Source organism: Ambystoma mexicanum, chromosome 10 (genome assembly GCF_040938575.1).
Source record: "Ambystoma mexicanum isolate Mex_15411 chromosome 10, UKY_AmexF1_1, whole genome shotgun sequence".
Lineage (NCBI taxonomy): Eukaryota > Metazoa > Chordata > Amphibia > Caudata > Ambystomatidae > Ambystoma > Ambystoma mexicanum.
The window spans coordinates 856,443,017-857,593,703 of NC_090932.1; the positions used below are offsets into that span (position 1 = coordinate 856,443,017).

General features: G+C 46.9%; 1 protein-coding gene across 2 annotated transcripts; it reads left to right on the top strand.

Moving 5' to 3' along the window:
• The first annotated feature begins 96,987 nt into the window (after window positions 1-96,987).
• Window positions 96,988-767,631, top strand: SEC62 (SEC62 homolog, preprotein translocation factor). 2 transcript variants are annotated; one of them, XM_069618541.1, is made up of 9 exons: window positions 96,998-97,132; window positions 105,058-105,152; window positions 280,853-280,961; window positions 344,606-344,711; window positions 406,588-406,792; window positions 478,937-479,029; window positions 594,526-594,586; window positions 738,451-738,570; window positions 765,990-766,573. In XM_069618541.1, the coding sequence occupies exons 2-9, from the start codon at window positions 105,141-105,143 to the stop codon at window positions 766,487-766,489; spliced, it is 1,206 nt and encodes a 401-aa protein (XP_069474642.1). In that variant the 5' UTR covers window positions 96,998-97,132; window positions 105,058-105,140; the 3' UTR covers window positions 766,490-766,573. The 2 variants fall into 2 exon arrangements, with proteins under 2 accessions (XP_069474641.1, XP_069474642.1); XM_069618540.1 differs by lacking the exon at window positions 105,058-105,152 and having other exon boundaries at window positions 96,988-97,132; window positions 765,990-767,631.
• The last annotated feature ends 383,056 nt before the right edge of the window (window positions 767,632-1,150,687 follow it).

Genomic DNA, 1,150,687 nt, shown 5'->3' on the forward strand with positions numbered 1-1,150,687 from the left:
ATCGCCCTGTTTCTAAGCATCAGAGGATAGTTTGTATTCCTTGGTCCGTGTTTGACTCACGAGTTATGTGATCCATGTCTAGTCCTTGCGGTGTGTTGCTGTGAATGACATATCTTATATACTGGTCAGCTATGAATGGTTCTGGTCCACACGCGTCCTTTGGATGTCTCGAGAGGAAATATGCAGGGTTCTGCTCCTTTCCGGGTCTGTGCGTGATGGAGAATTGATAGTCTTGTAGTCGGAGTGCCCATCGAGCTATTCGTGGCAGCATTTTTGCCTGAGGATTGCCATAGATGAAGATGAGAGCTTGATGGTCCGTTACGACTACAAAAGGTTTCCCATATAGGAACAAATGAAAGTGTTCGCAGGCCCACACTACAGCCAGGCCTTCCTTCTCCGCCTGGGAGTAGGCTTGTTCGGCGGTCTTGGAAAGGCTTCGACTGGCATAGGCTACAATGTGCTTTCTGCCTTCTTCTCTGTCATCTAGTTGTGTTAAGATGGCGTCTAGGCCGACTGGACTAGCGTTGACAATAAGTTCTGTCTTTCTTTTGGGGTCAAAATATGCCATGTTTCAGGCGTCGGAGATGCGGTCCTTGATTGCTTGAAACGCTTCTTGGCACTGTGATGTCCATGTGAAGTCTGTGTTGAGCTTGGTGAGCGCTCGGAGGGGTTCGCTAATGGAGGCGAAGTCTCTTATGTATCTGGTGCAGTAACTTGCACGGCCCAGGAATTACCTGAGGTCTGATGTGGTGGCGGGCGGCTTGTCTTCTCGGAGGGCGCAGACTTTCTGCGGGTCGGGTGTCATTCCCTTCTCGGAGAATATGTGACCAAAGAAACTGAGTGTTTTCTTGCGAAATTCACACTTGTCCTTGTTTAGTGTGAGCCGTGCCTCTTCCAAGGCCATGCACACTCTCATTAGCGTGTCGTCGTGTTGCTCTTGATTTTGTCCGAACACCAGTATGTCGTCACTGTAGTTCAGGCAGTTTGGTACATGTTTGATGACGTTATGAATTTCTGCTTGAAAAATTTTAGCCGCTGACGACACAGCAAAACTTAGCCGTTTGTAACGAAAGAGTCCTAGGTGGGTGGCGAACGTGGTTATGTATCGGGAGCTTTTGCTGAGTTCCAACTGGTGATACCCTTTGTTGAGGTCCAGCTTTGAGAACACGGTGGCCCCGTTCAACAGATGTACCAGGTCGGTTATTCTTGGGGTTTGGTGGCGTTCCCTTAATATGGCCTCGTTTGGCCTTCTCATGTCTACGCATATTCGGATGTCTTGGGAGTCTCTTTTGGGCACAGGTACAATTGGAGAGACCCATGGGGTGGGTCCTTCCGCGGGCTCAATGATGTCTGCCTCCAGCAGCTTTGTCAGTTCATTCTCAACTTGTTTTTGAATATTGATGGGTATTCCTCGGTAGTGTTGTGCTATGGGCGTGACCGTGGTGTCGATGTGGAGTTCTATCTGCCTGCCCTTCAACTTTCCGAGGCCTTTGAACAGTGATGGGAAGACTTGGTCTATGCTTGCGGTGGGGTCTAGATATCTGTGTACCATGAGACGGTACAATATGTGGATTAGTCCCATTTCTATAGCTGCTCGATAGCTCAGTATGCATCCACTTTCAGTAGCTGCCTCCAGGACGTGCATGGGGATCATCTTTTCATGTTTCTTATATTGACACGATGGCATGAAGAACCCTTTGCATGCCAGCGGGGTCTTTGATCCATATGGAAAAATGAGTGTTCGAGCTGGTTGCAAGCAGGGGGCATTTGGTATGCTTTTATAGACCTTTTTGCTGATTACATTCACGGTTGCCCCCGTGTCAATTAGGAACTCTGCTGCCGTCTGATTCACCTGTATTCAGAGTATTGGGCTATGTTCCTTTGCTGTGCTGTTTCCTAGGGCGTATAGGTATCCTTTCTTTCTTGGTGTTTCCTGGTGTCTTTCCGGTTGGTGTGCTTTTTCGTCAGATGATGCACTCGACAGGCTGTCTGACTGTGACTGTTCGATGAGGCACCGTATGTACCTTCGTGGTCTTCTTCTTGCCCTGGGAAGTGGGGTCTTGTTCTCCCTCCATTCTCTCCTGTCGTGCCTTCTTTCCGTTGGTTCATTGTAGTGTTTGTGGCGCCCTTGCTCATGGGGTTGGTGTGATCCCCGATGGTGGTGGGGTGTTGCTTGATTCTGTTCCGGTTCTGGCATGGACTTGTAGTTTCTTCCTGCTCCTCTCATTTTGCTGTGGAAAATTAGACATATGGCTTTGTAATGGTTTTCTCCACCACACGCGGAGCAGTTCTGACCCATTGCGGGGCACGTTCCTTCGTGGGGGTATTCATGTCCGCACCGGTAGCAGAAAGGGTCACTGTTTCTTGCTGTCCCCTCCAGTTTGTTGAGGCTTTAATGTTTTCCGTGGGTGATTTTTATGTCGTCCAGACCTTCAACTTGTGCGGCAAGGGCCGCGTCAGATCGAGCCAGGTGCAGGATTTCATCTAAGGTGCGTGGCTGCTGCAACAGTCGTTTGCGGAAATCAGCACTTTCACACCCCACTATGATTTGTGATCTGAGGGCCTCCTCATTGGAGTAATTATTGAAATCACAGTGCTTCATTTTTGCTCGGAGTCTCATGACGAATGCATCTATGGTTTCGCCTTTGTGCTGTTTGGTGGTGTGGAAGATGTGCCGTTCATAATCCACATTTGTGTGAGGTGTGAAATATTCCGTGAGCGTTGTTTTTAGCTTGATGTACGTGTCTATGTTGCTCTCAGGTATTTCCTCAAGAATGTCTCGCACATTTGGTCCTACAGCGTGATTTAGGAGATTGAGCTTTTGTTCGTCTTCTAAAGTACCTGCTGCTTTCAAGCATACTTGGAAGTCCCTCAGCCACCTCTTCCACCTGGATCCAAGAGTGCCGGTGTCGGTGAGGTCGAAATTTGCTGGCAGCTGGGTTAACAGGCTGTCCGTCATTTTTCTAAGGCCTGTGCCGATTGGAGTCACTGGAACGGTCAGTGAGTCCTCCTCTGAGTTGCTCATGGGAAGGTGTTCAGTATGTGTTGTTGTGGCTGAGCTGGCTGGTGGTTCCTTTGCCTAGACACGGTGGAGTCTTGGCGCCAGCAGCGGTGCTATAGCAGTTTGCTGGATGGTCGTTCTTTTTTCCTGGCGCGATGGCACCTTGGTGCCAGCAGGGGGCGCTGTAGTGGGTTGGGAGTCTCTGGTGGGCCTTTCCCGCTCAAATGTTCTGCAGCGATGAGTGCCGGTTGGTGGGGAAAGGGAAAAGGCACCGTGCCGCGTGTCAGCGGGTGCGTAGTGTGGCTCGTGAAACTTGTGTTGGAAGGGGAGAAGGGCTTGCTCTTACCCCTCTGATGTATGTCGTTGGAGCGGGAGGTTCGCGCCTCCACCGCTCGACTGCGCGTGATGCCGTTGGCGGGAGGCCAGTGCTCCTCTACCGCCCGGGATGTGCAAATGGGGAGTCTCCGCTCTACCCGCTGATGTTTCCAACGTGCGTGGGCTGGGCCTCCCAGGCGTTGCCGTCGGCGGGAGAAAACGTTCTCCACCGCCCGGATTACCTGCTCCTGCGGGGAGCTGTCGCAGCTGCTCCACCCGCGGATCAGCAGAGGCGCTCGCGCCGGGGGGGCGGATGGTGGGGAGATTTTGCGCTCCACCCACCGTGACAGGCCCCCAGGCAACCGAAGTCCTAGGCTCCAGTGGTGTCAGGTAGCACACCACGAGCAGCGGACCGGAGATTGCAGGCACGGTGGGACTTCGTGTCCGCCTCGTCGCCAGTGTAATGTGCTCACACATGGACCTCCTCACGCTCTGCCGTCGGACTCACACTCATTCATGCCAAGAGAGGGCCAACACAGAGCTGGGGTGCAACAAGTCTTTATTCGGTGAGCCCAGGCTCGAACTGCCTTGCGGGCGGTAACCCCGCCCCTTATCACACGCGGGTCGCAGCCCGCGAAACAAACATAAAGATAAACAGAGGACTTCCGTCCACGTAGAGAAAGAGTGAGGACATCACACACGGAGGAATAGAGTTTAGCATTTTAGGTAGGTTTTCATATCGTTAAATATGACAAGGACTTTTTAGGACAAACTAGGTATTTATTTATGTATTGAATTCTAGTTCAATAGCTGTATGCATGTGTATAAATCTTATTACAGTGTGCAGATTGTTATGTTTAAAACTAACATGATCGGAAATCTCATATTTAAAGTTATGTTCCTGCGTGAAGGTTTTGGTGATATTGAACATGATTGAGGTAGTCAGCAGGGAGGAAAACTGTTTTAGGAGTGTGGCAGCTAGCTATTGGTGGCTACCTGTCTGCGCATGTACAACAAGCAGCACATTGTAGGTGCTTGCTGTGGTGATACAGTGTTGTTAACACAGCATGATGCTGTTTTCAATGTGGTTATGATGGCTGGTGTGGGGTGGGACGCTGTCAGATGAACTCCCAGGATCCGTCAACTTAACCCCTGTATCCTGGTCACCCCACTCCCCTTCCTCCTCACCTGTGGTTTCTTGCTCTGGATCGATTCCAAATCTCTCCTTCCAAAGAGCCTTTTTTTTATGAAGATAAGGTCTTCCTAGGAAGGAAGCCACTATGACCCTCGACCCGAGGTCTAGGGGGGCCCCGTACCGAATGAACACTAGACTATGGGAAAAAGCCGTTAGGCATAAAAAAAAACCTTCCTTAGGCTGTGTCTGGCAGGTCTTGCAACAGCAACCACAAGTGGAGAGACAAATCAGATTCGTATGCCCCAGAGGCATGCAGAGTAGGAGTGAGAAGAAGACCCCAACCTTCAAAGGAGTTGCCGAGAACTACAAAGAAGGAAAAAAACTGAAAAGAAAGTCAAGGGAAGGTCAGGTAAGCAGATAAGAGAAAATAGGCGAGTTCACTGAGGAAAAGCTGCAGCAAAGAACAACAGATAAAGGCAGCTGTGTGACAAAGCACTGGGAAGCAACGGAGCACAAGCAAGGGAATAACGGGTGGGCTGGGCAGGACTGGAGAGGGAAAATACATACGGCAGCAAATGCTGAGGAGAAAGAAAAAACATAGCATACCAACCCAGAAGCCTAACGCGAATAGGTTGCAACGCGGGGGCTTCCGGGTTGGAGCCACGTAAAAGGACTTTCGACGAGCGGAGGGCTCGGAAGGCTAGACCGCAGGAGTGGAATGCGTGGAAGCATGACGGGCCGGCCTAATGGCCACCCAGACGCCAACTGTTCCACACACGCCAGCTGTCCCTGCATATGACAGTATGCCCCCCTCTAGGACTGACACCTCCGGGTTTACCCGGATGAGTCCGATGGAACCGCCGGACCACTAAAGGTGCGTGAACGTGACATTTGGGTTCCCAAGAGTCCTCAGAACGGGGATAGCCCTTTAAGCCACTAAGTACGCTAACCTGCCCCTCCTATATCTGGAATCCCGCATGGTGGATACCTCATACTCTTCAGGGACGGACTTGTGACTGCTTAGCAAGCCCTTGCCTATCCTAATTGGGGTGTCAGGATCCACTGGGCAGAGGAGAGAGGAGTGAAAAACTGGGTGTATCCGGTTCATGGACTGGGGGAGTTGTAACTTAAAGGCCACAGGGTTTATTTTCTTGATAATCTTGAAAGGCCCTACAGACCTGGGGGTCAGCTTGGTCGAGTGAACCCATCTAGGTAAGAACTTGGTGGATAACCAGACGCGATCACCCTCTTTCCAATCAGGACAGGGTAGACGGGACCGGTCAGATTGTTTCTTGTACCTTCCTCTAGCTGAAGCTAGACTCTGTTGGGCCGTGGTATGGGCGGTGGCTATTTCGTCCAAGGTGGATTCAATAGTGGGTATATTGGTTGAAGAGTTAAATACCAGAAGAATACCACGAGGGTGTATTCCGTAGGAACAGAAAAAAGGGCTAAAGCCTGTGGCTGAGTGTACTGCATTATTATATGCGAATTCCGCAGTGGGCTGTAGGCCCACCCAATTGTCTTGAAATTTGTTAACATAACATCTGAGGTATTGTTCAAGAGAGGCATTAAGTCGTTTGGTCTGGCCGTTGGTGTGGGGATGGAAACCTGAGGACAATGCCCGCTCTATGCCCAACCGTTGACATAGGGCACCCCAAAATCTAGAAGTATACTGACTTTCCCGATCGGATATTATCTTGTCCGGTAGCCCATGCAGTCTGAAGATGTCTCTGAGAAAAAGTTCGGCCATTTCTGAAGCTGATGGTACTCCTGGCAATGGGGAGAAATGGGCCAGTTTGGTAAATGAATCCACCATGACCATCAGACAGGTGGACCCCTGAGATCTGGGTAGGTCAACAATAAAATCTGTAGATATCTAGGTCCATGGTCGGGCCGGCAGGTCTGGTTGTGTCAGTAAACCGTATGTTTTATGGGTGGTATTCTTATTTCTGGCACAGATCGAGCACGTCTTGCAATATTTTGTTACATCTTGTGACAGGGAAGGCCAACAGAAGGAATGAGAGATCAGTTCCAGAGTGCCCGTACCCCTCTATGACCGGCAGTTACATGGTCATGTCACCATTCAAGGAGTTTAAGCTGTAAGGATTTAGAAGGAACATACAGCCTCTGACCTAATAACAATAAGCCTTCCGACCAACGGATCTGATGACGTTGGTCCCTGGGTACCGTTGCTGCAAGGTCAGGTGTGGTAACGGTCCTAACCTCTTGGAGGAACGAGGATACCATGCCCACAATTCTGTTCCGAGGAAACAAGTATACACTGGTAGGAACGGAATGTAACTCAGAGGTGTCACGCCTGGATAGAGCATCTGCCAGACTATTTTGGGTACCTGGTATGTAAGTTATCATAAAGTGGTACTGGCTGAAGAAATGAGCCCAACGGGCCTGCCTCAAATTAACGCATTCCATGTTTCTGAGGATCTTCAGGTTCTTGTGATCAGTACGTAATGTGAATGGATGGGAACTTCCTTGCAGCAAATGTCTCCACTCCTTGCATGCAACTTTATGTAACGCTCACCTGGTATCCACGGGGACGTCACTCAGCCTGTTCTGACCTCTTACGACCTCAAACCCTTCCCTGGAGTCTACTCGACTGAAGACTGGGCCTGAAACATAGGATTGGTAGAGTTTAACTCCCTATTGTCTCTGTGTGCTTGAACCCCTTCTTCCCCGGGGTCCAACCCTTCCCTTTGATCCACAGCTCACCTTGATTTCTTGGAAAGTGTGCTCTCCGTCCTGCTTTCAGCGCAGGGGCGCGTTGATTGATGCAGGCTCGTTGCTGCCTAGTTACTTCACTGGCAAGAGTCCGACAGGTAAGTATAATGAGTCTTTTGAACAGTTCTCTAACTTCGTTCCTTTCCTTCCTTAGATGATGGCCGGCGTTCGGGGGTGGCAACGTGCTGCTGAGATGAGTAGCGCTGAAGGTGAGTGAGAGCGCGATGCGTGATGCGACCCTTTCGTATTTGTATTGAACTGAGTTCTTTTTCTGTGTCTTTTAGGTGCCGCGACATTTTCAGCGTGGATGCCGGTTATGAAGAAGAAATGCGGTGAGTAAGCGCAGTATGCGGCGCCTCTAGATATTTCCCCGCTACCCCGCTAACCTGGAGTGTCTTTTCCCTCTTGCAGATGGATGAGAGGTTCCGGAGACAGAGTTCCCCCAGAGCGGTTGGGATTCAGGTAAGCGTTTGAAGCTCGTACAGTCTTTAAAAAATAGCAAAGATTTGCTGAATGCTTATTAATGCCTTTTTTCTGTTCTTTTCCCTTTTCCTTAGGAAGCGGCATGCCAGGATGGGAATGACACCGCCGAAGATGCCCGCAGAACAGAAGAAGCGATGAATGATGGGCAGAAGCACTGCAAGCTAAGGCTGTTCCTAACTGTGTTCTTGTTCTTGCAGGGGCTGAGCACAGAAGAAAGATGCAGGCCTACTGGAGACCGATCTGAACACAGTAAGTGTCACGCTGCAGGTGCAGAAAACACAAAGCATGTTTCTCAGCCTGGGCGTGGCTTAAATCGTCTGTGGGTATCCCAGGTGTCTCTGGGCTGAACCACACCCAAAAGACTAGACTGCACATGCAGTTCTGGGAACCGAAATATGTGGGGGCATCCATCTTGTCCCCATCAATGCACTACAAGTCCAATCCCCAATGTTATCCTATGGGAGTGAGTCTGGTGCCACAAGCGCCAAGTCTGACTCCAATTGGGTCTTTGGAGGGATGGAGAGGCCCTTGAGGGCCATGTAGGTGATCGTGGCCTGGCTCCAGCCTGACATCTTGGAGGGCTGGGGACATGAGGGGCAGGAATCATGACACTTTAAGAGCTAATAGTTCCTTTTCTATAACTGAGTAATTCCGTTGGCTTGTAGTCAGGGTTTTTGAGAGGTATGCTACCGGATGCTCCTTGCCGTTCTTGAGTGGGAGAAGTACAGCCCCTAATGCACTGGCGGAGGCATCGGCTTCAGCAATGACAGGTTGGGTTTGATCCGGCTGGGACAAAACAGGCGCTGTGCAGAATCTCTTCTTAAGCTCCACGAAGGCTTGATTGGCCGGTTCCGTCCACTGAAAAGGTCTGGCTTCTTTCTTCAGGAGAGCATTGATGGGCAATAGTATCTGGGAAAATTGTCCAATAAATTTCCTATAAAAGTTGGCGAGACCCAGGAACTATTGTACATCCTTCTAGGATGCAGGTGTCGGCCAGTCTAGGATGGCAGATACTTTTCTCGGGTCCATGGTGATACCCTCCTGTGAGAGGATGTATCCCAGATAAGGAACGGAGGAAGCATAGAAGAGGCACTTCTCAGGTTTTACCAATAGGTGTTGTGACTGGAGATGATGGAGAACTGTCCGAAGATTTTGAGTATGTTCCGAAGGAGACTTGGAGAAAACTAAGATGTCATCCAGGTATACTATAGTACAGATGAACAATAAATCTGAGAACAAGCGGTCCATAAAGCGCTGGAATATGGCCAGAGCGTTGACCAAGCCAAACTGCATAACCCGATACTCATACAGACCGAACGGGGTATGGAAGGCTGTCTTCCATTCATCTCCGTCTCGAATATGGAGGAGGTGGTAGGCACTCCGTAGATCTAACTTGTAGAAAATGGCTGCCCCCTGCAATAAGGGGCATCGGGTAGCGATCCCGAACCGTGACCTTATTTAAGCCCCTGTAATCTATACCGGGTCTTAACTCGGAGGAGTCAAGTTTGGGTATGAAGAATAGAGATGCCCCGACAGGTGATTTTGAAGGTCGGATGAGGCCGTTAGTCAAAAGCGAGTCCAAATAGGCCCGAAGGGCTTCCTTTTCCGTCAGAGACAAGGGAAACATGCGACTAAAAGGTACTAATGCTTCTGACACCAGCTCAATGGCACAGTTTTCCGGCCGATGAGGAGGTAGATCCAGGACGGGGTTGTCTCTGAGGACTTCCTGGTATTCCGCTAATTCTGGAGGAACACAACAAACCTCATGGACTCCCTCTTGTTCAGGAGTAAGGACTTGCACTATATCCCCTAAAGGTTGGCTCAGGCAGTTCTGCTTGCAAAAGGGTGAGGCGAAAGCCATGGTATTCTGGGCCCAATCGATGAGCGGATTGTGTCTCCTCAGCCAAGGAATACCTAGGATGATCGGAAAATGGGCCGCTCGGATTAGGTCAAATTGCAATCATTCTGAGTGCTGAAGAATTTGAACCTTTATGGGTTTCGTGGAATGGGTGATAGGACCAGAAGAAAGGAGGGAGCCGTCTACCCCTTCCACCTTCTGGACGTCTTCTCTTTTCAGCAGGGGGAGACCCTGTTTGTGAGCCCAAATTGTGTCCATGAACACCCCTGCTGCTCCACAATCCAAAAGGGCCATGGTAGTAAGTACTGTTGTCGGTGTTTCTGTCACGGATGGCACTCTGTTAAGAGTGGCACAGGACACCCAGGAAGGGTTAGGGTGGTTGTGCCGAAGTAAGGTGGACAGATAAGTACACACACAGCTGAAAGTAAAGAGAACAAAGAGTAGGCAAGTGTAGCAAGGAATTAAGGTACAACAGAATGGATTCCCTCTTGGGGTGTATGCAGATATAGGAAAAGAGTATTCCACGGACCTTAGGAAAAACTCCAGCCTTCTGCAAAGTTTGCTATAACAGAGGCCCACGCTGTTTGCTCATGGCTTGGAACAACAGCTATGGGTGTTTGTAACGCAGAAAACGAGACAAGGGAAGGGGCAGAGGTTGCCTGACGGAAACCAACAGACAAGCTCTGTACAAAGGGGTCTACAAACAGTACAAGAGAAGACACTAACAGACAAATCCAGGAAAAAGGAAGTCGATAAGCAAACTAGCAGAAGGAAATGAAGGGAAAGCCGTATAAAAGGATTGGATAGGGATAAAGAACAGAGGGTTGAAAATAAGGAAGAAAGCAAGGGAGCAGCAGTCGGAAAACAGGGGGACTGCAATAGCTGAAAACAAATAATGTAGGTAAACTGTTGTGGATAGCAGAGGACGGTAGGGTACAAGGTTGAGAGCTCAGAGGAGCAGGAAAGCAATGAGCAAACCCAAAGGAGCAGGGCTGTAAGGAAAGGAGCCCAGAGGGCCCGGGCAGCAAGGAGTGAGCCCAGGGGAGCAGGGCCGCTGACTGTAGAAGGCTGCAGAGGACTGTAGAGGGCTGCTAGGCTGAGAACCCAGCAGACAAAGGCTGTAGGTAGCAAGCAGCGGAGCGTGATCGGCTGCAAGGTAGGAAGCCCCGAGGACAAGGGCTGTTGGCAGCGGAGAGAAGCAGGCTGCACGGCAAGGAGCCAGAAGGACCGGGCAGCAAGGAGTAAGCCCAGAGGAGCAGGGCCAATGACTGTAGAAGGCTGCAGAGGACTGTAGAGGCTGCTAGACTGGAAGCCCAGCGGACGAAGGCTGTAGGTTGAAGGTAGCGGAGCGTGATCGGCTGCAAGGCAGGAGCCTGGAAGACAAAGGTGAAAGGTAGCAGCGGAGCGTGATCGGCTGCAAGGCAGGAGCCTGGAAGACAAGGGTGGAAGGTAGCAGCAGAGCGTGATCGGCTGCAATGCAGAGAGCCCGGCAGGGCACTGTATCCAAAGCAGGAGTAAGGAGGAACCGCATACAAAGATCCGTATCTCGAAGCAAAAAGGTGCTGGAAGGACTCTTAATGCAAGAGACTGAGCCCCTGCAGGCAGCAGCTTTTATACCGCCCTGCCCAGCACAGAGGCAGGCTAATTGGTCACACCTGGATCAGCACACCTGCATACAATCTGCCTCCTCCCTCTCTGTTCCTGAGCTGGTGGAAGCAGAGCTGATCCCTAGGGCTTCTGGGGATTGTTGTTCAGATGATGACAAATAGGAATAGCCAGGAATAGATAGTAATAGCCAAGTGCATTGTGGTAAGTGTAGTTTGTTGGGAAAAATAGAAAAGCACCAAAGTCTCGCAAATGAGAAATAAGGTCCAAGAAGTGAATAGCGGTTGATCCAAAGTTTTCCGCAGATAAATGAATAACAATTAGTCCATATTGATCACCAATGTATGCGCCCATGGCGCAGGCATGACAGTTTCCAATTGAATAGAGACCGCCATGAGGGGAGAGTCCATGGTTGTGGGGTGTGAGGCTGCAGTCACTGTGACATAGGGACTGGGGTTTAGACCTCAGATACTCATCCCCATTAGGTCCGAGCTCGTTCGTTTCCCGCCCGCCTAGGTGGAACCTCTGGACAATTAGAGAGGAGATGGGAGTTTGATCCACAATACATGCAGAGCCCTGCGTCCCTGCCTCGTCTTCTTTCTTCAGGCGTCATAGGTGCTCTCGCGGAACCGACTTGCATAGGTTCTTCCTTGTTGCTTAGAGGAGTCAGAGGAGGCACTCTAAGCAGTCAGAGGAGGCAGTGAGGGGGTTCCAGGTAGATGGACGACAGGGGTCTTGTGTTTCCTTCTTTCCGCTCTGCGTTCGCTGAGACGGTAGTCAATCTGCGTTACTATGGAGAATAAATCAGACAGGGTAGTAGGGCGGGCTATCCTTGCTAGTTCGTCTTTTATCTCCTCCTTAAGACCTCGGCGAAATATTGTATATTGTGCCCGTTATGGCCACCCTGCCTCCGTAGCCAACCGTTTGAAGGTGGAGATGTATGTCAGTAAGTCACTGGATCCCTGCTGTACATCCAATAGCTCTTCCGCGGCTACATGCGTTATTTCAGGTTGTTCAAAGGTCTGACGCAGCAAGGCCAGAAAGGCCCCATGATCTCGGATGACCGGATTGTTATTCGTTACCAGTGGGGTGGCTCAGGCCAGGGCGTTTCCAATCATGTTCGACACCCCCACCTTTGTGTGATCATTAGAAAACATTTGAGGTTGAATGGCAAAATATATAGAGCAGGCTTCTAGGAACTCTTTGAGACGCTTTAGGGTACCATCGAACTTACCCGAGGATAAAGCCATGGGAGGCAAGTCAGTATCCCTGGTTTCGCGAATAGTCACCATTTGTCTCAAGATGGCATTATCCGCTTTCACATTCTGTAATTCCACATTCATAGCCTGTATTGCTGTTACCAGTTCTTGTATTTGTTCGGGGGTGGCCATTATCACCTCTTGGCGTTGAAAACTGTCAGATGAACTCCTAGGATCTGTCAACTTACCCCCTGTATCCTAGTCACCCCACTCCCCTTCCTCCTCACCTGTGGTTTCCTGCTCTGTATCGATTCAGAATCTCTTCTTCCAAAGAGCCTTTTTTTTTTATGAAGAAAAGGTCTTCCTCGGAAGGAAGCCACCCTGACCCTAGACCCGAGGTCTAGGGGGGCTCCCGTACCAAAGCACACTAGACTAGGGGAAAAAGCCGTTAGGCATAAAAACAACCTTCATTAGGCTGTGTCTGGCCAGTCTTGCAACAGCAACCACAAGTGGAGAGACGAATCAGATTCAGTGGGATATGCCCCAGAGGCATGCAGAGTAGGAGTAAGAACTGGACCCCAACCTTCAAAGGAGTTGCCGAGAACTACAAAGGAGGAAAAAAAACCAAAAGAAAGTCAAGGGACGGTCAGGTAAGCAGGTAAGAGAAAATAGGCGAGTTCACTGAGGAAAAACTGCAGCAACAAACAACAGATAAAGGCAGCTGCGTGACAAAGCACTGGGAAGCAACGGAGCACAAGCAAGGGAATAACGGATGGGCTGGGCAGGACTGGAGAGGGAAAATATATACGGCAGCAAATGCCGAGGAGAAAGACAAAACGTAGTGTACCAACCCGGAAGCCTAACGCGAATAGGTTGCAATGCGCAGGCTTCCGGGTTGGGGCCACGTAAAAGGACTTTCGACGAGCGGAGGGCTCGGAAGGCTAGACCGTAGGCGTGGAATGAGTGGAAGCATGACGGGCCGGCCCAATGCCGTTATTCCCGTACCAGCACCCTTTTCCAGACCGGTGTAGTCCGAGTCGTGATGCCGGTTTTACCAGCATAGCCAGGGACCCGCCGTGCCCAGCAACATCGGCATGGCCTAAGTAAGGTCACATTAAGAGGTGCATGGACACGCAACCACCGGCATGTAAATGCCGGTAATAGCGGGTACAATGATGCCGGCCGGAAACACTGGCATCGCGGACCAGGCATTAAGTGGCTTCTGGTGTGCAGAAACCTGCCACTGGTGCTCACAATCAGCACAGGTGGAGCCAATGGTCTGTGGCACAGCACAAAAGGACCACTCCCACACCCCTTCCAGATCCACAATGCTACCATTAGCACTAGCAGTAGTGGAGCTAGAGGACATGCCTGCAGAGCTACTCATTGAGGACGCAGCGGAGGCACATGAGGTGAAGGAGGGCCATCATGGCCCAGCACATAACCAATGTGCATCCGGTTGAACCCCCAGGCAGCCACCAATCCCTCGCCTAAGAGCCACCCCATTCAATCTCACCCCTGCTCAGATCCACACCCTGTACTGGCTGTACAGGGACACTATCACCACTATAGTGGACCTGATACATGATGACCTGATGAGCCTAATAAATATCCGGACCGCCACCCCCACCCCTCTTGCTGAAGGTAGTACGCTTGTCATGTCTCCTTAAGGGACACCTTTAAGTAGAATGCATTTACTCCAAATTTGCAAAATGAAACAATCCTTGACTACCACCAATACATGATTCAAACCTGGTGGCCTTACCCAATTAAGCTTTAATCATCCATGCAAACACCCACCCAGCCTTAATGCTATTACGTAACTTTTTACCCCTCACACATACAACTGATCGATATGTGTCCTCGTCATATGTGTTACGATGTAGATGGATGTGTACATGAAGTCCTGTAGATGGAGACTGCATACCGTGAATACCACTAAAATCTAAAGTCCCACTGTATAGGTACAGTCCACTTTAATTGGTAGCACATTAATTTACATTTACATCCATTGGTGTCAGTTGTACGGGATTGATGCCGGGTATCCCCTGAGGACATGGCTCAAGGCCCTCATCAGGCAAACCACAACAGGCACGAAGAGGCGTACAACCGTGCACATGTACGCACTCGCTGCACCATCGAGCAGACTTTTGGCCTGTTGAAGGCCGCGTTCCGCGGTCTCAGCAGATCTGGGGGAGCCCTCATTTACGGCCCAGAGAAGGTGGGCAAAATTGTACTGGTATGTGCCATGTTGCATAACATGTGCATCCGGCGCAATGTCCCTCTCCCCCCTGACATGGACATGCTGCCACCAGAGGCTGAGGACGAGGATGATGAAGATGGGAATAATTAACTGCGCCACGATGGCAATGATGGACGTGCCACACGGCAAGAATTAATTCCACACTACTTTTGATGAACTATAACAGACACGGCACTGGACATGGATCACACTGGGCACTGGGCATTGATCACACCACTGGGCACTGGACATGAATCACACTGGGCACTGGACACTGTACATGAATAAATATACTCACACTGAATAAGCAATATCCAGTCATGTTTTTTTGAAACCCCAGGTGTATTGTGACATGAATAACTATGTACAAATGTGATTGTCATTGGCTACCACTACAATCCCGTACTACTGACCCCACGCCCCCTCCCCAAATATCCCCACACCCCCTCCCCAACTATTCTTCCCCACATGCACCAGAACCTTGACCTATTTACGCCCCCTTTTAGTAGGAGGGGGGGTGCCCTCTGCTGGGCGATTGAGCCGCTGGGAACGACGCATAGGGCTGCTTTGCATAGAACTTGTGGGTGCTGTGCTCAAGGATGGGGCCAGTGGCGTGGTAATGTGGCATTTTTCGGCAATTGCCTGAACCAACACGTTGATTGACCCCACTAGGGATGAGATGGTACCATTGCCCTCCCTCACACGCCTCGCCAGGTGGTACACCCCCTCTGTGGCTCTGCCCAGCATTCGTGTGGTGTTCCGTGCAGTGTCCTGCAACATCTGACGCATGAGTTGTGCCTCAGCAAGGTATTGATGCACTGCCTACTGCCATTCCTCCATCCTGTTGAGGCACCCCTCAATGTCACGTACATTATGTAGTCCAGGTTGTGGTATGGGTGGTGGGCTCAGAGGGCCCAAGGGACTGAATTCAGCACCATCCCCATAGCTAGGGTCGCTGTGCATGTCGTGCACACTGCCCTCCCCAATGCTGTCGGTTCCAAACCCTTGTGGAACTGGTGCAAGTTCATCCTGCTGGCGGGTGGCTTGGGCAACAGGTTGATCCTGCTGGTGGGGGGGCTAGGGCAACAGGTTCATCCTGCTGGCGTGGGTGCCGGGCCAACAGGTTCATCCTGCTGGCAAGGCGTTGGAGCAGCAGGTTCATCCTGCTGGCAGGGGGCTGGGGCAACAGGTTCATCCTGCTAGCGGGGGGCTGGTGCAACAGGTTCATCCTGCTAGCGGGGCTGCTTGGCTGCAGGTGCCTCCTGCTGGTGGGGCTGCTTGGCTGCAGGTTCATCCTGCTGGTGGGACTGCTTGGCTGCAGGTGCCTCCTGCTGGCAGGGTGGGGTGGGGGGCTGGCCCAAAGGTGTTGTTGCATACTCCGGTCTTGTGGCGGATGTGCTGGTATCCTGGCTCGAGGTGGTGGTTTCCCTGTGGCAGGGCCATGTCCTGGTGCCCCTGGATGTGGTCACCTGTTCCCCGTCATTGTCAGATGTTGTGCCTGTGGGGAACAGTGAGGCAGGGCATCAGTGATGGGTGTGGATCCATCAGACAGACATCAATGCTAGTACTTTCAGAATCATGTGCATTGTCATGGACATGGTGGAGGGCATGGCATGGTGCACACATGCATGTGTGGGGGATGCAGTGTGGGTGCATGTTTGGTGTGCTGCCATGGTGTGCGCAGTATCTGTTGACTTGGGTAGTGGTGTTTACTGGTTTGAGTGTTATGGGCATGCCACACGAGCTGTGTGACATGTGTTTGATTGTGAAACGGGTGTGTTTCACTTGTGACTGCTGCCTATGGCTGTTGCTGCAATGATGGTGATTCAGCATGATGGGACATGGTGGGTGTGACAAGTGTGCCACATGTGTCCTTGATGTGTGCATCTTGTCATGACGTGGCTTTGTGCATGTGGTAGCACGACGGTGACAACAGCAGTTGGGCATTGGGTGATGTGTGTCTGTGTGCATGCAGATGCTACTTGTGTGGCCAATACAGGGGACATGTGGATGTTGAAAAAAAGCAACGTGCGTGCATGTGACATCATCGCACGTACATCGCCTTGTAACGCTAGCATTTTAAATATACCGTTCTAAACCAGAACGGCAGCAGAAATCGAACGAGAAGGACCTCTGACTCTTTAGCGGTAAGCAGCTTTCTCGCAGGCATCCTGCTTGATCACTCTTACCTTAGCCCTTTTTAAACTTTTCTTCTTTATTAAACAGCCATGAGCACACTCCATCTGAATCTTCAATTGTTAGTTTGGCCTTTTGCCCTCATCATTTTATCTGCTTACCGCCTGCCTGTGCACAGATAAATGTATTTATATATTCCTCCATCCATGTATCCATTCTATCCCTTGTCTGCAGCCTGCTGAAACCCAGAACTGTTCTGTCAAGTCACTGGCTAATTATTCTGCTGTAGTTATTACACACGCGTAACTATTCACACCAGATTATAGTATATGCAATACTGCTATTACAGAACCTTTAAATTTAAGTACTCCCAAACATTCACCTTTTAACCATTACAGATCTGACCATGTGCAAAGACCAAGATACGCCTCATTTGATAGAGCGGAATTTACCATATTGACAACATTGACTTCATAAATTTGTAAGTACCAATTATATTATACCTTCAATACCATACAGAGTTGCACTGATAAGACCACCAAGCACAAGACTTAATGCTCCTCCATGCCTTACCTCCTTTCTTCTCTTTTCTTCCTCTCAGACCACTTTAGTGCCAACATACCCAACACTCCTCCTGAAGAACCGCTGTGACCCTAAGGCGGGGAAACACTTGTTGAGGAATTGTATTGTTTTGTTTTGCACTATACCGACAAGTCAAGTCCACCACAGGACTACTGATTTAATGGAATCATCCTAACCAAAGAGTCAACCGTACTCGAATCAAAAATCAGGATCGATCAATAAAAATCCAGGCCACAGCCAATTTGCAACTCTTTCTTTGTAACTGCGATCTAAATACCAAGACTTAGTGACAGCAACTAAGGACATTTCAAGTGTCAGCTCGTCTGTAACTTTTCTTTTTGAAACTTGGATCACAATTTCAACACTCAGTACAAACAACTAAGGACACTACACTTTTGCAATTGACTGGATTTCATCACAGCATTAGTGAAAATAACTAAAGGCTAAGTCAAAACCGCGAAGGACCATATCATTTTGTATCAATTGGATTCTACCACTGACTTAGTGAAATTAACTAAGGACATCATATTTTTGTATGGAAAAGATTCCACTTTGATAAGACTTCATCTTGAATAAGATCTTTTTCTTTTTGTGCTCCAATTTTTATGTTTCCAATTAGCCAATGTTTTTTTCTTTCTTTTTTCTTTTTGACCTATATGTGTCCATATCCATGACTTGAAATTATAAATCGTCTATTTCTTGAAACCTAATACTCGTGTCAGAATTTAATTTTGAGAAGCGCGACAGGAGGGTCTTTTTTCCATTTCACATGTGGATGGGTCAGTGGTGTTTGTTTTTGGGTTGCAGGCAAGTACATTGTGCATGTGTGCAACGAGGTAGGAAGTGGGTGGAATGGCAGCAGGGATCAGGTTCCACAAACTTGACATATTGACCTAGCCATTTACATTGGGGCTACAAGGTGTGTGATGTGACTTTGGGTTTACGGGGACAAACCGGCATCATCGGATGGCACATCTCCCGCCTCCGCATCTCCAACTCCCTCTATCGCCTCCATGTGCATGATGGTGCTGCACGTTTCCTCCCATGCCTGCAGTTTGATAGGGGATGGTGGTCCCCCTCCTGTGGCCATGCCCTGGCTGCACTGTGCGGCAAGGAGGTTGCACACATGGAAACGTAGGTCGTACCACCTCTTCTTGCTGTCTCGCACAGTCCAAGGTGTTGTCCCCACCGCCGAAACTTTGCGGGCAACCTCCTGCCATATAGCCTTCTTACGGATTTGTGTTTGCATCGCAGATCAGAGCAAAACACTTAATCTGACTGCTCAACGAGGGTGTTGGCAAGCATGTTAAGTTCAAGTTCACTGAACCTAGGCTTGCGGCGACGTACTACAGGTTGCCTTGCGGACATGTCTCTCAGTGTTGGTAGGAGCTCAGGTTTTCGCTCACACTCCTGTGCACTGAGGATTGCAATGGATTGTATTTTTGTAATGGGCGCTGGTACATTTCCTGTTTTTCCGGTGATGACGTTATTTCCGGTAACTGTAATACTGGTACAGGTAACAACGTGTTTACGGAGCTGGAGTCAGAGTCAGCGTCAGCGAGGATGCCGGTATAAGGGGTTTTGGGGCCGTTACAGGCATGCCTGTGCTACTGTTTCCGGCATGTCCGATGCGTGTGAACGCTGACTTGGAATCTACCGTTGATTTCGGCAGCAGTGCTATACGGACACGGTAGCACCGGCATGCAAGTAATTTTGTTTTTATACCGGCAAACTCGTAATGAGGGCCTTGGAGTTTCAACATTCCATGTTGAGTTATGTAGTGCAAGTTTTGCCTGCACTAATGCACTACTGGGAGTTTTTTTGTGTCAGGGTTTCCATGTGGTTTTATCCTGTGTTCATGTACTTAATCCAGTAAGTTGTTTGTGTGTAGCTATGGCTATTGTATATCTTGTGGTGTCTAGGTGTAGACAGGTCTCAGTTAGTTCCTGTGTTGAGACTGATTACTGGATACAAGCTGAAATGGGCATTTAGAATGAGCTCTGTCAGAAATTGGAAGCTTGTCTTTTTGATGTTGACCAACGCTTCTCAGCAACATCAGGGAATATACACATCGTTGTGTGTCTGCTAAAATAACAGCTTGTGTTTAGGTCAATGTGACAACTATTATAAAAGCTTTTGCCAGAACATTGATTTATTGGAGCGAAATGTGGTATTGTCCTTCTCATGGGGACTAGTTTGTCTGGCCAAGAGACTAGGAACAGGTGCTAGTGTTGTTTTGTTCCGTTTGGATCACCAAGTTGGAAATCAATTGTGGCATGTTGTCACCTGATGTGTGTGTGTGGTGAGAGTGTGTGAAGGAACTGTGTTGTTGTTGTTGTGTGCTAGTAGTTGGCATGTGGTTCTTGGGTTGTCACCCTGCATTTATGCTATTCTGAGCTTGAAACTGGTTCTCTCAGTGGTTAGTTTAGTCTACGTATTGTGCAGAAGGTCCACATGCCTTCCCAAGAGGGGCAGACAGTGCTCAGGTGTGGCAGGCCTTAGATCCATTAGTGGCAGTGGTGAATGGGAGGTGCTTTGTTCATGTGCAGTTGGTTACGAAGGTAGTTTGTAGGGCCAAGGAGGGTAAGGCAATGCTTAGGTGTGGCAGGCCTAAGACCCAAGAGTGGCAGTCTTGGGTATAAGGTGTTTCATACATTTTAGTTGGTTTTGAATGTAGCAATGTTTTGTGGGTTTGCTGATGGTTTGTTAGTTACGCAATTTCGGTTCACTTATCTCATGGTTCCACAAGCAAATGTATGCGTGTGTCAAGTGTGGCTGTTTGCTTTGAAAGGAGGTTGGTGTGTCTTTGTCTCTTCCGGGATCCTTGTGTTGCGTGTGTCAGTCTTTGTGTGTATATTTCAGGAAGGGAGATGTGTTTTATTGTGCATTCCTGCTTGCTTGTTTGAGGGATGTCACAGAGAGAATGTTCAGGGAAAGACTGGAATGTTGATGTATGAGTGTGTGTTTCAGCCCAAGAGTCCTGTAGCCTGGGTGGTGGGGACCAGTGGGCTCCGTCCTGATAATACCATACTTATGGACTGACTGTGGAAACTTAATAAAGGAACATATATATATATATAATATATATATATATATATATATATATATATATATATATATATATATATATATATATATATATATATTCTTACTTGCTGCTTCAGGGATCATGCTTATATCAGCCCACACCACCTGGGAGCCAGAGCTAATTTCCAATGTTGCCTTCTGGTTAACAAAAAATCTCCAGGTTGCAGAGAATAGCCAGCTTTGGTTGGTTCCTTTAAGCGAGACCACCTGCACCTATCCGTGAAGAGAACTGATATTGCATTTGAGTCTTCTGGAATATGGAAGAGGGTTATGATCTGCAAGGTGCAAACTCAGACTATTGCCTTGGTCATACATAAAGGACCTCATGGGAGCTCAGCTCCGCCGTCCAGTTTGGAGTACTCGGAATGCTAAACAACATCAAAGATAGAACCTTGGACCACATGAGGCCAGTCTCAGAACAAACATTTGTAAGTTAATTCTTGATAATCCTGTTTTGTCTCTGCATCTGCTCACTGGGGATGGTCAAGTCAGTGGAGTTTGTACTGAATACTGAGGGCTGCACACTGCTCCTTATGATTTGAAAGGTAAAGCAGGTGCCCCATCACTGTTTATGCTGAGGAATATGCCAATTCTTGGTACAAAGTCCCAGAACAACACTTTTACCACTGAAAAGGTATCTGCTCTCCAACATGGAAACACTTGTACCCAATCAGAAAATATATCTAGGACCACAAATACACATTGGAGGTTTTTGGACGACGTCCAATTGAATGTTGATGAATGTTGATGAAAAGACCATAAGGTGGTGGATGTGGGCCCTGTGCAGTTGCCACTGATTTCCCCACATTATTCTGGAGGAAAATTGTACTCTGCCTACAATAGTACTGGGCCATAGCTGTAAACTATGGGTCAAACCAATGTTTATTCAAGGTTGAACCCCACCATCCTTCGCCCACATTGGCATGTCCATGATGCATTCTAACTAGGTGAGTCAATAATATCAAGGGTGCCACTAAACGTCCCAGTTCATCTCTCCACAGAGAGTCCTCAGGCAAGCGGCATCCTTTACGTATCCAAATGTCTTTCTCTATTAAAGAAACAGCTTCCTGTATCTGTATCTGCTCCTCAAGAGTCTTAAAAGGAGGTGGTTCATGTGCCTTATTAATGCAAATAACAAATTCTGCTTGAGAGTCGGCAAAAGCTGCCAACTTTACAGGAGAATTGACTTCACTCTCTAAAGGTTGAGGTGCTGCACACTTGATACTAGCTGTCTGCTTAGTCAGCATTATTGCATCTAACAGTGCACCCACATTTACCTGTTTCTTTATAGGGGAACAAGATGATTTTAGAAAGCCAATGTGCTTCCACAACTGCTCAAAATCAGGGCACCCCCAATGACATACCTTTAGTCAGTATATATGTTCACTGATTGTTGTGGAACCAACTCGGCTACCTGTGCTGATGTAACATTCTGCAGTTTGCCACTTTTTACCACTTCTCTCAATGTACACACTACATACTATGCCACCAACCAGCCATTCTGATGTCTATAACAAGACAAATCCAAACATCAAAACAGCATTGTCTATATGGGGATGTGACTAGTTCGCTTCTGGGGTTTAAAAGGAAATCTGTGGTAGCCACACAGTCATGGGGCCCAGCATCATGTGGTTCACCATAATCAGAAGCCGAAAGTAATGACTCTGTATTTAACACTGGATACCAGGTTAGTGTACTATTGGAAGAATTCAACACCAGGATTTCATATTTATTAGCATGGGAAACGGACATGTGCTATTTTATTGTTGTAAGCAGGGCAAATACTAAATGAAGAACTGTAACCTCCAAGGGAGAACATAAAACAATATGCTAACATTGCTGCACTGCTATTGCTGCCGCTTCCACTGAACACAGGCAGAGTGGCATGCCTGCTGATGCTGAGCCTAAGTCTTTGATATAGTATGCAATTGGTCTCTGATAATGACTGTGTGCTTTTGTCAGTACTGCTAATGCAAATCAATGTATTTCATGACAAATAAGTCAATTTCTTCTTATAAAAACCCAAAGTAGGTGCTTCTACTGTCTACCTTTTGACTAACTCCGATGCTTCTTCTGCACCTGTTGACCATTGGAAGAGCTCGAGGGTGTTAGCTTTGGTATAATGTTGTAGTGGTTTTACTATCTCTCTGTATTCTAAAATCAATTGTCTGAAATAACCCACCAAAATCTATTTAGAATAATGCATATTCTAAAATCAATTGTCTGCAATAACCCACCAAAATGTATTTAGAATATTGCATATTCTACAATCATTTGTCTGCAATAACACATCATACTCTAAAAGGCTCTAATTTGTGTGACAGTTTGAGGTTTTGGAATATTGTATACAGCTTCTTTTATAGAAGGAGCAAATGCCCTGTTTCCGATTATGATATCATGCCCCAAATAGTGTACAGTTTCCCTGCACAATTGTAACTTCTATGAAGATGCTTTATTTCCCATATTAGCCAAAACAGTGAGTAGCACTGTGATTCTTTTCTGAATGCCTCATATGGAGGAGAGGCCAATAACACACCATACGTACTGAATCAGCACTGACTTTTAAGGAAAATGGATATCATCTTAATCCCTTTAAACTGTTATGAAAATAGGGTAAATGATCCTGTATACCCCTGGGGCAGCCTACTCCATGTGTACTGAATTCCTTGATCGGAAAATGCAAATAGGAATTGACTTCCGGCATTTATTGGTATGGAGAAGAATGGAGGGCAAAATCTACTAGAGTAAAATAAGTGACAGTAGGCGGTATGCTGGATAGGATGGTAGCAGGGTTTGGCACAACTGGGAAGACAGGGATAACTACTAAATTTAGTATTACAGGGACAGGAAGTGGGAAAAGGAATTCCCTGTTTAAAAAAAACATTCTATGACAGGTGCAAACCTATCTGCTTCAGGTAGTCCCTTTGATGGGTTAGTATTAAACTTAACTGGCTCAGCATTCCTAGTATAACTAATTAGTTACCATGGACTGTTAAGACTGGAGGGGGTATCTGTACTTCTGCTCTCTATATGGTAGGGTAAAGGCACAGAACACCCCAGCCAAGGCTCTCAATTTGGTAGCAATGGATGAGCAGCCAGGCTTTAACTTTCAGGAGGTGATGCAGGCAGGTTCCTAAGTACAGTGAGTCTGCAAGCCCCCACAAAAGAATGTACACACACTATGTTAGGTGATAACACAGCTTCTTTATATAAAATAAGGTTCAGGAATATATATGCATTTAAATAATAACACTTTGTACTTTGAAATACTTATTCAAAGAATGGCAAATATATACACTCTATGTGGTACCACACAATACTTAAATTCAGTAATAGATGCACTAACTGCAGACAGTTTTAAATAGGTATGTGCATTTTTAAGTGAGCTGTATCAGCATAAAATAGGGAAGAAAGGCAGGTTAGTTGTGAACAGTTGCAGAATGTTTTCTTCAGGCACGATATACAATTCTGTGTGAACCCCCCCTCCCCCACCTGGGCAACCTGTAACAAAATAATTAGGGAGTAACTTATCTTGTCTTTTACAGCACAGTCCAATAATGTTCAATTACTTTCTCCTGTCTTTAAAAAATGCTACCACCCCAAAGTACCTGAGAGGCCACAGGAGAACAGGATCCAAGATGAATCTGGGACCCCTGGACGACTCCTGAGGCTAGAAGATGCTCTTCCTTGTCACAGTACCTTTGGTGCCTTGACGATTCCCTCCGAGGATGACCCCCCTTTTGAAGAAGGAGCCACTGGGATGCTGAGTCCAAGAAGAAAAATGTAACCAATGCCTTTTTGAAGTGCAGCAGTTTTGAACTCCGTGGTCCTCTCCTTTGGTCGATAATTTCTCTGACTGTAGAAGTCCTGTGAAGATGAAACTTGCTGTGGGCTCCTTAAAGGCTTGGCAGATGAAAGTAAGACCCCTTGGGCCCTTCCATGACTTCTAGTGGCGACAGTGCATAGTTCAATTTTGGTATCTGGTTTTGGAATATCGCAGTTTTCCACCTTTCAGTTCTTTGGTGCTGCATCCGCAGCACAGACCTATGGGCGGCTTCTGGTGATCTAGACTCGACGGACCACAGACCGTCACCAATTCTGGACCCTCAGGACATCTTCCTTAGCTTCTGGAGGCAGGAAACCCACTGACAGACCTTCCTCTGCACTCAGCAACTCTGGACTCTCTCTGGTGGGAAGAAGTGATCAGTGATGATGGCAAGGATGTCCCTTGAAATGTTCTAAGGCAGTTTGGAACTTGTGCAGCTCTAGGTGTCCAGCAGCACTATGCCAGAGTACCCCCTCCTCCGGGCAGTAGACAGCAACGGCATCTAGCGATAATGAAATGCACCTCTGGACCCTGGGTGACACCAATGGAATTCTTCGACTTGAGATGTCTGGGCACCCCTCTTCAGGACTCATGAAGACCCTTTCTCCGGACGGCAGGCACATAGGGCTGGCTTGAAGGGTACTTCTGATGAAAAGTAGCTGGTTGCACGATGTTCCCTCGTGACTCGCGGAGAGGTCTCCTTTGCAGGTCTTTTCTGGATCAGTGCTTGGAGGAACACGACAGCTTTTGGATTACACAAAGAAAATGCAGCAGCAGACTTCTCCTCCAGCTAGGCTTCAAGAAACAACTTCTTGCTTCATCTTCAACTTTAGCTTCTGAACAAATTGATAAGTGAAGGGTCAACAGATATACACATCTGTTCCCCATTCATGCTGGCTGAGCCAGGCTCAGTCAGCCAATCACACAGAAGGGCATTCATGCAGTCAGGCAGCCAATCAGGCTCACAGGCATTCACTCCACCCAGACACCCATAACAAAGAATGAGGCTTGGGGTAAGTACCCAGACTTTCAGCACACTACACTGCATTCATGTCAGTTTCAGTCTGGGCTGTCTCATTCATTGTGTCACACACACAGAAACCAGACACCCACAATACAGAATGTGAGTTCACTTCAGACTCCATTCATACAGGTCCCACCTCTAAGGTGTTCCCACAACACACAGCCTCTGGGAAGGCTCCAGTCAGTCTTACAGGAGGCACCACCAGAGCCCTATATGGTATTTCTACCCAACAGCTAGTCAGGAGGAAGGAACAGTGTCAGGGCATCCAAGGACCTTGGGAAACAAGGTAAAAGGCAATAGAAATCAAGAGGCCACAGAGGCCATCCTGCCTTCCTTCAGGAATCCATTCATTCCTATGGCAGGGCCTGGCTGTTCCAAAATGGAGGAAACTAAGAGCCACTGCCAAGTCGGCATGTTGCTGCCACCAGCCCTAACCCTGCTCTGTGGGCCACACACAGGTGCCCAAAAACCCATATAAGGGGTACACGAGTGTACCCCCCACCCATGGGTGCCATAAGAGCGTCAACAGTATTTAGAAAACGTAAGCTTTTGTTTTACCAAACAGAAGTGACATTGGGATATTATGTAGCATCACATGAACCAACAACGGGGAGTCGGGGCAGCAGCAATTAAATCTTGTAAATCAGGTGACCAATTTCCCTTGATTGGTGACGCTGTGTTTCATTATAGAACATGAAGTGTGGCTAAAACAGCTTCAGTGCTTTTACTGGGAACATTGAAAAACACTACTGTGTACAGTAAATAGTGCAATTTAGCTGACACAACAAATCTATGACAAGTAGATAAACAGGAGCTGAGGGGAAAAGAAGGAATGCATGTGTCAGTGATCGGAACTAGGGAAACTGTTACAAGTTCAGTAACATGCATCCCCTCCTATAAACACTGTCAGCCGACCCTACCTGTCCAGCCAACTACCACCATTCCTGGGGAGAGGTTGGCCTTGTCCTCTTTCCTTATTGATCACTCCACTCATGTCATTCTGGGCACCTTCTCCTCTCCTACTTACTTATCCACCTGTGGTGTCCCCCAGGGCTTTATTCTCTCGCCTTGGCTCTTTAACATCTACCTTACTCCTCATCTCCTCCTTCTCCCCCAACTTCCAGTGTTATGCTGATGACACACAACTCTTCTTCAAACTTCTTGCTGACACTCTTGCACCTTCCATCATCCCTGACTGCCTTTCTGCCATCCAGGCCTGGTGCACTTCCAATGATCTCTGCCTAAATGCCAGAAAAACAAAGATCCTTCCCGTTGGCACCACTGTCCCGACTTCTTCCCTTCACTCTGACCTTCCTCCATGGGCTCTCCCCCTCTGCTCCCTCTTCTCAAGTCAGAAACCCTGGAGTCATCTTCGACTCCTCTCTTTCCTTCCTCCCTCACACTCAGGACATTGCCAAGAAGCCCCACTTTCAGTTCTTCCTCAATGTTACCTGAGCCCTGGTTCTCTCTAGGCTTCACTATTGCAACAGCCTCCCCCTGAATCTCCCTTCTTCCGCTCTGCAACCTCTCCAGCTAATCCAGAATAGGGCAGCAAGACTTATCCTCGGCCTGAAGCCCAGGGACCGCATCCCTCCTGCCCTAGAAGTCTTTACTGGTGTCATGTGGAAGCCCTGGAGACTTTGGAGTCATTAAGTTCCCCAACACGTTCTATTTGGGAATGTGATTAGTGGTCTAGTCTTTACTCAACATAACCTCCGCAAGCTTAAACCGGCTTGCTGTCAGTTGATTGGAGTGTTGCAACCCTTGCTGCACCCCCGGGTAAGACGCTCCGTAGTTCGCATTCTTGCTTTCTACATTTCTGTTCTATCCTGCCTTCCCCTTCCTCTAAGGCACCATTTGTTTTCCTAACTGTGCCTCCACTCCTCGCAGATACGAGCTGCAGCCTGCCTCGTTATTGTCTCCCTACTTTGTTTCTCTGACAACACTGCTCAGCTCTTTCCCTTTGGCAGTTAATTTCATATAATTTCTACCTCTCTTGGTTTCGTTGCCCGAAGAGACTACACTCTCTCCTTCTTTACGCAGCCACAGTGTTGTATGTAGCTTCTATCTCCCAGTGCATTCTGGTTGATGCAGTCCAGTTGTATTCTGATCGGTTTGCTGTTGCTTTACATAAAATGCTGCTTATGGAGGCTTCATGTGCCTGTTACATTACAACACAACTCATAAAATAACATAACTTTGCATACAGTTCTGTGACAGGGCCACAGCTCGTTGAGCCTCCATCCAGGGCCATAACGAAAAGAAGACCCGGGGCTACAGCCTCCCCAGATCCCCCACCCACCAGCAACGCCCCCGCTCATGGGAACTCCTCGAGCTCACCCCAATCAGGCCCATCAACAAACCTTGCACGCAAAGTGCCCCCGCCAGCACGTTCCTCAAAGCCGTCCTCTGAGAGCCAATAGCTCAATTGAAGTTGCAAACTGCTACTGGTGCAATAAAAATGTCTTAACCAGGTCATCCCAGAGCCACTCGACCCATAGGCATTCTGTGTGACCTGCTCTGAAGTCCTGTCGAAAACAAACACTGGCAAAGCCAACAGCCCTGACCTGTGCACAAGTGGCATTTCTCAGGCACTGCTATTATATGCCCAAGTACTCGCTCGCACCATTTTGCACCTACTACCATCAATGGGCAGGTAATACCACTACAACCGTGCCTGGCAAGTGCCTTGGCCATGCCTACACAGAAGCCCAAACTGTTGGTATTGCCAATGTCTTACACTTGCATACAGAATGCAGCCCAGGACTACTCCCATTCTTCAAAAGGCCTTTGAACATTTCACTCAAATCCAAGACTTGTTACTTTACTGGCTGAAACCCTTATGAATGCGATTGGCAACCGCATAAAACAACATTACAAATTCAAAGAAGCAACACCCTATGGGCGACAAGAAAGGGAGCGCCCTCCTGCCCCCTAGGTCACAACATCCGACCACATCTCCTTCAGAATATCACAAGGACAAAAGCTTTGCCTTTAAAATGACTGTATTTGTCAATGGGGGTCTGAGTAAGTATTTTTGTCCGATCCAACCACTTTATTCTCATGTTATCTTTTCACTGCTAGCACGTCCCAAGGCACCAATGGTAGCAACCACTGGCACCCAATGACCCACTTGGTGACCCGTCATTCCCCCGCCGTATCACCTCCACTGTACAAAGATACATGCCACCTGCCTTTTGCCACAACTGCTGCACCCACCCTACCTCTGCACGTTCTCCACACAAGCACGTCACTTCACGCTCGTATAAATACACAATAAACAAATACAGCGTGGGATTTTCAGCAAGCACAGCTGCACTTACTCCGGTGATACCAGGGTGACTACTAGCTGCATTCCCTCTATTGATAGTGAGTGGCTCACAACTGCACTCACTACAGTGGCACCCGAGTGACACACAGCTGTACTCACTCCAATGATACCAGAGTGACTCACAGCTGCATTCAGTCCATTAATAACCATGTAACAAACAGCTGCACTCACTCGATTGCTCACAGCTGTACTCACTTCAGTCAAACCTGAATTGCTCAGATCTGCACTCACCACAGTGGTACCCGAGTAACACACAGGTACACTCACTACAATGATACCAGAGTGACTCCGAGCTGCACCCACACCGTGACAGGGATGATTCACAGGAGCATTTACTCAGAGCCCTCAGGTTTTCTGTGGTCATGCGTGAGAAGGCAGTCCAGACCTGTTTTTACTTGGAATTCTGGGGGTTGTAGTTTTCCATCTTTCAAATCAGAAATAACAAAACGAAAAGTTCCAGAACTCAATGGGGAAAAAATGGGACTGGATTGGCAGGGGGATCTTGAGAGCTCTGGGTAAATTGCACTCATGTCCGAATAACTGCAAACTCACTGGCTGACTGAAGTCACAGCTGATCAAACCACTAAAACAGAAGTAACCCACAAATACTCTCACTAGTACCCCCTCCCTCACCTCCCACAGTAGTGCCAGAGCACCTCATAGCTGCGCTCACTCGTCCCAGTGATTCTGAGGGGACTCGAAGCGTCCCACACTCTGCAGTGATTTACAGCAGCTAGGAATATACCAGCGGACCCAACCCCCCACCTTGAAGGCTGGCATCAGCTGAAGGCTGACTGCTACCCCAATGCTGCTTCAAGTTGTTTTGTAGACAGTCATGGTTACATACTTACAATTAGTTACAGTATGCTTACTTTGCTTGCTGTAGGAATACAGGATGGTGATAGCTAAACAAGCAAGATTGGTACATACAGTGAGAGAAAATAATTGCACGTATAGCTGATCCTATAGAGATATACACACACAGAGCAAACCATCTGTGCAGATTGTGGCCTCAGCGCACATGGCCTTTTCTCTGAAGTCTCCTCTCTGATGCAGCCTGCGTGGAGCTGTCCAAAAGTCCTGCCAACATGCCCCATCCTACTCAGATGGCAGTCCAGTTCTGTTTTCCTCCTTCGATTTTCCTGATTTGTGGTCCTGAAGTTACCCAATTTCAAATCAGTGCTACAAACTATCCCCTGAATGGAATGGGTCGTGTTGACATGTATGATGCGATTAGCCCACACTGCTATTGAAAAGTCTCGAAAGTCTTGCAACCTTGATTCTAGGGACATGGTGAGCAGCTATTGGCCTATATTTACATATCAATAGCATATGTGCATCTTCAGAATCCCAGTTTCTGGTCACTTAGAAACAGCCAGCGAGTCAATCACAGCTAAAGTGAGAGTTTCGATTTGGGCAGAAAGTAAGAGGCCACTGCCCTTGCTTCGGCAGGTAATAAACATTTGCAATATCACCAGGTTAAGAGGTCGAAACACGCCTAGCCCTCAATAAGCGGGCCACTCTCCTCTGCATATAATTACTGCTTTCTCCCTTGGAACCAAAGCGATTTCTCATAACCAGTGATTTGCGCTAGAAGGGAGCCGCCCCCTCCCTCCTCATGGGAACAGCCTCCCCGGTCCAGTGCTTGCCGCATCCCCTGAGGACCACAGGCCAGGAACCGAAGGGGAATCCGAGAGAGCCTGGCCTATGGGACAGTGGCAAGATTGCACGCCAGGCCTGTGTTTCTGACACGCTGGCATGCCAGGCTAAAATAAAGCTATGGTTCTGGCAAAAGTATGCAAAGAAGCTGCCTGTAAATTCAGCTCAAGCCAAACTAGCACTCACCCAAGCGTCAGTTCCTTACAAAAATAAAAAGCACCTCTAAAAAATAATAAACAAACACACACAAATTTTCCTGCTCCGGTCTCCTCGATTCTTTGGAAGGGGGAGGGCAATGGTATTTGAGGGCCTTACCTTCTCCTGGCCGGTAGCCTACATTTCCAGGAAAGAAGCAGGCCCAGGAACAGCAGCTGAGGCATCAGATGAAGGCTGACTTTCTGCACATGGGAATGACCGAGGCCAGACCCTGGGCTCCTGGGTCCAGGATCCCTGGGCTGAAGGCTCGACCAGCGCTCGATCAGGTGAGATGTAGGGGGCCCAGCTGGGAAGCCTTGGATCCTGGTCCACCACGCAGCTCACTGCTTCAACTTGTGGCAGGCACTGGAGGCGGTCGCAGAGAGCAGAATCTGTGTAATACAAAACACTGGGAGGGAGCAGGCCGGGCTGAGGCAGCACCGCCCAGCCCTGCCGCTCACTCCCAGTATTTTGTAACACTGACTGCTGCTGGCGCCAGGGTGTCGCGGGCCACAGCAGTTGGCCGCCGACTCGCCGCATTTATCAAAGAAAGGTAACACTTCAGTGTTACCTTTCTCTGCATCTGCGGCGGGCCGGCGGCGGCGGGCGCGGGGCTGCAATTGCAAAGGATTTGTAAGTTCCTTACAGATCCTTTGCAACTTGCATCCGTCCGGCGAGGCAGAGGCCCTGGGGGCTGGTTCCTTAAGTGTGAAGCCCATGCCTGTGCCGGAACCGGCCAACCTGGGCTTCAGGAACCGGCCCCCAGGTCTCTCGCCATGATTTTGCATCGGCCACGGGCCGATTGGCCGACGACCCAATCCGACCCTGCAAAGACCTCCAGGGTTATTCTGCCTTACGGCTTTTCCCTGGGCTGCAGTTGGCTCTCCAGAGTCCCCACTGCCTGGCAGACTGCATTTAAGGCAAGCGGGCCTCCGGGGAAGCTCGCCCTTATCTCTTCCAGAAAAAGGGCAAGAAAACGGACTCCCGAAGACAGAAGAAGAAGGACGAATCACCAGAAGAATCTACAGAAGATCCAGGTGAGGAGACAGAGGAGGAAGAACCTATAGAATCTGAGAGTTTGCAATGCCCAAATACTGACATGGACAGTCTGGAACAATACCAGGAACTTGTTGCAGCACTTCAAGGACTGATGGTCGAAGTACAAAACTTGCGAGCTGAAAATGTAGCCTTGCGACAGCAGGCGACGTTTAGGGATGATCAAAGAGGAGACTTGCTCCCTCTGGCACTACCTTTTGGTAAATATGATGGAAACCCTAAAAGTTGAAGGAAATCCTTGATGCCTGCTTAATTTACTTTATGTTTCGACCATGAGCCTTCGAGTCAGGGAAAGCCAAGGTTGGGTTTCAGCATGGGCCACTCCCCTAGTGACCAACTCAGATCCCTCTTTCCACAACTACAACCAGTTTATGCAGTCATTTAAGACCCGCTTCAAGAGGACAGAAGTCCAGTATTCATCCTATGAAAGCTTGATGGACCTCCAACAAGGAATGTCAGACGTCCAGTCGTACGTTTCTATTTTCCAGAAGGTGGCAGTCGATGCCAGTTGGCCTGAGACTGCACAACAGACCATATTCCAATGTGGACTTCATGGGGAAATTAAGGATGAACTGGCCAGGATAGCTCGACCAGCTACATTCCAGGAGCTAGTAACTTTGTCTCTGCAGATCGAATTTCGTTTATCAGAACGGAGACTAGAACAACTAAGGACCCAGTCTACACTTCCCACCCTGCCACACTTCCGTGTTGCAACTGACAAACCAGCAACGGATGAACCTATTGAACCTATGCAGATCGGTATTGCTAGAGGTCCGCTCTCAGCGGCAGAACGCAAGAGACGAAAAGATTTAAGTCTGTGTATGTATTGTGGTTCTGACAAGCATCTCTTGAGGAATTGTCCGGAAGTACCCCTGAGGCGCCAGGGAAATGAAAAGCCCCAACCTTAAGCAGGGATAAGGTAGGGGAAGTCGACACCAGTCCCTGCAATACTACTCAGAAACGTCCTTTGAAAACTGGTTAATGGTCTTCAGTATACTATTACATCTGAATGGACGCAGGCCTATCGAAATTCTCGCCATGTTAGACTGCAGTGTTGCAGGGAACTTCATGAATGGCACATGGGCAAAGAAACATCTAATTCCATGCCAAGATAAGACCATACCCATTCCGGTGGAAGACGTAGATGGATCGCCTTTGACGTCTGGACCCATTATTCAAGAGACCAGGGTTTTGCAAGTCTCCATGTTCCATTACAAAGAAACCATTACCTTTGATCTCATCTGAGCAGCCCACTTCCCAGTCATAATGGGAATTCCATGGCTAAGAAGGCACAATCCTAGTATCACCTGGACCTTGAACACCATTCAGTTCCATTCTGAATTTTGTAATATACATTGCCTGGAAGAGAGAGCGGGGGACCCTCAAGAAGGCATAACCATGCCTCTCCTAGCCCCTGTGATCCACTCCATTCCCACGCCATACCTAGGATTATCAGGACGTTTTTTAAGACATCTTGCCAAGAAAATTCCCACCCCACAGAAGAGAAGACTGTGCGATAGAACTTCAACCATAGGCTACTGTTCCTTTTGGAAGTGTGTTCCCTTTATCTCTTCCAGAGATAACCTTCACAACGGACTCATTCAGGAATCCAAGTCCTCGACAGGGGCTTCGCTCTTTTTCATCCCGAAGAAGGGTATGTCAGAGCTTCGGCCCTGTATCGACTACGGCGGGTTAAATAGCATCACCTACTAAGAATCAGAGCTGGCGACGAGTGGAAGATGGCCTTCGGGACCCCTTTAGGTCATTATGAATACCAAGTCATGCCGTTTGGACTTGTAAACGCGCCGGCCATAATCCAGCTATTTATGGAAAGATATTTGCCGATCTTCTCTTTTCCATGGTAGTGGTATACCTAGATGATATCTTGGTTTACTCTTCCAATTTGCACAAACATCACAGACACGTCTCAGAAGTCTTACACCGACTTCAACAACATCAGCCATTGGCCAAGCCGGAAAAGTGCACGTTTGAGACATCCCCAGTTCCCTATTTGGGATTCATCCTTTCCAAAGAAGGAGTCCAGATGGATCCCAACAAGACTAAGGCCATATTCAAGTGGCCTGCACCGAAATCCATTAAAGACATTCAGAGATTCCTTGGGCTGGCAAATTTCTATAGGAAATATATTCCTAACTTCTTTGAGGTAGTCTTACCCATCACATCCCTCCTTAAGAAAGGGGTAAGATTTAATTGGGATCGTAGGGCAGAAGCTACTTTTTGGAAACTAAAAGAGGCCTTTATCACAGCTCCCGTTCTTTATCAACTCAACCAGACCATCCCATTCCTGGTTGAGAGGGATGCCTCAGGAGGAGCTTTAAGTGCGGTCCTATTGCAAAAGAGAGAAGATGGGTTTGAACACCCAGTTGCATACTACTCTCGGACCCTGACACAGAGTGAAAGGAACTATTCAGTTCTTGAAAAGGAACTGCTCTCCATCCGACAAGCTTGCAAAGAATGGCGCCATCTGCTTCAAGGAGCTGCTTTTCTTTTTCAAGTACGCACGGATCACAGTAATCTTCGCATTCTGCAGCAAATGGAATGCCGAAACTCAAGACATGCCAGATATGCTTATAATTTCTTCCAGTTTGACTTTACCATCACATACCTTCCAGGTAAAGAAAACATACTAGCAGATGCTCTGTCCCGCAGTGTCGGAGAGAATTCTGGTCAGTACATAGGGGACGAAAGAATACTTGCCGGAAAAATATTTCTTGGGGAAATGAACGCCTTTCTACAAGAAGTCAAGCAAGCTACTCTCAATCAGGCGCCTGATCCCAAACATTGCTTAACCCGTAGGAGGAGGCTTTGCTTCAGAAAAGAGGCCTTATATCTACCCTTAAAGGGACTACAACCCTTGGTGACATCTTGGTGTCACAATCTGCCAACGGCAGGCCACAAGGGTCAGGACGCCACTCTGGACCTCACCTCATGTTACATCTGGTGGCCATCCATCAACAAGGACGTGAAAGAATATGTTTCTTCTTGTCCCACTTGCGCGCAGAACAAGTACACCACCGCCAAACCACTGGGTCTTTTAGAGCAAGATATTCCCCCTTAAGGACCCTGGCAACATCTGTCAACCAACTTCATAGTCGATCTTCCTCTGTCACATAACCTTACCACCATCATGGTAACCATTGATTCTTTCAGCAAATTGGCTCATTTTTCTGCCCTAGTGGGACTACCTTCTGCTTCCAGGATGGCTTCAGTCTTTCTGAGGGATGTTGCAAGACTCCCTCTCACCATAGTTTTAGACAGAGGATCTCAATTTACATCAACATTCTGGTCTACCTTCTGTAAACAACTCAGCATCCACTGAGCATTGTCTTCGGGAAACCCTCAACAAAGTAACGGACAAACCAAAAGACTTAAGTACCTGAGATGTTTTTGTAATCAAGAACAAGACGACTGGTCAGAACTTCTTCCCCTAGCAGAGTTTGCGTATAATAATACTAAGCATACAGCTATCCAAATGAGCCCATTCTTCTGCATATACGGATATCATCCAAAAGAAATTCCTACTACAGGTTTTTACTCCTCGCCAGTGCCTATTGTGGATGAGCTTTTGGAGACCCTGAAGAACGCTCATAAGGAAGCGTTGGTGAATATGCAAACAAGTAACAGCTCCTATAAAGAACAGGCTGACAAGAGAAGAAGACAAAACCTGTCATGGGACATAGGTTCAAAGGTTTGGTTATCTACCCGATATCTACAGAGATGGGTACACCCAGGAAATGTTCACCTCGCTTTATTGTTCCATATCCCATTTCCACCAAGATTAATCTGGTTGCTTTTCATTTAAAATTACCTCACCGTTTGAGAAAGATACACCCAGTATTTCATGCATCTCTCCTAAAAACCTACGTGCCAGACCCTCATGCACACAAGATTCAGAGACATGACACACACCCGGCTGATGATCCAGAAGAATATGAGGTGTCTAGACTGATTGATTCTCGCAACCAAAAGGGAGTGTTACAGTACTTGGTTCATTCCAGCCATTTTGCTGTTGTTCTGCTTTCACACACTACTGTACGTTCCTCTGTGGAACGCCTTGTCTTCCTGCTGTGCTAGGCTTACCGATCATTTGGATCCTATGTCAGTTCTCTCTACTTCTGGGTATATTCTACTCACCTGATTTGGGAGAATCCTACTTCAATAACCTAAGAATACCTTTTGGACTCATCCTGCATGACTACAAAGATATTCAGGGTTTTTCTGCCTTACGGCTTTTCCCTGGGCTGAGGTTGGCTCCCCAGAGTCCCCACTGCCTGGCAGATTGCATTTAAGGCAAGGTGACCTCCGGGGGAGCTCGCCCTTATCTCTTCCAGAAAAAGGGCACCTAAACAGACTCCTGAAGACAGAAGAAGAAGGACGAATCAGCAGAAGAATCTACAGAAGATCCAAGTGAGGAGGCAGAGGAGGAAGAACCTATAGAATCTGAGAACGGGTTTCCTGTTGCTTCACGGATTACATAAAAATCCCTCTGTATCATCCACAAGGCTGTCTGGGGCCAGGGACCACACAATCTGCAACTCTCTCTTACTAAATATTCCGCCTCCAGAACCCTGCGCTCTTCTGGCATTAACTCTTTGGGCCTCATTACGAGGCAGGCACTCTCGTAATGAAGGGTTCCGGTACGGGACCGGCACCCTTCATTACGGCATGCCTGATTACGAGGTCCCCTAGCGCGACCAGGAACGACGTCTGGTAAAACCAGACGTCCTTTCCGGGTCCTGCGAGGGGACCAAGGAGCTAATAACGGGCCCGTTATTAATGGGCCCGTTGTTAGCTCCATCCCCATTGCCATTGAGCCCTATGGGGGCTCAAATGGGAATGGGGAATGGTTTTGTGCATGAGGAATTACCGGGTCCTCCAATGTCCGAATGACCTGGTAATTCCTCATTCACAGAACCCGGTATTGGAACCCAGTATGGAGGCCCTTTGTGTGAAAAGCATTTCTCTAAACAGAGGGCAGGTGGTCGATTGCTTTCCTCTGCTGGCTCCCTTCTTGAAAACAGCCTGCCACTTCCTCTTCGTCTTGAGCAGGAATTTGATAAATTCCGAAAGCTCCTCAAGACTTTCATCTTTACCTCCTCCCTCCCACCCCACTCTCCTCTGCTAATTTCACAGTAGCTTGTTTTGGTGTGCAGGGTCTTTATGCATCCTCTGGCCCAGACGTCCCACACCAAATTTCCCCCAGCTTCTGTCTTTCCTCAGCACTTGGCTCGGCTCACCCTCCTCCATGGAGGCTCAAACTTACCCTAAATTGCACTTCACCTCTTGCTCACCCATGAGCACCAAAGCACCTATCCCATTGCCCCTCCCTCTGCACTTGCACTTTCGGAACACTCACAAGGCATAGTAGGTTCTCCGCCCCCCACTGTATTTAATATTTCTTTATGTATTAATTGTTTAATTGTTTAATTGTTTCACACCCTTTGTCCCATCCCTGTTGCCCTGTGGGCCCTTTGAAACAGTATTTACCTCCTGTATAAGCACATAACAAGCAAACAATAAATAAAATAAACAAATAAATAAATGGTGCAGCCCTGAAACATTGGATATCCCTATTGCTTTCACAGTTTGAGAAATGTGATGATTCGCTAGGTATCATCACTTCTCCCCAAGGGGAAGCCCTTTCCTATGTGTCTAGGGAGGTGTGACCGCTACCCAACAGTCCCCTCAGGGGCAATATAATGCCAAAGGACCTCATGGGGAGGGACTCCTCCTCTGGAGATAAGGACGATCACCTTGGGTACAACACGTTACATAATATCACTACCTCACATGCCTTAGCCCCCCTTAATTGATTTGATTTGAGTCATTTATATTGCACAGGACAGGGAAGACTTAACTGCATCTGGGTGCAGATGGAGATCAGAAAGGTTCTATTGTTGAAAACAAGAAACAAGAACAAGAAATGAACGATGACCACCTAAGGGTTATGTAATTTAAAAAAACAGTTCTTAAGAGCTTTGCAAAATTGTACTAGTGTTTTCTTTGTCCTAAGTTCCAAAGGCAGGCTGGTCCACAGTCTGGGCCCATATACTACAAAGCGTCTGTCTCCTCTTGCTACAAAGCGAGATGGGGAACCACCACCAACAGTTTGTCGGTGGGACGCAATGCTCGGATTGGGTAGTATCTGATCATTGTTTTTGCTAAGTAGTCAGGGTCCAGGTCTTTTAAACATCTAAAAATCAGGCAAAGAATTTTAAAATCAATTCTATCACTGACTGAAATTGACGTTGACTTTGCCACCTTGAAAATAAGTCTGACTGCCACGTACTGTGCTTTCTGCAGCCTTTTCATATGTTTCTTAAGAATACCAGCAAGAGAAGACTATTTACTAGTCCAACTGTGAGTTAACTAGAGCCCCAACTACTATGGCGGGAGCTTCCTGTGGGACATAGGGAAAGGTCAATCACAACAGGCGCAAAGAATTAAACACTGATTGAAGTTTTGCTCCGACCTGGCTTTTGCACCCAAGATCCTCTTGCCACCTGCAACCCAGATTCTTGATTTTGGGAGCAGAAGTTCGGCTGTAGACCTTGAAACATTGGTTGGGAGGACGCTTAGAGTCTTGTAATAAGAGGTGTTTAGGCCCAAAAAGGGCTATTTCAGTCTTATTGGGATTCATTTGCAGCCAATTATTGGACATCCAGCTTTCATTCATGCATCGCCCGAATCTCAGAAAGGTATCCTCAACATTGACAACTTTAAAGAAAGTTGAGTATCGTCAGCATAGGAATGGAATCCAATGTCATGTCTCAAGATCACCATTAGTCACTGCATGTATAAATTTAATAACACAGGGAAAGAATATCCCTGCATGATTCCTACACTTTTGAGGAAGAGAATCCAACAGGAACTCCCCAATACTTGCCAGCAATCAGACAAAATAGAGCTGAACCAGTGAATATTCTGATCTGAGACCCCTGCCACCGATTTAAGTCAGTGCCATGATCGACTGTATCAAAAGCAGTGGACATATACAGCATGATCATCAAGGACATAACCCCAGCATCTAATGTCAGCAGCAGCTCACCCCAAGCAGCTAGGAGGGCTGTCTTAGTCCCAAATTCCATCCCGAACCCGGACTGGTGAGCATCTAAAAGCGATTATTTTCCTACATGCTCCTGAAGCTGGCAGACTGGTGACTACATTTTCCAGTATTTTGCCTGGCCACGGAAGGCATGCCACTGGACAATAGTTTTGTAATTCGTTTGGATCCAGGCTAGGTTTCTTTAGGAAGGGAGTTATAATGGAGTATTTAAGCTCTAATTCGATTTGGCCTTGTGCCAAAGAAAGATTAACAAAAGAAGTCAGGTTAGGAGCAAGTTCGATGGCAAGGGGATGCGCCACAAAGGCTGGGAGATCAAAAAGCAAATCATTGGTGGGTTTAAGTTTCCACAACAAATTCAGTATGGTGTCTTCTGACACCAGCTTAAAATCAAACTGCTGGGCCTCTGGTATAGTTGGGCTTTAATGTACAGATGTTGCATTAGCTGGATCGAGTATTGTCATATTTTTCTGTCCACTTTTCTCTTGGATAGTATTGATTTTATCCATGAAAAGCATATTAAGGAATGCATTTGCTTGCTTTAGTGATGGTTCTATAGCTCGGGAGATACAGCTTGGGTGAAAAAGATTTGAAATTACTGCAAAAGGTTCTCTGTGCCTATTATTGGCTAGTTGGATCATTTCTTGCAAACATTCTTATTTAGCTTTACAAATTGCTGTTTTATATTCTTTTAGAGTGACTTTGGTATTAAGAGCCATTAGTGGCTTCCTTATCTTTCTCCACTTTCTCAACATCATATGTTATTTTTTCCTTAAAAGGATTAATGAAGTCAAATATCGAGGATTAGATTTTCGTGGTTCCAGAGGAGCATGGTTCCTACAAAGAGAGTCCATCATGGTCGCTCCATGTAAAGAAAAGTCATTGCAGTTCAGTGAGTGGACCAGGATTTTCCAAAAGAATTTTAGTTGTGCAGCCTATTACAGTTAGGTGTTTCGGCTAAAGGTAAAAAGTCAACTAAATGATCGTACCATGTGACAGGAATGGTGTTAATCATAGGGCCTCATTACGAGTCCGGCGGTAACCGTGCCGGAAATTCCGGCAGGTTACTGCCAGACTCGTATTACCATTGCGCTTCCGTGATTGCCGGAATCACTGGGGCATTACAACCCCAGTGACCCGGTAATTCCGGAGGTGGAATTCTGTTAATCCCCATTCCCATGGAGTTCCATAGGACTCCATGGGAATGGGGAAGTGGAAACACTGGCACCATGCTGTAATGGTGCCGGTGTTTGCATGTCCGCCTGCAGGCGGGTGGTGTTAAACCTGCCAGGTCAGGCCTGGCGGGAGTGACACCTCCTGCCTGCAGGACTCTTAATCAACCGGTCCGGTAAGAACAGTGGTGGCGGATTTACCACCACCGTTCTTTCCGGACCGGCTGACTCGTAATGAGGCCGATAGTCATTCCAGAGCCACATATGATAATAGGGTCCAAACAGTAGCCCTGTTGATGAGAAGGGGACACTTCTAATGGCTTCATTTCATGGCTTTGTATTATTTCCCATTACTCCCTATAGTCTGGTGCGTCTAAATCATCTAGCCAGATATTAAAGTCGCCAATGAGTGCCAAATCATAGTGCATAAGCCCAGCACAGGAAAAGAATGAGCGAATACTTTCTAGGAAATCGTTCTATAGCCTATCACAACTTTGAATGAAACTGAGGATTAAAGCCAAACCGTGATGTGCCCTACTTGTGACACCTCATTCCAAATGAGATACCCTCATACTTGATCTATATATAGCTGCCACGCCTCCTTCCCAATTTGTGGAGCGGTTGGTAGCTTGTATAAAATATCCCTCTTGAACTAATGTGTGGTAAATTGCAAGGGACGCGTCGTTGGACCATGTTTCTGTGATAAAAAGTATATCCAACTAATATTTGATAATTAGGTTGTGTAATTCATATGCATGTCATACCGCTGACCTCTCATTAATCAAGACGGCCTTAATTGTACCAAAAGATAAGGCCAGAAAATCTCTATCAATTATCCTGGTCTTTTTTTCTAAATTTAAGTCCCGTATCCGGTTTAAGGTCCGTAATGAAAGCCAGCCCTGTTTAAATCTCAGATCCATAAGCCAAGCCCTATCGAAACTAACAATAGTAATTATTTAGCTTGATCTAGGCCAACCGCTATATTGATAGTAAACTGATGTATTTCTGTGGTGCCAGGAGTACAACTAAGAAAGAAAGCATTTTGAGCGAAGTAACATAATTGTAACTAAGACGACTTCCTGCAAGCTCACTGTAACCACGTGCAAAGTAACTTGAATGTAACTAAGACGATTTCATGCAACAGCGCCTCAATGCCCTTGGAATGCTAGTGCGCTTTACAAATATAAATAAATAAATAAAATAAATTAGGACGAAGAAGAAAGCATAAGGATTAATTACTTCGATGAGGTGGCTAACAGGAGGCATGAGGAATGCCAATGGACCTAATTACACGGTAGGCGGTAACCATGGCGCTATTAGCGCCATGGGTGCCGCCGGTATTTTACTGTGTCCGCCTTGGTGGATGGCGGAATTACCGCCCTACTCCAAGGTGAGCGGGGGCGGTAATTCCCCATTCACCAAGGCCCTTCCCCATTCCCATTTTTGCCCCCATAGGGCATAATGAGAATGGTGAAGGCGCTAATTACGGTACCTCAAATTGCGGTACCGTAATTAGCACCAAGGTCCCTTTGCGGGTTCGTTTTTTAACGCCTGCTAAAATCAGGCGTTAAAGTACCAACCCGCAAAGGGACCTCGTAATAAGGCGGTAAGGGTTAACTGTCACCGGTACCCTCACCGGTGACTGTTAACCCTTACTGCCTACCATGTAATGAGGCCCAATGAATCATTGCCAACAGGTGTTGCCGTTACGTAGGGGTGGAGGGGCAAGCCTCATAAGAAGGAAAGTGAAGAAGGACTTCAGGTCTTCGCCTTTCTCCCTGGTCAGAGAACCCAGGAGTTTTTAAATATTTGGTGGACCGGAGGGAATGGTTCTGCAGAGTACGCCGGCAGGAAGCTGAGAGAGTCTGTGACGTGTCCTGCGTCAGCAGGACTGATGTCAGCTGCAAATAGGCCTGGAGGAGGTGTACCGCGCGATCCCCGAATGGTGCCGAGACTGCAAGAAGCCTCAACACAAGGAGACACAGCAGAAGCAGGAAGCGGGAAGGAGGCCGACACCAGTCCCTGGAGAGACCAGCACTGTGCGAGCAAGTCTCAGAAGGTAACAGGAAGCATGGGCAGACTGGTAGGGACGTGGGGGGAGTTAATAGGGATCAGCTTCAGGCTAGGGCAGGTGCTCCAAGGGTCTGGGACCGAACAAAAGTAAATATTGCATCTGAGGAAATCTTCCTCGTACCAGTGGCGGAGATAAGACCACTGACCACCAGAGAAGTATCTGGGACCCCAACAAAAGTAAAGAGTGCATCTGAGGAAATCTTCTTCATACCAGTGGCAGAGATACATCCACTAACCAGCAAAGAAGGGTCTGGGACCCCAACAGACTCAAAAGAGTGCATCCGAGGACATGCTAGTAAACCACTGAATGTGGAAAAGGTGGGCACGCCCAGTTTAGTAAAATTAATATCTTTCTCTGAATTAATTAAGAAGTCAATCTTTAAAGTTTTATATGGGCTGGCTTTGTAGAGCCCAGAGACACCTGGGCCAAAAATACAATGCTAGGAAACAAGATGGGTGAGTCACACCCAACTAAACAGCCGCTCACTATTAAGGGTAAACCGCTGACCACCAGAGAAGGGTCTAGGAACCCGAGATAAGGAAGACTTGGATCTTTGTTGATTCTGTGGAAAAGTGCCAAGGCTAAAACCAAGTGAGAAAAGAACTCTCAAACACCAAGAAAAGGGAGTCATTCTCCTGGTAGGAAAATCAAAGCCAGTCAAGTACATTAAAGAGGCACCAAGGAAAGGGAGTCATCCCCCATGGCATTGGAGAGTGCTGGTGGATACCAGGAGAAGGGAGCCATTCTCTTCGTATAGAAAGAGTGATTGTACCTAGTGCTGGAGTTATCAGCCAGGGGAAGGGAGTCATTCCACCTGGCGTTTGTGTTCAGGAGGTCATTTTTGGGAACATCATACATGTACCAGGACAGGGGGGTCATTCTCCTGGAGAGAACTTTGTGAGAGGTAGTTGCAGGCCAGGGGAAGGGAGTCATTCCCCATGGCATCGTCTTTGCAATAGCTCATTGAGGGACTGCACTCATACACCAGGAAAAGGGAATCATTCTCCTGGAGAAAGAACTTTATGTTAGACAATATTCATTTAGTTGTAGTGTAAGGGTTAGAAGTAGGTTCTGACACAGGACGGTTGGTTTTCACTTGGATGGCCATTCTGACAGTTCCTTGAGATTTAGCTTTAAGCAGGGAAACCCCTGTTAGAGGTAGGGATAGCGAGGGTTTCTTTTACATTAATAAAAGTCTTTAATCACAAATATGCCACTGTTGTGTCAGTTTCCTTCTTCAACACCATTGCAGAAGACAAAGGAACATTAGGATTACATTATGATTGAATACAAGGCATCCATTAGTTTTCAAAAACTCGTTAACAGAGTCTGCTAATTAAAATGTTCTTGATTAGCAAATGAACTTATTTGATTAGCAATTTTGAACTAGTATGTTTAATGTCAACAACTCTTATTTGTACCCTAGACATAAAACAAGCAACAATACAGCATTTTTGTTTACCGCAGAAGCAAACAATTAGTGAGATGAGTGTTGGCAAAATGTAAAGGTTAGCTTCACGATTGGACACAAATAAATAGATATGATAAAAAAGGGTCTTAAATGTTTTCAGTGCAAGGGTCTGGGCATTCGATGTTACATGGGGCAGTGCCCCATATATAGTATAGTTAACACATCATTTCTGTGTAAGAAGTTGCCTAGAATGTTTATAAATCAAAAAGTCAGAATGTTAAAAGAAAGTAATAGTCTGAGACTAAGACCAAGACCATGATATGGTGTTAAAACAGGTAGGGTAATTGTCAGCTTCAGGTGGACAAGATGGTATTTGCCAATTACCCTAGCCCCATTAGTATCAACTGTTTTCAATATATCGTTAAATGCCACTTTCGGGAGAGGGCACAGCGACTAACAGTTCTCTAGCCTCAGCCAGCTAGGCCCAAGCGCTGCATCCCAGTCCTGTGCACCCATGAAAGCGGTATTTATCGCTACAAGCAATCAGAGCTGCTATCTGAGGCGCTGAAACCTTTTCTTTGTGTTTTTAAGCAAACCAGGCATTGCACAATCCATGCTTCCCTTTAAAAGAAATTACACATATGACCGCAATTGGAAATAACTATTTGCAGGACCTGGAGGTGAGCCAGGAGGTGCACAGATGAGTGAACAGGGGGGCCAAGTGTGCCACTCCAGTGGAGACTCCGGCCGGAGTACCACCTGCAAAAGCAAGGTGAATGCTGGGCAGAGGCACAGTGTCCCAGAATTGAATATGGGTAGCTGCTTGCATTTGCCAGCTCTCTCCTGCAAGTGCCAATAGATTATGCAATCATAAGTGTAGAGCAAAGTGAGCTCTGGAGGTAACTACAGTGTATGGTATTGCAGTGGTATGTAGATGTACAGACTGGACAGAACTATTGATCACTACATCTAGTTAGCTTTGTTTATTCCTTATGTAAGAGGAAAGAAAGTAAGATGCTAAGCAGAGTGGATGGCATAGCAGGAAGAAAACTGGGCAAATTAGGTGGATATTGTAGATTGCAACCATCTCACTTTCAGGATAGCTGGTTTAAAGCAACAGGGTAATAAGATAGAATGCCAAGGAGTTTGGGATCAGCTCCTGGAATGAGTACCAGTTGCACAGATGAATTCAACTAGCAGGTAACCAAACTATCTTTGTCTTTGAAAGCATTTGGCTGAGTGATCATGTACATTTTCAAAAGTGTTCACTCATCAATCTGATGCACCTTCCCCAACAAAATGAAATATAGATGAAACTATGAGATTTAGATATACTAACCTAAACTTTACTGAAAAACAGAGAGAATGCAGTGTTTTACAGTAGCAATATTGTAATTATGCATTATATAATTTAATGTTTTAGGAATGGATTAGCAGGACAGTCTCTTAAAAAAAAAGTTAACACATGGTAGTCTTTGCCAAACAGGATATAATTGGCTTCATATATGTATCATCGTAATTACTTTTGGGTTTCAATTATTTGACAAAACACATGTTCTTGCCTAGTACTCCCATACATGGCTTTGGCACTTTTAAGAGTGGAGGAGAGGATTACTGATGCACTCTCTCCATTATCCCCTTTCAACTTGCAGTAAACAGACAAGCAGGTCGACACAGCCCTGCGAGGGCAAGAGAGGTAGCAGGGTGAGCCATGCATTCATTAAACAGGGTAATTTAAATAGCTAGTGGTGCTACACAAGTGTCAATTTAATTAGCAAATCTACAGATTTGCATAGCAAATGTCTATGGGACACTGCTTATTTTATGCCTAGGAATAGCTGATCTACGACCTCCAATGTCTACTAAGCACTGCACAAACTGTCCATCTACTGTGCATTTAATGTAAAGACTTTCCTTTTCCACTAATATCATAAGGTGTCTCAAAACAGTTCTTCTTCATTTTCGGGCTGAGGTGGTTTGTTTAGAACAAAATTTGGGGAATTGGGATTTGGAAAGGCACCCTGCCCCCGTGGAGGGTGTGGATTATTCCTCTGTGGTTAGTATGGACATTAGTTCTTCCAGTGTCCCACTTGCTTACAGCAGTTAAATACCATTGGGTCCATGTATTGCCCAGGCTGTCTTTGCTGATTCCTAGTTGTAACTCCTCTTCCCCTACTCCTTCCACTTCCACCAAATCCTCTCCTTAACCCGCCCCTTCCTACGGGGGCACCTCTCTCTGTAGATTCTGCAGTTTCAGTGCATAAGCATATTCTCTATATTATCTTTCCTCTGACCCTTGCATGCAGCACAGTGGTTTACCACCACCACTACTAGTTCAGATAATGGTTTATTCTGCCATCCTACACAGATCTTCTTTAACTGTGTTTGTATTTTTAGCTGAAGAACGCAGATAAATGAGTTAGCAATTGCCTTCTGAGTGGTTTCATCAGGCTTAGTAATGCCTGAATGTTGAGTGAATACTATTTTTAATCAATCCAAATAATCTGAGAGGGATTTTCCTTTATTTTGCTTGCAGTTGCCTATCCTAACCCAATCAGTCTTTCTGGGCACACCTCTGTGATGGTGGCTATAATTCTATTCAGGTCTTGTTTTAGAACATCCCCATTACTCAGAGCAGCAGCCGGCCAATTGGCATGCTGCACCAATCTTTGCCTAACCTCTGAGGGAAAAATCTCTCAAATGAGCAGATTCATATCAGCTCAAGAAGGTTTTTAACACTGGATAACAGTCAAGAGTTTTCCATAAAACACTGAGAGGCCTCCCTTAGGTTGGGAAATGTGTTAGCTACAGTTCTTTAATCCCCAGGAGTCCACGGAACATGGACAGTAAGTAGCTGATGTTCCTCTCCCTCGCCACCGGCTGCCTTTGAGACTTGCCTAAGAGGTGGCTTAAAGAATGATCTATCTGATTCATATTGAGTGCCATCCCTCATCACAGAGTATAAGAGGAAGGCAGAATGGGTATCTTTGAGAACCTAGGACCTGAAGCTCATCCCACTCCTGGGGTAAATGGGCTTTGAGCACTTTTTTCAGGCTTAGACACTGCCATGGTACCAGCGACAGCAGAGGCAACTGTGTAGTCGTTGGAACCAGAGCGGTCCAAGCAGCCACCTGAGTTCCCTGTGCAAGTGTGTGCACGTTTGTCTATTACGTTTTCTGCCGTCTCGTCCATTTGTTTGAGGAAACATCAATGAGGACTTGGCTTTGTCAGCTATTATCTTACTCCTCAGTTAGTCTTTGCTTCTTCAACTGCTCATTAGAATCTTCCAGTCCTGCAAGCTTTGATACATTATGGATATTAGTAATCTCCTCGAACCATGTGGTATATGCCCCTCCCTCCCTGTGATATTTCGCAATGTATTGTCACGGAGGAGCCTTATGCGAAAGGTCGGCAAGGAGGAGCCTTTTCCCATGAGGCTAAGGAGGTGTGGCCACTGCCCAATAGTCCCTCTAGGGGTGGTATTAAGTGGGAGGGCCTCATGGGAGGGATTTCCCCTATGGAGATAAGGATGTTCACCTAGGGAATAGCCCGTTGGTCAATGTAACACCCCAACCTACCCTTACCGCCCCCATGCCAAACCATTTCCTTGAGAGTAGAACCATGTATTTTTGTAGTGTTGGAGAAACACCCACAACAGAAAGTACCAGGTCGAAGAAGAGCACAGGAGACATGAACATTACTAACTGTGCTGGTAATGGTTGACAATCTGCCTATGGTGACTGGAAACAATGTATAAGGAGAGATGAAGGACTGACGACTTTGTCAAGCCCAACCGGGAGAGGCAACAGGTGTGGAAACCGTCCAGAGGAGGAGGTTCATATCCTGTTGGCTGACCGAGGATGCCGAAGAGCGGAGGAGGCCAGCAAATCGCTGAGAGAGTTCTCTGTGGGTGCAGCTGGAGCGGACCTGAATAGGAAGCAGGACCAGAGAGCCGAGCAGACCACTATAGTGCAGAACCGCTGCAGATGCAGAGGAGAGGAGCCCAAAGTGATGCGGGCCAGCCCCTGGAAGCTCCATAGGTGTAGCGAAGTCCCAACGAAGGTAACGGGAGGTACGAGACACCCAGAGGGGACAAGGGGATGGAAGAGAGGCAGGCTTGAGAGGCTCTCTGCCAGCCCAGTAGTCAGAGTCAAACTATTGGAAAGGACACATGGAGCATTCAAGGAGAACTTCCTTGTCAGAGTGGAAGCAATATGACCACTGACCACCAGAGAAGGGTCTCGGACCCCAACACAAGCACAATGAGCATCGTAGAACTTCCTTGTTGCAGTGGCAGCAATAAAACAACTGACCACCATAGAAGGGTCAGGCACCCCAACACAAGCACATTGAGCATCAGTGAAGACCTTCCTTGTCACAGTGGCCTGCAATAAGACCACTGACCACCACAGAAGAGTCTGAGACCCTAACACAAGTGTACTGAGCATCAGAGAAGAACTTCCTCATCGCAGTGGCAGCAACAAGCCCACTGACCCCCAGAGAATGGGTTGGGACCCTAACCTGAGTGAATCAAGCATCAGAGGAGAACTTCCTCATCGCAGTGGCAGCAACAAGCCCACTGACCACGAGAGAAGGTTCTGTGACCCCAACCCAAGTGAACCAAGCATCAGAGGAGAACTTCCTCATCATAGTGGCAGCAACAAGCCCACTGGCCACCAAAGAAGAGTCTGGGACCCCTACACAAGTATAATAAATATCTGAGGAAAGCATCCTCATTTCAGTGGCATGGAGAAGTCCACTGAGGTCCAGAGAAGGATTTGGGACTTTCACTATACCAGGAGAAGGGAGTCATTCTCCTGGTTCTGAAATTTGAAGAAGCTGAAAGCTCTTTTGATCCAGAGATGCCAGGGAACTGGAGTCATTCCCCCTGGCTTTGGTGTGAACTATACTGGAGTGTGGGAACCATTACCAGAAGAAGGGAGTCATTCTACTGGTCCTGAAAGTTGAAGAAAATGAAAGATTGTTTGATCAAGAGATGCCAGGGGAAGGGAGTCATTCACCTGGGTTTGTTTTGAACTATATTGGAGTGGCTGAACCAATACCAGGATAGGGGAGTCATTCTCCTGGTTCCAAAAGTTGACTGCTGCAGCGGTATGTTGGAACCACAAGCTAGGGGATTTCCCATAGCATCCTTTTTGTCTAAGAACATTGCTGGGACTACCACCCAAATACCAGGAGAAGGGAGTTATTCTCCTGTAGAAGGAACTTTTCTGTTGACTTATTCTTTAGTTGTAATGTAAGGGATAGAAGTAGATTGTGACACATGATTGTGAAGCTTGATTTTGACAGGCATTCTGACAGATCCTTTAGTATTAGTTGGAGGCAGGGAAACCCCTCTTAGAAGATAGGGATGTTGAGGGTTTCTTTTCTTGATAAATACAAGTTTTTACCAATCAAAATTCCACCCTTGTGTCAGCATCCTTCTTTGATAACCTTATATGTGGTGTCAGAGAAGTGGGATCTGACTCAACTGATATACATTGGGGAACCCTGAAATACTCCAAACTGAGCAACCAAACCACTGGTCCCACTATAGCTACTAGTGAGTCTATTGGTGTCGGCATACAGAGTAGTCAGGATATCTCTATTGAGGCAGGAGAACGACAGTTTTCACCTCCAAAGGGCACCTACATCAGCCTAGTGTCCAAGTCTGGCCTAGCTTGGAGATATGGCTGGGGTAATCAACACAGACTACAGAGGCAACATGAAAATATGAGTCCAGTGCAATGGGAAACAAACCTACCATGTGAAAACTGGGGAGAAAATCGGCCAGGGGATCCCAGAAGAAACCCTCTTTCCCAAACCTGCAGAGGTTCAGGAACAAGAGCTCATGGAAAGAGATACTAACTATGGGTTTGGGAGGGACTGATGAGGAGCCTATTGTGACCCCGTAACCCTGAGAACCACTGGTGAAGAAACCAAAATAATTCCCGACCTAACTTTCGCTCAGTGAAATGACCCCATTCTGAAAGAAGCCTTCTTAAAGGTAATACCCAAAGAGGAAGGGAGCTCTAAAGATGGGCGATACTTTTTTGTAACAAGGCCTTCTCTATCGGGGAGATCTCATATCAGAAGGGGTAACTAGGACCCAGATTGTCATTCCTAGGAGCCATAGGAGGGTTGTCCTGATAATAGCTCATGCCCATTTGACTTCAAGACACTTAGGAACAGCAAAAACATGGGCACATTATCAATAGGTTTTATTAAACAGCTCCACACTCTCCTCCACCAGCCCCATTACAGCCTCCTATTCCTATAATAGAGGTACCCTTCTCTAGAATTGGTATGGACATAGTGGGGCCATTCTAACCTTCCAAACTAGGGAATACGTATATTCTAGTCATTCTAGATTATGCAACTTGGTATCCAGAGGCCTTCCCAATGAAAAATAATACCTCACAACAGATTATTAAACACCTAATGCCTTTTCTGTCACGGTGGGCTTTCCGACAGAAATATTGACCCATCAAGGAAGTACCTTTATGTCAAAATGAATGGCAGAAGTGAAACAGATCTTACAGAGCAGAACCCTATGCACGTCTATTTACCACCTTCGGACAGATGGCTTAGTAGAATGTTTTAATAAAACCTTAAAGAACATTCCAAAAAAACTTGTGGACGCAGATGGATGCAACTAGGACACAATGATCCCGTGGGCCCTTTTGCCATCTGAAAATCCCCCGAGGCTTCCCTAGGATTTTCCCCTTTTGAGCTCCTTTATGAGCGTGACACCAAAGACATATTGGACATGCTTCAGGGGACCTGGGAAGAAAGAGAAGAGGCAGTGTTACCCATGTCTCAAACAGCCCAACGGCTTAAAGAACACATGGCTACCATGCAGGACCGGGACCAAAAACATCTAGGACAGGCTCAAGAAAGCCAACAGTCCCACAATGACAAAAAGGCAGTAGCACAGTCTTTTTCCATCTGACAAAAAGTGTTAGTCCTTTTATCAACCTCAGAACACAAAATGCTTTCACGATTGTACAGGCCTTATGAAATCTTGGAGAGGACAGGTCCCTATAATTATAAGGTTTATCAAACTTACGGAAGACTCAAAACCAAAATATATCATATTAACCTTTTAAAGGAGTGGAAGGAAGACCTGGTGGAGTACTCTTCTGTCCTAATGGCCACCTTATTAGCCATGGAGAAATCCGAACATAGTTTGGTCTCCCCTGACCTACCCGAGCAACAACAGCAGGACATTAAAAAAAGAATAGATACATTCCCGGACGTTTTCAATTGTGAACCAGCAGTGACTGGGATCTTGAAAATCAGGCTCACCCAAACCGCAGAGCACAGTACCTTCACTTCACAGCTATTGGCCCTTTAAGTGAATCGAAGGGTGGTGGTTCAGCAGCCAATACCCATCCAAGCTGAAACATCTGAGTCCTTGAGTCCTTGTTTTCAACAAATCATACTTAGCAAAACAGCACAATGCTTCAAATGACCATAAATGTACTAAAAACGTTTACTCTCTGATTACCCATTCATTGTCACTGATTATGCATTCACATTCCAGTTCCAAGGATTAAAACAAAACTCCCCCACAAACCAGAACCAAGGTGTCAGCTATCTTGTCTACCCACACTTCGTCTACCCACACCGTCTTTGATCCTTAAGATTTTAGAGTCAGTTCATATGTCCCCTTGCATCTTTCAACCCCAATCCATTCAAACGTTTCCACAGTTTCCTATTGTTGGAGTCCACAGTGGCATCTCACTGCAGGACCGATCCTTTACTTTAAAGAGACGCGGGACTCAGGATGGTGGTGCGCACATAACTTTATTTCAACTTCCTTCCTTCAACCACCAATGCCCCAGAACCACTCCCTAATACCACGTCACTTCCTAGTCTTACTGCCTCTTCAATCCCATGTCCTTGGGCTAATGACGGTGAGGGGCTACAGTACAAACATGACATTACAACTATCCCTAATCATATACTTCGTTATGAATGAGAACCATTCCATCTCGAGGTTGTGCATGGGGTCATTGATCATCAATGTTAGCTTTTCCATTGTAAATATGTCTCGTGCCACGTTCAACCATTGTTTTTTAGTGGGCAATTTTTTACTCTTCCAATATTTAACAAGATTAACCCTCCCCGCCATGAATACATTGTTTTCCATGAGGCCAAAAGCTTCAAATGTACGTCTCTATTTTCCTATCCAAATAATATTTAAAACGGGTCTATATGCCTTGCAATGCCATCCATTTCCTTGATCCAGGACAACATTTCTTCCTAATGTATGTGGATCTGTCCTACAGGCCCATGACAGGTGCCAGTATGTGTCTGCCTCACTGCATCATTTCCAGCACAGCAGACTATTTCCTGGGAATAGCGCCAGGAGTCTTACAGGGGAGTATTGACATACGATGCAACAACTTAAAAGTGAGCAACTTATATTGCGTGTCTACAGATGTCTTGGCTTGGCCTCTACACATATGGGTCCATAGATTGTCATCAATCTCCCTTCCCAAGTCAACTTGCCACTGGTCTCTTATTCTTAATGGGTTTAGTGGCTTGGCTAGGATGATGCCCTTGTAAAGCCTGGATATTATTCCCTTATCTACCCTCAAAGATATCCAAGTCATTTCCCTCTTTATGTTCACACCTCATTTCTTATCCATTAATGCCCCCTTCTGAGTTCCTTTTCACCAGTGAGAGGCTGGTAGGGGGAACTACAGCCCTATAAAAATGAACAGGCTCAGTATGGGAGAGGAGGTGGTTGGAGTAGGAGCTAGAGACAGAAGACAGAAGATCTGGAGGGGGAGCGGAGCCCAAAGGAGTGAAAAGATCAATGAGGACTGGAGGGAGGTGGTGCCAAAAGGGGTGAAGAACGTGAGAGAAGGAGTTGTAAATTGTATAAGATCATTGAGAAGAAAGGTAGTATCCCTGAGGGGTGACAATGTGAGGGACAGCAGTGAGCTGGAGGAGATTAATGAGGGAGGTGAAGGAGGTAAAAGTGACAGCTGGAAGTTGGAGAGGAGCATTGAGAGGACTGGTAGTACCCAGAGGGGCAAACAAGGTGGAAGAAATAAGGAAAACCTGGAGAACATGGATTACAAAGAAGAAAGAAGAAGGTGCCCAAAAGGGTGTAGAAGGTGGGAGAGACAATGGGAATTTTTATTTTTTATTTTATTTGTATGAATCAAAAGAAATTGATTTTTACAAAAACTTTTCAAAACCTTTTTACAGTTGCGCGAATGGGAAATTAGAGATTTGGGACTGGGGAAAGAAATATGCAAAAAGCATGCAAAAAGGCAGGGAAGAAAATAAATACTCAAAAGAAGCATACAGCAAAAAGAGATGGTTACGAGGGGAGAAGAAAGTGATGCAGAGTTGATAGAGCTGCAATTGATGAAATAAGTGGTGGAGGGGAGAGCAGGACAATGACCAAGAGAACAAGAGGAGAATTCGGTTCATGACTCAAGACTAGAGATAGAGGAGTGGGAAGCTGGTATGCGGTAACAAGAGGAGTTAGGCCAGTTCTGGTTTAGAGAACTTCAGGATAAGAGCAGTGTGGCATCGAGGCAAGATGGAAATCAACCATGAGTAGGAGGGTGTGATTTAGTAAGCACCCCGACCTCGGCCTCCCCAGTACACACACTCTCCTCACCTGAGCTGCTGGAAGTGTCAAGTTCTTGCAGGTAACGTCTCGCGAGGTAGTCCTTCTGTTTTTTGGGAAGATGGTGCTTGTCACGGAGGGCAGCCACAGTGACTGCTGTAAAAACAGCTGTCTCGCGTCTCCCTTCCGGAACCAAGCCAGAAATCAGGGAAAAAACCCCAAGGGGAAAAAACCCTGCAGTGGAGCAGTGACGCTCTTCAAACCAGATATCAGTGCGGACCGTTGGCAATGTTCGAATCCGAGGCAGAGTTTAGTTTCTGTAGTGAAGGGATAATCCAGATGCCAGGAGTGTAGGAGTACGGGTAGCTGCGACCAGTGGGAGACAGGGAGGAAGGCTGGACCTGGAAAATGGGACCGCTGGATGAGGAAGAGCCTCAGGGAAGCAGAGCGGCCAGGTAAGGAGAGGGATAGAGAGAAAGGAAACAAGCGTCAGGAGCCGCAGAGGAGAGAGAGAGAGACCGGCAGAGCACGGCTCCGCGTAGCGGGGAGGGAGAAAGGTGCCGACTGCGAGGATCCGGAGGGTATAGAAGGGAAGCAGAGGCACCGAACAGCAAGGTAAGAAAGTTTCTGTAAGAAAGCTGAAGCCAGAGGACAGAAACAACACAGCGTGTTAACCCGGAAGCAGGAAAACATCCAGAGGAGGGTTGCAAAGCAGCGTTGTGCCGGAAGGCGGAGCCTTAAATACGACCGGCCGCGCTGCGCTGCATCGCTGGAGACGCAGAAACAAAGAGGGGACTAAACTCTACCTCGGCGTCTCCAGCTCCAACGCGGTAGCAACCGCCAATCTCGGCTACGGCCGGCCTGGCGGATGACAGTATGCCCCTCCCTAAATCGCACCCACCCCGGCTTCCCCGGGTGGAGGTGATGGTACTTGGCAAGCAGGCGAGGGGCATGCACCTGTGAAGCTGGCTCCCAGGAGTCCTCCGACTCAGGGTACCCCTTCCATGACAAGAGATATTACAAACATCCCCGGTTATACCGAGAATCCCGGATGGTAGAGACCTCGTACTCCTCCTGAGAGGAGGCAGGAGCCGGAGACTGCCGGAAAGGAGTCCGGGGATGTGGATCAGGGAGGTAGGGCTTGAGAAGAGAGGAATGAAAAACAGGGTGAATGCGTCTAAGAGATGGGGAGAGTCTCAAGCGATAGGCCACAGGATTAACCCTAGAGAGAATAGAAAAAGGACCCAGGAAGCGAGGTGAAAGTTTGGAGGGTCTCGTCCACCTGGGAAGAAACCTGGTCGACAACCACACTTTGTCCCCTGGTTTCCAGGAATGGGCACGCTCTGCGGTGTTTGTCAGCACTAGCCTTATTCTGTCGTCCGCTGTCTTCCAGGCTACGCAAAGCGGTGGTCTGAGCCTCTTTAATATTCCTCAAAACCTCTTCTGCCGTCGGAGAGTTCGAGAATTTAGGCACATCTGAAATTAGAAATCTGGGATGGACCCCGTAGGTACAAAAAAATGGAGAGAGACTTGTGGCAGAGTGCTTGGAGTTGTTGTAAGAAAACTCCGCCGTAGGGAGTAGGGAGACCCAGTTGCCCTGATGACTGGAAATGAAGCATCGCAGGTACTGCTCAAGTGTTGCATTGAGTCGCTCCGTCTGGCCGTTGGATTGCGGATGGAAACCTGAAGAAAGAGCCCTTTCTATCCCCAATCGGGTACAAAGGGCCGACCAAAACTTCGAGACATACTGGCTCCCTCGGTCCGAGATTATTTTGTCAGGTAACCCGTGTAATTTGAAAATGTCTCGGGCAAACACCTCTGCCATCTTGGTTGCTGTGGGGAGACCCGCTAAGGGAGAAAAATGAGCCAGTTTAGAAAAGGCGTCCACCGTTACCATGATACAGGTACAAGCTTCGGATTTGGGAAGATCCACGATAAAATCAATGGAAATTAGTCCCCACGGGCAAGTCGGCAATTCCACTTGGGTAAGGAGTCCGAGGGGTTTGCCCGAGGCGTACTTGGTCCTGGCACAAATGGGACATGTCTTAACATAATTCAGCACCTCCCTTCTGATATTGGGCCAGAGGAATGACCTTGATATTAGTTCAAAAGTACCGTCGCCACTTCTGTGCCCTCCCATGCGGGAGTCATGACACCAACTCAACACCTTGTTGCGTAGTGGACCTTCGGGGATGTACCACTTCCCTTTATAGAACACCCAACCGTCCTTCATTTGAAAAGGGGGATCGGAACGGAAGGAGAGATGGGGTATCTTCTGCATGACAGTGGCCTTAACTTCCTGGAGAAAAGAGCCCACCGTGGCCAGTATTTGATTCCTGTGGAACATGGGCTCGACCTTGATCGCCGCTCTTTCGGTGTGGGAGTCCTTGCGAGACAAGGCATCGGCCAGATGATTGAGTGACCCAGGAATATAGGTGATCCGAAAGTCGTATTGCGAGAACAGGTATGCCCATCTTGCCTGTCTAGAGTTCAAACATTCCATCTCCTGTAAGGCCTTCAGGTTTTTGTGATCCGTACGAATGAGGAACGGGTGTCTTGCCCCCATAAGAAGATGCCGCCATTCTTCACAAGCCGTCTTCATGGCAAGTAACTCCTTTTCGAGAATGGAGTAGTTGAGTTGGCTAGGTGAGAGCGTTTTAGACAGGTAGGCCACCGGGTGTTCAATTCCTTGAATAGTCTGAAGAAGCACGGCCCCAATGGCTATGGCGGATGCGTCCGTCTCTAGAATGAATGGTAGTGTTTGATCCGGATGTTGTAGAATTGGGTCCGAGCAAAAAAGGCTTTTGAGACTGCAGAAACTCTGCTCCGCAGAGGCGGACCAAGAAAAAGGGTAGGCTTCTTTTTTAAGCAATCTGGTGATGGGAAACACGACCTCTGAAAAGTTTGTGATGAACCTCCTATATTAATTAGCAAGACCTAAGAACCGCTGTACCTCCCGGATGGAAGTGGGGGCTGGCCAATCCAGTATGATATGATATGATATGATATGGTATTTGTAACGCGCCTATACACAAGTGTTTCAAGGCATTCACCTTGTCTTGGTCCATGGCTATCCCTCTCTCAGACAGGACATAACCCAGGTATTGCACAGAAGGTTCAGCGAATCTGCATTTCTCTGCTTTAACAAGAAGATGATTCTTCCGAAGGCGTTCTAGTACCAGTCTGACCTGCTCAATGTGTTCGGTCATGATAGGGGAGAACACCAGAATATCATCCAGATAGATGACCACCGATATCAAGAGCATGTCGGAAAACATTCTGTCCATAAACTTAATGCCGCTGGGGCATTCACCAATCCAAACGGCATGACTCGGTACTCAAACAATCCTAGAGGGGTCCGGAATGCGGTTTTCCACTCATCTCCTTCTGCGATTCGCAGCAGATGGTCAGCGTTCCGGAGATCCAGTTTGGTAAATACTTTGGCTCCCTGTACTGCCTCAATGATGTCCGTGATGAGGGGCCTGGGATACCTATCACAAACAGTAACCTTGTTTAGGCCCTGATAGTCTATGCAGGGCCTAAGATCGGTAGAGTCTCTCTTCTTGATAAAGAATAGTGGTGCTCCAGCCGGTGATTTTGAGGGTTGAATCAGACCGTTCTCGAAATTGGTGTCTAAGTATTTCCGAAGAACCTGTCTCTCCGTCTGTGTGAGAGAGAACATCCGTCCGAATGGCACAAAAGCGTTGGCTTCCAGGTCGATGGTACAGTCTTCTGGCCGGTGAGGCGGCAACTTGGCATGAATGTATTCCTGAAACACCTCTGAAAATCCTGAACAGAAGTTGGGTAAAGCATGAACTCCTATGTGATGGTTGGAAGAGATCTTAACCGGTTGTAGGTCTCCCCGACTTTCCAGTGAGAAACATTGGTTACGGCAATAGGAGGAATCAAAGCTTAGCTGGTTCTCAGTCCAATTTATTCAGGGATTAAGCCGGCGGAGCCAAGGGAAACCCAAAATGATAGGGAAGTGGGCAGCCCTAATGATGTCGAAGCGTAAGACTTCCTGGTGATGATCTATCGTTAAGGCTAGCTCCTCTGTGGTTTCGGTAATGTGGCCAGAGGATAAAGGGGACCCATCCACACCTTCAACCTTCTGACCCTCCTTCCGCTGTATCCGGCGTAGACCCACTCGATCTGCCCACAGGGTGTCGAAAAAGTTGCACGCCGCATCGCAATCCAGTAGAGCTAGGGTCTTAATTTGTCGGCCATCAAGGTCAAGAAGTACCGGAATCACCATAAGTCTGGAGTCGTCCTGCGACCCGGGTGAGGAAACCGAGAGGGAGACATAGGGACGAGGAGAAACGTTTGGAGACCCTCGATCTTCTGTCCCTATTGACGCCGAGGGGGACCGTTTCCCGACCTCTTGCTTGGCAGTTCTGTGCAGTCTTTAAGAAGGTGTTGGCCCGAGCCACAGTAGGCACACAGACCTTTCTCCCGTCTGCGACGTCTTTCAGCCGAGGTTAGTGGTGATCGGGTGGTACCGATCTGCATTGGTTAATCCGTCGGCGAGACTGTGGAACGCCCAGGGGAAGAGTGTGTAAGGGGTTCTGGAAGATAACCAAGGCCCTTTTGTTTGCGACGTTCAGCCCTCCTTTCTTGGAGGCGATATTCTATGTGAAGGGCCGCAGCAAGCAGATCCGCTTATGTAGGTGAACGTGGAGACCTCGCAAGCTCATCCTTAATTTCTTCCTTCAAACCCCTTCTGAAGATGGCGTATTGTGCGGATTCAGCCCATCCTGATCCAGCCGCCAACGTTTTGAAGGTTGAGATGTAAGACAAGACATCCAGGGAGCCTTGTTTGACGTCCAGCAATTCCTCACAAGCGGTAAATGATAATTCCGGGCATTCAAAAGTCTGCTTTAGCAGATCCTGAAAAGCCGAGAAATTCTGTAGAATGGCATTACCACTGGTCACTAGCGGAGTAGCCCAGAATAATGCGTTTCCGGTCATATTCGAAATCAGAAAACCCACTCGGGCTTGATCAGAGGAAAAAGTGAGAGGGCGGAAGGTGAAATACACCATACAAGCTTCTATAAACTCCTTCACCTTCTTGGGAGAGCCATCAAACTTTCCGGAGGATAGCGCCATGGGTGGCAATTCAGGGGGAGCGGGTTCTCTAGCGGAGACCATCTGTTTTAGCAGAGCGTTCTCGGTCTTTATCCCTTGTAGCTCCTGAGACATTGCTTGGAATGCTTTCCATAGCTCTTGGACTTGATCTTCCGCCAACATCGTGATTCCTTTTGGCGTTGCAATCTGTGATTTAGTAAGCACCCCGACCTCGGCCTCCCCAGTACACACACTCTCCTCACCTGAGCTGCTGGAAGTGTCAAGGTTTTGCAGGTGACGTCTCGCAAGGTAGTCCTTCTGTTTTTTGGGAAGATGGTGCTTGTCACGGAGGGAAGCCACAGTGACTGCTGTAAAAACAGCTGTCCCGCGACTCCCTTCCGGAACCAAGCCAGAAATCAGGGAAAAACCCCCAAGGGGAAAAAACCCTGCAGTGGAGCAGTGACACTCTTCAAACCAGATATCAGTGCGGACCGTTGGCAATGTTCGAATCCGAGGCAGAGTTTAGTTTCTGTACCGAAGGGATAATCCAGATGCCAGGAGTGTAGGAGTATGGGTAGCTGCGACCAGTGTGAGGCAGGGAGGAAGGCTGGACCTGGAAAATGGGACCGCTGGATGAGGAAGAGCCTCAGGGAAGCAGAGCGGCCAGGTAAGGAGAGGGATAGAGAGAAAGGAAACAAGCGGCAGGAGCCGCAGAGGAAAGAGAGAGAGACCGGCAGAGCACGGCTCCGCGTAGCGGGGGGGAGAAAGGTGCCGACTGCGAGGATCCGGAGGCTATAGAAGGGAATCAGAGGCACCGAACAGCAAGGTAAGAAAGTTTCTGTAAGAAAGCCGAAGCCAGAGGACAGAAACAACACAGCGTGTTAACCCGGAAGCAGGAAAACATCCAGAGGAGGGTTGCAACGCAGCGTCGTGCCGGAAGGCAGAGCCTTAAATACGACCAGCCGCGCTGCGCTGCATCGCTGGAGACGCAGAAACAAAGAGGGGACTAAACTCTACCTCGGCGTCTCCAGCTCCAACGCGGTAGCAGCGCCAATCTCGGCTACGGCCGGCCTGGCGGATGACAGAGGGTTAGACTAGTTGGCTACCCCCTGTCATACAACGAGTTGGTGGCAGATCTCTTTCTTCGGCTGGGGCCTTCCTCTGGAACAGCCTCCCTGCCTCCCTTAAATTTGAGGAGAACCATCTCTGGTTCCGGAAGCACCTCAAAACCTTTCTCTTTGCTTCTGTTTTTTCTCCTCCTCTCCCTGCTGACCCCCTGGCTGTAACCGGAACTGCACTGGTTACCTGGACAACCTCTGATCTCAGGCCCAGGTCCCTCCCCCACCAGTCTCACACCCCTGCACTGCCTGCCTGGTAACCTCCACACTTGGGGACTGTTTCTGGATCCCTACAGTCCCCCTACCAGCACTTGACACCTGATGTCTGCAATTACCCTTGCACTTGCCCCTTGCTGGCCATTACTTTTACTTATTGTTTTTATCTATTCCCATGTACTGCACTGTCCCTTCCCCCTTCCCACGCACTTGCGCGATCTGAATGGCACCTGGCCTAGTAGGATCGTTATCTGTCCTCCCTTTGTTCCCCCTCCCTCGCCTTGTCGCGCCTTGAAACACTTGTGTATAGGCGCGTTATAAATGCCATATCATATCATATCATAATGCTGGGGCTGCATCCAGATCTTTGTGACCTACCCCATCCACTCCCAGTGCCCTAATTTCTAGCACCCAGGAATCAGAGGCTCCCACAGAGGTAGAGTGCCTCAAGATGCAGAAACTGGAGATCCCTGGGGAGGAGGGCGAGAGACCAGCAACTAATAAAAACAAGACATAGAAGAAGAGGATAAAAGGGGATACATCCCGGTAAACACCAGGGTGGCTGAGGACTATCCACAAGTACCTGTAGAAGTTAAGCCCCAGATACAGGGAAAACGGTGGCATTGTTTAAAGACTTTTTTGTTTATAAACTATCTTACCAGGGAAGGGGAACCCCAGCGCAATCTAAATCTTTAGGAAAGCAATTTTAGTTAGGAATCCCCAGACCTATCCAGATATGTTTCTGTCACACTTTGTCATCCCTGTTTATTATTTTGCCCCCTCACTGTTGCAGTATCCTACCAGAGGCGTAGCCAGGATTGTCTGACAAGTAGGGCCTGCAGCATATGTAGTTGTGCCCACCACAGTGACATTAACTTCTGTAACTGCCCACACAGCGCTGCTGAGTGGGCATTTACAGATTTTGGGTGGGCCTTGCCCGTTCAGGCCCTATGCTGTCCACGCCTCTGTTCACTACTAAACCACTATGAAGTTAAGTTTACTGTGACAGTTTGCTCATTGATAACCGTCACTTATGCAATGGTTTACATTCTGGTGTAAACCATTAAGAAATGATAAAACATCACCAAAATGAATGTTTTTTCACTTACAAGTGAAAACATTCTGCATTTTTTGCCTGTCCCCAGTTCAATGCCCTGCTGGGGAAGCAAGGCATTGGCCCTCATTACATGTTTCCGGAAAAAACACTGGTAATTCCAGCATGCCTGTATTACCGTTACCGGAAGGCCGACCACCAGAATTACTGGCACATTATAGGTCCGCGGGCGCGCACAAACCCGCAAGCTGGAAACAGTAATACCGGTTTGCCCGAGTTACTGGCATAGATACAAAAGTGGCAGTGTTTCTTACAGAAATGTGCCAGAAATTCCGATATCAGCACCCAAACTGCCAGTATTTCCAGCACCGGAATTACCGGCACCAGAAAAAGAATCATCACAAGAATGGGAAACTCCCAGGGGCCATTTTAAGATCTCAATCCACTTGAAATCCCCAACTTCTTGCTGCCATCCAGCCCATCTGAAACTGCAGACATGACAGGAAGTGGGAAATCTAGAGTCCGGTAGGTCTGGCTACGCAAGCCTAAATTTGCAGAGCCTGAGCTTGCTGCCCTTGCCGACAATGTTGTCAGGCGCACCAAGGACCTCTTTGGGGCAGGAAATCGAAGGACCAGCCAGAGGAATAAGACAACCATCTGGCAGTAGGTGGCCAACAAGGTGATAGCTGTGGGGACCGTCCCATGCATGCCACGTGACTGCCACAAGCGCTGGGACATCTTGTGGCTGAGGGTCTGGAACATCCTGGCCACCTATAGGAGGGAATCTGCTGCCACAGGAGGAGGGACGGTGGTACCCCTGACCCTGATGCCCTGGGAGGAGATGTACAGCTCCATCTTGCACATGGAGGGTATTGTGGTAGTCGGGGCAGCAAAGGCAGAGCTGGGACTCAAGGTGATGCTGATAATTACATCCAGCCCCATGTAAACACAAATTTGGAGTCCAGATACATGCATCCCCAGACAGAGAAACACTAAATGGGCAAGGGAACAGGTCCAACACGTGTCAATCACAGCAAATGGGCCTATCAAACACACATGCCAGGGGTTGTGGGCAGATATAGCCATGCACAAGCACCATAGCCAAAATGCACTGCCTTACACATGGGCCGATGATGAGCACTCATGTGTGCCAAGGGAGAACAGGACAGGAATCATAATCCCACTGCACACATGACAACAAGTCACCATGGCAGACAAACAGTCAATGTGCACTCCCACCCCGCACATGTAGACGCATACCTTGGAGCAGACCAAAGAAACAGCATGACAAGAGCAGGACAAACACAATGTAGCATGAGTGTAATGCAAGCCACAGATGTGACTCCCAGAAGACTAACAGCATGCTCATCTCACCCCAACAGGCACATCCCACATCCGTTGATGATGATGACGCGGCTGGACTGCCATCGGGTTCAGCACGTCCAGGCAGACCTGGCAAGGCCACCCCACTGCCAGCTCCTGCCCCAGCACCGCCATCTCCTGCATCGCCACCTCCAGCACCACCTCCTCCAGCTGTGCCACAACCACTGCCAGCTGCCACAAATACCACACCTGTGATCAGTGGCCCCACCGTCCCTCCTGTGCCCTCCACACCACCATGGGCACACCAGCCACCAGGCCAAACTGGCCAGTACAGCACATTGGAGGAGGAGGAGGACCACACGCCTTACCCGGCAACATTTCACATCCCTCCTCGTCCACCCATGTCCAACATGCGGTACATGGATTTGCGGCTCCATGCAATGGAGGACTGGCACGAGGCAATGACGGAACTGGCCCAGCAGCACTATTAGGTTTCACTTTGTGACTTTAGGGGGTTTGGGGTATTAGGGGAGGTGGGTAGGGACCGGGTGTGTGGAGAGGGGGAAGGGGTTGTGTAGAGAGGGAGAGGGGGTGTTGGGGAGGGCTGTGTGGGGAGGACAGGGTAGCATGGAGAGAGGGTAGCATGGGAGGGGAAGGGGCACAGGGTCTTGTATTTAGAATATCATTTCAATACATATTAGTTTACACTTTGAGCAGTGAATGGACATTCCTTATTTTGGTGCAAGTATTTATTGTGTGCGCGCATCATATGCAGTAAGGTGCAAGGGAATTGCAGAGTAAAAGGGATACTCGGATGAAGTTATCTGTGAGTTCTTGATGGGCCATGCGCCCATCCGTCGCCTCTATTCGCACGTTCATGGACCCGGCTGGCACTGCATTATCAGCATCATCCTCTGAATGTCCAGATCTGGGGGAAAGGGTATGCTGCGTCTGACACAGATATTATGCAACATTGCACAGGCCAGGACTATCTGCCCCACCTTCTCTGGCCTGTACTTGAGCACACCCCCAGACCGGTGCAGGCATCTGAAACTCGGCTTCAAGAGCACTAAGTGTCACTCGATTTGAATTTTGAATTTTGAATTTTGAAACATTTGTAAACGCGCACATAGGGAACTAAATCGTATCCTAGCGCAGATGGTATGAATTCACTGAAGGGGAGTAGGGTAAAATTTGCACACCTATTGAGTAGAAATGTGCCATTATTAGTTAGGTGTTTGTTAGAGGTTGTGCAGAACACTTAGTAGCACTCAGCACAACCTGTTGTTTTAGGTTTGTATATTTGTCTTTTATGTGTTGTGGCCTTTCCCATGTATTGCTGGTTACCTATTTGGATGCCTCAATTGTCTGATGGAATATTGTAATTGTATTTTTTTCATGTCTTAAGGAGCACATGTCACTTCATGCTCTGCACTTTGTACTTACCCAGTAAGCTTTTAGGCGATATTTTGTATGTTAACGAATTGAGTTTATTATACACATTTTTAAGAGGTTAATTGTATTCTTTACCCTGGTTAAAGTATCGCTATTGTCCTACATCATAGAGACTTATCTACACACATACTCTCAAGGTCCGTTTACTCTAAATGGTTGTTGTTGAACACAAGGAAATGTTCTGCACTTTTGCTTATAAAATCTCCCACAGGTGCAGTAGGCTTAGAGGGATTTCAGGCTGGCTCTTGGGATCTACACCCACTCCCTATCCAGGAGTCTTATTTCTAAAGCCCCCCCTCACCCACCCGCTCTCACTTTCCTCTTCAAGGTAAAGATGCTCCTAAGGAGACTATTTTAGGTTGCCTTCTCTCATCTAGCTCCTTGTTAGCCTCCTTCATAGTCTGGCAAGTACGTGTTTCCCCTCCCTTCATTCTCACACATCCGGTAGATGTGCGATGTGTGCCTCCCTCTCTAGTCTCTCCTTCAGCTCTGTGGTCCTTCTCTCAGCAACTTCTCCTTTTGTACTTCTGTGTCTTTCATTTATGTTTTACAGCCACATCCTGCTGCTCTTAACCACTTCCCCACTCAGCTTTTCTGCTTGTCCGTGTGTCTCAGATCTTACTCCACCTCCTCTGCCATGTGCTCCTCGGCTCTGCTTTCATCCTCCAATCTTACCAGCATCTCATGCTTTGCCCTGCCTTTTATCTCCTCATTCTGCTCCTTTACCTGAGAACTTACACCCACCCCCTCCTTTCTTTTTCTTCTTTAACATCCTCCTTCCGCCTTACATCTTTTTCCATCTTCTCCTGTCGCAACCCTCAGCCTTCTCTGCTCCACTACCCTCTTCTTTCTCTAACCACCAGCAACACTTCTCTGTCTTCTTCTCCAAACTCCCACATCTCTGCTTTTCCTATGTCAGGTTTTATACTCTAACAACACACAGCCAGAGTAGGTCACCCTGCCCTTTTTTCTGTTAGATGTACACCACAGTCTGTTAATTTCTTCACAACTGAAAATAGATGTAGTCACACACTCTTTTACTTATAGTTTCTTCTTATTCACATAGAATTTTAGTTGGGCATTTATTGAGTAGAGAGCATGTTCAGACTCTGCCCCCCCTGCCTTCCTCAGAAGAAACAAAATTATAAGATAAGAAAGGACACATTTGAAACTGCACTTTAAATTCTCTGGGAAATGCAGCTGGCACAAACAAGTTATTTTGCACTACACAAGTAGGGAACAGACAAGGCATTAGCTTGCACAATAAGTGTGCTTTAAATTAGAACAGATTAGGTGACAGGACATTGTGTACACAAGATATGGGCTCACTAAACAAATAGGGCAGAACATTGTAGGCAGAGAAGGTTTCTACTACACATCGGAAGGGAAATCATGTGACAGCCATGCACCAGGAAAACGCTAGATAGCAAAGTAAATGTGTCTTGCAGAGGAAAAGGAAAAAAATGTGACAAGCAGTTGCTATTTTAAACTGCACTAGCACAGCAGAGAATTAATCTCTATAGTTTTAAGAGATACTCGCAGCTAAGCACACTATTTGAGACAAATACATTTAATTCAGGAAAATACTGTGGTGGCAGGATGGTAGCTGCCTCAAAGGAATGTCAAAGCCCAGGACTCCATAGGGGACAGTTACATAACGGAACAAGATAACATTGTGAGCATTCAACTGTTAAGGTAAATTAAGTTACGACAACACGGCAGACTATTTGAAGTCCATGGGACAAACTGAACAGCTAAGGAAATGTCCTAAGTGACATACAGATTAATATCTCAGTGATCGGCTAGGCATGACAGAGAAACGCGGATGCATCCAAAAGGACAAATAATTACTGCGCACATGGTGAGAGCAGCATGATTCATAATAACAGTATTCATAAATGTGTCAAGAACAGAATGGTGCGGTTACTGTTGCAAGAAGAGGGCCAGAATTACTGGAAGTCAGTCCTTGAAACTCAGAGACATCATTGTGGAGATAACATGGGCTGTTTTATTTAATTAAGAACAAAGGCAATACGCTTGTCCTCTCCTTCCATCTACATAAAACATGTTATCATGCCAACAGTTCACGGAGAGTGTGACCGCATGTTAACCGATAAGCACATGTCCTTTTCACTGCAGAAGTAATTTAGAGCCTACCAATAATATTCAAGCATGATGATGTAGCATATTTTATGAGATGTTTTATGGGTGGGATCTTAGATAAAGAGTTATCCAATCAATATTGTTGGACATATAGAAATATATATATATATATATATGTTTTCATAATTCAATGCTCATGATGACATCAGAATGACTATGTAAACTGCTGTTTCCTGTTGAAATGTTGGAGAAAATCTTGAGTGAGAGCCTGGCTATTAATCTTGTTCTTCCCCCAGCTTTACATTGCTAATAAAGCTGGATTACGTTGCATTTGGCATATCACAATCCATTCTGTGTTGTCTCTTTATTGGCAAATACCAGTTAGAGGGCTATATTGGATTTTGGGACCTCTGATTTTCATCTGGTAGCAGAGTACGGTTGGAGTTTTGTGGACTTTGGGATGATCCCGCCACCATCCTTTTTGGACAGCGGATCGGTCAGGAGAGCCGATTTATTTTGTTGTGCATAACTTAACAGGAGGACTGCAGGAGCCGGCTTTGAAGTGGAATCCTGCCTGGTCTTCCACCGCCTGCTGGAAGCAACAGGAGGAGCTGGCAAATTGAGGGGATCCCAGTGCCCGCAATCCTCAAAGGTCCATCGAAAAGTGAGAATGCCATGTGCATGGTGACGTTTGTGGATTGGTAAATTTATTGTATGGTATTTAAGAAACAGTGAAGTTGATAAAGGATATCCCTGGACAAGGTCTTGGAAGACTGCACAGTAGGGCCCCTTGAGGATCCAACCTTCTTTTGAGGGTAGAGTTGAAGAGATTGAGAGATAAGGATACCCGGGGCAAAAGAAAGAAACAGAAGACAGCTGTATTTTATTGTGTTGTATTGTGTTTTAATTGATTCAATTTTTGATTGCCAGCATTGTGTTGTGTTGTGAGGCAGGTCCTGTAGAGATGGGTTGCTTTGTGGGTTGCAAGCGCAGCCAATAGTATTGTCTGGAAGAGGTTGATGGGGTAAGTATGAACATTTAGATTGTGAGCGGATCTTTTTGTTGTGACACAGAGGTACGATTTGGATATTGGGCGTGGCACCAGACAATGAAAACCGATTTAATAGAATGGTGTATATTTGAAGTGGGGAGGAGGAGTAAATAAGGGAAAAGTGTGAGAGAATTGTGAAGAATATTTCTGTTCTGAATATTGGTAAGCTGACCTCTATTTGCATTGTTCATTCTGTGTAAATGCCAAGCTGCGCGCTGCTTAAAAGTTGTCACCATGTCAGATACCCCAATAATTCACCTAGGCAATGCGTTCCCTAGATATAGTACTAAACTCATTAAGTATCATACTGAGTGGGTGAAAGGGACTGCTGGAAAGATGTACATGTCATGGCCACAAGAGGGCACTCACTGTAAAATGTACTCCAACATATGTTCACAGACTTATACGTCATACACAAGGGCAGGAAACTTAGGAACAGGCTAGGTATATTAGAGCTCTGGAAGGCATTTGAGGAAGAGACAGAGGGGCCTAAGAAGGAATGGATGTGCTCAATATGTGTGAGGGGAGAGTGTGAGCAGCCCACAGCGCTGCCGCCTCCTCCCTCTGAGGAGAGCGCTTGCACACAGCCAGCAGCCCCGCCATCACCAGCGGATACAGATGCCCACACACAGTTCACACTACCACCACTGTATGAGGAGAGAACACCAGCCCTGGCCATCCCAGGAATATACCTGGTACAAGCAGCAGCTGTAGGGTATAGTAATCCCAGATATGAATCCCCTGATGAGGAAAGTGATGATAGTAGAAGGAGGGTGAAATTGGTAAAAAGAAAGGCACCATTAGTACCAACGGAGAATGAAGCATGGTGCAGTCAGAGACAAGAGACAAAGTTAAGGGATGAGGAAGAGTATAGATGACTAAATAACTTAGAAAAGCAGCTAAGAGCAGCTAAGGAAGAGCCCTGGAGAGTGAGAGGCATCCAGATAGATGGTCACAGGGTGAGAAGCTTACCCATATGTAATGGAGATAGTGGAGCGACTATGATGGAGTCAGAGAAATGGGTAGGAGGAAAAATATTGTTGAAACTCGATGGGAAAGGCACAGAAAATAATTATGGGCCTCATTCCGAGTACGGCGCTAACCAATGGCGCTATTAACGCCTTGGTTGACGCCGTACCCGGACCGGCAGCGCCTTGGTGGATGGCGGAATTACCGCCCCATTCCAAGGTTGGCGGGGCGGTAATTCCCCATTCACCAAGGCTCTTCCCCATTCCCAAATGAGCCCCCATAGGGCTCAATGGTAATGGGGAAGATGCAAATAACAGTGACCGTTCATTACGGTCACCGTTATTGGCTTGGAGGCCCCTTTGCGCCCTCGACTTTAACACCTGCTCAAAGCAGGCGTTAAGGGCGAGGGCGCAAAGGGAATTCGGAGTATGGCGGTAAGGGATCACCGCCACCGGTCTCGTTACCGGTGGCCGCTATCTCTTACCGCCATACTCGGAATGAGGCCCTATGTGAAGGTAGTGGAGTATGAAGAAATGAAGGAAGCAGCCAGGGAGGAAGTCAGGAGGGAGACACAGGAAGAGATAGAGCAAAATGCACAAAGGGAGAAAGAGAGGGAATGAAGGGAAGCAGCAGAGAAGATGCAGAAAGAGGAAAAGGAAGGAAAAAGGGAGGTAGGAGAAAGGGATGAGTTTATAAAGAGGCTAAATGGGAAGAACAGGAAAATGGCAAGAGAAAAGGAAGAAATGAGGGAGGCGATGAGCCAAAAGATGAGCAGAAATATGATGCCAGAGATGTGGGGAGAAGGGAGTGGGACAATAACCCCAGAGACCAGGGGCAGAGATGTAGTGCCAGAGATAATGAGTGAACATATGTAAGGGAGCCTGTTAAGGGAGTGAGTTTTGATCTCCTGCTTGAGGATGACGAGAGTGGAGAAAGGGACAGAGAGACAAATTGCGTAGACATTAATGATGAAGAGGGAGGAGAGGAGGTGGTGCAAGCCCCACAAATGGATACCACAGAACCAGGCATAGGAGAGATAGCAGATTTGCTGGGGCCAAACATAAGCCTATATCCACCCCTCACATCAGTACTCCCCATAAATTAAGACCATAAATCACCATATTTCTTAAAAAACTTGCCAAAACGCCAGTGACACCATGTAGCTGAGACATTGAAAAGGAGAACCTGCGCAGCATCACCTTTGCGCAAGAAAGGGATAACAATTCCGACTACTCCACAAGGAATTTGGGCACCCCCACTACACTCTATGGAATCAGACAGACAAAAATAACTTGATGGATAATCTGTCATCACTCACAGCAGAGGTGGCCAGGTGGATCTACAAGCTAGAGCGAGAGATAGCTGGGATAGCATTAGCTATAGGTCACATGAAAAGCCTATTTTCATCCATATTGGGTGACCAGGCAGAGTACTTGTGGAAGCGAGCAGGCTATTTTGCAGTGACAGAACATAACACCACTAAATATGACTGGTCACCATTCAGTAACTGTAGAGCTAATGTATGAAAGGCACTGAGCATGCTATTTCCAGATCAATCTGACATGAGCGCCATAATGAATAGGAAGATGGGGCCTACTGAGGACCCTGGTGCCTATATTCAAGACATTAAAGAAAGTTGGAGTTTGGAAACCAAAGACCATTGGGATAAAAATATACAAGTATTGTATCATATTATATGTCAGGGCCTACCTGAAGAAGTACAGGGACAGTTAAAAAAGATTATGGGGGTTGAAATGAGACCATGGCCAGAGATACAATTGACTATTGTCCATCACTGTAGGTTAAAGCAGGAGAAGGATCAAAAGAAAATTGAGGAAAGGCAAAAGGAAGAGGCAAAATTGGTGCAGAAGAAATTATACAAAATGGTGGTAGAAGGAGCGGTATTGATAAATATGGGAGACGGGAATAATGGACAGAGAGCTGTCATGCCAAAGCAGGGCATGGGTGGTTATTTTTCAGGAAGAGGGGAGAGTCGTTTTTACCCCAGAGGAGGAAGAGGATTTGTTCACAGAGGGAGAGGATTTGGGTTTGGTGGGGGACAGCCCCGCTTCGGAGGACCTGGGGGCACTGGAGCAGATTGTTAGACATGTGGGAAAGTAGGACACATTTCACGAGTCTGTAGAAGTAGAGGAGCAATGCAATATGGTGAAATGCAGTATGTGTCAAGGCGGGGGGGTGGCGTATCCAGCACTATATGGTGCACCACAGCAACATTATGTGTATTATGACCACACACAATATTCACTAGATCAGACAGAAGCACAGCAGGTGCAGCAACCCCAAGGGCCACAGATACAGCCACATATAGCGCCACAACAACCACAGCAGACGCTGACACAGCAACCACAGAATGCAGCGCAATCACAAGCAGTGACACAGTGGGATACAAACATTTTACCACAGACACTCCGGATAGCAGGAGTGATAGCGGTTGGGGGGGGCATTTTACAGGGACAGGACTGAACATGTATCCCCAATAGGGCAGCCCACAGAATAGCTTGATGTGCCCTCCTATAAGTAACCACAGAGCCTGCACAGTAACCGAGGGTGGAAGTATCTATAGGTGACTGGACTCTTTCCTTCTTAGTTGACACTAGGGCAACACAATCCTCTGTCAGAGAAGGCAGATTTCCAATGTCAGGAATATTAATGGACACTGAAGGCTTTTCTGGGGCTACAAGTACAGTTCCTTTCACTGACAGTTTGCCTGTGACAGTAGGAGAGCAGATGGTAGCTATCCCATGCCTGTATAACCGGAAGACACCTGTTAACATATTGGGAAGAGATTGTATAACCAAACTTAATGTGTCAATAACATTCACAGAGGATGGCATACTATGCTCTACACCAGGCATATATTTCCTGACAGCATAGGGATACATACAAGCCTTTCATGGGCTGAAAGTACAGAAGGGAGTACCTTTGGATCCTGAAGTATTTTTCTATGGAGTACAAGTGATGTTAGCATGGCTTCCCCACATTGAGGGACAGTTATCGAGACCACCCACAGACTTTTTATTCAGAACACAGATACCTACAGATGTAACTGAAGGGGAACTGACTACAATTGAGCTAGAGATGGCTGTAGTGAGGGAGGATAGAGTGATTTTACACCGCACTGATAAGGAGGAGGTGAGTTGGCGCAGAGTAATAGCACTTGACGCATCACACAGACTGACCCAGTTGATAGATTGTGAGTTGTTTGACTACAGTGACACTAATGATGAAGTATTGTTTGAGATAAATATACCATGTCATTTGAGAATAGAGTATACAGAGGTGCCACAACAAATAATGCTAGCTAAAAAAGTACCATCATTTATGGAAGAAGATTTGGCAAGGGTACCCGACACACTATGGACAACCAGTCCATATTATGTTGGGTTGTTAAAAGGGATTGGAGCAATACAAATATAATTAAAGAAAGGGGAAATTTTACCTAAAGTGTGACAGTATCCAATGTCCAAGGAAGCAAATGAGGGTATTTATGAAACAATATATGCACTCATGAAGCAGGGAGTGATAGTGCCATCAGAGTCTCCTTTAACACTGCTGTATACCCAGTGAAAAAATCTCAGGCAGGGTCCTGGAGATTCATGCAAGGTTTATGCCCCTTCAATTAGATTTTTGAGCCTGAATTTCCAGTGGTACCTAATCCGGACACAGAATTGTGTAATATACCTCCCACAACCACATATTTCACAATAACTGATCTGAAAAATGCATTTTTCAGTATACCCCTTCATGAGGATTTGTGCTATTTAATGCATTCACCTAAAGAGGAGTAAGACTGGAACATTGTCATCTCCCACAGGGGTACTGTGAATCCCCCAGTGTGTTTAACAGGGTGCTGCGGATGGAATTGGGAAACATACAAACTCCCAGTGCCAACAAACAATATGTAGATGACTTGCTTGTATGCATCGATTGTCAGAAACAGTGCAGAAATGACTCAGTGTAGCTACCGACATTGCTAGCTGAGAAAGGGCACAAGGTTGACAAATAGAAAATGCAATATTGTCAGGAAGAATTACTTTATTTGGGCCAAATAATCTCCAAAGAAGGGAGGAGGGTGTTACCTGAAAGAGCTGAGGCAATCAGTAATACACCTCGTCCAAACACAGTGGAGGAGTTGCAACAGTTCTTGGGATTATGCAATTATTGCAGAGCATGGGTATTTGACTATAGCTCATACATTCGACCACTGTGAGAAATGAGCAGCGCATTTGATGAACTAAAAAAGGCCATACTTACAGCACCTGTGCTAGGAATCCCAGATTACAAAGCAGAATTCTTTATTTTATCCCATTGCAATGGAGTAGTGATGACGGCGGTCCTCACACAAAATACTTCAATGGGACATAAACCTTTGGCATACTACAGCAGGTTGTTACCCAGTAATGAAAAGGCATTACCCATGTGAACAAGATATGGCTGCAGCAGCATTCACAGTTGGGAAAATCGTCCATTGTGACTGTTAGATGACATGTGGTAAATCCAGCAAAATACATAGCAGATCCAGTGCAGGAAGATGATTATGTCCATGACTGCACAACATACACAGATTATTATGATGAGATACCTCGCGCCAAGGAAGTGGCCTTAGAAACAGGAGTAAAGGTGTTTGTTGATGGCAGTTCAACAATAGACACACATTCAGGAACAAGAATGACGTGAACTGCAGTACTAAGAGCAAAAGAAAATGGAGAGTTTGAGACTGTTGAAAGCATAAGACTACCTGCACATTTTTCAGCACAAGCAGCAGAGATAGTAGGAATGATTATTGCACTAGAGCGACATGAAGATGAGGAAGTTACGGTGTACACTGATTCTGTCTATGTGATGTCCACAGTGCATTCTAGACTGTCACAGTGGACAAGGAGGGGTTTCCTGCATGCTGACAGTACACCCGTGCAGCATGCCGCACTGTTAGAACAACTGATTTCTGCACTATCCAAACCATCAGAGGACGCTGTGGTAAAATGCTTAGCACATGCCAGAGGCTCAGATTTAATTTCCCGCTAAAATGCAGCAGCAGACACCGGGGCCAAGCAAGCGGCATATTTGCCAGACATAGTTGAGGTACCAAAGTCCATGCAATCACATGTAAAGATAATGGCAGTGACTGAAAGTTACAATGTACTGCCAATAGCACAGTTAATATAGATACAGCGGCGCGCATTACTAGAAGAGCAGAAGTTGTGGGAAAAAAGAGAATGTTAATTGTGCCCCATGGATCTTCTGTGGCAACAGGGAAGCACATGGAAGCCTGTAATGCCACTAGAATTACTCACAGTAGCATTAGAACAGTTATATTACCCAGCACATATTTACAAGGAGTGCATTGCAGTACACATTTCCAGTGAGTGGTTCATGCCCAACCTGCATGAACACGTGACAAACTTCATCATCAATTGTGCAACTTGTCAGAAAGATACAGCAGGCCATACACTTAGGACCCTGAGAGGAAGAATACCCCACCCAACTGGGCCATTCAGACACTTGCATGTGGATTACATTGATATGGCCCAAACATGCAGGGGATACAAATATGTAATTGTGGTGGTGTGTCCCTTCTCCAGATGGATAGAATCAGGACCATGCACCCACCCATATGCCATGTCAGCAGCAAAATTCCTTGCACGCGAAGTGTTCTCCTGATGGGGAGTGTGTGAGGTCCTGAGATCCGATAATGGACCTCATTTCACAAATGAACTCTTTGAAAAAAAAACATGCCTATTAGGCATTAGGCATAAACTCTGTTCAGCCTACCCACAAGTGAATAGCATTGTGGAGCGCCTCAATGGCCTCCTAAAAGACTGCATAGCAAGATTGCATGACACACTGCATAAGGGCTGGATGCATTGCTTTCCGCTGGCTCTTTTTGCCCGACGCAATCAGCCAGGCTCAGACCATCACTTGACTCCTCATGAGTTGGTGACAGGTCGCAGGATGTATGTGCCCATTACCCCGCCAACGTGCACGCATACAGATGCTCAAAACACTGCCACTGTGTCAGGAAATGAGTTACATGACTATTTGATGTCCATGACTAAATCTGTTTCTTTCATTTCTTGACAGGTAAAGAAAAGGCAGGGAGGTATTCCAAAAGGAACAGAAGAAGTCGAGACAGAATTGGACACTGCCACAGTTATTTAACCTCTCCAACGGTTCCCTGGGGACCTCGTGCTGTGCCGCAACCATGTGCAAAAGAGGCACCACCCAAGGTTCACGGTTCCCCATGTTGTGACTTATTGTACCCCTACATCAGTAAAGTTGCAGGACAAGAAGGGGTGGCTCCACCTTACCGATGTAAGACGATACAAGAGTGCTGCCTCCCTGTCCAACTGCCAGGATCCCGGGGTATTTTGGCTTGTATGCCTTAAATGAGGTTGCCATGTTGATTAAAATTATGAGAAATAAATAGAACGCTGGAACACATCTAAAATAGTGGTTTATGCTTTTCTTAAAGCGTGTTTTTGAAGTTTGGAATGAGTTATTACATAAAACAACTATTCTTCCTCATTTTCGGCTTTGGAAGAATACTTGAAAAACTATTTGGTATTCTGCTGAATACTGAATATGCTATTCGGTACACCACTAATTATGGACAGCCAATTTCACATTTAAAAGAACTCTGAAAACCTGCTACAATTCAGGTGGGGAGATGGGGTGTAGCATCGCCAGATGCCACCGTCACTACGGCTGACCAATAGAAACCAAGGGTCATGGACCCGGAAAATGCTGCGTGTGCATCGTGCACAAATAAAGCAGTTCTTCACATGCATCCTGGTGTCTGTATTACGCGTTGCTGCCGCACTAAGCCCAGCGCGCCCCACCTTCATATGCAACCTCACACTGGCGACGAGTTGGGAACCCGACCCACTGGAAGTGAGGGTTCACGCTTGACACTTCTCAGCATTACAGAAAGGAAGCAGATGCTGCACAGGAAGGAAGGAGGAGACCGGCAAGGCTCTGTAGCCCACTGGTGAGTGCACAAAGCTCACCACAGCACCCCACAAGGCCTTAATCACCTGCATTTGCCCCAGAAGTGACCAAGGGAACACTAAAAGAAGGGTGCAACAGTGCTCAAGAGGCATGTCAGACAAAGGGGAGAGCATGGACAAATGTGTCACATGATTGAGAACCAGAGTAAGACACTGTGAATTCCACTTATATAATAACGAGGAGGCCATAAAATCCCAAGTGATCGCAGGTTGTGAGTCGCTGGTGTTAAAGAAGAAATTCCTGCAAATGCCACGCTCTTTAGCAGAAATACTTGTGTTGGCGAGAACGTCATCAGCACTGGCCCTACACATCTCCACATTGAGCAAGACACACATCACAGCGCCCGTCATCGAGGATGAAGGGATTAACAAGATAATGTCACAGCCGACAACGTCTCATGATACCAGACAGGAAAGACCCAAGTGTTTTCGATGTGGCCACGACCTTCCTCATGACGGATCATGCCCAGCCACAAGTCAGACGTGTGGTGCTTGCGGAGGAGAAGATCACTATTGTGCAATATGCCGAAATCCGAAAGCAATGAGGACCTCTTCCACAGATCAAGGCAAACACAGACATCGATTCCCCATCCCGATATCACAGGGAGGAAAGAACAAGAGACCCTGAAAGGAAATACCATAAGGAGAGGCGGCACACCAGAGGAAAACACTCCAAATCCCTGGAGGGTTGCCGAAAAGGGAGAAGGAGAATACACAAATTGTACACATCCACACCCTCCACCAGTGAATCAGAGTCACAATCCAGCACAGACAGATGCAAAAAGGGGTAACTGCATGCCCTAAGGAAATCCCACCGCATCAGAACATAGTCCCAACCTGACATTGACCTTGCAAAATCTTGAGTTCAAATTCTTAGTGGACTCTGGAGCAACCATCAACGCCTCGCCAGAGTCAGAGTATTTGAAACTCAAGAGCAGAGCAAGACTACACAAGGCTCAAGTGGACATCTATGCATATGGGGCCAAAAAACCATTAACCTGTCTGAGCACATTCAGAACATTGTGTCACCACAAAGACAAGAAAAACAACTTAACGATTCACGTCCTGGCCACGGAGGCCACAAGCGGCTGCATATTAAGTTTTAAATTTGCAGTTCACATGGGCCTCATTCATATTCTCTATCGACTCATGGCAGGAAAATACATGTCGTCAGCAGCAAAAGTGGCAGGAAGCTTTCCCAGCCATTTCAAGGGCATTGGAAAACTCAGAGGGCGAAAAATATCTTTAGATATTGGCCCCACAGTGAAACCCATAGCACAGCACTTTAGGGGGATTCCATTCACCATTCAACACCAGGTCGAGAAGGAACTATTGGCGGTCTTGGAAGGAGACATCATAGAGCACACGAGTGGGCCCACTCCATGGGTCTCACCGGTCATCCCGGTGCTGAAGAAAAGCGCAGATGGTCACATCTGATTATGCTTCGACATGAGGGCACCAAACTAAGCGATCCTTCAAGAACACCACCAAGCACCCTGCATCACTGATATGAAGCCTCTTCTCAAAGGCACCACTGTATTTTCCTGCCTTGATTTAAACAAGGGCTATCACCAGATCGAGCTCATTGAGGAGTCGCTTTACATAACAACATTCATGATGCACCTGGGACTCTTTAGGTATAAACGCTCGAGTTTCAGAATCTCATCAGCGGGAGACATTTTTCAACAAGAAATACACAGACTCATCAGACATATACCGCATTGCATCAACTATAGTGATGACATTCTGGTTGTATGACATTTGTAAGAAACACATGATGCCACACAAATGAAGGTGTGCGCCGCCCTGAATGATGCCAACCTCACGTTAAACGAAGAGAAATGTGATTTCAACAAAAGTACATTGAAATTCTTTGGACACATTTTCTCACAAAAGGGAATCCAACTGGACCCAGGTAAAATTAAAGCACTGACGGAGGAAAACAGGAAACAGGAGGGCAAGTTTGAATGTGGACCGGCACAGCAAGAAAGTTTCAATACCATACGGAGGGACATGGCTGCGGCCGTATGCATGTCCTATTTTGATCCGAATCTACAAACTGAGCTCACCGTAGATGCTAGCCCCGTGAGACTGGGGGAAATCCTAGACCAGAACTCAGGGAGTGAGCACGCCAAACGAAAGATAGTGTCCTATGCCAGCAGCAGCCTAACGGAGACAGAGCAGAGGTACTCGCAAGCTGAAAAGGAGGCCCTAGCCGTGGCGGGGGCCTGCAAACATTTCCATTTGTTTGTGTATAGAAAGCAGTTCACGATAATTATGGACCACCAGGCTCTTGGCACGATATACGGCAAACTAACCGCACAAATGCCGCCAAGAATTGCATGATGGGGCCTCCGTCTGCAGGAATACAAGTACTCAATAATACACAAACCTGGCAAAGAAGAAAATCCAGCTGACTTCTTCTCTCGACAACCGCTCACGGGAGGCACTTCCTCACGGGATAGGGCGGATGGAAACATGAATTACATAATTCACCATGCAATGCCTCCTGCGATCGCCACACAGAACTCGCAAAGCACACGGCCGAAGATGCCACACTGGCATTAGTGACGTCCTGCATCGGGAACAGAAGATGGAAATCAGGGGAAGAAGCGTTCCAGGCAAGTTCGGTGCTTGACGAGCACCTATTCAAAACACTGGCGAAGGCGAAAGAACTATCCATATCACCATCATCACTACTACTAAAGGGAGACAGAATAATAATACCAGAAGCCCTCCACCAGAAAGTCATTGAGATAGCACATGAGGGTCATCATGGAATAGTCTCCACCAAACGCATGTTGCGAAGGTATAGTTCCCAGGCATGGACAGACTAACAGAAAAAAAGCTAAAATCACATCTCATCTGCCACAGCTTACAAACCACAGCATTCCCGGAGCCATTACGGATGTCAGAACTCCCTAACAGATAAAAGGAAGAAGTGGCGATCGACTTCTTCGGACCCTTAAAATCAGGGGAATACCTGCTGGTAGCGATAGATGAACATTCCCGTTACCCAGAGAATTAAATGGTGGCATCTACAGCAGCCACTTCGCTGATACCGGCACTTGACCTCATCTTCTCAACGTCTGGAGTACCGAAGGTGGTCATATCAGACAATGGGCCGTCATTCACCAGCAAGGACTTCCAGAACTTTGCAAACTACTTGGGGTTCAGACACAAAGAAATCACACCCCTGTGGCCACAAGCGAATGGAGTGGCAGAGCGCTTTATGGCCAACATTAAAAGGGCAGTCCGCATTGCAACCCTCGCACACATGCCCATTGAACATGCACTCTGCCAACTTCTAACGGACTACCAAACCCCACTGCATGACTCCACAGGCAAATGTCCGGCAGAAATCATGTTTGGGCGCCCCATCAGGTCAAGAGTACCACAGGAAGACCAGGAAATGGAAGCGGACGAAGAGATGACAAGGACAAGTGAAAAAGACAACAGGGCGAAAGAAAGAACGAAGGACTCTGCAGACCGGAGGAGGAGACGAGTGGCAAACATACTGTCAGGAGAACAAGTACTAGTAAAGCAAACCCAGGTCCACAAGGACATGCCACCGTTCGCACCCAGGCCCATGACGCTATCTCACGGGTCATCACGAGAAACAGCTTGTTCTTCAGGAAAGCAGGAGGGGACACCTTCCAAACATACAGGCAAGGGAATGAAGAGGAAGAAGTAGTAAGACAAAAGAGAATCAGGGTACTCAGCAGATGAAGATGAGCCAGACAGCGAAGAGAATAACAACATGGAAGAACACATGGACGGGACAGCCGCGTCTCCTCAACACGGAAGACTGTGTCCCATCATCCGAAAACCTTGACGCTGGATCGAAGAAATGGGGTAGGTGTTATGTTTCAGACCCGCGCAAAGGCAGAACGTGGTAGGCCTCAGAGGTAGGCCTCACTGACGCAACTCCAGCCGGAGCGAAAGAAATACACGACACACGCTACTGGAGTCTGTGCCCGGAACTGCCTCCCTCGCGCAGGGGCAGGGCTTTTATTCAGACGCCCTACGTCACCGCGTAGCGGAGCGGAGGGCGGATATAACATTCCTCCTTTATTATAAACAAAACACAACAATGGAATACGCCCACACGAGTGGGCTTCTACTCATAAGTATAACAAAATACAAACGCAAACTCCCATTTACAACATTCAGAGTCCACACTACCACATATAGTCTTTGAGCCGAGATGGCGGCTGAGTGGCAGCCCTCAGGCCATATCTTCCACCCGGTGAGGTGGTTTCTACAGTCTCATTAGATCTCTCACCTTCCGCCTCCGGCTCACCCAGGTCCTGTTCGCTCCCCTGCTCCCACGTTCTGTCATCTGCATTTTCTTCGTCTTGGTGATCCTCGGGTCCGTCCTCGATCTGCGGCGACTCCTCATCTTCTTGGGGACAGTCCCCATCAGTCCAGAGGTTGCGCGGCACCGCCTTGAACCATGATGCGTTGCGCGTCACTTGACGATGCCCCCATTGTGCAGTTATCATGGTCCCTTGTGTCTCACGGACAGTCCATGGGAGAGTCTCGTAGCGGGAATCCATTTTGGACTTTGTCGGGTTCCGTAACATGACCACCTGGTCGGCCACCTGGTGGTCGGATGGTTGCGACCTCCTCTTGGCACTCATTTTGACGTTGGCGTCCCTGCGTCTTCTGTCAGTGCGCCTCTCATCCAGCTCGTCCGGTCCTCTGCTGGGGTGATGTGGGATGGACGACCTGATGACGGTGCCGAACATGAGATCCGCTGGGGGAACGCCTGTTCTGCAGTGCGGGGTGACCCTGTAGTTCCTCGGGAATCGATAGAGGTCAACCTTCCACGGGCTGGCATTTGCCTAAGACAGCCTCAACACTTTGTTAAGTGCTCTCATGAATCGTTCCACATTGCCGTTAGCCTGGGGCCACCTGGGCATGATGTGGTGATACCGGATGTTCAGATCTTGCAAGTACTGTTTGAACTCCACCCCTTGGAAGGGTGCTCCATTGTCACTTTTGATCGTGGTTGGGAGTCCACGCGTCACGAACATCTTCTCAATGGCCGGGATGACCACTTCCACTGCCGTGGACTCGACCACCTCGACCTCAGGGTATCGGGAGTGGTCATCGATTGCCACCAGGAGGTACAGGCCCTCTTGTAGTTTGCAGAAGTCAATGCTTATTGCATCCCACCTACCAGAGCCTCTTTCCGCCGATAAGATGGGTTCCGGATCTGGTGGGGCTCCGGTTATGAGGCACGGCAGGCAGGTGTTGACAAGTTTTTCCACTTTTTCGTCAATGCAGGGGAACCACACTTGGTGTCGAATGCGCGCCTTCGTTCGAGCCATGCCTTGGTGGCCCTCATGGGCGAGTGCCACTATCCGGTCGTGCAGGCCTGGCGGAATGATGATGCGATTTCCGTGGAGCAGCAGCCCCTGGTCTGTTATCGACAAGTCTTGGCAGACGGTGAATGTTCCTGTGAGGAACGCCTTTGCCTCTTCCGTCCTGTTGTGCGTGTTTTTCATAAATGACCTCCAGTCGCCCGAAATGATGGCATCTTTCACCAGATCGCAGCAGGGGTCACTGCATGTTTCCTCCGCGATGTCCTCAATGCTGACCGCCTTCGGCCTCATCGCCCGCACCACCTGGCAGATGTGTTCTTCGGTCTCTTCGGCCACCTGGACTTCCCGTGGCGTTGCATCTCTCGGGTGCCTGGAGAGGAAATCTGCCGGGTTGCCACATCCTGGTTGATAAAGGAGCTCAAAATTGTATTGCTGAAGGTGTAGCAGCCATTTGGCTATTCTGGCCGGTGGGTGCGAGGAAGTGCCCATGAAGATGGGGAGGAGGGGCTTGTGGTCCGTAATCGGCGTGAACTTGCGGCCATACAGATACAGGTGGAAGTGGCGGCACCCCCACATTACGGCGATCGCCTCTTTCTCGATGTGAGAGTACCTCTGCTCCGTTGCTTTGAGGGCACGCGACTGTTAGGAAAGATTTCTTAATTGTGGGTAATTTTCCTTCCATGTGGCAACCCCTAAACTTTTTGCTGTTGTTTTCACCATGATCTAGACTTTGCCAGAGAAGTGCAGCCTTCTGCCGTACTCCTCTGGGCTTTCGCTCCATTCTTACGGGAAACTGACATGCCCTTAAGACAGTCAGTACCGGGAAACGCTGTTTTCCATAGTTTCTTTATCATGTTGCAGCTTTCGTGCAACATGACACAAGAGGGCACTGTAAGCTAAGTTACTGCTCTCTTGGGTCTCTAGTCTTCTACAGGCCCTAGATACTCTGTTTGGATTGTAAATGATCGGTGCAAGTGAATCACGGACGGGAATGGTGGCAGCGATCGTTTCTTGTGTTTTCGAGCTCCTTTTGGCGTTTTAAGCGCGTTTCTCGCATTTAGCCCAAAATGGTGGTCTGGCTCCCAAAGAGGCCAGACCACAAGGCTCCTTTGTCCTGTCCGCTGACCGTCTTGCCCCCTTCACCTTCCCCAGGTTGAGCCGACCCGGGGCCTTCCTTATTTGGGCATGTACTTTCCCGCGAAACACAGATGCTTTCGCGGGCTTCTACAGGCCTTGTATGTGCCTCCAGGATGTGGGCTGGGATGTCTGGTCCCAATACACATCCTGGGTGCCAGAGAGTCTAGTGTGGTGTGAATGCCTGGGACCACCGTGGTCCGTGATAGGTCCACTTATGGTGTGAGTGTTTGATGAGCGGATCTCCCATTGGGTCCCCTCCGTTTTGGTGCGAAGGGAACCGTGGATAAGAGGGGGCTGGAAACGCCACTACCATGTCGATCTCCTGAGTTCTCACGAACAAAGGAATACAGGAGCCAAGTATCCTGCAACCACGAGGCTGAACCGAGGAATCGCTGGTGACCCGCTGAAGGACTGCTCCTCTGCACTGCTGTCGCCTTGTGAAACCCTTTCTACCTCTGATCGAACCAGAAGGCCTGTACTGGTAGTTCGACCCTTGGAATAGCGGGGACAGCTATTCTCAGCATCTTCACCATCTCCTGCACGTAAGCCTTCGGAAGTGTCTCTGGGCCATCCAGCAGACTGACCAGCCTACCCAGGAGTCTTGCTCTGTAACCGCCGCCAGGTTGTGTTGTATTTCGAGTCCATGTCACTCTCACACGATTCGTACACTTGGCATTCCCAGGTCTGAAGTGAGTAGTGTACATTTGGCTGAGATACACACGGCCGCTCCGTTGCCCTGCTGTGGTAACAAACTGTGCGGGTTCACTTAGTTTGGGACATCTTTAACTCAACTCTGCTGCTGCAGAATCTACACGACGACGAGACGTCCCCTGATCCCCTGAACCTGCCAGCACTGAAACTGACACGGAGAAGCCTGGGTCTGCTTGCATCGGGGACTGGTGAGTAGCATAGCTAGGAACTGGTCGCCCTCCTGCAGGAGCCCATAGCTTTGCCCCGCTGTGTCAAACAGCACGCCTTTCCGTACTCACGCTCTGCTTCTGCCCACAGTGGAGGCTGCGCTTGAGTCGCGGAACTCTGTTCATCTTCTTTGGTGCACCGAACTGAACTGCCTGATTCCCTCGAAGAGACTCCCCTTTTTGCCCGTTGGCACCAGCGTGTGCAGGTACTTTTGAGCACAAGGCTCCACTGTTCGTAGGGCTTGGACTTCCTTTTAGTTAGGTGCCTCTGAAGGCGGACTGGGTCTAACCATTATTTCGCACTGCCTGTTTTCCTCCCCTTCTAGGTGGACTACACATTTCGTGCATCTAACGCTTTAGACTCGTTTGTATTTGTATATATTTTGTATTGGTTTGGTATGTGTTGGTTTACTAGAGTTTTATCGTGATTTCTCGCTACGGTCATTGTTGCAAAGGCCTTGGAATAAATGTGTATATATTTTTAATATAACACCTGTTTGGAGTAATTTGTGAGTGTCCTTGCTTTGTGTGCTCATTACGGGCTTTCAGTCACCCTCACCCCTCTTGAGACCTAGTCTTGACCGCCGCAATCGCTACCCTGATTGGTCTGGCTTCTCCAGAGGTTACCCTGTTCCAAGTAATTAGGTTGGCCTTCTGAACCTCTGCGCCTCCAGGACAGAGTTCAGAAATCCGTCTTAACAAATTGATGTACAGCGGTGGGATACGACTGAAGGTATACAGTGTTGCGCACGAACTAAGACATTTCGTGTTATTCCTACCAGTTCACGTAGTGAATTATCGTAGTATAACTTTAAAAAGGCCATAGTCCTATCTAACAGTATGGAAACAAATACCTTGTTAACTTTAAATGCTTCCAAATCCGAAACATTGAAAAAGATGTGTGCGGAGAGAGGTGTTTCCTCTCAAGGCACCAAATTGGATATGATCCAAAGAATCGTGGCGTGGCAAGAAGCGCAGCTTGACGCTATAACTTCTGAGGACAGTGCGGAAGGAGGTGGGGCTGCTCTCACTGGTAGAACCGACGGTTCTGCCGCTGCACTGATCCACCGCGATCACGAGGACAGGGAGGATGTGATGTCTAATGTTTCCTCTACCAGTGTCGATGGGGAGGCCATGCTTGAATTCAAGAAGCAAGAGCTGCTGTTTAAGCAGAAGGAGCTTGAGTTCAATATGGCCAAACTACAGGAAGAGCTTGAGTTCAATAGGGTCAAGCTAAAAATCGAACAGGCAGAAAAACAGAAAGACAGGGATCATCAGTTGGAACTGGCCAAGCTTCAGGTTGCAAATGGGTCCAAGGGTCCTGGACATGGGTCTGGGGCCTCCTCTCATCCACGGTTTCCGAAAGATCTGCTCAGTGTGTACGAGGAAAGGAATGACATTATGGACTGGCTGAATACGTTTGAGTATGCATGTGAAGTTCAACAAGTTGACAATGCTGATAAGATTGCCTGGTTACTCAGCAGACTGCCCCATTCTGGCTGTAGTGCCATTAGGGAAATGTCAAAGGCTGAGCGAGCTGATTTCGCAATGTTAAAGCAAACTCTCATTTTAAAGTTTGGAAAGACTCCTGCCCAATATTTAAAACGATTCTGAGAGTACAAGAAAAAAGAAGGTGGTACTTGGGTATCTTATGTCACTGAATCCTTAAAAAACTTGACTGGCGGGTCGAAGGTTGTAAGGTTTCTACCTTTGAAGGCATGATAGATCTTGTCATGCTGGAACACATTTTTGCATCTTCTTCCCCGGAGCTTAAGCAGCATTTGGCTGATTCGAAGGAGATAGATCCTAAGAAGCTGGCCATTGCAGCAGATTTATGGGTGTCACATCGAGTGTCCCATAAGGACAAAACTCATCCTGGTAAGCAGGAGGAAGGGAAAAAGTCCAAAGATAAGGAGGGTGGAGAATCTGATAAATCTTCTTCTCAAAAGGGCCACAAAAAGAAAAATAAGGGTAAGACACAAGAGAACTCACAGGGTAGTGGAGGTCAGCCTCCGAAACAGAACTCTGGTTACAATAAGCCTCCCTATGTAAACAGACCCAATGGATCTTGTTTTGCTTGTGGAGCAACTGACCACGTGAAGGGGGATCCCCGGTGTAAGGTTAAACCTTTGGGGGTCCACTCCGCTAATCTGGCCTTCTCCTCCTACGAAGAAGAAGAGATTACAGGAGCATCCTTCTCCTCTGACTCCTTCCCCAGCGGGATAGAAGCTGAGGTAGTTTTAGTTTCCCTGGGTTCCTGGGAGCCTAAAGTCGCAGAAGCTTATGCTAGGATTCCAGATAATACCAAGCACTACTTTAAAGACAGTGTGCTGATCAATGGAGTAGATACTCCAGCTCTTAGGGATAGTGGGTGCAGTCGAACTGTAGTGGATTCTACCTTGGTAGACTCAGAAGAAGTTGCCAGAGCTACTCTGATACCCACTAAGTTGGCTGACGGCCCACCTCGCATGTTTCCAGTAATACCTGTAAATCTTACTTTGAATGGTACAGCAGTCAGGATTCCAGTGAGCATTCAGAGAAACGTCCCAGGAAAGGTCTTGTTAGGCAATGATCTCAGAGCTTTAGGGCTCGTAGGAGAAACTGCCGACAGACCCTGCACACGGTCTCAAACACGGGCAGCATTGGCCAAGACCAATACACCGCCCCAGCCGAAGGGGAAACCCAAGGCGAAAGGAGTAAACAAGTCAAGACGAGGGAAAGAGAACATTCCCCCGAGCTCGCCTACCACTGTGGTGGAGGAAGTTGGTCAATCGCCCGGGCCTGACGAGGAGGTGGCGATGCCTGAAGTATTTGACCCCAATGACCATCCGGAACTAAAAGACTTGTTAGTAGAAGGTGGTCCTGACAGGGAAGAATTCAGTAAAGGCCAACGTGAGTGCTCATCTCTGGAAGGCCTAAGGAGACAGACCTCCTCCCAGCTTGAGGGTGAACCTCCTGGGACGCATCAGATTTATTGGGAAGGTGGACTCCTGTATAGTGAGCCCACAGAGTCTACAGAAGGAGACCATAGGAGGTTGGTGGTTCCCCTTGCTGTAAGACCCTTCCTCCTGCAGTTGGCGCATGAAGTGCCCCTTGCTGGTCACCTTGGTATTAAGAGGACCAAGCAAAGGTTATCCATGCACTTCTACTGGCCCAAGATGGGGGTGCAAGTAGAAAGTCACTGCAGGAGTTGTGCCTCCTGCCAGTTATCTGGTAAGGTTGGCTTGACAATCCAAGCTCCATTGGTACCACTCCCAGTTGTGGGAATACCATTCGAAAGGGTAGGGATCGACATTGTTGGTCCCCTTGACCCGCCAACATCCTCAGGCAATAGGTTTATCCTGGTGCTGGTCGACCATGCAACCAGATATCCTGAGGCCATCCTATTGAAAACTGTAACTGCCAAGTCAGTTGCAAAAGCGTTACTTGACATATTTACTAGGGTTGGTTTCCCTAAAGAAGTTGTGTCGGATCGTGGCAGCAACTTTATGTCGAAGTATATGCAGGCTATGTAGAAAGAATGTGGGGTCACCTACAAGTTCTCTTCTGCATACCACCCCCAGACCAATGGTCTGGTGGAACGTTTCAACAGAACGTTAAAGAGCATGATTGGGGCTCTGGAAGAACCTCAGAGAAGAAAATGGGATCTTCTTTTACCATGCTTACTGTTTGCCTATCGAGAGGTACCACAGGAGGGTGTTGGCTTTAGCCCCTTCGAACTTCTGTTCGGTCATCCTGTATGGGGACCCTTAGCCATAGTCAAAGAGGGATGGGAGATGCCCACTCCCCCTGTTACTACCAACGTAGTAGATTATGTGCTGGGGCTCAGAAAACAGATGGTACTTCTGATGGGCTTGGCTAGTGATAAATTGAAGGCAGGACAAGCGCTGGTGAAACATTGGTACGACCAGAAAGCTTCCCTCATCCACTTTACACCTGGTCAGCAAGACCTGATCATGAATCCCATAAGGCCTCGAGCTTTACAGGACAAATGCTCAGGCCCTTACACAGTGGTGGAGCCCCTGGGTGAGGTTAACTATTTAGTGGACCTTGGAAGGCCTGGACAGGCTCCAAAAGTGTTTCACGTAAATAGGCTGAAGGCTTTCGTCCCAAGAGTCGAAATCGCAGCACTGCTACTGGCTTCAGATGTTGAGGAAGAGGAGTCTGAACCTCTCCCCGACCTGCTCCAAAGCGGTCCTTCAGATAGCTCCTTTGAGGGTGTCCGAGTGGCCCCTCACCTGACTTCTAATCAGCAGGCTGAGGTGAAAAGTTTGCTTAGGCAGTTTTCCCCCCTGTTTTCACAGTCGCCTGGTTTGACACCTTGGTGCAAACATAACATAGACACAGGAGACAGTGTACCTACCAAAAGTAGGGGATACAGAATGTCAGACAAAGTACGGTCTTATATTAAGACCGAGGTCAACAAGATGTTAGACCTTGGGGTGATTGAACCCACTAGTAGTCCTTGGTCCAGCCCTGTGGTTTTGGTTCCAAAGGCAGGCACTTCTAAATTGAGGTTCTGTGTGGATTACAGGGCTCTGAATGCTGTCACCAAGACAGATGCACACCCCTTGCCTCAAACAGATGAGCTGGTGGATACTTTGGGTGCTTCCAAGTATCTCAGCACGTTTGACCTCACTGCTGGCTATTGGCAAATAGCTTTAGCAGAACATGCCAAGGAGAAGACAGCGTTTTCTACTCCAGACGGCCTTTACCAATTCAGGGTAATGCCGTTCGGGTTGAAAAATGCACCTGCCACTTTCCAGAGGCTTGTGAATCATGTGTTGAATGGGTTGGACGAATTCTGTCTTGCATATCTGGACGATATAGCAGTTTTCAGTGCCACCTGGGAAGACCATGTGAAACACCTCGGGATTGTGCTCCAGGCTCTTCAGAAAGCACACTTGACCATAAAGGCTAGTAAATGCCAGATTGGACAAGGCTCAGTGGTTTACCTTGGACATGAAGTAGGTGGAGGGAGGATACAGCCTCTTTTCAGTAAAGTACAAGCAGTACAAGACTGGCCTACCCCCAATACCCAGACCCAAGTGAGAGCCTTCTTAGGACTCACGGGGTATTACCGCAACTTCGTGGCAGACTATGGCACCATAGCTGCCCCTCTGACTGCCCTCACCACTCCGAAGAAACCCAAGAAGGTAACTTGGACCGACGAGTGTGAGAAGGCCTTCAATGGCTTAAAAGACTCCTTGTGCCAGGCCCCTGTCCTCAGGGCCCCTGATTATCAAAGACCTTTTATTGTGCAGACGGGCGCCTCTGACACTGGGATAGGAGCTGTACTATCGCAAGTAGATGAGAAGGGTAAGGAACACCCTATTGGTTTTATTAGTTGCCAGCTTAAGGACAGAGAGCTCAGATGGTCCACAGTGGAGAAATAATGTTTCTCTGTTGTGTGGGCCCTACGGAAGCTGAGGCCCTACCTCTATGGGACCCACTTCACTGTGCAAACTGACCATAAGCCCTTAAAGTGGCTAATGAACATGAAGGGAGAGAATCCAAAGTTGCTTAGGGGGTCCATAAGTCTACAAGGCTTCGACTTCACTATTGAGCATAGGCCAGGTGTCCAACATAGCAATGCTGATGGGTTGTCCAGAATGTTTAACCGACCTGAACAAGAGACTCATCCAGTGGTGGATTAGTTCCCCCTGTCCATAGTCTGGGAGGGGCGATTGTTAGGAAAGATTTTTTAATTGTGGGTAATTTTCCTTCCATGTGGCAACCCCTAAACTTTTTGCTGTTGTTTTCACCATGATCTAGACTTTGCCAGAGAAGTGCAGCCTTCTGCCGTACTCCTCTGGGCTTTCACTCCATTCTTACGGGGAAACTGACATGCCCTTAAGACAGTCAGTACCGGGAAACGCTGTTTTCCGTAGTTTCTTTATCATGTTGCAGCTTTCGTGCAACATGACACAAGAGGGCACTTCAAGCTAAGTTACTGCTCTCTTGGGTCTCTAGTCTTCTACAGGCCCTAGATACTCTGTTTGGATTGTAAATGATCGGTGCAAGTGAATCACGGACGGGAATGGTGGCAGCGATCGTTTCTTGTGTTTTCGAGCTCCTTTTGGCGTTTTAAGCGCGTTTCTCGCGCTTAGCCCAAAATGGTGGTCTGGCTCCCAAAATGGCCAGACCACGAGGCTCCTTTGTCCTGTCCACTGACCGTCTTGCCCCCTTCACCTTCCCCAGGCCGAGCCGACCCGGGGCCTTCCTTATTTGGGCATGTACTTTCCCGCGAAACACAGATGCTTTTGCGGGCTTCTACAAGCCTTGTGTGTGCCTCCTGGATGTGGGCTGGGATGTCTGGTCCCAATACACATCCTGGGTGCCAGAGAGTCTAGTGTGGTGTGAATGCCTGGGACCATCGTGGTCCGTGATAGGTCCACGTATGGTGTGAGTGTTTGATGAGCGGATCTTCCATTGGGTCCCCTCTGTTTTGGCGCGAAGGGAACCGTGGATAAGAGGGGGCTGGAAATGCCACTACCATGCCGATCTCCTGAGTTCTCACGAACAAAGGAATACAGGAGCCAAGTATCCTGCAACCACAAGGCTGAACCGAGGAATCGCTGGTGACCCGCTGAAGGACTGCTCCTCTGCACTGCTGTCGCCTTGTGAAACCCTTTCTACCTCTGATCGAACCAGAAGGCCTGTACTGGTACTTCGACCCTTGGAATAGCGGGGACAGCTATTCTCGGCATCTTTACCATCTCCTGCACGTAAGCCTTCGGAAGTGTCTCTGGGCCATCCAGCAGACTGACCAGCTTACCCAGGAGTCTTGCTCTGTAACCGCCGCCAGGTTGTGTTGTATTTCGAGTCCTTGTCACTCTCACACAATTCGTACACTTGGCATTCCCAGGTCTGAAGTGAGTAGTGTACATTTGGCTGAGATACACACGGCCGCTCTGTTGCCCTCCTGTGGTAACAAACTGTGCGTGTTAACTTCGTTTGGGACATCTTTAACTAAACTCTGCTGCTGCAGAATCTACACGACGACGAGACGTCCCCTGCTCCCCTGAACCTGCCAGCACTGAAACTGACACGGAGAAGCCTGGGTCTGCTTGCATCGGGGACTGGTGAGTAGCATAGCTAGGAACTGGTTGCCCTCCTGCAGGAGCCCATAGCTTTTCCCCGTTGTGTCAAACAGCACGCCTTTCCGTACTCGCGCTCTGCTTCTGCCCACAGTGGAGGCTGCGCTTGAGTCGCGGAACTCTGTTCATCTTCTTTGGTGCACCGAACTGAACTGCCTGATTCCCTCGAAGAGACTCCCCTTTTTGCCCATTGGCACCAGCGTGTGCAGGTACTTTTGAGCACAAGGCTCCACTCTTCGTAGGGCTTGGACTTCCTTTTAGTTAGGTGCCTCTGAAGGCGGACTGGGTCTAATCATTATTTCGCACTGCCTGTTTTCCTCCCCTTCTAGGTGGACTACACATTTCGTGCATCTAACGCTTTAGACTCGGTTGTATTTGTATATATATTGTATTGGTTTGGTATGTGTTGGTTTACTAGAGTTTTATCGTGATTTCTCGCTACGGTCATTGTTGCAAAGGCCTTGGAATAAATGTGTATATATTTTTAATATAACACCTGTTTGGAGTAATTTGTAAGTGTCCTTGCTTTGTGCGCTCATTACGGGCTTTCAGTCACCCTCACCCCTCTTGAGACCTAGTCTTGACCGCCGCGATCGCTACCCTGATTGGTCTGGCTTGTCCAGAGGTTACCCTGTTCCAAGTAATTAGGTTGGCCTTCTGAACCTCTGCGCCTCCAGGACAGAGTTCAGAAATCCGTCTTAACAGCGACGCATATGCGATGGGTCTCTTCTCGCCTTCATTGGTAACCTGCATGAGGATGGCCCCCAGGCAGACAGGGATGGCGTCCACGTAGAGTTCCGTCGGAAGAGCAGTGTCATAGTGCGCCATTCTCGTCTCTGCGGACAGCAACTCTTTTATGCTATCGAAGACATCTTGGCAAGCTTTTCCCCACTCCCACTTCGCGTTGAGCTTTGTGAGTTCAGGAAGGGGTTCCGACAATGTGGCCAGGTTTCGGATGAATCTTCCACAGTACGTGGCCATCCCTAGAAAACTGCGGACGTCAGTGGGTGTCTTGGGCGGAACGAAGGCAGGAGGAACAAAGGCTATTTCCTGTCTTAGCCTGTCCTTGCCTGATCTTGCCTCTTGCCAGAACCCCTGAACAACCGTACCTGAACTCAAGTTAAAAATCTAAGGTACACTCTATCTACGCCCTATATTTCTACCTTATCACACATCCACTCTCAGTGACTATATTTCCCAGTTACTATTCAAGTGTATGGACTATCGTTAATATTTACCGCTACATGTCACTTTATCTCTAATTACCAGATCGTATACTGCGGATTATTAATGCAATGTCTGCCAATGTGAGCCTGCCAATTGAAATTGATGCCCATACTGTGACTTCTGAAATTACCTATAGCCAAACAGCACCAAGTTTTGTCACACTCTGTTAGATATTATGGCATCTTGCCCGCTAATAGCACAATTTTAGTCCATCTGCACCCTGACTTACGAATCGCACCTAGCCCATTAACTAGACCTAATCCATCTATGTCCTGCTATCTGATAGTTGCATCTAGCCTGCCTGTTTTTGGCCATTTCAAATTGCTACTGAAACTGTACCTAGCCTGATAGTTGCATCTAGCCTGCCTGTTTTTGGCCATTTCAAACTGCTACTGAAACTGCATCTAGCCTGATAGTTGCATCTAGCCTGCCTGTTTTTGGCCATTTCAAACTGCTATTGAAACTGCACCTAGCCTGATACTTGCATCTAGCCTGCCTATTTTTGCCCATTTCAAACTGCTACTGAAACTGCACCTAGCCTGATAGTTGCATCTAGCCTACCTGGTCTTAGCCACTTTCAAATCGCTACTGAAACTACACCTAACTGGCCTCTAGTGAGCCACTTAGCATGTACACCTTGGGTCTTGCCTACAGGTCACCCTGGCTACCATTGTATATCGCCTTCCTCATCACTCTAGGAGTACAATCACTTAAACTGAGCACCAAAACTAACATTCTGAGTCTTTGCGCCACGTCCCAATTCCACACATCTTACCTGCCCTATCATGCTCAACACACAACCTAATACTGGACTTAAAATGACCCATTATCCAGATAGCACCACTCTACAAAGGCCATGTATTACTGCAGACAGAAACCTAAGACTACGCGCTCGCCTGTCCAAACTGCATGAGCCACCAGCCAAGAAAGTCAAACTACTAAAACTCCAAAATAAAATACAGTTACCCTTGAAGGGTATTGCAGAACCCATCAGGAAACAGTCCAAGCCCAATACACCCAGAATAAACGACACTAAACAGACAACCAAAGGTAGTCATAACACCACTTGCCCTAACTTAGCAGGCCACAAACCTTATCTCAAAGGTGCGCTTATAAACGCCAGGTCGCTAGTCGCACACGCCACAGAGATATCAGACATCATTCTCACAGACAACCTAGACTTCCTGTCCATCTCAGAATCCTGGCTACATGATGCGGCAGGCTCAGCCCTATCACTAGCAGTCCCAGATAACTATACAATTCTACGAGCGGACAGACTCACCTCCCGAGGTGGAGGTTTAGCAATCATATCTAAAACTAGCCTGGACATGAGGATCATCACTACTACAACTATGCAATCCTGTGAATGCCTCACGGTCAAAATAGCCATCGCCAACTCCCAAACCCTAAACATCATCCTCATCTACAGACCACCAGGTCCTATCGGAACCTTTGCTGAGGACATCTCGACATCCCTGTCCAATAACCTAAAAAATACATCCCAAACAATAGTGCTAGGAGACTTTAATCTAGGTTATAATGACAATAAGGATACCCAATCTACAGCGATTGCTCTGACCTTGAAAGAGCTGGGATTCTACCAAAAAGTTGAATTACCTACCCACAACAAAGGTTGTATCCTTGATTGGATAGCTGAACATAATTGCGAAGTAAATATTACGGACTCTGTACCGCAGATCTGGACTGACCACCACCTGCTATTATTCACAGTGACAACCAACCAGGCTACTGCCCTGTCCTCACCTGCCCCACCTCTGCCCATGAGAAACAAAAAACTAATGACAGCAGAAAATCTGATGCCCGTTACAATACCTAAATTGAACTCACTACCAGACAGTATGGACCCTAATTTGTTAGTTGAACATTATAATGTAGCCATGACCTCAGCCCTTGATCACATAGCCCCGCTCAAACTAAGAAAAAGCAAACCAAAAAAACACCTCAATTCATGGTTCACGCCCCATCTAAAAAATCTCAGGCTGGCCAAAAGAAAACTTGAAACTATTTGGAGACTCTCCCCATCAGTCAAAAATAAACTCAACCTCTCTAAACCCTCCTCCCAATACAAGAAAGAAATATTATCAGCCAAAGAAGAAACCTACAACACTAGAATATCTAATTCAAAATCCAGTGTCAAAGAACTGTTCAGCATTCTGAAAGAACTGGAAACACCCGTTGTACCCCAAGAAAACTGCACCAAGGATAAAAAATGGTGCTCTAGCATACAACTTGCTTTAACAAATGAAGTAGCAAATCTACAAACCAAAATTGCCATCAAGAAGGCATCGCTAACGCCTCACATCCCTCAGAGCTCAGCGCCATCTCCACAGCCTAATATGGAAGCCCGATTCTGCTTTTCTAAGGTATCGACCATAGAGGTAGAAAAGGTCATCCTGGGACTTAAACCGTCTAACTGCAAAGGCGACCAATGCCCAGCACAACTCATCAAGGATGCTGCGAGAGAATTATCGCCATTTATAACCAAACTATCAACTCCTCCTTTACCACAGGCTCAGTACCAAACAACCTAAAAGAGTCCTGGGTACTGTTACTACTAAAGAAACAAACCCTTGACCTTGCCATTCCGACTAATTTCAGGCCCATCACGACTGTGCCCTTTCTTCTAAAAATTCTAGATAAAGTGGCTTACATGCAAATACAAAACTTCCTAGAGTCTAACCACCTACTTGGAACCTGTCAATCAGGATTCTGCCCGCAACATGGGACCGAGACAGCGTTAATAGACCTTAAGGCCCAAATAGACGAATGCAGAGATAATGGCCAAGCGGCCCTACTTCTCCTTCTGGACCTATCAGCGGCATTCGACTTAGTGGACCACACAGTCCTCTGTAGTCACCTTGACTCTGCAGCCCACTTCTCAAAAGAGGCCATAACTTGGATCAAGTCATTCCTGAGTAACCGGATAATGAGAGTCTTCGCTCCATCAGCCTCAGCAGATCCAATTCCCATAACATGCGGTGTACCACAAGGGTCTTGTGTGTCACCCACCCTCTACAATGTTTTCACGAAGCCCCTCTTTGATGAAATGGATCATCTGGGTATCGCCTACACCAACTATGCAGACGATACCCAGATCCTCCTCCCGCTCTCAGGAGATTACGCCAAGGACCTGGCCCTAGTAAACAGAATATATAGCATCGTTCAGGCATGGATGGCCACACACGGCTTATGCCTGAACGATGATAAAACCGAGCTTATCATCCTAGGCACCACTATCTATATATCCAAACTCAGCCCTGATTATGACAACTTCATTATCGATGGGAACAACAATAAAAGTAGCTAACGAAGTGAAAACCCTAGGATTCTACCTAGACGCCACCATGAACTTTATCAAACAAGTTAACTCTCTAGCTTCTGCCACAGCATACACATGCAAACTTATCAGAGAGAGCAAACAATTCCTCTCTACAGATAGTTGCATTACGCTTGCCAGAGCCCTGATACTATCCAAATTAGACTATTGTAATGGACTATACATTGGAGCAAATAACCAGACCATCCACAAAATTCAAGTCCTCCAGAACAATGCCTTGAGAGCAGCACTCAAGATTAATAGAAATGAGCATATATCCTCTATAAGAAGAGAATACAAATGGCTCTCCACCGCAGACAAAATTCATCTCAAGATCGCCTCCCTCACCCATAAATGTATCAATAACAAAGCTCCACCCTACCTCATGGACAGATTACGCAAAAGAACTTCTTCCAGACCTACTAGAACAGCCAACGCAAACTGCCTCCAAGTTCTGCGCTTCAAACTTTCCACTATAGGAGGAAATAGCTTCCCGGTTAAGGCTGCGCAGTTATGGAACTTCCTCCCCTATGACATCAGAGAACCTCAGCCCTTCGCATATTTTAGACATAACCTCACTAGGTGGCTGAGAGCCAATGACAGCTAACTACTCTAACTCGCTTGACCCTATATGTCACACTGCACATAACCATATATTACGCGACCATGACTATGCAGGAGCATGTTCCTTGCTCCCCTGTTCCTTGATCTCTACTTGTACATATATGCTTACTGTAACATTGTTGATGTCTACACTTTTTGCTTTTTTCATGTACTTGCAATTAGCTGAGCATATCTGTAACCAAGCTCAGCGTATCTCTGTACCCTCATCTTATTTTTATGTATTTGTAACTAAGTTGAGCACATCCATGTCTGTTTGCGCCCTGATGCCCCAGGGTATGGCGCGCCATATAAATGATAAACTAAACTAAACTAAACTAAACTTGCGGCCTGTATGTCAGCGAGCTTCTGGGGGACCGGCGAGATGCCAGAGCTGCTGAACTTGTAGCCAAAAAAAGATATGTCCGTCTTGAAAAACTCACATTTTTCTTTGTGGATGGTTAGGCCCGCAGCCTCCAAATGGTACAACAGCATCTCCAGCCTTCTCAAGTGTTCTCCTTTGTCCTGGGCGTGGATCAGGATGTCATCACTGGCATTGAGGACACCTGGGATGTCCCGGATGACTTCTTGGATGGTCTGTTGGAAGACTTCAGCTGCCGAAGATATGCTGAAGCTTAGGCACTTGTATCTTCGCAGACCCAAGTGTGTAGAAAAAGTCGTTATGTACCGATAGTCTTTGTGTAGCTTCCGCTTATGGTACCCTGCTTTCAGATCAACTTTTGAGAAGACTCTGGATCCCGTGAGATCAGCCACAATCTTGTCGAGGGTTGGTGTGATATGGCGCTCCCTCTTGATGACAGTGTTCGGGAGGCGCATATCTATGCAAATGCGGACCTTCCCCGGTTGTTTGGGTTTTCGGGTGACCACCATCAAGGACACCCATGGTGTCGGCCCCATTACCTCCTCGATGATGCCTGCTTCTTCAAACGCTTTTAGTTCGATCTCCACCTGCTCGCGCATGTGGAATGGGGTCCTCCGATGTCTGACGGCCTTTGGCTGAACAAACTTATTAATATGGAGTTTAATTGTCACCTCCGGAGCCCTTTCTTCTGCGTGCCGCGTCCTCGATCCAAGGCTGACATTAGGTAGACTTTTCTTCCTTTGGTCCGCTGCTCTCTGCCAGGATCTAGTGGAGTTCCTGTGATGTCATCTCCGTCTTCCTCAGTCGACGAATTGTTCACTTCGACGCGCCTCGTTACTCCTTGTTTCTTCTTCTTTGTACCACTCCTCTCCTGAGGGTTCGGCAGAGGCGGTAATGGAGCGCCTGAGGAACGGCACACCTTTGCATAGTGGTCCTTTCTGCCACATGCCCCGCACGTTGTGCCTTGTGCCCGGCAATTTCGCCGTCCGTGACGCAGTCCACCACACCATCCACACTCTGTGGGCCCTGGGATCCTTGGCTGACATCTGGGTGGTGTGTAGTTACCACTGCATTCATCCCTTGTAGATTGTCTGTTCGTGACTTGGGCCACCATGGATGACACGAGGGCCGGCTGTAATTTGTGCAGAGTTAAACCCATGTTAGCGGCCCTGGCATGCGCTAGCTCCCTCTGGCGGCCCAGCTCCAGAATGCGCGTCAAAGAGATGCCCCTCTCACCCAGCACCAACCTCTGTAGTTTCTCGGAATGGATGCCATTGATGATTTGTCTCCGGATCTCTTGCTCGACATCCGTGAACTCACATGACATTGCTAGCTTCCTGAGCCGGGTGTGAAAAGCATCCAAGGTCTCCCCTTCCACCTGAAACGTGGTGCAGAATATGAATGTCTCATAATTGGGATTTAGTTGCGGGAGAAAATGAGCCGTCAACGCATCCTTCGATCGCTGGTAGATGTCCAGGCCATCCGCGATGGTTAGCGCATTGAAAATGCGTAGCACCTCGTCCCCTACGTTCAAGAGTAGGTGCGACCTCATCTTCCTAGACGAGGTTACGTCCTTGCACTCCATAGCCATCTCAAATTTTTGGAGCCATAGCTGCCAGCGGGGGCCAACCAAGGATGGATCCGTGAAGGGATCGAAAGGTTGAATCATCGTGGTCAAGTTGCTCTGTGGGCGAGCTGGCGGTGGCGAGATCGGCAGGTTCGCTGCGATTCTGGACGGCGTGCTAGGCCCGGGGGTGGACGTGCCGGTCGCCATGTCGTGTGACGTCGTCCCCTGACGGTTCCTGTTGATGCCACCCTATGAACCCATTGGCGGATAGGGCCGCTGCCTCTCCTCCACTGTCTACAGCCGTGACCGCACGTGCGCTTTGCGTGTGCGGTAGGCCCACGTGTCAAAGAGCGGTCCCATCGGCACGCTGGAAAGGTTGTCGGTCGTGCGATGCAGGAGGAATGAGATGATCGGGCGCCGAGCGCTCGTGCTGGGTCCCATTTCCCTTCTCACCAGTGTTTTGTTCCGGCCCCGCGCAGAGGCAGATCGCGGTAGGCCTCAGAGGTAGGCCTCAGTGACGCAGCTCCAGCCGGAGCGAAAGAAAGACACGACACACGCTACTGGAGTCTGTGCCCGGAACTGCCCCCCTCGCGCGGGTGCGGGACTTTTATTCAGACGCCCTACGTCACCGCGGAGCGGAGGGCGGATATAACAGTAGGACTGTAATTATTTTGGGGGGAGCTCTAGCATTGCGAGATGCCCCCGTCACTACGGCGGACCAATAGAAACCAAGGGTCATGGACCCGGAAAATGCTGCGTGCGCATCTTGCGCGAATAAAGCAGTTCTTCACACGCATCTTGGTGTCTGGGTATCTGTAATACGCACTGCTGCCGCGTTAGGCCCTGTGCGCCCCACCTTCATATGCAACCTCACATGGGGGACGAGGTTCTACGCAGCATGTCTCAGGTTTTTTTTCTGCATGTTAGTTCTGACTTTGATTTCCACTTTATTACTCTGACAATATTCTGTATTTTGGTAATTATTATATTATTCTCCATTTCCATGTAGTTCAGTATATCCCCTTGAGATCAATGGGACGTTTGACTTGTGCAACACACTTAGATATGTCTGTTACTAAACGGAGTCCTTCAATTCAAATTAATGTATGTCTCATGACAAGTGCGATGCATAGACCTCTGTCACTGTCCCACCATTGTCCTTAATGACGTCGCGCAACCCATCACTCCAAGTAATGCAACTTTTCCCACTGCTCACAGCTTGCTGTACAAATCTCGCGAGACTTTGCTTCCCCTCCTCCACCCCTCCCCCTGTGTCGGCTCCACGTCACGAGCCAGACAAACGTTGAGAAAGATGGCGGAGCGCCGCAGACAGAAGAAACGGAGCCAGGTAAACACAGGCCACCTGTCTCATACTTGCTGTCTTATACATGTGCTGTAAGAGACATGGGGCTAGGCTTCCTTAGTGCAGGACACAAATACGGCAGACCAGGATGCTCCCAACACTTGAGCAAACAACGCCCGTCCCCAGCTCACATAGTGGTCCCTTCTCTGTCAACATCCCCTGGGCTGTACCGCAGAATATATGCGGGTGGGATCGGAGTCTATTCTAGAGTGGGTTGTTTTAGCTGTGCTTTCAATCACCCTCTGAGTTTTGTACGTCTTGTCGGTTGAGCACATCGTCTCCCCCATGTATAGCACCCACTGACGGGGATCATGAGGCTAAAGAGCGTGTCTCTCTCACATGGACCACTCTCGTACACGTTATGATGCTTGTCTCTGTGCGGGATGCTACGTTTCCTTCTCGGGTCCTACCGTGACATCTGTCAGAAGAAGAGACACCCCCGCCACACAAGCCGATTGTGAAGGGAGAAAGCGGCCAAGGAAAGGACACGTTGTTTATATAACACATACACGTCTGCACTCACCGTCGCCTTTCAAAACGTAGCTGTTAAAAGCAGAGACATGTTAGAACTGACTGAAATGGAAAAAGAGCCCGTGCCTCTGCCACCGTGCTTGAAAATGCACTTACAGTTTAATGTTAGCATCAAACGTCGCAGGAGGTCTTCTATGCCTATCTGTCATACCTAGTGTATATCGTGAATGTGCCAGAAATGCCCCATGATGTATCTATATCAAAGCTTCTTTTATGTGTCTGGACAGTAATAATCAAGCCCTCCCACCACAAAAGTTGGGGCTCATTAGCATACAATGGGATGTCGCGTTACCAGAAATTAGCATATGAAGTTGAAATATGCACGTCATTCAATTGGCTTTGCATAACCAATTGCAGAGGACTCATGGGCATTTGCCTTTCATAAAATCAACGCCAACAAGAGACAATAGTTTCTTCTGATGGTGTTTGACAATGTTAAACATTGTGCACTTTTTAAACCCCAAGAATCAATGCCAAGGTTCTCCCCGGAGAGTGCAGTCACAACATTTGACATTTCACCTTTAGTAGTTCGTTATTCAGACATACCAACATTCTGGAGCCCCCTAGAGGGAGAGTTCACCACGGAAATCAGGAGAATGCCTTTTTCCCATAGGATTGCATTAGGGATATAGTTATTTTAGGTTGGAGACAGTAACAGCACCATTTTAAATAAAAAAAATCATGAGTCTCCCATTGGGAGGGTTGGCATGTATTGTTATTTTTCATCAGGCTATATTGAGCATTGGTGAAGTGCCTGACCTGTGAACCTGGCGACCACAGTTCGCATCCAAATTTGAAATAAACAGTCAAAATGTATTGTTTTACACACGGCCTCTGAAATACCCACGGGGATGACGTCCGACCGCTGAAAAAAGTGGGTGGACACTGTCCACCCTCAACTTGGGCCCTTGGCCCATTACATTTTATGCATAATAAACATGCTGAAATAAGATGTTGTCACATTTTTATACGTACCGCTGCATGTGTATTCTAATATGTGAAGTTCTTTTAATAGCTTATGCATTTGCTAAACCAGTCGAGAAGTTCGTGTTCCAGCCAGTTGTATGCATTTTAGTCCTGAGGAGTGCCTGTTCCACCGATTTCTATTCATGGGTGTCTTTCAAAGTGCCTAGCAGAGTTTTTTGTTTTAATTTTGTACACTCCTATGCAGTGCTCCAGATAAGATTTTGAAGTGGGAGCATTTAACTCCCTCTTTTTAAAGTCGGTCGTAAAATATTTGTATGGAGTAAAAAATAAGCCCCATTCCCAGTTGGAGTATTTATTAAGAAAGCAAGTATGATTTAGGTTTACAGCAGAAATGCTTTGCAATAACTATTTCATTGCACCAAGTTATTTACGCGCATTAAAAGATACATTTTTACCTCTTCAAATCAGGCAGTAATAATAGTAGTGTTTCTTCCTGTGGCACTAAGTGTACTAGTGGACCAAACCTATCCTTGGAGTTGTATGGACGTTAATCCTGTGTGCCAGTTTCCTCCTTTTGATAGGAGTATTTGTACTCCCTACTTTTATTTTTGGGAGTTTTTGCCTATTTTTGGGGAATATAAGTGGCAGATACACGCCTTATCTGTAGAGCTGTCCTTATGTACTCATCACTGACCCATTTTAAAACACGTCTGTGGCCTTATTAAGTGCCAGTCCTGCTTAACAGTGCATTTGATTAGTAATTCAAATGGGAGGAAATAGTGGTGGGTGAGTACCTTAAGCAAATCACATCAAAAAGGGTGACCCTCAGAATAAATGGAATCTGTGTGTGCTTTCTTGAGCTGGTAATCCTTGTGAACGCGGTTTATGTCAGCAAAGCCTCTCACTTAGTAACACTTAGGTGTTACACCTATCTTCTCAAAAAGCCTCTACCCCAGGAAATCGTTTTTAGGTAGTGTCTAGACACCCATAACCTAGTGAATGGGGTGGAGGGGGGTGCTTCTATATTTTGTTTCCTGATTTTAAAGTTCTGTACTGCACATGACCAGTGATCGTTTTGTATTGATGCATGAGGCCCACAGTATGCTGATTTATGTAAAATCTGAGGTGGCGATTCAGGCGCAGCTTATTGGAACTATCGCAAGCCATCTGACAACGCCAAACACGGGACTACAAAGACCAAGGCTTAAAATTCTCTTTTAAAACTTACTTTGGGGTTATATGTGTTTAAGACTGTTCCGTGTTTTGATTTGGGAACTAGGCTGCAAAGCATCACATGCAAAACACTCAGACCCTTAGTGTCTTTCCAAAACATTACAAAAGAAATTGTTACAGACTTTTGTGCTTTACTGTTATACTTATCTCTTCAGTGGTTATGTTAAATGTATTTGTAACGAGCACCGTCACCAACGGAATTGGTCCCCATGTGCTCTGGCGGATCTGTAAACAAAAAAGAGGCGGTGGGGGGTTAGTAGGGTGAAGTGGGAATAGGAAAGTGAGAAAGGTGGTGTCCTGTTTGCAGCTTCAGTAAGGTTTTCACTGTGCACTGAGCTTGGGTGTGAATTATGAGATTGATGCCGGTCCTTATGCACTGTTGGTGCGAGTTATGTGTTGTTTGTTAGTTGTTACGGTGTTGTGAAGTATGTGCAGTTTGCTGTGTAGAGAACTGGTTGTGTGGTTTTTTTTGTGTGAGAGATGTATGCAGAAAGTTGAGTTTGTGGGTTAGTGGGTTTGTGCCTCTTAGTATTTGCATTTATTTGTTCCACATCTCTAATTGTCCTATGGTGTTGGTATTGTAATTTGTCTGTCTAGTTGTGTGGTGGGCTGGCAGATTTCCATCTGAGGTATTTCGGAGGTTTGTGGGCCAGGTTGAGAGGCACGCATTGTCCCCAGCTCTCGTATTGGTGCTGTATATTTTACATTCATTAGCTCCCTTCCTCCAAATTTCCCTGTCTGTGATCCAGGGCTGTCTGTGTTTGCCCTGTCGACTAAGCCTGTGTTGAAATATCATCCTTACCTTTCCCTCCTGATCTCTCCATATTCATTCTTAGTGTGATCTTAACTTATCTATGTTTCATTTTGGTGTAGTGATATGCTGTAAGTTTTTCTTCGCCCTCCCTCTGTTTATGGGAGCTATACTAGGGAGATGGGAGGACCAGTTCCCTCTCTGAGTATTGTTTCTGCTGCATATATGCCCCCATAAGCGTTCATTATAGTTATGGGGAGAAGAGCCAGCAACATGCCAAAATACATTTTAGGAGGTAACCTCCAAAGTCCCAGTGAAGTAATCTGTAAAGCCTACCATGTAATGACCAGTTTTATTTAATGTTTATTCAATCATATAACAGTTGGTAACGTTTAAAAACCTATCATATTTCATTAAATTCACTCATAGATCAGAACAAGCCCGCTATAAGAAGCAGCTTTAATATATTCATACAAGGTATATATAAAAACCGTATTACAATTAATTATATAAAACATAGCTTCCATGCATGTCCAAGCTTATGAAAAACAGAGAAACAATGTAAATTTAACAGAAAATGAGCCAAATGTTCATCGAAGTCCCTTTTGCAGGCACACTTTGTGATTCCTTCTGCACATCATCATTTATTGAGCGGCGGGTACATTTAAACGTATCATTAGCTTCAGCCTCCTACATTCTGGGGATCTTATTTCAAAGATTTCTCCATGCTGTTGTATATGATTATGTAAGTCTGCATATGATTATGTAAGTCTGCATATAAGGCGAAGTGGGCAGTTTATGTCAATTTTGGACATCTGCCTCTCTCCCCATCGGACAATCTCTTGCTTTAAGAGCTATTTTGAGTTGACTTAATGTGCCAAATTTAGTTATATCCTGCCCCACTATCCAAATGGACTGTGCCTTACAACTCCCCATACCACAACTATTTTTCTTTACATGCAGAGGCTGCAATTATACTTGCACTGACATTCAATTTATTATTAGTAGAAAATCCCAAATGTGCTTTCAGCTCCATCCTTGGCCGATTTCTGTAATCACTCCTTCGCCACTGGAATTTTCCCCTCTCTTCTCGAGCACTCCCTTGTGCACCCCTGCCAAAAAAAGCCTTCTGCCGATCCTACCTGTCTGGCTAACTATCGCCCGATCTCCATCACTTCTTTCCTGGGCAAACTTCTGGAAAAAACTGCCCATCTCCCAGCTTACTCTTCACACTCAAACTGTTGGTTGTCTTCATGATCAGTCTAGCCTCATAGCATCCAGAGGCACAGAAACTGCACTCCCGAGCACCCATGAAGATTTGCTCTCCAATCTCGACTCCAGCATCCCTTCTGTCCTCATCCTTCTTGACCCTTCCTCTGCTTTCGAAACAGTCAATCACACCATGCTGATCAATCAACTCTGTGAAAACCTGGGCATCATGGATCAAGCCCTGGAGTTGCTGACCTCTTTCCACCTGTACCGACCCTCCCAGGTCCAACTTGGGTCCTTTCTCTCCACCACCTCTCTCTACATGTGGTGTTCCTCAGGGCTACAACCTCTCACTCTGGATCTTCAATTTCTACGTGGCCCCTTTGGCCCACCTAATCTCTACCTTCTGCTCCAACTTTCAGTGTTATGCAGATGACACGCAGCTCTCTTTCAGGCTCCCTTCAACTTCCTCCCCTCACTCGTGCATTCCTGACAGTCTATCCACGATTCAGGAGTGGTGCGCCTCTAATGATCTCTCCCTTAATACAAGTAAGACGGAGAACCTTCTCATTGGTTCCCCTGCACACGCTTTCCCTTTCTCACTCTTGCTGCCTGCCATGGGTCCTCTTCCTTTGCTTTCCTGTGAGGCAAAAAAACTGGGGGTCATCTTCGACTCCACTCTCTCCTTCTCTCCTCACATCACAGACCTTTCCAAGAAGGCCCATTACCAGCTGTACCTCCTAAAAGGCACTCTCCTTTTCTCACTTCCCTCAGAAGCTCATTGTCTCCAGAGCCCTGGTTCTCTCTATGTTGGACTACTGTAATAGCCTCTTCCTCAATCTGCCTTCCTCTACTCTCTGCCCTCTGCAACTAGTCCAGAACAGGACTGCAAGACTTATCCTTGGCCTCAAAGCCAGGGACCGTATCTCTCCAGCCCTGAAACCTCTCCACTTGCTCCCGGTGGCTACAAGGATCAAGTTCAAGACCCTCTGCATCATCCACAAGGCTTTCTGGAACTGGCGCCCGCACTACATTCAGCACTCGCTTCCTAAATACCTTCCTTCTGGAGCCCTTCACTCTGCTGCCTCCAACTCTCTGAGGGTCAGATGCTTCTCCAGGCAGAGAGTAGGGAGCAGATCACTTTCCTCTGCAGGTGCCTCCCGTTGGAACGGCCTCCCTGCCATCTCAAACTTGAGCCGGACGATTTGAAGTTCCGGTAGCAGCCCAAGACTTTTTCTCCTCTACTTTCTCTTGCTCCCTCCCCTGCTGACCTATCTGCTTGCTGCACTGATTGGTTGCTTGGACACCCTCAGTCTAACTGGGTACCAGGCTCCTCTGTGACTAGTTCCCCCCCACACTGCCTCCGGGCATGTCACGTACCAGGGGCTGTAACTGTAACATCTACAGTCCCCCCCCTCTCCTTACACTTATCCAGAGCTGCGCTTCCCTGGCTGCACTTACTCAGTGCAAAGTGCCCTGATCGCACTTTACCTCTCGCTTGCACATCTCCCGTCCCCCTCCTTGCGCTACTGCACTTGCACGATCTGAATGACACAAGGTCTTGTCTTCCCTCCGTACCCTCCCTTGTTGCACCTAGAAACACATGTGTACAGGCGCGTTATAAATGACTTATCATATCATAAAATAAGGTAAAAATCTTAACTGGGCCGACACCTTCAAACTGAACACCACCAATTCCGCTCATAAGGTGCTACCATGTGCACCTGGAGGCAGACCTGCTATTTGGCACTGGAATTTATTTTGCAACCCTTCCATTACATGAGAGGTCAAATAACCCCAGATTATGCTGCCACAAACAATGATGGAACAGATCTTCGCCTTATATACCTTCAGGCACTTGTCCAAGTTGAATGCCCCAAACTTGAAATAAAATCTTTTAAAACACTTCACTCCATAATGACGCCCTTTCAGCTGTCTTCTTAAAATGAGTGACCCAGTCACCACTCTCTGATCAGAGTAGGCTCAAATAGAAATGATCTCCTGATTACTACATTCATTTAAAAACCAGCTACAATGTCGCCCTTTTCCTGAGCACCATCATTTTTGTTTTGATCATATTTAATTTTAAACTATAGTCCCCCAAAAAAGTCATTTGTGTATAGCAGGCCCTGTTATAGACCTGCCAGGGTTATGTCCAAAATAGTCATGTCATCGGCATAAAGAAGCATGCTATAAAATGTACTCTTCAGGGAGGGTGGATTAACTTTCCTCAGAGAAGTACTAGGATCAAAGTCTGGAAGGAATACATTAGGTCCAATGGACATCCATGCTTTTCACCTTTATTGGTGGGGAAAAGAAATGTACAATTCCCTGATCTTGTGTATTGGATGAACACGGAGTTAATCTGCCTATCACAGTTGGATAAGATGTATTATACCCTTAGGAATCCAAATAAAATGTAACCTATGCCACAAGATGTTTCTATCAATCGGATGAAATGCTTTCTCCAAATATGAAAAAAGCCACAAATAATCTCCCTCATTTAACCTTACCATATTTCTCCATGATCGAAGTAGTGTTCCATTGTACTAAGCCCTCCCCATAAACCCGCTTGGGAGGGTGTCAGTATATTGTTACTTTGAGTGTACTCCTCCAGTCGGAGCACCAAATATTTAGAGAATATCTTACTGGCCATGGAGAGGCTGATGGTCCTAGGACTACTCGTCCAACGAGGTGGCATAATGCCTGTCTCGACAGTTACATAAAACAATTCAGTGTGTTTTTAATAACATGTCCACTCTGAAATTATCCCATTTCAAGTTTCTCAATACATTATTTTTTAATTGTAGTTCAGCAATTTTGATATGCCCTTTTGAAAATATAAATCTGGCCAGCCATGCAATTTCTTTTTGAGATTTTACATTCTGCATCAAACCATGGGGCATCCCTTTCTATAACATCGACCGCATGGATGGACTGGGCGCCACGTTTTCTGTCCCGGATAGTTTCAACCAAAGACTCAAACAAACTGACATTTTCCTTTGTGACCTCTCAACTGTTTGAAGAGAATATCTTGTTAATTAGTAATTATTTTCAATGCATTCTAGTCAAGATTAGCATTGCCAACCAGCCCCTCTGGCTGTTGGACATCTTCTTCATATTGCCTACCCCAGGGTATTGGAAAATCCATTCAAGAGGATAGTGATCACTCTCTGCAATCAGAAATGCAAAATTTCATAACGTTCCTGAAGAAAACACAGTCCAAAATAGGAACAGTATTTCTGGTCTTGTATTCCAGGAATGCTCCATTTGCCAATAAAGATCCTGGAAAATCCTCAGGCAGAATCCCAAAGTACACCTGACTATTTGTGACCAATCTTGATGTCCAAAAATGTAAGTTTGTAACTAACTTTGTCTATGGTGATTGATTAAGACAAGGTGACTCATTAAAATCATCGAAATTACCACATTTTCATGTATTAATCATGTGCAAGACTCTGGTTAAGCTTCTTAGACAAATGAAACTTGTGCTGCCTTAACATATTTTCCTCTACAGTAATTTCTACAGCAGATTGATAAAAAAAAGAACGCAACACAAGTCTCAATTACGTTTCTACACGGCTTTTTTTTTTTTACCTGTTCATTTATCTCATTAGAGCTTAACGCGTTAACGGGAAGCAAATAAAATGTATATTGAAAATCTTGCTTACAAATCCGTCTGGTTAAATGTATGAAACTCCTTTTTTTGCACTCTTTTAAAATTGTTACTGTTGGGAAAGTCAGCCTATTGGTTGTGGGTCATGCAAAAAGAACTTCAATAACCTGCCTGCTGGGGCACTTTGTGGTCCCTAGGCCACCCAAGCAATATTAACCTCCTATTTGTTTCTTGCCATGACTTCATCTTCCATCTCCAATTCAGTACCGTGCAAGTGACGCGTTTTTCCTTTATATTGTACAACTTTGACAATTTATTTTAAATACTGCCACATTTAAAACAGTGCATTTTCGTTTTGTCATATGATTTTGACATTTAAAAATAACAAAGGAGTAAGAGACTGAATATGACCCATGTGAAGTGGCATTCATGGTTAAAGATGCAGTATATAAACAGAAAATTAATATTTGAGTCCCACAGTGGTCAGGAGAGCCTCATTGAAGGGATTTCTAAGTGGGTGGTTTTTTATAAGAGTTTATTCTCACATGTCCTTTAGTAGTTGGTCTGAAACGTGACATTATTTTGACGCCCACTTGAATGTTTGAATTTGAGATATTCCTGAATCTAGTGTGTCTGAGGTGCTCTTAGGTGTTCTGAGAGGCTTTGCTATAGGTAGGGATCTAGCACCATTCTCCAGTGTGATTTTATTTTATTTATTTTCTTCCTCTGGTGCATGCATGGGGTTTAAAAAGTTTGTTAAGGTATATTGGGGCAGAGCCATGCAATAACTAGTGGATGCAACAGAACATCTTGAAGGTGATTGTTTTCATTGGGAGACAATGCGGATTCCAAGGCTGGTGAGATATGGTTTCATCTTCTTACTCCCAAATATGACAGCACAAATCTAGTCAATTTCGAGTCTCTTGATGACGAGTACCTTTGGGGCACCTGCTAAAGGGGCTTGTATGGATTGTGTATCTGGCAGCTGATGATACTTAATCTATATGCTGGAACATTACTCCCAACATTGATACACCAGAGTGTTTTTTTTCTCTGTGATGAAGTACTACATTTTTAGATGGCATCTGATTTGAGCAGGACACCTCAACTTAGTCTTTGACCAAGATGTAGATAGAAGAAGCACTGAAACTCATCAGGCGCCTGTAGCCTCCATAGAGAGAGAGTGCATGCAATGTATATGTTGGACTATGGGGATGTGCAACGTTGGTGGATTAGCATTTTGTGGGGATACACATATTATTCTACAGTGCACAGTGTGTACTCTAGGATCGACCGCCTGTTTTTCTCGGAGACTCTGTCCTCAGATCAGATGTTATATACTACTGCAAACTTCCCCTGACCACTCTCTATGATGGTAGAGTTATTCTCCAGCCATGATTGAGGTTTAAATAGTCCGCTATCAGGAATGGAACATTTCAGAGTAAGATTAGGTCCTACATTTTGATTTACTTTGAGGTGGACACTGGTCTAGGTTTGACCTTATGGGACACATTTTACAGTCTATACAAGATGGAACCGCTTAGGTGCAGTTAATGGGGTTCTTAAGACTCTGTGAAGAGGTTTGGAGGGCTCGCTTAGAAAGCTAGAAAATGAATGCACCCAGTTCAAAAGTCAGTCTCTGTTTTAGTAGACCCACAATTGCTGTGACATTTGGCGAAGGGGAAAGGCTTGGCAGCTTACTTATTCTTAAGAAAAGGAAAGCTTTAAATCACATATAAGGAAAAAAACGGGTAATATAATTAATTCCACCTTTCAAATTCTGAAACAGTTAATCACATTTATTTTTTGAGTAAACATTTATGCACACATAAGGATACTATATAATAAATATACAGATAAAATCCATGTAATAAACATAATTCTTCTCTTGAAACATAAAACACATATTAAAACCAACAGTGCCATTATGCACTCCTTTGTTTTTAGAAAAAATGGGAACAATGTACAAATGGTATGTAGTTCTATACTCCTCCTCTAGCCCAACTTGTTTTAGTTTCTGTCCTCAAGGCTTGATTCCTCCGGGCATACATCAGGGGCTTTTTCAATATGTACGTGTAGTGTACTTGATTCAATCAGTGCATAATACTCCTTTCAAAGTTCTGTAAATACAAAAACCAAATATATTTCATTAGAATAGGTTGGTAATTGATCCAGATTCCCCTAGTATATACATAAGTGACATGTTTTCTACAAATCTTACCGGTGTGTCTCAAACTACTTCAGACCACCTTCAACTTCAAATGTTGAACCACTCAGTTCTATGTAGCTTACCTCTAGCTGAGGGAGCCCGAATAGCCATGTATTATTCAATGTGATCTGGATATGGTTCTGTCTATCCCTCTATGAGTAAGTACTCAATAGTTTGTGTCGAAAAAGGAAACCAAGCAAACAAATAGGGACATCTCTTGGTCAACCTATTCTCCCCTGTCCTCCAGTATGTAGATTTCAACAATGACCTAATATCCCCAAATGAAAGCCTTATATATTTACCCGTTTTTGTTCTTAAATGTGATTTTAAAGCTTTCCTTTTCTTACGAATATATTGTGTACCCTATAAGGTAGGAAGGCTTTTTCGTGGGTTTGCCGTTTTTTGTCATTAGTTGGCATCCTACTTAACAGGATTCTTAATAGTTGTATGCCAAGCACAACTATACTATTATGACAGTTTGTTCAGTTCTGATGGTTCTGGTTTGATACTAACAGGCATGGGAGACATCAGTGAAACAGTCTTGAAATTTTATAATAAATAATACGCTAAATGTGTAGGGATAACTGACGAAGCAATCAAGAAATGCCATGCACCGTTCTCTTTGAAATTTCTTTGAAACGTGAGATCATGCAAAACCTGGAAATGCCACAAGACATTTTGCAGAGCATACCTGACCTACTCGCGCCAAAGACTCCGGAATTGAATAGACTGACATCCACATTTTGTGTCATTTTTGGCCGCCAAGATGTTGGTGGCTAGGGAGGAGACTTGTGTGGTGTGCTCTCTTCCTACTACTACAAGGGAGGCAGTTAATACGTTGCTATAGAAGACAGAAAAAGCAGCAGAAGCATGTCGGTCTTACAGGCCCCTCTCACCGCTTAACTTAGATCCTTAAATAATAGCAAAAGCCTTAGCCAGTCGTTAATCTCTTATTTGTCATTACTCATACACCTTGTATCATCAGGGTTTATATTGGGCAGATCAACATCACTTAATATCACACTTACAATGGATTCTTTCCTCTCACAGATTCCTTATCTGTGATAATCCTATCCCTAGCGCCTTTTGGCCGCAAGGATGTGTAGCGCAGCTCTGTCTGACACCACTATGTGCCCGCGCCAGAAATGACGTCGGGGCCAGTATATGTTGAGGCACCGCGCCCCGTCACATCAGTTCCTTTTTTGCACACACTTTGTTTGCTGATGTAAATACATTTGCTACTAAAAAAATAATTTCTATACACCATGCTGACGCTCTCAAAGGCCTCGGGATTCAAGCCATGTGCGGACTGCGGCCAGCAGATGTCGGTTTCAGATCCAAACTGGTTCTGTTTTTGTGTGAGCAAGTGTCGCGACATCCAGGATTGTGTGTCGTGCTAGACCATGCACCCGAAAGTCCTTCAGGCAAAAGCCAAAATTCTTCAACTTTTCTCCACAAGGGGGAGAGTATGGAGCTGCGGTCTCGTTCGAGGTTGCACAACGCGGAGCACTTTCCTGAGAAACGGGCTTGTGCAAAGAGGAGGCAAAAAAGGACAAGAAGCACCGGACGAGGTCCCGCCCTCCGAGTGGTTCCTCCAACCGTCACTCTTCTTCTTCCTCTATGAAGAGAAGTCACCGCTCCAGGTAGTTCCCTGCGTGGCAGGTAGAAGTCCTTTTTCCTACCCAGTCCTCCACTAAAGAGGAATGGTAATCATTCCACCTGAAGATGATGGCCATCTTTGAGACTACTCCTGCGCACCTTTGAACTTGGTCCTGGATCCACTGATGACAGTGGGGCCTAGGTGCTGGAAGTTCCTGGCTACAAATGCTGCACCCAGTCTCGATGCCTATCGATGTTGAAGATGTCCAAGCTCCCCGGGAGCACGGTCCCCTCCCAAGAGACACCTTCATGTCTAAGAACGAAGATGATGATCAGGTGTGTTTTGGATTGGAACCCATGGTTTCCAGGGTGGAGAGGGCTTTCCCAGAGAGTTCTACAGGGAAGTTGAGGCTGTGATGGGACTGGCGGAGGACCTGTAGGTCGCCAGTGACCCTGACGCCTCCCCAGAGATGGACATCTTGCCAGTTCCCATTCCAGGCAAACCTCAGGCTGCTTTACAGCAAATGATGGCCAAGGTAGCTGATACCATGGGTCTTTCTGCTCCATCTAGATCCAAGTTGAGCTTTGTGATATCTTGGATTATGCCCCAAAGAAGAAGGCGATATTGCCCTTCAATGTGGCAGTAAAATGGAGTGGCCTGTGGTAAAACTGCCTCTGATCAGGCAGTTTACCGGGAACTTGCAAGGAAACGCCGCTCAGCACCGTCAAATCCTGTGTTTCTGTACTCCGATGTCTCCCAAGAAAGCTTAGTGGTTCAGATGGCAATGACGAACCTGAAGTCCTCTGCGTTCCCATCCCTCCCTCCTGACAGGGATAGCAAAAGACTTGAGGCTTGGCACTACATGTGGTGAACACTTCTTGCGCTCTTGCCACATTCTCTTTCAGGCTATGGTTTGCTGTGGCAGGGGCGGTCGAGCACATCTGTGAGGGGTAAATTGATGGGAGGGAGGCTCGGGGAGGCTTCCTGCCAAATTATGCAATCTGGCTTGGACACATCGGATTGTGTGGGTAGGTCCATGGCCACAGGGACAGTGTCACTCTTGGATTGTGACTGATGTTCAGACCAGGCTGTTTTTCGATGGCTGAAACCTGTTGAGAGCAAATGCGGAAGACGCACTTCAGAAAGTGCAGTCATCGAAGGACATGACTAAGTCCTTTGGGCTAGCTGTGCAGCAGCTCTCCACGCAGCCTGCCAGAGGTAGGGGTGTTCGTCCCTTCCCTGCCTAGGCTGCAAGAGGCTGTGATCTGACCACTCCAGGAAGGCTGCAAAGGCAGACGCTTCCCAAGGAGCAGAGGCAGAGGTGGCCAGAGAGGAGGTGCAGCTATGCCCACCTTCCCCGTGGCACCCCAGGGTGCAAAACCTCAGTAACTTGCTCCTTCGCTCTAGACCAGTGGAAAGGAGGCTTTCCATGTTCAGCTCGGAATGTTCTGGGACCACATCTGACACATGGGTCTTACAGGTCATTTTTCAGGGTTATTGTCTCCCACTCATTCAGCGATCCCTGGACCAAGGGCTTCAGGCTGCCACCTTGCCTCCAGATCTCATCCTCTTGGGGGATGTTCATCAACTTTCAGAGAGCGCGATATAACTGGTGCCGCACTCTGAACAAGGCAGGGGGTGGTACTACACCTATTTTCTGATGCAGGAGGAGGACAGAGCCTTGCGTCCTATTCTGGATCTGCGGCTGCTGAACTTGTTCCATCGCAGTGACAAGTTCAAGAAGGTTTTCCTAGCCCAGATACTGCAGGCCCTCGACCTGCAGGAATGGTTGGTGTTGCTGGACCTTCAGGAAGCCTACTTTCACATTCTGATTTCAGAGACACAGGAAGTACCCGAGGTACCCGAGTGTCTACGGGTTTTCACCAAGCTGCTAGCGACGGTGGTGGCTCGTCTGGGGAGAGCGGACATCCATGCCTTCCTACCCTAACGACTGGCTCATCCAAACTCGCTCACTGAGTCTTGTGCACATGCACCCTTTCGCACAGCCTGGTCTTTTCCTGAACTATAAAATGTCTCCAGTTTCGCTGTCCCAGTCTGTCAGATTCATTGGCGCATTCTTAGGCACTCGCCTGTGCAGGGTATTTACGACAGAGTTGTAGAAACTTTTCAGTTGGTCGATGTCTTTCAGTCCCACCCTTTTTGCACCTTCTGGGCCTCGTGATTTTCTGCATCCCATTTGGTGCTGGAGCTGAGGCTGCACATGAAATGCTTCATTGGCTTCTCTGTTGCCAGTGGTCGCAGTCTCAAGGCCACATGTCGGACCATTTACAGGTCTCAGATCAGGTGGCTCGTGAGACAATTTGGTGAAGGGCTCATTGTTTTGCAAACCTTGGTCCTAGGTGACACTGGTCATGTATGTGTCTCTGACTGGTTGGAGTGCTCACCTATTGGATCCAACAGTGAGCGGCGGACTGTGGTCTTGGGAACAGGTCAACTTGCTGATGGTGATCAGGCTGGCCCTGCTCATGTTCCTCCCGTCTGTTTAACGCAAGAGTGTGCTGATCCTTACAGACAACACAGTGATTATGCCCTACACCCACAAACAAAGTGGTGTGGGGTCCTTGCCTCTGTGCAGAGAAGCAATGCAACTGTCGATCTGGGCTCTGGGGAGCAGCATCTCTCTGACAGCGCCCATTTGGCTCTAAGAGAGTGCGTCACCTCGGATGCCTTGAGCAGACAGACTTTGGCCTCACATGAGTGGGAGTTTTCAGGAAGTTTTGGAGGAGATAGTCTCCTGTTGGGGTACTCCTCAAGTGGACCTCTTCGCTTCCAGTGTCAACACGAAGTGCAAGTTGTTCTGCTCAAGGGAATTTCTCATCTTGGAGCTCTGGGGCACATGCTGACAGTTGAGTGGACATTCAACCTTCTTTATGCATTCCTGCCGATCCGGGTCATTCTGCTAGTTCTAAGGAGATTTCGCCTGTTCAGAACAATGCTGATTCTGATCGCTCTGGACTGGGCCTGGAGAACCTGTCTGGAGTTGCTGGACATGGCCATCTTCCCTTCTTCTTGCCTTCCGAGGAGAGTGGACTTGTTGTCATAGTCGGAGGGGCTGGTAGTCCACCTCAACCTCTGCATTCTGATCCTTCATTCTTGGCTACTGAGGGCCGAGATATAGAGAGTGGGATTTGTTGGATGATGTCCTCGATGTACTCCTTTCAGCTCAAAGGCCCACCACAGTCAATGTATGCCTCCTTTGATGATCCTACAGATGGCGTCACTTATCCCCAGGAGGGACAGCTTTCCTGTCAGGCTAGAGGGGTGAGACCACTAACTGACAGTCCCCCTAGTGGAGGTTACATGTAGGAGGACCTCGTGGGAAGGGACATCCCTCCTGGGGACAAGGACGTGTATCTGGGACACACGTGGTGGTGAAGTTCGAGACAATGTCTTGCTGTAATGTGTCACAGTCTCACTATGATAAGCACTGGAACGAAGAAGAAACCAAGAATGCTAGCGTCGAGCATGAAGAGCTGTTGTCAATCAAACTGACGTTACTCTGGGGCAGTCCCTGCTACTTGAGTAAACAGCACAGAAGGACAAGGAGACCAACCTCTAGAAGGAGAAGTCAGCGAGCTAGGAGGCTGCAAAAGAGCCTGCAAGTTGGAAACAGGGTGTTTGCAGGCTGTAATGATGCTATTATATACGGGGGGGGGGTCCTGTCCTCATAATTTCAAATGCAATCAATTCTTGCAATCCTCATTCAAAACCTTTATTGGAAACCTAGCCTGACACTTAACACATTTGTCTTGCTAGGCAAAGAACCATCCAGCCACTGAGGGTTCACCACACCTGCCTTTTTTATTTGGCTCAGAAGTGTGGAATACATGTTTGTTTGTTTGTTTTATTATTTATAATGCGCGAGCGTACCCGGGGGTATCAGGGCGCAGACTTTACAAGAATTTTCGAAGCTTGGTTACACTACACGAGGAAAATACATAATACAAATATAGGTGCACAAATGTTATATACAATATATACAAATCAACAGTAGGCCAGCAGGCCGTAATGTAATATACAGATAAGCAAGAGGCACACGTGGTTACGATGTGTGCGTGTAGCGCTGGACACTACCTGGTTTTAGTGGGTCTCCAGTTTCAGCCAGGAGATTAACTTGGAACGGAAGTTCTGATAAGGCAAGTCTGCTCTGAGGTTTGTGTTTAAAAGTAAAACAAGAAGAGTCATTTTGGTGGTGTGCTCAAAGAGTCAGTGAAATCTCATTCTGAGAAGTGCATACAGTTAACAACAAAAGCATAATTATTTATAGGTACGATGTCTAATCTGGTACCTACACAGACAAAGCCTGGCAGATATTACTTCATACTAGTCAGAACGACATGATTGCACATTCATTGGGAGGAAAATCTCAAGGCCATAATCTGGTGAGACCACATGAACCCCTCTGTAACTTAGCCCATAGAATGGGAGTCCCCTTTCATCCATTAACTTCCCGGGCCATACTTCTCGCAAGGCAGAATGTGGAGTGGAACAACTGTTTTTTTCCCCCAGGAGTGTTAATTCAAGATGGTAATCTTGTTAGATCTCGGAGTAGACGTCCCTACTAGCTCAGTTCTGTCTCTAGTTGCCCCTGGAAAAACTGAGCAGAAGAATGAGAATACTGCCTCTTCTCTTCAGTAGAGGAGAAGTGAAGTTTTTATTTTTCATCTGGACTTGTTCAGATTAAAAGGGGCGACTTGCTGGGATACTTAATGTATGATACCCTATGGGAAGTCTCCCTAGACAAGAAAAATAGTGAGAGAAATGGGGGCGAACCAGAGAAACAACCTAGCGGGTAGGTGACCCAAGAAAATTTCCGATTGCCAGAATTTGGAGAGGGAGCTGAGCTGTGATGCTGATGACAATAAAGTAGAGAGGACTTGATAATATCAGTCCTCCCAGTTCCCCTATACCCCAAGATATTTCCTGCCCTATGGAAGTAGAAAACCATGAAGCTCCCGAGGACACCTTCTCAAGATCACCACATCGGGTTTGTAGCTCTATGGAATCTGCAGGAGAGAAAGTACGTCTTATACCCGGGAATATGATTCACTGCCCAGAGGGGTTGGAAACACCCGAGATACCGGAGGAAATAAAATCCCAACACATTTGTCTTACTATGTCCCTTCATCTTCATTGCTACCATTTATTAAGGGGCCCGTGTGCTATTTCGGCGGGGAAGTGGGTCAGCTTAAAGAAAACAAGCCCATAAAAACGGAATCCTCCTCTTAACTCTCCATCCAACCAAAAAATCTAAAAAGGTTTGGGCAGACCCAGTGGAAGCTCCCCAGCTGCCCTCTCATACCACCCGAGTTGCTCAAACCATATCTCCAGTCTTAAGGGAAACCGCTCCAGACCCATCTTTCCCAACAGACAAATTGGAAATTCTTGAGACCCCCTCCTCTCAGGGTTTCCGCAGGAATGGTTACTAAATTGAACCACCCAAAAGACCCAGGAACCGAGAACCCTTTTCTAATGTTCTTGCCGTAGGAAGTAAGGGTGGTCATATAAAATCCTCCCTACTACCATGTCATACCCAGGACCACGCCTGTTACTCATGTGGAGGGCATGGACACCCAACGAGGCATTGTGCCCCTTGAATGTACCTAATTATTCCACTGTGATATTGCCACACAGCCCTATAAAGATCAAGTGAGAAAGTCTTGGGATGGCTTATCCCAGTATTCTCCGTGCCCATACTTCGTCCATAATGCCAACGGTTTGTGAAGAGAACTTTTGGAGACCTCCCCTAGGGGAAAGAAGGCAAGGAAAAGGGGCAAAGGAACTACTATTATTCCGGAGATCCTAACCATTCTAAAATGCACGTCAACGTGCAAGGGAAGACACTTTGAGCCAACATAGATAATGGGACTAAGGGGTGTTCGGTACATACAAAGTTTCTACCTAGAGGATGCAAAGGAACTTCAAGAAAAGAGGTTAGATGTATACACGGGTATACAGATACCTATCCCCAAACGGAAGTACCAGTTACCATTTTGGGGAAGGATCTGCGACTCCCAGCGGCAGTGATTTCTAACATGCAAAACATCAAAAGCTACCTGCTTGTTAATGTTTGTTAATTTGTACCGTGCTCCCGGTACCCTTAGGCTTAAGGGCGCAAATTGCCAACCGGTACCCCCAAATGCACTTAACAGAGACGTGTCCCAAACTCATTCAATACATTTCATACAGCCTTGTTGCATTAAAAAAATCTACAATTTAATTGTCAAACAAAATTGGTATTGATCAAGCACTACTCGATACAGAAATCGATTGGGTTTACTTTGTTAAAAACAAAAAATGTTGAGATTATTCGGTATCTCACTTCCTGTACACAGTTCCAACACTTTAGGCAGTATGAAGAGTCTTTTTAACACGTGTGTACAAGTTAGCAGAAAAACCTCAAAACAAGTAAATTGTGCTAAAGTTTAGACTATTCATAAAGAGTTCTAACAAACACCAAGCAGTTACATTTAAAGTGCACAGTCCTGCAAATGTTGTTCCCTGGCACTTCAGTAAAGCAGACGCGTTTCGGAATCTGAATCAATTTTCAAGGTAGTAACTCATTGGTTTTCTAATTTCAAAATTATAATCAATACCTAAAGGGTATTAGTATATGGTTAGTGTGGCATTCATTTTAACCACAAAATCCAGCGCCATTAACATGCCAATTACTAACTTCTCACAGATGAATTACACCTAAGGAGCAGAAGCAAAGAACCCTGTGAGTCCCTCATGTTCAGAATAGCCTGGTCCTGTGATTCATGTATCATATATAGAAGATAACATAAGTGCACTCACCCACAGGTGAGTATCACGTTGCCCATGTTCCAAATCAAGGACAGACAGTATTCAGTTTAAAATATATAGGCCTGGATAAGGCAAGAAGATCTCTGAGAAGGGTGAGCGAAACTGTTAGGGAAAGGCAAGGAAAGGGTAGGCTAGGATTGCATATCGAGAAACGAACTCATGAGCAGTATGTGAAAGCGAAGCAACGCGCCATGTCTCCTGCTTCTGGTGTTCATGTCCCGGTTGCAGACTGCAGAATGATGACGTGGAGATGACAGGCTTCCCCTGGCACGCCCCCTCCAGAGGTACATGAACAGTACATGGCAGTCTGTCGGCCATGTTGTTGTTTTGCTCTCCAAGAGTGCACGGACAATTATTCATCACCATTACGTTTGTAGAGCAAGAAAATAATTTGAACGCAGGTAGGCAAAGCAATAACTCACAACCAGATACGCAGTTAGTGAAATAATGAGCACTTATACGGCTATTTATTCATAGCTTGGAAGCAACAAGTGATAACACAGAAATAAATCACAGAGAATTCAAAAGAAAATACATCACCGTGGGCGTAACTGAATCCCTCATCTCGCCAGAAGCGGCTGGAAGACCCCGGTAACAGCCAGGCAGAGAGTACAACAGCCCACAGGAAGGTCGGAACAAGGCGTCCCCCCTCCGACTGAAGTCTTTGTGTTTGCCCCTGTCCTTCTCGATAGCTCTGCATTTATGCCCTCCTCAAAAGGGGTGGCAATTTATCGAACCTTCTGACATTAGCGTTTGCGCATTGCTGAGTGACTGTTGATTGCCGGCCGGTCAACCGACAGTAACCCCAAGGAGCAAAGCCTCCCTCTTCTTCTAAAACTCCACGGAAAACAATTCCATGACTCATAGCAAGACATAACAAAACCAGCTTTCCCAGCAGAATGTCCTTGACTGGCTGCATACCAGGTTTAGAAAGTATGGCTTTCAGCAAAGCAAGTACAGATTTTCACTGAGGCATGGAATACATATCCATTATGGCTCTGAGTGCCCCCAGAATGCACTGCGCACCAGCGCCATGTTTTAGCTCAAGCATAACAGTTGTTAAAGGGACACGCATTCAGATCTAGTAAAGAAACACTCCTCCATCGAGCCCACAAAGTCAGAAAACTGTAACTGGATGTGACGTGTGCATATGCCACACCTTATATTCGATTGGAAGATCTATGTTGTCTACATGTTAAAAAGAGGCTAGTGGGCTTGACGTTTCCCAGAAGTGGATTTTGCAAGCTCAGATCCTACTGTCTACCCTAGTGGGGCTTATAGGTCGAATGAATAAGGTTACAGAATACTTGGGGTGGGGTCATCTTGCCTAGGACATAATGTAGGATGATCTTACTGACATCCTAGACAGGAGGAAACCCCAAGGAAACCTGTTTTACCTTTTCACTGAGCCTTGGAAAAACAAAATTCTTTAGAACTTGCAGAAACCAGATACCATGCTTGCTGCATGTAAGCATCTGGTTAAAAAGTATAAACCCTCTTCAATTGATCCGGAATTCCTCTCCATGCACCCTACCCCTGAGAGCTTGGTAGTGCAAGCTGCTACCTCTGCATCAAAAGCAGCAGCCTACCCTACAATTCCACCTGACTGGGATGACAAAAAGTTTGACTCTTTAGGGAAAAATGTTTTCCGCTGGGAGCATGACACTCAAAGCCATAAATGCTTCTTGTGCTTTAGCTAAATATTCCTATTCCTACACATTATGGGATGTTGTAGTATAGGCAGCGGAAAATATCCCTCAATGGGAAATGAGAGAAGGTTTTCTCAACATCATTCAGAATGGCAATGAGGCAGCATGCCAATCTTGACAATCTGGGTTGGACGCCTCTGACTGTGTTGGTCATTCTATGGCGGCCAGTACAGTAGCAAGAAGACTTGTGTAGCTGCGTTAGTCGGTTTTGCTCCGGGTGGTAACTAGACATGTCTTTCGATGGATAGCTCCTTTTTGGCACTAAAGTTAACAAAAGTCTAGAAAAGCTTTAAACTACCAAAGCAACTGCTACGTCGCTAGGTCCAGCTATTCACCAGCCCCAACAGACTCAGTCAATCCCTTAAAGTTGGCGAGGTCGCTCCTTTCATTTTTATTCCTCAGTCGGGAGAATTAGAGGTCAAATTGCCCAAAGAGGTCAGAGAAGACTTCCACGTGGAGGTCAAACTGCCGTTACAGTTACTGCCTCTCTCCCTTACGCCGCAGCCATAAGCTCAAAACCTTAAGTCCTTGTCATACAAGACTCCGGTGGGAGGCAGACTAACTCAGCACTACGAAGAATGGTTAAACATTACTTCGGATCCATGGGCACTGCAGACAGTGGGCCAGGGTTACTGCCTTTCATTTTTAAAAAGACTTCTAGATTGTCCCATGAGCAAACAATCTCTTTGGGAACCAGACCTACTCCTCCTGCAGGAGATTATTTCCCTGCTGGAGAAGGGTGCCTTGCAAAAGGTACCTCTATCGGAGCATTTCCCAGGTTGGTACTCCAGTCTTTCTTGGGAACCAGAAAATAGGTGAAGACTGCGACCCATCTTGGACCTGAAACACTTGAACAAGTTCCTCAGGAAGGGCAGACTCATGGTGATCACTCTTTCGCAGGTCCTCCAGGACCTTCAGTTCCAGGATTCGATAGTGTCACTCAATCTTCAGGATGCTTTACTTTCATTCACCTATACATCCCAAGCACAGGAAGTACCTGAGTTTAGCCATTGGCAGTTCTCGCTTTCAGTTTCGGGTTCTGCCTTTCGGGCTCATCTCTGCCCCAAGTGTCTTCACCAAGTTGATGGCAGTGGTGGCAGAAAATCTGATGAAGGGGGATTCACATCTTTCCCTACCTAGACGACTGGCTGATTAGTGCTTATTCTCACGAACAAGCTCTGGTACCTCTCAGCAGGACCTGCCACTCTCTCCACAAACTGAGCTACTCCCTCAACTTCAAGGAGTCTACGGTGCTACCTTCCCAAAAGCTGCAATTCATTGGAGTGGTCCTGGACTACTCCTCGTGGAAGGCTTCGCCACCCGAGCTGAGGGCTCAACATATTTTGCAGATGGTGGAAATGTTTCAGAATGTCCCACATCTGCCGGCTTCAAACTTACTTTTAAGGTTGCTGGGCCTAATGGCATCCTGCATTTCTGTGGTGCCAGAAGCCCGTTTAAGGCTGAGATCCAGTGGGTCCTCAGATCCCAGTGGATGTAATTCTCTAGCAGGATGACAGACATTCTTCAGGTTCCAAGCAATGTCACGCAGGATCTACAAGGTGAATGTGATCATAGGGAGGCTTTTTTGGCTAACAGTAGTTGCAGATTCTTCCCTCACAGGATGGGGAGCTCACATGAACGATTTTACAATCGGCAGTCATTGGTCTCCGTCGGAATCCAGACTGCATATTTAGAGCTGAGAGTATTCGGACTGGCGCTGATGACCTTTTTGTGTCCGTAAAGGGGAAGAACGTCCTGATAATGATGGACAATACAGTGGCCATGAATTAACTCAACAAAAGAGGTGGTGTAGGGGCACTACCACTGTGCAGGGAGGCAATGCTGCTCTGGATTTTGGCTCTTCAAAAGAGAATTTCTCTATGGGCTGTTCATCTAGCCGGAGAAGAGAATACAACGGGAGACGCTGTGAGCAGGCACAGCACGAGCACCACTAGTGGGAGTTAGCTCAGGAAGTCCTTCTAGAGATCTTCGGTCTTTGGGGAACCCCTCAAGTAGATCTATGTGTGTTCAGTATCAACAGGAAATGAGACCCGTTCTGCTCCATGGAATTTCCTCAGAGCGAAGCTCTGGGGGACACGTTTGTGGTGAACTGGGAATTTGTACTCCTATACGCGTTTCCACCAGTCCCCGTCATTCCTCATGTCATTAGGAGGCTGAGGAAGTTCAGGAAATTCATGGTCCCAATCGCTCCGGATTGGGCCAGGAGGACCTGGTACTCGGACCTTCTCGATATGTCCATCTGATCTCCAGTTTGTCTTGCTCAGACAGCAGACCTGCTTTCACAAGGGGGGGCTGTCTTCTCCACCTAGAAATCAAAACCCTGAATCTTCATGCCTGGATTCTAAAAAGAAAACGTGCAAGTGGGATACTACAGGAAATGCAGCTTTTAACAGATGAGGTGATTAAATTGCACTGTTGATGGAAGAGTAAACTGTACACCATCTCTTATTCGGCTTTCGCTAGAGATGTGTTGATAGGGTGCATGATGTTTTCCCATGGAAGTTTATAGTTATACTCCTACGTCCCGTCCCCTTTCCTCCATACTTATGGGACATCTCTCCGTCCTGTGGGACGGGACCGGAGCATTTTGTAAAAAGCATCAACATTTTTTTTCAAAAAATGTGTCCTTCCTCTTTCTTGCGCGGGGCCCGGCACATGGCCGTAACCCCGCCCACCTTGGCTCCGCCCCGCACATCGCCCATCAGTCCTTTTCTCCGCTCGTTCGGGACTGGACGCACTTGCATCTGTGGAAGATTTTCTTCCCTTTTTTCCCTCTCTGGCTCTCGCTAGTGATCGCGTACTAGTCTGTCTATCTCGTTCAAACTAGACTTTCCAGATTGTTCATCGTGTCACCTCGCTTTGCGATGGCGGATCCCCATCCTCTTTGTTTCGAGTGTTTGGGTCTGGATCACCGTTGGGACTCCTGTTTTTATTGCGACTCCCTTTCGGTCCGGGCACTTCAACGTCGGGTCGAGCGGCGGGAGGTGGTGTTCCAACAAACTCATCCTTTGCATTTTCAGGCGTTCATCGAGGAAAAGAAGAAACGCCCCCCGGCCGGAGGATACCTTTCCGGTCGGGTTCCTCCCGGGCCGGGAGGGGCGTTGATCGCTCTGTCACCGGGGATTGCCCTAAGGTGCCCATTGGGCCTAATAATTGTACCAGAGTTTTCTCCGAGGGTCTCTGTAAGTGGCCTGTGGATACCGGAGCATGCTCCGAGGCCCCTCCTGTGGGGGCTGCTTGTAGGCCCAGTTCTACTGAGTCGTGGTACTGGAGCTTGCTCTGAGGCCTCTCTATCGGCTTCCCTCAAAAATAAGACCTGGGTGCGCCCCGAGGCCTTGATGGGGCTTGGTGTTACCGAACGGATGTTCGAGGCCCGCGCGAATAAGGCTGTTACCGGACCTGGGTCCGAGGTCCCTCGTATAGAGGCTAAAGCTACCAACATTTCTGAGGGGCCTGGCAAGGCCTTATCGGTGAAGGTTGTTTCTCACCGTTCCCGCTCTTGCGGCGACACCAGATCTGTTGAGGGGGCAAAGAAGGAAAATTCTTCTTTTACCGGCAGCGTCGAAGGCTAATTTGGCGGTTGGTATGTCGCAGAAAACTTCCAGGCCTCATAGTACCGGCTCTGCCGAGGTTCCTTATGTTAAGGCTAAAGTTAAGACCCCTGATCCATCGACAGGGACCCCTGCCTCACTTCCTCACGTGCCGCAGTTCCCCTCAGGTGATGACAAAATGGCGCCCGTTTCCGCCACGACCGGGGCGGCCATTTTGGGTGCTACCCCTACAACTGCCCCATCGGCCTCAGGTGTAGGGCTTGGTTCCGTGGGTGGACATAGAGTTCCTTGTGCGCATCCTTATCGGCCAGTTTGACTGGAACGCTCGGATGCCCCTCCCGCACAATGTTTCGTTGCCTGAGGGGTCGGCACCTTTGATTTATGTGGATATGTCTGTGGATGGGCCGCTGTGGCACCCTTCCCCGTTACGTCCCTGGAATTGTCCCCCTCATGAAAGGCCTCCTTTGGTTCCAAAACAGTCCCCGGAGGACGCCTTTTTCGGCAAATTTTAGACGCTCATGCGTACCGACCCCATGAGGGAATATTTCAAAGGGCTTTTTAGGAAGATATGTCCGCCTGCGCCTCCGGCTCCACCCGTTCCTCTGGTGGTTCCGCCCGCGCCTCCCTTGCCTACGGTGCCTTCCCCGACTCTTCTGCCTTTGCCCCCATTGTCCCCCGTTGACAAAGCAGCGCCCGACACGGTTCAGTAGGATCCGGAACTGTCAGATGACGCGCAAGGTGATCAGGACAACGAGGACCTGCCCCACTCTATTAGAGCTTTTCATGACTGGGTACTGGACATGATGTGCTTCTTGGATGTTCCGGTGCCTGAGGCACCCGCTCCGCAGGAGGGCGTGCTTTTTGGGGCGTTCACCCTGTCTCCTTTGGAGCGTACCGGCCTATTCTTGCAGAAGGACGTTCTGGCCGAGGTCAGCAGGGTCTGGGAAAAGCCACACTCTGGACTTTTCGTCAATAAGAAAATTGACGCACGATACAGGCCGCATTCTTCGGAAGAGGTGGCCCTGTCGTCTTGCCTGCCCCCTCCTCCACAGTGGTGGCTGCGGCCACTTTGCAGTCCAGGCCTGCAGCATCCTCTTCCACAACGGCTACTCAGGTTCTGGGAAAGGAGGATAAGCTACTTGACTCCCTTGGGAGAAAGATTTTCGCCAACTCGGCCTTGCAGCTCAGGCAGGCCAATGCCAAATTGGTGTTAGCGGGGGCTAATATGCGGATGTGGAAAGGTCTGTTGGAGTTTGAGGAGTTCATCCCGGTCAAGAAGCTGGAAGACTTTAAAGCGAGATTATCCGACGCCAGGGTCTTGGCCCAGGATCTCCTGAAGGCTGCGGCTCATCACGTAGACACCTCAGCTCGGGGCCTTATGCTGGGGGTTGATACCTCATGACAGGCGTGGCTGCATGCCACCAAATTTTCAAAAGAAGTGCAGGACAAGGTGTTGGACCTTCCGTTTGATGGGAAGGAGCTCTTTCATTCTACAACAAATGTAGAGCTGACCAAGACGAAGGATAGCACTCAGACAGCTAAGTCCTTGTCGGTCCTTGTTAAAACCCCTTTCAAAACTCAGAGACCGTTGTCGCAAAGTCGACCCTTCTCTGGCTTTAGGGGCTTCCTAGACCGTAAATCTTGCAGAGTGGATATCCCTTCGGGGAATAACCGCCAGAGGCAACAACGGACTCAGTTTTTCTCTTGCTCCTCAGCCTCCTCCTCAGGTTCAGGTGGCAACACCACCGATAAACCTACAAAATGAGGGTTCTCCGTGCTCGCACGAGACCCCGGTGGGAGGACGCATTGTGTCTCATTGGGAGGCGTGACAGACCATCACTGAAGACAGATGGGTCTTGTCAGTCGCTCGGGCGGGCTTCCGCTTACCCCTACCCCCTACCCCACCCTTCAACCCTCCTTTTCAGCTGTCAGGCTCGCCCTCCCTCAAAGCCGAGGTTCAGAAACTTCTGGACCTCAGAGCTGTAGAACCCGTTCCCCTTGGGGAGCAAGGGGAGGGCTTCTACTCCCGGCTGTTTACGGTGCCCAAACCCAACCAGGCTGGTCTGCGCACCATCCTAGACCTTTCCCAGTTCAATCTTTTCCTACCTCAAGAGAAATTCAATATGATCACGCCCAGCCAGATACGGTCCTCCTTGCAGATGGCCTATTGGCTCAGCGTGGTGGATCTTCAGGATGCGTACATGCATATTCTGATTTGGAATCCACACAGGAGATATCTCCATTTCTCTTTGGGAGAGGAGCACTTCCAGTTTCAAGTGCTTCCTTTCGGCCTCAGCTCTGCGCCATGTGTCTTCACAAAGATGATGTTGGTGATTGCGGCCTATCTTCATCTGCAGGGTATCCATGTTTATCTGTATTTGGACGACTGGCTCTTACACAGTCCTTGCCCGTTGAAAGCAGCGGGCAATCTTCAGTCTCTCCTTCAGCTCCTGTTCCATCTTGGGCTGTCGGTGAACTGGCTGAAATCTTCCATGACAGTCTTGCAGGACCTGATTTTCCTGGGTTTTCGCTGTAACACGATCGACTGCAGAGTGTACCTGACAGGGGACAGAATGGCAGATCTGTTAGCCACGTATCAGATGTTTGCACAGTCGGAGAGCATGTTGGCCTGGTGGTTCCACAGGCTTCTGGGCCTCATGGCCTCGGGCGTGTTGGCTCTTCCTCTTGCTTGTCTCAAGATGAGGTGGACTCAGATGGCCCTTTGGAGTTCTTGGCGTCAGGCTGTGGACCCGGACTCCAAGCTGATAATGATTCCGGCTTCCATGAGAGTGGACCTGGAATGGTGGTCATCTCTCAGCAACCTGTTGGTGGGTGCGGGGTTCCAGGACCCAGCCCCTACGGTGATGACCACGACGGACTCCTCCCTCCTGGGGTGGGGTGCGACGTTAGATCCTCTTCAGGTCTCAGATCTGTGGTCGCCTCAGGACAAGCTCCTCCATGTAAATCATTTAGAGCTTCTGGCGATGTTTCTGGCGCTCCGGGCGTTCAGACCGATCATAGCCAACAAGGTGGTCCTCATACGCACGGACAGTGTGGTGTTGATGTATTACATCAACAAGCAAGGGGGAACCAAGTCTCCCCCTCTTGTGGATCTGTCCATCCAGATTTGGGAGTGGGCTGTGCTTCATGGTGTTTGGCTGCTTGCCGCGCACTTCCCGGGCCAGCTGAATGTCACAGCGGATGCCCTCAGCCGGCGGACAGTGGTCAGCTATGAGTGGGAGTTGAAGGCGGAGGTCCTCTCATGGATTTTCTTGTGTTGGGGCACACTGGAGGTGGACCTCTTCGCTACGGCGGTGAACAAGAAGCTTCCTCAGTATGCCTCCAGAGGGGGTTGGGAGCCTCCAGGATGCTGGTGGATGCTCTCGAGATCCCATGGCACAACATGAGAGCTTACGCCTTCCTGCCTTTGCCTCTAGTTCACCGAGTAATTTGCAAGCTGAAGAACTCCGGGAACTGTTCCCTTCTACTCATAGTCCCGTGGTGGCCGCCAGGTTTTGGTCAGAAAGTCAACACCTGTCGGTGTTTCCGCCGATCGGGTTACCAGGGCGAACAGCAGCTGGGGCACCCCTCCCCACAATCGCTCAGCTTGGCGGCATGGTGCCTGAGTTCAAGTCTTTAGAACATCTTAACTTGTCTGCGGATAAAATGCGTATTATCCAGGCAGCCAGGAAACCCTTGACTAAGTCCCAATACAGAAGCAAATGGCTCAGGTTCTGTCATTGGTGTCTGGAAAAACAGTTGGACCCAATGGGGGTTACGATTGACACGGTGCTGTCCTTCGTATCCTTAGCAGAGTCGGGTGTTCATGTTCTGTCATGCAGAACTTACCTTTCAGCGGTCTCTGCTTACCTTTCTACGGACCAATGCTCTTACTCTCTGTGTAACCCAGTAGGTAAGAGGCATTTTGCAGGTTTGACGCACCTCTTTCCTTCAATTCGTAGTCCGCACTCGTCGTGGGATCTAAATGTAGTCCTGACGGCGTTGTGCCATAAGCTTTTTGACCCAATGGCCACAGTGGACCTCAAGTACCTATCCTGGAAAGTGTCCTTTTTGGTCGCCGTTACGTCAGCGAGGCGGGTGAGTGAGCTCCAGGCCTTGTCGGTGGAGCACCTCCTTTTGATCTTTCACAAAGATAAAGTAGTCCTACGGACAAATCCTGCTTTCCTGCCGAAGGTGGTATCTGAGTTCCATCTGAATCAGTCGATCTCCCTTTTTTCCGAACCCTACGTTAGAGGCAGAAAGGGTTCTGCATTGTCTCGATGTCAGAAGGGCACTTAAGTTCTATCTGGACAGAACATCCGAGCTTAGGAGTTTTTCTCAACTATTTGTGACTTTTATGTAACCCTCAGGGTAAGCAGGCATCTAAGGCGACTTATTTCCTGGTGGATCGCCGCCTGCATTACGGAGTCTTTCACCGTCCAAGGGCTGAAGCCTCCTAAGGGTATTCATGCACACCTGGTGTGGGGTAAGGCAACCGCGGTTGCTTTTCAGAAATATGTCCCCTGGGAGTCCATCGCTAGGGCAGCTACTTGGGCCTCCCATCTGCTTTTTGTAAGCATTATTGTCTTGACATGAGCTCAAGAGCTGATGCTCAGTTTGGTCAGGCTGTGCTGAAGAACCTTTTTCGGTAAGGGGTATTTCCATCCACCCATAGTTCCTGTTAGGAGTGCTTGGGAATCTCCCATAAGTATGGAGGAAAGGGGACTGGACGTAGGAGTATAACCAGGTTACTCACCACCTTACTCCTAGTCCATAGTCCCCTTTCCTCCATACGCCCGCTGTCCCCTCTAATAAGGTTCCTCTGTTATTGCTATTATTATAGAAAAGGACTGATGGGCGATGCGCGGGACGGAGCCAAGGTGGGTGGGGTAACGGCTGCGTGCCGGACCCCGCGCAAGAAAGAGAGGAAGGACACATTTTTGAAAAAATGTTGGATGCTTTTTACAAAGTGCTCCGGTCCCACAGGACGGAGAGATGTCCCATAAGTATGGAGGAAAGGGGACTATGCACTAGGAGTAAAGTGGTCACTACGGTGAGTAACCTGGTTATTACCTCTGATCAGGAGGGTAGCTAAATTTTCCTTGTGGGATGTCTTTATGGAACTTGATTGTTCTTAGTATGCATATATGCGCTAAATATGACTGGCTTCCAGTTCTTTCTGGTCATTCAATGTATCATTTGAAGTATTGGGGCCACGTGTTGCTGTGGATGGGAGATTTCAACTGTGTATTGGATGGGGGCATTAGACCTTTGTGAGCTAATTCGAAAACACTGGCATAGATGATAAGAGTTGCGATTGGAAGAAATATGTTGAATGCTACCTGGCGCTAAAAAAGGTTACTTGTTCTACTCAGTGTGTGGGGGGGGGATTCATGGCTCTTATTAGCAAATAGATTTTTCAATAATGGGTGTAGACCATGGCTCAAATGTGCACTCGCCACTGGCTAGTGATCATGGACTCTTGGAGAATAAGAAACAGTGTGATGCGTTTGTGTAAAATTGAGCTGGCAAGTGACTTTTCGAGGCTGGCCAATAACTTGCAACTTGAAATTTGTACCCCTGTGTAGAGGATGTACTTGAGTGTACAGCTACAGTGTACGTAGACAGAGCCTTTTTGTATCATGTGCCATTGATTGTCATATGCGTGCTGTGTAAGCAGCCCTTGTAGGTACCCACGTGGCGTTTAAATGTGCATATGTTCGGGAGATTTTGCATTGCGAATGTCACTGGAATTGGAAAAAAGGACATTTTTCAGATTTAATGAGGGCTTTGTTAAGAGCTGAAACACTGTACAGAGGGCCATGAATGTTGTAGTTAAAGCGTTTTGTATCTCTGTGTTGGTGGGGAATAGGAGAAAATGTACACAGGAGATTGATCAGCCTCCCTGCAGGAACAGGTGGCTTGACGTCGGAGTATAAGGGGAAGGGTGAAGAGTTGGTGAGGCAGGTAACAGAAGCGTGGTAAAAGCTTGGGAGATTTGATTTTGGTACTTGCGTAGCCAGACAACACAATGGAGACGATAAGGCGGCCCCGCTGCTGGAATGCTGGAAAATAGAGAGCAGGAATCTCAAGCCATTCTTGAGTAGGAAGATAAAGCAGGCGATATGATCAAGTACCCAGTAGATGTGAATCTGGTCTGTAGATGATACTGCTGAGCTATATTGGAGCCAGATCAGGTGGAGAATTGGTTGGTGATAGAATCTGGGACTGGATAATTTCAAGGGGTGCAGGGACCCCTCCAGACAGGGGACACTAGGGCAAAGGCCAGAGCAATCCGTGGTCCAGAGACTGGCATGGGAGTTGAGGGGAGAGGGCTGTAGGGTGAGGCCATGAATGTTAATGTGGGTAGCACCTTCTGTGTCACAATGCCTCCCAGTACTGTTTCTAGGCTACAGAAGAAAGTCCAGCCCCAGCAATGCTTACACAGACACAATCTACCTCGGAATCAGAGGTTGTACCTCCCTTTAAAGAAGACTGGGTTACAACTAAGTGTGTCCAGAGGCCATTTGATGCTATCCCTGTGGGAAACCAAGGCATATTGCCAGGCGCTGCCCATGCCAGGGGAAAGCAGCATCCCTGAACCCCAGACTCCAGGAAGAAACTCGAAACCTGCAGACCTGGATCCAGAACAAGCAGACCAGGAGTGAATCTTAGATCTGTTCCAGGATGAAATGCGTGGAATCCCTGACTTGAGTCCTACCCCAAGTTCCATCTTGCCATGTGGGTGCAAGGACAATCTGCCATCACCCTAGTGGATCCAGTAGTAGAAGGATGGCTATTCAAGCTGACATAATGACACAGGAAGAACTAAAACTGGGGGCCCACCCAAATATTGTGCGTCCACTTATATGCACTTAAATCCTCAGATGTAGGTGGAAATTTGGGTGCTGGAACAATGCCTTTAAGCCTGCATTATTATTGTTATTGTTATTTTGCACTTATATAGCGCCTTATATACCATTGGTATGGTCTGAAGGCGCTGGTAGGTTGAACGCCCTTGGGAACCGAAGTTCAGATCAGTAGAGAGAGTAGGGAGAGTCAAAAGGTGCGTGTGTGCACCGGATATGTGTGCAGCTCGTGCGGTACACATGAAAAAACCCTGAATCTTCATGCCTGGATTCTAAAAAGAAAACGTGCAAGTGGGATACTACAGGAAATGCAGCTTTTAACAGATGAGGTGATTAAATTGCACTGTTGATGGAAGAGTAAACTGTACACCATCTCTTATTCGGCTTTCGCTAGAGATGTGTTGATAGGGTGCATGATGTTTTCCCATGGAAGTTTATAGTTATACTCCTACGTCCCGTCCCCTTTCCTCCATACTTATGGGACATCTCTCCGTCCTGTGGGACGGGACCGGAGCATTTTGTAAAAAGCATCAACATTTTTTTTCAAAAAATGTGTCCTTCCTCTTTCTTGCGCGGGGCCCGGCACATGGCCGTAACCCCGCCCACCTTGGCTCCGCCCCGCACATCGCCCATCAGTCCTTTTCTCCGCTCGTTCGGGACTGGACGCACTTGCATCTGTGGAAGATTTTCTTCCCTTTTTTCCCTCTCTGGCTCTCGCTAGTGATCGCGTACTAGTCTGTCTATCTCGTTCAAACTAGACTTTCCAGATTGTTCATCGTGTCACCTCGCTTTGCGATGGCGGATCCCCATCCTCTTTGTTTCGAGTGTTTGGGTCTGGATCACCGTTGGGACTCCTGTTTTTATTGCGACTCCCTTTCGGTCCGGGCACTTCAACGTCGGGTCGAGCGGCGGGAGGTGGTGTTCCAACAAACTCATCCTTTGCATTTTCAGGCGTTCATCGAGGAAAAGAAGAAACGCCCCCCGGCCGGAGGATACCTTTCCGGTCGGGTTCCTCCCGGGCCGGGAGGGGCGTTGATCGCTCTGTCACCGGGGATTGCCCTAAGGTGCCCATTGGGCCTAATAATTGTACCAGAGTTTTCTCCGAGGGTCTCTGTAAGTGGCCTGTGGATACCGGAGCATGCTCCGAGGCCCCTCCTGTGGGGGCTGCTTGTAGGCCCAGTTCTACTGAGTCGTGGTACTGGAGCTTGCTCTGAGGCCTCTCTATCGGCTTCCCTCAAAAATAAGACCTGGGTGCGCCCCGAGGCCTTGATGGGGCTTGGTGTTACCGAACGGATGTTCGAGGCCCGCGCGAATAAGGCTGTTACCGGACCTGGGTCCGAGGTCCCTCGTATAGAGGCTAAAGCTACCAACATTTCTGAGGGGCCTGGCAAGGCCTTATCGGTGAAGGTTGTTTCTCACCGTTCCCGCTCTTGCGGCGACACCAGATCTGTTGAGGGGGCAAAGAAGGAAAATTCTTCTTTTACCGGCAGCGTCGAAGGCTAATTTGGCGGTTGGTATGTCGCAGAAAACTTCCAGGCCTCATAGTACCGGCTCTGCCGAGGTTCCTTATGTTAAGGCTAAAGTTAAGACCCCTGATCCATCGACAGGGACCCCTGCCTCACTTCCTCACGTGCCGCAGTTCCCCTCAGGTGATGACAAAATGGCGCCCGTTTCCGCCACGACCGGGGCGGCCATTTTGGGTGCTACCCCTACAACTGCCCCATCGGCCTCAGGTGTAGGGCTTGGTTCCGTGGGTGGACATAGAGTTCCTTGTGCGCATCCTTATCGGCCAGTTTGACTGGAACGCTCGGATGCCCCTCCCGCACAATGTTTCGTTGCCTGAGGGGTCGGCACCTTTGATTTATGTGGATATGTCTGTGGATGGGCCGCTGTGGCACCCTTCCCCGTTACGTCCCTGGAATTGTCCCCCTCATGAAAGGCCTCCTTTGGTTCCAAAACAGTCCCCGGAGGACGCCTTTTTCGGCAAATTTTAGACGCTCATGCGTACCGACCCCATGAGGGAATATTTCAAAGGGCTTTTTAGGAAGATATGTCCGCCTGCGCCTCCGGCTCCACCCGTTCCTCTGGTGGTTCCGCCCGCGCCTCCCTTGCCTACGGTGCCTTCCCCGACTCTTCTGCCTTTGCCCCCATTGTCCCCCGTTGACAAAGCAGCGCCCGACACGGTTCAGTAGGATCCGGAACTGTCAGATGACGCGCAAGGTGATCAGGACAACGAGGACCTGCCCCACTCTATTAGAGCTTTTCATGACTGGGTACTGGACATGATGTGCTTCTTGGATGTTCCGGTGCCTGAGGCACCCGCTCCGCAGGAGGGCGTGCTTTTTGGGGCGTTCACCCTGTCTCCTTTGGAGCGTACCGGCCTATTCTTGCAGAAGGACGTTCTGGCCGAGGTCAGCAGGGTCTGGGAAAAGCCACACTCTGGACTTTTCGTCAATAAGAAAATTGACGCACGATACAGGCCGCATTCTTCGGAAGAGGTGGCCCTGTCGTCTTGCCTGCCCCCTCCTCCACAGTGGTGGCTGCGGCCACTTTGCAGTCCAGGCCTGCAGCATCCTCTTCCACAACGGCTACTCAGGTTCTGGGAAAGGAGGATAAGCTACTTGACTCCCTTGGGAGAAAGATTTTCGCCAACTCGGCCTTGCAGCTCAGGCAGGCCAATGCCAAATTGGTGTTAGCGGGGGCTAATATGCGGATGTGGAAAGGTCTGTTGGAGTTTGAGGAGTTCATCCCGGTCAAGAAGCTGGAAGACTTTAAAGCGAGATTATCCGACGCCAGGGTCTTGGCCCAGGATCTCCTGAAGGCTGCGGCTCATCACGTAGACACCTCAGCTCGGGGCCTTATGCTGGGGGTTGATACCTCATGACAGGCGTGGCTGCATGCCACCAAATTTTCAAAAGAAGTGCAGGACAAGGTGTTGGACCTTCCGTTTGATGGGAAGGAGCTCTTTCATTCTACAACAAATGTAGAGCTGACCAAGACGAAGGATAGCACTCAGACAGCTAAGTCCTTGTCGGTCCTTGTTAAAACCCCTTTCAAAACTCAGAGACCGTTGTCGCAAAGTCGACCCTTCTCTGGCTTTAGGGGCTTCCTAGACCGTAAATCTTGCAGAGTGGATATCCCTTCGGGGAATAACCGCCAGAGGCAACAACGGACTCAGTTTTTCTCTTGCTCCTCAGCCTCCTCCTCAGGTTCAGGTGGCAACACCACCGATAAACCTACAAAATGAGGGTTCTCCGTGCTCGCACGAGACCCCGGTGGGAGGACGCATTGTGTCTCATTGGGAGGCGTGACAGACCATCACTGAAGACAGATGGGTCTTGTCAGTCGCTCGGGCGGGCTTCCGCTTACCCCTACCCCCTACCCCACCCTTCAACCCTCCTTTTCAGCTGTCAGGCTCGCCCTCCCTCAAAGCCGAGGTTCAGAAACTTCTGGACCTCAGAGCTGTAGAACCCGTTCCCCTTGGGGAGCAAGGGGAGGGCTTCTACTCCCGGCTGTTTACGGTGCCCAAACCCAACCAGGCTGGTCTGCGCACCATCCTAGACCTTTCCCAGTTCAATCTTTTCCTACCTCAAGAGAAATTCAATATGATCACGCCCAGCCAGATACGGTCCTCCTTGCAGATGGCCTATTGGCTCAGCGTGGTGGATCTTCAGGATGCGTACATGCATATTCTGATTTGGAATCCACACAGGAGATATCTCCATTTCTCTTTGGGAGAGGAGCACTTCCAGTTTCAAGTGCTTCCTTTCGGCCTCAGCTCTGCGCCATGTGTCTTCACAAAGATGATGTTGGTGATTGCGGCCTATCTTCATCTGCAGGGTATCCATGTTTATCTGTATTTGGACGACTGGCTCTTACACAGTCCTTGCCCGTTGAAAGCAGCGGGCAATCTTCAGTCTCTCCTTCAGCTCCTGTTCCATCTTGGGCTGTCGGTGAACTGGCTGAAATCTTCCATGACAGTCTTGCAGGACCTGATTTTCCTGGGTTTTCGCTGTAACACGATCGACTGCAGAGTGTACCTGACAGGGGACAGAATGGCAGATCTGTTAGCCACGTATCAGATGTTTGCACAGTCGGAGAGCATGTTGGCCTGGTGGTTCCACAGGCTTCTGGGCCTCATGGCCTCGGGCGTGTTGGCTCTTCCTCTTGCTTGTCTCAAGATGAGGTGGACTCAGATGGCCCTTTGGAGTTCTTGGCGTCAGGCTGTGGACCCGGACTCCAAGCTGATAATGATTCCGGCTTCCATGAGAGTGGACCTGGAATGGTGGTCATCTCTCAGCAACCTGTTGGTGGGTGCGGGGTTCCAGGACCCAGCCCCTACGGTGATGACCACGACGGACTCCTCCCTCCTGGGGTGGGGTGCGACGTTAGATCCTCTTCAGGTCTCAGATCTGTGGTCGCCTCAGGACAAGCTCCTCCATGTAAATCATTTAGAGCTTCTGGCGATGTTTCTGGCGCTCCGGGCGTTCAGACCGATCATAGCCAACAAGGTGGTCCTCATACGCACGGACAGTGTGGTGTTGATGTATTACATCAACAAGCAAGGGGGAACCAAGTCTCCCCCTCTTGTGGATCTGTCCATCCAGATTTGGGAGTGGGCTGTGCTTCATGGTGTTTGGCTGCTTGCCGCGCACTTCCCGGGCCAGCTGAATGTCACAGCGGATGCCCTCAGCCGGCGGACAGTGGTCAGCTATGAGTGGGAGTTGAAGGCGGAGGTCCTCTCATGGATTTTCTTGTGTTGGGGCACACTGGAGGTGGACCTCTTCGCTACGGCGGTGAACAAGAAGCTTCCTCAGTATGCCTCCAGAGGGGGTTGGGAGCCTCCAGGATGCTGGTGGATGCTCTCGAGATCCCATGGCACAACATGAGAGCTTACGCCTTCCTGCCTTTGCCTCTAGTTCACCGAGTAATTTGCAAGCTGAAGAACTCCGGGAACTGTTCCCTTCTACTCATAGTCCCGTGGTGGCCGCCAGGTTTTGGTCAGAAAGTCAACACCTGTCGGTGTTTCCGCCGATCGGGTTACCAGGGCGAACAGCAGCTGGGGCACCCCTCCCCACAATCGCTCAGCTTGGCGGCATGGTGCCTGAGTTCAAGTCTTTAGAACATCTTAACTTGTCTGCGGATAAAATGCGTATTATCCAGGCAGCCAGGAAACCCTTGACTAAGTCCCAATACAGAAGCAAATGGCTCAGGTTCTGTCATTGGTGTCTGGAAAAACAGTTGGACCCAATGGGGGTTACGATTGACACGGTGCTGTCCTTCGTATCCTTAGCAGAGTCGGGTGTTCATGTTCTGTCATGCAGAACTTACCTTTCAGCGGTCTCTGCTTACCTTTCTACGGACCAATGCTCTTACTCTCTGTGTAACCCAGTAGGTAAGAGGCATTTTGCAGGTTTGACGCACCTCTTTCCTTCAATTCGTAGTCCGCACTCGTCGTGGGATCTAAATGTAGTCCTGACGGCGTTGTGCCATAAGCTTTTTGACCCAATGGCCACAGTGGACCTCAAGTACCTATCCTGGAAAGTGTCCTTTTTGGTCGCCGTTACGTCAGCGAGGCGGGTGAGTGAGCTCCAGGCCTTGTCGGTGGAGCACCTCCTTTTGATCTTTCACAAAGATAAAGTAGTCCTACGGACAAATCCTGCTTTCCTGCCGAAGGTGGTATCTGAGTTCCATCTGAATCAGTCGATCTCCCTTTTTTCCGAACCCTACGTTAGAGGCAGAAAGGGTTCTGCATTGTCTCGATGTCAGAAGGGCACTTAAGTTCTATCTGGACAGAACATCCGAGCTTAGGAGTTTTTCTCAACTATTTGTGACTTTTATGTAACCCTCAGGGTAAGCAGGCATCTAAGGCGACTTATTTCCTGGTGGATCGCCGCCTGCATTACGGAGTCTTTCACCGTCCAAGGGCTGAAGCCTCCTAAGGGTATTCATGCACACCTGGTGTGGGGTAAGGCAACCGCGGTTGCTTTTCAGAAATATGTCCCCTGGGAGTCCATCGCTAGGGCAGCTACTTGGGCCTCCCATCTGCTTTTTGTAAGCATTATTGTCTTGACATGAGCTCAAGAGCTGATGCTCAGTTTGGTCAGGCTGTGCTGAAGAACCTTTTTCAGTAAGGGGTATTTCCATCCACCCATAGTTCCTGTTAGGAGTGCTTGGGAATCTCCCATAAGTATGGAGGAAAGGGGACTGGACGTAGGAGTATAACCAGGTTACTCACCACCTTACTCCTAGTCCATAGTCCCCTTTCCTCCATACGCCCGCTGTCCCCTCTAATAAGGTTCCTCTGTTATTGCTATTATTATAGAAAAGGACTGATGGGCGATGCGCGGGACGGAGCCAAGGTGGGTGGGGTAACGGCTGCGTGCCGGACCCCGCGCAAGAAAGAGAGGAAGGACACATTTTTGAAAAAATGTTGGATGCTTTTTACAAAGTGCTCCGGTCCCACAGGACGGAGAGATGTCCCATAAGTATGGAGGAAAGGGGACTATGCACTAGGAGTAAAGTGGTCACTACGGTGAGTAACCTGGTTATTACCTCTGATCAGGAGGGTAGCTAAATTTTCCTTGTGGGATGTCTTTATGGAACTTGATTGTTCTTAGTATGCATATATGCGCTAAATATGACTGGCTTCCAGTTCTTTCTGGTCATTCAATGTATCATTTGAAGTATTGGGGCCACGTGTTGCTGTGGATGGGAGATTTCAACTGTGTATTGGATGGGGGCATTAGACCTTTGTGAGCTAATTCGAAAACACTGGCATAGATGATAAGAGTTGCGATTGGAAGAAATATGTTGAATGCTACCTGGCGCTAAAAAAGGTTACTTGTTCTACTCAGTGTGTGGGGGGGGGATTCATGGCTCTTATTAGCAAATAGATTTTTCAATAATGGGTGTAGACCATGGCTCAAATGTGCACTCGCCACTGGCTAGTGATCATGGACTCTTGGAGAATAAGAAACAGTGTGATGCGTTTGTGTAAAATTGAGCTGGCAAGTGACTTTTCGAGGCTGGCCAATAACTTGCAACTTGAAATTTGTACCCCTGTGTAGAGGATGTACTTGAGTGTACAGCTACAGTGTACGTAGACAGAGCCTTTTTGTATCATGTGCCATTGATTGTCATATGCGTGCTGTGTAAGCAGCCCTTGTAGGTACCCACGTGGCGTTTAAATGTGCATATGTTCGGGAGATTTTGCATTGCGAATGTCACTGGAATTGGAAAAAAGGACATTTTTCAGATTTAATGAGGGCTTTGTTAAGAGCTGAAACACTGTACAGAGGGCCATGAATGTTGTAGTTAAAGCGTTTTGTATCTCTGTGTTGGTGGGGAATAGGAGAAAATGTACACAGGAGATTGATCAGCCTCCCTGCAGGAACAGGTGGCTTGACGTCGGAGTATAAGGGGAAGGGTGAAGAGTTGGTGAGGCAGGTAACAGAAGCGTGGTAAAAGCTTGGGAGATTTGATTTTGGTACTTGCGTAGCCAGACAACACAATGGAGACGATAAGGCGGCCCCGCTGCTGGAATGCTGGAAAATAGAGAGCAGGAATCTCAAGCCATTCTTGAGTAGGAAGATAAAGCAGGCGATATGATCAAGTACCCAGTAGATGTGAATCTGGTCTGTAGATGATACTGCTGAGCTATATTGGAGCCAGATCAGGTGGAGAATTGGTTGGTGATAGAATCTGGGACTGGATAATTTCAAGGGGTGCAGGGACCCCTCCAGACAGGGGACACTAGGGCAAAGGCCAGAGCAATCCGTGGTCCAGAGACTGGCATGGGAGTTGAGGGGAGAGGGCTGTAGGGTGAGGCCATGAATGTTAATGTGGGTAGCACCTTCTGTGTCACAATGCCTCCCAGTACTGTTTCTAGGCTACAGAAGAAAGTCCAGCCCCAGCAATGCTTACACAGACACAATCTACCTCGGAATCAGAGGTTGTACCTCCCTTTAAAGAAGACTGGGTTACAACTAAGTGTGTCCAGAGGCCATTTGATGCTATCCCTGTGGGAAACCAAGGCATATTGCCAGGCGCTGCCCATGCCAGGGGAAAGCAGCATCCCTGAACCCCAGACTCCAGGAAGAAACTCGAAACCTGCAGACCTGGATCCAGAACAAGCAGACCAGGAGTGAATCTTAGATCTGTTCCAGGATGAAATGCGTGGAATCCCTGACTTGAGTCCTACCCCAAGTTCCATCTTGCCATGTGGGTGCAAGGACAATCTGCCATCACCCTAGTGGATCCAGTAGTAGAAGGATGGCTATTCAAGCTGACATAATGACACAGGAAGAACTAAAACTGGGGGCCCACCCAAATATTGTGCGTCCACTTATATGCACTTAAATCCTCAGATGTAGGTGGAAATTTGGGTGCTGGAACAATGCCTTTAAGCCTGCATTATTATTGTTATTGTTATTTTGCACTTATATAGCGCCTTATATACCATTGGTATGGTCTGAAGGCGCTGGTAGGTTGAACGCCCTTGGGAACCGAAGTTCAGATCAGTAGAGAGAGTAGGGAGAGTCAAAAGGTGCGTGTGTGCACCGGATATGTGTGCAGCCCGTGCGGTACACATGAAAAAACCCTGAATCTTCATGCCTGGATTCTAAAAAGAAAACGTGCAAGTGGGATACTACAGGAAATGCAGCTTTTAACAGATGAGGTGATTAAATTGCACTGTTGATGGAAGAGTAAACTGTACACCATCTCTTATTCGGCTTTCGCTAGAGATGTGTTGATAGGGTGCATGATGTTTTCCCATGGAAGTTTATAGTTATACTCCTACGTCCCGTCCCCTTTCCTCCATACTTATGGGACATCTCTCCGTCCTGTGGGACGGGACCGGAGCATTTTGTAAAAAGCATCAACATTTTTTTTCAAAAAATGTGTCCTTCCTCTTTCTTGCGCGGGGCCCGGCACATGGCCGTAACCCCGCCCACCTTGGCTCCGCCCCGCACATCGCCCATCAGTCCTTTTCTCCGCTCGTTCGGGACTGGACGCACTTGCATCTGTGGAAGATTTTCTTCCCTTTTTTCCCTCTCTGGCTCTCGCTAGTGATCGCGTACTAGTCTGTCTATCTCGTTCAAACTAGACTTTCCAGATTGTTCATCGTGTCACCTCGCTTTGCGATGGCGGATCCCCATCCTCTTTGTTTCGAGTGTTTGGGTCTGGATCACCGTTGGGACTCCTGTTTTTATTGCGACTCCCTTTCGGTCCGGGCACTTCAACGTCGGGTCGAGCGGCGGGAGGTGGTGTTCCAACAAACTCATCCTTTGCATTTTCAGGCGTTCATCGAGGAAAAGAAGAAACGCCCCCCGGCCGGAGGATACCTTTCCGGTCGGGTTCCTCCCGGGCCGGGAGGGGCGTTGATCGCTCTGTCACCGGGGATTGCCCTAAGGTGCCCATTGGGCCTAATAATTGTACCAGAGTTTTCTCCGAGGGTCTCTGTAAGTGGCCTGTGGATACCGGAGCATGCTCCGAGGCCCCTCCTGTGGGGGCTGCTTGTAGGCCCAGTTCTACTGAGTCGTGGTACTGGAGCTTGCTCTGAGGCCTCTCTATCGGCTTCCCTCAAAAATAAGACCTGGGTGCGCCCCGAGGCCTTGATGGGGCTTGGTGTTACCGAACGGATGTTCGAGGCCCGCGCGAATAAGGCTGTTACCGGACCTGGGTCCGAGGTCCCTCGTATAGAGGCTAAAGCTACCAACATTTCTGAGGGGCCTGGCAAGGCCTTATCGGTGAAGGTTGTTTCTCACCGTTCCCGCTCTTGCGGCGACACCAGATCTGTTGAGGGGGCAAAGAAGGAAAATTCTTCTTTTACCGGCAGCGTCGAAGGCTAATTTGGCGGTTGGTATGTCGCAGAAAACTTCCAGGCCTCATAGTACCGGCTCTGCCGAGGTTCCTTATGTTAAGGCTAAAGTTAAGACCCCTGATCCATCGACAGGGACCCCTGCCTCACTTCCTCACGTGCCGCAGTTCCCCTCAGGTGATGACAAAATGGCGCCCGTTTCCGCCACGACCGGGGCGGCCATTTTGGGTGCTACCCCTACAACTGCCCCATCGGCCTCAGGTGTAGGGCTTGGTTCCGTGGGTGGACATAGAGTTCCTTGTGCGCATCCTTATCGGCCAGTTTGACTGGAACGCTCGGATGCCCCTCCCGCACAATGTTTCGTTGCCTGAGGGGTCGGCACCTTTGATTTATGTGGATATGTCTGTGGATGGGCCGCTGTGGCACCCTTCCCCGTTACGTCCCTGGAATTGTCCCCCTCATGAAAGGCCTCCTTTGGTTCCAAAACAGTCCCCGGAGGACGCCTTTTTCGGCAAATTTTAGACGCTCATGCGTACCGACCCCATGAGGGAATATTTCAAAGGGCTTTTTAGGAAGATATGTCCGCCTGCGCCTCCGGCTCCACCCGTTCCTCTGGTGGTTCCGCCCGCGCCTCCCTTGCCTACGGTGCCTTCCCCGACTCTTCTGCCTTTGCCCCCATTGTCCCCCGTTGACAAAGCAGCGCCCGACACGGTTCAGTAGGATCCGGAACTGTCAGATGACGCGCAAGGTGATCAGGACAACGAGGACCTGCCCCACTCTATTAGAGCTTTTCATGACTGGGTACTGGACATGATGTGCTTCTTGGATGTTCCGGTGCCTGAGGCACCCGCTCCGCAGGAGGGCGTGCTTTTTGGGGCGTTCACCCTGTCTCCTTTGGAGCGTACCGGCCTATTCTTGCAGAAGGACGTTCTGGCCGAGGTCAGCAGGGTCTGGGAAAAGCCACACTCTGGACTTTTCGTCAATAAGAAAATTGACGCACGATACAGGCCGCATTCTTCGGAAGAGGTGGCCCTGTCGTCTTGCCTGCCCCCTCCTCCACAGTGGTGGCTGCGGCCACTTTGCAGTCCAGGCCTGCAGCATCCTCTTCCACAACGGCTACTCAGGTTCTGGGAAAGGAGGATAAGCTACTTGACTCCCTTGGGAGAAAGATTTTCGCCAACTCGGCCTTGCAGCTCAGGCAGGCCAATGCCAAATTGGTGTTAGCGGGGGCTAATATGCGGATGTGGAAAGGTCTGTTGGAGTTTGAGGAGTTCATCCCGGTCAAGAAGCTGGAAGACTTTAAAGCGAGATTATCCGACGCCAGGGTCTTGGCCCAGGATCTCCTGAAGGCTGCGGCTCATCACGTAGACACCTCAGCTCGGGGCCTTATGCTGGGGGTTGATACCTCATGACAGGCGTGGCTGCATGCCACCAAATTTTCAAAAGAAGTGCAGGACAAGGTGTTGGACCTTCCGTTTGATGGGAAGGAGCTCTTTCATTCTACAACAAATGTAGAGCTGACCAAGACGAAGGATAGCACTCAGACAGCTAAGTCCTTGTCGGTCCTTGTTAAAACCCCTTTCAAAACTCAGAGACCGTTGTCGCAAAGTCGACCCTTCTCTGGCTTTAGGGGCTTCCTAGACCGTAAATCTTGCAGAGTGGATATCCCTTCGGGGAATAACCGCCAGAGGCAACAACGGACTCAGTTTTTCTCTTGCTCCTCAGCCTCCTCCTCAGGTTCAGGTGGCAACACCACCGATAAACCTACAAAATGAGGGTTCTCCGTGCTCGCACGAGACCCCGGTGGGAGGACGCATTGTGTCTCATTGGGAGGCGTGACAGACCATCACTGAAGACAGATGGGTCTTGTCAGTCGCTCGGGCGGGCTTCCGCTTACCCCTACCCCCTACCCCACCCTTCAACCCTCCTTTTCAGCTGTCAGGCTCGCCCTCCCTCAAAGCCGAGGTTCAGAAACTTCTGGACCTCAGAGCTGTAGAACCCGTTCCCCTTGGGGAGCAAGGGGAGGGCTTCTACTCCCGGCTGTTTACGGTGCCCAAACCCAACCAGGCTGGTCTGCGCACCATCCTAGACCTTTCCCAGTTCAATCTTTTCCTACCTCAAGAGAAATTCAATATGATCACGCCCAGCCAGATACGGTCCTCCTTGCAGATGGCCTATTGGCTCAGCGTGGTGGATCTTCAGGATGCGTACATGCATATTCTGATTTGGAATCCACACAGGAGATATCTCCATTTCTCTTTGGGAGAGGAGCACTTCCAGTTTCAAGTGCTTCCTTTCGGCCTCAGCTCTGCGCCATGTGTCTTCACAAAGATGATGTTGGTGATTGCGGCCTATCTTCATCTGCAGGGTATCCATGTTTATCTGTATTTGGACGACTGGCTCTTACACAGTCCTTGCCCGTTGAAAGCAGCGGGCAATCTTCAGTCTCTCCTTCAGCTCCTGTTCCATCTTGGGCTGTCGGTGAACTGGCTGAAATCTTCCATGACAGTCTTGCAGGACCTGATTTTCCTGGGTTTTCGCTGTAACACGATCGACTGCAGAGTGTACCTGACAGGGGACAGAATGGCAGATCTGTTAGCCACGTATCAGATGTTTGCACAGTCGGAGAGCATGTTGGCCTGGTGGTTCCACAGGCTTCTGGGCCTCATGGCCTCGGGCGTGTTGGCTCTTCCTCTTGCTTGTCTCAAGATGAGGTGGACTCAGATGGCCCTTTGGAGTTCTTGGCGTCAGGCTGTGGACCCGGACTCCAAGCTGATAATGATTCCGGCTTCCATGAGAGTGGACCTGGAATGGTGGTCATCTCTCAGCAACCTGTTGGTGGGTGCGGGGTTCCAGGACCCAGCCCCTACGGTGATGACCACGACGGACTCCTCCCTCCTGGGGTGGGGTGCGACGTTAGATCCTCTTCAGGTCTCAGATCTGTGGTCGCCTCAGGACAAGCTCCTCCATGTAAATCATTTAGAGCTTCTGGCGATGTTTCTGGCGCTCCGGGCGTTCAGACCGATCATAGCCAACAAGGTGGTCCTCATACGCACGGACAGTGTGGTGTTGATGTATTACATCAACAAGCAAGGGGGAACCAAGTCTCCCCCTCTTGTGGATCTGTCCATCCAGATTTGGGAGTGGGCTGTGCTTCATGGTGTTTGGCTGCTTGCCGCGCACTTCCCGGGCCAGCTGAATGTCACAGCGGATGCCCTCAGCCGGCGGACAGTGGTCAGCTATGAGTGGGAGTTGAAGGCGGAGGTCCTCTCATGGATTTTCTTGTGTTGGGGCACACTGGAGGTGGACCTCTTCGCTACGGCGGTGAACAAGAAGCTTCCTCAGTATGCCTCCAGAGGGGGTTGGGAGCCTCCAGGATGCTGGTGGATGCTCTCGAGATCCCATGGCACAACATGAGAGCTTACGCCTTCCTGCCTTTGCCTCTAGTTCACCGAGTAATTTGCAAGCTGAAGAACTCCGGGAACTGTTCCCTTCTACTCATAGTCCCGTGGTGGCCGCCAGGTTTTGGTCAGAAAGTCAACACCTGTCGGTGTTTCCGCCGATCGGGTTACCAGGGCGAACAGCAGCTGGGGCACCCCTCCCCACAATCGCTCAGCTTGGCGGCATGGTGCCTGAGTTCAAGTCTTTAGAACATCTTAACTTGTCTGCGGATAAAATGCGTATTATCCAGGCAGCCAGGAAACCCTTGACTAAGTCCCAATACAGAAGCAAATGGCTCAGGTTCTGTCATTGGTGTCTGGAAAAACAGTTGGACCCAATGGGGGTTACGATTGACACGGTGCTGTCCTTCGTATCCTTAGCAGAGTCGGGTGTTCATGTTCTGTCATGCAGAACTTACCTTTCAGCGGTCTCTGCTTACCTTTCTACGGACCAATGCTCTTACTCTCTGTGTAACCCAGTAGGTAAGAGGCATTTTGCAGGTTTGACGCACCTCTTTCCTTCAATTCGTAGTCCGCACTCGTCGTGGGATCTAAATGTAGTCCTGACGGCGTTGTGCCATAAGCTTTTTGACCCAATGGCCACAGTGGACCTCAAGTACCTATCCTGGAAAGTGTCCTTTTTGGTCGCCGTTACGTCAGCGAGGCGGGTGAGTGAGCTCCAGGCCTTGTCGGTGGAGCACCTCCTTTTGATCTTTCACAAAGATAAAGTAGTCCTACGGACAAATCCTGCTTTCCTGCCGAAGGTGGTATCTGAGTTCCATCTGAATCAGTCGATCTCCCTTTTTTCCGAACCCTACGTTAGAGGCAGAAAGGGTTCTGCATTGTCTCGATGTCAGAAGGGCACTTAAGTTCTATCTGGACAGAACATCCGAGCTTAGGAGTTTTTCTCAACTATTTGTGACTTTTATGTAACCCTCAGGGTAAGCAGGCATCTAAGGCGACTTATTTCCTGGTGGATCGCCGCCTGCATTACGGAGTCTTTCACCGTCCAAGGGCTGAAGCCTCCTAAGGGTATTCATGCACACCTGGTGTGGGGTAAGGCAACCGCGGTTGCTTTTCAGAAATATGTCCCCTGGGAGTCCATCGCTAGGGCAGCTACTTGGGCCTCCCATCTGCTTTTTGTAAGCATTATTGTCTTGACATGAGCTCAAGAGCTGATGCTCAGTTTGGTCAGGCTGTGCTGAAGAACCTTTTTCAGTAAGGGGTATTTCCATCCACCCATAGTTCCTGTTAGGAGTGCTTGGGAATCTCCCATAAGTATGGAGGAAAGGGGACTGGACGTAGGAGTATAACCAGGTTACTCACCACCTTACTCCTAGTCCATAGTCCCCTTTCCTCCATACGCCCGCTGTCCCCTCTAATAAGGTTCCTCTGTTATTGCTATTATTATAGAAAAGGACTGATGGGCGATGCGCGGGACGGAGCCAAGGTGGGTGGGGTAACGGCTGCGTGCCGGACCCCGCGCAAGAAAGAGAGGAAGGACACATTTTTGAAAAAATGTTGGATGCTTTTTACAAAGTGCTCCGGTCCCACAGGACGGAGAGATGTCCCATAAGTATGGAGGAAAGGGGACTATGCACTAGGAGTAAAGTGGTCACTACGGTGAGTAACCTGGTTATTACCTCTGATCAGGAGGGTAGCTAAATTTTCCTTGTGGGATGTCTTTATGGAACTTGATTGTTCTTAGTATGCATATATGCGCTAAATATGACTGGCTTCCAGTTCTTTCTGGTCATTCAATGTATCATTTGAAGTATTGGGGCCACGTGTTGCTGTGGATGGGAGATTTCAACTGTGTATTGGATGGGGGCATTAGACCTTTGTGAGCTAATTCGAAAACACTGGCATAGATGATAAGAGTTGCGATTGGAAGAAATATGTTGAATGCTACCTGGCGCTAAAAAAGGTTACTTGTTCTACTCAGTGTGTGGGGGGGGGATTCATGGCTCTTATTAGCAAATAGATTTTTCAATAATGGGTGTAGACCATGGCTCAAATGTGCACTCGCCACTGGCTAGTGATCATGGACTCTTGGAGAATAAGAAACAGTGTGATGCGTTTGTGTAAAATTGAGCTGGCAAGTGACTTTTCGAGGCTGGCCAATAACTTGCAACTTGAAATTTGTACCCCTGTGTAGAGGATGTACTTGAGTGTACAGCTACAGTGTACGTAGACAGAGCCTTTTTGTATCATGTGCCATTGATTGTCATATGCGTGCTGTGTAAGCAGCCCTTGTAGGTACCCACGTGGCGTTTAAATGTGCATATGTTCGGGAGATTTTGCATTGCGAATGTCACTGGAATTGGAAAAAAGGACATTTTTCAGATTTAATGAGGGCTTTGTTAAGAGCTGAAACACTGTACAGAGGGCCATGAATGTTGTAGTTAAAGCGTTTTGTATCTCTGTGTTGGTGGGGAATAGGAGAAAATGTACACAGGAGATTGATCAGCCTCCCTGCAGGAACAGGTGGCTTGACGTCGGAGTATAAGGGGAAGGGTGAAGAGTTGGTGAGGCAGGTAACAGAAGCGTGGTAAAAGCTTGGGAGATTTGATTTTGGTACTTGCGTAGCCAGACAACACAATGGAGACGATAAGGCGGCCCCGCTGCTGGAATGCTGGAAAATAGAGAGCAGGAATCTCAAGCCATTCTTGAGTAGGAAGATAAAGCAGGCGATATGATCAAGTACCCAGTAGATGTGAATCTGGTCTGTAGATGATACTGCTGAGCTATATTGGAGCCAGATCAGGTGGAGAATTGGTTGGTGATAGAATCTGGGACTGGATAATTTCAAGGGGTGCAGGGACCCCTCCAGACAGGGGACACTAGGGCAAAGGCCAGAGCAATCCGTGGTCCAGAGACTGGCATGGGAGTTGAGGGGAGAGGGCTGTAGGGTGAGGCCATGAATGTTAATGTGGGTAGCACCTTCTGTGTCACAATGCCTCCCAGTACTGTTTCTAGGCTACAGAAGAAAGTCCAGCCCCAGCAATGCTTACACAGACACAATCTACCTCGGAATCAGAGGTTGTACCTCCCTTTAAAGAAGACTGGGTTACAACTAAGTGTGTCCAGAGGCCATTTGATGCTATCCCTGTGGGAAACCAAGGCATATTGCCAGGCGCTGCCCATGCCAGGGGAAAGCAGCATCCCTGAACCCCAGACTCCAGGAAGAAACTCGAAACCTGCAGACCTGGATCCAGAACAAGCAGACCAGGAGTGAATCTTAGATCTGTTCCAGGATGAAATGCGTGGAATCCCTGACTTGAGTCCTACCCCAAGTTCCATCTTGCCATGTGGGTGCAAGGACAATCTGCCATCACCCTAGTGGATCCAGTAGTAGAAGGATGGCTATTCAAGCTGACATAATGACACAGGAAGAACTAAAACTGGGGGCCCACCCAAATATTGTGCGTCCACTTATATGCACTTAAATCCTCAGATGTAGGTGGAAATTTGGGTGCTGGAACAATGCCTTTAAGCCTGCATTATTATTGTTATTGTTATTTTGCACTTATATAGCGCCTTATATACCATTGGTATGGTCTGAAGGCGCTGGTAGGTTGAACGCCCTTGGGAACCGAAGTTCAGATCAGTAGAGAGAGTAGGGAGAGTCAAAAGGTGCGTGTGTGCACCGGATATGTGTGCAGCTCGTGCGGTACACATGAAATAGCTGATTCTTATTGGTAGGTGTGGTGGTTGAGAGATCAGGAGAATGTGTTCGTTCTGGCAGGATTTATCCAGGAACGGATGTGGCTGCGTTAGGCCTGAGGAAAACGCCTGGCTGGGGGTGTGAGACCAGCAGTGTTTACATAGAATGATGTGGAGTAAGCGGTGGATGTTCGTATGGGAACAGTTATACCGAATGGTGTCATAGTATCTCTGTGTTCTAGTTGAGTGGTGATGTAAAGGAGAGAGTAAGCGTGGGATGTGGTAAGAATGGTTATATGCTCTTTCAATGTGCAAACTTCTAGAATCACTTTCCCAGAGAGGCTACCGGGCGAACTTCTAAGTACAATTTTCCATACAGAGGCTATTGGGAACATTTCTAAATTCAGTTTATCAGCGAGGCTATTAGGCACACTTCTAAGTGTAACATTCGCGGAGGCTATTGGGTACACTTCTAAATGCAAATTTTCACAGAGCGTCTACTGGGCTACATTTCTAAGTTCAATTTACAGAGAGGCTATTGGGCACATTTCTAATCTTGACGGAGAGGCTGTAGGGCACACTTTCTAAATGTAACTTTCACATGCTAACTTTCACAATTCCATCTAAGAGTGGACATGCTAACTTTCGCAGTTCCGTCTAGGAGTGGGCATGCTAACTTTCCCAATTCCGTCTAGGAGTGGGCATGCTAACTTTCACAGTTCTAGAGTGGACATGCTAACTTTCACAAATTCCGTCTAGGAGTGGACATGCTAACTTTCACAGTTCTAGAGTGGACATGCTAACTTTCACAGTTCCGTCTAGGAGTGGACATGCTAACTTTCACAGTTCTAGAGTGGACATGCTAACTTTCACAGTTCTAGGGTGGACATGCTAATTTTCACAGTTCTAGAGTGGACATGCTAATTTTCGCAAATTCCGTCTAGGAGTGGACATGCTAACTTTCACAGTTCTAGAGTGGACATGCTAACTTTCACAATTCCGTCTAGGAGTGGACATGCTTACTTTCGCAATTCCGTCTAGGAGTGGACATGCTAACTTTCACAGTTCTAGGGTGGACATGTTAACTTTCACAGTTCTAGAGTGGACATGCTAACTTTCGCAAATTCCGTTTAGGAGTGGACATGCTAACTTTCACAGTTCTAGAGTGGACATGCTAACTTACACAGTTCTTGGGTGGACATGCTAACTTACACAGTTCTTGGGTGGACATGCTAACTTTCACAATTCCGTCTAGGAGTGGACATGCTAACTTTCACAGTTCTAGGGTGGACATGCTAACTTTCACAGTTCTAGAGTGGACATGCTAACTTACACAGTTCTAGAGTGGACATGCTAACTTACACAGTTCTAGGGTGGACATGCTAACTTACACAGTTCTTGGGTGGACATGCTAACTTTCACAATTCCGTCTAGGAGTGGACATGCTAACTTTCACAGTTCTAGGGTGGACATGCTAACTTTCACAGTTCTAGAGTGGACATGCTAACTTTCGCAAATTCCGTCTAGGAGTGGACATGCTAACTTTCGCAGTTCTAGAGTGGACATGCTAACTTTCGCAGTTCTAGAGTGGACATGCTAACTTTCGCAGTTCTAGAGTGGACATGCTAACTTTCGCAGTTCTAGAGTGGACATGCTAACTTTCGCAGTTCTAGAGTGGACATGCTAACTTTCACAGTTCTAGAGTGGACATGCTAACTTTCACAGTTCTAGAGTGGACATGCTAACTTACACAGTTCTAGGGTGGACATGCTAACTTTCACAATTCCGTCTAGGAGTGGACATGCTAACTTTCACAGTTCTAGGGTGGACATGCTAAGTTTCACAGTTCTAGAGTGGACATGCTAACTTTCACAGTTCTAGAGTGGACATGCTAACTTTTGCAAATTCCGTCTAGGAGTGGACATGCTAACTTTCACAATTCCGTCTAGGAGTGGACATGCTAACTTTCACAGTTCTAGAGTGGACATGCTAACTTTCATAGTTCTAGAGTGGACATGCTAACTTTCGCAAATTCCGTCTAGGAGTGGAAATGCTAACTTTCACAGTTCTAGAGTGGACATGCTAACTTTCACAATTCCGTCTAGTAAGATAGAGTGGCATGGGTTTTCTGGAGTGGAGCGATTGCTCTACTCCCCTACCCATACCACACTCACGGCTTTGGTGGTGTCTGTTGGTTGTTGGCTTCCTTGGCATCCCCTGCGGACACCTGCTGACACTTCCTGGAGCCGCCTCTGTTGGAGCCGCCCTTGGCCATGGGGCCCTTAGCCGCTGGGGCTGCCGGGCAGAGGGCTGCCTTGGGAGGACCAGTGATGAAGGGCCCCATAAATCATTATGTGTAACAACTGGCCAAGACGAGCAGGAGTTGCAAAATTACATGTATAGATATCCATTGGCAGCTATAAGGGGGCTTAGAAGAAAGGGTGAAGGTATGTGACATAACTGCACCCTGTCAAAGGTGAGCTGAGACCCCCTCCTGACTCTGGGCAGGGGGCACACCATGGCAACCGTGTGAGCCGGCCCTGTCCCAGAGGCAGGGTGTGGGAGATGTGTGGGATGCAATTCTTGAAAACCCCAAGTGCCTTGAATGTTAATGTGGGTGCCACCCTCTCTCACCCATTGCTTCCCTGTACTGTTAGCCTCTTTTACCTTTTTCAGGATAGCAACTTCAAGAAAGCACCTGTGCACAACCAAGAAAACTCGGACGAGAACCAGGGGAATGGAATCGTAAACCGTAATGGATTAGCCTGGGATTGTTCTTACCATAGATGAGACACCCATCAACCCACCTACCAACCCCAGACTGACCCCATGCGAATTGTGGCACAAAATGAACAGAGTGAGAAGGGGCTGCTGGGGAACAGAAGAGACGGACATCCTCCCCAAATCGAATTGGAAACAAAATTATAGTGAAAACAGCAGCCTGCGCATATAAAGCTTCTACTCTGCAAATGGAGACTGACCAGGGGGCCGGCTATGAGTTTTTTTTTTTTTAAGATTTGCACCTGCAAAACCCAGCACCTGGGGAAAGAAGAACCACTGATTGGCCCACCGTGTCAGTTAAGCGCAGGAACCAATAGAAGGAGGGAGTGGAGGGGGGCAGACCAAACTAGGAAGAGAACATTATCAAAGGGGAAAGCATGAGAGATAGAGTGTTGGGTGTAGGTGAGAAATCGGGAAGCATGTAGGTGGACCGCGAGGCCATGCGGAGGGCGGATGGTGCAACAGCATGCTGAATAGTTTGTGTAGAGCGCAGGTTAAGTATTGATTTTGAGAGAGTGGTACCAGTTTAGTTTATATGGTGAGAGGGTGTGTAAAAGGTGAGTGAGAAAGAGAGAAATGTAGAATTATTGAGAGAAAGAGAGTGTGTGGTTTGGGTGCGAGTGTAATGTGGCAGTGTGAGTAGTGGTGAGGGTGCAGTGTGAAGCAGGAAGGGGGAGGTATAGGGATGAGATGGACAGAGAATGTGTGGTAAGATTAGGGGACAAAGGTGCAGAGATGGAATTGTGTAGGAGAGCGGTGAGGGAGACATCAGAGGTATCAAACGGGGGAAAGAGAGGACAGGGTAGGACCGCCAGAGGGTTTGCAAAGGTGTAGAAGGGAGGGGGGGCAAGTGAGAGTAGAGGGTGAGCCAGAAGAAGAGGGAGCGCATGCATGGGATATTCGTCCAGCGTGCTTGTTACTGGCACAAGAATATCAACATTCCTATTGAGCAAACCTGGGGAGTTGTTGGGTTACAGACCCTTTAAAAAAATAAAAAAACACAGGGCACCAGATAGAGCAGGCTTTTTCCATTAGGTCCTCACCTGTAGCTAGATTTTAGATAGTAGCGCCTATCTCTTGCTAGTTGCCAGCTTGGGTTAGGGAGGTGGCAGCCATGGGAGGTTGAGATAGAGAAGCCCTTGGAGCAATTTTTATCAATTTCGAAATAAAAACCCTTGAACCATCTTTTGGAGTTATGTCCTCCATGGCACTGGAGGAGGGTGGGGACCCTTCTATAGCCCCAGCGGACAGGCTCTGGTTAGAGATTTCTATAATGGTGGAGGCTGTTGATTGGGCAATAGACTATATTAGTTTAGTTTTATTTATTTGTAAAGCACACCTAACCCTGGGGTAACTGGGCGCACAGACTTGGTACATGGTTACAAAAGCGATCAGAAAAGACATACAGGTAGAATACAATGGCCGTGTGGAGTTACAAGGTAGGCGATGTACAGTTTAATACAGGTAAGTGCTGGAATTGCCAGTGGTTACAGTTAGTTTGACAATGCAGAGCAATGGGTCCCGTCTGTGATCCAGTTCTTTACTTTGGCTTTGAATGGCCAGAAAGATTGCTCAGTTCTGATCGTGAGCAGGAGGGAATTCCAGCATTTAGCGGCCAGAACAGGGAAGCTGGCTCCTCCAGTGGTTTTTAGGTTAAACCTTGGGATGCTGAGGCAGTGTGAGTAGAAGGATCTGGTGGGTTGATTTCTAGTGAATGTCTGAAAGGTATTTCGGTGCAGTGTTAGAAAGACATTTGTGCGTGATAGCAAGCGTGCACAGCAGGATTCTGTCACGAATCTGGAGCCAGTGGGTGTCCCATCTGAGGCTAGAAATATGGTGAAACCTAGGTATGTTCAGCGCTGCCCTCAAGGTATTATTCTGAAGGACCTGTAGTCTGTCGAGTTTTCATTCTGAGGAGCCTAAGAATAGAGAGTTACAGTAATCTAGCTCAGATAAGACTAGTGCCCTAGCTAGGGTGATGCAGCTGTTGGGGGACAGGTAAGATTTGCAAGCATTGATGAGCTTATTGGTGTGGGCAGTTGTGGATGCAGTGGCACTCACTTGTTTCTTGAGGGAGAGAGTGGAATCTAGATAGACTCTGAGGGTCTTGACCTCCTTGGCAACCTTAATAATAATCAATGTTGAAAGACGAGTAACGGGGGTCCAGTTTGTTTAGGCGAGCTTGTGTCCCAATGATCAAGAGCTCTGTCTTGTCATTGAGGCACAAGCTGTGGGCGGCCATCCAGGCTTGTATTTCTTGGTAAATTTCATTTATCAGGTTGGAATCATTCTCGTAGCAACCAGTGAGCGTAATGAGAACCTTGGTGTCGTCGGCATAATTTGTGTAGGTGACACCCATGTTGTCAAGACGGTCAAAGAGAAGCTTAGTGAATATATTATAAAGCTTCGGGGAGACTCTGGAGCTCTGGGGCAGTCCACAAGTGATCGGGACTGGCTCAGCAGAGGCTGAGGGGACGAAGACTCTAGTGGTTCGGTTTGAAAGGAAGGATTGAATCCATTTGGACTCTGTTGGGGAAAAGGCAGCAGCTGTAGTTAGATGTTCTGTAAGGATCTGGTGATCGACACGGTTGAATGCTGCAGAGAGGTCTAGCAGCAGGAGTATGGCCAGCTTGCCTTTATCTCTGGACTCATCCATTTGGATTTTTAAGTCCAAGAGGGCTGTTTCTGTGCCATGCCTCGCACTGAATCTAGATTGGCATAGACTGAGTACATTCTTGTCCTCCAGGTGTTTTTGGATTTGTATATAGGCCAGTAATTTTATTGAGGAACGGGGCAGTCGTAATGGGCCTATAATTGGTTGGAATCCAGATTGTTTTTTTTGAGGAGGGGCATAACCCAACCCTCTTTGAGGCTATTTGGGACTAAGCCGGAATTGAAGGAAGAGTTGATCACAGAGGCAATGAATGGGGCCAAATCTTTTGCGGCTTCCTCGATAACTGGGGCTGTGCAGATATCACCCTGACACCATGACGGTTTTAGGCTGCAGATAATGTTTTCCACTTCCTTTGGCGTGACTGGGAAGAATGAAAATGGAGGGGATGCGGATACTTAAATGTGGCAACGCCCATGCTGGGGGTGGTCCACCAGTGAAGTTCTAAAGAGATATTGGAATGGTTCTGAACTCCCAGCTACTTGAGATGTAAAGTGTATTAGTAGGGACTAGAAGCTGGTGGTTGTCACACACTATGAAGTATGGGGGTTGCAATCCCATTATTAGAACATGGTAAATCTGCAACTGGTTACAGCTCGTACTGCCCGCTTTGACTCTTAAATGTGGATTCCAGAATACTTCTTGGTATTCTAGCTAACCAGCTTGCGTCAGCCGTAACATCACTGATACAGGAGCATCCAGCAGGGTTTGTCCTGCAGAGAAATACCACATTCAATTTATGGAGGCTGTTTCTACTAATGAATGTAGACAAGAAGTAGGACAGTGCAGGAGTGTTGGTGAACCTGGATGCCTTAAAGCTATTGATATGGGCCGAGTGGCAGTATATGAGATCTGCTTTGGTCTGGTATTGAATGGCTTCTTGAGCTGAATGAGCCGCCTTTGAGGGACCTGTCACTAGAGTAAAAACTATCATATCAAAACAATTTCCTGTTGTCGCAGTTGGTATTTGCACTGGACATGTAATTGCCTTGTTAGTTAGGTTCCCAGACTGGGCTTCTCCTATCAAATTCACTGACAAAAAACATTGTTACAGGGACGTTATGGTTCAATTGGCCTAAGAAAAAACTTCAGTGCAACAAGTACATGAAAGGAACATTATACTTACTTTGCACTAATAACAACCTATCCATATTATGGTTACAAGTAAAACCGAAACAAAGCAATCATTTTTGTGCATTAAGATAATGAGTTAGGTTATGACTTTTTGTTCATATTGCTGTTTTATTCCCTAGTTTATTTTCCGTGTAAATGCTCATACTTGGATGCATTGTGCGCACTTTAGGTTTTGTGTGCAGTAGTACAATTATGTAGTATGTGAAGCATTATTACGTACTTGCCGTATATGTTGCACAGTACGGAAAACTCTGAAAGATGCACATTCATCATTTTCCTATCCAACATGGCAAGATTTTGAAAATGTCCCCTCTACAGTGCATGCTGCAGACAAAGCCTACGTTTCCACATGAGTAGGTTCATGTAATGGAAATAACTGTAATACAATGGTGTTTATAGCAATGCATTAAATCCATCAGACCCTTGCGGTCAGGCCAAGTACATACACTGTCTATACCCAATTACAAGCTTCAGACAGCCGGGGTATCTAGTTTCCCTGTCCTTGCGGCCGAACTCTGGAACACCATACCCAGTACACTCAGAACAGAACCGTCCTTCCACTCCTTTAAGAACAAAACCAAACTCTGGCTCCATGAGTGTGATGCATCTGCTTCCTCCACTTAACCAAACCTGTATTGTATTTATATCTGCTGTTTGTCAGTTTCTAGCAATCTCTATAGTAACCCTGATATGCTGTACTATGTGTGTCCTTTAAGAATTGCACTGTCATTGTTCTGATTTGCCCTTTCCCTTGAGGAAAGCTGTTTATATGTATGTAACCACTTTTAAGTAAATGATGCGCCCAGATGCCCCAGGACAAGGTGCGCAATACAAATAAAATAAATACAGATAAGAAATAAATACAAATGCTTTACTTAATGATCTATGTATGTCATGATAGTTCTTCAAATGACCTCTGATAGTTTTCTACATTTTCCTTCAGTTTTCTACATTGCCAATCCCTTGTGGAGGCTTTTTATGAAAAGTAAATGGACATGTGATGTCATCAGTGATGTCATCAATGACCTTTGTGATGTCATCTTTCATGTCATGGGTGTTAGTCTTAGCAGTGCGCAGTGGTGGTGTGAGTTATGGCTCCTTAGCTTACCATAACTGGCGAATTTCTGGGGGTTTTCGGTTTTACTTGTAACAATAATATGGATAGGTTGCAAAGTAAGTATAATGTTCCTTTTTGAATTTCATAGGTTTTTAGTAGGGTACTGTAACCAGAACGTTGCTTTAGCATACTGTTTTCTGTAAAGGTGATAGGTTTTTGGTAGCGCAATTGAACCATAACGTCCCGTTAATAAAAAATGTTCACGGAATCCTTGGCTGCCCTCATGATGAACTTGTTGAAAGCCCAAATTCCCCTGTGTATGTATCCATTTGTGATACCCCTTCCCTTTCCTAATAGTGTCTGTATATCTTAGTAATTAAAGGTGTACAAGTTAAGTGTTGGTGAGAGTGGTTTTTCTTTTTGTGTTAACATTGCATGCTGAGTCTCTGGTACATATTACCGTCCTAGATGTCTGCAGGTAAGCAATATGGAGATTTCCTAGGGAGACCTCACCTGGCCGGTGTACGTGCAATCACAATGCAGGTATCCGTAGGACTCCAGTACTGGCTGCATGGCCGCATCTTCAAATGCACTTTTAATTAGTTGTGGGAGCGCACGTCTGTCCATTCCACAGCTATGCGCATGCATAAGGCAACTTCTGTGTGCTGGTAACACCTCCCCTGTCGCCAGCCCTACGGATTCATACGGTAGGCTACCGCATTTCAAGCAGTCTTGGCGACTCGTGGTTTGCTGTGCAAACCTACGAATTGAAGGCTGCAGCACGCCTAGCTGTATGAGGCCCATTGGAAACAAGGAACAGCAACCTCCAGTGTACGCTGGACATGTTAAATGTCGCATTTATTTGATTGATGTGCTGCTTGCCTTTCCATGATCCGTGAACTAGACACACTGGCTCTGCAGCGAGCACTGTGACGTAAAGTGTCAAGGATTCGCCTGCAGGTCGTAGAGATGGAGAAAACGTTTAACTGCAGGTGTGACCGTCTGTAGTGAGTTTGCAAAATGGCAAAGCTGGTTCGGCTTTGTCACTCGCATACAAGTGCGTGTAAAGACAAGTAAGCAAACAGCACATTTTTCGGATCACAAAGAATATCGGTGGTGGTTTGAAAAGTACTGTAGCCGCATGGGGCGCGCTGAATAATGATCTTCCTGCTCCACGTAATGAAGCTGCGTTTCTCCTTGTTGTAAGCATTCTTGTATTTCGGAATGTATTCATCTCCGTTAGTGCTGGTCCTATGGCTAATGGCGTACCATGAAGTGTCCGTACGGCAAGTGAAGAGAACTGAAATCGAAACACAAGGCACCAGTGGGCCGGGTACTGCCCTTCCAACAATGCAGTAGGTTCATTTCATGTACACCATTATCCACATCTGCTCCTGCCAACAACGGGGACAATCCTGTAGGGTAGCGGATCCTTAAAACATCCTTGCAGACCATATGCTGCACTGCAGACCCCTACCTGGCGAAGGGGATTGTATTGAGCATGTACTGCTATGTGCTTCTCTACAGAGGGAAGCTACTTGGAAGTGCTTGGGGAACGGTCAGTCCGGGAATATGACAATGACAACCGTCTATTTAAGTGAGGGCCACGCAACATTTCCCCCTCTCTTCAGGTGCCCTATGTTATCCCTTTAGGTGGTGCCCCTGCCGTACCGGTCCTTGCCTTCCTTTCCTTCTGTGTCGTGTGTTACAAGACCAACATAAATAGAAACCAACTGGAAAAGGAAAAAAGTTCAATGAAAAATGCTCCTTTCAGAGGTGAAAAATGGAATTGCCAGAGAATGGCTGCAGGACACTGCGCACCGTGTACGCTCCACAGAATGTGCGCTGAATAAAGGGAGGTGTGTCTCGTGGAAAACACTGCAGTGGAATCGGGTAGAAAGGGCTGGCTGTAAAAAAAATCAAAAACAAATCTGTGTTGCTGTATGTTTTGAAGCGTTAAAGTGCGCAACACCTACTACAAACATTCTTCATGTACTTCCAAGAAGTGCAGCAATGCATTTTGGATTGGTCGTGCAAAAATTGGAATGGCAAGAATAGTAAGATGAACGCTATTTGTGGAAAAAACTCTTTGTGCTGTGAAATGTCATATTCCCATTTCGAAAGTACGACATTGTCACATGTCGTAAAAAGGCACAAATAGACTTCTTCACAATGTACCGCGTGTTCTCCATTTCCGGATCAAATGAAAAATAATGCAGCCACATCTGTGTCTGCGTAATGCAATTAAAAAATTATACAGGAGATCGGAAACATACGCATGACCTGGGCAAGCGCCTCCTTCATCGCAAACGGCACTGGAACTCCGGTAACATGTTGTGAACTTTTCCCTCCAAAATGAAGAACAATGTCGCCATGATCGCGCGTCACCAAAGTTTCACAAAGACCAACCAAAATCAGTCACTTCGTTGCAGGTACTGCATACCAGTACAAATCCACATGATAGAATCCAAAATGAGCAGCCAGTGCACAGTGTTTTCCATTTACTTTCAATCAATGTATTCAGAACTTCCCCAAAAACCGTACGCTGTGGCTTGTGAAACAGCCATAACCGCACCTTCTGCATTTTTGTCAACAAATACACTGTGTACCACAGTCTGTGCATACAAACCACATCCAGAAACCTTATTGAGCAATCCCGTAGCCTCCCCAGGGCCATTTCTATGGCCGCCATCTGCAAAGGGGCCGGATGTGACACGTGCAACCCTGCAACTATTGCATTGACCGTGGACTTGTTGTTCTGTGCGCGCGGGAGAGGGGGCATACATTTCAAATAGGGTAGGGGACTTCGTTTGGAGTGGTGGCTTTGAAAAGAGCCTTTTTTTTATTTTTTAAAGGGGCCACTGGTCGTCAAAGAAATGCCATTTGCATTGAAAAGGTGCACATATCGAGACCCAGTGTTGTCATTCTCACACGAGAACATTCCAGCAGCACTCAAGAAGTCACACATGCTTCTGTTGATAAGACCCTTTCCGACCTCTGGCTGGCGACAACTGTCATTGGAATAGTCCCATACTATTCTTGGTGGTATAAATGAGAAAAGCACCTTCGCAGTGGGAAAAATGCGATTTACTTCTTTCATCAACTTCTTCAGTTGACGGTACACACGTGAACAAGCCATGGAAGCTAAATGCAAGGCTCCATAGTGCACGACCACAACATGTACAGTAGCGAAGGTGGTCACTCGTCGACATTCTGCAAGCACAATGCCGAATCTGCAGACATCGACACCGCACCACAAAGCCTCCATTCCCTCCAAATCGAAATTGCCATAAAAACCTCTTTCAACGGCATACTGGAACAGATCTAGCACAAAGGCATCACCCACAATGAAAACTGTGCATCTCTCCATCTCTGACAGCCTCACTACACAGAGTAATGAAAACAAATATTGCTGTCTTTTCCTGTGACGCACACCCTGAGCACCTGATTGGACAATCCCCAAAGTCCCATTTCCATTGGCAAGCATGGTGAGAAGCGCAGAATGTGGCACGTGCACTTCCCGAAGTACCACGAGGGTCGTGCCCCAGTAAAGCAGGAAGAGTCCTCCTTCCCTTTGCACAATTTTTGTCCATACCTCATTGGGTACTGTTAAATAGTCACATACGCATCCACCAATGGCATCCAAGACGTTAGCATCTAACACTGTCGCTTCTGTACAACACTTCATATGTACAGTTACACATTCAGCCTCCAAGTGTCGTGTTATTGGAAAGCACGTCCAGTAGAACGTTCAGTAAAAGAATGCAAGATTTGTGCATCAACATTCATCCACATGAGCACCCATCACCACAAAGTGGAGGTATGAATACTTTATCTGCAGTATGTTTACAGCTCTGCTATAAGTGCCTGTGCGCACAGTATCTGCCACTGAGCGTCCATTATGTTCTTAAAAAGCATACTGTTTTTTTCTCCCATCAAGTGGCACTTCAATTGTATATGCTTGCAATGTTTCCATTTACCCATATCACCCATTGTAATATCGAAATAGGAACTCTCTTCTATCCTTTCGCCAATACTAGACATTTTTTCCCCACTAACCCATCGCCAACATAAATCGTAAAATTATGGCACCAGAACCAGCACTGAATGTATGTTACCAACCTAAAGCAAGGTCCGAAAAGATCACTGTCTCCACAGCTGTGGTTCTCTCTAGGCTCGACTATTGCAACAGCCTCATTCTAAACCTGCTTGCTTCTACTCACCGCCCTCTGCAACTCATCGAGAAGAGCATTGCACGCTTTGTCCTTGGCCTCAAGCCCAGGGATCGTATCTTTCTGGGACTGAAATGTCTGCACTGGCTCCCAGTAGCTGCGAGGAATAAGGTAAAAACCTGCTGCATTATGCACAGGGCCTTCTGGGCCCTGGGGCCGCAATACCTGCAACTCTCACTTCCTAAATATTTCCGTGCTCCAGCTCTTCCTCATCCGCGACCAACTGCCTCAGGGTCACTCGCTTCTGCAAGCAACCAGTTGGTGGTAGATCTTTCTTCGGCTGGGGCCTCCATCTGCAACAGCCTCTCTGAAACTTGAGAACCATTGCCGGTTCCGGAAGCACCTCAAAACATTTCTCTTTGCCTCTGCTTTTTTTCCTCCTCTCCCCTGCTGACTTCCTGGCTGAAACGGATTCTGCACTGGCTACCTGGCCACCCTCTGATCTCGGGCCCTATGCCACCTCCCCCACCAGTCGCACCCTTGCACTGGCTTTCTGGCAAAGCCTGCACTTGGGGACTGTTTTCTGTATCCCTAACAGTTCTACCACAACCTGATGTCTGCATTTATCCTTGCACTTGCCACCATCGGGCCGCATTTTTACTTATTGTCATTTTTTCTTCTTTCCATGTACTGCACCTTCTCCTCCCCCTCCCCATGGGCGATCTGAGTGACACTTGACCTAGTAGGTTTGTTGTCTCTGTCTCCCCTCTGTTCCCCCTCTCTTGCCTCGTTGCGCCTTCAAAAACTTGAGTATATGCGCACTTTAAATGGCATATCATACAATATAATATCATACACACATTGCATTCATAATAGGAATGCCTGCCACTTACCTAGTACACTTCACAGAAATGTTTGCCACATCACCCCACTTAATACAAACTTATGAAAAATGATCGCACAAAAGCAACACTAAGTGTGTGTTAGCATCTTCAAACAAGTACATACAGTGCATGCATACAAACAGGATGCCTGTCCCTTACCATGCACACTTCCACCATTGCCTTCTGCATTTCTCTGTACAAAGAGACCTTCTACAACAGTTTTTCCATACACACCACAACCAGAAACCTTATTGAGCAATCACTTAGCCTCCACAGTTCCATTTCCATGGCTACCATCCTGAAAAGGGCTGTTGTGTGGCACGTGTAATCCTGAAAGTACAGCGGAATCCGCAGAGTTATCGTGCTAGGAGGGGATGGGGGGCAGGGGAAGAAGTGTGAAACAGGTTAGGGGATTGGGTCTTTAGTGGTCACTCGGAAAAGATTTTTTTTTCTTTTTTTATGCTTACAAAGAACCTTTTTTGTTTTTGCTCTTTATCCAAGTTACTCTTTTGTTTGCCTCCTTACATTATTAGAGAATTGTCTTTCAACACTTTTTGCACAGTGTAAAACAAAACAGCATTGCCAATGTTGGTAAAAAAAATGCCATTCGGATGGAACCAGTGCAAATTTCGCTCATTAATGATGTAATAGTCGGTGTAGAACATCCTAGCAGTGGACATAAATTGACACATGCTTCTGTTAATGAAACACCTTCCGACCTCTGGCTGGGGACAAATTATACCGGCATAGTCCCATGCTCCTCTTGGTGGTATGCTTGAGAAAACCACCTTGGCAGTGGGAAAAATCTGCATCACTTCTTCCATCAACTTCTTTAGGCGACGGAGCAAACATCCACACGACATGTTCCCCAAATGTAGATCTCCATAATGCAGCACAACATCAACAGTACCAACAGAGGCGACAGAGGCCACACATCTGCAAAGGTCACCCATACTGCCAAAACTGCCCTCATAGACAGTGCCCCAGAAATCCTCCACTCCTTCCAATGCAAAATTAGCAGCCATGCCTCTTTGCGTGGCATTCCTGTACAGATCTTGCACAAAGGTATCGGCCACTATTAGCACTCTGCATCTCTCCATCTCTACCTGCCACCCTCACTACACAGACTAATGGGGAAAAATAGTAGCGGCCCTTCCTGTGAGGCACACCCTCGACACCTGATTGGCTTATTCCCACAGTTCCATTTCCATGGCCACCATGCTTGAAAGGGCAGGATGTGGCACGTGCGCTTTTCCAGCTGCAGCGAGGACCGCGCCCCAGTAAAGCAGGGACAGTCCTTCTTCCATTTCCACTCCAGCCATGCATTCAAGGCGCTAGACCCTCAGCACACACAACACACCATAATACAACCTATGTTTAAATGCTCATGTCATGTGCAATGCACTGCCCACCTGGAATTGAGCCTGCCAGCTTTCACCATGGCCCCATATTTGCATGCATGGCTGCATAATGGGTACAACGTTCTATCATCGCCAGGCATTTCAAAGCCTGCAGTTTAAACGTGTTTCACAGTTTATCTAATTTTTTTTAGGGGGGTGGGAAAGGTCAGATAAGTGGTTGGGGGGTTGGGTATAGGTAAAAATAGTTGCAGGACGGGGGATTGGGGGAGGGCAGGCCCCCCACCCCCAAAAGAATTTGCTGAACTGTCAAACACGTTTAAATTGCAGGCTTTGAAATGCCTGACGATCAAATGACATGGAACTGCATAACGTTGCGTTGGGTGTGCTGAACGGTATGTAGGTAGCTGTGTACATTGTCCATATTTTACATGTGTGATGCTGAGCACTTCCTTTCATGACGCGATATCTTAAATCACTTCCTAAAGCAAGGGTCTTATAAGGGCCTGACCATAGCAAACGCAAATGGTCACTTGTGGCTCCTTAATGTGCAACAGGTGCAATGATCCACACCATATGCTAATGTACGCATAGCAGCTCACTTCTGCTGTTCTAACAAGTGTACAATGTCCTCCACAACCTTTGTGTGACAGTCCCCACCTTCAAAGACATGCAGAGTTACAACTGGATGGCTGCATTATGTTGTGGTGGCTGTGGTGAAGGCCTAGGCTGTTGGGTGCATGGCCTATGCCCATGCACCCAACAGTTTAAAGCTTGCCCACACTCACCACAACATAACAGAGCCATGCAGGTGAACATGTAGCCATGTACCAGAATTCACAAAGGCAACATAGGCACTGGCACTTCAACCCAACCGGCGCACCATAAAACAGCGATTCATGCAAATCCAGTTACCATAATCCACAAACCTACCACAGTGTATGGCACCGCTACCCACTTCCAGTCACAAAGCATTGTATTACTGGCAACCAAAACACAAAATCTTCACAACATTGGTCCTGCTCCCAACACTCTAGTAAGTGCATAGAACCAATACAGCATAGTGCAGTACAACACTTACTAATCTGCCCAATGCAGACTACCCAATCACATATAAAAACCAGTTCAACCGTACCCTCTTCTATATGGACACTATTCCAACACTGCACCCATTTGACACCCTGCAGGACTGCTTACTGCAGCATCTCCACCCATACACCAAAAACTGTAGGATGTTCTAACAATCGCCACACCCATGGAACCAATAATGTATGTAATGCAGCCAAACCACACACACAAAGCAACAATGTCAAACCTACTTGCAACCAGTCGAGATACCTTTTCAACCAGTGGACATACTTTTCCATGCAAGGGCTCCTGCCATGCATTGAAGGGGCAACAGATTTACCACACACAACACACCATAGTACAGGCAATGTTTAAATGTTCTTGTCATGAGGAATGCACTCCCCTTCGGCAATTCAGTCTGCCACCACTCATCACAGAAAGAGATCACTGCTGGAGCTATCGTGCCATAACGAAGGCTGCCTTCAATCGCCACACAAGGTTGTTGCCTGTTGAGGTAACTGCGAATTGGCGTAGTATGCACAGATACCAGTGGCACACCACCGCCTTGTTCTAATGAGATATATCCGATGAACCGCTTCTCACTTCCCCACCCTTTCCATCCCTTCTTCCCACCACCAGATGCCGTAAATTATGATTTCCAGACCGTTTTGCCGCCACATTGTCCTCGTATACAAAATGCCAGCGTTATGAAAAAGTTATGACGCACATCATGTGCCCGCACACTGCAGGGCAATCAATTTTTGACTGCGCAGCGAACAGGGAAATGGGACACCAGAGCGGAGTCAGATATGACTAATTGTAGTGGGCACACTGTTACTTACAAGAGCCCCAGCCATGCACACAATGCCTTAGGGGCTTGGCACACACACCACAACACTATCCTCCGATACACCATGGCAGCGTTTCCCCAAAGTTTTGACGTACATCACGCTTCCCTCCAGCCAACCACCGGCTGCGTCCAATGTTCGCTGACATCACAGCGTACTGTAAGCCAATGATAATTTTGTCCGCGGAGCGAAAAGGGAAATGGGTCTGTGGAGCAGACTGACATTTCAGTTCTTTGCAACAAAAGTACTGGTTTGATTTCCATCAAACACACAAAAGCACACTTTCTGAACCAAGCCCCGGCTCCTGCCGCAAATTTGGTTAAAATGTGTCCAGCCGTTCGGCCTGTAGCCGTGTGCAAAGTTTTTCCCCATTCAGTCTATGGAAAAAAAAAATGTTGGGATCTCCCCTATAACTTTCCCCCCCGCCACAAAACCTCACCAAACTTTCCCAAAACAATTCAGCAGGCCCCATATACTTTTTTGGCAAAGTTTGGTGAAGATTCATCCACGATGAGCAAAGTTCTAAGTCACCGAAAAAGTGGTCTTCCTGTGGGTTTAGCAACTTAACCATAACTACACTGCCATTTAACCAGGGAAATTCAGAGGGGTCTGGGTCATTCATTCATTTCAAATATGTTGACCTCTGAGTCATTATATGGGGCAGTGGGGCGCACTGTTATCATAGTGCTGGCTATCCTATTTGCATGATGCATTTCATTCCTCTTCCTCCGTTGTTCCGAGATCAGTTTTCCCCCGTCCAAGATGAGATGTGTCCCTTTCTTTACCATGCTTGTTCCATTACTCCCCTCATTTAAAACTATAGATATAAATGCCACAGCCCAGTATACTACCAAACCAAACAACCTTGAAAAAAGACTATTACTGTGCAGAAGAACAAACCACACTCATAGCTATATCTTCTTAAGTTAAAATTAACATTTCCATTTCTATCTACTCTAACATCGGGGGGGCCTCCTCCATTGCCATGGTTGCTCCTGCATAATGAGACATAAAAGGGCATTAAGCACACACACATATATACATTTAATTTCTGTGCATTTTAAGTACATTTTACATTAATTTCAATTTCTTTCATTAACTTAATTTTAGAGAGAGAGTTTTGATCGACTTTGTTCATTGCAATTTTCTTACTGATGTTACCTGCACATGCATTTCTTACGCATTTGCTTATTCTTTCTCAAATTTTTCCTTTTCAGGTTGTTTCACCTCTTCTGTCCTGTCTGTTTCTCTTACACTGTCATATGCTTTCGTATGTCGTTCAAATGTATCCAATACCTCCGCCCTTTTACTTTCACAGAGGTTGGTGTACAGTACACAACTTCATATTGGCCATGAAATCTTGGTGCATTCCACCGATTTACGAAACGCCTCACATATACCATCCTGTAGAGCTATCGGTGGCTAGTGTCATTTGCCGCTTCCTGTGTGAATGGGGGCGCAAGCTGTTTTGCAATCCTACGCGGTGCTTTTCTTAGTTTTGTCAAATACTCATGAGATTCTTCCCCTAGTACTGCAGCACTCCTGTGTGCATCAGACTGTCTTCGTAGTGGGGAGTGTGCTGTGTGCATGCATCTGCCTGTCACTACCTCCTAAGGGGACAAATGGTGGTCCTTGCTGAGCTGGTTTCTTAACTCGAATAGGGCCAGAGGTAAACAGTATATACCCAGTTCTTTTTCATTGTGTAACATAGTTTTGCGAGCCTGCTTTTTAGGAGTCTGTTTATTTCCTCTACAACGCTATTTGATTGTGGGTGATAAACAGTGCATAATTAGTGGGTTATTCTTATCATTGACGTCACTTCTTTGAACAGATCGTTGACAAAATGTGTTCCGTTGTCGGATCGTATCACGTAGCATATTCCCCAGCGGGGAAATACTTCCTCCACCAGGAACTTTGCTGCACACTTTGCGTCTGGGTGGGCGCAAGGGCCCGCCTCTACCCACCTTGAAAAGGGACACACTACCACTATCATGTATCGGGATCCATTGCATCGTTCACCCATGTCAGCGTAATCTATGTGCAGTTCTCGAAATATTGATTTAGGTAGTGTCATCTCTGAATTGTATATTTGACATGTAGTACATTCCATCGCCATTTTTAATATACGTTCTTGCAATCCTGGAACAAACCAGTTTTCCTGAATCTCTGCTGCTATATGTTGTTTGGCATTGTGAGCTGGAAAATGAAGTTGTTGTAAAGTTATTCCTAGGAGTGTCTGAGGCGTCACTACTTTACCTGTGTTGTCACCTTCTTCTAGGCGTACCACGGCCACCCCCACGTGTTTTTCTCCTGTTTCAGAATTAATCGATGCTGACCCGTCTATAAAGTATACTTCTTCTGTTAATGCATCCTCACTGGCTGTGGGTGTACCGTCATCTTCCCCTCTGTATGTGGCACAATCGTGTGTTTGCATGTCTTCCAATGTGCATGCTTCTGTGAGGAAAGTAGCTGGGTTCACTGTTTTATATCTCACTATGTGTATATTTGCGCTTGAGAGTATTATCTTGTATGCTGTTGCTCTCTGTGGTCAGTGTGCGCTTAGACCTTTCTAATATTGCAAAACGGGAATGCTCCACGTACAATGTCACAGAGCATGCCATCACAATTGTTGCACTCTTTTCAATGGCGAACGCCGCGAATGCGAGAGCTTGTTCTCAAGCGAAGTGTCCTTGCATCACTGCGTCTAGTGTACCACTTTAGTTCGCCAGAGGCTTGTGACCCAACAATGTTTTTTGTGCCAGTACTGCTGTCATTAGTGTCCTGTTGCAATGTGAAAATAAATAAAATTTGCGCTCATAATCTGGATTTGCTAGTACTGGTGCTGTCGATATTAATTCTTTCAGTGTGTTGAAGGCTGTGTGCATTTCTTTTGTCCATTGTATTTGTATACTCTCTCTCTCTGTGCTTCCTTGAGTCCTTGTAGGAGTGGTTTTGTGCACCCTGCCTTTTCTGAGATCCATGCACAGCAGTAATTTCACGTGCTGAGAAATGTCTGCATCTCCTTCACTGTCCTAGGTTCATTCACAGCTCGCACTGCAGCTACCCTGTCGGGGATTATTCTTTTGCCGTCCTTAGATATTAGTTCACCCAAATACAACACCTCTGTTAAACAGTATTGTAATTTTTTCTTGTCTACCTTGTAGCCTTTGTGTGCCAGAAGTGTTAATAGTGTCACAGAATCTTGCCTGCATTCGTCCTCATTCTTCCCACAAATCAAGAGATCGTCTACATACTGAATGATTGTACTCTGTGTCAGTGTTTCCACGATCTTCATGTAAGATCCTGTTGAATATGCTTGGGCTCTCGCAGTACCCCTGTGACAACCTGCAATGCTCATCGCTCTTTCCTCCCAGGGTAAATTCTGTCAAATATTGCGATTCAGAATGCGTTCTTCAGGAAACATGAAGCATCTTTGGGTATGCTGCACAAAATTGCCGCTGGATTTGGGACAAGTGGGAATTCTTTTTGTATGACGTCATTGAGGGGGCATAGATCCTATATCATCCTCCACGCCCCTCCCTTTGCTTTCTTAATGGGGTATATACAAGTGTTACATGGTGAATTTGAGGGCACTATAATCCCTTGTTGTAATAAGGCAGACATAGTTTCTTTTATCCCTTCTTCTGCTTCACGTGACAGGGGGTACTGTTTCACCCGGGGCAGTAATGCCCCTGGTTCGAGTTTTATTTTCACTGGGGTTACCTCACGCAACAACCCTACATCATGTGGGCCTGTTGTCCACACTTACTTTGGCACAAAAAGTTGCATGTCATCATTAAAAAACGTAGGTGGAGCGCCCACCACCGCCATGAGTTGTACTGGCACTTGTCTCGTCTGAATCATTATGTCACAGGGAATTGCTATCTCCATTACTATTTCTCCGTCACTGTCTGAGTCGGTGAATAGTTCCTCGTTGGATAAATCTTGCAGAGGTGTATTGGCATTGATACACAACATTGTTTGCCATTCACATCCATGTATGTCTACTCCAATTACGGCTATTCTCATGCAGTCACCTGCACCCCGTACAAATCTAGGTACATCACTGTTCCAGGCATTATCCCTGGCATTATCTCAGGGCGGAACACAAATTCTGTTGGTAGTCTCCATTCCTGGCGTTTTAGTTCAGGTACCATTTGTGCTAGTGTCTTTAACCCTTGAATGAACATGTCTGGGTCAACCGGTATCCTGCGCACCTCCGGTGCGGTGGCTCGTGTATGTATTACTAGCATTGCTCGCAACTGGCAGATCCTAGGGGTAGAGCACACTATCCCTCTTTCTGTAAAAGAAATGGTCATATTGAGCTTACTAAGGAGGTCCCTTCCCCAGCAGATTTATTGGTGATTCTTCCTAATACAATAGGGGTGATCGTACTGTTTTGCCCCCCACTGTTACATTTAATTCTTCTGTGTTGGAACTTCGACCACTGCCCCAGTGAACCCCTGCATCTCCATTTTGAGATTAGATAACGTAAACCTGCCTTCTCGTAGGCATGATTTTTCTGCTCCTAAATCTACCATGAAAATGAACTGTTTGTTTCCTATCTCGGCCCTGTAGGGATTTTTTTCTTTTGGGGTAAATTCGGGATTTGGCAGTATTTTCTTACTGTGATATTTTGGCTGTAAACTGGCAGTAAACTGGCCTTACCATTAGAGATAGTTCACTATTACCTTATTTTGGTGATAATATGGTGTTAGTTTATACTGGCGGTAATTTTTTGTGGTATCTTATTTTTGTGGTATTTTTAGAATTACCTTATTTTGTGGTATAGTGGTGAGAATGTCTTTTTTATACTACCACACCATCATAGAACAAACCCTGGTTACAATTATGACTCCCTTTTTGGCTGTCTGCAGGTACTCTGTGGACTTGGTACCTTTAGGGAACCCAGTGAGTTTATTTAGAATGCCACTTACTGTATGTAACCCGTGTTACTGACTTATGAACATTTAGTAACCTATGTGCTCTGATGCACCGCTTTCTCTTCACAGCATGCAGAGAAAAGCGCATTCACACACACAACCTTCTGTCTTGCTTATTTGTATATATTTACTCTTGTCCTAAACTTTTCCCATGTGGTAAATGAGGTAGCTACATTCTTTACCACATTAGTATAACACTAGAATTACCCATTGACTTTTTCTTTTCCCCTAATACAGTAAACCTGGGAGACATAAAATAAAACCATTAAAGTTACACCAGCTTTGCTTTTTGTTATAATATTGGTCTTTGTTATACACAATCCAGAACATTACAATTACACGTAAGCTTACCCAGTACTCCCGATAAGATTTTGAGGTGGGAGTATTTTACGCATGATTTTTCAAATTAGAGCCTAAATGCAATTTCAAGAGAGTAAAAATGAGTTTTCTCCTCTGCAAGAGAGTAAAACATATCCAACATACACCCAATGCATACGTAAAATCAGACCCGTAGCCCAAAAGAGTTGTAGATCAAAGTTGTCTGGCTTGTCTTTAACCATTTTATTACACTTGTGGAAAATATTCTGCCATAAAATAACTTACAAGTACCTGGTACTTACACAGCTTCATTTTCAAAATTCTAGAGCCTAGAAACTCTGTTAAGAAATAGTTTGGATTTCAAGGCCTACAGTAATGATGTCTCAAAGAGTTTACTTCCAAAAACACAAATTGCATAATAACACCACATGGCAACATGGCAACATGTAAATCCTTACATCAACATGTTAAGCCTGAATGTAAACTAGAAGTCCCAATAATCTAGTTAACCCCACTGACCTTTCAGTGATTTAATAAAAGAAGTTGTGTAATACACTCGGATATGGAGATTATTGCCTTCTACTGCCATCTAGTGGAGGAAAGTATGCTTTTTAATGAAAATAAATACAGCGTAAATGGTACCCAGAAGAAAATGAAATGCTCCGTAATGGGTTTAATTAAATGCGTATAAAGCCAAGATACGCACCTTATCTGTAGGGCTGAGCTCACCAACAGCGAGCATAACCTTGCCTTTTAGAAAATAAACACAGTGAAGAGAACAAGCATATGGCAACATGGAAGAAATAAAAACATTGTATTCAATAATTTTTTTAATAAATGCATCAAAAAGATATTTAAAAAAAACACATTGGAAAATGAACTGTGTGCATCATTTTCTTGCTTGGAGAAACATATTTTTCTTTTTAAAGTTATCTCAATACACTGTCTTTCAATAAGTGTAATGCATCTCAAACAATCTCCCGCTCCTCATCTTTGACCTGACTCACCAAAATGTGCGAATTGTGAAGCACTTGCCACCAGAGCTTTATCTATGTGAACCTCCCTCACACAGCTCAGCCCACGGACACCGCCTTTGGAATTCTTTCTACTTCGAAGCCATCAGCCCGGCACAGCCTCTTCTGCCTGGCATATCGGCTGTCTTCAAAACTGCATCTCTGAACCCCAGGTCCCAGGGAGACACCGACAGCACTCGAATCTCTGGCAGAACCGTTCACATTCAGATCCCAAGCAGCTCTGCCATACTGCTGTTCATGTTGGTAATTGTTCATGGGGCGGATTTTAACACTCCCTTGAGAAATGTCCCCACCTCCCACAGTTCCAGCAATTCCCGGGTCCCCTCTGGGTCCCTGTCCCCCATACCCTCCGTACCCATATCCACCTCCTCTAGATCCCATGTACCCACCTCTTCCTCCGTGGGCGCTCCTTCCCTGCCATTGTGGCCCTCCATATTGTTCTTCACCATTCCACTGCTCCTGTCCATTTCCTGCCCAGTTTGCTGCCATTTTGGCTTGTATTGCTACTGACCTTTCCTCCTCCTCTCGTTCTCTGTCTGTGGGGAGGGTGGCTACTACTGCTGTGACCTTCACTAGTTTCGTATGAATTAATTTAGCTTTGTCTGCCAATCTCTTCTATACTATCTCTCTTTCTTTGATTTGTTTGCAATGATGTACTATTATGCTCTGTATTTCTGGCCACCCTTTGGCTTCTATCCCAGCTATTTTATCAAGTGCCTTCTGAACTTCTTTGGGGAGGCCTTGTTTTATTATGAAGTAGAACAGGGAGGTGGATTGGTCCCACGCTGTGCCCGTCTCTGCCCTCCACATCGCCTGTAAAATGAAGACCATCGCATCCTCCTCCTCGCCCATTGTACACTGCACAAGGCATAAAATAAGCGGTATCGCATCGTAATTTGCGATACAATACCAGTGATTTGCTTTTTATTTAATTAATCATGTCGCACTAACTGCAACATGATGTTCTTATGCGTTGATGGTGCCAGTTCAGTACCATTTGTGCCTGAGAGTGCCGTGCACAGCTTGCAGACAAGGCAGAGGCTCCTGGGCTGGGCTGAAACATAGTATCAACTTATGTGCCCAGTTTCAGTCCAGTCCCGACGCACAAGCACGTGCTGTTCTGTGGAGCGCATGTGCAGGAGAGCCAAATCTTTAGAACACGTCACATACTCTCTTTGCTGCCCTGGCTCGTGGATGTGGATCATTAAGAAGCCGGAGCATAGCAGCTTAATTGAAAAATGGGCCCCGTCGCTGCGGCTAGTTAGGTGAGGGGGTGGACAGTCATGCTGGGAGTGGGGACCTACTACATGCTGGTGAGGGAGAAGGAGGGAATACCTGCAGGATGTTAAGTAGCAGGTGGGCGTCGGTAATCCGCTTTTAAAGAAAAGACCTTTATTTTGGCAATCGACGCTTTTATGCAGCACTCGTAACCAAGAAAATGTCCATTCACATGAATTTCTGCTTTTCTGCGTCAGCTTTGCTTATCAGAAAAAAACAAACGTTCATTCGGCCTGTACACCGCCTCTTGGTGTCGGCTCCGTGATTAAGAAGAAACCAACGTTCTTTAACACAGGTTACCACTCTGGCTGCCGGCGCTGCGGTTCAGTAAAGCAAATGTTCATTCACGGCTTAGACCACTGCTTGGTGCTGGGTCTGTGTATGAGAGCCAGGATTCTTTAACATAAATTACTGCTCTGGATGTCGGTGCTGCTTTCAGTAGAACGAAGGTTCAGTCAAGTAATACACCCCTCTTGGTGTCAGTTCCGTGAATAAAAGAAAAGAACTTCTGTTCATTGCAGACTTCACCTTTTCCAGGTGTTCACTCTGCGCTCCTTGTCTTTTGGGCGAGTGTATGGACTTTCTCGGTACTGGTGACTTGCCATGCTAATATGTCCAATCCAGTAACATCCTCTGTCCACTCCAGTAACATCCTCTGTCCACTCCTCAGCGCTCAGTCACTAGACGAAAATATCTAGTGGGAGAATGAGTCCACGCCTGCCGTTTTTAACAGTCTCTCCCCTCCAGGTGTTTCCAATCCTTCCCACCTCCTCGCAGGCAACCCCTCCCTTCTCCCGTCCACATCCTGAGGCGTTCCCTTTGATACCATTTAGGTCTGTTTATCACTGTGTTTATTCCGCCACCCTTGTACTCCTCCAATTCTGTAGGTCTTTCTGCTACGAGGATAAGGTAAATGTATCATCCTGTTTATTTTAGCAGACCGTCTTAGTGGCTTTTGATTGATTGATATTTTATTTCTATCGCGCTCGTACACAAGTGTTTCAGAGAGCGACAAGGCAAGGGAGGGGAACAGGGGAGAACAAAACAGCGATCTTACTAGGCCCAGTGACATTGAGAACGCGCAAGTGCATGGGAGAGGGGGAGGGGAAAAGTGCATGGAAGGGGGGGAGAGGTGGAAAGTGCGAAGCAGAGGAGAAACAGATAAATAACAATAAATAAATAATAAAGGCAACAAACAGTGGTAATGCAGCCAGCAATTTGCAAGTGCTAGGTTTAAGGCAGGGTAGGTCTGATAAGTGCAGGAAGAAAAAGTGGGGGCTGTATGGGTACAGATACAGACCCCAGTGCAAGGGGTGGCCCGGGGGCAGTGCGGGAGGGTGGCAGGATGAGCAGGTACCTGGGCCCAAAAGACAGAGGGTGGCCAGGTGCATGGTGCCAAGAGAGAACAGATCAGCAGGGCAGAGGAGGAGCGAAGGCAGAAGAAAAAAGGAAGGTCTTGAGGTGCTTCCGGAACCGGAGATGGTTCTCAAGTTTTAGAGTGGCAGGGATGCTGTTCCAGAGGGAGGCCCCAGCTGAAGACAGAGATCTACCCCCAGCTCATTTCTTAGAAAATCGACTGACCCTGAGTGAGTTGGAGGTAGAGGAGCGAAGAGCTCGAGAGGGGAGGTATTTGCGCAGGGATAGCTGAAGGTATTTTGGAGCCAGGCCCCAGAAAGCCTTGTGGACAATGCAGAGGGTTTTTAATTTAATCCTTGCATCCACTGGGAGCCAGTGGAGAGATTTCAGAGCTGGAGAGATATGATCCCAGGGCTTGAGGCCAAGGACAAGTCTCGCAGTCCTTTTCTGGATTAGTTGCAGAGGGTGGAGAGTAGAGGCAGGTAGATTTAGATAGAGGCTGTTGCAATAGTCCAAGCTACAGAGAACCAGAGTTTGAGATACCATGAGCTTCTGGGAGAAGGAGAGGAAAGGCAGAGTACCTCTGAGGAGGTGCAGTCGGAAATTTGACTTTTTAGAGACCTCAGAGATGTGGGCGGAGAAGGAAAGGGTGGAGTCAAAGATGACCCCGAGGTTCTTAGCCTCGCAGGTGGGGGTAGGAGGGCGGCCAAGGGAGGCCGGCCAGAGAGTGAGGGGAAAGGATGGTGAAGGTGTGCTGATGAGGAGGATCTCCTTCTTGCTGGCATTCAGACAAAGATCATTGGCGGCACACCAATCTTGAATGGCAGTTAGGCAATCAGAGATGAGAGAGGGAGAGGAGGTGGCAGAGGGTAGCCTGAAAATGAGTTGTCGTCAGCGTAGCACTGGAAATTTGAGCAGAAAATGGCAAAGCAGTGGGCGAGAGTTGCCAGGCATGGGTTGAAAAGCCAGGGCGAGAGGTTAGACCCCTGGGGAACACCACAGGTAGAGAGGAAGATAGATGAAAGGAAGGACCCAAGTTGGACATGGGAGGGTCGATCTGAGAGGAAAGAGGTCAGCCAGGCCAGAGCCTGATCAGTGATACCCAGGTTTTCACAGAGACGGTTGAGCAGGATGGTATGGTTGACCGTGTCGAAGGCAGAATAGAGATCGAGGAGGATGAGGACAGGGAATGTTAGAGTCAAGGTTGGTGAGCAGATATTCACAGATGTTTAGGAGAGCTGTTTCCGTGCTTGTAGCATCTCTGAAGCCAGACTGGTGGTCATGGAGACAGCCAACAGAATTGGAATGACAGTTAAGCTGAGAGATGGCCAACTTTTCCAGGAGTTTGCCAAGAAAGGGAGTAATGGAAATTGGGCGATAGTTAGCTGGACAAGAAGGATCAGCTGTGGGTTTCTTGAGAAGAGGATGCACAAAGGAGTGCTTCAGAGGGGAGGGGAAGGATCCAGAGGCAAAGGAGTGGTTGCAAAAATCAGAAAGGGCCAGAGCGAGGGTGTCAATGTGGTCCTTGATGGTTTTAGAGGAGCAGGGATGAACCTGTTTTGAAGAGGCTTTCATAGATCGGACTTGTCTAGCAACCTCGTCAGGGGTGAAAAGAGGAAAGGACGAGAAGGATGGTGGGAGGGTGGCTAAAGGAGGGTCAGCAAGCACAGATGGAGAGGGAAGAGGAGTGGTGTGGGTGGAGAGGGTGGACAGGATGTCCTGGGTTTCTGAAATGAAGTGACAGGCAAGGGCATTGCAAAGAGCCTGGGAGGCAACAGGAGGGGTAGAGACTCAAGCAGGGTTGGCCAGTCGGCCGAGTTGTTAGATGCCGCAGAGACACGAGCTTGAATATGGACTCTCTTCTTGGTGAGGACAGAGAGTCGGTATTGCCTATGTAGCAGGCGCCAGGCCAGTTTGTCAGAGGATGAACAGGAAGTCCTCCATTTCCTCTCAGCTGCCATACACTTAAGTTTAAGTGTAGCTAGGTCAGAGTCATACCAGGAATTGCACTTGGCTTTGGACTTCAAACGGATCCTCATTACAGGGGCAAGAGCATGAAGAGTAGAGCAGAGACAGGGCTGTATCAGGATGAGAGACAGCCAAATGTGGAGGGGGGGGAAGTGGCGGCAAAAGCCTCAACTGACACACACTTCATGGGCCGGATGTCCGAGAAGGTAGGTGGCAGTGTTGGGGTAGGCTTGGCTTGGGGTGAAGAGAGGGAGAGATGAGAGGAGGGAGTGATCGCTCCAGGAGAGAGGAGTGGTCAGAGGGAAGGAGAGGGGGAGGTCAGAGGAGATCAAGACATTGAGTGTGCGCCCTGCAGAGTGAGTCGGCCCAGAGGGGAGGATGGACAGGGAGAGGGAGTCGCAGAGGTCACAGAAGAGTACAGAGGAGGAGCAAGGAGAGTCTAAATGTATATTTAGGTCACCAAGGAGGAGGAGTTGAGTGGTAGAGGCCAGGAGGGAGGAGGAGAGGTCTGCCCACTCAGAGAGAAATTAGGTGATTTGACCTGGAGGCCACAGTAAGAGAATAGGTAAGCGAGAGAGAAAGCCTACAGACAAGGCATTCAAAAGAGAAGTAGGTCTGAGTGGCAATGATAGATGCAGGAATCCACTCAGGAAAGATCAGGGCTACGCCCCCCCCAACGGACCGGGAGGGTCTGGGTGCTGAGAGGATCTTGTAGCCATCAGGGAGGAGAGTGTCAAAGCTTGTAATAGAGCTGGCCGTGAACCATGTTTCAGTAAGACCAAGGACATCAAGGTTTAGTTCTTCAAGGAGGTGGCCGATGTCAGAGGAGTGTTTGACGGCAGAGCGAGAGTTGAGAGTGGCAATATAAAGAAGGCTGCCAGCCTTAAAGACCTTCCGGGGAGGGGTACAGATCAGAGGTACGCCCTGCAGAGGAGAAAGAGCCCTAGGAGGGGCAGAGGAGGAGGAGGAGGAGGAGGAGAGAGGGCAAGGTAGCCAAGGGGGAGAGGAGGGGACAGCAGGAGATGAGAGGAAATTGATGAGGCGAGGGAAGCGCCTATCAAAGAGGAGGAGATTGGCCTGAGGGCCTTGGACCATGACAGTGCCATTTAGGTAGACATTAATGATGACTTTAGAGGAGTCGAAGGAAGCCATGAGAACTCAGGGAGTGCCACCATTAATGGGAGAGGAGGAGATGGGGCAGAGCACAGAGACCATATGAGGAGTCCATAGATCTGGCGAAGGAACGACAAAGAGGATGTCTGTAAGGGTCTGTCTGGCGGAAGCATTGGAGTAGGTGTCAGCGATAGGAAGACCAGGATTAGATGCCAAGATATCTTTTTTGAACTTCTTCCTACCAGACTTAGTGAGAAGGGAAGGATAGTCAATGGAGAAGCAGTTGGAGAAGATAGGAGAAACAGAAAGCGGCATTGGGGTGGAAGGAGAGGATGGAGATACTGGGGGGGCTAAGGCAGGTAGCCTATCAGTTTTAGTGCAGTTTTAAGGCTATCAGTTTTAGTGCAGTTTGCCCGTATTTAGACAGAGGCATTCTCGGAGTAGTTGTTCTTGGATCTACCCAGGCTGTTGGGCTAATTCCTGCAACTCCTGGCACAGTGACATTGTCTTCTTTTTTTTTTTTTAAATGTATTTTATTTTATAACGACCACACAGTGCAACAAAACATAAATAGAACACATCAAGCCACAACAAAGGCCAAACAACAGATATAAAAAAAAGAAAAGAAAAAAAAAAACAGAACAAAATTAACTTAACAATCCCCTTCCCTCCCCCCTATGAGCCTGTAGGGTGTCCACCATCATTGTCCGTTCCGTGTGGTGGGGTTCCGTCGCTCTCGGATCCAGCCGAGGTCGACCCCATACTAAACAGTTCAGTCAATAGCACCTTCCATGCCGTGAGGGAGCTCACCTCTTCCTCCCCTCCCGCCCTGCTGGCTTCCCACCATGCTGTCGTCTCGGCGGCAGCCCATTTCTGGAGGTCACGCCACCATACCTCCACCCGTGGCCTCTGACAATTCTTCCATCCCATGGCTATTCTGCGTTTGGCAAGTGTATAAGCCAAATCTTTAAGCTTCTCCACGTGCCGAAGCTTGCGCGCCCTGGGGTACCCTCCAAGCAAACAGGCCCAGGCCGAATCTATCTTAAGTACAATGCCCCTCCCTGCCAGCTTCTGCGCCACTTCACCCCAGTAGGTTGCAATCACAGGGCAGGCCCAGAACATGTGAATCATATCAGCGTTCTCTGTGTTACACTTGGGACACCCCTGGCGCCCAGCGTCTCGAAATCTGGAAATTCTCAGGGGGGTCATGTATGCCCTATGCGTGATATATAGTTGTATCTGTTTAAACCTGGCATTCCTCTATACTCTTTTGTGGTACCCCAGGGCGCGCTCCCACTGCCCATCCGCCATCGGGGCCCCCATCTCTGTTTCCCATTCCAACCTCAGTTACCTCAAATCCTTCCCAACCTTTGCCATCAGCATCTCGTACAGCCTGGAGACCTCATGCCCGCCCTCGGATGCGTCATACATGATCTCCAGTGTCGCATCCGGCTCGTCCGCCAATACGGTCTCGGGCCAAGAGCTCCGGACCTCCCTAACCACTCTGTGGAACGTCATGTATTGCCCCGCATGCAGCCCCGCCCCCGCCTCCAGATCTGCGAACTCCGCCAAGGCCCCATCCTGCCAAATGTCCCCCAAAGTGACCAGCCCCACTGACTCCCAGTATGTCCGCAGGATGGCCCTAAGCTGTCCGTCTTCCCCTGCCAAGGCCACCAGCGGCAGCTGCGGCATGCACGGCAGGGGATCCCCCATCATCCGGCAGGCTCTTCGCCACATGTTCCTGCCCAACGCTAGCATCTTAGGACGCCCCCTCATCCATGTGCTGGATACCCAAATAATCTCTCGCAGGTAGAAGGGGGAGCAGTCCTTTCCCAACAGTCTATGTTCCGGGGTTTCGTCGTCCGAAAGCCACTTGGCCACGTACTGCAGCTGCGCTGCCACGTAGTAGGCCTCAAAGTTCGGCAGCCTCAAGCCGCCTTTCTCATAAGCCTTCTGCAATTTCCACAATGCGACCCTGTTACGCGTGCCCTGCCATAAGAAATCTCTACATACCCCATGTAGTCTAGCAAAAAACCCCTTGGGTATCATGTATGGAATGTTATTGAAATAATGCAGCAGCCTAGGTAGCACGACCATCTTAAGCATAGCACCCCGGCCCATCATCGCCAAAGGTAGTTTCTCCCAAAACCTCATGCACTTCTCGATCCTCCCCACTGCCAATTCAGTATTGTGCCTGTGTTCCTCCCCGGTCGTGTGATATACGTCTATGCCAAGGTACCGAAAGGTGCTTGTCGCCCATGGGATTCGCAATACTGGCAACCTCTCAGCCGGTATCCCCACATAGCCGCCCAGCGGGAACAGAGTGGATTTCCGAGGGTTGACCGCTATACCAGAAAGCCAAGCAAACCTCTCCATCACCTCCAAGACATATTGCAAGTTCTCTTCAGGGTATTGGAGGTACAACAGCATATCGTCGGCATACAGGGATATCAGATGGCTCTCCCCCCCCACCTCTATGCCCACCGGGTCATACTGTTGCCGGAGGTAAATTGCCAAGGGCTCAAGGGCCAGGATGTACAACATTGGGGACCAAGGACATCCCTGCCTGGTGCCTCTACCTAACTGCCACCTGTCCGACACTACTGCCCCCGTACGAACTCTGGCTAGAGGCGCGCTATATAATAATTCGGCCCACCTCCTGTACCCTGGCCCCATTCCGAAGTGATCCAGTGCCGCCAACAGCCACGGCCAACGAACAGAGTCGAACGCCTTGACCGCATCTAGCGCCACTATCGCCATTTCGCCGTCTTTGCTGCATCCCCATTCGACCACTCTGTGTAGGCGTCTATGGTTGTGGGTAATGTTCCTGTCCGGGACATAGCCCGTCTGGTCAGGGTGAATCAGCTTGCCTATCACTCTCCTCATTCTAGCCGCCAAGACAGCTGTTAGGATCTTGCTGTCCTGGTTCAGCATTGACAAGGGTCGATAGGAGCCGCAACCGTGTCCCGGTGTATTGTGCTTGGGGAGTGGCACTATGACCGCTTCCCTGAGTGATTCTGGTAGCTGTCCCAGCTCAAACGCCTCATTAAACATGTCCAGCATGGGTGGGAGTACCTCCTCCCCATACGCCTTATAAAACTCGCTGGGGAACCCGTCCGCCCCCGGGGCCTTGCAAGTGGGCAGCTGTCGCACTATTTCTCTGAGCTCTTCCAGAGTGATCGGAGCATCCATCTCCTCTCGCTCTTCATCGCTGATTCTGGGCAGGCCTATATCCCCGAGTACTTCATCTATCTCCTCTCGGCTCCCCCCTTCCCGATCTTCATACAATGTTTGGTAGTATTCTGCGAATGCCCCATTTACCCCTTCTTGCGTATCGATCTCCGCACCCCCTTCAGTGATGACCGATCGGATCGGGACCCTAGGGGTTTCGCTCTTATATAGCCAAGCGAGGAGCCTGCCTGTCTTGTCCCCACCCGCATGCAACCTCTCAATGTACTTCGTATAATTCAGGTTACAAAGTCTGTCCCAATGCCCAGAGCACCGCTGCTGCAGCTCAGTAACTACTTCCACATCGGTCCCACCCTTCTCCAATTCTTTTTCCAGCTCGATCTCGGCCTCTCGCAGGTCGGTCAGGATTCCGCCCATTAATCCCTTGGACTTCGCAATAGCAACTCCCCTCATCACCACCTTAAAAGCCTCCCACAAAGTACCAGCCGATTTGACACTCCCTGTGTTCGACTCAAAGTACGCGACTATCTCCTCCCTCATGTCCTCCTTGAATACCGGATCCCGTAGCGCTTCCGCCCGAAGGCGCCATGTTGGAATCCGTGCACGTGGGGGGCGCAGCCGCCAATGCATGATTAGGGGCGAGTGGTCCGAGAGGACCCTCGCCCTGTAGTCAATCTGTTCACACTCCGTAAGAATGTCTGGAGTGGCAAAAAAGTAGTCGAGCCTCGTGTGCAGTTGGTGCGGAGCCGAATAGTGCGAATACTGCCTCCCACCCGGGTGTCTCGCTCTCCACACGTCTACCAGGCCTAGATCCGCTAGCAGCGACTGCAACACCTTGGCCGCTGGGCTGGGCCTAACCATTTTGTCATCCGACCTGTCCTCCCTGGGGTTAAGCACACAATTGAAGTCTCCACCCCAGATTACTGTGCTCCCCATCCCTTCACCGAGTCTCGCGCACAGTGTCTTGAAGTAAGTCGCTGTGTCCTGGTTGGGCGCATAAGTGTTTATGATACAGACAACTCTACCTTCCACAATCCCCCGAACCTTGGCCAGCCGCCCGTCCGACTCCACAACCTCCCCCAAGAGCTTGAACGGGACATGTGGTGCAACCCAAACCAGCACACCCCTGGCATACGCAGAGAATGTGGATCCAACCACTGTCCCCCTCCATTTTCTCCGCACCATTTCAAGTTTATCCCGTGTCAAATGCGTCTCCTGTAACAAGGCCACGTCTATCCTCTGCCTCTTCAAATACAACATGACCTTATTACGCTTCAGGTAGCTATTCAACCCTCTAACATTCCATGTCAATACCTTAAGGTCTCCCATGATTTATCCGTAGCTCCCATTTCCCCCTCTGGTCTGATCGCCTCCCCCCAGTCCCGACTACATCCCTTCTCGGTTTCTTCCCCAGGCTCACATAACAACTAACACCCCCCACCCCCCTAACCCAACCAACCGCCCAGCTCCATCCCTGGATCTCAGGCATCCCCGTGTTCGGTTCTCTACGGAGGCCCCCGCAGAGAACCCGACAGGGTGTCACACCCCACACAGTGACTAACCTAACCACACACTGGGGTACGAATAAAACGGCCCTCGGATGCCCCCTACACATTTACATCCGCGCTCGCGGACCATGTTCGAAACAGTTAAAAAGTGCATCCCCATCACAAAGTGGCAAAGACTATATTCCAGTCCAAATGTTCAAAGTCCGCCAGGCCCACTGTTTCACTTAGCTCTCCCTGCTCCGTCCGCCATCTGCTCATCAGGCTCCTGAGGGCAGTTCTGCGCATCGAGCCATTCCATGGCCTCCTCCGGGGTGTCGAAAAACAGCGTCTTAGCCTTGAAGAAGACCTTAAGTTTGGCTGGGTAGAGTAACATATACTTGAAACCGGCCGTCCGCAGGCGCCTTTTGACCGCCCCAAAGTTCATCCGACTGCGCTGCACTTGTAGAGTGTAGTCGGGGTAAGCAGAGATGGTTGCCTCCCCTCGCCGTATGGTGCCCCCTTTACGAAAATGTTCCAGAATCTTCTCCCGGTCTTTGTAGTTGAGGATCTTGGCGATCACGGGCCTGGGCGGATTACCCGGCGGTGGCCTTCTGATCAGGGCCCTATGTGCCCTCTCCACTGCAAATCCCTGCGTTAGGGCACCTCCGGTGATCTCCTGCAGCAGCAAAGTCTCAATAAAATCTGTGGGGTTCTGGCCCTCAGCTCCCTCCGGTAGGCCCACAATCCGGATGTTGTTTCTGCGGGCCCGACCTTCTGCCTCTTCAGCCCTGCTTTCCAGGTTGCCTACCCTCTGCACCAGGGCATGGATCTCTCGTTTGTGCGCGGTGCATTCCGCCACAGTCGGGCCCATCTCCTTCTCCAGGGTCTCTGTGCGCTCGGCCAGGGTTCGCACATCTTGCCTCAGGAGGTTCACGTCCTCCTGTACCGCCCCGACCTGAAGTTCCATCGCAGTTTTCAATTCGGCCACCGCAAGTTGGAGTTTGGTCTCCCATGTCGCCTTCAGATCTGCGATCGCTGCCAGGACCTCCTGGTTCGTTCCTCCTGCGGCCATCTCCTTGGGCTGGGCCTTTTCTTTGCTCCTGGTCCCCTCGGTGCCAGGCGATGTCTTGGCAAATTCGTCGAGCGTGGGCTGTTTATTCTTCGCCCTCAGGAGCTTGCTCGTCATATCTTCGATCAGGAGCGTCCCTTCGATCTCGCTTAGGCCCCAAGCCTGGGGGCACTATGTCCCCCCGTCGCCACACAGTTTCGGCTACCTCCAGTCAAGCTTGCTTTCGCTGGATCGCACTGAACGTGAACTGAGGGAGTCGCCTCCAGAATCCGGTCCCCGATCCTTTGTCCCAACATCAAGCGGCGGCAGCCATTTTGTCTGCCGGCGAAGCTCCGGCCCAAAAACTTCACGCGGCTCCTGGGGACACAAGCGCTGCACAATCCCGTATGAAAATGCATCCACATGTGCAGCCGAGCTTCGCATTTACAGTCATCACCGTCTATGCCACATCGTAGCGGCCGTTGCGCGGATTCAGCCGGATAATGTTCGGATCAGCGGGAGCTCCCGTACAGGCACGTCCTTTCACATGGCGTCCAAGCCACGCCCCCCTCGTGACATTGTCTTCTTGTTTGTTCATGGTTATCAAATGTCGTTCAGTTGCATCATTTCCATTATATGGCCTTACTGCTTTATCTCTTTATTTGCCTGAGATCATAACAGCCTGAAAACACTGGCTCTCCCATCCTGGCTGCTATTCACTCTCTGAGGTCTGTGTTTTCTTGTTGTTTTCCTGGTTTGGATTGCAATACCCGGTCACCCTCTCAGAACCCGTGAGTTCCAGCCTCACAGATGTCCATGCAGCAAAAGAAATGCTTCCAGGCAGGCACTCCCACACAAGCCCGTAATCATGAGTGCAGGGTTGTGTGCAGGGAATATTTCTCCTGCGGGATGTAGTTCTAGCATTATGTGCAGGCTGTCGGCTCGTTCTGTGAGGATGACAGTGTTAGGAGGCCTGGCATGACACCTCTGATCCGTGTGCTGCTCTGCGGAGGCTCAGAGTCCAGCCTGTTGGACTGAACCTCCTCCGTGCAGCACACTTCTTCCAGGGCCTTTTCACAGTAGACATGAACAAATTCCAAGTAGGGCTGTATGACAGATTGTGCAGTCATCTTGACAAATCTGGGGTTTCTTCACCATTTTTCCAAAACCTCTCCCTCCAAATACACACATCATTGCCGTTGCGTGATTTTCGCATGGTAACGGTGACAGAAAATTACCTTCGAGTCTGGAGTGACACCAGTAGCGCAACGATCAATGAGCAGACTGGGCTTTAGCCCCCCCCCCCCTCCCACCCCTGAAATGTAGGGTTATGTTGACCTGACCTGGCTAAACTACAGAGCCGGGACAGGACCGGACACCGACATTAAACGGTGCTTGAGGCCACACTGTTAACAAAGGGCCTCTGCATTTGTATGCATACATTTTAAGGCAATTGAAATCGTGATGGATTGTTATTACTTTTATGCCAGTGGAGTAATTAGCAGGGCCTAAGAGACAACTCATTCTTACAGAACTTCCTAAGTGTGTGTTTCAGACACAGAGCGAGTTAACTGCTTGTAACACTTAAGCTGCACTAGATTAGAATATGTAAATATGTTAAATGCACCCACACAAGTAAGTTCGCCCCGCCCATGAAGTCTCTAAAGTTAGCCCCTCTCACAACATTTGAAGGGTTAGCACCCCCAACCGTGAAATTTTTGTCTAGTTGCGCACCAGTCTAATACTCAAACAAGTACACAGGAATTTAAATTAACTTGCCGTGATCAAACCAAGCAGCAAATATCTTTGTGTCATGTGCATAAAGTTGGTCGATATGTTGACTGGATTTCAAAACTGTGAGGGATTTCTATGAATAGATTGCACAACGGGACATTTCCAATGATTGGCAGATTAAAACGTGCAGTGAGAGTAAATGGCTTGCCAAGGATGACACGTTATTTAAGCAGTGAAGCTGATATTTGAGCTGCATTTGTTGGTAGAAAATGTGAGCCTAGTTTGTCTTTCACAGTTTTATTGGACATGAAAGTGCACATAATTCCGACCCAGCAAGTTTTGCCGCAAGCCATTCTCTGCAACTTGTTTGCCGCAGATCCCCTGTCGCCAAGCCCTGTTGGCTGCATCCAGCAGGAGTGGACTCGGGGACCTATTGGTGCTGGAATGTTTCAGCTCACCCCATGAACATACAGACTAATATATATTTTTCGATTTGTAATGATTTTTGTGTGGAAAATATACTTGATGATGCTTCTATTTTACGGCCTTTAAGCTAGCACAGGGGCCTGCACATATCTATACCAATGTACCTCTTACTAACTTGCAGAATCACATGCTACTTCAGCATTGGGATCAGCATGTACATCTGCTAATGTACCTCTGATCTGCAACACTAGGCAGTTTATATCCCTATGTCGCTCAGTCCTAATCTTAAACACCCACTGCGATTCCTAAACTCGACCCAGCACACAGCTCTCTCAGTGCACCTCTATCCTGACCAGCAGCACCCACTCATAGTCGAGCAATGGGCTTAGCACATAGCTCTGCCAATGCACATCAATCCTGACTTTCAGAAAGCATTGCTATTCTTCCATTGGGATTCATATACACCTCTGTTAAAGCACCCCTATGTAGCTTTCCCTACTATGGCCAGCACATAGCGCCGCAATTGCATTTTAATCCCAGCATTCAGCAAATATTGCTTGTCCAGCACTGGGGCCAATAAGAAGAACTCCCTATGCCCCTCAATCCTGTTCAGCAGCACCAATTGCTATTCCAGCAATGAAACCAGCATTCAGCTCTGCCAATACACCTCAGTCTTCACCCTCAGCACACTCTGTTATTCCAAGTATGGGGACTGCTTATAACTTTGCAATGCATTACATGTGTGCTCTGTATTATCACAGTTTTTCCAAAGCTGCAATCAGGTCTGCAAATGCACCTCAATCCTGATGATACAGCACTGCAACCCACACAAAGCCCTAGAAGTCTTTCCTTGCACAGATTTCTAAGAAATAAAAGAATGCTTGTACTGGGTTAGGTCTCTTCAGCACCCACCTGGTTTCCCAGGCCAGTGCCAACTCAAAGTACACTTGGTGAATTGTTCCATTGTCTAGCACAGTAAACCAAGCACACCTCACGACACGTCTTATTCCTAGATTCCTTTATAAAATTGTTTAAACCAGCAATTTGCTTGTGGCTGTGCACTCATGCCCAACCCTAGCAAAACTTTTAACTAACTTGATAGAAAAGCAAAAATGGCGCATACACAAACTGTTGAGTCTTCATTGATGCCTTGTTGCAATTAACTAGTCGTCCCATTTGAAAATATTGACACACAAATAGCTAATCATCTAGGTTGGATTGCTAATCAAAACATTTTGTCTAGCAATTTTGACTAATCAATTTTGCAAAACTAATTTATGCCTTGCTGCATTACAGACTCTATATCTTGTGTGTCGGGGAAAGTGTCTCTTAGTGCATCCGATACCCTTGCCCTTACTGTGTTGAAGCATGCCCCATCATGGCGGTCGCAATCTAATGTTATTCCGGGAAAACCTGCACGCCCTGAGTCTCCGCTGTGGCCGGGGACGTCTCGTGCCAAAAGGAACGAAGGGACAAATCACGTCCTGTGGTCACCACTTGAAAGTAAGCGTCCCCAAAAATACAATACTAAACTCCCCAATGAGAGTCAATAACGGACACACTCCAGAAGGGAATAAGACCAGGACCAAGTGCGGGTGAAGATAAAAAGTAAAGTTTATCCAAAACCAAAATAGGGCAAGCAGAGAACTCTGCAAACTCCGAGAGCGCTCTGCCAAACATCAGAAAACATCTACGTTTTGTTACAAAACCACGTCACCTATGCCGTGGGAGCTAGGGGTTACATGAATCGATTATATTGGACAATGGGGAGTAGGCAGTATAGAATATGTAGGGTCAAAGCTTCGGATTGGTGAGGCTCCACGTGGTGTCCTGGTGATGCTTGTTGGTCAGCTGGACTCGTCGGGGTGGATCGCTGGGTCAGGCGATGTCTAATTGATACATCTTGACTGTCCTAACATTTGCCCTTGTGGCCACATATACATATACTCATTCAGTGTGGACTATAATTCATAATGCCCTGTAAATTCTACAAATCGTTATTCTAACATCACAAGAAAAATAGCACAGAACTCTAGGTGTTCCTGTTTCATCATCATAAAAATACTGTGCAATAAATGGACTGCTTCGCGAGGTCAGGTGGCTTATCAGGGGGCACATTTCAAGGATACCTCCATCACTCTTCTAAGGTAGGTCTAGTGGGGGACATCTTTATAGTATGTTAGTACAAAAGTAAATATATTGCCATCATGGTCAGTCGGGGCTGGGGTGAGCTGGGATACTACCTGGTCAGAGGGCACATAGCCGGTACATCAAAAGGTGGTGGGATGAGAGGCTGGTTGCCCATATTTCTTTAACCGGAGTCTGGGGGTGTGGAGCGAGTTTATGGTGCTATTGTGGGTCTGGGGGATCGGGGGAGGGTGGACACTTGGTGCAGGCTCAACAGAAGGGTGAGAGATTACAATTATAGCATCACATTGTCAGTGCAACAAGGGCCTTTAGATGTCATCCCGGCCTGAGGAGGGAGGAAGGTGGGGGCTGAGTATGCGGTGCTGCAGGAGAAGGGAGAGAGGGCCCTGTGGCCTCCAGCCAGACTACTTTATGGGGTTACCTATGAATCATTAGACTGCGAGGTAGAATTAGGCCAGTGTGGTTGCAGGTACATAGAATAATATGAGAACTATGATCATAATATAGGTTACACGTTTACGTTTATCATAAGCACGATGTTACAAAGTAAATTCCATCTACAACAGCCTTGGGGCTTTACCATCTTGCCTTATATACATTTTAGAACCGTGTGCAAGTTGAACATGTTTGTGAACACGCGTATATTTAAAAAGCCAGTGAGCATCTGGTTCGTGTACCTTGCATTATATTGACCAAGTAAATTGACATATTATACATTAATGTGAGTGTTTTTCAAAGAACAAGATTTGTTCAACAGTATGGGGCCTAGACATATGACCAAGATCTTCTTGTTTCGTTTCCTAGAATCAGCCCCTTCATACATCCCTTCGTTCCGCTGACAACTTCCTCCTCACTGTTATCCCCCCCGTGCCTCCTCCCGTTTCCGCTCCTTCCAACGCCTGGCCCCCCTCCACTGGAACTCCTTGCCTCTCTCTATCCGCTCTTCTCCTACTCTTTCCGCACCTCCCTCAAATCTCTCCTTCTCCATTCCCCGCCGTGACACCCCCCTCCTCTACAGGGCTTTGGTATAAAGCGCTATATAAGATGAATAAATACAAATAGAAAATACAAATAACCTTTACAACGGGATTAGCAGTGTGGGTGAAACAGAGTGGCGCAAAGGTGTAGGGTCAGTATTTATTCCTTCATACGGAGAGCAAGGTTGGGGGGTTATCCACAGTGTATGTCATAAATGTAGGGTCTGCAAGGGGACGGGCCTGTTGTGGAGATGCATTGTTTTTCTCAAACCCAAGCCTTTGCCCAGTCATTCACAGGTCAGCGATGAACTGCGGAAGGTGAAAGATGCAGTGTGTGTCATGTAGCTTATTCGCGCCTAGTCTCCCGTGGGAACAGGCCTTCTGCAGGGACGCAGAGGGGAGGAGGGTGAGGGAGATGACTGGCTCCCTGTTGGCGATCTCGAGGGGAGAGCTGCATCTCTGCAGACAACCTTTGTCTATGAGGCCTGTCGTACCAGGTGCAAAATGGAGTCTGGTTGTGGTACAAAATGGAGTCTGGGATCAGCTTTCTGGCCAATGTGTGCATACATATGGGTCGTCCCGTAGCCATCCCGCATCCCTGGCCACAGGCGCATGGGTGGCTGGTGGACGAATCGTAATCTGCACGTGGGTTGGAATGGAATGGAATGGAGGGGAGGGGGTCTTGAGGACTTTTCCTCCCATATAACAACCACAACATAACAGAATTTCTTATTGACACTGGAGCAACTGTAAATGTCCTGAGTGAGGAGGCCTACAACCTCCTCTCACACGCACCGAAACTGTGGCCCTCGCAGGTTGACATAGTCCCATATGGCTCGAACATGCCCCTATCGTGCAAAGGTACCTTTACCACGGTCTGCGCGCACAAGTCGCACACACAGCTGCATGCTCTCTCCACAGAAGCCAACAGTGGATGCATTGTAAGCTTCAAAACAGCCACGGACATGGGTCTTGTCCACATTCCATACCGCATGATGGCCCATAAATATCTGCCACAGAAGGAGACATCACAAGAGCCTTCCCGAACCTCTTCAAAGGACTGGCCAAACTGCGAAATTGCAAAGTGGAGCTCCATATTGAATTGATTCGCAAATCAAAACTGTTGGCTATCACTACAGGGGCATCCCCATAAACATTCAAAAACAGGTGGAGGAGGAGATCATTAATCTATTGGACCGCCACATCATCGAGCCCGTGGTGGGACCCACCCCATAGGTCTCCCCAATAGTACCGGTCCCCAAGAAATAGGCAGAGGGTTCCATCCGCCTCTGCGTAGACATGCGCCGCCCCAACATGGCCATCCAGCGTGAGCAACATCAAGTCCCGAGAATAACGGACATGATCCTCAATGGTGCAACCTTGTTTTCAAAGCTCGATCTCAAAAAGGGCTACCATCAGCTGGAACTAGCCCGGGTGTCCAGATACATTCCCACTTTAGTGACCCATCTGAGTCTATATCGCTACATGTGTTTGAACTTTGGTATATCTTCGGCTGTGGAGATCTTCCATTATGATATCCACCAGGTCATCAAACACATCCCAGCGTGTCTGAACGGTTAGCCCCTCATTAAATTACTACTGCAGACGCGACTGCCGCATCTCGTTTTCTTCACAGCGAAATAAGCTTTTCTCATTTAATGAGGCCTACCCTGTTCCAGGAGAAAATACCAGAGTGGTCCTATGGAACTAGTATCCATCCAGCAAAATCATTTCCCCAGGATCTGAGCAAGTGCCAGATTATACAAAAAGGGTTAGGATACCGATTAAGATCCCGCAATCAATGACTCTTCCGTTCGGATGAAGGCCCATTAGAACATCGTATGGGATGGTCGCTTGGATGTGCTAACCATTATCAAAAAGGCTGAAAGACTATGTGGCGACGCAACTGTAAAAGAAACATCCTTTGAACAAATGGAAAACTTATGTACTTGTGTGTAGCCTTTGGGTGTTTGAGAATTGCTGAACAACTATTGCAAAATAACAAAAAATGTGATCTAGTTATGGGTGAATGGTGTTAAATCGAGTTCAACTAGACTTAAATATTATGGTTGTCTGCATGCACCCAACAACAAAGTACTGTGTAAAATCTGATCAAGATATTTGCTCACACTCAAAGCACTTTGAATACTAACCCCACAATAGAGGTCTACATCAGAATCAGGCTGGTCTGTTGTACCTTAGAATGTACCTTAGAATGTATTGAAAAATGTTTTTGTTTCCATGTTTATGATGATATGTATGCACTAGTTGATTCTATGAATGATATGAACTGTACATAAGATGAAATAAACACATTTCGAGGGGATTGTGTCCTCCGACGTATTCCACATCTATGACAGTAATCACCACAGCTGTGCTGCTTCGGAAAAAGAAATTGGCGTCTGCGTCGATGTTGATACGCTGTCCCACGAGGGCCTCCGTCGAGCGCCGATGTCACTAGATGTTATATGTAGGACGCACGTCGCCCGTAGCCTCAGTTCCGTTTTTCCCGCGAACGTGTTCGCTTCGGAATATCGGCACGACTTGGTTCTTCTCCTGTTGAATCAGTTCTTCGCACTTGGTTAATTGTAAGAAATATGTCTTTGTCTTCTTCTACCCCGAGGTCGGGCTTCAAGAAGTGCCGGGACTGCGGTTCCAAGATGTCACTTACGGACCCGCACGACGTCTGCTTGTGGTGCCTCGGCGAGAGCCACGCCACCGATGACTGCGATGAATGCCAGTCTTTGACGTCGAAGGCCTTGCAGGAGAGGAAGAAGTTGTCTGTAGATAGGGTTTCCAAACCCCATAAGTCGAAATCCGTTGGGCTTTCGACCGACGATTCGAGGGGCGACTCTCTGCATTGGCGTAAGTCCAGGCGGTCTCGGTCCCGGAGTAGTTCCCGCCATTCCTCTGCCTCTTCTAGGCATTCGCGGAAGCGCCGTCACCGGTCACCTTCCTCGTCCGAGGACTCTGCCAGACGTTGGGTAGCTTGTCCCAACAAGCATTCATCTCCGGCGGAATGGGACGCATTTCGCAAGGAGATGATGGCGATTTTTAAATTGCAGGGCACCGCTCCATCCGCGCCTTCGAGAGAAGCCGGCAAGGAACACGCTAGGGCCACCGCTCGCACGCCTTCGGGCGGTCGGCGCGATCATCGGGAGCCGTCGAGGTCCCGATCGGAAAAGGTTGATCGCACTAGCCGTGCCAGGTCCAGGTCCCGGCCCTCGACGCCATTGAGACCGTTGGAGCCTGTGAGGCCTTCTAAAAAGGCAACAACGCCGTCGGCGCCATGTCAGTCGAGGGACTCTCTCGAGGCTCTGCCTCTGAGGAAGTCGTCGACGCCATCGGCATCGGGGCCGTCGAAGGACACGATTGGGGCTCCAGCCTCGAAGCCGTTGTTAAAGTTGTCAGCGCCTCGCTCGACGCGATTCTGTTGACGCCCTTGACGCCTTTTGAGGAGGCTTTGTCGGAGGTCCCCTGGAGGCCAGTGGAAACTCAGAGGAAGGCCCTGAGTAAATCAGTGAGGCCTCTGTTTGAACCTTTTTCTGTACCCTCATCCAGGGATTTATTCCAGCCTTTGGATTACATCTCAGAGGTGGATGAAGGGGCAGATGTGGAGGGGGTTTGTTCCTCCTGAGGTTCCTGATGACCTGTTATTGGGTCATAGCCAGATGGAAGACCTGCATCAATCCTTACATGACGCCAGTGGTCTGAGTTTGGTAGGCCTGAGCCTGGTACACACACTGAGTCGTCGTACAGGCGTCTCATGTCGGGGGTAACTGAGGTGGTTTGCGCCACTTGTGGATTTTCTGCAGGATGACCTGACAGATATTTTTGACCAAGGTCCACCCACTGACCCTTTTGCTGCCATTTCATATGGACTTACAAAGAAGGGTGGCAGCGGCTTGGACTGCTCCCGAGAGTCTCCCGGCAGTGAATAAGTTGCTACCGAACAAATACCGTCCAGCCATTGGCGACCCCTGCTACTTGTCTACGCGCCCCACTCCGGAGAGTTTGGTGGTGCAGGCGGCTACGGCCCCAGCAAAGCAGGCTGCGTACCCTACCATCCCTCCAGATAGGGACGACAAGGGCTTTGAGGGTTGGGCGAAGAAAGTGTTTTCATCTGGGGTTATGGCTTCCTCTAGCTGAGTTTTCATATAACAATTCTAGACATAGTGCCACCAGACTCAGCCCTTTCTACTGTACAAACGGATACCATCCTTGTTTTTTGTTGCCCAAGAACTGTCAGGCCTCCCTGGTACCTTCGGTCGATGCCATCCTCTCTAACATCACAGAAGCACACCAGACAGCCAAGGCAGGATTGGAGGACAGCCAACGTCGGTAATGCGCCCAATACAACCCTCATCGTCGGCCTTCTCCAATGTGGGATAAGGGCACCAAGGTTTGGCTTTCCACCAAATACCTACCCTGATGGTTGCGACCCTCAAAACTCTCACCTAGGTACCTGGGCCCCTTCTCTATTCTAGAACGTATCAATCCAGTGGCCTATTGTCTGCAGTTACCCAAATATATGAAAAGTATGCATCACGTTTTTCACTCCTCCCTGCTTAAAGGTCATCGGCTCGATCCCTGTGGTCGCTTAAATCCCAGGACCCAAGCAGTCGCCGACGACACTCCGGAAGAGTACGAGGTAGCAAGATTAATGGACTCCAGGTACAGAAGGGGACGTTTGGAGTATCTGGTCCACTGGAAAGGCTATTCCCATACCGAAGATTCATGGGAACCCGTCTCACATCTACATGCTTCTAGACTGATTGAACAGTTTCAACAGTTTCACCGGAGACATCCGAATAAGCCAGGTGGGCCGTCCCTAAAGAGGGGGTATACTGTCACGCACCTTCCCACTTGGCGCTTATGGAGGTCATGGCGATTGCACCGCCGGTAATCTCTACTTTTTGTCTATCTGTTTCTTGTCCTTTTTTTTGTGTTCAGTTTCTATCCTCCTTCGGTTTGGGTCTTGCTCTTTGTTTCTACTGTAGTCCATTTTCTATGTTCACTGATTTCGGTCTCCTTTCGGTAGCGGTCTAGCCTATTCTCTCTGGTCCTTCCTCTGTGTTCACTGTGCCTTTAAGGTCCCGTTACTTCCTGCCTTCGTTGCGTTGCAACCCTATCGCTTTGTGTCAGTTCGGGTTTACACGCTAGTGTTCCTTTTGGCTTTCATGCCTCTGCCTACCCTCCGGTCTTTCGTTACCGCTCAGCTTGTCTCCTACCTTTCCTCTTCCCTCTCCGTTCCTCGTTTTTTCCCTCTCCTGTTCCGATCTTGTGCCCCGCCTTTTCCTTCCCGCTTTCTCCTTCTTTTCCGGCTATTTCTTTGGTCTGGCTCTAATCCTCTGGTCCCTCCTTTTTTTTTTTCTTCCGTCCTGTTCTTGGCTCCCGCCTCCCTGGGATTCTGCTTACCTTTGGAGTCGGTCGCTTCCCTTCCTTTTATTTTTTCTCTGTATCTCCAGTATCCAAAGAGCTGTTTTGCCTTCGTTTATACTTACCTATTACTCCGAGCTGGATCTTCCTCCTGCTTTGGCTGTGCTCCGTACTCTCTGGACACTGTCTACTTTTGTTTTGGAGAATCTATCCCATTCCTGTTCAAGCGGATTCCAGCAACAACTGCTACTAAGCTCTTGGAGGAAGAAACATCCAGAAGCATCCTATAGAGGTTTTTTTAGCCTTGGCTTTTTCCTCTCATTGGCTCCCTCGGAAGGGGGTCCTTTGTCTGCCTGGTATATTAAAAAAAAAAAAGGCAAAAGACCGCAAGAAGAAGAGACACCTGCACTATTCTTCTTCTGACGACACAGGTGAGGAGGAGGGGGAATTCATGCTAAGTGACGATCAGGAAGAAATAGACAGGATTGAATTAAGTTCTGACACCGGCAGAGGGATGTCAATGGACAACTGTTTAAAAAGACGTTAAGATTCATGAATGGTAGGAAAGCCATAGTGAAGCCGGCGGAGGGAGGCTGAGATTGAGATGTCGGTGCCCGGAAGAAGGGAACCCAGGCGTGAGAAATTGACACCCTAAGTGCTACAAGGAAACAAACTTTTATTCTGTTAATTTGAAAGCATCAGGTCTTCAAAGGCAAGAGGCTTTTAATGTAAAGAGATTTAACCATTGAAGAACCTGATTAGCTTGTACGAAACTGTCGGCTCGTGCTGGGAGAGCTTGATTGTGCTGTGCTCTGGAGACCCGCCTTGTCTCGTGCTCAAAACCTGAGGGAGTTGTAAGGATTGGCAATAGGTTTTCTTAGTATAGGCCTTTTATTTTGATAAGACGCCACAAGGACTGCCTTAATTTCCATTTGATGGTCGAAGTTTGCTCCCATCTTAGATTTAGGTTTAGACTAGTCGTTTTCCAACCTGCTTACTGTTTAAATAAACACCTTTTGAATCGTGATCACTTGTGTATGTCTATTCTTGATACCATGCCTTCCTTACACTTGCCACTAACTTCTACCAAGAGCTACTTTTGACACCCCAGTCCGAATATATATTATGTGGCATTAGCTCTGTGGGTTTGTTAATGTGTATGAAGGAGAAGTGGGACACATCTAGGGGACTTTTAAATTGGAATGGGACTATTATAATAATCAAAAAGTTATAGTTTAAATCTTAGATGGAATTTATATTTTGAGCATGTTGTGTACTTGCTCTTCGTTCCCTAGAAGTTGCTGCTCCTGCTTAACAGGTGCTTCCTGATACCCAGGGCCTGCTTTATTCCCCCCTGCTAATCCAATCTTGATCCCTGTATATTAGTAGCCCTCTTGAAATTTATGCAGATGATTTTCTGGCTGGCTAAATAACTAAACATTTAAATTGAGCCTTCTGATGGCACACTTTTGAAACTTTGAATTCACAATTAGCATCTGTGTATTGTATGATAAAGAAAGGTAGATTATGTCATGTCAGAATAATGCATTGATATTTATCTGCCCTCTATTTGAAGGGATTGGATATGAGGTAAATGTGAGTCGTTGGTGAATGGGTAACAGATTTGAACTTATGCAAAGTATGTGGTTTGTAATATTATGATTGAGTTGTATATGTTTTTGAAATTGTCAGACATATGTTTGACTACCATAACGAATTGAGGGAATTCATCCATTCTCCCCTATGTGGAGTGTGCTCCATCTGGAGGCTAGGCAGGTGTGCTTGTTCCGCAAAACCCTCGCTAGTGTTTGAGGCAAATAGGATCTTACCGGAAGGGCCTCCCCCTTAGGGGACAGGGACATCTGTTCCTTTGAGTAACTCCCTTAGCCAATTCAATTAATGGCATACATGGGACTATCTAAAATGTCAAATACTTCAGAGTACTAAGACTTAACTGAAGAGAGTTAAACGTGTAGTATCATCAGGAAGGGAAACAAAGTGTCCCTTTTAAATGGAAGTCTCCAATCCACTGCGAAGAGTAAGATAAAAAAGGAGCACATGTCAAATGAAGAAGGAAGGAAAGCGGGAACGTATACTGGAGCAGAGGAGGTCGTGTTACACCAGCAGGAGGCGGAGCCGCAGAAGGACGCAGAGCCCACAAAATCCAAACTTGTTTGAACCATCCAGCAAAGCAAAAGCTGGAAATGCGGCGAGTGGAAGAAGCAGAAAGCAGAGGCGACTGGAGTCAGAGATCCGGTGGTGGCGTGACCACAAAATCACTGTGGTGGGCAGGCAGCTCCTAGAACTACACTGACACCACCTGGGGAAGCAACAAAAACGGCACAACTCCCCGTAATGGAACCGAGAAGCCAGGAGGTTTTCTTAGTATAGGCCTTTTATTTTGATAAGACGCCACAAGGACTGCCTTAATTTCCATTTGATGGTCGAAGTTTGCTCCCATCTTAGATTTAGGTTTAGACTAGTCGTTTTCCAACCTGCTTACTGTTTAAATAAACACCTTTTGAATCGTGATCACTTGTGTATGTCTATTCTTGATACCATGCCTTCCTTACACTTGCCACTAACTTCTACCAAGAGCTACTTTTGACACCCCAGTCCGAATATATATTATGTGGCATTAGCTCTGTGGGTTTGTTAATGTGTATGAAGGAGAAGTGGGACACATCTAGGGGACTTTTAAATTGGAATGGGACTATTATAATAATCAAAAAGTTATAGTTTAAATCTTAGATGGAATTTATATTTTGAGCATGTTGTGTACTTGCTCTTCGTTCCCTAGAAGTTGCTGCTCCTGCTTAACAGGTGCTTCCTGATACCCAGGGCCTGCTTTATTCCCCCCTGCTAATCCAATCTTGATCCCTGTATATTAGTAGCCCTCTTGAAATTTATGCAGATGATTTTCTGGCTGGCTAAATAACTAAACATTTAAATTGAGCCTTCTGATGGCACACTTTTGAAACTTTGAATTCACAATTAGCATCTGTGTATTGTATGATAAAGAAAGGTAGATTATGTCATGTCAGAATAATGCATTGATATTTATCTGCCCTCTATTTGAAGGGATTGGATATGAGGTAAATGTGAGTCGTTGGTGAATGGGTAACAGATTTGAACTTATGCAAAGTATGTGGTTTGTAATATTATGATTGAGTTGTATATGTTTTTGAAATTGTCAGACATATGTTTGACTACCATAACGAATTGAGGGAATTCATCCATTCTCCCCTATGTGGAGTGTGCTCCATCTGGAGGCTAGGCAGGTGTGCTTGTTCCGCAAAACCCTCGCTAGTGTTTGAGGCAAATAGGATCTTACCGGAAGGGCCTCCCCCTTAGGGGACAGGGACATCTGTTCCTTTGAGTAACTCCCTTAGCCAATTCAATTAATGGCATACATGGGACTATCTAAAATGTCAAATACTTCAGAGTACTAAGACTTAACTGAAGAGAGTTAAACGTGTAGTATCATCAGGAAGGGAAACAAAGTGTCCCTTTTAAATGGAAGTCTCCAATCCACTGCGAAGAGTAAGATAAAAAAGGAGCACATGTCAAATGAAGAAGGAAGGAAAGCGGGAACGTATACTGGAGCAGAGGAGGTCGTGTTACACCAGCAGGAGGCGGAGCCGCAGAAGGACGCAGAGCCCACAAAATCCAAACTTGTTTGAACCATCCAGCAAAGCAAAAGCTGGAAATGCGGCGAGTGGAAGAAGCAGAAAGCAGAGGCGACTGGAGTCAGAGATCCGGTGGTGGCGTGACCACAAAATCACTGTGGTGGGCAGGCAGCTCCTAGAACTACACTGACACCACCTGGGGAAGCAACAAAAACGGCACAACTCCCCGTAATGGAACCGAGAAGCCAGGAGGAGCGAGAGATGTCCAGCAAGGACGCCGGTAAAATCAAGTAGAATGTGATACGTAGAACCAAAGTAGGTCCCAGGTTCAGAAGAATCCCACCAACTTTTCCTGCCAATTCGGAAGGTAACGGGGAACTCAGGAGGAACAGGAAACCAAAAGGTACTCGTTACATGCTCCTAAAAACCAGTCCTAGTGAAAGGGAGAAAAGCTGGGAAACAAAGTCAAGACATTTGAACTGCTTTAATGACAGGGTAATAAAAGTACCAGTAGCGGCAGTGTGAGTGGCAGTTCCCTCAGTGATTGGAGACACTAGCATTGTTTGGTATTTAGGAGTGCAGAGTGGAGGCATTTAACAATCTTCAGCTGACGCCTGGCCGTATATAAAAAGGCTTTAGGCCCAAGCGTCGGTGTAGCGGCAGCGTGAGTGGCAGTTCCCACAGTTCCTCTGCAGGATTTCCGCTGGGACTGCTGGGGTCACTTGAAAAACAATTGCTTGCCTCGAGCCTCTCTCATTTACTGGGAGAAGTGAAGGCTTTGATCATAATTGCTGTGCTGCCGTGTGAATACGGCAAATGCATCTGAAGCGGCTGGTTACGTGCAGAGCAGTTCGAAGACCAGAACCTATTTCTGTGTGACTCCAATCTGGTGATTTCTTTTCACTCGTTAGACTGTGCGGATGGAAAATCGTGAGCAGAAATACCGTAGACAGCATGGTCAAGCGTTGAGCAGTCTGGGAGTCTAGGTGTCAAGGTATGCATGAGCGATTGCTACTATTGCCTCAGACTATCAATCAAGCTTTATGCATTCTGCGATTATTACAGGAAAAAGTATATAAAAAGAAAGGATTAGTCCAATTTAAGAAATAAATCCAAATCTTCAATGGATGGCCCTAAAACAGTGCCATCTTCGTGTAATAACAGTAATGCCAGAAATACGACGGGTGGACAAGAATCACTGGTGGTCATTAGTACAGATACAATTGTACTAAAAGCGAATAATAAAATGACGGCCTAGTTTCGGTCAGAGGCAGGACTGAAAGCAAATGACTTACCGGCGGATGGTGGCACTCACACGGCCGTAGGAAACAATTTGAACTACAACCACAGTGATAACATTTTGCTTTTATATTTGTGTTACTCGCTACCGGTGGAAATAGCTGCTCATTCTCCTATGTCCCGTCCCCTTTTCTCCATACTTTTGGTACATTTCGTCCATCGGGACGGGACGGAGCACTATTGAAGCATCAGAAATAATTGTTTTGTCCTTCTTTTATTAATATGTGGGACTTCTGCACGTGACAGTATCCCCACCTTCCTGAGCTCTGCCCCGTGTATCACCCTTCAGTCCTTTTCTCTGCGCGGTCAGGGTTGGATGCACTTACATTTTAGGGAATTTTTTCTTTTTTATTCCCTTGTCCTTCATCTTTCTGCTCCGGTTCCACTGTGTTCTTTCCTCCGGCTATGCTGGAGCGTCTGGGATTTGTGTCCTGTTCTTCATGCAACATCGTTTCGCGAGGGCAGATCCCCATTCTCTATGTCTGGAGTGCTTGAGCCCGGAGCATCGGTGAGACTCTTGCTTCTGTGACTCCCTTTCCGTCCGGGCACTCCAGTGTCTGCAGGTGATAGGAGGTGTTCCAACTGTAAAATGGAAGTGTCCAGTAAGTTCCTTCCTTTTTAGGGCACCCCGGCCAGAGGACTCCGTCTCTAGGTCTTCTGGCCAACATTTCTTGGGCTGTTTTGACTGGGGCTATTTCAGAGGTTTCCAGGTTTGGAACTAAACGCACCGAGCCTAGTCTTGAGGTTTCTTGTACAGTGACTAAAGGCACTGGGGTTATCCCTGAGGATCCCCGACTAGGGGCTATAATTAAAACCAGCAAGATCGAGGGGCCTCCTCCGACGGCTGAGGCTACGGGGGGGGGTGCCCCTAAGCCTTCCAGCAATCTTGTGGTTGAACTGATACTGCTGAGGGGGCAAAGAAGGAGAGCAAAGGCCCTAAGTCTTCAGGTACCGTCCCTGCTGAGGTTCCCTTATGATGGCTAATTCTTTGGCAGAATCCAAAGGGGATCAAAAGCGCTCTAGAGCTGCTAGTATGACTCTGCCGAGGTTCCGTGTCACAAGGCTAAAATGCATCAAAAATCCCCTGGAACACCTGTGGTGACAATGGCCTTATTGACGACACCTGTGAACCAGTTCACTTCAGGCAGTGACAAAGTGGCAGTTCAACCCACGCGGTCTGAGGCGGCCATTTTGATGAGGTCTTTTAACACCAACGTTCTCAAGGGCTGGTGCAGAGGGGCCTGTATTTGGGGCTGAGCAGCATTTTCCACAGAATGTGAACAATAGGAATCCTTTTCACCCTCCAATGGATTGGCGTGCTCATTTTCCGCTGCCACACAGTCTTGCTCCCTCCTGCGTCCGCTCCTTTAGTTTATATGGATCCAGTTGGTGAAGGGCCATTCTGGCAACCAGCCTCTTGACAATCCCGGGGTATACCCCTCAAGAGCGGCCTCTGCCCACTCCTGTGCCTAGACCTTCCTCTGAGGATGTGCTCTTTGTCACAATCCGGGCCCTTATGCACTCTGACCCGATGAAGGCATACTTTAAGGATCTATTCAAAGCAATGTATCCTAAACCTCTCGAGCGGCAGCCTGCTCCTACAATCCCTCAGCAGGTTTCAGTAGTGCTGCCCCCCTCTTCTTCCGATGAGCCCCCTATCTCCACTGCCACCACTGCGTTCACTTTGACATGTGCGTAAGACGCCCGTTGGACAGTCAGGTATACTCACGGGGTCTGAGGTGCCACGTTCTGCGGATCAGATCTCTGTTCCCACTGCATTGGACGAAGGCCAAGCAGACGAAGATAGCAAGGACCCGCCCCACTGTCGGAACCTTTCATGACCGGTTTGTGGATATGAGGGGATTGCTGGATATTGTGATACCCGAGCCTCCGGCTCCACGCAGTGGTGTACTTTCAGGAGCCTTAACTCTTTCAACACAGAAGCGCACAGGCCTTTTCCTTCAAAAGCATGTGCTAGCTGAAGCCCGCAAGGTCTGGGAAAAACCTCATTCCGGGCAACACGTAAATAGAAAAATTGACACTCGCTACAAGCTACACTCGTCAGAAGACATACCCTTGACTGCATGACCACTCCCCTCATCAATGGTTGTGGCAGCACCTATGCTCCAGTCTATGCCGTCCTCAACATCCTCTACAGCTGTCTTTTAGGTCCTGTCCAACAAGGACAATCTTCTTGATGCTGATGCCATTGGGGAAAAAAGTATTTTCCAATTCTGCTCTTCAACTGCGACAGGCGAATACCGAAGTAATCCTGGCAGTGGCAAATCTCAAGCTGTGGAAGGAGCTTTCTTAATTTCAGCAATGTATCACTCCAGATAGGCTGGAAGATTTTAAAGAAGGCCTGTCCGATGCCAGAGTTCTGTCTCAGGACCTGCTGGAGGCTGCGTCCCATCATGTAAATACTTCAGTTTGGGGACTCATGGTTGGAGTAGATGTCTACTGCCAAGCTTGGTTGCATGCTACAAAGTTCTTGAAGGAGGTTCAGGACAAAGTGCTTGACCTTCTTCCGAAGGTAAAGAGCTGTTTCACCCCTCCACCTATGAGGAACTCAATAAAACAAAGGCAAACATGCAAACGACAAAATCTTTGTCTGTCCTTGCCAAACCCCCAGCTAAAGCGGCCTATACAGAGAGGTCTGGGAACCAGACAAGGTCCTTCTCAGGTTTCAGAGGGTTCAGCTACAAAGTTCTTGAAGGAGGTTCAGGACAAAGTGCTTGACCTTCTTCCGAAGGTAAAGAGCTGTTTCACCCCTCCACCTATGAGGAACTCAATAAAACAAAGGCAAACATGCAAACGACAAAATCTTTGTCTGTCCTTGCCAAACCCCCAGCTAAAGCGGCCTATACAGAGAGGTCTGGGAACCAGACAAGGTCCTTCTCAGGTTTCAGAGGGTTCCAGGAGCACCATGCATGCCGGGCAGACGGTTCATATGATGGTCCTCGCCGCAAGCAGCAAAGGCAAAATGGCCAATTGTTCTCTTGGTCATCTGCCTCCTCTTTGGCAACAGGTGGTCTCGTCGCTGACAAACCATCCAACTGATTTTTTCATTGGTCTCACGAGACTCTGGTGGGAGGACGAATATTGTCTCATCTGTAGGTGTGGCTGACCATCACACTGATGAATTTTGTCTTTTGCCCGGGCAGGCTTTCACTTGCTCCACCCTCAAACCCCACCCTCTCACCCTCCTCTTCAGCAGACTGGGTCGCTCTCCCTCAGAGCCGAGGTACAGAAACTTGTGGACCTCAGAGCGGTGGAACCTGTTCCCTTACGGCAGCAAGGGTAGGGCTATTACTTCTGTCTGTTTACAGTGCCCAAAGCAAGCCAGGCTGGCCTGCGCACTATCCTCAAACTCTCCAACTTCAATCTCTTCCTACATCAAGAGAAATTCAAGATGATCACGCAGAGCCAGATAAGGTCCCCTCTCCGGAAGGGCAATTGGCTCAGTGTGGTAGATCTTCAGGACGCTTACATGCATCTCCTGATCTGGGGCCCACATCGGAAATGCCTTCACGAAGATGATGGTGCTCATTGCAGCCTTCCTCAGACTGCATGGAGTTCATGTCTATCCATTTTTGGACGATTGGCTTCTGCAGAGTCCTTACACACGGGCTGCAACTGCCAATTTTCAGTCACTCCTCCAGCTCCTGACCCAACTAGGGCTGTCTGTGAACTGGCGGAAATGGTCTACGACTGTTGCTCAAGAGCTGATTTTTCTAGTTTTTCGTTGGGATACTGTCAGTGCCAGAGTGTTCCTAACGGAGGACAGAATTGCGGATTTATCAGCCACATTCCAGCTTTTCCTGGAGTCCTACCACAGGTCGGCATGGTTGTTCCAGAGACTCCTGGGCCTGATGGCTTCTTGCGTGCTAGCCCTAGCTCTCGCAAGACTTAAAATGAGGTGAACACAGCTTGCTCTTCGGGACTGCTGGTCCCAGGCCATGGATCTGGTCTCCAAAATGATTCCGATACCATCCTCCATGACAGCGGATCTCCAATGGTGGTCATCCGCCAGCAAATTTTCAGTGGGAACCTCCTTCCAGGAACCCTGCCTGTAGGTTACTGTTACAATAGACTCCTTCCTTCTAGGGGGGCTGGGTGAGCGGCAGCACTCCGTCACCTCGAGTTGTATGATCTGTGGATGCGCCAGTACAGAATGTCTTGTATCAATTACCTAGAATGTCTGCCAGTTTTTCTCGCATTTAAAGATTTTCAGCCCTCTCTCATCAACAGAATGGTGTGAATGTGCACAGACAATTCCATAGCAATGCTCTACATCAACGAGCAGTGGTGCACCAGGTGGTGGTCTCTGGTGGATCTAGCTATTTAGATTTGGAATTGGGCGGGCCAGCGCAATGTCTGGCTACAGGCCTTGCACATTCCGGGTCAGATCAATGTTGCGGCAGACTCCCTGAGTCGCCAGTCTGTGGAGAGTTAAGAATGGTAGATGAACAGCAATGTTCTTACCAAGGTTTTCCAGGGATGGGGTTCTCCAGCTGTAGACCTCTTTGCAACGGCAACGAACAAGAAACTGCCTCTTTATGCTTCTAGGGACAGTCTCGGAGCATCTTCCTTAGGGGATGTCCTCGGGATTCCTTGGAATAACATGAAGGCTTACGCCTTCCCGCCTTTGCCGTCGATTCATCGGTCGCTCTGACTCATGAGCGCTTTCAACTGCACTCTCCTCTTCATAGCTCCTTGGTGGCCCGCCAGGTTCTGGTTTTCGGAGCTGTAGCACCTACTGATATGCAACCTGATCGGGTTGCCGTAGATTCCCGACCTCCTCCACCAGAGCAATCACCAGGTTTGCCACCCCTCCCCAGAATCCTTCAGCTTGGCGGCCTGGTACCTGAATTCAGTTCTTAGAGCAGTTTAACCTTTCAGAGGATAATATGCGTATAATTCAGGTGATAGGAACGCCTTGCTTTTGTCATTGGTGTCTAGCTTAACAGCTTGATCCTTGACAGGCTGTGTCTTGTCTTTTATATCAGACCTGGCAGCCTCTGGCATTGCGTCTTATCGTGCAGAACGTACCTATCAGCCATTGCAGCTTATCTGTCTACAGACAGTTGCTCTTTTTCATTGGCAAACCGAGTAATAAAGAGGCATTTCCCAGGACTTCTTCATCTCTTTCCTCCGGTCAGGCCTCCTAACCCAAAATGGGATCTGAACGTGGTCCTCACCGCGTTGTCATAAGCGATTTGAACCTATTGCCACTAGCGAGCTCAAGTTCCTTTCTTGGAAAGTGGCCATCTTGATTGCAGTTACATCTGCGAGAAGAATAAGTGAGCTTCAAGCTCTCTGTCGAACATCTGTTCCTAATTTTCCACAAAGATAAGGTTGTGTTTCGCATTCATCCTTCTTTCCTTCCAAAAATTGTCGCTGAGTTCCACATAAATCAATCATATCCTTACCGGTTTTCTTTCCAAATCGGGTCTCGGATGCAGAGAGGGGTTCTACACAACCTAGACGCCAGACGAGCTCTGAAGTTTTACCTTGACAGAACAAGCAAACTTAGAATTTCTTCACAACTCTTTAGTTTTGGTGACCCAAAAGGGAAACTGGCTTCAAAAGTGTCAATCTCACGCTGGATAGTTTCATGCATCTCAGAGGCTTATTCAATTCAAGGCCTTCATCCCTCAAACGGCGTTCATGCACATTTGGTCCATAGCAAAGCGGCTGCTGTTGCTTTCCAGAAATATGTCCCTTTTGAGTCCATAGCCAAGGCTGCTACGTGGACTTTGGCTTTTTGCAGACACTATTGTCTTGACCTGAGCTCCCGGGCTGATGCCCAGTTCGGCCAGGCAGTTCTTAAGAACCTGTTCCAGTAAGGTACATTTCCATCCTCCCGTTTCTTTGGTCAGTGCTTGGGAATCTCCCAAAAGTATGGAGGAAAGGGGACGGGACGTAGGAGTATGACAACATTACTCATAGTGACTTACTTACTCCTAGTTCATAGTCCCCTTTCCTTCAGATGCCCGCCGTCCCCTCTAATAAGTATCCTGTATTTTGCTAATGGTCCTTCGACTTTGGTGATAGAAAAGGACTGAAGGATGCGTGGAGGGCAACACATTTATTTTTGATGCTTCAAAATTGCTCCGGTCCCGTCCCGATGGACGGAATGTCCCAAAAGTATGGATGGAAAGGGGACTATGGTCTAGGAGTAAGGTAGTCACTACGTTGAGTAACTGTGTTATTCCCTGCCTGGAACGAAAAATGAAAAAGGAACAGGCACGAATACTGATGAGCATGGAATAACAGCATTAAAGGCAGTGAATAGCAGTTTAACCGGGACGCCAGAGCTCTTTGCAGAAAGTACGTTGTCCGAGGTGAATGAAGTGGAAAATGAAAGCACATCGATTTACAAAGTGCTATTGCCACTCTTCAGTTCGTTGTATAAATCCTCTTAAAACTATGTGTAAGAACTTACGATGAAGTTCGACAACAAAGTGAAACTTTGCAATACATTGAGTTTTGGACCAAAACGACAGACTCAGCGGCTGGTATTCATTCCAAGAACGTGGAAGCTCAGCCGGTTTTGGAGGAACCAGTAAGTGATGCAGAGTTATATTGATCCTATCTTTGTCGGTGCAACCTGAGGAAAGCATGAATCGTGAGCCAACAGAAACAGGAGAAGATCACTCTGAAAAGAGACACAAAATGAAATCTCATAATATTGCCAAGGCTAAACGGGGCCACGTTGGGACTGCTTCATTTTTAATGGACACGGATAAGCAAAATGGCCCCCAGACTAGCCAAAGCTCAAAAAGGCCATCAAGAAAAACAGGAGGAAGACAAGAGGGGCCAGTAATAGCGGAACTCTTAACTAGTTGGATACTCATAGTTCAAGAATAGCCTGGGCACGAGGAAACAATTTAAAAACTGAGATGGGATCAGTGATTGACACTAGTCAAATAACTCTTGTTGAAAGGTGCTCTACCCCTGATCGATCTCTAAAAACCCCAACTATTGGCAAGAAAGGTACTTTTTATGCCTTTAATGTAGCGCCAAAAACTGGGTGTGTTGGAGATGGAATGAAATCCAAAATAATCAGTTTCTAGCCTATTCTCAGATAAAAGTGAAGAACTTATTATTAAATCTGTTTTTTTTAAACCTGCTAAAATGTTTACCATTGTTAAGAGTCCTGAATCTAGTGAGTATGTTGAATTGCTTGAAGGTTTAAAAATAAATGCCTCGCGCTTCCATTGTCACACATTGGAAATCGCTAAGGTAAGAGCGTACATGGCTCATTTCTTGAGACTGGGATTCAAACTTCATAATTTGGGAGCTATCCTGCTACAGTTTCCTCCTCCACTTCCCCTTCAAAGACCCTCTGCAACGCACTGGCCTCACACTTTACCACCAAGACTCAGGACTTCCTGACCACCCTTTTCTTCAGTCCCTCACAACCCATCCCACACCCCTTCACGTCCATCCCCCTTCTCTGACCTCCTCTTTCTTCCTTCTCCCCTGTCACACCTGAGGAAGTTACCAGAGTTGTCTGCTCCATGAAGGTCTCTTGTAAACATGTCTCCCCTTGCTCATCTAGGACCATCAAGGATAACATTGGCTCCCTAGACCGGCTCTCTCTGATTTTTGCACACTCTTTTGTCACTGGATCTTTCCCCTCCCCCTTAAGCACTCCCTTGTGCGCCCTCTCCTGAAATCGACATCCTCAGACCCTACTTCACCTGCCAGCAACTGCCCTATTTCCATCACCCCCTTCCTGGGGAAGCTGGCCTTGCCCCAACTCAACTCACAAACTGCACTTGTTGATGGTTTCCACGCCCATCAATATGGATTTCAAGCATCCAGAGGCACGGAAACTGCGCTACTGAACACCCGTGAGAAACTGCTTGCATCGCTGGACTCCCAACTCCCCAGCTGTCCTTATCCTTCTCGATCTCTCCTCTGCCTTTGACACAGTCAACCATTCTATCCTCAAATGAAGGCTCCATGATACCCTTGGTATCTAGGAATGGGCACTGGACTGGCTGACCTCTTTCCTCACTAACCTGCTCCTCCCACGTCATCCTGGGCACCTTCTCCTCCTAATTCCCTCTCCCACCTGTGGTGTCCCCCAGGGCTCTATACTCCCCCATGGCTCTTTAACATCTACCTTGCTCTCCTTGCACGCCTCATCGCCTCCTTCTCCTCCAACTTCCAGTGTTACGCAGATGACACACAGCTCTTTTTCAAACTCTCTACTGACCCCCTGACTGCTTGTCTACCATCCAGTCCTGGTGCACCTCCCAACGATTTCTGCCTCAACGCCTGTAAAACTGAGATCTTTCCCATCGGGAACCCTGCTCCCTCCTTCTTTTCCTCTCTCTGGCTGTCCTTCTTTGGCTCTTCCCCATGTGCCTTCAACTCAAGCCAGAAACCTTGGTGGCCTTCTTTTCGAATCCTCTCTCTCCTTCCTTAGAACTCAGGACATTGCTAATAAGTCCCACTTTCAGCTCTTCCTTCTCAAAGGAATTTGACCTTTTCTCACTTTCCCTCATAGGCTCAATGTGACCCAAGCCTTGGTTCTCGCCAGGCTTGACTACTGCAATAGCCTACTCCTGAATCTACCATTTTTCACTCTGCCACCCCTCCAGCTAATCCAGACTAGGGCAGCAAGACTTATCCTTGGTCTTAAACTCAGGGACTGCATTTCCCCTGCGCTAAAAAGACTTCACTGGCTCCTGGGTGCTGGACAGATTAAATTCAAATCCCTCTGCATTATCCACAAGGCTGTCTGGGCTCAGGGACCACACTATCTTCAACTTTATCTCACTAAATACTCTCCCTCTACGCCATTACATTCCTCTGACACCAACTCTTTGTATGTAAATAATTTTGCTAAACAGACGGTAGGTAGTTCACTTTCCTCAGTGGGCTCCCTCCTATGGATTCCAAATAGAAGTTCCTTAAGACGTTCCTCTTTTCCTCCTCCTTCCCTTCTTCTCTCCTCTGCTAATCCCACAGTTGCTGTGATTGGTGTCCTAGGCCATTATGCATCCTCAGGGCCCTAACCTCCCACACCAATTCTGCCCAGCTCCTGTCCATCTACAGCACTTGCATCAGTACACCCTCCGCCCTGGAGGTTCGTACTTACAACTCCTGCGGCCCCAGTCCATGTAGCACTCAACACTCGTAGCACTGCATCTGTGGCTCACCCATGAGCTTGCACTCCTCAGCACTAACCCCCCTCTTCCCTCTTAGTAGTTGCACTTGCGCATTCTGAATACTCGCAAGGCATATTAGGTTTGTCCCCTCTAGCCCCCCACTGCTCTTAAATATTTTGTTAGAAATGTTCTAAAAATGTTAGAAATTGTCAGATAATTTGACTTGTCTCATAACAACTTCAGTGATCACGTAGACTACGTTTGCAGGTCTGTTTGAACTTAAAGCTTGAAAAAAGATTTGTCAACTACAAGGTTTAGTTAATAACAGAGTAAATAGGATTAGCTGGGCTGCTAGGAACTTAAATAAAAATGAGTCTGTTCCTCATTAGCAAAGGTAAAGAATGGCCAGTGCTGATAGAGAATATGTTCGCAAATGAAATTGAGAGTTGTATTATGCAGCCCACAAGTAAATTTGACACTAGTAGTGAGCGGTACGTTATGATGGAAGGACTGGACAATATGAAGCCCTTTGATGCAGTAATATTAAAGGCAAAAGGGCGTTCAGAAAGGAAATCGAGGAAATGAAAGGGGGACTGGCCAGAGCTTGCCATTGCCTCCAGTAAAATTAAGATCAGATATTCAAATAGGATAAAAAGGAGGAAGTACAAAACTAAAATTAGTGCAGTGCAAACTAAGATTAAAGCCTTGTAAGGGTAAGATGTCAAACGGATATGGGAGATACTGGGCACGTACAAAGGAAACCAGACCAAAAACGTGATTGATCCTATAAACTAAAGTATTTGGGAGGACTTTATTTCGGATACCTTCCATATCGACCAATCTGAAGGGCAAATGATGTTATCGGTGAGATTTCCTCAAATCAATTTGCAAATTGAGAAGGAGGGGATTGAGACTACGATCAGGTTACTTAAGAGAGGTCAAGTGCTCCTGGCCCCATTGGATTGGCGAACGTTGTGCTAAAACAGGATCCTGAAAGGTGGGCTTCAATCTTACTACTCCTGTTTCAGAAAATGTGTGCCAAAGGGGTCATCCCTAGCTCTTGGAGAAGGTCTATAGCTATCCTATTGTTTAAAAAGGGTGTAAGGACGATATCAGCGAATTATCAATTACTTTCATTGCTAGATGTTGCCAATAAACCTTTTGCAATCTTCATCTTGAAAGAACCACAAACTTGGGTAGACTTAGCTAAAATCTTAGATACTTTCCAGACCGGCTGTTGGGAGGGCTCTGCAGCAGCTCATAATATCTTGTTAATTGACACCTTAATAGAATCAGTTAGCTCGAAGAAGGGTCCTCCTTTGTATGTGCTATATGTAAATCTGAAAGCAGCATTTCATACAGTTGATCGTGAAAAGCTATTGGTAGCCTATGAAATCCCTAATGGGCTATTGCAGGTGTTGATACAACTACACAACCAAACAACGGTTCAAGTCAAACTGAGTAGTGGTGGGGCGGGTACTGATCCCCATAATGACAAAGGTGTAAAGGAGGGATGTGTGCTCGCCCGCCTTCTTTTTAATGTATACTTGGCTGACTTGTCGGCTAGACTACACCGGGCACAGAGCTGTATGCTTAAAATTGGTTGATCGAGAATTGTATGGCTATCGTATGCTGACGATATAGTTATAGTGGATCATACTTATGTCGAACTATGCAGAACGGTGAACGAGTTGTGCACATATGTCAAAGGGGAACTTGACCTTGAATGTCGTAAAAACAAGTACATGTGTTATGGCTGTAAGAAGTGCAGGTGGTCACCGATAAACCTCTCCGGGCGGTGGGGGTGGGGGGGCGGTTACTAATGCTAGTCCATGAATATAATTAACTTGGGATAACGATAGGCCAGAAGAAAACTTACGAAGAGCTAATTGGTGAAAAATGTTGCAAAACTTCACACCCGCAGCATTAATTAAAATGTTTGCAGACGGGTCTGTGGCGCATAATTCATTTGTATAAACAGTGCTGTTGTCCCACATTACTATATGGACCGTAAGTTCTGTCCTTGGATTACTTCTACTGGCTTAAGGTGATTGAAGGGAAATGTTGGCGAAGAATATTGAATCTGCTCCAGACCGTACCAATAGAGATTATTAGATTAGAGATGGGGTTGAGGTCTCTTGAGACATTGGTACTAAATAAGCTAGGAACCCTCTATAATAAAGCTATTAAGGAGTCAAAATGCCCACTGTTAAGATTAATGGGACATGAATTGATGCACAATGTCGATAACAAAATGAATGGGTTTCTAAATTGTGCAACAAAAGTATTTGAAAATATTGGGATTAAGATCACCTACTCTTAAAAAGGGAATTTGAATGAAAATTAGATCTGTGGGATTGGTGCTCCAATTTTGAACACTGGGCAGCGCTAAGTAGATATTCTAGCTATATGAAAGTCCATTATACATACCTGAAACCCCAAAGATATTTCATTATTTGCCCTTCTATTGCTGTCAGGAGGTTTACGATGCTAATGAGGATAAATCAATTACCCACTTTTGTGATCATAGGTCAACTGCAGATCCCCTGGGAGGCCCCTGTTTGTTGACTATGCAAATCATCTGCGAACTTGGAAACCAATCAACATGTGGTAACTACATGTTCAGAAATGAAATATACATTTCTGATGCCTGTTAATCTGCTTAGAATCACATGCTATGCATATAGTCTGACATCTAGTGGTAATCGCAGAGCATTGCATCTTTCTTTTGAGGATTGAAAGGGGACATCGACATGGGCGTGCCTCTAACAATATCCCTAACGTGACGTGTAGTGTACCCAAACTCCCTCACGTGTCAAGGCTCCTCATATTTTTTTCCGCCCAACTACTTGGTCGCCATATGCGGAGCTCGAAAAGAGTTCTATTGCTTTTCAAAATTCCTTTGTCCCACGACCGGTGGTCATTTGATCTTCAACTTATCATCTCGACGGCTGCTTCGTAGACCCTTTTGCCGAAGCGGTCTACGGCTTTTGGCGACTGGTGCATCGGTCATTGCTCTCGACCGCGTGGCCTTGGCCCTCAGGACAGGCCTATACAGTAGGGAGAGTGGGACCCTGGGTTTGATTCTCCGAGAATGCATTTACTTTTTGCCTCTTTCCCTTTCTGATCTGGCTGTCGCTCTTTACCTCTACTATCGAGAGGGCTCAATTTACACTTTGTCCGTCCTGTAACAGCAAATACCCGTGCAATGACACGCATCGCAAGTGGAACAAGTAGTTCCCTCGTGATCACGACGAGCAATCCTGCAAGTCTTGTCAACTTTTCCATCCTAAGACGCTAAAGGATAGATGGACGAAATGGTGGGCGGCCTACGGGTTGCAGGTCGAGTGTAGGTCCCCCCGTAGGTGCCGTCGCAGACAGCGAGGATTCTAGCGACAGCCATGGCTGTAATGTGGAGGCCATAGACCTTTGCGCGGAACCGTTCGCTTCCCAGTTGCCCAACCCCAAAGGGCATGCCGCCTGCATTGCTATGGGGAGATCACATCCCAGCGACAGGGGCACACCCACACCATTGAAGGCTAAGCAGTCAACCCCACGGGCTCCCTCGACTGATACGTCGAGGAAGCAGTAGACGCCAGCAGGCCCGTCAAAAGTTTCGACGGCGCCTACTGATCCTCCCGATCGGCTGCCCTCCCCTCAACCGCCGAAGCAGCATGTGTCCGGGCATTCTAGCCATAAGGGTGTCTCTTCAAAAACACACACAGGCGCCGACTTGCCGTCTAAGAGCGCATCAGCCCCGAAGGCTTCTGCAGAGCCGAAAACTATCATGACATCTGTAAGCGCGTGAAAATCTCCCTCTCAACCACCGGAGTTACGCGCAAGTCTTGCTAAGATTGTTTTGGTGGCAAATAGGCCAAAGAGCACATGCTCTCGTCGAGAGGAGTATTCAGATGGGTCCTAACCCCTCTCTAACAAATCCCTTCCTTCTAAGGACTCTTGTCCTCTTGGAGAGGCTTTCCCACCTCCTGACCCCACTGGTTCATCACTGTGGACCAGAGTAAGGTTTGAGAGTTATATACATAAACTTTCACAGTTTGTGTATTTCTCAAAGAGGTTTATAACCCCTAAGAGACCTATGGAGGAGGATGACTGCCCTACCTTACCGAAGGTGCAGAGACTTTCAAGTCATACCCAACAGGAAGAAGTACTTGAACTCTCAGAACCTGAAGAGATCTACAAGGATCCCTATGGCCAGGATGACCATCCCTTTGGCCAAGACATACCTGACCCCTACCCTGTTTGGGATACAGATCAGCCTGCAGGGGAAGCACCTTGGCTTTACCCCACTCATACTCCCGACCCAGACGCCCTTTGTCTGGCACCTCCCTCCTCACCTCCTCAGAGGCAAGCATCACCTATTGATGATCAGATGGCTTTTAATGCAATCCTGAAAAGAGCTGTAGAATATTTCCAAATGGCCACACAGGAAGCTGTTCAAGATACTGGCTTTGTGGAGGACATCCTGAAGGAGAAACCTCCCACGAGTCAGGCTATCCCCTTGTTGAATTCAATCAAGAAACGCCTCACTCCATCTTTGCTGTCCCCTTCCCTAGCACACCTCCAGATTCTACTGAAAGAGGTACAGATCCTTCAAGAAAAGGGCGCCATAGAAGTCGTCCCCATTCATCAGGTAAACAAGGGTATTTATTCAGTGTTCTTCCTTGTACCCAAAAAGTATCTCACCATGCGCCTTGCATTAGACTTGCCCCCAGCGATCACATTTGTCAAGCCACAAAAGTTCAGAATGACAACTTTGCAGGAAGTAATCCCTCTGTTGACGCAGGGGATTACATGGCAACACTGGATATGAAAGATGCATACTTTCATCTATCAGTGTAGCCAACGCACTGAAAGTATCTAACGTTCATGATCGAGAACAAGCACGATCAGTTCAAAGTTCTCCCCTTCGACATTGCCTCAATGGTGTTTTCGAAGGTACTGGTGGTAGTAGCGGCTCACCTCCGCAGGCAGTCCATTCCAGTCTACCCTTAACTCGACGACTGGCTAATTACAGGGGATTTGTACGGAACATGCCTTTTAAATACCCACAGGACAGTAGATCTCCTCTTCAGTCTGATTCTCGATCATCGAGAAAAAGTCCGGTCTAGACCCCTGCCAGGTCAAACAATTTCTGGGGTCTCTAATTCAGACCAAAGACTGGCTTGTCTTCCCCTCCAACGAGAGGGTTGAAAACGTGCTATTCCAGATCCCTCCCTATGTAGCCAATCACAAGGTGACCATACGCAAGGCCATGAGACTGTTGGGGATGATGGCATCCTGCATTTATCTAGTCGCACACGCGCGTCTGTACATGCGCTCCATGCAATAGTGGCTTTCGAGCCAATGGTGTGAGGCCAGCGGACAATGGGACGATCTAGTGGTTGTCTCGGTAGCCCTCGTTCAGTCTCTGAAGTGGTGGTCAAGGAAAAACCTCTTGCAGGGGAAAACCTTTGCCACCCCCGCAGTAGAAGCCACTCTCAACATGGACGCATCTCTGATGGGGTGGGGGGCTCAGCTCCTTCACTAGACAGCACACAGCGTCTGGTCCCCACCAGTAGCAAGCAACCACATAAACATGTTGGAACTGCTAGCATTATTCAAGGACCTGAAGGCATTCCAAACAGACCCCCAGGGGAAGATAGTCCTAGTCCTCACGGACAGTACCAGGGCCATGTATTGCCTGAAGAAACAGGGGGGCACTCACTCTCCAGGGCTATCCAAACTGTCTCGGAGCATGTGGATGTGGGCTCTCAAACACAGAATGTTCCTCCTGTCACAACACGTTCAAGGGGAACTCGATCTTCTGGCAGACATGCTCAGCAGAGACTTCCCACTACCCGTAGAGTACGAAAGGCAGTTACAGGCAGACATTGTCTTCAACGTCTTCGCAGACTGGGGCTTCCCAGAGATCGACTTGTTCGCAACTCTGGAGAACGCACAATGCCCAGATTACTCCTCCAGGTACCCACAGAACCGCTCCAAGGGGAACAGTCTCTGGATAACATGGCCAGGGAAATTTGACGACGCTTGCCCCCCACAACCCACGCCCGTCTCCCCTGGTCAACAAGATAGTGCACAAGATGCACCAGGAACTAGTCCCAATGATTTTGGTAGCCCCGATGTGGGCCCACCAACCATGGTTCTCTCACCTGATGGCATTGTCAGTCGCACCTGCGAAGAAGCTGCCATGCCTGTACAACATGCTGTCACAAGACAGGGGACAGATACTTCATCCATGCCCGCAAAATCTCAACTTGGCAGCCTGGCTCCTGAGGTCAAAGAGTTCAGACACCTCCAACTTCCTCAAATATGCATGGACATACTTAGAGAAGCACGAAAACCTAACACCAGACATTGCTACTCCCAACAAATGGAAGCACTTTGTCATCTGGTGTAATACCAAAAGCAGCAATCCTATTGACTGCACACCAACAGATATTGTCTTGTACCTGACTCACCTACTAGACTCAGGTCTGGTTTTCAACTCCTTAAAGGTCCACTTAGCTGCACTTTCATCTTACACCACCAAAGGAAGGTTTCGTGGTGGAAAATTCCAGCGATCAAGGATTTTATGGAGGGGGTTAAGAGACTTCATCCCCCTATCTCCAATCTGAATGTTGTACTGACTAGACTAATGGGACCTCCCTTTGAACTTATGCATAAGACTAGCCTTAAAGCACTCACAAGACCGCCTTCGTTTTTACAGTTGCATCAATATGGAGAGTTAGTGAACTGTAGGCCCTTTCAGTTCAAGACCCATTTGTCCCGACTCACAAGGATAAGGTGGTCCTGCGCACTCATCCCCGGTTTGTGCCTACGTTTATTTCCAAGTTCTATGTGAACTAATCACTAGAACTACCCACTTTTTTCCAGAACCCCGCTAACGTTGCAGAAAGAAGCCTCCACACACTTGATGTGAGGAGAGCTGTGATACACTATCTGGAGAAAACAAAACCACTAAGAAAGACAAACCAGTTTTTTCTTTCAGTGGCAGCTGGTAGAGAAGGGGGCCCCGTCTCCAAATCAGCCATCTCCAAGTGGATTGTAAATTGCATCACACTGAGCTATACTTTTGCCAGGAGAGATCTGCCCTGCAAGCCTAGAGCAAACTCTACTCGGGGAACTGGGGCTTCCATGGTTTTCATTGCAAATGTTCCTCTTGAGTCCATTTGCAAAGCAGCAACGTGGAGTTCTGTGCATACCTTTACACAACACTACTGCCTAGATACACACTCTAGGGCTGACTCTCGGGTGGGACAAGCAGTGCTAAGACATCTCTTTGCTACTGTTCCTTCACACATCCCACCATCATCTCTGGGTACTGCTCGCTAGTCTATGTACAGCATGTGATTCTAAACAGATTAACAAGCATCAGAAGATATGAATTACTATCGTAATAGCATTTCGATTGGATTGTTTTCTCCAACGTATTCCACATCTTTGACATATAATGTCCCCAGCTGTGCTGCTTCAGAAATATTTCGGCAGACGGTGTCCTGCATCGGTGGTGTCTGGTCGATGTCCCTCGAAGGCCTCCGTCGAGGGTGCCGTCGTCAGATGTTATAAGTGGGATGCACGGCGCCCGTAGCATCAGTTCTGTTTTTTCTGCAAACGTGTTTGCTTTGAGAACTCGGCGCGCCTCATGTTATCTACTTCAATAATGTCTTCTTCTTCTACCCCGGTCAGGCTTTAAAAAGTGCAGGGACTGTAAGTCCTAGATTTCCATCATGGACCCGCACCATATCTGCTTGTGGTGTCTGGACGAGAGCCACGACACAGACGAATCCTCGTCTTTTGGCGACATCTCATGTTGGACATCAGTCCTGGTGCCATAGGCGCCAGGCTCATAAAGGAAGGTGTTTTGTGCACTTACCTGATGCAGACCATGCTGCAAGATTCAGGCCTCCCTGAGACCTGAAACTGACTATTTTTTCATTGGGACTATTTTGCCACTCGGGTGTGGCCAGGGAAGGATATTTACCTGGAACTACTTTGGGGGCTATTTAAGCCACGCCCAGACAGTAGCTCACGCTTCGCGTTGTTCTGCATCCAAGCAGCTGAACGCTCACCGTGTCTGCTCCTGCATCTGGTCTCCAGCCACGCCCGCCTCGATCCTGGAACACCTGTAAGGAAAGAAGAGAAGAGAAAGGTGAAAACCAAGAATTTTATCAAACTTCTTACCTGCATCCGGAACCTTCACGCCAGTGTTCCTGAGAAAAGACTTTCATTTAAAAGCACTGCGTTGCTCGCTGCAGCGCCGCGCTTCACTCACCTGTCCTCGGGAGTTCTTCTGGCTCACCGCGAATGTCTGCACCGGTCGCCACATCTCTGCGCCTAGGGGAGAGAAGAAGAGACAAAAGGTGAGAAGAAGGAACATAAGAGGAAAGCCTAATTTTCCGCCATAACACTTACCGGTCTTCTGTTGGTGGACCATTCCTCATTTCGGGTCGGCGCCGCTTCGTTGGCAGGTACCGCACCCCGGCTCCTATGGGGAAAGGACAAAAGACATTACTGGAGGAATATAAAGACATTAAGAGGGATCGCTAACTCACCTGAGTTTACCATCAGCAATTCAATCCCTCAACGCATCGCCTTCATTCTGCACCTGAAATAAAGGACAGATCACAGGTTAGGAAGGCAACAGAAAAGGAGGCTCAACACTTGAACTTTTGTAATCTTCATACTTACGGCGTTCCGCTCGGAAAAGTCAAGTGGATTTTGCCAGCGCCATTCTGAAAACCAGTGAAGTAACTGGACAAACACACGCCCCTGCACCAGAAGCAGGATGGAGAGTTCATCCTTTCAAACCATAAGGTGAGCTTCAACCGGGGATTTCGGAGGAAGTTAGAGAAGAACGAAGGGGGGAAGGGGAGAGCAAGCACACTATTCTGCAGACTGTTAATCCCCTTTCTCATCTGCAGAAGGATATTCCTACGGGCCAGACAAGCAAGATTTGAGGGTCCTGTTCAGTCGGTGTTCCGAGTTCTGCGCATCATGCTCGAAGAGGCCACAGCAACCCAGACTAGACCAGCGCCTCCGTGGGAGTCAGGTGAGCGTTACAGGAAGTTGCAGGTAGGTTGGGGTCCAAGCCCCGTAAGTCCAAAAAAACGACTGGTCTTTCTACCGACAACTCGGGGGGTTGACTCTCCCCGTCAGAGGGACGCCACAGGATCTCGGTCCCGGAGTGGTTCTCGCCACTCGTCCTCCTCGTCGAGGCACTCCTGGAAGCGGCGTCACTGGTCGCCTTCCCCGTCCTCGTCGAATGATGGCTCTGCGAAGAAAGTGGCTTGCCCCACTAAAACCTCTACTTGAAAGGAGTGGGAGGCATTCAGGGAGGAAATGCTGGAGATTTTTCAATCCCAGTGCACTGTCCTGTTCGCGCCTTCGGTTGAAGCTGGCGGGGAACGGTCTAGGTCTGACGCTCTGCGCCTTCGGGCCTGGGCGAACGGCACGATAAACATATGGAACCATCGAGGTCCGGTTCAGACAAGGCTCCGGTAGATCGCCAGAGACATGCCAGGTCATGGTCCTCATCCCCTACGAGACCGTCGAAGTCTGGGAAGGTGGCTAGGAAGGCGTTGACGCCATCAGCGCCATGCCCATCGAGTGCGGCGGTCGGGGCCTTGCCCTCGGTCAGGCCTTCGGAGCCCTCTCTGCCCTTGTCAACGCCGAAGCCGTTGACGCCATCGGGGCCTACCGGTCTGAATTTGCCACTGGAGGCCCCTAGAGCTGTGGATCCTCTGAGAAAAGATCTGTCTAAGTCGGTGAGACCTCCTCTTGACTCCAGGTCTCCTCCTGTACCTAGGAGGAAGTTCTTTCATTCTTTACAGAATATCTGAGGATGAGGAGAGGTCTGATGTGGAGTTGGAGCCTCTTGATGCTACTGGTGACACTCCTGAAGCTCCTGACGTGGTCTTTTTTGAGGACAGTCAGATTGAGGATTTGCATCGGTCTTTACATGATGCCAGTGGCCTGGACACATCTCCTGAGATGGAGTTTGGCAGGCCAGAGCCTGGGGCTCATGCTGAATCCCCATATAGGAGGTTGATGTAGAGGGTTAGAGTACCTGGGATGGTCCGCCCTCCAGTTAAATTCGATCAGGATGACATGACTGACATTTTAGATCAGGGTCCATCCACTGACCCGGTGTTGCCTCACATGGCATTACAGAAAAGGGTGGCTGCTGCTTGGAACACCCCGGAGTCTCTTCTGGCGGTCAACAAGTAGTTGACTAAGAAATACTGCCCATCCTGTAGCGACACCAGCTACCTATCCACTCACCCCACTCCTTAGAGTTTGGTGGTTCAGGCGGCGAACCCTACCATCCCTCCACATAGGGACGACAAGCGATTCGATGGATGGGTACTCAAGGTATTTTCGACTGGGAGTAGGGCCCTTAAATCGGCCAACTCCTCATGTGCCTTGGCCAAATGTTCAGACACTCTGTGGAATTGTCTCTCTGGCGGCTGAGCATATTCCCAAAGGGGAAGAAAGGGATGGGTTCTTTGCTATTGTGCAGGATGGCAAGGATGCCATGTGTGAATCCTTTCAGTCTGTGTTGGACATGGCAGACAGTGTCAGCCGGTCCATGGCTTCGAGCACCGTGATACGCAGGTTTGCAGAAGTCTGGATTTGCACCTGATGTGCAGGCCCGTCTTCACAGCATGCCCTTTGATGGCTCTCATTTGTTTGGCAGCACGGCTGACGAGAGCCTTGAGAGGTTGCAGAGCTCCGAAGCAGCTGCTAAATCTTTGGGTGCAGCTGTGCGTCAACCTCTGCCTTTTGGTACTAGGGGACAGCAGTGGAGCGCTCCTTTCGTTACTACTCCTCTTTTGGTAGAGCGAGAGGAGCAGCCAGTCAAAGGGGCCACCGTAAGGGTCCTCGCGATGGACAGGGACGAGGTGCCAGAGCTGCTGAAGCAGCTGCCTCTTTGCCTTCAGGCGCTGCCGCGGCCGCTCTGAAATCGTTTTGAGGCAGGTCTCCTTGTTCAGATGTGTGGTTCTGGAAATAATAGCCCACGGCTACTGCCTACCCTTCCTAAATCGGCCTCATGACAATCCACCGGGGAAACTCTCTTTTGAAGGTTCCGGATCCGCTCTTTGTGCAGGAAATCTTAACCCTGCTTGAGAAAGGCGCTATAGAACTAGTGCCTGTGGCGGAGAGGAACAAGGACGGATATTCTCAATAGTTTTTGATTCCAAGAAGGACGGAGGACTGAGACCCATCTTGGACTTGCAATGCTTGAACAAGTTCCTCAGGAAGGACACGTTCAAGGTGGTCACTCTTTCTCAGGTCCTTCAGGCCCTTCGACATCAGGATTAGTTGGTGTCATTGGACCTACAGGATGCTTATTTTCATTTGCCGATCCATCCAAATCCAATACCTGACGTTCGCGTTGGCAGCTTGCACTTTCAGTTTTGGGTCCTGCTATTCGGGTTGACCTCCACCCGAGGGTCTTCACCAAGCTCATGATGGTGGTGGCAGCGTATCTCAGGAGAGGGGTGGTTCACGTCTACCCCTATCTGGACGACTGGCTGATCAAAGCGTGTTCTCCCGAACATGCCTTGTATCATCTCAGCCTCACCTGCCACTCACTTCACAAGCTGGGCTTCTCCCTCAATTTCAAGAAGTCACATATGACACTTTCCCAACAGCTCCAGTACATCAGGGCTGTGTTGGACACATCCTTGGGGAAGTGCTCGATACCCCGTGAGGGCTCATCACATTGTCCAGGTGGTTTCAAGTTTCAACATGCCCCGAGTCTCCCGGTTTTCGAATTCTTAAGGTAGCTCGGCCTCATGGCATCCTGCATTTTTCTGGTGCCAGAGGTCAGATTGCGGATGAGATCCCTCCAATGGGCTCTCAGGACACAGTGGTCCCAGTTCTCTAGCAAGATGTCGGATCTTCTGCAGATTCCGCTCACGGTCTCACAGGGTCTTCTTTGGTGAGCCAGCAAAGTGAATCTGATGAAGGGAGAGCCGTTTTGGCAACTGTAGCCAGAGGTGATTATAGTGATGGACGCTTCCCTCACAGGATGGGGAGCTCATGCCAACGAGCTGACCACCAGCGGTCGTTGGTCTCCGTCAGAGTCCAGACTTCACATAAATGTTTTGGAGCTGAGGGCCATCAGGCTAGCCCGGAATGCTTTTCTGCCGTTTGTACGCGGGAAGAGTGTCCAGATCATGACGGACAACACAGTGGCCATGCACTACCTCAACAAAAAGAGGGGTTTCGGGTCACTCGCTCTGCTGAGAGCCGATGCAGCTCTGGTTCTGGGCAATAAAGCAAGGGATCTCACTCTGCGCAAGACATATTGCTGAAGGGAATTTCCTCTGAGAGGAGCGTTAGGGGACGTGTTTGTAGTGGATTGGTAATTCCCACTACTGTATGCTTTTCCTCCGGTCCCTGTCATTCCTCAGGTTCTCGGGAGGTTGCGTCGGTTCGGGTCCCACATGATCCTAATTGCTCCAGATTGGGCCAGGAGAGCGTGGTACTCGGACCTTCTAGAAAAATCTGTTCTTCATGCCGTCTTCCCCGCAGAGAGGATCTTCTCTCGCGTGATGGAGGTCGGGTTCTCCATCCAGAGGTCAAGACTCTCAACCTTCACGCATGGTTTCTGAAATGTTGAGATATAAGAATTGGGACCTCGCGGATGACGTGATGGAGGTGTTGCGCTCGGCCAGGCGACCAGCAACCAAATCCCTGTACCGTTGCCGTACGTTTTGTGACTGGTGCAGAGGATACAATGTTAATCAATTTCAGTGTTCCATTCCGATGGTTCTTTCATTCTTGCTTTCTTTGGCACACAAGGGTCTTCAAGTGGGTACCATTAAATGTTACCTGGCAGCGCTGTCTATTTTCAAGCGCTCGTCTGAAGAATGTTCTTATTTTAAGATTCCTTTGATTACCCAGTTTCTATAAGGGCTCACAAATGTGTTCCCGCCGTCCCGTTTTCAGGTGCCGGTTTGGGATCTGAATCTAGTTTTGAAATTCTTGATGGGTGCTCCGTTTGAACCTTTGCACTCTTGTCCTTTGAGACTATTGACCTTCAAGACAGTTTTCTTGATTGCAGTTACATCTGCTCGCAGAGTGAGCGAGTTGCAGGGACTTTCGTCTAAGCCACCCTTTACCGTGTTCCATAGGGATAGGGTTGTACTGAGGGTACGTCCTTCCTTCCTACCTAAGATAGTGTGTGAGTTCCATTTGAGCCAGGGGGTTCTTCCTGCTTTTATCCTCCTCCTCATCCTGATAAGGAAGAGAAGAGACTCCATAGGTTGGACCCTAGGAGAGCTTTGAGCTTTTATATTTCTAGGATGTCCAGGGTCAGAAAAGTGGACGACCAACTTTTTGTGGGATACATAGGACACCGGTTGGGCCAGGTTACCAAACAGACCTTGTCCAGGTGGATTATCCCTCACCATTGCTGAATGTTACCAATTGGCTGGCAAGGACCCTCCTGAGGGTTTGCGGGCTCACTCCACCAGGGTTGTGGCTACATCCACATCCCTACACCGTGAGTTCCTGTTAAAAACATGTGTGATGCTGCAACGTGGTCTTCCATCCACACCTTTGTCAAGCATTACTCCCTGGATACTTTCCATGGTCAAGATATGGCCTTTGGTAAAGCAGTGCTCTATTCTGCCATCTGATTGGGTATATCCAAATTCTTCTCCCTCCTCCGTTTACTGATACTGCTTTGGGAGTCTGTCAAAGATTTGGAATACGTTGGAGGACACAATCCATTCGAAGAACAAGTTACTTACCAAATGGTAACGTTCTTTCGACTGGATGTTCCTCCAACGTATTCCACATCTTTGACATGTAATGTCCACAGCTGTGTTGCTTCGGAATTATTTTTTTTAAACTTTATTTTAAAGAGAGGTACATCGGAACAAAGCATCACAACATCTGCAGCATAATTCCTTCATTACAACAAGCTGATAATCAAAGCACAACAGTGTTTTACTTTTCATGGAGTAGTTGGGGGGGGGGGGGGGTAAAGTTGTTATCCGACAACATATTACAGAGGTAGTTTCTAAAGGGGGCCCAGATATCTTTAGGGCAGCATGTTGCAGACACAGTCAACACAAATTGCTCTTCGCACTCATTCACCATAGTGAGTTCTCTAAAGGAAATCTTCCTTCCGGGGTGCATTAATTGACTTCAAGCACTTTAATATGCAGTGTTTAGCAACTATACATGCTACATTAAATAGTTGTCTAATAGTTTCTGCCGCTTTACCTATATCACCAAACAGATATTTTAGTGGTGAAGGGGAAGCGGGGATAGAAGTGATCTCCTCCAGGATATCTGCTACCTCGTCCCAAAATGTTGCCACCAGGGGGCAAGACCAGTACATATGATATTCATTCGCGTTAGAGGCATCGCATTTCAGACATTTCCCTGTGCAGTTCCCCACAAATGTAGCCAGCTTAACAGGGGAATAGTGTAACTGATTAAGTATTTTAAATTGGATTAATCTCAACCCTGAATTCAGGGAAACAGACCTAGTGAGCCTAGAGCATCTGAGCCATTTTTTGTGACTGATTGTGTACCCCAAGTCATGTTCCCAGGTCTCCATGGTGTTGTCGGAAGGCGAGTGTCCTTGAACCAGAGCGTACAGAATAGATACCCCTTTCTTCCACCCATCTGTCACTGTTATAGCCCTTGTACATTCGTGTGTAGGAGGTTCTGCAGGGAATGTTGACCATGTAGCTGCAAACGCAGCCTTCATGCGATGAAAGTGGAATCGCCTAAACTGCCCGCTCCCCAATGCATCCCCTTTGGAAATTTTTCGGCAAAGGGCGTCCTGTGTCGATTGTGTAGGGTTGATGTCCCTCAAAGGCCTCCGTCGAGGGTGACATCATCGGATGTAAGAAGTAGGACGCACAGAGCCCGTAGCCTCAGTTCATGTTTTTTCCCTCCACAACGTGTGCCATAATCGCACACCAAGCCTCCATGACTGCACATAGCCTTGTGGGAACGCAAGCTGCAATACCATAGGAAATTCTGCAGAGGGGTAGTCTGGGAGGGCGATTTTGGAATACGTTGGAGGAACATTCAGTCGAAAGAACGTTACCAATTGGTAAGTAACTTGTTCTTCGAATGGATTGTGTCCTCCAACGTATTCCGTGTTCTTCTGATGATTGTATCTGCTTAGATTCACATGCTCCCACCTTCCTCCCCTCTTGGAGTAGAAGAAACATATACCTCTTATACATCTCTCTCTGTACTCACGGTAGTCATAAGGCTCCCTCACTGCAGAAAAAATACAATCAGAGGGAACTCGACACGTGAGGGATTTTGGGTACACTACATGTCACATTAGGTATAATGTTACAGGCACGCCCATGTCGATGTCCCCTTTGGATCCTCGAAAGAAAGATGCAATACTCTGCGATTACCACTAGATTTCAGACTATACATGTGAATCTAAGCAGATACAGTCATCAGAAATGCTATTACGGCAGTAATGCATGTCATACGCTTTACTTGGAAAGGTTTGTGCACAATAATGAGATGAGTCACAGCAAGAATTCTTGGCAGTATTGCCTGAATACTAGAAGTGTGTTGTTACAGATTGCCTTGCATAGAGTCTGGCAGAAGATCGTAGTAAGATTAAAATGAAACTGTTGAATTGATCCTGAATGAGCTGGGAACAGCATTTTTAGCAGTTATCTATTGTGAGTGAAGTGGGACTATTTGACCAGTGCTTATCAAGCTGTAACCAATCGATGGAAATAATAAGTCTAGTTTTGTAAATCACTATTAGTGCTTTTAATTATTGAGGATGCGTCTTTTGATAGAGACAAATGAAATAGTTGAAGAAAGGTTTTAAAAAGGTCTATCAGATGATTTAGTACTGATGTCTGTATCATATGAACTGACTTTGTTGAAGGTTTTAATAGTGTGTGTGTATTATATGTTTGTGAAAAGTTCCTGTGGAACTGAAACACATATTTAAATAAGAAAAATAATTAACGTACCTGAGCGGGAGATTGATATAACTGGAATATTGGCAGAAACTCGTCTCAATAGAAATTAGAAATGCTTGGAAGTAAAGTTAAGAAACTTGAACGACCTTGAGGAAAGGAAGAGAACAATAGACCCCTGAGAGGGAGATAAATAAGACGAGGACACAGCTACACTGGGAAGAGGGGAAATTTAACACCAGGAAAAGAGTTAGTGTGAAATACAAGCGAGAAGGAATATGATAAACTGAAAGCCTGAGAATCCTCTGATAGGTAAACAACAAGACAAACAGACCAGGAAGGGCTGAACTAGAAGTCTCCAGGAAAATAGAATTATCTAGGAAACTATACTTCACCAGGTTATGCGAAACCCCTTAAGATTGAACTAAAGATTTTACAAGAATCACGGAAAGCCATTTCCAAAGAGGAAAGAACTATTCAGAGTCAGAGTGAGCTTCACAACCTTGTAATAAAAGTCAAGAAGGACAATTTTAAAGTCACATATTGACCAGGAACCCGAAGATTAGGAAGACGAGTTCATCATTGAAATCTCAGGGCTGGGTGAGTCTACAGCTGCTGTGTCCCCCAGGTGAAAGTGCCTCCCTCTAGCCAGGTGTCTCTAATCTAGATGTTTCTGCACCTACCAGCTAGACCCACCACCCCTACTCCCACGCCTAAACCCATTCAAGCCGTCCATATGTGTGTGACCACCCAATCAAGGATGTATCATACCCACAGGATAGACACCATCCCATGCACTGACCAGATCAGAGCCAGTATGCCTAACGAGACCCGCCACACCCTAACCCAATCCTCTCCAAAGCACAGCCCAACCTCCCACCTTATCTCGCAGCCTCCTGCACCCTCTAAAACTCCACGGTATACATCCCTCCTCCACCCTTGATCAAGCCTCCTTTCCCCCTGCTACATCCTCCATGTAAATCTCGCTCTACACAAGCAAGAGCAGCACGATGGAGAGTGGGAGTTGAAAACATTGACACCCTGAGCATACCACACCCCACAGTGACCCAGGTAAGCCAACCTCCCTTCTCCATCCCACCCGCTACCTATTCACCTGCGCTCTCTTTTCGTACCTCTCCTGAAAAACATAGCACCCCTTCCCCAAACTCACGCTTCCCTTCTCTTACCGCAGCAAGAACAGCCCTGGCCAAAACCCCAACCTCCACTGCCCCGCCCACTGTCACCCACACCCCATGGGCCTCCCGAAAGTCGAGGAACGCCCTAGGCCGCCTTAGCCCATACTCCAACCCAGATCTCAATCCCTGCCACCTTGCTGTAGGGCCCAACCCGGTATTATCCCTATTCCCTTGCTCCCCTGTTCACCTCTACCCTCCCCACGCCCTTCCCCTCCTCTGACCACTCCTTTCCCCCAACCCACCTTGACCAACCGCCTTTGCCTGTGCTGTACCCTGGCCACACCCTCCCTCTCCTCCTACAAACCCCGACCCGTCTAGCACAGGTCAGTCTCTAAAAAACAATTTAACATCTTTCACTTTATCTCAGACGAAAACCCAGATGATCTTTTCATCCCAGAGACTTTGCTTGCCGACGACTATGAGCCCATTGCGCACAAGTCCTTCCCACCCCTTTTCAGCCTTGTTATTCGGAACAGATCAAGAAGGGGTGGGGGACTTGGAATAGTACACAAACACCATTTTCCAAAACTTGCTAAGGACACCTCAGCTACCACCACAGACCATGAATTCCTTCTTGTAAAACTCCATCTCTCAACCTCCACCTCGCACAGCTTCCTACTCATTTACAGACCCCCCCCTGGCTACAACAAAAACTTTGCACACACACTATTCAACGCTTTGACAACTAACTTTAACTTACAACCAACACTTACCATCCTAGGTGATTTCAACATCTGGTTTGACTCCTCTTCTAACCCTATGACCCGATCTCTCACAGACAACCTAGAAGCCTTCACCCTGACGCAACGCATCTTCACACCCACCCACACTGGAGGTCACACCATCGATGCAGTCTTTAACACCACAAAAATCATATCCACACTGCCCCCACATCCCGTAACATGGACAGATCACTCAGAAATCTTCTCCGTACCACTCTCAACCGCGGGCCATACCCAAGGCCACACCTGACCACCACAAACACTCCACACCTCTCGCTCCACACTGGAAAAAAGTCGTATCACCCAGATCTAGCCAAGCCCTCCTCGCCTTACTCCCAGCACTCTTCCTCTAGGAAGGCCCCCCTCCGATCACACTCTTCGATCGCTGGCTCTCGAGCACCCGCACACCCCTCACCCAAACAAAACGGCCCACTCAGAGATCCAGCCCCACACCCAGGTGGTACACCGACCAACCTCAAATCGCTTAAAAACTCTCAAGCACAGTCTAGAATGAACCTGGAAAACCAACCCAACCACCCAGAACAAAACCGCCCTAGCAAGACTAACGAGGGCATACAGATTGGAAATCCTAAAAACCAAGAAAGCATTCTATGGGAACTGGATCTTAGACTCTGGCAACCCGAGCAAATAACTTCATAGAATCATTTATGAATTCAATTCTCCGGGCTGTTCTGCTCCCCCCCTCCACCCCAACTCTCAATCCCTATGCAATGCCTTATCAGAACACTTCCACAACGATACTATCAACAGACACTCCGCCATAATCTCTAAACTAGAAATGATGCCCCCACAGTCCGCCCCAACCCCCTCCTGACACAACCCTTTGCCTCTTTCTCTCCAGTCTCACACCAGGAGTTCCTCTCGCTCCTAGCACAAAGTCGCCCATCAGTTTCCCTGCCCAACCACCCTCCTCAAAAACATCCTAGCCTCAACCTGTGCAGGGCAGTATCACATGCTCAACACCTCCCTAATATCGGGAACCTTCCCGGGATCCATAAAAACCTCCTACATCAAACCCCTCCTCAAAAAACCTACGCCCGACCCACTCTCCCCCTCCCCCCAACCCCCCCCCGAGACTTTCTCCAACACCTGCTTCATGGCCAAACTCATGGACTACACAGCATACAAGCAGCTCAGCTATTTCACTGAAGCCAACAACCTCTTGGACCCTGCCCAATCTGGCTTTAGACCCCTCCGAGGAATGGAATCCTCCCTAATATTCGTCTGGGTTAACCTAAATGAACAGCTGACGCAGAAGTTTGCGCTGTACGCATTCTCCTTGACCTCTCTGCCACCTTCGATACCATCGACCACACCATTCTGCTAGACAGGCTACACTATTTAGGAATCAAGGATACAGGCCTCACTCGGATGCTCCTCCACCCTTTCACCTTTACTTCACAAACCGTACCTAAAGGGGTCCCACAAGGAGCATCCCTATCTCCCCTCTTCTTCAACATCTATTAGAACCCATACCTGGCACTCATCCGCTCCCACATTCTCACCTGCTACAACTACGCAGACGACACCCAGATCATCCTTAAAATCGACAGGCTCCAACCGTCCAGATCTGTCATCATGCCTCTCGGATATTGACTCCTGGATGACGGACCAACCCACCTCTTGCTCAATCTTGAGAAAATGACAATCCTAGTCTTTGGGAAAACGGCACTCCTTCCCCAGGCTATTCCCTGGCCTCAATACCTAGGCCCTCGCACCCCTGCCCTGGCAACCACCTCCTCAGTGAAAAACCTTGAATGCACACTGGACACAGATTTATCCCTCTCCCAACACATCAACTCTGAATACAGAACCTGTTTATTCCACCTACGCATCCTCAGGCGTATCTTCCAATACCTCACCTATACTCAACCTTTCTCTGCCATCCTCTCCATCATCCTCTCTCGCTTAAACTATGCTAACTGCCGTTGCCTAGGCGCACCAGCATTTCAACTAAGGAAACTGCAAAGAATCCAAAATGCTGTGCCCCGCATACTCAGCCTTTCACCCGTAAAACATACCAGCCCAGCCCTACAGAGGAGGGGTGTATCAGTTACTTTTCCTCCCTAAAAATGGGCAAGTGCTAGGGAGTAAAAATAGTCTCAGCAAAATTGGCAAGCAGCATATAGGCGCCTATCATTATGCTTTCACCCTCGCAGCTCCATGGAGACGTTTAGATGAATAGTTTACATAATGCCAGAGCAAGAAACTCTACTATTATTACTGCCTGATCTGAAAAGGTAAACCTTTATCTTTTAAACAGCATGAATACCTTGCTGCAGAGAAATATGGATTGCAAAACGTTTCTGTTTTACAGTTAAAACATATTTCTACTCACTTATTAATTACTCTCATTGGAAATTGCAGTTTTCTACTCCCCAAAAAATGATTTTACTCCCAGCTTTAAAAAATAGGGAGTAACATACTCACTACAAAATCTTATCTGGACCACAGCATCAGCCCTGCACTGAGGCCTCCATTGGCTCCCTATTGGTCGACGCACTACCTTTAAGGCCATGTGCAACACACACTGTGCCATCCACATGGGACAAATTCACTCACTACCACACTTAAAGGACACTCGGATCTGGCACAGCTGCTCTCCTAGTTGTCACACATTACAACTCCACCAGACTGGGCAGCTCCTCCTCCTCCTCAATACTCGCGCTGATCTGGAACTCTTTGCCCCTGCACATCTGCAACATCGACACTCACTTGGCATTCAGAAAAGCCCTCAAAACCTGGCTCTTCCCTTCCTCCTCTTGAAACCCTGTCACACTCTACACTGTCGATACGCGCACAGATACACTGGCCCAAACCCAACTACACAACATCCACCCAAACCTCTGCAGATGGCAGCAGCGTTTTCAGCAGCACACTGTAACACATTTCTCCCCTGCCCTCCCCCACAGACGATCGTACATCACTCCTCCGTCCCTCTGGGGCCCCCTCTCTCACTGCTTAGACTTTCGATTTAGGGAGACCACAACTAGCGAGACCAGCCAATCGTGTTGGACCTCGAAAAACGACATGGAAGATTAACTCCATCTGAGTTTAAGGTATGTACAACCGCACCATGTCTGCGGACACAGGCCGCAGGCACGGCCACCAACCATGCACTCTAGAATGCAGTTCAGGCTATGCAATTCCGGTCTAGCAGCTTGTGTAGTTGTCCACACTGAACCCCTGATGTACCTCAACACCTCTGCCATTAGTAAACAGTGACAACCTACGAATTATTTTGGTCTAGCTGGGCACACATCGAATCTCTGGCACTAGCACTCTGTCCTAAACCACCACCAGCACCCACCCATGTGCCTGACATCCAGTCTGCTTACTGGAGCTTAGCCAACCCCCCTAAATCCTAACCTGGCAAAATGCACACACGCATCTTTAAATTAACTCTTAGAATCTCCCACACATGGACTACGGTCACAGAGGGCGTTCCAACCACAAAGCACATTGAGGCCATGCAAATGGGGAAAGGGCGCTATATAAATGACCAATACAATACAATACAATTTAGTTGTTACTGCTAGGGTCAGTATTCATTTTCTGGACAGCGGACATGTTCTTTTTGGACATTCACAGATGACTGACGAACACCTTAGTTATTCGTATAGGTGGGGAGCACCCCATAGTGATAGGGATAGTTAGGCATGCATAGTATTATTTAATAAATACACTTCAAATCACCTCAGAGAGTCTGTGTCTTCTGATCTATCACATCACACAAAAATCATAAATTGAACAGTTCAGAATTTGATGCTCGTCCAGGCAAAACTCCTTTTCCCCAATCCTCCAAATAAGATCCATTCAAACCAAATGCAATGTCTTTTCTATGTTCGAAAATGATTCTGTAAAACAATTTATATAAATAGAGTAGACTATTATATCTCATATTTGGTTATAAGGGTTCAAAAGCTGTCCATCGGGACTCTGGCCCATGGTAATCTAACGTTATCAGCTGTCAAAAGGTGTTGCCCATTAAATCTAGGATTTCTAGAGCATCGGAAAAGAACTGTTAATTTGGTTTCAAAACCTTTTGACTTCTCGAAGTGTCCCTTTGACATATGGATCAGCTGCATGCGAATCTTTGGTGTGAAGGAGCAGCTGGAAGACAAAGGAGTTGAGGTGTAGATGCAGTAGGTCAGTGCTCTGAAAAACCAGAAGGTGTCTCCCCGCTGGTCCCCGGGGATCTGTCATCTAGGTGGCCAGGACACAGCCATCGCTTTTGGGTCCCGTTCCTGGGGGAGGATCACCTAGATGAGGGGTTCTTGGGGAGGGGAAGTGGGACACCGGAGGGCGGTATCCCCTTTCCAATAACACCTTTTCTCCATCCTGCCAGGTAGGGATACCTAGGAATTCACCCCCGCCCTTTTCTGACACAAACTCTTTGTCATGGACAGTTCACTGTGAGCGACAACGGACTAACACCAGAGCTGTATAACTGACGTGTCCCAACACCATGAACAGGGAAGGTCAGGCAATTACGGATTATTACACACACCTGACTTCCATCCCACTTCCCCACAAGGATAAAAGGCGGAGCACGAAAGCACACTCTGAGCGAGGCAAACCCTACGAGGAAACAGCAGTTCCAAGATGGCAGTTTAATACAAGGGGATGGATGGCAAAACCAGAGATAGTCGTAAGGAAGGAAGTACCTGTAACCTCTAAAGACTGTTACTTTCGTGATCCTTGGAAAGTAAGAAATGGAAGACCAGGAACTAAGGCTGATCAAACCTGCACAGTGTGTCGGAGGTGCCCAGGGTTCTCCTGCGTCGATAACCGGGGTGGGGAGGAGCGATTGCCGCTGTGGTACTGTCCTTGGCTCCTTCAACAAAGCGGTGTCAGAAAAGGCAGCACAGCCGTTTAGTGGGAGAGCCTGATACCAAACTAGCTTGTGTTTTGAACCAAGCTTGCAAGCAGCAACATTGTACAAACAGAACAGTGCGTGAGGCGTTTGCAAAGAGCGACACAAACATGAGTGAAAGGAGTAATGCAACGTAATAATTGAACTTTAGAGGCCAGGAAAAGATACTATACACAGAGTGGTCCGGCGCCACATGGGTACTCATTCGAAAGTCTCTGTTAGGTACCTGGCTGATACTGAGTCTGAGAAAACGAATATTGACATGAAGTGGTCATGCAACGGTCAAGCTAAACCCTGTGCACATTCAAAAGTCTTTGATACTTTAAAGTACCTCACAATTGGTCCGAGCCCGGCTGAGGGAGACTAATCGAGTGCAAGAAAGGGACCTGAACCCGGCTGAGTGGGATCTGGGGTTAACCGTGAGTCACCTGAGAAGGAATTATCTGAACATTCTTGGAAAAGGATATGGACCTGACTGAGGGGGATCCAACTTTGAACCTTTGTTTTGGAACTCTTGTTTTGGAAGGGATCTGAGCCCGGCTGAGGGGGATTCGGGGTGAACACCCAAATTGAATAGTGGAAAAGGAAAATAACATTTTCATTTTTTTTTGTGTACTAGACCCTCTGAGTCAAGAGACTTGATCACAGGAGATCTTGAACTGAGAAAATGGAATTGTTTCCTCGTGCCGCATAAGCCAGAGTGTGTGCTTTGCTTGAGTTAACCGCCTTGTCTTGTGATGAAAACGTGGGGAAGGGAGGCAAATGGCTCGAACATCCTGACTTATCATTTTGTGAACACTTCTTTCTTTTTCATGAACATCACCCCCACAGTATTTGCAAATTAGTAGTAAGGATTGGCAACATTTAAATGTTTTTAGTATAGGCCCTTTTTATGTTGACAAGACTCCACTAGGACAGAATTTTGTTATTTGATGGTCGTAGCTTGCTCCCTTCTGTAGATTTAGGTTTAGATGGGCGTTATCTCACCCTTGTGAACGTTCAATAAACACCCTTGAATTGTGGTCACTTGTGTCTGTCTTACTGTTGATACCATGCCTTCCTTACAGTGCACACCATTTAGGGCTGATGGAGATGCAATTGCATTGGTCCATCGCCGGAACTTAAGATAAGGAAGCACTCTGAGTGCAGGAACATTGGGTGCAACGCTGCATTATAGTTCTGGTTCTTAGACAGCTACAAGCATCCTGACTCTAAGCTGCCAGTAACTCTCATTTCCCATGGTCTTGTCATGCCTGTTTACAGGATCAGCAAAGTGACCGGGTCTGTGCAAGTATTCATGAGCGCACTGGGGTGGATATGTCTGGCAACGCTGGCCTACCGAGTAAACGGAAGCGAGCAGCATGCTCGTTTCATCGTGACAAGTGCGCATCCAGTCCCCGGAGGAGTAGGAAAAAGCTTCACCACGTGGTGGAGCTTTGGAAGATTGCAGATTCCAGCAGTGCTTCCATGCATCCATTCTAAATGTTACAATCAGCTTACGATTCCAGATCCTCAGTCCCTAGAGCAGACCCTCCACTTTTATGGGGTATTGTGGTGTGGGCAATTCTCCCAAACCCCATTCAAAGAGTTGCATTAATTTAGGAATGTTTGCGGCCGTCCAAATAGTGTGTTATCACAGATTTCCTTTATGGGAAAACTTTCCTTGCATCTCCCTTGTGAACGTCGTAGCTGGCAGAGCCATCACCAAGCACCGCCCCATCCATATCCAAATCACTCTCAAGAAGGGGCAATGTCTGGTTCCAGGACCTTGCATTTGATGTAAAACAGTTATAGCTGGTATTCTCCTTTTACAAGCCCAGCAAAGCTCCCTATACATGGACACCACTAACTAGGGGAAACTTGACAGCCATTTCCTGAGGTTACTTGTTTATAACAAAAATAGGGTATATGATGTACTCTGATAATCTCCCCGAGTACAGCAAAAATATTCGATTGACTGCATGGGTCTTACAAAACCTCCAGAAAATAGTGATATTTGGTTAAAGTAATTGTTGACTTCTTTGGTTGCCAATATTCCTTCTACAAACTTTATTTGTGGAAGTTTGTATCATTTTATTCTCCTACCATGTCCACCCTGGTCCACAAAACAGTCTTTTATTGGAGCCTGCTCCCCTCTTTGATTAAAGGATCTTTTAAATCTGTCTACTTTTGCCTTGCTGTGAATAGACGAAAAAAGCATCATCCTTAAGCATGCAAATTATCTAGCCCGTTCCTCTCAATCTACTGAAACAGAGTTGCACCACAATATATCCACTTGTGTCCTTAATGGTTCACAGAGCCCCTCTTTGGGCTGTTGCTCAAGGAACACTTTTTCTAGACAAACATTTTTTTCCAATTTAAAAAAAGTCCTGAAACTTTGTTCTCGAGCTGAGGGGTAAAAAAAGGTACATTCCCACTGTAGTATTGGCACAAAAGAGATCAAAACTGTGCTCCTGCCTATAAACTTAAACATTCTGCTTTATTTATGAAAATGTAATTCTAAAACTATCTTCATAAGCAGGATACCTTGAGGAGACGGAGGTCTTTTGTCCAGCCTTTTCTAATATCCATCTTGTTTCTTTAACGATGGCCCCTGCTAAACCAAGCCAGGCATCTGGTGTTGACGATGTCATTGCTCTGGTCTTGCATAGCCCAGTACAGCATTGAACACCACCGCTATACCATTTTGACACAATCCTAATAGAGTGCCTATCAGGAGGCCAGTTTCGGCATTAAAGCCTTGAAGTGATTCCATTCTTTCCTCGTTAACTACACAGATGTTGTCTTTCTCACTTTCTTTACATCTCTTCAGTACCCCACACATCTACAACGTCCCCAAAGGGTCACCACTGTTGCCCCTCTTGTGCAATCTTTACGTGTTGCTCTCTTTTCAATCTTTACATTTGGCCATTTCCATCGTTTATCAATTGAATTTGTTTCCTTTTTTAATGCCGACCATTCTTTCCCTGCCTTTACACCGTATTCATAAGGTATGGTGACCTGATGTTTCTGAGGCTGTGCGGTGGTCATAGGCAGGTGAAAAGCAGGTGAAAAGCATGCAGGGACCTGAAGCTTAACTAGATTAATGTGATGATGGTCGCTGGTAGTGCAAATCACTGGAATTTAATTTTCCGGTCCCCGGTTGTCTGTTTTCGTGGTTTCAGAATCTACTCGGCACTCACTTTCCCCAGATTTTACCAGTGGACACTTCGGATTTCTGTTTTGTGAAATTGCTTTGAAGGGTTCTTATTTCACTTTTTCCCCAATCCTCAATCTCTGGTCCTTTTCTCTTCTAAATTTGATTGTCAACTCTCTTTGCTTGGGAATGCCTAACTACCTTTAAGTACGATGTTCACTTTGACTGAACATCTGGCAACTGGTTCAGTTTGTTGCATTATACACCGCCCATATAGTTTCATTTGTCCCGGAGGAAATTCTGGTATCATTTTTGTAGGCAAAAGGGCGCATGTTTGTATTTGCGCTCATTTGAATTCACAAAGCTCTGTATAACTTGAACATGTGGCAGCTGAGACTGCCCTGAAACAGTAAAAGACTGCATTTGGGAACATGTGCAGGGCGGACTGCCTAAACACTGAAGCCAAAACAGACTTCCTTTGTGGTGTGGATACTGTGCCGCTCGAGTACTCCTCAGTTACGTGACGGATAGGGGAGGGTAAAAAGCCCAAGAAAAATAACTTCTCCGTTGAAAGTGTGTGGGGGCGAGGGTTAAATATTACCACAATACATTTTTATAAATCACAACTCGATAACCATTGCTGGATATTCAGGCTATTGTCTGAAATTCGATTTAGAAAGGGAGACCTAAAATGCTTTAACTATCATGTTCTCCTGCCTCAGAATGATACATCCAACAGACCCAGGAAGGACCTTGTCGTGGTTCTGTTGCTCATAGCAGTACTTGCTATGCTAACGCTTCCTGTGACGATTGTGCACATCTTTCTAAGTAGCATGAGTTCTGACTTGGTGAAAAAACTACATGTGAAATCTTGATTGCACTCAAAACACAGATAGAGCAGATGGGACACTTGGAGAAACCCACTCTCTTCCACCGAACACATCCTGAAGTTCTATCTCTGGCTCCATGTACGCTACATCATCAAATTGATAACTGTTCTTGACCCAGAGAGACTTCTGGAGCCATGCTAATATACATTGAAAATCAAGCATTTGTTCATGGGTAATAAGTCATCCATGTAGCGTTATCTATGTGACCGGAGATTATCCTTCACCAATGGAATATTCTGGAATAGTTTAGAAATCTGATTTGTGACTAAGCATATTCTTTACTTGTGACCCATCTTGTCCTCGCTTCTATTTCCACTGGGTATTCCAACGCTGATGCGTGGTTTCTGACTCCTTTCCTTTCCCTTCCTGCCACCTCTATGATGCATGCTATTTTGTAGCCCAAAGGCAACCAAGCAGCTTACCATAATAGCAGTTTAATAATACTGGCTGTTCACAGGAATTTTAATGAAATATTACTTTTGATTTGGCCAGCCAATTATGGCACATAGGCAAGATTCCTTACACGCTTTTGTTTTGTTCAGTTACTGTTTAGACAAGTTAGTGAATAAACTGATTGCATTTGGAAAGTGGTGTCAAATGTCTGCCGCTGGTATGTTTAGCTTCCTAGTAATTGACTGTCTATTTTGGTATTGCCCGAAATTGAAGTGCCCTCGAGGCACTAATTCAGATCACCCGCCCCTAACGCTGACATCACTAGACCCTAACAATGAGCTCCACCTATTGTAATGACGTTAGTGGGCAGCATAGCCAAACGTACCCTGTCATCACCAACTTCATAACGTTCTCTAACGCAGAACCAGGGACAGAAACTCACACATGCACAACAAACACAAAACATTTGTTTCTTTTCACAAAAATGATCAAAAACAGCAATAGTCTGGAGCGTAGCAAGTACTTTTCATTTTGACATAGCGCTGAAAAGAGTATGTCCGCGAAAACATGGGTAACCTTTTCCAATAGAGGCTATAGCTATGATCATTGCATGGCTCTCATTATTTAATTGTGAACGATGATCTTATAATGCCGATTCCGTTCATCGATCGATTAAGTCTTTGCATTCTTCACAGAAAATTATTATCTTAGAATACCGATTTTATTTTATTTTTTTCGACGCACATGCCAGCGTTGCAATGCTTTTACATCTGCATGTTTTCAGAACCTATAGGCTGCCATGTTGCTCCTTATTGCTGCAACCACGAAAGGACAGATTGGTGTCTAGCGATTGTCCCAGATAATGTTATCACCAATGCGGCGTTGATGATTATTAGCCAATTACGGTTGAAGAAGCTGTCGACCGGTAGACAGTACCCATGACAGGCGCGCTTCGGTATAATATAACTATGTAAAATCGAGAATGCAAAAATATATTTCAGTACCCACTTTATAATTGATTATACACAGTATATATTTGTTAACTATCAATTTAAGTTACAAATAACACGTACAATGTCTATTCTTTGCGTTAAATTGGACATTCATCCATCACAACGTTAATCATGTAGGAGACAGCACACTTTCCATCATCATGTGCACAAATATTATTTAAACCTTTGCTTACATTGTGTCTTGGGTGTCTATTATCCCTATGTGACGGAATACCAACCGCTTTGAAAGACAGATCTCAGTAATAGAAACGTAACTTTCAAAAGTAAGCTTTCAATATAGTGAATCTTAACAATTCTTTGTGGATATTCGACACATTTTGTCCTTCAAATTGTTAGAGAGGTGGATTCAAGAACAAATTACAATTGTGCTCTTCATCCAGCGTTCACAGCGTGCCAGAGTGAGTTTCGTTTTTGGGAAGACCAGCCACAAAAATGAACAATATTAATGGCAAGCTGTGCAGTGCAAAACAACAAAATAGTTCAAGTATCCCATGAAAATATTTGCTTCCATTTTAACTGTATCAATGCGCCTAATCACACAACATTTACGTATTATTTCAAATGTGACCCTATGCGAAGTGCAGACAGGCTTGGATTTCCTTATACGTCAATGGGGCAATGCCTAGAAGAAAAATCTAAATTAAGTGTGGGGGAGTTTTTTTGGGCCGAAGTGGCCCAATTCTTTTCTGAAATAAACAGAATTTGAATACACATCAGGAAAACAGGCTTTTGCATCTTGAGCCCAATACCGCAACTTCAGCAATTCTGTCAATTGGTTAAATAATTTCACAATTGGGACTTTGCATCAGTACTCTATGCACCTAGCACCCATCACCCGATAAGCATGTATTACTGTTAGCTAAGTAGCTACTTGCTACCCACCATCAGTGTGGATAAAAAACGCACAAACTCATTTTGTTAATCATACTTCACATCTAAAGATGGTTATATTATGAAATACAGATTCATTGATATAGGTGAATGAAAAGCGGTGGCTTAATATATAGAGGTAGCACGGACGGACCATCCGGGGAGGAGGTGTGATTTCGCACCAGGTTTGGTGGACTGTTGCACCCAGGGCAACACGTGCAATGAGCAACAATAATACAAAATTACATCACTAAAATTCCAGCATGCCTGGAACAAGTGCAGTTGTGAAAGGTTTACTAGCTTCTGTGTAGATCTATTCCAGCAATCTTATTGACTGCTGCATTGGTGCTAGTGTGCCTGGTTGTCCTCCACATGTGGGCCTCCACAGTAAGATGTAAATGTACAAAGGCCACAGGCGCATGTTCATAGTGCACATTGGCAAGACATATTTCTTCTCGGGTTATTTCAATGTTGGCTAACACTGGGGCACATAAACCTTTTGGACTATTGCAATCTGCAGCCGCTTAACATGATTCCTACTTTTCAGTGAGTTTAGACTGCATTTATTTTATTTATTGGTTATTTGTAAAGCGGCTATACATCAAATGGTGTTTCAAGTTGCTACAAGACAAAAAAGGGGGAGGCAGGGAAGAAAACAACAATGACGGTCCTACTAGGCCATCTGCCATTCGGATATTGTAAGCGCAGTTACAAGAAGTGCAGGGGAGAAGGAGGGAAGAAGTGTTGGTCGGGCGAAAGAGAAAATGCTAGTGTGGGAGGGAGGTACAGGGCAAGAGGAGGTATACAAGTGTGGGGGGAGGAAGGGAAGAAGAGGACCAATGGGGCTAGGCATGTGCTAAAGAGAGGACAGGTGGGCAAGTGCCAGGGGAAGAAGGGAGTGAGGACCTTATGCTAAGCGCAAGGATGGGGGTGGACTAGGCTCGGTAGGGATGCACACCCCACCCCGCCAGGCTTGTCAGGAGAAAGGAGACCGGAAGTGCAAGTGCAAGTGCAGATTGTGGGTGTGGGACAGGAAGACATGGTGCTGTTATATTGGGCAAGGTGGGCCAGGTGCCCTGTGGAGCTCAGAAGGGACCAGGCAGCCAGTCAATGCAACAGAGGTGGGCATTAACAGGGTTGAGGCAGGGGGAATGACTAAGAGAAAGGTGGGTCTTGAGAAGCTTCCGGAACTTAAGGAGATCTGGGAGAAGCCTGAGAAGGGCAGGGAGGCCATTACAGAGGGAAGCTCCTGCTGAGCAAAGAGGTCTACCCGACACTCTCTGCCTGGAATAGCATCTGAACTGCATAGAATTGCAGCTAGATGACTGAAGGTCTCTAGTAAGCAGGAGGTATTTATTGGGTGTAGTGGGGTCCCTGAACCCAGAAAGCCTTGTGGATGATGCAGAGGGTCTTGAACTTGGTCCTCGCAGCCACCGGGAGCTATTGGTGATATTTTTGGGCTGGAGAGATGCGGTCCCTGGACTTGAGGCCAAGGATATGTTTTGTAGCCCTGTTCTGGATTAGTTGAAGGGGACTAAGAGGATAAAGGCAGATTGAGGAAGGAGGCTGTTGCAGTAGTCCAGCCTGGAGGGGACAGAGCTCTGGAGACATTGAGTTACTGTATGTCTGCTGCACACATTTTCTGCTTAGATTCTTCAAATATTGTGAGTTCATTACAAACGGCTTTAAATTGGGATTGGATAAGCAGGAGTTAAAAGTAGCGCCTGAGTATCCAGCAGTAACCGGTCACCAGGAGCTACAACTAGGGAATAGTGTTACATTAGTTGGCCGGGGGAGCCAAAAAGTAGCTACTGGTGACTGTTGGTTTTAAGCTCACCACGCTCTTTTACATTTGAATTTGATTTGAGTCACATACTTGAAATAATCAGACTGACATTTATTGTTGTAATATAAATCAATTATTTTAATGGTAATAAAAACAAAAAGCAACCATAAATAGCAATGTTAAGGCCCATCTAGTGACATTGCTTCACAAACAGTAATTAATTAAAAACAAATTATTTAACAATTAAATCACATACTATTATATTTTTTGTATAATGAAGATAGTTTCCAAACACTGTGCAAAAGCTAAAAACTCGATTTGTTAAACATTGCAAGAGAGCCACACGTTTTAATCTTGAAGTCAACCTGTCCACAAGTTCAAGTTTGTGAGGGGCAAACCTCTTTTGCAATCTTTCGTCGCATAAGACTAGGCCCTGGAAACAAAATCTGGATCAATTCCATGCGTTTGCATGGCCAGCACATTCAATGTTAGATCTTTCACAAATTCAAAATCCATCTGCTGGAAGATTGGCTTTAGCACCCCCTGTTTGCTTCTTTTGGTAAATCTTTTGTAACAAGGCATCCCGAAAATTCCTGCAGTTTTGGCTTGTTCTGTTAAAATGTCCTTGTTGTGTGCAAGTGCTGCCAGTCTTGTTGTGGCCTCCATACCGTCTGTGCCAAAATGCAACCTTTTAGGCATGTACTGTCGGCACATAAGATGCGCAACACCTCTAAATCTCCATTGTGGCAGAATTTAGTGAGTCCCCTCATATCTCTTCAAAGCGTTTTGTCATACACAATCCAAGTGCTGTGCGAGGAGAGGCGCCTGGAACCAGCCACCTTTTCTTACTCTCCTGCTCCTTGATCTCACAAAGTAGAGAAAGTTGATTTAATGATTGTCACCCTTACTATGTCAGTTAAAATATGTAAAAAGATGCAGTTAATCGTCTGATTAAAATGTTTTAATTAGTACTAACATAAAGTTAAACATTATGTACATGTAACATTTTAAAAAGACATATTTGAAAATGTACCTGATAATGCTCAGAGATTTTGCAGGGAGTTGGTGGAAGATCATCCTGAAAAACAGATGAACCCCCCTTTAATGCTTTGTAATGTTATTTTGTTTCAGCTATTACATTTTTCACGAAGCAGCTAGAATTTATGAACAAAAACATACACCAATCATGTAGTGAAAGGATCTGTTATTCAGTGACAAAGTACATTTTTCTGAAGGTTTACTTTCATTATTGCATGTGTTTCTGCGATAAATACAACAAGGTTGTTGATCTAATGCTTTTGTAGTTTGCTGACAGTATTGCAAATGATCAAAAAACTAACATAGCTTAAATGTAAACAAGATATTGTTAATCTATAACATAAATCAATAAATGTTCACTTCACATACCTCATCCTCCAGACCGGTTGCAGTAGAAGAATAGTATGTTGTTGAAGTTCTAGGCTCCGCCTATATAACAGTAATTGTAATAATAAAGATGTAAATACAAAATAAAAAAATAAAAAATATTATATGCAAAGGATGGTTGATATTGACAAAGAAGCCTACAACCCACGTTCTATCAAAAGCTAGTATTATACATAACAATAGTTTGTGTTTTAAGTTGAACTTCAACAAATACATATTTAATATAGTCGCATCTGAAAGATTATTCTAAAAAATGTACTTGAATGGTGAGTGAGGTTGCTGTTGACTCTGGAATAGTGGTCGATGTAGCTTCACAGTCCTTTAATCGATGGACATATTCATACCATTGTTCAATAGAAAATGTACTTTAGTATTATAATTTAGAGCACATCAAAAACGATTAAAAAAGTTTTGTGCGCAAGTCGCTTTGCATCACCATTAGGATTTTGGACGTGTCTGTGGTTTGCTCCATGGTAACGGTTTGTACTTCGATCAGTGCGGTCTACATAAAGACAAACGTGGCAATTTTAAAAAAATTACCTATTTTTAAAGGGCGCAATGTGACTGTGCTTGGAAAGGCATCCCATTGCACTTAACTATCCGTGTATCCCTAAAGTAGGGATACACAAAGTATTCTAAAGTTAAACATTTATAAACCACAGTACATAGTGTCACGAAGGAAACTTGTGTAATAAAATATCAATGAAAATATTCCCCAAAATTGAAAAAGGTTAATTGTTATCTGTTCAGACTATTTCAATATATCGAGTCATCATTTGTAAGACATATTATACAGGCAAATTTAGAAAATGGTCAAATAAATTAAAAAATTCAGCTTCCACTACTCACCTGGGTCAGCGTGTACTGAAATTCAGTTAGAACTGCATTGGGAAGTAATTTGCGAAAGAATCTGGGGCAACGCTTTTTAGTGTACTGTGATTGTTAGTAAATATCTTCTGAGGCGTACATGCGGCAGACGTGTGTAATTCATTTCCCCTCACTCACGCCACCCAAGACATCCTTGGCTCTGCTTTCAATTACAGACTCTGGAAATCCGCAGCTCAAGAACCATTTTCTTATTAAATTTAAATCCTTTGCAAAAACATGCAGGACTGTGCTATGAAGTTTAGCATGGCTGTTATTAGTGCAACCCAAAACGATACAAGAAGGCATTGTTGGATTATCCTTAGGATCTGTTAAATATATAAATAAATGACTATCAAAAAGTATCACAATGAGTAAACTAAACATCACATTCCTTTGATGATGATAAAAAAAAATGTACTTTATAAAAAATGGCACCTATTGAAAACATGCACTATGAAAAATTACATTTGTAAACAATATTCTGTAATGTTATGCGCCAATTACAGAGATAAAAATGCATAGGACGGTTCTGTTGATAATGGTGTACACTTTTTAGAATAAAATAAAATAAGAATAGGGTGTACATTGAGTATAAAGCAAAAGAAATTGGCCGAGAAGAGAATGTTGGCACTACAGAAAACAATTGTAAAAGTTGACTCACCGTTACTTAGAAGAGCAGATGAACCGATACAGCAAACTAGGTAAAAAGTGGAGAGATGGTGATATCTGTTGTCAATTTCACAAATGTTTTCTCAATAACTTCTAAAGTGTTTATAAAGTCTTACAGAAATGGGTGTGTATGTGAATGTGTGACATGTTCGTTCACACCCAACAGGCCTCCATGACAATGTTGGACCTCCTCATTTCCGCCAGTGCAGCCCACTTGTGAGCGCACGGCCACAGGTGTGAACTGCCATTGATACCGGAGGGCGATGGATGGGGATGAGGTGAGCGCAATAGAGCCGAAACACAGTCATATGTTGGTTGCAGAGACAGGGTCTTCAAAGGGGAGGCTGGAGACACCGGGCCTGGGGTGGCCATCTGGATAAGGGGCCCCATCTGAAAGAACCCTTTGAGGTGTACATGGTGTTCAGCACCTTGAGCGTTCCCATCCTCCCAGCCCCCTTTGCGCGAGCACACGCCCACAGCTGCAAACTGTTATTGAGACTGGAGGGGGGGGTGGAGGTGGTTGAGGTGAGCGTGATAGGCCAATAGACTTGTTAAAGCACACCAGTCTTTTATGATACTCTTAGATGTTTGGACGTGTTGTGTGATTTAGTTTGGTAAAGTGGATGGCATTGACACTACAAATTATACTGCTGCGGTTGAGGTACTGTCTGTATAAATCCACGGTATTGTCCATGGTCATTGGGGAATTCATCACAAATGGCTTGAAACCGCACATGCGGGTATTACTTGTCGACTGCGAAATCCCAGTCTTCCATGAATCTACTGTGTAAACACACAATATGCCACAAGACTGTACCACCTGCGAAAGAGATATCGACATATTTTACTTGAATGTACCCAATAATTGCATTTTTGTTTTGTTTCTGCTACCTTGTAAAATGTAAGGCATTGTTATGCTTGGGAGATACATTCCAGCAAAAACTGTTTGGGAGATACTAGAAACTTAATTGTTCTGACGATAAATCTAAAGATGAACACTTTGCTTTCTGATTAGAATGAGTAATTTATTCAATTTACAGAAAAATTCTTTTGTCAGTGATCCTTTGAAGTTATATTGATGTAGGGGAACAACATAATATGTTAGCTGTCTCGGTTGTCAAACACACAACATATATAGAGTGAGCGTACTCGTTACTTGGATTACGAGGGTAAATTGTAACTTGAAGTTTGTGCATAAGCACCATCATTCGCAACACAGATCTTGTAAGGCAGGTGGCCCTGAAGTCATGCAGTTCGGTAATGCATAGCAGTGGTGTTCCTTCTTCAGCAATGTAGGCCAAGCAGCTAGAGTTTTCTCTGCAACAGCAGTTCTCCACCAGAGTAGCCATAAGCTCACAGCAATGTCAGGTACAGCCAGTGAAAACGTGTTCCATGCGTCTGGGTTCATGCTCTGGCGATTGATCATAATAACTCATCCGATTCACCATCGTCTCAACTTTTTTCTCTTTCAAGGATTTCCTCTTCTGAATATTCGGGCTAGTACATGTGGTGCTGAATTGTTGCCATAGTTCCTGAATAGTGACAAAGCACATAATCAACAGTGGGGTAAATAAACACGTTTTTGTTTGTATACAGTAAAGAAAAGAGGTTTCCCATCAACAATGAATGTTAAAGAAAGACAAGCGAAGAAACAGCCAAGTTACCAAAGCACATTGTGAAAAGGCAAGATTCATAGGCACATTCTTTAAAGTTTTCAAATATTGTTTGGTAAAGACATTTGTAAATAATATAAGAAATGAAAAGCAACTTCTGAATTAATTAATTTCAGGCAGTGTAAGTACCTATTTTCAGTGTGTCATACTGGGAAAATAGCTGAACAGAGCAGAAACAAGTCAGGGAAGCTCAAAATGAAATACACTGACACGAAGGAAAAAGTAACTCCAACGTTGTGTGATCAGAAAGGGTTTTTTACACTTGTCGAGGAACAAGGTGTCTAGGCATTTCCATGGAGACACACCAATAGATTGCACACCAAGGATGTTGACATGAGATGTCCATTGGCATTGTGAAATGGGGCTTGAGCGTCTAGTGATGTCAGCGTTAGGGGCAGGTGATTTGAATTAGTGCCATGAGGGCACATGAACTTTGGACAATGGATCAATGGATAGGATTAGTACAAGATGGCCGTACCCGACACGTCGTTTTAGCATGTGTTAAAGTGCGAAAAACTCGGGTAAGTTGCATGGAATTCTTTTTTAAGAATGATAGATGTATGCTCGGACATACGTGCCCTATCGATTGGATGAATAACCTTTCTGACCGAACTACCCCTTTAATTTGTAAATACATTGCTTTCTGCAGAAAGATTTAAGCCAATCTCAGACTTGTATTGTAAAACCAGTTACTGAGCATTTCACTAGCAATGCTCAAGCACAGAACTGTACTGTTCTATTTATTTCTGCTCATTTTGAAGTCGCTGTTTTATGCTGAATGTAAAAACAAAAACGTGTCCGTGCAGCTGCTTAATGGTAGACAATTCATTGATTATGTTTGTACTAGAAGTTCTTTAGCAAATGGTGTATCTCGGAAGGATATTTGTTTTTGTGAGTCATTCCGTTTGTTCCATGTTATACAAGCCGACAACTTCATCCCCACAGCATTACAAATTGGTTGCAGCTTAATACAGCGAAAAATTCCTTTCTGCATGGAATATTTTGCAATGTCTTTCTTTTTTAACTTTCATCAAACTTTGTTGAAGGAAGAATTCCAGTTAGGCGCTATCTGATCATTGTCAAGCAGGGACAGTAATTATTGGTGCGTTTTTAGAAATAACTGATGTACATCTATGCAAATGCTCCCCATATGAACTGGAACATTTACAAACATCTTGAACAATGCATATAGTCATCAGTTCACTCTCACTACAATGAAATGTGTATTGCACAATCCAATCCAGACAAACATCTTTCACAAAATAATTTAAGCAAATAGTTGGATGCCATAACCCAAGCCAAAACAATATGCAGGTCAACCCTACTGGGTAACACAAGATTAGAGAACTACATTGTATCTGATTTTTCACCACCTACGATATAAGAAGCTAAAATAGTTGCAAAACCATACACCAGAATGGGAATATTTTCTCTCAGCAGTATCCAACATTATGGATGGCGTTATTGCTCCTGAGACCACCTTGACTGTGGTGCATGGGGAATTGGCATTAGGCTGTGCCTTGTGCATTTTACTTTTCATTCTTACTCCTGTGTCCCGAGGGACTAGCCATTTTCTTTGCTGAGTCCTAATGTGTTTGACTGCTGTCCCTCTTTCCTCCCACCTCGACATATTTTGTTGTCAATCTTTAATGGGTGGTTTGGAGCTGTAGGGATTCACTGTTACGAGTGAGGTGATCCTTGCCATAACTTTTTGGCTTACGACTTTGTTGTGGTCAATTGGATTTTCTTCTGATAGGTGGACCTTGATGTGTGTTCAGAGGTTGGCAGGCTGTCCTCTATAATAATATCGATTGGACTGCAGCGTCTTTTGCAATCTCCTAACGTGGCCTATTTATGATCTCTGCACTATACTTGCAGACTTTGTTTTTGAAAATCCCTACTTGTGAATAAGTACACAACAAAGGAAGATAAATCAAAAAAACAGGTTATTCTATAGGCATCAAAATAATAAATTTGAGGTCTTCATCAGGGCTTGGTATTTAGGTCAAAAGATCGCAATCCATGTATGCGCTCATTAATACGGCTGAATTTTGTTAAATGAAAATGTCTAAAAGATCAGTTTGTCTGCCTGTATTTGGCTATGTCCCCAAAAAGCCCAGTTATAGAACAGTGCATTCATCTGTGGCTCCAATGTGCATTAATCATCAAAGAACACCCCTGTGACTAAATGATATTGTGTGCGACAAAGACGTACTCCCATTCTAAGTTGAGCAGCAATCCACTGTGCACAGTTGTTCCTGGCTTAAATGTACATCGAAGTGTGGTTGATGCCCCACACTTCCTGCGATCGGATTAGGCATGCAAGTGCCCCGACAAGATTGCCAGGAACATTTGTTGAGAGGAATCCATGAGGTGAGATGCAGTATTTGCCTTCCTTTAGGGAATATATATTACACATGCCACAGTATATAATTGCTTGTTGTCACAACAACACAATTCCACATGTTGAACACCTTAATGTGGGGAAAATCAGTCAGAACGCTGTGGTATAAAAATGAACACAATGAATCCTCAAACCCATAGAGCTAAAAACTGCCCTAATTCAAAAGGCGGAAATGGAAGGAAGTTTGGGAATAATAATTACCAAAAGTCTAGAGAGCCTTATTCCTCTCTCCGAACAAAACTGGCTAACAATATGTGTGATACTTCTTCCATAAATATTGTTGAAAGTGGAGACCAAATCTTCAAAGTGGAAAAGGTTATACAAACTAACTTTGTTGTAAGGGACTTCAAGTCCCATAATTCCCTCAGTAATTGAATGAGGAAGAGGGATGCAGAGGAACACTGCTGTAGGAGGTCAGCTAATTAGCAAAGATGACCTACACCTGAGGGAGACTGGGAAGCTTAAAAAGGCCACCTCCGGTGCAGGAGTCAGAGCAGCAGGAGAGAACAAAGTAGTGTGGGCCGTGTATGCAGCTCTAGGGGAAGCTACAGGCGATAAAAAGCACCGGGACCACGGAGAATGGATCCTGAGCGGGTCTTTGCCTCAAGTTGTCCCTGTTGCAGAGGTCGCGCAGCAGGAATTAGGAGCAGTGAGGGAAGTATGCCCCTACCAGAGGTTCCAGGTGGCTGGGTTGTACCTGAATCGCTTCGGTGCAGCAGAAGCTCCAGGTTAGAGTGACTTGAGCCGAGGAGGGCCGGAAGAGGCAGTTCGCCTGACCGCAGGAAGCCACAACACCAGAAGACCTGCAAACACCAAGCAGAGAAGGAGCGAGCGACTTACACAGTGAGTTCACAGTGTGCAAGTAACTCCAGAGCACTGCAATACTGTCCGCGTGTTCTCAGCAGGCAGATTTGCTTGCGTGTGAAAGAAATTCCATTAACAATTTAGAATTCCGAACTTTTCAAAGGCAGTGAAATGTGCATTGGTTGAAGCAAAATTAATATACAAGCATGCATGCGTGTGAGTTGGTTGAAGGCCCAAAAACCCCTTAGGGAAGCTGTATGAAAATCAAAAGCATCCCAGCAATATTCAAGCAAACAATGTTTAAGACCTCAACAATATCAATACCATAGGCATTGTTTAAGGCAAGAGGGGAACATTGGGGAACCCAAGAACTGTAAGACTTGCTAGTGATATGTTGTGAAGTATAGATCACCAATTGACATGAACACACTTTGCCAAAGCCAAGATAAAAGCCAAGTGAGACCATATCCTGGTCACTAATTGGTTGTTCGTGTAGAGGAGAAAGAAAGGTGGCACACATGCTGCCCTTCTGGAGAAGATTATCCAGACTGAGAGGAGCATAGTTGCTAAGGAATCCTAACGAACACTAATGTGGTTCCTTCTTTCCTCGAAGTTTCTTTAAAAGATTAATATCACAGAAACATTGTGAAGTTGTTGTTTGAAGTTGAAAGTTACCACTGCTTCGCACTTTATTTTGTGACGCATTGACCGGGCATGCAAGTATACCCGTATAACAAGGTGTGGTAGTAGAAGGCCTGGTACAGGAGTCCACCACATAATAGTAAATCGAGTGCTGATCTGTGGGTCGGACAAAGCCAACTCATTTAACTTGCTGTGGAGAAGAGACACTTTCTTTTTAATTTAAATTTGTGGCATATCATCTTGATCAAGACATTTATTGTTGTTTAAACGTGTTGTTACTCCAGGAGGAGTTGGAATATACTTATTCGATCGAAATCAAAGTTGCGGCATATCATAAAGACAGTTGTTGGTTACTTGAAGAAGATGAACATAAAACCGGTTCTTACGACCGGATGAGTTGGAACTTATTATTTCTTTTGGTACATTGGAGATACAACAGAACTTTTGTTATCGAATTTGATTTGATGTGGTGGAACTTTGTAGCAAACCAGGATTTCCTGATTTCTTTTTAACTGTGGAGCAAAACCTTGCTCCGACGTGGTGAAGGGGGAATTCACCCAGGTTATGAGAAGAGACAGTGGCCATATTGTGAATGTGGTTGTATGTTATATATACTTGTTGAATTGAGCTGTCATGCATTTCCTTATTGCTTTATTGAATGTAAATGTGTGAGGGACAGATATCCTTTTGTTAGAGTGTTGCCTTTAGTTTTTTTTTAGGCAGGGAAGTTCTCGTCAGGGTAGGGATAGTGAAGCGTGTATCCAACCTTTTTATTTAATAAAATGGCTAAGTTAAAAACTCTAAACAAAGTTGTCCTCCTCACATTTCTGACCCCTCACAGAGTGGTCGTACAAACTAACTGTCCTCTGTCCCGAAACCTATTTAGCCTGATTCTAACCTACCACTATAAAGAAAGCAAACTACAAAGAAATGGATTAAGGTCTTCTCGCCCCGCTACTTGGCTTCTGACCTACACTATATTGTCCTAACCTTCACCTACAATATTCATTAAAACAAAACAAAGCAAAAGCCTGGCTTATTGTTCTTGCGCATATTTTCCCCATGGGCCTTCTCCCCCTGGTACATGGAAAACAAATTTCCCATGGCCTCTGGACCTCTGGTACCTTTCTACACCGACAAAGTCCTTTGAAATGCCTCTATGTCGTTATACTTTTTCCGGCTTTTCCATAACCCCTTAGGTTCCTACCCCTCCCGGAGGTCTCAAGTTTTCTACCCCATTGTCGGGCCTTTGCTCTCCCAACCCCACGTTGCCTATTCACTCGTTTAACCTCTGTCGGGGTCGTCGGGCTCTCTGCCCCTTGTACAATCTCTACTTTATCATCCCTGCATGTGGTGCTCAGGTTCCTGCCCCGTCTCGGGCTATGTAGAGGTTCAGCCCCCCCTTAGGTCTTTCATTCTTGCACCCCAGCTTGTGGTATGCGAACTCCTTCCTCCTCTTAGTATGGCGGCACGGCCCCTCCTGTCTCTCCCCTTCTCGCACCCCTGTTTGGGGTATGCAGTCGTCGCTCTGTCTTAGACCTTCTGGTTCCCCCGGCATCTCTTGGCTATTTCGCTGTTTCACCCCGGGCTTGGTGTATCTGGATTATCACTCCGTCTCTGGCTTTCTGGTGTCCTGGCCCCTCTTGAGTCTTTCACCATTTAATCCTGGTTTAGTGTATCCGGATTCTCACTCTCTCTCAGGCTTTCCAGTGTCCTGTACCCCCTTGGGTCTTTCTTTGTTTCATTCCGGCTTGTGCTATCCGGATTCTTGCCCTGACTTTGTGTCTTGATTCGCGAGCTGCACTCCAGCTCACACACTCGCTCTGCTACATGTCGGTAATACACTCTTTTTATATCTGCCTCTAAAACGCGATGAACCAAACCATTGATTCTGTGAGGAAAACCGCATTGGCTTAGAAACCAAGCGATACAACATTCTCATAGTGATTTGAGGCAGTCCCTAAATGACCAACAAAGACATTGGTTTCCTGGTATAAGGGAGGGTGTTACATATCCCTACTAAAGCACAGGTTGTCCGTTAAAAGGGGGGCCACCCCCAATGATATCCTGCTTGCTGTGCCCCCTGGGGTGGTGTAGCATAGCAGGCTCACCTTCCTAGTCACCAAGGGGCACAGGGGGCAAGTCCCGCTTGGGGAGAAGGACACATTCCCTAGATTCATCACAAAACCAACTAGACCTTCTAGCCTATGCCAGTTCATATTAATTTGAAATTTCTTGGGCCCATGATTGCTTGATGATGTGGAAAACCTCTGCCAAAACACCTGACAAGCCAACAAGTCTCCTGGGACCAGTCACATGGATAATATTAGTGATTGGTTGAGAACCAGCAAGCCTAACCGATTCATCAGAGGATGAGGAAACCGAGGAAGCTGAACAGGAGGATTGGTAGAAAGTTGAGGAGAGCTAGAAACTAGGGTTTCATCAGTCAGAGGAGAACCACAGCCCTACAGATAAGGGGTGTATCGTCCACTTTTACTCACTAAAAATGGGCAAATTCTTCCAAGAAATAAAAATAGGGAGTAAAAATACTCCCAACAAAAAATAGTAAAAAGGCGCGTAGCACCTTGTGCCCCTGCTTTCACCCAAGCACCTCCATGTATATATTTGGACCAATAATGTATGGTAGTACAAGAGGACAACATTAATATTATTACTGCCTGTTCGGAAGAAGTAAACATGTAAAGAAATAATGAATACAAAAACATTTCCGTTTTCCTTTTAAAACATATTTTTACTCACTTTTAAAATACTACCATTGGGAAATGGGCGGAAAGGCTGGTTGAAGGGCAGGCTTTAACAAGCTCTACCAGACTGGGAATTACCCATTAAGGTTTTATTATTGGTGCACAGTAATTGATTTGTAAGTGACCACCTTGGTTTTTGAATTTGCCGCATACCAGTCAATAGTGGAACCCTAGAGCACTGCTTAAATGGATAGCATGCCCAGCATGACTTACAACCTTAAACCTGTTATGCCGCGTCAACTTAATTAATTTAGTACATTATGGTCCCATGATTCAAGTTAAACTCAAGATAACCTATTTTTTAACATTGGACCCAAATCTTGCATTGCCACGATAGACTTCACAATTGTATATTCAGCCCTGAGGAGGGACTCCGGCATGGGCGACCACGTGTTGGCTGGCTGTAGGAATAAAGGTTCTGTGATAATGTATACCTTGAACCCTTTCTTTTCTATTGGAACCTCTCGAACGATTGCAAGGGGTATTTTGATTCTTGACTAATCCTTCGGCTAATGGGGCACCGTTTTATTCTTAACCCCAGCATACACAGCTGGGATTTGTTTCTTATAATTTCTGGCTTGCGCAGCTTGATTCAACGTTTTAGTGCCCCATGTGTACTTATTATTTTTTAAAGTGTGTTTATTGGTGTCATTATTATCGTTACATTACACACTTGCATGATCATTAGTCAATGTGCAGTACAGCTGTCAGAGTTTGATGTTACATTCAGTTCAGCCAATATACATAAACTTAATAATTTCAAACAGTTAACTAGCTCTTGCATGTCTAGTACAAATAGTTGCTGGTTATTAGTGAGTAGTTCAATTAATCCAATATAGGCCAGTCAGGTACTCCACGGTGGCCATGCCTGTGAAGAGGGTCCAAGAACCCAACATGCCAGTTTATACAGTAGTAAAGAAAGGAAGATCAACAAATACAAGTGGGTGGTGTTCAGGGTGGTTTGTCATCCAAGGGATAAAAAACAGGTTCAGTGATGGCTTTACATATCTCAAAACGAACTGCTATATCATCATCATATGTCCATATTGCCCTAAAGCATGTTTTTGTTTCAGCCTCGCACCAAATTCCGTGGTATCTATACCATACATCAAACTGTGGGTCCTTTTAAGATTTCCATGACATTGACATGCACCTTTTGGCTAGTATGCATGCTAGATCCATAAACTTAGTGACATGTTTGTGTTTGTGCAATCTAGTTTAAATGCCCAGTAGACATTCAAGTGGGTTTTAATGATATCTGTTCATTCCAGCATCCTCGCAAACCCGACCGGACCGACTAATTCTGGAAGCGCTGCACCACTATACATCATCCCATGACACCAAGCGCAGGCAGAAGTTGCACCAGCTCTCAATCTAGCAATTCTGCTAGGGGTCAAATATGTGCAGTGAAGTACATTAATTTGGATTAACCTGCATCTTGCATTACGGGACACATTCTTAATAAAGCTCAGCGTCTATTCCCATTGCTTATCTGTGACTTCTGAACCAAGGTCAGCCACCCAACGTGCTCTGTTTTGTGGGTTTAATGCTAGCTCCATCTAAGAACCTTTTATACAATCTGGATACCTGCCTCCAGCCATCTTCCAAATCATACATTAGGGCCAAAAAAGTATTTTCCGGTTGTTCCAGCAGGCCAGTCACTCCAGCTTTGTCTAGCAACCTTTTCCACTCTCCTGTACCTCACCAGTTGTCCCCTAGATAAACCCTCATGTTGCATGAGACTGGCCAGATCCTTGAAAGACCCATTTTCGTACATATCATCCCACATGATTATGCCCACCTTTTCCCAACATCGGATAGCCTTCAACTTGTCTCGGTTAAAACCTGTAACCGCTATAATCAGAGCATTAGAGGAGTAGGGATGTTGAAGCCTAAGTAACTTCAGTGTCCTGGACCAAAACTGTCTGCCTACTCGTAGTATCGGATCTCAGGGTCGGTCCAATTTGTCGGGACCCACAAGGCCTCCCTGAGCCAAGCAGGTCTCGCCACTGTATGGAGTAACTGATGCTCTGATGTAAATTTGTCTGACAACCCTTTTACAATAAAACTTAGTTGTGTGGTTAGCTAATAAAGTTCCAGTCGTGGAAATTGTGCCCCCTCCTTCCCCGTAGGGCAGGGATAGAATATTGAGGGACTCATCACGAGTTGGGCGCTAATCCCAGCGTATTACCGCCGGGGCTATTAGCCCTTCCGCCAAACCCTTGGCGCCATTGGCGCCAGATCACGGGTCCCCATTCAGGAATTTCCCATTCTCCATTGGGCCCAATGGGGAATGTTCGATGCTATTACCGCCAGTGGTAATAGCACCGAAAATCGGCAAAATCACGGCAGATTTTCCCCCAGCTCAGAGCTGGGGGTAGATCCGCCAAACCCGTGATAGGGTAGAGTTATGACCAGATATAAACCTGTTATGGTCAGTGTGTATCAGGGTTGAAAGGCATCTCCGGAGGTGTGCTGATAATATGGTAGTGAGTAGTTTCATATCATAAGTCAGCATGGCTAAGGGGCGGTATGAGTCACAGGTCTCTGCAGGTTTTCCGGGTGTGAGTATAGGTATTACCAATGTTTCCTGCTTGGTGGCTGGGAGCCTACCTTGGTTGAAAGCCTCATTAAACACCCTTAGTAGTATAAGGGCCAAAGTGGTGTGATAAGTTTTATAAAATTCTGCCAGGATGCCATCGCTTCCCGACGTTTTGTTTGTGGAAAGGGAAGCTATCGCCTCACCCAGCTCATCTAGTGTGAAGGGTTGATCCAGGAGATCCCTTTGATTAACATGGAGTTTCAGAAGTCGGATCAGTGCAAAGACCTCTGCAATATCCGCAGGGGTGTTTGTATGTCGTGTTTGTACAATGTAGCATAATAAGTAACAAATACATTAATTTCCCACTGAGCCCGCCACTGCGTCCCACACTCCTATAGTAACGTGGTCTGGGGCCTGAACTGCTCGTGTCTGCACAGCCAAGCTAATAGCCTCCCTGATTTGTCACCGTCATTGTGTGCCCGAGCTGTTCGTGTGGCGTAGTCAAACCTTGACAGTCTCTCCCATGTCAGTAAACAGTGGGACCTGGTCACCTTTAGCTCTCCCTCCGCTGTCTTTAGGCCATGGTGCAATCTCTCAAGCATGCATATTTTGGCCTCCAAAATCTCCAGCTCCTCCTTCAGCTTCCTGCAAATGCCCCCAGCACCAGCAATTTCTCCTGCCCTTGTCACCACTTTCAGTGTTTCCCAAACAGTCCCCAAACTATCTTCACTTCCAATATTGTCTTCCAGAAAGGAGGCCAATTTTGCCTGGAGCTGTTTCTCTAAAAAGGGGATCCAGCAGTGCTTCCGTGGGCATCCTCCATGCAGGGATAGGGGTTCTGGGTGTACCGTTATTCCATGTGACCACCAAGGGAGAATGATCGGATATTGAGCGGCCCAAGTATTCTGCGCTGACAGAATCGGCTAGTTCTCCAGCCCCTACGAAAATGTAGTCGATTCTGGTGTGCAGTTTATGTGGGGATGAGTAGAATGAGTACCCTCTAACTCCCAGATGCAGTTCCCTCCATACATCCACCAAGTCTAATTAGTTATTGCATTTTTCAACGCTTTAGTGGCTTAGGAGGGGCCACCTCGGGTGGTACAGATCTGTCCAGGATTGCATCACATACACAATTAAAATCACCACCCCATATGAAGTAATCATCATGCTTCGAGACAATGTGGGTGCACAGTATCCGAATGTGGTAGGGTAACCTATGATTCCGAAAATAAGAATTCACTATGGATATTTCTCTTGTTACCAAGATAGCCCCTCAGAATTATATATCAGCCCTCCCGATCTCCAGCCATGTCTAATACTTGGTATGGCAAATGGTCAGCAATCCATAAAAGCACTCCCCTAGCAAATGTGGCACCATAGCCTGTCCCACCCGAGCGATTCAGAGCAGCCTCTTGATCCTCTGCTGTTAAGTGGGTTTCCTGAAGAAGCGCAATAGCAATCTTTTTACGGTATAAGTAAGATTTCACACTGTTCCTACACATATAGGTTCCAAGACCCCTCATATTCTAAGTCAGTAATTTAATTTGTGTCATAGCGTGTTATGTTTTTCTATGTGGTCCTAGTGAAGGAGACAACGGATGCAATTTGCCATCCAGTGGAACACACGTGGCATCCACATTTCCATAACCAGAATACATGTTGCTACCATATTTGCCTGAGGCAGAGTGTTTTCACCACCCTGATTCCCCCTGTGGCCAATAAAATACATTGCAAGTATCCCACCACTTATTTGTTGCTTCAAACAATACAAAAACAACAAACCCCTAAACGCGTGGTACAAATGGTGCCCAACGGAGATCCTCCATTCAGACACCCCGGTACCTTCCAAGTATAGCATCGCCAGCAGGTACCAGTGTAATGAGTCGGCAACAATTTGGTGCCGACTGCCCCTGTAGACTGGGATTGTCTGAGCTTCAACCAGTGGACGATCTTACCCGCTCCCACCCCCACCCCCCCAACTGATGTACTGCTTATCCTGGCCGTAAATAACATAATCACTGCCGACCCAATTCCCGGTGCCCATCTTCCTGTGTGTCCCTGCTCAGGCCCATCTAATCATAAGTTGGTGGTACTTTGAAATGACACCCAGGGTTGTTTGTGTAGCTCGGCTGTCCAGTCTACAGCAGCACCTGATAGCATTTGAAGTGCCTCACTGGGAATCTGTCATCCGCTTGTGATCCATCCCCGAATGAGTAATAGAGCCTCTGCTCTAAACCTCTGCATTTCCCTTAATTTCTAAATAATTGTGTTCCATACACATACTCACTGTTCCAGGCTTTGAAAGAAGTGTGCCTTCCTGTTATGTAGCACCTTCAATCGTGCTGGATACATAATCATATAAGTACTGTTTGGCGGAGCCTTCCCTTGACTGGCATAAACCTGTTCCTTTGTTGTTGTACTAAGGGGGTGTAATCCGGGTACATGGTGATATTGAAGCTACCTCTCTGTATTTTCCCGCCCCCTCTTGAGAACTGGAGAATCACTTCCCGGTCTCGGAAGTTCAGTATCCTAGCTATAATTGGTTGAGGATGGGATCCAAGTGTGGGTCTCTTTTGGAGAGATCAGTGAGCTTGCTCAACAGCGAATACCTGTGACAATTTCCCATGTCCCACTTCATGAAGTAGTAGATATTCGATGTAGATTGTTGTGTCCCGTCCCCCAATTTCTTGTGGTAGTCCCAGCACCCGTACATTGCTTCCCCCGAGATCGGCCCTCCGTTCCAGGATAGCATTTCTCAACTCCAGTGATTTCATCCGGGTAGCCAGATCTTCAGTAGTTGTGGCAGTGTTTTTTAATAGTAATTCAGTTGTGGTCAAAGTAGTTGCACTTCCACTTTCATCTCCTCAATCTTGTTCTCCAAAGAGGATCTCAGAGCAGCTATAGCCATAAGCACTTTGCCTTCCCGAGGGTCTGGTTGGGAGGCCTGAACCGCAGCTTGTGGCGTCTGTGTTTGCAGCTGGCATTTGTGGCTTTCCCTGACTGGCAAAGAACTCCATAATTGTTCACTTGTGTTTATTCTTGGTGGGTGACATATCAAAATTCGTGTGCTAGTACTGACCTATGCCACTCCAATTAGTGCAATTTCTCTGTACTTGCAAAAGTGTGTGGAAATGACAATTTCAGCAATGTATGTGAAATGCACAGCCCCCACTTCTCAGGCGACCCAGGATCTGGGCAGTCACATTATACTGCTATCAACAGCTCTTGGACTAAGGCTCCAGGTTGTATGTCCCAGATGTGACTCTCACTAAACCTCCAAGTGGGATCAGAGCATGTGCCACCCAAGTAAACGTTATCTTCAGTGATCCAGCGCAAAAAAAAGGCGTCTGTTGGAAAGCCCCGCAATGCGACCACAGCCACGTACGTTCTTGCTAGGTATTTGCGTTCTGTTTGTGGAGTGCACCCGATGGGTGGCTTGATCCAGCCCTCGATTAGCACGTCCACCAGTCAAGCTCCTGCCTGCCAGAGCGGAATACAATTGAATTCACTGCGGCGCGCCCCCCCTCCCCCCTTGTAGAGAAGTTCTTATCAGATGCAGGTGTCAAGGGCAGCCCCCAAGTGGTCGATGTGTTTGGCGTATTGTATTCATCATTGCCCGGCAAGGGAGGCGCTGCTCCCGGTTTATGTGTCTCACGAGCAATAAATATCAAGCAGTGGGCACATTTCACCTCCAATTGGGTCCGCGCGAGGGCCAGCCACGGCAAGCCCATTGCAGTACCCTAAGGTGCTGGACCACAATAGCGTCTCCGCAGAAAATCTCCCACCTCCTGCTGCTCCAACAAAGCACCGTCACCCGGATTCCAGCAGCAACCGCCGCTGCGGGACTCCGCGCAGGCGGCACAAGGATGTCATCCCAAACGACACCAGCACCGGAACACTCATGTGCCGCCGTCTGCACCTCGGATCCCCTGCAAACCATGGTCCACCAGCTTCTCCATCCCGACAGGTGCAAGCAGGGACAGCAGTCCTCTCAGCATCTCGGGACTGCTCCATCTGCCATTTCTGTGTTCGGGGCTAGCCGCCGCTCCTCCCAGGGTCTGCAAGCCTCAGTTTCCTTCCAGCAAAAGACACCAATAACTCTTCAGGTATGCCCTGCAAGTAGTGATCTGCAGTGGTATTCTTTTTGCCGTTTAATGCCACATAAAGGATAATTTATTAGGATCCCAGTGGGAGCTCTAGCAGATTACTTCCTCACTGCATAAGCCCAAGCCACGCCCTCCCCAGTGCCCCATGTATACTTATATTAAATTTTTCCTCCCACTACACTATCTTATTTCGAGCTTGGGAACCACCAGAATTATTCTGCCCTTACGAGTCCTGACATGATGGAGTGTTCTGGCAATCATTGTAAACGGAGGGAACGAGTAGAGGAAACTGGAAGACCAGTCTTAGAGAAACACACCCAGCAAGACATCCAGGACGAGAAGCGGACCAGAGACTCGAGAAGGATAGACTGCGCCAAAATTAACTGGTGACACGAGAAACTAGCCACTACCAACTCAAAGCTAAAAAGGGACCCTAAGTGTGAAACCTCGGGAAAGAACAAACTAGTGTAGTCACAAAATATTATCGGTTCCTAGAACACCCGTGGCTTTGGACACTTGACAACTCCTAGTGACGTCAATTGGTTTCTTTTCACGCCCTGTGTTTGCAGGAAACCTGGCTCATAACAAAACCCCTTTTGGAGGGCTACGAGTTAGCATTTTCACCAGCATCCAAGTGCCCAAAGGGACGCCCCATGTCAGGCCTCCTCACAGCTATCAAAATCGGAAGTGGGCTCCCCCTCACGAAAGTCCTAACGGCCTCAGAATCCATCCTTGCCTCCCTAGTGACATGGAACAGTCCTCAGACCAATAAAGGAAAGCATCACAGTGAAGGAATCCTATTAATCAACACACACTGGAACTCGAGAGTTACATCAAACGAGATTTACCTCAAGAACATGAAAAAGACCATTGACGAAGCCCACGACAACCACAAACTAAAATGCACCCTTAGTAATGGAGACCTTAACGCCACGTGTCGCGACACAAGCGATGGAGAACGACCTGTCACAGGCTCCACGGACTCCAGAGAAAGAGGTTGCCTATGGTCCAGCCTTATGGGCTCGAGGGACCTACACGATATGCATTGGATGTTGGATAAAAATCATCCTAAAGTTCCGACTTCAGTGAACCAGGGACACGAAGCAACCATTGACTCTACATTTGTGTCAAGAAACCTTTTGGTCCTCATGAAGTCCTTCAGCATCCAAAGAACTAAGCAGAGCGACCACAATATACTAATATCAACCTGGAAGACCCTGCGCAGGCCGGAACGGATCGCAAGATCAGAGATCGAGATGTGTGACGGGGGCACCAGACTGAGATTATCAGAAAATGCAGTAGTACACCTCACGGAACAATATATCAATACATTGAGACTTGAGCCACCAGAAAACTCGAATCAACCAGATTATATACCTCTCCTCTCAGTTTTAAAAGTGAACAAAACAAAGTTTTCCCTCCACGTTAATACACACATCCACGAATATAACCAACAGGTGGTGGACAAAAGAAAAGTAATCAGGAAACTGAAACGAAGCGCTCGGAATCTCCGCTCACAGATAAAAACAGAAGTCGAGAAGGCAGTGAGAGCCTACAAAACTTGGTTCCAGCAAAACCGGCATGGTCTATATCAAGAAGACTCGTAGGCGATGCTGCATGCAATTTGCAGTAAAAAAAAAAACAGGCTTCTGGGCACTAATCAAGGGGACCATGTCAGGAGTCAACCTCAGCCTTCAAAACAGTGTGTATGAACAGAAGTGGGTCAACGACTTCACAACGTTATATACCAAACCACAAAGAGGAGATGAAACCAGAGCCCCGGCAACAAAAAAACAAAAAAAACTTGGGCCTTAATGCATAATAACCAATCCATCCTAAACAAAATAAAAAAACTCAATTGCTCACGAGCTCGCAGGCCCAGACGGCATCACGAACTACGACCTCAAGAAACAACCGGCACAATGGGCACAAGTCATCAAAGAAGTTTTCCAGAACTGCATACGATCCCACTCCATACCGCCCTTGTGGAAAAAAAGTGGTAGCCCCAATCTTCAGAAAAGGAGACCGAGAGAACCCAAACCACTATCGTCCGATAGCCTTGTTGGACACCATAGGGACGATCTTTGGCCCCTTGATTCTGGATAAGCTGCAAGAATGGACTACTCAGTCCGCCTGCTTCGATCCGTTGCAGGCCGGCTTCGTGAAAAATCTGGGCACCTCGGGGAACATTCTAATCTTAAACATCTTGAAGGCCAAGGTGATGGAAGGCAGACCGAGAACTTTTATGGCGTTCATTGACCTGGTCCAAGCTTTTCACCAGGTCGATCGCGAAACGCTATGGAATAAACTCGAAACAAGAAACCGCCCCGACGAGATACTGAGCCCAATAAAAGCCCTTCACTGCGGAACATCAATGTGCGTGCGCTTGAACGGAGCAGGACGCATATCTAAACCCATCAGCACGGAGCGGTGAGTGAAACGGGGATGCCCGCTGTCCCCGGCACTATACAACGTATACATAGCGGACTACATGAATTTGGAGTTGGAAATACGATCTTTTCCTCCAAGCATCAGAAACGTCAAAATATCTTTAATGCTGTACGCGGATGACATCATTGTGATGGAGCAGACGGCCATCCCCTTACAAAGACAATTAAACAACTTGTCGGCATACCTAAAAGAAAACCATCTTCAGATGAATAAAGAGAAAACAAAAATGTCATTTGAAAGAACCTCCCAAAAATCAGAATCCCTGAGCTGGAACATTGATGGCAAGAAACTCGATAAGGTGAAAAGCTTCAGATACTTGGGCATCATCCTAAACGACACCTTGCGGGAAACACCCAATGCAAGAAAGCCTATTTGAAAAAGTAAAGTCCCTCTCAGCACATTCAAAAGCAATTGACAGAAAATACGGATGCTTTTTGCTAACAACGGTCTTCACCTTTTATAAAACAAAGGTAGTACCAAGCATAACATACGGTACTAAAGCCATACCTAATCTCCCCTCCCGGAAACCATCAGGCAAAAACTAGAGGGAATGTATTGGCAGAAGGTTCTATCTCTCCCTCAGGTGCTACCGACGGACCTAATAAGACAAGAACTGAACCTACAGTCCTTGAAGGCTATAGTAGCCTGGAATGGGCCGATGCTCTACTGAAAGGTTATCCTTCCATCACCACCTCTGATCATGAAGATCATTACAAATGAACTAGATGCAGGAACCTGCAAGATGCTGGAGTCCTGGACCTCCAACAACATCCGCCAGCTAGACTGGTTAGGGAGTTCAAAAGAGGAACTGAAAAGCAACCCCACAAAAGTCAAGAACCGCCTACTATAGAGCGACTGGATTCGAACATTGGAAGAAGCATCGACTTCAAAAGTGATGACAAATTATCTTTTCGACTTGGTGAAAATTAATCAAACAAGAGCGTACCTGGCCAAATGGCTGCAAAAAAAATGCGACAAAACTTCCTCAGAATTCGCCTCAACCTAATAAATTTACATGAAACCATGGCGCGAAGTAAAGAATCTGAAACAAACAAGTGCTGCTTCTGTAATTGCCCACACAAGGAAGAATCAATAAGACACTTGCTGCTAGCATGCGCAGGAACCAACGAAGCGCGCAACAGACATTTCGTTTAAAAAAAATTTAAGACACTATGACGAAGAGGAATGTTGGAACAGACTTTGTGGAAAAAACTAGTTGGGTGATAGCAGTTGTTAACTTCTTCGAAGAATTGGGCCTAACTAGAACACCCAAGGGCCAAGAAACCCAAAGACCAGCATAACCTGCCTCAAGGAACACATCATAGAGTCTCCAAGATGGACTTGACTTGGAAGAAATCTGCAGAGTCAATACTGACGTTCCAAACTTGTAAAAATTGTACCTTGTTTTGCAATTAAATCAAGTATAATAAAAAATAAACACACCCAGAGCCTTTGTGTCTAGGATCCAGCTGTGGAATCGAGACCGTTGCATATTCAGTTGAAGGCCAAAGAGTTGTGTGGGTGGAGTTCCCCATCAATCCTGGAGTTTTTGTAATGTGTTGTGGACAAACATCACTAACCTGAAGTCTGTAAGGTGGTGGTATTGCTAGTCTTCCATCACGTTTTGGATCCCAGGAAGGTATTCTCTTTTTACCGCAATTCCCTGGCGCAGGCAATGGTGCCAAACTTGTTTGGACAGCTCTCATGGAATTTGGGGCAGATGACTCAAGCTTGTTGATATATTGCACTGCTGTGATGATGTGATCCGCAGAAGAACAGATGATTCACTTTGTACATAAGAAGACTTTTGACAGCAAAGGAACTTGCTAGGAGTTCAAGACTTTCAATGTGGAACGTTCTTTCTTGGAGGGACCATGTGCCTCCAGAGGATACAATGCCACACCGTACACCCTAGCCAGTAGAACTGGCCCCCAACTATATGCCAACTTGGGAGGGAGCTCGGGGGCAATTCCTGCCCCCTTTGTGTCTACTTCGTATATGACTTATGGCATGCTGCCTCTTCCCCAATGCCTGTCAGCCTCTGTTCTGGCAAGAGTTCCCTTTTCCTTAGTAGAACTGTACTTCCCAAAATGCATCTGGACACAACCAAGAAAGCCTGGGCTGCAACAAGGGGAATGGAATTGAGACGTGGACTGGAATGTACTGGTCTTTTTCCTGCCAAACAGAGGAGACACCTAACACTTGACCTATCAACCGCAGACTGACCCCATAGGAACGGTGGCGTAGCAGAAATAAAACTGAGAATGAGAAATGACTGCACAAGAGACACAGCAACCCACCCCAAACCCAGTTGGAAACAAAACTCATAAGCACATGGAGAATGACACAATGGAAACAAGCAGCCTGAGCATTTGGATGCCACCCTCCAAATGGAGATTGAAATGGGCCGATGCTAAAACCCTTCTTGAAGACTTCAAGGGGAAGTCCCAACCCCCCACCCTGTAGAGGGATATCTTAGCCCGAGCTTGGCCTTTGAGAGCACTCATGTAACCACGGAGACGCATGGAAGCTGGAAGGAGTGTTGAAAGGGGGTGGTAAGCTTAGCTAGAAAGTTCCAGCCCGCGCAGAGGAGTTTGAAAGTTGTTCGGGGGAGATCAGGTGGAGCAGTGATGGATCAAGAGACCAGGCAGAGCATAAACAATGGAGTGAAGTGCTGAGGAAACTTTAGCAGTGTTTTGTGAGTGTGCAGGAACGGTTTTGTGTGTTAGAGTGGTGCCAGATGATTGTAGCAGGGGCGGGGAGGAATCAAGTTTCAAGCTACTGGTCAGCCATAAAATAGTCCCTCGCCACCTCAATTCTATATATACATATGCAGCATACCTTTTCTTTTCTCGTCAAAAGTCAATTATCAGTAGCTTGTGGCGAGTGCAAATTTTGCGGTCTTTGTAGTGTGGCCAGGGTGTGAAAGGAGAGTGAAAGTGCAAATGGGGGTGAGGCAGTGATAGTGTATGGTCGGAAAGTGCACTACGGTACTCGGAATATTGATGAGTGTGGAGTGAAACATGAGGGGAGCTCAGTTGGAAGAGATGGCCAGAGAGCGTGTGACAAAATCGGGGTTCAGATGTCTAGATCGTTATTGAGAGTAGAGTGAGAGGAGGAGAGTTATTCAGGAGCATAGCGAGATATGGGATTGTGAGAGGAGTGAAGGCAGGTAGAGAAGAGGGGAGAAGTGGAACCAGAGAGAAAGGGGGACAGTAGGAAGATCTCAGAAGGAGTAACATGCGTGTGTGTGTATACTGGTGGAGAAACCCTGGTAAAATCAATCTATTGACAAAAAGAAGAGTATTATTTAGAAATTCGCTCAGGGTGCTAGGCAATGGCCTTTAGGTTACCCTCCCACATGAGAAAGATGTACACTGTATTGGTTACCATATTTTGCAATACGTTGTGGAACATTCTGGGGGCTATGGTGGAGGGAGCCCACGGGAAGCTTGAGAGCGCCGTACAAATCCCCTTAGTTTTAATCATCTGAGCAATCCCTGACCATGTGTTTAAAATGTTTAATAAAGCACCATATAACTACTTTGTCTGTGGAATTCTGAGGCCATCTGTGACAAGTTGACAAATCATAGAATTGGTCAGACTCTGATAAAGAAGACACTCATGGGAGAAAGACTGACAGAAGATGAGAAACTGGAGACTCCTGGGTAACCACCACCACTGAACCCCTCCATGGGGAAATCTGGGAGTGGAGTTTGAATTTCTCAGACTAAGTACCATCGGAAGGATCAGATAACTCCTGGGATTTGGCTGGTTCCAACAATAACCTAACAGACATGAATGCTCTAGAAGACTTTGCATCCCTGCCCCCAAAACTGATATTGGGAAATGGATCCGGGAGGCCGGGGAAAGATCAATGGAATTAAGCAAAACAGAAGCCAGAAGAAGTGGGCTGGGAAAATGTGCTATTAGCCCCGCATTTCAGTAGTGGAGAGATTCCACATACCGTGACTCGAGACTCAGAATCTGTGATTGAATCACAGGAAGGGAATTTTAGCCCCATAGGGACCGGACCAAAAGCCCTGCTATGGACTATCTGCTAAGGGCTTTGGTAGATGGTCCTCTGGCAATGAATCCTGGCCAAAACCAGGAGACCCTAAAGGCCTTGCGCATAGCCATAACTGAAAGACGGGGTCAACCGGTAGGGCGCCCACTGTTCTCCAGAAGATTAATAATGGAGAAGATCCAGCGGCGTTTTTTGTTAGCTTTGAATGAGTTAAGGAGACCACTGGATGGCATCGGGATTGCCTGGCCCGATACATAACGCCCCTTCTCACGGGTGAGGCCCAATAGGCATTCCAAGATCTGAAACAGTACGATACCATCCCGTATAAGGAGCTAGAAAGTGGTATATTGGGAAGCATTATAGTTTCCATCTTTGACTCTGACAGGGGTAAACTCCTAGGCAGATGTCATACTGGGTAAAAGACCTAATGAATAAATGTCTGTGGCAGAAAATGATGTATGAAGAGGCAAAGCAAATGTTAGAGCTACGCATTGACTCCTTAGCCCCATATCTACAAAAGATAGTGTCCTAGCTCCACAAGCCCTCACTCAGAGGCCATTCAGGCAGCCAATGTCTACCAGAAGATGATGTAGTCCCGGAAACCACCGACAGGGTCAAAGGAATCCGGCGACATGAGACTGGGGCCTCCAACGAGAAGGAAGATGGACCCAGAGAAGATTCAATTCTTTACAAACCACCTCTAGGACAAAGACCACCACTCCCCGCCAAGAGAACAGGTGGATTGTCAGACTCCACGGTTTCAGAATCTTGGTGAAGTACTACAGGGTGGAAGAAAGAGTAAAAGGCAGACAAGGACATCTGCTGGTGCAATGCCACAAAAACTGAATTAACTTCCAATGATCTGGGTGAATAGGCACAGTGAGTTTGGCATCATTGAGTTCTAATCGCAGAAACCAGTCTTGAGACTCCAGGGTGTTCTTCGAGCAGATGGAGTCCTCCATCTTGAATTGTCGGCAGCCCCTGCCTCGACTAGTATGTGTGAATACCTTTCTCTTGAATACCCTTTTTTATTGAATTCAGCACGATCCAATGATGTGAACATCGTAACAGTTTTCTTTATGAACACTGCACCAAACAGTAGGCCCAGTGTGTATTTATTTACTTAATGCAAATTTCCAGGAAACTAGTGCATTTGGGAGATAGAAACATGAACCTGGGAAAATGCAGTACAACATGATCAAGGAACGGGATAGTAGTGGAAATACTAAGTTTTAATATGATAGGGTAAGGGATACGTTCCATGGGTTTTATCATAGAGAGATAGGGGGGGAGAGGTGAACAGGGAGATGCGATGGCATAGAATTCTATGCAGTTGTTTCTTCAGAAAGGAGGAGAGCTGAGAGGAAGAGCATTCCAGAGTAAGGAAGAGAGCAGAAGTGAGAGGGAGTGCAAAGGGACGGAGAGGTGGCAAGGAGATGAGCGGAGGATGATATGAGGGAGTGAAGGGGGAGAGAGACAGGCAGATGGGTAGGGTTGGGGAAGTCTGTTTATGATTCTGAAGATGAGGAGCATGAGTTTATACTTTGCCCTCTGTCTTATAGATAGCCAGCCTAACTGACAATGTGCTGGGGAGGTGGCTGTGAAGCAGGGAAGTTTGAAGAGTTTACATACACACATACAGCAAAGTTGATGACTTTGTCAAGAGGTGAAAAGGCTAGTTAAGAAGGCCATAGAGTAGACTGGCACAGTTGTCGGATCGAGAGAGAATTAAAGAGGTGATGTCCACGAGGACAATAAGGAACTACCTTCTTCCATCAGGGTTTTTCATGATGGGGTGCTGGATTTGATGGCCTTCTTGGACATCCCGACTCCCTAACCTGCGGCTGTACAGGTGGGGGTTTTGTCGGCTGCCCTTACGTTAAAGTCGCAAGCAAGGTTGGGCCTTTTCCTTCAAAAGGACATTTTGGCAGAGGCCCGCAAGGTGTGGATAAACCACATATGGTACAACGCATAAACAAGAGGATTGATGCCCATTACAAGCTTCAGTCATCCGAAGAGATTCCTCTTGCTGCATGTCTGCTTCGGTCTTTCACTGTAGTTGCTGCAGTGACACTCCAGTGCACATCTTCCTCTTTTTCCCCCTCCGCCTTACATGTGTTGTCTGACGAGAACAAGATTCTACAAGGGGTGGGAAAAAAAGTCTCCGCTAATGCAGGGCTTCAGGTGAGTCAGGCAAGTACAGAGGCGGTGCTTGCTGCAGATAATCTAATATTATGGATGGAGTTGTCTGAGTTCGAGCAATTAATTCCTTAGGACAAACTTGATGATTTCAAGACAGGCTTGTCTGACGCAAGTGTGCTGGCGCAAGATCTTCTGGAGGCTGCAGCGCACTGTGTTGACACCTCTGCGCGCTGACTTATAATTGGCATTGATATCACTCGCCAAGCCTGGCTTCATGCAACCAAGTTTTTAAAGGAGGTTTAGGAGAATGTCCTCCCGCTTGAAGGTAAGGAACTCTTCCACAGTTCCATCGATGAAGAGTTGTCAAAGACTAAGGCTAGCCCCATAATGGACAAATCTCTGTCCGTCCCCGCTAAACCGCCAGCTGACAGTTCTTTTTTTCCCCAAAAGTCAGATATCCGCTCAAGATCATTTTCAGGGTTCTGTGGGTTTCAGGCCCACAAGGTTTTTCTCCCACTCCTGAGCCGCCTCCTTTTTCGGTTCCAGCGCACTGATAAAACTACCAAATGATGGTTTCCAATGGTCCCATGCAACTCAGGTGGGGGGTGCATCTCTTTACACCTGGAAGCTTGGTGGACCTTCAAGAAAGACCCCTGGGTGATGTCAGTGGCCCATTTGAGTTTCCGTCTCCCCCTTTCGGCACTTCCTCCATCCCGTCCCCCTTTACAGCAGACAGGTTCCACCTTTCTCTGCACTGAAGTTCAGAAGCGTCTGGACCTGAAGGCTGTAGAATGAGTACTTCTGGCAGAAGAGGGCATAGGTTTCTATTCCTGTGTTTTTACAGTGCCGAAATCCAACCAGGCTGGCCTGCACACGATCTTGGACCTGTCTGATTATATTTACATTCCCCAAGAAAGATTCAAGATGGTCGCTCCCATGCAAATCTGCTCTTCCCTTATGAAGCACCAGCACCACTAGCTCTGCGTGGTAGGTCTTCAAGACGCGTACCTTCGTTTACCAGTATGACCCCAAGACTGCAAATACCTTTGATTTTCGTTAGGAGGCAAGCATTTTCAATACTGTTGGTTTCAAGCTACCCAGCCGACACTTCTGGAAGCAGGAGCTAAATCGCTCCTAGCTCCCCTCAATTTCGAACCCTGAGAAGCATGAAAATCCTCCACCCAAGCTCAATACAGGAGCAAATGTCTCAGTTTCTGTCACTGGTGCTTATTAAAACCGCTTGATCCTCATCATGGCTCAGTAGATTGTGTCCTTTCTTTGATATCGGACCTTGCTTCTACCAGTATTCATGTGCATTCTTGTCGAATATACTTGTCCCCTATTGGTGCTTACCTTAACACAGACTCCTGTTCGTTCACCCTCACGAATCCAGTGATAAAGTGACATTTCGCTGGTCTTCTTCACATGTGTTCTCCTATGAAGCCGCTTCCTCCTAAATGGGACCTCAATGTTGTGCTCAACGTACTTTGTCATAAACCTTTTGACGAGAAGGATAGGGGAGCTGCAGGCTCTCTATTGAAGAACCTTTTCTGGCCTTCCATAACGACAAGGTAGTGCTCCACACACGCCCTTCCTTTCTACCGAAAATTGGTCCAGACTTTCATATTAATCAGTCTATTTCGTTGACGGTGTTTTTTCCAGACCCGGCATCAAACGCAGAATGGGTCCTTTACAACATTAGAAGGGCTCTCAAGTTCTTTCTCGAAAGAACTAAAAACTTCAGAACCTCCTCATCTGTTAGTCACGTTGGAGAATCCAAAAGGATCACAGTTCTCAAAGTCTGTATTTCCGTCTGGATAACCTCCTGTATTTCAGAAGCTTACACAGTTCAGGGGCTTCAAGCCCCCAAAGGCATTAATGCACACCTGGTGTGGGTCAAAGCTGTTGTAGTAACTTTTCAAAAATACATTGCTTGGTAAACCATCGCTAAGGCAGCCACTTGGGCCTCTCCTTCAGAATTTTGTAAACACTATTGCAGTTCACGAGCCGACGCTCATTTCAGTCAAGCTGTTCGTAATACCCTCTTCAAGTAGGGGAGTTTTTACATCAACCCGGTTTCTAGGTCACCGGTTGTGAATCTTCCACAAGTATGGAGGAAAGGGGACAGGAATTAGGAATAAAGCAAAGTTACTTGCTGTATTGACTAGCGCACTCATAGTCCATAGTCCCCTTTCCTCCATACACACGCTCCAGATTTGATGAGCAGGAGCTAAAACCAGATCCTGGGTTTCGGGCATCACACTGTATTTTATTTATTTATTTTATTTTGTATATTTGTTACACGCCCAGACCCTCAGGTGTCACGGCGAGGTTATAAGATAGCCTAGGAATTAGTCACAATCAAAACATTACAGAGGGTTCAATACAAGATATAGGTTACAACATATTCACAAAAATATACAGTGGCCTAAGTATTTACAACAGTGTCCGATGGAGGGGTCCTATCTTAGGGTGCTAATATTGGTTGAATAACCAGGTTTCTAGCTGTTTCTTAAAGAGCTTAAAGGAGGATGCTGTTTTGATGGTGATGGGTAGGGTGTTCCAGTGTTTGGGGGCTAAAGTGGTGAAGCTGCTGCCCCCTGCTCTAGTGGTTTTGAATCGAGGGGGGTCCAGGAGGAGTTTGTCGTTCGATCTCAGTAATCTTATGTTAGTTTTAGGATGCAGAGTGTTATTGAGGTAGGTAGGTCCTTTTTTAGTAATGCATTTGTGGGTGATGCATAGTGTTTTAAAAATGATGCGGGCTTTGATGGGGAGCCAGTGGGCATCTTTCCTGGTCTTGGATATATGGTCTGATTTTTTTATGCCTAGTGCTGCCCTCAGGACTTTGTTTTGCAAAAGTTGCATTTTGGCTAGGTTAGTGTTGGATGTGCCCAGTAGTAATACGTTGCAGTAGTCCAATTTCGATAGGACCAGTGCTCTGGCCAGGGTGAGGCAGTTTGCTGGGGTCAGAAATTGTCGGCTGAGTGTGATTAATTTGGAAGTGTAGGCCGTGGAGGAGGAAAGTGCATTGATCTGTTTGGTCATGGTCAGGCTAGCATCGAAGTACACGCCCAGTGTTTTTACTTGTTTTGACACTGGGATATTGGTGCCGTCGATGTTGATAGTTGAATATCCTGGCTGAAGGGTTGCTAACTTGGCTGGAGCTCCTACGATGAGGACTTCCGTCTTCTCATCGTTAAGACATAGGCTGTTCAAGGCCATCCAGTTTTGTATGATGACACAAATTTTATTGATAGCTAAAGTGTCCTGGTCATAGTTGCCTGTAAGAGGTATGAGGATCTGGGTGTCATCCGCAAAATTAGTGTAAATGACACCCATATCGTCAAGTGCAGAGAACAGGAGCTTGGTATATGCGTTATACAGCGTGGGGCAGGGCCTACCGCAGGGGGTACCAGGAGCTACCAGAGATGCTCCTTTAACTTGTCCATTTTGGATGAATCGTGTTTTGAAGGCACCAGTTTGCCCTAGGAGCCAAAAGTTGCTCCTGGTAGCTGTTGAGTTCAAGCTAACTAGGCTCTACTATACTAGAAGAAGGAGCTAAATAGCTCCCAGCTCGCCTCAATTTCGAACCCTGAATTAGAAGAAGCGAGTCAAATATGGGTGGTCGATGCATCCGCCAGAACCATGCTATCTTTGCATCCTGCTTAATCCATGGTTCTGACTATCATTTATGTTGTACTTGTAGTTAGGAAGGCTTACTGTGAAGCCTGTTGTTCTACACTCTTGTCCCCATGTCTACCCCAAGACTAGTCAGATTTTCGCCACAGGTTTCCTTTTGGTAAGAAGCTTTCCTGGTTGGTCTCTGACTCGTGGCGTCCGTCACAGCTAAGGCACCTGATCCAGAAATAGACATTCACCCCTGTTGGAGAATTTGAAAATGTGTGACCCTTGACTGGAGTCAAACCAACAATCATCCTGATACCAGCTGCAGGCAGGGCAGTGGGAGGCATAATAGAACAGTGTGTTTGGTATTTCCTTCAACAGATTTACTCTATGGTGCTCTCTGTCTCTCCTATCTTTTCTAACTGCTTCTCTATTGACTATCCTGCTCTCCTCACTAAATTTGATAGGGAGAAGTTTAAAAAGGACATCCTGGTCTCCAACCCAGGCCTTCTTATCGCTAACACCTATACCAGTGCCTCCTCCAGGCAAACCCTCACTGTCATCCTCTTTGTTGTTCCCTCGCCAGACCTATGGACTCTACATATGGTCTCTGTGCCCTCTCCTTTCTCTTCTTCACCCATTAATCATGGCACCCGATGGGAGGCCCTCCTGGCCTTGTTCCACTCCTCTAAGGCCATCATTGTTTACTTTAATGGTACTGCCCTGGTGCAAGGCCCTCAAGCCAACCGTCTCTATGATAGAAGCTTCCTGTGCCTCATCAATTTCCTTTCTTCTCCTGCTGTCCCCTCTCTCCCCTCCACATCTTCCTCGCCTCCCCCTGCTGTCCCATCCTTGGCTACCTTGCCCTCTCCTCCTTCCTCTTATGCCGCCCTCCTCTGGCTTCTTCTACACCTCCGCAGAGCATACCTCTGATTTGTACCCCTCCTCTGGGTTCTTTCAAGGATGCAACCTCCTCCATATTGCCACTCTAAACTATCGCTCAGCTGTCAAACACTCCTCTGACATCTGCTGACCCCTGGAGGAACTGGACCTTGATGTCCTTGGTCTCACAGAAACATGGTTCACAGCCAGCTCAGTCACAAGCTTTAATACTATCCTCCCTGATAGCTACAAGATCCTCTCCGTGCCCAGATCCAACCGTTTTGGAGAGGGTGTAGCCCTGATCTTCCCTGCCTCTGTCATTCCTATGCAGGCCTACTCATCCTTTGAATGCCTCGTCTGCAGGCTCTCTCTCTCCTGGCCAGTCCTGGACTAGACCACCTAACTCCTCCTTCTTGGAGACTTCAACATCCACCTGGATGCTTCCTGTCCTTCCTCTGGTCTCTTTTGCAACCTCTGCAACTCTCTCTCTCTCTCTCTCTATCCTCCCCTCTGGCCCGACTCACTCTGCAGGGTACACTCTGGATGTTCTGATCTCTTCAGACCTTCTCCTTTCGATCCCTCTCACCACTCCTCTGTCCTGGAGTGATCACTTTCTCCTTTCTTCCCAGCTTACCCTCTTTACCCCTCAGGCCAAGCCAACTCCAGCACTGCCACCTAATTTCTCGATTATCCGACCGATGAAGCGTGTGTCAGTTGAGACTTTCTCAACCCCTCTCCCCTTTTGGGTGAATCACACCCTGACACATCCCTTTCCATGCTCCACTCTGTGATACCAGATAATCTTTTATTTATTTTTTATTTTTATTTATTTGCATTTTTAAAGCGCTCACACAGCCTGGTGCCATTGAGGCGCTGTTACAGGAGTATGTCTTAGTTGCCTATGTATAATGCGGTTAATACCTTGATGTTCTTGCCCCTGTCATGAGGATCTGCTTGAAGCCCAAAGCAAAGTGCAACTCTTGGTATGACTCAGAGCTCGTCACCCTTAAACGCAAGTGCAGGGTGGCTGAGAGGAAATGGTGTGCTTCAGATACATCCTCTGACAAAATGGCCTGCCGCCTACTCCAAAGGCAATACCGGCTCTCTATCCGCACCAAGAAGAGAGCCCTCATCCGAGCCTGCGTCTCTGCGGCATCTAACAACCCAGCCAAACTCTTTAAAATCTACAGGGAACTGGCCAACCCTGCTGAAGTCTCTACTTCTCCTGTTCCCTCTCAAGCCCTCTGGACGGCCCTGGCTTCTCATTTCCTGTCCTCTCTCTATTCTCTCTTCTCCGCCTCCTCCCTCTACTCTCTGCCCTTCCCCTGGCCCTTCCTCGGCCACCTCTCCCCCCTCCTTCTCTGCTTTCCCCTGTTCTTCCCAGACGAGGTTTCTAGATAAGTCTGATCTATGAAAGTCTTGGCAAAACAGGTTCACCCCTGTTCCTCCAAAACCATCAAGGACCACATTGAGACCCTGGCTCTTGCTATGACTGACATCTGCAACCACTCCTTCGCCAGTGGAGTCTTCCCTTCCCCCCAAAGCACTCCCTTGTGCACCCTCTTCTTAAGAAACCCTCTGCTGACCCTTCCTGCCTTGCTAACTATCGCCCAGTATCCATCACTCCTTTCCTGAGCAAACTCCTGGAAAAGCTGGCCATCTCCCAGCTTTACTCCTACGTCCCGTCCCCTTTCCTGCATACTTATGGGACATCTCTCCGTCCTGTGGGACGGGACAGGAGCACTTTGTGAAAAGCATCCAAAAAATGTTTTTTCAAAAATGTGTCCTTCGTCTCTTTCTGCGGGGGGCCCGGCACGCGGCTGTAACCCCGCCCATCTTGGCTCTGCCCCGTGCATCGCCCATCAGTCCTTTTCTTTGCTTGTTCGGGACTGGACGCACTTGCATCCTTGGAAGATTTTCTTCCCTTTTTTCCTCTCTGGCTCTCACTAGCGATCGTGTACTAGTCCGTCTATGTCTTTCAAACTAGACTTTCCAGATTGTTCATCGTGTCACCGTCGTTTTGCGAGGGCGGATCCCCATCCTCTTTGTTTAGAGTGCTTGGGTCCGGATCACCATTGGGACTCCTGTTTTTACTGCGACTCCCTTTCGGTCCGTGCACTTCAACGTCGGTTGGAGCGGTGGGAGGAGGTGTTCCGACAAACTCCTCCTTCACATTTTTAGGCGTTCATCGACGAGAAGTAAAAACGCCCGGTAAGTTCTTTACTTTTCAGAGCACCCCGGCCGGGGGATACCTTTCCGGGTTCCTCCCGGGCCGGGAGGGGCGTTGATCGCTCTGCCACCGGGGTTCGCCCTGAGGTGCCCATTGGGCCTAATAATTGTAGCAGAGTTTTCTCTGAGGGTCTTCGTAAGGGGCCTGTGGATACCGGAGCACGCTCAGAGGCCCATCCTGTGGGGGCTGTTTGTGGACCCAGTTCTACTGAGTCGTGGGGTACCAGAGCTCGCTCTGAGGCCTCTGTCGGCTTCCCTCAAAAATAAGACCGGGGTGCGCCCCAGGGCCTTGGGTGGGCTTGCTGTAACCGAACGGATGTTCGAGGCCTGCGCAGATGAGGCTGTTACCGGGCCTGGGTCCGAGGTCCCTCGTCCAGAGGCTAAAGCTACCAACAGTTCTGAGAGGCCTGTCAAGGCTTTCTCGTCTCACCGTTCCCGCTCTTGCGGCGACACCAGACCTGTTGAGGGGGCAAAGAAGCAAAGTTCTTCTTTTACCAGCAGTGCCGAGGTCCTTCCTTCGAAGGCTAATTTGGCGGTTGGTATGTCACAAAAACATTCCAGGCCTCACAGTACAGGCTCTGCCGAGATCCCTTATGTTAAGGCTAAAGTTAAGACCTCTGATCCATCGACGGGAGCCCCTGCCTCACTTCCTCACGTGCCGCAGTTCCCCTCAGATGAGGACAAAATGGCGCCCGTTCCCGACCGCAGCGGCCATTTTGGGTGCTACCCCTACAACTACGCCATCGGCCTCAGGTGTAGGGCTTGGTCCCTTGGGTGAACATAGAGTCCCTTGTGCGCATCCTTATCGGCCAGTTTATAACTGGAACTCTCGGATGCCTCTTCCGCACAATGTTTCGTTGCCTGCGGGGTCGGCACCGTTGATTTATGTGGATACGTCGGTGGAGGGGCCAGTGTGGCACCCTTCCCCGTTACGTCCCTGGATTTGTCCACCTCCTCCTCAGGTTCCGAAACAGTCTCCGGAGGACGCTTTTTTCGGTAAATTTCAAGCGCTTATGCGTACCGACCCCATGAGGGAGTATTTCAAAGGGCTCTTTAGGGAGATATGTCCTCCCGCGCCTCTGGTTCCACCTGTCCCTCCGGTGGTTCCGCCGGCGCCTCCCTTGCCTACGGTGCCTTCCCCGACTCTTCCGCCTTTGCCCCCATTGTCCCCTGTGGACAAGGCAGCGCCTGACACGGTTCAGCAGGATCCTGATCTGTCGGATGACGCGCAAGGCAATCAGGACAGCAAGGACCTTCCCCGCTCTATCAGAGCTTTTCATGACCGGGTACTGGACATGATGAACTTCTTAGATGTTCCAGTGCCCGAGGCACCCGCTCCGCAGGAGGGCGTGCTTTCTGCGGCATTCACCCTGTCTCCCTTGGAGCGTACCAGCCTGTTCTTGCAGAAGGACGTTCAGGCCGAGGTCCGCAGAGTCTGGGAAAAGCCATACTCTGGACTTCTTGTCAATAAGAAAATTGACGCGAGATACAGGCTGCATTCTTCGGAAGAGGTGGCCCTGTCATCTTTTCCGCCCCCCTCCTCTACAACAGTAGTGGCTGCGGCCACTTTGCAGTCCAGGCCTGCAGCATCCTCTTCCACGACGGCTACTCAGGTCCTGGGAAAAGACAAGCTCCTCGACTCCCTCGGGAGGAAACTCTTCGCCAACTCGGCCTTGCAGATCAGGCAGGCCAATGCTGAATTGATATTAGCGGGAGCTAACATGCGGATGTGGAAAGGTCTGTCGGAGTTTAATGAGTTTATCCCGGTCGAGAAGCTGGAAGACTTTAAAGGAGGCCTATCCGACACCAGGGTCTTGGCCCAGGATCTCCTGGAGGCTGCGGCTCATCACGTAGACGCCTCGGCTCGGGGCCTTATGCTGGGGGTTGATACCTCACGGCAGGCGTGGCTGCATGCAACTAAATTCTCAAAAGAAGTGCAGGACAAGGTGTTGGACCTTCCGTTCGATGGGAAGGAGCTCTTTCATTCTACAACAGATGTAGAGCTCACCAAGACGAAGGATAGCACTCAGACAGCTAAGTCCTTGTCTGTCCTGGTTAAGGCTCCTTTCAAAACCCAGAGACCGTTGTCGCAAAGTCGACCTTCCTCTGTCTTTAGGGGCTTCCTCGACCACAAATCTCGCAGAGTGGATACCCCTGCGGGGAACAACCGCCGTAGGCAACAACGGACGCGTTTTTTCTCTCGCTCCTCAGTCTCCTCTTCAGGTTCAGGTGGCACCGCCACTGATAAACCTACTAAATGAGGGTTTTCCGCGCTCGCACGAGACCCCGGTGGGAGGACGCATTGCGTCTCATTGTGAGGCGTGGCAGACCATCACAGAAGACAGATGGGTCTTGTCAGTTGCTCGAGCGGGCTTCCGCTTACCCCTATCCCCTACCCCACCCCTCAACCCTCCTTTTCAGCTGTCAGGCTGGCCCTCCCTCAAAGCCGAAGTTCAGAAACTTCTGGACCTCAGAGCTGTGGACCCGTTCCCCTTGGGGAGTGAGGGGATGGCTTCTACTCCCGGCTGTTTACGGTGCCCAAACCCAACCAGGCTGGCCTGCGCACCATCCTAGAGCTTTCCCAGTTCATTCTTTTCCTACCCCAAGAGAAATTCAAGATGATCACGCCCAGCCAGATACGCTCCTCCTTGCAGATGGGCGATTGGCTCAGCGTCGTGGATCTTCAGGATGCGTACATGCATATCCTGATTTGGAACCCACACAGGAGATATCTCCGCTTCTCTTTGGGAGAGGAGCACTTCTAGTTTCGAGTGCTTCCTTTTGGCCTCAGCTCGGTGCCGCGTGTCTTCGCGAAGATGATGTTGGTGATTGTGGCCTATCTTCGTCTCCAGGGTATCCATGTGTATCCATATTTGGACGACTGGCTCTTACGCAGCCCTTGTCCGCTGGCAGCAGCGGGCGATCTCCAGTCTCTCCTTCAGCTCCTGTTCCATCTTTAGCTGTCGGTGAACTGGCGGAAATCTTCCATGACGTTCTCACAGGACCTGATTTTCCTGGGTTTTCACTGGAACACGATCGACTGCAGAGTATACCTGACCGGGGACAGAATGGCGGATCTGTTAGCCACGTGTCAGATGTTTGCGCAGTCGGAGAGCATGTCAGCCTGGTGGTTCCAGAGGCTTCTGGGCCTCATGGCCTCGTGTGTGCTGGCTCTTCCTTTTGCTCGTCTCAAGATGAGACGGATCCAGATGGCTCTTCAGAGTTCTTGGCGTCAGGCTGTGGACTCAGATTCCAGACTGATAATGATTCCAGCTTCCATGAGAGTGGACCTGGAATGGTGGTCATCTTTCAGCAACCTGTCGGTGGGTGCGGGGTTTCAGGACTGAGCTCCGACGGACTCCTCCCTCCTGGGGTTGGGTGCGACGTTAGCTCTTCTACACGTATCGGACCTCTGGTCGCCTCAGGACAAGCTCCTGCACATAAATCATTTGGAGCTTCTGGCGATCTTTCTAGCGCTCAAGGCGTCAGACCGGTCATTGCCAACAAGGTGGTCCGCATACGCACGGACAATGTGGTGTCAATGTATTACATCAACAATCAAGGGGGAACGAAGTCTCCCCCCCTCGTGGAACTGTCCATCCAGATTTTGGAGTGGGCCGTGCTTCATGGTGTCTGGCTGCTTGCAGTACACATTCCGGGTCAGCTGAATGTCACAGCGGATACCCTCAGCCGGCGGACAGTGGTCAGCTACGAGTGGGAGTTGAAGGCAGAGGTCCTCTTAGGGATCTTCTCGCGTTGGGGCACACCGGAGGTGGATCTCTTTGCTACGGCGGTGAACAGGAAGCTTCCTCGGTTTGCTTCCAGAGGGTGGCTGGGAGCCTCCTCTCGAGATTCCATGGCACAACATGAGAGCTTATGCCTTCCCACCTCTGCCTCTAGTCCATCTAGCAATTTTGGAGCTGAAGAACTCGGTGAACTGCTCCCTTCTACTCATAGCCCCCTGGTGGCCGGCCAGGTTTTGGTTCTCAGAACTTCAACACCTGTCGGTGTATCCGCCGATCAGCCTACCGGTGACCCCAGATCTTCTTCATCAGGGGGAGCAGCAGATATGGCACCCCTCCCCACAATCGCTCAGCTTGGCGGCATGGTGCCTGAGTTCAGGTCCTTAGAGCATCTTAACCGGATAACATGCGTATTATCCAGGCAGCCAGGAAACCCTCAACCAGATCCCAATACAGGAGTAAATGGCTCAGGTTCTGTCATTGGTGTTTGGGAAAGCAGTTGGACCCAAGGGTGGCTACGATTGACACTGTGCTGTCCTTCGTGTCCTCCGTAGCAGAGTCGGATGTTCACGTTCTGTCCTGCAGAACTTACCTTTCAGCGGTCTCCGCTTATCTTTCTACAGACCAATGTTCCTACTCTCTGAGTAACTCAGTCGACAAGAGGCATTTTGCAGGCTTGACACGCCTCTACCCTCCAGTTCGTTGTCCGCACCCGCCGTGGGACCTAAATATAGTCCTGACGGCGCTGTGCCATAAGCCTTTTGAACCCATGGCCACGGTGGACCTCAAGTACCTATCATGGAAAGTGTCCTTTTTGGTCGCCGTTACCTCAGCAAGGCGAGTGAGTGAGCTCCAGGCCTTGTCAGTGGAGCATCCCTTCTTGTTTTTCACAAGGACATGGTGGTCCTACAGGCAAACCCTGCCTTTCTACCAAAAGTGGTAACTGAGTTCCATCTGAATCAGTCGATCTCTCTGCCGGTCTTTTTTCCAAACCCTACCTCAGAGGCAGAAGGGGTTCTGAACTGTCTTGATGTCAGAAGGGCTCTTAAGTTCTACCTTGACAGGACTTCCGAGCTTAGGAGTTCTTCTCAGCTTTTTGTGACTTTCGGTAACCCTCAGGGTAAGCAGGCGTCTAAGGCAACTATTTCTCGGTGGATCGCCGCCTGCATTACATAGTCTTTCACCATACAAGGGCTGAAACCTCCTAAGGGTATTCATGCACACCTGGTGCGGGGCAAGGCAGCTACGGTTGCTTTTCAGAAGTATGTCCCCTGGGAGTCCATCGCTAGGGCAGCTACTTGGGACTCCCCATCTGCTTTTTGTAAGCATCATTGTTTTGATATAAGCTCGAGAGCTGATGCTCAGTTTGGTCAGGCTGTGCTGAAGAACCTTTTTCAATAAGGGGTATTTCCATCCACCCGTAGTTCCAGTTAGGAGTGCTTTGGAATCTCCCATAAGTATGGAGGAAAGGGGACAGGACGTAGGAGTATAACCAAGTTATAGGACACATTTTTGAATTTTTTTTTTTGGGATGCTTTTTACAAAGTGCTCGGGTCCCGTCCCACAGGACGGAGAGATGTCCCATAAGTATGGAGGAAAGGAGTATGGACTAGGAGTAAGGTGGTCTCTACGGTGAGTAACCTGGTTAAATCTTCACACTGAATCTGTTGGTTGTCTCCATGACCATCAGTTTGGCTTCAGAGCTGCCAGAAACACGCAAACTGCTCTCCTGAACATCCGTGAAGACCTGTTCTCCAACTTTGATTGCAGCACCCCGTGTCCTCATCTTACTTGATCTCTCTTCTGCCTTTGACACGGTCAACCACACCATCTTGCTCAACCATGTCCGTGATAATCTGGGTATCACTGATCAGGTCCTGGCTTGGCTGACTTCTTTCCTCTCAGATCGACCCTCCCAGGTCCAACTTGGGTCCTTCCTCTCCTCTCCTCTATCTCTATCTTTACCTGTGGTGTTCCCCAAGGGTCTAACCTCTCTCCCTGGCTTTTCAACCAATACCTGGCACTTCTTTCCCACTGCATTGCTGCTCTCTGTCCCAATTTTCAGTGATATGCGGATGACACGCAACTCATTTTCAGGCTCCCTTCCGCCACCTCTTCTTCTCTGGTCTCTGACTGTCTGGCGGCACACCACTCCTGGATAGCAGACAATGATTTCTGCCTTAATGCCAGTAAGACCAAGATTCTCGTCATTGGCACACCTGCTCCCTCCTTTCCTGTCACCATAAAATGGCTCACCGAGAATGCAACATAAATGGCACTCTAACTCTCGCACCTCCACTTGTACTCTACCTGACTTGCTATTTTGTTCGCCATTGATTTGACTGTTTGGTGGCGCTCTATCTGCACTTGTACTTGTCTCACCTATAGAGCCAAAAAACTGTCTACTCTGTAACTTGCTTGTTCTGTAACTTGTAACTTCTGTAACCAAGCTGTAAACTTCCTTGTCTCTTGCGCCCTGCTACCTCAGGGTCCGGTGCACATAACAAATAAACAAACAAACAAACTCTATGGCCGGCCTCTCTTGGCCCTCTTCCTGCTCCCACCTGTGAGGCAAAAAACCTCTGGATTATCTTCGACTCCACACTTTACTTCTCTCCTCACATCTCTAAGAAGTCACACTACCAGCTACACCTCCTCATAGGTACTTTTCCTTTCCACTCCTTCCCCCAAAAGCACACTGTCTCCAGAGCTCTTGTTCTCTCCAGGCTAACCTACTGCAACAGCCTCTTTCTAAATCTGCCTGCCTCTACTCTCCGCCCTCTGCAACGTATTCAAAACAGGACTTGTCCTTGGCCTCAAGCCCAGGTATCGTATCTCTCCAGGTCTGAACTCTCTGCACTGGCTCTCAGTGGCTGTGAGGATTACGTTAAAAACCCTCTGCATTGTCCACAAGCCCTTCTGGAGCCTGGGGCCTCAATACCTTCAACTCTCTCTTCCTAAATACCTTCCTTCTCGAGCTCTTTGCTCATCCGCCTCCAACTCCCTCACGATCAGTCGCTTCTCCAAGCAACGAGTTGGTGGTAGATCTTTCTTCTGCTGGGGCCTCCCTCTGGAACACCCTCCCTGCCTCCCTGAAACTCGAGGAGAACCATCTCTAGTTCTGGAAGCTCCTCGAGACCTTCCTCTTTGCTTCTGCTTCCTCTCCTCCTCTTCCCTGCTGATCTCCTGGTTGAAACTGCACTGGTTACCTGGCTACCCAATGATCTTGGGGTAGGGTCCCCTCCCCGCCAGCTGCAGACCTGCACTGCCACCCTTGCACTCGGGGACTGTATCGGGGACTGCATCTGTATCCCTAAAGCCCTGACAAGCCCTTGGCACCTGATGTCTGCACTTAACATTGCACCTGCCACCAGCTGGCTGCACTTTTATTGTCTTATTTATTTCAGTGTTATCCTGTGTACTGCACTGCCCACTTCCCTTCCCCCGCACTCCCCTCCTCCCCTGCACTTGCCCGATCTCACTGTCACCTGGCCTAGTAAGATCGTTGTCTTCTTTCTGTTCCCCCTCACTTGTGTATAGGCGTGTTATAAATGCTATATCATATCATATATATATTAAGGATGTAATGTCTTTAGACATATCTGCCACTGCCTCCTTTACCGATGCTTTCGGTGTCCACAACCTGCACCAAACCCTCCTTTCGAGAACAAATAACTGCAGTCTCGTGAGCAGGCAGCAACGAGTCCATGATTGGAAAAAAACTATCCATACTTCCCAGGAAGTCACTTATGTGGTCGTCAAAATGTATTTCTACGGTCTGCCCAGTGCTTTGCATACAGGGAAGAGAAACCGTGGCGTCCAACAACAAGTTCCTCCCGCGGGGCGAGCCCAATGTATCCACAACGCTACACCCCACTACTAGCCTGCTCTCATGGGGAACCAGAGTACACAAATAAGCCCGCCCCAGACTTGGGAGAAACCTTATCATCCGTAGTTGGTGCAGCAGAGAATGAAAAGTACAGAAAGTACTGTGAAGAATATCAAACTAATTTTTAACCCCCAGCAATATAACCAAATAAGAGAGAGGATAGAGACCATAGAGATGGTTAGCCAGTGCTTTATGTGGGATAGGCAATCGAGAGGGGCTGTAACAAGGGTGTGTGGCCTAAGTGATGGGCATGACATAAAGGGTGCTGGGGGGAAGACGTAAGGGGACAGGTGGCTTAGGCCCCAAAAATACCTTGTGAGAACCTGAAGACTTGTATTTTATGTCACTCTGTATGATTGCAGGCAGTCTTATTTGCATCCAATCTTCTTGTACATAAATCTCTTTGGCATGCGTTGTAAATTAATCGCTGTCTGTAAATAAATCCCTCTGTATAGAAACAATTTATTGAGTAAATCACTCTAATTCTGTAACTGCATCTCTTTTGAGAAAGAGGAGGGGGATACAAATTATCAATGCAGGCTCCTTTCTCCTTTACTTAAAATGAAAGGCCATTCTGAGAACATAAGAATGCTGCACATATTTTTAGATTTGTCAAATGTGTGCAAGATGCCATGATCATGGTGGCAGCAGTGCGCTATACTAAACCATAGATCAGCACAATGGAACACAGTACTGCTGAAATATGTAAGATCATGGGGTTTTAGCATTGCACCATCATCAAAGTTATCACAGGAAACTCTGCATTGGGATGCCAGCAAAGATTATTGGACCTCATCACTGCTGGGCACACACCTGCCCCCACACTGCTCTGAATACAGAACACATTGTACTGACTACACATGCACATGCTGTGGAACGTCTCAAAGTCCAAACCTGTAGAGGGTTGTCTAACCGTAGGCCTCAAGGGTCGAAAGCCGAAAACCTGAGGAGTTTTCAGGGTATCACTCAATATTCATGAGAAGAAATATGCATACATTTAGAATCATATGCAAATTTAACTCCTTAATATTAATGAGGAATATCCTTAGACTCTGACATGTTTCCAGCCCTCGAGGCCTGTCGTTGTACCCTGCATGGGGTCCCCCTTTAGTGAAACCCACAACCAGCAGATAGTCCCTCTGCCCATGGATTGAGCACACAAGGTACTACGTACACAGTTGTTGGTAAAACTCATATAACACAACATTCCGACAGGATCCTTCTGTGGAAAGCCCAAAGCCAGCAGAGTACACGCAGCTAACCGTTACCGAGCCGGTTTGAAGAAGGTGCCAAGATCCAAGCTTCCCTGTATGGGACTCTCACCATGTAAAAGTAGGTGAGGGTTGCACTTCCTCCAGTCAGTTACCCACCTAAAGTGTTTGTTATAGCAGCAAGTGAAAATGTGCAATCCACAACTACACAGCAGCAAAGAAAACTGTACTGGCTAGGCAACAGCTACAAGTAGTTAATTTAAGGGTCATGGCTGTGGGACCTGTGAGAAACCGGAGGGTGCTCTCACTTCTACTCCTCTTGGATCCTCTGCGCAGGTGGCCAGGGAAAGTACATTGCTTTTGGATCCTGACCCTGAGGGCGGAGAAGCGAGGGAGGATCACCTGGGTGGAGGGCCCTTGTGGATTGGGAGCGGGGTACTCTTGGGCGAGACATGGTATCCCCCCTTTCCCTGTTAACAACTAACTAACCCTCCCCCGGACTTTATGTGACACCTGACACTTCTGGGAAGAAGAGACTGAGTAATGCACATTATGCCATGTCACCACTTTAATACTGGGACGACGAAGAGTGTAGTAAAGTTCAGGCATATCCTCTTAATCATAGTCAGGAAAACCACATTGGAATCCCACACCTGCAACCTGTTAAAAGGTTGCAGGTGTTTAAAAGGAGTAAAAATGTGCAGCAACAAGAGAAACAGGGAGGCCTGTGGGAAGAAGACCAGCAGGGCACCCGTTTTCCGGAGGAGGCAGCCGTGGTGGGAATTTTGGAGGAGCCAGGATGCTGGCCAGAAGCCCAGCCAACCTATCGAGCCCAGAGCGAGTTTGGTCATTAGGCTTTTGCAGGAACAGGAGCCACTGTGGTGAGAAACCAGCAGGTAGAGCTGTGTCAGGAATCGGCCCGGGAGCCGCAGGGGGTCATAGGCGGGCTCTACCCCCGCAGTCTCGCAGTAAACGGGATCAAGATACAATGCTTCAGCGGTCGTTATCCATGAGGTTACCTCGCATTAAAGGTTTAATCCACGGCCACAAGAACCGATTACGATTTCGTCCTTCAGGGTTTTTGCGTTGGCGGTTACCATGTAGATTAGGGCAGCGACGTCGACTCGCACCACGGCGGCCGCACGTACAGGTCATGTGATCACGATCTTATAAAACTCTAGCCTGCAGTTAACTCGTTGCTTCTGATTTTGAATTTGGAGTCTGCTACGTGCTTGTGAAAATTCTTGTCTTCCTGCCTTTGTACCTTTGTCTTCCTGTCTAGCCCTGTTACCTCTTGTCGGAATCTTTCCCCATGCTTCCTGCGTACCCGCTCCTGTCTTCTGTCTAAGCCCACCACGGAAATCCCCGTTCTGCCTCACTGCTAATTGTTACCGGACCGGACCTCGCCCAGGATTGCCTCTGTTTCATGATTTTGTCTTCGGAACTTTTGTTTGTTGTTCGACTTGGATTGCCTAACGGATTGCCTCTGCCTTTCGACTTGATCAACCTGAACATTATCTCCCGCTGTGGATCCACCTGACCAGTGCTCCTTATTTTCCAGACTGCCGGTACACTACTCCTCTCCATTCCCCGGTACGGACTAGAGACTGCCGTGGTACCATTAGGGGTGGAGGTAGGAGCGTCCTCGTTTCGTCGGGGATTGTACTGCCGACCCTTAGGCGTACGCGTGCCGGCGGGAATAGTTCAAAATCCCTGTACCTTGGCGGTCTTATTGGAGCATTGGTTGCCCATGGAATTCCTATCAACAACCCCATGGTAAGAGTGTCTGTCCTACTTTCATGTTTCTGTTCTTGGTGTCCCGGGTATAAGTATTAAGGATTGTTTTCTCTTATATTTTGTAACAGCTATTTCTGTTCCTTGTGACATCTGCATAAAATGGCTGTTCTATAATCAACTGGTATACTGTCAGACATAAGGGAATCAACTGGTATACTGTCAGACGCGAGGGAATCAACTGGTATACTGTCAGACGCGAGGGAATCTGCTGCCACACGCCACCCGGGATCCATTCTTCCAAACAATAGATCCCTGGTGCTGGTATATTGTATATCCAGACACAGGGTTACATTGTAGGGTAGAATTCTTTGTCTACACTACGAGGGCAACGTAAGAAGGCGATCCTGACAAGCTGCGGGAGAGAGCGGGACGCTGTCCTCATCCAGACAGAGGCAGCAGAGCAACCAGCGAGGCCAGGAAAAGCCCCGAAGTGCGAACGGGGCTCGTAGCAGCTGGCCGGCCGACCTGCAAGGCTGAAAGATAGCAGCGCGAGCTACCGGGGAACAATGCTTAAGTCCATGAGTGTCGAGGGAGGCACTCAGCAGCCGGGGGCGTACCTAGTGGATGGCAAAAAGGGTTATGCTTTACCGAACTGAAAGAAAAACTTGAAATTAAACTTGCTAGATGCATATTGAATACCGAACCAAACGGGAACTTGAAATTAAGCATATTGAACCTTTTTTAAACACCGAACTGAATGAAACTTTGCAATTAAGCACATTGAATATCTGGTGAATACTTAGGCAATATATTCCGAGGAGGAGGGGGGCATCAATGGTCGGTAATTCCCCCGGTGCCATAGTTCAGAGCCCGGGCGAAGCAAGGGCTTTAACGAAGCCCCGAGGGCATTACCCGACCGGTAATGCCCCTTGTGAGGGTTATATTGCCATTAGTACCCTGGAATGTTCTACCAGGGTACTAATTGGTATTTTTCTTGAGTTGAGAAACAGCGCCTCGACCGTTTCTCGAATCGAGAAAAAAAAAGTTTAAAAATGTCCTGGCGGGGTTCACGAGAAGGAACTTCTTCCTTTCCATGACGGCCATTGAAATCAATGTAAACATTTTTTTTTAAAAAAGGCCCGCCATGGAAAGGGAGAAGGGACGTAGTCCCTTCTCCCTTTCCATGGCAGCCAGTCACGGAAGGAATGCCAGAGCCGCCGCGGTGAGGGAGCCTTGTCGGCCGGGTAATGCCCTGGCGATGGCCAATGCGCTTGCTTGTAACAAGCTCATTGATCCTGGCCGGGTACTAATGAGCGGAATGAAATCTCGCAACTAAGCTTGTTGAATATCAAATTAAGTTAAGCTTTATGGGTAAAGCAAATAATAAGACAGCCAAAGGGAAAGTGTCCCTATGATAACATATGAGAAAATGCACCAGCGTGAAAGAGTGCCAGCCAAAGAATTGTAAATATTATCCATAAAGCCAAGAGGCCAACAAAGAGAGGGATCCTGGTTGTGGAACCATGTGATGGGTGGGACTGTGTTGCCTAACAACTGCGCATAGACCGGTGAGCCATGAGTTGTGAGAACCAAAAGACATAGTGGAATGAATCAAGAAGAGGCATTGCCAATGAATAGATGAGGCAATCCAGGAATGTGGTCAAGCTGACCTTGAGTTGTGTTAAATCTTTTGTTTGAAAGACTGACATAAGTATAACTGGTAGAGCTGAAGTCTTGGGGAAGGGAACCCGGAGACGTGAGGCATTGCACCTTTTGGCTTGAGATCAAAGCCTCAATACCATTTTTCTTTGGACTGTGCTGCTTGGAACTTGGGGAAGGGAACGCAGAGGAATGTGTGGAACGGTATTACCTTGAGTGAGAGAGAGGTCATTCTGAGGCTTTTGTGAAACTTTCTTGAACTTGGGGAAGGGGAGCTGAAAAGGAAGCTGCGAGCTAGAAGAAGCTCAGAGCCTTATGTAGATCACTATTTCTTTGATTATTGACATCCCTACATGACATTTAACTTAAGTTGTGAGGGCAAGCATAGGTTTTAGACACAGACCGACTTTGACTTCAGACTCTTACTTCAGGTAGGGAAATTACACCTTAGCATAGGGCATGTTAGGCCTCCTAACATCCTGACATTTACTTGAATAAATCAGTTTGTTTTGAACTTAGATCTGTTGTTTGTGTCTTCCTTCATGATGCCTTCACAGACTACACAATTGCTTTTGATTGGTCATGTTATCTAAGTGTGTTGTGAGTTGTAATGTTGTAATGGCATCCCAATCAGTGAAAGAATAATGTAGCATTAATTTGGAAAGCATGTATCTGCTGGTGTGAGGAGACATTTACTTAATTTGAATATTTAGTTGTCATTCTCATCTTCCTGTAATGTGCTACTATGCTTCAACTATCTGCTTTATAATTGTGAAGCACCATGCAGGAAAGGTTATCACTTGGATGTTTTCCATTGCCACAGTGCAGATTGCAACCACTAAAACCTAGGAATCATTTGCACACTTAGAATACATTTTGATATTTTTAATTTATTTAAATTTAGCATGTGTATATATCTAATTGTTTATCAACCTGTTTCTGTTACAGGAAGTTGGCGAGCCAACAAAAGATGAGAAAGCTGTAGCCAAATACTTAAGGTTCAACTGTCCAACCAAGTCTACCAACATGATGGGCCACAGAGTTGATTATTTCATCGGTACGATTACATGAATGAGTCAATTTTGTAGATTACCCTTGTTTGATATTTTAGCTTGAAGCACATTTTGTGGCTGTTTATGAATCTGTCAGATGGGTGCATTCAAAGAGTTTTCATTATGATTTTTTTCAAGTAGTTAGTGGAATGATCTTTTTCTTATTTGCGTCATTTATGGTGATTGAAAATGACCTCTCAGTACCCACCTCTCAAATAGCAATTTGTATTTTTACTAATATTTCAACAACTCTGCACCACCCAGTTGAGAAATACAGATTTATCCACAGTAAGACAAGGCTGTGGCAGGGTAGAAGGTGATTCATTTTAAATGCTTGTTAAAAAGAAGGATAGGTAAACTGTTAGTAATTTGTTAATTAGTTCAAAAATGTTTTTGTACAGCAATCTTTAGAATTTTTTATTTTGTGGCAAATGAGTAAACCAATGTTTATAAAATGTTCAGTTGACTCATAGAGCGAATAACATCAGTGCTAGGTATGTGCCTTTTTTGAAACCTTACAACAGAATTACACATTACATAAACGCACATCAGCCAGTTTGCAGAAATATAGAAGCCAGTTTGCAGAAATATAGAAGTACTAGCAAAATGTGCCTGTACTTTGCACGGGTTCTTTTAGACAGATATGGCAACACTCATCAATTGTTGACAATCACGTAGCAGATGTGAAGGGGAGGTGAGAATTGGTGTGCTGCAGCATAATGGGACCTTAGTGCGCTCACCCCACCGGTTGCCTCACCCTGGTGCGGTGCAGTATTTTGTGTAACAATGCGGTACAGATATCTCGGAAACAGTGCAGGGTCTTGGAACGTGACTTTCCTTCAGGTTTTGTTCCTGGTGTCTAGATGGTTAAAATGAGCTTTGTGTGGTCCTTCTATGACCAAATTGTGTTGCGCGTTGCGGTGCAAAATCTCAGAAACTGTGCATCCTAGGGCCTTGAAACATGGTTTTGAGGGACCTTATGGGACCTTGAAGTTCTGTTCCTTGCGTCAAGATGCTTGAGATGAGCTCTTTCCACTCCTTCTACGACCAGCTTGATGTTTCGCCGCTTCCAGGCAACCGTCTCATCTGTGCATGGGTGAAATCCGGGAAACACAGTGGGGTGTCCACATGTAATGTAGCCTGTGGCGTATCGAGGGTGCGAACAGGTAACTATGCAAACTTTGGAGCAGATTGGTAGAAGGGTGTGGAATTGTATGAAGAACAAACACATTTTCTGTGTATATATATATATATATTTCTGAGGCTTGTGGAATCTGCTTAGATCACATGCTGTGCATAGGCCGACATCTAGTGGAAGCTGCGGAGTATTACAGTTTGTTTTTCGAAAGTCGAAAATGGGCGTCGACACAGGCGTGCCAGTAATACTATCCCTAGTGTGACGTCCACTGTACCCAAGATCCCTCACGCGTGTAGGATCCTCAGATTGTTTTTTTCCGCCATACTGGTCGGAAGCATCTTGCGGAGTTCCCTGGCCTTAGCCATACTTTTGCTGTTATTATAATTATAATTCTTATTCATTCCCTTCCCCACCCCAACGTCGACCCTCGACCTCGACGACGGCTGGAGAAGTCATCGACCGTCGACTGCTGCACGACGGATCTGGGCCTCGGAAGGCCGCTGGCCTCGGCCCGGGCCTAGTAGGCCGCTGGCCTCGGCCCTTACAAGTAGGGAGAGTGGGGGGTGGTACATACTCTTCACTCGTGATATATAGTTACATTTTATATATTCCTACACTTAGCAGCCCGCTGCCTTAAGGTGCGTATGGAGGGTACCCCTTTTCAATTCTGCCCCAAGTGCAATCGCAAATACCCTTGGGTCGACAGGCACGCCACGTGCAATCTCTGCTTACCGAGGGATCACCCCGAAGCGAACTGCAGAGCGTGTAGTAGGTTTAAACCTAAGACACTTAAGGACCGTTCGACAAAGCGTTGGGCCCACCACGCCAGGCAGGAGGCCATGGCAGCGGAGGGCGCCTTCAGCGATGGCAGCGACGCCGTACTTTCGGACGGCGAGGGCATTACGGCGTCGAAAGACAGCCGGCGAGCGCAGGTCCCCGACCTCGGAAGGTCGTCCGGCAGGGCGGCTATGGGGAAGACCCCCGGCGACGAAAGCGCTACACACCTAACACACACTAAACACACTAAGACCAACCGGACCTCGACGACGTCGACTTCCCGGAAAGAGGCACAAAAAGAACGGTCCGACTCGGTGTCCTCTGGGCGCTCTCGATCGAGATCACCTCACGACGCAAGGCAATCATCCACTCTTGCCAAGAGTGCCTCGCTACACACATTAACGGAAGTTCGATCGTCGGGAGACGAAGACGACTTCCACCCCCAGGCCGCGCTCCAAGTTACCGAGACCGCGGTTAACACCAGTGAGGCCCCACGCCCGAAGCACACAGATACCTCTCCAGACCCTCGGCGCCAGGCGTCGAAAGTCTCTGGGGCCTCCAAGGGACAGGGAAAACATTTTTCCACGCACGGGGAGGGGGGGAAACAGCGGAAAGCACAGCCTTCCACTCCTGTAAAGCCATCCTCTCACCCTAGGCAGACAAGCAAACACAAGTCTACCCTTGAAAAGTCCCATAAATCATCACCTACTAAAGTAATACCCTGTTCCAGGGAATGGTCCAGTGAAGACATAGACAGGGTTATGTCTAGGATGTCTTCCTTGGCTGATTTTTATAATAAGAACCCAGAACATTTTCTTTCATATAACCCTCAAGGGGCCACACCCTCAGGCTCCTCCGATCCTATCCCGCTAAGTAAAAAGCCCCGGTTCGAAAGACCTGAACCCTTCGAGGTTCAGCCTTACTCCACTCCATATTCTACTCCACTCCCCAGTTACCAGGGACAAGTTTTCCCTGAAGAGGACCAGGAGTTTGAAATTATGGAAGAACAAACCGGGACAGATTACTATGCAGAGGATGAGGACCTGGAGGAGGGAGAAGATGAGCAGGAAATTTACAGAGTAGATTCCCCAGTACAAAGCGAAGCCCCAGTTACCGACTCTCCAGTTGATAACCAGCCCCTCCTTAACGAGGTTCTCGCTCGAGCAGCGGAACATTTCCACATCGACACCCACGGTGTACAGGAGGAAAGGGACTTCGCGGAGGAGTTTGTAGGAGAGAGGAGACCGGTCGCTCAGACCATCCCTATCCTCAAATCCATCCAACGAAGAATAGATCCTTCCCTGGTGAATCCTAACCTCACCAGAGCTGTCAACCCCAGAATTGAAAAGATTTTCCGGGCAGCCCAGTCTGACCCTCTGTATATAAGGGGACATCTTAAACCAGATTCCCTAGTGGTTACCAACACTAGAAAAAGGGCTGGCACGCCCTTATCTTCATCAGAAGCTCCTCCCGACAAGGAGAGCAAAAAACTTTACGGGTTTGGCAGGAAGGTAGCCTCAACGTCCGCCTACCAAGCAAGGATTGCGAATTCCACCACCCTGTTGGCTAGTTACAATTGCCATCAATGGGAAGAAGTCGCGGCGCTCATTGCCTCTGCTCCAGAACCGTTAAAGGGCCAGCTGGCTCGGATCTCGGCAGAGGGGAGAGCCGTGTCTGGTTGCATTTTAAAAGCAACTTTCGACGCCGCTGACAACGCAGGGACATTGATAGCAGAAGGTACTGTTATCAAGAGACATGCGTGGTTACCGCAGTCGGGATTCAAGACAGAAACCCAGGCTTCTTTAATAGACAAGCCAGTGGAACCCGACCTATTGTTTGGGAAAGCGGTCGAAGACGCACTTAAAAATGCCAAAGATGAATATGAGACTCTCAAATCCCTTGGCCAGCTTACCAACAAACCCCCTAACCAGAGGGGGAACAGTAATTTTCGTCGCCCACGCGGCCAAAATTCACAAAGAGGCAACTATGCCCAGGGACAGGGTACACAATGGAATAACAACCAGCAGTCTACCCAGAGTTACGGCAGGGGTAACAAGAGAGGTCGTGGAAGAGGCAGAGGCAGCCCCAACAAGGGAGGTGGCACGCCTCCACCAAAACAGTGACGCTCAGTTCAGGGTCCCTTGTCACGCAACCCCAGTAGGGGGACGCATTTCCACCTTCACCCAGGCTTGGGAAGGGATCACCTCAGACAGATGGGTGCTGTCAACAGTATCCGCAGGATATTGTATAGAACTACTGCAGCGTCCCCGGAACCATCCTCCACGACAAAGAGTGCACTCCCTAGAGCATCAAATGATCCTTCTCGAGGAGATCGCCATTCTGCTAGGAAAGGACGCGATAGAACTCGTCCCAGGACACATTCAACTTACTTCCTTGTGCCAAAGAAAGATTTGACAATGCGCCCAGTATTGGACTTACGGCCTGCCAACAAGTATGTCAAGCCACAAAAATTCCGTATGACCACGCTACAAGAGGTAATCCCCCTCCTAAAAAAGGGGGATTACATGGCAACCTTGGATATGAAAGATGCTTATTTTCATATTTCCATGCTCCCAGCGCACAGAAAGTACTTGCGCTTCAAGGTGGACAGTCGCCACTACCAATTCAAGGTACTGCCCTTCGGGATAGCTTCAGCACCAAGGGTATTCACCAAGGTACTGGCGGTGGCGGCTGCACACCTACGCAGGGAGGCAATCCCGGTGTACCCTTATCTGGACGACTGGCTCATAACGGGGGAAACCCCAGGAATTTGCAGGTCAAACATTCAGAGGACTATCGACCTCCTCCACGAATTAGGCTTCTCTATCAACGAGAAAAAGTCAAGTCTGGTGCCAAGCACCTCAAAACAGTTTCTAGGAGCTATCCTAGATACTCAGAAAGGATTGACCTTCCCTTCGGAAGAGAGAATTCGGAATATACTTCTGCAAATTCCGCATTATCAGTCAGGTCAACAGATAACAGTACGCAAAGCTATGCGGTTACTGGGCATGATGGCGTCATGCATTTACCTGGTCCCCCACGCGCGTCTGCGCATGCGTCCCATGCAGGAATGGTTGGCGAAACAGTGGTCTCAGGCAAGTGGTCATTGGGACGATCTAGTGGTCGTTTCGCCAACACTCGTACAGAGCCTACACTGGTGGACAAGAGAGAATCTCGCAAAGGGGAAACCCTTTTACGATCCTGAAGTACAAGCCGTGGTGACTACAGATGCATGCCTGACTGGGTGGGGAGCTCACCATCTCCACCACACAGCTCAGGGTCTCTGGTCTCACTCAGTAGCCAAGAACCACATCAATCTGCTAGAGCTTCTGGCAGCATTCCGAGCGCTAAAGGCGTTCGAGCCCCATCTACTGAACTTGTCGGTGCAGATCAGGACGGACAGCACGACAGCCATGTTCTATCTGAACAAGCAAGGGGGGACTCGTTCGCCAAATCTGTCCAAGCTTGCCCAGAAAATATGGATATGGGCACTCAGACGGAACATCTTCCTGTCATCACAACATGTTCCAGGGGAGCTCAATTCCCTAGCGGATGCTCTAAGCAGAGACTCCCTCCCAGAAGAACACGAATGGGTCCTTCACAGAAACGTAGTAGAAGATCTCTTCTCTCAGTGGGGTTTCCCCACTATAGACCTATTCGCCACAAGCGAAAACAAACAATGCCCAGGATTTGCATCCAGGTTCCCCCAGCCGGACTCCCAAGGGAATGCCCTGTGGATGAACTGGTCAGGGATGTTTGCGTACGCTTTTCCACCAACTCCTCTCATCAGGAAGGTGGTGTACAAGATGAACAAGGAATCGATGACGCTCATCCTAGTTGCTCCCATGTGGGCGAGACAACCATGGTTTCCACACCTACGCAGGATGGCGGTGTGCGAGCCCATCAGACTCCCAGCCTGGTACAACCTACTGTCCCAGCAACAGGGTCGAACAGTGCATCAGGAACCCAACTCTATGAACCTAGCAGCATGGCTCCTGAAGTCATAGAGTTTGGACATCTCAAATTACCACAGAGGTGTATGGACATTCTAAAGGAGTCCAGGAAACCAAATACAAGGCACTGTTACTTTGATAAGTGGAAAAGATTCGTTATCTGGTGCCAGAATAAACAAATCAACCCGGTTGATTGCACTCCTTCCAACGTTGTGACATACATGCTCCACCTGCTGGATGCAGGGTTGGTTTTTAACTCGCTGAAAGTACACCTGGCAGCCCTCTCGGCTTACACCACATCCCATAACAAGGTCTCGTGGTGGAAAGTACCAGTGGTTAAAGCCTTCATGGAAGGAGTAAAGAGACTTCACCCTCCTATTTCGAACCCACCGCCAGGATGGGACCTCAACGTGGTGCTAGCTAAGCTCATGGGACCCCCATTCGAACCCATGCATAAAAGTAGTCTCAAACACCTGACTTATAAAACGGCCTTCTTAGTAGCCATTACCTCCATAAGAAGGGTCAGTGAAATTCAGGCTCTGTCAGTGCAGGATCCTTTCTTTACTATCCACAAGGACAAACTGGTTTTACGCACACACCCTAGGTTCTCACCTAAATTCATATCCAAGTTCCATGTAAACCAGTCCATCGAGCTTCCGGCTTTCTTCCAAAACCCGCAAAGCTCGGCTGAGGTGAAACTACACACCCTAGATGTGCGTAGGGCGGTCCTATACTATGTAAATAAAACCAGACCGCTAAGGAAAACAGATCAACTGTTTGTCTCCGTAGCTACAGGCAGAGAGGGGGATCGCGTCTCTAAGGGCGCTATCTCGAAGTGGATTATCAACTGTATACAGCTGTGTTACTCTCTTTCTGGAAAGACTCTGCCTTTTACGCCAAGGGCCCACTCTACTAGAGGCATTGGTGCCACTCTGGCTTTCATTGCAAATGTTCCCCTCGACACCATTTGCAAAGCAGCTACTTGGAGCTCTATTCACACTTTCTCAGCATTACTGCATTGACACTCATTCCAAGACAGATACACAAGTGGGACAAGCGGTTCTAAGACACCTGTTTGCTCATGACCCTTCTCACATCCCACCTCCTTCTTCTGGTACTGCTCGCTAATCTATGCACAGCATGTGATCTAAGCAGATTCCACAAGCCTCAGAAGGGATACATTACTCACCGTAATCGTATTTCTGATGCTTGTATCTGCTTAGATTCACATGCGACCCACCCTTCCTCCCCTCCGAGAGAAGGCGCATGATTGCTTGTAGTCTTACCTTTCTGTCTATCTGCTTGGATTATCTGTACTCACGCTACTCCTCATGCTTCCTCATGTCAGAAAAAAAAAAAAAAAAAATACAATCTGAGGATCCTACACGCGTGAGGGATCTTGGGTACAGTGGACGTCACACTAGGGATAGTATTACTGGCACGCCTGTGTCGACGCCCATTTTCGACTTTCGAAAAACAAACTGTAATACTCCGCAGCTTCCACTAGATGTCGGCCTATGCACAGCATGTGAATCTAAGCAGATACAAGCATCAGAAATACGATTACGGTGAGTAATGTATCCCATATATATATATATATATATATATGTATTTTTTACAGGGCCTGCGGTAGCAGCCCTGCAGTTAAATTGCTCAGCTCATAGGAAGAGTACTTTCTGGGTAAGTACTCCACCCCCCCCCCCCCCCGCACCTCTCCGAATGAATCCTCATGTCACTTTTCAAAAACAGTATATGGCCCGTCCGATAGATCCTGCAAAGTTTGGTGTGGTTTTGCCCGGGGGGAGGGGGGTCGAAATTATAGGGGGGGGAGGTGTCCCAAAATGTGTGGTTTTTTCCCCATAGACTCAATGGAAATAATGTTTTCATCATGACTACAGCCAAAACCGCTGGATGGATTTTCACAAAATGTGCAGTAGGAGCGACGGGTTGGTCCCGAAATTGTGTAAATCCGTGCAGTATTTTTTTTTTTTAAATGACCAAAAAGTAGGTACAAAAAATGTGTGATATCTGGGTTCCGGCCGCCGACTCACTTCCCTGTTGGGTCTGCGGACGGGCCACCGATTGGCCCAGAGGGCGACGTGAGGTGCGCGGAAATCGGGCGCACTCGCTGATTGGTTGGTAAAAAGCATGAAGTGCGTCAGATTTTTGGAAAAGACCGCCATGTTGGATTCGCGGACATCCGTCGCTGTTCACGAACATCGCAGTAAAAGCATATTGAAAAAAACATTATTGCACTTATCAAACAATCTTTGGGAAGTGAGGGGTGATGAGAATGGGATGGGATATGGCCTTAAAAAGCCAAAAAACAGGTGTTTTTCCTTCTCTGATGTCCGCTAACAGTCCAGAGCAGTAGTGTGATGTCTGCGAATATCTCGGATGTTTGGGGGCATCTATGCTTATTTGTGCATTACAGGGTTGGTGAAAAACAGTTTTTGGATGGCTTATAACTTTGACCCCACTCATTGAAACGGCATGACATTTTGGAATCTCATTCTAGGCCTGATTTTGAATGGTTTCGGAAAGTGTGGTGCTGTTTTGTCAAGAGGGAACATAATTAGAGGGGGGGTGGGTTGCACAATATTGTAAAGGCTTATAAATGTGGTGCCATTTGCCAAATCTGCACAAACGTTTGCGAAAAGATTGTATATCTAGTTATGAAAAAAATTGTAAAGTATGGTGGGATTTTGTCAAGAGGGGGCTACATTTAGCGGAGATCTCAATATTTTTAGATGGCTTATAACTTTGTTGCCATTTGACGAATGTGGACAATAGTTTTGAGAAAGATTTGAGGCCCAACCTTGAATGTTTGTACAAAGTCTGAATGTTTTTTTTTTCAAGTGGGGGCTTATTTATATGACTATTGTATGCACGTACATGTTCACACTTTTGAAAAAAATAAAACATGGGTGGATTTCCAGCAAACTTGTGTAAGGAGAATTGGCAAGTACCTGAAAGCATGGTTTTGCAAATGTGTCCGTATTTAAATTTTTTAACAAGTGTCATAATGTAGGTAGAAACAATTGTGATATACCTTTGGTGACTGAGGTATAGCCTGTGGCCAGATTGTCTGGGCCATGGCATAAGGTCATGACCTGGACAATCTGGCTACTGGCCATGACCACGAGGGACGACCAATGGGGATAAAGTGGCCATGTCCACCATGGACCAGCTATGTGGCAAAGTTTTTCGAAATTGCGATAGGTTTGAAAGGGAAAATAAAATGTGTTTGTGGTAATATGGTCATAGGGTTCTCTCCGAGTTCTGCAGGCCGCCATGGAAAGGGAAGAGGGGCTATGCACGTAACACTGCCTTCGCTTTCCATGTTGGCCATCTTGGAAAATTATTTTCCTTCCAAGAGCAGTGTTTTTTTTAAACACCCCACGTTACCGCTTTGGCAGTGGGGGGGGGTGCTAATGGCCTTCAATCTCCATTGCAGGGGCTGGAACGGGGGTTGCGGTCCGGAGCCCTTGTTATCCACCCTCGCTTGGGACCATAACTTGGGTTGGCGGACCGTTCATCACCCGTTCCAGCCCCAGGAACGGGGATGGAACACCACATTATTTCTATTAGCATAAAACAAAATGCTAATGGAAATGCTGGAAAATCTTATTGGGTCTATGTACTATATGTACTTAAAGTAGATAATCTATAAGATTTTCTTTTTTAGTTTTATTTTTTAACTGAAAGGTGTTTCCTAAAGGAACCTTTTTTTGTTTTTGCAGGCAAGCTTAGAACGTAAGGTGGGAGGGGAAATGAGGGAAGAGGCACCAAGCACTAATATGGAGGGGCAGGTGGACAGGGGAAGATGTTGCGCGTGTGTTACATCTAAGGTAGGTGGCAGTGTTTCTCATGCTCCTTGATTACAGCTTCAAAAGCACTTTGAAATTGCTCCCCCCGCAGAGTGGTGTGTTGCAGTATATACAGAGGACTGTTGTCTTCGAAAGATATGGATCAACGGCCTTTTTTTTTTTTTATTTGTTTTATTTTCATCATACCAACAAAACAACTTTACATTATTGATGTATCATTTAGAATACTCTCGAATTCCCCAACTCCCCACCCAGACCAGTGGTCTGCAGCTGAGCCTGTCGATATAAGGTTCCGATGGTATGCTACTTTCCTATTCTGTGGCAGTGTTCTCATACCTTGAGTTTAATATTGGCCCAGTCAGCGCCACCCATTGCTGTAGATCCTCGCTATAATCTAGCTTCTGATTCTGTAGTGCATTTTCCCAGGCCCCAAACTCTGCCGCCACCCATTTTTGAAGGTCCCCCCGCCATTGTGTTATGCTTGGGCCTCTCGCATTTTTCCACCACATGGCAATGCATCTTTTGGCTAGTATGTACATCAGGTCTTTTAGTTTATTCAACAGTTTGTTTTTGCGACTTTTCTTATAGCAGCCCAAAAGGCATGCCACCGGGAGATCAACAGCCTTGTTTATTGCTTGCAAGGTAGTTGGTGGGATTTTGTCCCACAGAGGTTGTCTGTGTGGTTACATTATTGGTGGAGGATGACAGCCTACTACTTGCTAAGAAAATAACAGCCTTTGTGAGAGCATTGCAGTGGTTGGATTAGGTGTGGCGGTGCATGAAGTCGGCCCATAGGAGTACTGTCCAGGTTGTCTGCGACTGAGTACTCGATGCATTTAACTTTGGCAGCTTTAGCCTTTGGTACATTCCCAACAGTGGTAAAGAACTGCCACACCCATGATTCTCTCTTGATGTTGTAGGTAGGCACTTCCTGTACCTCATCTTCTTGGTCCTCTTCATTGTCTTTGAAAGTACTGTGCTTTTTTTGTTGTGTAGGTCCCCGAGCTGGTGGTGGCTTTTGGGGAGGTTGGATGACAATAGCTGATGCCATTTTTAAGATAAATAGCAGTTTTGCTAATATTCTTCCAAGTATGTGCTCTGTACTAGATTGTTAATGGATAATGAGTAAGAATAAGTGTAGGAGCTGTGCAAGGGAAAAATGTTGAGCTAGATCAGTAGAAAGTGCAGTTCCAAACTGTTTGCGAAGCACGGACCCGATCGCGTAGTGCGGACGCGTTTGTGAACACGTCATCATGCCGCATGCACGGTCACGTGACACTGTTCCGAAAAGTCCACCATGACGTTCGACGTTGACGAGCGTCGACGGACACACAAAAAAGTGGAAAAAATGTATAGGGGTGTTAAAAATTATGCAAGAAGGTGGGAAATGCCAGAACTTTAAGGTGAAACTTTGTAAATTGGACACATATGTTGCTATATTGAGGTAAGTGAGATATAAGGACATTTTAGGAAATTAGCATGCACTCGTAAAAAACCCATGAAATTCACTGAAAAAACGTTATGTTAAAGGGATTTTATGGTTACAAGTAAAACTGAAAAAACCTCAGAAATTCGCCAGTTATGGTAAGCTAAGCAACCATAACTCGTGCCACCACCCTGCACTGCTAAGACTAACACCCAGGACATCAAAGATGACATCACAAATGTCATTGATGACATCCCATGAAACACATTTTGTTGAAAAGTCTCTACAAAGGGTTGTGTTTATAATGTTTGTAACAAGATGTCGGGGGTGATCGGGAGACCTAGCATGAACAACTTAATCTATTAAAGAATGTACTCATCTAAACAAAACATTATACTGGAGTGTTGTTGTTAATAGAAGAACCTAATCATACATAAACATAGGCAATGGCTGCAGCATACACCATAGAAGTACAATATTTCTAATCTTGTAATTTTGGATAGTAAAATAATGAATGCTACCTTATCAGAGTTTTGAGTAATGTTAAACATGTAATAACTAGCTAACAATTCGACTTACTACACACTTGTGCTAGTACAAACAATACGTTTGAAGACCCACAATGCATGCAAATCAGAGGCACATACAGGGAAGCTAAAGTACGGAAGAAAGAAACAGCATCACCAGAAAATGTTAATAACATTAAAGTTCATCTTCATGAACTCAAATGAGTTCTGTGTTTGAGGCTTGCTTGTTGCCCCATGTATGTGCACCGTGAGCTGAGAACAAACCCTACAGAAAGCACTTTAGGAACATACAACATGGTTAACGTCTAGATATATAGGCACCTTTTGAATTTTAATATTCTGACTGTCGGTGAACAAAAACACCTGGCCTAGATATTTCAGTGAGCAAAAACAAGTGGCCGAGATCTGTGATGTCATTTCTTTTTGTGACGTCATCTTTGTCTTGGCTATTAGTTTTAGCAGTGCACGGTGGTGGTGCAAGTTATGGTTGCTTAGCTTACCATAATTGGCCAATTGCTGAGGTTTTTCGGTTTAAGTGAAATAATAAATTGCAGTCTATTGAGCACATCAAGATACTTATTGGTTTGAACCTGTATTGAAGGATACAGAGTCTATCTATGTACTTTTGATAATAGAATACTACTTTTCAGGCTAGCGCAATTACCCAGAGCCATCCCTTGTTGATAATGTACTATGAAGTTTGTTGCAACTTCCTAAAAGTTGAGTATGTTGGCTTGGGTTGCGTCCCCATGTCAGCTTGTGAATCTCTATTCTCTGTCTAGATTGCCACGTTGAGCTAAGCTTCTGCCTACAATGCAAACTACTCGAGGTACTTTGCTTCAGTGGCTTCAAGAAAATGAGGTGGTTATTTGGTTGCATAGGGGTGCCTCCTCTGGGTATAATCTGGCCTTCCAGGAGAAAAATAAAATATTGTTTTGGAATAGTTGGGTGTTGAAGGGTGTTTTATCTGTGGGTGATTTACTGGAGGGGGATCAGATTTCTGATTTTGATGAACTGCGGGATAAGTATGGACCCTGAACCCTGGGCATCTTTTTCTGTCCACTTTATCTCTTCTTTCCCACTCCCAGTATCTATCTTTAGGTTATGATATGATATGATAAGGCATTTGTAACGCGCCTATACACAAGTGTTTCAAGGTGCGACAAGGCAGGGGGGGAACAAGGGTAGACGGACAACGATCTTACTAGGCCAGGTGTCATTCAGATCGCGCAAGTGCAAGGGTAGAGGGGAAGGGAAAAGTGCATGGGGGAAAGGGAGAGGGGAAAGTGCAGTACAGGGTTATTAGCATACAGCATACAGGATAAATAACAAGGGCCAGCTGGTGGCAAGTGCGAGGTAAGTGCAGACAAGTGCTGGGAAGGGGGGCTGTATGGATACAGACACAGTCCCGTAGTGCAGGGGTTGCCGTCGAGGCAGTGCAGGGGAGAGTGGCTGGGCCGAGAACGGTGAATGGCCCAGTTGCAGATTCAGTGCAGTTTCAGTAGTATTAGCAGGGGAGAGGGGGAGAGAAAGCAGAGGCAAAGAGGAAGGTTTTGAGCTGCTTCCGGAACCGGAGGTGGTTCTCCTCAAGTTTCAGGGAGGTAGGAAGGCTGTTCCAGAGGGAGGCCCCTGCAGTGGAAAGAGATCTGCCCCCAACTCGTTGTTTGGAGAAGCGGCTGACCCTGAGGGAGTTGGAGGCGGATGAGCGAAGAGCTTGAGAAGGAAGATATTTAGGAAGAGAGAGTTGAAGGTATTTTGGCCCAAGGCCCCAGACGGCCTTGTGGACAATGCAGAGGGTTTTGAACTTGATCCTCGCAGTCACTGGGAGCCAGTGTAGCGATTTCAGTCCTGGAGAGATACGGTCCCTGGGCTTGAGGCCAAGGACAAGTCTTGCAGTCCTGTTCTGGATGAGTTGCAAAGGGCGGAGAGTAGAGGCGGGCAGATTAAGATAGAGGCTGTTACAGTAGTCCAGCTTAGAGGAACCAGGGCTCTAGAGACAGTGAGCTGCTGGGGGAAGGAGAGGAAAGGACGGATTCCTCTGAGGAGGTGTAGCTGGTAGTGTGACTTCTTAGATACGTCGGATATGTGAGGAGAGAAGGTTCCTGTGGCTTCTTTGTTTCTGCAGTTGCACATGTGTGCATCACATGTGATGCACACAATCTCGCTCCCAGCCACTTCTATGTGTTCCATAGAGCTCCCGCAGGATCAAAGGACACACAAGCCACAATATTAGAACCCTGTGTGGGTGGTCAGGACATTGACGTCTGCATCTTGGTTTTTTCTTTTGCAGCTAACTGCATGAAAACTAATGTGTGCAGCTGCAGCATCCTCGTTTGAACAGCAGTATCAGGGCTCATGATTTGCCCATCTGTTTTGGGGATTCAATGGCAGCAAATCACACCCTTCAATGGTGCATCTGCAGGAGGGATGGAGTTTTCTTAGTGAAGGTCATCAGCATGCAGCCATCTTCAAGGCCATTTCTCTCACCTGTTTTTCCATATGAATTGTATACATTTTTAAAGTTGCCTCCCTCCAATTCAGTTGATCATGCAGCATAACATATGCAGCATAATTAATATGGTTGTGTTGGTGTGAGTGCTTCTGTGATGCAACTGAGAGGTAATGTGTGATATAGTTCCAGTACTATTTTTAACCAAAGTCTGTGGGTTTTCTTAATAGGGTCAAGAACTCAATTGAACTATCTCCACTATTGCCATAGTCAATGCTGTGCACAAATACAAGACAAAGTCCAAGAGAGCCCCTACACTTCAACTCTGCTAATTGGTAGAATCACTCTTGGACATAACATATCAACATCGAAGGCCTATTGTAAATGCAAGTGAAGTCTTGATCTTTTACAAAAGGAATTAAAAAAACATGTCTTGGAGAATTTGAGGTTAATTTCAAAGCACTGGTAAAACATTGTTCATCACCAAAGAAGCGCACATTCGAAACAGCCCACTGTAAAACATGCCGCTTTCAGAAAATGATCAGCTAAGCTATAGGTGGAAGTGAAACCAAAATTGGTTAAACCAATAAGAATTTTGTGAATCGACATACCCCAAAATTATGACCAAGGGATTAAATGTAAGGTCAACTTAATTTTTTTAATGATATATGATATGGCATTTATAACGCGCCTATACACAAGTGTTTCAAGGCGCGACGAGGCAAGGGAGGGGAAACGGAGGGAAGACGGAGACTACGATCCTACAAGGCCAGGTGACATTGAGTTTGCGCAAGTGCAGGGGTGGGGGGGAAGGGGAAAAGTGCAGGGGGAAAAAAGGGGAGGCAGTACATAGGATAACAGTAAAGTAAATAACACAATAAATAAAAGTGCAGCCAGCTGGTGGCAAGTGCAAGGGTAAGTGCAGGCATCAGGTGTCAAGTGCTAGCAGGGGCTGTAGAGATACAGAAACAGCCCCTGAGTGCAAGGGTTGCCAGCGGGGCAGTGCAGGTGTGCATCTGGTCGGAGGGGGCCAGGGCCCAATGTCAGAGGGAAGCCAGGTAACCATTGCAGTTCAGCCAGGAGATCAGCAGGGGAGAGGAGGAGAGAAAGCAGAAGCAAAGAGGAAGGTCTTCAGGTGCTTCCGGAAACAAAGATGGTTCTCCTCAAGTTTCAGAGAGGCAGGGAGGCTGTTCCAGAGAGAGGCCCCAGCAGAAGAGAGAGATCTACCACCAACTTGCTGCTTGGAGAAGCGACTAACCCTGAGGGAGTTGGAGGAGGATGAGCAAAGAGCCTGAGAAGGAAGATATTTAGGAAGAGAGAGTTGAAGGTATAGAGGTCCTAGGCCCCAGAAGGCCTTGTGGACAATGCAGAGGGTTTTGAACTTAATCGTCGCCGCCACTGGGAGCCAGTGCAGAGATTTCAGTCCTGGAGAGATACGATCCCTGGGCTTGAGGCCAAGGACAAGTCTCGCAGTGCTGTTTTGGATTAGTTGCAGAGGGCGGAGAGTGGTGGCAGGCAGATTTAGAAAGAGGCTGTTGCAGTAGTCCAGCCTTGCGAGAACCAGAGCTCTGGAGACCGTGAGCTTCTGGGGGAAGGAGAGGAAGGGAAGAATATCTCTTAGGAGGTAGAGACGTCATAGATGTAAGGAGAGAAGGAAAGTGTGGAGTCAAAGATGACCCTGAGGTTTTTAGCCTCACAGGTGGGGGCAGGAAGAGGGCCAAGAGAGTCCTGCTAGAGAGTGACAGGAAAGGAGGGAGCAGGTGTGCCGATGACGAGAATCTTGGTCTTACTAGCATTAAGGCAGAGATCATTGGCTGGCGCACCACTCCTGGATGGCAGACAGACATTCAGAGATGAGAGAAGGAAAAGAGGTTGCTGAAGGGAGCCTGAAAATTTGCGGTGTGTCACCCGCATAGCACTGAAAATTGGGACGAAGAGCGGCAATGTGGTGGGCAAGAAGTGCCCGGTATCGGTTGAACAGCCAGGGAGAGAGGTTAGACCCCTGGGGAACACGACAGGTAGAGATAGAGGAGAGGAAGGACCCAAGTTGGACCTGGGAGGGCCGATCGGAGAGGAAGGAAGTCGGGCAAGCCAGGGCCTGATCGGTGATACCCAGATTATCGCGGAGACGGTTGAGCAGGATGGCATTGTTGACAGTGTCAAAGGCAGAAGAGAGATCAGGTGAAATAAGGACACGGGGTGTTGGAATCGAAGTTGGAGAGCAGGTCTTCACCGATGTTCAGAAGAGCAGTTTCCGTGCTTCTGGCAGCTCTGAAGCCAGACTGATGGTCATGGAGACTGCCAACAGATTCAGAGTGAAGATTAAACTGGGAAATGGCCAGCTTTTTGTCATGACCCCTGTCCCTAGCCCGCTTAGGCAAAACACTGGAGCCAGGCCACAATCCCCCACATGGTCCTTAAAGGCCTCCCCATCTCATCTGAGACCCATTTAGAGTCAGACCTGGCGCCTGTGGCGCCAAGCTCATACATGACTCGGAGCATAGACATGGCACTGGACTTTGTAATGCATTTTGGGCAATATGGATGCCCCCACATAACTCAGTTCCATGAACTGAGCTATGCGGTCTAGCTTTTTGGGTGTGGTTCGACCTAGGGATACCTGGGATACCTTGAGGCTTTATAAACCACGCCCAGGCAGCGAAACACGCTTTGCGTTACTCTGCACCTGCAACGTGACACTCGCCGTGTTCGTATCAGTCTCCTGAAGGCCTTCGCCTTTCCTCCGCATCCCGCGTACCTGAAAGAACGAACAAGAGCAGCATTAACATCACACTTACCTTGAGGAGAATCCTGCTTCCATCCATCGCTCCTCCGGTCCTGTGGACAGCATTACAGAGGTGTCGTCTCCATCTCGGAACATCGTACCCTGGGAAGAACAAAACGAACAGAGAAGACATTAATAAGCATGCTCGTATCCCCGATTCTTCTAAAACGGCAAGAAGAGTGAAACGCTTACCTGAACTCGAGCCGCTCATGGTAACTTCAGCTCCGGAGCACGCCATCGACCTACAAAGGGAAAAGGCAACACAGGTTAGCACATAAAGGACAAGAAGGCACCGCACATTGCGCTTTACTCACCGCACCATATCTCTCAGCCGGCGGCCATACTGGGACATTGCCGTGCCTGCAAGGGACAAAGAGAGACATAGGTCAGCACAAGAAAAAGCGAACAGCGCCGCACATTGCGCTTTCACTCACCGCTAGTGCTCGGCGTCCCTAAGCCGCACGACACCATCACCGACCCCCTCCAACACCTAAGGGAGAAGAGAAGACATTATTAAGGGGCAAGAGACAAGAAAAGGACAGTCCACCAAGAATCAACAAACCTACCTTGTCGGGCTGGAGTTACAAGCCCAGACGCAATTGGGCCCGCACCAGTTAAGCAACTAGGTTGCGCAACGCCCACATCTACCGACGCACCCCTGCACCGAAGAGCAGGACGGAGAGCACACGACACAAGAAAACAAGGTGAGGAGAGGACATAGGGGAAGGTTGGTCCTCAAGGCAAGTGGGGGTCAAGCAACCAGAGACAATAAAGTTAAAATCTGGAAATCCTGTATTTCAGGCCCAGTCCCCAGTCGAACAGATTCCAGGGAAGGGTTCGAGATTGTGAGTGGTCCAGACAGGCTGCACTCCAGTGGCGAAGGAGTGGTTGCAGAAATCAGCCAGAGCAGGAGCCAGGGTGTAATGTGGAGGAATATATGGCATCAGAAAGGCTGTATCATACAGTGTTGGCACTGTATGTTTACCAGTCTGCCTCTGGCCACCAGTCATCAAAAGCAAAGTGGAAAAGCCAAAGGTGGTAGGTGGTGATGCAACGATCCCTGCTACAAATTTCAGTCGGAGTGAAATCACGTTTCCTGCGTAGTTGCTGAGGGATTGGATTTTTCAGGATTGGGCAGCAACCTTTTGTTTGAACGGTTCAGGACCTTTCATAGGCGGGTTACCCCCAGCCCAAAATGTGGGATGTTCAAAGAGGATCCATTCAAAAGTTGACCACTAAAGTGTGAAATCCTAAGAAGAGACCACAGAAGAATGTCATAGGACTGCTGCTGAAGCCACCATTGGCTAAGCCAATCCAGCACTGAGGCGAAGATCTACCCTTTCACTTGTTGACTACTGAACAACCATGGATTCTCCACTGATATAAAAATATGAATACCCAGCCCTTGTATGACATATAGTAATTATCTCGTACAAGGTTTGATGTGTTTATTGTAGCTACTTGAAGCCCCTTATCCAGCCCAATTCAGATCCATGCACACAAAGGCTGCTTCTTGGTCTGTGGCCAGAGCATAGAATGCCAATATACAGACATTTCCTACCCCCACTTAGAAGGAAAGCAGCCAAAAGGACAGTCGAGAACAAAGACCAGGCTTAAACAACATGACCAGTCATTCTTCAGCAATATATTGAACCGAAGTATGCCATAAGGGTAAACAAATAAAAATCGCAGAGGCGTGCACCCAAAAAGTATAAAATAATCTAACACGAGCCTGTGTGCGTTCATTAAGTATGCAAAAAATGCCCATACAGCCACATTAAATGGGAATCTGGGTTCCCCTTCACTACTCTCCTGAAGGGAGCAGGTAGTGCTACATTGCCAACTTAAGTGGTGGGACGGGGCTCCCCTGCTCTAGTAGACTTAAGGACCCACTCACCAGTTCCTCTAGAACAAAATGACTTAAACAAAGGGAGAGCTTACCAAAGATCTAATTCCCTCCAGAAAATATTGTCAGGGTCTTAAAACAGCAGTCTTTCTGGGGGCACCATTGAATTAGATCGGAATGCTACACAAATAAAATCGTTCCCAAAATGGATTGCTAAAAAAATACTGGGGTGAGTTGTCAGTTTGGAATATGCTGAGATCATGCAAATTGGGAGTACACTGGAATTATTTAACGGTATACTGGAATTACGGGAGCTGGACCGAATCTAAATATACTAGATTGATGCTAACTGGATATATGTGGTGATGTTGTGCAAATTGGGAGTATACAAGGCTTGTCAAATTTTGAATATACTGGAATTATGCTGGCATATGGCAAACTAGGAATTGTGATACTCACAAAACATGTGAGACAAAGCATAAGGTGTCAACTCTACTTTTATTCATAGGTAGGAGATAGTTAGGAAAATGCTTATAGGGACTAAGAGTTTATCAATAACTAAACAAATTGCTTTCCTTCGGTAATGTTCTTTCTGGTGGACATGTTGATTTCTCATCTTGTGAAATATCCTGACGCAGTGCGCTCTGTAAGCTTTTTCCGCGCCAGGGGATTACGTCACAGTTATACATGATCGAAGTTGCAGGTGCCATTTCCCTCCGCTCAACCCAATTTACCTCGGGAAAGCAGTGACCGGCAGATAAGAGGAAAAAACTCTGGTAACTTACAAAAACATTTCTTTAGGGTTAGAGCATTTCATTATAAGGCAGGAGGGTGATAAATCTGTTAGACGAATCAACCTGTCCACCAGAAAGAACATTATCGAAGTTGAGTAATTTGTTCTTCTAAAGGACTTAGACCGATTCCTCATCTTGTGAAAGACTCACAAAGCCTTATTGTAGAGGGAAAAAGTGTCATATAGGGAACAAATGTAGTTAAAGTAGGACATTTTGAAGCACTGACTTTATTTATAAGCAGTTGGAAGACATTTTTTAACTCCCTTGTTTAACATTGATTCTCAAACCATCCCATTCAGTCTGGAGTGGAAGACAGAAGTGGGAAGCGCAGGCTTCTTAACTTTTATCTTCGATTAGCTGCGCCTCTCATGTTTTCTGGAATAGGAGGAATGTGCTTCGGAGGACGACAAACCACTTCTGGAGGGGTGATGCCTCTTTTCTTTTTTTTCCCCGTTCTTCCCACCTTGAATGATGGTCCAAAGAAAGGGAGATAGCAGATTTTCTTTCAGCATATACCTGGAGGATTTCACTGGAGTAGTTATAGCAGAGGCCAAAAATAATCTGGCAACTCGCTATCGAGCGGTGACCGTCTTTACAGGCTTTGCAGCCCGACTTCGGTGGAGACATTTTGAATTATGTTCAAATTAGCAAGGGGCCTCCAATGTTCCTGAGTGTTGCCACAGAAAAAAGAATTTAGGAAAAATGGTGCCGGTAACTCTGATCATATGTACCTGTGACATTATCCTGGCACAAGATGGTGCTGACAAGAGTATGGGGCGATACTGATGCCACATGGCACCACCTGGTGGCTAAGAAAAAAATAGTAAGACTGACTGTGTCAGGAGGATATTTCACATGATGCTTAATCTGTAGGAGCCAAGTTTCCATTAGAATTAGAAGTTCCTCTTTTGGAACAATTTAAACAGTATCGGGGTGGGTCAAATTGTCAGGTATCGGCTATCTCTGTCTCTAATGGGGATACTGGTCTCCAACAGAGGTCTTCTAATATGAACAGTCTCTGGTATATACAACCCAGCTACTTCTTGCCAGAATTTACCTTTACAGGGATATATCACCTGCCTTGCATTATGTAATCCAGTCTGGGGGATAGTGCCTGGCCCACTTTTTCCTATCAAGGACTATTGTACCCCCAATTCACTCAAGAGGGATCTAGCATCCCATCTGCCCTTAAGGGATATTGTACCCTTCTCACTAGAAAGCGATTTTGTGTACTTCTCTCAAAATAAGGAGTATAGTGCCCTTCTCACTGATTAGATCTGAGTGGCCCAGGTCTTTCAGGGGCCTCAATTCTGAGGATATTTCACCTTCATTTAGCATCCCAGTTTGCTCAGGACTCTGACTTTCCACATTCTGCCATGCCTTGCCATGCTCTACTGCTGCACTTCTGGGATCTCTTGCTCACTATCTGTGCTGTTGTCCTGATTCCAGGAGGACAGGTTCTCCCCCTCTCTTGCCTTGCTCTGGACTTACCAAAGCCATGCATTCATTACATTTTCCTTACGTCTCCTCTGATGGGCAGTAGCTTAATTCACAATATTTGGGCCTTTTGAATTTGTTTATTTGCTTAATAATTGAATTTGCAGGAGTTGTTGCAGGTCTGTGGCTCTTCTAGCTTACAATCGTTCTGAAAGCTATCTTTGCATCAGGCAAACGTCCCTCCTTTGCTTCCTGCCCTCTAGCTGCTCTGGTGGGGCACTATGCCTCAGGTGATCTGTCGTCGCTGCTTTGCTTTCTCTCTGCAGCACTCAATGACAGTATAATCTTTTTAAAAAAAACAGAGATCCCAGTTCACCAACGAGACACCAGGGGCAATTTACAGTGTCTGGTAATTTACTTTGGTGCTTCCACCAGATGTACCTTTCCCACGAGAGTGCAGGGAACCTTCCAGCATATAGGGCCATGCAGGGAGTGTTCCTTGGGGATAGATAGCTTGTTCCATCACTGTTTGCTCCTCTGCACAAGGCTACTGGGTGAAAGTCTAGGGCTCTTCGCATAACGAGCCCCTATATGCCAGGTTGTCCCCAAAGTTCCTACTATACAAGTATTTCCCAAACTTAGTGTATCCATAGATGGGATCACCTTTGCTCAAATGCATTTATTAACTGGGAATAGGAGTTTGACATGATAGTCCTGTGGTAACCTCACCTTCTGAGTTCTTCTTCATGCCTCCGAAATAAATATATATATATATTTCTGAGGCTTGTGGAATCTGCTTAGATCACATGCTGTGCATAGGCCGACATCTAGTGGAAGCTGCGGAGTATTACAGTTTGTTTTTCGAAACTCGAAAATGGGCGGCGACACAGGCGTGCCAGTAATACTATCCCTAGTGTGACGTCCACTGTACCCAAGATCCCTCACGCGTCTAGGATCCTCAGATTGTTTTTTTCCGCCATACTGGTCGGAAGCATTTTGCGGAGTCCCCTGGCCTTAGCCATACTTTTGCTAATTTATAATTCTTTATTGACATCCTTCCCCACCCCAACGTCGACCCTCGACACTCGACGACGGCTGGAGAAGACATCGACCGTCGGCTGCTGCACGACGGATCTGGGCCTCGGAAGGCCGCTGGCCTCGGCCCGGGCCTAGTAGGCCGCTGGCCTCGGCCCGGGCCTAGTAGGCCGCTGGCCTCGGCCCTGCAAATAGGGAGAGTGGGGGGTGGTACATACTCTTCACTCTTGGTATATAGGTACACTTATATATTTCCTACACTTACCAGCCCGCTGCCTCAAGGTGTGTATGGAGGGTACCCCTTTCCAATTCTGCCCCAAGTGCAACCGCAAATACCCTTGGGTCGACAGGCACGCCACGTGCAATCTCTGCTTGCCGAGGGACCACCCCGAAGCGAACTGCAGAGCGTGTAGTAGGTTTAAACCTAAGACACTTAAGGACCGTTCGACAAAGCGTTGGGCCCACCACGCCAGGCAGGCGGCCATGGCAGCGGAGGGCGCCTTCAGCGATGGCAGCAACGCCGTACTTTCGGATGGCGAGGGCATTACGGCGTCGAAAGACAGCCGAGCGCAGGTCCCCGACCTCGGAAGGTCGTCCGGCAGGGCGGCTATGGGGAAGACCCCCGGCGACGCAAGCGCTACACACCCTACACACACTAAGCACACTAAGTCCAACCGAACTTCGACGACGTCGACTTCTTGGAAAGAGGCACAGATAGAACGGTCCGACTCGGTGTCCTCTGGGCGCTCTCGTGACGCAAGGCAATCATCCACTCTTGCCAAGAGTGCCTCGCTCCCCGGAAGTTCGATCGTCGGAGGACGAAGACGACTTCCACCCCCAGGCCGCGCTCCAAGAGACGGAGCCCACAGTTAACACCAGCGAGGCCCCACGCTCGAAAGACACAGATACCTCTTCCGATCCTCGACGCCAGGCGTCGAAAGTCTCCGGGACCTCCAAGGGACAGGGAAAACATTTTTCCACGCACGGGGAGGGGGGGAAACAGCGGAAAGCACATTCTTCCACTCCTGTAAGACCATCCTTCCCCCCGAAGCAGACAAACAAATACAAGTCTACTGAGAGATCAACATCCAGCAAGGGTACCCTTGATAAGTCCCCTAAGTTGACTACTAAGGTCATCTCCTGTTCCAAAGAATGGTCCAGTGAAGACATAGACAGGGTCATGTCAAGGATGTCATCCTTGGCAGATTTTTACGACAAGAATCCAGAGCATTTCCTCTCGTATGACCCTCAGGGGGCCACACCCTCAGGTTCCACTGATCCTATCCCCCTAAGTAAAAAGGCCCGGTTCAAAAGACCTGAACCCTTTGAGGTGCAGCCTTACTCTACTCCATACTCTACTCCACACCCCAGGTACCAAGGAGAGCCTTTCCCTGAGGGGGACCAGGAGTTTGAAATTATGGAGGAACAAACCGGGACGGAATACTATGCGGATGATGAGGACCAGGAGGAGCGAGAAGATGAGCAGGAAATTTACAGAGTAGATTCCCCGGTAGAGGACGAAGCCCCAATTACCGACTCGCCAGTCGATAACCAGCCCCTCCTTAATGAGGTTCTCGCTCGCGCGGCAGAACATTTTCACATCAACACCCACGGTGTACAGGAGGAAAGGGACTTCGCAGAAGAGTTGGTGGGAGAGAGGAGGCCGGTCGCTCAGACCATCCCTATCCTTAAATCCATCCAACGAAGAATAGATCCGTCCCTGGTGAACCCAAACCTCACCGGAGGAGTCAACCCCAGGGTCGAAAAACTTTTCCGGGCAGCCCAGTCTGACCCTCTCTATATAAGAGGACATCTTAAACCAGGCTCCCTAGTTGTTACCAACACTCGGAAGAGGGCTGGAACACCTTTATCTTCGTCAGAAGCTCCTCCCGACAAGGAGAGCAAGAAACTTTACGGGTTTGGCAGAAAGGTAGCCTCAACGTCCGCCTACCAAGCAAGGATTGCTAACTCCACCACCCTGTTGGCCAGCTACAACTGCCATCAATGGGAAGAGGTCGCGGCACTCATAGCCTCTGCTCCTGAACCGTTAAAGGGCCAATTGCCTCGGATCTCGGCAGAAGGGAGAGCCGTGTCTGGTTGCATATTGAAAGCAACTTTCGACGCCGCGGACAGCGCAGGGAGATTGATAGCAGAAGGTACTGTTATCAAAAGACATGCGTGGTTACGGCAGTCGGGGTTCAAAACAGAAACTCAGGCTTCATTAATAGACAAGCCGGTGGAACCCGATCTATTGTTTGGGAAAGCGGTCGAAGACGCACTGAAAAACGCCAAGGACGAATACGAAACACTGAAATCCCTTGGCCAACTAACCAACAAACCCCCTAACCAGAGGGGGAACAGTAATTTTCGTCGCCCACGCGGCCAAAATTCACAAAGAGGCAACTATGCCCAGGGACAGGGTACACAGTGGAACAACAGCCAGCAGTCTACCCAAAGTTACGGCAGGGGTAACAAAAGAGGTCGTGGGAGAGGCAGAGGCAGCCCCAACAAGGGAGGTGGCACGCCTCCACCAAAGCAGTGAAACTCAGTTCAGGGTCCCTTCTCACGCAACCCCAGTAGGGGGACGCATTTCCAACTTCACCCAGGCTTGGGAAGGGATCACCTCAGACAGATGGGTGCTGTCAACAGTGTCCACAGGATATTGTATAGAATTACTGCAGCGTCCCCGGAACCATCCTCCACGACAAAGAGTACACTCCTTAGAACATCAGAAGATCCTTCTCGAGGAGATTGCCATTCTGCTAGAAAAGGACGCGATAGAACTCGTCCCAGGACACCAGGTAAACAAGGGTATCTATTCAACTTACTTCCTTGTGCCAAAGAAAGATTTGACAATGCGCCCAGTATTGGACTTACGGCCTGCCAACAAGTATGTCAAGCCCCAAAAATTCCGTATGACCACGCTACAAGAGGTAATCCCCCTCCTAAAAAAGGGGGATTACATGGCAACCTTGGATATGAAAGATGCTTATTTTCATATTTCCATGCTCCCGGCGCACAGAAAGTACTTGCGCTTCAAGGTGGACAGTCGCCACTACCAATTCAAGGTACTGCCCTTCGGGATAGCTTCAGCACCAAGGGTATTCACCAAGGTACTGGCGGTGGCAGCTGCACACCTACGCAGGGAGGCAATCCCAGTGTACCCTTATCTGGACGACTGGCTCATAACGGGGGAAACCCCAGGAATTTGCAGGACAAACATTCAAAGGACTATCGACCTCCTCCACGAATTAGGCTTCTCAATCAACGAGAAGTCAAGCCTGGTGCCAAGCACCTCAAAACAGTTCCTAGGAGCAATCCTAGATACTCAGAAAGGGTTGACCTTCCCTTCGGAAGAGAGAATTCGGAATATACTACTGCAAATTCCACATTATCAGTCCGGTCAACAAATAACGGTACGCAAAGCAATGCGGTTACTGGGCATGATGGCGTCATGCATTTACCTGGTCCCCCACGCGCGACTGCGCATGCGTCCCATGCAGGAATGGTTGGCGAAACAGTGGTCTCAGGCAAGTGGTCAGTGGGACGATCTAGTGGTCGTTTCGCCAACATAGAGCCTACACTGGTGGACAAGAGAGAATCTCGCAAGGGGAGAAAACTTTTACGATCCCGAAGTACAGGCAGTGGTGACTACAGATGCATGCCTGACTGGGTGGGGAGCTCACCATCTCCACCACTCAGCTCAGGGTCTCTGGTCTCACTCAGTAGCCAAGAACCACATAAACCTGCTAGAGCTTCTGGCAGTATTCAGAGCGCTTCGGGCGTTCGAGCCCCATCTACTAAACTTGTCGATGCAGATCCGGACGGACAGCACGACAGCCATGTTCTATCTGAACAAGCAAGGAGGGACTCGTTCGCCAAATCTGTCCAAGCTTGCCCAGAAAATCTGGATATGGGCACTCAGACGGAACATCTTCCTGTCATCGCAACATGTTCCAGGGGAGCTCAATTCCCTAGCGGATGCTCTAAGCAGAAACTCCCTCCCAGAAGAACACGAATGGGTCCTTCACAGAAAGATCGTAAAAGATCTCTTCTTTCAGTGGGGTTTCCCCACTATAGACTTATTCGCCACAAGCGAAAACAAACAATGCCCAGGATTTGCATCCAGGTTCCCCCAGCCAGACTCCCAAGGGAACGCCCTGTGGATGAACTGGTCAGGGATGTTTGTGTACGCTTTTCCACCATCTCCTCTCATCAGGAAGGTGGTGTACAAGATGAACAAGGAATCGATGACGCTCATCCTAGTTGCTCCCATGTGGGCGAGACAACCATGGTTTCCACACCTACGCAGGATGGCGGTGTGCGAACCCATCAAACTTCCAGCCTGGTACAACCTACTGTCCCAGCAACAAGGTCAAACAGTGCACCAGCAACCCAACTCAATGAACCTGGCAGCATGGCTCCTGAGGTCATAGAGTTTGGACATCTCAATTTACCACAGAGGTGTATGGACATCCTAAAAGAATCCAGGAAACCAAACACAAGGCACTGTTACTTTGACAAGTGGAAGAGATTCGTTATTTGGTGCCAGAATAAACAAATCAACCCTGTTGATTGCACTCCTTCCAACATTTTGACATACATGCTCCACCTGCTGGATGCAGGATTGGTTTTTAACTCTCTGAAAGTACACCTGGCAGCCCTCTCGGCTTACACCACATCCCATAACAGGGTGTCGTGGTGGAAAGTACCAGTAGTTAAAGCCTTCATGGAAGGAGTAAAGAGACTTCACCCTCCTATTTCGAACCCACCGCCAGGATGGGACCTTAATGTGGTGCTAGCTAAGCTCATGGGCCCCCCTTTCGAACCCATGCATAAAAGTAGTCTCAAACACCTGACTTATAAAACGGCCTTCTTACTAGCCATTACCTCTATAAGAAGGGTCAGTGAAATTCAGGCTCTGTCAGTGCAGGATCCTTTCTTTACTATCCACAAAGACAAACTGGTTTTACGCACACACCCTAGGTTCTCACCTAAATTTATATCAAAGTTCCATGTAAACCAGTCCATCGAGCTTCCGGCTTTCCTCCAGAACCCGCAAAGCTCGGCTGAGGTGAAACTACACACCCTAGATGTGCGTAGGGCGGTCCTCTACTATGTAAATAAAACCAGACCGCTAAGGAAAACAGATCAACTGTTTGTCTCCGTAGCTACAGGCAGAGAGGGAGATCGCGTCTCTAAAGGCGCTATCTCGAAGTTGATTATCAACTCTATACAGCTGTGTTACTCTCTTTCTGAAAAGACTCTGCCTTTTACGCCAAGAGCCCACTCTACTAGAGGCATTGGGGCCACTCTGGCTTTCATTGCAAATGTTCCCCTCGACACCATTTGCAAAGCAGCTACTTGGAGCTCTATTCACACTTTTACTCAGCATTACTGCATTGACACTCATTCCAAGACAGATACACAAGAGGGACAAGCGGATCTAAGACACCTGTTTGCTCATGACCCTTCTCACATCCCACCTCCTTCTTCTGGTACTGCTCGCTAATCTATGCACAGCATGTGATCTAAGCAGATTCCACAAGCCTCAGAAGGGATGCATTACTCACCGTAATCGTATTTCTGATGCTTGTATCTGCTTAGATTCACATGCGACCCACCCTTCCTCCCCTCCGAGAGAAGGCGCATGATTGCTTGTAGTCTTACCTTTCTGTCTATCTGCTTGGATTATCTGTACTCACGCTACTCCTCATGCTTCCTCATGTCAGAAAAAATACAATCTGAGGATCCTAGACGCGTGAGGGATCTTGGGTACAGTGGACGTCACACTAGGGATAGTATTACTGGCACGCCTGTGTCGACGCCCATTTTCGAGTTTCGAAAAACAAACTGTAATACTCCGCAGCTTCCACTAGATGTCGGCCTATGCACAGCATGTGATCTAAGCAGATACAAGCATCAGAAATACGATTACGGTGAGTAATGTATCCCATATATGTCTGAGGCTTGTGGAATCTGCTTAGATCACATGCTGTGCATAGGCCGACATCTAGTGGAAGCTGCGGAGTATTAGTTTGTTTTTCGAAACTCGAAAATGGGCGTCGACACAGGGCGTGCCAGTAATACTATCCCTAGTGTGACGTCCACTGTACCCATGATCCCTCACGCGTCTAGGACCCTCAGATTGTTTTTTTCCGCCGTGCTGGTCGGAAGCACCGAGCGGAGTTCCCTGACTTAGTCAGATTTTGCAAATATTGTTATATATTTCCCCATTTATCCTACTTATACGTCGAGTCCGAACATTGACACTCGACGCCGGATCGGAGAAAATTCAACCGTCGGATTACAGCGACAGATTTGGGCCTCGGAAGGCCTCTAGCCTCGGCCCGGGCCTCGGAAGTCCCCTGGACTCGGCCCTGCAAGTAGGGAGAGTGGGGGGTGGCACATATCCTACACTCTGATTAATATAGGTACATTACTTATATTCGTACACTCTCAGCCTGCTGCCATAGGGTGCGTATGGAGGGTACCCCCTTTCAATTTTGCCCCAAGTGCAACCGCAAGTATCCTTGGGTTGACAGACACGCCACGTGTAACCTCTGCTTGCCGAGGGACCACCCCGAGGCGAATTGCAGAGCGTGCAGTCGGTTTAAACCAAAGACCCTTAAGGACCGTTCGACAAAGCGTTGGGCCCACCACGCCAGGCGACAAGAGGCCATGGCTGCGGAGGGTGCCTTCAGCGATGGCAGCGACGCCGTACTTTCGGACGGCGAGGGCAATGTGGCGTCGATGGACAGCCAAGCGCAAGTCCCCGACCTCGGAAGGTTGTCCGGCAGGGCAGCTATGGGGAAGACCCCCTGCGACACGAGCGCTACCCACACCACTTCCAGCAAACAAGAGTCCAACCGAGACTCGACGCGCACGTCGAGTTCTTGGAAAGAGGCACGTAGAGAACGGTCCACCAAATCGGTGTCCTCCGGGCGTTCGCGTTCGAGATCGCCTCATGTCACCAAGTGTTGCTAAAAGTGCCTCGCTCCCCTTAGTGACTGAAGTTCGGTCGTCAGAGGACGACGCCGACCTCTACCCCCAAGCCGCACTCCAGGAGTCGGCGTCTGCAGGCAGCGGTAAGGCTGCTACCGAATCCCTTACACTCTCCAGAGACAGGGACTCTACCCCCGAATTTTGAAGCCAGGCATCGAAAAAATCTGATGGGGCCCTAAAGTCGGGGAAACACTCTTCCACCCACGGGGAGGGGGGAAAACAACGAAGTAAGCAGTCCCAGCCTACGTCCACACCTAAACAGACGGACAAGTCTCAGTCCACTGTCCCTAAGGCCCCTGTTCAGGCCAGTAGGTCTAGCCAGGACAAATCTCAATCTGTTGTCCCTAACATTCCTATTCAAACCAGTAGGTCTAGTCAGGATAAAACAGGGAAAGCACTCCAGGAAAGAGTTATTCCCAGTTCAAGGGGGAATGGTCCAGTGATGACATAGACAGAGTAATGTCAAGGATGTCATCATTGGCAGATTTCTATGCCAAGAACCCCGAACACTTTCTCTCTTATACCCCAGAAGGGTCAACTCCCTCAGGCTCGAAGGATCCAATACCCCCAAGTAGGAAGTCTCGGGGTGAAGCACAATCTTCAGACCCCTTCTATAGACAGCCCTATTCTGAATACCAGGGAGATCCATCCTTTGTTGAGGATCCAGATGTGGGCATGTTCGAAGAACAAACTGGGACAGGCTATTATGGGGATGATGAGGACCAAGATGAGGAGGAGGAAGAGGACGAACCAGATACATACAGGGTAGATTCCCCGGTAGAGAAAGAGCCCGCGGTTACCGACTCCCCTGTCGACAACCAACCTCTCCTGAATGAGGTCCTGTCCAGAGCGGCACAGCACTTCCACATTGACACCCAGGGTGCTCAGGAAGAGAGGGACTTTGCAGAGCAACTGGTGGGAGAAAGGAGACCTGTTGCTCAGACCATCCCTATCCTTAAGTCAATACAAAGGAGGATAGACCCTTCCCTTGTTACCCAGAAACCCCAGAATTGAAAAGCTTTTCCGGGCAGCCCAATCTGACCCACTATACATAAGGGGACCTCTCAAACCGGACTCCCGGGTTGTTACAAACACCCGTAAGAGGGCGGGAACATCCTTGTCATCGTCCGAAGCTCCCCCCGACAAGGAGAGCAAGAAGATTTATGGTTTGGGCAGGAAAGTAGCCTCCACTTCCGCCTACCAGGCAAGGATTGCAAACTTCCACCACCCTGCTGGCTAGTTACAACTGCCACCAATGGGAAGAAGTCGCGTCTCTCATAGACTCCGCCCCAGAACCCTTAAAGAGCCAATTGGCACGAGTTTCGGCAGAGGGGAGAGCCGTGTCAGGTTGCATTTTAAAATCAACCTTTGATGCCGCGGATAAAGCCGGCAGATTAATTGCTGAAAGCACAGTCATCAAGAGGCATGCTTGACTACGGCAGTCTGGTTTCAAGGCCGAGACCCAAGCATCATTGATAAGCCGGTGGAGCCGGATCTATTGTTTGGAAAGGCGGTCGAGGACGTGCTAAACAATGCCAAGGACGAGTACGAAACACTCAAGTCCCTAGGGCAACTAACCAACAAACCCCCTAACCAGAGAGGGAATGGCAATTTTCGACGGCCTCGCGGACAAAACTCCCAAAGAGGCTCAACCTATTCCCAAGGTCAGGGTACTACATGGAACACTAACCAGCAGTCTACCCAGAGTTATGGCAGGGGTAACAAAAGAGGTCGTGGTAGGGGTAGAGGCAGTCCCAATAAAGGAGGGGGCACGCCTCCACCAAAACAGTGACGCTCCGTTCAGGGTCCCTTCTCACGCATCCCCAGTAGGGGTACGCATTTCCATCTTCACCCAAGCTTGGGAAGGGATCACATCAGACAGATGGGTGCTGAATTCGAGGTGAAGAACATTTTGGACTCTAAGATCTCAAAATCAAAACTTTTCTATCTAATTGATTGGAAGGGGTACGGGCCTCAGGAAAGATCTTGGGAACCCAGCGACCACGTACATGCACCTCCGCTAGTAAAAAGGTTCCATCGGAATTTCCCGAACAAACCGAAACCTCCTGAGGGAACGACCTTGGGAGGGGCCTTGGGGGGGGGGGGTTGGGGAGTGCTGTCATGATGCCTACCCCCGGAGCACCAGGCCAGGCCCAGCACCCCCGGGAGCAGGCATCACGCCCCCGGGTAAAAGCCCAGCGGCCCTTTATAGGGGCTCTTTGGACTCTGTCCTGGTGCCGTTGGCGCCAGGCTCATGTTGGACATCAGGCCTGGCGCCATAGGCGCCAGGCTCATAAGGGGAAGTGTTTGGTGCACTTACCTGAAGCAGACCATGCTGCACACTCACCTGATGCAGACCATGCTGCATGAAGAACCAAGCCAAATGAGGCTTAGGAGGGACTATTTTTCTGAAGGAACTATTTTGTTACTTGGGTGGGGCTGTGGAAGAATACTCACCTGGAACTTCTTCCAAGGCTATTTAAGCCACGCCCGGACAGCCACACGTGCTTCGCGTTGTTCTGCATCCCAGCAGCTGAACGCTTACCGTGTCTGCTCCTGCACCTGGACTCCAGCCACGCCCGCCTCGAACCTGGAACACCTGTAAGGAAAGAAGAGAAGAGAAAGGTGAAAACCAAGAACTTATTCAACCTTCTTACCTGCATCCGGAGTCTTCACGCCAGCATTCCTGAAGGAAGACTTCCATTTAAAAGCACCGCGTTGCTCGCTGCAGCGCCGCGCTGCACTCACCTGTTCCCGAGGCGCCGCCCGGCTCCATCGCGGCTCTCAGCACCGGTCGCCACATCTCCGCACCTAGGGGAGAGAAGAAGAGACAAAAGATGAGCAAGGGAACACAAGAGGAAAGCCGAATTTTCAGCCATATTACTTACCGGCTTTTCTTGGTGAACCATTCCACATCTCGGGTCGGCGCTGCATCTTTGGCAGGTACCGCACCCCGGCCCCTATGGGGAAAGGACAAAAGACATTACTGGGGAATTATAAAGACATTTAGAGGGGTCGCCCTCATCACTAACTCACCTGATTTTACCACCGGCAATTTAACCCCTCAACGCATCGCCTTTGTTCTGCACCTGAAATAAAGGACAGATCACAGGTTAGGAAAACAACATAAAAGGAGGCTCACACTTGAACTTTTGCATCTTCATACTTACGGCGTATCGCTCAGAAAAGTCAAGTGGATTTGCCAGCGCCATTCTGAAAACCAGTGAAGTAACTGGACGAACGCGCGCCCCTGCACCAGAAGCAGGATGGAGAGTTCATCCTTCCAAACCATAAGGTGAGCTTAAACCGGGGGTTTTGGAGGAAGTCAGAGAAGAACGAAGAGGGAAAGGGGGGAGCAAGCACACTATTCAGCAGACAGTTAATCCCCTTTCTCATCTGCAGAAGGATATTCCTACGGGCCAGACAAGCAAGATTTAGGGGTCCTGTTCAATCGGTGGTCCGAATTCTGCGCATCACGCTTGAAGAGGCCACAGCAACCCAGACCAGCGCCTCCTTGGGAGCCAGGTGAGCGTTACAATATGTTGGTTGTTCCTTTAAAATGTATTACTACTGTATGCAGCTCTAAACTGTTTAATTAAAATAGTTTTAAAGGGAATAAAACATAAATGTTTTTATCATGCCACTCCAAATATGAGAAATGGCAAGGTTACAGTTTACTTAAGTTAATTCACGAGAAGATAGCACAATCAATCAATCTTTCTTTGGCATTTTCTCAAATGTGCTGAAGCCATTAAGTGACTGAAACAAGTGCATCGCCGGTCGGGGGCCAGTTAACATCTTTTCTACCACCATGGGAGGGAATAACAGACCGCTGGGTATTGTCAACCATAGCCCACGGTTACTGCATAGAATTCAGTCGGTCCCCTATGTTCAGACCCCCAAGGGGAAGTCACCTATCACCAGAGCACCTCGCCATCCTTCTTCAAGAAGTCAAACTGCTACTAGAAAAAGGAGCAATAGAGGTTGTGACTCTATCACAGGTAACGGAGGGTATTTATTCAGTGTACTTCCTTGTACCCAAAAAGGATTTAAACATGCGCCCTGTACTAGATCTGCACCCAGCGAACAAATTTGTCAAACCTCAAAAATTTTGTATGGTGACTCTGCAGGAAGTAATTCCCTGCTATCTCAGGGGGATTACATGGCAACACTGGACATGAAAGATGCATACTTTCATATTTTAATGCTGCCAGCATACAGAAAATACCTCAGGTTCATGATAGAGGGCAAACACTACCAGTTCAAAGTGCTACCCTTCGGCATAGCGTCAGCGCCGAGGGCATTCACAAAGGTACTGGCAGTGGCAGCGGCCCACATGCGCAGGTTGTCCAGTATACCATTACCTCGACGATTGGCTCATAACAGGGGATTCCTACGAGACATGCTTCTCAAATACCCAAAAGACTCTAGACCTTTGGTTCCAACTGGGCTTCTCCATCAATGAGAAGAAGTCCAGCCTAGACCCCAGTCAGGTCAAGCAATTCCTAGGGGCTCTAATTCGAACAAAGGATGGCCTCGTCTTCCCCTCCAACGAGAGGGTCCAAAATATGCTGTTTCAGATCCCTCAATATGTAGCCGGTCGAGAGGTGACGGTACGCAAAGCAATGCGTTTGCTAGGAATGATGGCGTCATGTATATATTTTTATATATATGTATACATTTAGTACCGCACGCGCGACTGCGCATGCGCCCAATGCAAGAGTGGCTCAACAGCCAGTGGTGTCAGGCCAGCCGACAATGGGACGATCTAGTGGTGGTCTCGCAGGCCTTGGTTCTCTCGCTGCGGTGGTGGTCGAAGGAAAACCTCGTAATAGGGAAACCATTTGCCATCCCCGCAGTGGAAGTCACTCTAACCACAGACGCATCCCTTACAGGATGGGGGGCTCACCTATCCCATCAGACTGCACACAGAGTTTGGACTCTGAGTGTAGCGTCCAAACACATACATTTGCTGGAACTACTAGCGGTCTTCAAAGCACTGAAAGCTTTCCGGGCTCACCCGCAGGGGAAGACAGTACTGGTCCTCACAGACAGCACCACAGCCATGTACTACCTAAACAAGCAAGGGGGCACTCACTCTCCAGGACTGTCCAAGCTGTCCCAAAACATCTGGAAGTGGGCTCTCAAACACATGTTCCTGTTGTCACAACACGTACCAGGGGAACTCAATCTGCTAGCAGAAGAACTCAGCAGAGACTTCCCTCTGCCCACAGAGTATGAATGGCGATTACAAGAAGACATCGTCGCCGATGTTTTCACGCAATGGGGCTTCCCAGAAATAGATCTGTTCGCAACTCTGGAGAACACCCAATGCCAAGATTACGCCTCCAGGTACCCCAGAACCGCTCCAAGGGGAACGGTCTCTGGATAACATGGTCAGGGAAATTTGTTTACGCTTCCCCCCGCCACCCCGACTCCCCTTCTCAACAAGGTAGTGCACAAGATGCACTAGGAACCAGTTACCATGATACTAGTGGCCCCTATGTGGGCCTGACAACCCAGGTTCGCTCACCTAATGGAAATGTAATTGTCTCCACCGGTGAAACTGCCCTGCCCGTACAACATGCTGTCACAGGACAGGGGCAAAATGCTGCACCCATGCCCACAGACCCTGAACTTAGCAGCCTGGCTCCTGAGGTCATAGAATTTGGACATTTGCAGCTCCCTCAAAGATGCATGGACATCCTTAAGGAAGCAAGGACACAGAACACTCGTTATTGCTACTCCAGCAAGTGGAAACGGTTCGTCATCTGGTGTAGAGGAAAGAGCATCAACCCCGTTGACTGCTCTCTCACACAGATTGTTCTTTACCTGGTCACTTATTAGACTCAGGGTTAGTCTTTAATTCTATTAAAGTTCATCTAGCTGCACTTTCCGCATACACCACGTCTCAACATAAGGTCTCGTAGTGGAAAGTTCCAGTTATTAAAGCCTTTGTGGAGGGAGTAAAGAGGATCCACCCTCCTATATCTAACCCAGCTCCCGGATGGGACCTAAACGTGGTACTAACGAGGCTCATGGGCTCCCCCTTCGAACCCATCCACAAAGCAACACTTAAGAACCTTACTCTTAAAACCGCTTTCTTAATAGCAATCACCTCCATTAGGAGAATAAGTGAACTACAAGCGCTCTCTATACTGGACCCCTTTGTAACAGTTCACAAGGATAAGGTGGTTCTACGCACACAACCTAGGTTTGCACCAAAATCCATTTCTAAATTCCATGTCAACCAGTCTATAGAACTAGCAACGTTCTTTCAAAACCCATCAAACTTGGGAGAAAAAAGCCTGCACACACTTGATGTGCGCAGATCGGTCATGTCTTATATGGAAAGAACTAGACCATTGAGAAAGACTAATCAGTTCTTTGTCTCGGTGGCGGCAGGAAGAGAAGGAGATGCAGTTTCAAAGTCCACTATATCTAGATGGATTGTCCAATGCATCACTCTGTTACACTCTTGCTAAGAGAGAACTACCCTTCAAGCCAAGAGCACATTCTACTCGAGACACTGGAGCTTCCATAGCATTCATTGCAAATGTCCCTCTGGAGTCCATTTGCAAAGCGGCAACCTGGAGTTCTGTACACACCTTTACAAAACACTACTGTCTAGATACCCATTCTAGATCCGATTTCCAGGTGGGACAAGCAGTATTAAGACATCTTTTCTCTACTGTTCCTTCTCACAACCCACCTCCAACTATGGGTACTGCTCGCTAGTCTATGCAGAGCATGTGATTCTAAGCAGATTAACAAACATCATAAGACATGCATTACTTAACGTAAAAGCATTTCTGATGATTGTATCTGCCTAGATTCAAATGCGCCCATCCTTCCTCCCTGCTCGGATGGAAGGAACATAGACATCTTATTACTTTCTCTCTCTTTTATGTACTCACTCACGCCTAAGATGGCTCCCTCAGGGCGAGGAAAAAATACAAACGGAGGGACCTTGACGCGTGAGGGATGTTGGGTACACTGCACGTCACTATAGGGATAGTATTACAGACACGCCTATGTCGACGTCCCCTTTTCGACAACGAAAAACAAAATGCAATACTCCGCAGTGACCACTGGATGTCGGACTATGCACAGCATGTGAATCTAAGCAGATGCAATCATCAGAAATGCTTTTACGGTAAGTAATGCATGTCATATATATGTTCATAGGCCGACATCTAGTGGAAGATGCAGAGTATTACAGTTTGTTTTTTGAAACTCGAAAATGGGCGTCGACACAGGGCGTGCCAGTAATACTATCCCTACTGTGACGTCCACTGTACCCATGATCCCTCATGCATGTAGGACCCTCAGATTGTTTTTTTCCACCATACTTGACGGAAGCATTCCGCGGAGTTCCCTGGCTTTCAGCCATATTTTGCTAAATATCATATTTCCCCGTTTCTTCCACTCCCACGTCGAGTCATTGAAGTTCGAAGCTCGATGCCGGCCCGGAGAAGAAACAACTGTCGAGAGCTGCACAACGGACTTTGGGCCTCGGAAGGCCTCTGGCCTTGGCCCGGGCCTCGGAAGGCCTCTGCCCTGCAAGTAGGGAGAGTGGGGGGTGGAAACATACTCTAGTCATATATATTTCCTACACACACTAGCCCGCTGCCACAGGGTGCGTATGGAGCATACCCCTTTCAAATTGTGCCCCAAGTGCAACCGCAAGTATCCTTGGGTTGACAAACACACCACCTGTAACCTCTGCTTGCCGAGGGACCACCCTGAGGCGAACTGTAGAGCATGTAGCCGGTTCAAGGCTAAGACACTAAAGGACCACTCGACCAAACTTTGCGCCCACCACGCCAGGCAACGCGAGGCCATGGAAGCGGAGGACACCTTCAGTGATGGCGGCGATGCCATACTTTTGGACGGCGAGGGCAACGAGGCGTCGAAAGACGGCCAAGCACAATTCCTGACCTCGGAAGGCTGTCTGGCAGGGCAGTTATGGGGAACACACCCGGCAACACGAGCACTACCCACACCACTTCCACACCTAAACACTCGAAGTCCAACCGAGACTCGACAGGCGTGTCGAGTTCTCGGAAAGAGGCACACAAAGAGCGGTCCACCAAAAGTGCCTCACTCACCAAAGTCATGGAGGTATGCTCGTCAGAAGATGAAGCCGACCGCCAGCCCCAGGCCGCTCACCAGGAGTCGGCGCCAGCAGACCGTTCGGCGGCTTCTGCCGAATCCCGACGCCCTCACTCTAAGGAACGGGACACTACCCCCTAATCTCGACGCAAGGCGTCGAAAATCTCTGAGAGGGTGAAAACACCAGGGAAACACTCTTCCACTCATGGGGAAGGGGGGAAACAGCAGAAAAAAACCATCTCACCCTTCTTCTGCACCACAGTTAGATAAAGTCGGTTCTAAGTCTTCTGATAAACAGCTAGCCAAGACCCCTGCACAAGCCCATAGGTCCAGTCAAGTCATAGAAGGGGAACCCTCTCAAGAAAGGGTTATTCCCAGCTCCAAGAAATGGACCAGTGAGGATATAGACAGGGTTAGGTCTAGAATGTCCTCCCTAGCAGACTTCTACTCCAAGAACCCAGAACACTTCCTCACCTATACCCCTGACAGTGCTACTCCCTCAGGGTCTAGGGACCCGGAGCCCCCTGTAAGAAACCTCGGTTTGAGACCCCAACGCAAGGTCGGTCTTCAGACCCTTTTTACATCCACCCTTACACCCAGTATAGTGAGGATCCACTACAGGATGAGGATCCAGACTTGGTAGCGTTGGACGACCAAACTGGGGTGGATTATTATGGGGATAACGAGGACCAGGAGGAGGAGGAAGATGACCCAGAAGTCTACAGAATAGACTCCCTGGTAGGCAAAGAACCACAAGTTACCGAGACTACAGTCGACAACCAGCCCCTCCTAAATGAGGTCTTGACTAGAGCGGCAGAGCACTTCCGCATATACACTCAGGGGGCACAGGAGGAGAGGGACTTTGCTGAGGAACTAGTAGGAGAAAAGAAACCCATTGCTCAGGCCATTCCAATTCTCAAGTCCATCAAACGGAGAATTGATCCTTCCCTTCTCAATCCTAACCTCACCAGGGCAGTAAACCCCAGAATCGAGCAATTGTTCAGGGCAGCCCAATCGGACCCGCTTTACATAAGGGGGCAACTGAAGCCTGACTCCCTGGTAGTTACTAATACCCGGAAGAGGGCGGGAACGCCTCTATTATCATCTGAGGGTTGGGAAGGAAGGTAGCCTCCACGTCCGCCTACCAGGCAAGGATTGCCAACTCCACCACTCTGCTGGCTAGTTACAACTGCCACCAGTGGGAGCAAGTAGCTGCCCTCATCGACTCCGCACCAGAACCTTTAAAGGGCCAGTTGGCCCAGGTTGTGTCGGAGGGGAGAGCCGTGTCCGGTTGCATCCTTAAGGCAACCTTTGATGCCGCAGATAACGCCGGCAGGCTAATAGCAGAGAGCACTGTCATTAAGAGGCATGCTTGGTTAAGACAGTCAGGGTTTAAACCAGAGATACAAGCATCCTTAATGGACATGCCGGTGGAGCCTAATCTACTCTTTGGCAAAGCGGTAGAGGACGCATTAAAGAATGCCAAAGATGAGTATGAGACTCTGAAATCCCTGGGACAGTTGACCAACAAGCCCCCTAATCAAAGAGGCAATAGTAATTTTCGTCGCCCACGCGGCCAAAATTCACAAAGAGGCTCCAACTATTCACAGGGGCAGGGTACATCATAGGGTAACAACCAGCAGTCTACCCAGAGTTACAGCAGAGGAAACGAGGGGCCGTGGTAAGGGTAGAGGCGGCACGCCTCCTGCTAAACAGAGACACCGCGCTCAGGGTCCCTTCTCACGCATCCCCAGTAGGGGGACGCATTTCCATCTTCAGCCAAGCTTGGGAAGGGATCACATCAGACAGATGGGTGCTGTCCACAGTGTCCGCAGGATACTGCATAGAACTGCTCGAGCGTCCCCGAAACCACCCCCACGTCAAAAAGTACATTCCTTGGACAACCAGAAGATTCTCCTCGAGGAGATCGTCAATCTTCTAGCAAAGGACGTGATAGAACACGTCCCGGGCAACCAGGTAAACAACGGTATTTATTCAACTTACTTCCTGTGTCAAAAAAAAAAATCTGACAATGCGCCCAGTATTAGACTTATGCCCTGTAAACAAGTATGTCAAGCCCCAAATGTTTTGCATGACTACTCTCCAAGAGGTAATCCCCCTCCTAAAAAAGTGGGATTACATCGCAACATTGGATATGAAAGAAGCCTATTTTCATATTTCCATGTTCCCAGCACACAGAAGATTCTTGTGTTTCAAGGTGGACAGTCAGCACTACCAGTTCAAGGTGCTGCCCTTCGGTATAGCCTTGGCTCCAAGGGTATTCACCAAGGTACTGGCGGTGGTGGCGGAACACCTGCGCAGGGAGGCAATCCCGGTGTAACCTTACCTGGACGACTGGCTCATCACGGGGGAGACCTCAGTAATTTGCAGGTCAAACATTCAAAGAACGATAGACCTCCTCTTCGAATTGGGTTTCTCCATAAACGAGAAAAAATCAAGTCTGGTGACAAGCACCTCCAAACAGTTCTTAGGGGCTGTCTTAAACACTCAAGAGGGGTTGGCCTTTCCATCAGAGGAAAGAATTCGGAATCTACTACTACAAATTCCTTTTTACAAGCCCGGTCGCCAGATAAGGGTGCGCAAAGCGATGCGTTTGCTAGGCATGATGGCGTCATGTTTTTACCTGGTCCCCTACGCGAGCCTGTGCATGCGACCCATGCAAGAATGGTTGGCTAAACAGTGGTCTCAGGCAAATGGTCAGTGGGACGATCTAGTGGTCGTTTCGCCAACACTTGTTCAAAGTCTTCACTGGTTGACAAGAGAGAACCTGTCAAAGGGAAAACCCTTCTACGATCCAGAAGTACAGACGCATCCCTGTCAGGGTGGGGAGCACACCACCTCTACCACACAGCTCACGGTCTCTGGTCTCACACAGTAGCCAAGAATCATATCAATCTGCTAGAGCTTCTGGCAGTATTCAGAGCGCTTCAAGCGTTCAAACCCCACCTGTTGAACCTGTCAGTGCAGATCCTGATGGACAGCACAACAGCAATGCTTTACCTAAACAAGCAGGGGGAGGGACTTGTTCGCCAAATCTGTCCAAGCTTGCCCAGAAAATTTGGAGATGGGCACTCAGACGAAACATTTACCTGTAATCTCAACATGTTCCAGGGGATCTCAATTTGCTAGCGGGCGCTTTGAGCAGAGATCCCCTCCCAAGAGAACACGAATGGTGCCTAATCAGAGAAGTCGTGGATGACATCTTCTCTGAGTGGGGTTTCCCCGCTACAGACCTATTCGCCACAAGCGAAAACAGGCAATGCCCAGAATTTGCATCCAGGTTCCCCCCAGCCAGACTCCAAGGGGAACGCCCTGTGGATGAACTGGGCAGGAATGTTTGCCTACACTTTTCCACCAACCCCTCTCATGAGGAAGGTGGTCAACAAGATGCACAGGGAATCGATGACGCTCATCCTAGTTGCTCCCATGTGGGCGAGGCAACCGTGGTTCCCACACCTACGCAGACTAGCGGTGTGCGAACCCATCAGGCTTCCGTGCTGGTACAACCTACTGTCCCAGCACCAAGGTCAAACAGTGCATCCTAAACCCAACTCAATAAACTTGGCAGCATGGCTCCTGAAGTCATAGAGTTTGGACATCTCAACTTACCACACAGAGATGTATGGACATCCTAAAAGAATCTAGGAAACCTAACACGAGGCACTGTTACTTTGATAAATGGAAAACATTTGTTATCTGGTGCCAGAATAAGCAAATCAACCCGGCTGATTGCACTCCTTCCAATATTGTCACTTACATGCTCCACCTGCTGGATGCAGGGCTGGTATTTAACTCAATCAAGGTACACCTGGCAGTGCTGTCAGCCTACACCACTTCCCACAACAAGGTTTCATGGTGGAAAGTACCAGTGGTTAAAGCCTTCATGGAAGGGGTAAAGAGACTCCACCCTCCAATTTCTAACCCACCACCTGGTTGGGACCTTAATGTGGTGCTTGCTAAGCTCATGGGCCCACCCTTTGAGCCCATGCATAAAGCCAGTCTCAAACACCTGACCTATAAAACTTCCTTCTTAGTAGCCATTACATCCATAAGAAAGGTCATTGAAATTCAGGCTCTGTCAGTGCAGGATCCTTTCTTTACTGTTCATAAGTATAAACTGGTTCTACGAACACACCCTAGGTTCTCACCTAAGTTTATTTCTAAATTCCACGTTAACCAGTCCATCGAGCTTCCGGCCTTCTTTCAAGAATCCAAGAGCTCTGCTGAGGTGAAACTACACACTCTAGATGTGCGAAGAGCGGTCCTCTACTATGTAGACAAGACCAGACCGCTAAGGAAAACAGACCAACTGTTTGTCTCCGTAGCTACAGGCAGAGAAGGAGATTGCGTCTCTAAAGATGCCATCTCCAAATGGATAGTCAATTGTATCCAACTATGTTACTCCCTTTCTGAAAAGACTCTGCCTTTTACGCCAAGAGCCCACTCTACAAGAGGCATTGGGGCCACTCTGGCTTTCATTGCAAATGTACCCCTTTGCACCATTTGCAAAGCAGCTACTTGGAGCTCTATTCACACTTTTACTCAGCACTACTGCATTGACACTCATTCCAAGACAGATACTCAAGTGGGACAAGCGGTTCTAAGACATCTGTTTGCTCATGACCCTTCTCACATCCCACCTCCTCCTTCTAACACTGCTCGCTAATTATGCACAGCATGTGATCTAAGCAAATTCCACAAGCCTCAGAAGGGATACATTACTCACCGTAATCGTGTTTCTGATGCTTGTATCTGCTTAGATTCACATGCGACCCGTCCTTCCTCCCCTCTGAGAGCAGGCGCATGGATGCTTGCAGTCTTATCTTCCTATCTATCTGCTTGGATAATCTGTACTCGCGCTACTTCTCATGCTACCTCATGTCAGAAAAAATACAATCTGAGTGTCCTACATGCGTGAGGGATCATGGGTACAGTGGACGTCACACTAGGGATAGTATTACTGGCACGCCCTGTGTCGACGCCGATTTTCGAGTTTCGAAAAACAAACTGTAATACTCCGCAGCTTCCACTAGATGTCGGCCTATGCACAGCATGTGAATCGAAGCCTTGTGCATCTGCTTAGGTTAGATGCTCTGCATAGGCCGACATCTAGAGGTAGTCACTGAGTATTAAATGACTTGTTTTCAATACTTGAAAAGGGTTGTCGACTGGGTGTGTTTGTCATACTATCTCTATTGTGATCTCTACTATACCCATGGTCCTTTACGCCTCGAGGTCCCTCAGATTGTTTTTTTTTCTGCCAGCACAGTCAGTTTAATATTATATTTGCTGTTACATCTGATGTTTGCCTCATTATCAAGCAACCCTCAACGACGCTCCACGGGTGGCTCCATTACCTGCAATGAAGACAGAACATTTTCGACGGCATTGACTTCACCTATACAGGCCTACACCGGGCTTCGGCCCGTTACAGTATGAAGAGTGGGGGGGGGACATCTACTCTGTGTTTTATAGAATGCTCATTTCCCTTACACCACTTCCCGTTATTCGTCATGCTGCCTTTCCATCTAGATATGGAAAACACTTGCTTCAAATGTTGTCTTTTGTACCCCTGGATGGACACGCACTGTGTGTGCAATCACGGTCTTCCACCGGACCACGAGGAAAAGCATTGCAAATCTTGCTAACTTTTCAAACCCTGAACTTTAAAGGATCGCTGTACCAATCGTTGGGTCACGCATGCCGTGCATGCTGAGGTGTCCATCGACTTTACAAATGAATCCGTCGAAGGCAGCTACGGCGCACACAGTAACGCCAGAGACGATCGGGGCTCCTCGGATTAGGGGAGTTTTCCTAATCTCCTACTGCTAGTAAATCTTTAATAAGCAATCCCAGTGCTTTGTAGATCCCCAACTCGTAGTATCAGTCTGTACTAGCTCAGGACCTTGGTAGAGTGCCAGAGCAGTCAGGCTTATCTTAAGAGAAAGATGTGAGATGCAGGTAAGTACACTGAATCTTAGCTAGACAGGCACAACAAAGAAGCACTTATAGTTATATAAAAAGTATATATTTATTATATTTACACCAGAATCACTTTAAATACTTCACACGGGTATACTAGAACTCTTAGGAATACTTGATACTACACTTCAAAGGGCACTTTCACTTGTGTGTTTTTTCGCGGTTACATTTGTAGCAATGTTAGAAAAGGAAAAGACAATGTTATCGTATTATCAGTTACTGCGCACTCTATCTTTTCCCCCACAGTACCTTATGTTAGAAGAAAATATTTGTGCGGGATGCTCCGTGATGTTGCTGCTCTGGACCCGATCTCCGGATTCCTTGGTATGATGACTGAAGGCAGGACAATGGAAGGGGTCCCTCAGCAGCAGTCTGGAGGGAGGTCCTGTAGCTTGACTCTCAGCAGTTCCTTGGTGCACTCTGCGGTTTTGGTGCCTTTTCTGCAGCCCCAACAAAGGACACGGATTGCCCGGTCCATCTTTTTCAATTCCTGCAGTCCCACGCTCTGGTGTGGGGGTCTGGGCATGTCCTTACGGGTTCAGGAAAGATTTGGACGTATTTGGCCTTTCCATTATGATGCACCTGAAATGGGCTCCCATTATAGTGGTTCCGCAGCTCTGGAAGTTCCTAGTACTTCGGGAGATGGCTTGTTTCAAAGTTAGTCTTGGGACTGGTTGTTCCCACCAACCAAAGGCAAGAAGTCGTAGTCCTCGGAGCTCCCCTGTTGCAGAGAACAACGGGGTCAGCAGTGGTTGCTTCACAGTGTTGCAAAGGTTCTGCAGGCATCTTTGGTCGCCAGTTTCCAGTGGTTGACTTGCTTTTCACTCCAGAAACCTCACCTTTTATACAGTTCCAGCACACGCTCCTCTGTAATCTCTCAGCATTTTACAGAAGGGAGCGTTTGGCTGTCCGATCAGGACAGCCAGACCTACTGTGGGAGCTGGACCCATTGACAGACAAAGTACAGGGGGGTGGAAAACTCCTCGCCCACTTCCTGCCTACCTAGACACTGTGGAGCCTAGACGGGGATACCCAAGGGTTCCTGCCAAAGGCAAAGCACACACAGACCTCCCCCTCCCAGAATGGTAGAAGAAGGGCTAACAAAGAACAACCACGCTAGTAATGGTGAAAAAAGAAGGGAGGCCCCATGTTGGTATTGGGTGTCCCTATTGTGCACTACCGGGGCTATGGATGTAGGCTACGGTATAAAAAAGTACACAATAGTTCATACAACACATCCAATGCCACTAGCCATAACTAGGTGACTGTCTGTGTTACTTAAAAGTCAAAGGAGCAGAGAGAATCCTAGGTATCCCTTTGGCACTCCACCGAAGGTGGTGTGTGCCAATCTCTCAGGCTATAGAGTTTTAGGAGGGGTACTAAAAAAAACTGTAGTTACTTGAGGATATAGAAAAAGAATCTTAAAGGAGGACCTTAGGGGTCCCCAACAACACTGCCCTTAAGGAGCTATGTGCTGCAGTAGTAAAAACACAGATGCCTTTAAGAGCTATGGAGCAGAGTGACTCCATAGTACAGTTAGAATACTAAGCATAGAGTTCCAAACTACAAAGCCCACAAGAATGAAGGAGTGGAAAAAGGCTCCACTCATTGAAAGAAAAAGGTCCAGAAGTCCAGCAACAAGTTCTGGGTGTCTCACAGCAGCTCTGTTATGGAGACGACACCCGGCAACAAACGCCACACATCCACAAACACACTAAAGAGACAGCCCAAGCCGTAAACTGGCCACGTCGTCTGGGAAAACAGTCACGCAGTGTCGAAGGAGAAAGAAAAATCAAAATGCCCACTGTCTTGGCGATCACCACAAGACAGAACTCCTAAACAGGTGCTGAATAGGCCAGTTTCCGACACTGCTCAAAAAAGGCCCTTCTTTTGAACGCTGAAGAACAGACATTGAAATAAAAATCTTCGACGCACACCTCAGACCTGTTGAAAATGCAACATTTAATACATAAGCATGTTCCCAAGACTCTTGGTGATGAAGAGAATGTCTTGCTTTGTCAATTTTACGGACAGGCATCCAGAAGTTCCAATACCCACAGAGTACTGCAACTCCACAGGGTAGGGGGAGGGAAGTGGGGAACCACCTTCTAAGGTACAGAGACGCGACAGCTCACAACCTAGCACTTCGACACACCAAACCTTTGCTACTCACAATCCAGACACCTCAGATGCGTTCTATGTGATATTGCTGCATTTAAAATACTGAAAACAAAAAAGACAGATTTCTTTTTTTGCAGCCGTTTTTGTGTTGGCTTTCAATTGCAGCAATATCACATCCTACCCCACTTCCCCCCGCCCTGCTGTTTATGTTGAACAAGGGGGTTTCACACCCCTAAACTCCCGACCACCCCCTTCCCAGCACAACACACACCAAATCCGCACACATATGCTCCCAAAAACTCTCTCTCTCTCTCTCTCTCTCTCTCTCTCTCTCTCTCTCTCTCTCTCGCACCTGTCAGCCCCTGCGTGCACTCTTGTGTGGCTGGGGCTGACATATCGATTTTGAATTACCGCTCTGTGCGGTCACAGAGCGGGCTTTCTAAATCGATCCTTTTCTATTTCAGTCCAGTAAAAACTATGTTTTCACTTAGAACCCCTCAGATGACCTGTACATTGTGGACTCTTCCCATCAAGGTGATAAAATTTCACAAGACGATCAATATAAACAGGATCAGTTCTATGATAACGACGATCCAGACATCTATCTAATGCTGTCCCCAGAAGACCAGGATCAGCCTGTTGCTCACTCCCCTATTGATAACTAACTGCAATACAATTAACTGCTCATTAAAGCTGAACTGCACTTTAAAATCGATACACAGGAGACACAACAAGATACAGACTTTGTGAACGACATTCTAGGGGAAGAGAAATATGTGACCCAGTTTATTCCCCTTCTCCAGTTGGTACAGAGACCTATTCAACCATCTCTGGTAAGCCCCACCCTAACAAGAGTGGTTAACACATGCATCGAAAAGATTGTCGAGTCTGCTCCAGCTGGCCCCCTTTATATCATGGGTCAACTACAACCTGACTCCTTAGTGGTAACTACCACAAGAAAAAGAACAGGCACTCCACTAGCTTCTGCAGAAACACCCCCGGACAAGGAGAATAAAAAAATATATACATTTGGCAAGAATGTAGCATCCTCTGCGGCATACCAAACCTGTATTGCCAATAACACCACCCTATTTGACAGTTATAACTGCCATGTCTGCGATACAGTACTGCAACACATTGACAATGTTCCTGAGCCCTTAAAATCTCTGCTTCTAAAGACCATCTCAGAAGGAAAACAGGTTGCCAACTGCATCCTAAATAATAATTTAGATGCAGCAGATAATGCTGGACGCATTATAGCAGAAGGCACCCTGATAAAACGGCACGCATGGCTATGGCAGTCAGGTTTCAAATTAGAAACCCAACCCACCCTTTTAGATATGCCGATAGAACCTAGCTATTTGGCAAGGCAGTCGATTATGCACTAAAGAGTGCGAAGGTGTAGCATGAAACTTTTAAATCACTGGGCCAAATAGCAAACAACCCATTTACTATTTGTTCAACTGGGGTATTCAATACCAGATGCTCCTTTCGCAGGCAAGGTTACCCACGATCTATGGGATATAATCAAGGGAAATCATCTTCCTGGGGCAACACACAGGGTCAGTCCAGCAGTTACCAACCCACCTTTCAAAGAGGATATAAAAGCAGTAGTAGGGGTAAAGCCTCAGCCACCAGAGGCTTCCCTATCTCCAAACAATGACACCCTGATACAGGATCCTATGCAACTCCAGTCGGAGGTCGCATTTGGCAGTTCACCAGCACATGGGAGTGGATCTCATCTGATCAGTGGGTCTTATCCACAGCGGCAGGGGTACTGCATCAATTTTCTAAAAAAGACCCCAAACCCATCCTCCAAAACACCTGAAGATGTTGCCACAAGAGAAGCAAATCCCTCAATCCCTGCTGCTGAAAGGCACAATCAAACTACTCCCAGCAGATCAGGTAAACGAGGATATCTATTAAAATAACTTCCTTGTGCCAAAGAAAGACTTGACTATGCGCCCTGTAATTGTAGTCATTTATTTATACAGCGCTTATGCACAGGTGCAGTGCTTCAAAGCAGGAAGGGAACAAGGGAATACAGTAATCATTCTTAGGCCTTGATGTTTCCGAATGATCTAAACAGAAAACTAGCATACTAGGCCTGACTGCATTTCTCCTAGCACAAGTGCATGACTGTTAAAGTTTCGACCAAGCTAGGGAGGGCGGGGACAGACAAAGGTGCGGGGGTCAGGACAGGACAGATGTACTTAATAGTCCTAGCACATTTAGTTAATGCATGCGTACAGACGGAGGTGCAAGGAGGAGGTTTGGTTTTTTATTTATATAGTGCACAAATCCCAGGGGCATGTAGGCACTTTAATTTAAGAATATGGTTACAGTAAGTGCAGTAGACAGACCGGTTACGATAATTACAGATCAGTCATACATTGGGCCTGGATAGTGCAAAATAATACATAATTGGAAAAGCTTTGCCTCTTGTTACAGGGAACTACATCAAGGTACATATGAGGAACAAAGTAAGTACATAGAATATATACTAAGGAAAGCTCACCTCTAGTTACAGGGAACTACATCAAGATACATATGAGGGACATAATAGGTACATAGAATATATACTTAGGAAAGCTCGCCTCTTGTTGCGGTGAACTACATCAAGGTACATTTGAGGGACATAGTAGGTACGTAGAATATATACTAAGGAAAGCTTGCCTCTTGTTGCGGGGAGCTGCATCAGAGTCCATATGAGGGACATAGTAGGTGTGTTGAGTGCATACTTAGGGAGGCATACCACTTGTTTCAGAGAGTTGGGACAGGTATGCATGCAGGATCTAACGTTGATGGTGGTAAAGTGCATATATGGGAGGACGCAATCTGGTAATAGAAAGCTACATTAGGCAAGATTGCGAACAAGAAGATTAAAGGAGAAAAGCTGCGTGGCAGGGTCTTCACGTAAAAACAGGCTATGACTGTCAAGGCGGTAGTATGACGGTGATATGATATGGCATTTGTAACGCGCCTATACACAAGTGTTTCAAGGCGCGACGAGGCAGGGAGGGGGGAACAAAGGGGAGACAGACAACGATCCTACTAGGCCAGGTGTCATTCAGATCGCGCAAGTGCATGGGTAGAGGGGAAGTGAAAAGTACAAGGGGAAAGGGAGAGGGGAAAGTGCAGTACAGGGTTAGTAGAATACAAGATAAATAATAAGGTCCAGATGGTGGCAAGTGCAAGGTAAATTGCAGACAAGTGCTGGGATGGGGGGCTGTAGCGATACAGAGACAGTCCCTCAGTGCAAGCTATCTCGGTGGAGGCTATATCTAAGCAGCAGTGGTGTGCTATTATTAGATTACAATATAGCCAAGTAAAACAAGTGGTTTTGATTACTACAGAAGCAAATATGGCATGCTCATAATACAGTAGGCATGCAGGGCGAAGCAATGATACAAGCGGCTGTTTTTACAGAGTCATAGTTGCAACATTTGTATTGAATAGAACTCTTGACTGGGGATGCAAAGGTAGTTGATGGGGTAGTACACGCCAGTTAACCCAATGTGGAAGTGAGAGACCGGTGGACCTGGACCCATCAGCAACGGCAATGTGATTACATTAGGTATTGAGAGGCCAGCCACATCAGATGAACTATAGTAAAACAGCAATCTCAATGCCAGCGATGTGAGTTACATGTCGGCGTGGCTTGTAGAGCGGGTGAACTTTGTGCTTCAGTGGTGTTCCAAACGGGAGCAGGAAAGCAGGCAAGGTAGCAGGCAGCTGCAGAGGCGCATAGCAAGGCAGGCAAAGTGTGAGTTTCCCTCAAGAGGGAGCGTAAGGGGTAAAGTGTGAAAGTTCTCGCAAGAGAGTAATGTGGACAGCAAGCAAGCTGTACCAGAGTGTGTTGACGAAAGTGAGAACGGAACCAGATAGTGCGCACCACTTACCTGAGGAGACAGGAGGGGCGCCCCAGAGTCCACACGGGTAGCGGAAGGCAGACGATTACACATAGGGCAAGTGTTGGCAATTCCTGGGCAATGACAGAGAAAAGACAGGGGGCCTTAAAAATGGGCCTTTAATTAATATTGATTTGGCACTTATATAGCGCTACGAACCCTCAGGTATCTTAGCGCTGCTTATTATAACCCACGGTGTGTGATGCTCATTTATCGACCTCGGAAGGATGAAAGTCTGAGTTTGGCCCTGCTGGAATTCGAACCTGCGTTAGCAGGCTCTGCACGGATGTCAAAACGAATGCTCTACTCGCTGTGCCACTTGACCGGCTAATGCCGGGTCCGGCTGCGCCTTACGGCGCAGCCAGGCCTCAGTATTTGCTGGGTGCAACAGCCAATCAGGCTGCAAGATCTTGTTGTGTGCCACTCCAGGCAATGCAGGCAGCTCGGAAAGGGTGATAAAAGCAGCAGGCATCTTTATGATGTCTCAAGGTCTGCTTCTAGTAGCTGAAGATGCTGCAGACTCTGTCCCTTGATGGAGTCGGGGACATCCTTCATGCCCAGATGAAATGGGGAAAAGACGGGGGGGCCTTAAACACGGGCATTTAATGCTGGGCTCGGCTTCTCCTTGCGGCACAACCAGGCCTCAGTATTTGCTGGGGGCAACAGCCAATCAGGCTGCAAGATCTTGTTGTGTGCCACTCCAGGCAATGCAGGCAGCTCGGAAAGGGAGAAAAACCGGCGGCCATCTTTATGATGTCTCAATGTCTGCTTCTAGTAGCTGAAGATGCTGCAGACTCTGTCCCTCGATGGAGTGGGGGACATTCTTCATGCCCTTGTGGGGGCATGGGACCTGTAAAGCTCTGGAGGTGAACCAGGCAACCAGTCAGCAAAAACTGAGCAGAGTTAGGGAGGAGAACGAGGAAGGAGTGTGGGGAAAAAGAACAGAGGTTAGCGGGGTAGAGGGCGAGAGAAGGAGGAAGAGAAGAGGAAGATCTTGAGGAGTTTCCAGAACGTAAGGTGCTGCGGCTCAAGACCGAGAGAGGGATGGAGGCTGTGCCAGAGGGAAGCACCTTCAGAGGGTAAAGATCTAACCCCAAATCTGTTTGTGAAAGCGGCTCACCCACAGAGAGTTGGAGGACGAGCGGAGGACTCTGGAGGGACTAGAGCTCCGTCCAGCAAACACATATGTCAAGCCTCAAAAGTTTCACATGACAAAGCTGCAGGAGGTGATACCTTTGCTAAAACAGGGTGATTTCATGACAACTTTGGATATGAAAGATGCATACTTTCACATTTCAGTGTTGCCAGCGCCCAGGAAAATATCTGTGCTTTAAGATTGCAAACAATCGCTATCAATTCAAAGCCCTCCCCTTTGGCATTTCATCAGCGCCAAGGGTGTTCACAAAGGTACTAGCTGTAGTAGCAGCGCACCTTGCAGAGGATTAATCCCGGTCTCCCATTATCTCAGCGACTGGCTCATTACAGGGGAAACACCACAAATTTGCAAACACAAAACTTAAAGAACAATCAATCTCTTGTTCGAATTGGGATTCTCCATTAACGAGAAAAAGTCACGTCTCGTCCCCAGTCAAGTAAAACCATTCCTGGGAGCTATCGGAATTGGTTTTCCCCCTCAAACGAGAGAGTACAAAAATACATAGCCGGTTGTCAGATAACTATGTGCAAGGCAATCCGCCTGATTGGGATGATGCCTTCATGCATTTATCTTGCGCCGATGCAAGAGTGGCTAGTGAAACAATGGTCTCTGGCAGTCGGTCAGTGGGACGATCTAGTGGTTATTTTGCTAACCTTAGTACAAGCTCTATGCTGGTGGACAAAATACAACATGTTAAAAGGGAAATTTTTCGCAACCCACCAGTACAAGCCACTCACAACATTTCCTTCATCATACTGCACACGGCGTGTGGACACAAACGACCGCAAGAAACGCATAAACCTACTAGAATTGCTAGCAGTCCTCAAAGCCCTGCAAGCTTTTCAACAACACCTAATGGGGCAAACAGTTCTAAGCTCACAGAGGTTACATGTGATTACAACCAATAGAAAAAACAAGTGAAATTATACGGAAAATAAATCTCATTTTAAAATTTAAATGTGGAGGCGCGGTGGCCCAAACATCTCGTTTCCCCACGCTTCCAACCCTACCCGAACCACCCCCCACACATAACCCCTTACCCCCAACCCCATACATTTATTTTTCATGAATGTTTCAGTATTTTTTTCATTTGTTTTTTCTTTTTCAGTATAATCATTGCATACCCCTCACAGACAGTACCATTGCCATGTTTTATCTAAACAAAACGGGCAGGACACACTCTTAAGTCTGCCCCAACGGATTTGGAAGTGGTCACTCAAATGAAACATGTTCCTAGTGTTCCAACACGTTCCAGAACACTAAGCAGAAGTCTACAACTCCCTGCAGAACACAAGTGGCAAATTCACAAAGATATTTGAGATTATAGCTTCACACTATGGGGACAGCCACCTCTAGACTTGTTCGCAACAAAGCAAAACACACAATGCCCAGACTTTGCATCCAGGTTTCCCCAACCAGGATCCAAGGGGAACTTCCTGTGGATGAGATGGTCGGGGAAATGTTCTTGTGCTTTTCTACCAACACCACTCTTGAACAAAATAGTGCAGAAGATGCACCAGGAACAGGTCACGTTAATCCTGATAGCTCCAATTTGGGTGCGACAACCATGGTTTCCACACCTACTCAAAGTAGCAATGTGTAAACCGATCAAGCTTCCGTGCCCATTCAACATGCTGTCCCAACACAAGGGGACGACATTCCATCCATACCCTCAGACTATGAACTTGGAAGCTTGGCTTCTGAAGTCAAGAATAATTTGAGCTTTTACATTTTCCAAAATGTGTGTATATGGATATACTTAAAGAAACATATTTTAACAAGTGGGAAAGGTTTGTCATTTAGTGCAGGCCACACAACATAAATCCAGTTGAGTCTTCTCTACCGCACATACTTTACTATATGCTTTACCGACTAGACACAGGTCTGGCCTTTAATTCAATTACAGTACACTTAGCAGCTCTGTCTGCTTACACTACGTCTCCAAACAAAATATGATGGTGGAAAGTACTAGTTATCAAAGCATTCACAGACCCTCCCATTTGATATCCTCCACCAGTTTGGGGCCTGTTTGTTGTTCTCACAAAATGTATGGGTCTCCCCTTTGAACCCACAAGGCGCAGTCTGAAGCATGTAACTTACAAGACTGCTTTTCTAGTGGCTATCACTTCCATCGGACGAGTCAGTGAACTGCAAGCACTTTCAGGTCAAGACCCTTTCATTATCCACAAAGACTAGGTGGTTCTTGGAACACATCCTAGGTTTTCACCAAAATTCATTTAAAAATTCCATGTTAACCATTCTATTGAACTTCCTACTTTTTTCCAAACTCCTTCAAATTCAGCAGAAAAGTAAGTGTGGTCTTGTACTACATAAACAAAACTAAACCACTAAGGAAAACAGATCAACTTTTTGTTTCCATAGCAGTTGGCAGGGAAGGAGATAACATTTCTAAAAATGCAATCTCCAAATGGATAGTCAACTGCATCCAACTTTGCTACTCACTGTCAAAAAAGAGCTCACTCTGCACGAGGCGCAGGAGCTACTTCGGCATTTATTGCAAATGTTCCTTTAGATGCAATTTGCAAGGCTGCTACTTGGCGTTCCATTCATACCTTTACTCAGCAATACTATCTAGACGCACACTCTAAAGCAAATTCACAGGTGGGACAAGCAGTATTAGAACATCTATTTGCCGCTGTACCTTTTCACAACCCAGCTCCTTTTCCAGGTACTGCTCGCTAATCTATGCATAGAATGTGATCTAAGCAGATCGAGAAACCTCAGAAGGCATCCGTTACTCATTGTAATCATATTTCTGATGCTTGTATCTGCTTAGATTCACATGCGCCCTCCCTTCATCCCCTACTGGAGTTGAAGGTGCCTAGATGTTTTTCTGTCTTTACCTTTCTGCTTTATCCTTCTTGTACTCAGGCAAACACTTCATGCCCCCTCATGTCAGAAACAAAACAATCAGAAGCACCTCGACGCATGAAGGACCATGGGTACAGTACAAGTCACACTCGGGATAGTATTACAAACACGCCCAAACAACGTCCCTTTCAAAAACAAGTCATGTAATACTCTGCAACTGCCACTGTTGTCAGCCTATGCGCATGTGAATCCAAGCAGATAAACGCATCAAAAATACAATTACGGTGAGTAATGTATGTTATATATATTGCATTACTTTTAGTGTTTTGATGTAATGCCTCTGTGGTGTTAAATAAGTTTATTTTTATACTTGTTTGTGTACTTGTGTGTGGATAATACATTGCTTGAAAAACTCTTGAGTATGTTATCTGTATTTGGGATCAAGCCGCAGTACCCTTAATCTAAGCCGTACAGCACAGCCGCCTCATTACCAATTGAAAGTTTGGGTGTAGATGCTTATGGTAAACGTTTGTGGGTCAACTAAGGTTGGTTTCTCAGAACCCTACACCAGTATTGGTTCTGAAAAACCACCTAGCAAAAAGAAACCGGGTTGAAAAAACACTTGGTTAAAAAGTGGCTCTCATAAAATTCCTCATACGATGTTACTCTGAAAAATACTTCTATTCTCTAATATTGAATATTCAAAGAGTCTTTCTTGTTCTTAGTGTGCCATGTTCAGAATTTGCTTCAGTGTAAAGTAATGTTGTGAAAAAACTTGATAGAATTATTATGAAAAATGGAATAAAAGCCAACAAAGCTAGGCTTGTGAGAGGTTTATTGCCAATGCATTTCGGAGTGTGTATACTCCATCACTGGGGCTTTGCTCTCTATAGTACAGTAAATCAAAAGAAGAACCAAACAGAATCACAAAAGCATATTTCGAGGGGATTGGGTCCTCCGACGTATTCCATATCTATGACATGTAATCACCACAGCTGTGCTGCTTCGGAAACTTTTTCGGCGTCTGCGTCCTGCGTCGATGACGTCGATGCGCCGTCGTCGAGGACCTCCTCCGACGTCCGACGTCATCCGATGTGATAAGTAGGACGCACGACGCCCATAGCCTCAGTTCCGTTTTTTCCGCGAACGTGTTGCTTCGTGTTTCTCGGTTCTAAGCCTCGACTCTTTGGAGTTCTGTTCTTTCTGGTTCTTCGAACCTGTTCGTTTGTGAATTTCCTTCGGCGATGTCTTCCACTTCGTCTTCAACCCCGCGTCCGGGCTTTAAGAAGTGCGGGGAGTGTGGGTCCAAGATGTCGGTGACTGACTCGCACGACGCCTGCCTCTGGTGCCTCGGGGAGGCCCACGACACGGATGACTGTATCGACTGCCAGTCGCTCACGTCCAAAGCCTTACGCGAACGTAAGAAGAAGTTGTCGGTAGGTCGGGTGTCCAAGCCCCGGAAGTCGAAGTCGGCGGGGCTTTCGACGGATGATTCGAGGGGTGACTCTCCGCGTCATCGTCGGAAGTCTCGTCGGTCTTCTTCTAGGAGTGGGTCTCGCCACTCCTCAGCCTCTTCGAGGCATTCTCGGAAGCGCCGTCACCGGTCGCCTTCCAGGTCCTCTTCCGAGGATTCTGCACGGCACGTCGGTTACCCCACCAGCCGTGCGACGCCGGAGGAATGGGCTTCCTTCGGGAAGAAGATGTTGGCGATTCTTGAGTCGCAGGGTACTCAGCCGTCCGCGCCCCCGAGTGGGGTCGGCCGTGTGAGGTCGAGAGACGCCGCTCGCAAGAGTGGTCGGCACGAGTCACGGGAGCGGTCCCGTTCGGACAAGGAGGCTTGTTCTCACCGTACCCGTTCCAGGTCCCGGTCCTCGACGCGTTCGAGACCGTGTGCTCCTGTGCAGTCTTCGAGGAAGACATCGACGTCTGAGGCGTCGAGGGCGTCGACAGGCTTTCTCGAGGCTCCGGCTTCGAGGACGTCGTCGAGGCCGTCGACGATCAGGTCGTCGAGGGACACGCTCGGGGCTCCGGCTTCGAGGGCTGTGTCGACGCCACCGATACTGGAGGCGCTGCATCTGACGTCGACGCCGATTTCCTCGACGCCGATCCTCTCGGCGCCGTTGCCGGTTTTCTCGGCGTCGGCGCCGATTCGCTCGACGCCATCGACGCCTTTCGTGTCGGAGGTGCCCCGTGTCACGGGTGTACCCCCTAGGAAGGCTCTGGTTAAGAGCAAGCACTCTCGGGTGCCTTTTCGCCACCTGGAATATATTTCGGAGGCGGATGAGGATTCTGATGGCCTGGTTCCTAGTCCGGTGCCAGATGAAATTGTCTCGGGCCATAGTCAGTTTGACGATTTGAGGCAGTCACTGCATGATGCCAGTGGACTGGACACCTCTCCAGATTTGGAATTTTGTAGGCCTGAGCCTGGCTCCCATGCCGATTCCTCGTACCGGCGCCTTATGGCTAGGGTGTCTGAGTATCTGGGATGGTCTGCTCCCCCAGGGGAGTTTGTGCAGGATGATCTGACGGACATCCTTGATGTTGGTCCCCCAACTGACCCGGTACTGCCGTTCCATATGGCTTTACAGAGAAGGGTGGCGGCGGCTTGGACTGCTCCGGAGAGTCTCCCGGCGGTGGGCAGATCCTTGTCGCGTAAATACCGTCCAGCCAGTAGCGACCCCTGCTACTTGACCAGGCACCCCACTCCGGAAAGTTTGGTGGTGCAGGCGGCCACGGCCCCGGCAAAGCAGGCGTCGTACCCTACCATCCCTCCTGATAGGGACGACAAACGTTTTGATGGCTGGGCGAAGAAAGTGTTTTCTTCTGGTGGTATGGCGCTTCAGGCGGCCAACTCCATTTGTGCCTTGTCACGTTTCACGCACACTCTGTGGAACTGTGTTGCGTTAGCGGCTGAACATATTCCCGCAGGGGATGAACGGGATGGTTTCCTTGCTATGGTCCAGGATGGTAAGGATGCCATGTGTGAGTCCGTTCAGTCGGGTCTGGACTTGGCTGAATGCGTCAGTAGGTCCATGGCGGCGAGCACCGTGATACGCAGGTTTGCGTGGTTGCGGAAGTCGGGGTTTGCTCCTGATGTGCAGTCCCGGCTCCTCAACATGCCCTTTGATGGTGAACACCTTTTTGGCAGCAAGGCTGACGAGAGCCTTGAGAGGTTGCAGACCTCAAAAGCTGCAGCGAAGTCGTTGGGCGCTGCAGTTCGCCAACCTCCGCCTTTTCGTCCTAGGGGACAGCAGTGGAGGGGTGGTTCCTTTCGCTATTACTCATCCTTCAGTAAATCGAGAGGAGCTGGCAGTCAAAGAGGCCAACGCAGGGGTACCAGAGGTGGACGACAGGGTATCCGTGGTGCCAAGGCCGCTCGGGCAGTTGCCTCTTTGCCCTCAGGTAACGCCGCAGCCGCTCCCACTCAGTCGTGAGGCCATGTCCCATGGTTCGCCGGTTGGGGGAAGGCTGGCGCAGCATCTTGTAGAGTGGCAAGCCATTACTTCAAATGTGTGGGTTCTGGAGATCATAACACACGGCTACTGTCTTCCTTTTCGGCACAGGCCTCGCGACAATCCACCGGGGAACCTCTCTTTGCAGAGTCCGGATCCGCTCCTTGCGCAGGAAATTCAAGCCCTGCTGGAGAAAGGCGCCATAGAACTGGTGCCTGTAGCGGAGAGGAACAAGGGATGGTATTCCCCTTATTTTTTGGTTTCGAAGAAAGACGGGGGATTGAGACCCATCATGGACTTGCGCGGTTTGAACAAACTCCTCAGGAAGGACAAGTTCAAGATGGTTACTCTCTCTCAAGTCCTCCAGGCCCTTCAGCTTCAGGACTGGTTGGTGTCACTCGACCTCAAGGATGCTTACTTCCATGTGCCGATCCATCCCAAGCACAAGAAGTACCTGAGGTTCGCGGTTGGCGACTCGCACTTTCAGTTTCGGGTCCTGCCGTTCGGATTGACCTCCGCCCCGAGGGTTTTCACCAAGCTCATGGTGGTGGTGGCAGCGCATCTCCGGCAAGGGGGGATTCACGTCTACCCCTACCTGGACGATTGGTTGATCAGGGGGAGCTCTCCCGAGCAAGTCCTGGATCATCTATCGATCACCTGTCGCTCCCTTCACAGGCTGGGCTTCTCCCTCAATTTAAAGAAGTCCCATTTGACACCAACACAGCGGCTCCAGTACATCGGAGCAGTGCTCGACACTTCCCTGGGGCAGTGTTTTCCTCCCCAGGTGAGGGCTCTTCACATTCAGCAGATGGTGCACAAGTTTCAGCATGCCCAGACGCTCCCAGCGTTCGAGTTCTTGAGGTTGCTCGGCCTCATGGCATCCTGCATTCTTCTGGTGCCAGAGGCTCGCCTGCGGATGAGATCTTTGCAGTGGGCACTCAAGACGCAATGGTCGCAGTCCTCCGGCAGGATGTCGGACTCGATTCAGGTGCCGTCCTCGGTCGCCCGGGACCTTCCGTGGTGGGCCGTCGAAGGCAACTTGATGAAGGGGGCCCCATTTTGGCTTCCCTGGCCGGAGGTGACGATCGTGACGGATGCATCCCTCACGGGATGGGGAGCTCATGCCAACGGGCTGACAGTCAGCGGTCATTGGTCTCCGTCGGAGTCCAGACTCCATATCAATCTGCTGGAGCTGAGGGCCGTCAGGCTAGCCCTGAAGGCTTTTCTGCCGTCTGTGCGAGGGAAGAATGTCCTGATCCTGACGGACAACACAGTGGCCATGCACTACCTCAACAAAAAGGGGGGGGCAGGGTCACTTCCTCTGTGCAGAGAGGCGATGCAGCTCGAGTTCTGGGCCATCCAGCAGGAAGTTTCGATCTCGGCAGTTCATCTGGCCGGTGCCGAAAACGTGACGGCGGACGCTCTGAGCAGGCAGAGCGCAATCTCTCACGAGTGGGAGTTGGCTCAGGAGATTCTCCTGGAGATCTTCGCCCTTTGGGGGACCCCTCAAGTGGATCTCTTCGCCTCCAGTGTCAACCGGAAGTGCGAAAGGTTTTGCTCGCGGGAATTTCCTCCAGAAGGAGCCTTAGGAGACGCGTTTGTGGTGGAGTGGTCATTCCCGCTGCTGTACGCGTTTCCTCCAGTCCCCGTCATCCCGCAAGTGCTGCGGAGGTTACGGAAGTTCGATTCCCGGATGATCCTCATTGCCCCGGCATGGGCTCGGAGGACGTGGTACCCGGACCTTCTCGACTTATCCATCTGCCCTCCACGTCGTCTTCCCTACCGAGACGATCTGCTCTCACGGGAGGGGGGTCAGGTTCTCCATCCAGAGGTCAGATCCCTCAACCTTCACGCTTGGCTTCTGAACGGTTGAGGTATAAGGATTGGGACCTCCCTGAGGATGTGATGGAGGTGTTGCTTTCGGCCCGAAGGCCGGCAACAAAGTCTCTGTACCGTTGCCGTTGGCGTGAGTTCTGCGACTGGTGCAGAGTTCAGAATGTGGATCCTTTTGCATGTGACATCCCCATGGTTCTGTCCTTTTTACTTTCTTTGGCCCACAGGGGCTTGCAAGTGGGTACCGTTAAGGGTTACCTGGCGGCGCTGTCCATCTTTAAGCGCTCGTCTGAAGAGTGTTCTTACTTTAAAATCCCTTTGATTTCACAGTTCCTGAAAGGGCTCACTAATGTGTTCCCTCCGTCACCTTTCCTGGTGCCCGGTTGGGATTTAAACTTGGTTCTTAAGTTTCTTATGGGTGCTCCGTTTGAGCCTTTACATTCTTGCCCTTTGAGGCTGTTAACTCTGAAAACTGTGTTTTTAGTTGCGGTTACTTCCGCTCGCAGAGTGAGTGAGTTACAGGCACTTTCAGTTAAGCCTCCCTTCACTGTATTTCACAAGGACAGGGTTGTCCTTAGAGTTCGTCCTTCTTTTCTTCCGAAGGTAGTGACGGAATTTCATTTGGCCCAGAAGGTTGTTCTTCCGGCATTCTATCCTCCTCCGCATCCTGGTAAGGAAGAGGAGAGGCTCCATAGGCTTGATCCTAGGAGAGCTTTAAGCTTTTATGTTTCACGCATGTCCCGGGTCAGAGTGGATGATCAACTCTTTATTGGTTACGCTGGAAAGCGTTTGGGGCAAGCTGTGACGAAACAGACTTTGTCTCGCTGGATTATTTTGGCCATCTCGGAGTGCTACTGTTTGGCGGGTAAGGACCCACCGGCTGGCTTGCGGGCCCATTCTACCAGGGGTATGGCTGCGTCTACTGCCCTGCAGAGGGGTGTTCCTATTCGCAACATCTGTGATGCAGCCACCTGGGCTTCAGTACATACATTTGTACGTCACTATTCCCTTGATTCCATCCGAGCACAGGATCTGGCCTTTGGCAAGGCGGTCCTTTGCTCTGCTATTTGATTGGCTATTCTACATTTTGATTCTAAATTCTTTCCCTCCTCCTTGCTTTGGTACTGCTTTGGGAGTCTGTCATAGATATGGAATACGTCGGAGGACCCAATCCCCTCGAAGAACAAGTTACTTTCTTACCTGGTAACGTTCTTTCGATGGGATGGTCCGACGACGTATTCCATATCGCTCCCGCCCGGCCTTCCCCGCTGCAGAATTTCTTTTGCGATTGCAGCTTACGTTCCGCAAGGCTTTGTGTCTGACTGGCAGTTGACTTATGTCACACGTTCTGGGGGAAAAAACTACAACTGAGGCTATGGGCGTCGTGCGTCCTACTTATCACATCGGATGACGTCGGACGTCGGAGGAGGTCCTCGACGACGGCGCATCGACGTCATCGACGCAGGACGCAGACGCCGAAAAAGTTTCCGAAGCAGCACAGCTGTGGTGATTACATGTCATAGATATGGAATACGTCGTCGGACCATCCCATCGAAAGAACGTTACCAGGTAAGAAAGTAACTTGTTCTTTTTCTTTATAAACTGTGTGCAATCACCTAAGGTTTAAGACCTTTCCCCTTTTTACCTTATCATTTAGTTTATAGTGTGAGGGTCAGAATAGAACCTTTGGACACAATGACAGTTTTGATTTTGACATCCTGACACAGACAGATCCTTCGTTTTTGGATTTAGATAGGGAAATTCCTCTTAGAGCAGGGTCAGAGAGGCCTTTACCCAACCCTTGTGTTTTCAATAAAAGTGTTTAACATAGCTAACTTGTGTGTGATTTTCATTCCTGACTCTTCACACCACCCTGCATTGATTTTGGGTGGACTTACTGGAAGGAACGTCAGTTGATAAAGATAGGTGGCTGTTTCTCTTGGTTGCTAGGAATTTGGCAGTTGTGAAGGCATCATGAAGTATGACACAGACAACAGACTTAAAGTTCAAACAAAATATTTTTATTAACTTAAATGTCAGGATGGTTGAACGCCTAACTTGCCCTATGCTAAGGTGGGATTTCTCTACCTGAATGTAACTAAGGAAAGTCTGAGTAAAAAAAATTTAACTTAAATATCTGTCTGTGTCCAAAGCCTATTCTTGCCCTCACAACTAAAGCTAACAAATTTGTAATGTCAAAGTTCAAAGAAATATCGTTCCACTCAAAGTTCTGAGCTTCTTCCAGCTCAAAGCTTTATTTTAGCTCCCCTGCTTCACCAAGCATAAGAAAGTTCCATGAACAAGTCTCAATGACTTTTCTCCAGTTCTAATGGCACACAGTTCCAAACACAACCTTGGGGTTCCCCAAGTTTCAAGCAGCACAATCCAAAAGCAAAAGGGGTCTCATGACCGCAAGGTTGGTGCCTCTAAGTCTCAGGGTTCCCGTCCCCAAGGCATCAACTTAGTCACTTATATTTGTTTTAGTCTTTTACAAAAAGTCTTAATAAAAACTCTGGTCAACCTGGCCCTCCTTTTGGATTGCATCGCCAGCTCATCTGCAGTTGTTTTATTAGGTTGTTGCTCGGCGTCCTTATTTTTCACCATTAAGGGCTCTCTGGTCTACGCACAGTTGTTAGACCACACAGTCTACCCATTACAGGTCACGCAACCAGGGCCCGGGACTCCTTAGCGCACACACAGGCTCCTTGGCACTTGCTCCTGTGCACCAAGTCACCTTCACTTAGTTCATTTTAATGGCCTCTTGGCCTTATGGGTATTTTTACACTTATCTGGCTTCTGCCTATTGGCCTTGTGGCCCTGCCACCATGTATCCTTCACCTGCTGCCAAGCTGTGGCCTTGCCGCACTGCATTCACTCATAAAAGTTCACTGTTTGACTCCTTTCCGCATTTAATACTCTTGACTTTGATGTTTGACTTAGTTGTGCAACGTTTGCTCAATTCAGTTCAGTGTTGAATGTGCACTTTTATTGTTCACATTTAAAGTTCTATTCAGTTCAATATTCTAAATACACCTTTTGGTTTTAATAAGTTTCCCTTTTGTTCGATAGTCAATGAGCATTTAATTGTTCAAAGTTAAGTTTCTCTTTAGCTCAGTATTCAATGAATACATAGGTGTTTCCATATGATGGACCGGTGTTCCCTAATGGTCCTGTTGGAGCGCCCCAGAGCCTCTCTGCCCTCCCGACACTCGCCAGTCTTCTGTGCTTTGCTGGCGCGAGCCAAGCTCGCCTTCCTTGTGCCTCTCTCAGCATGCCCGCAGCTTCGGTGCCTCTGTCGGCACCAGGGCAGCGTCCTCTCCGCTCTGGCTCTACGCCATCTCCTGCTGCTTGCTTCTGGGGTAGGAAGGCTCCCAGGCTTGGGGTAATCATCAGCCCACCTCAAGTCCACTGGGTTCGTTGCTGGCATCCTGGCTCGAGCAGATCCAATTCCACCATGGCTGCCTCCTCATGCGTTGCTCCCTGTGTCATGCTCCTGCTCCTCCTCCCTGTCTGACCTCCATTTATACACCTGCAGGTGTGAACATCCAATTAGCCCTGACTGACCACTATCAAAGGGACATGCCTGACCCTCACAACTCTTAGTAGGCATCTTCCTCGTCCCAGTACCAAAGTGGTGAAAAGGAGTAATCTTCACTGCTCCTAGTGGTCTCTTCTTCGTCCCTATGCTGTCAAGTGTTACATGTGGAAAATTGAGGTGAACTGGCTCATACTAGCCCATGAAGGTTGGGGCCGGGTTAGGTTATTTGTCAATAGTTAAAGGGGGTTACTATGTCTCGCCCGAGGATACCCCACTCCCAGTCCTCAAGGACCTCCCACCCAGGTGATCCTCACTTCTCCACCCCCAGGGTCAGGATCCAATAGCGAAGGCCTTTCCCTGGCCACCTGCGCAGAGGATCCCTGAGGAGTAGGAGTGAGAATACCCTCAGTTTTCTCACACAGTGCAGGTAGATTTGGATGAAATTGTGATCCAACCGATCAAGCTTAATAGAGGTGGGCCATTTCATGTATGAGGCCAAGCATGGGGCCTTTTGATGGATGGGTTTTGTCACATGCTGTTTCATGTGAAGAGTGTCGAAATCTCTTTCGTGAGTTTGGGAGCAGTGGTGCCTACAATGTTGAAATGCCAAGAAAGGTGGCGTTTGAGTTATTGACTGATGCAGATGTTATTAGGGTTGTATGTGATATTTCTGCATTCTGAAGGCCGAACACAAAAAAGACTGATTTATTTAGACCTATTTTATGTGGCCTCCAAAATGCCGAAATATCACCTATTGTACCATGACCCTCTCCCGCGATTTCTAGTAAATCGTGGGATTCCCCCCGAACTGCCCTTTTATCCCCTGCCACCCCCTTCCCTACCTAACACAACACATTCCCCCTCATTCTCCATCACTGATGCAAACACACTTTTACCTGCACTAAACTTTGGGAGCTGGATAAGAAGCGGCTCAGCTGCGACCGGCACAGTCCTCTGAAAAACAAGGTGTGGTCATTCTTGCCTCCTTGTAGACATTGCTTCTCCTCCACCATTAAAGTTGGTGTTCGTTATTTGTGTGCCAGTTCAAATGTTTATCCTCACACCATTTCTGGCTATTCTTTAATAACAATCTCTCCTTCTTGCCACCGTTATCTAAGGAGATGAAATAGGATTTGCTCACCTATATTTGTGTGTGGTTAAACTGCGCAGAAAAACTAAAAGGGCTATGAGGTTCTGAAAAATGTCTTTCGAGCTTTAAGGAGCTTAGAATGTTCATATGCACACTACATTTACTAAGAAGATACCTGCTAAATCTCAGAAGGAGTCGTACGCATCTGGCCGAAGAACACTTTTCTAAATTCCGCCATCCTTTCACAGATAGAAAATATAACCACATGAGGGTCCTTACCTTAGCAACTTTGACTTTACTCTAGGTGTGTACAAGGTTTCCACTAAGAGCTTATTACTGGTTCATTCCAGAGACATGGAGTCTCTGTTGAGCTGGATTCCGAGTCTCTTTAGGCCTGATGCCCACAGATGAAAGTTTTGACTACTTAGTAGTCATTTTCTGACTCTGCTCCTGTCTTGCTTGCTTTCTTGGGTCCTAGAAATTCCTCATCCACTCTTGCAAACATTTAGTTCTCCAGCAACAAAATGCTTTTTTGCATATGTAGCAAGATCACTATATTTTGAAGTGTTTTTATATTGTGACTCTTGTATTTTCAGCCTCAAAAGCCGTGGAATGCCTTATGGATTCAAAATGGGCAAAAGCGAAGAAAGGGGATGATGCCTTATTCACAACAAGAGAGTCAGTTGTTGACTACTGTAACAGGTATGGGATTTGTGTGGACTGTGTTGTAAACTAATCCTGCTGAATAATATCCGGTGTAGAATAAAAGCAGATAGTATGAATTCTTCTGCACTGTGAGATAACTGTAAACTGTGCTTGTGCACCCTTAATATTTTTTAGAGAACACTCCGAGAACAATAACATTTTAAACCACAGCAACCCAACCTAACCACAATAGCACCACAAAAGAAAAAGTAAAGGGGGTTTGCCACATCCCAACAAGATATTCCTCTATGAGAATAGGTAAACTATAATGTTTCTTATGTTCTCTACTGTAACTGGGATTAATTCCCCAGGTTCTCTAGACTTTTGCACAGTCAGTGTGTTTGAGCATTGGGCCCCCTCCTTGGATCCTGCTGTGATGTAGCAAGGATTTTGGGGTAATTGCCAATAGCTTGAGGAACTTGCACTAGAAACAATAAAGGATTTTATGCTAAGGCTAGCAATATAGATGATCTCAAATGTGTTTCAGAGGCCTGCCTATGGCAGTGCTGATCTTCCTCTGGATTCCCGAACTGATACAAAGTGCTAAGGATAATCGCCCTTAGCACACTCTTGTCTTAGATTGTCTCTAGGAAAAAGCACCCATCACACTTATTTACAGTCTCATGGCAGGAACTATTACCCCCCCCCCTCCTGACCTTGCTTAGGTTACCGGTCTTGTATAGATATTCTCGTCTTCTTGCTGGCAGTTGTCCACTATCAGTACCTTAAATGCTCCAATGCAAGCAAGTATTTCTTTCCTCTTGGTGTTAACACCACCAGCGTAGCCCTCTTAGGCCAAACTCTCGAGTCTCCAAAGGTTAGGGCTATGCTTCTCACCTCGCTTGTCAGGAGATTATGCTCAAAGTCTGGTCCCTCCCATTATCTGAGATTAAGTCCTCAGCAGGGTCCTCCTCTTTCTTTCCTTTGATACTTTCTTGACTCCCATGTCAGTATCCTGGTCTGTGACACTATTTCTGTGGCCTTGAGTGTTAAGCACTCTTGATTGCTTTGTTTAGTCACTTAACTGTTGGGAATGGGGATTTCCTAGCTTGGTGGATCATGATTGATTTCCCCTCCTGCCATCAAATCCTTGTTTCGGCCCAAATTTTTGTTTGACATCTTGTAACATTTCCTGCATGTTTCTGATTGTTCGCTTGTTAATTGTGTTTAATTCTCTGTGTGTATATGATGTTGGGGGACTCAAAGAGCCGATCTGCCAGTTTGAAGTCAGTCAGAACAGTTATTGTGGCTCTGCGATATCGGTAACTCTCTGCAAATTGCAGGAATGTGTGCAAGAACCTGCTGGGAAGGTGAGCACAATTCTTGGTCTATGGTGATCAACAACAGGAGGAAGGCTACACTCAGACCAGATGGACAAACATTGTGCAAGCTGGGGCAGGTCCTGAAAGAGATTTTGAGAGGCATTACTTATATGCAAAACCATAGTAAACAGGATCTCTGTGAAATGCCATGAGGGCGTGATCTCCCTATCAAAGTGTGGTGGCTCTTGGCACAGAGGCCACTGCAGGATAAAGGTAGTCTTCACTAGGCCTTTTAGGGATGAACCTCTCAGAGAAGTCCACAAATGTAGCCAACCTGTCTATGCACCCTTCACATTTTTCTCTGTTCCATGGACATAGACCAGAGGGGTCCAGAGGAAGAAAGGGCTCCTCCTGTTAATTGTTCCAGCCTAGAACGCTGATATTTGTCAAGGAGGGTCCTAGATAAGGTCTGGAGACTTTCAGAATAACCCTCTCGCTCTTCCGGGCATTTAGATGTGTCTTTCGATGTATCTTTAGACCTGACCCTTTGTTTACTGTACACTGAAACGATCTTAGCGAGGCTCTCGCTAATGTTTGGCGTTACCGGGAGTGATTTAGGCTGTTTCGATGGTTGCGCTATAAACTTCGACGCAATCAGAGCTTTATGGCTGGGCGCGCTCTTAGGAGGCGTCTCGACGATGGACTTGTGAAGTTTTCGGTGCTGGCGGCGTTACTCGTAGACTGCCTGGACACATGCTGCTGACGCAGTTGCGGTGAGGTCTGCCGATCACGCGAGTCGGCGGGTGCCAATCGAGGAACTCGACGTACCCATTGGCGTCTTGGTCCGCTTCGACTGATCTGCCGAAGCGGTAGCGGGGGTTGTGTTTGGCCCTACGGATATCATGTGCGCCCCTGTACTCGGGTGTGCCTTTCCAATAGCAGGATTATCGTCATGCCTGGTGGGTCCAGGGACGGAAGTCGTGGAGCGCAAGTGCTCCGATGTGAGGTCCATGGCAGCCGGATCGGAGCCATGGCCGTTGCTTAGCTCCTCATCACTTTCGGCGGCTGTGGCGGCGGGGGAGCTACCCTCGGCCTGGGACATGGCGTAGGCCGCCCACCACTTCACTCAAAGCTCCTTGATAGTCTTAGGATGCAGGAATTAACAGTACTTACAGGACGCCTCATCGTGCTTGAGGGGAAGACACTTATTGCACCGTCAGTGCTTGTCTTTCCAGGGGTATTTTCCCTTACAGGAAAGGCAACATTTAAATGGTGTCCTGTTCATAGCTCCATAGCTCTGGTGTGTGAAAGCGATGGCAAAACCAAAAGGGCAAAGAGAGGGGAGAAGGAAAGACATTCTTGAAAAGAATAGAAATCCCCAGATCCCTCTCTCCCTATTGTATAGGCCGGCCAGAAGGCCCGGCTACGCGGTTGGCAGCGCCGAAAGGAGCCCCAGCCGTCGAAGTCTGTTCTTTGCTGTCTTCTGCGGCGGTTTAGGAAGTAATCTTCGAAGAGGGGATGAATAATATATAAACGACCGGAGGTCGGGAGATATAACAATTTTGCAATAAGTAGGAACTCCACATAAGACGACCAGCTAGCTGGGTGAAAAAAAACAATCTGAGGGACCTGGATGCCTGAGGGATTTCGGGTACACTACACTTCTCGTTTGGGATAGTGTTACAGGCACACCCATGTCAACGACCCCTTTCGATCCTCGAAAAATAAGATGCAATACTCTGCGGTTGCCACTAGATGTCGGACTCTATGCACAGCATGTGAATCTAAGCAGATACAATCATCAGAAATTCTATTACGGTAAGTAATGCATGTCATACACATGATGCTGGTGGTTGGAAAAAGGGCTTCCTCCTTCTACCTGATGCTTAGATGCATGAGTGGCGCTGATGGGGAAGGCCAAGGACCATAACAGTGTCATCACCTTCTTGGGAAATGGTTCTGTCAAGTGGGAAATGTGCGACTCGGAGTGAACCTGTAGCCAGTGATCCCTTTCCATTAATGCCAGACCATAGAGACTGGGTTAATTGGATGTGTTTTGACAAGTTCCCCCATATGCCAACTCCTGGCAGATCTTCAGATGGCTGGTGGGTCTCCCTGGTCACTGGAGCCCCACCAAGTACCAAAGGAAGCTTTACTAATGCGACTTTGTCACAGAAAAGAAAATGCTAATGAAGGCAGTCCGGTAGTTTGTCCACAGCTTAATGTGTCTTTTCTTGAGATTGACTGTGTCACCCTGAATGGATAACTTGGTTAACTTCTTTGATGCATATCAAAAGATTGCATTCGAATGTATGGTGTCCTCCCACGTATTCCTCATCTTTGATGATCCTTTCCAGCTTCAGCTGCTTAGAATTTCTTTTCCCTCAACAGAGGGCGCTGTGCACTGGTCCCGTCGACTCTATGTCCCTCCAGTGCCTCAGTTTGATTGTCAACGTCATCACCAGAATATGTAGCTTGTGCAGTGCCAGTTGGCTTCAGTTCTGTTTTTCCAATGCAGCTTTTGCTTCGAAGAATTATAGCGCGCTTTGGTTCTTCACCGAACTCCGGTTCAAAAATGTATATTCAAAATATGTTAATCATCGGCTCCATCCACCCCTAAGACAGGCTTAAAACAATGTCAGGATTGTGGGGAAGAAAATGTCGATCAGTGACCTCCAACGCGTATGTCTGTGGTGTCTCGGCACAGTATATTGCACAACGGAGTGTAATTCCTGTCAGGCAATGACCAACAACGCTCTAAGGGAGCGTAAAGGTAAATTAGTGGTGGGTAAGATCCCTTCAAAGTCCCTTTCGAATATTCCAAAGAGAAGAAAATCTGACGAGTTGAGAGAGTCTCCTCGACAGAAGAGATCTCAGAAAAGATCTCGATCGATGAGTCGATCACGTCTATCTGTCTGTCTATCTATCATCTATCTATATTTCGAGTGGATTGTGTCCTCCAACGTATTCCTCATCTTAGATGTTTTCCACCGAGCTTGAGCTCCTTCGTAAAAAAAACATTTCGGCAGAGAGCGCCGTGCGTCGATGTCGTAGCGTCGATGGTCCCTCGAAGGCCTCCGTCGAGGGTAACGTCATCGGGTATACAAGTAGCACTGCGGCGCCCGTTGGCCTCAGTTCCGTTTTTCCGCGGTACATGTTGCTTCAGAGATTCGGCGCGCCTCAAGTTCTGTGACACAGTGAATATTGCTAGAGAATATCGATATGTCCTCGGCATCAACACCGACTACGACCCCGCGATCAGGTTTCAAAAAATGTCTTGCGGTTCGAAAATGTCTAACACGGACACGCATTGAGAATGTCTGTGGTGTCTCGGGGAAGGCCATGACATGGAGGCCTGTATGAAGTGTCAGGCGATGACGGGGAAGGCCTTGCGAGAGAGGAAGGGAAAACTACAGGTAGGTCATAAATCTGACCGAAAAGCCTCTAGCGGCGAGTCGAGGTCCCATGAGGAGAAATCTCCTTGACGCGAAAAGCATCGGTCCAGGTCCCGAAGCGATTCCCACTGTCGTCGTCTTCGACAAAGAAATCGAAGAAAAGACGCCACAGGTCCCCCTCCACTATCCCAGAAAAGAATGAAATGCCCCACAAAACATTCTTTCTCCGAAGAGTGGGAAGCATTCAGAATTAAAATGATGGAGGTGTTCGAAAAAGCAAAGCCTTGGTCCGCGCCTTCTTCGGAAGCTGGCTGGGATTTCATCGCTCCGACACTCGCGCACCCTCGAGCCCGGGTGATCAAAGAAAGAAGGATCGAGAACCTTCCAGGATGCCGAGCGAAAAAGACCGCTCGAGTCGTGTGGACCGCTCGAGGTCACCGACGCTGTCCAAAACCCAACACACCTCGAAGGGTAAATCTTCGAAGAGCGCCTCGAAGCCGACGCCGTCGACGACCACTATTCCGTCAGCGCCATCACCTTTGTCGGCGCCAAAGGCTCCAATTCAGCCAACTCGACCAGAAGAGAAGGCTGCAAAGCCTGAAAGGCCTTGAGGGTCAACTAACACACCCAATTTTTCAAGTCCTTGACCTCAATTTGTGAGGAACAGGAGAGATCTGATGAGGAGAATGTGCCTTTTGGACTGGAATATGGTACACCAAATGTCCCAGAATGCCTGATTTCTGAAGAAAGCAGGATGAGGGACCTGGTGGAGTCCTTACATAATGCAAGTGGCATTGATACATCTCCTGAAACAGATTTTGGCAGGCCAGAACCAGGAGAGCATGCCAGTCCCTCATACCGTCAACTAATGAAAAAAGTGGTTGATTATTTAGGATGGGTTAGACCACCAATCCAATTCATCCAGGATGATTTGACTGATATATTGGACCATGGTCCCACCGAAGACCCAGTCCTACCCTTCCATGTAGCCTTGCAAAATAGGGTGGGCAAAAATTGATAGACTCCTGATTCTAATTCTCCAGTGAATAAATTCCTTACTTCAAAATACCACCCTGCCAGTAGCGACCCCGGTTATCTGTCTACACATCCCACTCCCGAAAGTTTGGTGGTCCAGGCAGCCACAGCTTCAAATAAAATGGCGTACCCTTCTATCCCTCCGGACAGGGATGATAAGCGTGTGGATGGCTGGGCAAGGTATTTTCAACTGGGAGTATGGCGTTAAAATCAGCCAACTCCACATGTGCCTTGGCAAAGTTTTCGTACACTCTGTGGGAGTGCATTGCAATGGCGGCAGAGCACATACCAGAAGGGGATGAAAGGGAAGGATTTATAGCCATTGTTAGAGATGGAAAGGAGGCCATGCAGGAATCCCTTGAATCTGGATTGGACACTGTAGATAATGTGAGCAGGTCCATGGGTACTAGCACAGTAATATGCAGATTTGCGTGGTTACGGAAGTAGGGTTTCGCACCAGACATACAGAACCGCCTTCTGAACATGCCCTTTGACGGGTCTGACCTTTTTGGCAGCAATGCTGATGAGAGCCTTAAGAGGTTGCAGACCTCAAAAGCAACTGCCAAATCTTTAGGAGCTGCTATTGGGCAACCTCAGCCTTTTCGTGCGCCAGGACAATCTTGGAGGGGACGATCCTATCGTTACTACTCCTCATATGGAAAGGCGAGAGGAATGGCCAGTCAAAGTTGCCAGAAAAAGGCCACTCGCCGTGGACGAGGAAAACGTGCAAAGCCAGCTCCAGCTGCAGCGTCTTTGCCATCAGCGGCCACAGCAACCACCACAAAACCACTTTGAGGACTTGCATCACAAGACACGTGTGGGAGGCAGGCTGTCACAGCATCTGCAAGAATGGCAAGCCATTACTTCAGATGTTTGGGCTCTAGAAATAATAGCCCAAGGTTACTGCCTTCCTTTTCTAACGCAACCTCAAAACAATCCACCAGGGGGACACCCTTTGAAGTTTTCAGACCTGCTCCTACAGCAGGAAGTTCTAACCCTGCTGGAGAAAGGTGCTATAGAGCCAGTACCTGTAGCGGAGAGGAACAAGGGATGGTACTGCCTGTATTTTTTGATTCCCAAAAAGGACGGAGGACTGAGACCCATCTTGGACTTAAGAAACTTGAACAAGTTCCTCAGGAAGGACAAGTTCAAGATGTTCACTCTTTCTCAGATCCTTCAAGCCATCCAACTTCAAGATTGGTTGGTGTCATTGGACCTCCAGGATGCTTATTTTCATGTGCCAATTCATCTCAAGCACAGAAAATACCTGAGGTTCGTAGTCGGCGACTCAGACTATCAGTTTCGAGTCCTGCCATTCGGATTGACCTCCCCCCCAAGGGTCTTCACCAAGTTAATGGTAGTGGTGGCAGCATACCTCAGGAGAGGGGGAGGTTCACGTTTACCCCTACCTGGACGATTAGTTGATCAGGGCATGTTCTGCTGAACAAGCACTAGATCATCTGAAAGTCCCCTGCAACTTCCTCCACAGACTGGGCTTCTCCCTCAATTTCAAGAAGTCACAAATGACACCCTCCCAACAGCTCCAGTACATAGGGGCTGTATTGGGCACATCCTTGGGAAAGAGCTCGCCTCCCAAGTCAAGGGCTCAAGACATTCTTCAGATGGTTTCCAAATTCCGAAATGCCCCAAATCTCCAGGCCCACGACTTCTTAAGGTTGCTCGGCCTCATGGCATCCTGCATCTTCCTAGTGCCAGAAGCACGCCTGAGGATGAGATCCCTTCAATGGGCTCTAAAGATCAATGGACCCAGTTCTCAGGTCAAATTATGGATTCTCTTCAGATTCCGAACAAGGTTCGACAGGATCTTCTGTGGTGGAATTGCACAGAGAATATCCTAAAAGGTGAACAGTTTTGGCAGCCATGGCCGGAGATTACAGTAGTGACGGACGCCTCACTCATGGGGTGGGGAGCTCATGCCAACGATCTGACAATCAGCGGTCGCTGGTCACCATCGGGTAGCAAACTACACATCAACCTTTTAGAGCTGAGAGCAATCAGACTAGCGCTGAAGGCTTTTCTGCCATCTTTCAGGGGAAAAAATGTCCTAATAATGACGGACAACACAGTGGCCATGCAAAAGAGGAGGTGTAGGATCACTACCTCTATGCAGAGAGGCAATGCAGCTCTGGTATTGGGCAATTCAAGAAGGAATCTCCTTAACGGCAGTCCATCTAGCCGGGGAGGAGAATATGATGGCAGACGCTCTGAGCAGGCAGAGCACGGTGTCCCACGAGTGGGAACTGGCTCAGGAAGTCATTCAAGAGATCTTTGCCCTTTGGAGAACCCCTCAAGTATAGACCTATTTGCTTCCAGAATCAACCGCAAGTGCGAAAGGTATTGCTCAAGGCAATGTCCCCCGAGAGGAGCCCTAGGGGACGCGTTCGTGGTAGAATGGAACTTCCCACTATTATACGCATTCCCTCCGATTCCCGTCATTCCTCAGGTCATCAGGGGACTGAGACGATTCAGAAACCACATGATCCTAATTGCCCCGGATTGTGCCAGGAGAACGTGCTATCGGACCCTCTAGACATGTCCATCTGTCCCCCGGTACGTCTTCCTCAGAGAGAGGACCTTCTCTCACAAATGGAGAGTCAGGTTCTCCATCCAGAGGTCAAGATTCTCAACCTTCACACTTGGTATCTGAAAGGCTGAGATACAAGGATTGGGACCTTCCAGATGACAATGTTGATCCTTTTCTATGTTCTATTGCGGAAGTACTGTCCTTCCTCTTGTCCCTAGCACATAGAGGTCTAAATGTTGGGACCATAAAAGGTTATCTCGCAGCGCTTTCCATCTTCAAGTACTCGTCAGAAGAATGCTCCCATTTCAAAATTCCTTTAGTAGTACAATTTTTTTTTTTCCAACAACATTTTATTGATTTTTACACGATGGAATATAACATGCAACAATGCAATAAAGGACAATATAAGCATTAATTAGAGCCTTTATAGTCTATTTCGAGACGAAGAGTGGAGGAGCAAGTGGGTGGTTCCTGAATGCGGCGGTTGGGCGGGTAAGATCTGAGTGAATGTTCCCCTATGTTCTGGAGTGTTCGGCATCCGGTCGGGGATTAGTAGAGGGGGCTGCATTGGAGCCATCTGGTGAGCGGCGGCCTCCTGGTGAGGGTTGGGTATTTGGCCGCGTAGTCAAGGAATTGGTCCCATATATTTAGGGTTCTATTTAAGGAGTCCGAGCGGATTGCAGTGATTTTTTCTGATACTGCAATCTCCCAGCATTTGGCCCACCATAGGGCAGTCGAGGGGCCATTTTTGTCTTTCCATAATCGAGCCATTGCAATCTTCGCGACCAACAGTAGATGGTTGCAGAGGCGGGAGATATGGCCTGAAATTTGGAACGCTCCATCGCCAGTTTCGCCCAGAAGGACGATTCCTGGGTCCCATGGGATTGAGAGGCCAGTTATTTCCTTAATGTGCTTCAGAACTTCTTTCCAATATATTTCTGCCTTTGGGCATTTCCATACTAGGTGGTAGAGGGATCCGGGGGTTTGACAGCCTCGCCAGCATGAGGCGGGAAAATCCGGGTTGGCTTTATTGATTTTCGTGGGGGTGATATAATATCTGAAGCACAGTTTATAGCCTCCTTCTTTATTCGTGACGCATTGAGAGCTTTTATGTAGTCTAGTCCAAATTTGCTCCCAGCTTTCTATTGCTATTTCCCGGCCAATATCCTTTTCCCATTCCGTCATATATCTTTCTTTCTTTGCTGGATCCGATCTGTCGAGGAGCCGATATATGGTGGATATTCTACCTTTGTTGGTCGGGGATGTTAGCGTGACTTCCAGGGCTGTTGGTTTTCTCGAGCATTTGTCCCGAGTCCTTCTGTGGGACATCAATGCCTAATTTGCGAGTATCGGAATCTTTCCCGTTCACCCACTCCGAATTTTGTTTTACATCTCTCGAAGGTGATGGGGGAGCCCTCTTCCATGAAGTCGCCAGTTTTTGCCAGGCCCCCTGCTATCCATACGTGGAAGTCTCAAGGCGGGTTTCCAGGGGTGAAGTCTGGGTTGTTCCAGATGGGAGACATGGGTCCCAGGTAGCTGCGAAGTCCCCATTTCCGTGCTGCGGTTTTCCAGCAATGGGTTGTGGTAGTCGTGGCCGATAGTGGCCCTGAGTTGGGTTGTGGTTTTGGTGTTGGCAGGAGTGGGAGATCATGTAGTGGGACCGGGCACCAGGATTCTTCGATTTGACGCCATAACGGTGGGTCTACTTCTTGCACCCAGGCAAAAGCATGGGATAGTTGAGCCGCTAGCGAGTATCTGGCAAGGTCAGGGACACCCATTCCACCTAGGGGTTTGCTTTTCATCATGATTCCTTTATTGATCCTGGGCCTCTTCCCTACCCAGACAAATTCCATTAATTTCTTCTGTAGTGCTCGGATGGCCGGGGGTGGGATTTGCAGTGGTAGGGATGCACATTGATATAGCCATCTGGTGATCAGGTTCATTTTCACGGCTGAGATTCGACCGAACCATGAGATTTCTTGTTGTTTCCATCTTTTGAGATCGTTTTGCAGCGCACTGAGTAATTGTGGGATGTTTTTTGAGTATAGGCGCATTGGATTTCCGGTGATCTGTACTCCGAGGTATTCTATGGCATCTTTGGCCCATGGAATTGGTGAGAGTGGAGCGAGCGCGGCCTCGTCTAGGTGAGATAGATTGATGGGTAGTGCTGAGGATTTTGTTAGGTTGACTTTAAATCCTGACATGGTGCCAAATGTCTTGGTCTCTTTCCATAGGGCCCCCAGGGAGGCTGGGAGGTCCGTCATCGTTAACATCACGTCGTCAGCATAGAGTGCAATTTTATACTCGCGGTTTCCCACCTGGATACCTTTTATGGTTTCGCTTCGTCTGATTCTGGCGGCGAAGGGCTCCATGGATAGGGCACAGACCAGGGGTGAGAGCGGGCAGCCCTGTCTAGTGCCTCTCGTGATACGGATGTGGTCGGATCTCGTGCCATTAACTCGGAGTTGTGTAGTGGGGATTTGATAGTAGGCCATGACCCATGCTGTCAAGTTAGGGCCGAAGCCAAAGCGTTGGAGGACTTCGTGAATGTATCCCCAGTCCACTTGATCAAAGGCTTTGTGGGCATCTAGTGAAATTACAGCCATTTTTGTTTTGGATTTGTGAGCGCATTCAATTAGATTTATTACTCGCCGTATGTTGTCATGGGTCCCTCTACCAGGGATAATCCTGTTTGGTCCCGGTCGATTAGGCTTGGGAGAGTCGGGCCTAGTCTTCTGGCTAGCACTTTGGCAAAGATCTTCCCGTCATTGTTCAGGAGCGATATGGGCCGATAGGAATCTGGCATAGTACTACAATTCTTAAAAGGACTCACCAATGTGTTTCCTCCTTATCTTTTCCAAGTACCAATTTGGGATCTTAATCTGGTTCTAAAATTCTTAATGTGTGCCCCTTTTGAACTCTTGCACACTTGTCCATTAAGATTACTGACATGGAAAACTGCTTTTCTAGTTGCTTTTAACATCTGCAAGAAGAGTGAGCGAATTGCAGGCACTGTCTTCTGGGCCACCCTATACTGTGTTCCACAGGGACAGAGTGGTATTTAGGGTTAAACCCTCATTTTTGCCTGAAGTTGTGTCCGATTTTCATTTAAATCAGAAAATTGTTCTACCCTCCACCTCATCCCAGTAAGGAGGAGGAATGATTGCACAGGTTGGACCCGAAAAGAGCTCTAATCTTTTACATTTCTAGGCTCTCCAAGCTTAGAGTGGATAATCAAATTTTCATCGGCATCACCGGGAGGAAATTGGGTCAGTCGGTGTCAAAGCAAACCATATCACGTTGGATTGTGCTTTGCATTTCAGAATGCTATAGATTAGCAGGGAAAGACCCACCAGAGGGCTGAAGGGCCCATTCCACCAGGGGCATTGCCTCTTTGACAGCCCTTCAAAGAGTTGTTTCCATAAGATCCATTTGTGAAGCAGCAACTTGGTCTTCGCTGCATACTTTTTCAAAATTCTATAATCTGGATGCTTCCCAGTCTAAGGAGCTGAATTTTGGTAAAGCAGTACTATATTCAGCCATTTGAGGGTATCAAAAAAATCTACTCCCTCCTCCAGAGAATTGTCCATACTGCTTTGGGAGTCTATCTAAGATGAGGAATACGTTGGAGGACACAATCCACTCGAAGAACAAGTTACTTACCAACTGGTAACGTTCTTTCGATTGGATGTTCCTCCAACGTATTCCTCATCGCCCTCCCATCCTACCCCTCTGTAGATGTTTCCAGGTTATTGCCACTTGAACTCTCGCAAGGCTGATACCCGATTACCGGCACAATCTACACAGTAGAACAATAGTGAGGGGGAAAAACAGAACTGAGGCCAACGGGTGTCGCGCATGCTACTTGTATACCCGATGACGTCACCCTCAACAGAGGCCTTCGAGGGACCATCGACTCGACGACATCGACGCACAGCGCCCTCTGCTGAAATTTTTTTTTCCGAAGCAGCTAAAGCTGGATGGAATACATCTAAGATGAGGAATACGTTGGAGGAACATCCAATCTAAAGAACGTTACCAGTTGGTAAGTAGCTTGTTCATCTATCTCTAAAGCGCCAAAGCCTATAGGCATCCAGGCACTACATAAAACCGAGACAAAAAGACATAGAAACGTAAAAACAAAGGACCCTTAGATAGTTTACGGACCTTCCAAAGTGAACAATCTAGTCTTCAGGGATTTTCTGAAAACAGGGTAGTCCTCTTCCTTACGTAGAGAATCTGGGAGTTCATTCCAAGCCTGTGCGTTCAGAATGGGGAACGACCGACCATTTCCCCAGGTTCTCTTGAACCGGTGGATCCTTAGTCTACAAGCACCAGAATATCTAAGAGTTCTCCCCGGTGTATAGTACTGCAACTTCTCCCTCAGGTATTGAGGGGCGGTTCCAAAAAGACATGTCCTAGCGTAAGGATCTTTAATTTGACTCTGGCTGCAACCAGGAGCCAGTGAAGTTACCTGCAAGTTTTAAATACTGGGTCACTGCATGCAATATGGCACACTATGCGCACTGCATCATTTTGGAGCTTCTGAAGCTTCTTCATACTTTCCATGCCAGCACCTCCAAGTAGAGAGCTGCAGTAGTCGAGCCTTGGCATGATAATAGCTTGGACCAATTTTTCACGGTTTGTCTTGGAGACCAACTGACAAATCTGTCTTAGAATCTTGAGATAGTAGTTATATGTCTTGACAGTATGATTGACTTGGGCGTCAGCATTGAGCATGGCCTCCATGTAAGTGCTGAGGGTTTTAACCTTTTTTGCATCACGGGTACAAAGCCTCTATCAATGCTGAAGCTGACATCTTCCTGTCATAAACCATCACAGACACCTAGTTTCTCAATTTCTTCACACAGTGGTGGAATATAAATGTTAAAAAGGGATGGGGATAAGCCGGCCCCTTGTGGCACACCTGTCATGCTCCCCCCCCCCCCCGGAAGTTATGGAACCGCTGGAGGTGCCATTGAAATGCCCATTACGTGTTTGCCGTCTTCTACTGAACCGTCTAGTTTATTTCCAAGATGGCCACCGCAAGTGTATCCTGCCTCTTGTGTATGTTCCTGGTGCGTTGCAAACTTCAGCCCATGTTGGTAAGCTGCTAGTTGCTTTCTGTTTCAGGAGTCAACGCTCCCTGCTCTCTTCTACCTCGTAGCTGTGTTTCTTTTGCCTGACAGTTTTCCTCCAGCTCGCTGTGTATTCCGCTCTTTGCCTTCTCACAGGCTCTCCTTTGACCTCCCATTTTATGGGTTGTTTCTTTTTCCTCTCAATCTGTGACTTAGCTTATCCGGGTCTCTTCCTTTTCATCAGAGCTTTGGTTACGCTCTCCTCTTTCGCTTAACACTGCTGCTTGCCTGGGAGTGTTTCCGTCTCAAGACTACTTTGGAACTCCCTGGTGTGGCCGTGTTTATCTTCCTATTGGCTCTGACGACCTTGTTGATACTATTTGCATAAGGAGGCCTTTTCCTGTGGTTCCCTCTGCTCTTCATTCCGAAGACATTACCCATCTTAACCGGACTCAAGCTACTCTTCAAACCACTGGAAGTACACAGGGTTTTTTCAGCCTGGAGGCTTTTTCCCTGTTTTTGGGCTCGCTCCCGGGGGAATCCTCGTTGTCGGGTGTTTCACAACCCGACAACGTGGTCTACAGAAGAGATCGTCCCTACTTGCACGAAAAGAAAAAGGATAAGAAGGGAGAAGGAAAAAAGAACAGGAGAAGAAAGAAGACAGACCCACCGTACAGCTCAACTGAGAATCAAGGTGAGGAGGAAGGGAGAGAAGAATCTCCAGAGTCTGATAGCTTGCAATGCCACAAGCCCCCAATGGCTTTCCTAGAAAAATATCATGAGCTGGTCACAGCCTTACAGGGTGTTAGGAAGAATTCTCAAAAATGTGCTAATTCCCTTCACCTAAGAGACCCCCAGCAACTTTGCTGGTTTTTGAGGACTTGATTTCTTTACCTGGAGAGTGTGACCCTTTTTTCCCACTCTTGTGTATTTTGATGTTTGTTTTACTCTTGTGTTCTTTGATTATGGAGTTTTAGACAACTCCATAGGCATCTTCTTTTCATGTGGGTCACACAGCACCCTCAGTACAGTGGCACAGGGAAGCCTTTCAGGCTTTACCAAGGTTTAAATACCTTATCTGGGATAAACTACTGTTTCCCAGAGAAAGTAAAGTGAAATTGACTTTACTAGTCTTTTCACATTCCTAGACTCAGCACACCCTATCTTACATTATTGTACTGGAGGGGTTACCTAGTATCCCCTGTGTTTAGATACTCATGTAGCAGTCAAGTGCTACCCTTTACAATCGAAATGGCTAGTGGCAGTGGTTTTACAACAAACTACCATGATTTTTCCCGATCGCGAACACCAGTAGCGTTAAATCGCGGGAGACATGTTTTTCAAGGTGGCGTCTGAGCCCCCTTTTTTTGTTTAAACAGGTCCCGGTTTTCTTTTTTCGCCATTTCTTTGTGGAAAGGTCCGTCTAGAGTTTTGCTCTGCGTGCCAAACCAGGTTTGGTCCCTTTGTTTCATCGCCTTTGGCGGGCTTCAAGACTGAAGACCGCCTCTGGCGCCCGAGTGTCTGGGGTTGGCAGGAAGTGAGGGAGGTGCCCGAAACTCCCTGTGCTTAGTCTCCTAGGAGACCCAAATGCATTCTGGCATAATTGGCCGGCTGACTGTCTGACAAGGACAGCCACCCTGCTCGGTGAGTGGCAGCTACGCTGGAATGAATGGGAGTCAACTGGATAAAAGGTTAGTCTCTTGGCTTGGAAGGCATAGTCGACCACTGGAATGAAGGAACCGAAGATGAGGACGGCTGCTGCAACTCCTGCACCGTTGGTTTGCCCGATGAAGCCCTGCTGCAGGTCTGAATCGCCAAGTTCATCTCGACAGAGAAACCCTGCAAGGAGGACTTGCAGTTCTAGGTTTTTACTGTTCCTGGAATTAATGTCCATCTATTCTGAAAAGTATATTGTCCAGTTGATTTACTATGTGATTTCCTTGCTGAGCATCACGGTATAACTGACAGGGTCTACTACCCTTGTATTATTGGAAAGTAATCTGAAAGTAACATATGGTTTAACTCTCCAAGAATAGGTGTGCCCTATACTGAATGTGTATACAAAGGTCTGACTTACTTAGAAATACTGTTAGGTGTTCTAAATAAGGTCTGTGCTTTGATCTGTATATTTAAAGCATCATTTTGTGTTTTTATAATGTGTTTATATGCTTTATGATAGTACTTACTCAAGAATCTCTTGGTCTGCTTGTATAGAAAATAAACCCTTTATTTTTACAATACATAGTGTGTCAGTGTTTCTTTTGACCAATGTATAATACAATTTATTTGTACTGATTCTACAGCCCCCTCACTCTCCTAGGATAAGCCTGGCTGCTCTGTCTACTCTACCATTAACTCATGTGGTACAACCTTATACTAAGAGTGGAGTCTTGTACTGTCTCAGTTGAATGGTTTTGTTAAGCCCTTGGTTGGACTTCAGAAAAACTGTCCTAACAAGTGTGTGTGCACTAGTTGTATTCCAAGGGATCACAGTGAGTCTAGGTATTGAGGGTGCATTCTCTTTGAACCTAAAACACTCAGAGAATGCAAGATTAAACGCTGGGCAGCCTGAGCTTTGCAGGAGGAGAAAGCCTTGGGGAGAATTAGCAGCTACCACAGAAAATCTCGATGCCGAGGAACTGGGCATTAGCTTCTAAAGTAATGCCAGAGGAGCACATAGAAGAGGGAACATTTAATGTTTCCTTGCAGCCAGCTCCATAGATCCGACCCTAAATCATGCTGTGTAGGCATTCCCTTGTGTTCTTGAGGCTGCGCAAGATAAACACATGCCCAGAGGTAAGCCAGACAACGAACGGCCAAGGTCTGTGTCCAAGCCTACTTCGAAGCTAAAGCCGGCCATGGAAATAACAACATGGACAAAATCACACCTTTTTATTTCAAAGTCGAACGTACATGAAAACTACTCGATGCCGAGGTCCGGACACAAGGAAAAGGACACTCGTAAAACACCACGTTAAGGAGTCCGCCTCCAAAACTTCACCAAAATCTTTAGTAAAATCACCACCATCCATTGAAGAGGAGGATATGCTTTCTTCTGCTATGATTAATAATGGGATGAACATCTTTCTCTCAGAATCCGAAAGTGGAATTAGAGGAAGAATGCACACCTGGTAAGCCAACACCATCACATGAGTATCAAAGCCAGGGGATTGCATGGTCTAAGGAAAGATTCACCAAGGTAATGAATAAAATGGAGTCCTTTATTGAACAAATGTCAATAAAAAGAATAAAGGCATAATAGCCTCCACCAAAAAAGGGATCGAACATCAGAATAATTCCCCCTAGAGGAGGATTTAAAGCAGGATGAACCCTATACAGATGATGTCATGACCCACAGAACGCACCCGTTCTGGACTTCCTGGTCCTTATCGCGATGGGGCTTGTATTCATTGTTTCTTCCAATATGGCCGTATCACATGACACGCCTCGCACCAGCCTTCACGGCGGACGTTGTACGTCCCATAAATGTGCCACGCCCCTGCGGCCCGCGCGTCTCAATGCTATTGCAAAGTAGCGACCAGACGTGTGCTCCGTAGCTCGCGGTATTGCATCCTTTGCTTCTTCCAGCTTACCCCATCCTAGTCCCTTTCCTTCCTTTCTTGGTTACTGGACTCGTGTGCTTGTTGAGTACCCTGTTACTTTCCCGGACTCCTGGATCCCTGCATCCCGGAACCTTGAACGCACGCTGGAGTCGGAAGAGACTCGTGCAGCTTTATTCAAGGCTCGATCAGTTCGCAAGAAGGCATCGACCAAGAAATCCAGCAAAGATCGAACTCAGGTGAGAAGGGGGGGGGGAACTCCTTGACAGACGAGGTCATTATAGATAATCTGAATACTCTGTTCCATCCCCGGCATGACTGAAAACGTCTTCCCTTCACAGAATGCCAGTGTCTGTTAACTGATCTCCTAAAAAGAGCAGCTGAAAAAATGAACATTCAGACACATGAATCTAAAGGCGAGATAGACTTTATAGAGGACATTTTACAAGAGAAAAGCCCTTTTCTCAGTCCATTCCTTTGCTAAAAAGTATTCAAAAGAGGGAAGCACCTTCGTTAATTAACCTGATTCAGACAAAACCAGTTTATCACAGGGTAGAAAAAAATATAGGCATGCCCCCAGTGAATGCCTTTATGTGAAGGGACATTTAAGAGCAGACTCTCTAATAGTCATTAATACAAGGAAACGTGTTGGTACACCATTGCCCATAAGAAAATAGGCACCAGATAAGCAAAGTAAGAAAATGTTTACTTTCAGCAGAAAGGTCGCCACTTCTGCAGCTTACTGCTGCTCTAATGGCGAGATTAATAGTGCCCAGTGGGACGAATTAGATGTCCTTGCCAAAGAAGTTCTTGCACCACTTAAATCAAGCATGGTGCAAATAAATACAGAAGTTAGGCATTCAGCTGTTGCTGTTAAGTGTACTTTTCATGAAGCAGGAACAATTGGAAGAATGGTATCAGAAGCTACCATCATAAAAAGACATTCATAGTTTTGGGGATCATGTTTTAGGCAGGCAAAGCAGAAAAGTTTACTTGACAAACCAATAGAAGATTCCTGTTGGTTGAAAAAAATGTAGATGACTCTAGAAAAGGCTAAGAAAGAGCACACCACCATTAAATGTCTGGGGCAGATTACGTGGGCAACATTTCAGCAAAGATGTTTTCAATCTGGAAGATGCTCCATTCGAGGACAAATTCCAACCTATTCAGCTGGCGGACACAACTGCCCTTCAGGAGGTACATGGTTCACAGGCTCGGGAAGTCAAAAGTTGTGTTAACCTGGACCTCAGTGCCAACAAAGCCAAGGCAGGTCACGCTGCTGAGGTCAAGCCCCCTGAGGGGCAACCACTGCCCCAAAATGATGGTCCAATAAGGGTCCCCTCCCATGTTACCCCAGTAGGGGGTAAATAACATCATACTCCCATGCATTAGGAGGGTATTATGTCAGACAAGTGCGTCGTAAGCAGTGTCAGTCAGGGATACTGTGTGGAGCTGGTGTCAAAACCGCACAATCTGCCACCAAGACACAGAAAACATCCACAGGAGCACTTCAGCTTACTACAAGAATAGATTTGAGCTCTTGTCTCTAAAGGGAAATCGAGTAGGTGCTTCCACAGCAGGTAAATACAGGAATGTATTCTTTACCCCCAAAAGTTCAGGATGACAACCATACAGGAGGGCATGCCTCTGTTAAAGAAGAAAGTTTATGTAACCACATTGGATATGAAAGAAATGATTGGATATGGGTATGAAGAATGCATACAAGTCAACACAAATACCGTAGATTCAAAACAGATCAAAGACCTTTTCAGTTCAAGGTACTCTCTTTTGGAATTGCAAGAGCACCAAGTGTATACACTGAAGGCAAGCGTCCCCAACCAGCACGATCCTCCCCGCAATGAGAGACAATGAAGGACTCTCCCAGGATGGGAATAAGGCCAAGACAGAGTGCGGGTGAGCGTAAGTGGGAGTTTATCAATCAGAATAGGGCATGCAAAGAACTCTGCAAACTCCGAGAGCGCTCTGTCTGACAATAGCAAAGACAGGCGTATATATTTACAAAACACATCATCAGAACCTACATACTATAAGGGGCACAAGTTCAATGGGAGTGGGTGTCGATGACTAGCTATAGGTGCTGCGGCGATGTGGTTGGCCTTTGCTGGAGGACGTCACTGGTCAGCCTCGTGGGTTGGGCTGGGCCTGGCAGGTCAGCTGAGTTCATCCGGGTGGTGGTGTTGTGCCATTGTGGCCAGTGTCAGAGATGAATGTCTTTTCCTGACTTATTTGCCCTAGGCCATGCACACCGCAGTCATTCAGTTATTGCAATATTATCTTATTTAGTAAATCTTTCAATAGGTTATTCTACAGGTTAATGCAATACAGGAGGAATGCACCTTGAGAGGGGTTTGAGGGTGATTCATCAGCGCATGGTTACCAGTGTCCTGTTGACCGGTACCATAGGTCGAGGGGCTAAGTGTCAGGGCATGGGACAGGCGGTACATGTCTTTCTTTCTTGTTAGAAGTCGTTATGAATGTGCTGCTGTATGTTGCCACAGTATTGGGTGTCCTAATTGTACAGGGGCCATAAGTCTAAGGTGATCCAGTGGGTTGTGGGGTTTGAGAGGGGGCGCCTTTGGATTTGTGTATTCAGGCGGAGGTTTACTGCTGGGCTGTAAATAATGCAGGTGGCGGGCCATGGCCTTGGTTGCTGCAGAGGGGACTACAAATCTTTGAAGCGGCTCCAGCCTAGTTGGGGGAGGTGGAGCAGCGCGGCGCGGGCCTCTGCTCTCGTGTTTGGCAGTCTTCACAGGGAGGGAGGGGGAATGGCCTTGCGCATATTCATAAAGGTATCTTCCTCGTGTGTTGCCGATTTTGGTGAAAACATCATAAAACATTCGAACACTATACAATACTCATTTGGATCATTTGAAAACATAAATTTTAACTTTGCTAAATGTCTCTCAAATATAGCCAGTCTGAGCACATTATTTGTACACTATGTTTTAACAACTGCAACATTTAGTTATATGCATATACATTTGCAGTAAGTGAGGTAGTAGTGAGGTTGGTGGAGCACATAGAAAATGACTCGCCACCGTACGTGACGGTAGTGACACATAAGGGGCTTAGACATACACGCATGACAGGTGCATTCTCGCGGTTTCTTCACATGAGCCCTCTGTATGGTTACATTCGTGTTCCATTGCACTCTAGCAGCATTAGTTCGCATGCAGTCGTTGCAGCGCATGTATGGCACAAAGCAATACCTGTGTACCCTTATCTCGATGACTGGCTAATAACGAGAAGTGCAGATAACAGTGTTTGCAACACACAGTCAACCAGCTCCAGAGCCTGGGATTTTCAATCTACGAAAATAAATCCAGTTTAGTCCCAAATCAAAAAATGTCTTTCTTGGGGCAGTTTTAAACACTCAAAAGTCAAAGGCTTACCATTACTCAGCAGGTCGAGAGCTAACAGGAAAGTTATGAGGCTTCTAGGCATTGTACATTTCTATGAGTCCGCATGCCCTTATGAAGATCCATTTTCCTGAAATATGTATTAAATGGAAGTGTAAATGCCTTACTCCTACGTCCCGTCCCCTTGCCTTCATACTTGTGGGACATTCCGTCCTTTGGGACGGGACCGGAGCACTTTTGTCAAAAAGCATCAATATTTAATTTGTGTCCTTTTATTTTTACACAGGGTACTGCACGTGGCCGTAACTCTGCCCTCCTGAACTCCGCCCTGCGCATCGCCCTTTCTCTGCGCAATCTGTGCTGGACACACTAGGATCACTGGGAATTTTCTTTATTCCCTTTATCCTTCTTTCCTGCTCCGGTTCCTCAGTCATCCAGTCCTCCGTCTATGCCGGAGCGCCTTGGATTTGTGTCCTGTTCTTCATGCGAACGTGGCTTGGTGAGGGCGGATCCCCACTCTCTTTGCTTGGAGTGTCTAAGCCCGGAACATCACTGGGATTCGTTTTTCTACTGCGACTCCCACTCCGTCCGGGAACTCCGTCGTCTTCTTCGGTGGGAGACAGTGTTTCAGCGCGTTCCTCCACCTCATTTCCAGCTTTTGATCGATGAAAAGAAACAACGCCCGGTAAATTCTTAAACTTTTTAGGGCGCCCGGGCTAGGGGACTCCTTCCTGGGGTCTTCCAGGACCCGGAGGGGCTTGTGTAGCTATGTCACCTGGGGTTCTCCTGAGGTGCCTCAAGGGAATAATAGGCGCACTGGAGTGTTCTCCGAGGGTTCCTCCAGAGGACCTGCCAAAACGGGACACTGTTCCGAGGTTCACCATTTGGGTGCTAAGGTTCAGCCCAGTTCGTCTGTGGCTCTGGATACCGGGGTGCGCTCGTAGGTCCCCATTTTTGGAGCTTTCCACACTGATCCCGGCCTACGCCCTGAGGTCTCGGTTTCTGGAGCTTTTCATACCGAGCCATGGTTCGAGGCCCCTCTTCAGGGAGCTATAAGTACCGGGTTAAAACCTGAGCTTCCTCTTCTTGGGGCTAAAGTCAGCCCAGACAAAACCGAGAGATCTTCTTTGATGGTCTTGTCGGTGAGGTACATCCTCAACCGTCCCACGCTCAGGGCCGTGGTGGTACTGGTTCAGTCGAGGGGGCAAAGAGGGCGGTCACGGACCATAACTCCTCCACTACCGGCTCTGCCGAGGTTTCTCCTGTGGAGGCTAATTTTGGGGTCGTTTTTAAGATGTCCAGTAAACATCCGAGACACCCCCAGTACCGGCTCTGCCAAGGATCCTTGTGTCAAGGCTAAAGTGTTGCTTAAGTCCCCTGTCTCCCCTGAGGAGACAATTGCCTAATCTCCACATGTGACGGAGTTCTCCTCAGGTGTTGATAAAATGACAGCCCAACCCCCGTGTTCCACGATGGGCATTTTGGATACCTCCCTTACACCAACGTACACGCCGTCTGGTCTTGGGAGCATTCCTTTTGGGGCTGAGCAGCCTTTTCCACGCCATGTGGACAACAGAAATCCGTTCCGTCCTTCATTCAACTGGCACGCTCGGACACCGCTGCCTCATACAGTCTCACTCCCTCCTGATTCCGCTCCGCTGATCTATGTGGATCCGGCCGGTGGTGGGCCCTCCTGGCAACCATCCTCCTTGCGTTCATGGCGGTATGCCCCTCACGAGCGGCCTCTTCCTGTGCCAGCGCCAAAGCCTTCGGCTGAGGATCAGTTTTTTGGTGAGTTTCAGATGCTCATGCACTCTGACCGCATGAAGGTGTATGTCAAACGTCTTTTTAGGGAAATGTACCCTGAACCTCCTGGCCCACCTCTGCCCTGGCTTTTCCAATGCAGGTCCCGGTGGTGCCACTTCCTCCACTGCTTCCTTCTGGACCTCCTCCAACTCTCCCCTCTCTGCCCCCATTGTCTCCCATAGAGAAGACACTGGCAGATTGGGACAGCACTTTAAAACCAGAGGCAGTATGCGTGGTGGATCAGTCTTCTGTTCCCGCCTGGTTGGATGAGCCTCAAGCGGATCAGATTGGCGATGAGCAGCCCCGCTTGTTGAGAGCATTCCATGTCCTGGTCCTGGATATGATGGCCCTCCTTGATATTCCAGTACCTGAGGCATGAGGGGGGGGGCTTTCTGGAGCCTTTACCCTGTCACCTCAGGAGCGCACCGGCCTGTTCCTCCAGAAGGACATCTTGGCTGAGGCCCGTAAGGTCTGGGATAAAACCCACACCGGGCTACACCTCAACAAGAGAATTGACGCTCGATACAAACTTCACGCCTCTGATTAGATGGCCTTATCGACATGTCCGCTCCCTTCCTCAACGGTGGCGGCAGCAGCCACCCTCAAGCCCAAGCCGGCCTCTGCATCTTCAATGGCAGCGGCCCAAATCCTATCCAAGGAGGACAAACTTCTGACCGCCTTGGGCAAGAAAGTCTTCATCAAGCGAACACCGAGCTCATCCTGGCAGCAGCCAATCTGAGGCTGTGGAGAGAGTTAGCCGACTTCCAGGAGTGTAGTCCTGCGGATAGGCTACACTACTTCAAAGCCGGTTTGTCGGACGCCAGAGTGTTGGCACAGGATCTACTGGAGGCTGTGGCACACTATGTAGATACCTCGGCTCAAGGCCTTATGGTCGGGGTTGACACCTCCCGTCAGGTGTGACTCCACACTACGAAGTTCTCAAAGGAAGTGCAAGACAAAGTACTGGACCAAGGAATTGTTTTTCTTCTACAGACGAGGGACTCGCGACGACAAAAGCGAGTACCCACACTGCCAAATCTTTATCGATCCTGGCGAAAGCTCCAACTAAGGCGCCTTATACACAGAGGTCAGGGTTCCAGACTGGGTCCTTCTCTGTGTTCAGGGGGTTTCAGGATCGCCATGCACACCAAACTGAAGCTCTGTTTGGCAGGACCCGCTGCAAGCAACAGCCGCAAGGTGGTCGATTTTTATTATTTTTTTCTCTCGCCCATCAGCCTTTTCTCCAGGGACAGGTGGTCTCCCTACCGACAAATCCTCAAAATTATATTTTTTTGTCAGTCGCATGAAACTCTGGTGGGAGGACGAATCTCATCTCATCTGGAGGCGTGTCAGACCATCACTGAAGGCCGGTAGTTTTTGTCCATCGCTCGGGCGGGCTTCCGCTTGCCCCTGTCCCCTACCCCACCCTTCAACCCTCCCTTGCAGCTGACTGGGATGCCCTCCCTCAGAGCAGAGGTACAGAAACTTCTAGACCTCAGAGCGGTGGAACCTGTTCCCCTCAGGGAGCCAAGGGGAGAGCTATTACTCCCGTCTGTTCACAGTGCCCAAACCCAACCAGGCTGACCTGCGCACTATCCTCGATCTTTCCCAGTTCAATCTATCTCTTCCCCCAAGAGAAATTCAAAATGATCACGCCCTGCCAAATAAAGTCCTCTCTTTGGAAGGACGATTGGCTCAGTGTGGTGGACCTCCACGATGCGTACATGCACATTCTGATTTGGAGCCCGCATGGGAAATATCTGCGGTTCTCAGTGGGAGCAGAACACTAAGTTTTGAGTACTCCTTTTTGGTCTCAGCTCGGCAAGGCGCACCAGAGACTCCTCCGAGTGCCCCGCAGCGGGTCTGCCAAAATCGGATCTTCTTCCGAGGTTCCCCATTTGGGGCTAAGGTTGAGCCCAGTTCTGCTGTGGCTCTGGATACCAGGGTTCGCCCTGAGGCTTCTGCATCTGGAGCTAACTGTATCGAGTCTTGACTCGAGGCCCCTCTCGAAGGTGGCTATATGCACTGGGGTTAAACTTGTGGTTCCCCTTCTTGGGGCTAAATCGGACACCAACAGATGGCATGCAAGGCCCCTGACTCCCATGAGGAGATTATTGCCTCACTTGCTCCTGTGACGCAGTTCGCCCCAGGTGTTGTCAAAATGGCGGCCCAACCTCCCCGGACCACGGCGGCCATATTGAATACTCCCCTTACAGCAACAGTGTAGTTCGTGTTCGCATGGACATTTCAGTGGCAATGTTTTATATCAACAAGCAGGGCGGCACCAAGCCTCCTCTCCTTGTGGATCTTGCCATACAAATTTGGACTGTGCCATCCAGCACAATGTTTGGCTCCAGGCTATACACATCCCGGGTCACATCATTGTGGCCGCAGATTCACTCAGTCGCCAGTCAGCATCAGTTACGAGTGGGAGATGAACAGCAATGTCCTCTCCAACATTTTCCATCAATGGGACACTCAAGAGGTGGACCTCTTTGCAACTTCTTCAAACAAGAAACTGCCTCTTTATGCGTCCTCCCTGGGGACGACCTCGGGATCTCGTGGGACAACATGAAAGTTTATGCTTTTCCTTCATTGCCTCTTATCCATCGGTCAATCTGTAAGCTCAGGAGCACATCGAACTGCACTCTCCTGTTCAAGGCTCCTTAGTGGCCAGCCAGAATTCTGGTTTTGGGAACTACAGCATCTGTCGGTACTTCCCCCCCAATCAGATTACCGCAGATTCCCGACCTACTTCACCAGAGCATTCAACAGATGTGGCAGCCCTCCCCACAATCGTTCAGCTTGGTGGCCTGTTGCCTGAGTTCAGATTGTTAACACAGTTCGATCTGTCCAAGGACAATGTGCGCATTATCCAAGCGGCCAGGAAGCCTTCTACGAGGGGTCAGTGTTAAGCAGAATTGCATGCATTATCCTCTGGGACCACTACCCACAATTAGGACTACAGGTGTTAGCCAAAATAACCTTTAGTATAAGTCTGTACCACACAGTTTTTGGTAGCGAGCTGAGCAGCCAGGCTCATCTCAAGAGTGAATGTGAGCAGTACAAGTAGTTACACAGAGGACTTTCAATCACAGTGGTTCAAGTAAACACTTATTCGAATGGATTATGTCCTCCCACGTATTCCTCCTCTTGTCTATCACCGATCCTCACCGTATCTGTCTTTGGTGCCTGGGTTCAGACCATCGAATCGGCGACTGTGGCACCTGTCAGTCAATGACGGAGAAGGCCCTGCGTGAGAGGAAAAGTAGGTTAGCGGTGGGGCGGGAGGCGTCGAAGGGCTCTTCGAAAGCTTTGTCAAAAAAATATAAGAAATCGTCCGATTCAAAAGAATTGGAACGTCATAAAAAACAATCGAAGAGATCCCGATCTCGTAGCAGGTTGAGACGATCTTCTTCGTCTTCTTCTAAAAAGCTAAAAAGGAGACCTAGATCTCCATCGTCATCATCCGATACATTGACAGAATTGGTTTGATGTCCAACAAGATCGGATTCCCCTTCAAAATGGGAGAGCTTTAGAAGAAAAATGATGCAGGTCTTTGAGAACGCAGCCTCGACCCCCTCAAAGAAACCTCAGAAAAGCCTGACTCCGGTCGCTCCACAGGACGACGCAGGGAAGTCGGGAACTACGGCGGTAAAACCCAGTATTACCCATAAAACTCGAGTCGACAAATCGTCAAGAGGTCCTCGAGGATCGAGTGTTTCTCCGATCCCTCATAAAAGGCAGAAATTGTCAAAGTCGAGTGCAACTTCATCGGCGGCGACAGCTTCGACAACGAAGCCTATATTATCCTCGACACCTTTATCGAGAGGAATTTATAAACCCTGAAACAAAAATGAGAGACCTATGTGAAACTCTGCATTCTGCTAGTGGTATTGACACATCACCTGAATTGAAGTTTGCTGCACCTGATCCTGCAGAACATGCAGACTCAAGGTATAGGAATTTGATGAGTATGGTGATTGAATATATGGGTTGGGGAAGAGCCTCCCCTACTTTTGAGCAAGATGATATGACGGACATTATAGTCCGATGACCCAGGAAAGATCCAGTTCTCCCGTTCCATAGGGCGCTCCAAAGGACAGTTAAAAGGAACTGGAAAAAACCTGATAGCATTGCTGCAGTAGACAAAAAGCTTCCAAAGAAGTACAGAACTTCTACTTCTGATCCAGAATACCTGACTACGCCAGAAAGTCTGGTTATTCAGGCCGCTACTACTTCCAGGCAGATAGCATACCCAACCATACCTCCGGACAGGGAGGATAAAAAGGTTGATGCTTGGGCTCGTAAAGTTTTTACTTCGGGTGGAATGGCCTTGAAATCAACCAATGTCACCTGTACCCTGGTCAGGGTCACACATAACCTGTGGGAATGCATTTCGGCAGTGGCTGAACATATTCCGTAAGGCGAGGAAAAGGGAAGGCTTCCTGAATATAGTCAATGACGGGAAGGAGGCAATGGGGGAATGTCTCCAGTCTGGACTGGATACTACTGATAGTATTAGCAGGTCCATGGCATCAAGCACAGTGCTACGCAGATTTGCGTGGTTGAGAAAGTCGGGGTTTGCACTAGATGTGCAGACCAGGCTTCTCAACATGCCCTTTGATGGCCCGAGGCTGTTTGGTAGTAAGGCTGATGAGAGCCTAGAAAAACTACAGACCTCGAAGGGGATAGCTAAATCCCTTGGTGCCTGCATGCGACAGCCTCAGAAACCCTATTCGGGCTAATTTTCCTGCAGGGGTTGTCCTTTTCGATACTACTGCTCTGTTGGTAGAGGAAGAGGACAGGCTTTTCAAAGGGGCAAAAGGAATGTCACTCGTGGTGGACGAGGAAAGACTACGAAGCCATCTTGAAGAATGGCATCTATGCCCTCAGCTGCTCCTGCAGCCGCCTCCAAATCTCTCTGACGTCTTATCATACAAAACACCTCTCAGCATCTGAAAGAATGGCGAGGCATTACTTCAGATGCTTGGGCACTGGAAACAGTAGCCCAAAGTTACTGCCTTCCCTTCCTAAAAAGACCTCACGATCATCCACTGGGAGCCAGCTCTACCAAAATTCCAGACCTGCTCCTTTTGCAGGAAATTATAACCCTGCTAGAGAAAGGTGCAATAGAACATGTACCTGTAGCGGAGAGGAACAAGGGTTGGTACTCCCCTTATTTTCTCATCCCGAAGGAGGACAGAGGACTGAGGCCCATTTTGGACTTAAGAAAATTGAACAAGTTCCTCAGAAAGGACAAATTCAAGATGGTAACCCTTTCTCAGATCCTTCAGGCTCTCCAACTCCAAGACTGGTTGGTATCATTGGACCTTCAGGATGCTTATTTTCATGTGTCAATCCATCCCAAGCACAGAAAATACCTGAGGTTCGCAGCTGGCGGTTCTCACTATCAGTTTCGAGTTCTGCCATTCAGGCTGACCTCCGCTCCGAGGGTTTTCACCAAACTGATGGCGGTAGTGGCAGCGAGTCTCAGGAGAGGGGGGATTCACGTCTACCCCTACCTGGACGACTGGCTGATCAGAGCACGTTCTCCAGAACAAGCTCAGGAACATCTGTCGATCACCTGCACTTCCTCCACAACCTGGCCTTCTCCCTCAACTTCAAGAAGTCCCACATGATACCATCTCAACAATTCCAGTTTTTCATAGCAGTCTTGGACACTTCCTCGGGCAAAGCCTTGCCGGCCGAGGTGAGAGCTCTCTACATCCAGCAGATGGTAACAAAATTCCTGAAAGCCCAGCATCTACCGGCCTTCGATTTTCTGAGGTTGCTCGGTCTCATGGCATCCTGCATTTTTCTGGTGCCAGAGGCCAGACTGAGAACAGACTGAGAATGAGATCCCTCCAATGGGCCCTCAGAACTCAGTGGTCCCAATTCTCAGGGAATATGTCAGATCTTCTGTCAGTCCCGAGTGCAGTTGCTCAGGATCTATCATGGTGGGCTTGCAACGACAACATCCTCAAGGGAGAATCTTTTTGGCAACCATGGCCGAAGATGACTGTAGTGAGGGACGCCTCACTCACAGGGTGGGGAGCTCACACCAACGATCTGACAATCAGCGGATGTTGGTCTCCAACGGAGTCCAAACTACACATCAACCTATTGGAGCTGAGGGCAATCAGACTAGCACTGAAGGCCTTCCTGCCCTCCGTACAGGGAAAGAATGTCCTGATATTGACGGACAACACAGTGGCCATGTACTACCTCAGCAAAACAGGAGGCGTAGGATCACTACCTTTGTGCAGAGAGGCAATGCAGCTCTGGTTCTGGGCGATACAAGAAGGAATCTCTCTATCTGCAGTTCACCTAGCCGGAGAGCAGAACACGGCGGCAGACGCTCTGAGCAGACAGAGCACAGTCTCCCACGAGTGGGAACTAGCTCAGGAAGTCCTTCTGTAGATCTTCGCCCTTTGGGGAACCCCTCAAGTGGATCTGTTCGCAACCACGGTAAACCGGAAGTGCGATCAGTATTGCTCAAGGGAATTTCCCCCGGGAGAGGAGCTCTAGGAGACGCGTTCGTAGTGGATTGGGATTTTCCCCTGCTGTACGCGTTTCCTCCAGTCCCCGTGATTCCTCAAGTAATCAGGAGGTTGAGAAAGTTCAGGAAAACCATGATCCTAATTGCCCTGGATTGGGCCAGGAGGACATGGTACCCGGACCTTCTGGACATGTCCATCTGCCCTACAGTACGTCTTCCACAAAGAGAGGATCTTCTCTTGCAAGAGGAAGGTCGTGTTCTCCATCCAAAGGTCAACACACTCAACCTTCATGCATGGTTTCTGAGAGGTTGAGATACAAGGATTGGGATCTTCCGGATGACGTACTGGAGATTGTGCTTTCGGCCAGGAGGCCAGCAACAAAATCCTTGTACAGGTTTCGTTGGATTAAGTTCAGTAACTGGTGCAAAGATAGGGATGTGGACCCTTTTCAGTGTAGCACACCAATGGTTCTTTCTTTTCTATTACATCTGGCCAATCTGGGGCTCCAGATCGGGACAATCAAAGAATATCTGGCTGCGCTGTCCATTTTTAAGCGCTCCTCGGAAGAGGTTTCTTACTTTAAAAACCATTAATAATATAGTTCCTGAAAGGACTTACAAATGTATATCCACCAATACCATATCATGTTCCAACTTGCGACTTAAATTTAGTTCTTAAATTCCTGGCATGTATACCATTTCAGCCTCTGCACTCCTGTCCATTGAGGCTTTTAACACTAAAGACTGTTCTTCTTGTGGCATTAACATCAGCTTGCAGGGTTAGTGAACTACAGGCTCTCTCATGTAAACCTCCATATACCACATTTTAGAAGGACAAGGTAGTTCTGAAAGTTAAACCATCTTTCTTTCCGAAAGTAGTTTCCGATTTCCATTTGTCACAAAAAATTGTTTTGCCAGCATTCTATCCGCCTCCTCATTTGGGAAAAGAAGAGGAGAGATTACATAGACTGGACCCTCAGCTTTTACATTTCAAGAATGACAAAATTACGTCAAGACGACCAGCTCTTTGTGGGTTATACAGGTCGTAAATTGGGATTAGCAGTGACGAAACAAACTATATCCCACTGGATCATTCTAGCTATATTGGAATGCTACAGATTAGCAGGAAATGACCCACCGGATGGGCTACGTGCTCAATCCACTAGGGGAATGGCTACTTCTGCGGCTTTGAAGAGGGGAGTCCCTGCAAAAGATATTTTCTCAGCTGCAACATGGGCATCAATGCATACTTTTATCAAGCATTATTGCTTAGATGCCTCCTCCTCCAATGAGGGGCTATTTGCCAGAGCGGTACTTCACTCTGTCCATGAAAACAAAAACTAGCACTCCCACCTCCAAATTGATCACTGCTATGGGAGTCTATCACAAGATGAGGAATACGTGGGAGGACACAACCCATTCGAAGAACAAGTTACTTACCAACTGTAACGTTCTTTCGACTGGATGTTCCTCCCACGTATTCCTCATCGGCCCTCCCATCCTACCCCACAGTACAGTTTGTTTTGTCTTACATTTTCCTCTCACGATGGGCCTATCAGTCACAGCATACGCCTGGATGTTCCCTAAGTATTTCCTCGAAAAAACAGAACTGAAGCCAAAGGACGCGGCTCGAGCTATTTATACCATCAGTGATCTCGACACAGTACGGAGCCCGTCGAGGGACAATCAACGCCACGGTCTCGAGCACAGCGCCCTCTGCCGAATGTTTTTTTTTTTTCCAAAGCAGCGAAGTTGGCAATAACAAATTATCACAAGATGATGAATACCTGGGAGGAACATCCAGTCGAAAGAAAGTTACAGTTGGTAAGTAACTTGTTCTACTCAAGGTTTCTTGGTAAAACACTTATTAATTTATTACACAATCATTTAGAAAACATTTCACTAGCAGAAGACAACTTATTATTATATACCAATACACTTCAATACAAAACTCTAAGATTTTGAGACAGTTTGAGCTCCCCTGAAAGAGGAGCAAAATGGTAGTTCAGTTACTTGGAAGTGAGCGAAAGGAACAAGGTAAGTAGAATAGATCACATATACTTGTTAAACAGTGCAAATAGATTCAGTTCACCAGAAGAGTTTAATTCATGTCAATAGGACAGGCCAAAGTCAATGGGCTAGTGTTCTGGATAGGAAAGAGCAGTTCTGTTATCAAACGGTAAAGTCTTTGCAAAAGTTCTCAGAAGTAGTTTAGGTGAAAAAGAATCATATGTCGGGTCACAAGCTGTTTAGGCCTGTAAATTGGGAAAGTTTCACAAACTTTCACCGCGAGAGTGGCATTCTCTCAATCGGGTTGGCACAGTACCTTAATATGAAGAACTAAATGCAGCTGAAGACTTTGGTTCCTCCTGGCAGGTCCTGCAGATCTCCCTGTTCCTGAGCCTCAGTCGTGGGGACAAGAGGGAGGACATCGGGGGACTCCTGCACTGCATGGGATCGCCGAAAAAGCAAACCAGATGGAGTCACTTCAGTTCCAGTAGTTGTAGATTCAAGCACACAAGCTGGTATCCCTCTCTCTGGTTAATCCTAAACAGCCTTGAGAATGGTATCCAGGTGGCTTACGAGTTGATTGGTCCCACCAACTCAAAGGAAGAAGTCGTCCTTGAAGGGGCTTCTCGGTCGAGATGAACTTGGCAATTCGGACCTGCAGCAGGGCTTCACCGGGCAAACCAACGGTCTAGGAGTTGCAGCAGCCGTCCTCTTCCAGCTCTTCTTCGGTTCTTTCGTTCCAGTGGTCGACTCTGCTTTCCAGTCCAAGAAACTCGCCTTTTAAACAGTTTTCTCCCTTTCATTCCAGCCTTGCTGTCACTCACCCAGCAGGGTGGTTGTCCTTGCCGGACAGTCAGCCAGCCAATCACGCCAGAGTGCATTTGGGTCTCCTATGAGACCAAGCACAGGGAGTTTCGGGCACCTACCTCACTTCCTGCCCACCCCAGACACTCGGACGCCAGAGGTGGTCTTCAGTCCTGAAGCCGCCAAAGGCACGCGAACAAAGGGACCAAACCTGTTTTGGCGCGAAGAGACAAACACTAGACGGACCTTTCCAAAAAGGAACAGCGAAAAAAGAAGACCGCCACCTGTTTAAACAAAGGGGCTTAAGGCGCCATCTTGAAAAACATGGCTCCCGTGATTTTTAGCTACCGGTGTTTGCGGTCGGGAAAGAGCCTGGTAGTTCATTGTAAAACCACTGCCACCAGCCTTTTCAATAGGAAAGGGTACCATTTGACTGCTCCATGAGTATTTAGACACAGGGATACTATGTAACCCCTCCAACACTCCATTGTAAAATGGTGTGTGCTCGGTCTAGGAATTTGGAAAGACTGGTAAAGTCAATCTCACTTTACATTCTCTGGGAAACAGTAGTTTATCCCAGAGAAGGTATTTTAAACCTTTGGGAAGCATAAAAGACATCCCTGTGTCACTGCACTAAGGGTGCCGTGTAACACACATGAAAAGATGATGCCTATGCAGTTATCTAAAACTCCATAATCAAAGAACACAAGTGAAAAACACACATCAAAGTACATGAAAGGGTGGGAAAAAAGCCTCACGCTCCTTCCAGGTAAAAAAATCAAGTCCTCAAAATCCAGCAAAGTTGCTGGGGGTCTCTAAGGTGAAGAGGATTTGCACATTTGTGAGAATTCTCCCTAACACTCAGTACAGGAGCAAATGGCTCCGGTCTTGCTATTGGTGTTTAGCTAAATAGCTCGATCCCAGGCAAGCTTCGGTCGACACGGTTCTGTCTTTTGTGTCTCATCTGGCCGTTTCTGGCATCTATGTTCTGTTATGCAAAACTTACTTATTCGTTATTGCGGCATACCTGTCCACGGACAGCTGTTCCTTTCATTGACCAATCCAGTCATCAAAAGGCATTTTGCGGGTCTCTTCATCTCTTCCCGCCGGGGCGTTATGCCATAAGCCATTTGAACCCATGGCCACTATTGATCTTAAGTACCTTTCTTGGAAGGTTGCCTTCTGATGGCAATAACATCGGTGAGGCGAGTATCTGAGCTCCAAGCTCTTTCCGTGGAACATCCATTCCTCACCTTCCACAGGGATAAGGCTGTGCTTTGCTCTCATCCTTCCTGCCTAAGGTGGTTGCCGATTTTCATTTGAACCAATCGGTCTCCTTTCCTGTCTTCTTTCCTAACCTGGCATCTGATGCCGAGAGAGTTTTACACAGCTTGGACATCAGGCGAGCCCAGAGGTTTTACCTTGATAGAACAAGTAAACTCAGAAGCTCCTCACAACTCTTTCTCACATTCAGAGACCTGAAGGGGAAACCGGCTTCCAAAGCAACTATCTCCCGTTGGATTGCCTCATGTTTTTTAGAAGCCTAAAGCATTCAAGGCCTTCATCCACCGAAGAGCATCCATGCATATCTAGTCTATGGCAAAGCGACTGCTGTTGCCTTCCAAAAGTATGGAGTACGAGTCCATCGTGAAGAAGGCTTCGTGGGCCTCCCCATCAGCTTTACCTGAGCTCCAGGGCTGATGCCCAATTTGGCCAGGCTGTTCTTAAGAACTTATTCCAGTAAAGGGTTTTTTTCCATCCACCCGTACTACCTATGGTGTGTGCTTGGGAATCTCCCACAAGTATGGAGGTAAGGGCACGGGACGTAGGAGTATAACAAAGTTACTCACTGTAGTGACTACCTTACTCCTAGTCCATAGTCCCCTTTCCGCCATACGCCCGCCCTCTCCTCTAATAAGTATCCTCTATTATTGCTCAAATGGTCTCAGACCTGGCGCTAGAAAAGGACTGAAGGGCGATGCGCGGGACGGAGCTCAGGAGGGTGGTGTGACGGCCACGTGCGGTACCCCGCGTAAAAATAAAAGGACACAAATTACATTTTTGATGCTTTTTGACAAAAGTGCTCCAGTCCCGTCCCCAAGGACGGAATGTCCCACAAGTATGGAGGAAAGGGGACAATGGACAAGGAGTAAGTTAGTCACCACAGTGAGTAACTTTGTTAATCTCTCCCCATACTATGAATGAGTCTTCCATACCTAACAAAACTATCTAACATGATAGTCAGTGAACGTTTTAACAGTATCTGTCCAAACTAACCTCTTCTGACCCTACCACTTTACTAACATATTAAGAATAGTAAAATGTCTCTCTTCTCCTAATGATTTCTTTCCCACAAAGTTCAATTCAATTAACCATTTTCAAGTAATCTCTAGTGACTGTTTTATCAACTCTTACAGTTCATTCAGGGTGGTATTAGACAGTTTCGTCTCTTTTTGACAATTTCCATTCTTTTCTTCTCTGGGAAGACTTCTGGGGACTCTTGCACTACAATGGGACGGTCACCGCTCGCAACCGGCAAACTTCAAACAAGTGGCTCTTTGGTGTTTCAGCTCCTTGTGTCTACCGCAAATAGCAACACCGCGGTTTCCTGCTGTCGAGGTGGGCTTTCCTTGCATCTGGGGTCCCGCACTCTGTTGAGGGGCTCAGGCTTGGTCGGTCCTGCTTCCTGGGAGTCCAGAGGATCTTCCTGGAGCTCTTGGCCAGCTTAAAAGCAACACACACAATCTGGTGTTCCTCTCCCTAGCTATCCGGTTCCAGCAGCAACTACCGTGGAATTTCAACCAGCTCCGAGAGGATGTCCAGGTGGCTTACTTTGGAGTTGATTGGTCCCACCAACTCAAGGGGAGAAGTCATCCTTGCAGGGGCTTCTCTGTCGATACAAATTTGGAGTTTCAGCATAGCAGCAGGGCTTCACCGGGCAAACCAACGGTCCAGGAGTTGCAGCAGACATCCTCTTCAGGTTCTTCTTCAGATTCCTTCGTCCAGTGGCCGACTCTGTCTTCCAAGCCAAAAAAGCCTTGCCTTTTATGCAGGTTTCTCCCATTCATACCAGCCTAGCTGTCATTCACCCAGCAGGGTGGCTGTCCTTGCCGGACAGCCAACTGGCCAGTCACCCAAGAGTGCATTTCTGTCTCCTAGGACACTAAGCACAGGGAGTTTTTGGGCACCTCACTCGCTTCCTGCCCCCACCAGACACCCTGGAGCCAGAGGCGGGCTTCACTCGTGAATCCCCCCAAGGCAAAATGAACAAAGGGACCAAACCTGGTTTGGCACGCAGAGTAAATCTCAAGAAGGACCTTTCCAAAAAGAAATGGCAAAAAAAGACCAGGGCCATTTTGACAAAAATGGCACCCATGGGTGCTTTACAGTGGCAGCCCGTTGTAAAAACACACAATGGTAGTAAAAAGTAAACCACTGCCACCAGCCATTCATTGAGGAAAGGGTAAAATAAAAATGTTACGTGAGAAGCTAGACAAAGGGGATACTAGGTAACTCCTCCAGCACCCTATTGTAAGATAGTGTGTGCTGGGTCTAGAAAGTTACAAAGGTAAGTAAAGTCAATTTCACTTTACTTCTCTGAGAAATAGTAGTTTATCCCAGTGAAGGTATTTAAACCTTGGGGAAATCTAAAAGACTTCCCTGTGCCATTGCACTGAAGGTGCTGTGTGACCCAATGTAAAAGATGATGCCTATGGAGTTTGTCAGACTCCATAACCAAAAAGAGTTCAAAATCACATTAAAATAGACAAGGGAGTGGGAAGAATGGTCTCACTCTATCCAGGTAAAAAATGTTCAAGTCCTCAAAATCCAGCAAAGTTGCTTGGGGTCTCTAAGGTTAGAGAGGAATTAGCACATTTCTGAGAATTCTCCCTAACAACCGGCACCAGCAATACCGGTGCTGGTAATGACAGCTTTTTTGCCAGTTGGGCGCCTGGTGTTTCAGGCGCCCCATCGGCAAACCTGTATGTTGGCTTATCCGGTAATGTGCCGGTATTCATCAATACCTGTACTTTATTACCGGACCGGCCAACTTGTAATGAGATCCTTTATCTTGACTGGGACTAATAGGATCATTCCAATGATGATTCTCCGCCCCCTCCCATGTCTACCGTTTTCACAGTTACCTGCATTTGTCAAGGATAACATGTACAGGTTTGTTATTCGCTTGGACTCTTCTCTTTGCTTCGTCAGGTTCACCTCTTGGATACCTCCAATAGCATTTTCTTTGTTCCGTCGCTCAAGCGAGCTCTTCAGCATTGCAGCTACCGTTTGATTTTCTGTCTGCCATTGCAGAGTGATGTCGGCATCGTTCTCGGGACTGTGGGTCTACCACAGGTTTGCTGTGGACGGGTCACCACTCTTTCCCTCTCTCTCTCGCGCTATTAAGATGCCACGCATCTGGGTGAGTTTCTCCTTCATTGTTCCTAGGCGCCGTGCCTTTTTTCAGCTTCTTCCCTTTTTGCCGTGACAGGATACAGTGTGTGCACCCTCTCGTCAGTATCTGCCAGCAAGCCGAGTCGTAACTCACAGATTTCCTCTCTTTCTCCAGTATCCTCCCTCTCATATATTGTGTAGCCATGGGATTTCGATGGCAGGTTTCCGTGTTTCTTTCCCTCTGTCTTTAGCAGATTCTCTTCTCCGCAGGTCATCCTCGTCATCGCAGTAAAGGGTGATTTTTCCTTTACTGTAATAGTCATTGTTTCCAGTTGACAATAACACATATTGGCCTTATTCTCATTCAACTCTTTACTGGTTTGTTTTGAAGAGGTACTGTTGGAACATTCTCTACGGAGTTCCTCACAGGAACAGGAGTCCTTGTCCCCAAATGGGGGGGGGGGGCATCTCTCCTAGTGAAGTCCCACTTGCCTCTTCCCCTAGGGGTGGGCTCACCTCCCTAGGCTCCCGAGGTGGGATGGGGACGTTACCCCTTGGCGAGAAGGGACGAATACCCACGATTCATTTTAGCAGGTATTACTTACCAATAATAGTCTTTCTCTTGCTTGTATCTGCTTAGAATCCCATGCCACCAATCTGCCTCCCCACTTGGGAAACTTAGGATATATAAAGAAAAAAAAGAAAGATGTGCATATATATATACACACACTTTCCGCACAGTACACCTCAGAAAACAATCCGAGGACGTAGACTTGTAGATGGAATACTACGTGCCTATGCAAAGCATGTGATTCTAAGCAGATAAAAGCCAAAAGAAATAGGATTACTGTAAGTAATTCCATGTCCCACATACACACAGTATATATTTCTGTGGCTTGTGGAATCTGCTTACATCAATGCTGTGCATAGACCGACATCTAGTGGAAGCTGCAGAGTATTACAGTTGTTGTTTTTGAAACTCGCAAAGGGACGTCGACAGGGCGTGCCTGTAATACTATCCCTAGTTTGACGTCCACTGTACCCATGGTCCTTCACGCGTCGAGGTCCCTCAGATTGTTTTTGTTCTGCCATCATAGACGGACGTTGTTTCGCGGAGTTCCCTTTCGGCTTATCACCATTAATTATTATACAATTAACAATAGTTTTTCTTCCCATCATTTATATCCCTTTTACATCCACCGGCTATCGAGACCATCCAACAGCGGTGGAGAAAAGAAACGACAGTTGAAGACTCCTGTCGACTGTTTCGTTCCGGCCTTGTAAGACCACTCCTGGCTTCGGCCCACACAGTCGGGAGAGAGGGGGGAGGTCATACTAGAATGTATATACCCCTTTTCATACATTACTTTTACCTAACTGCCGTGTCATTTCGTTATGGAAAGGACCCCCTTTAAGTTGTGCCCCAAATGCAACAAAAAGTTCCAGTGGATCGACAAACACCTTGTGTGTATGTTATGCCTCCCTCTGGACCACGTCGAGGGGTCCTGTCGAGCGTGTAGGCTCTTCAAACCCAAGACATTGAAGGACTGCTTAACTAAACGCCGGGCCCATCCCGCCAGGTAGCTTGAGACCATGGAGGTTGAGGGTGCATTCAGCGACGGCAGTAACGCTGCGCAATCCGACTGCGGAGGCGACAGGGTTACTATGGTTTCCCAAGCGCAGGCCCCCGACCCCAACAGCACCCGGAAGCGAAAGCGCTCTCACTAACTCCCCCTGCCCCCACCAAACACACAACCCACCACCGAGATTCGACACACATGTCGAGCAAGCAGCAACGCGCGACGTCTAGGGAGAGATCTATTGAATCGCTGTCCTCTGGGCTCTCCAGATCGAGATCGCCACATGACAGGTCCCGACTGTCGAAAGACGGAACAGACGTCGCGGATAAAAATATTCCCCAAGATTCTGAGTCGGGTGACAAAACTTTGGAGCTAACCGTAGCCGAGATCCGATGTTCCTCGTCGATTACAGTAAAAAAGCCCTTACAGGCTGGACTTGCTCAGTTAGTTAAAAAGCATGTACCGGAAAGCCATGTAAAGTCAAGGGAGTCTAAGAAGAGCTCCTCTAAGACCCCTTATAGGGATAAGACACAGAAGGATAGGTCCCCTCATAAAAGTAAGGAACCTCAGACACATGATTCCCTGTCTTCAGCCTTAAAGAAAAAGGCTACACCTTCTAAGGTAATCCCACCCATTCCAGAAGATCTAGGTCTCCCACCACAATATATGGTCATTCCTAGTTCTGCCCAATGGTCAGCTGAAGATATAGATAGGGTAATGAGACAAATGTCTTTCATGGCAAATTTTTATGAGCAAGACCCTAGCTACTTTAAGTGTTTTCACTCCACCCCTCCCACAACAGCGGCCTCTGGGTCGCAGAACCCTGTTGAATACCCTGCTAAAATCTCTCGCCTCGGTGAACCAGCGCAAGATCCCACTATAATTGAACTATATGACACGGACACTGATCATGAAGACCTCTATGACCAAGAAGCAGCAGACCCTTATTATAGAGATAATGAGGAGGATGAGGGTGACCCTGATACAGACATGTACATCATAGATTCACTAGTTGATCAAGACCCCCCCTATTGTAGATTCACCCATTGATAATCAACCTCTCCTAAACGAGGTACTCATCAAAGCGGCTCAACATTTTGAAATATCTGGCCAAGATGATCCACAGTACAAGGATTTTGTTGACGAAATCTTGGGAGATAAAAAGGCTGTTACTCAGTTTATTCACTACTACAGTCTGTCCAGTGAAAGGTACAACCCTCGCTGGAGACACCCAATCAGACGAGGGCAGTGAACCCACGCATAGAAAAACCTTTCAGACCTGCACCATCAGACCCGCTGTGCATTAGGGGCCAGCTAAAGTCTGACTTGCTAGTTGTTATTATAAGAAGTAAAAGAGCAGATACTCCCCTAGCCTCCTCTGAGGCTTCCCCAGACAAAGAAAGCAAGAGGCTTTAAACAAGGGGCAGGAAGGTGGCCTCTTCTGCTGCATTCCAGACCAGAATTGCTAATAACTCGACCTTACTAGCTAGTTGTAACTACCATAAATGGGACGAAGTCTCAGCATTACTCTGGTGAGCCCCGGAACCCCTCAAGACTCAGTTAACACTGGTGGCTGCAGAAGGAAGGGCAGTGTCAAGCTGCCTGCTAAAGAGCCGCCTTGACGCCGCAGACAATGCCGGAAGAATCATAGCTGAAGGCACCATTATTAAAAATAATTACCAGAGAGGACCGTGCAGATCTCGCGGTCGGGGAAGGGTTCCTCCTCCATAGGAGGTACCTTGCCTCTGAAGCAGTGACATCCCGATTCAGGTGCCCTCCCATGCCTCTCCAGTAGGAGGGCGCATTTCCAACTTCACCCAAGCATGGGAGGAAATCACCTCAGACAGATGGGTGCTGTCCACCGTAGTGGGTGGATATTGTATAGAGCTTCTCGGGCAACCCCGGAACCACCCCCCACGCCAGAAAACCCACTCCAAAGAAGACAAACTCATCCTCTTCAAGTAAATCGTCACGCTCCCAAAGGACGCCATAGAAGTCGTCCCAGCCAACCAGGTAAACAAGGGTATTTATTCAACTTACTTCCTTGTGCCAAAGAAAGATCTAACCATGCGCCCAGTATTAGATTTGCGCCCTGCTAACAAATATGTCAAGCTCAAAAGTCCTGCATGACTACGCTACAAGAGGTAATCCCTCTACTAAAAAGGGGATTACATGGCAACACTGGATATGAAAGATGTCTATTTTCAGATTTCAATGTTCCCAGCGCACAGAAGATTCTTGCGTTTCAAGATAGTGAAACAGCACTACCAATTCAAAGTGTTGCCCTTCGGAATAGCATCTGCTCCTAGGGTATTCACGAAGGCAGCACACCTGCCCAGGGAGGCAATCCCAATGTACTGTTAACTGGACGACTGGCTGATTACAGGGGAGTCTTCCCCCAATTTGCAGGCAAAACATTGAAAGAACTATCAACCTTCTCTTTCAATTGGGCTTCTCCATCAACGAGAAAAAATGAAGCCTAGTGCCAAGCACAACTAACAGTTCCTAGGAGCGGCCTTAAACACAGAAGAGGGGTTGGTCTTTCCGTCAGAGGAAAGAGTCAAAAACATGTTACTGCAAATACCACATTATCAGGCCGGCTGCCAGATAAGGGTGTACAAAGCTTTGCGTTTGCTAGGCATGATGGCATCTTGCTTTTACCTGGTACCACACGCACGCCTGCGCATGCGACCCATGCAGGAGTGGTTGGCGAAACAATGGTCTCAGGCAAGTGGTCAGTGTGATGATCTAATGGTCGTTTCGCCAACACTAGTACAAAATCTTCGCTGGTCGACGAGAGAAAATCTGCTACAGGGAAACCCTTTCACGAACCGGAAGTACTAGCTATTGTCACGACAGACGCCTCACTTGCTGGGTGGGGGGGGCTCATTACCTTCACCACACAACTCAGGGTCTGTGGTCTCGGGCAGCTGCTCAGAACCACATCAATCTGCTGGAACTACTGGCAGTATTCAAGACCCTTCAGTCATTCGAGTTTCACCTAGCAAACCAATCTGTTAAAGTCCTGACAGACAGCACTTCAGCGATGTTCTACATCAACAAACAGGGGGGCACACGTTCTCCGAATCTGTCCAGGGTTGCGCAACAAATTTGGAGATGGGCACTCAAACGGAAGATATTCCTATCGTCACAGCACGTTCCAGGGGATCTCAACTCTCTGGCAGACTGACTGAGCAGAGATCCCCTACCAGAGGAACACGAATGGTGACTGCACACAGGGGTCGTAGAACACCTCTTCCCCACAATAGATTTGTTCGCTACAAGCAAAAACAGTCAATGCTCAGACTTCAGGTTCCCCCAGCCAGGCTCCAAGGGGGACGCCCTCTGGATGAACTGGTAGGGAAATTTGCTTACGCTTTTCCCCCAACACCTCTTTAAGAAGGTGGTCAACAAGATCCACAAGGAACAGATGACACTCATCCTAGTTGCTCCTATGTGGGCAAGACAACCTTGGTATCCACATCTGCTCAAACTGGCGATGTGCGGTCCCATAAATCTCCTGTGCCCAACCAATTTACTCACTCAGCACGGGGGGCTAACAGTGCACCCTTCACCTCACTCAACGAACTTGGCAGCATGGCTCCTGAAGTCATAGAGTTCGGACATCTTAACCTACCACAAAGGTGCATGGATATCTTAAAAGAAGCAAGAAAACCTAACACTAGGGACTGTTACTTCGACAAGTGGAGGAGCTTTGTAATTTGGTGCCAGTCTAAACAAATTTACCCCATAGAATGTACTCCATCCCACATTCTTACTTATATGCTCCACTTGCTAGATTTGCTGTTAGTATTCAACTCCTTAAAGGTCCAGCTGGCGGCCTTGTCAGCCTACACCACCTCTCCCAATAAAGTTTCATGGTGGAAGGTGCCTGTAATCAAAGCATTCATGGAGGGGGTAAAGAGACTTCACCCTCCAATTTCTAATCCACCGCCAGGATGGGATCTCAATGTTGTACTCGCTAAGATCATGGAACCTCCTTTCGAGTGGATGCATAAGTGTAGTCTTAAACACCTAACTTACAAAACTGCCTTCTTAGTGGCTATTACTTCCATAAGAAGAGTGAGTGAAATACAAGCATTGTCAGTGCAGGATCCTTTCTTTTTGTACACAAGGATAAGCTGGTTTTGTATACTCCTCCTAGGTTCTCCCCTAAGTTCATGTGAACCAGTCCATTGAGCTACCGGCTTTCTTTCAGAACCCCACCGCTCAGCTGAGGTACAACTCAACACACTAGATGTGAGGAGGGCGGTCCTTTACTATGTAAAAAAAGACCAGATCACTATGAAAAACAGACCAACTGTTTGTCTCCATAGCACAGGCAGAGAAGGAGACCGTATTTCCAAGAATGCCATCTCCAGATGGATAGTCCGATGTATACAATTGTGCTATTCATTCCCAAACAAAACACTGCCTTTCATGCCTAGAACTCACTCCACAAGGAGCACAGGAGCCACTCTGGCTTTCATTGCAAATGTCCCTCTAGGCAGCATTTGCAAAGCAGCTGCATGGAGCTCAATACACACATTCACTCAGCATTACTGCATTGACACTCATTCCAAGACAGATACACAGGTGGACAAGCAGTTCGAAGACATCTGTTCGCTCATGAACCTTCTCACATCCCACCACCTTCTCCTAACACTGCTCGCTAATCTATGCACAGCATGTGATCTAAGCAGATTCCACAAGCCTCAGAAGGGATACATTACATACCGTAATCGTATTTCTGATGCTTGTATCAGCTTAGATTCACATGCGCCCACCCTTCCTCCCCACGGACAGAAGGAGCATGGATGCTTATGAGCTTGTCTGATATGTATGTGCTTGGATACAACTGTACTCGCGCTACACTTCATGCTACCTCATGTCAGAAAAATAACTATCTGAGGGACCTTGACGCATGAAGGTCCATGGGTACAGTGGATGTCAAACTAGGGATAGTATTACTGGTACGTCCTGTCGACGTCCCTTTTTGAGTTTCGAAAACAACAAATGTAATACTCTGCAGCTTCCACCAGATGTTGGCCTATGCACAGCATGTGAATCTAAGCAGATACAAGCATCAGAAATACAATTAAAGTGAGTAATGTGTCCCATATATTCCAAAAGAAAACAAGTCAGTACCTTAATTAGGTTAACAAAGTCCTTTATTTGCGTATTTGCAGGTTTTTGTGATATTTCAGCACTTCCTTAGGCAGCGATAAAATAAAGCATTTGAAAAACATTACAGTATCACTAGAGCCCATCCTGGAAATTCCTTTTTTTATCTTTGCTTGCCTGTGTGCCTGCTTAGTAGTTTTTGCTCAGAGAGGCATGCATTAGATTTTGACATCCTCCCACCCATAAATTGCCGTCTTCAAGGTTGGAATGGCCACCATTCATTGACTACTGATGTAATAAATCAAAAGTAAAATGCCTTGACAGATGAGGCGGGCTGAAGCTAAGTCGAGATAAGTGAGGAAATGAAGGTAGGATGTTACATACATTATATCATGGTCACGGCTCTTTAGAAATTAGTTGGGCAGCACAGCCTGTCTGTGTGATTTACGTCAGGAAACAAGTAAGGCAAAAAATGTAGCTCTGAATGGTTTTATGCTAATCAAGGCTCATGATTTTGGAGTTGGGGATTGCAAACAAAGGTGATCTAAATTAAGAAGTAAGAACGAGGACAGGGCGTGTTATAATGAATATGAGCTTCGCAATTGAGTGAATTGTTGGGTGGTTATAAGGGGACGTGATATAAGGCCTCTGTAAAAGAGCAATTGGGCAGCAGTCTTTGCCGACGAAGATTCTGTAAAATCAGATCTGGCATGTAGTGTCATGAAATGGGTGCATAATTTGATTATGATGTTTCACAACAATGTAGATCCTTTAGTGAAATGAATAGAACTTAAAACCGGTGAGCATATGCTCTGTAGAGTAACAAAAATCCATATATGTAATGTGTCTGAGATTCGGCTTGACCATAAAAAAAATCTGAAATGTTTCTGTATTGACAGCCTAAAAATCAAATCCTCTTACTCCTACATCCCGTCCCCTTTCCTCCATACTTATGGGACATCTCTCCGTCCTGTGGGATGGGACCCAAGCACTTTGTAAAAAGCATCCAAAAAGTTTTCCAAAATGTGTCCTTCCTCTCTTTCCTGCACGGGGCCCAGCACGCGGCCGCAACCCGCCCACCTTGGCTCCGCCCCGCGCATCGCCCATCAGTCCTTTTCTCTGCTCTTTCGGGACTGGACGCACTTGCATCCACGGAAGATGTTCTTCCCTTTTTTTTTTCCTCTCTGGCTCTCGCTAGCGATCATGTACTAGTCTGTCTATGTCGTTCAAACTAGACTTTCCTGATTGTTCATCGTGTCATCGACGCTTCGCGAGGGCGGATCCCCATCCTCTTTGTTTAGAGTGTTTGGGTCCGGATCACCGTTGGGACTCCTGTTTTTACTGTGATTCCCTTTCGGTCCGGGCACTTCAACGTCGGTTGGAGCGGTGGGAGGTGGTGTTCCGGCGAACTCCTCCTTCGCATTTTCAAGCGTTTATCGGTGAAAAGAAGAAACGCCCGGTAAGTTCTTTACTTTTCAGAGCACCCTGGCCGGGAGACACCTTTCCGGGTTCTGGAGGGGTGTTGAACGCTCTGTCACCGGGGATTGCCCTGAGGTGCCCTTTGGGTCTAATAATTGTACCGGAGTTTTCTCCGAGGGTCTTCGTAAGGGGCCTGTGGATACCGGAGTACGCTCCGAGGCCCCTCCTGTGGGGGCTGCTTGTAGACCCAGTTCTACTTGTACCGGAGCTTGCTCTGAGGCCATTCTATCGGCTTCCCTCAAAAATAAGACCAGGGTTCGCCTTGAGGCTTCAGTGGGGCTTGGTGTTACTGAACGGATGTTCGAGGCCTGCGCTAGTAAGGCTGTTACCGGACCTGGGTCCGAGGTCCCTCGTACAGAGGCTAAAGCTACCAACATTTCTGAGATTGGTATGTTACAGAAACATTCCAGGCATCATAGTACCGGCTCTGCCGAGGATCCTTTTGTTAGGGCTAAAATTAAGACCCCTGATCCACTGACGGGGACCCCTGCCACACTTCCTCACATGCTGCAGTTCGCCTCAGGTGATGATAAAATGGCGGCCGTTCCCACCACGACCACGGCGGCCATTTTGGGCGCTACCCCTACAACTACGCCATTGGTCTCAGGTGTAGGGCTTGGCGCTCTGGGTGAACATAGGGTTCCTTGTGTGCATTCTTATTGGCCAGTCTATGATTGGAACGTTCGGATGCCCCTTCCGCACAATGTTTTGTTGCCTGCGGGGTCGGCACCTTTGATTAATGTGGATACGTCGGGTGATGGGCCGGTGTGACACCCGCCCCCATTACATCCCTGGAATTATTCTCCTCATGAGAGGCCGCCTCTGGTTCCAAAACAGTCCCTGGAGGATGCCTTTTTCGGCAAATTTCAGACGCTCATGCGTACCGATCCCATGAGGGAATATTTCAAAGGGCTTTTTAGGGAGATATGTCTGCCCGCGCCTCCGGCCCCACCCGTTCCTCCGGTGGTCCCGCCGGCACCTCCCTTGCCTACGGTGTCTTCCCCGACTCTTCCGCCTTTGCCTCCATTGTCCCCTGTGGACAAGGCAGCGCCTGACACGCCTCAGCAGGATCCTGACCTGTCGGATGACGCGCAGGGCGATCAGGACAACAAGGATATGCCCCGCTCTATTAGAGCTTTCCATGACCGGGTACTGGACATGATGTGCTTCTTGGATGTTCCAGTGCCCGGGGCACCCACTCCGCAGGAGGGCGTGCTTTCTGGGGCGTTCACCCTGTCTCCTTTGGAGTGTACCGGCCTGTTCTTGCAGAAGGACGTTCAGGCCGAGGTCCGTAAGGTTTGGGAAAAGCCACACTCTGGACTTTTCATCAAAAAGAAAATTGACACGCGATACAGGCTGCATTCTTCGGAAGAGGTGGCTTTGTCGTCTTGTCCGCCCCTCTCCTCCACGGTGGTGGCTGCGGCTACCTTACAGTCTAGACCTGCAGCATTCTCTTCCACGACGGCTACTCAGGTATTGGGAAAGGAGGACAAGCTTCTTGACTCCCTTGGGAGGAAGATTTTCGCTAACTCGGCCTTGCAGCTCCGGCAGGCCAATGCCGAACTAGTGTTAGTGGGGGCTAATATGCGGATGTGGAAAGGTCTGTCGGAGTTGGAGGAGTTCATTCTTGTCAAAAAGCTGGAGATTTTTAAGGCGGGCTTATCCGACGCCAGGGTCTTGGGCCAGGATCTCCTGGAGGCTGCGGCTCACCACGTAGACACCTCGGCTCGGGGCCTTATGCTGGGGGTTGATACCTCACGACAGGCGTGGCTACATGCCACCAAGTTTTTGAAGGAAGTGCAGGACAAGGTGTTGGACCTTCCGTTTGACGGTAAGGAGCTGTTTCATTCTACAACGGATGTAGAGCTGACCAAGACGAAGGATAGCACACAGACCGCTAAGTCCTTGTCAGTCCTGGTAAAAAAAAAACCTTTAAAGCCCAGAGACCACTGTCGCAAAGACGGCCCTCCTCTGGTTTCAGGGGCTTCCTTGACCGGAAATCTCGTAGAGTGGATACCCCTTCGGGGAATAACCGCTGGAGGCAACAACGGACTCAGTTTTTCTCCCGCTCCTCAGCAGCCTCCTCAGGTTCAGGTGGCAATACCACTGAAAAACCTACAAAATGAGGGTTCTCCGCGCTCGCACGAGACCCCAGTGGGAGGACGCATTTCGTCTCTTTAGGAGGCATGGCATACCATCACCGAAGACAGATGGGTCTTGTCAGTCGCTCCCAGGGGCTTCTGCTTACCCCTATCCCCTACCCCACCCTCCAACCCTCCTTTCCAGCTGTCAGGATCGCCCTCCCTGAATGCTGAGGTGCAGAAGCTTCTGGACCTCAGAGCGGTGGAACCCGTTCCTCTCGGGGAACAAGGGGAGGGCTTCTACTCCCGGCTGTTAACGGTACCCAAACCCAACCAATTCAATCTTTTCCTACCCCAAGAGAAATTCAAGATGATCACGCCCAGCCAGATACGGTCTTCCTTGCAGAGGGGCGATTGGCTCAGCGTGGTGGATCTTCAGGATGCGTACATGCATATTCTGATTTGGAATCCACACAGGAGATATCTCCATTTCTCTTTGGGAGAGGAGCACTTCTAGTTTCGAGTGCTTCCTTTTTGCCTCAGCTCGGCGGCGCGTGTCTTCACGAAGATGATGTTGGTGATTGCGACCACGCAGTCCTTGCCCGTTGAGAGCCACAAGCAACCTTCAGTCTCTCCTACAGCTCCTGTTCCATCTTGGGATGTCGGTTAACTGGAGGAAATCTTCCATGACGGCCTCACAGGACTTAATTTTCCTGGGTTTTCGCTGGAACACGATCGACTGCAGAGTGTACCTGACCGGGGACAGAATGGCAGATCTGTTAGCCACATGTCAGAGGTTTGCGCAGTCTGAGAGCATGTCGGCCTGGTGGTTCCAGAGGCTTCTGGGCCTTATGGCCTCATGCGTGTTGGCTCTTCCTCTTGCTCGTCTCAAGATGAGGCGAACTCAGATGGCTCTTCGGAGTTCTTGGTGTCAGCCTGTGGATCCGGACTCCAAGTTGATAATGATTCCGGCTTCCATGAGAGTGGACCTGGAGTGGTGGTAGTCTCTCAGTAACCTGTCGGTGGGTGCAGGGTTTCAGGACCCAGCCCCTACGGTGACGGTCACAACAGACTCCTCCCTTCTAGGGTGAGGTGTGACGTTGGATCTTCAGGTCTCAGATCTTTGGTCGCCTCAGGACAAGCTCCTCCACATAAATCATCTGGAGCTTCTGGCGATCTTCCTAGCGCTCAGGGTGTTCAGACTGATCATTGCCAACAAGGTGGTCCGTATACGCACGGACAATGTGGTGTCGATGTATTACATCAACAAACAAGGGGGAACCAAGTCTCCTCCTCTCGTGGACCTGTCCATCCAGATCTGGGAATGGGCTGTTCTTAATGGTGTTTGGCTGCTTGCAGTTCATATCCCGGGCCAGCTGAATGTCACAGCGGATGCCCTCAGCCGGCGGACAATGGTCAGCTACGAGTGGGAATTGAAGGCGGAGGTTCTCTCACAGATTTTCCTGCGCTGGCGCGCACCAGAGGTGGCCCTTTCGCTACGGCGGTAAACAAGAAGCTTCCTCAGTATGCCTCTAGAGGGGGGCTGGGAGCCTCCTCTCTGGGGGATGCTCTCGAGATTCCATGGCACAACATGAGAGCTTACGCTTTCCCGCCTCTGCCTCTAGTTCACAGAGCAGTTTGCAAATTGAAGAACTCGTGAACTGTTCTCTCCTACTCATAGCCCCGTGATGGCCGGCCAGGTTTTGGTTCTCAGAACTTCAACACCTGTCGGTGTATCCACCTATCAGGCTTCCGGTGACCCCCGGTCTTCTTCACCAGGGGGAACAGCAACTGTGGCACCCGTCCCCACAATCGCTCAGCTTGGCGGCATGGTGCCTGAGTTCAAGTCTAGAACATCTTAACTTGTCTGCGGATAACATGCGTATTATCCAGGCAGCCAGGAAACCCTCGACTAGGTCCCAGTACAGAAGCAAATGGCTCAGGTTCTGTCATTGGTGTTTAAGCAAGCAGTTGGACCCAAGGGAGGCTACAATTGACACGGTACTGTCCTTTGTATCCTTCTTAGCGGAGTTTGGTGTCCACGTTCTGTCATGCAGAACTTACCTTTCAGCAGTTTCCGCTTACCTTTCTATTGACCAATGCTCTTACTCTCTGTGTAACCCAGTGGTTAAGAGGCATTTTGCAGGCTTGACATGCCTCTATCCTGCAATTCGTAGTCCACACCCGACGTGGGACCAATGACCACGGTGGACCTCAGGTACCTATCCTGGAAAGTGTCCTTTTTGGTCGCCGTTACGTCAGCAAGGCTGGTGAGTGAGCTCCAGGCCTTGTCGTTGGAGCATCCCTTCTTGGTCTTTCACAAGGATAAGGTGGTTCTACGGACAAATCCTGCTTTCCTGCCGAAGGTGGTATCTGAGTTCCATCTGAATCAGTCGATCTACCTGCCGGCCTTTTTTCCGAACCCTGCCTCAGAGGCAGAAAGGGATCTGCATTGTCTCGATGTCCGAAGGGCTCTTAAGTTCTATCTGGACAGAACATCTGAGGTTAGGAATTCTTCTCAACTGTTTGTGACCTTTGGTAACCCAAAGGTAAGCAGGCATCTAAGGCGACTATTTCTCGGTGGATCGCCGCCTGCATTACGGAGTCCTTCACTGTCTAAGGGCTGAAGCCTCCTAAAGGAATTCATGCACACCTGGTGTGGGGTAAGGCAGCCGCGGTTGCCTTCAGAAATATGTCCCCTGGGAGACCATCGCTAGGGCAGCTACTTGGCCTCCCCATCTGCTTTTTGTAAGCATTATTGTCTAGACATGAGCTCAAGAGCTGATGCTCAGTTTGGTTAGGCTGTGCTGAAGAACCTTTTTCAGTAAGGGGTATTTCCATCCAACCATAGTTCCTGTAAGGAGTGCTTGGGAATCTCCCATAAGTATGGAGGAAAGGGGACGGGATGTAGGAGTATAACCGGGTTACTCACCGTAGTGACCACCTTACTCCTAGTCCATAGTCCCCTTTCCTCCATACGCCCGCCCGCCATCCGCTATAATAAGGTTCCTCTGTTATTGCTAGTAGGTCTTAGACCTGGCGATAGAAAAGGACCGATTGGGGATGCGCGGGGCGGAGCCAATGTGGACGGGGTTGCGGCCGCGTGCCGGCCCCCGCGCAGGAAAGAGGGGAAGGACACATTTTTGCAACATTTTTGGATGCTTTTTACAAAGTGCTCCGGTCCCGTCCCACAAGACGGAGAGATGTCCCATAGGCATGGAGGAAAGGGGACTATGGACTAGGAGTAAGGTGGTCACTACGGTGAGTAACCTGGTTATTCCCTCTCAATCCTCTTGTTTGTGCAGCAGTGTGTCTGGTTTGAGCAGGGTGTGTGGTTTGAGCAGCTGGGATTCATGAAGTCTTAACAGAAGATCCCGTCAGTGCTCATTGAGACCATCATGTCAGAGTGGGCAGAGAGGGTTACCTGGCCTTACTGTGAGAGTGTGTGATACATGGCCATCCTCTGACAGATCACCTAAGTCAAGCCCATCCTCCTGACCTCAGCCATGGGGGGAGGGTAGGAGAGCGTGCCAAAGGCCTCAATACAAGATTGTGCGTGCAGTATGTGGCTGTTGTATTTCCTCTGGATTATTTCCGTGAGATCCCATGTAAGATTACATCATGAAAAACACATCTCCCAGTAGCTATTATGACAAACCCCCTTCTAACATCCTGCAAATCCTGTTTCACCTTCATTACCATCAATTACCCACAGCAATGCAACTCAACATCGCAATCGGCCCTCAAAACTCCACAAAACCGCCACGCTGCCAAAGGACCTCCTGCCCCCATCCCACCCACCACCCATTGTCAGACTGCTCACCGTCAACTAAATCCCCAAGCAAAGAGCAGCGGAGAGGTCCAGAGAGAGTTGTGAATTAAAGAGAATACATCTTTCTCATCACGCAGCAAAGAGCCATGCCATGCTTCACTGTCCCTTACCTCGCTTCTTCTCTCCCTTTTCTACTTTCCCTGCTGTTGGGGTCGAGAGACCTGTGGTCTGTAAGCTCTGCTAAGCACCTCAGTCATTACATCAAGGCAATGGGTAGAACAAGCCATGTAAAGACCAGAGCAAGCAGTGGTGGAGGTGGAAGAAAAACCTAAGGTGAAAGTGGGCGAAAAAGCATTCAGCACTGGGAAAAAATTCAGGAAAAGCAAAATGTCATCCAACACAGGAAACATAAACAAATTGTCCAGACACACAAGCTGCCATGCACATCAAATATCTGATATGCTCAGATTCCTTACATCTTTTTCAGAGCTCTTTCTACTGGGGTACCAGCCACCAAAAGGCTGTGGAGCCATTGAGAAAAGAAAACTCCAGAACCTTCTTTTCTCACACCTACAGCTTCTCAAGTCCAACTACAAATGAGACGCCAGTCAACGGGGAAGCTTGGTTCCTCAGCCATCCGATCAGGCACTAGCAGCCACAGTCACCAGCTTTGTCATGCTCCAAATCAACTCTTTTTTAGCCTTCAAGTGAATATATACATTCACAATAGGTGTTCCGACTAGAGAACACCAACACTTTACTTGTAGGACCCTTGGACATTATTCAGTTGTGAAACATAGAAAACTGTGTACAGTAAAGCAAGTGAAAAACAAGTTATTCAGAAACAATTGAGTCAAGTTAAATATTGTAAAAGCAGTGGAAACACTACTACTTTGCCTTATAAAATAAGGCCGCTTTTTTATTTAATTCTGTAAAGAATGGTCATAGCTCCAGAGAAGAAGTACATTTTAATGGGTGTAGATAGCCAGCACATGGGATGGTGTCTTTTAACAGTAGTACAGTACTGTGAGTTGCAGTCTGTGCCTCCATCTGGATTAGTCCTTGGTCGGGTACTATTCAAAAATAACACTTACAATGTAACTTTTATGTAGCAATAAAAAGTATTACCCTGTAAAGTTGAGTGGGTCTAGTGTCAATAGGAATCGCAAATCCCAACAAGAAACCTTTTGTAGGGAATTGGGGAGAGGGTGGGTCTTTTAACTGAAGAAACAAGTATTGGCAAAACTAACATGTGATAAAACGTTCAAGTGAGGAAAGCGCAAAGGTGCATGAACAAAAGATTAGGGGTCCTCTCCCAATCCCTCTATTGGAGAGATCCCTGGCTAGAAATCCACCAATCATGACCAGACAAGGCAGAGATAGGGTCAGAACTTTGTGCAACCATATGGCGGGATGGGGGTGGAAACAGCCATGCAGACTTGTCCCCCTTATTCCGATTCCACTAGAAAACAATCCTAGGATACCTAGATTCACTGGTCACACATGCTTCTATTGATGGTTCCGTTGCAGGAGGTTCAGTGGTTGGGGATGCAGAGGTAATTTTTTAGATTGGATCGGCTAGGTCGTGGTTCGGAACTCCGACGAGCAGGTTCCTGAAGCTTTGCAGCTGGATGACCCAGGCACTCAGCAATGCAGACCAACACAAGTCCCACGACGAAAGTAGACCTCTGTGACATAATGGAAGCAGGCAGCAACAAAGAATACTGAACTCAAGCAACATGCGACTCACATGGCATAGACAAACTGTTTTAGAATGTGAGCAGCAGCAAGATTGTTATTATGCCACAAGCTGGAGAGCTGAAGCGTTCGAAGGTAAAACTTGAAACCTGGACCGATGCATAGCAGAAGCCTTTGAAGGTGCTGGTCAGTTCGCAAGTTGATTCCGGGAGACTTACAAAGGCTCCAGAGGGTGGGATCCCCATGCACGGATCCAGACTGGTTGGTTCTACCAGCCCATTGTCTAAGCACTGACTAAGCTCTTCAGGTGATCCTACCAAAGAGGGTAGGTGTTCACAGGGACTTGGTTGGAGGCAATGCTGGATGTCTTCAACGTCATCCTCGGGTCATCAGCATGCTGCAGGTATTTGTAGGGGTCTTGGCTCCAACAGCAAACTGAAGAATGGCTGCAGGAAGTCTTCCTTTTATCTTAAATTCGAGTCAGGGTCACTCCCCAGACCACCAATGGTAAGGATGTGCACCATTCAGGAAGGGCGATCCAATCATGGACAGTCTCCTTCCAGCAACAGACATACCCCTTGCCAGAGTGTGGATTGGGACCAGACAGTCCGAGCCCCCACATATGGCCAGATACTCGCATTGCAGCTTTGACCTGGAAGGGCTTTCCATGTATCATTTCCTGATCTGAGAGGCTATGAAGAAGGCCAAAGCACAAGATGGACAAAGGACAGGGTGAAAAACACATGGCGTGGCCTTTTTAAATATATGGTACTCAAAAAGGCAATATGCGTTAAATTGCAAAAGTGCATGTGTGAAAAGTGAAAAACTGTCTGCAAAAATATCTGTGCCTCCAGCCCGTCTTGGACACATTTTGAAAGTAGCCGAAATGTTACTGAAAGAAAAAGGGACACAAAGTAACCCTGCCACACTTCAATGTATGGTGATGTCTGCAGCTTAAAAATAAAAAATAAAGAAACTTACAAAGGGAGACAGTCCCCCTGCACTGTTGGCCTTAGGAACTGACCAGTGCTCCCAGAACAGATGAGCTAAGCAAGGGAAGTGCAGCAAAAAGGCTACTTGCCTCCAAAAGGCAGGGCAGGAATCAATAAATAGCAAAAGTTTATGGAGTTTCACTGATGTCAATGGAGGGAAATTTAAAAAAGAAATTCATAACACTTCCAATACTTGTTAAAATGTTGAGACATTTTGATGCGATAATGGATTTGCTATAGAGCTGTATACTTCAAGGGAACATGCGTGGTTTGGGAAATGTTACTGGTGAAGGGGGCTTGCACAATGTAAGGGGTTTTGTTATATATCCCTGCGTGTTTTCATTTTGATAGCCTATTGCTGTACTTTTGCACTGATATATTATGGAAGGAGTGTGTTATGAAATGCAATGAAGGCAATATGGTAGTGCGCATGGAGGAATTAAAGTCAAGTATACTACTTTGCGGGGGGCGTGGCCCGCAAGCAACAGATGAAGAAGCTGTTTGGCTCTGTAGCTTCCACTCCAGGCTGCAATAAATCCTGTCTAAATCCTGCTTTGAGAGCACTTCTGAAGTGTAGAAAAGTAGGCACTGGAATCAGGCGGTGGCGTGTGGTGAACAGTCTTGGGTTTCCGGTCAGCCTGAAGAACAGCAGCGGGAAACACTGGGAAAGATCTCAAGATGTCCGCTGATGGGAGAAGTGGTGATTAGTGAGGCTTGAGGATGGAGCCCCGCTGCAGACCAGTGGTCCGGAGCTGTGGTGGATACCCATAGTGATCTACGATAAAGGGAGAGATTCTACGGAGCAGTGTGAAGTGGAGGCCAACGGCGGTGGAGGAGGAGCTGTGCCAGCCTCCTGGAGGGAACAGTGTAGGTTGCAGACAATGGTCTTGAGCGGGAGCTCAGGCCGTAGTGTGGTATCAACCCCCTGTGACTGCGAAGGTGAGAGACGCAGAGAAGGCAGTGGCGTCTAGGGCAAGCACAGGAGAGAGAGTGGCCCCACCATCGGGCTGGCTCTCCGATCGCTGGGTTCCTTTGGGCGTTCCAAAAGTTGGCAGGCAACCCGGTAGAGAAGTGGGTAGACGCATCGATAGATGCCGCTTGGCAACTCCTCTCAGAAGCCAGCACATAAAATGGGGAGGAGCAGCCTGTGACAAATAAAGAGGGCAGAGGGTGGAATGGAACGAGCCCCTACCACGAGTAAGTTACATGGGCCAAGTAGTGATCTTGCCCCGTGGGGTCGAGCAGGCTGCAGGAGCATTGAGGCCATAAGGCGACCATGCAGTTGAGAAAGGTGTCTAGTGCTGATACTGGAGGCACCAGCACATTGCCGGCCTCTGGTTGACAGCAGTGGGGTAGACACTTAAAGGACAAAGTCAGTCCGCCACATACAAGGTGCAGGTGGTGGGGTTTGACAACCACACAGGTGGCGCAAGCGCCCAGAGGATTAAGGAAGAGAGCAGCACTTGGGCCACAAGAGTTCATGGAGCGGGTGTAGGTACATCACTGTGTTTTGAGCCACAGTGAGGTACAGAGGATTGCTCGGGAGAGAGCCCTGGTCACCAGGGGAACCGAGCAGATGGGTGCGGTGAGGTGGTATAGCAAAGGAGTGTGTGTGTGGGGAAAGGAAGCCAAGGTACACAAGGACTTGAATCACTGCCTTCACAAGTCTTACAAGAAACGTTTGGGACAAACTAGGCGATCGCCCTCGGACATTGTGGCAAGATAGGAGGAGAGTGCTGACCTGCCTGTGGAGGGGGGAGTGGGAGGGCCACAGGCACAAGAGAGGAACTCACTGCGGCCACCCAGACGAAACATCAGCAAGTAACAGTAAGTCCTGCCCCCAATCCAACTGTAAACACGCTGCAATGCAGGTTGGAGGGCAGCACCATGGTGAAGGGCCAACAAAGAATTGCGCACTATGCCGCCCCTGCAGCTAAAGCAACTTGTGGGGAGAGTGACCGCGCAGGAGCAGGCGTGGAGATGGGTGGCAATGTCACATTGGAAGGGCTGATAGCAGCAATACAGGAACCTGGGTGATCTCTGGAAGGAAAGATACAGGAGGTGGGAATCAGTGCATCTCTGGTACGAGCTGACCTGAAGAAAGTGAGTGACCGAGGGGGAGCAGCGGGTGAGCTCGGTCAAGGACAACTTGACCACACTTAAGAACCAGGTATGAGGCCTAATAGGAGCGACGAAGGTGCTAGAGACAAAAGCAGAGGACTCTCAGGGTTGATCCCGCCAGAACAATATCTGCCTAGTGGGTGTGCCGGAACAATAGGCACTGGGCCGAGCGAAAAGTTCTATATAGAGAAACATATCCTGGAAACATTGTGCATAAGGGATCTGTCGAAGCTTTTCAGAGTGGAGCGCGCGCATACAGTACTGGGAGGGCAGCAGTGGCCAAATCTCTCAACTGCAGAGACAGAGATACGATATTGCAAGCAGCTCGGTTGGCTGGACACTCTTAGGTCAATAATGCAAAGTTATCAATATTCACAGACTTCACACAGGAGATCCAGACGCAAAGGAGCTAGTTTGACTCGATCTGGCACAAGTTAAGGGAGCTGCACCTACGGTACATGACTATCCAGCGAAGCTTCGAGTGATCGATGAATGCAGATTCTTCTGTTTCACTTCGCCACAAAAGACATGGGAATGGCTGGAACAAAGGACACCGAAGGCAACACCGCGAGGGGCCAGGGGCACCATGCAGCGAGGAACAGCTGCACGTTGGACGGAGACTGGAAGGGGACAACGGAGGCAGCAGAGAGTTACACACCGCCCACTGAAGGCTTTTGGTTGGACTTCTTTAGATTAACGTAAGAAGATGCAAACTGTGCTAAGCGGGCAGAGAGTCTAGCCCACCGCGAACACTGGGACCCCCACGGACTGCACCTGAAAAGCAGGTGTGGGATGGAGGGTTACCTCGGTTGGAGCAGTTTGAGAGGTAGCGGATTTAGTTGTGTCCTGGACCCGGGATTAGGACGGAAGGAAGTGGCCACATAAAACCACAGATGCTAGCGGCGCTGCCTCAGTTCATGGATCGGTTAGACCTGGTCGAACTTTGGCAGGTGTCACAGGCTAGAAAGGGAATACTCCTACCGATCAGAGGTCCATGATTCATACTCCAGATTGGACTATTTGTTCACGGGGAGGGAGCACTTTCATTGGTTCACGGAACCTCAGTATCTGGATAGGACTCTGTCAGACCATTCCCCACTGGTGGTCATACTGGGAGATCCGCTGCAACGTTTTGCTACAGGGCTGTGGAAAATACAGTCGGGGATGCTGGAAGTTGTCACTAACAAGTAATCATTCGGAAGCAATTGCCTCTTCCTTCGAAGGGAAGGAGGATTCGGTAGACGATGTGGGGATGCAGTGGAAGGCATTTAAGGAAACCTTGAGGGGAACATGCTTGTCCCAGGCGGTGGGGGTTAGGAGGACCCTGATCAATTCTATAAAAGGCCTGGGGTGGAAGATTCAACGGCTAGAAGGAGACTTAGCGCAGGGGCGACAGGTAGGAGAGGAGTTAGCAGCAAAACGGGCGGCCCACCAGAAAGGCCAGGACTTGCTTGCGCAGTTTGACTATGGCTGCTTCATGGTGATAATGCATGAGGAAGGGGACAAGGCGGGTGGACTTCTAGCATGGCTAATTAGGCATGAGTGCCCTGGGGCAATGATCACCCAAACACAAGATCAGGCGGGCAATCTGGTGCTCTCACAGCAGTGTTAAATTAAGTACTATGCAGCGTTCATCGATTATAGTGCAGCATTTGACTCGGTTAATCGTAATAAACTGCAGTGCAAACGCTCTACTTGGAACATTCACGCACTTTTATTGGCTATGATTATACACAGTCATACTGATACTCCAGTTAAAGTCCGGCTGGACCAACTGGGCAGCACCTATCCCTGGATACCCACCGTTACGTGGTCTAAAGCAAGGATGTAGATTGGCTCCTCTTTTGTTCAACCTATACCTTGCCGATATGGGAGCGGCTTTGGCGAATCCCATTTTGATACCCCCCTAAGTTGTTTTGCTGACGATATGATGATATTATCTTGTTGGATTTAACCCCTATCGGCCTCCAGGCTGCCTTGGAGGCATTGACTTGTTATTCTGATGCAGTGGAACCTTTCCAAAACCAAAATTATGATATTCCACTCTTTTGGTCAAAATATGATCACCATACCTTGGCACTTGGAGGAGGAAAAACTCGAGATTGCCCAAGAGTATAAATATCTGGGTGTCCTCTTTGATGGGGACCTACGTGGCAGTCGTCATCAACATAACACCAGATTTAGGTGTTTCCAAGCTTTGGGTGGCCCTGGGAAAAATGGCCCAGTTGGGTGGAGGTTACTCCCTAGGGATTTTGGTCAAATAATTTTTGCCAAAGATCAGCCCCATGTTAATGTACGGTGCTGTTCTTTGGCAGGCCGGTAACATGGCGGGAGTAATCAAACTGGAATCTTTCCTACTTAAGAGGTTGCTCTGGCTTCCTACTCGGACTCCCGTCCAGACCATACTCTTGGAGTTTGGCATTTTTTCTTGCATGGCAAGACTCCAGTTGTCCTCCCTGAATCTTCTTTGGCAGCTTGCCAATTCAGAGGTTGGTACTCTGAACTCACTCTATCGTGCCTGCTGTACCAAAATACATTGCATGCTAGGCAGTGCCATCCACAGTTTGGTCACGGCTGGAAACAAATGGTTGGCTCTGGTCCTCGGCGCTAACTTGAGTTGGCCTTTTCTCCAGTTAAAGCTGTCATGAAAGTGGCGGTCTCCAGTCATTTTCGTGAGCAATACATTGTGCAGCTGGCTTCTATGTCAAATAGCGGTTTATTCTTTGAATACATTTCTGCACTCTCTGGGCCACCTAACAAAGTCAACCAATTTTTAGGCAACTCATTGGTCTGGGACTACTTTAAACTCAAAACTAATTCCGTCAAGAGTTTTGAAATCACAGGGGCTTGGTTAAACATTCCTAGACCTGCCAGGATGTGCTGTCTCTGTGGCGCCCTGGAGTCAGTCCAGCATTTGTTAATCCATCGTGAATTTTTGTCTAGGTATAGGAGAGCGGCATGTGTGGCAGCGGGTATAATCCCTGACCTTATTGCTGAGGACACTTGGGCCTTATCAAGTATTCCTGGGCTATTACAGACGGCTGTACTCAACAGAGGACACATACTCGGATCTGGAGGCCTCGGATTTATTAGACGTTGTGCAACTGCTTAGGCTGGCAGGAGAAGTCGGGGATGGGCTGGAAACGCCCATAGAAGAGGTGGAGATTTTATGCGCCATACTTGCTATGCAGGTCAATAGGACCCCTGCCAGCGATGTATTCCCTGCGCAGTTTTATATGGAATTTGTAGACATCCTGGTCCCCCAACTGCACAGGGTTTTTGACAATGCATTGCTATTGGGGATGCTGTCAGAGACTATGAGGGAGGCGGTAATAACTGCCCCCAAAGAAAGGTAAGGATCTGACACAATGCGCCTCCTAGGCCTATTTCTGTATTGAAAGAGGTTGCAAAGATCCCGAGCAAAGTGCTAGCATCTAGATTGGTCAGGGTCGGCCCAAACTTGCTGCAGTCGGATCCAGGTGGGTTTATAGGGGGACGGGATACGAGCATGAACCTACACCGCCTACATCACGTAATGGATTTGGTGAAGGAATCATAGAGGGAAATGGCACTGGCTGCGCCGGACGCAGTCAAAGCATTTGTGTCCGGCAGTTGGACCAGCACAGAGGCAGCACAAACTCCTTCCTCCCCTTGAGGGTCTTGGTACCTGCACCAGTAGCAACACAGGTAAACCGTCACCTACAGAGGTAAAGAGGGTTAGGGTCCACAGATTGGATAGGAAGAGGCTAGTAGGGTAACGGCGTGCAGGGTTAGAGAGAGGTAATGTATGGGGATTCAAGGGTTAACATACTCCTTGGCTCTTCTACGATTTGCAGTGCTCACTTGCACGTGTAGTAAACCTTTGCACTCTTACACGCATGCACACTCTATATGCACACTTCTTGGGTTGGTATGTTGTCACTCTGTTGATTGCCTCACTGAGTTTGTTACCTCTCAAAACAAGTTGAACACTACCACTCAGCTACCCACTGAGTAGTTGCCCAATGATGAATAGCACGTTATTGCCCAATGGAAGATGGAACACTGCCACTGAATTACCCTCTTGAGTGGTCACTCAACAGTGCTAAGAACCACATCATACATGCTATCTTATTGCCAATATCACCAACATAATTGCCAGTATGATGTACATTTGTCACAAAAACCACAAAGTAAAATGGGCATTAGCTTACTCCGTGAGTGTGTGTAGTCTCCGTTGCCTGTCTCAGCTGACCTGAAGCCGGTGGACAGAATGTAGTAGCGGTGCCTGCCGTCTGCCAAAGAGATGCAATTAGTGTGCACCCAAGAAAACCCTGTTTATTCTCTAGTTTTCTCATCAGTTTTCCACTTTGGAATGTTAACGGGTTTTGGTGTCCTCTGACGCGATTAGCATGTGGATTAGTGTGAGCACCCCAGAGCCCAATCCCTTGAAAGTCACATGCAGTTAGTGCTTCAATGCTAGGAGAACAAGTAGTATGAGCCGGCACTTAACAGTGCAGGGCCTGTGGAAGTTGTTACAGGTGGGAAAGCAGCCCCACGATCACTGTTCCTGGAGAGATGGTCTCAGATGCGTCCGCTCGGGAGAAATCTCGAGTGTGAACAAGCGTTCAGTGTGCGTGCATGCGCAGAACCCAGGGTGTTTCCCGGGGCGTTGTCCTGGGAGTCTTTAGGCTCCGGGAGCCTGGCGCTGGGGTTGCTGGGCAATGTAGTCTTCCCCAGAACTTGGGTCCTTTTGCAGGAATGCTGTGGTTTGCTGGGCCTTTTTATGTGGCCTGGAACGTCTCTTCTTTCACTGTGCACCTGCAAGAAGGGCAGATGTGACATATGCCATGCGTTTGGCCCTTAACCGTGCCTGCTGCCCATGCACCTTGCCCTGCTTCCTGCCAGTTTGACTCGCTTGAATGGACATGGTTGTTCAAAGTGCTGGAAGCCTACGGCTTTGGAAGTGGGATCTTAGGGTGGCTATGCCTGTTGTGCAATAGCCCGACGGTCAGGGTCAAAACAGGGGGGTGGGTATCTCAAGGGGTGGTCACTGGAGCGGGGATCAAGTCAGGGCTGCCCGGTCTCCACGATTCTATTTGCGTTGGCACTCGGCCACTAGCTCAGTACCTCCGCATATATATCCCGGAAACGGGCATCAGAGTGGGTGGGATGATTCACAATATCTTGCTCTATGCAGATGATATTCTGTTGTATGTGGATGCTCCCTTGGAAAATATGCCAGTGCTACAGAAACTTTTAGATAACTTTAGGAAGTTGTTGCATTTCAAAGCCAACTGGGAAAAATCGCTGCTGTTCCTTTGGCGGCCTCAGAGCTAGAGAAGGGGCACTTCTCCCAGACTGTGGAATTCAGTGGGAGGTAGAATCCTTTAAGTATCTAGGGATACAGGTATTCCACAACATTGAAGAAATATTTGTATATAATACGTGGCGCGCACTTTCGGGCATAGACGAGGCGGTACAGTTCTGGAAGAAGTTGCCCCTTTCATTGATAGGGATTGTGGCCCTTTGTAAAACATTGGTGCTCCCATTGCTCTTGTGCTTTTTTACTAACACCCTGTTCACCATCAAGAAGGTATTCTTTAGAATGTTGGGTTAGATAATAGGAGAATTGTTATGGAATACGGAGCAGTGCCGCGTAGCCATGCAGACGCGATGACGCAGACGTGATGCCGCAGGCCTGAATAAGCCCGATATTGAATGATATTTTATAGCGGTGCAGTTAAGTCTATCTCCCAATGGAACAGGGCCCCAGGAGGGGATATTGTGGTGTTGTTGGGTGGGATACCGACAGGCAGACAGGGGGTGGAACTACTGGGAGGCCCGATGGAGAAGGGGGCACAATTTTTTTCAGGGTGGTACAAAAGATGTGAAAGAAGCTGCTGGGGAAACTGAAGGTGGAAGGTTTATATAGCGGGGGCTACCTCTAGGGTTTGATGCAGTCATTATGGTGGCACTGCAGAGCAAAGGGCTAGGGGTATTGTGTGATACGCAGTATAATACGCTGGGGGACTTCTTTGTGGGGGAAATGTTGTTGACGTTCATGGAATGGAGACAAGAATATGGGGTGGTGCATAGCTACTTTCTCACATACGCCAAAGTGGTGCAGAGGTTTGCGGAACTGTGGGAGGGTATTCCGGATGAACCAGAGACAAGTCCACTCATGCAAGTGTTGCTGGAACTAGGGGTAAGCAGGGGGAGAATATCCAGGGTGTATATGGCCCTGCAGGCTGTGATACCGGATAGGAGGTTAGCGGTTAATGAAAAATGAGAGAGAGATACGGGGATCACCTACCACTGATGAAATGTGGGCTCAAATGTGGGAGCAAGTCAGGAAGGTATCCAGAAATGCACGGTTCCAACTCAACTCAGTTTTACTACCTACTCGGGGTATACTTGACAACGGAGCAATTGCATGTGATAGATCAGTCTGTGTCTCATGAATGTCTGTGGTGTGGGGGAGGGGGCACACTGTTTTTTGGCACATAGTTTGGTCTGCCCAGTCATCGTTCTGGGGGGGGGGCAGGGTGATCGAATGCTTTAACAAGCTGTTGGGGAGCAGTTATGAACACATGCATGGGCTCCACTTGTGGGGCCTTTCACTGGGGAAAAAGAGCTATAAAGTATGGAACAAGATCACCGGTTTCTTATTGATCTTGGCCAAGCAGTGTATTACTATCTCGTAGAAAGGGTAGGGTGACCCGTCGCTGAAGCAATGGTCGCAGGATATATATAGATGGGGTTTGGCAGAGGTGGAATGCCTAAACAAACACAGAGACCCAGAAGGGGAGAAGGATCTGGCAGTGCTTTGGGGACTGCTACTGAATGGGAAATGGGGCAGAGAATGGAGAGTACTGAGAAGATGGGATACGCTGGTCAGCTGCCAGAACTGCACTTGGAGACAGCATGTACTGTGGAGGACATGGCTAAGCACTGAACTTTACTCAGGGAGGATGATGGGGTAGGGTTGGGAAGGGTAGGGAATGCATAGGTATGTAGTGAAGGGAGGGAACAGGAATTTGGGGATATTCACACTATCTGGTTACATTGTGTTAAGTTTGATGAATACTCAATAAAAGGACATTTTTAAGAAAGCATACTACTTCGTTACTTTTGTTTTGGTATGTCTCAACTTTGCGACATTTGCAAATTACAGTTTGAAACCTAATCAGAGGTAGTGTGTAATTCAGATTACATTTCCTCAAACAGAATACCGTTGTGTACATTTAACTTCCTCAATATTTTGCTTTTAAGACTTTTGAAGAAGCAGTTCTTTCACCATGCTTTGAAAGTAATGAAAATGAAGCCGGAAAAGGATTCAAAGAAAGAAAAAGAGAAAGGAAAGACTGACAGTGGGAAAGAAGATGAGAAAAAGAGCAAAAAGGAACCTGCAAAAGATGACAAAATAAAGAAGGATAAAGAAAAGAAAAAAGACATTGAAAAAGAAGAAATAAAAAAGGTAATGCATTCTAATATAGAGTTTATTTTTGAGCGTTGGCCATAGGTCCTGTACAGTCATTAAACACGTCCTGTGCAATAACATGTTTCTAAATAAATGTGTGCTTGTTTAGTTTTGTTATATATTTTTCCAACCGTGTTCTTTTAAAAGGCATCTCAAAAGAAGCAAAGGCATGTCCTTTCTTAACGAAAATCCTATGGAAATTCTATAGTTTACGCGAAAGGTCAGAACAATGGGATAATATGATTTGCTCTCTGAAAAGCCCCTATCCTTGCTATAGATGTCTTGGAGACATGGTATGATGAGCACTTTTCAGTCAAAAGCTGACTGCCTTTAGTATGGGGCCTTGTGCATAAGACAGCTCATCTTCAAACGAGAAGAGCCTTTTAGACTTAAACTGGAACCAGCTGAGAGATTGTCCTTTCATTCCACAGCTCCTTGTCTTTGGAACAATCTCCTGCCGGACCTAAAAGAAATTTGCTGTTTGCTGCACTTTAAAAGAGCCCTCAAAACCTATCTCTTTACATAACCATTCTCCTAATCCTGCAACATTGAATAGTTTGTACTTAGCTATGTAGTGGTTTGGTTTGTTTATTGTTTTCTGTTTGTGTATATGTATGTATCATGTTTAATGTGATGTTCATTTTCTTCATGCGCCTCTTTGCCTACGGGCTGTAAGCGCACTAGAAATAATAAAATATATTTAAAAAAATAAAATTGAGCAAGCCAGTGAAGAGATCAGATCATCAAATCTTTTTACTAGCTGAGATCCCACTCCACCAGAGCCATCGCAGCAACAATGGCATGCCTCTCTGGTGTTCCCATGCTCATCATCTGCAGGGCTGCTACATGGAGGTCCACCCACACCTTCGCAAGATTCTACTGCGCTGACAGGAATTCCAGGGAGGAGTCCTGGGTCGGCCATGCGGTGCTACGCATCTGGCTTGTTTGAGGTGAGTCTGTCCAGGGGTAATTGTATTGCTTCTGTTGAGCCTTGCTACCTACCATGGTTGGGTATATGTACTGCTGTGTAATCGTATTCATGAGCATGTGAATCCATGCATGACCCCATGCTGGAGAAGGGTTAAGTTACTTACCTGTAACTCTTGTTCTCCAGTATGGGTCTTGCATGGATTCACTTGCAAACCCTCCCTCCTTCCCCTCTGGCTCTACTTGGTTTATACTGCCACTTTACGTGCACAGCCAAATCTGAAGATGACCACCAGAGGTGGAGCTGAGGAAGACGAGGGCCATTGTTTGGGGACAATATGACCCAAAGGACAATGATCGGATATAGAGGAGACCAGCAGTTTTCAGTCTAAAGCAAATCTGCTTTATTTTTACTGAGGATTCCCAGCCTGACGATGGGGAATATTCATGAGCATGTGAATCCATGCAAGACCCATGCTGGAAAATAAGAGTTAAAGGTAAGTAACTTAAACTCTGACCCCCCACTCACTTTCTCCTGAGACTAAGCCTTGAGCACTCTCCGCGCGTACCTTTATTGGGTGGCACCTGGAAATGACCTAGAAGGAAGCCTCGGGATAACTTCAACTCCGATTTGCTAGTGCAACGTACAACAATCTTCCACCTTCAACACCAAAAATATCTCCTCTCTGGTTGAATAAAAAATGTCACAAACAGCCCAACAGAGCCGTTTAAAATGGGGCAGATGGCGATCTCACCACCTCTTGCACCACACAAAACCCGGACCTCTGCGAGAGACTAGCATTTATAACCGAAAAAGTGGCAGAAAATAGTGCCTTAAAACCTCCTGATTAACCAGGGAACTAACCTACCCACACAGGAGTCCATCCCAAAGGAGAAACAGTGAATAACTTCTCATTTTCGAAAGCACACACCACTCACATTCCTGTCTTTAAGGGACACATACAAAGTAATGACTGTGGCGACAGCTGCCCAGAAGGCATTGCTGCAGGGCACATTGGCATCCTTTCCAGTCCAACACTTCATTCATCTACTGCTCACTCCAGCCAAGACAAGTAGTGAAAGCCTCAAACATCCTTGGTTCTTGCACTTCTTCTAAAATGATTCAGTGAATTCCAACTTCTAAAATGCTTCAGTGAATTCCAAATAGCTAAACATTGCCCAGAGAAAACCATCACTGCACAACACCAGTAATACGCAGCATACCACAACACACTGGTCACTTGCTATTTGGAAATCCATCCCCTCTACAAATAGAAACCACACTAGTCTCAGGATGGGTTCATGAACTTGACCTAGAAGGCCAAGACTCTGTTAGCATGCTTATCCTGTTGGTCATATCAAGGGCATTTGATACAGAGGAAAACAACATCATTCTGTGTCGTCTACATGGCAACAAAGTCACAACTGTGACACTGAGGTGGCTCAAGTCCTTGTCTGACCATTCCAAAGTGTACAACAAGGGTACTTGTCAAACCAATTCTTGGATTGCAAAGCCACCTCCAGGCGTATTCCCCTGCCTTTTAACAGTTATGTCAAGCCATTGATGGACCTACTATACACCCTTGTCATGACTCCATTAGTTACAGTAGGACAGAACGGTTGCAGCTTGTCCCCCGTGATTGGACCTGGCCATCAGAATGATCCCTTGTCAGTCAGTGCGCCTGCCACTCATTTTAAGGACATCACTGCCTAATTAGTATCTGCTTCTTAATGAACAATGCATGTTCTCCGCTTCTTGATCTGTGGTGGCCAAGGTCAGTACAGTCTGGCAGACAGTCCATCTTCAACTAAAAATTCTGCGGACAGTCTTTACATTTCTTCTGCCCCATCTTCGAACCCCAGTCGTCGTGGCTCTTTTTCTGAGCCGCGTTCACTACTATAACTCCCTCCACTTAGCTCAATCGCTTTACTTCACTAAATGTCTCCATTTTCTGCAAAATCTGGCAGCCGTAGTGGCCATGGGGACCACCTATAGATCTAATATTTCACCTGTTTTGTGTTCACTCTATTGGCTGACAGTAACCAAGTACATCTCATTTAAGCCACTCTGTACTGTGCTTTGGCATTCAATGAAGGGGTCATGGAATACCTTCGAGATACGTTTCCTCCCTACTGTCCCATTCGTGCTTTGCGTTCTCAGAGCGCTCAGTTGATCTCGATCCCTTGGTTTCTGCCATGTTTGATGTCCGCTCTTTCTCTGCGCCCACACTTTGGAACTCTTTGCCTTCTATGCTTAGGAGCGTGAAAGAACATCTACAGTTTAGGCGTCTGTTAAAAACCTATTTATTTTAGTTTCCCTTTCTCTGTGGCTTCTGTTCTGTTGGTTTATTTTAGCCCCAAGTTGCCTTCTGGGTTTGCACGCTTTATACATTTATATAACACTAGCAAAAGTATCTGTTCTCCGAATGGGCTCTGTAGACAGACATGCTAACACACTCCTACATTTTATTAAAAGATTGAAGGATTGATCCTGTAGGACGCTGTTCCGCCTTACTCTGGCGTGGTGCAGTTTGTTGCAGTGCAAATATCTCAGGAAATCGTGCATCCTTGGGGCCTTGAAACATGGTTTTCGAGGTCCCATAGGGACGAAAAGTTTTGTTCCTTGTGTTGGGACCGGTTGAGAAATATCATTTTTCGTTCCCTTCCCAGTGAACATGGTTTATGGCTTTGTCTGCAAGCAGCATCTTGCAAAAATTCTCTGAAAAAGTAATTTCACCCGATGCAGCAAAAATGTGGAAACTTCTGGAATGCTACCTGCCTTCACCTTCGCCTCTCAAGTCCATTAGTCTCTCATGCATTTTTTTTGTTTCCCTTGCCAGTGAACGTGGTTTAGGGCTTCGTCAGCAGGCCACAAACCCACAAACAAATTTCAACTTTTGCTGAAATACAGGGAAAGGGGTGGTGTGTCCAAATGCCATGTAACCAGCAATATCCGGAGGTCCTTAAAGGTATCTCTGCAAAATGTAGTGCAGATTGGTGAAACGGTTTGGAATTGTATAAGGAACAATGCTTCGCTAAGCTGCAAAGAAATGTTTTTGCTGAAATCCGGGGAAAGGAGTGGGATGTCCAAATGTCATGTAGCCAGTAATGTCCGCAGGGTCCTAATGGGTAACTGCAAAATGTGGTGCCGATTGGTAACAGTGTGGAATTGTATAAGGAACAACTCTTTGCGCCACAAACCCACACACAACTCTTGACTTTTTATATATATATATATATATATATATATATATATTACATGGATGCGGTAGCGTCCATGTAGTTATGGTTAAGGTGGTGTTTCCATAGGAAGAGCATTTTTTGGGTGGCTTATAACTTCGCCCCTCTGGACGAATCCTCACCAAACTTTGCAAAAAAAGTATATGGCCCACTCTGAATATATTTGCAAAGTTTGGTGAGGATTCGTCCGGGGGGGGGGGGGAGTTATAGGGGGGGTCCCAAAACTTGTGTTTTTTCCTATAGACATAATGGGGAAAAAGCTTTGCGCACGGCCACAGGCCAAACCGCTGGACGGATTTACACCAAATTTGCGGCAGGAGCGGGGGCTTGGTCCCGAAAGCGTGCTTTTGCAAATTTGGTGTAAATCCGTCCAGTAGTTTTTTATAAAACGTAAGGCAAAAAAATTAGTGATATCTGTGTTCGCTTCACGGACGGACTTCCCTGTTCGCTCCGCGGACAGCACCCCGATTGGCCCATGGCCTTGCGTCATGTCCGCGGACATGCGACGTGTTCGCTGATTGGACGGCGAGGGGCGTGGAGCGCGTCAGATTTTCTGTGGCGCCCGCCATCTTGTATTCGACCGCGTACAGCGCAGTGAAACGTGGATAAAAAATTGTATTTAGTGCCGTGTGTTGGTGTGTAAGAGTGTTTGGGGAGGGTGGGGGGAGTATGAGATAGGTTCAATGTTTTGTTTTTTTATGTGCTAGACGTTTTTGTTGTGTTTGATTTGTCCGCGGAGAACACAGCTGTTCTGACATTTTGTAAATGGTGGGGTGATTAGAGGACGGAGTATGTGTCATTTTTGTTCGCAAGGAAGGTAAAAATGAGCTATCAACACTCGCGGTGTACTTAATTGTTGGTAAATACACGACGCTGTCCGTATTGACTGATACTGTTACTGAGCAAACCATGTGGCCTAGATATGTCAGTAAAGGAAAAAAAGGGGGAGCCAGACATGTGATGTCATCAGTGATGTCATCAATGACATTTGTGATGTCATCTTTGATGTCCTGGGTGTTAGTGTTAGCAGTGCACGGTGGCTTGAGTTATGGTTGCTTATCTTACCATAACTGCCGAATTTCAGGGGTTTTTCAGTTTTACTTTGAACCATAACGTCCCTTTAACTAAGTTTTTTCACTGAATTTCATAGGTTTTTAGTAGCGCAACTTAACCATAACGTCCCTTTAACAAAGTTTTTTCACTGAATATATATATATAGTTAAAATAACATATGCACACGTCAACTCTACTGCCCAATGACACATCTACCTAATGGTCCGTGAGCCAACAAGACTGTTTTTTGCGATTGTGTCACTGACTCAAAGTAATAGAGAAAGGGATAGAACAAAACAGCCTCAAGCTACTGAGCTTGAGGCTGTTTTGTTCTATCCCTTTCTCTTATTACCTAGGAATTCAGTTTATGAACCACTAGGTTCATAAACTGAAATCTTAGGCGTTGGTGTTAAGGCATTTAACCCTCTCTCGCGTCCTCTCATCTTCGATGTACAACCTCTAACCTTAAGGTGGGCTAAGTGCATCCAACCCAAAAGCCAAATCTCTCTTAAGGTAAGCAGTGAGGCAGAGTAGTCGGGCTTAACTCAAGCAAGGAGAAGTAGTCTCACCCAAAAGTTTTAGTCCACACAATTATCCATAGAAAATGCACAACACTGCTTTACTGAAAAATATACACCTTTATTAGATTACACATACATCGTACACATACATATATCGTTTAAATCGGTGCAATGAGTAAACATAACCCACAGTAAACAATCCTAAAAACAGTAAATTGTCATAAATACACAACACACTCCTGTATTATGTAGTAGGTCCGCTATTCAGTGATTAGGCACATAACATAAATAGGGGTTTGAATAAAAGGGAACCAGATATTAGAACACACAATAATAATAGTAGTAGAACAGCACCCCAATTGCCAACACTACCACCGTCAAAGTATTTCTAGACCTCTGACATAGTATTTGGAAAATTCAAATCTGCATCTCATCGCCAATTTGGGGTCTGGAAAAGGGGGAGGAGGTTCTAAAACATTGGCAAGAGCCACTAGAAGACAAGAGTCATTTTTTGTGTTAGCAGCAGATTACAATTCCAGAGAAAAATAGACTTTCACTTGTTGTAAACTGGCATTCACATTAATAGAAGTTGAAGACAAGACTTCAAAAATACATATAAATTACAGGTGCAACCTACAATTATAGTCTTTGACTTAAAACTTACTGGACCCAAACTGAATGCAGGAAACATATCCACGGGCAGGTAAGTAACCTCAAAGTCACTTTTAGCAGAATTTCAAGTAAGTAAAATGTTCTCCATAGAAGTCAATGGGACAAAGCCAATAGGCAAGTCTGTGTGTATGGAAAAAGGAGCCAAGTCACAGTTTTACCCCACATGTGCAGATCTGACATGGAGAACGGAGCAGGCCCAAAAGAAGACCGCCATAGGCAGGTTCGAGAACAAGCAGCCCCAGGATAAGATGAAACACAGCAAGAGGAGTGAGTGCATGAGTGAGCGGGATCACTTGTATAGCGCCTACTGCGTAAATGAATTGCTTCTTGGTGCTGTCATCACTGCAAAGATCTTAACTAACTGAAACGAGCGCCATCGAGTTAGTCAAAGACATGTAATGTCTTAAGAAGCTTTTATTTTTTTGTGTATTGTTTTTTATAATAAACCTTTCACAATCATTTTCAACAAAACATTGCATCAAAAAAGGAAGAAGAAAAACAAAATATTTACAATTATAAACATAAAAACATATTAGCAAAATAGAGCAGACAGTAACAAAACAATAATTAAGAAGCTTTACAAAGGGATAAGCTTGCTGCACGCAATACTTGCATGTGACGTTTTACACTGTTTAGGGCCCCAAACCAGAAAAAACGGTGGTCTCCACAGTAAACACAGCAGACTTTATGGACACTGATCAGGTACTTATTGGGCGATCTTGGCCCACATGGTGGGATTATAACACTGCAACTCCCTCAGGGTCAGTAGCTTCTCCAAGCAATGAGTTGCTGGTAGATCTCTTTCCTCGGCTAGGGCCTCCGTCTGGAAGAGCCTTCCTGCCTCTCTGAAACTTGATGAGAACCATCTCCGGTCCCGGAAGCACCTCAAGACCTTCCTCTTTGCTTCTGCTTTCTCTCTTCCTCTCCCCTGCTGAACTCTTGGTTGAAATTGAAACTGTACTGGTCACCTATATACCCTCTGATCTCAGGCCCAGGGCCCCTCCCCGCCAGTTGCGTTCCTGCACTGGTTGCTCCCTTGGCAACCCTTGCACTCTGGGTCTGTTTCTGTATCCCTATAGTCCCCTACCAGCACTTGACACTTGATGTCTGCACTTACCCATGCGCTTGCCACAAGATGGCCCCCCTTTTTATTTATTTGTATTATTTGTTCTACCGTGTGATCCCATGTACTGCACTGCCCCTTCTCCTTCCCCTTGCACTTTTCCCCTCCCCTGCACTTGCGCAATGTCAATGTCACCTGGCCTAGTAAGATCGTTGTCTGTCTTCCCTTTGTTCCCCCTCCCTTGCCTCGTCGCGCCTTGAAACACTTGTGTATAGGTGCGTTATAAATGCCATATCATATCGTATAATTAAAGATTGAAGATAAAATGCTTGACCCCAAGCACAATTCTGGATGACACATTGTCTTAAATAAGATGCACTTTTTGATACTAAGCCAGTCAATCAAACTCCTCCCAGCTGAGATATGAAGATATGATAAGATTTCCTAAGACTTAGCACACGTTTTACAGCTGAATCCTGAATGGCTTGTATCTTGTTGATAGACTGTGGGAGTCCTGAAAATTGGGTATTGCAGTAATCCAGTTGGAGTTAATTGTAGCTACCGCTAGCAACGCTCATTCCTCCATTGAAAGAAAGGTAAGAATATGTTTGATGAGTTTCATCAGGATGAAGCAAGATTCCTTAATTTGAGTGATATGGGGAAGAAGGGACATCTTTGGCTGCAAAAGGACCACTAGATTCCAGACTGGAGCAGTTGCTATGGTAATTCCTGTGAGAGTATTTGGTAGCACAATCTATTGGATGAAATGTTTTGTGTTCCTAAGGGGAGGCTGAATAAGAATTTCAGTTTTGGACTCATTCAACTGACGCCAATTTTTGTGCATCCAGTCCTGGATGGAAGAAAGGCAGGGATTGAGATAGTCAAGCTGAGTTCATGGTTCTTCAAGTTATAAAATGAGATGCATGTCATTAGCATATGGAGGAGATGCCGTTTTATAGGCACGAATGATGTTTAAAAGGAGACACATGTACAGATCAAAGGTTGAGGTTGATGAGAGCTGCTGGTAGCCCAGCCACAGAAAGGGCCCCACAACAAAGACTGGTGTGAGCGTTACCCAAGACTGTCCTGAAATGCAGATGAGTCATGGTGTTGGGGGCTGAGGGGGTCTCAATATTGTTCCAGGTGACAGCAGTGGCTTATACCATGGCGCCACAACCGCGTTGGCAAAGTGGGGAGCTAGCACTGAAACTGCTTCAGACAGTCCCAGTATGAAAGGGCGAGGCCTGACAAACGAAGAAGACCAGCAGTAGGATGGAAGAGCCCCAGGAATGACGTTCAGTCGCCGAAAATCAACCAAGTTGCAGTGTCAAGCCAATATGTCCAGATCTGGTGCTTAAAATGCAGAAAGGGCAGGAATTCTCGAATAGGTAAATAAGCAACTTGCCTTTCAAGACAATTAGCTGAGAACTGTTTAGGGACAGTGTCTTTCCTAAATATATTCTGGACACAGTGTCGAGCCAGGGTCTGGCTTTAGTCATCTCACCAAGCAAACTAGTGGGATGAAAACAAAGGGTTAGGCGTCCAGTCAATCTGATTGCCCCTAAATCTATCACTCTCCCCTGACAAACCCCCTCAGGATATGAAATGGCCTGCCTAGCGCCATTAAGTGTTCTATACCATTGCAAACCTCTGTAGAGGGTACATGGGTGAGCTCACGTGGAGCCAGCCATGTTAGGCATGCCTTCTGCTTTCCCTGAATAAAGGAAGCCCCTGAAACAAAATGGTGAAGAGTAGGACTTAAAAAAAAAATCCTTTGGTGCCCCAATGACTACCAAACAAATACATTGACCTACCAATCTGGTAAATCGGCTTGCACCTCTGATGAAGCCAACACTAAATTACAGCTACCACTAGCCTATTCTCTGAACCAAATGTAGGGTGATAAAATTGGGTGCTTCAAAAGCAGTTCTCAGCCTGGGAGCCTCATCAGCCACTTGGTCCTAAGTATCATCCTCACCGCTTATTACAAAACTGGTGAGGCAGTTTTGTACCACCCTCTGTTGAGGATGCTACAACCACTAAATGTTAGGGGAAGGCTAGAACACCTGACACGAAAGGGAAGCCAAACCTCTTTTTGTATAGGTAATGTGTTCAGAGCGACAAGGCTTAACTCTCATGCAGGAGTAGTTGGTTGACGTATATGTACAATGAGTCAACACACATAACTCCAGAAAATACACTCTATTGATCTACTGAAAAACATACTTCATTTAAGTAACACACATACTATCAGGCTAAACAAGTACTGTGGGTATTAATACACAGTATTACAAAGATGCCAGTATATCATAAAAACCAATAATGCTTACACAAGGACTTTTCTAACCCCAATGTCTACATGTTGATCATTTACAACATGTAATAACAGGGTGGTGGAGAGAATCGGGGAACCACCAATCCTGACAAGCAGGTAAGTCCCACATGGTTCTGCACCATACAGTACAGTGCCCTATAGACACCTCCCAAACCTGGTAAAACATGGAAGGTCGTAGGCCCTGTGGTCAGCAACCAATACATAGAGGTAGTGTAGGGGAAGAAGAAGGGAAACACAATTTTACCAAACAGGAAAATATATAATAAATCACTAAAGCCTAAAAACAGTACTCCATATTGATTTGTACTCTCTATGACATTATACATGTATTAATGCATGGGCACATACAATAGTATATTATAGGCAGAGAAAATGGAACACTTGCCAACCCTAACCAAAGCCTTACAAGAATTAGCCTAGCGTTTTTGCATCTGTTACCCGAGTCATACATTTCAAGGGAACAATAGTTTGAAATAGTCACAATGTTACATTTGCAGTCCCATGAAAGAAATACATATGAAGATTTTAAACATACCAAACTTGTGCCATAGCTCACTGAACTGCTAGGGTATCCAGGAAAAATTTCTTTGGGCAAGTAAGTAGTAAGTAAGTGTAATGAATGGGAGAAAGTTACAGAGATATTGACTTTAGTGGAGGCAAGTCTGTTTGACGCTACAGGTAGGGTCCTGAGACGGTTCTACGTTATTTAATCGCGGGACTTTTCATCGCAGGGTTTTTTACCGCTAATTTTTTTTCGAAAAAAAAACCCATCGAATGTTTATTTTTGGGGGGGGAGGCTTACCCCCCAAACCCCCGTTCACTTAATTTATTTTTGTATTCCCTTACAAAATTTTTTAAAAATTTTTAACCCCCCCCCAAAAAGAAAACAATGAGGTTTTTTTTCGAAAATAAATTTGCGGTAAAAAAAACCCGCAATGAAAAGTCCCGCGATCAAAGGACGGTATACCCCTGAGACAGGCAACCCCATGGAAGGCCACAGGAGACCCCAAATAAGTGTTCCTGTTGTCAGAAGATGGACTCAGTCCCCAAATGAGGAAGCAGCAGAACAGGACTCTCCTCCCCCTCCCACCCACCTAGAACTCTATGGAAAGTGCAGTAATGTCTCGCCTCCCATGAATCTTTACCATGGACTAGGGAAGTATCTACGGATGAGTATCTTGAATAATCGCCTATCCCACGACCCACAGGTAGGTACTTGCATCAGCAGTTTTGGCATAAACTACCCCAACAGCATGCAACAACCCTCTGAAGTAGACCGCACTTTCCTACAGGTGCGGTTTGCAGGATTCAGTTCTTCTAGAACTTGAACCCTGGGCAAATGAATGACCCAGCCACTCAGGAAGGAACCAAAGGTATACCGTCATTTCATCGCTGCACTTTTCATCGCAGGGTTTTTTGCCGCAATTTCTTTTTGTTGTAAAAAAAAAACATCACATTTTTTGGGGGTTACATTTTAAAAAAAATGGGTTTGGGTGTTTGGGATGAAAAAAAAAATGAAGGGGGGTTTTGGGAGATTACCCCCCCCCCAAAAAAACAACAAATTCGACGTTTTTTTTCGAGAAAAAAAATCGCGGCAAAAAACCCCGCAATGAAAAGCGCGGCGATGAAATCACGTAGAACCGGAACCAAAGGCTCTTCTCAGGCTCACTACCAGCCAGCACTGAAATATATGGCGATCCAGACTTGAGGAAGGCAAGAAAACCTGAGAAAACTACTCCATGCAGCTGGTTAAACAAAAGATGGTAGCAGCACGGCTGCAAACTGTCCTAGAATGGAAACAATGGCTGTTGGCACCATGGGACATCGAAAACTGAAAAACTGGCAAGGCGTTGAGACTACAACCACCTTCTGGACTTCTGCAGCGACCCATAGTCAATCGGCAGATTCTGGCAGTAAATGGCGGGTGGCAGTGGTAAACCAACGAATAAACTGTTGTGACATGGAGGGCTCGTCCTAGCAGATGTGAGGAGACTGCAGGGGGGCCAGAATGGACTTCCAGAGGCAAAAGACATAAACTGGGATATGCCCAAACTACTGTACTTAGCAGGAATAGCCAGGTAAGGATGACATTGAGATGGTCAGCAGGCATGCTTCCTCCGTGTTGCAGAACAGGAAACCAAGTGAGTCCGACAGATGCCCAGGACAAAGCCTAAACGGTTCTACGTTATTTCGCTGCGGTATTTTTCATAGCGGGTTTTTTCATCGCTGTTTTGTTCTCGAAAAACTCAGTTTTTTTTTTTTTTTGCGGGGGTTACCCACCCAAGCCCCCCTTTTTTTTTTAATTCCCTTACACCCACAACCATAGATTTAATTTTTTAACCCCCCCCTGAAAAAAAACGAGTTTTTTTCGAAATAAAAAAGGCGATGAAAAAACACGCGATGAAAAATACCGCGGTGAAATGCGTGTATACCGCCTAAACACCCTTGCAGAAAAAAAGGCTTGTCCCAGGCTAGCCAGCCAATCACTAAAAGGCTCTAGAAGTTGAGGGTCAGATGCTTGGTCTGTTGGCTGAGAGCAAGATTTAAAACAAACCCATTGGTACCCCAAAGATTTCTATTCTATCAAATTTTTATTAAGTGCTGACTCGCCTGCAGGCCTCTGATTGCTGAAGAGCTACCAAAAAGGTCCATTGGGTTACCAATGTGGTAATAATGGCTTGGACCCTTGGTGAAGCCAAAACTAAAGCATAGCTGCCACCAACCTAATCCCAAAAACGTAAGTACGGTGATCAAATCACTGTAGGGCAAAAACAGAGCCCCTTATGGGGCGACCCGATGCCTTGGGATAGTCTTGAGAGGATAGCTCATGAGCAACATGCCCGCCTTGGAAGCAAGACGACAAGGAGAAACAAAGGTTCGATCCACGGGTCCGCGTTTAGAAACCTCTGGGTATTAAGCCGGTTATAAATAACCTATCATATGTCTTATTTAAGGTAAAAGGGGACATACTGGCACTTCAGGAGAGGTGTCTCTGGCACCAAAAAGAAATCGGAGAACCAAAGAAGACATGGGGGTTGGGGAAAGTTGACCGGCCCGAAAAGGTCCCTAGAACCCCAAAATAGGAATTCTGGCTTAACGACCTACGACCATATTCTCTTATGGAGTAAAAAGGGTTGCAGTGGCAGAGAGCACCCCCTCTGCCTTCCAATAATAGGGAAGGGGGAGCAAAAAGTTAAGTGCACCCTAAAACAACCTACAGAATTCACAATAAGTAATTTCAGTCTTAATAGCCTGATTCTCCTACTCTTAGCTACCTCTTCACCATGCCCCCTTCCTCTTTCTTTTGAGAAATGGTTCCTATAAAAACCACGGTAAACAACCTAGGCTCCATCTGGGGTGCGAACTTCGGCCTGAACTCACAGTTGAGTGCCATGGTCAAATGGTAACCCTTTAGATGAAAATCCTTTAAAATTAGACAGTACTTGACTTGCCAACAGAATAACACCCAATGCTTGTTTGAGCATTTTTAAACTCATGGCTTGAACTACATTAGCACCCTCCACCTGAGCCTCCCTGTAAATTAAATTAAAAGGCCTATAAAAAGTCCAGAATGCTTTGGGTAGACTCATTGTTGGCTTAAGGAAAGACCAGTCACCAAGCAACTCAAAAGCATACTTCCAATGGATTGTGTCCTCCCACATCGGTAGTATAAATAGCTTGAGCCACGCCCGTTGGCTTCATTTCCATTTTTCCGAAAGCTTTTGCTTCGTGTGTATGAAAACGGCGCTTCAGTCTTTCGAGATGTCTTCTTCATCTAATCCTTCTACACCTAAAACTGGCTTAAAAAAATGCCAGAATTGTGGGAAGAAAATGTCCCTAACTGATGCCCATCGAGTTTGCCTCTCGAGTTGGCGAATAAAGCGCTCGAGGAACGACGGGGTAAATTGGCGGTGGGGGTGGAATTTTCAAAGACCTTTTTGAAGATAAAAATAAAGGCTCTGCAGAGTCTAGGGAAGAGCCCAGGCATAAGTCGAAGAAGTCGAGATCGAGGAGTCGGTCAAGAAAATCTTAGTCGTCTTCTTCTTTATCTTCTGATACAGGGGTTACCACTTGTCGATCAAAGCATGATTCACCTAGAAAATGGGAGGCTTTTAGAGCCTCAATGATGTGAATCTTCGAGAATGCGGCCCGACCCCCTCGAAGAAATCACGTGAAGACCATGCCCCAGCTCATTCTAAGGATGACAGAGGAAGGTCAGAGACTAGGCACTCTAAATCTGACAAGAAATCGTCGAGGGTGTCGTCGAGAGAAACCTCTCTGATACCTCATAAAAAGAGCAAGACAGGCCTATCGGTGCACAAATCGAAAGGCAACACCAGACAAAATGGCGTCGGGTTCCAAACCGCCATCGAAGCCTGTGTCGAAGGTTTCCTCTACTCCTCTGTCGAAGACTTTCTCGATACCAGTGTCGATGGCTCCGTCAACAGTTTCCTCAATGGCGCCTCCATCTAAAGCTCCTTCGACCATATTGAATCTAGCGTCGACCACATCAAAGCCTTTGTCGAGGACAACATTGATTCCGGCACCATTATCGACGCCATTGGCAAAACCAAGGTCGATGCCATCACAATCCACGGGTAAAATGTTTCACCCTGTACCAAGAAAATACTTTTTCAACTCTATGGCCTCTATTTATGAGGAATGTTGGGGAGAATTCTCATAAATGTGCTAATTCCCTTGACCTTAGATACCCACAGCAACTTTGCTGGATTTTGAGGACTTGATATTTTTACCTGGAGAGAGTGTGAGCCTTTTTTCCCACCCTCTCATATATTTTGATGTATGTTTTACTCTTGTGTTCTTTGATTATGGAGTTTTAGACAACTCCATGGGCATCATCTTTTCATGTGTGTTACACAGCACCCTCAGTGCAGTAACACAGGGAGGCCTTTTTAGGCTTTCCCAAGGTTTTAATACCATCTCTGGGATAAACTACTGTTTCCCAGAGAATGTAAAGTTAAATTGACTTTACTAGTCTTTTTAAATTCCTAGACCCAGCAACACACTATCTTACAATAGAGTGCTGGAGGGGGTTACCTAGTATCCTCTGTGTCTAGAAACTCATGTAGCAGTCAATTGCTACCCTTTCATATCGAAATGGCTGGTGGCAGTTGTTTTACAATGAATTACCATGATATTTCCCGACGGCGAACACCGGTAGTGTTAAATCGCGGGAGCCATGTTTTTCAAGATGGCGTCTGAGCCCCCTTTGTTTAATCGGGTCCCGGTCTTCTTTTTTCGCCATTTCTTTGTAGAAAGGCCCTTCTAGAGTTTGTCTCTGCCCACCAAACTAGGTTTGGTCCCGTTGTTCCTATGCCTTTGGCGGGCTTCAGGACTGAAGACCGCCTCTGGCGCCTGAGTGTCTGGGGTGGCCAGGAAGTGAGGGAGGTGCTCAAAACTCCCTGTGCTTAGTCTCCTAGGAGACCCAAATGCACTCTGGTGTGATTGGCTGGCTGACTGCCCGACAAGGACAGCCACCCTGCTGGGTGAGTGGCAGCTAGGCTGGAATGAATGGGAGAAAACTGTTTAAAAGGCAAGTCTCTTGGCTTGGAAGGGGGAGTCGACCACTGGAATGCAAGAACCAAAAACGAGCTGGAAGAGGACGGCTGCTGCAACTCCTGGACCACTTGTTTGCCCGGTGAAGCCCTGCTGCAGATCCGACTCGCCAAGTTAATCTCGACAGAGAAGCCCTTCAAGGATGACTTCTTCCTTTGATTTGGTGGGACCGATCAACTCGTAAGCCACATGGATACCATTCTCAGAGCTGGTTTTATTTTCCTCAGAGTGCTGCAGGAAACCGAATAGCCAGGGAGACACCAGTTTGTGTGCTTGAAGACATCTACCGGAATCGGAGAATTTCCAGTTTGCCAGCTTTGTGACCAGTCACCGTGCAATGCAGGAGTCCCCCGACGTCCTCCTCTTGTCCCCACAAGTGAGGCTCAGGAACAGCGAGATCTGCAGGATCTACCAAGAACAGAAATCTTCAGCTGCATCTTTTTCTTCAAAATAAGGTACTGTGAAAACCCAACCGAGAGAACGTGACTCTCACTGTGAAAGTGCGTGAAACTTTGGCAACTTGCAGGCCTAGTTAGCTTGTGACCCAACATATAACTCTTTCTTCTGAGAACTACTTCCGAGAACTGTGGCCAAGACTTTTCCGTTTATCTACCAGAACCGTTTTTACCTATACAAGACAACTAGCCCATTGACTTTGGCCTACCTATTGCATTGTACCAACTCCTCTGGTGAACTCAAACTATTTGCAATGGTTTAAAGTACCTCTACTATTCGTTTTATGAAATTATGCCTTTTTGCTCCTACTTCAATAGCTCTGAATGCCATTTTGCTCCTCTTTCAAAGTAGTGTAAATGTTTCAGAACCGGTTAGTGTGAAGTATTGTAGTATATTTTAGTGTGATATTGATCGCCTCCTTTTAGTGAATGTTTTCTAACTGACTGTGTAATAAATTAATAAGTGTTTTACCAAGAAACCTTGAGTGTAAGTGTATATTTGAATACTTGTAATTGTAGACCTCTGTGTAACCTCATTACAAGCTCACATTCATTCTTGAGATAAGGCTGGCTGCTCAGCTCGCTACCAAAAACTGTGTGGTACAGACTTATACCAAAAGTTGGTTTAGGTTACACCTGTAGTCATAGTTGTGTGTAGTGGTCCCAGAGGATACTGCATGCAAACTTTGCCTAACAAGGAAGAACAATCCTCAGAGGAGGCGACTTCCCCTTTTGGGGTAAGATACGGTACAAAGAATGTTCCAGAGGAACAAATTGACCCTTAGTCCAAAATGTCTAACCTCTATGACGGTCTCCAAACAGCTAGCGGAATAGACATGTCACCTGAATTGGAATTCGACAAACTTGACTCAGTTTATCATGCTGACTCAGCATATAGAAATATTATGAATAGGGTGGTAGAGTTCATGGGGTGGAACAGAAATTCACCCACCTACGAACAGCATGACATGACGGACATTCTCAGTCAAGGTCCTCAAAAGGATCCTGTTCTCCCTTTTCACACAGCACTTCAGAGGAAGGTTATGGCCGCATGGGAAACCTCAGAATCTGGACCAGGTGTAAACAAAAATGTTGCTTGGAATTATAGACCCTCATCCTCTGATCCTTAACTAAGCATCCTACACCTGAAAGCTTCGTGGTCCAGGCAACTACGTCCAGCAGACAATCTGCATACCCTTTTATTCCCCCAGATAGGGATGATAAGAGAATTGAAGCTTGGTCTTGCAAGATTTTTTCTTCGAGTAGTATGGCTTTAAAGTCAACAAATGTGGCTTGCACCGTTGCAAGATTCACATACACCCTGTGGGATTGTATTAGTGCGGCGGCTGAACACATTCCTGAGGGCGAGGAACGAGACTGTTTCCTTGCGATTGTAAAAGATGGGAAGGAGGCTATGGGGGAATGCCTCCAGTAAGGACTCGACACTGCTAACAGCATCAATAGGTCCATGGCTTCTAGCACAGTGCTACGCAGGTTTGCGTAGCTGAGATAGTCGGGCTTTGCACCAGATGTGCAGACCAGACTTCCCAATATGCCATTTGACGGCTTGAGGTTGTTCGGCAGCAAGGCGGATGAAAGTTTGGAGAAGCTGCAGACCTCTAAGGCAGAGGCTAAGTCACTTAGCGCCTCTGTACTTCAACCTCAGCAACAATCCTTCTCAGGCTCATCTTCCTGGAGGGGTCGTCCTTTTCGTTTTTTTTCCTCATTTCGAAGAGGAAGAGGACAGGCTAGTCAAAGAGGACAATGAAAATGTCCTTGTGGTGGCTGAGGAAAGGGTGCTAGATCAGCCCCAGCAGCAGCAACTGTCCACTCAGCCGCTGAAGCAGCCGCCTCTAAGCCACTCTGAGGCCTTTGTTAGGACAGTTTTTCTGAGGGCTTAGTAGAACCATTCAACTGAGGCAGTACAAGACTCTACTCTTAGAATAAGGCTGTACCACCTGAGTTCATGGTAGCGTAGACGGAGCAGCCAGGCTCATCTTAGGAGGTTGTAAAGTTAAAATGAGATGTTAGATACGTAAATTAAATTGTCAAATGGTTAACAAATGAGATCAAAAAAGAGACATATGTATTTAACACAAGATAACATATTCAGACAAAGTCATAGAAAACATAGTCACAGAGAGTTAAGGATTGGTAAAGGGGAGGATTCATGGGGTAAACAGAGGAGAAAGAAAACAAATGTGCAACCATTGTATTAAACAGAAAGAGAAAGAGATAATGAAAATGGTTAATAAAGTGTGGAAACTGCACAATGTGCAAATATGCCTGTGATAAAGCTAATGTGTTCAAGGACTCACTTAACAAAGAGCACAACATTTTACAAACAATCAACTGCAGAAGCAAACACGTTGTTTATGGAATTATCTGTGTGTGCAAATAGTTTATATCGGAAGTATTATTAGAGAACTCAGGGTACGCATTCGTGAACATTTGGCAAAAATCGGTAGCCAAGACCAGAGACTCCCTCTTGCCAGTCATTGGCAAGAGAAACACCAAATGGCGAACAAAGCGGATATTAGATTTATAGGCCTCCAGAAAATTACAATGGGCAGAAGAGGAGGCAACAAGGAGAAGAAGCTACGACAAGCTGAAGCTAAAATGATATGCAAATTTAACTCGACAGTACAAGGCCTCAACACGGACCACAAAAAATGGTGTCAATTTTATAGATATTTTATGTGTGGACCCTTTGTGACACATATACTTTACACCCAACTATGCACACTACTGCTGAAACCAGTACATATCAACTGAGTAGGTACTCAAAACGTTGCAACAATTATTGAGATACCAGTCAGAATAAAAACACGACTAAGTATCCCCAAAATACTTTGCACAATGGGAGTACACCATTACAATCTAACCCAAGATGCTCTACATCTCGAGGAAATAGTAATACATATTGATAACAAGGGACTTATTTAATAGTATGACGCTTGCAATAATAATACCATAACAGCTCCTCATTACTGTATGCAAGATTTATACAATACTAGAATTATTGATATCATTTTGTGCGTCTAACAATGTATAAAACACTAATTAAATATGCATAGTAGATACATAGTATTATCACTCACATGTAAATAACACCTAATTGGGCATTTAGCAGTCACTTAAAATGGATATCACGGTACAACAGTTCCCAAAAGATGGCGCCCATCATGGCGCTTTTAGTCAAAATAGTAAAAGGACCACTTTGTTGCCGTCGCCATGACGATGACGGCAACAAGCAATAGTTTAACTTAGACGCCGCCCGGCAGCTTCGCAGAATGAACCAAAGCGCGAGAGCGCTTCGAGACAATTGTACAGGTAAGAGACCGTCTTGAAAGTACTACTCGTAGAGATCTGCAAAAGCCTCTTAATACATTGCGTTGCAAACTCATTTCCTGTACCACAGATGCGGTTGCATTCTAGGAGAATGATGGGACGCTTAATGAAACAAAATGTCTCAATCTAGATTAGACGAACATGAGCATGATAAAGTATGAATCAGCAAACTTTTCAAAGTGGCGCGAACCAGATATACATGCCGCTATTATGAACTTACTGTACAAGACTAGATAGAGATTATACTACACAATAATGGTTCTTAAAACCTCGAGTGTATCTCAAATATTATGACCTAATACTGCAATGAATGAGATAAAATCAGCATTATTCCTAATAATTAAACGCCGTTAGTGCAAGATCCGCACTACTCCATGTATACAGATTCTTTTAAAAGGTTAGAATCAGGCTCTTCGCAATAGAAAACAATCATTGAACATTGCACCTGCATCTCTTCCTGTTTCACTAGGGATTGAACCCATTAATTCATTATTATGAACTAATACTAAAGCCAAAGAATATACATTCAAACAGGTAACAATAATTGAATAATCTCATGGAATGTCTAACCTAAAATTATGAAAGTATAGTGCATAAAAGTATCGAGACTTATTAACCATTTTCATTCTCTTTCTGTTTAATACAATGGTTGCAAATTTGTTTTCTTTCTCCTCTGTTTACCCCATGAATCCTCCCCTTTACCAATCCTTAACTCTCTGTGACTGTTTTCTATGACTTTGTCTGAATATTTTATCTTGTGTTAAATACAAATGTCTCTTTTTTGATCTCATTTGTTAACCATTTGACTATTTAATTTACTTATCTAACATCTCATTTTAACTTTACCACCCCTTATTTGTCTAATATTCAATAATTTACAATTTTGTTTTCGTTACCCTAATACTTAAGCCCGTATTTGAGAAAGGCTAACAGTTTTAGCCGAAACACGTTTCATACAAAGGGCAAAATGAATTAAAAACCTTTTCAAACAATGGTTTTGGCGCTGTCTCTATTCCGAGTAATTTTTCATACTATTTATACCAGTTGTTTAAATGGCTTTTTTGTAACCACAAGCCAGCAGACACACAACACAGTTCCTACGACTTTTTGCTTGACAAAATTACCATTCTTTGCGAAATCTATTTCTGTCGCCTTGACAGATTGTGGCTACAAAGCCATAACTTGAATCCAACTTATCTTAGGAGGGAGAGAGGGCTGTAGAATCAGTACAAATGAAATTGTGATACAAATGATCCAAAGAAACACTGAAACACTTTGTATTGTAAAATTAAAGGATGTATTTAAATACTGGTACACCCAGATAATTCTAGGGGTAAGTAAGCACTAAAACATTATATGAAATCACAGTATAAAAAGACAACACTATCCTTGAAAGTACACAGACCCAAGAATAGACCTTATTTGAAATACCTAAAAGTAGTTCTAGGGAAGTCCAAACCTTTTCATACACATTCAGTATAGGTCAAGCCTATTCTTGGGGAGTAAAAACCAATGGTTACATTTTACAATTACATTCAGTAATGCAAGGGCAGTAGACCCTTACAGTTGTATACTGATTCTCAGTACAAATCACTTAATCAGTCAACTGGACAATATACTTTTGGTGAATAGTGGAACACTTATTCTGGGTGCAGTAAAAACCTACAACTTCTTTTGTAATAACACACAGTTATACTAGGTGAGTAAAAACTAAGGATGTAATATACAATTACAGGTGCTTCTGAAATCAGGGAACCCCAGATTGAGGTAAGCAGTAACTCTTGTAACATATTTTGGATGACACACAGCTAACACAAGGTAAGTAAAACCCACTTTTATTTTTAACTTTTCTTTATTGCCAAGGAACAGTGGCAAGTGTAGAGTATATCAGACCAACAATTAACATTCTACAGCTGAAACATTACACATAAGCAATACAAAGGTAGAAATTAGGCATGTTGACAAGGGGCACAATAAATGCAACATGGCAACTCAGGGTCCAGGCTGCGCATCCGCCTGGTGCGGCGACGGGGGCGAGGATAAAAGCTCCAAAGCGTTTTTATTGTTCAAGTAGCTACAGAACTCACACCTTTGCGTCCAGGCGAGGGCCCTCAACCACATCCCAAGTGTGGGGGGGGGGGGGAGCGACGTTTCCAGAATTGTAAGATACATCTTCTAGCCACTATGGCCCCAACATTCAAAAACCTGGCAACTTTTCCCACCTCCGTGCCCTCCCAGAGCCCAAACAACACAGCAAGGGGATTAGGATCAATCTGGAACCCCACCATCTCTGATAAGGCCTCAAGTACAGCTTCCCAAAATGGAGCCAGTGCCCTGCAGGACCAGAACATATGAGTATGATCAGCTTCGCCAAATCTACATTTTGGGCAAACGAGGGGTTGGTTGTGTGTGTATTTCCCAATTCTATGAGCGGTGTCATACAGACGGTTGAGGAGCTTGTATTGCATACACCAAAATCTGGAATTGAGGGAGAACCTACGTGTATGTATGCACGTTTTGGCCCACATAGTATCAGTAATTGCCAGCCCCAGTTCATTGCTCCAGATGTCCCGAAGCTTGTGGGATGATTCTGCAGATTTAGCCATAAACATTTTATATAGGGCAGACGTTATGCCCTTACCTCCTGCAGAATTAGCTATAAAGCAGATCTCGGGGGATTCCGGGGGCTCATCTGGGTATGAGGGCCACATTGCGCGCACTGCCGCTCTGAGTCTAAAATACTGAAGCAACTCCAACGGTGATTTTGAGTGTGTCCTGGTCGCCATGTCTGCGGGGTGATGAATTTCCCTTCAGGAAACAGGTCAGAAAACGCCCAATACCCTAGGTCCAGCCAGTATCGCATGAGGAGTTTATCCTGCGTAGGGGCAAGACCTGGGAATGACCATATGGGCAACCACTTGTAGTATGGGCAGCGTTCAGGTTGGGATTTTAAGATTGCTCTCCATGCCCTAATCGTGGTGGCTAGTGGTACAGCCGGAGCGTCTGTTTGATAGAATTGGTAGAGGATCAGGGACATAACATTCGCCCCCTCACTAGCTAGGATCTCAAGTTTGACATGGGGGGAGGGTCTAGGGATTTGTACCAATGTGTTGCGTGTTGGGCTTGTGCAGCGATCCAGTAACCCGCGAGATCCGGGGCATTGAATCCCCCTTTCTCGTAGGGTAGGGTCATGCGTTGCCACCTCTTATGGACGGCGCCAGCGTAACACAGAACTGGGAACACACCGCGTGTAGGTCTGTAAAATATTGCTTGCCAGGCCAGAGCGGGACATTAGCAAATATGTATAGGAGCTTAGGAACTATTATATTTTGATCAGGGACAGTCTTCCAGAGAGGGACAGTGGAAGGTCACGCCACCTCAGCATTTTGGATTCTGCGTATTGCGCGGCAACGGTATAGTTGTCAGCCAGTAAGGAGGAACCCATTAGGGATACTTGAACCCAGAGATAGTTAATGCCCCCTGGGGACCAGTGGAGTGGGAATTTGCATGCCAGTTGGGGAGTTGCATTGGTAAGAGGAAATATGTCCGACTTGGTGTAATTTATAGTGAAGCCCGAAAATGTACCAATCTTTGTAATTTCGCGGATGATAGGGTCTAGGTGAGTGGAGGGTTCTCTGACATACAGCAGTACATCAGCATATAGCGATATGATTTCAGGTGTGTCACGTAACCGTATTCCCATGCGGGGGTGTACACTATCTGCCATAGGCTCAATGGCCATTGCAAATAATAAGGGCGAGAAAGGGCATCCTTGGCGCGTTCCCCTATGCCGACGTATGGGAATTAACCAGAATTCTGGCCACTAGATTCGTATATAGGAGAGCATGCGCAGGCCAATACCTATTTTCTCGAGTACCGCCCACATATACTGCCAGGAGACCATATCAAATGCTTTTTGGGCATCAAGTGTGACTGCCACCGCGTTAGCTTTAGGGTCAATTCTAGAGATGACGTTAAATAGCCGGTGGATATTAAAGGCCGTGGAATGGCCAGGGATGAAGCCGCTTTGGTCTGGGTGTACCAGGTACGGCATGATTGGGAGAAACCTATTACCGATGACCTTGGCTAAGATTTTTGTATCTGTATTTATAAGGGAGAGGGGTCTATAGGACCCACATTCGTCTGGGGGTTTGCCGGGCTTATGTAGCACGGTCATGATGGCCTCGTGAAGGGATTGGGGAAAGGTAACTAGGCGGAGAGATTCCGTCCAGACCTCATGTAAGCGCAGGGCCAATAAGGCGACATGTTCTTGATAAAATGTGTCCGTTAGGCCATCCGGGCCAGGAGCGTTACCCTTAGTGAGGGCCGAAATGGCCTCGGCTATTTCATCAGGAGTGATGGGGGCATCAAGCTGTTCTTTGGTTGAACGAGATATATAGGTCATGGGGATTTGGTTCAGCAGGAGATTAAGATCCTGTGTATTGTGTTCCCGTTGTGGACCGTAAAGGGCGGCATAGAACTTCGCGAAGGTCTCCAGGATGGACTGGTCAGACCAGAACTGCACGCCGCTCTCGTCCCTGATACTATCGATTCGAGCTCTTCCCCCCCCCTCGATACGGACCAGTCTGGCCAGGGTATGACCCGGTCTTTCCCCCTCCCCATATTTCCGTGCCGCAGTGGGTCGGGCATAATAACGTACCTCCCTGAGTGCAAGCGACTCATCAGTTCCAACCGAATCTGCACCAATTTAGATGGGGTGGGAGCGGAGATGTATTCACGCTTAAGTTCCTTGAGTTTAGTCTCAGAGCGTTGTAGGGAAATCCTGATGTCCTTCAAGGGCCCTACCTCCCTAGAAATGCACATCCCCCTAATATAGACCATAAACGCCTCCCAACAGGTCCCATCAGATGTGTCATGACGTTTGTTGTTGTCAAAGAATGAGTTGACACCCGCAAGGATGTCAGCTTTGAAAACTATGTCCTGGAGTGCCTCCGATTTGAAATGCCAATTGGAATATAGGGGGCGGGTGTGAGCTCGAGTATCACCGGAGAGTGATCCGAGAGCGTGCGTGGTAGTATCTGCATGCCTGAGGTTTTCCCCATTAGCCCAGTTGATATGAGGAAGAGGTCAATTCTAGAGTGGCTATCATGCACAGAAGAGTAGAAATTGTACTCCCTAGTGAGTGGGTAAAGCACTCTCCAGGCATTGCATAGGCCAGCGGAGGCCATATGCGCATGGAGCCTATGGGCAGCTTTGGACAAATTTCTGGTTGCGGTGCCCGACCTGTCTAGCACATTGTCTAGAATAAGGTTCATGTCCCCCCCCCCCAATAATTGAAACCCCGCTATATCTCATAAGCAAAGCCTTTAGACCATCCAAAAATTCGGGGACATCTGTGTTTGGAGCGTATGTATTCACCAGTAAACGCTCAGTGTTAGCTAGGAGGCAATGAAGAATCACATATCTACCCCCGGGGTCTATGTGCCTTGTGCGCAAGGAGAATTGCACTGATTTGTGCATCAAGGTTAGGACCCCCCTGGACTGAGAGGAATAGGTAGTATAAAATTTGTTAGCGCCCCATGATGGTGCCAGAGAGGATGAGAGGTGGCTAAGAGCGTGAGTTTCTTGCAGGAGAAGTATTTTGATCCCATGTCTTTGGGCATACGCAGCTATCCTACGGGCCTTGGTGAAGTTACTCAGCCCCCGTACATTCCACGTAATTAACGTGACAGCCATACTGCATCCCAGTAATGCACAGCATCGTTCTTTAACCATGTAGGATCTGTCAGTTATAATGCGTCCCCCTGCTTCATCAGCCACAGTTTCCTTGCCATTTTCTGCAAAACATCCCTCCCCTTCAGCCCTCCCACCCTCACTGCCCACCCCAACCCAGCAGTGCAATAGTATCCACCCAAGAACCAGGCGCAGGATTGCCAGACCAGCCTGTATGCCCAACAGGGGCACAACCAGAGAAAACAACTTGCCAACCTTGGCATTGCAGTTGCAGCGGGGGTCACCACTTGTGTCTACCCAACTGAGCTCATAATATGGTGCAATTGCACCGTAGAGCATACAGCGGTAAATAACATTTCAATTGCAAAGAGATCATTGTGTTGAATTCTAACTGGCAAAAGAAAGCAGGATACACCAAACCATGAGTTATCGCGAGGGCTAAATTAGGAGCGAGAAAAACTGACAAACTGTATCTCCACTGCGCGCCACCAGTAGTCCCCCCACACAAGAGGGAAGACTAGTACAAGTGTGTGATGGCGTCCAGGGGGCTTACCCACATCAACCAGCACTCGCCACATCAGTTGTTATCACCTGGTTCGTCCACAGGATCAGGGAGTGGGACATGTGATTCAATACATTTCACTGCTTCATCAGGGACCGTGAAAAAGTATAGTTTGTTGCGATGGGTGAATTTTAAACGTGCCGGGAGGAGCATGGCGTTTTCAATTTTCCTTTCCCTAAGCATCTTCTTCACGCCATTAAACTGCCTATGCTCCATCTGCACGTTGACCGAAAAATCTGCGAAAATTTGGATGATCTGCGACTCCAGTTTCAGTTCACTTTTCTCGCGAGCCAGGCGAAGTATGTGGTCCCTGTCCTTATAGCTGAGGACCCTCGCAATGATAGGTCTAGGGAAGACACCCGGTTTAGGTTGAGGGGCAAGCGCACGGTGAGCATGCTCAATCGTGAAGACCGCCGGTGAAAGTTGGGCGTTATCTAGAAGGTCTCTGCGAAGATTTTCAACCGTCTGCTCCATCTTCCCTTTAAGGGCCGACTCCGGGACCCCCACAATGCGGATATTATTTCTTCGGGATCTAGACTCCAAGTCGTCGGATTTCACTTTGACTTGCTTCATATCCCCGCACCAAATCAGAGACGGTGTTCTGGAGAGAGTAGACCTCATCTTTGTTAGCTTCAATTCTAGTCTCCGCTTGAGTTAGTCTAGTCTCATGTTGGTCTAGTTTGGCCCTCATGGAGGCCATGCTTGCGTTAATCTCGTCTAACTTCTCATGCAATGAAGCAAAGTTCTTAGCCATGGTCTCCATTAGCATTGCCAAATCGGGCTGCTGGGAGTCAGAGGGCGGACTAGCATTGTCGTGGTTCGAAGCAGACTCGCACTGCTCCTGCCTGGGGACCGACTTGGCGTACCTATCCATTGTTCCCATTTTATTAGCGCCACGGGACTTGCTTGGCATATTGCCAAAATCCAATGGAGGAGATCAGGATCAAGGTCGGCGAAGCGTATGGTCAGAAGCCCCTAAGTCCTCTAACAATGCCTATGTCCAAGCCGTTGAGGAGGAAGCACCAGTGACAAATTGAGCACGGAAGGGGTCAGCAGCAGATAGCCTTCTGTCTGCCCTGTTTCCAAGTACTGGATGTGCTGCTCAGAATGGATTGTATTGCCAGGTATCTTGTGGAAGTGACATGGGCCAGTCGAAGAGCAGGCTAGGAAGGGCGCCGTATAAGATGAAGTGCTCCCCAGTCTTCAGGGGTCTCCCCCCAAGGGACACGCTAACAATATATATCCACAGTGATAGTTGTTGCATCCACACACAACCAGTTGGATAATGGAGAGGAGTTATACAGCACCACGCCCCCAGGATGTCCGGCAGGCTGCAATATGGGGGGAATCCGATCCGCAAGGTCCAAGCGGTGCAGCAATGAACAATGGGGACCTCACCCACTCCAGCCGTGGAAATTAGGGTGCCCTGGATGACCAAGTGCAGTTCAATAGGGATGGGCCGTCCGCGCCCCCGTATGGCGGGTATGTCCAGATAGAGGGGCCTGATGAAGGGAGGGCGCCGCCGTGCAGCCCTCATGGCCCGGAAATATGCATAGCTCTGGGTCCGTATCCCCAGCAGAAGAGTCCTCAATGGGCGCAGGCCGCGCCAGGGCACCCACATCCAAAGGATGGGGGGAGACCCAGCCCCCCAGCGCAGGTTGCCCGGGGTCCACTGGAGCCGATGCGCAGTCGAGCCGGCTCCTCAGCCGGGGGCTGCAGGGTGCGCCGCAGCCCGGCCCGCGATTCCTCGCACGCAGCCATGCAGTGAAGAAATCTGCACCGATCATACAGGGCAGGGGGCCGCTCCGGACAGCAGAGGGTCCCGCGGTCCAGACCTCCCCCTCCCAGCAGTCCGGTAATACTCCAGATGAGAGGCAAGCCAGCCAAGCCTAGGATGAACAGCCGTGCTCGCACCAAGCGCAGAGGCAGTAGCTCCGGCAGCTCCCATGCCGCGGCAGGGGTTTCGCAGGCACCAGGTCAGGCTGCTCCAGCCGCTACATAGGCGCAGTCCCAGGGCACCCGGGCAGGCATGAGGAGCCCAGCACCGCAGAGGGGCTCAGGCGCACTGTGCCACAAGGACTGCAGGAACATCACTGCGGGAGCCGGGCTCGGTCGCAACCGAGAGCTGGGCCCACGGCGCAACGCGCAGCCCAAAGGCCACAACAGGGGACAAGGCGGCCAGCCGGGCAGAAGGGAAGGAGTCACGGTGCGGCTGCAGTGCTTCGTTTTCGTTCAGGAGCGGGTCTATGTGCTGCCCGAGAAATCGCCCACACGTCTGTGTTTCCAATCGCTGGATCATGAAGAAGAAAGCTGATCTTGACGGATAAACAGCAGTTGGGCACGGAGCTGAAAGCTAAGCAGCCATCTGGCGGGCTGCTCCACAGCGCCCCCCACACATACTTTTTAAACCTCACAATGAAGGGGAAAGTTAAACCCAGTGTCACACTTTAATGAATGACTCAGTTATTCTAGGTAGGCAACAACCCAATGTAGACTTATTCTGGACAGGCAAGCAAGCAAGTCAAGGGAAGCAAGACCCAGTTGGGGCACTGTCATACAATTATCCTCAAAGAACTAATCTGGTGATACCAACACTTTACTTTTGGGAAGAGTCGCAACCTAATCACAGGAGAGTAAAATACCTTCACATCTACTTTCTATTAGACTGGCAAAACAGTTGCTAAGGAAGAAAAGATGTTAACTATACTTTTAAGAATAGTGCATCACACATTCAAGATCAGTAAGAACTTTTGTAACTGTTCACTCTTAGAATTAGTTACCAACCAACTCTTTACAAGTCAGTAACTTTTAAACACTTATCTTCTTTTCTAGGCAAAAGGCCCAATCCCTTGAAAATATTTCCCTTATTCTTCGAGCATGAGTGTTCTCAGTGGCAGAAGGGGGGGTCACTAGGACTAGTGACCAACAGGCAGTGTCTGAATAGGTTCTTTAGTAGGAAAAGCCAGAGTTCCTTAAAACTGGGCAAACAGGTGATTACTTTACTTCTGAGTTAGAAGAGGGTCCAGGGCCCTCGCAGAAGACACCCAGCAGGATTCTAGCAGTGGGACTGGGTGCACTGGATGAGAGGCCTCCCCATCACAGAAAACAACCCACAGCTACACAGAAATCCTAACGGGCTTAAGGTAAGTACATATCCAAGCCAACACGGTGCCTCAGCATTGAAGAAGATTTTGCAGCAGGAGAACTTCAGGGTCTGCAGCCAAATACCTGGTCAGTGGATACCTTGTCGTGGAGACTGAAAACAAGACCTCAGAAGGAACTTTGCAGCAGGGATCGATGAAGAAGGCTCTAGGCAAGATTTTCCTCGTGGCTGAATGTGGTTCTGCGGATTTGGCGCCTTTTCCAGGAGCACAGAAGAAGACAGAAAATCACGGTTGAATTCTCGTCGTTTTAAAGGTCCAGCACTCTGGTGAGGGGACCTTTTGAATTTGATTCGTGTCTCTGGAGATCCACCAGGATGCCCACGAAGTTTCAGCGAGATTCCAAATTCGGAAGACCGTGCACCGCACAATGGCTTGAGGTTCCCAGGGTATTGCAGTATTGCAACAACGCAAGCTCGCAGCAATGCGTGGGATGGCTCAAAATGCAGGTCTTCTAGATTCTAGTGGGTCTCACCAGGCTCTGGGTTGGGGTCATCGTTTACGGAGTCCCCAGGTGGATTGGAAGGAAGGGCTACATCAGGCTCAGGTTACACAGCAGGCACCCCGGTCGCTGGAAATTGTTTCAGCCGCTTTTCCTTCATCTTCCTCTTCGGTTTTGGTTCCAGTGGTCGACTTCTTTCTTCAGCTTCGAAGTTCGCAGTATTTATCAGGAATTGCAACACAACCTCTGCATTCTCTCCCTGCTTTTTTCAAGAAGGGGCGGTCTGGTTGTCCAATCAGGACAGCCAGCCCCCCACTCGGATTTGTCCCCATTCAAGCAAGGCATAAGACAAAGGGCTGGGGAGTTTTGGACTCCTCCCTCACTTCCTGCTCTCAGACAGACTGGAGCCTGGGCGGGGAGTCCAGGCGACTCCTGCAGAAGATAAAAATCACATAAAGGAATTTCCCGCCCTGGATGTCAGGGGAAGGAACAAGAAATGACAACATGGCGAAAAAGAAGACGGGGGCCATTTTGGTAAAATGAGCACCCTTAAGTGCCTTTACCGCAGCTGTGAACACAGCCCGCGGTAAAGGTGCACCAAATTAATACAAGGTATCACTGCCACCAGCCATTGAAGGTAAGCGTGTCCTTGTAACAGAATTGTTAGTTTTAATGTGAAAGGGGATACATTGTATCTCCCCAGCCTTCCACATAAGGTGGGGTGTGCTGGCTTCAAAGAATAAAATGTAAAAGGGATCCAAAGAACCTTTCTACCCTTGGAAACTGTAGTTCACCCAAGGTTAGCAAAATACAGTTAAAAAGGGAGCCCCTAGGGCAACCCAGCAACAACAGGCACTTATTGTCAATAAGTTGTTAAAGAGGATAACTTTAAAAAGAGACTATGGAGAGTCTTAAAAATGACACTCATAAGAAGAGTTAGATTATGTGAGTGTGGAAAAAGGTTCTGATTCGCTGAAGTATTAAGAAAAAATATCCCACTAATAAAGCAAAAAGTTCTGGGGTTGACCCAGGTCAGGAAGGTTTACCAGTTCTGTGCAAATTTTACCTAACAGTCTTGACCCACAAGACCCCGTTGGGAGGCAGCATCTCTCAGCATCTGAACGAATGGCGGGGCATTACTTCAGATGTGTGGGCACTGGAAACAGTGGCTCAAGGTTACTGCCTTCCTTTTCAGAAAAGGCCTCAGGACCATCCACCGGGATACAAATCTGTCAAGATTCCAGATCCGCTTCTGTTGCAGGAAATTTTAACCCTGCTAGAGAAAGGTGCAATAGAACATGTACCTGTAGCCGAGAGGAACAAGGGTTGGTATTCCCCATACTTTCTCATCCCAATGAAGGAGGAAGGATTGAGTCCCATCTTGGACTTAAGAAACTTGAACAAGTTCCTCAGGAAGGACAAGTTCAAGATGGTAACCCTTTCTCAGATCCTTCAGGCTCTCCAACTCCAAGACTGGTTGGTATCATTGGAGCTTCAGGATGCTTACTTTCATGTTGAAACAAAGCAATTAGAGCTATGAAGTCCTCTTTTTTTAGGGGGCTGTGTGGCAGAGGACTACTACGAACATATATATATGTATATATATAGAAAGAATGCCACAAAAACAGCTACCCGCCTACACACGTACTAGGTGTGTCTAGTTGCAAAAAGTGCTACCTTTCATGTCGGTTCATTGATAACGACAGAAACAATAGAGATATACATCTTTTAATTTATGAATACAAAACACTCAATAAGATTTATATTAAAAAAAGAGACATTGCATTTTGTTTATACATAACATCACATAAAAACATATAATGAAAGTCAATGTTTTCAACCAAAAACAATTTCTTTGAGCTTAACACACTCATCGTATAATGGTGATGTTGTGGGGTTAGTAAGGGTGTGAGGTGAACATCTTGTTATTTCATGAAACCTCAAGTTACAATTAACTTGTCCTTGACTCTGTCGACACCGAGAAGTGTGTTTCTGGGTCCTAGCAATGTTTATTAAACAAGACAAAAACACTCTGTAGCCAGTTTAAAGATGCTATAAAATGTGTGCTGGACCCGTCTTCAGGACTTTGTATGAAAATACCCGAAATTGGATGTCAAAGGTAGTTCATTGGTTGATGCCCTTCACATATGGCAATCTAAAAACCAAAACGAAAAAGCTGTGTTGGTAACATGATAAAAGAACCCAATCAGAGTGTAGTGTCTCTGTTGCTGTGCACATTTTAGTTTCCACTAACCTTTCAATTACTTGGTTGACGTGTGTGGCCTCAAGTTAGGTATGAATATGGACGAAATTCAGTTGTCCAGACTGTGAATTTTCACAATTATTAGAGCTAGAAAAGAATTTTTGAATGATGAGTGAACTTTAAAGGTATATGTTTTCAATTCCTTTTGACTTTGTTCATTGTATACAAAAATGTAATCATTCATCTGTGACATCTCTGTTTGTCATATGAAAGCCCCCAGAGGGGATCTCCGTCTACTTTTTTTAAAAAAAGACAAAGGGAACATCTTAGTTTAAGCCGAGATGTATCTTCAGTAAAGTAACACATCTGTTGTTCTGACTGAATATAACGATTATATGAAAAACATTTGGTCCATGCTATTCTTAAATGAATAAGTACCTTTCAGGAAAAGCAAAGTGTGCTTTTATTAGCTTCAGCAAGCCGCAAGCGTATTTGCGTGTGTCTTGTCCAATGGTGCCAAGATGTGATGCTCGCCCAGTCTGTCAATGAAATGCTTAGATTTAGCGGCCAGTAATTATCAGAAAAGCCTGTCTGTGAGTATTTCACGGGCGCGGTATCTCATGCAATTACCTTCGTGAAGTATTGTTAATAATGACTCACACGCTCCAACGCTGTTATTTATTCGCGGGGATCTCATCCTGTGGCTGCCGGATGTTCTCGCACTCGCGTATAGGGAAACTAAACCCGCGCCTTACAAACGGTCTGGTTATATGCGTCCGCCATCTTGAGATAAAAAAAGGTGGGCGCAACCGAAAAAAGAAGGCCTAGCATGCAGAAAAGACTGCAAAGACAGCCTAACTCGATGCGTCTGCCATATTGAAATGAGCGGACGCGGCCAACACGGATAGCTTATTCAAGGCACAAAAAGAAACCTTATTGCCGTCTATAGTTTATTGTAATTTGCCAATGTGTGGGCATACTTGCTGGAGGGGTAGTTGAGCCTACATGGTGGAAAAAAAGCATTTTTGCTCAGATATAAAATTGAGTCACCTATTTGCGATAATGTGGCAGAACTTTAGTCTAGCAGGGAAAATCATTAAGGAAGCAGTAGCTTCCAAACCAGTGCCAAGTGTTCATTTTTGGTGCTGGACATATAATGACCAAATTTGCATGTTTTTAAACCTGCATCTTTTTTGTGTGTATCCCTCCTGTCCTTTCATATTTGGACAGTGTGATGAACTAAAGCCGCAAGGACCTAGAGTGTGATGGCATATAGGAGGTTGTTAGTGGCTAACTTATGCAAATCCGTATATAAAAGGGAAACCCCCTTCTTTAATACTTTGTATATACAAGGGTGTATCAAAATATAGAGAACAACAAAGTAAAGTCCCCCCCCACACAACCAGAAAGAACCACACTCCTTAACGGAACTCCAAGAAATGTATCAAATTTTATTCAGTCTTATAAAAATGATCTAAAAAATCAGAACATATTTGTTAAAAATAGTAAGGACAAAGTGCACGTGACAATAACTGATTTTACAATATTCCTTTACAATTATTCAACACTGATGTCAAGTTGACTTCGGAAAAAACCACCTGAAAGTTTACAATAACATATACAGGTGAGACAATAATGCCTCGCCGGGTTTCAAATAGATAGAAAAAACACACATATAATTAGTACTAATCGTTACTAGTCTTTTGCCTCGACATGTTTTCAGTTCTACAGATTTAGTACAGAACTTTCTTCAGGAGGAACAAAGCTTTATTTGTCACTTCGACCTTGACATAACTTCTAAGAACACTAAAAAAAATGTGGTCTTGATACTGTTTTTCACAGGTGGGTATGCTGGTAGTGGGGAGATAAAAACAAACAAGGAGCAAAATTAGCCCATTGTGTACATTTACATTTATATTGAAAAGACAGTCTTATTCCGTCTACCTGGAGGCATTTACCTCAAAGCTCTGTGGTTAAGTCCTCATCCATGTACTGGAATTTCGAAATATGCCAGTCCCACCAGGTCCCAAACTTAATTAGGGAGGGTAATCTGTAATAATACAGAAATTGTGTGTCAGACTTAAAGGAGAGCCCAAAGAACACACACTGCCGCTGTGTGCACCTTATATAATTTCATATCATTTAAAAAATCACCCAAAAAAACGGACCTAAAAAAAACAACCAAAACACTACAAGCGCATTGCTATACAACCTCCTGCCACAGTTCACTAACCCATTGGAGGTTCTGCCTTAGATAGATGTACAAACACTATTCAAAAAGCAGAAACCAAGGGCTTGGAGATCTCACGACTCTTGGGGAATGCTGCCACGGGGGAGGAAATTAATTTTGCGCGTTGCATATTGGCTCTGGGGAACAGCCCAAAATCATTTCCCACATTATACTCACACATAGCACACTAGCTTACCATAAGCATGTTGGTGCAACCTCCTGGTTTCTTCCTAAACTCGGATGAAATCAAAGGGGCACAGGGCCTCCAACGGGCGATACAGTACTGATTCCCTGAAAAACTGAATAGGCAAAAGAAATGCCTTCAGTTAGAGACGTGGGCTTCACTTCCCAATATGTTTATTTTAACAGAATAGTCACTCGCACCTTAGTGCTACTCGAAAATGACAAAACCCCAATCAAGATGCTAACCAGAGGCAGGATTTTCACGTTAGTTAATCCTCATCCACATAGGCGCAGTGCATTTCTCTCTGCCCATTCAAGTGTCCCGTTCGAGCTTGCAGTTTCGAACGTCCGCGGTAAATGCTGTGTTTGCAGTTGTGACCGCCATCTTACTAGTGCTGTTATTAAAAGCTTCAAAAGCTGCTTACAAGCAGTAGTCAGTTTTTCTTGTTGTTTGCCTTCTCGAGTTCTACACACAACAGTGTGATCAATAGTGCGGTTCAGTTGTTATTCTATACAGCAAACGAAAAAACGGATGGAAACTTACATAATACGGGTGCCGTCACGTCTGTAAATAGAGACATCCCTTAGATGCACAACTCTTCTCCCCGTTTGCGGGCACATTAATTAGCATACATATTCATATGTGTCTACAGTGTTCGAATCAAAAAATACTTGCATTGGGAGGATGCAATTTATTTAATTTTATGCCATTCGATAGACTCATTGAGGTCCACACGATCACTTTGTGTTTTGAAAATAAGATTCTGTTCTTTGTGGATCAAAATTTTATTCTTCAGACCCGGATTATCAACTGTAATCACTAGGATAACTGTCCATATGAAACTTTCTATACCATGATTTTTCTCCACGAAGTGCTTTACCAGAGGTGCTTGCATCACCTTATTCCTCAGGCAACTCTTGTGCTCCGTGATACGGAATTTTAATCTTTCGATTGGTTTTACCAATGTAGTGCAGACCACATGGGCATGTAATCAAATACACTACATATTCCGTATTACAGTTTGAAAAAGACTTCTGTGTCCAGGGGACACTCAAGCCGATATCTGTTTCTTTACTTTTTTTAGTTACCTTGCAGACAGAACAGTTCCCACACGGTTAGTGGCCCACAACAGGGGGTAAACCTCATTGACGTGTGATGTTGCTCATGGGTGCCCGGTATCGACTGGAGCTCACACAATTACCTATCGAGATTGATTTAGTGTAGGTAAAGAGAGGCAATTCTGGGTTGGATTTAGTACTCAACAGTTTCCAATGTTTGGAAATGATATTTCGAATGGCTAAGCTGTGGTGGGTGAAAGTATTCACACACACCATTTTGTCCTCCATCTGTTTTTTGGGGTTGTTGTCTAGCAGGGCTTCTCTGTTATTAAAGGCGTGCTTTGATGCCCTTTTTATTAATTTTCTAGGGTAGCCCCTGTTCCTGAGCTTGGTTTTTAAATGGTGTGCTTCCTCCTCATAGGCTTCTCTGGTGGAGCTGTTGCGTTTCAGTCGAAGGAACTGTGCATAAGGCAAATTGTCCCTCAAATGCTTTATGTGGTGGGACTGGCATTGTAGAAGGGAATTCTTCTCCGTGCTTTTATGAAACGGCTTTACGAGAATGATGCCATTAGCATGATAGAGCGTTAAATCCAGGAAATTAATCCTGTCTTGTTCTAATGTCATGGTGAACTGCAAATGTCTATTCAGACTGTTCAACCATGTAAGAAAAACTTGTGCTGTTTCTCGAGAGCCTTGCCATATAACCAAGACGTCATCAATATACCGTAACCACGTTTTGATATTCTGAGTAAACGGGTTAGGTACATACAAAAACTGTTTTTCAAAGAATTCCACGTAGAGGTTTGCCAAACCTGGGGCCATGGTTGCCCCCATGGCAGTACCCTCTACTTGCTGATAAAAATTTCCGTCAAATTGAAAAAAGTTTTTAGTAAGTGCAATAGTAATGCACCACATGATGAATGAAGTTGGCACTGGTTCCTGGTCAGTGCGGGTGAGAAAAATCTCTTCAATTTTCTCAATAGCTTCCTGTTGCGGGATATTAGGATACAGAGATACTATATCCAGACCTAACAATAGCTGATTCCTGGGGTCAAAATCCATATTTTCTTTTTAATCACATCTTTTGTATCCTTAAGATACGATCTCATTATTTGGACATGGCTCTTTAAGTAGTGATCCGCAAAAACCGACAGGGATTCTAATATTGAGTTGATCCCTGCCACGATTGGCCTATCAGGAGGATCCACAAGAGTTTTGTGGATCTTCGGGAGGCAATACAAATTCGGGATCGCAGGGTCTTTGTTAATAAGGAATGCACTTTCTTGTGGGCTAATCCACTCTCGATCTCTTGCCTTTGTTACTTTAAGTTCTATAGCTAACATTAGCTCTTGAGTAGGGTCGTGGCTCAGTTTTTTGTAATACGTTTTATTTAGTAGTTGCCGATGACATTCTTCAACATACTTGTTGCGATTAAGGATCACTATTCCGCCCCCCTTATCGGCCTTCTTGATTATGATCTGTTCATTCTGAGCTAGATTGGTTAAAGCAGATTTTTCTGCTCTGGTTAAATTAAAGAACGTACTACTTTTAACTACTAATTTCTCCACCTCTGCTAACACTCGTTTTTCGAACACCAACGATTCAGGGGAAAAAGCATGTCCAGGGGGACAAAAAGTGGACGGGGGACGGAGACCCGTACAGTTGCTTATAGCTGGAGCAGAGTGACTCTCAATGGCAAAATATTCTTTAAGGTGAATTTTGCGCAATAGTTTCTGAAATTCAACACGGAACTGAAAAGGGTCATGTGTCTTAGTGATAACAAAGCCGAGTCCTTTATTTAGCACCCTTTGTTTGGTGTCGTTTATAGAGTAGTCCGATAAATTGACTAGAAGCGACTCCCGCTGCGGGTCTGCTTCGAGTTGTCGCCCCATGTCCCTCTGGAGGGGCCTTGATATAAAAAAACGCCCTCTGTTGTTATTCTGGTTGCCTCTGCCTCGTTTTTTGGTTCATATTCCCTCGTCCCCGTCCTCGTGTTTGGGCTCCTCCCGGTCCTGCAGACCCCCCTTCACCCGGGTCATCTGGATCACTGGCACTGCTATCGTTAATTGTACTGTAAAACGTTGCACGGAAACGCACTCGCTGTGATTGATTCATCCGGTTCGGCTGTTGAAAAGTAGGGTTTTGATAGCCCTCTGTCGTGTAGGGGAAAGATCTCTCATGAGTGAACTTGGCTAGGTCTTTTTTCAATCTAGTTATGCGTTCCATGGTGTTATTATCTTTAAAAGTTTTCATTTCTTTTTCAATTTCCTCAATCTCTAGATCTAAAAAAGCAATTTTTTGATGTTCTAGATTCATAGTGAACTTAATAATCCCTTCAAATCAAAAATCAAAGCTTAGCATCATTATATAGACAATGTGTTCCTTTTATGGCATGGTAGTGAAACAATTTTGACAGAATTTCTTGTGTGGTTAAATCTACAAGATCCATGCTTAAAGTTCACTATGAATCTAGACCATCAAAAAATAGCTTTTTTAGATCTAGAAATTCATAAAACACCTCTAGGTACATTAAGCACTACTCTATATAATAAGCCAACGGACAAAAATACACTGTTGTCATTCAAAAGTTTCCACCCGCAATCATTGCGTGAAAACCTTCCGTTTGGCCAATTTTTGCGCATCAGGTGTAATTGTTCAACAAAGGAAGACTTTGATATTCACAGCAACAATTTGTCACAAAGATTAAAAGAACGGGGATACCCACCACATATCATTCGACGATCATTGAAAAGGGCACGCAATACCAACAGAGACCAATATTTGGAAAAATGATGCAGAGTACATGAGGACAAAATCACATGCGTTGCCAGTTTTTCCCCAAGTAGCAATGACCTCTGCCGCTGTATTTTGAAGAACTGGCCCTTGATCCAAACTGAAGAATTTGCTTGCAAAAACCGCTTTTCGCGTTTAAGCGTATGCCCAACTTACGCGACAAATTGGTACACACCTATAAAGTGTTGAAAACACCTCTTGCTCCGCAACAAACACTTTGGCATCTGCCACCAGTGAGTGCTCATTTTAAATGTGGAAATTGTTCAGTGTGTCGTCTGACAAAGAATGTGAAAACTGTCAACCTAAAAGGCTTAATTTGCACTTAAAAGGCTTTACTAATTGCAATACACCATGGGCAATTTATGCCATTTCATGCCCATGTGGGCTAATATATATTGGCAAGACAAAGAGACCTATAAAGCAGAGAATCTGCGAACACCGCTCATGTGTCAAAAATCCAGTGCCTGACAAACCACTAGTAGCCCACTTTGCCAAAGCAAAACACACTGCTGAAGACATTGAATGGTTTATCATTCAAACAGTGCCAGCTCATCCCTGAGGAGAGGATCGACGACATAAACTGAGACAGCTCGAGCAGAAATGGATCTATAATCTGAACACTGTCCGAGCTGGTCTTAATATTGGAATTGAATGGAGCCTGTTTTTGTATAAGTAAGCCAATAACGACCTCCTATATGCCATCACACTCTATTTCCTTGCTGCTTTAGTTCATCACACTGTCCAAATATGAAAGGACAGGAGGGGTACGGACAAAAAAGATTTGGTCATTATATGTCAAGCACCAAAAATGCACACTTGGCACTGGTTTGGAAGCTACTGCTTCCTTAATGATTTTCCCTGCTAGACTAAAATTCTGCCACATTATCGCAAATAGGTGACTCAGTTTTTCATCTGAGCAAAAATGCTTTTTTTCACCATGTAGGCTCAACTACCCCTCCAGTAAGTATGCCCACACATTGGCAAATTACAATAAACTAAAGATGGCAATAAGGTTTCTTTTTGTGCCTTGAATAAGCTATCCCTGTTGGCCGCGTCCGCTCATTTCAATATGGCAGACGCATCGAGTTAGGCTTTCATTGCAGTCTTTTCTGCATGGTAGGCCTTCTTTTTTCAGTTGCGCCTGCCTTTTTTTATCTCAAGATGGCGGACGCATATAACCAGACCGTTTGTACGGCGCGGGTTTAGTTTCCCTATACGCGAGTGCGAGAACATCCGGCAGCCACAGGATGAGATCCCCGCTAAGAAATAACAGCGTTGGAGCGTGAGCGTCATTATTAACAATACTTCACGAAGCTAATTGCATGAGATACCGTGCCCGTGAAATACTCACAGACAGGCTTTTCTGATAATTACTGGCCGCTAAATCTTAGCATTTCATTGACAGATTGGGCGAGCATCACATCTTGGCACCATTGGACAAGACACGCGGAAATATGCTTGCGGCTTGCTGACGCTAATAAAAGCACACTTTGCTTTTCCTGAAAGGTACTTATTCATTTAAGAATAGCATCGACCAAATGTTTTTCATATAATCGTTATATTCAGTCCAGAACAACAGATGTGTTACTTTAGGTAAGATACATCTCGGCTTAAACTAAGATGTTCCCTTTGTCTTTTTTTTAAAAAAGTAGACGGAGATCCCCTCTGGGGGCTTTCATATGACAAACAGAGATGTCACAGATGAATTATTAAATTTTTGTATACAATGAACAAAGTCAAAAGGAATTGAAAACATATACCTTTAAAGTTCACTCATCATTCAAAAATTCTTTTCTAGCTCTAATAATTGTGAAAATTCACAGTCTGGACAACTGAATTTCGTCCATATTCATACCTAACTTGAGGCCACACACGTCAACCAAGTAATTGAAAGGTTAGTGGAAACTGTTGCATGTGCACACCAATAGAGACACTACACTCTGATTGGGTTCTTTTATCATGTTACCAACACAGCTTTTTCGTTTTGGTTTTTAGATTGCCATATGTGAAGGGCATCAACCAATGAACTACCTTTGACATCCAATTTCGGGTATTTTCATACAAAGTCCTGAAGACGGGTCCTGCACACACCTTATAGCATCTTTAAACTGGCTACAGAGTGTTTTTGTCTTGTTTAATAAACATTGCTAGGACCCAGAAACACACTTCTCGGTGTCGACAGAGTCAAGGACAAGTTAATTGTAACTTGAGGTTTCATGAAATAACAAGATGTTCACCTCACACCCTTACTAACCCCACAACATCACCATTATACGATGAGTGTGTTAAGCTCAAAGAAATTGTTTTTGGTTGAAAACATTGACTTTCACTATGTTTTTTATGTGATGTTATGTATAAACAAAATGCATTTTTTTGTCTTTTTTTAATATAAATCTTATTGAGTGTTTTGTATTCATAAATTAAAAGATGTATATCGCTATTGTTTCTGTCATTATCAATTAACTGACATGAAAGGTAGCACTTTTTGCAACTAGACACACCTAGTACGTGTGTATGCGGGTAGCTGTTTTGTGGCATTCTTTCTACATATATGCTTACTTTCATGTGCCAATCCATCTCAAGCACAGAAAGTACCTGAGGTTCGCGTTTGGCAGTTCTCACTATCCGTTTCGAGTTCTGCCATTCGGGCTGACCTCCGCCCCAAGGGTTTTCACCAAGCTGATGGTGGTAGGGGCAGCGAGTCTCAGGAGAGGGGGGGATTCAATTCTGCCCCTTCGTGGACGATTGGTTAATCAGGGCACGTTCACCAAAACAGGCCCAGAAACATCTGAGCATGACCCGATACTTCTTACACAGAGTGGGCTTTTCCCTCAATTACAAGAAGTCTCATATGATACCATTCCAAAGACTCCAATTCATTGGAACAATCCTGGATACTTCCTCTGGGAAAGCCTCGCCCCCCCCCCCCCCGAGGTGAGAGCTCATCACATTATGCAGATGGTAACAAAGTTCCAGAATGCCCAGCGTTTACCGGCCTTTGATTTTCTGAGGTTACTCGGCCTCATGGCATCCTGCATTTTTCTGGTGCCTGAGGCCAGATTGAGAATGAGATCTCTTCAATGGGCCCTCAGGATTCAATGGCCCAATTTTCGGACAATATGTCAGACCTTTTGCAAGTTCCGGCGAGAGTGGCTCAAGATCTGCTATGGTGGGCTTGCAAGGACAATATTCTCAAGGGCGTATCTTTTTGGCAACCATGGCCAGAGATAACAGTAGTAGCGGACGCCTCACTCACAGGGTGGGGAGCTCACACCATCGATTTGACAATCAGCGGTCATTGGTCTCCATAGTAGTACAAACTACACATCAACCTTTTGGAGCTGAGGGCAATCAGACTAGCGTTGAAGGCTTTTCTGCCCTCTGTGCGGGGAAAGAATGTCCTGATAATGACAGACAAAACAGTGGCCATGTACTACCTCAACAAGAGAAGAGGCTTAGGGTCACTACCACTGTGCAGAGAGGCAATGCAAAGCTGGTTCTGGGCAATACAAGAAGGAATCTCTCTATCAGCAGTTCACCTAGCCGGAGAGCAGAACACAGCGGCGGACGATCTGAGCAGGCAGAGCACAGTCTCCACGAGTGGGAACTAGCTCAGGAAGTCCTTCAAGAGATCTTCACCCTTTGCGGAACCCTGCAAGTGGATCTGTTTGTGACCAGTGTCAACAGGAAGTGCGAACTGTACTGCTCCAGGGAATTTCCTTCAAGAGGGGCTCTAGGGGACGCGTTCTCAGTGGACTGGGAATGTCCACTCCTATACACATTTCCTCCAGTCCCTGTGATTCCTCACTAATCAGGAGGTTGAGAACGTTCAGGAAAACCATGATCCTAATTGCCCCGGATTGGGCCAAGAGGTTGTGGTACCCGGACCTTCTGGACATGCCCATCTGCCCTACAGTACGTCTTCCACAAAGAGAGGATCTTCTCTCGCAAGAGGAAGGTCGGGTTCTCCATCCAGAGGTCAAGACACTCAGCCTTCAGGCATGGTTTCTGAGAGGCTGAGATATAAGGATTGGGACCTCACGGACAACGTAATGGAGATTTCGCTTTCGATCAGAAGGCCAGCAACAAAATCGTTGTACCAGTGTCATTGGAACAAGTTCAGTAACTGGTGCAAGGATACAAATATGGATCTATTCCTATGTGGTACACCTATGGTACTTTCTTTCCTGTAACATTTAGCCAATCTAGGGCTCCAGTTTGGTACAATAAAAGGATACCTAGCTGCGCTTTATATTTTTAAGCGCTCCTCGGAAGATGTGACTTTCTTCAAAATTCAAGTGTCTCAATAACGTGTACCCTCCAGTCACGTTTTAGGTCCCCGTTTGGGATCTAAATTCAGTATTAAAATTCTTTACATGCATTCCTTTTGAGCCTTTGCATTCTTGTCCGCTAAAGCTTCTCACTTTGAAGACAATCCTACTAGTGGCTATTACATCAGCCCGCAGGGTGAGTGAGTTACAGGCTCTCTCTTGTAAGCCTCCTCACACCATTTTCCATAAAGACAAAGTTATAATTAGTCAAACCTTAATTTCTTTTTTTTTTTAAACTTCTTTATTAATCGAAGGCATACAAGTTCCAAGTGTTGTAACTTGTTCAGTGAACTAACAATAGTATTCTATGCACTGCTTATATTCAAACCCTCCAGTTCAGAGTTCCTTCCTTTGCCTTCGAGTATTTTAACTTTTACTCCTCACCCCTCTCCCCCTCACCCCATCCCCCTGGATACCACCACCCCCTCTTTAACACTAACGTTTGGGATCCAAAGTTGGCGCTGCATCAGGTCTTCCGCGATAGGTTGCGCTGGGTTTACCTCCGCGTAGTGGGGCTCAAATGACATGTGTATTTTTAAGTAGCTGTGGCTTGAAGTATTGTGCTTCTCTGTCCTGCACCAGTTCGTGGAAGGGGGTCCAAACTGTTAGGAACTTTAGGTATTTCCCAGTGCTGAGGGCACATATCTTCATGGCCATCCCTCCTCATACTTTGACCCACCACCAGGCAGACAACGGTCCAGATTCATTTTTACAGTTCTGTGCGAGGGTCATTCTTAACGCTGACAACAGGTGAGTGATGAGGGTGGCTTTCGCCCCCGACATTCCATATATTCCCTCTACTGGAACCCCTAAGAGGATTGTTTTCGGGGACATTGGTAACTCGGGCTCCCGTGATGTCTTTAACATGGCCCAGTATTTCCTTCCAATATGCCACTGCTTTGGGACAGTTCCACCACATATGTAATAGGTCTCCCTTCTCACTGCAGTTCCTCCAGCAGCTGGGTGGGTAGGACTTGTTGATTTTATGTATGCAGTATGGAGACCTATACCATCCAAGACATATTTTGTATGCTGACTCTTTAATCGTCGTACATCTGGAAGTGCCATGTGCTCTTGCCCATATTTTATTCCATTCCTCCTCCATTAGTGTCTCTTCTAAGTCCCTTTCCCAATTTGCTCTATACGGGAGATTGTCCGTCGGTTGTAACTTGGAGAGTAATCTGTAGAGTCTTGTCACTCCCTTCGCTGTCTGGCCTTCCTATAGGGTCAGCTCGAGACCTGACGGCGTCCTCGTTCCCGCCTTCTTCAGTGCTGGGTGGGCTATCCAGTGCCTAATTTGTGCATAACTATAACGCTCTTTTTCCCCTAGTCCAAATTTCTGCTGGCAGTCTGTGAAGAGTAGTGGGGAGCCGTTGCTGTACATGTCTCTCAGGGTCAGCGTATCTGCACTAGACCAACCCTCCCGGTTCTTCCTCTGGAGACCCGGTGAGAAGTCCGGGTTGTGCATCAGTGGTGTGCAGGGGCCTAGACCTTGTGGGATGCGATTCCACTTCCGGGCTTTATCCCAGTTTAGCAGTGACAACCTAGTTGATTCCAGGAGCGTTCCTCCCTTCTCCCGAGTTTCTGCGTTCAGACTCAGCAAAGTTATTAGAGGAGTTGACGTAGCTGCCTGTTCAGTCCGACACCAGCCTTTGTGGTTTTCAGGTCTCGCCCATCTCCGCATCGGTGCCGGCTGCGCTGCTAATATGTAACTGTCCACCTCAGGTACTCCCAGGCCTCTGAGAAGCGAGGGGCGCATTAGGATTCGTTTTTCAATCCTAGGTTTTTTGCCTTGCCATATAAACTTGAATATTGCGTTTTGCAGCTCTTTGGTCTTGGCAGGTTGGATAGACACCAGAATTGATCCCACCACATAGAGGAGTCGGGGGAGGATGGTCATTTTTACTGCTGAGATACGGATGAACCACGACAGTTCCTGGGATTCCCAACCAAGCATGTCTTCCTGTAGCTGTTTCCATAGTGGGGAGTATATTTGTCCTGTATAGATTGTTTAGGTCCCTTGTTAGATGAATCCCCAGAAATACTAGTGATTCTCCCACCCAGAGCACTGGGAATGTCGTCTCGCGCTTCTCAATCACTTCCCGTTTTTCTGTGATGTTCATTGCTTTGGATTTGGAGAATTTAATGGAGAATCCTGAGACCTTCCTGAATTACTGCAGGTGTGTCATAGGTCTGCGCATTGTGACTTCAGGATCTCCCATGAAGAGCATAATATAATCTGCGTACAGCGCGATTTTATGAGTCTCTTGGCCGTACGTCACTCCCTTGATCATGTCATCCTGTCTGAACTGCATCGCACACGGTTCCAATGCCAAGGCGAAGACCAGAGGGGAGAGAGGACACCCGTGTCGCGTGCCTCGGCCTATCTTGATGAACTCTGAGCTTTGACCATTGAGTGTAAGATTTGTCAACGGGATTTGGTAGTTGGCGAGCACCATTTTTGTGAACTCTGGGCTGCACCCGAAGCCTTCCAATACCAGTTTCAAATATTGCCAGTCCATGCTGTCGAATGCCCTTGAAGTGTCCAGGGCGGCCACTGCAAACGTTAGTTGTGTTCGTCTCCCCATCTCTATTACATCTATCGCTCTTCTTCAAACCTTAATTTCTACCAGAAATAGTCTCTGACTTTCACTTATCTCAACAGATCACATTGCCATCTTTCTACCCTCCTCCTCATCCAAGTAAGGAGGAAGAAAGGCTCCACAGGCTGGACCCAAAAAGGGCACTTACCTTTTATATTTCTAGACTGGCAACATTTCAGCAAAGTGACCAACTTTTCATTGGATATACCGGCCACATATACCAAACTACATCTGTCCACTTATAAGGCAGTGAAAGACTTATGATGACAAATTGCATGCCTATGCATGCACATGGTGGCTGGAGCAGGAAGCCAGGATGGTGTTTTGTGTAAATACATGCACTGTTGATCCCAGTGTGGCGCGTCCCACACCAAGAAAGCTTTCTGTATGTGTTTTACTTAGCACAAGTGGATCTGCGTAGATGCCGTCGAGTTTTGCTTTTCGAGACCGGCAGACTCCTGTGATTGATCATTTTGGCTTCTGTGTGACTGACAGCAGACCTGGGCCAATCCAAAGCCAGTGTCTGCTCTCAGTCAAGCTCATAATGTATATCGATTGGCTATTTTTTTAACCAATTGAAATTTAATCTGTACTGTGGAGGGGTGGGGCAGTTGGCATTGAGTGCGCAGGGCTCCGCTAGGCATGTGCAGGCGTTAGGAGAGAATACGAGTTTCCGTTGTGCCACTGTGACACTTTTGGAGACAAACCAAGAAAGCCGTGGTTCCATGATACATAACAACTATTGGGTTTAATGGCAGACTCATCTCTAAGGCTGAATGTGTTCTTCACTCAGGCCCAGCCAGCCAGGAAGGCTAGTGGTGGAGGTAGGTGATGATGACTAGGGCTGAGAAAACAAATCCCTTTAACCAAGCTCAGTAACCCTCATATCCTTTTATTGCTGCCCATGCCCAATCAGTCATCATCATCTGGCACAGGTGAGCTGTGAGTTAGTCTGCTCTCATGGGTAATGTTTTGCTTTGGGCCAGTGCTTTAGATGAAGCATAAGGGGGAGAGCGAGCCCTGGGTGGCGCCAGGCATGGGCTTGGGAGGGCTTAAACCCTCCCACTTTGTGGCAATAGGCATCACTCTGAAGTGACGTCCAGTCCCATTATTAACGTGACAGCATGGCAGCATCAAACACAGTGGCAGTGGACAAAGTACTGCTGAGGCAATGTCAATAGACCCCCGCAGTGGTCTTCAAACTGGTGCTAGCTCCCCTTAGGAGGGGCGTGCATCTCACAAAGTGAGGCACCATCAAGACTAGCTTTATCTGCATTTCATCTGAGCCTGAGACTCGCACCGCCTGGAAAGAAGCGCAGCCTGAAAGAAAGTTTCAGGATGTGTTTATTTCTCGGTTACTGTAGTTGGCAGCACAGTCCCCTGAAAGAGGGGCACACTGCGACAACTGTGGCTGTTAAACAGAGGGAAAAAACTGAAATGAGAGACAACAAATTTGAAAGGGGCTGGGAAGAGGTGAAAGAGCAGAGCAGGACAAAAGTAAAAGCACAAAGACATCAGTAGCCTGTGCTGAGTTGAAGGGAGAAAAAACTCAGCACAGACATGAAAGGGGCAGAGGACAGGGTATAGACCGAGAGACAGGATGAGAGAGAGAAAGATGGAGAGGCCGGAAAGAGAGAGGGGTGCAGAGAAAGCGATGAAACTAAACAGGTGGGTAATTAAGAATGATAGAAGTAATGTAATGGAGCGAGCACAAAGTAAGAGAATGTGAGAGTAATGGAAGCAAGAGATTGAATGAGAGCAGGGGGAGATAAAGGGGAAGGGAAAGAACAAAGTATAAAGAAAGACAGGTAGATGGGGAGGGGGTGGGAGACCAGCACACCAGAGATATGCAGAGGTATATAACTTGGTCTTCTAGTGCAGACTTACAGAGGACATACGTGACCCCAATAAGGCTTCATAAAATGAACCTCAAAAGTCCAACAGAATGCACGACATGTGATAAACGGGACGCCAGGTTTTCTTCATATGGTATGGGAATGCACACGATTACAGCAGTTTTGGGAGACAGTGTTGGAAGAAATGCAAGATGGGGGCAACGTGGATCCAACCTGACACTGCTGATGTGCTTACTGGGACTATTCCCTCGGACTAACCCCAAAAAACAGCTGAGTAGAATGGTTGACTTAGCCCTGATCATTGCAAAGAGGTGTATAGCTATGTCATGGTTTAGTCCACAGGGACCAAGATTGCTGACTGGAAGGGAGACTTACTGAAATGGGCCGTAGCTGAGTTGATACTACTCAAATGGACTTAGGCAAATGTAAACATGTCCAATAGAAGGGAATGGGCAATAGTGCTGCATGGTTTGTTGTACTCATCCAATTGCAGGACATCTTGAATTCACAAACGGTTGGTTACTCATATTTGTCCTTGGTTGATGGGGGCAACTTAGATGGATAGCCGGAATGACTTGATAGTAGATTGTGTAGACCCGACAGGTGTGGGTTGTTGGCATGCATATTTAAGAGGTGTAACTGGGGGCGGGAGGGTTTGGGGGGGGTGTGGAGTTGGGTAAGTTATTACATTGATATTCCTGTATGTAAAGACATGAATACATGTCTTGAGATTGTGTGTGTGTGTATATATATATATATATATATTTCTGAGGCTTGTGGAATCTGCTTAGATCACATGCTGTGCATAGGCTGACATATAGTGGAAGCTGCGGAGTATTACAGTTTGTTTTTCAAAACTCGAAAATGGGCGTCGACACAGCGCATGCCAGTAATACCAACCCTAGTGTGACGTCCACTGTACCCATGATCCCTCGCGCGTCTAGGACCCTCAGATTGTTTTTTTCCGCCATACTGGTCGGAAGCATTCCGCGGAGTTCCCTGGCCTTAGCCATATTTTTGCTAAAATATTGTTATATTTCCCCATTTCTCCACCCCAATGTCGAGTCACCGATCCCCACTCGACGCCGGCCCGGAGAAAGAATCAACCGTCGAGAGCTGCACGACGGATTTGGGCCTCGGAAGGCCTCTGGCCTCGGCCCGGGCCTCGGAAGGCCTCTGGCCTCGGCCCTGCAAGTAGGGAGAGTGGGGGGTGGACATACTCTACACTCTTTTGGTATATAGGTACATTCTTATATATTCCTACACTTATTAGCCCGCTGCCACAAGGTGCGTAGGGGGGTACCCCTTTCCAATTTTGCCCCAAGTGCAACCGCACGTACCCTTGGGTTGACAGGCACGGCACGTGCAATCTCTGCTTACCGAGGGACCACCCCGAGGCTAACTGCAGAGCATGTAGTAGGTTCAAACTGAAAACACTCAAGGACCGTTCGATCAAGCGTTGGGCCCACCACGCCAGGCGTCTATAGGCCATGTCAGCGGAGGGCGCCTTCAGCGATGGCATTGACGCCGTGCTTTCGGACGGCGAGGGCAACGTGGCGTCAATTGACAGCCAAGCGCAAGTCCCTGACCTCGGAAGGTCATCCGGCAGGGCGGCTCTGGGGAAGACCCCCGGCGACACAAGCGCTACCCACAGCACTTCCACAAAACACATAAAGTCCAACCGAGACTCGACGCGCACGTCGAGTACTCGGAAAGAGGCACATAGAGAACGGTCCGAATCAGTGTCCTCTGGGCGTTCTCGATCTAGATCGGCGCATGACTCTTGGCAACCATCCACTGTTGCCAGAAGTGCCTCGCTCCCCAAGGTAACGGAGGTTCGATCATCAGAAGACGAAACCGTCCTCTATCCCCAGTCCGCACTCCAGGAGTCGGCGTCAACAGACCGCGCAACGGCTGCTCCCGAGTCCCAACCTCCACTATCCAGAGATAGGGACACTACCCCTGAACCTCGGCGCCAGGTGTTCGAAGGCTCCGGAGGGGTGAAAAAACAGGGTAAACACTCTTCCACACACGGGGAAGGGGAAAAACAACAGAGGAAGCAGTCTCGGCCTCCTTCCACATCTCAAAAACATTCTACCCCACTTAAAAAGATGGACAAGTCTCGGTCTACTGTTATCCCAAACCAGTAGGTCTAGTCTAGATAAGACAGGGAAAGGCCTTCAAGAAAGAATAATTCCCAGTTCGAGAGAATGGTCTACTGATGACAGAGTCATGTCAAGGATGTTATCATTGGCAGATTTCTACGCCAAAAACCCTCAACACTTTCTCTCTTTTACCCCCGACGGGTCAACTCCCTCAGGCTACCTATACCCCCAAGTAACAAGTCCCGGGTTGAAGCTCCTACTTCAGACCCCTTCAGTATACAGCCCTATTCTCAATATCAGGGAGATCCATCCCTTTATGAGGATCCAGATTTGGGCATGTTGGAAGAACAAACTGGGACGGGCTACTATCTGCCACCAGTGGGGAGAAGTCGCGGCACTCATAGATTCCACCCCAGAACCCTTAAAAAGCCAATTGGCACAAGTTCCGGCGGAAGGAAGAGCCGTGTACGGTTGCATATTAAAAGCAACCTTTGATGCCGCGGATAACGCCGGCAGATTGATAGCAGAAGGTACTGTTATCAAAAGGCATGCTTGGTTGCTACAGTCTGGGTTCAAAGCCGAAACCCAGGCTTCATTGATAGACAAACTGGTGGAGCCGGATATATTGTTTGGAAAGGCGGTCGAGGATGCGCTGAAAAATGCCAAGGACGAGTATGAGACACTCAAATCCCTAGGCCAGCTAACCAATAAACCCCCAAACCAGAGAGGGAATGGCAATTTTCGTCGCCCACGCGGACAAAATTCCCAGAGAGGGTCGAACTATTCCCAGGGCAGGGTACACAATGCAACAACAGCCAGCAGTCTACCCAGGGTTATGGCAGGGGTAATAAGAGAGAGCGTGGTAAGGGTAGAGGCGGCGGCACGCCTCCACCAAAACAGTGATGTTCCGTTCAGGGTCCCTTCTCACACATCCCCAGTAGTGGGACGCATTTCCAACTTCACCCAAGCTTGGGAAGGAATCACTTCAGACAGATGGGTGCTGTCCAGTGTGTCCGCAGGATACTGCATAGAACTGTAAGAGCATCCCCAAAACCACCCTCCCCGACAAAGAATACATTCTTTGGACCATCAGAAGATCCTCCTTGAGGAGATTGTCAATCTTCTAGCAAAGGACGCGATAGAACTCGTCCCGGGACACCAGGTAAACAAGGGTATCTATTCAACTTACTTCCTTGTGCCAAAAAAAAGATTTGACAATGCGCCCAGTATTGGATTTACGGCCTGCAAACAAGTATGTCAAGCCCCAAAAATTTCGCATGACTACTCTCCAAGAGGTAATCCCCCTCCTAAAAAAGGGGGATTACATGGCAAAATTGGACATGAAAGATGCCTATTTTCATATTTCCATGTTCCCAGCGCACAGAAAGTACTTGCGCTTCAAGGTGGACAGTCGGCACTACCAGTTCAAGGTACTGCCCTTTGGGATAGCCTCGGCTCCAAGGGTATTCACCAAGGTACTGGCGGCGGCGGCAGCACACCTACGCAGGGAGGCAATCCCGGTGTACCCTTACCTGGACTACTGGCTCATCACGAGGGAGACCCCAGTAATTTGCAGAACAAACATTCAAAGGACGATCAACCTGCTCTTCGAATTAGGCTTCTCAATAAACGAGAAGAAGTCAAGTCTGGTGCCAAGCACCTCCAAACAGTTTCTAGGAGCTATCCTAGACACGCAAGAGGGGTTGACCTTTCCATCAGAGGAAAGAATTCGGAATATACTTCTGCAAATTCCGCAACATCAGGCCGGTCGCCAGATAACGGTACGCAAAGCAATGCGTTTACTGGGCATGATAGCGTCATGTATTTACCTGGTCCCCCACGCGCGCCTGCGCATGTGTCCCATGCAAGAATGGTTGGCGAAACAGTGGTCTCAGGCAAGTGGTCAGTTGGACGATCTAGTGGTCGTTTCGCCAACATTGCTACTAAGCCTTCACTGGTGGACAAGAGAAAATCTGTCCAAGGGGAAACCCTTTTACGATCCTGAGATACAGGCGGTGGTCACAACCGATGCATGCCTGACAGGGTGGGGAGCTCACCACCTCCACCACACAGCTCAGGGTCTCTGGTCTCACTCAGTGGCCAAGAATCACATCAACCTGCTAGAGCTTCTGGCAGTATTCAGAGCGCTTCAAGCGTTCGCGCCCTACCTGCTGAATCTGTCAGTGCAGATCCGGACGGACAGCACTACAGCCATGTTTTACCTAAACGAGCAAGGAGGGACTCGTTCGCCAAATCTGTCCAAGCTTGCCCAGAAAATTTGGATATGGGCACTCAGACAGAAGATCTTTCTGTCATCTCAACATGTTCCAGGGGATCTCAATTCTCTGGCGGATGCTTTGAGCAGAGATCCTCTCCCAGAGGAACACGAATGGTGTCTACACAGAGAAATCGTAGAAGATATCTTCTCTCAGTGGGGTTTCCCCACCATAGACCTATTTGCCACAAGCGAAAACAGACAGTGACCAGGATTTGCATCCAGGTTCCCCCAGCCAGACTCCTACGGGAACGCCCTGTGGATGAACTGGTCAGGGATGTTTGCGTACGCTTTTCGACCAACACCTCATCAGGAAGGTGGTCAACAAGATGAACAGAGAATCAATGACGCTCGTCCTAGTTGCTCCCAGGTGGGCGAGACAACCGTGGTTCCCACACCTACGCAGACTAGCGGTGTGCGAACCCATCAAACTCCTGGGCTGGTACAACCTACTGTCCCAGCACCAAGGTCAAACAGTGCATCCTCAACCCAACTCGATGAACCTAGCAGCATGGCTCCTGAGGTCCTAGAGTCCGGATATCTCAAATTACTACAGAGATGTATGGACATCCTAAAAGAATCTAGGACGCCAAACACGAGGCACTGCTACTTTGACAAATGGAAACGATTCGTTATCTGGTGCCAGAATAAGCAAATCAACCCAGTTGATTGCACTCCTTCCACAGTTGTCACATACATGCTCCACCTGCTGGATGCAGGACTGGTATTTAACTCACTGAAGGTACACCTGGCAGCGCTGTCAACATACACCACATCCCATAACAAGGTGTCGTGGTGGAAGATACCAGTGGTTAAAGCTTTCATGGAAGGAGTAAAGAGACTTCACCCTCCTATTTCTAACCCACCACCAGGATGGGACCTTAACGTGGTGCTATCTAAACTCATGGGCCCCCCATTCAAACCCATGCATAAAAGCAGTCTCAAACACCTGACTTATAAGACGGCCTTCTTAGTAGCTATAACATCTATGAGGGTCAGTGAAATTCAGGCTATGTCAGTGCAGGATCCATTCTTTACAGTTCATAAAGATAAACTGGTTTTACGGACACACCCTAGGTTCTCACCTAAGTTTATTTCTAAATTCCACGTGAGCCAGTCCATCGAGCTTCCGGCTTTCTTCCAAGACCCACAAAGTTTGGCTGAGGTGAAACTACACACCCTAGATGTGCGTAGGGCGGTCCTCTACTATGTAAACAAAACCAGACCGCTAAGGAAAACAGATCAGCTGTTTGTCTCCGTAGCTACAGGCAGAGAGGGAGATTGCGTCTCTCAAGGTGCCATCTCTAAGTGGATTGTTAACTGTATCCAGCTGTGTTACTGTCTTTCTGACAAAACTCTGCCTTTCACGCCAAGAGCCCACTCTACAAGAGGAATTGGGGCCACTCTGGCTTTCATTGCAAATGTACCCCTTGACACCATTTGCAAAACAGCTACTTGGAGCTCTATACACACTTTTACTCAGCACTACTGCATTGACACCCATTCCAAGACAGATACTCAAGTGGGACAAGCGGTTCTAAGACATTTATTTGCTCATGACCCTTCTCACATCCCACCTCCTTCTTCAAACACTGCTCGCTAATCTATGCACAGCATGTGATCTAAGCAGATTCCACAAGCCTCAGAAGAGATACATTACTCACCGTAATCGTATTTCTGATGCTTGTATCTGCTTAGATTCACATGCGACCCACCCTTCCTCCCCTCCGAGAGAAGGCGCATGATTGCTTGTAGTCTTATCTATCTATCTGTTTGGATTATCTGTACTCACGCTACTCCTCATGCTACCTCATGTTAGAAAAAATACAATATGAGGGTCCTAGACGTGTGAGGGATCATGGGTACAGTGGACGTCACACTAGGGATAGTATTACTGGCACGCCCTGTGTCGACGCCCATTTTCGAGTTTCGAAAAACAAACTGTAATACTCTGCAGCTTCCACTAGATGTCGGCCTATGCACAGCATGTGAATCTAAGCAGATACAAGCATCAGAAATACGATTACGGTGAGTAATGCATCATATATATATATATATATATATATATATATATATAGCGTTAAGACATGGAGGAAGGAAAAAAAACGCACTCCAAGCATGAGGTCTGCAGGTCCCAATGAAAAAAGTAACAAACTCGAATCCAATTAGCAAAAACGAGTTTAATAGATGGTAAAAGTAATAGGCAAAAACACACAGCTAACAAAACAGGACGCCAGGGCAGTGTCCTTAACGACGCGTTTCGCGCTTCCCCGAGCACTTGATCACGTTATATACTCTCTTAATAAATGCCATTATAATTTTAAAAAAGAATGAAAGAGTGAATATGCGACCAGAAAAGTGAGTAAGAGAACAGACCAGACATCGAAAGGACGGAGAGACAGATGGATGACAGGACAGAGGAGGGAGTGTGAAGAATTTAGAAATAGTGGAGAGAGTGAGGTGCGGAAGGCAAGTGATGGCAGAGAATAGAAGGCAGTGGACATTTAGAATCCAAAACAAAAACACATATGTTCTATACAAGCCTGTTTCATGCTGTGTACATTCCATCCTCAGTGATCAGGCTTTGGATCTTTTACATTGGATACATGCTCCCACCCATTCACTTGCAATGAGAGACCTCCACTTCATTCCTTCTGCTGCAGAAGTAGATTATTCGATTCTCGTGGTGTTCTCATTGGTATGCAATTTCACCCTCCTACCAAACCAAATGTCACGTGGACCTTAATAGGATACCCCTCAAAGACATCCACGCTTGTCCTCCCTTTCAAGGATGTTAGGTAAGATGTTCATATCTATGATAAATCTTCCCGACCTTTGTCAACCCAAAACTTTTTGCTTTGACTATGTAACTATTTTACCTTGTCCCTAGGTGAAGGGGAATCTTTTTTCCCCTCTCACCTAGTCTTTTACTCTTTTTATGGGTGACCATTTTATGTCTCTCCATAGTGTATGGTTGAAGTTATAGTTTCCTACAACCTTTGGGTTTAGGCAGGGTTGCCCTATTAAATTCTCTTTCATGAACTTGGGTGAACTACAGTTCCCAAGTAGTAAAGAGGGATTGTCATCCCCCTTCACATTGTATATAGTGAGCCAGCAGACCCCACCTTAAGTGAAGTGCTGGGGATACAATGTATACCCTTTCTTAGTTACCTGTAACATTTTTGTTACAATTACAAGTTTGCTTGAATGGCTGGTGGCAGTGGTTTTACATTTATGACTTTTAGTCATTTTTACTTGCAGGCTGTTAATTCAGCCTCAGTAGGGCACAGAAGGGCCATCGTTTTTCGAACATAATGCGATCCTTCTTTTTTCGCCATTTCTTGCTTGCTTATAGTTTGAGGTATTCCCCTGCCTGTCTAGGCAGGAAAGCTCACAAGTGGGAGTTTTGGCTATGGCGGGAATCGTTCGTCTTCCTTGCCAAGGCTCCAGAGTGTCTGAGAAGGCAGAAAGCAAGGGAGGAGTAAAACATTCTGCAGCCCTTTGTCTGTCACCTTGCCTGAAAGAAGCCCAGTCTCAATGGGAGGGATGACTGTCCTGATTGGATAGCTAGACTGCCACTTTCTGTAAAATGCAGGGAGAGATTTCTGAGGTTGTGCTGTAGTTACTGTTAAATACTCTGAACTTGGAAGGTGCTGACAAGTCGACCACTGGAGCTGAAACCGAAGAGGAAGATGAAGAAAATACGTCTGTAGTGATTTCCACCCTCCAGAGAGCCTGTTGTTGCCCTTCCTTCCAATCGACCTGGAGGTCCCAAAATAGATGACCCTGACCTGGAGCCTGGTGACATCCGCTAGACTCAAGAAGACCTGCATTTTGAGCCATCCGGCATCATGCTGCGACCTTGCAGGGCTGCAATACCCCAATAGCCTGGGACCTTGAGATATTGTGTGGTGCATGATCTTCCGAATCAAGCCGAAACTTTGGTGGCCTTCTCCTGGTTCTCCAGAGACACGATGTAAGTCCTTAAAGTCCCCTCACCAGAGTGCTGAACCAGATTAGAGATGCGAATCCGACTGGGGATATTCAGTCTTCTCCTGGATTCTGAAAAGGGTGCCAAAATCACAGAGCCGCATCCAGACGCAAAACTACTTGCCTGGAGCCTTCCCCAGTGATCCCTGCTGCAAAATCCCTTCCATTGTCCTGTCTTCAGTCTTCATAACAAAGAATTCATCGACTAGGTTTTTGGCTGCAGATCCTGAAGTCTCCCCTGCTGCAAACTCTTCTTCTGTGCTGAGTTACTGAGTTGGCTGGGGTATTTGCTTACCTTAATCCTGTGTGATTTCAATATAGCTTGGGGTGTTTCTTGTGATTGGAAATCCTATCATCCAGTTGACCCAGGTCCACTGTTGTAATCCTCATAGGGTGTCTTCAAGTAAGTCCCTGGACCCTTTCAACTAACTCTAAAGTGAACTATTTACTTGTTTGAAGAGACTTCCTCAGGAACTCTGACTTTCCCAGCAACTGAACACTATCTCACCCTGCCTACAGCTTGCTTCTATACTACTAAGGTCCCTCTTCTGCCTCTGAGAGGACTCATGCAATAGACTAGGGAAGGACTGGATAAAAAAGGATTCTGCCTTCAAAAGAATAACAAGTATTTAAAAGTACTTGTGAAAGAGTTGGTTGATAACTGCCACTCTGAGTGAGCAGTTACAAAGATTCGTACTTAACTTGAATGTGTTCTGCCCTTCTGAAAAGTATATGTAAGGTTATTTTACTCACCTGTGAATTGGTTATGCCTCTTTCCCAAAAGTAATGCTTTTGGCTTCACTTAACTATTTCTTTCAGAATATTAGTATATAAATATACCACTGTTAAGGATTTCAATCAGGCAATACATCCGGGTCTCAGCCTAGCATGCAATGCACAAATGAAATACTTATTTATTGTGTCTATAGGTTCAATATTCTGAGTGATATACCACTCATATCACACCCCTTCTCAAAATACCCCCAGGTCACAATGGACCAGGAATCAGGCTGGTTGGTAAAGGTAATATTTATTTATTTAAAATTCAAATCAAACATATGTTTTAATATATGGGGCAGCAATCACCAATGTGGTGACAATACAAATAAGAAAGTAGGTAAGGCAGTTGAATTCACTTTTTAGCACACAGAATAGAAAACACAGAGAAAAGAACAGTTTTGGCTTGTTGAAAAGATAGCGCTTAAGTTAAGATTTCCCCCTGCAAATTTCTCAACTCACAAATAAGCAATTCTACACAGATGTAAGTAAGCAGCAGGTGTTTAGGAATCTAGAACAGTGTACAGGGTTGAATACAATCGTCCCTCTCCAAATAAGAGAGAAAACATTTTGGAATGTTTACACTTTTAAAATGACATTTGAAAATGGGCAAGAAAAACAATGAAAAGTGTGCAAAAAGTCCTTAAATTGATATAAATCTCTGTGGGAGCAACACTGAAAAGATCCTAACAAACATAAGCTATAATATGAGCAACAGTACACACTTTGAATCAATAGATGAGATGGGAAATCACATATGTAAAACTTTGCAAAAATGCGAATTCCCGCCTAAATGTCACTATGCGATTTTTAAGAAAAACGGGTCAAATACACTGTTTTCGGGTGCGGTTCTTGGGCGTGGATGTAGCTAAAGGTCTTGGGCTTAAGTCAGAGTTGAAATTAAGTCGCTAGCTATCAAATTGAGGAAGTTATGCAAGTTTGAATGAGAGGTGTTTTTAGAAAAATAGAACAGAGAACAGCGGAAAATCGGTTTTAAAATGACAGGTTGATTTTACTTAAACTAGATTAATGGCTAAGAAAAAGAGATTGCCACCCGTGAATCTCCACAGTTACGCGCGGCCGCTTGTAGCCCTTCATGTGACGGATACCCCGTTTTCCTTTATGGGAATTAGTTTAGTTACTCAAAATAACTAATGGCTTATGGTCTAGTAAAACAAAAAATAGGAAATCGGCGCTAACACTAAGAATCACAGAGAGGGTTGCAAGAATGGTTCTGACAATAGCATAGGTTCTTAAATTAAAGATGGGATAGGTTATAGATTGGGATAGAACAATGTAAGGCAATATCTGGTATGATTTACTATGATTCCTATTGATACTTACAGTCCACTTTATTTTAAGATTTTGGACCGTCGGGTTCTGTTCTAAGAACAGCAGGACACCTCTGGCGGGATAGGTCAGCTGGGGGGTTCTGGTCAACAGATTGCACACTGGACTGGATTGGATTAGATTGGCCCTTCTGGTTGCTGGACACTGTAGATCAGTGGGATGGTGAGTTTCAGCAGGCAAGCCTTAATGGTAGCGAGCCAAACTGGATCAATTGACTTCCCTTTGGTTTTGGGATGGTTTCAGGATTTGGGCCTAGCTGAAAGAGTTCAGCAATGCTGAGGCCTTGGCTTTGGAAGAAATCTGGATCAGGAACAAAGATAGAGATCAATCAGTGTGTCTTTGTGTGTTGTGAGGTTCCCTTATTTATCATGCCAAATGACATCACTCAGTTTATGGTAGGGGCAGACTTACAACCCCACCCACAAGGCTATGATTGGCCAAAGGCACAGTTTCCGCCTTACTTTTTGCTGGTTGGATGACAGAAAGGGTTGTCATGTTTTATGATGTGACTTGGAAACCTCCCATAGTTATTGGGACCAAAATTTAACTTTCCCACAAATACATATTTATATACTTATGCCCTCTAATCAAATTGGACACATACATTACATATTTCGTGGGTTATATTTACATCCAACTCCCAAGTCGATGGGACCAGGTCTTGTGTTTCGATGGATTTTTGGCAATTTTAATCATAAAGGTTTGGCCTAACAATTCCTAATTTGGTACATATATGTGCAATCCCCCCTAGAACATGGGTACACAATATTAGATTTGCAGCATTAATAGTTTCTGCACAATTAGTGCTTTTTCATAACTTCAGTTCCTTACGCAGTAAGAAATCCTACCAAGTCTTCACATGTCTATCATAAATTCAGATTTCAATGTACGTACTTTTCATTCCTTTACTTATTTTTGCTGCCAAGTTAAATGTCTTGCAGTTCAGTGGCAAATAAGCATTTTAAATTCAAAATCCATGTCAGTTTTTTTTTCTTTCTTCCCAAGTCTGAGCAAATGGCTAGTCCTTTGAATTTCAATGACAAGCCTCTCCCAACATCCTGCCCCTCCCCGAGAGGGATGAGTGTTCAAGCCTGCCATTGTCTTTGCCTGGGGCCCAGACAAAAGTCTGATGAGGTCCTTTGTCATGAGTATGTGAGGCCTCCCCACAACAATTAGCCTTTCCTGCCAGCAGTGAAGTGTCAACCTTTCCCATGCTAAGGCTGTCAAAGCAGAATCTTTTTTTTAAAATAATCAATCAACTTCAAACTGGGTTACTTTAAGTTTTACCACATCTTTCATTTAAACATATAAAATTAACACATTTTATAGGTGGATTTTTACATTAGCAATCCTTTGACATTTCTTAAAGAATTAGGCCTTTCAACAAAAACATGATTTCAAAATAGGCGATTTTGCACTTTCTTCATGGACAAACACATTCAACAGAGTTCTTTTAAATCCGATTTTCCAATGCAGCACCTATACATTTCAATTAGCATTATTTTTTCTCTTGAGTGCTGGGATTGTTTGCTGTCTGGATACATGTATCCAGCCTTTGTTTGGAGTTTCTGTCTGCACAGCTGATTCTGTTACATGTTGCAATTTTAGCTGCATTTTTTCTGTGGAACTGAAAACAAATGTTCCTGGCTGCTTTTTCCTTAGATAAATTTCATAAAGCTGTCAGTCAATGAGGCCAGGTTCCCTTTTAATCTCAATGATTCAATGGAAATAAATGGATCTAGCGCCAAAAACCGCACTTTTGAAGGTTGCAAAGCTAACATTTTAAAAGGCATTTTTGGTTTTCAGCACAATTCTGCTGCTTTGCTACATGTTGAACGTGGCAGAGCCCACTGGCATGCTCTTGCAGTGAGGGCTCTGTTTTTCAACCCCCCCAACCCCCGACTGTGTGTGGCATGGTATGCAGCCTTTTCTTGGTTGTGACACAAACACAGTTTTGCAGATTTTGACACGCACAGGAGTCAGCGCATTCATTTTGGGCTGTTTCTTTCACCATTTGTAAAGTGATGCAGTGGGGCACATTGGAATGGGTCAACATATCCCACACTACCTGGGTCTTGCTTTCCCTGACCTGCTATTTAGCCTGTCTAGAATAATTCTGCCTTAGGTTTTACTTACCTTGAATCGTGGTGTGCAATTCTCAGTAAGTGTATTATAGGTTTTGCTTACCTTGAATAGCTGTGTGCCATCCTAAAATAAGTTAGAGAGGTATTGCTTACCTTAGTCTGTGTTCCATTGATCTGAAAAGCAACTGTAATAGCATATTACCCCCTTAGGTTTTACCTGCCTAGAATAGCCATGTGACATTCTTAAAAAGTGTCCTGCAGGTGTAGCTGACCTAGGTCTGCCTGATGCAATCCTAAATTAATGTAGAAAGTTATTGCTTATCTTAGTCTGTGTTCGACTGTAAAATGAAAAGCAACTGTAATTGTAGTGTTAGGCAAGATTGTGTGCAGTATCCTTTGAAAGACTACAGCAACCTTGACCTCTTGGCAATAGGAACCCAACCTTTGGTATAAGTCTGTACTACACAGGTTGCTAGTGTGGCTGAGCAGCCTGGCTTCTCTCAAGAGGGAACTTGTTAAAAAGTTATTAAACCTGACACTTAAGTCCTTATTGCTGGCTAGATGTCCCTATCCAGAAGACGAACTGTCCCTTCTGATAACCCTGGTTGGACGTTGGTGTATCGACTAACCGGGGAAGAAGGGAAAAAGGGGGAAATGTTAGTGCTCTCCCTAGCCTGGCTCACTACTTTCCTATGCTAAAAGGCTGCACACTGGGGTCAGTCAACCATTGATTTTAATAGTGTTGCTGACCTTTCGTGTGTCTTACCATAAAATACGATGGAGCCGCCTGACGGGAATCAGTGCAGTAAGATAGCCTGCAATGCAATTGCTGGAAACAGAAGAAACCCGTTGTTGAAAGCGGTTCTCATCCGTAGTCATGATTACCGAGGTACGGTAAGACTTCCCTCACCTTTTAAATAATCATGACATACGGATGAGAACCGCTTTCAACAACGGGTTTCTTCTGTTTCCAGCAATTGCATTGCAGGCTACCTTACTGCGCTGATTCCTGTCAGGCAGTTCGATTCGTTCACCACATGGCCGCTACACTTTAGTTCGCCACACGCAACATTCTACCTACCTGTAACAGGTAACTGGCTTTTCTTGTTCATTTAACTGATTGTTACCTATATACAATAGTGACTCATTGGCCTTTTCCATTTTTTCTTTTTTCTGCTCTTTCTTACTCATCTACTACTGCAACCTCAACTGAATGGTATGTTTTTAACTTTACCACGATGATGTATGACACCAATATGCAATTATGCACCGTTTTGAACTGTTGCCTTTGTTCATGAATATGTATGTATCATTTTTAGACTGGCCTTGATGAAGGAAATGTATTTCCGAAATGCATTGGCAAATTCGGTCTGACTGATGAATTAATTGTGGCAAACTCTTCCTCACTAAGAAAATATTAGTGACCACTCTTTTTTTTTTTAGATCATTTTTTTGATATAAACTATTTTGAAAAACAGAACTTCTTGTTTATATTTTTGAAATTTGGAGTATATTTTTGACTTTAAAGCTGAACTGTCAGTAATTTTGAAAAACCACAACCCAGGTTGGGAAACGTAGAGAGCGGCTGTGTGACTAGGTATTTTACTTGGTCTCTTGCTTCACATGGATTTTTTGAGTTTGGGTGTCTCCAAACTTGTCACAGCCCGCTCCTTTTCAAGTGTTTTGATATATATCGTTCGAAAGGATTTTTTCATGTACTAATCTTGAATACCAAAGACACGCGGATTTAATACCAGTGGTGCCCACTCACTTCACTTTCAGAACCATCCTAGGCCACACAGTACCAGCTCTGCTGCGGTTCGTTGTGTCAAGGCTAAAGTCAAGACCCCTGACCCATCTGTGGAGACCCCTGCCTCACTCACACATGTGACGCAGTTCTCCTCAGGCGCTGACAAAATGGCGCCCGTTCCCGCGCAAACTATGCCAGCCATTTTGGACTCTTCGCTTACACCTATGCCATTGGCGTTGGGTGCTGAGCGCATTTTTTCAGGTGAACATCGTTTTCCTTGTGCGCCGTTTCATCCAGTTTATGACTGGAATGCTCGGATACCATTACCGCATACGGTCTCGCTTCCTGCGACATCTGCGCCATTGATCTATGTTAATCCGGCTGGAGAGGGCCCTTCTTGGCAGGCCTCTCCCTTGCGGCCCTGGAGCTACTCCTCTCATGAGAGGTCTCCGCCCGCCCCAGTGTCTAAGCCTTCGGCGGAGGATGCTTTTCTCGGAAAATGTCAGAAGCTCATGCACTCTGACCCCATGAAGGAGTATTTCAGAGGTCTTTTTAAGGAAATCTGCCTTCCAGTGCCGAATCCCGTGCTGATGGTTCCTGTCGTAGCACCGGTTGTTCCAGCAGCTGTTACACCTCTACCGTTTGTCCCACCTCCAGCCCTTCCGCCGCTCCCTTCTCTCCAATAGAAAAGTCTTCGGCAGAGCCAGATGTGACGCAGGTCGATCCGGCCCTGTTGGATGACACGCAAGGGGATCAGGATGGCGATGACCAGCCCCGCTCTGTTAGGGCGTTCCATGACCGGGTACTGATCATTATGGCTTTTCTGGATGTTCCAGTACCTGAGGCACCTCCTCCGCAAGAAGGGGTGCTTTCTGGGGCGTTCACCTTGTCTCCTCAGGAGTGCACCGGCTTGTTCTTCCAGAAAGACGTTTTGGCCGAGGTCCGCAAGGTCTGGGATAAGCCACACTCTGGACTGCACGTTAACAAAAAGATTGACGCTCGTTTTAGGCTTCATACTTTGGAGGAGGTAGCCTTAGCATCTTGCCCGCTCCCTTCCTCCACAGTGGTAGCGGCTGTCACACTACAATCCAGGCCGGCTTCAGCGTCGTCTGCAGCGGCGGCTCAGGTTCTGGCCAAAGAGGACAAGCTGCTTGACTCTTTGGGGAGGAAGATCTTTGCTAATACGGCCCTGCAGTTGCGCCAGGCGAGCTCAGAGCTCATATTAGCTGGGGGCGACTATGAAAATGTCAAAAGGTCTGTCGGAATTTGAGGAGTTCATTCCTGCAGACAAGCTGGACGATTTTAAGGCTGGCTTGTCAGATGCCAGAGTCCTGGCGCAGGATATGCTTGAGGCTGCGGCGCATCATTTCGACACCTCGGCTCGGGGCCTCAAGCTTGGCGTGGACACCCCTCGTCAGGCTTGGCTTCATGCCACATAGTTTTCCAAGGATAAAGTTCTGGACCTGCCCTTTGCGGCAAAAAACTGTTCCATTCGTCAACGGATGTAGAGCTGACTAAGACTAAGGACAGCACCCAGGCAGCCTAGTGCCTGTCAGTTCTGGTGAAACCTCCTTTCAGGGCACAGAGAACGCCATTGCAGCCTTGTTCCTCCTCTGGTTTTTGGGGGTTTCTGGATCGAAAGACATGTAGAGTCGATCCTCCAGCTGGAAACTCCCGTCGGCGTCACCAGCGAGGCCAATTTTTCTCTCGGTCCTCTTCCTCCTCCTCAGGATCTGGGGGTCTCGCCACTGAGAAACCCACTAAAGGAGGTTTTTCGGCGCTCGCACGAGACCCCGGTGGAAGGGCGCTTTGCGTCTCACTGGGAGGCATGGCAGACCATCACCGAGGTTCGGTGGGTCTTGTCCGTTGCTCGGGCGGGCTTCCGATTGTCTCTTCCCCCTATCCCACCCTTCAATCCTCCCTTCCAGCAGTCGGGGACGCCCTCCCTCAGAGCCAAAGTCTAGAAGCTCCTGGATTTCAAGGCGGTGGAACCCGTTCTCCCAGGGGAGCGAGGAGAGGGTTTCTACTCCTGTCTGTTTACGGTACCCAAACCCAACCAGGCTGGCCTGCGCACCATCCTAGACCTTTCCCAGTTCAACCTTTCTCTCCCCCAAGAGAAATTCAAGATGATCACCCCGTCAGATAAAGTCCTCTCTACAGAAGGGTGACTGGCTCAGTGTGGTGGACCTTCAGGATGCTTATATGCCATATCCTCATTTGGAGCCCGCATCAGAAATACCTACGGTTTTCCATGGGGGAGGAGCATTTCCATTTTCGTGTGCTCCCGTTTGGTCGCAGCTCGGCACCGTATATCTTTACGAAGATGATGTCGGTCATCGCAGCTTATCTTCGGCTACAGGGTATCCATGTGTATCCGTATTTGGGCGATTGGCTGCTGCACAGTCCTTGCCCACTGAAAGCCTTGAGCAACCTTCAGTCTCTCCTCCAGCTCCTTAGTACTTGATCTTCCTGGGTTTTCGTTGGAACACGATCGATTTGCAGAGTGTACCTCACTGTGGACAGAATGGCGGATCCGTTGGCCACGTGTCAGGTGTTTATGCAGTTGGAGAGCATGTCGGCCTGGTGGTTTCAGAGGCTTCTGGGCCTCATGGCTTCATGCGTGCTGGATCTTCCTCTTGCTCGTCTCAAGATGGGGCGGACACAGATGGCTCTTCGGAGCTCATGGCTTCAAGCAGTGGACCCAGATTCCAAAATGATACTGGTTCCACCTTTCATGAGGGCGGACCTCTTGTGGTGGTCGTCTCTCAGCAATCTGTCGGTGGGCGCTCCCTTTCAGGACCCTTGCCCACTTTTGACTGTCACAACGGATTCCTCCCTTCTGGGTTGGGGTGCGACGCTGGATCATCTTCAGGTTTTCGATCTTTGGTCGCCACAGGACAGACAGCTTCATATAAATTATCTGATATTCCTGGCGCTGAAAGCATTCAAACCAGGCATTGTCAACAGGGTGATCCGTGTCTGCACGGACAATGCAGTGTCCATGTTCTATATCAACAAGCAGGGGGGTACCAGGTCTCCTCCTCTTGTGGATCTTGCCATTCAGATTTGGGAATGGGCCATTGAGCTTGGTATCTGGCTGTAGCAGTACACATCCCGGGCCAGCTGAATGTTATTGCAGATGGCCTCAGCCGACGAGCAATTGTCAGCTACGAGTTGGAACTGAACACGGAGATCCTCTCAGATATTTTTCGCTGTTGGGGCACTCCAGAAGTGGACCTCTTTGCAAGGTCTACAACAGGAAGCTTCCCCTGTATGCCTCCAGGAACGGACTCAGAGCCCTCCTCACTGGGGGATGCTCTTGATATTCCATGGCACAACATGAAGGCCTACGCTTTTCCGCCCCTTTTTCTGATCCATTGGCCGCTTTGCAAGCTAAGGAACATGGTGAATTGCTCCCTGCTGTTCATAGCCCCTTGGCGGCCAGCCAGGTTTTGGTTTTCGGAGCTTCAGCATCTATCAGTGTGCCCGCCGCTCAAGCTTCCGCTGGTCCCCGATCTGCTTCATCAGAGCGATCAGCAGCTGTGGCACCCTTGCCCACAATAGTAGAGCTTGGCGGCCTAGAGCGTTTCAATTTGTCCACGGATAACATGCGCCAGGAAACCCTCTACAAGATCTCAGAATAGAAGTATTCTTTGCAGATGGCTCTGAACTAAGAGAGACACATGTACATAATATTGATGACAGCTGATCAGAGCCTTAATGAGATAGGACACTAGGTAGGACACTAGGTCTAATTTGAACTCATGTTTTTAACTATGATTCGAGTAATACAATGGAAAATGTTATGAGATTGTGCAATTAATGAACAACAACTCATTGTCTCATTAAATACCGTGGCCAACACGGCTCTTGAGAGGTAAAACCTCTTATTTATATTGTTTTACGCAATCTATTGAATGGAAAGGACAAGCACACCTCTCGGAGGATGAATAAAAAACTATAGGTACTTTACCAGTTATAAGCAATTCCCAAGTGAACTGCCTGTCCTCTCCGTCATATACACACACGGGATATACATTCCCGATTGTGCTTTTATGGTTTTTATACAATCACTACATTGTAGTAGTATGGTGAGATTCCTTCTATCCCCTTTTAGATAGGCGTTACACCACAGAGGGGGCAGAGTGTTCTTCCTACCATGGTGAATGAAAGGGGACACACCGACAGTTTAAATTGAAATAAGTTAAAAAAAAAACCAATCTGTATACCTGTCCTTTGATCTGTGTGATATCGTAACTGTAGATGACAGGCAGGTCCAATACCCTGTTTGAGGTGTACAAAAGAGCAATCAATATCCCTGAATTGTTCATAGGGATTTGTTTTTGCCACCAAAAGGCAGGTGTTGGACAAAGTACTTCTTTCTGTGCCCTAGCAACTAAAACATTTCCTTGGCTGTTTCACCCAAAATGTAACATTTTGCAGCACTTAATTTGAAATGGCATCTGTAAAATGACTGCTGTGTCTCGAGAGCTAGGAAAGGATTTGAAAATGACATACATTTTTGGTAAGGCATTCTAAGTTGTCATGCATACTGAGATGAATGGAATGTTACATGAAAAGGGTTGATCATTCAGATCTGCACAGCTTACGGACCGGCACTTTGTAATGAAAGGGGGTATGGGATGTGTGCTCTGTGGTGGGGGTTTTAGGTTGTCAATGGCAGTCACCAGAAACTGTTTAAATGATGTGCCTAGCATTGTTATCTCAGGGCAATCCTGGCATATACAGGCACTGGCTGCATGATCACATCTTCACACTGCAGTCCTGGCATATGGCACAGCCAGCAAGAAACTGTTCTTACAGCAGCATGCTGCCAAATATTGGTGCACTGCCAGCATTAATATAGTTTTGCACTGGTAGTACTATCATCTGTAACGTGAGCAATAGTGAACGTATGCTTAGTAGTGGCAGTACTGTTCTATATTGTGGGCGCAGACATCAGGACAATGTTGTACATTGCTCTTTTAGGCTGTTGTTGACCTGGTATCTATTGGGTATATTCATGTTACCCTACAGAACTGATTGTAATTTGCACGACGCTAACCATTTTATTTTTAAGTGTGCTGTAAAATGCACTATTTCAACACAATTACTTTTTTAAACAAATCTTTGTGGACCCACCCCCTTGGATGGTTTGGCTCACTTACTATGCAAAGCCCCTCATGCTTTTCTACCCCTGCATTCATAAAATTCACCAGCTGCCAATCGGTGCTTGAGATTCCTTTAACCACTTGTTCTCAAGTCTCATTTTGAATGGATTGTATCCTCCCACATATTCCACATATTTGATATTCGTATCTCGACAGCTTTGCTGCTTCGGGAATAAAAATTCTCGGCAGAGGGTGCTGTGCATGATGTTGTGGCGTTGATGTCCCTCGAGGGCCGCTGTGGAGCGTCGATGTCATCAGTAGTATAAATAGCTTGGGCAGCGCCCTTTGGCTTCAGTCCTGTTTTTCCGAAAACTTTCGCTTTGAGCATTAACGGTGCACTTCGTTTTTCTGTCGAAAAATGTCATCTTCACCACCTTCGACCCCAAACTCAGGATTTACAATTTTTTACAACTGCGGTGCAAAAATGTCAATAACCGACCCTCACTGCGTCTGACTTTGGTGCCTGGACTCCTGGCACTGTACCGATGACCGCGGATCCTGTCAGTGCATGACGGAAAAAGCCATCCGGGAACGCAGAGGTAAACTGGCAGTGGCGAAGGAAGCTTTGACGTTTTCTTTGAAGAGGGAAAAGAAATCAAGGGAATCTAGAGATTCCACTGCGCATAAATGGTCTAAGAGGTCTTGGTCGGGAAGCCGATCAAGGCAATCTTTGTCTTCTTCGAAGAAGGCAAAGAAGAGACATCATAGGTCTCCCTCTTCTTTCTCCGACTCCTCCATGGAGGTTAACAGGTGCCCGACTAGGCCAGATTCCCCTAGTAAATTGGATGCTTTCAGAGTGGAAATGATGCAGATCTTTGAGAATGTGGCCTCGACCCCCTCAAAAGAATCACGCAAGAGCCATGCCCCGGTCGCTCCTTCGACTCAGGGAAGATAAAGGCTACTTCAGCAAAACAGAGTAAGCCGGCTGTTCGAGAGACTCGACCTGACGAAAAGGCATTGAAGGTATCGACTTGGAAATCTAGTCCATCCCTGATACCATCGAAAAAGTTTAAATCGTTGAGACCTTTGATGATTGTGTCAATGCCATCACCGAAGTCGAGGGCGATTTCTAGCAAATCAACCCCCTTTTTCGAAGCCGTCTTGGACACTGTCGACGGAATCTTCGATCTCATTGAAGCCCATAACGGTTCAGGAAAAAACCTTTAAGGCAGTACCGAAAAAATACTTTATGAAGACGATGTCCTTCATGGATGAAGAGGAAAGGAACGTACTTCTGGTGAGGAGACTTCATCATTTGGGGGTGCAGATTGGCACTAAAAATTTTCCTGAAGAGCTCAATAATCCAGAATCAAGAATGAAGGACCTCTGTGACTCCCTGTAGTCTGCTAGTGCACTTGATACTTCTCCAGAATTGGAGTTTGGCAGGCCTGACCCGTCGGAGCATGCTGATTCAGGTTACAGAAACCTGATGAACAGAGACACCGAGTATATGGGGTCGAGTAGGTCTTCCCTGGCATATGAGCAGGATGACATGATGGACATTCTAGATCAGGGACCTCAGAAGGACCCGATCTTACCCTTCCACAAGGCCGGTCAGAGGAAGGTTGTGGCCAATTGGGAAGCTCCAGAATCTGGGCCTGCTTTGAACAGGAACTTCTCTAGGCAGTATAGACCCTCTAGCAGCGATCCAGACTATCTCACTAAAGATCCTTCGCCAGAGAGTTTAGTATTACAGGCTGCTACTTCAACCAATCTGCCTATCCCTCTATCCCCCCGGATAGAGACGACAAGGAAGTTGATGCATGGGCTCGCAAGATCTCATCAGGCAGTATGGACTTGAAGTCTACTAACATTACATGTACCTTAGCTAGATTTTTTATAGCCTGTGGGACTGTATTGCCAAGGCGGCTGATAACATCCCGGAAGGTGAAGAAAGGGACGGCTTCTTGAATATAGTTAAGGATGGTAAGTAGGCGATGGGAGAGTGTCTCCAATCAGGATTGGATACTTCTGACAGCATCAGCAGATCGATGGCTGCAAGCAACGTACTGCGCAGGTTTGCGTGGTGGAGAAAGTCAGAGTTTGCACTGGGTGTGCAAGCCAGACTGCTCAACATGCCCTTCGATGGCTCTAGGTTGTTCGGCAGCAAGGCGGGCGAGAGTCTGGAGAAGCTGCAGACCTTCAAGACGGCAGCTAAGTCCGTTAGCGCCTCCATTAGACAACCTCAACACCCCTACTCTGACTCATCTTCCTGGAGGGGTCGTTCTTTTCGCTTCTATTCCTCAGTTGACAGAGGAAGAGGACAGGCCGGACAAAGGGGGCAAAGAAGATTCCCTTGTGGTGGACGAGGAAGGGGTGCTAAATCAGCCCCAGCAGCAGCATCCTTACCCTCAGCCGCTGCTGCAGCCACCTCTAAGCCACTCTGAGGCCTTGACCCACAAGACCTCGGTGGGAGGCAGAATCTCTCAGCATCTGAACGAATGGCGGGGCAATACTTCAGATGCTTGGGCACTGGAAACAGTAGCCCAAGGTTGCTGCCTTCCTTTTCAAAAAAGGCCTCAAGATCATCTGCCGGGAACCAACTCTGTCAAAATTCCAGATCCGCTCCTTGTGCAGGAAATTTTAACCCTGCTAGAGAAAGGTGCAATAGAACATGTACCTGTAGCAGAGAGGAGCAAGGGTTGGTATTCCCCCTACTTTCTCATTCCCAAAAAGGACAGAGGATTGAGACCCATCTTGGACTTAAGAAACTTGCACAAGTTCCTCAGGAAGGATAAGTTCAAGGTGGTTAACCTTTCTCAGATCCGTCAGGCTCTCCAACTCCAAGACTGGTTGGTATCATTGGACCTTCAGGGTGCTTACTTTCATGTGCCAATCCATCTCAAGCACAGGCAGTACCTGCGGTAGGCAATTCTCATGATCAGTTTTGAGTTCTGCCATTAGAGCTGACCTCCGCTCCGAGGGTTTTCACCAAACTTATGGCGGTAGTGGCAGCAAGTCTCAGGCGAGGGAGGGGATTTGCGCCTACCCCTACGGGCCGATTGGCTGATCAGGACTCGTTCACACAAGCAAGCCCGGGAACATCTCAGTATCACCTACCACTCCCTACACAGATTGGGCTTCTCCCTCAATTACAAGAAGTCCCATATGATACCATTCCAACCATTTCAAAGACTCCAATTCATTGGAGCAGTCTTGGATACTTCCTCAGTGAAAGCCTCACATCCCGAGATGAGAGCTCAACACATTCAGCAGATGATACCAAAATTCCAGAATGGCCAGCATCTTCCGGCCTTCGATTTTCTGAGGTTGCTTGGTCTCATGGCAACCTGCATTTTCCTGGTGCCAGATCCCCGATTGAGGATGAGATCCCCTCAATGGGCTCTTGGGATTCAATGGTCCCAATTGTCAGGGATTATGGCGGATCAACTGCACGTTCCTAGCAGGATTACTCAAGATCTTCTTTGGTGGGCTTGCAACTACAACATTCTTAAGGGAGAATCTTTTTGGCACCCATGTTCGGAGCTAACGGTAGTGACGGACGCCTCACTTACGGGGTGGTGAGGCCACACCAACGAGCTGACAATCGGTGGTCATTGGTCTCCATCGGAGTCCAAACTACACATCAACCTTTTGGAGCTGGGGGCAATCAGGCTAGCACTGAAGGCCTTCCTGACCTCTATACGGGGAATCTTTTTTCCTGATAATGACGTACAACACATGTGCCATGTACTACCTCAACAATAGAGGTGGTGCAGGGTCACTACCAGTGTGCAGAGAGGCAATGCAGCTCTGGTTCTGGGCTATACAAGAAGGAATCTCTCTATCTGCAGTTCACCTAGCTGGAGAGCAGAACACGGCGTCGGACGGTCTGAGCAGGCAGAGCACAGTCTCCCACATGTGGGAACTAGCTCAGGAAGTCATTCAAGAGATCTTCACTCTTTGGGGAATCCCTCAAGTGGAACTGTTTGCGACCGGTACTAACCGGAAGTGCGATCTGTACTGCTCAAGGGAATTTCTAGGAGACACGTTCGTGGTGGACTGGGAATTTCCACTCTTGTATGCGCTTCCTCCAGTCCCCGTCATTCCTCACGTGATCATGAGGTTGGGAAAGTTCGGAAACACATGATCCTAATTGCCCCAACCTGTGCCAGGAGGACGTGGTACCCGGACCTACTGGACATGTCCATCTGCCCTCCAATAAGTCTTCACAAAGGGAGGATCTTCTCTCACAAGAGGGAGGTTGGGTTCTCCATCCGGAGGTCAAGACACTCAGCCTTCACGCATGGTTTCTGAGAGGCTGAGATACAAGGATTGGGACCTTCCGGATGACGTAATGGAAATTTTGCTTTCAGTCAGAAGGCCAGCAACAAAATCCTTGTCCGGTGTCGTTGGAATAAGTTCAGTAACTGGTGCAAGGACAAGAATGTGAACCCTTTTCAGTGTGGCACTCCTATGGTGCTTTCTTTTCTGTTGCATCTGGCTAATCTGGGGCTCCAGATTAGAACCATAAAAGAATACCTGGCGGCGCTTTCTATTTTTAAGCGCTCCTCTGAAGAGGTCTCCTATTTCAAAATACTTCTAATTGTTCCATTTCTGAAGGGACTCACTAATGTGTACCCTCCAGTCCCATTTCATGTCCGGCTTGGGATTTAAACCTTGTGTTAACATTTCTAACTTGTACCTCTTTCGAGCCTTTACATTCCTTCCCGTTAAGGCTCTTAACTCTGAAAACTGCACTTCTTGTGGCATTAACATCAGCCCGCAGGGTAAGTGAGTTGCAGGCTCTTTCATGCAAGCATCCTTATACTACATTTCATGAGGGATAGTCCTCAGAGTAAAACCATAATTCCTGCCGAAAGTAGTCTGACTTCCATCCGTCGCAGAAGCGAACACTTCCATCTTTCTATCCTCCACCCTCATTTAGGTAAGAAGGAGGGAAGGCTGCATAGGTTGGATCCAAAAAGGGCTTTAATGCTTTTATATTGCAAAAATGGCAGAGTATCGCCATGATGATAACCTCTTTGTGGGGATACACCAGGCCTAAATTGGGGCTTGCAGTAACTAAACAAACCATATCCCGGTGAATTACACTGGCTATTAGCGAATGCTACAGGTTAGCGGGCAAAGACCCGCCGAAAGGGCTTCGTGCTCATTCCACGAGGGGCATGGCAAAGGGGTGTCCCGATAATTGATATCTGCTCTGCGGCGACATGGTTGTCCATTCATACATTTGTTTAGCATTATTGCTTGGACTCCTCTTCCACTCAAGGAGGTCTTTTTGTTAAGGCAGTCCTTCATTACATTCACGATTAATTTAAATAGTACTCCCTCCTCCAAATTGTCACTGCTTTGGGAGTCTATCAAAGATAAGGAATACGTGGGAGGACACAATCCATTCAAAGAACAAGGTACTTGCCCCTGGTTACGTTCTTTCGACTGGATATTCCGCCCACGTATTCCTCATCACCCCTCCTAGCCTACCCCACCGTACAATTTACGTGTTTCACGCTCTGCGTTACTTGAGAGCTTGCGGTCTGAGTATTCCTGGTTAGTTCCTCAATTTATGGAACTGAAAAAACAGAACTGAAGCCAACGGGCACTGCACAAGCTATTTATATTACTGATGACATTACTCTCCACAGCGACCCTCGAGGGACATCAACGCCACAACATCGTGCACAGCGCCCTCTGCTGAGAAATATTTTTCAGAAGCAGCAAAGCTGGCAAGATACCAATATCAAAGATGAGTAATACATGGGAGGAACATCCAGTCAATAGAAAGTTATCAGGGGTAAGTAACTTGTTCTTTTCCTTGTTCACGTTTTAGTTGCTATGGTTGCACTTTTTTGAATGTCTGGCTCTTGTGATAGTAAAAATTCAAAATGGGATAACCAGTCTGTCTGCATTGCCTGAGTTACTGACAAGCATACCATTATGGAGTGTCACATATGTCAAAATATGCCTTATAGAAGACTTTTCCCGCGCACTGTACAAAATGCACCTTTCTCCGTACAGACGATACAGGTGTCTTCTATTCTACTGCTGGGGCAGGGCACTTTAAAGCTTGAAAATAGATACTGTAGTTGTGTTTCATTGCCAGAAAATGTTGTGCGGTACATTTAAATTAGTCTTTACACTTTTCTGTACTTACTTGGTATTTATTTTCTTAGATATTACACCAAGTGTGTTATTGACCCTTTTCAACTGCATACGTTTATATTTTCCTTAATTGGGTCAGTTTTTCCGTTTTCATACATTATATGTATTCTATTTTGCTATGAAACGTTATGTTTCTTTGCTTTCACTATGCTTTGATTGCCTTAAAAAAGTTACGTTTTTTACCCATTTTACATTTTGGTCGCAGGATGAAACCCCCGGGACACCCAAGAAAAAGGAGACTAAGCGGAAATTTAAACTCGAACCACATGAGGAGCAGGTTTTCTTGGATGGCAACGAGGTACGTTATCTTTAAAGTCTTTAAATATCATATATTTTAGTCCACTTTAGCTGTTGTAATTGCAAACACCTCATTTTCCTAGTACAATATTCAATACGTTTTTGGTTGTCAGCTACCTACAGAATTGCTGAATAATTATTTTCAGAAAACGTTTAATTGCATGTCTTTTTGTTAGTCTGGTGTGGGGAGTTTTTTTCCTTCTCACGTTACAAGCGTCACTATCTTTATCGGCGTGTGCCACCATGTGCAAATAATGGTACAAACAATATAGATAACAAAAACCCAGTTATAAATCTGTATTTTGTGCTTGTGTTTTGTTACAATTTTCTAACTGTCCAATCACTCAATTCTGCTCCTTTGTCCGATTAATCCATAAAATTTGAATATTGAATTCTACACTCTAAATTTGGAGCAAGATTAAAATGAACTCCATCTCTTCATACATTTAATCCGATGGCTGCCACTTTGCATCCATGTTGTTAGGCAAAATTGTATGCAGTACCCTTTGGGTGCACTACAACAACCCTGACCTCCTGGCAATAGAAACCCAACCTTTGGTATAAGTCTGCTCTATATAGGTTGGTAGCGTGTTGAGCAGCCAGGCTTAGCTCAAGAGGGGTCAATGTGAGCTGTAGGGGAGTTACACAGAGGTTCACAGTGACAAGTATTCAAATAAACTCTCATACACAAGGTTTCTTGAGTAAACAATTATTAATTTATTTACCAGTCAGTTATAGTAAGCCTTCTTCAGAAGGGAGCAATATAAAGCAACACAAAATAAACTCCAAAAATACACACTCTTAGTTATCTAAATCAGCATTTACCCATTTGGGATGGCATACAGGCACTACCTACACCCTCAGGTGACTTCAATAGCTAGGGTGCTGTTGGCATTAATATATCACTGTTGCATTTAGAATAGTCTTGGGAGTAGTGTTAAAGAGAAGAGAGTTCAGAATAAAGCAAGTATTCTTAAGTAGCTAAGTACTTTTCAATACAAGCCCCCCAATGTAAAGTTAGTTAACCCTTTCCTGAAAGGAAGGCAAAACACATAAGCAGACGAGAGAAGAGTCATTCAGGGAGCCAGGCCAGCCAATGTTAAGTTAGCAAAAGTCAAGATGTACTGAAGCACTTCTTGTAGCTAAGTGGAAAGTCTTTTCCAGTGTTTAAAAAGTCTTGGTAGAATAGAAGAAAATCAAAGTAGGGCCATAAGCGGATTAGGCCTGTCAGGTAATGAAGCTGATATCAACTCTGCACATGCAACCCAGCAAGTCACGAATGAGGACAAATGGCTACACAACAAGAGGTAAGTCCTCTTAGGCTTGTATAGTACCTTTAGGTTGAAGAAACAAAAGTGCAGCAGATGACTTCTGTTCCTGTGCAGCTCTGCAGATCTCTGTTTCTGGGACTCAGCCGTGGGGAGAAGAGGGAGAACTTCTGAGGACCCGTGCACTGCAATGGGAGGGTCACCGCTCGCAACCGGCGAACTTCAAACAATTGGCTGTTCAGTGTTTCAGCTCCTTGCGTCTACCGCAAATAGCAACACTGCGGTTCTGGCTGTCGAGATGGACTTTCCTTGCATCTGGGGTCCTGCACTCTTTTGAGGGGGCTCAGGCTCGGTCATTCCTGCTTTCTGGGAGTCCGGAGGATCCTCCTGGAGCTCTTGGCCAGCTTAAAAGCAACGCACACAAACTGGTGTTCCACTCTCTGGCTATCTGGTTCGAGCAGAGACTGCAGTAGAGACTCGACCAGCATTGAGAGGATGTCCAGGTGGCTTACTTTGGAGTTGATTGGTTCCACCAACTCAAAAGGAGAAGTCTTTTTTGCAGGGACTTCTCGGTCCATATGAATTTGGAGTTTCAGCACAGCAGCAGGGCTTCACCGGGCAAACCAACGGTCCAGGAGTTGCAGAAGGCGTCCTCTCCAAGTTCTTCTTCGGATTCCTTCATCCAGTGGTCGACTCTGCATTCCAAGCCAAAAAGCTTCACCTTTTATGCAGCTTGCTCCCATTCATTCCAGCCTAGCTGTCAGTCACCCAGCAGGGGGGCTGTCCTTGCTGGACAGCCAGCCGGCCAATCACCTTAAGCGAGCATTCCTGTCTCCTAGGAGACTAATCACAGGGAGTTTCGGGCACCTCCCTTGCTTCCTGTCCCCATCAGACACCCTGGAACCAGAGGCGGGCTTCACTTGTGAATCCCGTTAAAGGCAAAATGAACAAAGGGACCAAACCTGGTTTGGCGCGCAGAGTAAATCTCAAGAAGGACCTTTCCACAAAAATGGCGAAAAAAGGCGGCTTGGGTCCATTTTGACAAAAATGGCACCCATGGGTGCTTTACCGTGGATGCCAACGCAGCCCGCGGTAAAATCCCATAATAGTAGTAAAAAGTAAACCACTGCCACCAGCCATTCAGTGAGGAAAGGGTAACATAAAAATGTTACATGAGAAGCTAGACAAAGAGGATACTAAGTAACCCCTCCAGCACCCTATTGTAAGATAGTTTGTGCTGGGTCTAGAAAGTTACAAATATAAGTAAAGTCAATTTCACTTTACTGCTCTGGGAAACAGTAGTTTATCCCAGAGAAGGTATTTAATCATTTGGGAAATCTGAAAGACTTCCCTGTGTCACTGCACTGAAGGTGCTGTGTGACACAATGTAAAATATGATGCCTATGGAGTTTGTCAGAATCCACAACCAAAAAGAAACACAGTGTACACAATCACATTAAAATACATGAGAGAGTGGGACAAAGGGTCTCACTCTCTCCAGGTTAAAAAAGCAAATCTTCAAAATCCAGCAAAGTTGTTGGGGGAGTGGGGGGTCCCTAATTTAGAGGGAATTAGCACATTTCTGAGAATTCTCCCTAACACATGTGAAGTCAGAATTATATTTTTGGGGTTCCTTTTGTTAACCCCTGTTGGGAAGGAGCCTAGTGCTTTTATCATTCCCAAGTTTCCCAAGCTCTTTAGAACTAGGCAAGACCTCTGTTAACTGTTTTCTAAGCACTACAAGAGTCTGTGCTTAAAGATTAAAGTGGGTTATCTCTTACAAGATAGACTCATGGCCTTAATTCCCTAGAGGGGTGCATTTAATCTGGTGTGAGTGTGATCTTGGGTTCCCCAATATATTTAAGTGGTACAGGTATGGCCTACCTTTCACCCCTTTGAGCCCCCTAAACATTTTGCTGTTTTGCTTGTTTTTAAGACTTTTATTTTTCAGTCAGAGAGACTTCTATTGACGTCTCCCAGCAGATACAACTCTTTCTTTCTGTGCTGTCTTTAATAACCCATATGGCTACCTGGGCAATCCATTGTGTGACTGGGCGAATTCTCTCAGTTTAGTGAACATTTGTAATTTAGGTAAAGGCTAAACCTTGGGGGGGGGGGGGGGGATTTCATTTGTCCTTTAAACCCTGCACCACTCATTTGAGGAGTATAAGCCTTCTGATTCACCCAGGGTAGTTATAAATATGTGTAGTTGATATGGTGTTTAGTAAGACTTGGCTGTTTCTGTCATGGATACCTACTGTCTGGCTTGGGACTGGATGACGACTACTAATACTACTATGCTATGCTTGCACTGCTGCTATTCGCTGCTACTATTGCACCTCAGTCCATTGTAGGCATGGGTAATTATCTGTTTTTTTTCTCTTGTTTCCCATGCACTTGCGTGTTCTCAAAGTCACTGGGCCTATTAAGATTGTTGTTTTTGTTCTCCCTGGTTCCCCCTCCTTTGCATGCTCGTGCGCTGAAACACTTGTGTACGAGTGCGATATAAATAAAATATATCATGCATCATATCTTGGTTTGTGGTGGTTGTGTTCGTCTTTTTGCCAATTTGGCTGGTGGTGGCACAGTCAGCTTAGCTTGGGTCCAGTTCAGTAGAACGCTCAAGAGTTCTGCAGAGCGATTAAAAGTCAATTCTAATCTTGTTTGGCAACCTTCACAACTGGTGCAAGGTTGGTTTTCCATGCTCATAGTACTTTAACCCGAGTAGCAGGCAAAAGAAATGGTCATATGGGCAGCTTAGAAACACTTAAAACAAGGGCAGAGTTGCACTGAAAACGGTCAAAAAACTAATTAGTTTGTTCCAAAAGGGACTCCCATACCAGCCACTTTGCCAGGAGCAGGAGAACATGTGATATGGGCAGTAGATGGGCTTGGAAATCTTTCACAAACCCTTAAAAAAATACAGACGAGATTGCTAAACCTGAGGAGACACCCATGATGCAGGGCCAGAAGGGAGATCCAGCAACCACAGAACAAGTTGCAGGGCAGCAGGTTTTTACTCACCGATGTAAGTCAATGGGCAGTCGCGGTTTGTACATGCCTGCAGAGATATCCACCAAGACCTCAGAGAGTAAGTTAGAGGTATAACCCCACTACCCATGGCTAGATAAGTGTTTACAGGTGCTGATTCTCAACAAAACAGCTCCAGGAATGTGGAACAACCTGGTAAATAAAATGCTTCATTTGAATCAGGTCACACAGGGATTGGAATCCTGAGCCAACAAAGAGCGTGACAGCTCAAAATAGTGACAGAGTGGCTCCAGGAAGGTGCAGGAATCCGACCAGTCAGCTCCCCACAGCTTGACGGTCAATGCGAGGACAGCACGCCAGCAAAAACAGTCCCAGCATGGAGACAACGGTGGAGGTGACCGAGGAAGACCCAGAGGAGCAAATGAGGTAGGGTGTTGGGGCCCCAGCACCCAGGTGGTGGCAGCTTCCAGAACTAAGGCGAGAGACACTAGTGTTATTCGGCAGTAAAATAGCCCTGGCAATGGTTCCAAGCCATAATAGTGGGTGAAACCAGCAAGGGGGAGGACCAGCAGAGGAAGTAGATAGACTGGGATGTTGTCCATAAACTGAAAATTAAAACAGCAACAAGAGACGTGACGGCAGTCTCATATGACCATACCGGGTCTCAAAATAAGCTACAATTATTTTTGGTACCAAAATCATCCAGCAGATAAGTCAGCCTGCTATTTCTCCAAAAATCTTCCAGAAATGAGGAAAGGATCCTGGTTGCTCCATACATCACAAATACTCCGGGGCTGGCACAATGCTCGTACACAAATCATGCGATGGAGCCAAAAACAAAGGGGCTGGCAACAAACCAATACAGCTGGCGCCTAAAATATGCCCATCACCCAGGCCCACCCGACAGATATGTGTTGGGCATGTCCAGGATCAGAGGCCAGTTTCCATATGTGCAAAATGGCTGTTTTAGGCCAGCTTCATGTTTTCCACGGATAAAGAAAGCCCAAACAACAAAAATGCACTGAGTAGGGCTTGGTAAAATACATTGGTACAGGTGGCAGAGAAAAATATATTGGTACCTTTGGCGGCCATCTCGCACCATGCCCCTTAACTCGCCTAGCAGTGGTTACGTTGCTGGCACTTGGGGGAAGGGGCGACGCACAGAAGCTGCATTCGCCATGCTGCCGGGAACCACCATTGTGCTGCAAGTGGGCAAAAGCCAGGGATCAACGGTGCACTCCCGCACATGCGCCGGCACGCACATCTTCAAGACCATTACCTATAGGTCCCGTCACTTTTCCTCCATCCTTGTGGGCGTCCCTCAACATGGTGTCGGTACTGGAACCTTTGGCAGCGAAAAAATGAACTTCGAATGGATTGTGTCCTCCCACGTAGTCCTCATCTTGTGATAATTCGTTATCTCCAGCTTCGCTGCTTCGGAAAAAAATGTTCTCGGCAGAGGGCGCTGTGCTCGAGGTCATGGCGTCCATTGTCCCTCGTCGGACTCCGTACTCTGTCGACGTCACCGATGGTATAAATAGCTCGAGCCGCGCCAGTTGCTTCAGTTCCGTTTTTCCGATCGCTTCGCTATCGAGAACATAGCGCTTCTATTTTCTGTGAAGAAAAAGTTGTCATCTTCAACGCCTTCGACACCCAGGACTGGGTTCAAGAAGTGTGCAGATTGTGGGTCTAAGATGTCGATCACCGATCCCCACCGGATTTGTCTCTGGTGTCTCGGTTCCAGTCACCGAACCGACGACTGCGGGTCCTGCCAATCAATGACCGAGAAAGCTCTTCGTGAGAGGAGAGGTAAACTGTCGGTGGGGAGGGAGGCCTCAAAAAAGGTTACGTCAAAAAGACACAAGAAAGCGACTGATTCTAAGGAATCAGATCGCCATAGGCACTGAAGGAGATCTCGATCTAGGAGTAGATCGAGACACTCTTCGTCATAATCGAAAAAAATGAAGAGGAGACATAGATCTCGCTCATCATCATCATCATCTTCTTCTTCAGAGTCGACCGAAGAAATTCGTTGTCCGACTAAATCGGATTCTCCCAGTAAGTGGGAAGAATTCCGCAAAAAGATGATGGAGGTTTTCGAGAACGCGGCCCGACCCCCTCGAAAAAGCCATACCCCTAAAGTCGCTCCATTGGACGACAAAGGGAAGTCCAAGGCTACCATGGCAAAGACCGGTAGCGTCGAGGAATCCAAAAAAACTCGAGTCGACGTAAAACCGTTGAAGACTCTTCGAGAGTCGAGCACTTCTCCAGTGCCTTGCAAGAAACGCAAGTCGTCGAAGGCTTCGACGACTTCGTCAACGCCCTCGGCGTAGATAATTTCTACTCCAAAAACATCCTCGATGCCATTATCGAAGTCATCTTCGAAAACTTCGAAGACCCCTTCGACAACTTCGAAGGATTTGCCAATTCCTTCGAACCAGATGGAAGAGGAAGAAAGAATATTCACTCCTTTGCCCAGGTCAGACTTTTTCAAATCTATGTCAGCAATTTATGAAGAGTCTGCTTCAGAAGAAGACGAGGTTACTCCTTTGGGAGTTACTTATGGTACAAGACAAGTTCCTGAGGAACTTATTGACCAGGAATCTAGAATGAGAGACCTGAGTCATACTCTACATTCTGCCAGTGGAGTTGACACATCCCCAGAATTGGAGTTTGCCAAACCTGATCCTGCAGAGCATGCAGATGCTGGGTACAGGGGTCTTATGACCAGGGTAGTTGAATATATGGGTTCGGGTAATACTTCACCCATTTTTTAACAAGATGACATGACGGATATAATCATCAAGGGACCTCAGAAAGATCCTGTTCTCCCTTTCCCCAGTGCCCTTCAAAGGACTGTGGAGAAAAACTGGGAGAAACCAGAGACTATTGCTGCTGCAGATAGTACTTTTCCCAAAAAATATAGACCAGCTGGAACGGATCCTGAATATTTGAATAAACATCCGACTCCAGAGAGTTTAGTCATTCAGCAAGCATCTACTTCAAAACAAACTGCTTATCCAACTATCCCTCCAGATAGAGAGGATAAAAAAGTTGATGCCTGGGCACGTAAAGTTTTCACGTCAGGCAGTATGGCACTTAAGTCGGCAAATGTCACCTGTACCCTAGCCAGGATTACCCATATCCTGTGGGACTGTATTTTGGCGGCGGCTGATCATATTCCGGAAGGCGAGGAAAGGGAAGGCTTCCTGAATATAGTCAAAGACGGGAAGGAGGCAATGAGGGAATGTCTCCAGTCTGGACTGGATACTGCTGATAGTATCAGCAGATCCATGGCTCCAAGCGTTGTGCTACGCAGATTTGCGTGGTTGAGGAAGTCAGGGTTTGCACCAGACGTGCAAGCTAGACTCCTCAACATGCCCTTTGATGGCTCGAGGCTCTTTGGCAGAAAGGCTGATGAAAGCCTAGAAAAACTTCAGACCTCGAAAGTGGCAGCTAAATCACTTAGCGCCTCTTTGCGCCAGCCTCTAAAACCCTATTCCGGCTCATCTTCCTGGAGGGGTCGTTCTTTTCGATACTACTCCTCTTTTGGTAGAGGAAGAGGACAGGCTTCTCAAAGGGGCAAAAGAAACTTCCCTCGTGGAGCACGAGGAAGAGGTGCAAAATCAGCCTCGGGAGCGGCATCTGTACCCTCAGCCACTCCTGCAGCCGCCTCCAAATCCCTCTGAGACCTTATTACACAAAACACCAGTGGGAGGCAGGATCTCTCAACCTCTGAAGGAATGGCGGGGCATTACCTCAGACGCTTGGGCACTGGAAACAGTAGCCCAAGGTTACTGTCTCCCCTTTCTAAAAAGGCCTCAGAATCATCCACCGGGAGCCAACTCCGCCAAAATTCCGGATCCGCTCCTGTTGCAGGAAATTTTAACCCTGCTAGAGAAAGGTGCCATAGAACTGGTACCTTTAGCGGAGAGGAACATAGGTTGGTACTCCCCATATTTTCTCATCCCAAAAAAGGACGGAGGACTGAGACCCATCTTGGACTTGAGAAACTTGAACAAGTTCCTCAGGAAGGACAAGTTCAAGATGGTGACTCTTTCTCACATCCTTCAGGCTCTCCAATTCCAAGATGGGTTGGTTTCATTGGACCGTCAGGATGCTTGCTTTCATGTGCCAATCCATCCAAAGCACAGAAAGTACCTGAGGTTTGCGATTGGCAATTCTCATTATCAGTTTCGAGTTCTGCCATTCTGGTTGACCTCCGCCCCAAGGGTTTTCACCAAACTTTTGGCGGTTGTGGCAGCAAGTCTCAGGAGAGGAGGTATTTACATATATCCCTACCTGGACGACTGGTTGATCAGAGCAAGTTCTCCAGAACAAGCTCAGGAACATCTTTCGATCACCTGCCACTTCCTCCACAAATTGGGCTTCTCCCTCAATTTCAAGAAGTCCCACATGATTCCATCCCAGAAGCTCCGGTTTATCGGAGCAGTCTTGGGCACTTCCTCGGGAAAAGCATCGCCTCCCGAAGTGAGAGCTCTCCACATCCAGCAGATGGTAACGAAGTTCCAGGATTCCCAATGTCTACCGGCCTTCGATTTTCTCAGGTTGCTTGGCCTCATGGCATCCCGCATTTTCCTAGTACCACAGGCCAGGTTGAGAATGAGATCCCTTCAATGGGCACTCAGAACTCAGTGGTCCCAGATCTCAGGGAATATGTCGGATCTTCTGCAAGTCCCAAGCGCAGTTGCTCAGGATCTTCTATGGTGGCCTTGCAACAACAACATTCTCAAGGGAGAGTCTTTTTGGCAACCATGGCCGGAGATAACAGTAGTGACGGACGCCTCACTCACGGGGTGGGGAGCACACACCAACGATCTGACAATCAGCGGTCGTTGGTCTCCATCGGAGTCCAAACTACACATCAACCTGTTGCAGCTGAGGGCAATCAGACTAGCTCTGAAGGCCTTTCTGCCCTCTGTACAGGGAAAGAATGTCCTGATAATGACGGAAAACACTGTGGACATGTACTACCTCAACAAAAGAGGAGGAGTAGGGTCACTACCACTGTGCAGAGAGGCAATGCAGCTATGGTTCTGGGCAATACAAGAAGGAATCTCTCTATTGGCAATTCACCTAGCTGGAGAGAAGAACATGCCGGCGGACGCTCTGAGCAGGCAGAGCACGGTCTCTCACAAGTGGGAGATAGCTCAGGAAGTCCTTCTGGAGATCTTTGCCCTTTGGGGAACCCCCCAAGTGGATCTGTTCGCCACCGCGATCAACCGGAAGTGCGATCAGTACTGCTCAAGGGAATTTCCTCAAAGAGGAGCTCTGGGAGACGCATTCGTAGTGGAGTGGAAATTTCCACTGCTGTACGCGTTTCTCCCAGTCCCCGTGATTCCTGAAGTAATCAGGAGGTTGAGAAAGTTCAGGAAAACCATGATCCTAATTGCCCCGGATTGGGCCAGGAGGACGTGGTACCCGGACCTTCTGGACATGTCCATCTGCCCTCCAAAACGTCTTCCGCAAAGAAAGGATCTTCTCTCGCAAGAGGAAGGTCGGGTTCTCCTTCCAGAGGTCAAGACACTCAACCTTCATGCATGGTTTCTGAGAGGTTGAGATACAAGGATTGGGATCTTCCGGGTGATGTAATGGAAATCTTGCTTTCGGCCAGACCACCAGCAACAAAATCTTTGTACTGATGTCGCTGGAACAGGTTTCGTAACTGGTGCAAAGACAAGGATGTGGACCCTTTTCAGTATGGCACCCCAATGGTGCTTTCTTTTCTGCTACATCAAGCTAATCTGGGGCTCCAGATAGGAACAATCAAAGGATACCTTGCTGCGCTGTCCATTTTCAAGCACTCCTCGGAACAGGTTTCATATTTCAAAATACCGTTAATAATTAAATTCTTAAAAGGGCTTACTAATGTATACCCTCCAGTATCTTTTCATGTACCAACTTGGGATTTAAATTTAGTACTGAAATTCTTGACTTGCATACCTTTTGAGCCTCTGCATTCATGTTCATTGAGGCTTTTAACTCTAAAAACTGTCCTCCTTGTGGCCCTATCATCAGCCCGCAGGGTTAGCGAACTTCAGGCTCTCTCATGCAAACCACCATATACTATTTTTTATAAGGAAAGGTAGTCCTTAAAGTTAAACCTTTGTTCTTGCCAAAAGTAGTCTCAGACTTCCATGTGTCACAAAAAATAGTACTACCAACTTTTTATCCTCCTCCTCATCTGGGCAAGGAAGAGGAGAGATTACACAGACTAGGTCCCAAGAGGGCTCTTAGTTTTTACATCTCAAGGATGGCTAAATTGAGACAAGATGACCAACTATTCGTGGGTTATACTTGTCATAAATTAGGCTCATCTGTAACAAAACAGACCATTTCCTGGTGGATCATATTAGCCATAGTTGAATGCTACAGATTAGCGGGAAAAGAACCACCAGATGGGCTTCGTGCCCATTCTACAAGGGGAATGGCTACTTCTGCGGCTCTAAAGAGGGGAGTCCCGGCAGCAGATATTTGTGCATCTGCAACCTGGAAAACAATGCATACTTCTGTTAAACATTATTGTTTGGATACTGCCTCCTCTAATGAGGGGTTATTTGCCAAGGCAATTCTGCATCCTGTCCACGAAAACTGAAATTAGTACTCCCGCCTCCAAAATTGCTACTCCTATGGGAGCCTATCACAAGATGAGGAATACGTGGGAGGACACAATCCATTCGAAGAACAAGTTACTTACCAACTGTAACGTTCTTTCGACTGGATGTTCCTCCCACGTATTCCTCATCGACCCTCCCATCCTACCCCACAGTACAGTTTTACGTTTTCTTACACTTTCCTCTCACAAAGAATGTATTGGTCATGGGGCACGCCTGGGTGTGGTGTTCCTATATGTTTCATCGAAAAAACAGAACTGAAGCAACGGGTGCGGCTCGAGCTATTTATACCATCGGTGACGTCGACAGAGTATGCAGTCCGTCGAGGGACAATCGACGCCACGACCTCGAGCACAGCGCCCTCTGCCGAGAAATCTTTTTTCCGAAGCAGCAAAGCTGGAGATAACGAATTATCACAAGATGAGGAATACGTGGGAGGAGCATCCAGTCGAAAGAACGTTACAGTTGGTAAGTAACTTGTTCTTCTGCTTCAAATTTAGTATAGCGTGGCCTCGGACGTGGCAATGTCCCGCCGTGGCCCCACCCTCCGGCGCCTCACCTCAGTCTCTTTTTCCGCACCTACAGTGTCTGACCTGGCAGCCAGCGCAGAGACTTCTTTTAGCTTTCTGCTTTCTCCCCGTTTGTTTTGTCAGTTCTTATTTTACTTATCTTCGGTGCCTTTCCTCCCTTGGCGCATGTCGGCAGCAGGAGGATTCGCGAGATGTGCCTCTTGCGACTGCTCATTCCATGCTTTTGTACCCCCATGCACTCTGTCTTGGGTGCTTGGGGCCCGACTACTGTTAGGCAAGATTATATGCAGTATCCCCGTGGGAGACTACACCAGTCTTGTCCTCTTGGTATTAGGTAGCCCACCTTTTGGTATAGATCTGTACTACACAAGTTGGTAGAGTGACTGAGTAGCCAGACTTATCTCAAGAGGGGTAAATGCGAGCTGTAGATTCGACATACAAGTATCCAAATAGCACTTGTACTCAAAGTTTTCTATTAAAATAATTATTTATTTATTTTACATCAGTTTTAAATAAGCCTTTTTTTAAAAGGGCAATATGCAACAATCAAAATACACTTCATACCACTTTCTCAGATTTAAAATAAGCAAGTAGCTGCTTGTTAGAGATGCTGTCAATACATTTCCTACACCCTGGGGTGATTTCAATTACTAGACAGCATTGGCATTTATGTATCATGTTTTGTTTTTGGTACTTAATACATTCTGAGGTTGTGAAAAAGGAAAAGGTTAGGGAAGGAAAAGGTTAACAGATTCTTACAGCATGTGAGCACTTTTCAATCTTCCAATGACGTCTAGATTAGATCTTTCACAGTAATACAAGGTAAACTTCTGCACCACCTATGAGGGACAGTTAGAATCAAAGTCAATGGGTCAGAAGTGTCTGCAGGGAGCTTGGACAGCCAAAGTCAATTTGAACAATGGCTATGCAGCTGAGGCACTTCTTTAGATAGCACAAAAGTAATGCACACATTTAGAGAGTTTGTAAGAAATCACTGTTGGGCCACAAGCTGTTAGGCTTGTGAGGGTTAGAGCTGAAATCAACTCTGCAAAAAGCAGCTACTGCATGTCTCAAGTGAGATAATGAAAGCTACAGATAAGAGCTAAGTACCCCTTAGTGAGCCTAGTACCTTAGGTTTGAAGAAGAGGATCCAGCTGGCTTCTGTTCTTTTTGCAGTCTTGCAGTTCCTGGGTTCCTGGGCCTTAGTCGTGGGGATAAGAGGGAGGACGTCTGGAGGACTCATGCAGTGCAGTTTGAAGGTTGGCCGCGGCTATGGGCTCTTTTCAGATCAGCAGCACTTTGCGGTTTCAGCTACCGGCAAATAGTGCCACTACGGTTGATGGACACTTGATGGGCTTCCCTTGCTTCTGGAGTCCAGCACTCTGGTGAGGTGACTCGGGCTTGGGTCGTCCTGCTTTGGGAGGGTGCTCAGGATCTTCCTGGAGCTCTGGTCCGACTTAAAGATGATGCACTAGACTATGGATTTCTCGACCCCTGGCATGCGGTTCCAGCAGCAGCAAAGAAGTACAGCCATTGCAGGCAGTACCCTCTGGGAGCACTATACACAATTAGGACTACAGGTGTTAGCCAAACCAACCTTTGGCATAAGTCTGTACGACACGGTTTTTGGTAGCGAGTTGAGCCGCCAGGCTTATCTGAAGAGTGAATGTGAGCAGTACAAGTAGTTAGACAGAGGACTTTCAATCAGACTGGTTCAAGTAGACACTTTTACTCAAGGTTTCTTGGTAAAAACACTTAGTAATTTATTACAAAATCATTTAGAAAACATTTCACTAGAAGAAGACAACTTAATATTATATACCCATACACTTCAATACAAAACTGTAAGCTTTTGAGACAGTTTGAGTTCCCCTGAAATAGGAGCCAAATGGCAGTTCAGTTACTTAGCCGTGAGCAAAAAGGACAACAGTAAGTAAAATAGATCACATATACTTCCTAGGCAGTGCAAATAGTTTCACTTCACCAGAGGAGTTCAATTCAAGTTAGTAGGCCAGGCCAACGTCAATGGGCTAGTGTTCTGGATAGGAAAGAGCAGTTCTGGTATCAAACGGTAAAGTCTTTGCAAAAGTTCTCAGAAGTAGTTTAGACGAAAAATGATCGTTTGTCGGGTCACAAGCTGATTAGGCCTGTAAGTTGGGAAAGTTCCACAAACTTTCACCGCGAGAGCGCGTTCTCTGTTGGGTTGGCACAGTACCCTTTATGAAGAAACAAATGTTGCTGAAGTCGTGGTTCAAGACAGGTCTTGCCGATCTCACTTTTCAAAGGGATTGTGTCCTCCGACGTATTCCTTATCTTGAAAGATTACTTCCAGCTTGCTGGTCTCGGAAAAATGTTTCAGTAGAGGACGCTGCGCGACGACGTCCCTCAAGTTGGTGTCCCTCGACAGCCTCAGTATCGGCGCCAACGTCACCATGCGTATAAATAGACTTGCGCAGCGTCCGTTGCTCAGTTCCGTTTTTCCGCGCTTCGTGGGCCTCGGAATTGTGTTGCTCAGTTCTTTCTTCAAGTATTATCTTATTATTCCTTGAGGATATCTTCTTCATTCGATGGTTTCCTCTTCCGAACCGTCGACCCCACGGTCCGGCTTCAAAAAGTGTCGAGATTGTGGGAAGAAAATGTCGTTGACGGATCCTCACAGGATCTGTTTGTGGTGCCTGGGATCGGAGCATCACTGTTCGGAATGCGAGGACTGTATGTCCATGACGGCGAAAGCCTTGAAGGAGCGTAAGGGGAAGCTAGAAAGAGGTAAGACTCTTAAAACTTCAACTTCTTCGGAAGTTTCCTCGGCAGAGTCGAGACATTAGTCTCCTCGCCGTCACAGGAATCATTACCGTTCAAGGTCTTGAAGCAGTTCCCATCAGTCTTCTAAACACTATTTAGAATTCTAAATATATATAAATAAAAGATAAATAAAAGATAAAATATAAGAATAAAAATATATTCTAAAGACTATTCTAAACAGTCTTCTAGAGATCTAAACACTCGAAAAAGAGGCATCGCAGATCTTCTTCGTCTTCTTCCACTTCCCCGGAAAGGGTCACCTGCCCCACGAAACACAGCTCTCCAGCTAAGTGGGAGGAATTCCGTAAAAAAATGCTTAGCGTCTTCGAGAAAGCGGCCTCGACCCCCTCGGAGACAGCAAAAGGTGATACCCTGGGTGAAAGACCCGAAAAAATCGAAACGCGTGAGTCGTTAGAGCGTCATGAACCCTCGAGCAGAGGCAGTAAGACCGCGTCATCAACGCCATCGTCGAAGGTTCCTTCGACTCCTAAATCTGCATCATCGACGCCTTTATCGGCGGGCCCGTCGACACACCAATCAGTTGAATCGACGCCGTCTTCGACGCCGTTAAAGGACAGACCTATTGCTGTTACTACATCTCAGTCAGTAGACGTACCGAGGGCTTCGACCATGACCTCGAGGATGTCGTTGATGACCTCGACGACTCCGAGTAGGATTCCGATCCTCTCGAGTTCTTCGAGGGCTCTTCATACTTTTTCGTCGCCTTTTTCGGTTTCATCGAAGCCTTTGACTTCCGCGTCGACAACTTCGACGTTTTCTCAACCGGTGACTACAAGCTTGGCCCCTTCTGCTCTAGAAATGGGCTTTAAGCCATACCAAAGGTCAGATTATTTCAGAGCTTTGTCCTCTATATATGAGGAAGGGGAGGATTCTGACCATGAAAGACCATTTGGCTTACAGAGGACCACTACACCTATACCAGAGGAATTTATCTCTGAAGAGAACAGATTGAAGGACCTTCAAGACTCTTTGCATGAGGCAAGTGGTTTAGATACTTCTCCAGAAGTAGAATTCGCTAAACCAGACCCAGGGGAACATGCTGAGACCCCTTATAGGGTCTTAAAGGCCAAAATAATAGAGTTCATGGGGTGGTCTTCACCTTCACCTTCTTTTCAAAAGGATGATTATACGGACATTTTACTTAAAGGCCCACAGGAAGATCCTGTGGTTCCCTTTCATGCTGCATTGCAGAGAGAAATATCTGTCAACTGGGAAACTCCTGAGATTATCCCGGCAGTTAACAAAAAACTATCTGCCAAATATAGGGTATCTGCTTCCGACCCTGAATATTTGGGCAAACATCCAACTCCAGATAGTTTGGTTGTACAAGCAGCAACTTCATCGAACAGTAGATCTGCATACCCTACTATTCCACAAGATAGGGATGATAAAAGGTTTGACGCTATGTCAAAAAAGGTCTTCTCGGTATGTAGCATGGCGCTTAAATCCATTAATGCTACTTGCACGCTCGCAAGATTCAGTCATGCACTTTGGGAGTGTGCTTCATCTGCGGCTGACAGTCTCCCGGAAGGAGAGGAAAGGGAAGCTTTTCTGAACATCATTAAAGATGGTAAAGATGCAATGTGTGAGTCCCTTCAAACTGGCATTGATTCTGCTGACAGTATCAGCAGGTCCATGGCGGCAAGTACTGCAATCCGCAGATTTGTGCGGTTGCGAAAGTCTGGTTTTGCTCCAGATGTACAGGCCAGACCTTTGAATATGCCCTTTGACAGCACTTCTTGTTTGGTAAGAAGGCTGATGACAGCCTAGAGAAGTTACAAACATCCAAGGCAGCAGCGAAAATCTCTTGGAACTGCAATCTTTCAAACTCTGCATCACCCCACAGGAACCTCGTGGAGGGGTAGGTCCTTTCGCTTTTATTCCGCATTTGGAAAAGGCAGAGAACAGTCCGCTCAAAGGGTCCAAAAATGATTCACCCGCGGTGGACGGGTTAAAAGTACAAAAGCCACAGCAGCAGCAGGTGCCTCCTTGCCCTCAGCATCTGCGTCAGCCGCCTCTAAACCACTCTGAGGTCTCTCCTCACAAGACACCAGTAGGGGTCAGGTTAACTCAACATCTGACGGAATGGCAGGCTATTACGCCAGATGCTTGGGCATTGGAGACAGTTGCCCAAGGTTACTGCCTGCCTTTTCTACGCACCCCTCAGAGTCATCCACCGGGGAACAGCTCTTTGAAGTTTCCAGATCCGCTCCTTTCGCAGGAGATTCTAGACCTGCTAGAGAAATGTGCCATTGAACCAGTACCTGTAGCGGAGAGGAACAAGGGTTGGTATTCCCCCTACTTTCTAGTACCGAAGAAGGATGGAGGACTGACTTACGAGAATTGAACAAATTCCTCAAGGAGGACAGGTTCAAGATGGTAACTCTCTCTCGGATCCTTCAGGCCCTCTAGCTTCAGGACTGGCTGGTATCTCTAGACATTCAGGATGCTTATTTCCATGTGCCAATCCATCTCAAACACAGGAAATATCTGAGGTTCGCAATTGGCAACTCTCACTATCAATTTCGAGTTCTGCCATTTGGGCTGACCTCCGCCCCGAGGGTCTTCACCAAGCTAATGTCGGTAGTGGCTGCAAGTCTAAGGAGGGAAGGGATCCACGTCTATCCCTACCTAGACGATTGGTTGATCAGAGCAGTATCTTTGGAACAAGCTCAGATCCAACTAGATAGTCTGCCACTTCCTTCACACACTGGGCTTCTCCCTCAATTTAAAGAAGTCACAGATGATAACATCACAGAGACTCCAGTTCATCGGAGCGGTCCCGGACACTTCCCTGGGGAAAGCCTCGCCACCAGAGGTGAGGGCTCAAGATATTCTGCAGATGGTCACCACGTTTCAAAATGCCCAACGTCTCCCTGCCTTCGACTTTTTGAGGTTACTCGTGGCATCCTGCAACTTCCTTGTGCCAGAGGCTCGCCTGAGAATGAGATCCCTGCAGTGGGCACGAAGAACCCAGTGGTCGCAATTCTCAGGAAGAATGACAGATCTCCTTCAGGTCCAGGACAAAGTGGCTCGAGACTTTCAGTGGTGGGCCTGTCGGGAGAACATTTTGAAATGAGATCTGTTTTGGCAACCATGGCCGGAGATAACAGTAGTCACGGATGCCTCACTCACGGGTTGGGGGGCCCATGCCAATGACTTGACCATCTGCGGTAGTTGGTCTCCATCGGAGTCCAGACTACAAATCAACCTGTTGGAGCTGAGAGCTATCAGATTAGCCCTGAAGGCTTTTCTGCCATCTGTACAAGGGAAAAATGTCCTAATAATGACGGACAACACAGTGGCCATGCACTACCTCAACAAAAGAGGTTCACTGCCACTGTGCAGAGAGGCGATGCAGCTCTGGTTTTGGGCAATTCAAGAAGGAATCTCTCTATCGGCAGTTCACTTAGCCAGAGAGAAGAATTTGTCAGGAGACACTCTGAGCAGGCAGAGCACAGTCTCCCACGAGTGAGAGATAGCTCAGGAAGTCCTTCAAGAGATCTTCACCCTTTGGGGAACCCCTCAAGTGGATCTGTTCGCCACCAGTTTCAACAGGAAGTGCGATCAGTTTTGTTCACAGGAATTTCCCCCGAGAGGAGCTCTAGGGGACGCGTTTGTAGTGGACTGGGAGTTTCCACTTCTGTATGCGTTTCCTCCGGTCCCTGTCATTCCTCAGATGATCAGGAGGTTGAGAAGATTCCGGAAGACTATGATCCTAATTGCCCCAGACTGGGCCAGGAGAACGTAGTACCCGGACTTTCTGGATATGTCCATCTCCCCTCCGATTCGTCTTCCGCACAGGGAGGATCTTCTCTCGCAGAAGGGAGGTCAGGTTCTCCATCCAGACATCAGAACCCTCAAACTTCACGCTTGGTTTCTGAAAGGTTGAGATACAAGGATTGCGACCTCCCAGATGACGTCATGGAGGTGTTGCTTTCGGCTAGAAGGCCAGCAACAAAGACTTTATACCGCTGCCGTTGGAACAAGTTTTGCAGCTGGTGTAGAGAAAAGAAAATCGAACCCTTTTCATGCGGTACACCAATGGTGTTATCTTTTTTGCTCTATTTGGCAAATTCACGTCTTCAAGTTGGTACGCAAGGGCTACCTTGCAGCGCTGTCGATCTTCAAGCGCACTGCGGAGGAGCCATCATATTTCAAATTCCCCCTAGTAATTCAATTTCGAGGGGATTGGGTCCTCCGACGTATTCCATATCTATGACAGGTAATGTCCACAGCTGTGCTGCTTCGGAATATTTTTGGCGTCTGCGTCCTACATCGATGCGCCGTCCCCGAGGACCTCCTCCGTCATCACCCGATGTGATAAGTAGGACGCATGACGCCCGTAGCCTCAGTTCCGTTTTTTCCGCGAACGTATTCGCTTCGTGAATCTCGGTACACCTCGACTCTTTGTAGTTTGTTGTATTCTTCTCGGTTCATTTGAACCTGTTCGGTTTTTGTGAAAACCTGTTCGTGAAACGATGTCTACCTTGTCTTACAGCCCGCGTCCGGGCTTCAAGAAATGCGGGGACTGTGGGTCCAAGATGTCGGTCACAGACTCTTACGACGCCTGCCTCTGCTGCCTCGGGGAGGCCCACGATACGGACGACTGTGTCGACTGCCAGTCGCTCACGGCCAAGGCCTTGCGGGAGCGCAAGAAGAAGTTGTCGGTAGGTCGGGTGTCTAAGCCCTGGAAGTCGAGGTCTACGGGGCTTTCGACGGATGACTCGAGAGGCGACTCTCCGCGTCATCGTCGGAAGTCCGGTGGGTCTCGCCAATCCTCTGCCTCTTCGAGGCATTCCCGGAAGCGCCGGCATCAGTCGCCTTCCCCGTCCTCTTCCGAGGACTCCGCCCGTCGACGGGTCGCTTATCCCACCATGCAAGCGACACCGGAGGAATGGGCTTCCTTCGGGAAGAAAATGTTGGCGATTCTCGAATCGCAGGGCACCGGTCCGTCCGCGCCTCCAAGTGGGATCGGTAGGCACCGGTCGAGAGACGCCACCCATACGCCTTCGGGCTCGGGTGGTCAGCATGGCTCGCGGGCGAGGTCCCGCTCGGACAAGGGTAGCCGTTCTCACCATGCCCATTCCAGGTCCCGGTCCTCAACGCGCTCGAGACCACGTGATCCTGTGGTGCCGAGGTCGTCGCCGATCTCTCTCGAGGCTCCGCCTCTGAGGGGGTCGTCGGCGCCTAGGTCGTCGAGAGACACGCTCGGAGCTCTGGCTTCAAGGCCTGTGTCGACGCTGTCGATGCTGGCGGCGCTGCAGCTGACATTGACGCTGATTCACTCGATGTCGATTCTCTCGGCGCCAACTCGTTGGCCGCCCTCGACGCCTTTCGAGGCGGTGGTGTCGGAGGGGCCCCGTGGTACGGGGTTTGCCCCTAGAAAGGCTCTGGCTAAGGTCAGTCATAGCTTTGGTCCCCAGGTGTCTTCCTATCACCGCCTGGAGTACATTTCAGAGGGTGATAAAGGCTTGGTTCCGGTTATGGTGCCAGATGAGCTTCTCTCCGGCCATAGCCAGTTTGATGACCTGAGGCAGTCACTGCATGATGCCAGTGGACTGGACACCTCTCCGGAGGGGGAGTTTTGTAGGCCGGAGCCTGGCACTCATGCCGATTCTTCGTACCGGCACCTTATGTCTCGGGTCACTGAGTACTTGGGATGGTCGGCTCCCCCAGGGGAGTTTGTTCAGGATGATCTCACAGACATCCTTGATCTTGGTCCCCCCACTGACCCGGTACTGCCGTTTCATATGGCTCTGCAGAGAAGGGTGGCGGCGGCTTAGACTGCTCCGGAGAGTCTCCCGGCAGTGGGCAAGTCTTTGTCGCGAAAATACCGTCCAGCCAGTAGCGACCCCTGCTACTTGTCTAGGCACCCCACTCCGGAGAGTTTGGCGGTGCAGGCGGATATGGCCCTGGCAAAGCAGGCGTCGTACCCTACCATCCCTCCGGATAGGGATGACAAACGTTTTGATGGCTGGGCAAAGGAACTGTGTTGCATTAGCGGCTGAACATATTCCCGAAGGGGACGAACGGGATGGCTTCCTTGCTATGGTTCAGGATGGCAAGGATGCCATGTGTGAAGCCGTTCAGTCGGGTTTAGACATGGCAGATTGTGTCAGCCAGTCCATGGCGGGGAGCACCGTAATACACAGGTTTGCGTGGTTGCGGAAGTCTGGGTTCGCTCCTGATGTGCAGTCCCGGCTCCTCAACATGCCCTTTGACGGTGAACATCTTTTTGGCAGCAAGGCTGACGAGAGCCTTCAGAGGTTGCAGACCTCCAAAGCTGCAGCAAAGTCGTTGGGCGCTACAGTTCGACAACCGCCGGCTTTTCGTCCTAGGGGACAACAATGGAGGGGAGGTTCCTTTCGCTATTACTCGTCCTTCAGTAAAGCGAGAGGAGCTGTCAGTCAAAGAGGCCACCATAAGAGTGCCAGAGGTGGAAAACAGGGTACTCGAGGTGCCAAGGCCGCTCGGGCAGTTGCTTCTTTGCCCTCAGGCAACGCCGCAGCCTCTACCACTCAGTCATGAGGCCAGGTCCCATGATTCGCCGGTTGAGGGAAGGCTGGCGCAGCATCTTGTAGAGTGGCGTGCCATTACTTCAGATGTGTGAGTTCTGGGGATCATAACCCACGGCTACTGTCTTCCCTTTCGGCAGAGGCCCCACGACAATCCACCTGGGAACCTCTCTTTGAAGAGTCCGGATCCACTCCTTGTGCAGGAAATTCAAGCCCTGCTGGAGAAAGGCGCCATATAACTGGTGCCTGTAGCGGAGAGGAACAAGGGATGGTATTCCCCTTATTTTTTAATTTCGACATGCACGGTTTGAACAAACTCCTCAGGAAGGACAAGTTCAAGATGGTTACTCTCTCAAGTCCTCCACGCCCTTCAACTTCAGGACTGGTTGGTGTCTCTCGACCTCAATGACGCTTACTTCCATGTGCCGATCCATCCCAAGCACAAGAAGTACCTAAGGTTCGCGGTTGGCGACTCGCACTTTCAGTTTCGGGTCCTGCCGTTCGGAATGACCTCCGCCCGAGGGTTTTCACCAAGCTCATGGTGGTGGTGGTAGCGTATCTCAGGAAAGGGGGGGATTCACGTCTACCCCTACCTGGATGATTGTTTGATCAGGGGGAGCTCTCCCGAGCAAGTCCTGAATCATCTGTCCGTCACCTGCCACTCCCTTCACAGGCTGGGCTTCTCCCTCAATTTAAAGAAGTCCCATTTGATGCCAACACAGCGGCTTCAGTACATCGGAGCAGTGCTCGACACATCCCGGGGGCTGTGTTTTCCTCCCCAGGTGAGGGCTCTTCACATTCAGCAGATGGTGCACAAGTTTCAACTTGCCCAGACTCTCCCAGCGTCCATGTTCTTGAGACTGCTCGGCCTCATGGCATCCGGCATTCTTCTGGTGCCAGAGGCCAGGTTGCGGATGAGATCTTTGCAATGGGCACTCAAGCTCCAGTGGTCTCAGTCCTCCGGCAGGATGTCGGACCCTGTTCAGGTGCCGCCCTCGGTCACCCAGGACCTTCTGTGGTGGGCCTTCGAAGCGAATCTGATAAAGGGGGCCCCGTTTTGGCTGCCCTGGCCGGAGGTGATGATCGTGACGGACGCATCCCTCACGGGATGAGGAGCTCATTCCAACGAGTTGACAGTCAGCGGTCGTTGGTCTCCGTCGGAGTCTAGACTCCATATCAATCTGTTGGAGCTGAGGGCCGTCAGGCTAGCCCTGAAGGCTATTCTGCTGACTGTGCGAGGAAAGTGTGTCCTGATTGTAACGGACAACACGGTGGCCATGCACTACCTCAACAAAAAGGGGGGGGCAGGGTCACTTCCTCTGTGCAGGGAGGCAATGCAGCTCGAGTTCTGGGCCATCCAGCAGGAAGTTTCGATCTCGGCTGTTCATCTGGTTGGAGAGGACAACGAGACGGCGGACGCTCTGAGCAGGCAGAGCACGATCTCTCACGAGTGGGAGCTGTCTCAGGAGATTCTCCTGGAGATCTTCGCCCTTTGGGGGACCCCTCAAGTGGATCTCTTCGCCTCCAGTGTCAACCGGAAGTGCGAAAGGTTCTGCTTGCGGGAATTTCCTCCAAAAGGAGCCTTAGGAGACGCGTTTGTGGTGGAGTGGTCATTCCCACTGCTGTACGTGTTTCCTCCAGTCCCCGTCATCCCGCAAGTGCTGCGGAGGTTACGGAGGTTCGGTTCCCAGATGATCCTCATTGCTCCGGCGTGGGCCCGGAGGACGTGGTACCCGGACCTTCTCGACTTGTCCATCTGCCCTTCACGTCTTCTTCCCTACCGAGACGATCTCGGGAGGGGGGTCAGGGTCTCCATCCAGAGGTCGGATCCCTCAACCTTCACGCTTGGCTTCTGAAAGGTTGAGGTATAAGGATTGGGACCTCCCTGAAGACGTGATGGAGGTGGATGTGTTGCTCTCGGCCAGGCGGCCGGCAACTAAGTCTCTGTACCGTTGCCGGAAGTTCTGCGACTGGTGCAGAGTTAAGAATGTGGATCCTTTTGAGTGTGACATTCCCATGGTTCTGTCTTTTTTGCTTTCCTTGGCCCACAGGGGTTTGCAAGTGGGGACCATTAAAGGTTACTTGGCGGCGCTGTCCATATTTAAGCGCTTGTCTGAAAAATGTTCCTATTTTAAGATTCCTTTAATTTCTCCGTTTTTGAAAGGGCTCACTAATGTGTTGCCTCCGTCACCTTTTCTGGTGCCCGGTTGGGATTTGAACCTTGGTCTTAAGTTTCTTATGGGTGCTCCGTTTGAGCCTTTGCATTCCTGCCGTTTGAGACTGTTAACTCTGAAAACTGTGTTTTTGGTTGCGGTTACTTAAAGGCACTTTCAGTTAAGCCACCCTTCACTGTGTTTTATAAGGACAGGGTTGTCCTTAGAGTTCGTCCTTCCTTTCTTCCGAAGGTGGTTTCGGAATTTCATTTGAACCAGAAGGTTGTTCTTCTGGCGTTCTATCCATAGGCTTGATCCTAGAAGAGCATTGAGCTTTTATATTTCGCGCATGTCCCGGGTCAGAGTGGACGATCAACTTTTCATTGGTTACGCTGGAAAGCGTTTGGGACAAGCTGTGACGAAACAGACTTTGTCTCGTTGGATTATTTTAGCTATCTCTGAGTGTTACCGCTTGGCGGGTAAGGACTCTCCGGCTGGCTTGCGGGCCCATTCTACCAGGGGAGTGGCTGCGTCTACTGCCCTGCAGAGGGGTGTTCCTATTCGTCACATCTGTGATGCAGCCACCTGGGCTTCGGTACATACTTTTGTACGTCACTACTCCCTCGATTCCATCCGAGGGCAGGATCGGGCCTTTGGCAAGGCAGTCCTTTATTCCGCAATTTGATTGGGCATGCTAAATTTGTGTTCTAAATTCTTTTCCCACCTCCTTGCTTGGTACTGCTTTGGGAGTCTGTCATAGATTGGAATAAGTCGGAGGACCCAATCAACTCGAAGAACAAGTTACTCTCTTACCTGATAACGTTCTTTCGATGGGATGGCCCGACGTCGTATTCCATATCGCTCCCTCCCTACCTTCCCCGCTGCAGAATTTCTTATGCGATTGCAGCTTGCGGTCCGCTAGGCCTTGTGTCTCTGACAGGCAGAAAACTTGTGTCACACATTCTGGGGTAAAAAACGACAACTGAGGCTACGGGCGTCATTCGTCCTACTTATCACATCACATCGCGTGACGTCGGCCGTCGGAGCTCGTCCTCGGGGACGGCGCATCAACGTCATCGACGCAGACGCCAAAAATGTTCCGAAGCAGCACAGCTGTGGACATTACCTGTCATAGATATGGAATACGTCGTCGGACCATCCCATCGAAAGAACGTTACCAAATAAGAGAGTAACTTGTTATTCTGAAGGGGTTAACTAATGTCTATCCCCCAAAGCCGTTTCAAGTTCCCTTGTGGGACTTAAATCTAGTCTTACATTTCCTGATGGGTACTCCCTTTGAACTGCTCCATTCTTGTTCATTAAGATTTCTCACCCTTAAAACAGTCTTATTAATGGCTTTGACATCTGCCAGAAGAGTGAGCGAATTACAAGCTCTATCTTGCAAACCTCCTCATACAATTGTTCACAAAGACAAAGTTGTCCTACAAGTGAAGCCTAATTTCCTCCCAAAGGTAGTCTCTGAATTCCACATCACTCAGAAGATAACCTTACCTTCATTCTATCCTCCTCCCCATCCAGGGAAAGAGGAAGAGAGGCTACATAGGCTGGATCCAAGGCGAGCCTTGAGTTTTTATATCAGCAGACTTGCCAGGATAAGGCAAGCAGACCAACTGTTTATAGGTTATGCAGGACACAAATTAGGATTGCCAATCACAAAACAGACCATTTCAAGATGGATTATTTTAGCCATTCTAGAATGCTACAAATTGGCAGGGAAAGAGCCCCCTCAACACCTTAGGGCTCATTCAACCAGGGGTATCACAGCCTCTTCGGCCCTCCAAAGAGGGGTACCGATTCGAGACATATGTGCGGCTGCTACATGTTCGTCCGCACATACCTTTACAAAATTCTACAATCTGGATTCCTCCTCTAGCCAGGAGACAAGATTTGGCAAAGCTGTGTTACACTCTGTTCATTCTTAAAGGGAAATATTACAATTTTACTCCCACCTCCGTTTACACACCACTGCTATGGGAGTCTATCAAGATAAGGAATACTCTGGAGGACACAATCCCTTCGAAGAACAAGTTACTTCTTACCTTGTAACGTTCTTTCGATGGGATGTTCCTCCGACGTATTCCTCATCGCCCCTCCCATCTATCCCCTCAGTAAAACTTCCCTTGTAGTTGCAGTTTACGCTCCTTCAAGGTCAATAACCAACTCATGTACAGCTACTCTTAAGCTTCAAAACAGAACTGAGCAACGGACGCTGCGCGTGTCTATTTATACGCACGATGACATCGGTGCCGATATGGAGGCTGTCGAGGGACGTAGACGCGCAGCACCCTCTACTGAAATTTTTTTCCAAGGCCAGTAAGATGGCCGTAATCTATCAAGATGAGGAATACGTTGGAGGAACATCCCATCGAAAGAACGTTACAAGGTAAGAAGTAACTTGTTCTTCTGAGCCTCAGTCGTGGGGACAAGAGGGAGGACGTTGATGGACTCCTACACTACACAGGATCATTGAAGAAAGCAAACAAGATGGAGTCACTTCAGTTCCAGTAGCTCTAGATTTAAGAACACAAACTGGTGTCCCTCTCCCTGGTTTATCCTAACCAGCCTTGAGAATGGTATCCAGGTGTCTTTTGAGTTGATTGGTCCTATCAACTCAAAGGAAGAAGCTGTCCTTGAAGGAGCTTCTCTGTCGAATGGAGTTTGGCAATTAGGAACTGCAGCAGGGCTTCACCGGGCAAACCAACGGTCCAGGAGTTGCAGCAGCCGCCCTCTTCCAGCTAGTCTTCGGTTCTTTCGTTCCAGTGGTCGACTCTGCTTTCCAGTCCAAGAGACTTGCCTTTTAAACAGTTTTCTCCCTTTCATTCCAGCCTAGCTGTCACTCACCCAGCAGGGTGGCTGTCCTTGCCGGACAGTCAGCCAGCCAATCACAGCAGAGTGCATTTGGGTCTCCTAAGAGACCAAGGACAGGGAGTTTCGGGCACCTCCCTCACTTCCTGCCCACCCGTGACACTCAGATGCCAGAGGCGGTCTTCAGTCCTGAAGCCCGCTAAAGGCACACGAACAAAGTGACCAAACCTGGTTTGGCGGGCAGAGACCTTTACAAAAAGAAACGGGAAAGGGGCTTAAGGCGCCATCTTCAAAAACTTGGCTCCTGTGATTTTTAGCTACCAGTGTTCACCGTCAGAAAAAATCCTGGTAGTTTGTTGTAAAACCACTGCCACCAGCCTTTTCAATAGGAAAGGGTAGCATTTGACTGCTACATGAGTATTTAGACAAGAATACAATGTAACCCCTCCAGCACTCCATTGTAATATGGTGTGTGCTGGGTCTATGAATTTGGAAAGACTAGTTAAGTCAATTTCACTTTACATTCTCTGGGAAACAGTAGTTTATCCCAGAGAAGGTATTTAAACCTTTGGGAAGTCTAAAAAGACATCCCTGTGTCACTGCACTGAAGGTGCTGTGTAACACACATGAAACAATGATGACTATGGAGTTATCTAAAACTCCATAATCAACACAAATGTAAAACACACATCAACATACATGGAACAGTGGGGAAAAAAAGCTCAAACTCTTTCCAGGTAAAAAAATCAAGTCCTCAAAATCCATCAAAGTTGCTGGGGGCGTCTAAGGTGAAGGGAATTAGCACTGTTATGAGGATTCTCGCTAACAGATCGTCTTGGGGTTAGTTGGTTCCACCGACCCAAGGGACGAAGTCGTCTGTTCCGGGGCTTCTCTAATCGATTCGGAGTTGGAACTTCAGCACTGCAGCAGGGCTTCATCGGGCAGTTCAACGGTCCAGTAGGGTGCAGCAGGCTTCTCTTCCAGTTTCCTTCGTCGGATGTTTCATCCAGTGGTCGACTCTGCCTTCAGTCCAAGAATCCTCACTTTTTATTCTGGTTTCTTCCATTAATGAACAGCCTAGCTGTCACTCACACAGCAGGGTGGCTGTCCTGCAAATACAGCCAGCCAGCCAGTCAGGACTGGTTGCATTCATGCTCTCGTACAGCCAAAGGACAGGGGAGTTTCGAGAACCTCCCTCACATCCTGCATTTCCAGACACACTGGAGCCAGAGGCGGGCTTCTGGGCTGAAGCCTGCCAAAGGAAAAAGGAAAAAGGGCTCAAACCTGGCCCAACGCAAGAAAGACCTCACAAACAGAAAATGGCGAAAAAAGACGACCAGAGCCATTTTGACAGAAATTGCAGCTGAGGATTCAGCCTGCGGTAGAAAGCACAATGATGGGAAAATTAAATCACTGTCCCGAGCCATTTAACGTAGTGAGGGTAACATAAAGAATGTTACATGAGAATGTAGGATAAGGGGCTACTTGGTAACCCCCACACACTCCACATAAGATGGTGTGTGCTGGGCCCACATAGGAAAAAGGTAAGTAAAGTCAATTTCACTTTACTTCTCTTGGGAACAGTAGTTCACCCAAGAGAAGGTATTTAAACCTTGTGAGAAATCCAAAGGACTTCTCTGTGACACTTACTGCACTGAGGGTGCTGTGTGTCACCATACAAAAGGAGTCGTCTATGGAGTTTGTCAGACTCCAAATACAAAGACACACAGAGTTTGAATCAGATCAAAATCACACGAGAGAGTGAGAAAAAAAAGTTCAAATGTATTGTGTCCTCCCACGTATTCCTCATCTTATATATATATATCCTTACCTTTAGGTTTCGCCTCAGAAAATGTTTCCTCTTTCCAGCAGAGGGCGCTCCACTCGAGGCGGCGACGTCGATGTCCCTCGGCGGCCTCTGTCGAGCACCAACGTCATCCATTGTATAAAGGCATTGAGCGCGCCCGTTGGCTTCAGTTCCGTTTTTCCGTTAGCTTCGCTTTGGATCGAGATAAAACGGCGCTTCAGTCACAGCGAATTATGTCGTCTTCTTCGAACCCGTCTACTCCGAAAACAGGTTTTAAGAAATGCCTAAGATGTGGAAGAAAAATGTCGCTGACCGACCCTCATCGTAACTGCCTCTGGTCCGAAAATCCAATCGACGACTGCAGTTCTTGTCAATCTATGACCCATAAGGCCTTGAAAGAAAGACGAGGTAAACTGGCGGTGGGGGAGGAATCCTAGAAGTTTTCTTCGAGAGGGAAGACTCGGCTGAGTCTTCGGCGAAACGCCATAAAAAATTCAGATCGAGGAGTAGATCAAGGAAGTCCTCTTCTTCTTCGTACAAAAAAGCAAAGAAAAGACGACACCGATCTCCCTCTTCTTCTTCCTCGACTACATCGGAGGAAGTTATTACTTGTCCAACAAAACATGACTCCCCTAAAAAGTGGGAAGCATTTAGAGCATCAATGATGAACATTTTTGAGAATGCGGCCCAGACCCCCTCAAAAATGTCTGTTGAAGATCATGCCTCTATGCACAAAAAAAGTGACGGGTCTAAAACTAGGAAATCCGACAAGAAATTGTCGATTGTGTCTTCTAGGGACTCTTCCCAAACACCTAAAAAGAAAAGCCTTCCAGTGCATAAACAGGAGGCAGACCTTAAGAAAAAGACTTTAGACGTTGATACGTCATTAAGAACCACGACGAAAACATCTTTGAAGCCTCCGTCGAAGGCTGTCGAGTATAAGGGGTCGACGACCCAGCCAAAAAAAGTTATGTCGAGTACTTTAACGATGACCTCGAAGACTCCTTCGACGGCGTCGATTGTTTCGAAGGCTCCTTCGACGACGTCGATTGCCTCGAAGATTCCTTCGACAGCATTCGTAGCGCCTTTGAAAACATCGAAGGTAACGGCCACGACTTCGACGCCATCGCCGCTTCTGTCTTCGACAACACCAATTACATGGGTGAAACCTATTCCTGAGAGAGTATTTCACTCAGAAAGCAGACATGATTTTTTTGAAACTGTCATCTATATGTGGAGAAATGTCTTCAGGAAATGAGAAGGATGAAGGAGAAGATGAACCTGAAGTTTCATCAGCAGGGATAAAATATGGTGCAAGGGAGGTCCCTGAGGAATTAATTGATCCTCAATCAAAAATGCAAGACCTGTATGAATGTTTACACTCTGCAAGTGGACTAGATATGTCCCCTGAATACGAATTTGAAAAACCAGATCCAGCAGAACATGCTGATTTGGGCTATAGAAAACTTATGAACAAAGTAAGAGAGTTTATGGGATGGGGTAGGAACTCACCTGTATACCAGGATGATATGACAGATATTTTGTCAGGAGGTCCTCAACCAGATCCCATAGTTCCCTTTCATATTGCCCTGCAAAGGAGAGTAAATGCTGCTTGGGAAAAACCTGAATCCATTCCAGCAGTGAATAAAAAATATGTGGCAAAATATAGACCTTGTAACTCTGATCCAGAGTATTTGAGTAATCATCCATCACCTGAGAGTCTGGTAGTTCAGGCAGCCCCATCAACAAGAAATGCTGCATACCCTACAATTCCCCCTGATAGGGATGACAAAAAGATCGATGCATGGTCGAAAAAGGTTTTTGCATCAGGGAGCATGGCTCTAAAATCCACGAATGTATCTTGCACTCTGGCTAGATTCACTTATACTCTGTGGGACTGCATGTCAGCGGCAGCTCAACACATCCCAGAAGGAGAGGAACGTGATGGTTTCCTGTCCATAATTAAGGATGGCAAAGATGCTTTGGGAGAATGTCTTCAAGCAGGTTTGGACACTGCTGACAGTATCAGCAGGTCCATGGCGTCTAGCGCAGTGCTATGCAGATTTGCGTGGCTAAGGAAGTCAGGTTTCGCACCAGATGTTCAATCTAGACTTCTTAATATGCCATTTGACGGCTCGAGGTTGTTTGGCAGCAAGGCGGATGAAAGTTTGGAGAAGCTTCAGACCTCCAAGGCAGCGGCAAAGTCACTCAGTGCCGCTATAAGAAAACCTCAGCAACGCCCCTACACAGGCTCATCTTCCTGGAGGGGTCGTCCCTTTCGTTTTTACTCCTCATTTGGGAGAGGAAGGGGACAGGCCAGTCAAAGAGGGCAAAGGAAATTTCCTCGGGGGCGAGGAAGAGGTGCTAGATCTGCCCCAGCAGCGGCATCTGTCCCTTGAGCCGCTGCTGGAGCTGCCGCAAAACCACTCTCAAGTTTTGACTCACAAGACCCCAGTGGGAGGCAGGATCTCACAGCATCTGAAAGAATGGTGGGGCATTACTTCAGATGCTTGGGCGCTGGAAACAGTATCCCAAGGTTACTGCCTTCCCTTTCTAAAGAAACCTCAGAATCACCCACCAGAATACAACTCTACCAAAAATCCAGACCCGCTCCTGTTGCAGGAAGTTTTTACCCTGCTACAGAAAGGTGCAATAGAACATGTACCTGTAGCGGAGAGGAACAAGGGTTGGTATTCCCCATATTTCCTCATTCCAAAGAAGGACGGAGGACTGAGACCCATCTTGGACTTGAGAAACTTGAACAAGTTCCTCAGGAAGGACAAGTTAAAGATGGTCACTCTTTCTCAGATCCTTTAGGCTCTCCAAATTCAAGACTGGTTGGTATCATTGGACCTTCAGGATGCTTACTTTCATGTGCCAATCCATCTCAAGCACAGAAAGTACCTGAGGTTCGAGATTGGCAATTCTCACTATCAGTTTCGAATTCTGCCATTCAAGGTTGACCTCCGCCCCAAGAGTTTTCACCAAGTTGATGGCGGTAGTGGCAGAGAGTCTCAGACGAGGGGGGGATTCATGTCTACCCCTATTTGGACGACTGGATGATCAGGGCACATTCTCCAGAACAAGCCCGGGACCATCTATCCAAGACTTGCCACTTCCTTCACAAACTAGGGTTTTCTCTGAATTTAAAAAAATTAAACATGATACCATCACAGAAACTCCAGTTCACAGGAGCAGTCTTGGATACTTGTTCGGGCAAAGCCTCGCCTCCCGAAGAGAGAGCTCACCACATTCTGCAGATGGTCACAAAATTCCAGAATGCCCAGTATCTACCGGCCTTCGACTTTCTCAGGTTGCTCGGTCTCACGGCATCCTGCATTTTTCTGGTGCCAGAGGCCAGATTGAGAATGAGATCTCTTCAATGGGCTCTCAGGACTCAATGGTCCCAGTTCTCAGGGGAAATGTCAGATCTTTTACAAGTTCCAACCAGGGTGGCACAGGATCTACAATTGTGGACTTGCAGACAGCACATCCTCAGAGGGGAATCTTTTTGGCAACCATGGCCGGAGATAACAGTAGTGACGGATGCCTCCATTACGGGATGGGGAGCTCACACCAACAAGTTGACGATCAGCGGCCGTTGGTCTCCATCGGAGTCCAAACTACATATCAACCTATTGGAGCTGAGGGCAATCAGACTAGCACTGAAGGCCTTCCTGCCAGCTGTACGGGGAAAGAATGTCCTGATAATGACGGACAACACAGTGGCCATGTACTACCTCAACAAGAGAGGTGGTGTAGGGTCACTACCACTGTGCAGAGAGGCAATGCAGCTATGGTTCTGGGCAATACAAGAAGGGATCTCTATCTGCCATTCACCTAGCAGGAGAGCAAAACATAGCGGTGGACGCTCTGAGCAGGCAGAGCATAGTCTCCCACGAGTGGGAGTTAGCTCAGGAAGTCCTTCTGGAGATCTTCACCCTTTGGGGAACCTCTCAAGTGGATCTGTTAGCAAGCAGTGTCAACAGGAAATGCTAACCTTTTTGCTCAAGGGAATTTCCCCCGAGAGGAGCTCTAGGAGACGCATTCGTAGTGAACAGGGAGTTTCCACTGCTATATGCGTTTCCTCCAGTCCCTGTGATCCCTCAAGTAATCAGGAGGTTGAGGAAGTTCGGGAAAATCATGATCCTTATCGCCCCGGATTGGGCCAGGAGAACGTGGTACCCGGACCTTCTAGACATGTCCATCTACCCTCCAATACGTCTTCCAAAAGGAGAGGTGATCTTCTCTCACAAGAGGTCGTCACGTTCTCCATCCAGAGGTCAACATACTCAACCTTCACGCATGGCTTCTGAGAGGTTGAGATACAAGGATTGGGACCTTCTGGGTGATGTTATGGAGATTTTGCTTTCGGCTAGAAGGCCAGCAACAAAATCTTTGTACCGGTGTTGTTGGAACAAGTTCAGTAACTGGTGTAGGGATAAGAATGTGGATCCCTTTGAGTGTGATATTCCAATGGTATTATCTTTTCTATTACATTTAACTAATCTGGGGCTCCAGGTTAGGACGATAAAAGGATACGTAGCAGCGCTATCTATCTTCAAGCGCTCATCAGAAGAAAATCTTATTTTAAGATACCTTTAATAATACAATTTCTAAAAGGTTTAAACAATGTTTTTCCACCAATACCTTTTGAAGTTCCTGTGTGGGATTTAAAATTTGGTACTGAAATTTCTGACATGTGCACCCTTTGAGGCTTTACATTCTTGCCCGTTAAGGCTTCTTACTCTAAAAACTATACTTCTAATTGCATTGACATCAGCCCGCAGAGTAAGTGAGTTGAGTTGCAGGCACTTTCAAGTGGTCCTCCTGACACTATCTTTCATAAAGATAAAGTTGTCCTTCGAGTCAAGCCCTCTTTTCTGCCACAAATAGTTTTAATTTCACCTGTCACAGAAAATAATTCTACCTACGTTCTACCCTCCTCCTCACACAAGTAAGAAAGAGGAAAGACTACATAGGGTAGATCCTAGAAGGGCTCTTGGCTTTTATATCTCAAGATTGTTAAAAATACGTCAGTGTGACCAACTGTTTGTGGGATACACTGGTCGTAAATTAGGACTACCTGTAACTAAACAAATATTATCAAGATGTTATAGGCTAGCTGGAAAAGATCCCCCTGAGGGTTTAAGAGCTCATTCAACTAGGGGCATGGCAACTTCAACAGCACTTAAAAGGGGTGCCCCTGTACAAGATATTTGTGCAGCAGCCACATGGTCATCCATGCATACTTTCATAAAACATTATGCTTTGGACTCAACTACCTCTCAAGGAGGTCTATTTGCCAAATCTGTGCTACATTCAGTACAAGACTAAAAAGATATCTGTACTCCCGCCTCCAATAGAAAACTGCTTTGGGAGTCTATCTAAGATGAGGAATACGTGGGAGGACACAATCCATTCAAAGAACAAGTTACTTACCAACTGTAACGTTCTTTCGATTGGATGTTCCTCCCATGTATTCCTCATCGACCCTCCCAGCCTACCCCACAGAACAGTTTACGTGGTTTACACTCTGATTTCTTTTGAGGCTGGGGTCAAAAGAGGCACGCTTTTAACAATTGTCATGGACTCTGATATACGGAAAAAACAGAACTGAAGCCAAAGGGCGCGCTCGAGGCCTTTATACAATGGATGACGTCGGTACTCGACGGAGGCCGCCGAGGGACATCGACGTCGTCGCCTCGAGTGGAACGCCCTCTGCTGGAGAGAGGAAAAATGTTCCGAGGCAAAACCCAAAGGTAAGGATATATATCTAAGATGAGGAATACGTGGGAGGAACATCCAATTGAAAGAACGTTACAGTTGGTAAGTAACTTGTTCATCTCACTAACTCCAGGATAAAAATAAATTCAACATCCTAAAGTCCAGCAAAAGAGCTGGGGGTCCCTAAGGTTGAAGGGAATTAGCACAGAAATGAGAATTCTTCCTAACACACTGCTGGGACTCATGTGCGGTCTGCAGTGCTTTATGTCACAGGGCATTGACGAATTGTTTGTCGCAGTGCAGGGAGATCTTGCACACTTTGTTAGGGAGCATTCTCAGAAATGTGCTAATTCCCTCCACCTTAGAGAGACCCCCATCAACTTTGCTGGATTTTGACAATTTGATTTTTTAACCTGGAGAGAGTGAGACCCTTTTTCCCCACTCCCTCATGTATTTTAATCTGATTTTTGAATTTTTTGTTTCTTTTGGTTGTGGAGTCTGACAAACTCCATAGGCATCATCTTTTACATTGTGTTAGCGATTGCTATGGGCCTATTCAAGCCTTCATCTTTCCAGGGAATTTTAGTTCAGAAACATTCTCAACAAGTTTGGTCTGTGGAAGTAGGCTTCTCTATCTGCGACAGTCTATGAATGGATCCCATACTTCCCTGAATTTCAAATATATGTTGTCTTTTATGGCCCCCCACTTTTTCCATTGCCAGTATGTGCCATATTTTAACCCACCAGCACGCAACCACTGGACTCCCGGGGTTTTTCCATCCTTGGGCCAGTATTATTTTTGCTGCATTTAGTAGCTGCGTGATCAGGGTTGCATTATTGCCTGTCTCTGCGCACACTCCTTCAACTGCAGCTCCCAACAATATTACCTTTGGGTCATATGGAAGTTGTCGCCCTGTGATTTCCCTTATATGTCCCAATATTTACTTCCAATATATTTCAGCTTTAGGGCAGGTCCACCACATGTGATGTAGATCCCCTCTGGTACCACATTGTCTCCAACAGTTGGGGGGGGGGGGGTATGCAGGGTTCATTTGATTTAATCTGAGTGGGGTTAGGTACCATCTTGTGTATAGTTTATATGAAGTCTCTAAGATTGTAGTGCATTTGGATGCTTTCTGAGCTCTCCTCCAGATTTGGCCCCATTCCTCCTCCGTGATAGGGGCTTCCAGGTCTTTCTCCCAGTTGTCTCTACATGAAATTTGATCCTCTGTTCGTGCGTTGTCTAGCAGTTTATATATTCTTGTTATTGCTTTGTGGGTCTGGCCATCCTGTAGGGTGAGTTCCAATCCTATGGGAGCCCTAATGGCCGCCTTCTTAACCCCTTCCTGGGAAATCCAGTGCCTGATTTGTATATACGTGTACCTATCCTTTTTCCCTATACCGAATTTCTGCTAGCATTCCTCAAATTGTAGTGGGGTCCCTTCCTGGTAAAATTCCTAAGGTGAATCGGGTGTGGTCGTCCCCAGCTTGTCCAAAATCTGTCCCGTTTACCCGGGGAGAAATCCTGATTGTGTGCCATTGATGTAAAGGGGCCCAGACCCGGTGTTATGTGATGTTTTCTGAGTGATGTGTTCCATGTTTTTAGTGAGGTGCAGGTGGATTCCAGCAGATGACCTTCCACCCCTCTGGCCCCTGCCCGTAGGGCGTGCAAAGTCCCTAGTGGAATTCTGGTTTCTCCCTGTTCTATTCCCATCCACCCCTTGTATACATTTCCTCCCATCCATTTCAGCGTAGGGGATATCTGGGCTGCCAGTGCGTATCTTTCCACATCAGTGAGTCCCAGTCCCCCCCCCCACCAATAAGACTGGCCTGGTTAAGATTCCTTTTTGGATTCTGGGTTTCTTCTCATTCCATACGAAGGTTACCAGATCCTTTTGTAGTTTCTGCTCATTTTAGGGGGGATCTCTATCGGAAGTGAGCTAATTACATATAAGAGGCGGGGTAAAAGGGTCATCTTGAGTGCGGTTATGCGTGCAAACCATGAGAGTTCCTGGGCATCCCATCTCGAGAGGTCCTCCTTTAATTGTTTCCACAACAGCACTATGTTCTCCCCGTATAAGTGTCTGTATTCCCGTGTTAGTTGTACGCCTAGGTGGTCTGTGGCCTTGGGTTCCCAGTTTAACGGGTGTTGTGCTGCCATTTCTTTGGGTATCCTCTCCTCCTCGGTTATGTTTAGGGCTTTTGATTTTGCACAGTTGATCGTGAATCCCGATACCTTAGCAAATTCCCGTCATCTTTCTAGGGTTTTGGGTAATGATATGGCGGTGTGTCTCAAGAATAGAAGGATATCGTCCGCGTATAATGCTATTTTGTGCTCTATCCCTCCTGCTAGTACCTCCTTTATTTCCAGGTCCTGTTTTATGGTTTGTGCCACTGGTTCCATTGCCATTGCAAATATAAGGGGAGATAGCGGGCAGCCCTGTCGCGTGCCGCTCCGAATTTGTATTGTTGTAGTGGGTCTGCCATTGATTATAAATGTTGTTGAGGGGAGTTTGTAGTTCGCCAAGACCATCCTTATGAAGGTAGGGTCGCAACCGTATTTCTTCAGGGTTAGCTTCAGGTACGCCCAGTCTAAGCTGTCAAATGCTCTACGTGCGTCTAAGGCCGCTATGGAGAACTTCTGTTTTGTTTTGTTCCGTACTTCTATAATGTCTACCGCCCGCCTGATGTTATCCTGTGTGTGCCTCCCTACAATAAATCCCACTTGATCTTCATGTATTATTTGGGGCAAGACCTTCGCCAACCTGGTTGCCAGGATCTTTGCATATAGCTTGGCGTTGCTATTCAATGGTGATATTGGCCTACAACTTGCGCAATCTGTGGGGTCTTTTCCTGGTTTAAGAATTAGGATTGTGGTCGATTTCCCCATGCCTGGCGTGACTGCCCCAGTTTATCTGATGTGGTTGAAGAGGTTCGTTAATGGGCCCGGTAGGTGGTTCCTGAAGGTTTTGTAGTACCCGTTCCCGAACCCATCCGGCCCGAGTGTCTTATTGTGCGGCAAGTGTGTTATGGCATCGCTTATTTCTTGGGCGTTATGGGGGCTTCAAGCTTCAGGTTGTCTTCTTCCGTTATCTGGGGAGAGCTATTTTGGCCATATAGTCTAGTTGGAGTTGTGGGGATAGTTGCTCTCTTTCGAGGAGGCCTACGTGGAACTTTTCCATGATAACTAACTTTTCATCCTCACATGTGCTTATCCCCCCTTTCGGGTTCTTAAGGCTCACTATGTAGTTACGGGTCTTTTGTTTGTTGAGTTTAGCTGCTAGGAACCTGTTGGCCTTACCTCCGTGTGCATAATAGGACTGTTTAGTGCTTAGTAAGGATTGTGCGGTGTGGTCTGCCATGTGGGTTTCTAGTTGGGCTCTCACTTTTTGGAGGTTTCGTACTGTTTTGGGTGTTTGTTTAGCCTTGTGTTGTCTCTCTGCTTCCTTCAATTCCAGCTCAAGTTTCTGTTTGAGTAGCCTTCTTTTCCGTGTGTATGCTGTGGTTTGTGATATAAATTCCCCCCGAATTACTGCTTTCCCTGCATCCCATATTACCCCCCAGTTTGTGTCGCCATCGGTGTTGTCTTGAAAATAGTTAGTCAGCGCTGTTTCTATGTGGGCTCTAAGGGTGACATCTCTGAGTATGATCCCATTCAGTGTCCAGGTTCTATTGGTGCAGGGTATCTCTTTTATGGGGATAATTTTTAGTATGACTGGGGCATGGTCGATGAGATATTGTACTCCTATTTGTACGTTTTCGATTTGTGGGATGAGTGTGGATGAGTCAGGATGATATCTATCCTCGAGTAACCCCTGTGTACTGGTGAAAATGAATGAATTCATTTTCTGTTCCGTGAAAGAATCTCCAAATCTCTATTACTCCTAGGTCTCTGAACAATTTGCCTAATGCTTGTCTGCTCCTGCCCTCTGCCGCAGTTGGGGGTAGGGTCCATTACACAGTTAACATCTGCCCCTATTATAATTGGTCCGTCGCACCAACTCCCCAGGTTCTGCAGAATTTCGCCCAGGAAGATGTCTGGTCTGTCATTCGGGGCATATAGTGCTATTAGAGTGTATGTTTGTTCGTGCAGGATCCCCTTAAGTAATAGGAACCTATCCTCTGTGTCTCTATATACAGCCTTTTTCTTGAATGGTAGGTTGGCGCTTAATAGGATTGTGACTCCTCTAGTTCCCCCCCCACCCCTCTCTGTAGGCAAAGTACTGTTTAGGGAAGGGCTTATAGGTCATCCGTTTCTCGTCTATCAGGAGCAGGTGTGTTTCTTGTAGGAACACTTTTGCGGCTTGAAGTTCCGTCAAGCATGTTAGTATACTGTGTCATTTCACTGGCGAGTTTAGGCCCTGTACATTCAGGGTCATGACAGTTAACTCAGGCATGAGTCTTGTGCGGAGGGTTCCTCGTCATCAGTGTGCCCTCTTTCATCAATGACTGGTGTACAGTGTGTAGTTTCGGACCATGCCTCAAACAAATCCCAACATAACAAACAAAAACAATTATAAACTTCCAAACTTGTTTCTCCCTGAATGTGATGGGACCAAGGAGTCTTTGCACCTTCTCCGGGGTCCCCCTTGAGCGTTGGGCCCCTTGTTTCCCCCAGCGTCCCATTCGCCAGGGCAGACCTGGCCTTGGTCGTAGGTTCCAAGATTTCCCCTCCCTCTCTGCCCAGGCTCAATTCAATCTCCTCTCTTATTTACCTTTCGCTGTGTCCTTTATGCGGTCATCAGTGTCTCCTCCGTTACGTTTTCAGGTTCTTAGATATTGTGTTCATTGTTATTTTGCCAAGTCTGTTCCCTTAAGGTTTATCACGGTTTGGAACCCTTTGGTGCGGGCTCTCTTTCTCGGCGTCGCCTAGTGTCGGGGGACCATTCCCACCGTCTGGGGCCCCCCACCTTTCTCCATTGGCGTGTTTCTGTATTTTTCTGGGGTTCCTCTTCATCTTCCAACTGCAGCAGGGTTATTCCTTCTTCACATGTGGAGATCTGATGTGGTTTGCCCTCCCATGTAAATTGTAGTCTGAAGGGGTATGCCCATCTGTATACGATTTGTTTTAGCTTTCAATGCTCTTGTGACTGGTTGCATCAGTCTTCTTTTATGCAGCTTGGATAGTGCTAAATCCTGAAAAAGTTGGATCTGGCATCCATTAATGGTGACTGTTTGCGGGCTGCTCGTAATATTTCCTCCTTCATTACGTTTTTTCGCCATTTCTATGTGGAAAGGTCCTTCTTGAGATTTACTCTGCACGCCAAACCAGGTTTGGTCCCTTTGTTAGCTTTACCTTTGGCGGGATTTAGGCATGAAGCCCGCCTCTGGCTCCAGGGTGTCTGGCGGGGGCAGGAAGTGAGGGAGGTGCCTGAAACTCCATGTGCTTAGCCTCCTAGGAGACCCAGATGCACTCTGTGGTGATTAACCGGCTGACTGTTGGCAAGGACAGCCACCCTGCTCGGTGACTGACAGCTATGCTGGAATGAATGGGAGAAACCTGAATAAAAGGCGAGGCTTTTGGCTTGGAAGGCAGTCGCCCACTGGATGAAGGAACCGAAGACGAACTTAAAGAGGACGCCTGTGGCAATTCCTGCACTGTTTCTTCGCACGGTGAAGCCCTGCTGCTGTGCTGAAACTCCAAATTCGGATCGACAGAGAAGCCCCTGCGAGGACAACTTCTCCCTTTGAGTTGGTGTCACCAATCAACTCCAAAGTAAGTGACCTGGACATTCTTTCCGAGCTGGTTGAATTTCCACAGAGTTTCTGCCGTAAACCGAATAGCCAGGGAGAGGAACACCAGATTGTTTGCATTGCTTTTAAGTTGGCCAAGAGCTCCAGGAAGATCCTCCAGACTCCCAGGAAGCAGGACTGGTGGAGCCTGAGCCCCCTCAACAGATTGCGGGACCCCAGAAGCAAAGAAAGTCCATCTTAACAGCCAGAAACTGTGGTGTTGCTATTTGCGGTAGTCGCGAGGAGCTGAAACACCGAAATGACACTTGTTTCAAGATTGCCGGTTGCTGGCAGTGACCATCCTGTTGCAGTGCAGGAGTCCCCAGAAGTCCTCCCTCTTGTCCCCACGACTGAGGGCCAGGAACAGTGAGATATTCAGAGCGGCACAGGAACAGGAGGCATCTGCTGCACTTTTTCTTCAATCCAAAGGTACGGTAAAGTCTGAGAGAACTTACCTCTTATTAAAGCGTTGCTTGCATCTTCTACTACTCACAAGCCTAAACAGCTTGTGGCCCTACATTGATTCTTCTTTTCTTCAAAGACTTCTAAAACATTGTGCAAAGACTTTTCCATTTACCTACCAGAAGTGCTTTACCCCATATAGATTTTTGCCCATTAACGTTAGCACTGAATGACTCTGCTTAGGGGATCCAAAAGTATTTGCCTGCTTTAGAATATTTGTGATCTCTTATTTGTGCTAGTAACCTTTTCCTTTGACCAATTCCTAAGAATGTTCTAAATGCAACAGTCAGATATTAATGTCCCCAGCACCCTAGCTATTGAAGTCACCTGAGGGTGTAGGTTGTGACTGTGGGCCATCCCAAAGGGGTCTTTGCTGATTTAGAAACAAAGAGTGTAGTTTTGGAGTGTATTTGTGTGTGTCTTTTATATTGCTCCCTTCTGAAGAAGGCTTATTTTAACTGACTAATGAATACATTAATAATTGTTTATTCAAGAAACCTTGATTGTAAGTGTTTATTTGAATACTTGTCACTGTGAATCTTTGTGTAACTCCCTTGCAGCACACATTGACCCATCTTGAGATCAGCCTGGCTGCTCAACACGCTAACAACCTGTATAGTACAGACTTATGCCAAAAGTTGGGTTCCTTTTGCCTGGAGGTTAGGATTGTTGTATTGCACCCAAAGGGTACTGCATACAATCTTGCCTAGCACACTTCTCCTCCTCCCCACATTAAGGACTTTGTCTCCAGCACCTCTCATCTGGTCAAGATAGGCCCTCTGTTCAGCACAGCTCCACAGCACAGCGACTCCTTCCCCGTGGTTCCCAGGGATCAGGGTTCCTCAGATTCAGGTTCTGGCAGGCCCTATGCCTCTAAGGCTACCAGCTCCCAACCAGAGGGCCTCGGGTCTTCTTCCAGGTGGTCCACGGACAGACCCGAGGCCTTCCAGGCTACCGGCTCCTAAGCCGAGGGGCTCAGGAGCCCTACCAGACTGTCCTCGGAAGGATGATCAGGCTCGTCCTCTTCTTCTACTCCAGGGGGTAAGGGATCGTCGAGTGCCACGGCCAAGATCGGTCTTCGGCTAGATGGCGGCTCCCAACCTCCCGGAGCTTGCTCCCAGGCCATGAACCAAGGCGTTACAACTACCGGCTGTCTGGCTGAGGGCTCAGCACCTACCAGAGGCATCTCTGAGGTAGACGCCTCGGCTTCAGGTGCAAGACCCAAGCTGTTATCCTCTTTTGGCTCAGGGCCTCCACTCCCTCCCTCCCAGGGCGTGGCTCAAGTTTTCAAAATGGCGGAGCAGCACGTGGCGGAGTCTGCCAGGAAGACAACCATCCTGGATCCGGCTCAGGGCCTGCCAGTGCTTTCGCTGATTAAGTGGACTTTGCAAGATGATCCCAGCCCACTTACCTTGGGAAGCGGCAGCGGATCCTGTGGTGCAGGTTTTTGGTCCCTTCAGGGGTACATCTACCCATCACAGCCGTACAGCTACACGCACCAGGCGCCTCAGCGGTTTGACCAGGAGCAGGGGCCCAGCACCTCAGAGGGCAGGGCCCCTAGGGACCCGATGGCTAGTGAGGGCCACTTCTTCAAGCGCTTTCTCCTAATGCAATCCCCTCAGATGAAGGGGCTCCTGAAGGACATTGTGAAGGTCAGCCCCCAGGTGACACCGCCCCGGCCCCCTCCTCTGGGTACTCCGCCCGTTCCTCCAGCGCTCCTGGTGCCAGTCCTCCACCAGTACTGACCCAGCCACCTCCTCCTGTACCACCACGGCCACGGCCTCTTTGTATTTTAAACCTTAGTCTTCATTGTCTTCCTCCACAGGAGTCGCCTCCAGTTGCCTCTCCAAGGAGTCTTTGGGAAAACGCTCTTACTCCAGCTAAGGACTGCGTCTGCGGCACGCCAACGTGGATACCCTCTTGGCTGTGTCTAGCTAGAAGCTGTGGCGGGAGCTCAGGGAATTTCTACCCGACCTCCGTTTGGACAAATAAGCCGCCTTCAATACCGGTCTGGCATATGCCCGACCCATTGTGCAGGACCTGGAGTCTTCAGTCTCCCACATAAACACAGCCAACATAAGGCTGTGCCTTGGGTTTGAGATGAGAAGGACGGCGTGGATGCACTCCACAAAGTATTACTCTGATGTGCAGGAGTGGATCCGAGATCTGCCCCTCGGGTGTGTGCACCTTTTTCATTCATCCACCGATGACGAATTGACGAAGAAGAAAACCTTCACTCAAACCGCCAAGTCCTTGGCCATCCTGAAAAAACCAAGTCAGAAATCCTTCCCTCAATCCCAGGGTAGGACCGAGTTCAAACCCTGCGCTTTCTCCATCTTCAGGGGGTTTAGAGACAGAGGTCTGATGGGTCACCCAGTGACAACAGAAGGAAGCAGCAGAGTTCGTTGCACCGGGTTTTCCGCTTCCCCTCATCTTCCCCCGCCTCTGATGCCAAGAAGCAGTGATGGCAAGGTCAGGGAACACAGCTCACCTGTTGGAGCTGTTTGGCTCTGTTTCAGGACACCTAGGAACCCATGGATCTTATCCGTAGTCTCCACAGGCTTCATCCTTCCTCTTCATCTGCCTCTACCATCCCCTTCTTCATCACAACGGGTCCCCAGCTCTTTTACAGGAGGTCCTTTCGCTCTTGAAGATGCAGGCCATAGAACCGGTTTCTCTTCTGGACAGGGGCTTCGGTTACTATTCCAGGATTTTTGCAGTACCCAAGAACAACCAGGCCGGCCTGAGGGTAGTCCTGGACCTGTCATTTCTAAACCTGTCTTTATTGGTGAAACGCTTCAAGATGATTACTCCCACACACATAGCCGAGTCTCTGTGTGCAGGGGACTGGATGTGTTCCATGGACCTCAAGGATGCGTACCTGCATGTACCCATATTTTAACTGCATCAAAGGTTTCTGCGGTTCACAATCATGTCGTAGCACTTAAAGTACAAAGTGCTGCTCTTCAGCCTGAACTTGGCCCCTCGTGTCTTCATGAAGTTGATGATTGCAGTAGCGGGCCTTCTCTGCTTGGAGGGCCATCATCTATACCCTTATCTGGATGACTGGTTGGTGAGGCGGGCCTCACCCGAAGGGGTGGTGCACTCCTGCCAGAGATTGGCAGATACCCTCAATCAGGGGAATTCACAGTTATGCCTGTCTCAGGATCTGGTCTTCCTAGGGGCACGTTGTAACCCTAGCGTTCAGTGGGTGTCCCCCACAACCGAGAGGTTTGTGTCACTCCGCAAGGCGGTGGGGCCCTTTCTGCCCAACTTGACCACCTCAGCATGGTGGTTCCCACACATTCTGGGCCTGATGGCCTCCTACGCCTCTAGCGCCACCTTGTGACGAATTGGGATCAAGAGACTGGGTCTCAGTCGGACAGGATCCCAATACCCACCGCTCCTTTTGCCTGATCTTCGCTGGTAGGCTGATGGATTGCAATGTTTCAGTGGGAGCCCTCTTCACCCGACCGTGGCTTGCCTGGTGGTGACAATGGACTCCTCTTTCGGGCTAGAGGGCTACTGTGGAGGGCTACGTGATTCATGGAGCATGGTCCAGGATGGAAGCCCTCATCGGGCCTGGTCCCCAAGGCGTTTTTGCCACTAATCGGGGACAAGTTGGTTCTGGTCATCATGGACAATTCTACTATGATGTTTTACCTGAACAAGCAAGGTGGCACCCGTTCTCCCCCTACACCCCACCTCTGCATGGAGGTGGTTTTGATCTGGGAATGGGCATTTATAGAAAGGATTTGGATTTCTGCAGTCCACCTTTCGGGGGACAGCAATGCAGAAGCGGATTAGCTGAGTTGCTTGAGGTTCCACACCTACGAGTTGGAATTGCATGATGACTCCTTGTTGTCCCTGTTCCAGCTTTGGGGGTTCGCGGACCTGGACTTGTTGGCATCTCCCCTGAATGCCAAGTGCCCTCAGTTTGCCTCATTGGCCGGACGAGGTCGGGGGTCACTGGGAGACGCCTTCCAGATCTGCTGGCACGGCCACAGGTGGTATGCGTTCCCGCCCACCCCTCTGCTCCACTCGACCCTGTGGGCTTCTGTGAGCTGCAGCCTCATCCTGGTTGCCCCCCCCACTGGCCTTCAAGACCATGGTTTTCAGATCTGCTGCAGTTGTGCTCCCAGGATCCCATCCATCTTCCGATCCCCAGTAGGGGATTCCTGACTCAGAAGGGCGGGGCAGTGGAGCATCCAGACCAGGCCAGACTGGGCCTGGCAGCCTCGTTCCTGATCAGCTGAGGCTTCATCATGCTCAATTGTCAGGTGACAACTGGGACATCCTTCAGGAGGCCCTCAACTCAGTCCCAATATAAAAGCAAATGGACTAGGTTCTGCCATTGGACTCGCAACACAGGTCTGGACTCTGTCACCTGTACTCTGTATGACGTACTGACTTTTTCGGCACACCTGGCACGTTCTGGAGTTCAGGTGGATACTTGCTGAACTTATTTGGCAGCCATCACGGCTTATGAAAATTCCCCTGAACAGGTTAAGGTCCACCTTAAAGGCTTTTATAGGCTTTTTCTTCTGGTGCATAGGCTGCATCCGGTCTGGGACCTCAATGTGGTTCTTCCAGCTTTGCAACGCAAGCCTTTCGAGTCGATGGCCTTTATGGACATCTGCTTGGTGATGCTAAAGACGTTTTTATTGGTGGCTCTCACCTCTGCATGCATGGTTAGTGAGCCGCAGGCGTTGTCTTCGTGCAAGCCCTTCGCCACATTTCACAACAACAAGGTCATCTTACGCACTCACCCAAACCTCTTGCCCCCGATCGTCTCACCGTTTCATCTGAATAAAGAGATCTGCCTGCCAGTGTTGTTCCCGAACCCACAGTCTGAAGCCGGGTGGGCACTAAATTCCTTGGACCTCAATAGGGTTCTCAACTTTTATCTCTCTCGGACGAGGTCCTTCATGAGGTCAGAGGAATTGTTTGTGACTTTTGAGGGCTCCTCCCCCGGCTCTCAGTCTTCTAAGGCTTCCGTCGCCTGTTGGATGGTCCGCTTCGGAGGCCTACACGGCTATGGGCAAACCTGTTCCTGAGGGAATTCAGGCCCATGCGGTTAGAGCTAAGGCCATGGCCGTCGTGTTTCAGAGACATGCTTCTTGGGATGTCATCAGCAAAGCGGTTACTTGGGCCACTCCGTAAGCCTTCTGTAAGCACTTTTCGCTGGACATCAGCTCCAGGATCGTTGCACAGTTTGGTCAGTCGGTTCTGAAGAACATTTTCACTTCATTCTAGATATTAAGCTGGTTGTCAAAGCTCCACCCTATGTTTTTGTTTGGTGGAATCAACCACAATGATGTAGGAAAGGGTACGGGACATAAGAGTAATTAAAGTTCTGTAGCTTGTGGATCTGCTTAGATCACATGCTCTGCATAGTCTGGCATCTAGTGGTAGCCGCAGAGTATTACAAGATTTGTTTTTGAAACTCAAAAACGGGCATGTTAGTAATACTATACCTAGTGTGAAGGGTCCTACATGCGTCGAGGTCCCTTAGATTGTTTTTTTCCACCATCAAAGTCGGTCGCAAATGCAGAGTTCTCTTCCAGGCTGTTGCCTTCAATTAGTTGAAAGTTTACTTGTAGACTCTTTCCTTATTGTTTGCTTTTCCGCATGACCAACAGACTGCTAGACAGCTTTCGAGGAACAACCTCATTGTCAGTGACTTGACTGATCGACTACCAGGCGCGGCCTACACAGGTCTCTTCGGGCTCAGACCCTTACAGTAGGGAGAGAGGGGGGAGGTTCGTCATACTGACCTCTTTAAAGAATGCATATTCTGTCAACCCCCTTCCCTTTTTCTCGCCAATCTGGCCTTGTAGTAAATAATGGAAAACTCCCTTTAAATGTTGCCCTACCTGCCACCGAAAATTCCTGTGGAAGGACACGAACCGAGTTTGCAATTACCGTCTCCCGAGGGATCACCCAGAAAAAGGTTGCAAATCTTGTACATTCATTTGACATAAAACTCTGAAGGATTGGTGCCCCCAACGCTGGGCCGCTCATGCAGTGCAGGCCGAGGCCTCCATCAACGAAGACGAGCAGGGTTTGTTGGAACCTCAGGTGCGGGCTCCCAACTCTAAGAAGCAGGCCGGCGGCTACGTTATGGAGAAGAAACCCGGTGGCCAGAGCGCACACAAGCACAAAGACACTAAACACTTTCCCCACGGCCGACTTTCGATGGTATCGTCGAGCGTCGAAGCCCACGCGGTGTACATGGAGAAATCCTCAGGTTTTTCACTGTCCTCTGAGCCATCGTGTACGCTTTCGCCTCATGACAGGCCTCCGAAACTGGACCTCAAGGTCAGTTCGGACACAGCACACAAAAAGGCCCTTCTTTCGTGCACCAAAAAACAGGCGACGGAAGGCATTTCGACATCCCCCAAGAAAATGCCAAAAATGCATGAAATAATCAAGACATGTCACTGCTTACCTGCTTAAAGCGATGTCACCAAAAAAGTCACAAATGTTGACTCCTTTGTCCTCGAAAAGCACACAGGCTGTAGGCCACCCCCTACCCTGTAGACACTCTCTCAGGGGCTTTGCACCACAATGATCAAACTCCCTCCTAAGCCACCCCTATCATGTCAGGCTTCCCACCATCATGTGACTATACACCTGAACAGTTTAATAAAATCTTAAGGAGGATGTCATGTTTTGTGGACTTTATGGACAGACACCCAGATCAACTGTCGTCCATAAGAGATGCCTCACAGCCAGGGGCCTCAGCACAGCAGCCACCTGCCAAAAGGTATTGTCTTGAGCCACAGCCTAGCACCTCTGCTCTAGGCACCCTGGCCTGGACCTACCAAGACCCCTCTGAGGACATGTACTATGACGACCCCTCACGGTCACAAGAACCTGGGTCTCAAGTGGACCTTTATAGTTGAGACAGTAGCAGATTCCCCCATTGATAGCCATCTACAATACAATGAACTGCTACTAAATGCTGCACAACACTTTCAGCGCCATACCAAATTGCTGCCGCCCTGAACCCCTAAAGGCTCAATTGTTATACTATTACAGAAGGCAAGCAGATATCAAACTGCATCCTGAAAAATAATCTTGATGCAGCAGATAATGCAGGACGCATCAAAGCAGAGGGTACGCTCATCAAGCGCCACACCTGGCTCAGGCAACCCTCCTAAACAAGTCGGTGGAGCCTAATGTATTATTCAGGAAGGCCGTTGAAGACACCTTTAAGAGTACTTAGGAGGAATACGACACTCTCATATTCCTTGGCCAGTTAATAAACAAGCCCTATGTTCAATGTGGCTCCTCAAACTCTAAAAGGTTTTGGGGTCAGGTTGCTCAACGTTCCTCGGGCTATACTCTGGGCAGACAGTCCTCATCTTGGGGACAATTGCAAGATCAAAGTTCCTCTTTGAATTTTCAAAGAGGAAAGCAAAGGGGCAGAGGAAGAGGCAGAACCTCACCTAAGAGAGACTCCACCCCTACCAAACAATGACTCACCGCTTCAGGTACTCTCCCATGCCACTGCAGTAGGAGGTCAAATTTCACACTTCATACATGCATGGGAGGGGATAACGTCGGACAAGTGGATGTTGGCCACTGTGGCAGGCAGGTATTGTATCGAGTTGTTACAAAACATGTACCGCCTGCCAAGAAACAGGAAAATGTCAACAGTAGAAAAATGCATACTGTTGGAAGAATTAAAGGCACTGCTGGAGAAGGACGCTATAGAGATTGTCCCAGTAAACCAGGTAAACAAGGGTATTCATTCAACGTTCTTCCTTGTGCCAAAGAAAGGCCTTTACATGCGCCCAGTACTAGATCTGCGAACAAATATGTCAAAACTCAAAAGTTTCACATGACCACGCTGTTGTGCTTTTAACTGGTCATGTAGGGGAACACCTCTGACTTACCTGTCCCCAGCCCTTCCTACACAATCAACTGTTGGACTCAGACAGGCACAAATAAGACACATAACAGCCAATAACTGTGATTATAAAGGGCTTGTTATAGGCAGTTTATTTACTAAACACAGGTATCAATATTTCTGATGCTTGTTAATCTGCTTATAATTGCATTCTGTGCATATAGTCCGACATATAGTGGTAACCGCAGAGTATTGCAACTTGTCTTTCGAGGATCGAAAAGGGGACGTCGACATGGCCGTGCCTGTAACACTATCCCTAACGTGATGTGTAGTGTACCCAAAATCCCTCATGCGTCGCGGTCCCTCAGATTGTTTTTTTCCGCCCAGCTAGCTGGTCGTCTTATGCAGAGCTCTTACCAAATTGCAATATTGTTATATTTTCTGACCTCCGGTCATATTTATATTATCGTCCCCTCCTCGACGATTGTTTCCTGAACCACCGGCGAAGACAGCGAAAGAACACTCTTTGATGGCTGGGGCTCCGGTCGACGCAGTTGACCACGTGGCTAGGCCTCTGGCCGGCCTATACAGTAGGGAGAGTGGGGGCTGGGGGTGTATATTCTTTTCAAGAATGTCTTTCCCTCTCCTCTCTCTTTGTCCCTTTGGTTTTGTCGGCGCTTTTAAATTCCTGAGCTATGTACAGGACACCATTTAAATTTTGCCCTTCCTGTAAGGGAAAATTCCCATGAAAAGACAAGCACCAGCGGTGCCATAAGTGTCTTCCCCTCACTCATGACAAGGTGGTCCTATAAGTCATGTAAGCTCTTATGTCCTAAGACAATTAAGGAGCGTCTAGTGAAACGGTGGGCAGCCTACGCTATGTCTCAGGCTGAGGTTAGCTCCCACGCTGCCACAGCCGCCGAATGTGATGAGGAGATAACCGATGACCAAGACTCAAGTCCATTGATCTTACATCGGAGCGCTCGCTCCAACGATGTCCGGCCATACTAAGCATGACGTAAGTCCTGCTATGGGGAATGTACATCCCGGCGACAGGGACGCACCCGCTACTCAAAGCACAAAGTACACAACCCCCGGTACCGCTTCAACGGCTCATTCGAACCGATCCAAAGCGCCAACGGGTACGTCGAATTCTTCAGCGGCACCCGCCGATTCGCATCATTGGCAGCCCTCCCCACCACTGCGTCAGCTGCCTGCGTCCAGGCATTCTGAAAGTAAGGGCGCCAGCACCAAAAGCCACGCGGCCGTCGAGACGCCTCAGAAGAGCGTGCCGACGCCGCATAAAGCCCCCGGTTTCATCGAAATCCACGGTGCAACCACCTATACAGTCCAAACGCCGAACATTAGCAAGAGTATTGCTAACATTGTTTTGGCGGCTAAAAATAAAGAACCGGTCTAAAGACCCATCCAAACGCCCGGAAGGGCGTAAAGATTATACTGAGAGTCCCCATCTTTATCTAAAACTCTGATTGAGAAATCTCGACATTCTAGGGAAAAGGATCATCAGGAAGAGCCCTTTCCTACTCTAGACACCTCTGGCTCCTCATCTTGGACCAGAGAGGAGTTTGAAGGTTGCATGGACAGCCTGGATAAGTTTGTAGACTTTCCTGAAAGGTTTGCTCCTAAAAGGTCTCGTGAACAAAGCCCTTATACACCTATAGCAAAGTACCTCTGAATTTCTTCATGAAGAGGTCTTTGACCTTACTGAACAAGAGGAAGTTCCTACTGACTATTGACCTATACCTACAGGATGATGATCCTTTTGATGATCCTGCTGATGATCCCACTGATCAGACCCAGGGATGGGGGGACGACCAGCCAGTAGATAATCCACCTTGGCTGTCCCCTTCCCATACCTCGTACCCTGACACCGTATTTATGGACCCCTGCCCCTTTCTCCCTCCCCACCATTACATCAGGCATCACCTGTCGTTAAACGCCATCCGAAAGAAAGCAGCAGGAAACTTCCAAATTGCCACGCAGGAGGCGGTGCCAGATACAGATTTTGTTAGACATTTTAAAGGAGAAGCCTCCTGCCAGCCAGGATATCCCATTACTTAATTCCATTAAGAGGTGCATTTCCCCTTCATTATTAACACCCTCACAAACCGGGACTGTTAATCAACGGGTGGAGAAGCTTTTTCGCCCTTCCCCTACTGACCCCCTTTATATTAGGGGGCATGCCACCCCGGATTCTCTGGTGGTCACGACGACAAGGATGAGGACAGGTGCCTCCCTGTCGACAGGCGAGGCACTGCCTGACAAAGACTGTAAGAAATTGTATGCTCTGGAAAATAGAATCACAATTGCAGCAGCATACTCCACCCGCATAGCCAACAACACTACGCTGTTGGCCAGCTATTCGGATGTTCAATGGAACCTATTGCAGGAGGGCCTACAGGAGGTCCCTGAACCTGTGCATACTCGCCTGCATACAACTGTATCTGAGGGTATGCATGTGAACCACAACATTCTCAAGAATACTCTAGATGCTGCGGAGACAGCGGGAAGGACCTTAGTCCAGTTTACCCTGCTAAAACGTCACGCCTGGTTGAAGAACTCTGGGTTCAAACCAGAGACTAAGGCAACATTAATCAACAAGCCGGTGCAGGACTCCAACCTGTTCGGCAAGGCCGTTGATGAGGCGCTGGAAATGTCAAAAAAGGAACACGAGACTTTGAAAACTTTGAACCAAATTACTCAAAGACCCTTTCAACAGAGAGGGGAAGGTTCTCACTGCTCCTTTCGTGGCCTGTCCTACTCTTGCTCCCCTCACAACCAATATGGTTCCAGGAACAATTGGTCCCAGGACAGGGGTCTGCCTCCTCTACACCCTATCCACCTAGCGGACAACGCTGTGGGAAAGGAAGGGGTCGTAATGCCACCCAGTGAGGCTCCCCGGCCTCAAGTCAGAAATTACTTTCAGATCCGGATCCCCCCTGGCCAGGGGACATATAATATCATTCTTGCATGCATTGGAGGGGATTACAACAGACCAGTGGGTGCTCAGGACCATCACCCACGTTTACTGCATCGAGTTCAGCCGACCGCCTCGATTCAAACCTCCGAGATCAAGACGCCTAACACCAGAACACCCTGCTGCAAGAGGGATCCTGCTGCAAGAGGTCGCGATCCTGCAGGAAAAGGGTGCTATCGAGGTCATCCCAAAAAAGGATCTCACCATGCGCCCTGTGCTAGACTTGCACCCAGCGAACAAATTTGTCAAACCTCAGAAGTTTTGTATAGTAACGCTGCAAGAGGTAATTCCTCTGCTGACGCAGGGGGATCACATGGCAACATTCGACATGAAAGATGCATACTTTCTTATTTAAATGTTGCCGGCACCCAGGAAATATCTCAGGTTCATGATAGAGGACAAGCACTACCAGTTCAAGGCCCTTCCCTTCAGCATTGCCTCAGCCCCAAGGGTGTTTACAAAGGTGCTGGCAGTGGTAGCAGCACACCTGCACAGGCAATCCATCCCAGTTTATCCTTCCCTCGATGACTGGCTCATAACAGGGGATTTCTACGGAACATGCCTGTCGAATACCCAAAAGATGATAGACCTCTCATTCAGTCTCGGATTCTCCATAAACGAGAAGTCCAGCCTATACCCCAGCCAAATCGAGCAATTTCTGGGGCCCTAATTCGGACAGAAAATGGCCTTGTCTTCCCCTCCAACGAGAGGGTCCAAAACATGCTGTTTCAGATCCCTCAGTATGTAGCCAGTTGTTAGGGAGAATTCTCTTATAAGGCTAATTTCCCAAACCTAGTGAATCCCCCAGCAGCTTTGCTGGATTTTTGGGGTTTGTTTTTTTTCTCCTGCTAAGAGTAAGACTCTTTTCCTCCCACTCTTAGGCATGATTTGAGGTATGTCTCTGATTTTTTGTGTGCTTATGGGCTATGGGTTATTTTACTCCATAGGGTATCATCTGTTTTTGTGCATGTGTTAAACAGCGCCCTCAGTGCAGTAACACAGCGGTGTCATAGTGACTCCCAAACATAGACTCCATACCCTGGGACTGACTACTGTCTCCCAGGGCATGTAAAGTCACCATTTACTTTACTAGTCCACAATTGTGAACCGAACCAGTACAAACCATCATATTGTGGAAGTACTGGAAGGGGTTAATTCGATTGCCCCTGGGTCTGTATCCAAGGGGGCACTGTCCAGTCCCCCCTTGTCGAGTTTCTGGCTGGTGGCAGTGGTTACCACACAAAATATTCCACCGGAATATTTCCTATGGGGTTTTCCCATTGATTTTAAATGCACCACTTTTTGGTGCAATGTTAAAGATACCGCCGGTTTATTTATTTAATATTAAATCAACGGTTGGGTCTTTTTGCCAGAACTCTTTTCTAAAATGGCGTTCGTGTCCGTCTCTGTAACTCCAACCAAGGTCGGGCCCTTTGTTCCACTTTTTGGCGGGCTTCTCCACAGAAGCCCTCCAACTGGTGCCACTCTGTCTGGGTTCCACAGGATGTGTGGGTGGGGGAATTGGCACCCTGGACTGCATTGCCTTAGCAACTCAAGTGTCACACTGTTCTGATTGGGCCAGTGGTGAGCCGCCCGGCTCACCACTTAGCATGTTTGAGTGACAGCTAGGCTGTTGAATGGGGGTTTTTCTGCATAAAAGCAGGGCTTTTGGGACTGGAACTTCAGAAGTCACAACAGGACCTAAGAAATCCGAAGAGGGAAGAAGCTGAGCCATCTGCAACAACGACACCACCGGTGGAGCCCTGCTGCAACGACCTCACCACTTTCCCGACGACAAGAGGAGATCTTTTGCTGGAAGAGTCTTCTCCCTCATAGCTGGTTGGATCAACCAGTTCGCCATTTCGCCTTCCAGGCCGTCTCTTGGTCGAATCGCCTTTGCCAAGCACCCCGGCAGCCGGATTTCCACGCTGCACCACTGCGACCGCGAATACCAGGAACACACCTTTTCACTGACAAACTCTGCGGCTGGTTTCTTCCCTGGGCAGTGCAACGACTCCAAGTTTCCTCCTCGACGAGATCCTCTCTTCCCCTGGTCGAAAGCACGAACTGCACCCGCTGCCAGGAACTGCCACCGCTGGAGCCTCCTCTTTAAGGTACTGTGCTCTACCTGGCCTCCTTTTCTTCGGTTTGCCCAAGGTGACCTTTAAATCCTTGGCTTACCAACTGGGTTGGCCCCCAGACCTTCTAACTGTGTCTTTTGAACCACACCAACCTCTTTTGAAAATTTCTACAAAGACTTGAATGCATTGCTAAACCGTGTAATCTTGGGCACATTTCGCCTTGCTCCATTCAAAGTGGGCCTAGCCTATGAACTTTGGCTCTACAGTATACCCTTCCTTCAATAACTTGATTTAGTCTCTTAAAAGTGTTGGGAACTGTTTTGTTTTATGACCTGCCTTTTTCTCTCCCTTTAACGTAATTGTTGGAGTGCCATCTAAGTTACGCGCTCACCTCTGTTTTGACAAAAAGTGGTGTTTTAACTTAGACTTGTCTAGTAATTGCTAAGGGAGGTGTAAATACTTTTCTGATTGTGTTGGAACTTGCTTTTGAATAATAGTGCTAGTGTATTTTCTAAAAGTGTGTGTTAAATAATTGTATCCTTTTGATACAAAGCTCTGGTCAGTGTTTGCTTGTTCTACTGTGTTTTTGGCCCTATTGTGTATCCTCTGTATACTGCCTAACTCTTCTTGAGAGAGGTCTGACTGCTCAGCCACAGCTACCAGGTAAATCTGGGTGGTACAGACTGCTACCAATTGGATTTACTGCTTACTCCTGTAGTCTTAATCTTTTTGCAGTGTTCCCTAAGGGAACTACACAGGATTCTGCCTAACACCAGTCGAGAGTTGACAGTACGCAAGGCCATGCAACTGTTAGGTACGTTTGCACATGCGTTCAATGCAAGAGTGGCTCAACAGCCAGTGGTGTCAGGCCAGTGGACAATGGGACGATCTAGTGGTTGTCTCGGCAGCCCTCGTTCTCTCTCTGCAGTGGCGGTCGAGGTAAAACCTCTTGAATGGGAAGACCTTAACCACCCTGCAGTAGAAGCCACTCTCACGACGAACGCTTCTCTCACGGGGTGGGGGGCTCACCTTCTTCAGCAGAGGGCGCACAGCGTTTGGTCCCCAGCAGTAGCGTCCAACCACATCAACCTGTTGGAGCTGTTCTCCAGCATGGGGTCTGGCATGGATTCACATGCTCATGAATATTCCCCGTCGTCAGGCTGGGAATCCTCGGTAAAGAAAAAATCAATATCAGTTTCTGATCTGTCTTTCTCAGTGGTAACTAATCACTGGTCTCTAGGTCATACTGCCCTCCGCCAATGACTGCCCTCTCCCTAAGCCCCGCCTCTGGCAGCCATCCTCAGATTTTTACCGCACGCTCAAGTGTTGGGAGTCCTCGTGTTTAGCTCTCGAGCTTTTGCTGCGTTTTCGCGCTTTTTCAAAGACAATTTCTCATTTTTTGGTCAAATAGAGCCTCAAGCTCCACCGTCTCTACATCCGATTAAAGGGGATCCGTGTCAAATTTTTCTACGCCCCTCAAGGGTGAATATTTCATCGAGTTACGCTTCTTGGAGGAGTCCAGAAGTTTTCTGCGTCCTACCCGAACATGGCCCAGGAGAAAGGAAGCTCGACGCCCGGAAAGCTGTTCAGGGTTTGCCCTGTATGCCAGCTGCAGAATGTGTTCAAGGAGGACGAGCACTCGAAATGTGTCTACTGCCTTCATGAGGACAAAACGCTCGTGGAGAAGGATTGTGCGTTTTACAGGAACATGTCGGAACGGACCATCAGGGACCGACACCTTCGTCTCTCCAACTGGCTTGAAGGAAAGAGCCCGTCAGGTGAGAAGAAGAAGAAGAAGTCCGAGCGGTCTTCTAAGTCCTGTGAATGCGCCCCGGCGACGGGGGCCCAACAGAAGGCTAAGCACTGTGGGCACTGGGAGCGCCGAACGGTCAGGCTCTTCGGCTGCCAGGCAGGGCGCACCCTCTCCAGCGCCATCAACCACAAGCCAATGCTCTGGCTCAGGGAAGAGGAAGGCCGAGAACCCGGCGAAGCTCCTGGAGAGGCCCCGGTCAAGCTCGAAGGATCCGGCTGAGGGGGAGCGAGGTGGTGACCCTCCCCCCAAGGTGAAGGCTGCAGGCCCACACAAGGTGCTAAATGCCTTGATTCACCCGGCCAAGGCCTCTATCGAGGAAGTCGCGGCGGCCCTGGCGCAGCCTGTGGAGGCTACACCAATGGAGGCGACCTCCGGGCCCAGAGTCTCCCTGCCTCCGCGGAGGGAAGCCTCTTTCAGACCCATCGAAAAGACCCCTGTGAAGACCCTGGCGGAAAAAGGGGGGGGGGGAGTGGTGGCCATTGTGGACACGGACACAGCATCCGAGGAGGAGCTGGTGGAAGTCTTAAGAGGGCCTCGACGAGGGTGTCGAAGAGGCCCGTTCCCACGAGAGGGATCCCGATGAAGGTGACGACGAGAGCGACTGCGGCACCGGCGAGGGTTCTAGTCATCCGTCGCTCCTGTCGCTTCCGGAGCCGCAGGATAACTCGGCGGCCATTTTGTTGGTGATACAATCCTTATGTTCAGAGATAAGGATGAGATTGCCCTTACCACCGACGCAGGATCCGGAACCAGGCTCGACGGTGGAGCCAGAGCCAGGCCCGGCGGGAAGCCCCCTGAACAAGAGAAGACGGATCCATCCAGCCCCGCCTTTTCAGCCCTCGCGGCCTACTCAACCTTTGCCCACGTCCCCTGTCCCTGGGGATGACACGAGAACGGACACGGACACGACGGGTACCGACGGCGGTGACGACGGGACTGAGCTCCCATCACCAGTCCTGGCCTGCACGTACGATGAGATTGGATCTTTCCATGCAATGATCGCCAGGGCATCCAAGCTTTTTCAGCTCTGCCCTGAAGAGAAGAAGGAAGGTTTCCTTAACCAACGGCGCAAGGCCAGGAGGAAAACAGTCCTTGCCGTGCCCCTGCTGGATGACATCTGGGACGAGGGTCTCACCCTTCTCAAGAACCCGTCTGTGACGCCTGCCAAGAGGGATCGGTACGAGAAGAAGTACCGGGCCCCCGACGCGGCGCCTTTGTGCCTTAGGGCACAACCGACCCCTGACTCGGTCGTCTCAGCGGCAGCCAAGAAAAAAGCGGGGAGGAGGCATCGGCCTCAACGTCAACTTTCCCGCCGGACGGCGAAGGAAAGAAGCTGGACGCAATGGGACGACGAGTTATCTCGTCGGCGGCAACAACGATTAAGGCGGCCAACGCCCTCGCGATCATGGCCCGCTACGACAGGGAGTTATGGTACAAGATCGCCCCCCTGTTGGACTTCCTACTGGACGACAAGAGGGCCGATGCCCTGGAGATCTTGCAAGAAGGCGAAGTGGCGTCGGACCACGCCATTACGGTGGCAACGGACATTGCCGACACCGGTTTCCGCCAGCTAGGCAACAACATTTGCCTTAGACGACGAGGGTGGCTCAAGGCGACGGATTTCCACCGGACGTACAAGCCAAGGCTTTGGACATGCCGTTCGACGGGAACAACCTGTTTGGAAAAACAGTGGATGAGTCCCTCCAAGCCATCAAGGCGGACATGGAGACAGCTAAGGCCCTAGGCATTCTCCAGCAACGAAGGCCGTCCTTTCGGAGCACCGGAGGCAAGCAGAGTGCCTCCAAGGGATTCGGCGGTGGCTCCTCTACATACCACCAAACGGCACGCTCCTCGTCGCAGGATGCCTATAGAGGACGAGGCAAGTCGGGTGGACCCCGCCATCATTGCCAGGGAGGCCAAGGTGGCAAGGCGTCCTCCAAGCAAGATTGAACCGACAGCGGTGTCGGGCCCCTACCGAAGCACCCCGGTGGGAGGCCGGCTGGCGAAGTTCGTCAGCGTGTGGGAGTCCATCTCCATCGACCGTTCTCCACCGACAGTTGGGTGCTGGACGCCCTGGCCCAGGGGCACGCCCTCGAATTTCTAAAAAAGTGCCCCCGCATTCGATCCGTGGCCAGGAAGGAAAATCACGTCCCTCAACTGCTATTGGAGGTAAGGGCGATGCTCAAAAAAGGTGCCATCGAGCTCGTCCCGAAGAGGCTCCGGGGCTCCGGAGTATACTCAAGGTACTTCCTCGTGAAAAAGAAGACAGGAGGATGGCACCCCATCCTGGACCTGCGGCGACTGAACAAGTACATCAAGGCACAGAAGTTCCGGATGGTCACCCTGCAGCACGTGCTGGGACAGCTGGAGGAGGGCGATTTCCTGTCGTCGTTGGATTTGGAGGATGCGTACTTCCACATCCCCATTCTAAAAGGACACCGAAAGTTCCTCAGGTTCGTGGTCCAAGGATGGCACTACCAGTTCAAGGCCCTCCTGTTCGGATTGAAGTCGGCACCCAGGGTGTTCACCAAGTGCCTTGCACCAGTGGCGGCGCGGCTGCAACTGCAGGGGATCCACGTCTACCCCCTACCTGGACGACTGGCTCATCCGAGCAAGGACAAGGGAGCTCGCCGTAGATCACACAGCGAAGACCGTCCAGCTGCTCACGAACCTGGGATTCTCCATCAACTTTCCCAAATCCCACCTGGTCCGGTCGCAAATCGCACTGTTTCTGGGAGCCAAGCTCGACACAGTGGCGCGTCTGGCCTCGCCGTCGGCGGGAAGGACGAAGGCCATCCTGGGCAAGGTGCAGCGTCTGCTGGCCATGGACGTGGCCAGGGTGAGGTCCATCAAGTCCCTCCTCGGGATGATGTCCTCCTGCATATACATTGTGCGCCTGTGCAGGCTTCTGATGCGCCCTCTGCAAGAGTTCCTCAACGCCCGCTGGATCCAAGCGACGGGCAGCTTCGAGGACAGGATCCCGCTAAACTAGACCTTCCGACGAGCGATCTGGTGGTGGGGCACCCGCGCTCAACTGACGGCGGGCACAGACTTTCAGACCCCATCCCACCAGATAACGGTGACGACAGATGCCTCCCTGGAAGGGTGGGGAGGACACACCGGATAACTTCACGCGAGAGGCCTTTGGCTCCCGGAGGAGAAGCCGCTCCACATCAACATCCTGGAGCTCCGTGCTGTGTTCTGGGCCCTCAGGTCCTTTCTCCCGTCCCTCAAGGGCAAGGTGGTGAGAATCTTCACCGACAACACCACCACGATGTTCTACATCCGGAAGCAGGGAGGAACCAGATCCCCCCCCAGCCCTCTCCAAGGAAGCCCAGGATCTGTGGCATTGGGCCGTCGCCCAAGGGATGTTTCTGGTGCCTTCTCATCTGGCAGGGATAAAGAACACCATCGCCGACTCACTCAGCAGGGAGCCGCGCTCGTGCCACGAGTGGGAACTACGTCAGGATCAAGTGGATCGACTCTTCCGGCGATGGGGCAAACCCCAAATCGACCTGTTTGCGACGGCGACGAACTCCAAGTGCCAGAGGTTCACCAGCAGGTTCCCCCAGCCGAGGAGCATGGACGATGCTTTCTCGTTCCCCTGCGACGGCCTGTTCCTGTATACGTTCCCGCTGTTGCCGTTGCTGCTCAGGCTCATCAACCAGCTCAAGCGGTCCCGGTGCAGGATTATCCTCGTCGCACCGGCGTGGCCGAGGCAGATCTGGTTCCCGGACCTTCTGGACTTGTCAGCGTCCCCACCAGTCAAGCTGCCGACGGACGCAGATCTTCTCTCCAGAGACCAGGCTCATGGGGGCGCCATTCGAGCCCCAGCATTCGGCACCGTTGAAGTTCCTGTCATGGAAGACTGCGTTTCTTGTGGCCATCACCTCCGCACGACGTGTGGAAGAGATCCAGGCCCTAGCCTGCAAGCCTCCATACTTGACTTTTCATGACACGAGGGTGGTGCTGAGGACGCACCCCTCCTTTATGCCCAAGGTGCCGTCAGACTTCCACCTCAACGAGCCCTTGGTGTTACCTGTTTTCTTCCCGTCGCCTTCGTCGCTGGCCGAGAGGACTTTGCATTGCATTCGCTGGATGTGGCTAGAGTGCTGAAGTTCTACGTGGACCGCACAAAGAGTTTTCGGAAGACATCACAGCTATTTGTGAACTTTGGACCTGTGAACCAAGGGAAGGCTCGCTCGAAGGCTTCCATTTCCAGATGGCTCTCCGGCTGCATCATGCACTGTCATCGGTTGGCAAACCGGCCGTTGCCTGGCCGTCCGAGAGCCCATTCAACCAGAGCTATCGCTGCTACACAGCATTCTTGTCTGGTGTGCCCCTGCTGGACATCTGCAGGGCTGCTACGTGGAGGTCGACGCACACCTTCACGAGATTCTACTGCGTCGACCGGGATTCCAGGGGGGAGTCCAGGGTCGGCCAAGCAGTGCTGCGCAACCTGTTAGCCTAAGGTGAGCCTGGTGAGGAGGTAAGAATTGCTTAATGTTGAGTTGTTGATGTAATGCTTAATGTTGAGCCTTTGCCACCTCCCGTTGGTTGTGCATGTGTGTACTGCTATGTATTCCTACATTCATGAGCATGTGAATCCATGCCAGAACCCATCTGGAGAACGAACAAGTTACTTACCTGTAACTGTTGTTCTCCAGCATGGGTCTGGCATGGATTCACATGCGAACCCTCCCTCCTACCCCTCTGCGGCTCTTCACTTGGTCATACTGCCACTTGCGTGCTACCAAATCTGAGGATGGCTGCCAGAGGCGGGGCTTAGGGAGAGGGCAGTCATTGGCTGGGGGCAGTATGACCCAGAGACCAGTGATTGGTTACCACTGAGAAAGACCAATCAGAAACGAAACAGATACTGATTTTTTTCTTTTACCGAGGATTCCCGGCCTGACGACGGGGAATATTCATGAGCATGTGAATCCATGCCAGACCCATGCTGGAGAACAACAGTTACAGGTAAGTAACTTGTTCCTTCGCAGTGTTCAAAGCACTGAAGGCCTTTCAAAAGCAGTTGTAGGGGAAGACGGTCCTTATTCTCACGGACAGCACCACGGCCATGTACTTCCTGAACAACGAAGGGGGCACTCACTATCCAGGGCTATCCAAACTGTCCCAGAACATTTGGAAATGGGCTCTCAAACGCAAGATGTTCCTGTTGTCTCAACACATTCCAGGGGAACTCAAACTTTACCGGACATGCTCAGCAGAGTCTTCCCACTGCCCTTAGAGTACGAATGGCAACTACTCGAAGACATCGTCTCCAACATCTTCGCAGAATAGGGGTTCCCAGAGATGGACTTGTTCGCAACTTTAGAGAACTCACAATGCCAAGATTACGCCTCGAGGCACCCTCAGAACCGATCCGAGGGAACAGTCTCTGGAAAACATGGTCAGGGAAAGCCTAATACCAGACATTGCTACTCCAATAAATGGAAACACTTCGTCATCTGGTGTAATTCCAAGAGCATCAATCCCATTGACTGCTCACCTACCCTTATTGTGTTGTACCTGACTCACTCACTAGACACAGGCGTAGTTTTCAATTCCCTGAAGGAACTGCCAACTTTCTTCCAGAACACCACTAACGTGGCGGAAAGAAGCCTACACACACTAGATGTGCGCAGGGCAGTCATGTACTACCTGGAAAGAACTAAACCACTAAGAAAGACGAACCAGTTTTTCATTTCAGTGGCAGTTGGTACAGAAGGGCATCCTGTCTCTAAATCAGCCATCTCAAATTGGATTATAAATTGCATCACACTCTGTTACACTCTTGCCAAGAGAGATCTGCCCTTCAAGCCTAGAGCACACTGTACTCGGGCACTGGGGCTTCCATAGCATTCATTGCAAATGTTCCTCTCAAGTCCATTTGCAAAGCGGCAACTTGGAGTTCTGTACACACCTTTACAAAACACTATTTCCTAGATACTCACTATAGGTCTGATTCTCAGGTGGGACAAGCAGTACTAAGACATCGTTTCACTACTGTTCCTTCTCACATCAAACCTCCAACTCCGGGTACTGCTTGCTAGTCTAGGTACAGCATGTGATTCTAAGCAGATTAACAAGCATCAGAAGACAAGCATTACTTACCGTAATAGCATTTCTGATGATTGTATCTGCTTAGATTCACATGCGCCCACCCTTCCTCCCCGCTCGGATGGAAGGAACATAGATATCTTAATTCTACTCTCTCTTTTCTGTACTCACTCACGATAGTCATAAGGCTCCCTCACGGCAGAAAAAATACAATCGGAGGGACCTCGACGTGTGAGGGATTTTGGGTATACTACACGTCACGTTAGGGATAGTCTTACAGGCACGCCCATGTCGACGTCCCCTAAGATGCAATACTCCACGGTTACCACTAGATGTCAGACTATATGCACAGCATTTGAATCTAAGTAGATACAATCATCAGAAATTCTATTACAGTAAGTAATACATGTCATATATAGATATGAATATAAAACACCAAATAAACATACAGTTAGTTATACAAAAACATAGAAAGAAAACATCATCACTGTCAATGCTGCTGCAGAAGACACCTTCATCTTGGCCACTACGACAATGCTTAGTCCCAGAGTAGGTAGGCAAAGAGATCACGTGCAATAATGGGGTCTGGAGCGAGCGTCCTCTCAACCAGTAAGACTACATCACCCGGGGATCCAAGTTCTGACTGAATTTTTGGCTTACAAGCCTCTTCTCTTTATGGGGGCATATCCCTGCCTCTTTCAGTTATGGCTGCCCTCGGGCGAAGAGAAGATCACAAGTAAAAGTGGCAAAGAGTGGAAAAAAACTGCCAGAAGTGGAAAAATCTGTCTTCTCTCTCCTCGCATTCATTTCCAGGATCCCTTATAACTGCACCTGCAGAGCGCTCAGACTCCCTTTTCGGTTCGTCCCTCAGCGGCAATACTATAACTATTATCCACAGTAAATCCATTCGCCAACAATATTTATGTGACCTTGCTTTGCCTTCGCTACCGAGATGCATGTCTATTCTGTTGAGCTCGCTGAGCTTACGAAAAACATAGTATTTTTTACAGTGATGGGAGGTGAATGTCCAAGATGGCTGCGCACCGGCACCATATTATTTTAGCTCAGATCTTCGCTCAAGCATTACACTCCACACCTTAGACGCTCAACTACCATACCTCGACGGAGGAGGAGTAGGAAGCACTCATAGCCGTCAAACCATACTCCATGTATACGGAATGCAAGAAGCGCATCATCAAAGACCTACTAGCAATGTAGAAACACCAAAAATCCAAGCAAGGGCCGCCTGCAGGGCCTCAGGAACCCACGCAAATTAATCCTCCCACCAACTTCCAACACTGCTTTGTGTAACTCGGGTTGCCAATTCTTGCAGTGTTTTAATATGCTTTTCAATGGACCGAGAGTGGTCTCCCAAATCAAAACACATGCCTTCCATTGTCTTGCAACCCAAATTATGTTTTAAGAACAGGTAATCTATTGCCACTTTGTTTTGCAAAATGGCTTTCCGAAAGTTTCTATTATCTAATAACAGCTTAGTTAAAGCCTGTGAAGTCTCATAAGACCCTTAACTACAAGGCATGCTAGCTTAATGATAGTTTTATAACCCCCAGCAGTTAATCCCCAGATCCCAATTACAGAAATTGCTGATGCCAACACTTCAGCCTCAGAAAGCAAATTCACTTCCGAATTACAGTCGGGCTAAAGAGCAGTTATAGAAGGCAGCACGTATAGATTGCTTAACCATAGTTTGCAAAGGGAGCATCATTCCCCCGAGACGTGTCAAAGCACAAGGGCCACCCGAATATTGGCAGGAATATATGAATAAGTAAAGTTACCACTGGAAGTAACCAACCCAGAGGAAGCTTTACAAGATTCAGGTGACTAGCCGTTAACACAGTAAAATTACACAACAGATCATTGGATACGTCCATACAAACACTCCTCGATCTCGCACATAAGCGCTGTTCAAAGAGTGTCATTTTTCCACCAACGTCCATATTTCGCTGCTGGCATTTGCCAATATAGACTGGATCACAAGTCATTTGATAACAAACATCTGCGGGAGCAATGTCATGTGAGATAATAAGAGTCATGTTTTTCCATCTGTAGGTTGTGTCCACAAAGAATTTGCAGTATTCATAAACAGGAAAAAAGATTCCTGACATCTGATTGCTCAACTAAAGAATCATTATATAAGACCCTGAATAACACCTGTAAGACGGGCCGGGTGTTGGAATGGCTATCAGACTTGCAATCAAGTTTGCAGAGTTATGCATGTCTGCCAGACAGAAATGTGAGATGTTCAAAACATGCCGGGCCAAATACACCGAAACGTTTCGGTTGCCTAACAAGGGCCGAATAGCCATGATGGGAAAAGGACATAGAGATTCCAGAAGGGAGCGAAAGTAGAGTATTCGCTGCCCCTGTCATTTCCTTAATGCAGCACGATATGCTGCAATGGACGCATCCTTCGGTGCAAAACTAGTAGCCGGTATATCAGTCTTCATCCATATCCCTGTATCCAGCTGGAGAATGGAGACATCTGCTGCATCCTCCGACATGTCCACGGACCCTCACGAAAACACTCCATCGTGCCTCACACAGGCACTCAGCTTACTCAGGATCTGATAGTATCCTTCTCTCCGAGATGTCCACTTTTCTGGTGGGCCCATTTTGCAATCCCTTCCAAATCATCATCCTCAGCCCTTGTGTCCATGCTTACAATTTTTGCATGTTCGTCTGCAACAGAATTGTAACATCGTTCTAATGAATCTGTTGCGCAATGTGCATCCACGTGATGTACAGTTACTGTTGTATGCATTGGCATTTCGGCAATATCCTGCCACAATTCTTTTCCCAACACTTCTTTGGCATGAATTTCTCACCCATTTTTTTGACAAGTAGGCAACCACACCACCAACCCATTCTCCACGGACCATGAATCAGTGTAAATCTAACATGTACCAGACACCTCTTGCTTTAAAGCCTGATGTTAGGACAGTTTTTCTGAAGTCCAATTTAGGGCTTAGTAAAACCATTCAACTGAGGCAGTACAAGACTCCACTCTTAGTATAAGGCTGTACCACCTGAGTTCATGGGAGCGTAGACGGAGCAGCCAGGCTTATCTTAGGAGGGAGAGAGGGCTGTAGCATCAGTACAAATGAAAGTGTAATACAAATGGTCCAAAGAAACTCTGAAACACTATGTATGTAAAAATAAAAGACGTATTTAAATACAGGTAGGCCCAGAAAAATCTAGGGGTAAGTAAGTGCTATCACACATTATATGTAATCACAATTATAAAAACACAGCACTATACTTGAAGGTACACAGACCAAAGTATAAACCTTATTTAGACCACCTAACAGTAGTTCTAGGAAAGTCAAAATCTTTTCATACACATTCAGTATAGGTCACACCTATTCTTGGGGAGTAAAAACCAATGGTTACTATCACAATTACATTCAGTAATGCAAGGGCAGTGGAGCCTACCAGTTGTACAGATCACACGATCAGTCAAATGGACAATATAATTTTTGTGAACAGTGGAACACTTATTCCAGGTACAGTAAAAACCTATAACTACTTTTGTGATAACACACAGTTATACCAGGTGAGTAAAACCTAAGGATGTAATATTCAAATACAGGTGCTTTTGAGATTAGTGAAACAGAGATAGATGAGCAGTAACTCTGGTAACTTAATTTTGGATGGCACACAGCTAACTCCAGGTAAGTAAAACCCATATACTTTTTTTAATCTCACAAGGAGTCCAGGTTAGATCTTTCCCAACTATACAAGTGACTGATAAGGGACAGTTAGGACCACAGACTCTGGGTTAGATAGCACCGGGAAAGTAAACCCTAATGTTACACTTTATTGAATGACTCAAAGTTATTCTAGGTAGGCAACAACCTATACAGACTTATTCTGGACAGGCTAACAGCAAGTCAGGGAAGCAAGACCCAATTGGGGACACTCACAAAATTATCCTAACAGGACTAATCTGGTGATACCAACAGTTGGAGGACACTAATACAATTACCCTGCAGGAATAATCTGGTGAAACCAACACATTACTTTTGGGAAGAGGCACAACCTACTCACAGGTAAGTAATATACCTTCACATCTACTTTCTATTATAATGGCAAAACAGTTTCTAAGGAAAGAAAGATGTTAACCACGCCTTTAAGAATAGTGCATCACACATCCAAAGTAAGTAAGAACTTTCATAACTGTTCACTCTTAGAGTTACAGTTGCCACCCAACTCTTTTACAAGTACATTTTAAATACTTATTTTCTTTTCTAGGCAAAAGGCCCAATCTCTTAAGTCTTTCCCTTATTCTTGGAGCATGAGTGTTCTCAGTGGCAGAAGGGGATCACTAGGATCTAGTGACCAACAGGCAGTGTCAGGATAGGTTCTAAGTAGCAAAAGTCAGAGTTCTTTAGGAAGACTGGGCAGACAGGTGGGTACTTTACTTCAGAGTTAGAAGAGGGTCCAGCGGCTTGACAGAAGACACCATAGCAGGATTCTAGCAGTGGGACTGGGTGCACTGTATAAGAGGCCTCCCCATCACAGAAAACACCCCAGAGCTACTCGGAAATCCTAAGAGTTTTAGGGTAAGTACATACCCAAACCAACACAGTACCTCAGCATTGAAGAAGATTTTGCAGCAGGAGGATTTCAGGATCTGCAGGCAAATACCTGGTCAGTGGATTCCATGTCCTGTTGACTGAAAACAAGACCTCAGAAGGAACATTGCAGCACCGATCGATGAAGAAGGCGCTAGGAGCACAGAAGAAGACAGAAAATGACGGTTTAATTCTCGTTGTTACAAAGGTACAGTACTCTGTTGAGAGACTTCTCTGACTCGATTCGTGTATCTGGAGATACAGCAGGATGCCCACGAAGTTTCAGCGAGATTCGGAATTCGGAAGGACATGCATTGCACAGTGGCTCGAGGTCGCAGCAATGTGTGGGATGGCTCAAAATGCAGGTCTTCTTGAGTCTAGTGGGTCTCACCAGGCTCTGGGTCGATGTACAGTTTTCGGAGTCCCCAGGTCGATTAGAAGGAAGGGCTACAGCAGGCTCTGGTTACACAGCAGGCTCTCTGGTTGCTGCAAATCGTTTCTGCCTATTTTTCCTTCATCGTCCTCCTCGGGTTTAAATTCCAGTGGTCGACTTGACTTCAGCTTCCAGGTTCGCAGTATTTAACAGGAACTACAGCACAATTTCTGCATTCGCTCCCTGCATTTTACAACAATGGGCAGTCTGGTTGTCCAATCAGGACAGCCAGCCCCCCACTGGGATTGTCCCCATTCAAGAAAGGAGGAAGACAAGGGGCTCGGCCCTCACTTTCTGCCTTCACAGACAGACTGGAGCCTGGGCCCTGGATGTCAGGGGAAGGAACAAGAAAGGACAAGAAACACTAAAATGGCGAAAAAAGAAGGCAGGGGCCATTTTGGTAAAATGAGCACCCTTAGGTGCCTTTACTGCAGCTGTGAACACAGCCTGCGGTAAAGGTGCACCAAATTAATACAAGGTATCACTGCCACAAGCCATTGAAGGTAAGCTTGTCCCTGTAACCGAATTGTTACAGTGTATCCCTTTTCACACTAAAACTGTATCTCCCCAGCACTCCACATAAGGTGGGGTGTGATGGCTTCACAGAATAAAATGTAAAAGGGATCCAAAGATCCTTTCTACCCTTGGGAACTGTAGTTCACTCAAGGTTAGCCAGAGACAGTTTAAAAAGGGGAGCCCCTAGGGCAACCTAGCAACAACAGGCACTTATTGCCAATACGTTGTTAAAGAGGATAACTTTAAAAAGACACGATGGAGAGTTAAAAGAAAATGACACCAATAAAAAGAGTAAAAGATTCTGTGAGTGTGGAAAAAGGTTCCCACTCACAGAGTTATTAAGGAAAACTATCACACTAGTAAAGCAAAAAAGTTCTGGGGTTGACCCAGGTCAGGAAGATTTACAATTTGTATGAAAATCTTACTTAACACCTGATATACAGCATATAGCTCTGCAAACTGGCTACTCTTTCCTTTGCCAGAAGTTGTCAAGACCTTTTTTCAATTTGGGATTGTACACGACACCTTTCCAATGTCGTTCTACACCCACGTATTTAGCTGCACCATCAGTAAACCATGCATGTTCAACTTGTTCATTGGCTGATTCCCAGTATGGGATCCCCCACTTAACCAGAGATTCTTCAATAGTTAACCCTTTGGCTCATGGTCTACTAGCGGCACTCCTGCCACCTGCTCATGTCATTTTGCCATGCCACTCTTCTCGGTCTTGGAACGATCTTGTATGTACCATTCCCATTTAATGATACTGGCCTTTTGGGCATGTCCTATTCGATGTGTTTTAGGGGAGCTTAGTACCCATTGCATAATTGGTATTTCAGGTCTATCAATACATCATGACCCACCGTCATCTGTTCGGTATCTATTAGTGTCCAATAACATGTTAACAATTGCTTCTCAAATGGAGTACATCTGTCACCGGCATCAGGCAACTTCCGACTCCAAAATCCTAAAGGGGCACGTTTACTGTCCTGTTCCTGCCATAAGCTCCAATTGTCATAAGCATCTTGTACACATATATTCAACTCCACTTCTCTGTCCCTCAATGGCCATAAATCATGTACTTTTTGGATGATATCTTTGGCCAGTTGGAACGCCCTTTCTTGCTCTTCACCCCATTCAAAATGAAATCTTTTTGCGTGTAACTTTGTAAAGGGGTGCCAAAATCTGTCCCGAATGTGGGATATGCTGTCTCCAGAATCCAAACAGTCCAATAAACTGTTGTGCCTAGTTTTTCGTTCTCGGAGTTATAAACTCGAGAAGCCTTTGCTTGGCTTTTGGCACCATTTCACGATGTCCATTATGCCACCATATTCCCCAAAAAATTACAGTCTCTGCCGGGCCTTGTGTTTTGAAGTCCTTAATTTCCCACCCCTCCTTACGTTAACCATCTCGGAAAAGTTCCGAGTGTACTCGCACACTGTTCTCATCTTTGCCTTGAATCAGAATATCGCCAGTGTAATGCACAATCTGCAAATCCCGTTCGCATGGAATTTTATCTAAATGCTCTGCCACCAGCCGGTGACAGATCGTTGGACTAAGCATGTAGCCCATTGGTAAATGTTTAAAAGTATACTGCCTCCCATTCCAAAAAAATGCAAACTGCTCTTTCATTCATCCGCGATGTGTAGGGTGAAGAAAGCATTAGCTAAATCTAACACTGCATACCAAATACCTTCAAATTTCTGCACATTTTTCACTAAAGTCACTGCATCCGGTACTAGCGCAGGGGTATGCTTATTCAATTCACAATAATTAACTGTCATTCTGCAGCTACCGTTAGTTTTTTTGACGGGCCAAATCGTATTGTTCCAAGCCGTGGTTACAGGACGTAACACACTGGCTTCCACATATCCTTTAATGGTTTCAGAGATTTCTTTCTGGTCCCCAGGAATTTGGTACTGCTTCATGGACACTCTTTTGGTGGCTATCGGGACCTACACCGGGGGAACATTTTGCTGTACGACTATCACTGGTGTACAAGTGAAAGCACTTTCCCCAAACTGGTATAGCTTACCTCCTAATCCTAGGGTCAGCCCTTCCAAAATATCGAATCCAATAATGTATTCGGGAAAGGGAACAATCAATACTTCCTTTTTCAAATTACCTATTTTCATGTCAACCTTGGTTTGGACTGCAGGGGTCTCCTTGTCCCCCAATCCTGTAATCATAAAATGTCTTCCTTTGAATCTTGAGGGATTCCCATTTATCGAGGAGGCCTCCGCCAGGTATCAATTAAGGCTCAAACCTCTTGAGTGTTTCCCAATTGCCAAAATAATTTCACTTTTACATGAGGTTGTTTGTCGACCTTAATATGAGCTGTTGTTACCAGAGTTTGACCCCCATCCTATTCGTACTTGGAGTGCAGGTATTTGGATTCTCTTTCCACCATTGCACTCGCCACCTTTCTTAGGTCTGCATAAGTTGGTTGAGAGGTGGTGGATTCAGTGATCTTCTCCTCATTTCCCCTCTTTGGAGGTGCTCCAAACGGATCTTCCTCCCTCTTTGTTTTGAGTATTTCCTGTTGTTTCACTTGTTTGTATCTTTCTTTGCCATCTAGACCCATTTTTTATACAATTGATACATTTCCTGCGTTTCAGTCCCATTGATAACCCCCCGCTGTACCCCATCTTTCAAAAGGGCCAGAAACCTATCTTTTTTGGATACGCGAGTGTCTCGGCTATCAAACCGTTTGGCAGGAGTGCACCTTTCACTATGCCCCTCCCTCTCTTGCTCCCTTGGTTGCTCCTCTAGGTTTTCCCATTTGCCTAGGTCTGCCAATTGCCTAATAGCATCCACCACCTCATCTGTTACTTTGCCCGTCATTCCTACTAACAGAGTCATCATATTTTTATATGCCAGGGGGCAGTTTGGATAAGGGGATTTCTAGCAGAAACTGATAGGTTTTCTAACCCCATATGTCCCGGAGTCTCCACATGAATTGCTTATTTCATAGCGTGTTCCCTTACCCTCTGAATGGCGCCTTTTAACGTATAACACTTTCTCTCCTCAGTTGGCCAATATGACGTAATCGGATACTTGCGATTACAACCCTGGGCCGCTAAGTGCAGTAGAGCCATTTGCCCCTCATCTGCATTGGCCTCACGGGGAGGGCCTACACGTAGAATTTCTTGTATCTGGACCTCCTGTGTTAATGGAAGAAACCTAGGAGAATCGGTGGCGTCTACTAGAACACCTGCTGCCTCTCCATCAAACGATCGGACCGTCCATGCTAACAGAGATTCCCCAACTTTCTGTTTTAATCGAGTAATAATCGCCCCAACCTCTTGTGAATAATCTTCAAGCAAGGTCAGATTTACCACAGCTCCTCCCGGAACCATTGGATGATGACCCATCCTTCTGCGCTACTGGTTTAGCCGTTACTTCCTTTCAGCCAGGATCTGGTTGAGGAAAAACCTCTGGCTCGGAACCACTATCAGTACTAGGTCAATCACTGTTGGCACCTTCCGCGAGATCACCCTTCCTAGTCTTTTCCGATATTTATAGCGGACAACTCTTACCTCTGCCTGCTCAGCAACTGCTTGATACTTATCTGCTTTATCATGGTACAATTTAATTTGAAGTTGCTGCATCAGCGCAATCTGCTTTTCAGCCGCCACCTGCTTTTCTAATCTATCACCTTCCGCTTGTAGGTCTACATTCTGCTGATGCATTTTCTGAAAAGCATGCAACAGAATCCAACCCCTTCTTCCCAGAGCTGAGCACTCGTTCCCTTTTTCCACTGGCATACCGGACTTGCCTCTCCTACACTAATATCCCAGGTCTCACTCAACCCCGTAGCACATGCCCACGTTTGTGCAACTTTATCGTATGGGCTCGTATTCCACCCTGGAATAGTTACCTCAGGACAGTTTCTGCCTGCGGAACTTCCCTTTTTCCTAAATAGGGAACTCATTGTATCAAATGGATGTTTCACTTCCCTTGTAAATCATGCCTTAACACACACACACACCTTTTTTTTAAAAAAAATTTAAACTGAATTATTTGCCGTTCCGAGTCCAAAAAACTTTTATAATTCTACTTAGCAAGGTTTCCTGGCATCAAAATCAGCACAAGAACCCTGCTCACAGCGCCAAAATGTTGTGCTTTTACCTGGCCATGTAGGGGAACACCTCTGACTTACCTGTCCCTGGCACTTCCTGCACAATGAACTGCTGGGCTCAGACAGGCAAAAATAAGACACATGACGGCCAATAACCATGATTATAAAAAGGTTAATTATAGGCCATTTATGTACTAAACACAGGTATAGATATATGTATATAGATATGAATATAAAATACCAGATAAACATGTAGTTAGTTAAATAAAAACATAGAATGGAAACATCAGCAAAAAAACAGCGTAACACTCAGACTCCCTTTTCGGTTCAATAACATAACTATTCTGCACAGTAAATCCATTTGGCAACAATATTTATGCAACCTTGCTTTGCCTTTGCTACCGAGATGCACGTCTACTCTGCTGAGCTCGCTAGCTTACGAAAAACATAGTCTTTATTACAGTGATGGGAGGTGACTGTCCAAGATGGCTGCGCACCGGTGCCATGTTATTTTAGCTCAGATCTTCGCACACGCATTACACACGCTCCAAGAGGTAATCCCACTCCTAAAACGGGGTGACTAAATGGCAACATTGTATAGGAAAGATGCATACTTTCATATTTCAATGTTCTCTGCGCACCAAAAATATCTGCGTTTCAAGATAGCGGGAGTTCAGTTCCAGTTCAAGGTACTGCCCTTCAGCATCGCCTCAGCACCAAGAGTATTCACAAAGGTACTCGCAGTAGTGGCAGCACACCTGCGCAAGAAGTCTTTTCCAGTATACCCTTATCTTGACGACTGGCTAATTACAGGGGAATCTCCTCAAATTAGCAAACAAAATACTCGAGACAATAGACCTTCTTTTCTATCTAGGTATCTCTATCAACAAAAAGAAATCAAGCCTAGTCCGCAGCCAAATAAAACCATTTCTGGGGGCTATTCTAAAGACCAAGGAGGAGCTGGCTTTCCCCCCAGACGAGAGAGTACAAACATTCTGTTGCAAGTACCTCACTACAAGGTTGATCGCCAGATAACTACGCAAAGCAATGCGCTTGTTCGAGTTGATGGCCTCATGCATTCATTTGTTTCCACACGCGCCTGCGTCCAATGCAGGAATGGTTAGCAAAACAATGGTCTTGGGTAAGCGGTCAGTGGGACTATCTTGTGATTGTTTCGCTAACCCTGGTACAGGCTGTTCACTGGCGGTCCAGAGACAACATGCTAAAAGGAAAATCCTTTCACGTTCCACCAGCACAAGCAATCCTAACTACACATGCCTCACAGATGGGGGGGGCTCACTTCCTTCACCACAAAGCCCACGGCCAGTGGATACATGCTACTGCCCAAAGACACATCAACTTCCTAGAACTCTTGGCAGTCCTCAAGGCTCTTCAGGCCTATCAGCAACATCTCACAGGTCAAACAGTGCAGGTCCTCACAGACAGCACCACTATGTTTTTCCTGAACAAGCAAGCAGGCACACACTCTCAAAGTCTGTCCAAGCTATCCCAAAAAATATGGAAGTGGGTACTCAAGCGGAACATGTTCCTAACATCTCAACATGTTCCTAACATCTCAACATGTTCCCAATTCTCTGGCAGACACTCTAAGCAGATACCCTCTACTAGAAGAGCACAAGTGCCAATTCGACAGAGAAATCCTAGACAGAATATTCTCACAATGGGGTCAACCCTCCCCCCCCCCCCCCATTAGACTTGTTCGCCACAAGCCTAAACGTACAATGCCCAGACTTCGAGTCCAGGTTTCTCCAAGGAGGGTGGGTCTAAGGGGAACGCCCAGTGGATGAACTGGTCAGGGAAACCTGCTTACGCTTTTCCCCCCAACACCACTCCTGAGCAAAATAGTGCACAAGATGCACCAGGAACAACTAACTCTAATACTCCTACGTCCCGTCCCCTTTCCTCCATACTTTTGGGACATTCCGTCCAGTGGGACGGGACCGGAGCACTTTTTTTAAAAAAAAGCATCAAATTGAAAAGTGTGTCCTTCTCTTTTTACGCGGGGTACCACACGCGGCCGTAACCCGCCCTCCTTAGCTCCACCCCGCGCATCGCCCTCCCAGCCCTTTTCTCTGCGCGGTCTGGGCTGAACGCACTTGCATCACCGGGAAGACTTTTTATTTTCCTGTTGTCCTTCTCTCCTGCTCCAGTTCTGCAGTCGCGTAGTCCTCCGTCTATGCCGGATCGTTTGGGATTTATCTCTTGTTCCTCTTGTGAACGTCGCTTCGCTAGGGCGGATCCCCATTGGGACTCAAGTTTCTACAAAGGTGTGACTCCCTTTTGATCCAGGCACTTCAGCATCGTCTTCGTTGGTGGGAGGAGATCTTCCAGAGTTCCTCCACCGCATTTTCAACTCTTCATCGACGGAAAGAAGAGACACCCATTAAGTTCCTTACTTTTCAGGGCACCCCGGACGAGGGACACCTTCCTGGGGTCCTCCAGGTCCGGGAAGGGCTTCAAAAGCTCTGCTACCAGGGTTTCCCCTGAGGTGCCTCGCAAGCCTAATAGGCATACCAGGATGTTCCCTGAGGGTTCCCGCGAGGGGCCTGCTGACACCGGATCACGATCCGAGGTTCACCAATCAGGTGCTAATAGTAGCCAGCCCAGTCGTGCTGAGGGGTTGGGTACCGGAGTTCGCTCCGAGGTCTCCTTGTCTGGAGTTTCCCATACAGACACCTGGGTGCGCCCTGAGGCCTCCATTGAGGCTTTCTGTACCGAACCACGGTTCCAGGCCACTCTTTGGGCAGGCTATAAAGACCGGACTCCATTGTTCCTCTCATCGAGGCTAAGGTGTCACCAACAGAACTGAGAGACCCATTAAGGTCTTGTCTGTGAGGTGGATTCAACAACTTTCCTGCACTCGCGGTGTTACCGGTTCTGTTGAGGGGACACAGGGACGAGGTCGCTGACCGTGTCTCCTCTGTTACCGGCTAGGCCGAGGTTCCTCTCTTAGAGGCTAATTCAAGGGGTCACGTCACGTCAGGATATCTACTAAACATCCCAGGCCCCATAGTACCGGCTCTTCCGAGGATCCTTGTGTCAAGGCTAAAGTTTTGATCAAGTCCCCTGACCAGTCTGTGGAGTTACCTGCCTCATCCACAAATGTGACGCAGTTCTCCTCAGATGCTCACAAAATGGCAGGCCTTCCTGTGTGGTCTACGGCGGCCATTATGGATTCTTCCCTTGCACCCACGCGATCCATTGCGGGTGCTGGGAGCCTTCTTTTTGGTGGACAACCTTGCCCATGGGACAGTGTGAATCCATTCCGTCCTTCCTATGACGGGCGCGCTCAGATGTCACTACCGCATACGGTCTCGCTTCCTCCTACTTCTGCCCCACTGGTCTATGTAGACCCCACCCCATTGGTTGAGGGCCCTCCTGGCAGCCTTCCTCACTACGTTTGTGGGGGTATGCCCCTCATGAGCGGCCTCTGCCCATCCCAGTACCCAAAGTTTCGGCAGAGGATACCTTTTTTGGGAAGTTTCAGAGTCTTATGAACAATGATCCCATGAGGGAGTACTTTGAAGGCCTTTTCAGGGACATCTGCCCTCTGTTCACGGCACCTGTCACCCCGGCAGCGGTACCACCTCTACCTCCTGGCCTGCCTCCACCTTTTCTGCCTCTTTCTCCGTTGTCTCCGGTTGACAAGACTCCAGAAGAGAGAGACATCAATTTGACGCCAGTCGCATCACAACCAGTGAATCCTGACGTTCTGGACGACGCTCAGGCAGACCAGGATAGTGAGGACCAGCCCCGCTCTTTCAGAGCATTCTATGACCGGGTTCTGGGCATGATGTCACTCCTTGACATACCAGTACCTGAGGCACCCGCTCTGCAGGAAGAGGTGCTTTCGGGGGCGCTCACCTTGTCTCCACTGGAGCGCACCATCCTGTTCCTTCAGAAGGACGTTCTGGCCGAGGCCCGCAAATTCTGCGATAAACCCCACACTGGGCTACATATAAATAAGAGAATTGACGCCCATTACAGGCTTCACACCTCTGAGGAAGTAGCCTTGGCGTCATGTCTGCTCCCTTCTTCAACGGTGGTTGCGGCTGCCACTCTGCAATCCAAGCCGGCCTCTGCGACCTCTTCTGCCGCAGCTCAAGTTCTGGCCAAGGAAGACAAGTTGCTCGACTCCTTGGCCAAGAAAGTTTTTTGCCAACTCAGCGCTGCAATTGCGTCAGGCTAATGCAGAGCTCATTTTGGCGGCAGCGAATATGAAACTTTGGAGGGATTTGGCAGACTTCCAGGAGTTCATTCCTGGAGACAGACTGGAAGACTTCAAAGGCGGTTTGTCAGACGCCAGGGTATTGGCGCAGGATATGCTGGAGGCTGCTGCGCACTATGTCGACACCTCAGCTCAAGGCCTCATGTTGGGGGTGGACACATCACTTCAAGCTTGGCTTCATGCAACAAAGTTTTCGAAGGAGGTCCAAGATAGAGTTCTGGACCTGCATTTTGACGGCAACGAGTTGTTTCATTCTTCAACAGATGATGAGCTTACAAAGGCTAAGGCGAGTAGGCAAACTGCCAAGTCTCTGTCGGTGCTAGTGAAGCCCCCAGTCAAAAAAGAGATCTGGATCCCAGTCTTGGTCCTCCTCAGGCTTCAGAGGGTTCCAGGACTGCAGGTCACGCAGAGCTGATCCTCCGACTGGTAGCTCCCGTCGGAGACGGCCACAGGGTCGATTTTTCTCTCGGTCTTCAGCCTCCTCATCAGGGACAGGTAGTCTGGTCTCTCTGCTGAAAAGTCTGCAAAATTATATTTTTTGGCACTCGCACAAGACTCAGTGGGAGGGCGAATCTCGTCTCATCTGGAGGCGTGGCAAACCATCACGAAGACCGGTGGGATTTGTCCATCGCTCGGGCGGGCTTTCGCTTGCCCCTGCCCTCTATCCCACCCTTCCATCCTCCCATTCAGCAGGAGGGGACGCCCTCCCTCAGAGCCGAGGTCCAGAAGCTTCTAGATCTCAAAGTGGTGGAACCCGTTCCACTAGTGGAACGAGGGGAGGGGTTTTACTCAAGTCAGTTCACGATGCCCAAACCCAACCAGGCTGGCCTGCGCACCATCCTAGACCTTTCCCAGTTCAACCTTTCTCTTCCCCAAGAGAAATTCATGACGATCACGCCCTGCCAAATAAAGTCCTCTCTTCAGAAGGGCGACTGGCTCAGCGTTGTGGACCTTTAGGACGCGTATATGCATATCCTGATCTGGATATCCTGATCTGGATATCCTGATCCTGATCTGGAGCCCGCATAGGAAATATCTGCCGTTCTCCCTTGAAGAGGAGCACTTCCAATTCCGAGTGCTCCCTGTTGGTCTCAGATCAGCGCTGCGTGTCTTCACGAAGATGTCGGTCATCGCGGCTTTTCTTCGGCTACAGGGTATTCATGTTTATCCATATTTGGACGACTGGCTTCTGCGCAGTCCTTGTCCAGTGAAAGCCTCGAGCAACCTTGTCTCTCCTCCAGCTCTGCCTTGGGCTGTCGGTGAATTGGCGGAAATTCTCAATGACGATCTCTCAGGATCTGATATTCCTGGGTTTCCGTTGGAACACGGATCGACTGCAGAGTGTACCTGACTGTGGACAAGATGGCGGATCGGTTGACCACATGTCAGGTTTTCATTCAGTCAGAGAGCATGTTGGCCTGGTGGTTTCAGAGGCTTCTAGGCCTCATGGCTTTGTGCTCTTCCTATTGGTCGTCTCAAGATGCGACTCACACAGATGACTCTTCAGAGCTCCTGGCTTCACGCAGTGGACCCGGACACCAAAATGATTCCGGTTCCACCCTGCATGTTGACAGATCTCCTATGGTCGTCATCTACCAACAATCTGTTGTGGGTGCTCCTTTTCAGGAGCCCTCCCCTCAAATTACCATTACGACGGACTCCTCCCTTATTGAGTGGGGTACGACGTTGAATCATCTTCAGGTTTTCGACCTATGGTTGCCACAGGACAGACAATTTTACATAAATTATCTGGAGCTTCTGTGGATTTTCTTGGCGCTCAAAGCTTTCAAGCCAGTGATTGTGAACAGTGGTCCGCATCCGCACAGACAATACGGTATCCATGTTTTACATCAACAAGCAGGGGGGTACCAGGTCATCTCCCCCTTTTTCGCAACGGACTCTTGCTCCTTTTCATTGACAAACCCTGTCATTAAAAGACACTTTGCAGGTCTATTGTATCTTTATCCACCTGTGTGCAACCCGCATCCAAAGTGGGAATTGAATGTGGTCCTCACTGCCTTTTGCCATAAACCTTTTGAGCTCATAGCTATGGTGGACTGGAAGTTCCTTTTGTAGAAAATGGCTTTTCTGATTGCGGTGACTTCGGCAAGGCGTGTAAGCAAGCTTCAGGCCTTGTCTGCAGAACATCCATTCCTCACCTTTCATAAGGATAAGGTTGTCCTGTGGACTAATCCTTCTTTCCTTTCAAAGGTGGTATCCGATTTTCATCTGAACCAGTCTATTTCCTTACCCGTGTTCTTTCCAGACCCAGCCTCAGATGCCGAGAGAGTATTGCATAATTTGGATGTCAGACGAACTCTAAAGTTTTATTTGGACAGAACATCTAAATTTAGGAGCTCTTCCCAGCTTTTTGTGACCTTTGGAGATCCGAAAGGAAAACCGGCTTCAAAAGCAACTATCTCCCGATGGATTGCTTCCTGTATTTCAGAGGCGTATACCGTTCAGGGCTTTCAGCCTCCAAAAGGAATTCATGCCCATCTTGTGCGGGGCAAGACAGCTGCAGTTGCCTTCCAGAAATATGTTCCCTGGGAAACCTTTGCCAGAGCAGCTACGTGGGCTTCTCCTTCAGCTTTTTGTAAGCATTACTGCTTAGACCTGAGCTCCAGAGCCGATGCTCAGTTCTGTCAGGCAGTTCTTAAAAACCTCTTTCAGTAAAGGAGTTCCATCCACCTGTTTTCCTGTGAGGAGTGCTTGGTAATCTCCCAAAAGTATTGAGGAAAGGGAGCTAAGGAAGGCGTGGTTACGGCCGTGTGCGGTACCCTGCGTAAAAAGAGAAGGACACATTTTTCAATTTGATGCTTTTTTTTACAAAAAGTGCTCCGGTCCTGTCCCACAGGACGGAATGTCCCAAAAGTATGGAGGAAAGGGGACTATGGACTTAGGAGTAAGGTAGTCACTACAGTGAGTAACTTTGTCATCCTGGTTGCTCCTATGTGGGCAATACAACTTTAGTTTCCACATCTGCTCAAACTGGCGATGTGTGAACCAATCAAGCTCCAGTGCCGGTACAACATGCTAACACAACGCAAGGGAGCATCCCTTCGCCCACGCCCCCAGTGTATGACTTGGCAGCCTGGCTCCTGAAGTCATAGAATTTGCCACCTAAACTTCCACAAAGGTGTATGGATATCCTAAAAGAGCCCCGAAAACCCAACACCAGACACTGCTATTTCAATAAGTGGAAGCGATTTGTGATATGGTGCTCATCACAAACACTGAACCCAACAGAATGTTTCCCAGCTAACATTCTACACTACATGCTTTACCTACTAGACTCTGACCTAGTATTCAACTCCATCAAAGTGCATTTAGCGGCCCTATCGGCTTACACCACTTCACAGAACAAGGTATCCTGCTGGAAAGTTCCTGTCGTTAAGGCATTCATGGAAGGGGTAAAGAGGCTATACCCCCCAATTTCCAACCCTCCCCCGGGTTGGGATCTCAATGTTGTGCTCTCCAAGCTCATGGGTCCACCCTTCGAGCCTATGCACAAGGCCAGCCTAAAACATCTGACTTACAAAACTGCATTCCTAGTAGCTATCACCTCTATAAAACGAGTCAGTGAGCTACAGGATTTGTCTGTACAAGACCCTTTCTTCATAATACACAAGGACAAGTCCTTAGAACGCATCCTAGGTTCTCACCTAAGTTAATCTCAAAGTTCCATGTTAATCAACCCATAGAACATCCTACCTTCTTTCAAAATCCATCTAGCTCAGCAGAAAGAAACCTCCATACACTTGATGTACAGAGGGCGGTCTTGTACTTTGTGAACAAAACTAAACCTCTAAGGAAAGCATACCAACTCTTAGTTTCCATTGCACCTGCAAGAGAATGTGATCACATATCAAAGAATGCCATCTCCAGATGGATAGTCAAGTGCATACATGTCTGCTATTCCCTATCCAAGAAAGTTTTACCTTTCACCCCCAGTGCTCACTCTACCAGTGGTACAGGAGCTACCTTAGTTTTCATTGTAAACGTCCCTCTAGACGTCATTTGCAAAGCTGCTACATGGAGTTCTACCCATACAGTCCCACAGCATTATGGCTTTGAGACACGCTCTAAAGCAGATTCACAGGTGGACAGGCGGTCATAAAACATCTATTTTCTGTTGTACCTTCTCACTTTGCACCTCCTTGCTTGCTAATCTATGAAAAGCATGTGATCTAAGCAGATCCACAAGCTCCAGAAGGGATAGATTACTCACCGTAATTGTATTTCTGGTGTTTGTATCTGCTTAGATTCACATGCACCCCCTCTTGCCCCCCTTCTGGAGTAGAAGGCGCATATATGTTTTCTGGGTTATCACCGTTTCTGTTTTATCACATCTGTACTTGCGCTACACTTCATGCAACCTCATGTCAGAAACAATCAATCTGAGGGACCTCGACGCGTGAAGGACCATGGTTACAGTACACGTCACACTAGGGATAGTATTACCAACACGCCTTGTTGGCGTCCGTTTTCGAGTTTCGAAAACAAATTTTGTAATACTCTGCGACTACCACTAGATGTCGGACAATGCAGAGCTTGTGAATCTAAGCAGATGCAAGCAGCAGAAATAAGATTACAGTGAGTAATGTATCCCTTACTCACTGTAGTGACTAGAGTACTCATAGTCCCCTTTTCTCCATGTGTCCCACCCACCTTCCCCCGCTAGGATGCCATTGGCTTTTAGATTATATGAGTAGCTAGGTATCTAAGCATCCGATGTGTTCAAACGGGACTCGGTTGAGGCACCGGAGGGCAGGGCCTCAGCGGGGCGTTCCCATGCCCTGGGCTGCGCACCTGCACGCTGTACTAAATTTAAAGGGGAAACTCAATTTTTCCCTGCCAAAGGTTCCGGTACCATCCCCATGTTGGGGGACGCCCACAAGGATGGAGGAAAGGGGACTATGGACTATGAGTACTTTAGCCACTACAGTGAGTAACTTTAATTTCCTGGAAACACTACTTTGCAATGAATTTAGTGATGTGACAGTTGGTATTCCAGGTTCTCGCCCTCTGCTATGCCTCTGCTTGATGTTCAAGGCAGCCTTTCCCTACTGTCTTGCCTCCTGCTGCTGCCGCCTACCTGGCGGCTTGGTTGGAGAATCTTCTTTTTGCTGCTTCTCTGGCAGCATTTTCCCTTTACCTTACCCCTTTCAGCTCTCTCTGCCTCTATTTCCTTCTGGCCATCCACATGCTGCTTGGAAACCGTGTTAATCGTGGGTGGTCCTTCCAGTTGTGTTGAGGACTTCCCAGCCTACCTTTGTCAAGGTTATACTCTAGACTGAGGAGGGGGTAGGGTGGTTTTCCGCGCCATTGTCAGGTTCACCAAGCCGAGAGTAGGGTGAAAACCTACGGAAGGTTTGCGTGATGGCCCAACCAAACTCTGTCTCTCACTGTGGAATCCCAGGTAAGTACTGGGCGATTCCCGTATCCCCAGGCTGAAAAGAGAAAAGGGACAGGTTTCAGTATAGGGACATGTGAACATGGAGAAGTGCAAGGAAAAAGGACAGACGGAGGGGCGGCCGAAGTTGGAACACCGCGGTAGCGAAGGGAAACAGTCTGAGTGCCCGCTCAGTGCGAAACACAGAGAGTGGGAAAAACAACGATGTCTCTGGCTTCCTGGTACTAACCAACCATGCAGCTGACGACGACGAGACACCTGGAGCCGAGGTCACAGGAGACCTGAATGAGTGCCCCAGCAGTACCCGCTCCCCTGTTTTTTACATATCCCTTGAACATCATTCCCGACGAACGAAGACAGGACCAAGGGTAACCGTGCCGTACGCACACCCGCGTCCCCTCCAGCTGCATACCACGCGGTTCGCCTTCCTACACAGCAGGAAAACACAACAGACATTTACTAAACAGCAACTTTTCCCCGGTTTCCCACCTATCACTCACTTTCTTTGGGGAGCTGCAGCGCTCCGGGAGCCTTGCCGGTGCCGACTTGCTTGAAGACGGGGGTTCCCCGCGGTTTTCCGGCGTTGATGGCTGATGCAGTGTGGCAACCTTCGATCAAAGAGAAAGGGGCGGGGCTTATGGGGATATTTATAGAGAAACAGAACATAGTCTTCCTGATTGGTCCAGCCGACTCCAGCCCCTATATAAGGGTGAAACGAATGACGGACCGTGTGTGTCTTTCCCGATCTCTTGCAGAATATCAGAGAAGAGAGAGAGCTGCACCCGAGACGCTCTGGGCCTATGAAGACTAGCCGTCACTTTTCCAAGGCGCATCCTTACTACAGACAGAAGAAGAAAGCTATATTGGAACCCTGAGCTGTATTATCAGTTTTTTTCTCCTGAATAAAGGCTGTTTTAGTTTCATATCCCTGGCTGCCTGCTTCCTTCTTTACAGACAGAATTAAGATCTATCACAATACAAACACAATGACATACAGTACTATGATCCTACCTACGGTAAACAAGGAACCAGGGGTAAACCTAGTTGGCTTCAGAATCTGTTTCACCCCTAAGTACTGAGTCCTTAAATCGGGAGACCCGCATCAACGGCACAAGGCATGACAAAAAGTAGAAAAAAGTACTCCAGGGAACTAACCACCGGCACAAGAGTAAATTGTGGAGGAAAAAATAAGGGTATTGAGGAAGTAAACAGGCAACAATGTGGTACAGCATTACGTGCCAACACCGAAGCAATCTTTGTCAGGACTGTGACGAATCTTTGGATGTCGTCCCTTCTCCTGTGGCCAGGGCCGTACGGCACAGTCCAATAAATCCCCCTGTGGATGGTGCACAGGGGTAGGGAAAATCCTCATGGGATGAGGCATGACACCCTAGGAGAGTCGCAGTATACTTCTACCACTGTCCCAGATACCTCACTATCTTACCTGGTCCCGAGACGCAGGAAGGGACGGCAGGCTTCGGACTCGGGGTGACGGGGGATCGTGAGGCTTTGGAAGCGCATGGCTTCTTGAAGGACGGTTGTTGCTGTGGAGCCACTGCAGACTAAACAAAGCCTTCCCAAGCACCACAAGTGTCACGGCTGACGGAAGAAGCTGCACGCCCTCGTGTACTGAGAAAACAGGTACACGAAGGGGCAGGGAGACGCTGGGAACCAGAGAAAGTGGTGGCAAGTAGAAAAAGAGAAGAAATACCCCAAACCTAGTATCTGGGACCATGAAAAGATGAGAAAGTTGTGGCAAGTTGAAAAGGGGGAGAAATACCTCAAACATAGGATCTCGGACCCTAAAAGTAAGATGAGGTGGTGGCAAGTGGAGAAGGGGGAGAAATATCCCAAGCTGAGGGTCTGGAATCCTGAAAGTAACATTGAAGAAACTTTTATGATTGTATATGGTAGTGCTTGGCAGGACAGTAAAGCTAAGTTACTGCTCTCTTGGGTCTCTAGCCTTCTACAGGCCCTAGATACTCTTTTAGGATTGTAACTGATCGGTGCAAGTGATTCACGGACGGGAATGGTGGCAGCGATCGTTTCTTGTGTTTTGAGCTCCTTTTGGCGTTTTAAGCGCGTTTCTCGCGCTTAACCCAAAATGGTGGCCTGGCTCACAAAATGGCCAGACCACGAGGCTCCTTTGTCCTGTCCGCTGACCGTCTTGCTCCCTTCACCTTCCCCAGGTCGAGCCGACCCAGGGCCTTCCTTATTTGGGCATGTACTTTCCCGCGAAACACGGATGCTTTCGTGGGCTTCTACATGCCTGGTGTGTGCCTCCAGGATGTGGGCTGGGATGTCTGGTCCCAATACACATCCTGGGTGCCAGAGAGTCAAGGGTGGTGTGAATGCCTGGGACCACCGTGGTCCGTGATAGGTCCACGTATGGTGCGAGTGTTGATGAGCGGATCTCCCATTGGGTCCCCTCCGTTTTGGCGCGAAGGGAACCGTGGATAAGAGGGGGCAGGAAACACCACTACCATGTCGATCTCCTGAGTTCTCACGAACGAAGGAATACAGGAGCCAAGTATCCTGCAACCAAGAGGCTGAACCGAGGAATCGCTGGTGACCCGCTGAAGGACTGCTCCTCTGCACTGCTGTCGCCTTGTGAAACCCTTTTCAACTTTGATCGAACCAGAAGGCCTGTACTGGTTCTTCGACCCTTGGAATAGCGGGGACAGCTATTCTCGGCATCTTCACCATCTCCTGCTAGTAAGCCTTCGGAAGCGTCTCTGGGCCATCCAGCAGACTGACCAGCCTACACAGTAGTCTTGCTCTGTAACCGCCGCCAGGTTGTGTAGTATTTCGAGTCCTTGTCACTCTCACACGCTTCGTACACTTGGCGTTCCCAGGTCTGAAGTGAGTAGTGTACATTTGGCTCAGATACACATGGCCGCTCCGTTGCCCTGCTGTGGTAACAAACTGTGCGGGTTCCTTCGTTTGGGACGTCTTTTACTCAACTCTGTTGCTGCAGACTCAACACGACGACGAGACGTCCCCTGCTCTTCTGAACCTGCCAGCGACTGAAACTGACGCAGAGAAGCCTGGGTCTGCTTGCATCGGGGACCGGTGAGTAGCATAACTAGGAACTGGTCACCCTCCTGCAGGAGCCCATAGCTTTTCCCCGCTGTGTCAAAACAGCACGCCTTTCCGTACTCGCGCTCTGCTTCTGCCCACAGTGGAGGCTGCTCTTGAGTTGCGGAACACTGTTCTTCTTCATTTGTGCACTAAACTGAACTGCCTGATTTCCCTCGAAGAGACTCCCCTTTTGCCCGTTGGCACCAGTGTGTGCAGGTTCTTTTGAGAACAAGGCTCCACTCTTCGTAGGGCTCTGACTTCCTTTTAGTTAGGTGCCTCTGAAGGCGGACTGGGTCTAAGCATTATTTCGCACTGCCTGTTTTCCTTCCCTTTTAGGTGGACTACACATTTCGTGCATCTAACGCTTGAGACTTGTTGTATTTGTATATATATTGTATTGGTATGGTATGTGTTGGTTTACTAGAGTTGTATTGTGATTTCTCGCTACGGTCATTGTTTTAAAGGCCTTGGAATAAATGTGTATATATTTTCCATATAACACCTGTTTGGAGTAGTTTGTAAGTGTCCTTGCTTTGTGTGCTCATTGCGGGCTTTCAGTCACCCTCACCCCTCTTGAGACCTAGTCTTGACCGCCGCGATCGCTACCCTGATTGGTCTGGCTTGTCCAGAGGTTACCCTGTTCCAAGTAATTAGGTTGGCCTTCTGAACTTCTACGCCGCCAGGACAGAGTTCAGAAATCCGTCTTAACAAACGGACTAACGAAACTAAGAATAAAACAGCATCAAACGATCGACTTAGTATCCAAATTTGAAAGATCTTCGATGCCTGACCATGTAAAACTCAACTATGAATGGGTACTCGGAGACTATCAATCCTTCGAAAGTACCAATCCCATTGTTACACATAAACATGCATTCAGTATGGAAAATAAAGAAAAGAAAAAAATGCTTCGGAAAAAAATACGTCAACTGAAAAAACTGAATACAACAGCAGCAAATATCGCCATAAAAAAAGAAAAACAGATCTATTCTAACTCACTTAAATCAGTCAAAGGATTATTGCAACAAGCTGACGCTGAAGCTATCCTAGCGGCAATAAAAGGGAAAAATACAAGGCAATTATGGTCACTTCTAAACGGAAACAACAGAACAACAAACATGATCCAAGAAGTTGATCCAGAAGCGTGGACTGCACATTTCAACACCTTATATAACAACAGTGCACATGCAGAGGCTATCCAACAAGAATCCACCTGCCCAAAATGGAATCTGAAATGGGAAACAGAGGACATCATTCAAACCATTAGAACTCTAAATCCATCAAGAGCGCCAGGTCCAGACGGATTATCAAACGCAATCCTGAAGGCTGCACCGGAAAATTGGGCTAGCCTCTTCTCCCACCTGCTCCTTATTATTGAAAAAAAACCAACAAATCCCACATAGCTGGACACTAGCCATCTTGATTCCTATCTACAAAACTGGTGACAGAAAGAACCCACATAACTACAGACCCATAGCCTTACTCGACCCGTTAGGAAAACTTTTTGTGAACTTTCTACTGAAAAAACGTACTGATTGGGCAACAAACAACGGGAAAGTTGAAAAAAGGCAAACAGGATTCGTAAGCAAAATCGGAACCAACGTCAACTTGATAATACTGAGCCTCCTCAAATACGAGGCGGCATTAAGAAATCAACAGGTTTATGCGGTTTTCATTGACCTAAAAATGGCATTCGATTCAGTAAACAGAACCAAACTATGGACCAAACTGACAACATGGGGCTATCCACCAGCAATTCATCACCCAATCAAGCAACTATACACTAATACCTCAGTCCGAGTCAGGCTAACAAAACAGGGTAAAGTCATACAACCGATCAATACCTCCAACGGTCTCAACCAAGGATGTCCCTTAGCTGCCTGCCTCTACAATCTATACACCTACGACAACTCAATCAAAGATCCACTCTCAAATCCTCAGAAACTAAATAATGAATCAGTTCTATCATTAATATATGCTGATGACATCACAGTTTTGGACAAAACCCCATTGGGTCTACAAAAAACTCTGGACAAAGTAGCAACCTACATGACAGCCAATGAACTTCAGATCAACATAAACAAAACCAAAGTAATGAACCTAACAACCCAAAAAACAAAGAAGAACCGAAAAACCCCAAAGTTCTATCTTGAAAGCAAAGGAATTGAAACAACAAAATCCATCAAATATCTAGGGGTAATGGTTAATGTGTCATCCATGGAACAACAGTGGAAAATGCACATCGAAGACAAAGCCAGATCCCTAGCCAGATTAGGTTGGTTCTATCACTGCAAATTCGGGACATATTCCTTTAAATCAAAAATCATCTTCTATAAACAAAAAGTTGTTCCCATATTGACCTACGCTGGCGAAACCCTGGTAAACAACCAAGGACTGAAATGGCACCTCTACGAAGCAATATTCTGGATGAAAACACTAGCACTACCAAATAACTTCCCCATGACAAGGATCCATTTCGAACTGGCATTGGAATTATTACAATCCATAATATCATGGAAACAGATGGACCTCTACAGGAAAATAATAAGCCACGGAAAGATCCCAGCCATAGATATATATTGAACAGCAAAAGAAAAATGCTACAAACGCAACGATTCTTCAACAATGGACCAACAAGGTCAAGACTCAAATGCAAGCTGAAGGCATCACTGAAGAAACATTAATGAACAGGCCACAACACGCAAAGCTAACACTACAAAGGAGCGACTGGATAAAAACTCTCGAAGATCAGACTAAATATAAACGCCATCAAGTATGCGAAATAGACATAAGAGCCCTTCATGAACTTCCACCATACTTGACCTGTTTTCCAGATCGACATACTCGAGATCTCTTCTTAAGGTTCCGATTGAACATCTTACCAACCTAAGACTATCTGAGTATCACCGAACAGACAGAAATCAAATCCTCAGACTGTCGCTTCTGCCAGAGCAACGGAACCAAAGAGACATTGTTCCATATCATCATGATTTGTCCAGCCCTACAAGAAAAAAGAAATCTATTCAAGGATTTCTTTAGAATATCAAAAAAACAGATGACTTCAAAAGAACGCTGGAACCATCTGCTAAAAGGCAACGACAAACATCTAATTCTAATGGCCATTAAATTTTGGATCGAGACCGAAAAGATCACGAAAAAAAATAAGAAGTAAATCTTTCTTTAGCAATTATCCTAACGATTCTTCGAAAGACAAATATAATGAAAAGTTTGGATTACCAAACATACCATTTAAAAAAAAAAAACAAATAGGGAGTAAAAACACTCCCAACACATAATATGAAAAAGACGTGTAGAATCTTGCGCTCCTGCTTTCACCCTCCAAGCTCCATGGATATTTTTGGACCAGTAGTGCGTGTAGTACCACAGGAAGGAAACTACTATTTTGATTGCCTGATTGTAAGAATTAAACGTGTATCTTCCAATGCGCATGAATTACTCGGTGCAAAGAAATAAATATTACTAAAAATATTTTTGTTTTTCAGTTAAAACCTATTTTTTCTCGCTTATAAAATACTCTCATTGGTGATTGGACTTAGGTTTTTAGCCCCTAAAAATGTTACTCCCTAAAAAATTTTTTACTCCCAACTTTAAAAAATAGGGAGTAAAATACTCCCACTTCCAAATCTTATCTGGAGCACTGTTTATTGTCACAGTACCTGGGAGGAAGGTGAACCAGTTTGTTTGTGCAATAGGTAGTACTTGGCAGGAGAGTACACCAAGTCTAATTAGAAGGAGACCTGTTGAAACCTAGCGAGTCTGGGACTCTCACCAACATAAAGTTGTTACTCCTCTTCTTAGTTGCAGTACCGCGGAGAAGAGTGAACCCGGTTGGCTGTGCAAAGCAAGAGAAACCTGGGGAAGGGAGATGGCCACTGTGTTTGTGAACATTGTGGCAAAGCTAAGAGGAGGGGAGACATTCTTAGTATTAAAGGAAGTGGAAAAGGAACCAAGGGAAAGAAGTAATTGGCTGTGGGACTAGTAAGCAGCAGGGATTCACCAGGCAAACCAACGGTCCAGGAGTTGCAGCAGGCGTCTCTTCCAAGTTCTTCTTCAGATTCCTTCGTCCAGTGGTCGACTCTGCCTTCGAAGTCAAAAAGCCTCGCCTTTTAAGCGGGTTTCTCCCATTCATTCCAGCCTAGCTGTCAATCAGATGCAAAGAAGGAATTCCACCAAACTGTACGTTAGTGCGCACTAATCAAAAGACGGTTAAAATACACTGCTCGTCTGAATTTTTGACTATTAACAATATCAGTTGGACTGTGTAGACTGCATGCTTTCCTCTGCTCACCTATAGTGGCTTTTACCCTATCCTTGGAGTCCCACGAAGGCAAACATGGGCCGCAACAGTAGGCTTGCGCAGTGCTACCCTGGGTGGGAAAAGATAACCTACTGCTACCAGTGGTCGAAGTGCACAAAAAGAAGTAGTGCAACTATGTTCCCTACTGGCCTGCGCCACGCACCATCCCACGCACAATACAAACCCCCAAAAACATTCTCCTGCTGTTTAGGGGAACGCTCAGTGCATTGCACTGAAAGTGAAAGTTTTAACTTCTTCCTACACTTTTGTTTTAAAATGAAACTGTTCCGGAATGGATTCTTTTTAAAATAAAAGTATAGGAACAGTAAAACTTAAATAAAAGAAGTAGAGGAGCACCGCTCCCCCCCACTTTGACCACTGACTGCTACATCGGAAAAAAAAGACCAAGGCTCACTTGATTCGTGGACCAGGCAGTGACTGTTCTGAAGGGGTGGGTGACGTGGTATCTAACACCATCACATCCTACTATGGAGTGGCCTTGGTCGAATAAACTCTGCCTGCGACGAGATGCCAGTGCCATCCTTGCTTGCTATTGTTGCGGACCAAAATATACCGGGAGCCCTGCCCAACATCTCTATGGAATTCGGGAAGCGGGGAAGTGAGGAACAAGTAGCGGCCTCTTTCACCACTTTTGACAATAACAATTCCTTGCTTAACTCCTTGTTGGTTCTACAGCGCAACTCTTTGGCCTTTCCCGCAAGAACTATATCAAGAAATGTGCCTATTTCACATGACAATATATTTGCCACTCAGCTATCTGCTTCACCGGACCTACAGTGGTTTCGTACCACATCCATCTCTTCAAGCTGCTATGACGGCGAAAGCGAATCAGATCGTGTGTTGTCTGTAGGACGTAGCAGGGTTTCTAGAGTTAAATCCCGACCCACTTTACATCCCCAGATGAAAGGGGGGGTGGATTTTGCACATGGTAAACTTAATACCATTGCAGCCTCTGTAGAGTCACAAATGGCTTTATGCGCATCTATGGTGAAGGAACAACACAAGATCCAAATGTCATTGGCTAAAGTAGTGCAGGCCATTTCTGTACCAAAGGTGGGGCTTATTTCCACTTAAGCAAGGATAAGCCTTATAATGGACCAGCACATGAGCCTTTGGAACCCACATCTCCAATAAACATATACAAAATTACCAATCGGGATTCTGACACCTTAAGCACTGTGGTAGATCTGATTACTCAAGCTGAAACTAGGACCGCTCCTGGGAGAAGGAGGAGTGAACTAGAAGTTACAGGTCCATCTGATAAGGAAGCAGATTCATCTATGAAGAATAACCTATCGACTGAAGGCAGAACTATTGGAAAAAGCACTTGAAGGGGAAAGAACAGACATAGCTCCTTGCCACCACATTTCCCTCAGATAATCACGATGGTTGACTACACCCCGAAGAAACCTACGAAACCAATCACAGAACGCCCCTCCATACAGGGCCCACTTACGGTTGTGCAGTCTAAGTACAGTCGCCCACGCCCCCATAAGTGTAACTAACAAAACAAACTGATGTCACGTCAAGCGGTTTTGTGGGGCCCTCTTGAGAGATGGCTAAAAGTGGGTCCCAAAAACCAACCTTTGGGTGCATCTGGGGATGGATCTGCCGTGGGCACTAATGTCGGCCCCATGCCTGCCACCTGTTCTATAGCCTTGGAATGAAGGGCCCCTGCTGTTGAGGAATGGCATGAGCCTTCCAGCTACCATGATTCCCAAGATTCACTGCCACATTCAGTTATCCATACCGGCCCTGAGGTTCAACAAACTATCATACCCTATAAAAGTTTTGAGTTCTTTTGTGACAAAATGTTAGGGCTTGGGAAGGGGGTTAAATTGGAGGAGCTGTCTCTCTCTGCCACCAGCCCTTTTCTAAATTGGGGCCATCTTATAACTTTGTTGCACCAAATTGCATTGTTTAGAAATATTTGTAGGCAGGATATCACCAGAATGGTTTTACCAAAAATCTACAGTCCTACAAACTGGGCCGTTATCAAATTCCTAACACCTGCGATTCCTGCCCTATAGTTTTCTTATCAATCAGAACTCTTGAAAATTAGCTTTTTGCTCACGGTTTGCAAAAAGAGAAGTTCAGCATTAATTGCCTGACTGGTGCCACAGTTCCAATTCCAATTCTTCTCTGGGCGACATAATGTAAATGCTTTACACAGAAGAGTGGTTCCAGTCAGCTGGTGAGGTGCTGAGCCCCCCACCAAGCTCAGCGCTAAAGCTCCTGCTAGAAAAGGGTCTTCTTATGTATGAATTCATAAAGCACTGACTAATCTTTGTTGGGGTTCTTGGAACACGAGAGGTTTTAACTCCTGCCTGAAAAATCCTTTGGGACAGCGTTCATTACTGTCCTGCGATATATTTTTGCTGCAGGAGACCTGGCTACAGGGCAATGTTTTCCTCAACGGTTATAGTCTTCTTTGCACCCGTGCCACTGGTGGGCTGGCGATTGGGGTCCGGCCCCAATATTGTTTGACATCTTTAACAATTGGCCCTACCTCTCTTTTGTTCTATTGGCTAGCCTGAATAATAAAGTCTATTTCCGTACCCCAACCTTGATCATTAATATATACAATCCTCCATTGGGGAAATAAAGTAGAAATATATGTGGGAAAGTCATTGAGGCATTAAAATACTGGAACAAGAAATTTCTATTAGGACTGGTATTGATTGCAGGGGATTTTAACAGCTGCTTATATCCCGAAAAATGCAATGAGACCCTTTCCTGATTCAGTCGACCCAGGAGATCTATCCTCAGTGCATATACAACATCCATCAAAACTTAATCATTGGAGCAAATGTCTTGAAATGTGTCATTTGGACTGTCTGAATTTAAAGGAAATGGGTACCCGGCCTTTGGGGAATACATTGGGTAACGGGAGGTCTTCCAATTGCATAGATTATGTATTTGTCAGCTTGGAACTATGGCCTCAATTATCCGCCATAGACTTAGTCCAAAGTTGGCTGAGTGATCATCTAATATTAACTTGGTTGCTCACTTTGCGGCACAAAACCAGTCCTCCTGTGAGAAAGAAGTGTGCTAAAGTTGCGATAGATTTTCAAGGAAACCGTATTCGTTGGTCTGCATGTAACATCACAAAATACAACACCTTCCTTGACAATGACCAGACTTGGCTTGAAAGTGAACTCCTTAAAAGCGGGGGCGACATAGCTGAAGTTTTGCCCCTGCTTGTCGAGTGATTAAAACTGTTTTGATTGACGAACACTTGAGGCACGCCAGCTAGGAACTTTTTTTGATGTGCCCATACAGCAAAGAAAGGAAGGCTATCGACTCAGGGCAATGATTAGACGAGCCCATGATTTATCTCGACCTATACGTATTGCATTATTGACTGCTTTGACCACAAAATATCAAAAGTGGGTCAGACAACACCGGAATTCGTTACGTAGTGTGAGGTTGGGACACATGTTTGATCTTCTTCGCACTAAGGACAACATACGGTTCTGGTCTTTACTTAGGTCCTACTTGGCTGGTAGTAATATGCAAGAGTTGAACCATATTCCAGAGGTAACCTGGATATGTTACATTAATCAGCTATATCTTGATCCTGCGATTAACTATAAGAACATAGCCCCTCTTACAAATAAAGCTAGAATTCTTGAAGGCTTTAAAGCAGATAATATAGAAACCGTGATCAGGAGACTAAAGAGCTCAAAAGCCCCCGGGCAAGACTCCATACCCAACATAGTCTTTAAGGCTAACCCTTCTCTTTGGGCGGGAATATTAGCGGCTTGGTTTGCACTGATTTTTTTGACAGGCCGGATACCTGATAGTTGGAGGGATTCTATTTTTGTTCCTATCTATAAAAAGGATGGGGCCTGGAATCCTTCCAACCACAGATCATTGGCCATGATTGATTGAAGTGGCAAGATCTTTCCTAATCTTCTCTTGGCCAAGGTGAATAAATGGGCAGAGGACACTTGGAGACTAAGTAAGTTCCAAACTGTTTTTTACAGAGAGCACAGTTGAATCCATAATAATTGTGCACAACAATTTCTAGCAGCTGATCATATTTCTTGTGGGTGTAAATTGTGTTTGTGCTTTCTGTATTACTCCAAGGCGTTTGACAGTGTGCCGTCCAACACTTTGTAGTAAATTAGCTAAATGGGGTCTTGACTCTGATGTCCTTTACTATATCAAGGCTCTATACACTGATGCTTCCGTTTCAGTGTGCATGTCGCAAGATGGATGCCTAGGGCAAAATAAATGAACCCCAATAGGGTATTGAAGCAGGGGTGTGTATTGGCCCTCCTGCTTTACAACCTTTATGTATCGGATTTCAATTACAATCCAGATAAGGCAACACATTTATGTATGCTGATTTAACGGTCCTTTTGGGCCGTACAACGATTGGATTACATCACTCCATAGACTCTAGTTGCCTATACTAAGGCCAATAACTTGATCATAAATATTGTAAAGACCAAGATGATGATCCTTGGCAATACATCTAGGCAATGCTACTCTTTTATATGGAGACTTAACAAAGGTAAACTAGAAGTGGTTGATTGCTATGTGTACTTGGGATATTTGCTTAACTCACGCCCTAGTCAATGCTGTTATAATTACTTGATAATACCTTGCGTACTTAAGAAATGGTACCTGCTGAAACATTTTTACCACCACTTTAGGCGGCAATCATATAGAAGCTGTATTAAAATATACCAAGCTAATATAATCCTGGCACTTACTTATGACCTCAAATTATTATCTACACCATATGTTGATTGGTTGGATCATTTGGAGGGCAAAATATTAAGGACCATATTAAATGTTCCGAGCACAACTCCAGTGGAGGCATTGCGTTGTGAACTGGGTGCTACATCTTTCCGGTCTTGCTGGCTATCCAAACGATGTAAAGTATATTTTTCGTTGGTATTGAGGAAACATGAGGACATTACATAACTGGGACTAATGGCCATGGAGTTGTCCAGTGACGTATCCCAATAACTTCTTGTTGGCACTTGAGAATACAGCATGCAGTCGCTTTAAGTACATTGACTTTGCTATGCATAGTATTATCGAGATGCCTTATTATTCGAACCAATTTAAGAAGGTAACTTGGTTGTGGGATAGATCACAATCTATACAAAGGTTACATGACAAGAAACATTACCGTGAATACAGCTACTAGAGTTTTCCCAGCAAGGGCCCTTATACATACCTAGTGAAAGTATGTGATAGGAAGGTGATGGACTTTATAACCTACATCTGTTTCAATATTTTGTCAACTTATGAATATACACAGAGTTGGATTGGTGTTCCACTACATGACTTTGGAGACTATGCTCTGGAGAAGTGGAATCGAGTTGCCACAGCTTAACGCAATGCCCAGTGTTGAAGCCCTGCTATCAAAAGGCTTACTCAGCCTTTGTAGGAGACATCCAGAATACTCAGGAGGACCAGTTTTGGAGCAACTTCTTTGGTGCTTCCTCACTGGTCGTTACGTGAGCTGGGTTTTATGTTTGGCAGGAGGTTGCACAAGTATTGTTAAATCACTAGAGCGGGCTTGTATTATGGACAGTTGAGTTTTCAGTGGTAAGAATATGTGGTATGCTTCGGTTTAGTGAAATGACATCACTCATCTAATTAAATTAATAGGAGTGGTAGCAATTGTGTACTGAGTACTGCTAAGGAAATTCATTGATGCGTTTTCTTTTCTTCTTTTATTACTAGTATTATATGTTTATAATTGTATGATTGCATACTATTGCTCTAATGTTATCCTTTTAATCAGTGTGAAGTTTGTTCGTTTGGATTTTTCTTATTTGTTTTTCTTTTCTTTTAATGTTAAACTGTGCCTAAGGTTTGTATTAACTAAGTGCACAATGCAAAAATAAAAATATCCAATTGTCCCCAGAAAGGATTTCATTTGGGTCATAGCTGTGGGTTTGGGCAATTTTAGTATGTTTTCGTAGGGGAATTTGTCAGGCTTGTGGTACCTGCTGATATGTCGTGGCCTAAATAGTGCACTTTGTTTTACACAACTGATATTTTTTATCTGGTGATTTATGTCCATTTTCAGCCAATGGTGGAAAAGATACCATTAAAAGCACCAGTGGGGAACGGGGGACGCTTTTGCACGGCAGAGAGATGCAGATGGGAGCCTCCATTGCTCTGATAGGTGCAGACATCCTGCAGTATAAATCCTGTTCCCTGGCAGAAATACGCAGTAGAATCACCACCCCCTGCAAGAGGAACTTCGCCGCCAAAGTCCGCTTTATCCCCGAGACGAAATGGAGAAGGGAAACTATAAAACAACCGCTCGGCGGGAGAGCAGCGGGAAAGCGAGGCGGCCGGCGCCATCTTTGGATACACCCCGGTGGCATCATCAGAGCTGGATACCGAGCAGAACAGAACCCCCCCCCCCTCCCCGGTGAGACCTTCGGTCCCTCTGACCCCTCGGCAACACCGAGCGAACTGGCACGGCAGCGCCCACAGTTGGGAAAGCAGCACTGGTGTGTTTAGCCGGTTCACCCGGGTCAGAGCCCAAGCAGACAACCAGGACATAGCACAGGGGAACCGGTGGGGCCGGACCCGACAGACCCAGGTGAGAGGCCCGGGAGCCGGGGTGTGTACCCGAGAGAGGCAGACATCAGGGACACCGACATCAGTACTGCGGTGGTGTGCTCGCCTGGAGCACGAAAGGAGAAGAGAGGCAGGTCCCGTGCCGCAGTAAATCAAAGAAGCAACACTCAACCACCAAGGCCACGGCCTGCCAACCTGCTATGGCAGGCACAGACTGAGAGTCGCAAGACTCTCAAATCTCCCTTCGCGATATCATGGGAGCCATGGGGGAATCTGTCTTCTATGCAGGAGAAAATTGGTGGCCTCGCCACAGAAGTGTCCTTCCTCCAGCAAGATATACGGAACATGGTTCCGAGGGTCAGGGAAGCAGAGCAGCACATCTCTGGCAGCGGTCACCCAGAAGCTCACACACCTGGAAAATAGGGCAGAAGACAGCAAAGGAAGAGCACGCCGCAATAACATTTGCATCCTTGGAGTGCCTGAAAAGGGAAAGGGGGCCCAGCATGGAGCTCTTCTTGGAACAATGGCTAACGGAACTGTTCGCCCCCCATAGAAACTCACCAAATTCTTTTCCGTGGAAAGGGCACACAGGATTGCCGGTAGGTCGTCCCACTCCAGGGGCGCCCCCCACACCATAATAGCATGACTCCTGAACTACCGGGACGCCCTGCTGCAAATGGTATGTGCTACCGGCCCCAACACATAAAATGAATACTGGATCGGATTCTTCCCGGACTGTACTAGGGAGGTTCAGAAAGCATGTCAATCTTTCGACTCTGTCAAGAGAAAGATGCACTCACTGGGCATGAAGTACGCTCTTTTCTTCCAAGCGCAACTCAGTTTATCATGAGAGTACTGTGCACCACTTCAACAATCCGAGTGAGGTATTGGCATGGCTGGAGGCACACGTTCTGTCATCTCCTGAACATTAGCTGTCGGCTGGGTGGCCCAGACGAGAGCCAGATCGGGGCCCCTCTCCAGTCTTGTTTGAATCGCAGGTAGAAGGCCAAACTGCACCCATGGAGCCCGCGCTTGGGGCAGCCGGCAACGGATGACTTGGCGGCCGGCCCACATTCATGCAAAGACTTTCAGGGGTAACCGTTCATGGCGGCTGCTGAGCGGGAATGGGGGCTCGTACAAACTCCAACAGCAGTAACCTGCAGAGGTTTTTTTTTTTAAAAACAATGTTATGGAGAATTCTCAGAAATGTGCTAATTCCTCTCTACCTTAGAGACCCCCAGCAACTTTGCTGGATTTTGAGGACTTGAATTTTTAAACTGGCAAGACCCTTTTTCCCAAACTCTCATGTATTTTAATGTGTGTTTGCTCTCTGAGTTTCTTTTGGTTGTGGAGTCTGACAAACTCCATAGGTATCATCTTTTAAATTGTCACACAGCACCTTCAGTGCAGTGGCACAGCGAAGTCTTGCAGATTTCCCCAAGGTTTAAATACCTACCCTGGGATAAACTACTGTTTCCCAGAGCAGTAAAGGGAAATTGACTTTACCTACATTTGTAACTTTCTAGCCCCAGCACACACTATCTTACAATAGGGTGCTGGAGGGTTTACTTAGTATCCCCTTTGTCTAGCTTCTCAGGTAACATTTTTATGTTACCCTTTCCTCGATGAATGACTGGTGGCAGTGGTTTACTTTTTACTACCATTATGTGTTTTTACCATAGGCTGCGTTTGCAGCCACGGTTAAGCACCCATGGGTGCCATTTTTGTCAAAATGGACCCGGTCTTCGTTTTTCACCATTTCTTTGTGGAAAAGTCCTTCTTGAGATTTACTGTGCATGCCAAACCAGGTATGGTCCCTTTGTTCATTTTGCCTTTGGCGGGATTCACGAGTGTAGCCTGCCTCTGGCTCCAGGGGGACCACTGAACGAAGGAATCCGAAGAAGAACTTGAAGAGGATGCCTGCTGCAACTCCTGGACCGTTGGTTTGGCAGGTGAAGCCCTTATGCTGTGCCGAAATTCCAAATTCGTATCAACAGAGAAGCCCCTGCAAGGACGACTTCTCCCTTTGAGTTGGTTGTACGAATCAACTCAAAAGTAAGCCACCTGGACAGCCACCTGCGCATCCTCACGGAGCTGATTGAAATTCCACTGCCGTCGCTGCTGGAACCGAATAGTCAGGGAGATGAACACCAGATCGTGTGCGTTGCTTTTAAGCTGACCAAGAGCCTCCAGGAAGATCCTCTGGACTCCCAGGAAGCATGACTGACCGAGCCTGAGCCCCCTCAACAGAGTGTGGGACCCCAGATGCAAGGAAAGCCCATCTCGACAGCCAGGAACCGTGGTGTTGCTATTTTCGGTAGATGCGAGGAGCTGAAACACCAAAGTGCCACTTGTTTGAAGATTGCCAGTTGCGAGTGGTGACCGTCCCATTGTAATGCAGGAGTCTCCAGAAGTCTCCCCTCTTGTCCCCACAACTGAGGCCCAGGAAGACGAGGATCTCCAGAGCTGCACAGGAGCAGAATTCATCTGCTGCACTTTACTTCAACCTAAAGGTACTGTAAAGTCTAAGAGAACTTACCTCTTTTTGTGTAGCCATTTGTCCTCATTGGAGACTTGGGTTGCATTTGTAGAGTTGCTTGCATCTTCTTTACCTCACAAGCCTAATCAGCTTGTGGCCCTACTTTGATTTCTTCTATTCTACAAAGACTTTTGCTAACTTAACATTGGCCTGAATGACTCTTCTCTCTTCTGCTTAAGTGTTTTGCCTTCCTTCCAGGAAAGGGTTAACTGATGTTGCATTGAGGGGTTATTTTAAAAGTACTTACCTGCTTAAGAATAATTGTGTGAATACTTGTTTTATTCTGAACTCTCTTCTCTTTAACCCTACTCTCAAGAACATTCCAAATGCAACAGTGATAGATTAATGTCAACAGCACCCTAGCTATTGTAGTCACCTAAGGGTATAGGTAGTGCTTTTATGCCATCCCAAATGGGTATTTACTGATTTAGAAAACTAAGAGTGTGTATTTTTAAGTGTATTTGTGTGTTGCTTCATATTGCTCCCTTCTGAAGAAGGCTTATTCTAACTGACTGATAAATTAATATTTTTTTAATCAAGAAACCTTGTGTGTAAGAGTTTATTTGAACACTTGTCACTGTGAATCTTTGTGTAACTCCCCTGCAGCTCACATTGACCCCTCTTGAGATAAGCCTGGCTGCTCAACACGATGCCAAACCTGTGTAGTACAGACCTATACCAAAGGTTGGGTTCCTATTGCCAGGGGTCAGGGTTGTTGTAGTGCACCCAAAGGGTACTGTATACAATCTTGCCTAGCAAACAATTTTTATTTTCATTTTTATGGAACAACTTTGTTAATTACAGTCATTACAGTATGAATCACAATATATCACAGTTCACAACTTCTCTATATTTTCCCCCTTGCCCCCGAATCCCTCCTCCACTTACCCCGGCCCATGTGCGCCTCAGTTATACTATCTTTTGCTTCCCTCTCCTACCCATTCAGGTGTCTGCCCCGTCTTGTGCAGGACTGAGTTCTGTTTACCTTTTATCCGAGGTGGACGTGGCCAGTTCCCCAATTAATTGTCTCCAGGCCTCCACCCTCTTCTCCCTCTTGGTCTGAGTCTCTGTTTACTGCTTCTTGCCACACCACCGTTTCTGCATTCGCCCATTTCAGCAGGTCATTCCACCAGACCTGTACCGCAGGGCATGCCTGTGCTTTCCACCCCATCGCTATCCTTCCTTTCGCTAATATATATGCCAAATCCTCCAGTTTACTCACATGTTTAGTCCTCTTAGGCCACGTGAAGCCCCCCCAGTAGACAAGCTAGGGGGGGGGGATCCGATTTCCAAAGTGATATCTGCTTTTGAAAGTGTTTGAGTGACCTCCTCCCAGAATCTACCAATCTCTATGCAAGCCCAGAACATATGGACTAGGTCTGCTTACACCTCCCTGCACTTTGGGCACGATTGTATCACTGTTCAGCCAAATGTTGCTATTCTATTTGGGGTCCGATATGCTCTGAGTTATATACTGTTGGATATGTGGGAGCCTTGCGTTCCTGGACACTTTTTTATGATACACCATAGCTCTATTCCACAGTGCATCTGACATTGGTTCATTCAGGTCCGCCTCCCATTGTAGTCTCGTCTGTCCTAACTCCTTCCCCACTTTGGGTATTAACAGCTCATATGTCTGCGAGACTTCGTGCCCACCTTCTGATACATCATAAAAAGTCTCAATCGTCTCATCTGGCTGCAGTGGCACATCATTTTCTGGCCACCCGTTCTTTACATCCTCCGTAAGCAGGAATGTGTGAGATATTGTCCCGTATGCACCCCCGTTTCCTCCACCAATGCCTCAAACCCTTTCAGCGAACCCTCCTCCATCAGATCTCCCATCATGGCCACCCCTTTAGGTTCACAGTACTTCCGCACATTCAGCCGCAGTTGATCGCTCATCCACTCTAATGTCACTAATGGGATCTGTGGAGAATATGGTGTAGCATTCCCCATTATCTGGCAGGCCCTGCGCCACATTACTTGCCCAAATTCAGCAGCCTATGTGCTCTGGTTAAACAAGAGTCGGTCATCCATATAACCTGCTTCAAAAAGAACTGGGTTCTTGTTCCTTTTAGCAGACCCGTCTCATGTGTTTGTTTGTCCGATAGCCATATAGCTACGAAATGCAACTGGCTAGCCACAAAATACACCTCAACGTTGGGTACTTTTTATCCTCCCTAGTTCATAGGCGTTTTGAAGCTTCCAAAGCGCCACCATACACCTAGAGTTATTCCATAGAAAGCTTCTACATATGCTGTGTAGCATGTTGAAAAACGACCTTGGTATTGCAAATGGGATATTTGTAAAAAAAAAGATAGTCTCAGGAGCACTAAAATTGTCAGCAGTGCTGCCCGTCCGATAATGGACAGCGGTAATCTAGCCCAGAAGGATATAGAGTTTTTAATTTTGTTCATAGCCCTCCCCGTGTTTTGTGTGTGTTCCGTTTGAGGGTTGTGATAAATGTCCACCTCCAAATAACAAAATGTATTCAATTCCCGCTTTGGTCTTGTTGGGCTTTGTTGTCATTGTTGCGTCAGCTGGCCCTCCGCTCCCCTTGTCAGTGCAAGCTGTGTAATCCACCATCTGTCCTTCTATGATACCACGTTGGGCAATGTCCTGGTCAGTGAATTTGTTTAGCACCACACGTTCACCCTGCTTCCTGATGCTTGTGTCACTTGCCAAATTTCTTCTGTGCCCGATTATCACTTCTGGGCGCCACTTCGTAATCTTTGTTCTTTTCTTTTGTCTGTGGGGCTTGCAGTGGGTGCTGCTATGGTGTTGGTATGTCCAATGTCTGCCCCACCTTTTTGGATACACCGATCTGAATACCTCCACTGGGCCCCACTTTGCTTTGTTGTGTGTTGCGAGTCCTATGCACTCTGAGCTACTTGCCCAGGTGCACTACTTCCGTGAGTTATCTTGTGTGCAATTGGCACTCTTATGTTCTGCTGTGGCTGTTGTGAGCTCTCACCCGGCTTACTATGCCCTCCTCATGGGGGTCTGTTTCCAGCGACCACGCCCCGATTCACTGCACCCTTATTGTGGGCCAGCTCCACTTCTCCAAAAGCTCTGTGTTTCGGGCCTACGGGGCGGTCCTCAAGCCCTAGAATGGCTACTCTTCCCTCGAAGTGGTTGATGTGGTTCACCAATTCACAGAGGGTATCTGTTAGATCTGCGCTTCTCTCCCCTTGCCGGTGTCCCTTCCGCTTGGCCTTTATTGTGGTACCTATCTTTTAACGGCCCGGTTACAGCATTTGGTTCCTCCTTGCTCCTGGTTCTGGTTAGGCTCCGTTTTGGCCTGGCACGTACTTCAGCGCTAGTTATTGTTCATTTGTCCCATTTGCTCTCTCTGCGCTGTTTGTCATATTTCGAGACGTCTTATTCGTCTGCACTCCCCACCTCAAGATCTGCATTTGTTTTGTGTGGCTCCTATTTCTGCCTGGGCTGGGCCTCCGCTTTCGCCTAATCCTCTCTGTCCCCACCTTTTATTCCCCTCTGTGCATGTTGCGTTCATCCACTGTCAGTTCTTTGCCGAACACGCTCCTTTGCGAGCATTCAGTGTTATTTCACTGCAATAATGTTTCGCTTTCACTGTCCGACTGCTCGCACCACGGCCTCTCGACTGCCGTGTGCGAGCGCTTGGATCTTATCTGATCTTGTCAGTTAGACAAGGGCGATCCGCGTTCTTCCTTGTCAGTGTACCCCTCTGTTCAGTACTGCTACAATGTTTATTTTGAACTTGAGGGTCTCCGCCGCAAGCCACAAACTACTACTGTAGAGGCTTTTATCTGAGCATGTTGGTTATTATCCTTCGATCGCTGAGTTGCAAATGTGTGGCAACGTTCCAGGCTCATTCACGTGATGTTGCAATGCATTTTCTGCTTTGGAGGGCTCCGCAGAGTTGTGGGCCCTTGGCAGAGCTCTTCAACTAAATACTGTGTATCCTTCAGTGTGCCGTACACGTTGGTGCGTTCGCATCAGTCTCCAGGACCCCCTTGTTAGGTCTTCACTTCCCTTCAGTCTTGAATTAATTTTCTGTAGCCACCTTGGAGCCTGGTAGGCTCGCACACGGCACCCGCTGATTTTAATCTCGGTCCAAGCCTCCTACATTAGCCAGTTAAGATCCGTCGCTGGTAGTTGCAGCGCAGCCCTTCTTTTTCATTACAGCTGTTCGCCTGCTAATTCTTTTGTTCCTCAGCCGCCATCTTGTTTTTTCCCCTGTTCTGATTTTGCCAACCTCTGCAGCTTTAAGTTGCCTTCTGAAGCTGCGATTTTCGTCATAAGGTACGGTTTCTCTACGATGATGGCTCTTAACGGGAAAGTCATGATAACTTTGAATGTCAATGGGCTATGTTCAAGTGCAAAACGAAGATTGGTGCTACAGTTGCTTAAAAGGCAGTCCCCTGACATTATATTCCTCCCTGAGATGCACCTAGCGGGAACGGAATGCAAATTCTTCCTCGGATCCAACTACAGGGTGGCGTTCCACGCAACTCAGGGTTCTCAACGGGTTACCGGGGTACGCTCATACTCGTAGACAAAAGGGTCCCATTCCAGTTAAAAGAGGTGAAGTCTGACCTCAGGGGGCGCTATGTTTTGGTGAGGGGGGGTGCTGTGGGGAGCCACCTGGGGAATGGCCGCGGTATATGCGCACCCACCACTCGCATCTGACCTCCTATCGGAGCTTCAGGGGCTTAGGCTGCAGAACCACCCAGACATTTGGATACTGCGGTTGACTTCAATGAGGTGATGGACCGAGGCTTGGACAGAACGTATACTGGCACTGGGAACCCGGCACCCTGTGCCAAATTGCGCTATTTCACAGAGGGTCTAGGTTGGGTGGATGCATGGAGGTGGTTGCATACAACAGAAAGAGGTTACTCTTTCTTTTCTGGGGAACACGTCTCCATGTCCAGGATTGACTACTTTTTCGTCCCATCTAACATGACCCACAAGCTGCTGTCTGCTAAATTCTTGGCTAGAGGGATATCAGATCACTCCCCATTATTCATGGAGTTAAAAAAAAAAAAAAAGATGGCTAAGCCCAATAGGAGCTGGCGACTAAACTCCCATTACTTGGGAGGACCCAGAATTTGTGGACGGCCTGGCTGCTAAAACTAAGGGAATATTTTGATATGAATACAGGGACAGTCGGCAGCCCGGTCCCGCTTTGGGAGAGCTATAAGGCTTTGCTGCGGGGGGAGTCACTCGCAATGGTGGCAGCTAGGCACAGGCAACACGTGCAGGAATTGGAAGGGGCAGAGAGGGTAGCACGAGAAGCTGACGAGGAATTTCTCTCCTTGGGGTCACAGGAGGCCACATTGGCATTAGTCACGGCACAAAAAACACTGCACAATGGGCACTAGACAACACCAGGGAGGCGCACTGGGCAAGGCAAAGTCAAATACATGAAGCCGGGGACAAAGTGGGCAAAATACTGGCCTAGCTTGAGAGGAGGGACAAAGGGACTGGACATCTGCGGGCCCTACGGAACACCCATTGAGAGGAACAGACTAACGATACAGACATTGCAGAGGCCTTTGCGCAATACTGTGAGGCGCTATATAGCTCTGGGCGAGGGGACTGGTGTTGGAAGGGCCGGATGCACTAAATAGCATAGTGCTTCTCCTGAAGCCCAGTGCACCCCCAGAACAGTGTGCTTCGTATTAGCCAATATCTTTAATAAATGGAGAGGCTAAGATCCTGTCCCGGATGCTGGCTAATTGCTTGTTGGGGGTAATCAGCTCTGTGGTACATCCGGACAAATGCAGGTTCATGCCTTCTAGATCCACGCAAATGAACCTGCGTCGGGTGCATCAGCCAGATTTGGGGGTAACTTCCTGGCCTGGGTCACCTGCTAAACACTTCCCCAGAGGCGACAAGAAGAGTAAACTGAGTCACTTTGCGAGCCTTCACCCTCGGCGGGGCACGCGGCAGGGATGCCCCCTTTCACCGCTGTTGTTCACACTAGCAATAGAGCCACTAGCGATACAGATCAGGGAGAGCCCGGAATGGGTGGTATTCAAATGACCCTTGGAGCTGAGGGGGGGCAGGGTCTCAATCTATGCAGACAACCTCCTAATATACATGCATAATCCAAGGGTCTAGTGCCCAGTGGTTACCGACATATTGCAGGTATACGAAAGCTTTAGCAGGCTCAAAATAAATTGGCAAAAGTCAGTTTTCTTCCCAGTGTAGGGGGCGTAACAATGCTCCTGCATGAATGCCCGCACACAATAGCAGCCTCAAGCTTTTTTTACGTCCTGCGGAACGCCTCTCTCCCAGAGAAGGTCTTTGCAGAAATTGAGGGATCACTGCAGGGGCTCTTATGGCGAGGGAAACGACCACGGGTTGCATTGAGGACACTGCAAAGGTCAGTGTGTGAAGGTGGCATAGGCTTACCCAACCTGTGCATCCACTACTGGGCTGCACGGCTAGGTGCCGTGAATGACTGGCTACATGGGGACCCGACACTCCCTCACATCGTAGTGGAACACGAAAAGATGATGGGCTGGACACCCAGACAGGTACTGTACGGGGAGCAAGGCACAGAAGGGCTCTCCCCGGGTTGACGCAGCACAGATGCCAGGCATGGGTAGAGGCGTATCAGGACATCGGATGGTGCAGAAAACCGACCCTAGATCGGCCCATTTGGCACAATACACACCTGGCGGAGCTGCTAAAGATGGATATTTTGGAAGCTGGGCATCGAAAGGAATAGACACCATAGCGGATATAATACATGGGGGACTTCTCTGCCCATTTGTGGAGTTTCAAGGGAAATATGGCTTGCCGGCCGGGGAGAGATTTCATTATCTGCAAATAAAGCACGCCATGAGTGCTCAATTTCCCTCTCTGGGTGAGGTCCCAAAGAGTTCTCCTCTGGAGGCTAATCTTTTCCCGTCTGGTATCCCAGCCAAGGTTATGTCCACATTGTACCAGGTGCTCATGGCATTCGGGACCACAGAGCGGACCCACCTAAGGGGGAGCGGCATGTGGGGTGGTTAGGACCGGAAGAGTGTTTGGAGGCCCTGATGTCCCTGAAAGAGGTGGGAATAGTGGCTCGGCTGCGACTAATACAATTTAAGATCCTCCACATGGTATACTCCTTGCGTACTGTGTTGCCCAGGTGGGGCATGGTAGGAAGCGAGGCATGTCTCAGATGTGGTAGGGAAGGCAGCACCTTCCATCATATACTGTGGGATTGTGTACAAATTCAGGTCTTCTGGGGGAAAGATATACACAAGCTGTCCACTGTGATGGGTGCTCAGGTACCTGTGGGACCGAAACTGGCATTGCTGGGGATATGAGAAGACACTGGGTTTACGAAACATGAGTAATCGTTCCTGCCGGTAGCACTGCGGCTTGCCAAGAGAATGATCGCAGCATCTTGGGGCTCTGCCGAGCCTCGAAACTAAGCCAGTGGGCTGCAGAAGTGGATTGTTGTTCGGCCCTGGAGAGGATAGTCTACAGGGCAAGGGGCTGTCCCCAAAAATTCTTGAAGATATGGGGGAAGTGGGTGGGAGAAGGCTGAGGGACTAAGATAGTAAGTGTTGTTTTAACCCTGAAACTTTCAGACGGCCAGTGTAACTTGTTGGTATTCTATGCCTGTTGTGCTCTCATGCTAATACTGATTTATGGAGTCTACTGTATGTTATACCTATGCTTGTGGTTGTCCTGTTTCATTATGAAAAAATAATAAACAAATTGGTTAAATAAAAAAAGCACCAGCTTGTCTTGCGTACATCCCTCATATGATGGTACCACAACTGTCTCGGTAAAGGGATTTTTTCAAAAAAGGCTTGACTTGGCTCAAATTACTTCATCTACTTTAACATTTCAGGTGGAAAGGATTTGTTCAAGCCTTTTTAACCCACCATAGGTTTTCTGGTGTTTGCTACACACAACCCAGTGCTCCAACCACAAGACCGTCAAACTCTACTACACTGCTGCTTCCTAACAAGGGGAACTAGAATGCAGTTGTCTGCCGCCTTGAGAAATATATGTGGTTGCAGAACTATTTATAAAATAGCATTTCCCTGTAAGACAAAGGCAGTTTTTTGGAGCTAAAGGCTTGCATTTGGGCTAATTTGCATACTGTTGGGAAAGATTTATCTTTTCTGCACCTTTCCTTCCATTTTTATGGCCCGCCCCCACCCACACTTTTTGCTTTTTACTTTTGAATCTGACCTGCTGTTTTACATTGCAGTGTTTTACTACACTGTCTTTTGCCCATCTGTTATGGGGAAGCTGAGATGTCCTTCAGGCTATCCGTACTGGGAAACATTGTTTCCCTTAGCCTTGGTACGATGATACTACTTCGGTAACTTTTGTACCTTTTATAATTTTACCATGCAGTAGAATGGGGTACACTTTTGTTTTGCCCAAGCCTAACACTCAGAGGATTTTTGGTTACTCTAGGTGTGCTAAGTGGACAAACTGGTGGTAGCAGTGACTTTTTACAATTTTTTTGGTGCTTTTTGTTTTAGCCTTACTGCGTTTACTGCTTTTGGCTACTAACTCTGGCTACCAAACATGGCCATGCCACAAGGTTTTCACTTGTCCTTTACCATCCTGTCTTTTAGCCTTCTTCCTGGCGTGTGAGGCCAGGAAAATCCTAATATGGACTTTTTTTTCTTCTTTTTTAAACCTTTATTTAAATTGCATACTCAGCACAAAACATCCATATTTCAAATCAATGCATACAAAAGTTCTATTCCAAAGTTCAGTCAGTGGTCAGGTGACTAGGTCTACAGAGCATTTACAGTATACCATTCTCATCATTGTCATTTATTACTTGGGTATTGTCGGAGATCTCCTCCATATGTCTCTAGGCCTGCTGGTGTGTGGCATTAAACTGGACTACACCTCTTCTTGATCGTTCGCCCATATCATATCGTGCATCCATTCTTCTAACTTGTGGGGTGTTTTACTTTTCCATTGCATCAATATGGCGCGCTTAGCCGATAGCAGGCCAATATTCACAAGTTTGCGTTTTGTCACATTCATTTTAAGTACATAACCCAGTACACATATTGAAGGTTCCCATTTTACAGGCTGTTCCAGCATACCTTCTAGTGCATCACACACCTTTCCCCAGTACTCAGTAAGCGCTGCACAGGACCACAACATGTGCACCAGATTAGCTTCTTCATTACCATATCTCCAGCATCTCACCACGGCTGTTGCATACATTCTCTAGAAGCGGGCCGGAGTGAGATGCACTCTGTTTAATATTTTAAAATGAATCAGCCTGTACCTAGAGTTAAACGATACCTGTTTCGTGAGACTGCACAGCTGTGACCAATGTGACTCTGTAATCTCAGTACCAAAGTCCTTTTCCCACTGTCCCTTCACATCGGGCGTTTGCACCTCTCGTGCTGTCAGTGCCAATTTGTAAAGCGTTGAGGCCGTTTTTTTGGTTGGGTCATTAGAAATTATATAATTCAAACATGGATGTGATGCTGGCTCCTGTTGGAATCCATTCCACACTGCTGCCAAAGCTTACCTAAGTCTGTAGTATTGTAATTTCTGTAGGGTGGTATCGCCCACTTGAGCTTAACATCTTCCCAGGTTCTGAATTGGCCATCGTGATACAACTCTCCAAACTGAGTAATGCCTGCTTCCTGCCAGTGCATGGATAATGCTGTATCTTTTGCCAGGTCTGTATAGGGCGTGACCAAGATATGCAACCTTGGGCTATACATTATGGCCTTTCGTGGTAGTTGCACCAGTCTCGACCATGCCTGCTGTGTGGCTAGTGCCGGATCCAGATGATTACAATCGCCCTCTTTCCAATGGCCATCTCGTGCAATAATGCAACCCTAGCCCTCTGCTATGGTTCTAGGTCTAGGTATGAGGTCTGTGGTGCACCCTCTGTCCAGTTTGTAGTGTAATATGCTTGGGCTGCTAGTTAATACATTTCGTAGTCTGGAGCTCCCAAACCCCCCTGTTCATATGGTTGCGTGAGGCGCTTCCAACTTGCCCTCGCCTGACCCTTCCACACGAACCTGGAGCAAGCACCAGTCATTTGCTCAAAAAAAGAACTGCCTGGCCACATTGATATTGCACTGAAGAGGTAGAATAGTTTGGCTAGTATAATCATTCTCCCCAGTGCCAATCGTCCCAAGAGCGAGATAGGCATCCAACGCTTAAGTTTAGCGCATAGTGCAATAGTCAGTGTATCATAGTTCAGAGAGCGGACCAGACTGGCCGATCTCGCCATCTCGATCCCTAAATATTTAACCTGGTGGGGAGCCCATCGTAGCCTGAATAGATTGTCAGGTGGTTTTGTGCCGTCCGTAAGTGGGAATATTTTGGACTTAGTAATGTTCAGTCGGAGTCCAGAAAATCTCCCGAACTCCTGGACCACGGTGGTCATCCTCTGAAGATTCTTCTCGGGATTCCTTATGAACAACATAATGTCGTCTGCATACAGTGTGATCAGTTCCACACGCCCGGCTATGGAGACACCCGCCCTTGCATGTCGTGCCCTCATGAGATCAGCCAGGGTTTCAATTACAAGTGCGAACAGCAGGGGGGGAAAGTGGCGATCCCTGCCTGGTGCCACCTGCCAGTCGCAGCACCGCCGACAGAACCCCGTTCACGGACACCCTGGCAAACGGTTGTGTATAGAGAATGTGTACCCACTTAATGAAGTTAGGACCAAATTCATAATTGTGCCGGGCTCTAAATAAGAACGGCCGGTAGACAGTGTCAAAAGCTTTCTGCATATCTAGGGATATGGCTACCCCTTCAGAGTCTTGGGGGATCTTCACTAGAACATTATAGAACCTGCAAATATTAGACGTTGTTGACCTTCCTAGCACGAATCCCGCCTGGTCCTCGTAGACCATGTAAGGCATCACAGGATTGAGTCGGGAGGCTAGTATCTTAGCGGATATTTTCGCCTCAGTATTGATGAGGGACAGCGGGCGGCTTCCCAGGCTTCAGCAGCAGGGTTATGACCACCACTCGCATTGATTCTGGCAATACACCAATGTCCAATGCCTCGGTCCACATTGTAGAATTCAGCCCCCAATCCGTCCAAACCTTGGGCCTTCCCTCCTGGCAGATCCTTTATCGCTACCTTTATCTCGCTAAGCGTTATGGGGATTTCCAGAGCATAGTGTTGTAGGTATCGCAGGGTATCGCACAGGGTGGTATAGGTCACTGTAGAAGTCGTGGAACGCTCCACTAACCTCCTCCATTTTCGTGACCACCACTCCATCACGCCTGGTGACGCAGGGGATAGTTGTACTACCTCTTTCCATGCGCATCATTCGTACTAAAAGTTTGCCTGGTCTCTCCTGTTCCCCGTATCTTCGGGCTGCCATTGGTCTATCATAATAGCGCAGTTCCCTGTCTGCTGCTTCACTGTATTTTTCTAGTTGTGCTTTAATTTCCACATTAGCCTGAGGGGATGGGTTGTCCAAGTACTCTGCCTGTAGTCGGGCTATGGAATCCTCCTGCCTCTTAAGCTCCCGCCTGATATCACGCAACACCCCAAATTCTGTAGACATTGCCACTCCCCGCCACAGTACAGCCTGCCTGATCACAGAGCCTTCATTCGTTTAAAAACAATCTGACATGTGTTGTGCAAGGCTAGTTCTAAAGACTGGGTCTAGTAATGATGTGGGGTTAAATCGCCATTGTGCCGTTTGGGGGGACGCTATCCAGGATATCTATAACAAGCGATATAGGGGAGTGATCCGATAGCATCCTGGGAAGAATCTGGGCTTCGGAGACCCATCTCAGGATTGTGTGTGATGTAAGCCATAAGTCTTTACGTGAGTGCATATCGTGAACAGTTGAGTAAAAGGTAAAGGACCTTTGTGACCCGTGTAATGAACGTCAAGTGTCTCTCAGACGTAAATCAATGATGTGCTTGTGTATTGCACGCCCAGTGCTCGTTAAGGGACTGGGCGTGGTTGAGGTGCGGTCCAGCTGCGTGTTGAGTATAGTGTTGAAATCCCCCCCGCAGATTAGCTATGCAGTTGGATAATTAGCACATTTGTTAAACACTTGTTCATAAAATTCCTGGTCATCTACGTTGGGACCATAAACATTCATCAGTAGTACTTTGGTAGCCCCAGTTTCCAGTGAACTAACACGTATCTGCCACCAACGTCACTCTCTGTCATGTAGTGTGTGAAGGGGAGCAGCCTGTGGACGAGGATCATGACACCTCTAGCCTTAGTGGAGTAGGAGGAATAATAGCAGTGTTTCCCCCAACCAGGGGCAAACTTACGTGCTTAGGGTTCCATGAAATGTGTTTCCTGTAAGAATAGTATACAGGCTCCCTTTCTGTTTGCGTATGCAATCACCTTGCATGCTTTCACAGGGATGTCCAGACACCAGACATTCTAACTTAGCAGCTTAATCCCAGTGGGTGCAGTGCCAGCCATTCTCTCCCATATACCGGTAAGTAATTTTTATTGACCTGTACCTTCGTGTAATGTAATCGGTACCCAATGTTTCATGATTGTGCAGTTTTCCATCTTTTTCATCCCAACTGTTATTCAATCCACCCTCCCCCACTCTCATAGTGCCCCAATCTTTGACTGTGACCCCCTCCCCTCACACCCCTCACCACACCAACAATAACATAACCATGCACTCGCATTGCGGGCGACGGCTTCTGTGGCGGCCCGATACTCCGGCTTGAACATCATAAATACTTCGTCCGGTTTATTATCTTACCAACTTTTTCCTGTATTCCACCAATACATCATGAATACCTTCAGGCATTTCAGGGAGCAGGCTTCTCACACGTAGAGTAACTCACAATAATGACATAAAACTTCTGCCACCCCTTCCATCTCCAATGGTCCCATTGCAGGTTTCAGTCTGATTGTTAATCTGGTATCTTCGAGTATATATGACTGTTCGACGCCTTCTCCAATAAATTGTCGTAATTTCATCCTCATTCCGCCTCTCCTGATGGTTGCCCCTCAGGGAGGGGGATGTTGGCTTCCACAAAGGAGACAAAGGAGGTTGCTTCTTCCAGGAAGGTAAAAAAGTAGGTCTTGTTCTTGAATTGCATACGTAGTCTTGCTGGATATAGCATAGCATGGGGTATTTTACACTTGCGGAGCAACTTCTTCACCCCCATAAATGTGCGACTCTCATGTTGGACCGCGAGCATGTAATCTGGGAAGATACGGATTATGCTGGAGCCCAGCCTTAATTCTTGTTTCTCCCTAGCCGCCTTCAGTACCAAATCTCTATCCCTGTAGTTCATTAGGTGTGCTATGATGGGTCGAGGAAACGCTCCAGGCTTGGGTGGTGCTGTCAATGATCTATGCGCTCGTTCAGCAACAAACATCGGTAACCAGCCTGGGTCTCGGTCCTCCACTGCTTGCTCTGTGGGGCCCATCAAGGCATCCTCCGGGGCCCCTATGACACAGATAGTGTTCCGACTAGACCTCGCCTCCAGGTCCTCCCATTTCAACTTGATGGTGCCCAAGACTTTTGATATTGTTGTGACTGTGCTCTGCAGGTTGTCTATAATGTCTTCTGCAGCGCCTATCCACGTCTCCGCATCAGTGATGCGTTGTGTTGCTTTCTCCAACTGGATCCGGATCGTGTTGACATTGATGTTAATGCCATCTAACTTGTCATTTACCACAGCAAATCCCTGTTGCATAATAGTGATGACGCCCTGCAGGTCCGTGGGTGGTGCTGTCGTCGCCATCTCTCTTCCGTTTGCCTCTTCACTGTCCGCACCCATTGGTTTTGAGGCCGGCCTGGTGAATCTGTCTATTGTACCCCCCTTTTTAGAGGGTGCACCTTTAGGCATTATCCTGTGGTGTTAGAGGCAGAGTCGTTGTGCTTGATTCTATCTCGAGATTCAGGGGCGTGGATGGGGACTCTGGTTCGGTTATTGTAGGGGCCACGTTGATTTCCGCTAGTTTGTTGCTCAGTACTCTCTGGTATGTATTTCGATGCAGGTCATAGGCAGGGTGATCTGGGGGAGTGTACCAGCGTCTAACGACAGCGCTAGCCCACACCGCACCACAGGTTATTGAGGCTGTGGGTGTAGGTCCACTGTAGAGGGGTTCAATAAGGCTGGTGACCAGCGGTGTTTCCCTGTGCTCCTGTAAAGTTGTCTCCCCTCTATGTCCGAGAGTACGTCTTCATCCTTGGCTTGTCCCACAAGTGTAACAAAAATGACTGCCGATGTAGCCTATGTGGTCCGCCTATATGCACATAAGCTCAGCTTTAACTACCCCTAGCTGGGAGCATGTACGCTATTATGCTGAGCCCGTTATGAGGGACCTGCAGTTAGTGGCTGTAGAAGCGTTGATAGAGGTGTATAGCAAGCACTGCAGAGCGTACCTGCAAGTTAATGTCCAGACACTGAATCTCGAGATAAGGCCAGCCCGCCAAGTCCTTTCTCCTCGGCGTTGGGTGTAATCTCACTGCTGCACTCCTCCAGTCGGATGTTTCATCGTGTTCCCACTCTATTCCACATCGTAGCTGAGGTGGGTTGGCGTGTGTTCCTCGTCGCAGGATATCCTCCCTTTACCGTTCCGCAGTTGTGGCTAGTCTGCTGCCGGTGCGGCCGCCGTTGTGCACCCCACTGTCATTATATTAGCATAGGTTTGAAAGTGTGGCTCTTCTCCCCCACGCTCACCACAGCTCTGGGGTGGCCGCAGTGGCTGGCAAGCACCGTTGGCTGTAGCTGGGAGCAGTGCAGTCAGGAAGGCACCCTATGTGGTTTATGGGTTGGTGCAAACAAGCAGTGGGGACACGGACCCGCAGAGCTTGCTGTGCTGGCTCTTTGCTGAGATGTGTAGGGCGGGTCCCGATCTCCATGCTGCCTACCATGCGATGCAGCTGGTGCGATGTTCGGGGGCACTCAACGGTTCCCCTCACTCTCCTCCACAACGGCAGTATTTGCAGGAGGTGCACACTGAGCGCAGTCTCTCATCCGTTTCAGAGTCTTCGGTGTGCTGCGTATTATGGCGGTGTTGTGCCAGGCAAGTCAGCAGCCCCCTCCGTTGCCCGCGTCCCGATGTAAGTCCTATCCGGAGTGCTATTCCTTCCACTACAGTGTGGGACGGGAGGGGACCCGAGTGGGCACAGGACCCTGCGTGATCCACTGCTGCTATGCGGGATCAATCTGGGTCAATGGAGCGGGGTCCGCACCCCCTCCCCGACATGAAATATGGGCTGCCAAGACCCAGTCCTGCAGCTGGAATGGTGCGACGGGTCCGGTCTCGGCTATCTTCATGCTTTGCGCCCGCTATGGGCCTCTGCAATCCTCTGTGCTGCCCTCATGGTGTTCCTGGGCCGCCCTTGCCGGAGGAGGCCCACGCAGCAGTCGTTGTGCTTGGCCCAAGTTGGCCCTCGGATCCTGTCGTGTATCTCCGGAGTCGTCGGAGCAAAAACGCCTGGTTTTTGCCAGGATACATCAGCCTCACTCACAATGCTCTCCCAGTCGTTTGGCGGCAAACCGGACAGGAATATTGCTTAAATTACGCTGGATTTCCAAGTACACCAACGGAGCTCACGCAAGGGCTTGCATGCTGCCTAGTGCGCAACAGCGCCCCCCCCTTATATAGACTTCCAGTGCTTGGGAAAGCAGAGGCTTTTGGCGGGGTACTGGAGGGCTATGTGTGTTTGCTGGCAGGATGTGGGCTGGGACTGTCTGGTCCCAATCCACGGGCTGGTTTCAGTGTGTCTGAGTGTTATGCATGAGTGTTCCCGCCAGTGGTCCTGATTGGACCACTGCTTTGGTGTGTGTGGGGCTAGTTCTGCTAGTGGGAGTTTCTGTTCTTACCAGGCTTTTGGGATAAGAAGAGGACCCCTCCACCCACTCTGGAGAGGTCCTGGAGAAACCTAAAGGAGCCAAGACTCCTGTCCAGCTGTGAGACCCGTGAGGAGACCGGTGACTCGTCTGAAGGAGGACTGGCGAGTACCCTGCAAAGATCATCCTTCAGAAGTGCCCCGCGAACGCCCTGTGGCTGACTATCTCTGAGTTTGGGCTACCGTGCTGCTGACATCACCATTCTGCGTTGGGGCCTGGAACTTGGGGAATCCTCAGCTTGTCCTACAAGACTTAGCTGTGTGGAATTTCGGACTCCTAGCGTCAAGGGGACCCGAGATGGGGAAAGTCAGACGCGAAAAGTGAGTCCCTTTGCCTCGCCGTGCTGCGGTGACCACCGTCCCAAACAGCTCACCTAAGTCCAGTCCTTAGAGGGGTCCTGCATCGTGTTTTGCTGCATTCTGCCACAGAGAGTCCTTGCACCAGCCAAAGACATCGACCAGAGATCTGCTCGAACCTGCAACCGCTGCGAATCAAGGACTCAGGCTGATGGCTGGAAAAGCAACCTCAGATTCCATTGACTTGCCAAGTCCTGTTAAGAATCAGAGTAAGGGGAGGAGTTACAGTGGTTCTTACCTGCCCCTAAACTCCCTTTAAAGGTTTTGCTAACTTTTCTAAAACTTTTACAATACTTTGGCTTTGCCATTGCTTGCTCGTGCATGCCTTCCAAAAGTTGTGGACACTTTAGTTAGTTAGAATAACTTGTCCTCTAACCCCCGGAACTGTTCACTGGACCCCAGAGACCCTACCTTCATTTTTTTCCAGCTTTACAATCTGTGTCAGAACTTTTCCTGAACTTTTGGCCATAAGGCCCCCGACAACTTAGGGAAGGATTTTTGAAGCTAGGGCTAATTCTCTGTGGACCTGTAGTGCATAAACTAATCTACACTTCACTTTACAGAGGTTGGATCTGCATTATGCCCTGCTCTAGTGACTATATGTATGTATTCCATTATTAGTGTTGTGTGATACTTCTACCTGATAGTAGTTATTTTTCATAATGTTGTTTGGCCATAAATAAATAACTGTATGTTTATACATACTGTCTAAATATAATTTGTGACTCCCATTGTGTGGACTCATTGTGGACCCTTTACAAGCTCACCGCCCCTTGAGACTTAACCTATACCACTCATCACTGGTACCTTGAACTGGTTTGTCTATAGCTCCGAGAGTTGTCCCTGTCACAATATAGATTGCCTTTCTATACATCTGTCCCCCGGGCCAGAGTATAGAAACTCAGTCCTAACACATACCCACAATACTTTGTTGATGTAAACTTCCAGCTATGACTTACTGGCTAGGGAAGTGGCATGTGTAATTTGACTCAAATAGCTTATTCTACCTTCACATTTGAGGTGGAGTGTTTTTTTTTCCCAATCCTTTTTAAACCCACCAATACTTTGCTGTCAGAACTGTAAATATATCCAAACTTGGTTCAAGAAAGCAGCAGTTAGAAGAATCTGCTTTATGTCTTTATATCTAAAGAGAAACAGGCAGGGAAACTGACAGAGTAGTCCTGAGAAATTGGCACCAACGCACAGATTGTTCTGTTTTTATAGGTTTTATAGAATGGAAATCGTACATTAGAGCAGGGGGAAAACATTCAAGTTGCAAGCTTCTATCCGGCCATAATAATGTCACCGGCCACCTCAATTCTATAGATACACATAGCGCACAATTCTTATCGCCAAAAGTCAAATATCACCTGCTAATGGCTAGTGCAAATTTTGCGGCCTGCATTAGGCAGTAAGATGCGTATTAGTCTGTTACATTTATACAGTACATTTCCTTAGCTGAAAACCCTTGCCTGGTCTGCAGCACCACATCTCCTTGTACAATTCCATTTATACTACCATGTGACACTGTTCCTTGGCAGATCGTTCCAGTATGGCCTGGTAACTGATGACCAGTGTGACATTTTCCTCCGCTTTTAAGGTGAGATCGAGTTTCGTCTTCATATGTGGCATTTCACTTATACGTCAGTGTACATCCTTAGGTTTATGTTCTTGTACGATTTGTGCCAACCAGTCGTGGCTTCTTGCGGCGTATCTGCATCATATCAGTATACATGGCTTTGTTGCTGCCCGCTCTGGACAAGCTGCACACTCAGTGCTGATAGAAAAACACAAAATATTTACAACATTGCAATTCCTCCTGTTTGGTCTTCAGTGGGCTACTCTCCTTTGTAAGGGGTCTTGGCTCCGACGATCATCTGACGAAGGGCAGCAGGAGTCAACATTTTATCCACAATCCTGGTTGGAGAGGCCCCATGCCATCAATGGCATTGGTCTGCACCATACAAACCTGTCTGGGGCCTTACAAGCAAGGACAACCTGTGGCCACTGCATCTGCCCAGCAACAGACACATTTTGGCACAAATGTGGACTGGGTGCAGAGAGACCCAGCCCACGCAGACTGCCACTAAGCCCACAAACGCTGTAGCTTTCCCTGGGAAAGGGCTTACCATACATGGAAAATCCACCCAATCTGGGGCAGGAAGATCAGACTACATGATCGCCAGAGGACAGGTGAAAATCTTGTGACACTGCCATTTTAGAGTATCTGGTACTCTAATTGGTATTAAGTGGTAAAATGCAACTATAAAAGAGTAAATGCCACCCCCCCATCCTGGACACATCATTCCAGTGACCACAAAGTTACCAAAAACAAAGTTATAGGGAAACAGTGTCCTTCCTGCACTTCACATAAGTTGACATGTGCAGGAAAAATAAAGAACAGTAAAATTGAGAACAGAGTTATCCTGTATTGATAGCCAGAGGGACTGATCAGTGCCCCCAAAACGGACAAGTGAGTAAGGTAAGTAGAGCAAACAGGCTTCACTTACCTCCAAAATCAGGAAAGGTTCAAAACAATAGCAACAAGTAGGGTGCCCCATTGAATGTCTATGAATGGAAAGTGACAAAAAGAAGAATCTTTACTAACAGTAGTCTATGATGAATCTCCCTAAGACGTATAGATACCTTTCTTCCATCACAGTATGTCAGTAATTTTGTTTTCGGCATGGAGATGAATGAAGTTTGCTATTCACTAGATGCGTTTAACAAGACCACAAACATTGTTATTTCCAGGTGTATTGTTTCCTGTGCACAGACTTGCCTATCTCATCCCTTGCACCCTGCAGAAGGACATGAAAGACAAATTATTATTGCCTTTTTAATGGTGTGACATTGTTGGAAGACTTCAGTACAGTGAGAGTACATTGCCAGGATGATGGTAGTAACCAAATCCATAGTTGCTGTTATGTCTTGTATGCAATGCTGCTCTTGCTTTTATTCAGAAAAGACTTTCAGGCTTACTTTAGAAATTGTGGCAAACAGCGTCAATTGTTAAGTAAACCTTCATCTGCCACAGACCAACTCTCCAACAAGATGGCTGCTAGACTCTGTGATTGGTGGTAATTCTAAACTGTCCATGATAAAATGGAGACCCAGACCGCATTGTACACATAAAGATAACTTTCTTTTACTCCTGTCAAATTTTGACTTGTATTTCTGGGAACTTATTTTGTCTAATGAAACTGAATTGTTTTTAAATGATTTCAGGTGTATGTGTGGATATATGACCCAGTTCATTTCAAGACATTTGCAATGGGACTTATACTTGGTAAGTGAAAGCTGATGTGAAAAGTTCACTAACCCAGATTTTGAGGTTTATGTTGCAAAATGTAACAAGTGGATGGTTGAATGTATTGGCACAACATTAGAGACACTTTCACCGTAGATACTGTATTGAAGTGCAACCCAGCTCAATAGTTAACCTTGTGTGTGGGTGGGTTGTTCTACACTTCACGGAAAAGAGCGAGGCCCTCCTTTCTCCCGAAGTTGGTATCAGATTTTCATCTCAGAAGATCCATCTTCCTGTGTTTTTTCCTCCGCCTCATCCTTTGAAAGCAGAGGAACGGTTCCATTGGCTGGACCCGGTCAGAGCCTTCAGCTCTGACTCAAGAGGCTACGAAGGATGACCAACTTTTTGTTGGTTATGCTGGTGCTAGTGCTGGCAGGGCTGTAACCAAATAGACCCTGTCAAGGTTGATCATTCTCTGCAGTTTGGAACGCAACGATCTAGCTGAGAAGGATGTGCCTGAGGGTCTCAGAGCTCATTCTACCCGAAAAGTGGCTGCCTGGTCTGCCCTGCAGAGAGGTGTTAGGGAGAATTCTCATTTCTGTGCCAATTCCCTTCAACCTTAGAGACCCCCAGCTCTTTTGCTGGACTTTAGTTTTTAATTTTAACCCTTTAGATTTCTCGTAAGATTTAAATACCTTTTCTTGTGTGAACTACAGTTCCCAAGACTAGTAAAGGGAAATTGACTTTACTTAACTTTTCTCTTTGTAGGTCCAGCACACACCATCTTATGTGTAGTGCTGGAGGGGTTACCTAGTAGCCCCTTTACTTACTCTCTCATGTAATATTTTTATTTCGAATGGATTGTGTCCTCCCAGGTATTCCTCATCTTGTGATAAATCGTTATCTTCAGCTTCGCTGCTTCGGAAAAAGGGCGCTGTGCTCGAGGTCGTAGCGTCGATTGTCCCTCGACGTACTCCGTACTCTGTCGACATCACCGATGGTATAAGTAGCTCGAGCTGCGCCCGTTGCTTCAGTTCCGTTTTTCCGATCGCTTCGCTATCGAGAATGGCGCGCTTCTATTTTCTGTGAGAAAATGTCATCATCTTCGACACCCAGAACTGAGTTTAAAAAGTGTGCGGATTGTGGGTCTAAGATGTCGATTACCGATCCCCACCGGATTTGTCTCAGGTGTCTCGGTTCCAGTCACCGAACCGACGACTGCGGCTCCTGCCAATCGATGACCGAAAAAGCTCTTTGTGAGAGGAGAGGTAAACTGTCGGTGGGGAGGGAGGCCTCAAAAAAGGTTTCGTCAAAAAAACATAAGAAAGCGACCGATTTTAAGGGATCGGATCGCCATAGGCACTCGAAGAGATCTCGATCTAGAAGTAGATCGAGACATTCTTCGTCGTCATCGAAAAAAATGAAGAGGAGACATAGATCTCCCTCATCTTCTTCATCAGAGTCGACCGAAGAAATTCGTTGTCCGACTAAATCGGATTCTCCCAGTAAGTGGGAAGAATTCCGCAAAAAGATTGAGGTTTTCGAGAATGCGGCCTCGACCCCCTCGAAAGAACCTCGAAAAAGCCATACCCCTAAGGTCGCTCCGTTGGACGACAAAGGGAAGTCCAAGGCTACTATGGCTAAGACCAGTAGCGTCGAGGAATACAAAAAACCTCGAGTCGACGTAAAACCGTTGAAGAAATCTCGAGAGTCGAGCACCTCTCCAGTGCCGGCCAAGAAACACAAATCGTCGAAGACTTCGACGACTTTGTTGACGCCCTCGACGTCAATAATTTCGACACCAAAACCACATGCGTCATCGACGCCATTATTGAAGTCATCTTCGAAAACTTCGAGGGATTTGCCATTTCCTTCAAAGCAGATGGAAGAGGAAGAAAGGAGATTCACTCCTTTGCCCAGATCAGACTTTTTCAAGTCTATGTCTGCAATTTATGAAGAGTCTGCTTCAGAAGAAGAAGACGAAGTTACTCCTTTGGGAGTTACTTATGGGACAAGACAAGTTCCTGAAGAACTTATTGACCAGGAATCCAGAATGAGAGAACTGAGTGATACTCTACATTCTGCCAATGGAGTTGACACATCCCCAGAATTAGAGTTCGCCAAACCTGATCCTGCAGAGCATGCAGATGCTGGGTACAGGGGTCTTATGGCCAGGGTAGTTGAATACATGGGTTGGGGTAATACTTCACCCATTTTTGAACAAGATGACATGATGGATATTATCGCCAAGGGACCTCAGAAGGATCCTGTTCTCCCTTTTCACAGGGCCCTTCAAAGGACTGTGGAGAAAAACTGGGAGAAACCAGAAACCATTGCTGCGGCAGACAGCACTTTTCCAAGAAAATACAGACCAGCGGGATCGGATCCTGAATATTTGAATAAACATCCGACTCCAGAGAGGTTAGTCATTCAAGCAGCATCCACTCCAAAACAAACTGCTTATCCAACTATCCCTCCAGATAGAGAGGATACAAAAATTGACGCCTGGGCACGTAAAGTTTTCACGTCAGGCAGTATGGCACTTAAGTCGGCAAATGTCACCTGTACCCTAGCCAGGTTTACCCATACCCTGTGGGACTGTATTTCGGCGGCGGCTGATCATATTCCGGAAGGCGAGGAAAGGGAAGGCTTCCTGAATATAGTCAAAGACGGGAAGGAGGCAATGGGGGAATGCCTCCAGTCTGGACTGGATACTGCTGATAGTATCAGTAGATCCATGGCTGCAAGCGTTGTGCTACGCAGATTTGCGTGGTTGAGGATGTCAGGATTTGCACCGGATGTGCAAGCTAGACTCCTCAACATGCCCTTTGATGGCTCGAGGCTCTTTGGCAGAAAGGCTGATCAAAAAGCCTTGAAAAACTTCAGACCTCGAAATCGGCAGCTAAATCACTTAGCGCCTCTTTGCGCCAGCCTCTAAAACCCTATTCCGGCTCATCTTCCTGGAGGGGTCATTCTTTTCGATACTACTCCTCTTTTGGTAGAGGAAAAGGACATGCCTCTCAAAGGGGAAAAAGAAACTTCCCCCGTGGAACACGGGGAAGAGGTGCAAAATCAGCCTCAGGAGCGGCATCTGTACCCTCAGCCACTCCTGCAGCCGCCTCCAAATCCCTCTGAGACCTTGTTACACAAAACACCAGTGGGAGGCAGGATCTCTCAACATCTGAAGGAATGGTGGGGCATTACCTCAGATGCTTGGGCACTGGAAACAGTAGCCCATCCACCGGGAGCCAATTCCGTCAAAATTCCGGATCCGCTCCTGTTGCAGGAAATTTTAACCCTGCTAGAGAAAGGTGCCATAGAACTGGTACCTGTAGCGGAGAGGAACAGGGGTTGGTACTCCCCATACTTTCTCATCCCAAAAAAGGACAGAGGACTGAGACCCATCTTGGACTTCAGAAACTTGAACAAGTTCCTCAGGAAGGACAAGTTCAAGATGGTGACTCTTTCTCAGATCCTTCAGGCTCTCCAACTCCAAGATTGGTTGGTATCATTGGACCTTCAGGATGCTTACTTTCATGTGCCAATCCATCCAAAGCACAGAAAGTACCTGAGGTTCGCGATTGACAATTCTCATTATCAGTTTCGAGTTCTGCCATTCGGGTTGACCTCGGCCCCGAGGGTTTTCACCAAACTGTTGGCGGTTGTGGCAGCAAGTCTCAGGAAAGGAGGTATTCACATATATCCCTACCTGGACGACTGGTTGATCAGAGCAAGTTCTCCAGAACAAGCTCAGGAACATCTTTCGATCACCTGTCACTTCCTCCACAAACTGGGCTTCTCCCTCAATTTCAAGAAGTCCCATATGATACCATCCCAGAAACTCCAGTTTATCGGAGCAGTCTTGGACACTTCATCGGGAAAAGCCTCGCCTCCCGAAGTGAGAGCTCTCCACATCCAGCAGATGGTAACAAAATTCCAGAATGCCCAACGTCTACCGGCCTTCGATTTTCTCAGGTTGCTCGGCCTCATGGCATCCTGCATTTTTCTAGTACCAGAGGCGAGGCTGAGAATGAGATCCCTTCAATGGGCACTCAGAACTCAGTGGTCCCAGTTCTCAGGGAATATGTTGGATCTTCTGCAAGTCCCGAGCGCAGTTGCTCAGGATCTTCTATGGTGGGCTTGAAACGACAACATTCTCAAGGGAGAGTCTTTTTGGCAACCATGGCCGGAGATCACGGTAGTGACGGACGCCTCACTCACGGGGTGGGGAGCACACACCAACGATCTGACAATCAGCGGTCATTGGTCTCCATCGGAGTCCAAACTACACATCAACCTATTAGAGCTGAGGGCAATCAGACTAGCTCTGAAGGCCTTTCTGCCCTCTGTACAGGGAAAGAATGTTCTGATAATGACGGACAACACAGTGGCCATGTACTATCTCAACAAGAGAGGTGGTGTAGGGTCACTGCCACTGTGCAGAGAGGCAATGCAGCTCTGGTTCTGGGCAATACGAGAAGGAATCTCTCTGTCGGCAATTCACCTAGCCGGAGAGAAGAACACGGCGGAAGACGCTCTGAGCAGGCAGAGCACGGTCTCTCACGAGTGGGAGCTGGCTCAGGAAGTCCTTCTGGAGATCTTCGCCCTTTGGGGAACCCCTCAAGTGGATCTGTTGGCCACCGCGATCAACCGGAAGTGCGATCAGTGCTGCTCAAGGGAATTTCCTCAAAGAGGAGCTCTGGGAGACGCATTCGTAGTGGAGTGGAAGTTTCCACTACTGTACGCTTTTCCTCCAGTCCCCGTGATTCCTCAAGTAATCAGGAGGTTGAGAAATCTCAGGAAAACCATGATCCTAATTGCCCCGGATTGGGCCAGGAGGACGTGGTACCCGGACCTTCTAGACATGTCCATCTGCCCTCCGATACGTCTTCCGCAAAGAGAGGATATTCTCTCGCAAGGGGAAGGTCGGGTTCTCCATCCAGAGGTCAAAACACTCAACCTTCACGCATGGTTTCTGAGAGGTTGAGATACAAGGTTTGGGATCTTCCGGATGGCGTAATGAAAATATTGCTTTCGGCCAGAAGACCAGCAACAAAGTCTTTGTACCGATGTCGCTGGAATAGGTTTAGTAACTGGTGCAAAGACAAGGATGTGGACCCTTTTCAGTGTGGCACACCAATGGTGCTTTCTGTTCTGCTACATCTAGCTAATCTGGGGCTCCAGATAGGAACGATAAAAGGATACCTTGCTGCGCTGTCCATTTTCAATCGCTCCTCGGAAGAGGTTTCATATTTCAAAATACCGTTAATAATTCAATTCTTAAAGGGGCTCACTAATGTATACCCTCGAGTCCCTTTTCATGTACCAGCCTGGGACTAAAATTTAGTATTAAAATTCTTGACTTGCATACCTTTTGAGCCTCTGCACTCATGTCCATTGAGGCTTTTGACTCTAAAAACTGTCCTCCTTGTGGCCCTATCATCAGCCCGCAGGGTTAGCGAACTTCAGGCTCTCTCATGCAAACCACCATATACTATTTTTTATAAAGATAAGGTAGTCCTTAAAGTTAAACCTTCATTTTTGCCAAAAGTAGTCTCGGACTTCCATTTGTCACAAAAAATACTACTTCCTGCGTTTTATCCTCCTCCTCCTCACCAGGGCAAAGAAGAGGAGAGATTACTCAGATTAGATCCCAAGAGGGCTCTTAGTTTTTACATCTCTAGGATGGCTAAATTGAGACAAGATGACCAACTGTTTGTGGGTTACACTGGTCAAAAATTAGGCTTATCTGTTACAAAGCAGACCATTTCCCGCTGGATCATATTAGCCATAGTTGAATGCTACAGACTAGCGGGAAATGAACCACCAGATGGGCTTCGTGCCCATGCTACAAAGGGAATGGCTACTTCTGCGGCTCTAAAGCGGGGAGTCCCGGCAGCAGACATTTGTGCAGCTGCAACCTGGAAAACAATACATACCTTTGTTAAACATTATTGTTTGGACACTGCCTCCTCTAACAAGGGTTTATTTGCAAAGGCAGTTCTGCATTCTGTCCACGAAAACTGAAATGGTACTCCCACCTCCTAAAATTGATACTGCTATGGGAGCCTATCGCAAGATGAGGAATACGTGGGAGGACACAATCCATTCGAAGAACAAGTTACTTACCAACTGTAACGTTCTTTCGACTGGATGTTCCTCGCACGTATTCCTCATCGACCCTCCCATCCAACCCCACAGTACAGTTTACGTGTTCTTACTCTTTCCTCTCACGAAGAATGTATCGGTCATGGGACACGCCTGGGTGTTCCTCCTATATATATTTCATCGAAAAAACAGAACTGAAGCAACGAGCGCGGCTCGAGCTACTTATACCATCAGTGACGTCGACGGAGTACGTCGAGGGACAATCGACGCCAAGACCTCGAGCAACAGCGCCCTCTGCCGAGAATTGTTTTTTCCGAAGCAGCGAAGCTGAAGATAACGATTTATCACAAGATGAGGAATACGTGGGAGGAACATCCAGTCGAAAGAACGTTACAGTTGGTAAGTAACTTGTTCGTTACCCTCACTACTATAAAATCAGCTTCATTGAAATGTTCTTAAGAATAACAAAATAGGGAAACAAAGCCACATTATAATCTCTTGAAGTACTCCGTACATTACAAAGTTGCCATTTTAACAATCCCCCAGAATGTGGTCTGACTGCGAACCCCCTCGCTCCTCCCCCCTTGATTCCTGATCCAACCAATTCTCCACTTCGAATCCCAACCTTCACTGCTCCCAGTTTTCTTTATACAATCAATTGTGTGTCAACGACAGTTCAGGCACCATTTCTCCCCTTTTACACCACGCGGGGTATCCTCCTCCAACACCCGTCCTTATCCCCTTTAGTGGGTTGGACCACTATTGAATATACACTGAACAGAATTCCGTCCATTCGAGGGGATTGGGTCCTCCGACGTATTCCATATCTATGACATGTAATCACCACAGCTGTGCTGCTTCGGAAACTTTTTCTGCGTCCTGCGTCGATGACGTCGATGCGCCGTCGTCGAGGACCTCCTCCGACGTCATCCGATGTGATAAGTAGGACGCACGACGCCCATAGCCTCAGTTCCGTTTTTTCCGCGAACGTGTTGCTTCGTGTTTCTCGGTTTAAACGCCTCGACTCTTTGGAGTTCTGTTCTTCTCGGTTCTTCGAACCTGTTCGTTTGTGAACATCCTTCTGAAGATGTCTACTTCGTCTTCGACCCCGCGTCCGGGTTTCAAGAAGTGCGGGGAGTGTGGGTCCAAGATGTCGGTGACGGACTCGCACAACGCCTGCCTCTGGTGCCTCGGGGAGGCCCACGACACGGATGACTGTATCGACTGCCAGTCGCTCACGTCCAAAGCCTTACGCGAACGTAAGAAGAAGTTGTCGGTAGGTCGGGTGTCCAAGCCCCGGAAGTCGAAGTCTGTGGGGCTTTCGACGGATGATTCGAGGGGTGACTCTCCGTGTCATCGTCGGAAGTCTCGTGGGTCTCCTTCTAGGAGTCGGTCTCGCCACTCCTCTGCCTCTTCGAGGCATTCTCGGAAGCGCCGCCATCGGTCGTCTTCCAGGTCCTCTTCGGAGGGCTCTGCCCGGCACGTCGCTTACCCCTCGGGCCGTCCGACGCCGGAGGAATGGGCTTCCTTCGGGAAGAAGATGTTGGCGATTCTTGAGTCGCAGGGTACTCAGCCGTCCGCGCCCCCGAGTGGGGTCAGTCGTGTGAGGTCGAGAGACACCGCTCGCAAGAGTGGTCGGCACGAGTCACGGGAGAGGTCCCGTTCGGACAAGGGGACTCGTTCTCGACGTACCCGTTCCAGGTCCCGGTCCTCGACGCGTTCGAGACCGTGTGCACCTGTGAGGTCTTCGAAGAAGGCTTCGACGTCTGTGGCGTCGAGGGCGTCGACTGGCTTTCTCGAGGCTCTGGCTCCGAGGAAGTCGTCGATGCCGTCGACGCTCAGGTCGTCGAGGGACACGCTCGGGGCTCCGGCCTCGAGGGCTGTGTCGACGCCGCCGATTCTGGAGGCGCTGCATCTGACGTCGACGCCGATTTCCTCGACGCCGATCCTCTCGGCGCCGATGCCGGTTCTCTCGACGCTGGCGCCGATTCGCTCGACGCCATCGACGCCTTTCGTGTCGGAGGTACCCCAGGGCACGGGTGGGCCCCCTAGGAAGGCTCTGGTTAAGAGCAAGCACTCTCGAGTGCCTTCTTTTCGCCACCTGGACTATATTTCAGAGGCGGATGAGGATTCTGATGGCCTGGTTCCTAGTCAGGTTCCGGATGACATTGTCTCGGGCCATAGTCAGTTTGACGAGTTGAGACAGTCACTGCATGATGCCAGTGGACTGGACACCTCTCCGGAGGTGGAGTTTTGTAGGCCTGAGCCTGGCTCTCATGCTGATTCCTCGTACCGGCGCCTTATGGCTAGGGTTTCTGAGTACTTGGGATGGTCTGCTCCCCTAGGGGAGTTTGTGCAGGATGATCTGACAGACATCCTTGATGTTGGTCCCCCAACTGACCCGGTTCTGCCGTTCCATATGGCTTTACAGAGAAGGGTGGCGGCGGCTTGGACTGCTCCGGAGAGTCTCCCGGTGGTGGGCAGATCCTTGTCGCGGAAATACCGTCCAGCCAGTGGCGACCCCTGCTACTTGACCAGGCACCCCACTCCGGAGAGTTTGGTGGTGCAGGCGGCCACGGCCCCGGCGAAGCAGGCGTCGTACCCTACCATCCCTCCTGATAGGGACGACAAACGTTTTGATGGCTGGGCGAAGAAAGTGTTTTCTTCTGGTGGTATGGCGCTTCAGGCGGCCAACTCCATTTGTGCCTTGTCACGTTTCACGCACACTCTGTGGAACTGTGTTGCGTTAGCGGCTGAACATGTTCCCGAAGGGGATGAACGGGATGGTTTCCTTGCTGTGGTCCAGGATGGTAAGGATGCCATGTGTGAGTCCGTTCAGTCGGGTTTGGACTTAGCTGAATGCGTCAGTAGGTCCATGGCGGCGAGCACCGTGATACGCAGGTTTGCGTGGTTGCGGAAGTCGGGGTTTGCGCCTGATGTGCAGTCCCGGCTCCTCAACATGCCCTTTGACGGTGAACTCCTTTTTGGCAGCAAGGCTGACGAGAGCCTTGAGAGGTTGCAGACCTCAAAAGCTGCAGCGAAGTCGTTGGGCGCTGCAGTTCGCCAACCTCCGCCTTTTCGTCCTAGGGGACAGCAGTGGAGGGGTGGTTCCTTTCGCTATTACTCATCCTTCAGTAAAGCGAGAGGAGCTGGCAGTCAAAGAGGCCAACGCAGGGGTACCAGAGGTGGACGACAGGGTACCCGTGGTGCCAAGGCCGCTCGGGCAGTTGCCTCTTTGCCCTCAGGTAACGCCGCAGCCGCTCCCACTCTGTCGTGAGGCCATGTCCCATGGTTCGCCGGTTGGGGGAAGGCTGGCGCAGCATCTTGTAGAGTGGCAAGCCATTACTTCAGATGTGTGGGTTCTGGAGATCATAACCCACGGCTACTGTCTTCCTTTTCGGCACAGGCCTCGCGACAATCCACCGGGGATCCTCTCTTTGCAGAGTCCGGATCCGCTCCTTGCGCAGAAAATTCAAGCCCTGCTGGAGAAAGGCGCCATAGAACTGGTGCCTGTAGCGGAGAGGAACAAGGGATGGTATTCCCCTTATTTTTTGATTTCGAAGAAAGACGGGGGATTGAGACCCATCATGGACTTGCGCGGTTTGAACAAACTCCTCAGGAAGGACAAGTTCAAGATGGTTACTCTCTCTCAAGTCCTCCAGGCCCTTCAGCTTCAGGACTGGTTGGTGTCACTCGACCTCAAGGATGCTTACTTCCATGTGCCGATCCATCCCAAGCACAAGAAGTACCTGAGGTTCGCGGTTGGCGACTCGCACTTTCAGTTTCGGGTCCTGCCGTTCGGATTGACCTCCGCCCCGAGGGTTTTCACCAAGCTCATGGTGGTGGTGGCAGCGCATCTCAGGCAAGGGGGGATTCACGTCTACCCCTACCTGGACGATTGGTTGATCAGGGGGAGCTCTCCCGAGCAAGTCCTGGATCATCTATCGGTCACCTGTCGCTCCCTTCACAGGCTGGGCTTCTCCCTCAATTTAAAGAAGTCCCATTTGACGCCAACACAGCGGCTCCAGTACATCGGAGCAGTGCTCGACACTTCCCTGGGGCAGTGTTTTCCTCCCCAGGTGAGGGCTCTTCACATTCAGCAGATGGTGCACAAGTTTCAGCATGCCCAGACGCTCCCAGCGTTCGAGTTCTTGAGGTTGCTCGGCCTCATGGCATCCTGCATTCTTCTGGTGCCAGAGGCTCGCCTGCGGATGAGATCTTTGCAGTGGGCACTCAAGACGCAATGGTCGCAGTCCTCCGGCAGGATGTCGGACTCGATTCAGGTGCCGTCCTCGGTCACCCGGGACCTTCTGTGGTGGGCCGTCGAAGGCAACTTGATGAAGGGGGCTCCATTTTGGCTTCCCTGGCCGGAGGTGACGATCGTGACGGATGCATCCCTCACGGGATGGGGAGCTCATGCCAACGGGCTGACAGTCAGCGGTCGTTGGTCTCCGTCGGAGTCCAGACTCCATATCAATCTGTTGGAGCTGAGGGCCGTCAGGCTAGCCCTGAAGGCTTTTCTGCCGTCTGTGCGAGGGAAGAATGTCCTGATCCTGACGGACAACACAGTGGCCATGCACTACCTCAACCAGAAGGGGGGGGCAGGGTCACTTCCTCTGTGCAGGGAGGCGATGCAGCTCGAGTTCTGGGCCATCCAGCAGGAAGTTTCGATCTCGGCAGTTCATCTGGCCGGAGCCGAAAACGTGAAGGCGGACGCTCTGAGCAGGCAGAGCGTGATCTCTCACGAGTGGGAGTTGGCTCAGGAGATTCTCCTGGAGATCTTCGCCCTTTGGGGGACCCCTCAAGTGGATCTCTTCGCCTCCAGTGTCAACCGGAAGTGCGAAAGGTTTTGCTCGCGGGAATTTCCACCAAAAGGAGCCTTAGGAGACGCGTTCGTGGTGGAGTGGTCATTCCCGCTGCTGTACGCGTTTCCTCCAGTCCCCGTCATCCCGCAAGTGCTGCGGAGGTTACGGAAGTTCGGTTCCCGGATGATCCTCATTGCCCCGGCGTGGGCTCGGAGGACGTGGTACCCGGACCTTCTCGACTTAACCATCTGCCCTCCACGTCGTCTTCCCTACCGAGACTACCTGCTCTCATGGGAGGGGGGTCAGGTTCTCCATCCAGAGGTCAGATCCCTCAACATTCACACTTGGCTTCTGAAAGGTTGAGGTATAAGGATTGGAACCTCCCTGAGGACGTGATGGAGGTGTTGCTTTCGGCCCGAAGGCCAGCAACAAAGTCTCTGTACCGTTGCCGTTGGCGTAAGTTCTGCGACTGGTGCAGAGTTCAGAATGTGGATCCTTTTGCATGTGACATCCCCATGGTTCTGTCCTTTTTACTTTCTTTGGCCCACAGGGTCTTGCAAGTGGGTACCGTTAAGGGTTACCTGGCGGCGCTGTCCATCTTTAAGCGCTCGTCTGAAGAATGTTCTTACTTTAAAATCCCTTTGATTTCACAGTTCCTGAAAGGGCTCACTAATGTGTTCCCTCCGTCACCTTTCCTGGTGCCCGGTTGGGATTTAAACCTTGTTCTTAAGTTTCTTATGGGTGCTCCGTTTGAGCCTTTACATTCTTGCCCTTTGAGGCTGTTAACTCTGAAAACTGTGTTTTTAGTTGCGGTTACTTCCGCTCGCAGAGTGAGTGAGTTACAGGCACTTTCAGTTAAGCCTCCCTTCACTGTATTTCACAAGGACAGGGTTGTCCTTAGAGTTCGTCCTTCTTTTCTTCCGAAGGTAGTGACGGAATTTCATTTGGCCCAGAAGGTTATTCTTCCGGCATTCTATCCTCCTCCGCATCCTGGTAAGGAAGAGGAGAGGCTCCATAGGCTTGATCCTAGGAGAGCTTTGAGCTTTTATGTTTCACGCATGTCCCGGGTCAGAGTGGATGATCTACTCTTTATTGGTTACGCTGGGAAGCGTTTGGGACAAGCTGTGACGAAACAGACTTTGTCTCGCTGGATTATTTTGGCCATCTCGGAGTGCTACCGCTTGGCGGGTAAGGACCCACCGGCTGGCTTGCGGGCCCATTCTACCAGGGGTATGGCTGCGTCTACTGCCCTGCAGAGGGGTGTTCCTATTCGCAACATCTGTGATGCAGCCACCTGGGCTTCAGTACATGCATTTGTACGTCACTATTCCCTCGATTCCATCCGAGCACAGGATCTGGCCTTTGGCAAGGCGGTCCTTTGCTCTGCTATTTGATTGGCTATTCTAAATTTTGATTGTAAATTCTTTCCCTCCTCCTTGCTTTTGGTACTGCTTTGGGAGTCTGTCATAGATATGGAATACGTCGGAGGACCCAATCCCCTCGAAGAACAAGTTACTTTCTTACCTGGTAACGTTCTTTCGATGGGATGGTCCGACGACGTATTCCATATCGCTCCCGCCCTGCCTTCCCCGCTGCAGAATTTCTTTTGCGATTGCAGCTTATGTTCCGCAAGGCTTTGTGTCTGACTGGCAGTTGACTTATGTCACACGTTCTGGGGGAAAAAACTGCAACTGAGGCTATGGGCGTCGTGCGTCCTACTTATCACATCGGATGACGTCGGACGTCGGAGGAGGTCCTCGACGACGGCGCATCGACGTCATCGACGCAGGACGCAGACGCCGAAAAAGTTTCCGAAGCAGCACAGCTGTGGTGATTACATGTCATAGATATGGAATACATCGTCGGACCATCCCATCGAAAGAACGTTACCAGGTAAGAAAGTAACTTGTTCTTCTTATTCAATCGACCCCTGGGCCCCATTGAGTGCAGTTGTTATATGTTCCATCACATATATATTCCGGGCTACGTTAATCCACTCCTTCTTCTCTGGTAACCGGACTCTCTTCCAACGTGTTGCCAAGCATGCCCTCCCCACCAGGAGAACGCAGTGTGCCATTCTCAGCAACCTAATATATTCTTCCTTGCGCTCTTCCAGTCGGAAGAGGACCAGCATAGGAGCTTTCACTCTAGTAACCCCAGCCAGTTCCCTGATCCAGCTCAAGACTTCATCTCAGTAGGATTGGACCTCTGAGCATCCCCTCCAGATATGCCAATAATCGGCTCTCAACCTGCATTCATGCCAACACAACAGGCTCACCTCCTGATATAGTCTGGAGAACTTTACCGGGTCATATTGTCATCTATGCAATAGCTTAACAGCATGCAACTTGTATTGATAGGAAACAGAGGTTTTGAAGGCCCTGCGACAGATCTTCAACCACGTATGCGGGTCCAACTGCAATCCCATGTCCCTTTCCCATTTCGCCCTCCGCCTGTCCACTGTCCCGCTCCTCATGTCAACTAAAGCCCCGTACAACATCCGATCACTCCCCTGGACCCTGTTAATGTATCGAGCACTTTCTCAAAAGGCTGTGAGCTCCCTTTGTATCTTACTCTTCCATACTTCATTAGTCAGGATCTCCTTACGCTGCAAATAGGAGAATGCAGAGAGTGTGCCTATCCCAAGGGCCTCCTCTAGTTCCACTATCAAATAAATCTCCCACCTTTCCGCATTTGTCCAATTCTCTCCAGGCCTGCCTAGTACCATGCCTGGAACCGCGAAGGATCCAGGATTTCATCCTGAACTCCCCGCACCCATAGATGCCCTTATGGCTAGGGCCACGATGTTAACCCAGACATCCTTTTACGTCTTCGCCAGATACTTCAAATAGTGTCCAGGATTGGATGTTCACGTATCCTACAGATTAGCTTAGTCCTAGGCACCCCTAGCCACTCTTCCCAACCATTGTAAGTCATTCCGTCCTCTAAGGTGTGGTATCGATACAATTATGTGGAAATCGGGAAGCCCCACAACCCCTGCCTTCCTTAGGCAGGCTCAGGACATGGCTCTAGACTGTAGGTTTGTTTCCTCTTGGCCACAGGAACCCTACAAGTGTCCCCTTGGCAACTGTGAAGTAGAGGTTGGGAATCTGAATAGGCAGTATCTGGAACAGGTACAAGATCTTGGGGATAACCACCATCTTAATTGCATTCAGCCTTCCCATCCACGAGATTGTCAACTCCTTCCATTTTCCCAAATCCCCCTCTATGGTTGTCATTAGAGGGGGGACGTTGGCCTCATACAGACCCCCTACCTCTCGTGTAAGAATAATACCGAGATACCTCGGGGACCCCACGATAACCTCCATCCCCAGTGGGAGGAATCGTCCCAGTCCGTTGCCCTTGCTTTTTTCTACGGGGAACAGTACAGACTTGCCTTTATTAATTTGAAAGCCTGCCAACCGCCCATAATACTCAATCAACTCCACTGCTGCCGTGACCAATGTCGATGGATTTACCAGGTGGAGAAGCATGTCGTCCGCGTACTGCCGTATCTTGTACACCAGCTTTCCTACCCCAATCCCTTCAATTCTAGAGTTCCCCTTCAACGTACAGTCCAATGGTTCCAGTGATAGCACAAAATGAGTCGGGCAGAGCGGACACCCCCGTCTTGTCCTTCCTTCCAACTTAAACCACTGCGAGTATCCCCCATTCACACCCACACATGCGCTGGGAGATGAGTAGAGCACAATGATACCCTTTGAGACCCTTACTTACACCAAACCTAACTAGTACAGCCTCCAAGAATTCCCACTTCACCCTGTCAAAGGCCTTCTTGGCATCTAAGGAGAGAAGTTTGGGGTCACCCCTACCCCCCGCCCTGCACTTCATTAATCAGGTGGAGCATCTTCCTCATGGTATCTGCCCCCTGCCACCCTCTCACAAACCCCACCTGGTCCAAGTGGACCAACCTCGGCAAATGTCCTTCCAGTTGTGCGGCTAGAACCCTGGCATAGATTTTGGCGTCTATATTCAAGAGAGAGATCGGATGGTAGGAGCCGCACGCCCGGGTGCCTCTGCCCTCCTTCGGTATCACTGTGATTAAAGCCTGCGTACAAGTCTGGTGCTTTCCCTGTGGTCAAGATGTCATTAAATAGTGTTAGGAGGAATTTTTAGTTTAGTGCTAAATTCCTCCCACCTTAGAGACCCCCAGCTCTTTTGCTGAACTTTGGGACATTATAATTTAAATTCTATGTGTTTCTGTGTTTCTTTTGACTTTGGAGTCTGACAAACTCCATAGGTATCATTTTTGCATTGTGACACACAGCACCTTCATTGCAGTGGCACAGAGAAGTCTCTTAGATTTCCCAAAGGTTTAAATACCTTATCTTGGTGAAACTACTGTTTCCAAGAGCAGTGAAGTGAAATTGACTTTACTTACAATTTGTAACTTTCTAGACCCAGCACATACTATTTTACCATAGGGTGCTGGAGGGGTTACTTAGTATACCCTTTACCTAGTTTTTTATGTAACATTTTTATGTTACCCTTTCTACAATTAATGGCTGGTGACAGTGGTTTACTTTTTACTACCATTTTGTGTTTTTACCGCGGGCTGTGTTCGCAGCTGTAGCAAGGCACCCATGGGTGCCAAATTGTCAAACTGGGCCCGGTCTTCTTTTTTCACCATTTCTTGTTGGAAAGGTCCCTCTTGAGATTTATTCTGCATTCCAAACCAGGTTTGGTCTCTTTGTTCGTTTTGCCATTTGGCAGGATTCATGAGGGAAGCCCGCCTCTGGCTCCAGTATGTCTGACAAGGGCAGAAAGTGAGGGAGGTGCCCGAAACTCCCTGTGCTTAATCCCCTTGGTTACAGGAATGCACTCAACGGTGATTGGCCAGCTGGCTGTCCGGCAAGGACAGCCATCCTGCTGTGTGATTGACAGCTAGGCTGGAATGAATGGGAGAAACCTGCATAAAAGACCAAGCTTTTTGGCTTGGAAGGCAGAGTCGACCACTGGACAAAGGAATCCGAAGAAGAACTTGGAAGAGACGCCTGTTGCAACTCCTGGACCGTTGGTTTGCCCGGTGAAGCCTTGCTGCTGTGCTGAAGCTCCAAATTCGTTTCGACTAGAGAAGCCCTGCAAGGACGACTTCTCCTCTTCGGTTGGTGGGACCAATCAACCCCAAATTCAACTCATTTGGACATCCTCTCAAAGCTGGCTGTACTTCCACTGCTGCTGCTGCTGCTGCTGGAACCAAAGTGCCAGGGGGAGGAACACCAAACCAAGTGAATCACTTTTAAGTCGGACCCGAATGCCAGGAAGATCCTCTGGACTTCCTTGAAGCAGGACTGACCAAGCCTGAGTCACCTCAACAGAGTGCTAGACCTCAGATGCGAGGAAAGTCTGTATCCGAGAAACTCACTGTTGCTATTTGCTGTCAGATGCGAGGTGCTGAAAACACAAAGTGCAGCTGAATTGAAGTTTGTGCATTGCTGCTGCTGACCTTCCCATTTCAGTGCAGGAGTCCCCAGACGTCCTCCCTCTTGTCCCCACGACTGAGGCCCAGGGACACCAGGATCTGCAGAGCTGTACAGGAACAGAAGCCAGCTGGAACCATTTTTTCCAACCAAAGGTACTGTGAAGTTAAGAGGACTTACCTCTTGTGGTGTAGCCTTACCTGTTCTCAGTTGAGACTTGTCTTGGTTAACCTTGGAGAGTTGCTTATAGCTTTGCCCCTCACAAGCCTCCCAGCTTGTGGCCCTTCAAGTGAATCTTAGTTATACAATCCTTTCTAAAAACATTGTGCAAGACTTTTACTTAACTGCAAAGAAGGTATTCAGCTCCCCTAGACTTTGCTCAACTAACATTGGCTGCCCAGGCACCCTGAGAGACTCTTCTTACCTCTGACTCTGTGCCTTTACCTTTCCCCCATGAAAGGGTTAAACTTAATTGGCATTGGAAGGTTTTAAAAGTACATACCTGTGAATTATTTATGAATTATTTGTTAACCTTTGTTTTTTTGCCCACCCTAACCTTTTCACCAAACTCAGTATTGCTCTAAATGTACCTGTGATAAATCAATGTCCACAGTGTCCTAGATATTTAAGTCAACTGAGGGTGTAGGAAGTGTCTGTGTGCCATCCTCAATGGGTATCATCTGATTTAGAGAAACTAAGAGTGTTTTTGAAGTGTATTTTGAAGTTTTACATGTTTTGCTCCCTTCTGAAGAAGGCTTCTATAACTGACTGTTAAATAAATTAATAATTGTTTAATCAAGAAACCTTGAGTGTAAGTGTTTATTTGAATAACGGTCATTGTGAAACTGTTACAACCCTACTGCTCACATTGACCCCTCTTGAGATAAGCCTGGCTGCACAGTCACACTACCAACCTGTGTAGTACATACGTATACCAAAGGTTGAGTTCCTATTGCCAGGTGGTCAAGGTTGCTGTTGTCTTCCAAAGAATACTGCACACAATCTTGCCTAACAAATAATATTGTCGGAAAGGAGAGCAGCACTGGGAGGAAGGACTTATAAAATCCTGCTGTAAAGCCGTCGTCCTCCGGAGCCTTAGCTAACTTCAACCATCCAATGGCCAACCTAATTTCATCCCCAGGGATTGGGGCTTCCTGGCTTTCTGATTCCGTTTCCATAAACCTGGTGAGGTGGGAACCTGGCAAGTATTTTTGCAATTTCCTCAGTGTCCGCCATTCCCTCACTCCTGTACAGCCCCTCACAGAACGGCGCAAATGCCTCCTGGATCCCCTCTGCTGAGCCTTCTGGTACCCCCCTCCCCCGCCGTCATGCCCCCCCCTTCCTCCACCACAGCTACCCAAATTTAAGCCTGCTGACCCCGTAACTTAGCTGCCAAGAGAGCATCTGCCTTACCTCCTTTCTTATCGAAAAAATGTTTCAAAAATTGTAGGTTGCAGATTATCTTTCCTTCTTCAAGGAGTCTCAATTCCTCTGTTAGGCAAGATTGTAGGCCGTACCCTTTGGGTGCACTACAACAACCCTGACCTACTGGCAATAGGAACCCAACCTTTGGTATAAGTCTGTACTACACAGGTTAGTAGTGTGGTCGAGTAGCCAGGCTGATCTCAAGAAGGGGTCAATATGAGCTGTAGGGGAGTTAGACAGAGATTCACAGTGACGAGTATTCAAATAAACTCTTACAAGGTTTCTTGATTAAACAATTATTAATTTATCACTCTTAGAATAAGCCTTCTTCAGAAGGGAGCAATATAAAGCAACACACAAATACATTCCATCAAATACACACTCTTAGTTTTATAAATCCGCAAATACCCATTTGGGATGACAGACAGGCACTACCTACACCCTCAGGTGACTTCAATAGTTAACCTTTTCCTAGAAGGAAGGCAAAACACATAAGCAAGGGAGAGAAAAGCCATTCAGAGAGCCAGGCCTGCCAAAGTTAAGTTAGCAAATGTCAAGATGTGCTGAAGCACTTCTTGCAGTTAAGTAGAAAGTCTTTCACAATGTTTTAAAAGTCTTTGTAGAGTAGAAGAAACCAAAGTAGGTCCACAAGCTTATTAGGCTTGTGAGGTAGAGAAGCTGCAAGCAACTCTACAAGAGCAACTGAGACTAAGTCTCCAGCGAGGACAAGCAAGGTAGCACAGCAAGAGGTAAGTTCTCTCAGACTTTACAGTACCTTTAGGTTGAAGAAAAGGTGCAGCAGATGACTTCTGTTCTTGTGCAGCTCTGCAGATCCTGTTGCTCCTGGGCCTCAGTCATGGGGACAAGAGGGAGGATGTCTGGGGAGTCCTGTACTGCAATGGGAGAGTCACTGCTTGCAAGCAGCAAACTTCAAACAAGTGGCAGCTCCTCGCGTCTACCGCTAATAGAAACACTGCGGTTCCTGGCTGTCGAGATGGGCTTTCCTTGCATCTGGGGCCCCGCACACTATTGAGGGCGCACAGGCTTGGTCAGTCCTGCTTCCTGGGAGTCGGAGGATCTTCCTGGAGCTCATGGCCAGCTTAAACTCCTGGACGGTTGGCTTGCTCGGTGAATCCCTGCTGCAGTGCCGAAACGCCAAGTTTGCATCGACAGAGAAGCCCCTGCAAGGACGACTTCTCCCCTTGAATTGGTGGGACCAATCGACTCCAAAGTAAGCCACCTGGACATCCATCTCAGAGCTGGTTTTATTTCCACAGAGTTTCTGCTGGAAACCATAGAACTAGGGAGAGAAACACCAGTTTGTGTGCGTTACTTTTAAGTTGGCCAAGAGCTCCTCCGGACTCCCAGGAAGCAGTTTGACCGAGCCTGAACCCCCTCAACAGATTGCGGGACCCCAGATGCAAGGAAAGTCCATCTCGACAGCCAGAAACCGCAGTGTTGCTATTTGCGGTAGACGCGAGGAGCTGAAACACTGAACACCCACTGAAAGTGAAGTTTGCCGGTGGCAAGTTTTGACCGTACCAGTGCATTGCAGTAGTTCCCCAACGTCCTCCCTCTTGTCCCCACGACTGAGGCCCAGGAACAGTGAGATCTACAGAGCTGCACAGGAACAGGAGTCATCTGCTGCATCTTTTCTTCATTTTAAAGGTACTGTACAAAGTCTAAGAGAACTTACCTCTTACTGTAGAGTTGCTTGCATCTTCTACTACTCACAAGTCTAACAGCTTGTGGCCATTCATTGATTGATCTTTTCCTTCAAAGACTTCTGAAACATTGAGGAAATACTTTTCTACCCATCTTCAAAGAAGTGCTTCAGCCCTTCTAAACTCTTGCCTATTGGCTTTGGCTTAGCCTGTTTAACAGAATTTCTTATTGGGGGATCTGAAAGTGTTTGCCTGCTTAAGAAATATTTGCGGTATCTTGTTCTAATAATCTTTTTCCCTTTTTACTTGCTCTTAACTAATTCTGAATGCCAACAGTAATACATTAATGTCAACAACACCCTAGCAATTGAAGTCACCTGAGGGTGTGGGTCTCTGCTGTATGCCATCCCAAATGGGTATTTACTGATTCTGAGCTAAGAGGTTGTGTAATTTTGAAGTATATTTGTGTGGTGTTTTTACAGTGTTCCCTTTTGAAGAAGGCTTATATTAACTGACTGGTAAATAACTTAATTGTTTTATCAAGAAACCCTGTGTGTAAGTGTCTGCTTGAATACTTGTCGCTGTGAACCTCTGTGTAACTCCCCTACAGCTCACATTGACCCCTCTTGAGATAAGCCTGGCTACTCGTCTACACTACCAACCTGTGTAGTACAGACTTATACCAAAGGTTGGGTTACTACTGCCAGGAGGTCAGGGTTGTTGTAGTGCACCCTAAGGGTACTGCATACAATCTTGCCTAGCAAGGGGAGAAAGCACCAGTGCAGAGCGGGCCTCCGAGGCACACCTCAAAACGTCTGTCCCTGGCAGAGCGCCACCAAGGAAAGCTCTTTCGTTTTCACCCGCCTCTGGCAGCACGCTGGTACTCTGCTCGTGCTGGGCCAACCTTCACGCTTATTGGGCTGGATGTGCCCCATTGGAGCCCTTGATCCCCCTACGCAGGCAAATCTTTGCAGGGGGGTGCAAGAGTGGGCACATGTTCCTGGGGTCTGGATGACGAGGAGAAATGCTCAGGCGTCCTCCATCCGCGCCCCCTGGTGGCTGACCTCACCCTCACTACTTTAAATGGCTGGTGGCAGTGGTTTAATTTTTCCTACCATTGTGCTTTTCTACCGCAGCCTGAACCCTCGGCTGCAGTACAGCACCCATGGGTGACCATTTTGTCAAAATGGCCCCCGTCTTCTTTTTTCAGCCATTTTCCATTTGTGAGGTCTTTCTTGGGTTTTACTCTGTGCGTTGAGACATGTTTGGGCCCTTTGTTTGTCTTGCCTTTGGTGGGCTTCGGGCCTGAAGCCCACCTCTGGCTCCAGTGTGTCTGGAAGGACAGTATGTGAGGGAGGGTCCATAAAACTCCCCTGTCTCTAGGAATGCCTTAATGCAACTAGTCCTGATTGGCTGGCTGTTGTTTCAGGACAGCCACCCTGCTGTGTGATTGACAGCCTAGGATGTGCAGGATTAGATGAAACCTGCTTAAAAGGTGAGGGTTTTGGGGACTACAAGCAGAGTCAACCACTGTGAGAAACACCCGACGAAGACATTGTGAAAAAAAAGAAATTTTCCAAAAAGTATTTTGCCAGAAAATATTGCCTTCTTCATCAGGGTAATTTTTGTCTAAATAGCATGAAATCAGCAAATTGTTTTAGCATGCTACTGAGGCCCACTGTACTGAACAGCAGCCTTGAGACATTGTACAGCAGCATTGTTTATTGCCATCCACGTGCCATTTCCATCATGGTCGATGGCTTTGTGTGCTGGTGAGAGGCCACTGCAGTGCCCTCCTTTTCTGCCACCTGCTTTCCACATTGGCCATCTGGGTCCTGATATCCACCAACCCGGGACCAGCAGGCTTTAACCGGCTCCTTCCGCCAAGGCCCGCATCTAAGGCCCCTGTCTGCTTCCCTGTACGCTACCGGGACGCTACACGACCCTACCACCAAAACCGGGCCCTCCGTTTGGGGCAGTCAGCTCACGCATCAATGACTCTGGACTACCAAGACTCTTGAATCCTCCCTCTCCAGTATTGCCTTTGAAAGTCAAATGTGGGTGTGTTTTGAAAGTCAAATTTGGGTGTGTTTTGAAAGTAAAATCTGGTTGTGTTTTGTAATTCAATTTTGGGTTGTTTTTCTTATTACCTAGGCCCTCATTTGGACCTGTTAGCCCAGTAACTGTTACATTCCTCTGTACTTGCATATTTTCTCCTACTGCCTCCTCTCTTTACCTGCTCATGGCACTATCTGTCTCTCCTATCTACTCTAACTGCTTCGCTATTAACTATCCATCCCTTCTCACTAAGTCTGGCAAGAAGAAATTCAAAAAGGATATCTTGGCTTCAAACCCAGACCTCCCCATTGCTGATACTTATTCCATCATATCTGCCAGACAAACCCTCACTGACATTCTCTTTTTCGTTCCTTTGCCGGTTCTATTGACCCCTGTCCTGTTGCCTCCTCTCCCATTAATGGTGGCACACGCTGGGAAGTCCTCATGGCTTTCTTTGACTCCTCCATAGTCGTCATTAATGCCTATCTGAATGGCACGGTCATGGTGCAAGACCCTAAGGCTAATCTCCTCCTCCTTGATAGACAGTTCCCACGCTTCATCAACTTCCTCTCATCTCCAGCTTTCCCCTACCCTCGTCCCTTGGCTACCTTGCCTTCATCTCCTTCCGCCTCTGCCCCATCTGATGCTCCCTCCACACCTCTGGAGGACGTACCCATGATTTGTAACCCTCCCCGGAAGGTTTTTAAGGCTGGCAACCTTCTTCATCTTGCCACTTTCAACTCTTGCTCTGCTGTCAAACACTCCACTGACATCTGCCACCTCCTAGAAGAACTTGACTTTGATGTCCTTGTTTTTACCGAAACTTGGTTCACTGCCAGCTCTGTCACAGGTTTTGACACTTTCCTCCCTGACGGCTACAAGATCCTCTCCGCCCCAAGATCCAACATGCCGGGAGGGGGTGTAGCCCTGATCTTCCCTCAGTGGATTCCTGCCTCTTATCATCCCCACCTCGTCTGCAGGCTCTTCCTCTCTCCTAGCCACTCTCTCACTGTTGCTACTCTCTACCGGTCCCCTGGTCAAATTACCTCTTTTCTCTCCAAGTGGGCAGACCTCTCCTCCTCCTCCCTCCTGGCCACAACCACTCAACTCATCCTCCTTGGTGACCTAAACATCCATCTTGATTCTCCCTCTCCTCATCTGCGCTCTTGTGTGACCTCTGCGATTCACTCTCCCTCTCTGCCCTCCCCTCTGGCCCTACTCATTCTGCCGGTCACACACTGGATGTCTTGATCTCCCCTGGCCTCCCCCTCTCTACTCCCCTCACCACTCCTCTCTACTGGAGTGATCACTGCCTCCTCTCCTCTCATCTTTCCATCTCCTCCCACCCAAGCCAAGTCTACCCCAAGATTGCCACCCAACTTCTCGGACATCCAGACCATGAAGCGTGTCAGTGGAGGCTTTCACTGCCACCTTCACCCCCCCTCCTCCACCTCAGGATGACTCACACCCTGACACAGCCCTGTCCCTGCTCTATTCCTCTATTTCCACTACTCTTCATGTTCTTGCCCCTGTCATGAGGATCCGTTTGAAATCCAAAGCCAAGTGTAATTCCTGGTATGACTCTGACCTAGCTACACTTAAACGCAAGTGTAGGGTGGCTGAGAGGAAATGGAGGGCTTCCTGCTCATCCTCTGACAAACTGGCCTGCTGCCTGCTCCAAAGGCAATACTGTCTCGCTGTCCGCTTAAGAAGAGGCCACATTCAAGCCTGTGTATCTGCGGCATCAAACAACTCGGCCAAACTCTTTAAAATCTGCAAGGAGCTGGCCAGCCCTGCTGCAGTCTCCACTCCTCCCAGGCTCTTTGCAACTCCCTTGCATCTCATTTTAATTCCAAAACTCAGGACATCCTCCCTCTCCTCTTCCCCCCCTCTCTCCTCCCCATCCAATGGACCCTCCCTCAGATACCCCCGACCCCCTTTTTCTCCTCCTTTTTTTTTCTCCCCAGATGAGGTTGCCAGACAAGTCTGATCTATGAAAGCCTCATCAAAACAGGTTCATCCCTGTTCTTTTTTTGTATTTGGCATTTTCATGGTTTGCAATTTAGAAAACCTTTCACCAAAATGTTTTTGATATTAAATTTTTATTGTTTTATAGGTACAAACAAACATAACATCAACTAATTAACACTTGGTCAATACATTAAAAACACAGGTATTCACATCTTCTTGAATTCTTTCTCCTTTCCTTTTATACTGTAGATCTGTTATACTCAGTGGCTTTTAGGATCATCTCGATCGCATGCATGAGTTCTATTCTGGTAGTTCATCAGATTCTAGGCTCCTTTTTTTATGCCTTCAAGTGTCTTCCTATCTTTGTCATATCTTGGCTGCTTTCTCTGGGCATCCTCTTGTGGTGTACACTCTCGTTTCCATCGGTACACACATGTCCACATCCGTTACCCATTTCTCATATTGTGGGGGTGAGGCCGAGCCCCATAATTGGGCTAGGTTCCTCTTGCAAGTCCAGTGGAGGTTGCAAACATGACTTTTTCGTCTCGAGATAGCTCTATCTCTGCATCGATCCCTAGTATCAGGAGTTTGGGGTCCATCGGTATCTCGCGGCTAACCACCATTGATAGCCTGTCGCAGCATTTTTGCCAGTAGTCTTGTATTTGTGGACATTCCCACAGGATATGGAATTAGGTCCCTCTCGTTCGGTGGCATCGTAGACAGTTGGGATCAGTCGCCCTTCCCCATTGATGCAAAGCCTCTCTGGGATAATATATTCTGTGCAAGATTTTTAGCTGGATCAGCCTGATTCTGGCAGAGATTGCTGTCTCTTTGGTGTACATGAGGGCATTAGTCCAGTCCTCTGATTTAATTGGTCCCACATCTCTCTCCCATTTCTCTTTAAGTTCTGTGAGTTCCATTGTAGCGAATTAGTTGATTGCATTGTACATTGTAGATGTTATTTTGTGATCAATTCGCTCCATCACTATGTTCCTCTCGTTCGGGGTACACTCTGGTACATTAGGGAGGTCAATCTCACTTGCGATAAGGGCGTGTCTCATTTGCCTTTAGTGGAAGTATTCTGAATCAGGGAGATTGAATTTGTCTTTTAGAGCTTGGAAAGATTTTATTTCACCTTCCGTTACCATGTCCTCTAGTCTCTGGATCCCAGCTTCACCCCAGGCCGACCACTTGGGGATACCTCTGAGCTCTGGAAGATGCTTATTATGCCACAGGGGCTGTTTCATTGTGACCTTCCCTTCTCATCCCAGGTGTTTGTGTGCGTCCGTCCAGATCTGTGTCCTCTGAGCGGCCATTGTGGATGTGTTCTGCCGTGTTCTTTTTTGATAGAGGTTTTCCATCGGGGCGATCCCTTGCTCCGCCTGCGTATCCGTTGTGCGGTAGGCTTGTGTCGTTGTGTAGGATGTCATTCACTACTGGCATCTGGGCTGCCCAATAATAAGTTTGTAGGTGCGGGAGTCCAATTCCTCCTTCCCATACTGATCGCTGTTGGGTTTTCAGTGCGATACGAGGGTGCCCTCCTCCCCACAAGAGTTTCCTAAGCGTCTCATCTATTTTACAAAATTCTATTTTCGGTTTGTATATCGGAGCGTTCTGCTGGATGTATATGAACCGGGGGAGGGCGAGCATCTTGAATAGAGCAGCTCTTCCCAGCATTGTGAGTGGAAGAGTCAACCAGTGCCTCACATCATTCACAAATCTATCTCTTATTGGGTGTAGATTCTTTTCTGTATATAGTGTTAGATCTGTCGTGATCTTTATCCCGAGGTATCGGAACTGCTCTCTTTCTGTTTTGTACGGACAGTTATTTAGAGTTGTCAGATCGAGTCCCTTGATCGGGAATAGCAGGGATTTATCATTGTTTACCCTTAGCCCACTGAAGATCCAATAGGTGGTTAACATATTTGTGACGATGGGGCAAGAGAGAGCTGGGTTTCTCAGGTAGACTAGAAGATCATCGGCGTACAGGGAAACCGTGTCTTCCCAGTCCTGTGCCCACTGGAAACCTTTCCATTCCTGGGATTCTCTGAGCATTATCGCTAGTGGTTCAATCGCCAGTGCGAATAACATTGCCGATAGGGGGCATCCCTGTCTGGTGCCTTTTCCAAGTTTTATGCTTCTCGAGGACCACCCATTTACTCTGATTTCTGCTGTTGGGGCTTTGTATAGGAGTTTAACCCAGTTTGTGAATTGAGCTCCGAATCCCATTTTAGCGATTATGATCCACAGGGCCTCCCAGTGAACGGAATCAAAGGCTTTCTCAAAGTCAATAGTGAGGAGCGCCAGTTTGTCTTGTAGAGCCGGTGATCTTTCAATGGCAGTTTGTAGTCTATGAATATTCATTTGTGTGGATCTCTGTGGCATGAAGCCCCATTGGTCCGGATGGACCAAGCATGTTATCACTGTCTGTAGTCTGTTGGCTAGTATTTTCGCCAGTACTTTGGCTTCAGTGTTTGAGTGAGATTGGTTGGTAGGAGCTACATGCATCCGGAGGTTTGCCTTCTTTATGTATCACCACTATACTGGACTTTATTAAGTCCGGCGGGAGTATACCCTTTTCCTTTGCATGCAAGAACATTTTAAGCATGTGTGGTGCCACTTCTGCGGTGCCAGTCGTCAGTTCTTCCTCTGTTATTTCAGCTTCAAGTGCCAACCTCTGTGCTTCATTTAATGTCGGAATGGTCACCGTATCCAGTATGCTGGGATCCGTAGGGGTGATCGGCGGGGCATATAGGTTTTCGTAATAGGTTGCAAAGGCTTCTGCAATATCTGGGTCCGTTGTGGCCCATTCGGTGTTTGTGGTTTTTATCCGGCGTACTTGTAGGTGGCCCTCTTCTCTCCTTTCTAGCCATGCAAGCATTTTGCTGGCCTTATCTCCCGTTTCGTATATTTTGGCGCGTATGGTTCTGTGTGCATGTTTTGCGCACGTTAGCACCACATTCTGTAGATTCTTTTGCACCACTTGCAAAGTTGTGTTGTCTCCTGCCGCTCCTGTGCTTTTGAAATTTGCCTCAGCCCGTTTCACCTCTGCTTCTGCAGCTTCCACTTCGTGCTGGTGCGCTTTTTTTGTGTGCTGCTGTCCAGCTCAGGATTTCACTCTTCAGGGTTGCCTTGTATGCTTCCCATATTACCCCCGCGTCCTCCACTGAGTCCTGGTTCAGCTCAAAGTATGCTGCAGTTGCTTCCTGACTTTTTTCTGTTAGTTCCAGGAATCCCAGGTAGTATGCATTCATTTTCCACCTCGGTGGCGGCTGTGGTCTCTCTGTCTCAAGCACCATCGTGAGTGGGGAGTGATCTGAGATCCCTCGGGGTTGTAGTGTCGCCTCTATTACTTTATGTATGCTTTCGCCAGGGAGGAAAAAATAGACCAGTCTGGACATTGACGCATGTGCGCCCGAGTGGAAAGAGAATTGCCTCTCCTCTGGGTGAAGGTCTCTCCATGCATCCCTTAGGCCCAGTGCCTCCGTGCAGGTAGAAAGCTTGGTTGGTAGTGCCGGGTTTCTACCCCTTGTATGCGTGCGGTCCTCACTGATGATCATCACCTCATTGAAGTCTCTGCCTATTACCAAAGTATCCGTTGGATTGTTTACTATTATCGGTGTAATCTCCTCGATTAAAGCTGTCATGAGTGTCGGGGGTGAATAGACTGCCAGTATAGTTATGGTTTGGTTCCATAGTGTGCCTTGTATGAAAACAAATCTGCCTCCAGGGTCTTGGATTATTTCAGTTATGTCGATCGGTGTCCTTTTATTTATCAGTATTAGCACACCTCTCGAGTCCATGGAGAACCCTCTGTGAATTGCTGTCCTATACATGGTTCTCTTGAAGAATCTGCAGTTTGTGCCCGCCAGATGTGTTTCAGTTAGCATTACTAAATCTGGGTCTTGTCGCTTTATGTATTGCATCACTAGCCTTCGTTTTATGCTGTTTCCCAGGCCGTTCACATTCCATGTCATAAAGGCTAACTTTTTGGTATTATTTCTTGATGTGGCCATTACTCCTTGGGTTTGGTGTTATGTGCGAGTGTCCTTCCCTTGCGATCTTCATGCATGCTGCGATTGTTGCAGTCTTGCTGAGCCATTTGATTAGCGAATACCTGTGTAACTCCCAACTCCCCCTCCCCATACTCCACCCCCAACTGAAGCATCTGTCGCCCATTGAACAAAACAATTAACCAATCAAACTAATCGCAAGATGCGTAGCTGTCTTTGGTATTGGAAATACCTTGGTGCGCACTTGCTGCTGTGGGGGTGTGTGTTGTGCCAGTCTGTGGGCCGCCAGCATTCATTTTCCGGTTGCAATATGTGTCAAGCAAAGTTTGTTTGATTTCCTGCCATATCTGTTTTCCTCTTTCATTCGCCGTCACAGTCATTCGTCTTCTCTCTGTGGTATTGCATCCATTTCTTGATGGGGTGGCCTTTCTGGTGGTTCGTTTAGCCGTGACCTGTTTCTTCTCCCCTCTTGGTGTTTGCGTGGATTCCCGTCTCCTTTCAGATTTCTCTCTGCCCAGGTCCATGCCTCTTTAGGGTCAGTAAAGTGTATTGTCGTGCCATTGTGGTATATCTTCAGCTTAGCTGGGAACAGGAGACCATATTTCACATTCAGTGTTTGAAGGCGTTTTTTGAGGGGGTCAAAGGATTGTCTCATTTTCTGCACTTCCCTAGTGAAGTCTGGGAAGAAGCCGATCTTGGAGCCATTGTATGTTATGTCACCTTTTGCCCTGGCCATCTGCAGCACTGCATCTCGATCTCTGTAGTTAAGGATCTTCGCTACTACTGTTCGCGGTTGCCCACCAGGTATCGGCCTACCCGTCGGGACTCGATGTGCCCTTTCTATCGAGAACAGTTTCGACAAAGTCTTGGGTTCAAACAGATGGCCAATCCATTGTTCTAGGAAGAGTTCCATGCTCTCTCCCTCAGCCTTTTCGGGCAGGCCAAGTATGCGGATGTTTCGCCTTGACCTGCCTTCACCTTCTTCCACCCTACTTTTCAGTACCTTTACGCGTTCCAGTGCTCTACTCATTTGCTGACCCATGCCTCTCAGTTAGTCTTCTGCAACCGATATACGGGTCTCCGTCTCTCCAGTGCGGGATGAGAGCTTTTGAAGATCGTGGCGTAATAGGGAGACTTCTGTGGAAATGCCGTCCATTTTGACCTCCATAGAGGTGCGTGAGTTGGAGATGGCGTTAATCACATCCCTTAGGGACAGATTTTCTTCAGTATTTTGTGCATCTTCAGATCTGCCCGCTTCCGTTGTTGGAAGCATGGCGGTGATTGTGAATTGCTCCATCGTGCTCTGATTGGTCCCTTTTTTTGTTGTCGCTCTATCTTTGCCCATCGCAGTTGTCGACTGTTGGCTTGCTTTTGCAGTGTAAGGTGCAGGCTTTAGTGTTTCGAGTCAGCTTGCGGGGTAGCCTGCGCAGTGGCACTCGTGTTTGTGAGAGAGTTAGTAACCAAAGCGTGTTGCGCTCCTGTGGGGCTCTTTGTTATCTATGTGGGGACTCTCCTTGTTGTGTGCCTCCGGCTACTGAGTTGGCTCATGGGTTTAGTCTTCCTTCTCCCCCCCCCCCTGGTTATAGGGGTTGTCGCAGTTCGAGTTCCGCTTGGAGGCTGAGCCCGGGGAAGTCCTGTTCGGTTGAATTGGTTGGGGGAGTTTCCTCCCTAATTTTCCCTCCTGCGGCTTGTATGGGCTTGTATGACCTCCCCTGCCCTCTTAGTTTTATTGGGGCCCTTACCCCCATGTTTCTTCTCGCTGTGCTGGCAGCGCGTCGTGGGGTTTGCTTTCTTATAGCTTTTATCCCTTAATTCAGGATCTACCTTCTGCACTCCTCTCTGTCAAGCCGCGGTTTGGAGCGGGAAGCTGTGTTCCGGGTGCCGTCGTTCTATCCAGGCACCAGTCGCTGAGCAGGGGATCAGGTTGCAGCTGCTCGCCTCCACCGCAGGCCGCCTAGCCCCGTATCGGGCTCCCTTGTCCGCCCTGTTCTGTTTACGAGGGACACTCGTTCCAGGCGTCTGTCGGTCGCTTCAGGAGTGGCGATGCAGGACGCCTCCAACTTCACCAGGTTTCCCAGCGCTCCGGATTCGTTCTTCTCCGGGAGTGCTAGTTCGTTGCAACTGCTCCTCTGATTTGGCGCGTAGCGGCCATCTTGGATTCACTTCAGTGCTGGTCGCGAAATTCTTTCTCCACAGATTTCTCGATATCTGTTCAGCGGAATGCTTCCCAGTTTCAGTCGATTTTAGCGGCGAATGTCTGCTTTTAATCGCTGTGATTGTTCGCCTCCGTTTCAACAGTTTTCTTCAGGATTTTGGAGGATTCTGCTGGCGGCCCGGGAGCTCACACGGATCACGTCTGCATGCTGCGCCCGCTGGCCACGCCCTGCCTTTCGCCAAAATTAACAAATTCATTACTGTCATAAAATAAGTTTAAAAAAAAATCAACAATCCTTATCAATAAAACCAAGAGAAAAGAAGGAAAAAAGAGAGAAAGGAAAAAGAACTATCATAGAAGGATCAAAAGGAAAAATAAGTGGAATTGTGACGAAATTAAAATAACATAGTATAACAATCATCTAATCCAATCCAGGTAACTTCCTTGAATACAAGACAGTTCTTATAAGTGGTCTTATTGACATTTTAAGCAGTTTCTTCAAGTCGTGCCTGAATTAAAAGTAAAAGTTTTGCCACGGCTAATATAAGGTGTGTGTTTTCTCCCTCAATTATCATCCGCCACCAATCCTCCATAGACCTGCAGCAATATTGCCTCAGAATTTCACCCATTTCCAGTTCTCTTTCAGCCGATGACAGCTCAGAAGCAGATGTTGAGTGGATTCAATCACATTTTCCTTGTGGCATAGTCTACATATAGAAGTGATATTTGCATCGTTCCTCTCAATTATCTGCAAATTAGATGGAAATAGGTTCAGGCGCAGGCGTAGATATTGCAGCCTTAAAAATGTATTCAGAAACATATTTATATATCGTGGCAAGACATTTAATTTCCGTGGCACAGACCAAAAATCTTCGTAATGTTTGTATTTGTATAAAGATTCTTGCATATCTATCCAATCATCTCTCTACAGCTTCTTTTTGATCCGATCAGGGTCCCGAAGTAAAGAGTCTGATGTTTCATTCATGTTCATCAGAGACTTCTGGCAGATAATTCCCCATTCTTTCAAATACTTCTAACTAGAATCCTGTAAAGCCAGTTTCAATGTTGCAAAGCTCCCTTCAGTGATTCCTCTATGCATTTTCGGTAGAAGGATAAAGATTTCCATAAAGCAATAGCTTTAAGAGATGTTAATGCTAACTCTCTTCTGATGATGGCCGTGGGAGTGCTATTTGGCAGACCCAGGACAATTCCCCAGAAGAGTCCTTCTAACTGGAGCCAAATCTCCTCCGGCAGCATGAATGATGTCTCTGCCGCGTATGTCAAAATAAGTGTAACTTTCAATATGAAAAATTGTACCAGCAGGACGAGCAAGTATAAGCAATATTTTTTTAATACAATTCTACCATGGCCCGCCAAGATTACCCTTATTGGTCTGTGAGAGTTCCCAATCTATCCAATCTGACCTTGATGGATGTTTCATAATGGAGATCTCTGATGTTGTTCAGAATTTGCTTTGGGCATTTCCATCAATCGACCTTGGCCCATAGCAAGTTTCTCTTATGGAGTAAAAAGCCTTTGAGGGGTCAATAAATTACATATAAATTTGACTGCCTTTCTTTTGCATTGTTTTCGCTTTTAACAAATTAATCAGAAAGACATTAAGCGAAGGGCCAATGCCCTTCACAAACCCTGCATGCCATAGGTCTTGATGGCCCAAAGCAATTCACCATTTTGACAACGCTTTTAGCAATATCGATCCAAAAACTTTGCCCGCCACATCGAATAAAGCAACCGGCCGGTAGTTATCCGGATTTGACCTTAACCCCTTTTTAAAAATGGGGACCACCACTGCCGATTTCCAAGATAATGGAACTTTTGATGTTCTCAATATACCTTCATACAGGTAATGCAAAAGCGTGGCCCACAGTTTAGGATTTATTTTCACTTCGATGTTAGACAAACCGTCGGGGCCTACCGCTCTTGAATTCTTCAAACCTTTGATGATCCCTCCGGTGGATTCTATCTCTCTATCTAGGTTTGAGAACTTATTATCTGACTTTTTTATTGCTGATGCAATGTAGTTTCTTTCCAAGGTTGACTCCTCCTCTTGAGATTGCATTTCGGAAAAGTGAGTTTGCCATTTGTAAGACGAAATTGAGGCTATCAGTAAGGCGTCTTGTGGTGCGTCGATCTGGTTAATTATGGCCCATGTGGCCACAGTATTCTTTGTTGGGATGGTGGCTAACATTGCTTGAGCATCTTGATTCATCATTGATTTTTTTTGTGGAGCTGCAGCCATTTGAGGTATCTTTGTTTTAACTTGTGGATTTCTTTAGAAGCCTCTGCCGTGTTGACTTTTTTCGATCGTTGGATGTTCTTATTAAGCTGTTTTTTCTTAGTTATCGCTATATCATAGATGTGTCGGTCGCATCTGTGGTTTTCTCGGCTTGCTTTGAAACAGCGGGAGGTAGTTGATTCTAAAATGATCTTCCATATCCTGTGTTTTATTAATCGCCTTAAGTAGATGTTGAGATAATTCCAGCAATTTATTAGCACTGATAAGTAAACTGTTTCTCCCTGGATTTACTTGGATCTTATGCACATACATGTGTAGTTTTGGTGAGTCACATGCATGCCATATTTGAGTTGCTTATGGTCACTGCTTCGAGTTATACCTACGACCAATGTTTTTAATAGCGACGACATATTTGAAGAGACGCAAATATAGTCCAACAGTTGATCACTGGATATATGTCTCCATGTGGGCTTGGCCGGAATATCTCCTTTCAGAATACCATTTAAAATTAAACAGTCTCTTGACTGGAGCATTTTCCTCCAGGCGATTCCTCTTTTTTCTTTGATTTTTATAGAATCACCTTCTAAGATTTGCTCATTGTTCTTATCTATACAAGTGCAGTTCAAATCACCCACTATTATTATTAAAGGATCATTCCACTTTAACCTCTCTTCATCTATTAACACTGCTATATCGTCAACCATATTGCTGTTTCTTTTATCCGCCGGATTCCAATAGGTATTTATCACGACCGGTATTCGGATTTTACTCTGACCATGTTTTGAAGTTTTCATTGTTGCCACCTGAACGAATGGAGTTGGGGAATAGGTATACAGCAAGGACCAACCTAGACTGTTCTTCACTGCCATTAACAGCCCACTTTTTGGTCGGCCCACCTGGTTTTTGATCGCCGGGTTTAGCATCACCCAATATCCCTCTATCAAGGGGTTCATCCCTGTTCTTCTAAAACTATTAAGGACCACATCGATACCCTTGCTCCGCCCCCTTGCCGATTTCTGCAACCATTCCTTTGCCTCTGTATCTTTCCCCTCCCCTCTCAAGCACTCCCTTGGGCATCCTCTCCTCAAGAAACCTACAGCTGATCCCTCCTGTCCAGCTAACTATCACCCAATTTCCATTACTCCCTTTTTGGGGAAGCTCCTTGAAAAGCTGGCCATCTCAGAGCTCAATCTTCATTCTGACTCTTTTGTCTCTCTCCATGACCACCAATCTGGTTTCAGAGCTGCCAGAAGCACAGAAACTACTCTCCTGAACATCTGTGAATACCTGCTCTCCAACCTGGACTCTTAACATTCCCTCTATCCTCATCTTACTCTATCTCTCCTCTGCTTTCGACACAGTCAACCACGCCATCCTGCTCAATCGTCTCTGTGACAACGAGGGTATCACTGATCAGGCTCTGGCCTGGCTGACCTCTTTCCTTTCTGAATGACCCTCCCTGGTACAACTTGGGTCCTTCCTTTCCTCTATCTCCCTCTCTACTCGCAGTGTTCCCCAGGGGTCTAACCTCTCGCCCTGGCTTTTCAACCAATACCTAGCTACTCTTGCCTATTGCATTTCCATTTTCTGCTATGCTGATGACACCCAACTCATTTTCAGGCTTCCGTCAGACACCACCTCTCCTTCCCTCATATCTGATTGCCAAATCGCCATTCAAAATTGGTGTGCCGCTAACAATCTTTGTCTAAATGCCAACAAGACTGAGATCTTCGTCATTAGTACACCTGCACCATCCTTTCCCCTCACTCTCTGGCCGGCCTCCCTTTGCCCTCCTCCTACCGTTTCCTGCGTAGCTAAGAATCTCTGGGTCATCTTTGACTCCACACTTTCCTTCTCCGCAAACATCTCTGACGTCTCTAAAAAGTAAAACTTCCTACTGCAACTCCTTAGAGGTACTCTTCCTTTCCTCTCCTTCCCACAGAAGCTCATTGTCTCCCAAGCTCGCGGTTCTCTCTAGGTTGGACTGCTGTAACAGCCTCTTTCTAAATCTACCTGCCACCACTCTCCGCCCTTTACAACTAATCCAGAACAGGACTGCAAGACTTGTCCTTGGCCTCAAGCTCTGGGATCGTATCTCTCCAGCTCAGAAATCCCTCCATTGGCCCCCGCAAGGATTACCTTTAAAACCCTATGTATTGTCCACAAGGCTTTCAGGGGCATGGGTCCAAAATACCTTCCAACTCCCTCAGGGTCAGTCGTTTTTTAAAGAAACGAGCTGGGGGCAGATCCCTGTCTTTGGCTGGGGCCTCCCTTTGGAACTGCCTCCTGGCCACTTTCAGACTTGAGGAGAACCATCTCCGGTTCCGGAAGCACCTCAAGACCTTCCTCTTCTGTTCTGCCTTTGCCCCTCTTCTCCCCTGCTGATTCTGTTTTCTCTCTTGGCACCATTCTCCTGGCCACCCTTGGGCCCAGTTACCTGCTTTCCCTCCTGCACTGCCTCAAGCCACCCTTTGCACTGGGATCTGTATCTGTACCCATACAGTCCCCCATCTTTCTTCTGCACTTATCAGATATACCCTATCTGACAAATCACGCAATTGACTCTGCCTTTATTTATTGCACTTATTATTTATTTCTGTTCTCTACTTTTGTGCCGCGCTTTTCCACTTCTGCCACTTCCTCACACTTTCCCCCTTTTTCCCTTTTGCATGCACTTGCGCGTTCTTAATGTCCCTGGGCCTAGTAAGACCTTTGTTTTTATTCTCCCTTGTTCCCCTCCCTTTGCTTGGTGGCGCTCTGAAACACTTGTGTATGAGTGCAATATAAATAAAATATCATATCATATATCATGTCATAACCATAACAAAGCTTGCTGCAACCTCCTGGACCCTTGAATTGCCCGGTGAAGCCCTGCTGCTGTGCTGAACTCCTTTTTCGCCTCGACGGACGAGCAGCATCTTCTCCCCTTGTGTTGGTGGGAACAACTTACCCTGAGACAACCTCCACTAGACCACCATCCCCGACTTGCTGTGCCTCTCCGTTACTTCGGAAGCCCAATGCCTGGGGTCGAGTGTCCATAGTAGAGTGCAACGTGTGCCGCGGAACAAATCTGGCTAGAAACTCCAGGAGACTCCTCCATCCAGAAGCAGGTCCAACTGGTATCCAATATCCGCAATGGTGCTGTTTGCTAAGCTTGAAACCGCAAAGTGCTGCTGAACCGAAAAGAGCCAGTTGTTGCCAACGACCTCCCAAGTACCGCAGCAGGAGCCCTCCAGACGTCCTCCCTCTTGTCCCCACAACTGAGGCTCAGGAACAAAGTTCTGCACCGCTGTAGCAGATAGGATGCAGCTGGATCACTCTTCTTCAAACAAGAAGTACTGTTTAGGCTTGGGGTACTTGCCTCACTGTTGTCTTTTAGCCGCGCTCTTCTCAGTTGGGAATTGCATTGGCTTACTTTTATAGTTGATTTCAACTCCCTTCTCACAGGCTTAAAAGCTTGTGAGCCTGTCACGAGTATTCTCAGAAATGTGCTAATTCCTCTCTACCTTAGAGACCCCCAGCAGCTTTGCTGGATTTTGAGGACTTGAATGTTTTACCTGGAGAGAGAGTGAGACCCTTTTTTTCCCACCCTCTCATGTATTTTAATGTGATTTTGATCTGTGTTTCTTTTGGTTATGGAGTCTGACAAACTCCATAGGCATCATCTTTTACATTATGTCACACAGCACCTTCGTTGCACAGGGAAGTCTTGCAGATTTCCCCAAGGTTTACATACCTTCTCTGGAATAAACTACTGTTTCCCAGAGCAGTAAACTGAAATAAACTTTACTTACATTTGTAACTTTCTAGACCCAGCACACACTTACTTACAATAGGGTGCTGGAGAGGTTACTTAGTATCCCCTTTTTGTCTAGCTTTGTTAGGCAGAAACCTGTGCAGTTCCCTTAGGGACCACTGCAAAAAGGTTAAGACTACAGGTGTTAGCAATAAACCCAATTGGTAGCAGTCTGTACCACCCAGATTTACCAGGTAGCTGTGGCTGAGCAGTCAGACTTCTCTCAAGAAGAGTTAGGCAGTATATAGAGTATACACAATAGGGCTAGAAATACAATAGCACACGCAAACACTGACCAGAGCTTTGGTATAAAAGTATATCATTATTTATTTAAAAACACACTTGTAAAAATACACTGGCACTAATATGTCAAGCAAGTTCAAACACAGTCACTACAAATAGATACACCTCCCTAATTAATTATTTGATAAGTCTAGGTTAGTACACCACTTATTTAGCAAAACAGACGTGAGCGTGTAACCCTAGATGGCACTCCAATAATGATTTAAAAAGGGAGAGAAAAGGTAGAAATAGGAAAACGCACAATACCAACACTTTTAAAGAAACACAGCAAGTCAAGAAAGGCAGTGTCTACTGTAGAGAAAGAAGTTCATAGGCCAGGCCCACTCTTTGAGAGAGCAAGGGCGGAATGTGCCCAAGATCACACAGTTGAAGTACACTTTAAAAGTCTTTGCAGATAGTTCAAAAAGGAGTTGGATCAGTTCAGAAAAGTTAGTTAACAGGTCCGAGGTCACCCCAGGATAGAGAGTCAAGGATTTACGGGACACCTTGGACAGTCTGTTGCAAGGGAGACCAGGCGGGACACAGTACCTGAAATGGTGAGAAAGTTCCAGCAGGGGCAGTTGTTCCTGGCAGCGGGTGCAAGTCGGTGCTTCATCCAGGGGAAGAGAAGATCTCGACGTGGAGGAAAGCTGGAGGTCGTTGCACTGCCAGGGAAGAAACCAGCTGCGGAGTTTCCCGGTTAAAAGGTACTACGCTTTTATACGTGGTAGTGGTGAAGCGTGGCTATCCGGCCGCCGGGGTGCTTGGCACGGGTGATTTGACCACGAGACCATCCAAGAAGGTGAAAAAGTCGAACTGGTTAACCCCACCAGCTCAAAGGAAGAAGACTCTCCTGGAAGAAGATCTTCTCTGTCGTTGGGAAGTGGTGATTTCGGTTCAGCAGGGCTCCACCGGTGGTGTCGTCGTTGCAGGTCGGCTCAGCTTCTCCCTCTTCGGATTCTTTAGATCCTGTGTGACTTCTGAAGTTCCAGTCCCCAAAGCCCTGCTTTTATGCAGAAAACCCCCATTCATCAGTCCTAGCTGTCACTCAAACATGCTAAGTGGTGAGCCGGGCGGCTCACCACTGGGCCAATCACACAAGAGTGCGACTTGGGTTGCCGAGGCAACTCAGTCCGGGGTGCCTATTCCCCCCCCCTCCCACACATCCTGTAGACCCAGACAGAGTGGCACCACTTTTGGAGGCTTCTTTGCAGAAGTCCGCCAAAGGGCTCGACTTGGGTTGGAGTTACAGAGGCGAACATAAACGCCATTTTAAAACCGAGTCCTGGCAAAAAGACCCAACCAGGGAATAAATTTTAAATAAATAACCCGGAGGTATCTTTAACATTGCACCAAAAAAGTGGTGCGTTTAAAATGAATGGGAAAATCCCATAGGAAATATTCCGGTGGAATATTTCGTGTGGTAACCACTGCCACCAGCCAGAAACTCGACAAGGGGGGACTGGACAGTGCCCGCTTGAAAAACTGACCCAGGGGCAATCGAATTACCCCTACCAGTACTTCCACAATATGATGGTTTGTACTGGTTCTGTTCACAATTTAAGACTAGTAAAGTCAATGCTGACTTTACATGCCCTGGGAGACAGTAGTCAGTCCCAGGGTATGGAGTCTATGTTTGGGGGCCACTATGACACCCCTGTGTTACTGCACTGAGGGTGCTGTGTAACACACTACCAAAAACACATGAAGCCCTGTGGAGTAAAAGACCCCATAGCCCATAAAACACATTACAAAGTCAAAGGACATTCTCAAATCATGCATAAGAGTGGGAGAAAAAGAGTCTCACTCTTAGCAGGAGAAAAAATTAAACCCCAAAAATCCAGCAAAGCTGCTGGGGGACTCACTAGGTTTGGGAAATTAGCCTTTACAGAGAATTCTCCCTAACAAGCTTCTCATGTAACATTTTTGTTTCCGCGATGAATGGCTGGTGGCAGTGGTTTACTTTTAACTACCATTGTGTGTTTTACTGTGGGCTGCATTCGCAGCCACGGTAAAGCACCCATGGGTCCCATTTTTGTCAAAATGGCCCGGTCTTCTTTTTTCACCATTTTTTGTTTGGCAAAGTCCTTCTTGAGATTTACTCTGCGCGCCAAACCAGGTTTGGTCCCTTTGTTCATTTTGCCATTGGCGGGATTCATGAGTGAAGCCCGTATCTGGCTCCAGGGTGTCTGGCGGGGGCAGGAAGCAAGGGAGGTGCCTGGAACTCCCTGTGTTTAGTCTCCTAGGAGACAGGAATGCACTCTTAAGTGATTGGCCGGCTGGCTGTCTGGCAAGGACAGCCACCCTGCTGGGTGACTGACATCTAGGCTGGAATGAATGGGAGCAAGCTGCATAAAAGGCAAGGCTTTTTGGCTTGAAAGGCAGAGTCGACCACTGGACGAAGGAATCAGAAGAAGAACTTGGAGAGGACACCTGCTGCAATTCCTTGTAGATGGCTCCATTACCCCGTGATCAAGCATCTTTATGTGGGTTCTTACATGGTCTGACATTCTGTAATCTCTGCTTCTAACAGGTAAACAGTCACCAGTGGGAATCTCATGCTGGCCCCAAGGGGTTAAGCCTAGTGATGGTGAAAATAGAGGGGCAAACTGATTTAACAGAGCTTTGCACTCCTCCTGTTGTTCCAGTGTCAGATCAGAAGAGAGATTAGCTCCTTCTATCTTCCCATCTAAATTTTGTCCCCTGAGGAGGTCAGGTAGAGGTTCACTCTCTTCCTCATCTTGAGCAGAGGCTAGAAGCAAAGCTCCCAGTTCTCGTCTAGAGACATAGGCGTTTAGGTGGTTGGTGTAAAAGACCCAGGGGGCCTCTTTAGGATTCCCTAAATCCACCAAATAATTGACCTCTCCAAGTTTTCCCACCACCTTGAAGGGTCCAATCTATTTGTCCTGTCCTGTAAGGCCCTCTGCCTTGTAGGTACCGTAACTAGAACTAGCTGGTCTTGAGTAAACTCAACCATGTTGGCCTTCTGGTCATGCCAATGCTTCACCAGAGCCTGACCTGCTTTCAAGTTATCTGAAGCTTCTGTCGTCATGTGTGTCATTCTCCTTTGGAGGCTTAACACATAGTCAGTGACTCTCACTGGCTTGTGGGAAGGAGCACTCTCCAACCCCTCCTTGATTAGGGCCAGTGGATCTCTAACCGGATGACCATAGAGAAGCTCAAAGGGACTGAATCCAACCCCTTCTTGACGGACTTCTCTATAAGCACAGAGAAGGCATGGCAATAGAAGGTCCCACTTTCTTCTAAGGGGTTCTTCTAAAGCACCTATCATGCTCTTCATAGTTCTATTAAACCTCTCTACCAATCCATTGGTTTGGGGATGGTAGGCTGTTGAGAACTTGTAGGTCACTCCACAATTTTCCCACATGGCTTGCATGTAGTGGGAAATAAAGTCGGATCCTCTGTCAGAGATTACTTCCTTAGGAAAAAATACCTAGTAGGGCCTTTTGACAGTCCTCAAAGGTGTGGCTTCAGGATACCTGGTAGCATGGTCTACAACAACCAATATACATCGGTTGCTTGAAGATGTGGGAGGATCTAAGGGACCAACAATGTTGATTCCTACCCTCGCAAAAGGGACTCCCACCACTGGGAGAGGCACCAAAGGTGCTGGATTCTTGGCTCCACTCTTGCCAGGGGTCTGACAAGTGTGGCAGCTTCTACAGAATGTATCTACATCAGACCCCATCTTGGGCCAGTAGAAATAAAGCAAAATCCTTTCCTTGGTCTTCTTAAAGCGTAAGTGACCAGCCAAAGGAATCTCATGGGTTAACTGTAGAAACTGAGGTCTCTGTCATCACCACTGTGTGGGGGCACAAGTTGTGCCACATGCAGGCTCCCACCATAACCCTGAGGGCCTTAAAACCACTGCAAAAAGGGCTCCTGGAGCCAGTCCTGGCGCCTTTGGCACCAGGCTCATGTGTAGGAAGGAAGGGCTGTTCAAACCAGGTCCCATTTATGTACATGGGCATTTAAATCCAACATGGAAGCAACCACACAGTCTAGTTCTAAGAACCAAGCCATGCGGTCTAGTGTTTTGGGTGTGGCAGGCCTGGAACTACTTTCCCTGGTACTACTTTACCTGGGTTATATAAACCACACCCTGACTGCAGAACACGCTTCGTGTTATTCTGCAACCAGCAGCGTGACGCTCACCGTGTCCAGCTCCTGGTCTTCAGCATCTTCCTGTAATCCTGCAAGAACAAGATTATTCTGTCTTACCTGAGAAAAAACCATCCAGCACTCAGCATCTCAACTGGACTGCAATCATCACTCACCTGTGAGTACTAGTTTAAGGACTTCCGGGGCACCGCTACCAGAGCTGCTGTTCGAACATTGCGACCTGCAATAACGAGAAACGAAAAACAATATTAGAACGCGCGCTTCCAAAACATCAAATTCCATCAGTCTTACCTGAATTCCATCACGCTACGCCACGCTTCTATCCGGAGCATCACAGCAACATCTGCAAAGGAAAAGAGACATATTCAGGTTCGCTTTCAATAATAAACAAACGCACAGCGCTGTACTTACCTTAACGGTTTCCGGGGCCTGTAGCAGCACCAGAGAGGCCTGTGAGGAGAAGAAGAAGAAAACACAGGTTAGCTTTAAAAGACAATAAAGGCGCTGCGCTTTCCCTTACCTAGAAACGTGCCTCTCCATCCGGCACGCCAGCATCAAGACCATTGCATCTGAAAAGAAGGAGATAAAGACATTAACGAATTCCCACCATAAATAGAACAAAGACTTAAAATTAACAAACCTACCTGCCTACCAGCAGATTCGGGCTCACAGCAGGCCTGGGCCCTAGGAAGGCTTACTGCACCAGTGATGCAACTAGGGCAGCTCGCCAACAAACGTCAAGCACACCTGCACAAGAAATGCAGGATGGATAGCTCACCCTACAAATAACTAAGGTGAGAAAAGAACCCAGTGGGAAGGGAGTCGGTCAGAGGGAGGTGGGAGATTCACCCATTAGAGACAGTAATCACATATCCTCCCTTCTGTAATTGCAGATTCATTATTCAGCACTGGGCAACATACGCATCCAGGGTTCCAGATCTCTGAGACTTCCAGACACCCCCGGGGATATCAGGTGAGCGTAACAGTCTCACCTCCTGGGGGACTACAAGTCTTTTGTAGTCTCCTGGGGTAGACTCAGTAGGTTCACTGTAGAGGAGGCCATCCTCCGAGTACAGCCTGTGCTTTCCCTGGCTGTTTCCAGCTTGGAAGCTGCCTGTTGGCGAAGACCTACACGAGTAGGACACTCTTTGACCTCTGCTGAAGTCTGCCCTACAGGGGCCCCCTTCTGCCAGTAAAGACTGCAGCTCAGGATGGTCTTTAGGATCCAGATCTCCAATAGGACGACGATCTTCTTCCAGTTCTGTATCATCAGTAGCTGACTCAACCTCTTCTGGTTGTATCTCACACTCAGCCTCAGCTGGTGGAGTAGTCACAGGTGTGACTGTGGACTGTCCTCTCGGGGAAGCGGGGAAGTCCTGGTTTGATGCACAGGAGTGCTATCTTTATTGTTTCCTGAGAGCTTTGGTTTCCTCATTGTCTCTTTCTTCCTGGAAATAGAAGTTGGCTTTTCAAGTGGAATGGGTGTTATAGGTTCTTCTGTAACAACCCATTGAGAGTCATTTAAGTGAGCTCTTGGGGCTTCCTAGTCTGCTCTTACTTCCTTTTACTGGGAGGCCTGGGGGTGCTTGATACAACTCCAAGAGTTTTAAAGTTATTTCCCAGCGGGACTTTCCCAGGCACCTCACTTTGTACATAGACAGGTATTCTTACAGTCCTATTGCTGCAGAGGATGAGAGCTGGTAGTATTGGAACCATCCGGATAGGGCCTCCAGCAAGCTTAGTGGGGCCTTTGGGTGCCTTAGCAACATCCTCAGGTGTGAAAAAGGTTTCATCCACCACTGTGATGCTGGCCCCAGCGTCTCTAATGGCAGGGTTCTCCTGGCCATTTACAAGTACACTGTCCATGTAGTATTCTTTTGTGTTATCTGGTATAGAGTTATACATATCTACATTCTGAAAGTGAACCCCAATTTACAGGAGCACCCCTTAAATATTTTGGGGTGTTAGGTTATGTTATGTTATTGTGCTTATACCGCACCAAAGCCCATGGGCATCCAGGCACCGAGAGATAGATGGGTGCAGCGAGAGATGTTCAAGAGCATTCATGCTAGTTAAAGAGAATCGTTTGCAACTGCTTTCGAAAGGCGAAATGATTCTCCATTTTACGTAGCTGTGAGGGCAAGGCATTCCATGCCTTGGCTCCCTGAACATGGAAGGCCCAACCAAAGCTTCAGGCTCGTTATACCCGATGTAGTTCCAGTAAGGAGCCATCAGCTGATCTGACTTTTTTCTTAGGCTGGTAAAGATTAACCTTGTTCTTCAGGTAGGCTGGAGCATTACCAAAAATGCACTTGAGGCACATGGATAACAGTTTACACTGGATTCTAGCTGCCACTGGGAGTCAATGTAGCTTTTTCCTTGCTGTGGTTGTTGGCTCTGATCTTTTCACCTGAAAGATGATGCGTATGCTGCATTTAGAATTTTTTGCAGCTGTTGAACTTCGGCCTTGCTTGCACCTCCTAAGAGTCCGTTACAATAATCGACACGTGGGAGGATCACAGCTCTCATGAGTTTTGTACGATTTTCTATTGAAATCAATGGTGCTATTTGCCTAGGTACCTTGAGGTGATAGATGGTGCTGGTAGTAATAGCTTCTCAATCTAAGTTTTCTTCCATGTATGTTCCCAGCATCTTCACCTTCTGCACTTCATTGATTTGACTACCATTGAAGGTAAAATTAGCATACCTCTGGTCTAAATTGGTTTGTGTCTGCCTAGGGCCAAAAAGCATAAGCTCGGTCTTAGCCGCGTTCAGACAGAGCCAATTTGTGGACATCCAACATTTTATCATATGGAATACCGCGTTCAACATCTGTTGGTCCTTCTCATGATCAGCAGTAATATCTAGGACTAGCTGGAAGAATATCTGAAGTAATCCTAGGTCACCACATAGGGGGAGGATGTAGATATTGAATAGCAAGGGGGAAAGACACGCCCCCTGTGGCACTCCACATGTTATGATTTGTGAATCTGAAGCACTGTCGCCCCACAGCACTCGTGACTGGCGGCCCTCTAGGAATGATCTAAGCCAGGTAATGACCTCCATAGAGAGACCCCCGACAGTTGACATCTGATCTAACTGTATTGGATGGTTTAACAAGTCAAAGGCTGCTGATAGATCTAGCAGCATCAATAGCCTCGACTTGCTATGCTCCAGCTTAAAAAGCATGTGTGTCTGTAAGTCCAGAAGTTCACTCTCTGTGCTGTGGTAGCTCCTGAACCCCAACTGTTTTGCATGCAATATGCCAGTGGCCTAGGTGTAGGACTGCAACTGTATAGTAGCTGCTTTATCAACAAGATTAAGAAAGAATAAGGTGTTGGTAATAGGCCTTAAGTTTGCTGCATCAGTAGGTTCCAGTCCTACTTTTTTTTAGCAACAGTGTGACCGCCATTCTTTTTATAGATTGGGGGATAAAGCCCTTTCGAAAAAAGACGAATTCACAAATCTGCAAAGAAAGGGCGCAAGCAAGTCCCTGTGTTCCAGAATATACTTTGACGGAAGCAATTCTGCTGCGCAGTTAGTAGGGTGCATAGTTTTAAATATGCTAAGCATTTCAACTACAGTAGATTCCTTAAATCTGAACCCAGTGGGCTGCTCTGATTGGGTTGTAGTTTCTGACTTCGCTCCAACCAGAGTAAATGCACCCCTCTGAGGAATTAAGGTCATCAGTCTATCTTGCAAGAGATAACAAACTTTAAATATCATGAGGATTGAGGGAAATGGCCGAGCACTCGGTCATTTCCAATCGGCATTCTGTCTTCCGTGGCTGGCTCCCAGATCCTGAAGACTGGTGTTGGGCCTGGGGCTTAAAAACTCTTGACTTGTTTACTGGATAACGACAGAGCTCATCCAAAACTGTTGTTCTTCCTTAAAAAGGATGCTGCAGTTCTTCCTTCTGGCATGGCTGGGTTCCGTTTGGGAAAAGCTACATAACATTATGTTGCCTAAGCAGGAATACATTGTCTCTCTTGTTTAGCATAATTTGCTGTTATTAACATTCATACATAAACACATCTTTACGCCATTCTCTCAACACTTAACTCAACATAATTATAGTTGATCTGGACCAGTAATTCCTACAAAAAAGCCTTGTTTTCCTAGTACCCCGTATGTCGTGCATTGAATCTATTTTAGTCTCCATTGGCTTGTGATGGACAGGAACAGCTGCTGAGTTACCTCGTGCTTTCTGCCAGAGGTAGCCAGGCCCCATGCAATGGCTTATAGTCTATTTTTAGTACAGGCTGCAGTCTTTCCGGGAAGGGAGGGGGGAGTATTTTTGAGTCATGTGCTAAGAACTGCATACAATTTAACATTTACAAATTCATTCAGCTAATGCACTGTATATTTAAATAACTGCCTTCCATTAATGCCCCCCTCCACCCTGGTCTTTTGTGGTGCCTAGAAATAGTACCAGACTCTTGCCCAAAAAACAACAGAAGTCTTGCCTAATTCTAAAGCGCTTGGAAAGTTTGGAAATTAAGGAAAGCACAAGGCTCCTTCCCAACATTCCCCACTTTCGTTACTTCTACGGTAACAAACTCATCCCTACCCCACATATCTACAACCCCAAAAATATTAGTTTGAGTTTTGCTTTTTATTGTATGGCAAGGTGTTTTAGATTCCCCCAATTGATACCATCATCTTTGCACTATTAGGGACTAAAGGAACACCTCATCGGAGACCCCATTGGCACGTGCAAAAGAGAAGCAAGAAGAACACGATCACAGGAACCAGTATTTTTACTGCTGCCTCCAGCCATGACGAGACCCAATCAAAGGCAAGCGATTGCCAATCTGTGTTCTGAACTACACTTTAATTTTTCATTTGAACACCTAGATTGTGCACCGCCTTGATGACGTGGGATAGTGACCCATTCTCAGTATCCTCCGCGGGTAGAAAAGTGCAGCAACTACTTGTACCCCAGGAGCCAAAAAAGATGAAAAAGAAAGTCTCTGCTGAGCTAGAAAGTCAATACTTGCGAGGTATTCCTCTGATCAGTGCGGAACAGTCTTTTGCGACAGTTTGATCTCTTCTTTCTTCCCCGCTGTTGAAATCGTCCTTTTTCTGGCAGCATACCAAATTCTTGTGTGATCTACAAGCTTATGTCTGCTTCTTTAGGTGCTAGAGTTGCTGTTGGCACCTCGACAGGCATTTCTTCTCCCTTCAGGTGTTCTTCCAGGATTACTAGTAGCACTGTGTGCAAGGTGGCCAGTGAACACCTGCCCCTCCAAGATGGTAAGAGTTGCAGGTAGGCTTGTTGGCCACAAACCCAGTAGTAATCCATCACTGCTGCTGCACCTTTCGTCATAACGGGGATCACAAGAGCGTGGTTGCACTGTGTGTTTGCGCCACCAGGAAAAGTTCCTTCATTACTCCAACAAAGTCCAACATTTTTGGTCATATTTTTTTGCACTGGCTTCTTCATTGTTGCAATCCGTGTCAGCCTTGTGATGTGTTGGGATCATATTTGCGCACACATAGTCTCTATTTGGGATATTGCTTCTCCGCTGTACTCTATCAGCCCATCTGCCGGGCACATCACTGTGGTGCCCTGCCATTTGTCATTGTCATTTGAATAACCTCCCAAGGAGAAATATGGTCCTTGTAGACACTGGCAGTATTTTGTGTTGCCATTGCATTACGCTGGGTCTAGATCATTGCTCCTCAACTGCACACTATGTGCCTGGAATATGCTCTTTGTCCCGTATAGTGCAAGATGAACCAAGCATTGTGCCTCTGTAATTGGGATTGGATGTGGAACTAAAAACCTTAGGAGCCCCTGATGTGTGCAGGATAAGTGCACACAGGTAACTGCTTTCATTGATTACATTCCTTCCTGTAATGTTCACAGCAGAGTACCAGCAATTCAGTGTTTCTACATTCTGGACGTCAGAAATAGTGTGAAAGCCCAACCCCTTATGTAAATCATACGTCATTCATACTTCCCGTTTCATTCGTCTAAGAAAACTTGTAGGAGTGGTGGGGAAAAAAGTGAGGCATGCTGTGATTGTGTGTTTCATAGATATATTTATACTAGCATTATTTTCCAACTGTCCATCCCCCCCTTTATATGGCCACCCCATATAACAAACATTCCTTCATCCACCCCAACAACCACGACCAGTGTCACACAAAACATCATAATACTACTACATTTCTAGACTAAATAACATGGTAGGCAGTGAATAAGTCGAAAACATTATGTCGAAAGACATAATGTCGAAATAAAATGTCCAAAAAAAGTTGAATGCTTTATTTTTTTTATTTACATGTTTTTTTTGGGTCCCGGAGGTAAAAAAAAAAAAGGGTGTAAAACAAAAAAATTACAAAAAAGGGGGGTCGGGGGGGGGGGGGGGAGAAACTCCCATTTCAAACAAAAAACAACCCAAAAAAGAAATTCGACATTTTCTTTTACTTTTTTTTTTTTTTTTTTTTTTTTTTTTTAGATATTATGACTTTCGACGTAATGTAATTCGAATTTATCACTATAAACCAAATAACATATTTATTTATCATTATCCCTACATAACTGAGAGGACGGTCAGCCATCTTTGCTTATTCCTGTAGAGGAGAAAAAAGGTCATCAAGAAAGAGAGAGAGGAGAGAAAGAGAGAGAGGGAGAGAAAAGAAAAGAGGGCGACCCTTTTTCCACCAGGGCCGACCGGGTCCTGAGCCTTCCAGAAAATAAAATATAAAACAATTTGAAAAATAAATAAAAATGGAAAAAACACGGAAAAAATAAAGAAAGAAAAAAGCAGCCGTGTGCCATTGCACACTACCCTCGCATGGATCCTCAAAAATGTCTCTTCTTTGGCTATGCTCTTACTAAACTTTGCCTTGTCACAGGTGCTCTTAGGACATCCGAGAGATGCACCCAATATCTAACTCCTTCATACGGATGGTGAGACGAGTACAGAACACCACCTCAAATGGACCTTTAAACCTGGGGCTGATCATTTCCCCAGATAATAATGGTCCAGTTGTAATATGCGCAATGCTGTGTATGGAACTATGGTCTTGCTTTCTACAGGGGTGGTCACTATTTCTCCCCCCCTTTACTGCACGCTACTACCGCCCTTGTGCTTCCGTCCCGTCCCCATGTCAATAATTTATGACCCATCAACATATGTCTTCTTCCATCAATGCATGAGCCGTTCATCAGAGTTGGAAAATAAATAAAACTCCTGTATATAATTTGGAGTTGCTAAAACAGGGGCCGTGCAAATAGCTTAAGTCCTCAAATTGTCTAGTCATTTTGTCAGTTCATTAAAATGTACTTTTAAGTCCTCTGTCCTTCCCTGAGACTTTGTAACAGTGACCTTGTGTAGACTGCATAGTCTAGGATCCATGCCCTACAATAATTACATTAGCCCAAAAAACTGCTACATTTCCTTCACATTAGTGGGCCTTGGGGCGGTGCGTATTGCCGCTGACCTATCTGATAATTTTTTTTCCAATTTACAAAAATGAGTTGTCCCAAGTATAGTCCCTCCTGTTGGCAGTATTGTAGCATCTTTTTATCTGCCTTGTACCCTTTGTGAGCCAGCAATTACAATAATGCAACACAATACCTCCTGCATTGATGTTTATTTTCACTACACCCCAACCGATCATCCACATACTGGATGATTTGTACTAAGCACCTTACTTCAATGTAATCTTGTACTGGGGTCACATCTCTCAGTAACCCAACGTCATGTGGATTAACAGTCCTTAATTGTGCTGGCACATATCGCATGTCCTCCTCAAAAAATAAAACATCTGAGTTACCACTGCCATCAGGGGGTACTGTACCTTCCTATACTGAACTATGATATCACAGGGGATGCAGGTTTCCAAAATACTTTCCCCTTTTTGTTGCTGTCCTCAAATAACTCATCAGTCATTTTCTTTAATTACACTTTCGGGTCTATACATAATAGTGTGCACCACTCACAACATGGTCTGTTCCAATCAGGACTACTCATTTGTCTGACACTACTTTTCCTTGTAAATCTAATGACAATATTGTCCCTGCCACCATCTCGGGAGGCACCATGGGTCGGAAAATAAAATCTGTAGGTACTTGCCAATGGCCAAGGACGATTGTACCAAAAAGAAATGGTTGCAACGACCAAAAGTTCTAAAAATGCTACCACCAAAGGTTCAAACACCAAAAGTTTGAACCTTTGGTGGTAGCATTGTAAAAAAAACGGTGCTGCGGGGGTGTCCTCCGCATCGCCCCGTTCACCACACCTCATGGTATAGTTATCGGGGGTTGCGAGGCACACCCCTGCAGCCTTCCGTTAAAAAAAAAACAACACAGGGGCTGCGGGGGGACACCCCCGCATCGACCCGCTCACTATACGTTATGGTATAGTGACCTGGGGCTGCGGGGGACACCTCCGCAGCCTTCTGTTAAAAAAAAAAAGAAAAGAAAAGGACCCTGCAGCGCCGGTTCCCGATCACGGAAGTGAAAGGGAACTGGCGCTGCAGGAACCAGCGTGAAGATGAAGGTAAGTGGGGTTTGTTTATGTTGGGTGTGTGGGTGTGGGTGGGGGGGTGTTATGGGTGTGTTGTGTGTGTCGGTGTGAGAATATATGTGTGTTCGCATGAGAAAAGTGAAAACTTTTGGTAGTTCACATTTTTCTCATGCAAACGTTTGCCTGCGGTAGTTTCAGCCGCGGGCAAATCCTTAGATTCCTTGCCAACACTTTGTCACAATTTGAGGCACTGCATTTACTAATACCTTAATACCATAACAAAAATATATCTCGGACCACAGGAACCCCATGTAGTACTGACTCCTTTGCTATTGCATTGATTATTACCATTTCTTGAGTTACGCACATCCATGGAGTGGAACACACTACCCCTTTTTCTGTGAATAATAGTTCTCCAGCTTGGGGTCTGGCATGGATTCACATGCTCATGAATATTCCCTGTCAGGCTGGGAATCCTCAGTAAAGAAAAAAAAATCAGTTTTGTTTCTGACCTGTCCTCCTAATAACCAATCACTGGTCTCTGGGTCATACTGCCCCCAGTCAATGACGCCCTCTACCTAAGCCCCTCTGTCATGAACACTGTGAAGGGAGCACAAGTTGTGCCACAAGCAGGCTCCCACTAGAACCATGAGGGCCTTAAAACCACTGCAAAAGGGCTCCTGGAGCCAGTCCTGGCACCTTTGGCCCCAGGCTCATATGTAGGAAGGAATTGCTGTTCAAACTAGGTCCCATTTATGTACATGGGCCTTTAAATCCAACATGGAAGCACCCACACAGTCTAGTACTAAGAACCAAGCCATGCAGTCTAGTGTTTTGGGTGTGGCAGGCCTGGAACTACTTTCCCTGGTACTACTTTACCTGGGCTATATAAACCACACCCTGACTGCAGAACATGCTTCAAGTTATTCTGCAACCCGCAGCGTGACGCTCACCATGTCCAGCTCCTAGTCTTTAGCATCTTTTTGTAATCCTACAAGAACAAGATTATTCTGTCTTACCTGACAAAACACCATCCAGAACTCAGCATCTCAACTGGGCTGCAATCTGTGGAAACCTAGAGAAGAAGAAACATCATTCACTTGTGAGTACTGGCTTAAGGACTTCTGGCGAACCACTACCACAGCTGATCGAACATTGTGACCTGCAGTAACGAGAAAGGGAAAAACAATATTAGAACGTGCGCTTCCAAAACATCAAATTCCATCAGTCTTACCTGAATTCCATCCGGAGCACCACAGCAACATCTGCAAAGGAAAAGAGACATATTCAGGTTTGCTTTCAATATTAAACAACCGCACAGCGCTGTACTTACCTTAACGGATTCCGGGGGCCTGTTTTTCATTGCGCTCTCATCCACTCGCAGCACCACAGTGGCCTGTGAGGAGAAGAAGAAAACACAGGTTAGCTTTAAAAGACAATAAAGGCGCTGCACTTTGCGCTTTCTCTTTCCTAGAAAACGTGCCTCTCCATCCGGCATGCCCGCATCAAGACCTTTCGACCTGAAAAGGAGATAAAGACATTAACGAATTCCCACCATAAGCAGAACAAAGACTAACAATTAACAAACCTACCTGCCTACCAGCAGATTCGGGGTCACAGCAGGCCTGGGCCCAGGGAAGGCGAATTGCACCAGTGAAGCAACTCAGGCAGCTCGCCAACAAACGTCAAGCGCCCCTGCACAAGAAATGCAGGATGGATAGCTCACCCTACAAATAACTAAGATTCATTATTCAGCACTGGGCAACTACGCATCCAGGGTTCCCGATCTCAGAGCCTTCCAGATGCCCCCGGGGATATCAGGTGAGCGTAACACCCTCCTCTGGCAGCCATCTTCAGATTTGTACTGCCCGTTCAAGTGTTGGGAGTCCTTGTGCTATAGCTCTCAAGCTTCTACTGCGTATTGCGTTTTTTTCTGAGAATTTTCTCAACTTTTTCAGTCAATTGATCCTCAAGCTCCACCGATTCTTCATCCGAATAACGGGAACCCGTTTTCAGAAGCTTCTACGCCCCTCGAGGGCGATTTTCATCGGATTCCACTTCTTGGAGGATTCCGGAAAATCTTTGAGGCCTACCCCGCATGGACATGGCCGAAGACAAAGGAGACTCGACACCTCTGTTTATGATCTGCCCAGAATGTGGACTACAGAACTTCTTCAAGGAGGATGGGCACTCCCGGTGCCTTTACTGCCTACACTCAGACAAATCGCATGTGGAAGAGGCCTGTGCGTTCTGCAAGGACATGTCCTCCCGCACCATGAAGGACCGTCACAAGCGGCTCACTGACTGGCTGGAGACGAGGAGCACGGCAGCAGGTGAGCCCCGGCAACGTATTTAACCCAAGAGAAAGTCTGAGCAGTCTTCTAAGACCTTTAAGGGTGCTTTGGCGACGGGGGCCACCATAAGGCAAAGCACCGCGAGTCCGCGGGCACCGGGCACGCCGTTGGTACGGGCTCCACGGCTGCCAGGCGCAGCATCGCCGATGCCGTCAACCACGAGCCAACGCTCCGGCTCGACGAAAAGATAGTCGGACAACACGGGTAAGCTTCGGGAGAAGTCCCGTTCGGCTCCGACGGACAAAGCCAAGGGGGAGCGGGGCGTTGACTCCCCCCCCCATGGTGAAGGCCTCAGATGTCCCTAAGGTCGTGAAGGCCCAGATTCACCAGGCTAAGGCTTCGATTGAGGGAGTGATAGCGTCCATGGCGAAGACCACAGATGCGGCCCCAGTGGAGACGACCCCCAAGCCAAGAGTTTCCCTCCCTGCCTGCCCAGAGGGAATTGTCTTTCCTGCCCATCGAAAAGACCCCTGTGAAGCCCCTGGCCGAGAAGAAGGGGGGGCACGATAGCCCTACCGGACTCAGATATCTCCTCCGAAGACAAGCTTTCGGGCCTCAAGGCAGTCCTTGACAAGAGGTTCGTCGAGGTCGGGTACTACGGGAAGGACCCTGACGAGGGGGACGTAGAAAGCGACAAGGGAACCGACGAGGCGCAGCAGGTCGACGAGGAGCCGGAGGACACCACTCCGCTCCCGTCGCAACCGCTGCCACCACCGATGGACAGGTTGGAGGACATCTTACTAGCCCTGCACACCTTGTGCTCAAAAATAAGGACAAGGATGGGCTTGCCTCCTGCGGGCAATCCAGCAGCGCCTGGACCGTCGGGAAGCCCTCCACCCAAGCGGGGGCGAGTCCATCCACCCCCACCCTGCCATCCTTCACCTCCATCCCCTCTGCCGAGGGACGAGACGGAGACGGCGACGACGGACGACCGCGGTGACGATGGAACAGATCTCCCGTCGCCGCCACCCCGTGCTTCCCCGCCCAACGAAATTGACTTGTTCCACGCCATGATCGCTAAGGCCTCAGAGCTTTTTCAGCTGCGCCCTGATGAGCAGAAGTAGGAGGGATTCCTTTATCAGCAATGAGAGGCCAAGAGGAAGACTGTGCTCTCGGTCCCGCTGTTGGATGACATCTGGGATGAAGGGCTGTCCCTCCTGAAGAACCCATCCTCGGCCTTGGCGAAGAGAGACTGGTACGAGAAGAAATACCGGGTTCCAGACTCTGCCCCTATGTGACTCAGAGCGCAGCCGTCCCCGGACTCAGTGGTCTCTGCGGCGGCCAGGAAGAAATCTGCAGGGGCGACGGCATAGACTTCCACTTCCCCGCTGGATGGCGAGGGGAAGACGCTGGACGCCATGGGACGTCGGGTCATCTCGGCGTCAACAGCCATTAAGGGGGCCAACACTCTCACTATCGTGGCCCGCTAGGATAGGGAGCTGTGGTTTAAAATCGCCCCCTTCCTGGACTTCCTCCCAGATGACAAGAGGGCGGAGGCCCTTGAAATCTTACAAGAAGGCGAAGTGGCTTGAGACCATGCCATCACAGTGGCCACGTTCTTCGTCCCAGGAGGCCTACAGAGGCCGCAGCAAGGCCGGAGAACATCGACGTCGTCGCCAGGCGGACCAAGGTGGTAAGGCCCCGGTGAAGCAGGTCTGAACCGGCCGTGACTTCGGGCCCCCACCCGAGCACCCGGGTGGGAGGCCGGCTGGTGAACTTCGTCGGCGTGTGGAAGTCCATCTCCATCGACCGTTGGGTGCTGGATGCCCTAATCCACGGACACACCCTGGAGTTCCAAAGGAAAAGTCCCCGTTTTCCACCTGTGGCCAGAAAAGAAAACACATTCCACAACTACTTCTAGAGTTACAAGCAATGCTGGAAAAGGGCATGATAGAGCTCGTCCCGAAGAGGCTTCGGGATTCTGGCGTATACTTGCGGTACTTTCTCGTCCGAAAGATGACCGGCGGCTAGTGGCCCATTCTAGATCTCCGCCACCTCAACAGATACGTAAAATCCCAGAAATTCCAGATGGTCACCATTCAGCATGTGCTAGGACAGCTGGAGGAAGGGGACTTCCTGTCGTCGCTGGACTTGGAGGATACCTACTTCCACATCCCCATACACAAGGGGCATCGAAAGTTCCTGCGCTTCGTGATCCAAGGGTGGCACTACCAATTCAAGGCCCTTCCCTTTGGTTTGAAGTTGGCCCCAACAGTCTTCACCAAGTGCCTGGCACCGGTGGCAGCGCAGCTGCGCCTGCAGGGGATCCACATCTACCCCTACCTGGACGATTGGCTCATCCGAGCGAAGTCAAGGGAACTTGCCGTCGAACACACAGCGAGGACCGTCCAACTGCTCAGGGAACGGGGGTTCTCGATAAACTATGCGAAGTCCTGCTTGGTGCCATCGCAGGACACTCTGTTCCTGGGAGCCAGGCTCAACACGGTGGCACGACTGGCTTCACCGTTGCAGGAGAATATAAAAGCCATCCTGGGCAAGGTACAATGGCTGTTGACCATGAAAGTTGCCAGGATGAGGTCCATCAAGTCCCTGCTCGGCATGATGTCATGCATCTACCTCGTCCCGCTGTGCAGGTTGCGGATGCGGCCGCTGCAGGAGTTCCTCGACGCCCGTTGGTTACAGGTGGTGGGAAGCTTCGAGGACAAGATCGCCCTCAACAAGACATTCCGTCGAGCGATCCGGTGGTGGGTCCCCCGCACGCATCTCACGGCGGGCAGGGACTTTCAGACTCCAGCGCTTCAGGAGACGGTGAGGACGGACGCCTCCCTGGAGGGAGGAGGCGCGCACACCGGAGATCTCGACGCAAGAGGCCTTTGGCTCCCAGAGGAGAGGTCCCTGCACATCAACGTCCTGGAACTCCGGGCCGTGTTTTGGGCCCTCAGGTCCTTCCTTCTGTCCCTCAAGGGCAAGGTGGTGCGGGTCTTCACCGACAACACCCCCACGATGTTCTACATTCAGAATCAGGGGGGCACTAGATCCCCGGCTCTCTCCGGGGAAGCACAGGATCTGTGGCACTGGGCTGTTGCCCAATTAATGTTCCTGGTACCCTTTCACCTGGCAGGAGTGAAGAACACTGTCGCCTACTCACTCAGCAGGGAGCTGCTCTCTTGCCACGAGTGGGAGCTTCGGCAGGATCAAGTGGATCTTCTTTTCCAACGATGGGGCAATCCCCAGATCGATCTGTTTGCAACGGCAATGAACACCAAGTGCTGAAGTTCGCCAGCAGGTTTCTCCAGCAGAGGAGCATGGGGGATGCATTCTCCTTCCCCCGGGACGGCCTGTTCCTCTATGTGTTCCCGCCGTTGCTTCTGCGACTCATCAGTCGACTCAGACGGTCCCGGTGCAGGTTGATCCTCGTCGCACCGGCGTGGCCGAGGCAGATATGGTACCTGGACCTTCTCGACATGTTAGCGTCCCCTCCAGTCAAGCTTCTGGCCGACGCAGATCTTCTCGCCAGGGAAGGAGGCGCGATCCTGCGCCACGACCCAGGGTCACTGACCCTACAGGCCTGGCTCCTGCAGCACTAGAGTTCTGAGGCTACGAGATCCCGGCGGACTGCAAGGAGGTAATCGCCAAGGCCACGGCTTCCTTGACTCTTAAGTGCTATGGACATAAATGGAAGAGGTTCACCGTCTGGTGCCGTGCACAGAAGATAAACCCTCTATGTATTACGGCCCCTCAAGTGCTGCCGTGGTGGCCAAGGCAGGGCTGGCGCATGCCTCCATCAAAATTCATCTGGCGGCCAGCTCCCGCTATACCAGAACTCCGGGGTGGTCGTCGCTGTGGTCTAATCACCTGGTTAAGAGTTCATGAAAGGACTTTTCTGTTTGTTCCCGCCCGTGAAGTCTCCGGCCCCAGCGTGGGAGCTCAGTGTGGTGCTGACTAGGCTCATGGGTCCGCCATTCGAGCCTTTGCATTCGGCGCCCCTGAAATTCCTGTTGTGGAAGGCAGCGTTTCTTATGGCCATCACCTCCGCACGACGAGTGGGAGAGATCCAGGCCCTCTCCTGTAAGCCTCTGTACCTGACATTCCACGAGACAGGGGTTGTGCTGAGGACGCACCTCTGCATCATGCCCAAGGTGCTGTCGGACTTCCATCTCAACAAGCCCTTGGTGTTAACTGTTTTCTTCCCGTCGCCTTCGTTGCCGACTGAGAGGACTTAACACTTGCTGGATGTGGCTAGAGTGCTGAAGTGGACCGAACAAAGAATTTTTGGAAGACATCCCAGCTGTTTGTGAACTTTGGCCCTGTGAACCAGGGGAAGAACCCTCTTCAAGGCTTCCCTTTCCAGGTGGCTCTCCGGCTGCATCACCCATTGTCACTGGTTGACAAACCAACCGTTTCCTGGCGTCCGAGAGCCCATTCGATCAGAGCGTTCTCTGCAACTATGGTGTTCTGTCTGGTGTGCCCCTGCTGGACATCTGCAGCGCTGCTACGTGGATGTCGACACACACCTTCACGAAATTCTACTGCGTCAACCGGGATTCCAGGGAGGAGTCCAGAGTCAGCCAAGCAGTGCTGTTCAACCTGTTCGCTTGAAGGTGAGCCTGGTGAGGAGGTAAGAGATGCTTAATGTTGAGTTGTTGAAATGCTTAAAGTTGAGCCTTCCCACCTCCTGTGGTTGTGCATGTGTGTACTGCTATGTACTCGTGTATTCATGAGCATGTAAATCCATGCCAGACCCCATGCTGGAGAAAGAACAAGTTACTTACCTGTGACTGTTGTTCTGGCATGGATTCACATGCAAACCCTCCCGCCTACTCCTCTGCGGCTCTTCTGTTGGTCCTACTGCCACTTTACATGCTACCAAATCTGAAGATGGCTGCCAGAGGAGGGGCTTACGTAGAGGGCAGTCATTGGCTGGGGACAGTATGACCCAGAGACCAGTGATTGGTTATTAGGAGAAGGACAGTTGAGAAACTGAAACTGATTTTTTTTTCTTTACAGAGGATTCCCAGCCTGACGACGGGGAATATTCATGAGCATGTGAATCCGTGCCAGACCTATGCTGGAGAACAACAGTTACAGGTAAGTAACTTGATCCTAATATTGTACTGAGCAAATCTCTACCCAACAAGTTCACAGAGGAACTCTCTGAATATAACAAGGGGGCTCATACTACCTCCCCTCCCACTTTTATGTCCAGCTCCTCAGTGTATGGAACTGTAGAAATAGCCCCAGAGAATCCCTGCATGTAAAGAGTTTTACCTGATCATGGAAAGTTCCCCTCCATGATGCATTTCCTCCTCCACCAAGGGCTCCTCTTCAGGGTGTGCGGTTATCAATAGAATTGGACATGCAAGTGCTTTCTGTGGGCTGTCCTAATCAGAATATGTATTTGTCCTTGCCGTACCCCGTCAATGTAACTCCTTGCGATGGGGCGCCTGTTCCCCCTGCCATTTTGTTAAACTGTGTTCCCTCACCCTGCTGTAGTTGTTGCCCTTACCTGTCAGCCCCATAAGGGGACTGATTTTGACCCCCTCGTCCAAATTGCTGTTGTCCTCTTCCTTGAGGCCCTTGGGATCCCTGCCCTGGAGGTGATGGCGTATAATTAAATCTCACCCCAGGCCTGTTCCTGCACTCCCTTGCGAAATGCCCCCATTTCCAACAACACCTGCACTGTGATGTTCCCAATCCTCCTTCCTGGGGCCCTATCCCCCTAAAGCCTCCTGCTCTTGCTCCTCGAAATCCTCCTTTTCCCCTTGGTGCTCCTTCCCACTGCCAGTGTGGGTTGAGAAACTGCCCCCCCACCCCCCGTCCCTGTACTCCTTCACCCCATACTGCCGCAGTTGTGGCATTCCCAATTTGTTGAGTATCCCCTGTCCTTTCCCCCTGAGCCGGTGCCTTCACTGGTGCTTGAACGACACTAGTTTTGCCTCATCCGTTTGCCGCTTCTGGACTGCCTCCCTGCCCCGCTCCTTGATTCTCTTACAATTGTGGATTATACTACTTAGTATCCCTGCCCACCCTTTGGCTTCAATTCCCACAATTTTATCTAGTGCCTTCTGGACCTCTTTGGGTAGTCCCGTCTTTACAATAAAATAGAAAATTGTACTGTCTCAACTCCCCACATTTCCTGTAACTTAAGAATAAACCTAACTGGGTCCTCATCACCCATTGTGCACTGCATTAAAGAATGTAAGTCAGGGGTATCTGGGTACATCCTTCGTAGGGCACCCTTGCCCTTACCTCAACAAAGGCTGCTCCATCATGTTCATTATCTGCAAGATTTACCCCAGCCCTTGCCCATATGTCCCCGGGTTGGTCCCCAGCTGTGATTACCCCTGCTGTTTGTTTTTCAAATGCATAGATCCATTTACTAGCTCTGTCTATAAACTGGGGGAGAGCTTTATTCAAATTGTTTGTCCATTTTAGGCCATGCCACATACTGCGTTATCCCTACTCCTTTATGTATTAGAGGCATCTACATATCTATTTTGTTTTCTACCCCTTTTTTCTACCCCTTTAGCATTATTCTGATTTTGAACTGCCATGATTAAATCTGGTCTATTTCTTGGTCTGTCCCTCCCCCCTGCCTCTTGTGGCAGGGCCGGGTTTCTCACTGCCTCCTCTGCTTGATCTCCTTCTTGCCCTGCCTCTTCATTATTTCTACTACCTTGATCTTCCCCTCCATTTTCCCTTGCTTGTTCTACTTCGTGTCCCAGGACCGTCCATGCCCTATGCCCATTCATTTTTTCTACACAAACATTTCTTATTGCCCCAGGGTTAAACCTAAACAAAATATCTCCTTTTAACAATCCCCTATTTTCTGTACTGGTACCCTTATTTGTGGTGGCACTTCTTCAGGTTCTTGTAACCTGACCAACCTTTCCTTTAATGCTCCTTACTCGCTGTCTATGTCTACTTGTGGACCCTCTGAGTACACCAATACTACAGGCATGTTAGAGCATGTGGATGGGTTATATGGAGGTGCAAAAGCTCTTGCGTTCCCCCTAGTTGCTAATCCTGATAATCCTGTTGACACTCTCTACCACTGGAGATTTATAGACTGGGTTTTTATACCCAACTGCAGGTTTAGGTGTTACAGGGTATACCCCCTTAAAATGGATCTCTCTTTCACCTTCCTGATCCTCCATATCCTAAACTATTTGACAGAGATCTAGACTCTCTTCTCTCTTTTTTGGGACTTGTTCCCTTCATATTTTGCTGCTATAAAGATGGACATTTTTTCTAGCATGTTTCTGTTATGGGACCCCTGCTCTGTCCAGGAGCAGGACGTCCCCCCCTTCCCTTGTTTCTACTATCAATTGTTAATTTATTCTGTCACAATACTGTAGCCGAACCCTATGCATGTATTTTATTTGAGTTTCTTCCTCCATAATGTTGCGCATGTCCATAATGCTTCACTTAAACCCTATTGCTATGCATGCTCGAGCTTTTTATACAAAGATACATGTCAACCCACTTTTTCCCCCAACCCCTTACTTTTTCTTACTTTGATTTCACCACACACACACCGTGACTCATCCACCTTCCTTCCTTTTTTACCACAAAAAACAGCAAGAGAAAATAGAAAAAAATGGACTAAAATCCAGGCTCCTTCCTTATACCGAGCCACTACTTTTGTAAAACCACGTATTGCTTTTATTGTGATAAGAAGAATATGTGGTACCCTTACCTCCCAGTCCTTAATAAGCTGGGGATCCCTTTCCTTCCTTTCCCATTATATAAAGTAGAAAAATAGAAATACGTAACGATTTCAATACATGACCCACTTTCTATCCAATCTACTCCTTTACACATCACCTGAAATCCAATCCAATCTATCTTATCCAATCTTATTCCTTATCACCAAAAGTCCCATTTTATACTTTATCACCATTTCTACATCACCAAGTCCTATTCCATTGACCTTGTATAACATCCACATCACCATAATCTTTCACATCACCAAATATTTCGTTCACATCATCATACCATCCACATCATCATATCATACATACATGTTCCCATTTTGTATTCACTTGCAAGAGTATACTCACGTGGGCGTTGTTCACTTGAGTTTCCCTCTGTTACTAAGTCCCCATGCGTGTCGTTCTGGAGCCACGCACTGCTCCAATGAGCAGAAAGGATTTTTTTAAATGGCTTTTACTAAAGTCGCTCAGGATACATGGGTCTTTTGATTTAGGGTCTGATCACTATAGTTGGGAGTGGCTGACTGGCCTGGGCTTTGCGAAGTACAGGGGCAAGAAACTAAGTAACACGTCCGGTTGTCACCACTGAAAGTGAACTCCAATTTACAGGAGCACCCCTTATTTTGGGGTACCTCCTGATCACGCTCAAACCAGAGTAAATGCACCCCTCTAGAGAATTAAGGTCATAAGTCTATCTTGCAAGAGATAACAAACTTTAAAGATCATGAGGATTGGAGGAAATGGCAGAGGGACTCTACCATTTCCGACCAACATTCTGTCTTCCGTGGCTGGCTCCCATGTGCTTAAGACTGGTGCTGGGCCTGGGGCTTAAATACTCTTGACTTGGTTACTGGATAACGACAGAGCTCATCCAAAACGGTTCTTTTTCCTTAAAAGGGATGCTGCAGTTCTTCTTTCTGGCATGGCTGGGTTCTCTTTGGGACAAGCTACACGACATTATGCTGCCTAATCAGGAATACATTGTTGCTCTTGTTTAGCATAATTTGCTATGTTATTAAAATTCATACATAAACACATCTTCCCGCCATTCTTTCAACACTTAACGCGACATAATTATGTTTGATCTGGTCCAGTAATTCCTACAAATAAAACCTTGTTTTCCTAGTACTCTGTATGTCGTGCATTGAATCTTTTTTTAGTCTCCATTGGCTTGTGATGGACAGACACACCTGCTGAGTTATCTCGTGCTTTCTGCCAGAGCTAGCTGGGCGCCACGCAATGGCTTATAGTCTATTTTTAGTACAGGCTGCATCCTTTCCGGGAAGGGAGGGGGAATATTTGTGAGTCATGTACTAAGAACTGCATACGCTTTAACATTTACAAATTAATTCAGCTAATGCACCTTATATTTAAATAACTGCCTTCTGTTAATGCCCCCCTTCCACCTGGTCTTTTGTGGTGCCTAGAAATAGTAACAGAATATTGCCCAAAAAACAATTAACAGAAGTCTTGCCTATTTCTAAAGCGCTTGAAAAGTTTGGAAATGAAGGAAAGCACTAGGCTCCTTCCCAACAATTTTGCTGTTCCCACAGACCCAGGGACACTAAAGAAACACTGGCAGAGACTCCAATGGGGTCTTCGGACACTAGTTGAAAGTTTCCACCTTGCCAAAAGTGTGGACCCCTGAAGGTTTTCCCTTACATCTGGGATCCCCTTTCACATGGTCAGTTGACCCACAAGCACAACATTTTCCAAATGTTTTGACAAATGGGGGCTTCTGCTGACCTCCCTCTGGTGTGGCACCAGAGGTTTCACTAGACTGACCTGGTTTCCCAAACGGCTTACCCTTCTTATGTTTATGGCCCTCTTTTGGATGGGAGATTTTAGAATTCTCTTTGGCATCTTTCTTGTGCTGCTTCCCCTCATCCTTTTTGTGAGTGGCCCCAGAATCCTTGAGTAGCCCTGTTGGCAACCCACAAGTCAGCAGCTTTTACTAGCTTCTTGGGATCAATCTCTTTTGAGTCAGCCAAGTGCTGTCTCAGCTCAGGAGAGCAGGCATCAAAAATAGATTCCAATAAAAACAGATTTCTCATTCCTTCAAAAGAGTTCACTCGGTAACCCTTAATTCAATTTTTCAAACATTCACACACCCAGGTAGCCCAAGGGGTACCATCAGTCTTTTTGAGGGTCCTAAACCTCTTTAAGGTACTGGGAAGGAGTTTTCCCAAATCTAGCTATCAAAACTAGCTTCACATTTTCATACTTCAATCTTTCAAGTTCCCCTACCTCCATTACAACATCAGTTGCGACCTGGGGGAGCCTAGGCACAAGCTAAGGAATCGACTGATTCCCTGTGAAACCCTGAATCCCATAGTAATATTCAAAAGCACCCAACCAATCCAAAATATCAAGTTTTACATCATGCGTACTCACTGCATCTTTAGGCATGCAAGGTCTCTTTGAACTGGAAGACCTAGAAGACTCTGGGATAGAAACATTTTCAAGAGACAATTTCTTCATTTCAAGAGCATGTTGCATTTCCATTTCCAATTCCCTTAGTTTGATGTCCTGATGTTTGGTTTCAGCTTGGATCTGTTATCTTTTGAACTCTAACTCAAGTCTAATTTTCTCAAGAGACGCACATTCTGGACTCAGTGATGGACCTTGTGGGGTCCCTGTGGCTAGAGGTTGAGGCATAAGGGCCTGTTGAGTTAAAGAGGGGCTTTCTTCCTGAGACGACTCTGACTCTTCAATAATATTAGAATTAGACTCTGAATTAGCATCCTCATTATCATTTTCCATATTACCTGGGTTAGTAGGTGTGACAGGCCTACTACCCAGACTTTGATTATTCAACAGGCTTGTAATCAATTCATGTTTCTTTCCTTTAACAGGGAGATTCCTGACTGTACACATTTCTTTCAGTTGCTCTACTGTTAAAATGATCAGGGCTTCCTGCCTGAAGTTATCCCTATCTGGCATGTTACAATTTCTTTTCTAGTGGAGCTTAGCCTTGTGAAGGTTTTTAGTTGAACAAAAGCAAAGCAATTTCTTAGTGTAACAACTCTACAATATAGCCTCACCGCCTGCCACTAGTGTTAGGCAAAGTTTGTATGCAGTACCCTCTGGGAACACTACAAACAACTCTGACTACAGGTATAGGAAACCCAACCTTTTGGTATAAGCTTGTGCTACACAGTTTTGGTGGTGCGTTGAGCAGCCAGGCTTATCTCAAGAGGGGTCAATGTGAGCTGTAGGGGAGTTAGGCAGAGATTCACAGTTACAAGTATTCAAATAAACTCTTACACACAAGGTTTCTTGAACAAACAATTATTCATTTATCAGTCAGAGTAAGCTTTCTTCAGAAGGGAGCAATATAATAAATGACACACAAACACACTTCAATACTATTCACTCTTAGTTTCTAAATCAGTACAGACCATTTTGGGATGGCCCACAGACACAACCTACACCCTCAGGTGACTTCAATAGCTGGGGTGCCGGGGACATTAATATCTTACTGTTTGCATTAGAATACTGTTAGAAGTTGGTAAAAGGAAAATATTATTAGAACAAACAAGAGACCACAAATATTCTTAAGCAGGCAAATACTTTTAGATCCCCTAAGCAGAGTCATTCAGTATAATAGGCTAAGCCAAAGTCAATGGACAAGTGTCTTATATAGGATTAAGCACTTGGTAGGTAAGTAGAAAAGTCTGTGTGCAATGTTTTAGAAGTCTTTGGAGAAAAGAAGAATGAAATGTAGGGCCACAACTGATTAGACTTGTGAGTGGTAGAAGATGCAAGCAACTCTACAATGAGATCTCACTGTACCTGAGCCTCAGTAGTGGTGACAAGAGGGAGGACTTCTGGGGACTCCTGCACTGCAATGGAATGGTCACCGCTCGCAACCGGCAATCTTCAAATCAGTGGCTGTTCAGTGTTTCACCTCCTCGCATCTACCGCAAATAGCAACACTGCGGTTCCTGGCTGTCGAGATGGACTTTCCTTGCTTCTGGGGTCCCGCACTCTGTTGAGGGGTCTCAGGCTCGGTCAGAGCAGAAAGCTCACTCCTTGCCTTTCGAAGAAAACATAAAACATCACTCTTTGCCCTGTAAAATGCAACTTGTTCTTAAATGTCGCTATAATTTGTCTGTAACAACAACAACCTTTCTGTAATTTGCAAATGGTCATTTATATGTAACTAAGCCATGTATGTAACGAGCGCCACGATGCCCCTGGGCTGTTGCGTGCATTACAAATCTGAATAAATAATAATAATAGTCCTGCTTCCTGGGAGTCCGGAGGATCTACCTGGAGCTCTAGGCCAGCTTAAAAGCAACGCACACAATCTGGTGTTCCTCTTCCTGGCTGTATGGTTTCCAGCAGCACTCTGTGGAAATTAAACCTGCTCTGAGAAGAATGTCCAGGTGGCTTACTTTGGAGTTGATTGGTCCCACCAACTCAAGGGGAGAAGTCGTCCTTGTAGGGGTTTCTCTGTCGATACGAATTTGGAGTTTCAGCACAGCCGCAGGGCTTCACCTGGCAAACCAACAGTCCAGGAGTTGCAGCAGGCGTCAAGTTCTTTGGTTCCTTCGTCCAGTGGTCGACTCTGCCTTCCAAGCGAAAAGCCTCGCATTTTATTCAGTTCTTTCCCATTCATCCCAGCCTAGCTGTCAGTCACCCAGCAGGGTGGCTGTCCTTGCCGGACAGTGAGCCGGCCAATCACTACAGAGTGCCTTTGCATTTCTAGGAGGTTAAGCACAGGGCGTTTCGGGCACCTCCCTCACTTCCTGCCCACCCCAGACCCCCTGGAGCCAGAGGTTGGCTTCACTCGTGAATCCCGCCAAAAGGAACAATGGGACCAAACCTGGTTTGGCACACAGAGTAAATAAAAAGGAGGACATTTCCACAAAGAAATGGCGAAAAAAGAAGACCGGGACCATTTTGACCTTGCACACCACAGTAGTTAAAACAAAACCACTGCCACCAGCCATTCAGTGAGAAAAGGGTAACATAACAATGTTACATGAGAAGCTAGACAAAAGGGGATACTAGGTAACTCCTCCAGCACCCTAGTGTAAGGTAGTGTGTGCTGGGTCTAGAAAGTTACAAATGTGTAAGTAAAGTCAATTTTACTTTACTGCTCTGGCAAACAGTAGTTTATCCCAGAGAAGGTATTTAATCATTTGGGAAATCTGAAAGACTTCCCTGTGTCACTGCACTGAAGGTGCTGGGTGACACAATGTCAAAGATGATGCCTATGGACTCCACGCCCAAAAACAACAAAAAGCTCAGAAATCACACTAAAATACATGAAAGAGTGGGAAAAAGGAGTTTCCCTTTCTCCAGGTTAAACATTCAAGTCCTCAAAATCCAGCAAAGTTGCTGGGGGTCTCTAAGGTGGAGGGAATTAGCACATTTCTGAGAATTCTCCCTAACACCCCTTGTCCTCGTTGGAGACTTGCTTTGTTGCATTTGTAGAGTTGCTATCAGCTTCTTTATCTCACAAGCCTAATCAGCTTGTGGCCCTACTTTAATTTCTTGCATTCTGCCAAGACTTTTAAACATTGTGAAATACTTTCTACTTACCTGCAAGAAGTGCTTCAGTTCACATTGACTTTTGCTAATTTAAACATTGGCTGGCCTGGCTCCCTGAATGACTCGTCTCTCCTCTAAGTGTTTTTGCCTTCCTTAAAGGAAAGGGTTAACTGACTTTGCATTGGGGGGTTATTGAAAGTACTTACCTGCTTAAGAATCATTGTGTGAATACTTGTTTTATTCTGATCCCACTTTTCTTTGACACTCTCCAAAGACAAGTCTGAATGCAAACAGTTATATATTAATGTCCACAGCACCCTAGCAATTGATGACACCTGAGGGTGTAGGTAGTGTCTGTGAGCCATCCCAAATGGGCATCTGCTGATTTAGAAAACTAAGAGTGTGTATGTATGAGGTATATTTGTGTGTTGCTTAACATTGCTCACTTCTAAAGAAGGCTTACTATAACTGACTGATAAATTAGTAATTGTTTAATCAAGAAACCTTGTGGGTAAGAGTTTATTTGAATACTTGTCACTGTGAATCTCTGTCCCCTACAGCTCACACCCCTCTTGAGATCAGCTTGGCCGCTCAACCCGCTACCAACCCGTGCAGTACAGACTCAAACCAAAGGTTGGGTTCCTATTGCCAGGAGGACAGGGTTGGTGTAGTGCACCCAAAGGGTACTGCATACAATTGTGCCTAACAGACCCTACAAGTGATTTTTCTACCACACTCTAACTTTGAGCAAGACTTTGATCTAAGACGTGCAACAGATCCATAGGCTATGTCCCAATTGACTTTGGCTGTCCTGGCTCCCTGAATATTCTTCTAGTCCATTTACTTGGATACTGTTGGTCCCTCATAGGTGGTAGCTTGTTGTATACTGTTACTGCTGGGAAATGCTTATCTAGATTTAATTGGAAGATTTAGTTGTCCTCACATCTACTTAGAAACTGTTTAACCTTTTTCCTTCCCTAACCTTTCTTTTCTGCAACCTCAGAATCTGCAAAGTATACTAGTGAGTTATATACATGCCATTACTGTCCTAGTGATTGAAGTCACCTCAGGGTGTAGGAATGGTGTAAGAAGCATATCCAAAGATTATCCACTAACTTGTTTTTGATTCTGAAAAGTAATTTTAAAGTATATTTACAAGAATTCTGACTTAAAATGTATGTTAAATAAAAACTATTTATAACAGAAATCTTAAGTGTAACTGTTACTTGGCTACTTGTATTTACGGATTTCATTTGTACAGCTCTACAGCTTGCATTTACCCCTCTTGATATAGGCATGGCTGCTCAGTCACACTACCAACTTGTGTAGTACAGACCTGTATCAAAAGGTGGGTTATCTAATACCAAGCAGATAAGTGTTGTGTTGTCTCACACAGTGTGACTGTATCAATTCTTACCTAACACTGGTGGCAGGCAGTGGAATTAGCATAGAGTGGTTACATTGACTATTTGTTTTACTTGTGCCCAACTAAACAAACCATAAGGCTAAACTCCACCAAAATGATAAGCAACTGTAACATGCCAAATATGGATAACTTTAATGAGTCAGCCCTGACTTGCCTGACAGTAAAACAATTGAAAGTTATGTGTAAAATTATGGGTCTGACTCTGAAAGGAAAACATGTGAATTGATTGTAAGGTTGTTACATTATCAAAGCTTGGGTTGTACGCCTGTAACACCTACTAACCAAATAATGTGGAAGATAATGATGAGGGTGTGCACTGCAGAATGCTGACAGCTGCCTGCTGCCTCGTCTGCTCGTCGTGCCTGGAAACCAACATTTCCTGTGGACATCCCCTCTTCATTGGATACCCTTGTACAGCGTGATAAAGTCTACAGGGCATACGGCACAATCCTGTGGAACTCTTATGGACTCCTAAATCTTGTTTAAAACCCTAAATCTGATTATAACTTCACCTCTTGTTGCAGCAATGCCCACTTGTAACGTCATCGACTACAAATAGAGGAGTGCGCGCATACCAGTGGGGTGCACTGCCGAGTGCTGACAGCTGGTCTGCTGTGCCGCGTGCTGTGCCCTCTTCCTCTTTTTGATGGAACCTGTATGAAGTGAAACAAAGGGTGCTGTGCACGCTGTCTAGCCATTCATTATGGCAACGTACCGCCTAACAACTGGCATGCCTCAATCAATAACAGCGCAGACAAGCATACACCCTAGGCTTGCAGCGCAGCCTTCATCCAGAGCCTCTAATTTGCGTGCCCAGGCTCCTCTACAAACGCACGCTGCGAACACAGATATCAGAAATTTCGGTTTATCAACACAGTCGAACAATCTCTGCTCGACTCTCTCAGATTGCACAATGCAAGCCTGCACGATGCCCGACTCACTTAATCAAGATAGCAAAACTCTTTACACACCTAATGCCACCACTAAAGCTGCGTCGAGTCTCAAGGCATGTGCCGTTATTCATACTCCTGATTCCTCAATCATTCCACCATTATATTTGCAAGTAGTATCAGGATCCACGATGAATGAAATAACGTGCCACCAGGGCAATGCAGCCATATCACCTCCTGCTCACGCTCCCATTACGAAATGTTTGACCAGTGTAGGTCCCCAACATCCAAGCATGCGACACAGGACCTCACTCCTCAACAAACGCTTAATAGTCAAGTCACTAGACTCTCGGCTTTGCCAAACCTATATTCGAAGGGATTGTGTCCTCCAACGTATTCCTTATCTTAGATAATTCGTCTCCAGCTTGCTGGCCTCAGAAATTTTTTCTCTGTAGAGGGCACTGCGCGTCGACATCCGCCGAGTTGGTGTCCCTCGACAGCCACCGTATCGCCGCCGACGTCACCATGCCCATAAATAGCCACGCGTGGCGTCCGTTGCTCAGTTCCGTTTTTCCGCACTTCCTGGGGCCTCGTAATATCGTTGCTCAGTTCAGTCAGATAAACCTCTTATATTTCCTCGATAAAACCAACTCGTACTCGATGGCTTCCTCATCCGAACCGACGACTCCGCGGTCCGGCTTCAAAAAATGTCGAGACTGCGGAAAGAAAATGTTGCTAACGGATCCTCACATGATCTGTTTGTGGTGCTTGGGAGCCGAGCACCATTGTTCGGAGTGTGAGGACTGCATGTCCATGACGGCGAAAGCCTTGAAGGAGCGCAAGGGGAAGCTCGAGAGAGGTAAGTCAGTCAAAACCTCCTCGAGAGTTTCTTCGGCCGAGGCATTCGTCTCCTCGCCGTCGAAAGCATTCCCAAGTAGCTCCCACCACTCGTCGAGATCTAGACACTCAAAAAAGAGACGTTGAAGATCCCCTTCCTCGTCATCTTCTGTTTCCCCAGAAAGGGTCTCCTGTCCCACAAAACACAGCTCTCAGGCTGAGTGGGAGGAATTCAGGAAAAAGATACTAAGCGTCTTCGAGAAAGCGGCCTCGACCCCCTCGAAGACAGCTGAGGGTGATACCTTGGGTGAAAAACCCAAAAAATCGAAACGCTGCGAGTCGTTGCACCCGGCGAGAGAGTCCACCTGTGTAACGCTCACCTGATTCCCACGGAGGCGCAGGTCTGGCTTCGAGTGCTGATGCTTCTTCAATGGTGAAGCGCAGGACTCTGAAGATGGACAGGAAGGGCCCTCAACTCTGGCTTCTCCCGCTCGCAGGAATATTCCCCTGTGCGTGAAAAGGGAGTATTACCTACTGACTGAGTTATGATCAAGCCTCCCACTCTCTTCCAACCCTCCACGATACCCTTCCACGATTCCCCGTGAAGTCTCACCTTAGGGTCAGGAAGGATGAGCTCTCCATCCTGCTTCTGATGCAGGGGCGCGTTGAAACCCAGTTACTTCACTGGATTGAGGATTGATGGGAGTTCAGGTAAGCTTGACTATTCAGGTAAGGCTCTGTAAAAGTTCTGTTGCAAGTTCAAAAGTCCAAGCTTAATAATAATGTTCATTGTCTTTTTGCAGCAAGCGCTAATGTTTGTCCTTTTTTTCCCTTAGGGGCCGGGGTTCGGAATGCCGGAGATATGGCACCGACCCGAAGTGAAACGTGCAGTTCCAGTTCCAGTAAATGGCAGGTTAGTTCTGGATGAGCGCTCGGGAACTGACTTTGCATACGCTCATTCAATGTCTTTGTCTTTTTTCCCCATAGGGGCCGGGGTCCGGAAAATGCCTGGAAGCAGCAAGACCCGAAATGAAATGAGGTAAGTCTTATTCCCTTCCTTCTCTCACCTCTTATTCTTGTCTTTTTCTCTAGGCTCTGGGAAGTTGCTGTGTATCCGGATGATCGCTGCTGACGATGGAGGAACCCAGGAAAGGTGAGTGAAATGCAGCGCTGCAGCGATCGTAACGAAATGCTTTTAAAAATGTCTTCCCTTTCAGGATCGTCGGTGATGTCTCCGTGGTGCAGGTTTTAGCTGGTAAGTTCTCTTGTCTCCCTTTGCAGGTGACCCAGGATGCTGACAGGCGTGGCTGAAGTCCTGAAGCAGGAGCTGACACGGTGAGCGTCCAGCTGCGAGGAGCAGAACAACGCGAAGCGTGAGTTGCTGATCGGGTGTGGTTTAAATAGCTTTGGAAGAAGTCCCAAGTGTGTATCCTTCCTCCGATCAGGTATGTATCCTTCCCCGACCACCCCCGGGTGGAAAGTAGTCCCACAGGTAAAGTAGTTCCATTCAGGCCTTAAGAGGGCCTGGATGTGGCAGCATGGTCTGCATCAGGTAAGTGCACATGAAAACACTTGCACACATGTATAGCTTTATGAGCCTTGCGCCTAAGGCGCCAGGACAGAGGTCCAACATGAGCCTGGCGCCTAAGGCGCCAGGACTGCGTCCAAAGGGCCCCAGCTTGGGCCCGCTGGCACTCCCCTGGGGGAAATGATGCCTGCCTCTGGGGTCGCTGGGTCGGACCTGGCTCCTTGGAGGTAGGCATCATGACAGTACCCCCCCCCCCCCTCAAGGCCCCTCCCAAGGTTCTTCCCTCCGGGGGTTTGGGCTTGTTCGGAAATCTCCGGTGAAACCTTTGTACTAATCGAGGTGCGTGGACATGGTTACTAGGCTCCCACGATCTCTCTTGAGGTCCATATCCCTTCCAGTCAACAAGATAGAAGAGTTTCGACTTTACCACCTTGGAGTCTAAAATGTCTTTAACTTCGAATTCTAATTCCCCTTCAACTTGAACTGGATCTGGAGGCTTGGACAATCGGGTTCCTGGTTGTACTGGCTTCAAAAGTGATGCATGAAAAACTGGATGAATATGCATGTTGGACGGTAGATCCAGTTTAAAGGCCACTGGGTTGATTATAGCTTTGATGGGATAAGGTCCTATGAATCTGGGATTGAAGGTTTGCGGGCCCTTGAGGGGTAAATGTTTTGTTGCTAGCCATACCTGGTCTCCTACTTGGTAAGGAGGAGTTTTACTTCGGTGCAAATCAGCGTTTTCTTTATACTTTTTCTTGGCTTGCTGTAAATGAGTTGCAGCTTCTTTGAAGGCTCGGGTTATTGTGGAATGCAGATGATTTACTGCGGGCATTTCCAGGGTCAGAGGTGGATCTAGGTCAGAGGTCCGAGGATGGTGACCATACAAAGTATAAAAGGGGGTTTGTCCGGTTCCAGAATGCACTGAATTGTTGTATGCATATTCTGCGATCCAAAGGATGTCTTTCCAATTTAACTCGGATTGGTGTAACATGCACCGAAGATATTGCTCGAGAGTCTGATTGGTTCTCTCGGTTTGTCCGTCGGTCTGGGGGTGGTGGCTGGTGGATAACCGCACATCTATTTGTGCTAGTTGGCAACCTTTCTTCCAAAAATGTGAGATAAATTGACTTCCACGATCCGAGACTAATATGGAAGGGAAACCATGTATGCGAACTATATTCTCCAGGAATTCCTTGGCCAAGGTGGAAGCTGAAGGCAAACCCTTTAAAGGGATAAAGTGGGCCATTTTGGAGAATAGGTCCACAATTACAAGGATTGTGTTGTAACCAGCACAAGGAGGCAGATCTGTTATAAAGTCCATTGACAGGGTGTGCCATGGCGCCGGTGGAATATCCAAGGGTTGAAGTAGGCCGGCTGGCCTTTTCTTTTGAGCCTTGTTTTGGGCGCAAATTCCACAAGACAGTACAAAAGACTTTGTCTTTTCTCCAAGAAGGCCCCCAGAAGTGGCGTTTGATTTTTTCCTCTGTTTTAGCGATACCAGGGTGTCCTTCCATTAAAGATTCATGATGATGGGCAATAACAAGTTCTTGCAATTCTTTACTTGGCAGAAACAACCGCTCCTGGAAGTAGGGTAAGTCATCCTTAACGGTGTAATGAGGACCCTTTTGACTCCATTCCAGTAAGGTTGAAGAGTCTAGAAGTTGTTTTACTTGCGTTTGGATGTCCTCAATAGTTTGCAATGAAGTTAAGCCTAAGATTCTTTGCTCAGGTATGATGGGCACAGGTTCTAAGCTCGAATTAGGTTCTTCCATGCCAATCCGGGATAAGGCGTCCGCTTTTCCATTCTTGCAGCCAGGGCGATAGGTAATTACAAAATCAAATTCCGCAAAGAATAGAGCCCATCTGAGTTGTCGTGAAGATTGAGCTTTGGCCGTTTTTAAATACTGTAAGTTTCTGTGGTCCGTAATTACGGTGATGGTGTGTCTTGCCCTGAGAAGGTAGTGACGCCAAGCCTTGAAAGCATATTTGATGGCCAGTAACTCTTTATCGGTGATTGCGTAGTAGATTTCAGGAGGAAACAATTTTCTGGACCAAAAGGCCACTGGGTGTAGTTGGTTAGTTTTTGGGTCTCTTTGCGACAGGACAGCTCCCATGGCCGAACTGGATGCATCGGTTTCCACTATGTACGGGAGATCTGGGTGCGGGTGCTTCAATACAGGTGCAGAGGTGAATTTGGTTTTCAGGTCCTGGAAGGCTTGTTCGGCCTCGAGTCCATTCGAAGCGTTTGTTTTTCTTTAGGAGAGCGGTGATGGGTTGGACTGTTCAGGAAAATTCCGGGATGAATCTTCGATAGAAATTGGCAAAGCCGAGTATGCTCTGAACTCCCTTCACCGAGCTTGGAGATGGCCATTTGAGGATGGCATCCACCTTTCGCGAGTCCATTCGGACTCGTTGAGGTGTCAGGATGAATCCGAGAAACTCAACTTCTGTGGCATGAAAAACGCATTTTTCGAGTTTTGCAAATAATCTGTGCTGGCGCAGTTTCTCAAGAACTGCCCTAACATGTTTTCTGTGCTCAGATTCTGAAGAAGAGTACACCAGGATGTCGTCAATGTAAACAATGACACAGACATCGATAAGTTCCCGAAGAACATCATTCATAAAGTACTGAAAGGCGGCAGGTGCATTGCACAAACCGAAGGGCATCACCTGATATTCGAAGAGCCCAAACTTGGTGCGGAATGCAGTCTTCCATTCGTCGCCTTCTTTTATGCGCACCAGGTGATAAGCTCCTCGGAGATCTAACTTGGTGTACACACAAGCATCTTTCACCTGGTCGATAAGCTTAGGGATCAAGGGCAGAGGATAACGATTCTTAATCGTTATTTGATTTAGGGCGCGATAGTCTATACACGTTCTAAGGTCGCCTTCTTTTTTCGGCACGAAGAACAGAGCTGAAGAGACAGGAGACTTGGACGGACGAATAAAACCATTGGCTAGGTACTGATCTAAATACTGACGCAAATGCAGGTTCTCAGGTTCCGTAAGAGCATAAATCCTACTACAAGGTAGTTGAGCATTGGGTACCAGATCGATTTGGCAATCATAAGACCGATGGGGAGGTAACGTGTTAGCCTGTTCTTTCTGAAAAACATCTTGGAATTCTTGGTATTCTGACGGTAGCTGTACAGGGGTGGAAGTTGCTGAGGCTAGACCCATAGCTGGATTTCTTGGATAACAAGTTGGTTCACAATCAGGAAAACTTATCTTCTTTGCTCGCCAGTCAATTCTGGGATTATGTGTTTCTAACCAAGGAATTAGAAGAATTACTTGAAATTGTGGGGCCTTGATCACATCAAACACGATTGCTTCCCGATGTCCATCCTGACCTACCAGTGTCACTTCAACAGTGGAATGCGTTACAGGCCCTGAGGCTATTTCGGTTCCATCTACTGTAGTAATGACATCTTGGGTTACTTTCGGGCGGAGAGGAAGCTTAATCCTGGAAGCCAATTCACGGTCTATGTAATTTCCAATAGCTCCACTGTCGATGTATGCTTTTATAGCATGCAACTGCTGAGGCTGTTTTGGGTCCACGAGCACCATTGGGATGACAAAATGCGAGGTCAAAGAGTTAGTTTTCAAGCTCGGCAAGCGGACCCCTACGCTTGCCTGGCTAGGTCGTTTCCCGAATCAGGTGTCACTAATTCGTTATCAGTAGCTCCAACCACCTTCTTAAGCGGTTTAACTGGACAATTTCGAAGAAAGTGACCGGAAGTCCCGCAATACAGACAAAGTTGCATTTGCTGCCTTCTCTCTCGTTCTTTCTGCATTAATGGTCCTTTAACACCACCGATTTGCATAGGTTCAGATACGTCGGTACTCTTGGAGTTAGCGTGGGTTTTGATCGGTGCTCGGTTTTCATACTTGAACCGATCTGCTTTTCTATTTTGAAGTCTGTGATCAAGTTGAACCACCAAGTCAATGTAGTCTGCGCAGACCTGGGGTGGGTTTACTATCTGAGCTAGAACATCCTTAAGCTCTCCGCGCAGGCCTCGATAAAACAATGTGATCCTTTTGCTTTCTGGCCATCCAGTTTCCACAATCAGTCTGTTAAAGGTGGCTATGTAGGACAGAAGATCCTGATTACCTTGTCGTAAGGATAGCAGTTCGTTATCAAGGGCCTGTCCTTGAGAGTGTCGAGCGAACAATCTTTCCATGCTGGCCTGGAAGCCCTGAAAATTCTGGAGAATGGGATCATCCTGATTTACCAATGGAATAGACCAATCGGCAGCACTACCACTGAGGTAAGATAGTATAAAGGCTACCTTAGTCTGGTCGTTAGGGAAGGCTCCGGGTCTGCATAGAAAGTGTAAACGACATTGGTTCATAAAGACGGCATATTTCTTGGGATCCCCCGCAAAACGTTCAGGCGGGGCCAAAGGCATGTGTCCAGGTAGATTAATTTGTACCGGGTTACTCAAACCCATTGATGTGGAAATGTCTCCGGAATTAGGTAAAGGAGTGTGCCCTGCCTGGGCCTGTAATAACCTTTTGGCTAGGTCATCTGTTCTTTCCTTGGATAAGATCAGTTCTCTTTTGAGAGCGTTAGTCTCCTGGCGGGCTGAGTGCACCTCTGCCCGTAATTCCCCCCAAAAGCTGGGCCAGCTGGTCAGTCTCGGAAGTCTCCATAGCGCCCGGGTGGGAAATTGTGGGTAGGCTTCGCGTTCTGTAACGCTCACCTGATTTCCACAGAGGCGCAGGTCTGGCTTCGAGTGCTGATGCTTCTTCAATGGTGAAGCGCAGGACTCTGAAGATGGACAGGAAGGGCCCTCAACTCTGGCTTCTCCCGCTCGCAGGAATATTCCCCTGTGCGTGAAAAGGGAGTATTACCTACTGACTGAGTTATGATCAAGCCTCCCACTCTCTTCCAACCCTCCACGATACCCTTCCACGATTCCCCGTGAAGTCTCACCTTAGGGTCAGGAAGGATGAGCTCTCCATCCTGCTTCTGATACAGGGACGCGTTGAAACCCAGTTACTTCACTGGATTGAGGATTGATGGGAGTTCAGGTAAGCTTGACTATTCAGGTAAGGCTCTGTAAAAGTTCTGTTGCAAGTTCAAAAGTCCAAGCTTAATAATAATGTTCATTGTCTTTTTGCAGCAAGCGCTAATGTTTATGTCCTTTTTTTCCCTTAGGGGCCGGGGTTCGGAATGCCGGAGATATGGCACCGACCCGAAGTGAAACGTGCAGTTCCAGTAAATGGCAGGTTAGTTCTGGATGAGCGCTCGGGAACTGACTTTGCATACGCTCATTCAATGTCTTTGTCTTTTTTCCCCATAGGGGCCGGGGTCCGGAAAATGCCTGGAAGCGGCAAGACCCGAAATGAAATGAGGTAAGTCTTATTCCCTTCCTTCTCTCACCTCTTATTCTTGTCTTTTTCTCTAGGCTCTGGGAAGTGGCTGTGTATCCGGATGATCGCTGCTGAAGATGGAGGAACCCAGGAAAGGTGAGTGAAATGCAGCGCTGCAGCGATCGTAACGAAATGCTTTTAAAAATAATGTCTTCCCTTTCAGGATCGTTGATGATGTCTCCGTGGTGCAGGTTTTAGCTGGTAAGTTCTCTTGTCTCCCTTTGCAGGTGACCCAGGATGCTGACAGGCGTGGCTGAAGTCCTGAAGCAGGAGCTGACACGGTGAGCGTCCAGCTGCGAGGAGCAGAACAACGCGAAGCGTGAGTTGCTGATCGGGTGTGGTTTAAATAGCTTTGGAAGAAGTCCCAAGTGTGTATCCTTCCTCCGATCAGGTATGTATCCTTCCCCGACCACACCCGGGTGGAAAGTAGTCCCACAGGTAAAGTAGTTCCATTCAGGCCTTAAGAGGGCCGCATGGTCTGCATCAGGTAAGTGCACATGAAAACACTTGCACACATGTATAGCTTTATGAGCCTTGTGCCGAAGGCGCCAGGACAGAGGTCCAACATGAGCCTGGCGCCTAAGGCGCCAGGACTGCGTCCAAAGGGCCCCAGCTTGGGCCCGCTGGCACTCCCCTGGGGGAAATGATGCCTGCCTCTGGGGTCGCTGGGTCGGACCTGGCTCCTTGGAGGTAGGCATCATGACAACCTGAGAGCGCCACCGGCCATCGGGTAGGAAGGCATCATCTTCGACGCTGTCGTGGAAAGTCCCTGCGACTCATGGATCGGCGCCATCAACGCCATTATCGAAGGGTTCTTCGACGCATCGGTCGATGGAATCGATGCCATCGTCGACGCCAACATTGACGCCGATAAAAGAAAAAACCACGGCTACCTCACAGCCAACGGTTATACCCAGAGCCTCCAGCACGATGTGGAGAACTTCGTCGACATCCTCGAGCAGGATCGCGATCCTCTCGAGTTCCTCGAGGCCTCTTCCAGTTTTCTCAACGCCTTTCTTGGCGCCTTCGAAGCCTTTTACATTGGCGTCGACGACATCGACCTTTTCTCGGCCAATAATGACAAGTTTGGCTCCTTCTGCTTTAGACATGGGTTTTACACCATTTCCGAGGTCAGAGTCCCAGATTATCTTCAATCTATGAAGAAGGGGAGGATTCTGATCAAGAAAGACCCTTCGGGCTGCAGAGGACCACGCCACCTGTTTCAGAGGATTTTACCTCTGAAGAAAGAAGGTTGAAAGACCTACAGGAATCATTACATGAGGCAAGTGGGTTGGACAGTTCCCCAGAAGTGGAATTTGTCAAACCAGACCCTGGGGAACATGCCGAAACCCCCTATAGAACCCTGATGGCAAGAATTATTGAAATCATGGGTTGGTCTGCGCCTTCACCTGTTTTTCAACAGGATGACCTTACAGACATACTAGATAAAGGTCCACAGGAGGATCCTGTGGTCCCTTTCCATACAGCTTTACAAAGGAAGATTTCATCAAATTGGGAAACTCCTGAGGTTATCACTGCAGTCAATAAAAAATTGTCAGCCGAGTATAGGGTAGCTGCGGCTGACCCTGAATATTTATCAAAACACCCGACTCCAGAGAGCCTGGTGTTTCAAGCGGCAACTTTATCAAGCAGCAGATCTGCTTATCCTACTGTCCCACAGGACAGAGATGACAAAAGGTACGATTCTATGGCAAAAAAAGTATTTTCTGCTTGTAGTATGGTGTTGAAGTTTGTTTGTTTTGTTTGTTTCTTTATTTGTAATGCGCTCCATACCCAGAGGCAGCAGGGCGCAGCAGGGCGCAGCAGGAAAGAGAATGCGAAGCTTACAATGTTACAGTTATACACTTATGCATAAATATGCATGTACAAAAATTACAGAAATATAAAATATACAGTATCCTGAACAGAATAATAGTTGATATAGAAGCACAGTGCAGTAAGATATATGTACAACAAGGAGGAAGGCTAGGGGTTGTTGGCGTTCAAGTGTTTGATAAGGTTCCTTCTAAAGTGTGAGAAGAGTTGGTCAGCTCTTAGGTTATGTGGTAAGGAGTTCCAGAGGGTGGCAGCTTTCACGGGGACGCTATTGCCTCCTATCGTAGAGAGTTTAAATCTTGGGATTACCAGACAATTAGAATTCACGGTTCTGGTCTGTCTGATGGCTGGTTTCCTCTTGAGTTTGTCCATGAGGTAGCTGGGTGCAGCATTATTGAGAGCTTTGTGTGTTAGTGATGCCATTTTTAGATGGATTTTATTCTCAGTGGAGAGCCATTTATGTTGGCGTCTGATGGCAGTGATATGTTCTCTTTTATTTATGCCGAGCGCTGCTCTAAGGGCATTATTCTGTAGGATGTGCAGTCTTTGTGGAATTGATTTATTGGCGCCGCTTTAAAGAGCATTACAATAATCGAGTCTGGAGAGTATGAGGGCTCTCGCCAGGATCAGGCAACTGTCGTCGGAGAGGAATGGCCTGCCTGCTCTGATTAGTTTGCAGGTGTACGCGGTAGTGGATGCTAGTGAGTTGACCTGTTTATTAAATGACATAGTGCTATCCAGATAGAATCCGAGAGTTTTTACCTCTCTTGAAACTTTGATGATGTTGCCATCTATGTTAAACGAGACATATTCAGATCCTAGTTTGTTAATATTGGCATGCGTACCCTGGATGATTAGCTCTGTCTTATCATTCAGGCAGAGGCCGTGGGATGCCATCCAAGCCTGAATGATGAGATACACCCTGTTCACCAACTCTCTGTCCTTGCTATGATCCCCTGAAAGTGGGAGGAGAATCTGAGTATCGTCTGCATAGTTGGTGTAGGTGATACCCAGAAGGTCCAGATCGTCAAACAGAGGTTTGGTGAAGATGTTGTATAGAGTTGGGGAGACGCAGGAGCCCTGAGGGACTCCACAGATGATAGGAGAGGGGTCAGCTGCTGCTGAGGGGGAGAAGACTCATAGTTCTCTCGCTCAAGAAGGATTCAATCCATCTGATTGCTTCGCTCAAGAAATGGGCTCCTGAATCCAAGTGTCTGCATAGTACCTTGTGATCCACAAGGTCAAATGCTGCAGAGAGGTCGAGTAAAAGGAGGAGAGTTGTCTTCCCCTTATCCCTCAATTAATCTATTTGGGTCTTTAGACCGATAAGGGTTGTTTCTGTCGCGTGTAAGGGGCGGAAACCCGATTGTCTAGATCCTAGTAGTTTATGGACTTCCAAGTGTTTTTGGATCTGGACGTATGCCATTTTGTCCAAGATCTTCAGTAGGAAAGGTACCGTGGTGATGGGGCGGTAGTTGGTGGGGATGAGTGGGTCCAATGTCTGTTTCTTGAGAAGGGGAAGCACCCGAGATTGTTTAAGGTTGGACGGGATATTACCTGAGGCGAAGGAGGCATTTATAAGTTTGGCGATAAATGGTGATAAATCTCTGGCTGCACCTTTGATTATGTGTGCAGGGCAGATGTCACCTTTACAATTGGAGGGTTTGAGAGAGAGTATGATTTTCTCAACTTCCAAGGTAGTGGTTTTCGTGAAGGAGAATTTATTAGAATGTGTGCTAGGTATAGCGTCAGGCAGAAGTTTGGGTGGACTAGGAATATTCAAGGAGTCTTTTTTTATTTGGATTTTGTTTTGTAATGTGTTTATTTTATTGGCTAGTGCCTGTTGGATGTTTGCACACCATGTTTGATCCTTGATACAGGTATCCGGTGTGTCGATAGGAGACTCAAGTTCCTCCAATATGGAGAAGAGTTCCTTCATGTTTGAGTTGGAGTTGGCAATGCGGTCATTGTAGGAATTCCGTTTAGCCAGGCAGATTTCATTTTTGTACTATCGTGAGATAGTGGTAAGAATGGCTTTCTTATCTATCTTTTCGTTGGGTGGGCATGATTTCCAGGCGGATTCACACTTTCTCTTTTTTAAGCAGAGGGCCTTAAGTTCAGGTGTAAACCATTTGTTTAAATGGGTTTTGGACTTACTGGTACGGAGTTTTAGAGGAGCTATTTTGTCCATGGTGTCCAACATGATTTTATTATATTCATGCACCAAGGTATTAGGGTCTAGATTATCTGGTAATGCATTGAGAGTTGGGAGGATGACTGGAATAATGTTTTCCACTGTTATGTTTTTCTTATTTCTTGTTAGGCAGGGTGGTGCCGATGGCACGGCTGTAGTGGGTAGTCTGGAGGTCAGAATATTAAAGGAGATCAGAGAATGGTCAGTCCAAGGTAGAGGAGAGATGGACGAAATGACCGCCGAACAGTTAGCGTCGGCAACCCAATCTAAAGTTCTTCCCTTCAAGTGGGTGGAGGAGTTGACTTTTTGGGTTAGTCCTAGGGAGGTGATGGTGTTAGCTATGGTTAGTGCATGTAAGTCTGTGGGGTCGTTAAGACCGAGGTTAAAATCGCCTAATAGTAGCATTTGTGATGTGGTTTTAGCATTGTTGGTTAATAAGCTATGCAGATCCTCTTCGAAGGTCCCGAGAGGGCCGGGTGGTCTGTATACTAAGTGGATAGTAAGTGATTGGGTGTTGTTTATGGGGAGTTTGGCGGTAAGGGATTTGCACGATTGCAGAGTTTGGGTGGTAGTTAACAGTATGGCAAGCTTTTCTTTGGATATAATGGCGATGCCGCCGCCGCGGGTGCTGCCCACGCGGTCCTGCCTAGATATAGTGTAGCCGTCTGGGATGGCCAGCATAAGGGATGGTCCTGCGGCATTGTGTAGCCATGTATCGGTTAGAGCAATGAAGTCTAATTTGGCTTCAGTGATGAGATCTGCTATATCGAGGGCATGGGAAACTAGAGATCTTGTGTTAAGGAGTGCTCCTTTGTAGGAAAAAGCGTCCGTTTCTATGCTGAGATTTGACGAAATAGATGGTTTTGTCTTAGTTCTGGGAGTGGTAATGACTTTAGTGGCTAGAGGGGTAGTCTGGTGATAGGGGGCACTATGTTATCTAGTATAGTGGCCTTTAGTTTCATTTTTGGTGGTGGGGAGGAGTCTTCTAAGCGGCTCATGCAGTTTAGAGAGTCTAGCGCGAAGTTTGTTGTTTCTGTCTGAGACAGGGCAGGGTAAGGAGGCGAAAGTGACTGGTCCTGGCCTACAGTAGTGTTTAGCACAGGCAGGGTCAGGCATGGCTGTGTTTGATACATTGGGGGGCGTCTCTGAGGGGGGAGCCCTGATATGGATATCCTGGTAGAGAATGTCCGGTGAGAAGGATATAGCCATTACGCATAAGGTGACTATTGTGCGTAACATCTTATGCAGGCAAGGCAATGGTAAGGCAATGGGTTCTTTCCAGGTTGGGCAGGAAGAGTCTAGTATCTCAGGTGGGGTAGGGAACCTAAGAGGCAGATTACAGATGGTGGAGAATTCTAGCGATCATCTGTGGGCACATTAGCACAGTAGCTGAGGGTACTGCACACTCAAATTAATGCACAGCGAGATTTGTAATGTACATCTAAGTAAGCGGTAACAGTGTAATTAAGTACACAAAGTTACATCAACTTGTTATGCGCACCACTGCATGCAAAACAGAATCAAGCAATACAGTAATGCAATAGCATACAAAGCAATACAATAATGCAGTAGAATGCCAATAAGTGTAGTGGTTTAGCAGATCAATAATGTGATTGTGGCTATGGAATGTACAACATCATGGGCAGTAATCAGAGGGCAATATTTGCGATATGCTGGGTATGCAGTTCTGGAGGCAATAGGAGGACGTGCAGCATACAATACTTATACGGCAGTGAGCAGCACTAATACAGTGACTAGTGTTCAAAAGGCGCTCACGCGCATTACTTGCGAATGTAACAGGTAGGTCGGAGGCTGACAGCTCACGGTAAAGTACGGTGTGAATGGTAAATAGTGGCAGGCGGCGTGATTTGCTCCAATGTGGCTGAGACTTACCAGGCAATGGGCGCAGATCGAGGTCGGGGGTGCAGTGGCACATCGAGCAAGAACAGATCTGGCCCCGGCCACTGTGGTCACTGGACAGGCACAGGACAGGATTCGTCCTTAATCGTGGTCCTTAGGCAGTGGGACGGCTCACGCCTAACTGCTCCGGCAGGGTGCACATATGGTGCTGCTTGGCCAATCCGGATGCAGCGGTCGACGGCGTCATAGCAGGGGTGTTTCTGGCGAGCTGAGTGAGTGAGGCAGCTCACTGAGATGGCGCGGCCATCTTGCCGTGGTTATTACCACATGGAAGGCAATGGCGGCAACATGAATAAAATTGTAATAATGTTCAGGCGGGCTGGTATAGCAAGGAGCAAATCAAGGCTCCATCGTGTTTCTAATACTGTGGGCGACATCCGATTTCACGGGTGCAACAGAAAGAGATGCAAGTTGCACAGCACGTTACCTAAAATAGCAGCATGGTCTGCATACCTTCCTTCAAGTCCGTCAACGCCACTTGTATGCTCGCCAGGTTCAGTCACACACTGTGGGAGTGTGCTTCATCAGCGGCTGACTGCATACCGGAAGGAGATGAAAGGGAAGCCTTCCTTAACATCATTAAAAATGGCAAAGATGCCATGTGCGAATCTCTTCAAACTGGCATCGATTCTGCTGATAGTATCAGCAGGGCCAATTGCGGGAAGTTCTACAATCCGCAGGCATGCGCGGTTACGAAAGTCTGGCTTTGCTCCAGATGTACAGGCCAGACTTTTGAATATGTCCTTTGACGGCTCTTCTTTATTCGGTAAAAAGGCTGATGACAGTCTGGAAAAGTTGCAAACATCTAAAGCAGCAGCAAAATCGTTAGGAGCTGCAATCCGCTAAACTCCTTTTCGCCCCTCAGGAACCTCTGGGAGAGGAAAGTCCTTTTGCTATTAATCCGGATTCGGGAAAGGCAGAGCACAGCCGGCTCAAAGAGGCAAAAGGAGATCCACCCGAGGTGAACGGGTCAAAAGTACTAAGGCCGCAGCAGGTGCCTCTTTACCCTCGGCATCCGCATCAGCCGACCCCAAACCACACTGAGGTCTTTCCACACAAAACACCTGTAAGGGGCAGGTTAACTCACCATCTGACGGAATGGCAGGCTATTTCGTCAGATGCTTGGGCACTGGAGACAGTTGCCCAAGGTTACTGCCTACCCTTTCTACGCATCCCTCAGAGTCATACACCGGGGCACAGCTCTCTAAAAGTTCCAGATCCGCTCCTCTTGCAGGAAATTGTAAACCTGCTAGAGAAAGGTGCCATAGAACCGGTACCTGTAGCGGAGAGGAACAAGGGCTGGTACTCCCCCTACTTTCTCATACGAAGGAGGACAGAGGACCGAGACCCATCTTGGACTTACGAGAGTTGGAGTTCCTCAAGAAGGACAAGTTCAAGATGGTAACTCTCTCTCAGATCCTTCAGGCCCTCCAGATCCAGGACTGGCTGGTATCTCTGGACCGCCAGGAAGCTTATTTCGATGTGCCAATCCATCTCAAACACAGGAGATACCTGAGGTTCGCAATTGGCGGCTCTCATTAACAATTTCGCGTTCTGCCATTTGGGCTGACCTCCGCCCCGAGGGTCTTCACCAAGCTAATGTCGGTAGTGGCTGCAAGTCTAAGGAGGGAAGGGATACACGCCTACCCCTACCTGGACGATTGGCTGATCAGAGCTGTATCTTCAGAACAAGCTCAGATCCAGCTGGATTATGTCTGCCACTTCCTTCACAAACTGGGCTTCTGAAGTCACAGATGATACCATCACAGAGACTCCAGTTCATCGGAGCGGTCCTGGACACTTCCCTGGGAAAAGCCTCGCCACCAGAGGTGAGGGCTCAAGATATTATGCAGATGGTCAACAAGTTTCAAAATGCCCAACATCTCCCAGCCTTTGACTTTTTGAGATTGCTAGGCCTCATGGCATCCTGCATCTTCCTTGTGCCAGAGGCTCGCCTGAGAATGAGATCTCTCCAGTGGGCACTAAGAACCCAGTGGTCACAATACTCAGGAAGAATGACAGATCTCCTCTGGGTTCCGGACAAGGTAGCCCACGACCTTCAATGGTGGGCCTATCCAGAGAACATCTTGAATGGAGAACTGTTTTGGCAACCATGGCCGGAGATGACAGTAGTCACAGACGCCTCACTCACGGGGTGGGGAGCCCATGCCAACGACTTGACCATCAGCGGTCGTTGGTCTCCATCGGAGTCCAGACTACAAATCAACCTATTAGAGCTGAGAGCGATCAGACTAGCGCTGAAAGCTTTCCTGACATCAATATAGGGGAGAAATGTCCTGATAATGACAGACAACACGGTGGCCATGCACTACCTCAACAAAAGAGGAGGCTTAGGGTCACTGCCACTGTGCAGAGAGGCAATGCAGCTCTAGTTTTGGGCAATTCAGGAAGGAATCTCTCTATCGGCAGTCCACCTAGCCGGAGAGAAGAACTTGACAGCGGACACTCTGAGCAGGCAGAGGACAGTCTCCCACGAGTGGGAGCTAGCTCAGGAAGTCCTTCAAGAGATCTTCGCCCTTTGGGGAACCCCTCATGTGGATCTGTTCGCCACCAGCACCAACAGGAAGTGCGATCTGTTCTGTTCAAGGGAATTTCCCCCACGAGGAGCTCTAGGGGACGCGTTCGTAGTGGACTGGGAGTTTACACTCCTGTACGCGTTTCCACCAGTCCCTGTTATTCCTCAAATGATCAGGAGGTTGAGAAGATTCCGGAAAACCATGATCCTAATTGCCCCGGACGGGGCCAGGAGAACGTGGTACCTGGACCTGCTGGATATGTCCATCTGCCCGCCAATCCGTCTACCACTCAAAGTGAATCTTCTCTCGCAGAAGGGAGGTCAGGTTCTCCATCAAGACATCAGAACCCTCAACCTTCACGCTTGGCTTCTGAAAGGTTGAGGTACAAGGATTGGGACCTTCCTGATGACGTCATGGAGGTGTTGCTTTCGGCCAGAAGGCCAGCAACAAAGTCTTTATACCACTGCCGTTGGAACAAATTTTGCAGCTGGTGTAGAGAGGACAATATTGACCCTTTTTCATGTGGTAGACAAACAGTGTTATCGTTTCTACTCTACTTGGCAAACTCAGGCCTTCAAGTTGGCACTGTAAAAGGCTATTATTCCTCAAATGATCAGGAGGTTGAGAAGATTCCGGAAAACCATGATCCTAATTGCCCCGGACGGGGCCAGGAGAACGTGGTACCTGGACCTGCTGGATATGTCCATCTGCCCGCCAATCCGTCTACCACTCAAAGTGAATCTTCTCTCGCAGAAGGGAGGTCAGGTTCTCCATCAAGACATCAGAACCCTCAACCTTCACGCTTGGCTTCTGAAAGGTTGAGGTACAAGGATTGGGACCTTCCTGATGACGTCATGGAGGTGTTGCTTTCGGCCAGAAGGCCAGCAACAAAGTCTTTATACCACTGCCGTTGAAACAAATTTTGCAGCTGGTGTAGAGAGGACAATATTGACCCTTTTTCATGTGGTAGACAAACAGTGTTATCGTTTCTACTCTACTTGGCAAACTCAGGCCTTCAAGTTGGCACTGTAAAAGGCTATCTCGCGGCGCTATCAATCTTCAAGCGCACTGCGGAGGAACCATCGTATTTCAAACTACCCTAAGTAATACACTTTCTCAAGGGATTAACTAATGTTTATCCTCCAAGACCATTCCAAGTTCCCTTAAAGGACTTAAATTTAGTCTTACATTTCCTAATGGGTACTCCCTTCGAACCACTCCACTCTTGTTCGCTGAGATTTCTCACTCTTAAAACTGTCCTATTAGTAGCACTAACATCTGCTAGGAGGGTGAGCAACTTACAAGCTCTATCTTGTAAACCCCACCCCCCCCATACTATTTTCCATAAGGACAAAGTTGTCCTACAGATGAAGCCTAATTTCCTCCCAAAGGTGGTTTCTGAATTTCACATCACTCAGAAAATTACCTTACCTTCGTTCTACCCTCCTTCCCATCCGGGGAAAGAGGAAGAAAGGCTACATAGGCTGGACCCAAGGCGAGCTCTAAGCTTTTTTTTTTTTCATAACATTTTATTAAATTATACAGTTTCATCAATACATCAACAACAGCATTTGATCATTAATCACATTATTCAGACATATTAGATCAAAACATATGAAGGACCGGAGATATACTTTGTTGTGGCACTGCTCATATGTCCGATATTTTATTTGGGCTTGATGAGGTAAGCAAATGTTCTGGGAGGGGTGGGCATAATGTAACTTGTGGATTAGTCAGTAGAGGGGGCTGCTTTGTAGCCACCTGGTGAGTGGTGGCCGTTCAGACAGGGCCAGGAATCTTGTTGCATAGTCCATGAAAGGGTCCCAGATATTCCTGTTTCTGGTCAGAGAATTGTTCCGGATCACGGTTACCCTTTCTGCTACTGCGATGTCCCAGCATTTGGACCACCATAATGCTATAGAGGGCCCATCTTTATGTTTCCACAGGCGTGCCATGGCAATTTTCACTGCAAGGAGTAAGTGCGTACACAGTCGAGGTATGTGGCCTGAAATCGAGAATGCCCCTCCCCCTGTTTCCCTTAGGAGAACAATCCCCGGGTTCCAAGGAATGGTGAGTCCTGTGATATCCTTAATGTGTTTCAGCACCTCCCTCCAGTATGCCTCCGCTTTTGGGCATGCCCATGTAAGGTGAAACAACGATCCGGGGGTGCTACACCCCCGCCAGCATTGGTCCGAGAGATGTGGATTAGCTCTGTTGATTTGGACCGGGGTCACATAATATCTATAGCAAAACCTATAGCCCCCCTCCCTATTTGTAATGCATTGTGAGCTTTTGTGCAGCCTGGCCCATATTTTTGCCCATTCCTCCACTTCTATTTCCCTTCCCAGATCCCTCTCACATTCGGTCATGTACCTTTCTTTTTTTTGTGGGGCCCACTCTGTCCAGGAGACGGTACAATATGGAGATTCTACTGTTTTTCGTAAGGGTAGTAAGAGTGCTCTCCAAAGCCGTGAGTTCTCTCAAGCACTTCTCGCAAACCGTCCTGTTAGATAACCAGTGTCTTATTTGAGTATAGTGAAATCTTTCCCTTTCCCCCACTTCAAACTTCTCTTTGCAGCTTTCGAATAGAATGGGCATGCCCTCCTCCAGGAAATCGCTCACTTTAAGTAATCCACCCTCCCTCCAAGCTGGAAATTATTGGGGCTACAGCCTGGTGAAAACTCTGGATTATTCCAGATGGGTGATAGAGGGCCTAGCGTACCCCTAGCGCCCCACTTTCGAGCGCTGCTTTCCAGCATCGGGCTGTTGTGATTGTAGCAGATAGGGGGCCCGTATTAGCTTGTACTTTTCTCTCTGGCAGATGTGGAAGGTCCGCAGGGTTGCCCATGCACCAAATCTCCTCTATCTGCGTCCATTTTGGACGGTCATCCTCTTGCACCCACTTGAAAGCATATGACAGTTGTGCTGCTAGAGTGTATCTTGCTATGTCTGGGACCCCCAGTCCCCCCTGATTTCTGTCCCGCAACATTATTCGCTTTCTGATGCGTGCCCCCCCCCCGATAAATCCCTGTTCTTTCTTTTGCATGTCCACCAGCACCGGGCCCGGAATACGGGTCGATACTGCGGTGTATAACCACCTGGGGATAGTGTTCATTTTTATGGGCGAAATACGGCCGAACCAGGAGATATCTTTAGAGGGCCATGACTTCAAGTCGTTCTTAAGATTTGTAATTAGGTGTGGAAAATTTGCTGCGTATAGTCGGGCCGGGTCCTTAGTAATTCTAACTCCCAGGTAGTCTATCGCCTCTTTCACCCATGGAATAGGCATTAGTGGGCGGAGAGCTTCTCTTTCCCGTTTAGGGACATTAATCGCTAAGGCTGACGATTTATCTAGATTAATTTTAAATCCTGATAGTATTCCAAAGTCATCAATTTCTTTCCATAGGGCGTCAAGAGATCCTGCCAGATTCGATGTTGTTATCAAGACATCATGTGTGTATAACGCAATTTTATATTCCCAGTTTGGACCCCCTTAATCCTGGTATTCTGCCTGATTTTAGCTGCAAAAGGCTCCATTGATAGGGCAAAAATTAATGGGGATAGTGGGCACCCCTGTCTGGTTCCCCTTGATATCTGTATTGCCTCGGATCTCCGGCCATTAACCCTTAATTGTGTCGAGGGGATTTGATAGTTAGCCATGACCCATTTGGTGAAGTTTGGGCCGAATCCGAAATGTTCCAGGGTCGCCCGCATGCACCCCCAATATATTGTCATGATCTCTGCTTCCAAAAGATCAGGACTTGCCCGACTCCCTTGGAAGCAGACCCATAACCCCGGTTCAGAGTGCCAGCCAGTCCCAATTGGGACCTTTTGGACCCTGTCCTGGCGCCAGTGGCACCAGGCTCATAAAGATGCCCAGTCCCAGCGCTGGAAGCGCCGGGCTCATAATGCTTGGGTGGACTTATCTGCAGCAGACCATGCTGCTTACTTACCTGCCAGTTGAACCCCTGATCCTCCTCTGTTTGGGACTACTTTTCCTGTTGGGTGGGGCAGGAGCCACTCCCTAGTTTCAGAACACTGGAACTCTTCTGGAAAGCAGGAACTCTTTTCTTACCTAGGCGTGGCTGTGGAAGGAGACACCTAAGCACTACAGGAGGCTATTTAAACCACACCCGATGGATGAATCTTGCTTTGTGTTATTCTGCATTCTCTGCAGCAGAACGCTCATCGTGTCTTCTGCTTCTGATCCTGGGCCTAAGGGAACAAAGGCTTACCATCCTGGAATCCAGTCTTCAGCAGCACCTGTAAAGACAAAGAAAGAACAGGTTAGCACTACGGTCTTCAGTGGCAGCGCATCTCTTACCTGGTCCATCGGCTGTCACCAACGCCTCGCGCTGCATTCCGGCATCTGAAAGACAAAGGCTTACCTACTCTTCGCATGCTCCGGAGGTCTTCGCACTGCATTCCGGCATCTGAAAGACAAAAGCTTACCAGCTCTTCGCACGCTCCGGAGGCCTTCGGCGCTGCATCCCGCATCTGAAAGACAAAAGAAGGTGCGTTTAAAGACATTGGGCAACTTTATTACTCACGTGCCATTACTCCTTCCCACGCCGAATCCAGTGGGTATTCCAGCACCCTTCAGCTTCTCTAAAGCTCCGAACTTGTACCTGCAAGATAAAAGGGACAGTTAGTGCGCATCGTGAAGCAGGCTACAAGCGCTTACTTACGTGCTTCCAGGCGCTTCTATTCCTCACGCGGGTTCGATCCTCAACTCTCATCAGCCCGCCATCCGCCATCGCCGGAACCCTGCAAAACAAGAGATATCATTACAAAAGACTTTTAAGACATTTGAAGTGCCCAGAACTTACCGTTCGTGCAGTTAACGACGGACAGCAGTCCTCTGAGGTCAAGAGGCCTGCACCCTTATCCAGTGAAGAAACTGGTTACGGCACCCTGCCCCGAGGCAGATGGAGAGCTCGGCGTTCACTTACCTAAGGTGAGGGCGTTAACCTTTGGGGTTCTACAGGAGAAGAGAAAAGGAAGAGGAGAGAGGCACCCAATAACCCCAGTTCATTAATCCCATATTTTCTATCTGCAGACATCTTACTCTTCAAGTCAGACATACAGTGCACAGAGGTCCAGCCCAAAGAGCCAACCGTGTGTTACACATCACCTTTGAAGATACGGCATTCACCCAGTCAAGACCGGCGCCTCTGCGGGAATCAGGTGAGCGTTACAGAACACAAAGCCTACCGCAAAACTCCCACCCAGGCGCTATGGAAACCTCGGATACCGACCAGCTAGCCCAGTTACTTGGGGAACTAAGAGTAGAAGTGCATGCAGCCCGTCAGGAAACAAATGCTTTAAGAAGGGAACTGATTATTTCCAATGAGCGAACAGACGATCTCGCTAGACAATTGCTACAGTCACAAGCCGGACAAACTCTGTTACCCGCATCAGGGGCAAATCTTCCTTCAACATCCTCTACGAACCCAGTGCAGATCAACCTACCTGGGAATGTACCTCTGGCTCCGCCCGAACGATTTTCTGGTGACCCAAAGAGGTTTGCAGTATTTATTAATCAGTGCCGGTTGCACTTCTTATGCCGGCCAGCAGCCTTTCCAACTGATCAAGCCAAGGTAGCTTTCGTGTTTTCGTACCTTAGTGGCAATGTGGCAGACTGGTCGATCCCTCTAGTTAATCAAGATGATCCGGTTCTCCATGATTTTCAAGCTTTTCAGCTCAGTATGGAAAAACTGTTTGCAAGACATTCACAGGGGCAGGCCTTGGACAATGAGCTCCTTTCATTGCGACAGGGTAATCAAGACCTTTTGTCTTATATTGCGTCTTTCAACAGACTGATAGTGGAAACTCGATGGCCTGAGGACAAAAGGATTACGCTGTTTTATAGAGGTCTACGTGGAGAGCTCAAAGATGTGTTAGCCCAAGTAGTGAATCCCCCGCAAGACTGTTCGGACTATATTGACTTAGTCGTTCAAATTGACCACAGACTGCAGAACAGGAAGGCCGATCGTTCCAAGTTTGATGCTCGAGTATTTTCCAAACCACCAACTCCTACCAAAGAAGTAGACTCCGGGGAACCCATGCAAATAGGGGGCCTGAAAGGACCACTAACACAAAAGGAGCGGGAAAGGAGAAAACAGCTGCAATTATGCCTCTATTGCGGAAACTCGGGGCACTTTCTTCGAGACTGTCCGGTGAAACCAGCCAAGAAGGCAGTAGGAGCTGCAGTTACCAGGGTCACAAACTCTGAGCAGGGAAACGACCTCGCCCGACAAGAATAGAGGTCCTCTTGCCGAGCGTTAAAACCAGTTCAGTGACCTCGCATTTCGTGATACCTATGGTCCTCATTAGCCCTGAACATCCGGGTCGATTACATGCGATTGAAGCTTACGTCGACAGCGGTGCCATCGGCAATTATGTGGATCATGAAATGGTTTTGAGGATGAATCTGACTCTTTGTCCAAAGGCTGTAAAGGACGTCATTACTACGGTGGATGGTACGGAGATAGCCTCCAGACCAGTAACGCATACCACCCAAGAAGTGACGCTAGTAAGTCAAGATGGACACCATGAGAAGATCGTGTTTGATGTGATCAAGGCCCCTCAGTTCCAGATTATTCTAGGAATTCCTTGGTTAGAGAAGCACAATCCTCAGATCGATTGGCGAGCAAGAACGGTTCAGTTTCCAGAATGTGTCTCTACTTGTCACCCTCGACCTGGTGTTGCACTGGCAGCAATTTCCTCGGAGGCTCCCCAGTTACCTCCTGAATACCTAGAATTCCAAGATGTTTTCCGGAAGGATCAGGCTAACTCTCTACCTCCTCATAGGTCTTATGACTGCCAGATAGACCTGATACCTGGATCTACTCCTCCTTGTAGTAGAATTCATGCCCTCACCGAGCCTGAGAATCTTCACCTCCGACAATACCTGGATCAATACCTAGCGAATGGGTTTATTCGTCCTTCCAAGTCCCCTGCTTCCTCAGCTTTGTTCTTCGTTCCAAAAAAAGAAGGGGACCTTAGAACTTGTATAGATTATCGCGCCCTGAACCAGATCACCGTTAAGAATAGATATCCGTTACCTTTGATCCCTGAACTCCTGGACCAAGTCAGAAAAGCATGCATATATACAAAGCTGGATCTTAGAGGAGCCTACCACTTGGTACGAGTAAAAGAGGGCGATGAATGGAAGACGGCCTTCCGCACCAAGTATGGGCTATTTGAATATCAGGTCATGCCCTTCGGACTTTGCAATGCCCCGGCCGCCTTTCAATATTTTATGAACAATGTCCTCAGAGAGCTCATAGATGTGTGTGTTGTTGTCTACATTGACGACATCCTCGTTTATTCTTCATCGGAAACTGAACATCGGAAACACGTGAAAATGGTCCTCGAAAGATTGCGTCAACACAAACTTTTCGCTAAGTTGGAAAAATGTGTTTTCAACGTGACTGAAGTTGAATTCTTGGGATTCATATTATCACCTAGCGGAGTGCGTATGGATTCAAAGAAGGTCGATGCAATTCTCAAATGGCCATCGCCATCCTCCGTAAAAGGTGTTCAAAGCATGTTAGGCTTCGCTAACTTTTACCGCAGGTTTATCCCCGAATTCTCTCGAATAGTCCAGCCCATCACCGCCTTGTTAAAGAAAAACAAACGTTTTGAATGGTCTACCGAGGCGGAACAAGCTTTCCAGAATTTGAAGACTAGATTTATCTCTGCACCGATCTTAAAACATCCTCGCCCAGAACTCCCCTACATCGTTGAAACTGATGCTTCGAGCCTTGCCATGGGGGCAGTTCTATCACAAAAGGACCCAGTAACCAATCAGTTGCATCCCGTGGCATTTTGGTCCCGCAAATTCTCGCCTCCTGAAATCAATTACACTATTACTGATAAGGAACTTCTAGCTATCAAGTCCGCATTTAAGGCTTGGCGGCATTATCTTCTGGGGGCCCGACACACCTTTACTGTGATTACAGATCACCGAAACCTGCAATATTTGAAAACCGCAAAAGCTCAATCCTCTAGGCAACTCCGTTGGGCACTATTCTTTGCCGAGTTTGACTTCATAATTACCTATCGACCTGGTACAAAAAACGGTAAAGCTGATGCCCTTTCTCGGATGGGAGTGGAAGAACATTTGATCAATCCTAAACCTGTACCTATCATTCCCGAACAAAGAATTCTAGGTGTAATCGCCACACAATCCATATAGGAAGTTAAGGATAAAGCCAGGCTACTGTTAACTCCAGCAGACATACAGAATTGGCATCTGCAGGGAAAGGACTTTACGGTGAAGGACAACCTATTATATTTCCAAGAACGGTTATACCTGCCCAGCACAGATTTACAGAAAAAGGTAATCTCTTTTTATCACGATGCTTTAATGGAAGGACATCCAGGTATGCCCAAGACCTCGGAAAAGATCAAGCGCTACTTCTGGTGGCCGTCTTGGAAAAAAGATATCACAGACTTTATAATGTCCTGTGGAGTATGCGCCCAAAACAAGAGTCAAAAGGAAAAACCAGCCGGCCTCTTACGCCCTATTGACATCCCGCCTCGCCCTTGGCATACGCTTTCTATGGACTTCATCACCGATCTACCTCCATGCTCCGGATACAATATAATCCTAGTAATCGTGGACCTATTCTCCAAGATGGCGCATTTCATTGCACTCAAAGGCTTACCAACAGCAGCAACTCTGGCCTGAGAATTTCTCGAAAACATCGTCCGACTGCACGGTTTTCCTTCAGTTCTAATTTCGGATCGAGGTAGTCAATTTATTTCTCATTTTTGGCGAAGTTGCTGTCGGTCGGCTCAAATTGATGTGAGACTTTCGACCAGCCACCACCCTCAAACCGACGGACAAACCGAGAGGACCAATCAAACTCTGGAACAGTATTTGCGCTGCATGCTATAACAAACTGAAAAAACTTGGAAAGATATCCTTTGGATAGCCGAATATGCCTACAATAACTCTGTCCACTCGGGAACTGGGAAGACCCCGTTTTTTCTTTTATACGGTAGTCACCCTCAAACCTCGGAGTTGGATCCACTCCAAGATCTTGGAACACCAGCAGTAGACCACCTGCATTCTACAATCACCCAAGCCTTTAAGGAAGCCGTTTCTCACCTTCAAAGGGCTAAAGAACAATACAAGAAAGGAGCAGACCAACATCGGAAGGAAGCCCCCCAATATCAAGTAAGAGATCAAGTCTGGTTATCCACCAAACATCTACCTCTAAAAGGACCACGCACATTCAACCCAAGATACCTTGGTCCCTATTCCATCACTACCATAGTAAATCCAGTAGCGGTCAAGTTGGACTTGCCCCCTCACATGAAGATACATCCGGTCTTCCACGTCTCTCTATTAAAACCCGTGCAACCTCAAACCCGACTAACTACATCTCCAAAACCTATTCTAGTTGATGGAGAACTCGGGTTTGAAGTCAAAAGCATCCTGGATTCCAAGATCTCCAAATCTAAACTATTTTACTTGATTGACTGGAAAGGCTACGGTCCCCAAGAAAGATCCTGGGAACCTGCAGAATATGTCCACGCGCCTCGTCTAATCAAAAGATTTCATCGAACATTTCCTAACAAGCCCAAACCCCCGGAGAAGCCCGGTTTGGGAGGGGCCTTGAGGGGGGGTACTGTCATGATCTCTGCTTCCAAAAGATCAGGACTTGTCCGACTCCCTTGGAAGCAGACCCATAACCCCGGTTCAGAGTGCCAGCCAGTCCCAATTGGGACCTTTTGGACCCTGTCCTGGCGCCAGTGGCACCAGGCTCATAAAGATGCCCAGTCCCAGCGCTGGAAGCGCCGGGCTCATAATGCTTGGGTGGACTTACCTGCAGCAGACCATGCTGCTTACTTACCTGCCAGTTGAACCCCTGATCCTCTTCTGTTTGGGACTACTTTTCCTGTTGGGTGGGGCAGGAGCCACTCCCTAGGTTCAGAACACTGGAACTCTTCTGGAAAGCAGGAACTCTTTTCTTACCTAGGCGTGGCTGTGGAAGGAGACACCTAAGCACTACAGGAGGCTATTTAAACCACACCCGATGGATGAATCTTGCTTTGTGTTATTCTGCATTCTCTGCAGCAGAACGCTCATCGTGTCTTCTGCTTCTGATCCTGGGCCTAAGGGAACAAAGGCTTACCATCCTGGAATCCAGTCTTCAGCAGCACCTGTAAAGACAAAGAAAGAACAGGTTAGCACTACGGTCTTCAGTGGCAGCGCATCTCTTACCTGGTTCATCGGCTGTCACCAACGCCTCGCGCTGCATTCCGGCATCTGAAAGACAAAGGCTTACCTACTCTTAGCATGCTCCGGAGGTCTTCGCACTGCATTCCGGCATCTGAAAGACAAAAGCTTACCAGCTCTTCGCACGCTCCGGAGGCCTTCGGCGCTGCATCCCGCATCTGAAAGACAAAAGAAGGTGCGTTTAAAGACATTGGGCAACTTTATTACTCACGTGCCATTACTCCTTCCCACGCCGAATCCAGTGGGTATTCCAGCACCCTTCAGCTTCTCTAAAGCTCCGAACTTGTACCTGCAAGATAAAAGGGACAGTTAGAGCGCATCGTGAAGCAGGCTACAAGCGCTTACTTACGTGCTTCCAGGCGCTTCTATTCCTCACGCGGGTTCGATCCTCAACTCTCATCAGCCCGCCATCCGCCATCGCCGGAACCCTGCAAAACAAGAGATATCATTACAAAAGACTTTTAAGACATTTGAAGTGCCCAGAACTTACCGTTCGTGCAGTTAACGACGGACAGCAGTCCTCTGAGGTCAAGAGGCCTGCACCCTTATCCAGTGAAGAAACTGGTTACGGCACCCTGCCCCGAGGCAGATGGAGAGCTCGGCGTTCACTTACCTAAGGTGAGGGCGTTAACCTTTGGGGTTCTACAGGAGAAGAGAAAGGGAAGAGGAGAGAGGCACCCAATAACCCCAGTTCATTAATCCCATATTTTCTATCTGCAGACATCTTACTCTTCAAGTCAGACATACAGTGCACAGAGGTCCAGCCCAAAGAGCCAACCGTGTGTTACACATCACCTTTGAAGATACGGCATTCACCCAGTCAAGACCGGCGCCTCTGCGGGAATCAGGTGAGCGTTACATATATCATATCAAATGCTTTATGAGCATCTAAAGAGATCACTGCCGTTCCGACCCCAGACCTGTGGGCATGTTCAACAATGTTTATTGTCATTTGCCCCTCTTTCAGGGATGAACCCAGTCTGATCGCTGTCGATTAGACCCGGCAAGGCCGTGCCCAGCCTGCTCGCCAGAACTTTAGCAAAAATCTTACCGTCGTTGGTCATAAGCGTGATCGGGCGGTAGGAGGCAGCTAGCTCAGGAGCCTTCCCGGGTTTGTGTAACAGGACCGTCAATGATTCCGCCATTGATCTGGAGACGGTGCCGGATGCAGGAAAGAGTTGAATAATTCTGCCAGCTGAGGAACCAGGAGCCTAGAGTATTTCTTGTAGAAGGATGCAGTTAGGCCATCGGTTCCAGGAGCCGTTGGTTTCAATGTTTTGATTGCGTCGATTATTTCTTCCTCCGATATAGGCCTTTCGAGGTACTCCAATTGATTCATATTCTGCTTGTGTATGGACCGTAGGTACTCTGGTAAGTTCGCTATCTTCGTCGGTGGCCCTTTCATGACTTCTGAGTGGTACCTCAATAATTCCGACATTTTCTCCGCATCGGTGTAGAGAGTCTTGCCATTCGATCCAATTATCGTGAGTATGTTATTTCTGGTTCGGGTCTTTTTCAGTTTATTCACTAATACTCTGTTCGCTTTGTTCCCCTTCATATAATAAAATTGTTTTGTGAAGGCTAAAGCTTTAGCGGTGCGATCGGCGCAGTGCATTTCTAAGGCTGTCTTGGCCTTTCTGAGCTCTCTTTCGGCCTTCCTGGTGTATCGACTTTTTAGGATCGCCTCCAGGTGATGCACCCTTTCCTCCAGCTTGGCAGCTGCTATGTTTGGGACCCTTCGGTGTTCCGCACCCGCACTGATTAGAGATCCTCTGACAACTGCCTTCATCGCATCCCAGATGATGTTAATGGTAGAGGTTACCGTGGTGTTTTCTTTAAAGTAGTTGGTTATCATATTTTCTACTTCCATCCTGATGCATTCGTCCAGTAGCAAAGTATCGTTCAGTTTCCAGTATCTTTGTGCCGGGAGCTTTTGTCCCGATACGGCTAGTTCCGCCGACACTGGGGCGCGATCCGAGACCATACAAGTGTGTATTGTCGTCGCTTCCAGACATAGATAAATGACCCCCGAGATCAGAATAAGGTCGATTCTCGAGTAGCCTTTATGCACCTGAGAGTAATGGGAGTATTCTCTTGAGGATCCATTAAAGAGCCTCCATGCGTCCACTGTTTCCGTTTCCCTTAGTAGCTTGGCTATCGAGAGTGCTTGAGTATAATCAGATTTGGTGGGCGGAAGAGTCTTAACCATCTGGGGATTCGGCATTGAGTTAAAATCCCTGCCCATAATCAGATGCCCTTCTTGGAAAGCTAGGATAGTAGGAATCAAATTTTCGATAAAGTCAGCCTGAGCCGAGTTGGGGCCATAGATAGACGCTATTGTAATTGGGAGCTCCTCGAACATCCCATTGAGCAAAAGGAATCACCCATTTGGATCTCTCTTTATGGTGACTTTTGTTAGAGGTATCCTATCGCTTATGAGTATTGCCACTCCCCTTTTCTTTTGGCCTGAGGAGGCAAAGTATGACTTTCGGTAACTGTTATATCTTACTCTGTGTTCGTCCTCCTGCAGTAAATGCGTTTCTTGAAGCAACACAATATCTCCTGTTAATTGACCCAGCCTGTGTTCTACGGATTTCCGCTTCCTCGGAGAGTTGAGCCCTTGCACATTCCAAGAGAGAATCGTTATTGTACTCGCATCAACCATATTTTCTTGTTCCTTTCTCTTCTTTGCGCAAGCTCATGTCCGTCTGCTGAGAGCGATCCTCCATATCTGAATCGGTTGCAGTGTTTTGATGGTTGTTCCTTGTTGCTGTTGTTGAATAGTTGTGATGTGATCGTAAGTTCTGGTCTGAGTGGCCGGAACCAACCATACCCAGACTGTCCATTTAAGTTTCAGAAGACCTTCTCCCCCCCTCCTACCCTCCTAGAACAAACAGGTAGAATAGGCAATATCCTACAGCCGTCGGGAACTGGTGACGCCGATGCACCCAACTTGGCCAACTGGGCCACCGAGAGAACTGTGAACTTTAGAGAAGGAGGCCATGTGCCCCCCTGCTTGGGGCGGTGCCTTCGGTGCCCTCGTAAGCGAATGCTCGAGTTTGAGATTTTCATCTTCATTTGGACCCCCGGGTCCGCCCATTCCGCAACTTTTCAGTTTGCACCCTCTGTCCTAACAACTCCCTCCTCCAGTAATATGATAGATGTGTGCCTTTAAGTATCAGTTCGGATTAGAGTTTTTCCTGGGCGGCCCTCGAGGTCTGCGTCGCCTTGCAGGTTTCGACCACTCTCCCTCAGCCGGTTTCTTGTGTTGATACTGGGATGGTTCCTCAGAGTCCGATCCTCCTTCTGTTCCACCAACACCCATGAATTTGTCAGCTTCCTTTTGTGAGCGGATTTGTCTCTGGGTCCCCTCCCAAGCGAACCTGACAGACGTCGGGAATCCCCAGTGGTAGGCAACCTTTTTTCCCCTCAGCCACCCCGTGAATTTTCTCATGGCTCTGCGCTTCTGAAGTGTGGAGTTCGCTAGATCTTGATATAAGGATATGTTAGAACCCTGGAACGTTATTTGGCCCATATTTCTTGCTTCCTTCATGATTTCCTCTTTGATTTGGTAAAAATGGACCCTTGCCAAGACATCCGGTGGGAAGTTGGAGGTCGATCTCAGAGCCGTCCTGTGCACCCTGTCCAACCCCAGGGATGATTCACCTGGTAGGGTTATGATGAAGCTAAGCAGTTGGGAGACGTAGCTTCTTAGCTCTGTGTCCGGAATGGAAGCTGGAATCCCCCTAATGCGTATGTTGTTTCTTCGTGATCGATTTTCGGCATCTTCTTGCTTCTGTTCAAGGAGTTCGCATCTTTCCTCCAGAGCTCTGATTTTATCCCTGTCGGTCTCACCTTCAAACCGCTGGTCACAGACTTCCGACTCGAGCTCCGCCATCCTTCTCTCCACATCAATCACTCTCTTGTCCAGGGAGATTATTTTTTGGGTCACTTCTTCTGTGCTTTTGTGAATTTCCTTCGTCAGGGCCTCCAGTAGTTCCTGCAGATCATTCTTAGTTACCATTCGAGTTGATTTGGACGCTGATGCCTCTTTGGTGGGATTCTTTTCGCCGGAGAGAGTCTCGGGTGTGTCACCTTTTTTGGAGCGTTCAGTTGGGGTATTAGCCATCAGTGTTGCAATATCTGTCTGCTTTGACGTCTTCACACTTCTCGACATCCTGATGGGACTCCGACTCACCCCCTTGGTGTTTTCCACGTGTGTTTACTCTGTTGTTGGGTGAGAGGGAGAAGTCTGCTGTATACAGAGCCCCACTCCACACCCCTCCTCCAACGAGCCGCCTTGTGGTCGCTTGATCCTCCTATATTCGAGGCGGGGTGGAGCCCCGGCGGACCTGATTCCCTTGCTTGTGTCAATATGCAATGCCGTGGATTCGCGCTCCTGCCAGTACCCACGGATGTGGTTTGATGTTCATTCGGGGACTCGCTAAGTGAGGGGGGCGAACTAAGGGATCCGAGTCTCCACCCCCAGTTCGCATCCCCGCTCGCCGGCGCTCCTCACCGCTCCGTCTGCGAGCGTCTCCCGGAGCCTTCCGTCTTCTTCCGTGAGCGAGGCGTCAAAGGCTCACAGCCGTCCGTGATTGTGCGGATGATTGGTGGCACACGGCACTGTCACGGCACCCCTATGCCGTATGGGATAGCAGTTCCTCGGCGGCACTCAGTGTTCATGTGCGGCTGCCCCCTCCCTCATTCCTCCAGGTTTTACAGCTCAGTGGAGCGGCCACCATCTTGCCGCCTCGGGGGCCCCGGGCTCAAAATGCCTCAGATTGCTTAAAAAACGGGCTCTGTTCCGACCGCCACCTTTCGTGCTGCAGCCAGAGAGCTTCTTCCACGCTACGGTCCGTTTTGTGGGAGAAACGGAGTCTGGGGGCAGCAATATTTATGTTAAGCGCATCGGGCCGGCCAGTACCTTCACGGAGCCATGCCGATCGCGGTGGCTCCAAGCCACTCCCCCGAGCTCTAAGCTTTTACATCAGCAGACTGGCTAGGATTAGGCAAGCAGACCAACTGTGTGTAGGCTACTCAGGTCACAAGTTGGGACTACCCATAACAAAACAGACCATTTCCAGGTGGATTATTTTGGCCATTCTGGAATGTTACAAACTGGCAGGGAAAGAGCCCCCCCAGAATCTTAGGGCTCATTCAACCAGGGGTATCGCAGCCTCTTCGGCCCTCCAAAGAGGGGTACCGGTCTGAGACATATGTGCGGCTGCCACATGGTCGTCCGCACATACATTCACAAGATTTTGCAACCTGGATTCCTCCGCTAGTCAAGAGACCATATTTGGCAAAGCCGTATTACATTCGGTTCATTCCTAAAAGGGATACATGACATTATTACTCCCACCTCCAATTACATGCCACTGCTATGGGAGTCTATCTAAGATAAGGAATACGTCGGAGGACACAATCCCTTCTAAGAACAAGTTACTTCTTACCTAGTAACGTTCTTTCGATGGGATGTTCCTCCGACGTATTCCTTATCGCCCCTCCCATCCATCCCCGCAGTAATACTTCCCTTGTGGTTGCAGCTCACGCTCCTTCAAGGTCAATAGCCAATTCATGCAAGACTTATCTTATGCTACAAAACGGAACTGAGCAACGGACGCCGCACGTGGCTATTTATGGGCATGGTGATGTCGGCGCCGATACGGTGGCTGTCGAGGGACACCAACTCGGCGGACGTCGACACGCAGCGCCCTCTACAGAGAACATTTTTCCGAGGCCAGCAAGCTGGAGACGAATTATCTAAGATAAGGAATACGTCGGAGGAACATCCCATCGAAAGAAGGTTACCAGGTAAGAAGTAACTGGTTCTACTGTTGAAGAGGCAATTGATAACACCTCTCCATTATTCTCAGAGTCCTCTCTTGTTGCCTCATTTTCCAAACCTACTCCAAGACCCTCCTTTGGATTCCCCTCAAATGCAACTCTACCAATTGAGACGACACTTAAGGCTATTAACTCGAGCATTTTTAAGCAGGTAAAACTCTGACATTTTGGACCACAAGGCTGTAGAACATAATACTCGTATTGAATCGCTAGGAGCCAAAGTGGATTGGATTGCGTTGAAAGAGGCCGTTGAACTGATCGATGCCATTCGTGCTATTGAGCCAAATAACCAGGATATGGGCATGTTAAAGCAACCTACCTTGTCTGCGCCACTGACTGGGACGGAGAGCAACCCTAGCCCCCTTATTCAATGCAACCAATCTATAATCTCATCCAACTCTCTCCTGGTTTATCCACCAAGCCAACCTGGTACAAATATTTTGACGACAGAGATTGTAGAAATCACCAATTCTGAGACCCCTTTATTTGATGAACGAAAAAAAAAACTTGTTAGTCAATGAGAATAGCAAGAAAATAAAATATCTGCCTAATCCAAGAAAAAAAGTTCTAATCAGAGCACAAAAAAATAAATGTAAATGTATAGATAATCTGACAAAGCCGGTGAAGAACCACCAGTTGAATGGGACTGAGTCTGCCGTTATCCTGAACCAGAATGCTAAATCACCCTTACTGTGAACACAGCTCTCCCACCCCGAGTCAACTGGCGCTCACTGAAGGTACGGTTGATGATAATATTGCGAATCATAATAATGTGAATATTGTCTAACTGCCTGTAAACGAGGATGTATCTAACGCAGATGTGATTAAGGCCAAGCTGATGAATCTTTGTGTACTCTAAATCCTCATTACCAATTGTAGACATTGTCCATCAAAGTCTTCAGTGTACCCAAACAGCATCAATCAAACCCAAGCAAGCATTTTGTGTGAACATAGATCTTGAGGCCCCACCCTTCAAGACGCTTGAACAAAGGCGTGCTGTGTTAGGCAAGATTGTAGGCAGTACCCTTTGGTGCACTACAACAACCCTGACCTCTTGGCAATAGGGACTCACTCAAGCTTTGGTATAAGTCTGAACTAAACAGGTTGGTAGCGTGGCGGAGCAGCCAGGCTCATCTCAAGAGGGGTCAATGTGAGCAGTAATGTGACAGAGTTTCACAGTAAGTTATTGAAATTAACTCTTACACTCAAGGTTTCTTGATAAAACAATTATTAATTTATTTCACAGTCAGTTGTATAAGCCTTCTTCAGAAGTGAGCAATATATGTAACACTTATAATACACTCTGTTTCTCTAAATCAGATGATACCCATTGGGGATGGCACACAGAAACTTCCTACACCCTCAGGTGACTTAAATAGCTCGGACACTCTGGACATTGATTTATCACTGGTACATTTAGAGCAATACTGAGTTTGGTGTAAAAGATAGAAAAGAGGAATATAACAAAGGCTAACAAATCATTCACAAACTTGTAAGTACTTTTGAAACCTTCCAATGCAGAGTAAAATTAACCCTTTCCTAGGGAAAAGGCTGAAGCACAAAGTCATAGGTACAGAAGTGTCTCTCAGGGAGCCACGACAGCCAATGTTACTTGCATGATGTCTAGTGGAGCTGCAGATCATCTTTGCAGGTAGGTAAAAAGTCTTGCACACTGTTTTTAGAAATGTTTGTAGAATATAGAACACTTGAAGGGTCACAAGCTGGGAGGTTTGTGAGGGGCAAAGCTATAGCAACTGTGCAAGGTAACCAAGACAGGTCTCAACTGAGAGAAAGCAAGGCTACACAACAAGAAGTACATTCTCTTAGACTTTACAGTACCTCAGCTTAGAAGAAATGGTTCCACATGGTTTCTGTTCCTGTACAGCTCTGCAGATCCTGTTGTTCCTGAGCCTCAGTCGTGGGGACAAAAGGGAGGATGTCTGGGGACTCCTGCTCTGCAATGGGAAGGTCAGCGGCAGCAATGGGCAAACTTCGATTCAGCTGTCCTTCGGTGTTTCAGCTCCTCGCGTCTGACAGCAAATAGCAACACTGCGGTTCTCGGATACCACTTTGGACTTTCCTCGCATCTGAGGGTCCAGCACTCTGTTAAGGTGGCTCAGGCTTGGGCAGTCCTGCTTCAGAGAGGTCTGGAGGATCTTCCTGGCACTCAGGTCAGACTTAAAAGTAACACACACAATCTGGTGTTCCTCTCCCTGGCGCTTAGGTTCCAGCAGCAGCAGTGGAAGTACTGTCAGCACCGAGAGGATGTCCAGACGGGCTTACTTTGGGTTTGATTGGTCCCACCAACTCAAGGGGAGAAGTCGTCCTTGCAGGGCTTCTGTAGTTGAGGCGAATTCAGATCTTCAACACAGCAGCAGGGCTTCACCGGTCAAACCAATGGTCCAGGAGTTGCACCAAGTTCTTCAAATAAGTAACCTTCAAACACAGGCAAGTAAAGCAGATGTAGTACAGATGAGAACCAGTCACAAGTACAATTCCTTATACTTTAGAAGTCCAACCCTAAGATGTATGGTGCCTAGTGCCCAAACGTGTTATTTTCCAACACAAGTTTTCTCACAGGTATGTATTCTCTAAAAGGATGCAATGGATTTGTGGTGATTCAGAATAGTTTTGAACTATTTAAAAGTTCAAAAACAATTTACCAGGAGACAGGTAAGTTCTCCTCTCTGAGGTTCGAGGATTATTTCCGTTTGGGTGCAACTTCAAGATGCAATCCCTGTTGAGGAAGAAATCCTGATTCCAACAATGCAGACCTCTTCCGGACATTTCATGGGATGGACGAAGGCGAGTTCCAGTGATGATCAATGTTTGATCTTTCCAGTCGAGGTCACAAAAGTTGCTCCAGGACAAGTTCTCTTGAAGATAGGAAGCTGGAATTTCAGGAGAAGGCGGCTTTTGGCACAAGCTGGCAACCACCAAAGCTCTGCATTTCAATGAGGAACGGCAACGGTTCTGGTGAGGTCACCCACGAGGGAGCTGACCAGTCCAGAGACACCTCCGAAGGCTCTGAGGGGCTGCATTCTCGAGAAGACAGGTCTGATGCACCAACAAGTTTCTTCGGAGGTCAACAGAGGAGCAGGGCTTCACTGCCTATCACTGGCGAGGTTGCTGGTCCGTCGCACAAGTCGTCCTCTGTTCATCAACGGCTGCTCTACTTCGAAGGATTTTTGGCTCCAACTTAGATCCGAAGAATGGCTGCAGAATTCTTCCATTTATCCAAAATCCGAGCTGGAAGCAAATGCAAGCCCACTAATGTTAAGGATCTGCACCATTCAATCAGCCAGTAATTGTCCAATCAGGGACAACTACTTGTTTCCCATCCGCCCCAGTAGCAGACTTTCTTGCACCAGTGATGTGCATTGGGACTAAACAGACCTAGCCCATTTCCTGAGCCAAACACACAAAGGCTCACTGCCTGTGAAAGCATCAGCTTCCCCTTGCAATCTGCGTGACCTTATATGGACTTTGCTGACCTGAGAAGGCAGGAAGAAGGCCAAACTACAATATGGCTGAAGAACAAGCGAAAATCCTGTGGCACAGCCATTTTAGGGCACTAACCAGGTGAGTAGACATATGCAGTAAATGCAAATGTTCACACCAAAAAGAATGGCGAGGGGGGATAGCTCAGGGACAACGCTTTTGTCTTGGAAGCAAGACAACACAGTGCAACACAGTTTCTAATCCCGATCCCCCGCTTTGAAACCAATCTCTAGTATCACGCGCATTATAAAAGAATAATTATAATAATAACTGTAAAAATGAAACTGCTGCCGCCGACTTGTCTGTTGAGTGATGAATCCCGCAGAGTCCTCACAAAGACCCTACCTAAAGTCCCCTTCCAGGTGGCCAGGGAAAGGCAGGCGCTTCTGAACTTGTGGGTAGTACTAGCCGGGAGGATCACCTAGGAGGAGAAGGGCCCCAGAGGAACAGGAGGACTCTGTTGGGTGAGACTCAGTATTTGCCTTCCTCAAGGAAGGATATATCAATGATAACGGACTATGTAATGGCTTGCTGTCAGACAGAGCTTGTATCTCCCAAAGCTGTCTATATTAATTGGAGGGAAAACTATTATAACCAGTTTTGCATTGGGAGTAAGAAACCCCTTTTAATATCACTGAGATTCATAGAGGTAAAAGCTCCTATGACTCCTAGGGGAATATTAAAGATGAATCTTTACTTATTAACAACTTAGTCCCTGAAAAACCCCATTACTCTGTAAAGCTAAATCCCTCATTGAATCCTTATTATACTCCTTTAGGGACTATAATGGAGAGAAATTAATATGGTAATATTTCTGGTAGCAAAGATGATTTGAACATTATGGACTCTGAGTCCCGCAGTGCCCAGAGTACTGGGATGCATGGGAGGCTGCAGAGGCACGAGACTGCAACTTGCAGCCTATTAGTGGTAATGACCCACACCTAAGGGAGACTGGGAGGAATAAACAGGCCCCTCAGGTGCAGGCCAGAGAAGAGAGCAGTAGCACGAGGTGGAGAAGTTGTGGCACCTCCATGTGGCAGCAGAAGCAGATGTTAAGAGGAGAGCAGAGGCGCTGCGACCACCGTCGTGTGTGTTAGGCAGAAACCTGTGCAGTTGCCTTAGGGACCACTGCAAAAGATTTAGGACTACAGGTGGTTGGCAGTAAGCCCAATTGGTAGCAGTCTGTACCACCCAGGTTTACCTGGTAGCTGTGGCTGAGCAGTCAGACTTCTCTCAAGATGAGTTAGGCAGTATATAGAGTATACACAATAGGTACAGAGATACAGTAGCACAAACAAACACTGACCAGAGCTTTGGTGTAAAAGTATATAGTTATTTATTTAAAGACACACTTGTAAATTACACTAGCACAAAGAGAGGTAAATAAATTCAACACACAGTCACTATTATATATATCCAACCCTAATTACTTATTAGACAAGTCTTAATGAGAAACACCACTTATTTTCAGACAGAGGTGAGCGCTTAACATAAGATGGCACTCTAATAAGTTATTAAAAAGAAAGGGAAAAAGGCAGAGTTATGAAAGCACACAAATTTCAATACTTTTCAAAGAACCACAGTGAGGCAGGTTAGGCAAAGTCTACTGGAGAGCAAGGAAGTTCAAATGCCAGGCCCACTCTTAGAGAGTGCAAGCAAAATGTGTCCAGGATCACACAGTGGGGTTAGTAAATAGTTCACAAAAAGATTGAGATCAAGTCAGGAAAAGTTAGTTAACAGGTCCCAGGCTAACCCAGGTTAGAAAGTCGAGGATTTACTGTCACCCCGAACGATCTGTCGCAAGGGAAGCCAGGCGGGACACAGTACCTGAAAATGGGAAGAACACTCCAGCGGGGGCAGTTGTTCCTGGCAGCGGGTGTTTCGTCCAGAGGAAGAGGAGGTCTCGACATGGAGGAAAGCTGAAGGTCGTTGCGCTGCTTCTCCCTCCTCGGATTCTTTAGATCCTGTGGCGACTTCTGAAGTTCCAGTCCCCAAAGCCCTACTTTTATGCAGAAACCCCCATTCATTCAGCCTAGCTGTCACTCAAACATGCTAAGTGGTGAGCCCAGACAGAGTGGCACCACTTTTGGAGGCTTCTGTTGAGAAGCCCGCCAAAAAGTGGAACAAAGGGCTCGACTTGGGTTGGAGTCACAGAAGCGAACACAAACGCCATTTTGGAACCAAGTTTCGTCAAAAAATACCAACCGGTGAATTTATATTAATTTAATAAACCGGCGGCATGTTTGAGGCTATTTTAAAAAGCCTCGAACAATGGGATCCCATAGGAATATATTCGCGGATGAATATAAAAAGTAGTATCCACTGCCACCAGCCAAAACTTGGTCGGGGGGTACTGGACAGTGCCCCCTCGAACAACAGACCCCGGGGCAATCGAATTGCCCCGACCAGTACGTCCACAATAGGATGGTTTGTACTGGTTCTGTTCACAATTTGAGACAAGTAAAGCCAATGGTGACTTTACAAGCCCTGGGAGACAGTAGTCAGTCCCAGGGTATGGAGTCTATGTTTGGGGATAGCTATGACACCCCATGGGTTACTGCACGGAGGGTGCTGTGTAACCCATATACCAAAAACACATGAAGCCCTATGGGGTAAAGGACCCCATAGCCCATAAAACACATACAAAGTCAAAGGAACACCTCAAATCATGTCTAAGAATGGGAGATAAAGAGTCTCACTCTTAGCTGGAGAAAAAATTAAAACCCCAAAAATCCAGCAAAGCTGCTGGGGGACTCACTAGGTTTCGGAAATTAGCCTTTACAGAGAATTCTCCCTAACAGAGTGTCGAACGGATGTCAGTCCTGGAAGGGTCTCTTCTGTCCGAGACCTTGTTTGCAGATGTTGCGCAGCTGGAAGCATTGGGATTGACAGCTTTTTTTCCCCTGAGGCCCGCAGCTGCAGAGGTCACGCAGCAAGAGGCGCGCAATTTGAAAGATTTCCCCATTATCAGTTGGGCACAGTGGCAGGCGAGCACCGGAGGGCCGTGTGAGCAAGGTGAGCTCGTTTCTCGACTGATGCGGGCAGCGGCAAGCCGAGGAGGAGAGGTTACTGGGCGGTGCAGGAAATCAGAAGCAGAGGACTTGAGTCAGCGAGGTGAACGGCCGCGCACACCAGACCCGATGAGTTCCCTAATAGATTGGGACACCAGAGCGCTCCGTAAACGTTTGCTGGCCAAGTCTGGGTGCCTTAAGCACAGAACAAATATAAACAAAGTAAAGTGGAAAAATTTAAAAATGTTGAATACCTTTCGAATATAAAGCAGACTAATCATTCTTTTGCCGACTAAGCTGACTCAAAAAGTAGCACGTGGCAGAAAAAAAGCTTAACCATCAAACCAGAAGGATGTGATTGTATTTGTGTGGGACATATTTGCCAGCAAGCAGAGAGGGCAATATTAGAACGCAATACAACTATTGCCAAAGCCAAAATAAATTTATATCAAGGCAAATTATAAAGAACCAACATTGCGGGGGGCGCTTTGGTGCAGCCCACAAGATGGCTGCGTAGCTGTTAAGCTCCGTGCCCAGCAACCGAACATCTGATCACATCGGCGGCTATACATTGAATCCTGCAACAGAAAAACTTGTGAAGAGTGGCGCTGGTCCTGGGCTACATCCTTACCTGGTTTCGGCAGAAAACGGACGGCGGGGGCTGTGTTGTGTCGCCCTGATTCCTGGGCCGCGTGTGCTGCGCGGGCCCGTGCTGGACCGCGCTCCATCGGGTCGCCGGATGCTCTTCACCCCATCCACGCCGTGCCCTGCTGTCTGCGGTGGACCCTCCTCTCTCCCTCTTCCTCTGGTGCAGCGGCGGCCCGCTGGGGCCGTAACCATCCGACGGCAGGGTGCTGGGCTTGCGCTCCACCGGCCCTGGCCATCGCGGGTGCTCCCCTGCCTGTTGCCGCTCCCGGACCTGCCATTGGGAGCTTCCTGCTGCTGTCGACCGCGCTGGGCCTGCACCGCTGGAGGGGCTGGTCCGGCGTCCCCGGGCGTGCGCCTGCACCCTGCTGAGGTGCTCTTCCCTGTACTGGAGCTGCAGGTGAGATGCTGGGGGGCCGCCGGAATACAGCATATTTACATACATACGGCCCCCAGCTCCCGCGTCTGCCTGCCGGCATCGCCCCTGCACTGGCAGCATATACTGCGGGCCTCAGTGCCGGGATCCCGGCTCTCATACAGGGCCACCTGACACATGCAAGCGGTCTGCAGCTCGGGGCTCCGCTCAATCAGGCATCTGACAGACCACTTGTGGAGCTCCTCCCTCCGGTGCTGCCTTGGGCTGCAGGTGCGCATTAACTTCTAGCTCTCATTATCACTGCTGCCCGGGTGGGGATTCTGCCCCGCACCTTGCTCCCCAGCCACAACGAATTACCATATTTGTTCTGCATGACTGCCTGGGTGGCCCTCTAGCGCCTTGCCCTGTGGGCATCCACCTGATTGCATCTGGTACCTGGGGCCACTCTGCCCTCCTTTTAAGCTCATACTGCTCCTGCGCTCTCCTGCCACTTCAGTGGGAGGTGGTGGGCCCCCACGGTCTCCTGCTGTGCTCGGGTGCCTGGCGGAGGGGCCCGCCCCAGATCTTGCGGCTTCCTGGTGGGAGTCCCTGTCGTGCCGCTCTATGTGAAGTTCCTCCAGCGGAGGGGACGGCGCTCTCATCTGCCTGGGCTGGAACCGCTTGTCACACCATTTCACGCCGCTGCCTTGGGGTCCCACCAGCTCTGCTCTTTGGCCTGCACAAACAGCGCCTGTCTACATCGGCATGCAACATCATCCACCCCCGGGATGCCCAACAAGCCTCAGGGTGCCGCCAGGGCTGGGGCTATAGACAAGTTGACCAAACCAACACCTAGGGCGGAGCAGGGTGCCACCTCCATGACCAACGCCGACATGGAAAACGCCACCGGAACCCCCCCCAGCCCGGCCTTATGGTAATAGTGGAGACTATGGCCAAAAACTTTGCCTCCTTTCACAAGAAGCTTGATGATATTAACGCGAACGGACGCTGCCGGAGTGGTGTGTAGAAGCTGTGTGAGCCCGCGCTGCCTGCAACTGACAGGAAGTCTTTATTGGTTGCACATGCTCTGCCTGACCAAGGAAGGAAAAAGGAAAGAAAAAAAAAAAAAAGGTGTGTTTTCGTGGCGCTCCCCGCCCCTTGTTGTGGGCACACCTCCCGGCCTGCATAAAGAACGCGCACCTAGCGCACCCGCGCGCGCACCGTGGAAGTACTTTTGAAGTACTGTTGACTGATGCAGGGTGCTGACGGACGCTGCCGGAGTGGTGTGTAGAAGCTGTGTGAGCCCGCGCTGCCTGCAACTGACAGGAAGTCTTTATCGGTTGCACATACTCTGCCTGACCAAGGAAGGAAAAAGGAAAGAAAAAAAAAAAAAAGGTGACTTTCAGTCGGTACTTTTGAAAGAGGCGCGAGGCACACAGTATAGTGCTCGCTGGGACACTTTACGTGACGAGCACGTTTACGGCATTGCGTTTCATTCATGGTTTGAACGTTTCTGACATTTAAATTACGTCGTATTTACGCTGTACTGGTGGGAGGGGGGACACCTTGAGGGGAATCACCCTCTTTGTTTAGACACGTGACTGAGTTAGTATGCAACGCAATGCTTGCTAACTGAAAATATTCATTCTCTCTCATCCTTTCTCTGTTTCTTGAAGGTGTGTTTTCGTGGCGCTCCCCGCCCCTTGTTGTGGGCACACCTCCCGGCCTGCATAAAGAACGCGCACCTAGCGCACCCGCGCGCGCACCGTGGAAGTACTTTTGAAGTACTGTTGACTGTTTACGGTTCACGGGTCGCGGTGCGCGGGGCGTTATATGCGCACTAAGAGCTGAGTATTGGCAATTATTGAAGTTTACTCCTACAATACAAAACCAAGGTTGCTCTTTCAGGCTTTTTGGACGTAGATAAAATCGCTCTCAAAGGATGGTCTCTTCCTTCAAAAAGTTACAGTGATTTTGCACTTAATACGTAAGTTTTTTTGTAAGTTCACATTCTTCTAAAGGGCAGTGATACACTCGCAGCATAGTCCCTATGGTTTATTCTTTACGTAGCGGATGCCCCCCTTGTAAAACTGAAGACAACAAAAAACATTTAAAAAAACCAAAAACAATAGCCTTAACTAATTTGGTATCAATTGTTGAGACGACTATTATGGACCAAAACCAGGTCGCAGTAACTAATCCATCTGCTCGACCACTCGAAGTGGTTAATGACACAACTTGCCACGAAGTGGCATTTGCATATGCACGATCACACTGCATGGGGGACGTAGAAGCGCCAGTTATGCCGAAATTATCAAATGACACTGGAGAGGGTGGTCCAGGTTATTTGCACTCTTCTAGGAAGAGTTTCATGAGTATGCGAATGGATGAACCAACAAGCATGGGGGAGGACTCGAATAATGTAGGGAACATCTCACCATCTGACAATTCCATTCTGGCCCCGGCAGTTCTTGCGGCCCTTGAAAAACGGGTCCGCCTGTCCGATGGTCCTTCCACGCCGGTTAACGTACAGAGCCATAAAAGAGCTGATGTTCACCTGCATTGCAGAGAAAAGGCGTCTTTGGACACCTCTAATTTCATCCCCTCCACTGTGAGGTCTAGTAATCCCGCAACCAAAATGGAACCCCTCATGGAGCTACCTCTGTTGTTTTCAAAATCAGCTCAAATGGCTGCAGCAGCATCCTCTTCTCCTACCTTGAAGCCTGATATACCTCCTTTAGGTTTTGATCTACTGGATCCCTCAGATGACCTGCAATCTTTAGAGGCCTCCTATCCAGTTCTAACACGCATACTGAATTTACTGGACAAGGGTCACGACTACACTCATTATGAGCTTAGGGATTGCAAGTCATCGCTGAATCAAATATTATTCAAACTTAACAAATTAGAGGGATACATTTTTGCTGAATCTCTCCGAAATGAGGGTACATATCCTAGTAATATTGCACAATCATCTGTAAAAACTGATTCCACATCAAAGGTAGAAACAGAAAACATAGCTACACAAACCGAAATGAACGAACAAGGGGAAGTTGGAGCCACCATGCCCCCAACTCGGTTGCATAAATATTTATTTCCGCAATCCTTTGCCCAAACTGTTGCCAATTCTCAGGCGACGACGCAGTGTCTCATCCTCACTCATGCCCAGCTATGCCAAATGGTAAACAAGAATTCTGAAAAAATAGAACAATTACTCTTTTTTGTTCAAACTAATCCGGCTGAAAGCGCAATGGAGGAAAACGAAATGCTAAAGAACTTAGAGGTAGAGTCAATCTGTCATCCGGATAGCCCTTCGGCCCTGACCAACCTTTTTATGGAGTCTGACATTGACCAAATGGGCCCAAATGGAAAAAGCAAGGCTAAGATGGGTGACTCAGCTAGTGCTGGTAAATTCTTTACCTCAAGAAAAGAAAAGCGCCTATTTCTTAGAGCCCTAAAGCGAAAGGAAGGAAGGCAATCTCTGTTGTCCGAGGAGAAACTCCCTATTCCAAAAACAAACACAAAAAAGAAAAATGATATTAACCAAAATAAAAATAATAGTACAGTACAAAGTGTCATTCCTATTCATGAAGTCAAACAACCTTCAGCAAATGACTTAGGTACTCCCAAACATGCCTCCACAGATACACTAAAGGAAGCATTACAGTCCCCCCCTAAAAGCAGAGAGATGGGCACGCCATTTATAAGCAATAAGGGAAGAAAAGATGTGTGTAATCGCAAAGAATCAAAAGGAAGTACTCTTTGTGGACCTCCTGTGCCCCAATCCAAGCCAATAAATACTGCTCAAACACAATTATCAGCCTTTTTTAAGCCCATTCCGACCAAAGTAGCATTGGCAGGCAATAAATTACCACATCTTTCTTCCACACACAGTGTATCAGAAACACAAAGTACAGAACTAGAGGAAAAAAATGCTCACTTTCATCCTATTCATTCCATGGGAAGGGAGTTAAATTCTGAGGAGCATGTGCGGACAAACATACACAATGTCTCGCAAAAGGAATGTCCAATGGTGGGAGAGCTACCTTCTGACGGTATAGACACCCTAAAACATAGGACCGATACCAACACATTGATACCTACCATTCTTGGATGGGAAACTGATCCCAACACATATGGAAATAAGCGTCTAAATCGCACTGCCTTGCTGAAAATATTCAAACAAATTCCAGCTTTTAGGACGCTGCAGTCCGATGATATAGAATGGATCACTTTGCCCCAAATCCAAAACTTTAGGATGGTATGTAAGGTACAATCCACCATTATCTCAAATCTGATTTGGCAACATAGGACTGAACTCACCATGATTGGACTCCAACTTACACCATTCGAAATCCTTGATGAGGCAATAGTGTTTAATGAAACACCCTTGAGAGAACCCTCTCCACCCCCTAGGAACGAAACACCCCTCAAAGATCAGGGCGGTATTCATCCGGAAGTAATTAGCCAACTGGTTGCCTTATCCAATGCTAGCAAGGACTGGTCCTGGCTAACCTCACTGGCTACCTCACTAAATCCTGCAATGGACAACATTCCCAAGCACTAAGCCTTACAGATTTACTATAATTTCATGGAACCCATGTGGTTTTTCTAATCTCTTTTCTTGGTTTAACAACAAATCCAATGACACAAACTGTGATATATTGCTATGTCAAGAAACTATGGCATTACATAATATCTCACTGTCTGGTTTTTTAGTACTGCAAAAAAAGGCTGAACGAGGTCCCAGTGGTCGTCCATATGGTGGTACTGCTATCTGTATTAATACTCAACTACACTTTCATATTCAGGAAGTGCATGAATCACCTTTGTATATAGCTGCTGTTATATCTTTTCAATCCTCTCCGGAGGACTTTTTTTTATGTGTTTCCCTATACCATAACCCAAACAGTGTTAACATTAATAACGCATTTGACCACTTGGACAAGCTCTTAGACAAAGTACTGATCAAATACATGGCATGTAGGATAATTATTGGTGGTGACTTTAACGCCGAATGTCAGATGAAATTGGGTCACAGTTCAGCTAACGAACCATCCCAAACAGCATATGGAAGGGGAGAAAAGTGGAATCTGTACTTGGAATCTTGGGATATAACATTTGTTTCTTTCCAAAACACACGGCTTGACTATACTTGGAAGAGAGGCAAACTCAGATCCAGGATAGACTATTATGCTATTTCTGCAAATCTGTTAAACTGTTGTTCAGACACTCTTATAACTGACCCTGGACTCGGAGATCATATGTTAATTTCACTCACTTTATTTATAAATATGACCAAACTGGCTCAGGATCCGAAACAGGGACTATTGGAATGCGATAGACCACAACTCTCTATAAGATGGAATAATCGCTTATGCGATAGGGTCAATGCCCATATGGATAAATGGCTTGACGACTCGCTGGACAGTCATGGAATGTTGCAATTAAACTATAAAGATCTAGTAAACTATGTGCAGACGCTAATGCAACTACTGGCTCCAACACATAGTGCAAACAGTAATGCGAATACAACAATCTCATCTAAGAGATGCTCAGATATTATAGTAGCAAAACGGAAAAAAATGCTGATTTACGTAGCTTAATAAAAAAAAAAAAAAACACATTTGCACGGTGGACGAATACACTCAGATGAAAACTTCAATCTGTACCACTTATCGTAACAAATGCAAAAATATCAAAAGCCACAAACATAATCTGATTAATCAACAGATAATCCAATCATTATGTCGTAACGATCGGAGATCAACGTGGGCAATCTTGCGATCGGATGCTTCCAAACTTGACAAGAGCCAAGTCTCAACGATTTCTGCTGCAATTTGGGAGAAATATTATAAGGAAAAATATGCAGTACCCACATGGTTTTCCAACATAAATGCTATTACTCCTCCTACTCCAAAATTGCCTCTAATTCCCTGGTCACTTCAAGATATTGAATGTGCCATCAATGCACTGAACTATTCAAAGGCAGCTGGCCCGAATGGGATCCCTCCCTGTGTTCTGAAACGACAACCTTTACTCTGGGCTCATATTTTGAAATACCAATTTGATAAAATATTAGTGTCCTTGGTAATTCCGTCTTCTTGGCTGGGTTCTATTATCGTTCCCATTTACAAAAAGGGGGATAGGAGAAATCCAGCGAACTACAGGCCAATTGCTTTGATAGATGCATCTGCCAAAGTATTTGCTATTTTACTATTATGGGAACTCCAAGTATTCTTGAAAACAAACAATATTTTATCCCGATTCCAGATCGGCTTCAGAGCACAGATGGGAACTGCCCTTAACGCAACACTGATGGCCCACATACTTGCGAAATCGAAGATTCCGAACACAGGGCCAATATATATAGCTTCAGTGGATTTAACTGCAGCCTTTGACAATGTACTACGTGGTCTGCTATGGCAAAAAATGCGGTCAATGGGAATTCCTGATCATCTTGTCTACTTAATCGCAAAACTACACACCAACACTGTATATTTTATCAGAGTTAATATGGCTGGAGCCACCACGGGACCCATTTCGACCACATTAGGGGTTAAACAGGGATGCAAGCTGGCTGCTACCCTGTTTAATATATATCTCTGTAATATCAATGAAATATGGACACAAAAAATTAGCTATCCTGTACGACTAGGCGAACTCAAAATCCAGTGGTTAGCTTTTGCGGATGATATACTAATTTTTGATCGTACTCGTCAGGCCTCCAAACGAAGCTTTCATTGTTTGCCGTTTATTGTTTATCTCACAATCTGCAATTTAATGCAGATAAATCAAATATCTTTCTGTTCAATAACCTAAAGAAAAAAATCTGCCCCAGAAATTGGACTATTGGACAGATTTCCATCCCACGGACGGCCAACATTCGATACTTAGGCTACTCAATTTCTGACTCAATTGCGTTAGCAATGTGGAAAAATACTCTGAACCAAAAAGCAAAAATACTAACGACTCAAATGCGTATGATTCTAGTGAAATACTGTGAGTTTTCTCTGGCTCCATTATTTGAGTTCTATACACTTAAAGTCGAGGCAATTCTATTATATGCCCTTGATATGTGCCTGGCTAAAATAAATCCATTTCTAGACCAATTACAGGGCTGCATTTGGAAAAATGTGTTGCGTCTAGCTAACTCACTTCCAAATGCAGTTCTACGACAAGAATTAGGACTGATATCATTATCCGCCCGATACAACTGGCGACAACTTACAAATTATGCTAAAATGCTTTTCCCCCCCAACAATTCCTTATATGAAGACCTGGGGAAGATGATCAAAAACTGTAATCCAACTTCCATTGTAAGTTACTACAAAAAAATGGAAGCTCTTTTGAATGAAATGGAATTGACTTCAGCTGATTTAGAATATCGCCAAGCACACATCAAAAATCGACTATATGCCCACGATTGGTGTAAAACCATTAATGCTATGGAAAAATATCAGTTATACAAAGAAGCTGGTAAATTTGCAACGGCGCGCTGTCCGCGCAAGACTTACCTTCAACAATTTCCATGCCCCATAGCTAGAGGTATCTATCTAAGATTTAAATTAAATCAACTGCCGACATTACAAAGAATAAAAAACTGGTCAAACCTAGAGGAAACTGGGATTAGTGGTACATGCAGACTATGCAATGGGGCAGACTCTTACGAAACACTGAAACACCTGACCATTCAATGTACTTATTTCAATTTACAACTAAACGAAATATTTGAAACCAACTATGAGTATGATACAGCAGAAAGTAGAGAATGGCTGTGGATGGCATGTATGTGGGGATACTCAACGAAAGCTATATTGAGAACTACGCGCCTGGTTACCCTAGTGAATGATCAATTAGAAAAATTACATCTAACCCAATTAAATAATGTAGTCTCAAAACAAAAACTGCTAAATGAAGAAGAGTCTGAAAAACAGGGAACCTGACAATAGACTCGTTTGTTTTGCAGCACAGATTTTATGTGATTTGTCAAAGTAAGTTTGAAACAATGGGCTATGAGCGGGGAACCGTTACTTTTTAAACTGTGGAAATCAGAGTGTTTCCTTTTTAAGTTTGGTTGTTAAATGGGAACAAATCGAACCCTTGTATTGGAAAAGACTGCACATTTAAAAATGTATATGATGATGGTATGAAAACTGTATGAAAAATGGTGGATTGTAAGAATATTGATGTTGTGAAAGTTTGTTAATCAAACTATAAACAACGGTTTGAATTAAAAAAAAAAAAAAAAAAAAAAATATTAACGCGAACGTGGCCTCACTTAAGTCGAAGCTAGACCAGCATGGTTCCAGGATCACTGAGGCTGAAACCAGAATTGGGGCAAATGAGGATAGCGTACTCGCCCTCCAAAACACTGTGACAGAGCTAGTGTGCGACATGAAGAGTGTCAGGGCCAAGTGCGATGGCCTGGAATCGAGATCGCAAAGAAATAACATCCGCATTGTGGGGGTTCCTGAGTCAGCACTTAAGGGTCGCATGGAACTGGCGGTGGAGACCCTCCCCAAACATCTCCTCAGTGACCCTCCGCTTTCACCATTCTTCGCAATTGAGCAAGCGCATCGTTGACTAGCTCCTCGCCCCAAGCCGGGTGATTTCCCCCGGCCAATAATAGCAAAAGTCCTCAGCTATAGAGACAGAGACCATATATTGCGCCTGGCACGCGAGAAGGGCAAACTGAGGATGGACTAGCAAACTATATCAGGATCTTCCCAGACTTCTCCGTGGGGGTCCAGGCGGAGCGCAGGCAGTTCAACGGGGTGAAGAAAATGCTTCGGGAAAGGAAAATTGAATAAGCAATGTTATTCCCAGCGCGCCTGAAATTCACCTACAACAATAGGCTCTACTTCTTCACGGTTCCGAATGAAGCAGTGAAATTTATTGAATCACGCATTCCGATGAGAGCACCTGCGGACGACCCGTTGGGCGATGATTGAGATGTCCTACACTTCCGAAATACTAAAAGCAATCATATCTCTTTTCACCTGCTACTATCCGTCATTTTACCTTCATGGGCATATACTGTGTTGAAATGCTAATGCTGCACTAGAGGCTCTTGTCGCGCCACACTACTTGCTAACTTGGGTACACGGCAGTGGCGACCCCCGCTGCAATTGCGATGTCTGTTGTTGGGGTTTGTTCTCAGTTTCGCCCCTGTTGGGCAATGGGGTTGGAGCTGCCAAGTTTGGCAGGGCACTCTCGCACCTCTGTTCTGGGTGGGGAATTCTACACTGCTGCTAGAGGGTGAGCAGTGAGGGAGGGGTGTGGTGAAGTTGTGGGTTGTTCAATTGAAAATGGCATGAGAGTGGGGGTAATGGTTGCGAGATGGGGGGATTCCACTGAGGCCTCACGCAGGGTACTGAATGGTAATGGATATAGTTACAGGGATGTTCATTGACATGGCAGTTAGTCTGATGACATGGAACGTCTGCATGCTGGGCAATTTCACTAAAACCCGGAGGATAACTGCTTATGCCCAGCGTCATGGAATCAACATACTATTCCTTCCAGAAACACACAATATGGGACGCCTAGCAACATGTTTAGCTCCGACTTGGGGCGCAAATAGGTTCTACACAAAATATTCAACTCAGACTAGGGGGGTGCTCATCTTGGTCCATAAATCGGTTCAATTTTCTTTGCGCACTAGTCATTTGGACCCAGAGGGTAGATACATGATCCTTCACTGCTTTCTTGAAAACATGGAATGTCTTCTCGTGAACACATATGCTCCAAACTTTGACTCCCCAGAATTCTTTGATGAAATCATTACCATACTCCTGAGATAAATTGGTGTCCCAATCCTATGGGGTGGGGACATGAACCTAATTTTGCACAACGAACTAGACCGATCTGGCACCTCCCGCAGAGCCACTTCACACGCGGCCAACACTCTCCATACTCATGCTGCTACGCTGGGCCTCATTGATGTGTGAGAGTATTCCTTTTACTCATCAGCGCACGATAGCCTATCAAGAATTGACCTATTTTGCATATCAAGCGAGATGGTGGGTAGGACAACAGATGAACAGCTACTGCCGCGCACACTTTCAGATCATTCCCCAGTAACGCTGCGGATCGCGCTGGGACAAGGCCGGCCTCCCCGATCTGCTTGGCACTTCAAGTCTGAGGCTCTGAGGGATATTGTTTTCAAAGCTGATATCCTGTCCGTCATCAACTCCTTTTTCGAATGCAACATAAGGCATGACACATCTGATGGTGTTCGGTGGGAGGCGTTCAAGGTTTTCTTCAAAGGGATGTGTATCTCCAGGGAGGCTGGGGTCCTCAAAAACATCGCAAATAGCCTGCAGCGCTCTGAGGCAAAAGGATCTCGAGAGGGAGTACATCACTGCCCCCTCCCCGTCCAAACTGGCGCAGATAAGGTTGGAATTGGAGTCCTTTGAGGCCCAGGCCCACAGGAAGGTACAATACTACGCCCGTCTCTTTGCAGCGCGGAAATACGGTGAGGGTGAGAGGCCGGGGAGAACTCTGCCCAGACTGGTCCGCATGGAAGGGGGGTGTCAGGAAACGCTTCAGGTCTTGTGATACCCCTTCGGTTCTCTTGTCTTCTCGTAGCCAAAAGCGCCTGTCGCGTTCGAATATCAGACAGGAGGCGGGCTTGCATTATCCACGCTCTACTCGCGGTAGACATTTTTGTCGGGAACGTAGTTCCCGACGCCTCACGTGGAAGTTACCATGGAGGTTACGTCAGTGGGCGCGGCGTCTTCCACGTGATAGAAAACGTACTGGGTCACGTGACCATCTTGTTGCCGGTAGTTCAGGTACTTAATGATCCGGCGCCCACTTCTCGCTGCTTCTGATCCCATATTGACAGTGGCTCTTCTCGCTTGGAAATTTTTGGTTTTTTTTTGATCTCGGATTACGTTTATTGGGTATGCTCACGGATTGCCCTTACCTGTTCTAGTATTTTGACCTCGGATTGTTTTTTGGTTATTCTTGCCTAGTGGTTTGGTTAAGTTGATTTCGGACCTTGAAGGTTGGGAGACCTCTTACCTTCTTTCTTTCCTTCCTTCCTCTTCCCCTCCTATTCCTTCCCTGTCCTTTCCTCCAGGGTGCTGTAGGCGTCCTCGTGCCGGCGGGAATAGGCTAGGTGCTGGACTAGAGACTTCCTGAGCACCTTTTAGGCGTCCTCGTGCCGGCGGGAATAGGTTGTTGCTGGACTAGTGACTTCCTTGCACCATTGGATTATTTGGTTCGTCGGACAGGGGGCAGATACCATCACACAGTTCGTACAGAAAAGGAGAAGGAGATTTGCCAGAGAGGACCACTTCCAGGGAAACCAGGGTAAGAAACTTAACTTTCCTTACCATTCTCTACAACTCACTATCTGGTACTGATTGTATTTTCTCTTCTTATGGTCTCCAGATTTCCCCAGTATTGAGGACATTCTTGCATGAAACACTTCTGGTTAAAACCCGTTTTCTGCAGGTTAGTCGGTTAATTATTTGTTAAACGTTTATCCAGAAAGGGGTGTATTTGATTGTTAATCAGTGTAATATTCTGCAGTCGTTGAAAGGAACCTGGATTCTCCATCTATCGTGAAGTTTGCGGTCCGCTCAACTCTACCGAACCCAACGACTCTACACCATCTTCCGATCAATTAGTTTCTCAGCCTGTCCTTTCGTACTCCTGAGAATCACATTGGTAGGAAGAAATATATTCTTCACGACGGGTCAACACGGAACCGTGCTTCAGGATATCTGACAGAATCAGAAGCCTTATCATGGATGCCGCGAATGACCCGTTGGCCGTTTTGGTTCAGTTGGTGGCCGACCTACGTGCCGATATGACGGCGGCCCAGGCTGACACCCACCGGCGCATTGACGAAATGCAAGCTGGTATCAGGGAAGTGGTTACAGGATCACCATCTTTGGCCTCCGCTTCCACTTCAGGTCAGGCAGGGCCTTCGGTCAGATCTGATTCTACGCATGTGTACATGGCCGCTCAGTTCCCGCTTGCTCCCCCAGAAAGGTTTACTGGGGATCCTAAATCCTTTCGGACTTTCATTAACCAATGCAGGTTGCATTTCTTGTGTCGGCCTACCTCGTTTCCTGATGCGACTACAAAAGCTGCCTTTGTCTTATCAAACCTCGGTGGTATGGCCGCAGTTTGGGCTAATCCTTTGTTAGAACAAGGCAGTCCGCTATTGTTCGACTGCGATGCATTGATCAGTGCTATGACTAGGGTGTTTGATACTCGCTACAAGACTCAAGCCACGGATCTGGAATTGTTAAATCTCCGTCAGGGGGATACTCCTTTGTTGTCATATTTGGCTAAGTTTAATCAGTTGGTTGCTGAAACTGGTTGGCCGGAAGATAAAAAGGCAGCCCTATTTTATAAAGGATTGTCGGACTCATTGAAAGATACTATAGCCACGGTTCCGGTGGTTCCTACGTCCTTTCCTGATTTCTTGGACCTAGTACTTCAGATTGATGCCCGACGCGCCGAAAGAAAAGGGGAGAAGAGAGTAATTCCGGTCAATACTACCGTTTCCCCAATTCCTGTTTCTGGCGGTGACGAACCTATGCAAATCGGGGCAGTAAGGGGCCCGTTAACATCGGAAGAAAGAGAACATCGCAGACGGAACAATTTGTGCTTTTATTGCGGTTCCGCTAATCATCTACTCAGTGCATGCCCAAAGAGACCCCGCAAGTCGGGAAACGCCAAGGCCCGGTCGTAGAAGGAACCCCTACGCCGAGCTCTTCCATGCAGGGTTCCTTGTTGTCCACACCCTTCTATATTGACGTTATGTTGAGTTATGACCAAGTCACGCCTTGGAGTTCTGCAGCTGTTCTTGACTCTGGGGCAACTGGTAACTACATTGATGCCCAATATGTTCGGAAATGGGGTATTCCCTTATTGTCAAAGAGTGTTCCTGAGGTAGTCAATGCCGTTGACGGATCAACCCTTCTTTCTGGGCTTGTTACTGAACATACCATTCCGTTACTGTTAACCATTGGTGTTGAGCATTCGGAAACCATCACATTTGACGTCATTATGGCACCGCAATATAAACTAATCCTGGGTTTACCATGGCTCAAGCTTCATAATCCGGTCATTAACTGGGAGACCGGGGCTATCGCTTTCAGTTCTCAGCAATGTCTTCGATCATGCAATTCAGTAGAGTCTATGTATGAAGCTCCTAGTCGGGCTTTGTTGAACTCTGTGGTTACCATTGGAGCAGTTGTTAACACCGTATTGCCTGTCGAATACACAAGTTATAAGGATGTTTTTGACAAAGGGAAAGCGGAGATTCTGCCGCCTCATCGGCCCTACGATTGCCCAATTGTTCTCAAACCAGATGTTAAGACACCATCGGGACGTATTTATTCCCTTACCCAAAAGGAAGAAGTCGTCCTTAAGGAATATTTGGATAAAGCCCTTGAGTTAGGTTTTATTCGGCCTTCTCACTCTCCATTTGCTTCACCGCTATTCTTTGTACCCAAGAAGGAGGGTGACTTAAGACCTTGTATTGATTATCGGGAGCTCAATGCAGGTACTGTCCGAAATCAGTACCCGATTCCGCTGATTTCTGTCTTACTGGATCAGTTAGGGTCTTCAGAATTCTTCACCAAATTGGATCTAAGGGGTGCTTACAACTTGGTCCGGATTCGTCGAGGGGATGAATGGAAAACCGCCTTCAAGACCCGATATGGCCTATTCGAGTATTTGGTGATGCCATTCGGGCTTTGCAATGCCCCGGCCACATTCCAGAATTTCATCAACGACGTTCTGCGTGACATGATCGACAGGTTCGTTATCGTCTATCTAGATGATATACTCATCTATTCTCCATCTATGGAAGATCATGTACGTCATGTTTCAGAAGTCTTACAACGCTTGCGGGAGCATCACCTTTTTGTCAAGTTAGAAAAATGTGTATTCCATGCAAATCAGGTCGAGTTCCTTGGATATGACATCACCAACAAAGGAGTGCAGATGAGTAGTAGTAAGGTAAAAGCGGTCTTAAACTGGCCTGTACCAACTTCAAGGAAAGAGTTGCAATCGTTTCTGGGGTTTTCTAACTTTTACAGGCGGTTCATTAGACAGTTCTCTTCTATTGCTGCACCCCTCACCGAATTGACCAGTAACAAGAAACCTTATTTATGGAACGATAACGCCCAAATAGCGTTTGAGTCTTTAAAGGCCGCATTCACTACAGCTCCTGTTTTGCTGCATCCAAATGTCAAACGTCCTTTCGTCGTCGAAGCTGATGCTTCGGATGTTGCGGTAGGAGCTATCCTGTCCCAGACATGCGCTGATACCGGGGAATTACATCCAGTCGCCTATCATTCACGCAAGTTAACGCCCTATGAGCGCAATTATACCGTAACTGAACGGGAATTGTTGGCTGTTAGGGACACATTTATGGTCTGGCGACATCATCTTCTTGGTACGGAAGTACCGGTCCAGGTCTTTACTGACCACAGAAACCTGTTGGCCTTGCAGTCCTTGACGTGCACCACTGCGAGACATGCCCGCTGGCATGAATTCTTTTCTATGTACAACTTTACGTTGACTTATCGCCCAGGTGTTCTAAATTCCAAGGCTGATGCTCTATCCAGAAGCTTGGGGAATGATGTTTCACGTCCACAGGATGGGTCATTGTTATTACCAACACAAGTGGTTTGTAGTTGTGTTCTACAACCCACTTTGAAGTCAACGCTCCAGACCTGGGTTGATAAAGAGCCCGCAGAATTGGCAGAATATAACATGGATATTTTGCATGGTCTTCCTTATGTCCAGGGTCGTGTCTTTATGCCTGATCAGGATACCCGGTGTGCAGCTATTTCCTTATGTCATGACGCTGCTATCGCAGCGCACCCTGGTTCACAGAAAACCCTCGAACTCCTCAAACGCTGGTGTTGGTGGCCCTCTATGCGAAGAGACGTCTCGCAATATATCTCGACCTGCGCCATTTGTGCCCAATGTAAATCCCATTCGGCGAAACCTATGGGGTTACTACAGCCATTACCAGTGCCGGCCAGACCATGGGCGATGATTACCATGGATTTTGTGGTGGAGTTGCCTTTGATCGACGGTTTTGATACTATATGGGTGGTGGTTGACAGCTTTTCTAAAATGTCTCTATTTGTTCCTTGCCAAGGTTTGCCATCAGCTACTAAGCTGGCGGAGCTGTTCTTGCGACATGTCTTCAGGTTTTTTGGGTTACCTGAGATTGTGGTTTCTGACAGAGGGTCCCAGTTCACGTCACGTTTCTGGAGGCATCTTATGTTCTCATTAGGGGTGGATGAACGGTGTTCCACAGCATTCCATCCCCAGACGGATGGTCAAACAGAGCGGGTGAACGCTACTATGGAGCAGTATCTCAGGTGTCTCATCCTTCAACATCAGGAATCCTGGTTAGCCGTTCTTCCATTAGCGGAATTCGCTTATAATAATTCCAGCCATTCATCTACGGGAACATCGCCATTTAATGCCTTATATGGGCAACACCCACGCACCCTACCTCTTGATTGGAAACTACCTGCGGATTGCCCGGCAGTTCAATCTTGTATCAAGGATCTGTCTCTGGTCCGTGATAGGGTGCTGGAACATCTGAAACAAGCTCAAGAGCAGGCAAAGAAGTACGCTGATCGGAATCGCCGTCCGGCACCCAATTACGTTCCAGGTTCGCGGGTATGGTTGTCCACAAAGAATTTACGCATTCCAGGACGACGATGCTTGTTGCCACGTTTTGTCGGTCCTTATGTTGTAAAGGATGTCTTGAGTCCATTGGTAGTCAAGTTAGATTTGCCGTGCTCTTGGAAGATACATCCGGTCTTTCATGTGTCCATGGTTAAGCCTTGTGTGGACAGTACCAGGGTAGTGGCTTCTCCATCTCCGATATTGGTTCAAGGGGTAGAGGAGTATGAAGTCAATTCCATTCTTGATTCTAAGGTTTCTCGTGGTACCAGGTATTTCTTAGTGGATTGGAAAGGTTACGGTCCGGAAGATCGGACATGGGAACCAGAGCAGAATGTGCATGCCCCGTTGTTGGTGTCCCAGTTTCTGGCCTCACGGGGGCATGGGGGTCCTTTGGGGGAGGATACTGTCAGAAAACGCTTCAGGTCTTGTGATACCCCTTCGGTTCTCTTGTCTTCTCGTAGCCAAAAGCGCCTGTCGCGTTCGAATATCAGACAGGAGGCGGGCTTGCATTATCCACGCTCTACTCGCGGTAGACATTTTCGTCGGGAACGTAGTTCCCGACGCCTCACGTGGAAGTTACCATGGAGGTTACGTCAGTGGGCGCGGCGTCTTCCACGTGATAGAAAACGTACTGGGTCACGTGACCATCTTGTTGCCGGTAGTTCAGGTACTTAATGATCCGGCGCCCACTTCTCGCTGCTTCTGATCCCATATTGACAGTGGCTCTTCTCGCTTGGAAATTTTTGGTTTTTTTTTTATCTCGGATTACGTTTATTGGATATGCTCACGGATTGCCCTTACCTGTTCTAGTATTTTGACCTCGGATTGTTTTTTGGTTATTCTTGCCTAGTGGTTTGGTTAAGTTGATTTCGGACCTTGAAGGTTGGGAGACCTCTTACCTTCTTTCTTTCCTTCCTTCCTCTTCCCCTCCTATTCCTTCCCTGTCCTTTCCTCCAGGGTGCTGTAGGCGTCCTCGTGCCGGCGGGAATAGGCTAGGTGCTGGACTAGAGACTTCCTGAGCACCTTTTAGGCGTCCTCGTGCCGGCGGGAATAGGTTGTTGCTGGACTAGTGACTTCCTTGCACCATTGGATTATTTGGTTCGTCGGACAGGGGGCAGATACCATCACACAGTTCGTACAGAAAAGGAGAAGGAGATTTGCCAGAGACGACCACTTCCAGGGAAACCAGGGTAAGAAACTTAACTTTCCTTACCATTCTCTACAACTCACTATCTGGTACTGATTGTATTTTCTCTTCTTATGGTCTCCAGATTTCCCCAGTATTGAGGACATTCTTGCATGAAACACTTCTGGTTAAAACCCGTTTTCTGCAGGTTAGTCGGTTAATTATTTGTTAAACGTTTATCCAGAAAGGGGTGTATTTGATTGTTAATCAGTGTAATATTCTGCAGTCGTTGAAAGGAACCTGGATTCTCCATCTATCGTGAAGTTTGCGGTCCGCTCAACTCTACCGAACCCAACGACTCTACACCATCTTCCGATCAATTAGTTTCTCAGCCTGTCCTTTCGTACTCCTGAGAATCACATTGGTAGGAAGAAATATATTCTTCACGACGGGTCAACACGGAACCGTGCTTCAGGATATCTGACAGGGGGAGAACCCGCATAGACTGCATCAGGGATACTAAGGGCACTCAGCACTGGTCCGACCAACGCATCCTCGAGGTATTCACTGAATTTTACACAACTTTGTATGCCCCCATCACGAGCATAGCACACAGGATATTGACCTCCTTCTGGATTCAATCCCCATGACCCTCCTCTCCCGGGCCACCTGTGATCAGCTTGACGCCCCAATCACCCTGGATGAAATTACAGCCGCCATCTCGGGCCTCCCGAAGGGTAAAGCCCACGGCCCAGATGGGCTCACCTCGGAGTTCTATCTGGAAGACGCTGCTGTCCTGGTGCCCAGGCTCCTTGAAGTTTGGAATGAGTCGCTCAGACTGGCCACCTTGCCCCAGTCCATGCGTGAAGCCCTCATAACCGTCCTCCCCAAGCTGGGTAAACCACTTGACGAATGCAGGTCCTACAGACCCCTATCTTTAATTAACACAGATACAAAAATCTTCGCCAAGATCATCGCAAACAGATTCCTTCCCATAATGACTTACCTGGTCCACCCTGACCAAAGTGGCTTTGTCCCCGGCCGGTCGGCGGCCCTCAACATTCGCCAGCTGTTCAATGTCATGTCTAGAATGGATCCAGATGCCAGGGCAGTAGCGGTCACCATTGATGCCCAGAAGGCATTTGATATGGTTTCTTGGCAATGTATGTGGGCGGTGCTGCACAAAATGGGTATTGGCCCCTGCATGATTTAGTACATCAAACTACTGTACACGAACCCGATGGCTAGGGTTCTGATTAATTCCCAAGCCTCGCCTCCTTTCACACTCCATAGGGGCACGCGCCAGGGCTGCTCCTTTTCCCCAATACTCTTTGCACTCATCATTGAGCCCATGGCTGATTACGTTTGTAACATGCACGCCCGGAAGGGCATACGGCTGCGTGACACTCGGAGATAATCTCATTGTATGCTGACGACGTGCTCCTTTACATTAGGGACCCATCAGCCCACCTCGACCCGATCATTCGGGACATCACTAGAATAGGCACATTCTCGGGCTTTGTTATAAATTACACTAAGTCTGAAATATTCCTGCTCACTGCGGCAACCCCCCAGCCAACATGCGAATTCCCCCTTCTACTAGCCGACAACTACACAGCCGTGGCGCGGGAGGCGGAGGATAGGATGCACAGATGGCGCAACTTCCCCCTTTCCCTATCTGGCAGACTATCCCTAATCAAAATGATAATTGTCCCTAATCTTCTTTACACCTTCGCAAATGTCCCGATCTGGCCGGGGAAGTAATATTTTAAGATCTTACATGCCGCATGCGCCCAAATTTTGTGGCATTCCGGTGCAGTTCGTAAAATGTGGCAACACATGGCTCTCCCATATAAGAAAGGGGGATTGGCGGCCCCTGACTTTGCTCGATACTGGATAGCTGCACAAGCACAACACGCTACACATTGGTACGCAATATAAGACCCCCCTCCACACGTGAAACTGGAGAAATTAGCAAGCAAAGAGGTCAACACTCTGTCACTTGTCCTCCACCATACATATCGCGCCGATGCCCCGGCGGACCCCATGGCTGCCACAGCCATGGCGTGGAGACGGCTGCTGTAAACCCAGTCTGACTCCCGCCCATACCATAAGTTGCTCCCTATATGGCAGTTCCCGGGTCTCAGCCCAACCCACGACAAACTTCTTATGCGGCACTGGCATGGCCTAGGCTACCGTGTGCTGACCGACCTATATCCCGATGGGAAATGTATCACCCCCGCAGACATGGCGCCCTGGTCACTCTGGCTCGGCACTGGAACTACTACAATATTTCAGATTGAGGGCGGCGTTCTGTGCTATCTGGTCCTCCTTCCCCAATGAACCCCTAGACTCTCCTGAAATTCATAACATAGCCAACTCAGCTGGGGTAGGGGCCTAATTTCCTCTCTATACAAAATGTTACTTGAAAAGGTGAGTGGCACTCCTCTGTCATCGCGGGAGGCATGGGGTAATGAACTGAGTCTGGCTATCACTGATGACGTGTGGGAGGATGTGCATGTACACACGAAAGGTCTCAATAAATGCAAGATTCGAAGGGATTGTGTCCTCCGACGTATCTTGATAGATTACTTCCAGCTTGCTGGCCTTGGACATTTTTTTCAGTAGAGGGAGCTGCGAGTCGATGTCCCTCGAGTTGGTGTCCCTCGACAGCCTCCGTATCAGCGCCGACGTCATTGTGTGTATAAATAGACACGCACAGCGTCGGTTGCTCAGTTCCGTTTTTCCGCGCTTTGTGGGCCTCGGAATCGTGTTGCTCAGTTCTTTATTCAAATATATTATTATTATTCCTCAAAGATATCTTCTTCATTTGATGGCTTCCTCTTCCGAACCGTCGACCCCATGGTCCAGCTTCAAAAAGTGTCGAGATTGTGGGAAGAAAATGTCGTTGACGGATCCTCGCAGGATCTGTTTGTGGTGCCTGGGATCGGAGCATCACTGTTCTGAATGCGAGGACTGTATGTCCATGACGGCGAAAGCCTTGAAGGAGCGTAAGGGGAAGCTAGAAAGAGGTAAGACTCTTAAAACTTCACCTTCTTTGAAAGTTTCCTCAGCAGAGTCGAGACATTCGTCTCCTCACCGTCACAGGAAACATTCCCGTTCAAGGTCTTGAAGCGGTTCCCATCAGTCTTCGAGAGCTAAACACTCGAAAAAGAGGCGTTGTAGATCTCCCTCTTCTTAGTCTTCTTCCACTTCCCCGGAAAGGGTCACCTGCCCCACGAAACACAGCTCTCCAGCTAAGTGGGAGGAGGAACTCCGTAAAAAAATGCTTCGCGTCTTCGAGAAAGCGGCCTCGACCCCCTCGGAGACGGATAGAGGTGATACCCTGGGTGAAAGACCCGAAAAATCAAAATGCCGAAAGTCGTTGCACCCAGCGAAAGAAACTGCCCGAGAGCGTCATGAACCCTCGAGCAAAGGCAGTAAGACCGCGTTATCGACGCTGTCGTCGAAGGTTCCTTCGACTCATTGACGCCTTTATCGAAGGGCGTGTCGACACACAAATCGGTCGAATCGATGCCGTCCTCGCTGCCGCTGTCGACACTGATAAAGGACAGACCTGCTGCTGTTACTACAACTCAGTCAGTAGACGTACCGAGGGCTTCGACCATGACCTCGAGGATGTCGTCGGTCACCTCGACGACTCAGAGTAGGATTCCAATCCTCTCGAGTTCTTCGAGACCTCTTCATACTTTTTCGCCGCCTTTTTCGGTTTCATCAAAGCCTTTGACTTCCGCGTTGACAGCTTTGACGTTTTCTCAACCGTTGACTACAACCTTGGCCCCTTCTGCTCTAGAAAAGGATTTTAAACCATACCCAAGGTCAGATTATTTCAGAGCTTTGTCCTCTATATAGGACGATGGGGAGGATTCTGACCATGAAAGACCCTTTGGGTTACAGAGGACCACTACACCTATACTTCAAGATCTTCAAGACTCTTTGCATGTGGCAAGTGGTTTAGATACTTCTGCAGAAGTAGAATTCGCTAAACCAGACCCAGGGGAACATGCTGAGACCCCTTAAAGGGTTTTAATGGCCAGAATAATAGAGCTCATGGGGTAGTCTACACCTTCACCTTCTTTTCCTTAGGATGATCATACAGACATTTTACTTAAAGGCCCACAGGAAGATCCTGTGGTTCCCTTTCATGCTGCATTGCAGAGAAAAATATCTGTCAACTGGGAAACTGCTGAGGTTATCCCGGCAGTCAACAAAAAACTATCTGCCAAATATAGGGTATCTGCTTCTGACCCTGAATATTTGAGCAAACATCCAACTCCAGGGAGTTTGGTTGTACAAGCAGCAACTTCATCAAACAGTAGATCTGCATACCCTACTATTCCACAAGACCGGGATAATAAAAGGTTTGATGCTATGTTAAAAAAAGTCTTCTCGGCATGTAGCATGGCGCTGAAATCCATTAATGCTACTTGCACGCTTGCAAGATTCAGGCATACACTTTGGGAGTGTGCCTCATCTGCGGCTGACTGTCTCCCGGAAGGAGAGGAAAGGGAAGCATTTCCTCACATCATTATAGATGGTAAAGACGCAATGTGTGAGTCCCTTCAAACTGGCATTGATTCTGCTGACAGTATCAGCAGGGCCATGGAGGCAAGTACTACAATCTGCAGATTTGCGTGGTTGCGAAAGTCTGGTTTTGCTCCAGATGTACAGGCCAGACTTTTAAATATGCCCTTTGACGGCACTTCTTTGTTTGGTAAGAAGGCTGATGACAGCCTAGAGAAGTTACAAACATCCAAGGCAGCAGCGAAATCTCTTGGAGCTGCAAATCGTCAAACTCTGTATCGCGCCTCAGGAACTTTCGCTTTTATTCCGCATTCGTAAAAAGCAGAGGACAGCCGGCTCAAAGGGGCCAAAAACGATTCACCCGTGGTGGACGGGTTAAAAGTGCAAAAGCCGCAGCAGCAGCAGGTGCCTCCTTGCCCTCGGCATCTGCGTCAGCCGCCTCTAAACCACTCTTGAGGTTTCTCCTCACAAGACACCAGTAGGGGGCAGGTTAACTCAACATCAGACGGAATGGCAGGCTATTATGTCAGATGCTTGGGCATTGGAGACAGTTGCCCAAGGTTACTGCCTGCCTTTTCTACGCACCCCTCAGAGTCATCCACCGGGAAAAAACTCTTTGAAGTTTCCAGATCCGCTCCTTTCGCAGGAGATTCTAGACCTGCTAGAGAAAGGTGCCATAGAACCGGTACCTGTAGCGGAGAGAAACAAGGGTTGGTATTCCCCCTACTTTCTAGTACCGAAGAAGGATGGAGGACTTGAGACCCATCTTGGACTTAGGAGAATTGAACAAATTCCTCCAGGAAGGACAAGTTCAAGATGGTAACTCTCTCTCAGATCCTTCAGGCCCTCCAGATTCAGGACTGGCTGGCATCTCTAGACCTTCAGGATGCTTATTTCCATGTGCCAATCCATCTCAAACACAGGAAATACCTGAGGTTCGCTATTGGCAACTCTCACTATCGATTTCGAGTTCTGCCATTTGGGCTGACCTCCGCCCCGAGGGTCTTCACCAAGCTAATGTCGGTAGTGGCTGCAAGTCTATGGAGGGAAGGGATCCATGTCTATCCCTACCTAGACGATTGGTTGATCAGAGCAGTATCTTCGGAACAAGCTCAGGTCCAACTAGATTGTCTGCCACTTCCTTCACAAACTGGGATTCTCCCTCAATTTAAAGAAGTCACAGATGATACCATCACAGAGACTCCAGTTCATCGGAGTGGTCCTGGACACTTCCCTGGGGAAAGCCTCGCCACCAGAGGTGAGGGCTCAAGATATTCTGCAGATGGTCACCAAGTTTCAAAATGCCCAACGTCTCCCAGCCTTTGACTTTTTGAGGTTACTAGGCCGCATGGCATCCTGCATCTTCCTTGTGCCAGAGGCTCACCTGAGAATGATATCCCTCCAGTGGGCACTAAGAACCCACTGGTCACAATTCTCGGGAAGAATGACAGATCTCCTTCAGGTCCCGGACAAAGTGGCTCGAGGCCTTCAGTGGTGGGCCTGTCAGGAGAACATTTTCATAGAAGAACTGTTTTGGCAACTATGGCCGGAGATAACAGTAGTCTCTCATGCCTCACTCACGGGGTGGGGAGCCCATGCCAACGACTTGACCATCAGCGGTCGTTGGTCTCCATCGGAGTCCAGACTACATATCAACCTGTTGGAGCTGAGAGCTATCAGATTAGCGCTGAAGGCTTTTCTCCCATCTGTACAAGGGAAAAATGTCCTAATAATGACGGACAACACAGTGGCCATGCACTACCTCAACAAAAGAGGAGGCGTAGGATCACTGCCACTGTGCAGAGCGGCGATGCAGCTCTGGTTTTGGGCAATTCAAGAAGGAATCTCTCTATCGGCAGTTCACTTAGCTGGAAAGAAGAACTTGAGAGCGGACGCTCTGAGCAGGCAGAGCACAGTCTCCCACGAGTGGGTGATAGCTCAGGAAGTCCTTCAAGAGATCTTCACCCTTTGGGGAACCCCTCAAGTGAATCTGTTCGCCACCAGTATCAACAGGAAGTGTGATCAGTTTTGTTCAAGGGAATTTCCCCTGAGAGGAGCTCTAGGGGACGCGTTTGTTGTGGACTGGGAGTTTCCACTTCTGTACGCATTTCCTCCGGTCCCTGTCATTCCTCAGATGATCAGGAGGTTGAGAAGATTCCGGAAGACTATGATCCTTATTGCCCCAGACTGGGCTAGGAGAATGTTGTACCCGGACCTTCTGGACATGTCCATCTGCCCTCCGATTCGTCTTCCGCACAGGGAGGATCTTCTCTCGCAGAAGTGAGGTCAGGTTCTCCATCCAGACATCAGAACCCTCAACCTTCACGCTTGGTTTATGAGAGGTTGAGATACAAGGATTGGGACCTCCCAGATGACGTCATTGAGGTGTTGCTTTCGGCTAGAAGGCCAGCAACAAAGACTTTATACCGCTGCCGTTGGAACAAGTTTTGCAGCTGGTGTAGAGAAAAGAATATCGAACCCTTTTCATCCGGTACACCAATGGTGTTCTTTTTTGCTCTATTTGGCGAATTCAGGTCTTCAAGTTGGTACGATCAAGGGCTACCTTGCAGCGCTGTCGATCTTCAAGCGCACTGCGGAGGAGCCATCATATTTCAAATTACCCCTAATAATTCAATTTCTGAAGGGTTTAACTAATGTCTATCCCCCAAAGCGTTTCAAGTTCCCTTGTGGGACTTAAATCCAGTCTTAAATTTCCTGATGGGTACTCCCTTTGAACCACACCATTCTTGTTCATTAAGATTTCTCACCCTTAAAACAATCTTACTAGTGGCTTTGACATCTGCCAGAAAAGTGAGCGAATTACAAGCTCTATCTTGCAAACCTCATACAATTTTTCACAAAGACAAAGTTGTCCTACAAGTGAAGCCTAATTTCCTCCCAAAGGTAGTCTCTGAATTCCACATCACTCAGAAGATAACCTTACCTTCATTCTATCCTCCTCCCCATCCAGGGAAAGAGGAAGAGAGGCTACATAGGATGGATCCAAGGCGAGCCTTGAGTTTTTATATAAGCAGACTTGCAAGGATAAGGCAAGCAGACCAACTGTTTATAGGTTATGCAGGACACAAATTAGGATTTCCAATCCCAAAACAGACCATTTCAAGATGGATTATTTTAGCCATTCTAGAATGCTACAAATTGGCAGGGAAAGAGCCCCCTCAACACCTTAGGGCTCATTCAACCAAGGGTATCGCAGCCTCTTCAGCCCTCCAAAGAGGTATACCGATTCGAGACATATGTGCGGCTGCCACATGGTCGTCCGCACATACCTTTACAAAATTCTACAATCTGGATTCCTCCTCTAGCCAGGAGACAAGATTTGGCAAAGCTGTGTTACACTCTGTTCATTCTTAAGGGAAATATTACAATTTTATTCCCACCTCCGTTTACACACCACTGCTATGGAAGTCTATCAAGATAAGGAATACTTCGGAGGACACAATCCCTTCGAAGAACAAGTTACTTCTTACCTTGTAAAGTTCTTTCGAGGGGATGTTCCTCCGACGTATTCCTTATCGCCCCTCCCATCCATCCCCTCAGTAAAACTTCCCTTATGTTGCAGCTTACGCTCCTTCAAGGTCAATAACCAATTCATGCACAGCTACTTTTAAGCTTCAAAACCGAACTGAGCACCGGACGCTGCACGAGTCTATTTATACGCACGATGATGTCGGCGCCGATACAGAGGCTGTCGAGAGACACCAACTCGAGGGACGTCGACGCGCAGCACCCTCTACTGAAAAGAAATTCCGAGGCCAGCAAGCTGGAAGTAATTTATCAAGATAAGAAATACGTCAGAGGAACGTCCCCTCGAAAGAACGTTACAAGGTAACTTTTTCTATCGGTGCATTCAATACAAGCTTCTGAACCGCCTATACTACATTCCGCACAAAGTGGGGAAATTTGCACATAGCCAAGCCCACACTTGCCCGAAATGTAACTCCATGGAAGCAGATCACATGCACATGTTCTGTTCTTGTGATGCACTGGGGCCCTATTGGAAAGCCTTCTTGGACGCTCTCGCTGAAATAACTGGGGTCCACATTGCACCTGACCATCTTGCTGTTTTGTTCGGTCTATGGGATGGGCCTGCGCTGAGGAAGGTGTGCAAGTTCTTGAATATTGGGGTTATTGTAGCTAAAAAATGCATATAACAATGCTGGAAGTGCCGCTCCTCCCCCTACCCTCCCCCCCTCATTCGAAATGTGGCTGAAGGCCCTCACCTGGACTCATATGTGTGAAGAGGACTATATCAACACACTCCCCATGACCTCCCACCCTAAAAATATCTGGGCTGACTTCTGTAGCTATTTGAACAGTAAAGATGATATTGAGCTAGTCTCCTCTCCCCCATCGGACTCCTAGCTTCCGCTATTCCTCAGTGTTTCTGAAATGTGCAAAATCCTGCTTGTCTCCTTATGTTACCCTCTTGATGTAGTGCCTCTCAGTTATTTGTAATACTATTTGTTATCTGTACCGTATTTCTTTTGCATACCTGACCTTGCCTCATGCCAATAAAGAAAGTTTTTTTTAAAAAAAACATTGCGCAAGCCAAAAGGGGGCAATTAAGAATCCAAGTGTTTGTAAAACATATTACCCCTATGTAAAGGAGGTCATAAGAGGAACAGGCTTAAATCCACATTGCCAAAGAAGTGTAAGAGCGACAGAGAACCATTGTCAGCATTTGGTTGATGCTGAAGTGGGGAAACGAGAGTGGTAGGAGGGCTGTCCTTCTGACAGGGGCTATTCAGGAGTGGAGCATAACCTGCGTTGCGTGTGGCAATAATAAGTGTGTAACAAACAGCTTCAATGTGTTTTTTGTTTTCCTAGAAAAAATACTTAAACTTGATGTTGTGAAGCAAGAGACATTGCTAACTTGTTGGAAGATAGCCTTTACCACAGAAGTACTTATAGTTAGTTTTATTCTGTCCTAGCAGGAGAGTACACCAGGGCAGAGGACCTTGTAGTAGTAGGCCTGGCAGGTGAGTGGGCCAGGTGGAAGTCATTACTGTGGTGTGCTTCTTGAAGTAGAAGTGGGAGAATGTTAGGACAGTTTTTCTGAAGTCCAATTTAGGGCTTAGTAAAACCATTCAACTGAGAGAGTACAAGACTCCACTCTTCGTATAAGGCTGTACCACATTCATGGTAGCATAATACAGAGCAGCCAGGCTTATTTTAGGAGGGAAAGAGGGCTGTAGAATCAGTACAAATGGTTCAAAGAAACACTGAAAGACTATGTATTGTAAAAAATAAATGGTTTGTTTAAATACAAGTAGGCCCAGATAAATCTTGGGGGAAATAAGTACCATCACAGATCATATAAACACATTATAGAAAAACATAACATTTTGCTTGAAGGTACACACACCAAACCATAAAACCTAATTTGGAACACCTAACAGGAGTTCTAGGGAAGTCAACCCAATGGTTACTTTATTAGATTACTTTCAGTAATATAAGGGTAGTAGACCCTAGCAGTTGTACCGTGATGCTCAGCAAGAAATCACTTAGAAACCCAACTGGACAATATACTTTTTGTGAATAGTGGAACACTTGTTCTAGGAACAGTAAAACGCCTATAATTCTGATTAAGGATAACACGGTTGTTCTGGGGGACTTGGACCTTGTGGTGTAATATTCAATTACAGTTGCTTTTCAGTTCACAGACTAAGGGAAGCAATAACTCCAATTTATTTTAGGATAAAACAGTTATGCTCAAGGAAAGTAAAACCTATACACTTTTTACAGCAACTATCAGCTACTTAAAGGCAGATGTAAAGCTAAGACTCTTTTTGTGTCTGTCTAAAACAGACCAGGGAAAGCAAAACCCAATGTTACTCTTTATGAATGACCCAAGGTTATTCTAGGTAGGTAAAACCTAAGGCAGACTTATTCTGGACAGGCTAACAGCAAGTCAGGGAAGCAAGACCCAGTTGAGGGACACTCATACATTTATCCTAACAGGAATAATGAAGTGAAACCAACAGCATTACTTTTGGGAAGACGCACAACCAAATCACAGGTGAGTAATATAACCTTACTTTTACTTTCTGTTAGAATGGCAAAACTGTTTCTAAGGAAAGAAAGATGTTACATATACTTTTCAGAATAGCAGAACATTTCTAAGGTAATGAGTCTCAGAGTTACAGTTACCAACCAACTTCTTTTGCAAGTAAGTAACTTTTAAACAGTTATTCTCTTTTCTAGGCAAAAGGCCCAATCCTTAGAAGTCTTTGCCTTATTCTTGGAGCATGAGTGTTCTCAGTGGCAGAAGGAGTGGGGGGGGTCACTAGGGTCTAGTGTCCAACAGGCAGGTCATGATATGTTCTTAAGTAGCACAAGTCAGAGTTCCTAAGCAAGACTGTTAGAACAAGTAAGTACTCAGATGAGGATCCACGGCCTTCTCAGAAGGCACCTTAGGAGGACTCCAGCAGGGGCCTGGGTGCACTGGACGAAAGGAATCCTAATCACAGAAAACACCACAAAATTACAGAGGAATCCTTAGAGAATTAAGATCCCAAGCCAACACAGTACCTCAGCATTGAAGAAGATTTTGCAATAGGAGGACTTCAGGATCTGCAGCCAAATACCTGGTCAGTGGATTCCTAGTTCTAGTTGTGGTGACTTAAAACAAGACCTCAGAAGGAACTTTGCAGCAGGGATCGATGAAGAAGGCTGTAAGCGAGGTGTTCCTCGTGGCTGAATGCGGTTCTGTGGATTTGGCACCTTTTCAAGGAGCACAGGAGAGACAGAAAATTGCGGTTGAATTCTCGTCGTTACAAAGGTCCAGCACTCAGTTGGGGGGACTTTTCCGACTGGATTCGTGTCTCTGGAGATACACCAGGATGCCCACTAAGTTTCAGCGAGATTCGGACGGACGTGCACCGCACAGTAGCTCGAGGTTTAGGTGTGTTTGACTGTCTGAGAACTGCTCGCGGCAAACTGTTCATGGGAAAAAAAACCTGCAAGGGATCAGTTCTCAGAGGTTCAAACGCGCACTCACCAATTCCCCAAGCCTCCTTTCTTAGGGAGAATTCTCAAAATGTGCTAATTCCTCTCTACCTTAGAGACCCCAAGCTCTTTTGCTGGACTTTGGGACTTTGAACTTTTTAAATCTTTTTGTTTTCTGTGTTTATTTCTTTTTGTTATGGAGTTTTAAGATAACTCCATAGGCATCTTTTCAGTGCAGTGACACAGGGATGTCTTTTTAGACTTCCCAAAGATTTAAATACCTTCTATGGGATAAACTACTGTTTCCCAGAGAATGTAAGGTTAAATTGACTTTACTAGTCTTTTTAAATTCCTAGACCCAGCACATACTATCTTCCTATACAGTGCTGGAGGGGTTACCTAGTGTCCCCATGTGTCTAGAAACTCATGTAGCAGTTAAATGCTAACCTTTCCTTTTGAAAAGGCTGGTGGCAGTGGTTTTACAACGAACTACCATGATTTTTCTCGACCGCGAACACCGGTAGCTAAAAATCACGGGAGCCATGTTTTTAAGAATGGCACCTTAAGCCCCTTTGTTTAAATGGGTCCCAGTCTTTTTCACCATTTCTTTTTGGAAAGTTCCTTCTAGTGTTCGTCTCTGCACACCAAACCAGGTTTGGTACCTTTGTTTGTGTGCCTTTGGCGGGCTTCAGGACTGAAGACCACCTCTGGCGTCTTGAGTATCTGGGGTGGGCAGGAAGTGAGGGAGGTGCCCGAAACTCCCTGTGCTTAGTTTCTTAGGGGACCCAAATGCACTCTGGCGTGATTGGCTGGCTGACGGTCCGGCAAGGACAGCCACCCTGCTGGGTGAGTGACAGCTAGGCTGGAATGAAATTGAAAGAACTGTTTAAAAGGCGAGTCTCTTGGACTGGAAAGCAGAGTCGGCCACTGTAACAAAAGAACCGAAGAAGAGCTGGAAGAGGACTGCTGCTGCAACTCCTGGACCGTTGATTTGCCCGGTGAAGCCCTGCAGGTCTGAATTGCCAAGTTCATCTCGACAGAGAAGCCCCTTCAAGGACGACTTCTTCCTTTGAGTTGGTGGGACAATCAACTTGTAAAGGCACCTGGATACCATTCTCAAGGCTGGTTAGGATTAACCAGGAAGAGGGATACCAGCTTGTGCGCTTTAATCTCCAGCTACTGGAACTGAAGTGACTCCATCTTGTTTGCCTTTTTTGACAATCCTGTGCAGTGTAGGAGTCAATCTTGTCCCCACGACTGAGGCTCAGGATCTGTGAGTTCTGCAGGAACTACCAGGAACCAACGCCTTCAGCTGCATTTTGTTCTTCATACTAAGGAACTGTGCCAACCCGATTGAGAGACCGCCACTCTCGCAGTGAAAGTTCATGAAACATTCCCAACTTGTAGGCCTAATCAGCTTGTGGCCCGTCATTTGATTCTTTTTTGCCTAAGCTACTTCTGAGAAGTTTTGCAAAGACTTTACCGTTTGATACCAGAACTGCTCCTGCCTACCCAGAACACTAGCCATTGACTTTGGCCTGGCCTATTGACTTGAATTGAACTCTTCTGGTGAACTGAAACTATTTGGACTAACAAGCATATGTGATCTATTCTACTTCACTTGTCCCTTTTGCTCACTGCTAAGTAACTGAACTGCCATTTTGCTCCTATTTCGTGGGAGCTCAAACTGTCTCAAAATCTTAGAGTTTTGTATTTAAGTGTATTGGTATATAATATTAAGTTGCCTTCTCCTAGTGAAATGTTTTCTAAATGATTGTGTAATAAATTCATAAGTGTTTTACCAAGAAACCTTGAGTGTCTACTTGAACCACTGTGATTGAAAGTCCTCTGTGTAATTACTTGTACTGCTCACATTCACTCTTGAGATAAGCCTAGCTGCTCAGCTCACTATCAAAAACTGTGTGGTACAGACTTATACCAAAGGTTGTGTTTGGCTAACACCTGTAGTCCTAATTGTGTGTAAGTGGTCCCAGAGGGTACTGCATGCAATTCTGCCTAACACCCTTCCCTACTTACCTGCGGCGTCAGATCTGTCCCTGACACGCAGGTCGGATCCGGCGCCGCAGGGTCCCTTTTTTTTTTTTTTCTTTTCTGTCTCCCGCTTCCAATATTGAGGTAGCGGGGGACCACCCTGCAACCCCCAAAGGGTAATAGGGTAATACATACCGAATATAGGACCGGGACACACCCCCGCAAGCCCCGCTCCACATGTTTGGTATGTATTAGCCAATTTGTATGTTTTTATTCAGTCGAATGGTACAGGCCAAATTCGGTCAAATGCACCATTCGGCCAAATAAAAACAAAAAAATGTACGAATACTGTAAAGTAAATACCCAAGCCAGCACAGTACCTCGAACAGAAAAAGATTTTGAGCAGGACGAATTCATGATCTGCAGCCAAAACCCCAGTCATTGAATTCCAACATCAAGAAGACAGGACACTGGAAGGACTTTTGCAGCACAGATCACGGGAAACCCTCCAGGCAAGGTTTCCCTCGCGACTGGATGCGGCTCTATCGATTTGGGACCTTTTTCAGGAGCACAGAAGAAGACAGAATATCACTCGTCGGATTCTTGTCGTATGCAAGGTCCAGCACTTTAGTGAGGGGACTTTTCGGACTGGAATCATGCCTCTGGAGATACAACAGGATGCCCACGAACTTTAAGCTAGATTCGGAAGACTGTGCACTGCACAATGGCTTGAGGTCCCAGGGTATTGGGGTATTGCAGCACCGCAAGGCCACAGCACGGCGTGCGATGGCTCAAAATGAAGGTCTTCTTGAGTCTAGAGGGACGCACCAGGCTCTGGATTATGGTCGTCGTTTTCGGAGTCCCCAGGTCGAGTTGAAGCAAGGGCTGCAGTAGGCTATCCAGTCGCTTGGAAATCGTCTCAGCTCCTCTTCGGTTCTGGTTCCAGTGGTCGACTACCTCTTCAGCTTCCAAAATCAGACTTTTATGCAGGAACCCAGCCAATCAAGCAGCGTTGCAACATTCAAACTTGGGGGTTGGCAATCCTTTCAGGACAGCTAGTCTCCCAGTTTGAACTGGATTCTCACACTTAGGCTGGAAGACAAAGGACTGCAGAGTTTTGGACTCCTCCCTTGCTTTCTGCTTTCACAGACACTCTGGGGCCTGGGCGGGGAGTCCACAGGACAGTCGCCGAAGATAAAAATCACACAAAGAAATTTCCCACACTGGAGGTCAGGGGAAGGAACAAGAAAGGACAAGCAACACTATAATGGTGAAAAAAAAGACAGTGCCATTTTGGTAAGAGGAGCACCCATGGGTGCCTTAACCTGGGCTGTGGAAACGGCCCCCGGTACAAGTGCTCCGAATTAATAAAAAGGTTCACACCCACCAGTCATTAAAGGTACGTTTGTCCTTGTAGCATAAATGTTACATTTAAAATGAGAAACAGGACACTCGGTATCTCCACAGCACTCCACATAAGGTGGCTGGTGCTGGTCTCGCCTAATAAAATGTAGAAAGGATCCAAAGATCCTTTCTACCCTTGGGAACTGTAGTTCTCACAAGGTTAGCCAGCGAAACTTAAAGGAGAGCCCCTAGGGCAACCCGGCAACAATAGGCAATTATTGCCAAAAAGTTGTGAAACAGGATAACTTTTAAAAGACACTATGAAGAGTCTTAAAAACGGCACCCATAAAAAGAGTAAAATATTCTGTGAGTGTGGGAAAAGGTTCCCACTCATAGAGGTATAAGGACAAATAATTCAACCAGTAAAAGCAAAACGTTATGAGGTTGATGCAGGTCAGGAAGATTTATCATTGCTATACAAATCTTACCTTACACAGAACCACTAAGATGTTTGTGTGTCATGCTGAAAAAATGTATTTTGCTGAAGCAAGTGTTGTGTGAACTTCTGCAGAAGCATCTAAAATTGGTAAAACAAGTATTTTGTGAACTGTTAAGGAATTATCCTGACAGACATTTTTGTTGATCCTAATGAACTGTGGAAGCATCCTTGATTTATGAGTATAAGTTGCTTTAAGCTTTTTGTCAAAAGTGGAAAGAGTGTTGAACAATTTTGAACTGTTGGTTGAATTCAAATTGGAACAAAAAGAACTGCACTGGAACGTGGCTGCAAGACAGGATTTCCTGATCTTTTTGGAACTGTTGAATAGAATCCTGCATAAAACTGGGGAAGGGGAATTCACCCAGATTATAAGGAGAGACAGTTGTCGCGCTGTGAACATAGCTGTTCTATTTGAATTGCCATATATTTTCTTGTTGCGTTGTTGTATGTGCAAGGGTGAGGAACAGAAACGTTTTATTAGTGTTTCCTTTAGTTTATTTTAGACAGGGAAATCCTTGTGAGGGTAGGGATAGTGAGGCGTTTATCCAACCTTTTGAGTTAATAAAATGGCATCTTTTGAACAATCTTCACAAAGTTGTCCTCCTTGCTTTTCTGACCCCTCACATAAGGCACAGCACATATAAAAATAACCAACAATCCCATATGTGAATATCTAGTGGTTCCAAATATGGATCGAAATGCATAGGACATTTCTTTTTTCCCTGTTTTTATTTGCAAGGGAACACACACCACTGGGAGAGGATATCCCCGATCTGAGGTTCTCAGCATTGCAACAATGTCTCCCCCATTTATTTTGTAGCTATTTTATGGCAGCCCCACTTGAAAACCATGGCCCTTTTCTAATCTGTCTGTTTTGATACATGCACCTTCCTGGTAATTTCTAATCTGTATCCTCTATAATATGGTGAGTGTATCTGTCTCGTATTTCAATCTTTGCCCTGTATACAAGCTTCAGTACAGTCTGTGGGACTGCTCATCTGAGTTCTTTGTCTATGCTGGGGTAAAGCCACCTTTTTCATATGCCTTCTGAAATACTTTTATTTGCCCTGCATCTATACTATAGCTTGCATACCTTCCTCATAGAAAGCAAATTTTGCCCTTGAAATGCCATTTCTTTGCTATTGGTACGCGGGGTGGGGAGGCAGCCTCTCAGCCAATGAGGAGGCTTGGAACGGGGTATTACCAGTGTTAATCCCCCACTCCGAGTCCCCTCACTGTTGGAGGCCACTATCTTCCCCCGCCAGGGAACGAGATAAGTTTGGTCTTGCCCCCCCTCTCTCCTCCCACCCCCCATCCACAGAATTCCCACCCCACCCCCACTTACCTTCTTTTTATTCCATTTCAAGAGCAGATGCGCTGGGAACACTTCTGTCCCCAGCGGGTCTGCTCCGATATCTGACAGGCTGTCATGGAAAGGAAGAAGGGACTACACGTAGTCCCTTCTTCCTTTCCATGGCAGCCATTTTTTGTTTACTTTTTTAATGGGTGCCATGGAAAGAGAGATAGGACTACGCGTAGTCCCCTTCTCCCGTGTCCATGGCGGGCATTTTTTTGTTTACTTTTTTCAATGGCTGCTGTGTAAAGGGAAAACTGACTTCGTTTTGCCTTCCCGGTGGCCATTTTTTGCTTTTTTTTTCTGTTCCGAAATGCCAGAGCATTTCAGAACAGAAAAAAAAATGCTTTTAGTACCCCGGTCTTATGAGCTGGGGTACTAATATCAATAGCCCAGAGTAGGGGGGGAATTACCACTTCAGGTAACGCCCCAGGGCCTTCATTAAGGCCCTCGCTCCACTTGGGACTGTAACTATGGTAATGACTCCCTGCTCAGGGCTTATTGCTTAATTCTTACACCACCACAGGTAGTGGATAAAGGCCACTCAAGGGAGTTCCCATGCTTATTTTAGTCGCTGTCATAGCAACATATGAACCTATGGGTTGTGACTGTGTTTAAAGGGGGGACCAGAGCGACTTGAACCCTCCATTTTTGTGGTCCAGGGGTGAGGGTGTACAAAGATGTCTGTGCCTCAGGACACAAAATCCAATAGGATGGCCCTTTCTCTGTGGGCAGAGAGCAAGAGCCACACCAAATAGCGACAGAGCCTGTTGGTGTATCTGCAAAGCAGAAGGTTTACCCTCATATTTGAACACAGGTTTTAACACTCATGATGGTATTTGTCAAGGCTAAACAGTCTCCCATGGCTGCAACACTAGCAGATCATGAGTTCCTAATCGTATCTCGGGCAAATATCCGAAACAATGAGCTCCCATCACTTTGTTCCAGTCTCGGGGCGGGGGAGCACGCTTTCAATATGATTTAATGCTACAAAGATGATGATTGGTTTATTTCACTAGTAGGGGAAATTCGTTTGTAATAAAACACTCTCGATGATCATTACTCTTGCTACTGCATTCATAGATCTGCTATCACAATATGATGCTCAAATCCCTTGATGTGGTAACCCTGTTGAAATTGCAAAGGATCTTTTACCTATAGGAATGCATGTGAAGCAATTAGCTATGCATAAATGCTGCCACATCAAATATTCTCCTTATTGATGTGATAAGCCTACAACCAGTAACTTTCCACTAGTGAGCTGCAAGTACTGTGGAAACAAATGAACATTGTGTCAGAGAATAAGGAATAAAGAAGTCATTTTCCGTGCCTCCCTTTCCTTCATTCGCTAAATTGGGCTCATCCAAGTCATTCTTCGATTTCTACTTGTGGAATATGAAAATATCTTTCGTCGTCCCAGCAGTGAATTTCCATCTTGTGTACTGCAATACCCATGTCTTGCTGCTAAATGCATGCTCAAAATGCCCGAGAATCATATATCCCACACATGGCCGATACCTCAGGATTGGCTGATTAAAGTGATTAATAATGTGTTGCCCTATCCATCCTTCAATTAGTCTTGGGCACACTATTAACTACTCCTTCAGCTATAATCCCAATCCTTCCTTCTAGCCATTCAGAGCCTTCCGTTAATTGCATAATTATGGATACCAGCAGTGATGTGTTCTCCATTCAGCATTGCCTGTGGGCAGTGGACTCAAACGTTATCAGAGTATCCCTTCCAAGATACAAAACCATTGGCTTTGTGATCTACTCCTTTATAATGCAGATGTTGTGTCTCAAGTTACCCAGGCTCTATTTTAGTAGAAGGCTCAGCTTCTGAATCCTCTAAAGTTGGACTAATAGATATTTCGATCACTGAGGCCGAGTCTCATGATTGTATAGTGGTTGGTGGTTCTGTAGGTCTATTGTCATGTATATGGTATTCATGTGTAGGTACATTTTTACACGTTTTCACTCCGATTTCTCATTGACTATCAGACAATAAAAACTGTCCCAAAGCCAAAACCTTTGGTCACAGTTTATCCTCAAATCACTTAACTATATTACTTGTGGCTTTCACAGACTGACCTTTTTGTCCCCAAACACAACTTTTTTTACTTTTTCTGTGTTTACTTATCATGTATATCAGATCATTATGGGCTAGACTCCCCAGGGGATGATGTTCGCATCTGCAAATCAGGGAAGTCCTGTATGCGTTTTTTCTTTCATGTGACCCTCGACAAAATTCATAGTGTGGCAACAGCCCATATTTCTGCACTGATATTCAGTCCCCTTCTCCATACCTACTAGTGACCTATTGGTGTAATTAAATCCGCAAAAAATCTGCTTTATCACAAGGAAAATACGAAGATTGGATATGTGGTTTTGCTTTAACTTGCCATTTTCTTGTCTGGGTAACACAGGATACTACTCACTGTCAATTTTTGTACAAACTTTCCCAGTCCTCAACCAGTCTCCAGCGCGGCCTCTTTATTTTTGCAGAATAGCGTGCGTTTAGATGAGGGTTCTGCATTCCTTTATTTGGGTCCAACTTTGTTATTCGTTCTTGAATATGGCAGGGGTGGGAACAGAAAACAAAGTTCCTCGAAGGTCTTAACATAAAGGACATTGTTTATCCACGCAATCCCTTAGCGGTCATCTTATTATTGTACAGGGGTGGACGGAACGTGAGTTGGGTGATGTTGTATGGGGTAATCAAAGCGTTGTTGGTGGCGGCTAAACAGGTGTTTAGGGGTCTGGAAGACGCGGAAGAAACCGTCGGTGGAGGAATGGATTTTGGATGTTAAGGTTTTGTCCAGCTTTGAGAAAACAATGTATTGTAAACAAAGCAAGGAAACTCTTTGAGGAAATGTGGGGGGGGGGGCTTTGTTGACCTTTATGGGTGATGCTAAATTGATTTTTGGAGTGGAGTGCGTTAGTTTATTACCATTCTTACCATTTATATATGTGTGGGGGGGGGCTTATGTTGTCTGTGTGGCTGTTTTGTGTGTTGTCATTTGTTTGATGCATCTGGATTTGTTTAAGGTCAGTGTGATGTTTTATCTATGAAATACAGATTTATGGTTTGAACTTCAATTATATTTTGTTTTCCTCTGTTATGAATTTGCAATTCAATGGCCTGGGATGTTCATTCTGTTTATTGTAATTTGCTGAAAATGTGAAATAAAGAGTTTAAAAAAAATTAATAAAGGTGCCTTTTCCAGTTTTCTTATTATGCCTTGAAGTAGCATCACTCCTCCAGCTACCCTGTTGTCTGTTATGCTTTCTACCTGCCATGTGCATTAAACAGGTGGGATCAAAGGCGTTTGTATTGTACTATATAAAATGCATCCATTTATAAAATACATGCATTGTATCCTAATATACTTCTTTTTGAATAACATGAATGATGACAATACTGCAAGAAAATAACTAATACATACCCCTAGCACTGTGTGTCCTAAACGTATTTACACACAAAGCTAATGACAGAGAAGGGTGGAAATAAATATTTTAAATACTTATACTGCTTGTTAATTACCCCGCAATGCATCACCTGGTTGCCTTTTATGATATACTGTATGCATGGACGTTCTAGTTGCAAAGAGACACTTGAATGTGTTCATGGTCTCCCCTTACCGATTCACATCCTTAGTGGAATTCTAATATTGGTTTAGCTTTGGGCTATGGTGATTAAAACGTTTATGGAGCCTATGACTTCGTGCGGCGTAATGTCCATGTCAGTTAGCTTTCTAAAAACCTATACTTCTGCTGGATCTCTGAGATTCCTGCAATTTCAGAATCTTGCAACATGTTTGTTAGGCAAGGTAACCCTCTGCATCTGTCTTTCATTATTGCAGCCTCTCTAACATCATGATTACATTGATGTTTTGTGTACAGCATGTGATTTGTAATGCTTGTAATTTGTAACATTCATTGATTGATTCTGGCGATTCTTAATATAGCAACCACATGGCCCACATGTCATATGAAGAAAGGTAAACACTGGTGGAATTCAACAGTAGATGTGTTTCTTTTTGCATTTTGTATCGTTCATCTAATCTCTAACTGTTCTTCATTTTAGTTATTGCTGTGATTGCCGCAACACTTTTCCCTCTTTGGCCTGCAGAAATGAGAGTAGGCGTTTACTATCTCAGTGTTGGTGCAGGATGTTTTGTGGCCAGTATTCTCCTTCTTGCTGTTGGTAAGCATACTTTCGTTACAACGAAGAATGATTCTAAATACATTGGTTTGCCTAAATTACTATGAATAAAGTTTTAAAAAGTAACCACTGTTAAGGTATGCTTGTAATGATTTCATCAATCTGCTTATATTTTGTCTTCATAAATATAAAAGGTCTGATGTGCAGTGGTTTGGACTTGTAAAATCTTTAGAAACAAGTTCCCCAGTTGTCTTCCCCATTAACGAAATGTACTTTATCTCAGTCTTGGTAATAGATTTTTTAATGTAGTAAAAATCTAGGATTCTGCCTACTACCAGTGCCGAATGCAGTAATCACTCCTACTTGTATGTCCCATCTTTGGGCCAAGCACTTTTGCCAATGCTGCAGAGTTTTGAAATGCTATATTACCAGCATTGTGTTTTCCACAGAGACGGGAACTCATTGAGGTATTTAGGTTATCAAACAGAGCTCTTAAAAATGTGTACACACTCCTCTACTTAATTCTTGGTCCTTTATTTTTTTTTTCTTCATGGAAAAAGCAGTTAATTTCCATACAGTAGCGTATTTCTTTTTTTTAATTACCTTTATTCAGTGAGTAAAATTTGATTATTTTAGGCAATTTTCCCAAAATATCCACACATTTATAAAGATATTTGAGGCTTGTGGATCTGCATAGATCACATGCTATGCATAGGCCGACACCTAGTGGTAGCCGCAGAGTATTACATTTTTTGTTTACGAAATTCGAAAAGGGACATCGACAGGGCTTGCCACTTATACTATCCTTAGTGTGATGTCCACTGTACCCATGGTCTTTCAGGCGTTGAGTTCCCTCAGATTGTTTTTTTCCGACCATCATAGTAGGACGCTAGTTGCAGAGTTCCTCCTTCTGGCTAGCGCCATTACTTATATAAAAAGTTTAAAGTTAGAAATTGTTTATGTCCTTTTGATAACTGTACACCACAAGATCTTCGGTGAGGGCTTTCAAGGACAAGACCATTCGTCGACTACAACGACTTGTCTCAATAAACTTTGTCAGCGGCCTACCAAGGCCCCAACGGGCCTTGCTCCTGTACAGTATGGAGAGTGTGGGGAGGTCATAATCCATCTCATTAAGAGAATGCCTGTTCCCGGATAATTCCTCAATTTGTTAATAACCTTTACGGCGGCTTCCCTTTTGTCTCCTCAACATGTGCAGGTGGAAATGTTTTTCTTTCAAGCTTTTATAAACCCTTCAGCACGAGTACCCGCTGAGTACTGACTGCACGTCTGTACAGTACGCTGTTTCAATGCGCTCAAACTGCTTCCTGTGGCTTCTCAACCTATCTTCAACTGTGGATCTGCTGGCTCCTGTAGCCACGCCCCCTTTGACTACATATTCAGCTGCCATGCACACCAGCGCGTGCGCACCAAACACGAGTACCCACTGAGTACTGACTGCACGTCTGCACAGTACGCTGTTTTAAAGTGCTCAAATTGCTTGTGGACCTGCTGGGTATATTATCCTTCATACTGGACTTAATATACCACGTAAAACGATTTATTTATCTTCAAGGAAGCTAATTATTCTTCTCTATTCATATAGCTCCTGTAGCCACGCCCCCTCTGACTACATATTCCGCTGCCACGCGCACCAGCATGCACACCCAGCGCGAGTATCCGCTGAGTACTGACCGCTGAGCTGCAGTGCAGCGTGTCAGCGTTACAGCGCTTGGTCACTTGATCTGTACTCCTATTTTTTGTTTCCCTGTGGCCAATTTTGTGAGATTTCTATTACTTCGTCCTGTTTTTGAATAATCTCAATTCTGAGGCATTTTCATTTTAAACGTTTGGCTCAACTGTGCAGTCCAGCAATTTGATAACCTGGGCGTTAGATTCTCAGAGTCAACCACGGGCATGGCCCATATTAAGAGACATCAGAAACATACATTCAAGTGGATTGTGTCCTCCAATGTATTACTAGTCTTCGATGTATTCCATCCAACTTTAGCTGCTACGGATTACTTATTTTTTTCTCTGCAGTGGTCGCCCGTGCGTCGAGGTCGTCGAGTCGATGGTCCCTCGAGGGTGACATCATCGGGTATACAAGTAGCACGCGCTGCGCCCATTGGCCTCAGTTCCATTTTTCCGCGGTGCATGTTGCTTCGAAGATTCGGCGCGCCTCGAGTTCTGTGATGCAGTTAATAATACTGGTATATATCGACATGTTCTCGTCATTGACGCCGACTACGACCCCGCGATCGGGTTTCAAAAAGTGTAAATCTTGCAGTTCGAAAATGTCGATCACGGACCTGCATCGAAAATGTCTGTGGTGTCTTGGGGAAGGCCACAACATGGAGGCCTGTACGAAGTGTCAGACGATGACAGGGAAGGCCTTGTGAGAGAGGAAGGGAAAACTACAGGTAGGTCGTAAATCTGACCGGAAAGCCTCTAGCGTCGAGTCGAGGTCCCGTCAGGAGAATTCTCCTCGACGCGAAAGGCATTGGTCCAGGTCCCAATTCGATTCCCATCGCTCGTCGTCTTCCACAAAAAAATCGAAGAAAAGATGCCACAGGTCCCCTTCCACCTCGTCCTCGGACGAATCCCCAAAAAGGATGAAATGCCCCACAAAACATTCTTCCTCCGAAGAGTGGGAAGCATTCAGAGTTAAAATAATGGAGGTGTTCGAGAAAGCCAAGCCTTGGTCCGCGCCTTCTTTGGAAGCCGGCCGGAAGTGTTATCGCTCCGACACTCGCGCGCCCTCGATCCCGGGTGATCGAAGAAGGAAGGATTGAGAACCTTCCCGGATGCTGAGTGAAAAAGACCAGTCGAGTCGACTGCTCGAGGTCACCGACGCCGTCCGAAACCCAATGCACCTCAAAGGGCAAATCTTCGAAGAGCACCTAGACGCCCTCGAAGCCGGCTCTGTGGACGACCACTAGTTCATCGACGCCTTTGTCGACGTGTACAAGAGGGCGGAGCGACCTCTGACTGGCCCATGGGATCAGAGTTCACCCTCGAGTACTTTAAGACGAGATAGCTCCACCTTGAGGTGGATGGGATGCAGGATTCTCTTACTCCAACACCAATCAATAAGGACAACTCAAATGGTTTTGCAAAGGGAAGTCCGTTTAATGACAAGTATAAAAAACAGGGAAACATTAGGAAATCATCAGTGATGCGATCGCCCGTCTCGCTTCAACTTCCCCCATCTTCATACAAACAGCAATTCTTATAGGCAAAAGTCGTCATCATTGACGTGTAACACTCGAAAGTTTGTCATGCAAGTCTATTGGTTCGAAAAGGTAACTTAAGTATAGGTACTATATCTGTATATGGTAACGGGGTGTGGGGATTGGATAACTCTTATCGGATGGGCGTCTACGCCATCCCTCTACATCACTTGTGCTAGACACCACTACAATTACGACATCTCATTGGTTCTGCTAACTATAGGACCCTAGATTACTTGGTCCATTGTGATTGGGTCAGTTACACCCCCAAGCATAAATCTCCACTTTAATTAGCAGCATGCAGAATGTTCACCCAGATGCGGCATGCCCCAAGATTTACCCTGCCTCCCTTCCATGAATTAGTACTTTAGGGCTATGTGTAAGTTAGTTGGCTGAGGATGGCCTCGAAACTGTAGCTTCTTATCAGGGAAAGTTATGGCATCCTATGGTTTTAGGTGACCTCAGACGTTGGTACCTCTTTGCGCTTGGCTGGTCACGTGTCTGTATACCATGAAGCTGCTTCATTTTCCATCTATTTGCGTATTTGATTCTCTCTTCGGCCTCACCACCTGCCTGGGCCTCCTTATCTGGACCTTCCCGGGCAGGCTGCTATGCTCTTTAAGTTCCGATTCTTCGGAGTTGCCGCTCTCCTCCCTTCCTTGGGTTGACCTCGAATTCCTAGGCATGAGCTGCTTCTTGCTAAGTTTCGATTCCGCTCTTTTGTCTGGCTTTGTGTTGGTAGATGAATACAATATGGAACAAATAAGGGCTCCAACCACAGATATACTTGTCAACACTCTCCTAATGTTGGAGTGTCTTAATCATGATATTTTAAGGAAACTCGAACATAGAGCTTCAAAACGTAAGCACAATAACCTTTAAATATCTTGTTAAATCATCAAACAAAGAAAAAGCCGAGAGGCTAAGAAATAACTTCTACTCAGTAGTACTTAAATACAATTTATTGGTTTTTTCAAATTCACCAAAAAGAAATAAATATACACTCCAAAACTGTCTCATTCCTAAACAGAGAAATAAGGCATGGATACAGCACTATTAATTGTTCGCACAGTAGGTGGGGTTAGTATCATCATCTTCTTCTTAATTATCAGAGGCGTGGGCGGACCCACGCAGGCGTTTCCCCATCCTATAGGATGATGTGCACCGTACCCACTAATTATTATTTGGCTCCATTTAAACTCACAACTCCTCCCACCTCCCCGTCTGCCTCACAAAATCCAACATCACACTACTCCTCCTCCTGCCTCTCTCCCCATCACCTCCCAGTATAGTCCTCCCACTCAGCTCAGCCACACCCAACGCAGTCAACCGAACCCTCATCAATTCTCTCTCTGCAACATGTCTTTCACACCTAATCAAAAAATGTCCCACCGTAATAGTGCAGTAAAGGAAAGGAAATAGAAAACTGATGCACAATGAACAAAAAACAGATAAGGTTTTACTTTTAGATATATGTCAAAAAATGGTTCCGTTATTCTTTGGCACAATTGCGATAAGTGTGCTGACCAATTACTTGGTCCCCATGTTTGAACAGAGGCTAGTCAATAAGTCTAACCTAAAGATGGATAACCCACAGGTGTAAAGAAATAAATTCAAACAGTGCGGTACCCAATTGGTATAACAAAAACAATTGCTTGTGATTCATACACAGTCAACCAGGGAAATAGGAAAAGGAACACCGATTGCATTGTCCCTCAATACAGCCAGGTGCTAAAATTACCCCACTGTATTCAAGAAGATGCAAAAGGTCAAATCAAGGTATACAAATCAATTGGAGAATCAGAGGACCAAAACCATCGGTGAAATGGATTGAGCGGGGGAAAGACCCCGCAGACAATTAATATCACAAGTAATAGAGATAAAACAGATGCCCGTGAACGAGAGAAGGCCGGCGAATCACACCGGGTGGCCCGTAGGCAGCTCCAGAGAGTATAAATCTCTCAAGTCAAATATGTTCTCAAATGGTACTGATCTGCAGACCACTTATAACAAAATTGTGAGAAATCTAGTCATAGACCCCTATTACAGTAAAACTGTAGTTTGATATTTTATAACTGAAGGGATAGCCCCTGCTGTGGAAGGGAAAAAGGGCTAAGAAACAATATGGAACAAAGAAGGGCTCCAACCACAGATATACTTGTCAACACTCTCCTAATGTTGGAGTGTCTTAATCATGCTATTTTAAGTAAACTTGAACATAGAGCTTCAAAACATAAGCACAATAACCTTTAGAGGTAGATGAATACAAGCCTGTTTGGCCCCTACCATCCTGGGCTTAATTCTGCTTTCATGTAGAGTGGACTGCACTTATATAATGTGCTTCATTGAGGTAGATATATATAGTTGGCGCTTGCCACTCTATTCTTCTACTAAGCATAGCAAGCTGCACTGTTTTCTTAGCTTCTTGCATTACAAGCCTATGTACAGGCGTTAGCTGGTTGCATACTTCCATCCTGCTTTATGGTTACTTTTCTTTATATTTCGACATAGATTCTTCTTCTATACCTGTGATATCCTTATCCATGGTGTTTCGTCTTAGTGTGTCATCTTTTGGTTGTTGTTCGTTCATCTGTACGTCTGTCCGGGCCCTCGTGACGTCACCATTCACCTTTGATTAAGGCCCTTTGGGTCTCTTCTGGGACAGTCTGAAAGTAGTCTTCATGTCGTGTCAGCTGTTGGTACTGTTGTCTCAATGGGTACCGTGCTGCCCATGGATGTCTGGTTATTAGCACTTCAACAGGTATTTCTCTTCTGATGGGCACTGGGCAGAGCCCTAGCGCGGCTCTCTGCTGGTTTATTTGCTCATTATATGTCACATATCTCGGCGAGTATGTTCCTGGTATTTCAAAATGGGTGGCTGGAGTGCAGGCCATATCTGGGACCGCCTCTACAGACGTCGACCCCGAAGCCCTCGACGGCAAAGGTTCCAAAGGCTCCAGATCAGCCAGAAAAAGGAAAGGAGAAGGCTGCAAAGCCTGTAATGCCTTCAGGTTCCACTAACACACCTCTTCCACCTCTCCCAGAAAAGATTTTTAAACCTCTTCCTAGGAAGGAATTTTTCAAGTCCCTGGCTTCAATTTTTGAGAAACGGGAGAGATCCGATGAGGAGAAAGTACCCTTTGGACTGGAATATGGTATCCCAAATGTCCCAGAATGCCTGATTTCTGAAGAAAGCAGGATGAGGGACCTGGTGGAATCCTTACATAATGCAAGTGGCATTGATACATCTCCTGAAACAGATTTTGGCAGGCCAGAACAAGGGGAGCATGCCAGTCCCTCATACCGTCAACTAATGACAAAAGTGGTTGATTATTTAGGATGGGCTAGACCACCAACCCAATTCATCCAGGATGATTTGATCGATATATTGGACCATGGACCCACCGAAGATCCAATCCTACCCTTCCATGTAGCCTTGCAAAATAGGGTGGCCAAAAAGTGGGAGACTCCGGATTCTATTCCTCCAGTGAATAAATCCCTTACTTCAAAATACTGCCATGCCAGTAGCGACCCCGGTTATCTGTCTAAACATCCCACTCCCGAGAGTCCTCGTGGTCCAGGTAGCCACAGCTTCAAATAAAATGGCATACCCTGCTGTCCCTCCGGACAGGGACGACAAGCGTGTGGATGGCTGGGCACGCAAGGTATTTTCAGCTGGGAGTATGGCGTTAAAATCAGCCAACTCCACATGTGCCTTGGCAAAGTTTTCGTACACTCTGTGGGAGTGCATTCCAATGGCGGCAGAGCACATACCAGAAGGGGACAAAAGGGAAGGATTCCTAGCCATTGTTAGAGATGGAAAGGAGGCCATGCAGGAATCCCTTCAATCTGGATTGGACACTGCAGATAGTGTGAGTAGGTCCATGGTACTAGCACGGTAATGCGCAGATTTGCGTAGTTACGGTAGTCGGGTTTCGCACCAGACGTACAGAACCATCTTCTGAACATGCCCTTTGACGGGTCTCACCTTTTTGGCAGCAAGGCTGACGAGAGCCTTGAGAGGTTGCAGACCTCTAAAGCAGCTGCCAAGTCTTTAGGAGCTGCTATTAAGCAACCTCAGCCTTTTCATGCGCCAGGACAATCTTGGAGGGGACGATCCTATCGTTACCACTCCTTATATGAAAAGGCGATAGGAATGGCTAGTCAAAGGGGCCAGAAAAAGGCCACTTGAGGTGGACGAGGAAAATATGCAAGACCAACTCCAGCTGCAGTCTCTTTGCAATCAGCGGCTGCAGCAACCGCCACAAAACCGCTTTAAGAACTTGCATCACAAGACACCAGTGGGAGGCAGGCTGTCGCAGCATCTGCAAGAATGACAAGCCATTACTTCAGATGTCCCAAGGTTACTGCCTTCCCTTTCTAACGCAACCTCAAAGCAATCCACCAGGGAGACACCTTTTGAAGTTTTCAGACCCGCTCCTGCAGCAGGATGTTATCCCTGCTGGAGAAAGGTGCTATAGAACCAATACCTGTAGTGAAGAGAAACAAGGGATGGTACTCCCCTTATTTTTTGATCCCCAAAAAGGACAGAGGACTGAGACCCATCTTGGACTTAAGAGGCTTGAACAAGCTCCTCAGAGAGGACAAGTTGAAGATGGTTACTCTTTCTCAGATCCTTCAGGCTCTCCAACTTCAGGATTGGTTGGTGTCATTGGACCTCCAGGATGCTTATTTTCATGTGCCAATTCATCTCAAACACAGAAAATACCTGAGGTTCGTAGTTGGCGACTCACACTATCAGTATCGAGTCCTGCCATTCGGATTGACCTCCGCCCGAGGGTCTTCACCAAGTTAATGGTAGTGGTTGCAGTGCACCTCAGGAGAGGGGGGATTCACGTTTACCCCTACCTGGACGATTGGTTGATCAGGGCACGTTCTGCCGAACAAGCACTGGATCATCTGAAAGTCACCTGCCACTTCCTCCACAAACTGGGCTTCTCCCTCAAGGTGACAAATGACACCTTCCCAACAGCTCCAGTACATAGAGGCTGTATTAGACGCATCCTTGGGAAAGTGCTCGCCTCCCAAGTCGAGGGCTCAAGACATTCTTCAGATGGTTTCCAAATTCCAAAATGCCCAAAATCTCCAGGCCTACGACTTCTTAAGGTTACTCGGCCTCATGGCATCCTGCATCTTCCTAGTGCCAGAGGCACGCCTGAGGATGACATCCCTTTAATGGGCTCTAAAGACTCAATGGTCCCAGTTCTCAGTCAAATGACAGATTTTCTTCAGATTCCGAACAAGGTTTGGCAGGATCTTGTGGTGGACTGGCACAGAGAATATCTTAAAAGGAGAACAGTTTTGGAAACCATGGCCGGAGATTATAGTAGTGACGGACGCCTCACTCATGGGGTGGGGAGCTCATGCCAACGATCTGACAATCGGCGGTCGCTGGTCTCCATCGGAGTCCAAACTACACATCAACCTTTTAGAGCTGAGAACAATCAGACTAGCGCCTGAAGGCTTTTCTACCATCTGTCAGAGGAAAAAATGTCTTGATAATGACGGACAACACAGTGGCCATGCATTATCTAAACAAAAGAGGAGGTGTAGGGTCACTACCTCTGTGCAGAGAGGCAATGCAGCTCTGGTATTGGGCAATTCAAGAAGGGATCTCCTTAACGGCAGTACATCTAGTCGGGGAGGAGAATATGACGGCGGACGCCCTGGGCAGGCAGAGCATGGTGTCCCACGAGTGGGAACTGGCTCAGGAAGCCATTCAAGAGATCTTTGCCTTTGGGGAACCCCTCAAGTAGACCTATTTACAACGGAATGAACTGGTCAAGGGAATTTCCCCCAAGAGGAGCCCTAGGAGATGCGTTTGTGGTGGAGTGGAACTTCCCACTATTATACGCATTCCCACCATTCCTCAGGTCATCAGGAGACTGAGACTGTTCGGAAACCGCATGATCCTAATTGCCCCGGATTGGCCCAGGAGAACAATCTGTCCATCTGTGCCCCGGTACGTCTTCCTCAGAGAGAGGACCTTCTCTCACAAATGGAGGGTCAGGTTCTCCATCCAGAGGACAAGATTCTCAACCTTCACCCTTGGTATCTGAAAGGCTGAGATATAAGGATTGGGACATTCCAGATGATGTCATGGAAGTGTTGCTTTCGGCAAGAAGACCAGCAACAAAATCTGTATGCCGTTGGAAAAAGTTTTGCAACTGGTGCAGAGAAAAGAATGTTGATCCTTTTCTATGTTCTATCCCGGAAGTACTGTCCTTCCTCTTGTCCCAAGCACATAGACCATTAAAGGTTATCTTGCAGCGCTTTCCATCTTCAAGCGCTCGTCAGAAGAATGCTCCTATTTCAAAATTCCTTTAGTAGTACAATTTTTAAAAGGACTCACCAATGTGTTTCCTCCTTACCCTTTCCAAGTACCAATTTGGGATCTTAATCTGGTTCTAAAATTCTTAATGTGTGCCCCCTTTGAACCCTTGCACACTTGTCCATTAAGATTACTGACATGGAAAACAGCTTTCCTAGTTCTCTAACATCTGCAAGAAGAGTGAGCGAATTGCAGGCACTGTCTTCTGGGCCACCCTATACTGTGTTCCATAGGGACAGAGTGGTATTAACGGTTAAACCCTCATTTTTACCTAAAGTTATGTCCGATTTTCATTTGAATAAGAAGAATGTTCTACCCGCATTCTATCCTCCACCTCATCTAGGAAGAGGAAAGATTGCACAGGTTGGATCCGAGAAGAGCTCTAAGCTTTTACATTTCTAGGCTTTCCAAGCTTAGAGTGGATAATCAACTTTTCATTGGCTAGACCGGAAGGAAATTTGGGTCAATTGGTGTCAAAACAAACCATATCATGTTGGATTGTGTTTTGCATTTCAGAATGCTATAGATTAGCGGAGAAAGACCCACCAGAAGGCTTAAGGGCCCATTCCACCAGAGGCATTGCCTCTTCCACAGCCCTTCAGAGAGGTGTTCCCATAAAATCCATTTGTGAAGCAGCAACTTGGTCTATGCTGCATACTTTTTCAAAATTCTATAGTCTGGATGTTTCCCAGTCTAAGGAGCTGAATTTTGGTAAAGCAGTACTATATTCAGCCATTTAAGGGTATCAAGATAATCTACTCCCTCCTCCAGAGAATTATCCATACTGCTTTGGGAGTCTATCTAAGATGAGGAATATGTTGGAGGACACAATCCACTCGAAGAACAAGTTACTTACCAACTGGTAACGTTCTTTCGATTGGATGTTCCTCCAACGTATTCCTCATCGCCCTCCCAGCCTACCCCTCTGTAGATTTTTCCGGGTTATTGACACTTCAACTCTCGCAAGGCTAACACCTGACTACCGGCACAATCTACACAGTAGAACAAAAGTGAGGGGAAAAAACAGAACTGAGGCCAACGGGCGCCACATGTGCTACTTGTATACCCGATGACGTCACGCTCGACGGAGGCCGTCGAGGGACCATCGACTCGACGACATCGATGCGTGGGCGCCCTCTGCTGAAAATAAAAAAAAATTTCCGAAGCAGCTAAAGCTGGATGGAATATATCTTAGATGAGGAATACATTGGTGGAACATCCAATCGAAAGAACGTTACCAGTTGGTAAGTAACTTTTTCTTCTCTCTTTGTAAATACTAACTCACACAAACACTGCTTGGGTACTGGGACGAGGAGGCCATCAATAACACAGAAGACAGACTAGAAGAAGAAACATGGGAAATCTAGTTGTTGGCCTCGTTGCTATGGAGCCGGGAACTTTAAAATTGGCTCAGCTGTGAGGAAGGTAGAACGGCCCAGAGAGAAGACAGGGGAGAGAAGAGAGTTTCCCATAGAAGCGCTTGAAGGAGAGTTCCAGGGCAGACATAGTGGTGGCAGGAATGCTCCTTCCCAAGACGCTGGGATGTTTGGGGGGCGTGGTCTGGTGCAACGAACGAAAGGGGCTTCCTGGCAGTCTATTTTATTTTAAAATATTTTTATTGGCATTTATAATTCCATATAGTTGCTTTCTAGTTGCCTCATTTAATTGCTGATGATTCTAATGCACTCATAACAGTAACCAAGCAAACAATACCATAACAACAACAAACTGTCTCTACGTTTGCAGGCACCTTTGTGACACTAATCGGGTCGTATTGTGTAGTGCACAGGTGTATCGGACGCCTTGAGGAACCTGATCCTAGGGGCGGGAGTGCCTGTGGATACATGTCTTCTCCACCTTCCATGTCCTGACACCACTGCTTCAAGAACCCCATATTAATTCACTGTGGCTTATCGTCCGATGGGTGAAACGTGTCCCAAATCAACGCTTTCCACGCTTAGTATGTAGGACTTACATCGCTCCCTGCCCTGGACACCCCCTCCCCCACACTCTAGTTTCAGCCTCAGCCCAGTGTTCTAGTTCTTTCAGCCATCTAGTGTATTGTGGGCCCGCCGGTGCCTTCCATGTCATTGCAATGGATCTCTTAGCTAGTATGCATACCATGTCCATACATTTAACAACATGACTAAATGTACTTATCCTTGGGTAGGCTCCTAACAAGCATTCCATTGGCGTCCAGTTATATCTCACTATTCCAGCATGCCTACAAGCATGTTCTTTTCTGGCCCTAAAGCGTATGTTCAGGCACCTCCAGAACATGTGCAGCATCCCTGCTTCGCTCGAACCGCACCAGGGGCATAGCTGGCGTGTTTTACTGCTGAAGCTAGCTATTCCGCTTGGGGTCATGTATGTCCGGTATAAAACGTTCAACTGTATCAGCCTAAACCTGGCGTGTCTAGACACTTCCCAAGGAAACATCAATATTCTCGCTGGCAGTCTAAGGCAGAGCTGAGGAAGCAGTGCGGCACAGAGCAAAGGTACCGGGAGCGTCGGAAGGACTCCCGAAGGCTCATTGGTGCAGGACCGCTGACTGCAGACTATCGGAGCTCCAACAACAGAAGCTGCAGGGATGCCAAGAAGCTGTGGAAGCTGTTCACCCGAGAGAACCAGCGCAAGCCAACTGCGAGCGGAGAAGAGTCTCTGGAAAACCGTACATAGCAGAAAGCACACTGTGACAAGATTGGTGATTCCGCCTCTGTGAAAAAGGGGCCACAGTCACGGTAGATGGGCGGCACAATGGAAAAGATTTGGAATTTTTATCAGAATTGAAGATATGCAAATCCCAATGTGGAATCATAATGAGTACATTAAGAAACCATGAAAGCACGCATTGTTAGGAATTAAGAGTTGAATGATCAAGCATTGCTAAGAGTTGAATAAGTAAGCATTGCCAAGAGCCAAGAATTAGGGCGAAAACAAAGATTCTTGTAACAATCTATTTGCAAAAGGAACCTGGGAGAAGGACATGGGAGAAGGACACCAGGTGTGATAACTAAGAACTGACACAGTGAATCAGCTTCCTAGCAGGAGAGTGTACTGCGAAGCTTATGAGGAAACGTACAAAAGAACTGTGACAATAATTGGGTTTCCTAGCAGGAGAGAGTACTGGGAAGTCTGTGGGTTCTATAATTGAACACGTGAATGATGAGCAAAAAAGTAATAAATCAAGCTCCCAAGACTTTTGAAAGGAGATTAAGTCAAGCCTCATGGTGAAGTTGAAACTGTGGCAAGATATTCATGAGACAGATGCAAGTTAAGATGTGTCGGTTTCATGTCCTGTAATGGGTGGACCCTGTGCTCTGACAACCGCTCCTGGACCGAGCACATCCACCTAAGGAAAAGCCACTTTGTGATTGTTGTGTCTTTATAAAGATAGAGGATGAACATCTGTGTGAACTGCAATGGAGGAACTGAACTTTGTTTTGGAACGTTGAAGATCCCAAGGAAAAGTGTTTTTGTGGAATCTTGAAAGACTTGAAAGCTTGAGGAAGCGATCCCCTCTGTTGGAACTTGAACAGTTTTAATCTTGGTAAGGGAGAACCCTTTTCCATTTAGGAGCTGGAAGAAGCTCTGAACTTTCATTTTGAACACATTTCATTTGATGCTGACATCCCTTCACATTGTATACAATTAGCTGTGAGGGCAAGTATAGGTTTTGGGCACAGACAGCTATTTGATTTGGACTTCCTGACACAGGCTATCCTTAGTGTCAGCTAGGTAGGGAAATCCTACCTTAGTATAGGGCATGTTACGCCTTCTTCCTACCATCTATTTATTTGAATAAAAGTTTGTAGCCCAAACTTCAGTCAGTTGTCTGTGTCTGCTTCATGATGCCTTCACAATTTACATTTTAAACCGTTGAGACTGCAGGTAAGGTCAGTGGGAAAACCATACCCCTTTACATTTTTGGACTGTAATATAAAACCAGAGAAAAGGACAAGGAAGAAATGTGCCCTTTGGAGAGTGCAGAATCATAACAATCCTAAAGAAGCAGGAAGACCGAAAGTAAATACTTGGCAGGTTACTATCCCAAGTATGGTTACTATCCCAAGTATATACCGGTGATACAAAGGCATAGAGCTTGTCGGGAGAGTATACAAAGGCTGTCAGTAGAATTGAGAGCAACACTATAAAGACTGTCAAAGGGAAGGGAAATAAACCCTTTCAGCTGTTTGAAACATTTTCTTTGAAGCACCTTGATTTTCTTGTTGGAACTTTTATTTTGGAATTACAAAGCAAGGTTGCAGGTGGCCAGCCAAGAGAAATGTACCTTTTCACCTTTTATTGAGTTAAGATTGTGAGGGTCAGGTTAGCATTTTGGACACGGGACGTAGAACTTTATTATTTTCTTCATTCTGACATAGACACTAGTTGGTTTTGTTGAGACAGGGAAACCCTTCAGAGTTGAGGAAAGATAGGAATTTCTCCAACCCCTCCCCCTGTTTTACTTTTAATAAATGTGTAGAAACCAACTTAACCACTCCTGTGTCTGTCTCCTGTCTCCACACCCTTACAATGCATGTACATGTGTATATTTTGGGAATGCATTTGTTAATGTTTTCTGGGCATTAAATATTCGGCTTTAGGGGAATTTCAAATAAGCGTGCAAATCTATAAAACATACCAATGATGCAGAACTATATTTAAAGGCCAGTATCTTTATTTCGAGTGGATTGTGTTCTCCAACGTATTCCTCATCTTAGATATGTATTCCATCCAGCTTTGCTGCTCTTCGGAAATTTTTTCGGCAGAGGGTGCCGTGCGTCGATGTCGATGGTCCCTCGAAGGCCTCCGTCAAGGGTGACGTCATCGGGTGTATAAGTAGCACGCGCGGCGCCCGTTGGCCTCAGTTCCGGTTTTACGAAGTATAGGTTGCTTCGGACATTCAGCGCGCCTCGAGTTCTGTGAAGGATAATAAATAATAACAAACGAAATATGTCCTCGTCATCGACGCCGACCACGACCCCGAGATCGGGATTCAAAAAGTGCAAGTTGTGCGGCACAAAAATGTCGATCACGGACCCGCACCGAGAGTGTTTGTGGCGCCTCGGAGAAGGCCATGACATGGAGGCCTGTACGAAGTGTCAGGCGATGACGGGGAAGGCCTTGCGAGAAAGGAGAGGAAAGCTTACAGGTAGTCGAATAACCGATCGTAAAGCCTCTAGCGTCAAGTCGAGATCCCGTGAGGAGAAATCTCCTCGACGCAAAAGGCATCGATCTAGGTCCCGAAGCGATTCCAATCGCTCGTCGTCTTCATCAAAAAAATCGAAGGAACGACGCCACAGGTCTCCCTCCACCTCGTCGTCAGACGAGTCTCCGAAAAGGATGAAATGCCCCACGAAACATTCGTCTTCCAAAGAGTGGGAAGCATTCAGGGTCAAAATGATGGAGGTGTTTGAGAAAGCGAAGCCTCGGTCCGCGCCTTCTTCGGATGCCGGCCGAGAGCGTCGTCGCTCCTACATTCGCGCGCCCTCGAGTCTGGGTTATCGAAAAAGGAAGGATGGGCAACCTTCCAGGACGCCGAGCGAAAAACGCTCGAGCCGACCGTTCGAGGTCACCGACGCAGTCCGAGACCCATCACACCTCGAAGGGAAAATCTTCGAAAGACCGCCTCGACGCCCTCGATGCAGACCCTGTCGACGACCACTATGTCCGCGACACCGTCGACGCCCTTATCGACGTTGACGCCGAAACCCTCGGCACCAAAGGCTCCAGCCAAGCCAGGAAAGCCAGAAAAAGAGAAGGATAAGGTTACAAAACCTGTAATTACCTCAGAGCCCGGTACTACACCTCTTCCTCCTCCTCTCCCAAAGAAGGTTTTCAAGCCTCTCCCCAGGAAGGAGTTTTTCAAATCCCTGACCTCAATTTTTAAGGAGCAGAAGAGATCTGATGAGGAAAATGTACCTTTTGGGCTAGAATATGGCACCCCAAATGTCCCAGAATGCTTGATCTCAGAGGAAAGCAGAGTGAGGGATTTGGTGGAATCTTTACACAATGCAAGTGGCATTGACACACCTCCTGATTATGACTTTGGCAGACCAGAACCAGGAGAGCATGCCAGTCCATCATACCGTCAATTAATGACAAAGGTAGTAGATTACTTAGGATGGGCTAGACCACCAGCCCAATTCATCCAAGATGATTTAACAGATATATTGGACCATGGTCCCACCGAAGACCCAGTACTACCCTTTCATGTAGCCTTGCAAAACAGGGTGGCCAAGAATTGGGAAACTCCGGATTCTATTCCTCCTGTAAATAAATCCCTCACCTCAAAATACCGCCCGGCCAGTAGCGACCCCGGCTATCTGTCAAAACATCCAACTCCCGAGAGTCTGGTCATACAGGCAGCCACAGCTTCTAACAAACTTGCATACCCTTCTATCCCTCCAGACAGGGACGATAAGCGTGTGGATGGCTGGGCGCGGAAGGTATTTTCAGCTGGGGGTATGGCTTTAAAATCTGCCAACTCCACATGTGCCTTGGCAAAATTTTCATATACTCTATGGGAGTGCATCGCAATGGCGGCGGAGCACATACCAGAAGGGGAAGAAAGGGAAGGGTTCCTAGCCATCGTTAGAGATGGTAAGGAAGCCATGCAGTAATCCCTTCAATCTGGATTGGACACTGCGGATAGTGTAAGCAGGTCCATGGGCACTAGCACAGTAATGCGCAGATTTGCGTGGTTAGCGAAGTCTGGTTTTGCACCGGACGTACAGAACCGCCTTCTGAACATGCCTTTTGACGGGTCTCACCTTTTTGGCAACAAGGCTGACGAGAGCCTTGAGAGGTTGCAGACCTCAAAAGCAGCTGCCAAATCTTTAAGAGCTGCTATTAGGCAACCTCAGCCTTTTCGTGCACAAGGACAATCTTGGAGGGGACGATCCTATCGTTACTACACCTCATATGGAAAGGCGAGAGGAATGGCCAGTCAAAGGGGCCAGAAAAAGGACACTCGCGGTGGACGAGGAAAACTTGCAAAGCCAGCTCCAGCTGCAGCCTCTCTGCCATCAGCGGCTGCAACATCCGCCACAAAACCACTTTGAGGACTTGCATCACAAAACACCTGTAGGAGGCAGGCTGTCACAGCATCTGCAAGAATGGCGAGCCATTACTTCACCTGTTTGGGCTCTAGAAATAATAGCCCAAGGTTACTGCCTTCCTTTTCCAACGCCACCTCAAAGCAATCCACCAGGGAGACACCTGTTGAAGTCTTCGAACCTGCTCCTACAGCAGGAAGTTCTAACCCTGCTGGAGAAAGGTGCTATAGAACCAGTACCTGCAGCGGAGAGGAACAAGGGATGGTACTCCCTGTATTTTTTGATACCCAAAAAGGAAGGAGGACTGAGACCCATCTTGGACTTAAGAAACTTGAACAAGTTCCTCAGGAAGTTCAAGATGGTTACCCTTTCTCAGATCCTTCAGGCCCTTCAACTTCAGGACTGGTTGGTGTCATTGGACCTCCAGGATACTTATGTTCATGTGGCGCTTCATCTCAAGCACATAAGATACCTGAGGTTCGTAGTTGGAGACTCACACTATCAGTTTCGAGTCCTGCCATTCGGATTGACCTCCGCCCCGAGGGTCTTCAAGTTAATGGTAGTGGTGGCAGCGCACCTCAGGAGAGGGGGAATTCATGTCTACCCCTACCTAGACGTTTGGTTGATCAGGGCGCGTTCTGCCGAGCAAGCACTGGATCATCTGAAAGTCACCTGCCACTTCCTCAAGACACTCTTCAGATGGTTTCCAAATTCCAAAATGCCCAAAATCTCCAGGCTTATGACTTGTTGCTCGGCCTCATGGCATCCTGCATCTTCCTGGTGCCAGAGGCACGCTTGAGGATGAGATCCCTTCAATGGGCTCTAAATGATATGATATGATATTTTATATCGCGCCCATACACAGGTGTTTCAGAGAGCTAAAGACTAAAGTGGTCCCAGTTCTCGGGTCAAATGACAGATCTTCAGATTCCGAACAAGGTCCGACAAGATCTTCTATGGTGGACCTGTACAGAGAACATCCTAAAAGGAGAACCTTTTTGGCAACCATGGCCGGAGATCACAGTAGTGACGGACGCCTCACTCATGGGGTGGGGAGCTCATGCCAACGATTTGACAATCAACGGTCGTTGGTCTCCATCGGAGTCCAAACTACACATCAACCTTTTGGAGCTGAGGGCAATCAGACTGGCGCTGAAGGCCTTCCTGCCATCTGTCAGGGGAAAGAATGTCCTGATAATGACGGACAACACAGTGGCCATGCATTACCTAAACAAGAGGTGGTGTGGGGCCACTACCTCTGTGCAGAGAGGCAATGCAGCTCTGGTATTGGGCCATTCAGGAGGGGATCTCTTTAACGGCAATTCATCTAGCCGGGGAAGAGAATATGACGGCAGATGCTCTGAGGAGACAGAGCACGGTGTCCCACGAATGGGAACTGGCTCAGGAAGTCATTCAAGAGATCTTCGCCCTTTGGGGAACCCCTCAAGTAGACCTATTTGCAACTGGTATCAAACGAAAATGCGAAAGGTATTGCTCAAGGGAATTTCCCCCGAGAGGAGCCCTGGGGGACGCGTTCGTGGTGGAGTGGAATTTCCCACTATTGTATGCGTTCCCTCCGATTCCCGTCATTCCTCAGGTCATCAGGAGGCTGAGACGCTTCGGGAGCCGCATGATCCTAATTGCCCCGGATTGGGCCAGGAGAACGTGGTACTCGGACCTTCTAGACATGTCCATCTGTCCTCCAGTACGTCTTCCTCAGAGAGAGAACCTTCTCTCTCAAATGGAGGGTCAGGTTCTCCATCCAGAGGTCAAAACGCTCAACCTTCATCCTTGGTATCTGAAAGGCTGAGATACAGGTATTGGAACCTTCCAGATGATGATATGGAGGTGTTGCTTTCGGCAAGAAGGCCAGCAACAAAGTCTCTATACCGTTGCCGTTGGAAAATGTTTTGCAACTGGTGCAGAGAAAAGAATGTCGATCCTTTTCTATGTTCTATTCCGGAAGTACTATCTTTCCTTCTAACCCTAGCCACATAGAGGTCTGAATATTTGAACAATAAAAGGTTGCCTTGCGGCACTTTCCATTTTCAAGCGCTCGTCGGAAGAATGCTCCTACTTTAAAATTCCTTTGATAATACAATTCTTAAAAGGACTCACTAATGTGTTTCCTTCTCACCCATTTCAAGTACCGATTTGGGATCTCAATTTAGTCCTAAAATTATTAATGTGTGCTCCTTTTGAGCCTATGCACACATGTCCATTAAGATTACTAACATGGAAAACTGCCTTCTTAGTTGCTTTAACATCAGCAAGAAGAGTGAGCGAATTGCAGGCACTGTCTTCTGGGCCACCCTATACTGTGTTCCTTAAGGACAGAGTTGCGTTGAGGGTAAAAGCATCATTTTTACCGAAAGTAATATCTGATTTTCATTTAAGTCAGAAAATTGTTTTACCCGCATTATATCCTCCACCCCATCCTTCTAAGGAGGAGGAAAGATTACACAGGTTGGATCCAAAAAGAGCTTTAAGCTTTTACATCTCTAGACTTTCCAGACTTAGAGTGGACAATCACTGTTTATAGGTTACACAGGAAGGAAACTGGGTCAATCAGTGACAAAACAGACAATTTCACGCTGGATCGTGCTTTTGCATTTCAGAATGCTACAGACTAGCACAAAAAGACCTACCAGGGGGGCGTGGCCAGCAGCTGTGCAATGCGGACGTGAGCTCCTGGAGCTCCCGCGACCGCTGCATATATCCTGAAAAAATAGCCTGCTATCTGCGTGATATTTGCTTATTAAAACAACTCTGCTGTGAGCGGCACACTCAGCGAGAAGATACGCCGAAAATAAACATTGCGACTGCCCTCCGGCGAGAACTGGATTGCTGTGAAGATCTGTGAAGGTGACGGCGGGCGAGAAACAAGATGGCCGCGATCTGTGACTCGGACCTGTAGCACTGCGTGTGTGGAGAGAACCGTGCAACCCATCCGAGCCGCCACCTCTGTGGCACCAGAGGGACTGAATTTCGCTCCGAACTGAGCGCTCGGACTGCTCTTTGCAGCGTCTCCCGAAAGAGCTAGACTGCAATCATCCGGCCAAAGGAGTCGCCCGCTCTGATCGGGAGTCCCTTACATGGTGACAGGGAACTGTGATACGCGGCAAGGTGTTCCGGTGAGTGGAATAAAACGGTTCTAAACTCTGACCCGCTCGACGGGGTGTGGGAGAGGGGTGCCTGTTCCTACCACCTCCGCCCCCCCGAGTGATGCCATAGGGGTGCCCTGTGCCCCCTGGAACCATGACCTAGGGGACGACACAGGAGCGTGTTGTGCCTGCCACCTGGGATTTGGAGCGCGGGCTCCCTACAATCTGCACTCCCTGGCATATATACTGGACTGGTGATTATCACGCTTCCAGCGGAGTGCACTAACAGCATAGGGAAGTGCGGCGCCCTCTCCCTCCCGCACTCTACGGCCTGAAACAACCTAATAGACCTAACTCTCCCTCCTTAAACACAAAAGGAGAGCTCCACCTCTACAACCCCTCTGTGAACCGACTTCTCTGCGGTGTGGTGTGCACTAGACCCTAACCCCAAGGGTATACACTGGCATACCACAGGAGACCCCTCCAGGCCGCGCACTGTGTGGACTGGCACCCTTTATGGTGCTAAAGTGCCACCATATGGTTTTTCACAATATAATAAGGCAACACTCTGACCTGCAGTGCACGTGCGGGCTTCACCCCCTGCCTATCCACTCCTCTCTGCAGATGTCCTATGCCTGAAGGGACCGCCAGTACACCAGATAAGTGCAGAGGATTGGTGGGATCTAGCTGTAACTTTCTCGAGCTGTGGGAGTGTTCTGCTGCAGCCCAGATCAGGCTGTGGGGGGCATGTAACAAAGGGGCACAGCTACGCTCAGACCGCGACTTGGGACACGAAGCCCCGATGCAGCCCATACACATCCGTACTGCGGGAAGGCTCGTTTAATATAACTGTAAACACAGGTTTGACACCCGGTCTATCATCGCCTTATGGTCTGCCGTAGAAGGGGTGTCGCTTGCATTCCCTCCCATCTCGGGAAGAGGTGGCTCCTCAACATTGACAGTGTGCAACAGAGCGGATATTGCCCTCTTCGATACCCCTGTGTGGCTGGCCTTCGTGTGGTGGACAGAATTCCGGATTGGGGAGCGTACCTGCGGGTACAGGCAGCGACCATGGGGAAGGACAAGCCCAGGAGGCCTACCACACAAAACAGAATTGATCAGTACACGGTTCCCCCATCTCAATCCTTCGAATCCCAACCGCTGCCTTCTGAGGAGGTGGACTCTGCACTGGCACTTTCCCTGAGGGAGGTCATGGCAGCCATAGCAGACTCCCGCTCATCAATGGAGCAGAAGATGGATGGAATAAGTCTGGATGTATCCCTCCTCCGACACGATTTGCAAAAGCTGTCAGCACGTACGGGTGTGGCAGAACAGCGCCTCTCCACCACGGAGGATGGGCTACATACCGTACAGCAACAACTCCAAGAGGTCTCTGCCAAGCTCAAGCTCCTGGAAGCTAGGGTCGAGGACGGGGAGGGTAGATCCAGGCGCAACAACATTCGGATTCTTGGCATTCCCGAGAAAGCCGAAGGACCATGTATGGAGCTTTTCCTGGAGCAGTGGTTGTTTGATCTATTTGACCGGAAATCCTTTTCCAAATTCTTCTCTGTAGAAAGGGCACATCGAATGCCCACAGGAAGACCCGTGCCTGGTGCCCCCCCAAGATAAAGTTGCTGAACTATCGTGATCGTGACACACTGTTGAACCTGGCACGAACTAAAGGCACAATCACCTTTAGTGGCTCCAAGATGGCCTTTTTCCCAGATTACACGAAGGAGGTGCAGAAAGCGAGGCAATCCTTTGAAAAGCTTAAAAGCAACTGCAAGCGTTGGGGGTCAAATATGGCCTGCTTTTCCCTGCCCAGTTGAAAATATACCATAAAGGTACAACAGTCAACTTCAGTGACCCTAATGAGGCCTGGCGGTGGGCAGAGCAGCACATTGAGGGAGACTGGTTGGCACCTCGTTCGCACAGGGGTGGGAGATCTAGACCTCCGGTGGATCAACACCCAGCGCTGGAACAGCAACCCTTACTGGAACGAGCAGAGTACGAGCAGAGTACGAGGTGGACTGACCCCCGCCCTGATCTCCAGCGCAGAATCAGACTTCGCCGGCGTGCACGAAACTGAATTTGAGACTAGGCAGTGCAAATTACTGCGATTCACGTAAGGCGCTCACATCTTCGCAACGTGGCTAGCGGTGGCACACTGCCCACGCGTTTGGGGAAAGTCGATAACCCTCCACCCCTCTCCCAATTTCTTTAGAGTATACGCACTTGGGAACTGTTAAACTGACGCTCTACTTCTTATGAACGCCAGCATTGTTGGGGCGACAGGTACTTCGAGTTGGGGTGGAGTATGGGGAGGGGGGAGGATGGGGATAGTTGGGAAAGGTTCTATGTTGACCCGCAAGGAATGCATCTTCGCATGCTCCGAGGGTGGTTACGGTTCCTAGTTAAACGAGGGCACAGCATGTCCAGTCAACTATGCCATCACCAATTAACGCATGCACCATGGTTCATCAGCATACAAGGGGAATTCAGCTTCCCAAGCATCTGCCCGAGCCTTATGTAAGATCGCTAAAAGGCACCTATGCAAACTCAATTGAGGCCGACTGATCGCCCCAAGTCTCTCAGGGTTTTCACCTGGAATGTAAATGGGATGGGCTCCGCCATTAAAAGACGCCTGGTCAAACAGGTACTCAGTAGGCATTCCCCCGATGTGGTTCTTCTGTCCGAGACACACCTGGCGGGGTCACACTGCTCTCTTTTCCAGCGTACCAATTACAGAACCGCCTTTCATGCGGGATACACAATGGGGACAAGGGGCACTCTCATTCTCATACACAAACGCATCCCCTTTGTCCTGCAGCACTTGGAACAAGACCCGCGGGGTCGATATGTGTTCATCCTGGGAATGATGTGGGGCGAGACGGTGGCTTTTGTGTCAATATATTCCCCATCTGGTCTGGGACAGGAGCTGCTAGATGAACTGACCACCCTTATAGGTAGCCACCAGCCGAATAGATGGTTTCTGGGGGGGGGGGGGATTTTAATGATGTCATGTGCAATGCCATAGACCGCACTCATCTTCGACAGCGCAACCCTGGGGCCCCTACGAAATTACATAATTTTGCATCTGCTCTGGGTCTCCGAGATGTGTGGCGCGAACTGCACCCAGATACTAGGGGGTACTCATTCCACTCTGGCGCTCACGGTTCCCTCTCCAGGCTAGATTATCTTTTTCTCCCGTATACAGACCTTCACCGGGTAACCTCAGCAGACCTACTCCCCCGGGGCGTCTCGGACCATTCACCTCTGCTGGTGGAGGTGCGGTTACAGGGAGCATCCCCCCCCCTAGAACTTGGAGACTGAATAACTACTACTTGGGTTTCCCTGAACTGATAGACCGACTTGTCAAGGTCTCTACTGAGTACTTCGAGATAAACGATAATGGGGAACACGACCCGTTGGTGTTGTGGGAGGTCCATAAGACTGTCCTGCGGGGTGCATTAATCTCCTGGGTAGCGTACAAACGGAAAGAGAAACTCCAGAAAATAACAGAGGCGTAGAGGGAGATGACCCAAAGGGAAAACGAATACGTCCTTGACCCATCCCCCCAAACCCAATCGTCTCTCAAACGAGCCACCGAGCGCCTCCACAATTTAATGCTTGATAACGCCAAACAGGCCCACTGGGACACTAGGGCTAGAATTTATGAGCATGGGGACAGAACCGGCAAAATGCTGGCTTGGTTGGAGAGGAGGGACGAGGGGAGGGGCTATGTTCGGTAGATCGTCACCCCAGAGGGTGAGAGGTGCCGCTCGGATGCAGAGATAGCAGAGGCTTTTGCCCAATTCTATGCAGCATTATACCGGTCTCCGACCTCTGCGTTGGATCCAGCCCTTCTAAATGACATAACAATCCCATCGCTAACGGATTCTGACCTCTCGGAGGCCGAGGTGGCGGATGCTCTGGCACAACTGCAGGTAGGGAAAACGCTGGGCCCTAATGGGTTCCCGGTCGAATTTTGGCAGAAGCTGGGCAGGGATAATATAACGTCCTCCCTTCACAAGATGCTACTGAGTGCCCGTGAGCAGGGCGCTCTCCCACCGGACCTTTGTAAAGCGACCACAGAGGTCATCCCCAAACCTGACAAACCCCAGGACAAGTGTGCCTCCTATAGGCCGATCTCGCTAATCAACGGCGAAGCGAAGGTCCTGGCCAAAATCCTAGCCCAAAATCCTAGCTAATAGGTTGCAACTAGTCGCCGACACCCTGATGCACCCGGACCAATGTGGCTTCATGCCTCACAAATCAACCCTAATGAACCTTCGCCGGCTCCACCTGGCACTAGAACGAGCTCCCATCATTAGCAGTCCACTAGCCCTTTTGGCGATCGATTTTGAGAAGGCCTTCGATTTGGTCCGATGGGATAGCCTGTGGGAAATTATGAGGCGCATGGGATTCGGAGATGGGTTTCTGGGTTGGCTGAAACTCCTGTACACAAACATCCAGGCGGAGGTCAGGGTGAATGGGTGGACCTCTCGTCCCTTCTGTTTGGGCAGGGGCATGCGACAGGAGTGCCCTCTATCTCCCCTCCTCTTCGCCCTTGCGATTGAACCACTTGCCCTATGGCTCCAGCAGAGTGCATCCTGGATTGGTTTTAGTTGGCCAGAGGGACAGGAAGATCGTATTTCCCTGTACGCGGATGACCTCCTGGTTTATCTGGGAGAACCTGCTCGGACATGCCCTATAGTGACCCAGATGCTCATCCGCTATGGGGAATTTAGTGGACTGAGTATTAATTGGAAAAAATCAGTCTTCTTTCCGGTGAACGGGGGAGAACAGACTTACCCTCGGGAGTGCCCGTACCGTATAGAGCAACACGGCTTCCGTTACCTCGGAATCTGGATAACTACAGATCTTACCAGCTATGCTGTACACAATCTCCAACCGATTATTGCTCGATTTTCCAATGACGTCCACCACTGGAAGCTTCTCCCCCTGACCCTCATGGGTAGAGCTGCACTCTTGAAAATGATGGCCTTTCCGCGTTTCCTCTACGCCCTTCAGAATGCCCCACTGCAGATCCCAAACTCCGATTTTGACCGGGTGGATTCCCTCCTCAGGGAACTTATATGGGGCGGGGGTCAAGCCCGTATAGCTCTGAGTACACTCCAGAGGTCGGTCTGGGAGGGTGGGATAGGGGTGCCCCGCCTTCAGACCTATTACTGGGCCTCTCAGCTAGCGGTGGTCAACGACCTGCTCCACGGGGACTGGGAGCTACCTCATATAAGAGCTGACATGGGGGCCACGCGAGACATGGATCCACTACACCTATTGTATCAACTCTCCCAGCGACTCCCTTCGCCAACCACTAGGACACATATCACTGCTATTTGGAAACAAGCACACGTGTTTGTGGGATGGGGAAACAAAATAACTGTGGCACAACCTCTATGGTGGAACGGCAACCTCAAAAAACTGGAGAAAATTGGACCGTGCCCACGTTGGGAGAGGGCGGGGATCACGAAGGTGGGTGATGTCTTGGTGGACGGGAAATTAGCCCCATTCGCGGACTTGCAACTCAAATTCCACCTTCCAGTTACTGAACACTTCCACTACATGCAAATGTCCCATGCCCTGAGAACCCGCTTATCGGCAGGGGATAATATTCTGAACTATACTCCGATAGACCGTAATATATTACCCAAGTCCATTCCCTCCAAATGCACCTCCATCCTCTATAACGCTATTACCTCCTTCGCTACCCCTGAACTAACCAGCCTGAAAGCTAAATGGGAGGGAGATGTAGGCGATATTGACCCTGAGGATTGGATCCAGGCACTGATGCACCCGCGCGAGGTGGCCATCTCTTCTAGGCTTAGGCTGGTGCAGCTTAAAATATTGCACAGAGTGTATTATCCTAGGACTGCATTGTATGGCTGGAGTAGAGCGACCAACCCGAACTGTCTCCGGTGTGGGGAGGAGGAGGGCACCTTCTTCCATTTACTGTGGTCGTGCCCCCGCATCCGTGTCTTCTGGGATGCCTGCTGCAGGAAGCTGGCCGAAGTACTCTCCATCACGATAGAACTGGACCCCAAGGTCCTAATCCTAGGAATACCGGGTGAGATCGAGCTTAATAAGTGGGAAAAATTGTTATTACACACAGCAGCGGCCCTGATGAAGCGTAACATTGCACAAAAATGGGGAGTGTCAGAGTCCCCGACGCCGGAACAATGGGCTCTGGATATGGACATATGTGCAATGGTTGAACACCGGGTTTACAACGCAAGAGGTTGCCCCACTAAGGCTTCTAAAATATGGGGGGCGTGGGAGGAGGGAGGGCCCTGATGCGCACGATCATTGGTGCGATACCTCTGGACATGGACATAATTGCTCACGGTTGGGCGGTAATGCAAATGGTGATATAAGTACTAATATTACTCTCTGAGTAGTCAATGTGGACTTGAAGCTGCTGTTGCCTCTTTTTCTATTGTTTTGTTTCTTGCTGTTGACGGTTTTGCCTATGTTATAAAACCCAATAAAAATGTCTTATCAAAAAAAAAAGAAAAAAAGCAAAAAGACCCACCGAAGGGTTAAGGGCTCATTCCACCAGAGGCATCGCCTCTTCGACAGCCCTTTAAAGAGGTGTTCCAATAAGATCCATTTGCGAAGCAGCAACTTGGTCTTCACTACACACCTTTTCAAAATTCTATAACCTGGATGCTTCCCAGTCTAAGGAGCTGACCTTTGGAAAAGCAGTGCTTTATTCCGCCTTCTAAGGGCATTGAAAAAATCTAACCCCTCCTCCAGAGAAATTATACAAAATACTGCTTTGGGAGTCTATCTAAGATGAGGAATACGTTGGAGTACACAATCCACTCGAAGGAAAAGTTACTTACCAACTGGTAATGTTCTTTCGTTTGGATGTTCCTCCAATGTATTCCTCATCGCCCTCCTAGCCCACCGCTATGTAGATTTTTCGGGGTATTGCCATCTCAAATCTCGCAAGGCTGATATCTGTCTGCCGGCACAATCTACACAGTACAAGATCAAAGATAAAAAGGGGAAAAACAGAACTGAAGCCAACGGGTGCCGCGCGTGCTACTTATACACCCGATGATGTCACCCTCGACGGAGGCCTTCGAGGGACCATCGACTCGACGACATCGACGCACAGCGCCCTCTGCCAAAAAAATTTCCGAAGAGCAGCAAAGCTGGATGGAATACATATCTAAGATGAGGAATATGTTGGAGGAACATCCAATCGAAAGAACGTTACCAGTTGGTAAGTAACTTGTTCTTTTGTCTGCTAATCACTCTTGTACTCTAGGTCCAACACCCATTACCTCTGCACAGCATACCCAGGCCTGTTATGTCATTTTCTAGTGTGTGTGACTATTTCATGGGTGTATATATAGTGATAAAAAGAGCTGATCTAAGGAGAGGTTGAGAGGCTGTTTATGGGAATCTAGCGGTAATGATTAGTGCTCGCCTTTATTTTATTCTCCATGCAACTTTTCAGCTGTCCAAAATGCTCTAGTCACTTCCTAGGTTTGGGGGTATTATGTCAACATAGAAGAAATGGTGTGGAGCATTGGAATAAGAGTACAAGATTTACTGTGCTGAGTAATGTGTACTTATTCACACTATATACTGTCCTTTATGTCTGAGCGGGATTAATAGTTGTACCATGATTTTTCCTTATAGTATTTAATTTGTCCTTGTCTCCATCTTTCCTTTCTAGCTCGGTGCATACTCTTCCTCATTATTTGGCTCATAACTGGTGGACGACATCATTTCTGGTTCTTGCCAAATCTGACCGCTGACGTTGGATTCATCGACTCATTCCGACCCCTCTACACACATGAATATAAGGGACCAAAAGCAGAGGTTAAGAAAGAAGAGAAAACAGAGGCCAAAAACCAACAAAAGTCTGACACTGATGAAAAGTCTGACCATGAGAAAAAAGAGGAGGAAGAAAAAGGAAAAGAAGCTGCAGAAGGCTCAGGAACGGATGGCTCAGGGGGTGAGAGGCAATCCGATACGGATAGTGACAGGAGAGAGGATGAGGGTTCCCAGCACAGTAGTGGAAATGGAAATGATTTTGAAATGATCACGAAAGAGGAACTTGAGCAGCCAACCGATGAGGAGGACTGTGGTGAGGAGGAAGAGGAGGAGGGCAACGAGAATGAAGATGATGATGAACAAAAAATAAAACCACCAGAAGAAAATCCTAAAGTTTAGATTTGGGACTAAATATGTGCAAATGGTTGGATTTTCTAAATTGGCTGATCTTGGAAATGTACATATAAACACAACATTTGTGAATTGTTATGTTTCTTTAAAATTCAGTAGATTTAAGAATGATCAAAATCATTTTCATTGCCAACTTATGTCAGTTTACATTTCTTTTAGAACAGAGCAGCACATAGATGTAAAATCTGTTTTCAATATTATGAAGACTGTCATCAGGACAACCTGTATTGATCATCTTTCATCGGCCATTTGCAAGTATCACCATTTTTTATTTTGCCACTTCTCTTCATCCCTCTCTGAGTTATGTGTCAGATAATGTTTTCAGATTGCCCCGGACATCAAGTGTGTACATCCGGCACTCAATACTGTTGCTCTTTTTGCAGTCAACCTCATAAAAGAACGTAAAATGTATGGTTGCTACAAACCCATTTTCTCCCTTTAAAATATATGTACATAATTTTAATAGGAGAAGGCAAACTTTTTGTATTGAAATATATTAATGGGTGCTGTGTCACTACAATTAATTGGTTATCCAATTATGTCACCATTCCCTCTGTTTTTGTCTGGCTGTCCTGTTTATGGAGCTGTAGTCTGTCTTAAATCCTAAACCCAATTACAAAATTTGTATTGAACCATGACATGCAACTCATCAGTACATCTTAACAATGTACTGCTGGATTTTAAATCTGCTGTAAATGCAGAATATATTTTGCCTTTTTAAAATACTTTTGTAGTTTTTCGCAGATGGATGTATTAGAAGGTTTGAGTGGTATGAATGACCAAGATTCAGACCATTTTAGATGTGGGCACTTTTCCTGTCAATTTTCCATCACCACATTTCGGTATCATAAAATCCTACAAAGCAGCGTTTATTATTGAAATGTTGTTGATATATTCAAAATTAACATCTTGCTGCATATGTGAATGCAGGTGATGCTGACTTGGCTGTAACATTTAAATTGATGAAAGCCCTGAAATTCATACTAATTTGTACATCAGGTTTAAAGGAAAGGTGTCATCCACAAAGAATATATAATTTACAGCCCATATTTCACATTATGGCTGTTTTACCATATTACAATTGTATTGTGTACATAATTAACAAATAAAGCAAACATTTTATTTTATTAGTTACTATTTAGAAGCCTGTTTATCAAAATATACATTTGTATAATTGAAGACATACCAGTGTGTTTCTCGTCATAAACCATGCAAAACATGTCTGTAAAAGAAAAGGAAAATGTTTTTGCAGCATCTGTTGTTTTGTGCCAACATTCCATGTATTTTAGCAAAATGACAAATAGTAAGCAACAGGCAAAGAGTAGTTCCCCCCCTCATTTCGAAGGGAGAAGGTGAATCAGTTTGTGCTTAATTAAGAGGCACCTGAATAGGAGCCGTGGAATGTCTTTGTTCAGAGATAAAAATGACATGAAAAGTTGCCCATCCAAAAGGGCGCAGTCAGAACATGTTTTTCGTGATCTGAAGTCGATGGCTTGGAATTAGTGTGTCACTAAATTTCCTTTTATTGTACATTTTCTTTGTGTACCAATGATTAACCATGCCTTGGGAAGGACACCTTATGTTAAGTTTTTCAAAGTGATGGCAAGTTCAGGCTTTGTAACCATTTTTATTGGTTCAATTATTTTTTGGCTACCTGAGGATCTAGATAAAATCTTTCTTTCAGCTGCAGTCAAAAAACTATGCTGGTGCTTGTTCTCCTTTGAATAATGAATACACACATCTTTAATTTGATTACTCAATCACAATTGTTTTTAATGGCATTGTTTTTTTTTACTTTGCAGATGTATTTTTTTTATGTGTGGTTGATACACATTTCAGAGAAGTGCTCAGTTGACATATTTGCAGAGGCTTTTGCGAATATTTATTGTATGCTGGGACAGAAAATGACAATTGTTCCCCGTTTTGCACATTTGTAAGTTAACTTTAAGAAACCTTGTAGGATCATAAAATCTGTAGTTGATCCTCTTTTCTGAGCTCTGTCCCCTTCAGTTGTTGAGTAGCACAGTTGTTTACTAGTGTGGTCCGAAATATGTATGATGAATACATCATAAATGCAAGTGTTTCCACAGAAGCAAACAACTGTTGTAAATCATCAGCCATGTAAAGCACTTTTTTGTTAAACATTTTCACGTCTATGGTGTTTGTATAGAAATAGAAGTGTTGTTTATTTATGATTAAGAAGTCAACTAGAAATGCTGTTTGCAAAGCACAGATACCAACACTGCTCATGCCAGTGTGTGCTAGAATACCTATATATGAACCTTTTTGTTTTAGTTCTGTCTGAAGGTGGACATGAGTCCAGTTTCATTATGTTTAAATTATGACCATCAGCCTTTTAAGGAGAAAACAAGTAATCTACTTGACAGTACTTGCATCTGATAATCGATAGCATTACATACACAGTTGTATTTCTCCTGATACGTGGACTATATGTAGAAATATAAAATAATTATTTCCTATTACATATATAAATACTTCTATTTTAAGTGTGCACGTTGTAGAAGTCTTCAGAGCATTGGGTTGCTGACACCTTTTTCTTTGTTGACGTGATGTTTCCTTTGTCAAGCCAGGCAGGAAATGTAAAAACTCAACGAGAATATATATTTAGGTTTTCAACGTAAATAAAGAAAGAGTATATCTATTGTTCAAATACGAAAGTATTTACAAGAAGATTTGTGTCATTATTGAAAAAGAAAATTTGATTTGGAAACATTAACAAAGCAATGCAGTAGGTGGCTATGGAGAGAAAATGTTTCTTCACATTTAAATTGATAGTGCTGCAAATACAACATATGTGTACTAAACGGCTCTGTACGCAACATCTAAAATCGTGATAGAACGATTTGTGTGTGTACTATTTCCAGTGAATAGATGTAATAACTAGAATGTTATTTTGGAGTTCTTCTTTGCCAGATTGATCATACCCTAACTAATGCGAATGACACCAGTTGCTCACTTGAAGTTTGGGCTCTTAACAGATTGAGGTCAGTCTACCATTCATGTGGCTCCTGTATGCACCCTGGTCTCCCATTGCTGTACTTCACAACTATTTCCTTTTGCTGCAAATAAATATGGACTGTACCATGTTTTACATTTTCGACAGAGAATGCACCTGAAGAAGTCTCTTCTCAGATTTCGTTGTGTGCTTATACTGTTATTATTCTGTCATGTCAGCAATTTGTTTTGCATCTTTTTTTCTATTTGGTGGTCTTTCATTTGCCTCTATTCATCTTAAAGGAGTGCATAGTGGAAAGTATGACTTGATCTTCAGCGTCACTTTGTGCAAATACAGAGCCATGGGCAAGTTTCTTAGGAGAAATGGAATAGTTAACTGAGACCTGGTACTGAATTTAGCCAGCCGTAGTGGTTTCATATCAAAGGTCATAGCTCAAGTTTTGAGTCCTTGCTCTCTGCTTTGTGTCCTTCAAGCATAAAAGTAGTATTCCAAGGATCAAAATCACTGAGACAAAAGACCATTTTAGTAAAGCCATAGAATGTTCTGATGCCTCCATTGCCAGAGCGGGGTGCTGATGCTTTACTAAAAACCAAGCTTGAGAAGTCATGTACCATATCGCTCAAGAAGCTTATAAGGCTACTGTCATGGGCTTATATGCTGTTCGGTTCCTTGGCACAGCGAAGCGCCAAGTCTGTCGCATGTATTTTGTATGACTCTCCAGATGGCATGGACCCTTGACAGAGGTGAAGAACTACCCAATTTCCAACTCTCCTTTATCGCTTCAAAAGTACATTCACAACCCAATCTTTAAAATCCGGACCCCTTCATCCAGTGGGCTGCTCTTGGGTCCAAAGGCAGGGTCATATGCCTATAGTTCAACGAGTGTTCTCTATTAAAGTAATTGCTCTTCTATCAATGAAGCATAATAATGGTGAGTTTCTATAAAGCCATGCAGACTTACTCATGTCATTCCAGCATCCTGCTTTTTATGTCTCTACCTCTTTAATTTCCTCAAGATTAGGAATACTTGATTTCCTACACACACTCCAGCCTCTCAAAATTGGAAATTATAAAGAAGCCAGTCCCTCCTTCCCGATCTCTTTTATAGCCAAAAAGGACTTTTTCTGCATCCCTTTGATATTGAAGCCTGTCTTAGCTCAGCCTCTAAAGATGCCTTCTCCCATAGGACTGTATCTGCTACACCCCAGCCTCTAAGTCGCTCACATTAAACTACACCAGAGATTGTTGTTCTTCCCTCCATGCTCCTTTGTCTTAGATAACCAAATGTCATCATGCTGGAGAGGCAAGATTCCCAAAAAGATGATTACACCACTCATTCTCTTGCAAATAATTTTTTGGAACGTAACCTCAAAGAGCAGGGGTCTTTTAGAGATTAATCTTTCTCTTGATCTTCATGGAACACAGAGCTAAGCCAAAACTGAAGCTTCCCATTAATGTCTTGAACTGACCTTTCTTTGATGGTTTGCTAAGCCATTTTGATCCTCACCTCAAGACCTAGCTATGTGACAGTGCATCTAGCCGGAGGACTTGAATGTGGTTATGGACTATCTCTTGCTGGCTTATGATGTTGCATACCTTAAACATGTTGCGTGCAATCTGAAGTCGCTCGCATGTCGAATTGAAGTTAACCCTGAATCAAGATGCTAAGAAGAATTGTACAGGCCTTTCATTTCTTAGTATCCGCCTGTACAACTGACCAGGGATGATTTATTTTTACAGTGCAAGACTTGAGCTGTCATGGCTAAGACTTTAAACCGTTTTCTCATTCCTGAACTCTTGCTCTCTTGTCGGTACTGTGGCTTCTTTTGTAGTCTTTCCATAACTGTGAAGCTAAAAAAGGCTGGCAAATCAAAATTCCAATTAAAGAAGTATTTCCATTTGAAGGCAAATCCCCCTACTATTTTCCAGCCAGCATTTCTAGAGGTCTGCAAGGTTTCTTGCTGAAATGATCATAATTGCATACTTAGTCCAGATTGCTCCACGCTTTTGAGAGGAGTAATCCTGAATTGTCTATTTCTGAACTCTGGTGCCAAACAAACTCTGGCGTGTGAGGATGTAAATTGGGGATTGTTATTTCAGGTTTCACCAGAACACACAAGATTCAGATGGTGGATTAAGAACTTCTGTGTGAAGCACAATATTGCCTGACTTTTAGCTAGAAATCTCATCCCATCCTTCAACTATTTTTCCTTTTATATAATAGATAACAAAAGAGTACACATTCTGTAAGAAGATAGAAGTGTATTTGATATGGGAAACTAAAGATAGACTGCTGTTCACCTATTGGCACTGTTCTTTAATGTTTATCTGGATCTGTAGGATTCCTACTTCCAAAACCCCATCCTCTTTGCAGACAACCACCAAGATATTATTTTCTTCCTGGAAACAGCACTATGAATACACATTATTTTCTGTTTTTGTGGATGGAGGGATTACGCCAAATTCGTAGGAATGGTGGCAGCCATTCTGCGTCACTGGGGATATGTTCATCTCCAATATCTTTCTGGTTTATTTGCGAGAGGGTTTGGGGATTTCAACTCTTTCGTCCTGTCAGTCCTCTACCTAGATTTGAACATTGGTCGCCTGGATTTCAACCTGCCAAAATAGCGCTTTTAAAGGTTTAGATTTTTGGGGCAATCTTTAATACCACATTTGGGCATAGCCTTCCTATTAGATGGGGTCCCTGCCATTAATAAGACAATGTCCCACTTCCAAAACTGCAAAATGTGTTGACACTTTAGAGAATAAGGCTGATAGTCTCTTACCCGCTTGCTACCTACCACCTCTTATTAACCGAACGCCACCTCATGACTCGTCCTCAAATATACAGGCATATCCCACAATACTGCTAGCTATGCATCTCTTTAATTCCCTGTTCTCTGTGTCTTGTCCATACACATCTTCCGAGTTCTACGTTGTGGCCTAAGTCTTACTGACAATGAGTTTAGACCAGCTCATAGGCCTCAAAGCAGCTTCTAGTCATCATCAGAAGGAAAGGTTTCCAAAATAGGGTGCCCATTTACATGTCCTCTTACTTTCAGCATCTGGTAGGAGGGCATTGTTGTAAACCAGTTGAAAGTGGATACCATTGTGCTGGCCATAGAAACATTCTTCATCAATCGCCAAAAGTAGATTGCTTTGTTGCACACTGACAAAACCATTAAAGATTTATACTTGATCAAGTCAGTGATCCCTTCCTGCCTCGTCTTCTGATGGTTCCATGTTGTAATGGCATTTGTAAACATGCGGACCAAATGTGGCACCTTCTTTTGGGCAAAACCTTTTTCTATTATATTATAAAGCACCCATCCATCATATGGGAAGAGGTCCTGCGTGTAACCCTTTCCTTTCACCTTTTTACCCACCTCTTAAATGTATTTAAAATGTTTACTTTTATCTCATTTCCCAATAAATGGTTACATCAACCTTACTCAGGTTGATGTTTTTGTTAACAACTTTTCAAAGGCTGGTTGAACATGTTGCAGTTCACCCTTGTCGTCGTCCTCCTTCCATGAGCGAAGAATTCATATGAAAAATAGTTTCCAGATGCCATAATGTTTAGCCTAGATCCAAGTTGTCTCTAGATGTTTGCACTAGCTGATGTAAGTCTAAATGCTTAGTCTGTAACTTGGGTGTAGAAGGATCATGACTCCCTACCAAATGCCTTTTTAGTTATCTGGCTTTGGTTTTTCCATGAGTTACAAAATAATTAAGGTTATTCTTACGGCTCTTCCATGGACCATATAAATTGCGTTCAGTCCTGCTGCATTCCGGGCCATAACGAAGAATGTCTATTTCTCAGAAGTAGAAGTCTCCTGACATATAAGGGTGGTTAAGACCTGCAACGGCACTTTATCACTCGTACACCACACTTCTTGTTTATTGAAGTGTTGAGTGTCAACCTACAATGTATTGATTAGAAACATTTCAAGGGAAGACTGAATCAAATGTAATTTAAAAAAATATATATTTCCTGGTCTCTCAGGCTGTAGAAGAATGAAACCACTCGGCTGTTTTGGCAATGTTCTGTCATGTACATGGTATTCAGCTGAAGACTTGCTATAATGCAATATTCTGCAAAATTACATTTTCCAACTCACCTGTAAAAAGTAACTTCCAATAACTCCTGCGTGTGGTTTCCATCAGGCGACCATATTCACAGAGGGATTGTAATTGCATATGTTGGCAGCACCTTTTATTAAAATATATTCCTTCACTTGACTTTAAAGTTCTAGAATGAACCATGGTCCATTTACTGTCTCTTAGCTGTACCAGTTCAAGACCATACTCAAGCTTTCACTGTGAATCTAGCACAAAGGGACCCATCTTCATTAATGTAATGTTACAAGCTCTATAAAACGCTTGTATGGCAAGCATGGGATCTTTGTGCTGAAAACCCACAGAATCACATGGGAGAAAAGCAACATCAAACCTCAGTTTACATAGGAAACAAAGTCTTCAGTTTACATTGCGAGATAAATGGTTTTCCATGTTTCATATTTAAAAAGCCAAAGTAGTGCTATTGGGAGTCTCTCCGTCAAGGATCAGAGCTACCCAGCAGTTAAGAAGCTAGTTTTGCCATTCACGAAAAGGGAGTTCTCACATGTGAAAAGCCTGATAAACAAAGGATAAACAATTACAACTTAAATCTGCAAAAAATGCATCAGATGAACTACAGAAAACACGTGAGTTAGTGCCAGTGTAAGCAGCTTATTTGATGGAGAGGACAAGGTGCAGATGTGGTTGGCCAAGTGGGATAAGATTACTGCTGCCTCTCCCAGCGTACTAGGTGAAGTAAGACATTGTATTAAGATCTTCCACAGACGTTTCATTTGACAGAGCAAGGGCCAAGTCAACTGGTGAAACCGGTGTTCTGTCCACCAGTTAACTTGACCTAAGTCTTACTGACAATGAGTTTAGACCAGCTCATAGGCCTCAAAGCAGCTTCTAAACATGTCAAAAGACTACTTGCGCGGGTATAAGTGTTTTCTGAAAACATGTACAATAATTCAGGAGTTGTGCAGAAATTGATTATACAAAGGATTTGAAGCAATGCAGCGTTCTGGACCATTATCCATTCCAGTCGGTGAGCGATATATTAAAGCTAAACATGCCAGAGACTGAGCTCAAGCAAACCAGTAGGAACCTGGATAGTCAAGAAACCCACCTGAATGAACTCTGGTTCCATAAGTGCTGTCAGTTGTTACTTAGTAGTTGACTGTGTCAAAGGCCAGTGGCAGATCTAAGAAGATCAGCACTTGAACACTGCAACTATTGGCCATAAGACTAATTTCATGGATGACTGAGTCAAAAACTGGCTTGATTCCTCTTGCTGGCTCAAATGCAGGCGCAAGAGATTATGCAGAGTTAGTTTCAATACAAATGTGCAATTGTTTTCCACAGCTTTTTCAATCAATTGACCAACTGTAGTCATATGGCACCAGCTTTTTGTGTTTGAGGGACTTTACTGAATCTTTTTGAATATGCTCGATTATGATTAAACTTTATTAGAACAGCCTCATTATATTTCATTATCTTTAGGACTGCGATGAATCATTGGCGACTTAAGTCCGGACAGGAACTCTGATTTCCAACCTCAAGCACATTTTCGGTTTTCCTTTCCCAGGCCTCACTCCACTCTGGGTTCAGTGACTGCATTACTGAGTGTAAATTGATTCCAAAATTCTACATCGGCTGAACCCTGGATTTTAGTGTTACTTTCTGGGTCTTCATTACTTATGAAGAAAATGAACCATGGATACAAGGTTCCCTTACTTTTATTTCTTACTGAACTTTTGTGCCCTCCCATTTGTACCCTGAATGGGTGCCTAGATCGTTTTATCAAAGCTAAGACAGCCTCTCTGGGTTCTCATACCCGCTATAGTATGAGGGAAATATGTACAGCACCTGCGTGACATACCACGTTCATTATGTAAGCAGCACTCCCTGCGAGTATAATAGAGCCAAGCTGGTTTATGGGGCATGATATTTTTGTAGACTGACATTGGCCTGCAGCATCCCAGTACTACTTGTTCTGGTTTTGCAAGTATGAAGGAATATGAAAACAATTCTTAAAATGGCAAATTGGGTACTCCATTTCCATCGGTCTTTCATGTTATCACTACTCATACTCCATCATGTCTCAGTGTTTGGCTGAAGGGGATGTCCCGATATGTTTCAAGCCGATCAATAAGGTACATTGGTAATGTGCTTGGGGGATGTGGAAAAGTGCACCACCGCTAGTTCTTGCAGTTATTCTCATAAATTGGTAATATGAACCAGCCCATGAAGTTAGGAGTACTGGAGTTCAAATGTAAAAACGACTTTTAATTCCAAATAAATTATATATTACCGATTTCTTTTATATAAAGGTATGGTGTATGACAAGCTAAATTAAGTCACGCTTACAATAGTTTCATGTAAAATGTTCTTTGAAATTACCATAAAAATAAAAAGAGTGGAATATGCTTAATGCGCTGTTGATGTTTGACAGACATTTTGAGGAAAATTAAAATAAACGTAAACATGGGATTCCTTTGTTCCAGTAGTTCTCGGAGTGGATTTTATTAAGGAAATCCTGTTGCTGAAAGTGTAATTATCTCCTAATTCTGTTTTCTGATTGCCATTCTAACAACATAGTAGTATAAATATGGTCTTCTTTAAGTTGAGACATCTCTTCATATTCAGTAGAACTTTATTTAATCATTTGCTATATTAAAATCTTTTATTGCAAAAGCAAAATACGTGGATGTTGGGTTTTTATTGCTTGTCCGCTAGAATGCTTTTTATGATACTCATTTCAGGAAGTTGGGATACTTTTGACGTTCAACATCAAATTAGCTTTATTTCGTGCCAATGTGGGGCGGGCAGAATTTGGACTTACTCGATACGGGAGGGCTGTTCTACACTGATGAACATCTGCTTTCCTTAGATTGGGACAAGAGTTATTTTCCTTCACAGTCTTACATTTCAGGCAGAACATCATAAAATGCATGTGTGTACCTTCTTCGGCAAAATGGGCCTTAAATATGCCCAGAGTCCTCGCCCTCCAACTGTCTTGTAACTAATTGTATGTTAATCACATCGAAATGTGCGTGCCCTTGTTAGCATTCTATCTTTCAGAAACTGGGACTAGTCCAAGTACTGTTGTGTTGAGCTGGAGGCTCGGAGCCTCTCCGTTAATGTATTGGTTGGCTTAACTCGTAGAGGCCACTTATTCTTTTTGATTGATGTTTTGTTTAAAAACACTGAGTTATTAAGGAAATAAAGAAAATTAATCTTGCAGATGTCAGCGGTTGCATATTTAATCCATGGTATGTGGGAAACTATTACTTCCATAGAGATCAATAATATTCTATGATAAAACTGCTTTTGGACTTCAGAACCTCTAACTAGAGCACCACATCACAGGGCTTACTCTCACTGAGTCTTCCAGGTATTGTAGCCCCAACATTTTGTGCTAGGCGCAGTATCGAGCAGACGCGGGGTGGGGGTGGGGAGTAGGTGGGTGTCCCAAGAGCCATTTACAAAAATGATGCTTAATCTTATGGAGAACTCACCCCCTCCCAACCCCCCAGTTATAAAATGTCCCATAAGCTCGAGCCATAGAGGGCTGCTGATTCTACTTTTGCCTTCTATGCCCTCAATATGTGCTTCACTAGTTGTGCATTTTGGTTCTGGCAAATATAAATGTGCCCAATACAGCTTAAAAAATTCTTGCCGTCTGTTTTTCTACATGTTTCTGGTTTGTTAAATACGATGTGAATATCATGCCAAGGTGATCATTATATTTGCTGGTCAATCCAAACCTAGTGAGTGCTATACCTATGGATCATTATTTTATTTATTGTTTGCTTGTTAGGCGCTTATTCAGCAAGTAAATACAGTTTCAAAGTGCCCACAGGGACGAGGGGAGGTATTAATCGAGTGAAATACATTACAAAACACAATATTTAATAAGAGCAGTGGAGGGACAAAAGGAAGAAAGGACGAAGCTACTATGCCTTGTGAGTATTCAGAACGTGCAAGTGCAGCAAGGTAGAGGGCAGAGGGGGTAAGTGCTGGGGAGTCCAAGCTCATGGGTGAGCCACAGATGAAGTGCTTGGGTTGTTGAGTGCTACATGGCCAGGAGCCACGTTAGGTGCAACTGCAAAGCTATGTGGTGGAGGGTGCGCCAAGGCAAGTACTGAGGGTAGACAGGAGCTGGGCCTATTGAGTGTGGGTGGACAGGGGCACTGAGGATGCAGAAGGGCCCCAGACACCAATACAGTAACTGTGGCATTAGCAGAGGAGGGAAGGAGGAGGTAAAGAGGAAAGTCTTGAGGAGCTTCCAGAATGTAAGGAAGTCCTGCACGAGGTGCAGATGCAGGGGGAGGCTGTTCCACAGGAGGGGCGCCAGCTGAGGAAAGTGATTGACCACCTACGCTCTGTTTATCAAAACGCTTTACACACAAAGAGCTGGAGCCAGAGGAAGGTAGTGGTCTAGAGGGAGAGTATTTAGTAATATAAGGTTGAAGATAGTGTGGTCCCCAGGTCCAGACAGCCTTGTGGATGATGCAGAGGGATTTGATTGTAATCTGTGCAGCAACCGGGAGCCAGTAAAGACTTTTTAGGACAGGAGAAATGCAGTCCCTGGACTTAAGGCCAAGGTTAAGTCTCTCTGCCCAGTTCTGGATTAACTTGTGGGGTCGCAGAGTGGAAGAAGGTAGATTCAGGAGGAAGCTGTTGCAATAGTCAAGCAAGAACACGCCTCGGGTAACATTGAGCCTCTGGGGGAAAATAAGAAAAGGGAGAATTCCTTTGAGAAGGAAGAGCTGAAAGTGGGACTTCTTGGCAATGTCCTGAGTGTGATGGAGGAAGGAGAGAGAGGAGTAGAAGATGACTCCAAGGGTTCTGGCTTCAGAAGCAGCATGTGAAGAGCCCACTGAGGAAAGCCAGAGTGAAGGGAAGAATGAGAGAGCAGGGGTCCTTATGGGAAGTATCTCAATTTTACAGGTGTTGAGGCAGAGATTGTTGGAAGTGCACCAGGACTGGATGGCAGATAGGCAGTCAGGGATGATGGAGAGCGCATAAGGGTCAGCAGGAAGTTTGAAAAAGCTATCTGTCATCTGCATAACACTGGAAGTTGGAGGAGAAGGAGGAGATGAGGCATGCAAGCAGAGCAAGGTAGATGTTAAAGAGCCAAGGGCAGAGGATAGAACCCTGGGGGACACCACAGGTGGAGAAGGATGTAGGAGAGGAGGTGAAGGTGTCCAGGATGGCTTCGGAAGAGCGGTCAGTTAGGAAGGATGTCAGCCAGTCCAGTGTCCGTTCCGAGATACCAAGGGTATCATGGAGCATTTGTGTGAGGATGGAATGTTTGACTGTGTCAAAGGCAGAGGAAAGATCAAGAAGGATGAGGACGAGCTGTTCTTCACGGTTGTTCAGAAGAGCAGTTTCTGTGGAGACCACCAAAAAGTTCAGTGTGAGAGTCAAGTTGGGGCAATGCTAGCTTCTCCAGCAGCTTCCCCAGGAAGGGGGATGGTGGATGATGGAAATAGGGTGGTAGTTGGCAGGGCAGGTAGGGTCTGCTGAAGGATTTTTGAGCAGTGGGTGCACAAGGGAGTGCTTAAGGGAGGAGGGGAAAAATCCAGTGGCAAGAGTGATCGCAGAAATCGGCGAGTGCGGGGAAAAGAGAGCCTATGTTATCCTTGATGGTCCTGGATGAGCTTGTTTAGAAGAGACCTTCGTGTAGCAGACAACTCTGGTAACCTCTTCATGTGTGGCGGGAGAAGGAGCAAGGAGGAGGGTGCAGTGGCAAGGGTGTGTGGGATGGGTTGGGAGGGTGGGTAGCAAGGTGTCCTGGGTTTTGGTGGCAAAGTGAGTGGCCAGCGCGTTGCAGAGGGCCTGGGACGGAGAAGGGGAGGCAGAGACTGCGGGAAAGGTTGGCTAGTTCCATGCAGATCTTGAAAAGTTCAGCTGTGTTGTGGATGCACCGGAAACCCGTGCCTGAATGTGGGCTCTTTTCTTGGCACGGATGGAGCGTCTATTGTCTGTTTGTAAGAGGATGAGCCTGAGGTGTGCCATTTCCGTTCTGCAACCCTGCACTTTCGTTTCAGGGCAGCAAGTTTAGTCGTACCAGGTGTTACGCTTATGGACCCAGGTGGAGAGAGGAGAGAATGGTCTGACCAGGAGAGAGGGGTGACTAGTGAGGGGGAGAGAGAGGTCAGAGTGTATGAGGGCGTCAAGAGTGTGTCCAGCTGAGTGGTACGAATACAAGGTTTTGATGAAAATACCAGCACAGGTGGTTTTGCTGCATTGATTTTCAAGTCCTGGCTGCCCATGTAGTGAATATGGCAGTCTTTAAATCTGTAGTGTATTAGGAGTCAGTGTTAATAATACGCTATTGTCCACTGTAGGCCATTGGTACTGCTACTTTCAGATTGCACAATTCCGAGTGTAAGAAGTTAATGAACAAATAAAAAAAAGGACGGCCACACACATTCTTCTATGCCGCACACTTACCTAAATATGGGAAAACACCAACCCGCCTATGCTATACCTTCCAACTGCAGAATTGTTAGTATTAAGAGCTCAGAGGGGAAATGCAAAGAAGTGGTCATTTGTGGTCCCATTCTTTTTTTCATCACTACTGCAGAGAGGAGGAGCTTGCTTCCTGTGTGTCTCACTGTGACTATATATCCCTCATTCCAGCGTGGAGCGCTGCTCGGAGAGGAAGTGGAAAGAAGTGGCAATTCGTGGTCTGTCGGAGACAGGAGAGCCTCCCAGGACGCCCCTTTGATTCTACCGGGGTGTCGGTAAAGCTGAAGAGACTTGACAACTTCCAGTGCGAGTAAGCGAAGAAATACCGTAATCAGCTGCTGGCACGGGTGGGAGACTGTCGGAGGAACGCCCCATTTGATCCTGTCTGCAAGTTAGCCTGTCGTTGCATACACTGAACTAAGTGTTAGGGAGAATTCTCTCTTTAGGCTGAATTTCCTAACCTAGTGAGTCCCCCAGCAGCTTTGCTGGATTTCTGGAGTTTGTTTTTTTCTCCTGCCAAGAGTGAGACTCTTTTTCTCCCACTCTTGGACATGATTTATGGTGTTCCTTTGACTGTTAATGTGTTTTATGGGCTATGGGGTCCTTTACTCCATAGGGTCTCATGTGTTTTTACTGTGTGTGTTACACAGCACCCTCCGTGCAGTAACACAGGGGTGTCATAGTGACACCCCACCATAGACTCCATACCCTGGGACTGACTACTGTCTCCCAGGGCATGTAAAGTCACAATTGGCTTTACTAGTCACAAATTATGAACAGAAACCAGTACAAACCATCATATTGTGGACGTACTGGTCGGGGCAATTCGATTGCCCCGGGGTCTGTTAGTCGAGGGGGCACGTCTCCGTCCCCCCTGATCAAGTTTTGGCTGGTGGCAGTGGATACTACTTTTTATATTCGACCGCGAATATATCCCTATGGGATTTTCACATTGTTTGAGGCTACCAACTTTAATTATTTAATTCTCATAGCCTCGAACATACCGCCTGTTTATTTATTTAATATTAATTCGCCAGTTGGTATTTTTTGCCAGGACTCGATTCTAAAATGGCGTTTTTGTTCTCTTCTGTGACTCCAACCCAAGTCGAGCCCTTTGTTCCACTTTTTGGCGGGCTTCTCCACAGAAGCCTCCAAAAGTGGTGCCATTCTTTCTGGGTACCACAGGGGTGTGGGAGGGGGTTTAGGCACCCTGGACTGGTAACTCAAGTCGCACTCTTGTGTGATTGGCCCAAGTGGTGAGCCGGCCGGCTCACCACTTAGCACGTTTGATTGACAGCTATGCTGAGTGAATGGGGGTGTGCTGCATAAAAGCAGGGCTTTGGGGACTGGAACTTCAGAAGTCGCCACAGGACCTGAGAATCCGACGAGGGAGAAGCTGAGCCGACCTACCACGACGACACCACCGGTGGAGCCCTGCGGAACCGACTCGCCACTTCCCGACGACGGAGAAGATCTCCCGGCTGGAGAGGCTTCTTCCCCTGACTGGTGGGCACAACCAGTTTACCTTCTTCGCTTCGCAACCCAGGCCGTCTTGTGGTCGAATTGCCCGTGGCAAGCACCCCGGCAACCGGATAGCCACTTACCACTGGACCGCGAATAAAAGGACCGCTCCTTTTACCTGAGAACTCCGCGGCTGGTTTCTTCCCTGGCAGTGCAACGGACTCCTTTCTTCCTCCCCGACAAGATCCTCTCTTCCCCCGGACGAAGCACCGACTTGCATCCGCTGCCAGGAACAACTGCCCCCGCTGGAGTATTCTCACCATTTTAAGGTACCGTGTCCACCAGGCCTCCCTTTCTAAAGATTGCTACAAGGTAATAATAATCCCTTAACCTTCTGGACTGGGCTGGCAGCCTTGACCTTCTAACTGGTCCCTTTCTTTTGGTCCAACTCTTTTTGGACCTTTGCAAGACTCTTGTGCACTTCAACCGTGTGACCTTGGACACATTTCGTTCTGATCCTCTTAAAGTGGATCCGGCCTTCAGAACTCTAACTTCACGGCTTTACTTGCCTTCCTCTCTTGTTTTGTTCTTATGAAAGTGTTGGGATCTGTTTCATATTATACTCTGCTTTTCTCTCCCTTTTAAAATGAATTATTAGAGTGCCATCTGCGTTAAGTGCTCACCGCTGTCTGAAAATAAGTGGGGCTTTACTTAAGACTTGTCTAAAATTCTTCTAAGGGAGTGTATATCTTTTAGTGACCGTGTTTTTGAATTGCTTACTATTAGTGCCTGTGTGTTTTTCTAGATGTGGTTTTAAATAAATAATTATATCTCTTTTACACCAAGCTCTGGTCAGTGTTTACTTGTTCTACTATGTTCTATTGACCTATTGTGAATACTCTGTATACTGCCTAACTCTTCTTGAGGGAAGTCTGACTGCTCAGCCACAGCTACCAAGTGAATCTGTCTGGTACAGACTGCTACCAAGTGGGTTTACTGCCAAACACCTGTAGTCTTAAATCGTTTCCAGTGGTCCCAGAGGGAACTGCACAGGTTTCTGCCTAACACTAAGTAACGGCCCTTAGTCCCCGCGAAGTTACCTGGGGCTTACTGACACTAAATATCAGTGCCTTTAGCTCACTGTCCTCTCTGCTCATATTGTTTTTCTCTCTGCTGTAATATGAAATTGTTACAGTAAAGTGGAGGCGAAGAGGAGGAATTTGGAATATTAGCCTCTCATCAAACTTAGTGAAAACTACTCTTGACTTTAAGGAATACTTAACGTCTGATTGATCCATAACAAACATTGACTTTGTGCAACATGTCGTTTTACTCTAAAGGTCTGAAACCTCACTATAATCTTAGGATTACCAGCTCTGTTCCAAAACAGTGTTTTGAAAGAAACAAGCATTGCCCCGTTCGAAGATGATGCAGCGCCTAATCACAATGGCTGTCAGCCCCAGGACATAACCAATTTTGATGATATTGATAACAACTCACTATTGGACCTCTGCTTATCTATACAGAGATCTATGACACCAGCTGTCACTAAGGCCTTGCCTATGACCGGTGGGCGGCTAGTACGGATGCACAAGTAATGCATGCGGCAGAAAGCTCACCAGCAGTGGCAAGTTCTGCCTGTTTATCTGCATCACCTAACCTCCCTATTGAGATTGAAGACCTGGGACATATGGAAGAGTCTAGACCAACTGAAGCCTCACTCTTCAACTCAACGGCAATTGCTGAATTGCAGTCAACGATGGCATCACTGCAATTCGCAATGAAAATTCTATTAAAACTCTGTGGCCGGATTCATGTGAATACATCAATTCAACTAAATTTACCGGACCCAACGGCTGAGAAGGAGCAAGAAGAGATGAGCAATATACCATCTGAAACAGCGCAAGACCCTCCTGATTCCTTGCCCAATGGAGAAGATAATCAAGATAATAATGAAAACTCTGTGAATTGTTTCTCTAGGAAACAGAGGCGGCTGGCGAGAAGGGCCGCTGCAAGAAAAGTGCCCCATGAAGTGGCCTCTCCCTTACCGGACATGGCTATCTCAGTTAAGAAAACTAAGAAAGCATGCAAGGAAGCAGTGCGAGTCAGGAAGCACCAGCTTAAAGGCGTAGGGACATTGACCAGCTGGATTATTCCAGAAACATCCGATGAGATCTCTATTGTAAGCAGTGACAACCAAGACTCAGTGCTCTCCCAAAGTATGGGACAAACAGAATAATTTCTCTACGCCCTGCAGGAATGTGAAATCACAGGGCGAGAATTAAGCCTTTCTGTGGTGGAAATAGCAGAAACAACTATTGGTAACATCCCAGTGGAAAGAAAAAATCTGTATAATTAAGAACTTGAACCAGAAAGACAGAAGTAAATGGCTCGCTAGATCGGCATTGCTTACAAAACGTCATTCTATTCCTCAATTGTGTGTACTATTATCTGAAGACTTTGCTTTTGTTGAACCATTAAGAGCTATCAACCCTAATGTTACTGTGCTGCACCGTAAAGTCTTAGCAACATCTCAATTGATCCGTAAGCACAGGAAGAGTCTGTTGGCAAGTGGACGTGGAAATCGATGCCAATCCCGAAGAAGACCCCGAGTTACGAGTGAAGGACAATCGGGGGAGAGAGAAAAAGCTGAATAAGCCTAAGTTTCCAATGGGAAAGGACGTACAAATAATGAGTGACATACAAAACATGCTAAAATGGTTAGCTGAATACCTGCCTATAGCGGTGCAAAAACATTTGTCTAATGAAGGATCCTTACCACTGATTTCTAATACTAATTTTCCTGCTACAGGAGACATGGCTTCTTTCGCTGATTATATTATTAAGAGCTTTAAAAACACTCAGGTGCTCATCCTACACAGCTGAAGTACATGACACTTCCATAATTTGCACTGATTAACTGCATCAAGTGCAGTAGATACGTCCATAATAGGCAGCATAAAGGGGTTCATTTTTCTATAAATCGACTTTATTACAATTAGATAAAAATTGAGACCCTCTTAAGATGTTCCCAAACCTACCTGGAGGCCTAACTGAAAACTGTGTGCTTCCCACTCAGAGTTGTGCAAGGATTAGATTGCCAAACTGCTTCAATGAACTGTCTAGCAGGAAGATTGGCCTACCGCTAGAAGGGTTACTCTATGTCCTTTATTAAAACAATATGGGAAAAATTATTGCTTTTTTCGAGGAATCTGGGTAACTGTCTATTTTTAAAATGGCGTTCAAAATATTACAAAACGGTGAGCCCCACCCTTACATATGCACTTTTAAGAAATCGAATGGAACGCTCGAGGTGTGTGATTTTGTTATATTTAAGAGATAGAAGACGCTCGAGAACCTCATTTCGAAGGGATTGTGTCCTCCGACGTATTCCTTACCTTTGATAGATCATCTCCAGCTTGCTGGCCTTAGAAAAAAAAATGTTTCAGTAGAGGGCGCTGCGCGTCGACATCCCTCGAGCCGATGTTCGACAGCCTCTGTATTGGCGCCGATGTCATCATGCGTATAAATAGACTCGCGCAGCGTCCGTTGCTCAGTTCCGTTTTTCCGCGCTTCGTGGTGCCTCGGAATATCGTTGCTCAGTTCTTCAGTCACATATACTTTATTATTCCTTGAGAATACCGACTCGTACTCGATGGCTTCCTCATCCGAACCGACGACTCCACGGTCCGGCTTAACATAATGTCGAGACTGTGGAAAGAAAATGTCGTTGACGGATCCTCACAGGATCTGTTTGTGGTGCCTGGGAGTCGAGCACCATTGTTCGGAGTGCGAGGACTGCATGTCCATGACCGCGAAAGCCTTGAAGGAGCGTAAGGGGAAGCTCGAGAGAGGTAAGGCAGTTAAACCTTCTTCGAAAGTTTCCTCGGCGGAGTCGAGACATTCATCTCCTCGCCTCACAAAAGACATTCTCGTTCTAGGTCTCGAAGCAGTTCCCATCACTCTTCAAGATCTAAGCATTCAAAAAAGAGACGTCGAAGATCCCCTTGCTCGTCTTCTTCCATTTCCCCAAAAAGGGTCTCCTGACCCACAAAACATAGCTCTCAGGCTGAGTGGGAGGAATTCAGGAAAAAGATGTTTAGCGTCTTCGAGAAAGCGGCCTCGACCCCCTCGAAGACTGCTGAGGGTGATACCCTGGGTGAAAGACCCAAAAAATCAAAACGCCGCGAGTCGCAGCACCCGGCGAAAGAAGCTACTCGAGAGCGCCATGAACCCTCGAGCAAAAGCAAGGTCACGTCTTCGACGCCGTCATCGAAAGTCCCTTCGACGCATAGATCTGCGACCTCAACGCCATTATCGAAGGGTTCTTCGACGCACAGGTCAGTCGATTCGACGCCATCTTCGACGTCGACGCCGAGAAAGGACAAACCCACGGCCACCTCACAGCCAGTGGCCATACCCAGAGCCTCGATCACGAGAATGTCGTCGACAACCTCGAGTAGAATTCTGATACTCTCGAGTTCCTCGAAGCCTCTACCAACTTTCTCGACGCCTTTTCCGATGGCTTCGAAGCCTTTAATGTCCGCATCGACGACGTCGACGTTTTCTCAGCAAATTATGACGAATTTGGCCCCTTCTGCTCTGGAAATGGGATTTATACCATTTCCAAGATCTGATCATTCCAGAGCCTTATCATCTATTTATGAAGAAGGGGAGAATTCGGATTAGGAAAGACCTTTGAGTTGCAGGGATCTGCAACTCCTGTACCAGAGGAATTTACCTCTGAGGAAGGTAGGTTAAAAGACCTCCAAGAATCCTTACACGAAGCAAGTGGGCTGGACACTTCCCCAGAAGTGGAATTTGCCAAACCAGTCCCAAGGGAACATGCGGAAACCTCTTATAGAACCTTGATGGCAAGGATAATAGAGTTTATGGGGTGGTCTACACCCTCACCTGCTTTTTAGCAAGACGACCTCACAGACATTTTGGTTAAAGGTCCACAGGAGGATCCTGTGGTGCCATTTCATGCGGCATTACAAAGGAAAATATTGGCAAACTGGGAAACCCCTGAGGTTATCCCAGCGGTTAACAAAAAATTAGCAGCCAAATATAGGGTGGCCACTGCTGACGCTGAATATTTATCCAGACACCCAACTCCGGAGAGTCTGGTTGTTCAGGCAGCTACATCATCAGGTAGTATATCTGCTTACCCTACTGTTCCACAGGACAGGGATGACAAGAGATATGACTCTATGGCCAAAAAAGTATTTACTGCATGTAGCATGGCATTGAAATCCATCAATGCTACTTGTACACTCGCAAGGTTCAGCCACACACTTTGGGAGTGTGCTTCATCAGTGGCTGACTGCCTCCCGGAGGGAGAAGAAAGGGAAGCGTTTCTAAACATCATTAAGGATGGTAAAGACGCAATGTGCGAATCCCTTCAAACTGCCATCGATTCTGCTGACAGCATCAGCAGGGCCATGGCGGCAAGTACAACAACCTAGAGATTTGCTTGGTTGCGAAAGTCTGGTTTTGCTCCAGATGTGCAAGCCAGACTCTTGAATATGCCCTTTGACGGCTCTTCTTTGTTTGGTAAGAAGGCGGATGACAGTTTAGAAAAGCTACAAACATCAAAGGCAGCAGTAAAATCCCTAGGAGCTGCAATCCGTCAGACACCATGCCGCCCCTCAGGAACCTCTTGGAGAGGTAAGTCCTTTCGCTTCTATTCCGCATTCGGAAGAGGCAGAGGACAGCCGGTTCAAAGGGGTCAGAAAAGATTCACCCGAGGTGGACAGGTTAAAAATATAAAAGCCGCAGCAGCAGCAGGTGCCTCTTTACCCTCGGCATCTGCATCAGCCGCCTCCAAACCTCTCTGAGGACTCTCCTCACAAGACACCAGTAGGGGGCAGGTTAACTCAACATCTGACGGAATGGCAGGCTATAACGTCAGATGCTTGGGCATTGGAGACAGTTGCCCAAGGTTACTGCCTGGCTTTTCTACGCATCCCTCAGAGTCATCCACCGGGGAACAGCTCTCTGAAAGTTCCAGATCCGCTCCTCTTGCAGGAAATTGTAGACCTGCTAGAGAAAGGTGCCATAAAACCGGTACCTGTAGCGGAGAGGAACAAGGGCTGGTACTCCCCCTCCCCCCCCCCTACTTTCTCATACCGAAGAAAGACAGAGGACTGAGACCTATCTTAGACTTACGAGAATTGAACAAGTTCCTCAGGAAGAACAAGTTCAAGATGGTAACTCTCTCTCAGATCCTTCAGGCCCTCCAGCTCCAGGACTGGCTGGTATCTCTGGACCTCCAGGATGCTTATTTCCATGTGCCAATCCATCTCAAACACAGGAGATACCTGAGGTTCGCAATTGACGGCTCTCATTATCAATTTCGAGTTCTGCCATTTGGGCTGACCTCCGCCCCGGGGGTCTTCAAGTTAATGTCGGTAGTGGCTCTAAGTCTAAGGAGGGGAGGGATTCACGTCTACCCCTACCTGGACGATTGGCTGATCAGGGCTGTATCTTCGGAACAAGCTCAGATCCAGCTAGATTATGTCTGCCACTTCCTTCACAAACTGGGCTTCTCCCTCAATTTAAAGAAGTCACAGATGATACCATCACAGAGACTCCAGTTCATCGGAGCGGTCCTGGACACTTCTCTGGGAAAAGCCTCGCCACCAGAGGTGAGGGCTCAAGATATTCTGCAGATGGTCACCAAGTTTCAAAATGCCCAACATCTCCCAGCCTTCGACTTTTGAGGTTGCTAGGCCTCATGGCATCCTGCATCTTCCTTGTGCCAGAGGCTCGCCTGAGAATGAGTTCTCTCCAGTGGGCACTAACAACCCAGTGGTCGCAGTTCTCAGGAAAAATGACAGATCTCCTTCGGATTCCGGACAAGGTAGCCCGAGACCTTCAATGGTGGGCTTATCCAGAGAACATTTTGAAAGGAGAACTGTTTTGGCAACCATGGCCGGAGATAACAGTAGTCACGGACGCCTCACTCACGGGGTGGGGAGCCCATGCCAACGACTTGACCATCAGCGGTCGTTGGTCTCCATCGGAGTCCAGACTACACATCAACCTATTGGAGCTGAGAGCGATCAGACTAGCGCTGAAAGCTTTCCTGCCATCAGTACAGGGAAAAAATGTCCTGATAATGACGGACAACACAGTGGCCATGCACTACCTCAACAAAAGAGGTGGTGTGGGATCCCTGCCACTGTGCAGAGAGGCAATGCAGCTCTGGTTTTGGGCAATTCAAGAAGGAATCTCTCTATCAGCAGTTCACCTAGCCGGAGAGAAGAACTTGACGGCGGACGCTCTGAGCAGGCAGGGCACAGTCTCCCACGAGTGGGAACTAGCTCAGGAAGTCCTTCAGGAGATCTTCGCCCTTTGGGGAACCCCTCAAGTGGATCTGTTTGCCACCAGTACCAACAGGAAGTACAATCTGTTTTGTTCAAGGGAATTTCCCCCGAGAGGAGCTCTAGGAGACGCGTTTGTAGTGGACTGGGAGTTTCTATTCCTGTATGCGTTTCCACCAGTCCCTGTCATTCCTCAAATGATCAGGAGGTTGGAAAGATTCCGGAGGACCATGATCCTAATTGCCCCAGACTGGGCCAGGAGAACGTGGTACCCGGACCTTCTGGACATGTCCATCTGTCCTACAATTCGTCTTCCACTCAAGGAGAATCTTCTCTCACAGAAGGGAGGTCAGGTTTTCCATCCAGACATCAGAACCCTCAACCTTCACGCTTGGCTTCTGAAAGGTTGAGATACAAGGTTTGGGACCTCCCTGATGACATCATGGAGGTGTTGCTTTCGGCCAGAAGGCCAGCAACAAAGTCTTTATACCCCTTTTCATGTGGTACCCCAACAGTGTTCTCCTTTCTACTCTATTTGGCAAATTCAGGCCTTCAAGTTGGCACTATCAAGGGCTATCTCGCAGCGCTATCGATCTTCAAGCGCACTGCAGAGGAGCCATCGTATTTCAAATTACCCTTACTAATACAATTTCTAAAGGGACTAACTAATATCTATCCTTCAAGACCATTCCAAGTTCTTTTATGGGACATTTAGTCTCAAATTTCCTGATGGGTACTCCTTTCGAACCACTCCAGTCTTGTTCGCTAAGATTTCTCACCCTTAAAATGTCTTATTAGTGGCACTAACATCTGCTAGAAGGGTGAGCGAATTACAAGCTCTATCTTGTAAACCCCCTCATACAATTTTTCATAAAGACAAAGTTGTCCTACAGGTGAAGCCTAATTTCCTCCCAAAGGTGGTTTCTGAATTCCACATCACTCAGAAAATTACCTTACCTTCATTCTATCCTCCTCCCCATCCGGGGAAAGAGGAAGAAAGGCTACATAGGCTGGACCCAAGGCGGGCTTTAAGCTTTTACATCAGCAGACTTGCTAGGATTAGGCAAGCAGACTAACTGTTCGTAGGTTACTCAGGGCACAAATTGGGACTACCGATAAAACATTTCCAGATGGATTATTTTGGCCATTCTGGAATGTTACAAACTAGCAGGGAAAGAGCCTCCTCAAAATCTTAGGGCTCATTGAACCAGGGGTATCGCAGCCTCTTCGGCCCTCCAAAGAGGGGTTCCCGTTCGAGACATATGTGCGGCTGCCACATAGTCGTCCGCACATACCTTCACAAGATTTTACAACCTGGATTCCTCCTCTAGTCAAGAGAGTAGGTTTGGCAAAGCCGTATTACATTCTGTTCATTCCTAAAGGGAAAATGGTGTTTTTACTCCCACCTCCAATTACACACCACTGCTATGGGAGTCTATCAAAGATCAGGAATACGTCGGAGGACACAATCCCTTCGAAGAACAAGTTACTTCTTACCTGGTAATGTTCTTTCGATGGGATGTTCCTCCGTATTCCTTATCGCCCCTCCCGTCCATCCCCGCAGTAATACTTCGCTTGTGGTTGCAGCTTACGCTCCTTCAAGGTCAATAACCAATTCATGTAAAACAACTGTTAACGTCAAAATGGAACTGAGCAACGGACGCTGCGCAAGTCTATTTATACGCATGATGACGTCGGCGCCGATGCGGAGGCTGTCGAGGGACATCGGCTCGAGGGACGTCGACGCACAGCGCCCTCTACTGAAAAAATTCCGAGGCCAGCAAGCTGGAAATGATCTATCAAAGATAAGGAATACGTCAGAGGAACATCCCATCGAAAGAACGTTGCCAGGTAAGAAGTAACTTGTTCTTCTGTTACACAAAGCCTCTGAGAGTCAGTAAAAGAGTAGGTCAGGCTCGTAACAATCTGATCACTGGGCAAAGTCAATTCTGGCTCCTCTCCACCATAAAGCACAGAAAAGTTAAGCAGCAAAGTATCTGGTGGACATTTGTTTCAATGGTTCATTCTCTTGCAGTGAGTGTTGTATTTGGACCATTGGGCGGCCAGTCCCCAGAATGTAGGCACAGCCTGGGATGTTGCCACTTTAATTAGGAAGTCCATAATGGGTGGTTTAGTTATTGGAAAAAACTTTCAAAACAACAAATAGTTAACAGAGAAAAGCCATTCTTTTCATTGCTTTGGTCACCATTTACATATGACCTAGTCACCATTTCGAGGGGATTGGTTCCTCCGACGTATTCCATATCTATGACAGGTAATCACCACAGCTGTGCTGCTTTGGAAAATGTTCGGCGTCTGCGTCCTGCATCGATGACGTCGATACGCTGTCCTCGAGGGCCTCCGTCGAGCCGATGTCGCCGGATGTTATAAGTAGGATGCACAATGCCCGTAGCCTCAGTTTTGTTTTTTCCGCAAACATGTTCGCTTCGGAGATCTCGCGCGCCTCGCTTCTTCCGAGTTATCCTCTCGGTTCTTTGAACCCGTTTGTTTGTGCAGATTTCCTGATGTCTTTGTCTTCTTCTACCCCGCGGCCGGGTTTCAAGAAGTGTCGGGACTACGGTTCCAAGATGTCACTGACGGACCCGCACAACGCCTGCCTCTGTTGCCTCGGTGAGGACCACGCCACGGACGATTGTGACGATTGCCAATCGTTAACATCGAAAGCCTTGCAGGAGCGTAAGAAGAAGCTTTCTGTCGGTAAGCTGTCGGTAAGATGTCCAAGCCCTGGAAGTCGATATCCACTGGGCTTTTGACCGATGATTCGAGGGGCAATTCTCTGCATCGTTGGCGCAAGTCCAGGGGGTCCCGGAGTGGGTCCTGCCATTCCTCTGCCTCTTTGAGGCACTCTCAGAAGCGCCGTCACCGGTCGCCTTCCCTGTCCTCTTCCGAGGACTCCGCCCATCGGCGGGTTGCTTTTCCCAACAAGCATTCCTCTCCTGCGGAATGGGATTCATTTCGTAGGGAGATGGCGATTTTTCAGTCGCAGGGCTGCGTTCTGTCCGCGCCGTCGAAAGACACCAGCAGGGAATGTGCTAGAGCCACCGTTTGCACGCCTTCGGGCTTGAGCGGTCGGCGCGATCACCGGGATCCTTCGAGGTTCCGGTCGGACAAGGTCGATCACTCTAGCCATGCCGCTCCACGTCATCGATGTCCTGGAGGCCGTTGGAGCCTGGGAGGTCTTTCAAGAAGAGGTCGACGCCATCAGCGCCATGTCCGTCGAGGAACTCTCTCGAGGCTCCGCCTCCGAGGAAGTCGTTGATGCCATCGGCACCGAGGCCGTCAAAGGACACTCTCGGGGCTCTGCCCTCGAGGCCTGTGTTGAAGCCATCAGCGCCACGCTCGACGTCGACGCTGATTCTGTCGACGCCTTTTGAGGAGTCTTTATCGGAGGTGCCCCGTAGATCGGTGGACACTTCGAGGAAGGCTTTGGCCAAGTCCAAACACATGCCTTTTTCTGTGCCCTCATCCAGGGATTTATTCCAGCCTCTTGATTATATATCTGAGGTGGATGAAGGGTCTGATGAAGGTCTGGTTCCTGAGGAGGTTCCTGATGACCTATTATCTGATCATAGCCAGTTGGAAGACCTGCGTCAGTCTTTGCACGACGCCAGTGGTCTTGACACCTCCCCGGTGGTTGAGTTTGGCAGGCCTGAGCCGGGTACGCATGCTGAATCCTCGTACCGGCGCCTCATGTCAAGGGCGACGGAGTACTTGGGGTGGTCTGCGGCACCAGGGGATTTTCTGCAGGATGACCTGACAGATATCTTGGACCACAGTCCACCAACTGACCCGGTACTGCCATTCCATACGCCCTTGCAAAGAAGGGTGGCAGCGGCTTGGACTGCTCTGGAAAGGCTCCCAGCTGTGGGCAAGTCTTTGCCGAAAAAATACCGTCAAGCCAGTAGCGACCCCAGCTACTTGACTACGCACCTCACTCCGGAGAGTTTGGTGGTGCAGGTGGCTACGGCCCCGGCAAAATAGGCGTTGTACCCTACCATCCCTCCTGATAGGGACCACAAGCGTTTTGATGGCTGGGCGAAAAAAGTGTTTTCTTCAGGGGGTATGGCTTTACAGGCAGCCAACTCTGTGTGTGCCTTAGCACGTTTCACTCATACTCTGTGGAATTGTGTCTCTTTGCCGGCTGAACATATTCCCGAAGGGGAGGAATGGTATGGCTTTCTTGCTCTTGTTCAGGATGGCAAGGATGCCATGTGTGAATCCGTTCAGTCGGGTCTGGACATGGCAGATTGTGTCAGCCGGTCCATGGCGGCGAGCACCGTAATGCGCAGATTTGCGTGGTTGCGGAAGTCGGGGTTTGCTCCTGATGTGCAAGCCCGGCTTCTCAACATGCCCTTTGATGGGGAACACCTTTTTGGCAGCAAGGCTGACAAGAGCCTTGGGAGGTTGCAGACCTCCAAAGCTGCAGCGAAGTCGTTGAGCGCTGCACTTCGCCAACCTCCGCCTTTTCGTCCTATGGGACAGTAATGGACGGGAGGTTTCTTTCCTTTGGTAGATCTAGAGGGGCTGCGAGTCAAAGGGACCACCGTAGGAGTGCCAGAGGTGGAAAACAAGGTACTCGAGGTGCCAAGGCTGCCTGGGCAGTTGTCTCTTTACCCTCAGGCACTGCCGAAGCCGCAGTCATGAGGCCATGTCCCATGGTTCGCCGGTTGGGGGAAGGCTGGCGCAGCATCTTGTAGAATGGCGTGCCATTACTTCAGATGTGTGGGTTCTGGAGATCATAGCCCATGGCTACTGTCTTCCTTTCTGGCAGAGGACTCACGACAATCCACCAGGGAATGTCTCTTTGAAGAGTCTGGATCCGCTCCTTGCGCAGGAAATCAAATCCCTGCTGGAGAAAGGCGCCATAGAACCTGTGCCTGTAGCGGAGAGGAACAAGGGATGGTATTCCCCTTATTTTTTGATCCCGAAGAAAGTCAGGGGATTGAGACCCATCATGGACTTGCGTGGTTTGAACAAGCTCCTCAGGAAGGACAAGTTCAAGATGGTTACTCTCTCTCAAGTCCTCCAGGCCCTTCAACTTCAGGACTGGTTGGTGTCTCTCGACCTAAAGGATGCTAATTTTCATGTGCCGATTCATCCCAAGCACAAGTACCACCTGAGGTTCGCGGTTGGCGACTCGCATTTTCAGTTTCGGGTCCTGCCGTTCGGATTGACCTCCGCACCGAGGGTCTTCACCAAGCTCATGGTGGTGGTGGCAGCATATCTCAGGAAAGGGGGGATTCACGTTTACCCCTACCTGGACGATTGGTTGACCAGGACACGCTCTCCCGAGCAAGTCTTGGATCATCTGTCAGTCACCTGCCACTCCCTACACAGGCTGGGCTTCTCCCTCAACTTAAAGAAGTCCCACTTGACGCCAACACAGCGGCTCCAGTACATCGGAGCAGTGCTCGACACATCTCTGCGGCTGTGTTCGCCTTCCAAGGTGCGGGCTCACCACATTCTGCAGATGGTGCACATGTTTCAACAGGTCCAGAGTCTCCCGGCGTTCGAGTTCTTGAGGTTGCTCGGCCTCATGGCATCCTGCATTCTTCTGGTGCCAGAAGCACGGCTGCGGATGAGATCTCTGCAGTGGGCTCTCAAGATGCAGTGGTCATAGTCCTTTGGCAGGATGTCGGATCCCGTTCAGGTGCCGCCCTCGGTCGCACAGGACCTTCTGTGGTGGGCCGTCAAAGGCAATCTGATGAAGGGGGCTCCATTTTGGCTACCCTGGCCGGAGGTGACGATTGTGACGGACGCATCCCTCACGGGATGGGGAGCTCATGCCATCGAGTTGACAGCCAGCGGTCGTTGGTCTCTGTCAGAGTCCAACCGGAAGTGCGAAAGGCTCTGCTCGTGGGAATTTTCTCCAAGAGGAGCCTTAGGGGACGCGTTCATGGTGGTCCTTCCTACTGCTGTACACGTTTCCTCCAGTCCCCGTCATCCCGCAAGTGCTACGGAGGTTAAGGAGGTTCGGTTCGGTTCCTGCATGATTCTCATTGCTCCGGCATGGGCCCGGAGAACGTGGTACCCGGACCTTCTCGACTTGTCCATTTGCCCTCCACGCTGTCTTCCCTACCGAGACGATCTGCTCTCACAGGAGGTGGGTCAGGTTCTCCATCCAAAGGTCAGATCCCTCAACCTTCAAGCTTGGCTTCTGAAAGGTTGAGGTATAAGGATTGGGACCTCCCTGAAGACGTGATGGTGGTGTTGCTTTCGGCCAGACGGCCTGCGACAAAGTCCCTGTACCGTTGCCATAGGAGAAAGTTTTGCGACTGGTGCAGGGTTCAGAATGTGGATCCTTTTTCATTTGACATTCCTGTGGTTCTGTCTTTTTTGCTTTCCTTAGCCCACACGGGCCTGCAAGTGGTGTTAACTGGCAGCGCTGTCCATATTTAAGCGCTCGTCTGAGGAGTGTTCTTATTTTAAGATTCCTTTGATTTCTCAGTTTCTCAAAGGACTCACTAATGTGCTTCCACCGTCACCTTTCCTGGTGCCCGGTTGGGATTTGAACCTGGTTCTAAAATTCCTAACGGGTGCTCCATTTGAGCCTTTACATTCTTGTCCTTTAAGACTGTTAACCCTTAAAACTGTATTTTTAGTTGCGGTTACTTCAGCTCGCAGAGTGAGTTGCAGGCACTTTCTGTTAAGCCACCCTTCACGGTGTTTCATAAGGACAGGGTTGTCCTTAGGGTTCGTCCTTCCTTTCTTCCGAAAATTGTGTCAAAATTTCATGTAAGCCAGAAGGTCATTCTTCTGGTGTTCTATCCTTCTCCGCATCCTGGTAAGGAAGAAGGGAGGCTCCATAGGTTGGATCCTAGGAGAGCTTTAAGTTTCTACATTTCACACATGTCCCGGGTCAGAGTGGACGATCAGCTCTTTATAGGATACGTGTGAAGGCGTTTGGGACAAGCTGTTACTAAGCAGATTTTGTCTAGATGGATTATCTTGGCAATTTCTGAATCTTACCGCTTAGCGGGTAAGGACCCTCCGGTAGGCTTATGGGACCATTCTACTAGGGATGTGGCTGCCTCTACTGCTCTGCAGAGTGGTGTTCCCATTCGTAACATTTGTGAAGCGGCTGCATGGGCTTCGGTCCATACTTTTGTAAGACACTACTCCCTATATTCTATCCATGGGCAGGATCTGGACTTTGGCAAGGCAGTCCTTTATTCTGCAATTTAATTGGGCTTTCTAAATTATTTTCCCTCCTCCATACATTGGTACTGCTTTGGGAGTCTGTCATAGATATGGAATACGTCGGAGGAACCAATCCCCTCGAAGAACAAGTTACTTTCTTACCTGGTAAAGTTCTTTCGATGGGATGTTCCGATGACGTATTCCATATCGTACCCTTCCGGCCTGCCCCGCTACTGAATTTCTTATGCGATTGCAGCTTACGTTTCCGCAAGGCTTTCTGTGGTCATACTGGCAGAAGATTGGTGCCACGCGTTCTGGGAAAAAACTACAACTGAGGCTACGGGCGTCCTGAGTCCTACTTATAACTTCCGGTGACGTCGGCTCGACGGAGGCCCTCGAGGACAGCGTATCGACGTCATCGACGCAGGACGCAGACGGCGAACTTTTTCCAAACCAGCACAGCTGTGGTTATTACCTGTCATAGTTATGGAATACGTTGTCGGAACATCCCATCGAAAGAACGTTACCAGGTAAGAAAGTAACTTGTTCTTCTTTCTTATGCCTGCTTGATCCTGTCATGCAAAAGGAAGGTGGGAAGCACCGGTCATTTTGACTAAATTGAAGTCTGAGCACATGCAGGTTGCCTCCCCATTAGCCTTCCCAACCTAAATCCATTATTAGGTCAGGCTGAAGCTTGCATTAGCTGACTCCCTAAGCTACTAGAGGTACCATTGAGGGGCTATGTTGTCAGCTTCTGAGTGATGCAGTGTGAGCCTCTTGTTGGCCGATTCCATCAGCTTTGCCCAGCTAATATTTTTCCAGCCTCGTACTGCTTCCTTTTAAATAATAAATATAAAAATGCCAACAACCTACTGGGGATCTACTCTCCACCTTCTAGTCAGCAAGGCCTTAATAGACATGTTTTTAAGAATTCACTCAGACCCATGTTAAGTGTTTTATATTTTTGTGGGTGAGTTCACAATCTTTAAAACATAATGAACCCTTTGGCTGTCCATGTACGACCCAATAAATGGGCATGGTTTGCCCCTAGGATGTATGTACACCTAATGGCATCTTTAGTTGTGTGTGCGATGCATGCGCCTGGACTCTTCTGCAGTCGCATGCACGACAGAAAGGTTAAGCACAGTTACTGCTGGTGGGGGTTGGTGCCGCAGGTTAGCTTCCGATACTCAGACCGGATCATTACAGTTTGACAGCAGGTGTGTTCCTGGATGGAGAAGGAAAGAGGTGGGAGTCTTGGTAGAGGTGAGGAAGGGGGACAGGACATGAGCAGCCTGATATGGGAGGCGCAGAAAGTAGGGGAACATAATAGGAAGAGCAAATGAGCTTACCTGGAGACAGAAAGGAGGGAAGGCAAGAAAGATCCTTTTTGTTCAGTTTTGATTCATTGGTGTTGCATTAGCGACCCCTCTGAGACTAAATTAATTGTATAGGATACTATAAACTACGGATGGCACTCTTTGGCTTTCGTGAAGGGATGCAGTGCTTTGATGATAGTTCCTTTGTTATGTCAATCACTAATTGAATTATACTGATTTCTTGTAATTGGGTACTTTTAAGCATGCACATTTATCTCAGTTCCATATTGTATTAGCTGGGCATGGTGTGATCCGTTTTAATTAAAAGTATTTGTATAAGGTTTTAAAACAAGTACATACAGTGGTAACCTTAATAGCACGTTATACAATATGGTGTTCAAATCACAGTGCATTGAAAAAAAAAACCAGGAGAATACAAAATAAGGTGCATAACATCATGTAACTTAAGTGGTAGAGTCTGTGCACAGAGTCCAACGTATATGGCAATTATAAACCATGATTAGTGTAGTCACTGTTAGGCAGAATCCTGTGCAGTTCCCTTGGGGACCACTGCAAAAAGATTAAGACTACAGGAGTAAGCAGTAAACCCAATTGGTAGCAGCCTGCACCACCCAGATTTACCTGGTAGCTGCGGCTGAGCAGTCAGACTTCTCTCAAGAAGAGTAAGGCAGTATATAGAGTATACACAATAGGGCTAAAAACACAGTGGAACAAGCAAACACTGACCAGAGCTTTGTATCAAAAGTATATAATTATTTATTTAACACACACTTTAAAAACACACTAGCACCCTAAATCAAAAGCAATTTCAAACACAGTCAGATAAAGTATAAACACCTCCCTTGATAACTATTAGACAAGTCAGAGTTAAAACACCATTATTTGTTAAAACAGATGGCACTCCAATAGTTAGGTTAAAGGGAGAGAAAAAGGCAGAGCATAAAAATAAAACAGGTCCCAACACTTTTAGGCGTTCTCAGCAAGGGAATAAAGGCAGTATACACTGTAGAGCTAAAGTTCATGGGCCAGGCCCACTTTAAATGGAGCAAAGCGAAATGTGCCCAGGATCACACGGTTGAAAATGCACTAAAAGTCTTTGCAGAATGTTCAAGAGGTTGGGATGATTCAAGAAGATAAAGTTAGAAGGTCTGGGGCCAACCCAGTTGGAAAGCCAAGGATTTAAGGGTCACCTTTAGCAAACCGAAGAAAGGGAGGCCAGGTGGAACACAGTACCTTTAAAGTTGAGGAAGCTCCAGCGGTGGCAGTTGTTCCTGGCAGTGGTTGCAGTTCGTTGTTTCGACCAGGGGAAGAGAGGATCTCGTCGAGGAGGAAATGTGGAGTTGAAGCACTGCACAGGGATGAATCCAGCCGCGGAGTTCGTAGGTAAAAGGTGTGTTTCTTTTATTCGCGGTCAAAGTGGTGAAGCTTGGCTATCCGGCCGCCGGGGTGCTTGGCACGGGCGATTCGACCAAGAGACGTTTTGGAAGGCGAAAGGGCGAACTGGTTGGTCCCACCAGCTCAGAGGAAGAAAACTAGTCCAGCAGAAGATCTTCTCTTGTCGTTGGGAAAGTGGTGAGTTTGTTGCAGCAGAGCTCCACCGGTGGTGTCGTCGTTGCAGATGGATCAGCTTCTTTCCTCTTCGGATTCTTAGGTCCTGTGGCGACTTCTGAAGTTCCAGTCCCAAAAGCCTTGCTTTTATGCAGAAAACCCCCCATTCAACAGCCTAGCTGTCACTCAAACATGTTAAGTGGTGAGCCGGGCGGCTCACCACTGGGCCAATTAGAATAGATTGTGACTTGAGTTGCTAAGGCAACGCAGTCCAGGGTGCCAATTCCCCTCCCCACACATCCTGTGGAACCCAGACAGAGTGGCACCATTTGGAGGGCTTCTGTGGAGAAGCCCACCAAAAAGTGGAACAAAGGGCTCGACCTTGGTCAGAGTTACAGAGACGGACACGAACGCCCTTTTAGAAAAGAGTTCTGGCAAAAAGACCCAACCGTGAATTTAATATTAAATAAACCAGCAGTATCTTTAACATTGCACCAAAAAGTGGTGCGTTAAAAATCAATGGGAAAATCCCATAGGAAATATTCCGGTGGAATATTTTGGGTGGTAACCACTGCCACCAGCCAGAAACTGGACAAGGGGAGACTGGACAGTGCCCCCTTGAAAACAGACCCAGGGACAATATAATTAACCCCTTCGAGTACTTACACAATATGATGGTTTGTACTGGTTCTGTTCACAATTTAGGACTAGTAAAGTCAATGGTGACTTTACATGCCTTGGGAGACAGTAGTCAGTCCCAGGGTATGGAGTCTATGTTTGGGGATCACTATGACACCCCTGTGTTACTGCACTGAGGGTGCTGTGTAACACATTAACAAACAATGATGATACCCTATGGAGTAAAAGACCCCATAGCCCAAAGTCACACAAATAGTCAGAGACATATCTCAAATCATGCCTAAGAGTGGGAGTAAAAGAGTCTCACTCTTAGCAGGAGAAAAACACAAACCCCAAAAATCCAGCAAAGCTGCTGGGGGACTCACTAGGTTTGGGAAATTAGCCTTATAAGAGAATTCTCCCTAACAGTCACGCATATGAACTGGAATAACCACCTATGATCTACGTGCATCTCCGCCTTGGTACTCCACTACGTTTCCACCCAGTGACCCATTACTGGTGTTCTGCCGGATTTAATGCAGCAGTGTTCCAAAATACGGTAAGGCCTGTGTGTCATAGGCATTGTTGATTCCTTACACTATGCCAGATTTTGCAGCCATTTACCTGTCCTTGGAGCTTGCGTTCTTATTCGGGATCTGGTGATATCGCTCTTAGCTGTCAACAGAGTCAAGCTGGTAAAATAGCCTACTCCCCTTCACGAACTTATGTCAACCCTAGCAAACACATCAAAGGAGTGTGTTGCAATGGCGATTCAATCATGGTGGCAATGATGGACACAAGCCCTTACCTGAAATCGTAGCCATTTGGACATGCCCAGGCTGTGTATGATGTCAGCAAACTCATAGTCACATCTGACACACGTTTGTGAGCAGTCAAGAAAGCTCATTTGTGTAGTGGACTACTACAAATACACAATCTCACTGGCTGAGCTACGAGCCCACGCCATTTCTTCATGCAAAATCCTGATCCCAGCCCTTTTTTGCATGGGTTTGAACCATTTGTTTCTAAGTGTGGTATAAAAAGGACATAAAATGTGCACTTGTCTCACTTGAGAGACCACAAGCACAATGTGAATCGCACAAGATACCCCCTTTACACCTCCCCACCACCTCAGCTAGGGGCGAAATACCAATGTGAAATCTAACGTAAAAGGTAATCATGTTAGGATTTGGAATTCTGTCTAAATAGTTTTCGCTACCTGTACAATGTTTAAATTGAAGATAATGAGAGATTCTCAGGATTTCAGCTTTCTTTTCTAACAATTAGTCCTCCATTCTCTCCCAATATGTCAATTGTACGTGTCTCCCAACATTGGATGTTCCCAAAAATGAGCCAGGCCAAGGGCTGATGAATCTGTCTTACACTCTCTAAACCAGGTTCGATTTTCAGATCCTGGTTGAGCACAAAGCTCCAAGAGGTGAGTTTTATATATTGAAAGAGCGGTTTTTGAGTAGCTCCTTGCGCACTGTGTCATAGGTATTAGCACCAACTGCGCAGATATGGCTTTAACACCTAATTATTTCTGGATCATAATCGATGATGTAGCAGCTGGGATCCTTAATAGGGATTTCAAAAAGATATTCGAAGGGATTGTGTCCTCCGACGTATTCCTTATCTTTGATAGATCATCTCCCAGCTTGCTGGCCTCGGAACATTTTTTCAGTAGAGGGCACTGCGCGTCGACGTCCCTCGAGCCGATGTCCCTCGACAGCCTCCGTATCGGCGCCGACGTCATCACGCGTATAAATAGACTTGCGCAGCGTCCGTTGCTCAGTTCTATTTTTCCACGCTTCGTGGGCCCTCGGAATATTGTTGCTCAGTTTCTTCAGTCAAATATATAATTATTCCACGTGAATACCGACTCGCACTCGATGGCTTCCTCACCCGAACCTACGACTCCACGTTCCGGCTTCAAAAGATTTCGAGACTGTGGAAAGAAAATGTCGTTGACGGATCCTCTCAGGATCTGTTTATGGTGCCTGGGAATCGAGCACCATTGTTCAGAGTGCGAGGACTGCATGTCCATGACCGCGAAAGCCTTGAAGGAGCGTAAGGGGAAGTTCGAGAGAGGTAAGGCAGTTAAAACTTCTTCGAAAGTTTCCTCGGCGGAGTCGAGACATTCGTCTCCTCGCCATCACAAAAGACATTCTCGTTCTAGGTCTCGAAGCAGTTCCCATCACTCTTCGAGATCTAAGCATTCAAAAAAGAGATGTCGAAGATCCCCTTCCTCGTCTTCGTCGTCTTCCGTTTCCCCAAAAAGGGTCTCCTGCCCCACAAAACATAGCTCTCAGGCTGAGTGGGAGGAATTCAGGAAAAAAATGCTAAACGTCTTCGAGAAAGCGGCCTCGACCTCCTCGAAGACTGCTGAGGGTGATACCCTGGGTGAAAGACCCGAAAAATCAAAAAGCCGCGAGTCGCAGCACCCAGCGAAAGAAGCCACTCGAGAGTGTCACAAACCCTCGAGTAAAGGCAAAGTTGCGTCTTCGACGCTGTCGTCGAAGATCCCTTCGACACATACATCAGCGTCGTCGACGCCATTATCGAAGGGTTCTTCGACGCACAGGTCAGTCGAGTCGACGCCGTCTTCAACGTCGACACCGAGAAAGGATAAACCCACAGCCACCTCACAGCCAGTGGCCATACCCAGAGCCTCGAGTACGAGAATGTCATCAACAACCTCGAGTAGAATCCTGATACTCTCGAGTTCATCGAGGCCTCTACCACCTTTCTCGACACCTTTTTCGATGGCTTCGAAGCCTTTAACGTCGACGTCGTCGATGTTTTCTCAGCCAATCATGACGAATTTGGCTCCTTCTGCTCTGGAAATGGGATTTATACCATTTCAAGACCTGATCACTCCAGAGTCTTTTCTTCTATTTATGAAGAAGGGGAGGATTCGGATCAGGAAAGACCTCCAGCACCAGAGGAATTTACCTCTGAGGAAGGTAGGTTGAAAGACCTACATGAATCCCTACAGGAAGCAAGTGGGTTGGACATCCCCAGAAGTGGAATTTGCCACACCAGACCCAGGGGAACATGCTGAAACCCCTTATAGAACGTTGATTGCAAGAATAATAGAGTTTATGGGGTGGTCCACACCCTCACCTGCTTTTCAGCAAGATGACCTCACAGGCATCTTGGTCAAAGGTCCACAGGAGGATCCTGTGGTGCCATTTCATGCGGCATTACAAAGGAGAATATTGGCAAACTGGGAAACACCTGAGGTAATCCCGGTGGTTAACAAAAAACTATCAGCTAAATATAGAGTGTCTTCTGCTGACCCTGAATATTTATCCAAACACCGAACTCCGGAGAGTCTGGTTGTTCAGGCAGCTACTTCAGAAGGTAGTAAATCGGCTTACCCTACTGTTCCACAGGATAGGAATGATAAGAGATATGACTCCATGGCCAAAAAAGTCTTTTCCGCATCTAGCATGGCGTTGAAATCCATCAATGATACTTGTACGCTCGCAAGGTTCAGCCACACACTTTGGGAGTGTGCTTCATCAGCGGCTGACTGCCTCGTGAAGGGAGAAGAAAGGGAAGCATTCCTAAACATCAAGGATGGTAAATGCGCTATGTGCGAATCCCTTCAAACTGGCATCGATTCTGCTGACAGCATCAGCAGGGCCATGGCGGCAAGTACAACAACCCAGAGATTTGCTTGGTTGCGAAAGTCGGGTTTTGCTCCAGATGTGCAAAGCAGACTCTTGAATATGCCCTTTGACGGCTCTTCTTTGTTTGGTAAGAAGGCGGATGACAGTTTAGAAAAACTACAAACATCAAAGGCAGCAGCAAAATCCCTAGGAGCTGCAATCCGTCAGACACCATATCGACCCTCAGGAACCTCTTGGAGATGTAAATCCTTTCGCTTCTATTCCGCATTAGGAAAAGGGCAGAGGACAGTCAGTTCAAAGGGGTCAGAAAAAATTCACCCGAGGTGGACGGGGTAAAAACACAAAAGTCGCAGCAGCAGCAGGTGCCTCTTTACCCTCGGCATCTGCATCAGCCGCCTCCAAACCGCTCTGAGGACTCTCTTCACAAAACACCAGTAGGGGGCAGGTTAACTCAACATCTGACGGAATGGCAGGCTATTACATCAGATGCTTGGACATTGGAGACAGTTTCCCAAGGTTACTGCCTGCCTTTTCTACGCATCCCTCAGAGTCATCCACCGGGGAACAGCTCTCTGAAAGTTCCAGATCCGCTCCTCTTGCAGGAAATTGTAGACCTGCTAGAGAAAGGTGCCATAGAACCGGTACCTGTAGCGGAGAGGAAAAAGGGCTGGTACTCCCCCTACTTTCTCATACCGAAGAAGGACTGAGACCTATCTTGGACTTACGAAAATTGAACAAGTTCCTCAGGAAGGACAAGTTCAAGATGGTAACTCTCTCTCAGAACCTTCAGGCCCTCCAGCTCCTGGACTGGCTGGTATCTCTGGACTTCCAGGATTCATATTTCGTATGCCAATCCATCTCAAACACAGGAAATACCTGAGGTTCACAATTGGTGGCTCTCATTATCAATTTCGCGTTCTGCCATTTGGGCTGACCTCCGCCCTGAGGGTCTTCACCAAGCTAATGTTGGAAGTGGCTGCAAGTCTAAGGAGGGAAGGGATCCACGTCTACCCCTACCTGGACTATTGGCTGATCAGAGCTGTATCTTCGGAACAAGCTCAGATCCAGCTAGATTATGTCTGCCACTTCCTTCACAAACTGGGCTTCTCCCTCAATTTAAAGAAGTCACAGATGATAACCATCACAGAGACTCCAGTTCCTTGGAGCGTTCCTGGACACTTCCCTGGGAAAAGCCTCGCCACCAGAGGTGAGGGCTCAAGATATTCTGCAGATGGTCACCAAGTTTCAAAATGTCCAACGTCTCCCAGCCTTCGACTTTTTGAGGCTGCTGGGCCTCATGGCATCCTGCATCTTCCTTGTGCCAGAGGCTCGCCTGAGAATGAGATCTCTTCAGTGGGCACTGAGAACTCAGTGGTCGCAATTCTCAGGGAGAATGACAAGACCGCCTTCAGATTCCAGACAAGGTGGCTCGAGACCTTCAGTGGTGGGCCTGCCAGAAAAACATCTTGAAGGGGGAACTGTTTTGGCAACCATGGCCGGAGATAACAGTAGTCACAGATGCCTCACTCACGGGGTGGGGAGCCCATACCAATGACTTGACCATCAGCGGTCGTTGGTCTCCATCAGAGTCCAGACTGCATATCAACCTGTTAGAGCTGAGAGCAATCAGACTAGCGCTGAAAGCTTTTCTGCCATCTGTACAGGGGAAAAATGTCCTGATAATGACGGACAACACAGTGGCCATGCACTACCTCAACAAAAGAGGAGGCGTAGGATCACTGCCACTGTGCAGAGAGGCAATGCAGCTCTGGTTTTGGGCAATTCAAGAAGGAATCTCTCTATCGGCAGTTCACCTAGCCGGAGAGAAGAGCTTGACGGCGGAAGCTCTGAGCAGGCAGGCGCAGTCTCCCAGGAGTGGGAACTAGCTCAGGAAGTCCTTCAGGAGATCTTCGCCCTTTTGGGAACCCCTCAAGTGGATCTATTTGCCACCACTACCAACAGAAAGTGCAATCTGTTTTGTTCAAGGGAATTTCCCCCGAGAGGAGCCCTAGGGGACGCGTTCGTAGTGGACTGGGAGTTTCCACCAGTCCCTGTCATTCCTCAAATGATCAGGAGGTTGAGAAGATTCTGGAGAACCATGATCCTAATTGCCCCAGACTGGGCCAGGAAACGTGGTACCCGGACCTTCTGGACATGTCCATCTGCCCTCCAATTCGTCTTCCACTTAAGGAGAATCTTCTCTCACAGAAGGGAGGTCAGGTTCCCCATCCAGACATCAGAACCCTGAACCTTCACGCCTGGCTTCTGAGAGGTTGAGATACAAGGATTGGGACCTCCCTGATGACGTCATGGAAGTGTTGCTTTCGGCCAGAAGGCCAGCAACAAAGTCTTTATACCGCTGCCGTTGGAACAAATTTTGCAGCTGGTGTAGAGAAGAGAATATCGACCCTTTTTCATGTGGTACACCAAAGGTGTTCTCCTTTCTACTCTACTTGTCAAATTCAGGCCTTCAAGTTGGCACTATCAAGGGCTATCTCGCAGCGCTATCGATCTTCAAGCGCACTGCAGAGGAGCCTTCGTATTTCAAATTACCCTTAGTAATACAATTTCTAAAGGGATTAACTAATGTCTACCCTCCAAGACCTTTCCAGGTTCCTTTATGGGACTTAAATTTAGTCTTAAATTTCCTGATGGGTACTCCTTTCGAACCACTCCACTCTTGTTCGCTAAGATTTCTCACCCTTAAAACTGTCTTATTAGTGGCTTTAACATCTGCTAGAAGGGTGAGCGAATTACAAGCTCTATCTTGTAAACCCCCTCATACAATTTTTCATAAAGATAAAGTTGTCCCACAGGTGAAGCCTAATTTCCTCCCAAAGGTGGTTTCTGAATTCCACATCACTCAGAAAACTACCTTACCTTCATTCTATCCGCCTCCCCATCCGGGGAAAGAGGAAGAAAGGCTACATAGGCTGGACCCAAAGCGGGCTTTAAGCTTTTACATCAGCAGACTTACTAGGATTAGGCAAGCAGACCAACTGTTCGTAGGTTACTCAGGACACAAATTGGGACTACCGATAACAAAACAAACCATTTCCAGATGGATTATTTTGGCCATTCTGGAATGTTAAAAACTAGCAGGGAAAGAGCCTCCTCAAAATCTTAGGGCTCATTGAACCAGGGGTATCGCAGCCTCCTCGGCCCTCCATAGAGGGGTTCCAGTCCGAGACACATGTGCGGCTGCCACATGGTCATCCGCACATACCTTCACAAGATTTTACAACCTGGATTCTTCCTGTAGTCAAGAGACTAGGTTTAGCAAAGCATATTACATTCTGTTCATTCCTAAAAGGAAACATGGCGTTTTACTCCCACCTCCAATTACACACCACTGCTATGGGAGTGTATCAAAGATAAGGAGTACGTTGGCGGACACAATCCCTTCGAAGAACAATTTACTTCTTACTTGGTAACGTTCTTTCGATGGGATGTTCCTCCGACGTATTCCTTATCGCCCCTCCCATCCATCCCTGCAGTAATACTTCCCTTGTGGTTGCAGTTTACGCTCCTTCAAGGTCAATAACCGATTCAGGTAAAACAACGGTTAATGTCAAAACGAACTGAGCAACGGACGCTGCGCGAGTCTATTTATACGCATGGTGACGTCGGCGCCGTTACGGAGGCTGTCGAGGGACATCGGCTCGAGGGACGTCAACGCGCAGCGCCCTCTACTGAAAAGAATTTCCAAGGCCAGCAAGCTGGGAGATGATCTATCAAAGATAAGGAATACGTCGGAGGAACATCCCATCGAAAGAACGTTACCAGGTAAAAAGTAACTTGTTCTTCTCAGTTCGCTGAAGAGCGAGTCCATCTGCATGGTCCCAGAGCTCACAGGCATACAAAGCTACAGCTACTGATTTGGCTCTATAAGCCTCTAACTAGGCACCGAATGAGCACCGAAACCACGAGAAAAACTGGGTATCTCTCGTGTTACCTGTTTTAAGATTACAGGGTTTTTCTTCAGCTCAGCCTTCCATGATCCATTGCAGGAAAATCTAATCCCCAAATGGTCAAATGTTTCAAATGTGCTAATGGAGCGCCACCTAAGACTATCTTGGAATGTATTAACTTTTGTTTTACTATGATTTTTGTTTTAGTTTTTGGCCCATTAATGAATAGGTACTTTTGATGGCAAAACTATTCAAAACTCACCAATACTTGCCTCAGACCGTTTCGGGAAAGAATGACTGGGTTTTCCCCAAAACGTAAAATCGAGACTGGTTCAGCACCCATTCTCTGCGGGGATGAAGAGTCCCTGCCCTTACTCTGAAGCTAATGGAAAACATTGTTAATAGAAAGGTTAAATAAGGTGGGAGCAAGGACACAGCCTTGCCGCATGCCTTTAGCAACCTGAATATCTTCTGATACTATACCCTGCGGACCCCGGCAAACCCTGCCTCTTGTATCATAATGCAGAGCTTTGGTCAGATCAGTCAGTGCTGGCTTCTGAAACACTTGTGTACGAGCGCGATATAAATAAAATATCATTTAATTTCATGCACTTGCCTCAACTACTACCTGCTGTATTCCTTTGCAGGCCTTTTAGGCAACAACTTCTTGCCATACTGGTATACTTGCCTGCCTGTCTACTTCTTCACCAAACATAACAGAAAGTGCTTCAGTGGTAACTTCCAATTTAGGCTAACAACAAGTTCACAAGACTTCTTTGGCATTAAACCTTAAAAAGTGTCAGGGAAACAAGGAATCACATTCGTGCTCTTTAAGTCTCATTGGCAACTATGCTCCTCTCCCTCTGGATACCCTTCTCCAGACGGGCAACCTGTTTGCCACCTTTCTTTCCCCTCTAAGCCAACAACCAAATATAACAAGTCTTACAACCATTAAGTCTTCCAATATTGGCCTCTTGCCTTGAGCACTGTTGGTAATATTGGTATTGCTGGCTGTTAACATACTCTTGGCTTGGGTATTGCTTATAAGCTTTTAGATCTTCTAAATCCCCTCTAATGGGATTTTGGGTTGGGTTTTCCACAATGCCATATGCTTATTTACACAGTCACTTTGCTTCAAAATGCATAACGTTTGTTGGGATCGTATGGTTTGATTTTCAAAATTATAGTTCATGTTGCTTTCACTCATGCGCAAGTGAAACTGCCTGCCGTGAACACGCGGACGGCGTTGAAGTGCTCCAGAGTCACTTGCAAGCTGTGAACTCACCAGGTAACTCGCTTGATTATGCTCCGCTTGGTGTTCCCAGGTCTTCTGTGCTTGTGGTTTCTTGTGGTCGGCGGACAGCCTTCTCTGGTCCTCCTCCACTCACGCCACTGGGAAATAGAGCTTCTTCTACTCTGGAGAGGGTCAGCTGCAACCCAGCCACCTGGATCCTCTAAAGAGGGCACACTTCCCTCGCTTCAGCTGCGCAAACTGTGCACAACAAATCTTCACCAAGCTTCTCTTCCTTATGCTTCCCACTGTGTGACCTCTGCAACAGGGAGAGTTTGAGCAAAGACTCTCTCAAGACCTGCCACCACCTCAGGCGTGTCAGTGGGCCCGGCATCTTCTCCCGCTTCCAGCTTTGCTCGTAGCTGCAACCATGGCCTGCGCTGCTTCTTGCTCCTCTGCTGCTCTACTACTCATTCTAAATGCACCTGCTTTTTAAGCCTCTCCATCCTCTTCAGGTCTCTGGGCGATTTGGCGCATTACTAAGAATTTAAATAAATCTACACTAATTGGTTGACCGCTCCCACAGTGATGTTCCTCTGCAGGGAATTATGGGACTTGAAGTTCCTGTCAACAAAGTTAGTTTTTCTAACCGGTTCTGTTTTACTGATTTGCCTTGTATTCGCTATAACATGAATTGAAGGAATATCATACAATTTATCATTCTTGTTTGAAAAGAGGAATAAGTGTTTTTAAGCTTTTGGTGATCATTATTCACAGGCTTCTTTCCATTACCCCCTTTTAAGTTAGGGAAGCACCTAACTCCATGGGCTTGTGAAGGGGATTTATTCACTTTTATACCACAGGAGTTTTGGCTGATTGCACCCACCTTTAGATGTTTAACAGTTGGAACAGTTAGATTATTGTGGCCACAAGCGATTATGTATTTTGGCAGTTGTAATATTTCTTTCTCAGAAGAGGGTAAATACTGTGTCTCACCCCACTGATTCCTCTCACCTCCCTGAGCCTTTTCTCCTCCCAGGTGATCCTCCCGCAGAGCACCACCTCCCAGGTCAGGATCAGGAAGTGTCTACCTTTTCCTGGCCACCTGGAAAGAGCCTTTACTGAAGAGGGGGTAGGGATCCTCCCAACTGGCCCCCTACTAAATTCACGATAAGAAAGAAGGCCAGGAAATACCGCAATCATCCATTCTATTTCAGACAAATCCCTAATGGATCAATGATTGACAAGTACGTTGAGAGGTGAACTGGGTTCTTCCAGCTCTTTAAGATGAGTAGCGATACCCTGGAGCTGGATGGGGATGCAGATTTTTATTTATACTTCAATATACAAAATGACTCGGGTAGTTTGGCAAAAGGGCAGTCCGTTTTACTAACAAGTATATAAAACTGGGAGTACAACGAACATCAGCAGTCGTTCGATCCTCTTACTTAATGCATCTTCGCATAGAAAACAGAGCTTATATTGCATAAAATCGTCATCGGTGATGTTGACCTGCGTCACTACCTACGTGGCAAACTACAAAAACCTATCGGAGGGAGTGATTGGTTCTAAGTGAAGGTCTAAGCACACGTTCCATATCAGTATAGAACTATGAAGAAAAGTGATAGGGTGTTTAACATCAGGTGGGGCAACTAAGCCCTCCCTAAAACATGGCCACTATAAACATCACTAAATACATGACATTCCATTGGCTACACAAACTATAGGATTCTTGATTACACGGTCCTCTATAATTGGTTGGCTTCTATCCCCCATCAGTACTTTTCCACCTACGTTTAGCAGCACGCAGACTGAACATCCAGGTGTTAGTGGGCTCATCTAGAAACTAACTTACCACCAATTATTATATCAATCCATCATCACCTCAATGGTCCAGTGTCAATTAGTGCTTTGAAGTTTGGCCTCGAGTTTGTACTGCGATCTTGAGAATTTTAAGGCCCTAGTGCATAAGTGTGACCACCTCGTCCTTCCAATTTCTTCCTTCCACATGACTGGACACCATGAAATCGAGCTTTTCATGTATTTAATATTCTTTTTAATAGTCCTCTGACGTATTTTGTTTTTCTCAAGCTTCCTGAACAGGAGCCCCTTGTTCCTTCACACAATTTGTATCCAATGTCAGCCAAGTCCTGGTTGATAAGACTTTTGGTTTCCTGGCTCATCCTATCTCTGCCTGCTGAGATTCATTTTTGCAATTAAAACTTGCTTTTAACTGTAACACACTGGAGTGAGGCCGCCTTATTCATGTTCAGTACTGCTTTATAACGTACAATGGAAACATCCATCTTTTTTTGTCCATATCCATCTATAGAGCTGTATATATATATATATATATATTTGCACTTACAGCGGTCTATCTATTATAAGCTTAGAGCTAGCTTCACGATCATTTTGCTGCTTGCATTTCAATTGCATCTGAACACATGTAAACTGACTTGATATCTTCATCTGTTTCTGCGGCATAAGCTTCTTCACACTGAGCCCAAGATGTCACTTATCCTTGTTGCTTTCTTTATGCCTTATAGATTATCTGCATTCTCTGATCTCTGCATCTCCTCTCTGTGCGTCATCTCTTTCTTTGTGACGTCACCATTCATTCTTGCCTTTCACCTGCTCTGCTTCTTTGGGAATCTCATTCCGATGGCCATCATATTGTCTTGCATGTAGATACAGTTTTTTCAATGGGTACCTTGCCTCCCAGATTCTCTTAGGTACTGGGACTCTTTTGGGTCCTGCACAGAGTCCACACTCTGCTCTTCGCTGATTCAATTGTTCTGCATACGTCACATACTTTGGTTCCCATTCTATTGGTAATATGGGCGAGACAGTTCGAGGGAGAGTACTTGGCTCCCACTATACACTCCTCCTCCACCCCCATGGGCGATTTATCATCCTTCATATCTAGACATCCTTTTCTGAAGAACCGCTTCTTAGGGATCCATATTTGTATGACTCCTTTCAGACATCCTTCTGATTTCACATGCTCATCCTTGTTCCATGTCATGAGCATGCACTGTCCACTTGGACTACAATAGATCCATCTTCCCACATATTTCTTGTGGTTCTTTGGGTACAGGAACTTTGTTCCCTCAGGTACATGGATACTGGCTTTCACAAAGTCTCTGATCTCTTCATCTGTTAGATCCTTGGGCTTCCATCCTGGTTCAACATCAATCATAATCTGTATCCCTATGGCTTTCTTTGCTGTCTTCTTGCACTGCAAGATTATTATCTTGATCACACAAACTCCAAGTAATACCAAGACAATCAGGGCTCCAAGGAACTTGAACATATCTGCCATCCATTGTGGAACCCAAGAGAAGAGTGATCCAAACCAGCTGTCACCAGCAATGTCTTCTACTTCTTCTATCATCTGGCCATGGAGTTTCATCAGCATGCCAATGGCATCTGTCAAGGTTCCAATCTCATCATGAGAAGGTATGAACATGCAACATGATTCTCCAATTTTTGCACAAACACCTCCATCCATAGCTGTGATCATGTCCAAGACGTACCTATTCTGGAGAGTCATCAGTCTTATGGCTCTCTTCTCTGATTGCATTGATTGCCTTTATGGTAGTGTTAATTGTCTGCCGCAATTCCCATCTGGTTATCTGTAGCCACTTAGTATTTGCACCAACTTGGATTCTTGGCATGAAGATCAATGTGAACACTGAAGAAGTTTGGCTGAATAGTCTGTGTTCATATGGGATAGAATCAAAAGCTTCTATTGATTTGGCTGAAAAGTAGTTCTCTCTCTTTATTCTTTTTATCATCTCCACAGATCTCTTCTTCCTCAGGTGAGCATCTGCTTTTGGGAAACTGTCAAGATTCAAATCACTCTTTCTATCTGCAAGGGTCCTCCTCTGTCTTCGACCCATGTCAATAATTTAGAAAGTCTTGGCCACAATGATTAGCATACCTCTTGTACATTCAAAATTGTGGATTCCGGATTAGATTAGTTACCACCCAGGCTCTGCAGATCACCACTCCTTTTTCCCAGCCATCTGGTAATAACACTGATCCCAGATCTGCCTAAGACCTCTGTTCTTCCAAATTCGAATCTCATCTGCAGTTTTTCCTGCTATCTCCAGTTTCTTGTTCACTTCTCTTCTGATTTCTGCTCCTTTTACTCCAAGTTGCTCGTATCTGATCACAAGCCTTCTTGTTTTTGCATTGTTTCTTGTCTTTATATCTTGGATGTAGTCATCTTCATTTGGATCTTTCTTTTCAGTTGCCCATTTGAGAGAGGCATCTTGACCCATGAACTGGCCTCTTGTTTTGCAAAGTGCCACTTGTGAAAGACAATGTGCTGTTTGGACATATATTTCAACAGCTATGAAGATCGTTGACTTCCCCATGCTGTATGGCAGGAGTGCACATACAAAAGCATTCCTCCTTTTGAAGTTCTTCTCCCGACTTCCTTAATGTGTTGGTACCATATATTATTTCCCAAGTGCTGTGCTGTCCAGGTAATCATTTCATTCATAATTATCTTCCTGTGTGCTTCTTTTAGAACTCATTCTTTTCATATGAGCTTCCATAATCATGTCATGAAGTGTACCCATGTAGCTTCTTCTCACTGAATTACTCAGAGGAACATCTGTCCGGGTTCCCTGTGTAGGAGAAAGTTCAGAACGTCTCATCTGCTCAGCAGCCCATTTAGGCATGAAAATGGCTCTTATAATCTCCATCTGGGATCTTCCTTTTGTAACTGCTTTTGGATCAATTGTCACTGGACCATGTATATTTGAATGTGATACTTGTGTAGGCTCATCCTTTATTAACCCCTTGCCTGGTTTTCTCAGCCTGTCTCTGGTGTCTAGAAATGGTCTCTAAGACACATTTTGTATGTGAATTATTACTAACAACATCCATCTCAAGCTCGGGCAATTTTCCATCTTTTTTTGGGACAGGAATAACTAACTACATATGGTGTAGGCCGCTTAGTAGTTGCTACATGTACAATTTCCTTCTGCTCAGAAATGTGCACATGAGTGTTAGCTCCATGTGCACCAATGTAAAATGCTGTTCTCACAGTCAAGTAAAGCAGTACAATTATGAACACAATACAGGTGTAGATTTCACAGTGGTAAGTTAACCTGCAACATCTACTTCATGGACAACGTGAGCGCCTTTCTTCATGTGGTAGAAAGATGTTGCTATTTAGATTACCCATCTTGATCACCTAAGGAAGAAAAAACAAAATTTTTAATTTTTCAGCATGGTGAACTGTTTCTGGAAACTGCCGTCGTGATTCAGCAAGTAGTCCTTGATCAATTGTCTGCTTACTGAATAATGAAGACACTGTTTCTGCCTATGCAATCAGTTTTTCAGTAGTCCAACTGTAGACGCCGCTTTAGTGTGAAGAAAAACAACCTCAGTAAATCTACACAATCTGTACGACATAGATTATCTCCCAATCTATGCCTCATCCCAGAAGACATGTTGAATTTCTTTCAGCAGGAACCAAAAGTCTTTCTTAATCAGCAACCTCTCGATCTATCCTTCAAAGTAAAGTTTCTACATTGATCTGTGTTTTCTTTCAGAATAGCTGCTCACTTTGATAATGATACCTTCCAGGATCACATTCAGATGGGCAGTGTTTCTCAGATCTCTGCGAAAGGTGCATACATCAATGTGTCTACCAACAAGGTGCGGATATTCTTCAATTAGACTAAAGAACACCGCACTGACTAGTCTATGAGCTGCGTCGTTTGATAGGGGCATTTGTACTCTCCTCATTGTATTCAGGTAATTGCAATAACTGTTCAGTGATGACTATAAGCAATCTTTTTTATAACTTCTTCATTCTTAGCATTTTGTAAAAAGGCTGGAATGTGAGTGGTTCTCCCCACCAGCGAAGGATAATTGCACAGTACTAACTCGAAATAGGTAAGAATGTTTCTAGTAAGGTCATCACTGGGTAACACCATAAGTAAATCCAAACAGGAACTCTGTGTTATACAAATCTGGGTATTGTACCCTTTTCCAGTTTCTGTGTCCATGATCAAAATCTGGCATAATCCGCTTCTTATCAAGTCTGAAGCATGCCTCGGTCCAAAGTCAATAAGCTACTGTGGCTTTAAGACCAAAAAGATCTTCTTTCACTCTGAAATGACAGCACAGAGTGTTCAAACTAGTTTTCCTTGACCCTTTTATAAATGGCTTAAAAGGAGTGTCCCAAACCAAGCCACAGTCAACTGGGTTCTTTGTCTTTCTACTTGTCAGCTTCTGCGTCCTTCTTCCCCGTCATCGATCTTGGCTGCATGTGCTGTGGTTCTTCCCCGATGCCTGTACTTGCCTCATCGTGTAGGGGTGCAGGCAGGTGTGTCTTTCCAGCAAAGATTTTCACGTCTCCCAGGAAAATCAAGGCACACCTACCCTGCACTTTGACAGCAGCCGGCATGATATCCTCCACAATGAAAGGGACTCAAAAGCAGGGCTCGTCCCACTTTTTTCTCACGTGATTGCAAATTAAAACTGCATTTCCTGGGAATATCTTGGGAATAGAAAGTTCTTTAGATTGGTCTTTTGAAGCATCTCCTTCTGTGTACTGTACTGCTCTACACCCTTGTCTCTGCAGCTGTCCAGAAATGAAAGAGATACTAGAAGTCATACAGTCCAAATACGTAATTCCAATCCTTACAGTTCTGACGTTGGCTGAGCATCACTTCTAACTCTGGATGGAGGCATTAGGGGTGTTCTCATTCGCCTCCTAGTCACAATTTCCTGGGGTGTGAGATAGTGGTCAGAACCTGGTTGGTTCCTTAATGCATATAATGCCAGTGGTAGACAATGCAACCACCCCTTTTTCAAGGTAAGCTTCAACTTGGCTATTCTTTCTTTAAGCAAGCTGCTGAGCCTCTCACAAATACCATTTCCTTGCGGATGATAAGCCGAAGAAAACTTGTGCTTTACACAAAGCAACAAGCTAATCCGTTCAAAAATTGGATTAACAAAATGAGGACCATTGTCTGACCTCATAACTTCACATACTCCCCATCTAGGAAATAATTCCCGCACACTAAATATGTTGCTGCACAGGTGGAATCTGGGTGTGTACAGGGGCTTGCTTCTATCCACCTTCAGAAAGGACACACCACTACGACCAGGTATCTATATCCATTACATACTAATTGCTAGAAAGGGCTATAGGGATAGGTCTCGGAATGACATGATATGATAGTTTATTTATATAGCGCCTATACACAATGTGTTTCAAAGCGCTTCAAGGCAAGGGAGGGAACAAGGGAAAAATACAATGACATTCTTACAGGCCATGGACAGTAAGGATGTGAAATTAACTATCGTACTCAGCCTGATGACATTTCAGTGCAATAGCTAAGAAAAAGATAAGGATGGGAGGGGGAGAGTGGGAAGGAAATGGAAACAAACAGGTGACTACCGTACTAGGCCTGACGACATTTCTGGTAGAGCTGGAGAAAAACAAAAGGTGAGGGAGAGGGGTGCAGAAAGGGAGGGAAGGAACAAAACAAACGACTATCGTACTAGGCCTGACGACATTTCAGGTAGTGCTGGAGGGGGAAGGGTGGACACTTGCATGTGCAGACAGACCGACACAGAAATGAAGGTATAGATATGCAAACATGATTTATTTTCATAGCTTTCCTTTTGTAGTCAAAGTTACTATAGACTTATATACCACATTCGAAGTGTGCACGAAATAAAACTCAGTAAATGTCCCCTTCTGTCCACACTGCCTCTCAAGCTTATCCCTTTCCCAAACCACGCAGTAGTAATCATTGAGGGTGTAAGATGTTGTGGCACAGAGGACGTCACCTAGCGCTTTGTTTCCAGCCTCGGGGTGTTGGCCCTTTCCTCGGCGGGTCACGAAATGCGCAGGTGTGCCCCTGCATCCGTTCCGTCCACATCAGCAGATCAGGGGCTATTGGTCATTGCATGCCCTGTTCAGGTAGTGTTAAGCTCACTCACGTAACCCCTTAGGTACAGCAGGGGCTTGTGGGTTAATGTGGTCGACTTCACCATCCCTTGTGTTAATCTCCTCTTTAAATGTAGACACACCAACATTGATACCATTGGCACCAGCTAGACAGTTTTCCTCCTACTCTCCAATGTGTAGGTACCCGACTCTAGACCTTTACTCAACTCTCTCGGTACGTTTGGGCTCACGAGAACTGGGCCTATCTATCGCGATCACTATCCACATTCATATGTAGTGTGACATGTCCTAATATATTATTGGTAATATATTATTGGTACTTATACCACGCACTGCGCCACAGCCATTTGCATGGTCACCAGATGCTGAAATCGTATTTGTCAGTATAGTGGACTGCAGCTAGACATCCTTTTAACTTTTAGAAAGAGGCTACATTTGGCACGGTGCTGACAGAGATATTCTGAAGTTAACTGAAGCAGTAAAGTGGACAATGCGTGCAAAATACTCCAACTCTATAAAAAGGTTGCCTTCGTTCGAGCAATTCAACACAAAAAACAGACTGGCACAAGGGCACTGACACACCCAGTGAGGGGCATAGCAAGAGAGCAAGCAATACATCATGGATGAAGGGCACAGATAATGATAGGTCAGCAAGACACCCGGAGACAAACGAGCAGACGGAAGTCGATAACGACAGACGTGGCGATTAACACAACAGACAGAGCCACGCATTAATAGACTTGGAAGACGGACAGACCGAAACACGTGTAGATAAACATGAAGACTGATAGACTGAAACACATGTAGATAAACCGACACCGAAAGGAAGGCATGCAGCACTTGGCACTTAAGGACAGACGGACAGTGTCATGACCAGGCCCACACACGCATCGACGACGCTCACCATGGCAAACTCAAGGATGAGTTTACCGGTGACTATGAATGCTTTATTCACCCTATTTTCTGCCAGAACAGTTTTTTTCTCAAACCTAAGATATGGTGCATTCTGGTTCTCTGTGGCGCAAGCTCACCATGGCAAATGCAGAGAATCGCTTATTGGTGACTCTGGAACTATGAATTCTTTATTCACCATATTTTTCCCCAGAACAGGACTTCTCTCCTTCCTAAGAGATGGTGTGTTCTGGTTCTGTGTGGCGCATTGGCTGGTGGGTATGACGGTTCTTATTTTCAGCCACCTGACTCCACCCTTAGGCAGAAGGGTAGTACCCCGGTGTATGGTGGTGCTGTCCGTCCGTTTAGCCCGGTACCGTACAGGGTCACACACAGTCATGTTTGTAAGCAGCATATATATTTTTGTTATTCTTCCCAGGGAGTCCCACACTAACCTTAAGGGTTTAGCTCGTGCTGCTCTCGGACAAGCGTTGAACGCGAGTCGATTGGATCAGGCGCAGGCAGCCAGCAAGCAGCAAGTGTGTAAGCACTTGAATTTCTCTGCTGCAAAGCAAATAGGCAGGCCCGAGTCTCAGCACTTGTCTCTGACTCCCCTAACTGTGTGCAGTGTATGCCCAGCCGTGAATTGTTGACACACCATACAGTTCACTATATAAAATACAACATGCTCCATCAAATTTGGTACAAACCAATCCTCAGCAATAGTTGCAGCCAGATTCTCCCTAGCTGTATGCGCAGGGTAGTGTAGCTGTTCTAACACCACCCTTAATAAGGCTACAGACATCACTGGTTTACCGGTGCTGTCTTGTCACCACAATGCTTCAGAGCGGTTTAATGAACGCCCTCTTCACATCCACAAATTCTATTCCTCTTGGGGTGCTTCCCCCTGGATTTCCACCAACTGCGTTTTAAACAAACGGTTATACCCTTCAAAAGCAGTCATCATTACAATCATTATTTCATGTACATCACAAGTTTCAATATTCATCATCCCTATATCGGTAGTTGCTATGCGATTAGCCTCAGCTGCTTGATTTCCACATGAAATCAAATCTGCCCCTTTAGTATGGGCTGCACATTTAACGACTGCAATGCCTATTGGGAGTTGTAGTGCCTTTATGAGCCTATTCAATAAGGTAGCCCCTCCTTTTCCAACGTGCTAGCCCTGCGTGCACAGTTGATGTCACATAGGCAGAGTCGCTGTACACTGTTACTTCCTGGTCTCCGTGACTCTCGATTGCGAGTATCAATGCCAATAATTCTGCAGCTTGTGCTGAATGAGACAGCAATTGAGTACTAATAAGCACCCAAAATTCCCCATTAACTGTGTGCTTTACCACAGCGGTACCTGTATACCTCTGTCCATCATCTTGATCGATCCTTCAAGAACCGTCAATGAAAACAATCTCTTCTCCTGCTAATGCATTCTTTTATTCTAGGGACCTCATCACAGAACTCCTCATAGTTTGCGCAATCGTGTACAGGCTCTCCCTCTGTCATTGGCTCTGCTATTAACATGGCTGGATTCACTATTTTACATCAAACTATTTTAATCTCTGGATTTGATATGACTACCTCATAGGTCGAAGCCCTTGGAGAAGTCAACTTGCCTTTTGTTTTTTCTAAAATGGCAAATAGTGCGTGCTCAACAAATACTGTCATGGAACAAACAGCTCATTACTTTTCTTGAAGTTTTCTCTATGGCGAACGCGGCGGCTGCTAAAATTTGATCGCATGGAAAATGACCTCTCATCACTGGGTCTAAGATTCCACTGTAGTATGCAAGGGGCTTGTACCCCAATGTGGTTCTCTGCATGAGCACTGCTGTCATAACGGTGCTGTCTGTATGTGAAAACAAGAAGAATTCCTCTGCATAATTGGGAATACCTAAAACTGGAGCCGTGTAAATTGCTTTTTTCAATTTGTCAAACCCGTTTTCCTTCTCCTCAGTCCACATGATTCTTTCCTGCGTTGCCTGTGCTTTCTTCAAGGCCTGTAATAGGGGCCTTATATATGAACTGTAGTCAAAGACCCATGCTCTGACGTATTTACATAATCCCAAAAATCTCTGCATGTGTTTTATCGTGTGTGTCTTGGCCATTTTCAAAATAGCCTAAGCTCTTTCAGGAGTAACCTTTTTCCCTTCATGTGAAATCAATTGGCCTATGTACAACACTTCTTGTTGACAATATTGTAACTTTTCCTTGTCATCCTTACATCCTTTGTCAGCGAGTATAATCATCAGCTGGACAGAATCGTGTGTGCACTCTTCCTCTGAGGTGCTGCAAACTAGGATATCGTCTACATGTTGCAACACAGCGCTTTCCAAAGCGATATTACTTAAGTCCATCTGAAGGACTCTATTGAAAATCGAGGGGACTCACAGTACCCCTGTGGTAAACAAGCGCTTTTTAGGTGACTTTGTCTGAACATAAATGACTTCAGATCCTGCGAGTCTTTATGCAATGTGATTGAGAAAAATGTGTTTTTCAAGTCAATCACTGTGAAATATTATGCATCACCAGGTGTATTACATATAATTGTAGACAGGTTCGGGACTCGGCCTCTACAATTTGGTTTATTGGCCTAAGGTCCTGTATTAAATGCCATGACCCCCCTTACATTTTTTGATAGGGTACACAGCAGTATTACAGACTCTGACATCACCAGTATGCCCTGTTCCATCATGTGGAAATAGTCTTAAAAATACCTCCATCTTCCTCTCGAGACATGGGATATTGTCATACTCGAGGTAAAATGGCTTATGGTTTCAATTTAATCTTCACTTCTCCAACCCCCTTTAGTAACTCTACGTGTTAGGGGCTTGTGGTCCATAATGAAATTGGCACCTTTGCCATATCTTCGTCAAAATATTCAGGATGCTTTTGTGCTAACATAATTTTTTGAGGAACTTCTCTTTTAATCGCTCTTACCCAATAAGTAATGCTCATCTCAAATATCACCTCATCGTCAGACGGGTGATCCCCAAACAAGTCTTCATCAGTGACGTCAGTCAATCTGTAACCTTCTCCAATGGCGATTACTGTGCGCCATTATTTGCCCTCATCATCATTGCCATTAAGCAAAGCCATTTCTACACGCACTATGGCTGCTTGTAGCTCTAAGGGAAAAACTTTTTCTCAAGCATAGGTATCCTTGGCCTAAACAAACATTGTCTGGCGTTCTCATCGTTCTACCTGCCAGTCCTGGCAACCATGACGTTGGAATGTGAACCCAATACTGAAAAACCTCTGGTTCTAATGAAATCACTCTCATTGCTATTTGTCCTGCAATTGCCATGATCATTTCACACACGTTTACATAATGCATTCCCGGTGTTTTACACACCTATACCTTCATCAGTGAACGTGATTGTCATATTCAATTTCGTCATTAAATCTCGTCCCAATAGATTAATAGGTATTTGCCTCGAATATAGCAGACACACCTTCATGTCACATTTCTCCTATAGAAACTGGTAATTCTTCTGTAAAAGGAACTCGACTTGTAGCTCCTATGAATCCCTGAGTCTTCATGGCATTGCCAGCCATTGACATTTTTCCCTCTCATATACATGAGCATGTTGCACCTGTGTCTACTAGAAACTATTTTTTTTGCCTCCTATACTGACGTCCACCCTTGGTTCCTCATGAGGGTTTGGCGTCACAGATAGTATTGAACACATCAGGTCTCCCAGTGAGCTGTTCTATTGCGGATACAGCCTTGCCCCATCGCTTGTGAAAGGATTCCCTCCATCTGCAATGACATCCCCTATTGTAGGAGTCATTACCTGACCTGTGTTCGTGATTTGCTGAAGCTGCATAGGCGATTGCTGTGACTGTCCTTGTGGCAGATTAACTGCTACCTGCTGTGCTTGCAAGCCTGGCTTCATTCTCGGCGCTTGCTGCTGTGCTGTTTGATTCTGCGCAAATCAGTCTCCTTTCTGATGTGAATATGCAGGTGGATCTGGCATCCCCCCCTCTTGAAAAGTGGCCATTTTGCATGAACCCTTGACTTCTACATGTGCGAAAGAAGTGCCCTGTCATTCCACACGTTCAACATATAAGCGGTGGTCTCACAACCTGCCCATTTTGCATATTCGGATTACCATTCTGCATATTTTGAAACCCACCTTGGTTATTCTGAAAGTTTCCCTGATTACTCTGTCAACTCCCTTGATAACCTTGCCACCCTCGTCCTCGGAATCCCCCTCCTCGTGGAATATAACCACTATTGTTTTGATTGAACGGTCTTTGATTATTCACATGGGCATGTTTACTGCCTGCTGTGAGTTTGATCCGTCTACACTGGTCAACATTGCCCCTTCAATGGGGTACTTGGATAGTTTTTTCTGCACTAATTGTGCCTCCTCGCCTTTGCGAGCATCGTCTTTTTTGTGATTCTTTTCTTGCAGGAGTCTGCAGTAATGCGCAATGGTCAGCTGAATTCCCGACCATGGTTTAGCCTCTATCCTCACTAACTTTTTGTGCTGCTTCTGTACTGGCTCTGGCAGCCCTTAGCATAATAGCACTGGTATGGATTTCCCCCAAGATTCACACGTTTCCAACGCCCAAGATTCCTGAATGTTTTGAATGTAAACCAACGGATCATCTACTTATTTTTTTTAAACAATTTTTATTGCATTTTCAAACAAAACCAATACAAACCAAACATGCAGTGCAAATATCACTAGTACAATTTCACATTGCTCATTACACAATTTTAGTCACTGCTCCCATTATCCCACCCACCCCTTACGAGCCTATTTGTTCCACTCACTCTATATCCGCCCCGTGTGGTAGAGTCTCATTTTCAATGGATTCCGTCAGATCTTGTATCGTTCCAAACAGTACCGCTATCAACGATTTACATGCCTTCAGGGTTCCCACCTCTTCCTCTCCCCCTATGTTACTTGCCTCCCTCCATACCATGGTCTCCGCCTCCGCCCACTTCTGCAACTCTTTCCACCACATCTCTACCCGTGGCTTATGGCAAGCCTTTCATCCCATGGCAATCCTTCTCTTTGCAAGCACATATGCTAAATCCTTCAATTTATTGACATGCTTAAGTTTCTGCGATCTGGGGAACCCCCCAGCAAGCAAGCCAAGGCTGAATCTATAACAATGTTGACCCCCCCTATCCGCTAGTTTCCTCGCTACTTCACTCCAGAAGCGCTCAATCACCGGACAGGACCAGAACATATATACCATATCAGCCTGTTCTTTGTCGCATTTGGGACATGTTTGTCTTCCAGCATTTTCAAACCTTGATATCCTCAGGGGTGTCATGCATGCCCTGTGCGTAATATACAATTGTATCTGTTTTAATCTTGCGTTTCTTGACACCTTTTTATGGTACCCCAGGGCACGTTCCCACATCCTGTCCTCTATCGGGGCTCCCACCTCCGCTTCCCAGTCTAGTCTCAGTTGCGTTAATTCTTTCCCAACCTTGGACATCATCATCTCGTACAATCTAGAAATCTCATGCCCTCCCTCCGCTATGTCATATATCGTATCTATGGTAACATCTGGCTCTTCTACCAGTACTGTTTCAGACCAAGTTTTCTTAATTCTCTGCGCCATTCTATGATATGTAATATATTGGCCCACGTGTAACCCCATCTCCTCTGCTAGTTCTTCAAATTTTATGATGATCCCCTCCCGCCAGACATCTCCCATCGTTACCAACCCACCGGTTCCCAGTGGTTCCTGATTGTCATTTGCAGCTGCACATCTCCCCCAGCTAACGCAACCAACGGTATCTGCGGGCAGCATGGGACTGGGTTTTCCATCATCTGGCACGCTCGGTGCCACATCCTTCACCCAAGCATCATCATCTTAGGGTGCGCTTTCATTTCTGTCTTGGGCAACCAGATCATCTCTTTTAAATAAAACTGGGCACAATCTGCCCTAAACAACCTGGATTCAGGGGTCACTTCATCTGAGAGCCATTTAGCGACATATTGCCGTTGGCTCGCTATGTAATAAACCTCATAGGCAGTTTTATTCCTCCCTTTTCATAAAGGTTCTGCAGCTTCCATAGTGCCACCCTATTTCTGGTGCCATGCCACAGGAAATCCCTGCATTTGCTGTTCAGTCTGGTGAAAAACTTCTTGGGTATCAGGAACGGAATGTTCCCGAAATGATGCAGAAGCCTGGGCAGGACCACCATCTTAAGCATTGCCCCTCGTCCCATCATTGCTAGAGGCAACTTCACCCAAAATGTCATACTCTTCTCGATTTTCGCTATGGCTACCTCGGTATTATGCCTATGTTCTTCTTCCACCGTGTGGTGCACATCTATCCCAAGGTACCAAAAAGTACCAACAGCCCAAGGAGTTTGCAGCACCTGCAACCGCCCAGCAGGGATCCCCTTATAACTACCTAGCAGGAAAATAATAGACTTCTGAGGATTCACCGCTATTCCAGACAGCCCCGCATATCTATCCATCACTTCCAGGATGTACTGGAGATTCTCCTCCGGGTACCTCAGATACAGCAGCGAATCATCTGCATACAAAGAGATCAAGTGTCACTCCCCTCCCACCTCGATACCTATATTATCATACTGTTGTCTGAGGTATATCGCCAGAGGGTCTAAAGCTAATATATACAGCATAGGTGACCATGGGCACCCTTGTCTGGTACCTCTGCCTAATTGCCATCTCTCAGAAATCCCTGCTCCTGTTTTGACCCTGGCCAGCGGTTCACTATATAGCATCTTTGCCCATCTTATGTATCCAGGCCCCATACCATAGCTCGCCAAGGCCGCCAGCAGCCATGGCCACTTGACAGAATCAAAGGCCTTCACAGCATCTGAGGACACTATTACCATTTCACCCTCGTTCCTGCTCCCCCATTCAACAACCCGGTGGAGTCGTCTGTGATTATGAGTTATGTTTCTAGTCGGGACATAGCCCATCTGGTCAGGGTGTATTAGTTTACCAATGATTCTCCTCAGTCTGCTTGCCAAGACAGCCGTCAATATCTTGCTGTCCTGGTTCAGCATCGACAATGGTCTATAGGAGCCACAATTATGCCCAGGCTTATTAGATTTGGAAAGCAGTATTCTGATCGCTTCTGTAAGCGATTCTGGTAGCCGTCCCATTTCAAACGCTTTGTTGAGCATATCCAACATTGGGGGGAGCACTTCTGCTTTGTACACTTTATAAAACTCACTTGGAAACCCATCTGCCTCCGGGGTCTTACTAGTAGGTAGCTGTCTCACCACTTCTTCTAACTCCTCCACGGTGATCGGTGCATCTCGCTCCTCTCTTTCTTCAGCACTTATTGTAGGCAGACCTATGTCTTCTAGTGTTTCTACTATTTCTTCATAACTGCTTCTCTCCTCATCCCCGTATAGTTCCCTGTAGTAATTTGCAAACTTCTGATTAACTCCCTCCTGGGTGTCAGCTACACTGCCATCTACTCTTGTAATTGTCCTAATGGTGGGCCTGGGGATCTCACTCTTGTATAACTGTTAGGCAGAATTCTCTGTTTAGGCTGAATTTCCTAGCCTAGTGAGTCCCTCAGCAGCTTTGCTGGATTTTTTGGGGTTTATTTTTTTTCTCCTGCCAAGAGTGAGACTCTTTTTACCCTCACTCTTGGACATGATTTGAGTGTGTTCCTTTGACACTAGATGTGTTTAATGGGCTATGAGGTCTTTTACTCCATAGGGCTTCATGTGTTTTTGTGATGTGTGTTACACAGCACCCTCAGTGCAGTAACGCAGGGGTGTCATAGTGACCACCCAGTATAGACTCCATACCCTGGGACTGACTACTGTCTCCCAGGGCATGTAAAGTCACCATTGACTTTACTAGTCTTGAATTCTGAACAGAACCAGTACAAACCATCATATTGTGGACGTACTGGCTGGGGCAATTCGATTGCCCCGGGGTCTGTTAGTCGAGGGGGCACGTCTCCGTCCCCCCTGATCGAGTTTTGGCTGGTGGCAGTGGATTCTACTTTTTATATTCAACCGCGAATATTTCTCTATGGGATTTTCCCATTGTTCGAGGCTACTATCTTTATTTATTTAATTACGATAGCCTCGAACATACCGCCGGTTTATTTATGTATTTATTTATTCTCCGGTTGGTATTTTTTGCCAAAACTCGGTTCTAAAATGGCGTTTGTGTTCTCTTCTGTGACTCCAACCCAAGTCGAGCCCTTTGTTCCACTTTTTTGGCGGGCTTCTCCACAGAAGCCCTCCAAAGTGGGTGCCACTCTGTCTGGGGTATTTAGGAGGGGTGCAGGGGGATTTAGTCACCCTGGACTGAGTTGCCTTGGCAACTCAAGTCGCACTCTGTCCTGATTGGCCCAAGTGGTGAGCCAGCCGGCTCACCACTTAGCATGTTTGAGTGACAGCTAGGCTGAGTGAATGGGAGTTTTCTGCATAAAAGCAGGGCTTTGGGGACTGGAACTTCAGAAGTCGCCACAGGACCTAAGAATCCGACGAGGGAGAAGATGAGCTGACCTGCTACAACGACACCACCGGTGGAGCCCTGCTGAACCGTCTCACCACTTTTCCCAACGACAGAGGAGATCTCCCGCCAGAGAGTCTTCTTCCTTTGACTGGTGGGGATAACCAGTTTCACCGTCTTTTCGCCTTCCCGACGCATCTCGTGGCTGCCTTGCCTGTGCCAAGCACCCCAGCAACCGGAATACCACGTTTTACCACGACTGCGAAATAAAGGGTAATACCTTTAACCGGAAAACTCCGTGGCTGGTTTCTTCCCTGGCAGTGCAACGACCTTCATCTTTCCTTCAAGTCGAGATCTTCTCTTCCCCTGGACGACGCAGAGACTTGCACCCGCTGCCAGGAACAACTGCCACCGCTGGAGGATCCTTCCCACTTAAGGTATTGTGTACCGCCTAGCTTCCCTTGCCACCGACTGTACGGGGCAGATTTAGCCCCCGGCATTCGAACCTGGGTTAGCCTGGGACACCCTGGCTAACCTTTTCTGAGCCTCTCTAAACTCTTTTCGAACTCTCTGCAAGACTTTCAAAGCCTAGTGTAACTGTGTGATCTTGGGCGCATTTGTGCTCTGCTCTCTCTAAGAGTGGGCCCATCCTATGGACTTTGTCTCACAAGTGACTTTTGCTCTTCTGCCTTGCTAAAAGTTTTCCTAAATCTTAGAGTGGTGTATCTTCACATATTCTGCCTTTTTCCCTCCCTTTTTCATGAATTTATTGGAGTGCCATCTATAGTTAAGCGCTCACCTCTGTCTGGAAATAAGTGGCGTTAACTAAGACTTGTCTGATAAGGAATAAGGGTTGTATATATTAAAATAGTAACTATGTTTAGAGTGTTTTACAAATAAGAGTGCTGAAGTGTTTCACACAGTGTGTGTTTAAATAAATAATTATATACTTTGATACCAAAGCTCTGGTCAGTGTTGGCTTGTGCTATTGTGTTGGAGTGCCTATTGTGTATACTTTGCATACTGCCTAACTCTTCTTGAGGGAAGTCTGACTACTCAGGCACAGCTACCAGGTAAATCTGGGTGGTACAGACTGCTACCAAGTGGGTTTACTGCTAACACCTGTAGTCCTAAATCTTTTGCAGTGTTCCCAAAGGGAACTGCACAGGTTTCTGCCTAACGTTGTGGAAATCGATATAATATTATGACCCCAATCGCATCGTTTAAATGTATGTTGGCCTACGCCAAGCTGTCTAAAGGATACTATGTACATAGGTTCCGCGGCAAGGTCTTGACCTTAATGTATCGTGTAAGCCGCCATCTTGGATCTAGCCGCCATTTTAGGTACTCTTGCAGTGTGGAAGTCACCCTGAATCACAAAATGGAGGCCGAATGACATTTCGAGTAAGACTTCGGCCATGGTGACCTCCGCACACGTGAATGAATAATATGTCCGTAGGCTACTTGTTATGGTCATGAACTAAGACCCTGTCCTCTGTTTAACCTATGTGTAAATATGTAACCGTATCAGCGGAACTGATCTAATGTATGGAAATTGTGTGTTCGACCTGGCTACGAACCCTAGCCATGGTTCCAGAAATGGTTAACTTGTAAGAGGGCTGGCCAATGCAGTACTAAATGTATAAAAACCCAAGCATCCCGATGATCGGTCTCTCCCACTTTCAGTGCGAACCTAACGTTGAAGGTTCGTGTGTTAGTCAGAGGGCCGAATAGCTATTCGCATGTCAATTGACTTTGGTAACTTTGTAACTTTGAAATAAAGCGCTTTGTATGTCCTTTGTAACCTGTGTTGGTGTGTTTCCTTTTGGGCTTCCCGGCCTCATGTCAATTTCTCTGTTTCCACAGTTGGCGCCCGAATAGGGACCCTCAAGATTGATGCCGGATCATTGAAGGTTGACGCAGACTATCGAATCGGGATCGGACGGTGTGATTCTGCGGGCCCGACCGATCGAGACGCGATACCTCGGCAGCGCTGCACGATCCGATCCTTGGGCGATAGTCGTGCGGTCTGACACGGCATCTTGACGAGGGTCCAATTCCGAGGCGGGCAGATTTGCCGAAACCACCGAACGCAGGTAAAATTTGTTAGTTGAAGTCCTTTGTAAACCGTACGGTCCTCCTTAGGTTTGGTCAGGTGCAGTCGTGACCCGGCTCTTAATTTAACCCTGACAATTTGAATTTGGCGTATTGTATCTGCAGACACAATTATTGGACCAGGTAACACCAATTTTTTGAGAAATGCCTGGGAAATTGTCTAGCTGCTTTAGGGTTCTGTTCCGCAGCGATCGACAATCTTTGGAATTTAGCCGTCCGGCACCACAGGAGGGGTCGCCGGCGTGTACTATGTACTGTAAGTATGGCATTGGTAGTATTGTATTTAATGACATTTGGCACAGACAGACCAGAAATGCCTCCGAATTTCAGTGGCCAATCAATGGTAGCTTTGAGATCCCCCGTATTGAATACTTAGAGTCGATCTTGCTTAAAAAGAAGGCTAGGCCAGCAGCCTTTGATGTGTTACAAAATTGGAAAAAGGAAGCATTACAGCAGCTTAAAAGTAGGGATAAACATGCACGACGTCATAAAACGAATGCCGAAAAGGCATTGTTGTATGACAAGGAAAAACGATTAGATGAAACCCAGAAGATGGATAGAGCTTTCTCGCTCGGGGTCCAGAAAATGTACCCCTCTAAAGATTTCCATGTTTCCGAGGAGTTTATTGAGAAAATATTAAACGAACGGAGGCCTGATTCTTCAGCGCCACCTCCGTATGCTCCCGTTGTGGGCACCTTGCCCGTTCCTGCTATTGCTCCTATCGTTATTCCTACTCCTCCTGCGCAGCCTACTGCCCCTAGTTCTTTGGTTGTCGCTCCTCTGTCTATTTCGTCTATTACATTACCTCTTTCCCCTGCACCCTTGTTAGGTTCACCTACACCTCCGATTCTGGGGAGTCCCGTGTTCACTAAATCAGATCCCGGTGCAGGGTCGAAAATTGTGACTCGTAGTACTGTTCCTGCGGGCAGGAAACAGGAACTATTTGCTTGGGCTAAACATTGCATGGAAAAAGGTGATCAAACTGATGTACTTTCAACATTATCTAATTTGCACGATTTTCCCGAGAAAAACGTTTTTATTGAAGGACTGGGGATTCATTTAGGTGTAATGTGGGGTAGATTGCAGACTTCGGATCTCCCACAAGGGGTGAGAGATCTGAATGCCTTGGCACTTTCGAGGGATACAGAGCAGAAAGTATATGGACATGTTGACAGATTGTTTGAGTTTAGGAGGGATTTTGAAAGGTTACAAAACGAGGATGATGAGGACGACAGGATGTATGCACAGAAACGGTTCCTTTCGTGCCGAAGTTCAGCACCTGAGGAAGTACGAATTTGTACCAAAGACGCGATTCGATGGATCTCGGATTCATCGATACCGCCAGATGAGGTGTATGACACATATAGTCAATACACGGTAGAGATGCAAAGGAAGGTAATCCAAGTGATGGTACAGCACTTACAGGAGGAATGTATAAGGAAGAAGGTTGGTTGCCCCATAGAGTTATTGGGTATTTGTAAAAGAGCTTTTTCGCCCGACACTTCTACAGCTGCTTTAGCACTCGATTTGGCCTTATTGCTCAGTAAGCGGTCGGAGGTCCCTATATCTCAGTTGCCTATGAGAGAGGTCCCTCCGACCCTTGTCCCAAAATTAGAAATCCCCGCCAACGCGGCGACTGGTGCTGCCGCGGTGGATATCCCTGCACATTACGTATCACAGTTTGTTCACGTCCCGTTCTCTCGACAGGAAGTGAACACGATTAGACAATCAGTCCCTGATATCAGGAAGAACCCGACAGGGTTTTACAAAGAAATAGAATCCGTTTTGCAGTCTTCTGTGTTCACCTTAAGTGACATGGATTTATTGTTTCCAGTGCTTTTACCTGTTGATGTATGGAAACAGGTACGAACAATAGATGATGTGCCGGGGTTAGGGGATACATGGGTAAACTTAACTAGAATAGATGGGGAACGACCAGCTGGTGAGAAACCACCCCAGGTAATACTCACTTTACCTGATAGAATAGTTGCCAAATTAAAAACTATAATCCCAGAAAAAAGGATTATTTGGGACAAGCTTACGGCCTGCGTCCAAGGGAAAACTGAAGGTACTACTGAATTCTTTAATAGATTCGAACAGGTGTTCTCCGACTTCAGTGGACAGGATTTAGGTACAGAGTCGGGGAAGAGGTTGTTTGTGGACAAAACCCTAGCCATGGTTCCAGAAATGGTTAACTTGTAAGAGGGCTGGCCAATGCAGTACTAAATGTATAAAAACCCAAGCATCCCGATGATCGGTCTCTCCCACTTTCAGTGCGAACCTAACGTTGAAGGTTCGTGTGTTAGTCAGAGGGCCGAATAGCTATTCGCATGTCAATTGACTTTGGTAACTTTGTAACTTTGAAATAAAGCGCTTTGTATGTCCTTTGTAACCTGTGTTGGTGTGTTTCCTTTTGGGCTTCCCGGCCTCATGTCAATTTCTCTGTTTCCACAACGTAACCATGCCAAAAGCCTTCCCGTTTTATCTCCTCCCGCATGCTGTCTCTCTATATATTTTCTGTAGTTAAGGTTACACAGTCCGCACATGTCTACTGCAGTTTAAGTATCAGCTCCATGTCTCTTTCAGTATCATCTCTCCCCCTCAGCGCCTTTTCCAATTCCCTTTAGACTTCATGTAGACCTGCCAGGATCCCTCCTTGCAGGCTTTTAGATTTTTCTATGGCTACGCCCCGCATCACCACTTTGAAAGCTTCCCATAGCGTGCTCGCTGAGTCCACGCTACCCGTATTCTCCTCAAAGTAGTTTATGATCTCCTCCCTTATATCTTCCCTAAAGAGGGGATCTTTAAGCGCTTCTGCTCGGAGCCGCCATGTTGGAATCCTTGCTCTTGGGGGGCCGTATTGCCAGCCAATAACCAGGGGCGAGTGGTCTGAAAGGACCCTCGCTTTAAATTCTGCCTGCACCGTCTCCATCATTATTTCCGACGTGGCAAAGACGTAGTCCAGCCTCGTATGCAATTGTTGGGGGGCAGAATAGTGCGAGTACTGCCTTTCTTGGGGGTGTTTCATTCTCCACACATCCGCCAGACCAAAGTCATCTAGCAATGTCTGCAGCGATTTTTCCGCCGGGGCAGGTCTATCGAACTTCCGATCCAATCTGTCTACCTTAGGGTCTAGTGCACAGTTAAAATCCCCACCCCAGATCACTGCACTCCCCATACACATGCTAAGATTAGTACTCAGGGTTCTAAAATATGTTGCCGTATTCTGGTTGGGGGCGTATGTATTCACAATGCTTAACTCCCTGTTCTCCACTATTTCCCTCAGAATGACCATCCTCCCATCTGCTTCCGTGGTTTCCTGCAACAAGTGAAATGGGAAATGCGGCGCCACCCAGATGAGCACTCCTCTAGCATAGGCAGAATATGTCGAGCCCGCAACGACCCCTTTCCATTTTTTCACCACCATTCCCAGTTTTTCCCGTGTCAGGTGAGTCTCCTGTAGCAGTGCAATATCTATCTTTTGTCTGCCCAGGTACAGCATAACTTTGTTTCTCTTTAGATAACTATTGAGGCCCCCGACATTCCATGTAATTATTTTAAGGTCTCCCATGGCTTGTTAAAGTTCCCATTCCCCCCCCCCCCCCAAATCGGTGCAGGTCAGTTCCCCTTCCCGTACCTGTCTATGTAGACTCGTTCCCCAGTTCAAACTACCCTTAACTACAAACACCCCATCCCCTCTCCCTCCCGCCACCCTTCCCTTCCCCAACTTCACCCCCCCCAACAGTTGCCCAGCTCCATCCCTGGATTTTAGGCACCCCCACATCTAGCACTTTCTGGCAATAGCCTGTACTCGAAGCTCAGCAGGGTGAGGTAGCCCTAATGGCTATCCTACTACTACTTCTACTACTATTGGGGGGGGGGGGGGGTAAGGTGCCTGTGTACTGCCGCTCCCATTTGCCACAATCCAACCACATACTAGTATCAAGTTTACTCATGCCATCAAAGCTCTATATTCCAGTCCAATGCCACTCAATAGGATCAAGGACATCCAAACCTATCTTCCGCGCTACCCATCTCTACTCATCTTTTAATGTTTCTATCGAGCCTGTGCTTGGATATCTCTCAGTGTGATATACCAGTATGCATGAGTTGTCTCAGTCATTTATCTTGTTCTCCTTGAGCCCGTGCAGCATCCTGTTCTGGGCAGCCCTGTAGGTCCAACCATGCGGCAGCCTCCTCTGGGGTATCAAAGAAAAACATTCGACTCTTGTATAGTACTTTCAATCTTGCAGGGTACAGAAGCATATATAGAAGCATATATTTGATGCCAGCCGCATGCAGCCGTCTTTTCAACACTACATAGCTATACCTCTGCCTCTGGACCAGCATTGTATAATCCGGATACGCTGTGATGATAGCCGAAGCCCTATCTATCATTCCGCCTTTCCTGAAATACTCCAAGATCTTCTCACAGTCGTTATAATTCAAAATCTTGGCGATTATTGCACGGGAGGTGCTCCGGGCTTTGGTTTCCTCGTGAGGGCTCTGTGTGCACGTTCCACTGTGAATCCTTGTGAGAGTTTGTCAGCTCCTATTTCCTGCAGGATCATGTTCTCCACATAGTTTGTAGGATCCTGACCTTCTTCACTTTCTGGCAGACCAACCACTCGAATGTTGTTCCTTCTCGCTCTCCCTTCCGCCTCCTCCGCTCGATTCTCCAGGTTGGCCACTTGCTGCTTTAATATGTGGACTTCCTTTGCATTATCAGTGCTGGTGATAGTGTTAGTTTTGACAGCACTTTCCAGGCTGCTTGTTCTGTCCGCCAGTGCCCTGACATCTTGTCGCAGCAAGTTGACATCTATCCCCACTGCGTCGATCTTAGCCTCTAAGGAGGTCCTTAAGTCCGCCATTGCTATCCCCCAGGAGTCCTTTAGTTCTGTTATGGCAGCCAGTATCTGGTGGTTTTCAGTCCCAGGTGGGCTTCCCCTGGACCCACTTGCGCCCATTGGCTCCGATGCAGCTGGAGAATGCTGCGCCTTGGCAAACGTCTCCATCGTGGGTTGCTTACTCTTGCCTTTAATCCCTCTCCCAGTCATCTTGTGACCCAGGGCTGGTGTCCCTCACCGCTCCGTCCGGGGCACAGCAGGCCCGCCGCTCTATTCCACCGTGTCGCCTGCAGGTTACTCCCGGTTCTGGATATTATTTTGAGGTGCCCTCTTGGATTCCCGCGTACTGTGCAATGCACTCGAGTGGGTTATGTCCTCCCATGTGTCAGTTAGCTTGTCTGCCTCCCGGCGCAATTCCGCATTTTGCGCCTACCAGCTTCCGCTCGTGAAGCGCAGCCTCTGTGCTATTCGGGCCATCCACCTTCCCCCGGCGCCTTGGGGCTCGTGTGGCGTGGCACCCACGCTGTCGCTCCCCAAATGATGCAGGAAGTCCTTCTCTTTCCCCTTGTCACTTACACCTTTGTCCAGCAGACATAGCGGCGCAATCCACGTACTTCAGGCGCTCCATTGGGCACCTCTCATGTCCAGTGGCTTTCAAGTGTTGTCTGACCCCAGGCATTAAGTCTCCCCTATGTCAATACCAAGGACAGCTCCGCCTCGTTGTCAGAAGTGATTTTGTTTTAAGTGCCTCCCCTCCTGCTAGTCTGCCATGAGGGAGAAAAGTTGTTTAAGCAACACGCTTTCCGTTCCATTTAGGTGTCGTTTTTCATTAAGGCAGCAAGCCTCTATTCCTCATTCCATGGGCACGGGTGCTGTTGCTTTACAGTAATGGTGCTTCGACAATGGTGGCCCCTCCCCCCATCTGCCGCATCGGGGAGACAAAGGAAATGTATTCCAGGGAGCCGCGCAGCTCCCTTATAATGCGTGGCCCGGTGCCCAGCTTCAGTGGACTCAGTGAGTCCCGGCGTTATGGTCCGCACTCACAGGTGTTTAAATGCGCTTCCCCAGGCGCTCGACCCACACTCACTGGGTCACCGCTTCTTCCGCTGACACACAGCAGCTGTCCGCTGCCCGGACTCCCAGCCGCGCCTCTGCTCTTAGTACGCGGCACCGGCACATACACTATGTCCGTGCTCGCGGGCCGCAGGGTGCCGCTCACCCGTTATCCCACGCTGTTGGGGGGGGTTGCGCAGACTCCAGTCACCGGCCCCCAACTTCTCCACACAACTTCTCCCTCAACTTAAAGAAGTCACAGATGATACCATCACAGAGACTCCAGTTCATTGGAGCGGTCCTGGACACTTCCCTGGGGAAAGCCTCGCCACCAGAGGTGAGGGCTCAAGATATTCTGCAGATGGTCAAAAAGTTTCAAAATGCCCAGCCTTCGACTTTTTGAGGTTGCTAGGCCTCATGGCATCCTGCATCTTCCTTGTGCCAGAGGCTCGCCTTAGAACGAGATCCCTCTAGTGGGCACTAAGAACCCAATGGTCGCAATTCTCAGGAAGAATGTCAGATCTCCTTCAAGTCCCGGACAGAGTGGCTCGAGAACTTCAGTGGTGGGCCTGTCGGGGGAACATTTTGAAAGGAGAACGGTTTTGGCAACCATGGCCGGAGTTAACAGTAGTCACGGATGCTTCACTCACGGGGTGGGGAGCCCATGCCAACGACTTGACCATCAGCGGTCATTGGTCTCCATCGGAGTCCAGACTACATATCAACCTGTTGGAGCTGAGAGCAATCAGACTAGCGCTGAAAGCTTTTCTGCCATCAGTACAGGGGAAAAATGTCCTGATAATGATGGACAACACAGTGGCCATGCACTACCTCAACAAAAGAGGAGGCATAGGGTCACTGCCACTGTGCAGAGAGGCAATGCAGCTCTGGATTTGGCCAATTCAAGAAGGAATCTCCCTATCAGCAGTTCACCTAGCCGGAGAGAACAACTTGACGGTGGATGCTCTGAGCAGGCAGAGCACAGTCTCCCACGAGTGGGAGCTAGCTCAGGAAGTCCTTCAAGAGATATTCACCCTTTGGGGAACTCCTCAAGTGGATCTGTTCGCCACCAGCATCAACAGAAAGTGCGATCAGTTCTGTTCAAGGGAATTTCCCCCGAGAGGAGCTCCAGGAGACGCGTTTGTAGCAGGCTGGGAGTTTCCACTTCTGTACGCGTTTCCTCCAGTCCCTGTCATTCCTCAAATAATCAGGAGGTTGAGAAGATTCCAGAAAACTATGATCCTAATTGCCCCGGATTGGGCCAGGAGAACGTGGTACCCGGACCTTCTGGACATATCCATTTGCCCTCCAATTCATCTTCCGCAAAGGGAGGATCTTCTCTCGCAGAAGGGAGGTCAGGTTCTCCATCCAGACATCAGAACCCTCAACCTTCACGCTGGGTTTCTGAAAGGTTGAGATACAAGGATTGGGATCTCCCAGATGACGTCATGGAGGTGTTACTTTCAGCTAGAAGGCCAGCAACAAAGACTTTATACCGCTGGAACAAATTCTGCAGCTGGTGTAGAGAAAAGAATATCGAACCCTTTTCATGCAGTGCACCAATGGTGTTATCTTTCTTACTCTACTTAGCAAATTCAGGTCTTCAAGTTGGTACGATCAAGGGCTACCTCGCAACACTATCAATCTTTAAGCGCATTACAGAGGAGCCTTCATATTTCAAATGACCCCTGCTAGTCCAATTTCTGAAAGGGTTAACTAATGTTTATCCCCCAAAGCCTTTCCAAGTTCCATTGTGGGACCTAAATCTAGTCCTAAATTTTCTGATGGGTACTCCTTTTGAACCACTCCATTCTTGTTCATTAAGATTTCTCAGTCTTAAAACAGTCTTTTTAGTGGCTCTAACATCTACCAGAAGAGTGAGCGAATTACAAACTCTATCTTGCAAACCTCTGCATACAATCTTTCATAAAGACAAGGTTGTCTTACAAGTGAAGCCTAATTTTCTCCCAAAGGTGGTCTCTGAATTCCACATTACTCAGAAAATAACTTTACCTTCATTCTATCCTCCTCCCCACCCAGGGAAAGATGAAGAGAGGTTACATAGGCTGGATCCAAAGCGTGCCTTGAGTTTTTATATCAGCAGACTTGCAGACCAACTGTTTGTAGGTTATACATAACACAAATTAGGAATGCCAATCACGAAACAGACCATTTCAAGATGGATTATTTTAACCATTCTAAAATGCTACAAATTGGCAGGGAAAGAGCCCCCTCAACATCTTAGGGCTCATTCAACCAGGGGTATCACAGCCTCTTCGGCTCTCCGATTCGGGGCATATGTGCGGCTGCCACATGGTCGTCCGCACATACCTTTACAAAATTTTACAGCCTAGATTCCTCCTCTAGCCATGAGACAAGATTTGGTAAAGCTGTGTTACATTCTGTATATTCTTAAAGGGAATATTACATTTTACTCTCATCTCCTCTTTCACACCACTGCTATGACAGTCTATCAAAGATAAGGAATACGTCGGCGGACACAATCCCTTCAAAGAACAAGTTACTTCTTACCTTTTAACATTCTATCGATGGGATGTTCCTCTGATGTATTCCTTATCGCCCCTCCCATCCATCCCGCAGTAAAACTTCCCTTGTGGTTGCAGTTTACGCTCCTTCAAGGTCAATAACCAATTCATGCATAGCTAATTTCAAGCTTCAAAACGGAACTGAGCAACGGACGCTGTGCGAGTCTATTTATACGCACAGTGACGTCGGCGCCGAGACAGAGGCTGTTGAGGGACATCAACTCGAAGGACGTTGATGCGCAGCGCCCTCTACTGAAAAAAATTCCGAGGCCAGCAAGTTGTGATGGGTAACATCAAAGATAAGGAATATGTCGGAGGAACATCCCATTGAAAGAACGTTACAAGGTAAGAAGTAACTTGTTCTTCTCTGATCTCTACATCTTTTCTCTGTGCGTCATCTCTTTCTGTGTGACGTCACCATTCAATATTGCCTTTAATCTGCTCTGCTTCTTCAGGAATCTCATTCAGATGGCCATCTTATTGTCTTGCATGCAGGTACGATTTCCTCAATTGGTACCTTGCCTCCCAGATTCTCTTAGGTACTGGGACACTCTTGGGTACTGCACAGAGTCCATGCTCTGCTCTTTGCTGATTCACTTGGTCTGCATATGTCACATACTTTGGTTCACATTCTATAGGTAATATGGGCGAGGCAGTTGGAGGGGAAGTACTTGCCTCCTCCTCTACAGGGGTATCCCCTCAGCCAGCCATACAGACCAGGTGCGCTACAGATCTGTTCCTGTGTGGATGAAGAGCCACAGACCATGGTCAGAGAGACCTATATGGACAGCTCGGACTAGAGCATTGAGAAGCCATGTTGCAGACATTGTTAGAGACACCACGACATAGCAGCATTAGACAAGAAGCACACGTGCCATCTACACTTCGGGACACAAGCACACACTCGAATACATGAAGAACATAAGCGTACAGTTCTAAAGTTAGAGGACAGATACACATATATACTGTCATTGCTTTTATTATTTTTGCCATTAGCTAAATGCAGCAACACAGAAACTGCAAGAATACAGATGCTTAACCGTGAATAACCCTACGGAACTGCAGGAGCACCTATGGTACCTGACAGAGCCAAGTGTTACTAACCTATGGAAATGTAGTATAGCATGGACACTGTAGAAATCGCATTATAATACAGACACATAATCTTTCTCATCACCTTGAAGAGGTACACAGTGAGCTGAAATCCTTTTTGGGTCCCAGGCCTGGGGACGTCAGCTCTAGCCAATCAGAGTTCAGTACACTTCAGGTGGGTAGCCACGGGCAATAACTAATGGTAAGTCCACAACACTGCAACAATTTTATAGTTAGTGAATTGGGGATGGAACAGGCCAGACACCTGGCATGCGAGGGCCAGTAGAATAACATTTATAATGTCCTGCATAGGTTCTAGAATACTCAATACCCAATCACTTGGTCCAACAGGTTTTCTGGAGAAGGGCCCAGGTTGTGACGAAGTGCTGACATCATTTGGGAGTAAAACTGGCCTGCGAGCCGAGGAAGAGTGAAATGTGCATGAATATTCTCTGTTCCTATGCTGATCCCAATTGGTTTTGCCTGTAATAAACTGCAGTTTGAACTTGCTGTTGACCGAGTCCTCCATGCATCCTGGGGGAGGGTGTTGGGCCCTCCAAGTCTGCAGACTTCCATTATCCCTCTGTCATATCTGGAAGCTTCCCCCCAAGTCTTTATGCAGGGATTTGGTGAGGTATATGATATGGCATTTATAACGCGCCTATAAACAAGTGTTTCAAGGCGCGATGAGGCAAGGGAGGGGAAACAAAGGGAGGACAAGACAATGATCTTACTAGGCCTAGTGACATTGAGATCGCAAAAGTGCAGGGGAGAGGGAAGGGGAAAAGTGCCAGCGGAAAGGGAGGAAGGGCAAGTCCAGGACAGAGGACCAAAACAAGTAGTGCGGCCAACAGGTGGCAGTGCAAGGGTTAAGTACAGAAAACAAGTGTCAGATAAATGCATGTAAAGGACTGTAGGGTTGCAGATACAGACCCAAGTGTAAGGGAGGCAGTGCAGGTGTGTAACTGTGCGGGTAGGGACCTGGGCCCGAAGTTCAGAGGGTAGCCAGGTGACCAGTGCAGTATCAGACAGGAGATCAGCAGGGAAGAAGAAGAGAGAAGGCAGAAGCAAAGAGGAAAGTCTTGATGCTTCCGGAGCTGGAGATGGTCCTGCTCAAGGTTCAGCGAGGCAGGGAGGCTCCTGCCGAAGAGGATGATCTGCTCCCAACTCACTGCTTGGAGAAGCGCCTGACCCTCAAGGAGTTGGAGGTGGAGGAGCGAACAGCTCGAGTAGGAAGATATTTCTGAAGAGAGAGTTGGAGGTATTGCGGTCCCAGGCCACCGAAAGCCTTGTGGACAATTCAAAGGATCTTGAGCTTGATCCTTGCATCCACCAGGATCCAATGGAGAGATTTCAGGGCATGGGAGATCCGATCCCTGGACTTGAGGCCAAGGACAGGTCTTCCAGTCCTGTTCTGGATGAGTTGTAGAGGATGGAGTTTGGAGGCAGGCTGATTTAAAAAGAGGCTGTTGCAGTAGACAAGCCTAGAGAGAGCCAGAGAGCTTCTGGGGGAAGGAGAGGAAAGGAAGAATACCTCTGAGGTGCAGTTGGTAGTTTGACTTCTTGAAGACGTCTGAGATGTGAGGAGAGAAGGAGTGTGAAGTTGAAGATGACCCTGAGGTTCTTAGCATCGCAGGTGGGAGCAGCAAGAGAGCCGAGGGAGGCCATCCACACAAGCCCTTTAAGATGAGATAGCAATACTTAGAGAGGGATGGAGATGCAGAATATACTCAAACATCAATAATCAAACTGACTCAGAAAGTTGGTAAAGTACGACTGTTTTAATATCAATTATCTAAAACGGAGTTACAGCGAACATCAATGTGTTCGCTCGATCTTCAAACTCAATGCCACACATAAAAACACCAACTTTCATAATGAAAACTCATCATTATTGACGTCTAACAGGAAAAAAAGGTGCAGGTGGAGCCCAGTACCCCCACCAAAAGCTCCTCCCCCTTGCGGCCTATTGTCACGGGTTTCGCCCTTTCTCACCTGAGTTTGATCCTTGCAGGAATTCTTGGAAGGAGCCTTCTTGCATACGGATCGGGTTTTGTACAAGCCCACGCAAGCCTCTTCTGGTTCCAGCATGCTTTCAGTGTCCAGGGGTACTCGGAGTCTCCGGGAAGTCCAGGAAACAAGGGAGGTGTACTCGGAGGCGGTACACGAGATTCAGGAATCGAGGCAGAGTAAGGAGGGAGGAAGGGAAGAGGGGGAAATCGAGGGTTCTGGGAACCAGGAAACAAGAGATTAGTTACAGCGAACTACGGAGCACACGACTAGCCACTGCAAGCGGTAGCGTTGAGACGTGCGGGGCCGCAGGGGCGTGGTCTCTTTGTAGAATGAGCTACCTCTGACGTGGAGGCTGGTGGAGAGCGTACCATGTTAGATGGCCATGTTGGAAGTACCAAGGCGTGCAAGCCCCGCTGTGACAGAGACCAGGAAGTCCAAAAGGGACGCGTTCTATGGATCATGGCACATATATGTTGGGAACCAAAGTGTGAAACACGTGCATTGCCAGTGAAAATACCTATACAAAAGAGAATCCTGGAAGATTCCCATTGAGAAAGCCATCCATGCATACACGACAATATGATGGCAATTTGAATGAAATCCCAAAAAAAGTGGGAAAAGCAAGCAAGAAAGCATACTGCTGATGTCATACAGAGCACAGCTGACACACACAAAAGAAGAGATTGAAGAGTATAAACATTTTATAGAAACAAAGGAGGAGGTGCCAAAAATTAGCAAAGTTTCGGGCTCGACATGAAGATGCTAATGCTAAAGAAATAATGAAGTTATCAAGTAATTTTACAATTTTACAGTTGCAGCAACACAAGTAGACAAAGTATTTGTAAGGCTAGCTATTTAGTGAATAGATTGCGGCGATGCGCCAACGTATATGTATAGGAAACTTGAATTTTGGATGATTCCACAAAGGCACTTTAGCAGAGCTAGATCCAGTGAAAGGAAAGGTTTTCAGTGTGTCGCAGTTAGAAATTTAAAGCTGAACCATGGAGGTGAATCAGAGAAGAGTTTGGCTGGCTCAACACCAAGAAGTCAAGGCCACCTTGGGCTTGAATGTGCGTACAATGGTACAGAACGTGTGAAAGAGCAGAACTCCTGTCTTAAGTGAGGAGCGAGAACATTGAAGACATCAGATGTTCATCATTTAATAGTATTTTAAATGTAGCAAGACTCGAACATGGTCTGCAGTCACGTGGTTGGATATAGAATAGACACTAAGATAAGCTATATCGAAACCGAGAAGACAGAGTATACTATACTCCCTCATATTCTCCAGCACAGAGAACATTTTCAAGGGTGTGGTCAAAGCCTTAATTGACTTGCAGACTGTAAGGATGATAAATGACCAGGCTAATTGGTGGGAGGCTATGGTTATGACCAGCCCACTAGCACCTGGATGATGGCCTGCGTGCTGCTTGCGTAGGTGGAATATTACAGAGGGGTACAAGGGTGCCAACCAATTATAGAGGGCCATGTAGCAAAGAGCCCTATAGTTGGAGAGCCAATGGGACATCGTGTATTTGATGACGTTTGTCGAAACCTGCACTAGAGGAGGGCTTAGTTGCCCCATCTGATGTTAAAGACCCAATCACCTTCTCTGACCAATATGGAACGTTTACCTAGATGTTCATTGTAAGCCTATAACCATTCCAAATAGGTTTTTGTAGTTTGCAACGTAGGTAGACGTCAATAATGATGAGTTTTCATTATAAAAGTTGGGGTTTTTATGTGTTGCATTGAGTGTTAAGATCGAGTGAACGCGTTGATGTTCGTTGTAACTCCCTGTTTTAGATAATTGATATTAAAACAATCGCACTTTGCCAACTTCCTGAGTCAGTTTGATTATTGATGCTTGAGTGTATTCTGCATCTCCATCCATCTCCAAGTATTGCTATCTCGTCCTAAAGGGCTGGGTTGGATACCCCAGTTCACATGGTAGCAGAGCTGATGGTTAAAAATCCATCGATCTAGTAAACTTTGGGGTCCTGGAAATATCGGGCGTCCTCCGCCATTTAACTGAAAGAACGTGAGGCTCCCTGTAAATAGCGGTGGTTAGTTTCAAACTCTTGCAAGTACAGGTGGGACAGGTCCCTCGTTTTCAAGCGGAATACCAACCTGTCTTCTACAGGGAGCTGAGCGGACCAAAGGTTGAAGCGGCTGGTCAAAGGAGGAGACGATCCCGAGGGTCGGAAGTAGAAAACGCGAATGGTGAGTAGGCTGAGTGAGGTCGCAAACTGAATGAGCACTGAATCATAACAGGGATGGAGTAACGGAGGGTTGGTTGATTGGGGTATTTTATTTTTTGGATTAAGACGAGGCACGTCATAGTATGAGACGATGAGCGTCACAGTTTAAGGTATATAGACGAAGAGCGATCTATATAGTAAGGCCGGAGACCTACATCAAGGATGTTTAGAAGGAGCTCATCCTAAAGTCCAAGTTGACATATATAGGCTACGAACGATCAAGGCATCGTTAAAGAGGACAGCCCATACTCCATCAGATTCATTTTTAGGGGCAGAAATAGTCGCAAGGTGCGTGGACTAAAGTATATGTGGGCCAGCCAGTCTGTCAATTTGTCTGTCTATATGTTGTTAGTGATGTATGTGGTAAAGAAATTAAATATTGAGAAATAAGGAAGAGATTTACTGTGGTGGGAAAAATTGAGATTGAAAAAATGTATTATTTATTTATATAGTCGACCAATGGTGAAATAAGAGGCTTGGAGCTGTGGTGATTGGTCATGCTCATATTGTATTCTCGCGCGCACCCGAGAAGCCCCGTTAAGTCCCGCTTTGCCGCGGGTTACTCTGGAGTTCCTGTGCTTCCAGTGCTGCTTTGTGGATTCAGCGTTTTCAACAGACTTTTATCCACACTTCAACTACCAGCAGGCTTCCTGCTTTGGGAGGGGCTATATATACTTGGTTGTGCGTGCACCGCGGGTGCGCACCTGAGAAGCCCCGTTAAGTCCTGCTTTGCCGCGGGTTACTCTGGAGTTCCTGTGCTTCCCGTGCTTCTTTGTGGATTCAGCGTTTTCAACTGACTTTTATCCACACTTCAACTACCAGCAGTAGAAGAATTGCCCAAGAAACTTATAGTTAACATCTACTTGCATATATATGCTGATACATTCTTGTTTGTTTATATTTAGGATTCCTGCTTTGGGATCGCGCACCGCGCGCGCGCACCCGAGAATCCCCGTTAAGTCCCGCTTTGCTGCTTCGTCGCGGTGAGGGTCTAAGACTGTGGGCTTATCAGCTAAAATAATTCTTATTCCACATTCTGCATAGTGTTTTGCCTCTGAGCTCATTGACTCTTTTTCAATATGAAACAAGGCATTACCTCTTTAAAATCGGGGATGCCCACTGTAACCGCTTTACATTGCACTAATGGTGTGACCCTTCCTTCTAATTCACCATCCTCTCTAACTAAAAAATCTCGACTAAGAAACCCAAACCAAAAAGTAAAGCTGAGCTATTGTTAGGGATGGACATTCGCCCTTTTTGTCGTGAAGCAAGTCATGTGGACTCTTTTGATTTCAATAATGGAATCGCTTCAGCAGTAGTACCTGGTTGTGCGGATAAAACATCTGCTGTCTCAAAAAAGGACTTATCACACAGACAATCTACCAGGATCTATGCAGCGGATGATGGAATAACTGGTGAGACATCAAAGTCTGTGCCGTCGACCGTCTCCACTGTCACTTTTGCAAAGGAAAATGTGTCTCTTACAGACAGTATTATGCTAAATAATGTGTTAACTGGTGCTGTTGTGCCCTCTGCCAAAGCATCTAACAGCTCTGCCTTGTCTGTAAATTACACTTCTAGTTCCAAATTGTCCACCATATCGAATACCGGAGATATGGCTGCAATTGATCTTGATACAAATGCTTCTGCTTTTTCAGCACGTACCTTTTCTGAAAATATATTTAAGTCTCCAATCTTATTCACAAACATCAGTGCTGCCAACTCTGTGGCCAATTTGTCATTTATTGCTCCAACACCACGAAAAATGGGCGACAAGGGTACTTCTGATGTTGGATTGTTTGAAACTCAAAGTGTAAATATTGGTATTGCTCTGACTTCCATGAACACTGCTATTCTTGCTTTGGCCAAACTGTTTGAAGTTTTAGCTAACAAGGCTGATGTCCATTCTAATCAGCTTAATCAGCTACTATCTGAGCAACTTACGATCTAAGCTTGAAAGTCTGAGACAACCTGCTACCTTACCTATTATTAGAGGGTCAGTAGTTTCCCAGACTTCTTTCCAATCTGATGTTCCTGTACATCGTTATCAGACCATTCCATGCATACCAAATCCTATAATTGATCTGATGAATGCCGTAAATGAAACATCAGTTGACCAGCAAAAAAAAACAAATTACTCACTTTTTGGTGTTAATACAAACCCTTTTGATGTAGTGAAGTCTGGGCCTAAAAAGGGTGCCTTTTCAAAAAATCCCCCCCCCAAAAAAATCTAAAAACATCAAATCTGTGGCCAAACGTACAACTCAAACTAAATCCTTTGTCAAGAACCTTTCAACTCCAATTACAACTACTGCAATCGCTTCCAAAGCTATAGCAAAAAAATACTTTCAACAATCGCAGGCAAAGATATTGCCAGCTCCAGCTGCCTCTGTTATGGCCTACAGTCCTTTAAATGATCTGTTAAGTGCTGCTGCTGACATGTCTCAAAACACTTCTAAAAGACAAACATCCAATGGCTTTTGTTTTAAATCTCTTTTGGCCATGGGAGTTTCAAACAATGAAAAGCGTTGTAAAGAAATAAGGCAAGCAGTCGATGAATACATGTCCTCCAAATCTGTTTCCAAGAACTTGACTTTTGCGCTGTGTGAAATGGCTAATATGCATGAGCCTTCGGCTCCAGTTGCACAGATAGCGCAATTGACATGTTCACGAGTTTCTGACAAGACTGACTCAGCACAAACCGTGTTCCAGGCGCCAATTCAGAATAAGACAAATGTTTCCGCTTCTGATTTTGTTGCTTCTAGTGACATGGAAAGGCTGATTCAATCTGCACTGACCACATTTTTTGAGGCTTCTGCCTCTTCCCAAACTAAAGTTTGTAGTGTAAACCAGCCAATCTCCAACGCTCCGCCCATTCCAGCTAACCAAAAACCTGTGACTGCGTGTCTTAAGCGCCCAGCGGTTCATTCACTGACACTCAGTTGCAAGCCCTTTCCAGCTAAACAATATACTCTTAATCGTGCCTCTGTGTTGTCAATATTTAATGAAATTCCTGAGCTCGATGACATTGGCACCATAGACGTTGAGCTAGTGGAGTTCATTGATCATTCAAAACGGTCCTCTGTAAATCTCTGGATCAATCTGAGGGTCGTAGTTAATGCAATCTGGGCTGTGAAGTCTCAACTCCTTGATCTTGGATTTATCCTTTTGCCAACTTCTGATTCCCCAGATTGCTTATTAACATGACAACAGGATACACACTCAAAGCAAAATACAAACAAAACTCAAGGTTTTTCCTCCCATACATGCATTTGTGACCCAAAAAGTAACCAATGTTAGCATTCTAAATCTTTAGAACCTGCTTTGCCTTTGATCTGTTGGAATTCCAGAGGGCTTAGGCATTTATTGAATAATCAGACTTTGCAGTTGTTAGACCATGATGTAATTTTGTTACAAGAATCTTGGCTTACTAGCGTTCCATCATGGAATAATTATGATGTCCTTTTGATACCTGCAGTCAAAGGTTGCCAAGGGCATCCCACCTCTGGTTTGTTAACCGCTGTCAAGCAGTCTTCCACCTTAAAAGTCGAACCTTGGTTCTCCCCGAATGCATTTTTACAAATGACTAGAATTGTTGGAAAAAACTTTTCATGTGCTGCAATTCATGTTTACTGGAATCCCTTGGGTATTTTTGAATCTGTGAACAAAGCCATTGATATTGTCGCTCTCGATGGGCATACAGACCACATCATTTTAGCTGGTGATTTAAACCTTCACTGTTTGGGTCCGAATTGTAAATCTGAAACACATCGTATTGTTAAGTGGACAAGCTTCATCGAATCCCGAAACCTGTTTATGTTAAATGGTGCATTCGCTCGGGACATTCCACCCAAACCTACTTGGTACCGTGCTCGTAGCCAGGGAATTATTGACTTCATCTATGTCAATGCACACATGTTAAACAATGTAATATAATTTCAAATAATTGACACAGAAGTGAGTGATCACAATGTCCTACATACAATTTGGTGCTCAAATTCTATCACAGCACAAGCAAAATCCACTTATCTTATGGGCTCCTACAAGGTAAACTCAGCCAGAAATCGATTAACGTGGACTGAGGCATCCTTGGAAGCCTTTAGGTCATGCTATGACGCTGAGTTGAAGAGCAAAGCTGTGTGTAAATTTCCCTCAGATGTAGTGTATCATGATTTAATGCAGCTATTTCAACCAGGCTCAATCATACAGAAACAAAAACAAACACCGCATCTGCACATTTTCGACCATGAAATCAGAATTAGGAAATCCATGGTTCGGGCAGAAAAGAGGGAAGCCCTCAAGCTCCCCGTAGACACACGATTAGCTGCTCTAACCCTTATTAAAACCAGGTACAGGAAGTGGGTAAGAGGCATGAAGGCCAAACTTTATCAAACTGATGGAAGCAATATGTTGAAACTATTGGCATCTAAAAACTCTGCTCAGTCATGGAACATCATAAATCAAGTAACGGCAGGTCACCACGTTGCTGTCCAAACTAATGATGTGACTGAGGAGATGTGGATTCATTACTATTCTGAATTATTTGCTGCCCCCCCAGCACATCCAAGTATATCTGTCGGAGTCTCAGCCTCCTTTCCACTTATGTTTTGATATAGACGACATTTTGTATATCATCAATCAAGCAATTCACTCTAGAGCACCTGGCCCGGTTGGCTTGTCGAATGCACAAATGAAGCAATTCCTGGACATCTGGGCAGATATATTATATCTTATATTTGAGTCCATTAATGTTTCTCAGAAAATCCTGATGTCCTGGAAACAATCCATCGTTATCCCTATCTATAAGAAGGGTGATCGGGCTAACCCGGCTAGCTATAGGCCCATCTCCTTGCTTGATGTGCCTGGGAAGATCTTTTGTCGCCTAATTCTGAGAGAGTTCAATACTTGGACTAAAAACTACTTTAAGAGAGATCCTCTTCAATCAGGATTCGTCAGTGGCCTTGGAACACTTCCTAACATTATCACCATTAATATGCTTAAGTCACAATATGCGTGTCGGAAACAATCTTTATACTTTGCATTTATTGATTTCCGATCAGCATTTGACTCCATATACCGTGATCTCTTATTTTACAAGCTAAAATCCCTTGGTTGTCCATCATCTCTCTTGGCTTTAGTTATTCAGCTAAACACGGAGACCTCCATGCGAGTTAGGCTATCCTTTGAAGGTCTTCTGTCTTCCTCCTTTCCCACTTTTTTGGGACTTAAACAGGGTTGCATTTTAGCGTCAATACTGTTTAATTTGTTTATTTTTGACATGGGTCTCTCTTTTCTCGGAATCATGTCGGATGCTCCTGAATTGGGTGGTCAGCGTATACTTTGGCTGCTCTATGCTGACGACCTAGTTTTAATATCTCAAACTCCCAGGGGACTCCAGAATTTATCAGCCCTCTCTGATTATGTTGAGAGGTATCAATTTATAGTAAATTTGAACAAATCTCAGATTTTGGTTTGTAGACCTCAAGGGAAATCCAAAAATTATAATCGAATTTGGCGCATGTGACAGGAACCCATGGAAATAGTTCTGGAATACAAATGCTTGGGCCTTTTCATACAAAATAGTGTTGGTGATAGCAAATATTTGATTACCTTACAGTCAAAACTTTTGACTTTGATCTCACAGGCTAAAATACTTCTCTATAAGTACGGGAAATTTACTTTAAAGTATCTCTTAATGTTCTATGAACAAAAAGTCATTCCTGTTCTCCTTTATGGTGTTGAATAAAAGTTGTATTCAAATGATGAAACATGGAATAAATTGGAGGCGGTGTTTTGGAAAAGGGTTTTACATTTACCGAATTGCTCTCCCATGCCCATATTACATTTTGAATACAGGTCTTAATTCACTATTTAGTAGGGTCAAATGGAGAATGTGCTCCTTCTTTCGTAAATGTTTGCTTGGCGTGGCTAACAATAATATACTGAGTACGGTTGCCCGCTACTTGTCCTCTTCGACTCTCGCTTTTCCTTTAAAATGGCGAAATCTAGTACTGAATACCTTGGTAGCAGCCGATATTCCATTACAGCTCCTAATTGAAAATCCAGTCCGTGCTAAAACAAAGTATTATCTATGAGATTGGATCCAAAATTATGACCTTTGTACAAAATATAAAGATTTCAATAATAATCATTTTGGAATTAAGCGTCTGGGTCAAGTGGCAGGTTATCTATTGAAATGCCCCTCCGCGAATGTACGGAATACATTTCTGCGCTTGAGACTCAATTTATGGACTACTAGGGAAGTGTTGGTGAGGCGTAAGATTATTTCTGCTGATTTAAATTTTTGTCGGTTTTGTGAATCCCATATTGTGAGGGAAACCCTACAACATGTGATAATATCTTGCCCTAAGTTGAAGGACATGCAGGCTAAACATTTCACCAATCTGTTGAATTTGCATGAGGAACTGGATGAAAATGAGATATGGAGCATTTTAGTTAATAGCGCAATATTTTCGGTCATAAAGGCCTTGGTGCACTTTTTGGAAGCCATTTTACCTGGTGAAATCTATTTACAAACTTAATTTGAACTATGAATACCATTTGTATATACTCAGTTATTTTTGTGCACTCGAGAAATCAATTGAAATGTATTAGATTTTAAGTTTTAAATTTCCATATTCATTGCTCACATTCTGCTTCATTTGCCATGTTCCGAATTGTAACCTTTTATCATTGTTAAATTTGTCTGTTACTAATTGTGTTGAATGAAATTGGAAATGTATATCTGTTTGATAATTTTGAAAAGTTGATTTATTCAGCTGTATCAAAATAAAAAAAAATAATAAAAAATAAAACATTCTGGAAAGTATTTATTAACAAGAAAAAAAGTGACAGTCAATTGTGACCCATGTTATGATGGAGGACATTACTCTGCTTATACATTTGTGCAGACAGCTGCCAAAACACGCATGCAAGCTTAAGCAGTACAGTGCAGAATGGGTTAATGATCCGGCAGATAAAATGTTCATGCCATGGTCACAAGGGGGATCGCTGTCTAAAGCAGTTTTGCAACATATGATGACATATTTGCACCCAGCATACATGGGGAAAAAGTTTGAAAAAAGGTTAGCCAGCTTAGAGCTCTGGAAAATGTACCAGAAGGAACAGGAAGACCCGCCTCCTGAGGACTGGATGCTTAACCAGTGCAAAGAGGGGGGTGAAGAGCCTTCTGCTCCCCCTACCGTGCCCGAAGTAAATTGCGATAGTACAAAAGATGAAGGATTATATCCTTTAAGAGCACTTAAAGCAGCGACGGGCTATAGTAGCCTGACGTATAAGTCACCTGCATGTAGCTGCGGCGAGAGTCCCAAAAAAACTCTAGAAAGAGATGTGATCCCTAAAGTCCCACGGGACAAGGAAAGAAGTAACTAACAAGGTATGTCTCTAGACATAGAGAGAGAAATAAAAAGATGGAAAGGAGAGAAAGATAAAGTTGACGAGATAGCGCTTGTACAGAACAAATGGATGGGCAGTCAGATATTGCTCAAACTTGATGGAAAGAGCATCAAGGAAGTAAGGCAAGAGGAAGATCAAGATGATCAGGATAAAAAAGACAGGGAGAGAGAGAAATGATTGAAAGAAGACACGGCTAAAAGAAAGAGCAGACAAAGAAGAGAACTGCTGCATCAAGATGAACAGTTGAAAAAATAGGAAAGTGCAGAAGAGCAAAGTAAGTAATATAACAAGCAAAGAGCAATCAAAGAACGAGACAGGCTAGAAAAGAAAAGAGGAATTGGAAGAACAGAAATTGAGGGATAAAAGAATACAAAGACGCAAAGATGATGAAGTGCGTAGAGGAAATGAGAGAAGAGAGGTGAAAAGACAGAAAGAACTAAGGGTTAGGGAGGAAGCAAGGAAACAAAGAGAGCTTGACGAGGAAATAGAACTCAAGAGAAGGCAAAGGGCATGCAACATTGATCGGATAGAAAGAGTTAATGGAACCTAATCCAGTAGTAGCATGGGAGGTCATAGACAAATTCTTCCCATCACATGAACCAATGTCAGGTCTGTCTAGAGCAGATCTAGAGGATCATTTTTATATAAGAAGCATTGGAGAAATAATCAATAAGGTTTATCATGACATGAGGACCAAAATAGAATCAAAAGGTAAGGGAAAGAATGATCGATTCAAGGGTGCACAGCCGCAAGGCAAAGAGGTAGGTTTGTTTAGCCTCAAGCATAGAGCTTTGTCTTTGGACAAGCTGACTCTGAATAGAGACGAGAAAGAGGGGAGCCACACTGGTTGGAGACAAGATCTTTCAGACGAAGATAGAGAAACCTTCTGTGGGGAGGAGGGAACTAATGCATATGGTTCTGAAGGGTGTTCTTCGACAGACAGAGAAGCAAGATGGTCAGATCTAGACTTACCCAAACCGAGGACGCCAGAACCACTGGGGCAGTTAGATCGACCTAAAGGGTGATCCCCTAGTGTGAGGGGGGACTCGCCACCTTACATGAGCAGACTAAGACTACCGGGAAGAAGACTGTGTCAAACCATTGTCCCTACTCTGGACAGGCAGACGATGGGGAACGAATGTGATTTTGGGATCTCACAATTCCCATTGTTAGAAAATGGAGGGGTCAGACCGCAGTATATTCCTTGGCCCCAGATGGATAAGGATAATTTAAGGTGTAAACTCCTGAGTTTGACGTTGGGTGCCGGAAAATGGATCTATGAATTAGAAAAAATGACAAGAGGAAACACGCTGGCTATAGGGGACATTAAGGGTCTTCTAGCAGCTATACTTGGGAAGAGAGCCAATGATATTTGGTTAGGAGCAGGATGTGCATGTGTCACTGCTCAGAACACTGCTCATGATGGAGCACCATTTAATAATTGTAGAGCGGCAGTCTGGAAAGCACTTTGAGTACAGTATCCAGACACGTCAGACATGGGAGCTATAATGGCACGTAAGATGCAAGAAGGGGAGGATCTGTTGATTTAAATTCAGAATTTCCAAGAGCAGTGGAGCTTGGAAATGCACGAGCTGTGTGGGAATTCTATACCTGTATTTTATCATATATTATGTCAAAGGCTGCCAGACAAAGTGCAGAGATTGCTCAAGAAACCGATGAGTATGGAGGCAAAGCCTTGGCCAGAAATACAGTTGACAATAGCACATCATTGTTGTTTGTTGCAAGAGAAAGGTCAAAAGAAAGAAGAAGACAGGAAGCTTGAAGAGGCTATGTTGGTACAGAAAAAGTTATCGAAGTATGCTATAGAAGGGGCAATGTTAACTAGCAGAGAAGGACAGGGAACGCAGCAAACAATGGGTATGCTGGAGGTGAATAGCCAATGGCAGTTCGATCAAGGAGGGAATGGATTTACACCACAAGGTAGAGGAAACTTCTATGGAAGAGGAGGTTTTTAGAACAATCAAGGGAACTTCCAGAGTAACCAAGGTGTGTTTCAGCCTATGCAGAGCTGTAATCAAGGCATGCAGGGAGGGTAAATTAGAAAGCTCCCTCCTGTATGTTGGACATGTGGAATGACAGGGCATATAGCACAAACACGTGGTAGCGAAGGGTACGTACATAATGAGCAGTTCTCAAAAGTGGGGGCCGCTTTTCCGCCTGCATATAGCTCACAAAATAGGGATGGGTTTCCCCAAGATCAAACAGTGTATCAAGCACAAGTGCAGAGAATGCAACAGGCTTTGCAACCACAACAAGCAACATTGAATCAGCTACAAGGGTAGTCACAGCATGCACCCATGCAAATACAGCAGAGCACAAACACAGGGAAGTTATTGATGCCTAAAATATAGGGGGTGTCACCATTGAGGGAAGGAATTCTTTCACGGGCACAGGGATAAGCATGCACCCACAATAGGACAGCTCACTGGTTGGCTTGATGTGCTCAGTACTATCAGTAACGCCAAATCCTCAAGAGGAACCAAGGGTTGATGTCACGATAGGAGGCACATCCTTTTCTTTTTTAGTAGACACAAGTGCAACTCGCTCACGTATACGAGAGGAGACATTTTTACTGTCAGGTAATGCCATGAATGCTCAAGGTTTCAAATGAGCTACAAATAGAGCTCCTTTTACTGAGAAATTGCCTGTCTCTATAGGGGAGTGTGATATGTCTGTTCCATTGTTGTATTCAAAACAGGCACCAGTTAATATACTGGGTTGAGATTTAATGACGAAGTTGAATATGACAATTTCTTTTACAGATGAAGGCATAGTGTGTTCAACACCAGGAATACATTATTTAAATGTGAGTGAATTCATTATGGCATTTACAGGCAAATAGCCATACGAGGAGTACCATTAGAACCAGAGGTGTTTCATTATGGGGTTATCATTTTGCTAACATGGCTGCCTGTTTTAGTAGGTAAGACTATGGCAATATCTGATGACTTTCTCTTTAGACTAGAGATTCCTATGGACGAAGAGGGGGGGCAGATTTTTCCCTTAGAGTTGCAAGCAGCTGTAGTACGAGGGGTTTTGGCTATGCTCATAGGATTTGATGACAATGGTAGATCATGGAGCACAGTAATTGCTATTGGAGAAGGTTACAGACCAACTGACGTCTCTGATGAGGACATGTTTAAAGATGACCCATCTGATGATGAAGCATTGTTCGAGATGAGCATTACTTATTGGGTTAGAGCAGAAAGACACGAGGTCCCACAGAGAATGATGATAGTGAGGCAGCGTCCTGCATTCTTTGATGAAGACATGGCGAAAGTGCCTGCTTCTTTATAGACTACGGGCCCTTATGATGTAGGCCTATTAAAGGGGGTTGGAGAAGTCAAGATTAAACTGAAGCCAGGAGCAATTTTACCTAAAGCACGGTAGTATTCCATGTCTCGTGAGGTAGGCGAGGGTATTTTTAAGACAATATTTGCCATGATGGATCGAGGCATTTTAGTGATGTCAGAGTCACCATGCAATACGGCAGTGTATCCTGTCAAAAAAATCGAAGGGGGGTAGTGGCGTTTAGTGCAAGAAATGTGCCCAATTAACCAGATTGTAGAGGCTGAGTTTCCTCTAGTTCCTAATCCAGCAACAATCTTATGTAGTATCCCTGTTCAGACGTGATATTTCACTGTGATTGATTTGAAAAATGTGTTTTTCTCAATCCCGTTGCATAAAGCGTCTCAAGATCTGATGTCATTTACGTTCAGACAGACTAAGTTAAAAAATACAAGCTTACCCCAGGGGTACTGTGAGTCTCCATCGATTCTCAATAAAATCCTACAGATGTACTTAAGCAACATTGATTTGCCAAGTGTTGAGCTGCAATACGTAGATGATATTTTGGTCTGCGGCACATCAGAAAGAGTGCAGATGTGACTCAGTTCAGCTAATGATTATTTTAGCCGAGAAGGTATATAAGGTGGACAAAGAAAAATTGCAGTATTGCCAAGAAGAGGTGTTATACATAGGCCAGTTAATCTCGCATGCAGAAAAGAAAGTTACACCTGAAAGGGCTGAGGTCATTTTAATAATGGCAAAACCGCACACGATAAAGCACATGCAGCAATTTTTGGGACTATGTAATTATGTGCGAGCATGGGTATTTGATTATAGCTCTTACATAGGGCCATTGTTGCAGGCCCTGAAAAAGGCTCAAGCAAGTCAGGGAAAAGACTGTATGGACTGAGGAAATGGAGGAAGGGTTTGACGAGCTGAAAAAGAAAATTTGCACAGCTCCATTTCTGTGAATTCCTAATTATTCCGAGGAATTATTTTTATTTTCGCACATGAATGGAACAGTCATGACGGCAGTACTCACGCAGGGAACTGCGTTGGGGTACAAGCCCTTAGCATATTACAGTGGGATTTTAGACCCTGTAATGAGGGGGTCACTTCCCCTGCGAACAAACTTTGACAGACGCAGCGTTCGCTATAGAGAAGTCTGCCAGCATAGTAATGGGGTGTTCCATGATGTTATTTGTTGAGCAAGCACCATTTGCGGTTTTGGAAAACCTAAAGGAACACTGACATCTCAAAGAGCCTCTGATTATGAGGTGGTTACATTGAATCCGACAATCAAAATAGTTAGATGTAAGATTGGGAATCCTGCCACATTTGTAGCTGAACCACTGGCAGAAGCCGATCATGTACATGATTGCCCGACTTAGGAGAAATTCTATGACGAGATCCCGATGGTGAAGAAAAATGCTCTGGCAGCTGGGGAAATTCTCTTAATTGATGGTTCTTCAAAAATGTATCAAACTGATGGGCAAAGATATTCAGGTGCTGCTGTGGTAAGGTACATGGCTAATGGGGAATTTGAAGTAATGACAAGTGCACGACTACCGCCCACTTTTCAGCACAGGCGGCAGAATTAGTGGTGCTGATTGTCATGCTCGAAAATCACACAGACCAGGAAGTAACTGGGTACAGTGACTCTGCCTATGTCATGTCGACAGTACACGCGGGGCTAGAACGTTGCAAAAGGAGGGGCTACCTCCCAGTCGGCGACACTCCAGTGCAAAACACTGCCCTATTGGACAGACTTATTAAAGCACTACAGCTTCCAGTAGAGATTGTTAAGTGTGCAAGGCACACTAAGAGAGCAGACTTTATCTCTGGTGGAAATCAAGCCGCAGACGAAGAATCAAAACGAGTTGCATATTCAAAAGATATCATGAGCTTTGATACACCTGATGTGAATGAAAGAATAGTGATGATGATAATAAATGAAAGCTTCAATAGCTTGTCGATCATGCAACTAATGGAAGTCCAAGGTGAAGCACAACAGTATGGGAAAGATCTGTGGACACGGAAGGGGTGTTCTTTATCCCCTTCTGAGGCACTGTGGCGACAAGAAAGCACTGGTAAACCGGTGATGCCTGTATCCTTATTAAGGGTGGCATTGGAACAGCTACACTACCCTGCGCATGTCACTAGGGAAAGCCTCGCAGCAACTATTGCAGAGGACTGGTTCATACCGATGAATTTTTTTAGAACACATTGCATTTTATGTAGTAAATTGCATCGTATCTCAAAAGTTTAGTGGTGGGCACACACTGCGAACAATCAGCTATCCCTTGACTGAATGGTCCATTTCAGCATTTACATATTGACTATGTTGATATGCCGCAGGTCTGTAATGGCTATAGGTATATGGTAGTGGTGGTGTGCCCCTTCTCTAGGTGGGTTCAAGCTGGCCCATGCACACATCCAGACACCACTTGTGCTGCAAAGTTCCTAGTACGAGAAGTATTTCCTAGATGGGGAGTTTGTGCGGTAGATCAGATAATGGCCCACATTTTGTGAATGAAGTGTGCGAGCAAATTAGCTTATTGCTCAGTATAAAGCATACGTTTTCCTCAGCTTATCACCTGCAAGTGAACAGAATCTGTGAGAGGCTCAACGGTCTGCTCAAAGACAGAATAGCCAAGCTTAAGTTGGCATTGAAAACAGAATGGCTGCATTGCCTGCCTCTTGCCTTATATGCATTGAGGAATCAACCAGGCTCTGACCATCATCGTACACCCCATGAATTAGTAACGGGGAGGCGAATGAGAACGCCTCTCACTCCTCCATCGAGGACTAGTAATGATGCCCAGAGAACAGCAGAATTGTTAGGAAATTATCTACATGTTAACTTAATATGTATGACTACAAGTATCTCTGTCATTTCAGACAAAGTCAGGTGGACGGGGTGTTGGTCTCAGAACACAGATGAGACCATGCAGCAAATGGATCAAGTGAACTTTCATTGCCAAGTTTGTTTCCCGTTGACCGAATTCTGATCAGAAACTTTGTTCACAAATGGCATCAGCCTAGGTTCAATGGTCCTTTCATCGTGGAGGACGCACCCCATCGGCAGTGAAGATGCAAGGAACACATGCTTTGATATTCCTCTAACGATGTAAAGATCTACACCGGCAAGACCGCTTCACCCCCACCCGATTCGGAAGCAAGTCAAGGAGAAGTAGTTCAGCACGTGCAGATTAGATCAATGATGAGGAAGAAGGATGCAGAGACTGTCTAGTAGACAGATAGTGTTTATTAGACTGTGGTTCGTTCAAGACACTCTTTGTAGCTGCTAAGCAAGGAGGGAAGAAGCTATTTTTCTTGAGCCACAGGAGTTTGCTAAAATTGGACTGAGACATATTGAAGTCTTTAAAAGAGAAAAGAAAAACGACATGCCAGACCTAGAGTTTATCTTTGATGATTGGAAAAGGGATCAGTTCCCAAATTCCTTTCTCACAGAGTTTTTGCCTAATGGCAATGTTCATTGGATAATTCTTTCTGTTTTCCTCTTCATTCTTTGTACCTTTCCATTATTGGTTGGAAGAGCTACTGATGTTCATTTGTTTTTGCAGGATCCTAAGAATGGTCCAGTCGGGAGGAGGCTGCTAACAGCTATAATTGAGCACATCCTCCAGCTACCTGGGTACTGTATGTATGGAAAATGCAAATGCCTCTGTCTGATGAAGACACTCACAAACTAGTTGGAATGGTCTTTTATTTCTTGAATGAAGAACGTCCGCAACTTGTTGGACAACAAACCAAAACTCATGCATTCCAGAGGGATCCTAGGAATCAATCGGCAATCAATCAATTGCTACGTGATATAGTTGAGCAAGTCTGTCTACTGTCCGCGACAACACAGTGAGCATCCTGATGGTACTAATGTGTGATGATATTCACAACCTACAGACTTTGATCTTTTGCTATTTGCTGGAAGTTCATCCTCATTTTGTTTTGCGACAGGACAATGCCTTTGTCTTTATCCAGAATCCAGTTCATTGTCCTGTAATCAACCAGCAGCTTGTGAGGCTTGTGGACACGATTCGACAGTTGCCAGAATATTGTATGAGATTGCCTGATTAGTTTGGTTTTTCCTTCCTTAAAAGTAATCATAAGCACTATGGGCAATATTGATAGCAATAACAATGTGACAACCAACGAGAGACTACCACGACGTGCAAGAGGCTATTGTTGCATATGTTGGACCTATTGGTATATAATATATACATGCATTATGTTCATTATCATTATAATTTCTCTTACAGTACATACTGTTTATTATGTAGATCCAAATAAGTCAGTAGTTCCTGTGTATCTTCCTATGCAGCAGGAGGGTACAGATGTAGTAATTATAAGGCAACCAAGGCCTTACGCGATTGTCCCATCTGCAGTGGTACATATGAAAGAGCCTAGTCCTGTTTAGTTTATTTTATTTATTTGTATTGCACACCTGGCCCAAAGGCATCTGGGTGCATTTCTTACAGTAACAGTTTACAGGTAAAGGTAACAATAGGATCTTACAAAATTACATAAAATAAACTTAAAGTAATGTACAAGTCAGTGCAGGATGAAGGGAGCATGAGATAAGCAGCAATACAATTTACATAGAGTTGTGCATTATCAATACTAAATTTACACATGATTAAGCAAAGTATTTACAAGGTTTGCAGAGAATTATACAATAAGTCAAACAGAAGATACAGAATGCAGGGAGGGTGAATCATTCTGAGTGACTAGTCGTACAGAAGCCAACGAGAGGTGTTAGTTATTGTAGACATGTGGCAGCTTTATCCTGATCAAAGAGCCAAGTGTTGGCTTTTCTCTTGAAGGAGTGGAAAGGCAGTTCAGATCTGAGAGGGTTGGGAAGTGAGTTCCATAATTTGGAGGCTAGAACTGGGAAGCTGGACCCACCTGCTTTCTGCAACTTGAATCTTGGGATAGACAGCGAGTGGGCACAGGCTTTTGTAAGAGGGCGGGAGGAAGTATGTGATTTAAAGCCGTTGGCCAGGTATTCAGGAGCTTGTCTAGACTGGCACTTATGTGTGAGTGCAAGGGTCTTGAGGGATATTCTTTGCACAACAGGCAGCCAGTGTAGGCTGTGTCTGGTGTCAGAATATTGAGGGCAGCCCTGATGGCATTATTCTGGGTTACTTGTAACTTGTTAAGGTTCCTTTGAATCGTCCCCAAGTACAGGGCATTACAGTAGTCAATTTTAGATAAGATAAGAGTTCTGGCAAGGATGATACAGTTAGCGGAGGTGAGAAAAGGTGTGCAAGCTGTTATAAGTTTACAAGTATAAGCTGACGAAGAACCCACGGCATTGGTTTGTCTTGTAAGAGACATGGTGGAATCGGGGTATATGCCTAAGGTTTTCGTGTCATTTGATACCTTGATCTTGTTACCATCAATAACATATCATTTGAAGGCAGGGTCTAGTCTATTGAGTCTGGAGTGGGAGCCTAGGGTGAGTAGATCTGCCTTTTCATCATTGAGACAAAGCCTGTATTGCGCCATCCAGGCCTGAATGACAAGATAGACATCATTCAAGGCTTTAGAGTCTGTCACATAGTCACCAGTGATAGGGATGAGTACCTGGGTGTCATCCACATAATTAGTATAGGTGACACCCTGATAATCAAGAATATCAAAGAGTGGCTTCGTGAACACATTATACAAAGTGGGCGAGACACACGCCCCTTGTGGAACCCCACACGGGACTGGTGATGGTTCAGTAGAAGCAGATGGGGAGAAAACCCTCATGGTTCTGTTAGCTAGAAAGGATCTAATCCAGGAAGTAGCTTCATCGGAAAAGTGGGCAGCAATTGAAAGCAGTCGAGAGGTCAGGCAGGAGTGGAAGGGCCAACTTTCCGTTGTCTTTTAAGTCGTCAATTTGTGTTTTTAAGTCGATGAGGGCAGTTGCAGTTCCGTGCCTAGGCCGGAAGGTTTATAGTCAAAGTTTCGACAGTCATAGTGTCGAAATACAACAGTTTTGACTCAAAAGCATCGAAATGTCTTTTTTTCGAATGCACATTTTTTTTTGGGGGGGTCCCTCCCCTAACCCCTGTTTTTTGGGGAAAAACCATTATTTTGACTACACGAAACCCCAAAAAATAAAACTTACCTTAAAAAAATGCATTCGAAAAAGAAATTTAGGTGCTTTTGTTTCTAAATGATTGTATTTCGAAACTATTTTTTCAAAACTTTGACGGGACACCGGCCGGAATCCGGATTGTCTAAGGTCAAGGAGTTAATTAGAGTCTAGATAATCCTGAGTTTGTAAATATGCAGCACAGTCCAACATTTTCAGTAGAAAGAGCCCCGTGGTGATGGGCCTGTAGTTGGAGGGGTTGCTTAGATCAAGGGACGTTTTTTTAATAAGTGAGATGACCCACGCATCCTTAAGGTTGTCGGGGACAATGCCTGATTTGAACGATGCATTTATAAAGGAGGTGGTGAAAGGGGCTAGGTCATGATGACAGACTGGTATAAGCTTTCCTTTGGGAGGAGATCAGCATTGCAAGTTATTCATGATTCTTGGTTACCTTCATGTTATGTTAATAGGAAGAGATCTTATGTGACTGATACTACACCAGTAGGACATGTAAAGACACTGATTTCACTGACAAATATCCCTATGATTCCCCCAGCAAGAAGGAACTATGCAGACATACTTCATGAGATGATTATAAGTGCTCATGAGGCAAGAAGGAGACCTACAAGAAGTACAAGGGAAGATGATCATGACTTGAATGATTATCTAGATAGCACAGCAATTTGGAAACAACATGTGGTAGCAACACGTGAAAGAGGTAGGAATAAGAACCTCAGAGGAAGAATACAATGTATGTGTACTCCTGCTTTATAGTATGGGGAAGTCTAAGATATTCATAGCCATTTGTAACGCTCACCTGGTATCCACAGGGACATCACTCAGCCTGTTCTGACCTCTTACGACCTCGAACCCTTCCCTGGAGTCTACTCGACTGGAGACTGGGCCTGAAACACAGGACTGGTAGTTTAACTCCCTATTGTCTCTGGTGCTTGAACCCCTTCTTCCCCAGGGTCCGACCCCTCCCTTTGATCCACAGCTCACCTTGTTTTCTTGGAAAGTGTACTCTCCGTCCTGCTTTCAGCGCAGGGGCGCGTTGATTGATGCGGGCTCATTGCTGCCTAGTTACTTCACTGGCAAGAGTCTGACAGGTAAGTATAATGAGTCTTTTGAACAGTTCTCTAACTTTGTTCCTTTCCTTCCTTAGATGATGGCCGGCATCCAGGGATGGCGACGTGCTGCTGAGATGAGTAGCGCTGAAAGTGAGTGAGAGCGTGATGCAACCCTTTCGTATTTGTATTGAACTGAGTTCTTTTTCTGTGTCTTTTAGGTGCCGCAATGTTTTCAGCGTGGATGCCGGTTATGAAGAAGAAATGCGGTGAGTAAGCGCGGTATGCGGTATGCGGAGCCTCTAGATGTTTCCACGCTAACCTGGAGTGTCTTTTCCCTCTTGCAGATGGATGAGAATTTCCGGAGACAGAGTTCCCCCAGAGCGGCTGGGATGCAGGTAAGCGTTTGAAGTGCGTACAGTCTTTAAAAATAAGCGAAGATTTGCTGAATGCTTACTAATGCCTTTTTTCTATTCTTTTCCCTTTTCCTTAGGAAGCAGCGTGCCGGGATGGGAATGACACCGCCGAAGATGCCCGCAGAACAGAAGAAGCGATGAATGATGGGTAGAAGCGCTGCAAGTTAAGGCTGTTCCTAACGGTGTTCTTGTTCTTGCAGGAGCTGAGCGCAGAAGAAAGATGCAGGCCTATTGGAGACCGATCCGAACACGGTGAGTGTCACGCTGCAGGTGCAGAAAACACAAAGCATGTTTCTCAGCCTGGGCGTGGCTTAAATAGTCTCTGGGTATCCCAGGTGTCTCTGGGCTGAACCACACCCAAAAGACTAGACTGCACATGCAGTTCTGGGAACCGAAATATGTGGGGGCATCCATCTTGTCCCCATCAATGCACTACAAGTCCAATCCCCAATGTTATCCTATGGGAGTGAGTGAGTCTGGTGCCAAGTCTGACTTCAAGTGGGTCTTTGGAGGGATGGAGAGGCCCTTGAGTGCCATGTAGGTGATTGTGGCCTGGCTCCAGCCTGCCATCTTGGAGGGCTGGGGACATGAGGGGCAGGAATCATGACACCATTGAAATAAATGTTCAGACTGCGCACTTCCAATCTCACATTGCACTTTGCCGAACAAGAGGTCAATTTATGGGCCGAAGAGCATATCTAGCATGGGCAACCGAATGGACAGATCCAGACGAAGATCATTATTTTCAAGACAAAAAGACAAGAGCAAGAGCCCATACCAAAAATCATGTGATAAGATACAAACAGCCTGTAGTGAAAGGGGCTGGAATCAGATGGAAAGTAAACAGAACACTTGAGAATCCAGGAAAACGAGCAGAAGACATTTGAAGATGGAAGAAAAGAGGCCAGATGCAGATTTGGGGATCAGTGCTTTCTCCAGATGGGTGGGAAGAAGGAGTAGTTATCTACAGAGCCTGGGTAGTAATTGGCTTCTACAAGCCAACTATTGACATTGTGGAGAATGGATGCAAACCTTTATGGCCGAAACTTGCTTAACTACTGATATGGGTCGAAGATAAAGGAGGCCCCCTGGAGATAGTGCATCTGGAAAGTGCAAAGTTGTGTTTCAGAAATAATGGCACAAAAAAAACTCGGAGAAAACCAGAACTGTGGTTGAATCTAAAATGTCGATCACCAACCCGCATTGCATTTGTTTGTGGTGCTTGCGCGAGAGTCACGACACCAATGACTGTTCAAAATGCCAGTCGCTGACTGCCAAGGCCTTGCGGGAGCATAAGGGGAAGCTTCAGGTAGGTAGGGGTTCTAAACCCAGTAAGTCCGAAAATCTAAATCGTCCAAGGGGGTATCCACCGTCGACTCGAGAGGCGATTCTCCGTGTCGAGGACAGGCCTGGTGATCTCGGACCCAGAGTGGTTCCTGCTATTCCTCTTCCTCGTCACACCTTTCTAGGAAGCGCCGTCACCGGTCGCCTTCCCCGTCCTCGGAGGATGGAGCCACGAGGAAAGTTGCATGTCCGACGAAGTCCTCCACTCCGGAGGAATGGGCTGCTTTTAAGGAGCAGATGTTGGTGATTTTTCAATCACAAGGCACGGTTCTGGCCGCCCTTTATGATGAAGCCGGCAAGGAACGGTCTTGTAACGTGGCTCACACGTCTTCGGGCTCGGGTCCTCGACGCGACTTGCATCAGGAACCTTTGAGGTCCCGTTCGGACAAGGCTCAGGATAGTCGCAAGAGACGCGCTTCCAGGTCTCAGTCCTCGTCCCCAGCGAGACCGCAGAAACATGCTAAGAGCTCGAAGCCTGTGTTGACTCCGTCGGCGCCATGTCCATCGGTTTCGGACATCGAGGCTTTGCCTTCTTATCAGCCCTCTGCACCATTGTCGACACCAAAGCCTTCAGCGCTCTCGACGCCGAAGCAGTCGACGCTCTCGGCGTCGAAGCCTTCAGTGCCCTCGACGCCTTTGGGGATTTTTGGCCGAAATTTACCGTTGTAGTTCCCTGATATGGTGGATCCTCCAAGGAAGGCTACTGTAAAGTCTGTGAGGCCAGTGGTGGACTCCAGGCCCTCTTTTGTCCGGAGGCAAGGTTTTTATCTCCCTCTGTACAACTGGAAAGGTCTGACTTTCAGGACTTTAAGGACCCAGTTGAGCCTGATGTGGCTCCTGTCTTTTCTGGAGACAGTCTATTGGAGGAGTTGCTGAGTCTTCATACAGGAGGTTCATGGCTAGGGTCATGGAGTATCTGGGCTGGTCCAGTCCCCCTGAAGATTTTGTACAAGATGATCTAACAGACATTTTAGATCAAGGTCCGTCCTCTGACCCGGTGTTACCTTTTCATCTCATTTTACAGAAAAGGGTGGCGGCTGCTTGGCAGTCACCGGAATCTCTTCTGGCTGTTAACAAATCGGTGACAAAGAAGTACCGCCCTTCCGTTAGCGACCCCAGCTACTTATCCACTCAGTCCACTCCCAAGAGTTTAATGGTTCAGGCGGCTACGGCCACCTCGAGGCAGGCAGCGTACCCTGCCATCCCTCCTGATAGGGACAACAAACGCTTCGACGGTTGGGCTCACAAGGTATTTTCTGTGGGGAGTATGGCATTGAAATCAGCCAACTCCACTTATGCCTTAGCAAGGTTTTCACACACTCTGTGGAACTGTGTTTCTCTAGCGGCTGAGCATGTTCCCGAAGGGGAAGAAAGGCCTGGGTTTCCTGCTCTTGTGCAAGATGGCAAGGATGCCATGTGTGAATCCCTTCAGTCGGGTTTGGACACGGCCGACAGTGTTAGCTGGTCCATGGCTGCGAGCTCCGTTATACGCAGATTTGCATGGTTGCGGAAGTCAAGTTTTGCCCTGGATGTGCAAACCTGTCTTTTGAACATGCCCTTTGATGGCGTGCATTTGTTTGGCAGCAAGGCTGACAAGAGCCTTGAGAGGTTGCAGACCTCAAACGCTGCGGAAAATCGTTAAGCGCAGCTGTGCGTCAATCTCTGGCTTTTTGTCCTAGGGAACAGCAGTGGAGGGGAGGCGCTTTTCGTTACTACTCCTCCTTTGGTAGAACGAGAGGAGCCGCCAGTCAAAGGGGTCAGCGAAAAAGTACCCATGGTGGTCGGGGCAATAGACGTGCCAAAGCTGCTCAGGCAACTGCCTCGTTGCCTTCAAGCACTGCCGCAGCTGCTCCAGAACAGTCATGAGGCCATGTTGCATGGTTTGCCGGTTGGGGGCAGACTGTCTCAGCATCTCAAAGAGTGGCGAGCCATTACTTTGGATGCGTGGGTTCTGGATACTATTGCCCACGGCTACTGTCTTCCCTTCCTAAAGCGGCCTTATGACATTCCACTGGGGAGTCTCTCTTTGAAGCTTCCGGATCCGCTCCTTGTGCAGGAAATCTTGACCCTGCTAGAGAAAGGCGCTTTAGAAATGGTGCCTGTAGCGGAGAGGAACAAGGGATGGTATTCCCCTTATTTTTTATCCCAAAGAAAGACTGGGGATTGAGACCCATCCTGGACTTGCGTTAGTTGAACAAACCTCTCAGCAAGGACAAGTTCAAGATGGTCACCCTTTCTCAAGTCCTCCAGGCCCTTCGACTTCAGGACTGGTTGGTGTCTCTGGACTTACAAGATGCTTACTTTCATATGCCGATTTATCCTGCGCACCAGAAAGTACCTGAGGTTTGCGGCTGGTGACTCGCACTTTCAGTTTCAGATCCTGCCCTTCGGATTGACCTCCGCCCCAGGGTCTTCACCAATCTAATGGTGGTGGTGGCAGCGTATCTCAGGAGAGTGGGGATTCATGTCTACCCCGACCTGGACGACTGGCTGATCCGTGCACGTTCTCCAGAGCAAGCATTGGATCACCTCGGTCTCACCTGCCCATCCCTCCACAGGGAGAGCTTCTCCCTCAATTTCAAGAAGTCACAACTGAAAACCTTCTCAACAGCTCCAGTACATCAGGGCTGTGTCGGAAACGTCCTTGGGGAAGTGCTCGCCTCCCAAAGTGAGGGCTCCTCACATTGTGCAGATGGTGGACAAGTTTCACCATGCCCAGAGTCTCCCGGCTTTCGAATTCTTAAAGTTGCTCGGCCTCATGGCATCCGTTATTTTTCTGGTGCCAGAGGCCAGGCTGTGGATGAGATCCCTGCAATAGGTCCTCTTGATGCAGTGGTTGCAGTTCTCAGGCAAGATGTTGGATCCCATTCAGATTCCAATCTCAGTCTGTGCCAACAACGGGAAACTGATGAAGGGAGAGTCGTTTTCGCAACCGTGGCCAGAAGTGACTGTAGTCACTGATGCTTCCCTCACAGGATGCGGCAATCAAGCCAATGACTTGACCACTAGCGGTCGTTGGTCTCCGTCGGAGTCCAAACTCCACATCAATCTGTTAGAGCTGAGGGCCATCAGCCTAGCCCTGAAGGCTTTTCTGCCATCTGTGCGGGGGAAGAGTGTTCTGATCATGACGGGCAGCACAGTGGCCATGCATTACCTCAACAAAACAGGGGGGTAGGTTCACTCCCTTTGTGGAGAGAAGCAATGCAGCTCTGGTTCTGGGCCATCCAGCAGGGAATTTCAATCTCGGCAGTTCATCTGGCCGGAGACGAAAATGCGGCGGCAGATGCCCTGAGCAGGCAGAGCACGGTCTCTCATGAGTGGGAATTGGCTCAGGAATTACTTCTGGAGATCTTCGCCCTTTGGGGAATCCCACAAGTGGATCTCTTTGCCACCAGGAAGTACGAGAGATTCTGCTCAAGGGAATTTCCTCCGAGAGGAGCCTTAGGAGACGCATTCGTAGTGGATTGGTCATTCCCACTGCTTTATGCGTTTCCTCCAGTCCCTGTCATTCCTCAAGTGTTATGGAGTTTGGGTTCCCACATGATCCTCATTGCTCCGGATTGGGCCAGGAGAGCATGGCACCCGGACCTTCTAGTGATGTCCATCTGCCCTCCACACCGTCTTCCCTACCGAGAAAATCTGCTCTCGCAAGAGGGGGTCAGGTTCTCCAACCAGAGGTCAGAACTCTCAACCTTCATGCTTGGTATCTGAAAGGTTGAGATATAAGGATTGTGACCTCCCGGATGATGTGATGGAGGTGTTGTTTCGGCCAGTAGGCCAGCAACAAAATCCCTGTTGGCGTAAGTTTTGCGACTGGTGCAGAGGACAAAATGTTGATCCTTTTCAGTGTTCCATTCCTATGGTTTTGTCTTTCTTACTTTCTTTGGCCCACAGGGGCCTTCAAGTAGGTACCATTAAAGGTTACCTGGCGGCTCTGTCTATATTTAAGCGCTCGTCTGAAGAATGCTCTTACTTTAAGATTCCTTTGATTTCTCAATTTCTTAAAGGACTGACTAATGTGTTCCTGCCGTCCCCTTTCCAGGTGCCAGTTTGTGATTTGAATTTGGTTTTGAAATTCCTAATGGGTGCTTGGTTTGAACCTTTGCACTCTTGTCCCTTGAGATTATTGTCCTTCAAGACAGTGTTCTTGGTTGCGGTTACTTCCGCAGAGTGAGTGAATTGCAGGCACTTTCCTCTAAGCCGTCCTTTATTGTGTTCCACAAGGACAGGGTTGTACTAAGGGTACATCCTTCCTTTCTACCCAAGGTAGTATCTGAATTTCAAATGAGCCAGAAAGTGGTTCTTTCTTTCTACCCTCCTCCTCCTCCTCCTCATCCTGGTAAGGAAGAGGAGCCAATCCATAGGTTGGATCCTAGGAGAGCTCTGAGCTTTTATATTTCTAGGATGTCCAGGGTCACAGTGGATGATCAACTCTTTGTGGGATATGCTGGACACTGATTGGGCCAGGCTGTTACCAAACAGACCCTGTCCAGGTGGATTATCCTCACCATTACCTAGTGTTACCGATTGGCGGCTAAGGACCCTCCTGAAGGTTGAGAGCTTATTCCACTAGGGGCGTGGTTACTTCCATGGCCCTCCAACGGGGAGTTCCTATTAGGAGTATTTGGGATGCAGCCACATGGGCTTCTATCCACACCTTTGTTAAACTTTACTCCCTGGGTACGATCCATGGTTAGGATATGGCCTTCGGTTAGGCGGTTCTTTATTCTGGTTCTGGTACTGCTTTGGAAGTCTGTCAAAGATGTGGAATACGTTGGAGGACACAATCCATTAGAAGAACAAGTTACTTACCAACTGGTAACGTTCTTTCGACTGGATGTTCCTCCAACGTATTCCACATCGCCCTCCCAGCCTGCCCCTCTGGAGATTTTCCTATGCGATTGCATCTTACGTTTCCACAAGGCTATGTGCAGTCAAGCAGGTATTGGATTGGTGCCACACATTGTGGGGGAAAAAACATAAACTGAGGCTAAGGGCACAGTGCGTCCTATTTATAACATCCGGTGACGTCGCCCTCGACAGAGGCCTTTGAGGAACATCGAGGAAGTGCCCCCTCTGCCGAAAAAGTTTCCGAAGTGCACAGCTGTGGACATTACATGTCAAAGATGTGGAATACATCGAAGGAACATCCAGTCGAAATAACATTACCAGTTGGTAAGTAACTTGTTCATCTCACCCGTCTCTAAGTATTGCTATCTCGTCTTAAAGGGCTGAGTTGGATACCCCAGTTCACAGGTGTGCCGATGAGGAGAATCTCCATCCTTACTGGCATTCAGGCAGAGATTATTGGTTGCACACCACTCCTGGATTGCAGACAGACAATCCGGGATGAGAGAAGGAGAAGAGGTGGCAGAGGGGAGCCTGAAAGCAAGCTGAGTGTTGTCCGCATAGCACTGAATATTGGAGCAGAGAGCAGCAATGCGAGGGGCGAGAGGTGCCAGGTATTGGTTGAACAAGCAGGGAGAAAGGTTAAACCCCTGGGGAACACCACAGGTAGAGTGAGAGATAGAGGAGAGGAAGGACCCAAGTTTAACCTGGGAGGGTTGGTCTGAGCGGAAAGAAGTCAGCCAGGCTAGAGCCTGATAAGTGTTACCAAGGGTAACACGGAGCCGGTTGTGCAGGATGGCCTGGTTGACCATGTCAAAGGCAGAAGAGAGATCAAGTAAGATAAGGACAGAGGGCAGATTAGCATCAATGTTAGAGAGCTTGTCTTTATGGATGTTCAGGAGAGTAGATTCTGTGCTTCTGGCTGCTCTGAAGCCAGACTGATGGACATGGAGACAACCAACAGATTCAGTGTGAAGATTAAACTGGGAAATGGCCAGCTTTTACAGGGGTTTGCCCAGATAAGGAGTGATGGAGCGATAACTGTCCAGAAAGGAGGGGTTTGTGAGGGTTTCTTGAGAAGAGGGTGCACAAGAGAGTGCTTCAGGGGGGAAGGGAAGCGTCCAGTGGTGAAAGAGTGGTTGTAGAAGTTGGCCAAGGCTGGAGTGAGGGTGTCAATGTGGTCCTTGATGGTTTTGGAAGAACAGGGAAGAACCTGTTTTCACAAGGCTTTCATACATCGGACTTGTCTAGAGACCTCATCAGGGGTGAAGAGAGGAAAGGCAGAGAAGGGAGGAGGGGTAGCCGCAGGGGGGCCGGAGGAAGAGGAGAGAGTGGAGGGAAAAGCAGGAGAGGACAAGAGGGTGGACAGGATGTCCTTGGTTTTAGAGATGAAATGAGAAGCCAGGGTTGTACCAAGGGCCTGGGAGGGGACAGGAGAGGTAGAGACTGCAGCAGGATTGGCCAGCTCCTTGCAGATTTTAAAGAGTTTGGCCGAGTTGTTAGATACTGCAGAGAGCAGGCTTGGACGTGAGCTCTCTTCTTAGTGAGGACAGAGAGTTGGTTTTGCCTTTGGAGCAGGCGGCAGGCCAGTTTGTCAGAGGATGTACAAGATGCCAACCATTTCCTCTCAGCCACCCTCCACGTGGGTTTAAGGGTGACAAGGTCTGAGTTGTACCAGGAGTTGCACTTGGCTTTAGGCTTCATACAGATCCTCATGACAGGGGCATGTATATCAATCGTGTCGGAGATAGCAGAGTGGAGCCTGGAAAGGGTTGTGTCAGGGTTTGAATCAGCCAGAGGTACAGCAGGGGGCAAGAAAGATGCGGTGAAAGCCTCAACTGACACACACTTCATGGGTCGAATGACTGAGAAGGTGGGTGGCAGTGTGGGGGTTGGCTTGGCCAGGGGGGTAGAGAGTGAGAGATGAGAGGAGAGGAGAAAGTGGTCCCTCCAGGAGAGAGGAGTGGTGAGAGGGTTAGAGAGGGGAGGTCTGAGGAGATCAGAACATCAAGAGTGTGCCCTGCAAAGTGAGTCGGGCCATACTGAAGAATAGAGAGAGAGTCACAAAGGTTACGAAAGAGTCCTGTGGCGGGACAGGAAGCATGCAGGTGGATGTTGAAGCCGCCAAGGAGGAGGAGTTGAGTGGTCGAGGCCAGGAGGGAGGAACAGAGGTCCACCCACTCGGAGAGGAAGGAGGTGATCTGACCAGGTGGCCGGTAGATAGTAGCCACTGTGAGAGAATGGCCAAGAGAAAGAGCCTAGAGACCAGGCATTCGAAGGAGGGGTAGGCCTGCATAGGAATGATAGAGGCAGGAATCCACTCCGGGAAGATCAAGGCTACACCTCCACCGGAACGGTTGGATCTGGGCGCAGAGAGGATCTTGTAGGCATCAGGGAGGAGAGTGTCAAAGCTTGTTACAGAGCTGGCCGTGAACCATGTCTGGGTGAGACCAAGGACATCAAGGTCGAGTTCTTCTAGGCAACAGCAGATGTCAGAGGAGTGTTTGACAGCTGAGCGAGAGTTAAGAGTGGTGAGGTGGAGAAGGTTGCCATGCTTGAAAGATTTCCGGGGAGGGGTACAAATCAGAGGTACTCCCTGCGAAAGTATAGAAGGAGCCCGAGGGTGTGCAGAGGAGGTAGGAGGAAGAGGGCAAGGTAGCCAAGGAGTAGGAAGAGGGTGCCAGAGAAGTGGCAGAGGGGGCAGGCAAGGAAGTCGGAGAAGGGAGAGCAGGGACAGCAGGAGAGGAAAGGAAATTGTTATGGCATGAGAAATTTGTATCAAGGACGAGGCCGTTGGCCTGAGGGCCTTGGACCAAGACTGTTCCATTAAGGTAAACATTAAGGATGACCTTGGAGGAGTGGAAGGAATCCAGGAGGGCCTCCCACAGGATGCCATTATTAATGGGAAAGGAAAAGAAAGGAGAGAACACAGAGACCATATCAAGAGTCCAAAGGTCTGGTGAAGGAACAACAAAGAGGTTGTCGGTGAGGGTCTGTCTGGAGGAAGCACTGGTGTAGGTATCAGCGATAGGGAGGCCTGAGTTGGAGACCAGGATATCCTTATTGAACTTCTTCCTCCCAAACTTAGTGAGAAGGATAGTATAGTCAATAGAAAAGCAGTTAGAGAAGATAGGAGAAACTGAGAGCAACATAGATGATGCAGAGGAAGGGGAAGAGGAGAGATGAGAGGGGTGTGGGTGGGGAGTGAGAGAAGAACGGAAGGGCGTGGGGAAGACACAGTGGGTTCAAGCAGAAGAGACGGAATGAGACAATAACAAGTGGTAAATAGATAAACTAAACTGAACTCGATGGAGGGCTCAGGAGAGAGCACAAAAAGAACATAAGGCAGTATGGTGAACAACAACCAGACTAACAGTGCAACAAGAAACCAGAGCAGTCAAAGAAAGAGAACCTAGAGGAAGGAAGAGCACAGCAGTACAAAAGATAATTCACAGCAACAAAAGAACAGACGATGGAAGAAGACCTAGAAGAGGGAAAAAACAAAGCAGAACGCAGAGCAGCACACAGCAAAAAGTAGCAAAAACAGCAAAAACAGGTTAGTTGATGAGGGAACCTAGAAGAAGGAATAGAGCAGCAGAGAAACAGAGCAATACGAGCAAAAGAGAAACCATAGAGGGGGGAGAGCAAAGCCGACACAGAGCAACACACCTAGGATGGAGAAGCGCCAGGGGGAGGACCAGGGAAGGGCCAGTAGGGGAGCAAGGACGCTTGTGGGGCGGGGGGGTGTGCATAGGTATTGGTGAGCTGGAGAGGGAATGGAATGAGGCACACGCAATCGAGGTATTTTGAAGGAACGCATGGGGAAAGGATGCGCAGATGCGAGCAACCAAGGAAGTGGGGTGTGAAGAACCAATGCAATCGAGCATTGCGAAGGACCATGCAGGCTAGGACCCGCAGGCACAAACGTGGCCAAGGATGGAGGAGGCGCTGGAACACACGCGAACTTGGGAATGCAAGGGAACAACGCAGGACGAGGATGAGTGGTGGAGGCAGGCATGGAAAGGAATGGACATGGAGACACACGCGATCGAGGAATGCAATGGGCCACACAAAACAGGGGCACGCCAAGGATGGAGTGGGTGGATGCGCATGTGCCCCAGGAATGCGAGGTACCACGCAGGGAGAGGACGTGCCGATCAAAAACAGACTGGGATGCAAGGGGCGCAGAGGCACACACGATCAAGGATGCGAGTGGCCACGCACGTGAGGAACACACAGCGCATGCAAGCCAAGGATGGAAGTGGCGTGGATGTGCACGCGTAAGGGAATGTGAGGGACCACGCAGGGAGAGGACCGCGAAAAGGAGGGGACAGACTGGAAGGGCGAGAGGGAACTCAATGAGGGGTGAGAGGGGACAGTGCAGGTAGTGAGCGACAGGGAAGGGGCGCACACAGCAAGGACAGGGGCTGAAGCAGAGGAGAAGGTTGCAGGAGATGCAGAAAGGGGAAAGGCTCAGGAAAAGAGCTAAGAAGCGGAATGCAAACTAACTTCTCCAACTCCTTACTTGGTGGCCGCAGACGGGAGTGTGAATCGTCCGCACTCACTGTCTGCACTGCCGACCACTTCATCGCCAGTCACCTGCATTGCTCAACACTGCAGCCTTGTTTTGCAAGGGCGTTGCCGCAGAAGGTCTGAACCGCAGATTTTATAGGCTCGGTAGTGTGGATGTAACAAACGTTTTATGTGTCATTGGGCAGCATATCCTGCAGACTTGCATTGCCCAATACTGTGGCCTTGTCCTGCAAGGTTTTTGCTGAAGAGGCTCCGAACCTCGGATTTTATAGGTTTGGTAGCGTGGATGTAACAAACGTGTTGCGTGTCGTCAGGCAGTGTATCCTGTGAACCTGCATTGCTCAACACTACAGCCTTGTCCTGCAAGGGCTTTCCATAGGATGTGTCACATTTTCCAGACCCTCCTCTATTTCTTTTAATTTGTTTGGCACTCAAACCATGGAGGAGTGGCTAGATGACAACAGCAATGAAACAGAAGGCAGACAATGCTGCAAATCATAGCCCAGTACCTCTTCTCATTTTACTAATGTGGCAACCGATTGTAAGAGACATGCTACTGTGGGCAGAAATGAATTAGACTGCATTGCGTTAAACAAGGCTGAAGCCAAACTCAATTTGCTACCAAATGGGTTGTGGAAACTTTCAGAAGTTGGCTACTTGAAAAACGATATTCTCAATCTTTTGAAACAGAATTGTTACTTTAGCCTGTCTTCTCTGTCAGTGTTATGCTGAAGTATACACAGTGTCGGGTACTGGGTACCAGCCCCAAAGCCTGATTTATCTCTGGCATCAACCGCCAACACAAGAATCCTCCATTTAGCCCCATCCTCAACATATCTATAGCCAAGATTTCCTCAGTGCTAGTAATGTTTTTGTAAGCATTATTAAACATCTGAGACTTCCTGGAAATGACCTTGCTATGCATAAAGCACCAATTTCTCACATTGACCTTTTAAAGTTATGCTCTTCTGGAGTCTTTTACATCAACTATCCTGACACTGTTCGATATTCAGATCAGACTATTGGCCGCCAACACATTCCATGTCATTACTGGGGAAAATGGCAAACAAAAGACCAGCATCACCTTTAATGAATTAACAAAACACCATTCGATTTTGGAAAGACCCTGGATTCGCCTGCCCTAAACACTTTGCCTTCTACTTCCAACTTCGTACCCCGTCCGCCCCCGTCCGCCCTCTGCTTCATCTGTCAAATTCAATTTTTGACACTAATAGCTGTCCTCAATTTGAAAATTGTTCTTTCACTTTTCTAGGGAATGTTCAATTTAAATCAAACTAAAAGCCTTTGCCATTGTACATCTAACCATGTGTCGCTTTACTTTGCATTTCCTTTTTGTTCAAATGGCCCTTTTTTTTAAAAAAGTACTTTAATTTTTCGTTCTCTGTTGTTTAATTTTACTTCCACACATTTAATATTTCCCCATTAGTATTCCCACATTGTTCATATTTTTAAATGAAAAACGATGTACCGCTGTTTCCACTAGGCAAATTGTTGCCACCTGTTTTCTTACATATGCAATACATTTCCTTTTTTTTAATTTCACTTAAAGTGTTCATGTTTTAAAAAATATATATTTTATTTCTCTCATTTACATTGTACAGGAATACAATAAAAATAACTCTGCAGGTTTTCCATTGTATTTTCATACAATGCGTATAGTAGACACTCACCCAACATGGCCGCGGTTGTCAAGCAGTGCCTATTTGAATGGCATCATTCCAGTGTATACAAAGAAACTTCAGCTTCCGAATACAATGACAATTTATTTATTTATTTGGATTTGTAAAGTGCACTAACAGCCCAAGGGCATCGAGGTGCTGTTGCATGAAAACTCCTTAGTTACAATCAGGTTACTTTGCTCATGGTTACAGTGAGCTTGCAGATAAAACAGTCCAAGGTAGTTACATTCACGTTACTTTTATGCAGGTTACTTTGCTCATGGTTACAGTGAGCTTGCCACTCAAACAGTCCGAGGGTCCTAGGGTAATGGTTCCTAAGGCTATTTAGACAAACAGCCTAGTTTTTAGTGCTTTCCTTAAATGTGATTCAATATTCCTCATGTGGGGAGGCAGAGCATTCCAGTGAGTCGCTGCCAGGACCAGGAAACTGGACCCACCCGCCTGCAGCCTATGTGTTTTGGGAATGGAGAGCCTGTTGGTGTAGGCAGAGCTTGTGGGTCTATCTGGAGTGGGCTTAACAATTCATTGGGACAGGTATAGGGCTGCCAGGTTATGAACGCAATTGTGCATTAATGCAAGAGTTTTGAAGACTATCCTTTCTTTAATGGGGAGCCAACGGATCTGCCTCCTAGCTCCAGAGATATGTTCCCTCTTAGAGATACCTGGTGGTGGCCTTTGGGGCATTATTCTGGACAGTCTGGAGTTTGGAGATGTTTTTTACAGATGTCCCTGTAAAGAGGGCATTACAGTAGTCCAGCCGAGACCCGATTATTACTCTCGCAATTATGAGACAGTTCTGTTCTGACAAGAAGGGTCTGGCTGCATTAAGCAGTTTAGAGTGGTAGGCTGAGGTCAATGCAATGGCATTGACCTACCGATTCATGGAGAGGTCAGAGTCGAGATAGACTCCCAAGGTCTGAACAGCTTGCAATACAGGGATTGGAATATGGTCAATTGTGAAGGAACTTTATTGTTTGTCAAGTTTCATATGGGTGAGAGGTGAACCCACAAGCAGAAGTCATTTTTCCCCCCATTCAGGCATAACCAGTTTTCTGCCATCCAGGTTTGGATGGTTGAGTATATGGACTTAAGGGTAACTATGTTGAACTCATCACCGGTCAAGTGGATGATAACCTGTGTGTCATTAGCATAATTGGTATATGTGTTGCCCGAGGCGTCCAGAATAAGGAACAGTGGCCTTGTAAACAGGTTGTAGGGGGTAGGTGATATGCAGGAGCCCTGTGGGACTCCACATTTAATGTTGTTTGGAAGGGCACAGGCTGAGTTAGAGAAGACTTTCATAACCCTTCCTTGAAGGAACGAGGTGATTCAAGCAATGGCATTAGGGGAGAAGTTAGCGATGGATGAGAGATGGTGGCAAAGGATATTTTGATCCACCGACTCAAATGCTTCAACTAAATCAAGGAGCAAGAGGAGAGCGGGATTGCCAGCATCTCTGAAGTCATCCAATTGATTTCTTTAAGTATAGGAATGCCGTTTTGGTACCGTGTCCTGGACAGAATCCCAACTGCCGGAGGCCAAGCAGATTATTCTCATCGAGGAATTTCTGGACTTGCAGATAGGCTGCTTTGTCGAGAATTTTTAATAGAAATGGGACCTTGGTGATGGGCCTGTAGTTCCCTGGGAGAGAGGTGTCAAGTGAGGGTTTCTTGAGGAGGGGGCGTACCCATGCTTCCTTGAGACCAGTAGGGACATGGCCTGACTGGAAGGAAGTATTAATGAAGGCTGTGATTAATGGGGTCAGGAACGGGGCACAGTCTTTAAGGAGTTGAGCCGGACAGGCATCCCCTTTGCAGAAGGAGGGTTTGATAGACTTAAGAAGAGTGCTGACTTCCTGTTCACTCATTTCCCACAAGGCAAAGGTAGGAGAATAGCCAGCAGTCCTTCCTTGTGCTTCAGAGATTTGGTGACTGAGAGTCCGTCGATGTGCAATGATTTTATCTTGCAAGGTGTTGAGTTTGTCTAGCATAGCATGTTGTATCTTATTACACCAGTCTTCATTTTTGTGAAGAGAGGGTGGAGGGGGAGTGGGCGTCTCCAGCTCCCGGAAGATAGCAAAAATGCCTCTGGTCCCGGATTTAGCATTTGCTATCCTTGTGTTAAACGAGGAGGCTTTTGCTTTGACAATGGCTACTTTATATTCTTTGGAGATTATCTGAAAAGCTGACTTGGAGGAATCATTCAGGTTCGCTTTCCAATGGGAGAGCGCTGTCCTTTTCTTGGTGTAAAGTTCAAGACGCTCTTGGGAAAACCAGGCATTGGAGTGCTTGGAATGCTTGGCTTTCCGTTGGGTTAGTGGGGCAATGGCGTCAATTACTAGCATGATGACGTCTTTGAATGCCTTGGCAAGGATTTCAAGATCACTGGAAAAAGGGGCCTGAAGGGCAGGCTCTTGGAGGTAGCGGGAGAGTTTTTCCTTGGTGAGCATACAGGTACTTCTCATGACGGCTGGTGGAAGAGGAGTCTGTTGCTGACTGGATCCCTTCACTGTGTGAAGTTCAAAATGAACCGCATGATGGTCCGACCATGGAATAGGGGAGATATCTCTGACCCTGAGGGAAAAATTGTGATGGATGACCCAGTCAAGGGTACAGCCTTTAGAATGTGTAGGTTTCGAAATAGCCTGAAGGAACCCTAAGGTGGACACGGCTTTGTTCAGGGAGGCTGCCTGGGAATCCTTAGGGTCATTAAGGCCTAAGTTAAGATCTCCCAGGAGAATGGCTTGGCAGGATTTCTTCAGGTTATTCGACAGTGTGTGGATTAGTACCTCTTGGAATTCAGACACTGCCCCTGGTGGGCTGTATACTATCTGGAGGGTAATGGTACAGTTGGGTGATAGGTTGATTTTAAGATGAAGATAGTCACTATTATGACCAGGTTCCCCATCCACCCTTCTGATGGGGATAGATTCTTTGGCAATCAGAGAGACCCCTCCCCCTTTCTGTAGAGACCGATCTTGTTTAAAAATAGAGTAGCCTGGTGTGATGGCAAGGGCCGGGGCTGGGCCGGAGGCTATGGTGAGCCAGGTTTCACTAATAACCAGAAGGTCAATGTTGCAACTAACGATGGGATCATGAATGTCCAGTGCATGGGCAGGAACAGAACGGGCGTTGATAAGGGCACAGGTAAGAGGGGCATTAGGAGGGGCTCTATGGAAGAGACTAGGTACAGAGCTGTTAGAGTTTGTTCCCAGCAGGTCAGTGTTAGGCATGGGGTAAATCGGTTAACAATGGAGTACGTGCAGGCAGATCAGAATGAATAATATTTGCTGCGAATCGGCATTACCAGTCTTATGTGCAGGCACATCCAGCAGATCACCATATACAGTCTTGTGAACAAGCACATCAATATTAGGCTTCACCAAATCAGCATCAACTGCCTTATGTGCAGGCACATCTAGCAGATCACCATTTACAGTCTTGTGAACAAGCACATCACTATTAGGCTTCAACAAATCACCATGAACAGTCTTATGTGCAGGCACATCCAGCAGATCACCATTTACAGTCTTGTGAACAAGCACATCAAGAATAGGCTCCGGTCTATCACCATTAGCAATTCTATGAACAGGCACATCAATATTAGGCTCAAGCAGATCACCATTAACAATCTTATGCACAGCAGAATGGTTTTCATGGTATTAGGTACAGGGAGAGTGTAGTGCCAGCTATTGTGCTCCCAGAGATCAACATTAGCAATCTTATAGACGGGCACGTGAATCTTAGGCATTTGCAAATCATCATTAGCAACATCTGTCACCAGTGCAATGTGCACAGGTAGGTGAATTCTACATGACTTGGGCATAGACGTGTCAGTGTTTTGATGCTTTGGGCTAGGCTCTGCATGTGGAGCGGCACGCCAGTTGTCTGAGACAACGGGGTCAACATCGGAAGGCATGTATCAAGGCAATCCAGAAGGCAACAGGATAGGGGCCTCAGCATACTGTGCCGTTGAGATCGACGATACAAGAGGAGCCATGATTTTCTCGTGATACGTCAGGGCTGCATGGGCCAGTGTTGGCAGGGAAGCCTGATGCTCATGAGGAGCAGTGGTTCTATTATGACGCTGCATAAGGGCAACCACGGGGGTCTCCATTTAGCTATGCGCTTTCCCAGTTGCAGCGCTACATATTTGTGCTGCTACCACCTTACTACATGTTTCCTTTTGCTGGATCAAGAGTGACGGGCTAGGTAGGGACTGAGGTAGTGCCTGGTGGCTGGGGTAATACGCTGGGCGACAGGTACAAAGGTGAATCTCGAGCACAAACGTGCATTCCTCTAAAGGAGGGAGGGGATTCTAGACCTGTGGGGAGTGAGGCAGGTTTGCGCTCTTAGGTGTGATGCCCTGGTGGAAGGGAGGGGGTGAGCTGACCTGGTGGAATGAGGGGGGAGATGGTACATATGGCCACACTTCTCTGCATAGGCCGCTTACCTTGATACACTGGTAACCGCCACGGCAGCCTCGAGCAGCTGAGAGCTGTGGAGAGTTCTTCTGGCCTTGTCCCTTGGCCTGTCGGTCTCCCCCTCTCCCTTTAAGATGGGAGGGGAGGAGCAGGCAGGCAAGGTAGACCAATCGGGACCTGGGCCACCGGCAGAGAATTCTTCCTGGGCAGCAATGTTGATCGGCGTTGACTCAGTGACGCTGTCGGCCATCTTGGTGTGGTTTGTTGCCGCATGGCAGGCGGTGGCTTCATTCTGAACAGGGACCACTCCAGTGTCCCTCGGGGCGGCATTCCTACCAGTTTCTGCAGGCTGGATGGAGGCTCTCGCAGCAGAGCTGTGGAGAGTTCTTCTGGCCTTGTCCCTTGGCCTTTGCCCTGCGTCTTTGCCTGTCGGTCTCCCTCTCTCGCTTTAAGGCAGAAGGGGAGGAGCAGGCAGACAAGGCACCAGACGACACCAGGGCTATTAGTATGCCGGGAAATACACCTGGGATACTAATAGCAATAGGCCCTGTGCCGGGGGAGGAGGGGGATTAGCAAGTCAGCTAATGCCCCATGGCCCTGAAACTATGGGCCGTGGGGCATTGCCTGACTCGGTAATATCCCGCCACCCTGCTCGGGGCTTATTGCTTAATTGTTGCCCCCTGTATCTCCAAGTTCCTCAAACAGTAAATAATTCCCTATAAATACATGTCGCATAGGTTTGCAGTTCCTCGCTTCTTCATAAACTAATTGTTAAAGTTCCCCGTGCCCCGAGCCTCCTTCTTGACCACATCTCCTGCCCCTTATTTCCCTTCCTGTTTCCTGCCTCCCATACCGCCACCGCCCGTGATTGGTGCTACTCCCATTGCTGCCTGGGTCTAGTGACCCGTATTGCCTGCTCACTGCCTTTCTCCAATCTCAGGCAGGTGAGTGTTGTTACCTTGGTGCCTCCATTTTTCCCAAATTGCATTTCCATGGAGGAGGGAGCGTCCTCTGCTGCTTCCCCTTGTGCCCACCCTCCCTTCCACCGGTTCTGATTGGCTCCTGGGCTACTCTTAACAGACCCTCCCAGTGCAGCCCACTGCACACAGCCCCTGCGGCTAAGGGCCCCAAGGCAAAGGGCGGCTCCTACAGAGGCGGCTCCAGAAAGTGGCAGCAGGTGTCTGCAGGAGACGCCAGGGGAAACAAGTAGCCAGCCGTCAACCAGCAGCGATCACCAACAAAAAAAACAAAAAAAGTTAAGTGTGGCATGGGTGGGGAGTAGAGCAATTACTCTACTCCAGAAAGCCCAGCCATTCTACATTATCCTACCTCTGAACTGTGAATGCTTGCGTATGCCACACTTATACAGAATTGTAAATGTTAGCATGCACCACACCTAGTTGTAATCAAGAACTTAAGTCTGCGTCATTTCTAGACAGAATTGTGCATGTTAGCAAATACCACATTCAGATGGAATTGTGAAAATTAGCCTGCCCAGGACCCAGACAGATTTGTCAATGATAGCAACTGCCCTTAAGACCGTGTCACATCTAGATATTGTCCACCAAGAGATATTGTATTGCATACCTCCCTCTTAGTCTAACAATTCGAGACAGTGCACTGATATACGGAATTGTACTCCACCCCTTAAGACTGTCACATAGTGCGCTCAGAGATTACTAGAAAGTTTACTCAGTTGGATTTGCGAACATTACCCTGGGTCACCTCTAGATAGAAATGTGATTGTTAGCATGTCCCACACTTAGATGGAATTTGTGAATGTTAACAGGTCCTGCACCTAGATGGAATCATGACCATTAGCCTGCGTCACATCTAAATAGAGTTGTGCATGTTAGCATGTCCCAGCACGTCCCACACCGAGATAGAAATGTGATTGTTAGCATGTCCTCAACTTAGAGATTAAATCGTGAACAATAGCCTAAGTTGCATCTAGATAGAATGAAATTGTCAGTATGTCCCACACTTAGTTGGAATTGTGACTGGTACTATGTGCCACACTTAGATGGAATTGTGAATGTTAGCATGTGCCACACTTACAGATGAAATCGTGAACATTAGCCTAAGTCGCATCAAGATAGAATGGAATTGTCAGCATGTCCCACACTTAGATGGAATTGTGAATGTTAGCATGTGCCACACTTAGTTGAAATTGTGACTGTTAGCATGTGCCACACATAGATGAAATCATGAGCATTAGCCTGAGTCACATCTTGATATATATTTGAATGTTAGCATGTCCCAACATGTCCCAAACATAGATAGAATTGTGAACAGTAGCATGCCCCACACCTAGATGGAACTGTGAATGGTAGCATGTGCCACACTTAGTTGGAATTGTGAATGGTACCATGTGCCACATTTAGATGGAATTGTGAATGTTAGTATGTGCCACACTTAGTTGGAATTGTGAATGATATCATGTGCCTCACTTAAACCGAATTGGGAAATGGTAGCATGTGTCACACTTAGATAGAATTGTGAATGGCAGCATGTGCCACACTTAGTTGGAATTGTGAATGGTACCATGTGCCACACTTAGATGGAAATGTGAATGTTAGCGTTAGCATGTGCCACACTTAGAGATTAAATCGTGAACATTAGCCTAAGTCAAATCTAGACAGAATGGAATTGTCAGCATGTGCCACACTTAGATGGAATTGTGATTGTTAGCATGTGCCACACTTAGATGGAATTGTGATTGTTAGCATGTGCCACACTTAGATGGAATTGTGAATGTTAGTATGTGCCACACTTAGTTGGAATTGTGAATGGTATCATGTGCCTCACTTAAACCGAATTGGGAAATGGTAGCATGTGTCACACTTAGATAGAATTGTGAATGGCAGCATGTGCCACACTTAGTTGGAATTGTGAATGGTACCATGTGCCACACTTAGATGGAAATGTGAATGTTAGCGTTAGCATGTGCCACACTTAGAGATTAAATCGTGAACATTAGCCTAAGTCAAATCTAGACAGAATGGAATTGTCAGCATGTGCCACACTTGGATGGAATTGTGATTGTTAGCATGTGCCACACTTAGATGGAATTGTGATTGTTAGCATGTGCCACACTTAGATGGAATTGTGAATGTTAGTATGTGCCACACTTAGTTGGAATTGTGAATGGTATCATGTGCCTCACTTAAACCGAATTGGGAAATGGTAGCATGTGTCACACTTAGATAGAATTGTGAATGGCAGCATGTGCCACACTTAGTTGGAATTGTGAATGGTACCATGTGCCATACTTAGTTGGAATTGTGAATGGTACCATGTGCCACACTTAGATGGAATTGTGAATGTTAGCGTTAGCATGTGCCACACTTAGAGATTAAATTGTGAACATTAGCCTAAGTCAAATCTAGACAAAATGGAATTGTCAGCATGTGCCACACTTAGATGATATTGTGAATGTTAGCATGTGCCACTCTTAGTTGGAATTGTGAACAGTCGCATGTCCCACACCTTGATGGAATTGTGAATGGTAGAATGTGCCTCACTTAAACGGAATTGGGAATGCTAGCATGTGCCACACTTAGATAGAATTGTGAATGGTAGCATGTGCCTCGTCTAAACATTATTGTGAATGGTACCATGTGCCACACTTAGTTGGAATTGTTAATGGTACCATGTGCCACACTTAGATGGAAATGTGAATGTTAGTGTTAGCATGTGCCACACTTAGAGATGAAATCGTGAACATTAGCCTAAGTCGCATCTAGATAGAATGGAATTGTCAGCATGTGCAACACTTAGTTGGAATTGTGAATGGTACCATGTGCCACACTTAGATGGAATTGTGAATGTTAGCGTTAGCATGTGCCACACTTAGAGATTAAATCGTGAACATTAGCCTAAGTCAAATCTAGACAGAATGGAATTGTCAGCATGTGCCACACTTAGATGGAATTGTGATTGTTAGCATGTGCCACACTTAGATGGAATTGTGAATGTTAGTATGTGCCACACTTAGTTGGAATTGTGAATGGTATCATGTGCCACACTTAGTTGGAATTGTGAATGTTAGTATGTGCCAAACTTAGTTGGAATTGTGAATGGTATCATGTGCCTCACTTAAACCGAATTGGGAAATGGTAGCATGTGCCACACTTAGATAGAATTGTGAATGGTAGCATGTGCCACTCTTAGTTGGAATTGTGAATGGTACCATGTGCCACACTTAGTTGGAATTGTTAATGGTACCATGTGCCACACTTAGATGGAAATGTGAATGTTAGTGTTAGCATGTGCCACACTTAGAGATGAAGTCGTGAACATTAGCCTAAGTCGCATCTAGATAGAATGGAATTGTCAGCATGTGCAACACTTAGTTGGAATTGTGAATGGTAACATGTGCCACACTTAGATGGAATTGTGATTGTTAGCAGTTGCCACAGTTGGATGATATCATGAGCATCAGCCTAAGTCGCATCTTGATATAAATGTGAATGTTAGGATATCCCAACATGTCACAAACATAGATAGAATTGTGAACAGTAGTATGTCCCACACCTAGATGGAATTGTGAATGGTAGAATGTGCCTCACTTAAACGGAATTGTGAATGGTAGCATGTGCCACAATTAGAATTGTGAATGGTAGCATGTGCCACACTTAGTTGGAATTGTGAACAGTAGCATGTCACACACCTAGATGGAATTGTGAAAGGTAGCATGTGCCTCACTTAAACAGAATTGGGAATGCTAGCACATGCCACACTTAGATAGAATTGTGAATGGGAGCATGTGCCTCGCTTAAACGCTATTGTGAATGGTACCATGTGCCACACTTAGTTGGAATTGTGAATGGTAACATGTGCCAAACGTAGATAGAATTGTTGAACAGTAGCATGTGCTGAAGCATGTGCCTCAGATGAAGTCGCAAACATTAGCCTGACCCACATCTAGATAGAAATGCAAATGTTAGCATGTCCCACACTTGGGTGGAGTTGTGAACATTAGCCTGAACCGCATCTAGATAGAAATGCAAATGTAAATGTTAGCATGCCCCACTCGCGTGTCACTGTGTACCCTGCTTTCCTGTTCCCTATGCTGTTGCTATATATCCGTATGCGCCCTCCTGTCGCTATTAGCCCAGCCCCCTGTCTATATGTGTCCGTGTGTCGCTATGTTCCCTGCCATCCTGTTCACGTGCCTGGTCTCGGGAGCTTTAAAGATAACCATCATATCACATCACTACGCTTACTCTCTACTATACACCATCATTCAACTAGAACACCTATACCCCTGATTAATTCAGCCTAGCTGTTCACATACGAATACTACCCCATGAACACCGCATCACCCTAATAAAAAGCAGCTAGCCGAGCACATTCTGACCTAGTCGCTTACATATGCGTCCTTCAGGGCTAACGCAGCCAGAGCACAGTCTGGGTGTCCACCCACCAGATTGCACACATCCATCTGATATCTCCAGCATCACAGCTAACGCTAGAATGCAGCCACCACCCGGCAATTAATCAGCTGCACACATATCTGGTGCACCCACACACCCTACGACACTATCTCGCTCTACTGACCAGAACTACGGTTCTCAAGGGCATTCAACCTACCAGCGCTTTGAAGTCATACCAATGAAAAATAGAGCGCTATATGAATGGCAATTAACACAACATAGCATAACATAACATAAACGTGCAAAAAATGTCCTTACAAAATAGAGGAAACCCAGAGACTTTTTCGTATGGGATTCACTGTGGGGAAAGGCCTACCTTCTGTGCCCCACCTCTAAAATCTCTTCCAGCGCAGAATGGTGGCGTACACTGGATCCAAACACCAATTACTCTTCTTCATAGATATAGTTATTCATTCTAAAGCAGCAGGGGCAACCTTGCCTTTTTTATCTTAATTTGTGGTTATATGGCAGTGCAATAAAATCCCACCTGCTTCTAGGTTTTCACCCAGCCCATATTAGTAATAAAAGCATAACGTACACTTTGTTGAAATAGTTTCGGGTGCTGAACTGGCATTTTTTTTTTTTTTCTTTATTGACTTTTTGGATCAGGGAAAACCTGAGCAAATTTATCAAAACGTTTGCAGCTGTTGAAGCTTCAGACCTCTAGATACTCCTGATGACAGTGTGTCGATCCGGCGTTCCCCTTAAATCGGTGACGGCAACTCCCGAATCTGTCGGAAAATTGCTTCGATTATGTTCGCCATTGCCACAGTCCATCTTGTGGTTTCTCCCGATATTAACCTATTCCATAGGTCATTTTCACACATCATCCACGGGTTCTCGATTAGAGGTAGTAGGTGAACGGTTCTGTTATATTGGGTGTTAGGGGAATGTATCACTAAATGTCTCAGAGTCTCCTTCACCTCCATTTTCTTACACAGCCGACATTCTTGCTTGCCAGCGACGCCCCTGATGGTTTAGATTTCCTGGGTTAAAAGTAAGTTCAATCTCGCTTTCATGAACAGCATTCTTTTTCTTTTTTTCTGGGAATTTGACGCAGTACTTTAATGGTGATTTCACTTTATTGAAAGTTGCGGGGAGATGCGATAGTAATTTGTTCTCTGTAGCTGACTCAAGTGTCTGAATCCAATCCATCGTTTCCATTTTTTGCTTAATTCTGTCAGGATTCCCTATTAGCTCTTTTTCTGTGCACACAATTTCCTGTAGTTTGTCTTTCCTCCTTTCCACCCAGCTGTTCAGGGCTAGACATTGCCCGCTTTCCATTTCGTCTTTAATGATGTTCAGAGCCGGCAAATTATCAGCCAGTATCATCTTCCTAAAAAAGCTCATGGCTCTTTGGTCTACCGTGGATGCTAAGGATACCAGATCCAGCTCTCTTCTGATAGCCGCCATTGATGTAGATTTAGGGACTCCTAGGACTGCTTTCCAGACCATTCCCTCCAGTCTGCTCCAGATCGTGATTGGTATGAAGAGTGAAACCTCCATCCCGTAGGTTAGTGCTGGAACCACTTTCCCTTTGTAAAAATTTAATGCGGGGCTTAGTGAGAACTTCCCGAATTTTCTGTCGATGACTCTCATTTGCGATGTTAGTCTTCTCGCTTTGACCCATAGCATGTTTTGCATTGCCATGTCTGTTCCCGAACTGTCAATTTCTACGCCCAAATATCTGATGTTTTTGACTGATTCAATTTTGACGTTATCCAAAAACCAAGTCAGCTGTTTAGATTTTTTGTTCGGTGCTTTTTCAATTGTCAGGATTTTGGTTTTGTTTTTGTTGATTTCAAGCCGATTGTCATTCATGTATTTTGCCAGATTTGAGAGTTTTCATTGTAATCCGATTTTGGTCTGATCGATTAGAATCACGTCATCAGCGTGTAGAAGTCTAGGGATGTTAGTTTTGCCCATTTTCGGGGGGAAGCTTCTCACCTCCGCTTCAGAGTATTGTAGGTCACCCAGGAAAGCGATGAATAAGGCTGGTGCCAAAGGGCAGCCTTGTTTGACTCCTCTATTAACCTTTATTTCTTCAGATAGCAATCCTTGCTGGTTTAGTTTCACTTTTACAGTGTTTTGTGAATGGAGTGCTTTCATTGGGTCGAGGACCGATTGGGGGCAATTCCATGTGTGTACTTTAGTCCACAGCAAATTTCGATCAATTTTGTCAAATGCTTTGGATAAGTCGATAAAAGCTAGATGGATCTTTGGAGCCCCCACCTTTACTTTGGCTTTTAAGATGTTAATGATCATGATATTAATTGAAGTATTTCCGTTTTTTTGGAAACCCGTTTGTTGGTTATCCTTTGCCTGGCTGTTTTTTTCCCAGTCTCTAAGATGGTCTAACAGGAGGGTCGCGTATATTTTGCCTATAATATCGAGCAAGGCAATTGGCCTATAGTTTTCCGGGTCATTGCGGCTCCCCTTTTTGTAGATCGGGACGATCACTGCTTTCTGCCACGATTCTGGGATTTGTTGCTTGACCTCACATTCGGAAAATATCTTGCTGATCACGATCGATCACTCTCTTGGAAATGCTTTGAGTAGGACATTTGTCAGTCCATCAGGTCCTGGAGCTCTAGATATTTTTAGCTTCTTGATTTTCTCTTCTATGTCTTCAGGATTCGACAGATTAACCCAAAAGGGATTCGGCTTCCACGTCTTCTGTGATGGTTGTTCCTTTGCCTCTTCAAATTCCCGCGTTAAGTACTGTATCCATTTGGATTCCGAAAGTACGCTGCTTAACGGGGCATTTTGTGTCGATACTGTACTTTTTATCAGTGCCCAAAAATCTCTTGATTTCTTGCCTGCCAGACTTTTCATCATGGCCTCGGTGTCCCGTTGATATTGGGTTGCCCTTTGTTGTTTCAGCCAGTTTTGGTACCTTTTTGTTTCTTGGTGCCATTTTTCCCAATCCTCATTGGTATTAGTTTTCTTTGCCTTTTTCTTCAAGCGGCGTCCCATTTTTCTTTGTTCCACCAACTCTTTATTGAAAGCGTGTTTCGGGTGGCCAATCTTTGGATCTCTTCCCTTCAGTGGTTTTTTATATGGCAATAGCAACGGTAAATAGTCTGGTCTTTCCTCAATCTTATTCAGCCTATTGGTCGTGATTTTCCAGTCCCATGACTTTTTGATTTTTAAGATGTCGGCTTCCGTTAACCTTAGGTGTGTTTGTTGAGTGTTTATTTCCGTTTCCAGCAGATATTCAGTTTTGGCTGGTCTCGTTCCTTGCCATGTGCATGTCAGCATGTTATGATCACTATTGATGGTTCTTTCCACTTGAAAACTCTTCATGCAATCAATTAGGCCAGCTGAGATGCAGATGTAATCTATAGTTGCTTTTGACGGCCCCGTTCCCACGTTGGGCAGTTTATCTGGTTAGGGAATACAGTCTCTATGTTTTGAATATTTCTTGCGGAGATCAGGTCCTTCCATGCTTTCCCTCGCTCCCTAGTTGAATCCCCTATTAACTGTTGCTGGTTGGTGGTAGGGTTTGCTCGAGTTGGATTATTGCAATTAGCATTAGATCTCCGCAGATGATGATTTCAATATCTTCGAAATCTTCATAAATCTGATCAATCGTGGCAAAATGATTTGGTTGACATCCTGTAACGCTCACCTGATTCCCGTAGAGGCGCCGGTCTTGACTGGGCGTATACCGTATCTGCAAAGGTGATGTGTAACACATGGCTGGCTCTTTGGGCTGGACCTCTGTGCACTGTATGGCTGACTTGAAGGGTAAGATGTCTGCAGATAGAAAATATGGGATTAAGGAACTGGGTTATTGAATGTCTCTCTCTTCTTCCCTTTCTCTTCTCCTGTAGAACCCCAAAGGTTAACGCTCTCACCTTAGGTAAGTGAACGCCGTGCTCTCCATCTGCCTCGGGGCAGGGTGCTGTAACCAGTTTCTTCACTGGATAAGGGGAGCAGGCCTCTTGACTTCAGAGGACTGCTGTCCGTCGTTTACTGCACGAACGGTAAGTTTCGAGTAATTCTAATGTCTTTAAAGTCTTTAGTAATGATGTTTCTTGTTTTGCAGGGTTCCGGCGATGGCGGATGACGGGCTGAAGTGAGTTGAAGATGGAGCCCGTGTGATGAATAGAAGCGCCTGGAAGCACGTAAGTAAGCGCTTGTTGCCTGCTTCACGATGCGCTCTAACTGTCTTTTTATTTTGCAGGTACAAGTTCGGAGCGGCTGCAGGGTGCCGGAATACCCACTGGGTTAGATGTGGAAAGGAGTAATGGCACGTGAGTATTAAAGTTCCCCAATGTCTTTAAACGCACCTTGTTTTGTCTTTCAGATGCGGGATGCAGCGCCGAAGGCCTCCGGAGCGTGCGAAGAGTTGGTAAGCTTTTGTCTTTCAGATGCCGGAATACAGTGTGAAGACCTCCGGAGCGCACGAAGAGTAGGTAAGCCTTTGTCTTTCAGATGCCGGAATGCAGCGCGAGGCGTTGGTGACAGCCGATAGACCAGGTAAGTGAAGAGCTGTCACTGAAGACCGTAATGCTAACCTGTTCTTTCTTGTCTTTATAGGTGTTGCTGAAGACTGGATTCAGGATGGTAAGCCTTTTTCCTTAGGCCCAGGATCAGATGCAGAAGACACGATGAGCGTTCTGCTGCAGAGGATGCAGAATAACGCAAAGCAAGATTCATCCATTGGGTGTGGTTTAAATAGCCTCCTGTAGTGCTTAGGTGTCTCCTTCCACAGCCACGCCTAGGTAAGAAAAGAGTTCCTGCTTTCCAGAAGAGTTCCAGTGTTCTGAATCTAGGGAGTGGCTCCTGCCCCACCCAACAGGAAAAGTAGTTCCAAACAGAAGAGGATCAGAGGCTCAACTGGCAGGCAAGTAAGCAGCATGGTCTGCTGCAGGTAAGTCCACCCAAGCATTATGAGCCCGGCGCTTCCAGCGCTGGGACTGGGCATATTTATGAGCCTGGTGCCACTGGCGCCAGGACTGGGTCCAAAAGGTCCCAATTGGGACTGGTTGGCACTCGGAACCTGGGTTATGGATCTGCTTCCAAGGGAGTTGGGAAAACCCTGACCTTTTGGAAGCAGAGATCATGACAGTACCCCCCCTCAAGGCCCCTCCCAAACCGGGCTTCTCCGGGGGTTTTGGCTTGTCAGGAAACGTTCGGTGAAATCTTTTGATTAGGCGAGGAGCGTGGACATATTCAGCAGGTTCCCAGGATCTCTCTTGGGGGCCGTAGCCTTTCCAGTCAATTAGGTAAAATAGTTTAGATTTGGAGATCTTGGAGTCCAGAATGCTTTTGACTTCAAACTCGAGTTCTCCATCAACTAGGATAGGTTTTGGAGATTTAGTTAGTCGTGTTTGAGGTTGCACGGGTTTTAATAGAGAGACGTGGAAGACCGGATGTATCTTCATGTGCGGGGGCAAGTCCAACTTGACCGCTACTGGGTTTACTATGGTAGTGATGGAATAGGGACCAAGGTATCTTGGGTTGAATGTGCGTGGCCCTTTTAGAGGTAGATATTTGGTGGATAACCAGACTTGATCCCCTACTTGATATTGAGGGGCTTCCTTTCGATGTTGATCTGCTCCTTTCTTGTATTGTTCTTTAGCCCTTTGAAGGTGAGAAACAGCTTCCTTAAAGGCTTGGGTGATTGTAGAATGCAGGTAGTCTACTGCTGGTGTTTCAAGATCTTGGAGGGGATCCAACTCCGAGGTTCGAGGGTGACTGCCGTACAAAAGAAAAAACAGGGTTTTCCCAGTTCCCGAATGGACAGAGTTATTGTAGGCATATTCGGCTATCCAAAGGATGTCTTTCCAAGTTTTTTTCAGTTTGTTGCAGCATGCAGCGTAAATACTGTTCCAGAGTTTGATTGGTCCTCTCGGTTTGTCCGTCGGTCTGAGGGTGGTGACTGGTCGATAGTCTCACATCAATTTGAGCCGACCGACAGCAACTTTGCCAAAAATGAGAAATAAATTGACTACCTCGATCCGAAATTAGAACCGAAGGAAAACCGTGCAGTCGGACGATGTTTTCGAGAAATTCTCGGGCCAGAGTTGCTGCTGTTGGCAAGCCTTTGAGCGGAATGAAATGCGCCATCTTGGAGAATAAGTCCACGATTACTAGAATCGTATTGTATCCGGAGCATGGAGGTAGATCGGTGATGAAGTCCATAGAAAGCGTATGCCAAGGGCGAGGTGGGATGTCAATAGGGCGTAAGAGGCCTGCTGGTCTTTCCTTTTGACTCTTGTTTTGGGCGCATACTCCACAGGACATTATAAAGTCTCTGATATCTTTTTTCCAAGACGGCCACCAGAAGTAGCGCTTGATCTTTTCTGAGGTCTTGGCCATACCGGGATGTCCTTCCATTAAAGAATCGTGATAACAAGAGATTACTTTTTTCTGTAAATCTGTGCTGGGTAGGTATAATCGTTCTTGGAAATACAATAAGTTGTCCTTTACTGCAAAGTCCTTTCCCTGCAGATGCCAATTCTGTATGTCTGCTGGAGTTACAAGTTGCCTGGCTTTATCCTTAACTTCCTCTATGGATTCTGTGGCGATTACACCCAGAATTCTTTGTTCGGGAATGATTGGTACAGGTTTAGGGTTGATCAAGTGTTCTTCCACTCCCATCCGAGAAAGGGCATCAGCTTTACCGTTCTTTGTACCAGGTCGATAGGTAATTATGAAGTCAAACTCGGCAAAGAATAATGCCCAACGGAGTTGTCTAGAGGATTGGGCTTTTGCGGTTTTCAAATGTTGCAGGTTTCGGTGATCCGTAATCACAGTAACGGTGTGTCGGGCCCCCAGCAGATAATGCCGCCAAGCCTTAAAGGCAGACTTGATAGCCAGAAGTTCCTTGTCAGTAATCGTGTAATTGATTTCAGGAGGCGAGAATTTGCGGGACCAAAATGCCACGGGATGCAACTGATTGGTTACAGGGTCCTTTTGTGATAGAACTGCCCCCATGGCAAGGCTTGAAGCATCAGTTTCCACGATGTAGGGGAGTTCGGGGCGAGGGTGTTTTAAGATTGGTGCAGAGATAAATTTAGTCTTCAAATCCTGGAAAGCTTGTTCCGCCTCGGTAGACCATTCAAAACGTTTGTTTTTCTTTAACAAGGCAGTGATGGGCTGGACTATTCGAGAGAATTCGGGGATAAACCTGCGGTAAAAGTTAGCGAAGCCTAACATGCTTTGCACACCTTTTACGGAGGATGGTGATGGCCATTTGAGAACTGCATCGACCTTCTTTGAATCCATACGCACTCCGCCAGGTGATAATATGAATCCCAAGAATTCAACTTCAGTCACGTTGAAAACACATTTTTCCAAATTAGCGAAAAGTTTGTGTTGACGCAATCTTTCGAGGACCATTTTCACGTGTTTCCGATGTTCAGATTCCGATGAAGAATAAACGAGGATGTCGTCAATGTAAACAACAACACACACATCTATGAGCTCTCTGAGGACATCGTTCATAAAATATTGAAAGGCGGCCGGGGCATTTCAAAGTCCGAAGGGCATGACCTGATATTCAAATAGTCCATACTTGGTGCGGAAGGCCGTCTTCCATTCATCGCCCTCTTTTACTCGTACCAAGTGGTAAGCTCCTCTAAGATCCAGCTTTGTATATATGCATGCTTTTCTGACTTGGTCCAGGAGTTCAGGGATCAAAGGTAACGGATATCTATTCTTAACGGTGATCTGGTTCAGGGAGCGATAATCTATACAAGTTCTAAGGTCTCCTTCCTTTTTTGGAACGAAGAACAAAGCTGAAGAAGCAGGGGACTTGGAAGGACGAATAAACCCATTTGCCAGGTATTGATCCAGGTATTGTCGAAGGTGAAGGTTCTCAGGCTCGGTGAGGGCATAAATTCTACTACAAGGAGGAGTAGATCCAGGTATCAGGTCTATCTGGCAGTCATAAGACCTATGAGGAGGTAGAGAGTTAGCCTGATCCTTCCGGAAAACATCTTGGTATTCTAGGTATTCGGGAGGTAAATGGGGAGTCTCTGAAGAAATTGCTGCCAGTGCAACACCAGGTGGAGGGTGACATGTAGAGACACATTCTGGAAACTGGACCGTTCTTGCTCGCCAATCGATCAGAGGATTGTGTTTCTCTAACCAAGGTATTCCTAGAATAATCTGAAACTGAGGGGCCTTGATCACATCGAACACGATCTTCTCATGGTGTCCATCTTGACTTACTAGCGTCACCTCTTGAGTGGTATGCGTTACTGGCCCGGAGGCTATCTCCGTACCATCCACCGTAGTAATGACGTCCTTTACAGCCTTGGGACAAAGAGTTAGATTCATCCTCAAAACCATTTCATGATCCACATAATTGCCGATGGCACCGCTGTCGACGTAAGCTTCAATTGCATGTAATCGATCCGGATTATCAGGGCTAATGAGGACCATAGGTATCACGAAATGCGAGGTCACGGAACTGGTTTTCACGCTCGGCAAGAGGACCTCTATTCTTGTCGGGCGAGGTCGTTTCCCTGCTCAGAGTTTGTAACTTTGGTAACTGCAGCTCCTACTGCCTTCTTGGCAGGTTTCACCGGACAGTCTCGAAGAAAGTGCCCTGAGTTTCCGCAATAGAGGCATAATTGCAACTGTTTTCTCCTTTCCCGCTCCTTTTGTGTTAGAGGACCTTTCAGACCCCCTATTTGCATGGGTTCCCCGGGGTCTACTCCTTTGGAAGGAGTTGGCGGTTTGGAAAATACTCGAGCATCAAACTTGGAACGATCGGCCTTCCTGTTCTGTAGTCTGTGATCTATTTGAACGACTAAGTCTATATAGTCTGAACAATCTTGTGGGGGATTCACTACTTGGGCTAACACATCTTTGAGCTCTCCACGTAGACCTCTATAAAACAGCGTAATCCTTTTGTCCTCAGGCCATTGAGTTTCAACTATCAGTCTGTTGAAAGACGCAATATAAGCCAAAAGGTCTTGATTACCTTGTCGCAACGAAAGAAGCTCATTGTCCAAGGCCTGCCGCTGTGAATGTCTTGCGAACAGTTTTTCCATACTGAGCTGAAAAGCTTGAAAATCATGGAGGACCGGATCATCTTGATTTACTAGAGGGATCGACCAGTCTGCCGCATTGCCACTAAGGTACGAGAGCACGAAAGCTACTTTAGCTTGATCAGTTGGAAAGGCTGCTGGCCTGCATAAGAAATGCAACCGGCACTGATTGATAAATACTGCAAACCTCCTTGGGTCACCAGAAAATCGTTCGGGTGGAGCCAGAGGTACATTCCCAGGTAGGTTGATCTGCACTGGATTCATAGAGGATGTAGAAGGAATATTTCCCCCAGATGCGGATAACGGGGTCTGTCCGGCTTGTGACTGTAGCAATTGTCTAGCGAGATCATCTGTTCGCTCCTTGGAAATAATCAGTTCCCTTCTTAGAGCGTTTGTTTCCTGACGGGCTGCATGCACTTCTGCCCTTAGTTCCCCAAGTAACTGGGCTAGCTGGTCCGTATCCGAGGTTTCCATAGCGCCTGGACGGGAGTTTTGTGGTAGGCTTTGCGTTCTGTAATGCTCACCTGATTCCCGTAGAGGCGCCGGTCTTGACTGGGCGTATACCGTATCTGCAAAGGTGATGTGTAACACACGGCTGGCTCTTTGGGCTGGACCTCTGTGCACTGTATGGCTGACTTGAAGGGTAAGATGTCTGCAGATAGAAAATATGGGATTAAGGAACTGGGTTATTGAATGTCTCTCTCTTCTTCCCTTTCTTTTCTCCTGTAGAACCCCAAAGGTTAATGCTCTCACCTTAGGTAAGTGAACGCCGTGCTCTCCATCTGCCTCGGGGCAGGGTGCTGTAACCAGTTTCTTCACTGGATAAGGGGAGCAGGCCTCTTGACTTCAGAGGACTGCTGTCCGTCGTTTACTGCACGAACGGTAAGTTTCGAGTAATTCTAATGTCTTTAAAGTCTTTAGTAATGATGTTTCTTGTTTTGCAGGGTTCCGGCGATGGCGGATGACGGGCTGAAGTGAGTTGAAGATGGAGCCCGTGTGATGAATAGAAGCGCCTGGAAGCACGTAAGTAAGCGCTTGTTGCCTGCTTCACGATGCGCTCTAACTGTCTTTTTATTTTGCAGGTACAAGTTCGGAGCGGCTGCAGGGTGCCGGAATACCCACTGGGTTAGATGTGGAAAGGAGTAATGGCACGTGAGTATTAAAGTTCCCCAATGTCTTTAAACGCACCTTGTTTTGTCTTTCAGATGCGGGATGCAGCGCCGAAGGCCTCCGGAGCGTGCGAAGAGTTGGTAAGCTTTTGTCTTTCAGATGCCGGAATACAGTGTGAAGACCTCCGGAGCACACGAAGAGTAGGTAAGCCTTTGTCTTTCAGATGCCGGAATGCAGCGCGAGGCGTTGGTGACAGCCGATGGACCAGGTAAGTGAAGAGCTGTCACTGAAGACCGTAATGCTAACCTGTTCTTTCTTGTCTTTATAGGTGTTGCTGAAGACTGGATTCAGGATGGTAAGCCTTTTTCCTTAGGCCCAGGATCAGATGCAGAAGACACGATGAGCGTTCTGCTGCAGAGGATGCAGAATAACGCAAAGCAAGATTCATCCATCGGGTGTGGTTTAAATAGCCTCCTGTAGTGCTTAGGTGTCTCCTTCCACAGCCACGCCTAGGTAAGAAAAGAGTTCCTGCTTTCCAGAAGAGTTCCAGTGTTCTGAATCTAGGGAGTGGCTCCTGCCCCACCCAACAGGAAAAGTAGTTCCAAACAGAAGAGGATCAGAGGCTCAACTGGCAGGCAAGTAAGCAGCATGGTCTGCTGCAGGTAAGTCCACCCAAGCATTATGAGCCCGGCGCTTCCAGCGCTGGGACTGGGCATATTTATGAGCCTGGTGCCACTGGCGCCAGGACTGGGTCCAAAAGGTCCCAATTGGGACTGGTTGGCACTCGGAACCTGGGTTATGGATCTGCTTCCAAGGGAGTTGGGAAAACCCTGACCTTTTGGAAGCAGAGATCATGACACATCCGCTGTGGATTCCAGTAACAATTTATAATTGCTAACAAATTTGTGTATTTTCCTCCCTTTTTTATGTCACATTGGGACCAAGTAGTTAAAGTCATTAGCATCTCATAAGATTCTTTCCATTTGCGAGGTTCCGTAAGGCCCCATCCTGTTTTAATAGCTGTTAATAAGCCTGCTGACGGTCTTCCTAGCGGACCTTTCTCAGCTGCAGAAATTTCAACAATGAAGCCATCAAGCGCCGGTTTTGCCATCAGCCACGTCTCCTGTAGACATAAAATGTCAAATTTGCCCAGGTTCACGTCTCCAACCGTCGTTAAGTGTGAGTGTCCTCGCGTGTTCCAAGATCCTAGACGGAAAAGCTTCTTTGTGGGCCGTTCCTCTCTGACCGTTTCGAGCGGGGGATTGCCGAGGGTCGGCCCATCTCGCTGCTATTTGGATGTTTTCTTATTCCATGCTGATGTCAGCCAGTTCCACGGCCTGTTCCGTTGACCCATTTCTAACGCCTTTTTCGTATCTTTCGGCGTATCAGATTTCAAAGAAGGATCTCTGCGTGGTCGGCAATTAGGCTCTATCGGGACCCGGCTTCTATTTAGTTGTTGCCCCTGGTCATCTGGCTTGGAGTGGGAAGCCTGATTAATTGTTGTATCACTGGAAGTTTCACCTTCTCTCCTTTCACGTTTGATTATTTCTGTCAATGGTACTCATTTTATCGACGTCGGTAGGATGAAGGGCTGAGTGCTCCTGCCTGGATTCGAACCTGTGACCATGAGGTCAAACACAGGCTCCTGTAGTGGATGCATTGGTCCACTTAGCAACAGTCCTGTGTCATGTTACTGAAAGGTTGTTTTTTACCCATTCTAAATTCTTGCAGTAGTACAAGTTTAAAATGATTGATCTCCTCAGCAACCTTCAGCCTGACCTGAATAGCTCAGCAAATTCATGTCTGTAGCCTCATATAATGTCTACAATCAAGTTTGGTAAAACAAACATGGTCTCAAACTTTGTAGGAGGCAGACTCCCTATTTTTAATGTTGACTATTGGGTATAAGCCAAAACGATTGCATCGGATTTACAGCTAGGGAGAGATGGCAAATGAGGAGGGACACAAGCTTGTAAGTTATTTACCTACTCATTGACTGCCCATGCTTATCCCTATGGCTTGTCCTATGCACTTCCTTCTACTCCCCGCCCAACAACATATCCTGCTGGGATCTTTTGAGTTAATTTTATCAGGCTATCATCAAACTTTATAGTACAAGTGGTACGGAGCGGATGAGTGTACGGAGCGGGATGAGTGTACGGAGCGGGATGAGTGTACGGAGCGGGATGAGTGTACGGAGCGGGATGAGTGTACGGAGCGGGATGAGTGTACGGAGCGGATGTGTGTATGGAGCGGGATGTGTGTATGGAGCGGGATGTGTGTATGGAGCGGAATTAGTGTATGGAGCGTAATTAGTGTATGGAGCGGAATTAGTGTATGGAGCAGACGAGTGTATGATGCAGATGGGTGGATAGAGCGGAGCAGACTAGTGCACGCAGGGCGGACCGGAGTGTATTAGATCAGAATGGGATGCATGGAGTGGATATGAGTGCTCGCTACGGACTGGAGCGCATAGAATTGCGGGACGTGCATAGTATGGTTTGGAATGCAGAGAACGTTGAAAGAGCATATAACCCATCATATCACACCACCACTCTTACTCTCTCCTTTACATCACCACTCAACTAGAACACAGAGATACTATGACACCATTCGCTATAACTGTTCTCATACCAACATCCGCCGCTTACTCCACATCATTCTGAATAAACACTGCTCGTTTCACACCCCCAGCCAGGCATTCTCCTCAGGCCTAACGCAGCCACAACCGTTCTGGATAAATCCTGCCAGAACGAACACATTCTCCTGATCCCTCAACCACCACACCTACCGCTAAGAAGCAGCTATTACACGAATACCACATGAGCTGCACACATGTCCGGTGCTCACATGCACCTTTGACTCTCTCTACTGATCTGAACTTCGGTTCCCAAGGGCGTTCAACCTACCAGTGCCTTCAGACCATACCAATGGTATATAAGGCGCTATATAAGTGCAAAATAACATAACATAACAACTGCGTGATCATGTTGATTCAAACAAGTGTTCTGAGAGGTAATGGCTCAATTAGAGTTTTAAACTCACTTCTGGTGTAATAAAAATGTCTTACCCAGGTCTGCCTTCAGTAACTTGATTTATAAGCAGTGTTTGTGTCCTTCACTGAAGTCCTGTTAAAAACGAGCATTGTCAAAGCCAACCGTTTTGGCTTGTGTACAAGTATTAGATAGGCATTTGCCAGGCACTGCTATTATATGCCCATATACTTGTACCATTTTGCACCTGCTACCATTAATGGGCAGGTAATACTACTACAGCAAGACTACCACTACAGCAATGCCTAGCAAATGCCTTTCCCATGCCGAAACAAAAAACAAAACAGTTGGTGGGGTGCGACTTGTACATTTGCAGTTTCCCCGACGGATCTTTGTTTTCTTGACAGTGACTGGATCGCAGTATTTCTTTGCTGCTAACTACCTGGAGGTGTGGTTTTGACTGGTTACAGGCATACAAAAACCCTCACACCGTGCAGAGCGCAACATGTGCATTTGCAGTTTTGCAGTTTGGTAGGAGTGGCATTGATGAACTAAGGTCTCTGCTTTCGCCACCTGCTTTTGGGAGTACCAAGCAAATTTGGATAAGTTGAGTTGCCTGGAGTCATTTACTCTTACTATAACTTGCTTTCCTTCCTTTTTATATACAGCCTAAGAAGTGGAGTTAAGTCTTTTATGCAACCTGAGGTGCACTCGAAAATGATCCAGATGGCTATGGACCTCCCGTTACCATGTTCCCCAGGTGAAGGCACCTCTGGATTATTGAATATATTCTACCCAGCCCCCGGATTGACTGTTGAACCAAACCACGTGCAAAAACGTTCATAAGTAGAAAATTACTACATTCTTCCATGCAGCTTCACCAGCACAGACAGTGGAGTTCCCAATTGTAGCAGTCAATACTATCACACAGCTCCCCCCGCTGCTCCAATCTCAACACATAGTGGGCCTGTTTCAACCCCATTATTGTTGCGTTTGCCTGACTGTCAGAGCAGGACTCCATGAACATTACACCTGATTTGTTGAATGCTTCAATGTATTATTCTGACTCTTCAATTACGTCGTATGTTTCTACACCAGGTCCGATAGCCCTGCAGCGCCTCTCTGCGTTGCTCAAATGTGTTGCTAACTACAATAATTATATGGCTGGCGAAGATTAAACCGATTTACTGTCTGAGATTAATCAGGTCCTATGTTCTCTGGTCACATTGTACAATGGTCGAGTCTCGTATCCACTCCACGTTATTGGAATCCCTCCTGTTTTAATTCAAACATCAGCGTCCAAAACAATTTGAAGCAATTTCTTGAGGCGAAACATCGTGATATGGATGCCAATATTTTGAATCCTGAAATAAGTAATGTCCGTGAGATGGAGAAGATGACTTTTTCTCCAACTGCTAAGTCTCCAGTAGCCATTCCGATTGAGGATGACCATGCTGTGAGTAATGACACAGATGATGGAGTGCCTTTGACCACTAAAGATTATTTGGCACCACCTCGAAATTCGAGAGCAGTTCAAAGCCTCCTATGGAGAAGAAGTCAAAAAATAAATCCAAAACAAAAGTGAAGACCTTTAATCAGTCATCACGCAGATTTATGCAAGCTTTGACACATCAACCATCAGTAGTTGCTACTTTGAAAAATCACTCCCGAAAAAAACATCAAGAGTATTGACTGGAGTGAGCCGAACAGAACCGCAGAGAATTCTACCTCTTTGATGAATGAAAATACTGCCTCCTCTAAGCCCACTGAATCACAAGCAGTTCAGACAGATAACTGTCTGTTTCCTGAAACCACAGAGCCAATTTCTGAGGGAGCGGTGTCTTTGACCCAAGCTCGGTGTATACCCCAGGAACAGATTTTATGTTTCTCTGAATCATGACCTGCAAACTGCAATTTAAAGAAGACAATACTGAAGTCAGTGGTCAAGTGCCTTTTCAGTCTCAATTTACAACTGGTTCTCATTGTGATGTGTTTCTCCCGTAATTTGGGGGAAAAGTATGTGATTCCTCTTTTCCCAGTCATGTTTCCTTCTAACCACTATGTTTTCATCTCCCTTCCTTAAATGGGGCACAATCAACTCTCATGGACCTGCACGTACCATGAGACCACTACAAATGACTGTGACCTTCCGGAAAGTGAGCCAATATCGGCAAAAAGAAGCATAACGGCGCTATCTTTACAACGAGACATTAACAGAATAAGGAAAATGATTGAGTTAGTTGACGCAGACTGTCTGTGCCCACGAGGAACACAAAACACTAGATTGTACACGCCAAGTGAGGACAAGAACAGCGAGATCAGCAACAGTAAGGTGGGTGAGGAAGAGAACATAACCCTCCAAGAAACCTTAAAATCCAACTTGGTCAAACTAGGAAAAGAACTGCCTTTAGTAAGACAGACAAACCGGGGACAAACAGATGATGGAAGGGCAATGCTTTTTGTTGGGTTCTCCACCTCAAAACGCCTCTATATCATCATCATCATCATCTTCAAGCTCAATCTACTCTAGAGGGGACGGACTGAGGATGAAAAGTCAGAACAGAACACTTCCTCAAAGTGTACCACCTTCCACTATCCTTTTAGTCAAATGTTTGCAGTGACCATCACCATGGCTCTGTTCATAAAATTATAGGAGTCTAGTAACGACACCTTGAAAGACTGATCAACCTTAATGGCTATGTTACATTACAAGGTCATTTATAATGAAGGATTCATCACACCTGGAAAGGCTGCAGTCAACGGATTCTGTTTTCGGGAGGTCTGCGATGAGGAAAGGACAACAACGAACTTTGGGAAACATCGCCCAGCACTCATGTGGATATGCAAATGACTACGCCTATTGAAAGTGCTAAAGGGGTACGTCCAGTCCCTTTAACAATCCCCCAGGTCATAAACTTGGCCACTGCTGAAGGTCTGGAGCTTGGCGTTCTAGACACAAGTGAACCGATCATTGTGAGTGAGAGTAAAGTGGAGACTGATAAGGGCACTACCATTATAACATGAAACTCCTACCCAATATTTACATGAAAGCAAAAAAGAAGAGCACTAATGAACGCTGCTAATAAACAACAGAGATTTTTACCTGTGGTTAAATCAAATGATTCTAGGAGCTTCTTGAGGAACCTGCCACTCCCGCCTGTCGAGAAGAATCTGGGAGCGAAGACCTCTCCTAAAAATCGCAAAGAAGATGAAGCAGAAGGTTCTGAATCAGAATAATCTAAAACCAATAGAATAACTTTTGGAGGATGAAACTTTGAATACATTGCTACATGTGTCCACTTACTCGTTGGAAGAAGAGGTAGAGGATAGTAATAACATGTAAAACCTTAACTTACTCTCTACAGTTAATCAACCTTTGGCCCCGACAACTAGTGAGGCTGTACAAGTGAGACAATTTTTGGTATTAACAGAAAAGAGGGACATAGCTGATGCTAAATTTAGAGCTCGTGGAAAAAATGGGGAGGAACCTAACAACTTTCGAGATGGGGCGTTAAAGACGGCACCGCAGCAGTTCGAGATAGCAGCAAAGCCAGTGGAAACAGTGTATGACGAAGACCTACTACTTCCAGCTGAGGAGGCTCTACTAAAGAACTCGGGCATCTTCAGAACCATAGAAGAAAAGAGATCGCCAGAGAGTTTTCTTACAGCAAAACCCAGAATCAAGTGTCTGACAGGGCCAATAGCACCAAGGCACATGTTGAAAAAAATGCTCAAAAGAAAACCCCTGTGAGAGATGATCTATGTTGTCTCAGATTGGAAAGAGTAGTGGGTAGAGCGAAGAACTTCATTCTAAATAGGCAAAACGTGCTAATGCTCTTCCACTGTGTCCCTAATCTGCAACAAATTAGCAGCAAAGACATATCTGATCGAATTTGCACAAGAAAATCGTATGGACCTAGTGTATGTCCATCCACACTCGATCATAGTGAAACAATTACTATTCGTGTGAGCCTTCAAATGCTAGGGTTCGATCTCACGATCTTGAATAATCCAGCGGTTGAAGATATCTCACAATAAAGTACTATATAGACAGGGATCTGCCAAAGCCTTAAAGTACTATATAGACCGGGATCTGCCGAAGCCTTAAAGTACTATATAGACAGGGATCTGCCGAAGCCTTAAAGTACTATATAGACCGGGATCTGCCGAAGCCTTAAAGTACTATATAGACAGGGATCTGCCGAAGCCTTAAAGTACTATATAGACCGGGATCTGCCGAAGCCTTAAAGTACTATATAGACAGGGATCTGCCGAAGCCTTAAAGTACTATATAGACAGGGATCTGCCGAAGCCTTAAAGTACTATATAGACAGGGATCTGCCGAAGCCTTAAAGTACTATATAGACCGGGATCTGCCGAAGCCTTCCTTTTCCTTGAATACAGCAGATGCATTAAAGGTGAGGGTCTCTGCAGGCAAGCCAACTGTGAACCATTGGCCGGCCTTTGTTGAAGACGGATACGACCGCCACCAACCCATTTTAGACCTGGTTTTGACAATAAACCAGCAAGGAAGAGAAGGCCATGAAAGGAAGGTCGAATTAAAAAAACAAAGTCTCCAATTCTGCTTGTGAAAGAATCGTAGTCATGGCTTCCAGAAGTCTTAATGGGTGCACACAATCACTATCTGAGCTCCCCCAAGGTAAACAAAATACTTGTATTAGCCTCTTGAAACACGGGAGGCTTTTCACATTTACTGGCAGAAGGTGGCAAACATTGGAATACTTTCGATTTCCTATGCTTCCAAGAAACATGGCTACGCTGCAAACCCACGCTGGGCGGATTTGCTACCTTCCTTAATCCAGCAGTGGGAGGTGGAGTGGGACAGCCAAGTGCAAGCCTCCTGACCCGAATTAAAAATGAGAATGACCTGGAAGTGATCAGTTCGGACAACATAGGTCCTTCCATTCAACAAACAGTACTTATTAAGCACTTGGAAAAAGTACATTGGAAACATCTAATCATAATCAACATATATTGGAATCCACTGTCACAAGGGGTAGGTGACATGATGGAGAAGATCTCAGACGTATTTGACAATGCCTACAAGCTGGGCGGCCTTTCAAAAATTGTATGTGGAGACCTTAATCTGTCCTGTGTTAACAGATATGGGAAACCCAATAGAGAGGACTCCATGAATATACGCCTGGAGACTGTTAACAATGGTTGTCAGCTAAAAATGGTAAAAAAGAGACGTGGGGAAATTGGTTTCCCTGTATGCAAGGAAACAAATCTACGAGAGATGCATTGGTTCTGCATCCAGTATCTGATTATATCCACATTTTGGGCACTTTCCTGATGAGAAACAAATCTGAGTGTGCGATTTCAACAAGGCACCAACACATCTACGACCAACAAGTAGTCGAAAAAAGGCGTGAACTGTGGAGAGCCATTCAACATGCCAAACTTGGTCCAACAATAAACAGGGACACAGTTATTAAGAGGCTGAGAAACCAACACAAAAACTGGCTTATTTGGCATAAGTGCTCTATGATCCAGCTAGATGCAGAAAAATGTTGAGGGCCATTAGTAAAAAGAAATCGAGTGAAGTCTGGGATCTTATTAAATCCATCAGAAACCGTCACAAATCTCTACAAATAAATGGTGTGCCGGAGGCACAATGAACAAAACATTTAAAACATTTATACTCTGATCCTCAACCGAATGAACTAATGGTACTCAAGCCACCGTCTGTGTGGTCCATAACTTATGACCATGATGATATAGTCACTTTAATAAAACGAGAAAGCCCTTCTCGTACCGGGACCCGATGGCTTATCAAATGTGGTCCTAAAAGAAAATCCTGAGCAATGGGCCAAATTGATCTGCTTTAGACTGGAAAACCTTTTGAGCTCACAGAACATACCTGCAACATTGAGGCATGCAACGGTTGTGCCAATATTCAAGAGTGGCAACAGGGACAATCCAAACAACTATCGCCCTATTGCCCTCTTGAATGCTATGGCAAAATATACGCCTCACTCTTGCTCAAGAGATTGAATAACTGGTCCCATGGAGGAAGTCTCCAGGATGTTTGTTAGGCAGAATTATATGCAGTACCCTTTGGGAACACCACACACAATTAAGACTACAAGTAACAGTACAAATTCACCTTTGGTACAAGCCTGTACTACACAGTAAAGTGGCAGTGATGGCTGAGCAGCCAGACCTATCTCAAGAGTAAGTGAGCAGTATCAAATAGTTACACATTCAGGCAAACACTGACTCAAGATTTTCAAGTAAAAGAATATATATTTATTTTACCCTTCAGTTGTATAACATTACACTATTCTAAGCAGTTTAAAAATCACACTCTTAATACACCACACCACTCCCAATAAGTTATAGATAAGTTAAGCTCATAAAAAGAAATGGGAGCAAAATGGCACTCCAGAAATTCAAAAGGGAGGGAAAGACAAAGTTAGGGAGAAATTGAACCACACCAACAGGTAAGTACTCAGGGCAATAGAGCAAGAGGAACTACAGTGATATAATCAGAGTAAAAAGGATTAAGGCCAAAGTCACAAGGTCAAAAGTATTTTGCTCAAGATCACACGGTTCAGGGTAGTTCGCGGTAAAGTTTGTGCCACGGATTCCGGACGAGGTTGGTTGGCAGAAAAGTTAGTTCAAAGAGAAGAGAAGGACAAGCCCTCAGATTGGAGAAAGATTTCACACACTTTCCCCGCGGCTGAACGAAACAAGCAACCGGGTTTGAACAGTACCTTAAAACGGAGAAGAAGCTGTAGCTGAGGCGGACGTTCCTGGCAGTTCCTGCAGGCTCACGGTTCCTGAAGCGACTGTCAGACTGACACGAAGTAGGAAGACTGGAGGGTCCTACACTATCCAGGGAAGAAACCAGCAGCAGAGCAAAGCAACGAATAAAAGGTGCGCTTAAAACCCAAGCAGGGTCCGACCTTCCTGGTTATCTGGCCCACTGTAGCTCTGTACAGCGAAATCGACCAGAGGAGGGGTCCTGGCCTGCAATTTGGGCAAACTGGTTGGTCCCACCAGCTCAAGGGAAGAAGATTCCTGGAGGATCTTCTCTGTCATTGGAGTTAGAGGATTGGGACCTGCAGCAGGGCTTCACCGGGCAGTTCAGTCATGGTAGGAGTCCTCTTCCGTCAGCTCCTCATTGGTTCTTTCATTCCAGCGGCGACTCTGCCTTTCCAGTCCCAGAGACCTGCTTTTTATGCAGTTTTCTCCCAATCACACAGCAGGGTGGCTGTCCTGGCAAGTCACCCAGCCAATCAAACAGGAGTGCAACTTGGGTTACCAAGGGATCCCATGGCAGGGGTCCTAAGACCCCTCCCTCACATTCTGCCTACCCAGACTTTCAGGTGCTTTAAGGAGGGTTTCTGTGCAGATGCCCACGAAAAGACAGCGAACAGAAGGATCAAACCTGGTTTGGCGCGCAGAGAAAAACACGAGAAAGACTTTAACAACAAGAAATGGCGACTAAACCCAGCCGAAATAAAATATATTTGGTCAAGCGCGTTTATGTTCGAGGCTACTAACATAGCCTAAAACAATACCATGGTTATTTAAGATACTGCGGTGGAAAAAATAGAGTAGTTACCACTGCCACCAGCCAAGTCGTGATGAAAAGGGAGTTAAACAGTGCTCCAAGAGAAACAGACAAAAAGGGATAAGAATTAACCCTTTCCAATACTCCATGTAAGGTGGGGTGTACTGTGTCTGTAATTTAAAGAGACTACATAAAGTTAATGGCAACTTTACATGTTTCTGGGAGACAGGAGTCAGTCCCAGAAAAATGGAATCGTGGGAAGTCTAAAAGACAACCCTGTGTCACTGCACTGAAGGTGCTGTGTAACACACATAAAAATGATGCTCATGGAGTAGGTGAGGCGCCAGAGCCCAAGATCACACAAATGGTAAAATCACACACAGCAAAACACATGTAAGAGTGGGAAAAAGGCTCACACTCGTACCAGGTGAAAAAAATAAATCCTAGAGATCCAGCAAAGCTGCTGAGGGACTCATTAGGTAAGGGAAATTAGCCATTTATGAGAATTATCCCTAACAATCTGTTCCAGACAGGATTTGTTAGGGGTTTGGGGACAATTCTGACGATCTTCTTGCTGTCTGTGCTGAGAGATAAAGTCTTGACAAAGAATTGTAAAATCCACGTAGCTTTCGTTGACTTAGCCAAGGCTTTCGACAGTATTAACAGATGACGTTTGTGGCCCCAATTGTTAAATTGAAAAGGCCCCGAAGACTTGGTCGATCAGTTGAAAGCCTTCCATACGGACACCTCTTTCAGAGTGCGACTGAATGTCAGGGGTCTACTGACAGAGGAAATAACCCGCTGTCGGAATTTTAACCTCCACCTATCTGATCTGGATCCCTTCATAGAAGAAACTAGATGCTTTCTACCCAAAATCAGAGGAGTCACAGTGGGCCGTCAACTATATGCGGATGATCTAGTGCTGCTGGACCGTGCTGCAATGGGGCTTCAGAGGCATTTGAAAAGTTTGGAAGAATACGCCTCAGAAAATGACCTGCAAATTAACACGGGAAAAACGAAGCTCTTAGTTCTTGAAAAATCCCAATGTAGGAAGAAATTATCATTCAAATGATACTTAGGAACATTAGCAATAGAGCATGTAGAGTCCTTCAAGTATTTGGGGATATGAATCAGCAAGAGTAAGGTTCAAGTTCATAATGCCTCTGCTTTAAAAGCAAAGCGGTAATGTTAGCTAATCAAGCGTGAATACTAAAAAGAACGTTCTGCCGATACTCGATGCTCCCAATACTAGAGTTTTTATAGGTCAAAAGTTGTGGCCACCTTGTTTTATGACTCGGATGTCAAACGGTCTGCTGTTCCTTCCAAATAAGCATTGGACGACCTTAGAAGGCGCCTTCTGAAAGAAGGTCTTGAACCCTCCGAGAACTGTACCTATCCAGGTCATTAGGAGAGAGCTAGGGTTAACCTCACTGAAAGCAATGGCCGACTGGAAAACCTTGGCCTTCTTTAGGAAATGTGCTCAAGAGACTCCTGCCCCAATCCTGGCCTTAATAAAACTAGCGATGGAAGGTGGAAACAGGAGTTCAGTAGTGAGGTGGGGGTCTGCTTTTAGAGACCTGTTAGATCAGCTCAGTGCTTCAGTCGATGACCTGTTAACCCAGGCAAGGTTACGCGAAAACTGTGGGAGACCGATTGGATCCTAACCTACGCCGAGGCGAACAAATATAAATTGTTCCAAAACCTATCTAAGAAATACGAGGTCCCAGTCCATGAGGATCAGACTCAACCTCCACAAAACTAAGGAAGTGTTATCAGTAAGAACATTGAACAGCCCCTTGGACGTATCATGCAGGTTTTGTAAAGAAAAAGGCTCACTAGAAAATGTACAGCACATTTTTCTGTGCTGTTCTGCTTTAACTCTACCCAGGGCAACGTGCTTTAAACACTTTCTGGAAAGCACAAGCACTTTATCAGCAGCAGAACGGTGGTTGCTTTTGTTGAGGAGAGACATTATTTCCTAATATATTGGACAAGAGCGATTAATTAGAAAGGCTGTTGCTTAGGCTATTTTTAACTGTGAATAAGTGTGTGATTGTTGGATTGTATATTGGAATTGTTTTGCTAAAGTTTTTGATAAACTAAAATTGGAATAAAAATAAATAATTGTGTAGATATTTCACGTTTTTTTTAAAGTGGTCTTATTACAGTAAAACGTACACCATATATAATAAGAAGATAAAAAACACACAAGAAGAAAAAAAAAGGATGTGAACAACATGACATAAGCCATCATGTATCCTACTACTTATCAGCCATAGAAATGTCACATTCTTCTATCTCACTCCAGAATGTCCTTTCCACCCACGCTCACTGTTAGCAAATTATGGGCAACATCTGTCAGTAAACTAGAGTGAGACACTGCGGCCTGAAAAAAGACAAGACATGTATCTGCTAACTTGTGTTTGAGATATTTAAAGAGAACGTAAAAAAGTAGTTACAAATAAACACCTATCTTACTCTGCACTCAGTCTTACATAAATAAAAACATGGCTTCACTAGAAATAAGCATTTTGTGCTGCAGGATTCACACAAATGTATGTGAATACACAACCATTACCACTATTCAACTAAAACTCATCCAAGACAGGAACACTACTTTTCCACACAACGAGAATGAGCATACCTAGACACCTGCTTAATATGTCTTAAGCTGAAATCTGTTTCTGACTGATGGTATAATGATGGCGTAATGTACTCTAACCTTGAAACTTTACTTTTGTATACCTGAGTTATGTTATCATCGCATGTAGGTAACTCCTCTGTAACTAAGACTGCCACAAGTAACAGGGCTGCGATGCCTCTGGGCAGGGCCGGTGCAAGACATTTTTACACCCTAGGCAAACCCTCAGATTGGCGCCCCCCCCCACTCCAGATCCTAACCATTCACAACCAACAGTCCTCATTTTGTTACCGATTGCCGCAAACCCATTACCTCCACCTAACACATTGCTCACGTTTTCTGCTGTGGGGATCCCATTGCACTTTCATTACCCTCACATCTACTCAGAGTGTTAGGTTTCAGAAGTCAAATTGAAGCCTCTCTGTTTCATAAATACAGGTTTATTAAACAAGTCAATGATACTGTAGCAGCAACAAATGTAATGCTGATATTGATATTTTATTTCTATCAGGCTCGTACACAAGTGTTTCAGTGCGTGGCAAGGCAAAGGGAGGGAAGGGGCACAAGGGAGAAACAAAACAACCATCTTACTAGGCCCAGTGACATTGAGAACGTGCAAGTGCATGTGCGAGGGGGAGGGGAAAAGTGCATGGAAGGGGAGGAGTGGAGAGTGCGGAGCAAAGGAGAAACAGATAAATAATAATAAATAAATAATAAAGGCAACAAACAGTGGTAGTGCAGCCAGTAATTGGCAAGTGCTGGGTTTAAGGCAGTAGACAGGGTAGGTCTGATAAGTGCAAGAAGAAGAAAGGGGGGCTGTATGGGTACAGATACAGACCTCAGTGCGGGAGGGTGGCAGGGTGAGCAGGTACTTGGGCCCAGGGGACAGGGTGGCCAGGTGCACGTTGCCAAGAGACAACAGATCAGCAGGGGAGAGGGGGAACGAAGGCAGAAGCAAAGAGGAAGGTCTTCCGGTGCTTCCATAACCGGAGATGGTTCTACTCAAGTTTTAGAGTGGCAAGGAGGATGTTCCAGAGGGAGGCCACAGCTGAAGACAGAGATCTAACTCCAGCGCGTTTCTTTGAAAAACAATTGAACCTGAGGGAGTTAGAGGTAGAGAAGCAAAGAGCTCGAGAGGGGAGGTATTTGCAGAGGGATAGCTGAAGGTATTTTGAATCCAGGCCCCAGAAAGCCTTGTGAACAATGCAGAGGGTTTTGAATTTAATCCTTGCATCCACTGGGAGCCAATGGGGAGATTTCAGAGCTGGAGAAATACGATCCCAGAGCTTGAGGCCAAGGACAAGTCTCGCAGTCCTGTTCTGGATTAGTTGCAGAGGGCAGAGAGTAGAAGCAGGTAGATTTAGAAAGAGGCTGTTACAATAGTCCAACCTAGAGAGAACCAGAGCTTGCGGAGACCATGAGCTTCTGGGGGAAGGAGAGGAAAGGCAGAGTACCTCTGAGGAGGTGCAGTAGGAAGTTTGACTTTTTAGAGACATCAGAGATGTGGGTGGAGAAGGAACGTGTGGAGACAAAGATGACCCAGAGGTTCTTAGCCTTGCAGATGGGGGTAGGAGGGCAGCCAAGGGAGGCCAGCCAGAGAGTGAGGGGAAAGGATGGTGAAGGTGTGCCAATGAGGAGGATCTCCGCCTTGCTGGCATTCAGACATTGATCATTGGTGGCACACCAATCTTGAAGGGCAGTTACGCAATCAGAGATGAGAGAGGGAGAGGAGGTGGCCGAGGGCAGCCTAAAAATGAGCTGAGTGTCATCAGCGTAGCACTGGAAATTTGAGCAGAAAATGACAATACAGTGGGCAAGAGTTGCCAGGTATTGGTTGAAAAGCCAAGGTGAGAGGTTAGACCCATGCGGAACACTGCAGGTAGAGAGGAATATAGATGATAGGAAGGATCCAAGTTGGACCCAGGAGGGACCATCAGAGAGAAAAGAAGTCAGCCAGGCCAGCGCCTGATCAGTGATACTCAGGTTATTACAGAGACGGTTGAGCAGGATGGTATGGTTGACCGTGTTGAAGGCAGAAGAGAGATCGAGGAGAATGAGGACAGAGGTTATGTTAGAGTGAAGGTTGGAGAGCAGATCTTCACGGATGTTCAGGAGAGCAGTTTCCGTGCTTCTGGCAGCTCTCAAGCCAGACCGGTGGTCATGGAGACAGCCAACAGAATTTGAATGAAGGTTAAGCTAAGAGATGGCAAACTTTTCCAGGAGTTTGCCCAGAAAGGGAGTAATGGAAATTGGGTGATAGTTAGCCAGACAAGAAGGATCAACTGTGGGTTTCTTGAGAAGAGGATGCACAAGGGAGTGCTTCAGAGGGGAAGGCAAGGATCGGATCCTGAGGCAAAGGAGTGGTTGCAATAATTAGCAAGGGCCGGAGTGAGGGTGTCAATATGGTCCTTGATGGGTTTAAAGGAACAGGGATGAACCTGTTTTGATGAGGCTTTCATAGATCGGACTTGTCTAGCAACCTCATCAGGGGAGAAAAGAGGAAAGGACGCGAAGGAGGGTGGTGGTGTGGCTGAAGGAGGGCCAGCAAGCACAGAGAGGGGAGAGGAGGTGAAGAGGGTGGACAGGATGTACTGGGTTTTTGAGATAAAGTGAGAGGCAAGGGCATTGTAAAGAGCCTGGGAGGCAACATGATGGGTAGAGCGGTGTTGGCCAGCTCCTTGCATATTTTAGAGTTCGGCTGAGCATGTGGATCTAATCCTTTCTGTAAATTATATACAGGCAGTCGGAAAACAATTTTGGTATTGCATACTAGACACCTGTGCACAGTTATGTCAGAGGGAGAATACATTATTTGTCCAGGGTCACACACTTGGGGTAGACAGTGAACCACTCTGCTTTTTAAGCACTTGGCCACAAAACCTACACATATTTATTTGGTACAAATATTTAAAGTTTTCAATTTGCAGCTTCATATATATTTCCAGAATGCAAAATAATACAAGCCTGAAACAATTTCTTTTAACACCACTGTGCTTTCACCACTTTCAGAAATACACTGAAAGAAGTTGTTTAATAAACTAAGTTGGGTACGGAGATTGTGTCACAAACTTTCAGCTCCTTGTTATGCACTTTTTTTGCATATGTTAATGTTAAGAACATGTCACCATATTCATAAAGGTCACCTTTTTATTGTGTGTACCTCCACATATTGCAAGTCCCAAAATCCCGGGATCCCATCTCCTATATCTCCCCTCCCCATGACAATAGTTTAAGCTCATAGCTGGCATTTTCAGTTCCACCTAATAGCCAAAACTAATAATTAGATGGTTGAGGGATAATCAGGATAACCTGGAGGCCCACACCACCCTCAAACCCTCATTGTGAAGGATGTCCTCAGGTTGACCTACTCTGCCCTCACACTGGCATCTGTGGATTTATGACATTTTTTTTTAAATATCAGGGCATGCTCATTCTGTGTCCTACAGCTTCAAGGATCCTTCTGTCAGTATTCATATCTTGACATTTGCACAGCACTGGAATTCCAGGAAACTATAAGCATCCTTTACAGGCAAAGTTTCCAGAGGTGGCCTGTAAATGTGACGCCAGCACGAAGCACAAGGTCACACATTGCTCTGCTGTCATGGGTCTGTCCTCAGAGGTAAAGGAGGAATAATGTGTTGATGTATGCGCTCAGTAGAACCAAGACAGCTCCATATCTCTCTCACGTCAGATACAGTGAAAGTGAGACCCACCACCTCATTTGTGTAGCATGCAGTGCCCCTGGCATAAGCCAGAGCTATCAAGAGACTGTCATAATACCCACACTGTGAATTACAGCTGTTGCCACAGCATCTGAGGGGTCAACCAACCACAAGCCAAAATCACCGAAGGCAATTCTGTGGGAAATATTCCCACATGAGAAGCATAACCACACTGAACAGCCCTGTCATAATACCCCTAATTCCCAAGCACTACAGTGAGGCCCAGAGCCTCGTGCCTGGCTATGGGACGGCCAATTAATTCATAGTGGTCTGGTAAATAGGTAAGACAATGGGTGCCAAAATCAGACCAACAAATCATGACCTTCAAGAGTGACATGTGAGGACTAAGGTCTTTCCCAGCACAGGGTATCATATTACCACTCTTCCACCACATGCAAGGACCAATACCCTCTATTGCATCCCTCGGACACACTCGGAAAGATAAAAGTGACAGGCACAAGGGGGCACAATATTTAATAAAACATATGGGAAATATAACACGTAAACACTCGAGCAACCGGCACCTCATCACAACAGTGGCAGAGTGGGAGCTGGCACCACGTTGATTATGGAGGGAGCCACCCTTGGCCAGTCTTTTCCCAGATGTGAATCACCCACTCTGAGGCACCAGCCTGCTGGTCCTTAATGGGCCACCATATTTTGAATAGCGGCAACCTAAATGTATTAAAGGTATGTGTGATCACGAGTCATCCCTGCTCCTGCCAATACACTGGCAAACTGACAGTGGAAAAACCAGGATTGCATTTATAATATAGTTGATGAAAACAACTGATAAAGCACCAGAGTGAATGCTGTAATTGTGTAGCACACACCTCAAGTCTAGGCATTGAGGGATGTGGACGGTGGTTCTGATCTTGTGCTTGCAAGCAGTGACAGATTGAGAGGATGGGAAAATGGAGCGACATTCTCTCTAGAAGACCCTCTGCACTGATGCACCAAAGTGCAAAAACTGTCAAGTTAGTTTAAATTGAGATAATTTAGGACACAGGGTTTCATTTTTAGTTCCTAGTAGGCGATCCTAAGCACCACCTTTACGCTGAAACTATTGCATTGGAGTACAGCTAGGAGGTTGATGGGATGTGTTGAGGGTCACAAAATGTGTAGGTGTTGTTTGGTTATTTGTCCACTGATTAACTGCCCATTGCTATGCTAATCCCCATGGCCATTCCACCCACTTTCTGCCTCTATCAGCTAAAAGCCCATTCTCTTGGGATCTCTTTGAGATAGCCTTATCAAGAAGTAACATTAACCTTTGGTTGAGATGCCTGTCAGAGTTATTATATGGAATCCTCTGCGAATGAATGGCTTTGTTGGATCTTTAGATGCACTACTGGTGTAAGAAAAATGTATTAGCCAAGTGTGCCTTGAGCCTATTGATTTATATGCAGTGTGCATGTCCTTTACTGAAGTTCTGTTAAAAGCAAGCATTGCCAAAGCCAACAGGTTTGGCCTGCCTATTATTAAATAATCATTTGCCAGGCACTACTGTTATATGCCCAGGCACTCTCATCATTTTACAGCAGCTGCCAATAATTGCCACTTAGTACCATTACACCAGTACCTGGCTAATACCTATCCCTGTCGTACACAAAAGTAAAAATGTTTGGCACTGCCAAAGCTTGTTCAGTGGTTGTAGTAGCTTTTTTGAAACAGTAGACACTTTCCATTTAGCAAATGCACTACTCAAACTCATTTAGGAACTGCTACCAAACAAATCACCAGGTGATCAAGGACTTGTGATCACTGCCCACTCTGCAAAAGAATGCCAAATCACAGAGCCTTACAGTTCCTGATGCTGCATTTATGGAAGCTCGGTTCCCAGAAGTTATGTCTTTTTAAGTTTATTTTGATTTGTGATGCTCCATACGCATGCACACACCACGTCAAGGCCACAAATGCAAACCATCTCAAATGACAGCCCTTGGAGGTGCTGCTGGGAAGCTGTGGCTGTCCCCTAATACAGAATGATGGGAGTGGAAAAGTGTGAGCTCTATGCCTTTGGCCAGACTTGCAGTGATTTCTTCACCTGTGGGTGGTCTTGCCAGTTCCTGTGTTCTGCGTATACTTACTCACTGTAGGCAATGCAAGGTGGGTACTTCTTAATGGCTGGGAGACAAGCATCCCTGAACAGCCCACCAATAAACCGTATGAATAGGCATTTATCCTTCAAACTCAGAGAGCCATACTCATCTGCATTCTCAGCCAGACTCTTACCTTCTCATGTATGTAAAATGTGTGATGTTTGATGGCTGGACTAGCAACAATGCCCTTGGTGCTTTGCCTATGGTCACAGATACGATGGACTGTGATCCCTGTTATGCAGAATATTTGGAATGTATCTGGTTAAGGATTAGCGCTGGTGTTTCTAAACACAGTTGTAAGGCGCTTCATGAGCCCATAGGTCCCGGAATCCATGGGACGTTGGTCCGCTGCACACACATTGCCTAAAATGTGATCATATCAGAGGAGCCAGCCCATGTACCAGGGTCAAGTCAACCACCATGCGGGGACTGGGGCACCATCCAGAGGGGTGTAAACATATACACACTGATGGGAGGGGCCGATGGGGCGAGGGAATTCATTTTGATGGTCGAAGAGAGGCATTATTACAAATAACAGGCATGAACGGAAACTGCAGAGGCACTGTGGAGAGGTCTATCAACAGAAACAGGGACAAGGGTATGACACCGAGCTGGGGAGAATGGGCCGGTTGTCTCACCCGATTAATATGCTCTGTCTGCCCATTCTGCCAAGGTACTAGCAGGAACCTCTTCTTGTTCAGCAGCTGCCTGCACCGCTTTCTCCACGACGTCCCTTTGAATATCGTCGGATGACTGGCACTTACTTCTTACAATGAACAGAAGACAAACAGAGCAGAGGGGCACGTGGGGTGCTTCGTTCGTAATGCACAGGTGCTAGCCAGCACTGCCTGCCACACCTTTGATGCCACTCGTGACCCAGGCCTGACCCGACCCCATCCTTCACAGCACAGCCTAGTCTCTGACTCTGCTGCTGCCGCCAGCTCCAGCCTACAGGAAGTGTGCAAGGGCCGGTGCTATCACAGGCAAGGCAGCACAAATGTAGTTTTAGTTGAAGCAGCATTTTTCCGCTCTAACATTTTGCACATATAGGCAAGCGCCTAACCTTGCCTTGTGATAGCACCGTCCCTGCCGCTGGGCTGTATGTGCGCTGAACAAATGTTAAAATAAATAAATAAATCATATAGCCACAGGCTTTGAGGTTGTAGGTCTTTATAATGCGTCATAAACAACTTTTTAAAAATCAAATAACGCATATTTTATGTTGCGCCAAAAAATAACGACTAAGGCTTTTCACCGACCTTAACCTCGCCTTCCATTCACTGCCACCCTCCTAATACAGGATTGCTTTATTTTCGTTCTCATTTTAAATCAACATATTGTTTATTTGTCATGCTGTCATCTTAAGGACCTTCCCAGCAGCACATGACAGTTAAACAATTGGTGTTATGCCTTTACCCATTCGTATGAAGGATATATATTTCAAATGCTTTTTTATGCAGATTAGTTATGTTGAAATATTTATTGAGGACGCCTCCCCCAAATCTCCCTTTCTGCCCCTTGCCTCCAAGCTGCTCTCTCAGCCCCATTAAGTCTTCAGTTGGCTGTTGGTCCGAGGAAACCACCTTCACCCATCCCAAATAAGTCCCCCATAACTTTGAACCACTGTGATCACTGCGCCGCCCGTAATTCCGCCGACGTAAATGTTGACTGCAATTACGGCGCATGGCAGTGATCAGATAGATCACTCTGCCCACCTGCCCCGGCCTGCAATCCCATGAACCACTCCCCCATTCCACTAACCTTTACTGCGGCGCACTCATGTGTGCGCCACCGACATCCTTGTACGCCTGCGGCATCAGCTCCTCTGATTGACGTGGGACGGTGCTGACGCGGCAGGGTCCTTTAAAGGAGCTGTACAAACGTCCATTGCAATTACATTATAAATCTGCTCATCTCCTACTCTTCATTTATTTCGTACTTACATTTAAACCCAAATACTTTCAACTTTTTCTGACCTATGGTCTATTCTTGCTTTTTTGCTGTTTGCCTTTGCCATTATTGCTTACATGTTTGTACCATTGAATTTTGTTTTATTGTAAAGCGCTTTGGCTAAGCGCTGAATAAACGCAAATAAATCCAAACACTGATTATCAGATTAATTATCAAATGGCAGAGGGATCGTATTGCAGGTGTTGCCGTGATATCATACGGTGATGGGATATGGCGCAGGCCACCAGTTTAAGCCTTCAGAGAGGGCAGAGGTGAGTGTGAGCAGGTGACACTGAATAGATGACCTACACACATCAAAAAAATAAGATAGAAACATTTTTGAAAAAAATAGTCTGAGCACTGAGCAATGTGTTGCAAGTATTGACCAGTAGAGGGGGCTTCAGAGCCACGAACACAATTCCTCACAGAACAGGTCAGACAAGGAGTTAGTTACAGTTTTGTATAGCAGCTGTGCACAGACCAAAGAAAGCAGCCTGGGGCGTTGGACACCACATGGAGTGTTACACAGGGTGGGGGGCGTAATACTGGGGGGTGGCATATGGGGTATTGCGTGAGTCATTTTCTGGAAAGTGTCTATTCTTGCCTTGTGCAAACTCGCATCAACAAAAGGGGAGCCCAGGTATTCCCATGTCCCCGCCACTATTCTCGCTAAAAAGAAATGGACTTTCCCCCCAAACAAAAGGTATTAAAATATTAAAGTGAAATCCTTACTGAAATAATGAAGACATTAGCTGTATTGAGCTAATAAAGAGGAAGTCCATCAATGTAAATCCTCGATAGTAGTATTTTCACTGGGAATTATGGTGCATCGTTGTCAATAAAAAAGCTCTTATCCAGGAGGTTACGTTTTATTTTCTTCAATACAAATGTGGTCAGGTAAAACATTAGCTTATCAGAAAGAAAATAGTCTTTTAGAGGTTTCGCCACCTCTTGACCCGGTTCAATCGCACCTCCTTCGACCCTCTTCCCAGCCTCTTGCCTTCGTCTTCCAAGTTTTCCTTAGAGGTCGTCGTGACCAGCTTCTGCCTTGGTCACACTATACACCTGGAGGCTGGAGCGGTGTTATAACGGGCAAGCATCTTTCGAGGCTTCCACGAGCCCCTGCACTTTGTCAGAGAAGCGTTCTTCAGAGGATTTCAGCAGCCTCATGGCTTTACCTGGCAAGCCTTTTTAGAGGCAACCCTCATTCTTTCGGCTTTGTCACAGAAACATACTCCAGAATCTTTCACCACCCCCTTGGTCGCACCAACCCCCCACTGTGTCAGGCAGGCCTTGTTCAGCGACTTCCATAGTCATCCGCCAGCCTCTCGTCTTTGTGAAGTATACACTCTGCAACCATGGCAAGTGGTGCTCACAATAAAAAGTAAATGCTGCCTGGTGTGGTGTCGCCACTACACTCACATCACGTGAGGAGTACCAGGAGACAGGGGGAGAGAGAAAAGCCAAGGAAGCGAGAGGCGCCAGTTCCTGGCGGGCACTGTAAGAATAAAGAAGTGTTGCACCCCAGCTCCGTGTCGGCCTCCTCCTTGTGTGAGTGAACAGGCCGGGTATGCATGCAGTGTGAGGCGGTCCACTTCTGCGATATTACATTGGCGACAAGGCCAATTTTCGAGCCCCATCTGGCCCACCATCTCGATCCACGCCTCTGGAGAGGCTGAGCTGATGCCGTGGGCAGGGCAAGCACAGCAGCAGGTGCAAGCTAAAAGGCTCCCCGCCGGCACCACGCGTGTCCCCGACTGTCTGCACACTCACGGCCATCCGCGGGTGGAGCCGTGACTCCCGCGTGCGCAACTCTGGGCGGTGGAGACAAGGCAGTCTCCCGCCAACGGCATCCAGGAAGGTCCTGAGAGGACCTCGTCCACTCCAGCATCTGCGGGTGGAGCTGCTGCTCCCCGCACACTCAACTCCAGGCGGTAGAGAGGGAAGAGTCTCCCGCCGACAGCAACGGCCTGGGTCCAGGCAGGACTTCGGGCACACGAACATCAGCGGGTAGAGCAACGACTCCCCGCCCACAACACTCCAGGCGGTTGAGGCACTCCAGCTTCCAGCCGATGGCAACTGCGAGAGCAGGGGAATCTCTGGGAGCGGTGGAGGCGTGGCCCTCCAGCTCCGAACGCTACCCACGGGTAAGAGTGCAGCGCGCCTGATACTGGCCCGCATCAATCTGTCAACCGCTATTAGTGCAGAACACAGGCCCACCATAACGCCAAGCAGTGACCCGCGTGGGCCAGTATCCATAACAATACACGTGCTCAGACCAAACAGCGCCGCAGGGTGAAGGCCGCGGAAGGCCCTAACATTCAGTACAGGGCCCCCTCCAGGCGCCTGGGCCACACCACACTCACAGCAAGGCCTCATCCGGCAGACTGTGAACAGCAATACAACTACTCAAAGGGAATTGAAATAACGCTTCATGAGCATATCTGAAGAGGAGTCACTGACAGTCCCAGTGACCCCCCAACAGACCAACGCAGAGAAAAATTACAGACAGCTTACTATCACAGCTGCCATCCAGCTTTGACCTCACTGGCACTCTTGGGTCAAGATGGAAAAGGTGGCTAAGGGACTTTGAGGTGTGTCTTAAAGCGGCTTGGCCATTGGAGGATGAACAGAAACATAGCCTGTTGCACCACGCAGTGGGGTCAAATATGCGGGGCATCCTAGATGAGATACCAGAAAGCACCATAGACATCTATACCAACCTGACGTCAGTCCTCACAGATTATTTCACCCCCCACACAAATGTAGACTACGAAAGACACATTTTCCACACTACAAAACAAATCAGAGGCGAAACCATCAACGCTTTTGTCATGAGACTGAGATCAAGAATGAAGCACTGCGATTTTAACAACTACTCAAATGAGGAAGCCCTCAGATCACAAATAATAGTAGGATGCGAAAGTGCTGACTTCCGAAAGAGGCTGCTGCAACAACCACGAACCCTAGAGGAAATACTGCACCTAGCCCGCTCGGAAGCTGTGCTTGCAACGCAAGTGGCGGGCCTAGACGACATAAAAATCACACTTGGCAAGAATGAGAACCTCAACCAACCAGAAAGCGCCACAAGAAACAACAGCGACCCTTTCTGCTACAGGTGTGGGCACGAATACCCACATGAAGGACAATGCCCTGCCATGGGCCAAACATGTTCCGCTTGCGGCGGAGAAAACCATTACAAAGCTTTGTGTCTTATATTCCGCAGCAAGATAAAAGGTCTGGGAAGAAACAGAAAACTCGCATTGGTACAGGAGCAAAGTTAGCCGGCCCCACACTGAGCAACACATCAACACCATGACGCGGCACACCACAGACACCATGACGAACAATCCGAATGAAGACAAGACAGAAGGGAATGGAGAGACAGCCAATCCACACCACCCAAACCTAGAAAGAGACCCAGGAGGTACGTCAGGTGCCTCATAGAACAATCGCTGTCTGACAGTGTTTCAAGTGCGTCCTCAGAAGAGAATGCCCGCAGGCAGGAGAGATACCAAGAAGAACCAAGGAAAAAGGGCTATCTATACGCACTGGGAAACAACACAGCGAAAGAACACAGTCCCACGCTCATACAAGTCAACCAAACAGCAGCGGAATTCCTTATAGACACGGGGGCGACAGTAAATGTAATCAGCGAAGAAGTATACAAACGCATACCTAACGCCCCCGTCTACAACCCACAAGAGCCCTCATCTTCCCCTAAGGCTCAAAGGTACCCCTAGCCTGCAAAGGATTTTTCGTGGCATCATGCTGGTACAAGGACCACGGAAAAAACTTCCCCATGCATGTCCTAGAATCCGCAACGGACAGCGGATGCATCTTAAGTTACCAAGCAGCCATAGCAATGGGGCTAATACACATACTATACTGACTCATGGTGCATAAGTATCTTGACCCCACCGACATCATCGAGCAAGTTTTCCCCTCACTATTCAAAGGGCTCGGAAAACTCAAAAACAAATAAATCAAACTTCACATCAACACCAATGTCACACCAGTAGCCCAACACTACAGGGGAATCCCCATCAACATTCAAAAACAAGTTGAAAACGAACTGACTAAACTACTGGAGGAAGACATCATAGAGCCTGTGGAAGGCACCACGCCATGGGTCTCCCCCATTGTACCAGTTCCCAAAAGAGACTCGCCTGCCATACGAATATGCATAGACATGAGGAGACCAAACGAAGCCATCATGCGGGAACGCCATCAAGCCCCTCAAATAACCAACATGATACATCTTCTAAATGGAGCGACTGTGTTCTCCAAACTGGACCTGAACAAAGGATATCACCAGCTCGAGCTTCACAAGAACTCTCGCTACATAACAACTTTCGTCACGCACCTCGGGCTATTTCGATATAAGCGACTAAACTTCGGTGTAGCTTCGGCAGCAGGAATCTTTCATTCAGAAATCCATAATGTCATCAAGCACATGCCCAACTGCCTGAACTACAGCAATGACATCTTGGTCTTCGGGCAAACACAGGAACAACACAACGACACATTGATGAGAGTATGCATGGCATTAGAAGAAGCCCAAGTGACCCTAAACAAGGAGAAGTGTGAGTTTTGAAAGAAAACACTTCGATTCTTTGGACACACATTCTCAGAGAAGGGCATGACACCAGACCCAGAGAAGGTTAGCGCACTCAGAGATGCTGAGCCACCCATCACGACAACCGACTTCAGATCCTTTCTAGGACTTGCAAGCTACTGCACGAGATATAACAAAGACTTTGCATCCGTCAGTGAGCCCCTCAGGGCCCTCACCAAACTCAACACTGAATTTGTCTGGTCACAACGGTGTCAGGAGGCTTTCCAATCCATCAAAGACCGCATCTCAGATGCCAAAAGCATGGCTTATTTCGATCCACGGAAAACCACAGAGCTCATTGTAGATGCGAGCCCGGTAGGACTTGGAGCCATCCTCACACAACTGGATGGAAAAGAAGGACAAGAGAAGCACATTGTGTCATATGCCAGCCGAAGCCTCTCTAAGACAGAACAAGCATATTCTCAGGCCGAGAAGGAAGGGCTAGCAGTGGTCTGGGCCTGCGAAAATTTTCATTTATTCTTATATGGAAAACCTTTCATCGTAGTAATAGATCACCAAGCACTAATCCTCATCCATGGCAACCCACAAGCCAAGATGCCCCCCAGAATAGCAAGATGGGCTCTTCGCCTCCAGGACTACCAATTCATGATTACCCACACACCGGGCAAAGAACAGAATCCGGCCGACTATCTATCACGCCACCCACGAGAAAAATGCGAACAAGAAGGGTCCATCGCGGATCAATACATCAGATATGTTATCCAGAACAACACACCTCAGGGTCTAGACTTAGAGCAGATAGCTCGGGAATCCAACGCTGATCCAGGAATACAAATAATACTGAGGTGCCTAGAAACAGGGCGATGGAAACAAGCAAAGCAAATCAAAGAAATTGCAAATGAGGACACGAAACAAGACATTGCATGCTTTTTGGCAGTAAAAGAGTAGCTCGCAAAGTCAGAAGGAGGACTATTGCTAAAGGGTACCAAGCTCGTAATACCACGCACCTTGTGACAGAAAGTCCTGGAACTGGCCCATGAAGGACAAAGGGGCAGGGGCATAGTGTGCACGAAAAGAATGTTATGACAAAACATTTTGGTTCCCGCAACTCGACACACTAGTGGAAGAACTACTCAAAAATTGCCCGACATGCGCTGTCATAAGACCACACACAGCACCAGAACCGCTGTGCATGACAGCCATGCCCCAAGGCACATGGGAGGAAATACCCGTCGACCATTTTGGACCAATCGAAGTAGGGGAACACATCCTAGTGGTAGTCGACGAATACGCAAGATACCCGGACTTACAGATAGTACCGTCCACGTCAGCGCTTCACACCATTCCGGCGCTAGACAGGATGTTTGCCACATACGGCGTTCCAAAGGTGGTGAAATCTGATAACGGGCCCTCTTTCACCGGGCAAGGCTTCAAAACGTTTGCTGAGTATATGGGTTTCCGCCACAGGAAAATAACACTGTTGTGGCTGCAGGCCAATGGCAAAGTGGAAAGGTTTATGAGTAACATTAAGTGCACTACACAAATCGCGTGACTCACAGGAGAGCCGATAGAAAAACTCCTAAACCAACTCATGCGAGACCACCGCAAAACGCCACATAGCACCACTGGCAAAACACCGTCATAGATAATGTTTGGATCGCAATATCAGGACACGCCTCCCACAGATAACCGCCGAGGAAGACCAGTATGAAGACGACCAAGAAATGAGAAGGAAAGACACCATCATGAAAGAAGGTATGAAAAGGTCCGCTGATGCATCCCCAAGAGCCAAAGAAAATGATCTTTCACCAGGAGACATCGTGGTAGTCAGGCAACCACAAAACCGCAAGAACATGGCCGCATTCAATGAGGAACCCCTCACCATCGTCGAGACAAGAGGATCACTAATCACGGCAGAAGGGGAACGCAGATCCACCATTAGAAACTCGTCCCATTTCAGACGGATGCCGGGAATCATACCCACAGCCAACAGGAGTCAAGAACATACCCACCCCACCTGGGACGCTCTCTATGAAGGAGACAGAGAAGACTCAGAGAACGATATGTCACTGGAGGCCACATCAAGTCCTTATGCAAGAAGGGACACCCGACCCCAGAGAGTCTGCAAGAAACCTCACTGCCTCATTGAAGAGATGAATTAAAGAAGAATGTTGTGTTTAGTAAGGGGGTGGTGTGGTGTCGCCACTACACTCACATCACGTGAGGATTACCAGGGGACAGGGGGAAGGAGCCAGGGAAGTGAGAGGCGCCAGTTCCTGACGGCACTGTGAGAATAAAGAAGTGTTGCACCCCAGCTCTGTGTCTGCCTCCTCCTTGTGTGAGTGAACAGGCCGAGTATACATGCAGTGTGAGGCGGTCCACTTCCGCGATATTACACTTGGCATGCCAGCAAGGTGCTTCCTATGCATGGCAAGCAGCATACACAAATACAATTAAACCCTCGCCAGTATGCTCGCATTTCGGGTAGGGTTTCATTTCAATTCTGAACACTGCTCACCATCCATTCATGGTACGCCGTGTTCACAAATACAATTAAACCCTGTCCGACATGCTTTAATTGTAATTTACATGGTCCCTGCATGCAGGGAATGTGTACAATAGATCCCTATGGGGTTCGCCTGATTTATGCTCTTGCATAAAGTAGGCAGACCACATAGGGATCTACTGCATTTGCGCCGGCATGGAAATCCATACTGGCACAGATGCTGGAGCATTTGTATGGTGGAGAGGTAGGTGGTGGGAAACGCCCCTTCCCTCTGCCATACAAAGGATTGAACAGAAGCTGTGGCGTAAATGCAAGGTTTTAAAGCCGTACTCAATGCTTTTTCACCTTCCATTCACGCTACCGGCTCATTGGAACATGGTTTACAGGAAGAAAGCTGCAGGGTCTACTGAAGCAATAGGGCATTATGTATATTTAGAGCATACATGTTAGATGTTGGCCAAAGACATTTAGCAGACATTAGTTTAGTAAACACAAGAGTTTGACCACGTGTATTTGGTGTTGGGTTTGTATTGTGTTTTAATAGAGGACATTTATATAGTTCAATTCTGCGAAGGCGAGAAGAAGTCTGTAGAAAAGTAGCACACTAGAGGAACATGTGATCTATTTGTGAGCATGAGAAAGGTGAGTGGGCTGCACGGCATACTTTACCAAAAAGAACCGTCTTAAAAGAAGCACAGAAAGAAAACGCGTCCTGGGAGTGTCGACCTCTGGCTTTCTAACCGAGAATTCAAAGGACTTAACGCTGCTAGAGTCTCATCTTTTATTCTTATGCTGGAACATGAGAGGACATAATTACTGTGAGCATATATATCAGATTTCCTCTGTAACTATGATATAATCTGTTTACAAGAAAAACGGGCTATTGGGGAGTTAGGTATTCATGGCTTGCAATGCATTCAGGAAAATCACATTGTGGTCGTCCCAAAGGGGGCCTCTTGATAGTTCAAAATACTTAATCCTTGTCCCAAGTCACCCTGAGTACTCCGTCTTCCTATTTATTGGTAGGCCTGGTGGAAATGAAGTTTTTGCTAAAAAAGTATTTGTATCTTACTGTTAACTCTATATGACACACTGGTAACTAACTAATTCCGAAATTGTACGTAGTGTTCATGAAATCTCGTCTACTTGGTGACCCCTGCATCTCGATTATCACATTTTGAGGATGGGGGACTTGAAGGCCAAATTCAAAATAAACTTTGGTATAATAAACCAGTATTCTTTCCCAAGTTCAATCAGGTGTTCCATCTGGGGGGAAGACTCTGTTGGCTCATCAATTCAGGAGGCTAAATATCAGAATACAAGGACATATCCTAGCAAACTATACCAGATCAACTAATAAATGATTAGTTATATGCTTAAACCGTAGAACCTTCTTGGAAGTTAAATATAGAGACGAAAGTAATCATTCTTCATTAACTCCTTACTGGCTGCTGGGGGGGGGGGCAATCCACCCCTTTCAGGTATATGCACCTTTAACTGAATTATAGTCTAGGTATATTAGAGTTAACTAGTCTCCTAAAATATTGTATCAAGCAACAAAAAGGCTTGAGAGGGTAACTTGTCCTATTCTTAATTGCAGCACAGAATGACCTAAGGAGTATTATTGGGGCAAATTAACATTTGCAGCTCACCTTCCTAGTTATTTAACTGGTGAAATGTTGGCTTCCTCTATATTTCTGAATAAATGAGATTGTGAACAAATGCTGTGTGTAATAAACAAAGATCCTTAGACATCTTGGGTGGGTACCATAAGTAAGCTTTATTCCATTTTACACAAAGTCCCTTTAAGATGGTAAGTATGAACAAACTGACAAGCTGTGGAACCTTCACTACAGGCCTTCCTACACTCACAGCTAAACATTCTCCCAGGCACACCAACAATCCATCAAGCATTCCCAAACACCTTCATTCACACCAAGCACCATACAACACATCTCCCTTCTTCACACACACAAATCCACGGCAGGGAAACATACAGGGAACACTCATACAGGGCACCTTTTTTGTGAGAGGTGCAACTCAAGGAACAAGGCGGAGGGTGTCCCTCCCTAACACTGGCTGTGTCTCCAACATCAGCCACTCACTCTTACAAAAGGCTTCTCCCCCTTTCTGTCCATACTCCTCCTCTCCTAGTCAAACGAATGGGAAGGCATCCCCTCCCTTGTTCACTTACACATCTGACCCATTCCTCACTTCTTTTAAACTCTACCATGTCCAAAACGTGTGAACCAAAAACACCAATGACCAAACCTCACACCAGAGGGAAGTCCCACTCCATTCTATAACACACAATTGTGTTGACGTGGTGTCGCCATGAACCAGTGACCACCCCTCACACCAAAAGGGTCCCATTGTCACGCCCCCTGTCACACGCACACCTGACAGTAATGCCACTCCTGCCCGGAACCCCAGACCCCCTGTAGCTCGCTCCCCTCCCTCTATCCCATCTCTTCCCCCCTTCACACTCCGGCACTCATGTGGGCCTGCTGATGACTCCCGTGCACAAGCACGCCTCACTCGCAACAGAACGCTTTCCAGGTTGTGTCCCTTTTTGCGCTGGCAGCTTCCTTGGCGCCTGGGTGATCGGCGGAACGGTACTATGCTTCCGCGTCACGTGACCAGCACTGCGTGCTCACGTGACCCGGGAGTCCGCCCACGTGATGCGACAGCGCATCACATGACGAAGAGTAACGTCAAAAGCGCGAGTATTTAAACACGGCTCTCCGTGTACTCGCCACTTCACAGCTGTTCTTTGTAACCTGTTTGGCATCACGCGTTCGTTTGGATTGCTTGGCTACTTTTGGATTTGACCTTGCTGTGGATACACGGACTTCTCTTGGAACACCCCTCTGGCTTTGTTACCTTGGATGTGCTTATGGTTTGACCACAGACTGCCCATTGAACTGCAACATGGATTTCCCTTCTGCATCTGGTTCCTTTGAACTTCCTGCTTCAGAGTTCCACAGCTACCAAACCACGTTCTTGTCATCAGGTGGTAATCATATCATGCCACTATTTGGGCTACACCCTGACTGCTCCACCTGGAGTGGCTCTGACCACGTGAGTCCCAGACCCCCTACCTCATAGGTTTACTTCATTCTTCCTGACCCCTCTGGTAAGCCCTTTTCACATTGTTCTGGCACTGTTATTACTGTCGTTTGCTTGGTACTTAATCAGTGTTTTCTTACAGCGTATTGGTGTCCCAGAGGTTCCCGGTTCCGGAGTTGACAATCTCCACCTGTGGCCTCAACGGCTGCACAGGGAGTGGCTTTGGGTTCTCCCTGTGTGGCATTTGGGGACAGAGGACTCTTCTGCCTACACGACACTCAAGTCTCAACACCCATACCATACCATACACATAATAAGTATACAATGACATTATAAAATGTTATTGTTCCCCTAACGGTCCCCAACTAAAATATCTTTTCACCTGAACCTCCATAAATCGGTCAAGCTACCCATACTTTTAACTGACACATTTTTACACAAATGATCTCAATCCCTGGCTCTTACGAGGTAAGGCTCACATCCTAAAATTCTATAGCTGTTATCAGCCCTAACCTGTAAATTCTCAAACATTGTTAGACCCTAGCATTTTCCCATTACCATATGAACAAGTCCATAGCTGTGATCAGCTATAACCTGTACATTCTCAAATTGTTAGTCCCTAGCCACTAAGTCTAACTTCCACACCCAACTACATCATCCACACCCACTGCGCCAACCATTAACGGACGCACACTTCCTGTAACATGCACTTGTTACCGACCTTAGCCTTACTCAGCATACAACAATCACCAAACACTGTGCACATATGAGTATTCAGTTCTAACCCACACTATGCTAACCTAAAAGTCTGCAGCTGGACAACCAGCTCTAAGCCTATATCTACGTAAAACGTAGATAACGACGCTGTGTTATTTTATACATTACCATAAAAACCATTTACACAACACCTTGCAAAGGATATTGCCAGCATGTTAGGACCTTCCCTCCAGGTATGACAGGCCGTCCTCCCTCTGTAACCACACAGCGATGCCTCACTCGAAAACATCCCATTCTTATGAAGTACTGAGGAGTTCCCAACGGTTGCTCTGGAGTTCAGAAATTCAGGTTGAAGTTCTGATTCCCCAACTCCACTGCTAGCCCAATGTCTGTGACCTGCACTCAATGCATACAGTTATGCTTCCCCTGCAGTGTTTCTGGGGACGGCGCTTATGGATATCTCCTTCTCCCATACTCTGTGCCCATGTTGCACACAATGCAGCACTCCAGCGCTGTGGGGTCCATTACACGAGCCTGGTTGCGCAAGGAAACGACCTCCTGGATGTCTCTGGTCGTATTAGATCTACTGAACATTGTGTTCACCAGCATGTCATCACCACGCACAATGCAGCATCACGCTCAGAGATGCTTTCCTCAGACTCCGAACTGCCATTCTCAGAGCCGTAACCACATCGATGGCTCGAACGAGAGAATTCCATCTCTCGCCATCACCCTGCATCAAAAGATGACGGGCCTCATTACGGGTCCGGCAGTAACCGTGCCGGTAAAACTGGCAGGTAGCCGCTAGACCCATAAATAGTTACCCGTGCCTGACTTGCCAGTAACACCGGGGGATTACAGCACCGGTGCCCGGTAAATCAGGCACCGGTAAAATGTTGTTCCCCATTCCCATTGAGTCTCTATGGGAATGGGGACCACGGAAACACTGTCACCAGTAATAACGGTACCGGTCCTTCCATGCAACTCTGTGGGCGGGTGATGGTCCGCACAGTATGTCAGACCTGCCGGGCGGGAGCGCCCTCTGCCCGGCAGATTTGTACTTTACCAGTCCGGAAACGATGGTGCCGGTAAGATTACTAGCACCGTTGTTTCCAGACCAGCAAGTTTAGAATGAGGCCTGATGTCATCACATCATCTCTGAACACCAAACCTAAATGAGCTCCAGCCACCAACCGCCATACGGAGCGCTGGTGAGACAATGCACTGTGGAATAATGTGAGGGGCAAAATATGAAGGGCAAATTTCCTCAGCAGAGCACCCTTTCCACCCTCCTGAGTGACCTCTGCTACACCCTCAGTCTTTCCTATGGTGCAGCTTGTGCCATGTCCTCGCCTTGCCCTGGGGCTATTGCATTACAGGGAGTCTCACTGGAACATTAGTTCATTGTCCAACCTGTGTTCACCAGTGCTGATCCAGCTTCATCTGGTCGCCGTGGACAATACTCCAGCTCTCCTGTGCAGGATAACTAGTGGCCACTCCTTATCTTCGCCCTGGTTCACTTTTTGGGGCCGCACCCCTTATTCCATGCCCAGGTATTGTCAAAAACACTGCAGCTTCCCTTCTTACTTTGCTCTGCACCTGCCAAATGTACTACAACTGTCCTTCCTTCTACTTTAAGGGGTATCGTGACACTGCAGCTACCCCCTTTTCCTGGCCCTGTGTCTCTTGTTACCTATTACTTCCTTATGGGTTGCAAGATGAAGCTGCCCCTCAGTCTTTTACTTGGGGTACCGGATGGGCTGCGCTCCCCCTATTCCTTGGCCCTCGGTGATGGGACTTACTTGATGGGGGCAGTGGTTCCTCTCCTTCTTCTCTGCACCCCCTGCAGCAGACTGGTCACCTTTATCTTCTATTTCCCCACGTAGGTCCGGCTCCAGGCCTCTCATTGATCCCATCCTCTTTGCCAGTGTAATAATCAAAGATCCTTAGACATCTTGGGTGGGTTCCATAAGTCAGCTTTATTCCATGTTACACAAAGTCCCTTTAAGATGGTAAGTATGAACCACTGGGTCCCATCACCCAGGCTGGGGCTCTCCAACTGACAAGCAGTGGAACCTTCACTACAGGCATTCCTACACACACAGCTAAACATTCTCTCAGGCACACTAAGATTCTCTCATGTATTGCCAAACACTTGCATTCACACCAAGCACATTACAACACTCTGCTATGCATGCAAACCCATGCCTCATCTTGAGATTGCATAATGTAAAGAAAATGTGCAGCATAATCAAGTAAGGAAATTAAGACAATCCTATCCGAATTGGTGTAAGTATAGCAAAAAGAAATAACACCTCATTTGCAGGACAAAGATGCTGACTTTGATCCTTCAACAAAATCATCAACTAGTCTGCAGACACTTTGCTCCTAAAACAACTCATTAAAGGAAGTATTTTCTCTCAAATGCTTAGGATTTACTTTCACTTAGACATTCTTACCTTCTAGGAAAGCATCACACTCTTGGGACAATGGGGCTGCCTGCTTAAGGTACTACCTTGGCATATCTAGCCGTGGTCACCTTCCTGACCTAATGGCAATACTTTTGTAACACACTCCTACCATTAAAAATGTCTACCCTTGTTAAGGGAATTGTTGGGTTTTGATATACTGACCCACAAGCTATTGGGTTGCCCATCTGCGTCAAAATAGCAAACATTCAAAATACTCTCTTGTCTAGTCACATGCCTCTGCCCCTTTCTGAGAAATAGGCCTCAGTGGGCGTCTAGCCCTCTTCCTTCTGGCGATCTTGGTTTCTTGGGTTTTCTGAGCTACAGCGCTCAGCAGGCTTGCAGCTTTCCTTATTCCTCTCCTTCTGGTCTCTGTCAATGTCTAAGGTATAATCCCCAGCAGGCTTTTCTCTTCCTATGGGTCTGGTCATTCCTTCTGACTCCCACTGACGACCTCCTTTCTCCGGCTCAGTAATCTGGTTTAACACCCTTCCTGAAATAGGCTAGGGTCTTTTACGGCAGACTATATTGGATTGTTTATTGTGCTCGTCTAATCCCTTTCTCACCCTTCATTGTGATGAGTTATAGCTTGATTTTGTGTGGGTCATTCTCAGTGTGTCAGTTTCACCCATTATGTTTCCCAGCTAGAGCGTATCATCTTTGACATCCTTTGAGTTGGCTGAGGGTTTAAACTCCCCTTCGGTCATTTCAATGTCAATTGCAGGTGTTGCAGTTCCTGTGTGGCTCTGCAGAGAGAGCCAGTGGCCTGTCTGCGCTGGGCACACCTCATTCCTGCCAGTGATGCAGCAGAGAAGAACAATTTTTGTACCGACTCGTGGACGCTTGCACATCTCATCACTTCATATGTCTCTTTTATAGGCATTAGCCCAAGTTACGAGCTGCATAAGAGGAACACACCCCTTTCCTCACTGAAATCTTAGACAATAACAGTTCAGGCGGTTACATCGTCAGTATATATTTGCAAAAAACAGGTTAGCAAATATCCTATTCCATAAATGGTATTTCAGCTGCTAATGACATGTGTTGTTGTCACATTAGGAGTCAGACCGACTGTGTTGTGGCGGTGGGTGTGCCTATAGTATACACCAAGGGTGTGGAGGGGGGGTGCAAAATGTCCCTACTGTGATGTGGATAAAAGGATACATCTATTGCCACATCAGTGGGAAACAACAATGGAATTTCCAGGCAAGATTCTTTTTTCAACAAGACACTATCTCTCTGCGAGCAGTTATTGTGCTGCAGCATGCGATTTTACACACCAAACAGAACACAAAGCTACAACAGGGGGAAATTCGTTCACAATGTTTTTATAGCTAAATCTTTTAATTTTACTTGACGCCTAATGCATGCTTGTGTTAAACCAGCTCGAGCATAACCAAGTTTGCAATATGATTGCTTAACTTATGAAGTCAACCTAATTAAAATATTACAAAATAAAAACACATTTAATTTACTAACTCAGTTTGTCTGTTTACTTTACTCACTATTAAAGTAACGTTTTGACTTCACCGAAAATGTCCAAAATATCTTTTGTAATTAGGGTTACAGTTGTTTGGAGTTATCTAGGTCGGGACTGCCAGTCTACCGCGCACCTTGTTAATGGAGTAATTGTATGTTAGCCCGCAGTCTGGCTCCTGGTTTGTCTGGGGACCAACTCTGAGGTTCCCAATTGGCTGAATGAGTAGGTGGGATGGCAAACCTGTGGATGACGTTGGGCGCTGGGAGGATTCAATAATCCTAGGATTAAGCTGATTTGCTAGTGGTTCAGGTTCATCATCAGGTCAGAAGAGTCATGTTGGTGTTAGAGAATTGTTCCTTTATTATTGTTTTCAACACAAGACCAGAGCAATCTAAAAATATTCATGTGGCAGAGAATGCCAGTTGTTCAACATAGGTGAGTGCACACAGCCGACGCGCGTTTCAACCTAAGTCATTTTCAGGGCCAATTGAGTAGAAAAGTGTAATTACCTCCTTCTGCTAATAACCTTATAGACCTCAGAAGGGGTCATTATCGTTTTGGATAATGACCCTTCCCCAAGTTATGGCCCGAGGTGTAGCTAAGGGCCAGAACTTGGTGGCTGGTCATTATCCCTTGATAATGACCCCTTCCTTGTTCTACAAGGCTACATTAACATAATTGACTGTCTAAAAACAAAGACAGAGCATCAAAGCAATTTCTGATATTGTTCCTAAACGTTTGTATCACAAGTCAATACATCTGCCACAGTTTAAAAGAAAGCGGCTTGAGTCTACAAGTGCACTAGGGATTAAGGCCTAACCTTTTCATACATCCTCCCACATGAAGAACATTTAGACAAATAGCTAACATAGTTCTTCTACAGTCTGCGAAGCCAGATAGTTCCCTACTCCCACGTGGTCTCTGGCCCTAGCATAGTGTACCAAAGAAAATAGATTGTTTGCTCAAAACCATTCAATGATTTCTCTTGGTATAAACCCTCGGCCTGGATCACATGTTTAATTTGAGTATAACAATGCACTCATTAAAGTCCTGTCTGAGAAGCCCCACTTGTCTAAAAATGAACTGCCAGAGGAATGCCGTGCTTTGCAGGTGAGTGGGCCATCTCACACACATTAGTAACATTTGGTTCAAGCTGATTTTTCAGGGAATACAATGCAAACCTTAATTGCCCTTGAACCTTGATACTGATCCCACTCAGTTGAAGGTGGAGTGTGCAACGCAAGGAAACGCATGGTAGCCCCACAAGTATCCTGAGAAAATTCTTTAGACTAACCTCAAGAACATTACAGTTGGCATACCTCCAAATCTCAGAACCATATAACATTGCAGTGCTAATTTGGCCATCAAAAACATTTAGACTCCTATCCAGCCTGCACGCTCAAAAAGTATGGTAAAACCTCATCTGCCCTGCATTCTGTGTAACGACACTCTGTGCGATCTTCAACAAATAGGGTGTCCAGCTCCAATTTTGAGCAAAATTATTCCTGAACAGAAATATGTGTCATCCACCTCTACTCTTACTCCATCCAAATGGCAAAAAAATCTATTACAAACTTTGCCAAACATGATCTTTGTCATTGAAAGGTTTCGAGTTAACTCGCAAGCTTCAAAATGACTCCTATGTTGAGCTCGGTGAAGCCCGCCTGGTGCCAAATCAGTAAAACATGATGTCATCTGCAATCATTTCCATTAAATAAACCATTGGGGCAAAATTAGTCAGAAGTAGAAAAAACAACACAGGTTCTAAAGAGCATCGTGTCTAGCCCCTATATTAGTTGGGAATAGTGTGTATTGTTGCTATTCTTGGACCATAGTACTTTTAAATTAACTACAGCAACTCTGACAAACTCCAATTGTGTCAGTCTCTGGGATACTGGTACATCAGTTGTTTCCACCAGAGACAAATCTTGTAACCAGATATGCAATAGGCAACTCTGATCTACCAGGGGTTTGGTGCTTTGCAGTTAGTTTTGTTCAGGCATTTGGCTAAAGTAAACCAGTGATGAATGTTTGCATGTCTCTTCCTAATGAAGCAGCAGTTTCCAGTAGATGGGGCATAATAGCGCTTGGACCAGAACCGTTTCTGTATCTACCTCTCAATTTGGAGGCTTTGGAGTAGTTTTCTCGAGACTTCTTCCTAGGGAATACTTGGCAGGGAAGACTGAGTGTGCTCTGCTTATGTCCTTACTTACTCGGCTAGGACTCTGCTGTCTGATCATTTATTCCAACAAAGACTATATAGTCCCTGAGCTGGCCCAATACCTCCACAATGCCTTTTGCTAGCTCCTCTTATCTGGGATTCCCCCCCTGATAGTTACATTCTTGGTCCCCTTCATTGTATTGCCAGATATAGCATGTATCCATGGGCTCTTCCTTTTAGGCCAGGAAAGAACCAGCAATCTATCCTGTCGTTCCCCATGACAAGCACCTTGCCCAAAACCTTTCTGATGTGGCGAGAGTTGATGTCATGATGCCTACGTCGGGGACCCAGACCAAGTCCAGCAACCCCGGAAGCAGGCATCAAGTTATACTAAGCAAACCCAACAACCCCTGCTAGGGGCTATTTGGGTGCAGTCCTGACGCCTATGGCGCCAGGCTCATATGGAGAGTCAGTCCTGGCACCATAAGCGCCAGGCTCATAGATTAAAACTTACCTGATGCAGACCATGCTGCAAACTCACCTGATGCAGACCATGCTGCAAGATCTCTGAGCCAAAGGAGGCTTGGAAGGGACTACTTTACCTAAGGGACTATTTTTTACTTGGGTGGGGCTGGGGAGGAATACTTACCTGGGACTACTTTGGGGGCTATTTAAACCACGCCCGAAGAGAAGCACACGCTTCGCGTTATTCTGCATCCAGCAGCGTAACACTCACCGTGCCTGCAAGTCTGCATCCAGTCTTCTGCCACGCCCGCCTCGAGTCCGGAGCTCCTAGAAAAAGGGGAGAGAAGGAGAAAAGGTTAGAACAAGAGCAATACCTTTGATCCTTACCTGAATTCCCGATCCATCGCGCCTTCGAGCTGGAAGAAAGAAGTTATTTTATGCGTGTCGCCTCGCCTGCAGCAGCGTCGCGCTGAACTCACCGGCCTTCGCAGCATCTTCACATTCCACTGCATCCTTCTGCATGTTCCCGCCGCACTCCGGCACCTAAGGGGACGACAAGAACAGCAAGGTGAGCCAAGGGAATACACAGAGGCAATATTAGTTACCCCATAGACTTACCTGATTTTACCACCGGGAGTACTATTCCTCTTCACGGGTCGGCGCAGCTTCCACTGCATCCTCGCCGAACCCCGGCCCCTAAGGGGAAACAAACGGACAACAAGGTGAAACAAAGGGACAAACAAGGGGAAACCTCCTCACCATAACAGACTTACCTGATTTTACCGCCGGAGGCATTATTCCCGAGACTTCATATTTTCTCTCAGCGCCTGAATAAGGGAGAAAGCAACAGGTTACATATTGACATTATTTTATCGAACTGTGTTGGATAATACAAATCCTTACCTGAATATTACCGGTTGCCACGAGGAACTCTTCGCTAGGGTCAAGCTGCAACCTGCAAGGAATCGGACAAGAGTGAAAGTCAGACATTTCAACTCTTACGAACTACTTACTTACGGCGTCTTGCCGGGAATCTCGGAGTCAATATTGTTCTGGAACTCACCAATTCCTTCGAGCCAGTGAAGCAACTGGTTATCAACGCGCCCCTGCGCTCAATGCAGGATGGAGAGCTCATCTTTTCAAACCATCAGGTGAGACTATAAGAGGGGACATCAAAGGTGATCAGTGGGGAGAACAGCGGGAGTGGGGGAGGGTTAACGCTCAACTCCACGGGTGTTTAATTCCCTTTCTCCATTTGCAGAAGAATATTCCTACGGGCCAAGCAAACAAAGCTAGGTGGGCCAGTCCAGTCTGTCATCTCGGCACTACGCGTCACATTGGTGGAGGCTGCAGCTGTCCAGTTCAGATCGACGCCCCTGTGGGAGCCAGGTGAGCGTAACAGTTGACTTCAAATAATTGATTTTGGTATTCCCTGCAGATATGGCAGTACAATACCTGCTAGAAACTGGGAAGGTCTGTACCTGGAGTTGGGAAATTGATGAGACTGGGCCACAGGAGGCGAATTGGGGGAACGTCTTCCTCGGCCCGCTGGGGGATGAATCTTGCAGCCATTGGCCTGGGTGTTTGCCTTGGAGGTTTAAGGCTTTGAGGTCTTTAGTAGCCACTCGTCGTCTGAATGGTGTACACCAAGGTCGATTTATAGAGCTTTCGGAAAGCTCTCTATAAACAGGTGGAGGGAGTTCAAAATTTAAACCAAAGCAAGGGTGTTTTTCATCTCATCAAAGCTTTGGCCTACCAAACACTTATTTTATATGTTTTTTAATTCAGCTTGAGAGTTGTTAGGATGTCCTATTTGGACCCCTTAACTCACTTGACTATACTGTTCTTTGTTTTGCCCTATCTTCTTTAAAACTCCCTTCTCAGTATTGTCATATGGTGTGCTTCATTTGCATTCAAGATTGTGTATGCATTCAGTAGCTGTCCTGTCAATAAAAGAGTGGTTTATTGCTCCGGTGACCTCAAGGTCAAACTGACGTCCATCCTAGAGTTGATAAAGAATGGGCGGGGTCCTCCCAGTTATATATCTTTGTAGGGCAGTATAGGGAATTTAGGTGGGTGGCATAGGATTAAATAAAGTAATTTTTGGTGTTGGCACATATGACAGTTAAGTGCCACATTGTGGCCGAAACATTGCTGAAAAGAGAAGAGAAAGAGAATTGCGAAGGTGCATATTTGGTTGGAATGGCGATTCACAATGCTATTGGCATGCATTGGCTACATCACATACAGGTAATTTGTGTATCCTCACTCTCACTCTGTCTTCTAGTCCTTCATCACAGTCCTTCTTCTTTGCCATAGACCTTCACCTTCATCATATTCATTCTGCTTTATGAGTCATTCGCCTTTGTCCTGCACTCGCTCCTTCATCATAGTCATTCATCATAATTCGTTGTCTTTTTTTCATAGCCCTTCTTCTTCTTTGCATTCCTTATCCCTCATCACAGTCCTTCAACCAAGTCCTTGCTTTTCCCTTGAGGCCTCCTTCATACTTGTCATAATCCTTCTCCTTTTCCTGTTAATTTTCTATTATCATAGCTCTTCTCCTTCATCATAGACCTTGTTTCTAGTCCAAGTCCTTCATCATAATCCTTCTCTTTCATCATAGTCTTTCTTCAGAGTCCTTCATTATTTATTTAATTTTGAGTTTTTATAATGCAACTCAAGGGGTGCAGCTTCAAAGTGCCTAGTAAGCCCAAAACAGGAAATTGAGTAAAATACAAATGTGTGACATTAATACAAGGAATAGGAAGCATGTGATGTGGTTGCACACCCAGGTACTCTTCGTAATTAAAGTCTGTCTCAGATATCTCAGCTGACAGTTGAGTTACATAGTGGGGTTGATGCTTTTGATAAGGCACCATTGGTTACACAAATCCTGGTGCCTTCAGGTTATTCATATTACATCAAAGTTCTTTGTACTTAAATTTTATCATAGTCCTCTATCCTAGTCCTTCTATTTTGTTATAGTGCTTTACCCCAGTCTTTCATTATTGTCCTTTTCGTTTGTCATAGTCATTCATCCTGGTCCTTTTTTATCATAGTCCTTCATCATAATCTTCCTCCTGCATTAGAGTCCTTGATCAAAGTCCTTCATCATAGTCCTTCTCCATCCTATTCCTTCATCTAGTCCCTCTCCTTATTCATGGGCATTCATCATAGTCATTCGTCATAGTCCTTCATTGTAGTTATTCTCATTTTTCTTGGGCATTCTCTTTCATCATTGTCCCTCATGTAAAATGTTGCCATATTCCTTGTCCTTCATCATGGCCCTTCATCATAGTCCTTCATCCTAGTTGTTGTCCTTTGTCATAGTCCTTTATCAAAACCCCTAGTTACAGTGTTTCCCCTTCATTGAAGTGCTTCATTATATTCCTTCTCCTTCCTCATAATCCATCTTCCTGGCCGTCCATTTTGACATGGTCAACTCCCTTCATCATATTCCTTCATCGTATAACATCTCCTTCATTAGAGCCCCTCATCCTAGACCGTCTCTGGCATAGTCCCCCGCTATAGTCCTTCATTATAGTACATTATCAACGTCCTCCACCTTCATTGTAATCCTCTGGTGTAGCTGCATGTACAGAATTCTTCTCCTTCATCATAGTCCTTAGTCATAGGGTTTCTTCTTCACTGTAGTCCTTCCTCCTACTCCTTCATCATAGTCCTTCATAATCCTTCATCGAAGTCCTTCATCACAGTGCGTTATCCTTGTCCTCCTCCTTCATCATAGGCCTTCATCCTAAACCTAGGTACATGGGACTTTATTGTTGTTCTTCTTCTTTGTCATAGTCTTGCATTATAGTCCTACAACATAGTCTGCCTCCTTTATTCCTTTACTCTGACCCTTCTCCTTCATTGTAGTCCTGTTCCTTCATCAGAGTCCTTCATTATAATCCTTCTCCATAATCATACTACTTCTGCTTCATCATAGTCCTTTATCATAGTCCTTCATAATATTTCATCATAGTGCTTCTCTTTTGTAATATTACTTCATCATAGTCCTTTATCATAGTGTGTTGACATAGTCCTTCTCATTTATCCAAGTTGTTCTGCTTCATCATAGTCCTTTATTATAGTCTTTCATCATAGTCCTTCTCTTTCATCGCAGTCCATTTCAGTCCTTTGTCATAGTTCTTCAACATGGTCTGTCATCTTACTCCTTCTCCTTCATAATTGTCCCTCATCTCCATCAGAATCCTACATCATAGTACTTTGTTATAGTCCTACTCTTTCATAAACGCCCTTTATCACAGTCCTCCATTATTCGTCATTCTTCTTCGTAATAGTCCTTCATCATAGAGCCGTTCTCCTTTATCATAATCTTTAATCAAAGTCTTAAACCATAGTCCTAATCCTTCATTCTAGTCCTTCATCATAGTTCTCCATCCTAGACCTCCTTTGTCATGGTCATTCCTTCTAGTTCTTCACCTTTGTAATGGTACTTTATCATAGTTCTTTGTCATAGTCCTTCTCCTTCATCATAGTCCTTCATAATTGTCCTTCTGCTTCATCACAGGCATTCATCTGACTCCTTCTTCTTCGTCGTATTTCACATCAGAGTCCTTCTCCATGGCCTTTCTCCTTCATCATAGTCCTTCTCTTCCTTCATAGTCCTAGATATGCCCCAATGCTCCAAGCACAAGGCTGTCAGACCACACTGCACTGATGATCCCTAATAAGGGTGCAATGGGTATGCAGTTGTCTGCAACCTGGCAATCTGGCTGTCTCTTGGGTTGAAAAAGCTATGTGTACAATAGCACTATCCTGTGAGGCAAAGACCATTTTCTGGAGCTAAAGTCAATCATTTGAGCTAATATGCATTCCCACAATGTATGTGTGGCTCTGAATTGCAGGTGAACTTCCAGTGATGGCTTCTGGGTGGTGCCGTGGCATGTATGACTTGGATCAAATGGCTTATTCTACTTTCATAGTCTTTCATAATAACCCTTACCATCATTCATAGAGATATCTCATAATCATTTGTCTCAGTTTTTGTCATAGTTATTCTGCTTCATCATATTTCTAGTCCTTCTTTGTCCTGTTCTTTCTCCTTCATTTTAGTTGTTTATAATAGTCTTCCTTCTTCATAATAGTCCTACATCCTAGTCCTTTTTTGTCATAGTTTTTCACCATTGTCCTTCATCACAGCCTTCTTTTAAGTCTTTCTCTTACGTTATAGTCCTTAATCAAAGTCCTTCATCATAGTCTTTTGACATTATCATAGTTTTTTACCTTCACCATAGTTATTTGTTGTAGTCTTCATCATAGCCCTTCTCCTTTGTATGTGTTCTTCTTTGTAATACCCTCCATCTTAGTCTTTCCCCTTCATCATATTCCATCATCCTACTCCATCTCCTTTGACATAGTACCTCACTTTTATAATAGTACTTATCATTCATCATAGTCCTTTATTGTAATCCTTTGTCATAGTTATTCCCCTTCATAATCCTCCCTTATAAATATTCTCCTTTGTTCTATGTTTTTGTACTAATCCATCTTCGTTTCCGTAGCCCTTCATCCAAATCTTCCTCATTCATCATTGTAAATATCTTTCTTCAGTTTTTGATCAAACTACTTCACCTTCATCATAGTCTTTCATGCTCATGCTTTGCCATAGTCCTACATCACAGTCCTCCATCATAGTATTCCACCACATCCTTCTCTTTCATCATCGTCCTTCTCCTTCATCAGTCATTCTCCTTCGACATAGTTTACCAAAGTCCTTCTCCCTTGCAATAGCCATTCATCCTAGTACCATTCCTTCATCGTCCTACTCCTTCATAATAACGCTAGTCCTTCAACTTCACCATAGTCCCCCATCTCGGTCCCTCTCCTACATCATACACCTTTATCATAATTCCACTCCATCATCATAGTACTTTGTCATAGTCCTTCTCCTTAATCCTAGTACATCATCCTAAACCTTCTCCTTCCTCATAGCCCTCTGTCCTAGTCTTTCTTCTTCTTCATAGTTATACATCATGGTCCTTAATCATAATCCTTCATCATGGTCCTTGGTCATAGCCCTTCTACTTCATTATGGTCCCATTGTCTAGTACTTCTCCTTTGTCATAGTTCTTCATCACAGTCCTTCTACCTAGTCCTTCTCTTTCATCATAATCTTTCACCCTGGTCCTTCATCATATCACTTTATCACAGTCCTTCTCCTTCATCATAGTCCCAGTCTATGAGGAATTGCCACCTGGCAAGGGTGTAGAAGCCCTGTTTTTTTATTTGTATTAACTCATAAAACCAGAGAGGGTGGTCTGCTAACCAGATTCCCCTTCCTGAGCTCCATGCCAAAAGAATAGTGCCATGTGCCCTGCTTCATCAGTCTCCTGATTTGCAGTGCTTGCTCTCCAGTGGCACAGCCTAGGTTCAGAGTTCACAGGTGCCCCTTTGACAGCTGCTGTGATAACCAAGTCACTTCAACACATACAGTGCATTTAAAGTCTGCACTTTAGTCCGCATATTAATGAAGAATGACTATTCTGGTGGCAGTTTAATCTTTAAGAGATTCTAGTTGAGTGGGCACAGTTAGGTATATATTATTTCTTGGTTGTAATGCAATTGTTTTGGTTTCTGTAATTAGTGTGTTTTGGTCCTTTTGCCAGAAAGACCCCACTTGCACTGTGGGGTAAAAATAAAAACAAGTATGCTGTCTGGGATAGAATAACCCAAGCGTCTGGAAGGACCTAATGTGAATTTTCACATACAGTAACTGAGTCTGTTAAACATTCTTAAATAGATTTTTAATTTTCAAATATGCAGTTTTGTCCAGATAGTTCATACAAAAAATGTTCTTCACAATCTTCAATTAGTTTTTCATAAAATGAAAAGGATGTCCAATGCATTTCGGTCTCGTGGACCATCTCCAGGGACCAAGTTCTATGAAAATAAACAAATACATTTTGTGAATATTGAGTGTTTATATACATTGCTTACATGTCATATTTGAGTATATTGTGTTGGTGTTGAAATTGATCCTGTCACTCCTACAGGTGCTTCATTATCTTCTAATATACTTGGTGCTGATGGCCTATCTGTAGGTCTTTTCAGACCTGTTTCTGTCTTCAGTGACCTAAGAATACAAGTTGTAGGTTTGCTATATACACTTGCTTGAGTTTTTGTGACCCTTTTTGCAAGCAACAGAACTGTGCTTTTGACATACCTTGAGTTGACATGGTGCTCTCCCAGTTCTATGCTCTCTTCCTGCTGACCTGTAGGTGGACATTACAAAAGGAGTATAGACTCAAAATGACATTTACGTATAACCACAGTTGGGTAGCATTCTTAGTGCCCTGCTAGGGCTCTATATGGGCTTGCCAAGTTCCCTGTGTAAGAATACCTTGGTCTTCTGTTATTCCCTCCTCTCTGAACAACAGGATCGCTCTGGTGCGAGTGCTTTAAATGACATGCCACATGCAAGAGCAGTAACATAATTTATAGTATAAAATGCTCATGCAGGAAGTACTAAGTTGGTCAATCAACAAGGAAAGCCACACTCCAATGGAATGAGCATCAATCAAACATCCCAACAGGAAACATTACGTCCCCAGTAACCCAACACTTCCAAGAAGCAAGACACCAGATATCTCAAATGAGATTCCAGATACTAGAAACTGTTGAAAAAAGGTAAGGAGGGTACAGCACCTCCAAACTATTAGACCAGAGGGAAACCTTCCAGATAGAAAGACTAAACTCCCTACACCCAGGGGTATGAATGAAGAGTGCAATTTTGCTTGTTTCCTTTAAAATTGGAATAGCTAGCTAAGTACAGCTATTCAACTAAGAAACACCACACGTGTAGAACCGCCCTGACACTGTATATGCCAAGGCTAAAATGTTAACCTAGATAGACACCACTACCTTCTCTCTTTTCCCCTAAAGTCAAGTAGCCCATACATAATTGAGAACTATAGATGGATGTCGTGAAACACAGGGAATAGAAAATTCCAAGCCGTGACACCCGAAATGGCAGAGATATTGTTCATATCAGCCAAATTGCTGTAGCTATAGGATCACTCTAGGTAGATATCTAGCAGTGATATAACCTACAAACCACACCTAAAACTGTAAGCTACTGCTTATCCTTGTATTATGAACATGCCTAGCATCACAAAGAAATGTTGGCCAGAATCACAGTAAACTGTCACATCTATACGTATTTTATGTCAGTCTGGAACAACAAAGAATACCACACATTGGGCCTCATTATGAGTGTGGCACTGGCACCCTTTCCTGACCGTTGCGCACCGACTCTGCAGACGGGTGCAGTTGCGTCCGACAGGTCAGACCTGCCGGGCGTAACGGCCCCCCACCCGCAGATTTGTCACGGAAGCACTGGCACTGTTAAGAACGGTGCCGGTGCTTCTGTGAACCCATTCCAATGGAGTCCTATGGGACACCACAGGAATGGGGATTTGCCAAATCCACCGTCTGACTTCCCACTCCGCCGGGACTTGTAATGTCCCAGTGACACCGAGTAATCATGTGGTGGATTCGGTGTTACTAGGACGGTGTCAACCCGCCGGCAGCACCGTCGGGTTACCACTGTCCTCGTAATGAGGCCCATTGTATGCCTATAAGATTGTATGTATAACTAAAAGAACTGCATGCAATGAGTAACCAAATATTATATACACCTTAAAGAACTGTATGCAATAAGGAACTAAAGGTTGTACACACTGTGTCAGTAAAAAAAATGAATATGACCGAAGTGATATAGTGTAACTCTGTACAACATGAAACATTGCGCTCTACATTGATTCCCTAGGATTCACACTTTTGGGAGAATTGTGCAACTCTCCATCTCATTTCAAAGTGGACCCAATAGCACATATTCTGCACCTACAATTTATTTCCAACTGTACCCTTTTATCAAAAAAGCATGCAGGCAGGCCCCTCAGGCACACGTATGCATAAGAATGTTAACAACAAAAATGGCCACTGGCACGTGATGATGTTACCACTATTAGGGAGAATTCTCATGAATTGGTTGATTTCCCTTACCTACTGAGTCCCTCAGCAGCTTTGCTGGATTTCTAGGATTTATTTTCACACCTGGTAAGAGTGTGAGCCTTTTTTCCCCACTCTTACATGTTTTTTACTAGGTGTGTTTCTAATTTTTGTTTGATCTTGGGCACTGGAGCCTCACCTACTACAGGGCACCATATTTTTCATGTGTGTTACACAGCACCTTCAGTGCAGTGACACAGGGTTGTCTTTTAGACTTCCCACCGACTCCATTTTCTGGGGCTGACTACAGTCCCCCAGAAAAGGGTAAAGGTGCCATTAACTTTACCTTAGTCACTTTAAACCACAGACCCAGTACACCCAATCTGCAATGGAGTATTGGAAAGGGTTAATTCTTATCCCTTTTTGTCTGTGGCTCTTGGGGCATTGTTTCGCTCCCTTTACATTAAGACTTGGTTGGTGGCAGTGGTATCTATCCTAGGTTTTCTACCGCGATTATCTTATATAAAGGTGGTCATGTTTTAGGTTATTATATTAGCCTCAAACATAAACCCGCTTGACCAAATACATTTTTTTTTGGCTTCTGCTGGGTTTATTCGCCATTTCTTTTTGTTAAAGTCTTTCTCGTGTTTTTCTCTGCGCGCCAAACTGGGGATGATTCCTTTGTTCGCTGTCTTTTCACAGGCTTCTCCACAGAAGCCCTCCTTAAGGCGCCTGAAAGTCTAGGTAGGCAGGATGTGAGGGAGGGATCTTCAGACGCCTGCCATGGGTTCCCTTGATAACCCAAGTCACACTCTTGTCTGATTGGCTAAGGGGACTGGCCTTGCCAGGCCAGCCACCCTGCTGTTTGATTGACAGCAAGGCTGTATGAATGGGGGAAAACTGCATAAAAAGCAGGTCTCTGGGACTGGAAAGGCAGAGTCGCCACTGGAATGAAAGAACCAATGTGGAACTAGAAGAAGAGGACCCCTACAACGACTGAACTGCCCGGTGAAGCCCTGCTGCAGGTCTGAATCTCCAGAATCCAACGACAGAGAAGAACCTCCAGGAAACTTCTTCCCTTGAGCTGGTGGGACCAATCAGTTAATCCAAACTGGAAGCCAGGACCCCTCCTCTGGTCGAATTAGCTGTACAGAGCTACAGTGGGCCGGATAGCCAGGAAGGTCGGAACCTGCTTGGGTTTTAAGGAGCGCACCTTTTATTTGTTGCTTTGTTCTGCTGCTGGTTTCTTTCCTAGGTAGTGCAGGACCCTCCAGTCTTCCTACTTCTGATCAGTCTGACAGTCGCTTCAGGAACCGTGAGCCTGCAGGAACTACCAGGAACATCTGCCTCAGCTACAGCTCCCTCTCCGTTTTAAGGTACTGTGCAAATCCGGTTGTGCGTTTCGTTCAGCCACGGAGAAAGTGTTTGAAATCTTTCTCCAATCTGAGGGCTTGTCCTTCTCTTCTTTTTGAACTAACATTTCTACCAACCAACCTCGTCCGGAAACCGTGCCACAAACTTTACCACGAACTACCCTGAACTGTATTATCTTGAGCAAAAGACTTTTGAACCATTGCCTTTGGCCCTAAGCCTTTTCTATCTGATTTTATCATTTTAGTCTCTCTTGTTCGATTGCCCTGAGTACTTACCTGTTGGTGTGGATTCATTTCTGTTAACTTTTGTCTTTGCCTCCCTTTTAAATTGCTGGAGTGCCATTTTGCTCCCTCTTTATTTTGTGAGATTAATTTGTCTGGAATTTAAGGGAAGTGGTGTATTAAGAGAATGATTTTTAGACTGCTTATAAAAGTGTAATTTTATACAACTGAAGAGTGAAATAAATATATATTCTTTTACTTGAAAACCTTGAGTCAGTGTTTGCCTGAATCATAGTAATTGCTGTCCTTTGTGTAACTATTTGATACTCTTCACTTACTCTTGAGATTTGTCTGGCTGCTCTGCTACTGCTATCACTTTAATTGTGTAGTACAGGCTTGTACCAAAGGTGAAATTGTACTGTCACTTGTAGTCTTAATTCTGTGTGGTGTTTCCAAAGGGTACTGCATATAATTCTGCCTAACACACCACCACGGAGACATTATCGCACACGCATTCGCCTGTGCCATTTCAGTATTTAAAACCCCTCTCTGGACACAGGCACTCTCACCAGAGCGATCCTGTTGGCCCGGAGAGAACGGAATAACAAAAGACAAAGGTAAGCATAGACAGGGAACTTGGCAAGACCTTTTTGAGCCCTAGCAGGGCACTAAGAATGCTACCCAATTATGTTTAAACTTAAACTTATATTCCATGTTGGGTCTATACACATCACCCTTGTAACGTCCACCTACAGGACAGCAGTATGTTAAGGATTTTAAAGAGGCATCACACTCCAGACCAGGACACTTTCTACTGGTCAGGGATGCAGTGCACAATTAAAACGCTTTTGAATTTATGAATTTGGATTCAACTTTGAGAAGGCAGCCAACCCGTCTCACACACCCCTTAACGTACACCCTGTGTCGCAATGAACCATAAACCAGGCCAGTGTGTAATGATAGAATATTTATTTATTTTGAATTATGAATAAAATCAAACACATTCAAAATAGGGCAGCAATGACCAGTTTGGTGATAATTACACAATAAAATGATAGAATACACTTGGTTTGACCTTTTCACATAACATGCACAATGCACAATTGAATGAGAGCAATATTACCTTTGTGTAGTGCTTTTAAATGGCACCACAGTTAAGCATTCCCCCTGCAACACCCTCTCAAACCCCTGTTCACCAAATTGTGTGTGGGTGGAGTGGAGAAGCAAGGAGTCAGGTATGCTATGCAAAAATCAGATTAAAAATCTGACCTACCTACCCCCCCGAATGGGAGGCAATAATCGGATTGAGCTCCCTTGAAAAATCAGCAGAATGGCACTCAGAATTACTGGGTGATTTTACATGTGCGGTCGAATGAATAAGGCAAGAATGTGTATGGCTGTATCAAAGAAGCAAGAACACTCGCAAGCTACAAGGCAACGCACTAAAAAACGGGCATACAGTGTGGAAAATTACTTTGGAAGGAAACAAAGTGCAGCAAGAATCACACATGGCAAAAATTGCAATTGCTACGTTTCTCGGGTTTAAAATAGCAAAACGGCTTGGAAAATGAGCTAAACAGACAAAATCTGAATGCAGTTTTAATGCTAAGGTACAAAGCACATAGCAGGTATGATATGAAAGTGAAAGGGTGATTCTGGATGGATGACAGTATGGGCTTCTTACAGGGAAAGGAAAAATTGGCTTTTTAAAATGAAAGCAGTTGCAAAGGGAAAATCGGTTTTAAAAGGAAAATGACAAGTTTTACTGTGACTATTTTAGTGGCTAGAAAAGGGGAATGCTGTCCGCGACAAAGGTAAATTAATTAATGTATTCCAAATAGTACTAAGGACTTATATAGCAGACTGAAATGATTTGGAAAGAATGGCGCTAACACATGGAAATTAACACAGATTTTCCTAAGGACAGGCTACACAGAGGATTCTGACAATTTTAAGGATTTTATTAGGGTATTTATAGGATTTCTATGGGATTGGACATAATACCAGGTAACAAAGCAAGTGATGCAGTTTTTGGTTGCTGGGGAAGGGAAATACAACAAGCACTTTAATTGAATAGTTTGGCCAGCCACCCGGACCTCAGGACACGGGACAAAGATCTGGTCACTTGGGCACCAGCAGAGCTCTCCTCTAGGGACACAGCAGGGCAACCAGAGTCTGGTCTCAGTAGACAGCAGGCGCATCAGCTGGGCAAAGCAGGTCTGGTCACTGGATAATCCCAAAAGGGTTCAGCCTTTTTTCCTGAGTTATTGGAATTTTTGTAGGGTTTTAATTCTGGATCAGTGGTTCTGCCTGGATCTGCTACCTCTGAACGGGCACTGGAATTTGGAAACTTGCAGGATGATTGTGGAATGTCTGGATCTCTGGAAGTTGATTTATGAATGCTGGATTTTCTTGAATCTTGGATTTTTTAATGTCCTGACTGTCTGTATGTCTCCACCTTATATAGACCGGATGACATCAGAGGATTTTTACTATGCGGGCAGAACTAAGCTAGACATAACTCCAAATCGGATAGGTCAGCCTATAACTGTCGCCGTCTCCCTGTAAGCAGATTGGACTGAAGGTAGTGACTCAGTTTTAGAGTCTGTATTTTCATGAGGTGCATTGTTATGCGATAGTTACCTTCACCAAAATAAGTTATGACACAAAACCCCTATATTTACTACTGATATCCTCCTGAAAATTAGATAGGCAGACTACATATTTTAGAAAGAATATGATGTTCCAAATCCCAAGTCGGTGTGCTGCTGTTTAGTCATTCTGGCAATCTTTCACCATTTCCATGGAAACATTTCACCTAAAATTCTACAATTGTCTACTTATATACATATTTTCACTGGGCATATTATCATTAATTTTCAAAACCATACCATGTACACTTTCCCCAGAAATGACATTTTACTGGCGTTTGCGACCACCCCATGTCAGAAAAACCTACAATGTCTTATTTTAATGGCGCAAAAATGACATTTAAAATGGTCATAATTTCACATTAATGTTTTTTGAGATTACTGAAATAAATGTCATGATATGAACAGTCTTTGAAATCAAATGGGCTGGCTTTGTTTCCAAATATGGGCCGTCTTTCCAACCCCCCAGGCAAATGTACTTCCCTGATCAACTGGCACATGGAGTTGCTATGACTCCCCATTGATCCTAGGCAGTTTAAAGCTGAGGAGAGGTGTCAGAGGATTTCACACTTCTGTGCCAGGGCAGTCCATTGCCTCATGCTGCAGCAATGCCGCTTCGTCTGACAAAGTCGCCACATCCCACACCTCGGGGATATTCATGTTGTAAAGGAACTTTCTTTCCCAAGGGGCTCATACATTTAGAAGTGCCTGCCTTGCAAGAACAGGTTTGGCAGCAATTTCAGGTCCTAGACATGACATTGAAGTTCTTTTGTTGCGGAAAAAACAGTACACAGAGTACAATTTACTTAAATTTTGGCAGCTTTTCTTCCCAACATACATAGTTTTGTTTCAGGGTATGTCAGAGTATTATTTCCATTGAGCTTGTACAATATCCACTTACTGCCTTACAGAGCAATACAACACAGGTTCATTTTTACTTTCCCTGGTCATTTACAAATGTGATTTTCCTCGCATCTTTATTCTGAACTTTTCCATAGCTCTGGTCAATTTCTACACACAGCAATCTGTTCAAAAACAGGGGTTCTTTGAAACTGACATAAACAAACGGAGAGAGAGAGCTTCTTGCGAGGAATTTTGCCAGTGTCACTTTGTTGCAAGAGTATAGTTTACCGTACGGCCTGGAGTGAATGTCTCTGCTATTTTACAGTTTTTAGTTGACACACATGCCATTCAGTGAGGAATTCCCTCCTTTGCTGGCGTACAACCTGAAGATAGATGGGCATGAATGTGTCTTATCAGCAACCATCTGTGTAATGTTGAAAAGATAGACATAGCATCAGTGCGCAGTCATTTTAAACACAGAACATTTTCTCTTTCAGTAAAAAATCTTGAGCTTCCATCATAGCAGCGCTGTACCGGGCTGCTTTTGAATTCTTCTTTTTGGTGCATATGAAAAAATAACTGCAGCAATTCTCGGCATGTTCTATGTTTCATCTCGCCCCATATGTGCTCAACAGAGCTAGCACAGCCATTATTTTTGATAACTGCTGAAAATGCAGCTTGGTGGTGCAGGGGAGTTCTGCTGGGCTGGTAAATGTACCCACAAGGAAGAGAGCACTCAATTGGGAGAATACCATGTCGACTCAAGGTATGTCAAAAGCACTGTTCTTTTGCATGCAAAAAGGGTCACAAAAAACTCAAGCAAGTGTATTTAGCAAATCTACAACATGTATCTTTGGGTCACTGAAGACAAAAACAGATCTGAATCTGAATTAAAAACCTACAGATAGCTCATCAGCGGCAAGTACATTAGAAGATAATGACGCACATGTTAGGAGTGGCATGATCATAGGCAGGTCATTTCAACAATGACACTATATATTGTAAGGAAGGCCATGGTATCAACAGTAAGACAGATACAAGTGACCACAGCTCAAAGGTGTTTATTGAATTTCAAAAAGGGTTTGAAAAACGCCAGGCAGGTAATTTCAACACCGGCAAAATATACTCAAATATGACATGTATGCAATGTCTATAAACACTCAATATTCACAAAATGTTTTGGGTTATTTTCATAGATCTTAGTCCCTGGAGATGGTCCACGAGACCGAAATGCATTGTACATCCTAAGAAGGCCTATGTCTCCAGAATAAACACTTAATTTTATGAAAAACGAACTGAATTTTGTGAAGACTTTTTTTGTATGAAATATCTGGATAAAACTACGTATTTGAAAATGACCAATCTATTTAAGAATGTGTAACAGACTGAATGACTTTATGTGAAAATTCACCTTAGGTCCTTCCATACGCATGTGTTATTCTATCCCAGACAGCATACTTGGCAGTTTAATCTTTAAACATAAAGCCATTCCTAATTTTAGGGTATGGTGGATAGTAATTCACATAACTATAGAAGCAACATCTGATTTATATCATGAATGTATCAACAATATGAGCTCAGGCCAGCTGTGGAAAGAGTGTGTTATTCTGGTCAGACAGCCTGGCCCTGCCAGCCTGCAGAGCAAGAGACTGAATGGCTGTGCCTCTCCTTTGATCTTTGGTAGCATGGCTTGTCCTGGGAAACCAGCATCAAAGGACACATCCTACGCAAAATGTCTAGCCTCACACCACATTGTTGCATACCAACGGCCCTTTTATGCTATGGGTCTGTGATGGGGGTAAGGTTAGTATAGACAGAGGGAATGCATCATTGTTGGAGGACGGTTCCATTATCTTGTTTCTCGCTCTGCCTCTCTTTCCTACCTGTCCCCCCCACTTCCTTTAGCATAAAGCACTTTGGCTACGATGTCAGAAGGCAAAGACCACTTGTCTCAAGGGGCGGGGTTGGACACCTTAAATCAGTCTTGTTTTTATCCAAACACCTGTGGACCTTTGCCTATAAAATTAGTGGTCCCCCACTCCTCCTTTGCTTCAATGTTGGACTCCAAGACTTACAGAAGAATTAATTGGACCTCTTTTGGGAGGGTTAAGGTGAAGATAGTGGGTCCAAGGCAAAGGCAGGCTCTGCTCCCTAGCCATCCCCAAGGCTCATTGGAGGTCCCTGCTGCTGGAGCAAGACCTGCCTCTCTGCCAGTCACACCAGTACGAAGGTACTCACTGGAGGTGAAGGACTTATGCAGAATAACGAGAACCATGATTTATCTTGTCCCTGACCCACTGGATTGGAACTCACAGCATATAGAGAGCCAGCACAGCCAGGATCCTTGTTTTTCAGTGCCTAGAAATGCTTTCAAACTGAATTCACCACATTGGAAGCACAGAACTCGCTGGTGCTACATTTTCCACTCACCCGAACCCTTCAAAAAAGTTCCCTTTGGAACTTCGAACCAGCTCAACACTGTATCTTATCTCATAGAGCCCGACAACTGCTTGGCACAAATCCACTGCTCATCGCTGGTCCTGTCTCAGACCACTGGAGGTTCGCTCGCTCACAGCAGTTACTAAATGACATGAATCAGCTTGAATTCAAACCGACACCGGAACATCAGGATTACAGCGTTGAACCACCAACGGACCCCAACTCGCACCGGTGGATCATCACTTGCTGACCATAACCAGCAGTTACCACTCTCGAGCCAGCTTGACTCTGAAGCTACACTGGTTAGCACTCCGACATGCATGACTTGAGCACCACCTTCGTACTTGTCTCAGCTACTGCATTTGAACCAAGTCGATGCCAGCTCACCTCTTGCACCAACACTACTCGCAGCACCCACACATTGGTTGCACAAACACTTAAAGCTTGGTTTGCACAACTGCTCAAAACCTGGTCCTATGCTATCCAACTGCCAAAACCAGACGCAAGGTATTATTGACCGCTAACTTCCTAATTGTCCAACTTTGGGCTCTCGAGACAGGCTAGGTCACTTTTGCCCCTATTCTCATACACGACACATCATTTAAATTCATTGTGCATGCTGATTGTCTTTTCACCCGTTTCATTAACCAAAGTGCTCCATCTTTCTTTATTTTGCATATTCTGTGTTCTCTCTTATAGGATGTGAAGAGTAGACCAAAAGCGACTACCCTGCCCCCTGTGGTGATGGACAGGTGAGCATGTCACTCAGAGCTTGTGCCCCTCCCTCCTGTCAAACATTGAAAAAGTAAGAAGCATTATTCATAAAAAGCAGCCATAAAGCCCTATCCCAGGCAGGGGCATTGGTGAATAGATACAATGTAAATTGAAAGTGGCAAGAATAGGTGAAAGGAGTATATATGTACAAGTTCAAGAGATATGAAGAATATTACACTGCACACATCCATTTAGGAAAACACATATATAAAGAAATGCATGCGTTTATGCATAACATGAATAACATATGGATATATTTCATTAAAATAGAAATGATTAGCTAAATGATTTCAAATGGATGCCATAGCATGCATTACAAATGAACCAGGCAAGGTTGGGAAAGTAGAAAAAGGGAGGATCTGCTCAAGCATATCCAGCCACACAAATTTGGCAGTATTAAGTAGTAGAATAGAGAGCTTTTAGCAGTGTTGCTCAAGAACTTTTTTTTAATAAATGTAATTGGCAGTAATGTGAGAAATAAATACTGCACCGCTGAACTACAAATTTGACCTTAAAGTTCAGGATTTTCCTCCAGCATCATGCTCAAGGTAATCCTCCACTTTAAGGTCAAATATCAGTGGAATTAGTTCGGCAGAATTACCACTCACAGTAATTCTGCCATGGGCTCCAAAAATGGATGAAGGGGCCAATGAGAATGCGACAGCAAGCCTCATGTCCTTGGCAGGTTATCCAGCCCATGCCATCTCAGAACTGCTTCCATCCAGCCACTAAGTCGCAAAACAAGTTCAGTGATTAATTGAAAATGGGAAAAACAAGTTTCATGCTGGTCAGCAGAGTGTGATGTATTTGAAAAAGGAAATAATGATGCATTTCAGGAAGCATTTGTACCCAATGAGAACGGCAATGTATTTTACTCATAGAAACCTGACCAATTATATTGTAAGATTCATGTTAGAACAGAACTGGTGTGTCATATATGTCTGGCTATAAATGTATGTTAAAGACAGAAGAACTTTGAGACTTTCTTCTTTTTAGCTTGTACCATGGTTATGATATGGCGTTTATAACGCACCTATACACAAGTGTTTCAAGGTGCGACAAGGCAAGGGGGGAGGAACAGAGGGAGGACAGACAACGATCCTACTAGGCCAGGTGTCATTCAGATTGCGCAAGTGCATGGGAAGGGGGGGAAGGAGAAGTGCGCAGGGGGAAGGGAGAGGGGAAAGTGCAGTACATGGGAAAGCGGAATAAATAAGATAAATAAAACAGCCAGCTAGTGGCAAGTGCAAGGAAGTGCAGACATAAGTGCTGGTAGGGGGACTGAAGGGATACAGAAAACTGTCCCCAAGTGTAGGGGTTGCCAGGGAGGCAGTGCAGGTGGGCAATTGACGGGGTCTGGGCCAGAGATGAGAAAGGGTGGCCAGGTAACCAGTGCAGTTTCAGTCAGGAATTCAGCAGGGGGTGGGGAGAAAGCAGAAACAAAGAGAAATGGTTTGAGGTGTTTCCGGAATTGGAGATGGTTCTCCTCGAGTTTCAGGGAGGCAGGAAGGCTGTTCCAGAAAGAGGCCCCTGCCGAAGAGAGTGATCTGCCACCAACTCTTTACTTGGAGAAGCGACTGACCCTGAGAGAGTTGGAGGCAGATGAGCGAAGAGCTCGAGAAGGAAGATATTTAGGGAGAGAGAGTTGAAGGTACTGCGGCACCAGACCCCAGAAGGCCTTGTGTACAATGCAGAGGGTTTTGAACTTAATCCTTACAGCCACTGTGAGTCAGTGCATAGATTTCAGTCCTGGAGAGATACGATCCCTGGGCTTGAGGCCAAGGACAAGTCTTGCAGTCCTGTTCTGGATAAGTTGTAGAGGGCGGAGAGTGGAGGCAGGCAGATTTAGATAGAGGCTGTTACAGTAGTCCAGCTTAGATAGGACCAGGGCTCTGGAGACAGAGAGCTTCTGGGGGAAGGAGAGGATAGGAAGAATACCTCTGAGGAGGTATAGCTGGTAGTGTGACTTTTTAGAGACATCAGAGATGTGAGGGGAGAAGGAGAGTGCAGAGTCGAAGATGACCCAAGGTTTTTAGCCTTGCAGGTGGGAGTGGGAGGAGGGCCAAGAGAGGCCGGCCAGAGAGCTGTAGGGAAGGAGGGAGTGGGTGTGCCAATGAGTAGAATCTCAATCTTACTGGCATTAAGGCAGAGGTCGTTGGCGGCACACCATTCCTGGATGGCAGACAGACAGTCACAGATGAGAGAAGGGGAGGAGGAGGAGGCCAAGGGTAGCCTGAAAATGAGCTGGGTATCATCTGCATAGCACTGAAAGTTGGGACAGGGAGCAGCGATGCGGTGGGCAAGGAGTGCCAGGTATTGGTTGAACAGCCAGGGAGAGAGGTTAGATCCCTGGGGGACACCACAGGTAGAGAAAAAAATGTCAGAGAGGAAGGACCCAAGTTGGACCTGGGAGGGTCGGTCGGAGAGGAAAGAAGTCAGCCACGCCAGAGCCTGGCCAGTGATACCCAGGTTATCACGGAGACGGTTGAGCAGGATGGCATGGTTGACAGTGTCAAAGGCAGAAGAGAGATCAAGCAAAATAAGAACGCAAGTGGTGTTAGAGTCGAGGTTGGAGAGCAGGTCTTCACGGATGTTCAGGAGAGCAGTTGCCGTGCTTCTGGCAGCTCTGAAGCTAGACTGATGGTCATGAAGACAACTGTCATGATGCCTACCCCCGGGCATCTGGACCAAGCCCATCAGCCCCGGGAGCAGGCATCCAGGTGCTTACTAAAAACCCAGCAGCCCTGGCAAGGGGCTGTCTGGGTACAGTCCTGGCGCCATTGGCACCAGGCTCATAGAGGAAATCAGTCCTGGCGCCATGGGCGCCAGGCGCATGTACATTACATACCTCATACCTCATGCAGACCATGCTGCATTGAAGTCAAGCCAACGTGAGGCCTGAATGGGACCACTTTAGTTCAGGGGCTATTTTTTTACTCGGAGTGGTGACTACTTTGAAGGCTATTTAAACCATGCCCGAACAGCAGCACATGCTTTGTGTTATTCTGCATCCAGCAGCGTAACGCTCACCGTGCCTGCAGTCAGCATCCAGTCTTCTGCCACGGCCGCCTCGAATCCGGAGTGCCTAGAAAAAGAGGAAAGAATAAGGAAGGGTTGGAACACAGACTTTATTTTAATTCCTTACCTGATTCCGGATCCATCACGTCTTCGAACTTGGAAAGGACATTATTTCTGCACGCGTCGCATCGCCAGCTGCAGCGCTGCGCCATACTCACCAGTCCTCACAGCATTTTTTCGATTTGGCGCTACCTCCATCATTTTCCTCGCCGAACTCCAGCATCTAGGGGACAAAAGAAATATAAGGTGAGCCGAGAGAGCCAACAAATACAATCTCTTTTTACCACCATAGACTTACCTGATTTACCACCGGAGGCATTATTCTTTAACATTCCGCAACTTCTTACGCCGCACTTGTAAGGAGAGAGAAAACAACAAGTTAAATGCACGCATCTTTTACCGGACAGTGTTGGGTAATACAGACTCTTACTTGAACGCCATCAGCTGCCACAAGACAATCTTCTCTTGGACCCAGCTGCAATACAAGAAGGGAATGGGACAAGAGTGAACATCGGACATATTGAACTCTTTGGACTTTATACTTACGGGTTCTCGCCAGGAACCTCAGAGTCAATATTCATCCGGAACTCTTCCAACGCCTTCGAACCAGTGAAGTAACTGGTATCGACGCGCCCCTGCATTCCACGCAGGATGGAGAGCTCATCCTTCAAAAACATAAGGTGAGATTACTGAAAGGGAATATTGGAGGTGATTAGTGGGGAGAACAGTGGGGTGCCATTACTAGAATCCACGGGTGGCTAAATCCCTTTCTCCACTTGCATGAGAATACTTCTACGGGTCAAGCAGACGAGATTAGGCGGGCCAGTCCAGTCTGTCATCTCTGCACTACGCTTCACGTTGGAGGAGACCGCAGCTGTCTGGGTCCGATCGACGCCCCTGTGGGAGCCAGGTGACCGTAACAACAACCAACAGATTCAGTGTGGAGATTGAGCTGGGAGATGGCCAGTTTCTCCAGGAGCTTGCCCAGGAAGGGAGTGATGGAGATTGGGCGATAGTTAGCCGGGCAGGAGGGGTCGGCAGAGGGTTTCTTTAGAAGAGGGTGCACAGGAGAGCGCTTCAGGGGGGAAGGGAAGACACCAGTGGCGAAGGAGTGGTTGCAGAAATCCGCCAGGGCAGGAGCCAGGGAGTCGATGTGATCCTTGATAGTTTTGGAGGAACAGGGGTGAACCTGTTTCGACGAGACTTTCATAGATCGGACTTGTCTAGAAACCTCGTCTGGCGAGAAAAGCGGAAAGGCAGAGAAGGAGGGGAGGGGTGTTTGCAGAAGGGACAGAGGAAGAGCAGGGAATAGCGGAAGGGGGATAAGAGGAGGAGAGTGAGGACAGAATGTCCTGAGTTTTAGAGATGAAGTGAGAAGCCAGTACTGTGCAGAGGGCCTGGGAAGGGACAGTAGTGGTAGAGACTGCGGCAAGCTCCTGGCTGGCCCTGGGGATAATAAATGTCACTGTTACTTGCACTTTGTGTGTTTTATATCCGAAGATGGATGTATGGAGTTATGTCTGAGGAATGAATCCCTATGCAGGTGGGTTTTTGTAGTGTTTTTATACTTATTTGTACATTGGCATTTTTAATTAAAGTACACATGTTTTCATTAAAACTTGATTGGACATTTCTTTTATTTTGGACTGTTGTACTTTGCAGTTTGGGTTGATACTGGGTCACATTCACACCCCTTCAGAGACTATAGGCAAATGAGCTATATCTCTTAGCTGTGTCTGTTTTAACTTTATGATTGGGATCACTGTGGGTTTGTAGAAGGGTGAGTGCTAAGCCAGTGGTTTCACTGATACTCACCCTTGTACTCCTGCAGAGCAGAAGACATTTCGTAACAACTTTGTCATTGTCCTTCACTGTTGCCAGTCTCCATTTTGGTGGTCCTTCTACTTCATGAAAGCACTTGATAATAGTCCTTCTCATTCATTTTTGTCCTTCGTCCTAGTACTTCTCATTCATCAGAGATATTCTCCTCCATCAGAGTCCTTTTCCATCTTCTTAGCCCTTATTCATAATCATTCATCCTAGTCCTGCTGCATCTTCATAGTTTTTCATCGTAGTCCTCCTCCTTCATCATAGTCCTTTGTCCTAATTGTTGGCCATAGTCCTTCATCATCGTCCTTCTCCTTTGGCATAGTCCTCCTCGTCTGCCATAATACTGTCTTATAGTTAATTAACATTGTCTGTCTCCTTTTTCCTGGTCCTTCTCCTTCATTTGAGTCCCTTTCTATATCATAGTACTTCTTTATAATCTGTCTCCTTCACAATAGACCTTCATCCTTCTCCTTCATCCAGTAATTCTGCTGAGTCACAGTCCTTCATCAAGGTATTTCTCTTTCCTCATAGTACTTCATCATAGTGCTTAATTATAGTCCTTCCCCTATGCATAGTTCATTACAGTGCTTCATCATAGTCCTTTATTCTAGAGATTCTCCTTCTTAATAGTCCACTAGGGTCCTTCGTCCTAGTCCTTGATCCTAGTCCTTCTCTTTCATCATATTCCTTCATCAAAGTCCTTCGTCATAGTCCAACTCCTTTGTTAAAAAAAGTCCTTTGTCATTTTCCGCCATCATAGTCCCACTCCTTCCTAGTAGTCCCTCAGCATAGTCATTCTCCTTCATCATAATATTTAATCATAGCCCTTAGTCATAATCCGACTCCTTCATTATAGAGCTTCATCATAGTCTGTCTCGTTCCTCATAGTTATTCATCCTCAACCTCCTTTGTCATAGTCCTTCCTTCTAATTCTTCAACTTTGTCACAGCCATTGATCATAGTTCTTCATTATAGTCTTTTCCAGTCTTTATAGTCCCTTCATCGTCATTATAGTCCCTTCATCTTAGTCCTTCCTCTTCATCATAGTCATTCATCCTATTATTCTTTTTTCTTCATAGTCCTACATCACACTCCTTCAGAATATCCCCTTACCTTCATCATAGTCCTTCTCTTTCTTCAAACTCCTTCATAATAGTTCTTGTCTTTATTCATAGAGCTATTTTATAATCCTTCACCTTAGTCTTTTGTCCTAGGTCATCGTAGTTCTAGCCCTTCTCCTTTGTCCTAGTCTTTCTCCTTCATCCTAACAATTCACCATAGTCCTTCTGCTTCATAATATTCCTTCATCCCAGTCCTTTATCAAGTCCTTTATCATATTCCTTCTGCTTGCTCGAATCATTCTCCTTTGCCCCGGGCTTCCTCTTTGTTCTGGTTCTTCTCCATCACCATACTCCTTTGCAGTGGCCCTTCTACTTCATCATAGTCCTGCAGCCTAATTCTTTTTGGTTTTCATAGTGTTTTATCATAGTTCTTTCATTCTAGTACTTCTCTGACATATTATTTTGCCATAATCCTTAAAGTCCTTCATCAAAGTCCTTCACCATTGTCCTTATACTTCATCATAGCCCTTCTCCTTCATCATAGTTATTTGTCATACTCATTCACCATAGTCTTTCTCCTTTGTATTGTTGCTCCTACTGCTTCATAGCCCTTAATTTTAGTTCTTCTCCTTCATCAAATTCCTTCATCCTAGTCCCTCTTCTTAGTCATAGTGCTTCTCTTTTATCGTGCCCCTTATCCTTCAATATATTCATTCATCATAATACTTTGTAATAGTTATTTCCTTTCATCCTCAGGGGCAGGCTGGAAAGGGGGCAATGGGCCAATCACCCCACAGGCTGGCTCTGCTGTTGCTCCTTTGGTCAGAGGTGCAAAGTCTAAAAAGAAATAATTAAAAAAAGTAAAATCCTTCAGAACCTAGTCAGCTTCGAAAGAGCTCGGAGAAACAAAGCCTGCTCAGCTTCAGCAACATTGCAGATGTGTGCCTAGGTTGTCCCCACATGTGGGCCACCATAATGGGTGAGTGAGACACAGAAGAGCTTAGCAGGAGCATGTTCATACCGTCCACAGACAACGCGTGCATTTAAATGACAGATTCTGTGACTCTGGTTGGTAATGTTGGTGCCACTGTGGCCCAGACAACATTGGTCTGTTACAATCCTCAGCAGTTTATCACAACTCCTACTTGATAAGGAAGTAAGAGTCCCTGGGCATCAGTACAAGTTTGGTAGTGCAGGGAAAAAAGGGTGGTTATTCCGTTACCACCACTTGTTTTTGCAGCAACATAATTCCTGCTGTTTTTACTGCACCTCTGAACTACAAATTTGACCTTAAAGTTCAGGATTTTCCTCCAGCATCACGCTGGAAGTAATCCTCCATTTTAAGGTCAAATATCAGTGGAATTAGTTTGGCAGAATTTCCACTCAAAGTAATTCTGCCAAAATACCAGTGAATGCCTACGGACTCCAAAAATTGGGATTAACACCACCCCTCCACTACTTGGGATCCAATGGTAAACCCACGGGACCAAGTGGTGGTAACGGTATACAAGTTTGGCTGTACTTTAGCAGATTTACCACTGAATTACCACCCAACTCGTAATGAGGCCGCATATCTCATTACAGTTTGTCATCAGTTCCATTCTGTAAGAATGATTCCCCTATGCTCTGGTGAATGTTTTGATCAGTGATGCATTTATTACAAAAAGAGTTAACTAGGACCCTGGATAGCATCCATGGATGTTACCATATGGTGCCTATGGAAATGGCTGTTAGATTGTTTCTGGAACTCACCTTTGGGCACAGTTTAAAAAACATACACAGAAATATGTAACATTTAGATATTAATTCTTAGTAGACTACAAACTAAGGGGGTAAATCAGAGTTGGGTGATTTTTTCTTTATGAAATACCGCTGGAGAAAGTTACCACCTCCACCAGTGGTATTTCTGAAAACCCATCCAATCCATCAATCCATTTAGAGTTTACCATCGGCAGAGGTGGTCTTTTTTTTTTTTACATAAAATGCTTGTAACGTAAAAAGCTGTTTTATTTAAAACATTTTTCAAGCCCGTTTTACCCTCGCTTTGGTGGAAATGGATTATGTTTAGTGCTGGCTCAGACCATTACCACATATTGTTTCATACACAAAAGGGTCAGCTGTGACCCTTTTATGTAATACATGATCAAGGTGGTGAGGGGGTTTCAGAGATACCCAGCTTTTATCCCCCTTACCTTGGCACTTTGTAAAAAACCCTTTTCACTTCCCTTCTGTACAGTACAAACACGTTTTAAAGAAATGTGGCCCAATTTGGCTTTTTTAACTCCACCTCTTCGGTAGAAAAATAAGATGGACATAGTTTAGAGTCTATAACCTGTGCAGAATCCCATCCTGATCCCTCGCTCATTGTGCAACTATCCGTCCTGGGTTTGGGGCTGAGCCCAAGATAACAGAACATAGCTGGTTTAAAATACCCCACCACCATTTTGTAGTCAAGCAGAAGTGACATGGCAGCCATGCAGCTCCCCCCAGAAATCCAGAGAAGCCCTGCCTGTATAGGTATGTGTGGTGCGCTGCGGACTGATTCTACAGATTTCCAGTGAGTGTTGTTCCCACGGATGGTGCAGCAGAGAAAAACGATTGCCGCATCTGCTCCCGAACGACACATCGAGCATCTGCTGTGCCCTCTTCTCCCTGAGGCCTTGTGGTGTGATAAGGGGGCTTCAGGCTCCATTAAGACTCTTTTGGGGGGAATGGCGGTCTGCCTCATGGCCCCTATTCACCTCTGGATTAAAAAGGGAAGAAGGGGATACCTGTCTCCCATGGCTCAGACCTAATTTCATGGGATAGGGGTTCTGTGGCCTCTGCTCCTGACTTCACGATGGATAACAGTTTGGGAGTGTGGATGCACCCTGTGGAGTCCACTGTATACACTTCTTTGTTTAGCTCTTCACTTAGCTTTTGCGCAGAACTGGACTGCCCTATGGGGAACTCTGGAGATTTCCCTGTAGGCCTCTGCACCCCCCTGCTTCTTTTGTGTGGTATTTCTAAATGTTCCCGTAGGAAAAGGGTTGAGTTGGATGAAAACGTGTAATATGGGGCCACTTTGAAAATGATTTCCAGGGCCTCTTTTGGTTCCCACTCCACTACTGCTTGTGCGCATCCTCAGTGAGGAGGACCATGCAATGCGGGTTAATCACATGGCGCAGCTGACATGCACACACGCATTCTAAACTCCTCTGATCAATTTTCCCAAACCTTGAACTATGGTCCTCCGAAGGTGTTCACTTACAGCGCTTTGAGGCCACACCAATGGGATAAAGGTGCTATACAAATGACACATTACGTTACATCACATGCACATAACTAGAGGAAAAAAAAAGAGCAAAACCCAAACAGATTAGGGTCATTTTACATTCAATGGGATGGGCTACACAATAAAAAAAAAGAATGTAACACCTGCTAAAGAGAATTTGGAGACCCAATGTCATGGTTGCTGTAAAAGCAATACATGAAGGATGTCTTCGATTTAATTGTTTTGCCTTGAAATTATAATGTAACTATAACAAAGTCGTTTCACTGAATGGGTGTGTCTTCACATATATCTATATATATTAGTGTTGCATTTGTAACATATAGTTTAGGCTACATTGCACTTTGCATAGGAGCCACAACATCAGCAAATTGGAAACAAGGAACGACAGGAAGTGAAAACTAGGAAAGAGGCCTTTTCCTGCAGTGTACCCTACTTCTGGAACAAGTTACCAAGGCAGATAAGACTAACCCCTCAAGAAGGACCCTAGTCTTCAAAGAAAACCTCACGGATTGCTGCATTGAACAATCATTCTCCCCCTCCCCTGCTGCCCCTGCCAGACACCTCTGCTGCCCCCCTCGCCTTACTTGGTACCCTCCCGCCCCCATGGGCGTGGCACCATGTGTTGCGCGCTCCATTGCCTCCCAGCTAGCTGCACTTTTATAAATCCCATACACACATGGCAAAGGCCACTTCAGCAAAGTTGCTTTCACATTAAATTAAACATTTTCATTAAGACTTACTGGAATTGCAAACGCAACTGCTTGCATCACATTTTTTCAAACATGATAGTCATTTAAGTTGAGTACCTTATCACCTTACGCCTCGCCTAATAATACAGGCCTGCTTCTCTGTAGAGGACGCAGAGGTCTCAATTTCAAGCTAGGTTTTCCTTACCACTTGTTATCGCGTTGTTTCTGTGTTTCCTCGGTAGTCTTGATTAGAGCGACTGTGCTGCTGACCTTTTAAAAACCCCTTCCTGCTTAGCTGGTTCCAGCATCAGTGCACAATCCATAGCACACAAAACAAGAGCGGAAAGGTTCGTAGAGCACATGGGACCCATGAGCCAGGGGGAGATGGGTTCCTCCATGCTATCCCAGTCACGCCGTTATCCCTCTCTTGCACCGCTCCTCTTGTGGTACTGACTTAAACCATCACACCTTGCTCACACATACAGTCCATAGTACTGTACATTTTGACCTATTATGGAAAAGGATAAACTGACATGAAAAAAACGACTTTTATGGAAAAGGATTATGCCAAAGGAATTTTTGGAAGTCAGTTATTGGCTAACAATTCTCTGATCATTAAAGAAGCCGACAAAGGCGGGAATGTTGTGATCATAAATAAGTCTGACTATATTCAAATGATGCACAAACATTTGGATGTACCCAACTGTTATACTTTGTTCACATCAAATCCAACCTGTGGTTGAAACACATGTCAGCTTTTTCTCCACTTCATTATAAAAAAAACAGTGGGCTCTTCCTCCACTTCATGATTCAAAATTGGGTGTTTTTGTTTATTAATTGTTATCAGAGCAGTAGGGTTATGTATTCTTAGTATGCAGCATTTAGAATGTATTAATTTAATCTGGATTATAAAAGGCTCAATCCTAATACCCAATTTGGCCTTTATCAAATCTAGTTGGTACTTATTAGCAATAATGAACCCCAGATAGACTAATTGTTCTACTTCTTCTATTTTATTTCCATTGAAGAACCACTTGCATTTGTCTTACTTCTTTTTCTTGTTAAAAGTCAAAATGTGAGACTTGTCAGGATTGATCCCTAGACGATTCACCTTTGCAAACTCCCCCACTTGGTCAAAAGTTCTTTGAAGAACTATAGGCATGGGGTCTAGCAAGATAAGGTCGTCAGCATAGGCCATCCTTCCAATCTCAAGTGTCCCTATCTTCGGAGGAAAAAGGGTAACTTTCTGAAATATCATTGTCTGGTCCGACAGATATAAATAAAATAGGGGGGGTAAAACACCCCCCTGTCTACGGCCAGTCCCGACCTGTACATCCCTAGAATGTGCCCCCTCTGAAGTCAAGCATACCGCTAAATAGAGTAAAAAAGCTAAATCATATTTAAAAGTTCCGCTGGAATGCCCAAACTTGTAAATTTAGACCAAAGAAGACATCTGGCCACCCTAACAATGCAGATAGATCCAAGCTTGCAGAATAGAGAGGATGCCCCTTTGCCCTACAGGCCATTTCTTGACAGAGAGAGTACATCAAACCATTTAAGGTGGTTCCCATGCCACTCCTGAAGCCTCTTTGAAACATGTTCAATCTGTTGGTACTTTCCATCCATTTAACTAGATCTTTTAGGTGGTGCTAATACCTTAATAGAAGAATCTATTAAGGAAATGGGCCTGTAACTGTTGGGTGACATTCTGTCCCCTTTTTTGTGTATGGGTACCACAATTGCTTTGTACTAGGACTCTGGAATAGTGAGTAGAATATTAGCCCACAGGTTGGCATTTGTCTTTAGAATCATATTAGAGACTCCATAAGGACCACAGGCACTTGAATGTTTTTCACTCCTATTATGTACTCAAGGTCTTCTAAATCAAAATGTAACACCCATGGAAAATGTATACAGAGCACTAGGGCGTGTTTGTTCTTTATAGAAACAAGATTATCAAAATGTTTTACCCAAGATGATTCCAGGATGCAGTTAGCTTGCCACGGGCTTTATCTACTGTTATGTCCATTCAATAATCACCAGATACCCCTATTGTCGTTCATGAGTATGCACTTCAACGTCTTTTGGTTTATTTTGATTTATTCCTGTAGGATTTCCACCAGTTTTTATAGGACTATTTAATTCTCTTACATTCTGCCACTCTCTCAGCAAGTTCAATGGTGGAATCACACATCTTGCTCCTCAGCTCCCTACGCATAATTCTCTTAGAGTCCTTATCAATATGCCAAACAAGTGACCACGCTGCTTCCAACTCACCGTTGTTTGCGGCTCACATGACCAGTTCATTAAGGTAGAAGAAAAAACTTTAGGGGCACATTTGCTTATTTCCATACCAGAGCACCAGTTGCGCCCTCATTAGGACCCAGGCGCTAATGGTTTAACGGCGCCGTAAAGAGCGTCGGCGCCGTTAAACCATCAGCGCCTGATTACAAGGTCCCTTAGCGGGTTGGAGGCTTTAACGCCTGCTTTTTGCAGGCGTTAAAATCCAACCTGCTAAGGGACCTTGGAGCTAATTACGGCCACCGTAATTTACGGTGCCGTAATTAGCGCCTTCCCCATCCCCATTATGCCCTATGGGGCAAAATGGGAATGGGGAAGGGCAAATGGTGAATGGGGAATTACCGCCCCCGCCAACCTTGTGATGGAGGCGGTAATTCCGCCATCCACCATGCCGGAGACCGGCATGGACCATGGTGCTAATAGCACCATGGTCCAGCGCCTGGGTCGTAATGAGGGCCTTAGACCAAGATTTCTTTACCCTCCCACCTATTACTTTTGGCTTTGTGCAGACCTGCGAGAGTCGAGTTTCCTAGTTGTTTACCATATATTTTAGCAAGTTGAACTTGTCTTTTAGGATCTCTCTAGAAACGACCTCATTTTTAGAGCCAACAGTGTGTGGTCACTGTTACCACCTTTTGAAATCACAGGGGGGACCAATATTTTCAAAAAGTGCTTCAGGGACAAAAATGTAATCAATGGTAGATTTAGACACCTGCACAAAACAAGTGGTGTGGTTTGGCCTACCCCCTTCAACATTCCCATTAATTCTCATTAAATCCCAACTATCCAGAAAATATGCCCACCTTAGACCCCTCCCCTCCCTTTTTCCCCCAAATATCATAAGTATTGAGGGCCTCGATAATATGCATTCGCTGTTTCTTTGCTTGTGATGTCAATTTCAGGACAAAACAATTGAAGTCCCCGGCACAGATTACCTGGGGCGACACTCCAGGGGACATGTAATGCAAAATGATCCTCTGTAGGTCGCGTCTCATAACGTCCTCGTCATCTTATCAATAATAAAATACCTTCAATATGCCCCGACTTAGTAGATACTTTGTCAGCCAAAACACCCTCTGAGTCCGATTTAATTAATTCAAGCGTGACCCTCAAATTATTTTTAATGGCAATCAACAGCCTCAAAAAGGGCGGCCTCTTACCCCTTTTTTGATTTTGTTATAATAGTTGCAAATCCTTCATGAACCAGGGATTCCCAGAACCATTTTTCCTGTAGACACACTATGGGCCTCATTATGACCCAGGCGCTAAGGGCCTCATTACACGGACGGCGGTAAGGGTTAACGGTCACCGTTAATGGCAACAGTGACCGTTAACCCTTACCGCCGTACTACGAGGTCCCTTTGCGGGTTGGAGGATTTAACGCCTGCTTCTTGCAGGCGTTAAAATCCAACCCGCTAAGGGACCTCGGAGCTAATTACGGCACCGCAAAATTGCGGTGCCGTAATTAGCGCCTTCCCCAGTCCCATAGAGCCCTATGGGGCAGAAATGGGAATGGGGAAGGGCAATGGCGGAAAGGGGATTTACCGCCCCTCCAACCTTGGAATGGGGCGGTAAATCCCCTTTCCGCCAAGGCGGTGCCGGTATTTTACCGGCATGAGCCATGGCGCTAATAGCGCCATGGCTCACTGCCTACCGTGTAATGAGGCCCTAAGTGTTTAACGGCGCCGTAAAAAGGCTGCAGCGCCGTTAAACACCTAGCGCCTAATTACGAGGTCCCTTTGCGGGTCCCGACCTTAACGGCTGGTTTTACCAGCCGTTAAAGTAGGGACCCGCAAAGGGACCTTGGTGCTAATTACGGTACTGCAATTTGCGGTACCGTAATTAGCGCCTTCCCCATTCCCATTGAGCCCTATGGGGCAAAAATGGGAATGGGGAAGGGCCATGGCGGCATGGGGAATTACCGCCCCACCAACCTCGGAATGGGGTGGTAATTCCCCATTTAAAACTCCTGTCAGTGACTGACTGTCTCTCAAGGGCGTTAATATCTCTGGCCCCAGTATCCACCCTGGACACGTGAGTGTCCTACCCTATCTGCAAAAAATCGGCATGAGCAGAAAAGCAAAGGTTCCAAGACAATTAAGAGTAAAAATGCCCTGTGCATCTATTAATACAGTGCAAGTCGTGAAATTCTATTTGTTTGAAATCAGCTGAGGAAATGCGAGATAATGTCGTAACCCCTTTAAAGAGAGCCAAAACTCTAGATCTATTTAGTGGAATAGCACGATCTTCATAAAATACGGCTTTGAATATTATAGCAAAGAGCTTAGAGCCCAGCAGTTTGTCACCCCACCACAGCCCTGCTTAGCATGTTGTTCATTGATGTGTGAACTACTCCCTTCACACTAAATATTTCATCTTCGGCCACTTCAAAGGAATGCACCCCTAAGCTAACGCCAACGTTCTCCTCTCCCTCTACTGTCAATTTCTCATAAAGTGCGATCTGCCTCCTACGCAAGTAATTGGGATTCACTGGCTGCATGTTGATGTTTGTCAGAGATTGCGGCAAAGAATTCTTTAATGTCTTTACTTTTTACTGCCTTCTTCTTTTTCTTTCCCTTCTTCCTATTGTCTGTAGAGCACTTTGAGCTGACCAACGGTACCCCCAAATGGTTGCTCTCCAGAGAAGGTGGCATTGACTAGGACGAAGATTGAGTGTCAACAACTGAAATTATCTCAGAGTCAGAGGGAATTTTTGAAGCCAGGCAACCATCCTGAGTATCTCGAGACTAGGTCGGCTGTTAGGTTGCCCATTCATCTGATTTATTTGTTTTTTTATTTGTCAAGTGGTAGCTAAATGATTTTTCTGCTTCACTTTTTGAGAGGACCTGTGAAAGCTTTCGGCGAACAAGTGGCAGAGGTTGAAGAGTTGGAAGTACATGAAGCATTCATTTGCTTATGGTTGGCAGGAGGGGCATTGCTAGGTTTGTAAAAGATCCAGTGCTAGAGCCCATGGCACATAACTATAGCATATGAATGCAAGCGCTGTGTCATGCTTTCGAGCGTTAATATTGCATAGTATACTGCTCATACTCATTTGGAGTACTGCTAATATGTCGTTTATACTGCCACTCCAAAGTCAAGTGTGAAAATTCATCCAATAGTGCTAGGTAATACTTAATGAGGTTATATAAAACAAAGAAAAAGCCTTTGGACAGGACAGCCAAGGACTTGCCGTGGATTGAGAAATTGTATTTAAGAAGCGGCTGGAGCGTTACCTGTTTGCCACATTAGCCATACAGTTGCTAACTGCTGGTTGTTGGGCTGACCATCTAACAGGGTTAGCTAGTGGGCTTAAAAAATGGTAAGACATAATTAATGAAATTATACAATGGAGAGCGCAAGCGCAGCCTGAACTTGAACATGGGGGTACGGCAGGGTTCTCCTGCCGTGAGAACATTTTTTGAAAAAACCCTGTCACAATCACACATATTTTAGCATGATTTTTCCAAAATAACCAGAAAAGGACATACGTTTCTTAGTGATCTGTAGGGCTACCAAATACTGTACCATTAATAAGCTGTGGCCAGCCGCAAGCAGGTGGGATACAAACACCCAAATAACATAACATAACATAATTAACAAATGAAAAGCATTTACAATTCCAACATAACTTTTGAAACAGTGACCTTTGTGGATTTATTCCATTACCGTGTGAGTTGCATTTAGTAGAAATGCAGTATGGACAGAACATACTGCAGTAAAAATTAAAGAGGCATTTCCAATTCCAACATAGATTATCCAATTGTTGTTAATACATTTAAATTCAAAGATACAGAATACACAAGAAATATGATTCTTTGCAGCTACTGTGAACTGTAAACAGTACTGGATTTGGTTCCTATTGAAACCACTTAAAACAAACAGAAGGAGAGGTGGGCCCTAGAGTGGACCGCTCCTAGCGCTTTGCTCTGCAATATAGTGAATTTAGTTATTTGAGCCACACTATCCCGGGTAGTTGGAGGCGGTGCCCTCGCCTCCTTTTTGTGAAGAGTATATGGTGTTGTCCCGGATCTATGTGCTACTTTTGGTAAGGATACATATCCACACACTCATTTGGGTGCAAACCACTTGGGTTTTATTATTTGTAAAACAGACATGTTGTCCATATATGGTCAGCCGACATGTGTTTCGACCTCTAGGGTCTTTATCAAGGCTAGTGGATCAAGTTGTGGGCCGATGAGTCCTGGCCTGTTTAGTCCTTTGTAGGTTGTAGTTGGTGAGCTCCTAGGGTGGCCTCTGTGGGCTAATATCAATTGCGGATAGGCTGATTCCCCGGTGTATTTCCGCGTATGCTTCTCAGTGAGTCGACCAAACAAACCATGTCAAATATAATTTAACAAACTGTATAATATCACAATCTCAAATAACTTCATTTACCATTTTAACTAGTAAAAGTAAGTGATTGCCTTCATGCGTGCATGCCAATCCTGCAAGTTCCCAGTCACTTGTCATCGCTTCTCTTTACACCACAGCCTGAAATGAAAAGTAATCCAGTGAGGGGCGGAGCCTACATGAGCTGGAGGATGGGCATCCCTGCCATCAGCAGCTGAGCAGACACAAAGAGCAAGGCAAAAAGAGGCAACGCCCTGGCATAAGCACGCAGGGCATGGTGGTTGTTGCAGAGTAAGATTGGGGACACTGGGGCTTTAAGAAGAGACTGGGCCAGGGGTGGGTTGGCACGTGGGAGCGGGGATGTGGAGATGGGATTTATTGAGATTAAGAGATTTAATAAAGAAATGTTTATTCCATGAGTGGCTCTGTTCACTTTATATTATTGGGAACCCCCCCTGTGCCACCAAAACAACTGGCGACAAGGGCTATTCTGCGTGTGCCTGCTGGAGATCAACCAGGCTGCCAACTGTGTCCATGAGGTGAATAGGGGTGGGGAACCGCACTGAGGCACTGCAGCACTGCATCGGGCCGACGAGTAGAGAGGACGCCACCTTCGCCGGCATGCGGGTATCGGCAAAGGAGCAGCTAGGGACCCAGTGGAGGTGAGAGCCTCGCACCGTGGAGTGAAAACCACGCTCGATGCGCCTCTGGAGCAGGCAGCAGCGAGAAGCTGCTGCGCACATATTGTCCAAGGTGCAAGTAAGCAGCAGCAACCTGTGCCACGAAGGGATGCACAAGCAGGGAAAATAAATAATGAATAGCGTTTGAGCGTGCAACAAGGCGCTAGTGGCAACACACAACCCAGGAAGGATCCAGCAAGGTGTGGGACTCCAGGGACACGGCAAAGCCTAGGAGGGGGCTTGTCCATACTAGCAATAGAAGGACAGCACGACAGCTGTAGGAAAGGGAATGTCTGCAGCATCGGAGATACTTGAGAGACTGAGGAGGGGGTCTAAATACAGGGCAAAGAGACAACGCACATAGTTGTGGGAAAGTGTCACCTGCAGGGGAGCCTGAGGAAGAGGCCATACATTACAGACAAGGGGAAGCACGGCAGTGGGAGGAAGAATGCCGGCAGAGGTGGGAAAACCACTAGTGAGAGGAAAAGAGTAGCCTAGAAATTCAAGAGAAGAGATGTTACAGACTGCAGATGTAATCAGGTCAGCCAAAGAAGCGGCCAGTTCCACAGCGGCCGAGATGGTTGACAACGCCCAAGCTGCCACCGACCCAGAAGCGCAGGCAGCCGCAATGGCAGGTATCCAGAGCGGCATTCTTGAGTAGACTAGGACAGGGACGTCATTTCACCAAAATGCCAGGGGTAGCAGATGTAACATCACACGCCTCTTGATCTCTGATGACATCACAGGAAGTGATGTCATTTGACCCCGGCCCCAAGTGACAGCACGAGAAGTGATGGCACAAGACCTTCAGATGAGTCTAACACTCATGTTTCCCGGTGCTCTAATTTCAGCCAGCTATAAGAACCGAGGCACAAAGGGAGGTGAGATTTGTCCAGGATCACACATTTGGGGAATGTCATTTTCCAGATTCGACATGGAGCCTATATGTAAAACATAAATAATGAAGTCAAAAAATAGTCCTAGGAACCCCACTGCGAGATGGCTAAATGACGTGTTCTTTGGGAAGTGTGAGAAACCAAAGAGTGTCTCACTTGCTAGACCCTGGGAATCTCTCTCTCAGGTGGCCAGGGCACAGCCATCGCCTTTGTATCCAGATCCTGGGGGTGGATTTGTCCTAGAGGATCACCTGGACGGGGGATCTTTGGGGTGTGGGGGTGGGGCAGCCGATGGTGAGACATGGTATCCCCCCTTTCCCGTGCCCATACCCCATCCTATTTTATAGGATTCTCCAACGTTCCAACTCCCCCTCCCTTTCTACACAAACACTGGGCCGAGGAAGAGGAAGACTGAGAGTAAAGAGGCTAACATTTGCTTATCTCATTGGACATGTCCCATTAATAAGGCCAGGCAAATTCAGGCACTTGACCTTAATCATATATATCTGATACCCATTAGCTCCCACCACATGGATAAAAGGCAGAACATAGAGACACAATCTGAGCAAGGTGGGACACGAGAAGGAGCAGATCTTCCGGGGTGAAGGCAAACCCATTGGAGCAGGATGACCGATTGAGGGACAAGAGCGAAGGGGAGGGAAACTCTGAAGATCCCTGCAGGAGGTTGTTGCCTCTGGGTAACCGTGAAGGATACGCAGAGAAAGCCAAATCCCAGGCAAGAAAAAGCCTGCATTGTGTTTCAAGGACGCCAGCACCCCTCCCGGGTGAACAGCAGAGTTGGGGAGGCAAGGCCAAGCCTGTGGTATTAACCTTGACTCGTGAATCAAAGCTGCAAAGACAAGAAAGGAATGCACACAACCGGTGAGTTAGCCAAAGACATGAAAGGCTGGTTTGTGTCAAGGAAAGATTGAAGCCGCAACTGTGTATCTCACGATTGGAGGTAATGAGCGTGCTGATGAGACACGAAAAAAAACAAACGAGTAGTTTAAAAATTACCGATAACTGTGAAGAGTGAACATTTAAAGTTGCTGATAACTGTAAAGCCAGTGATATAGAGTAGCAGAATGGTCCGGCAAAAGGAAATAGCCCACCCGAAACTCTCTGCAAAATGTTTGTTGTCTTGTTATAAAGCAGCAAAGGGAACGAACTATGAAATACGCAATGGTCAAGATTAATCCTGCTGAAAGGCGATGTTAAAAGACGATTGCTTTAAGAGAAGGATTTTTTTTTACTTTTGAGAGTGTGTTATGGAACTACCAAAACCAAGAGACACTTGGGCAAATAACATAAGTGAGATCTGAATTGAAAGTCGAAGTTGTCCTGCAGAGTTCTATGAAAAAGGCCTCACACATTCAAAAGTCTTCGACATCAGTGAAAGGTGCAAGCCTGACTGAGGGAGACCGGGAACAGGAAATATGTTAGGGCAAGGGAAACCCTAATGAATGTGAATGAAGCTTGGGGAAAGGAACCCCTACAAGTGCTGTGATTGCGAGGTCCGAGCCTGGCTGAGGGAGATTTAAGTTGAATCAGGTGCTTTATGTTTAGAGGTTCGAGCCCGACTGAGGGAGACCTACATGAACTGCTGATGTCTGGAGAGGTCCAAGCCCGACAGTGGGAGACCTACGTGAATTTTTGTTGAACTTTGAAAAAACTTTTGGTGAACTGGAAATAAGTAACTTTAACTTGGCAGGCCAAGCGGGCCTCGACCCACGTTATGAACTGCCTTTTTTTTTAATATCCCGAGCACGTGTGTGTCTACATGGGCTGCCTTACTCTATGCTCACCAACGTGGGGAAGAGAGCTCACTCAGCCGTCTTGATCCTTTTTGTTATAAAACTGACTTTCGTTTGCATACACATTCCCTTTTACACCATTTTGGTATAAGAGATAGGGCAGGCATTAGGTTCTGTTAGTATAGGCCATTTTGATTTGACATAGACTGACTAGGACTGTGTTTTATTCATTATTTTCTAGCAGAGACTACTCCATCATAGATACAGGGCAAAGTAGGAGTTTTTCCAAACCCCAAGAGTTTAATAAAGGTTTTTTAAACTTGTAGCTCTTGTGTCAGTGTCATACTTGTGATGCCATGCCTTCCTTACATAAGGTACCCACTCGAGAGTTTGCAGCCACATTTTACCTCACTGTACCTTTCACAGAAGGGAAATATCAATTTGCATATCAGTCTTAGTCCCGCCCACATGGGCAGTCCAGCACCAAAATTCTATGGTAATTCTCTCCTGAACAAGAATACCAACAGCAACCCCAGACATGTGTTCCAGCCTTGTTGGGCCTCGTCAGTGAGGTGGAGCTGTGCCTCTCTGAGCACAGTGAGCAAGAGGTCCACGTCTGGGTGACCCTAGGAAAATTAAGGTGACTAAACCCAAGTCCCTTAAACAATCAAAAAATAGTCATAGGCACCCCTCTGCTAGAACAAACACGGCTTAATTACCTATTCTTTGGGAAGGTACCCACTCGAGAGTCCACAGCCACACTTTCACTGACCGTACCTGTCACAGAAGGGAAATATAAATTTGCATATCAGTCTTTGTCCCGCCCACATAAGCAGTCCAGCACTGAAATGCTGTGGCAGTTGTCTTCTGAACAAGAGTACCAACAGCAACCCCAGACACATGTTTCAGCCTTTTTGGGCCTCATCAGTGAGATGAAGCGGTGCCTCTCTGAGCACAGTGAGCAAGGGGTCCACACCTAGACGGCCTTAGGAAACCTAGGGTGACTAAACCTAAGTGTCTTAAACAATTAAAAAGTAGTCATAGGTGCCGCTCTGCGAGAACAAACACGGCTAAATGACATGTTCTTTGGGAAGTTACCCGCTCGCAAGTCCGCAGAATAGGTCATTAGGCCATGTTCGTTCTCGCAGAGAGGCGCCCGTACCTCTTTTTTCATACATATTGCAGTACTTGATCAATGGACACAGAAGTACTCATTATCCGTGGCATTGATGTGTTAAACAAGCGAAAAAAGCAGTGACCTGTGGAGGCATGAGCTGTGTGTTTAGCCAGGAGCAAAATGCTGCACGAGCAAGGCATGAAAATGAAATAATTGACCAGTATTTAGTATCATCAAAATTCCCCTGGTTATAAATGTATCTATGAGTCAGCTACCACTAGAATAGAAGAAACCTATTTTGTGGGTGTAAGCTGAGGCCATCTGTCTCTGTGTGCATTTATCTTTAAGTTATGTGACAAGCAACCACATGTTGTCCCACATAACCCAGAGTGAAGAAAAAACCTTAATGTCCTAGGCTTTGATACATGACTCTTCTTCAATCTTTTTTAACAGAGTGAGGTGTGGGGAGGGCGGGCTGCACTTCCCTCAAGAGTGGGGCTCAATACATCTACGATTTTCAGAGCTCTATGTGCGGGGTGCTTTCTTCAATGACCCCATCCCCATGACTGGCTTGTGAATGAAGCTTCCACAAAGTCTTTTCCAAGAAGGAGTTTGAGTGGCGAGGGGTGAGTTACTCCATGGCTTTCTCACTTCTGAGACTCTGTGCCCAATGCTTATTTTCTTAAACAGTGTTGCGCCACAGCAGGGTCCTGGTAGAGTATGCACCCCCACTCAACCGCTCACATCACACTGGAATGCGCTCACAGTGAGAAGAGCCCGATCAATGGCGTAGCACAACATTTCCCCCTCACCACCCAAGCTCGTTAACAAAGCAAAGGGCATGCCTCTCCCCGGTCTGGCACGGACCACCATGTGTGCATAATGTCCATGGTGATTATGCCACTGCAGTGGCATGTACTACTCCAAGTAAAAGAACTAAATATGTTTTTTTAACTAAGGACCAAAGCTTAAATGTTTCACCTAGCGTAGAAAGAAGGGGATGGTGCCTGGTCACAAAATATACCAGCCACCAGTGGTGGCTGTTGAGTTGTTTTATTGGAGGGTGCAAATATTTTCCAGAAATATGCGAATGCAACCGAGCATAGTGAGGGGGCCCGAACTAACGAAAATGGGTTGGGGAGTGGGGGGGTCAGGGGACTCTTCTCCCAGCCCATGAGAAAATGTTTGGAATAATGGGTTAAAATGGTGCATTACACAGCACACTTTCTGTGAAAATCTGGGGAGAAGGCCAGACAGTTTGCAATCGGTTTTGTAGGGTATAGGGTAACTCATGGAAAAAAGTACAATAGATGCAAGTCACCAAAAGTGCACAAGTGCATTTCCCAATGCATTGTCATGCCGGTCCCTTCAGTATATGCCAGTATAAAAAACATGTTCATGCTACCCGTGCCCATATATTTCCATGCTGGCTCCACTAACATATGCTTATATTCCCGTTTAAGAAGATACTAAGATACTCATGTTCACTTTGAGATGCTTTTTTATAGTATCATTACTGGCACTAGGCACAAAGCTGGCTCTGCCAATATATGCCAGTACTCCTATGTTTGAAAATAGTCCTGGTGGTTTGGCCATTAAAAGTGACATGTCACAATAAGAAAACATGTCCAAACTGGTGCCAATATGAGCCAGTCTAGAGCCATAAGAACACTTATCATCCTTGCGTCATTATAGATGCTCAGTTAATAAAAAGTCATGCTACAGTAAGAAATATAAAGGCTGCTACACCAAAATGTCAGTCTACCCAGGTAATCTCTCTCTCTCACACACACACACACAGACACACACACACACACACACACACACACACACACACACACACACACACACACACACACACACACACACACACACACACACACACACACACACACACACACACACACACACACACACACACACACACACACACACACACACACACACACACACACACACACACACACACACACACACACACACACACACACACACACACACACACACACACACACACACACACACACACACACACACACACACTCTCTCTCTCTCTCTTTCTCCCTTTCTCTCTTTCTCTCTTTCTCTCTTTCTCTCTTTCTCTCTCTCTCTCTCTCTCTCTCATTTCTTTTTTAAAAGCCTTCTTACATGTTTTTCCAGCTTCGGTCCGTCACTCCAGGCCACCCTTGCCTCCTCTGTGCTGCTCACAAACAGGAACCAGGAAGCTGAAAGAGCTGTATGTGAGCTGTGATAAAGCCAGAGGAGAAGGGGTTGGAGCTGATGTCACAGTCGGCTCCAACCCTAACTGAGCGCTTCCTTCTCGTGCTGCAAGCCCTGGCCGAGCCTTCACTCTTATGGCTTATGGGTGAAGACTGCACTGGGGCACTCCCAGACATGTGGTGGTAGGGCCCCCGCATCGCAGGGGCTGCAGGGGCTCCAACTACTCGAGGAGCTTAACTTTAAAAAAAAGCATCCCTGGACTATGACCATTGACCTCCCTGGAATAGGACCATTCCCCCACAGCACGACCAAGGACCAAGATGGGAGGAGTGGCTGGAGGAGTTCAATGACTTTATCAGAACAGTGGGAGATCACGACTCACCCAACATGAGTGACCTATATACCAACCTTGCAGGAAAGGAGATTAAAAGCATCCTGAAGACAATTCCGCCGCAGAAGAGGACCAGACTGAGATGAGAGAGCAAGACCGGTTGGACAACCCCCGGGAACCACCTGCAGAGGAAGTGTTGAGCACAGAAGAGACCGGAACAGGAGAGTCATGTGAGTCACCAGGGGGACTCCAACTGGTCATCAAGAAACCCCAGAGACTTATTGAGCAGATGTGAGAAGCTGCATGATGAGTCGGGGGTGATGTTGCGGAGTAAGATTGGGGACACTGAGGCTTTAAGAAGAGACTGGACCAGGGACAGAGGGCATGTGGGAGCGCGGTGGAAGAGGCAGGGAGTGGGGATGGGAAGCTAGTGAGATGAAGATATTGAATAAAGAAAGGTTAAATCCATTAGCGCTCTGTGCACTTTATATTATTGGAACTATCCCAGTGCCACCAAAACAGGGGTGTCAGCCCCCCAGAGGATGGGGGTGTCCACCATCCACTCCCCCGAGCACCTCGCATCTGCGGCCAGCCTGCTCCACTGTGCACATCTTGTCCTGGCTTTCCCAGCTCAGTACCCTGCCGGTGCAGTGACGCTTCTGCGGGTCAGGCTGAGACCAATTTGGCTGATTTGTTGGGACTCGGGGGCTGGCCTTTTGGGTGTAACCCCTGAGCTTCTATCTGGGCCTACAACCAAAAGACCTGGGGGCTAAAGCCCACCAAAGCCCTCCTAGCAGCATCTCTGGCTGGCAGTACCATGATCCCTTTGAGCCAAATGCGTGGCTAGATCTTTTACTGTCGATTGCATTGCTGATAATACAGTAGACAGGGATTTAAGTGGGCCGGGGCGGGATTTGGCCAGAGCCCCTGTAGTCTTCTGAATGACCTCCAGAACCAGGACTCTGCCGTGTACCCTTTGGGCCCTCATGAACAATTCCTCCCTTCTGTCGTACTTACCGTTCTCTTGCAATGGCAAGCTGCAGTCTGTTCACCCTGTATTACAAGAGTTAAGCAGCTGAGCATCTGCCCCCCACTTCTTTGTTTGCTATGTCCGCAGAAATGAAGTGGACAAAGCAGGGCGCACAGTGGGTGGTGGGGGCTGGTGTGTTAATGGCACTCTTATCACCCGCTTTGTCTGTTACAATGTTGCAGCCAGAGACAACAAAGAAATGGGGAAGTGGGGCTGAGCAGTTCAACTTTTGTAATACAGTGTTGAACGGGCTGGATGTTGACATAGCCAAAGAGGGGGAAGCCGGGGAGACATGCTTTCTGGCGGAAAGGGCATGTTTTTTGTTTGACGGGAAAAAGTGCTTTTGGCAATGCAGGGCACACTGCCCGTGGCTTCTGCAAAAACCATGTTGCTTAGTGAATTAGTGAAGAGCAAAGATGACTGCTAGCTGAGCTTATCAACTCCTCTGCACTGGAAGAAATCTTTCCAGTAACACTATTGTGACATTCATGGTGATATGGTTGCAGGTTTGTTTTCATTGAAAATGTTGTGTTCATCATGAATGTACAGTTGTGTAGGGTGTTATGCGTGGAGTTAGAGGAAGTGCGCTTTCAGTGGAGGGGATTTCTTCATAGGGCCTGTTGGGTAAGTTCATTGTTCCACTTGCTTGAAGTCGTGGTTTAACTAATAATGTTATGCATTTAGTCTGTGTCCATGTGCTTGAAGCAGAGAAGCCTTTCAAAGCACAGATTGCTGTCAGTGTCCATGTGCCTAGTTTACAGGAGGGTTTCTTGTAACCTGCTGACCAGGGGCTGCCCTTTCCATCAGCATTGCTGATGTCCTGATGTCCCGGAGAATAATGGCAGGACCCACATCCGACTCCCCTTCCATCAGGCTGCCTAGGAATGAGGGGAGCCTTAGCAGGCCCTCGGGGTGGTTGAGTAATATTAGTCTCACCAGGGTGCTCCCACATTTTAAAAAGTAAATTGTGACCCTGAATCCAAGACTGCCCCAGGCACTCAAAGGGTAAACAGTGGCCAACGAGTAAGCTCTATTAACAATATTAGCTTTGCGGGAAATACTTAAGACTAAAATAAATTCTTTGGCATATAATGATGTCAAGGAAGAAGTGAGCGTGACAAGAACTCAATTCCTAAAAAGGGATAATAAGGAATGAATTAAAACAGCAATTCAAAAAGCAGCTCCAACACATCATGCACCTTAATTCCTGAAGAAAGGGGCACAATGAAAGTTGATGAAGCAAATTCAGTTACCCCTTTTATGACTCAGTACTCCAGCAATAACAAGGACATTTTACACAGTTCAACTAAGACACTGGTGCATGTTATACAATGCAGGAGACATTGGCCAATTCCTATGACAAGATGCCTCTTATGGTATATTGGCAAGTGCCAACACTGGCAGCCATGCTTAGTCCAAGCCAGCTAGAAAAGAATACAATGCAGATCATCAGAGGCACGTGCCTACAAAGCAAGCCAGGCAGCTGTCTCCAAAATGGAACGTGTTGCATGGGTTCATTTGCTTTAAACAAAACCAAAGATCTTTCCCTTGGAAGTCAGAGAAATCACCCAATGTGGCATTCCCTAAACCGAAGAAAAGAATTTCTCATGTATGGCATAGTTTGTGCATGTTACAAATATTATGTAGGAAGCAAAATCAGAGCACTACAGGGGCACAGCGTGTAACACATTAGGGTAATTAAAATGCTGATCAGAAGTACCGCAAGGCAGTACATTGGAAAGTATCCCAAAGCAGCGAAAAACGAACAGACATTAGCTTCTTTAGATTTGAATACTTCACAAGGCAAGGTGCCCAAGAGGAAGGGATTGGCAACTCCAATTACTTAAACAAGAGGCTCATAATGGACAAAGCACAGATCCGGAATCAGGGGACATTCTACACTACAGGAGGTTTTGTCTGAAAAAGCATAATTTATTTATTTGTTGTATTAATGTTTTGGCACATATGATTTTGGTGTTTGTTGACTGCCCAGTCTCACTTTGCAACACTCTAAATGGCTCAATACCTTCATTTCTCTAGCATATGGCGCCTACATGTTAGAGTCATAATGAACGTCATACAACAGGTCTCCTGTTTATTTCTGTGTTCAAATTAGTTGATATAAACACAGAATCAATTTTTCTAAGGGTTATTTAATGTGATTTGACTCATCCGCACACAGTGAAAAATGCTAAGCATAATTAATTGACACCAAGTACTTCAAGCAGCCGTAATTAGTATAATTGTATTAGAATATCAATAATACATAATTGTGCAATGCACGTGAGGAACTGCATAAGATGGTAGTCTGTTTTCAAATTCAGGGTTTAATTGCTCTCCTGTGTTGCTTCTTTACGAAGGCCGAAAGCTTCAGTTGGACCGATCCTTATACAATTATTAATGGGAAACACGGATGATTGGTGTTATGTATCTCAAAATTGTATGCGTATATTAAATAGGCAACTGTATATTTGTATTTAAATAATAACAGCTCAACAGTACACAATTAAGCAATATGACCGCGAGGGTCAAATTGCTTTTAGTACCCCGGCCCGCAAGATTTGCGTGACCGGAGCACTAAAAGCATTTTTTTCTGTCCCGAAACGTTTCCCTTTCCATGGCAGCCATCGGGAGCGGAGGCGCTGGAAACAGAAGTGTTCCCAGTGCGTCTGCTCCCGAAAAAAAAGGAGAAGAAGGTAAGTGGGGTTGGGAGGGGGGTAAAAAAAGAAGAAAAAGAAAAAAAAAGTTCCTGCATCCCTCGCAGGGAACAACGGAGTCCATTTTCCCTTTCCATGGCAGCCATCGGGAGCGGAGGCGCTGGAAACAGAAGTGTTCCCAGTGCGTCTGCTCCTGAAAAAAAAGGAGAAGAAGGTAAGTGGGGTTGGGAGAGGGGAACAATGGAAGCCTCCAGCCGTGTGGACGCGCGGAGCGGGGATGGCCCCGTTTCGAGCCTCCACACGGCTGGAGGCTGCCATCATCCCCCACTGGGGACAAAGGAACAAGAAGATAAGTGGGTTTGGGAGTGCAGGGAGAAGGGAGGAAAGGACAAGGAGGCTGGAATCCCAGCCGAGAATCGAGGGATTCTCGGCCGGGTAACGACCCGGCGACAGCCAATCAGAATGCGTGTTGCATTCTGCTTGACTCTTACCGGGTACTAATATGAGTTAGTACCTGCATAAAATGGTGGATTCTTTTTAAGTTAAATCTTATACTCTTTTTTGTGTTGCTGCTCACACAACACTGTAGCTTTCCTGATTTAAATTTGCAGTGAAAATCTGCAGCTTAGGATCATTTATTGGGGTGGCTGTACGTGGACATCTGATCATAAAGGAACAACCAATACCTATCGAAATAACTGTGATGAATCTCAGGGTGCATATTGATATTGATATTTTATTTCAATCGCGCTCATACACAAGTGTTTCAGAGCGCAACAAGGGAAAGGAAGGGAACAGGGGAGAACAAAACAACATTCTTACTAGGCCCGGTGACATTGAGAATGCGCAAGTGCATGGGAGAGGGGGAGGGGAAAAGTGCATGGAAGGGGGGAGAAGTGGAAAGTGGAAACAGATAAATAATAATTAATATATAAATAAATAAATAATAAAGTCAACAAATTGTGGTAGTGCAGCCAGCAATTGGCAAGTTCTAGGTTTAAGGCAGCAGACAGGGTAGGTCTGATAAGTGCAGGAAGAAAAAAAGGGGGGTGCTGTATGGGTACAGATACAGACCTCAGTGTAAGGGGTGGCCCAGAAGCAGTGCAGCAGGGTGGCAGGGTGAGCAGGTACCTGGGCCCGGAGGACAGAGGGTGGCCAGGTGCACGGTGCCAAGAGAGAACAGATCAGCAGAGGAGAGGGGCAGCGAAGGCAGAAGAAAAGAGGATGGTCTTGAGTTACTTCCGGAACCGGAGATGGTTCTCCTCAAGTTTTAGAGTGGTAGGGAGGCTGTTCCAGAGGGTGGCCCCAGCCGAAGGCAGAGATCTACCCCCAGCTCGTTTCTTTGAAAAACGACTGACCCTGAGTGAGTTAGAGGTAGAAGAGCAAAGAGCTCGAGAGGGGAGGTATTTGCAGAGGGATAGTTGAAGTTATTTTGGACCCAGGCTTCAGAAAGCCTTGTGGACAATGCAGCGGGTTTTGAATGTAATCCTTGCATCCACTGGGAGCCAATGGAGGGATTTCAGAGTTGGAGAGATAGGATCCCAGGGCTTGAGGCCAAGGACAAATCTCGCAGTGCTGTTCTGGATTAGTTGAAGAGGGCGGAGTGTAGAGGCAGGTAGATTTAGAAAGAGGCTGTTACAATAGTCCAACCTAGAGAGAACCAGAGCTTGGGAGACCATGAGCTTCTGGGGGAGGGCAAAGAAAGGCAGAGTACCTCTGAAAAGGTGCAGTAGGAAGTTTGACTTTCTAGAGACATCAGAGATGTGGGCGCAGAAGGAAAATGTGGAGTCAAAGATGACCCTAAGCTTCTTAGCCTCACAGGTGGGGGGTAGCAGGAAGGCCAAGGGAGGCCGGCCAGAGAGTGAGGGGAAAGGATGGTGAAGGTGTGCCGATGTGGAGGATCTCCATCTTGCTGGCATTCAGACAAAGATCAATTGCGGCACACCAATCTTGAATGGCAGTTAGGCAATCAGAGATGAGAAAGGGAGAGGAGGTGGCCGAGGGCAGCCTGAAAATGAGTTGAGTTTCATCAGCATAGCACTGGAAATATGAGCAGAAAATAGCAATGCGGTGGGCGAGAGTTGCCAGGTATTGGTTGAAAAGGCAGGGCGAGAGGTTAGACCCCTGATGAACATCACAGGTAGAGAGGAATATAGATGATAGGAAGGACCCAAGTTGGACCTGGGAGGGTCGATCAGAGAGGAAAGAGGTCATCCAGGCCAGAGCCTGATCAGTGATACCAAGGTTATCACGGAGACGATTGAGCAGGATGGTATGGTTGACCGTGTCGAAGGCAGAAGAGAGATCAAGGAGGATGAGGACAGAGGGAATGTCAGCATCAAGGTTGGAGAGCAGATCTTCACGGATGTTCAGGCGAGCAGTTTCTGTGCTTCGGGCAGCTCTGAAGCCAGACTGGTGGTCATGGAGACAGCCAACAGAATTGGAATCAAGGTTAAGTTGAGAGATGGCCAACTTTTCCAGGAGTTTGCCCAGAAAGGGAGTAATGGAAATTGGGCGATAGTTAGCTGGACAAGAAGGATCAGCTGTGGGTTTCTTGAGAAGAGGATGCACAAGGGAGTGCTTCAGAGGGGAACGGAAGGATCCTGAGGCAAAGGAGTGGTTGCAAAAATCAGCAAGGGCCGGAGCGAGGGTGTCAACGTGGTCCTTGATGGCTCTGATTCCCAATATTTTGAGCTACCAATCCAAGATGGCAGTTTTCTTGCTTCCTGTTCCCGTTTCACTTTCTGATGAATACTTTATATAAGAAGCCCGGAGTAACAGTAGCAATGTGGCATAGTCCATGGAAAACCAAGGAGCCGGGCTGGTGGGAGTTCGGGGCAAAAGGGCGCACATGCTGGCACCAGAATTCCACAGTGCAACATGTGCATTAACATGTGTGAACTTGTGTATAGTTTGACACTCACATGCGATAGCTGTGATTGTGAGGGAGTGTCAGACCTCATAGAATAGATGACATCATGTTGCCTGGTCTCTGTATGCTGATTAGAGACCTAAGCGACAACTCTGTCATAGCCCTCCTACACATTGCATCGTACCCGCACTGGTGATACTATGCCCATGCAAGACTGTAGCATGGCGTCAACCACAACCGCAATCGTTATCACAACTGTATATCAGAATGCTAGCTCTTCTAGGATAGTTCAACCACTATCATGCCTTCTGTACCCACTTCTGCAGCTACACCTATTGCCTTGTTACAGAGTGTGCCTCCCAAAATGATGGATGTTCTTTTTGTTTATTTCATTCCAAGATGGTGGGCTCTGATTCCCTACGTTGTGAGCTACCAATCCAAGATGGCAGTTTTCCTGCTTCCTGTTTTCCGTTTCACTTTCTGATGAATACTTTATATAAGAAGCCTGGAGTAACAGTTCAGTGTGTATCAATGCTTGTTTCTATCCTAGAAATGTGGCAGTGCCCCTTGCATGCATTCATGTCCCTATTTTCTTACCTTTACTAGGTGAGAAAAGGGCCAGGTGTAGGGATTCCTTATTTGGGGAGTGGTGGAGGTGGGGGGGCATTTCTGTGTTTGTTTCCCAGAAGTGTTTTACTGCTTATTTTTGTAAACATCTTGGGAGGGGGGTGTTTTGCCTTGCCATTTGCCCCTTCTGGGGTATTTCCCAAACTGCAGTTTTTCAGCCTTTGTTTACTCTAGCTAGCAGGGCCAAGGCACTGGCTGATGGGACAGACATACCAAACTTCTAAAAGCGAAAGAAGGAGTTGCAGCAGTGTCTGGTTCATCCTGCTATTGACAGGCAGGGACGCCAAAAGAGTCCTAACTTTACTCAGGACATGGCCATGATGCAAGAGTTAGTTGCAGCTATCCTGGCTCTTACAGCAGAGGTAGATCCTTTAAAGGGTGAAACCTCTGCCTTATGTCAGATGCTAGCATCTCAGGATACTATAACACTAGCCTCTCAGGATGTATTACCCAAATTGACCTTTTACAATTGACCTCTTGCACAATTGACCTAATTATAGTGGTCTTAATTGACCTTCTGCACAATTGACCTTCATATTATTTTAGTTATTTTATATATGTATTGGGTTGGTTTTGGATTATAAATAATATAAGGGGATTGGGTCGGGGGTAGCAGGGGGTTTTGGATTGGGTGGGAGGTATGTGGTGGGTTTCCCCCGCATATATGTCCTACTTGACCTTCTAAATTAGGTCAATTCTCCGGAGGTCAATTGTGAAAAAGTCAATTAGTATACAACCTCTCAGGATACTATAACACTAGACTCTCTCATTGGCATGCTTGTCAGGAGCCTTTGATGGTAGAGATGTGATGGTAATCCAGGAAAATGTCAAGAATTTCTCAACCCAGAGTCTAGTGGTGACTGTGTGAGAGTATTGAGAACACCTTTCCTCTGATTTAGTAGCTTCTACAAACTCTCCTGTCATTTTGGGTCTGCCCTGGCTACAACAACACAACCCTTAAATCAACTGGGCTCCGGCTCAATGGTGATCCTGTCTGACGTTTGGACCTGGAATTGTGCGGTCTACAGAAATTGGGGAGAATGTTCGAAGGTTTTGGAAGAAGCTAAGACACCATTACTCTTTTGTTGGTGCATGGGCCTTCACAGAATTACAACAAATTTAGTAATTCGTTTGTTAGCCCACTTATTGCACATTGTCTCTCCACCAGCCCTATGATTGTTGAATAGACCTTGTTCCAGATGTGGATTTTCTTTTGGGCAAAGGTGTATTGTCTCAGATACTGCAACCTTAGGTCTAAGTTATTATCTTGATGAGAAACCTTCAAATAGTGTGATTGTTCCTTTTCATTCCCCGGCTGGCACGTCACTCTTCTTTGTGCCAAAGACCACAGGGGACCTTAGACCATGTATTTACTATTAAGGAGTAAACAAGTGTACTGTGTAAGATAACCTTCAGTTACTGCTTATGAGCAACACCCTGATATTGGTTCGCTATGCCACCCTTTTCACAAAGCTGGATTTGACTTATCACCTTGCTTCATTTCTGCTCGGGGGACGAGTGGAAGACAGCATTCCATACCCCTTTTGGACATTTAAAGTAGCAGTTGATACCATTTGGGCTTTGCAATGCCCCAACCATATTACAGACATTCATGAATTCCATTCTTCTGAATTAATCCTGTGATACCATGCACATCCTCCATCTTCTCCATATTTACTAGCTTGTATGGCTTTAAGGAGACATTTCACTTCACAGGCTGTGCGCTCACAGAATCCATCCAGTATGGATATCAGGGGAAGGAGGAGGTCTTTATTATCGGTCTGCCGGAGATCATTTTCTATGGTACATTTCTCAGTTTCCAATCTCAACAATTAATGTCTAATAGATTTGAGTACACCAATCTCAAGTCCCAGGCACATACCTCTAATGTACACCTTAAAGGATTCCCAGAGCACAGACATTGAAGAAACAGACCTGATGTTATTTGCAGAGGTCAGGATGAAGTTTTCTCCAGACATCAATCAGTCTTAGTGAGGCCATTCTGCTAAAGATTTCTTGTGCGGACTGTGAGAGTGTTCTAGGAGCAGTGGTTGATCTATCCAATTGTGTGTGAGTAAAGTATTGAAATCGCCCACCCAAATGATGTAAGTGTCAATATACTTCAAACAGATTTCAAAAAGGGTATTTTGAAAGTGAGGCTTATCAACATTGGGGGTGTTTACATTCACGATAGTAACTCTCATTTGACCTAGGATGGCAGCACTATAATACATCGACCATGTTCATCTGATTTGCTCCCAACCAATGTAAAAGGAAGGGATCTATGTATCAACGTTAAAACTCCCCTGGAGTTTGAAGAAAACAACATGTACCATCTGGACTTCCCCCAGAGTTTTGCAAAGGACTCGTTAGATCTACCCAATAAATGGGTCTCTTATGTTAGAATAATTTTAGCCCCAATCTCTCACAATAATTCGGGACTTTCTGGGCTTTGATTATAGAATTGAGACCTCGTACATTCCAGCTTATTAAGGTACAAGTAGCAGGGTCCTGCCTCTCCAACCGGGGACGACTATGCATCTGAGTTGGGAATCTGGGTTTCTACATTAAGTATCAATGCATGTGTATGGACTCTACAATGAAATACACTGTGGCTTTTGTGAACTATTAACGGAACTAAACTGTTTCCCTCCCAAGAGTCCGAACACCCTTCCCCACCCACACTGCCTTTCCCCAAATTGCAGTGAGTAGCCCCCTCCCACACAAACCTCAATCCCAACAAGTTCCAAGGACAACCGTGCATGGCGCAACATGAGGCCAACTAATGTGAAGCTCCCACACGTAGGGAGGCACAGCCGGCTATGCACATCCACAAATGTATAAAGTGAATGGACTGATCCGTTCAATACATACTCAAATTGTACACCTAAAGGAGGCAAATAAAACAACCAAACATAGCACTGACTGAAGTCCACCATATTGGGAGGCATATTACATTTGAAAATATATCGAGAAGTAATGACTCCCTCTTCAATCGGTGGGATAAAAGTGTCAGTGCACTAAAGTAAACTGAATCATAGGGTAAACACCTACCACATAGTAAAGGATCTTCAGGGAGGTGGAAGAGAGTAAAGAAAGGACTGGGCATCTGGGGGGTCAGTGAAGAAAAGAGCTTTGCCATTGTGAACAACTCTTTGTTTAAAAGGAAAGTGCATTGCATATTTCATCCCCTGCTCCCTCATTTTGTCTTTTACAGCAGAGAGGGATATACGTTCACACTGAGAAGTCTCCGTAAAGTCTGGGTAGAAGGAACTTTCAGCTTCCTAAAACCACAGGTCCCCAACTCGTGGTAAGATATAAGGATGACGTCCCTGTAATTGAGAAGGCACACAATTATGGGATGTGGATTTTGGCCTGGGTGCAGTTTAGGGACCGCAGATCGGTGCACCTTTTCCACCAGGAATTGGGAGGAAATTGGGGCATCTTGCAGCTCCTTCCTTATAAAGTCTTCCATAGTGCCTGAAATAGAGGATTCAGAAATTCCCACCATCTTCACGTTATTTCTCCTGGATCTCACCTCTAGATCCTTGTTCTTGGCCTGCCCTCCCTTCATCTCACTTTGGATAATATGGGTCATCTCCGCTCCATTATCTTCCAGGACACTCTGTCAATGTTCGGCCTCCAAAATGCACCCACTTTCCTTTTCTACCCTTTGCTGCATCATGTATTCTTTGTAAACCAGGCTATCCAGTTTGCTGTTGATGTGCTCAAATCCAGCTTTCATTTGGGACAAAATGATTGGGAGTTCTGACAGGGATTCTGGGTCATTGACCTGTGATGTTGCCACTGGGTCCATTAAAGTAGCATCGGCCGTGGAGTCAGGTGCAGTGACTGGAAGTACTGTGCAGGAGTGTTTTGTCCATCTCTACTGAAGCAGCAGAGGACCCCCAGCACCCGACCCAAGACGGCAGCATTAATAGACATTCACTGCGTGGTGTGCGGCAAGTGGTCCAGGAGTGGTTAGTCAGGGTTTAGGCGGGGCTGACAGAGCTTGCCCACATGTTGTGTTTGCAGCATGTTTGTTGCTTTATACAGCGTATGGCTGCATCTGCATGGAGGCCGCACTAAGACCAGAATTGGTGAGGCCTGTGTCTCTGGTGACCTGAAGAGGGATGGGGAATCCTGCAACCACCCCCCAACCTCCTACTAAATTCATGACAAGGAAGAAGGTCAGAAAACACTGCAATCACCCATTCTAATTTGGGCAAATTCCCAATGGGCCCATGATTGACAAGTACATTGGGAGGTATCCCCTCAGGCAGCCATACCGATAGCCCACGCAACTGAGATTGCCGACATTATTGCGAACAATAACCTTGATTTCCTTGTAATGACAGAAACCTGGCTGCATGAGGCAGCTGGCCCCTCTATTGCCCTAGCCGTCCCAGATAATTACTCCATTCTCCGTGTAGACAGACCCACGCCTTGCGGAGGAGGAATAGCTATTATCTTTAAAGCCACTCTCAATATAAGACTAGCCACCCCTACGTCGCTGCCATCATGTGAACTCCTCTCAGTTAAGTTCCAAACTTCACCTAACAGCACTATCACACTACACATCATTTACAGGCCTCCAGGACCCCCTGGGTCCTTTGAAGAAGATATCACAGCCCTAGCAGCCGACACTACCAAACCCATGGCGCAAAATATCATTTTAGGAGATTTTAACCTTGGTTATAAGGACACTAGTGACCCACACACCATCTCTCTAGCCTCTGCACTACTAGAACAAGGCTATACTCAAATTAGCATCAAACCCACCCACGAAAAAGGAAGGATACTTGACTGGGTTGCGGTTCTCAACTGCACCATCACCCTACTAGATCCAACTCCACTAGTATGGTCAGACCACCACCTTATCACCTTTGAATTGCATATCAACAACATGGAAAAGAAAAAGCCCATTCTTGCTCCCCCCTGCCTCACAAGGAATAAACGTAACATCACAGCTGATGCTCTAGTTCCTTTGGTAGCGCCCCTACTCAATGCCCTACCGGACACCAATGATCCTAACTCTCTAATTAACATCTACAATGAGACCATGACTAAAGCCGTTGATGCTATTGCCCCGCTAAAATTACGAAAAAGCAAACCCATTGCCCATCTTAACTCATGGTTCACTCCAGAGTTAAAAATACTCCGTACTGAAAAAAGAAAATGGGAATCACGTTGGAAATCATCCCCTACACCTGAAAACAAAACTAACCTTGCCATTATCACTGCCACCTATAAAAATAAGATAATCCAGGCCAAAAAAGAAACCTATAATGACAGAATAGCCCAAGCCAGCTCCAGTACTAAAGAATTATTAAACCTTCTAAGAGAACTAGAGAACCCTAACCCATAGCCAGATACATGCACTAAGGATAAAGCCTGGTGCACCAGCATTCAAAATGCCCTCTCCAATAAAATTAAAGCACTGCCGACCAAAATAGCTGACAAAAGATCCCAACTTACAGTCATTACACCAGCACCTACCCCTAACCTTCACATTAACTCAGGTTTCACATTCAAAAAAGTCATGATTCCTGAAGTCCACAAAATCATTACGTCACTTAAACCATCTAACTGTAAGGGCGATAGCTGCCCAGTCCAGATTATAAAAGATGCAGCTAGAGACCTTGCCTCATTCATTACTAAACTGGTAAACTCCTCCTTCTCTAACAACTCCGTCCCAAGTAACCTTAAACAGTCCTGGGTTCTACCACTATTAAAAAAACAGACCCTTGACCCGGCTTTACCCACTAACTACAGACCCATTATGACAGTCCCCTTTCTACGGAAAATTTTGGACAGAATAGCCCACTTGCAAATACAAGATTATCTTGAAGCCCACAAATTACTCGGGACCCGTCAATCTGGCTTCAGACCCCAGCATGGAACAGAAACCGCACTTGTCGACCTCAAAAGCCAGATCGATGAATTGAAAGACAAAGGAAAGATGGCCATCTGTTAGGCAGAAACCTGTGCAGTTCCCCAGCAGCTTTGCTGGATTTCTGGAGTTTGTTTTTTTCTCCTGCCAAGAGTGAGACTCTTTTTTCTCCCACTCTTGGACATGATTTATGGTGTTCCTTTGACTGCTAATGTGTTTTATGGGCTATGGGGTCCTTTACTCCATAGGGTCTCATGTGTTTTTACTATGTGTGTTACACAGCACCCTCCGTGCAGTGACAAAGGGGTGTCATAGTGACACCCCACCATAGACTCCATACCCTGGGACTGACCACTGTCTCCCAGGGCATGTAAAGTCACCATTGTCTTTACTAGTCCCAAATTATGAACAGAAACCAGTACAAACCATCATATTGTGGGTGTACTGGTCGGGGCAATTCGATTGCCCCGGCGTCCCCCCTGATCGAGTTTTGGCTGGTGGCAGTGGATACTACTTTTTATATTTGACCTCGAATATATCCCTTTGGGATTTTCCCATTGTTCGAGGCTACCAACTTTAATTATTTAATTCTCATAGCCTCGAACATACTGCCGGTTTATTTATTTAATATTCATTCGCCGGTTGGTATTTTTTGCCAGGACTCGATTCTAAAATGGCGTTTGTGTTCTCTTCTGTGACTCCAACCCAAGTCGAGCCCTTTGTTCCACTTTTGGCGGGCTTCTCCACGGAAGCCTCCAGAAGTGGTGCCACTCTGTCTGGGTACCACAGGGGGTGTGGGAGGGGGTTTAGGCACCCTGGACTGAGTTACCTTGGTAACTCAAGTCGCACTCTTGTGTGATTGGCCCAAGTGGTGAGCCTGCCGGCTCACCACTTAGCATGTTTGATTGACAGCTAGGCTGAGTGAATGGGGGTGTGTTGCATAAAAGCAGGGCTTTGGGGACTGGAACTTCAGAGGTTGCCACAGGACCTGATAATCCGATGAGGGGGAAGCTGAGCCGACCTACCATGACGACACCACCGGTGGAGCCCTGTGGAACCGACTCACCACTTCCCGACGACAGAGAAGATCTCCCGACTGGAGAGGCTTCTTCCCCTGACTGGTGAGCACAACCAGTTTACCTTCTTTTCCTCGCATCCCAGGACGTCTTGTGGTCGAATTGCCCGTGCCAAGCACCCCAGCAACCGGATAGCTACTTACCACTGGACCGCGAATAAAAGGACCGCTCCTTTTACCTGAGAACTCCGCGGCTGGTTTCTTCCCTGGCAGTGCAACGGACTCCTGTCTTCCTCCCCGGCGAGATCCTCTCTTTCCCCCGGACGAAGCACCAACTTGCATCCGCTGCCAGGAACAACTCGCCCCGCTGGAGTATTCTCACCACTTTAAGGTACTGTGTCCGCCAGGCCTGGCGTTCTAAAGATTGCTACAAGGTAATAATAATCCCTTAACCTTCTGGACTGGGCTGGCCGCCTTGACCATCTAACTGGTCCCTTTCTTTGGTCCAACTCTTTCTGAACCTTTTCAAGACTTTTGTGCACTTCAACCGTGTGACCTTGGACACATTCCGTTCTGATCCTCTTAAAGTGGATCCGGCCTTCTGAACTCTAACTTCACGGTTTTACTCTGCCTTCCTGTCTTGTTGTGTTCTTGTGAAAGTGTTGGGATCTGTTTCAAATTATACTCTGCTTTTCTCTCCCTTTTTAAAACGAATTATTAGAGTGCCATCTGCGTTAAGCGCTCACCGCTGTCTGAAAATAAGTGGGGCTTTACTTAAGACTTGTCTAATATTCTTTTAAGGGAGTGTATATCTTTTAGTGACCGTGTTTTTGAACTGCTTAACATTAGTGCCTGTGTGTTTTACTAGATGTGGTTTTAAATAAATAATTATATCTCTTTTACACCAAGCTCTGGTCAGTGTTTACTTGTTCTACTGTGTTCTTTTGACCTATTGTGAATACTCTGTATACTGCCTAACTCTTCTTGAGGGAAGTCTGACTGCTCAGCCACAGCTGCCAAGTGAATCAGTGTGGTACAGACTGCTACCAAGTGGGTTTACTGCCAAACACCTGTAGTCTTAAATCTTTTGCAGTGGTCCCAGAGGGAACTGCACAGGTTTCTGCCTAACACCATCCTACTTCTACTCGACCTCTCTGCGGCTTTTGATCTGGTGGATCACTCCATACTTTGTAACCACCTATCCTCAGCGGCCCATTTCTCCTGTTCTGCAGTTGCCTGGATCCAATCTTTTCTCGCTAACAGAACTATGTGCGTGTTCTCACCCTCAGCAGCTGCTGACCCCATCCCCATCACCTGCGGCGTCCCTCAAGGATCCTGCGCCTTTCCCACTTTGTACAACATTTTTCCAAAGCCACTATTTGACAAACTGGACCGTCTGGGAGTCACCTACACACATTATGCGGATGACACCCAGATACTCCTACCCCTCTCAGGAACCTATGATATAGACGTTGCGCGGATTAACAAAGTCTACATCATCATTCAGGCATGGATGGCCACACATGGCCTCTGTCTGAATGATGATAAGACAGAATTACTCCTAGTCGGATCATCTAACAACCTTCTCAAACTAAGTCCTCACTACACAAATATCCTCATCGATGGGAACAGTATACCCATTGCCAAACAAGTAAAAACTTTAGGTTTATCTAGGAGCGAACAAAACCATTTTAAATAAACTACAGATCATGCAAAACAACGCGCTCAGAGCAGCGTTGAATATTCCCAAAAGAGAGCACATATCAGAAATGAGAAAGCACTACAGGTGGCACTCTATACATGACAAAATTGTCCTAAAAACTATCTGCCTCACTCACAAAGCGCTTAACTACTAGCCCCCCCCCCATCTCACAGACAAGTTTACTTGGAAGGTATCCAACAGAATCACGAGATCATCCAACATACAATCTAAAAAGAGCCAGTTCTAGCTTCCCAGTATTAGCCGCCCAGCTCTGGAACACTCTCCCTCAGAATATTCAAACTATTCAAACGTTCAACAAATTCAGAAGCCATGTTATCACATGGATACTTAATAAAACATAAAATAACAGGTCTTGATACCACTAACCGCTAGGTGGTCTGCACAAGTAGTATATGTGTCATCCATCCGGTACTATTGCTATGACCCAATGTATAATATGTAAAATGTCTAATTTGTATATATGCACCATTGTAATTTTACCTTGAATGCTCAAACTGTATTCATGCACACAACTGTCTATACTATGCCATGTAACCATTACTATCCACTAGCACCCAATTATCTCCGGGTCAGGTGCACGATATAAATAAAATAAACAAACAAACAAACAAAGGGACATACAGATCTATCCATGCATGGATGAAGAGCCACAGGCTATGATTAGAGACACCTGTATGGACAGCTTGGATTAAACACCAGAAGCCATGTTGCTGACATCATTAGAGACACCGCGACATAGCAGCATTAGACATGAAGCACACGTGCCATCTGCACTTCGGGACACAAACACGCACTTGAATACATGAAGAACACGAGCGTACAATTCTATAGTTAGAGGACAGATACATATACATACTGTTATTGCTTTTATTATTTTTGCCATCAGCTAAAGGCGGCTACGCAGAACCGCAAGGCGCAAGAGATCCTGAGCAGAGCTTGCAGATGCGTACACGAGAATAACCTATGGAACTGCAGGAGCACCTATGGGACCTGACAGAGTCAAGTGTGACTAACCTATGGAAATGTAGTACAGCATGGACACCATAGAAACTGTCTTATAAGGTTTAGGAAAGTTACAGCAGGCCTCAGGCCACTGAGCAAGAGACAAGCTGAGCCGATTCAGACTGGGCAGAGAGCAAGATGTGTGAGACAGGACCCGCAGCCAAGATCAAGAGATACAGATGACATTCCAAACCCCAAACAACAAAGGGACCAGCTGCAGAAAATACAAATAAATCCTCATAATTCAGAGCTGCACAGCTCAAATTCGTGGTCTCTGAACACGTGACACGGCCGAAGCAGACAATGGACAGCGATCGGTGGTGGGAAAGGAGAGCTGGTCCCAGGCAGCCAAACATGGACTGCAACAAGTATGCAACAATATGTAACACGTGTTGCGCCAGACAGGAGAGCACTCTCATAAGCAATGGTGGTACACACAAGTTACAATACAGACACATAATCATTCTCATCACCTTGAAGAGGTACACAGTGGGCTGAGAACCTTTGCGGATCCCAGACCTGGGGACGTCAGCTCTAGCCAATCACAGTTTATGATCCGAATGTGGAGCTGTTAGGATATACCAAACAGATCACTGAGCGTGTGAGGAAACTAGCAGGGTTGTTGCTAATACTAGCTAAAAGGAGAGTGGCAATGGTATGGGGGCAGGACACAAAGTCCTACACTGGGACGGTGGAAGGAGCATATACTGTATTGTAACGAAATGGAAATGGCATACAGGAGAATGGTTAATCCCTGTGCCAGGCCCAAAGACATCTGGAATCCCTATAAGCAATACCTTGTGCGACAGGCCCGGGAGTCTGAGTCACGCTCTGAAGAGGAGACCCCATGATGGACTGTTGATATTACCTAAGATGGGACTTGGTGCCCATTTGTTACATATGGATGGATTAGTGTGTATGGGAAGGGGCTGGGGGAACACAGTTGCAGATGTTGGAAAACCCTGTTATGGCAGCATGATGATTAACATATTTAATGTATAAGGGCAATGGGAAGCGAGAATGTTTTCTTTTTTCTTTTTGATGTGAAGGGGGAGGGGCTTGATTCACTGAACCACTGCCTCTTTTGTTGTTGTTGGTTGTTGAAAACAATAAAAAAGAGTTACAAAAAATATTACATTACCCCACAGCGCCAAGAAAAGGTTGCCTTCAATTCCAACATCTATGTTTGCATATCATGTATTCTATTTTTCTTCCTTATACTTGATTTATATTCCCTGAGTTTGCACAGGTGCTTTGAGCATAGTGCAGAGTTTACTGGTATCTGTTGTTTACAGTTCTTTCCAAACCATGAATCCAGTTGATCATTGTATTTCCTTTTGGGATGGTGGAAGGGGTGGCTGTCACTTAGGTGAGTCTATCGCTTCCCTGGTGAGTATTTCATTTCTATGTCCGAGAGTTTGACTTGGGGCATTAAATAGTGGACCCCCTAACCCCCTGAAAGGTTCAAGGTCCCCATTGACTTGCATGAAAAAGGAAATGGGGGCGGGCCGAGCATCCTCGAGCTAGGTCCTGGCTCCTGTGACCCATCACAGATGCACGCCACACTAAAGGTTGAAGACCAGTGTAGACTCAGATTGGGAGTGTTGCCTGCCTGGGAGACAGAGCAGAAGCAAGGTTGCCAAAGAGCAGTTGTAACGATTTTGCATGGACAAACTTTGAGAAGCAGGGGCACCATATCAGGAGGCGATCTTCCCATGTACACTGTAGACAACTGCAATGTATGCACATGGATGTTAGTGTGGGTTGCAGTTCGACATTTCCAACAAAATTCCCTGTACCACAAGCCTCTCATTTGACTGGTGTTTGGGTGTATTTGCAGTGGCCTATGTGCTATATTTCCAAGGGCAAAACTAAAGGTGTCGTGTTTATGCAAATTAATCTTTCATAATGCGCTTAATACCAGGACCAGTCCCTAAATGCGAGACCGGGATTCGAACCTGAGTTGCTTTGCATTGTCTTGCTCCCTTATATAGGAGGGTATACGGGATGCTGCACTTCTCATGAACACTAAAACGGTTGGACAAGTTTTCTTGCCTATCAATTTGTGCATGCTACAATATTCAAGATTCCAATATTACTGAAACCATGTCTAATTAAGGACAAAGTGAGGACTCTAATGCTTCTGAGGGTACACTGCATTTGCTGTATCCAGCTGCCTGCCTGGCGTTGCAGGAATCGTTTGCTTAAGCTACAAGAAAATGAGATATGTTAAAACATGAACAAAATCCAGGGAATAATATCGAATGATAGATTAACTATTTCACATTGACATGACAGTTTTTAAAACAAAAAATGTAAATGTTTGCAATGGGATGTGATATATTTTGATCTAATAGTCTCATTAATTGCATTGTGTGTTGGTTTTATGAAGTCGGCCGAAATAAACTTAAATAAACTTAAATTGACTTGACTATTAATGTGAGCGGTAAAAAAGTGAATGTAATAATCAGCATTTTTTACAAAGAAACTTAACGCCAGATTACTCCCACTGCTAAGAACTAGCAGATGTGATGGCAACCACATGTTATTGCACTCAGCTTAATGACTTTTAGTCCGCCTTGCGTCCCGCTACGTGGTGACGCAAGGCACTCAATAAAGGCCCCGCCCCCATGCCATGGAGGCAGTTCCGGGGCAAGGCAGCTACATGAAGGTGTCTGTGTATTTCTTGCTCCAGCAGAAGCTGCGCAGCGAGGCCCACCCATGCGGGCCTACCTCTCCCTGATCCTCGCCGACGCATCGGCCGGGGCCAGGGACGCAACACTGGCGACGAAGGAAGCGAACACTACAGCATGCGTGCCGCCGCCAAACAGCTGTTGAAGCCTCGATCAACGGCGACATTTTTGGAAACACGGTGGGGGGGCACACAAACCCCCACCCACAAAAAAATAAATAAATTAATACATTTTTTTTTCCAACGTCGGATTGACCACGCCAGACAGCCATACGGAGCCGGAGGTCATCTACACTGTGCAGTAGGAACCCGGAAGGGGAGAAAGCACTCAATCACGCCCAGCACATGGAAACACGCAAAGAAGGCCGAGGACTCCCACAGGGGCACGCCGGGTGAGGCATCGACCCCCACACGTGACCAAGTGACTCTCAAACATGGCGACAGGCACATCCACCACCAGGCCCGGCACGCCATCTCGACTGGCCGCAAACCTGTTGTTGTCCACGCCACAAGCCCGCTCACAAAGTGGCTCATCAGTGTCTCTCTATCCTTTTGACCCATACACTGACCCATCATCAGTTGGCCCAAGATGGCAATTGTGGCTACAAAAGTTTGAGATGGCAACGGAGTGCAAAGACATTACCACTGCAAGGAAGATGAAGTCGCACCTATTGTTAAATGTGGGGGATGAAGTATTACGCATTTTCAATTCACTGACTATCGATGAAAGCCTTGATGTCTACCAGCAGACGAAGGACGCCCTAACGGCCCATTTTCTCCCCCAACTCAACCCAGATTACGAGACATTCATATTCTGCACAACAATCCAGCTGGAAGAGGAGACGCTAGATGCCTACCACACCAGACTCCGGAAGCTGGCAATATCGTGTGAATTCACAAACATTTAGAAGGAGATCCGTCGACAGCTCATAAATGGAATCCAGTCAGAAAAACTGAGAAGGATGGTACTGAGCAAGAAGGGCATTTCCTTGACCCGAATCCTTGAACTGGGCCGCCAGAGGGAACTAGCACACGCCAGGGCAGCACATATGGGCACGACCCTTCAGAAACTACAGCCAGCCCTCACATCGGCCACTGTGGCCCAGATCAAGAATCGCCAACCCACGAGGGATGATACCAGTGGAAACTACACGCACCCCAGATGGCAGCCCCGAACCCCGGGACCCAAGGAATGTGGGGGGTGCGGAGGGCCTCACCACGGAAGACGCAACTGCCTGGCTCAGGGAACAACATGCGGTACATCTGGCAGGAAAGACCATTATGCCAAGGTATGCAGGTCGTCAGGCGTGCAACAACAGACACCAAAAGCATCCCAGGACAGTAGTGGGGGAAAGAAGAAAAAACAGGCCAATGCCCGGCGGATCGAAACCACAAACTCTTCCACAGAGGAGGAAGGAGATGACGCAGCACAGCTCCAACAGGACCCCGCGAAGGAGCAGTGGAAGAAAGGAAGGAAAGTTTACCTGGTGTCTGCCCTCAACCACGGAAACACCACGCCAAAGAGGAAACTGAGAAGACGAAAATGCAAGGTAGCGATCCAGGGCGAAAACATACTGATGACCATAGACCCCGGGGCTTCTGTAAACGTGATGCCACTGACCACGTTCAAGACACTAGTGTCCCCACCGGACATGAAAGCAACAGACACGCTACTATTTGCATAGGGGTGCAAGACCCCACTGCCCATAGTAGGCAGGTTCCGAACTACCATCAGCCACGGTGAAAAGTCACTGCAATCAAAAATCTACGTGGTAAATGTGGGCATTGAATGCATCCTAAGTGGAGATGCAGCAGAGGATTAAGGGCTGGTAAGCTTAATCTGTGAAGTGAACGACTCGCAAGAAGTCGAGAACGTGTTGGAGAAATACCCAAACCTACTCAAGGGCATAGGATGCCTGAAAGGCAAATCGATCAAATTACTGTCAATGTTCCAGAACTTAATAATAATAATAAAATAATAATAATAATAATAATAATAATAATAATTATTATTATTATTATTATTATTATATTATTATTATATAGAAATATAGAAATATATTGTCTACCTCGGTCCGAAGTAATTTTATCCGGCAAGCCATGGAGGCGAAACACATCCCGGGCGAAAACTTCGGCCGTGCGGGCAGCCATAGGTAAGCCCTCCAGAGGAGAGAAATGGGCCATTTTAGTAAACGAATCAATCGTTACCATAATGCAAGAGCAGGAATCGGACAAGGGTAAATCCACTATGAAGTCGGTGGACAGATTTCCCCACGGCCTCTGGGGTATCTCTGGCTGGGTTATGTGAAATAAATAAATAAATAAATAAAATAAATAGAAGACCCAACGGTTTGCCTGTGGGATTCTTAGCCATAGCGCAAACCGAGCACGCCTTAATGTAAGACTGGACCTCCTCTTGGAGGTTGGGCCAATTAAAGGAGCGTTTAATGAGTTCAATAGTGTTCGACAGGCCTCGATGTCCTGCAACCAGGCTGTCATGGCACCAATTAAGAATCCTCTTGCGGAGATGTCCTGAAGGTATGTAAAGCCGGTCCTTGTAAAACCAGAGACCGTCCCCAATATGATAAAGAGGCGTGTGTCGTTTATCTTTTGTGCAGAGTTTGGAGTCCAAAGCCTCCTTGACCTCCTGTAAGAAAGTATGAATGTGTGCCACTACGCGATTAGATGGAACCATGAGTTCAAGGGTGTGGTGACCCGAGTCTGTAAACGGCTCCTTGCGGGATAAGGCGTCGGCCAGAACGTTCGGAGAGCCTGGTAGATAGGTAATGGTGAAGTTGTATTGAGAAAAAAAAATAAGCCCACCGCGCTTGGTGAGAGTTGGCACATTCCAGGGATTGTAGGACCTTTAGATTCTTATGGTCCGTTCGTATGACAAAGGGATTGCTCGCTCCCAACAACAGATGCCGCCATTCCTCACAGGCCTATTTCATCGCTAATAGTTCCTTTTCAAGGACAGAGTAGTTTAATTGACTGGCCATCAGAGTGAGAGAGAGAGAGGCCACAGGATGCTCTACCCCCTCAGACTCCTGGAGTAAAGCGGCACCAATGGCGGCTGAAGAGCCATCTGTTTCCACCATAAACTGTTTGGTTTAATCGGGCTGAAGCAAAATGGGTGCTGAGCAAAAAAGAGTCTTGAAATGTCTGAAACTGGATTCTGCTGCTGAGGACCATACAAAGGTTCCGGATGATTTCTTGTGAAGGGATGTGATAGGCAACACCATCTCGAAGAACCGGGGTATAAATCTTCTGTAGAAATTCGTTAAACCCAAGAATCTTTGTACCTCCTTAATGGAAGACGGAGAAGGCCACTCCAAAATGGCAGACACCTTACGTGGGTCCATGGAGATGCCCTGATCAGACAAAATGAATCCTAAATATGGAATTCTGGAGACTCCAAACTGACATTTCTCCGGTTTGGCCAGCAGGCAGTTCTCCTTCAGCCGATTGAGCACCGCCAGGACATGCTGCTCGTGTTCTTCCTTGTTGATCGAATACACTAGAATATCGTCCAGGTAAATGATTACTGAAACAAACAAGAGGTCCGAAAACATACGATCCACTCGTCCCTCTGGGGGTCCCATTCCTCATCCCCGTGCCCCGAACACCCCTCACCCTCTTGCCCGGTTCCGGGACTCACAGGTTCTCTCTTCGTCCCAGTTGCCACAGCGTCGATTGCCACAAAGCTTGGGTCGGCATGCTGTTTGCCCGCTGAGACGTCTGCCCCTTTGGCATCTTCCGTGGCGGCTGCTAGACAGGCTTCTTCCGCGTCACATGACCGCTACCTTCCGCTCACGTGTTTCTGGACTACACTCATGTGATGCGCTCGCGGGTCATGTGACCGGGAGGAAATAGCAGTGCCAGTATTTAAATGGCTGTATTGCGGTGCTTTGGTGCTTCACAGCTGTTTCTTCGGATTCCTGTACGGCGCTACTTACCTTTTGTCTCACCTTTTTGGATCTTGACCTCAGATTTGTTTCACGGACTGGCAACGGATAACCCTTGGCTCTGGTACTTACTTTTGGATCATTGTTACGACCACGGACTGCTTCACAGACTCCTACTACGTTCCGCCTTTCTTGTGCGGACTCTGGCATCAGGTGGGCCTGGCACTTGCAACGTTGCTGGGATCGTAACTCCTTAGAATCCCTTTCGGAAATGAAGAACAAAGGGGCTCCGGCCGGAGATTTGGACGGTTGAATGAGGCCATTGTGAAGATTAACGTCCAGGTAAGCACGTAAAACCTCCTTTCGGTTTGGGACAGGGGAAACATGCGGCCAGACGGAACCAGGGCATTAGGCTCAAGATCCATAGAGCAATTCTCTGGTCGATGGGGTGGCGAGCTGCAGGCTTGACTTCGGCGAAGACCTCTCGGAAGGACTCACAAAAGTGTGACATGGTATGGACTGTCGAGGATTCTTGACAAGAAGCTGGGGTGACCTGGAGTTTTAAGTACGGTTGTTTAGGAAGGCAATGCTGTTTGCAAAATTGAGACTCGAAACTTAACAGATTAGAGACCCAATCTATTTGCGGGTTATGTCTCCTGAGCCAAGTGATACCCAAGATGACTGGAAAATGGGCAGCTCTAATGATATCGAATTGCAAACTCTCCACATGTTGAAAGATCCGGACTTCTAACTCCTCTGTGGTCTGAGTTATGGGTCCTGACGACAAGGGAGTTCCATCTACACCCTCCAACTTCTGATCTTCGAGTCGTGCCAGTCTTTTGAGGCCCACCTTGTATACCCATAAAGTATCAACAAAGTTCCCTGCTGCTCTGCAGTCTAAAAGTACCAAAGTCTCTACCAGATGATCCTGGATCTTTATGCTGATGTTGATCACCATAAGTCTGGAATCTTCTTGAGTCTCTTTAATGGATACAGCCAATGAAACGTAGGGACTGGATGTGTTTGGTAACCCCCGGCTTTCTGTCCCTTTTAAAACCGGGGTGGTTCGTTTCCTGAACGCCACTGAGGCAGTTCGGTACAGTCTTTGAGAAGATGCTTGTCAGATCCGCAGTAGGCGCATAGTCCTCTTTCTCTTCGCCTCCTTCTCTCTTCTGCGGTGAGTGGTGCCCGAGTGATTCCTATCTGCATAGGTTCCTCGCTGGGAATAGGAAATGGAGAAAGAGTATTTGGTGAAGGATCGATAACAAAGGGACTTCCTTTGTAATGTCTTCTTTCGTTGCGCCTCTCCTGCAGTCGGTGTTCAATCTGTAGAACTGAGGATAAAAGATCCGAAAAAGAAGCAGGTCGTGGAGACCGGGCTAATTCATCTTTTAATTCTTCCTTAAGACCTCTACGAAAAATGGCATATTGTGCCTGTTCGGGCCAGCCGGCCCCTGCAGCCAAGGTCTTAAACTTAGTGATGTAGGTGAGAAGATCTGAGGATCCCTGTCTTACATCCAGGAGATCCTCACAAGCAGTATAGGTAAGTTCATGTCTTTCAAAAGTCTCTCTGAGAAGAGTCATAAAATTCCCGTAATTCTGTAAAACGGGATCCTTCCCTGTCACTAGAGGGGTTGCCCAGGCAAGGGCATTGCCAACCATATTCGAAATGTGGAATCCAACCTTAGCTTGGTCTGTAGAAATCAAGTATCCTTGTCTTCAGAATACATGGGAGTGCAAGCTCTCACTATCGTGTTCTGGAACTCCAAGTCTGAACTCTATTTTCATTCTTGGCTCACGTGACAGGAGCCCTGATTTGGTCCATTTTGCAGGTTTTAAATGCCTTAAATGAATTATACTTGCCACTCTTTCTTTGCACCGTAACATCATCCTTTGCACATTCGCTCCTTTCCAGAATAGATAGCTGACCGTGGCTGCTTCAGTCTTGACTCCAGACCAGACAATGTCGCCATGCAGCTCCACGATTCATCTTATTCTTGCTGCAACACAGTTTTCTCTTCTCTCTTCATGGGTCCTGGCTAACTAAATTCATGATACCGATGTCCAGCTTCTATACAATGGCGGCTTTGCCTGCATTCTATTTACTATGTATAGCCAGCTTCTATGATGACTTAGTCTACTTGAGTTTCAATGTCTGTACAATTATTGAATGGTTGATTCTCTGCAGCACTTTGTGCACGTGTAATCTTTCTTTTTGTATTTAAAAGTTCACTTGATTCCTTACTTTGTCATTAGTTTCTGTAGGATCCATACATCCTCTTCAGTCATTATCTCGGGACGTCATATAGGTCTCTTGTGATGTCACTGGCTTCTTTCATTGATCTTTTTAATATTCCTCAAGGAGTTCCTCCCTTAGGTTGTCATCACTTCGGGGATACATTCGATATGGTTGTCTCAATGGGTATCTTCTTTCGAACACACGCTGTGGAATTGGCACAACTGCTGGTGTCAAACACGGCACAATCTCAGGTCTCCAACATATGGTGGGTAGAGAAGCAGGGTTGCCTGTAGAGGCATGCAGCTGCTCCTCTAAATTCCCCCTCTGGTTGACTCCTCAATCACCTCCTCAGTTGTTCTCATATCCTGACATTTTCTCTTGAAGAAGTGTTTCTTTGGTGTCCATATCTTCATCACCCCCCTCAGGGTACTTGCTGATTTGACATGTTCATCTACACTCCAGGTCATGTAATTACATTGTCCATTCAGGGTACAATAGACCCATCGTCCCATGTACTTCTTATGATTCTTTGGATACAGGAACTTCATTCCCTCAGGTGCTACGATGCTGGCCTCTATGTATTTCCTGACAGTGTCCTTAGTCAACTCCTTGGCGTTCGGTTAAGGTTTGACAGCGATAATGATCTTCATCCCTACCACCTTCTTTGCCGTCTTCTTACATTGGGCAATCACCATCCTGACTACACAGAATCCAAACATTACTAACACCAGTATTACTCCAAGAACCTTAAATATGTTTGCCAACCACTGTGGAATCCATGAAAACAAGGAGGCAAACCAGCTGTCATCTTCAAAGTCATCTGTCTCGTCTTCCATCTTGCATGCATGTCTGTCAACAACGTTATGGCCTTGGGCAAGGTTCCCTTCTGGTCATCGTAAGACGGTGTGAATGTGCCATATGATGGCCAGATTTTGGCTCAAACTCCTCCTTACATCGCTGTGATCATATCAAGGACATATCAATTCTGAAGGGTCATCAGTCGTATGGCCCTCAGCTCTTCTTTAATGCATTGAATCCCTTTATGGTAGCATTGATTGTCTGCAAAAGCTCCCATCTGGTAATTTGTAACCATTTGGCATTCGCTACTGTCTGAATTATAGGCATGAATATAGCTGTCAAAATCAGAGCAGTCTTACTGAACAACTTCTGCTCATCTGGAATGGTTTCATACGCTGTTATCGATTTGGCTGAGAAATAATGTTGTCTTTTCATCCGTATGAGTTCAAGTGATCTTCTTTTTCTCAAATGGGCATCTACTTTTGGAAATCCGCCAATGTACAGATCGCTCTGAGGAATCACTAATGCTGGAACATGGATGAGTACTAGGGAACATACTCCGCCCCAATCCTTGGGCAACTTCATATAGGCTCTAGATCCACAAGCCCAATATCGATCCACTCCATAAGTACGGCTGTTCCTTCTCCCATTCTGGGGACATCAATTGTGGTTTTGCATTCTTTGTTATATCCCACATGGTTCTTTCCATGTTTTCGGAAGCATAGTGTTGCATTAACCAACGGGCTTACACCTACTGGGCCTGATTCATCTTCTACCCATGTCAATAGTTTGGAGTGCTTGGCCCATGTCTTTAAGCATCCATCATTCAATTTCTGCATTTCTTGTACGTAGTCCGTCTTCAGAAGATGAGCTCCACAGGACACCATTCCTGCTTCCCATCCTTTCTTGGTATGCACTCGTCCATGGATCAACATTCGAGTTTGTTCCCAACATCTAGGTGATGCCGTTATTTATTTCACATCAGGACAATTCATTCTCTTCATTTCTTAAATGATCACCTCATCCTGTCCTGCAGCAGGATATACAAGCATCTTTCTCTTCCATCCAGGCTCCTTCTCCATTTGTGTCGTCTTGATATAGTCATCCTGATATGGAAACTACCATTTTGATCTCGATCGCAAATTCACCCGATTTCCTTGAAACTGTCCTCGAGTAGTACATGCTGCAAGATGGCTGAGGCACTTCGCATTGTGTGCTGAAACCTCCTTTGAAATGAAAGCTCTTACTGTATTCATGTGATAGGGGATGAGAGAGCCGACATAGCAGCTCTCATCAGATGCTCCTTCCCCCACCTTTTTCATGGGTTCATACCACATGTTATTCCCCAGGTGAGCTGCATCATCTAGATATGTATTTATCCCTTCATTATCTTCCTCTGCATCTCTTTCATGTCTCCCAATATACATATAGCGATCAAGGAATTTGTAATCATTCATTTTCATAGTGGGGAGAACCATGAGAGCTCTTTCTTTGGTAGAAACATTAAGATGATAAGGAACAGAAAGACAACGAGAACAATCATGCAAATATGTATCATGCATACAAATCTGAGCAACGATTTCTCGCGCCATCGTACTGCTTACTGAACTTGCTCACTCTCTATGATCATGCCATCTTCTTCATTAATTATTTTTAATACAATCATCAAGTTTATTTTATGTCTGTAACTGTACAATTTGTTCAATTATAGCAATAAGGAGTCTTTTTATCACTGGACCATTTTTAGGATCCTGTAAGAAAGTGTGAATACTAACGTCTCTTCTGACAAGAGCAGGGTAAGATTGAAGTATGAACACAAAGACAGCAACCACAAGCCGATGAACATCACTGTCGGTAGGTATCATATGTTTTTATCACTTAAAACAAATATTCTCCACGAAATGAATCTGGATACTGATCTCTTTTCCAATTTCTGATCAATAACTGACGTTTAGGCATAACTTTGATGCATTATTCTCTGCCTCAATATATTCCTAATAGGTCATTTCAAAACTCCTGGAATTCTCTGCAAGTCCTTGCACTTGCTGCTAAAATATGTATAAGGAGTTTCTATTGTATTCCAGTCCAAATAAAGTATGTGTTAATGACTTGTTGCTTTATCATCCTTCTTCTTAGTCATCGATCGGGTCTGTACACGCAGAAATTCTTCTTCTTGCCTTGCTTCTGGATTGGCAATGTTGGGAAGGAGGCTCACGCTTTATAAATCTTCACATCGTTCAGGTGCAACCAAGCTCTTCTTCCTTATACCTGAACAGCTGAACAGGACACTTCTTCAACAAAGAATGGGCCATAAAAGCGTGGGCCATGCCACTTCATGGTGAAATTTTTGATCAGCACTAGGTCCCCAACATATAATTTAGGTGGTGATCATAGTTCACTTGGATTGGTCGCTGAATTATCTTCTTCCATGTTCCTGGACCTTCCCACCTGATGCTTAGCTTGATCTGAAATTAAATAAATACTGGTAGCCATACATGTCAAATAATCATGCATCTCATCACCTATGGTTTTGGCTACACTCTGGGCATCACTCCTAATCCTAGACGGAGGTGTATGGGGTGTTCTCATCCAACACCCAGCAACTATCTCATGCAGGTGAGATGGTGGTCTGATCCTCGCTGATTCCGAAGGGCATATAAGACCAGGGGTAGGCAATACAGCCATCACATTTTCAAAGTCAATTTAATCTTTGAGGCGGCCGTTGAGTCTCTCACAGATTCTGTTTGCTTATGGGTGATACGCAGAAGAGAACTTGTGCTTTATACTTAGTAAAAGCCCTATTTGTCAAATAATTCATTGACAAAATGTGGCCCATTATCGCATCTTAATACTTCACACAGACCCCACCTCGGAAATACTTTGTGCACCAAAAACAGTGGCATCAGAGTGTGTACATGGACCTGCCTCGATCCAGCTAGAGAAGGGACACGCTACCACTAATAGATACCTATATCCCTTACATGTCTGCAGCATATCAACATAGTTGATATGTAAATGCTGAAATGGACCATTCGGTCGAGGTATTACTCCTTTAATTGGTCTCGGTGTATGCCCAGCAGGAAACCTTTGACACACAATGCAATTAAAAAAACAAGGGGGGTCCTGGGAGTCTCTCTACTGGGCATTAGTCCCGTTTACGAGAGCCTTACCAAGATTCTTTAGTTCACTATCTTTCACAGAGGAGAAATATCACAAACATATCAGTCTTTGTCCTGCCCAGGGGCAATCCAGCACAGAAATGCTAGGCAAAGGTAAGGCCCTCGTAACCGGGACTAATGTCTGGCAGAGGGACTCCCAGGACTCCCAGTACCACCCTTGTTTTTTGCATAATTTAAGTAACTTTGGGTTTCAGCCTAAATTACTAGGGGAATACAGATGTGGACACCTTGCTCACTGTTCTTAGAGAGCACAGCTCTACCCTACTGATGAGGTCCTACCAGACCAAAACACATTTCTGGGGTTGCTGTTGGTACTCTTGTTCAGAGGAGAATTTCCTAGCATTTCGATGCTGGACTGCCTCAGGGCAGGACAAAGAATGATATGTTTTGGGTATTTTTCCTTTGTGAAAGATAGTGAGCTAAAGACTCTGGGTAAGGCTCTCGTAACTGGGACTCCTATTCCAACATGCCAACCCTACATGTACCGACGAAGTCACATAGGCGGAGTCACTGTACACTGTCACTTCCTGCCCTTCAAGTTTCTCAAGTGTGACTATAAGTGCTACTAATTCTGCTGCTTGCGCTGAAAAATTAGATGGTAGTCTTGCACTTGCTACCACCTCAAATTCTCCATTAAATCTGTGTCTTTCTACTGCGGCGACTGAATGTCTTTCCCCACTAGTCTGATCAATTTTCGAAGCACCATCAATAAAAAGAATCTCCCCTCCTGCTAAAGCATTCTCCTTCACACAGTGTATATCATCATAAAATTCCACATAATTGGCACAGCCATGCACATAATCACCTTCTTCTATGGGTTCAGCTATAAATATGGCTGGGTTCACTATTTTACATCTTACAATTTTAATTGCAGGGTTAGAAATCATTACCTCATAAACTGAAGCTCTTTGGGATGTCAATGTGCCCTTGGGTTTCTCTAAAGGGCCATAGAACAGCCCATGATAATGCTTGTGGACTTCTCAATTGTAAACGCAGCAGCTGCCACAGATTGTTTGCATGGAAAGTGTCTTCTTATAACTGGATCTACAATCCCACTGTAATATGCCAAAAGTGTGTACCCTAAGGTGGTTCTTTGTGTTAGCACTGCTGTCATTACTGACCCATCTGTGTGTGAAAACAGATACAATTCCTCGCCATAATTGGGAATTCCTAAAACTGGGGCTGTACAAATTGCTTTCTTTAATTCTTGAAATCCTGCCTCCATTTCTTCGGTCTATTCTAGTTTTGTTTTACCAACTTGTTCTTTCTTTAATGCTTGCAGAAGTGGCCTTGTGTGCGTACTATAATCAAACACCCAGGCTCTAACGCAATTGCACAAACCCAAACACTGTTGCATATCTCTCACTGTGTTCAGTTTTGATGTTTTCATGAATGCCTCAGCTCTCTCAGGTGTCACTTTCTTTCCTTCATGCGAAATCAACTGACCTATGTATAACACCTCTTCTTGACAGTACTGTAACTTCTCCTTGTCCACCTTATATCCCTTATCTGCTAGAATAGTCATTAATCCGATAGAGTCCTGTCTGCGCTCATCCTCTGTTTCACTGCAAATCAATAAGTCATCTACATATTGTATCACTGCACTTTGGAGATCGATATTGCCTAGATCATTTGCATGATTCTGTTAAAGATTGATGGGGACTCACAGTACCCCTGAGGCAAACAAGTGTGTTTTAGTCTTTTTTGGTGAAACATAAATGAAGTCAAGTCTTGGGAGTGCTTATGCAACGGGATCGAGAAAAACATATTTTTTCGAATCGATCACTGTGAAGTATCAAGCTTCTACTGGGATACTACACAATGTTGTTGCTGGATTAGGAATTTAAGGAAACTCAGCATCTACACTCTGGTTAAGAGGTCACAAATCCTGGATAAATCTCCATGACTCTCTTTTATATTTTTTAATCAGATACACTGCGCTATTACATGATGACTCTGATGGCACCAGAAACCCCTTATTCATCAGTGCTGAAATAATCTAAAATATACCTTCATGAGCTTCTGGAGACATGGTGTACTGTTTTGCTCAGGGTAAAATTTCCCCTGGTTTAAGCTTTATTTTAACCTCCCCTATCCCATTCAATAAACTTACGTCATAAGGGTCTGTGGCCCATAGGGCACTCAGTACTTTTTCAAGATCCTCCTGAAAAAATGCTGATCACTGCCGTATTATAGCCATTCTTTGTTGAACTTCCCTTTTCTCTATCCTTATTCAGCAGGTAATGCTCATGAAGAACACTATTTCATCATTGCTTCAGTCCTCCTTGAACATATCATCATCAGTTATGTCAGTCAATCTATACTCCTCCTCAAGAGCTATCACTGTTCTCCATGGTCTACCCTCATTGTCTATTCTTTCGAGCATTGCCATTTCTTTTCATACCATAGCTGCTTACAACTCTATAGGAATAGTCTGTCCACCCTCCTCATCCATAGGTATTTGTTGTCTAAATAAAAATCATCAGGTATCCTCACAATCTTTCCTACCAAGCCAGGTAGCCATGTCACTAAAATGCTTACCCCATATAAAAAAATCTCTGGATCTACTGGAACGCCTCGCAGAGCCACTTGCCCTGTGAACGCCAGTATAAACTCTCTCACGTTTTAATTATGTATTCCTGGAGTGGAGCACACTACTCCTTGATCAGTAAATGAAATCCTCATATTAAGTTTCGTCATTAAATCTCTTCCTACAATGTTAACTGGTGTCTGTCGTGAACATAAGAGAGAAACAGACATGTGACATTCTCCTATGGAGACTGGTAATTTATCAGTAAAAGGAACTCGACTCGTAGCTCCAGAGAACCCTTGAGCATTCATGGCAATACCTGACATTGGATATGTTCACTCTTGTATACAGGAACGAGTTGCTCTAGTGTCTACAAGAAAAAAAAAGGATTTGCCTCCTATTGTCACATCGACCCATGGTTCCTCTTGGGGGTCTGGTGTCACAGATAGTACTGAACACACCAAGTCACCCTGTGATCTGTCCTATTGTGGATACAAACTCATCCCCGTCCCTGTGAAAGGATTTCCTCCTACCACAGTGACACCTCCTATTTTAGGTGTCAATACTTGTCCTGTATTTGCATACTGCTGTGTCTTCATAGGGGCTTGCTGTGACTGCCCTTGTGGTGAATTCATTTGTACTTGTCCCTGCTGTTGCACCTGCTGTACTTGTGGTGATTGTGCCTGTGTGATCTTGAGCAAAGAACTCTCTGGTCTGTGTGCTGTATGGCGGAGGATAAGCTGTCCCCCCTTTGGAAAATTGGCAATGTTTTACATTCCCTTGGCTCCCACATACATGCGCAATATGTCCTGTCATTCCACAATTCCAACATACTGGGGGAACCCTCGTATTAATCCCTCCTTGGTTATACTCCTCCTCAGCACTGTGGTTCTCATTCTGTGTATTTTGAAACCCACCTTGGTTATTGTGAAATATGCCTCCTCTTCCCCTATAACCCATACCTCTGCCTCGTGGCATAAACCCATACCCACCTTGGACTATTCACCTGCAATGTATTTATTGCTTCCTGCATTCCCAATCCTTCTGCGCTTGTCAGTACCACCCCTTCTATGGCAACTTTTGACAACTTTTTATGAACTAACTTGGCTTCCTCGATCTTCCTATTCTCATCCTTCTTCTTGTTTTTCTCTTGTAATAACCGACAATGGTGCACTACTGTCACCTGTATCTCAGCCTATGGATTCCCTTCCATCCCTGCTTGTTTTTTCATCTGCCTCTGTACTGGTTCAGGCAACCCCTGGCATACAGAAAAATCCCACAGCTCATGAGTTTCAAGTGGCTATTTCTCCTGAATATCCTGAATGTAAGAAATAGGGTCTACATCTTCCTTCATCTTACGTGTCAAAATTGCACCCGTATCTGATGTGTAAGGATATTGTACCCTGAGTGCCCTCCAAACGCCTACTCTACAATTATTAAACAGTGCTCCATCATGCGCTGTGTTTTGTGCACACTTGAATATCCCGCTCTCCTCCATATGTCATCGGCCCTCTCTCCAAGAATGGCTGCCAGAAGACCTTTTATGTCCCATATGGCCATTGTATTTCCTCCTGTCATTTGCTCTAATTTGTATATCCATTTCCCAGTCCCCGAAGTCAAACTAGGGAGCTTGAATTTTAAGTTATCCTTGTCCATCTGTAGGCATAGAATGTATTGCGTTCTTGCTCCCCCCTTCTCTAATAAGGGGAACTGTCTGAACCCCATCCCATAGTCGGATCCCACTAGTAGTCTATCCATGGCAGGGATAATCGTCCCTGTTTGTCTCCTTGTTGGTAATGACATCAACCTACTCACATATGGTGGAGACTCTGCCTTTTCACTATGTGATCATCCTTGGGGACGCTCATGATATGCTATGTGATCCGATGTTCTATCTTTAGGCTGTTCCAGATCTGACCATCTCACTTCCTTATCCATTTGCATACTTCCTTCAGGGACACACGCATTCCCTCCTTCTCCCCCAAGACTGGACTCTCTTTCCTCCTCTGACATGTCTAGGTCCCAACTCATGTGACTATTATCCTCCTCACCCTTGTCTAAGTTCAGTCTGCTCAAAGACAATGCTCTGCATTCATCACTAAACAGCTCTCCCTCCTCACTTCCTGATTGAGGTACTGGTGATCAATCACCATTCCCTCAAGTTTCATACTCGCTATCTCGTCTTAACTGTTAATACACCTTATCAATCCTTACTCCAATGCTTTCCGCATCAAATCTTTCTTCTTCTAGTGCTATTCTAGATACTGCTGGCGTAATTTCCTTTATCAGAAGAATCTCTTCCACTCTGTCCCACCGTACTTCTGGGCTCTGCCTCATTTGTTCTTCACAAATGAGACTGGCATCAAAACCTTGTTGTCTCCTTTTTTGTTCTATTTCTTTGTCTACTTCACTTCGCTTTCTTGCATCCCTTCTAATTCTTTCTTCCTCTTGCCTTCGTTCTTCTCCTCTTCGTACTCCTTCCCTCCTTCTTCTCTTCGTCTCTGTAATCTTTTGTCCCTTAGTCTTTGTGCGTCTTCCTCCTCTCTCTTTCTTTCCTTTCTGTCCCTTTCTTTTATTGCTCTTTGTCTATTGTCATACTTCCTTTGTTCTTCTGCCCATTCTTCACTTTATTCTTGCTCTTCCTGATATATCTGCTCTTGCTGCTCCCTGCTTTTCCTTTTCTGCTCATCCTCTTTTAATCTTTTCTCTCATTCCTTATTCTTCCTTTCTTGTTCGTCCTTATCTTCTCTTTGCCTAACTTCCAAGGTACTTTTCCCATCTATCTTGAGTTATATCTGTCGTCCCATCCATTTGTTTTGTATGAGCGCTGCTTCGTGAGCCTTATCCATTTCTCCTTTCCATCTCTTAATCTCCCTGTCTGTTTCTGTCGACAAATTTGACCGCTCATTTTTTTCTTTTCTTCTATGTCTTGTATGAACTTATAAATCTCTTCCTTTCTTTTATTTTCTACCAGGCTATCGTCGCTACTGTAAGGTGGGGGGTTCATAAATCAGATTACTATACCCCATCGCTGCTCTTAATTCCTTTAAAGGATACACTCCTATCTCTTCCATAGCAACACTCTTATCTTCCGGCAAGGTAAGGGGATCTGAGGGCTCAACGCCTTCCTACTTATGCTGATTAAGCATCTTCTCCTCAGTTTTAGTGCCTTGAAACACTTGTGTATAGGCGCGTTATAAATGCCATAACATATCATATCAAATCAGGTGGCGCGTCTTCTCTTTTCTTTTGATACATCTTCTAAAGCTAAAATCACAAATCTTTTCTCTAATTTCTCTCCTGTGTACGCGGCATGCAAATATGTGGTCATGTGTTGCAATATCGCTCTTGACAATGATCCCCCTTGTGGCCACAGCATGAACATTTTATCTGTTGTGCCCTTTACCCATTCTGAACTGTACTGTTTGAGCTTGGACATATGTTTTGGCAGCGTCTTGCATAGGTGCATGAAAGGAGTATCCCCCATAATGACAAGTCTCAATTGACTGTCAATACTTACCAGGTCATTAAATAAACTTTTTACCTTGGACTTTTACCTTTGCTTAAATAACCACTTTTCAACATTTTTTAAGACAACAAACATGAGCAAGCACCATCAATCGCTGCTCAATCCTTTTGTTTCAATGGCCTATCTATTCTTTTGATTGGCACCAATCGTTTTACTGCCCTTTATCTTTACTCACTGTTACTTTTTCAACTCTTCACAATTTCTATCGCTCCTCAATATTTTACTCAACAGACAACATTTAGTCAGACATTTACACTTTATAAAATACTGTGATCACCTATTCTCTCACCTTAATTTTTTACCCTGTACCAAGTTTGAGACATTACCTTACGCAGTCCTGATTGTGCATTTTACATTTCACCCTACTCCCGCTGAAATTTGAAATGTCTCCTTGTAATTTCCTTGAATTAGGATTTCTAGGCGGTATCTCTTTATCTTCACAATATTTCCTAGTTACTCAAAATTATAACAATCCTGTCTGTTCATTTGCCATTCCCCATAGTCTACTCACCATTCGTTAATCGACTTGAGGACTTCGGTATCGACTCCTCCTCCAATCCGACCACTTCGCTTTTCGCCCGAAGAGCACCTGCGGAAACCAGGCAGGGATTTCTTCAAAGGGGGACCTGCCCACCATCTTGGTTCTTCTTTCAAGTTTATTTCTATTCGGCCACTCTCCACAGTAAATTCTGCGATCTTCCAGCTTATGGCGGAGGATGCCCGATCGTCCGAAAATTTGGAGCTGAAATAGTTTGGCTCTTTTGAACCATCCGCACCGCTACCATGTGAGTTTAGGGCCTTTTAGGAACATGCATGTATTGGATGGGATTACACAGAATAACTCTGAGTCCAAATAACCAAATCAACTCAGGAAGATGGCAAAGTACTGTTTTATTAACAATTATCTAAAACAGGGAGTTACAACAAACATCAACTGTTGTACGCTCGATTTATCTCAGCGATCTTTTCACAAAATGTGGTTTATATATCAAAAACACGTCAGAGGTGATGTCATACTACATGGCAAATAATGAAAAACCTACTGTGAGTCAGGATTGGCTTAATGGGAGCATCTAAGTATATCTTCTATAGGAACTAGGATTGTGATTGGCTGCCCACTGTCCAGTGGACAATATATGCCCACCTCTAAAACATGTAATCTTTAGAAACATTAGATACACAGTTTCTCATTGGTTTTCAAACTATAGGGTCCTTCGTTATATGGACCACTACAATTTCTTGGCATGCTCGAGCCATGTTTGAAACATTCGGTTCACTTAGCAGCACCTAAGCCCAGAGCCAGGTGCAAAAGATCAGGCATAATACTACCTCCCCACCCAATTAGCCCAACATCTCTCAACACCCATGCCTTCTGCTATGCAAATTGCCTTTGAACTTGGCCTTGCAAATGTATCCTTGTCTTCAGAATACATGGGAGTGAGAGCTCTCACTATCGTGTTCTGGGACTCCAAGTCCGAACTCTATTTTCATCCTTGACTCACGTGACAGGAGACCACGATTTGGTCCATTTTGCAGGTTTTAATTGCCTTAAATGAATTAAACTTGGCATTCTTGGTGTTCTTTCTTTGCACCTTAACAAGGGATGATTGATCCGTAGCATGTTCGCTCCTTTCCAGAATAGATAGCTTACCTTGGCTGCTTCAGTCATGACTCCAGGCCAGACAACCTCACCATGTAGCTCCATGATTCAGCTTATTCTTGCTGTGACACAGTTTTCCCTTCCCTTTTCATGGGTCCTGGCTTACTAAATTCATGATACTGATGTCAACTTCTATACAATGGTGGCCTCGCTAGCATTCTATTCACTACGTATAGCCAGGTTCTATGATGACTTTGGGCCTCATTACGACTTTGGAGTTAGTCATACCCTTAATAAGAGCATGGCTGCCTCCAAAATTGTGTCCGGGTCCGGGTTCCAAGAATGGGGAAATACCGGGCCATTCCGACTTTGGAGGGCCCGGTATTTCCTCCTTCAGGGAACCCAGACCGGGTCCTTCCCCATTCGAGCCCCCATAGGGCTCAATGGGAATGGGGAGGGAGCTAACAACGGACGGTAAAACCAGACGTCCAGAGCGGGTCCCGCAAGGGAACCTCGTAATAGGGTGGAATGGGATTAACGGCGCCGGCACAATTACCGGCGCCGTTAATCCCATTCCGCCCATCTTATAATGAGGTCCTTAGTCTACTTGCTTTCAGCGTCTGTACAATTATTGAACGGTTGATTCTCTGCAGCACTTCGTGCACATGTAATCTTCCATTTCGTATTTAAAAGTTCACTTGATTCCTTACTTCGTCATTAGTTTCTGTAGGATCTATACATCCTCTTCAGCCAGTTTCTCAGGACGTCGTATATGTCTCATTTGACGTCACTAGCTTCTTTCTTTGCTCTTTTTCATATTCCTTCAGGGAGTTCCTCCCTTAGGTTGTCATCACTTCGGGGATACATTTGGTACAGTTGTCTCAATGGGTATCTTCTTTCGAACACACGCTGCGGTATTGGCACGACTGCTGGTGTCAAACACAGCACCATCTCAGGTCTCCAACATATGGGGGTTAGAGGAACAGGGTTTCCTGCAGAGGCATGCAGCTGCTCTTCTACAGGAGGGATAGTAATGCAGGCTCACCACCCTCTTAAGGATACAGTAACAACCCACAAAAAGAGACGACCCTTCCAAAAGCCGCAGAGATAGGACCTCATAAATGTGCCGGTCCGGAAACAACGGTGCTGGTAAGCTTACCGGCACCGTTGTTTCTGGACCAGCACACTACTGGTTTGCCTGCCGGAGCCACTGTGCCTGACAGGCCTGACCCTGCAGGGCACAGCGGTCACGGTAGGCAAAGCCATCACGGAAGTACTGGCACCGTTAACAACAGTGCTGGTGCTTCCGTGGTCCCAATTCCCATGGAAATGGGGATTTACAATTTTCCGGCGCCTGACTTCCCGGACCGCCAGGGTTGTAATCCCCCGGTGTTAACAGGAAGTCAGGCACCGGTAAATAATTAAAGGTCTGGCAGCAACCTACCGGTAGCACCAGCACGGTTACTGTCGAACCCATAATGAGGCCCATAGACTACAACTCCCAAACAGTGTCATTTAAGGTGGAAACTGTTCATGGGCTGAAACGCAGTTATTTAAACTGCCACTCCACAGAAACATCTGGACTCAGGATTGCGCTAACACAACCAAATGATGTTCTCCCATTTCTTTTTAATTTACCCAGTTATTGAAAGTCATGTAAATTAATCAACACAATTCAAATAGTGTTTCCTCCACTTTTCCTTTGGCTCCATCAGTTCAATGATTTTATTAAAGGTGCGTTTTCTTAATTGGAATATGCGTCTTTTACACTTCCCTCCCCAATGATATGGGCAGATATCTTCTTCAGCACCTAAGAGAATTATTTGAATATTCTATGTGATTCTCTATTACAATATGTAAAAGACTAGATTAGTTTAATTGTAATCCTGCATACTAATATAATGCACTGGAATGATATTGCCATATGTATAGTGATCTGTGCTTCCTATAATCTGTGGAAACTAGGTGTCTCCTGTGTCCTCATGTCAAACGCACCCTTGTGTAGGTTTCCTCCCTTGGCTTGTCTATACTTGTTTGTTTTATGTTACCAAAATTACGGGTGTGCTTTGGCTCGTTGCACAATTAGTGTCCTGATATAGACGATAAAAATCAAGGTAGGAGAGTGTTTGACAGTGGACCTAATGGGAACGATATAATTGTTGCTTGCAATCCAGCCTGCAGATTGTTATCTTAGTTTGCAAACCTGCAGACTTTGGACCGCTCTGAAGGGTTTTCTTCACTTATCCCCAGACAGGAGAGAGACCGCAAGGCAACAGCAGACTGCATGGCCGAGCAGGGATGCCACAGCCACATGCTCCTAGAGCATGAGAAGACAGAGAAGGCCAAGGAGCACTAATCAGACAACATCTGAAATGCAAGATGGCGCCGACGTCCACCAGTGCCTTTAAAGCTGCTGAACTAACAGTTGTAGCCAATTTTAAGAAAACGCAATCAGGATTACTAAACAGTGAACTCACTGCCCCAGCCTACCCCAAAGAGCAGTAGCAATGTACTCACCCCCTTGCATATACAAATGAGATTTGAGAGGCCTGTAAAGGGAATAAACTGGGAGAAACGGCGTGCTCTTGGCAGATCCTTGCAGAGACGTGGAGATTGCTCCCTGGTGAAAAATAACCACTTTCTTGCAAGCCATCCAACAAAGACTGTTCCAGACACAAGAGTCAAGATACTTCAATGGGTCATGGAGAGACCTGTACATGAATGCTGAGAAAGGTATGAAGAGTGCGCTCAGTTAACGTTGAGCTACAGTTTGTGGAGAGATTGTCTATGAATGCTGAAAGGGAAGAGGTTGTGGCGCTGCCCGATGACGGGCGCGCACGCGGCGGCGTGACGTTGCACGCCGTCGCGTGCAGTATAAATAAACAGGGCGTTTCCCGGCCGCGTTAGAGCGACAGGGAAGCCCGAACCAAGACAGACGTGTTGGTCTGAGTTCTTGGGGCCGGGGCTTACGGCGAAGCGGGCGGGGGGCGCCAGTCACCCTCAACAGTGGCGACGAGTGGGGGAAACGATGCCCGGGCCCGGCGGTGATCATCGGAATAATTTTTCACCGAAACGAGGTCGAAGGACAGACTTCGTTTCATGCCACGGGTAGTGCGTTGCCCACGCGGCTGGCGGCCATTTTGTGCAATGGCTGTGGGATTTCAAGGAGCTCCGGTTTGGGCCCTGAAACGACCCCAGGCCTAATTTTTGGACACTTCAGTAGCTGACAGCTACATCTACACAGAGGTATGCCCAATTAGTGCATCGACTCAATTAGGGGTTTCCTACGTCGAGTGGAAGCTAGGAGAAGGCCTATCTTGACTGGGCCTGCTGAATCCAGTTACTATTTTGGCTACCAATTTTTGGAACACACAAAGGCATTCTGCTTTTTCATCCCCTTCATCATCATCCTGGTGACTCCATCTATCTTCATCCTCTTCATCATCACAGAGGTGGCAGGAGTCACTGCATCCAGGGGTGGTCCAGGCTGAGGATCACTTTGGGCTGAATGTTTGAGTTGCGGCCCCAATCAGCATTATGGGGGTGCCTGTGCGCTCAAACTCATGAGTGACACCGAGGACCAGGACGGAGCACACAGTGTGGCGGCGCAGTTTCATCCTCGTGCACCAGTGGCCCTGCAGGGTTTTCTACCTCCAATGCAGCAACCAGCAGCTCCAGCAGATGGTCAGGCAGCGGTTCCCGCCCTTCAACCCCCAGTTCAACCTGCTGCTGCTCCTGGTGTTCAGCAGGCAGCGCCTGCCATGGCGCAGGTACGTGCGCATGCTGCCCTGCAGCCCATCCCCGAATTCGATGTGTCGGGCCTGCCATCCAGCCTGGGGCCCCGATGGAGAAGGTGGGTGGACCGCCTGGACATGTATTTCAGGGCTGCGCAAGTGGTCGATGATGACACCAGGCTGGCCACAATGTTGTACTCGGCAGGGCCCTCTGTCCAGGAGATTTTTTAATCTTTGCCACAAGGGAATGGAACCTACGATCATGCAAAGGCCGCCCTCCAGGCATATTTTCTGCCCTATGAGCGATTTGTGATGCTCTCTGCCAAGCAAAAAGATGACGAGACCTTGGACACGTTCTATGGGCGCCTAAGGCGTCTGTCGCTCGCCTGCGCCTGGGGCGATGCAGAGGACATGATCAGGACCATGCTTATCCAGGCGTGCTCATCAGGCAAGCTCAGGCGCCAAGTGTTGAGGGAGCCGGGGATAACGCTCCAGCGCATCCTTGAGCTAGGAAAGAGCCACGAGGTGTCAGAGGCGAGAGCGGCAAGAATGGAGGCCGGGTCGCGCCCCATTAAAACTGAAGAGATCTGCGCGATGTGGCGAGGGGGGAGAGGTGTTAGGAGATATGGCGGTGGCACACGGGACAGAGATGGGAGGGCAGGCGAGATTTGCCAAAAATGCGGATACGACCAGCCTCACCCAGCGGAGTGCCCTGCAGCTGGAAAGACATGTGGACGGTGCGGGTTGCCAGACCACTTCTCAAGGATGTGTAGGGCGGCTTTGCCCGTACTGGTGCCAAGGGGCCAGGGCCAAGCGGTCTCCACTCGCCAAGGTCGGCCGTCCAATGTCGCCCAGGTGGACCAGGGCGAGGAGGAGGCTCAGGCGGAAGAAGCAGAAGAAGAAGATGAAGAGAACATATTCTTTGTCTCAAGTGTGGAGCTTCTAAGAGGCAGGAATCGACGTCAAACAAGGTGCGTGGTCGAAGTGAACCAGTCTCCGGTCCCTGTACTCGTGGACACAGGGGCATCGGTGAACATCATGGCCCGAGAACATTACAACGCCATGGATCAGCCGCCCAGGCTGGTCACGCCAAAGGCCCGCATCTTCGCGTTCGGTGGTGTGGAGCCCATCCCTCTGGACGGGGCCTTTGTGGCTCCCACATCACAGCCCGCTTCTACGTGACCCCAGTGAGTAAGAACACTTTGTTGAGTTGTGCAGCGGCGGAGGCTCTCGGCATCGTAAGCTTCGCGTACTCCTTCTACCTGGAGGACATTAATGACTTGCTGGAGAAGCATCATGCCCTATTCAAGGGGATTGGGCAGATGGCCGGGGAGCCGGTGCGGCTGCACATTGATGAGTCGGTACAGTCGGTGGCCCTCAAACATCGGAGGGTACTTTTCCACCTCCGTGAGCAGGTAGACAAAGAACTGGACAGCCTCGTCGATCTAGACATTATCGAGAAGGTGGAGGGACTGACTCCCTGGGTGTCCCCCATAGTGGTGGCAAGGAAACTCAAACAACCGGGCGCAGTCAGGATCTGCGTAGACATGAGAATCCCCAACAAGGCCATCAAGAGAGAGAGGCACCTCACACCGATGCTGGATGACATCATTGCGGAGGTGCAGGGCGCTCGGTTCTTCTCGAAGCTCGACCTCAGGGCCGGATATCATCAGGTCGTCCTCCACCCCGACTCAAGGTACATTACCACCTTCACCACGCACCGGGGACTATATCGCTACAAGAGGTTGAGTTTTGGGGTGTCCTCGGCCGCGGAAGTATTCCAGAACATCATTCGTGGTGCCCTAGCCGACCTCGAGGGCGTCCTAAACATAAGCAACGACATTCTGGTCTTCGCAAGGACGGAGGTGGACCACCTGAGGCGTCTGGCGAAAACATTTGAGAGGCTGCAGTCGCTGGGACTCACACTACATAAGGAGAAGTGCGAATTTCTGCACCCCTCCCTGGAGTTCTTTGGGTTTGTGTTCAGGGAGGGGGGGTTGTCTCCTGACCCAAAAAAGGTACTGGACATACAGAAGGCCCAACCACCAGAATCTGTGTCGGAGGTGCGAAGCTTTTTGGGCCTGGTCACGTACTGTGGCCGGTTCATCAAGAACCTGGCATCCAGGTCTGAGGCCCTCCGGGCCCTGACAAGAAAGGACACCGTCTGGAATTGGGGTCCGCTGGAACAGGCGGCTTTTGATGACATTAGGGGCGCCCTCACGGCCGAGGACACGATGTCATTCTTTGATCCCGCCCTATCATCGGAGATCATCGTTGATGTTAGCCCATTTGGCCTGGGTGCGGTGTTGACACAGATTGACCGTGATGGCGGCGTCCGGCCAGTCGCATATGCCAGCAAAGCGCTGTCAGACGCCTAACAACGCTACTCGCAGATTGAGCGCGAGGCTCTGGCGGTGCTGTGGGGATGTCGCCATTTCCGGCTCTATGTACTCGGACGCCCGGTAACTGTGGTTACTGACCATAAACCTCTGCTGCCCATCCTAGCGGGTTCGTGATCCAAACCGCCGGCACGCATTGAGAGGTGGATGCTGGCTCTCTTGGAGTATGGGGTGACCCTGGTTTACCGGCCAGGGGTAAACAACGCAGCTGACTACCTATCCAGACACCCCGGAGCGCCTGGAGAAGGAGATCGTGACATCTGTGAGCAAGAAGCTGAGGAGCATGTCCAAGTCTTGGTAGAGGCAGCCACGCCGAATGCCATGCCTCTCCAGGAGCTAGAGGCTGCGGCGGCACAGGATGAGTGCTTCAAAGTATTGAGGCAGTCCATGCAGCAAGGCTCCTGGAAGTCAGCGCTCGAGGCCCTGGCGGGACGCACTCAGGAGTCCCGGACTGGTCTAGAACAACTATGGAAGGTTTGTGAGGAACTGTCCTTCTCGGCGTCGGGCCTGCTACTTCGGGGTGATCGGATTGTAGTTCCCCAGGCAAAGGTGGGTGAGGTGATCGCGCTGGCACACCGGGGCCACCAAGGGGCCGCCAAGACCAAGGCCCGCCTCCGGATGAAGGTGTGGTTCCCCGAGCTGGAACGCAAGGTGGACAAATTTGTGGCGGCTTGTGTCTGGTGTCAGGCAGCCTCGCCCTTACAGCGGGAGCCGGTCATCGAGGCGATGCCGAGGGGGACCCATCCGTGGGAGGTGGTTCATGCCGATTTTGGGTCCACCACCACCCACTTCCTGGTCCTGTTTGACGAGTACTCCCGGTACCCCGAGGTGGAGTTCGTGGAGTCCTTGGCGTTTGAACACGTGGTAGTGGTGGTGGAGAAGTTGTTCGCGGCTCACGGATTCCCTCACACGCTGTGTTCGGACAATGGTGCGCCCTTTCAGGGTGAACGATTTGCTGAACTGATGGTGAGCTGCGGGGTGGTGCACCGGAAGATCATGCCTCTGTGGCCTCGAGCGAATGGGGAGGCAGAACGCCTGATGAGGACCCTCAATAAGACATTTAGAATTGCCCAAGGACAGGGGCAGTCCCTACAGAGAGCCCTGTACCAATTCTTGAGGGTATACCGCACCACGCCACATGCGTCCATGGGGGTGGCCCCGGCAGAGGCAATGTTCACAAGGTGTCCACGAGGGCTGTTGGCGGAGGTCGGAGAGCGAGAACCTGCGGTGATTGACGACCAACGAGTCCAGATGGACCGGCAAGCAAGAACTGAGCAAGAAAACGTGCGGAGGGGGCTTAGCCCACAACAGCTGGAGCCGGGCGATGAGGTTCTCATTCGCAATCGACACCCGCATGGAAAACTCTCTTTGCCGTACGAGCCTGAGCCACTGGATGTCGTGGCCGTCCGGGGCTCCATGGTGACTGCGTCTGATGGACGGTCGGAAGTGACGCGCAACGTGAGCTTCTTCAAAAAGATCAGAGACCCTAGAACTGACCCACCTCCTGACCCGGACCTGGGAGGAGTCCTGGAGAACGAGGGAGACCCACCCTGCATGCCGGAGTCCCCAGTTCGGGGTCCGTCGGCGGACAGATCACCCGTACCGGAGGCGAGCCGGAGGTACCCCAGAGGACTGGGCGAGGGAAACCAGCTCGCCTCACCGATTACGTGCTGGGACAATTGGCTGAAGATCCGGAGGGTGAGAAAGTCTAGCTAAGGGGACCCGGGTGGATGCCAATAGAGGGGTGTTCATGGAACAGGGGTTGTGTGATTTGTTTTCGTTGTCCCATTGTTCTCATGACTTGTTTCAATTGCAGTGTTGTATAGTTTGCAGTGAATAGTTCAATGATAGTTGTTGGTTCTCCCCGAAAAAGGAGGAGTGTGGCGCTGCCCGATGACGGGCGCGCACGCGGCGGCGTGACGTTGCATGCCATCGCGTGCAGTATAAATAAACGGGGCGTTTCCCGGCCGCGTTAGAGCGACCGGGAAGCCCGAACCAAGACGACGTGTTGGTCTGAGTTCTTGGGGCCGGGGCTTACGGCGAAGCGCGCGGGGGGCGCCAGTCACCCTCAACAGAGGTCTGGGAGAGAGCTGTCCGTGAAGAATTCAGAGAATCAACGGGCAGAGAGGCCAATGAATGAACGCTGAAATAATAGTTAGTGAAGAGACTTGTCCTCAAATTCTAAATCGTCACAGGTCTAGAAGAGATTGGTCCATGCGTGCCAAGTTACAACAGGCTGTGGGGAGGCCTAAAGTGGTACCCTGGAAACAAGACCAAGAGTGAAAAAGGGTCAAGAAGGAGTAAACCCTTTAAGAAACTTCACAGAACAATATGTGTGTTTTATAGAATAGGGCTGGACATTTGTAGAGTAATGTTTTGTGAACTCTTTTGTTGAACAAGATTCTGAATATTTCTGTTAAAGCATAGACTTAGCCAGCAGGCGAATGACTTGCTAAGAATAGGTTTGTATCTTTCTATTGGCCACTAATTCGATAATGCCGTCTTGAATACAGAGTCCATGAAGGGACAAGGACTTATGAAAACTGGGTTTACAAAGGTGGCGAGTCAGAAGTAGGACACAGACTCTGGTCAGTCCTTTCACTTTTAATTTTATTAAACAAAAAGGGTAATGCCTAACTTTTCCTATACTATAAGCACTGCTTAATTTGTGGCAGTGTTTGCCAGTGCAGAACACTGCCACTCGTTTTTGGGCACCGGTACTTCTCAGTGGAGCAGAGCAGGCCATCGGTCGTCAGCATCAGCAGCAGCAGTAGCAGCAAGGCAGAGGCCTCTCTGCTCAGCTGATAAGGGCCACTTAGCATTGTTTTCTTTTTTATCAGGTCAAGGCAGGCCAGCTTCTTAATGTACGCAGCTCTTGCAAGAATTGTCAGGAGTGTATGGGAGAAAGTGTAACCCTGCTTAAAGCGGTGTCCCCCAGTGGTATCCCTTTTGGGTTTACTGCACAAAAACACCCAGACTCGCTTGTAGTGGAAAAGGTTGCTTTAATGTGACAGGCCAAAGCTCACAAATAACCTCTAACCTGGCCTTACAGACTAGCACAAAATGTTTTAACAACCAAACAAATGTAATAATTAAACACTTTCAATTCCCCCAGCAATCAAATAATTAAATCAGTGCCACTTCCTCCCTACCTATCCCTTGGTCCCTACCATCTCCTTGCCATCTTCTCAAGGTTCCTGCTTTCTCCCCGGGGCCATGCCCCTTCATCTTCAATACCTGTTCCCCCGGGGTAGCCCGTTTGTGCAAACAGCACCACCCCCATCATTTCCCACGCTATTCCCCCATTGTGCTTAATCCCCCCTCATCTAAAGGGGCCATGCCCCCGGCAACCCACAACCTCATACCCTACAACTCCACTCTACACCAAACTCCTCCTTCCTATGACCTGCAGCCAGGCTGACCTGCCACATCAGCAACGAGAATACTTGACATCATAACTTCCCCAACTAATGCCCCAGCCTGTCACAAGAAAACTGCCACCAAAAACACCCTCCAGCCCTTTAACTCTAGGCCTAAAAAACCCATGAACCTATTGAGGGGGAAAACAAAACAAAAACTCCTAATTAAAAACCCACCTCCCACAAAATGTGCACCTTTGCCATCCTTGAAAAAGAGGGTGGGAGGGCAGGGACAAACACTCATCCTCAACCGTCGCCTGCTCCCGAACCTTCCCTGCCCCCTTAAGTATCCTGGGAGATGCGCTATGTGCAGGCCAGCTTGTTGGCCTGTGCAACGCCCAAAATAACCCTGGGGGGAAATGCTTTGCATTCCCCCCGGTATTCCCCTTTGGGTTTACTGCACAAAAAACCCCAGACTCGCTTGTAGTGGAAAAGGTTGCTTTAATGTGACAGGCCAAAGCTCACAAATAACCTCTAACCTGGCTCCCTGGCCACACAGACTAACACAAACTGTTTTAACAACTGTAGAGGAGGTCCCAAATAAAACCTGTACTCCAGTCGCCCATTTTGGAGTACCAGGAACGTTCACACCAAAATATGTGACGTATGATGAGCAAATAAACCATCAGTGAGCCGCAGTAGGGCTCTGCCCAGTGCCTATCAGAAGAGCAACACCTATTGAAGTACCGATACCCAGAAAACCATGGACAGTAAGGTATCCATTAAGGAAACCATACCGCAAATGAAACGAAATGAAGATTGCCTAAGCACTGTCCCGGAAGAAACCAAAGAGGTCTTAATGGAAGACGAATGGTGATGTCACGAGGACCTGGACAGACTCACAGATAGAAGAAATGATGACACGAGAATGACACAAAGAGACAAAACGCCATGAGTATGGATATTGTGAACTTAAAACAAAAGAATGATGTCCAAATTTAAGAAAATTAAGCTGTAAGAAATACGAAGACAGTTGACCAGTTTACACCTGTAAATATGCTTGGAACCACAAGAAAGCTAAGTAAACAGTGCGGCTTGCTATGCTAAGTAGAAGAGTAGTGCGGCAAGCGCCATTATATAAATCTACCTCAAACAAAGTAGTTTATTATAAGTATATTTCCACTTTGCAAACAAAGCAGAATCAACCCAGGTTACTAAAGGCCAAATGAGCAGAGATTCATATTTAGCAAAACGAGAAGAGATGGCTGAATCGAAACTCAGCAGAAGCAACTTGTGCCAGGGAAGCCAAGGTCATACCAATAGACGAGGCGAACAGTAGCTACATTTAATTGAAACTAAGAATATCTTGCCTCTGAAAGGTCGAGATAAGAAGGCGTAGGCAGGTGGCAGGCTATATAAGAATCATATAGTCAGGCTGAGCCCTTTCCTCCCCCTGCTCCTCACCTGTGGCTTCCGTTTCACTGTCCTTGGGAGAAGAAGACTGCTTCCGTAAGGGCTTGGAAGGATCCTTGGTTAGCTTCTCCTTGGACTTCCTGTCATGTAAATAGGGCTTGGCTCCCTCGGAGGCCACCTTGACAGGGATTGGAACCTGTCTCGGGGGGCCCCGAGGAGCCAAAACCCCGTTGACAGGGAAAAAGCCGAATTGGCGTCAAAAAACCCTGTGTTGTAGTCCTTGAAGTAGGTTATACTCAGAAAACAAAGAGATTGATGGACTTCCAGGAAAGCGGAATCGGCCTAAATAAAGTCCAGGAAAGAATGATGGCTCAGGTAAGATCCGATGCTGCTGTACACAGAAGAGATGGATGGGAGGAGAGGTCAAGTCACTGGAATCAAACCGGAAGTAGGCTGCGTGGGAGGACTCCGTGGAAGGATGCCGTAAGGAACACGGTACAGCAAACAGAAAAGAAGACAGAAGAAAAATAAAGGTGCGAGGATCCACAATAGAACCCACTTACCAGTAGAAGCAAGAACCACGAACAATTTAGGTAGGAGCGCGTAGGACCGCGAGGGAAGGCGGAGTCTAGAAGCTGCTAGTATGAGAGGCGAGGACGCCGAAGAGTAAGCAATAACGAGAGGAAATTGGAAGCGGCAGTATGCCGAAAGAGTAAAGTAGACGAGCACAAGAGGAGATAGAAAAAGAGGAGGTAGGGTGATCGGGAGTGGAAGGAAGGGACTAGGAAGGCCGGAAAGGCTGTTAATCGAGGTTAGCGGAGGAGCGCACATATCGGGGAAAACACACAGATACAACGTGCCAGGTGGTGGGCGGGGCTTGCTTTTATAATGGTGGCAGCCATGATGGGTGAGGACTAGACCGTGCCCTAGTGGCACTACACGGCATTACTCTTCCAGTAATGCCAAAGCTTCCACCGATGAGTCCTGACAGTATAACCTCTCCCCCATCGGAAACCCCCTGGTTTCCCTGGGTACTTCAAATGGAACCTTCTCAACAATCTGGAGGCATGTATATGGTGTCTGGGTTCCCAAGTTCTTTCTTCTGCAGAGCAGCCCTTCCAATGGACTAGGTATTGGATGCTGCCTGTACGATAACGTGAATCCACCAAATATCCAACCTCATACTCCTGAGGTTCCTTTACAGTCAGTGTTCTGAGCTTCCGAGACTTCCGTTGATACAGATCTTCCTTACATTCTTTGAGCAACGAGGTGTGGAATACTGGTTGTACCCTCTGAAGGCTCTTGGGTAAGCGTAGTTTAAAGGCTACAGGATTGATTTGTCTCAAAATAGGATAAGGGCCCAAATACCGAGGAGAAAATTTGCCAGTATGAACCCAGCTAGTTAGGTACTTAGTAGATAACCAGACCATCTGTCCAGGTTTCCATTCCGGATTGGTCAGCCTACTCCTATCTGCCCACCTCTTCTGTGACAGTTGACTATTCTCCAAGGCCTTTTTTGCCATGTTGTGGACCTCCTTTAGTTCTGTCAACATGTTGTTTATGGCAGGAGACCTGGTAGTTTGCAGACCGGTCCAAGGCATCTGTCGGGGATGATATCCATAGGTACAAAAGAACGGACACATTTGGATGGATGTGTGATAGGTGTTGTTATAAGAGAATTCTGCTTGGGAGAGGAATGACGCCCATCTCTCCTGTTTGTTGCTACAAAAACATCTTAAATATTGTTCTAGACCAGCATTGAGTCTCTCGGTTTGACCATTATTTTGTGGATGGTAACCAGATGAAAGTGCTCCGTGGATTCCTAGTTGTTGGCATAATGATGACCAAACTTTTGAGGTAAATTGAGTACCTCTATCCGAAATTATAGTTCAGGGTAGTCCATGGAGACGTATCACGTCTCTGAGAAAAACGGGTGCAGTCTCTGGAGCAGAAGGAAGACTGCTTAATGCTGAAAAATGAGCCATCTTGCTGCAAGTATCGATTGTGACCATGATTGCCGTCATACCCCCAGAATTAGGCAGGTCGACAACAAAATCCATGGAAATATGTTCCCAGGGACGACCTGGTAGAGGAGGTTGTTGAAGCTTTCCAGACTGGACATGAAGAAACATATTTATCTACGTCCTTGCGTAGGTCGGGCCACCAGAAGCGACGGCTTATTAGATCCTGGGTCTACTAGATACCCGGGTGTCCAGCGAGAGGGGAATCATGGCACCAAGATAGGACCTGTCCTTGAAGCTTCTTAGAAGGTAGATACAATCCTGTATCGTGGTAGTACAGATTGTCGTTTCCCTGGGTTACTGATGCTGGGATGGTAGGTTGTTGAGCGTATTGGGTTACAAGCTCCTGGAGAAAAGGTGAGACACTTGCCATTACCTTCAGATTTGGGACCAAATGACCTCTTGGTCATGATCCTGATAGAGATTCGTTTCTTCTCCTTGGCATCGAGAAAGGGCATCCGCCATCTTGTTTTCTGACCCAGGAATGTAAAATATATCAAAATCAAATTGAGAGAAGAAGTACGCCCATCGGGCATGTCGGGCATTAGAGCATTCCATCTGCTGCAACACACGGAGATTACGATGATCACCGTTCGAATAAGAAAACGGTGTGCTGCTCCCTGGAGATGATGTCGCCATTCTTGACAGGTCAATTTGATTGCCAGCAGCTCTCTTTCTAATACAGAGTATTTGCGTTCACTCTTAGTCAAAGTCTTTGAGTAATATGCCACGGTGTGTGTGAGTCTGTCTTCCGCCTCTTGTAAGAGGACTGCACCAACCGCTCCCCCCTGAGGCATCTGTCTCCAGTATGAAGGGTTTTTCATGATTGGGTTGTACTAGTATGGGAGTTGAGGTAAACAACTGCTTGAGACAAGTAAATACTTCCTTTTGTCCTTGACCAAATAGAAATTTTACCCCCTTCTTGAGTAAACCAGTAATGGGTAACATCAGACTTGAGAAATTTGGAATGAATTGACAGTAAAAGTTCACCAGACCCAGGAATGTCTGGACATCTTTGAAACACCTTGGTTCCTTCCATTCTAATATGGCTCTTATCTTACCGGGCTCCATCTCAATACCTTCCTTCGAGAGGAGATACCCCAAATATGAGACCGAAGTGACCGCAAGCTGACACTTCTCTGGCTTCACTAGAAGTTGGTTGGCTCGGATGGATGAGCCTCCCTTGACCCTGAGTCTTCACTTCCCCTGTTTCACCCGCAGGAATACCTTGATCTTTAGTAGGGTGTGCACTCCATCCTGCATTTGCAGGGGCGCGATTCACTCATGTGATTGGTGCCAATGTCTGTAGGCTGAGTTCAGGTGCCAAACGCTGTTTTATGCATTCACAGCGAGGCAGAGAGTTCAAGGCGCCAGTTTCTTCACCGGCTAGAAAGTCCTTCTCACAAGTGAACGTTGCGCGGAGAATGTTGAGTGTCCAAAACTGTCCGTATTGTCTTTGTTTGGCAGTATTTTTGTGGGTGAGTAGTGCTGCGTGTAGAAGCTAGCTACTGGTAGGTTTGCGCATCACCTTCAATTCGAGTGTGCCTTGTAATGTCTCTCCCTTTACCTCGCAGGAGAAATTATGTGGTATTTGCGCCTCGAGTCCGGGTTCAGTGCTACAGGATTCTTGGTGGTTAGGTAAGTTTGCACTGAGGCTTTTGGTAACTATGCACCACGTAGAGAGAGAGAGAGTGCAGTGAAATAAGTCTCTGCGTTATTGGAGAGAGCGCAATGAATAATGTCTCTTCTTTCTTACAGGGGTTTGTGCGCTCATACAACTAACCTGGATTCCAGCATCACAGGAAGATTCGGTGAGTATGCGCAGCGTTACTGATGTGCGCGTGTTAACGCCGTTCTTCTTTGTTCTTACAGGTGCCGGTGTAGTAGTCCCCTCTTGACTGGAGATAGCTGCGGCGTGGAGTAAGAACCAGTTGAGCTGAAGATGAATGATCCGGAGCGGGTAAGCAGAAGTAGGATGGGGTTCCATGTAATAATGTCCCCACAAAAATATCACCATGCAAAAATATAGCCGAAAAATGGCCGTTTTTTGTGTGGACATTATTGCTTGGAACATGCGGGGGACACCCCCGCAACCCCCAAGCCCTTTCTTTTACATATATATTTTTTTTTTGGCTGCCCCTATCCCCATATATATGGTCACCCATATAATATCGCCACAACCTTTTCCAGGCGATATTATGTACGGCGACCATATATATGGGGATAATATTACCTGATACCTAGGATGATCCGGAGCAGGTAAGCAGAAGCAGGATGATCCGGAGCAGGTAAGCAGAAGGAGGATGATCCGGAGCAGATAAGCAGAAACAGGATGATCCGGAGCAGGTAAGCAGATGCTGGCTGATCCAGAGCACGGCAAGTGTGTTGCTGATACAGCTCACAGTAAGCAACACAAAGCACTGGAAGAATCTTGGGTGTGGCTTATATAGCCAGCCACACCCAAACACTAGAGAGCTCATGAGTTATCATGCACTTCCTGTTTGACAACCGGAAGTGGTAACCAGGAAGTTACTACAAACACTAGGAAGGAATGAAAGGAGGGATTTGTTATGGGTTCTTTGTGTGCCTATGCCAGGCCTGCCAAGCCTCCACCCAGCTTGCCCCAACTACCTTCCTGATGCCCATGACAGTCTTCCCCCTCAAGACCTCTCCCAATGGTGTATATGAGGGCTTTGGTTTCTCAGGATGGTTCAGATGGAATTTTCATACCAATCGGGGGCATGCACGTGCCTGCTGGGTTCCCATGATCTTTCCTGGGGTCCGTACCCCTTCCAGTCAATCAAATAATACAGGGTCCTTCGTACTTGTTTGGAATCTAATATGTTCATTACTTCATGTTCTGGTGCTTCTTCACCCATTTGTATGGGTGCGGGAGGTGTGGAAGTTCGGGTTCCTGGGTGTGCTGGTTTTAATAGTGACACGTGAAATACGGGATGTATACGCATATGTTGAGGTAACGCCAGTCTCATGGCTGCTGGATTAATTACTCTTTCTATTGTATCCGGGCCGATGTATCTAGGCTGAAATTTCTTGGGACCCTTTAAAGCAATGTGTCTAGTTGCCAGCCAGACCTAGTCTCCCATTTTATAATCTGGGGTTTTCGTCGATGGTGATCAGCATTTATTTTCTGTGTTTCTTTGGCTTGCTGTAGGTTCCTGCTGGCTTCTTTGGCTGCTTTCATGATGCTGGCATGTAGTTTCTTTACTGCAGGCATTTCAATCTTTTCTGGTGGATCGTAGACTGACGTTCTGGGTTTCGACCATATATAGTAAAGAAGGGTGTTGCTTGGGTTGATGAATGTGTTGAGTTGTTGTAGGCATACCCTGCCATCCATAGAATTTCTGTCCAGCTTTGGCTTGTTTGGTGTAATAGACAGCGCAAATACTGTTCCACGGTCTGGTTCGTGCACTCGGTTTGGCCGTCCGTTTGAGGGTGGTGACTAGAAGACAGACAGACTTCTACTCTTGCCAGGGCACAACATTTTTTCCAAAAAACGAGATACAAATTGGCTGCCTCTGTCAGAAACGATTATGGTAGGGAATCCATGTAACTTGACGATTCGGTCTAGAAAAACCTGCGCCAGGGTCTGAGCTGAGGGAATACCTTTTAGAGCTATGAAATGGGCCATTTTGGAGACAAGGACCATTGCTACAAGGATGGTATTATAACCTGAGTTAGGAGGTAGATCAGTGACAAAGTCCATTGATACTGTGTGACAGGGCGCTGGCGGAATGGTGATTGGCTGAAGGAGGCCGGCTGGTTGTTGCCTGGATGTTTTGTATTGTGCACACACCTCACAGGTGCCTATGTAGGTGGCAATATCTTCTCGCCAAGTTGGCCACCAATATGATTTGCTTACTTTCTTCATGGTTTTGGCTATACCCGGATGGGCTTCTAACAGCGAGTCGTGGTAGTCTGATATGATTGCTTGTTGCAGATCCTTAGTTGGAACGTAGAGGCGTTTTTGGTAGTATGGTAGATTGCTTTAATGATGAACTGATCTCCCTTTGTGTCCCAAGCCAGTAGGTCTTCTTCAGACATATTTTCTTTTTTTATTTCCTGCAGAGTATTTAACGGAGATGGGCCGATGACGAGGCCGAGAATTTTATGGCTGGGTATGATCTCCACCGGGTTAGGGGCATTGTAGACCTCCTCTCCTGTGCCAATGCGGGATAACACATCCGCTTTCCCGTTCTTAACTCTGGGGCGGTAGGTGATTACAAAGTCTTATTCCATTAAGGATAGGGCCCAACGGAGCTGCCTAGAAGACTGAGCATTTGCGCAGCGTAAGTATTGCAAGTTCCGATGATTATTGTGATGGTGTGTTTTGCTCCTAGTAAGTAATGTCGCCATTCACACAGTGCGCTTTTGATTGCTAGGAGTTCTTTCTCAGAAATTGCATAGTTTAATTCTGCTGAGGAAAATTTCCTTGACCAAAAGGCAATGGGGTGAAGGCATCTGGTTTCAGGATTTTGTTGAGACAATACGGCCCCCATGGCAATGCTTGAAGCGTCCGTTTCCACGATGTACAGTAAATCGGGCTGTGGGTGTTGCAGTATTGGGGCTGAGGTGAATTTTCCCTTGAGAGCTTGGAAAGCTTCTTCCGCCGCTGGTGTCCATTTGAACTTTCGGTGTTTGCGCAGCAAGGACGTTATTGGATGTACAATATGTGAGAATCCTGGTATGAAGCGTTGATAAATGTTTGCAAACCCTAGGAAACTCTGTACTCCCTTTACAGACGTGGGTGAGGACCAAGTGAGGATTGCCTCCACTTTTCTATTGTCCATCTAGATCCCCTGCGGTGTCAAACATATTCCAGAAACTCCACCTCGGTGACGTGGAAGGAGCATTTTTCTAGCTTTGCATACAGTTGGTTTTCACGCAGTTTGCGGAGTATAGCTCGCACATGGGTTACATGCTCTTGGGGAGTGGTGGAGTAGATCAGAATGTCATCGATGTAGATGACTGCGCAGACATCGAGGAGTTCCCGTAACACATCATTCATAAAATGCTGGAACACAGCCGGGGCATTGCAAAGCCCAAAGGGCATGACCTGGTATTCGTACAAGCTATAGCGGGTATGGAACACAGTCTTCCACTCGTCCCCTTTCTTCATGCGTACCAGGTGATATGCGCCGCGTAAGTCTAGCTTGGTGAAAATCTTTGCTTGTCTCACCTGGTCTAAGAGTACTGGTATCAGAGGTAACAGGTACTTATTTTTTATGGTGACTTGATTTAGGGCCCGGTAATCAATACACGTTCTTAAGTCCCCCTCTTTCTTCGGTGCGAAGAAGAGTGGGGAGGTGGCTGGTGACTTAGATGGTCTAATGAAGCCATTGGCCAGATATTGATCCAAGTAGGTCCGTAGATGAGTGTTTTCTTCCTCAGTTAATGCATAAATGCAGCTGCACGGTACTTGTGCCCCTGGTTGCTACCTGGTGGTAGTGTATTAGCTTGCTCCTTCGCGAACACATCCTGGAACTCCTGGTATTCCTCTGGTAAAGTGCCCACCAAGCCTAAACCTGCTATCTTTTCCTGTGAAGCTAACAATGGGCTTCCTTTGATCCCTTTGATGTCGTAACAAGAGGCGCATTCCGTGAAAAAGAGTAAGGTTCGAGCTTGCCAATCTATCTTTGGGTTGTGCGTCTCTAGCTATGGTATCCCAAGAATCAGCTGGAATTGGGGTGCAGCAATAAGGTTGAATCTAATACTTTCTCTGTGGCCATCTTGGCAGATTAAGGTGATGGTGGAAGTACACTGTGTTACTGGTCCCGAAAGGATTTGTATGCCATCCACAGCTGTCACGCTTTCTGCGGTGTCCTTACAGTAGAATGCCAATCCCAAGGTCTTTGCAGTGTTTATGTCCAGGTAGTTCCTAATAGCTCCACTGTCTATGAAAGCCTTGAAGGCATGCATTCGGTTGGGCTGTGAAGGGTCTACTAAAACCACAGAAATACTGAAATGTGAGATCTGAGTGCTCGGTTCCTGGCTCGACAGACCGACCTCTACATCTGCCGGGTGTTGGAGTTTTGCACTACCGCACCTGTGTCTTCCCCTGTGTTATCTAGTACCCCCATTGTCTTCCGTGGGGGTTTAATCATGCAGTTCCGGAGGAAGTGACCAGATTGGCCGCAATATAAGTAGTTTTTCTGATGCCTCCATTCTCTCTCCGCCTTGGTGAGTGGTCCCCTGAGAACACCCAATTGCATGGGCTATGAGTGTATTTCTGAGGCCTGTCGATGGGACGCTTCCTTTGGTCGGACATACAATGGTCTATGCTCTGATCTGGTTTGGTCGGCCTTGCGATCCTGTAACCGGTGGTCTAGTTGCATAGTTAGGTCGATGTATTCACTGCAATCTTCGGGAGGATTAACTACTTGCGCCAAGACATCTTTTAATTCTCCTCTCAGTCCTCGATAAAATAACGTTGTTTGTTTCTCCTCTGGCCAACCTGATTCGGCTATTAAGCGATTGAATGTGGCGACATATGAGCTAAGATCCTGACCACCCTCTCGCAGAGAGAGTAGCTTATCATCCAGGGCCTGACCTCGAGTCCGATGGGAAAATAGTTTTTCCAGTTCACGCTAAAAACCTGGGTAATTTCTCAGTAAAGGGTCGTCCCTACGCACTAATGGGACAGACCAGTCCTCCGCGTGCCCTCCTAAATAGGAGAGGACAAAAGCTACTTTAGCTTGGTCGTTCAGAAAGGTGTCTGGTTTGCATATGAAATGTAGCAGGCATTGATTCATGAACGCTCCAAATTTCTTGGGAACCCCAGAGAAGCGTTCTGGGGGTGCTAAAGGGATGTTGCCTGGAAGCAATACCTGAACGGGTATGGCTACAGGTGCCACAGTAGGCTGCCCCTGGGGAACTCCACCTGGTAGGGGTGCTAGACAAGCTTGGGTCTGTAGGAGCTGTCTTGCCAAATCGTCTGTTTTGTCCCTGTTGACTACCAGTTCGCGCTTTAAGGCACTTGTCTCTGAGCCGGCTGCATGCACCTCGGCCCGTAGTTCACCTAACAATAGGGAAAGCTGGTTTACCTCAGAGGTTTCCATCGCTCGGGCAGAGGTAATGAGGATGTCTTTGTGTTCTGTCACACTCACCTGTGTCTCTGCAGGAGCGATGGACGAGCCTCCCTTGACCCCGAGTCTTCACTTCCCCTGTTTCACCCAGAGGAATATCTTGATCTTTAGTAGGTTGTGCACTCCATCCTGCATTTGCAGGGGCGCAATTCACTCATGTGATTGGTGCCAATGCCTGTAGGCTGAGTTCAAATGCCAAATGCTGTTTTATGCCTTCACAGCGAGGCAGAGAGTTCAAGGCACCAGTTTCTTCACTGGCTAGAAAGTCCTTCCCACAAGTGAACATTGCGCAGAGAATGTTGAGTGTCCAAAACTATCTGTATTGTCTTTGTTTGCCGGTATTTTTGTGGGTGAGTAGCGCTGCATGTAGAAGCTAGCTGCTGGTAGGTTTGCTCAGCGCCTTCAATTCGAGCGGGCCTGATAATGTCTCTCCCTTTCCCTTGCAGGAGAAATTATGTGGTATTAGCGCCTCGAGTCCGGGTTCAGCGCTACTGGAGACTTGGTGGTTAGGTAAGTTTGCACTGAGGCTTTTGGTAAGTATGCACCGCATAGAGAGAGAGAGAGCGCAGTGAAATAAGTGTCTGCGTTATTGGAGCGAGCGCAATTAATAATGTCTCATCTTTCTTACAGGGGCTTGTGCCCTCGTGCAACTAACCTGGATTCCAGCATCGCCGGAATATTCAGTGAGTATGCGCAGCGTTACTGATGTGCGCGTGTTAACGCTGTTCTTCTTTGTTCTCACAGGTGCCGGTGTAGTAGTCCCCTCTTGACTGGAGATAGCTGCGGCATGGAGTAAGAACCAGGTAAGCTGAAGCTGAATGATCCGGAGTGGGTAAGCAGAAGTAGGATGATCCGGAGCAGGTAAGCAGAAGCAGGATGATTCGGAGCAGGTAAGCCGAAGCAGGATGATCCGGAGCAGGTAAGCAGAAACAGGATGATCCGGAGCAGGGAAGCAGAAGCAGGATGAACCGGAGCAGGTAAGCAGAAACAGGATGATCTGGAGCAGGTAAGCAGATGCTGGCTGATCCAGAGCACGGCAAGTGTGTTGCTGATACAGATCACAGTAAGCAACACAAAGCACTGGAAGAATCTTGGGTGTGGTTTATATAGCCAGCCACACCCAAACACTAGAGAGCTCATGAGTTATCATGCACCTCCTGTTTGGCAACAGGAAGTGGTAACCAGGAAGTTACTACAAACACTAGGAAGGAATGAAAGGAGGGATTTGTTATGGGTTCTTTGTGTGCCTATGCCAGGCCTGCCAAGACTCCACCCAACTTGCTCCAACTACCTACCTGATACCCATGACACTTGTGTTTCCCCACGTAAACCCTTCCCATTCCTACGGGCAGCTGAGCTGGAGAAAGGCCGAAGAAGGCGGTGATGAAGGCGGTGATCCCGAGGGTGCAGAGAGGAAACATGCAAACTGTGAATGAAAAAGATTGTTTTGGCAAAAGTGCATGCTCTAGAAAAAGTAAAGGGAAAAGGTAACGGAGGGAGGTGGGAAAACAAAATATAGTTAGAAGTAGAGAAGAATGTATATGTCTAAGGGGAAGGGAATAATGACTCGAGAATAATTAAACAAATAGAGAGAAGATACCGGGGAGGTCACCCGAGAAGAGAGAGGATTCGCCTTATTCCTACGCTTTTAATACAAGCGGCTAGAAGAAACGTGTATCCATAGTCCCAACTAAAGGGGAACAAATAGACTACCACAGCGATTAAAGACGCCGTGAAAGGGATACAACTAAACTCCATGTCGGGGTAATATTTAGAGGCAGAGATACACGTGACCAGCTGGTGTTCGTCTAGTCTGTTAAACATCTGTCTTACATGTTGTTTGTTTTGAGGTCACAATTCAAAATGTTTTCCTTGAGAAAACTGATTTCAATTTTACGCGATTGAATATCCGAGATAATATCGCATGCAAATTGATGTTTTTGAGTAAAATAGAAGATATAACATTTTGTGAAAAAAAACGGGTTTGGAGCTTGCAGTGTTTGATGCTTACTCATATTGTTGGAACTGTTTAAGTCATGTAAAGCTTTGACAAGTGTTACATAAGGAGAAAGGGAACAGATTCAATCATGGAAGACATAACTCCATTAACACAGCTATGCAAACAGTTGCCGAAACATGCACCCAAACTGAAGAAATATAGTACATAGTGGGTTAAAGGAACCTCCCACAAAATGTTTATGCCATGGCCACAGGGTGGGTCCTTATCTAAAGCTGTCTTGCAACACACACATGACGACATATTTGCATGCCACATACACAGGCAAAAAGTTAGACAAACACCTAGCTATTTTAGAGCTTTGGAAGATGTATGAACAAGAAAAGGGAGAGGAGACGCCAATAGATTGGATACTTAATATATGCTGAGGGGGGGTGAGACGCCTACTGCGCCACCCACCCGATCCGAAATGAAGGTTGAAGAAAGTAAAGACGAGGGACTGTACCCACGGAGAGAACTAAAGGCAGCTACGGGGTATAGCAACCCGGCATATGAGTCACCTACGCAAAGTAGTGACGAAAATCAAGGGAAAGATAAGGATAAGGATATCACCTCCACGGTCCCAAGGGACAAGGAGAGACGTGATGACGAAAGAAAGGATCAGGCACAGACAAGTGCATCTCTCGACAAGGAGAGAGAAGGAAAAAGATTGAAGGGAAACAAAGATAGAACTGATGAAACAGCATTCGCAAAAAATGAATGGATGAGAGGGCAAATTCTATTGAAACTCAATGGCAAAGGCATTGATGATGCAAAACAACAAGAGAGGCTAGAAGACGTACAGAGAAAGGGGAAAGAGAAGGAATTGAGAGATGAAAGAATAAGAAAGAAAGACAGACAAAGGCGAGAACAGCTATATCACGAAGAGCAAGAAAGACAGCTCGATTGCAAACAGAGAGCAGCCAACAATCAAGACAGACAGAAGCAGCAAAGGTCAGAGCAAGAGCAAAGAATACGAGAGAAGAGAATAAAGAGACGAAGGGATGAGGAAATCCAAAGGGCAGATGAGCAGAAATGAAAAGAAAAAGGAAGAAGATAGGGTCAGAGAAGAGGCGAGGAAGCACAAAGAATTCGATGACAATGTAGAACGTAAGCGAAGACAGAGAGCACGCGATCTTGAATATCTGGGGAGAGAGGTTATAAAACCCGCTCCAGTAGTAGATTGGGAAGACATCAAAGAATTTCTTCCTGCATATGATTCAGTACCAGGCACGTCTAGGGCAAATATGGAAGATGACTTCGACACCAGAAGCATCTGAGAAACGATTGATAGAATATATGATGAAATGGGGCTAGAACAAACACCCCAAGGGGAGGGGGAAGACGAGCGCCTGGAGAGCACTCAACTTTACGACACTGAGGATGTTTCCTGAAGTAGTGGTAATAGGGAACTATCCCTGGACAGATTAGAAATAAGTAGGAACCAAGAAGACACAAGAAGTTGCACGAATTGGCGACAGACAATGCCCAACACAGAGTGGGAGGAACGCGAGGAAAAGGAGGAAGAGAGACGGAGCGAAAGACGATTCCCAAGAGAGAAAGGAATAAGATGGTCAGACACTAGCGAGTCTGCACCAAGAGCATCAGAACTAGCCACGCAATCAGACCGACATGAAGAAGTATCTCATGGTCAGAGGGGGGTGTCTCCACTGTCCTATGTAGACAGACTTAGGTCACTGCCAGGCAGGCGCCGATGTGGGAACATTACCCCTGCCATTGATAGAAGAACCATGAGGGAAGAGAGGGAAAGCTATACATCCCAATTTCTGTTACTCGAAAAAGGGCTAACAAGACCACAATATATTCCTTGGCCACACATGGATCGAGAAAATTTGAAAAACAAGCTTCCAATGCTGACATCGGGAGCCGGAAAGTGGATACACGAGTTAGAAAAATGACAGGAGGGAACACGTTAGCTATAGGGGATATCAAGGGTCTCCTAATCGCCATACTTGGGGCCTCGTCACAAGTTGGGCTGTATTCCTGGCTGTAATACCGCTGACTGTAATAACCCTAGCACCAACCGGCCCAGTGGTATTACCACTGGATCACGGGTTGGGCCTTAACGGTAAATCCCCATTCCTGATTGGGTCCATTGGATCCAATGGGGAATTTCCAGTGCTAATACTGCGGGCTAATAGAGCCGACTGTAAAACCACCAAAAACAGGGATTTTCACCTCCAGAAAAAAGCTGGAGGTAAACCAGCCGATTTAGCGCCCAACTCGTGATAGGGCCAGTCCTTAAATGCGGCAGTAATACCGTTACCACAGCATTTAAGGGCTACAGCCCAACTCGTGAGGAGGCCCCTGGTGAGAGAGCAGACGATGTGTGGACACGGGCAGGTTACCCAGGTGTGACCACAATCAACACTGCACATGACGGAGCTCCATTTAATAACTGTAGAGCCACAGTATGGAAAGCACTACGAGTGCTTTACCTAGACACTTGCGAAATGGGAGCTATAATGACACGAAAAATGAAGGAGTTTGAGGATCTGTTGCTTTATATACAGAATTTCCAAGACGCTTGGGTACTCGAAACTCATGAATCTTGGGGGAAATCTATACCTGTATTCTACCATATATTTTGCCAAGGGCTGCCAGAACCGTTACAGAAACAGCTCAAGAAATTGGTAGGAATCGAAGCCAAACCTTGGTCAGAAATACAGTTGACCATTGAACACTATTGCAGATTGCTGCAGGAAAAGAATCGCAAAAAGGAAGCTGCACGAAAGGGTGAGGAAGCGAAAGTGGTGCAGAAAAAATTGTTAAAATATGCTCTTGAGGGAGCCATGATAACTAGCACAGCTGAATTGAGCATGCAACAGGTGACTAATCAGAGCAATACTGGGTTTTACCCCAGGGGAAGAGGATTTAGAGGAAGAGGATAGCAGAGCAATCAGGGAGGTTTCCAAAATAATCAAGGAGGCTTTCAAAATATGCAACATGGTGATCAAGATATGTCAAATGGGCAAATGGTTTGACCACCATCAGTATGTTGGTTACGTGGAATGACAGGGCATTTAGCGCGCACATGCAGAAACCAAGGCATGGTGCAGAACGGCCAAGGGACAGGAGCAGGTACGGTGAATCCACCTGCATTCATACAACAAGGTGTTGCACAGAATCACACAATGCAACAACAATTACCAGGAACACAACAAGGCGGGCAACCTCAGAATATGGGGAGTTTTCCACAAGGACAATCCCAACAGGCACTGATGCAACTATCAACTATCACAGACAGTGAGCACATGACAGACCATGAACCCTGGAATGGGAAGTAACAATGGGAATGGGGGAAATCCACCAGCACACAGTGGGCCAGTGACAGCAGACCTTCACCGGGAACCTAGAGTGGATGTCGTTATAGGGGATAAAGAATATTCCTTCTTAGTTGACACGGGTGCAACATGCTTGTGCATACGTGAAGGCAAGTTTTCCTTGTCCGGCGAGGCCATAAATACTCAGAGTTTTACAGGAGCTACAAGTCGTGTTCCCTTCACAAATGCACTTACAGTCTCTATAGGATAATGTGAAATGAATGTGCCTTTATTATATTCACGTCAGACCCCAGTAAACATTTTGGGTCGAGATTTAATGACAAAGTTAAACATGACAATCTCATTTACGGAGGAGGGCATAGTATGTTCAACTCCAGGAATGCACTATTCAAATGTATGCGAAATTAAAAGAGCTTACGCAGGACACATAGCTATGAGGGCTATACCATTAGAGCCAGAAATATTCACGTATGGTATGCACATACTAATGGCAGGGCTGCCAGGCCTTGCAGACAGAATCATGAGAACCCCAGATGAGTTCCTATTTAGACCAAGAATACCGATGCACGAGGAGAAGGGACAAGTATTTCCCTTGATGATACACACAATTGCAGTACGCGGGAGAATGGCCTTGACTGATGGTTATGACGACGAAGGCCGACAATGGTGCGCAGTAATCGCCATTGAAGAAGGATATCGATTGACTGACGTCACCGATGACGACCTGTTTGAAGAACAAGCAGATATGGGAGAGACAATGGTGGAAGTCAGTCTCACCTTTTGGGTGAAAATGATCAAAAGAGAAGTGCCTCAAAGAATGATGTTGGCACGAAACCGTCCTGAATATTTTGATGACGGCATGGCCCAGGTGCCTGTCTCAGTATGGACTACGGGACCCTATGAAATAGGCCTCTTGAAAGGGGTTGGAGAAGTGAAAATTAAACTGAAACCAGGAGAAATTTTACCAAAAGCACGACAATATCCCATGTCCAGAGAGGCAGATGAGGGGATTTTTAAGACAATTTCAGCTATGATGGAGCAAGGCATCTTAGTGACGTCAGAGTCGTCATGCAATACCGCGGTTTATCCGATCAAAAAATCAAACGCAGGTTCTTGGAGGCTAATTCTGGATTTACGCCCAATAAATGATATTGTTGAGGCCGAGTTCCCTTTAGTTCCTAACTCGGCAAAAATCCTATGTAATATCCCTGTTGAGGCAAAATATTTTACTGTAATTGACTTGAAAAATGCATTTTTCTCAATCCCGTTGCACCGTGACTCACAAGATCTGACGTCATTCACATTCAGAAAGATATGCCTGAAAACCATGAGGCTACCCCAGGGGTATTGTGAGTCTCCATCTATTTTTAACAGAGTCCTGCAGATGGTTCCTAAGCACTATTGCATTAAAAAGTGTTGTCCTGCAATATGTGGATGACATCTTAATTTTGAGCACGACAGAAGAGCAATGCAGGCACAATTCTGTTCAGCTGTTGACTATACTGACTGAGAAGGGATATAAGGTTGACAAGGAAAAGCTACAATATTGTTAACAAGAAGTGCTGTACATAGGCCAGCTGATGTCACATGAGGGAAAGAGAGTGACCCCAGAAAGGGCTGAAGCCATAATGAACACGGCAAAACCACACACGATAAAACAGATGCAGAGGTTTTTAGGCCTATGCAACTATGTCAGAGCATGGGTCTTCGACTATAGCTCTTACACTAAGCCTTTACTTCAGGCCCTAAAGAAGGCCCAAGTGACAAAAGAAAAGATTGAATGATCTGAGACCATGGAGGAAGGATTTGCTGAACTCAATAGAGCTATTTTCACAGCACCAGTTCTAGGGATTCCCAACTATGCAGAGGAATTTTACCTGTTTTCACACACGAATGGCAGCGTTATGATGGCAGTGCTCACCCAGAGAACCACATTGGGGGACAAGCCCCTGGCATACTATAGTGGAAATTTAGACCCAGTAATGAGAGGTAATTTCCCGTGTGAACAGAGTTTAGCTGCCACAGCGTTCGCCATAGAGAAGACTACAACCATTGTAATGGGTTGCTCAATGACGTTGTACATCGAGCACTCGCTTTTTGCCATTCTAGAGAAACCAAAGGGCACATTGACATCTCAGAGAGCTTCTGCTTATGAAGTGATCATATCAAATCCATTGATTAAGGTAGTCCGATGTAAGATAGTGAACCCAGCTACGTTTGTAGCAGAGCCAGTCACTGAAGGAGAGCCAATACATGACTGTTCAAACTATGAAGAATTCTATGCAGAAATTCCCATCGTGAAAGAAAATGCCTTGGCAGAAGGAGAAAGTGTCTTTATTGACGGTTCTTCAAGAATCGTCAAAATGATGGGCAAAGATATACAGGCGTTGCTGTGAAGAAGCACACAGCAAATGGAGCATTCCGAGTACTTATTGGTGCGCGAATACCATCTCATTATTCAGCACAGGCTGCAGAAATATTGGCGTTGATACTCACTATTGAGAACCACGCAGACCAGGAAGTAATGGTGTGCAGTGACTCCGCCTATGTGACATCAACAGTGCACACAGGCCTAGCGCGCTGGAAAAAGAGCGGCTACCTCTGAGCAGATGGCACGCCAGTGCAGCACGCAGCCTAATTGGACAGGCTGATTAAGGCACTACAGCTCCCAGTGGGTATAGCGGTCGTGAAATGCGCCACCCACACGAGAGGGACAGATTTTATCTCACGCGGAAATCAAGCAGCAGACACGGAAGCCAAGCGTATGGCATCCAAAAGTGAGACGATCATGGAAGTGGAAGTCATCCATACCAATGAAAGAATGTTGGTTGCACAAATGACACCTGAAGGCTATAACAATCTTGGGCAAACACAGTTGATGGAACTCCAAGGGGAGGCACCTCAGGAAGAGAAGAATCTTTGGAAACAACAAGGGTGTTCTTCAAACCCCTATGACAGCTTGTGGCGACAAGACAGCATTGGTAAACCAGTTATGCCTGTAGCTCTATTAAAAATAGCGCTGGAGCAGTTACATTATCCGGCACACATGACAAAAGAGAATCTAGCAGCAACACTTGCAGAAGACTGGTTCATACCAAATTTAACTGAGCATGTTGTATTTTTTATAGTAAACTGTATATTCTACCAACAATTCACAGCTGGGCACACATTAAAAGTAATGAGAGGAGTCATCCCCATGCCAAATGGGCCTTTTCAGCACTTGCATGTCTATTACGTCAACATGATTCAAGTATGTAACGGGTACAGATACTTAAATGTGGTGTGTCCATTCTCTAGATGGATTGAGGCAAGTCCCTGTACACACCCAGACCCTACCTGTGCAGCCACATTTTTAATGAGAGAAGTGTTCCCCAGGTGGGGGGGTGTGCGATGTCATGAGATCAGATAATGAAGCTCACTTTGTAAACGAGACATTCGAACAGATTAGCTTGCTGCTTGGTATAAAGCACAAGTTCTCGTTGGCGTATCATCCACAAGGTAACAGGCTCTGTGAGAAGCTCAATGGCTTATTAAAGGAAAGGATAGCCAAGTTAAAGCTTACTCTAAGAAAGGGATGGTTGCACTGCCTTCCTTTGGCACTGTATGCACTTAGGAACCAACCTGGTTCCGACCATCATTTTACGCCATACGAGATAGCCACAGGAAGAAGAATGCCTACTCCTCTCACACCCCGAGATAGAGCTAGATGTGATGCCCAATCAACAGGAGAAATGTTAGGGTCTGAAATGCAAAATTACCTGAATTGCATGACATCTTGCCTACCGTAATTTCAGACCAGCTGCAGCGACGACGAAAGGGGTGCAGGGCAGCACGGAACACAGAAGGAGATACTACTACCGACACAGCTCAAGGACTTTTTGTACCATCCATTTTCCCTGGAGACACAGTCCTTGTAAGGAACCATACGAGGAAAAAGTGGGATGAGTAAGATTTAACAGTTCCTTCACAGTGGAGGATGACACTCCATCCGCAGTAAAACTACAAGGCAGGAGAGCTTAGATTTTTCTGGCCGATATCAAACCCTACATCAGAGAAGGCCCCCTGCCTGCACCCCAACGAGAGGAGTCGACGAGCGATGGGGAAGAACCACAGCCCATGCAGACGAGATCCATGACAAGGAAGAAGGACGCATGACCAGCCAGACAAAGATAAAGAACTTTTTGTAAATTGTGGCTTAAATTGGACACTTCCTCTAAGCAAAAAAGGGGATAAGGACATCAAAACGGTCACTCTGTGCATCCTCGTCACAGGGTGAAGAAGAAAATTGCACGTATAAACCACAACATAGTCTGTTGAACTTGAACTTTGGATCGAGACACATTAAAACTGTGACGAGAAAATAACATGCCAAATTTTGATCGAGGACACATAAATTGGATGAAAATACAGTATCCAGACTCATTCCACACCGAGACCCTATTTGGAATCACTTATGGTGTCCCGCAATAGCAACATCACCAAAGATGTGGTAACATACTTTAATCTAGTGCTAAGATCATACCCGCCATTGGTGGGAGGGCTCACCGGTATCACTGACTTTCTTCAAGATCCTGAAAAAGAAAAGACAATAAGAAGATTGCTTACTGTAATTGCCGAACAATTCTTCTTACTTCCTGAGTAGAGTGAGGAGAAACCAAATGTCCCTAGCAGAGAAGAAAGTAAATGAGCTTGTCAATACATTGTTCTTTCAAATAATTGAAAACTGTCCAAATCTTGTCGGAACAACGACAGACACACTCACGTTTCTTCGAGACTCAGCAAATACAGAACGTCTAAGCCAACTCCTAAATAAAATTGTGATCTTAGTTGCACTCCACGCGAACGGACAGTGCAGACATTGTTTACATTAAAAAGAAAGCATACAATCATGCAACTCAGCAAGACATGACGGATGTCCCTGTCACCAGAAGATAGCAGGTTGGCCCACAACGTCCTCTTTCGTCTAGTCACTGACTTTCCAGCGCTAGTGGGGAGACTGATCGATGTTGACGTCCTCACATTCATCAGAGATCCAGCTAATGTTGCACAGATGGGCATGCTCTTGCATGGAATCATACTGCAAGTAGAACTCTCTAACCATAAACAAAACTATCTGGGTAGATTTTAAAAGCTTTCCGCCAAGGGACCGATCAAGGAAGCAGTGTCGAGGGTTTCACATTATTCCATTTGTTGTTATTTTGTCTCTATTCATCAAACTGACCAAGATACAACATGTCTTCGGGATTGAAGCAAATCCGAGGCGTGGACTGGGAGCTGACCTACTCTGAACATGCACAGTAAAAGGATTTGCCGAACTGTTATTTGATTTGATTTTTCCCATAGTTTAGCAAAGGAACTGTATCCTGAGTTAAGAGACAATTCACTGCCCGCAAGAGGGGGGACACTTGTGGGACACCTGAACCTCTTAAACACAGAATCCGAAAGACAATATTGTTTATAGAAATATAGTAAAAGGTAGACATTTGGCGAATGATCGAGATGGGGATCCAGAGTAGCACTCTTGTCCTCCCGCAGGAGGAAAGAAGTCTAGATCTTTCCCTGGAAGTAAATGCTGCCGCCTGACCTACAGGGGCATAATGTATTTGTGTATCATATTCATCATTGTTTTACTTTCATTAACGATCAGAACTGCATTTTTTATTGGTGCACAAAGTATTCCAATTGCAGTGCATCCACCTAATGATGCACGCGTGAAACCCACAAGGGCACGCAGGCCTAACATAGTCGTTCCGGTCTCTAGAAGATCTGATGGTGGAATGAATAAGCTTGAAATGGATGTGATTAGCAATGACACACACACACTTGTGGTAACAAACAAAAAGAAAAGCCGGAGACAGGATCAGCAAGGAATGAATGGTGAAAGGTTACTGACAACCACAAGCATGCAAACACTGAATGCACACATGCACACGCAACAGGCATAGTTTCAATGACTGCAGAACCATAATCCAAAGCATTAGAGAAGAAAAGACTGCATACTATAAGAAACTCCACAACAGACATTGGGCCTCATTCCGAGGCTGGCGCTATCCATGGAGTAAATAGCACCATGGTAAGCAACCATAGGGCTCAATGGGAATGGGGGAAGGAGTAAATTACGGCACCGTAATTACGGTGCCGTAATTTACTCCAAGGTCCCTTTGCGGGTTGGATTTTTAACGCCTGCTAAAAGCAGGCGTTAAATGCCAACCCGCAAAAGGGAACTCGGAATATGGTGGTAAGTGTTAACGGTCACCGTTGCCATTAACAGTGACCGTTAACCCTTACCTCCAACCTCGGAATGACCCCCATTGTGGAAAGACAAGAGGAATTGGAGAAGAAACCAACAGAAATGATAATTATAAACACCCCTGAGACAACACTGATGGAGACAAAGACAAACTCAAAGAAAATCTCACAAGCACAACTAATAGTAGACGCAGTATGGCCGTCATTAGCAAGAGAAAGGAAAAGACTAGAGGAGCTGAAGAATAAACACCCAGAGACAGCAGTAACAAACATATATGTTCCAACGAAAGGGACAAGTACAAGTTCCACAGTACGACCATACACCGGACCAATGTCAGTATGGATGCGAACATTTCTAGCCAGAAAGAAAAAGCTGTATGAGGATCAGGAAAGAACTGCCAGAATTTGGTCTACTCAAATGGCGCAGATGAGGAAGCCTGCACCATGGACCGGCATTCCTGAGAATCCTCCAGCAAGAAGCAGCCATACAGATGCATTCAGGGATGTAGTTATAGCCAATTGCAGGAAAACACTAAGAATCAAGAGAAGCATGCTGGAGATGACAAAGAACTAAATGACTACCTGGATAGCACAGCACATCTGGGAAACAATATTTGGTACCAGCACATGAAAGAAGTTGGAAGACGAAGTTCAGAAGGGGAATGCTTTATTTGTGCACTCCTACCATACAGCATGGGGAAGTCCAAGATCTTCGCAGCTGTAGAAATTGATGTCCAGACAGCACACTGTCTTTCACACGTAGCCATGTGCAAAACTAGAGGCCAGTTCATGGGAAGTGACGCTTCCCTAATATGAGCAACTGAAACAGCTTATCCCGACGAAGATGATTATGTTAAAGACATTAAGACAAGAAACAGAGCTCATACTAGAAACCATGTAATCTGGTACGAGAAAACTAGAGTTAAGGGAGCAGAAATAAGATGGGACGTGAACCCGAAACTAAATGTCCAAGGAACAGAGGCCAAATGCAGATTTGGGGAACGGTGCTTTCACCAGACGGATGGGAGAAAGGAGTAGTAATCTGTAGAGCCTGGATGGTCACTGGTCATTACCAAGGTACCATCGACATTGTACAGAACGGATGCAAGCCATTATGGCCAAAGCTTGCAAAACTTTTGACATGGGTCGAAGACAGAGGAGGACGCTTGCAGATAGTGGCACTGGAAAGCCCAAAATTCTGCTTCAGGAATAATGGCACAAGAAAAATGGGAGAGAATCAAAACTGTGGACGAGTTCTTGACGTTCCAGATATGGTCCATGGGACTGCCGTAATTATGGATCATTATTGGGCATGTGGATCCAAAGCATACATCAGACTGCCAAGAGACTGGGGAGGTATATGCACAATAGTGAATGTCCACGTTCCAGCATTAGTGATCCTGAAAAGTGACCTGAATATTGACAGTTTTCCGAAAGCAGATGCTCACCTGAGGAAGAAGAGATCTGTGGAACTGCTAACTCAAATGAAGAGAGAGAATTACTTCTCTGCTAAATCAGAAGAAGCCTTTCATGCAATCCCATATGAACACAGGTGTTTAGCCTCACCGCATCAGTGTTCACAATGATTTTTGTGCCGAGAATCCAAGTTGGAGCAAATACTAAATGGTTACAGATAACCAGATGGGAGTTACTGCAGACCATCAACACGGCCATAAAAGGATTCAATGCAATCAAGGAAGAGCTAAGAGCCATCCGACTGATGATTCTCCAGAACAGATATGTCCTTGACATGATCACAGCTATGGATGGAGGAGTTTGTGCAAAAATCGGAGAATCGTGTTGCACATTCATACCTTCTCATGATGAGGAAAATGGAACTTTAACAGAAGCGATAAATATGCTGACAAATCTGCAGAACCAGATGATCGATGAAGCTGACAAAGTTGATGATGACAGCTGGTTTGGATCACTGTTTTCATGGGTCCCACAGTGGGTGGCAGACCCATTCAAATTCTTGGGAGCCCTGCTAGTGATGATATTACTAGGGCTTTGTGTTATCAAGATAATAATCTTTCAGTGCCAGAAGACTGCAAAAAAAGCCATAGGGATGAAGATCATAATTGATGTCAAGCCAGGATGGAAGCCCAAAAACCTAACTGATGAAGAAATAAGAGACTTTGTGAAGACCAGCATTCATGCACCAGAAGGAACAAAGTTCCTCTATCCCAGGAAGCACACAAATTATGTGGGAAGATGGGTTTACTGCAGCCCAAATGGGCAATGTCAATTGATGACATGGAATAAAGACGAACATGTAAGGACAGCAGGAAGCCTGAAAGGAGTAGTAAAAATCTGGACTCCAAAGAGACACTTCTTCAAACCATCATGTACAGATCCGGAGGACGAAGAAGGAAAGAACCCAGACGATGGAGTGAAGATGAATACAGAAGAACAAAGTAAGATTAATGCAAAGACGAAGGTGAACGTGGTCGATGAATTGCGCAGAGGGGGGAGTGTAGAGGAGGTCCCAAATAAAACCTGCCCTCCAGTCACCCATTTTGGAGTACCAGGCACGTTCACACTGAAATATGTGACGTATGATGAGCAAATAAACCAGCAGAGAGCCGCAGTTGGGCTCTGCCCAGTGCCTTTCAGAAGAGCAACACCTATTGAAGTACCGATACCCAGAAAACCACAGACAATAAGGTATCAATTAAGGAAACCCTACCAGCAAATGAAACGAAATGAAGATTGCCTAAGCACTGTCCCGGTAGAAACCAAAAAGGTCTTAATGGAAGACGAATGGTGACATCACGAGGACCCGGACAGACTCACAGATAGAAGAAATGTCGACCCGAGAATGACACAAAGAGACGAAAAGCCATGAGTAAGGATATCGTGAAGTTTAAACAAAAGAATGATGTCCAAATGTAAGAAAATTAAGATGTAAGCAATACGAAGACAGTCGGCCAGTTTACACCTGTAAATATGCTTAAAACCGTAAGAAAGCTAAGGAAATAGTGCGGCTTACTATGCTAAGTAGAAGAGTAGTGCAGCAAGCACCATTATGCATAAATCTACCTCAAACGAAGTACTTTATTATAAGTATATTTCCACTTTGCAAACAAAGCAGAATTAACCCAGGTTACTAAAGGACAAATGAGCAGAGATTCATATTTAGCAAAATGAAAACAGACGGCTGAATCGAAACTCGGCTGAAGCAACTCGTGCCAGGGAAGCCAAAGTCATACCAATAGACGAGGCGAACAGTAGCTACATTTAATTGAAACTAAGAACAGAATATCCTGCCTCTGAAAGGTCGAGATAAGAAGACGTAGGCAGGTGGCGGGCTAAATAAGAATCAAATACACAAATTGAGAGAAACAAGACAAATTTACGGTGTGGGAAGCACGTGACCAGCCGAGCAAGAAGAAGCGAGGGTTCACATCTACGCTTGGCCCCCAACCAGGCAGAGATATCAGAACTTTTCACTAACTATTCCCATAAACCGATAGATGCCCTCCCTCCTCTTAAAACGCAATCCTCACACTGATGTGTCCCTGAGCACCAGCACTCATACCCCCCACTGCCCCAACAACCTCCCCAACTACCCGTAAAATGTCCTCCTAGACCTACCCGCTGCCCCTTCAAATACCATCCCCCTACAACCCTCCTCTGTGACAACTTTGTCCAACCACCTTACCTTGAGCCCCACTCCCAAAAACCAGCTAAATCCCCTGTTATTTCTATAGCAAATCTACTCCTCATTAATTCACTAAGCCATACCTCCTGCGTGTACTATAAATTCCACCGCAACCCCACGACACTCCCTTCCTGACGCCAACATGGTCAGCAAATAGACCCCTCTAACCCCTTATCTCCCTAAAACACAGTTATGACTGCGTCCTCAGTTGCGACCAAATAATCTGATCTCTCTCCCCACATACCCCGCCCCAAAAACCATTCGCTGGTCGCAATTCCACATCCACTGCAACTCACCTCTCCTTCAAGCCCCCATCTGCAAAAGAAAATAGTTATGAGTCTCTCTTCACCATTGCCCAACCACCCCCCTTGTTCATGCCCTCGTTCCCCATCTGCCCCCAGTTCCCGGAAATCTCTACTTATATCCCCTGAACTTCCGTTATCCCAAACCCCCCCCCACTGTTCCCCCTTTTTCTGCTAGTCCCCCTACAACTACCTTCCCATTCCTTATGCCAACTACCTTCAGGCAACATTCTCCCATCTACTCACTCCCCCACTTTCCTCAAAACCCTCCTCCTGTCCCCCTAATACATTTGCTGCCAGCACTGCAGACCCCAACTTAACTCCTCAAAACCACCCTTCCTTTACCCCCATCTGTCTCCCCCAAGACAACCCCCCCACCCCTGACCAACTCCTTACTCTCACTCCTTACTCTCACTATGGAAACACCCCCCGGCCCTTTCCTTCCTAGCCCATCTATAATTCGCCCCTTTAACACCCTTCTTCTAACCAATGCACTTATCCCCACTTAAACCTCCTTCCCCTCGAACCTCTTACCCTCCTGTTCACACTTGCCCCCCACCCTACATCACCTTACTACTATTGAACCGTGTAACCCACCCTGCACCAGGGACCCACGTGCACCCCTGTCCATGCAGGCCCATCTCCTCATTCCTCCCATCCGCCACTGCATCAGGGGCCAAACCTGCGCTCCAGTCCATGCAGTCCAATCCACATAACTTGCTCTTACAGCACCTTGCGTCCATTACACTGTGTTTCCCACCTGCACCAGGGGCCCTCGTGCACCCCCATCCATGCAGTCACCTCTCATGACCTCCCCCCCACTGCACCAGAGGCGCTCCTGCACCCCTGTCCATGCAGTCCTCTCCTCCTTCCCCTCACAGCACCAAAGGCCAAACGAGCCAAGTTCCTCTAGTGCTGTGCATACTTAATTCCCACCCGAGCACGTTCCCCGTCTCTTGCCCCCAATGCGAACCGGCGCTACTACCGCATGCTCGAAGTTGCGATATCCAATTAACCTCTGTGAGGCTCTCTGTATTCACTCTGTGCCGCTATAACCCTGTCATGTCCCCCAAAGCTTGCTCACCTTGTCGTGCGGCAAGCATGAGGGCTTCGCCACCGTCTTCTGTGCCCTGCCAATGATGGACACCACACCCCTAACAGTTTTCCCAGTTACGTCCCACCCCCGCGGCCCTCCCTCACCCTACCTAAACGTCTTCCTCCTCACCCCTCTCCTACTCCCTTGGGATTGGCCCCAAAACCTCTCCCCAACCTTTGCATCCCCCACCCTTTCTGATAAACTGATGCCCCACCTACAGAAACCCCCCCACTTTAACTGGCATATGGTCCTTCCCCCCACCTCCTTGCCCCGCTCCTCACCCTTCCCCTCTGTCCCCTGCCTGAAAACAATGTGTAATCGGATGCCGACCCACGCACCTGCTGCACTCGTGTTTAAATTTGCACATCATCCTCGTGCAGCCTTCTTTATTGAAAGCCCAACATGCTGCTGAGGGCTGACCTCTGCCTCCTCCCCCTGCCGCTTCTGGGGCGGGGCGACCAAGAAAGGGCCGGTAAGGCACGGGTAAGCCACTTGCCGTGTGTACTGTTGGAGCTGGCCTCGTCGGCACCATCCATTGCAACCAGAGATCCATGTCTATCTCCCCCCAGACCGCCTGGCTGTCCTCCGCCAACCTTGCTCTAAACGCCTCATCATAACGTACCCACGCGAAACCTCCAAAACTCATGAAAGCCTTCCTAATCATGTCCATATACTTCACACATCTCTCCGGAAATTTCTCACAATAGACACTTGCATAGATGATAAAAGCTGACGTACAATTCTCGATCGTCACTGGCACCCTTGGACGCGAGGCCAACTCCCTCTCCTGCTCCTTAGAACCCTCCTTGGCTCTGACCTCCCTATGTAATAGCTTGAACACATCCACAAATTCCCCTGCACATATTTTATCCTTTGTTGAAGTCATCAAGTGCGCTCCCAATGATTTCGTAATGCCCATGTATGGCAACTTCTTCTCCTTTCCCTTTCCCTCTGCATCCTTCTCCTTTGGCACCTATACCTTGTGTGCCCCGGGCTCAATCACCCTGTTTGTCTGCACCTCCACTGAAGAAACCTTCTTTTCTGTCTCCAAGGCCACCATCGTCTGCAAGTCAATTTCCCTCCTCGGCCCTTGCCAGCCTACCCCTTCCCTTCTTGCCCCCAACCTCATGTCTCCCCTATGCCATGCCGCTGACCATTCCCCTTCCCGCTCACCTCTTTCTGCCCTGCCATCGCCCGTCTACAGCCTGGCCTCCACTCCAACGCTGCTCATCTCCTTCCTTACTGGGCTCCTGCTGCAAGGACAAAACATGTCAACAGTCTCTCCCAGCCAGTTTCTCCCCCAACCTCTTGCCCCCCAGCCCCCGGCTTTCACCTTCCCACCTTAAACCCCTTCCCGCCCTATCCCTTCTCCTTACAACACTGTATCCTTCATCCTCCCACTACCCCACATATTCCTCCACCCCTTCATCATTCCCCATGTAGTACCATGGCTGTTGCGAGCACATGCTCGGGCCGTGCAGATCCTCCTCTTGTGAGCCCGGGGCGTCCGCCCCGCCACTCCTTCGGCGTCTTCTCGGCGGGGCCATGGGAACCCCTTCCTGATCCTCTTCTCTCGCGCGAGGGGTCCTCTTCTCCACCCTTCGATCCTCCGTGCTATGGGCCGTGCTGCACCCTCTAGTCTGTCTTCGCCAATCTTGCGGAGGGGCCATTCTTAAACCCTCTCCCGTCTCTTCCTCTGGAACAGCGTGGGCCATACTGTGCCCTCTACCTGAAGTCCTCCTAGCCGCAGAGGTCGTTCCACGCACCTCCCTTTCCTCAATACTCGAAGGGGATCGCTCTCTCTTCCTCCCTCCTACACTCTTCTGCAGGTATTTTCATCCCTTGCCCCTCCTCACCACCACCCCCTTCCGCACCCGGGCACCCCATCCTCACCCCCTGCCTGCACTGCACCTTTTTGCAATCTCCTATCCTCCCACCTCCTCCACTGAGTCTTTGTCCCCCAAATCCCCTCCCGTTCTCTCACCCACCCCTTCGGCCGCTCTCCTGGGCATCTCCCTTTAGCCCCTCCTGCTCGCTTTCCCCCAAACTTCCCCTCTACCGGCTGCCGGGCTGCAAGCTACCACTGCAGCAAGAGCCCCATCTGCTGCAGCTCTCTGCTGTGGTCTCCCCCCACCATCCTCCTTTTCCCCCATAACTTCCCCCACCGCCCCCTAAATCTGGGTCTTAGTTGCCCTGCTGATAATACCCAGGGCAACCTTCAGCGCCTGGGCATCAATCAACCCCTTCTTCCTTGCCCCCTGTCCCACTATCCTGCCGCAGCAGCACTGCTTAAAATGTGTGCACCGCCCTACTGACCCTCTTAAAACAGCTTGCCCCGGAGCCACTAGCTCCCTTAGCGCGCTGCCGGCCAAGGGAAAAAAACATCTTGTCAGAAACCCAGGAAAATCCCCTGTGCCAAATAAACCACGTAAAAATTGGCCCCAATAAATGTAGCCCCTTCCTGTGTGGTAGTTAACAAAACTGGCTGTCTCTTAATTACTTAAACCTGTGTACTTATATACATGCTTTTATTTTATTCCTGTTTAAATTCTTGATTTTTTTTTTCTTTTTGTGAAACCTATCTGCCTGTATCACAATCTACAAATGCCCCTTGAGTAAGGTGCACCCAACAACCTGCCGCCATTCCCTAAACTGTTTGACTTTATTTACATTATTATTATTTTATTTTATAATTTCTTATTTATTTATTTTTTATTTGGCAGGAACCCCTTGAAAACCAAGGGTTACCCCAACCAACACCCTGCTGTTTGCCAGCCACCTATACTTTCACCCAGGCCCCAACCCTAGGAGAAACCACCTAAAAGTGATAAATGTGCTTAAAAACGGGTGCGCCCCCTTTAAGGGCTCTGCACTGCCTCCTGGTTGCTGCGACCCGCCACCGCACTCAACCACGATACACTGCCTTCAAACCAGAAACAGGACACTTCACCAGATCTCCTGCCATCTGAGCTTTTAACACCAGACTCCCCCTAACCAATGGCCCAGCTACCCAGAGCCCCTCTAAGGCCCAAATAAGCGGAGCCTGAACCCCACACCCAGTCCCCCAGACAGAAACTGCCCCACAAGCCCCAACTATGCTCCCGCCCGCCGACAGCCGATACCAGACCCCACACCCAGTGACTACCTGACGGAGGGACCGCGCACCCTTTGGACACCACCCAGCTAGACAAACCGGCAGAGGCTTACATATGGTAAGGGGTGTACCTTATTTACTATGAAAGACTATGAAATTGTCTTTATATATTTTATTTTTATTTTTTTATTATATTAAAAACCCTAGCTAACAATACCCTACTCAAACAAACTACCACAATCCCTGCCTCAGCTCAGCTGCTGCTACACTATAGGCCCCACACCAGGGAAGGCTCGGGAGCAGGCAACAGGACAAACCCTCGTCCTCAAACTTCGCCTGCTCCTGAACCTTCCCTGCCCCCTTAAGTACCCTCGGAGACGCACTATGCGGAGGCCAGCTTGTTGGCCTGTGCAGCGCCCAAAATAACCCCGGGGGGAAACGCTTTGCGTTCCCCCCGGGTCCACCCTTATGATCTGCCTGGAAGAGGGGCCTTTCTGATCGGTTTATAATTCAAAGGGCCTCATCACGACCTCGGCGGTAACCCTTAAATCCGGTGGTAGCGCTATTATCGCCGGATTTAAGGGTCCGCCGAATCAGGGCCTCGGCGGATTTCAACCCAGCTCTGAGCTGGTGTGAAATTCGCCGAGAATTTGCGCTCATACCGCCGGCGGGAAATCCGCCGGCGGTATGAGCGCGAAATTTCCCCATTGAGCCCAATGGGGAATGGGGCATTCCCGAATGGGCTCAATGGGGAATGGGGACTTCCAAGTCCGCCCAACTCGTGATCCCAAGCCATTAGCACCTGGGGCTATGGCGGTCGCGCTAATAGCCCCCGCGCTAATACCGCCGGCGTTACCGCCGAGGTCGTGATGAGGCCCAATGTCAGGTACTTATTAGAGGCAAATTCCGCCATCATTCAATTCACTTTAAACGTAAACATGGTGGTGTGCATGGCTGCTAAATGGCCTTTTATAAAGGGACACTGGGGCATACCAGAAGGGTGGCGTGTGAGGACTGCTTCCGCGCGCTGGGTCCACAGCACACACTGTGTGTGCCTTTTATGTACTGTGGCAATGCGGACTGGTCTCAGAAGATTCCCACTCCTTTCTTGTTCTTGTGTTTAAAATGTCTGCGTTTCCTGCTGCAAGTCCCCATTTCAGCCTCTGCCCCATAGGTAGTCCGTTGGTACCTCAAGACAGCCTGCCTGTGTCGCCGGAACACATGTCAGCGCAACGAGACTCCCTACACACCCTCCTCCTCCCACCACCCCCTCCGGAAAGATAAAAAGCACATGGTGTGCAGGCCATGCCCAGGCAGCAATGACATGCTCAGCACCAGCGTCAGTTAATAGCCTGCTGTGAGGGGCCAGGTTGCTCCTATTTAATATTTAATTAAATGACCACTGCAGGTTGCCCGCTTTGACTACTAACTTTGCCCGCACATTGTGTTTAAAAAAAAAGAGAGAGAGAAATATAACCATCACACGTGGTGCTGCGCCATGCGCACCAGCTTATTTTTATTTGTTTAATTTTTATTTTCAATTTTCAAAATTCGCGCTCATTCCGCCGGCGGTATTAGCGCGAAATTTCCCATTGAGCCCAATGGGGAATGGGGCATTCCCGAAAGGGCTCAATGGGGAATGGGGATTAACATTACCGCCGAACTCGTGATCCGGCGGTAGGGCAGATAGTTCCGGCGCTAATAGCGCCGGCGTTACCGCCCAAGTCGTGATGAGGCCCTTAGTCGCTCAAGCTGAGCGCAAAATGACTGACAATAGTCCTAAACCAAGATGAGTATGTGCGCTGTCAGCGTTAGAGGATTGAGGTCCACGGGCATGGCATTTTAGTATGACAAATATGCCCCTTAAGCAGGAGCAGTATGTGCACTGACAGAGTTGCGCTGTGCAGGTCATGACTTAGGTCCCCTGGCAGAGCATTTTAGGTTAGATGGGTTGCCAAAAACACGAGAGTCAGGTGCATAAGTCTGAACGTGCTTGTCTGGAATGGGGTTGCGGGAGCTGCAAGCGCGGATTTGTTCAAAGCTGTGCTGTGTTAGCCTTGGAGAACCATTGTGTGTCCTGTGGTGCACGTTAGAACCAAGGGGCCTTGCGGCATACACGATTGCACTTGATAATAGCATCATGGGAAGAGGACGCCTCACGATTCAGGAAGTGCATAATGAAGGATCAAGTCATTGAAACATTTATGTATGGTGAAACTAGTCATGGAATTGCCTTGGGGGGCTATATGAAACGGTTGGGTAGATGGTCCGAACGGTTGCAGTGGGCTCTGGTACTGGAATGGACGACTGCATGCAGAATGGGCAACGCGGCAGGCACCAGGCGAGGCCTGGTAACCTGTGTCTCATGGCAGCCAGGCAGGGGAGAGGGGGAGCAGCAGCCCAACAAATGGGCCAGTGCTCCCCCTGTCCCCCACCAAACTACAAAGGCGACGCGCAGTCGCCAAACTGGGAAACACAGAGGGAAGGGTTAATCAACACCTTGCCCTCGTCCCAAGGGGATGCAAAGTACCAGGGCCCCCAAAGAAAGGAAGTAGGCAGGGGAGCAAGTCTTAGGCACCATAAGGTGCAATTTGTTTTCAGCATCAGCCGGCCAGTGGGCTGGCACCACAGCCCCCCACCACACAGAAGGACCCAGGGGATAGCCTCTGGGTCTTATATAAGGAGCTGCTTTCACAGCAGAAAACAGAACCAGTTTGTGGTCCCTGCACGGCGACCCAAACCACAGAGTATTCTGTGCACTCAGAGTTTCTTCTTCTTCCCAGAACTCTCCCACCCTAAGAAAAAGGACGAGAAGAGAGAGAAAGAAAACAGGTCACTGTACGGTGACCATATTGTTGTGGGACAAGAACGGCGGCACGGGCCAGAGGGGGTAACCTCGGGACCCGATGCCCAAAAGTGCAGCATATTATGGTTACTGTAATTATGATTATGCTTGTTATAACCATAACTGTGCAATAAAATCCCACGGCCTTTAATTGCAAACAGTTACCAAATGCCTTGCGTACTACCTGGGGGGGGGAGCATGGGACGCATTGTCACCCAGGTCATGTTACCACTCTGCCTGCATATTGGTCCACTGGTTATCGTGAAACATGCCCAATCACTACTACAATAGAGTTAGAATCTGGGCTATGAAATAGGAGGCTTCAAAAGAGCTACATAACATGTATGTCCAAGGCGGATCAGCGTGACATTACCAAATACAAAAGTCCGACCTCCAAAGTCTGATTTATTTATTTATTTATTTCAATTTTTCTGCAAATATATATGAGACCCCCGCAAACTCCCCCGCCTTACCCCTATACATTTTTATTCACTTTACCCCTGCCCCCTATATATATATTTATATATATATATATATATATATATATATATATATATATTCGGAAAATTGGGGGTCAGACTTTTGGGGGTCAAACGTTTGGTATTAGGTAATTTCATACAATACCGTCCAAGGCATGCAATAACAGAGAAGGCTGCAAGTCAGGTTTGCGGAGCACTGTCAGAGCCCTGAAGCAAAAGCATTTTCACACTTACAAAAGTTGCAGTTGTGAGGACAGGAAATTGGACATCGTCAGAACTACAGTATTAATGGTGCCATGATATGATATGATATATGATATGAGATGATAGGATAATATGATATGGCTTTTATAACGCACCTATACACAAGTGTTTCAAGGCGTAACGAGGTAATGGAGGGGAACAGAGGGAAAACAGATAAAGATCTAATTAGGCCAGGTGACATTGAGATCATGCAAGTGCAGGGGAGAGGGGGAAGGGGAAAGTGCGAGGGGAAGTGCAGTACATAGGATAGACAGTAATAAATAAACAAAAAATAAGAACATTAAATAAGAGGTGCGGCCAGCTGGTGGCAGGTGCAAGGTAAGTTCAGACATCAGGTGACAAGTGTTGGTAGGGGGCTGTAGGGATACATAAATGTATCATCATGCATGGCACTGCGCTGTTGCAGGTGCACTGGCACACCTGTAAATGGGCCCGAATGCTAGAATAGGAGGCGGTGCTAATCAGCATTTAGCTTCAGACTTTTGTAGGAGCTAGTGCCTGAAAAGAGGAGAATCCTGTGCGCCAGGAAGGATTATAGTGCATTTACAGAGCTAAGTATGGGTTCCACTTCTGAAATCACTGCCTGCTGCCGTTAGGAGAGTAGTGTGTCAGAGTTCTGTGCAAACCCCAAGTTAACAGAGGCACTGCAGGCCAGAAGGAAAGAGGCTTTTGTCACAGGCTTCTTGAGGTGAACTGGCAGAGCCATGTGTTATCCCCACTCCCTGAACAGCAGCTGGAATACCAGGCGGTGGGATAGGAGTGAGTTTGGACTGAGGTTTCCCTTTCTGCAATAATATAGTGGAGGTGCCACTGACTTCAAAACATGAACTCCCTGCACAAGTGTTAGTATTGGGGAAAGAGGTGTTATATTGCTTTGATAGCTGTTAAAAATCAGACAGGAGGTTTATGCTCTTGTTTTTGTGTGTCTCAGTGCATGATATTAGTGCTTAATTTGTGGGGGTGTTTGTCAGGGCTCAGTTGTGGCACTTATTGTCTCAGACTCATATTGATTATGAAGAGATGATAGCCAGAGACTCCATCAACCCCAATGAGCAGGTGGGAGCTGTAGTTTAACCCCAAATGTCCCAACACTTTGGGATGTAACTGTGGGTGGTGGCAGCAATGGTGGGGAACTGCCCACCTGACGTGTCACAAGTGGGCTAGAAAATATTTGGGACCTGGCATTTATTTCCTTACAAATTAAGCACTGACTTTAGGACTTCCCTACCTAACACACTAGCTATGCTGTGCGTCTGTCGTCTGTGAAAGTTCAATGCACTATCCAAAATAATCTGTTCTGACCCTACTGCTATTATTACAATATAAATCAGGAGAATGACTCCCTTCTCCTGTAGCTTTGTATTCTTCTCAATTCACCTCAATAGGTTATTCTTAAGTAGTTCTGGGCAACTACCCTTGTTAAGTCACACAGTTCTGATATAGCATTCTTCAAACTTATAATCCACTCTTGCTTTGGTTTACTCTTCTGATCCTTATGACCTTCTTCTTCTCTTTTGTTTGCATTTATGCTTTTCCCCCTCATAGGGCAATGTTATCCAACATGTAACACTTCTCCCTTGACTTCCTGGGTGTTCAATCTTTACATCACAGTCTTAACATATTTTGAGCATGATGCTTAATCTTGGGCTCAAGTCAGTCTGCAGTTGTTCTCCTCTCACAAAGTTTCCTATTTTGAACTTTCTCAGGCTCTTGTCTGGAATTAATGTCAATATCTGAAGACTGAGATGAGTAGGAGCGTTCCAGTAATGTCTTTCTTTATCTTCATTCAATCTCAACAATTTGGGACTGGAACCATCAGGAGCATTCCAGTAATGATTCTCTTTATCTTCATTCAATCTCAACAACCTACGACTGGGACGAGTAGGCGCGTTCCAATAACGAGTCCCAGTCCCACCTTCTCGGTTACCTGTGGTGTACGTAGATAGCATCACCAGTGTTCTCACTTGGTTGAGTTGTTCCTGTTCCCTTGTCAGGTTGGCCTCCTGCAAGCTCGTGCTTGCAGCCACAGCTTCTCCAGCTTCTCATCTGTCGGCACTGTCTGTGTCTGCTCCACGGTGGTCTCGCCATTGTTTACGGACCGACAGATCCACCTCTGTTTCTTCTGGGTCATGCCACCACCTATTTCTTGACTCTGGTTAGGATGCCTCGCTTTTCTCTTAGTCTCTCTCCGTCCCTTCTCGTGTTGACGCCACACGTCAGAATCTCCTTCAAGGTTCCGCTCTGGAATAGGACGCCATGCATCCGCAACACACGCCTGTGAGCAAACTCAAATCTTAGCTCCCTCCAAGTCTCCACATGTTTCCATTGTTGTGCTGCCATAGGCCTTCGCTGGTGCAACATTGTAGTCCTTTCTTTCTGTTTGTTGATTCTGTATTCTTCAAAACAGGTTTCCCTTTGTCTCCATATGAGGTAGTCTTTCTCTTAAAGGGATAATTAGAATGTTCTTCATATTTCTCTTTACTGAACGGTTATAAAAGTGTACCATTGGTATGGCTTCTAGGGAGTTCTTCACAAGAACGGGAGTCCTTGTCCCTGAAGGGGGAGTGTCTGCATGTGAGACCCTGCTTGCCTCTACCCCTAGGGATGGTATTGTGGAGCTGGCTCACCTCCCTAGCCTTGAAGGGAAAGGCTACCACTTGGGGAGGAGTGACAGATTTCTGTGTTTCCTCACTAAACTTTATAAATAAAACGAATGTGAACCGAAAAGGCTATTCTGTCACTTGTGGTATTGCTGAACCTTCCAACAGTGTATACACAAACACACAGTTGTGAGTTTCATGATGTTTAATGTATACTACTGCCCATTATATGTCCCTACCCTACCTTTTCTGGGCATCCCTGTGCACATGCTGTGATGAATTTGATGGTGAGACAGCAGCCACTACCTGATCCTGACCCTGGGTACGGCTATATGAGGGAGGATCAAATGGAGGTGAAGGCAACCCAGGAGTGGGTGTCATGGCATCATCGGATGAGGCATGGTATCCCCTTTCTCGTTTGAGGGTACTTTTGCCATTCCCCATTACCTAATGCATATTGTTATCCCTCCCCTCACCTACCAAAGAAAGACACTGAAAATATCTGCCCAGGTGCTGCACATAAGACATCAAGGACTGCCTTTCCTTCACGACTTCCAAGAACACTGCGCCAAAAACCTCATCCAAGTTATTTTCCTAAGTGTGAAAGTACTGTAAGGAGGAGGAGGAACTGAGAAGTGCGGATCAATGGAAACCCAGAGCGCAAGCCGCACTCTAGTTGTTACAGAAACCTACATGAATTTGGGAAATTTAAACCGACACAACAATATGAGTGAACGCTGGCTGGAGAACGGTATCCTCCTTGGTGCTGAAGGAGGAACCACAAGGCTAGTGTACTCGAGCACCTTCAAGCATCCCATGTGCTAGATGGAATTTCCAATAATGAACTCGGAACCAAATAACTGGACAGACTCAAAGAATATAGCAAGGTACTACTTTATTATCAACATAAAATAAAGTAGGGCAATCTGGCGAATAACAGGCAGTAATTCACACACTCAGAACCAAATGTGATTATACAAAGGTTTTATACCTCGATGTGCATCATTTATAACTTCATCCTATGTGGAAAACTACAAACTTATTGAAGGGAGGGATTGGCTATGGGAACATATGTACCAATAGTATACATAAGCATTAATAACTTCATTGGCTGCCCCTTATTTATGTATTTATTTATTTCTAAAGCCTTATCTGGTGGGCAGGCCTCAAACTACCTCTAAATATGTATAATACTGTTTATAGCAGAAAAAAGGGCAGTGTGTTGGTCTCTGCAACATTGTATAGCATGTTGCTACATAGACCCTCTGATTGGTTGGCATGCTTTGCCAAGCTTGGACTTTTGGCTCGTTAGCAGCATCTAAGCAAAACAAAACTCAGGTGCTGCAAGCAATGTCAGACTACTCCCCACTTTCCCAATTAGTCCATCGTCTCTCATCGGTCAGGCTCCAAGCCAAGGCTTCTACTTAGTAGTTGACCTTGAAGCCTGTTCTCTGTTCTGGGACATTCAAGGGAGTTTAGGCACTCTATTATCATCATTTGGGTTTAATGAAAAGCCCTTATTTTCAACTTCTGAATCACGTGTGAAGAGACCACAAATGTGTCCATCCGACCTTCTTTTTACTGCTATTTAATTCAATTGTGCAGGGTGTAATTACACTTCTTGGCTTCTGGAGACTTGCTCACTCCATCTTACATAGGTTTTCTGCATCTTTAATTGTCTAATACTTGGCCCTCGCAGATGTTTTCTCCTTTGCTTAATCTAAGAGAAATATGTCTTACGTACATGGCTTATTCCTCTGACTCCCTTTGTGCCTTGCAATTATTCCTTGAAATAACATCCTTGATCCCAAGCCAATAGACTCCTCTTTATTCCTCACACAAAGCTTTTTTTCCTGTGTCTCCTGACTCTGCAGCCTTGGTCTTTCTCAGAGGTAGCTTGAATGGTTTTAATTCAAGTCCGACGTCCACCTTTCCATTATGGCCACTCTAGCCATGTTATGCGTTCCTCTGCAGTAAGCTTCTATATGTCTCATCTACCTTGCATTTCTGCGTATATACATTTATTAATCGGCATGTTACTTTATCTCATTTGCATATATGATTTCTTCATATTCAATTACATGTTTCTCTTATTATTTCAGTTACATATTTACTCTGTGAGTATTTGCATATCGTTTCAGTGGGTCTCAGTATCTCTCCTCTATGACGTCACTCTGCTCTTGTCAGATTTCACTTATAGTTGTATGAGGGCCAATTGTGCGTGCAGACATCCTTCTACCCTCTCAGTGTGAGGGTACATTCAATACAGTTGTCTGAGTGCATATCGTCTCTCATACACTCTATGCAGTATTAGGATGATACCTGATGTTTCACATAGAGTTTTTCTCCTACTGGTCCAGTATGACGGAGGTGAGGGGACGGGAGCTAGAGATAACATGCCCATCTGCTCCTTTACATTTCCCCCTCTGGTCGAGTCCTCAACCACCTCCTCTTCTTCAATCTTCATCCTCTCTACACATCTAGGTTTCTTCGGAATCCATATTTTTGTCACCCTATTCAGGTCACCTGCATTCTTTATATGCTCATCCACACTCCAGATCATGTGACAGCATTCTCCAGTTGGTCAACAGAGTACCCAACATCCTATATATTTCTTGTTATCCTTAGGGTAGTAGAACTTCATCCCTGGGTGTGCCAGCAAACTCTTCTCTATGTTCTCACGGGTGGTGTATTCGGTCTGTGGTGTATGATCTCCATTCACATCAATCATAATCTTCACCCAATAGATTTCTTTGCAGTTTTCTGGCATTGTCCCAAAAGGAACCTTATGAGACAGAATCCTAGCAATACCAACACAAGTATTGCTCCAAGTAATTTGAAGACATTTGCCAGGTTGGAATCCACCAAAACAGAGTCGAAAACCAGTCATCTCCAGCTGTCTCATCAGCTTCATACTCCATCTTCGTATGCAGTTTCATCAGCATAGTTATTGCTTTTGTCAGTTTTCCAAGGTATGAATGTACAACAAGAAAGCCCGATCTTGGCGCACATGCACCCTTCCATTGCTGTAATTAAATCCAGAACATACCTGTTCTGGAGGGTTATAAGCCTAATGGCCCTCAGTTCTTCTCTGATTGCATTACATACTTTTTTTATGGCTATGATCGTTTGCAGCAGCTCCCCTCTGGTAATCTGCAGCCACTTTGCATTTACTGCAGTTTGAAGTCCTGGCATAAATATAGATGCCAGTCCCAATATCAATACATCAGCACAGCAGTTCCTCCATTCATTCCTGGCACTTTGATCACCTGTTTGCATCCTTTATTTTCTCCAACCAGGACCCAGACCTTCATTTTTGAAGCATGTTGTTGCATTTGTTAGTGGTATTATAGATACGGTCCTGCTTCATTGTCAACCCATGTAAGTAGAGCACTTGGCCCATGGCTCTAAACACGCCATTCACTATTGCACTATGCTTACTTCTAAAATAAGAGTGCTGGGCAAGGTAACATTCCTTCTTCCCATCCTGTGTTGGTAGCCACTCGTCCCAGCATCCTGGTCTCTCCCAGCATCCTGATACTCCTGATCTTTCCACTATGTCTGAACAGTCCATCCTCTTCATTTCGACAACCTTTATTCGTTTGCCAATCTGGGATGGATACACATGTTTTTTGCTTGTCCAACCCATCCCATTTTCCATCCATTGTGTTTTCACATAAGTATCTACATATGGAAATGTTCTCCTTGATGGCCATCATAGGGTTGCCCATTTTCCTCTGAATTGTTCTCTGGTTGTGCATGTTGCCAGATGCCGGAGGCAGTTCGCATCATGTGCAGGCATCACTTTTGGAATAAATGTTCTGGCTGCGTTCATGGCGCAGGGGATGAGAGAACACACATAGCAGCTTTCATCTGATGTTCTCTCTCCCACTTCCTCTCCCACTTCCTTCATGTGCTGGTACCATAGGTTATTCTTTAAGAGAGCTGAATTGTCAAGATATGTATGCCTTCACAATCTTCTCCAATATCTCTTTTACGTCAAGCAATTTGTTTAGTAAAATTAAGGAAAATGCTGCTCATGCTTTTGTTAGGGACCATAAATGATGTTTCATGTTTCATTGTCCCGCACAGTGTCTGCATTTTTAATAATTATGTGCCTGAATGCCATAATTATAAGGAAGAAAAAAACAAATCATAAAACAAAATTACTATTCCCGAAAAGATTATCGACTTTCGCGATGGTAGTGAGTCTCTCATATTCTGGAACCTTCCCATTTTATTGAATTCAATTTGTAATTGTGTTATCTTCTGTAACTCATGCTTTTATATCAAGAACTGCAAAATGATTGCCACTATAATCCTGAAAACAATGTTATTGCTTTTAGGATTGCCACACTATGTTACAATACCCACATGTTGTCTTATCGGAGCTGGGTAAGACTGTAATATGTAGGTATACACAGCATACAAGAATGTGTGTAATGTTATTATGATGGATAGCATAGAAGAAGAAATGTATTCTTGTCCTTTGGCTTTGGTGCATTAACACATTGCTCCTTTAATTTATCTAAAAAAGTTACAGGACAGCTGCAAGTCCATTCATTCGTTATTCGATTTAAGAAATGCCTATCTTAATTTCAAGGGTGTTTTATTGTTCCATAACTTATTTTCTTTGCTCTTGGTTGCTGATCTTGTCTGCATGCGTGGAACTTCTTTCTTGCTTCACAAGTTAGTAGATGCAAGAGGTGTCGAAGTTTCTCCCTTTTATGGTTTGATGTCGTGCAGATGCAGCCAGGCTCATCTTCCTTGTAGTTTGACAGCTGTGGGGGTAACTAGTTCCACCTCATAGGGTCCCTCAAAGTGGGGCTTATTCCAGAGATTAATATATTTGGGCACCAGCACCTGGTCCCCTGCTTATAAGATTGGCTATTTCAATAAGCAGTCTGGATCAGTTAGCTAGCTTTCTTCTTCAGGGTGATCTAACCCTGGCTAATTTTGCAGTTTATATAGCACACGGGGCAAAAAGTGTAACCACCCCTTCTTCAAAGTTATCTTAATCTTTGCTATCCTCTCTTTAAGGAGTACATTCAATCTCTTACAAATTCCATTGACCTGCGGGTGATAGGCAGTGGAGAACTTGTGATGTATACCTAATAAAAGAGTTACTTTTTCAAATAATTCATTTACAAAAAGTGGTCCATTGTCAGACTGCAGCACTTCGCACAAACCCCATCTTGGGATCATCTCATGCACAAAGAACGTGACAGCGCATGTGGCATTGGGTGTGTGCATGGACCTGCCTTGATCCATCTAGAAAAGGGACATACCACTACCAGCATGTACCTACACCTATTGCATGTCTGCAACATATCCACATAATCTATATGTAGATGCTGAAATGGGCCATTTGGGTCTAGGAACTGCTCCTCTCACTGTTCACAAACTGTGCTCTGCACTACATTTCTGGCACACAATGTAATTCACAATAAATGGTGCCACGTGTTCTAACAATTTTGGTGAAAACCAAACTTCTGCAATTGTAGCAGCAAGACTGGCTGGAGTCATATGTGCAGGGTATTGAAGCTGCTCCAGTGCTACCCTCAATAATGCTAGAGGCATAACTGGCTTTCCAGTGCTATCCTGCCTCCAAATTGCTTCAGTGGTGGATAAAGAACACCCCCACTTTCTCCATAAATCTTGCTCCTCCTGTGAGGCTCGACCTTGTATTTCAATTAACTGAACAATAGACACCATGTTAAAGCCCTCCTTTATCAACATGCATCGTCCTGTCATTTGCTTGACTCTTCTTAATTCGAAATCAGAAATATTTGGGAAATATGCTGCTTTTTTGGCTTCTACATCTGCGGCTTCATTTCCATGAGAAATTATGTATGCTCTTTTATTATGCACTGTGCATGTTATGACTGAAAAAGTCAATGGGAGTCTCAATGCCTCAATAAAAGTATCCAATAGGGCTGCATGTTGCACTGGAGTGCTGTCTGCACGGAGGAAACCCCTTCTTTTACAGCATGACAAACCTTCATGCACAGTTAACGTCACATAAGCGGAGTCAGAGTACACTGTCACTTCCTCGTATACTTGGAGTGCAGCGATAAGTGCCACTAATTCTGCAGCCTGTGCTGAGCAATGCAAAGGCAATCTCGTGCTTCTGACTACTTCAAATTCACTCTCTCGGTTCAACTTTACTACTGCTGACCCAGTATGCCTTTCACCAGTCGTTTCATACATTTTTCTAAGAACCATCAATAAAAAGAACTCCCCGCCACCCCTCCAAGAGCATTTTCTCTAACATGGGGAATGTCATCATAAAATACAGTATACGTTGTGCAATCATGTACATAATCATCCTCCCCTATTGGTTCCAATATGAATGTTGCTGGATTCACTATTCTGCATCTAACAATTTTGATTGCAGGGTTCAAGATAATTGCCTCGTATCCTGATGCTCTTTGTGTGGTCAATGTACTCTTGGGTTTTTCTAGAATGGCAAACATTGTGTGCTCAACGAATAACGTTACTGAACACCCCTTTGTAATACTTGAAGCCTTTTCAATTGCAAATGCAGCAGCAGCTAAAGCTTGTTCACAAGGGTAATGCCCTTTCATAACTGGATCTAAAATCCCACTGTAATAAGCCAATGGTTTATGTCTATGTCCTAATGTAATTTTTTTGTGTGAGAACTGCGGTCATGACTTCTCCATTTAAATGAGAAAATAAGTAAAATTCTTCATGATAGTCTAGAATTCCTAGCATAGGGGCTGTACTAATTGCCTTTTTTAATTCCTCAAATCCTTCAGTCATTTCATCTGTCCATGTTATCTTACTTTTGTCTACATGCGCTTCTTTAAGTCCTTTTAAAAGTGGTCAAATATAGGTGTTATCATTGAAAAACCAGGCCCTACAATAGTTACATAGGCCTAAAAACGATTGTATTTCCCTCACTGTCTTAGATTCTGAAGTCTTCAAAATTGCTTCTGCTCTTTAAGGTGTCACTTTTCTCCCCTCTTGAGAAATTAGCTGTCCCATTTACAGGACCTCTTTCTGACAATATTGTAACTTTTCTTTGTCCACTTTGCATCCTCTATCTACTGATATGGTCATGAGTGGCACTGAGTCTTGCCTGCACCTTCCCGCTGTCTCACTGCCAACCAATATGTCATCTACATACTGTATTATTGCAATCTCGAGCTGTACATTGCAAAGGTCCATCTGAAGGACCCTGTTAAAGATCGATAGGGACTCACAGGGCAAACGAGTATGGTTCAGATGAATATTTCTCTACAAAAAGGAAGAAAAATCTTGTGAGTCCTCATGGAGGGGAATTGAGTAGAATGCATTTTTAAAATCTTTAACTGTGAAATATTTCGCCTTAGATGGAATATTACATAATATTGTGGCAGGATTTGTAACTAAAGGAAATTCTATTTCAACAATATTGTTAGGGGGCGAAGATCCTGAATGAAACTCCATGACCCCCCCAGTTGTATTCTTCACTGGGTACACAGCCGTGTTGCATGGGGACTCGGGTGGCACCAATATCGCTTGCTTCATTAAAGCCAAAATGGTCTCAAATATACCTTCATCCGCTTCTCGGGACATGGGATATTGTTTTGCTTGTGGCAAAATTGCTCCTGGTTTAAGCTTGATTTTAAGTGCGCCTAGTCCTTTCAATAGGCCTACGTCATATGGACTGGTAGTCCATAAAATATTTGTCACTTTCTCCAAATCTTCTTGGAAATACAAATGTTTCTTTTTTACCATTGCCATTCTCTTTGGTATTTTCATACTCTCCACTTTAATCCAATAAGTGAGACTTATAAACAATACTAAAACGCTCTTTGTCTGTTAAGTTGCTCAATCTATATCCTTCAACGAGGGGTATCACTGCTATCCATCCTCTACCCACATCATCTGTTCCGTGAACACACTCTTTACTCTCTGACCCCTGCTGCTTGTAACTTTAAAGGGATAACCTGTCTTTCTTCATCATCCATGGGTATTTCTGGTCTAAACAAAAAATGTTCAGGTATTCCCAATATCTTACCTACCAACTTAGGTACCCATGATAATAAAAAGTCACTGCATACAAAAATACTTCTGGATCCCAAGGGACTCCTCATAATGCTTTCTAGCCTGTGAAGGCTAATATAAATGTGTTCACATCCATATAATATATCCCTGGAGTGAACACACTATTCCTTTGTCAGTAAAAGATATTGGGCCTCATTACGAATATGGCGGTAGCCGTGCCAGAAAAACCGGCAAGCTGCTGCCAGACACGTAATACCATTCCGCCTCTGTGATTGCCGTAATCACTGGGGCATTACAACCCCGGTGACCCGGTAATTCCGGAGGTTGAATTATGTAAATCCCCATTCCCATGGAGTCCCAGCGGACTCCATGGGGATGGGGACCATGGAAACACTGGTTCCGTCTATGACAGAGCCGGTGTTTCCATGTCCGCCTGCAGGCGGGTGGTGTTACTCCCGCCAGGTCAGAACTGGCGGGAGTGACACCTCCTGCCTGCAGGACTCTGAATCAGCCGGTCCGGAAACAACAGTGGCGGCAGATTTTCCACCACCATTGTTTCCGGACCGGGTGACTTGTAATGAGGCCCCTTGTCATATTATGTTTTGTCATCAAGTCACGTCCTAGTATGTTAACTGGTGTCTGCTGAGAATATAATAAGGGCATAAACACATCATGTCTTCCTATAGAGATTGGTAATTTGCCTATTAAAGGAACTAAACTGAACACCCCAGAGAATCCCAGCGCATTTATGGCAATGCCTGACATTGGGTATTTCCCTCCCGGAAACAGGAACAAGTTGCTGCATTGTCCACAAGGAGCGAAAATCTCTTGCCTCCTATCGTTACCTTCACCCGTGGTTCCTGTTGGGGGTCCGGTGTAACTGATAGTACTGAACACATCAGATCACTCTGTGGGCTGTCCTATTGTAGATATACATTCATCCATGTACCTGTGAAAGGATTTCCTCTCACCACAGTCACACTCCCTAGTTTAGGTGTGGGTGTTTGCGGCATACCTACATTTGTGTTCCATTGTGGTACCAAGGCCGTTGTGTCTCTGCTTGCTGGGTCTGTATCTGCTGGGCTTGCCTAGGCACTTGCTGTGATTGCCCTTGTGGCAATTACATCTGTAGTGGAGCTTGCTGTGTTTGCTCTGGTTGCAGCACACGTGCCTGATTCTGCGTGTGATCTTGGGTATAACATTCCTGTGGTGTGGAAAATAGCCCATCCCCTTTCGTGGAGCTTGCCAATTTTGGTGCATGCCCCTTCTACTTCTACATGTTCTGGCTATATGTCCCATCCTCCTGCAATTCCAACATTGTTGCAGCTGTCTGTCATTAAATTCCCCTCCTCCCTGAGGTTTCTGAAATCCACCCTGTCCTCCTCCCTTGGGTCCATTCCCTCTTTGCCAGATATTGTACCCACTCTGATCCATAGGGTATACTACATTTCTTTGCTGCACTGGTCGCATCTCTTGTGTCGCCATACCCTCATTACTCGTCAATACTGCTCCTTCTATGGATAATTTTAAAAAATGTTTAGGAACTAACTTTGCTTTCTCACACTTTCTACTCTCGGTTTTCTTCTTATTCTTTTCTTGTAACAATCGGCAATGGTGCATGAGTATTTCTGGCCATGGCTTTTCTTCCATCCATACCTGTTTATTCATCTGCCTTTGCACTGGCTCGGGCAGTTCCTGGCAAATAAATGTGGTAAAATAATGCCATAGTTTTGTCCCACGGTTCCCTCACCTCGAGATGGCATCTCTCTTGAATATCTTGAATTAAAGCAACAGGATCTTCATCAGGCCCGGCTCCAACAGAGTGGGCAGGGGGGCCAGGCCCCCCCAAGAATCTGCTCCGGCCCCCCCCTAGAAGGGAGGCCTCTGACCAAGAGTTGCTTCTGTCCAGTTTGCTTTTCATTCTGTTTACGAACGAAAAAAAACAGCACACACACGGCAGACAAGGCGCACGGTGGTCACCAGCTTAGTATTGGGTTAATTAGGGGTTATACAGGCGTGCTATTAGATACCAATGTACTCGTACCATTTTGCACCTGATAGCCAGTTAATACCTCTACAGCAGTGCCTGGCAAATGCTTTTCCATGCCTGCACAAAAGCCTAAACTGTTTGTATTGCCAGTGCTTGTTTTGCTTTGGACCTGCCTTCCAGCGCTCAGGGGATTTGCTAATCACTTTTCTTTTTTTGTCTTTCGATTGATTGGCAAGGCCATGTGGAATAATGCTCTACAGTGCTTCTATCTCTGGACAAGTCAATTGCGCAAGTCTGAATTTTTGTGTAATCAGGCCTGTCAATGTCCTTGGGTACTTTACAATCACGTGGCCACGTAGTTACCCACAGTGCTTAATTTGTAAGAAAATAAGTGCCAGGTCCCAAATATGTTCTATCCCGCTTGTGACACGGAAGGCAGGCAGTTACTCACCAATGCTGCCACCACCCACAGTTACTCCCAACAGTGTTGACACATTTGGGGTTAAACTACAGCTCCCACCTGCTCATTGGGGTTGATGGAGTCTCTGGCTATCATCTCTTCATAATCAATATGAGTCTGAGACAATAAGTGCCACGGCTGAGCCCTGACAATCACCCCCACAAATTAAACACTAATATCATGCATTGAAACACACAAGAACAAGAGCATAAAGCTCCTGTCTGATTTTTAACAGCTATCAAAGCAACATAACATCCCCTTCCCCAATACTAACACTTGTGCAGGGAGTTCATGTTTTGAAGTCAGTGGCACCTCCACTATATTATTGCAGAAAGGGAAACCTCAGTCCAACCTCACTCTTATCCCACTGCACTGCCTGGCATTCCAGCTGCTGTTCAGGGAGTGGGGATAACACATGGCTCTGCCAGTTCACCTCAAGAAGCCTGTGACAAAAGCCTCTTTGCCTCTGGCCTGCAGTGCCTCTGTTAACCTGGGGTGTGCACACAACTCTGACACACTACTCTCCTAACGGCAGCAGGCAGTGATTTCAGACGTGGAACCCATACTTAGCTCTGTATATGCACTATAATCCTTCCTGGCGCACAGGATTCCCCTCTTTTCATGCACTAGCTCCTACAAAAGTCTGAAGCTAAATGCTGATTAGCACCGCCTCCTATTCTAGCATTCGAGCCCATTCACAGGTCTGCCAGTGCACCTGCAACAGCGCAGTGCCATGCATGATGATACATTTCTGTATCCCTACAGCCCCTACCAACACTCGTCACCTGATGTCTGCACTTACTTTGCACCTGCCACTAGCTGGCCGCACCTCTTATTTATTGTTCTCATTTCTTGTTTATTTATTACTGTCTATCCTATGTACTGCACTTCCCCTTGCACTTTGCCCTTCTTCCCCTCCCCAGCACTTGTGCAATCTTCAATGTCACCTGGCCTAGTAAGATCGCTGTCTGTCTTCCCTCTGTTCCCCTCCATTGCCTTGTCGTGCCTTGAAGCGCCTTGAAACACTTGTGTATAGGCATATTATAAATGCCATATCATATTATCCTATCATATCATATCATATCATATCATATCATATCAATGGACCATTAATACTGTAGTTCTGATGATGTCCAATTTCCTGTCCTCACAACTGCAACTTTTGTAACTGTGAAAATGCTTTTGCTTCAGGGCTCTGACAGTGCTCTGCAAACCTGACTTGCAGCCTTCTCTGTTATTGCATGCCTTGGACATACATGTTATGTAGCTCTTTAGAAGCCCCCTATTTCATAGCCCAGATTCTAACTCTATTATAGCAGTGATTGGGTATGTTTCACGATAACCAGTGGACCCATATGCAGGCAGAGTCGTAACATGACCTGGGTGACAACGCGCCCCATGCTTCCCCCCCCCCCCAGGTAGTATGTGAGACATTTGGTAAGTGTTGGCAATAAAAGGCCATGGGATTTTATTGCGCAGTTATGGTCATAACAAACAATCATAATTACAGTAACCATAATATGCTGTACTTTTGGGCATCGGGTCCTGAGGTTACCCCCTTTGGCCCGTGCTGCCATTCTTGTCCCACAACAATATGGTCACCTTACAGTGACCTGTTTTCTTTCTCTTTCTTCTCGTCCTTTTTCCTAGGCTGGGAAAAAGAAAGAGACTGAGTGCATAGAGTACTCTTTGGTTTGGGTCCCCGTGTAGGGACCACAAACTGGTTCTTTTTTCTGCTGTCAAAGCAGCTCCTTATATGACAAGTACAAAAAACGGGGAAACATGGAAATCAACAGTGATGCGATAGCCCGTCTTGCTTCAACTCCCAACAACTTCATGCAAATAGTAACAGTTATACCCAAAATTCGTCATCATTGACATGTAACACTTAAAAGCTTGTCATGCAATTCTATTGGTTGGAAAAGGTAACTTAAATATAGGTGCTATATCTGTATATGGTAACAGAGTGTGAGGATTGGATAAACATCATTAGGTGGGCGTCTAAGCCCTTCCTTCAAAAATGACTACGGTGGACGTCACTAAAAGTAGGACGTCCCATTGGTTATACTATCTATAGGACCCTAGATTATTTGGTCCACTATGATTAGGTTGGCTTCAACCCCATGCATAAATCTCCACTTTAATTAGCAGCACGCAGAATGGTCAACCAGGTGCAGGATGCCCCATGATTCATTCAGCCTCCCTTCCAACAATCAGTACTTTAGTGCTATGTGTCAATTAGTTGGCTGTGGTCGGCCTCGAAACTGTAGCTTCTTGTCAGGAAATGTTATGGTATCTTCTGTTTGGGAGAGAGCCAGGCATAGGTGCCTCTTCTCGCTTGGCTGGTCACGTGCTAGCACACCATGAATCTGCTTGGTTTTCCTTCTATTTGTGCATTTAATTCTTTATTTGGCTTGCCACCTGCCTCGGCCTCCTTATCTCGACCTTCACAGGGCAGGCTGCGCTGTTCTTAAGTTTCGATTCTCCGAAGCTACTGTCCACCTCCCTCTCTTGGTCTGACCTTGACTTCCCAGCCACAAGCTGCTCTTGCTGAGTTTCGATTCCGCCGTCTATTTTCGCCTCTAGCTGGAGTACGAATCCTGCCCTGTTTGACCTCTAGTAACCTGGGTTAATTCTGCTTTTGTGTAAAGTGGACTCGCACTTCTATAGTGTGCCTTGTCGAGGTAGATATATAGGTGGGACTTGCCGCTCTATTCTTCTACTAAGCATAGCAAGCCGCACTGTTTTCTTAGCTTATTGCATTTACAAGCATATGTACAGGCATTAGCTGGTTGAATAGCTTCATCCTGCTTAACAGTTTAAGTTTCTTTATATTTCAACATCGTCTCTCCTTCTAAGTTCATGATGTCCTTACTCATGACGTTTCGTCTCTGTGTGTCATCTTTTGATTGTTGTTTCTTTCATTTGTGAGTCTGTCTGGGCCCTTGTGACGTCACCATTCGTCTTCAATTACGGCCTGTTGAGTTTCTTCTGGGACAGTGTTTAAGCAATCTCCATTTCGTGTCATTTGCTGGTAGGGTTTTCTCAATGGATACCTTACTGTCCATGGTTGTCTGGTTATTGGTACTTACTCGGTATTGTTCTTCTGATAGCCACTGGGCAGAGCCCTAATGCGGCTTTATGCTCGTTTATTTGTTCATCATACATCACATATCTCGGTATAAACGTTCCTGGTACTTCAAAATGGGCGGCTGGAGTGCCGGCTATATTTGGGACATCCTCTACACTCCCCCCTCTAGTCGGTTCATCGACCACTTCCGCTTCCTCTATTGGATTCATCTTACTTGGTTCTTCTGTATCCATTTCTTCTTCCTCTTCTGGGTTTGTACATGATGGTTTGAAGGAATGTCTCTTTTATCACTCCTTTCAGGCTTCCTGCTGTTTTTACATGTTTGTCTTTGTTCCATGTCATTAGCTGACATTGTCCATTTGGGCTGCAACAGATCAATTTTCCTTCATAATTTCTGCGTTTCCTGGGGTAAAGAAACTTCGTACCTTCCGGCACATGCTCGCTTGCCTTCACAAAGTCCCTTATTTCATCGTCAGTTAGATCTCTGGGTTTCCATCCTGGTTTGACCTCAATCATGATCTTCATCCCTATGGCTTTCTTTGAAGTTTTCTGGCATTGCGAGATTATTATCTTGACAACGCAAAGTCCTAGTAATATCATTACTAGCAGGGCTCCCAAGAACTTGAATGTATCTGCCATCCATTGTGGAACCCATGAAAACAGTGATCCAAACCAGCTGTCATCATCAACTTCGTCGGTTTCATTAATCATCTGATTCTGCAGGTTTGTCAGCATACCTATGGCCTCTGTTAAATTTCCATTTTCTTCGTTGTGAGAAGGTATAAATGTGCAACATGATTCTCCAATTTTTGCACAAACTCCTCCATCCATAGCTGTGATCATGTCAAGTGCCGTATGTCATATCTGTTCTGGAGAGTCATCAGTCGGATGGCTCTTAACTCTTCCTTGATTGTGTTGTATCCTTTTATTGTCAAGTTGATGGTTTGCAGTTACTCCCATCTGGTTATCTGCAACCATTTAGTATTTGCTTCAACTTGGAATCTTGGCATGAGGATTGTCGCGAACACTGATGAGGTGAAGCTGAACAGCATGTGTTCATACGGAATTGCATGAAACGCTTCTTCTGATTTGGCAGAGAAATAATTTTCTCTCTTCACTCGAGTTGTCAGTTACACAGATCTCTTCTTCCTCAGGTGAGCATCTGCTTTCAGGAAACTCAATATTCAGGTCATTTTTTGGGATCACTACTGCTGGAATGTGGACATTCACTATTGTACATATGCCTCCCCAGTTATTCGGCAGTCTGATGTATACTTTGGATCCACATGCCCAATAATGATCCATAATTACAGCAGTCCCATGAGTCCTTCCTGGAGCTTCAAAAATTTGTCCGCAGTTCTGATTCTCTCCCATCTTCCATGTGCCATTGTTCCTGAAGCACAATTTCGGCTTTTCTAGTGGCACTATCTGCAAGGGTCCTCCTCTGTCTTCGACCCATGTCAGTAATTTTGTAAGTTTTGGCCATAGTGGATTTCACAGTCTCTGTGAGTTTTCTATTGCTTCCTTGCAGGCTCCAAGGACCATCCATGCTCGGCAGATCACTACTCCGTCTTCCCATCCATTTGGTGAAAGTACTGTTCCCCAAATCTGCATTTGGCTTCTGTTTTTACAAATGTGGGCTTCTTCTGGGGTTTTTCCTTGGACGTTCAGTCTCAGGTTTACTTCCCATCTTATTCCTGATCCTTTAACTTCAGCTTTCTCGTACCTGATCACGTGATTCCTAGTATGGGCTCTATTTCCTGTCTTAATGTCCTGAACATAATCATCTTCATCTGGATAATCTGTTTCAGTTGCCCATATCAATGAGGCATCTCTTCCCATAAACTGGCCTCTGGTGTTTCACATTGCTACGTGTGACAGACAGTGTGCTGTCGGGACATCAATTTCTACTGCCACGAAGATCTTGGATTTCCCCATGCTGTGTGGTAGAAGTGCACAAACAAAGCATTCTCCTTCTGAATTTCATCTTCCAACTTCTTCGTTGTGCTGGTACCAAATGTTGTTCCCTAGATGTGCTGTGCTGTCCAGGTAATCGTTTAGTTCATTATTATCTTCATGTAGACTTCTCTTGATTCTTAATATTTTCCTGTAGTTCGCTATAACTACATCTCTAAATGCCTCTGTATGGCTTTTCCTTGCTGGAGGGTTCTCAGGTATCCTGGTCCATGGTACAGGCTTCTTCATCTGCGCCATTTCAGTAGACATGAGTCTGGTTGCTCTTTCCTGGTCCTCATGTATCTTTTCTCTGCTGCGTGCAAGTGCCCATGCTAACCAACTGGTCCAGTGTATGGCTGTATGGTAGGCCTGGTACTTCTCCCTTGTGTTGGAATATATATGCTGGGTAATACAGCCTCTGTCGTAGTTTTGTTCTTCAGTTCCGCTTGTCGTTTTCTCGCTCTGGCTATGAGTGGAAATAGAAGGTCTACTAACATTTGTGTCCTTGCAGAGAGTTTTTCTGTAGCCGCTTCTGTTTTCTTTAGGGCTTCTCACACGATTGCTTCTGTTGGCCTCTCTCTTAATTCTTCTCGTTTTTTTCTCGTTATTTCCTGTGAAAGTTTTTGCGGTAGGCAGTCTCATTTTCTCTGCTGTTTTCGTTTGAGGTTCTTTGGTCATTGACGCTAGGCCTGGTTTGTGTGCATTCAGTGTGTATGTGCATGTAGTTGTCAGTGTTTTGCCTTCATTCATTTCCTGCTGACCCTCTCTCCAGCTTTCCTGCTCATTCGTTACCATAAGTGTGTGTATATCACTATTAATCACGTTCATTTCAAGTTCATTTACTCTACCATCAGATCTCCTAGAGACTGGAATGTCTATATAAGGTCTGGATGCTCTTGTGGGTTTCATGCATGTATCATCAGGTGGGTGCACTGAAATCGGAACGCTTCGAGCACAAATAAAGAATGCATTTCTGATTGTTAATGACAGTAACATAATGATGAATATAATGCATAAAGACATTATAGTTCGATATGTAAGGCGACAGCATTTTCTTCCAGAGAAGCAGGGGTGCCTCTCTGCTTGTGGGAGGACCAGGTTACTGTTCTGGGCCCCCATCTCGATCATTCGCCAAAGGTCAATGTTATTGTTTCCCCTCTCACTATCGTTCTTCGAGTTCTGTGTCAAAAAGCGTCAGATGCTTCACAAGTGTCCCCCCTCTTGCGAGTGACGATTGTCTCTTTATACAGGATACAGTTCCTTTGCTAAACTATGGCAAAAATAGATCAAAATACTATTTTGAGGAGTCACCTTTACTGTGCATGTTCAAAGTACGTAAGTTCCCAGTCCACTCCTCGAATCTACTTCAGTCCTGAGGACATGTTGGACACTGGTCAGTATGAAAGAAATGGGAAAAAATGACAACAAATATAACAAATAGGTTCTTTACTCTAATCCCTCGATCTGTCCCTCAGTGAAGGTCTCTTCAGAATCTCCTCAGATAATCTCTCTGATGGTTGGAAAGTTCTACTTGGAGTATTATTCCATGCAGGAGCATTCCATCTGTGCGATATTGGCTGGATCTCTGATAAGGTGAGGATGTCAACCTCGATAGGCCTCCCCACCAATTCCGGAAAGTCATAACTAGGCGAAAAAGGACATTGTGCGCCAATCTAATGTCTTCTGGTGACAGGGACATTTGTCCTCTCTTTGTTGAGATTCAGCATTATACGTTCTTTCCTTGACGTAAACAATGTCTGCACTGTCCGGTCACGTGGAGTGCAACCAAAATAATTACTTTATTTAAAAGATGGCTCAAATGTTCAGTGTTTGCTGGATCTCGAATGAATGTTAATGTATCAGTTGTTATATAATAGATGGACAGTCTTCGATTATGCGAAAGAAAAGTGTATTGATGAGTTCATCTATTTCCGCCTGTGGTGGACACATTTGTTTCCTTCTCATTGTACTCAGGGAGTACTATAAATTGTTCAGCAATGACAGTAAGCAGTTGTCTTATTATTTTTTTCATTTTCAGGATCTTGGAGAAAGTCTGTGACAGTGGTGGGTCTCCCTACCAGTGACGGGTCTGATCTTAACACTATGTTGAAATATATGACCACGTCCTTTGTGATGTCTCTACTGTGGGACACCATAAGTGTTTCCAAACAAAGTCTCGACTTTGGATGAATCGGATGCTGTATCTGTTTCCAATGTAAATATCCTTGATCAAAGTTTGTCACTTTACTTTGCTGGTCATGCATCCTTTTTCCTCGTCATGGATCTTGTCTGCACGTCCTGTGGTTCTTCCCCGTTGTCTGTAGTCTCTTCGCCGTGGGGTGCAGGCAGGGAGGTTCCTTCGATGTTTGGCTTGATAAAACCCACAAAGATCCAAGCTCTTCTTCCTTGCAGCTTGACTGCGGATGGAGTCATGTCTTCAACTGTGAATGGTCCGTTAAACCTCCAGGGAAGACGAGTGGAACACGTAGACCTTTAACTGAGTCTGATGCAGTGTCTTCTTCTGTGTTCTGCGCTGCACTGCACCCTGTTCATCGTCGCTGCAGCTGGTCTGAAATTACAGTAAGGCAAGATGTCATGCAGTTCAGATAACTTTGCATTTCAGATCCTAGAACCTCTCCTGTCGACTGGGCATCACATCTAACTCTATCTCGGGGTGTGAGGAGAGTTCTCATTCTTCTTCCTGTGGCTATCTCGTGTGGCGTAAAATGATGGTCGGAGCCAGGTTGGTTCCGTAGAGCATACTATGCCAGAGGAAGGCAGTGCAACCATGCCTCTTTAGAGTGAGCTTCAACTTGGCTATCCTTTCCTTTAACAAGCCGTTGAGCCTCTCACAGATCCTATTACCTTCTGGATGATACGCCGATGAGAACTTGTGCTTTATACTAAGCAGCAAGCTGATCTGCTCAAAGACTGCATTTACAAAATGAGCCCCATTATCTGATCTCATCACTTCACACACCCCCTACCTGGGAACACTTCCCTTACTAAATATTTGCCCTCACAGGTAGAGTTTGGGTGTGTACATGGACCTCCTTCTATCCATCTAGAGAATGGACACACCACGACAATTAAATATCTGTACCCGTTGAATACTTGAATCATGTCGACGAAATCGACATGCAAGTGCTGAAAAGGGCCATTTGGCCTGGGGATGACTCTTCTCATTACTTTTAATGTGTGCCCAATGGTGAATTGCTGACAGATTATGCAGTTCACCATAAAGAATGCAACATGCACAGCTAAATTCGGTGTTAACCAGTCTACCGCGAGCGTTGCTGCTAGATTCTCCTTTGTCATGTGCGTTGGGTAATGCAACTGTTCCAGCGCTATTTTTAGTAGGGCTACAGGCATTACTGGTTTACCAGTGCTGTCTTGTCACCACAAGCTGTCAGAGGGGTTTAAAGAACACCCTGGACGTTTCCACAAGTTTTTCTCTTCTTGTGGTGCCTCCCCTTGGAGCTCCATTAGTTGCGTTTGCCCAAGATCGTTGGAGGCTTTCGGTGTGGTTTGTGCAACCACCATCCTTTCATGGGTGCATGCCACTTCCACTTCCATAACTGTCTCACTTTTGGATGCCATACACTTGGCTTCCGTGTCTGCTGCGTGATTTCCGCGTGAGACAAAATCTGTCTCTTTCGTGTGGGCGGCGCATTTCACGACCGCTATGCCCACTGGGAGCTGTAGTGCCTTCATCAACCTGTCCAATAAGGCTGCGTGCTGCACTGGCATGCCGTCTGCTCAGAGGTAGCACCTCCTTTTCCAGCGTGCTAAGCCTGCATGCACTGTTGACGTCACATAGGCAGAGTCACTATACACCATTAATTCCTGGTCTGCGTGATTCTCAATGGCAAGTATGAACGCCAATAATTCTGCAGCCTGTGCTGAGTAATGAGATGGTATTCGCACACTAACCAGTACTCGAAATTCTCCATTTGCTATGTGTTTCATCACAGCGATGCCTGTGTATCTTTGCCCATCACTTTGGTCGATCCTTGAAGACCCGTCAATAAAGACGATCTCTCCTCCTGCCAAGGCATTTTCCTTTACCATGGGGATTTCATCAAAGAAGTCTTCATTATTCGTGCAGTCATGTATCGGCTCTCCTTCAGTGACTGGCTCTGCTATAAACATAGCTGGGTTCACTATCCTACATCAGACTATTTTAATCGATGGGTTTGATATGATCACTTCATAGGCAAGCTCCCTGAGATGTCAATGTGCCCTTTTGTTTCTCTAAAATGGCAAATAATGACTGCTCAACGTACAATGTCATTGAGCAACCCATTACAATGGTTGTCGCTTTCTCTATGGCGAATGCTGCAGCAGCTAAACTCTGTTCGCATGGGAAGTGGCCTTTCATTACTGGGTCCAGGTTCCCACTGTAATATGTTAAGAGCTTGTACCCCAGTGAGGTTCTTTGAGCGAGCACTGCCGTCATAACACTGCCATCTGTGTGCGAAAACAGGTAAAATTCCTCTGCATAATTGGGAATTCCGAGAACTGGAGCTGTACAAATAGCTTTCTTGATTTCAGTAAACCCTTTCTCCATTATCTCAGACCATTCAATCTTTTCCTTTGTCACTTTGGCATTCTTTAGAGCCTGAAGTAAAGGCTTAGTATAAGAGCTGTAATCAAAAACCCATGCCCTAACATAGTTGCACAGGCCTAGAAAGCTCTGCATTTGCTTTATCGTGTGTGGTTTAGCCGTGTTCATGATGGCTTCAGCCCTTTCTGGGGTCACCTTCTTGCCTTCATGTGAGATTAGCTGGCATATGTACAGCACTTCCTGTTGACAACATTGTAACTTTTCCTTGTCAACCTTATAACTCTTCTCAGCCAGTATAGTCAGTAGCTGAACAGAATCGTGCCTGCATTGTTCTTCTGTGGTGCTGCAGATTAGGATGTCATCCACATACTGCAAGACGATACTTTCTGATGCAATATTGCTTAAGTCCATCTGCAGGACTCTGTTGAAAATAGACGGAGACTCACAGTACCCCTGTGGCAGCCTCGTGCTTTTCAGACGCATTTGTCTGAACTTGAATGACGCCAGATCTTGTGAGTCACGGTGTAACGGGATTGAGAAAAAGGCATTTTTCAAGTCAATCACCGTGAAATATTTTGCCTCGACGGGTATATTACATAGAATTGTAGATAGGTTAGGGACTAGAGGGAACTCGGCCTCAACAATGTCATTTATTGGCCTTAAATCCTGGATTAAACGCCAAGACCCCCCCTTTAATTTCTTGACAGGATAAACTGCCGTATTACATGGTGACTCTGACGTCACTAAGATGCCCTGGTCCATCGAACAGAAATTGTCTTAAAAATCGTTTTATCTGCCTCTCTGGACATGGGATATTGTCGGACTCTCTGTAAAATTGCTCCTGGTTTTAGTTTAATTTTCACTTCTCCCACCCCCTTCAAGAGGCCTACGTCATAGTGTCCTGTATTCCATACTGAGACAGGCACTTTAGCTATATCATCATCAAAATACTCTAGACATTTTAGCGCCAACATCATTCTCTGAGGCACTTCTCTTTTTATCATCTTTACCCAAAAGATGAGACTTACTTCCACCATTGTTTCTCCCGTGTCTGATTGTTCTTCAAACAGACCGTCATCAGTGACTTCCGTCACTCGACACCCTTCTTCGATGGCGATAATCGCGCTCCATTGTCTGCCTTCATCATCATACCCATCAACCAATGCTACTTTCCCTCGCACTGCTGCTGTGTGTATCATCAAGGGAAATACGTGTCCCTCCTCCTCATGCATAGGTATCTGTGGTCTAAATAAAAACTTGTCAGGGGTTCTCATGGTTCTGTCTGTAAGGCCTGGCAATCCTGCCATGAGCACAAGCATGTCATATGCGAACATTTCTGGCTCCAATGGTATGGCTCTCATGGCTATGTGTCCTGAGTATGCTCTAATCATTTTGCATACATTTGAATAGTGCATTCCTGGAGTGGAGCATACTATGCCCTCCTCCGTGAACGAAATTGTCATGTTCAATTTTGTCATTAAGTCTCGACCCAAAATGTTTAGCAGGGTCTGACGTGAATATAATAAAGGTACATTCATTTCACACTTTCCTATGGAGACTGGGAGTGCGTCTGTAAAGGGAACTCAACTGTGAGCTCCTGTAAAACTCTGAGTATCTGGTGTCACTGATAGGATAGAGCACATCAGGGTTCCCAGTGAGCTGTTCTGGTTTATATATATAAGTTTGGCTCACTGTGCACTTGCAGATTTTCCCCATTCCTAGTGTTGCTTCCCCTTCCAGGGTTCTGGGCCTGCCCTGTGCTCATCGTGTGTGACACTTGCAACGGTGCCTGTTGGGGTTGTCCTTGTGGAAAATTCCCCATTTTTTGTGGTTGCGCCCCTTGTTGCGCTCCTGGCACTTGTTGCTGCACCCTGTGATTCTGTGCAACGCCCTGTTGTAAAACTGCAGGTGGTTTTGCCGTGCCTGCTCCCATTCCTTGGCCATTCTGCATCATGCCTTGACCTCTGCACGTGCGCGCCAAATGCCCTGTCATTCCACACAGCCAACAAACTGGCGGTGGTCAGATGATTTGTCCATTTGACATGTCTGGGTTACCATTTTGCACATTTTGAAAGCCTCCTTGATTATTTTGGAAACCTCCCTGATTGCTCTGCCATCCCCTTCCTCTAAATCCTCTTCCCCATGGGTAAAACCCCACGTTACCCTGGTTATTCTGTTGTGGATTAGCCACCTGGTGCATGCTCTGTTCAGCTGTGTTAGTTAGCATGGCTCCCTCAAGAGCATACTTTGATAATTTGTTTTGCACCAGCTTCGCTTTCTCACCTTTTTGCAATTCTTTTCTTGCAACAGCCTACAGTAATGTGCGATAGTCAACTGTATTACAGCCCAAGGCTTACCCTCAACTCCTACCAATTTCTTGAGTTGTTTCTGCACCGGTTCTGGCAACCCTAGGCACAATATATGATAAAACACAGGTATTGATTTCGTCCAAGATTCATGCGTTTTGAGCACCCACGCGTCTTGGAAATTCTGTATATAAATTAACGGATCTTCCGACTCCTTCATTTTTTGAGTCATTATAGCTCCCATATCGGAAGTATCTGGGTTAAGTACTCATAGCGCTTTCCATACTGCTGCTGTGCAATTGTTAAATGGCGCTCCGTCATGCGCAGTGTTAATTGTGGTTACGCCAGGGTACCCTGCCCGTGTCTACACATCGTCTGCTCTCTCACCAAGAATGGTGATCAGGAGACCTTTGATGTCCCCTATAGCTAGCGTGTTTCCTCCTGTCATTTTTTCTAACTCGTGTATCCACTTTCTGGCTCCCGATGTCAGCATTGGAAGCTTGTTTTTCAAATTTTCTCGATCCATGTGTGGCCGTGGAATATATTGTCGTCTTGCTCCCCCTTTTTATAGTAGCGGAAATTGGAATGCGCAGCCCTCTTTCTCTTCTCTCATAGTTATCCTGTCTAGCGGAGGGGTAATATTCCTGCATCGCTGTCTACCTGGCAATGTCCTTAGTCTGTCTACATAGGGCGGTGACGACACCCCCCTCTGACCATGAGGTACTCCTTCATGTCGGCCAGACTGTGCGGCTTACTCTGATGCCCTCAGTGCGGACTCGCTAGTGTCTGACCATCATATCCCTTTTTCCCTAGGGAGTCGTCTTTCGCGCCGTCTCCCTTCCTCGTTTGCCTCGTGCTCCTCCCCTTCGGAGTCGGGCATTGTTTGTTGCCAATTCACGCAACTTTGTGTGTCTTCATCGCTTCTACTGATTTCTAATCTGTCCAGGGACAGTTTCCTACTCCCACTACTTCGGGTGACATCCTCAGTGTCATACAGTTCAGTGCTTTCCAAGCGCTCATCCTCCCCCTCTCCTTGGGGTATTTGTTCTAGCCCCATTTCATCATATACTCTGTCGATCACTTCCCCGATGCTTCTCGTGTTGAAGTTACCTTCAATATTCGCCCTAGACATGCCTGGTACAGAATCGCACGCAGGAAAGCATTCTTCAATGTCTTCCCAATCTACAACTGGATTGGGTTTTTTAACTTCCCTCTCCAAATATTTGAGTTTGCGTGCCCTCTGTCTCCGCTTATGTTCGATATCGTCATCAAATTCTTTGCGCTTCCTCGCCTCTTCTCTGACCCTATCTTCTTCCCTTCTCTTTTCATTTCTACGTTCATCTGCCCTTCGAATTTCCTCATCTCCTTATCCTTTTTTCACATACTCTTTGCTCTTCTTCTAACCTATGCTTTTTCTGTCTGTCTTGATCATAGGCTGCTCTCGGGTTGCGATCGAGCTGTTTTTCTTGCTCTTCGCGATATAACTGTTCTCGCTTTAGTCTATCTTTCCTTCTTATCCTTTCGTCTCTTAACTCCTTCTCTTTCTCCTTTCTCCTTTCTCTGTGACTCATCTAACCTCTCCTTTGGTCTTATGTCATCACTGCCTTTCCCATCGAGTTTCAATAAGATTTGTCCTCCCATCCATTTGTCCTTTGCGAATGCTATCTCATCAGTTCTGTCTTCACTTCCTTTCCATTTCTTTCTCTCTCTCTCGTCGAGAGAGGCACTTGTCTGTGCCTGATCCTTTCTTTCGTCATTGCATCTCCCCTTATCCCTTTGGACTGCGGAGGTAATATTCTTGTCCTTATCTCTCCCTTGATTCTTGTCACTACTATATGTAGGTGACTCATATGTGTGGTTAATGTACCCCGTGGCTGCTTTAAGCTCCCTTAATGGGTATAATCCCTCGTCCTTACTTTCTTCAGTTTTCGTTTCGGGCAGGGCAGGTGGCGCGGTAGGCGTCTCACCCGCCTCTGTGCATACATTTAGTATCCAATCTGTTGGCGGCTCTTCCTCCTTTGTTTGTTCATACATCTTCCAGAGTTCTAGAACAGCAAAGCGTTTTTCTAGCTTCTTGCCTGTATATGTGGCATGCAAATATGTCGTCATATGTTGTAAGACGGCTCTAGATAAAGACCCAATTTGTGGCCATGGCATAAACATCTTGTGGGCAGTACCTTTAACCCACTCGTTCTATACTTCTTTAGCTTGGGTGCATGTTTTGGCAACTGCTTGCATACGTGTGCTAATGGGGTTATGTCTTCCATGCTTAAATCTGTTCTCTTTCCTCTTATATGACACTTGTTAATGCTTTCATGCAACTTCAACACTTCCAATAATATGAGCGAGCATCAAACGCCGCAAGCCCCAATCCAAATTTTCCACTAAATTTTTTTATATTACCAATTTGCTTAAAAAACATCCATTCATGTGCGATTCTGTCTCAGCTATCGAATCGCGCACATTTTTTAAATCAGTTCCCTTAACAAAAATTTCACATATGACGTCACAGCAAAACATGTAAGACAGACACTTAACAGACTAGACGGACACCAGCTGGACACAGATATCTCTGCCTCTAATCATAACCCCTTCATGGAGTCTAAACAAACCCCTTTCATGACGTCTTTAAACGTGGTGGTAGCCTAATTGTTCCCCATTATGTGGGATTCTGGGTACACATTTCTTCTGGCCGCTATATTAAAGCGCAGGAATAAGGCGAATCCTCTCACTTCTTAGGTGTCCACCCTGGTAACCTCTCTCTTCTCGGGTGTCCACCCCAGTAACTTCTATTTATTCAATTGTTCTCGAGTCATTATGAAGATGAAGTACTCAAAATCATAAAGGACCTTAAAGACACGTCCTTTCCTGCTGACGACTGCCCCACAAGTACTCTTAAGGAGTCCTTAGAAACTCTGGTCCCATGGATTACCAAACTGGTCAATCTCTCTTTTGATGAGGGCCTGGTACCGGAACTGTTAAAATCAGCGTGGATTACTCCCTTATTGAAAAAGGAAAATCTGGACCCAGCGAACGACGACAATTACAGGCCCATTACCAACGTACCATATGTTCTCAAGATAATTGACAAACTTGCCTACCTACAGTTACAAGCCCATGTCGAAAAATATAACATCTTGGGTACCCGTCAATCGGGCTACAGGGCTCGTCACGGGACCAAGACAGCAATGTTAGATCTTAAATCCACCTTAGCTAGCATAGCTGATAATAATCAAGCTGCTCTGCTCGTGTTATTAGACCTCTCCGCAGCCTTCGACCTAGTTGATCACAGCTTACTGGTGTCAAGGCTCGGAGAGGTCGCCAACTGCTCTGTAATTGCATCCAGATGGATTGCTTCCTTTCTGGGTCCCAGAATGGTGAGGGTCTGTGTTGGCGATAATCAATCTTCTCCTATATCTCAGACATGCGGAGATCCTCAGGGCTCCTGTCTATCGCCTCTGCTTTTCAATCTCTATATCCGCCCCCTTCTTGACCTCTTAAACAAATTAGGAGTGCAATACACGAACTACGCTGATGATACTCAGGTGGTCATACAGCGGAGTGGCTCCTATAGCAGCGATACAGTAACCATCAATAAAATATACAAAGCCATACAAGACTGGATGGCCGGCAATTCTCTTGCCCTGAACGACAAAAAAACTGACCTCCTCATCGTGGCATCTAAAAACACTCGGGCGAAACTCGACTCCAAATATGCTAGTTTCCATATTGCCAACAATACCATTCTTGTCCAGAAGAAAGTCAAGACCCTGGGCATCGTTCTTGACGAAGAACTCTCTATGAAGTCCCATGTCTCCAGCATTAAATCTAGCTGCGGTCTCATAAATAAAAGAATAGGCTATATTCGACCATTCATTTTGGAAGAAAACTGTGCTCTTCTGTCCACTGCATTGATCAATTCAAGATTGGATTATTGCAACAGCCTTCTAGCGGGCACCACAGCCTCCAACATCCAATCATTACAAGTGGCTCAGAATAATGCTGTGCGTAATATTTTCAATCAGTCCCGTCGTACACACATCTCCACTTTCAGGAAAAAACTTCACTGGCTTCCCGTTAAACATCGGATAACGCACAAGATACTGACCACGACCCACAAATGCCTCAGCCTCTGTAGCCCTACTTACTTGTCAGCCCGTGTTAGCATTAAACCCAACACGAGGAACCTTCGTTCATCCTCTGCCACTATTCTCAAGCACCCAAAATACGGGACAGCCAAATTTGGAGGTACCACTCTTGATGCTCAAGGTCCCCTTCTATGGAACAAACTTCCAGCCCAGATGCAGCAGATTCAGGACTACACTGTATTCAAACATGCTGTAAAAACCCACTTCTTCAATCTGGAATAACTCTTTGACCCTTCTTCTTTCTTTGCCATTTGTGTCTGTATGTTCGTCCAGTTTTATGTGCGCCCTGAGGCCTACGGGCATGTTGGCGCATTACAAGAATTAAAATAAATAAATAAATAAATTATATATATATATATATATAGTCTTCTCTACTTCTGACTATTTTGTTTTTCCTCCTCCCTCTGTTACCTTTTCCCTTTACTTGTTCTTAAGGCGTACACTGTTTGCCAAAGCACTCAATTTTTTCTTCACTCACCGTTCTCATTGTTTGTCTCTGGACCCTCGGGATCACCACCTTCGTTACCGCCTCCTTCAGATTTTCACCCGATCAGCTGCCCATAGGAATGGGAGGGGATGTGTTGGGAAAACGGGTCCCTGCAGGCCCCAACTGCAGTCTCTTACTTAAGCTACCATTGTCTACGGGAAGCTTCACGGTCTACTCAGCCGAATGGCAAAGGACTTGTGATATTGCCAAAGACCTAGAGTTACTTTATGTCGACCGTCAATAGGTGTCTTATTTTAATCAATAATCAATAATCGATGGTCACCAACCATCCTCTACTACCAAGTGTACTGGGAGAGCGAGATACCCCTGACCGGCCCATAGAGTCAGAGCTCGCTCTGCAGTACTTTTTAAGACGAGATAGCTGCACCTTGAGGTGGATGGGGGTGTAGGATTTCTTACTCCAACACCAATCAATAAGGACAACTCAATGGTTTGACAAAGGGGAGTCAGTTTAATGACAAGTACAAAAAACAGGGAAACATGGAAATCAACAGTGATGCGATAGCCCATCTCGCTTCAACTCCCAAAAACTTCATGCAAACAGTAACAGTTCTACCCAAAATTCATCATCATTGACGTGTAACACTCAAAAGCTTGTCATGCAATTCTATTGGTTGCAAAAGTTAACTTGAATATAGGTGCTATATCTGTATATGGTACCGGAGTGTGGGGATTGGATAAACATCAATTGGTGGGCGTCTATGCCCTTCCTTCATAAATGACTGCGGTGGACGTCACTAAAAGTACGACGTCCCATTGGTTATACTATCTATAGGACCCTAGATTATTTGGTCCGCTATGATTGGGTTGGCTTCAACCCCATGCATAAATCTCCACTTTAATTAGCAGCACGCAGAATGGTCAACCAGGTGCGGGATGCCCCAAGATTCACCTAGCCTTCCTTCATCAATCAGCACTTTAGTGCTATGTGTCAATTAGTTGGCTGTGGTCGGCCTCGAAACTGTAGCTTCTTGCCAGGAAAAGTTATGGTATCTTCTGTTTGGGAGACAGCCAGGCGTAGGTGCCTCTTCTCGCTTGGCTGGTCACATGCTAGCACACCCTGAATCTGCTTGGTTTTCCTTCTATTTGTGCATTTAATTCTTTATTCGGCTTGCCACCTGCCTTGGCCTCCTTATCTCAACCTTCAGGGGGCAGGGTGCTCTGTTCTTAAGTTTCGATTCTCCGAAGCTACTGTCCGCCTCCCTCTCTTGGTCTGACCTTGACTTCCCAGGCATGAGCTGCTCTTGCTAAATTTCGATTCCGCCGTCTCTTTTCGCTTTTAGCTGGAGTACGAATCCTGTCCTGTTTGACCTCTAGTAGCCTGGGTTAATTCTGCTTTTGTGTAAAGTGGACTCGCACTTATATAGTGTGCCTTGTTGAGGTAGATATATAGGTGGCGCTTGCCGCTCTATTCTTCTACTAAGCATAGCAAGCCGCACTGATTTCTTAGCTTCTTGTGGTTACAAGCATATATACAGGTGTTATCTGGTTGAATAGCTTCAGCCTGCTTAACAGTTTAAGTTTCTTTATATTTCAACATCGTCTCTCCTTCTAAGTTCATGATGTCCTTACTCATAACGTTTCTCCTCTGTGCGTCATCTTTTGATTGTCGTTTCTTTCATTTGTGAGTCTGTCCGGGCCCTCGTGACGTCACCATTCGTCTTCAATTAAAGCCTGTTGAGTTTCTTCTGGGACAGTTTTTAAGCAATCTCCATTTCGTGTCATTTGCTGGTAAGGTTTTCTCAATGGATACCTTACTGTCCATGGTTGTCTGGTTATTGGTACTTCACTCTGTATTGTTCTTCTGATAGGCACTGGGCAGAGCCCTAATGCGGCTCTCTGCTCATTTATTTGCTCATCATACGTCACATATCTCGGTGTGAACGTTCCTGGTACTTCAAAATGGGCGGCTGGAGTGCAGGCTATATTTGGAACCTCCTTTACACATTGCAATACCAGAGCCCACTACAACTGTTCAGACCATCTACCCAACCATTTCATGTAGCCTCCAAGGCAATTCCATGACTAGTTTCACCATACATAAATGTTTCAATGACCTGATCCTTCATTATGCACTTCCTGAATCGTGAGGCGTCCTCTTCCCATGATGTGATTATCAAGTGCACTCGTTTATGCTGCAAGGCCCCTTGATTGTAACGTGCACCACAGGACACACAATGGTTCTCCAAGGCTAACACATCACAGCTCTGAATAAATCTGTGCTTGCAGCTCCTGCAACCCCATTCCAGACAAGCATGTTTAGAATTATGCACCTGACTCTTGTGTTTTTGGCAGCCATCTAAACTAAAATGCTCTGCCAGGGGACCTAAGTCCTGACCTGCACAGCTCAACTCTGTCAGTGCACATACTGCTCTTGCTTAAGGGGCATATTTGTCGTACTAAAATGCCATGCCCGTGGACCTCAATCCCCTAACGCTGACAGCGCACATACTCATCTTGATTTAGGACTATTGTCAGTCATTTCGCGCTCACCTTGAGCATCTAAGTGGCTGTCACTGAACCTCGGGGTCAGGAATTTTTCAATACGGTCTACAACACTGAAAAACAAGCTTGCTTTTAATGCCGCCAGCTGGGCCTCTGCTCACTCCTCTGTCTGCCCGTGTGTACCAGCAGGGTGTGTCTAAGGCTCACTGAGTCTGCGCCGCACGGACATGCAGAAGTTCATAAAAACCATAAATACAAGTTGGCATGACCCGAGTCAGGCTGGCAATGGCAGCCAGGTCACGCTGAAAATAACAAAAATTCAACAAATATAAATAAACTGGTGCGCATGGCGCAGCACCCCGTGTGATGGTAATATTTCTATTTTTAAAAAAACATAAGGTACGGGCAAAGTTAGAAGTCAAAGCAGCCAACTGCAGAGGTAATTTAATTAAATAGGAGCAGCCCGGACCCTCACAGCAGGCTAATAACTGACGCTGGTGCTGAGCATGTCATTGCTGCCTGGGCATGGCCTGCACACCGTGTGCTTTGTAACTTCCTGCAGGGGGTGGTGGGAAGAGAGGGTGTTCCGGGGAACACAGGCATGATGCTGTCTTGAGGTACCACCGGGCTGCCTATGGGGCAGAGGCTGAAATGAGGACTTGCATCAGGAAACAGAGACATTTTAAACGTAAGACCAAGAAAGGTGTAGGAATCTTCTAAGACCAGTCTGCATTCCCACGGTACATAAAAGGCACACACAGTGTGTGCTGGGGACTCACACGCCACCCTTCTGGGATGCCCCATTGTCCCTTTATAAAAGGCCATTCAGCACTCATGCGCACCACCATGTTCACATTTAAAGTGAATTTAATGATGGCGGGATGTGACTCTAATAAGCCCCTGACATTGAATTATAAACCAATCAGAATCACCCCTCTTCCAAGCAGAGTGTAAAGGGATACCACTGGGGACACCCCTTTAGGATTCCACAGTGTTGCACTTTCTCCCATACACTCCTGACACTTCTTGCAAGAGCTGCATAACTGTTATGTTTGACAGCAGAAGCTGCAATGTACATTAAGAAACGGGCCTGCCTTGACCTGATAAAAAATAAACAATGCTGACTGGCACTTATCAGCTGAGTAGAGAGGCCTCTGCCTTGCTGCTGCTGCTGGCGACCAATGGCCTGCTCTGCTCAGCTGAGAAGTACCGGTGCCCAAAAACGAGTGCCAGTGTTCTGCACTGGCAAACACCGGCACAAATTAAGCACTGGTTACACAGTAGTTATTTTTATTTCGCCCCACACGCACATGGTCACCATATTTTATTTTGCCCCACATGCACAGTATCGCCAGAACACTGCGACATCCCGGCCGCTTTAGAGGAGCTCATGATTTTCCAGGGCTCTAAGACTTGCGGTGCAGGGTACAGGTGAGCTGAAGCGAGTCTTGCGCTCTATTTGAAATCTGCTGTCTTTCTTTTGAAAATCACAGTAAGCTACGTGTATGGATTTGCAATGAGAATAAGCATAGCAGACTTTGGGCGCAGAGAAAATGCACAATTTTGGGGCTTACTGACGTCTTTAAGGTAGCTCTTCCATACTTTGTCCCTGTGCTGTACCAAACAATAAGCAGCACTCAAGTGCAATGCATTTGTCATGGAAGTAAAACAATGCAGAGCAACACATACAGCAGGGCGGCTGGATCGCACAGCCTTGGCCCACGTCTGCGCATTGATTGAGCAGTGACATTCTGTAATTTCTGTATGTGCCCTCACTATGCGCAGGCGTGGGCTAAGTGGCAGTGACCAAGCCGAAACACCCTTGCTGGGAAAATGTTGCACTTCATGAAGCTGCAGCTGCAGCTGCAGTGCCTACACTTTACTTTGGAACTTGGTCGAGGTCGGAGTAGGAGTTGCAGGTAGGTGGAGGAGGCAGAGGCCAGTCGGCCCTAGCCCCGGGGTAGTCAGACGGGAGTTTGATGTTTTGCTTACTTTTTGTAATTGGCTGGCACGTCTATGAGTATTGAGAAAATGCTTCTCTTGCAGTGTTGCAGATAATCCAAATTCAAATGGGAACACATAAGAACAAAATACTCTTTTCCACTGCTCCCACATGACATGGGAGGAGTGGATAAGAGTTTTTTGTTGTTATGTGTTCTCATTCGAATTTGGATTATCTGCAACATCGCAAGAGAAGCATTTTGCTTATCCACGTTGCTAAGTTTGCTTGATTGAAAGCACACTCGAAGTGACAGGCGTACTAATAATGGGTAGTTTCAGGCCATTGGCTCTGGATGCCTGAGGCTCACTGTCCGATAACTGTGATTTGAGTAGTTGAATATAAGAGAGGCTTACCAGATTCTGTCCATTTCTCCTGCAGCGAACTGCATAGAAAATTGCACTCTGTCCCCCACCCTCCACACGGTGTCATAAAATATATGCTGGTTGCTGGAAAAGTCCTGGGCTCATGGAAAACTTTAAGTACTTATCAGCGGCGGCGGTGTGGCTAATGTCCACACAGCTGTACTGACATTGATTAATCCCTCGCTCACTGATTGAGCCAAGGAGGCCTCCATCTTGTTGCATGGGGTTTGAAGAAATCCCATACTGCATCAGACTGTATCTATGGTAGTGACTCCTGGCCCAGGTTGATGATGTCAACGGAGGTTGATTTACCCACGGCTGGCACAGTTGGCAGGACAGTCACCGCCTAAAGGTTGAGCGGAGGAGCTGTCACTGTCTGCAACACTGGGAGTAGGCACTGTCTGCAACACTCGGGGGCGAGGGCACCTCCTGCAACTCTGGGAGGGGAGGTGCAAGAACCCCCTGCAACACTGCAATGAATTGACCTCAGACTTTCTCTCTTACTCGCGCTCTCTCCAATAATCGCATGATCACCCTTTTCAGTCTCCTCAGGTCCCCCAGTGCCTCCGCTCTTACTTCCATCCTCGTTCACTTTTTCTTCCCTGCCTCTCCTTTAGTCTCTTTTTTGGCTGGAAGATATTTCCCTAAACCCTTCATACACTTAGCAACTGCAGCTTGTCTCTCCCTACCCCACCCTACTCATCCCCACACGTACCCATGTGTGTGACCTCTTCCTGTCGCCTTACTTGCCCCTCTACACTGCTCTTCCTTCTTCCTACCCCTACCATCCCTCTGTTGTCTGGACTCTTGTGCACCCTGTCATGCCACCACCCTTGCACCTTGCCTGTGCCACTTTCTCCCATTATTCATGTAGGTGGAGGGGGGTGCATGAATATCCAGGGGTGGGGCAAGGGTAACACTAGCAGCAGATACAATGCAAAATCAATGTCAGAGAAGAGGAAAAAGGCCTTAAGAGGGGCGCAGAGGGGCATCCCTTCTATTATAGGAACACTCTTCTTTGTACGATCTATTGTGTTCTTTCTTTTCCAGCTCTTCTCTTTCTTCCCTTTCTCAAACCCCATCAATGCTCATATGTCGGATTAACATACCCCGCCTCTGCTTTCAATTCCTTTAAAAGATAAAATCCTTGTTCATCAATATCTGTACTCTTGTTTTCAGAAGGTGAAAGAGGAACCGAAGACGTTGCATCCTCTTCCTTATGTGAATTAAGCATTCACTCCTTCTCAGGTGGATCTTCTTTCTCGCTCTGATACATTTTCCACAATTCTAAAACAGCCAATCTTTTCTGTAACGTCTTCCCCTTGTAAGTAGCATGTAAATATGTTATCATATGTCACAATACTGTTTTTGACAACGATCCCTCCTGGGGCCATGGCATGAGTGTTTTATTAGTCATGCCTCTAACCCACTCCACGCGATATTCTCTTATCTTGGGTGTGTATCTCAGCAGTGTCCTGCATAGGTGTAGAAGAGGAGTGTCCCCCATGATGATAAGCAAATCTCGACTGTCATTAATGACCAGATCTTTTATTCTATTTATTTTTATCCAGAATACCACACTGATTAATTTGAGCAGGCACCAACAATCACCTCTTATTACCAAAAACAATTTTATAACCACTCCAAAAACCTATGCAATGGTGTCCTTTTTGTTACTTTGTTTACAATTTCTATCAATTTTAATCAGTTCAATTTTTTATTATTGATGTTTTATGAGTCTCTTGTTTATGTATTTATTATTCTCCTTTGATGTTTACCCTCCTGATTAACGTCAATCTCTTGATTTAAAAATCTGATAATTCGTTTACTATCGTTTTATATCTCCTACTCTAGACGCAATAAAAGTTTTATACTGACATATTTTTAACCCCATATAGGCACATCTAGGCTGATTCGGTTGTGTACCCTTGGACAAAATATGCCAATTTTTGTTTATTATTTTCTTAATGCGATTAGAAAAGTAATTGTACTGAGCACCTGTCCTTCTTTTTCAAACTCACTCCTAGTAGTGCTGTTTCCTTTTAGCCGTAAAAACTGCCCTACATGTCCATTCTCACAGGGGTGCTTAGGGTGGAAGCTGTCAAAGGCTACTAGGGCCTTCAGAGGCTATTGAGTAATTTGGTATTATTTCTGAAGAAAACAGATCTGCAGTTAAATGTCTCCAAGTCGAAAATCATTGCCTTTGGCTCAAATCTCAGGTCTAAAGGCAAATGCTTTGTATGGCATGCAGCTGGTGAACAACTAGAGAAAATTGAATCCATTCGATATTTAGGTATCTTGTTTAACAAATCTATCAGAGAATGGCATTGGACTCAGGACCTGAAATTAAGAATGAAAAACCTGACGCTTCAAGGAATGAAACTGCACGCTAATTTTGGAAAATTCATGTTGAAACCTGTCCTAATGTTCTACTGTCAGAAGGTGATTGCTACAATCACGTTTGGGAGTGAAGCTGAACATCAGAAGATCAGTGTGGGATGCACTGGAAGGACAATTTTGGTGTAAAGTCCTCCGCTTGCCAGGATGTGTTCCGATTACAGCTATTCGATATGAGCTGGGGCTGCAGTCCATGTTCGGAACTGTTCTGTGGAAATCAGTCGCCATGATGAAAAAAATTGTCTTTGAAGAAGTCTGCTCCGCCGTATAAGATCTTTGATCTTCATGTTGAAAGGCCATTTGTGGGATTACTAAAGGACTGGTATGAAAAAATTAATGTCCAATTGATTTATGCTGATATTGACATGGAAACATTATTAAATAATCTTTGTGCGGCAAAAATAAAATTGATATACGGCGATTGGATTGACAAGCAGAACAGAAGAGCAAAAGCTGTCACAACGTTGGATCTGGGATGTGAAGCTAGGGGAGTGAACAACATCGCTAAATATTTGGAGTGGTTTCCATGCAGGTATCATCATGATAAATTTATGCGGTTGCGTCTTAATCTTTATCCAACAAAAGAATTGTTATTCAGGAGACATCAAGTTTACATTTTAAATAATCATTGTTGATTCTGCGCAAGTGCTGTGGAATCAGTAAAACATCTGGTGATTGAATGTTTAATGTTGAAAATCCAAAGAAGTTTGTTTCTGGACAAATATGCACCAAAAAATGATGACTTGAAGGAGTGGTGGCAGGGCATCTTGTCTGGGAAATATTTTATGTTAGTCTGTGCAGTAATTGACAACATTTTAACAACCTAATGATTAATTGTTGAGAAACTCTTGACGAACTTTGGATATTGTCATAAACCATGGACATATCCCCTTCTGGTCTTCCTGGTCCTGGTTCAGACGGAGAGTGTGCTCCTTGATACTTCCAACATGGCCGTGCCCAGTGCCGTGTTCCGTACTAGCCTGTACGTCGGACACGGCACGTTCTATAAATGGGCCACGCCCCCCGCCTCTGCGCGTCTCAACGCTATCTCTAGGTAGTGTCTCGACATGTGTGTGCTGCTCGGCGTTACCCTTCCAAGTTCCTGGCCAACTCCTTATTTCCATCTTCCCTTTTCCCCTGTTTCTAGTATCTCTTACCTTTCTTCGATCCTCTTCCTGGACGTCCTGGAACACGCGACTTCCTGGAACTTTGAACGCTCATGCTGGAGTCAGACTCGACTCGCGCGCACTTATACAAGTCCCGGTCCGGCCGGGAGAAGGAGTCCTCCGCGGAACGCCACAAGAAGAGAACTCAGGTGAGCCGGGGGGAAACCTTTTACAGATTGAGACGCCAAACGATCAACACTGATACCGCTATGGAGAAAGCGGTCCAGGACCTCATGCGCGGCATGCAGGAGCTAACAACTGAGGTACAGAACTTAAAGGCAGAGAACGCAGCCTTGAAACAATTAGTGCTGTCACGTGACTCTGCCAATAAGGAAAGCGTGATACTGGGTGGAGTGGTAGACAAATACGATGGCTCGCCAAAATCCTTACGTGGATTTCTGGATTCCTGCTTGGTGCATTTTACATTCAAGCCCTATTATTTTTCAACTTCCAGGGCCAAGGTGGGCTTCATAATCTCCCATCTTACAGGGAATGCGTTATCTTGGGCCACTCCCCTAGTGAACTCTGGAGACGTCCTCCTGGACGATTATGATGCATTTATCCAGGCGCTCAAGTCTATGTTTGACCGCCCCGAACAAGTATTCAGCGCCCAGGAACGCCTACTTGATTTTCGGCAAGGATCCCAGGATATGCTAACGTTCGTTACCAGATTCAAACAGCTGGTAAAGGAGGCTGATTGGGGCCCTGAAGCGAGTTTCACCTTATTTCACAGGGGTCTAAATGACGATATCAAGGATGAATTAGCCAGAGTGGCTCGCCCCAGTTCGTTTCAGGCTTTGGTAGATCTAGCCTTACAAATAGACTTTCGTATCCAGGAAAGAAGGGCTGAAAGGAAAAAGGCTAAGACTGCCTTTCAACGAACCCCTCCGGAGTCGACTGTGAAATCCGATCCTGCCTCAATCCCTGATAACAACTCCGAAACAATGCAAATAGGCGCCTTTCGTGGGACAATTACTCCACAAGAAAGGATGAGAAGAATTCACACCGGCCTGTGTATGTATTGTGCCTCAGACAAGCATCTCGTTAGAGAATGTCCTTTAGCCCCTCCACGGCGTTCGGGAAACGCCAGCTCCCGGCCCTAGATGGAGCGAGGTTTCGGGAGAAAGATGTCTGCTCCACATCAATCGCATCCTTGAACTCTCCTGGGCAGAATAACCTGGTGGTGCTACAGGCCTTTCTATCGCCCTCCAAGCACAAGACCTATCCCATACTGGCCCTGGTGGACTGTGGAGCTATGGGAATTTTCATTGATCAAGACTGGGTTATCAGACATAAAATACCATATGAGTCACAGAACATTAAACAGCAGGTAGAAGCAATTGTTGGGAGACCTCTCTCTTCAGGACCCATAACCCTACAGACAAAAGAGGTCCGTCTCTCCATAAACCACCACCAGGAGCAGATTACATTCGACATCATCAAATCAGCCCATTACCCAATGGTTCTGGGTATGCCCTGGCTTCAAAGACATAATCCGTACATTAATTGGACAGCATGGTCATTGTTTCTGGGCTCTGAGTTTTGTATGTCCCACTGTTTATCCCTGGATCTCTCCTTAACACCAGCTATTGAACATTCAGGAGAGCAAAAAACCTCACTCATGGTTTCCAACATTGTACAAGTCCCAGAGGTCTACCAAGGATATACTGATGTCTTTTCGACTGCCATAGTCCAGGCTTTACCCCCTCACAGACCCGAAGATTGTGCCATTGAGACAGATCCCTCGGCAGTAATTCCCTTTGGCAGAATGTTTATCCTTTCAGAACCTGAGAAAAAGGCCCTCCGAGAATACCTGGACATCAATTTGGAAAATGGCACCATAAGACGCTCAAAATCTCCAGCGGGTGCCTCATTGTTCTTCGTTCCTAAGAAGGATTCCAAGGAACTCAGCCCCTGCCTCGACTACCGTGGTCTAAATCAATGCACCCTCAAAGATCGGTACCCTCTGCCTCTGATTTCAGATATCCTGGAAGCTGTCAGAGGCGCTGTAATATTCACGAATTTGGACCTCCGGGGTGCCTCTCGCTTAATCCGTATCTGGGAAGGGGACGAATGGAAGACCGCCTTTAGAACGCCCTTTGGTCACTTTGAATATCTAGTCATGCCCTTTGGATTAGCTAATGCCCCTGCAGTTTTTCAACGTTTCATGGATAGGGTGTTTTCTGACATGCTTTTTCTCTTTGTCATTGTCTATCTGGACGACATTTTGATTTATTCCAAGGATCCGTTGAAACATGAAGAACATGTCATGGCGGTACTACAACGGCTCCATGAAAACAAGCTCTTGGTCAAACCTGAGAAATGTCTTTTTCACTTGACTTCAGTTCATTACCTTGGATTCATCCTCAGCCCAGAAGGAGTTGGAATGGACCCTTCAAAGGTAAAGGCCATACTGGCCTGGCCTGCTCCTACATCGCTGAAACAGGTTCAGTCTTTCTTGGGACATGCTAACTTTTATCGAAAGTTCATTCCTACCTTTTCGGAGCTCGTCCAACTGATCGTTGCTCTGCTGAAGAAGGATGTTCCCTTCATCTGGTCTTCCTCGCAAGAGAAAGCTTGAAGACAAGATTCACGCAAGCCCCCGTCCTGGCTCAGCCTGACTTAGATCGCCCTTTCATAGTGGAAACGGATGCCTCCAACCATGCCACAGGAGCAGTCTTGAAACAGGTGCTTGAGGACAAGATGGACCACCCAGTGGCTTACCTCTCTAGAACCCTAACAACCAGCGAAACCCATTACTCCGTCCTGGAAAAGGAGCTGTTGGCAATCCGCCAAGCCTTCACAGAATGGCGACATTTACTCCTGGGTGCTAGATATCCAGTCCAGGTCCGTACGGACCATAGAAATCTACAAACTCTCCAATCTATGGAGTGCAGGAACAGTCGTCAGGCGCGGTGGGCCTACTTCTTCGCCCAGTACCAATTCCAAATCACTCATGTTCCTGGATCACAAAACGTGATTGTGGACGCCTTGTCCCGACGTCCTGACTATTTAACCACTGAAGATAGGACCTATCCTACAATGTTTCCCAACACAATCTTTACAGCTCAAGCGATCAACCTCTTGGAAGAGATTTGAGCCAAAACCCAGTCCTCTGACCTCTGGAAGGACGTCTCTAGGAAGAATCCCTGGAACTTAAGAATCAAGGAATGATACTTATTCAAGGACAATGCCTTAGTCATTCCCACACCGAAACTTCAACATAAAATAATAACTCTCTGCCATGATACTTTTCATTCTGGACATCGTGGTGTAACCAACACGCTCCGTCTTATACAAAGACAGTTTTGGTGGCCGGAAATGAAATGCAAGGTACAAGAGTACATCAAAACCTGTACTGTCTGCAGTCAGAATAAGCACGACAATAAGAGACCGGCGGGCCTTCTATTGCAACCTACACTGCCAACAAGACCATGGGAATGTATAGCTACAGACTTCATCATGGAATTACCACCTTCCCGTGATTACACGACCATCATGGTAACCATAGACTTGTTAACTCATATGGCACATTTCACGCCTCTCTATAAACTTCCTTCCTCTTCAGAGCTCGCAGGAATTTTCCTAGAACACATTTTCCGTCTTCATGGACTCCCTTCCAAGATCATATCGGACCGAGGACCGCAATATATTTCACAATTCTGGAAACATCTCTGTCGTGTTCTAGGGATTCAACGCGCTCTTTCATCTGGATATCACCCACAGACCAACGGGGCCACAGAACGTGTTAATCAAACCCTGGAGCAATATCTTCGTTGTTTCGCAACCAAGGTACAGGATGATTGGTCCCTCCTTATACCCTTGGCCGAATTTGCCTATAACAATTCAGATCACTCAGCGATCAACGTTAGCCCCTTCTATTGCAGTCAAGGTTTTCATCCCTCCGTGTTACCTTCAGTTCTACCACATCCAACTCCAGTACCTTCACTTGATTCCTGGATTGAAACTCTCCTCAACATCCACAAGGAAGCCAAGGAACAATTGGGAAAGGCCCAGATTCGCACTAAGCGATATGCTGATTCCAAAAGAAGACCAGCACCCTCCTATTCTATTGGTGACCAGGTCTGGTTGTCCTCGAAACTATTACCACGACGTCTACGCCCTAACAAGTTAGCCCCCCGATATTATGGTCCATTTTCCATAAAAGAAATCATCAATCCTGTTTCTTATCGGCTCAAGCTACCAGATTCCTGGAAGAGAATACATCCAGTTTTTCACACTTCTCTACTCAAACCCTACATCCACTCCACCCGGAAAACCGGCAGACCCAGTCCTGTGATTGTGGACAATCAGCTGGAATATGAAGTATCCAGAATATGTGACTCCAGGTACAAACGGGGTCGGCTTCAATACCTGGTCGAGTGGAAAGGCTATCCTCCTAGCGAGAGAACATGGGAACCACTATCCAACCTAAACACCCCTCGATTGTTACACATTGTGGGAGGTGGTCGCTATGGGCTCGCAATCGGCTGTGTGGTACTCTTCTCTATGCGACTCCCGAGAATCCTTCTCAAGATGACTTCCGTGCTGAAGGAAGCGGTCTAGACTCTTCACGTTTCTCCGAGACGTTCCGGCCTGCTCACGTGATCCTTTATCAAACACGGAAGCCGACAACTCCTCGCGTCGCTTCTGTTTCAACAGACGCTCCGTGAGTTCGCCTCTAGGGATTTCATTATCTCTGCCTCTACTATTTGACTTCTCCGACTAACCCTGTAACCTTTTTGTCTCTCAAGCTCTTGTCTCCAGACTCTCGCTTCCATTCCGATCTCGCTATCTCTCGGGATTTCTCGTCAAGCCCAGATATCCATCGGCGTCACGATTACGCCAACCCTGATTTCATCCCAGTGGAAACATCCGATAGCTGTAAGTTCCATAATATCAGAATTCCGTTCCGTCTCTCCCGATTCTGATTCTGACCCAAGTATTATTTCATTTAGACCTCTCGTCTCCCAATCCCTTCTCCCTCGAAGCCCTAAATCAATCATCCTCTCCTTCACTCCTGCCTCCGCTGGTGAGACACCTTTTACTGTGCTGTTTAATTTCCACTTCCCATTCCCTTCTTTACGAAACTACTCTGACATTTTCCTTTGTTCATCCAGACAAAGCCTTCCTGCCCATCTTCCACAGCCACTCATAGAAGACATTCATCAGCCATCCGGATCCACAACACTTCCAGATTCTACCAGGGTTTTCTTCCCCATCGAGGGTTTCCCTGGCGACCCTGTTCTCTCCCCTGGTTAATCCCACTCCGGGTCGGAGAGGACAGGGCTGTCCTAGGGTAGCTTTCACAGCTGCACTTGGTTGTTCTCTGGCGGTCTACTCGATCTGTCAAGGTGAGATTATTCACATTTTGTTAATTATTACGGGAAACCGTATCGAAATTGCAGTCGTAATACCATTAAATAACAGTAAGAGACACCCAAAATATATATTGACAGACGAAGACCATTATGGAACAACAAATGCAGCAATTAATGGCCGCTATGCAGGCCATGTCTTTAGAGGTACAATCACTTAAGCAGGACAATGTACAATTACGACAACAAGTTGCTAGAGCATTTTCTGATTCTCCCCCGTCCACATTACAACCGATAATGTATGATGGCGACCCTTACAAGCTCAAAGAATTTCTTGATAGCTGTACGGTCCAGTTTACACTTAAACCTCATTTTTTCCCAACGGACAAAGATAAGGTGGGGTTTGTGATTTCTCACTTATCTGGGCCCGCATTGGCATGGGCCACGCCCTTGGTTACCTCAAACAATGTAATCCTTGATTCTTATACTGCTTTCTCTAACAGTCTAAAATCCATGTTTGGGAGGAAAGAAATCACTGTATCCTCTCAGGAAAGACTCCTTGACCTAAAACAGAGCGGAGGGGACCTATTAGGGTATATCACCCAATTTAAGCAGTTATCTTCCGAATTAGGATGGCCGGATGAGGGTCTTCTTACTCTTTTTCGTAGGGGATTAACAGACGAGCTGAAAGACGAGATTTCTAAAGTTCCTCGCCCAGCCAACCTAGCAGACATGATAACGCTAACCATGCAAATTGAGTACCGTTTGCAGGAACGATCCTATGAACGGAAAAAGAGCAAAGGTACCCGATCCTTTAGTGAATATTATCTGACAGGAAATAAACCACACGTCCAAAATGAAGAGCCCATGCAGATTGGAGCTGTGAGGGGACCACTATCCACTTCAGAAAGAGAAAGAAGAAAGACTGGTGGACTGTGCATGTATTGTGGTTCTTCACTATACGTCTTGAAGGATTGTCACTTGGTTCCTCCACGACGTACCCCAAATCCTAAATCGGGAAACTTCAAAGCCCTACCTCAAGGGGAAGAACGGTAGTGGCTCCAAATCCTATTTCCCCATATCGAATGGGAATGTCGCTTGACACAGCTACTTGCCAAACCATGGTGGTGGTATCTCTATCCATGATTCTTTCAGAACGAGTGTTAGCGGGCATACCAGCCTTGATTGACTGTGGAGCCGCAGGCAATTTCCTGGACAATGATTGGGCCACGAGGCACGCGATACAACTTGTTTCCAAATCCATCATTACTCCCATCCAAGGAGTGGATGGGAGCCCTTTGAGCTCCGGCCCGATCAAGGAACAGACCAAACCGGTTACTTGTATGGTTGCCAACCATAAATAAACTTTGGTTTTTGACCTTATTAAAGCCGCTCACTTTCCTGTTATCTTGGGTCTCCCATGGTTACGACTCCATAACCCTTATATTAACTGGTCAGCGGGTACTTTATTCCTAGGGTCTGAGTTCTGTGTAAATCATTGTTTGTCCCAGGAGTCAGTGGGTATTCACATTCCGACTGAAGGGTCTAACCTTCCAACCGGTCCCACCATAAACCAACTAGAGATCATCTCTCTGTGTCATCGAAAGTTTCAGTCAGTTTTTGAGAATCCCATATTTCCCACTCTACCTCCTCATAGGAGGGACGATTGTCATATCAACCTTCTTCCAGATCAACCCATTCCCTTTGGCAGAATGTATGTTTTGTCCCAAAAAGAAAAGGCAGTCCTAAAGGACTATCTCCAGGCCAATTTACGCAATGCTCTAATCTCTGAGTCAATCTCCCCAGCGGGCGCTTCTCTTTTTTTTATTCCCAAAAAAGATTCTGAGGAACTCTGCCCCTGTATCGACTACAGAGGTCTCAACAAGATTACTATTCCTGATAAGTACCCCATGCCTTTAATATCTGACATCATAGAGGCAGTCCGGGGGGCTTCGGTTTACACTAAACTCGATCTCAGAGGAGTTTACCACCTCATCAGAATAGCTCCTGGGGATGAATGTAACGCTCACCTGATTCCCGCAGAGGCGCCGGTCTTGACTGGGTGAATGCCGTATCTTCAAAGGTGATGTGTAACACACGGTTGGCTCTTTGGGCTGGACCTCTGTGACTGTATGTCTGACTCGAAGAGTAAGATGTCTGCAGATAGAAAATATGGGATTAATGAACTGGGGTTATTGGGTGCCTCTCTCCTCTTCCCTTTCTCTTCTCCTGTAGAACCCCAAAGGTTAACACCCTCAGCTTAGGTAAGTGAACGCCGAGCTCTCCATCTGCCTCGGGGCAGGGTGCCGTAACCAGTTTCTTCACTGGATAAGGGTGCAGGCCTCTTGACCTCAGAGGACTGCTGTCCGTCGTTAACTGCACGAACGGTAAGTTCTGGGCACTTCAAATGTCTTAAAAGTCTTTTGTAATGATATCTCTTGTTTTGCAGGGTTCCGGCGATGGCGGATGGCGGGCTGATGAGAGTTGAGGATCGAACCCGGGTGAGGAATAGAAGCGCCTGGAAGCACGTAAGTAAGCGCTTGTAGCCTGCTTCACGATGCGCACTAACTGTCCCTTTTATCTTGCAGGTACAAGTTCGGAGCTTTAGAGAAGCTGAAGGGTGCTGGAATACCCACTGGATTCGGCGTGGGAAGGAGTAATGGCACGTGAGTAATAAAGTTGCCCAATGTCTTTAAACGCACCTTCTTTTGTCTTTCAGATGCGGGATGCAGCGCCGAAGGCCTCCGGAGTGTGCGAAGAGCTGGTAAGCTTTTGTCTTTCAGATGCCGGAATGCAGTGCGAAGACCTCCGGAGCATGCGAAGAGTAGGTAAGCCTTTGTCTTTCAGATGCCGGAATGCAGCGCGAGGCGTTGGTGACAGCCGATGGACCAGGTAAGAGATGCGCTGCCACTGAAGACCGTAGTGCTAACCTGTTCTTTCTTTGTCTTTACAGGTGCTGCTGAAGACTGGATTCCAGGATGGTAAGCCTTTGTTCCCTTAGGCCCAGGATCAGAAGCAGAAGACACAATGAGCGGTCTGCTGCAGAGAATGCAGAATAACGCAAAGCAAGATTCATCCATCGGGTGTGGTTTAAATAGCCTCCTGTAGTGCTTAGGTGTCCCCTTCCACAGCCACGCCTAGGTAAGAAAAGAGTTCCTGCTTTCCAGAAGAGTTCCAGTGTTCTGAACCTAGGGAGTGGCTCCTGCCCCACCCAACAGGAAAAGTAATCCCAAACAGAAGAGGATCAGGGGTTCAACTGGCAGGTAAGTAAGCAGCATGGTCTGCTGCAGGTAAGTCCACCCAAGCATTATGAGCCCGGCGCTTCCAGCGCTGGGACTGGGCATCTTTATGAGCCTGGTGCCACTGGCGCCAGGACAGGGTCCAAAAGGTCCCAATTGGGACTGGCTGGCACTCGGAACCGGGGTTATGGGTCTGCTTCCAAGGGAGTCGGGCAAGTCCTGATCTTTTGGAAGCAGAGATCATGACAGCACCCCCCCTCAAGGCCCCTCCCAAACCGGGCTTCTCCGGGGGTTTGGGCTTGTTAGGAAATGTTCGATGAAATCTTTTGATTAGACGAGGCGCGTGGACATATTCTGCAGGTTCCCAGGATCTTTCTTGGGGACCGTAGCCTTTCCAGTCAATCAGGTAAAATAGTTTAGATTTGGAGATCTTGGAATCCAGGATGCTTTTGACTTCAAACTCGAGTTCTCCATCAACTAGAATAGGTTTTGGAGATGTAGTTAGTCGGGTTTGAGGTTGCACGGGTTTTAATAGAGAGACGTGGAAGACCGGATGTATCTTCATGTGAGGGGGCAAGTCCAACTTGACCGCTACTGGATTTACTATGGTAGTGATGGAATAGGGACCAAGGTATCTTGGGTTGAATGTGCGTGGTCCTTTTAGAGGTAGATATTTGGTAGATAACCAGACTTGATCTCCTACTTGATATTGGGGGGCTTCCTTCCGATGTTGGTCTGCTCCTTTCTTGTATTGTTCTTTAGCCCTTTGAAGGTGAGAAACGGCTTCCTTAAAGGCTTGGGTGATTGTAGAATGCAGGTGGTCTACTGCTGGTGTTCCAAGATCTTGGAGTGGATCCAACTCCGAGGTTCGAGGGTGACTACCGTATAAAAGAAAAAACGGGGTCTTCCCAGTTCCCGAGTGGACAGAGTTATTGTAGGCATATTCGGCTATCCAAAGGATATCTTTCCAAGTTTTTTCAGTTTGTTGTAGCATGCAGCGCAAATACTGTTCCAGAGTTTGATTGGTCCTCTCGGTTTGTCCGTCGGTTTGAGGGTGGTGGCTGGTCGAAAGTCTCACATCAATTTGAGCCGACCGACAGCAACTTCGCCAAAAATGAGAAATAAATTGACTACCTCGATCCGAAATTAGAACTGAAGGAAAACCGTGCAGTCGGACGATGTTTTCGAGAAATTCTCGGGCCAGAGTTGCTGCTGTTGGTAAGCCTTTGAGTGGAATGAAATGTGCCATCTTGGAGAATAGGTCCACGATTACTAGGATCGTATTGTATCCGGAGCATGGAGGTAGATCAGTGATGAAGTCCATAGAAAGCGTATGCCAATGGCGAGGCGGGATGTCAATAGGGTGTAAGAGGCCGGCTGGTTTTTCCTTTTGACTCTTGTTTTGGGCGCATACTCCACAGGACATTATAAAGTCTCTGATATCTTTTTTCCAAGACGGCCACCAGAAGTAGCGCTTGATCTTTTCCGAGGTCTTGGTCATACCGGGATGTCCTTCCATTAAAGAATCGTGATAACAAGAAATTACCTTTTTCTGTAAATCTGTGCTGGGCAGGTATAACCGTTCTTGGAAATATAATAGGTTGTCCTTCACCGTAAAGTCCTTTCCCTGCAGATGCCAATTCTGTATGTCTGCTGGAGTTACCAGTAGCCTGGCTTTATCCTTAACTTCCTCTATGGATTGTGTGGCGATTACACCTAGAATTCTTTGTTCGGGAATGATAGGTACAGGTTTAGGATTGATCAAATGTTCTTCCACTCCCATCCGAGAAAGGGCATCAGCTTTACCGTTTTTTGTATCAGGTCGATAGGTAATTATGAAGTCAAACTCGGCAAAGAATAGTGCCCAACGGAGTTGCCTAGAGGATTGAGCTTTTGCGGTTTTCAAATATTGCAGGTTTCGGTGATCTGTAATCACAGTAACGGTGTGTCGGGCCCCCAGAAGATAATGCCGCCAAGCCTTAAAGGCGGACTTGATAGCTAGAAGTTCCTTATCAGTAATAGTGTAATTGATTTCAGGAGGCGAGAATTTGCGGGACCAAAATGCCACGGGATGCAACTGATTGGTTACTGGGTCCTTTTGTGATAGAACTGCCCCCATGGCAAGGCTCGAAGCATCAGTTTCAACGATGTAGGGGAGTTCTGGGCGAGGATGTTTTAAGATCGGTGCAGAGATAAATCTAGTCTTCAAATTCTGGAAAGCTTGTTCCGCCTCGGTAGACCATTCAAAACGTTTGTTTTTCTTTAACAAGGCGGTGATGGGCTGGACTATTCGAGAGAATTCGGGGATAAACCTGCGGTAAAAGTTAGCGACTCCTAACATGCTTTGAACACCTTTTACGGAGGATGGCGATGGCCATTTGAGAATTGCATCGACCTTCTTTGAATCCATAAGCACTACGCTAGGTGATAATATGAATCCCAAGAATTCAACTTCAGTCACGTTGAAAACACATTTTTCCAATTTAGCGAAAAGTTTGTGTTGACGCAATCTCTTGAGGACCATTTTCACGTGTTTCCGATGTTCAGTTTCCGATGAAGAATAAACGAGGATGTCGTCAATGTAAACAACAACACACACATCTATGAGCTCTCTGAGGACATTGTTCATAAAATATTGAAAGGCGGCCGGGGCATTGCAAAGTCCGAAGGGCATGACCTGATATTCAAATAGCCCATACTTGGTGCGGAAGGCCGTCTTCCATTCATCGCCCTCTTTTACTCGTACCAAGTGGTAGGCTCCTCTAAGATCCAGCTTTGTATATATGCATGCTTTTCTGACTTGGTCCAGGAGTTCAGGGATCAAAGGTAACGGATATCTATTCTTAACGGTGATCTGGTTCAGGGCGCGATAATCTATACAAGTTCTAAGGTCCCCTTCTTTTTTTGGAACGAAGAACAAAGCTGAGGAAGCAGGGGACTTGGAAGGACGAATAAACCCATTTGCTAGGTATTGATCCAGGTATTGTCGGAGGTGAAGATTCTCAGGCTCGGTGAGGGCATAAATTCTACTACAAGGAGGAGTAGATCCAGGTATCAGGTCTATCTGGCAGTCATAAGACCTATGAGGAGGTAGAGAGTTAGCCTGATCCTTCCGGAAAACATCTTGGAATTCTAGGTATTCAGGAGGTAACTGGGGAGCCTACGAGGAAATTGCTGCCAGTGCAACACCAGGTCGAGGGTGACAAGTAGAGACACATTCTGGAAACTGAACCGTTCTTGCTCGCCAATCGATCTGAGGATTGTGCTTCTCTAACCAAGGAATTCCTAGAATAATCTGGAACTGAGGGGCCTTGATCACATCGAACACGATCTTCTCATGGTGTCCATCTTGACTTACTAGCGTCACTTCTTGGGTGGTATGCGTTACTGGTCCGGAGGCTATCTCCGTACCATCCACCGTAGTAATGACGTCCTTTACAGCCTTTGGACAAAGAGTCAGATTCATCCTCAAAACCATTTCAAGATCCACATAATTGCCGATGGCACCGCTGTCGACGTAAGCTTCAATCGCATGTAATCGATCCGGATGTTCAGGGCTAATGAGGACCATAGGTATCACGAAATGCGAGGTCACGGAACTGGTTTTAACGCTCGGCAAGAGGACCTCTATTCTTGTCGGGCGAGGTTGTTTCCCTGCTCAGAGTTTGTGACCCTGGTAACTCCAGCTCCTACTGCCTTCTTGGCTGGTTTCACCGGACAGTCTCGAAGAAAGTGCCCCGAGTTTCCGCAATAGAGGCATAATTGCAGCTGTTTTCTCCTTTCCCGCTCCTTTTGTGTTAGTGGTCCTTTCAGGCCCCCTATTTGCATGGGTTCCCCGGAGTGTCTACTCCTTTGGTAGGAGTTGGTGGTTTGGAAAATACTCGAGCATCAAACTTGGAACGATAGGCCTTCCTGTTCTGCAGTCTGTGGTCAATTTGAACGACTAAGTCAATATAGTCCGAACAGTCTTGCGGGGGATTCACTACTTGGGCTAACACATCTTTGAGCTCTCCACGTAGACCTCTATAAAACAGCGTAATCCTTTTGTCCTCAGGCCATCGAGTTTCCACTATCAGTCTGTTGAAAGACGCAATATAAGCCAAAAGGTCTTGATTACCCTGTCGCAATGAAAGGAGCTCATTGTCCAAGGCATGCCCCTGTGAATGTCTTGCAAACAGTTTTTCCATACTGAGCTGAAAAGCTTGAAAATCATGGAGAACCGGATCATCTTGATTAACTAGAGGGATCGACCAGTCTGCCGCATTGTCACTAAGGTACGAAAGCACGAAAACTACCTTAGCTTGGTCAGTTGGAAAGGCTGCTGGCCGGCATAAGAAGTGCAACCGGCACTGATTTATAAATACTGCAAACCTCTTTGGGTCACCAGAAAATCGTTCGGGCGGAGCCAGAGGTACATTCCCGGGTAGGTTGAACTGCACTGGGTTCGTAGAGGATGTTGAAGGAATATTTGCCCCTGATGCGGGTAACGGAGTTTGTCCGGCTTGTGACTGTAGCAATTGTCTAGCGAGATCGTCTGTTCGCTCCTTGGAAATAATCAGTTTCCTTCTTAGAGCATTCGTTTCCTGACTGGCTGCATGCACTTCTGCTCTTAGTTCCCCAAGTAACTGGGCTAGCTGGTCGGTATCCGAGGTTTCCATAGCGCCTGGGTGGGAGTTTTACGATAGGCTTTGCGTTCTGTAACGCTCACCTGATTCCCACAGAGGCGCCGGTCTTGACTGGGTGAATGCCGTATCTTCAAAGGTGATGTGTAACACACGGTTGGCTCTTTGGGCTGGACCTCTGTGCACTGTATGTCTGACTCGAAGAGTAAGATGTCTGCAGATAGAAAATATGGGATTAATGAACTGGGGTTATTGGGTGCCTCTCTCCTCTTCCCTTTCTCTTGTCCTGTAGAACCCCAAAGGTTAACACCCTCACCTTAGGTAAGTGAACGCCGAGCTCTCCATCTGCCTCGGGGCAGGGTGCCGTAACCAGTTTCTTCACTGGATAAGGTTGCAGGCCTCTTGACCTCAGAGGACTGCTGTCCGTCGTTAACTGCACGAACGGTAAGTTCTGGGCACTTCAAATGTCTTAAAAGTCTTTTGTAATGATATCTCTTGTTTTGCAGGGTTCCGGCGATGGCGGATGGCGGGCTGATGAGAGTTGAGGATCGAAACCCGCATGAGGAATAGAAGCGCCTGGAAGCACGTAAGTAAGCGCTTGTAGCCTGCTTCACGATGCGCACTAACTGTCCCTTTTATCTTGCAGGTACAAGTTCGGAGCTTTAGAGAAGCTGAAGGGTGCTGGAATACCCACTGGATTCGGCGTGGGAAGGAGTAATGGCACGTGAGTAATAAAGTTGCCCAATGTCTTTAAACGCACCTTCTTTTGTCTTTCAGATGCGGGATGCAGCGCCGAAGGCCTCCGGAGCGTGCGAAGAGCTGGTAAGCTTTTGTCTTTCAGATGCCGGAATGCAGTGCGAAGACCTCCGGAGCATGCGAAGAGTAGGTAAGCCTTTGTCTTTCAGAATCTGGAATGCAGCGCGAGGCGTTGGTGACAGCCGATGGACCAGGTAAGAGATGCGCTGCCACTGAAGACCGTAGTGCTAACCTGTTCTTTCTTTGTCTTTACAGGTGCTGCTGAAGACTGGATTCCAGGATGGTAAGCCTTTGTTCCCTTAGGCCCAGGATCAGAAGCAGAAGACACGATGAGCGTTCTGCTGCAGAGAATGCAGAATAACGCAAAGCAAGATTCATCCATCGGGTGTGGTTTAAATAGCCTCCTGTAGTGCTTAGGTGTCTCCTTCCACAGCCACGCCTAGGTAAGAAAAGAGTTCCTGCTTTCCAGAAGAGTTCCAGTGTTCTGAACCTAGGGAGTGGCTCCTGCCCCACCCAACAGGAAAAGTAGTCCCAAACAGAAGAGGATCAGGGGTTCAACTGGCAGGTAAGTAAGTAGCATGATCTGGTGCAGGTAAGTCCACCCAAGCATTATGAGCCCGGCGCTTCCAGCGCTGGGACTGGGCATCTTTATGAGCCTGGTGCCACTGGCGCCAGGACAGGGTCCAAAAGGTCCCAATTGGGACTGGCTGGCACTCGGAACCGGTGTTATGGGTCTGCTTCCAAGGGAGTCGGGCAAGTCCTGATCTTTTGGAAGCAGAGATCATGACAATGAATGGAAAACAGCCTTTCGTACCCCGTTCGGACACTTTGAATATCATGTGATGCCATTTGGTCTAGTGAATGCACCAGCAGTGTTTCAACGATTCATGGATCACTTGTTCGCTGACATCTTGTTTCATTTCGTAATCATACACTTGGACGATATTCTTGTTTATTCCTCCAACCCGAAAGACCATATCAATCATGTTAACATAGTTCTGGGTCGACTCCAATCAAACCATCTCTACTGCAAAGCCTCAAAGTGTGTATTCCATCAGGAGCAAGTTACTTACCTAGGTTTCGTGTTATCTAGCCTGGGCATATCTATGGATCCAAAGATAGTGTCCGCAGTCTTAGATTGGCCCACTCCCTCCTGTGTTAAAGACATTCAGCGATTTCTAGCCTTTGCAAATTTCTACAGGAAATGTATCCCCTGTTTTTCTGAAATCATTCTGCCCATTACACATTTACTAAAGAAGAACGTCACATTCTTCTGGAACGAAGCAGCCCAAAGTGCCTTTCAAACTCTGAAAGAAATTTTCACTTCTGCCTCTATTTTGATCACCCCTGGTCAGACCAAGCCGTTTCTCGTGGAGACTGATGCCTCTCAATACGCAATGGGAGCTGTGCTGTTACAACTCTCTGACCAGGGGGAAGAAAGACCAGTCGCGTATTTGTCTAGGACATTCAACGCAGCAGAACTGAATTATTCGGTCCTTGAGAAGGAACTTTTAGCAATTAAGCGGTCTTTCGAAGAGTGGAGACATCTGCTGTTGGGATCTTCTTTTCCTGTCAAAGTCCGAACCGATCACCAAAATCTCAGAGTACTCCAGAATGCCCTGACTAACAACAGTAGACAAGCTCGCTGGGCCTATTTCTTTCTTCCTTTTCAGATCAAATTCACCTTTCTTCCTGGAAAACATAACTTAAGGGCCGACGCTCTTTCTCGAAAAGATTCTCCAACTTCTAATTTCTGTTCTGAAAAGATGTTCCCCACAGCACGATTTATCACAGTCCTAACTGATTTTCTTCAAGAAGTACTGACTGCCACTAATCAGAACAAACTCCTATGTGAAGAAATCGCCGCTAACCATCAGCTCACTGAAGAGAGGGGCCATTATTTTCGAGGAGCTCAGGTTCTGATTCCCACTCCTTCATTACAACAAGAAGTTCTACAAATGTGTCACGACTCCCGAGCAGCTGGCCATCGAGGATACGCCTCAACCTTGGAGCTTATTCAACGACATTTTTGGTGGCCAGAAGTAAAGGCAGACGTCCGTGATTATGTTGCAGCCTGCACAATTTGCTCTCAGTCTAAGTCTCCTCGGATGTCTCCTCTGGGCTTACTTTCAAGAATGCCTATTCCTGACCGACCTTGGCAGATAATCTCCACCGATTTTGTTTCGGACCTACCTTCTTCTGAGAATAAAACCACAATCATGGTCACCATCGATTACTTTACCAAACTGGCGCATTTCACCCCATTAGTGAAACTTCCTGGAGCAGCGGCTATAGCAAAGATATTTCTTTCCGAAATCTTTTCTCGACACAGACTCCCAGATACCATTGTATCGGATCGAGGTCCCCAATATACCTCTCTTTTCTGGCAGAAGGTATGTCACATTCTGGGAATCAAGAGAGCCTTAAGTTCCAGATACCACCCCCAGACTAACGGGCAGACGGAACGATTAAACCAAACTTTGGAAGGATATTTGAGATGTTTCATCTCAGCAGCCCAGGACAATTGGGTCGAATTGCTCCCATTTGCGGAGTTCGCCTACAATAACGCCAAGCATTCTGCACTTCACACCAGTCCTTTTCATTGTTCTTAAGGGTATCACCCTTCATTTGTACCTACCGTTTCTATTCCTGCTTCCTGTTGCCCTGGGGTTGACAGTCTTATCTCAGATATACAAGAGGGTCAGAAGCTAGCCAGACTATCACTTCAAGAGGCTCAAGATCGGGCTAAGAGGAACGCAGACAAGCATCGTCGGGCAGCCCCTACTATCATCCCGGGAGATTCTGTTTGGCTGGCATCCCGATTCCTTCCCCGGCATCTTGTACCTTCTAAATTATCTCCCAGGTATTTTGGACCCTTTAAAGTCTTATCCTGGGTTGGGCCTGCTGCAGTCAGACTCGCCCTCCCGACTTCCTGGTCTCGGATTCATCCGGTGTTCCATTTATCTCAAATCAAGTTGGTCGTTCCGGACCGTTTTCGGAGATCGGGGAACCCTCCTCCGCCTCCGGTCTTCACTGCTACTGGATCTGAATATGAAGTGGCCAATATTTGTGACTCTCGTTACAGGAGGGGTAGACTGCAGTTTTTGGTAGATTGGAAAGGCTACTCACCTGCTGAACGATTTTGGGGACCAGCTTCTGGTGTTCATGCTCCTAAGTTGATTCGACGGTTCTTTCTGTGTCACCCAGATAAACCGGGTTCTCCCCCCAGGAGGAGGGGGTATACTGTTACACATTGTGGGAGGTGGTCGCTATGGGCTCGCAATCGGCTGTGTGGTACTCTTCTCTACGCGACTCCCGAGAATCCTTCTCAAGATGACTTCCGTTCTGAAGGAAGCGGTCTAGACTCTTCACGTTTCTCCGAGACGTTCCGGCTTGCTCACGTGATCCTTTATCAAACACGGAAGCCGACAACTCCTCGCGTCGCTTCTGTTTCAACAGACGCTCCGTGAGTTCGCCTCTAGGGACTTCATTATCTCTGCCTCTACTATTTCACTTCTCTGACTAACCCTGTAACCCTTTTGTCTCTCAAGCTCTTGTCTCCAGACTCTCGCTTCCATTCCGGTCTCGCTATCTCTCGGGATTTCTCGTCGAGCCCAGATATCCATCAGCGTCACGATTACGCCAACCCTGATTTTATCTCAGTGGAAACATCCGATAGCTGTAAGTTCCATAATATCAGAATTCCGTTCTGTTTCTCCCGATTCTGATTCTGACCCAAGTATTATTTCATTTAGACCTCTCGTCTCCCAATCCCTTCTCCCTCGATGCCCTAAATCAATCATCCTCTCCTTCACTCCTGCCTCCGCTGGTGAGACACCTTTTACTGTGCTGTTAAATTTCCACTTCCCATTCCCTTCTTTACGAAACTACTCTGACCATTTTCCTTTGTTCATCCAGACGAAGCCTTCCTGCCCATCTTCCACAGCCACTCATAGAAGACATTCATCAGCCATCCGGATCCACAACACTTCCAGATTCTACCGGGGTTTTCTTCCCCATCAAGGGTTTCTCTGGCGACCCTGTTCTCTCCCCTGGTTAATCCCACTCCGGGTCGGAGAGGACAGGGCTGTCCTAGGGTAGCTTTCACGGCTGCACTTGGTTGTTCTCTGGCGGTCTACTCGATCTGTCAAGGTGAGATTATTCACATTTTGTTAATTATTACGGGAAACCGTATCGAAATTGCAGTCGTAATACCATTAAATAACATTGATTGCTGAGAAGATTCCATCTCATACACCCTGGCAAGCCTGATGGGACAGGGTTTCGGAGGAGGCATGCTGTCATGAACCATGGACATAGTCCCTTCTGGTCTTCCTGGTCCTGGTCCAGACGGAGAGTGTGCTCCTTGATACTTCCAACATGGCCGTGCCCAGTGCCCTGGTCCGTACTAGCCTGTACGTCGGACACGGCACGTTCTATAAATGGGCAACGCCCCCGCGCCTCCGTGCGTCTCAACGCTATCTCTAGGTAGTGTCTCGACGTGTGTGTGCTGCTCGGCGTTACCCTTCCAAGTTCCTGGCCAACTCCCTATTTCTTTCTTCCCTTTTCCCCTGTTTTCAGTATCTCTTACCTTTCTTCGATCCTCTTCCTGGACGTCCTGGAACACGCGACTTCCTGGAACTTTGAACGCTCGCGCTGGAGTCAGACTCGACTCGCGCGCACTTATACAAGTCCCGGTCCGGCCGGGAGAAGGAGTCCTCCGCGGAACGCCACAAGAAGAGAACTCAGGTGAGCCGGGGGGAAACCTTTGACAGATATCTGAAAGTTGATGCGTGATGGTTGAGTTAGTGTTTAATGTGAGTGATATCGATGAAAAGTAAAGTTTGTAATAAACTAAATTTACAACAAAAAAAGAAAGTTTTTATCTGTCTCATTGTGAAAAGGTTTAACTTGTAATACCTTCTCTTCATTGTCCACATAGATGGTGACGTCTAGGAAGTTTATTTTCTCCTTGCTACTGCTACTAGTGAACTTCAAATACAGGTTCTGCTTGTTAAACCAGTCAAAGAAAGCGTCAAGACTCACTACATCTCTGTGCCAAATCACTAGCACATCATTGATGTAGCGTTTCCACAATTTTATTTGGTCATTGAACAGGTTTTCATTGGATACAATTCTCCCTCATTCTAAACTCTCTACGTACAGATTTTCTAATGTGGGAGCCACTGCTGAGCCCATTGAAGCACCATTTATCTGTTTAAAGAATAATACCACCTTCTCTCTTGTTGAATAATAACTCTTCTATCATATTAAGCAGAGCATCCTGTGGAATTTTGGTGTACATAGAAATGATGTCTAAACCTACAAGTACCTCGGTTTGAGCATCAAATGGAGGGCCTCTACCAAATTAATGACACTCGTGGTGTCACGTAAGTAAGAAGGCATCTCTGTAACAAAGCCTTTGAGGAAGTGATCTGCAAAGGTTCCAACATTGAGCCAGAACCCGAAGCAATCGGTCTCCCATGTGGGTTGTCCAAGGTTTTGTGGGCTTTTGGTAACGTCTAAAATGTAGGTACAATAAGGTTAGTCATGATCAAACATTCTGCTTCCCTTTTCGTTATCCATTGGCGTTCACTGGCTTTCTCCACCTTCATGGTTATGAGGGATTGTAATCTTTTAGTAGGGTCCAGATCAATTTCTTTGTAAAGGAAGTATCACCCAATAGACTATCACATTCAGTGATAAATACTTCCCTATCTTGAAGTACTATGGCTCCTCCTTTGTTGGCCTTTCTCATCACTATAGTCTTGTTAGACTTCAATGATTGAACCGCTATTTGTTCTTTACTAGAGAGATTTTGAAAAACATTTTCTTTTTTGGTTTTGGTTTCTAATGTTTCTAATTCAGCCAAAACTCTTTTTTCAAATAATATGGACTCAGGGCTAAAACTGGTTGTAGGGTGGCAAAATGAGGAAGGTTTATGGAACCCACTATTAATGTCCTGTGTCTCGAAAGGATTGTCTGAAAAGTATTGTTTCAAATGTATCTTCCTTAATAACTGCTGTATCTCAATCCTCATAGTAAAGCTATCATAGTTGTTTGTTGGTACGAAACCTAACCCTTTTTACAGCACCAAAATCTCATCAGGTGCCGACAAATAAGAGAAAAGATTTATTTGTAGGCTGTTCGGCTTCTTGTTTGGCAGGGTTCGTATTCCCATGCCACCTGGTCTCCATCTAAAAAATTAGACAATGGCGTGCCTCTACCTCCTTGGCCTTGATTGTGTTGGTGAGGCCTACATCGATTGTTAAATGTTCCTGTCCCTTGTGTCTGTCCTCTATTGGTCCCATTTAGGGCAGGGTCACTCGTTGTGCTATCATCCCCAGAGCTTGCCGAACTGAAAGAGCTATTGCCAAAACATAAATATTTTCAAGTGCCAGAAGTGGTCTTAATAAATTGGCTTGGGATATAATGAGGGATGGGGACCCTGTTAGGGCTCCCTGGGATCGCCGCTGGACTTGGGGACGATCGACCCAAATGGGAGACATGCACCCATGGCCGAGGGCATCACCCCTGATCGTCCTGGAGCTCTAACTGTTCTGCCCTGCATTACAACTTTTCCCTTCAGGGGAGGGATTGGGACTCTCTCCCGGGGCTCCCTGGGACCACGGCTGGACTTGTGTATGATCGACCCATATTGTAGAAAGATGCCCAAGGCTGGGGGCAGCACCCCCGGCCATTGTGGAGCTCTTGCTGTGCCTTGTTACAGCTTTTCCCTCTGGGGAGGGATGATGACCTTGCCAGGGCTCCATAGTACTGCAGCTGGACCTGGGGGTGGTCAACCCACATGGGAGACAGGAGTCCAAGGCCGGGGACATCACCCCGAGCTATCCTAGAACTCTGTTTGAGCTGCGTTACAGCTTTTCCCTCTGGAGAGGGATGGAACCTGCTGGGGCTACCTGGGACCGCTGCTGGGCTTGGGGATGGTTAACCCCCATGGAAGACAGGCGCCCAAGGCCAGGGGCAGCACGCCGGCCATCTTGGACCCCTGGCTGGGCTGCGTTACAGCTTTTCCCTCCAGGGAGTGATGGGGACCCTTCCGGGGCACTCTGGGACTGTGGCCGGACTTGTGGACAATCGACCCATATTGCAAAGCTGTCCTTGAGCTTTGCCCATGCCGTGTTACAGCTTTTTCCTCCGGGATTGATGGTGACCCTGCCAGGGCTCCCAAAGACTGCAGCTGGACCTCTGAGCAGTGGACCTGTGGAGGAGCAGGTGGATGCCTCGCTTCTGGTACCCGCCCCCTCACCACCATCCTATTGGATTAGCAGACGAAGAACTACAATTGGGAATACATGCAACATTCCTATACCGCGTCGAGTGTATGAAAGACGATAGGCACTCGGACAGCCATTCAGAATATACCCTCATGTGGAAGAAGAGGAAGGATGCTACTGGGAAGGATGCCCACTACCAAGATGCCAGAATGCTTTTAAGAGTAATATGGATGAACTGTAAGTAAAGTCTGATGACAACAGAAGGATGTCATAAAGAAGATGTATGAACCTATGCCGAAACGATATGAAAATACTTAAAACTGATAACGTAAGTGAAGCACTAAGAGAAACATGTATTTAAAGATGAAGTAATCATGTATATAAGAAGATGAAATAACGTGCTGACCAATAATTATAAATACGCTGTAATGCAAGGTAGAAGAGGTACATAGAAGCTTGCTAAAAAGAGGTATACATACAATGTTTAGGACGGCCATTGGAAGAAAATGGACAGCGGCCTGTGTTAAGAATCAACCCTTTTACCTCAAAAGACGATCCTAAAATTGTAAATTGAAACTGAAGAAGAAGAAGTCTTTGTGTGCAGAATAAGGGAGTACCTTGGCCTGGGATTAAGGAGGCTATTTCGAGAGATGGGTGCAAAGCACAAAGGGGGTCCAATGGACAAACCATGTGCAGAAGAAGACATATTCTAAGATTATGAGAGACAAGGGCATTTGCAAGTGCCAAGTGTTAGACAATCATGAGGGCAAAATCCTACGTGAGGTGGAGTGATCAAGTCTCTAAAGGCCAGAAAGGGTAATGGTACCCTGTTTAATAAAATCAAATAGTCCTAAATAAGAGGCTGAAATGGACAAAATCGTGGTCTCCTAACACATGACTCAGAAGTCGAAAACAGGGGTTATTCATTAAAATCCCAGATGGAGATAGTGGTCTGCGCATACTTGCTCAAATGTTCCAGAACAGTGAGCAGACTATGAGGTCAGCTGTAAACATAAGGCCTTGGCTAAGGATCAGGTCAATGACATATGATGGACTAATTGGGAAAACAAGAAATTAATTGACGCATCTCGAGCACCTAGGTTTCATTTCTACTCATGTCCTGCTAAACAAGCCAAATGTCCAAGGTTGGATGGGGTTGTTGACCAATCATAAAGCCTACCATGCACCTTTTTATACAATGTTGCAGTTACCAACCCGCTGCCATATTCTTAGCTATAATCAGTATACTACGTATGTAGAAGTAGCTCAAGGCGTGGCCTACAGACAAGGAGCAGACATTGAGATAGTAGACATGTTCCCCTAATCCAATCCCTCCCGTTAGTAGGTTTTCCAAATGCCACGTTGGATGATGTCACAAATGACGTATGAGGGTACATAAAGTCTGTACAAACAAGATAAGGTTTGAAATACGCATGCATCTATTGTGATAGCTATTACTTCTCCCCACTTTCTTTCATTGAGATTAAAACAGTAGTTTACCATCTTCCTTAGGTCTGTCCGGTTATTTGGTCTATGATATTTACTGGTAATTCCATCTAGCGCATAGAGGATGCTTCAAAGTGCTAGAGCACAGACACACATTGGAGAAAGGCGCCCAAAGCTGGGAGCAGCACCCCAGGCCATCCTGGAGCTCTGGCCATGCTGTGGTATAGCTTTTTCCTGCGTGGATGGATGGTGACCCTGGCTCCCTGGGACTGCCGCTGGACATGGGGATGGTAGGGCATGTGAGGTACCGTTTTTGTCAGGACACTGGTGGGAACATGGGAAGGTAGGACATGTGAACTTGTAGGCCTACACAAGCCCTTTAAGATGAGGTATCAATACTTTCAGATAGATGGCAATGCAGAATATACTCAAACATCAATAATCAAACTGACTCAGGAAGTTGGCAAAGTGCATCTGTTTTAATATCAATCATCTAAAACAGGGAGCATAACGAACATCAACGAACATGCTGGATCTTCTCACTCAATACATTTCATAAAAAACATAGCTTATATACCAAAAACTTGTCAATATTGACGTCAATCTACAAAAACCTACTTGGGAAAGTGATTGGCTTAAAGGGAGCATCTAGGTATACGTTCCATACTTGTTGGAAAGGTGATTGGGTCTCTATCATCAGGTGGGGCAACTAAGCCCTCCCCTAGTGCAGGTCACTACGAAAGTCATCAAATACACAACGTCCCATTGGCTATACAAACTGTAGGGCTCTCTACTACGTGTCCCTCTATTATTGGTTGGCACCCTTGTACACCTCTGTAATATTCCACCTACGCAAGCAGCACGCAGGATAATATCCAGGTGCTGGTGGGCTGGTCATACCCATAGCTTCCCACCAATTAGCCTGTAGTCAATCATCACTCGTGCCTTCTGCCAGTCAATTAAGGCATTGAACATTGGCCTTGGAAGTGTTCTCTGCGCCTGAGAATAAGAGTGAGTATAGGCATACTTTGTCTCTTGGTTTCGATACAGCTCAACTCAGTATCTATTTTCATCCATCCACGTAACTGCAGACTACGTTTCAGAGTCTTTCTGCATTTAAAATACTATTAAATGAGACCACCAGGGCGTGCAGAAGGCGATGGCCGCCTGAGGCTCGGCTCTGCAATTCGAGAGGGCAAGAGAGATGAAGAGTGTATCATGACCTCCAAAGTGGACTGAAATAAAGTTAATTTGCCTCGGAACTGGAGGGGAAGAAGAGAAGCTGTTTTCCAACTGAAAACAGAGAGGTATAAGGACGCAAACCCAAGGTCGGGCCCTTCCCCCCATGGTTCACTGGAAAATGGCAGGTGAAAACAATGGACCCCGCAGGGGTAGAGGAGCAACAGCGACTTTCTGAAGAGCCATCGGAAGAAGCTCCCATACAACGTGAAGCTGCACCGGGAGGCGACTACGATTACCCTGATACCAGTGAGGGCAACCGTGAAGACGAGGAGCAACTGAAACTGACTGTGTGGGTGAGGAGAGCGCCGCCAAAATCATAGAGGGGTCCGGAAGCGTAGCACGAACCAGAGACTGTGGACAGAGCATCCGGAGTGCGGCCGCAAAGCAGCAGAGACTTAATCACATGGGGCCATCAGTGACACGTCTCTAGGGAGGGAGAGACGCGGTGGGACCCCAAGGCAGAGTTCCCCAGGAAGGCAATCCAAGGCTGACAGCAAGGATCGGTCAGACCCACTGAGCGAGAATCCCCGAATAAGGATGTGGCGCAGTGCCGTGGGGTATAGACAGAAGACGGGACGAGTCGCCAGCTCCGGTCAGCGGAGAAAAGGCTGGGACCCCGACAGGTGAGCGAACTCTGGGCATCCGCTTCCACTGACACAGTGTTGAGATAGTTTGGAAGAAAACGGGAGCAAGGCATGGCACACCCAGGGAACAGTGAGTCAGGGAGTGAGGTGCAGGAGCGCTATTTCACTGGCAGAAAGAAAGGAGCCCTGACCCGGAGAAAAAGTGAAGCCTTGTAAGGACGTGTACCAGGCAGTGCAGACAACAGCAGCACAAAGTGGGGGTGTGCCAGCTAAGGAAATCGGGTAGGACACTAGAAGAGAACTGAAGCAGTGAGCTAGGCGGAGGGCTAAAACTGCAGTGAGAGCACACAGACACGATACGAAGGCCTCTGGAGAGGACAAAGGGGTGGAATTCCAGAAAGGACACTCAGAAAGCCGTGAAACAAACGGTAATCCCCCCAAACAGCATGTTAAACCATCACAAGGCCTTGACAATAAGAGAGAGTGAGGTCCTAACAATAGGGGCGGGCAAAGAATAACTGCCCATCGGGTCCCTGGGCGCATAATGTGAGAAACCCTAGAACATTTGGCAAGCAAGCAGTGGGCCCAGAGCCTACAGCCTGGCACTGGCTGGGAACATCAAGGAAGCTGTGGGATGGCAGAGATCAAGGCGCTGAGATCGGACATACAGATGTCCATATCTGAAATAAGGGGCAAAGTGGAGTGAATAGACGGGAAAGTGGAGAACATAGAGAACAACCAGGCCAATGTGGACCTAGTAGAAATGAAACTCAATGCTAGGATGATGGACATTGAACTAAGAGAAGAAGAAATCACGCTCAAGATGGATGACATGGAGAACAGGGAACGGAGGTCGAACCTGCGAATCCTAGGCCTACCGGCAAAGGATGGGGAGACCCTGCAGCAAGTGGAAAGAAAGGTACAAGATATAATTAACCATCTTTTCGAGGATGAAGGAGTAAAGGTGGTAACATTTGAAAGAGCCCACAGGGGAGGCAGGGCATTCGTAGGGGGTCCACGTTCAATTGTGGTCAAGTTCCTCAGTTACAAGGAAAAAACTGAAATCCTCACCAAAGCAAAGCAGAAACAGGACATCGAATTGCAAGGCTCCAGAATTTAAAAAAAATCAAGATCTCTCAAGCATGACGTTGGCAAGAAGAAGGGCTTGCCACCCTCTCACTGTGCGGCTCACGGAGCAGGCAATTGAATATAGATGGGGATATCCATTTGATCTAACCTTTGAATTCAGAGGGGAGGATAACAGAATCACCACGCCCGAAGAAGCGAAACAAGTCCTCAAGAGCCTAACAGACCAAATGAGCACCAGGGTGCCTGCTGGCGATCAAGAAGTCTTGCTGTCTCAATCGGCGGATCAAGAAGGAGCCCCGCGCAGACAAAGTAGGGCGAAGGTGGGAAGGAAATACTTTAGACTGAACCCTGTGTCGCCATCAAAGCTGCCATGAAAAAGGTACAAAAGTGGGGGTTGCAAGAGACATGGGTATCCAAACATCAAAGTCGATTTCTGAACACAGAAATAGAGTTCTGAGGGAAGAAGAATGGGAAGGGAGGACAGGATAACTAGTTGTGTCCCCAGGGGAGGGTGGTGTACAAGACCCTGATGGCCCTTAGTTTAAGGAGGGCGTCTCAAACCCTGGGACCAGTGCACCCATCCGGGGCTACGGTTCAGCGTGGACGGTTAACCAAGTTTATTGTTATGGGGGAAACATGGGCGGGAATCAGACGGGTAAGCAACACCAACAGGATTCCATGAAGGGTGGAGAGGCTTTGGCAATCGCAGAACAGGGGCAAAAAGAGCAGAAGGCGACAATGGGACCCAACATAAAAAGTGACAGAACGAACTGACTAAATATCGGGGAGGCCTATCTGAAGGGTAGAGGACCATTGAGGGGTAGAGGGCTGGGGCAAGTGTTCTGGGCATCTGGAAACCAAAATAAATGGGGAGTGGGGATCCTGCTGAGTAAAAGGGTAAGGGTGGAAAACCCAGTGGTGGAACGGTCGGCAGATGGTAGATGGATAATAGTGCGGGGGGAGTGGGAAACTTCACAAATCTCTCTAGTAGGGGTATATGCACCCAATCAAGGACAAACTCCCTTTAACCAAGCAGCCCTGGCATCCCTGGAAAGACACGATGGAGAACTGGTGGTGGTAGGGGCGATTATAACACCTGGGCGGACCACCAAATGGATAGGCAGCAGACAAAGACTCAGAAAAAGAGCATCACTCGAGTAGAGGTCAGTAAGTTTGCAGCCACCCTGCAGCAGGAGGGTTTGGTTGATCTCTGGAGGGCATGCAACCCAGGGAGAAAAGGCTTCACGTTTGAAACAGAGGTCCATGTTACCGTCACACGGATTGACTATTTGTTGATCAATAAAGAACACAGATCCAGGGTGCAGGGCCCTACAATCCGACCAGTGACGTGGACAGATCACAATATGGTCATAGCCTCCATAGAGATAGAAGGGATGGGCCACAGCGACACCAGGTGGAAATGTAATGACTCCTTATGGCTGAGCAAGATATATGCCCAGTAACTCAATGAAGCTGTGGAGGAGTACTTTCAGATTAATAAGAATGGAGAGGTAGGCATGACCACAGTATGGGAGGCGGGTAAAACGTGTGGAGGTCATCTTATGAAAGAAGGCTCTAGACGTAAGAGGGAACGGAAGCTATTGGAGGACAAACTAAGGGGGGAAATTACATGCTCAGGGATCATACAGCAGGCAACATCTGGTAACACTCAAAGGAAAGCGGGAAGAACTGAAGGCTCTGGGGAATGGGGAGGTAATAAGAAAGTTCCAATTCTTAAGGCAAAAATGATATGAAAAAGGAGACATGGCCGACAAGATGCTGGCCACTAGACTCCGGGCTCAGAAAGCGGAAAGGTGGGTTGATGGGATACAAACAGAAGAAAAAGGGCTGGTGAGGTCATCAGAAGAAATAGCAGGCCAATTTGCGAAATACTATGAAACTCTCTATACCTCAGAGAGGGTCCGTCAAGGAGGTGAAATGGAGGATTATATCAAAGCGGCTGGCTTAGCACATCTGACTGACGCAGAGCGGTCCTTTATGGAGTCACACATCACCTCAGAAGAGGTGCAGGCAGCCATAAAAAGGCTCCCACCGGGGGGGCTCCTGGAGAGGATAGATATAGCATGAGGTTTTATAAACAATTTGCAGACACTCTGGGCCCACACCTAGCGAGTTTGTTCAATCACATACGAGAGAAGGGTTTGGCACCACCCTAGTCTTCAGTAGCACACATAGCAGTAATCCCTAAGGGGGCAAGGGACCCCATGAACCGTAAATCGTACAGGCCCATATGGCTCCTGAACACAGATGCCAAGGTTTACACGAGAGTGCTGTCCTCGTGCTTGGAGGACGTTATGCCACGCCTGGTCCACCCGGACCAGGTAGGCTTTATAAAAGATAGACAGGGAGCTGACGTAATGAGGAAGACCCTGGATATCATGGAACATACAGCAGGAATTGAAGGAAACCATGCACTCCTCAGCATGGACTCGGAGAAGGCGTTCGATAGAGTCGAGTGGGGTTTTCTCTGGGATGTGCTGAGAAACATGGGATTTGGGGAAACATTCATAAGAGGTGTCCAAGCCTTGTATAGATCTCCGAAGGGGAGGGTGGTGGTAAACAACAAAGTGTTGGACGAAATTGCTATGACTAGACGGACAAGACGATTGTGCCCCCTTTCGCCACTCTTGTATGCTTTGACCATGGAGCCGCTGGGGAACAAGATTAGGGGAAATAAAGAGATCACAGGGATAAGCGTAGGTGCAGCGGAGTACAAATTGGCCATGTTTGCCGATGATATTCTGCTATATTTGGCAAAACCCCAGGAAGATATTTCGAAAGTCCTGCAAGCAATCCAGAAATTCGGGAAGGGAGCGGGACTTAAAATGAAAACCAACAAATCCATTCTCTTTCTGTACAAGGCCCCTGAATGTGAGGGTGGGAACGCCTCACTCATGGAGGGAATACCGGTGAACCACCAGGGTCTTAGGTATCTAGGAGTCAACATCACGAGAACTACTGATAAACTTTACGAGGCAAACCTGCCTATCCTTCTAAAGGATATAGCCAATGATCTGGAGAGGTGGGCCAAGCTTACTATATCATGGCTGGGTCGAGTGAACGCTTTAAAAATGGTGGTGCTCCCAAAGTTGCTGTACCTATACCAAATGCTTCCGATTGGTATAGGTCCACTTCACTGACGTAAAAGGGATGATCTGTACATTTTTATGGCAGGGAAAAAGGCAGAGGGTAGCGTATGAGGTGTTGACACAGTCAAAGGAGAAGGGAGGGGTGGGGTTACCGGAAATGTATATGTATTACTGAGCCGCCCAGTTCAGAGCACTGGTGTCGCACTTGCAGGGAGACAAACAAAAGCAATGGGTGGCTATCGAAAACTATCGCATGAGACAGTTTCGTTAGAGGAATGGTTATGGGCCCCTAGGAAAGCCTTCCCGAAAAGTGTCATCAATTGTTTTGCAATGGTCTCCCTGCTAAGGTTGTGTTGGAGTAAGGGGAAAATGCGTGGACTTACAACTTGGCCATCTCGCATGAGTTGTGTATGGGCACCACCAATTCATTTTTTTTTTTAAATTTCTTTATTAACTTTACAACAAAGTATAAGCAAAAAATCAATGGTTAATCATTGCCGTATGAGTAATTCAAAGGAACGTAAAACAATTCCCCCCCTCCCTCGCCACCCACCTCCTCCGAGCCCACAGTTAGAACTTCAATCTTCGTTTTGGCCCCATGACGGGCCTGGACTGTCTGTGCTATTTGAGGCGCTATCTTGCGCAGTTGGGTGAAGCAGTGGCACAGTTAATGCCACCCACCGGAGTAGTTCCTCGCTGGATTCTAATCTCTGTACTTGGATTGCTGTTTCCCATGCAGCAGTCTCAGCCGTTATCCATCTTTTGAGATCAGCCCACCAGAGGGCTTCACTTGGGTCTCTTGCGCTTTTCCAACTCATGGCTATGCATCTTTTTTCGCCGTTATATATATTAAGTCCTTGAGATTATTGAGGGGCTTGTTTTTGCTGCTTCGCTTGTAGCTCCCCAATATGCTGGCTGCAGGGTCCAGAATGTCAACTACTATTTCCGCATTTGCCACCTTTTCCTTCACCTGGGCCCAGAACCTTTGAACAGCAGGACAACCCCAGAACATGTGAGTCATTCCAGCCTTCGGCATATTGCATTTGGGGCATGTCTGGACTGTGGCTCCCCTGAACCTTGATATGGCTTCTGGTGTGAGGTAGGCTCTGTTGGTAATGTAAAGTTGGATGAGCTGTAGGCGGGCATTCCTAGAGATTTTTTTGTGGTAGTGGGTTATCTTCTCCCATGTTTTATCTTCGAACTCTCTTCCCAATTCGGTCTCCCATCTACTTTTGCATTTGAGTTCGTTTTTGGTTGTGCCCTGCAGCAACGCTTCATATAGTCTGGAGGTTTCGTGGCCTCCCTCAGCAGTGTCGAGCATTGTCTCGATGGTCTCGTTTTCTATGACCTGGTCTGTGGCCTCAGTCCAACTCTTCTTTATGGTTTGGATTACTGCTCTGTGGAGCAGAAACTGGCCCGTGGGTAGGCCTGCGGACTCGCTGAGGTCGGTGAATGACATTAGTTCCTGCTCACAAGTGAGGTCCCCCAGCACCGCTACCCCCCAGGGTTCCCATAGGGTGCGTATTTCCGTGTGCCCCCATGGGTGTTTAGCCATGATTGCGGCGATGGGAATCTGCAGGGAGAGTGGGTCTGCCGACCCCACTCTTCCACAGGCACGCTTCCAGAGTTGGGTCCCAAGTTTAGCTAGATAAGGGTAATGCCGTAGAGCCTCCTTCTCAACACATAGTATATCCCGAAGTAGCAATGTAGGCAGGGCCGGCTGGAGAAGTCGGGTATCCGTGGTGGTTTCGTCGGCCATCCATTGTGTCATGTGCCTAAGCTGGCTGGCCAGGTAGTACAGCTCGAAATTAGGGACTTTCAGCCCTCCCTTCTCAAAGGGTCTTTGGAGAATTTCCAGCGCCGCTCTGTGCCTACCCCCTTGCCAGAGGAATCTCCTACAGAGTTTGTTCAGGTCTTTGAAAAATGAGGGGGGAATGTTAAAGGGAACGTTAGTGAAGAAATGTAATAGTCGGGGGAGTGCTACCATCTTGAGAAGACCTGCCCGCCCTGCCATAGAGAGGGGGAGTTTACCCCAAAAAACCATGGACTTCTCAAGGGAGTCTTTGGCTCTGACTGTGTTAAGGATATGTTCCGGCATGGGGTTGCGGTGTATGGTGACACCCAGGTATCTGAAGGATGTCGCCTGCCATTTAAGGTCTAGTGGGGGTAGGGATCTAAGTTCCTCCCTGTATAAAGCAGCCAAGGGGTAAAGGCAAGAATTGTCCTTGTTAATTCTAATGCACGTAAGTCTATGAAAACAATCTAGGGTCTCTAGTATGTAGGGCAGGAGGTGCTCTGGATTGTGTAAGTACAGTAGCATGTCGTCTGCGTACATGGACACGAGGTGAGTCACCCCATCCAGTTCAATGCCACCGTCACCGTATTCTTGTTGGAGGTATGCTGCTACAGGCTCGGCCGCAATAATGTAAAGCATAGGAGACAGTGGACATCCTTGCCGGGTGCCCCTGTGAAGGGGCCATTTATCAGAATACGTCCTGTTGGTGCGCACTCTGGCGGTGGGGCAGGCGTAGACCAATTGGGTCCATTTCAGGAAGGCGGGCCCGATCCCCATTTTGCCCATAGTAGCATACAACCATTCCCATCTCACCGAATCGAAGGCCTTGGTGGCGTCCAATGATGCCACCGCGTATTTTCGGGGGCTATGCTCAGTGCCGTATACAATGTGATGTAACCTACGCAGGTTTTCGGTAATAGAGCGCCCCGGCACGTAGCCAGTCTGGTCCTGGCGGATCAGTTGGGGGATCGCTCTGCGTAGCCTATTTGCAAGAAGTGCTGTTAATATTTTGCAGTCAACATTCAGCATAGAAAGTGGTCCATAAGACCCACAGTATATTCCATCCCTTCCAGGCTTCAGCAAAGGGATTATTGTGGCCTCTCTCATGGAGTCGGGGAGGATGCCACGCTCATACGCCTCATTGAATACCCGTGCTAGCATTGGGGCGAGGGCATCTTCATATGTCCTATAAAATTCCCCTGGTATGCCATCTGAGCCTGGCACTTTTCCAGAGGGTAGGGATCTGATTATAGCCATCACCTCATCTGGGGTAATTGGCTCCTCTAGGGTTTCGGCCATTTCTGTGTCTAGTTTAGGTAGCTTTATACTACCCAGGGCATCTTCAATTTCAGTGTTAGCGGGGGGCGGGGTCTTGGAGTAGAGTTCTCGGTAGAACTCGGAGAAGACCGAGTTGATCTCATCTTGGGTATGTGCTGTGGTGCCATCGGGTCTGAGTATGGTGCACATGGGTGTCCTGGGGATTTCTCTCTTGTAGAGCCAGGCTAAGAGTTTACCAGGTTTGTCCCCCAGTGCGTGCGTCCTTTCAGAGTGTTTAGCATAGCTCAGTTTCCCAAGCGACTCCCAGTGAGACAGACAGGCCTGTCTCAACTCTGTAATTTTCTGTATATGTTCCGGGGTCGAGTCTGCCCTACCCTCCAGCACACTCAGCTCTTTTTCAGCGCCCACTAGGGAGGTTGTGATGGACTTCAGGGTACCCCCGATTGTGGCTATCATCTCTCCTCTCATAACATCTTTATAAGCCTCCCAAGCCGTTCCGATGTAGTCCACACTATCTAGGTTGTTCTGCCAGTATTCCTCAGTACTGTCTCTTATATGTTCTCGGAAGGCTGTATCTAGTAGGGCCTCGGCACTAAGTCTCCACGTGGGAACTGGGGGTTTAGGTGGGTATATCTCCCAGGTGGCCTGCATGGGGGAGTGGTCTGAAAGCACCCTGGGCAAGTAACGTGCATCTCTAAATCTAGCTTGCTGCCCCTGGCTTATTAAGATATAGTCCAATCCGGTATGGACCTTGTGAGGCGGGGAGAAAAAGGAGTATTCACTTTTCTCGGGGTTCTGTTCCCTCCACAGGTCACAGAGTGCGAGTTGGGTTATTAGCTTAGAGAGTATTTTGGCTGGGGGGGAGGGGCGGGAGTGTTTAGAGTCGGACCTGTCTTTCGTGGGGTCTAATGTGCAGTTGTGATCTCCCCCCCAAATCACGGTGCAGTCAACATAGGGGCCAATCCGAGAATATAGGGAGTGGAAGAAAGCTGTGGTGTCATGGTTAGGTGCGTACGTGCTAATCAGACATATCTCCCTCCCATCCATGGTTCCATGCACCAGTGCCATCCTGCCTTCGTTGTCTGTCTTGGTGTTCACAACTCTGAAAGGGATGGATGGGTCTATCTATATCAGGACCCCTCTAGCGTATGAAGAGTAGGGGGAGCCAATCAGGGTTCCTCGCCATATTGTGGCCATAGACTCTTGTTTGTCCCTTGTTAGGTGTGTTTCCTGAAGCATGGCGATTCCCACTTTACATCTACGCAGGTAAGTGTATATCCGGCGTTGCTTAACAAAGCTATTCAAGCCTCTGACGTTCCACGTTATTACGTTAATATTTCCAGCCATGGGTGTCGTGGTATCTGTTGATTGTCCTCTGCTTTAGGTCCAGGCCCTACAAGTGATATATCTGTTATTGAGTGTTCCTGTGGTCTCGGTGTTGTCTGACTAAAGTTCTCAACATGGGCTCTACCCTTTCGTGTCCCTCCCCATTTTGTCTTCAAGGCCTCAGTAACATTGGGTCCCCAAACTTGACCCCGTAACTGTGAGATCCCCGAACATAGAACCGGTCTGGCGAGGTTCCTCTCGCCGTGACGGACTCCCAGGAATGTAGCATATGAGTTCCCCATCCCAAAAACATTAACCATTGAACTTTTAAACAATAAAACCAGTCTAGTGGGGTTGCCCCCCCTCTGACTATCCCGTTTCCGCTCTGTTCGACCTAGGTCTACAGGTGCCCTACGGGTGGGTTAATCACCCAAAAGTGTTTCTGGGGGTAAGAGAGAGGTTGGCTCAGCAGGTGACTTACTTCGCCGTTGGTCTCCAGTGTGGCTCCGATTGACTCTGTGTTGCCACATTTAGTGTGTCATGCAGTGTGTTGCCGCCTTCAGGTTTCGGGCAGATGTGGCAGTGGTTAGGGCGCCGACTGCCGTGGTCGACGCTGTCTGATTTCGATGTCTGGGATTTGTTCCCTGTCCATCCACTCACATACTTCCGCTGGTGTATCGAAAAAATGGGCTTTATTGTTGACCAGGACCTTCAGTCTGGTGGGATATAGGAGCATGTACCGCAGGCCTGCGTTTTTCAGTCTGACTTTGGTGTGGATAAATTGGGCTCTGCTCCTCTGAACCTGGAGGTTATAGTCCGGGTAGGTGGCAATTTTCACTGAGTTCCTGATAATGCTGCCGCCCGACCTGGAAAAAGCAAGAATCGTTTCTCTGTCTTTGTAATGAAGCACCTTGGCTATTATTGGCCTGGGTGGGTTTCCGGGTGGTGGCCTCTTGGTGAGGGATCGGTGAGCCCTTTCGATGGTGAAGCCTTGGGACAAGTTGCCAGCTCCAATTTCTTGGATCAGGAGGTCCTCCACATAGTTAGTGGGGTCATTCCCTTCGATTCCCTCCGGTACGCCGGTGAGTCTGATGTTGTTGCGGCGTGCGCGCCCCTCCGCCTCGTCCGCCCTGTCCTCTAAATTCTTCACCTTCTGAGTTAGAATGTCCACCTCCCTGAGGAGCAGCGTCTTTGCCTCTGTGTTTTCTTTAACTTGAGTCTCTAGCACTTCGGTTCTGCCCGCTATGGATCGTACATCCTGCCGCAGCACGTTTAAGTCTATAGCAACTGCGTCGATTTTACTCTCCATTGTTTTTTGTAACGTCATGATGGCTTCCAGCAGCTGAGAATTAGCCGGTTCGGGGGGCCCGGTGCTCACTGCGGCTCCATGGTCAGGAATGGCATCTGCCACCGCAGCCCCCGTGGCCGCGTAGGTCTCCATTGTTGTTTGCCTCTGTTTGTTCCTGGCCCCTTTAGTGGCCATTGCTTCGCAGAAGCCTTCGCACCTGCTACCCATGTGGTGAGTGTTAATTAGTGCGGCGATGTTGTTGCCTCTGTCCGGGGCGCCTCCGTCTAGCGTGAGCCACGTAGTTGGCCTGACTTGAAGTGGAGAGCCCCCAGGGTTATCAACGTGTCCTCTGGGGTGATAGTTCAGGTAAGGTGCTTAAGTGTGCCGACCACTGGCCCTGTCTCCTAGCGTAGGGCTGCACACGTGCGCCGCTTGTGGGTATGCGAAGGGCGACCCGTCCTGTCTCGGTGGCTCCTGTGGGCTGCGGCCTCTGTTTCTTGCGGCGTGTTATGGCCAGGGGCTACCACGCAGCCCCGCGCACTCCCCAGGTCCCTGTTCCAAGTGTCAGGCCGTGCGGGTCTGGTGCTTGTCCTCGCTTGAGCTGGTGATTGCAGTGCGGGCGTCTCTCTTGGCCTCCGCCGCCCCGGTCTTGTGTTGTGTCACGCAGCTCAGGCCCGCCTCGAGACCTTCGGTCCAGAGCTACACACCGCCAGCAATTTCCACATCAGCTCGCCCGCCCATCGTCGTGCGTGCTCCGATCCCTGCAGAGTTCGCCGGGCTCAAGCCTTCGGGTACTTAGGCCGATCAGTGCCGATCACTGCCGCGGTTGTTGGGCAGGCGCCATTTTGCGTGCCGGATCGCTTCGCCCAGGCCCACAGTGTTTCTAATCGGCGGAGTCCTCCAGACGTCCAAAACCTCGGCAGACAGCGCCGCCAGCTGACTTCTGCCTCTGGGGTGAAATTAGGGAGTGATTGTTGCGGCAAAGATTGGTTTTAGCGGCCAAATGTTGGGCACATCGCTGGAGCCGACTGAAGACGCGTCCTTCTCACATGGCGGTTAGCCACGCCCCATGGGTGCCACCGATTCATAATGACATTGAAGACCCGATACGGTTCCAGGAATGGTATCAGGCGGGGCTAGAAAGGGCAGGTCAGATGTTAAAACCAAGCGGATACATAACAATTCAAGAGTTGGAAACCAGCCTTCAAATCGGGTCACTGGATGTGTTCAAATTCCTACAGCTCAAGGGGACTTTGTTGTCTGGGAAATGGAAGGAGGAGCTGGAGAGAGAACTTACCACCATGGAAAGAACCCTAAGCGAGTCAACCCTTACTAAAGGCCTCATCTCGAAGTTATACAGGGCCTTGCTCCAGTTGAAAGGAAACAAGATGGAGGGCCTTAGAAAGAGATGGGAGAGAGACATGGGCCCAATGTTGACAGATGCTATTTGGGCACGAATTTGCACTGCAACGCACAAAACATTTATCTCTTCACAATACAAATTGCACATACTGAAACTGCTACATAGCTGGCAATTTGACTCAAAAAGACTTTCGAAAATGTTCACCCAAACAAGCCCAATATGCTGGAGAGGCTGTGGTGCCGAAGCAGACTACTGGCATATGTGGTGGACATGCCCTAAGTCACAAGCATACTGGAAGGAAGTGCTGGGCTGGATCAGAAAGATTGAGGGGTTCCCTAGAGACAGTGACCCCAGACTGGTCTTGTTCGGCCTAGAATTGCAAGACGATAGGTGGAATAGGGTGCCCCATATGATACACTTCCTACTCCTGGCAGCAAGGGCATGCTTAACAATATGCTGGAAATCTGAAATGCTCCCGATGGAAACAACTTTGGCTAGAAAGGCTACGGACCTCTATGAGATGGAAAAGATTACGGCCTGGCTACATGATGTTACACCAAGCAGAGAAATGGAATGGGCTCCTTTCATTGAGGCTTACAAATAATCGAGAGGAACACTGTTGCTTGCCAGTCGCAAATGTAGTTCCCGATAGCCATAAAGGCTCCCAGTGGGGTCCCGTTTGAAAAGTGGGGAGGGAGAGGAGAGGGGGTAGGGAGTTTGGAATGTAATCTCTTATGTTTTATGTTAAAGCTTTTGAGTACGCTTTTGTTGCTGTATGGAACTCCTATCTGAAAAATGCTCAATAAAATCAAATAAAAAAAAAAGAAAAAAAAAACTATTAAATGATGAACCTCTGACGTCTTCAATGTTCTCACTCCTCATCTAAGACAGGAGTTTTGTTCTTTTCACACGTTCTGTAACTACTGGACGACCATTCAGGTTCACGGTGGCCTTGACTTCCTGGTGCTGGGCCAGGCAAGCCTCTCTTCGATTCACCTCTGAATGTGGATTGCTTTTCCAACTGTGACACACTGAAAGCCATTCTTTTCTCTGGATCTAGCTCGGCTAAAATGCATTGTGGAATCATCCATAATCCATACATTCCTATGCATATAGGTTGGCGCATCGCCGCAAACTATTCACTACATAGCTAGCCTTTAAGAATACTTTGTCTACTTGCGTTACTGCACCTGTACACTTGTAAAATGACTTGATGTCCTCTTCATTATTTCTTGTAGCATGAGCATCTTCATCTCGAGCCCGAAATGTTGCTCATCTTTAACACCTCCTCTTTAAGACCTACAGAATGTCTATACTCTTCAGCCTCTTCTTCTGAGTTTATCAGCTCTGCTCTATATGACGTCACCAGGCTTCTCTTTTGCTCAGTTTTCACACTTCCTCCGGGATTTCATTCAAATGGCCATCCTATTGTGAATGCTTGTATGGCTTCCTCAATAGGAATCTTACTTACAAAATTCTTTTCGATATAGGTATTTTCACTGGTACTGCACGTGTATCACACTCTAGCTTCCAACATATAGGCAGCATGGGGGAGGAGCTTTGGGTGGGGGTACTTGGCTCCACCTCTACACATGTGTTGTTGTCTGCATTTTTTGGTGGTTTCCTGGTGGCAAATGTCTGAACATGTTGGTTTTTTCGCTTCATTTTGGACTTTGCCGGGCCGTGTGTGTAAAAAAGTCTAGGGCAATTTGTGCAAGTCAGACCTCTTTGGATTCCCACGGGTGTCTTCTTTTCAGAAATGCATGGTGTTCCCGGTTTCCCCTGGTGGCTGTGACACCCCAGGCCCAAATCTGTTGGTTGTCCACAAGACCAAATCCAGTCTTCCAAAAGGCATTTGATGTACCAGTGATTTAGCCTTTTCTCATTGCGTCCAGGCCATTGCACCCACACATGTGAGGTACCATTTTTATCGGGACACCAGTGGTAACATTGGAAGGTAGGACATGTGTTGTTTTCTTGATAACATTTCCATACATTGCCTACTGCACCTTTGTTACACAACGTTTTCATTTCTCAAATGTAACCTACATATAGTCACTGCTTTAGGCACTGTATGCTTTTGTAGCCTGTGCAAGTCACGTAGCCTTCAAAAGGTGTCTGCCTGTGCCCTTTCAGAAAATGGAGGCTTGCCATGCTAACCATATTCGTTTTCCTTATTTTCAAATTCTAAGTAAGTGTATTTAGACAGTCAGCATAAACATTCTGTGTACATTGGCTCCGTTTTTGGCTCCTGGTATTGCTTGTTTTGTGAAACATTACAAAAAATGTGTGATTGCCTAACTAGAAGAGTCACAGTGATGTAGCAATGTATTCCCAATACTCACAGAAGCCATTATCTTACAAGTGCAGACATGTCCAGCACATACTTTTTTTTCCTGTCACGTTTCCAATTTGTTCCCAAATTTTAGGTACATAGTTGTTGCCTGTCCTGCGCAAATGACCCCTTCCTGAACTTGGAATATTGGCTACTTTTCATAAATGTATGCCTTTCTGTGTTTCCATTGAGCTTTCCTACCCTCCTCTTCCATTCCGTCCAAGCATGTCCTATTAAAAAAAAGGGAAAAATCGCCTACCGCTCACGAAACTGATGGTAACCTTATGAAAAATAGGTTTCTCTGTTTCCACTCAACCTGTCCTTGAAAGCTCGGAAAATAGCATATTCAGAACTGCAAACCATTTGTTCCTAGCTCTTGCAAGAAGAATAACACAAGCTTCTTTGTACATCATTTTATTGGCATTTTCTGAAAAAACACTTAAATTATGATCACTTTTTCATTACTTTCTCACACACCTCCTGCAGCAAACGACTAATCCTTGGTGGTGTTATGACCGCCTATATGTGGGAAGAGAAGGGTTCAAATTTGGCCGTGATATTACTTGTAACAAAAATGTTACAAAGGATTGAATGCAATATACTGAAATGTCCATAAAAGGGCTCAGTACTGGGACCTTAAACCCTCAGAAGTTAAGCGGTTAATGACACTTTTGTGGTCCTGTGGGTAAGCGTCGCCATTGGAAACATGGTAACCTGGGGAGAAATCTTACTAGCTGAACACTTGAGTGAGCAAACTTTTTTTAATGCCGGCCTAACAACAACCGAACAGGGGTTGCATCTGACCTCTGAAAAAGGTTGGTGGATGCTGTCCACACACATGTATCCTCGACTTGTGCTGTGGAAATCAGGACAGGGCCAGAACCAAACATAATAACCCTTCCAGTCTCCAAGGCTGTACTCTCTCCCGCCACATCCTGGGCAAATATACATGACTCACTTGACCCCTCATCCTTTCCACTTTCAACCCCACGTTTGTCTTTCAACAATACTCTGTTTTATAAAGATTACTTGAAAAGTTCACAAAGCATAGTAAAGTACTCACACAAATATATCAATCCTTATAGAAATATTCTAGGCAAAAGTTTACAATTGTGACATTATACCCTTCCAACTTGAATGCAAAACTACAAATACCAGAAGGCAATTCAGCAGAGTGCAAAAAAGAACTGGGGATTTTGAAAATGTACCTTCAAGACTTAAAGGCTCATACCAAAAGGTAATGTGTAAAAAGGTTACCTGTTTGTGTTTCAATGTTCCACAAAGGCATGATATATCATGTATATATATAATTGCAAAATGTCATAATATACCTACAATAAAGGCTTTTTGGTGTGTTAAATATACCCATGTAAAAATAAGGCAGATAGCCCAGAGCCTCACTGTCTGAAAGGCCGCCACCTTCCTGGTTTCGAGGAAAGGCTGGCAGAGTTCTGATGGAAACGTTAACCCCCAGGGAAACCCCATTGCCAATCACCTTGCACAATCCTTATGAGCAGACAAACAGAACAACCTGCCATTGCCTGCGAATAGCCACCAGTGTTGGTCTGTGCAGGGTTTTTCAGCAGCTGAGAGAAACACGACTGGAAACAACCCTCTGCAGAGTCCGAGCCCTGCCCCCTTCTGTTATTTGCTCATCTCCAGCAAGGCCTGCCCGCCTGCCACAGAGAGAGGCCCTCGGACTACTTCTGAAATAAATTATTTTAAGAAGCAGAGTGACTTCAAAAGGAAACTATTTCTTTTTGAAGTTTTAGGGCCAGGTGGCCCCCTCCAAAGACATGTGGCTGCAGGAGCCCGACTAAGCCAGTGGCAGCAGCACCCCTTGCACAGAATTCAGTATTGCCTGCAATAAGGCGGTTAAAGGCAAAAGCTAGCGTGGTGTTAAGATCCCACAAGGCCCCATCTATTGACTCTTGGACTACCCTACACACATCTCTACCAACTTCCTGTGGCCCGGGATCCAACTGAACCTGCCTGCTATGAACCCCTTGCAAGGAACTACCATCCTCTACCAATACACTATTGGCTGCCCCCAGAACCCCAGAACCTCCAGGAGCTGACATAATGCCATTACTGCACAGAGGGAAAAATAGACCAAAACAGCAAAAACCAACCCTGGTCCCTAGAGAACCCCTCGAGTATAGGCTTCTCCTGCCTCAGCAGGCCAAAGCTACACTTCAGAGGCGAGGAAGAATAGGCAGAGCAGGCCTGAGACAGTTAGATATAGGGCTCTCTCACGCGGACCTCGTCACTGGCACTTCAGAAATTCCACAAACTCGGGCCACGCCGAAATACACACGTGTGCGCATGCTGGAAATCGTGAAAACTCACAGCAGTATCCCCCGGGCTGCACCCATAATACACGCGTCACAATCGTGTGAAAAAAGTCACTGTATAAAGTGGGGCCTGCCTGGAACACCCACAGGTGAGCGAACACTGCTGCCAGCAGGCGCTCGCCTCAGAGAGACTGTAGAGAATGAAAGAGGCAGCGCGAGCCCCACCACGCGGGTGCTCAAGCTGTGAAATCATAAACAAAGCTCCGAGCAAAACGCTCAGGGTTAAAAGCAACAAAGAATAGTTACTTGATACAATTATTCACCTAACAAACACTTGCAACTATAAATTGTTACAGAATTACACATATTCAGCTCATACAGAAGAAAAAGTTACTTATCGGCTGTGACGAGACGCAAAGAAGAGGACAATTAGGGACTACATTCAAGGGACTACATTGACAAGACTTTATAGAAGTGCTCAATCTCCCATTGGTGGAGCGGGGCATGGCTGCCATTTTGGAATGGGGTCCTCACCAGTGGCGTCGCCAGGCATCAAATTTAGGAGAGGCACAGAGGGGGCCACAGACAAAAGTAGGGGGGCCACAGACAAAAGTAGGTGGGCCGCCTATAAAAGGGCAATGTGTGACATCAGAAGCACGATTGCAGAGAATCTTTTGTGCAATGGGGAGTAGAGCAATCACTGTAGTCCGGAAGCCCTGCCACTCTACCTACACTCAGATTATATCAGGCCAGGCTACTAATACTGACCAGCCTCACAACTGGTGAGATTTGTGACTATTATCTAAGCCACCTTAAGATAGTATTGTGAATATGGCCTGCGTCGCACTCGTAGAGAATTGTTAATACTGCATTGAGTCACAGCTAGAAAGTCCCACACTGAGATAGTACTGTGAATATTAGCCTGCGTCGCACTATTAGACAATTGTTAATATTGCATTGTCGCATCTAGAGAATGCCAAATTGAGATAGTACTGTGAATCGTAGCCTGCATTGCACTCTTGAAGAATTGCTAATATTGCATTGAGTCACATCTAGAGAGTGCCAATTTAACATAGCATTGTTAATACTAGCCTGCGTCACATTGGGACAATACTGTGAATATCAGCCTGAGTCGTACGCTTTGGAAATTAGAAATTGTCCCGTTGTCTAGGTGTCTCAAATCTAGGTGTTCTAATTACTGTCTGACACTCTTTGAAATCTAGGCCTTTCTCCCATAATCTAGGTATCACAAATCTAGCTGCTCTAGTTACTGCCTGGTACTCTCTGAAACCTAGGCCTCTTTTGCGGTGTCTATGTGTTCTAATTATTGCCTGCCATTCTTTGAAATGTAGGCCTTTCTCCTGTTATCCAGGTCTCTCAAATCAAGCTGTTCCCACTACTGCCTGACGCCCTTTGTATCCTTGGCCGTTCTCCCGTTATCTAGGTATTGCAAATTCTAATTGTTCTAATCACTGCCTGCTACTGTCTGAAGCATAGGCCTCTCTCCCATTGTCTAGGAGTCTAAATTCTATGGTGTTCTAACTACTGTCTGCTAGGTGGTCTATTTTTTTTTTTTGTAACATCTAGATTATTTCAAACTTTTATTACAACATTTTTATATAGTTACTTCAATCCTTCTACATTTTTCAATTCTGGTTGATGTTTCTTTAGCCCATCAATTTATGGCTTTATCAAGAATGTTTATGACCGAGTAATTTGGCAATCTCAGGACACGCCGCCAAAAGATTCCTTCCAATTGAGACCATATCTTTTGGTCAATGTTCCATCCTGCTTCCACCCCGAATGTTATTGCAGGGACTATTTTCTGCCGGTAGAACGTGCGTATCGGTAATAACGTGAATTTTCTGGACAGAGTCTGGATTCTTGCTCCTTGCAAAGCGAGGGTTCGCGTCCACTGATATATATCTTTCACCCAGCTCCATTCACGTATTGAGGTGTTCACCATTATCCCCAGGTAACGGATTTCAGCAACTTCCTCAATCTTTTCCTTGTGTACTTGCCACTTGAAGTTGTTGTTTCTGCTGCCCTTTGAAGGCCCAAGCGTCATAATTTTTGTTTTTTTCACATTTATTGTTAAATCATTTTCAGCCATGTAGATTTCTAATTTTGACAACAACCGCTGTAAACCTATTTGGGTTCGATCAAACAGGACCAAGTCATCTGTATAAATTGCACAGCTTATGTGTTGTCCGTTGACTTTTGGTGGAAAACAATTAGTAGTTGCTAAGGGAATAGGCACATCAGCAATATATAACTTAAATAGGGCTGCTACCAAGGGACATCCCTGTTTTACCCCCTTGTCGGTATCAATCGGCTCGGACAGATCTCCCCTTTCATTTAACCTGATTCTGATTGATGTTTTCGAATGCAGTGCCTTTATTGGCTGCAGCAAAGTGTTTGGGCATTTCCAGTTTTCCAATTTTTGCCATAGTTTCTCCCGATTTATAGTATCAAATGCCTGCTGCATGTCAATAAAGGCCAGGAATAAGTTGTCCTCCTTCTGTAAGGCTTCCAACTTCAATAGGTTCACCAGGGCTAGGTTGATCTCAGTGCCGACGCTCTCGTTAAAACCTGTCTGCCTTCCATGAAATGTGTCAGTTTTCAGAGCCCAGGCTGAAACTTTTATTTGTAGAAATAGTGTCCAGAAGGGCAATCGGGCGATAGTTGGCAGGATCGTCCCGACTGCCCTTCTTGAAAACTGGAACTATTATCGCCTCAGTCCATGAGGCTGGAATTTTCCGTCTTTCCGCCATCACTAAGAACAAGTTTTCGATGAATATGGACCACGCATGTTTGTGTTCCTTAAGCATCACATTTGTGATGCCATCCGGCCCTGCCGCTCTTGAGTTCTTTAGCTTCATGATGGCAGTACAAATATCGCCGCTAGTCTCTTTTTTGTCCTAGGTAATTTCATCTTTTGCTCTTTCCTTCATCAGTGGCCTCTCGGTCGTTGAAAACACCTTCTGAAAATGCAGCAGCCAGTCACTTTCAGCCATGCCATTTGCCAATGAAGCAACTTGGTTAACAGAGCCTCTATTCAAGAAGTTCCATATATCACTTGTGTTGTTCGTTTTAATTAGGGCCAGCATCTCTTCCCCACGTTCTTGATCCCTCTGATAGGAGAAAGCTTTCAACCAATTTCAATATCTTTGCTTTCTCTGTTTTATCGGTCTGGAGGCGCTGGCACCAAAACATGATTTTAAGTTGGATATTGTCACGCCCCCATCCACATCCACAAGCCCTCCTGTTCCACCCCGTAATTCCATCAGTACACGGCAGAGACATAGAGCACAGCAAGTCCCCACACGCACCATCGCACATCCTCACCCTCAGGTTTGCCGACAAGGGGTTGGCCGAACTCAGCGGCGCTGGTTAATGCCTCGCTCTCCATTTCTGCATTGGCGGTTGCCGTTGAGACGCGCCACGGGCATTCCGCGTCTCCGCTGCCGGCACTTGGACGCTCTTCCTCCACGTGTCCAATCGCGTGTGTACCAATCGCGTGTGTGAGCCACGTGATCGCGGGAGCGTCCGATCACGATCACGTGCGTGGGTCACATGGTCACTGGAGCGAGCGTTCAAAAGCGACGCGCAAACTCCCATCCGCGCTTCACAGCTGATCTTGGTTGGACTACGGACTACGGACGTGACGCTGCTTTTCTTGATCTCGGATTTTGCCCTTGGATTCCGACCCGCTTTCCCTTTTGTACCTCGGCCGGACCTGCTTTTTTCTGGCTTTGACCTCGGCTCCTCCCACGGACTGCTTCTTGGATTTCCCTTGTTTGGTACCTTGTTTTGAACCGCTCCCCCTGGACACGACCTCGGCTTTCCTCCTGGACTGCAATTGGATTGCCCCTTGGTTTTGACTCTGCTCTCTGGATCACGTGCCATATTGTTTGGCTCACAGTACCAAGTTCCGTATCAAGTGGTGATTCCATCCTTCAAGTGCATTGCCAGGCTGCTACCTTGTCGTCAACACTGCCGGCTCCCTCAGACAAACACCCCACATCAACACTGGTTTCCAAACAACCACTCAGGGTAAGCTCCCTTGTAGATAACATTGAGGATTGTGTACGGGGTATATTTTTGTTATCTAACCCGCGTGTTTGCCTTACAGTGGTCGGGGGGGACATCTTCCGGCATTCCTGGTTCCGGCTGACGACATTCACCACCTGTGGCCTTAAGGGCTGCTCGAGCAGTATATTGATTGTTTGCTCGAGTGGGACTTGGGGACAGAGGTATCATCACCTACACGACCATCAAGTCTTGACAGATATATCTTTCTTTAACTGCTTCTTTTCCTTCCTTAAGGTCACACTCCAAGTATGCTTATAATCTTTGTCAGTATGATGTTTTTGAGAAAATCCAAGACTCAAGCATGGCAAAAGTGCCACATAGTCTATCACATCGCAGGTTTCTTTATTTGCCACCTGTATCTCAGTAGTCAATTTATATATTTGTTTTTCTTTCATTCTGAGTCTGTTTCGCCCATGGTTCACTTCTAAAGCTTGGCCTTCTATACCAGAACCATGTTTGCACCTTAGCGGCCACGACATTACCAATACGTAATGATCGCTATTTACAGTTGGTGCAATACACAGTTTGTTGATTTTAACGAACACATTTCTTGACGTCCAGATATAATCTAAGATCTTATCATGTCCCATGTTATGCCAAGTGTAATTTGGTGATATGTCACCATTTACACTTCCATTTACCATATGACAGTCACGTGCTTCCATTTCATCATTCCATTGTGTTCTTCTTGCACTTCCATGACGTCCGTCTATAGTTTTATCCTCTATTAGCTCCTTATTTCCATCAAACCAGGAGATGTTCAAGTCTCTGCACACGATGATTGATAAGTCTTTACGACTCCTTTGATTTTTATCAATTATCTTCATCACCGAGGATATAAATGATCCAGCAGAGATCTTTACTGGATTGCAATAGACATTGAGCAAGAGCAAGGTTTGAGCTTTATGTTTAGGTTTGTTGGAATATTGAAGTAAGGTCGCTTGGACATAGCTATTTGGATTATTTTCTTCAATTACTTCCCAGTTTGTTCCTGACTTCAGCATAGTTATTAAACCGGAAAATGGTCGTCCTTCTGAATTTTTCTCGGCAGGGTTTATCAATATTTGATAACCGTCCTTTGCTGGAGGCGAACATATCCAAGTTTCCTGCAAACAAATTGCAAAGTTATCAGTCAGGGCCACTGGGAAGTCATTATAAAGGTGACTGAGTCCCCTGGTATTCCAAGAGATCAATGTTACTGGAACATCAAGTCTAGGTTTCTCTAGCTAGTGCTTCCTCGTCTCATACATGGGGTTCCCATTCTGCAGCTGTGGGAATGATTCAGTATTCCAATACCTCGTAATTCCTATCGTCGCTGTTCCATGGTTACTTTCGCACCGTGCTTCTCTTTTCCCTCTGTTGAGATTTTGCTTCCAAACATCTCATGTTCCGAGATCTCAAACCCCAAACACAAGAGCTCATCTTTTGCATCCATCAAAATCTTGCGAACTGCTTGTGAGTTGATGTGTAGTAGTACACAATCAACACGGTCTTCCGATGTATATTCTACTATGCAAATGTCTTCAGACCTAATGGTCCGTAGCACCGGCACTGAATGCAACAAGCGCATTATATTACCTCGATTCAAGTTAACATCAATGTCATTGCTGAACACATTTTCAATCTTTATTTTTCATGTGAGAACTTTCTGCTCTCCTCAATGGTTTCCTGACACTGGTTTCAGTGTTTTCTGATTTTGAGCTGATGTTTGTTTCGGATTCAAAGACATTATTGATTTGTTTTTAGGCTCTTAGCTAGTTTTTGCTTGCCATTTGCTCGAATTATTTGGCTGTGCCACCGGAGTTCCTTCTCCCACCAGCTCATTGCCTTTTACAGTCTTATTAGGTCGTGTTTTCCCCAGCAGCTGTTTCTCATGTGTGTTCTGTGTCGGTGTCGCTGGACTGCAAGTGGTCTCATTCAGCAGCGCAGCTTCAGACAGAGTTCTTTTTCCACCAGCTCATCGCCTTTTACAATCTTATTAGGTTGTGATTTCCCCAGCAGCTGTTTCTCCTGTGTGTTCTGTGTCGGTGTCGCTAGACTGCAAGTGGTCTCATTCAGCAGCGCAGCTTCAGACACCAAAGTACAATCCTCTTTGTCGTCATCAGGGTATGTAGACAGATTGCATAGCTCCTCAATTTGATCAACTGAAGATGACACACTCTATTCAGAGTCAATTCTCATTCGCTTTTTAGGATTTATAACTCCTTTGCTAACTTTTCCCAGTCCTTTGTCAGCATTTTATTCAGTGTTATTTTTCTTTGATCTGTCAGATTTTTCCCTTACAAATAGCTTTGTTTTAACTGGTGTGGTCAGATTTCTAATAGATTACTTTGATTTGCTGGTTTGTTTTGTTAAATCCTGAATGTTCTTCTTTTTTTCCAGTTTTTCCTTTGCGTGTCCTTTTGGAGCTGCTTGCGATTTGGCTTTACTCTCATTGATTGAGAGATTTTTTGCGGGTCCACTGAAAATCCCATACGATGCTTTAGACGAAGAGCAAGATGGAATTTCTGAGGAGTTCTCATGGAAGGTCGCAGACCCGTTTCCTGTTTTTCTTGTATGAGGATTCATCTCAATGTTGCATACCAATGATGTTTGTGGCCTGCATTGGGTTCTCTCCTCCGTACCGAGAGATTTGTTATTTCCCATCACGACAGTGGTTGTTTTATCGCTTTTACTTATTAGGTAGGAGTGTCCATTTACATTGATTAGAGTGTCAACAGCACCTTTTCCACTCAACCTATTCAGGTTATCTGTGTCCATGGAGCATTGTATGGCCACATGTGTTCCACACTGCACCGTGCTTGGTATTAAAGTTGACGGCAAAGTAGTCTGCACAGCCATCTGTTTCAAGAGACCAAACATTTCCTCCATTAGAATATTTTTTTCACTGCTTTCTTTCAGAGTCAACTCATGTTGCCTGTTTATTTGATCATCAGACTGACCCCCTCCTGAATCCTGTCGTGGTTGATAGGCCAGAATTTGAGTTTCCATTTTAGTTATTTTTTCATTCAGATGTCCCAGTACAGCTCCATTATTCTGTATAGCTTAATTTAAACTTTCATACAGTTTTATGAATGAAATTAGAGCCAATGAAGCTGCAGCCAAAACATTATTGTGGATCTGAATCGCTGCTGCAGCTAACAGATTTGATTTAAATCTGTGTCTTTACCAGCACGACTTTGCCGGTGTTGTTGATCCTTTCCAGAGACATTCCCAGGGAGTATGAAGTTTCCAGATTTTACATTTGTAAAGCTTTCAGCCAATCTTGCTTTCATTTTCTCAAAGTCTGCCTGAAGTCTCACAGTCAAACGCGCCTCACGCCCCGCTAGATCAATCCCCTTGTGGCACGTGCCCATTTCAAGGCCCAAGTGCGTGGCACCAACGTGTCCACTGGTCTCTCTGCCATTTCCTGATTCCAAGCTGCTTTGCATAGTTATTTCAATTTCATCTCTTCTGCTGCAACCATTATTTTTCAAACTATTAATGCCTCCATCATTATTGCTGCTTACGGCCTTCTATATGGGAGTGCTCTCATTCCCTAAATTTGGATCTGCCGCATGTACTTGGGGAAAAGTGAATCTCAACAAGTTTGTATCCAGGGATACACGTGGAACATCTAATGTGAGCAATTCTGTGTCTGTGATATCAAAGGGTGATTGAAATGCTCCAGCATTTATCTCAATCACCTCCGGATTGACGACATGTAAGGCAGGACCATTTACAGTTATGTCTGATAAGGATATGTCCGCACTATTTCCAGTGCCGGAAGTTTATCTATCATCAACGCTGAATTCTCCAGTAGTGGGGAGAGGGATCAGGAGAGCACGTTGGAAAATCTTCTCCTTGTTTTCCACCTTTCTGCCGAATTTAGCTGTAGATTCATTTGCCCCAACTGGCTTCTCATGCAATTTCACGGCTCCCGAATGTGATTGCTGCGATGTTAAATGCAGTGCCGGCATCTGGGCCACTACTAAAGTCGGAGCCGAGACCGGAGCCGCAACAATGTCAACAACATCCACCACGGCTTCAGCGTTCTGAGACATAGACACCATGTTCAACGGCACTGTTGCTGTTGCTATTTGAAGGGGACACGCCTCCCGCACTTCAAGTGCTAGACATGTCTGTTTCTCGCCGGCAGTGCTCAGCGGCTACGTTCCCCTCAGATCACATATCGCAACAGTTTTCTCCACGCCCTATTCCATTTCTCTATCAATTACAGTGTCAGTTTCACTGTCAATGTCCCTGTGCAGTACATTATCAGCCATCAGACAGTAAAGAGAGGAAAGAGAGTTCTGGGCTTGTTTAGACTTAAGACGAGTCAACGGCCCATTGTCCGCCATAATTCCCTCTTACCTCCAGTCACTGCTGTCTGCTGCGGACTGCTGCAGACTGAACTCCTGTTCGAATTACTGCCTGCTACGGTTTGAAACCGTTTGTCTAGGAGTCTAGGTGTCTCAAATCTACGTGTTCTAACTACCACCTACCCAGGTGTCCCAAATGTAGACGCTGCTATTACATCTAGGGTTTTGCATTTACTGTTACATTTACTGTGCCCCCTGTGTTGGGCCCTTTCTCCCTCTATCCAGGTGTCCCAAATCTAGATGCTGCTATTACATCTAAGGTTTTGCATTTACTGTTACACTCTTACACTCACTGTTGTCCCCCGTGCTAGGCCCTTTCTCCCTCTATTCAGGTGTCCCAAATTAAGGCGCTATTAAATCTAGGGTTTTGCACTTACTGTTAAATTCACTGTTGCCCGCAGTGTTAGGGCCTTTCTCCCTCTATCCAGGTGTCCCAATTCTACGCGCAGCTATTCACACCTAGAGTTTTGCATTTACTGTTGTTACATTTACTTTGTCCCCAGTGTTAGGACCTCTCTCCCCCTATCCAGGTGACCCAAATCTAGGCGCTGCTATTCACATCTAGAGTTTTGCACTTACTGTTACATTTACTGTTGCCCCCTGTGTTAGGCCCTTTTCCCTCTATCCAGGTGTCTCAAATCTAGACACTGCTATTATATCTAGGGTTTTCATTTACTGTTACACTCACTGTTGGTCCCCGTGCTAGGCCCTTTCTCCCTCTATCCAGGTGTCCCAATTCTACGCGCAGCTATTCACACCTAGAGTTTTGCATTTAATGTTGTTACATTTACTTTGTCCCCCGTGTTAGTCCCTTTTTCCCTCTATCCAGGTGTTCCAAATCTAGGCGCTGCTACCACATCTAAGATTATTACATTTACTGTGGCCCTTCCATGCTAAGCCCTTATCCCTCTAACTAGGTTTCCCAATCCAAGTACTGCGATCCACGTGATCCCAATCTAGGTGCAACTAGCACTTCCCTGCAATTGCATCTACTGTCTATCCCGTGTTAGGCCTTCCTCTATCCGGGTGACTCAATTCGAGGTGCTGCTATGGCATTACCACTCAATACAGCCCCTGACCTCCCATTCAGAATGTAGATACCACATCAACAAAGACCTTGTCTCTGACCCCTCATCCCTGCCCCACCTGCACCACATGCACCCCACATAACCTCCCAATCCCATCGCATCACCTTTGCTCTCGCACCAAACTTCAAACTTTGCACAGCCGGCCCCCCCATCTTCACCTGTGATACCCTCTCACCCTATCTCCCACACCAGCCTCTACACCCCCACAACTCCTGCTTGACCCCTACCCACAGACCTCCCCCTGCATACCCTTCCTCTTCTCTGAGAGTAGCATGTCTCGCCCTTCCTAAAACAGTCGCTTCATCCTCCTCTCACTTCGACCCTCCTACTCTCTCTCACTCTCCTCTGGCACCCAAACCTACAAAACGCTGAAGGAGTGTTCGACCCTCTCCCTCAACTCTCCATACCTCACCACTTCTCCAACAGTTAATCCTCCCATCTTTTCCCACTCCTAGCATCAGACCTTCCCCTCCCCTCTCTCCCCATCACCCAGTACACCTAATCCCCAGCACCCTCCAGACTCGAACCACAAACAACTCGCCTAACCCCTCACACCTCAAGTGTACCACTCACCACCCTCACCCCCGATCTCTCAAACCACATCTCTCCCATACCTACCACCGCCTGCCTACTCTTCAGGCTCCCCATCGATCTAACCCACTCATCCGACCCTCCAATTGTACATACATACAGATCCCCCATTGCCACCCCTCAGTCATCCCCAACCGCCCAGACTGATCCTGCCACACCTCCCATCTCACTGGGCACCCATGTCCACTGAGCAATCCCAACGATGAGTGCCACGAAAATCACCTCCCCTCATGAAATCACATGCATCCTTTTCAATGCCTGCTCTGCAGCAAGAAACAGGCACAGCATCTTTGACCTCCTTTCCTCTGACAATTCTGACCTCATTTTTATCACTGAAACGTGGTTCTCCAACAACTATGCACCAATCGTGCACAGAGCCTTCCCACCTGGGTACTCGCTTATCACCCACAACAGACCTTGCAGAGGAGGCATAGTTGCAATACTCTACAAACCTCATTTCTCTGTCTCACTGGTCGAAACCCAGACTTGCAACACTACCTGTGAATCATTTCTATTAAAACTCTTGCTACCACCAACACTCAGTCACACCTTCCTACTCATATACAGACCGGCTGGATATGCCAACAATCTCTGTGACTCAATATCTACCATTCAGATAAATCACCCTACGCTCACACTATTGGGGGATTTGAATATCTGGTTCGAGGTCACCAACAACCCCATGACACAACCTCTGGTTGACAGACTTGATGCACTCAACCTCTCCCGTCATACCACTGGTCCAACTCACTGAGGTGGTCACACCGTTGATGCGATCTTCAGCCCCCACAACCTTGGGCCTCATCACGATTTGGGCTGTATTCCCGGCTGTAATACCGCCGACTGTAATAGCCCTAGCACCGACCGGTCTGGCTGTATTACCGCCGGATCACGAGTTGGGTGTTAACGGTAAATCCCCATTCCCATTTGGGTCCATTGGATTCAATGGGGCATTTTCAGCACTAACTATGCGGGCTAATACAGCCGGCGGTAATACAGCCGAAAACAGGGGATTTTCACCTCCAGAGAAGGGCTGGAGGTAAAACAGCCCATTTAGCGCCCAACTCGTGATAGGGCCAGCCCTTAAATGCGGCTGTAATACCGTTACCACCGCATTTAAGGGCTACAGCCCAACTTGTGATGAAGCCTTGTCTCTACATCCAGTCCCAAACCGTGCATCTGGCGAGACCACTATGCCATTCCTTTCTCTATCCACACACCAGCCCCTCCCACAGCCCCCCAGCCCCCACCTTTGATCTAAAATGCTGGAACAAAGTCAGGGTACTCCCTGACCAAGCCAAAGCCCTGCTGCTCTGCCCCCCAGTGATGCTGACCTGTGGGAGACCCCTAACCATCGAATCCTTTGACTCTTGGTTTAAAGAATCCCTGATCCCTCTCACCCACTCAGACCCCGCAGCCTCATGTAAAAGACCATTCCCAAAGGGTTCACGCCCCACCTGAAGACGTTCAAAAGTCAAAATAACTCTCTTGAGAGCAAATGGCGAGCATCTGAAACCGATCTCAGCAGATCTACGTTTGCCCTCCACCACCGTAATTACAAATCCGAGATCTGAAAGGCCAGAAAGGCCTATTACAATAAACTAATTCTGAACTGTGGCAGCAGCAAAGAACTCCACAAGATAATCTCCAAATTCGTGAAAACCTACTTACACCTCTGCCCAATCCACCCCCACGCAAATGCTCTGCAAATCCCTCTTGCTACATTTCTACGACACTGCACTTGACAGACTAGCAACCCTTAACACCAAACTCTCCACCATCATCCCCTACCCTACATCGACCCCCCTGATCCCATCGCCCCGATGACGACAATACCATCCTTTGACTCTTTCCAACCCATCTCGAGAGACGAGTTCCTAGGTCTACTATCCAGCAGCAGACCCTCTGGAGCCCCCCTCGACCCTTGCCCCACCTCTCTTCTAAAATAAATATTCTCCTATCATTGCGCAGGAGAACATGCAAGGTAAATACTAATTGACTCCTTCACCCCTTTAAAATAGCGCATGTCAAACCGCTTCTAAAAAAGGCATTTCTTGACCCCCTTGACCCTAAAAACTACAGGCCAATCTCCAACACCAGATTTCTCGTGAAACTCATTGACCGGGCTGCATACTCTCAACTCAACTGCTTCGTAGAATCCAACAAACTACTCGACCCCGCACAATCAGGCTTCCACTCTGATCTCAATCTGGGATGATCTCAAGGTCACTGAAGACTCTAAGGGTTGCGCAGCGCTGATTCTCCTTGATCTGTCAGCCGCCTTTGACACAGTTAACCACTCAATCCTCCTTGACCGCGCCTCTACTCCCTAGGAATCTGTGGCTCAGCACTCAAATGGATTATCTCCTTCCTCACCAATAGCAAACAAATCACCTTCCTCTCCCCTTTTGTCTCAACTGCTCGCACTGTGAACACTGGAGTACCCCACGGCGCCTGCCTCTCTGTCCTCCTTTTCAAACTCTATATGTCTGCTCTACCAGGAATCATCCATGCACGCAACCTCTCCTGTTACAACTATGCCGACGATACCCAAATTATCCTAAAAATTCCCAAAACATTCACCAACCCATGTCCCAACCTTGAAGCTTGCCTCCGTGGTATCGACCGATGGATGACAAAAAAACACCTCCTTCTGAACACGGAAAAAACTAAAATCATGGTGTGCAGCAATACTGCCCTTCTCCCGCAACCACTCCCATGGCCTCCCTCCCTTGGCACTGCTCCAAAATAGTCAAAAGCCTTGGCTGCACGATGGACTCAGGCCTAATCCTCTGCCATCAGATCAATAATGTATCAAAAACCTGTCCCTACCACCTCAAACTCCTTAGAAGAATTTTCCCTTAGCTCACCTATCTCAACTGGCTTGCCGATGTTATGTTTATTGTTATGCCAAGACTGGACTACGCCAACTCCCTATACCTGGGAGCACCGACCTATCAATGTAACAAACTCCAAAGAGCCCAAAACGCTGCTGCCAAACTCCTTCTCGCACTGGGACCCAGAGAGCACATCTCTCCCACTCTCAGCACCCTCCACTGGCTCCCTATCAGACAAAGGGCCTCCTTCAAAACCCTATGCCTTATCCACCAAGCAGTGCACAAGACCGGCCCAACGTACCTCCAAGGGAAGATAAAACCATAACTCCCACCACGCACCCTAATATCAAGCACTGCCCTCCTACTAGTGATTCCAACCTCCAACTCAGCCAGGATGGGAGGATCTGCCTTCTCAACCTTGGCTCCTACTTTGTGGAACTCAATCCTCCCACACATTTGTCACACCCAAGACTACATGGCCTTCGGCAAAGCTCTACAAACATGTCTCCTTCCGTAAACCCAATTAAGCCCACTTAAGGTCGCTGACACCCTGCAACCTGAGGACAATTGTTTGACGAGATACCAAGCAATTACACCACTGAAAACGATGAATAAAGTCATTAAGACACAATCAAAAAATGACCACCCTAGATGACAACCTGAGCATCCTGCGTGCACTAGATATATGACTGCTGACTATCCGCTTCCTGGCTATTACACATGTGTAGCTGCCTCCGGTGCCCTCTCCTCTGAGCACAGCTATCGCGAAACGTGTACATGTTATCTGGAACAGTGGGCTCGTAAGTCAAAAACATCCACTCCAGACACTCACCTCTCCTATCACTATGCTCACTCTCCTCTCTACACCAACACACAATAGAGTGCAGCAACACCCCTTGATCAATTCGCCTAGCTGCTCATATACAAACAATTCTCCAGGAACACCTCAACACCCTGCTAGAACGCAGCTATACCCCACGGAAAATCAGCCTAACTGCACACATAAGCATCCTACACAGGCCTAACGCCACCAGAATCCAGTCTCTGAGACCAACCTCCAGACTGCACACATTCAACTGATCTCTCAATACCACCTGTTTTTTCACAGCCGGCGCATCGCAGTGGTGCTGCTTTTCCTGCGACCCTCCAGGGCATTGTTTGAGGCCCCAGCCCCTGCAGGCATCTTTGCATCCCCTGACGCCCTTGCCACCATTTTCCCTTCCCCACCCTCCTCCCGCCTCCCAGTTTGCTCTCCTCCCCTGATTGGGTGTTCACTCTGCTTAGTCTCGAGCAGCTCTTGTGGCCGCCTTTCAAAGCCGGCGCATCACAGTGAGTGCTGCTTTTCCTGCAACCCTCCATGGTCTTACTTTTTAAATATCTAGCCCTTGTTTTAGGCCCCCACGCCCCACAGGCATCTTTGCTTCGCCCGAACCCCTGTGCACCCTTTTCCCTTCCCCACCCTCCTCCTGCCTCCCAGCCCGCCCTCCTCCCTGATTGGGTGTTCACTCTGCCTAGTCTCCGGCAGCTCTTGCAATCGCCTTTCACAGCCGGCGCATCATGGTGAGTGTTGCTTTTTCTGCGACCCTCCAGGGCCTTACTTTTAAAAAATCTAGCCCTTGTTTGAGGCCCCCTGCCCCAGAGGGCATCTTTTCTTCCCCTGACCCCCTTGGCACCCTTTTCCCTCCCCCCCACCTCCCACCTCCCAGACCGCCCTCCTCCCCTGATTGGCTTGAATGCTACACTTAACGGACCTCCCTAGGGCAGCACTCTGCCCTGCAGCCCCTGTGGCTAAGGGCCCCTAGGCAAAGGGTGGCTCCCACAGAGTTGGCTCCACATCGTGCCTGCAGGTGTCAGCAGGGGAAGCCAGCGGCCAGCCGTCAACTAGCAGTGACTAATAAGGCAGGAGTGACCCGGGTGAAGAAAAGAGCCATCACTCTACCCTGAAACCCTGCCACATAGCAACCTTACCTGCACTAGATTAATACTGTGATTATTAGCATGAGCCACTCTGTGATAACACTATGGTTATTGGCCATTTTTAACTGCGTTGTGAAGGCCTTTCTGCCACTATACAGGACTCTCAGACCTAGGTGGGTTTTTCTCTGGTATTTAAATTGCATTGTGAAACCTAGGCCTTTCTCCCACTATACAGGGCTCTCAGACCTAGGTGGGTTGTTCTCTGGTATTTAAATTGCATTGTGAAAGTATTTAAATTGCATTTTTAAAGTATTTAAATTGCATTGTCAAACCTAGGCCTTTCTCCCGCTATACAGGACTCTCAGACCTAGGTGGGTTTTTCTCCGGTATTTAAATTGCATTGTGAAAGTATTTAAATTCCATTGTGAAAGTATTTAAATTGCATTGTGAAACCTAGACCTTTCTCCCACTATACAGGATTCACAGACATAGGTGTGTTATTTCCCTCCGGTATTTAAATTGCATTGTGAAAGTAGTGCTGTCCTTGGTTTTGCCTTCTTAGCAAAGCGTTCATCTGGCAAACTCTTCTACTATTGTCTGAGCTCTTGTCGTTTTGTTATATTATCTATTACTGTCTCGTCTCTCCTTGTCTCGTCTGCTTGCCCTCCTCCCTGTGCCCTTCGCTAGTGTTCTCTCCTCCTCTACCCTCCCCCTTCCTCTTCTCTCCTCTCCCTACCTACTCTATAGTGCTCTCTGTCTCTCCTATCTTTTATAACTGCTTCTATATCAACTATCCTGCTCTCCTCACTAAACCTGGTAGGAAGAAGTTTAAAAAGGACATCCTGGTCTCCAACACAGGCCTCCCTATCGCTGACACCTATACCAGTGCTTCCTCCAAGCAAACCCTCATTGACATCCTCTTGGTCGTTCCCTCACCAGACCTATGGACTCTTCATATTGTCTCTGTGCTCTCTCCTTTCTCTTCTTTTCCCATTAATGGAGGAACCCGGTGGGAGGCCCTCCTGGCCTCCTTCCACTCCTCTAAGGTCATTATTAATGTTTACCTGAATGGTACCGTCTTGGTCCAAGGACCTCAGGCCAACCTTCTCCTCTTTGATAGACGCTTCCCGCAACTCATAACTTTCCTTTATTCTACTGCTGTCCCTTCTCTTCCCTCCACAGCTTCCTTGCCCTCTCCTCCTTCCTCTTCTGCCTCCCCCTTGGGCTTCTTCTACACCTCTACGGGGCATACCTCTGATTTGTACCCCTCTCCGGACGTCTTTCAAGGATGGCAACCTTCTCCATATTGCCACTCTAAACTCTCGCTCAGCTGTCAAATACTACTCTGACATTTGCCGCCTCCTTGAAGAACTTGACCTTGATCTCACCGAGACATGGTTCATGGCCAGCCCTGTCACAAGCTTTGACACTCTCCTCCCTGACGGCTACAAGATCCTTTCCGTGCCCAGGTCCAATCGCTCCAAAGGAGGTCTAGCCCTGATCTTCCCTGAGTGGTTTCCTGCCTCGGTCATTCCTACGCAGGCCTACTCCTCTTTCGAATGCCTCGTCTGCAGGCTATCTTTCTCCTAACCATTCCCTTACCTTACTGTGGCTACCATCTATCAGCCACCTGGTCAAATCTCCTCCTTCCTCTGTGAGTGGGAGGACCTCTCCTCCTCCCTCCTGGTCCTGACCACTCAACTCCTCCTTCTTGGAGACTTTAACATCCACCTGGATGCTTCCTGTCCTTCCTCTGGTGACCTCTGTGACTGCCTCTCTCTTTCTATTCTCCCCTCCGGCCCGGCTCACTCTGCAGGGCACAATCTTGATGTTCTGATATCTTCAGAGCTTCCCCTCTCTATTCCTCTCACCTCTCCTCTCTCCTGGAGCGATCACTTTCTCCTTTCCTCCCAACTCATTCTCCACCCCTCTGACCAAGCCAACTCCAGCAGTGCCACCTACCTTCTCGGTTATCCGACACATGAAGCGTGTGTCAGTTGAGGCCGTCACCACCACTTTCTCACCACCCCCTCCCCCTTTGGCTGACTCACACCTTGAAACCCTTTCTATGCTCCACTCTGCTATATCTGATACTCTTGATGTTCTTGCCCCTGTCATGAGGATCCACTTGCAACCCAAAACCAACTGCAACTCATGGTACGGCTCAGACCTTGTCACCCTTATACATAAATGCAGGGTAGCTGAGAGGAAATGGCATGCTTCCTGTACACCCTCTGACAAACTGGCCTGCCGCCTGCTCCAAAGGCAATACCGGCTCTCTGTCCGCACCAAGAAGAGAGCCCTCATCCAAGCCTGCGTCTCTGCAGCATCCAACAACTCGGCCTAACTCTTTGAAATCTGCAAAGAGCTGGCCAATCCTGCTGCAGTCTCTACCTCTCCTGTCCCCTCCCTGGCTTCTCTTTTCATCTCTAAAACTCTGGACATCCTGTCCTCTATCTCTTCCCCTCCTCCTCCCTCTACTCCCCGCTCTTCCTCTGGCCCTTCTATGGCCACCCCGCCTCCCTCCTTCTCTGTCTTTCCCCTGTTCTCCACAGACGAGTTTTCTAGAAAAGTCTGATCTATGAAAGTCTTGTCAAAACAGGTTCTCCACTGTTCCTCTAAAACCATCAAGGACCACATTGACTCCCTGGCTCCTGATTTGGCCGAGTTCTGCAACCACTCCTTCGCCACTTCCCCCCTGAAGCACTCCCTTGTGCACCCTCTTCTTAGGAAACCCTCAGCCACCCCCTCCAGCCCTGCTAACTACCGCCCAATCTCGTTCACTCCTTTCCTGGGCAAACTCCTGTAAAAGCTGGCAATCTCCCAGCTTAATCTTCACACTGAAACGGTTGGTTGTCTCCATGACCATCAGTCTGGCTTCAGAGCTGCCAGAAACATGGAAACTGCTCTCCTGAACATCTTTGAAGACTTGCTCGCAAACCTTGACTCCAATACCCCCTGTGTCCTCATCTTACTTGATCTCTCTTCTGCCTTTGACATGGTCAACCATTCCATCCTGCTCAACCGTCTTCGTGATAACCTGGGTGTCACTGATCAGGTCCTGGCTTGGCTGACCTCTTTCCTCTCCAATAGACCCTCCCAGGTTCAACTTGGGTCCTTCCTCTCCTCTATCTCTACCTGTGTGTTCCACAGGGGTTTAACCTCTCTCCCTGGCTGTTCAACCAACACCTGGCACTTCTTGCCCACCGCATTGCCACTCTGTCCAAACTTTCAGTGCTATGCGGACAACAATAAGCTAATTTTCAGGCTCCCTTCCACCACCTCTTCTCCCTCTCATTTCTGACTGTCTGTCTGCTATCCAGGAGTGGTGTGCCACCAATGATCTCTGCCTTAATGCCAGTAAGACTGGGATTCTCCTCATCGGCACACCTGCTCCCTCCTTTCCTATCACTCTCTGGGCGGCCTCTCTTGGCCCTCTTCCTTCTCCCACCTGTGAGGCTAAAAACCTGGTGGTCATCTTCGACTCCACACTCTCCTTCTCTCCTCATATTTCTGACGTCTCTAAGAAGTCACACTACCAACCTCACCTCCTCAGAGGTATTCTTCCTTTCCTCTCCTTCCCCCAGAAGCTCATTGTCTCCTGAGCTTTTGTTCTCTATAGGCTGGACTACTGCAACAGCCTCCTTCTAAATCTGCCTGCTTCTACTCTCTGCCCTCTGCAACTCATCCAGAACAGGACTGCGAGACTTGTCCTTGGCCTCAAGCCCAGGGATCCTATCTCTCCAGGACTGAAATCTCTGCACTGGCTCCCAGTGGCTGCGAGGATAAAGTTCAGAACCCTCTGCATTGTCCACAAGGCCTTCTGGGCCTGGGACCTCAATACCTTCAACTCTCTCTCTTCCTAAATTTCTTCCTTCTCGAGCTGTTCGCTCATCCTCCTCCAACTCCCTCAGGGTCAGTCACTTCTCCAAGCAACGAGTTGGTGGTGGATCTCTTTCTTCAGCTGGGGCCTCCCTCTGGAACAGCCTCCCTGCCTCCCTGAAACTTGAGGAGAACCATCTCCGGTTCCGGAAGCACCTCAAGACCTTCCTCTTTGCTTCTGCTTTCTCGCCTCCTCTCCCCTGTTGAACTCCCGACTGAAACAGCAATGGTCACCTGGCTAACCTCTGATCTCGGGCCCAAGTCCCCTCTGTTGCTAGCTGCTTTCCTGCACTACCTCCCAGGCAACCCCTGCACTTGGGGGCTGATTCTGTATCCCTATAGTCCCCACCAGCTCCTGACACTTGATGTCTGCACTCAACCCTGCACTTGTCACAAGATGGCCGCACTTTTACCTATTGTTTATTTATTCTATTTATTTTGAACTGTTGATCCCCCTTCCCCTACACTTTCTCCCCCCCCCCCGCACTTGCGCAATCTCATTGTCACCTGGCCTAGTAAGATCGTTGTCTCTGTCTTCCCTCTGTCCCCCTCCTTTGTCTTGTCGCGCCTTGAAATACTTGTGTTTAGGTGCGTTATAAATGCCATATCATATCACCACACCTAATGTTAGGATGCAGCTACCATCAAGCAATCACATCCGCTGCCCACATATTGAGTGCACCCAAGCACCTTATGATTCCCTTTTCTCTCAACTGACCTGGACTATGGTCCCCACGGTCGTTCAACCCACAAGCGCTTTGAGGTCATACCAATGATATATAGAGTGCTATATAAATGACAAATAACATAACACATCAACTACCACACCTCTTTTGTGCACCTCCCCTCCCATCAGAATGTAGGCACTAAACCATTAGGTCACTAATGACCCATCATTAGCGGTTTAGTGCGCTACATTCTGATTGGAGGGGCTGCTCTTGGCTGCAGGGTGACTTACAACTCTTCATTGTTGTGTGGCAGAATTCATTGCGGTCCTGTGTGTGTGCCACAGCACTGCAAACATTGCAGAGAAAGTAGCCCAGCTGCGGTGGAGGGGGGAGGGCACAAGGAGGCACAGGATTTCAGAGGAGGGGCCTGGGCCCCCCCAAACTCCCTCTAGCGACGCCACTGGGGGACATAACTAATTTAGCATCCTAAGTGAGGAATGCTACATTTGTTGTGCATGTTTTAAAAACTTTAATGTTTAAAATCATGTTTATTTTTTCGCTGCTGCTGTTTCGAGAGAAAAGGAGTAAATGCATAATACGAAGTCTCTGGTCTCGACATAATTGCCTACAATGGAAGTGGCAAGAGCTTGGAAAAAGATGCCAAAAATGAATAGACAATGTAGAACTTGGGATCAAGCTGGCAAGGTGGAGTCGCTTAAGCATTTAATATTTTAGTGTGAAGAACGCCCACTCCGCTTTCAAAATGATCAACTTGGAAGCCTTCGCGGGGAATTTATTTGGGCAAATCATGAAGATGGGCAAGAGGAACATTACTCATTGTTGAATGCAGAAG

What these genes read in the sequence shown, in the direction of transcription:
- SEC62 (XM_069618540.1), top strand. Translation starts at nt 97,097, where the DNA reads ATGGCGGAGCGCCGCAGACAGAAGAAACGGAGCCAG. An exon ending in CAGAGTTGATTATTTCATCG is followed by an intron (nt 280,962 to 344,605) that starts GTACGATTACAT and finishes TTGTATTTTCAG; the next exon opens with CCTCAAAAGCCGTGGAATGC. An exon ending in GTTGTTGACTACTGTAACAG is followed by an intron (nt 344,712 to 406,587) that starts GTATGGGATTTG and finishes TTTGCTTTTAAG; the next exon opens with ACTTTTGAAGAAGCAGTTCT.